The sequence below is a fragment of the Vicugna pacos genome, chromosome 4, assembly GCF_048564905.1.
Source record: "Vicugna pacos chromosome 4, VicPac4, whole genome shotgun sequence".
In the NCBI taxonomy this organism is placed as follows: domain Eukaryota; kingdom Metazoa; phylum Chordata; class Mammalia; order Artiodactyla; family Camelidae; genus Vicugna; species Vicugna pacos.
This window is the reverse complement of record NC_132990.1, coordinates 4,250,385-5,267,776: the sequence shown is the minus strand read 5'-3', so window position 1 is coordinate 5,267,776 and position 1,017,392 is coordinate 4,250,385. Positions and strand designations below refer to the sequence as shown.

General features: G+C 43.4%; 6 protein-coding genes, 5 long non-coding RNA genes and 4 other non-coding genes across 32 annotated transcripts; 6 read left to right on the top strand and 9 right to left on the bottom strand.

The window, feature by feature from the left end:
• The first annotated feature begins 23,337 nt into the window (after positions 1 to 23,337).
• Positions 23,338 to 27,590, top strand: CTSL (cathepsin L). The gene is made up of 8 exons (XM_072958953.1): positions 23,338 to 23,421; positions 23,840 to 23,976; positions 24,274 to 24,396; positions 24,491 to 24,637; positions 25,027 to 25,251; positions 25,691 to 25,853; positions 26,683 to 26,800; positions 27,272 to 27,590. Exons 2-8 carry the CDS (start codon positions 23,851 to 23,853, stop codon positions 27,369 to 27,371), a joined length of 1,002 nt encoding a protein of 333 aa, XP_072815054.1. The 5' UTR covers positions 23,338 to 23,421; positions 23,840 to 23,850; the 3' UTR covers positions 27,372 to 27,590.
• A 4,636-nt stretch (positions 27,591 to 32,226) lies between these two features.
• FBP2 (fructose-bisphosphatase 2) lies at positions 32,227 to 57,570 on the bottom strand. 2 transcript variants are annotated; one of them, XM_006209234.4, is made up of 7 exons: positions 57,301 to 57,570; positions 53,313 to 53,475; positions 51,002 to 51,094; positions 46,332 to 46,472; positions 43,544 to 43,681; positions 34,886 to 35,005; positions 32,227 to 32,637 (listed from the first exon to the last, which is right to left on the bottom strand). In XM_006209234.4, the coding sequence occupies exons 1-7, from the start codon at positions 57,468 to 57,470 to the stop codon at positions 32,443 to 32,445; spliced, it is 1,020 nt and encodes a 339-aa protein (XP_006209296.1). In that variant the 5' UTR covers positions 57,471 to 57,570; the 3' UTR covers positions 32,227 to 32,442. The 2 variants fall into 2 exon arrangements, with proteins under 2 accessions (XP_006209296.1, XP_072815053.1); XM_072958952.1 differs by lacking the exon at positions 43,544 to 43,681 and having other exon boundaries at positions 57,301 to 57,547.
• TRNAM-CAU (transfer RNA methionine (anticodon CAU)) lies at positions 47,298 to 47,373 on the bottom strand. The gene has a single exon. It is a non-coding gene; the product is annotated as a tRNA-Met (tRNA).
• TRNAA-AGC (transfer RNA alanine (anticodon AGC)) lies at positions 50,355 to 50,426 on the bottom strand. Its single transcript has one exon. It is a non-coding gene; the product is annotated as a tRNA-Ala (tRNA).
• An 8,200-nt stretch (positions 57,571 to 65,770) lies between the features above and the next one.
• On the bottom strand, positions 65,771 to 91,592 carry FBP1 (fructose-bisphosphatase 1). The gene is made up of 7 exons (XM_006209233.3): positions 91,261 to 91,592; positions 80,170 to 80,332; positions 78,041 to 78,133; positions 72,405 to 72,545; positions 69,368 to 69,505; positions 67,671 to 67,790; positions 65,771 to 66,093 (listed from the first exon to the last, which is right to left on the bottom strand). The coding sequence occupies exons 1-7, from the start codon at positions 91,428 to 91,430 to the stop codon at positions 65,902 to 65,904; spliced, it is 1,017 nt and encodes a 338-aa protein (XP_006209295.2). The 5' UTR covers positions 91,431 to 91,592; the 3' UTR covers positions 65,771 to 65,901.
• Positions 91,593 to 111,477: 19,885 nt separating this feature from the next.
• Positions 111,478 to 111,944, top strand: LOC140695794 (uncharacterized). The gene is made up of 2 exons (XR_012071610.1): positions 111,478 to 111,565; positions 111,665 to 111,944. It is a non-coding gene; the product is annotated as an uncharacterized lncRNA (long non-coding RNA).
• A 56,303-nt stretch (positions 111,945 to 168,247) lies between these two features.
• On the top strand, positions 168,248 to 493,544 carry AOPEP (aminopeptidase O (putative)). Of its 7 annotated transcripts, XR_012071833.1 has the most exons (19): positions 168,248 to 168,340; positions 199,555 to 200,472; positions 213,652 to 213,818; positions 231,859 to 232,012; positions 239,542 to 239,787; positions 350,647 to 350,836; positions 354,891 to 354,997; positions 375,723 to 375,825; positions 376,473 to 376,580; positions 386,158 to 386,201; positions 394,190 to 394,250; positions 416,173 to 416,235; positions 416,627 to 416,701; positions 468,982 to 469,098; positions 488,109 to 488,195; positions 489,988 to 490,132; positions 492,090 to 492,282; positions 492,659 to 492,848; positions 493,361 to 493,544. XR_012071833.1 is itself a non-coding variant. In XM_072959168.1 (17 exons), exons 2-16 carry the CDS (start codon positions 199,697 to 199,699, stop codon positions 490,126 to 490,128), a joined length of 2,439 nt encoding a protein of 812 aa, XP_072815269.1. In that variant the 5' UTR covers positions 168,248 to 168,340; positions 199,555 to 199,696; the 3' UTR covers positions 490,129 to 490,132; positions 493,361 to 493,544. The 7 variants fall into 7 exon arrangements, 4 of the variants coding, with proteins under 4 accessions (XP_072815269.1, XP_072815270.1, XP_072815271.1 ...); XR_012071832.1 differs by lacking the exon at positions 492,090 to 492,282; XM_072959168.1 differs by lacking the exons at positions 492,090 to 492,282; positions 492,659 to 492,848.
• Positions 240,868 to 242,996, top strand: LOC140695967 (uncharacterized). Its single transcript, XR_012071837.1, has 2 exons — positions 240,868 to 241,344; positions 242,772 to 242,996. It is a non-coding gene; the product is annotated as an uncharacterized lncRNA (long non-coding RNA).
• On the bottom strand, positions 462,146 to 464,560 carry LOC140695965 (uncharacterized). The gene is made up of 3 exons (XR_012071835.1): positions 464,392 to 464,560; positions 463,649 to 463,731; positions 462,146 to 462,455 (listed from the first exon to the last, which is right to left on the bottom strand). It is a non-coding gene; the product is annotated as an uncharacterized lncRNA (long non-coding RNA).
• Positions 493,545 to 503,799: 10,255 nt separating the features above from the next.
• Positions 503,800 to 687,517, bottom strand: FANCC (FA complementation group C). 6 transcript variants are annotated; one of them, XM_072959173.1, is made up of 16 exons: positions 687,308 to 687,517; positions 644,261 to 644,436; positions 625,566 to 625,808; positions 623,793 to 623,877; positions 617,985 to 618,079; positions 565,512 to 565,625; positions 564,535 to 564,599; positions 550,705 to 550,869; positions 534,371 to 534,527; positions 525,962 to 526,029; positions 524,538 to 524,637; positions 519,328 to 519,403; positions 516,910 to 516,991; positions 511,967 to 512,147; positions 508,322 to 508,528; positions 503,800 to 504,986 (listed from the first exon to the last, which is right to left on the bottom strand). In XM_072959173.1, the coding sequence occupies exons 3-16, from the start codon at positions 625,728 to 625,730 to the stop codon at positions 504,843 to 504,845; spliced, it is 1,704 nt and encodes a 567-aa protein (XP_072815274.1). In that variant the 5' UTR covers positions 625,731 to 625,808; positions 644,261 to 644,436; positions 687,308 to 687,517; the 3' UTR covers positions 503,800 to 504,842. The 6 variants fall into 6 exon arrangements, with proteins under 6 accessions (XP_072815274.1, XP_072815275.1, XP_072815273.1 ...); XM_072959174.1 differs by having other exon boundaries at positions 644,358 to 644,436; XM_072959172.1 differs by lacking the exon at positions 644,261 to 644,436 and having other exon boundaries at positions 687,308 to 687,516.
• LOC116279982 (U6 spliceosomal RNA) lies at positions 505,696 to 505,804 on the bottom strand. Its single transcript, XR_004189306.1, has one exon. It is a non-coding gene; the product is annotated as a U6 spliceosomal RNA (small nuclear RNA).
• LOC140695966 (uncharacterized) lies at positions 508,525 to 511,954 on the top strand. The gene is made up of 3 exons (XR_012071836.1): positions 508,525 to 508,918; positions 509,560 to 509,633; positions 511,188 to 511,954. It is a non-coding gene; the product is annotated as an uncharacterized lncRNA (long non-coding RNA).
• A 94-nt stretch (positions 687,518 to 687,611) lies between the features above and the next one.
• Positions 687,612 to 750,886, top strand: LOC116279955 (uncharacterized). 3 transcript variants are annotated; one of them, XR_012071831.1, is made up of 7 exons: positions 687,612 to 687,766; positions 695,037 to 695,095; positions 705,796 to 705,912; positions 706,879 to 706,974; positions 719,079 to 719,140; positions 748,893 to 749,049; positions 749,168 to 750,886. It is a non-coding gene; the product is annotated as an uncharacterized lncRNA (long non-coding RNA). The 3 variants fall into 3 exon arrangements; XR_012071830.1 differs by lacking the exon at positions 705,796 to 705,912; XR_004189244.2 differs by lacking the exons at positions 705,796 to 705,912; positions 719,079 to 719,140.
• On the bottom strand, positions 750,521 to 819,562 carry PTCH1 (patched 1). Of its 4 annotated transcripts, none has more exons than XM_072959166.1 (24): positions 819,060 to 819,562; positions 808,720 to 808,912; positions 790,508 to 790,697; positions 787,317 to 787,386; positions 787,123 to 787,214; positions 785,557 to 785,755; positions 785,132 to 785,253; positions 784,165 to 784,312; positions 783,243 to 783,374; positions 782,678 to 782,833; positions 781,890 to 781,988; positions 781,157 to 781,282; positions 775,639 to 775,757; positions 774,631 to 775,033; positions 773,906 to 774,215; positions 768,867 to 769,009; positions 766,559 to 766,742; positions 764,810 to 765,090; positions 763,259 to 763,396; positions 760,248 to 760,390; positions 756,875 to 756,974; positions 756,078 to 756,332; positions 753,860 to 754,415; positions 750,521 to 753,383 (listed from the first exon to the last, which is right to left on the bottom strand). In XM_072959166.1, exons 1-23 carry the CDS (start codon positions 819,060 to 819,062, stop codon positions 753,861 to 753,863), a joined length of 4,161 nt encoding a protein of 1,386 aa, XP_072815267.1. In that variant the 5' UTR covers positions 819,063 to 819,562; the 3' UTR covers positions 750,521 to 753,383; position 753,860. The 4 variants fall into 4 exon arrangements, with proteins under 4 accessions (XP_072815267.1, XP_072815265.1, XP_072815268.1 ...); XM_072959164.1 differs by lacking the exon at positions 819,060 to 819,562 and adding an exon at positions 810,655 to 810,853; XM_072959167.1 differs by lacking the exon at positions 819,060 to 819,562 and adding an exon at positions 809,601 to 809,918.
• A 141,343-nt stretch (positions 819,563 to 960,905) lies between these two features.
• LOC116279987 (U1 spliceosomal RNA) lies at positions 960,906 to 961,074 on the bottom strand. The gene has a single exon (XR_004189310.2). It is a non-coding gene; the product is annotated as a U1 spliceosomal RNA (small nuclear RNA).
• Between the last annotated feature and the right edge of the window lie 56,318 nt (positions 961,075 to 1,017,392).

Below are 1,017,392 nucleotides of genomic sequence, written 5' to 3'. Positions count from 1 at the left end.
ATGTTTGAAAGTGAACGATACATTTCTAGTTGTCAACTGGCTTCAAGAGGCCAGGGGTAGGGGTTGGATGCACTTTTTTCCCCATTTTTTTAATCTGTACTTTCTAAGTTTCTCATAATGATTACTTGTCCTATTTATTTTTTAATTAAAAAAGTAATGAGAAGGAACAGAAGAAACTGCTGTAAGGACATTGGCCAAGGTCCCTCTGAGAATCCATGAAAACAGTTCCTACCAAGTCATTCACTGAAAGTGCTGATAGGAGGAAAACAGGCCAGGCAGGCGACAGGCTTACGGCCCCATCCCCCGGAACACGACATAAGGAAACTGTGACATTATTGCTCATAAGCCAGGTAACTGGCTTAGTTAATTTTTCCACTTGGTGATGAAACATTCACATACTTTCTGTTTTTACAACAAACCAAGGAACGAAGGAAACCATTCCTTCTATAATGAATAGGTCAGGACCTAGAGACTGAAATGTTAAGGCAGTGGATCACTCATGTCAGCTGGCAGGTCCAGTTTGCCGGGATAAACTGGATCCACCCACTAGAAGTCAAGAAAGTCATTTCTGATGTGTTTATTCTTTTCCTAAGAATATGTCAGAGATGCAGGGGAAGGACCCCAGCTTCCCGGAAGGCTCACTGGTCAACAGGTCCACCATGGCAAGGTCTGGACTCAGCACTGCATCTTGCCAGAGATTCTGCCCACAGTTGACATATTTCAATGCATCCTGCATATTTGGGGGCTCGACAATCAAGGGAAAGCAGGGGAGGAAGCAGTGATGATGGTAGCTGCTTTGGCTGAGAAACTCTGAGGGCACAATTGTTCTTTCACTCTGTATCAAACCACTAGAACCGAGCACACCTGAGGCAACATGTCGGAGCGGCTCCAGGTGAGCATTTGTGGTCTCATGTTTCTAATCTTCTGTTCATCTCTGCTGAGACCTAGGACCTCAGGTACCTGGCCATCCCCAGACCTCAGGGGCTTGTCACATGTCCTATTCTTTTTCTTTCTTTTTTTTTTTAATTGAAGTATAGTCAGTTATAATGTGTCAATTTCTGGTGTACGGCATAATGTCCCAGACATGCATATACATACATACACTTGTTTTCATATTCTCTATTCTTTTTCTGCATTGTCTGACAATTCTTAAATCTTCAGGGATATATTTCAAAGTCTGACTCCAACCAGGGTGTTTTGATGCTATCAGGGCACTCTTAAATTCCAGAACATCATTAAAAATAATAATAGTAGCTATATGCTAAGCACTGTGTAATTTATCTTCTATAATCTTTACAATCTGCCTCAGAGCTGGGCAAGTTTACCCCCGACCTTTGACAGATGAGAAAATGGAGGCCCTAGAAAGTGGTGTCTTGCCCAAGGTTACATAGCTGTTAAGAGACAGAACCAAGATTTGAACTCAGAACTATCTAATCCCAAAATCAGTGGCCTTAATTACTACATATTTGCTTATTTGATTACTGTCTCTCCTTGCCTGCCAACCATCGTGTTCAATGCTCACCTGACATATGGCAGGTCTAAAATAAATATCTGTTGAATGAGTGAATGCTGCCTCCCCTCAAAAACCTCAGGAACAGAGGCAGGTCATTGTTTGCTTCCTAACTCGTTGAAATATCAGGGCCATTTGCTGTGGCCCCTAAGGAGTCTGGCCAACTCTGGGGCTCCCTGACACAGATGCAGGTATTCCTTGTTGCACTGCAGAAACATTGTTTTTTTAATTTGGGTTTTTTTTGTGTGTTGGGGGGGAGGTAATTAGGTTTATGTATGTATGTATGCACGTATTTATTTATTTAATGGAGGTACTGGGGATTGAACCCAGGACCTCATGCGTGCTAAGCACAAACTCTACCACTGAGCTCTACCCTCCCTGCAGCAGAAACATTTTATGTCCAGACTTTTGTAGGATTTCTTTGTTTCTTTTTTTTTTTTTTTAATATCCTACATACCAGGTCCATCAGCTTAAGTTGTTATAAAAGCTGGAAAATCTGAATTAAGTAGCACACATGAGCAAAACATTTTTTGGGAAGGGAAAACTAAATCTTGCCTCAAATGAGAAATTCCTTGTCCTAAATATCAAAGTCTCTTAAAAAAAATATGGCTAGCATTGTTTCTCCAACAGAAAACTAAATTCACTTCTGCAGCCTCCTCATTTTCCGTGACATAAGATGACTTCTTTCTGACACGCCTCAGTAGCCAATCTCACCTCACCTCTTCTTCTCTTTGATTTGGGTCTTTTCCCTTAAGTCTAGAAAAGTGATCTGAACATAGCCCTTTCCACTTGCATTCCTCCCTTCTTCTGCCCGTCCACTCACCTTTGCCCCTTTGTCATCCTGGGGACATTCTGGCCACATTGAGCAGCTCTCTCCACCTCTGCCCATCTCTTCTCCTGAATGCCATCCTGGTGTTCCTTGGAATTATGGACTTCTTTTGAATGCTAAATACCTAGCTGCTTCTGAAAAGGAGACCCAGGCTTCTAGGTAACACCTGCAGCTGGGTTTCCAGGGAAGGCAAACTCCTTCCCTTCTCCCAGAAGCCTTTGCTCTGGAGGACATTTTCTGTGGAGCATTGGGGCCACCTGGGGTCATTTAAAGACATTCAGGAAGAGGGGCTAGGAAGTTTGATTTTCTGAAGGTGTTTTTACTAGGGAAGAACTCAATGTCATCCATGGATTATTGATGAGATTCTAGAAAAGTTTCTCCAAGTTTCTTTTAGGCACTCAGGATGCAATTGCTGAAGCCTCAGAGGGCACACAGGAGAGCAGACAGAGGATGCTGATGGGGTGGGCGGCCCTGCAGCGGCCCTGCCCCGAGGATGCCTCAGCCTAATGCACGAGGCAGCGGCGAGCAGCTGGGCCTGGCCCGCCAGACCCCCTGTGATGGAAGCGAGGGTTGTCCTTGCACAGGTCAGAGGCGTTACCAGTTACGCTGAGTTCCAGCCACTTACTCCGCCCAGTCGCCCACAGACAGAAACCCGGCGTGCTGTTAGCTTGTCCTGAAATGTGTCAAATGTTTCTCTGATTCAACCAACGTTTGCTGAAAATGCTAGCACATTCCCCAACTAATGAGTTATAATTCACTTGAGGTCACAAGTGTGGCTTCGTGCAGAAGGCAGTGCGAGCCTCGTGTAAATGGGACCATATCTCAAAATAACTAAAGGGATGGTATGGGACGTGGTGGCATGGTGAGTGTCCCAGGGACTGTTTTAGGCAAATTGGAGCTGACTGTTTGGGTTTCAGTTCCTCTATCTAAACAAAGAAAGCCCTGACAAAAGCGGGTACGGGTGCTAATCCTCCCCTCCTGCCCAGGCTGTCCAGTCCCCGGAATGGTCCGCAGTGAAGGTGAGGTCATCGCCGCGTCACAGTTAACGGGAGCTGGCTGTCATTTTTGTTACAGCAACTCCCCGACATGCGGGAGATCTCATCCAATGGGCAAAAACCAAGGTTATAAGAAATGAAGAACGCCACTTTTATTTCATAAGAGCACAAATTATCACAGTTAAGTAGTATTCTGTGTTCTAAATGGTTCTCCAGGACAGGAATGCATCAAAAAGTGGAAGAATCACCAGAATATGTTGCCACAGCTATTTTAGATTTCAAAAGCTACTCTCTGATAAGCCACTGACTTTATATTCGTTGCTCATATCTCAAAGGGATGTACTTATACGTTATCCAATCCATTTTTCCCAAATGTGTATGAAAGAAGGTGGGGGTTTATTAATTCCATTTCACAGAGCAAAAACTTGAGACGTGAGAACAGTTCTCATATATTTTCCATATGGGAGAATTATGTTTTCATTTTGTTTTAATTGAGGTAAAAATGCTTTTATCTCACAGATAGTTGAGTTTTGATAAATGTATTCACTTGTATGAAAACCACCAAACTCAAGATGTAAAACATTTCGATCCAACCAACAAGATATATTGTGCTCCTGTTCCAGTCAATGTCCCATGCCCAACGGCCCCCCCCATACCGTCTAAGGCAACTTCTGTTCTGATTTCTTTCACCAGATTAGTTTTGTGTGTTTTTGAATTAAATGGAATCACATACAATACACTTTTTTGTGTGTCTTGCTTCTTTCCCTCAACATAATGTCTGTGAGATTCATCCATGTCTTTGCCTGTATTAGTAGTCCATCCCTTTTCACTGCTGAATACTATTCCATTGGGTGGATCTACCACAATCATTTCTCCATTCTCCTGTTGATGGCCACTTGGATTGTTTTACCTTTTAGCCATTATAAATACAGCTGCTATTAACATCCTGGTACAAGTTGTTCTGTGCCATATGCTTTCATTTCTCTTAGATAAATACATAGGAAAAAATTGCTGGGTCATGGGGGAAGTGTATAAATTAATTTTATTAAAAAATGCTAGTTTTCCAAAGTGGTTGTACCATTTTTATCCCACTAGAGATGTAAAATTGTTCCCATTTCTCTGTATTCTCACCAACATTTGATATTGTCAGTGGTGTTAATTTTAGCTGTCTTAGTGGTGAGTGATACTTTAAACTGGTATCTCAATGTGGTTTTAATGTTTGCTTCTCTAATGGCTAATGATGTTGGATAACTTTGCATGTGCTTATTAGTCACTTTTTAATCTTCTTTTGAAAAGTATTTGTTCAAAAGGGTGAAATGGTTAACCTTTAATACACAATCCAGAGAATTATCACTTGTCTATTTTAGAACAAGTTTCTGTTAATGTCAGGTAAGTACAAAAGACTTCAGAGTGAGTAATTCTATAAGGAAAGGTAAGTTCTAATCATTCTTTCTGCAGGTAGGCTGGTCATTTTTACCCTTATAGTCAAAGCTTCAATATTCCCTAATAAAGTTCCAGAATTCTTGACTGTGCCGTACTGGCAATGCAAACACAATGCCCTGCAGGTTGCATTTAGAGGCCTTGGTCCCATAACTCCTTTCTTGTCCATGGGACTTTCCACACCTCGCCTCTAAGACATCCTTGGTGACCCTGACAGTTTTTACCCAGTGGCGCACACCTGGGGTCCAACAACCTGCAACACAGGCTTCTGCACAGCAGGAGATTTCAGCCTGGCATCTAGCAATCAGATGATGCCTGTGGGTCCTGTCTCAGGAGAGTGTTTTTACATGTCTGCAATCAAATACATAGAATTACAAGGTAATTGGATATTCAAATAGCTTTATCAAAATATAAAAATCAAAGCGGTAATAAGATCATATACATGTCTCCGGTGGGGGAGTCTCCTTAATGCTGTAATTTTGAAACAGTGACAAGCATAAATAATTTTATAAACTGGACCGATTGTACTGTGATATGAAATCACTGATTTGTCATGATGGCACAGTCATGGGTATGGCGGCATGCACAGTTGAAAGGAATGCTAATTCTGGGTCAAGATTAGTGAAAATAGAGCCTTCCCCCAACCCCTATAAATTCATGGCTTCTGCTGTGAATTGTGTCTCACACAAAGTTCATAAGATTAAAGCCTAACCCCCAGTATGACTGTATTTGGATATAGAGCTTTTAAGACGTGATTAATGTTAAATGAGTTTCTAAATCCTAATCCAATAGGATTAGTGGCCTTGTAACAAGAGGAGGAGAAATAGATATTTCTCTCTATCCTTTCTCTCTCTTTCTCTCTCTCTTTCTCTCTCTCTCGATTGTGTGTGCTTTTCCCATCTCTCCTTATGAAAACAAATCAAGGGAAGGCCATGTGAGGACACAGAAGGCAGCCATCAGCAGACCAGGGAGAGAGCTCTCATCAAAACCCTATTCAACCAGCACCTCATCTTAGACTTCTCAGCCTCCAAACCTGTGAGAAATAAATTTCTGTTGTTTAAGCCCCTCATCTGTGGAATTTTGTCCTGTGTCCTGAGCAGACTAGGACAGGTAAAGTGGACTAAGATGGTCTAAGATAGGCCTTACCTCCACCACCAGATCTAAAACTAGACTCAAGTCCCAGCAAGCTTCTAATCGTGAGGTACAAGGTGTGACCCATGAGAAAGGGAACCACATTCCAGAAGAACTACCTGAGCTTTCTGATGCACGCAGAAGCCTGGGGAACACGTGTGAAAATGGAGACTAAACGTGACGGGTAATGGCGGAGGGAACATAAAGTTAGGTCAGGATGAATTTGCTGACACGGGCTCACTAAGCAAAGGTCCCGCGTTGGTACTGCAGCTCACAGAGACAGCAAGGGCTCTGACTGGTCGGTTGTTCGCTGAATCATCCAGCAAAAGGTGGCCTACTGGGAGTGAATTGGGGATGCAGGGCCTGCCTTGGTTTCAGGGAGACGGAGGGATTCAGAGGCCTTGGGAGGTTGGAAGGTTAGAGTGGATATGTCATATGAGATCTGCTTACCCACACTGGGGAGGGTCCGGAAGACACATCTTTACCTCAACTCTGAGGAATTAATTTGTGAGGAGCCAAGTAGCAGCACCCAACCACCAAAGGCAATGTGGGCATGGTTACCATAAGGGACAGCAAAGTCAAAGCAGTAGTCAAAATAGCCTGACTCATGCAGACCTATGGTGTCAGCTGATTGATCATGACTGTTCCTAGAAGTGAAATAAATGGGAAGCCTACTGAGTTCTTACTGAGCAGAAGAGTTTCAGTTCAAGTGAACTGAAGTCTATCCTGAATCATAAAACAGAAAACTGTACCCTTCAATCAATTCCCAGACTTGAGCCAGTTTATAGACCCAGAATTCCTCGAATGAAGGGGAGGCCAGATTCCTTTGAAGAAGGATCCTAGTATATTACCAGAAATTTACACTGTTACTCTTTCTCCCAGCTGTCCCCAAGGGGACTCATGAATGGCCTTTTACCAGCGTAACTATACATTGGAAATAATTAGATGTCTCAGGATATACTGGACACTGGCTCTGAACTGACACTAATTCCAGGAGACCCAAAATGTCACTGTGGTCCCCCAGTCAGAGTATGGGCTTACAGAAGTCAGGTGATCAGTGGAGATTTATCTCAGGTTCATCGCATAGTGGGCCTGGTGGTTCTCTAAACTCATTCTGTGGTTATTCCCCTGGTTCTGGAATGCGTAATTGGAACAGAAATGCTTAGCTGCATCTCTGGCAGAATCTTCCCGTTGGTTCTCTGAACCTGGACCATTATGGTGGGAAAGCCAAGGGGAAGCCGCTTGAACTGCCTTCCTCTAGGAAAACAGTAAACCAAACACATTGCTGCATCCGTGGGGAGACTGTAAGGAGTGGTGCCGTCATCCAGGACTTGAAAGACGCAAGGGTGATGACTCCTACCGCATCCCCATTCAGCTCTCCTATCCGGATGAAGATGGATGGATCCCAGAGAATGACGGTGGATTATCATACTTAACCAGCTGGGGACTTCCACTGCAGTGCTGGACCAGATGTGGTATTATTGCTTGAGCAAATTAACACATCCCCTGCTACTGGTATAGCACTGGCCAAATACCTTTTGCTCCATCTCTGTCAATAAGACTAACCAGAAGCAGTTTGTTTTCAGCTGGCAAGGCCAGAAATCTTCTGTCACTGTCCTAGCTCAGGGGTAGGTCAGCTCTTAAGCCCTTTGTCATAATGTAGTCTGCCTGGATCCTTACTGCCTTCTCCTCCACAGTACGGTGGTCCATTACATGGATGATCTTATGCTGATTGGACCAAGTGAGCAAGAAGTAGCAGCCACTCTAGACTTATTGGTAAGATATTTATATATTAGAGGGTGGGAAATAAATCAGACAGAAATTCACCGAGGACTTCTACCTCAGTGGAATTTCTAGGGGATCAACATGGAGCATGTTGAGATATCCCTTCTAAGGTATAGGAGAAGTGGTTGCATATATCCAAAAAAGAGGTACAGTGCTTCCTGAGTATCTTTGGATTTTGGAGGCAACATATTCCTCATCTGGATGTGTTACTCCAGCCTGTTTACTGAGGGACCCAAAACACTTCTAGTTTTGAGCAAAGCCCAGAGCTACTCTCGCATCGGGGCCATATCCAATGGCGCCTGAGCTGGCAGTGGCAGATAAGGATGCTGCCTGAAGCCTCTGGCTGGCTCCTACGGGTGAATCACAGCACAGGCCCTTAGGATTTGGGAGCAAAGCCCTACTCTCTTTTTGTGAAATGGGTGCTGAGCCTCTACTGGGCCTTAGTAGAGACTGAAGGTTTAACCATGGGTCACCAACTGGACCTGGGCTGTGTCTCATGTACGGGTGTCATCTGACCCACTAAGCCGTACATTTGGACATGCACAGCAATACTCCATCATCAAGTGGAAGTAGTATGTGCATGACCGGGTCCAAGCAGACCCTGAAGGCAGAAGTAAGTTACATCGGGAAGTGGCCCAAATGCCTGTGGCCCCCACTCCTGCCTTCTCTCTCCCAGCCCGCACCTAGGGCCTCATGGGGAGTTCCCTAAATCAACTGACAGAGAAAGAGAAGACTCAGGCCTGGTCTATAGATGACTCTGTACAGTATGCAGGCAAGGCACCACTGAAAAGAGGCCAGCTACATCACTACATCTCCTTTCCAGGCCATCTCTGAAGGAGAGGGGTGAAGGGGAGTCCTCCAGTAGTCAGACCTTAACAGGTTGTTCTCTTTGCTTGAAAGGAGAAATGGCTCGGTGTGTGATGATATTCTGATTCGTGAGCTGTGGCCTATGGTTTGGCAGGGTGATCAGAACTTGGAAGAACCATGATTGAGAAACTGGTGACAAGGGAATATGGAGAAAAGTATGTGGATGCATCTCTCCTAATGGGCAGAAATCGTGAAGATCTTTGTGTCCCATGTGAATGCTCAGCAAAAGGTGATTTCGGCAGAGGAGGATTTTAATAATCAAGTGGATAATATGACCAGTCAACCTCTTTCCCTAGCCAGTGAGCTCTTGAACAAAGTGGCCATGGTGGCAGGGATGGAGGCTATTCCTGGGCTCAGGAACATGGACTTCTATTCAGCAAGGCCAACCTGGCCGAGTGCCCAACTGGCCAGCAGCCAGTCCCAGCACTGGGTTCCTGATGTGACGTCATCCTCTGGGGTGGGCAGCCAGCTATCCGGTGGCAGGTTGATTACATTGGACTGCTTCCATCACAGAAGGGGCAGCATTTTGGTCTTCCTGGAATGGACACCTACTGTGGATACAGATTTACCATCCCTGCATGCAATGCTTTTACTAAAGCTGGCGTCCATGGAGGTGCAGAACGCCTTACCCACCATCATGGGATTCCACACAGCGCTGCTTCCGTTCAAGGACCTCACTTCACAGCCAGTGAAGTACAGCTGTGGGCCCGTCCTCATGGAATTCACTGATATTACCGTGTTCCCTACCATCCAGAGTAGCTGGCTTGATAGGATGGTGGAGGGCCTTTTGAAGACTCAGTTACAGCTCCATCTAGGTGACGGTACTTTGCAGGGCTGAGACAACGTCCTCCAGGAAGCTATATATGATCTGAATCAAGGTCCAGTATACGATGCTGTTCCCCCAATACCCAGGATTCAAGCGTCCAGGAATCAGGGGGTGGAAATGGGAGCAGAACAACTCACTGTATCCTTGTGACCACCCAGTAAAACTTTTTCTTCTTGTTCTCACAAACTTATGCTCTACTGGCTTAGTGGTCTTAATTCCAGAAGGGGCAATGTTTCCACCAGGAAATACAACAATGATCCCAGTGAGCTGGAAGCTAAGACTGCCACTCGCCACTTCGGATTCCTCACGCCTGAGTCAACAAAGAGAGGAATTATGGTGCTGGTTGGGGTGATTGATCCTCAACACCAGAAAGAAACTGGACTGTGACTCTGCAATGGAGGTAAGGAAGAGCATGAGGACAAGGGTAACTTAGGGTGTCCCGTGATTCAGGTCAATAGGAAATTACAACAACCCAATCAAGGAAAGACTAGTAACGGCTTAGACATTTCAGGAATGAAGGCTTGGGTCACCCCACCGGGTGAAGAACCGTGACCAGTTGAGGTCTTGCTGAAGGCAGAGGGGTTATGAACGGATAGTGGAAGAAAGGAGTTACAAATGCTGGCTGTGTATGACCACGTGGCCAGTTACAGAAATGAGGATTGTAATTATCATGAGCACTCTGTCCCTATTTGTTTATGAATACTTGAGTGTGTGTGTGTGTGTGGTGCACATAAAATATCTTTGGTTTTTTCCCCCTCGCTTACTCCCTTATGTAACACAAGATGTATTGACTTTGTATCATAGCACTTAAGGACTGTTGATTTTACATCACAGTATTTAAGATACAGGATATCCAGGAGAATATCACCCAGGAATCTCATCTCCTCTTTGGGGGAAGGGATTTAGTGCATTTTTGGATGTATCAGGATAGGGGTGTCATGTTAGGCAGAATTATGACTACGTTATTCTCTTTTTTTTCGGAGATTAAGTACGGTTTGAGGAGATGTGTAGGCGTGCCAAGTTAACAAGGAGTGGGCTTGTGAAGGTTAATTTTTGGTGTCAACATGACTGGACCACGGAGTACCTGGACATTTGGTCAAACGCTCTGAGCATGCCTGTGGCAAGGGTGCTTTGGGATGATATTAACAGGTGAATTAACGCACATTAGCCTCCCTAACGTGGGCGGCCTTCATCCCAGCAGCTGAAGGCCTGAAAAGAACATAAAGGCTGATCGTCCCAGGAGTATGGGGGAGCTCTTCCTGCCTGAGTACCTTCTAACTGGTCTTTCCCTGCCTTTGGACTCCAACTGAAACACTGGCTCCCTTGGGCCTAAGGCCTGTCAGCTTTTGCACCGGACCTTACGTCATCAGCTCTCTGGTTCCCAGCCCTGTTTTTCAGGTCTTCCGAGTTGTACTGAACTCTCTACCTCCATAATCACCTCCACTCCATAAGCCAATTCCTTATAATAAATCTCTTTCTGTGTATATACATCCTGTTGGTTCTGTTTTTCTGGAGAACATTGACTAATAAAAGATTCCCAAAGTCTGTCCACAAGCCCAAGAGGTCTGTGGAATTCAGATTAAGAAGACCTGCACTTTTCATGCTCAGGATTCACCCACAAGGCATGGAATATATAGACAAATCTGGTTGCAAATCTTCAAAGACCAATACTATCTGACTGTCATCTTATTTAGCTACAAAGCCATCACAAACTTTGCAGTCTTACACTCTTGCCTCATATTCCAAGAAGCAATCCTGGCCCGTTGCACACATTCCGGGTCAAGGCTGCATGACCCCATGTCCCCGAGGCTCGGCTCTGCTAGATAGATGTTTGTGATGCTACAAACCTGCAAGAGAGACTGGCTTTAGGGACCATAATTCCCTGGGCTGCTGCTTTTGCAGCCCTTCTCCTTGACCCAGCTGAATGCCTCCAGCCTCCCTCAGTTCACCAGTCGTCATCTCAAGTATTGGGAAAGAGGACAGAGTCTTGTGCAAATGGCAATGATGCAACATTGCCATGACTCTAATTGCTGCCTGGAATTGTGGAGTTTTTGCTCGATAATCTGATTTCTGGACTGAGGTGCTTCTTGATTTTTTTTTTTTGAATCATGTGACTGGGACATGAGGGAGAAATGACACTGGTTAAAATTTTCTTGAGACTGTTACAGAATTTTTCTTCATTGAACCTGTAAACAGTAAAATAGAGATAAAACAGAAGGGGAAGAAAATTTGCTTTCTATTTCCTTATCCTGATTTGTACATGACCATCCATGGATCCTCTTCGTATGAACTGAGTACCCACTATGGATCATTACAGAGGGTATGAAACTGTTTTATAACATTAAAGACAAAAGCAACAACTCTTATAATGAATTGACTTTCTACCATAGAGAATGCCCCATTTATGTGTATCTGTGAATTCTCAACTAATACATGCAGTGTTGGCTAAGATTGGTAAGGAGGGGAAGATTCACACTGTCTGGGAGAGTCTGAGCTGGCTTAGCGTTTTCAGAGGGCAATTTGTAAATATCTGTAAAATTTTGGGGGCATATTCATTGAGGTAGTAAGTTTCCCAAGAAGCTCAAGGAATAACCACACAGATGTACAAGAATATTTGTACAACATTGTCCAAATTTATCATAGGAAAAAAAATTAATCCAAAGACAGGCCAAATGTCCACCAAGAGATATGTCTCATGTAGGATTCTATGTAACCATTAAAAAGAATGACAGAGATGAATATATAGTGACATAAAAGGATGGACATGGAATACTACTGAGTGAAAAAAAGTGACATAAATTTTTATCTGACAGACATTAAAGAAGAAAATCACACAGTTTAATGTATTCTTTCCTTAGGCAGATAAATTACATAGAAAGAAGATTGAGAAGCACTGTACAGAGTACTTACTTATGATTTCCAATAATTCCTCTGCTACTTCAAATAAAGGTTTGGTGTCTAAAATCACTTCAACTTCTGTCCTGTTAGGTAGAAGAGAGCAGCCATCCTCACTCCTCAAGCAAAGCAATTCCTCTCTCTAAAAATAAACCCAGAAGAGAAGTGTGGTTTGTCCACCCAAGCCCTGCAGACTCTCGCATTCATGTGCAGAAATCGGGAGTCAGCTGTTAGGCACCCATGAGCACTGTCTTGGTCTGTTCTGGCTGCTCTGATGCAGAGAACCACAGACTGGGTGACTTGTAAACAGCAGGAATCTATTTCTCACTGTTCTGGAGGCTGCAAGTCCAAGATCAGGACGCCAGCAAATTCAGAGTCTGATGAGGGCCCATTTCCTGGTTCACAGATGGCCATCTTTTCTCGCTGTCTTCACGTGGCAGAGGAGGCAAGGGAGCTGCCGGGCATCTCTTTTACAAGGGCACTAATCCCATACATTCGGGGTCCACCCTCATGACCTAATCACCTCCCAAAGACCCACCTCCTAATATCATCACCTTGGGGATCAGGATTTCAGTACCTGATTGGGGGGGGAGTGTGGACATAAACATTCAGTCTACAGCAAACAAGCAGTGCTCCTCTGCTCTTCATCCACCCCAGTGTAGCATCAGTCACCAACCTCTTTATGTATTTTCTGTGAACTCACCGAGTGCCAGTGCCAATGCTTCCTACGGATTAGCACATCTTACCTCTCAGAAACAAGTTTCTTCTCATTTCTGTTTTACAGAATAAGAAAACTGGAGCTCAGAGAGGCTAAGTACCATGTTCGAAGTTCCTACACTGGAAAGGAGGCATTCTGCTCCCAGAATCTGCACACTCACCTCCACTCGGCTTCCCTGACCTACCTGGGAAAACACCCGTGGACCTAGGTTTGAGTTTGTGATGATCCTGTCACTGTTTGTGTCACCCAGCTGGTCAAAAGCTCTCAGAAAGAGATTTAGCAACTTAAAGCCAGTACCGATCCCGGTGTCCAGGGAGAAACTTACACTCTGGAAAACTGGAGCTCATTTTTTTTTTTAAGGAAATAATTTCTTCAGGATATGAAATGATACCCACCGCCACCCAGGATCCTGACAGTGCACTGCAGCTCCCAAAGCTCTGACTAAATACAGGCGGGGCTTTACATCCCTACCAAGGGAAGCTTGCTCCTGGAAATATTTTACTATTCCCGTAGCAGATCGCACTTTCCAGAGATCCATATCAATGTTTCCAATTCTATGTGCTCTTTTCACCAAATGACCTTGGCATTCCGTCCATTGAATGATGGGGTCTATAGCCCCTCGTCTTGAACCTGGTGGACTCTGGTGATGGCCCCAGCCAGTATGGGGGATATCCTGTGATGTGACTTGTGAAGCTGGAGCATAAAAATGCCACATGCTTCCCCCTTGCTGTGTGGGGACCTGTGTTCTTGGAACTCACCTGCTAGATGGATTCTTACTCAGAAATATTCATTCATTCCCTCCTTCCCTTGCGTGAGCTTGTTCCCTGCTTAGTTGGCACTGAGTTTGGCTGTGTGATTTGCTTTGACCAATGTGAATGGGACAGTGTGTCAGTTCTGACTCCAGACCTCAGGAAGCCGTCTGCGTTTTTGCTCACCCTCTTGCCACAAGAGGAACACGACTCGGCTAGCTGAAGAAGGATGAGAGATGCCTGCAGCAGAGCCAGCTGAACCCTTCCTAGATCAGAAAACCTCCGACTGCACCAAGGACCCGTGAGAAATAGTGAATGATTGCCCTTTTCAGGCAGACTTTGTTGCGCTGGGTTACACAGACATCATTAACTAACACAGGGATTTGGGATGTTGTAGCCCTGCTGACATGACAAGCCCAGCAAAAAGGCACTGGTCTCATAGCTGAAAGTTACCTGAACTCTGGCTTTATTTAGAATAAAGGGGAAACAATGAAGATCTCACTTAGCATCTTACCACATCAAGTTATAATTGTATATCTAAATAGTGAAAAAAGGCTCAAACATTCTTATAGAATGTGAACTTACATGTGCAGAGATAACCTAGTGAGTCTGTGAGGTTGATGACTTTGTATGAGCAGCCAAAAACAAATACATAAAGCGTGAATGAAACACATGACAATGAAGCCTGAAAATTGGATTTTGTTGGAACAGTAGTCCACTGGCTCCATGACCTCAGTGCATTTTCTGTTAGAAAACTTTGTTAAATGTTGGCACGAAGCCCCGAATGTTTTTGCATTGCTTCCAATAAGGCGAAGTGACTTGTTAGTGTCGCCTGAAAAAAAATGCACAACGTGAGCGTTGTGAGTTAAGTCTTGTTCGGGGATCTGACTAAGGAATAGAGACTGAGAAATAGCCTCTCAGTAGCTCTAAGGGGGCTGCTCTGAGGAGGTAAGGGAAGGGCCATGCTATGAATATTTCAGCTAGGAAATGCATATGGCCAAACACACAGCACACATCTTGGTGAAAAACCACTGCTAATCAATCACAAAGAACAGATATCCCAAGTTAATGATTTTAGTGCTTTTCTATATATGGGAAGATGAAAGTATATGGGGTCATTGAAGTGGGGGTGGGTATAGCTCAGTGGTAGAGCGCATGCTTAGCATGCATGAGGTCCTGGGTTCAATCCCCAGTGCCTCCATTAAATAAATAAATAAACCCAATTACCTCTCCACCAAAACAAACAAACAAACAAACAAACAAACAAACAAAAGAATCCGGGATCATTGACATTTTTTTCTGAGACATGCATCTTAACAATCTAGGGGCCCATTTATCCAAAGCACAGCGCAGACCTCCTCATCCTGTATTTTCCCTCCAGCGTTGCCCTCAGGATACATTGTGGTTGGGCGACTGCAGTGATGAATGATGACATTCTTTGTTCTTTTTTTTTTTTTTCTGTTCACACTAGTAAAGCAGCTGGGTGTACATTTTAAAAATAACTGCTAATGCATTTCCATGCAACCCGCATGCTGTGACTAAATGCAAAGAGCATAGAACAGCAGAGGGACAGATACAGCCTCTTTACAGCAGAAACCATCATCACAGTGGACACTCATTCTGAGAAGCTCTTCAAAGTAGCCACAACTATGATGTTAAGAGAGAAAGAAGAAGATGCTCTGCTGCTTTTCTCTATCAGGTGGCACTGCTGAACATTAAATATCCTTGGCACATAGTATAATGAGCCAATTTCAGCAGGGGGGGGGGCCTATGGATAAGCCCTCCATGGAACACTTTCAATAATAGTGGTCATTTTTGTGTGACACTGAATTAGCTCCCGGAGGAGTGCTTGCACACTTATCTTCACCAAGGAGGATATGCAGATGGCAAATAAGCACATGAAGGGACGTTCCACACCATTAGCCATTAGGGAAATGCAAATTAAAGCCATGATGATACATCACTACGCACTATTTGACTGGCTAAAATGAAAAGTAGTAGCAGCACCAAATGCTGGGAGGGACATGGAGAGGCTGGTGACAATGTAAAATGGTGCAGCTTTGGAATACAGTTCAGCAATTTCTTTTCTTCCCAATTTTACTGAGATATAATTGACATATAACATTGTATTAGTTTAAGGTATACAGCATATTGATTTGATAAATATGTATATTGCAAAATGATTACCACAATAAGTTTAGTTAGCATGTATCACCTCATATAGTTGTAACTTTTTTCTTATGTTGGGCATGTAAGATTTATTCCCTTAGCAACTTTCAAATATACAGTACAGTATAAAAACTTATATTCACATGTCATCTTGTGTACAGATGTTCACAGCAGCTTTACAAATAGCCAAAAACTGGAAACGATCTAAGTGTTTTTTAACAGGTGAATGGTTAAACAAACTATGGTATATCCATACTAAGGAATACTACTTAGCAATAAAAAGGAACAAGTTATTAATATACATAACAATTTAGGTGGATTGCAAGGGAATTTTGATGAGTGAAAAAAATGCAAATTCCAAGAGGATACATACTGTATGATTTTATTTCTAGAAAATTCTTAAAATGACAAAACTATAGAAATGCAGAATAAAATTAGTGGTGTCCAGAGGTTACAAGGGGCAATGGAGGACAGGAAGAGATGTGGGAGGGAGGCGGTGTGGTTATAAAAAGGAAGTGGGAGGGCTCTTTGCAGTGATGAAATTGTTCTATATCTTAGCTGTGCATGATTAGATGAACTTACACGTGTGATAAAATTGTGTAGAACTAAACACACACATACAGAAAAATGAGTGCATGTAGAAATGGTGAAATCTGAATAAGATCAATGGTTTGTCAATTTCCTGGTAGCAAAATTGTACTACAGTTATACCAGATGTCACCATTGGGGGAAACTGTGTAGAAGGTACATGGAAGTTCTCTGTGTTGTTTCTTTTGAAGGCATGTAAATCTATAGTTATCGCAAAGCAAAAGTTCAATTTGAAAAAAGCTCATCTGGGTGGGAGGCGATAGCTCAGTGGTAGAGAGTGCACTTAGCATGAATGAGGTCCTGGGTTCAATCCCCAGTACCTCTATTGAAAGAAAGAGAGAAATAAAGAAATGGAAGGAAGGAAGGAAGGAAGGAAGGAAGGAAGGAAGGAAGGAAGGAAGGAAGGAAGGAAGGAAGAAAGAAAGAAAGAAAGAACCCCCTCTCTCCTCCCTAAAAAAGCAAAATAAAACAAAACCAAAAAAACTCATCTGTATGTTGGAAAGCTAAAGAAGACTTCTCTGATGAACAATGGCTGTTTCTTACCCACCAGGATCCATTTTCTCCTATCTTGGTAGGAGCAATCTGATGTCCCCTTCCCCATTGTGTGCAGTCTTAGTGGGGCTGTGCCCAAGGTCCAACACCCTCCTCTAGACGAGGGATGAGATATTGCCTTCCAGGTTTTGAATCTTGAGCAGAGGATTGCAAGGGATGCAAGAAGCAGTTGAACATATTCATCCCAGCAGCTGAGCCCTGACAACACTGCTGAATAGTTTCTGCTGCTTAGATGTCAGTGTTGCCCTGGATTCTGGTTGTTTCAGTCCTGATCATTGTTTCTCCAGCCTTGCCATCAACTCTGTGAACATCCTAATTTCTTCCCCAAACTTCACTTCTGAAAAACGAATTCAGTGGATTTGGGTTATCTGTCATTTGCTGTTCAAAGAGATCTTACAGCCACTGGAGCTATTAATTACTGAGATTTCTAGTCTGTTTCTAATTCTGTACATAGATTAAATCAGAATGCTTCAACTCCAATACTAGACCATTGGGAAGGGCAGCAAGTGTTCAGAGGCTCTCTCAAATAGTAGTCACTCCGAAAAGTAAATGCAGCGATATATTTAAATGACTAACAATACTTAACAAACCATAAGCTGTTGACAAATGCTACCAAGATGAAGATGATAATGAAAATGATGATTTCCTGAATTGTAAATTATCTGAATTGAAAGTCTCGTAAACAGAAAGAAGAAAGAATCTTGCTCATCCAGTTATACAAAGGGTTAAATCAGTCACCTACCGACAGTGCACCCTGAGGGGAATTCCAGAAGGAAAAATACCAAATGAAGTAGTTTGCATTTTGGAAATGTGGCTCCTAAATCGTCAAGATGCGTATCTAAGGAAGAATTTCAATAATCCTAGATTCTTTCCATACATTTCAGAAGCACTAAAATCATTAACTTGAAGTATCTGTTTTTTAAGATTAGCAGTAACCTTTTACCAAAAGTGATGCTTGACTACCTGTATTTCCCAACCAAAAAAGCTATACCTGAGAGGCTGTCTCCTAGGCTATGGTTGTCAGCAAGGTCTTCCTACGCAACTGAAACTCTTACATTGCGTGTGTGTGTGTGTGTGTGTGTGTGTGTGTGTGTGTGTGTGTGTGTGTTTCAGTTGATAGTTTCAGGTAATTGCTCTTGTTGCTGATAAAGTGAAGCTAAGAAAAGGGATTACTTTAATTAGTAGATGATATACGTGTAATGTTCAGGTCATTTGAATGCAGATAATAATAGTGATAACATGTTAGAAGTGTTTTTTTCTTCTCAATAATTTAAAGACATTTCCCAAACTTGTTTGACTTAATTCATTTCTGAAGTGCTTTCTTCACATATAGTACAGGAGAAAATTTCACCTGCCCTGGTTGAATTATCACAGATTACTAGTTTGGGGGGAAAAAATAGAAAAAATGTAGACATAAATGTGACTATTTCAGCTTAATTTCCTCGTTTTTAAAATGATCAGAATAAGAGCAATTTTATGAACGGATGGACTTTGCAGATCAGAAAAATGTTAAAATCTAAGGCAATTGGAAGTCATCATTTAGTCTGCTGCCCACATTTTCCATGCAGCATGCAATCTTACCTGTTAATCAAGCACCCACCGACCCAGTCATTGGGATAGTGGGTTCGATGGTGCATTAGACATAAACATGACTTTGAGGAGTTTAGCCTAACAAAGACTGCCCCAAAATTCTAAAACACTGTAGCAGGCACTCTGAGAGCTTTGAGTTCCACGGGCTGTGAGTGCAGAATGGAAATCCATTTACTGGCATTTGATACGGGGCTTGAGGGAAGAGCAGAATTTCACCAGACATTTAAATAGACCGAATGGGAAAAGGATAAATTTTATGTTATGTGTAGTTTACCACAATTTTTAAAAAGAGAGTGAAAAGTCAACCGACAGAGTAGGAAAAAATATTTGCAAGTCATAGCTCATAAGTGTATAGTATCCAGAATATATAAAGAACTCTTACAACACAACAATAAATGGATAAGTAACCCAAGTTAAAAATGAGCAAATGATTTGGATAGACATTGCTCCAAAGAATGTATACACATGGCCAGTAAGCACATGAAAAGATATCCAACTTCATCATTCATTAGGGAAATGCAAACCAAAGCCACAAGACATCACTTCTACCTATTTGCATGGATACCATTTCAAAATGGACAAGATGTCTTAGAGAGGATGTGGAGAAATTAGAATTCTCATATGTTGCTGGTGGGGAAACAAAATGATGTAGCCACCATGGAAAATAGTCTGATATTCCCTCAGAAAATTATACATACTAATTCCCATGTACGTACCCAGGAGAAATAAAAAACATACCTTCATGTGAAAACTTGTACACAAATGTTCATAGCAGCGTTATTCAAAAAAGTGAAAAAAAACTACAAACGTCCATCAATTGATGAATGAATTAGAAAAATACGGTGTGTTCGTACACTGAAATATTACTCGGCCATAAAGAGGAATGAAGTACTGATCCATCCTATAATATAAATAAACCTCGAGCACCTTCTGCTAAGTGAAAGAAGCCAGGCACAAGAGGTCACATATTTCATGATTCCATTTCTAGGAAACGTCCAGAACAGACCAATCCACAGAGCCACAATGCAGACCGTGGGAGCTGGAGCCGGAGGCAATCGGGACTAACTGAGGCTAATGAGAATGAGGTTTCTTTTCAGAGTGATGGGAATATTCTGGAATTAGATGGTAGTCATGGTTGCCTATAGAGTGAATATAATAAAAACCACTAAAATATTCACTTTTAAATGGATTTTATGTTAAAATAAGTCTCTCTCTCTCTAAAAAAGAAATGGGAAATAAGTAAAAATCAATTCCTGTATCGTTATGACAGGTATTCAAGACAAAGATCTCTTTGTGGTTAAGAGCGTCAGCTGTACAGGTACCTGCCGGGGGGGCTGTCCCACAGGAAAGGCATCTCCACCTGTGAGTAGCCGGTGCTTCTGGGAATTACAGCACGATTAGGAAAGATTCCTGCAATGATGATGATGAAGAAAGAGTCTAATCGCTAAATAACACAGATGCTGGGCAATGCTCTGAGCTTTTTTATACACGCTCATCATTGACTCTTCACAACAAACTTGAAGGTGCATCCGAATCACCCGGGGCGGGGTGACGGGGGGGGGGGGGTGAGAGGGCTTATGACAACTCAGATTGCTGATCTCCATTCCCCGAGTGTCTGATTCAGCGGGTCTGCGATAGGGTTCTAGCATTTGCTTTCCTAACAAGTTCCTCGGTGGTGCAGATGCAACCGGTCAGGGAACCCACTTGGAGCCCCAGGAGATGGGTGCTACTTTATGCCCCATTTTACAAATGAAGATGGTCATGGCAGTGGGGTACACAAAGTCAAGGATGGTGCTAGATTCCTGTCAAAAGTGAAGAAATAAATCTGCTTCAGACCGGCAGAGCTTAGAAAGGGAAGCTGAGCGCTGGAAACTTTGCCCTCGTCCCTCACTCCCAGCCCCCATCACTCCCTGGCAAACTGGATTCTGGGTGCCAGAGGGCACCAGGAGAATGGAGCATGAGCACTGAGGACATCAGAGATAAGGAACCAAAGCTCCCCTGGGCCAGGCTCTGGACTTCGATGCGGATGCCGGCTTACCTGGTGTCACCCTGAAAGAAGGAAAGGACAGGTGAGCCACACAGAAGACATGCTGCCTGCACTGGGCTGGGCCGCTTCCCACCCCAGTGGCTTCCCCTAGGGTGTTTTGCCTGGTGCCTCCTGGGTGCTTTGTTTTCTTCCTTGATCATTTGTCAGAAACAAAAGGTCTACATCTTACCTAAGATCAATTCATTGTCAGATTTTTAAGCCTGCCTCTGATGACAATGCTTCAATGACTCATGATTTTGAGAAGCTCAGGTTTTAAAAAAGGGAGGTTCATTCATTCAATTCTAAAGACACACATAAAACATTCCTTTAAAAAAATTCGAGGCCACATAAAGGAAATAGAAGAATATAATCAAGCATCCCCGATTCCCTAATGATCACCTCAAAAACCAAAACCAAGGATATCTTCTCAATAGAAACTTTGGACATTTTACTGAGTTATTGACTCTATTCTGTGGGTCTATGTATTTTCTTGTGTCCTGTGTGTCCCCCTCAAACCCTGGTGGTTGTTGCCTCCTTCTTTTGGTTTCATCATCCTCCAAGCAGACCTGTAGCTATGGTCTCAAGCACATCTAAACTTTATCCTCAAATCCTCACAATCCATGAGGAACACAGCTTCTAGTTTTGAGAACTAACTTGCGCTCTGAATAGAGAATCTGATCTTTCTTGGGGATCACTGCTAAGACGGCCAGATGAAGTAGCACGGAAGAGTTCAGTACAGAACACACAGTTCTGGCTGGAGGAAGCAACTACCGCTTCTTTTAAATGCACTTTGTTGTTAACAACACCCTGTGCCCCGGTGGTGTTCTTGAACTCTAGAAGTCAAGCAATGGTAGACTGCGCAGGTCAGATTTGCAGAAGCGACCCTCTGGCATCCAAAGGAGAGTTTATGGGTTACAGACTTGAGGGTAGGGATGAGGAACGTGGGCAGAAGTGCCACGAGGTCAGTTCCCTTGTCACCTAGTGCTCCAAGATCCTTGCCAGCATTTCATTGACATATCCCTATCATACTCTGTGCCCATTTGCTGTAGAATCAAGATGATCATGGGAATCTCGGATTTGCAAATGCAAAATCTGAGACTCAGAAAACTGTTGGGAAAGGGACATTAGATTGCTTCTGCAGAAATGCTCAAAGTATGCCAAGCAAAGGACAATGAGCACAAGGTCAGAGCTTAACTAATTCCTGTTGATTGATGTACTTAATGAGATGGCTGTTTAACCCTACAGGGAAAGCAAAGTTGCAGCAGCTCAGAAAAGTACGTGGTTTCATAACTGACTTCATATGAACATCAACAGCCCATCGTCATAAACAGGTTCTTTTCCATAAAATTGTTTAAGTGATAATAAACCACTTTACAAATGGACAGATAATGTTACAAATGTCTGGATAATGTTTCCTAAGAGTAATCCTAGGCTCATTGAATTTAAACAAATCGGAGGGGGCTGTTACATTGGGGAGAGGTGTTAAGTGGTCTCGGGGTCTTGAATACCACCATACGAGATCTGTTCATTCTCCTACAGTTTAAAACTCCCAGAGATAGGGCAAAGAATTGCATCCTGTTTCACTAGTGAGTGAAAAAGAAAGACAGGTGCACACAAGAATATACTTTCACAGACGCAGCCTTTTAAATAGGAATCAGGAAGTTCTGCCAACTGCATTTTACCAAAGGCAGAGCTAAGGATTGGTTGCTTGATTAAAATGGGACCATTTTAATAACGAGCACTCATCTAAGTTATCTGGCAAAGAAGTGGAGAAGGAAGAGTAGGCAGAAGAACAAAATGGTTAGGCATGCCGTCTTCCTGTAAATTAAAGTAGAAACCTTTCAATTAATAGTCATGGAAGCCAATGTCTTAAATCTCAAGAAAAGCACGCAATAACCTACAATGCAGCAAGTGGGGAAGTGAAAGCAGCTTCTACCTTCCACCTTTCCTTTTTCTTTCTTTCTTTTCTTTTTTTTTTTTTTTACCAAGTGTTTCTGTAAACAACGCGTTTGGGTTGTTTTTGAGAAAAGCGGGCGAGGCGCGAAGGCCCCCCGACTGGGGAAGGCAGCAGATGCCTTGGAGAACGCCACGCCTTCTCCGGAGACCGGTCCAATCGGTCCCCTTTCCCTCCGGGCACCCGGGCCGGGACCAGCGCGTCACGGGATCGAGGAATCGCCCTTCCGCTCGGCTTCTCCGCAAACCCCGCGGGCATCACCCCCCGCCCGGGAGCCAGCGCGTCTGCCCGCGGGCCCCGCGTTCCTCCACCCGCCCCACCTCCGCTGCGGGAGCCACGGGCACCACTAGACAGGATTAGACAGTGCTCAGCCCTCCCGGAGATGTTCGCCAAAAACGCGAGGACTAGAGGATGCGCGGGGTTACGGTGAAACTCCACTTGGGCCTCCCAGTGAGCTTTCCGCGAACCACCCGAGTGCGTGAATTAGTTGACTCGGGGGAGTCGTCGGACTCCCCCCCACCCCAGCGCTGACGGGGGCCCCAGCTCGCAGCCCTCCGGCCCCCTGAGGCTGGCACCGGGGCAAGTTGGGACCAGACTTGTCACGCGCCGGGAGTCCCGACACTCAGGGCCCCGCCCACAGGCATCTCAGCCAATCGGGGCGCTGGCTGGCCGGGGGGCGGGGCCGGCCGAGCGGACTCCCAGAGCCTTAAGTGGGGAGGCCTTGCGCCCACGGCGCTGTCTCGGACGTCCCGGGATCCGCGGCTGTCAGCGGTGCCTGCACCGCTCGCCCGCTACAGGTAAGCGCCCCGGGCCGGGCCCTGGCGCGGCGGGGCCATCTGGGAACCAGCCCGAGCGCTAGCCTTGGGGGTCGAGGGCCTGGGGGGCTTGGGAAAGAGGCGTTCCTGGAAGGCGCGGACCAGACGCAGCAGGACCCGCGACTCCCAGTGCCGCGTCAACATCCTCCGGGAGCAGCCGGCGTGCGCCGGGGGCGGGAAGCGGGGCGGCACGCCCCCTTGGCCCCGCGCGGAAAAGGCGGTGCTCTGGGCAGTTTTTCTCCACCCACATCCTTAGCCTTCTACAACCCTTATCATAAATACTTAGGAGTATACATTCAATGTTTTTACTCCACCACAGTGTATAACATCCCATTAAAAAGTAAGATGGATTTTAAGAAAGGTCGATCTAATTAGATACTCATTTGTTTTTCCTACCTAGGTTTTTGAAACATGAATCCTTCAGTGTTCCTGATTGCCCTTTGCTTGGGAATAGCCTCAGCTATTCCAAAACATGATGACCGCTTAAATGCACAGTGGCAACAGTGGAAGGCAACGCACAGGAAACTATATGACCCGGTTGGTAACATCTGAAACTCTCCATCTGAAACCCCTGCAAAGAATGATCCATGCTCTTGGGAGTTTATAGAGCAGTTTCTTGAGGCTGGCTCTTACCAAGGCAATAACTTCGTTGTACCCGTTCCTAAGTACAGTATGGGCGTGCGTCCCTGTTGTGTGAGCTCTGGAGAACAGCTCCCGGGAGTAGAAAGTTGATCTGACCATGCTTTCTCCTCCTTTCTGTTTGTAAATTCACTTGGTGAAGGTGAGTTGGTTTTAAGTAGAAATAAAGAGGCTAGGTTACATGTTTGCCTTTAGAATGAAGAACAATGGAGGAGAGCAGTGTGGGAGAAGAATATGAAAATCATTGAACTGCACAATCGAGAATACAGACAAAGGAAACATAGCTTCACCATGGCAATGAATGCCTTTGGTGACATGGTGAGTGTGGCATGAGTTGCTTAAATTTTGTGTCTCCTCTCCTCAGTACTTCAAATCTCTCACTTTTCAACATTCTGTTTCCTTTTTCTTGAAGACCAGGAGAGAATTCAGACAGGTGATGAATAGCTTTCAAAACAAGAAGAGCAAGATGGGGAAAATGTTCCCAGTAGCTGTCAATATTTCCATCCCTGCTTCTTTGGATTGGAGAGAGAAGGGCTATGTAACTCCTGTGAAGAACCAGGTATGATAGTATTCAGCAGATCTCTCACCAAGAGTAAAGCCACATAGGAATTGTCATCCTTGCTCTGGCAGACTGTGGAACCGAATGCAGGTCACTAGCTGTTTGCTTGTTTTACTTTTTCTCCTTTTATGGTAGTATAGTCAGTTACAGTGTGTCAATTTCTGGTGTACAGCATAATGCTTCAGTCATACATATACATACATAGATTCCTTTTCGTATTCTTTTTCATTATAGCTACTACAAGATATTGAATATAGTTCCCTGTGCCATACAGCAGAAACTTGTTTATGTGCAGTTTGCTAGTTTTTAAGCATTTTCAGAAATACGGGCTATTGTCAAAGTCTTGCTATTTGTTTTGTAGACTAAAAGCTTTAAAATTTTGTTTTCAGGGTTCGTGTGGTTCTTGTTGGGCCTTTAGTGCCACTGGCGCCCTTGAAGGCCAGATGTTCCGGAAAACTGGCAAACTTGTCTCACTGAGTGAGCAGAATCTGGTGGACTGCTCTTGGCCTCAAGGCAATGAGGGCTGCAACGGTGGCCTAATGGATTATGCCTTCCAGTATGTTAAAGACAACGGAGGCCTGGACTCAGAGAAATCCTATCCATATTCTGGAAAGGTAAATGGAGCTCCTTATCTTGTTATCAAAGCTGAATGCTTTGGGGGAAAACAGATTCCATGTTTAGAATTCACATTTTAGATCGTAGAATCTGTACCTGCACACTGTCAGAACTGTTGTTAAAATATATTAGCAGCATACAGTTGTCTGTTTAGGTAGTTACCATAAAGCTCTTAATATTTCTATATATGTAGAAATATACATACATTCTGTATAAGTACAAATTTCTCCAGAGGCAAGTTTCTTACAGACAGGTAGACTCCTTGACAAGACACCAGCTAACTTTTCCCATTTCGAAACAACCGATAGCATTTCATCTCCTGGGATGCTTTATAATGAACTTGACTTGGAAATCATTAAGCTGCAAAACGGTCTGGAACTTATGTACCCCGGGAGGGGGATGGTATTAATCAAGGCTCTTCCCCTTTACCTTTGAAAGGATGAAACCTGCCATTACAGACCCCAGGATTCTGCGGCCAATGACACTGGGTTCATGGACATCCCTAAGGAGGAGAAGGCCCTACTGAAGGCAGTAGCGAGTGTGGGACCCATCTCTGTTGGTATAGATGCAAGCCTTACCTCTTTCCAGTTCTATAAAAAAGGTAAACATTTGTTCATGTGGAAATTTAGGCAGGAAGATTGGAGAACCACCATGACATACAGCAAAGACTGACTCTTTGCTGTGTCGAATTCAGTGTACAGTCTTGGGGTGTGTAGATGTAACATAGTTGTTCATTCTGTGTATGTGGTATTTGTGGTATTTGTGCCTGGTGTGTCCATTTGACATTCCTTAAACCACATCCCCATGATTTTAGGCACTTTGTAAATATACCTAAATAGCTACTTAATTTGATTCATATAACTTAATATACTTTTTTCCAGTTGTTAGACCTTTAAAATTTTCCAAAGAATTTTGGTTTTGTTTTTGTGTTTGGTTTTTTTTTCTTTTTTTTTTGGAGGGCAGTGGTAATTAGGTTCATTTATTTTTTTAATGAAGGTACCAGAGATTGAACCCAGGACCTTGTGCATGCAAAACACATACTCTGCCAATGAGCTATGCCGTCCCCTACTGAAGAATTTTATAACTGTAGTTAAAACTGGGAAGAACTTCTTGGCTCAAGTCATTTTGCGTTCTGTGCTGTTACCTTAGACGACATCCTAAAAGTAAAATGACAAGGCTTTAAGGAGCAGTTTTTTATGCCTCTTAACAAGCTGATGACAAAAGAGATTGTGCCACATTGTATTTCTGCTAGTATTAGGTGAAGGCCTAAATCCCTGGCCTAGATAAAAAAGATCTTGTTTTTAAATCTTATCTGGATTTATGTCATTTAGCTGAATTTGGGGGTGCCTCCCTTATCCTGGTTTGATAGGCTGGGTTACTGTCACGTGTCTCTTGGAGGTCCTCACCCCAACATTGAATTACATTCCTAGGTATTTATTACGATCCAGACTGCAGCACTGAAAACCTAGATCATGGCGTCCTGCTGGTTGGCTACGGCTTCGAAGGACTAGGCACAAATAATGATAAATATTGGCTCGTCAAGAACAGGTATGAAATGCCCAAAATACCTATATTTGAGATTGAAAAGGACATCAGTGTTTGGATACAGGTCTTCTAACCCTTAAGCACACTTCTGAAGTCTCTGCCTGACTTAGGGTGAACACAGACGTGTTCATGTTTGGCTGTGACACTGAGATGCTGTCTGAAGCTTGTCTCGGGTATCGAGGTAGTTTTGATACCATTGCATTTCTAAATTTGAAAACGTTCTTAATTCTGAGCCACATCTGGCCCCAAGAGTTTCCGTTTTCTGTGTCTAATTTTACAGTTCTGTGAAAGGTTTGGGGATAGACGTTATTTGCACGTTCAGAACTCAACCATGAGCAAGAACAGCTGTCTTTCTTGCTTCTTCCTGAATCTGTCCTGGCCTCTGGTGCGCTGTTTAAGTCTCCGGTGCTGTGATTGGTAAAGATAAACGTGTTTGATTCTTTGTATAAAATGGAAAACCCTCTCTTCTTTCAGCTGGGGTGAAGGCTGGGGCATGAAGGGCTACATAAAGATGGCCAAAGACCGAAACAACCACTGTGGCATTGCCTCCGCGGCCAGTTTTCCTACAGTCTGACCCTCAAGGACTGGATGAGAACAGAGTACGCAGAGAAAGGACGTTACCTTAAAACTGACCAGACCTTATTGTGTGGGATGAAACACTTGAATTATTGAAGATCCAAGCTGTGACTTGAATCCTGTGATATTTTCCAATGATGAACTGTGACCACTTTAATTACTGCTGTAAATAGGTTTGTATGATTGACTTCCCTAATAAATTTTTAATGTTCATGTTTTAAAAGGATGTATGAAGTTTTACTTTTTAAAATAAAACTTAATTTCAGAGTAGAGGTGGGGCTTCTTTCTGTATTTAACACCGTAAGTTAAATAGAGTAAAAAGTATAATTGGGCTCTGAAGACATGACTGACAGGCCAGTGGTCCAATAGGAGAATGCCTGGGTGGCCTTCTGGTTCTTCTAGCTATAAAGATGCACATCTCATGTCAGCTGCCCTTTGGGCTATGTCTGACCCAACCCTTGAATGGAGCAAAATTTGACAAACAAAGGACAGGGCTAAATTATTTTAATAAAGAAAAAAGATTCACATTTCAGAAAAGTGAACATACATACATATGACTTCCAAATGAGAAAAGGGTGTTCAAGATCATGCTCATTTGACCCACAGTGGTTATAGCCCAGCGGAGTTTCAGGATGAACGTCACAGAGCCAGTTTCTAGCATCTGTTAGGGAAGACCCTGGGCCACTTTGCAGTCGAGGAAAGGCAAGAATGTTTGTCTTTCTGTCCATAAGGGATGAAGGATCAGCTCCTAGATTTCAGGCTGGGCTTCAAAAATAGTCTTGTGGTCTCACAGGTGGACAATAGGGGAAAGCATCAAAAGTGAGAGTCTGACGCCTAATGTATACCTAGCTACAGAATTCCTGAATTTATTAAAAAAAAAAAAACAACCCTCCCAGCATTCTGTAGGCTAAGGAAGTGCATTCGCTCTCTTTGGGTTTAAAATTCTCATTTTCCTACTCAAGGAAATAAAGAGTAAGTGGAAGTACTTAGTTAATAGACCCTGTAACTCCTCACGAGGAAATGAAGTGGAGGACAACTCGGGTCTCAGCCCACAAGACCTCCAGCAGCCTCTGGTCAAGTCCATCTGTACTGGACCACGTGCCACGCTGGACCCTCAATGTCACCTTCCCTCATAAGTGCTTCCATTTCCAACTTTTTGACCTAAAGTGACAAATGTGTTTGGAGTAAAATACTATGGGTTTTGTGATAGTACTGTCACGTGTAGCCACAGGAAGATTTGGGAGGCTCCCAGTCTGAATCCCTTCTGCTGGCTGGGACCAATGTTGAAACAACCCAAATTGATGTAATACCCTCTGTGTCCCCATCATCGCCTTGGGGATGAGACATTCCCAACCCTGAGAAGGAACAGGGAGGTGGTTGAGAACACTAGAAGGAAGAGAAATCTGACATGGACCCAGAGGAGACAGTCAATAACACAAGATAAAAGGCTGGGGTCTGAGCAGAGACTTCCCGGACCGGAACCCGTTAAAGGCTGCATTTAGAGAAAGTGGGAAGTGACTGAGCTGGGGTGTGGGAGATGAGGCTGGGTCCACACGTGGGGTTTTAGGACTCAGGGGAACCATCAAGGGATGCAGTGAAAAGACTGTCCTGGTTCTCTATTACTGCAAAACAAACTACCAGTTTGAAAAAAACCATCTTTCCTGCTTCCTGACTGAGCTGCACTGCATTGTGCTCCTTTGGAAGTCTTCCACGTGTGCTGGAGTCATCTGCGGTTCTGACAGGGCTGACGTCCAGGCAGGGTCACTCACATGGTTGTGTTCGGTGCTGGTATGGGCTGGGCCTTCAGCCCTGACTGCTGACCACAGTACCTACATGGGCCCTCCATGGCCTGGGCTCCCATAGCATGAAGGCTGGCTCTGCTGGGGATGTCCCAAGAGAACCTGCCTGAATGTCCAACGAGGAACTGCAGAACATCTAAGGGCCCGGTCATAGTCCCCAGTGAAAGTTCTTGCTGCTGCCTTGTGGCTGGAGCATGTCAGCAGGGATGCTCAGGTTCCAGCGGAGGGGCTGACAGTCCGCCTCCTGATGGGGAAAGGCAAGGTCACTTAGCAGAAGGGCATGTGGGGTGGAAGATATGGTGGTGGCCATCTTTGGAGAGCAATCTGCCACATTCGGTCCCTGAAGGTCCATTAGAAAAGACTCCTTAGTGACTGTCACCTGGCGTCACCATGACAGGCTAGCTCACACTGCTGTCCATGCAACCCTGGAAGTACAGCCCAAGACTCTAAAGATCCAAGTGTGTCTTGTCCATCAGCAAACAAACAAACAAACAAAAACCTTCTTCACCCCAAGTTATTCTGGTTACTGCATCACGTTCCTCCTCCTGGTTACAGCTAACCCTCTTGAATAGCTTGCCTATATTTGCTAGCCTCCACGTCCTCGCCTCTATTCACATCCAAACTCAGGCTCCATCCTTAAAACAAGGCTTTCCTTCCAGGCTCTCCCAAATGATCTCATCTAGTCTAATTACTTCAGGTACCACCCCCGTGCTGACAATTTCTAGCCCTTCTCCTAAATTCCCAACCCATGGATGCGACGGTCCACTCAGTAACCCAACCCAGCTAACCCACAGACACTGCACATCTGAACATACAGAGCTGAACTCGTCCTGTTTCCCCAGAACCAGGCCATCTCCAAGTGTTCCTGGCTTTGGGAGGCACGTCCATCCACGTCCTCCATCCCTCTCCTCTCGCTTTCTCTGACATCTGTCACAGTCACTGATACATCGTGAACATCCGTCAGACGCCTGCAGTTCTATCCTCCATGCTGATCACCATCACCACCATCAATTTTTTACCAAGATGATGGCATCAACCTTCTTAACTGTGACCTAAGAAGCCTCTAATCTGACTACTTCAAATCCATTTTCCATGTTGCAGGTAACACTTACTAAAAGGCATTTTGGTTATGTTCTTCCATTGCGTACAACTCACCAGTGGCTCCCATTGCCCTCAGGATAAATTCCTAACTCCTTAACCAGCTCCATACCCTCGGCCCGAGCTGGGCCTTACTTGCCCCTCCAGCCTCATCTCCCACTGCCCCTCCTCACACTCTGCCCCTCAGCCACACCGAATTACCACTTGTGCCTCCAACAAACCAAATTCTACCCAATTTTCAAATCTGTGCCCATCTGTTCCCTCAGCCTCTAGTGCACATCCCCCTCAGTTGCCTTCTCTGCCCCTAGCCTTCTCCTAACTAGCTTCTAGTCCCACCTTCAGGCCTCAGTTCAAATGTCATTTCCACTGGGAGGCCTTGCCTGACCCCCTCAATGCCAGAAGGGCAGCTCCTCCAGAGGGCTCCAAAGCAAACACTGGAACTTATCCCCAGAGCACTTACCCTAGTAATTGGCAGTTACATTTGGGTCCCACCCACCCGGCCTGAGCTCTGGGAGGAGCGGAGGGGGCAGGAGCCTATCTGTCTACTTCATGGCTGAATTCCTAGCACCAGGCATGGTACCTGGTTTGCGCGCGCGTGTGTGTGTGTGAGACAGAGAGAGAGAGGTGAAGGGAAGCCAGTGAAGAGATGGATGCAATGAGGACCCTGGGGAAGGAGGGACGGATGATGACAGAAGTAGGTCTTGGCAGACTGCACAGAGGAAGTAGCCACTAGTGAAAGACGGAGGACAGGATCGTGTAGTTTTTTGAGCTTTTTTTTTTTTAAATTTTATGAAAATGGGACCACGTTATACCGATTTGCAAAATGCCTTTTTCATCTACCATTATAGCTAGGTCATCTTTCCTCATTTGTACTTCAGATTGTGATGGTTACTTTTATGTATCAACTTGGCGAGGCTATGGTGCCCAGTTCTTTGGTCAAACGCTAGTCTGGAGGTTTGCTGTGAAGTTACAGTGTAGACGGGATTAACATTTACAACCAGTTAACTTTAAGACGACTTCCCTTGATAATGTGAGTGGGCCTGAGGGGGAGGTAAACATCTCCTCTAGCCCCCTTAGGTCTCTAGCCTGGCCTCAGAATGAAACTGCCGTAAGACAGATTTAACAGGTAGAAAGCAGACAGGCCTTACTAAATTTTACATGTGCGTGGGGGCCTTCCCAAGAGAATGAAGCTCCAAGGAAGTGACCGGAGCTGCAGTCTTGTATCCCTTTTAAGCAAAAAAATGATAAATATGTGATGAAATAGCAAGACAAAGGGATTTGGCCTAAGGGCAGTCATTGTGGGGAAGGGACTAGGGGCTGGATGAAGGGGCAGGGGTGCAAACTTAGTGGAAGATCAGGATTATTTTAGTTAGTATGTTTGAACAGATCCATCTCAGTGTTGACTCCCATTCTCTGGTGACAAGCAAGTTCTCTTCTGGTACAGAGAGTGCACATCTCCCATGGGAAATTTAATGACCTGCTTTTAGGTAAAAGGCGCAGATCAGAAAGCCCTTCGTGGGTCTGTTTCTCCCACTTTCCCTCCATAGCATTCTCATTTTTAATCTCTTCCTCACCAAAAAAAAAGTAGGTGATTAGATTTCATTCCATGAAAGTGAAGCCAGAGAGTAAAGAATTTAATGGCCATAAGATTTCTAATTCAATACCTGTTGACAATAAGACCAAAACGTCTATGAAATTAAGCCTGCCATTTAAATATGTAAAATATACATGTATATAAAAATGTGTATTAAATACGTGTATCTATTTTGTAAGTTAGGAAATTAACCACTATAGGATTGAGACACTAGGTTCAAATTTTAAGCCAACCAAGACAAATTCTTAAGTGCTCTCTGTACTTTTGGCCCACAACCGGATAGCTGCTGATCACTTGGGCAGATAGACTTAGAATTACAACACTCCTCGCCCCTATTCATGACAGAAGACAAATCAAAGTTGTTCTTTTCACATGCGGGTTTTATTTTTAGCCCTTTACACTGACCACAGGCTCCCCTCTGGCTTCCTCGCCCCCGGAGAGCAGTTTGCTGCTGCTCTTCTGGCCATGATTTGGTGAATTTTCCTTCTGTTTCTCACCAACAGTTTCCACTTATCATTCACTTGGGGTCCTTAACAAGGTACAGGACAAAGAGAAGAGGGCTGGCGGGCTCAGACTCACTACCTGCCTGCCTGGTTCTTCTGGACACAGGTGAGATATTCCTGCACGTCATCCGGGGACCCCAGGATGAGGGGGACTCGCTGGTGAATAGCCTCCGGCTTCACGTCGAGCACGGGCTGGGTGCCGGTGGTGGCCAAGCCTCCTGCCTGCTCGATGATGTAGGCCACGGGATTGCACTCGTACAGGAGCCGCAGCTGCGGGGAAACAGAGTCAGGGGACAAGGGTTGCAAGGGGCCAAAAATCCCGAGCCATGCCCCTAAAGTTCTACGAGTAATTCCAACTGTTGAACTTCTGTCTTGCTGGCCTGAGAACATTTGTGCATCTCAGCAGAGGTGGCTACCTGAGACCTGGACCCTCCGGCAGTTTCCTGAGACCTGGACCCTCCAGGAGGCTGGGTGCATCAGCTGATTGCTCATCACATATGCCTTCGGGAGCACCTCCGATCAGTGTCTACCTGTCTCGTGACCTTTGTGCTTATGAGAGACGTGCCTCTTCACTTAGGAGTATGAAGCCTAGGTACTCATTTCATCTGTTCAGTCTTTTTTGCTGTTGTTGTCATCGGGGGGGAGGTAATTAGGTTTATTTATTTTATTTATTTTAATGGAGGTACTGGGGATTGAACCCAGGATTTCATGCATGCTAAGCATGTGCTCCGCCACTTGATCTATACCCTACCCCCTTAGGTACTCATTTCTTGTTGGTTCAGCAATGAGGTGGACTGATTCTGATAGTTCAAATAAATTAAATACATACATACATACACACACACACACAGCTTTCTTGCATAAAGCTTGTCTTGGAGCCAAGGTTTGCTCTGACCTTAAGATGCCATCATTGTAGTCGACTCATCTTAAAACACAATGCCCAGACCTTCATGGTGCCTTGGCCTGCAGGCCATGCGATCTCTCCGCTCCCTCAACCCCGCCCCTGAAATTAAAATCTATACCACTCTACACATAGAAGGAGAAGCAGATACACACCCCACCCCCAACACACACACACACACACACACACACACAAATATGGTCACAGAGCTCATGAGAGCTAAAACATGCAGATCAGAAACCATTGTGGGGGGAGGGAACAGCTCAGTGGTAGAGTGCGTGCTTAGCACACACAAGGTCCTTGGTTCAATCCCCAGTATCTCCATTAAAAAAAAAAGTGGAGCATTATATCTTAAAAAAAAAAGTATACACCTTAATTAAAAATACTTTAAAAAGGAAGAAGAAACCAGTGCTTTCAATATGGATGGTGGTTATGGTGCTATGAATATAAATAGATCTGTGTATGCAATTACACATGCTTATGGAAATGTTTCTGTAACTATATGTGGATACTTTCTGACTCATCTTAAACAATTTTAACAATTAGTAATAATTAGTCTTAATGTTCTGCCTGTTGGAACTGAGTAGGTGGCAAGAGTGGGTCTATTTAAGAATCTCTACATCTTCTGTTTGATCTCACTTAATACTTCGTAACACTTTTCTTCCCTCCAGCACCTCCCGTGCAGACTCTTCTGTGATTCTTAGTTCAACAGACTAATATACATGCACCAAACACTCACAGGAAGAGAACTGCCTGATACCCCAATCCACATGTTAAAAATCTGCTCTCCGGTCTCCTGTGCGATGTCCGATTCCCTATTGTGGCTTTGAATCTGGCATTCCAGTAATTCAAAACCCACAGGCTGAGAGACATATATGCGTGTGGCTAGTTGCTGTTGCGTCAAAGAATACAGATCTTTGTTCTGATTTGTCTTCTCACCTAGATTTCTGTGACTGCCTGAAAATCAGACAGGCTTCGGTGGCAGCGTCTGCTCAAGTTAGATGCATTAGGATCATAGCATCCCCAGCTGATAATGCAAGAATTTTTGGGTTTGTGTCCTACAGTTGCAGAGAGATCTTCCAAGAGCTACCTTTCCAGAAATACTGAATGAGATCTGAGCAGAAATTCTTAGTCTGGACTCCGGGAACGCTCTAGGGAATTCTCGGGGAGACCTCAGGTCATCATCAACCCCTGAAAACATGTGTAATGTGTATGTTTACGTGTCATTTTCCTCTGGGAAGTGTGTCCGTAAGTTTCGTTAGATTCTCAGAAGCGTCTCTGATCCAAAATCAGAGTTGGTGCCGAAGCTAAAAGACAGACCCAGCAGGTGGAGAGGGGGAGATGAACACGGCTGACTTGGAATGAGTGACAGGCATGAGGCCCGCGGAAGTGAAGGCCGGTGACAGTCACCAATAACAACAGCGCCAGCCTGCTTCTCCAGGCCTTCATCACAGCCTCAGAATTCACTCAGAGGACAGCAACCTCGTTTCTCTTCCACGTGCCCACTCAGACATGCCAAGGTCAGGGCAGTAGCCCAAAAAATGAGCTGTGAAGAGAAGAGGCGCTCTGACTGGCTCTCTGAGTGGACTCAGCCAGCAGATCGAGGAGGAGTATTACCTTGCCCTTCGGACTCTTCTGGTTGGCGGGGTACAGGAAGATCCCACCGTAGACCAGGGTGCGGTGCACATCGGCCACCATGGAGCCCACGTACCTGGCCGCGTAGGGAGCGCTGCCGTCCTAGGAGGCAGAGAGGGGAGAGACAAGATGCAGTGAGGTCAGCAATTGGCGGGCACCGGCTCCAGGTCCCGCGTGCAGGGCCGCTGCATTCCACGGCTTCTTTCCTCCCCCCACTAGCTTAGAACTGAAAACATTACATAACTGGGCGTTGCACTCATTAGGAGCCTCTGGACCTCAACCAGCGACTGGCCTCATTAAACGCAGGACCACTTCGAGGGAGAGACAGTATTGAGCAGCTACCAAAGAGGAAAAAAGGAAATAAAGACAGACGACAGCTGATTGGCACCTGCTCAGAGCTCCTCCATGGCTCCCACGGCTCAGAGCACTTTTCAGCTTTCTGAACACCAGACCTCCTTGAATAATGACGTTTGCCCCCAGTGTAAGCAGTGTTTATCCACCGGCCAAATTCTTCCGGACAGCTTTAGAAATCATTCGAAGAAATATAACCACCGACGCGTTTAACCTCACTTTCATTAGTCATGTGATGAAAAGGATATTTGTCCAGAGAGAAATAAGTCGCAACTCATGATTTTCCACAAAGCAGGGCATGTCAGGTGAGGCACAATGATCTGATTAAAGCGCTCCTTCGGGCAGGTCTGCTTTTTGCCCATTCAGTGACCCATCTGAGATTTCTTTGTCTAATTGAGTAATTCTCTGACACGGCAAGGAAACACAGACACTTCTCAGGGCAGCTCTCCAATGTTTTGTGTGGCATTAGCTGCAATAAAGTGCATTGATTTTTACAAGCATTTATGTGCCAGGCCCCTCCATCAGTTTGTGATGTCCTTGGGGGAAAGATTATCTGATTGATGTTGGCATTCCTTGGGCCCAGCCTGGTGGGAGACATAAAACAGGTCCTGGAAAAATACTCACTGAATTGGATTTACATGAGATTTTTCACAAGCATTACTCAGGTTGTTACCTTAAAAATTCCATGGGAGATTTTGCATGTCTCCCATATTTTATTACCACAATGATGTTAAGTGTATAAAAACACCTTCAGATGCAGTTAAGAGATTCCTCAGTAGATAAGAGAATGGAGATCTGAATGAGACCAATGGCCACAGGGATGAGGGAAAAGGATTTACTCAAGAGATATTTAGGAAATAGAGTTGATAACACCCAGTGAACGATTAGACATGGGCGTAAGAAAGAAGTAACCCTCTCAGCTCACCCCCTGAACCTTGTTGAGGATGAGTATGAGGGTAGAGGCAACATGGGTCAAGAGAAAAACAAAAAACAAAAAACAGCAGGCCAGGGGTGTGGGTGATAGGAGGAGCAGACCTGGACAGGTGGAGTTCTAGGTGTCTAGAGTTGCAAACAGATCTGAATCCCATCCTGAGACGGGATGAGGTCCCTTGGGGGCGGGGGGGACACCAAGTGTGAGCCAAAAGGCTAATTTGGACTAGAATCCTGTACAAGACTGAAAGGCAGGCAGCGGTGTGGGAACCAGAAAAAGAGGCCAAGAAGATGGTTAGGTAGGTGGATGAAAAACAGCACACAAGGCCAAGGAAGACAAAGTTTCCTTTAAGGAAGGAAGCAGTAAAACAGCTTGAAATGCCACGGAGAGGTCAGGAAAGATAAGGTGGAAACATGACCGCTGGATTTGGCCACACTTCCAAAGTCGATTATTATAAAGGGCAGACGGTGGAGCAAAGAGGGTTAAAGAGGAAACGAAGGGAAAGAAAAACTTTTGAAAAATGGAAACATCCTTCTCACTTCTGGGTATTCATCCAAAAGAACTGGAAACAGAATCTCAAAGAGAGACCTGCACACCCATGTTCATTGCAGCATAATTCGCCATAGCCAACAAGTGGAAGCAACTTAAGTGTCCACTGTCAGATGGTATATACACACAGTGGAATATTATTCAGACTTTAGAAAGAAGGAAATTCTGTTACTTGCTACAACATGGATGAACTTTGAGGACAGGGTGCTAAGTGAAACAAGCCGATCACAAAAAAGACAAATACTACATGAGCCCACTCATACAGAGTATCTAAGAAGTCAAACACAGACATACACAAAGCAGAATGTGGTTACTGGGGGGAAGGGAAATCGGGGCGTTTTTTAAAAAAAAATCATTAACCTTTTTTTTTTGAGGGGGGTGGGTAATTAGGTTTCTTTATTTATTACCAGAGGTACTGAATCCAGGACCTCATGCATGCTAAACATACAATCTACCACTGAGCTATACCCTCCCTCTACCCAGAGGTTTTTAAAAATACTTTTTCAAGAGGAAGAAGTAGAGATAGTGTGTAAAAACAATTCATTCAAGAGAACGTGGCTGAGTGTAGGAGAAAGCGGTTAACTACGGCGATACACGGGAGAAGGGAGGGTTGCTTGTATCCTGACTGTTCGTGAAAGACACGTAAGTGTACTTATAAGCCAAGGAAAGGAGACAGAAGGGCAGAATAAGATAGAAAATACAGGGAAGGAATGTTAAAAATTTGAGAGGAGTCCATCCTTATCCCATTGGTTTGGCTCTCTCCTGATCATCAAGAAAATTCTCATATATGTATTTGGTTTCCGACTTCTATTCTGACCCACTGCACTATTTGTGTACCAAGACTGTGATGTTGTTAATTATTGAGGCTTTATAATATGTTTTCATATCTGGTAGCAACACTACGTTCGCCTTTTTAAGATTTTCTTCCACTGACTACTCTTGTTTGTTCATTTTTTTCATATAAACTTTAGAATCAGTTTATCTAGTCCAAAAAATTTTTTTTCACGGTATTTTTTATTGAGAAGAATTAACTTTTAATTGGTCAATTCGATTCACACAGGTTCTTCCCTTTCTTTCCAAAACTAAACTACATTTCAAACTTTTACTTTTAAAGGAATCTTAATAGCAGGCAACTAACAATGAAGAAAGGTGGCTGAGATTGGAGGTATAAAAACAGAGAAAGAGTCACAGATGTCAGAGAAGAAGAAAGATTCAAGACAGTGGCAGTGATGGGGGTCAGTAATTTCGAACGCTCAGACTGAATGAATGCTACATAGACACGGACTAGGGAAGAACTTCATATGAGATCTGTTCCTGTAGCTCTGACCCTGGCTCTGTTTCCTGTGCTTAGTCATGCCGGTTCTGCAACTTTTATAAAAGAATGTTGCCTAGATCCTGAAATAGACAGGACAGCCCATTCTCAAGGCTCTGACCATTAAGGGTATAATTCTTTCCATTCATATAGAGATAAAATGTTGCAGAACAGAGAATAACATTTGTCTTGTTGGAGGTTTACAGGAGCATTGTGACCAGACCTACATGGACAGCTGCAAGAACAAAGGATTTCAACACCAAGCAGCTCACAACACCCAGCCATGTCCCTTCCCCCTTTTTAGTAGAAATTGAGCCTGAATTTTGACTTGGGGAAGATGGTCCTCCAGGACATTATTAATCTGCCATCTTCTTGGTCTGCCGGCTCTCCAAATAACGTCATTACTCCTTGCCCAACACCTCACCTCCCGATTTATTGGCCTGTCGTGCGGCAAGCAGAGCGAGTCTGGACTCGGTAACAGACAGAAAAGTTTCAGCGGACTTGACAAGAACCGTTCCCATGGTATCATAGGGGCAAAGGAAGGACTGGGAAAAGAGGAAATGGAGACACAATGAACCCTGTGTCTGTGTGTGTGTGTGTTCAGTGCAGTGTGATGGACAGGGAACGGGCACTGGATGGCGGCTTTAAGATTAGGTGGGAGGGCGAGTTTCAAGATGAAAAAAAGTATGTTCATAGGCTGAAAGGAAAATAACCAATAGAGAGCAAGAATGAAGACACAGGAGAAGGAAGATGGAGCAAGGATGAAGAAATGGGGCTAAGAGCACAGGTAAGAGGATGAACCTTGAATCGGAGGTCGTTTTTAAAAAGAAAGATGTCGTGTGTTTGGAGATGTGGGAGGGAGAGCTGGGGGAGTCTGTTTTCCCATTAGGTAGGACCAAGGTCAAATGCCAGATGCCGAGGGGCACTAACAGGCCAGTAAAAATAGTGACCGCATTTGCAGTGCCACCATTTGCTTGGTTAGACTCCTCCACGTGTGTATCAGAGTAGAGGGTCAACTGGAGAGTGACTCAGGTGAGGAGAATGTAGAAGGATCAGGAGGCGAGGGAGCAGAGGATGCAGGCGGAGGAGAAGCTGGTGCCATCAACCATCAGATGTAGGCTGTTGGGGTGGTCAGTGAGGTCAGGAGAGGAACAAAGGACAGGGACAAGAGGACACAGACAACACGCAGGGACCAAGAGGAAGAGTCAAGGGAACTGTGAGCTCCAAATCAAAGCTGGGGACATGGCAGTGTGTCACAGATTGAGTGTTTGTGCCCCCTCCCCCCGAATTCATACACTGAAATAGCCTAACTTTAATGTGATGGCATTAGAAGGTAGGACCTCTGGGCAGGGTTAGGTCATGAGGGTGGTGTCCTCATGAATGGGATCACTGCTCTTATTAAAAAAAGAAGCCTCAGACAGTTCCCTTACGCCTTCTACCTTGTGAGGTTTCAGTGTAAAGATATCCCAGGAGGTGGGCCCTCACTAGACACCAAATCTGCTGGCACCCTCAACTTGGACTTCCAGCCTCCAGACCATGAGAAACAAGCTTCTGTTGTTTAAAAGCTGCCGGTCTATGCGAGTCCATTATCGCAGCCTAAATGGACGTAGATACGGCATAAGAAATATGGAAGAATGGGGGGCTGTCTGAGGAATAAATACGAGCATTTACAGTTTCAGGAGTACAGCAATTCCTAAGACTCACAACCTAGGATTTAGCTATGGGACCAGCTAGATGGGTTGAAATGGAGGTGACTACATCTAGGGTTAAGCTATTGAATGGACTCATGCTCCTTGAAATCATCCAGATGTTGGCAGAAGTCAGAGAAGAGAAAGATCTGAGAGTCACATTTCGTAGCTTTGATGAGGTCAGGAAGGAGCCACATAACATAGCAGTGTTTTTCCAACTTCTTAAACATGGAAACGCAATTACAGTTTATACTGAAACAACTTTTTCCTCTAAAATCACCCTCATTTCAACTAAAGGTAGCCAAATGAAGACTAATTCGATTGTGAAATAAGCTTAGTTTTATTAAAGTTGGCCTGATTGTTTACGTAAGTCCGGCAAGAGTAGCAATTGACCACACAGGTCCTTTTAAATCTGCTTCGCAGGAACTTTCATAAAAAATCTCCACACTGAACTTTTAAATGCCTCTCAAGACCACAAACCCACGCCAAAGACTTGCCGTCTGATTCGCTTCCAGTACCTATAGAGTGGGGTGAATTCCTCTCTTTTTGAGGTCCCCAGAGTATCCCAAGGTTCTTGCGCCTGCCAGGCGGTGACCTCCCTTCCTCACCCGGTAAGGCTGCTGGCAACCCTGTAAGTAAGGTACCAGGTTGTTTTTTCCAACGGGCTTTAGGGCTCCATAAGTCAACCTTAGTTCCTTAAGGCTGTCCGGTAACATCTGATTCCACGCATGTGTAGACAGAAAAAAGTGTCACCTGCCATTTCACTAAAAGAAGAGTGCTGCCTGCTATCAAGCCATCAGCCACCGCAGCTTCCCTGTAACATGCGGGGCCCTCAGGGAAATTCAGGATGGAGTGAAACAGAGTCCCGGCCCTCCAGAGGTAAGATGCGTATCCAAGGAATGCTTTGAATGAACCCAGACTAAAAAAAATGTAAAAAAAAAAAAAAAGTCCCTAAAATTGTTAACTTGAGATGTCCGTTTTTCTGTGTGTGATTAACTGTTATCTTCTGATATTGACTACAAGGTTAGGTGTTTTCTTCCCCCCCGGCAAAAAATCCTAGCTTGCCTCTTACTTCTTTGGAACAGTTCCTCAGGGCTCTCTGGGAGGCTGCCTTCCTGGGCTATAGCTCTCAGGAATGTCCTCGAATAAAACATAATTGCCAACTTTAAAATAAAAAAAGAAATACATTTGTGCCCTCAAAACCCACATACATGACTGAAATAAAACAAGAATTTTGCGAAAATGATTCTTTCATTTACTAATTTCTATTTTACTCTATTCGTTCCATTCTGTTCTGCTCTTTTTCATTTTTTTTAAACACCTTTATCGTGGGATGGTTGCTGTACAGAAAACTGCACATTGTTCTGTTCTAGTTCATCTAAAAAATAAACGCTGGTCACAACTCCTTGCACTGATGGCATCACCCATGAACAGGTCGCACAGCAGCTCTGGGCTCTGGATCCAGATGGCCTAGATTTTAATCCTGCCTCCATCAGTTATTAATAGGGTTGCCTTAGATAAGTTAACTTGATCGTTCTGGGCCTCAGTTTCCTCATCTGTAAGATGGGGATTATGGCATTAACACTTGTCTTGTAGGTCTATTGGAGAACTGAATGAGCTGGTACATGGAAGGAACCTAGAACAGTGCCTGACACATTGAACACTAGCTGCTCTCATCCTGGCCCAGTAGAAGGGTGCCGGCAGGGGGAGGGGCGGCTGCTGCTGTCAGGGGACAGAGATGGCTCTGTCCCACAGTGGCAGTGGGGAAAGAAAAGTGCCCGCATCACCTCCCATCTCCCGAGGGTTGTGGCGGGTGGGAGAGTGGCCACCGGAACACGGAGGTCCTTCAGGGAAGCAGAGGGCCTCCAGGAGGCTCAGAAGTGGGAGCAGCAGGTCCTGCTCACCCTGGAGAGCTTCTGAGGGCAAAACTACAGGAGAGCAAGGAGACTTCTTTTTCAAAACAGAATGATCTATCTCCTTTCCTTTTTTTTAGGTGCAAAAGTAAATATTTCTTTTAAATGGAAGAAGAAATCACCACATACTACAAATTTCTAAAAGCTGATTAACGTATACTAAACACCGTAAAATCCAGACCAAGAATACACGATTTTTACTAATGAACTACCTGCTGTATTTTTTTTCCCTCTACAGCTTCTTGATTGCATGCTCTTCCACTGCCTCTTCAAACGACGAGGGTTTTGTAAGAATCTCTATGAGGAGAATTGGGAAGCCCTGGCTTCAGTAACACATGATCATTGCACACATTCCCACGAGACGAGAAAGTGGAGAGCCCTCTGACCTCAACTTCCAGAAACCACTATTAACAAGATGCCATATCTTTAAAGACGCTTTACGGATATATACATACTATATATATACACCTGTGTGCAAAATATACGTTCACATAGAAATTTTTTTATGTATGAGACTATGTTTCGTTTTGCAGTCTCTCTCTTTCACTGTATATTTTGTGGATGCTTCCCCACCAATATATAAAGAAGGACTTACCTTTCTAATGGATGGAACAAGATTTCACTCGAATATTGTAGTTGCCTCACAGTATATTAACCAACCCTTCCTGACGAATCCATCACTTGTTCCCTTGTTGTTATAAACAGTGCTGCAGCCACATATCCTTGTTCATTTCTCTCTTTTTTTTTTTAATTTGACCTATCAGTTCCTTAAGATCCGTTCCTGGCCTGGTTTTCTCTGTGGGGGCTCATGCTTGTGTATATGTCCTCGGGTAGTGATTACTTTTCTCTCGGTTTGCAACTTCTCCCTTAAAAACATCCGTCATGTGTTTGGCACAGGAGTTTGGTTTTTCAGTGGTAAAATAAATATCTTCCTTTCTGGGTTCTGGAGGAGGCGCTTTTTAGCTTCGAATGGGAACTGCTGTGAAATGAGCTCCAAGACTGGGAACTTGCAAATAATTTTGACTTTGTCAACCTCACAATTCATATCCTGTTATTAACATTTAACGGGTTTGTGTCTGACGGCAAAGGAGAGAGGCAGGAAACTGCACTTCTAAGAATTTTGCTTAAAAAACAAACAGAAGAAAGACAGAAGAAAACTCCCCAAAGCTTCCGTTCGCAGCAGCAGAGGTGGGTCCCAGCATCCTGCTGACTGAGCGCTCTGGTCCCATGGACTCCTGGCCGCTTTCCCTCAAGAGCTCATGATGAGCATCCAGGGACAGCCAGGCTGGCTCATCCCACCACTGCCCTTCCACCCACGTCCACTGCAGGTCGGACTTCACACTCCTGATCCGGAAATGCTTTGACTCCGTTCCCACACTTGTCTTAAAAGCGCTCTTTGTTTGGCAGACATACCGACTGGATTGTTCGGTCTGTATTAACAGCCACATGAAGTCCAGGACTCGGTGATCACATTGAGAGCTAAAGACTTCCCTAAAACTTGGAGTGAACACCAGGCCCCGATATCAGAGCATATGAACGAGACTTTCCACCTAAACACGACTGAGTGACCAGAATCTACACAGGTGGTCACTCAGCAAAAAAAGTGACAGCACAGAGGCTCTGGCCTGAAACTCTGGATTTTGAAAAATGGGTCCCTGCCTTCTTCATTAACAATTTCTCCCGGAAAAACTCAACTGGGGAGTACGGTCCTTAGGAGATAAATTTCAAGTATGAAAGATACCAATTGCTAGTGAAAGGGTCTGCCATTGTCATACGGGGCAAAGCCATAGACAGGGTCACCCACCCCTTTCAGCCAGGCCCCCACAGCCGTCCCTGCAGCAGGAGCCCACTGGGACAGCATTCCCCCTGCTCCTGCCTTCGGCTTCCGCCACTCACCTCGGGAAACTTCTTTTTCTGCACATATTCTGTGGTGGCGGCGTCAAAATACTTGGCGTAGCCCTCATTGAGGCTGTAAATCTTTCCTTTCTTTTTAATCTTGACATCTTTTTCCACCAGGATAAATTCACCAAGAGCCTAGAAAGGTGAAAAGAAACACCGGGAGGAAGAGAGACCCCTGGAAACGAGCCAACAGCACACACCCCCGACCATCGGAGAACCATAGAAGATGCTGGAGGAGCCCCCAGGGGTTGGCCAGGTCCTCCTGCAGCCCGGCCTGGGATGTTTTTAGGAGTTATAGGAAGGACAGGGACAACGTTTAATAGCGGATTGTATGTATCTTTTTGAATGGATGTTTTGTTTTTCTCGGATATGTGCCCAGGAACGGATCTGCTGGGCCATGTGGTGGTTGCGTTTGGGGGTTTTTGAGAAACCTCCATATTGTTTTCCATGGTGGCTGCACCTATCTGCATTCCCACCAACAGTGCACAAGGGTTCCCTTTTCTCCACGTCTCTGCCAACATTCGTTATTTGTGTTCTTTTTGAGGATGGCCATGCTGACAGGTGTGAGATGATAGCTCATTGTGATTCTGATTTGCATTTCCCTGATATTAGTAACAATGAGCAACGTTCCATGTTCCTGTTGGCCACCTGCATTTCCTCTTTTGGAAAAATGTCTGTTTAGTTCTTCTGCCCATATTTTAAATGCGTTGTTTGGTTGGTTGCTTTTTAATTGAAGTACAGTTGATTTTAAATGTTCTACTAGTAAACACACACACACACAAAATGAAGGTAATTGAATAACGTATGAACTTCAGTTAATAATAACGTCTGAATATTGGCTCATTAGCTGTAATACATGTACCACAGTAATGCAAGACGTTAATAATAGGACACTAAGGTTTATGGAGATGCTACAGTATCTTTGCAATTTTTCTGTAAACCTAAAACTGCTCCAAAAATAAAGTTTGTTATCAATTAAAAAAAAAAAAAAGAAAGACAAAGAAAGGGCAGGGACAACATGGAGCCTGCACAGGCAGCTCAAGCAGTAATACAACAAGAGATAAAATAATTCAAAGGAAAAACAGCAGAAGTTTCCTTTGTCACTTGCACTGAGTATGGCTACTCATTTATAAGGAACCTGGCTGTATTTCTCCCCCAAGTTCTCATCCCGGGTTAATTCCTAGTGTTTCCGGGAAGATTTGGGCCATCAGCGAGAGGAAGTTACACAGATGGGATTTGCCATAAGTGGGGATGCAGTTCGACCACTGATCTGTGGTCCAGTCATTGTGTTTATCTTAGTGACTCAATCATGAAAACCATTCAGAGTTCCTTGTATCCCAGCTGCTCCTACGTGGGGCAAAGAGGAAAGCCCTTCGTTCAGAAACTGTATAGTTGATAAAGTTTTCTTTTAAATCCTCAGAATTATTCATAAAAGTGTGCCCAGTCCCCCTGCAGCCACCGTGGCCACTCTGTGCAGGACAGCCCTCAGGCACCACCTCATCTGAGTGTCGGTGGCACCTTCCCTGCGGATGCCATCGGCAGGCTGCAGGTTCATGTTGAAAGCCTGGGTGCCTCTCTACGTCACCAGGAAGGAAATCAGGGCCTGGGAGTCAAATCAGGTTTCGTTAAACTTTGAAGACTGAGAAAGTAAAAATCCCCCAAGGTGACAGCTCACAACTAGAAGGTTCTTAACAAATGTTGACAACACTCCCATAAAGAGACAAGGCCTCGCTGATTGTGTCTGAAATGACAGTAACAAGGATACTCAGCTGTAAAAACAACAAAGCAAACCCCCCAAAACAAAAACAAAAACAAAACAAAACAAAAAACCAAGCATTCCTTTCTTCTGTTGCCCATGAGTGACGACTGCCTCTTACCAATGAATCTCTACCCTCAACTTTAATCTTCCCACCTCCTAGATAAAACTGAGATACACAATAGTTAATTGTACCCACTTCTGGACAACACTCAGTCTAGAACTGACCCTCTGTTTCTCAAATCCTTAATCATCCAGCCCACGTGCTATACACACAAGCCCAGGCCAGCTCCCACTCAGCACGAAGCCTCACGCTTCCTCCAGAGGGCGCTCTCCCTCGCTGAGTAAACCCGACTTCTTTTTGTTACGGGCAAGTTCTTGATGGTCTCAGGATCATGAGCTTTAAAACCTGCTCTGCACGTTTGTTGCTTCAGAGCAGCCCGGCATGGAGTTCCACTTCCTAAGAGCACCCTCACTTCCTTTGAATAATTAAATCTTCTCATTGGATGCCAGTCTAGAATGGCTCTGAGCTGGGTGTCCTCTAGCCCAAGGTCAGGCACTTGAGTCAGCTTGGCAAATTAAATGCTCCTCCCTGGCGTTTGAAACTTGAGCGAGAGACACCGCATCACAGACGGTGTCCAGACCAGCCTGGCCCTGCCCCCGGGCCTGGGTCTTTCCCATTAACGCTGTAACATCCTTCACTTAATTCAACCAGGATCCTTTTCTCTTCTGCTTATCAGCAAAGATCCAGAGAGACATACAACTGTTGTCTAAATAATGTCATGCACTTGTTTATCCACCCTGGATTGCCTAAGTTGATATGGCTGATCCTGCAGGACCCCTCAAGTGCCCTCACTTGGACAGAGGTCCTTAAATGTTTTTAGATGATGCTGTTGGACCCCCAAACTAGACTCTCTGGCCCCCAAAGCAAGTATTAGGAATGACCAAGAAATTACCCCAGGGGACAGGAATTAAGGCACAGAGGCAGGCGGAGTCCCCAGTGCTGATGCTGCTAGACTGGGCACCTACTGGGTCGAGCATGAAGAGGTCCACTCCTTGCCCCGTGGAAAGGGCCACCAGGGTGGCACTTCCGTACAGCGCGTAGCCCGCGGCCACGATGTTTCGACCCGGCTGCAGGGCATCCTTCTCAGAAGGCTCGTCCTCCGAGGTCTGCAGAAGAAAAAAGGGAAACGTTACTGCTCTGGAGAGAACCCTTTGCCAGAGGCCTGAGCTTCAGATCTTCCTGAGCCAACAAAAGATGTGCAGTTCTCAGAATGTCAAGCTGCAGCAAATGCCTCCGGAGGACACAAGTTGCCATCTTAATAAACGGTTCTAACTGAGCCATTGCAAAGGCCATTCTTGGACCTCCCTGTTTTCTGAGCATATTTGTCTCCATCGTGCCAAGAACAGCACCTCAAGGTATGAAAATCACAGCCCTTCTTAGAAATCATAAGCCACACTCCTTAACCATCATAACAGCCAAGATCAGTGAGCTCCAATTCCGTGCTGTATCTCATTCTGTGTGCTCAGCAGTCCTCTGGGGTAGAGGTTTTGATCTCCACAGATCAGATGAAGAATTCAGAGACTGAGCGATTATATAACTCACCCAACATCAAGGGGACCTGGAGTCAACCCAGCCAGCCAGGCCCAGAGCTTGTCACCATGCCTGCCTCTTGAAGGCCTCGCGGCAATACCTGCCTGTCGTCACCCCCAGGGCCCAAGTCAGCGTTTGGGACATTTTCTTGAGGAAGCCTCTCTCTTTGGCTAGCAACACTGACAGTGGGGATCCAGAGAGACAGGACAAGGCAGGCACCCTGAGGAAGGGACAGCAAATGTTCCCGATGGAGGGGCAGAGCTGCAGCTGAGGTTCAATTTCTTTTTTTTTTTTTTTAGATTTAAAAAAATTTTCTTTTTTTAATGCTTTTTGCTTTATTCATTTATTTTATTTTATTTTTTTTAAGGAGGGAGGTAATTAGGTTTTTATTTATCTTTTAATGGAGGTACTGGGGATCGAACCCAGAACCTTATGCATATGAGGCACACACTCTACCACTGAGCTATACTCTTCCCCCAACCCCAAGATTCGATTTTATAGCCTACTTTTCCTGGTATCTCTTGAAGGTCTCCTCCCTCCGCACCTCCTTGTGCTCTAAAAGGCAAAGAATCAAATCTTATGAATTTGGAAAACTGGAGAGCAAACTTCCCGCCTCTACTGGAAGGAGCCGTGTGGGTGGGGCAAGGGGAGGCAGGGGCACCGTCACTGGGCATGCTCAGTTCTTTCTCCACCTGCATCTGGGATTCTGACCACACAGCAAACCCTTGCGGGGTGGGTCGGGGGCGACTCTTGCACACACACTCGGGCTCTGGTTCTGTACCTTTAACATCCTTATGGATGGCAGACATGAGAGGAGCTTTGAAGGAAAAGTGAATGGGCAGACTTCAATCGACTATTTTCAAATCAAAAGACCCAGAGAGCTTTAACTTCACAGACTAGGGCAAAGGAGTATGACACAGGTGTCCAGGTGAGACTCCAAAGTCACTTCCCAAAGCCCACCACACCCAAAGCTTGTGGTGCTCACTGAGCACGGGATAAATTAAAAATGATTGGCCTTGCTGCTTCTGAGTCATTCAGCCAGCTCAGATATTCAGTTAGATGCTTTAGTCTCTCTAGACACCAACCAGTTTTTGGCTAAAAGACAAGTCTGGAAGTACTACATAGAGATTTCCTGATGAGCAGAAAATTCCAGAGGATTGGAACGTGAAGGAGGTGAAAATTATACCTTTAAAATGAGGAGGACCCACTTGGTGATCATGTTCATAGGAAACAGAACAACAATATTGAGCAATATTACACACCCGTTGGAAATATGTCCACCCTGCTAATTTACTTTCCTGAAGAGTTACTTTTAAGGGTAAAACAATAATTTGTATTTACACGGGACTTTATATCTTTCAAAGTACTGTCAGGGAAGAAGAACCTTTCCTCTACCCTTCTAGGCTCTTCCGGCTCCTCTAAGAATTAGATTGACATGACACAGATTATCAGGAGAAAAAAATGACTGAGGCTCTTATCTTAAATACCATAGTCAGCTTAAGACACACACGCAAAATGCTTGGGGTAGGGGCTTGGGATTTCAAAGGGGAGGAAAGCAATTCACATGGAGATGGAAAAGAAAATGTTTGATAAACAAAGGTTTTCGAGACCTTGCAGGGAAGGTGGGACATAGAGAGGAATTTTAACAAACAGACTTTGCGCTTAAGTATGGTGACCTCTCCCTTCCTGGAACAGGTCCTCTACCTACATTCTTTTAGGCAATTATGGGGAAGGTCAAAGATTCTTTGTGAGTCTTTTGGGGCTTAAAAATAATCACCCTAAATTAATCCTCATGCCAAAGAGACACTTTTTGGGGTGGCAAATTTTGCTCCCCTGTGGTACTTTCACGTTATGTTTTTGTGAAACAGTGGAGAGGCTCTCTAACCCTCGTTTGAAAGAGAAGGGATGGAGGTCTCAGAAAGGTATGCGGCATCTTGAAACCAGCGAGTGATAAAGCTGATGCTGGACCCAAGCCTCTTTCGATGCGAAGCCAGCATCCTTCTCCACACCACACGGAATACGGGGCCAAGTTTGCTCTCTGCTAGTAACGACTTTATTTTTAAACCAAATCTTAACTCTTCTTTAAAAATGGCACATTCCCTTTAATGTTTTCATCATTTTCATGTTTCCCCAGGGCTATGAAAATCAAATAAATAAATAAATATAAAAATGTCATGCTTCCTTTAATATTTTCCTTATTTCTACAATCTTGCATTCTTTGTAATACTTGTCGGGCCAACTGGTGGTACTTCAAAGTCCAACGACCCCCATTCCTGGGCTCTCAGATGTCTGCCTGCGATCCCTCAGCAGATAAAGTACATTCTCCACTGGGCGTGTTTGCCCTGACAAACTAATGGCCCCAGGTAACGCCTCATCTCATAATAGCTCAGGCTGGCTTGTTCCACCTGATCAGTCATAAACCCCATCGCCCCTTCGCGGACCCTAAACTTCTCACTCACCTACAACCAGAGACGTGTGCACAAGCCGATCAGGCAGCCTGTGACCCGACCTTATAAAAGACCCCAACAACTGGTCCTCGGGGCTCATGAAGACACCTCTTGTCTGTGTGGCTGTTGTCTATGGCAACGTACCCCTAATAAACTCCTTTTCTATTCTCATACTTATATCTGGTAAATCCTTTTACAACTCGAGCATCACTATGTCATCAACTGGCTGCCCCAGTGTGGCCCACATCAATACTTTTTTTTTCTCTTTTACAACGAATTACATTTTCATCCAACCTGCACATGTGTTCAATAAATTGGCTTTATTTCCAGATTCCCAGGTCACATACGGATTCTGAGAAGCAGGTCTAGAGCAGGGATGCAGGTCTAGAGCAGTGATTCTCAAGGCGGACCAGCGGCGGCAGCTTCACCTGGGATCTTGTTGGAAATACAAATTCCTGGGCCCCGCCCCAGGCCTACAGAATCTGGAGCTCCGGGGCTTCCAGAATCAGCCTTCCACACTACAGTCTGGGAGCCACTGCGCCACAGCATGATCTGTTAAGAATCTTTAGAAAAGTGGACTTCAAGGGCAATTTGAGGATTTTGATTAAAATCTTAAGTCTCCTGCATTGGAGCTTCTGACACACCTCCGTTTACACATCAAAACGATCACATTTTCTGTGTGTGTCACCAGAGTTCTGTTCTCTGAGTTCTCCCAGACTGGAGCCTCTCCTTTCTCTGAGCTGAGATCCTGCAGCCTCCACTGGGCATCACACCCTCTCCTTGGTCTTCTGAACCCTGTGCTGGGGCTTGAAGAGAACCCCTTCTCCCACCTTGGTGCCTCTGGCTTTGAGTTACACATAGACCTCACTGGCCTTGAAGCATATCTATTTTTACCACATGTTAGGAGAGTCTAATGCGTGGGCATCCCAAATTTAATCAATCTCTGTCACTTAAAGTTTAGGTTTTTCCCTAAATTTTAAAATTAATTAATTAATCTATTAATTTATTTAATGGAGGTACTGGGGATTGAACCCAGGACCTCATGCATGCTAAGCATGCACCCTACCACTGAGCTATACCCCCCCAATTTCCATTTTGTGTAATTCACAAAATAAATTTTTTTAATCTTTCTTGATTATTGTTAGTTCTTATTTTGTAAGTAGCCTGTTTCATGTCATTGTTTATTTTCCTATCAGGGTATTCATCTTCTCATTGTTGATTATAATAGCTTTTTACATATGAAAGCTATAAATGCCTTACATGTGTTACAAATATTTTCCTCAATTATTATCTGCCTTTTAATTTGATTCAGTAAGATTTGAGATGCATAAAGAAGGAACAGAGGTGCCTTGAGATGTCGCCTGGAACTGAACACCAGGTCTGGCATTCGTGTTTCATCCAGACTTTCAAAACAAAGCCCCCATCCATCCTCTCACTTACCCTCCCACCAACAGCCGTAAAGAAGGTGCGGGGAGAATGACCGGTTTGGATCTCCGGTGAGGAGCCCGAAGCAGAGCGAGGTTCATGACTTACCTGCTGAGGCATGTCTGGTTAGTGGAAGGACAAAGGTGAGACCTCCAGACTCATGGCTCCCAACTCAGGAGCCTTCCAGAAACCACCAGAGGAAGGAGGTGTCAAAGAGCAGGCTGTCTACTCACCTTCCTGTAGATGGCAAATATGGTTCCGATGGAAGCCAGGCAGTCGATGTTGGAGGATCCATCCAGCGGGTCAAAGCAGACCACGTATTTACCCTGTGTGCACAGAGGCAGAACCACCTGATCAGGTCACCTTCCCATCAACACCCTTTAGGGAAGCGGCCGTGTGTGGCAGATGACAGCACATCAAAAGCCATTTAGAGCCAAGGGATATCCTTACTAAAAAGCACAGTTACTTAAGGAGGGCAGTGTATCAGCATACGTGAATTGTGCAGCCTAGAGCCTACCTGCCCATAAACAGATGAGCTGACACCTCCATGCAGCGATAGAGGTCCCCCCCACCTCCAGGTGGCTCTCCTCCCACCTGCTCTGGCCCCGTCCTCCCCTCCTACCTAGGCACCAGTGGGGACCTGACTCAGAGCTGCTGAGGGTGTGACAGGAAGCAGATGTGAAATTAACACCTTGCAGAAGCTGAAAATGAACTTGGACGAGTCTACCCATGTCCACAGGGAGGTGGGCTATTGACTTAGTGACCATTCTTTCTCAGCCTCTCCTCAGAAGGCTTTTTTTTCATTTTGGCACATTTTTACCAAAAGAAAATCTCAGAACAATGTCCCAGGGTCTCTGGGTCTGTCTTACTAGGATAGCTGGTCTGTAAAAACACCTCAGGAGAATAGAAATACTCCTCTGGAGTGCATCCATCCTACCTTTCCTACCCGAAGACCAGAAGACCGAGCAGGCGGGGTCTTGAGTTACCATGTCCCTTGGGCCCACCCATGGTGCTGTCACAGGCCAATGCTCAGTGGAAAGAAATCACCAGGCATTTTTACAGGCGTCCTATGTCCAAGGTTCTGTGAGAGCCTTAGTGATGGGAGACTGGGGTCTCCTGGCTAATTAAATCCTGGTAATAAAACATCAAGTAAAATGCAAGTCATTTCTTCCACCATGGAAACTACTTTCCCCTGACTTTCCACTGAGTAATGCTAGGGCTTAAAAGAAAGCTTGAGTTTTCTTTTTCTTTTTTTCCCCCCCCTTACTCAACAGGAGGTGGGATGGGGGTTGTAGAATAATCCATAAATTTGGAGATTCCTGATTCTCCCTGTGGATAATCCAGTCTAGCCCCTTCCTTCATGCACGCATTCATTTAACAGATATTTGCTGACCACCAAGCATACGCTGGAAAACGTTCAGGGGCTGGTGTGGGAGCAAGCGTGGAGTATTCGAGAACTAGCACCAAGACCTGTGGCGTCAGGCCAACTGGGAAAGAAAATGTGACATTAGATTGGAGAGAGAATCAAGGGTCCTATGAGTGGAAACGGAACATTGAAAATAATAGGTAGGACTTAGCTTCCATTATGTGAGACAACAAGTATGCACAGTCCCTGGCATACAGTAAGTGCTTAATAAATTCAACTTTACTTCTTCCGTTCTTTCAGCTAATTGTCAAGAAATGGCACCTCGTCCCTGAACTCACTGTACAAAACAAGGGCAAACAGCCCTGGCATTGATTTGGTATTGCTGTATCACAGCTGAACATGGGCTGAATGTTTTTGGTCACCTGCTTTTTTTCTAATAAACTGTGAAACGCAGCGAACATAGACCCTCCCCAGTCACGCCCGCACTGACCAAGTTTACCACTGTATTAAGGGAAGAGCAAGGATCTCAATGATTTCTTTTCTCTTTTAGTGTAACAGTTTGTCAGGCATGAAGAAGGAAGTCTCCGCTGAACCCACAGCCCCTTGGGGAAGGGGCTGGGAATGCGAATGCGGACGGGAGGAGGCTGTGGAGTGCTGCTCTTCCCAGGAGCCCTGCTTTTTGCTGGACTTGATTTTCAAGCCCTCTAAAATGCCAGGACATGCTACCAGCACAGTCAGCGAAAATCCATGATGAACCCCATCTGCTGAGGAGATTCGGTAGATCACTGTGATTTATTTCCTGAATGAGTCACTGCCCTGTTACGGAGTCTTTTTGAATAGATAGCATGAGACTTATAGCGAAAGAAGTCTGTAATCCATGGTTTCCGGGAAATAAAAATGAAGCAATGGAGGAAAATCCCAGAAACTAAAAGAAAGAAAGGAAGGCAACTAAAGACCACCTCCCCAATCCAGGGGGTGGGGTATATAGCCCAGTGGTCGAGAGCATGCACGAGGTCCTGGGTTCAATCCCAGTACCGCCGTTAAAACAAAAAAACGAAAACAAAAACAAAAACAAAAACAAAAACCAAAGAAGGAAAAAAAAAAAACACGAAAAGGTCCCACCCAGTAGCGCCCTCTACTGGTGAATAGAGGAACTTCAGCCCGGCTCCCGCACGCACCCTCTTCTCCTTGGAGGTGATAATCGCGTCTTTATTCTCTTCGGAGACCAGGACGCAGGTGCCGTAGGAGGACTGGAGCATGTTGATCACCAGGGAATTGGATAACACGTCCAGCTTCTTCACCTCATCCCCCGTCACGTTCACGCTTCCCGCGATTCCGTACCTAAGAAGACAAAAGGCTGGAGGAAATCACCAAGGGAGCCCCGACCCCAGCGAAGAAGCCCGGTGGCCAAGACCTCGCCTGTGGGTCCCTCTTTCCCTTCGTGGCTCCGGAGGCTCCAAGTATCAATACGACCAGGTACGTCCTGTCTCACCCTTGCTTCCTTTACACCTCGGGGATATTGTCATGGTCCTCATCATCCCAGTAACACTAACCAGAATTCGGTCTTGCCAACCTACAGCCCTGCCTCCTGCCACTGGGAGACGGAGACTGAGAAAGTTCATTAAGTCGGACACATCGCCATAATGAGTAACTCCAGAAAGTAAATTTCATGGCTTTCCGGCCTCAGAAATCTTAGTATTTGTTGATTATCTTCAAATACTAGCCTGCTGGGCTGAACTAAAAATTGCCCCGCTGTAGCTTGACGTTACTTGAATAAGAAGAAAACTGGGTGACAGGCTTAACCAAGACATCCTCTGGAACCCAGCAGGCACACACCAGCCTTACACAGACCCCAGGGTTGGCTGTTCCCCAACCCCCATGCTCTTCTCTCCAGAGCCACGTGGCTCTCACCCTCCTCAAGCCTTTTTTGCATTCCAACAGCTGCAAAGGTCCTGTGGCCACTGGCCCCCAGCAAGCTGCTTCTCTCCTTCCCCCCTTCACTCATGGCATCCCCCCTGCGGGAGTGCTTTCTACCCATGATAGCTTTCTCCTCCTAGCTTTTCTTCGAGAAGCTTCCCAGGTCCCACCACACACCAGGGACACCCCTCTCATCCTTTCCACAGTGGCTCACAGTCTGTTCATGCGAACGTCTCTCCTCCTGGATTATCCGCTCACCAAAGGCGAGAACTCTGGCTCACTGTGTTTGTTCCCACAGTGCTCAGATGCTCAATGGATGTTCACTGAATATAATTCCCTTCCTCTCCTTTTTGTTAATGCCATTTATTTGCCAAAGGACTCTTCAGGTGGTTCTAAACAGGTAGCCTGGGTTGAGATCCCCTGACTGACCCTAAGCTGGGAGACAACTCATTTCCCACCCTTTTCCCTGACTGCCAGCCTCTCCCCCACCCCCCACAGGCCTCCTGCATCACTTGATGTCTGATGTGTTGAGATCTACCTTGGAAAACAATAGTTGGTAGCCTGGCCTCAAAGATTGGACCTTCTGGCTGGGGTGGGGGGTGGGAATAGCTCAGTGGTACAATGCATGCATGCTTAGCATGCACAAGGTCCTGGGTTCAATCCCCAGTCCCTCCATTAAACAAAAAATAGATTGTACCTTTTGGTTCAGAATAAAAGCAAACAAACACAACAGCAACAACAAAACTGGGTTATTCTGCACCTGAATTTAAAGGGTCCACTAACGCAATCCTCATGTTTAATGTGGAATCTTGATGCAGCTGCTACTGGAGAATGAAGAGCTGGGGTCCCCAAGGCCTGTGGGTGGCAGAGCTGAGAGCTAGGCTCCGTCCTGTGCTTTGCAAACTCCTCCCCCCAACACCACCCCAATCCCACTCTTACCCCACCCTTCAACCCACCCTCTGCATCCTCCCTCCAGGAGCTGGGCATCCTGCTGTGTCTCTCCCCTCCCACCATCAACATCCCTCCTTCCAGAAAGAATGCGATTTCATTCACAATGAGATCAAACTGCCTGACAATTGCTCCAAGTTAGATAGGGGCGGAAAAGTGCTTTAGAACTCGTAAGACAGTATCTTTTTCTATTTTAACTAGTATTAAAGCCTTCCTGACAATTTTTAAATGGGATATTCTGCCATTTTGGCATTAGAAAGCCACAGAGAGGACTGTAGGCGCAGCATTCTAGCATTCCCTTCTTCCTACAGCGAGGGGCAGAGGAAAAAAGAAGAAAAATATGAGACTTTCTGATCAGTTTTGCATTTATTGAGCATGTGCCTAAAAATGTCTTCCCAAAAAGAGGAAGCAAAGGAATGAAGGGCTTGAGGTCCCCTAAACGGCAAAGTGGCAGGAATATGTGAAAGTCATGAACAGAACTGCACTGGGTGGGACAGAGTGTAAACTTTTAGCTCTCTGGGATGCAATTCCAGGGTCCTCTTAAAATAACCTCAGCATCTTATCAGAAAGAAGGGATTTGCAGCCAAGGGCTTCTCCCGCTGACACTTTGGGTACCTGTTACGGAGGCACCAAGAGAAAGATGCCGCCTGAATTGGCACAATACGCGTAGACCGAGGACCCCTTGCTTCAGCCTCCGAGAAAACGAGGAATCCTGACGTCTTATTTCCACGGGTTGTGCCTGCCACCTCGTGGTCAGTCCGTGGCATCGACCAGTTAGCCGGCAAATTTCCCCAGGTCCAGGCTTGGAACCATGGTCATAAGAAGCATTTACTGAGCATTTATTGTGGGGCTGGCACTGTCTAAATCATCATCCCATGGACTAAGCCTTACAACAACCCTACGAGTTAGGAGCTGTTAGTATCCAATCCGTTTTGCAAATGGGGAAACAGGTCCTAGCGAGAGTAGATCATTGCCCGTGATCACAAGGCACAAAATAGTCAGAGGAGCACTTTAATTATCCAGTCCCTGAGTCCACTTCCTCTGGACTCTCCGTGGCCGCAAAGTCAGAGTTCTGCAGCAAGCAGCACAGCGCCACCACAGCAGCCTCTGCCTAGACGAGCCTCCTGCCCCGGGGAGCCCGTGAAGGTGGGTGAGCAGCACGGAGAGGTCAGCACGCGGTCCAGGAAACTGCTGTCCGCGCAGCAGCGCTCACCGCCTGGCAGGAGTGGAACAGAGGCAAACGGCTGTGCCTCATGTTCATGCAGGTTCTTAAAGGCAGAGCTGGCCGTGATTGCCAAATGAGGGGCTCACACAGTTACAGCAATACGCGGAGGGGAAAAACCCATCACGAGGCACCTGTCACTTGGGGTCCATTCCTGGGTCACAAAACTGTGTATAAATGAATTCTGTAATTATCACTTTTTTGGTGTGTTCAAAGTACTAAGTTGTTAAGAATAAATATTTTAAATTATTAGACTTTGTCACTTCTTTATTTTTGGAGTAATAATAATAATAATAATAATAATAATAATAATAATAATAATAATAATAATAATAATAATGGGTCTCTTCAACTTCTGAGAGGACCTCCACTGCAATTGCTCCCAGGACAATGGAAGCCCAAAGAAAGACTGTTTTTTTCCACCAGGCTTAAACTGGACCCTTGGCTGTGAGGATCAACAGCTGTAGCATGAACTTGGCCTCCTTCTGTGCTTAGATAAAGCACAGTGAAAAACAAAGCAGAAGGACTCTCTGCAGTCCCTGCTCCCAGCTTTCTGCACACCACATGGAGAGAAAGTTAAGGGACAGAGAAGAAATGAAAATTTGTTTTCAAAGCAAAAGACTCCTTTTGATGGTGAGAAAGGAGATGGAGGACGGGCCCTGGGAAGTTACTTGGTGAGTGATTTCTAGCTCCTAAAGGCTACTGGCAAAGGTCATGACAATAAAATGCTCGTATCGCGAAGGGCAGAAAGAATCGTCTCAAGTCCCCTGGCGGTGTCTTTGTGCCAGTGAGACTGCAAACACAAGTCAGGAGAACTCGGGCTGGGTTCTAAAGGAACAAGCCCCCAGCTTGTCAATACCATACATGGCAACTGGAAAATTATGTGTTTTTGTCTCCATAGCGTTTCCTTTCTTGAAAGAAGTCCAAGGCCCCTTTATCAAAGCACAGGCGGCAGACACTTTAAACGCAACTCCCCTCCAGGGCACACAGGCTAGTAGCCTCTGACCGGGTTTGGGGCCCAGGCCCCCCTGCCCACCCCCACCTGGCCCCGGGTCCCTGCGTCGTGGGGCGGGACTCACAGGTGGGCCAGGCCGGCCTTGCGCACCGCCGAGGAGATGGCTTTGATGGCCGTCAGCATGGAGTTGAGCAGCTGCGTGAGCTCCCCGGTGCCTTTGGCCTGACGACCCTTTTCCATCACGTAGCGGGTCAGGGTGAGCATGTCCGTTTCGAAGGGGCTTCTGTCCCCCATGGCGGCAGGTACTTTTTCAAATCTTTGTCTCCCCGCAGAAGAAAGCCTTATCTCTAAGGGCTGGTCAGTGGCTCCGCGGTGTCAGAGCTGATTAGATCTGCCCTGGCCGTGCCAGGACCTTTAAGGGAAAGAGCCCAGCCCACGTGGCTGAGATAACTCGGCGAGCCCTCAAGGAAATCTCTCTGGCTCGGCTCATCTGAAGGCTTCCAAGGCGCTATAAGCAAGCTCTAAATAGAACCGGGCTGCCCAGAAACACAGACCTACTTTTTCTTGATGAACCTTTTTCTTTAAAGAGCCTGTGAAGCAACAATTTAGTAACAGGTAGATGAGAAGTTCAGCCAGTGAAAAAATGATCCGTTAAGACCCTCTTATTCAAGGACTCAAAAGGATTCTTCACATATATCTACTGCGGAGGACCTGCCCCTTGCCTTGTAGGAGGTGGATTGGCAGATACCTTATCTGGGGAAAAGGTCACATGCAATCCTGGGACCTCTTGGCCAGGGTCTTTCATATGTTTGAAAGGATGCTTTTTATTTCTAAAAAGTATATATTACTGGATGGATAGCCATAATAGATATTCAAATCTGGAAGAAAAAAATTATATTTCTAGCACAGTGCCTAGCTAGGCACTGGGGTTATTTTTAAAATTTCTCTAGTTTTGCATTTTATAACAAAAATAATACTTGCCAATTGAAAAGGGGACACTACAAAGTATGTAAAGAAAAAGTGAAAATTCTCAGCACCAGCCCAGTCCCCAACCCACTCCCTAGAAATGACTGCATCAGAGCTGGAGGGGGGTCATTGGTAATGGGCACCTCCGGGGGTGGGGGTCTGTGTAGGGTGGTCTAGGCACCTTCTCTAGGGGCAGACAGACCTGGCTCTGAGTCCCAAAAATCCACTGCCAGTTGTACGATTTGGAAAAGTTCCCGAAGGCTTTGTTTCCCTACTTGCAAATGGCAGTAACAGCAAAACATTTACCTTATAGAGTAGTCAGAGGATCAAAGTGGTAAGACGTGCCTGTCACACAGTCGGTGCTCAATACTTGTTAGTCATTATTACTCTCCTAATTTTTTGATGTATCTGTAACTATTATGTATACATACATAATTCTGTTTTACAAAGGAGGACAATATGCACATTGCTCTGCAGTTTAATCTTTTCCTTTGACAATTATTTCAATCAGAATGTGTTTAGCTGCAAGTAATAGAAAACTTAGAGTGATTGAATTATGCGAGGGTTTATTTTTCTCATATTTTCTCCAAGGCAGCTGCTGACATTCATTTAGCCGTTCAAAGGTTCCATCAGGACCCTCTCTCTGTCTCTTCTTCTTAATCCTTGGTCACCTCGCTTTTGCCTCCAAGATTATCATCTCGTGGGCACAAAGTGGCTGCCACAGCTCTAAACATCACACTGAAGATCCAAAGAGGGAAGAAGGGCAGCTCCAACCACATCAGTTCCCTTTTATTAGGAAAGAAATAATTCCCCAGAAACATTACCTAGACTCCCAAGAAGACTTCCACCTTTGGAGCACTGGCATGGTTCATATCATACGGTGATTCTTTGCTACAGGAGTTGGGCACTAGTATTGAATCAACCAGTCTAAAGCATCTGCCACAGCAAAACACCTTGGAGATACATTCATGTCGATACATAGAAACATACTGCGTTCCAATGTGTGGCCAGTTAGATTTTGCCAGGCTTCAAACAATGCTGCACCAAGCTCCCTTGTCTTTGTGCGTGTGCTTACGTGAGGGCTTCAGTAAGATCCAGCTCTAGGAGAGGAATTGCTATGAGCATTTTAATTCTGACATGACCAGGATCTAAACCAGAAAACAAACAACCCCCCCCCCCAAAACCTCCCCTTTTCTTCCCTAAGAGCTTCTGGGAATTGTGAGGACTGCAGAATGGAGCTTTCTTTGTTCTTGATGTGTCATGGTGCCATCAACAAGGAACTAAGTCTTGTCTCTCACATGGGAGATCAACCAAGATTCTTCAGATGTAATTGTAGAAAGAGCAGCGGCCGGATATTAGGTGTCCTGGGCCAGTAAATGGCTGCAAGATGGTGAGGGTGGCTTGGTTGGTTGGTTCCCAAGTTTCCTTTGAAGTCAAATGTTGTCATCTGATTAAGAGGGTTTCCCCTGTGATGGTACAAAATAAGGCTACTCAAGGTCAGCTGTCACATCCTCCCTAGAGGAATGAATGTGTGTATATTCACACAAAGACCCATTCACGAATATTTACAGCAGCTCCATTTATGATCGTCAGAACCTGCAAACCCCCAGATAATCCTCAGCGGTGAATGGGGAAACAAACTGTGGTAGATCCAGAAAACAGAACACTATTTGACAACAAAAAGGAGCGAACTGTTGTTACATGTGGCACTGGGACAAATCTCAAAGGCATTATACTGGGTGAAAGCAGCCAGTCTTAAAAGATTATATGCCAGAGGGGTAGGGTGGGGTGTTACAGCTCAGTGGTAGAGCGTGTGCTTAGCATGCACAAGGTCCTGGGTTCAATCCCCAGCACCTCTATTAATTAAAAAAAAAAATAAAAGACTGTCTGCTGTATGGTTCCATTTATATGATATTCTCAAAAAGACAGAATTATAGACCTAGAGAACAACTCCATGGTTGCCTGGGCGTAGGGCTGTGGGAAGAGAACAGGACAAAGGAATTTTTTGCCAGATTCTGCTGTTCTGTATCCTGATTGGTTATTGCGAATAATGCTACCATGTGCATAGTAGGCCAGATGTATGTTCAAGTCCCTACTCTCAGTTCTTTGGGGGGACATACCCAGAAGTAGAATGCCTGGATCATACAGTAATTCTGTGTTTAACTTCCTGAGGAATCACTGTGCCATTTTCCACAGTGGCTGCACGGTTTTCTGTTCCCACTAGCAGTGCACAGCGGTCCCAGTGTCTCCACATCCTTGCCAACAGCTGTTATTTTCTGGTTTTTTTTTTTTTGATAACAGCCATCCTAATGGGTATGAAATGGTATCTCAGTGTGGCTTTGATTAGCTTTTCCCTAACGATCGGTGATGTTGAGCATTTTTCATGAGTTTATTGGCCTTTTTAGTTCCTTTTTGTTATGTTTTCTACAAGTAACAGTTCATAAGAGATTGGAAGAGAAACAAACAAACAAACAGAGTAGTGCCTCAGCACAACTGCCCGGGGAAGCCCTGGTACCCAGAGCGCTGTGGATGTTAAGAATGAGCACGACTTGGTAATCTGGGGGTCAGGAGGAGGTACTGGCTGGTGTTGTTTTTAAACAGTCCACCAGTCCCTCCATAACAGGGTCCGACGGAGGGGCTCCTGTTTCTGCCACCGTCCAGCCCAGGCTGACAGCGGGCGCAGCATCCCCACCCCTTGGCAGCTGCATTTAAATGTCAGAAGTTCGAGTTACCCAATGGTCTAAAATTGCAGCTGATGACCTTTCGGCAAATGCCAAAGTTCTTTCAGGGCACAAAACAGGGTGGAAACTTATAGAGCAGCTGTGGTGAAAAACCAGAGAAAGGCAGACGAGCATCCAGCTCGTGTTTATTTCAGTGCCGAGGATACACTGGTGACCGCGAAGCCGTCTCTGGCCTTGCTCTGCTGCTTGGCAAAAGATGCTCACAGACCTGAGACTACATAAATAAGGACAAGGAGACCCTCCTAGTGGCCGAGGCCATGTTGCTCATGCCTCAGGGCCCTCTGCCCAGAGACAGGGGTCTGGAATATGACTCCAGAGGACCATTGTTGTTAGCAAAACTCTGCTAAGACGCAACATATGGTTTGGTTTGGTTTGAAGTTTTCAATCGAAAAAGGTTTTATTATAAGAAACAATGCCATCAGGTAAAAATGCAAAAAGTTACACAATCATGGTAAAATGTTTTAAAATATCTACACATTTGCCCCCACAGGACTGCAGGACTGAACCGCATACCCGAGCACTGGACACTGAATGCCATTCTAAACGTCTCTGCCCGGGGACTCTGGCCCCATGCAGATCACAGCTTCCTTTTCTCATGCGCCAATGAAATCAGCTTGATCCTTAAGCACCAGCTTTGCAGGGTAACACCAGACAAAAATGGAAAATAAAGAGCACAATTTCTACTTTCCTGTAACATGGTTACGCCAAGTCTAGTGTTCAGTGTATAAAAATACATAGGAGAGTGCTGTATGCAGTCTTCAAATGCAAAAACCAAGTTAAAGTGGGACTGACATGTGTTGGACTTATATTTTTAATTCTTTGGGACCCATTGCACCTTTTACTGTTAGTCTCATCATCCTATGCTCTTTTAAAAAGAGTTTTTAAGCCTTTATTTTTTAGAGTAATTTAGGTTGACAACAAAATTGAGAGGAGATGCAGAGATTCCTCCGGTACCCACACGTGCACAGCCTCTCTGTTATCAACATCACTCACTGGGATGGTACGTTTTAAACAAAGAATGCACTTACATTAACACATCATCATCACCCTAAGTCCGTAGTTTACCTTAAGGCTCCCTCTCGGTGCTGTACATCCTGTGGGTTTGGGCATTTTGTTAGCTCTGATTTAATTTCTGTGCTTAGCATGCATGAGGTCCTGGGCTCAATCCTCAATACCCTCATTAAAAAAAATTTGTTAAGGTATGTTTTATGGCTCAGAACGTGGTCTGTATTGGTGAATGTTCCATGTAAACTTGAGAAAAATGTGTATTCTGCTATTTATTGCGTGAATTAGTCTCTAGATGCCAATTGTACCTTGCTGATGAGTGGTGGTGTTAAATTCAACTGTGTGCTTACTGGTTTCCATCTGTTGGATCTGTCCTTTTCTGAGAGAGGAGAGTGGAAATCTCCAACCACGATAGTGAATTCATCTCCTTACCGTTTCGCCACGTGCAGTTTGATGCTCTGTTGTTAAGCGTGTTCACTATAATGTCTTCTTGGAGAATTGACTCCTTTATTACTATATACTGAGTTTCTTTATCCCTAATAACTTTCCCTGCTATGAAGTCTGCTCTGAAATTAATAATAGCTACTCCTGTTTTCTTTTCATTAGTGTTAGTGTATTTTTCTCCCTCCATTTACTTTTACCCTGTATGTGTCTTTCCATTTAAAGTGGGTTTCTAATGGACAGCACAGAGTTGAGTCCTGCTTTCATCCACTCTTTTAACTGGTGGGTTCAAGCTTTCAAAGTGATTATTGATCTAGTTGGATTAATAGCAAATAGTAACACACTTGTTATTCTTGTCTATTCGTTGTCCTTGTTCTATGTTCCCACTGTTGATTTCCACTCTTTTCCTGCCTTTTGTGATTTAATTGATCATTTTATATAATCATTTTCTCTTCTTTCTTTTTTATTCTCTAATTTTTCTTTCTTTTTTTTTTTTTTAGTTTTTTCCCCCCTGGGGGGAGGAGGGAGGTAATTAGGTTTATGTATTTATTCACGCTTAGAGGAGGTACTGGGGATTGAACCCAAGACCTCATGCGTGCTAAGCACGTGCTCTACCGCTGAGCTGTACCCTCCCCTTTCTCTCCTTTCTTAACATATCAGTTATACTTTTTTTTTAACATTTTTTTATCAAGTTATAGTCATTCCACAATGTTGTGTCAAATTCCAGTGTAGAGCACAATTTTTCAGTTATACATGAACATACATACATTGTCACATTCTCTTTCGCTGTGAGCCACCACAAAATCCTGTATATATTTCCCTGTGCTACACAGTACAGTCTTGTTGATCTGTTCTACATCTTGAAATCCCAGTCTGGCCCTTCCCACCCCCCGCCCCCCTGGCAACCACAAGTTTGTACCCTCTGTCTATGAGTCTGTTTCTGTTTTGTATTTATGTTTTTGGTTTTTTTTTAGATTCCTCATATGAGTGATCTCTTATGGTATCTCTTTTTTTTTTTTAACCTTTTTTATGGCTTATTTCCTCTTCTGGCTTCTTTCAAGGTTTTTATTTTATGTTTGATTTTCTGTAGTTTGCTGATGTTATGGTTAGGTGTGGTGGTTTGGGGTTTTTTTGTTTTTGTTTTGGTTTTGGTTTTTTTTGTTGTTGTCATTGTTGTTTGGCATTTATCCTGCTGGGTATTCTCTGAACTTCCGGGTCTGTGGATTGATGTCTGACATTAATTTCGAGGAAATTCTCGGTCACTAGAAATATTTCAAATATTTCTTCTGTTTCTTCCTCTTTCTTCCTCCCTCGGTGTCCCCGTTATGCATGTCATACCTTTTGGACCACCGTCCTTGGAAACTCTATTCTTTTTTATCCCAGGCTTTGTTCTCTCTGCTTTTCAAGAATTCTATTGATATATTCTAGAGCTCAGAGACTCTTTGCTCGGCCATGTCCATCAATGCCCATCAAAAGCATTCTTCATTTCTGTTACAGTGTGTTGGGTTTTTTTAATCTCTAGTATTTCCTTCTGGTTCTTAGGATTTCCATAGTCTCTTTTTGCACTGCCCATCTATCAGTTAGAGCCTTCAGCATATTAATCATAATTGCTTTAAATTCCTAGGCTGGTAATTTTAACATCCCTGCCATGTCTGATTCTGATGCTTGCTTTTTCTCTTCAAATCGTGGGGGACTTTTTTGCCTTTTTGTATGCCTCACGATTTTTTTCCTGACGACTGAGCGTGATATACTGGGCAAAAGGAACTGCTCTAAATGGGCTTTTAGTAATGTGGAGGTGTGGCATGAGGGCAGGGGAAGTGTTCTGCAGCTCTACGGTCAGGTCTCAGTACTTAGTGAGCCTGTGCTTCTGGACTGTGAACTTCACAAGTGTTTCTCAGTTCTTTTCTCCCCTCTTAGATGGGACAGGATGGCTAAAGTTGGCTGGAGTTGGGTGTTTCCCTTCCCCAGGTCAGTGGGACTGATAATCCCTTATTGGGTTGGCTCTGGTTAGTTTCCTCTGCCTGCAAGACTTGTTAAGAAGAACAGAGTGCTCTGGTGTATTTCAAAATGCTTCCTTCCCTGCCCCCAGCCCTCCTCCCCCCCGCCCCAGGAAGTCCAGTATTTTCTCTGATATCCATTGTGGGATCCTGGTCAAGCTCCTAGAGGTAAAACTCACAATATTGTGGGGGACCCCCTATGGCTAGGTCACCCTGGAGTTTTTAACTCTCAAAATTGTCCACATTGAGCTTCCAGCAAATTGTCAGTTACAGTTCAGGTTTTACCATCCAGCACCAGTTCCTGAGGCAGCTTCCTTTCATAAGTCTCTGCTCTGGTGAGATGTAACTGCCTGTGTTGCTTGTCTGTCTCTCCAATCTTGGGGGCAGTGGTTTACCCTGTGTCCTCCCTTCTCTTATGGATCCAAGAAGAGTCTTTGACTTTTCAGTATTTATAGCTTTTTATTTGTAGTTAGGATGGAGTGGTGACTTCCAAGCTCCTTACATGCAGAACCAGCCCAACATAATAAGCTTTTTCATGTAACCTCAACATCCCTGTGCGTAGCATGGCAGACATCTTTAAGGTGTCTGCTCAGTCCATGATCCCATCTTGGAGAAAAGTGCACCCTGCCCATAAGGGGAAGACTCAAGGCATGTTTGCTTGTGTGACCCTGTCTCTGGCTGCAGTTGATTGGATTAGAGGCAGACATTTGACATAACGTGAGCCAATCAGATTTCCTATTCTAGGAACTTATCTTGAGACACAGAGACACCAGTGAGTTGGATGATGAAGCTGGAATTAAGAAGGAGATGGCTTTGATGGGGGTAGAAGCTCCAGGTGAGCAAGACTGGTTCTCAAAATCCCCATCCTGGACCCAAGGGAAGGGCATCCAAGGGTCTCCAAGGATCATCAGAGGAGAATCACTTTCTCAGAGAAAGAAGTCAAGAGGTCATAATTGGGTACCACCACCACTAACTGACCACTCCTCCATTCCCCAGGGGGGCATAAACAGTCTTGCTCACGATGACTCAGCACACCCAGACCCGAACGGACAACACAAAGAAGAAGCGATATGTTAACTCCGAGTTTAGAGGCCATACTGCCTGGGTTTGTATTCCAGCCCTGTTGCTCATTGGCTGGAGACCTTGGACAGATTACCTCACCTATCTGTCCTCCATTTCGTCATCTGAGTAATGGGTTATTGATAGTACCTAACTCATAAGGTCATTGTGAAGATTAAATGAGTGATCTAATGTTACATGCATTAGCTGTGATTGTTACTATTAATATTACTTGATACAAAGCAATGAAGACTTTTTTTTAGAAAAAGAAAGAGTGTATTTATTTCTCCTCTATCCACTCAAAATATATCTTGACCATCAGTGGCATTGTTGAGACAGCATTCTGGGTAAGCAGCACAAGGCATTACACAGCCAGCATTTGACCGTGAAAATATCCACCCTTTTTATTTCTATCTCTAGGAATGTTTGATGCACAGTCAGAACAGAGTAACACTGTGTGAGCTAAAAGTTCCAGATAAAAAGCAATTCTGTTTGGTGTGAGCAAGGCCAGCCCCTTCACTGGGTAGCGTGCTTCTTGTATATCTCCAGGAACTCCGCCACGTCTTCCGGAGACCCCAGGATGATTGGCGCCCTCTGGTGGATGTCAGTGGGAACAATGTCCAACACGGCTTCCTTCCCCGTTGTGGCCAGCCCTCCGGCCTTCTCCATGACGTAGGCCATTGGGTTGCACTCATACAGTAGCCTCAGCTGGAAGACAAGAGCAGCATCCTCACACCAGCACATATGACATAGAAAAGAGAGCTGTTCCATAGCAAAGAGCGCAGAGCTGATCCAAGGTAACAATTTCCCTTTCCTTCCATGAGGCTGTAAAAGCTCCGCCACAAGGCTGCATCAAACACCAAAAGATTAATTTAACCATTTGGGTAAATGAAGCCATTCATCCAGCTGGAGCCAGCCACAGATTGCCTGATGCGAATGTGAGGCAGACCACCTGGACTCCGGACCGAATGACGTTTTGGCAGAACCGATGGTTCCCTTCTCTTTAGGGCACAGACACTGGACCTCATGAGTGACTCTCTGTGTGTTTTGGATGGAGCTTTGCCTATTCGGAAAGCCTTTCAGAGTCCATGGTAGTGTCTGGCTGCAGACATCTGGAAAGCAGACTGGCTCCTCCAAACAGTACAATATTGTTTGTAACTCCGTACACATTCCTTTTACAATCCTCCCAAGGCTTGAGGGTTGGGATTTAGCATGTTATACGTCTTGGCGTTTACTTTTAAATATTAACTTTTTTTGACTGTATGCATTTTCATACAGTCTGCCTACTGAGTAGACAACTTTTTGCAGGTGTTTCCTGACTCTATTTCCATACAGCTGTCATGGCAAGATTTACAAAACTGAAAAAAAAGGGGGGGGGATTGGGAGGAACCTCAATATTTGTGTTAAGGAACAATTTTTTTGAGGTGCTAGAGAGAAGTGCTATCAAGCAAGCTAATCACATAAGTTGGGATGCCTCAAGTTGCAATGGTAGGAGTGGCTTTTTAAGTAAATAAGAATGTCTTCAGTGCCCTGGACGCCACGTGCCATGAACAGAGATCTGACCATTCCGAAATAAATCGATTTCAAACTGTTTTAAGGGGATTATTGTTCCTAGTCCTTCTCTCAGATTAAAAAAAATAAGACAATCTACTCATTGGGGAAAATGAAGGAGTAGTGTAGAAAAAAGTGGGGTGTCCCTTAGCCGGCATAAGCAAGTGCAGCCCACTCCATGATTCACGGGAGCGCGGCGGGCATGAGACCAGGGCATCACTGATGGTTTACCTGAAAGCTCTAGGTTTCCCCCAGAGGTTCCTTCCTTCCCTAGAAAGGTATCATTTTCCAAGCAGCAAATGTCAGCTCACTAGTTGTTTCAATTTTATGCCTTTTGAAAGCAATCAAAGAAAACCTCTGTTTGGAGTACATCTGTGATTTGCTGCCTTAGTAATGAGGCTGGACGATTTCATTTCACTTTATGAATGGAGTTCATTTTGCCCAAGCCGAACCATGTATTCACTGGAAGCACCAAGTACTTTCAGTCCCCTCTGATCGTAACACCATGACTTATCTGGAGCAGTGAGACCCAAGAGACCATTTTTTAAGCTGATTTCACCTGGCTTTGTAACCAGGACAGCCTTTAATCTAGATAAGACTGTGCCCCAGACATCCTTGGCACCCTCCTGCGGAGAGCAACCGCTATCATGACCTTCCTTTCTTCCTGAGTCAGATCCCCTAGGCTGCAAATGAAATCCACTGCTTCTCAACCACTCTTTGGGGTATTTACTTACCTTCCCATTGGGGCTCTTCTTGTTGGCGGGGTACAGGAAGATCCCTCCGTAGACCAGGGTGCGGTGCACATCGGCCACCATGGAGCCCACGTACCTGGCCCCATAGGGGGCTGAGTTGTCCTGCATGGCGAAGAGCAGCAACAGTTAGGGTTGCAGAAAAGAAAGGGCATCTTCTTTGTGTCCTCTACGCGTATTTGAGTCAACAATCAAACAGAGCACCTACGAGGCTTGTCTTTGGGGCTGTGCTAGGCAATGTGATGAAAATCCTGTTCCCAAGAAGCAGAAAATGGAACGGAGGCAGCCTCTTAGACGTCTTACAGAAGCTCAGATCACCCGAGGAGGCCCCAGGGAAGGTGTGGTGGATTCTGTCTGCGGGGTTGGGGCAGGCATTCAGCAGGACCTCGCAGGATGAGAAGGTCTTTGCTGAGCTAAGCAGCTGGGCAAGGGTGGAGTTCTCATCTCGCAGGAGCAGGATCTACCCCCCACCCCCCGCCCTGTCAAGGTTGGGCAGCAGAGAGAAGTACTGCCGTCTGCCTTGGGCCTGGTGCCCTAGGCTAAGCACAGGGCTGGGGCGGGAGGGGATCCTGGATAAAGCTGCAGGGCAGATCGTAAAGCTGGAGAAAGGGACTGGGGCCAGTTTGGAGGATCCTGGATGTCACACTAACAACATTTGTGCTTCCTCCTCAGAATCCAGCAGCTTTCAAAGGTGTTTAAGCAAGGGTAGGAAAAAGTTGGATATTCCCACATAGAACCAGCTCTATTGTGAATGAAAAATATTGCCAGTCAATAAACAAAGGATGCTGTGGCCATCAAGTCATCAGCTGCTACCGCCACCCCGGACAGTGAACGGAGGGAACTCAGGATGCAGACAAGCAGGCAGCCCCGCCTCTGCAGCCACCCCCAGCGGTGTCCCCTGAGGGAACACAGGATGGGAAAGAGCAGGGTACTGGCCCTAGATAGCCAGGTGCATATCAAAGGAATGATTTCAATGAGCCCAGACCTTTGTACCTTCCCATACATAGAAAAGCGCTAAATTCCTTAAATTCAAATATCTGGTTTTCTTTAATTAACAGTAATCTTTTGATGTTCTGACTACCTGGTATTTGTGGCAAAACTCCTATATATCCTAGCCCCTCCCATTCCTCTTTGGAACAGTCTCTTAGAGCAATTTGAGAGGCCACTTCCCGGGCTGGAGTCCTCAGAAAGTCCACCGAATAAAACATAATTCTCAATTTATAGGTTGTGCATTTTTTAGCCAGCACTACAAACAGCCATTGCTTCTCTTGTTCAGTGATTTGTAACCTCTTTAGAGAGAGAGCACGATGGACACTCTCAATCTTGAGATGACTGATAGGAATCCGTCAGGTGCCACGAGGCAGGGTCTGGGGGTGCAAGAACTAAGTTTTGTACCAACTGGGATCAGGGACCCCAGGAGTGAAACATGTCCTGTTGCCATGAACTCATTCACCTGGCTGACTTTACTGCCCTGACTTTTGCCAAAGGAAAGTGGCAAAGGGGTTGATGTCTCAGGGCAGGGGTTCCAGTCCCCAGCACCTGGGTGGGAACTTAACCATGGGGTCAGTGCACAGTGGACTCCAAGCCACTTCCCACTCCCACCTTTGGGCTCCAGGGTAAGTCACGAATCACGAATCACACGTTTCTGTGTATCTCAGGGGCCCCTGGGAGCCCGCACTTACTGGGGGGAACTTCTTCCTCTGGACGTACTCGGTGACGGCAGGCTCGAAGTCCTTGGCGTAGCCCTCATTCAGGCTGTAGATGCTCCCTTTCTTCTTGATCTTCACATCCCTGTCCACCAAGATGAACTCTCCGATGGCCTGTGAGACAGGAAGGAAAGGTGCAGAGGCGATGAGATGCCTCCTCCAGGCCTGGGGTGGGGGTGGGGGGGTGACGGGCTGGGTCGAGGTCGGGGGTGAGGCACAGAGCCTGAGGTCACGCCTGTGCTTCAGCACAAAGAGCTTGCTTTTCGTTTTGCATTTTTTCAACCGAGGTGTAATTGACACGAAACATTTTGTTCATCTCAGGTGTACAACATAGTGATTCAATATTTGTGTATGTTGTGAAATGATTACCCGCAAGGGAGCATCTCCTTGGCTGGGACACCCGTGCCTCGGGAAAAAAATGTTTTTTGGTGCAGACAGGAGCTAGGATATCAGCTGGGTTACACCCAAGTGTTCACGGCTGCTCTCAGCTTTTCATTTTCCGTCTCTGTCTTGATGTCATTTTCCCTTTTGTGTGTTGCCATAGAAAAGAGCAGAACCCTGAGTTTCGAGTCACAGCCTGTGTAACTTCTGGTGCCTTTGCCCACTGATCTGCAGAGAGTTTCTCAGAACCCAACCTCTTACAAATTCTCAGGGCTAAACTGAGGCCTTTAGGGCGTAGGTCCTTCAAAGGAGACTCGAATCTGGGAGGATGGTGTCACAGAACTCCTCCAGCTCTGGACTGAGGATTGTTTTGTGCTCCTCTGCATTGCTGATAAGAGAGTGATTGAGGCTCTGCCCATCTGGGGAGGGAGGCTGCTCCAAGAGGCGAGAGTGAAGAGGAAGGGAACATCTCCCCAGCCATTTACTCCCAGTGCAAAGATTGGTTCCTGCCAATATGGAGCCTGTCGGAACTAGAAAGGAAGGGAGGGAGAGAGAGAGCAGGATAGGGAGGGGAAAGAGACTAGAATTAACAGTGGTCACTGAAAGGCATCATTATGAGTGATTCTTTTTTTTTTTCTTATTTTTTTGGTAGAAGTCTGGAAAATGAAGGCATCACACAACAGGTGCTCATGAAGCCATGCTTTGCAGATGCTCCACCCTCCTACTTGGCCAGAGCATCGCAGCGGTGAAGGAGGAAGTCTCCTTATGTAGAGACAAGAGACTGAAAAGCTTTTTGAAAGTAGCACATAAAGCTGTTGTGCTCTTTTTAGCAGAAACTGTCAGCCTGTCCTCCCAGCGAAGCAAAATGAAAAGAAAGCGCTAAGCTGGTCCAAGGTTCGTCCCCCCAGCCCCCGCCCCTGCAGGCATGGGGAGCAGAGGGCTCATGAGATCTGGGGAGGGCGGTGGCCAGCAGGGGAGGATTGCCAACGGCCTGCACGGTCCTTCCAAACACTGAGTGGCTATTCTGTGAGGAGGGCAAAAGGCTATCAAACACAGAAACTTACTCCCGGAGACACGGTCTGCAATCCAGAAACAGAAGAAGAGATTTAATGTTTCCTACATGGCTATCAACCCAAAGCTAACAGAGAAGCCACCAGAATAATGTCTGGGGAAGCGGTCAATGCCTGGCCAGAGGATAGATCTGCAAACGTCAGTGATTCCAGAAACTGTACCCTGGGCTCAGCATGAACTTCGCTCTGGTTCTGCCACGATTTTCCCCTGAAATCACCTCCTTCAGAGGCTTAAACTAGTGCTGCTTCCCTGCCCTTGTTTATTTACTGAGCACTGGTACTTCCAAGGAGGCAAAGTCCAGTTGTGTAAGAGTGCAGGGGACCAAGGCAGCCTACGACCTGATTTATACAACCTGCCGCCTACAAACCCCGAGGTCTCACCGCCAGCAACCTGCCTCTCATAGGATTCCAGCGGCTGCTGGTCCTTGGCGTTCAGTTTGTCAGCAAAAAGCACCGAATAAACAAAGTGTTTTATTAATGTCATCTGAGGCCATTTCTAAACCTGAAAGGTATTTACAAACGCAATTCTTTTTCCCTTGGGACACTGGATCAAAGGCATGAGGTACGTGCTGACCTAGTGAAGACGGTTCCATGGCGTCCACATTCAGTGCTGGGTTTCGTTGGGCTAAATATTTAATGAAATTTCTTTGCTCATTTTATGTGCTCTGTTGAAACTGTTCTCTAACAAAATAAATAAGTAACTCCAGTCAATAGACGTGTAGAAGAAATGACCCACAAATTAGAACTGTTAATGAGGATTTTTTTCATGGTACCTTGGGCTCCTCTCCATAAGGGAGCTTTCCTCTGCAAGGCAGAGTCAGGAATTATCTTCACTTCCTTCTTTATTTTCACTTCCTTGAGTTTATCAGAGCTTTATCAAAACCGCAAGGGTTCACTGCAGGTTTGAGTGTATGTGCATAACATCAAAGAAACTGGGGAGCTAATTGTGGAGCAACGATGCTGTCCGCTGCTTCAGCTGGGACCCCCGTTCACCTCTGGAGAGTCATGGATACAGTGGGTGGCAAACAGACCATCTCCAGGCCCGCTCTGGCCCATAAACGTGTTTTGGTTGGCTAGCACAGTGTTTTACAAATTCAGAAACATTACATTTTCTGCAAATCCAGTTCTTAAAACACTGGCAGCCTTGGCGAGACTGAGCCACTCTTCTGAGGAGTAACAACTAATGGACCGCTCCTGGCCCCCCAGCCCCGCCATTGCCCCAGACGTCCCTCCCCAGCACACGTCACTCAGTTGTGTGGCCTGTTGGCCCGGCCCAGGGAGCATTTCAGTCAGGAGTAATGTCCTTTCTGAAGAATTCATCTTGGAACAAAGACTCCCTCTTTATGCTCTGGACAGACATCATTTCTCACCTTGATGATCTTCTCATAATATACACATTGTCCCTGCATCTCCCTTTCCCCCTTCCCCACCCTGTCATCTCTGTCCCTCCGTGGGCCTCATCTGCCACCTCTAGGTGCCCCCCCCACACCCCACTCACACACACAACGGGCACTCACTCACAGCCACCAGCCGAGCACCTAACCTCCCACGGGGCCTCTCACCGGGTCCAGCATGAAGCAGTTGACTCCGTTCACCATGGCCAGGACCAGCATGGTGGCACTGCCGTAGAGCGCGTAGCCAGCGGCCACCAGGTTCCGGCCTGGCTGCAGGGCGTCCTTCTCAGATGGCTCATCAGTCGAATTCTAGGGACAAGGAAGACAACAAAAGATGTTTTTGTTTTGCTTTGTTCTGTGGTTCTTTTTTCCAGTTCATCCATTAGCCAGATGCATTATCAAGGGGTTCCCTTAATGAAATAGGGCATTTTCCCGGAGGGCCGTCCTCCACACATCAGTGACACCCCGATTATACTAGCACAGCGGCCTTCCCACCAAACCCCAAATTTCCTGCGTCTGGACCCTTCTTTCCAATCAGGGCTCTCCCCCCATTTTACTAATTCGATATCCCCTCATTTCTCCATTATCACTTTCCAACAAGAGCATGCCGCCTTGTCAGCTCGCACTAATTTGATCTCATTACAGGCATCAGTGTCTTTCCCCTGCCTACTCCATCTTTATTTAAACAAATTAAAACTGGGCTGCAGGGCTATGAGTCTGCTGAGGAAATCAATTTCACGAGCTCTTGCCGGTTGCCGCACACAGTCCTGTGAGCAGCGTGGTCCATGCTCACACATCAAAGGGAGTCACAGAAATACGGGAGCTGAGAATATCTCCCCAGCGTCCTTATAGTATAGGGCAAACGCTTTCCATTTTTTTGACCGTGACCCACAGTAAAAAAATACACTTTACGTCACAAACCGGTACCAACACATACACACGTGCACACACAACTACAAGAATTTAACAAAGTAATATTTACACTTAGAACATGACATGTACTCCAATCTTTTCTATGTTTTTCACTTAAAACCCAGCCTATTGGATCATGTGACACACAGTGTGTTCCCTCATACTAAGGAAGGGAACAACACAAGGGCATAGCTCTAATCAATGATCACTAACTGTCAATTACCTTCTTTATTAACACTTGACAAGTCTGTGGTCCTCAAAACAGCTCCAAACAAATCTTTCAAGTTGAAGCCCCTCTATTTGAATTTACATAGAATTGAAAATGGGCAATTTCTGCCGATGTCATACGTTCCTTCCCCCACCAGAGATTCTGGGGCTGAGAGCAAGTGAAGGCATCTGTATCATCATGCTGGACACTGGTCATCTCAGCAAAAACATTCCTGGTAATTTCTTGCTATAACTTTTGAAAGTGTGGTCCAGAGACCGTGCACATTGGAGTCACTTGAGATGTCTATTTAAAGTGCAATTCTGGGGCTGCAGCCTCGACTTACTGATTCAGACTTTCTAAGACGGCCCTGGGAACCTGTATTTTACCATGCACCATAGGTGACTCTTGTACTGACGTTTAAGAGCTACTTACGTAAAAAGGAAATGTCATATAAAAAATTTTTTTCTCTCCTTTTTTTTTCTCTTTATCTCCAATCCCTGTGTTTAATAGTTTTCATCTAGGTGGTTGGTTGATTGGGTTGGGTCAAATTATTTGATTTAGTTTGGTTTGAATTCACAGGGTCGTGCGTTACAGCTAAACACAGACCAAATACACTAGTGAAAATGTGAGTTGCTATCTCAGACTCCAAGTTTTGCCAGTGCTCAACCTTGAAAAAGGAACCAGCTTCCTTCAAAGTCAGGCCTCTGACTTCATAACCACTTAGCACTGCAAGTGCAGCACAAAGTAAGACAAAGGTAATAGGTAATAAGACAAATAAATTGACTGGAAGCCACCAGAGGCTTAGGGCAGTCAGTTCTCCACCAAGAAAAGTCTCCCAGAGATTCACCTTGCCTAGAACCATCCACGTCTGCCTGTGGCACAAGAGTGAACAGTCTTCACAAGAGTGAAATACTGTCACCAAGTAGTCTCAGCCTCTAGCATTCTCCCATGGAATAAGAAATGGTGACACTATCTGTGATCCCCATAGACAGACAGAACAATTCCATCTAGTCTGGGATTTGGAAGAGTTCTTTTCTAGCCCGATCCCCTTCCTAATGCATGAATTCCCTTCTCCAAACTCCCAGCAATAATGCCTTCGCTCCAAGGGAATCCATTACATTCTCAAATGGACACTCACAGACCAACGCACATAAGTGTTTGGCAAAATTAGAAAGCCTTTGGACCCTACCTTGCTCTGCCTACCCCAGGCCACCACCTGCTGTAGGTAGTGCTTTTTCAATCCATGTCATTCCATAAGAAGTAGGGAAGACGCCATGGATTCTGGAGACTGGAGGTGGTGAAGGACAACGTCGGGCAGAAGTAGGGGGTGCTGTCATGTCATCAGATCTGAGGTCTTCCCTCAGAGGGGCAGCTGACCCTCCTTAGAAGGCCTCACAGGGCATCTGTCAGCATCTCCAGTAACTCAGCCACTATTATCCACTTACTGTTGCACCAGGCAACAGTGGGCAAGAATTACATATCAGAGGAGGCCCCTGCTCTTAAGGAATTTATAAACTGCAGTGAACAGGGTTTGATTTTGCTGGCCAGCACCCGTTACCCTTCTGCTGGTAATTGCACCATAATCTTCCTTAAGAGACTGCCTCCCTTGCCCTCAGCTCCAGGGGTGGGCACATGACCCTGGCCTGGCCAATCAGATCACTGCATGCCTCAAGCCACAGTTGAGAGATGGGTGCATGACCTAAGCCAAGCCAGTCAGAGCCAGTGAGATGATATTCCTGTTGGAATTCTTAGAAAAAAGGCTTGCATCTTCTACTTGAGTTGCTGAAAGAAATGGATGCAATCCCAGACCTACCCAGGGCCACTTTGCCACCAGAGAAGAGGGAGCAATAGAGAGGGAGAGGAAGTGTGTCTTGTTTATGTGGTCTGAGTCTTTAAATGCAGCTGTATCTGAAGCAGACCTACCCACTGGGCTTTCTAGTTATGTGAGCCAATCATTTTCCTTTTCCTTCCTTCCTTCCTTCCATCCTTCCAAGGTAGTGTGAGTTATGATACTGTCTGTTGAATCTTAATACACAAAACAAGGCAATCAATGTTAGTAGCTACCATTTATTGAGCATTTTTTATATGCCAGGCACTATTTTCAATGTGTTATGCTGAATTTTCAGTATCTCCCCTTTGTGGATAAGAAAGCGAGAGACAGAGAGGACACCTTGCCCAAGGTCCCACAGAGCTGGTAAGTGTCAACGCAGAGAAGCTACAATCCATCTGGCTATTATCACGGCTCCCTCTGCCCAGTTAGGGGAAGTGGATTGGATTCTGAAGCTGCTGGAGCACTTTTGAAGCCCTGCTTTTAGTTGTGGGGACTGGATATTTTTAAAGGACGTTGCAAATTAGAATGTATCCAGTAGAGGGTGATCACACTGGAGAGAGGACTAAAAATCATCTCACATGAAAGATGTTTAACTTAAAAAGAATCTTATTTTCTGATGCTCTAAAAGGCCAAATGAGCAATAAGGAGACAGATTTTGACTCAACATTTGGAACACTTTAACCATGATGATCAATCAACATATCGGGAGAATTCTACGTTTCTGGATGTCTCCAGCCCCAGAGGCTGGGTGACCCTTTCAGAGGTGCTGTGGCAGGAACTTCGTGGAACACAGGACCACATGCCCTAAGGGATCTTGTTGGAACCTATTTCCAGGCATCACGGGGGCAAGCCCAGAGCACTGCTGGCGGTTTCCCGTTACTGACTGATGCTGTGCCACTGAGTAGGTGCGCCAGGGAGCTGAATTCCAGCCCAGAAGCATCGCCGCAGGATGCAGGAAAGGTCTCCTTTAAAGCATCAGCCATTTCAATATTTATGCCCCTTAAGCACTCAAATGGTTTCAAACAATCAATAAGGCTTTCAAAGACTGAAATGACTTAAAGGCAGTGTCACACTCATCATCTCTTTAAGTCTTTTAAGAGTCACTTCAGGTTTATTAATAAGAGAGTGGGTTCATTATTGAATCTTTGTAGCATTCGTAATTCAAGCTGCTGTTGCAAGCTGGTTTGGCTTTTTTAGTTGATAGCCAGTGTCTCTCAGTTTTCTAGGTTTTTTTTTTTTTTTAATTCACCTTAAAAATATTTGAGGGGGTGTTGATGTGGAAACTGGGGCTGGCAAACATTAGTGCTGCTTCAGCTTTGGTTGAATCATTAACCAAAGGTCTTCTTCTGCATGAAGAATTGTGCTACAAGCCTCTCTTGCTGTGCTACATAGACCTGACTTCTGCAGGTAAAATGACAGCCTCTGTGTCTGTAACAGGAAGGGGATGGATGTTTCCCGGTATGACTTGGAAAATGGATTCATTGCTGCCTCTGCCTTTCTGATAGGAGTATTCGAACCTTCTGTTACTCAAATTGATCTGCCTCTCAGCCAAGACAAAAGCAAAATACATTCCAGTGATGAAAGAGAACGGTCCCGTGGTGGTCCTGCTTTCCACGTTTGAAAGGAGATTATGCAATGCAATGCTAGACAACAAGTCACTTAGAAAAATTAAACACAAATTGAGGTCTCGCTTCTTAAGTCATGGTCTCTATATCCCGGAACAGGAGCGTTGGAGGAACCTCGGAGGTCAGCTGAACCAGCCGCCTCGTCCATTATGATGAAGGAAAGGGCTCAGCCTCAAAGGCGTCTGTGACGTTTCTTTTAAAAAATAAATAAGAAGGCTGAGGCCAAGACGACATATTTTAGATTTCATCATGTTTTATGATGCGCCCAGGGGGATGCACTCTGTTTTTAACTTGTCTGTATATTTGAATGCTCTTCCATCACACCCACCCCATCCCCCCACGCCCCCCGCCGCCCCCCACACACTTAAAGTAAAAGAAGGAAAGAGAGACTTTGGAGGTAGAGTTACCTGCCCAGGTCACACAGGTGGAAGAGACTCAGGGCAAGAGTCTGGATTCCCAAGCTGCACCAGTGTGCTTTCCATAAATTTTAATGGCAAACTCTTTCCAGAAACCATCAGATAGTAAATATTCTAGGCTTTGCCGTCATGCAGTTTCTATCACAGCCACTTAACCCTGCCTGGGCAGGGGGAAATCAGCCAAAGGCAACAAGTAAACAAGTGAGTTGACTATAGGCCATTAAAACTTCATTTATGGACAGTGAAAATGAAATCTCACATAAATGGCATGGATCATGAACCATACTCTTCAGATTTTCTTTTTAAGCCATTCAAAAATGCAAAAGAGTTTTCTTTTTGGCCCGCAGGCCATAGAAAAATCAGGCAATGGGCTGGATTTGGCTCAGGGAAATCATAGTTTACAGACCCCTGATTTAGAGGATTTAAAGGACAGTTTTGATATAAATGATCTCTATCAGTGTCACACTCACAATTCTCAGTTCACATAGTTATCATCGCTGTAGGTACCCTACGCTGTCTCTTTTATTTTTTAATTTCATTTTCTATCGTGAAAGAAAGATACAGTTATAAGAGTGAAATATCCTTTGTCTTCCCACTCACCTTTTACTGCATTTTCTTCTAACACCTTAGTGGATTTTCACTATGCAGTTAGTGTTAGAAAAGTCAGAACTTGAAATATGAGCCTGTTTCAAGCTTCACAGAGTTCCATGATGTGCCTTCTGGCTGTGCCGCCAATAGCAAAACAGGGCTGACTGTTCAACCTTAACTCTCCTTTTGATCCCAAACCAGGAGCTTGCTACATTACATTTTACCTTTCTGTAGATGCCAAAAATGGTTCCAATGGACACAAGGCAGTCGATGTTGGAAGAGCCGTCAAGGGGATCGAAACAGACCACATATTTACCCTGAGCAGAAAAAAAGGACATACAACTCTACATTAGAAATGAATGCAGTATAATAAGAAAAAAAGAGCATATACACTAAGAAGTCAAAAAAGGGAATCTAGGGGAAAGTTCAAGAAATGTGCGTCTCTTAAAAAAAATTAAATTAAATTAAAAAAAAGAAATGTGAGTCTCATTTATATACTGTCAGGAAAGATATGAGGTGGGCTATAGAATAAAAACAACACATACATTTGATATACATACATCAAAAGATCATTAGGCAGAGAAAACACAGCTTAGACGAGAGGGTATAGATGAATGTGAGGAATACAGATAATTAAGTTACATCATTGATTTGGATGAATTGTAATTTTGGCATCAGTTTCCTGGCAGCTAAAGGAAGAAGAGAACACCATTAGTCACTTAATTCTCTTTATTCATAAGGGAAAAACATAATATTTTGGTGAGGCAAAGGCAACATTGAGATCTATAAGAAAATTCTCATGCAGATTTTTTTCTAATTAAAATAAAATTTTATTTGTATGTTTTTAAACAGAGGTACTGGGGATTGAACCCAGGACCTCATGCGTGGTAAGGACGCGCTCTACCACTGAGCTATCCCCTCCCCCTCATGAAGTCTTATAGATGACACTCAGGGTTGCAGTGCAGAGTTCTCAGCCATGTCCCTACTGTAATTCCCAAAGGAAACAACCCTCAGCTGTAGTGGGACAACCAGAGACTCATTCTTTGGACCGTATTTTCAGTAGTGTGCTGGAGCTGGCTGGCATCGGCTCTCAAGAGACAACTGTGCACATTTCTTCCCACCTCTGCCTTCAGTGATGTCATGTTGGTAGTTCAAAATCCACTATGGGGAACTATTTGCACAGTTCAAAGTGACAAGTGCTACAAATCAGAGATTTTTTTTTTTTTTTTTTTTTTTTTTTTTTTTGCTAATAGAGAGCCAGTTCACCAGCACATCACTGGGGATTTCCCACCTGCAAATTAGCCACTTTAAGATGTGGGTTGTAAATTTCTCCATCAAATTAAGGCAATTCTCTGATTCCCTGACCTCTTACTCTTCACGAATCACCCTGGCTGATGCAGGAGAAACTGTCGCCTGGGAAACGGGAACATGCTTATCAGCGAAGGCACATTGTACGCAGAGGAGTTGGGCTGACTGACAGAGAATATTAAACAGCAAATTCAATCCACATGCCTACGACCGCCAAGTACCTTCAGAAGCCCCGCAGGGAACATGGACTTCGAATCTGACGTGTAGTAGTATTTCGGGAATGACGTAAAACAAGTTAATCGGACGTGGCTCCCCATCTCGCTTATAAAGATCAGAGGGTATCGGGCAGCCTCTTTAAATTCATCGTCCGACTGCTTTTTTCCCATTCTACTCCTTCATGTTCCCAATTCATCTCAAACAGGAAAAGACAGAAGCCCATATAACTGCACTTCTCATCTCAAGAGGGTTTGTTTATTATTATTATGATTGTTGTTCTATAAAAGCTGGATATACTCTTTCATTCACTTTTTCAGCCGTAATTTTTCGCTGAGCTCCAGCCATGCAGGTATTGTGCCAGAAGCTGGGATACAGAGAAGACTGCAATTCTTTCTCTGCCCTCAAGAGCAATCAGATTGATGGGATTCCAATGCGTGAAACGACGCTAGGAATTGGGAGCAGGTGAGATTGGCAGGAGAGTTGGTTGTGGAGGTGGGGAATAGGGTGGATAGAGATGAAACAAGTGGAGTAGTTAACAGAAGTCAGACTTTGAAGCCTTGAACATGACAGTGGAAAGTTACACGTGGAGATGAGTGTATCTGAGTCTCCCCCACATATGAGGACACTGTGCTGGTTGCGTGAACAGGGGAGAACAGTCTGAGGTACAGCAGTGTGTTGGAATCTGTGAAATGATGACTGATGGTTCAGGAGGGACCTAGGGAGAGTCCTAGGCAGCTTGCTTGGCTGCACAGGTGGCATCATTTACGAAGCTCGGGTGGGGCGGGGAATGGTGACATTAAAACCCTCAACAGTGGGGGAGCAGACCCACCCTTTTCTCAGGTTCTACTATTATGGCATTTTTATCTTCTTCTGTCACAAGAACACAGGTGGCAAAAGAGGACTTTAGCATGTTGATAACCAGGTCGTTGGAGAGGACATCCAGCTTCTTCACTTGGTCACCCGTCACATTGGTAGAGCCAGCAATGCCATAGCTGGAGGGAAGAAAAGCCATAAAAATATAAGCTGTGATCACTGGGATGTATCGATGTACCTGCAAACCCACTGAAAGAGAGCGCTGGGTAGAATTTAGAAGAAACGAAAGTAGACACATAGTTTGGAGAAACAAAACAAGAATGGTTATCCCTCTGATTGGAAATATTGTCATTCACCTGTCCCATATCTGTCACGGTACCCAGCACACCTCTGTGGTTAAATCCATGTATCTTAGCCTTTTTTTGTTTTTTTCATTATTGCCCCTAAGAAGGATTTTTTCCCTCCTAACACACTCCCCTATGAAATTTTAATATTACAGGTAGAGTGTATAGCTGTTAATGCACTATATGTACATATGTTTTATATAGAAAAGATTGATTTTTTTCACCTCCCCCAAGAACTAATTTTTACCCCCGAACGCCTAAGGCATAATGAGTCAGTTTGGAGGCACAGCAAGCAAGGACACCTGGGTGGGAGGGAGCCTAGGATGGGGACCAAGTCAGAGGAATCTATGGTTTTATTGCTGAAAAGAACCTAAAAGACAAGAAGTAATGACAGATCCCAGCACTTCATTTTATAGGGAAGGAAGCTCACTCCGAGACACCACCGGGCTTCTCTAAACTGGAGGGCAGAGCAGAGGCCAGAAACCCACTCTGACTCCGGGCCAGGCCTCTCCTGGGGGCCCCTCACTGCACTGGCAGGAGTCCTAGAGGCGGGAGGGAGTGGGAAGTCTGCAATCTGCACTTTATTTTCAAGGGACCTGCAAGTTGGTAACTGTGGAATGCCCAGAATCCAAGTGGCTTGTCCAAAAGGGGGCTTAGTTTGTTAGAATGAGGAAAGAGGAGGGTTGTCATAGCCTGGGATTGAGCAGAAATATTCTGGAGGAAGGATGCACAGAACAAGATAAGAGACTGGATGTGGGAGGGGAAGGAGTGGGGGCCTTGAAGACAGCGCCCAACAGCTGCGAGTGGGTGATAAGGGGGCGCCATTGCCCGCTCGGCTGAGATTGCTAGGAGCACCTGCCTGGGGATGGACCCGTGGCTTCAGCTCTTGAAAATGCATTTTCTCTAAACATAACTTGCGCGTCTCTGGCTGGACAAAACTGAGCCAACGCCAGAAACTGTCCAAACCCAAGTGGCTCACCTGGCCTGACTCTCTAGGAGGTAATTCCCGTTATCTCATCAAGCCCATTTTCCCAACTTTTTTTCCCCCCAGGCCCCCCCCCCTTTTTTGGAAATCAATTTTATATGACCAGAAATAGACCATCTAGAAATATTTCAGTTTATTTAAATTGTTAAGTAGAATATGAAACCGAATGTGTAACTAGTACCTAAAGAATGGACCTGTTTGGTGTTTAATGAGAACAGCTTCTACAGGGGATCCCCAGAGATTTACAGAAAAAGGGGCAAAGCCCTAATATTAAGCAGATAAAACTCATGTTTGAAACAGGTTATACAAAAATTGATTTATATTCCATTTCCCTTTTCTTTGATATTTAGAAAGTGTAGATTTAACAAAAGGTGGCCTTTCTATATACAATGCCGATTATAATGATGAAAACAACAAACTGTCGGTCTGTTATCCTAAAATCTCAGTGTTTAGCTCTCAAACCTAAAAGTCACTCAATTGAAAAAGGAGTAAGAGGGTTAAAAATAAAAAAGCTACTGCCACGTTCCAGATAGTGATGCTAACCTGAGATTTCCACCGCTCGTCACTACTAACTCAGGAGGGGTGGCAGTGTGGTTGGAGAAGAAACCCGGGCTCGCCCCTCAGCCCTGCAAGCCCCTGCTCTCCCCCAGCCCTCCCCTCTGCCTGTGCCCGTGGAGGGCAACGATGCCTCCGGGGCTGCTGGAGGACGACATGCTTATCCCGCTTCCGCAAAGGGTTTGGCACAGCCCTTGGTGCTGAGTGTTAACTCCCTCATTTGCTCCCTGAGGGGAGCTCTCGTTAGGGGGCTGCACACAGCGTGACAGGGGAGGGGCTCTCAAGCTCCCCGAGGCTTCACCCACCATCATGTTGGCACGGCTGTTCAGGCTTTAGCGATCAGTTCTAAGGTCGTTCCACACGTTGGAGTGCAGAGAAGGCCACTGGCACGGTCCCCAGAGGGGCTGGCCTACGGGGACAGCTCCAGGGAGGCCTGGGAGGCTGGGGCAGGTGGGCAGGGCACCTGGGGCAGGCAGGGGAAAGGCTTACTTTGCACTTGGTTCCATTTTCCACCTGTTTAAGTATCTCGCTCAGTAAGATGGCTGAGGAGCAGTTAGGCCACAATCTCTCTTGCTCAGAAGCTTCCTAGAAGCCTGTGTGAGTGTTCATTTGTTCCACAAATATCTACTGTGCCTACTGGACTGTCTGGAGAACTGAGATCACAGTGCCAAGCAAGACAGATGAGACCCCAGCCCTCATGGAGTTTCCATTCTAGTGAGTGAGGCAAACAAGAAAAATACATGCTTTTGAATGAATAAGATAATATCCGACACTGACAGGTGCTTTAATACAAGACACAAGATGCAGGGTGGACGGCAGGGCAAGGGTTTAGACCGTCAGGTCAAGGAAGGTCTCACTGCAAAAGAGCTGTTCCAGCTGAAGGATAATTTGAATGTTTTTAGTAAGAAAGGGAAGGTATGAAAAAGCGCTCAAAAGAGCCCAAAAAAGCCAGCCAGTAATAATCATAAAGAACAGCTCTGGGTCAGTAACTTATTCAAAGAAACAAGGAGCCTATTTTTCATGTATTTCCACATGGGAAGGGGTACTCTGTGCACATTCATATAGATAACTTTTTAAACCTCAAAGCCTTTTTTTTACATGATGCCTGGATCCAGGGAGCTCTGAAATGCGGAAAGAGGAGACCCAGAGGAAAGGCTGGCCCTGGTTTGCGGTGCTCCTGGGCCATCCCCATCGACCAAGGACAGACAGGACCCCTGGTGACTGTGTCCCAGTCACAGTGCCCCTCCCCCGACTTTGTTTAGTGAGACTGAATGGAAGAGTTCCTGATGTACTGGACTGCATTTTCTTTTTTTTTTTAATGCTAATAATTGCAATTTTTAATTTTAAGTTCCTTCATAATATTAAATTAAAAAAAATTAATTGTGGTAAAATATACAACATAAAATTTACCATTTTAATTGTACAGCTCAGTAGCGTCAAGTATTTACATTGTTGGGCAACCAGTCTCCAAAACTAAAACTCTATACCCGTTAAATACCAACCCTCCATTTCTTCCTCTGGCAACCATCATCCTACTCTGTTTCTATGAATTTGACGGAACTCAAAGACTGCATTTTTCTGAGCTTGCAGACTCAGCAACTGGCCAAATAGAACCGAGAAACAACTCCTGTAGCCCCAGATCACGCCGTGGGCCACCACAGGATACAACCAGAGTCAGGGCAGCTGGCTTGTTCAGCCAGGATCACCAGCCAGTCCCTCACTGCTGTTCCAGGGTTCTAAGGTGCTTCCTGCCCTTAGGCCACAGAGAGCGCAGACCTGTCTGCGATGGGAGTCAGGTGGGGCCACATAACAGCCGCAGGACAAACACTGTAGGGGACACTCGCCACATCAGAACAGAGAATGGCCATCTTCACGGCCAGACCATCGCAGACCACTGGGACTTCCACCTCTCCACTGCCCTGCAGGGTTGGGTGGTCACCCCACCTTCCTTCTCTTTAACTCCATTGAAGGTCCCTTCTCTGTTCTAACCAGAAGGACCCTTCCCCAACTACCCTCCAGTTGCTTGTGAAGCATAAAAAATGGAGTTAGATTATTCTGGTCCCCTTGAAATCAAAATTAAGGCGCTTGGTAAACTTTCCTAGGACACCTTGTGGGCGGGCTTCCTTTGGTGAGATCTGATGTTGGGAAAGCCTTTGAAAGCCCAGGAAAGTGATTCGAAGGTAGAAGCAGCATTCAGGAGAATGAATTCCCAGCCTGCCAGGTCGACAGTGGGGTTATCTGAGTTTATCCCACGTCACCGCGGATTCTGCACATTGCATCTTAGCTCATGAAGCTTGCTGGGACTGGGAGGGTTCCTCACACGGCCCTGAGTTATCCTGCTCAGGGAAGACGAGGCAGGACGAGGCAATCAGGTTTCTCTTAAGACGCCTCAAGGCGAGGGGCCCTCAGGAGGGCAACAAGGGCAGCAAGGCACACCCAAGGGAACCCAGCCACAGAAGGGGGCCGGGAAGCTCAGTGGTAGAGTGAATGCTTAGCATTCACTTCCCAGGTTCGATTCCCAGGACCTCCACTAAAATAAACAAACAAACAAACAAACAAATAATAGATAAGCCTAATCAACCCCTCTCCACTCCCCCCAAAAAAGGAGGGAAAATGATTTTCATAGAGACCTATATTCAATATCCTATAGTAACCTATAATGAAAAAGGATATGAAAATGAATACATGTGTGTATATGTACGACTGAAACATTATACTGTGCACCAGAAATTGATACAACATTGTAAACTGACTAGACTTCAATAATAATAAAAAAAAGAAGCCAGAAGCAGGCAAGGCTTGCATTCTTGACAGAGGGAAAAAGCCTTAAGAAATATCTGGGAGGAACTGATTAGATGAAGAACACAGAGCGTTTATTTTCTTTCGTAAGTTTTCAGAAACCCCCCTGGAAACAATACATTTCTGCATTCTGACCAGTCATTGTTCCTGAAAGTCCCCAAAGGTTTGGGGAACAAGTGTTTTCACTAGGCGGGCGGATGTCCACGCGGAGGGGCGGGGCCTGGCTCCCAGGCTGGCCCGCACCTTTGCTCGGCAGGCTGAACTGGGTCTGGGAAAATGAATCAGCGGTGTTCCCCCCACCACAGCTCTGGGCAGACTCTAGGAGAGCCCAGCCTGGTTTGGAAGGAGCTCCTGTGCCGGCCCTTGTGAACAGGACGGGATGGCATCACCCACCCTCAGTGGGACTTGAGCAACCTTTATCCCACCACGTCTGACTCTTTTCTTAGATTACTTTCCAATTTGCCGCTCCCTGGGGTCAGAATCAGGTGGCAAATGAGGCTGCAGGGATATGGGGAAATCTTAATATAACCCTGTTCAGAAGAGCCCTGCAGGGCCAACTGTGCCTTACGGTCAGTGGAGAGAGAGAAGCAAGCTGAACGGGTGAAGAAATGGGTTGATCTGAGCCCCTCCCCTCCCGCACCCAGGAAAGGACTCAGGAGCATTTGGACACCCGTCATTCAGTGGCAGGGACGTCAGTTTCGACTGAGCCCATCGCTTGTTATGCGGCAGAAGCTTTTCCTAAATGGAAGTTACCACACAGGGGAGAGGCAACATCATGGGCTTTGCTCCTTGGGCTGGGATCTAGACCACGGGGATTCAAATCCCAGCTCCGCCACCAGCTAAGCATGCCTGAGCAAGTCACTTAGCATCTCCGATCTTTGGTAAAATGGGAATTTAGTATATTTATGTCATAGTATGTAGAGACAGGGAGTAAAGGAGCAGACGGAGGTAAAGGGCTTAGAACAGACACTGGCACGAAGGAAGAGAGCAAGAAAGAATGTCATTCTGTTCCCATCCCTAACTCCCCTCAGCACCGATACAACCAAGCTGAGAAGCAAAGTGGGTCCCGACAGAACACAGCACCGGAGAGAGCTGGGTTCAGCTTCTGCCTTTCTCTCTTAGTGATTCTATGGCTTCCATCAAGTTGTCTCCAACTCTTTTGATTGTTGGCTTCCAGGCTTTGCAGGGATGAGGGCTAACCCACGTGCTGCACCCGGTTCCCAGCAGCCACTGGTGGCCACCGTTGTTCTTAATGGAGCCCCACAGGCAACCACTAAGTGCGGGCTGGCTGGTGAGCAGGTTTGGGGCTGGGTGGCAGGAGCCAGGAACAACCTCTAAACCAGTTTCGCAGGCAGCTTCTGGGAAGACAGCCAGTGCAGAACCATGTCACAGGTAACTGACAACAAAAGCAAGCACTCAAAGTTTGCACTAGACTAAAGTTCCACTGGGAAAATGACTTTATATGAGACGCTTGTGAAATGTCTCTTCAGTTTTATTCAAATAAGTTGGCTCTGCCACCCAAGAAACTGGGGGTGAGGGGACAACAGCCTGTTAGGGTTTAAGCCCCTGTGACTGTTCCTTCTTAAACCCCCAGAGACACAAAAATTCTCTTTCTGGAGTTTGGAGAGAAAAGTCGATTTGAGAGGCTGCTGTCTGTAATATCTCTTCTTTTGCTTTTACCGTAAGCCTCACTGAAAATTTGAAAAAGCTATGTTATTTTAATTCAAATGACAGGAAACTCCTCAGAAGGATAGTTAATCTGGCCAGTATCTTATAATCCTTAGAAATTTGGATTAAAAATTAATGTGGTCTTTCAAATCTTCATAAGGTTTCTGGAGCCATTTCACAGCATCCAGTCTGTGATTTATGACTATCAAGGGAAAGCCTCCTTCAGCTGTATTTCTGAAGCACAGACCTACACACAAGGCCTGGAGCCAGGGCCCCATTTTGGGAAGAACTTTCCATGACTTCCTCTACTTGCTAACTAACTTCAGATCTTTTCCTCCTGACCTCAGCAGGACAGCGTGAAGCGGGCGGCACCTCAGCCAGCATGCACACGGACCAAGGGGGAGAGTTCGTTTTCAGAAGAGAAAGGGAGGCAGATAAGATTGTTATTTAATCCTCATTACTCAAGTCGAAGGTAACACAGACTTGTTATTCATTGATTCTGAGGTAAATGACCAACCATTTACCAAGTCCAGAACGTCCAAAGGTCAGATCAGAAATAGTCTGCCCTCCATATCCTGGGGTTTTGCATCTGCAAATTTTGACCTGCTGTTAGTTGAATCTGTGGATGTACTCCACCATTTTATATGACAGACTTGAGCATCCATGGATTTTGGTATCTGCAGGGGTCCTGGAACCAATCCTTGGTTTAAACAGAGGGACGACCGCATGCTGAAAAGGGCCAACCAGAGCAGCTTTCAAACGCCGCAAACCCCAAACTTGGCTTGAGCTCATGCCAGCCAGAAATGTGCAGATAGGATGGCGTGTGGCTGGCTGTGCTTCTGGTGTGGAAAGGAGGTTTTTGGTAATATGGAGAGGATAATTCAAGAAATACAACATACATCTGATGGTTTCCCAAAGTTCAATGTCATAAACTCTGCCAATTTGAAGATAAACTTGAGCATGTATTCACTGACTTGTAATTCCAAAATTAAAATTTAAGTTATTATTTTTTTTTCCATCGAGCAACAGAGACAACTCCATATTTAAGCGCAACTTTTCTGCACACCATCTGAGCATGTTGGGGAAAAGTTTCCCCTAACCAATATGAGGGTGCAGAGTCCTCTTAATAGATAACGTTCTAGCCTGGAATATATCGCTGCTGATACACATGTGAGCAACTACTAAGGAATGAAAAGCAGAATGTAGAAAGATCAGTTTATAAAAAACAAAACAAAACAAAAACAAAACAAAACAAAACAAAAAACCCCTTCAGCCTAGAAAAACAATGGCGATGGAACTAGTTTTATGAACTCAGTTCATCCTCAAACAACTCTTTGAGGTTTAAAAAATTAGTTGTCTCTGGAAAGAAAAAATAAAACATTTTAAAGACAAAAAATTATGAAAAAAATAAGAAAAAGAATCTTATAAGTAGGGAAACTGAGGCTCAGAGATGTTATGACAATTTCCCAAATCGTCACAGAAGTTAAATGGCAGAGACAGAAATTTGAGCCCAGATCCATTTCTCTCCAAAATGTGCTCTCAAAGCCTTGCACGTTCCTGTTCTGCTAAACCGGGCCCTGATTTTCTTCTTCTCTTCCTCTCTGCCTCAGAGTAAATGTCCCAGAATCCAGTGGCCTATGCTTTAGTCAGCAATTCACGCCCAAATTCCAGACTGTCGTGTCCGACTGCAGGCTGGACATCTCCGACTGCATGGTCCTCTCACATCTCAGGTTCAACATCTCCAGAATGTCAGAATCATCTTCCTACTCTTCCCCGCCTCTAAAACCCAGCTCCTCCTTTGGAATTCTGGTTTTGTTGTTTTGTTTTGTAACGATGCAGCCTTGCTCTCAGTAGCTGGGACCCCACTTTGAGAACCTCCCTCCCTGTCCTTCTCATCCAATCCCGACTCAGATTTCTCCCAGGTCCCCTCCCTCCTCCCCTCTAGTCCTCTAGCCCTGGATGCTGCTTGATTCACCTCTTCCCTTCTCCATTGGTTCTCCACGTTGTCTTAGCTTTCCCTCTTTTAACTCTATGCTCCCAGCCATACCTGCCCCAGATTAATCCCAGCCATGCCACTGCCCCACTCAAAAGCCTGTACCTCTGCCCTTTGCTTACCACCTAAAATATAAGGTATTCACTCTTGCCATTTGATGTTCCCTCAATGCAAGCATAGATTAACATTCGCAAATGCCTCCCACCCCATTACGTTACATGAAGTACTCCAGGCTTCAGTCAAATAGAATGAGCAACTTTTCCAGAAACATCTTCCTGCCTCGTACCCTTCCTCACAAGACAGTCCAGCCTAAAATGCTCTCCAGCCATCAGGCCTTATGACCATCCTTTCCCGCCCTTTGCAAATGCCCGTCTTGATGCTCCACAGTCCTTTGCTTCCACGTGGCATTTTTGGCACCTCGAGGAAAGCATCTTTCAGAATCTCTATTACTTTATGATTCTACACTTGTAATATTTTTCCTACAGCATCAGCTCTGTCGTTCTCATCTCACATTCTCTTCTAGAACTACAGAGAGAGAAAGAGGGGGAGAGAAAGAACTTTCCAGGCTCTACGCTTAAACTCCTGATCGGATGCGTCCCTGCTGAGGACTCATGGCTGAGCTCCATAAACTGGTTCTGTGAGATTCCGGCGAATCTGCAGGCATCTCGTCCCTCCAGCTAGATGTCCTTCTTAGGGCAAGACTTCAGCGCTAACAAGTTATTTGCAGGCATGCTGGCCTTTTCATCCAGGATATCAAAGCCGATGATGATGAGTATAATTTGGAGGCCTAAGCTGAGATCTTGTCTTACTGCCCAAATACATATGATTCTGAGACTCTCAAATGCTTACTTTCCCACAGTACGTAAGGGTCCAGGGTCTAGTCCTCCTCTGTCACCACCCCCATGACAACATATCCACACCCTCTTCACAGGCACAATGCTTGTTTGAAACAGTCAAAGGCCAGTGACTTGCCCAAACATACAGGAAATGTCAAACAGCTCCTGATACGTCCATGCAGGGGAACACTCCACAGCAGTTAAAAAGGAGGAGGTGGATTTACACACCCCGACACTGAAGGATGTTCATTATGTGCTGTTGAATAATGGAAGCAAACTGCAGAATATGTTAAGTGTGATTCCATTTTGTTTGCTATTTACAAACAGTCATATGCAAGTATGTATCCATGTATACATTTATATGACTATAAAGAAATATCCAGTAAAATAACCAGTAGAGTATGAGTAGTGGATACCCCAGGGAATGGATAGAGGTGGGTTTCACTTTTCCCTTTGTTCTTCTGAGTGGTTTGAATTTTTGTCAAGCGCAACTTATTAAGGAATTTACAGTTATAGCAACAACAATATTTTTTAGCCTGGTATTTACAGGTACCTAATGTAAAAATATACATAATTTATAATAGCCAAAATGAGTACCCTTTGTCCAGATCCCACTACTAAAATCCCACTACCTAAAATCCCACTCTCTGAAGTAATTAAAAGATAGGAACGATACACTGCAAAGTAGATCTTGTGTTTCCAAGTCTCTTTGGGGTTGTAAAAGATGCTGACATATGTTTAAAATAGCATAAGAAATGACTAGCACTCTTTTTTTTTTTTTTTAAGCCCCCTGGTCTTGAAGGCAGGTGAAGCTGTGAGGATACTTACTGTAAATTAAATTTGAAATAAGGTTTAATTGTGCATGTTTCCTAAAGCAAAGGCTCCTGAGAAATGTATTAAGGGGGGCTGTAGGTGAAATAGTAATGGAGTCACCCCCTTTCTAACATACCTGTCCTGATCCCTCTTCCAGAAAATAAATGTGATCACACATTCCTTCCTTAAGAGTTAGTGCTACCGAGTCATACTGTGGGACCAAACGCAAAGAGTTTAGCAGAAAAGGAATCCAGGTTGCAGGGGTTATATTTTTTCAGATCAACTATGATCAGAACATGCATAATTTTCATAGTGTTGCTAAGTGTGGGAAATGTTAGGAAGGAGTGTGGGCAATTTGAAAACCCAGTGAGGGTCAGTCTAAACACAAGATACTTGTGCACCCAGAATAAACCAAAGGGTGTTTGTGCTACTTGCAAAAATCCTCACAGGAAGGTGCCTTTTGAATCCCCATGTCCCGGGATTCCTGTGCTACAGAGAATGGGATCTGTGGACCGGAAGCCTCAGCGCCACCTACCACAGAAGAGCTTCTTAGAAATGCAGACTCTCAGGCCCCGCCCCAGACCTACTGCAGCCCTCTGGCAGGAGCATTACTGCCCCTGAGAGCTGTGGGTTCCTCCCAGCCTGCCCCCGGGGTTCGCACACTCCTATCAGGATTTGTTCAGGGTCAAGGAGATACTAAATTAGAAATCTGACTTGGGATCCCAGTTCCAAAGGGAGTGAAGGAAGTCAAAGAAGTAAAAGTGAAAGGAAAGCACTTTTCTGCACGAGGCCAGGATGGCTGCGGTGGCAGGCCAGGTGCGCACCCCGCCAGCCTGTTTCACCGGGAGGAGGCGGAGAGGAGTGCCAAGGCTGCCGGACGGCAGGTGTGGACTGTGAGCCAGGCCCCCAGAGGGGCACCCGCAAGCTTAAGGGAGAGGGAACTAGGGCTTAAATGTGGCTGCGAGCGTCTGCAGAGGGGCTGCCAGAGAGGGAGGGTCCCAGCTGTCAGACAGACAGGCTGACAGCAGGAGGGCTAGAGGACCAGACATCCGACTGCCCGGCAGATCCCCAGCCAGAGAGAGAGGATGCGGCAGGGGCCGGAGGCCTGACTCACAGGTGTGCGATGCCCGCCTTGCGCACGGCCGTGGAGATGGCTTTGACCGCGGTGCAGAGCGAGTTGAGCAGCTGGGTCATCTCGCCCGTGCCACGGGCCTTCCTGCCCTCCTCCATGACGAAGCGGGTCAGGGTGACGATATTCGTGTCGAAGGCCGCCTGGTCCGTCATGCTGCGGCCGGGCCGGGGCGCGCTGGGCGGCAGGTGCGGGCGGCGGGACGCGGCAGAACGCGGCTGGAGGACGGACGGACGGACGGACGGCCGGCCGCCGAGTGCCAGCACCGCTCGGGGTGGGCCCGGTCCCAGCCCGGGTGTCCGGGGACGCCTATAGCCTATAGGCGCAGGTCACCGCCTCCCGCCCCCGGGGACACCCCCGCCCCTCCGGCCGCCGCCCCGCCCGCTCCCCCCCCCCGGCCATCCCCCCGCCGACGTGCGGGATCCTCCTCCGGCCTCCGGGCCGCCCCACCCCCGCGGCCGCGCCGCGCCTCCGCCCGGCCGAGCACGGCCACGGGCATTGCGGTGCGCTGCTCTGGGCCGCCAGCGTGGTCTCGCTCGGCCCCCACAACGGCCCTGCCACCAAGGTGCAGTCACGATTTCCCCTCCCAAGATTGAAAACGGAAGTTCGGAAGGTTAAGCAAAGCGCAGCGCAGCCAGTGAGCGGACGGGCGCCCCAGCCCCGCTCCGCCCGGGTTCGGGCTCGCGGCTCCAGCCGCTGCGGTTCCCTCCCGCACTGTGGCCGCCTGCCATCGGCTCCCTGCCATCGGCTCCCTGCCCTCTGTCCGTGCCTGCTTGGCCTGCCACCTGCCTCTTCTGACCAACCTCAGGAGACTCGGATTTCCCCGTTCCTCACCTGAGGGCCCATTTTTGAGATCCTTAACTTGGCGTCTTCTCAAGATTCCTATAAATTGAGTTACTGGGGACCTTTGTTTCCAATACCTGCCTTTTGCAGAGGAAATAGTCCCAGACACAGGGAAGTGTGTCCTGGGTGCCCCACTTGAGGGCAGAGGCTCGGCAGCCCACTCCTGATTGCTTTATGGGCACCTGGCTGCTGTCCTAAGGCAATTCGTACTCAGATTCACGGAACATTTATTGAGCACCTACTGAACATGGAACATTTATTGACCACCTTCTGTTAGCGAGACAGGGCTTTGAGAGCTATCTTCCTGTCTCCTTACTTGTCACAAGTAACAAATGCTTCTGCTTTAATCAAAAGTACTTGGTGTGTTCGCTGGCGAAACACCCCTAGTGAAGGACTCACTGAGTCCAGTAGCAATTTCTGGCGGCTCTGGTGGGACATGTGCCCTGACCAGGGGCAAGGGGAGTGGGCCACACTGGAGTGAAGAGGGCTTATTTCCTTCTGGTGTTGGTCAGGTTGTCCTGGTTTTCTTGGTCACATGCTGTTCTGCATGGTGTCTACCACCCAAAGGTGGACAAAGTGGCCACTGGACTTAAGAGGGTTAGAAAAATTCAGAACTGATAATAAATGCAAATATCAGTCTCACCTTTGACTAAAGTAGAATCTGAGAAGCACTCAACTGGCCTTGGGTCCCCGGTTTCATTCTAGATTTGAGTCTGCAAGTTCTGGTTTCTGTAACTCTGGAAGGCTGTGTTCCTCCTGGTAAGGAGCCAGAGACCTCTGTGGGCATGAACTTCGTTCCTACCATTCTGGGGAGTGTGTCCCTTCTGGTGGAAAACTAGAGGCCTCTGGGTTTAGAAGCTATGTTTTCTGTGACTGGGGGAGGTTGAGTTCCTTTTTAATAAGAAACGAGATCCCTGGGTGCAAGGAACAGAGGTCTGGAAAGGGTCCCTGAAATCACTTTTCCGAGTGGCAGAAACTGACTGTCAGATGTGGGTTGGCATCCCGAGGCTTTGGTCTCTGGTCTGGTTTCACCCTGGATTCAAGTCCCAGGGTTCTGGTTTATGTTTGGGCCTTATTTGTCTGGTCTGTCTATGTATGATTGTCTTATCTGTTTGAAAAACAAAGTTAGCTGTTGAAACTGAGTTCCTTGGCAACTGTAGAAAAACTACGTTCAGGCTCAGGAGAAGCAAACTCTGGTACCTATAACTTACATTAGTTGGCCCTTGAGAATGGCTGTCTCCTTGTGGTATATCAGGATGAGAAACGCCATTTCTTTCCCCAGCTGTAGTCCACTGGGATGTTTTTAAAACTGGAAATCCTTTGGGTATCAACCCTTGACAAAAGACAGATGATTTGTCTTGGTAATGTTGCCTGGCCCCAAATATTCATTAGAAGATCAAGGCAAGTGGCCAGAAAATGGGTCCCTAAGTTGTAACACCATCCTGCAATTGGATCTTTACTGCAAAAGCTTAGAAAAATGGGATGAGATCACATATGTACCGTGCCTTTGGTGCTTTACCAAAATAAGGGGTTGCAGCAACACCAAACTCAGCCCAGTCACCAGATCTGGAGACCAGCTGCGGAAGTGGTGCCCACCGCAACAGACAAGACAGGGCTGGCTTGAGCATCATGGAAGTCTCCTCCTTAAGGAGATGAAGGCTGCTGGTCAGAGGCCAGGAAACAGGGGAAAAGTCAGAAACATTAAACAGGAGGCAAATGAAAAACCATCAGCATCTCAGAAAGGATTAGAGAATGCCTCTGAGAGTACACAACTCTTAATTCAGATGCTCCTGAGAGCCGCTCAGTGGTTGCGCTCTGTACCTCAGAGGGCCCCCGACATTTGAAAGAAGCTGCAGAAAGTAGCAGTGGGTCCAAATACCCCAACTTCTCAGTTGGTGGATATTGCTTTGGGGATGTTCAGTAACTGAGATATGGCTGAGGAAGTAAAGGAGGACAAGAAACAAAGAGATGGGCTGCTCCTTCCTGTCTGTTGGCCTCCAGTGCATGTCAGGGAACCCATGGGCCCCTGGTGGACCAACAGGGGTGAGTAACCCCAACCCTCCACCAAGGACCAAGGTGCAGCCCTCGGTGAAGCTGGGGCCCAATCGGTGTGCTTTCTGCAAGGAGGGAGGACATTAGACGTGGGATTGTCTTGACAGTCCTCAGAGAAGGAGGGCTACAGAACTCCCATGATGCCCACGATGCCACATGCAGAAGAGGCCTCACTAGGCCTAGGGGCCCCCCAGTCGGGATATAAATCCAAGCTGCCCAGAGGAGCCCCGGGTTGCCTTAGAAGTGGAAGAGGAGAAAGGAGAATCTTTAATAGATACTGGAGTCACTTGCTCAGTCTTGACCACTCCGAAAGGACCACTGTCCAAATGGGAGTGTGCTAAGAAAGGGGCACCAGGCAGATCTAATAGGAGGCTCTTTTTAGAACCATCGGCATGGAAACCAGGACCCTCCACGCTGCCGTGCTCCTTCCTGTATGTCCTGAGTGTCCATCGTCTGTTAGGATGGGACCTGCTCTCAAAATTTAAAGTCTGTGTAAGTGGTGAACTGATGGATGGGCATATCTCTCAGGAGGGGGAAACATGGCTTTTACTAGCCCTGGGAGAGGACAAAGGAGAACCCGAAAACTTATGGGCTCAAGTTCTGGTAGGAGGAGCTAAAAATGGTCCCAATTCAGAACTTAGGGTCCCTTCGGAGACCAGTTGCCTATTTCCAAGCAATTGGACTCTGTTGCAAACAGATGGCCTCCAGGCCTTAGGGCCTAGTTAAGTAATTTCTTAAACCTAGGGAGTTTCCTCGAAACTTTTTTAAATGGCTTATCAAGATAAACAGATATTCAGAACCTCATTGGATTTTTTTTTTTTTGGCCTTCTCTCCTAAGCTAAATGAGGGAAAGAAAAACATTGCAACACGGGTGGATGGGTATGTCAGTCCTTTAATATCATTGAGGTGGCTTCCCGACTCTTTGAGGGGTTAAAAATAGCTGCCTGTGTTTTATAAATCTAGTCTTTACAGGACCACAAGTGTGGCTCCGGAAGCAATCCAAAGCCTGCCAATCTTTTTCACTATTCCCCAAATCTCCCCTGTTTATCTCTAGAAGCTTGTAAGTATTGAGAAAAATTTTTTTCTGGTCTTAAGGTGACAGAAGTTTCTCACCTGCATTGCTTCTCCTAGGCCTTCTCCAGGTACTCTTGTCTAAGCCATCTTTGTAAAACTGCAAATTTCAGGAAGGTAACCCTTATCAAAAGAAAAAAGAAGAGGCGGGGTAGGTAATTTGGAACTGGACTTGTCTAGGACAAATACAATCCTTAAGTATCTCCTCTGTAAATATTAGTAAAAAGTTGACATTCTAAACCGATGACCTTGATTTGTTCCATCTGCCAGAAACCTAGTTTGAATCCAACCTCTTTTGTGGCTGATGGTTTTAGACTGTTGTACCTGATTCAGGGCTGACCCGTGTGTCAAATGCTGCAGGTGAGCCCAGCAAGACAAGAGCTGAACACTGCTGGATTCAATCGTGGGGACCTGGGTGCCGATGCCTGTGCCCAGGCCATCAGATGGGGGTGGGCTGCACGAGGCATGGTGGTGGTCCCACCAGGAAAGATGGTTACTGTCTCCCTGTGTAGCCTGAGGGGGCACTGATACCCCTGCAGACTGCAGGGAGAGCAGACCCTTTGAGGGCCCACTTAACTCTTTGCTCCTTGGGCAACTTTGCAGGAGAAACACTGCAGAGTGTTAAAAGTGGGGTGAAAGTGGAGAAGGCCTTGGAAGAGAAATATTTCCTTAAATATAAAGTTTGAAGTGTAATGACTGGTATTTCTGACCTGGCAACCAGTTATAGCAGCTCTGTTCAAGAGTTTGCCCCTTTACACGTAGATGTTCAGTCCTGCGGGATCTCAGATTTGCTAGGACTGGAAAGCCAGCTAATCCAGCCCAGTCGTCCTGAAGTTTAATCCCTGGTAACAGGTAAAGAGCTCAGGATTGGGGTTGGGCAGGCCTGCTGCATTCCCAGTTCCAGCTCTCCTCAGCCTGGAGACCTTGGCCAGTTACCCAGTTTATCTCAGTTTATTTATCTGTAAAGTGGGATGGTTGTTCTAGCTGGCATGAGCACGACATGTTGGTAGAGTGCTCAGCTCCCAGCCAGACACAGAGGACACACTCAGTACACTGCAGAGACCTGTCTAGCTCAGCTACTGATGCCTGTCACCCACAATGATGGGAAGCCCACCACCTGCAAGGCAAACCATCCCCCTTAAGAACGGGCCACTTTGCATGACGGTCAAGTGCACAGACTTTGGAGCTAGATGGCCGAGGTCTGAGCCCCAGTCTTACCCCTTACTGGTGGTATAGGCCTGTGCAAGTTACTGACCTCACTGAGCAACATTTTGTTCATCTATAAATTGGGAGTAATGATTGTGGCCACTTTATAAGATTATGCAGTGACGCAGGTATAGTGTTTAAGAACCGTGCTCAGCCTGTAGTCAGTACCTGCTATGTAAGTGTTTCCTTCGTTATACAGATAGTGACATAATGTTACAGAACTCAGCAAGCCAATAATTGAGAGACAAGTGTTGGTTGGAAAGGAATAAAGTTTGCTTTATTCAGGAGGCCAGTAACCTGGGGAGAAGGAGGGCTCATGTCCATAAACCAACTCTGAAGATTCTGCTTGACAATGAAAGTTTTTAAAGGGAGAATCATTTGTGGGGGACGGGGGAGGTCAGACTCTTTGTCATCTCCCACTGTGTGCAGACTTTCTTCTGATTGGTTGGTGGGGAGGTAACGGCGGTGTTTCGGGAATCCTGTGCTCAGCCTGAAGCTGCCGTCCTCCACCTGGGTGGGGGCCTCAGTTCCTGCAGAAGAACTCAGAGATATTGTTATGTACACTCCTTGAGGAGGAACCAGGGCTCTGCTTTATTGCTGCACAATTGCTTCCTGATGTTCCTCCCTCGTCTCTGCCTTCCCTCTCTTCCCTGATTAGCAACTGGTTGAATCTGTCCTTTGGAACTCAGGGAAGGTCAAGGAGGCTGAATGAAGCCTATTTCCTACAAACAAGAAATTTTCCTACAAACAAGGGGACACGGAAAGGATTTGTACCTGGGAGGGCCCCTCAGGGTTCTACTGTGAACAACTGTTGTTTTCATCTGATCAGTAGAAAGTTCCCTTGTCATCAAAAGGGAGCCGAAAGGACATGGGAATGGAGACTTCAGACTATTCTTGCCTGGGGGGAGGGTGTAGCTCAGTGGTAGAGTGCATGCTTAGCATGCATGGGTCCTGGGTTCAATCCCCAGTACCTCCATTAAAATAAATGCATAAATAAATAAACCTAATTACCTCCCCCCGCCAAAGTCTATAGACTGTCCTTGCCTGTTGTGCATTTATGTCCCCTCTCCCATGTTGTTGACTGTGACTAGCTCTTTTCTGGGTCAAGATGCATAAACCCATCACCTGGGTTAACCAGAGTCTGAGAAAGGTGCACGTTCAGAGGATGGTGGGCACCCCCCAACGTGGGATTTCTCCCTCGTGCCTCCACCTAACCCCCTCGCAGAGCTGCTCCTTACTGGCTGCAATGGTTTCTCCTCCTCTCCCACCACAAACACACTTGCAGATTTGAGCAGTGCGTGTGACATTACCAACTTAGTTACAGCTCTAAGTCCTGTGAAGAAAGAGCGATCACCCATTTCCTCACCCGCCTCCAGCCCAAGGAGGTCAGCTCGGCTTTGTGTCAGAGGCAGGAAGTTGAGAAGAACAGCCTGGATGATCACTCACCTCTGCAACCACCCACCCCCTGAACCCAGTGCGCTTCTGCTGGCTTCCCCCACACCCCAGGGCGGCCAGCGCAACAGGGAAAAAAATACCAAGTGGTGCTGATGAGAGCGGGATTGCAGCAGCGTGACCCCTCCTTAGGTGAGTCCTCCTGACTCCTGTGACCTCCGTGGCCTCACGCAGGTAACGGAGACAGGACCTGTAACCTCCAGAGCAACAGAAACTAAAGAGCCAGACTATGGAGCACTTGCTAAATGCCCAGCACTTGCAGACGCAACCTCTCATCAATCTGGCTCCCCTGTGAGGTGGCTTCTCCTCAGACTCCTGTTACCCTCAAAGGGAAAGGGAAAAAGACCCCAGTTCTTGTCTCACCTGAAAGAGAAGAATTCAGACAGGAGACGAAAGCATTGTGTAGTGCAAAGGTTTTAAAGGTTTTATTAGCAAAGAACGGGAGGCAGGCTGAGCCAGGGGCAGACAGCGGTGGTCTTTGTTTGGTCCCCTGTCTTATACCCTCGCTTGGAGGTGATCTCTTGATTGATGGACCGCTCTTGCCCCTGGAGTGCTTAGTCATGCTCAGCCCCTTTGCATATGTCCTTATCCAGGATGCACACAGAAAACCCATTAGTGGGGTTGCCTAAAACACAATATTAATTATATTACAATGAGCATTGTGGATCATGTCCGGTTAGGTCTTTGTCACTACCTCACAAGCTGCCGCCGTTGGGTTCTAACTGGTTTCTTGCGGGCACTCATTTAGAGGAAGTAAAGCCCCTTTATGCTGAAGGCAGGCATACCCCACCATCTTCTAGACCATCTTCCCTCTCCTCCACCTTATCTGCCCAGTGCTCGCACTTATCTAAATACCTAACCCTCCTATCTTCCCAGATAAGGGAACTGAGGCTTCTCAAGTTCAAAGAACTTGTCCAAGGCCTGTGGCCATGCAGAAAGAAGCAGAGCAAGACCCAAACCCTGGTCTAACTGATTCCAAACCCCACCTTCCCACTGGCCTGCTGGTTCCCTGCTAAGTGACAGTTGCCTCAGTGGTGAGACTCTAAGCCGGCCAACTACAGCTTCAAAAATCTCCTCTACGAACTGCCCACCCATTAGCTCTAGACCTATTTCTTAGGCCTATGCTTATTCATTTGTTCATTCAGCAGATAAGTTCTTGTGCACCTGCTGCGTGCTAAAACTGTACCACAGTCTGGGGTCACAGTGGTGAGCCAGACAGACCCATCTCTGCCCATATGATGCTTACATTCTTTGTGGGAGAGGCAGTCAGAAAACTGGATCACAGAAGAAACAGTGATATAAAGCCATTTCAGGGAGCAGAGAGTGCTATGAAGCAGGGCAATGGGCGTAGAGACTAATCACAGGGAGACTTTTTTAAGGAAATTACCTTCGATTCAAGACTGAACAAAAGGAATGGGGTAAATGAAGAGCTTATGGGAAAACACATAGAAGAACAAGGAAAGAGGGCAGCAGGTGTAAAGGTCCTGAGGTAGAAATGGGCTGGTGTATTCAAGGAACAGCAAGAAGAAGGCTGATGCAGCTAGAAGGGGTGGGGGTGGGAGTGAGGAAGAGCCACAGGAGATAAGGTTGCAAAGGAAAGCAATGGGTGGATGATGAAAGACCCGAGAATGAACTCTAGGGGTCAAGGCGGAAGTGAGGAGACCAGCAGAGTGAGTTTGAACCAGCCTCTACTTAATTGCCTGTCAAATGAATGAAGACTGCTGTCATATTCCTCATAAATCTTTACTTCTCCACTAAATATTTTCAGTTCCTTCAACTGTTCCTCATATTTTCAGTTTCTTCAGCTGTTCCTTCTACAGCAAGGTTCTGACAATCTTCCAGTCTTGCCTTGGAACCATTGACTTCTTGAAGCTCCGTCCCACATCTATTTCTGTGATTCCTCTTCTCCATCTGCTCCACCCACTGGCCCATTCTCCTACCTAAAATCTGGCTTTCTTTTCTTACCCCTGCTGATGATAAACTGGCTGATTATTGCAGCAGCAGACTTGGGTGGAGGAAGAAGCTGAGTCACAGTGCAGTTGCAAGAAAGGGCTCAGACAGCCCTGGGGGGACCTCTGAGGCTGGGATGACTCTTCAGAGTTGTCCTGAGCTGGGGCAACGGGGCCAAACTTCTGTCCCCATGTCAACCTGTCATTGGCTAGAGGATGCTGGGAAGGGGCCTGATGTGGCTCTTTTCTATCCAGGCAATAGTCCCCGGGGCTGGAGAGCAAGTTCTTTGTCCTCAGTGAGGACCTGGGTGGCACATCACAGCATCCACTGTAATGACCAAAGCAGACCAGGAACTGGGGCGAGGCCAGGGTCTCTCTCTGCATCTCTAAGCTTTCCTCTCCTCTGGGTGTCATCACTCAGACACTCTCTCCCCTTGAAATAGCATGTATGGCCACAGGCATTTCCAGACCTATGTCCTACCAGCCCAAATTTTCCCCCTAGTTCCACCAAAAACCCAATGTTGAACTCTTACTGGCCCAGATAAGTGCCCATTCCTCGGCCAGTGATTGTCATCATAGGAATAACACTGGATCTGCTTTAACTTACCAAAAAAATGTAAGTAATTATAAACATTGGCACATTGTTACACAGGCTCAGTGAAATCAGGAATAAAAGCACAGCACCTGGAAATTAATGGGATGCTCCGTTTACTGCTATTGCTAGGATTTAAATGGTATCGAGGGTTGGTATCCAGGATGGAACATTCTGGAGCCAAAAGGAACATGAAATAGCTTGAACGAGTAAGCTGAAGTTGCATCTGAGGGACAGGGAGTCAACCAGGTTGACGATGTGGAGGGTTTTGATGGCAGAAGAATAGTCAGCAAGCGTGGAGAGTAGGTTGGCTAAGACTATAGAGGGTTTGAACGTGAGAGTAGGAGTGTGAACCTAGTTATGAAGGCCATTGCCGGTCCAGGTGGGGTCTGGTCTGCAGGGTTTGACACCTGTACGTGAGAAGTATAGAGATCGAGGGTAAAAAGTTATAGCAATTTGACAGAAGAAATGTGTGTCTGTTGAATCGAATCATAAAAAATTGGGACCTGTATTTTCTGTCTTTTTAATCTCATTTTTCTTGAAATTCCTTTTTATTGTACCCTACAAAAGCAATGACCCGTGATGGATTGAAAAAACTTTTTAGATTAAGTCTTTCACCCCTGCTAGTTTGAGAAGCACCATGGAGGACGGCGGAAGGCCATCAAAGTTTTGTGATAAATGACATGTTACAGGATTCTGCTTCTCCTAGAGGTAGATTAAACACTTGGGGTAGATTGAAGGAGAGAGAAAATGGACGAAGAGACGCCACATGGGAGGCTCCCAGGCCCGTCTAGGTGGGAACCAGCATAGGTCACTGAGAGAAGCAATCTTGAGAAGGAAGGAACCCAGGTCTCCTTTCACTACCAGAGTCCTGACCACATCAGGGCTTCCACGTGTGAGGGGACTTGTAAGGGATTAAGTACATAGGCACGGAGCTACTCAGAGCCCCCCATACTTCAGACACCATATGGAATAAATCTGGGACTCTGAGCACCATATTTGGGCAAGATGACACTGCCACCTGTCTGATCACGCAGACCCGTAATCTCGGGGTAACCTTGGCCCTGCTGCATTCCTGCTGCTAATCATGGCACTGCTGGGCCCCCCGCATCCGATCAGGACATGTTCTTTCTCCTTCTGAAACAACCCTTCCATCTCCTCCCTTCTTTCCAGTCCCCGTCCCCTCATCCTCTTGTCTTCCGTCTCTGCCCTTAATGCTCTATTGGTCTTAAAGTCACTCAGATCTTGTCACTCCCTCACTCTAAAACCTCTCAGGGCTCCCCATGATCTTGGGGGGAAAAACCAACTCCTGAGCAGGACATTTAAGACCATCACTGCACATCACCAACCCCACTCCTGAACTCCCCCTTCTCCCTCTCCTGTGCTCCAGCTGCCCCGCTTGCTGTTCCAAAACAGCCCCTTGCACTTCTGTCTGCCTTTCTTCCCGCAGCTCACTCTGTGACCATGAATTTGTACCTACTGAAGTTGGCAAACTCTCCAAGAACACTGCCTGAGCCAAAGGCTGCGTAGGGAAGTCCTAAGGGTTTCACTCTTGGGCTGGGCACTCGCCTGTGACTCAGCTTGTGATGCCTTCATCATTTGAGCAGAAAACAGGCGTAATGAAGCATCTGTAGGCTGGGTTTCCTGCATGTGTCCTCGCTGCCTGTCATCTAACTCAATCCCTATGACAGTCTCCTGAGGTTTTTAGCTCCATTTACATACAGGTTTACGCCGGTGCCTAATGCCACACAGTCGTAAGTAGCCAAGTGGGGATTTGAACCCAAGCACTAAACATACTGCTTCTTCATCATAGGATGAGATCTAGAAAGAGACCACTCAGATTCCAGGCCCTGCTCTGCTGGAAACCAGCTCATTTTAGGACTGTCACTTAATCTCTTTGGGCTGAGCTTCCTCATTTGTAAAATAAGGAGGTGAAACTAAATGTTTTTGCAAAATTCCTTCCTTCTCTTACATTCTTTGAGTAATAATAGTAGCTAATGTTTGTTGAGTGCTTATGATACACCTAGCATTGTGCTCAGCGTGGTTTTAAATGAATTATCTCGTTTAATCCTACACACCTTTAGGAATAAATGCAGCTATGATTCCCCTTTGACACATGAGGAAACTGCGGTTTGGAGACATTAAGTAGCTCTCCTAAGGTCACACAGCTAAGAAGCAGGGAAACAAGGTTCTAATGCAGAGAAGCAGACTCGGGAGTCCATGCTTTCAGCCTGCCTGGATCTCCGGGTCCAGGTCTTGTGTGAGCCCAAGCTCTCTCCTGCCTCAAGTCTGGGTCACGTGCTGTTTCCTTGCCTCAGACAGTCCACCCTCTCCCTCAGCTCACTTGTCCCTGGTAATTCTTGGCCACCAGGCAGGTCTCTGAGGTCCTTGGGGCTGGGTCAGCTACCTTCCTGTGAGCCCTCACCGCCCTTTGGACCTCCTCCATCATCTGCTTCTTCCAGTGCTCTGTACCTTCCTGGGTGCTTTTCCACCCTCCGCCCTGGGCTCTATGCTCCAAGCAGGGCAGGATTTGCCCTCGCTTCCCCAGGATGTAGAACAACGCGCTGCGCTGTGAAAGGACGATGCTTTCGCTTAGAGAGGCACTTGCTGAGGTGTCAAAGCAGAATGCTGCTTCACCTCCGCTGGTTCTAACTGGTGGAAGTGACCCAGGAAGCTAGACCCACTGCAGAAGTCACTGCAGACTCTTTTGTGACCGATCAACAAGGGACTTTTTCTAAGCCATCCTCTCCAGAGTGCATGCTGTCAATCCTTAGTTAGCATAGTCACCAGAAAACCTATTTTTCTTAATTCCTTAAACAGAAACTCTGAGTTTTCTCCTTCCAGAAAATGTGTCTGAATTTCTTCACGAGGATGGCATGTGAATAAACTCAGAATTATTATTATTATTAGTAGTAGCAACAGTATATTTATGTATGGCTCTGCATCTGATGGTCTTTGTATTATTCTTTGACAGCACATAGTAGGTACAAATATTGGTTGAGTGTCATAAATGCAATAACTGTGGTGCCAGGTGAGGGATGATATGGACATGGATGCCTCAGGAACCAGAAAGGATGAATCACCTCTCCAGGAGGTAACTGGGGAAGTGGTCACAGAGGAAGGGAGGGGTGAACTCGGGTTAGGGTGTCATCCTCTGCTTTTTCCGAATCCACCCACCTCTTTGTTCCAGCCTTCCTTTTACAGCATAGATCTCATGAGGCATCATTTCAGTGACATCCTTGGCAATATTCTCAACTCCTTGCCCTCGTGTCTTACCATCACCTCCAGTAGGATAAACTCAGACGTTCGCTCTCTCCACTCGGCACTCTGCTGGAGAAAGTCTTACCCACTGGCTCACCAGAGATTCAGAAAGCCATACTTTGCCCTCCACACTGTTTCTCCAATCAGTTCGCCCACCTATTCTGAAACCTCCAGCCCCTCAACTCCAACTTCACTGATTAAATAAAAGCTTCAGGTAGGAGCTCTTCAACTTCCTCCTAAGTGAGAAATCTAATGCCATCTGCTTCCAGTCTGATCTCCCCTCCCCTCTCCTAAAACCAATCCTGCATCTGAGCCTTGGAGCCCATCCACTTGCCTTCCCAGCAAACCACGTCCCGCTGTTTACCTGTCTCCTTCTTCCATATTCAACTACCTCCTCTCAAATGGATCTGTCTCTTTTTTAGTGAAAGATGTTTAAATCCCTCACATCTTTAAAGAAAAACAAATCTTTCCTTTGACCCTCTTACTCCTCTCCAGCTACATTTCACAGTCAAATAGCTTGAGAAAAATGAAAAAGGGTCAATGAGGATAAAAACTTCTTCCATTTCCATGCCCTGTTGTGGATTGGCTTTGACCTCATTTGCCCTTTGCTAGACCTCTTGCCAGGGTCACTGATGACTTCTGTGTTGCTAAACCCACAGATAGTTCTTGGTTCTCCTCTTGACTTCTCAGGAACATCAAACATTGTCGACTGCTCCCTTTTACTTGCAACACCCCCTTGTTTCCTTTGTCACACTTCCTCCTGCTTTGTCTTTCACTCCTCTGGAGGTCTTCATGGACCCTCTCAGTAGGAGTCGCCCACCTGTTTTCCCATCTGTTTTAATCACCATCTGTTTTCTAATGGCTGCTGAACTCCAATCTCCATCCCAGATTGCCTCTTGGAATCCAGATTCCTATATCCAATTGTTCCATATTTTCAAAAAGACTATTTTTTTTAGAGTAGTTTAAGCTTCACAACAAAATTGAGAGGAAGGTGTAGAGATTTTCTATACGTCCCCTGCCCCACACACGCATAGCCTCCTCCGTTATCAACATCACTCATTAGAGTGCTACCTTTGTTTTCTTTCATTTAATTTTTTTTCTTATTTGTTTTAGAGGGGTACATTTGATATTGAGGATGAACCTACCTTAATACATCACCACTCAAAGTCCATAGTTCACATTAGGATTCACTCTTGGTGTTGTACATTCTATGGGTTTGGACAAATGTATAATGATGTAAATTCATCATTATAATATTATACAGAATATTCTCACTACCCTAAAAATCCTCTGTATTCTGCCTATGTATCCCTCCCACCACCTCACCATGGGCCACCGCTGATCTTTTTACTGTCTTCATAGTTTTGCCTTTTCCCAAATGTCTTATAGTTGGAATCTTACACTATGTGGCTTTTTCAGATTTGTTTCTTTCACTTACTAATATGCATTCAAGTTTCCTCCATGTCTTTTCATGGCTTGACAGCTCTTTTCTTTTTAGTGCTGAATAATAGCCTATTGTCTGGAAGCACCACAGTATATTTAACCATTCACCTGCTGAAGGACATCTTGGTGGCTTCCAAGTTTTGACAATTATCAATAAAGCTGCTATAAACATCCTTCTGCAGGTTTTTGTAAGGACATAATTTTTCAACTCCTTTAAGTAAATACGAAGGATTGTGATTGCTGGATTATATGGTAAGGGTATGTTTAGTTTTGTATGAAACCACCAAACTGCCTTCCCAGAGAGGCTGTACCATCTTGCATTCCCACCAGCAATGTATGAGAGTTTCTGTTGCTTCACATCCTCATCAGTATTTGGTTCTTGACTTCTCCATCTAGATGCCCAAAATAGCACGTCAAACTCAAGACTGTGCTTGTGGGGGTCTTCCTACACCCTCCACACCAAATCAAATCTTCATCCAATATTTCATCTTTTAAGTGATGACGTGACCAACCAGACAGAAACCTAGAATTCTTCTTTGATACCCTCCTCCCTTGTCCTCTATATTCAACCCATTCCAAACTTTCCTGTTCATTTTGTCTTCTTAATGTCTTCTGGATTGGGCCAGTCCTCTTCAGCTCTGCTGATACCACTTCAGCCCAGGCTATCATCTTTCATTCAGACTATGGCAGAAGTCCCCTAACTGGTCTTCTCATATCTACCGTATCCTCTTTGTTGCAGCCAGAATGATGTTTTCAATACCTTGAAGTTACCATGAAACCCCCACTTTTAAAATATGCCAATGGCTTTGTTTGTTTGTTTTAAATAAAGACCAAAAGGTTAACCCTGGCTTACAGAACCTAGGTCATCTAGTCCCCACCCACCTTTCCTCTGTCATCTCCCATATTCCAACACTAGCCCCTCCTGCCCTCTATCTAGTCCAGACAAATGGTATACCTCCCTCCACAGGGCCTTTTTATGTGGGATTGCTTCCGAGTGGGACCCTCTTCTCCACCTGCTTTTGGCCTGACCCAGTCCTACTCATCTTTTTATCTCAGCCTACATCACTATATCATGTCATCAGCAAAGCATTCCCTGACATTAGCCCAGGCTTTTTTTTTTTTTATAGATAAAAAGTTTTTTATTTAATTAAGTATAGTTGATTTACAATGTTGTGTTGGTTTCAGGTGTACAGGAAAGTGATTATATATACATTCCTTTTCAGATTCTTTTCCATTATAGGTTATTGCAAGATATTAAGTATAGTTGCCTGTGCTATACAGCAAGTCCTAGATCCTGGGGCTAAATAATAAAAATAAATATTGATGTCTCCAAACACAGTGGTAGTAAACGGCAGCAGGTTATTTGAATGAGCGGCGCCGGCTGTTCATTTCCTAATGAAATGGGCTTTAAGATTCTCCAAACACTCAGAAAGTCAAGGTAATCAACAGCTCTCCCAGGCCAAGCTGGTTTGGGAGATCTTCCACTCCAGTTTGTCTTGTAAAATACTTTATTTACGTGCTGCAAGGGACACTACATCAATGTCCCAATGGTTCTAATGGAAATGAACAAACAATCTAGTTGAGCAAGTAATCAAAGAACAATAACAATTGTTCTGGTGATAAAGCCCCCCAGTTAGCAATTACTTAGCACTTCAAGTCACTTCATTTGGAAAATTTTGCCTTTGAGAAGGGCCGATTTTCTCTCTCAGAGGCCAATTAGATTAAATTAGGAGTGACACATTAGCTGGGGAGACTTAATTCATTTTGAGTTATTTGCAGCTTTAATTATAACTCAGATCCAGCCAGAGCCATCATTTGGAACAGTTTCTTGCCTCAGTGCACATTGGAGGTGGTTGGGTCCCTGGAAGATGCTCCCGCTGGTGTGCACAGCCAGCCAAGTGACCCAAGGCTGCTTCGCCACCAGATTCTGCCTTAGACCCATTCTCCTTAGATGCTGTGGAGAGTCACAGGAAGCGAGGACTCCTAATAAGACCTTTGTTTTGTAAAAACAGCTTTGTTGAGGTATAATTAACAGATGATACATTGCATATATTTAAAATATGCTGTTTGGTAAGCTTTGACATGTGATATACCTAGGGAAGTAAGTTCACAGTCAAAACAACAAACATATCATTGCCCCCCCCTCGATTTCCTCATGCCATTTACAAGCTCTCCTCCCAACCTCCTCCCTGCACCCCACCTCCTGCCCGCACACTGGGGAGCACTCACATGCATTCAGGAAGTCTCTGGTCTGCTTTTCGTCTTTATAGACTAATTAATTTTTATTGTCTAGTATTTCACGTAAATGGAATCATACAACATGCCTTCTTGTTTTGTTCTTTCACACAACATAATTATTTTGAGATTTGTCTACATTGTTGTTGGTATCAATAACCTCTTTTTATTGCTAAGTAGCACTCCATTGTACGGATATACTGCAAACTATTAAGCTGTTGAGCAATGTGGGCTGTTCCCAGTTTGGGGTTGTTACCAATAAAGGTGCTACAAACATTTGTGTGCATGTGTGTTTTCATTCCTCTTGGGAAAATACCTAGGGGTGGAATGGCAGGATCATATGGTAGATGCATGGTTAATTTTTCAGAAATCCCTGAACTGTTTTTCAAAGCCATTGTACCATTTTATGTCCCCATCAGAAATGTATGACAGTCACAGTTGTTGATCTCATCCTCACCGGCCTTTGGAATGGTTGGTTAGTCATTTTAATTTTAGCCATTCTAATATGTGTGTATTGGTATCTTGTAATTTTAACTTGCATGTCTGTAATGACAAGTGATGTTAAGCATCTTCACACGCTTCTTTGCCAACTGAATGTCTTTCTCAGTAAAGTATCTCTTCAAATCTTTTGCCAATTTTTAAAATTGGGTTGGTTGTTTTCTCACTGAATTTTGAAAGTTTTTTACACATTTCACATACAAATCTTTTATCCAATGTATAATTTGCAAATATTTTTTCCCAAATTGTGGTTTGTCTTTTCCTTCTCTTAATGGTGTCTTTTGAAGAGGTGAAGTTTTTGATTTTGATGAAGTCCTATTATCAATTTTATGTTTTATGGATTGTATTTTGGTGTCATAGCTAAAAAATCTTTAACTAGCTCAAGCTCACAAAATTTTCTTCGGTGTTTTCTTCTAGAAGTTCAACAGTTTGCCTTTAGGTCTATGATACATTTTGGATTAATTTTTACAAGACATGGATCCAAGGTCAGTTTTTTTACCTACAGACACCCAGTTGTCCAGCACCATTCTGTCTCCACTGAACTGCCTTTGCAGCTTTGTCAAAAATCAGTTTCCCATGTGTGTGTGCACTTAATTTCTGGACTCATTCTGTTCCATTGATGGATTTGTTTATCTTATATCAATACCATATATTTTGATATTTGTAGCTTAAAATTTTTAAAATTGAAGTATAGTTGATTAACAATGTTAGTTTTGGGTGTACAGCAAAGTGATTCAGTTCTACATATACATACATATGTATTTTTTCTTTTCAGATTCTTTTCCATTATATGTTATTGCAAGAAATTGAATGTAATTCTCTGTGCTGTACAGTAGGTCCTTGTTTTTTATCTATTTTATATATAGTAATATGTGTCTGCTAATCCCCCATCCCTAATTTATCCCTCCCCACCATTTCCCCCTTTGGTAACCATAATTTGTTTTCTATGTCCATGAGTCTGTTTTTGGCTTGTAAATACAATTTGTACCTTTTTTTTTTTTTTAAGATTCCACATATAAGTGATATCATGTGATATTTGGCTTTCTCTGTCTGACTTACTTTACTCAATATGATCATCTCTAGGTCCATGTATGCTGTTGTAAATGGCATTATTTTATTCTTTTTTATGGCTAAGTTATATATAACTTAGCCATTATACACACACACACACACACACACACACACAACTTCTTTATTCTGTCCTCTGGATATGTGGTATGGTTCCTATATAGTAAACTACACATATTTCAGATGTACAATTTGATGAATTTTGATAGATGTACACACCCATGAAACCACTACCACAGTCAAGATAGCTAACATTTCCATCCCTCCCCAAGAGGTGCAATTTTCCAATTCCCAGTTTATCCCTTCCCACCCCCTTTAACCCCTGGTAACCATAAGTTTATTCTCTATGTCTGTAAGTCTGTTTCTGCTTTATCGATAAGTTCATTTGTGTCTCAAGGGGTATTCTTATCCACTTGTGAGAGGAAGTCAAATTGTAAGATTGTAGGGTCACCCAGGGTAACTTCCCTTCATGTCTCCACCACCTGAGCTTTATCTTAAAGGAAGTGTGAGTTACTTATTGTATCATTTTACCATGGAATTATTTATTTATGTATTTATTTGTTTTAGTGGAGGTACTGGGGATTGAACCTCAGACTTCATGCATGTTAAGCACGCACTCTACCACTGAGCTCTTACTCCCCTGCACCATGGAATTATAAAACCATAGGGTTGGCAAAGGCCTCAAGAGAGCATCCAGTCCCTCCTGCAGGCTTCCAGGCAGGTCCATACCTAAGTCATCTGAGAGAGAGAAAATCTGAACCACATGTCAATGCTGACCCGGAGGCCCGGTTTCCCGTCTTCCCCGGTGTGATGAAAACATTCGCCACCACTCTGGTGATAGGTCTGAAATAATTCTGGGGGTCCAAAGAAATAAAAAACTGCCATGAAAAACAAGAAACCAAGAAAAACCGTAGGTGCCTTTGGCTGCTCAGAATCTAGTCTCCCTAAACCTTCCCCTCTGGCTACTCAAATCTGTTATTTTTCTTCCCCATAAAATGCATCAAGTCCAGTCCACAAATGTTTATGGAGCTCCTAGTAACTGCATGAGGGGAGTTACTGAGACCTAAGACAGGGTCCTAAGATGGAAAATTCGGCCTCTTAACAATCAGGAGATACTTTTCAGCGTGGAAAAGTGATGGCTGTAGATTGCTGAGTGGAAACAGTGGTGCCCTATCTGATACTACTTTGTGTAAAACAAAAGAATAGAGAGGGGATTGGAATCACCTTCAGGTTACAGGTTTAAATGAAAAAAGCTGAACAAGAATACGTACAGCATTCTTCCGTTTGTGTTCAGAAACCAGATTGGATGAGTGATCGGAAAATCCTATCACAGAGCTTCTAGTTTAATCACTTGCTATTATAAGAAAAGGCAAAATAATAAGGAGAAAGCGAAAAATAAAATGAAATAAGGAAGCCTGTCTGGGGCATGGCAGGAGGGGAAAGAAACACTGGGAAAAAAATCTGCCAAGAGCACATCATCCTGGTCTCTCCCGTTTTCAAATAGCCTCCCAGTAGCTCTGCTGCCTCAGTCCCACATCGACAGCGGCCGGTAATGGGAAAGGATTAGGGCAACCGCATTCTGAGGAATCCACCCGGCTTTCAAATGCGGTTCCATTACGGGATTACAGGGCGCCTCCAGGTCCAATACCCGCATCTGGAGGACGGGGTCGTGGCCCAGGGAGCACCGGCAGGAGGACCAAGGAGCCGGGTGGTTCAGGCTCTGGGCAGCAGATACCATTCTCTTCTTCCAAAGAACCACAGAGCCTTTTAAAAAGCAAATGGAATAAAGACGTGAGTGAGACATTCCCCCTCCCTGACATACACAGATCAGGGAGAAAGAAAGTAGAAAGCAGGTGAATGGCCCAAGCAAAGGCAGTCACGTGAAAACCATCAACATTTCAGCGTTAATTACACACCACTCTTGGAGAAATGAGAGATAAGAAGCCAGAAAAATACTAATTTAGTGAAGGCTGAACAAACAATTCTTTTCCCAGTGGCAAAGAGGGGGAGAAGCCAGCATCTTCAAACACTGGCAATTACGCAGATGGCAGAGAGAATAAAGACTAAATTTCACTGGCGATGCAAGCCCACATAATAAGGGAGAGTATTAGGGAGACAAAAAGCGGTCTGAAGTGTTTACAGTTTCCAGCGTGCCAACAGCTCAGCAAGCATTTAGAACGCATTATCTCAGCTGTGAAAAATTACCCTCGGAAATCAAGGAAATTAATCAAGAAGTTAAATATTTATTAAAAACAAGCTTAGAGATTATAGGAGAAAGGTCGAGCCTGAAGTCACCGAAAGCTGAAGCTGCGTATTTCTGCACTGCGGCGTGGGCGGTGCTTGATCGCGAGCACAAGGTCCAGATGTCAGGGTTGCTCCTGGAGGCCCTGTGGGTCCCGGGGACCTTGGGTCTGCACACGGGGAAATAGCTGTTGATGTCAGCTATTCTTGCGAAAAGCTGATGATGCAACAACCATCGAACAGCCTGGGACCCCGACCCCTTTGTGACGCTGGGACTCGGGGAAGGGAAGCCAGCAATTGTTTGCAGCCATGTAACTGCTGGGTTGGGGTATTAGGCAACATTTAAAATTAAACCCAGCCCAAGTCTTTCAGCAACCAGGTGAATAGAGCCTCGGCTATGGATGGCAGTCTTGCCTCCCCTCACTCCTTTTGTCATAAATGTCCAGTAAACAGGAAAGATTTTTTTCTTTTTTAACAGACAAGGACATCTCTGACCGGCTTCCTAGCACAGCACCAGAAACAAGGGATGCTGCAGGGATGTGCACAGGGACACTTTGAGGGGGAAGGTGAGGAAGAGGGTTTGTCCTGATGACTCATGAGTTTGCACCACACACCTCTCTGTGTGTGAGTCCTTTTCACACCAGGAGTGACATCCAGTAAATGTCAAAGCCTGATGAATCTTCGCCAAAACATGGATGGCACAGAATTCTTATGTAGGCAAGGGGGAGGGAAAAAAAAATAAACTTCCTGTCCTCCGACCTTGGTCTGGCTTACTTTTCATGAGTACCTATTACCTATTCCTTTCCCTAGAACTCTATGAACTAAGACATATATAAAAATTTTACATGACCAAATTTTCACCAGGAAAGGAAATGCAATTTTAAAGAAGAAAGCAAACCATGCCCTTAGCATTCTTTAGTTACATTAGAATTTACAGCCTCTATGTCCCAATCTCTCATGTGGGTGCTATTTTGAGAGATGAAGATTATGAGCTCTTGAATCAAAAAGTCTAGGTTGAAATACCAGCTTTGACAATTACTAGTTGTGTACCATTGTGCAAGACGCTTAATCTCACTAAATCTCAGTTTCATCATCTGTAAACTGGAAACGGTCTCTACCTCATGAGAACATTCAACCCATTAATGCATATGAGAGAGAATGTATTGAGCACGGTGGTTGGAGTGTAGAAGGATCTCAGCAAATAGCAGCTATTACTACTCTTAAAATAAGCTAGAATTTTGAAATATTTTTTTTTCTCCAAATGATTCATTTCAAATCTTTGTATGGGCTTTAATATGAACCGCCTTCTGGGCCAAATGTGCAATATGTAAGCTGTCCTGTGGCAAAATAAGAAAGTACTCAACATTAGAAATGTTGCGTGCAAATGTTCAGAAAAAAATTAAAAATTTCCTATGCCCCAGTAATTCTTGCTGAGTCAGATGTGTTTGTTATTTCAGCAAACACTCCTATCTCAAATTGAATGAAGTCTCTGACGTTTTCTCTGATACCTAGAGTTCTGAGGTATGACAATCTTTATATTCCAATAGCCCCACAGTTCCAGGAAGTTTGAGTGATGACATAATATGAATTCCCAAATAAGAGTATGTTGTGAAAAACGTTTGTGTTTCAAACACTGTGCATTAGTATTCAGAGAGAGGGAAAAAATGGCTCTTCACAGAGCTCTCCTTCCTAATGTAATTTATTGTAAATTTATGCCTCACACTTAAGAGAGTGAATGTATTCGTCAGAGTTCAGTGGCAGAAAGTAGAAATGCCTCCAGGCACTTTAAGCAAAAAGGGATTTAATACTGTGAGTTATATGCTTACAAAATCATCAGAAGGGTTGGAGGAACAGCCCGCCAGGAGCCGCAGCTTCAGAAAGGTGGAGAAACAAGAAATTGCTCAGGAACTATTGCCCCGGGGGAGCGCCTTTGATGTAAGTGGGGGATCAGAAAGCCTCGTGATCTCAGCTGTTCCCTCCGAGCCACGTCTCTTGTCCTAGATCTTTGCTGGCAAGAACAAGTATCCTCCCTGCCTCTTGACCCCCCCCCGGGCAGCTGTGCTGCGGACACGGCACCTCCGTTGCAGAGTTTGCCAGCAGAAAGAACAGAAAGATGCTGTGTGCTAATCCACCTTCAGACATCTCAGGAGTGAGCCTAATCCAAGTAACCCAAATCTCAGCCAGAACCCAACGGTAGGGCGGTCTGGGAAGGAGGTTTCTCACGTATGGAGCAGGAGCAGGAAGGCATGCTAGAAGGAGCTGGAAACGGATGTTGAGTACCAGATCATTCTAGCATCACGTGCGGTAGGGAGCAGGGCTGGGCTCCGGAAACTAAGGAACAGAATATGAATTTAGCCCCTTGCTAGTAGCTGCCTGATCCCAGTAAAAGCTCTTGGTTCCTTCACATGTGAAACAAGGAGGTTGGACTGCACCCTTTCTAGGGCGCTTGTCAGTCCTGAAACGAAGATTCACTTCTGCACAAAGCGTGAGGAGAGAGCAGCCTCCTTCCCCTCACCTCCCTAGTGTAGCATGGCCCCCAGACCTTCAGGTGCCTCGGGGTTGACAGTGTTGACCGCCCTGTTACCTCAACATCAACCAATCAGAGAGTTGTGCACAGTGGATCATGTAACCCTGCGACCCACCCCCTGCCCCACCCCTGGCCTTTAAATATGCTTTGCTGAAACTCTTCAGAAAGTTCGTGGTTTTCTAGGGCGTGAGCCACCTGCCCTCCTTGCTCAGCCCTGCAATAAATCTTTCTCTGGTCCAAACTCTGACGTTTCAGTTTGTTTGGCCTCAGGGTTCAGTGGGTACATGAACTTGGTATCAACAGGACTCCCCTAGGTGCCCTCCCATCCCTCCCACCTTGGAACTTTAAGATACATTGGAAGTAGCTGCAGTTAGATGTAGGAATAGGGCAGGGAAAAAGTTGGCAGATCTGAAGTCTCTGAACCCACATCTGTGTTTCCAAGAGTCCCTGGACAGGCTCTGCTGTCATGCAGTCTTCCGTGAGCCACTCTGTGGGCATACTGAGCTGGAAAACGTGTTTCATGGCTTATAGGTGCTGCATTGGACTCAAACACACACCCTAAGGAAATCCTTAAGGGCCTCTTAGAGCAGTGCTTCCCAGTTTGATGTGCACGCTGATCCCCTGGGATCTTGTTTCAAATGCCGATCCTGAGTCAGTGGATCTGAGCTGGGATCTGAAATTCCGTGTGTCTGACAAACTCAGGTGCTGGATTTGCATTCACCACTCCCACCCCAGCCTCACCCCCAAGTGAATTGAATTAATGCAGATTATCTGTGTTAGAATGTCATAAATTGAGGATTCCAGTCCTGAAGGGGATTTGTGTGTGTCTGCGTGTGGTTTTCCAGTGAATATTCAGTACAGATCTGGCATAAATGCTCAGAGGCACATACCCCAAGGGGGCCTCGTCTGCACTGTTTCCCTCCTTCCTGTATCACCCCTATTTCCTTGCCCACTCCTTCTGAAGCTAGCTGTCTGGGTTTGGGCCTCAGTTTCCCCATCTGTAAAGTGGGGCTAGATATATACCGATGGTACTGGCTAAAACATAAGTGAGAAACAGCATGCCAAGAGCCCTTGCTGTATCACTGGAAGCTCTGAGATGTTACTTGTCTCCTCATCCTTGGTTATTGTTGTCATTGCCTCAGTCCCATTTCACCTTGGAACCTCCCTTCTGTCAGGTATAAAGAGATCACTCAGATCGCTTCCCATTTCCATGGCATGGAAAATCTGCCATTCACTCTTGAGTGATAAAGGGGCATGTTGAATGGTATAAGATAGATAATTTTAAAAGTTTGCAAATATTTAGAGTAAAGGGATACCCGTGAATTTTTAGAACTGCTTGGGGTAGTAAGTCATGGTAAGAAAAGCAGAAAAAAGTAAGAGGAAAAAATTGAGCAAATGCTCAAAAAAGTAGACATAAGTTAAGAATGATGATGTTAGTGGCAGCTTTGTATATAGTGTCGAAGAAATTGGAAACAACCTAAATGCCCAGCATTGTAGATACAAGTATGTGAAGCGCAGCATGTCTATACACAGAATATCGTGTAGCTTTTAATGCTTTGTTAAGATTTTTAGTGGCATAAAAAATGCTTATGACATGATGTTTAAAGTAAAAGGAAATCTGGTTACAAACTGATGTGTATCAAATTAAAACACACAGGGAAGAAAAAAGCAGGAAGGAAACATGTTACAGTAAAGAACAGTGGTTGCATCTGACTTTGTTTTCTGTTTCTTCATACTTTCTGTACTTTGCAAGCTCTTTTTTTTGGGGGGGGAGGTAATTAGGTTTTACTTACGTATTTATTTTTAGAGGAGGTACTGGGGATTGAACCATTACATTTATGGCCAATTGATTTTCAACTAGTGACAGTTCAATTCAAATAGGAAAGAGCAGTCTTTTCAACAAATGATGCTCAGGCAACCAGATATCTGCTCGTAAACAGATGAAGCTGGACCCTTACGCCACAGCACATACAAAAACATTCAAAATGGATCAAACACCTAAATAGAAGAGCTTAAAAACTATAAGATTTTCAGAAAATATAGCTGTAAATCATCATGATTTTAAATTAGGCCAAAAATACACCAAAATACAATTTTTTTAAGAAAAGATAAATTAGACCGCATCAAAATTTTAAAACTTTTTTTGCTGTAAAGGACACTATTTAAAAAGTGAAAAGACAATGGCACAGAATGGGAGGAAATATTTGCAAGTTATGTATCTGATAAAGGACTTGTATCAAGAATTTTTAAGAACTCTTACAACACAGCAGTAAAAAGGGAAATAACCCCAATTTAAAAAAATAGGCAAAAGAGTTGAAAGACATTTCACCAAAGAAGATATACAAATGGCCAATGAGCACAAGAAAAGATGCTCAACATCATTACTCGGTAGAGAAATGGCAAATCAAGCCACAACGAAATAGCACTTCACACATGTTAGGATAATGATAGCTTAAAAAAAAAAAAAAGACTGACAATAATAAATGTTGACAAGGATGTGGAGAAATTGGAACCCTCATGCACTACTGGTGGGTATGTAAAGTGGTGCAGCTACCTTTGAAAACAGTATGGCAGTTATTCAAAAAGTTAAACAGAGTTACCACATGATCCAGTAATTCCACCCCCAGGTAGATAGCCAAGAGAACTGAGAACATATGTCTACTGAAAAACTGGTTCACAAATACTCACTGTAGCATTATTCTAAAGAGCCAAAGAGTGCTGGAGAGGAGGAAGAAATTTTCCTCTGCGCTTCCAGGTTGAGAACACAACACAGGTTAATGGGAGAAAAATCAAAAGTTTAATGGCATGTATACACGAGAGAGACCCAGGAAAACTGGAGTAGCTCCCCCAGGTGGCTGAAACTCTCACCTTACATACCATCTTTAACTAGAGACAGAAGATGTTGAGGGTAAGGGTTTGGGACTTCAAAGGGGAGGAAGGCAATGCACGTGGAGTTGGAAAAGCAAATGTTTGGTAAACAGATGTTGGCAGGGCCATGTGGAGACAATGTGACACCGAGGGGACTCTGATCTCTGTTTCCCCTACCACACCCCGTTCACAGTCATTGCAGATCTCTCTGGTGACAACTGTAACAGTCCCTTTATCTATCATCTTCTGGCAGTTGGGGGAAGGTCAAAGATTCTTTCTGAATCTTTTGAGCCTTGATTGTTTTCAGCTAGAAATAATTCACATGCCAGAGACATTTGGGGTGGTATATTTTGTTCCCCTCCAGTGCAAACAATCCAAATGCCCATGAGCTAAAACATGGTTAAACAAATGTGATACATTTACACAATCAAGTATTATTCAGCAATAAAAAGATATGAAGTACTGATTCATGCAACCATATGAGGAAAGCTTGAAAACACTGTGTTAAGTGGAAGAAGCCAGTCATAGAAGGGCACGTATTGTATGATTCCATTTAAGTGAAGTTTCCTCTGGATAAAGAAGTTGTGGTGTATTTATACAATGGAATACTACTCAGCCATAAAAAGAATAAAATAATGCCATTTGCAGCAACATGGATGAAACTGGAAAATGTCATTCTAAGTAAAATAATCCAGAAAGAGAAAGAAAAATACCACATGATGTCACTTTTATGTAGAATCTAAAAAAAAAAAAAAAGAAAAAGAAAAAGAAAAAGAAAAACGAACGTATTTACAAAAGAATAAGAGACTCACAGACATAGAAAACAAACTTATGGTTAGCAGGAGGGGAGGGGGTGGCAAGGGATAAATTGGGAGTTTGAAATTTGCAGATACTAATATATACAAAATAGATAAACAACAAGTTTATACTGTACAGCATAGGGAGCCATATTCAATATCTTGTAGTAACCTATGGTGAAGAATATGAGAATGAATGTATGTATGTTCCTATGTGACTGAACTATTATGCTGTACGCCAGAAACTGACACAACATTGTAAACTGACTATACTTCAATAAAAATATATTTTTTTAAAAAAAGTGTCCTGAATAGGCAAATCCATAGAGACAGAAAGTAGATTAAGAGTTGCCAGGTACCAAGGGTAGAAGAAATGGAGTGACTGCTAATGGTATGGGATTTCTCTTTGGGGTGAGGAAATGTTCAGGAATTACATATTGGTAATAGCAGCCAACTTTGTGAATATACTAAAAAAAACCCATGAATTGTACACTTTAAAGGGTGAATTTTATTGTACGTGAATCATATTTCAATTATTCTTCCAAAAACAGTTCTCAAATTAACCACTGAGAGCAAATAAATCACAAAAGCCAAAAAATTCATCATGTTGTATTTCTTGCAGACCTGAGTTTGTAGCCTGAATACTATGCTGACTACAACTCTATTCCATATCTGTCTTCTCTGGTGCATCCTCTCACTTTTAAACTTGCTCTCTCAATGGTATTAGCAGCCCTGTGCCTCCTCAGGTTTGGGCTGGGCATTGACCACTCTCTCATCACCCACCTCCATCCCTGGGGTTCCCAAGACTGTGCCAAAAGCACTTTTGGGGGTGCCATATGCCTTTGTCTTCCCACCATTCTGAACTCTGTGAATTGTGGTATTTTATACAAATGTAGACTTTCTAGTTTTAACCCTCTTTCTGACAAAGAACAGCCTTGCACTTGCTCATCTCTCTGCTGCTGATTCCTACATCTATATTTCCATTCTTGGCCTTGAGGTCTTTAACTGACCTCAGGAGCATTCACAGTTATTCTACTGAAACCAAGCAGGACCCTGTGGGGTCCTCTCTGGTACAAATCCTTTCCGTGTCCCCCACTTCTTGTTTGTAGGAAATAGGCTTCATTCAGCCTCCTTGACCTTCCCTGAGTCCCAAAGGGCAGATTCAAACAGTTGCTAATCAGGGAAGGGAAGGAAGGCAGAAATAAGGGAGGAATAGTCAAGAAAAAATAGTGCCTGGGGCAGGGTCCTGGTTCCTCCTCAAGGAATATACATAAGAATATCTTCAAGTTCTTCTGCAGGAACTAAGGCTCCTACCCAGGTGGAGAATGGTAACTTCAGGCTGAGCACAAGATTTCTGGGACACCACCCTGTTACCTCACCACCAACCAGTCAGAAGAAAGTCCTCACCCAAGGGAAGTTAATAAAGACTCTGATCCCTTCCCAAATAATTAACATCCCTTTCTCCCTTTAAAAACTTTCATGGTCAAGTAAAATCTTTGGAGCTGGTTTTGGGACATGAGTCCACCTTCTCCCTAGGTTGCTGGCTTCCTGAATAAAGCAAACTTTTCTTTCCAACCAACACTCATCTCTTGAGTATTGGCTTTCAAGCAGTGAGCAGCCAAACCTGAGTTGGGTAACAACTAGACTATAAGTCAGAGGACTGGAACTCATCCGTCCTTTTATCCTTTCTGCCTCACACATTACCCCATAAGGCAATGCATGTAAGACTCCTCATAGTCTGACCTGAACTCTTGTCCTGGGTTCAAATCCATGCCATCTAGTAACTAACACTTTGACCTTGGGTCAGCCACTCGGCCTCGCCAAATTCTGTTTCTACCTCTGAAAAATGAGATGATAAGAAGGCCTATTTTGCGGGGCTATTGGGAGAATTAAATGAGAATAATTTTGAAGGGCTTAGCACAACCAAATGGACTGTAGCTGCTCGATAAATAGTTGCTATTTTTATTTCCCACTCTGCCCCCTGAAGATGGTGTGCACATTTCCCTCTATACCTTTATTTATAACTTCCCCCAGCCCAGAATATCAGCTCCCTTCAGCTCCTTCTCTCCAGCCAAGCCCTTTCCATCCTTTAAAATTTGCCTCGAGTCCACATCTCCATTGATTTGTCCAATCTGTGGGGTCTTCTCTCTCTCTCTTAAATTTGGAGTTAGCTGCCTTTATCACTCAGTGGTCCAGAATCTCATACTGCCTTATAACATCCTTCTCACTACGGTATTAGTTAATTGTCACAAAATTTCAACTGAATTGTAGAAAGCTCAAGTAATAGGCAATGCTTGCCTATTACTATCCATAGTCCTGCCCCAAATCTTAAGGTGTATTTGCTGAATGAAAAAGCATGTCCTTAATGAACTCAGCAGAGAGTTAAGGTATTCAGTTGTATGCTACGTAAAGAAGTTAACAAGCAACATGAGAATATCGATCTTTAAATGTCTTGACTTCAGTGTTCACTTTGGCTGTGTTAGCACAGGATCTGTTTTCAACGGAGCTTGGAATATTTTTTCTAAGCGTGAGTTTCTTGGCTAAAATGCGGTGAGGTTGCCACTCTGTAGTGAAACCTGTAACTGTGCCATTCAAAATAGGTGAATTCTGGGTGGGGGAATCGAGCCAGCTCTGAGAATTTTGATTTTCTTACCTCCCAGATTTAAAGGAGCAACTCTTGCCCCAGTGAGACAACAGATGGAGGTAAACTTTTGCTCTTGGGCTACATGATATCTACTTACCAAAAATAAAAATGAAAAAAAAGAGGCAGAAACAGGGTAAAATAAATGATTTACAGCATTCTCTGGATTCCTGGAACAATGTTGAAATAGACATTTTCCCGAGGAAGCCATTATAAGCTATTGTGTTTGGCGATGGCACAGCAGGACTTTTCCATCCAAAGTTATTTGATTTTTGCTTTTTATTATTCCTGCTGAAACATTTTTGGGCCCTATCCTTTCCCTCTGCTTTCATGAATACAGTCAAAAAGCTGCACATCAGCGTTGGACCGGGTGCCAAGTCTGTCGCCACACCCAGCCGTCTCCACTGCTCCTTTGCGGCTGGCCGATTGCAAGTTCCTTGTCATTTCATAGATGAATAGGAACTCTGGTCAATGGCTGAGCACCTAGGAGTGCTGTCATTTATTTTAGCAATCATTTATCTGAATACTGGCAGTTGCTAAAGTTCTAAATTCATTAGCCTGTTTAATCCTCAGAACACCTCATAAGGAGGTCGTATAATTGTCTTCATTTGACCAAGGACAAAAATGAGACTTAGAAGGTGCCAAGGGGCTAGATGGCAAACCCAGAGTGACAGGCATTTGGCCACCTGCGGGTGCACGTTGACCACCGGGATACAGGATTCGGGAAGGAGTTGGATGGATGGATTTCCCCCTCTCTCATGGAATTGTAACCCTTCTGAAATAGTCTCCCCTGGGAAGTGGACAGTGTGTCATTTCCAGGCCAGGGTACTTAAGAGCTGGTGTGCCTCCTCCATCTCTTCCCGTGCTGCAGTGGTCCAGCCTGCTGCACAGTCGGCTCTTTCTCTTTGTGGCTCATAGTGATGCCGCGGCCAGCACAGTGCCACATCACGTTGATTTGCATGTGTTCTTGCTTCACAGGCCCCTTTGCCCTCACCCTCACGGCCCTCGGTTTGCATCTCCCAACTAAATTATCAGCACATTATTTCTCGTCTCAGACTCTGCTTTCTCTCTTTTTCTTTTCTTTCTTTCTTCCTTTTCCTTTCTTTCTTTCTTTAACATGTTTATAAATTGAAGTACAGCTGATTTACAATGTTGTGTTAGTTTCTGGTGCACAGCATAGTGATTCAGTTATTTTTGTATATATATATATTGTTTTTCATATTCTTTTTCATTACAGGTTACTACAAGCCATTGAGTATATTTCCCTGTGCTATACAGTAGGACCTTGTTGTTTATCTGTTCTGTACGTAGTAGTTTGGATCTGCCAGGCTCCGCTCTCTTGAGGACCTGGGTTAAGACAATTATTTTATATTCCCAGTTAGTGAAATTGGGTTACTGGTTTTAAAATGGCTCACTGAGGCATGAAAAGAATCATGAGCTTGGTAACAGAAGTCACAACTCAGAAAAGCATTCCACATGTAAGCACTGGGTGGGAATTGCCTATCTGTGTGGAATATGAGTCCATGTGGATCACACAAGTGATCATTTCACCCAAGAAACAGAAAAAGAAAAGTCAAATTGAACCTATACTGTCTTCTATGAAGCTTCATCAAACTCTTGCTTTATTTTCACACAAAACAAACTGAGCTCTTTAGTCGAACGACTAAGCTTTTCTAAGACAAGTACAAGATAATGTTTTGCAATATTCAGTTGTGTCGCTAAGGCCAAAGAAGAGAACTAAACCATAGAGTTATTATTCAAACTCCTACTCCTTTCAGTAAAAACGAGTAGTTTACCTTGCTGCCAGGAATCTCATGAAATCAGTCCGAAATTTATAAATATCATGCCAGGAGAACAAGCAGAGTAATTTATTTACAAAATTCCTGTATGAAGCATCTTTGAACATCACATATGAGAAGTCAATGGCATAAGATGTGGAAAAGCCATTGTTATCACATGTGTTTGAGAAGACAGTTTACTTTGTAGCTGGATGAAAATGTCCACGTGCAAAGTATGAATCACCTTTCGGTCTGTGTAAAGTCAAGTCAGGCGGGACTACACAGAAAAGCAAACCAACCCTGAAACTGTGCCTTTATAAATTCTGATGCATCTGGGCAACCCCCTTCTGTATTGTCGCTGTGCCATGAGGAACGAGGGTCTTCCAGGATCACTGCGGCATGGGAAGAGATGGGGGAGCTCCGAAATACCTTGGGCTGGAAATGACACACTGGAAACATCGGGAGGAAACGGTGTGGGGACAACACACCATGATCTCTGCCATAGTATGTCTATGAGGGAGAAGAATGAATGACTTTGTCGTTGTTGGTTACCAGTGAGAACCCATGCTGTGGGAAAATCATGTGTGTGGGTGTTTGGTTAAAGAATCTGGGAGCTGCGACATGAACTGAAAGAGCTGTCATGGGGTCGTTGCTGATGAGGTGGGGCGTTGCCAGGGGAAGCAAAGAGGCTGCATGTAAATGTTGACTTCCTCTCAGGGTTATCCCTAGAGAACAGCCCGTGGTCAATGGCAGGCTTCTGATCCTGAGTCAGTATTTAAGAAAAGCACCTTAATCCAAACGCACGTACTGGGGAAAAAAAAAAAAGTTGTGGCAAGAAACGACAGTAAACATGAAGACACTGCTTCTCCAGATTGAATTGTAACAGCTGTCGAGGTAAAGAATGTTCACATGAGGTTTTGAAGAGAAGAAGGATAATTTTAGTAAAGATTATTTCTGTGATTTCAGAAAGCTTGTTCAAGTGACATCTGGCAGTGCTATTTTCAGTATCTTGAAATACCCGAATCAATCACTTCAGACCCAAACGGCAACAATTCTTAGCATTGAGAAGAGGCTATCTGGACTTCGTAAGATGATAAAGCTGTGTTGCAAGTGTCTCAGTCCCTGAGAGCTGGACTCTTCCCAACTCTCAGTTATTTCCTTCGCTCGTTGGTGAAAAAGACTGATGGCATACTGTTGGGTGTACATGAAAACTCCAGTCCAAATGTTGCAACAGAACATGAAGGAATTATTTCCAGGGATAAGTGCACCCCAAAGGATGGATTAGGCACCCATTCATTCATCACTATGTCCTGGACTGGAACACTCCCTCTCTCAGCTTTTGGGCGGGACAAGCTCATCCACATCACAATTGCCGAAAGCTGGGAGCATCTTACAGAGAAACTGCCCTGTAGTCTCTGAACGGGTTTGACAAAGTCACCAAATACTTGCCATTCGCAATGACCCATGCCTTTGAGGTAGGAAGTTCTAATTCACTAGGAATAAGGAATAAGGAAAAAAACCAAAACAAAACAAAACAAATGGGGAACCTCACCTATGCATCAATCCATTTACTTTCTAGCCAGATATATATATATGTATTTGGTGAAATATTACAAAACTATTATCCCTGTTAATAATGTGAAATGTATTATTTAAAAGGCTAACAAATATTTTCATTTGAAATTGTGAGGAACCTTTTAAGTTTTCCTGACATTGCCTGAGTGTGAACCACGCACCACAAATTGGCTCGTAAGTGAAAAAAATGTCCTAGAACATCCTTCGCGGCTCTTTTGAACAGTCCTTGGAGAGTCAGTTGCATTGAGGAGCTTGTCTTTTGGCTTCGGCTAGTTTCCAGGCCCTGGGGAGGCTGGGCCAGGGGTGGGGGGGTCCTGGAACTTAGATGGTCTTGCAGCCCCTTGTGGTCCCTTTACCTGCTTTGGGTTCACTTTGTCTCCTGGTCTGCAGGTCAGAGCAGAAATATCCAAACACTTAGGGTCCAGAAGCTGAATTTCCATCCAAATGTGAAGCAGAGAGTCATTAATTAAACGCCTGGCGGCTATCAGCCAGCAGAAAAGGTCTCTACTCAATGACTGAGCCCGGAAACAGGGGAGGCAGGAAGGACTTGCTGGGATGCAGGCTGTCTAACATCCTGGCGTTTCTCTCTCTCTGCTCTCTGTCTGTAACTGTCCATAAGAAATCGATTTTCTAATACAGCCCAATACGTACATACACACATGTAACAGAAGCAAGAGTTTCCCAAATCATTACAACCCCCCACTTTGAAACACACTCAGAGAATTCCTCTTCTCTTACTTTCCATTCTTATTTCCTTTCTTTCCTCTTATTTCCCACTTGTCCTATTCTATTTCATTGTTTAAAATATTGCTCAGATGGAGAACAGATCAAAGATTTCCAGGGATTATGAACAGGGGAGAGGATGACTGCAAAGGAGTGGCATGAGTGTTCGTGGTGAGGCAGAGTTCCCTATCTTGACTGCAGTGGTGGTGGTTATACAAATGTATACGTGCGACAGAACTGTGCAGCCACAATGGGGTACACACACACGTTCGTGAAGTCTGAGTGAGGTTAGCAATCCGTAGCAGTCAATGCATTATGCGAATGTATTATTAAGTGGTTCATTTCCTGCTTTGGATAAAGTTCTAGTTATGTAAAGTGCTGGGTGCATAGGGCCTCTCTGAACTACTTTTGTAACTTCTTGTGCATCTCCAGTTATTCCAAAACCAAAGGTTTAAAAAATGTTGCTCAAGACCCATCAAGTTGATATCATAAGGTCGCAACCAATAATTGAAAAACTAAGCCCTATTTCTCCAAGGGTGGACATTGGATTAACAGGCAGTTGTGGCTACATGCACTGATTTCTCCGAAGAGGTAGGACCATCAGCCTGGAAATCTGCAACTTGAACTCCCACTAGCCACCCAACGCCAGGGACTACATTGAGTAGACAGACTTGTTTCGTTTTGTTTGCAAGTCATCCTCTAAATGCCCCTCCCTATCCCACATCCCATTAAAAAAAAAAAAGATAATTGCTCCTCGTTCTATCACTGAGATATTAGAGCCTTGTATCTCAAAGCCCCTGCCTCACTTGCAGCACTTGCTGAGAATGCAAATTCCCGGCACACACTGGGGATTAATTAATTAGACTTTTTCCGAAGTAAGGTTCAGAAACATGCATTTTTTAAAATTAACTTATTTAATTTTTTCCTCCCAATTTTAATTGAGATATAATTGACATACAGCACAGTGTAAGGTATAGACGTAATTGTTTGACTTACATCATGGAATGATTACCACAGTTATTTCAGTGAACATCCATTGTCTCATGTAGCTACAAAAGAAAAAGAAAAAGTTTTTTTCCCTTGTGATGAGAACTCTCAGGGTTCGCTCTCTTAACAGCTTTCACACGCAACACACAACAGTGTTAATTAGTATGTATATTGCATGAGGGTGGTCAAAAGGGCCACGCTTCCAGTTACAAGATAAATAAGTAATAGGAGATGTTATGTGCAACATGACTAATATAATTAACAAAAATATGCATTTTAAACAAGCTCCCCAGAGATTTTTATGCACACCAAATTATTGGCAGGCTTGGAGAAATCGGCTAAAACTGAATATGTGAATACTGCTATGAACACTGGAAGTGAATTTGAGTTTAAAAGTTCCTCTGCTGTGGAAAGAGGATGTCTGAGACTAGTTTGCTTTCCAACATGTATGTTCCGTAAGCAATAAAGTTTCCAGTGTTGACACAAGCCACATTTCCTGCCTTTTGGAACGAAAACATTCCTGTAGGGACTCAGTTTCTCCAAGTGTGGGGATAAAAATTCCAGTCATCTCCTGAATTCAGAGTGCTTCCGCAGACAATGGCCATTTGTGCTCAGATGGAAGTAATTTCATTAGCATAAGTGGATGCATATTTTATAAACACGGGCGCATGTGTTTCATATTCTACTCATATTTATTTACACATTCTGTAAACACATGTATACACAGAGCCACATGGACGTTTTTAGAGGAGCGCATGGACCATTCTGTACATGTAAATACAGCCGCTGATGCCTCAGGGTCTTTGTTCTCAGTTACCACCTTTCCTCAGGTACACAGGTACCCTGCAGCAAGTCAGCCTCTGGAATTTTCTCAACATTCTCCCTTCCCTCCTAATGTCCTGGCCGCTTGAGCTTTATTGGAAAACGAATGCATCCTAAAGTGGTGATGATTTCTAATAACACATCTCTAAATCCCCAATACCCAATCTTCATGAAGAGACATTTAATCAGGTTGACGAGGGGCTCCTTTCTGCAAGTAGAACTTACAGGTCCCTTCTATTAACACCAAAGGTCTTGGACATACTTGAAGTTAAGCTGGGATAAACCTAGTCCTGTAGAATCAGGCTTGCACAGAGCTGGGAGGGGGTGGGAACCGCAAAGGGAGCGACAGGTTCTCTTAGATTTTAAAATAATCTCTCTCTTCTGAGCCTCTCCCGTGACACCAAGATAGACCCAAATATTATCCATTGCATGAAAAACAGCAAGTTAACTACAACCCAATATCTTCTGAGCTAAATTCAATTTTTTTTTAAACTGAGTACTAAATTATAACGTGAGAGAGAAAAGAATGTTAGATAGAAATTATCATCCCCAAAGTTCTCTTGATTTAAGCGGTGTGTTTTGGTCCAGAGATCGTGTCCCTTTTCTCCCCTCTCTTTAAATTTGTTCAGCATTATTATTACTATTTTTTCTTCTGATGGTGAAATAGCTGTCTGCTGTGAGGACTTACCTTGCTCCAGGCATATGCTAAATAAACTCCTTATGTTGATCCTTTCAAAAGGCCTGTGGAGTCAGTATTCTTGTCTTTACAGATGAGAAAATGGATGCTCAGAGAGTCGGTAGCTCGTTCAAGGTTAAACAGCTCATTAGTGTCTGAATCAACATCTGAACCCAACGCCCAGGTGCTGGGTTGGAATAGGGTCCCCCCACATTCCTGTACTTCTCAGAACCTCAGGATGTGACTTTATTTGGAAATAGGATCACCACAAATTTAATTTATTAAAATGAGGTCATATCAGGGTGGACACCTAATCCAATATGATTGGTGTCCTTAGAAGAGAAGAGACTTGGAAGCACGGAGGAAATGCCACGTGAAGGGGCAGAGGCTGGGATGATGACGGTTGCCCGTGACACCAGAAGCTGAGAGAAAGTCCTGGAACAGGTTCTCCCCTAGAGCCTGCAGAGAGAGCATGGCCCTGCTGACACCTCACTTCCAGACTTCTGGCCTCCAGAGCTGTGAGACAGAAGATTTCCGTTGTTATAAGTCACCCACCGTGGGGCACTTGGTTACCGCAACCCTCGCAAACTAACACGGCCCATGATATATCCTATAAATTATTTGCTGTAGAAATGTGGGAAAACAAAGGAGAGAATCTACAAAGTGCCCATGATCCCATATTCCAGAGCTGGTCGCTGTGGATCAGATATTTTCAAGTTTTCTTCACTTCCTCCCCATGGCCGTTCCATCCATTTCCCCCCCTTTAAAAATAGTAGTAACTCTCTTGTGTTTTTCTTCTCTTTTGTTGTTTGATCAGCTGTGCTCTATGGGATGAGCTATGGAAACAGCAAGAACAGCTGTAAACCACAGCACCCTCTATATTTTATCATCATTAACATCACTGTCATTTCAACTCTTTGGAATAATTCCAGTTGAGATGGTAAGTGGGCCCATCTCTGATTTGGAACATTGGTACTTAAAATGTTCCACATCAAAGATGGGCTATGGGGGAGATCCCCAGAAGATGGCAGTGTGGCTCATGAAACCTCGCCATCCACATGGACACCTCCTGGGAATCCTTCTGGTACAGTGGCTTGTGCTGGGCTCAGGGACCTTTGTGAAGGATCCTGGAAACAGCAGTCAGACCACTAACTAGCCTGAGAGGCTGACTTGGAGCGAATATTTTCCAACTTTGCAAGGTTTTTTCTTTTTGTTAAAGAGAGAAACATTTGAAGTGCAACTCTAAGCCCTTCACTTGAAAATACTTACAGTTCAGACACTGGAGATTTTTGTCCCTGGCATTTCGCCATATCAACTCTCATCTGTATATTCTGTCCCCTACCGATCTGAGGGTATAAGGCAGGCCTCTCAGTTCCAGGAGATACAGATTGTGGATAATCTATAGAATGGAAAGAATGAAATGGAGGGAACTCAGAAAGAGCAAGGAAACACAACACCAGAACACTACTTCTTCAGTGCTTACTAGCTGTGTGATCCTGGGGTACTCACTTAACCTCTCTGAGCCTAGGGATCCTCATTTCTTTTGTTTTTCTTTTTTTTATGTGCATAATGTCTGCAATACTGATTCTTCACTGTCATAGCATAGCTCAAATGAGAAAATGATAATTAAAACTATAAAACATTATTTTACTATCAATTATTTTCCTAAGTCTGGTCTAGCAGTGATTCTCAAACATTATCTTGGATCAGAATTGCCTGGAGGGCTTATTAAATCATGGTTTGCTGGGCCTCACTCCAGAGTTTCTGGTTCAGTAAGTCTGGAGTAGGCCAGAGAATTTGCAGCCCAAATAAATTCCCAGGAGATGCTGGTGCAACTTCCAAGGAGGACACTCGGAGAGCCAATGGCTAGAGCAGGGTCGGGGAATCTGGTCCTTCTGAGACCTCCTACATTCCTTGGAACTTCCAAGAATTTTTTTTTTTAATTTTAAAGTAAAATTAAGGATTTTTTTTCAAAAAATTAGGAAATGCTGTCCTAGTCTTTATCCTGTGTATGTGTGTACTCAATGCCTAGATGTAGCCAAATACGTAGCTAAATTATGGATCATGTCATTTCCAGTGAGTGTGTAGTTTGCAGGAGTGAGTGTTTTCTGCCTTGTGAATATATTTCCCCCTATTTATTGGGTTTATTTCTCTCTTACCATATATCTTTCTCTCTACCACCCCAAATATAATGATCAGGGAGTCTTGTTCACTTTCCTATATCCCAAGAACGGTGGCTGGCAAATAAGAGGCAGACAAACATTTCATTGAGTGAATGGATAAATGCCAATAGCATCCTGCCTTTCCCAACCACTTATGATTCCACAAAGCTCTTTTGAGCCTACTTGGCACCTTCCACCATGACTATGAGGACTGTTGCATTGTTTAAGCAAAACACATACTAACCACAATGAACTACAAAACTCAGGTATTTGAGGAGAGTCCCCCCCAATACTTGCTCATGTCTTAAACCAATCCAAATGCACATAATTCAATCAGAAGTTGACCAATGTCAATGAACATGGAATTACAGAACCAAAAAAGTTAGCGCTGAGAAGGGCTAAGAGAGTCTCTAACTCCCTTTACAGATGAGGAATTAGAAGGCCCCCTCCCAGAGTTGGCTGAGGCGCAGGTGACCAGTGAGGGCTGGGGTCTCCCCTCCTAGGCCAGAGTTCCTGCCTAGGGTTTCTCTCCGACACCCTGGGGAGTGACCCCCGTGATGACACCCTCTGAGTGACTGCATGTGGACAAAATGCAAGCAGGCATGGGTGAGGCCTGCTGAGGGGCTCCCATCTTGCTCAGAAGCCTTTCACTTTGCTGACCACCGAATAACACAGCCTGCATTCTGCACAATTAGATGTTTTGGTTCCCACGTGGAGCTCGTGGAGGGGTTGACCGTATTTAGATTTCACCCATGCTCCTACAACTTCTATGCTTGACACGTCCAGAGGTCAAGACTGTGTACTACTCTCACTGATGCTAGAACTTGGGACTTGGGGGGTTTGGAATGAAAGCATTCATAAGGTTAGAAAAGTTGACTCAAGATAATGATTCAGGGTCTGCATTGAGAGAGTTAATAGGCTGGGAAGATGGCAAAGTCAGGCTCAGGGAAACCAGAAGCTCAGAGAAGGTATATTGAAGAAAACCGAAATGGACACTGAAATAAATGCTCCCAAAGTCCATCCGGTGAAAAAAGCAGGATGAACAGAATTAGCATGCACTGGATGCTGACAGCGTTGCAGGTGGGAGCCAAGCGCTTCATCTTCAGGACTATTTAATTCCCCACCAGCCTGCAATGTATATGCTAGGCTGAACCACATGCAATTATCATTTTTATAAGTCAGAATGGTTGACTAGCAGCAGTATCATTTGGCTCAAACTAAAAATTATGATTCCCATTTTATAGATAAAGAATTTGAGTGTCAGGGTGGATAAATAACCTGCCATCAGTCATCTGGCTAAAAAAAAATCATGGAGCAGATTATTTTGAACCCAAATCTGGCCAATGCCAAAGCTCATTCTCTTCCCATTATACTACGGGGCTAGAAAGAAGGTTAAGCTTAGGAAAAGCCATAAGCAATCACACTGTTTGTATTGTCCTGGTCAACATTCCTTTTAAAAACTTCTAATTCTTTACTCTTCCTCTCTGGTCATAAATAATGCATTTTGAGAGAGCTGCAAGTACTATCTTGAAGGAGCGCTAAGTACTGAAACAACCACAAATGGCTGTTTTCAGGTTATCAAATTTTAATAACATAATTTTGTTGCAATCTTGCCTCTGACCTTTTGAAGAGAATGTTCCAAGAACTCATTATGTGATTATAAAATAAGATTCTTTATAGTGATGAACAAAAGGCAGTCTCTCCTTGTGGAAACACACAGGATCCCCTAAATTTTCAAAAAAGCAGGCAGCAATGCTTCCTCAAGAGAAAGGAGATAAAGCACAAAATAATTATAAGTGGGGAACCCAACAAAACATGATCAGAATTAATCTGGTACATATTCATGACACCCCCAATAATATCACAGAACAATATGAGTCTTAATGTTTGGTGATTCTCAAGTGATAGTGATCTGAAGGGCTTCCACACACAACCAAGCTGAATATTTGGGGTTTCCACTTCTTTTGTATTCTGATATTGTTGTTGAAAGTTTTCCTTTATCATGAGTTATTTAATCTTAAGTGCGCCCACTTCCATGGCACCTAGTCAACGCTTAATAAATATGGAAAAAGTAAGTGATATCAAAAGACCAAATTCTTTGTATCATTTTATGGGACAGTTGGGCAACCGCTGTGCGGAGCTGAAAATAAAGCAGTATTTAGACATTTTCCTGGCTGCTCACACTGGACATCTTACCATGAAATTTCTGTGATCTGACACTGATTGGTAGATGATGTATGAACAGAACAGAAACAGCTTTGTAGTTCATGAGATTTTGACTCTACAGCATTAAGAGGGGTGAAAACATGAGTATGTCAGTTTAGATCTTTCTCATCTACACACAGTGGATGGAAAATACTGCTATTTCCACAGTACAAACAGCCACTCTCCGATAATTCACTTCTTCCAATTGTGACAAGGTGTAGGTGCACAAGAGGCTGTGCCAGAGGTTTAAACTGATAAAGAATGGGGTAAACTGATTATAAATGGGATTTCTCATGTCCAACTTCATTTCACAAAGGACCTTGATTAGCATCAAATGCACATGATGCTTCACGATATCTGTGATGCTCAGATGAGGAACTTGAGATGGAAACTTGTTTCCCAGAATCACCTCCCTGTGTGGTTCCAGGTTAGAGGAATTTGTGTGAGGAAGTGAAGCAACAGCCATGGCTTGAATGGCCATCGCAGTAAGACTCAGTGGCAGACGTTCCCAGAGGTGCTGGAGGCTTCCAGCTTGCTCTGACTCCTGTGATCCGTATCTTGATCTTCTTGACTTCTGGTCCATCACCAGATGCCGGACCGTGGATCCCCAAAGGCAACAGTGTTTCACTTTTAAGTGCTTCTTGGTGATCCCACCTCAGGCACTGGATGTGCTCGGCTTCCAGGATTGTCTGGAATCTGAGTCCTCTGATCTCCCGTCCTCCTCTGAAGTCTTTTCCCCCAGCACCTCCCGCCATGGTGTAAGGTCTACTTTTTGTAATCGATCCCACCTTCCATAACTCATAGTGATTCCGCCTTCCCGGTTGCACCCTGACAAAGTGGTAACAATTTAATTTGTAATAGCTTTGTTGTCCTGAAATTTAATACTACATACTTATGATTTTAAAAGTCGAGCAATAAAGTGCAAGGAAGAAAGCGGAAAAAAAAATCACTTACTCAGCCTCACTAACCAGAAATAGATTTATTACTAATTTTCTACAAATTTATCTTTGGGGTTCAGGGCACATTAAAGCCATTCACAGAAAGGAGGAGAAAACGGTTGTAATGGAGCTGAGTAAATAATTAAATTTTATACCAGTGCCACCCAGGGTTCTATTTGTGGATTAATTTTGATTCAAAAATGTGTATGTTTCATTCCCATCCGCAAACTTGATTCATAAGCATATATATTAAAGAAAACTTTAAGTGGCTTTTCTTTCTCGTTTTAGTTAGGGTCCATGTAAAATATTTTTGCTCCAGTTTTAATCAGAAATACAAATATCTCCCTTCCTCCACCAAAAGAAGCCCAATGAAGAGTAATTTGTGGCCTGCTCCATTTTTAACTTGAGTATCATTGCATTTTTTCCCAGAAGAGCAATCTCCTGGGAGAAGAGTCAGCTACTTCGGGTAAGATATCATAGCAACAGCTTAAACTGAGAAAGGATTGTGGAAATACATCTTCCTAAATTTTCCAAACCCAGACTTATGCTCCATTCATGCTTTTAACCATGGAAGACCCAAACACTGCATAAGAAATTGACATCATTTTTTTTCTCTTCAAAAGCACGTTTCAAGATTCCCCTCCTGAAAACATATTGGAAGAGCAGATTTTTTACCCTGTGTCCTTTGCCAGAGATAGCTTCCCCAGACTTTCCAACCCTACGGACCCTCCACCGTGCACCATGGGCTGGATCAACAGAGCTGCAGTGAGCCGTGGTTGCTGGATAAGTGGCCAGGTTCACTCACTAGCTCAGGCCTCCCTCCTGCACACCAGCCTCCTGAAACAAAGGATTCGAGGCTGTGCCACAGCAAAAAGTGTCAAGTCGCTGTAGCACTTGAATTACTCAAATAGCTGAAAGCTCAAATATTGGATCTGCAAAAGCCAGGAGTGATGCAGTGATGCAGAAATGCATTTGACTTCCGGTCCGAAGATCTGAAGTTCATCTCTAGCTCTGACACTCAGGTGGTCGTGGGCAAATTACCCAGACTCTCTGTTATGTAGGCTGGCAATGAAAAGGACATAATGTCTGCGAAAACGTTTTGTGAATTATACAGTACCCTATGAATGTACTGTACCATGGCAAACTGAGTGACTGCTCTGATAAGTGGCTGTCTTCACTCCAAAGCATCTCCCAAAATTTCCACAAATTCTCGGGGCCCCTTCCTCCCGACGTCATACCTGGCTCCATCCTACTGCCTCCTCTGAATCCCATTTCTATATCATCTCAGGTTCTCTGCTTGGGGTCCTTTCTCCATCATATGTCAACCCAGATGTGGAATTCGGGCCCTTTCCTCATTTCCCCCCAAAACTTCACACAAGGCCTGTGCTGGTAGCAGACTTAACTAATGTTTTTAGAAGACAGAGTGGGTTTACATGGCACAAACTCCAAATACCATAAAACTGGGTCTGAGACTCACCTGCTCTGAAAAGCCTTTGGCCGCTCTAAGCACTCACTGCCCTGAGCAAAGGCCCCCCCGTCGCTCTCTTTGAACTATTTCCTTCCCAGAACCAACAATGCCTACCCTCTCCCTTCACCCTTGCTACACCCCGGTCTAACAGCAGGTCTCACCTTGCGTATTTAAAAGCTGTCCCCGCACTCTGTCCAAGCAAGGTGTTAACCTCCAGGCGTCTCCCATCTTCATCCCCTCATCTTTGCAGGGGAAAGGAGTGATATAGAAATTTTACTTCTCTTGGACTACTAATTGTGTCACCATTACCCCCCTATCCTAGAAGACAGAAGCAACTATAGACCATTTGTGTTTAATAACAATTTTTGGAACAATTCATTCATCCAAGTATCAACATCCTTCAGTGTGCCAGGTCCTATTCTGGATGCTGAGACAAAAATCCTACTGTTGTGGTGCTCACATTCTAGTAGGAGGAAACAGACCATAAACAGATGCATGATTAAAATGAATGTATGTCAGAGAGGGATAAATAGAGAGAGAGAAAGCAGGTTAGGGCAGTAGAGGGAAATGGTAGCAGGGAGGTAGCTTGCAATTTTAAATTGTCAGGGAAGGCGTCTTTGAAAAGGGGCCAAGTGAACAAAGACTTGCAACATGCCTGGGAGTGGATCCTGTGACTGTGGGGGGAGATGTTGCGGGCAGAGGAAACAGCCTGTGCAAGGGCCCTGAGGCTGGGTGCTCGCACACCTGTATTCTATCTGTAGGAAAGATCAGATTTCACCCTTAGCTTAGCTCAATGTTAAGAGTTCCTTTAAGGTCCCAGAAGTTCCTTACATTTATCCTTATCTTACTTTTGTATTTCCTGTTGATTCTACCTCCTTAATAAATGTTGAATCTCTCCCTTCCCCTCCATCTTATCCATCATTGCACTCAATTGTGCATTCATGATTTTTTTCCCCTGGATTACAGATACAGCTTCTTAACTGGAGACTCCAGCCCCCTTCAGCTTTAATTTATGATTCAAATCCAAACACATCGCTCTATTGTGTTAAATAGTTCAACCTCCTCAGCATGGCTGTAGCAAAGGCTGTCAGTGCCCCACTCACATCCCACAGCCCTGGCTGCTCCAGGCTATGCCCACCACTACTCTTCATTTGACGGATTTCTCTTAGTTGTGAGCAATGGGCCATGAGTGCCAGGAATTTAATACTCCCAGGGAGTGGCCCTCAGCCAGCGATGGATGGGAATTGAAGGATAAATTCTCCATCCTCCTGGCCCCTGGGGCAGTGGGGTGGGGAGAAAGAGAGAGAATAACTTTGAAGTATTTTCCATACGATCTCCCAAATGTTCTCATGGGACTGACTCCAATTGCCCACAGTAGCAATCACTCCATAACGCACATTATTTTGGCTTCCTTTCCTTCTCTGTCTTACTTCCCCAGCCTCCACCAATGCTTCCTAGAATCATTCCCGAGATAAGCTACTTGTACGTAAATCTTTGTGTTTTGGTTATTGTTGTAGGTTGAATTGTGATTCCCCCGCCCCAACACACCCACAAAGCTATACTGAATTCCTAATCCCCGGGTACCTGTGCAGGTGACCTTACCTGGAAAGGTCTTTTTTAAAAATCATTATATTGAGTATAGTCAGTTACAATGTGCCAATTTCTGGTGCGCAGCATAATGTTTCAGCCATACACATACATACACATATTCTTTTTCAAAAAAGGTTACTACAAGAGATTGAATAGAGTTCCTTGTACTACACAGAAGAATAGGAAGAACTTTACAGAAGTAATTAAGTTAAGATGAGGTCACACTCTGTTGGGGTGGGCCCTAATTCAACATGACTTGTGTTCTTATAAGAAGAGGAGAGACACAGGGGGGAGAATGCCACGTGAAGACAGAGACACACAGGGGAGCGTCAGGTGACGACAGAAGCAGAGGCTGGAGTGATGTGTCTATAAGCCAAGGATTCCAAGGATTGCCAGCAACACCAAAAGCCAAGAGAAAAGCATGGAACAGATTATCCCCTAGAGCCTTCAAAGAGAGCATGACCCTGCCAACACCTGGGTTTTGGACTTCCGGCCTCCAGAATTGCACAACAATCAATTTTCTGTAGTTTCAAGCCACCCAGTTTGTGGTACTTCGTGACGGCGGCTCTAGGAAACTAACCAGTTAGCTGTCGCTATGAATACCAGCTGCCTCAAAACTTAGTGACCTGAACAACAACCATTCTCTGATCTCACAACTTTCGGGGTCAGCAATTCGGCAGGGCTCCGCGGGGCACATCTTCTGTCCCACGTGGTGTCAACTGAGGTTACTCAAGGGTATGCAGCTGACGCCCGGGAAAGTCCAGACTATCCAAGACAGCTTTGTTCACATGCCTGGTGCTCCGGCAGGGATTTCAGGGATGGCTAAGAGGCTGGGCTCAGCCGGGGCTGTTGTCCAGGGCCTCCACGTGGTCTCTCTAATGTGGCAGTGTCCGGGTCATCGGCATTCTCACGTGGCAGGTCAGGGCTCCCTGAGAGAGGGTGTTTCAAGAGACCCAGGCAGAAGCCGCAAGGCTGCTTCTTCTTGTGTGTGTCTGTGTGTGTATATATATATATTTTTATTGACGTATAGTCAGTTTACAATGTTGTGTCACATTCTGGTGTACAGCATAATGCTTCATTCATACATGAACATACATGTATTCATTTTTATATTCTTTTGCATCATAAGTTACTACAAGATATTGAATATAATTTCCTGTGCTGTACAGTGTAAACTTGTTGTTTATCTATTTTATATATATTAGTATCTGCAAACCTCGAACTCCCAGTTTATCTCTGGGCTCAAGCCCTCAGTCGGGCACTTACTATCATGTGACCTTGAACGATCTCATCTATTGCAGAAGGCCCTGCAGGAGAGTCTACCAATAGTGGAGGCTTCACTTCTGAAGGGAAGCGGCAGGGCTGGGGATTCTGGCTAACCTCCTATGTTCCAGGGCCAAAGAGGGGAGCAGCAGAGGAAAGGAACATGCTTAGAGGACGAGACCTCTAGGGAACAGACTGTGAGCTCAAGCCCCTCCCCACCTGCACATTTACGGATGTGCGATGCTGGGCGCATGATAAAGTGATGGGCCCCAAGCCGATGTAGAAACAGCGGCTCAACCAGAGGACCCAGCATCCCATTCCACATCAGTGCCCATCGTCCGCCCTGGCTCCTCTGACTTGGTAATTAACCAGTGCCCAAGCCCCATTGTCCAGGGATACAGTAAACACAAGGGTTCTCAGCCAGGGTCTGTAGTGTGCTCCTGAGGGCACTGGAAAATGCACAAAGGTGTCTCTGGTCAGCCCGGTCACTTTTAGGGAAGGGCATTTGTTGGATGGTACACGTTCTGCAATTCATGGAACAGACACGTACAATGAAGATGTGTCCTGACCAAATGCCATCAGTGTCCCATTGAGAAACCCTGTGACTGGTGTCCCTGGGACATCCTCATTACCTTTAACTCTGATGCACCTCATCCTCCTCGTCTAATCTCTAAAGTGCTTGCAAGAATCAAGAGCTATGCATACGAAAGTCTTGTGTAGACCAGCACATTTTATAAATACATCATTGTCCTCAGGGGACCTCAGTGTGACACCCTTTTAAAAAAATAAATGAGATATAACTTACCTGCAGTGAAGTGCACAAATCTTAAGGTGCAGCTCAGTGACTTTTCCATATGTGCACACACCTAACTACCACCCAGCTCGAGATATAAGATGTTCCCATCAGCTCAGAAAATTCCCTCATGCCCCTTTCTAGTCAATAACCGCTCCCTAGAGGGAGCCACTGTTCTGAGCTCTCCATGGATTCCTTTTACCTATTCCTTAACTGCACATAAATGGAATCAGGGGGTTATGTGCTCTTTTGTCTCTTCTTTTGAGATTCAGCCATTTGTTAGCCTGTTTCAGAAGTTCCTCTCACACTTCTAGCAGAAGTAACATAGAATCACTCCATCCCTAGCCTGAGTTCAGATCCTGTGCTTTCCCAGCCTCACTCCCATGCTTGGGGAATTATAAAGTCAAGCAGCCTTCAGTGGCATTCAGTTAGGACTGGACTGCCATCCCTAACAAGGACAAGGTCTTCGATGGGAAAGGGTTCTGTTAGCTTAACACTGACTAATCGGCTTATCTGCTCTTCAAATCAAGATTCTGCTTGATTCATATTTAACTGTTTTATTTACACAGATGTAGGCAAGACAGACGACCACTCTCAACTTGTGAGCGTGGCGCTTTAAGACAGAAAAGTACACACTCTGCAAACAAGACGTGAGGAACGGAGTGGAAAACTCCACTGAGTGCTTTCCTGGCTCCTTGCCATTCCGTAAATACTTAACGATATATATTTTTTAAAGCCAACTTTTCTCACATTTAGGCCAGTTTTTCTTTTGCTAATAGTCTTTTCTTGACTCCAGTCCAAAACAGATTGAGAATCGAGAAAGATATATTCTATCTGCAGCTTTATTTCACCAATAGTCTGTTCAATTTCCACTAACAGCAATCATTTATTGATCTTTAAATATTAATGTTGAAGCTAAAGAACACAAGACAAATGCAACATTCAGAGCCCCCATGGAGGAAGAATTCCTGTGGAGGGGCGGGCGGGGTGGGGTTTCTTCAGACTGGTCGTTTTGGTCTGGTGATGCCCGTTGTTGGAGGGGATGTGCCCACAAGGAAATGAACGAGCTCAGTGAACTCACAGGGAACAGGGTCTGTCACCAATCTGTGGGTCTAGGTATGTGGTTAGGCGAGCGTCTGACATGTTTCTGTAGCTGTCAGTGATGCCACGTTAGATTAAACCCAGACCCCCTTAGACGCCGAAAAGATTCTCAGCAAGACATGACCATATATCTCTCCTCTTCTTGTCACTGACATCACGGAACCTTAATCAGCATCCCCAGTGTTAGCCTTTGGATTTCCTAGCGCTCTGTCCCAGAGCTCGCCCCAGTATGGCTCTTAGATTAATCATCTCAGGAGATGATTAGGGAGGGCATTATTGCCACCCTGAGGGGCTTAAGAGGTTAAATGAATCCTTCAAGTGATGCAGTTAGTAAGCGCAGGGGGCCCTGCCTCTCGTCCTCTTCTCCCTCAGTTCACACAGGATGCTGTCCCAAGAAAAGCTGCAGAACAAGCCCTTCAGAAGATGTTATCAGGGTTAATAATGCACCCCAATGTTCACAGCGCACTATATACAATAGCCAAGACATGGAAACAGCCTAAATGTCCATCGACAGATGACTGGATAAAGAAACTGGTATACTTATACAATGGAATACTACTCAGCCATAAAAAAGAATAAAATAATGCCATTTGCAGCAACATGGATGGACCTGGAGATTGTCATTCTAAGAGAAGTAAGCCAGAAAGAGAAAGAAAAATACCACATGGTATGACATATGTGGAATCTGAAAAAAGAAAAAAAGAAAAAAGACACTAATGAACTTATCTATAAAACAGAAATGGACTCACAGACATAGTAAACAAACGTGTGGTTACCAGGGAGAAAGAGGGTAGGGAAGGATAAATTGGGAGTTTAAAATTTGCAAATATTAACTACTATATGTAAAATAGATAAACAACAGGTTTCTTTTGTATAGCACAGGGAACTATATTCAATTCTTGTAGTAACCTATAAAGAAAAAGAATATGAAAGCAAATACATGTATGTATACATATGACTGAAACATTATGCTGTACACCAGAAGTTGACACAACATTGCAAACTGACTATACTTCAATTAAAAAAAAAAGTTAGTTGAAAGGCAGAGGCCCCATTTTAAAATTAAGTCTTGTCCATAGAATAGGAATAAAGTTGCTTCATTTGTCCCAGCGAACTGACTGAAAACAATCAGGTACTAGGGCTTATTGTCTGTCTGCCCTCTGCCCTCTCCCCATCAGGGTAAAAGCTCGGTGAGGGCAGTGACTCTGCTCAGTTCACCACTGTATCGCTGGTGCCCAGCCAGGGCCTGACATGCAGCAAGTAGTCTATCAATACCTGTTGGACGGGTGAGGGGATGAAGGAACGAGGGGTGGAAGGAGAGGATAAGGCTCAGAGAGGTGAAAGTGCCTTGCCCAAGGCCACATAACCACAGTGACCTTGATATTCAAGAGGGGTGATCATAAACCCCACCGCTTTGTCCACCCTTTTCGCTTTCTCTGCATTTCCATTGGCAGCATTCACTGTCTTGATGGGGGCCGGGGAGTGAGAGAGGACAGAAGCTGCCATTTTTCTAGACAAACACTTAAAAGAAAAAAAACTTTTATTTTTGTTTGTTTTTATGAGGGGAGGTAATTAGGTTTATTTATTTTTTTTAAAGGAGGGACTAGGGATTGGACCCAGGACCTCGTGCATGCTAAGCATGTGCTCTACCCCTGAGCTCTACCCTCCTTGCTAGACAAACACTTGTAACAAGTCATCAGAGTTACCGCATATCCTGCCTGAGGAAGCAGGCAGTAAAGTCGCTTCGGGGGTGGATGCTGGTGACTAGCTCGGCCCACCAACCAGCAAGTAACTTGCTGACTTACCGCGTATGATGCAAACCCACAGACCACAACACAGCAGAGGCCTTGGCCAGGCTGTGACTGTTCTAACTCCACAGATATCACAGGTTTGAGCAGTTAGTCACTCTGAGGGCCTTCGGTCCAATCTTCTTTTTTTTTTTTTTTAAAACCGTATCACCTCATATTCTTATGTCTCATGAGACCCGCCCATCGAAAAGTTAGAGTTGATGGTCGATGCTCTTTTTCTTCAGACTTAGCGTGTACTAAAGAAATATATCTGCTCATGCATATGCAAATAATTGATTTAAAGCCTAGCTGACTTGTAAGAAAATTCTTGAGTCACATCTTGGTGTTCTAGGAATTCAATATTTCTCAGTGCAAAAATCAAACGCCTACTCAGATACACCAAACAGAGACTTGGCTGCTTTTGAAGCATCTATTTACTCAGAAGAATAAAGCCCCCACTTAGGGGAAAATGTGCCTTATTCTGTCTGATGTTCCAAATGCTTCTTTGCTTAAAGATTACTCCAGAGGGATGCCAACAGAGACAATGCAGCTTTATAGTGAAGGGTGGAGCCGATCCAACTCAAAACTACGTATTTGTTTCACAAAATTATAAGGCTCACAGCAAGAGGAAGGAACCAATACAGAGAGAAAGTGCTTATGCTTTCTGGAAAGACTGAGATGCCAAGATGGTGACGGCACCAGAAAGCATACCTTAATGCCTTTTAAAAAATGTATGTGTGTAGCTTTCTTTCTCCCTCCAGCCTGTGTTCTCAAGAGAGAGCGCAAACGCCTGGCTTCACAACGTTTTCCACCAGCAGAAAAATTATAGTAACCAACCGCACCTGGAAGCTCATAATTTTCCTAGCCAGCCATCTTTAGGTTTAGTCTTCTCATTGCATTAAAAAAAAAAAAAGGAGGCTAATTAAGGCAACTGGCTAGAGCAAGCCAACTTGGATTTTTCTTGTAGTTTTCCCTTCATCTCACAGAGTGATGTCATTAAATGTTCAGGCTATGAAATGCTAAAGACAGCCTGTTTCCACTGCACTGTGGGTCATGCTGGCATGCCAGGGAAACATACCCCAGAATGTCATAAAGCTTTAAAGAGTTCCAATAAACCCTACGTGGAGGCCAAGCAGAATATGGGCCTTTACCTCGCTTTGTAAACAGACTCCATGAAGCCAGAGGGAACGTAGGTGGGGAAGTGGTCCAGGAAATTATGTAGTAGACAGCATCACAGGGCCAGTCCGCAGGTTTTGGGGTCTGGGGCCTCCTGAGTGGCTGGTCCTCACACAGAGGCTTTACGTAGAACTGGGAACTGGGACCACCAAATCACACACCTCGGCAGATAGATTTGACCCCAGGCAGCTCTTGAGTTAGAGGGTTGTATTATATGGCCCCTGGATACCTGCTTATAATTGAATGAACTCCAGTGGATTTTCATAACAGGGATGTATTAGTCAAATCGGTTTACTTCATTTGTTTCCATGAGCACTGTGATTTAAAGAGTTAAGACTTAGGCCACCCTCCACTAACCAAGTTTGCTTCATATAGATGGTGTTCTTAAAATAGAGTAGCCCCGTTTTATTATTGAGTGCAAATTGTTTAGCCAGACTCCTCTGGTTTTACTGTTGTCATGTGTCTGCGTAGCATTGGGGTCCTTAACCTTAACCAGACATAGCAATTTGTGTTGGTGTTGATCGAAAAATATGACTGTAACTAACTATCCAGCATGTGTTAGTAATACCTACTGTGTGAAGGGCATGGTTCTAGCTGCGAGGAGATAGACCTTGTTCGGGCAGCTGTAATATCTGCTCTCAAAAAGATAAGCTAAACACATGTTAAAATGACTAACAACATAATACGGCCTCTGAAAAGGGCAAAGAAAATACAGCAGTTTAAGTAACAAGGTCAAGCAAGGTAAGTGTAGCCTGGGAAGCTCAAGGGCGATGTTAAACGTAAGGGCAGTGACCTTTAAAGAGGGAGAAGCCGTGAGAAGGAACACGACAGGTGGGAACTGTTACAAGACTGGTTTGACCAGAACAAAATGGTTGGCTGTGTTCCACTTGTGGACTGTCTCAAATGCTGAGCTAAGAAATTTAAGTTTGTTTTTATAGACAATGGGAAGATATAGAGGGTTCTTAACAGAGGACATATCATTTGGAAGTATTTTATCATGAGCAACGGAGAAGCCAACTAGACCTGGTTTAAATGGAAATGTCCACAGGAAACACTGGCCTCAGGTAAGGCTTGATCTAGCAGTCCCAACAAGGACACCAGGGGCTGGTTCTTCTCTGTCTCTGCTTCATTCTCAGATACCATATTGTCCCTCCTATCCATCCCCTCCTCCTCATAGGTAGTAGCTCCAGGCTCTCCCTTTGTGACAGCAAAATTGCCTGCAGCAGCTCCATACCTCAGATCTCCTCCCCTTCCTTCCAGAGAAAGAATGAGCATCTTCTCTGGTAGCACCTGTGGAAGAAAGAGGAAGCTTGTCTTTCTTAGAGATCTCAAGTGTCTCCTTGTGTCTGGATAGATCTGATCTGGTTACCGACTTGTCTGGGAACCCGTGGAGGAACTGAGCAGGTAAATGGGAAAATTGATTGCATTAAGCCAACCAGCATTCATGCCTAGAGTGGGAGATGCAGTCAACCCCTTCCAAGCCTCAGGGCTGAGAATGAGGAGAGGTTCCCCGAACGGATCTCCAAATACTGTTAAGAAGGGAGACTGGCCATTGAGTGGCCAAAAAGTGACAAATGTCCACTAGAAGGAAAAACATGACAAAAGAAGGGTTACGTGATAGTAAAAACCAGTTTATCAAGCTCTGAAATTGAAGAGATGTGAGCTAACTGCCTAGCTGTCAGCCACCTCCACCTGGCCCTGGGTGCACATGCCTTGCCCCTCTTACTTCAGCAGGTCTTAGAAAGATGCCGTCTTGCTCCATGTAGACCCAAGGGTGATTTCTCAAATGGAACGAATACTTAAATTTATATGTGGAAATAAAGGGGTTATGTTTTTAGAGATGCCAGCATTTTTAAGAAATCACATCCATAGGTTTATTCTGCACAATGACCAGCCAAGAGGAGGCAGTGGGCATTCAGAATTCATGAAAAAAGTGTGGTCAGCCTTGAAAACTGCCTTTTTTTTTTTTTTTTTTTGTATGAGTGTTCCTTTTTTCTTAAAAACTTAGGCTCTACCCTTTGGCCCTCACAAAAGCAAATTTTGACACTGACTTCAATGGGAAGAAGGAAGCCACACATTTTCAATAGAAAGGCTTTTTTTTTTTTTTTTTTTTTTTTGTCTGGCTCCAGTCACTGAGGGCCGGAACCCATTGTGAACTACAAAGCTGTCTTTGCACAAATTGGGAGCACACCCACCAGGCCTCGCTAGCCAGGCCTCCCCAGCTGTTTTGCTTTCTTCAATGAAGTCACAACTGTCGTGGCCACCACAGTTCAATGCCACGGCAACAATCGTGAGGGCTTAGTGTCTGAATTGCTTAAAGTTCCTAAGGCTTGGGAAGAGGGAGACAGGTGTCCCCAACCTGGCTTCCTACATCAGGAGGTTCACAGTCTCCCCTACCCTTAATTCTCTGTCGCCTTTGTAAATGAATACGGCCAGGGATGGAGTAAAACCAAGCGAAGATGGAAGGAAACCCTTGAATGAGAAGGCTTGGCTGGAAGAAAGACAGTGAACTCAAAAGGAGACGATTTGACAGTGACTAGAGACGTGACCCTTATAAAGTGCACCTGAGCTTGGCATGATGCTCTAACCCTAAGAAGGACTCCTTTATGTTTGGAAAGCTTTTCATTCACATGAGCCAGTTGGGACATAACAGCGCTTGATTGGGAAGGAAAATGCAAGTTCAAGTCAGAAAGAAAAATAGAGCCAAGCAGAAGTCTTCCACTCCAAGCCTGTGTTTATTTGTACTCCACGAACAGCTGGACTGACAGGGATTTACTCTTATCCTCTCTGGCAGTGAACTTGCTCAAAATGAGGAATGTTGATTTGCTGCTAAAACTGAAGGCTCCAGGTTTAAAAAAAAAAATCATCTGCCCCGCGCAGATGGCACACCCTTCTCAAATGCAGCCGCTGATAAATGAAGATAATATCGCATGTCTGAAAAAAATCTAATTCAGATGGAAAGTGAAGAGAAGTGAAAAATGATAAATTGTTTCTTGCCAAAGGGAGAGAGAGGAGGGGAACCGGAGCGAGGGGATGTGCCAGGAGGACTGGGATGGGGGAGAGAGGTGATGGCATGTTTTCTCCATATGTAACTGGTACTTAGGGCAGTGCAGTGCGCCCACCCTCTGCGCAGTTGAAAATTGGCATATAATTTATAGTCAGCCCGCTATATGTAGTGCACACAGATCCTCGGTGTCTGGGTTCATCCAACCTCGAGCTGCATAGTACTGTAGTACTTACTATTGAAAAAAAATCCACACATAAGTGGAACCAGGCAGTTCAAACCTGTGCTGTGGAAGAGTCAACTGTACTAAGGGTCCTGGCACTTGAAGCTGGTTAATGCTGTTTCCACTGCCGATGCTGTGAAGGAAGTGATCTTGGACGTCTTTTCCTTTCTTCCCTCTCTTCCCGCAATTCCTGCTTCTAAAATAGCTCTTTGCCGAGTCGTTTCTAAGGCCCTCGTCTCACAAAATTAGTGTAAACAAGTCTAATTCGATTTTCTGAAAGCTCACCAAATAATACTGAGAATTTTGCTCACTTTTGCCTAAAGACAGCAGTAGGACCACATCTTTGTACCACAATAGTACCATCCCTTTATTGATGTTTTTTTAATCAAAGTAATCTGTGCACATAATGTTAAGTCAAGCAGAGAAGCTCCTGATGAAATCAGTTACATTCACCTCTGCTCTCCCTACTCCGTTCTATCATTACAAAAAAATAAAATAAGATTTCTGTGTTTAGTTCTCCCGGTGGTTCCCAGCTCTTCTCTATATTTTACGCTTGTTTCTCAATTTCTTGACTTACCTCTGGACTATTTACTAACTCTGGTAAGAAAAATGTTTCAGTTTACTTTTGTCTATCCCACTGCTTCCTCCCACTTCTTCTAATGCTCAAGAGTTAGATGCTATTTCTTAGCTCTTCTATGAGTGATATTTGTAACTATAAGCAATATCCTATACACAAATATTATTATAACATAATAAATAATATACTTGGGTCTCTCGTTTCTCTTCCAGCAACTCTCCTCATTATAAGATGAAGATGTCACCTGACTGGGGCTTGTCTCCTCCTTCCTTCCTCACTCCCTACTCCTTACTTTCTGTGGGTAAAGCCCTTACCACTATATCATTAATATGCTGCCTAAACCTCAACCAAGTCTTCTGTGCTTTGTCTGCTGAAACTAACTGTAAAAGTAGAAATCCAATACACAGAGGCTATGTAACCACACTGCTATTCTTGGTCACTGCCAAAGGGAGGTGTTCCTCTCCAAATTCAACTACATTATCAAATACCAGCCTACAGAAGCACCTATCTGAGAGACTTAATCAAAACACAGGGTTTTAGATAACATCCTAGTCATTTCCTCTGCCTAAGAGGTTTAAGATATAACCTCTTTCAACCTTGCTGCTTTAATCATCATATTTGCATAAATTAGCGTCTTTTCTTCTGTGAAACAAGTTGTTTCTTCACAGCCTCTTTTGATGCAGGGAACAAAGGGCTGAACTATAAATGCACAGAACTGTGTGGCAGTCAAATGCCCCATTTTGATTGTTAATGGTTTAAAAGTGTATTAATCAACCTTTAACGGTGCCACTCAAATGGTTTTCTAAATATATGTACAACTCAAACACACCTCTTTCCGGTCACGGAGATCGGAATGTGACTAGGGTTAAAGGAATAGATTTGCTTTTTGAAATAGAAGTTGGGAAAATTTCCATTGTAACCAGATATTTCTTGATAATGGATAGAAAACAATTCTCAGTTATTACTTAAGCTTAAAGTAGGTACAGCAATGTAGCAGGACTGAAATTTTTCTCAGTAGCTACTAAGACAGCCGCTGTCCCAGTTTGCCTGGAACCTCCCCAGTTTTCGCACTGAAAGTCTCACATCCGAAGAAACCCCTCAATCCTGGACAGATCTCAGATGGTTGATCATGGTATGTCTGGTCACAGTGATGACAGTCACATTGTTTGCGATCATCATGGGCCAGGTGCAATACTGAATGATATAGTTTTAAAAGCTAATCTTCATAATAGCCACAGAAAGATATTACTATCCTCATCTTAGAGATGGGAAAACTAAAGCTTACAAATTTAAATGACTTCCCCAAGTTTACATACCCAATAGGCGGCTGAGCTAAGATTCAAACTCAGGTCATCCGACTCCATACTTGCTCCTATATTAAAACAAATTCCACTGCATTTTAGATTAAGGTTGTCAGATAAAATACAGGGCACCCAGTCAAATTTAAATTTCGGGTAAGCAACTGATCATTTTTCAGTGTATGTCTTAATTGCATGGGACATCTGATACTAAAAAATCATTTGCTGTTTATCTGACATTCAAATTTAACTTGACAGCTTGTATTTTTGTTTGCTAAATCTGACAGCCCTAATTTGGAGCAATCACCTTTTCCAGTAAAAACAAAACTTTATTGATGTTTTATGTGACCTAGTATATTTATGGACTGGTGAAATCTAGGGAAACTCAGGTTTCAAATGAAAGAAAGTTGAATAAATTAGAGCAAAAATGCACCCATGTGTTGCTTTATTTGAGAAACCTGATTGATCGAAATAGCCTCCCTTTGCAATAGCCTCATAATTATGACATGTTTGACTATGAGAGTCAAAGGAAAGTATGGGGACGTCTACTCATTCATTCATTTATTCCCTGTGTATTGAGGCCCTACTGTATGTTCCAGGCACTACTCCAGATATTGGGTGGCAGCCAAACAAAGCAAAGTCCTAGCCCTCATAGAGCTTTTATTCTCTGGGGGGAAATGGGCGCTAAATAGATAAACTAACAAGTAATATGGTTTCTGGCAGCGGCCAAAGCTATGCAAGAAAATATAGCAAGGTAAGGGGACAAAATGATGGGAGGTGTACTTGAGATAGATATGGTTAAGGGAAGGTATTCGGTGAAGAATAAAATCCCGAGTGAAGGGAGCAAAGCCGTATGTGTATCTGGGAGGAAAGATGGTAGGCAGAGGGAACAGCAGGTGCACAGGCCCAGAGGTGAGAGTCAGCAGGGCATGTCAGGGGCACAGCACAGAGGCTGGAGGCTACTGAGTAAATGGTACAGTGGGAGGCAGTGAGTCTAGAGAGAAAGAGGCAGTGGTTAGTCACTTAGGGCCAGCTGGCCCTCGTCAGAACCTTAGATTTTATTCTAAGTGTGAAGGATTTCGAGCAGGATAGTACATGATCAGATTTATGCTTCAAAGGCTCACCCTAGGTGCCATGGAAACAGATAATGTTGCGGAAGTGAAGGACTGAGATGCTAGGGGTCGTAGACGGAAGCAGTAGAGAAGGGGAGTTATATTTGGGATATATTCAGATTGTGTGGCCCAGGCAAATGGGACATTTACAGTCATCACAGGTGACTCAAGTGAATCTTCAAGGTTAAGGAGCACCGTTTAAATTATGATCAGCCATTTGGACCCTTAGTTAGGTGCCTCTCCAAGTGGGTGCACTTTGTAATCACCCAGGGGACTTAAAAAACACTGACACTTCCGTCCTGCCCTCAGAGATTCCAGGAGTGCAAGCCTGGACACTGGGATTTTAAAAATCTCTTTGGATGATTCTTATGCATAGCTGAGTTAAACATTTCTGATCTAGAGAACAGTGGGAACCCTGGGCTATGAGATAGATGACGTTTCAGGGCATGAGGTAGGAAAGGAACAAGAGCAGATAAAACGGGATCCAAGAATTCATTGACAATGCTTTGCTTTGAAAATAAATTCTCTTACAAACACTCAAAGATGGCCATAGACATGTCTGAATGCGTCTGGTTCTAGAGTAGTCAAGTGTCCTGCATGACTACCTACTTTGGGGCTGTCATGGTCTGCCCTTGGTCATGCTTCCCTCTCCCATATGCGCTCAGAAGAACTGGTCATGAGTAATTATGTCGCCGTATTGCTGCCTACCCCCAAAGCCTGCATGGCCATGGTGGTGAACTTGAGAGTGTGGCCTCCTTCACCAATTTTCACTTAGACCAATTCAATTTCCAGGGGACATGAAACGCTTGGAGAGTGCAGGATAAATCGGGAGGCGACCAGACAGTGATTGTCTTGTGCACCCTTCCAGGGAAAACATATGGTGACCATTCTCCTACGCTCTCAGGAGCAGCCCTGAAATTCCCTTGCCATTGATGGGAAAACTCAAACAAAAATCAAAGTAATACTCAGTGTCACTTAGTGAATTAGTGATGGAGACAGGAACAGAATCCAGACTTTCTAACTTGGGGATCCCCTGCTTTTAAGTCTAAATGGTGCTTTTTATTCTAATCCAGCTGTGCTGAGTTAATAAGACTTTGACAAGATCCAGCCCTGTGTTCTGCAGAGTTAACATATTTGATATTTACCTCGGCTATTTGTTGTCTGTTTAATACGTTTTGTTTGTCTTCCCAGATGCACATTATTTGGCAGTGTATAATCACATACAATTGTTTATACCATTTACCGTTTGCTTTCAAGTCTCGCCAAGAAGGACTTGGTGTAAACTAGCTGTCTGCAGCAGCCACACTAAGCCTTTGAAAGGGTCTAATCGGGCCTATGTAAATAAACAAAATGATATGGAAAATAACTCCATGTAAGTAGACTGCACTGCTGGCCAGCTGGTAAATATGCAGACCTTCTCCTGTGGAAGAGAATAGGATTAAATCTTACTCAGGACAGGGTAGTCCATATAATGATTATGGAGAGCTATTTAAGTTTTAATTTAGAGCCCCATCCGAACCCTACACACACACACACACACACACACACACACACACACACACACACACGCAATCCTTTCAGTGGCAATAAATTTCAATCATGTGGTTAGTAAAGCTTCACTCTGGCTTTTATTTTCAGAGAAAATTGGTCAGTAAAGCAAATTTCATATCTGCTCATTAGAAGGCTAATGGGCAGGTCATGATAACAGAGGGAACCACAAATGGATCGACCATCTTTTAAACTAATAAAGGAGATCAGCAAAAATTCACCAACTAAATGCGTGGGCGTATGAAAGAAACTGGAGCATGAGGGAAGCAGCATCTTTCTAAAATTTTCAGTCCAATCAGTCCCTCATTTTAAAATAACTTAACTCTTAACTCTTCTTTGTGGGGGTTGCAGGGGTTCTGCGGCATAATCTTCGTGTATGAAAACAATATAGTCTAACACAGCAGTTTTAGGACTGACTGAGATTATTAATAATCCCTAGGGTAAAAAGTGAATCTGGGGGAGAGGGTATATACAGCTCAGTGGCAGAGCGCATGCTTAGCATGCACGAGGTTCTAGGTTCAATCCCCAGCACCTCTGTTAAAAAATAAATAAACCTAAGTACCCCTCCCAAAATAAACCAACCAACCCAACCGCAAAACAGTGAATTTTACATTCATTTCTTCAATAACTGTTCATGCATGTCAGGCACTGTGCTAGGTGTCACAGGCCAGGGCAGGAGATTTGCAGATACGGAAGGCCTCGTCTTTGCTCTTGAAGAATGAATAATTTAAGAGATATTGTCATCTTTGTGCCTTTGTCCATGCTGCTTTCTCCAGTGGAAAGCCCTCCTCTGCTACTTCGGGATAGGCACACATCCTTTAGCACCCTCTCCAGCTGCTAGTTTTGCTTTGTGTCCTTATTTGTGGCTAATTCCTTCGGCTTTGTATCACATGTACTTGGATATAAACCTGCACATTCCACAGCGCCTCGAAGGCAAAGGTGTTGATCTTTGCATCCTGGGCTTAGCAAGATAGGTATTCAATAAATATCTATTGGATCAATGACTGAATGAACAATAGTAATATTACTTTGAAACAATGGCAAGCTATTTTAATACCCGATTGGGGTGTTTCAATTTACCTCCTCTGAAGTGGTACCAGAAGGGTATTTAAACTTGTCCACGTTGTTTAATTAATGCCAGAAAGGTTTGTGTTGGCTAAGTTCCTGGGAGAGCATTTCTGTTTCATCTAGCAAATTTTATTTAAAATGCCTTTTTTGGGAATTATCGTTGATTTTGGAGTGTGTGATGAGGGTATTGTGGTTATGTTTAAAAGGAAGAGTCCTTGTATGTCAGAAATACATACTGAAATATTTAGAGATGAAATTAGATGATGTCTGGAATTTGCTCCACAATAACTGGGGAGGGATAAAGAACAGGAATTGAGACAAAGAAAGACCAGCCTTGAGTTGATTGTTGTTAGGGTGATGGCTACATGGAGGTTCATTAAACTATTCCCTTTAGTTTGGCAACGTTTAAAATTTTCCATAATACTTTAAATTTTTTTACATTTACAAGAGAGGAAAATCTGGCATAGCATCACAACTGGACAATAAATGTGAAATCATACACCTACGTTTCCTTGCTGCAAATGCCCACAACCCTGCACATTTTGGATGAAGTAAATAGTGACAGAAATGTACACTTGCTTCATTTCTGAACACTCTCTTTCTTAGCTCTCAGAAATTGTTATCCTTCTGGGGGCCAAGATTCATTTTCAAGGGTTGCAACTTGACCATTTCCTATTATAAGTGCATGTGCTGTAACTGTTTATGGCAAACTCAGAGGACTAGAGCAGACAAAGGGGGAAAAATACTGTGACACCAGATCTCACCTCAGAAATACCTTAAGATCAACCCTGGGCCACCTCAACCCAGGCTGAATAAATGAAAAAATCTCCCATCTCCCACCCCTACTGTGTTCCATTCTAGCAAGTTCCATGAATCATGGGTCTCTTGGAGTTGTCAGATAAAATGCAAGAAGCCAAGTTAAATTTGAATTTCAGATAAATGACAAAAAATGCTTTAGATAAGTATGTCTCAAATACTTCATGGGGCATATTTATTTTTATTTGCTAAATCTGGCACCCTTGTTTTTGGGACTATGTGGTGCTTATAATTCCAACAGTTAGATTAGTTGATTAATTAATTAAAGACTGTTTTCCATATATTGAGTTGGTTTAGTTATCCTGAAAAGCCTTTTTCAGCTCTGTCCTTCACTAGAACGTGGAACTAAAAATGACCTAGCTTTATTCGAAACACCAAACTCGGTATAGAATACCTGTATTTTCGAATTTAATTGATTTTTATTTTACGCAAAATTAACATACTCGTTGCTAAAAAACATCAAATAATACTAAAAGGCTGATAATGAAAAAGAGCTGGCTTCTGCCACAGCCTCTCGCAAATCCTAGATCTATTCACTTGTTAGAGCCAATAACTAAGTAAAGGCCACCAACACTGTAGCTACTTTTGTATCACTAAAATGTAGTCTTATACTGTTATTTCTTGAGTTATCAGTTTTTGATACATAACATTTCTTTTGATAGATGGAAATTTAGGTTTTTCCCACTATTCTCATGCTCTCTCTAGTTTTATTATTACTTTTAATGGAATCAATACTCAAGTGCTTGCATCATCATGACCATTGCTATGGACTGAATTGCATCCTCCCAAAATCATATGTTAAAATGCTAACTCTCAATTTGATAGTATTTGAAATGGGACCTTTGGGAAGTAACTAGGTTTGCCTGAAGTCATGAGGCTGGGGCCCCCATGATGGGATTAGTGCTCTTATAAGAAAAGGGAGAGGCCAGAGTTCTCTTCCTTGCATTTCTCTATGTGAGGACACAGTGAGAAAAGAGCTGTCTACAAGCCAGGAAGAGAGTCCTCATCAGGAACAACCTGTTGGCACTTTGATCTTAGATGCACCAGCCTACAGAACTGTTGCTTAAACCACCCAGTACCATCCGAGCAGACTAATACAACTGTACATATCATCACTGCAGAGCCAAGTAGTATACTATGATTGCAGTAACTTTTTATTATTTTCTTTAGAGTTAAGAATTTCCTTGTTTTTCACTTGCATATCATTAATTATTTGAAAAAAATGATTACGGTGCAATTCAAAGTATGTCTCCAAAGACCAACCATATCAACATTACCTAGGAACTTAGTTAAAATGCTGGAACAATTGGATATCTACATGCAAAAAAATTCAAATTTCAATTCACAGCTCATACCCTTCACAAAAATTAACTTCAAGTATATCATAGACCCAAATGTAAACCCTAAAACTATAAAGCTTCCAGAAGAAGTCTTTGGAGAAAATCTTTGTGACCATGGATTAAACAAAGATTTCTTAGATACAACCTCAAAAAAATGAGCCATAAAAGAAAAAAATTGACCAATTGGACTTTACCAAAATTAAGAACTTATGCCATTTGAAAAATATTTTAAAATAATGGAATGCAAGTCACATATTTGAGAAATGTTTTCAAAGCATACATGTGATAAAGACTTATGTACAGAATATATAAAAATTTATCAAAACAGTAATAAGAAAACAACCAAATAGAAAATGGGCAAAAGACTGCAACAGACACTTCACCAGTGAAGATATATGGATAGCAAATAAGCATATGAAAAGATATTCAATGTCATTAGTCATTAAGGACATGCAAATTTAAATCACAACATGATGCTACTACTAATATACTAAAATGGCTAAAATTAGAAGGACTAACCATACCAAATGTTGGCAAAGATGTGGAGGAACTGGAACTCTTATGCATGTTGGTGGTGTTTAAAATGATATAACTACTTTGGACAACAGTTTGGTGATTTCTTAAAAAATTAAACATATGATCCTGGCATTCCATTCCTAGATATTTACCCAAGAGAAAAGAAAGCGTATGTCTGCACGAAGACTTGCACATGAATTTTTGTAACAACCTCATTTGTAGTAGCCCAGACTGGAAACAATTCAAATGTTTATCAACAGGTGAATGGATAAACAGATGGTGGTATATCCATACAGTGGAATTCTCCTGAGCAGTGAAAAGGAATGAACTACTGATACACACCACAACATAGGTGAATCACAAAATAATTATGTGATCAAAGAAGCCAGGTCAAGAAAGAGTACATATTGTAGGATTCCACTTCAGTGAAATTCTGAAAAATGCACACTAATCTATAGCGACAGAAAAAAGATCAGTGATTGCCTATGGAAGGGGAGGAGTGTCAGAGAAGGATTACAAAGGATAAGAAAAAAGTTTCTGAGGTGACGTTAGGATGTCACAGGTGTACATAAAGTCAAAAAATGTCCAGTATTGTACTTTAAATAGGTGCAGCCTATTGTATGTCAATTATCCCTTGATAAACCTGTTAAAAAATAGTGATTGACAATCATGATGTCATAAGAGTTGAGGGGAAAGGTGGGGGGCTCTTCTTCTGCGCATCTTCACAAGGGAGAGGCGATTTTTCTGTGACTATTTGAAGCATGATGATATTGTCAAAAAATAAAACAAAATACCAAAACAAGTATATGCAAAGGACAACGTAAGCTGAGAAATGTTAGTTGCTGATTTCTTTGGTCTGCAACAATGTGAAAATTGCAATTGTAAACTGACTATAACTCAATAAAAAAAAAACAACCAATGTAAAAATTGCAAACGTTTCAACAAGATAGAAAAATAATGCTGCCAGCTATTGATGTGTTTGGTTGGAGGTGACAGTCTTGCTGCCTGTCTAGGTCCTGCTCCACTCCTCCTTTCATATTAATTTGTTGGTGTATGTTGTCACCTACATAGTTTTTCATTGCCCAGTAGTTTTTCATTCTTCTTCAGTTGTTTTGAAATTCAAACCATGATCAGATATATTTTCTTTCTTGGAAACATTCATCAGTGATTGTAATGTCAACAGAGAACCCTTCACAGTCTCTCAATGCTTCTACCTTCCAAGCGTCTGCATGAATTATCACTGTCTGTCTTCTTTCCTATCATTACCTCTTGCCTCAAATGTTTTGACCTATCTAGGAGAGGTTAGGTAGATTGGTTCCAAACCACTGAACCTGTGACTTTGGGCCTTTGTCTCACCCCACCTTTCATGCTATGCTTTGGTCATGACTCCGGAATATCTGGTTTAACCCTAAGTCTGTTGCAGTATAAAATGATTGCAGAAAAAAAAATCTCCTTAGCATGATTACAAGTAATCCAGGTATCACGGGACACTAAACATTCCAAAGACACTCTTACCATTGCTATTTTGGGGCAGTTTGAGGTGACAGGTTTTCCTCCACTTCTGGGTGCCTCAAAAAACCTGCCTTACGTCCAGAGAATTCCAAAGAGTTGAACTCCTTGGCTTGCATGTTAACTCCTCGGAACCCCAGGACCTCAGCACACTGGGAATGGTGACAATATGCTGGGACGTTCTAGAGTGCCATGTGTTTGTACACAGAATTACACAAATACTCTTCTAATTAAAGCCATAGGGCTTATTTTAACAAAGCTCTGAAATCAGGGGAAATCCAGGACTGGAATAGTCAAAATGTCTTCAATCAACTGTGAAGTCAATTCTACTGCTTTCTAGAAGCTGGCATGGCTAATGCCAAGCCATCTGGTGTTTCCTCTTAGGACAGCTAGAAAAGTAAAGTTGATTTGCAAATCTTATGAAAGATTCATGTAGGATTCTCTATCATGTCATTGGACTTACACTTGTAGAAAAGCCACAAAATGTAGGCTATTTTTAAAGATTAGAGTTCATGCTCAAAATATAATTTGAGGCATAAAGTCCATTCATGACAAGTTTGCCAATATATGGCCTTTTAAACAGAAAATGTGAAATAAAAGATGGTGAAATTATTTATGACTGTAGCTAGAGATTTGGCAAGCTTTACTTCGTATCTTGATAAATCATCCAAACACTGCACAGCATTTGTGTTCAACTGAGATAGAACTAGAATTAATAGGGTAATGTCATCCAAGAGTGTATATTATTAATTCTTAATAGCATGACATTACTTTTCCTGATGGAGACATTTAATATCCTGGAATCAGTGTGTAGAGTAATATATTAGAAAGTAAGTGCCATTGCTCTATCATACCCCGTACAGGGCCACCTACATACACAATTGTCATCTTTCTCTTTCCATCACTTACTCATTTCCCTCTTTGCAGTTGTTACATTCAGCCTAAAGTAATGGACAAAATAGGTGTCATAAGTGGCTCCTTTGTACCCACTGGTCCAGGGCCAGGTACCCATTAAATGCTCATCAGATTGATCTAATCACAAAGGAATTTTTGGGAAATTCTCCAACCACTATTGAGAGATGCAGTAGACTATGTTGGTTAAGAGCTGTCTTCGTTTGGTTTACCCCCAAAGCAGACCCTGAGACAAGGATTTAGCTGTAAGTGATTTATATAGAATTTGATCCCAGGAAGCACCGAGGGAGAGTTAGGGAAGGGATTTAGGGAAGGAAGGGAGCCAGTAAGTAAATTAATAATCAAGTGACCTCTGTGCGCAGCTGAGACACATTTCTCTGAGAGATTTTGCGGAGCATACTTCAGAATCATTTGAGTGAGGGGCAAAGAGCCTGGGTTCTTTTTTTTCCCCAACTCCTGTCTTCATTGACTGTCCCTTCTGTGAGGTTAAATTCCTATACACAGGTCCTGTACACAGGGGCCAGAGAAGGCCCTCATGCAGACATATGGAGAAGCCCACGGGCATGTTGGGAAACTAGCTGTAGGTGACCTTCAAGTGGACATGGAGGGGGATTATCTGCAGGTGGCCCCCTAGGTGGGCTGAGGGGATATGGGTGGGGTGCTAACCACACCTGCTACAAGAACTTTGGTCACATTTGTTCAAATCCTCACTCTGAAACTTGCTAGCTGCTGGGTCTTGGACAAGTTAGTTAATTTCTCTGTGCTTCGATTTCTTCCTGTGGGAGGATGATAATAACAGCACACACGTAGTGTTGGTTCCAGATCCAGGGGTGCTGGGAAGGAGTGCTTAAGACTTATCTAGAAGTTGCATTTCCATAGTTAGCACCCTGTTCTTTTTGTCTGCTAAGAGTGCATATTTATTTGGGGTGGCTGATGGAGCGTACAGGGTTGCTAAATTTCCTCTAAGCTAGCTCCATGCGGCTGCCTTTGTACATACCTTACAGAACTGCTATGAAGGTAAAATGTAAGGCAAATGTGATTGTATCACTCCCCTGCCTTAAAATTATTCAGTGGTTTTCCATTGCTCTCAGGAAAAAGACCACAATTTTTTAACACAAGGTACAAGACCCTGTGAACCTGCCCCCCACCATCACTCCAACCTTCACTCCTACTTTGCTCTTCCTCTCTTCTGTAAGTTCCTTGGATGTACTATGCATCCTTCTGCCACAGGATCTTTGCATACACTGTTCCTTCTGGAATTTTCCTTGGCCCTCATGTCCATAGGCTAACCTGACCTACCACCACTGGAATCTCCCGCCTTTACGGTAAGGCTCCCATTCTTCTGCCTGCTTGGGCCAGCTCTGCCTGCACTCCACTACTACCCCCACTCTCCCATCACCCACTATCCTCCCGATATGGCAGGGAGTTAATTCCCAGGTGCCTTAAGCATCAGCATTCCAACACAAAAGCCATCCCTAGGCTAGGGAGGGAAAACACAGAACACAGAGACTTCTGGAGATGGGAAATACAACTCCTCCTCATTCACTCCTATGGTCCTAAGAACAAATCATAAATTCAGTCCCTGCCATAATTATCTCATCAAAAGCCATTTCATTTCATATCCATGTGCATTCATTACTAATGTAGGAAAAGTTGTATAATGCTTAAAATTCCTCCTATATATGTTTTATCTTTGCAAAATATTACAATACTTCCCCTCAGTGAAAACCTTTACAGTTCTTTGAACATGGGGCTTTTCTGAGTAATTTCAATTAATGAAACTATTTGCTAATGTCTATTCTCCTTTCAATTCATCCAGAAAAAAAATGTTGAACATTAGTCTCCCTGAATGATGGAAATAAATACTGATGGAAAACAGGAGACATGGCTGATACAATGTTTTTTATCTGTGTTCAAAAGAATCTCCCTAGAGCCTCTGCAGTGAGAGATTAAGTAACTTGTCCAAGACCTTCTTGCTTCCTGCTAAAACTCAGTTGGCAATAAGGAGCCACATGATTTTCTAAAAAATACATAAACACTGGTGATCAAAAAGTTGAGGAATGTCCATGGTGTTCCACATGCAACTTTATCACAGGGCTCCTTCATTGGAAAAGGCTAAAGGTAGATATAGAAAGAGAATGGTTACAATTTTCCTCAACTGACTCTATCTTTTCAGTCCTTGGGAATAAAAAAAAAAAGCTTTCCCTCAAATTGTGTTTTATTAGCTTAAAGGAGATTGGAGTTCATGAGAAAGAACATCAAAATCGCCCAGACTGTATAACAATCTTGATGGATCTCAGTGATGGAATTAATCACATTAGTTTTCTGGCAACAGTAGTAAAATAGTGCTCAGAGCAAGAAACTTTACTGAAACAATTTTGCTGTAGTCATTCTTACACCAAACGTCACAGCTATTCACACCCAAGGGGTATGCAGGCATTTAACTTGGGATCTCATCCGGTACTCTGCAGATTTTAATTAAGCTTTCCAGGGATGCCTAAGTAGGTAGGAGGTAGCAATACTGTCAAGCTGCCAAGATTTATCTTTGTCCTCTGTGTAAGCCAACATCCTCATGTTGCCATATGATAGGACAACACGTACCCAGAGCCAGATGTCTAGAAATTTCTCATGATTAGCATAGGAATTTGCTTCATCTGCTGGGTGAAGTATTTTCACACTCCCGGCAATAAAATATTAGATTTGGGACTCACCCTCTCCCACCCACTTCCACAGAAGTTTACTCAGCAGCCTTGTTTGTTTGTTTATTGACGTATAGTCAGTTACAATGTGTCAATTTCTAGTATATAGTATAATGTTTCAGTCATACATATTCATACATATATTCATTTTCATATTCTTTTTCACTACAGGTCACTGCAAGATATTGAATATAGTTCCCTGTGCTATACAGTAGGACCTTGTTGTTTATCTGTTTTGTATGTAGTAGTTAGTATCTGCAAATCTCGAACTTCCAGTTTATCCCTTCCCACCCCCTTTCCCCTTAGTAACCATAAGTTTGTTTACTGTGTCTGTGAGTTATTTCTGTTTTGTAGGTGAGTTCATTAGCATCTTCTTTTTTCTTTTCCTTTTTTTAAGATTACACATATGAGTGATATCATGTGGTATTTTTCTTTCTCTTTCTGGCTTACTTCACTTAGAATGACATTCTCCAGGTCCACCCATGTTGCTGCAAATGGCATTATTTTATTCTTTTTTATGGCTGAGTAGTATTCCACTGTATAAACATACCACAGTTTCTTTATCCAGTCATCTGTTGATGGACATTTAGGTTGCTTCCATGTCTTGGCTATTGTAAATAGTGCTGCTATGAACATTGAGGGGTATGTATCTTTTTATATACTTGAGGGAACTTTGAATTAGAGTTCCCTCCAGATACGTGACCGGGAATACAGGGATTGCTGGATCATAGGCTAAATCTATTTTTAGTGTTTAGAGGAATCTTCATACTGTTTTTCATAATGGCTGCACCAAGCTGCATTCCCATCAGCAGTGTAGGAGGGCTCCCTTTCCTCCACACCCTCTCCAACAGTTATCATTTGTGAACTTTTTAATGATCAGCCTTGTTTGTATTATGTAACTTGCCTACTGGTAGGAGCTGACTGGATTAGGGGTGGACAATTGTCCTAAAATTGTCTTAATCATATTCCTTCTCTTAGTAATTTGAAATTGGAATTAACAGATTAGGTATCTCTTAGAATGAAGAAATATAAACTTTGGTGTTGTGGGATGACCATCTCTGTCCATTGCCTGCCTGGAAAGTGGATCTAGAAAGAGAGAAGAGAGTGAAAAAGAAATGCTTGAAAACAAAAGAGAGAAGGGAGGAGAAGAACAGAGAGTTCTCCAGGCTTCTCATGCGTCCTCTGACCCAGCTGCATTCCTGCCCTTGGGTTCTGTGAGTCACTACTGTATTTTTATAATAAATTCCCTTACTGATACTTGAAACCAGAGTCCCAGCTAATACAAGCATTCAGCCAGTGGTAACCGTCTGTCGGGAGATAAGAGATTAGTGTTTATCAACCCTTTTTCAGAAGTGTTTGTGTTTTAAGTGGGTTTTAAAATCAGAATCTTTAAAACATTGTTATAACTGGCAGTGATGGAGTTAGAAAAATTCAGTGATTTGAAAGCCCTTCAATCAAGCTGAATCCCACGGATTCTTAGGAATATCTCTCTCTAGGTTGGAATAAATTACAAGTTTTTGCTATTGCTTTAAAAATCATTGTTTTTGTAACCCAATCAAAACAGGCAGAAGCCCTAAACAGACATTTCTTCAATGAAGACATATGGATGGCCAATAGACACATGAAAAAATGCTCAATATTGCTAATTATCAGAGAAATGAATATCAAATCTACAATGAGGTATCATCTCACACTGGTCAGAATGGCCATTATTAAAAAGTCTACAAATGATAACTGCTGGAGGGGCTGTGGAGAAAAGGGAACACTCCTACACTGCTGGTGGGAAATGCAGCTTGTTGTAGCCATGATGGAAAACAGTATGGAGATTCCTCAAAAAACTAAAAATAGACTTAGCCTATGACCCAGCAATCCTGCTCCTGGCCATATATCTGGAGGGAACTCTAATTTGAAAAGACACCTGCACCCCAATGTTCATAGCAACACTATTTACAATAGCCAATACATGAGAACAACCTAAATGTCCGCCGACAGATGATTAGATAAAGATGTGGTACACACACACACACACACAGGAATACTACTCAGCCATAAAAAGACTAAAATAATGCCATTTGCATTATTTAACATGGATGCACCTGGCAATGGGCTGGTGGAGGGATAAATTGGGAGTTGGGGATTTGCAGATACTAATTACTATACATAAAATTGATAAACAACAAGGACCTACTGTTACAGCACAGGGAACTATCTATATTTAATATCTTATAATAACCTATAATGAAAAAGAATATGAAAAGGGATCTATATATGTGTGAGTGTGTGTGTATATATATATATATATATATATATATATATATATATACTGAATCACTATGCTGTACACCAGAAACTAACACCACATTGTAAATTGACTATACTTTAATTAAAAAAAAATGAAATAGCAGGCAAATGGACTCCAATTCTGGCTGATTCCAACACTGTCACTGGTGATCAGTGCAACTTGCTTCCATCCACATTAACATGACTGGCAGAAGGGGTTCTCCTATGAGATGACTGGTTGGGTTGTCAGGACCCAGTCCCTTGCGAGGGGGCCTCGCGAGGGGGCCCACCAGACAGATTTCCTAGCGTCTTTCCAAAGTTACGCCGTTGGCTTTGTGCTTGGGTGAAGTATTGCTTGTACTGTGTTGGGTCAGTGTCTGGCTGCAGACAGACTATGCTTCCTCTCAGCCCCACTCACAGAGAATGTTTATCTTTTCCTGGGTCTGCCTTCCTGCTTCCCAGAAATATGGGCACACAAGTCATCGAAGAGTCTTATCTTTCATTCACCTGTTCTGTCAATAAATAAATAAATATGCTCTGGGCACCTTCTTGAGGCCAGTATCACTGAGTGTTGAGACCAGAGGCCCACGTTAGCCTGAGGCTGGAAATCCGCTTGGCCTCTCCCGTTCTGCCAGCCAGAGTGAGCATCCTAGGGCTGTCCCAGGCCATCTCCCTTTGGCCTCTTGTTTTGTATCTTGTCTTCAGCTTTCTTGGTTTCTCAATATTCCACTCCCCTACCCAATTTTATCCCTATTTCTTGGTCTGTCTTTTCTTGCCATAGTGGCTTTGCTGTTTGGAACCCAGCCAGGACACAAGTCCAGGGCTCTGGCGTCTAATGTAATAAACCGATTTTTTCTCCGGAGTAGCCTGGGAGTTCTTTGATGTCAGAGATACATATTTTTCTTTTTTGGATCCTCAGAGCCCCAGAATATATCTAATACGTGGCAGCGCTCAGGAAACGTTGCTGAAAGGAAACAAATGAATGCAGCTACATGACACATTCAGTTAGCAGGAATGTATATCAGTGGTTAAGTCTCACATGCTCCCTCTGCCACTGAATGTGCTCCAGCATTAGAGAAGGGAAGGGAGACCAGAGATGATGCAGCAGGAGTCTCTTTTCTAGAAGTCAGGCGCTCTGTGCCATCCACGGCTGAGCCACTTTAGTGTTTACTTTCATTGGAATCCTTTGTAAACCGTTGTCTCCTTCTCCAGTAAAAATGAGTATTACATCGTGAATGCCACTCTTTCTAGGAATCACCATATCTCACCCTCTTTGGGAACTATACCTTGATTCCTCCCTGTGCCTCTTATTTTTCATTTTTAGTACAAAGAGCATCATTTCCCAATTCGTGACCTTGGAAACAATCCGGTCCCTTCAAGCCACAGACCCTCCTCTCTGTTTACTTCTGGCATCAGCCACCAGTGCTCTCTGCAGTGGTAGGACGTGGGGCCCAGCCTGTTCTATGGCTATATATTAAATCTACAGTAATTGCTCCAACTCACATTGACCAAGTCATTGAAATGACTTGCAGCTCCTGGCTGTCAGGCCAATCATTTTATGCCACTTTCATTTCCCAACCATCCTACTCTAATACGATTTTTCTCCTGGAAACCTGAAAATATTTCAAATCCTGCATTTATATTTTGACACATTCATCCCACCTGTCTCTCATCAACCCACAATGAGTTTTAGAGAGCTTTTTTTTTTTTTTTTTTGCTCCAGTTTCTGCCTTAGGAGATGAGGACATACTAATTGGAGCTGGGTTTATCATGCACGCTCCCCTTGGTGTGACATGTGGGTGGACGATGGTGACATTAAATGGGCCAGAGACATGGCAGGCAGGCTTTAGGCTAATTTCCTTATTCTTACGGGAATTCTATTAAGAGCTTACAGGCTCATATAACTATATTTGGTATTTAAGTGAAGTTAGAAAAGAAGAAATTCTAAATAAGAAGAAAATCCATAAAATCATTTAGTGATGCTCTCTCAATATGCAGATGAGAACAATGCAAGCTCAGTGAAGTTGAGTGAGTTGCTGGGGTCAGGTAGATAGTGCCAGAATCAGGAATAATTACGGATTTTCCTTTAGTGAATGGGGATTTAGTGGACTACTAATACCCAGAAATCCTGGGGCTTCTTTTAACAAGGCAAAGCACCGCTATATCTTCTGCTGAACACAAAGGCTCATTTCCTTTCTGTGAACTCTTTACAGTTCAGCCTAGAACAGCAGGAATGGCATACCAAAAACTGGACTGGTATTAGAGCTATGCAAAAAGGCTGTTGAAAAGATAGTTGAAATCCAGTGGACAGGCGAGGAAATCGCGTAGAAGGGTTTCTTTAGCACATTCCAAAGAGAAAGATGGGAGCAGCAACGGAAGCAAGAAAAACAGGAGTAACAGCAGAAGCATCAGCCGTGAATTCAGCTTAAGCATGGAAAACGAGGCTTTATGGAAGAGAGTGAAGAGGGAGCTCTGCAACACAGAAAATGCACGATTTCTTCCTTTTTCTTTTTAAGTTACAAACAACAAAAATTAATAGCAAGCAGCAACAACAGCACAACCCGTACTAAAGGCTAAAACCAGATGCAGGATTGTTTACTAAGAGACCGGAGAAGATGTCAGGGCTGATCAGCATGTCAACAGCATCAGGAGTGACTCAGGCTCCTACCCTCTGTCTCCCCCTCCTTCCTCAGCAGGTTGACTTTTCATCGTGATACTTACCACCTATGATCAAGATGGCTGCTGGGAGTGCCAAGCATCCTTTCCCTTTATGTAGGCATCACAAGTAATAAAGAAAGAAATGGTACAATGCAGCTAGCTCTCCTTTTATGACTGTCTTTTTATAAGGAGGTAAACTCTGTCCCAGGTGCTCTTAGCAGCCTACCCGGCCATCTGATTGGCCAGACTGGGCAACAAGGCCACTCTTAGCTGTAAGGAAAGCTGGGACCATGAATAAGGGGCAGAAAGGAATGGGGTTCCGTAGCTGGCTTAGATTTCTAATCTTTCATCCATTGGGGTGGTGGAGGGACCTACCTTCTCTGAGGTTAATGGATTTCCTTCCACAAAATCAGGGTTCTGTCAGTAGGGGAAAGGTGGGGTATTAGGTAGGCTAAAACAAGCAAGCCCATAAACATGAAGTACTTGCTTTATAAAGAAACTGAATTTAGGTGTTACTGCCTTTAGATCATATCTCTTACAGGTCTCTGTTTCCTGGTCTTCATGGTTTGGGGTTAATGAAATGAGCTTGCATTTCCTCCAAGAGGCTTTTTCTTGTTGCTGTTCAGATCTGCATGAGATCTGAAAATGCCTTATCTGTGTATTTTTCTTTTGAATCCTAGTCCTTATCTCCTAGTTAGGTATGGTGGAAGAAAAACAGACCCCAAAGAAAGTGACTTAATAAAGAAAGTGGCTTATTTCTCTTGGTATAAGTGCAGAGGTAGATAGTTCAGAGGTGGGATAGTGGCTCTGCCTAAAAAATCCTCAGGGATACAGATTCCTTCTATCTTGTTGCTTTCCCACAAGTCTCTGAAGGTTGAATTATAACCCAAGGTGGCTACACTCAGAATAGCCAACACATCTGCGTTCCAGTCAACAGGAAGGAGGCCGGGAAGAAGAAACAACTCAAATCCTGCATTATACTTACTCTTACTGCCAATTAACCAGCACTTAGTCACAGGGCCATATCTAGCTGCAAGGGATCCTGAAAAATATTGTCTTTATTGTGAGTGGCCATTCGTCCAGCTAAGAGACGATATTCTGTTATGTAAAATGTGAGGGATTCTATTTCTGTGAAGAAACAAGAGACTGGATACTGAGGGACAGTTAGCTGTCTCTGTCTTTCCTCTGCTACTGTACTTTGTCCACCTGAGCTAAGTCAGAAATCCTTTTGAAACTAAATCCAATGCACAAAATCTCAGTGGGGATATGAACAGATTTCATGGAGATGATAGCATCAGAGGGGAAAATGGTCATTAATAAAAAGCATACCTGAAACCAAGCTGTATGTACTCCAATTATGCAGACCTCAGGGAAATACAGGTGCTTGTGGCATGAATAAAGACTCATAAATATGAGATTTAGAACTGAGAGACTATAAAGATTTTCAGGAGCTATTGGATGAATACAAGATGCTAACTCTGTCACTTTGATTCTGTGAATCATTGATTTTGTGTATATTAACATGAACATTTAAATCAAAATTATACTTACATCAATAATTTTCATCAAAAAAGTAACTACTACAAAACCATTTTTTAAATGGATCATGGCAACATTACAAATAAAAGTTCCTGAACACTCTTAGACTCAATCAAAACACTTTTCTTTTGTGAGACGTTTATGAGAAATTTCTTGAGAGACTTTTGAGATTTAGCTTTAAGAAGTAATACGCAAAGTAAAGTGAGCCAAAGCAGGGCTAGGGGTAGACTTTCCCTTTAGTTTGCTGGCCTGGGTATTTCACATTTACAAGTTGATGGATTCTTTTTCATCTAAAGATAAAAGCTGTATTTAAAAATATCTGAAGACTGAAGCTACAAAAGCAGAGCTAGAGACAGAGAGTAAAAACAGGCAGTGAGTTTTGATTCTTTAAATTTTCATTTTAACCTATTTTTCTATGAAGAGTGAAAGTTTGCTGACATTAACCAACTCTTGTTTGAAAATGAAACATTTATGACATGGCCGTGTTTATGTATCAGGAGAATAAAATGACTTAAAGTTTACCTTTTTCTATGTATTTTGAGATGTAAGAAACTGACATTAAAATATCAGGATTTTAAAAAATCTTTCAAATTAAAACCAAAGCTTTTCCTCTTAGGAAAGATGGCACTTATATAATTATAATTATGCAAAGTACCTTCACAGAACACACACTGTATTTAACATAAACCAGAGTCAAGTCTTAGAAACTGAGGTTTTAAAAAATTACATTTTTTCATAATAATTTACTTTGTAAAATCTAACTTCTCCCACATAACCATGAGAAATAGGTAGGAAGAAGGAAAGGCGATGGAAGAGGATCTTCTTTATTCTTAAGAGTACAAACATAACAATATGAAGTGTCAGCAGAAGCATGGTGATGATTGGTACTGTATGAACGACTCAGAAAAGCAAGAGAGCTCATACCAAGTGGTTTGTTGTCGTGGCTCTAGTTACTTGTTTTAACTGCCATATACCGCGTTTTAAGTGCACACTTCTCTAGTTTTCTGAGTTCTTCTTACCCTGACTCATCAAAATGAGAAAAACCCCTGCATCTAAACCAACTTTTTATAACTTGTTAATATTAGAAATGACCATACTCTTGACTCCAATCCAACTTTTAAAATTCTATTTGAAATCTTTAACATAAAACAGAGTCTTTTCTGGAGCAAAATTATGCCAATTTAATGCCATGATCAATTTTATTTTATAGGGAAACTGTCTTGTTTTTCCATTTCTACTGAAATCATTTTCACTGGACTCAGTTCCAGTTCTTTCACATGTAAACTTTACTCTGAAGTTATAATTCAATATTATTTTTTCTCTTCATGAAAAATAATAGCCATTAGATCTTCTGACATCATGAACTTTCTTTAGTGGCTAATTAACCAAGGCCAATTTAATTTTTCTGCAAAAAATTTGTAGATCTAAATTTTGACAAGAATATTTGATTTTTACATCAACTTATAATAAATGACAAATTTTACCATATATGTTTTCTCCAGTTAACAATCAGTAGTTCTTTTTCAGTCAGTGTTTATAATCAATCTGTGTCCAGCTTTAGTCCATGTTAATTTCATTTTGTATTGATTTTATTTAATTGACGTTAATCAATTCCAGTTTTCCCTGTCAACCTGATCACAATATCCTTGCTATTAAAATAGCCAGGCTAAAAAAAACACACACACACACACAAAATTATAGGCTACTGCTCTGACAGGTTTGGTGGTTTTCTGAAACGGAATTTTACAATGGAACAGATCCTAGGAATCTTCACATAGTTCAGTCCTTTCATTTAACAAATGAAAAAACTGAGGGGTAGAGAGATCAAGTGACTTGCCCAGAGACAAATAAGGAAGGCTTGAGGAAAAGTAGAGATGAGTTAGGATGGAGGTGATGGGCAGATGTGATAAATATCGAGGAGATCAAGATGAGGACATGTTTGATTGGACAGTGGGGTGGAAGAGAGAAGTCTAGGATGACCCTGGATTTCAGGCTTGGGTGACTGGGTGCATATTGGTGTTGACTGAGACAAAGAATAGTTGAGTAGGTTAGGTTTGGGGATGGGGGTAGATAATGAGTTCAGTTTTAAATGTCAAGTTTGGGATGCCGACTGGACATCTCAGTGGAACCTGAGTACTTCAGCAACAAATTTTCGAAAGGTCTGGGTGGTGAGATAGACTTGGGAATTATCAGCTTACAGATGACAGACACATGTGAGTTGACAAAAATCACCATCCTGGGAAAACATTCATCAAGGGAGCAAAGCTGTAGCTTGTGGGCCTCATCTGGCCTATAGATGCATTTTGTTTGGTCCAAAATAAAAGTTCAAACAAAATTCAACTTAGTGACCAACATTTGAAATTTCAGTGATTTCATGTATCTATGTATTGATTTCTCTTTTAAAATGGGGGGATCTGACATCACTAGAGAAAATTCCAGGTTGGCAAAAAACTCAGGTACCAATGCTGAGTAGGGACCATGAGTTCCAGTTCTCCTTTGTGTTCACTGCCTTGGCACTGTAGCTTTCTGGGTTTGCAGATTCTGATAGAGCATAACAAGATCAAGGGGTAAAGAGTTCAGGAAAAGGAAAAGAAAGAGGATCCCCTTGACTGGGATCCTCTGAGGGGAGATGGTCGAAAAGTAAGAGGAGAACGAAGAGGGCTTGGTAACAAAGAAGCAAAGGGATCAGGGTTCAAAGGAGGAGGAGCAAGCAAATCTTGTGAAGAATTAGAAATTGTCTTAGCTTTATTATCCAGCTATTGGCTTAAGCCCGAAGTTTCGGAGTCATTATTGACACCTTTCTTTTCCTTATGGCCTTATCTAATCTATCTCCAAGTCTGTCATATCTATGTCCAAATTATTTCTCAAGTTTGTTCATTTCTCTTCATTATTTCTTACTTGACTGTTGCAAAGGCAATTGTTCTCTCTGCATCCTTTCTTGCCTCTAAATTGTTTATTGTTATACACATCTTATAAAAACAGATCCTGTTACTCTTACACTTAAAACTCTTCACCGGCTGCCCATTACACTTAAAATAAAATCGATTCCCCTTGCCATGACCCAGAAAGGCTCTGCAAGATCAGGATTCTCCTTGCCTTGTTGATCTCATCTTCTACGCTTCCTCTAGCTTACTTTCTCAAGGGCACCACCAGGTTGTTCCCTCCCCATAGTTTTCAAACACATTGGTCCTTCTCTTACCTGCTCTTCCTCCAGATCTTCACAGAGCTGGCTTCTTCCTTTCTCAATTTAATAAGCCTCTTCATAGGGCACTTCCTTGACATCTCACATTAAAGGGGCATCCTCCTTCCTTCAGTTTCTGAGCAATATGTTCTTTTCCTTCCACGCATTGAAGATCTCTACCAATGCAAATGGGTGTACCTTAGATATTGGGGTAGGGTTCCCCATGGCAATAAAGCAAATATTGTAATAAAGTAATTCACACTTTTTTTTGTCTTTTCAGTGCATATAAAAGTTATGTTTACACTATATTGTAGTCTATTAAGTGTGCAATAGTATCATGTCTAAAAAACATACATACCTTAATTAAAAATACTTTATTGCTAAAAGAAAATGCTAACCATTATCTGACAATGGCAGGGTTGTCACAAACTTTCAATTTGTAAACATCTCCGTATCTGTGATGGGCAATAAAACGACGTATGCCTGAAATGTTTGTTGAGTTACTCAAAGTTTGCTTTCTTCATGGAAGTAACCTCCATGAAGGTAGGTAGCATGTTTCCTCATGGATGTATCCCAGATTTTGTAACAAGTGCTTGCCTGGGATATAGTAGGACTTTTAATCAAGTGTGGTGGAATGAATATGTAACACTCCTATACAGTAGAGGCAGAGAAAAATAAGGAATAAAAAGTGCATGTCTGTATTACAATAACATCTTTTTCCTTAAGTGTCTGTAACGTTTTGCAATTAGGAGCAGGTGGGTAAGGGGGCAACTCCACAAAATCTAAACCAAGCCTTTCGCGCCTTCCCAAACCCTTGGCAGCTGCGCGGCTGCGCAGACCTCCATTCACCGCCCCGCCCCCGCTTTTTCTAAGGGGGCGGGGCCAGGCGGACTGCGGCCCAGGCGCGCAAGGATGACGTCACTAGGCGCGTGCCGGGTAGCCCGTGGGAACACCTATTCTGAGGAAGTGGAGACCTGTGGGCAGGCGGCTGAGACAGGTAACCCACGCGCTCCCTGTTGTGTCCCTGTCTTCCTCTCCAACAGCACTGGGATGGCGGTGGGCTCAGCAGCGTCCCGTTTTGAAGGCGACCGGGAGCCCGCCGCTGCCCTCATCTGTCTTGGTCATCGGGGTCCCCGTTCCTTCTCAGTCCTTCCAAACTCCTGAGGCTGAACCCGTTCTGGGGACTGGGCTGAGCGGCCACTTTCTCGGCCTCCGCTTTCGGGGTGGTGATGGGCTCTGAAGCTCCTCTGCCCCGTGGTACAGACCTTTCCTCAGACTGCGGTTGCCGCCTCCTTGCTCTCTTGCCTCCAGGCCCACTTCACCCGCTTCTCTTCTCTCCACTCCGAGCTCCGTAGGGCTCATCTCCAGTCATGTTTAAGGAGACAGAACGGTTTCCGACTCTTCATTTCTACTTGCAGTGACATCCAGCCACCTCCTGTCCCTAACCCCCCCACCCCGCGACGACCCTTACTGAGAACACCAAGTTTTGAGTTTTTGTGTCCCTGAAGAGCATTTGTTCTCTGTCAGTCTGGAGTTTTGTTCATTAAAGCATGTATTTGTTGGGTAAGGGGATGGTGCAGTAATGTGAAAATCTGTTGTGATAATAATGACCCACATGGCATCCAATCAGCTGTTGAGGTTGATGAAACAGTTATAGCATTTCATTAAAATACTCCTGTTCCTGTATTTCTTTTTCAAGTAATGATGATAGTTATCCATCAAAGGCAGCCATAATGAAAAAGAATATGAAAAGGAATATATATATATATATATATATATGTATGCATATGTATGACTAAAACATTATGCTGTACACCAGAAATTGATGCAACATTGTAAACTGACTACAATTTAAAAAAAGAAGGTAGCCATTGAAATAAATAAGCAGCAGAACTCCACTAGGAATGTCTAGCCTGCCAAAAAATAATTGGATTCATATTCTTGATAAAGGAATTACAAAACCAACCAAAAAAGATCTGGGAGAAGAAGCAGGATTCTGAAATTTTTGATCTCATTGATGGTTTGGTTTTGTATTTTCTTGTACTTTTAGTACGTTTTATTTTTGAATAGGGCTTGTGGTGCTTAATATAATTCTGAGAAGCCTGTGTGAATGACTTGGTAATTGTTAAGATTAGGTTGTTATATTTGGGGGACAAAGTAGAAAAAGGTTAGGGAATAATAGTAGTCACTCACTATTGACCATTTGCTATATCCCAAGGACTGTGTTCAACATTTTGCATGTTTTCTCCTTACCTCACACAAGGACCTTGTGAGTTAGGAATTAGAACCCTCGGTTTACAGAAAAGGAAACTTTGGCTCAGTTATGTAAAAATTAACTTGCCAAAAATTCTTAGTAACTAAATGGTGGAGACAAGCTTGAAGTTCAGGTCTATGTATGAATTGAAACCTATGCTTTTTTTTGTTTGCAATGTTTAACTAGCTTATGGCCAACACTTAAAAAATATCCTTCCCTGTTGATGTAGTTCTGTACGTGTTCTCCAGGTTTACTTTTTTCTCAAGCATATATCAAAGTCTCAAAGAAACATAAACTGTTTAGCCTTACCTTTAAAACTTCCTAATTAATTTTAACATAGTCCCCAAATTGTCAGGTGTATGTTGAAATTGACAAGATAATTGAGCTCCTGAAGTTCTTCTAAAGATCTTTAGGCTATACCAGATGCATTTTCTTACTTTGCTCCCAAATGCTTTTTAATTTCTAGGAACCTGTTGAAGTATTTTTTCTTGGGAAGGGTGAACTGAATACATACTCAATTCACCACTTAGAGCCTGATGCTGGGAATATATTTTAAACCTTCTTAAGATGGGTTTGAAAGCCATTTAGAGAGAATGGGGCACCCATTTGTAGTATGTAAATTCTAGACCTACATCTTACTGGAGAAGTCTGTGTTATGTATTTATGCCCATGAAGGACCAGAATGTAAATATTGAGATCTATATATGTTTCTCATATTTCTAGGCAATCTTTGAGTTTATACCTGACCTAATTGTGCCTCCAGATGCTGTAGTCCTTGCTGGTTTCATCTGTACAGATGTAGCCCTGTGATAATCATCAAATAAATCACTAAATGGAGGAAGCCTATCTTGATTTCCAGCTAAAGGAAGTGTAGTTCCCTTAGACAGGAACAGACGAACCTCTTATCCTTCCTACAGCTTTCCTGCTGTAGGAAGTATACTTTCAGAGTAGGAAGTGGGAGCTGTAGGGTCAGAAAGAGGCCAGGAATTGGGGGATGGATAGGAAGGGTTTTTATCGCTCGAGCTGCCAAGAAAGGACAAGCTTATCACTCAACTACAAGTTTTGAGTGATGGGAACTTTCTCAGGATACTGAGCAGCAAGGGTACCTACCCAATAAGCCCTGCAACAAGTGGTTAGAGCACTTGCCAGATAGACTGTTTTTTTTTTTTTTTTAACCATCGTTGAACCTAGGGGAGGAGACCAGAATTAGATTAAGCCAGTGGTTCTCAAGTCTGGTCTCAGGACCAGCAGCATCAGTATCACTGGGAACTTGTAAATGCAAGTAGTAGTCGGTGGTTTAACAGGATCTTCATGCATGTCGAGTTTGAAAACCACTGGCCCAGGAAATTCACAGAGGTTAAGAACCACTTTGCCTAATTGTGGTGGCAAAGTCACAGGGTTGAGAAAGAATGAATGAAAACTTCATTGCATGCTGGAACATCCTGTGATCGTTATGTAAGGATGGCATTCCTCTTACAGAGTAAGCTGTGTTTCAAGTTGAATGACAGAAAAGATATTAGTGTCTTCACTATAGATCCAAGTAACAAATAACACTTGTCTTATAGGTAGAGAATACTGTCTGTGCTCATGGCTACAGCTTGTACTGCAATCTCAATTCTGCCAGACTGTAGTAGATGAGCTTTTCACCTTGCCTCCTTTTCCATTTAACATATTTATTCCTTGGTTCCTATATATTATTAATTAATTAATTAATTAATTAATATTTTATGCAATGACTTGTGAGAATCCTGTTTTCATGGCTTTGTGAGAGCAAGAGTTGTTTCAAATAGCTAAGTGGTTCGGAAGTGTTAGGGTACATAAGAATTACCTAGATATCTTACTTCAAATGTGGAATATTGTCCCCCATCCCTGGCGATTTAGATTTAATTGATCTGAGATAGTGCCTAAGAATGTGTATTTTTAACACGCACCACTCCCACCAGTCTGCCCCTCCTCATTGGATTCTAGTGCGTGTGATTCTCAGTCCACATTTTGAGAAACACTGTGGTAGATCTTTGACAAGAGATGTGATTTATCTGGCTAGAAAACAAATGTTTTCATGAGTTTCTGAGGATATTTACAGATATGAATCCGAATTGGTAGCTGAAGCTACTTGAATGTTTAATGTTCACTGGAAATTGATTCATGGGATAAAATTCTTTGAGAAATCATAAGTACTCTTCTTGGGTTAAAAATGCCCCTGAAGATCACTTTGACAGTGTAATATTATAACACAAAACCAATCAGACTTAGAGACTTTATAGTTCTATAATTAATATTTTCTGAATAATCTTTAGGAAACCTACCTTTACAGTTATGGGGCTACATATTAAAGCTTCACACAGTCAAAGAATAAATTAACTTGAGAAAATACTGTGAAAGTATATCTTTTCATCGTCTCCACACCACGTGCTAGAAGTCTTAAAGGCATCAGGAGTGTTAAGAAAATAATATGTCAGTGATCCTGTAGGCAGTGGTCAGTGGCAGTAGATTTATCTAAAATGATTTATGATTTTTTTCCTCCACAGAATTATTTTAAAAAGTTGTTATATCTAGCTTTCAAGAAAAAATGATTAATGAAAAAGAATGGGACAGGAAGTTTTTTTTTTTTCTATTCTCTTTGAAGAGAGCCTTCAGTTATATCTTTCTGTAAACCTCATTATTCCCAGATTCAGTCAGGTCTTCTTAAATTGGTAAGAACATAATGGCATCTTCTTGTTTTACCTACTTAGGATGGATAACTTCCAACGAGGTGGTTGTTCCCTTTGCAGTGGGAAAAGGGAGTGATGAGGATGATTAAATATTCCAGTGTATTCAATGTGAGTTTTTTTGAGGAGGGGTTGTATGAAGACATGCCCCATCAGGAATGGGGATAAGCTCCCCTTAGGAAGCTGTTTCAAACCACCCATGGCCCTAATATTTCAGAATGGAATCTAACCCATGTTTCCTTTAGATAAGAGGAAAAGGTGCAGTAGAGCCCAGACTCCCCTCCCCACCACCACCCTGAAGTCACTGCGTTAATAGTGGGCCCCTCTGCAGGCTTTTAGGACTGGTGTCGACAGGAAGCAGGCAGCATCAGTAAAAAGCCCTGCTCCAGCTGATCATCAGACAGTTGCCTCTCTGCCAAGCTCAGCTCTGTCTGACAAGCCGAACTGGCAGTGGCACCTGGACTGTGTCACACTCTATTGAAGAACTTGTAGGGAAGACCTAACATCCCTCTTCTTCCAGCTGCTTCCTCCGTGGAGGCCTCCTACCTGCCACTTTCCCCTGCCATTCACTCTAATACTGTTTTCAAATACTTTCTCTTGGCTAAGTGCCAGCCCTGTTTCTCCCACTGAACATGTGCCTTGCTTTATAGAAAAGAGCAGTCCTAAATTTTGCTGAAAAGTCATTTTCTGGACATTCTAATTTCCCTATCACTTTTTAAAGTGTAGCTATGTCACCAGGCTAAACTGACTTTTTAAAACCAGTGTTTTCTTGAGTTGTATACAAGATCATTTAAAGTGGTACATGTATAAGCATATTTTGAATGTTAATATATAGTGGAAAAATGTGAATTAGCACTTCAAACCCACGATTTCACGGATATTATGAAAGGTGAGTCAGTGGTGAAGTGGATTGAAGAAAAATATTTAATAAATAATAGCATGGTGTGAGGATGGTAAAAATACTGAGATGGTACATACATGACTGAAGCTTGGGAAGTACTGTGTTAAACAAATACTCAACGCTAACGCTTTTTGAAACAGTCTTTCAAGTAATATATAAAGTAAATTCTAAGATTGAAATGCTATGCCGTGTGGGAAGGAGATGAGTACTTAGCATAACATAGTTCTCCAACTGCAAGTTCCTCTTGAAATTAATATGTATCTTTTTAAAATAGTTCCTTCAAAACACTAAACTTATAATAATTATTGCTAATATAATTACATGTTTTTATTGAGTCTTTTGTTCCAAATTATATAGGATTTTCTATCTTTTGTAGGACACTTATGAGAAAACCACTGAAAAACCTTGTTTAAATGGTTTTCTTTTCTCTTCCCCCCACTTTTAAAAATAATAGCTTTGTTGAGATGTAATTCACATGTCATAAAATTCAGTCTTAAAAAGGATATAGTTCAGTGGTTTTTAGCATATTCCCAGAGTTGTGTGGCCATTACCACAGTTTCATTTTAGAATATTGTCATTACTCCAGGAGAATCCCTTTATCTGTTAGTAGTCACTCCCCATTTCCACCTTTCCCTGGCCCTGGCAGCCACTAATCTACCTTCTGTCCCTGTGGATTTACCTATTTGTACATTTCATATAAATAGAATTATATGATGTATGGCCTTTTGTGTCTTCCTTCACTTAGCATAATTTTTTCAAGCTTCATCCATATTTGGTATGTATCAGTATGTCATTCCTTTTTATGGCTGAGTAATATTCCTTTTTATGGCTGAGTAATATTCCTTTGTCTGGATATACTGTATTTTGTTTTTCCATTCATCACTTGATGCACATTTGGATTGTTTTGCTGTTTTATTTTTAAACAATATTAAAAATACCTGGGGCTTTTGAAAGTGTTGCTGGATGACTGCATGTGTGTTCTAGAGGGGATTCATGCAGTGAGGGAAACTGGATTTCTAGTCCCTTATGATCATGGATTCAAGGAGTCTGTGTCTGTCATCTCTTTATCCTAGTAAAATATATTCTCCCAGGAGCTGGAGCAGTGACTTTTTCTCCACAGCAGAACAGTGATTGTTACTAAACTACTTTAATGTCATTTCTTTAAGGATGAAATTTCAAAAATAGCTTCTATTAAAAACAATGTTTTTCAACATTTCTAGAAGAGGAGATCTTACTGAGAAAGCTGATGTTTTTCTCTATATTTTCTTTTCCAATTTCTTTATTTTTATTCTGCTGAACTCTGTAACCCAACTCTATTAATCTAGATCCTATTTCTAGTATGTGAATATTTATAGACATAATAAATTCTATTCCTTCTCCTAATAGAGTTTTAAAAGTTTTGTTACTTTTTATCGTAGCATAACAGAAGTTCCTGTGTGGTCTGATAATGCTTTCATCTTTAAATGTTAAATATTAAGCCAGTTCTTTTTATTTTTAAAGGTTGTATTAGTTGAATTATATCCACAAGAGTGTTCAATAGTTATTTATCTTGGGTCTGTGGCATGCAAAGCACTTCATGGAGTAATAGCCTTTCCTTTTGCATCTGCTATAGTCATACCTTATTTCAAGAGTTGTACTCAAATTCTGCTTTGAGGACCGTGAGTAAACTGGAGTGTGACATGGGTTTATGAGGATTTTAGAAACTGTCGTGTGAGAATCAGGTGAAAAAACTGATGTTTGGTTTTTGAAGAGAAGATTTAGGCAGTGTCATGGCAGCCCTCCCAGCCATTCAGAGCTCATCTATAGAAATCTTGTTCTTCTTGGAAGTGATGGGGAGAAATTTGAGTGAAAGAAGTATATTTCAACAAGGCTGGTACTCCTGCCAGCTTAGAAGTAGACCTAAAACATGAGTTTGTGTTCTAATTTTCCATCCTTGTATACATTTCCACCACCTTCCAATTCTTAGAATATCTAGGTCAGTGTCTCATGGTAAGAATGGTTTCTGGATAGCATGTTGCCTGTTCAGGGACATATAGAATGTTACATAATTGCATCAGCATTAATACATGATTTTAGCTTTATCAAATAGAATGTAAACATGTAAAATGATATTTTGCAGTTTTAGGTACTTAAGTTTTATTACATCAGAATTAAAATACACCTTTCATTTGGTGTGTATGTGTAAGATTTTGTCACTCCTTAAAATGCAGGACCTGTAATATTGTATAAATCACAGGACCTATGACAGTATAAATTGCCTTGCCAATAAGCAGCAGAATATGGTGTTTCTGAGTGGTGGAAAGTCTGGTGATGGATATCAGTGTTTGGGAATACAAAGGTAGTTTTTGATGTGTTTCAGTGTTGCCTGTCTCTTTCAACTTATAGGTTTAGGATCTAATGCACTTTTTTTTAATATACTTTTATTGAAGTATAGTCAGTTTACAATGTTGTGTCAATTTCTGGTGTATAGCCCAATACTTCGGTTATATAGGATCATACAAATATTCGTTTTCATATTCTTTTTAACCAAAAGTTACTACAATATATTGAATATAGTTCCCTGTGCTGTAGAGTATAAACTTGTTGTAATGCACTTTCTGTGTTTTAAATGGGCATTTTTGATCTAGGCTTGGACTGTGCTTCAGGCAATAAAGTATAGTTTTAAGAGTCTGGGATCTGAAGTTAGACTGTGTGAATCCAAATTCCAACTCTGCCATCTAATAACTGTGAACTTAGGGAAGTGTCTTAACCTCTCTGGGCCTGAATTTGCTCATCTGTAGAGTGGAGATGAAAGACCTGCCTCTTCAGGTAGTGAGGAGTAAATGCACTGATGTGCTCACGGTGCCTAGCAATCTCATAGCAAGGAGTTGTGGGACGCAGTTGCTAATTGTTGTTAAAGCTACGGTACAAAGATCAAATCCCATCTCAAAGATTTCTGAGTAGTCTGGGAGAGTTCTAAATTGACTGAATCCCCAAAGGGAAAGACTCTGGTCTACCTGGTTTCTCTAAGGCAGTCTAGAGTCATGTTGCTCACTTGCGATCAACATGCTCTAGGGACGTTTTGGTGAATGGGGTTCTCCTGGACTGCCGTAGTTTGGATCTGTTCCCCACCTGGTTTCCTGAACCTCTGAAACGTGGAGCATTTGTGGGGTGGGAGTTCTCTGCTATTTTCTCAGAGGAGCATGGCTGAATGTGCAGATGTCCCATAGGAACATGGAACATCAGAGCACCGTGGAAAATTGCACCACCTTATGCTGTAGGAGAAAAGAGAACCTTTGTCTCAAGGGAGGTATAGAAAAGGACAAGAAAGATTTTAAATTGATGGGGAGACAAAATGGGCTATATCTAAATATCCATGAGTATCATAAAATTACTCAATTTTACATGGTTGATGTATCCATTCAGCAAGTGTCTATTAAGCATTCATTCACACTGGTTAGCCTTATCTAGGAGAGAGAATGTTAGGAAGCCCTTGGGTTTCATTACCAAGGCTGCTTCTTAAATCTAGACTGCTCTTTTCCTGGTGGCAGGCTACAGGGGCTCATCCTGGTTTTCTCTCTTCTCAGAACTGCCTCCACCTACCCCTCTCCTGGGATTTTGGTTTTCCTGAGACTGTCTGCAGATTGGCCACACTTTCCTTAGCTTTTACCTTTTCCTTGTTGCTTCTGAGATTAGGGATTTTCGTGCTAATCCTTATGGAAAAAAATAGAAAAAGAGAAACAAACTGAGGGTTATTTAAAGATTTGACGTTTTAACAATTACAATGACCAATTCAGTGCTACAATCGTAAACCAAAAGTGGAACTGGAAGACAAGGTGAGCTTCTGTGTTCTTGATGCTAAGCAGGGCACTCAGTAAACCTATTCTGTCCTATGTACTGCTTCTCTCTCTCCTCTGTGCCCACTGAAAATCTTTCTTCCTAGCACTGATGGAGATCGAATCCTCCCTGGTCTCAAGTGTTCAGTTCACATTCCCAAGGACCTCCAGATATGATGATACTCTTTTTTTTTTAATAGTTGTCATTCCTCTGTTTATTGCATTTCCCTCCCCCCTTCATCCCCAACCCCTCATGGTTATTTCTCTGAGATCCATCCCTATCTTACCATGCAAATCCCTCCTTTTTACTCTGTTTTAAAGTATACCCAGAATTTTATTTTAATCATGTATAAGATGACAGACATAGAGAGAAACTGCCTTTAAAAGAAAAGTGTATTTACAGTTCCCAAGAAGAGGGGGCCTGCCATGCAGGGCCACACATGGAGGCACCAGGGTTGGTCAGGAGGCAGAAAGAGTGAGGGGAAACCACGGGCATGAGCCTTCATTGTGGCACCTGGGGAAAGGCAGGGCAGGGCAGGGCAGGGCCAGCAGACAGGGTTGGCTAGTTTGGATCATTTTAGAGGGCTCTGGGCAATAAGGGTGGTCCCTGGTTGTCTGGTATCTCGCCTTGGGTGATTTAGAGTAGAGGGAATATTGACTTGGTGTGGGAGAGTTAGGTAAAGGAGGTGGCTGGGGGTGTGGACTCTGGATTGGTTGGTTTGCTTATTAGCTAGCCCCAGAAGGGATTGTCTCTCCAGGATCAGCAGGGCCCCGAGGTCTCAAAGTGTATAAAGTACAGAAAATCAAAAACATGACTAATACATACCCTTTGCAGTAGAACCGTGCTTATCACGGAGTGGTTCTTTTGGGGGCATTTTCTTATTGAATGATACAAAGAATGGTAAAGTAGCTCCCTGTAACCCAAGAGTTTACAGTCTGGCTCAGTAGATAAAGCCTGTACATGTGAAACAGTGACGAGCCATGCAAGATGTATTGAAGAGCAATGGTGCAGAACCCAGATAACCACTGGTGGGTGGCAAACTGAGGGTGGTTAAAGTGGAAACATGGGAAACTGCATATCTCAGCAGACTCAAATGGGAAGATCTAAGGTGGGGCGTTACTGGGGTCAAGCATTGATGAGGTAGGTGTGGTCAGAGTTAAATAAGCAGGGACTCAGAACCCTAGTGACAGTATCAATGAAATGGCTTGGGATTGTGACTATGGATTCAGCCTTGGAAATTCAGCCCCTTACTCTGGTCAATGCTCAGTAAATATGAGTATTGAGTAATTAAGTAATGTGGGGATGAATGGAGTGGGGGGGTTGCTTAATCCCCAGTCATGATTAAAAGAAGAATAAAAATATAGTGCAAGATGGACTTAGGATAAAATTATTTAATTCAACATATCTAATATTTGGAAACACAATCATTATTCATCAAAAGTATGAAAATAATTAAAGTGTGAAGTTTTAGGTGCATTAAACATTGTAAAATTTGAAAAATGCCACAAAACTCCTACCTGTCAAAGTCATCTCTTACTTCTCTCTCATCTTCATTGAACTCTCTCTTTTAAATATTCGAATGGGGCAAGAGCTGGGCAGAGATGTACTGTCTATTGTTTGCGCCTACTCCTCCCTTCCCTGAATTATTCTGCCTTCAGGTTTCTGAACCCAGCCTTCAGGAGTCCCCTCACCCTAGCTGTTATCTGTGATGGACCTCTGTTTTGTTTTCCTAATGACATTGATACAAGGTGGCATGTCTCGGTTTCTTTGTAGGATTGCCCTACAGCAGAGGCCATGGTTACATGGTGATTAAAAACAGTCTGGTCCGACTGCTTGAGTTCTGCTTGGTAATCTTGGCCACTTAGCCTTTCTGAGCATAATTTCCCTCAAAGGGAATAATAAGAATGAAAAAGATTACAAGAGAGTAGGAGAGTGGCAGATACCTAGAAAGCACTCAATAAATACCAATAATTTCTTCTTCTAAGTAGATCCTCTCGAATAGATGTTTTCAGTGCTTTTTGCTAGTTTCAAGTTTTCACAAATGCACTTTAAAAAACAAACTGACAAGTAAACTTATTTGTGCCTGTATAATGGAAAATTGTCTGGATATGCAAAAATCTTGTTCCCTAAGCAAGATGACAAAGGCCAAGGGAGGAGGGAAGGGTAAAGGATTATAGGAGGACACAGTCCAACTTGATAGCAGAGGTGTCTCTGCCACGGGCCATGCTCTAACCCTTTCATTCTTCATTGTCTTCTATGTTTTTACCAGTTTTGACACAGAAAGGCTATTTTCTAATTTTAAAATGTAGGCATTTGGTCAAACAAGTCAGTGTAGATTAAGACACATCTCCTGAGGAGGAATCAGATGTTGAAGTTCGGGAGGTGAAGCAGCTTCCCGTGCCTTCCCTGGCCAGCCTCCCTGGACAAGTGGACTTCTTGAGGGAGGAGTCGAGGAGTGAACTCTCCTTTTCTTTGTAACTGTAATGAATTCTCCCAGGAATCCTTTTCCGATCATTCCACTATAATTTAGCTTAAGTGGCACTTTTAAGAAAACTGAAACAAGCTCTACTTTGCAGGCAAGCAGCAATCAAAGGGATAAATTCTTTCCTCTTTGAAAATGGAGTGAAATCACTTCCAATATGATCTTTGCAACCCAATGCCTGCTGGTAATGTGAGCATAAACACATTAGGCACCAAAGAGGAATGGCATCTGGATGCTGAGATGTGATCAGAATAGCCAGAGTAAACACAGGCTGCCGTCAGGGAAGCTGAATTCCATCATACCACATCATGCTGAAGCATAATTCAGTGTAGTCATAGACTGATGTGAGTAAAATCAGTTTTTGTTTTTAGTGTTCACATTGTAGACCTCTCCCCCCCACCCCCCTTGACTGGTTGGTTATAATATATACATCAAGCCACAGCTGACAGTGATTTACTCTCTTTATCCGGGGAAAGGTCTTTGACTCTGATTCTGACTTGGCTTCACTGCATTGATCTTCATCACAAGCACTTTTTGTAATTCCCACAACAACATTAACTCCAGTTGTTGTTGTGTGGGGTTTTTTTTTTTTTTTGGATATACATATCACAATAGGGTCTTTCATTACATGATCACAAATTATATGCAGTCACTCTGATATGCTTCATGAAAGCAGTAAATTTAAAGAAAAGAGAGACTATTTGAAACTTGAGACCAGAGAGCACAGTTTATCTTATTTACAGTTTGGCTTAAAGATTGGTATTTAAGTTAATATCATACCACATGTGGTAATCCTGCAAAGTGCTACATATTTTTATTTATAGTTAAGGGAATAAAGCAAAATCCCCTTTTCATTATGTTATCTTGCATTATTTACTCAGTGATAAACGAGGTTGCCTCACGGGTATGAGTTTTGCAATGAAAGACCCTATTGTAGCATATATTTATACGGGGGAAGGGGTAGGTTGTTAGAGTTATGGTTCCGGAGGGAATTTAAACTCTGAATATCCTGGTACTTGTTCAGTTAAAACATATAGCTTAATGTTGTTTTAACACTGTATTTTTAGTTGAAGTAAAAAAAAAATAAAAAGGAGTGAACAAAGGGAGAAAGCTTAAATTTGAAATGCTTGAAACTAAATAAAGTGACTGAAGGCATACCAGCATATCCCGAACTCAAAGATGAAACCCGTACCAGAAATAATGGTGATCCTTTGACTGGCTTGCTTCTGCTATTTAAAAATTACTTCAACTTTAAAGTTTATTAACTGTTTAAGGGCAAATGATTTCTATTAAAGTGGGGAGACAGAAAAGTGAGGAGCTGAAAGAAAAGTTCTGAGGGACCAGAGAGTTTAATAGCTGCTCAAACCTTTGAGTAGAAAACCTGTTCCATCCTGTTTAAGTTTGTCTAATATTCATAAGAATTTATACTGAAGAAGGATAGAGCTAGATATTTTGGAGGGAGAGTTAGTCTTTTAGAATGTATTTGTTTTGAAATAGAATTTTTTAAGACAAATGAGAGGAAATACCGATTTAAAATAAAATAGAAATTAGTTCAAGCTTCACTCATTCAGAATTTTGAGTAATTTAACCAGAAAAAATCTGCGATTTTGCTAAGTATGAAAGAAAGATTTCCTGAAAAATTGTAAAATAAAAAGGGGAGGATATAGCTCAGTGGTAGAGTGCATGCTTAGCATGCATGAGGTTCTAGGTTCAATCCCCAGTACCTCTATTTAAATAAATAAGTAAATAAATAGATAAAATAAATAAACCTAATCCCTCCCCAAAAATTATAAAATAAGATAATATTTAGGACTAATATATTTGGGGCTTCCCCCTACCCCCCACCAATTCACTGAGCATTTAAAAGGTATCACTCCATTGTTTTCTGGGCCTCCATTGTTTCTGATGAGAAGTCAAGTGACATTCTGATGAGACGTCAGCCATCATTTGTGTTATTATCATCCTGCATGTAATGTCATTTTGTTCTGGATACTTTCAACTTTTTTGTTTGTTTTCAGCAATTTGATTATGATGTGCCTAGATGTGGTTTCCTTTGCATTTATCCTATTTGGGCTTTTTCAGATTCTTGAATCTTTAGATTTATATCACTCAGCAAATTTGGAAAATTTTAACTATTCTAAATATAAATGGTTTCTTTTAGAACACTTTTAGATTTACTAAAAAAGTTGCAAAGATAGTATAAAATGAGAATATGCATATCACCCAGCTTCCCCTAATGGTATACATAATATATACATAATAATCATGGTATATTTGTTAAACTATAGAAGTAACATTGGTACAATGCTATTACTCACAAGTAATTTTACAGTTTTTCTATTAATGTTCTCCCCCCCTCCCCTGTTTCAGGATCCAGTCTAGGATACCACATTACATTCTATTTTCATATCCCAAGCCTCCTCCAATCTGTCACAGTTTTAAAGATTTTCCCTGCTTTCCTTTCCATGCCTTGATATTTTTGAAAAGTACTAATCAAGTATTTTTTAGAATGTCCTTCAATGTGGAGTTTGTCTGGGGTTTCTTATGATTAGACTGAGATTATGGATTTGGGGGAGAATTCTGCAGAGGTAAATCACCCTTCTTATCAAATCAAATCAGGCAATAATGATATTGATATGACTTAGGACTGGTGATATTAAACTTGATAATGTGGTTAAGTTTATGTCTGCAGGTTTCTCTGCTGTAAACTTAGTATTTTTCCTTTTCCATTCTCTATTCTTTGGAAGCAAGTCAGTAAATACAGTTTATACTCAAGGGGAGGGAAATTAAGTTCTGCCTCTTGGGAGAGATAATTCCTACATCTAATATTTGAAATTCTTTTGTAAGGAAGTTGTATCTATCCCACTGCCCCCCTGCCTATGTATTAATCTTTTGTTTATATTAGAATAGAGTCATAGGTACTTATTTTATTCTTTGGGTTCTAATCCAATACTATCATTACTTATTTTCTTGCTCAGGTTGTTCCAGCTTTGGCCCTTGGAAACTCAGTTGGTTCCTGTGTCCTTTTGAGATGCCCCTCCTCCTCCTCCTCCTTCTTTTTTTTAAACATCCTTACTTTCTGGGCCTGTATGATGCTCCAGGCTCATCTTGGATTTTCCCTGTCCCAGTGCTAGAATTAGCCCTTTCTCCGAGGAGGCCTGGTTTCTATTATTGGAAAAAGTATTTAGAAACCATGATCTGGGTGTTGGTTGTTCTCACCTTACACTATTTTTTACTGAAATAAAATTAATATATAACATTACAGTTGCTCCTTAAAGAACATGAATTTGAACTGTGCAGATTGAACATGCAGATGTTTTTCAATAAATATGTACCACAGTGCTACATGATCTGCAGTTGGTTGGATCTGCTGATGCGGAACCGTGGATACAGAGTGCTGTATTTTCATGGATTTTCAACTGCACAGGGGGTTGGCGCCCCTAACCCTGCTTTGTTCAAGGATCAACTGTTTCTTGATTTCAGGTGTACAATATAATAATTTGATATTTGTATACATTACAAAGTGATCATCGCAATAAGTCTAGTTACCATCTGTCACTATACAGTTGGCCCCCTTCACCCTTTTTGTCCACCCCAACACACTACCTCACTGATAACCTGCCAGTCTGTTTTCTGTATCTTTTAGTTTAGTTTATATTTGTTTTGTTTTTAAGATTCCACAAATAAGTGAAATCATACAGTATTGGTCTTTCAATGACTGACTTTCATTACTTAGCATAATACCTTCAGGGTCCATCCATGTTGTCAAAAATGACAAGATTTCCTTCTTTGTTTATGGCTGAGTAGCATTACATTGTGTTTGTATATGTGTATATATATATATCCTCTTTATACATTTATCCATCAGTGGATACTTAAGATTGTTTCCATATCTTGGCTAATGTATATAATGCTGCAAGGAACATAGTGGGTGAATATATCTTTTCAAATTAGTGTTTTCATTTCCTTTGGATAAGCACACAGAAGTGGAATTGCTGGATCATATGGCAGTTCTATTTTTAATGTTTTCAGGAACCTCCATACTGTTTTCCATAGTGGTTGTGCTAATTTACATTCCCACCTCTCTACAGCCTCTTCAACATTTGTTATTTCTTTTCTTTTTTGATAATAGCCATTCTGACAGGTGTAGACCAGCTCATTGTGGTTTTGATATGAATTTCCCTGATGATTAGTGATGTTGAGCATCTTTTCATGTGCCTGTTGGCTATCTGTATGTCTACTTTGGAAAAATGTCTATTCAGATGCTCTAGCCAATTTTTAGTCAAAATTTTTTGGTTGCTTCTGAGTTGGATGAGTTCTTTATATATTTTGAATACTAGCCCTTTATTGGATGTATGATTAGCAAATAATTTCTCCCACTCCGTAGGTTGCTGTTTTGTTTTGCTGATGGTTTCCTTCTCTGTGTGGAGCTTTTTAGTTTGGTATAGTCCTATTTGTTTATTTTTGCTTTTGTCACCAGTATCTTTGGAGTAAGATTCAAAAAAATATTACTTAAAGTGATGTTAAAGATCATACCACCTATGTTTTCTTTTAGGAGTTTTATCATTTCTCACTTTACATTCAAGTCTTTAATCTGTTTTGAGTTAGTTTTTGTGTATGATGTAAGTTAGTGGTCCAGTTTCATTCTTTTGCATGTGGCTGTCCAGTTTTCCTAACACCAGTTATTGAAAAATGTTTTCAGTACTTTTATATTGTATGTATGTTGTATATTCTTCTTTGTCAAAAGTTAATTGGCCATATATGTGTGGATTTATTTCTGGGCTCTCTATCCTGTTCCTTTGGTCTATGTGTCTGTTTTTATGCCAGTGTCATACTATTTTGATTACTGTAGCTTTGTAGTGTAGTTTGAAATCAGGGAGTGTGCTACCTCCAGCCTTTTTCTTTTTTCTCAAGATTGCTTTAGCTATTCAGGGCATTTTGTGGTTTCATACAAAGTTTAGAATTATTTACTCTAGTTTTGTGAAAAATGTAATTTTGATAGAGATTGCAGTGAATTTGTAGCTTGCTTTGGGTAGTATGCACATTTTAATAATTAAATGAGCTTGGAATATCTTTCCATTTGTTTGTGTTGTCTTCAATTTCTTTCATCAGTGTGGCATAGTTTTCATTGTATAGGTTTTTTACCTCCTTGGTTAAAATTTATTTTGAGTTGTTTTTTTTTCTTTTTGATGCAGTTGTAATGGGATTGTTTTCTTAACTTCTCTTTCTGATAGTTTGTTGTTACTATATAGAAATGCAACAGATTTCTGTGTATTGACTTTGTATCCTGCAGCTTTATTGAATTCATTTATTAGTTCGAAGAGTTTTTGGTGGAGTCTTTTGGGTTTTTTCTATATTAAGTATGTCATCTGGAAATATAACAGTTTTCCTTCTTCCTTTCTTATTTGGATACATTTTATTGCTTTTTCTTACCCAAATACTATGGCTAGAACTTCCAATACTAGGTTGAACTAAAGTAGCAAGAGTAGACATCCTTGTATTGTATTGTTCCTGATCTTTGAGGAAAAGCTTTTAGCTTTTCATTGTTAAGTATGATGTTAACTGTGATTTTGTCATATATGGCCTTTATCATATTGAAGTATGTTCTCTCTATCCCTATTTTGTTGAGAGTGTTGTTATCGTAAATGGATGTTAAATTTTGTCAGATGCTTTTTCTGTATTTTTTTAGGTGAATGTCGAATTTTTATATTTCATTTTGTTAATGTGGTGTATCACTTTGATTTGTGGATGTTGAACCATCCTTGGATCTCTGGAATAAATCCCATTTGACCATGGTGTATGATCCTTTTAATGTATTGTTGGATTTCGGTTGCTACTATTTTGTTGGGGGTTTTGCTTCTATGTTCATCAGGGATATTGGCTTGTAACTTTTCTTTTTCTGTGGTGTCCTTGTCTGGTTTTGGTATTAGGGTGATGCTGGCATCATAAAATGAACTTGGAAGTGTTCCCTCCTCTTCAGTTTTTTGGAACAGTTTGAGAAGGATATGATTAAATCTTCTTTGAATGTTTGGTAGAATTCACCATTGAAGCCATCTGGTCCTGGACTTTCATTTGTTGGGAGGTTTTTGATTACTGATTCAATCGCCTTACCTATATTAAATTAGTCTACTCACATTTCGTATTTCTTCATGAGTTAGTGTTGGAAGATTGTTTGTTTCTAGGAATTTATCTATTTTTTTCTAAAGTGTCCAGTTTGTTGGCATATAATTGTTCACAGTAGTCTCTTATGATCCTTTTTATTTCTTTGTTATCAGTTATAACTTCTCTCTATATGAATATTTTCAAGTTCATTTACTCTGAATCTGCTATTAAACTCCAGTGAATTTTTGTATTTTTTTTAGTAATTTATATTTCTCTGATGAGTTTTCCTTGTAGTTCATTTATTACAGCATTTATGTCCTGAATTTTAATACTAATAGCTGCTTTCAGATTCTTGTCTGATAATACTAATATTTGGGTCCACCTAAGTCGGTTTCCCTTCATTGCTTTTTCTTTGAATATGGATCATGTTTTCTTGTTTCTTTTCATGTCTAATGATTTAGGATTTTATTTTGGACATTGTGTTGATATTTTATAGAAACTCTGGATTCCTTATGGTCCTCTGAGCAGATTAATGTTTTGTTTCAGCAGGCAATTAACTTGATTGAACTCAGACTTCCAATTTTACCTTCCCTGCAATGGACAGCAGCAGAAATCTCAATTCAGTTCATTTAGCCATAGTGAACTGTTTGGTTTGCCCCTATCATGCAGGGGTTCAAGGGTTAATTAGAAAATTGGGCAGTTTTTATGTAGAATATTGGGCTCTCACCCTTTCTGAAGTTTTCCTTCTTTAGTTTACAGCTGTTGAGTCTGTTCTGAACTCTGCTGTCTGATTCCTTACCAGTAAGACTGCAGATTTCAGTCTGAATTTTATAGCTCTTCTGCAGAGCACCTACCAGGGCCTACCCTCAGATGAAAAACAACAAAACAGAAAACTCAGTGCCATTCTCTTCTCCTAGGTGTCAGCTTCCTACAGTTTCTGTCAGCTTTTTGCTCATTCTCATGTGCCTTTGGATTTTTTTTGTCGTTGTCTAGAGTTTATAATTGCTGTCCTCTGGGAGGATTGGTCTGATGTAAGCTACTCCGCTATTACCAGAAGTGACACTCCCCTTCACGTAAGAGGAAGAATAATATTAGTTAAATAATCAAACAAACAAATGTAAAGCTAAAACTGTATTGTGCTGTGAAGAAGTGCACAGTGGCATAAAACCTAATAGTAGGGAATTTTGACTTAATCAGTGAGGTCAGGAAAGTTTTCCTTGAGGACACAGTGGGGAGAGTAAAGAGTTACTAGACAAAAAAAATTGAAGATGATTGCACATATTTGTTGAATGAGTGAATGAATAATATAATCCAGCTTTCTCTGCATCTTGGCTTCTTTCTTTGCACATATTCTTATCCTCTCAATCTTCAATCATCTCTCCAGGCTTCTGTGATGATGGACAGTCTCCATAGCTGTGGTGCCTATAATGTCATTCAGTGAAGCATGTCCTTCATGAGAACTTCTTGAGCCAAGGCACTTATGGGTATGGACTGTTTAAGTGGCATAGCAGAGTCCATGGTCTTCTGTTCCGTATGACTGACTGAGTTAAAAGGAAATCCCTTTCCAAATTCAAGCATTTAGAAATGCTGGGTAAAATATAGCCATATATATTGAATTTGTATATATATATACAAATTCAAAACCAAAAAAGAGTTATCCTAGTTGAGCAAAATGTAGAGGGAATGTAAAGTCAGTATATAAATAGCTTAACCTGAGAGTCTCTCACAAAGGAATATATAGGCCTTATATATAAATATAGGCCTTAATAGCTGGGCGTAGGGGTAGGGGTAAGGGGAGACCAGATCTCTACCAAGAAAGGGATACCCAACCATGGACCTAGTACATAGGGGGAACTAAAAACTGAGTTATCTGCATAAAGCCAGAAGCCATGAGGGAGTGATCCCTATGTTCAATGGAGAAAGAAAATCCCATTACATTATCCAATAGAGAGGCAAAGAAATCTGTTGTCTGTTCAGGGCTATACAGGGAAAGAATTCCTGAGCCGTCAGACTGAAGGAGCACACTGAATCTTGAGCAAGCCAAATGAAGATAAATCCACATTTAGGCACATTGAGTGACACAGTAGAAGCTCAAAGATAATGAAAGAATATGAAAGCTACCAGGGAGAAAAAACAGATACTTTTCAAGAAATGCAGATTAATTACAAACTTCTTGTCAACAAAAAGAGATGTCAGAATACAGCAGAGTAATACATTCAAAGTGCTAAGTGAAAGTAGCTGCCAGCCTAAAAATCTACACTTCGGTGATCATTTAATAGTGAAGGTATATAAAAGATATCTTCAGACATACAAGTATTGAAAGAAGTTACTACTCCTAGACTCCTGAAAGAATGACTAAAGGTATACTTAAGTAAAAAGGAAATTTCAGCAGATTTTACTTTCCAAAAATGACTGTAACAGTATTTACCATCTCATATGCTTTTCTCCTGTGTGACCTAATCTCTCCCCCATCAAGAGATGAAGTTGAATTCCCTCTTGAATCTGGACTGGGCATATGACTCTTTTCTGAAACCAGTAGCATGTGGTGGAAGTGATACCACTCTGACTTACCAAGCTAGATCAGAAAAGGTCATTCAGTTTTCAACTCTTTCTTTGGACACTTGCTCTGGAGGCCGCCCGCTGCCGTATAAGTTGTCTGACTACTCTGAGATCTCCATGTTAGAGAGGCTTTGTGTAGCCACTCCGATCACCAGACCCACCGACAAGCCCATTCTCCAGCTAAGTACCATGGAGTGTCATAGTCAAATTCAGAAGATTCAGAATAATGGCCCATCTCAGTGTTACCCAAGTTCCCAATCTAATATATGTAAGGTGTATCTATATTACATATAATATGTAATACATATATTTTATATTCATAAAGAATATAATAAAATGATTGCTGTTTGAAGCCACAGAATTTTGGGTTAATTTGTCATATAGCAGTAGTAACTGGAATAAAATTGAATCCTGAAAGAAAGAGTGGAGTATATGAATCCATCATGAGTAAGGACACTTGTGAATAAGTAAATTTTGACTTTTTTTTCCTAAGTTGGACGAGAATTGTTAAAACAATATGGTACTAAGATAGTAGCGACAATAATATGGAAGCTGGTATAGAGCGGAGAAGATGAAAGACTGATGATAAAATTTTCTAGGATCTTTGTGTTTTTCAGAGATTGACTTTAGGTGTGTTCAAGAAAAGAAATAGATTGTATAACCTATGAAACAGTAGAGGGGGAAAAGAATTCAGAGAAATTCAACAACAAGCAGAAAAGTAAAAGCTAAGAAGCAAAGAAAATCATGGTAAATAGAAAACACAAAGTGAATTGACTGAGATCAGTGCTGTTATAATCATAATAAATGTAAATAAATTAACTTCAGTTATTTAAAATGATTATATATTTTTTAAGTGCAGTCAAATGTTGCTTTAAAATGATACCCAAGGCAGAATAACCCAGAGCAGTCAAAAATAAAAATAAAGGATAGAGAAGATACATCATTACATCAAGAAAAAACTAACCAAAAGAAAGCAAGTGTGACAATATTAATGTCTGACAAAATGGAATTCTATGTATTTTATCCAGGAAACACTTGCAGATGAGTACCAGGAGACATGTACAAAGATGTTCACTGCAACATTGTAATAATGAAAATTTTCAAAGAATGTAAATATCTTTCAGTAGGGAAGTGTATGGCTAAATTGTGGAATATTCATATAGGGACACTAAACAGCAGTTAGAAGAAACAAGCTAGATCTGTTTGCATCTACATGGCTATATTTCAAAACCACTGAGTGAAAGAAATAAGTTACAGAATAATATGTTAGTGTGACATTTCTAAACATAATACATTTACACTTCTAAGATTCCTTCTAATTCTGAAATTATCGAATTTCACATCAGTAAGCTGTGTTCCTATGACTCAATGCATTTGAGTGTCAGAGGAGCTGTGCCCGGAAACAGTATATACTTCAGTAACTTAATGACTGGCTTTCGTCAAGAACAGTCACTGTATCCTAAAGAATGAACACACTTGGAATAGCAGAAAGACTTGTTCAGTCTTCCTCTGAACAAGTAATCTGTGGGATTAAGTATTTGTAACTATTCCCAGTATGCTCGATATTATGTAATAAGCATTTATGCAAAAATCTCTCCTTTCCCCCTGAGTTGCTTATAAGAAAAGAAATGTTGCGGAAAGAGGCACAGTTGTATTCTGAGAAGCAGCAGTGAGAGCTGTCTTGAGGAAGATGTTTAAGCAATAACTTTCTTGTAGAACCTGTGTAAGCCAGAATCCGTGTTCTGTAAATAACTAGATGTTGAAATCACCAATGCCCTCAGATGTCAAATTCCACAGATATTTATTGAGAACCTACTGTGTACAGGGCACTCTACTTAACATGGTCATGAACACAGAGATCAGTCAAGAGTCCCAAGTTCTTTATAGACTTCTGGAAGATGGAAGTAAGTATAAAATGAAACAGGATAAGTTAAGGGCCATGAGATGATACAAAGAGCTTGAAAGGAGAATATAATTATTATCTTTGGAGGGTTGCAGAATGGCTCTACAGAGGTGGTTGAGCACACTTGCAAGTGTGCTGATTTCTGTTTGGGTGATTAAAAGTGGCAGGGCAGTTTCTTTGCTGTGCCATAGCTGTTTAGTGTGTGATCCTCTCCCACTTACTCCGCCCACCACCTTTCTTAAGAAAAATATTGCTGTACATTAAATCTTTTGAAGCCTGTAATGGTGTTTCTGAGACAATCACTTAAGCATTTAAAATGCACACCACACAGTACACTTATTTTAGAGACAGCAGTGGTTAGCCACTGGAAACTAACCATTGGGTTTGATAAAGGAGGGGAGTTTTATATGTTATGGCTTATGACAGAGAATGGAAAAATGCTTTAGTGAGATGGGCTGGCATTTTAAATTGGAACACAGTAGAAATGTGGTTACTATTTGCTGAGAGAGGCCTTTCAAGGAGGCGTTTGCAACCACAGCCAGTTCAGTTCTTCCCTCAACGAGGGACTGTGACCCTGATTGATGTCAGTGAGAGTTATGTACTTACAGAGAAAGGGGAGTCAGATCATCCATGAATTCAAGGCAAGTAGGAAACAGCTATAATAAGCAACAAGTTATAACAGACTTACAGTTTATACCTAACTTGGGTTAGAAACTGTGCAAAGGTGACAGTGATCTTCTGAATCTTCTGGGCTGGCTTAAAAATTCTCCTTTTCTCCCCAAAGCTGTTATGCTATGAATTGATTCTAGTCCACACAACTAAAAAGAAGATACAAAAAGGTAGAGTGAGGATATGGAAGAGAGTCTTAGGAGGAAACATTTGATGTATAACTTGGACAATATGAGGGAAATGGTCTTGAGAGCTGGAGGATGCGAATGCCAAGGGAAAGTACCGGCGAGTGGAAAAGCGCCAGAAGTTGACCTTGAGCAAATTGCTTTACCTCTCTGGGCCTCATTGTCCTCACTTATAAAACTAGAGCACGGGACTGAGTGAGTCCTGAGGAAGTTTTCAGCTCCAGAATTTGGTGAGGTAGACTAGTTAGAAAGTGCAGTGGGGCCAAATGTAGTTTTTACTTGTTTTTATTTTCTTTGCAGTTTCATTGAGATAAAACTGAAATACAGTGTTCTGATAGTTTAAGGTGTACAACATAATGCTTATATACACACACACACACATATATACATACACACACACAACGTAATGCTTTAATATATAGTATATATATTTAATATACATTTAACATTAATATATATTTAATATATATAATTGATTTATACATATCAATTGCAGTGTTTGTTTTTAAAGGTAGCAGCCTTAGGGGTGTTTCAAACATTGGGAATCGGATGGAGACTTGGAGAAGGACAAATTGTTGGCAAGAAAAAAAATGTCAAATGGAACAAGATTCCAAATTAGTGTGAGCGGATGGTGTTGGGGGGAATGCGTCCTTCCCATTTCTGATGTTTCCTTTCTTGTGGAGGAGCTTAATCACCGTAAAACTCCTGATCATTTTACTTCTTCTCACATAAGGGAGGTGGAGTGATTTATTCTTGTAAATTTGGAAAGAAGAAACGGGGTGTGCTCTGCTTGCTCAGGTCCTCCCTTTTGCTTTTGGGCAGCAGCCCTGACCACAGAGGGCTGTTCTCCTTACTTCTCCAGGCACTAGGTCTTACCTGTGGAGGGGACCTCCTCTTCTGGAGCTCTGACTTGATCCAGTATTGCCTGTGACCCTGTGGGTAAATCTGTCTAATATGGGGATTTTGTTTTCAGGTACCTTTGGCTGTCATACTAAGCCATGTTCTCCAATTTAGCCTTCATCAATAATAATCGTGATATTTTGGTCTCCCTCTGCCCTATCTTCATCTTATTTCTCAGTATCTTCAGAATTTTGATGGGCAAGAAGAGTGCTGTTTATTTGGCTCTTCCAGACCCCAAAAGGGGTGCAGGGAGAAGGAATTGGCTTCGACAAGAAGGAATTCTTGTTTCCTCTGAATGAGGAGAAGGTACTAGTTGTGAAGAACTAGAGATCCTTGAGGTATGATGGAGGTTCAGAGATTCAAAGTCATCTCAGTCAAGTAGGAGGCCAAATCATCAGCTGAAATGAGTCATCAGGCATGGAATTGGAAAGTTAAAAGAGGAAAAGATTTAGAATTGCTTCTATGTGGAGTTTCCTCAAGAATCTACTGAAGGATGTTTGGGGGGGGCCAAGTTGGGGGAGTAGAAAGACCCTGAGCTCACCTCCACTCATGATCACACCAAAATTACAACTGTCTGCAGAACAGTGATGGATGAAAAAGACTGGAACCTACCAGAAAAGATTCTCTATGACTAAAGACATAAAGAAGGAACAAGGAGACTGGCAAGCGGGGAGGACTCACTGTATAATCACATCCAGCACCCCTGTGTGAGCAACCCATGAAATGGAGAATAAGTTATTGCAGAAGTTCTCCCACAGGAGTAAGAATTCTAAGCGCTGTGTTGGGGTCCCCAGCCTGGGGGTCCTGTACTGGGAAGATGAGCCCCCAGAGCATTTGGCTTTGAACACTAGTAGGGCTTAATTTCAGGAGCCCCAAAGGACTGGGGGAAATAGAGATCACTCTTAAAGAGTGCCCTCAAAATCTCACATGCTCCAGGACCCAGAGCAAAAGCAGTAATTTGATAGGAGCTCGGGGCAGATCTATCTGCTGGTCTTGGAGAGTCTGCCAGAGAGGTGACAGGTAGGGGGTGGCTGCAGCTCACCCTGGGGGCAAAGACACTGGCGGCAGCCATTCTGGGGAAGCTCCTTCTACACGGGTGCTGGCAGTGCCATCGTGGAACACTCCCGCTACCTCATTAGCTCCAGTTAGGCTAGTGCCAGGATGCCTCAGGCCATGCAACTAACTAGGCAGGGACACAGCCCCAACCCTCAGCAGACAGGCTGCCTAAAGACTTCCTGTGCCCACAGCTGCCTCTCAACATGGCTCTAGACACGGCCTCACCCAATAGAGGGTCAAGACCCAGCTCCACCCACCAGTGGGCATCAGCCCTACCCTTCCGGAAGCCTGCTCTGCCCTAACTGGGCCAGCCTCATCCACCAGGGAGCAGACACCAGATGCATGTAAACCACAGTTCTGCAGCCTGCCAGTCTGCCCACAGTAGGCCAGACCCTACTCTGAGACCAGCAGGGGCTCAGCTCTGCACACTAGCAGGTGAACACAGTTTTGGAATACCCCAGACACTGTACCCAGCTGTGTCAGCAACTAACCCCTCTACCCACCATCTCTGGGATTCCTGGGCCCTGCAGCCCGAGTCTGGGACCTGGCTCTGTCAGCCAGTAGTCTGGCACTAACCCCAGGACCTGGCTTCACTCTCCATTGGGCAGGCAACAGCCCTGGAGTCTTATGAACCATGACTTTACCCACCAGTGAGCCAGCACTAGCCCTGGGGTACTCTGGGGAACCAGAAGCAGTCAGCTGGCTCGTGACTAGTCCCTGCCAACCAGCAGCCAGCAGCCTCTGCACAAGGCATGGCCTGGCAACCAACTGAACTAGGGGCCACCCAAGCCTACCAGACCTCCCACATGGCATGCCACAACAGAAGGACCTCTGTAGCCCTCATAGGGGAACATCTAGAGCATATAGCTTGGGTGACTAGAAGGGAATGTGCTGCTGGGATGCATAGGGCACATCCCCTACAGAAGGCCACTTCTCCAGGGTTGAGAAATGTAACTAACCTACTGGATACATAAAATACAACAAACAGCAACTTAGGCAAAAGAAGACAGCAGAGGAACATGTTCCAGGTGAAGGAATAAGATAAAATCCCAAAGAACTAAGTGAAGTGGAGATAGACAATCTACCTGAGAAAGAGTGCGGGGTAATGATAGTAAAAATGATCAAAGAACTTCAGAGAAAAATGAATGCACAGAGTGAGAAGTTAGAAATTTTTAACAAAGGGTTAGGAAATACAAAGAACAGAGATGAAGAATACAATAACAGAAATGAAAAAATACCCTAGAAGGAATCAACAGTAGACTAAATGATACAGGGGAATGGACCAACAAGCTGCAAGACAGAGTAGTGATGCTGAACAGAAAAAAAGGAAAAAGAATGAAGAGAAATGAGGACAGTTTAAGAGACCTGTGGGACAGCATCAAGTGTGCTAATATTAACATATGGTGTCCCAGAGGGAGAAGAGAGAGAAAGGGGCTGAGAATATATCTGAAGATATAATAGCTGAGAATTTTCCTAACCTGAGAAAGGAAGCAGTCACCAGGTCCAGGAAGTGCAGAAAATCCTGTATAAGATTGACCCAAAGAGGAACACACCCAAGACACATTGTAATTAAAATGACAAAAATTAGAGACTACTAAAAAGCAGCAAGGGAAAACAACAAATAACACACATGGGAACTCCCATAAGGCTGTCAGCTGATTTTTCAGTGGAGACTGCAGGCCAAAAGGGAGTGGCATGATGTATCTAAAGTGGTAAAAGGGCAGAACCTACAACCAAGAATACTCTATGCAGCAAAGCTCTTGTTCGGGTTTGGTGGAGAGATTAAAAGCTTTACGGACAAGCAAAAGCTAAAAGAGTTCAGCATCACCAAAACAGCTTTACAACAAATGTTAAAGGAACTTCTCTAGATGAAAACGAAAAGGCAAGAAATACAGAAACAAGTAAAATTACAAAATGGAAAAGCTCATCAGTACAGGCAAACATATGGTAAAGGTAGGAAATCATCCATGCAGAGCTAGTAGGGCAGTTAAAAGAAAAGTAGTAAAATCATCTGTATCCACCATAAGCTTTTAAGAGATACACAAAACAATTAGATATAGAATATGAAATCAAAAACAGTAATTGTGAGGGGAACAGAGTACAAATGCAAGGTTTGTTAAAACGCATTTAAAATTAAGAAATCAGCAACTGAAAACAGTCATAGATAGAAAGATAGATTGCTATATAAAAGCCTCATGGAAACCACAAACCAGAAGTCTATAATAGATATACACACAAAAAGGAAAAAGGAATCCAAACATAAGACAAAAGATAGTCATTAAATCACAAGAGATGAGAGCAAAAGAAGAAGAAAGGGAGGTGGGGGAAAGACACACAAAAACAACCCCCAACAGTTAACGACATGGCAGTAAGAACACACGCATGTCTATGCATTGAGAATGAAGTATCAGGAAGAGAAACTAAGGAAACAATCCCATTTATCATCTCGTTAAAGAGAGTAAAATACATAGGAGTAAACCTGCCTAAAGATGTAAATGACCTGTATTTGAAAAACTGTAAGATGTTGATGAAGGAAATTAAAGATGGCACAAACAGATGGAAAGATATACTCTGTTCTTGGATTGGAAGAAATAATATTGTTAAAATGACCGTACTACCCAAGGCAATCTACAGGTTCAGTGCAATCCCTATCAAGACACCAATAAATTTTTCACAGAACTGGAACAAAAAATGTTAATGTTTGTATGGAAACACAAAAGACCCTGAAGAGCCAAAACAATCTTGAGAAAGAAGAACACAGCTGGAGGATCATGCTCCTTAACTTCAGACTATACTACAAAGCTACAGTAATCAAAACAGTGTGGTACTAACACAAAAATAGACACAGATCAGTGGAGAATAGAAGGCTCAGAAGTAAACCCACACATCTATGGTCAATTAATCTATGACAAAGAAGGCAAAAATATACAATGGGGAAACAAGTGGTGCTGGGAAAACTGGACAGCTACATGTAAAGGAAGGAAATTAGGACATTCTGTAACACCATACAGAAAAATAAGCTCAAAATGGATTAAAGACCTAAATGCAAGACTGGAAACCATAAAGCTCCTAGAGTAAAACACAGGCAGAACACTCTTTGACATAAATTGTAGCAATATTTTTTTTGGATCTGTCTCTAACATAGAGGACATAAAAGCGAAAATAAACAAATGGGACCTTAAAAAGATTTTGCACAGCAAAGAAAATCATTGACAAAGTGAAAAGACAGCCTACAATGGAAGAACATTTTTGCAAGTGATATGACTGATAAGGGGTTAATATTCAACATATATAAATAGCTCATACAACTCAACATAAAAAAAAACCTGATCTTAATAAAAGAGCAGAAGACCTTAATAGACATTTAAAGGCACATAAAAAGATGTTCAACATAACTAATCATTAGGGAAATGCAAATCAAAGCCACAATGAAATACCATCTCACACCTATCAGAATGGCTATCACCAAAAAGAACACAAATAAAAAATATTAGTGACTATGAGAAGAAAAGAGAACCTTTGTACACTGTTGGTGGGAATGTGGAAAACAGTATGGAAATTTCTTAAACAATTAAAAATAGAATTACCATATAACCCAGCAATTCCACTTGGATCTATATCTATATCTATATCTATATCTATATCTATATCTACAAAAAAATGAAAACACTAATTTGAAAAGATACATGAACCCCAGTATTCATAGCAGCATTACTTAACAGTTGCTAAAATACTGAAGTAACCTGTGTCCATCAATAGATGAGTGGATAAAGAAGATGTGGTATACATACATACAATGCAATACTACTCAGCCATAAAAAAGGGTGAAAATTTGCCATTTGCAGCAATATGGATGGACTTGGAGGGTATTAAGTGAAATAAGTCAAAGAAAGACAAATACTGAATGATACCATATATATGGAATATAAAAAAATATTGAGTGAATATAAGAAGAAAGAAGCAGACTCGGATATAGAGAACAAACTAGTGGTTACCAGTGGGGAGGGGCAATGTAGGGGTAGGTGATTAAGAGGTACAAACTATTCTGTATAAAATAAGCTGCAATGATACGTTTTACAATACAGGGAATATTGCCATTATTATATAATAACTCTAAATGGAGTATAACCTTTAAAAATTGTTAATCACTATATTGTACACCTCTTACTTAAATAATATTGTGTACCAGTTATACTTCAATTTTAAAAAAGAGAACCTACTGAAGGGGGCCAAAGAATTTTCATTTAGGTTTACAAATAAAGTCTCATTAACTGGCTTGGATGGCCAGGGCTCTAAGGCAGCTTCATTGCCTGCCACCAGGAACAAAAATGGTGAAAACTGGTTTATGGAATATATTTCGTCCTTATATTACCTTTCACGAGTAGATAAAGGCATCTATTAGGATTAGACAATAATTAGTTATATCTATATTGTTACAAATGTAAACTATTCTTTTTCAAATGTAATAGTTGAGACAGCCACAAAGTTTACCCTTGTTCCAGTTGATTCTGATTCTTCTCTTGACTCCGTGTGTATATCCAATTTTTGTAAATTACACAAGTTTTTTTTTTTTTTAAGTGCCCAGTCAACACAGTACTGCATGATAACTTTCCCAAACACCAGCAGGGTGAAGTTTTAGCATTCATTGTTTCTCCTTACATATAGCCAATAGCTTTATTGAAGGTTATTATTCATTACATGACAAGTTCAACTGCTCTCATACAGAAAAAGAAAATACTCTGGCTTATTCCCCTTGTCCATTGACTTCTTCTTCTTTTTTTTCTTAATAAGTAGGCTGAGTATTTTTCTTGTTTCTTTTTATTAATAGCTCTGGAGGTCTTAATCAACCTTAAAAATTCTGCCTGAAAGATGCTTGTAAGAATCTTTTTTTAGCTAATTATTTACCCAAGACCTACATTCCAGTCTTCTACTAGAGAAGTTGATCTACATTTTATTGTCAAAATACAAATATTGTGGGGGTTTTTTTCCTATTAACTTTTATAAGACCGAAGGGAGTGCCAGCTTCTCTGTAAAGTCATCTCAGACTCTTCTTTGCATCCCCACTACCTCTCAATTCCTATTATTCTTAAAGACATACAGTTTGGTGGGGCTAGGGGAGGGAGAGCAGAGGGCAGAGAAGGATTTTGGGAAGCAGTTGCACTTGAACTGAGTGTGGAAGAACAGAATTTGGCAGGTGGATGGGGAAGGTGCGAGCCAGGAGCAGTCCACATTTGGAACACCGTTTAGTCCAAAAAGCCTGGAGGTGCGGAGTCAGGTCATCTTTAGGGAGCAGTGTGTTCAGCAAGCCCTTTGTCTAGGGGACAAGGATTCATTCAAAGGGCGTGTGGCCTCCATGACTGGGAAAATAGCATGGAACCAAATTATACAGTGCCGCAGGGAAGCCAGCATTTTTTTTTTCCCAAGGTTAGGTTAGATTTTTATGGGGAAGTAGCCTGTGGAGGTATAGGAAATGAAAACTCAATAGATTTGGTTGCTAGAATGAGAACCTAGAAGGAAAGGAAATAAGAGTCTAGTGGATTGGCAGATAAAGTCAGAAGAAAAATGAGGAGGAGTTAAACAGAATAAAGAGAGGGCTCCATTTTACTTGAAATTAAGTAATGTTGTACTTGATAAAAATACCTCTTGATATTTAGAAATACAAAAATGATTTAAAATATATCTGCTTAGTCAGAGTGTTTATTTCTTTTCCCCTGCCATTTTTGTTTTCATTTTTGGTTAAAAAAAAAACCAAACAGCATATGCTGGAAGAAATTAGGTACACGACAGGGACTGAGAAAATTTCAAGTAATTTTTCTTCTAGCTAGATTGCTGTTATAAAATAAGACTACATTTTGATTCAGAACTTTTATGAAGTACTTGGGCATTTTATTACAACATCTGTTTCTACGTTTTAATTTCTCTACTTCCTTTTATAGGTATTTGCATACTTCTTTTTTTTTCAAATGAGAAGACCTTTTTGTTTGCCACAAGAAGGCTATTATCCAGAATGTTAATGGGTTTTCAGCTATTAAGATGTAATGATATACCTTGAGTATTTAACTATAAATTTGAAAAATCTCCATGAACAATCTCAAAGGAATACTTAGAATGCACTCCTGGTAAATTGGCTCATTTTCCTGTAATTTACTGGAAGTGCTGATATGAGAGCAGTCCTAATGTGAAAAGTACATTAATCCCTGGAGTTACATTGTATGTATTAAATTATTACTCTCAAAGAATAAAACGTATGAGGCCATTTAGCCTTCATTCACATTTGTTACTTAGAATCACAGTAGAGAAGCAATCACTTATCTTTTGATGCACAAAATTAGAAACGATACATTTAATATCTTTTAAAACAAGAGGCATAGTGATGCTCAGTTACACTTTTGACTAACAATTGCTTTTTTCCAAAACAAAGACTGTTCTAGTTAGGAGCGTGATTCTTCTGGTTTTGTGGGGGTCCCTTTCATGCCATTGATAATTGAAATATTTTTAGAAACCCATAATGCAGCTTTCTTTGATGTCAGTCAAAAAGCTTAGTCGGCCTTCTAGCCATGAGCTTCTGCTACGTTGGGAGATAACTGAAGGAGGTAGGCAACTCGCAGGCGCAGTGGTTACAGGAGCATGGGTCTTATTTGGAATTCTGTCTAATTGTGTTTTTCTTCTTTACCAGGGCACTGAAAGTTGTGGAACCATAATTTGTGACATGACTTGTTTTTTGGTAAGCAGACACTTATGATTCCAGAAGATTGGGACTAACAGGAGGAAGCCCCTTCTGAGATTTTTAACAAAGTTCTCAAACAGCAACCTACACCATGGACATGAAGCTGGACCCTTCCCGAGATGACCTGCCTCTCCTGGCCAACACCAGCCACATACTTGTGAAGCACTATGTACTGGATTTGGATGTGGATTTTGAAAGTCAGGTCATTGAGGGCACCATTGTGCTTTTCTTTGAGCCTGGAAACAGATTCGAGAAAGAAGGTAGTCCCACCGAGGAAACGTGCCCATCAGAGGCTAACGAAGCCTGCAAATTTAGGACGCCTGAACCCTGCCATATTCCTGTGACAGATACAAGGACCTTCTCATCTAAAGTGGGATGTCATGATTTTGTAATCTGTGGTAAAGGTGAAAAAGATACTTCTGGTAAAGATGGTAACCATGACAACCGGGAACAGGCTTCTGGGATTTCTAGCTCAAAGTACTGCTGTGACACGGGGAATCCTGGGAGTGAGGATTTTTTGCTAGTGTTGGACTGCTGTGATTTATCTGTGGTAAAGGTTGAGGAGGTGGATGTTGCTGCTGTGCCAGGTATTGAAAAATTTACAAGGTCTCCCAAGCTCAGGAATCAGATTGTACGTGAACTTGTGGCTCTGCCTGCAGATCGTTGGAGGGAGCAGTTAGACTGCTACGCTCGCTGCAGCCAGGCTCCTGGCTGTGGGGAGCTCCTATTTGACACTGACACTTGGAGCTTACAGATCAGGAAGACAGGGGCTCAGACAGCTACTGACTTTCCTCATGCCATAAGGATACGGTACAGGACCAAACCCCAGGGGCGATCAGTTACGTGGACCTCAGACCAGAGTGGCAGGTAGGTTATCTGGGCACTCCGCAGCCCCCTGCCCGTTCACCTTACACACGGGGAGGTGAACCTCTGCAAGGATGCGCCTCTTTACTCTGTGGCATTATCCATCTGGCCTTAAATCCTTTGACCCACAGTGAAGCAGGTAAATTCCCAGGCATGCTGAACTCTGTTAATAGGATTACTTCCCTTAAGTCAGGATGAAAAGATTACTTTATTAAGTCCCTGAATTTCTGAGTTAGGAGACTGAAAGTCAGGCTTAATGATTAAGTCCTGAGCGTAGCTCTCCATTGCAGTCTCTGCTGGCGACTTCCAGTGCTGTAGATGCAAGTGATATGTGTCTTTGAGCAAATACTTTCTCCAGGTTCCTTCATATCCCCAGAGGGAGTAGATAGCCGCCAAGTTGGGCTGGTCTGCAGCCTGGCAAAGTGCTTCCAAATAAAGCCAGCTCTGCTTTGTGACTCTTCCTGTCCCTGTCTCTTGGCAGCCATGCCTCCCTGGACTCTTTGTCAGATGTCATATAATGTGAACCCCCAAAGCAAGGGAAAGATCTGTTTCTGAGGAGTGCAGCAGTCAGTCCTGCTGAGTCCACACTTTCTTCTTTGGCTGTGATTCTGGATATTTGACACCAGGGAGACTCCTGGTTTTTTGTGTGGGGGGAGGAATGGATGAGGCATTGATTTCAGGGGCTGTGTTTAGGCAGCCATTTGATCTTTCCTTTTGCCCTTACCCCAGCAGTTCAGGGTTTTTAGGATTTGAGAATTTTCACATACAAACTTTATTGATTCCTCATTATTTTACTATTTCTTTGTGCTAATGTACTGCAAATCAATATGATAATTACTGCAGAGCTTGGCTGAAGGAACGTTCATCTCTGTGAGCTTGTTTTGAGCACTTTCTTTTATAGCATTGGATTCCCTTAATGGAGGCGGTGGTCTCAGTAAATTACTTACATCTCTCCTCCAACCTACTTTCCAAAAAACCTTTTAGATTTTTTTTTTTAACATCACTTCAACTTTGAGTCCTCATTATCCTGTTCCTTGCCTCTCATCTTACCTCCTGCTCTGGTCTCCCTCCCCGTTTGGAATGAGTTCACTTCCTGTCTTATTTCTGCTAGTCTGAGGCAGCCTTTGAGAAATTGGAGGGTTGGTGCAAATTTACATCAGTACAAAAGCATAGTGATTTATTTATAGAATGACTTATTGGATATTCTTGGGAGACTGCGAGGGAAGGAAACAGGTGTTCTTATTGTATTTTGAGATTTTTTTTCTGTGGAAATTATTAAAGATGGGCTTTTCAATAAGATTTAACCATATACTGTCTCTGAGAACTTAACTAGGAAATTGTAGTTTTTATACTCCCAGATATTTCATTTTTGAATTAGAATAATGGGGAAGAAGAAACTATTGACAGTATTTAGAAGAAATACTCATTAATGGCCTCAAACATGGCTTTCTGCTAAGTGCTCACTGCAGAGAAAGACTGGACTTGTGAATTACATTACATGGAAAGTATCGAGTAGAAATGAGTTATGAATGAATGCTGGTTTCCTTAAACTCAAAAGGCCTTTGGGCACATTTTACTCCTGCAAAGGTTGACTTGAATTTGCCTTTGATATCTTCTTTTCTGATAATTCAGTGAAGCGCATGATCACAGCAGGAGCTTAAACTGTATCCTCGGAAGTTTGTGACTGTGTGTTAGTAAATCCACGGCACTGCTGCAGTCTTACAAGGATAAAAAATGTTTTTTAAAAATCCTCGAAAGATGTTTTTTCTCCCTTTTTTTCTTTTTTCGGGGGAACTTTATTATAGTCAAGATAATCTTCCATGAATGGCTACCAGATCTCTGTAAATTCTTCCACATGCTTAAGAATAACTCTAGGTGTATACTGGTAACTGTAAGGACTTTAAAATGCCCAAGGGTCCCTGATTGCTAGACATAGATAATTCCTTAGTGATATGAATAAATAGTAATCATCAGGGTTATAATACTTTATGAATATAATTGTGTGAAAATATAAAATTTCACAATTGTGTGAAAAAATGTAATGGGGTAGAGCTTATTTCTTCTAACGCATAGAGTCTACATTTATTAAAACTGAAATAGTTGTTACATTTTTACCCTTGAATGGCAGAATACCTACTATAAATTCTTGGTCTGGATGAGAAACTTTTATTCTCATTTTACAAGTAGGAAAATTGAATAAAGTTACTGAAAGCGCCTAGAAAAATCCATGTCTTAATTGTGAAAGGGAGCTATGTTTCTTACTTTTGATTTTTACCATGTCCCTTACTGTATGCAAAGATTTTAATATATTTTAAAAGAAAATGAATTATATTAGCTTTCAATACATTTCTATTTTTAAGCAGATCCTAGACAAATTGAAGAAAAGCTCTAAACTGGTACCTTTCTTTTCAAGTTCAGTCAGTGGCTTCCCCCCTTCCCACTTTCAACCTGCCCCTTATTAAGAGTAAAACTTATGTTATTTTGTTTGACAATAGAGAAATAACCACTTAAGAGGTCAGAGGATCCCAGAATGGAATACAAAATGTGACAAAACAATCCAACTATATTAAAAATGTATGAAAACCTCATAGAAGGGGAGTAGGGGTGGAAAGGTGCTAACTAAGTAACTTTGGAAATGAGTTAAATCTGTAGGACTAGAGGCGAAAGAAACTGTACATGAGTACTGTACTGTAGTTGATAAAGTTGTTTCCCATAGGGGTGTGGGTTGACAATTCTGGTACCACTATACATGTATACTGGAATGAAGCAATTTAGTACATGGACGGCAGGTGATGGGAGCCAGCTTTCTCACTGTTGAAGTGGTAGATTACAGATAAGCAAGGGGAAGAGCCTAGAATGATCCATGTGGAAATGGATTAGGACTGGAGACATCACTGTGAATTCATGTTTAGCATAATATGGATACAGATGGTTGCATATAGAAAGAATTATAAATCTGGGTGCTTGCAAGGTTAGCATACATATATGTATGTTTCCTTGTTTGTCAGCTGGGTGAGTTTGGAAGCAGTGAGTACACCCTAGTGCGCAAGATGAGCCTGGAGCATCTCTAGTGCCAGAATATAAGGAAATGCTCAAACAACAGCAACAAGAACCGGCAGTTGCCGGTGTGTGTCAAAGGTCAAGGAGCTGTCTGAAAGAACACCTAGTGGCCAAGGCTGAGCAACAAAATAAAGAAAACAGGTTTGGATGATAACCCAAGTATAAAATAAATATCCATGAGTCCATACTAATGCAAGAAAAATTGACTTAAATAAACAAATGGGGGAGAATGGCCAAAGCCATGGTGCAGAAGTTGTCCAAGTTTAATATAGATACTCCACCCTCAAGGAGGTAGAGCAAAACTCCTTGCTCCTTAAGTGTGGACTACACACATGACTTCCTTCCCCAAAGAGGACAGAATGGAAAAGGGGAAAAAGAGTAAATTTTCATTGGAGTAACCTGACAAACATGACCACAGCAAGGAGATCAAAGTTAACATTAACAGCGGATGAGTCACATGGTTGTATGTAGCCTTGGTAATATGTGATGAAAATGGGATCTTTGAGATCTTCCTCCCCAAAACCCATAACCCCAATCTAGCCAAGAGAAAAAACATCAGATAAATCAGACTTTCAACAAAGTATCTCTCAAGGTCAACATAAATAATGTCTTAAGAAACTTACAGTCAAGAGAAGCCTAAGGAGACATGATGATTAAAATTGAAGTAGTATCCTGGGATAGAAAAGGAACATTAGAGGAAAACCAAGGAAATCTGAGTAAAATCTGGACGTTAGTTAATAATAATGTATCATCTGTGACAAATATGACTTACTAATGTAAGTTGTTAATAGGGAAAACTGGGTATGGGATATATGGTAACTCTCTGTGTATAATCTTTGTACGTTTAAAAATGAATCTAAGACTGATAAAAAAATTCATTAAAAAAGTAAACATCAGATTTGAACAGAAATCATCTTTCCATTCTGAAATTCCCCTTTCGTAAGGGCTGTCATCCCACTGTTACCAAGTAGCAGTATTCTCTGGACAAGAACTGAAGATATATTTGCAGCTATAAAAGAATATTTCTTTCAATCATTGTCAGTAGTTTCTCCTTCCTCATTATTATTCCAGTTCTAAAATGAAATATCTGGAAATACAAAAACTACATTTTTCTACTTTGGTTTAGCCATCGTGGGGCTGTGGCAACTCTTGAAACTAAATGCTCTTTCTTGCCTCCATCATTCAGATACTGGATTTCAGGTGACATTTTAAAATGATGACACAAACACATGGGTAACAATATGATACATACTTCTTGGGAAAAGCTGTTTACTTTTGGGTGGTGTGTGAGTGTGTGTGACCTTTAAAAATATTTTGATGAGAACTGGGACAGTCGAGAATGTGTAACAGTTTTCTTGCTAACCTAGACAGAAAGGGGACTTAATGTCTTTTTGATTCTAGAGCTTAACATACTTTAAGGAAAAAAAAGATGGAAATCCTTATTCAAAGTTTATATACTTTCTGCATTTTCCTGCATTTTTACATTCCACTGAATAAAATGTTATTTAAAACCAAAGCATTCTCTCTGGTAACCCATTCCCATTGCCATTTGGATCTTTTTTTTTTTTTCTTTACTTTTTTTTGGAAGAGGGTGGTAATTAGGTTTGTTTGTTTGTTTAATGGAGGTACTGGGGATTGAACCCAGGACCTCGTGCATGCTAGGCATTTACTCTACCACTGAGCTATACCCTCCCCAGTCCTGGATCTTTGTAATAGTTTTAGAACCAATCAAGTGGACTAGGAGATCTTGCTTAAGCTGGTGACATCACTGAACATGAGTTGAATGGAGGGGAAATTCAGTTAAATATAGGAAATTTATTTTAAAAACTACAATTATTTGGATCGTTGTTAAAGATAAGGAAACTGACTAGGAAAATACATTATAATTTAAGGTAATTTTAAAATTTAAAATTTCTTAAGTCACTCTGATGTTTCTTTGTTTTAGACAAAGCCAGAATGAAGTTGGCAAAATACTAAAGGAATGATTTTTTTAAATTATATTTATTGTTCAGCTGTTGGACCAAGGAAGGTAGACTTTCGGAGTATTTTCAGTTTGACATCAAAACCAGATGTTAAAACATGTTCTCTTCGCCCACCCCTGCCAGTAAAATAGTGTCATTGTTTTATATCTTACTATAAAGTTTTAAAATTAAGAGAATGGACAGAAGAGCTTTCAGAAGAGATTTCAGGTCTAAAAGGAACATTTCTATAATAAATTCCGTCTCCCCCTCCCCCACCCTACTTGCTTTCAAAAACCAATATAATATTCATGACAACTGAAAAAGAAATACACGTTAATTCTATAATATCGTTTTGGAGCTGCGAAGGAGGATTTCATAATCCCGAACTTGAACATGTGTGTTCTTTTTTCGCTTCTTTCTCCCCTTGCTGCACATACTAGATTGTCTCAATCTCTCAGAATCCCCGTTGAGTCATAGGAGAAAAGACAATGATGGACTGTCGTAATTTAAACAAGTGGCCAAAATGACCAATCAGACAACAGCAAAAGCCCATGAATAACCAGACATCAATAGAAAATAACAAATCAAAATGACCTATAACCAGCATGATGTGTTGAAAAGAACCTAGGAGGTTGAGCCAAGAGACTAGGGTCCTCATCAGAGCTGTGCTGCCAACGAGCTGTGTGACTTCAAATAAGTCATTTTACATCTCCAGAGCTTAATTTCCTCATGTGTGAAATGAAAATGTTCCATGAGAGGCTCTCCAAATGTTTTCCACACATAAAATCCTATACTCACAGGAGACTTCCAGGTTAGAAATACTGTTTTTGCCTTTACAAAGAGCTTACTCGTTTTGTACCCAAAGCACCTCTGTTGAAGAAGAGGTGAATTTCTGGCTCAAAGCCACTTTCAGTCCAGTCCGTTTTGATTGTACACAAAGTCTATCCAAGTCAGAGCATCATTCTCCTTAGACGTGCCATACGTGTTCATTATGATTGAGGAGTCCTGGTTTTGGTAATTGTGCCATGAAGAAGGATGATAATAAAGGGGTGTGTGTGTGTGTGTGGGTATGTGTAGGGGGAAAGAGTCGTGGTTGACACTTCCTGCTTCAGTAGTCTGGCCCTTGGTGCTTGTGGCATAAGTTAGCGAGAGGGTTGCTTACCTACAATGGAGACCGTAACTTAGGTTTAATGAGAACATGGAGTCATAAAAAAACCTGGGTGCAGGAAGGAGGAGAGATGGGAAGGAATTAGAGGAGGTCTGAAGACTTTGGAACTCTGGGAAGCTTATAAAATAAGCTGACTGACCTACGGAACTGTGACATCTGTGGCCGCTTGGCCTCCAGTGACCAGATCAGTGCCTCGATGTGGCGAACACCCCGCCAGGCCACATTCACAGCAGCTGCGGGCCCGCCCCCTCTTACCTGCCTCTGTTGAAGCAGCCCTCTCTCCGGTCGTTGGACTGTGATAAGCATGTCTCTGAGAATGGGTGATTTTTATGAAAAGTAGTAAAACTTGAAACCTTTTTTTAAACTAAAAATAAGCCCCTTTCACTCCGACTGCAAAAAGACAAAGGCATATAGTAGTCAGCTGAAAAGAAAGAAAAATACATGGTTTGAATCAGCTCCCTACAAATTTTCCTTTATAGTTGGCTCCTGCTTAAGAAGCCGAGTGAGCACGGTGGCTCAGCTGACGTCTTGGTCTGTTCAGGCCGCTATACGAAAATACCACAGACTGAATGGCTTATAAACAACAGAAATTTATTTCTCACAGTTCCGGAGGCTAGAAGTCTGAGGTCGCGGTGCCAGCATGGTCAGGTTCTGGCAGAGGCCCTCCTGTGTTGCAGACTGCCGGCTTCTGGCTGTGTTCACACATGGTGGAAGGGCTCGGAAGCTGTCGGCCTCGTTTACAAGGGCATTAATCTTATTCGTGAAGGCTCTGCCCTCATGACCTAAGTACCTCCCAAAGACTCCACCTCTTAATACTGTTACCGAGTCCAAACTCGTTCTGCTCGCCGCACGACAGGCCAATAAATCGGGAGACGAGGTGTTGAGCAAGGAATAGCAACTTTATTCGGAAAGCTGGCAGACCGAGAGGATGGCAGACTAAATGTCTTGGAGAACCATCCTCCTCAAGTTAGAATTCAGGCTCCTTTTATATTAAAAGGGGGAGGGGGTGTGGTTGGTTGTTGCCAACTTCTTGGTGTAGGAATTCTTTGTTCTTGTAGCTGTCAGGTCATAGTGCCCCCGTAAAACCTCCAACAAAACAAATGTCACCCTCCATTCTGCAACTTGTCATCTCCATACCAGTGCAAAAGTGCCAAGATCCCTGAAGTTCAGAGCCCCGAGAACAGGCTCTCCTGTATATCTCAGGCTAAAGGCAAAACTCTTTTACAAAAGGCACAGAGCCACCAAGACTAAGCCTAGAATACAGGGCACAGGGTTAAAGCCAAAGAAACAGATCTAATACGGAGTCACATTTGTTCTTTTCTGTTACAATACCATCACACAGGCATTAGGATTTCAACGTATGAATTTGGAGGGACACATTCAGACCCTAGCAGCATAGTGTATCTCATCCTTGGCTGACTACTCCATGAACACACAAACATGGAACAAGAAGCTAACGTAACTGTCGTTCTGACAGGTTCTTCCTCAATTTAGAAGTTCTTTAATGGCAGCAAGCCATGGGCCTGCCTCTCCCTTGCTGTCTTACCCTGTTTCCTTTCTGGTTTTCAGTGGCCTCCTCCCATTCCCATTCCTGCGCAGTTAATCTGGGCTCACCAATGAGTCTCCCATGTGGGTGGGTGTCCCAGGGCGTGTGGGGCAAGCCCTGGTGTGAGAGCGTTTTCCTTTGTGTGTTGGAAGGAATTATTCAGTCTGGAAATAAGTTATAAACATCAGAGAATTGCAGGCTGGCGCCTAAGCATCTATCCCATCAGCATCTGAGCAACATGGCTGAGGTGCAAGGCTGTGCGTGTTGAATAAACACAGCTGCATTTGTTTCAGTGATTACACATCCAGATAACTGCAGAGCGTGTTTATAAATGCACACAGATTTCCCTCCCCATCTTGGGACCAGGGGGAATGTGTGCATGTTAGGAGTCACCACTTAGAGAGTATGATTTTCAAGACTCCATGAGCACCTCCTGTTCACCCATTCTCCGCTTTCTGTCAGCTGCCCCAGATTCCACCGCCAGACCTTTATCCAGGTGTTAAAGCTTTCATCCCTGTTAAAAGGTAGTTACTTAACTTTAAATCGTGTTAGACACTTGCACCGTGACATGTTACACACATAAGGATCTCGGATTGTAAAAGCTCAAAAGGCCATTGGCCATAAAGTCCCTGGCACTTGGTTTGGGTGTGGTGGGGAGGGTGGAATGAAGCTGCTGCTGAGAAAGAAGAAAAGGCCAAGAAAGGAGTAGGCTCGGAGCAAAAAGAGAATCTGCATTTTCAAGAAAATTTGCCTGGGATTGTTTTCCTATTTATGAAAACATTCCAGTAAGAAAGTGATTGTGTCTCATAGCAGACATGGGTGTATTTCTGGGTGTGCCTCTTATTATTTATTTATTTAATTTTTTATGTTTGAATAAAATAAAATTTTTATTTTTGGACATTTCCTTGGAGTCCTTGTCCATAGGCAAGTATTTTGTGAAGTGTGATTTTAATGGTAATAATCAGGTTTCACTTGGTAATCATACTGCTCATTTTGCCAGCATTTACTGAGTCTCTGTTACGTGCACAGCATCAACTAAGATGAAGAGAAATGCGTTACATCTCCGCGTAATTCCACTTAAGCAGGAAGAAAGATACAGAGGCAAACCACGTGTGTGTCTTTTGGCAACTCTTGTTGATGCGTTTTTCACTTGATCGTCTCTCTGGTGCTAGATTCAAAGCTTAACCTCCTTGGAATATTTTATTTGCATAGAATTCCAGTTGACTTGGCTCTATTAGACATTCTTTTTTTTTTTTAACACCTGTATTGTGGTTTGATTCCTGTACAGTAAACTACACATATTTCAGATGTACAATTTGATGAATTCCGATTGATATATACACCCATGAAACCACCACCACAGTCAAGACAGCTAGCATTTCCAACACTCCCCAAGAGGTGCGAATTTCAAATTCCCGACTTACCTCTTCCCACACCCTTTTTAGGCAGATGGCTTATCTCTACTTTCAGAGTTACAGCTGGAGACCAAGCGGAAAGCTAGAAAGAAAATACATAGACTTTAGCAGAAAGGAGGCCCCAGCCGGGTAAAGAGAAGGGGAGAAAAAGAGACTCGTGGGGACAGTGGGGAGGGTGGAGGTGAGAGCTTTCTAGGGGCCTGACCAGGTAACTGATCCCCTTGGTGAGAGACTTCAGGTGTCGAGGCAGAAAGAACCTTTGAGAGGATGATGGGGGATCATGACCAAACTCTAGAACAAAATACCTAGAACTAGACTATTTAGAGTGGGAAATAATAGAGAATTGGGGAGGAAATGATGGTGACAACATGCTTTTTCCTTAGTGGAAGGTTTCCCTCCTCACCTCCCTATTTGTGTGTGGTACTCAGACTCAGATCAGCTTACAGCATCAATACTTACTACATAAAATCATCATTTTAAAATTTTCAAGGCTAGGTCTGATTTCAGACACTCAGTCCCATTGTTGGACACCATACTGTCTGTGGGTAGGAAGTCGAGGTCTCTGTGTCCATACAAGTGTCCTCGGCCATATGGTAAGTAAAGCCCTTTATATGCAAATCAAACAGGTAGCAACTCTCCTTCTCTTCAAGGTCCCTCACTGTGACCTTGCTAGCCATCCCAAATTTCTTCTCGTAGTTAATAGCTTCATGATCCGTCTTATCACTTGAGCCAAAAACCTGAGAAAATTCTGTTATTTATCTATTGCTTCATAACAAATTACCCCCAAACTTAACAGCTTGAAAAAACAAAACTTATTATCTCACACAGTTCCTGAGGGTCAGGAATCCGGGAGCAGCTTAACTGGGTTGTTCTTGCTCGGGATCTCTTACAGCCTTGCAGGCAACTGTCTGCCGGGGCCACAGGCATCTCAAGGCTTGGCTGGAGCCAGAAGATCTTCTTTCAAAGTCACATGCAAGGCTGTTGACAGGCCACAAGTCCTCACTAACCAGAGGCCTCCATTCCTACCACGTGGGCTCCTCCATAGGCTGCCTGAGTGTCCTCATGACAGGGCAGCTGGACCCCCCCCCAGAGCAACTGACAAGGCAGAGAGAGAGAGGAGAACCCCTAAAATGAAAGCCACAGATTTTTCAATAATCTCATCTCAGAAGTGACTTATCCTATTGGTCACACAGACCAACCATGATGCAGTGTGGGAGGGGACTACACCGGGGTGTCAATACCAGGGTCGGGGGTCGTTGGGGTCCATCTTGCAAGCTGGCTGACCCAGTGAGGTCTTCTTTTCCTTTTCCCTCTCCTTCAGCAGATCACTACATCCTTCTGATCCTTCCTCTGCAGTGTTTCTCACATATGACCTCACCTCAAATCTGACTGTTTCTCTTGGAAAAAGGTGTGGAGGCTGATGGAGGAAGCCTTGGGGACCACGTACCTAAGGGCACAGGTGGAATGGATAATAATATGCCCACGTGGCCTCAAACCCAACTTTACAGGGAGAAGGAGAGCAAACGTCTTGGCAAGCCAGTCTTTTGGGGAGGATTTGTTCCTTTTGCAGGGAAGGATGCCCTGTAACACCAGCGTCGTCCTAGGGAAATGAGGTGCTGCATGCAAAGGCAAGGGAGCACAGATACGTTCAGACATGGCCTAAGCACCCTAAGAATTAAGACCATAATGTGGGTCAGCTCCCCTTTGCAAGAGGCAAAGAAAGTCTTAGGAGATCTCTAGGCAAGGGCCTCCCACTTTCCTTTAAGCATCACAAATAGATTTAACTCCATAAATCTCCTTAGGTTTGAAGTAGATTCCTAGAGCTGATGAACTGAGAAAAATTATGAGTTCATCCGGCTCCAGTGAGAAAGAAAGCCTTGGTTCTCCACGCCTGCCATTGTCAGAGGAAGAGGAGTTACACCTGTCATTTGGCCAGCGGCAAAAAACTCTGTCTACACTGACGATACTTTTCTTCTGTGAACCCTTCCCTGAGATGGGCCTTTTGGGGGGGAAAAAAAAAGCAGGTGGGATTTTGAGAACTAGCCTGCCTTGACCTCACCTACCTGAGCTGCTAAAGCGTCACTCCCACCAGACACCCACCACCAGCAGCCCCCTGGGAGAAGGTGGCTTGAGGAGACCTCCTCTTTAGGTTCTCAAACCTGAGGCTGGACAGTTGACTAAGGTTAAGTCGGTTAACCAATGATCCGAGGGGACCAGGGTGGGAGCACAACTCTCATTGAAATTGATGAGAGATTCTGGGCTGTCTATCGAAAATTTATCTTTATTCTTGGATCTATGATTCTGGAACACAGAATTATATGTTTATGGACTAGAACAAGCAATAGAAGTCACCTATCCTCATTTTGCATGGGACTCAGAAAGGTCAAAGGACTTTTCCAAAGCCATTTAATAAGTTGGTAACCCAGCCAGACTAATCTTGAATTTCTAACCTATTTTACCCTGCCCCATGTCAAACCTCTGTGGTATCATAACCTAAACACTTCTAGGATATACAGACTGCAGCTGCCTGTTTGCTCTAAGGTCCATTTTCTGCTCTGATTGTGATCATCTCTGAATAACAAGGAAAACTCATCTCCCGGGCTCCCTTGTCTTCCGGCCTCTTGCCAGGTTTGGCCAGTGCGAGGCACTGGTAGAACATTTGAGAGCAGGAGTTGGTGAGAACCAGATGTTTCCTCTCCTCTCTCTGCTTCTTTTGGCATTTCCAGCAATGACTGAGTCTCCTCCAGTCCCAGCACCCATCGTGACTCTGGCTTCTGCCAAATAACCTCTGCTGCTGTAACCCTGTAACACCCAGTGACGCCAGCTCCTCCAAACCAAGTCACAGCTACTTCCCACTGCAGCTGATCTCTGCCTGCCTCACTGTCCCGTCTGGTTCCTCAGCTCTTCAATTACTTATGTAACCAATTCCCTGTATTAAATTACCATGTTTATTAAGACCTAGACTGGTTTCTCTTTTCCTTCCTAGACCCTGCTGATGGAGTAAGGGCCATCATTCTGTATCACTGCACATTGCAAGAACACAATAAATGCTCAGTCATAACAATGTTAACTAAAAAGGAAAACCAGTTTATGCAAGAGAGGTTGTGCTCTGCTGTATTATTTACGCTGTAAATCAAGCTGATTAAAACTATATCATATTTGTCATAACTCTTGAAAAGCAGAAAGTGGAGACATTTTCCTAAGACATCTTCCTGAGCATCAATCTGTGCCTTCTACTCTGTGGTGTCAAAAGAATAGCTTTCTTTGATCTCATAGATTTTTTTTTCCATCTCTGTTGGTGACTTAATCCTGGAAGGGATTGTTCTTGGTATGGGTGGGTTTGTATTTTTTTTTAACTATAGCAGAATGAGCCCTAACGTCATGCCATTGGCTTCCCACACTTGCTTTGGTAACAACTGTACACTTGGCCTCCCGTCAAGCCTAGTTGTTGTGACCTGCGGTCCTGTATATACGCCAACCCCTGTTCTTGGCCTTCACACAAGGATCCCCACAAGGGTTCCATTTGAGGTGGTGGTTTCCAAGATCAAGGGTATCTGCCTGCCAGCACTGGGTCTGAGACCACCAGCTTGTTTTTCCAAGCATTAATGTCTCAGCGATCTCTAAACCTGTTTCCTTTTTCAGAATATTTTCCAAAAGGTTTGTGAGAGTGTCTCTAAGACTTTTTTTCTTCTGAAGTCCTAAGGGCCTAAGGGGAGGGGCAAGGGTAATATAAATGTTAACTTGGCAGACTAGTATTTAAAACTTTATTCAAAAAATATTTTCCCCCTTTTTAAAAAAAAGCAACTCTCTTTACATATTAGATTAATTTATTTGGGAGAAATTACCACTTGACCATTCACATAGCCAGCCCTTGGCAGTTTCAGTTCAAGATGCTTTGAAACCAGTCAACTACAAAGCCTCAGATGTTTGCTCTTTAAAAGTTCAACTTAACCTTCACTACCATGGTGGTGAGAAAAGTGACAACTCATTTTAAGATTCTTGTCCTTTGTTTTCTTTGTCTTCCTTCTGCAGGCCATGTGTTTATACTATGGGATCTCCCATAAACAACAGGGCCCTTTTTCCATGCCAGGAGCCACCCGTTGCCATGTCAACATGGCAGGCTACAGTTCGAGCAGCTGCATCTTTTGTTGTTTTAATGAGTGGAGAAAATTCTGCCAAGCCGACACAGCTTCGGGAAGGTACTGTCCATGTGTTCTGTGCTTCTTTATGTATTGCACACATGCTGGACCCAGGAACCCAATACCCAGTGTTTTTCTCAACTTTAAAAGAGCTCCTTTATTAGTTGGGTTGGACTGAACATACTATAAAAACATCCTGCCAGAGAAAACAGCAGGGGGTGGGGAGGGGCACTTGGGAGCCAAGGCATGGCGTGTGGGGCTCTTCATGCCAGTTATCAATTGCTGGATTATTTTGGCAGTTGCTTTCACCTGATGGTTTGTGGGCTCCAAGTGGGTGGTCTTGGTTGAAGACTTTCTAGGCAGGCAGGTGTGTCATGGAAACACCATTACAGCTGAGTTGTTTGTGGTTTGGTCATGAAGCCTGTACAGGGCTAGTCATTATGCTGAGCGACAGTGCCCCTGTGGTGGGCCCACTGGAGTTGCCCTGGTGTTGCATCTGCTCTGTACACTATTTGGTCATGAAGTTCTGAACCAGCGGTGTGTGAGAACATGGAGGGCGAACGCTAACGCATCATCAAAGTTTTGTCTGCCAATTTCTTGCTTATTGCAGTAATTAACTCTTACAGTCAAGATCCTGAGCATGTTGATGCCAGGTAAAATTTTTATAATTGTAGTATTTCCTAATTTAAAATTTGGTGTTTCCTTCCACTACTTATTGTAGAAACATTGCAGAAAAGTAAAAGTAATACAATTAAATAATTGTCAAGAAAATGGTTGCTAACATCTTGTTGCATTTCCCTCCAGTATTTAAAATCTCTCTACATAGTACTGATTATCATTTCCAAGTTGTCATCATAGCATGTAATAGTTTTGTACTCTGCTTTTTTTCACTAATAGTATATATCTTGCATGTTTTTCAGGTCATTAAGTATTTTTCGAAAATATGACTTTAATGTCTCCATAATTTTTACTGTATGAACATATCAGATTTTATTTATAATTTTCAGATTATTAGACATTTTTATTGTTTCCAGTGTTTTTTTTTTCTTATTATAAATAAAGCTGCACTAAATTCCTGAGGAGCTGGTTTGTATAAAATTAGAATTATTGAGTCAAAAGTTTTGAATGTGTTGAAGGCTGTTGGTACACATCTCAGGTTGTTTTCCAGAAAAGCTGTACCAGTTTACACAGCCATTAGTGGTGATGAGATCCCCTTTTCCCTGAAGTTTCATCCATCTGATAGGCAAGAGAAGGCCTCTCTTTAATTTGGATTACTTTGATTATTCATGAGGTTTCATGTGTCCTTATATGTTTCTTAACTGTTTTCATTTCCTATCTGTTCATTTCCTTTGACCATTTTTATATTGAAGCCTTAGGGAGGTTTCCAAAAGTTTGTTTTGTCTTCTAATTTGATTGGCTCTGTAAAAAAGAAAGATATTGGAGCTTCCAGATTGGTGGACACGGGGAGATGTGTACCTGGTGAGGGCATGGAAGCTTGGTGCCCCTCCCCACTCACCTTGCCCTGTGTGTTTCTTTCATCTGGCTGTTTCTGAGATACTGTGCACTTTTCATCAAACCCAGTAGAAAAGTATGCAGGTCTGTTCTTCTGGGTCTTCACTTCCTTATGGAGGCCTTCGTGTCACATAAGACTTACATTAAATAACTCTGTGAGCTATTCTCCTGTTTAAATGAAATAAAGAGTTTAAACTCCTATTTATGAAAAGTATTTTTCTCAGTTTTTAGTATACCTTTTAATTTGATGGAACATTTCTGATCTATAGGAGATTTTAATTTTTATGTATTCAATTCTGTTAGATTTCTCCTGGAAAGTCTTTCTTTGCTCTAAGATTCACCTGTTTTGTTCTAATATTTTTATTTAATTAAAATTTTTTTTTTTGTAATTTAACTCAATCTGTTTGTAGTTTATTCTGGTCAGGGTTATGAAATGAGGACTAAACATTTTTGTTTTCAAATAGGAAACCAATTATCCAAGATCGTTTCTGGTATTTTTTCTGATTTGTGATGTCTCCTTCATCCTAAACTAGATGTGCATGTACTAAAGTCTTCAGTGAGTGTTCACTTGATTTTCAAAGTCGAAACAAAATAAATAATACACTTTAAAATTTCGTTTTTAAAAATAAATCACATTTACCTGGTTCATTTACAAATCAGCAAGGGACGAAACCATTTATAATGTCTCCTTTTTACTCCTAATTCCCAGCTACCCAATAACACTTCCCCAGTGCAACCAGGTCACTGGTTTTCATTGTATAGTATATTTGCCCCTCTTTTATTGCACAAATCATAGCATGCTATACACATTTTTGTACTGTGCTTCCCCCTTTAGCATAAATTTATCTTATAAGCTCATATCTAACCATAAAGAGCTTCTTCATTATCCTTATGACTACAGAGTATTCCAGAAATAGATGTTTCACAATTTAGTTAACCAATAGCTCTTGATTCACTGTGTATCAAATAAAGAATTTAATGGGCATTGACTTCCATGTTCTACCCTCACCCACGTTCTCCAGTTTTAATTAGTGCAATTTGGGGTTTGAGACTCATATTATCGCTGTATTTTATTTTTGTATTCTATCTTCTCTTCTAGGAATTACAATTATTGTTTTACATTTTCATCCAGCTCCAAATTATATTTGCAATAAGTATTTAGACTTTCTTTACTCTTGAACTCTTAAGTTAGAATCATCTCTTAGTCAGCTGGGAAATGGCTTCAGTATTTTTTTTTCTAGAAGGGTAGACATGTGGTATATTTTCTGAGCCCTCCCACATGTAGGTGGGCTTTCTGTTGTGTTCACTTATGAACAATCCTTGACTAGGTATAAAATTCTTAGGAGCTCTTTTCCCTCTTAAATGCCTGTAAATGTTTTCATTATCATATCTTACTTCATATTTCTGAGGAGAAATCTGATACCATTTTAAAAAATTCTTTGAAAGTAATCTGATTTTCTTGTCTACAGGCTCACAGAATTTTTAAAATTGATTTATGTGATTCAAAACTTTCTAGAATAAAGCTAGTTTTGGGTACCTTTGTTTTTAATCAAGTTAATAACAGTATAATTTACGTATAATAAAATGCACCCAGTTTAAGTCAATGCCATTTGACAAATACATACACTTATGTAATTAATCAGCACCCTATGAAGATGTAGAACATTTCCATTACTCTGGAAATTCTCTTGTGCCTTTGCCATCTTCCTTAAGTGATTCTCCCTAACCCTACTCTGGTCAACCACTAATCTGAGTTCCATATCTATAAATTGGTTTTATTGCTCCTAAAAATTCATATAAATGAAGTCATTCATGTGTACTCTTTGTGTCTGGCTTCCTTGCTCAGCATGTCTGTGAGATGCATCCATACTGTTGTGGATGTCAATAATTTATTCTTTTTTTAAAAGTTAACAAATAGCAGTCCATTATATAACTAAACTATAGTTTATTTACCAACTCACTTATTGATGGATACTTGAATTTTTGAGGGAGCATTATGAAACATATGCTGTGAACGTAAGCCTTTTTGTGGACAAAGGTTTTGATTTCTCTTGGGTAAATACCCAAGAGTGGAATTGTTGGATCATATAAGTGTATTTTAACTTTGTATCTGCGAAACTGGTTCCAAAGTGATTCAATCATTTTGTGTTCCAGCAGCAGTGTGTGAGAGTCCAGTAGCTGTGCATCCCTGCAAACACTTGATGCTATCAGTCCTTTTAATTTTAGCCCTCCAAGTGGAGTGAAATAGTGTCTTGTTGTGGTTTTAATTTTCAATTTTCTGATGACTAACGATGGTGAGCAACTTTTCATGCACTTACTGTACATTCTTATATCTGCTTTGAAAAGCATCTCTTCATTTGCCCATCTATTTAATATGGGTTTTTTGGGGTTGTTTTATTATTAGATTGTAAGAATACTTTATATACTCTAGATTCTAGCCTTTTGTCTGATACATGTATCTCAGGTATATTCTCCCAGACTGCATGGCTTGCCTTTTCATTTTTTATTTACACTCATACCACTGATTTTCCATAGAGACATTTTGTTCTTAAGTAATTCCATTACAGATTTAAACTGTTATTGTAACAATCCTTGCAGTCCTTCCTTATCTTTATTAATTTGTTACTTTGTTGTCTTTTGATCTCAGTCTGTTGCACTATTTCAGCCAGGTGTCTTCTCATGGCTTTTTACCATTTTTTCATAGAAGTTATATCTTCTCATTTCATAATGGGAATGCCAGTTCTCTAAACTGGTTTTGGTTTTTGTAGTAAATTCATTTCCAAGGCTTGTTCTTCCTCTGAGTCCTCAGAGCAATATTTTCTTTTATCTTTATTCTCATGACTCATTGTGCTCATGACTTTCCTCTCTGGTGTGTTTCAACAGACAGGATGATGTCTCTCCATTTCCCTTTGCTCCATTCACTGTCCCCTTGTGTGCTGCCTGGAATCCCCTCTCTGTTCAACACATGAGAGGTTACTGATGCACTCGGCTTCTTTACCCAGGTTCTAGTGTCTTCTGAATTTTCTAGTGAAGTTCTTTGGAACTCATACAGGGTCTTTTTCTCCCCCCCCCCCGCTTGTTTCCCCAACATGCTGAATTGACTGAGTACATGAAATGCTGCGATCTTGAGCAGGCACTGATACTGGACTCCTCCAGCCTTCATTTCTGGTTTACTTGTAATGATAACTACACCTCGCAAGATGTGGTGTGGGAAAAAAATCTCATGATTCACCAGGGTTGACTTAAGTTATCTGTATTAGAATGATAGTTTAAAAACTATAAATGTATGCTTATAACTCTTACACATCTATAACGCCAATATAAAAGTGTAAATTTAACACAAACCAAATGATTAAATCAATAAAACTCAAATGAGCAACTTCAACCCAATGTAAAGATGATTATTTTGCTGAAATGAAACTGCCCCTTCCAGCATGAATGTGGTGCTGACAGCTCCGTGAAGTTTCTTTTTTTTTTTAACATTTTTTTTATTGAGTTATAGTCATTTTACAATGTTGTGTCAAATTCCAGTGTAGAGCACAATTTTTCAGTTATACATGAACATACATATATTCGTCACATTTTTTTCACTGTAATCTACCACAAGATCGTGTATATATTTCCCTGTGCTATACAGTATAATCTTGTTTATCTAGTCTACATTTTGAAATCCCAGTCTGTCCCTTTCCACCCCCCGCCCCCTTGGCAACCACAAGTTTGTATTCTGTGTCTGTGAGCTGCTTCTGTTTTGTATTTATGTTTTGTTTTTTGTTTTTTAGATTCCACATATGAGCGATCTCATATGTTATTTTTCTTTCTCTTTCTTCACTTAGCATGACATTCTCCAGGAACATCCATGTTGCTGCAAATGGCGTTATGTTGTCGGTTTTTACGGCTGAGTAGTATTCCATTGTATAAATATACCACATCTTCTTTATCCAGTCATCTGTTGATGGACATTTAAGCTGTTTCCATGTCTTGGCTATTGTAAATAGTGCTGCTATGAACATTGGGGTGCAGGTGTCATTTTGAAGTAGGGTTCCTTCTGGATATGTGTCCAGGAGCGGGATTCCTGGGTCATATGGTAAGTCTATTCCTAGTCTTTTGAGGAATCTCCATACTATTTTCCACAGTGGCTGCACCAAACTGCATTCCCACCAGCAGTGTAGGAGGGTTCCCTTTTCTCCACAGCCTCTCCATCATTTGTCATTTGTGGACTTTTGAATGATGGCCATTCTGACTGGTGTGAGGTGATACCTCATTGTAGTTTTGATTTGCATTTCTCTGATAATTAGTGATATTGAGCATTTTTTCATGTACCTATTGATCATTTGTATGTCTTCCTTGGAGAATTGCTTGTTTAGGTCTTCTGCCCATTTTTGGATTCGGTTGCATGTTTTTTTCTTACTAAGTAGTGTGAGCTGCTTATATATTCTGCAGATCAAGCCTTTGTCAGTTTCATTTGCAAAAATGTTCTCCCATTCCGTAGGTTGTCGTTTTGTTTTACTTACGGTTTCCTTTGTTGTGCAGAAGCTTGTAAGTTTCATTAGGTCCCATTTGTTTATTCTTGCTTTTATTTATATTGCTTGGGTACACTGCCCTAGGAGAAAATGTACAAAAATGTACGTACATTTTTGAGATGTATGTCAGATAATGTTTTGCCTATATTTTCTCCATGAATGTTCTTTTGAGATTGTTGTGCCTGTTTTCCGTGTGAGCCACGCGATGATCTTAATCTCCACCACTTTTCTTCCATATGCTGTAAAGTTTTTGCTTACACAGCATGCTGTGATATCATTTAGCTTTGACTCACCAAAAGCATCCTTTTTTTGTTCTTTTCTCATTATCTCTCAATGATTAAAGCAGGGCTATGTATCCCTGTGCAATCATATACACTCCTGCAGATGTGAACTCTGAAATTGTTTGGCAGTCCTCATTTATGTATATGGATAATCTAGCCTGCTGGCCAAATCCAGCCCACAGCCTGTGTTTGTAAATAAAGTTTTATTGGAATATGGCCGTTGTCTGTGGCTGCTTTGCTGCGGCAATGGCAGAGTTGAACATTTGCAACAGACTGTATGGCCTGCAAATCTAAAATAATTACTAAGTGGCCCTTTACAGGAAAAACGTCTTCCGATCCCTTCAGTATCTGTCTGTCTGTCGCTATCTATCTATTTGAAAACTGTCATCAAAAATTAGAACAAGAATTGACTTTGAAATTTTCATGGAAAATGTTCATACCTCTGAGAATATATCTGTAGATTTTTCCCCCCAGAATTACCAATTCAGGGCATAATTATAAAAAAGTAGATGCTAATTGGGATTTGCTTATATGCAACTTACGCCTTATATGATATCACAGAGCAGCCTTCACCAGTTCAGACAGAGAGAGGCCCAAGCTAGGCAAGCAGAGAGGACTTCGGGCCAAACGCAGCATCCCTGCGGCAGCCCACAGCTGGGGTTCATCGAGGACAACCAGGCGAGAGTACTAACGGTGCTCTTTGCCAGACCCAAAATGGCTGTTCTGCGGGTGGAATAATGCCTCCAAATGTGTCTGCACTCCTTAGAGGAAAAGGGTATGTGGATGCAAGATGCTGCCACTTCCTTTCCAAGTCATGTTTCCTGGATTGGTAGATCGGCGGTCTCCTAGGACCTCCACCCTGCCGTGCACAAGGCCTTTAACACGATGAGCTAGCCTCGAAAGCACGAGAGCCGCAAAACCCAACCCGCAAAGTCAAAGTTTCCATCGGAGCGACACGTCAGCCTGATTAGTGCATTTGCCAGGCACCCGCTGACTTCCCGAAAGAAGCAAAGCACCTGGGAGCAGCGTAATGTCATGAGGCAGATAACAGTGACAGGAATGACAGGAGCCTTTGGGCAGGGGACGGAAATCAGCAGACGGACCTCCCAGCTCTTGCCGCGTGAGGGAAATCATTCCTCCCGGCTATGTTTTAAAAGAAGGCTAATGGTTTAGACTGTAGTGTGATGACCATCGTAAGAATTTTAGTAGCTGAGACATCACCGTCCTTTTTTTCAACAATGCTAAGTCAAGGCCATAGATTTAGACTGACATATTTGGCTCCTTTATTATTTAACTTCCTCGGCATAATGTCCTTTGGGCAGACAGAAATGTTAGCCTGTGTGTCGTTGTCAGCCTGTATTCCCTGACAGGATGTAGCTAAACTATTAGACACAGAGACCCAGTGTCCAGTGTTTAGTATATAATAGGTACATAATATCTATTTGTTGAATAAATGTGTTCTGTGCAATCAGACAGAAGTAACATGCTCATGGAAGAAGCACGTGAAATCACTACTGATAGTGACAAAAGTGATTTTAGGGTCATTCCTTTAGTTTTGCTTCTGATTGGAGTTTATGCCTTTTCTTCGGGCTCAACTGATTTTAAAAGGAAAAAAAAATGGCGTAGTACATTCTTATTTCCTCCGTTTGGTAACTTTTTGTTTGTTTTTGTAGAGTCTAATTTAGTATCTACTTCCTAGAAAACTAAAACGTTCCGCTTATATTTTTCCTGGGAAGCCTCAAGTAAATGAACAAGATTGACTAATTTAAGCTCCTTCCAAATGTAGGAGAAAAAGCACATGGACAAGTGAAAGGTGTTGAACTATATATGCCCATGAAAAGGATCTGATTTCATTTTTCTGTGCAAGAGACTGTAGACATTACTTCATCCTGGGCAGAATGCTACTCTCTGGCCTGCCCAGTAGACCAGCTCTCTGACACTCTCCTGATTTTGTGTGGGAAATTCCAGGGAAAAGCCAAGATTTCAGGGTCCAGACCCTCCTGCGTGCAATTGAAAGCCAGCTTTTCTTCCCTCTTGATGACTCAAAATGAGCAATACTATTCAGACCGCTCCCACAGTATGCAACCAGGAATCGCGTATAAGGAAATGGTAAATTAAAAGACATTTAGGAATGGTTATGATTAAGTGTTTTCACAAAGAAAGAAGGCAACGTAGAGAAAGGTCCTTGTTTCTCGAACTGAGGAACTTTATTCTGGGCTGGTACACACACGTGTGTTTCAAGGAGCAGGAGTCCAGAGTGAATGCATTCATCTTTTCTCTTTAGAAAGCTGCTGGTGACCGAAGACTGTCCCGCTCTGTTACATCCCTCGTAGGGTTTCACATACTGCCTTGACTTTCTAAATCTTTGTCAGTTCATTCTTTTGTTTGCGATTTACTTTTGACTAGTCCTTGCTTGCCCTCCCAGCGTTGCTCTTACCACGTTTGACATACAGGGAAGCCATCACAATTCCTCTTGGATAATGATGATTCTGGCAGGCACGTGCATACCAGTTCTTGTTGCTATAGATTTTTGTCTTAGGCTTGATATTCATGAATTTTCTCACGTGAGTACAGTGCTGAAGCATACTTGTGACCATCTGGCACGGAATGATCTAGTGTCCAGTTTGCTGATCCATTTGGTATTTAAGTTTTCGGGGAACTAGGTTTTCCACAGCATAGGTCAGAATGCGGATGAGGCTTGGTCTCACAAGCCTGAGACGTGTTCCTTTCGCTATTCCATTAGCCACAAGGAGGTGCTTGTGTTCCGGGTTCAGCAGGTGGCGCTCTTCTACCTGGTTCACAAGCGTGATCTTGAAGGTCATTCTCTCATGGGTCTCCTATGCTGTAGGCGGTACCATGTTGCTGGGAAGGGAACCCAAAGCCTTGCCGGGTGGCATCAGTGCTTGAGGAGCGGTGGCACGATCTGGCACCTGGCCCCCGTCAGGCAGTGCTGGCGCATACCAGCCCGGGGCGTCTTACTGTCTCCTTTGTTCCGGTGCCAGTCCCGCCCTTGAGCAACAGCGGAAAAGAACTAATGAAAGACAGTCACGCCATGGGTATTCAGGAGGGTGGCACTAGCTCATAAAACCAGAACGTGTAGACTCAGCATCCAGAAAGTCGTGAAAGAAAAAAAGCTGGGGTTTGCTGAAAGACCCAAACACCCGAGAAAGAAGCCAAGAGGGGAAGAGCAACCCAAACTGGGAGCTATTCCTACCTTTTTATGTATCTGTTACATTTATTATAAGAAATATGTTAAAAAATATAATATATATATTATATATAGTGTGTCTATATACACCTATAAATTCATATTCCTATACATACTGTTAAGCCTTTTAAATTTGTCATACAAAGGTGTTCCAAAATAATGGAATAGCTTAACATATGGACTAGTTTGGGCAGGAATTTTTGAAATTAAGAGTAGTGGCTAGAGAAAGAAACAAGCTTGTGGTAGGAAAGAATCAGGTGCTACAGAAGAATTGAGTAAAGAAATATGATATGTAAATAAAAGCATGTATCAATTTGATGTTTCCAAATGCTTCATGGTATTTGCCTAAACTACAGTGGAGAAGTTTAAAAGATAAAACAGATGCTTTTAATAGGAAGGATTTAAGCACCTGTTTTAATTTTCATTGAAACAATAACTCTTTAAAAGCAAGAAATTGTATAAGATGCTTAACTTTGCAGAGATAAATCATCTGCTTTTGCCTTTGTGGAAACAGAGTGCTTGCCTGGTGTGGCTGTGCCTCTGGTGTGTCTTGAGTGAGTTTATCCAAGACTCCCCTAAGAATAGGACAATGATATTCCATTAATTTTGCATTTAATTTACTATTAGTAGGCATGATTGATGTGTAAAAATAGCTGCAGTATCTTGATATTTTTCTCTTAAAATTTTTTCTTTTTGTAAAAATGATTTTCTCAAATAATTAGCAAGGTTTTTCCATAGGTTTAGCATAAAAGGTTCTCTTTCCTCCCATAAATGGGCTACTCTCACATTCTTCCTTTTTTTCTCTCCACTTTTCGTCCCTTTAAAGATAGAATCTTCAAAACAACTCATAGGACAGTTTTTTAAAATAGTATATGAAGAAAATAATTAAAGTAATTGTTTTAACACTCTCTAGTTATAAGTATTTCCAACATTTGCAATCTAAAAAATTACCCATTTCAAATCCTTATCATACCTACAAAAAACCCAGGCAGTCACCTTTAAGGAAAACTTCAGCCCTGTTTCGGAGATGAAAGTGTCTATTTGGATCTTACAGCAGCTGCTCGCATATTTGTGAGAACAATCTCTGATATAGCTGTCTTACTAGTGAGACAATTAAAAGGTGAGAATTTTCTCCCCCAAGTAAGTTCCAGTTTGAGAAGGTGGCGCGGAGGCTTTCGGGACGTTTTCGAGGAGGCCCAGGAGGGAGGCGAGCCGGCTGGCTGCTCAAGCCGCACACTTAGGGAGCGCCCCTTCCTGGGGCCCCTTCCTACCGCCCCCCTCCCCGTGCGCCTTGCTAATGAATCCCGGCCTGGCCGTGAAATCAGCCAGTGCTGCGATGGGCTCCTGGCCCCTGCAGAGGAAAAACTCTGGGTTAATTCAAGTACAGCGTGTTCTCTTTGTTTTGCAGCTGGTGTAGCGAGGGAGTCTAGGGCAAGTGGATTGAATCAAAAAGCAAAATGAAGGCATTCACTGTCTATTTCACTGAGGATGGCTCATTTAAAGTAAACACTATTTAAATAGTCTCCAAATGGCCCATTCTATATGAAGTCATACAGGATGCCCCCTTTGGGCTGTCATTCTCCTTTAAATGGATTGCTTTGTGTGCACAGTGTTTTAATGCCATTCAACCTGAAACGCCATATGTGGGCCTCATCAGGCCACAGGCTTCAGTGCACATGTGGCGGCCATACCTTCGGCATTCTTTGTCTCTGCCTCCAGAAAGTCAGCCCAAGCAATAGGGGGAGGCAGCCGTAAAGATGACAGCAGTTAACATTTCTTCAGCACTTACTATGTGCCAGTTTCGCTATGCCTGGTGATTTCTCTATGTATTATCTGTCTTAATCCTCACATAATCCTATGAGGTAGAGACTATGATTATGCCCGTGTTATAGATGAGGAAACTGATGCATGGAGAGATTAAGCGATGTGCTCAAACTGGTAAATGCGAATCAGGGAATTGAACCCTAGCAGTCAGATTCCAGAGCTGGAACTCAATCAATGGGCATATTCAAAAGGAACAAACTCTCCTCAGTTCTCCTTGCAAGGTAGGCTTATCCCAAACCATAGATAATCCAGAAGTCAGTTTCTCTTTGTCTCTGGAATTGTGCTCTGCTTTCTGGGGCAGTGTTCCCACCTCGTTCTTTGCACTTTTTTTGGCAGTCTGGTTTGAAGACGAGGTCAGGTATTCCCTGAGCAGCTACCTCCCTATGGCAGTGGGCAGTCTTCAGGCAAGCCTGGGCTGAGTGGAATAATCCATGAACAGACCACCCACAAGAGAATTCCCTACCAAATGAGGAGACTAGACACGGCCTCGTAGTAATGAGGTAGTGAGGGGGCCCCCCAGAGCCCTGGAAACATTCAGTTGTCTCAGCACGGGCTCCAGATTTACCCAGGGTCGGGCAGGAAGGCCATGACTGGACCTTTGAGAAGCTTCTGAGAAGAGTGCAACTGGGATCTTTGGGAAGGGGGCTCCTGGCCAGTTCTTAATGTGGCCAAGCCTAGTGATCTGCCCCTGTTTGACTGTCACTTGGCAGTCTAGAAAACTTGTTTTGCTTTAAAAGCTTGAAATATTAAACAGTGCCTTCCAAATGAGCTCCAAGAAGTAGAAGCATCTTAAAAAAAAAAAAAAAAAGCCTAGAAGCTGTAGAGGAGAAAATCATCTGGAACATTTAAAATATGGGTTAGGGGATGTTTTCAATGCATTTCCCCCCAAATCCTTTTCTATTGTTTAACTTCCTGGGAAGACTGTGCAGGGAGCATGGCAATTGTAAAATATGGTTGTTGGACTTGACTCGGCTTCCATTTTCACCTTTGCTATCTCATTCCCAAACTCTAGGTCATTTTAAGCATTCTGACTTTTTTTTTATTCATTGCTAATCTCATTCCAGTCCCCTGCCACGTTGCTTTGTCGCTTTGTGGCTCCCGGTGCCCACCCCACATCACCTTGAGGGTACAGACGTTCTGATAAAGGCGCTGAGGGGGCTCTCCGTGCGGATTCTCCACGATCTGGAGCAGGAGTCTTAACAGACACCTCTGAGTACATCAGCAGTGTTCTCTCTTGAAAGCAGTTTCAGTCCCTGCTGTTTCCACAAGTCTCATCTTGCCCATGTGCTAGATGGATGGTACAAGACGCAGAGGGGCAGCAAAAAATCAGTTGAAAAGTTTAATGCAGAACACGAGGAGAAAGCCTATTGTGCATGTTTCGTTCTTTTGTCCCCCAAGCTTTATGATTAACATGTAACATTATGTAAGTTCAAGGTGTTCACTGTGATAATTTGATATGTGTATATATTGTGAAATGAGTACCTCCTAAGGCTAGTTAACACATGCATCACCTCATATAGTTACTTAATTTTGTTGTGTGGTGGGGAGGGCTTTTACGGTCTACTCTCTTAGCAACTTTCAAATAGACGGTATTGTTGACTGTAGTCACCATGCCGTACATTACATCCTCAGAACTTGTCTTATAACTGGAGGCTTGTACCCTTTGAAACCTTCACTCATTTCCCCCCAACTGCCCTCTACCCAGCACCCCTGTCAGCTGCCAATCTACTTTCTATTTCTATGTATTTTTTTTAAGATTCCACATATAAGTGAGATCATGCTGTATTTGTTTTTCTCTGTCTGACTTATTTTACTTGGTATAATGCCCTCAAGTTACATCCATGTTGTTGCAAATGGCAGGATTTCCTTCTTTTTAATGGCCGAATAATATTCCTCTGTGTCCATCTGTCCATATGTGTGTGTGTATCACATTTTCTCTGTCTGTTCATCTGTCGTCGGGGGCTTAGGCTGTTTCCATGTTTTGGCTATTATGAATAATTCTGCAGTGAACATGGGGTGAAGATATCTTTGAAGTAGTGATTTCATTTCCTTCAGGTATATATCCAGAGGTGGAATTGCTTGATCATATGTAGTTCTATTTAAAAAAAAATATTTTAGGAATCTCCATAATGTTTTCCATAGTGGCTGCACAAATTTACCTTCCCATCAACAGTACACAGGGGTTCCCTTTTTCTCCACATCCTCACCAGCACTTATCTCTTGGCTTTTTGATAATAGTCATTCTAATAGGTGAGGTGATACCTCATTGTGGTTTTGATCTGCATTTTCCTGATAATTAGAGATGTTGAACACCTTTTCATGTGCCTGTTGGCCATTTGAGTATCTTCTTTGGAGAAATACCTACATGTCATTCAATAAGATGCTTGATTGTTCAGGGTCAGTCTTCCCACTATGACAGATAAGGATTTAGCTCTCTTCCCCTCCCACCCCAAAACCTCATCTTCCCAATGTAATTAATATCATAACTTTGATTAGATCAATGGCTTCCATTTATATTATTGTCTGTTTGTTATTAAGAACTGAGTCTTGTAGTGAAAGTTTGATTACATTATTATTTCTGTACACCATGTGAGTTTTTCATGGAGTTAATAATTGTCCTATTGTTTGCTCTTCTCGTTTGCCTGGTTTTGCATGTTATTTACCAGCCCCAGACTTTTTGAAAGTTGCTTAAATCTTTGAAGATGCTCAGGTCCATCAAGCTTTCCCTCAATTTCATCTCCCTGAGGCAGTCTGTCTGGGGCCCTGTAGCCTGCCCTACAGGACGTGGGTCACCCTCTCTGGTGGGCGCACAGCTGGCTCCTGGGACGGCCCTTCCCCGTCATTCTTCGGGTGCCCTTTGTGTCTCTCTTGCATTGGACTGTCTGTCTTCCTCTTACTTGGTTTACTGCCTCCTTTTGAAGCATATCTTATACATTCTAGTAGCTTCCAGAGAATAGGATGTGTGGGAGGTGAATCCATTTTTGAAACTTTGCATGTCTGAAAGTGTCCCTATTGTGTATAATTTTTGTCTTCTCTCTCTTTTTGGAAGCTTGTAGGAGCTTGTCTTTATTCCCAGGGTTCTAAATCTCACAATGATGTGTCATGATTTGGGTGATTTATACCCAGTGTCCTGGGTATTGTGTGCCCTTTTAGTCTGGAAACTCATGGCCCCTTAAATTTGGGGAAATTTTCTTGAATTGTTTAACCAACAGTTTTCGCCCTTCTCTTTTCTCTGTTGTCTTTTCCTGGGGCTTCTGTTGCTTGGATATTGAGCCTCGTGAACTGGTCTTCTATTTTTCCTTCATCGTTTTGGCTTTTTTTCTTTTCTTTCTTTCTTTCTTGGGAGATTTCCTCAGCCTTATATTCCATCTTACTCCTGTTAGTGAGTTTTTCTTTTCTTCTGTCATGTTTTTAAGTCGCTTTACTTTGGAACGCTCCTTTTAAATCTTACACTGTTCTTGTTTCAACACTGCAGTAAATTCTCTGATCTCTTGGTGTGTATCTGTTTGGTGTTTTCTGAAGTTTTCTTCTCCTTGTATGGTCACTGTCCTCCAAGTTGCTTGTTCTGTTTGTTTTGGTCTCTTTTGAGTTTTGCATTAGGGGCTTTCTAAAGATGCCTGGAGGTCCTTAATTGTCTGTAGGCATTTAGGAGTAAGGGACTAAAGTGGCAGTTGGAGCTCTGAGTGAATGCATAGGGCTTGCCAACTGTTAAGTTTCGTCACAGGCTGATCGTAGTGTACTTCCAGTGTCAGTATCCTTAGCTGTCTTCTCCTGGGGTGGTCAGCTTTTTTTCATTCTTCTGTCCGGAGGGTAAAAGCCTGGTTGTCAGTGTTCTGGGAGCCCAATAAGGGAGGATGGCTGGCGGTCTTAGCATCTGATATGCATATGTTCATTTAATCCGATTTATTTGCCTTCAACTGTGCTATTCTCCCCTAGAGGTCCTCTCTTTTATTCTCTAGAAAATAAGCCTCCAGTTATTTGCTGGTCTCTGTGGGCAGTGGTTGGAGAGCCCCGGTGTGGGGAGTAGGGGTGGCCCTCTGGGGATCTAAGCCCTTCTTGGTCATTCAGCCAGTCCTGCTTAGTTTGGTACCCTTCTACCTCCAGCCTTTTTGGGGCTTCTTAGGGGTACAATGAGGTCTTCTCCTTCTCACTGCTCACTTAGGGTTCTGCTCTGCTGTGTCCGTCGCTGCTCTTCCATCTCTGTTCTAGCTTCCAGTATTTCACAGTTATTAGCTCCTATTTTATTCTCTCTGTTCTTTTTGGTTTATGCCTTTAAAAAATTCCTTTTACTGTCCTTTAATTGGGTTTTGGGAGAAAGCAATTTAGGTCTTTACCCATTCTTTAAATAGGATTATGTTTTCTTGCTTATTGAGTCGTGTGAGTTTCTTATATATTTTGGATCTAAACTCCTTATTAGAGATGTGTTCAATCTTCCATTTTTACCTGAAGCCTCACTGTTGCTGTCTATTTACTGAACTCCCAAGGGTCTAAAGTTTTTATTGGTTTATGTATTTGTTTATTTACATTTATTTTAATGGAGGTACTGGGGATTGAACCCAGGACCTCACGCACCATCCCACTGAGCTGTATCCTCCCCCCTGAAGTTTTTAAAAGGAAAGTTCAATGACCAATGGTAAACACTCCAAGACATGTTATAGAGAAAGAATGACCAGACCACAGCCCTTTGACGAACAGAGTCTCGTTATTAGAGATTTCTCTTTTAAGCCAAGGCAATTCAGAGGATTTAGTTACTTACCCACAGTTTCCGTCCTCTTCTTCCATCTCCATCTCCCCCCGGCTAGTGCCAGCTCTCACTGTGTTGTCCAGTCCAAACTGAAGTTCTTCATGGGGCAACCATGGGGAGGCATGAGGTTGCAGAGAATGAGGCAGTTTGGGGAAGACAGAAGAATGAGGGAGGTGGGCCAGTGAGGCAGCATGTCATGTCAGATCCATGCCAGGCTTTAATCAAGGCTGCTAGGACTGGCTCTACCTTCTTCCTGTCTTGGGATCACAGCAGCGATTCTCTCTAAAGCTCTGGTTTTCCTTCAAGCCCAGTAGAAGGAAGCCAAGCACATCACCAGACTGTCTCCAGCATCACTGGATTTGATTGTCTCTTTAAAGAGGAGCATGCCTTCAGCTTCTTAGTCAGCTATGGAGAAAGTGACTTCAGGAGTGTCCATTCTGATTCCAGAAGCAGCAGCAAACTTACCAGCCACTTGGAGAGAATGGTGCCTCTGTGATGGGTTTCCAGCAGCATGCTCTTCTTCAAGTGTCTCCTCTAATGACTTCCAAACTTAAGATCATAGCATATTTATTCAAACCTGACATCATATTTATTCTTGGCTTAAGTTTAAGTCTTTGTTTCCTATTGAAAATTTTGTTTTTCATTAGAGGAGTTCTATAATACATTTCGGATCTAAGTTGGTAGAATTTCAGAGGTTAATGAATAATGACCCCTTCTAACCTTCCTAGTTCAGAATTAGTTGAGAGATAAAAAGCCAAGCATAAGGGGGGCGGGGGTCAAAATCTAATCTATTACTGATTTTTATGGGTAAAGCTCTTTGTTCTGCTGGCCAATATAGGCATGTTGATATTTCGACCCTGAACTTGACTTCTTCTTCACTCACTGATCGAATTGGACAAACACAGGCTACCCTGTAAGTAGCTCCTCCAGAGGAGTCAGAAGGGGCTGAGGGAGAGGCTGGCGTGGTACCCTAGCGGAATTCCTCCCCATGGGAACATGAGGAGTGGAGGACTATGTTCATAATGTGAGGTGATGCCGGCTGCCCTGAAGATGCAAAATCAATTTATAGCAGATGCTCAGAAAAAATACTTTGTTAAATCATGTTGAATGACACATTCAGATTTCAGTAACATTAAAATCATTTTCCCAGCTTAGAAGAAAGGAAGCATGGTGTCATGAGTTATCAGTTATTTGTTCCTTTGGGAAAACTCTTCTTCACAGTTTGGACTAAATGGAGACACACCTTTGACTGTGGTAGGGAGCCCCAGCTACAAATTCCAGTCCTGTTACAAACCAGCTGGGAGTGCTTGGCTCCACTGAACCTCTCTAGGCCTGTTTTTCATCTGCTTAATGAGGAATGGGGACCACCCCTGGTACATTTACAGATAAAAAGGATGAAGGATAAGACCTGAACTTCCACAGATAAGTCGTTTCAGGGTTGGGACTGAAAGCCAGCTACTTTCTTTCCTTAGTCTCACTGTTTTTATTTTATTTTTTTAACTATATCCATTTTGGATTGACTTGAATTGAATTTAGAGAAAGTAGTTTAGCAGCACAGAAGTAATCATTCATTTGTTCATTCACTCATTCATTCATTCATTTAACAGAGCATCTTTTTTTTCTTTTTTTTTTTTTAAATGCCAAGTACTGTGCTAGGAAATAGGATAAGACATGTTCTTGACTCCATAGCAGCCGGCAGTCTATGCCCTTATGTGTTTGTGGCTATTAGTGACCACTTCAACCACCACCCTTTATTTATAGCCTCACTTGAAGGGCTTCAAACTGATCCCTGGAAGAGGTCCAGACCTCTTGGATCTGCTCTGAATTCATCACCTCTCTTCTGCTTTCCCTGAGACCTCGAGCAGTGCCCCTTCAGTTGACACGACCCACCTCCAAGAATTCGCTCATACCAACTCAGCACACAAGCCCTTCAAGCGCCTGAAGAGAAATGAGAGAGTAAGGTCCGAAACCATACATTGGCCTCATTAGATTTTTCTCTTCCTGTTTCCAGGGTGCTCAAGCTGGCATTACTATGTAACCATGCCGATGCCAGCCTCCACCTTCACAATTGCAGTGGGGTCCTGGACAGAAATGAAGCCAGAGACCTCCTCATCAGATGATCTGGCAACAGAGAGATCCTTCTCACCTTCCGAGGCTGATTTCAGGTCTGTATTTGGGAACTTGCTGAAAAACAAACACTTGAGGGAGCAGTATGATGCATTTATTCCAAGCACTGGGAATGTGAGTCATCCCTGCTGAGAAACTAAACCAAAATATGATTAATCAAAGCAGGAAAAGCCCTCCTGGGAGGGGAAGAGGAGAGTCAAGAGGCAGAAATGTGGGCATGTTGTTTATGCAGATAGAAAGAGAAAAGAAAAGAAATATACATGACATCCTCCGTGAAGACAGGTGAAATATTTTTATGCATTTAAGTCAACAGAATCTTCAGATTCAATACTTTCTCTACTCCTACGCCTTTTGACTTTGGCTTTCAGTGCTTATTTGTTCAAAAATACAACTTAATAAAAAGAAGTTGCTTGTCTGGTGAGTTACTCTGTGGCCACTCTGCTGTTTTGGCTCCAGTGACTGCTATTGGCAGTGCCTTTGGAGGGGCAGCCCTCCCTCAGTGGGGGGAGTCAGCCTCCTTAGGAGCACACGACACAGGGGAGCTGTCAGGAGGCCACTGGGTTCTGAGAATCTTGCTGGGTCAGGGCTCTGTCAACTTCAGTAGCAATTTCTTCTTTCTCAGGGTAGATCAGAGAAAATCAGTTTAAGGTTTTTAAAAATTAGTATTGGCTTCTGAATGTTCACTTACAGCCTCCCCGGACGTTCAACTGTTTCTAGTTTTCAGAGCCATAAGGGAGGAGAGTGCATGTAAGAGGCACAGAAGTGTGCTAACTGTGCATTGCTGCTTCATACTTGACTCTATGACTTTGACACCCACCTCAGTTTACAGAAAGTCACTGAGTCAGTACCTTGTGGTGGGGAATGCCCAGAGTAATGGTACAGATGCCTAGTTCATCCTTGAAAACCAACTAAGGTACGCTCTTAGTGCAGACTCCTTTTGTGTTGGCTTTATTTTGCTATGTGCTGTTACTCTGACCACAGTGACAACAGTGGTTGGTATCCTTAGGAGATGGAGCCATTGAGGCCTCTTGTAACATAGCACGTCTCACTGCCCGCGTTTGCTTTTCACAAGCAGGGAGGTAATTTCTACTTTCTGCTCAGTAACTTGCCCTATTTTGGACTGTCTGCCCTGAGCTATACAGAGGATCCTAGGTTGCTTATTGGATTTTATTTACGCACTCTTGAGGGAAGAAGAGGATTGTGGACATAAGTGGCATATGTTACTTTCATGGGAGAACATTTAATTGCTTGTGAGATGCTCTGGCCCTCTCTTCCCTGGCACCGAGATCACAGAGTAGGCCTCGTTTTACAGTTGCAGGCAGCCCAGATTTCTGAGGGGGGGAGGGCAGGTGCCCTGGAGAGTCACTTGGATCCACTGTGGACTGGATATGTGTGAGAAATACACCTTTTTGTGTTAAGCCCCTGAGACCCGGGTTATTTGTTACTGCAGCATATCCTAGCCTACGCTGAATTGATACAGAAGCCATCGGATGTCTGCCGTCAGGGCAAGTCTTGATCTAAATGTGATCTTAGTCCTGAGTGATAAGCTTCTAAGATAGACAGGTTTTATTATCTCCGTTTTTCAGGTAAAGGTACTGACACTTCAGGCAGCCTCTCAGTCCTTTTCCTACCCCTACTGAGCTCAGATACCTGGATTCACACCTGGGTTTGACCTTCTAGAGACGTGGTTTAGAATCTTGCCTGGGGACTTTTCAAAACTATATGTAGTATCCACGCCTCACCTGGAGTCTGATGTACCTTCTCACCTGAGAGTCAGCACCGTGATTGAGCGGCCGGTATCGACTGGAGTGTGTCTCACGTGGGCACAGGAAACGGAAGTTGTGAGCTCGGCCTTTAAGGCTGAAGGTGCCATTCCTGCCGACTGGGTATGTGCGTCTGGGCAAGCCGTACCCCCTGCTCTGTAGGATAAAGGCTCTGTTTGGGGTCCTCAGGTTCTTTGTGGTGAAGGGGCGCCGAGCTCTTCTTTGGCACCCTCAGGGCTGATGGAGCGTTAGGGGAGGTGTGCGTGGAAAAATGTGTGCCTTAGGAAGGCTAGGAGAAGGCAAAGGCAGAAATCAGTTATTTTGTCCTTCTCGCCATATTCCCGGAGCTACGAGGAGGGGAGGGGGCAGGGGCCATTCCTCGTGTGCTCTGTGTGCTGCCCAGGAATCACTGCATTGGCTTTTCCCTTTTCCCGTATCCATGATTGTGAAGGGAGCAGGATCTGGCCAGATCAAGTGGGGATTCTGGGCAGAGAAGTTGTCTGAAATTCCTGTTGAGGTTTAGGGGAAGGGGTAAATCTGGCTCCTCTTTTGGCCTTCTGAGTTCAATTTGAGAAACCAGTTGAGAAACTGACAGGAGAGCAAAACAAAAGTTTTATTATTGACAGAAGCCGGACTGAGGGAATGCTCAGGTGCACAGTTGCAACGGGCTTTCTAATATCTTATTTCCAAATTGAACAGACTTACCCACCCAGTTACCGACCAAGCTGGACCTCCGCCAGCCTCCACAACACAGATGCACACAGACTGCCTATCAGCCAAAAAGTAAGCCCTCTGTGGGCAAGCTAGTTAAGAAAGAGAAAGCCCAGAGTAGCAAGCCAATCTGCTCGGTGGTGGAGAGAGGTCAAGGTGCCACTCCAGGGAAGCACGTCCTTGAATGGCCACGTGAGGCAGGGCCTGGGGGATGGGGTCCTTCCCACACTCCTTTCCATGTCTGACATGCTATGACTAAGTTTTCCCTTCATTTATCACTGTGCTTGTCCATCAGAAATGTACTGCTGATAAAATAATAGCTTACATTTGCTTATTCCTTCCTGGCTGCGTGCTTCATGTGTGCTGTCTTTAGTCATCAGAGGGTGGCTTTGTGCTTTTAGCCATTAAATCTTTGGCTCCATGCTAAGGTTGCCAACAAAGGTGCTCTGAAGTGCCAACTGCAGTGGTGTTTTTGGTTATGTTCACATCTGGTCCCCTTGCCTCTCCCAACCCCCACCCCACCCCAATACCAACCCTTTTCTACTTCAAACCTTCCTGAGACCACCAGTTCAATTCATGTAAATGTAGCTTTTACAGGGGCCTTGTAATACCACAGGCTTGCATTTACCTGAAGTGTTCATCTGGGTCCCAGAAATTTGGCCAGAGTATTGGTCACTAAACTTTTGATCAGTGTCCACATGAGTTAAATTATGGGCAGAGCAGTCCCTCTTCCCGCGCCAGTTCCACACACTCTCTAGCCCATTCCTGGTGAGGGTGCTAGTAAATATGTCAGCAAAAAGGCACTTAGGTAAACTTCTGAAAGTTTATCACTTTTATTTGTCTGCAGTATGACCTTCTCCAGCCACAGGGGAATCTTTGTATTATGTTTAACCTCTCAAGGCCTTTGTAAAAGTGTTGTCTTCATTCGGGGGCCGTCCAGTTTACAGAAACTTGGAAAAGGCCAGAGGACTCAGCAAAAAATGATGAAAAGCATGGAAAGCAGGCACCCGGAAGAAGAAAAGGCATTGAGGCTGCTCATCCTAAAGAAGGGGAGGCCTGGTGGGGGAAGAGGTCTTCTTTAGAGCTGTGAAGTGGATGAAAATTTCCCTTGTGGACCTTGGAGGATGAGCCCTGTCTCTAGCTCTTCGAGACTCTAGAAAAGAAGGAATGATACATATAAATCATGGGGAAAATGCCAATTTCCAGCACACCTGTCAGTGTGAGGGAAGCCTTTCCTCACCTTCCTGGCCTGGTTTAATTTCTCCAGCCCTTGCTCCCCCAGGGGGTTTCGGCTTTCTGTCTCTGATTGCACGTATCTGATTTTGCTTGGCAGTTTATACTGAGTGCCCCCAAGAAAACACATCCAGCTTCCAGACACTACCACATCCTTGTGTTTCTCGACATCATTGTCAACAACTCATTGGAGGCTGGTGGTAGCATTTTGAACACTTGTGATTTTTACAGTAAGCCGGCGTCTTACTCTGCTTGCTAAACTTTGTTAATAAATTGTGGAAACTGTGTCACTGTCCTTTTCAGAATTTAAAATTTTTTTCTCCCAAGGAAACTGTAAGCTCCTCAAAGGTAGGGTTGGAGATTCATTCATATGTGTGTACACTGCAGCATCCTGTGAGGTGCCTGTAATGCCAGAAATAGTTACACTAAGTTGTCAGGTTGAACTGAGGGAGGGGCTGTGAGCAAAGGCTTCGCATTCCCAACGGAGACTTCTCTAGTGACTCCTTTGGAACCTGTGACAGGGAAACATTTATGGCAGACGGTTCCAGGACAGCCCCTTCTTGAAACAAGAGGATGGCTGAAGGGGAACCCCTTGACAATTTTCAATCTTCTGATTCCGAGTGAAACACGGTCACTCTTACTCCTTAGAAAGAACTCCTGCTCAATAATTTCAGCCCAGCAATTGTGTAAGAGGGAACGAATGATCTGGTTCCCGTCCTTTACCAGCCTAACAGATACGTCACCAGTTTTTCCCACTCTTGACAATATCGATGGACAACAACTCCGAGGAAGAGCAGGAAGCCAGAGAACCACAGAGCAGCAGACCTCAGCTTCGAGAAGAATCCAGCATCCCAAGTTGCTCAGGAAGCTTAATGAAGTCTGTGCAGAAGGAGGGGCGGCAGGGGGGAGCCTGTGATGACTCACGATGTGGTGAAAAGACCAGTTCTTACTCCTTAGGAATGTCCTGTGGACTCACTGAGATAATGCGTATGAAGTGTTCAGAATGGTGCTCGGCACACAGTAAAAGTTCAGTAGCAGTTGTGTTGGGTTATTATTGTTTATTATTCTTATCATTAGTATTACAGATTATTTATTAATTAACTGTGGACTTCGGCTGATAATAATGTGTCCAGGTTGGTTGACCGATTGTACCAAATAAGCCACACTGATGAGGGATGTTGAGGGCAGGGGAGTATATGTGTGTGGGAGGGGAGGGCTATGTGCCAACTCTCTGTATTTGCTGCTCAATTCTGCTGTGAACCTGAAACTGCTCTAAAAGAATAAAGTCTATTAATTTAAAAAAATCACATACTATTGACACTATTTCCTATTCAAATATTTAATTGGATTATGAGTCTGGGCAGAAGGAATAGGTATTTACAAATTCTTGATTTGCTGATGATGTTGTGAGGTTATTGGAGCAGGCACATGTAGAAAGAGGAGTAACTGGAGGTTAGTGTGGAAGGAAGATATAGCACCTTTGAGTTAATACTAGCGCCGTGAAAGACTGTTCATGACTTTAGGAAAGTATGATACTGCCTCACCACTTCAGGACCATGGCTGTTGCGTGAAGAGGGACTCATGAGGTGGGTCATCATAGAATCATAGTGCCAGAAGGAACCTTAGAAACCATTTTAGGGTTTTTGTTTGTTTGTTTTTAATTAAAGTATAAGTAACATACAGCAAAACGACCAGATCTTAAGCGTTTGGCTTGATGAGTTTTTGATGGTTGTATACACCCTACACCAGGTAAGAGAGCCTCCTGTCACCCCAACACATTCCCTCAAACCCCTTCCCACCCAGCTCCTCCCCTCCCCCAGCAGGCACTGCTGTGAGACCACGTTACAGATGAGGAAAAGGAGGCCCCAGACACTGAGTTGCTTGTCGCAGGTCACAGTTAGGCCATCTGAGCAGCCTGTGAATCCTAGGTTCCCTGATCTCCCCGTAGGAACCTACGTGTGGCTTCCCTGGTGCCATTTCCATTTTAATTGAGAGCCTTAGTGGTCACACTTAGCCTGCTTATAGCTGCGTTGCCTTGAAGTGCTGCATTTTCTCCCAGCCTTCAGTTGTGACCAGCAGTGCTAATTCCCACAACTGGAACAGCCTTCGCCTCCCTGGCTAGTGCCATTCGCCTCCAGAGAGAATTTAACTCACCTTCTCTTTTGAACAAAGTGGCTTTTGGGGGTGTATCTTTGGCTACCCCAAGCTGTTCTCAAACCTTTTGGGTTCTTGGCTGCAAGAAATAGTCTTGCCCCATGGTATATTTCCACGCAGGCCAGTGGAATGCCTCTTTGCAAAATTGTGCTTCGATAGGTAGCATTTACTCTTACATCCCAACTTCGTCCTGAAGATGCTCTGCCCGGCGATCTCTCTGTCATTTAATGTGCTCCGATAGCTTTTCAACAGAGAGTGCAAGCTTAAATTACAATAGCACATTGTATACCTACGTAAATACATTAGGGAAAGGGATTGTGGTGGTTAGTCCAATAAATGACTTTTTTCACTTCACAAAATCTTTGATTGGATTGATGCACCAGCACAGTACTGGGACGATTGCGGCCTTTTCAGTTAAATGTTTACCAACAGGCTCCTTAACTCTCCTTCTCCATAAAACATGGTTATCAATCCAGGCACTTCGGCTAGCATCTAACGTCAGCAATGATATTCCTCCTGTCACTTTATCCTGGCAGAAGTGTTTATGGGTCTCCACCCACTTTTCTTCCCCTAAACTGTGGTGAAATGCCAGTGGGGCTGGAAGCTGTGTTCTGTGTACCAGGCTGGTGGAGGGTGAGGCTTATCTCCACAGCTGCGTGGATCTCCTTGGGCAGTGCTGGCCTTGGGTGGGTGAAAGACACGTCAAAAATCTGGAGAGGAATTATTGTTGCAGTCTGCCCATACTGGGGCAGGCTGGCCTTTTAAGGTTTTTCAGTGTTCGTTATGAATCTAGTAAGTGCCTGTAGTTAGAATTACAATTTGTAAATTAAAATTAGGGGGATTTTCCATTCTGTTTGAATAAAGGATGTGTTAACAGGTGAAAAAAATAGAGTTTTCTTTGATGTTGGTTTCTTTGGGTAGCTCAGTTCTCTTGAGGCCTCTGAGTCAGGTTCTAGGAATTTTTTCAGCTCCACCTTTGACAGAGTAACTGGCAGTAGTCAAATGGTGTGGGCTGGGCTCTGATCTGTTTCCTTAAAAGGTTAATTCAGTTAAATTTGTATTGAAAGTAGATGGGGGAAAATATTGTATCCAAGTGCTTCTGTATTCCTTAACAGCACAACTCTGAACGGCCTTTGTAAAGAACACCGAGGTTACTTTTCAGTAAAACAGATTGAGTTCTTTTGAAAAGTTGGAACCTGTATTGTCATTTGGTTCACATGACTCATCACTGAGTCCACATCTTTTATTCTAGGACATTTCAGAATGGAATTCTTTAATTTGGTTGCACTGTCCCTTCCTTTCCGAGTTACAAACTGTCCCTGAATTGGAGATTTTTTTTTTCCTTGGAGCATTGGAAATGCACATCTCTGAGGGCAGGAATTGCTTTTTATTGTGGTAGGGGGTTGTTTTGTTGTTTTGGGTCTTGGATGTTTTCCCCCTGTTTATTCTAAAACAAGATATTACCACTTTCACTTAGGTTAGAAGATAGTCAATTCAGAATTGGTAAGTATTTTGAAAGGTAAGTTTTTACTACCGTACAGAAGCAGACAAGCCTAGGTCTCAAATGGACTCCTTTGCTTTTAAGTCCATCAGACCCACTGCGTCTTAGAAGTTGTCTCTATCCGTCAGAGTTCCTCATCTCCGTGGTGAGAAGAATAAAACTGATTTACCATAAAGCACATCTGTTTATTTTGCGTTGTTCCCAGGTACGCTGGCATTTGTGGTCACATGGAATACCCGTGCCGCTTCCAGAATGCTTCTGCCACCACCCAGGAGATCATCCCTCATCGGGTCTTTGCCCCGCTGTGCCTCCAGGGTGCCTGCCAGGAGACCCTCCTGCCGCTGGTCCCTGCTTGCCTCGCGGCGGCGCACTCCATCCTGGGAACACACCCATTCTCCAGGCTGGATGTACTCATCGTCCCTGCCAACTTTCCAAGCCTGGGGATGGCCAGGTACGTTGTTCCGTTGTGGCACCTGGAGGGCATGCTTTGGAAATTCTTTGCCAATTTCTTGCTTTCCCAAAGCTCTGTCAGCGCCGTCACTTGATTAGGTGGGAAGGGCCAGGATTGCTCATGTCTCATTGCCGCCCTGAGGGACAGCGTGTGTGCACTCTACTACGCGTGAGCCTTTGGCTGTCATAGGCTCAATTCAGTTGCCCTGAAAATAGAAAGCGCCCATCATTGCTGGGATTGAGAACGCACTGTGCCCCTAGAGTGATGTATGTTGGATGGTGGCTGATCAGCGGCTGGTTAGCTTAGGTGGTAAGAGCGTGATGCTTATGGGCCCAAGGTCAGAGTGCTGGGCAGGGTAACACAACGTGGTCCTAAGGCACAGGCTGCTCGCATAATCCTGACCAGCTGTCTCATCCATTCTCCCCACTGGTCACAGGGCAACAACTCGAGAGCGCCTGTGTCAGAGAGACTAGGGATGGATCAGCGTAAATCTATCACCACTGCTGGAAAAACAGCTCAAAGCAGATGGCTCGCTAGGGGGAGTCAGGGGCGGGGGTCACTTGTCTGGTTACTATTTTTAATATAATAAATGTATTATTCTTATTGTTGTCTCCATTCAGCTCCTATAGAAGCTCAGGTCCTGCAAGTTGGCCTTTTCCGTGTATGTTATTTATGCCTAAAATTCATTCATTAACGCCATTGTTCATTCAGTAAGAGGTAGCTGCGTTCCGCTCGGCGTTTTACTTGGTTATGCACTCAGGATTTTACTTGGTTCTATTTCTGTTTGAAAACCTTAATCATTAACAGTGAATGTGCTTGACTAAGGATGGGAAAAATAAGCTCATCAAAACATGTGACTTTAAGTTTTTCCCTGTTAGTCAAGGAAATTCCTGCTGCCAGTTAATTTCCATGCTTTTGAGCAGCTGTCATTTGTGGTGTTTTCCCGGAAAGCTGCACACATTCTTAGTAAAGCCCATGAGTAGAAAAGAACTGACCAGAACATTTGCTTTTGATCTTTACTACATACGCATACTTTTTAAAAGCTGGCTGGCTGGTCTTAATCCTTGAGGAGGTCTGAGAAGGTCATTTAGACCGATTTTTATCCTATGGTCGTAAAGACAATGGGAATGTAAAAACTCGGATAATTATATGTATTTGGTGATTGCATCATGTAATTGTCTTGACTGTCTATATATAGAATTTGTCTTAACAAGGAGGCTTCTTTGGTCCCTTTGAAGAGTCTGCTGGACTTAATTTGAGCAGAATTATTGGCGAAGGAAGGGCTGTTCGTTAAATGTTTCTCATTTGTATACCGTTTTGAGGGGCTGTGTTTATTTGGGAGTTTTTAGCACTTTATGAGAGTTGCAGTTTTTCGGGGCATGTCTGCTCACAGTTCCAAGTTCTGACCTGAGGGAACCAGAAGCAGAGCATCTTTCATGCAGAGAAACTTACTTCTTTTCTATAGCTCCTTCCTGACACCAGTCTGCCAAAATCAGAATTTGTTGCCCTGAAGGCTGGTCTATAAAGCGTCCTTTTTAGGTTTGCATGCCTGAGCAGGTAGGCCGTGTGTTTGCTGCTTTTTGAGATATTTAAATTGATTTAAACATGCTTAACTCTGTTTTTTTTTTTAAAGTAATAAGCCTAAATACCCTATAGCCAAATAGTACTGGGCACAAATGTCAAAAAATGTGATGGTGATAATAACTTAGCAACAACAAGACTGCTTTTATGCTTAAAAACAGGAGAACTGTACATTTAAAAATTCGTGGCTGGTTGTCAAATGTCATTTTTCCCCCCTTCTTTTTAGACAGTGGAAATAGTCTGTCCTGGTCTAGTTGTTTTCCTGGGCTGAGTTACTGTTCCCTGTATTTGAACAGTGGAGCAGGGATTGTGGCGTCTTCCACTGCCAGCTGGGGGCGGGGAGACACTCTGTTTTTCCTAACTCCGACCTAAATTGATTCCACTTGCTTGGCTTGACTCTCTCGGGATCCCAACACCTTGAGCCACATGTGACTGAACAGGGTTTATGACTCAGCTGGCTCCTGGGGCCCTGTTGCCTTATTTATGGTCAAGGCTTTGCTTGGGGCTCTATAAAGCAAATGAGGGCAAAAATGGCAGTCTTGTAGGTCAATTCTTTACCCTAAACAGGAAAAGAAAAATCCGAAGTCTAGTAGGAGCTGTTCAAAAAGCCCTCCGCACTGAAACTATCCATTGCCTATTTGTTGTTGTAATGCACTAGAGATCAAAGGATTTCTTGGTGAATTAAATGTTTTTTTCCTGAGTCCATATTTTATAAACATGTATGCAAGATCATAAATTCCATACCTCTGGACTTCTTTTGTGACTAGGTCTTAATCATAATGAATAACATTTTATACCAATTTAGTGTTCCTTTTTGGTAGATGACATTAAACATTCCCACATGAACTCAAATGGGTAGATTATTATTAACCATTTTAAGGAGTTTAAAATATTCTGGGATGATATTCATAATGATTTCACTGTATTTTAAATATTACATATCATAGTTCATATGAATAATCTTAAAACTCTCCTCTGAGTCAGTTTTTGAGCCTGATTCTGATATTTCAGTAAAGTGAGAAAAAAACACATTTGTACAATTTGAATGTATAATGGTGACAAATCAATTTATGAGGCTGTAAATACACAACATTTTAGAATTTGGGGTGCTTTTCAAACATAGCAGTAACTAGAACATTTATCAATACTGCACTCCATGATTTTTGTCACCTTTAATATAATAGGAGTTACTGCTTACCACCCCCTGCCCCCTTTTCTGAATCACCATTCCAGGGGGGAGATACTTTCATTCCAAGCTGATTTTGAGCAAAATGACTAGTTTGCCTCTAAGACACTATTGACAGTTCCATCCCCATCCTTCTCTCATTCAGTAAGTATGGGCTTTCTGTTTTTGTTTCACTTTGCTTTTGCCTTCCATGAATCTTCCATCTGAGGAGCCACAGAGTGTACCTTTCTGGGACTGAGCTCTCTGGTGTCTACACGAAGATAAGAATGCATTTTAAATGACTCTCCAACGTATAGAACGGCTCTCTTCCTTCGTGTTGGTGTAATTAACATTCCACCATTTTCATCGTGTCCTCCTGTTTTCTCAGACGTCCCAGCCAGCGATTGACTAGTGAGTCTGATTTCCTAGGTGTTAAGAAATACATGAAAGGAGTTCACCATCATGTTTACTACTCTTTGTTCTAATAATAATAATGTTAATGGAATAATATCCTGGAACCAGATTAACGACAGTTGCCTCAAAATTAACACCTCAGTCCTACCTCTGTATGTTTACAGTAAATGCTTTGCGTCACCATTTGTCTTTCAGCAGTTCACAATTACATGTCACGGGGCATAATTAGCTTGGCAGAACTACCTTGCTGACAGCCAAATACTTTCTTTTTTTTTTTTCCTCTTCTATTTAAATTTGAAGAACCTCCTGCAGATCATTTCAGAAGGGCTTTAAGTTTAAAGCACCATAAAATTGCTGTGTCTTCTGTAGTTGTGCTTCCCGAAACTCTACCATTCACATATAGCCTCACCCCCTGTCCCTCTTGGGAAAATGAAAAAAAAAAAAGGCAGCAGTGTGGTTGATAATAGGTGACGAATTCTGCTTTGACCTTTTCCCCAGTGGTTCTTTACCAGATTGTATTGTCTTGTTCATCTGTTCATTGTCTGTTTATTTATTCACTTATTCATTCTTAAAAATAAATCTCTATTAAGCACGTACTGTGTGCCAGGTAGGATTTAAGATGCCAAGATCACAGGGGTGAACAAGACTGCTGAGACCTCTGTCCTCGTGGAACTTACATTCTAGCCAGGGAGAACAGACGTAAAACAAATACATAAAAACAGATGACTAAGATGTTAACTATGAGGAAAACAGAGTGAAGGTGGTGGCAGAGTGACTGGGGACCAGTAGCATCGTTAGGGTGAGGAGGGAAAGGCTTCTTTAAAAAGTGACATTTGCAGAAAGGCTGAAGCGGCAAGGGAGCCAGCCTGGTGATAATCTGGTGGAAAAGCATCTCAGGCTGAGGGAAGTTCAAGTCCAGAGGCCCTAAGGCGGGAACCACTGCAGTGGACTAGAGGAGCAGAAAGAAGGCCAGTGTGGCTGGAGGGCAGTGAGCTTTGAGAATGGTTTTCCTTAACTGATTTTGGACACCAGGAAATGACTGATGGTCCACGCAGTCTGGTGTATGCAATGAGAGTTGCAAGAGAGGTCAGATCTTTTCTTAGTTTTCTGGGGACCAGCGGTACATATCCATCTCGTGACCGGCTGATGGGAACCTGACTTGGCTTAGCATCTGCTGTCCTGGAGGAGAATTCTCCATTGAGGGGGCATCAGAGCACTGGGCGCCCAGACTGGCAACTCCCTGTGTGGAGAAGGGAGATGGGTCAGATTACCACGAATTCTTCCCCCGTAGCTGCTGATTGAGTCCTTGCAAGCTTTTTTGACACAACAGGTCACAGGGAGGGAGGCATTGCTTGTACGTTTGCTCATCCTAATTTTTAAGTTTTTCAAATATTGAACAAAAATAGGACTGATAAGTAAAGCGTACAGAGAAATAATGATCAATTACTGAAATACCTTCAACGTAATTTATAGCAGAGAAAAACTGTGAAACTCCCTATTACACATGGCTCGTTCTTAAAAGGTTTGATTGTGCAATAAAAGGCTCTCTGAATGCTCATACTATCCCTGACTGTTGCATGCCCAATTTTCTTAAGTACCTCAATTTGCGAATAAATGGTGTGCACATACATGCCCAAGAATGAGCGTCACTGGCTCCCTCTCCGCCCCCTCCTCCTGGGGTTAGACAGGGTGTTGTCCTGTTTATTCCTACCTCCCAGCCAACGTGCAATAGGATCAGCAAAACGTAACGTGCTTGCACAAAGGGCCTGTTGTTTTCAGCCTTCTAATTGTGCTCCTTTCTGCCGGGGAAGGAAGCAGTCATAAATTTCTGTCATTATCTTAAGTAGCAAGGTTTCACGGCTTTGGGAATTCTGTGTTACTCGTTCTTTGTGAGCTTCCGCTTGAATTTCTAGATCCCCTAAACCCCAAACTGCCAGACTTTTAAGCAGCCCTCCTTCAAATTTCAGGGGCTGTGACCCCTGGATTTCAAGGCAGGATGCAACCGTAGTGATTCTTTCCTTGAGGAAACTGATTTTGAGCCGGGAATCAGTGCACCTTTCGATTCGCCAAGGCTGTCAGCTCCTCTGCTCTTCTTGATGTGCTGTGGATGTTGAGGGTCTGCGTGAGAGTTTTATTTCTGTGTTGTTGTTTGTTTTCCAGACTTAAATAAATTCACAAATTTCCTTTGGCATGGGCTGTTTTAAGAAATATTTTGAAGGAGCATTTCATTCCCCCATTTCCCAGTATAACTCTTTCTTGCTTTTATGAACACGTGGGTGTGAATGATAGAAAGGAGCTCATACCTTGTTTTCTTCCTGTAAAATGTTAATCCTTTGTTTACTGGCGTCCCTGCCGTTGCTGTAGTGCTGAGGAAGTAGAATGTGTGGTGAGTAGCAGTTCCCAGGTCCACACGAGGCTTACGCCCCCTCAGGTGCATCCCCTTTGCTGCCTTCCTTGTACTCATTTCTCCACTGTTTTCTATTTCTCTTCTTCTTCCTGAGAAATTGACTTGACTTGATTTTCCTCCTCTCTTATAGAGAGGGGCTTTCCCCTTCCAATGTCTTCTGGTTCTTTCACCTTTCCTTCTCGAAATAGAAACTAGTATTCGTTAGGGGATGCTCTTCTGGGACTCCGGAAGCCCTGGGCGGTGGTGATTTGATCAGCTTTGGTGACCCCCGTTTGTACTGAGCAAGGTGGTAGAGAGAGGTGTGCGAACGCTCTGTGGACTCTTTACAGGGCAGATGCAGGAGAGTCACTGATGTCCCCAAGCCACTTAGAGCTGGGAGGTCAGAGACAGAAGTAAAGGGCCTCATCCTGGGATGGCTCTCAGAGCCTGGGGTTCAGACTTAGGAAAGGCTTACTGTAACCCTCTCCAAGGTGTATATATTTGCTTCAAGATCTCCCTGTGGAAGCCGTGGTGGCAGGGGTCTCCTGGAAGATCAGCGTTCACTCTGGGCTGGTTGTGAAGCAGCCGTAGGATCTGGGTACCAGGCCAGTTCCTGGATCACCTGTGTATGTTGGGCCCAGATCCCCTCTCTCTCTGGAAGAAAGGCAGGCAGAGTGAATGCACAGATTTTGGCTTAGCCAGAATCTTCTTGCCGTCACACAGCTGTGCTGCATGTCAGATCCAGAAGTAGCGTTTTATCATCATTATGCCACGATTCCTCACCCTCTGAAAGATTACGCTTAAGTGTTTTGTTTTCTTTGAACTGTTCTCCACACGCACAGACTGACAGTCCTACCTTTAGAGAGCACTGCTAGGGCCATCCTTCAAGAGAAGTTGTCAGGCCTTTGAAAGGCCTTCCTGAAGCAATCATCCCTCCACCGACACTGGTAATCTTCTCTCTCTATTGATGTCATCAGAGGCCCCTAATCTCTTCCAGCCCTTGCGCTTCGGCTGGCCAGTCGGCACAACCTTCCATTCTTCCATTGCAAGAAAAGGCTTGTGTCTTTTCCTTCTCTCATTTATTTCTCTATAGAGATATCATTCCTGAATAGAGCATAGGACCTGGGGTGAAAAAGAACAATGGAATTGAATGCACAAAGTTGTCTGAGTTGGAATATCCCCAGTCTTGTGGGTTCTCTCTGCTAGGACCGCTATACAGAGTGAGCAAATGCTGCTGGCTTCTAGGCCGTGTTATGTCTGTATGCGGGCACGGACCTGTGTGTGTATTTCTTTTAAGACTAGGCCCCTTTTGGGTAAAACACCAACTCCAGAAGTAGTTCTCAAGCAAGGCATGATGTATGACTAGGTCTGCTCAGAAGGAACATGCCCCTGTTGTATTACAGCCAATAAGCAGCTGGAACCACCGACATCTGAGCTACCGAGACCTGTTTGTATAAAGTAGGTAAGAAGCCTTGCCGCTTTACCCGACCCCTAACTTGTAATTGGAAGAGTATCCCGGCTACCTGTTCTTATAAAGAAGCCTTAATTTTAAAAGGCCAAAGATGTGAGGAAATGCTCCTTTAAAAGTGGATCACTTCTTTAAAAATTGATTACTTTGTGCGATGAGTGGTACATTGCAAATGTCCACCCTGATTTAACCCCAGGAGTGGAGTTTGAAGTAGAATATGTTGTGTTTCTTAGTTAACTAACCCTGCTCTTTATAGAAGTAACTCCTCAGAAAGTCTAGACATTGTTCTGGGAAGACAGAACGCCAAATCTGCCCTTCACAGTCCCAGTGAGCTTGCTGAAAATAACCACCTCCCCTTTCACTATGAAATGGCAATCTTGGAATCCCATTTCAGGAGAGTGTGGATGATACTTGGGCTCCCTGGCCAAAACTTAGGATGGACAAGGAGGCAGGGGGTGCTCTTGTGAGCCTGGAGACCACCGCCCACCTTTTTGGTCCTTAGAGGCCAGCTTGCTGAGATATGGGGACTGTGGCTGGCGGATCCTAGTTTTTGAGTTGATCTCCTCTAAGGAGAGCCTGAGAACCTTCTTGGAGAATAAGTCAGCTGCACTTTCTGGTTCTTATCCTACGTGTGCAATTTTTGAACATCCTATTGAAAGCTGGTAGTTGGAAAGTGATGGAAAGGCAAAGCCAAGAATTCATTCAGCAGACACGTATCAATGGACAGGTGTGATAAATACTGATGGTTCTCTGGCTACAAGGAAATGTGAGACCTTTAGCTGAAATCAGGATTTTCTACATAGGTTCCAAGGAAGACTAGTTTTGTGGAATGTGAATGATGTGGGAAAAGGAACTGTGGGTTAATTAGTTTAGGAAATGAACAGATTACACAAAGTTAAAAGGGAGTCTTTACTGGAGGGCTTTTAAGAAAGCCTTGAATATCCTTATTATCCTGATTTAATACCCCGTGCCTCTTGAACACAGGGCCAGGGTATACAGTATTCCCCTAAATGTTGTGCCCAGGGGTCCCCCTTCACAGTGTGCATTTCATGTGGTCCTTGTGGTCTCAGGAAAACCACCTCCTCAAAATACACGTTGGGAAATGATTCTTGGAGAAGAAATATCTTCAGTCCCTTGCACAGCTGGCTGCGGAATCCGACTTTGATTCTGTCAGTGGTGGTGGAGGACTCTCCACGTGTCAGGCAGCAGGCAAGGGCCTTGCTGAACGTCAGTGAGGAAGATGGGCTCACCATGTAGTGCAGGAGGCCTGACACATTTCCGATTATCATCCATTGATTTAAAAAAAATTTTATTGTTTGCTTTTTTGTTTTGAGGGAGGTAATTAGGTTTATTTATTTACGTATTTATTTTAATGGAGGTCCTGGGGATTGAACCCAGCACCTTGTGCATGCTAAGCACACGCTCACCACTGAGCTATCCCCTCCCTATACATCGAGTTTTGAACAGTCACCCCTTCCATATATTTATATTTAGTTATAAGTTGTATTCATTTAGTAGAGTGTTAATATATTAGGTATGCTATAAAGTACATGCAAAAATAGAAATTAAAAAGAATGGGAAAAAAGATAGTTTTTTCAGTCTGGGCCCCACCACAGAGACTGATTCAGTGAGTTTGAGGTGCTGTCTTGGCACCTGGAATGTGAACACGTCCGCCCGGGCGATTCTGCTGCAGGTGTTATTTTGTGGGGATCATGTGGGCAGGTGTCTCTGGACAGGTGAGCAGGAAGCTTTCACAGACTCTGCACCCTGCCATCTTCTCTCGGGTGGGAATGTCAGGCTGAGGGAGGAGGAAGGTAGGGAAGCATCCTCGGTGATGCTCGCTGCTTCTCTGTTACTTGTAAGGATGATGTGTCCCCGTGGAAGGTTGATGCATGCAGGGCAGGACTTTACTCCCTGGCCTACTTTTCTTCTCTGGAAATGTAAGGGGCTGATTTTGAATTGCCTGCAGAGTGTCTTAGAGCCCGAACATTCTTTGATTTGATTAGGTCTGAGTTTTATTTTGAACAGGAGTGGGGGTGATCCCATTTCATTCAGTAATTTACATCCACGTATATTTTCTTTTTGATCTAAGAACTAGTTAGATCATAAGCCTGTGATTTTCTTGTACTCAGGCACCTGGGCAGCAGTAGGCGTTTAAATTTTAAGCCCGCAAGCAGAAGGCTCAGAAGGGACCTCTCTTACTCCTAGTTAATTGCAAAATAAACAGATCTCAAGGGCAGGGGCCTCTTCGTTTCATAATCGCCGCCTCTGCTCTGTGCACCATCAATGCAAAACAGCATTTCCAAATACTGCATGAGGAGCGTGCTCCATCATCGAACAAGGCTTTTTGCCTTCAGCCCGGCAATTTACCGCTCAGACCCCCTCCCCTCGTCCCCTCAGAGTTAGCAGCTAACTTGTTCCCCCCACCCCTTGTTTTTAGCCTCCAGATATCTCCATTTGCAAGCTAATAAGTTGCACGTACATATGTTTGAACAGTTGTCAGGCTTGTCTGCTGCTCAAACTGTGCTTTGGTTTAAAACAAACAACAACAGAGAACCCGGGGGTGGGTGGGGGGATGGATGAAGACATTTCAGTTGTACCTGCAGGTGGTGTTGTTTTGACCTTGACAGTCGGCTTTAAACGACCTGTCAAGCACCTTTGTGTGCTTCTGGGCACACCCACCTGGAAGATATTATATCCCCTCAGCTTTATGTGCCCCAGCAGGCAGGCACCAGGTCCCTGGATTTTGTTTTCATCCATGGAAGGTTAATACATGCAGGGCAGGACTTTACTGAGAGGGGCCCAGCTACAAATGCTGTTTTCACTTAATTCTGATTTCTCTTCTCCCTTAGCCTAACCCTCCTCGCCCCTAGGCTTCCCCCCCCACCCCCTCCAGACTCCCTCCACCCCTAATCAGCCTTCTCTGCTCTTTCACCCCCTCTGCTTGGCTTCAAACCATTTCTTCCTGGCTTTGATATCTCCTTGCAGAGCTGCAAGCAATCAGGAGATTATGGACCCGAGAACACAGCAGGGCACACTGCCTGGTAGGGGCTCAGGCCCTAGTCCCCAGGCCACTGCAGGAAATGGGACCCAGAAAGCCTGCCAGCCTTCGCCACCCTGGCCGCTTTGCTGTTTTGGTAACCAGATCCCCTGGGTGAGGGGAGGGGTTACTTCCTCAACTTAAGTGCTGTCTGGGGAGACAGACTTCTTCAGAAATGATTCTGACCTTCCCCGTGGGGTTCAGGGTCACCTCTGTTGAATCTGTTTGAATTTTGTCTTTTTAAACTTTGAGTCTCTCCCCTGCCTTCTGAGGCCATACAAACTGGTGTCCGGAAGCTGGGGTGAGGAGACTGAAAGGACAGATAAGAGAAGCCCATTGGATTCAGCCTCCATGCTTGGCTAGTTTCAAGTTATTTGAGGCTACAGATGATGGCTCCTTATTCAGGGAACCCCTCTTCCTTAGCTTCTGTGGCTAAGGCCCCAAGCTGTTGAAGGCAATCTACTCTGTATTTCTAAAGGCAGGGATGAGTGAGAGAGAGGGTGCTTGTTCTCAAGACCAAATAAATGCTCATCTTCTCATTCTGTAATACTTCCTCCAGCGTATGAAAGGAAATAGGCCCGGATCCAGAAACTTACCTTTCTGATGCTGCCACCACCAGGAGCATGTCCCACCGTTCAGTCATTTACAGAGGTACCTGGAGGAGATAGTCTCTGCTGTTCCCCTAGATTCCTCCTTGAGATCTGTGAGATCGGACTCGGGATCTGGGCGGAGGATCAGTGCTAGTCAACCCGTCCTCAGACCCCAGGAGCCTCCCAAGCCATGGCGATGCATCATACTGTCTCCTTACGGGCTGCAGACCACTTAACGTTTCATACCCTCTGCCTCAGGGGCACCTCTGTATCTAAATCTTACTGCTTAACTTTGGGCACAAGTCCTGCCCTGGGATTTCCCGGTTGACATTGTTGCAGCAAAGTGTGTTACAGCTCGGTGTTACAGCTCAGTTGTGACAGCAACCTGGATCTGGGCAAGAGACCAAGCAGCACTCGGAGAGTTGGAGAACTCAGGTTTATTACGCCGGCAGCCCCAAGGGAGTTAACACTCCAAACTCTGGACCCCGTCTGTAGGTTTACACAGGCTTTTATAGGCTTCCAGCCTATACTTTGCAGCATCAGATGCAAATAAGGTGTAACAAAGGTGACTAATTAGGAATGAGCTTTGTAGAAGTGGACTAATCAGAAGTGATAGAAATGGACCAATCAGGAGCGAGCTCCATGCAAATGAGGCACTACAAATGGACCAATCAAGAGTTAGCTCAGGGAACCAACAGAATCTTAGGTGTAAGTTTCGCTTTCCTAGAAGTAAGCTGTTTCAGAGTTAAAAAGCGAGACAGTGCCACTGGGCCAGGGAACTGACTGGTGCTGGCAGGAGAGTAGTGGCCCTGCCTGCAGGTCCTGCCATCTTTTTCATAGGGCTTCCCACCTCAGCATGAAGATTAGAGGAGGCTGAGACATATGTGCATGAGAGTGACTGGACTGTTTCCCATGACCAGGGACCCTGGTCTCAGAGAATGTAAGAGAAGCAGAAATATGAGTGAGAAGTGGCAGTTATTCGTGTGTCCCTGCCCTTACCATGGGTCTGTGGTCCTTTTATTTGGCCCAAGCTAGCTGAGCTGGGTTTCTGTCATTTACAACCCAGGGCCCTGACTAATTTATAAGGGCTACTTCTGTGCTGCTACAAACAAAAGCATCTTTAGACCTTAGGATTGAAAAAAGGAGTCAAAGCTTGAGCAACTCTGGATCCTTTCCCTTCCAGCCTTCAGATTCTTTAATGATGATACCACGTAACTCTTTGTTGCTGGTAGTGTGTCTCCATGTATATATGTTTGTGAAGATCAAATGAGAGAATATATATAGAGAAAGAGTGTGGAGTTCTCTCTCTCTCTCTCCCTCTCTATATATATTTTTTCTCATTTGATCCTCACAAAAAAGCTCTCAGTCCCCTTCCATGGCCCAGCTGTCACAGATTCCCCACAGCTTCCCTCAAGACCAGCCCTGCTGGGGCGGCTCTCCCCAGCCTGTCTGAGACCTGGAATCCCTGTTACTGAGCGAGGCCTCTCTGCCCAGCCCCTCCCATGATTTGCCTACTTTCTGCTCAGCCCAGCAGTTTATCTTGTGAGGTGATGAGTCCCAGCAGGTGCTGACAGCAGGGATTAGGGCCTAGGCTTCTGTGACTCTTGGCCTCCGAGGCTCAGGGCAAGTGGCTCCTAATGATGGGTTGTTTGCTTGAGCTGAGTGGTGCAAACCTATAGACCCACGCATGGGTTGTGAGCTAAGCAAGGGCAAGCCCCAGGCAACCAAGTACACTTAATACCTTCTCAATGCATTTATTTCTCCTTGGTTAGCCTTTTGAACTGCCGTGTTCTGTTACTGCTTGCTTCTTCCGACCCTCAGGACGCCATGTGAGATGGTGGAAGGAGAGCCCTGACTTTGAGTCAGAAAGACGAGGTGCCAGTGTGACTGTGCCACTGACTGCCACGAAACCTAGCCCACTTACTCGTTTGTGAAATTCCTGCTCACCTCCAGGACTCTTGTGCACATTAGATAAGATCATGGGTAAAATGCCTGTTACATCGTAGGCTCTTGGCAAATATTGGACCCTTGTTTCAGCAGGCTTGGAAAACCTTGGTAGTTTTCTGGATCAAAAAAAAAAAAAGTTAAGATTTGTTGCTTATTAGTGTACCTCGCAGACTTTAAGGTCCCTACCAACCCAGGATGTCCGAGACTCTCTGAAATCATAGCTGCAGGAAGAAGATAAAAGTAGGTATGATAAGTTATCATAGTCGTATGGAAACATGAAAGGTTTTCTTCAAAGAGTTACTGAGTCCAGATTACTCAAATAGTACAAACGGGATTTCTCAGTTCACTGAAGGAGCATTTTAGACTAGTACCTACATTCACCTACCTTCTTGTTAGGTCTCCTTCAAGGATGTAGCTTGAATTTTAGTAGTTTAAATATACATACTAACTTTTCTCCCCCCACCCAAAGAAAGTTGAAGAAAGCAGCAGAGTAAAACCACTGGACATTTTTGGTTTAGGTCAAATGCGTTTCTTAGTTCACTTTCCATATCTAATAACGAATTAAAAGAAATTCTGCTCTTCTGGGGATTTGGGATCCCACCTGAATTCAACTGAACTAAGCTCCGCTGGTGCTTTGCATCCACCAGTTGGACAAAGCTCTGCGTCCCTGACCTCTTTTCCCATCACTTTTGGACCAGAGATCAAGCCCTATCCATTCCTGAAGCAGCTGCCTCTGATCTGTCTCTGGTCTGTTCTTGGTATCAGAGGCATTATCTGACCTGTGCTTCAAAGGACCACATGATGGAAACTTCCAAAAGAACTCTCTGTTGCCACATCTGCTGCTTCCAAATGGAGCCAGAGAAGCTTAGAGTCAGAAATAAGGCCAGAGCGGAGTGGGTGAACAGCAGCAGGGCGGGGTGACCTGTGACGCTCCCCTTTGAATACCAGCCCTGCTCTATTGCCTTTCCAAGGTCCCTCTCCCAGAAGCACACACAGCATTTTGTAAATAGCGCTGCCTCTGTTGGTGGAGATAATCCTGTCAACCAGATTGGGAATGGCTGAAGACACTTTTCCAAAGGAGTCAACCTGAAAAGGCCTTTGAATAGGAAGTTTCTTCAGTTAAATTGTTTTCTATTTTCGTTCCCCACCTCTGTTCCCATCTACCCCTTTCCTCTCATTCTTTTTATCAGCTTTTTGTATAACCTTCTGTGTCTTGTTTAAAAAAAAAAATTCAACTGAGTACATTTGAAGATCTAATTGGCTTTATTCAGTGATTCATGAATCAGGCAGCATCCTACCTAGCAAGCAGAAAGGTGCTCTGGGGAGCTGTACAAAATGGGAGACTTTTAAAGGCAGAAAGTGGGTGGGACTAGTAAGTCAAAAACAACAAATAGATGTATGTATATGCATGGCTGGGACATTGTGCTCTACACCAGAAATTGGCACATCGTAACTGATTTCAATTTTTAAAATTTAAACAATTAAAAAAAAATTTTTAAAGGAAAATAAAGAAAGGGTTGTTTCAGGCAAAGTCACTTTCCTTTGGAGGAAATGGGGCCTCTGTCATGCAGATTACCTCACTAATGTTGATCAGGAAATTCCAGATTGGTTGAGAATTCCACTCCTGGGAGAGGCTGAAACTGCAGTGAGGTTTGATATTAAGTTTTGGTTTGCTAATGAGGGACTTAGCACAAGTGACTCCATTTTGGGCCTGTTGTTTCTTTTCTTTCTTTCTTTCTTTCTTTCTTTCTTTCTTTCTTTCTTTCTTTCTTTCTTTCTTTCTTTCTTTCTCTCTTTCTTTCTTTCTTTCTTTCTTTCTTTCTTTCTTTCTTTCTCTCTTTCTTTCTCTTTCTTTCTTTCTTTCTTTCTTTCTTTCTTTCTTTCTTTCTTTCTTTCTTTCTTTCTTTCTTTCTTTCTTTCAGCAGTCTCTTCATGCAGATACATTAATGAATGGCCAATAAAACTATATAGATTATTACCCCTCCTCCTTTATCTTACGCAAAAGGAGGCAGAGCACACATTCTGCTTCTGCTCTGCTTTTATTACTTCACATTGTATCCTGGATTTCTTTCTATTATTAGCCCTTAGAGAGTTTTCTCATTTTTTTAAATTTAGCTGCATGGTATTCTATTCTATGGATTTTCTCAGATTCTTTTTTCAGGTTAGGGATCTTTGAGTTTTTCTCAGTGTTTCACTGTTGTAAACATGCTACACTGAGGATTTGGTGCATTTTAAAGAGTCAGTAAATTGCACAAAGACTCTGTTACTCTGTTAATATACCTGCCATCTTGTGGGCAGTAAGGATGTGCCTGCATCTTATTTATCCCCAACTAGTACTATGACTACAGATGGAACCACGTGAAATTTCTGTTTGGGGAAATTTCCCAAGCAATCTTTGTGGCTCACTAAGACTTAAAGGAACCAGTAAAGCAAGGATGGAAATAAGATGAATAAACCTAACGTATCATTGTGAAGCTCTTGCTTATTTAGGCCCAAGTCCTCATCTAATAAACCAGGTAGAAGCCACGATGATCCCCTTTTCCGTAGTTTTGTAATGATCTTATTCTTCAGATTTCATTAATTTTAGCAACTGTAAAAGTGTGTGCATCCTAGTCTCTGCAATCTTGAAAGTTTAAAGAGAGCTTCTTTTTAAGAAATGAACCCGTATAGTTGAACTTTCTAAAGAGCATTAAGAAGTGCCATTTATCTTTCTGGTTAAGGGAACTGGATATTATTTACACAATTTGAGCTGTTGGTTTTATTTATTTGGGTTGCGCCCTGGTGTTGAGTGAGTGGTACTAGCTGGTCCGGGGACCTGCAGCTGGGCTTCTAGGAACAGAGCGTTTACTGCAGAGGTGGGCAGGCAAGAGGCTGTGCTGAGCTCAGACCAAAAGGCCAGCCACCGGTCTTATAAAATAATGCCTCTGTGTAGGTTTTAAATCAGAAGATTTGAAGGAGGAAAAGGGAAAATATTCTTTAACCACACTGAGAGACAAATGAAGGGGCAGGCCAACGCTATCTCTTTTTTAAATAGGACCATGTTGAGAAGACAGAAATTTGCAATGGTTTTAACCTTCAGACTTAGGCAGAAGGCCAAGCATGACCTGAATACAGAAAGCAGGATAACATGTCAGAAGGGGAGATGGAAAGTAGTGGGTTATGGAAACAACCAGACTTGTTCCGGTTTCCAGGCTCTTCAAGGAACTGGCTGAATTGTGGCAGAACTGCTGGAATATCTTTTAAGGCTCAGCTGAATATCCATATGCCACCCCCCACATAATTCTAGAGCATGTCACCCAAAACTCAATTTTTCAAGAGTAGGCAGGGCCTAGCCTGCTACTCCATTATGGTTTCACGTTGGCCAGAATAATCTAATTTTTTTTCAGGAACATCAGTGGGAGGCAAGCAAGGGACATGATTTATCTCAACCCTAATAAGGCATGACACTAAGGAACAAATTCGGAAGATGTTTTACCAGCATGGCAAATTATTTTTTTAAATCTCTAAAGGGCAACCACTTTAGTGGATATAAAATTAGTATAAACCATAGACCTCTGCCTATGTGTGTGCAAACACACACCACAAACATTCAGCCTGTTGACCTCCCTGGCAGTTATTTCCTGTAGACACACACACAGAATACAGTGGTCGCCACACTGGTTTGGCAGGACAGTCCTCACCGAGCAGGGACAGACAAAGAGAGCCATCACGGAAGGGCTGCGAGCCTCAGTGCAGTGATTGGAGCTGCTGGTCATTTGTGTCACCACCCCCACCCACCCCGGCAGGACCCTGGACCCCTTTAGGGATGTGATGATCTTGTTAGACGCTGAAGCAGCAGCTGGAGGGTCATTTTTCTTGTACTTTCAAATGGATGCCTGATCTGATGGGATAAAGACTTGTGCTTGTCTGGTCTCTAAGGCCATGGGAAACAACTCTTCTTAAGAAAATCCTGAGGAAGTCCTTTTTTATAGCTAACCCTCGCTCCGCTTGCTGCAACCACACACGTTCCCTTACAGCCTACCTGATTCCAGCAGCAGAAGAGCTGGTCACCCCATCCTGAATAAGGAGCCGCTTTATGGCTTATTCGCTTTGTTACTAAACCTTCCAGCTTTTGCTTTTCTAAACTAGATAATCCCAACAATTTTGAGTTCCTTTCCATAGTTTCTATTTTCCTTTTCTTTAACCGTCTCATTTGCTTTCTTCTGGATCACCTTCTAGTTCTCTTCATTACTCAGAAGTTGAAAAGTCCAAAAGCAGGCACAGGAAGCTGCCAAGGTGTCTCCATGGTGAACATAGGGCCCAGTGACGGAGCTCTTAACTCCAGGCCCAGCATCGTGCTGAGGACCACTCACTTTAAGCCTTACAGCCTCCACGGGGTCGAGGCGATTATTACTGGTGTTTTGTGGATGAGGAAACTGAGAAAAAGTCGTTCTCTGTCTTTCCCATCACTCAAGTGACAGCTGAAACTCAACCCGTGTCTCTGACCGTGGAGCCGGCAATCTGAACCTTTTCTCCCAGGTGCCATGATTTCATTCACCAATCCAGGCATCTTATATTTAACTCTAATAACTGTGCTGGGCAGCTGGCTCGCTTTCCACTTATATCATTATACCTCCCTTTTACTACTTTATTAACACCTGGTTAGTCATCCCTTACTTCAGACTGGTCTGCATGTATTCCTGGAAATTCATTTTATTTAAACACTCTTCCAAGTTCCTTGATTCCCACTGGATTCTAATTCAGCCTTTCCCTTCAGGAGGCTGTTAACCCCTCTAAGCTTGATCCCCTGGAGGATCTAATGAGGGTTCTTAACTGGTGAGCCCCCTAGGGAGTCTTGGGTATCCAGTGTCCTCTCCTGTGTTGTTCCCCGCACTTACCCTGGCCCTCCCCGGGCTTCCATGGCAGACTGAACAGAAGTGGGTGCAGAGTGAGCAACAGTGTTGGCCGAACAGTGGCAGTGAATTTTTAAGTACTACCTATTCAAATCTGGAGCGTTCACCAGAATGTCACAACTTCAGAAAGGAGGGAAATCGAACTTGGATTTTGCTTCAAGGCCAGGGTTACTGTGTACTCATTTCTCTTACTGAGAATCTGGGGCACTGCCAAGATGCCCGTTTGTGGAAGCCATGCCTTTGAAATGAAAAAACACTATCTGTGAAAAAGATTCACCTGACGTGGAATGGTATTGCAGCCAGCATACTACACAATACCACGCATGCAGATGACACTCGGTTACTGTTTATAAAGTGAAGGAAAGAACTCACGTAGGAGTCGCAGTGGTGATGAAAGTAATTTTACTTTTTGTCAAGGATGTCTGGTTGTGACTTCCCCAGTTTATACAGGGGAGGGTAAGACCGGAATTACCATTACAGTCATCCCTGAAATTAAAGTAAAAAATATGCTCTCATGACCTAGTTTTTAGGAATTACAACAACGACAAAATCAATGTTCCAGAATGTCTTCAAACCCCTAAAAAGGGGATTTCAAGAGCCTTTGGTCTTTAGCATTTCTTCGTTTCACCCCTTTTCTGGTTTCTTGCCCAGAGCTGTTTAAATCAGCCAAGGATGGTCTCCTGCAAATCCTTTGTGATTATACCCATCATTACAAGTGTAGCTTGCTGTCTGCTGTATTTAAGAACTCAGAGGTATTTGGAAACACTGCGGGGAATAGTTCCTAACTTTCAGGCAGAACCAGGAAAGAAACATCTTCTACCTCTACAGTGATGCTCTCCTAACCACTTGTCAATTTCAGCTCAAAACAGGATCTTGAGTCCAGAATATTTTTTTCTGGTTGCTGCGTAGCTCAGTTAATCTGTAAACCGCAGGAGTGTGTTACTGAGCGCCTTCACAGAAGGGTGGAACCAGAGCTCAAGGCTGAGCGAGAAAATGGTTCCTTATTTACAGCACAAGGGATTGAGACCCTTGAGGCTTGAATTCCCTGTCTCCTCGAGGGAATTATGGACGCATTCCCTGGTCTTGATGGTGGAAAGAATTAAGTAGAGAAAATCACCATTCTTTTACATTTCATTTTTGCTCTCTAGTTTTTGTAATACCCTTCTCAGGTCTTGAAAATACAAGTGCTTCCCATTTGGTAAGCTATTTTTTTCCCCTTTTCCATTTGGCAACAGCATTTTCCTGTGTTTTCAATGGCACCAAAATTAACATGGCTGTTTTTATTTAACAGGAACAACTTCAAGTTTTATATTACACACCCAGCCAAAGAATCTTTGATTTTTGCCCTGGTGTTTCCCAAGATGTTAGCCTAGCTTTGAAAACAGAGCTGTTTGACTGCTGTTGCAAAGACAGCAGGGGGAGCATGGCAGATTGGCGGGGGGGGGGGGGGGGCAGAGTGAGAGAATGGAGGAGATGAGGGAAACTGGCCTCCCCCGAGTTACTATTTTTAAAGTTTGCTTGCCTACTGAATAGCTCAATTTACGAATCCTACTGGATATGGTTTTGACCTTCCCCACTTTTCTTTCCTGTTGAAAGCGTGATGGATGCGTTGGTGGGAGACACACCATTTGTTCTGTAGTTTTAGCCACGTGCACGCTCCCTTATGAGCAGCAGACCCTCCACTCCCCTCAGTATGGGATACCCACATTATCAAAGGCATCCCGGGGGAGGTCTCCAAGCCCAGATTTCTTAGGAGGTGGGATCTCAGTTCCCAATTAGAAACACTCCAGGAAACAGACATCTTTATTTGTTAAACAAATAGTCTTATGTGAGCCTTGGCAAGGACACACACTTATTTTAAATAAATGAAGTAAACATTAACGTGCAGGGGAGTGCCTTCTTATGCAGACTGTAACTTTGAAGCCCAGTTTTAAGGTTCTAAGTTGGAACATGCCGCACTTCCCCGCCCCCCCCCACCCCTGGCTTGGGTTCTAGAAAATGTTGTTTCCTCATTTAGTAATTGGAGAGTTAATGGGGTTCTTTGTGATGCTACTGTAGAAGAGAGACTGGGTTTTATTCGATTCCGGGACTGTAATTAAAGCGGCGCCCATCGGCGTGGTTAGAGTTAAGATTGCTTTAGCTTTTCCAATATAAACTCATATTCAGGGGTTTATAACCAGCTATAAAAATTTGCTTGTAGCTACAGATCTGGCATATTCAGTGTCAGCCTAGGAATAACCTCTACTTTAAGAAAAAAGTCTTTAAAAGGATAATTAAAAATTCAGTTTAGCTGTTAATTAAGTTACAAGGATGCAAGGAAATAAAAATAGCTTTTTTTTTTAGCAAAAAGTTGTGACCTATTTTTTTTTTAATGTGGATAGGGTTGCTATGTATTTTTTATGTCTTCAAAGGAAAATACAGCCAAATCTCTGTGAAAGATATTTTAAAAGGATATTGTTTCAGTTTTCCTTGTGGTGACAGGCAGGGCGTTAGTAAATGCCCCCTTGTTCTCCCAAGAAATGAGCCTCCCATAGGAATCCTGGCAAAGCTGTTTTGTCAGTGGGCTTCAAGTTCATTGTAACAAAACTCCTGACAAAGGGGAGCACCTCAGCCTCTTCCTGGCAGATGGAAATACGGCCAGCCCTTCCGGTTATGCGGCCGTGGCTGCTCACTTACTCCACTCGGCCCTAACTCTGGGCTCTGCATGTTGGGACACAGTGAGTGGGACACAGGTGCAAAGCCGTGTTAGAAACCCACTCGGGGGCTGGCGAGCCTTCTCCCAGCCCTTGCTTTGCGTCCTGTTGGGGGACAAGGGGGGCCCGTGTCGCGGGTGGTAAAAGAATTTACCAAAGGCAAGGGATGAGAATAGAAAAGGAGTTTATTAGGTTACACTGTGTGTACGACAGATGAGAGGCGCCTGTGGGAGGTTACTGAGGTCTTTTGTTAGGGAGGGTAACATCCGGTACTGCACACGTTTTTGAATGGTTGTAGGGGAGGTAAGACGTTTAGGGTCCGTGAAGGGGCGGTGGGGTTTATGACTGATCAGCCAGCCTGAGCTCTTGCGGGATGAGGTATTACCTAAGGGCTGCTAGTTTGTTAGGGCAAACATGCCCAGTGAAGAGTGTACTTTATGTGTTGAGGGATGCAGGCAGACATCTGAGGGCCCAGGAATGAGGGTCGTTGGACTTGGAAGGATGCCAGTCGGCCTCACATGTTCCAGAAGGGTAGGGAAAGGAAAGACGGAATTTTCCTCTCCAGGAGTCTCTCTTCAACTTAGTGGCATTTGTTGTAGCAAGTGGCGTTAGGGGGCCATTTTTGTACATGCTGAGTGATGGCTGTGGCACAGTTTGCCCAGGTGATTCAAAAGTTCTCCCAACAGAACCACCATTAATGCTTCATGCTGGCCGTTCCTTTTCTAGCAGCGAGGGTCTTGATTGATGCCGTGTGATGGTGATGATGGTAGTGCTGGCTGTGATGTGGGGAGGAGCAAAGGTATCATTGATCATGGTGATGGTGCTGCTAACGTTACGAGTGGAGGTGGCGAAGGCCACGGTGGTTGTCAGTGGCAATAGCCACAGTGGAAATGGGGGAAGTAGCAGTGGTGATGGGTAGAGATGGTGGTGCTGGCAGCACTGGGTCTATAGACTCTGCCTGCAGAAGCCATTCTTCATCTTGGGAATCTGCTTGGTGCCTTTACCTACTAGACCGTATGCCCAGTGGACCTAACAACGGGCTTTTGGTAGATCTTGCCTTCCGTTGAACAGTGAGATTGGTGTGTGGGAGACATTTTTCAGAGGCAGGTCTCCATTTTAGAGCCAGAGAACAGCCCATCTGCTTTTCTATGGCTTCCAGTTTAGGATCAAGGAAAATGGTGACCTGAAGGTCTGGAACCAGAGCCATTAGTGGAGAGTGGGACATAGCCAGTATTTCTGCCAAAACTGAACGGCTTCTGTGTCCTAGGAACCATGCCCTGTGTTTTACAAACACGATTATCTATAAATCCTTTCAACAGCTCTGTAAAGTAGGTTTTTAGTATTTTGGTTTTACAGATTTAAGAAAGTGAGGTTTGCCTCATAGGTAGCAAAACTAGGATTTCAAAACCATGGTCTGTGTGACCCCCCCCAAGCCCTCTACTTCTTCCTCCATTGCAGCCACCAGAGAGCTAGTTCAGCCCTCTTAGAACATTCTAGAATGTTTCTCGTCTTTGCTTAGGTAAGGGTATGAGAAGAAATTCATAAGAGAATATTCTATATTTGGTTCTCTTCTCTAACTTAGCATGAGGGCAGAGAATGTCTTTTCTCCCTACGTATTTCCTTACACTCACAGTGTACTCAGATGACCCTTTTAAAATTCATATGGGAACTGTTTGGAGGCTCTTCCTGTATGTTTTCAAGGCTGGAACTGTGGAGTGATCTTTTCCTGACCTGGCTGGTCTTTGGCCAAATAGGACATTGAGCAAGCCAGAACCCAGGCCCCAACAGAAAAAAGCAAATAGAGATAAATATTTATCTTCATCCCAGTGGGATCCCTAGGTTTTCAGGATCAAAAGCCTACTTTGTGTGTGTGTCTGTTCGTGAGCCTTGCATAAGTGTACGGAAGCAGGCAACTGGCAATGTAGTAGAGACAACGTGGTACCCAGGTTCTTTAACTCTCAAACAGATTCCCTGGTGATGTTGGAAAAAAAGAAAGAAAGAGAGAAAGAGAGAAAGAAAGAAAGAGAGAAAGAGAGAAAGAAAGAAAGAAAGGGAGAAAGAAAGAAAGGAAGGAAGGAAGGAAGAAAAGAAAGAGCAAAACAAAAAACCAGAATCCCATTTAATAAAATAAAAATTTAAATGGCATTCCCTAAGCACAGAATAAGAAAAAGAAGGAGAAACAGAGTGGGAGCAAGAAAAAATGGAAGAAGATGAGAAGTGAAAAAGAAAGGACCAGAGACAGATAGCAAGAAAAAGAGGGATGGGGAGCAATGGTTCTAGATTTGGTGCAGGGAAACAGTTCTATAGGAAGCATGGAGGCGGACGCTGTGATAGACATTTATTCTTCTGTGCTGCGCATTGTCGCCTTACTTTCTTGGTAGTGTCCTTTGAAGTACAAAAGTTATTTTTGATGAGGTCTAATTTATCTGTTTTTTATTTGATTGCTTGTGCTTTTGGTGTCATATCTAAGAATACATTGCCTGATCCAAGGTCATGAAGGCGTAGACCTATGTTTTCTTCTGAGAGTTTTATAGTGTTAGCTCTTGTATTTAGTTTTTAATCCATTTTCAGTTGATTTTTGTTTACAGTATGAGAACTTTATCCTTTTGCATGTAGATATCTAGTTGCCTCAGATTTTTATTTGTTAATTCAACAAATATGTATGATGTATACCTTGTGTGCCAGGCCCTGTGTTGGAGTTCAGGGATAAAACTGTCAACAAAGGAGTGGTATCAGAGTTTTTCAGTATCTGGGGACAAAAAAAGCAATTCAAGAAATGTGGTATATATGCATGACAAGGACATTATGCTGTACACCAGAAATTGACACACTGTAGCTGACTATAGTTCAATTAAAAGAAAAAAAGAAATTTGGGAGATAAGGTAGACTTTTAGAGAAGTTAGATTTTTGAACAGAGTTTTTTTTTTTAAAGTGTAATACAAGAAAACCTGCATTAGAATTACTTGGATTGTTAAGAAAACAAACAGACTAAATATATATGTAAATATAAAAATTCTTCTGTAACTCAAGTGGAAGAATCACTGCTTTATTTATTGAAAGCTAACTAGGCCCAGTTATAATTTCCTCTTAGGTTGTTACCAAATATCTGAATATCATGGATTTACAGTTTTTGACATGAAAAAAGGCAGACTTTTCTGTGGCCTTATTTTGAGATGCAAAGAAGTGAGGCCATTGTCTGACCACATACCAGACTGCAGTTGTGGAAGTCATTCTTCCAAAAGCCTATTGATGAAGAAATGTTTTAGATGGGAAACATGATATATCTCTGGAAAGAGAAGTAAGAAACTACTCCCCAATCCGAAATTGGATGCACTTCACAAAACAGGCTGTACCCATGATGCCAGGGCACTGGGCAGAGTTTCCCTGAGCAGCCGGCTGCAGCTGCTCTTTCTACCAAAACTCTTCTCTCTTCCATAAAAACCCCTACAAAACATCTGTGTGAATACCCGCTACTCACCCTGGCCATTTGGCAGATGCTGACTGGCCCGAGGGAGACTCGGTCTTCCCCTGACACCCAGATTTCCTTTGCTGTTCATTCCCTCAGGGGAGAGGGAACAAAATGCCTTGACGCTAGCTCTCCCTTGGCATCTGGGGCATTTGGTGGTTTGGATACCACCTGACTGCAGGTGGCACAGGGGAGTTCAGTAAAGGGGAAACACAATGACACATTCACACACGTCTCTTCATTCTGCACAATCTTAAAGGTTAACGTGTGCGTGTGACAACAGTGTTAGGAATGTGACTGCATGAACCACATCAAGTGTTTGACTTTTAAAATGGGAAATGAATGACTTCAAACATGTGCATTGACTGGATATAAGACTGCTTTTGTACATTTCCTTAGGAACAGAAGGAGGAAAGATGATGATCATTAAAAGTGTTATGTTGAGTCCTAGAGGAAAACATGAATGAATTTCTTTTTAACCTGAAAGTGGAAAAAAATATCCTGGTTCCAAAATCCAGAATCAATAAAACAAAAGACTGAGAAATTAAACTACATGAAAACAAAATACATTTGCATGTTTTAAAAAAAAAGCAAAGCAAATGACTCATTGGGAAAAAATATCTGCAGCTATGCCACAGACAAATAAATAATGAACTTCTAAAAACAGAATAGAAAAAAACCCACAACGATACAAAATGAGCTAGAGATATAAACAAACAGCTCACAGAAAAGAAATGCAAATATCTCTGAAACCTGTAAGAAGATGCTTAACTTTGCTCATCGTAGGAGAAATGCAAATTAAAACTGCACGGAGATGTCATTTCTTACCTATTAGATTGGCAAAGAGCTAAGAATTTGACAACATACTTTGTTGGGGGAGCTCAGGGAAACAGGCAGTTTACTTTTCTGACAGAAATGCAAAATAGTTTAACCTCCATAGAGGGGAACTGACAATGTGTAGCAAAATTAGATATATCTGTGATTCAACAGTCCAGCTTTTAAGAAATTATACAAAAGATGCACTGGCAAAAATATGAAAATGTTTGTGCATATGGTTATTTATTGGCACAGCAGAAGACTGAAAACAACCCAAATGCCCATCAGTTCGGACCTGTTTAAAGAAACTGTGGTACAGTCCACACAATGGAGCACCATATGGCTATAAAAAGGAATGAGGACTGTCTCTAAAGCCATATGGTAATCTTTTGGTATATTGTTAAGTGGAAAGAGCAAGGTGGAGAATGTGTGTATGGTATGATAAATATCAATTCTATTGACTTTTAACAACAGTAATGGAAATATAAATGATACTTTTAAAAAAGTGGTTATTGACAGTAGAAGGAAGGGTACAGGGTGGCAGGGACAAGGACAGGAGCTAGACTTCTACTTGCTTTGTAGATTTGACTTTGGAACCAAGTAAATACTGTGTCTAATTATAAAACTAGTTATTTTTAAGCAATCTCTAAAACTTTAAAAGCAAAACAAAACAAGTGAAATTATCTATGTTTTTGGATTGGTAGTGTAACTACACACAATAATTATTCCAAGTGACTTTAAAGTATAGTAATTTAATTGTGTCCTCTTCTGGTCTATGTAACTTGATTTGTGGTGGATGGTGTTGTTTCCTGAAACTGTTGTCTGTTGTAGAGTAAAGGATATGAGTAATGTTGGTGTCTTTGATAACTTAGATTTAAGGCATGGGAGAAAGAAGATTCAGATGTAAAATTGATCAGGTTAAGTAAAAACTTTATGTCATCAATTTGAATTGGAAGTGTTTGTATGAACTCATCATGAGAAAAAAGAAATTTCTTAGCTCTGTCAATTAAAAGGCTGAGGAATAGAGACCAACCCCGTAGCAGTGAGCATCTCTAGTATACAGTTTATGGATTCTAAGTACCTTTTCTTGTTTACAAGAGCTGGAATTCTTTATAGAAATGATTGTTTCCTAATTGGGGGCAGGACATGTATAACATGTGCCTGGGGCTTCTTGTCATGTCACAAAGCAAAGAAACTATCAAAGACTACTAGAGATATCACCGCGAGATTCAGGAACCAAACTGAAGAGGTTCCCACCTGTCCCAGTGGGAACATCAACAGGGTAATAACTGCAATCATTTAAAACATAGCAAACATATTTAAACACCCAAGTTCATAATAATAAAAATAAACTCACACTACTGATTGCCTTTTAAGGATGCCAGAGAATTAACTCATTTTGAACATAGATAAAGAAAAAGAATTGAGCATTTATCCTGTCTTTATTGCATACACTGCTTCTGAGCATAATCAAATTGTTGAGAAAGTGAGTTTTTCTCTATAGAAGAATTTCAGCTATTAAATTAAGGAGTAATGGTTTCCTTTGCTGTGCAAAAGCTTGTAAGTTTAATTAGGTCCCATTTGTTTATTTCTACTTTAATTTCTTTTGCTGTAGGAGACAGATCCAAAAAATACTGCTATAATTTATGTCAAAGAGTGTTCTACCTATGTTCTCTTCTAAGAGTTTTATGGTTTTGGGCCTTACATTTAGCTCTTTCATCTATTTTGAGTTTATTTTTGTATATGATGTGAGGAAATATTCTAATCTCATTGTTTAAATCAACAAAATGAAAAGACAAGTGACAGAATGGGAGAAAATATTTGCAAATGATATGACTAAAATGGGTTAATGTCCAAAATATACAAACAGCTCATATAACTCAATATTAAAAAAACAAACTTATCAAAAAATGAGCAGAAGACCTGAATAGACATTTTCCAAAGAATATATACAGATGAATAACAGGCACATGAAAACATGCTCAACATCACTAATTATTAGAGAAATACAAGTCAAAACTACAATGAGGTATCACCTGACACCAGTCAGAATGGCCAACATGAAAAAATCTACAAATAATAAATGCTAGAGAGGGTGTGGAAGAAAAGGAGCCCTCCTGCACTGCTGGTGGGAATGTAAATTGGTGCAGCCAGTATGGAGGTTCCTTAAAAAACTAAACATAGACTTACCATATAATCCAGCAATCCCACTCCTGGTCATATATCTGGAGAAAACTCTAACTCGAAAAGATACATGCACCCCCATGTTCATAGCAGCACTATTTACAGTAGCCAGGACATGGAAGCAACCTAAATGTCTATCGACAGATGACTGGATAAAGAAGATGTGGACTACTACTCAGCTATTGAAAAGAATGAAATAAGGCCATTTGCAGCAACCTGGATGGAACCAGAGATTATCATATTAAGTGAAGGAAGTCAGACAGAGAAAGACAAATATCATATGATACTGCATGTATGTGGAATCTAAAAAAATGATACAAATGAACTTGTTTACAAAACAGAAGTAGACTCAGAGACATAGAGAACAAACTTACAGTTACCAAAGGGGAAGGAGCAGGGAGGGATAAATTAGGAGTTTGGGATTAGCCGATACAAGCTACTATATATAAAGAAGACAACCTTGTTGGAACAAGGACCTACTGTATAGCATAGGGAACTTTACTCAATATCTTGTAATATCCTATAATAGAAAAAGAATCTGAAGAAGATAGATTTATATATGTATAACTGAATCACTTTGCTGTTCACCTGACAGTAACACAACATTGTAGATCAACTATACTTTTTTTAAAGTGAAAAAGTCACCTGACTTATGCAAAAGCAGAAAATAAACTATTCAATATTTTAGTCAAAAATAAAAACTCCAAGTAGATAGTACTACTGTTTACAACCCCTAGTAAATTAATGAATCTGGACGATGATCATTTGTGCCTTCTCATGGGGGTATACAACACACCTCCAGTGAAATATTCCTGCCAGCTGAAACCAGCCTGAATTTGATCAAGCCTGTAGATCTGATCACCAACTTACAGGAAATGCAGATGACAGCGTCACAATTTAAATGACACCAGAGGAATACAGTAAGCAAAGTTTAGGCATCTTAAACTCTTATAAGACAAGCAACCTGGTTTATTCAGTAAATAAATTGCAAGGAGAGAGAGAGAAGAGGAGCTGAAAGAAACTTAGAGAAATACCAACGAATTCCAACATATGGACCTTATTTGGATTCCAGTTTGGGCAAACCTGCTGTAAACAAACATCAGACAATCAAGGAGATTTGAAAACTGACTGGATAATTGATATTAAGGAATTGTTACAATATTTAAGGTTTAACAATGGTATTGCTGTTTTTGTTTTAAAAAGAGTCCTTTTAGAGCTACATAGTGAAATACTTATGTGACGGATATAAGATGTACGTCATGAAACAGTTAAAATATGATATTCTGAACAGCGTAAGAGAATATATTGAATTATTCTTGTCTGTTTACTTGATTCTTTCCTCACTAGTCCGGAAATCTCTGTGCAATGACCCTTTATTTTCATTTCTATATCCCCAGTGCCTACCAGTAACTCTTTGTAGAATGAATATTGAGTCACATTTAGGATGAAAGTGTATGATATTGGCATATATGGCAAATATCGTAGATCTATAGGCAGTGAGAGAGGAGATCTTGGTCACATACAATTATCAAGGAATGCAGAAGGATACGAAACGTTTTAAGAATGGTAGGAAGAGCATCTCAAGATAAGGAAAATGGCATGAGTGGGGTGACAGGACAGCGGTGATTAGTGATGTCCTCAGGAAATGGGGGCAGAGGTTGAGGTCGATCTAGCTGAACCAAAAAGCGGTTGGATTTAAACAGTTTGATGTCAGATTGAGAAATTTATACTTGATATGATGGACAGTGAGGAATCATTATAAATTCTGGAGAAAGAAAGAGGTATAATACAGGATAGGGAGTCTAGAAGTAGACTCATACATATATGGTCAATTCATTTTCAGCAGAGTTGCCGAGTTAGTTCATGGTGGGACAAGAACAGTCTTTTCAACAAATAGTTCTGGAACAACTAGATAGCCATATTACAAGTGAATATTGACTCTCACCTTATGTAATACACAAAAGTTTACTGAAAATTGATTGTAAGCTGAAAGTAAAAGGTAACATAAAACTGTAAGAAACCATAACAGAAAAATCTTCAGAACCTTAGGATGAGAAAAGATTTCTTACGATGCAAAATGCATAAATCATAGAAGAAAAACACTGGCAAATTGGACTTCATCAATATTTTAAACTTCTGCTATTTGGAAGACATAGTTAAGAAATTGAAAAGGCAAGCCAACAGATTGGGAGAAAATATTCACAATATATGTATCTGACAAAAGACTTTCATCTGTAATAAACAAATAACTCTTACAAGCCAATAATAAGCAGACAACCAGTAAACAACTGATGAAAGATATTTTAGATTCACTATGTTGTATATCTGAGACTAACAGAGTATTATAAATCAACTGTAGTTTAATTTTAAAGAAAGCTTTTTTAACAGATACTTTAGAAAAGTAGAAATAGAGATTGTTAACAAACACTTGAAAAGGTGTCCAATATTATTGGTGATCAGAGAAATGCAAATTGAGCCTCAGCAACACCTCAGTTGATCTCTGCGCACTAGAATGGATAAAATTTAAAAGACTGGCTGACAGGATCCAGTGTTAACAAGGATGTGGAGCAACTGAATCACTTACACACTTCTGGTGGGAATGCAAAATGGTACAAATGCTGTGGAAAACAGTTCTGCAGTTTATAAGTTAAGCATACACTTACCAAATGACTTAACAATTTCAATTCTAAGTCATTCCCCAAGGGAAATTAAAGCTAAATTAAAGCTGTGTGTGTGTCCGCTCGAAGACTTACACACCAATGTTCATTGCCGCTTAAACTGGAAACAACCAAATGTCCACCATTAGGTGAATGGATAAATGAACTGTGGTCTATTCGTACCCTCCATCTAGTAGAATCCTGCTCACCATAACAGGAGACCCTGGAGATATTGTGGGTGTGGTTCCAGACCACTGCAATAAAAGCAAATATCACAATAAAGCAAGTCACACGAATTTTTTGGTTTCCCAGTACATATAAAAATTAGGTTTACACTATATTGTACTCTATTCAGTGTATAATAGCATTATATCTTTTAAAAAAAGTACATACCTTAATTTAAAAATGCTTTATTGCTAAAAAATGCTAACCATTATCTGACAATGCAGGGTTGCCACAAACCTTCAATTTGTTAAAAAACAAACAAAAACCAAAAAACAAACAAAAACCCCCCAATACCTACAAAGCACAATAAAGTCAAGAGCAATAAAATGAGATCTGCCTGTAAAAAGAAGTGGTACACCTAGCATCACAGTTGAATTTCAAAAGCATTATGCTACAAGAAGCCAGATATGAAAGAGTACACGTGATATAATTCCATTCGTATGAAACCCTAGAAAAGATCAATCTTCAGTGACAGACTGCCGATCAGATCAGCCGGGATGGGGCACAAGGGGCAAGATGGAAAATTTTCTACATTTTGACTATTGTGGTGGTTACTTGGGTGTACGTATTTGTTAAAACTCACCAAAATATATTCTTTAAACTAGTGAATGTTACGGTACATAAATGAGGGAGCAGAATACATTAGATGGACAAGAGTCCCAGCTAGGGGAATGCCACCATAGGACATACAGGAGTGATTTCTCCTCCCAACGATATAGACTTTAACTCTTTACTAAGAGTTGCTGTAGTCAGGGTTTTGCTTTGGCTCCACTGTTTCCTGCTCTGTGATCACCCTTGGTCTGTTCCTTTCTAACCCTGATCACTGTTTTCCTTCAGTCTGTATATCACTAGAAACAACCAAGGCACTAGGGAGATTTTGGTGATTGATGGAAGAAGGTATGAAAAACTTCCTATCATCAACTAAGCCTTTTTTCCTCCTTTAAAGTAAGTCTCCCTTGCTGTCACGGTCTCTAACTTGGTTTCCTACATTTCCCAGTGACTTAAGTTAGAGGTTCAAGACTTCTCTGGGAAATGCATTGAGACTCTTGTTTACATTGTAAGTTTGCTCTATTTCTCTTTAAACTAGACAAGAGCAAAGACTGTAACACAAAGTTTACAGGGGAGTGCTTGAAGTTATTTTCCTTTTGGCTTCAGTTGAAATAGTATCTATGTAAAATTCCAAGGAGTAGGTGAGTGAACAGAGTAGCAGGCCAAGGCAATTCTTTATTTATGGCTACTCCCAGTGTCTCTTTCAGGCAGGGAGTTCAAAGGCCCCTTTGATCAATTGATTGATGTTTCGGTGGGGTTTTTTCCCTCAATTCTTCTACCATTCTTTGTCTATCTCTTTTCCCTCAGAAAATCAGTCAGTCCCAGAACAGGGATCTTGAGGTCAGAGATGTAGTAGTGCAGGACCAGGGTGTAGAACTGGGTGTGTTTACAGGAGAAAGAGCCTTGATGAGATTGTGTGCGTTTGGTTAACTTTTCTTCCCGCTAGCTTGTGTGTGCGTGTGTGTATATACTTGCACAAATGCACATAGGCACACAGACCTTTTTCAAGGAAAATGTAATTGTCACATAACTTAAGACAAGCACAGAAATTCATATACAGGTTTTTGTGTGAACACTGGTTTTCATTTCTCTGTGCTGATTATCTAAGAGGATTGCTGGGTCATGTGTTAAGTATATGTTTAATTTTATTTAAAAAAAATCTTCTTGATTATTTTGCAAAGTGGCTTTTTTCTAATATTACATTGTGATAAATGATAAACAAGACAGCTCTTGCTCTGCATCCTGGGAAACATGTGATACTGTCAGTTTTTAAAATTTTAGTTCTATTAGCATGTAGTGGTTTAACCTCATTTCATTTCTCTAAAGTTCATGATGTTAAATCTTTTTTCATATGCCTATTTTCTTTGGTGTAGCATCTATTTAGATATTTTGCCTATTATTAATTGGGTTGTTTGTTTTCTTACTGTTGAGTTTTGAACGTTTGTTATTTAGTTTGGATAGTTATTTATCAGATACGTGATTTGCAAATATTTTCTCTGTAGCTTATCTTTTCATTCAACAGTATCTTTCACAGAACAAATGATTTTAATTTTGATGGTGTACAATTTATCAATTGTTTTCTTTTATAGATTTTGTTTTTGATGTCATGTCTAGGACTCCTTTGCTGAGTTCCAGGTCATGAAGATTATTTATGGTGTTTTTTTTTAAGTTATAATTTTATGCTTTATATTTTGATCTAAGATTAATTTGAGAAAGTTTTTGATTAAATGTGAGGTTTAGATCAAGGTTCAGTTTTTTATCTTTGTATGTCCAATGATGTTTTAACATTATTTGTTGAAATACTACTGTTTTTTCATTGAATTGCCTTTGCACCTTTGCCAAAAATTAGTGTGGGTTTATTTGTGGACTTTCTAATATTTTCCATTGATCTATGTGTGTCTCTCTTCTCCAATAGTCTCTCCTGTCTTGATTACTGAAAATTTATAATAATTCTTAAAATTAGATGGTATGCTTTAATGAAAAAGAATATGAAAATATATGTATTTATATGCATGACCGGGACATTGTGCTGTATACCAGAAATTGACACATTGTAATTGACTGTACTTCAATTTTAAAAAGTAGGTGGTATGATTCCTTCAGCTTTCTTTTGTAAAAAATTGTTTTGACTAGTCTAGTTCTTTTGCCTTTCTGTATAAATTTTAGAATTAACTTATCTATATCTACAAAAAAAATGCTGGGAATTGGATCATATTTTCATTAAATCTAGAGATAAATTTGGAAAGAGTTGATCTTTACTGTGAGTCCTTACTTTGAGTTTTCCAATCCATGAACATGGTACATCTCTCCATTTTTTTATGTCTTTGATTTCTTTCATCAGTGTTTTGTAATTTGCAGTATAAAGACCCTATACATGTCTTATTAGATAAGGACATAATTGTTTCACTTTTTTGGAGTTATTATAACTGGTATTCTGTTTAAATTTTGGTTTCTGCTTTTCATAGCTAGTATATAGACATATGATTCATTTTTGTGGGTTGACCTTCTATGTTGTGATCTTATTTTTCATTTCTTACTTCTAGGAGTCAACAAATGGGACAGTTTTATTTCCTTTTTTCTAATTTGTATGGCTTTTCTTTCTTTTTGTTGCCTTATTGCACTCTTAGGACTTCCAGAATGATATTGAATAGGAGTGGTAAAAGTAGACATCCTTGCCTTGTTCTTGATCTTAAGGAAAAAGCATTCAATCTTTCACCATTAGGGATGATGTTAGATGTATCTTTCTGTGTCACTTCCAGGATGAGTACACTCTCTTCTATTCCTAGTTTACTGAGAAGTTTTAATATCAATGGATGTTAGACTTTGTCAGATGCTTTTTCTGTATAAATTGGTATGATTATGTGGGTTTTCTTTTTTAGATTGTCAGTGTGATGAATTACATTGATTCATTTTCAAACACTGACTCAAATTTGCATTTCCAGGATCAACCATGTTTGGTTTTGGTGTATTATTCTTTTTATATATTGCTGGATTCAATTTGCTAATATTTTTTCAGAATTTTTGTGTCTATGTTTATGATGGATATTGGCCTACAGTTTTCTTTTTTTGTACTGTCTCTGGCTTTGATATCAGGGTAATTCTGGCTTCATAAACTGAGTTGGCAAGTATTACATCCTCTTCTGTTTTCTGGAAGAGATTGTATAGAATTGGTGTTGTGTATTGTTTAAATGTGTGGTAGAAATCACCAGTGAAACCATCTGGGCCTGGAGAATTTCCTTATCAGAAGGTTTCTAACTACAAATTCAATTTCATTAAAGTTGTAGTACTTTTAAGGTTATCTGTTTCATCTTGGCTGAGTTTTGGTAGTGTGTAGTTTTCATGCAATTGTTTTCTTTTACCTAAGTTGTTGGATTTACATGCACAGAGTTTTTTTTTTATCGTATTACCTTATTATCCTTGTAATTGTCTTTGGAGTCTGAAGAGATGATTTCATTCCAGATATTGGTAATTTGCTTCTTTTCTTTGTTTGTTATATGGCTACAGGTTTCCAAGAACCAACTTTTGGTTTCTTTGATTTTTCTCTGTTGTCTGTTGTTTCTGTTGAGAATTTAATAGATTTCTGCTCTTATTTTTATTATTTACTTCCTCTGCTTACTTTGGATTTATTTTGCTCTTCTTTTTTTTTTTTCCCCTAGTTTCTTAAGGCAGAAGCTTAGCTTATTGATTTGAGACCTTTCTTATATAAGCATTTAATAGCATAAATTTCCCTTTAGCAGTATTTTAGCTGTATTCCATACATCTTGCTATCTATATATTTTTTCATTTTTGTTCACTTCAGTATTTTCTAATGACTTCCTCTTTGACCAAGGAATTGTTTAGAAGTATGCTATTTGATGTCCAATTGTTTTGAGATTCTCCTATTATCTTTCTATTGTTGACTTCCAGTTAATTCTGCTATTGTCAGAGATCACATCTTTTGTCATATCAATTCTTTTTTTAAGGTTTTTAATCTCATCAGACAATGTTTTATTTACTTTCAATTATTAAACATATTTTTAAGAATTCAATGATAGAAGGTCAAACTACTATATTTACACAGATATATAACCTTTCTCTTGCTCTTCCTTCATTCATGATATTCCAGGTTTCCTTCTGGTTTTATTTTCCCTGTGTTTGAAGAATTTCCTTTAGCAATTGTTTTAGAGCAGATCTACTGACAAGAAATTATCTTAATTTACTTTCATTTGAGAATGTCATTTTACCTTCACTCTTGAAGGATATTTTGATATAGAATTCTGGGTAGATGGTTCTTTTCTTTTAACACTAAAAATGTTATTACTTTCTTCTGTCTTCCATAGTTTCTGATGAGAATTACACAGTCATTCAAATCATTGTTTCCTTTATAAGTGATTTCTCTGGCTACTTTCAGTTTTTTGTCTTTAGTTTTTATTTTCTTTTGATTTGTCTTAGAATTGATTTCTATTTTGTTTAAGCTTTGCTCATCTTTTTGAATCTGTAGGTTTATGTCTTTTGGCAAATTTGTAGAGTTGTCAGACATTATATCTTCAAATATTATTTCTACACTGTGGTTTTCCTCTTCTCTCTGGAACTTTTTTTAAAATTGAAGTATAGTTGATTTACAGTATTATGTTAGTTTCAGAAACAGTGGGTTTTTTTTTTTTACAGATTATATTCCATTATAGGTTATTACAAGATATTGAATGTAATTCCTTGTACTATATGGTAAATCTTTGTTATTTATCTATTTTATGTGTAGTAGTTTGTTTCTGTTAATTCCATACTCCTAATTTGCCCCCCCTCCTTTGATAATCATAATTTTGTTTTCTATGTCTCTAATTCTGTTTCTATTTTGTATATAGATTCATTTGTATTAGTTTTTTTTAGTTGCCACATATAAGTGATATAGTGTTTGTCTTTCGATGTCTGACTTGTTTCACTAAGTGTAGTATTCTCTAGGTCCATTCATGTTGCTACTAATGGCAATATTTCATTCTTTTTATGGCTGAGTAGTAATCCTCTCTGAGACTTAAATGAAACAAATATTAACCCTTTTAGTGGCTACAGGTACCTTAGGCTTTGAACGTTAAAATAATTTTTTTTCTCTGTTATTCAGCTTGCATTCTATCACTGTATCTTCAAGTTTACTTCTAATCCACTATTAAAGCTATCTGATGAACTAGGGTTTGGGTTTTTTTTTTTTGTTTATTTATTTATTTACTTTTTATTGAAGTGTAGTCAGTTTACAGTGTTGTGTCAATTTGTGGTGTACAGCATAATGTTTTATTTGTATATATATATATATACATACATATATTCCTTTTCCAATTTTTTTTCATTATAGGGTACTACAAGATATTGAATATAGTTTCCTGTGCTATACAGTAGGAACTTGTTTATGAACTGTTTTTTTTAAATATTTGTTATTATGCTTTTCAGTTTTAAAATTTTCATTTGGTTCTCTTTAATATCTTCTATTTCTTTCTCTTTTAAAGTGGGATATAATTGACATGTAACATTGTAGTAATTTCAGACATATGACATAATGATTAGATATCTCTGAAATGATCACCATGATGAGTCTAGTGAACATCCCTGATTACACAGTTACTATTTTTTTGTGATGAGAACTTCTGAGATCTCTCTTAGCAACTTTCAAATGTACAACACAGTATTATTAACTATAGTTGCTATGCTGAACATTACATCCTAGGATTTACTTATTTTATAACTGGAAGTTTGTACTTTTTGACTTTCTTCACTTCCCACCTCTGGGAACTGTCAGCTTATTCTCTGTGTCTATGAGTTTTTTTTTCCCCCAAGATTCCATATATAAGTGAGATTTTAAGTTTGTCTTTTTGTCTTTGTCTGACTTAGCATAATGGCCTCAAGTTCCATCCATATCGTTGCAAATGGCAGGATTTCCCTTTTTCATAGCTGAATAATATTTCATTGTGATGTGTGTGACTGTGTCACATTTTCTCTATTTATTCATCCATCGATGGACACTTATGTTGTTTCCATAATTTGCCTATTGTAAATAATGCTACACATGACTTCTTTTTTTGCTGAGAATTTCTACTTGTTTTATTCATTTAAAGAGCATTCACTCATACTTCTTTGAGCATTTTTATAATAACTATTTGAAAGTTTTTATTGGGTAATTTCAACATTTCTGTCATCTCCACATTGTTATCTGTTAACTGTCTTTTCCCAGGTGAATGGGATTTTCTTGATTCTTCATATGCAAAGTAATTTTGGATTGTATCTTGGACATTTTGAATATTATGAGATTTGGAGTCTTGTTTAAATCTATGGATAATGTTGATTTCTTTTTTTAGAGCAGATAATTGATGCAGTTGTGTTTAGCTAGAAGTTCTGACCAGCCTTGTATAGGTTATGGTCTCAATATCTGCTCTGTTGTAAAAGTCTTTGCAGTTCTCTGTGGATCTGCCCCTCATGCATACCACCCGGTGGGAAGTAGGAGATGGTCTTTCCTTTAGAGCAGTTCTCAAAGTCTTTGGTATGCTGTTTATGATCAGATCCCCACGTGCACAGCTTGGGAGTAAGCTTAGGAGTTCATAAACAGTATTTTGGGGTCCTGAGCCCCTTCCTCTCTGCATTCTCCCTGGTACTTTCTGGTTCCCTGGGCCTCCTTTTTTTGGTCTTCTGGCCAGAAAGCTGGGCCTTTAGTTACCCTCTCCATCACAAACTGCCCATGACTCTGCCCTTGTTCCAGGGCCAAGTAGCAAGTGTAGTGACATTAAAAAAAAAAAAGCAATGGGTATTTTCCCCAGTCTCTTGGGATCACAGCTTCTCCAAAAGTAAAGTTCCCACCGTCCATTTTAGGTGCTTTCCATCCCAAAGTCTCGACTGCCTGTCACCACAGCCACTTTGGAATTTTGGATTGCCTGGGGCTATGGTGTGAGCAAACAGAGGAAAGAAAAGAAGAGGAAGAGGGGATTTCTTTCCCTGTCTCTCCACCCTCTACTCTGAGCTTCAGGTGATCTTTCTTTCCATCCTGTTCCCCCTTCGAATTAGAGGGTTTCTCCTGAAGCTCTCTCTGTCCTTGCCTTGGTGTGTATCATTGGTTTTCAGATTGCATTGAGTTTAGTCGGGGGAATGCTGCAGGGTAAAAAACAAAAAACAAAAAAACAAGTATTTCCCCACTGGTTCAATAGTGTTTTGAATTCTGGTTTTCATGCACAAATCTCCAGCTACAATGTATTTTTCAGAGTCTTCCGGTAGTTGTTCCATGCGTTCTGTCAGTGTTTCGGATTTGCATTCATTGGGAGAGAGAGGGTGAAGTGAGCTTATTCATAATATTTTACTTGAAACTGGAACTCCCTTGGACCTACATTCTTTTAATTAACATTTGGGAACCCTGCATGAACCAAGAGTTTTCCTCATAGGATTTTGTGGTATGATTTTTTTTTTGTAGTCTGCATTATATTCAAACTAATAAGAGCTATTGAAATTGATTGTGGTAGTAGTAGTTTAGAAAATAAAAACTTATTAATCCATTTTTATTTACCAAAACTGAATAAAATTCAAAAATATTTTCATACTATAACTGGAATGTTTATCTTACATGGAAGTAATAATAGCTGAGAAGAAACCAACATATAAGAAAATGTTGAATTCTTCAGAAATTCCATGCTTACCCTCTAAAACGTTATTCACATGTCAGGAAACTTATTGTATTGTTTGAAGGCTGTGGGGTGCCAAGTCCTATGGTTTTTCAGTCTCTGTCGGCAGATGGGGTTGACTGTGTCACCGCTGCTTTATTTAATGTGGCCTCTGTGGGGTGCGACAAGTGTGGGGGCACAGTGCCTGGGAAGCCACATCCCCGACCCTGTGACACCACGTCTCTTCAGAGAGGCCAGAGGCCAGGGTGCTCGCACCAGTTTTCTTCTCAGGCCAGCTTCTCAAGAAGCTCCAGAGTGCAGCCTGAAAATAGTGGAGGCCCCCCTGCCACACCGGGGCCGAGGTGAGCAGGCACAGACTCGGCCATCTCTTTAACAGCTGTCACCTTCCTTCCCCCGCCCCCTTCCATCTTCTTCTACCATCCGTGCAGCAACTTCAGACACTAACCTCCAAGTCAGCCTGAACTCTTGCTGACCTCACATTTGCTACACCTAAACATCTAAAAACAAGCACTGCCTGTTTTTCCTCCGAAGCATCTTTGAAATCGGCCCTCTCCTCTCCCTTCTGCAGGTGCTTCCTGACTAGAGCCCCTGCCATCTCAGTTGGGCTTTTGAGGAAGCCTCTGCCTGGGCTTGTGCCTCTGACGCTGCGCCCCTCAGGTTCATTCTCCGCACTGCTGTTAGAATCAGCCTTCTAAAATGCAAACCTGAGGCGAAGAAGGTACAGCTCAGTGGTAGAGCGCGTGCTTAGCATGCACAAGGTCCTGGGTTCAATCCCCAGTGTCTCCATTTAAAAAAATAAAAATAAATAAATAAATAAATAAATAAATAAATAAATAAAGTGCAAACCTGGTTATTCAGCCTGCCTGAAGAGCAGCTGGGATTGACTGCTTATGCCCTTAGCCTATCACCCAGAGCCCTTCGCTGCCTGCCTCTGCCCGGGGAGCAGCACAGCACTCAGCAGAACCCTGGAGCTCTGCTGTCCAGAGTCCTTCACAGTCCGAGGTTCTTGTGCCTCTGCACCTTTGCACCTCTTGTTCCTTTGCCTAACTTGCCCTCCCTGTTTCCCCACTCCACTCCCTTCCTGCCTGGCAAGCTTCTACTCATCCTTGAAAACCCATTTCAGGACTTTTCATCCTCAGTGATCCATCTTTGATCCCCCAGCGTGGGTTCATTTCAGCTTTCCTCTTTCCCACTGTACGTTCCATGTGCTTTTGTTATTACTCTCTTCCTGCCTCTCATGATGATCTCTGTCCATCTCTCAGTTCTTACGGAGCTCACGGTCTACTGTGTCTTATTCATGCTTATGTCTCCGGTGCCTGGCACAGTGTCTGGCATCTAGAAGAGGCTCAACAAGTAGGAATGGATGGTTAGTTTGTTATCATCATTCTGACTCCTTCAGCCTACTGGGTAGGTTGGGTACCAGGCATAGAATGCCCATGAGCCTGTGAAATCACATTTTTTTAATGGAAATTACAGACAAAACTCATTCATTTTGACCAGGACTCTCTTTTTGTCCTGTATTACTGTAATGATTATGGCTCTTCAACACTCTTCAGAAAGGAAAAGATTATATCATCTCTTAGTTTTTTTCTCTTATAACCTGAACTATACTATTTGCACTTGGCTTTTTATTTCCCTCCAGTGTAGCTTCCTGTCTTTTTAGATATGTCTCAGTGTTATTTTTTTTCAGTTACTGTTATCTCACTGTTGGGATCTATGCTATGGGAAACATCTATGCTATGAAAATAATGCTTGGATAAACCTAGGTGCAGTGATTGCTTCATCTGACTGTGTCTGGGCTGTTTATTTTTCTCCATGGCATTGCTCAGTCTTACCTAGCGTATTATTTAAATCCAGAAACACATGGTCAACAGCCGCTTTGTGCCAGAAACCCTTAGCACTAGGGATAGAAGATAAATCCAAAATCTCTGCCCTGGAAAAGCTTCTCATCTCAGGAGACACATGAGCCTGCTCTGAGGGCTACCTGTGAGGCCAGAGCAGGCCAGGCTGGGGCTGCCTATGGGAGTGGAGTTCAGGTGAGACAGTGTGAAGCCTATTAGGCCAGGGCATAAGTTACCCAAACCAGTCCATGTGGAAATTAAAAAAAAAAAAAAAGTGTCCACTTCAGGAAAAAGTGAAAAACCTAAGAATTTAACCATTCACTCAGTGCCAGTGAACAAATATTTACTGAGCACTCGCTGTGTGCCAAATACTATTCCAGGTGCTCAAAACGAAGTCCATTCCATCGTGGAGCTTATGTTCTGGGGGGGGTGTAATAAACAAACAAGTGAATATGTAATGTGTAGTCTGGTAATGAAAGTGCTGAGAGTAAGAAAATTTGCAATTTTTTGTGGTGAGTTCAGGTGGGGCTTTCTGATCATGTGATATCTGAACACAGACCTGGATGAAGCAAGGGAGAAGACCAGGCGAGGCAGAGCCACTTAGGTTGAAATATACTTAACAAGTTGAAAGAAGGCCAGGCTGTGGTGTTGAATGAACAACGGAAAGTGACAGGAAGTGCTTGCTGCTCGAGAAGTTGCTGAGGACCCAGTTTTGTAAGGCCTTCTCGGTCTTTTATTCTGAGTCATATGCGGGAACCACCTGAAGGTTTTGTGTAGTGAGTAACATAACTTGACTTATGCCTTGAAAATGTGACTCTGGATGGATGCCTGATATTTGGGGTTAGAGATGGGGACAGGTGAGAGCAGAAGCAAGAATACAAATTAGAAAGCTGATAGAGAAATCTATGTGAGAGATAGTGGTACCTTGGTCTAGGATGGTACTGAAGTAAGACATGTTTGAATTTGGGATATTTTGAAGATAGAGTTGATGAGATTTTGGAGTGGATTGTACATAAGATGTGAGAGAAAAAGGTATCAGGGACCACTTCAAGATTTAGGATCTGAACAAAATGGTAGTGCTATTTTATTGAGATAGAAACAGCAGGGAGAGAGTAAGATTGTGGAGGGAAACCAAGATTGGCTTTAAATTTGCTGAGCTTGAAATGCCTAAGTGGAAATGAAGCTGGGATTCAACAGGAAGTTCACCCCTGGAGATGTAAATTTGGAGGGGGTCTTTAGGATACACATGGTACTTAAAGTCATAGGGCCGAGGAGCACATCATGGAAGGAGGCAGAAAGAGAAGAGGTGTGAGGACTGAGGTGTGGTGGCCAAGTGTGTTGGCGCCTGGAAGTGAACTATATCTGACCTGAGTTTGGAGTATGGGATTTGGTCCAGTGGAGGTCACTGATGACCTTAAAAAGAGCAACAGTGATAGAATAGTGGGAAAGAAAGCTTAAGTGGAGTGAATTAAGGAGAGAATGTTAGCAGGGCAAGAAAGTTGGGATATATCTGGTACAGGAAGCTCTTCGAAGGAGTCCTACTGTGAAGGAGAGCAGAGAAATAGAGAAGTTGCTGCGTGAGGATGTGAGGTTAAGTGAGGAAGTCTTAAGGACAGACTACATCAGAGCACATGTGTATGCTGCTGAGAATGATCTGAGGGAAGAGGAGGAAAGTGATGAGAAGGGAGGGACTAAGAGGACCAGTGGTGATGGTACAGCCATATGCATCGCTGTGGCGAGAGGAAGGGGTTCTAGAAGAAGAGCAGAGTGGGTCTTCGATGGGCACACAGGTGGTTCCCCCACCATCAGAGAAGGGGGCCACATGTGGGGATGGGTGCAGGTGGGGTGGTAGATTTGGGAGTGGAAGAGTTAGGGAATTCCGTGTTGATTGCTTCCGTTTCCTGCAGACACCATGGTCAGAGGCTGTTGCCATGGACCAGGTGACAGCTCTCTTTGGTTCTTTATACTGTCGATTTCTTATTAACACCTACCTTTTTGAAATTGAACAGATTATAGAAGATTGAAGAAAATGAAATTCATTCAAGAAGTAATGAAGCAGAACTATGTTATTAGCTGCAGGCGAGTAGCTGATTTCCTTAATAGGTTGAATCATTCATGGGGTGGGAGATTGGGGCCTTCGTGTGCGGTAACAGAGGAAACAGATATGAGTGGGAGAAAATTTGAGTTATGTTGGAACCAGAACAATCTCATTAGTTACTCTTAATATCCTTAGACATTCTGTAGGGGCAGTTGATATCCTTTAACAGATGAGGAACGAGAGCCCAGGGCGTTTCAGCAACTGCCCACAGCACCCAGCAAATTAACGAGAGATCCAGAGTTCAAATGGTGTCCTTGAACTTCCAGTTCTTTGCTAGGTGCCTGGACTGATGCAAAGTGGTAAATCTTGACTCTGAACCACCTGTGGGATTGGGGACATATGGCTTAGTCTTTAACGTCCAGGCTTCAACCACTTCACGTAATTTCTACAATTTAAAAGTGGGGATTTCTTGGCTCCCAGCTCCAGGGGAAATGTAATACTGCAATTAGTCATTGAATTCCCACTTTAAGGCCATTTGTGGGGGAGGGCGTCTAAGCAGCATGTATTTGGTTAATGACGGTTAATGAGTAAAACATGGAGCCTGACTCCCCGATGGCTGGAACTGCTGAGCTTCCTCCCTTTGTGACTGCGTCACCAAGTAAATAACAGTGGGACACACACACACACACACACACACACACACACACACACACACACACGATTACAGAAAGTGAACACTGAATGTAAGATGCAACTTGAATTCAGCAATGTTAAAATAGTGATAGGAGTGATAGGAAGGGGAGAAGACATAGCTGAGAACTAGAAATTAGGCTGCTCAAATTCATTTGACATTACACTGCGGGAAAGTTTATACTTAAAGACAAACCTATACTTTGTTTGAGGTTAATTTTTAAGAATATTTTACTGATAAACCTGACTCCATAGACTGGTTTTCAGATTAAATGAGATAAGGCATGCATGGCATTTATAGCAGTCTCCAGCACATAGTAAACGCTCAATAAATATTCATTGTAAATGACAATAATTATTATTATATTTCTCTTAATATATTTTCCAGGGAGCAGTAGGTTTTTTGAAGTATTTGCAATTGTGATTGCTTTTAGTCTGTAACATCTTTTTGCTAGCAATAAGAAGAAATGGTCTTTTAAATTCAGTTATTAATATGCAGAAAAACCAATGAACTTCTTGAGTGCCTCATGGAGCATGACACTGCTCAGTGCTAATCAGAGAGAACCCTTCTCCCCTACCAGTCTGGTCCCTGCTTCTTAGCTGTTATAACCTGTGACAGACTCTGTGGAGATGACCACTAAGCCCTAATATGTGCCAGAGTCTGTTGTAAGCACTGTAGATTTAATCTCAGCAACCCTCAGAGTTAGAAACTCTTATGATTCCTTTTTTTCAGAAAGAAGAAAGCTGAAGCTCATAGAACCAATTAGTAATTGGTGCAGTGGGATTTGAACCCACTGCCTGGGTCCAGAGTGCATGCTCTTAACCACTGTGTTCTACAGCCTGTTTCTAATATGATATAAACTGAAGCTGATCCTATTTGTTGCCTGCTCACAGCCTAGTGCCACTTTCTACCTTGTTGGAAGAGCCTTGATTTTGTTTGATGGCTTACTCCTCCCTATATGTCTCAGAGAAGAGGAATCCTGTCCACGTTTCCATTAGTTAATCTTGGCTCATCTAAGTCCATCATGGTGTCCCATTTCCCCTTGCCAAGAACCTGGTTAAGCAAGGGTATTTGATAAGTTTCTGGCTGAGGGAATATGCGGGGTAACTTTCCAAGGGCTTCTGAGAAAGTTTCCTTCACTGAGAGAAACAGACACATAAGGAAGGACCCCTCTCTTCTTTCCCTGATCTTACCGCATCTGGATGTGATGCCTACAATGTGGCCACCGTCTGGCACCATGCGGCCTAAAGAGGAAGGCGACACCCAGAATGAGGCACAGCAAGGAAAATGGCAGAGCAGCAGAGCAGGACCTGACGTTCTGTGTCGGGGGTGGTCAGCCCCTCCACTTCTTGTTACATGAGAGAGTAGGACCCATCGTTGTGTAGGCCAGTTTGAATTGGGCTTTCTGTTACTGGTAGTTAAAAATATTCTAATTTGGAGCATCCTTACAGTTGTACTTTGGCATGCTGGTGTTTTGCAGATGTGTTCCAGATACATATCTCAGATATAGATGCCCTCAGCTCTCAAGTAGCCAGGGGGGACCAGGGGTAACCAGAGTCCCAGGCCTGCTATCTCTAGCCACAAGTAGCTTTGCTGTTTATTCCAGAGAGTTTAGATATTTTCTATGCATATCATGACATTAAAAAGGTTGGGAGGATGAAAAGATGCTCCACATCATATGCCATCAGGGAAATGCGTGCAAATTAAAACAACAATGAGGTACCACTATACACCTATTAGATTGGCCAAAATCCAGAACATTCACAATGCTAAGTGCTGGTGCGGATGTGGAGAAACAGGAACGCTCACTCATTGCTGGTGGGAATGCAGAATGATACAACCACTCTGCAAGACAGTTTGGTGGTTTTTTTAAATAGAATTAAACATACTCTTACCATATGACCCAGCAATCACTCTCTGTGATATTTACCCAAAGAAATTGACAGCTTACATCCACACAAAAACCTGCTTTGGGTATTTATAGCAGCTTTATTCAGAACTGCCGAAACTTGGAAGCAACCAAAATGTCCTTCAGTAGGTGAGTGGATAAATAAGTTGTGGTACATCCAGACAATAAAATGTTATTCAGCATTAAAAAGAAATGAACTATCAAGCCATGAAAAGACAGGGAGGAACTTTAAATGCATGTTACTGAGTAAAAGAATCGGAAAAAGCTACATACTGTATGACTTCAACTACCTGGCATACCTTGGAGATATTGCAGATTTAGTTCCAGAGCACTGCAATAAAGTGAATATCACAATAAAATGAGTCACACGAATATTTTGATTTCCCATATGAAAATTATGTTTATACTAAAATGGAGTCTGGTAAGTGTGCAATGGCATTCTGCCTAAAAAAAGGTACCTACTTTAATAAAAAAAATACTTTATTGCTGAAAAATGCTAACCATCATCTGACAATGCACAAACCTTTAGTTTATTAAAAAAAAATTTATCTGGCATGTGCAATAAAATATAGCTCAATAAAATGAGGTATGCCTGTATATGACATTCTGGAAAAAGCAGAATTCTGAAGACAGTGAAAAGATCAGTGGTTGCCAGGGGTCAAGAGGGTGAGGAAATATACATAGGCTGAGCACAGAGGATTTTTAGGGCAGTGAAGGTACTGTGTGTGATGCTATCAAGGTGGATACGTGTCATTATTCTTTGTCCAAGTTCATAGGAGGTACAGCACCAAGAGTGAATTTTGATGTGAACTATGGACTTCGGGAGATAATGATGTATTTACGTAGACTCATCAGTTGTAACAAATGTACCTCTGCGGTGTGGGGGAGGTTGATTGTGGGGGAGGCTGTGCACATGTAGGGGCAGGAGGTATATGGAGAATCTCTGTACCTTCTGCTCAGTCTTGCTCTGGACCTAAAACTTCTCTTAAAAATAAAGTCTATTAAAAAAACAAAGTAAGCTCATAAAAAAATACAAGTAAGATGAAAATATACCTATGGCTGTGACAACTAAATATATTGATTAAAAGAAAAGATTGGCAAACACTGTTCTAACTGATCAAAAACACGTAATAGAAAAGTTCAATGTCAATGTGTGTCAATAATAAAAATATTTAATAAAAATATTCAAAAGGGTGAATGTATGTTTCTAAGAAAACGTCTGTTGCCCCATTCTCTTTGGGCCAGGTGACCCTCAAGACTCTGTTCAAGTATAATTTCCTCAGAGAAGACTTTCCCAGCTTCATAGGTCATTAATTGCTCCCTCCTCTGTGTCCTATAGAAGATTTTTAATATTTCTATTATAGCACCTACATCACTGTGATTTAAAGATTGGCTTTTCAGGTTTATCTCTGCTAGTGGACTGTAAGTGACTGTTGAGTGAAAAAAGTTCCTCGTTGAGAAGCTTGTCAGGAAGCTCAGAACCAAGCTCGGTAGCGGTACCTACATTAACCTAGATGTGGTGGTCGTAGAACGATACTGCAGTCTTAAGAGTATTGATTTTCAATCTTGGCTGATTTTTAGCAACACTCATACCATCCTGAGAGGTAATGATTTATTTAGTGTGGGGTGCAGCCTGGATGTTGGTATTTTGAAGGCCCCAGTGGATTCCAGAGTGCAGTGAAGTTGAAAACCAAAGCCCTGGAGGGAGAGAGTAAGACAGCTCAAGGGCAAGGTGATGAAGACTGTTTTGAGAACTGTGATGACAGTAGATGTAAAAGGCACCGGCATCAGTAGATCCTCTAGATCCAGAGGATCCACCAGGGAGCTTGTCACAGTAGCCCTGATGAGAGAGAATGATCTCAGCAGGTGGGTGAGGTCAGCAGGCATAATAATTGAGGGGCTTCTATGGCAGGTACCTTATGGCAGGGATTCTCATACTGCTTAAACGTTAGAACCACTGGGGAAGCTTTAAAAAAAAAAAAAACCATCCCAGAGATTCTGATTAAATTGGTAATTTTTAAGTTTTTAAAAGCTCTCCAGGTAATCCTAATGAATTGCCAGGGTTGAGAACTACTGCCTTATAAGAATAGCAGTAAAATTTGACCCTACTTTAATATTAGAAATCAAACAGAGATTATCCCAAGCTTTCTAACTTGAGATGTTGAGAAGTTTGCATAGACCAGGGGTGGTGAGAGGGCTGCTGGAAGTTGGGCATAGAGTAAGGAATGAGTGAAAACGAGGCTCAGTTTGTGTTGACAGTGGAGTCTGAAATTCATGACAGTTATTTGACCGAGTGCCACACAAACCCAAGTGAATCTGGAGAGCTAAGAGCAACTTCTCAGTGTGGCCCCAATGGATTTCTTCTTACCTCGCCCCCTGCTGTCAGGTCGTGTGGCAGCTTCGGAGAATAGGTCAATGAACTAATTTCACTCACATACATTTTACTAATTAGAAATAACATTAATATTAATTATTATTCTCACAGTAATCCTGTTCTTAATAATCTTTATACTCTGAAAGATTGTGTTTGTGCTAGAAAGACCATCAATCACTTTGTCTTGCCTACTGTTTGGTCAGCTCAGTGAAATTCATCTCAGCTGACATATTTTTACATTATCTGCTATTGTTGTTCCCATACATTTTTATTTTTTTTATTGTTATTAGATGACAATTTAAAAAATGGCTCAATGCTGAAGGGCAAAAGTAGAATGAATGAGTCAGGTAAATACTAGCACTTGTAGTAATCTTAGAACTGTAAACAGTGAACAGGATACCAGCACAAAGATAGGATATGTATTTGTAAGCTGATGGGACAAATAACTACTTGAGTAGGATGATTTAAAATAAGCAGCCCGAAAAGGAAGAAAGAATAATGGCAGATATCTGAAATTAGATTTTATTGAACCGGTAGTCCATTCAACCCCATTTCACTGTGTCTTTTTTTCAAATAAGTGGCATGAAGTCATTGAAGCTTTTCTGTTACTTTTAAACACAATAGCGGTAAATCTATTAAGTTTTTCCAGAACATATCCAAAATGGTGCTTTTCAAAATGAGATTGGGGTGGGTATAGCTCAGAGGTAGAGTCCATGCTTAGCATGCATGGGGTCCTAGGTTCAATCCCCAGTACCTCCATTAAAAAAAAACTAAAAAAACCCACAACCACCCCCCCAAACCAAACCAAAACAAAGAAACAAACAAATAAATAAATAAGATTGATGAATTCTGTAATGAAATCCAGGAAGTTAAAATGACTGAGACAACTTGGAGTGCTATACGCCACATAGAGAAAACCAGGCACGGGTCACACTATGTTGAAAAGCTCATTCAGATTGTCTCCAAAGTAAATGACTAGTGTAATTCTCAGAGAAAGCTGAATAGGGCATTTGGCAAAATTCTTTTTATCAAATGGATATTGCAGTATGGATTTTTCAAGTATGGGAAAGCAGTTACTATCGTGTGTACATGCTAACGGATCTCATACTTCACATTTGGGCAAAACCATTGATGTGAGATTATGACTCTAATCTTGGCCTTTGTGCAGTACTTAACGTGAAAGAATTACTTGATGAGTTTTTGTTGAGTGAAAACCCTTGTCATAGAGAAGCATGTTTTGTTTTGGTTTGGTTAATGATTATTTTGTGAGCCATGAAAGAGAGTGAAAAAGGTAAGTTGCAATCAGTAGTGACAGGTCAGGAAGGAGACAGAACATGAATAAAATAACTTGCACTAGAATGTGAATGACAACATTATTTTATTCTCAGAGAACAGTTGGTGATCGGCCTCTTAATCTTTATTGTGGTTGAAAGAAATAGTGAAAAGTATATCAGTTTCTCACTGAAATGAAAAAAATGAGCAGCAAGTAGCATAGTGGAGGCGAAGGTGCCTCACAGGAGATTTTGGAACATGCTATGAGTTAAAAATATGTCTTTGTGACTCTGATTAGTGTCTCTAAGGGCCTTTTCTATTATTAAGGTGACTTTTTCAAGTGATGTGCTATTTATCAAAGATATTTAATGCTTACGTACAAGAAATTCTGTTATCTTGTGGGTCTGTGAGGACAGAGACCCTGTCTTGTTTCTTACTGCATGCCTTGTGCCAAGTGGTGTCTACGGGAGGTTAGTAGATCTTTACGGAATGAATGGATCTTCAGTTATTAGTCAGAGAAAGAACTGGTGGTAATATAGGTTATGTTTTTAAACCACATCCAAATGCTGCAACATGCTTGCCAAATGCAACCAAAAAGTAGTTAGACATCTGTTTGTTGCTTTAACCCTAATGGAACATTCAGCCCCGTCTTCCAGCTCTTGAATCTAATGTACTCGTCAGTTTTTGTTTGCCAGCACTGAAAGAGGGCCTTGGTGAGAAAGCATCCCATAGTTTCTAGGATTATGTTGAATGTGAACATCCAGATACTGACAGACCCGCTAAACGCTTGTAGCCCTAACAATCTCTACATGTAAGGAGTTTAGTTTAGTAGAAATAAAAAGTAAGAAAAGAAGCTACCTAGAAGACAGCTCAAACTGTTTGTCACTATATGTTTAGTATAGTGTCATTATAGATATGATATCAGATATACATTAGCTAAATACTATAAACCATATCATCCCTTTCGCTGATACAAACTCATTTAAAATAGTAATTTTGTAGTATCATATTTTAATGTGTCATTTAAAAATTATGAGGAACCTTATTTTTAATTTGCCGAGAACTCGTGGTTGGCACGTGGGTCAAATGCCCACTAGGTTTGATAAATAATATCATAGAGGTAGACAAAATATATTTGCAAATTATTCTTATAAAAACTACATTATACAAAGCCACAGGTGTCCTCTTCTTGGATTCTGAATTGAGACTCAAAGAATACATGACGAAAAGAGGTGTACTTCTGCTGTCAGACGTGCATGAGTCGCCACTGAAGAAGCATTAGAAGAAGAAGCTGGCAAAGGGATATATACATGGGGTTCATGCCTTAGGGTTACTCACATCCTGAGCTGTGTCTATCAAAGGCCAGGAAGCAAGCTCTCGCTGGGGGACCAACACCCCTGGGCACCAGCTGGGGGCTGGAGGCACAGCATCAGAGAGGTTAAAGCCCCTGAGTATGGTGGCTGGGCATGTGCCACACTGGGTGCATGTGGCGTAGGCCCCCTACCCACGGACCAGCGTGCACGCACACACTCACCCAACACCTGCACTCAGCAAAGGTGCAATGTCAACACAATCTGCAGTCTTCAGGGTGACTGGTAATGACTCAGCTGTAAAAGTGGAGTAGTCTGAATGAAAACAAGTTATTTGACCAAGTAGCTGTCCACCACCAAGGAGGTTAAGGGGAGGCAAAGGGCAAAGCAGGGGTGCTACATCTCTTTGAGTGTCCTATCGAAAACAATTGGTAAAAAGCAATCAGATTGAAATACCTCATTAAAGAATAAATTAACAGTCTTAAAACTGATTTGCCTCTAAGAAATAAAAGGTCATCTGTCATGATTTAAGCTGGTAGACACATCTCTAAATTCTGAAATAAACGTGGAGAGGCAGAGCACCCAGAGTGCTAGAGGAGGGTCCTGCTGACCAGAGGATGCGTCCCAGCCTGGCCAGTTGACAGCTGCTTTTCCTTGGGAAAGGGACCTAATCCGTGTTGGCCTCGGTTTCTCATCTATAAAATGAGGCAGTTGAGCTAAATTCTCCAAAGATCTTTCCTACTCCCTAAATATTATGACAAGTGAAGTGCTTTTAAATATTTTTAACTGCTTCCCGATTATATCCTAGACTGTCTGAGAAGCATCTTTGCTCAGAAGATTTTCTTACATTGAAATATCCTCTCCTTGCTGCCTGGCCTCTGTCAAGGCTTAGCGGCCCTGAGTTACCTCACCGAATTCCCTCAACCGTATTTTCTCTCTCCTTCCTATCGTCTAGAGTTCTCCTTATGTGCTCCTATGGCAGCTCTTATGATAGCCATTTCTTCAATCAGATTTTAACTGCTGTGAATTCATCTCATGGATGTTCATCTCCAAGTGCAGAGCCATATTGACAACAGCTTTGGAAATTTCCGATTTCCTCTGGCAAGATTAATTTCCAGCAACTTAATTTCGTTTTCCCATCTGGAAGCTCTGAAAAGAATAATAGCAAGATGGCTGCTCTGGCAAGAGGGCCAGTACCCTGGTCCTCTGGGTGGGAATATTGAGAGTATGTTAAAATGCATTTCTTCACGGTATGTCTCACCTCATAAATATTATTTGGCTTCTTATGATGTTAAAAGAAGTCATTGAAAACTTACATTTCTTAGGATTTTGTCGTACAAAATTATAGATTGTCTTCAAGCAGAGTATGTCATCACTCTGCCAAATCCAGATTCTTAATACATGGGGCAAAACTATGACCCAAAGGTAGGCTGAAAGATGAACTTGAAAGTCCAAGGCCTTTAATTTCATGGAATATGATTCTTTAGCTATTTGAAAGCAGTTGTTTATCTATTATAAATTATTTATTGTATTGTATAAGTGAAAACAGAAGATCCCTGTTGATCCAAAAAACATTTAGGAGGCAATATTAAGGCATTGTTTACTTGGGTTTGGACATAAGTCCTCAGCTTTGAAGCATTTTTACCCTTGGGGGTTAGTTTTTTCTTTTGTTGTCTCCTTCCACATTGTTAATTCTTGACTGGGGGAAGGTATAGTAGATGGTGCAGAGAATGGAGGCACCGTGTTATCGTGGTGAACAGTGCATGGCACAGAGCGGGTGGGGGACTTGGGGAGGGAGTAAAACTCTTCCAGATATAACCACTGTGTGGTAGCAGAATAATGTGTTGAGCTCTGTACTAGTTTCCTACATCTGCTGTGACAAATTACCACAAACTTGTTGGCTTAAAACAGTGGAAATTGATTCTTTCACTGTTCTGGATGCCGGAAGTCTGAAATCAGAGAGAGTGGGCTGTAATCAAGGTGTTGGCAGGGCTCTCCTGAGGCTATAGGAGACAGCCTGTTCCTTGCCTCTTCCAGCTTGTGTTGGTGGCTGACATTCCTTGACTTGTGGCTGCATCACTCCAGCCTTCAAGGGTAGCATCTTCATCCCCTCTCTGCTCTGTTCCCATATTCCCATTTCTTCCGTGTGTCAAATCTCCCTCTGCCTCTCTCTTCTAAAGACATTTGTGATTGCATTTAGGGCCTGAGTGGATAATCCAGGCTTATCTCCTCATCTCAGGATCCTTAACTTAATCACCTCTATAAGGTCTTCCTTTCTTCCTTATTTATTTATTTATTGCCATTTAAGGTAACATTCTCAGGTTTCAGGAATTAGGATGCAGCTGTCTTTTGGGGGGAGCATTTTTCAGCCTATCACAGACTCCATCTGTTTCAAATGAAATCAACTAAACTTCATGGCTCCTGTATCTTCCATATCTCCTATATCTTCTTTCTCTCCTGATGTATTCTGATAAGAGTATAAATATATTAATTCAACATATATTTATTTAGGACCTGCTATGTGCCTACCACTAAATTCTGTAGCTGCAGTGATCAATGAATAGATATGGTCTCTGTCCTCACAGGGTTTTTAGTCTTGTTGGAGAAGTAGATGTTTAAAACATATTCTTAAAAATATAATACCACAAACTGTTAAATGTTATGCAGAACAAATGGCTCCTGATAAGGACCTAGGGACAGCCCCTGTGAGGAAGGAACGTTCAAGCTGAGATCTGAAGGGCGATGAGAAGTGAGCCAGGCTGGGAGTAGAAAGAAGGGTATTTCATGCAGAGGGACAGCCTGTGGTTGCCAAGAAATTGGAATTTTGGAGGAACTAAAGGAAGGGTTGGTAGGACTTAGGGAGCTGTGGGAAGAGTAGGGTGAGGCGAGACTGGAGATGCCATCAGGGGTCAGACTGGGCAGGGCCTTAGAGAAATCTGAGCTTCAACCTAGGTGTACTGGGAAGAGCATGGGGTTAAGGCAGTGGCCTGGTGGGAATAGGGGTGAGCGTGGCACAGTCTGGTTTGTGTTTTTACAGAATTTCTGTGGCTTCTGGTTGGAGAATGGATCGACAGGGACAGGAGTGGTGGCAGTGGGATGGTGAGATCAGAGGTTTGGCCATAGTCCAGGCAAGAGGCGAAGGTGGCTTGGTACACAGTGGAAATAATGATGGTGGAGAAAATTGGAAATTCAAGATCTGCTCTAGAGAAATGACAGAACTTGAAAGTTTTATGTGGGGGAGTTGTAAGGAAGAAGGAGGTGTCAAGGATGACTCCCAAGTTCCTGGCATCAGTGGCTAGGTGGATGGGGGTGCCACTGATGAACGTGGGAGGACGGGAGGAACAAATTTGGAGAAAAGATCCTGAGTTCTAGTTTGTATATGTTAACCTTTAAGATGTCACTTGGCCCAGTGCCTGGCACGGAGCACACCATAAATAGTAGCTTCTGTTTCAGTCATTTCGAAATCATAACTGGCCTCTGAGTCAGTACACTTAAGTTCTAGCTCTGACTAGGCCACTTCAGATAACTAAACCTCTCTGGGCATTGGTGTCCTCATCTATATATAAATAGGAGGCAGTTGAACTGGATGCATTTTGTGCTTCCTTTCAGCTTTAACATGCCTGCAATGCTATGAAATTCTTTGGTCTTGACCACCTGGAATGCCACTCCAGCCAGCTGGATCCGCTTCAGAGAGGCTGATGAACTAGAACTCTGCATATGGGTGGCAGTTTCTGGTGGAGGCTGACGCAGAGGGAGCTCTGGCCAAGGCAAACTGTGGCTCGCGAGAAGGCCTCATGACGAAGGGGAAGGATGTGGTTTGAGCAGAGCAGCAGCTGCTGCTGTCACTGATTAAGCATGAGATTCGCCAGACTTCAGTGGAGATTGCAACCCAGGGCGGCTGTCTATTAATTGGCAAATTAGTGTGATTTGGAGAGGTGGTGATGGGCCGAGAAAAGGAGGAGGAGAGAAAGTCATATTTCCTTCTTTTGTGTGCTGTCCTTTGCTGTTAGCATAGAGTCATTGTGGGAGCCAGAGTGGGCATCATGGGCAGAGCATCTTGAGTCCCACTGCCTTCATTTACAAAGAAACCAAGGTCAACCACAGCTTCCACGGTGGTGGAGCCGAACCAAGTCACCTCAAGTCTCCTCCCACCTGGTCCGTGCTTCCCTGCGCCACCAGGCTGCCTGGGATGATTCCTGGGGGCCATTCTAGGCCCAGTTTTGGAAAAGGGGTCAAGTTTGGTCTCATTAGCCTTCGAGCAGACCCCAGAGAGATTATTCACACCTCCTAGCCCCCAGATAGAAAAACACTTCATGTAATGTGTTACACTTTGGGCCCCCTCCTCATTCAGCCCGTCTGTAGTCACCAGTAGACCTGGCAGGGCCTTGATCCTGTAGGGACTTTACTGACCTCCCCCGGGCTCCTCAGTGGCCAGAGCAGGGCTTGCTCTTCCAAAACAGGTTCTGCGATTGAAGGCTGGGCTGGAGACTTCCATTAGATTAGACAGTGCCCTTCTTTTCCTCAAAGGTGCTGATTGATTTAAAAAAAAACAAACCAAAAAAACAAACCAAAACTGAACAATGGCTTTGTTTATGAGAAGTAGCTGAAAGGGAACTTATTAGGAAAGTTGCTGCTTCATCCTGTGATTGTGGTTAGCTTGTGAGTAATCGAATTCCCTGGCTGCTGCTTTGGAAGCGATGACTGGTCAGTCTGTGGCTTTACTGTTATTTCAGCAACATTGGGGGCAGAGCGCGCTACCTCTCCCTGACAGTTTGATTTAAAACACCTCATCGGAGGATGTCAGCAAGACCTGCTTGGTAGGGAGCACATTTCTCTAGTCTCACGACTGGGCTGAGGTCTGAGCAGGGTCTCTAAAGAAAAGCCAGGGTCTTGAGCCCAAGGCCGAGTACGTAGGCCCCGGGGGAGTCATACGCAACATTGGGTGTGTATTACGTGCAGGTCAGGGAGAATCTGGAGCAGAGATTCATCTCCTAAACGTGGGGTGATCGATGAGGTAAGCCATCCTTTACAAGGACCCTCCTCAAGGCCGAGAGACCACATTCTGAGAAAAAGGGAAGGCCACACATCTGGTCGACCTCCTTCCAGTCTCCTCGAACATGCTGTGCTCATTACTGAAGCCGTGGTTTCCCTGCTGTTGAGCCCCACCCTGGGGACACCCAGCCAGTTTCCGAGGGCTCTCCAGGTTCCGCCCCTCCTGCAAGGCTCACCTCAAGGGCCAGCACCTCACAGGAACCTTCCCTGAGAACCCCAGTCCTCACTGGCCCTTTGGTTTCTGACTTCCTTCCATCACTGCCATCTCACGGCACAGCTTCGTTCTTTGTTCCCTGCTGCCGTGTGCTGTTTCCTTGTTGTTTCCTCTGGGTGGGTGTGTTAGGGAGGAGGGCGGTGGCAGTTCATTCATGTTCTTTTTCACTGGCTAGGTCACTAACTTCTTAAGGATAAAAACCCAGCCTTGAATCTCTATATTCTCTTATAGTATCAGGCTTAATTCTGAGGACAAAATATGTCTCACAAATACAGCTGGCCATCCGTATCTCTGGATTTGGAGGGCCGACCATACTACACCAGTTTATATAGGGGACTTGAGCATCCCTGGATTTTGGTATCCATGAGCATCGTAGAACCAGTTGCCCCCAGATACTGAGGGATGACTGTACTTGCCTACTCACTGGGAGGAGTTCTCAGTATGTTTATCAAATAATAGATTTTAAAAGGGCATACATAAAGTCTATCTGTACCTGTTTTTTAGATTATTTTCAAAATCATATCACTGTTTGATTTGGCTACATGTGACAGGAAACTCAAAATAATAATGACTTGATTATGATAGAAGTTTATTTCTTTCTCCATGTAAAAAGAAGGCAGAAATAGAGTCCAGGGTGAAGTCGGACTCCACAGGGCAGGAACCCAGCCTTCTCTCTTGCTGCCCTGCCATCCTAACATATGATTTTCATTCTCAAGTTCATCCTAAATTCTCAAGGTCAACTCATTGTCCACAATGACTGTTTGAGCTCCAGCCATTACACACACATTCTAGGCAGCAGGGAGGATAGAGGAAGGAGGAAAACGGGGCAAAGGAGCACCTCACACCAGCTGCCTTTCAAGGAGCTTTCCCAGAAGCTGCTGTGGAATGCTTTTGTTTATGTCTCTTGTTAGTTCATACCTAGTACACGTAGCTGCAAGGGAAGCTGGAAAATGTAGTCTTTATTCCAGGTGATCTTTGTTTAGTGGAAACTTAGGGATACTAAGGAAAAAGGGAAAGCAGCCAGAGACTCCAACACAGAGGATCAGTTGGATAAAATGAGGTAAATTGAAATAACTGAGTTTTTTGGGGTTTCCCTCATCAAACCATTCATGAATTTTTCAATGAGTCACTCTTTGCACCTATTATGTGCCTGATACTATGCTAAATGTTAAAGCAGAGAACAGGACAGATGTGATCTTTACTCTCAGAAAGCTTACAATTCAAGTGAGGGAGACAACAATAAACAGCAGAACAAATAAGTGAGTAAGATAATGTGGGCTAATATTGAGTACTAAAAGGAAAATACCATCACAGGGCCTCAGTTGGTTTCAAGAGCTATCCATCTATTGGATATACTTAGAGTTGTTTATTACATGAGTGAAACATTCAGTCTTCTTCAAAGCTATTTTGGTTTCTCTTTTGAATTGTGCCTGTAAATCTCTATGAGCTTTTTAGGGGGCAAACTGTGTTAAAAATTGCTTTGCTGGACCATTTATAAGAGGATTTATTTAGACTGGAAAGTTTTAAGCTGACATTTCTAAAAAGTTTATATCTGGGGTATGTTTATATTAATTAAGGTTTTATTTATATAGTATAAATGCACATTTTCAGGAGCCATTTATCAAAACATGTAAAGACCATTAAGAAAAGTGTTGTCAGTAGTAGAAGAGACTTCTAATGGTATGTGTTTAATAAAGCTGCATAATTTATAAAATACTCTGAAAAATGTTAATGTTTTATACACTTTTCCCAAGGGAGGAATTTTTATTTCTCTACATCTCGCACACAATGGTATGATTCAGGTTTTAAAATTTTATAACAGATTGCCATTAGAGTCAGATATGTCTTTGCCAAGGAGTTTTTTTTTTTTAAGTAAAAAAAAAAAAAACAAATCAAAGAGCCATCAGTGACACTTGTGTGGCTTTGATTTGATGTGCTTTGTAGCAATCCAAGATGATTCTGGAATCTTGTAGCAAAATTGCTTTGAGAGAAAGATATATTATGAAACTTTCATCTTATGACTCTTTCATTAACCCATGCTTTGAGTAACTTTCTAGTTTCTGATATTAATTTTCAGCTATTTTGATCCATGGCTTATTATCTCTTAATTATGGTGAAGACCACAATCTGAAGAAGAAAGAGAAAATCCATATTGTTTAGAGTATCTTTAAATAAGAAGTCCTGGAGAACAGTTCTTGATTTTACATGTAGAAACATTAACCTACAGCCATAAACTGAGCGCTGACGACATGTTTAAAACAAATCAGAACTTAGGGAAAAACAGGAGATTTGACCAAACAACTCTTCCTAGTAACAGGTTTTCTGTGTCTTTGTTAAGATCATCACAGCTTGTTTTAATTCTTTTTCAGCTTCCTTTCCAAAATTTGACGTTGTATTTCTTTGCAGTTTGATATACAGCTTTCATTTGATAAGCACTTTCCACTCAGACTGGATTCTCGTAATAGAGGAATCGCAAATGAAAGGAATCTATAAAGACACTGTAATGCTGCAAATTGGTCCATAGGCAGATTGGTGTTCTAAGCTGCTAATTACTGAGTCTCGCTAGGATAGTGCTTAAACAGCCTTCCAGCCCAACTCTTAATTGGTAACGTTATCTGGCATTTTGTGGAATGAGAATACATTTTGCTTACCGTTTTTAGGCTTATTCTTACGTTCTTAATTTTAAACTTGACCCTTTGTTGTCATCATCGTGCAAGAAACCGTTCCCATTTAATCTGGGACAGCTGCATATGTTTAGATACTCTATGCATACGTTCTCACAGAAATCTGACCTAAAACAGACAGATGTTTGAACTCCTATGTAAAAATCTATTCTAAACATTCTGGGCTACTGCTAGACAGGAATGCCAAACATTTCCAGCCACAAATTATACTTGATAATAACCACCTTGATAGCAGAAAGCAGCAGATCCCCAGTTCCATTACATGATCTGGAGGAAGATAGCAGGTCTTTGGCATTTTAGCATAGATTTGCTATGTATGCAGATGATTAAGGCCCGTGCAAATTGCACCATTGTGGAAATTAGAAAATATTAAGTCATATACAGAAATTCTCTGAGCACACAAATTTGTTTTCTTCTCCATGTGCCCGGACCATAGCAAAAGAATTGCTAACTGTGAGGCAGGAAGAAGCCAAAAACCGGGCAGGCTGAGTACACAAAAAGCCATATGGCTGAAGGAAATGGACACACGCTTCCTTTTAAAGTTTCTGAAATCAACATATTCCTCAAGAACCATTTAAACAAGCTCACCAGCATGTTTCATTTTATGAAATGTGGGGCATGCCGGTTATGAAATGGGAACCTTGAAATGTGATACATCCATCTTAACCAGCTGAGGGTTTTATTCAATTCTTCAAGCTTTAATCCTATTAACTCTGGTGCACAAAGGAAATGCAGGGCTCCTCTCTGATGATTCTGCCCAGGCCTCATGGCATTTGTAAACCAAGTCTTGAATTTTACAAATGAAGCTTATTGGTTGATTAAAAATATAACAAGCATCAGCGAAGCCACTTTTCAAAAAGAATATTTCAAATTGCTTACTTTAAGAAAAGCCTTTAGAAGGGATTAATGACTTCAATCAGTTTTTAGAATTTAAGGTTTTTTTTTAAAGCAACTCACTTGAATATGCAGATTTTTGGTGTGAAGCACATCAAATATATGGCTTTTGAAAACCAAATCTTTGGTTTTACAAATAAAATTCATTGGTTGATTAAAAATAGAAGCAGCATTCATGTTAACCATGTTCAAAAGGACTTTTTGGACTGCTTAGGTAAGGGGTTTTGAACGGCCTAATGAGTCACAATCAGTTTATGAAATGTGAAGATTTTTTTAAAGCAACTTTACTTAAATAAGTCAGAATTTTAATGTGAAATGCATCGAACTCATTTCTGGCCATATGTCCTCTGAACTTGGATCTAGCCCAGCAAAGTACCAAGATCTGATTATGATGCTATTGAGAGTTAATCTCATTGTAGTGAGCATGAGCTAATAACACATTAGTCCATATTATATTATCTACTTTTCAGTCTGCAGCCTGCTGTTTTGATTAAATTTAGTTCCTACCATTCAAATTTGAAACAGCAAAGTCTTCCTATTCCGACCTATCAAGTCGATAAAGCCTTTCTCTAAAATTTTGAATTATTTAAGATCTCCATTACGTACAAAACTGTATCCAATGTAAAATTTTACCTCTAGTGTAAAATCAGAGAGGATATTTGCACCCACCCATTTCTGTTCAGAAATACTTGCTATTTACAGGTGGCAAGCTGTCATTAGCACAGCCTGCCCTATGCTGCGGTGGCCTGGAATGTCTAGTCCCTTCAGTTTACATAACAGTTTCACTGGGGTGTTTGCTTTCAGAGGTCACTTCAGTGTCAACCTCAGCAGTCCACACATAAGTCTGCCATGGGGCTGGCGAAGGAAAAGAAAATATTTTATCCAGGGCATCCTCCCTGCTTTCTTTTCTTAGCCCCAATTCTTTGAATATACATTAAAAGAGTGATAAAATTCACCTCTGATTCTAAAGAATGGGTTTATTTTTCTATCTAGTTTCCTATTCTGTTTGACTCTTTTCTTGCCGTGGGAGGCACCTGGCCTTTCAAGCAGAACGGCTGAATGTTCCCCTCCCCGCCACCTCGGCCCGAAGTAAGGAATGACACCAAGTCGGCACCCCTTACCATCCTCACCAGAGTCTTCCCAGCTCTGAGGGGGTCTGTTCTGCCTCAAAACATCAAGGAACATTCTCTCGATGAATGAACCTTGCTCCTTACGTGCTCGTGCGTTGGCTTCCCTGGAGCTGGGTAATTTAAGCCAGTTGCCTTTCATTTCAACCATGTCAAAGTATCAAATAAAGCTATAACATCAGACCAGCCAGGAAAATGAGAGGCTGGACAGTAACATGTTTATAATATAAATCCTTCCTGTTTTCTCAACCCTTGCCCCATGGCTGTTTTACATTCTGACAGTCAGAAGACTGGAGATTTGCCTACAGACAGTGGCCACTAATTTAAGGATTTGTTGGTTATTTATTAAGGAAGATTGCAAAGCTCAAGTAAATGAGCCCACTGCTGGTAAAACAGTGGACCACAATTAGTACTTCCCAAGATCCATTAGCCTTAATTATTATATAACAACCAGGAAAGGCAGGCCTTGGGTCACTCATTTCCCAGGAAAGCAGTTTAGAGGCTGCAGGTGACTTCTTTCCAGGTCCAGATAGCCCAGATGTGCCCCAATTCACCAGTGTGGGGAGGACAATTAGCCGGGACCAAGAGTACCTGTGAGTCCCTTGATCTTGAGGAATGGCTTTCTGACCTTGGAGAAAATCTGTTTGAAAACGTTGATTTTTTTTTTTTCATTTGTTATAGTTACACATCACATGTCTCTTAAGCTTTTGAGCCATTTGAGGAATGTTTGTGAAGTGCTTTAAGTATGATAAATAAAGGGTAAAACCAGTTCCTAACTGGGAATTTGAGAAGGCGCCCTAGGGGGTTACCCATATCCCAGAACGAGGCTTCTATGCTCCCCTGTGTTGAGTGTGCACTGCTCAGCACACACGCACACACACGCACACACACACACTTGTGCTCTTTCTCACAAAGGTGTTCAGGGTACCTTCACCAAGAAGTGTAACCATATCTACCTATTCATATTTGGGGAAAAGGTGGTTCCAGGAGAGAATGTAATTAACATCGCCAAATAACAGTAGGAAGTATATATCCCAATTGGAGTTCTTTCTTCTCTTCAAAATGGCACAGATTCAGCCATTTTTCTTTCTCTCAAAGCGTGTATTCGAAACTTACACTGTTCAGGAGATGCATCTAAATACAAATACTGTCAATTAATTGAACACTCATTTCATACTGTTAGAAGCCATGCTTCCTTTGGGAGAGAACTTGGTAGTTAAATATTCTCTGGACTGGCTGCATAATTGGTGGGGCTCAGTGCAAAATGGGAATGTGGGACCCCCAGTTCAAAGGCAGATGAAAAGATACAGAGAGAATTTTTTTCTTTCTTCCTCAGTCTCTCTCTCCACTTGTTTTGGTGTGTCTTATTTACCATTTGTCATTTTTAAGTGAAGAAAAAATTTTAAAATTAAATTATTAGCATGAAGTTTACAACTCAGCTAGCTGTATATTGTGAAAGCCAATCTTAAGTGCAAATATAAAAACATTTAACTTGTCTGCAGAGTCATTGAAATGAGACAGTTCTTCATAGCTTGTACGTAGATGTACCCTTTTTTTCTGATCTGTACAGTAGAAAGGCTACACAAAAGTAACTCACTGTTTTTCCCTCACTTCTTGATACGTGCCCATTCTGCCAGCACTTTTGACTTTTGTCTTACTGATGAGTAACGAAAAACCAAAAGGAAATGAACTATAGGCTGCCCTATCTTTCCTTTTCCTTCATGCCATCATTTTCAGCATGAGTGGTTGGCTACTACAGAGAAGTAACAGGAATAAGAAATGATGTGAGTAGGGAGGGTATAGTTCAGTGGTAGAGCGCATGCTTAGCATGCACAAGGTACTGGGTTCAATTCCCAGTGCCTCCACTAAAAATAAATAAATAAACCTAATTACCTCCCCCCAAAAAGTAAAATAAAATAAAGGGATTGTCTCAGTCCCTTTAAAATAAAAAAAAAATTAAAGTTAAAATAAAAAAAATAGATTTCCTTAGTTGTTAGTGTTTCTTAGAACACTTTTGCCTTCTTTCTGCATTCAAAGAAAATTCTGGTTCAAATGGAAAGCAGAGCCCCTCGGCTGCTCAGCCATCCCACTTACTCAGTCTTAGACATAACACAGCTACCTTGTACTCTATTTGAGTCTCCCTGAACGTCCCACCCATTGTGGGTCCACCAGAGTTCTTTGTTCACAGGTGTTGCAACTGCTTTATGTGGGCGGAGTGGCAAGAAACAGGGGCAGACACACGTCATGCACGTAGCTCCTCTGCTCATGCGCATACTCCACTGTTCCATCAGTCCTCACATAAGTTCAAAGACAACACTATTAAGAATTTCAAGACAGCAACATGAAACCAAGCACGGCGAACACTTATGTGACTACATGGGTCACATGCTTGTGAGCACTGCTGTACCTCGAGCTGTAGGGCTTCATGCTTCACCTTCCTCATCCAGTTTTACCTGCTGGGAAGGTCTTGAGAGCAGGAATGAGCCAGAGGCGTCCACCCTGACCCAGGTTGCCTTTGCTAGATCCCCCAGCCCCTATCAAAGAGTGGTCTCAAGTGGGCCTTTCTCCCCTTTAGCTCAGCTCCCTCTTACCTAACCCTCTCCTAAGCTCTCCCCACTCAGCCCAGTGAGATGAAAATAAGGGTTGCTGGGAGCCATTTTATTATTACTAACAGCACAAACAGACTTGACTTCTTTCTCATCTGTCAACAATTTTCAGCCATAGAACTGTTTTTCTTTATTGTTTATATTTTTAGTATGAAATGTCACAGAAAAATGGAAGGATTTAGAGAATTACATGTTATCTGGGTACCTGTCATCCAATTAAGACCTAAAGCGTTATGAATACAATGGAAGTTTCCTCTGTCACCGGCCCCAATTTCATTCGTCTTCCTGCCCCTCCCTCCAGTGACTAGTATTATCTTTTATTCTCTTGCATATCTTTATTATTTTACTTTGTATGTATGTACTCTTAAAACATGTATTTGTATAGCTTGTCATTTTTTAAAACTGAATTTGAACGGTAACATTCAGCACATATCCAGCAGCTTGTTTTTAACTCTCAACTATATGTTTTTGAAATTTGTCTGTGTTGTCGTGGCAGTAGCCTTTGTGTCCAGCTTAATTTTATGTTTTCAAAGCTCCAAGTTTTTGATCTTGTAGAGCATTATTTTTTGGTTTTGGTTTTTGCTTTAATTTTTTATTGAAGTATAGTCAGTTACAATGTGTCAGTTTCTAGTGTTCAGCATGTTTGTCATGCATATACAAACGTATATTCCTTTTCATATTCTTTTCCTGTATGGGTTACTACAAGATATTAAATATAGTTTCCTGTGCTATACAGAAGAAATCTGGGTTTTTATCTGCTTTACATATAGCGGTTAATATTTGCAAATCTCAAATTCCCAATTTATCCCTTCCCACCCCTTTCCCCCCTGGTAACCGTAAGTTTGTTTATTGTAGAGCATTGTTGATTGTTAATGAATGTCCTCTTTCTAGCTTGGGTGGGGTGATTAGCCTCTGAGGCTTTATTTAACTGAAAATTTGTTTGGAGACTTGAGTCATCAACCCTTATCTGTTTCATTGGGTTTCCATTCAGCCATTGTCTGGGCAAAATATGTGTTGGAAAAGCTTACTAGTGTCTCTTGGCAGTCGTTTGCTGTGGGATGGCACAGCCACGTAGAATGAAATGGGTAATGCTGGTTTTGTTTTTTCTTTTCTGGTTACACCATTTACCTTCAAATTAGATTGAATCCATATAAAATGCTGCATGTAGAGACATAGAATCCAAGCCAGATACGGCTTATTTTACCCAGAGCAGAATGCATGATTATTCAGCTGTAGAAATGTCATCTGGGGACAGCCTATCTGCTGTGAATATCTCTCCACAGATTACTTTTTATATAATGATTGCCCAATCCCGTTATATGTATTGCTTTTTAGAGTCACCCTTTGATATGAGTGACATGATCAAATTGATTCCTCTAATAGGAAAGATGAGGCAAGATAAGGGCACTTGGCACTTGGGCAGGAGAAGGGATTAAGGCCATGAATTTTTTTTTTTTTTAAGGGAGAAGGAATGATCAAAACATGATTTTTTTTTTTAAAGGAGGAGAGTACAGAGAATTGATAATAATCCCTTCCTTTTCTAGAATACCAATCCATGCTCAGCCCATGCCAAGTGCTTTATGTACATTCAAATCCCAGTCAGTCCTCACAACAACCCTGCAAAATAGATGTTTGTTTTATCATTTTGTAGATGAGAAAAGTTCAAAGACATTAAGACAGTTCTCTCAAGGTCTCAGAATTGGTAGTGGGAGGGCTGAGACTGGACCCCGATGTGGCCACAGAGACAGGGCTCCTTACACACTCCAGTAACCCAGGCTGGCTGATGGCACAGTTAACAGCAGCCCCACCTTGCTTTAGGCAGGAACCATCACTGATCCTGGCGCAGGGTGATGACTGGATGTATGCTGTGACTTCTGTGACTAGGGAATCTATAAATTGGATGTGGGTCAGCTCAGTGGGAAAAGAAGTAGAATGTTAGTGGTTATGTGGTTTCTAAGGAAGAGCCAAAAAAACTAAAAAGTCACCATGATTTGGGTTTTTACAGAATTGCCTTTGGCCTCAAAGGATCACTGCCCTCCTTGAGGTCTGTCTGTGGCTGGCTGGCCTTCTGAAGGGTGGTCGGGTCATCACCTGACCCACTGGGCTAGGCCAGAGTCCACTCCTCCAGGCGCTAAGTAGTGTCCTTTCTCAGTGCACGTGGTCAGTCATTCCGCTTTCTCTCCATCCCTCCCTTAACCTTCCCCACCTCGTCTTCTGAAACATGGGCGTAACTCCCAATTCCATTCTCGAAAAAGGTCTGTGCCCTGGAGTGCATTCTGATGCCGCGCCCTGACACCATATTTTTGAGCCTGTGTCAGCAGCCTTTCTGCTCACTCTCATTATAGTCCTTTCCTATGACCTTGATCCATCTTGCTCTCTAGCGCTGCTCTCTTAACCATAGGCACAGGTGATGCCTCGACTCAAGTGATCACTTAATCGTCCGGCCTTGGCTGCTCTTCCGTCTTTCTATTTTAAATGTGTCCTTTATTTATCATCAACCCAGGAACCTCTTTGGGTTGATGGCATAATTTTTAGACTTCCTGACATCTGAATGCAGCACATACACACCCTCCTTAATGCTGGCTGATTTTAATCTTCTCAGCCACAATAAATCTGACACATACCTCAAGCCAATGGCATGCTTGCCTTGATATTTTGATCCGTTTTCCTTTACCACAGAGATTGCTTGATTTCAGAAAATAGCTCTGGCCGTCTACTGTTTTTACTAACATTAGAGTGTCAGGTTGGCATTCCAGCACACTTGAATTTCTGCAACCTTTTATTAACCCAGATTTAAACTCCAGATTTAAAAGCTTTTTACCTATCTGATATTTGCTGGTGCTGAAGATCAGTTAGGTTTTTTTCCTGGTCTTGTATCTCATAGAGTCATAAGAAATATGACAGGTAGAAGACTTTTCCTACCAGTTTTTCATTGGTCAGTCAGATATCTATAGGAAGTAAATGGTTCTGGAGACAATAAAAGTAGTACCTAGAATTTCCATTTCATTCTTCTTCTCTTCTCTGGGTCTCATTTGGATGACATTTCTCTGGATATTTGAATGAGTGATCCACCAAGTGGGCCATGTGTTTAAAATAGATTTACGGCAGGGTGAAAATCACAGCTCCTGGTAAAGATCTAAATGACGATACTAATCATTCTCTAGTCTTGTTTTTGTTTTGCTTATTTGGTTTTTAAAGGTCATTCCTCCAACTCTCTTATTTAACAGAGAAGGAAACTGAAGCCAAGAAAGATTGACCTACTCATGGTTACTCAGATAATTTATGGCAGAAATGGTCTCAAACCCACAGCTCATATACTTAGAACCTCTAGGAAGAATTTTGAAATCTTCCGCATAATATTGGGCCACTAACTGATAGAGCAACAGAAATGCCTCTTTGAGGCAAAAGTTCCATATTCCATTAGTTTTTGCTTCTTACACCTGTGTGTCTCCTATATCTTTGAGTGCTAGAGCTGAAATATCTAAAACTCATTTAACCTCAGATCCTATTATCCCCAAGTGAGACTTTACCTTATTTCCATGAGATATGTCCACCATCCTGCTCAAACAGTAACTATATATTAAGTTTATAGGTATGTTTTTCAAGACTTGGATATAATGTTCCATGTCCTTGAATAACTGCCCACTCAATTGGAAAGAAAAGACATGAAAGATTAGCAAACAGCAGTAAAGCGCTAATTGTGTGGTACCAACTATCGGTGTCACAGAACTTTAAGGGAAATAAAAATCACTAGAAGCTGAAGCAACCCAGGGAGCCTTCCAGAGGGGCTTCTCTCTTGCAACATGGTTCTGGTTTTTCACAGGGAGGTTGAGTAGCAAGACGGGAGGATTTGTCAAAGAGGTACCCAGAGGCCAGGACAGGCAATAAGAACAGGAAATACATCCAGGGGCAGTGAGTTATAACAGAAATAAATAAAGGAGAATAGCAGAGGTACAGATAATCCGAAGAAAAACCAACAAGGAAAGGGTGGGAAAAGGAAACGGGGGGCGGGGGAAATGAGGAGGGAAAAGAGATGAAAATGAATCACCTAATTAATGGGTGGGAATGCTGGCTGATGGTTTCCAAGAGCAGTACTTCTAGTCCAATTATCTGTCAAAGTCGCTTTGGCTTGGCGGCCAAAGGAAACTTACGGGAAAACTCCCTGCTAAAATTCTTGAATGCTTTCCCCAAGCCTCTACTTTGATTTCTCTTATTTGAAAGAATATGAAAGAAAGCGTTATACCTTTTGACCAAGAACATAATTTTAAAGCTCTGATTCTAGGATTTTTTGGAATTCACATATGTGAGGTGTGGTCTTTATCACATCACTTTGGGAAGCACCTGACATCTTTGGGGTCAAACTTAATAAATGACAGTTGCCTGGGTGGTTAGGAGATAACGCTGAAAAGGAGCTCAGACTTGGGTCAAGTTAGAAGAAGGAACCAAGAGGGGAAATCACTGCTCTGCATTTCACTTTGCGCTCTCTCTGTGTCTGGTTTGTTCACAAGAACTCAGCCACCTGGAGAATCTGAGCAGTCATCTGTGGACCATGAGGGAAAAAAATTCATTTTCTTTTCTATTTATTCTACTCACATATTTAATACATATTTATTGACTTAATAAATAGTGAGAAAATGTTTAGTGTCATTGTTTCCAAACAACTTCTTTGAAACAGTAATATCTTACTCTCTGTTTCATCAGCATGCTAGAAAAAGCTTTAGGTAGTATATGACATATTCCCCACATAACTCAGTCTGGTCGCAGCCACAGTGCTCAGTGAAGTGAGAAGATTCTGTGTCCTGCTCTCAGTGGAGGATGAGTAAACTGTGAGTTGACTGACTACCTTCCTTCTTGTGTGGAATCCAGCTTCTCTTCAAAAAAGAAGGACTGGGCATGTAAAGAATATGAAAGAATTATATTTTGTTTTGTGACCATGGGAAACCAGGTAGAAAACAGTGAAAATGGTGACTAGAAATTTTCTTGTTATAGTTCATTAAATATGACTGTAAAATTTTTTTTTACTGTGTTTAAATACAGTTCTCCAATATCCAGCACTACCTTGTGCATTCTGAAAGGCATTGCTCAGCTACCTCCTCCCTTTTTCAATCCCAGAAAAGTACTGGTGATTTACTGTTCTTCTACGAGAATATCCTAACTTCTGGTGGTTTTTATTTTTTAAAAAATTGGTTACAAACAGCAACCAAAAGAACATTCCTTTTAAAAAAAAAATAACCAGAGGAAAATTGAGTTATTTTTATAATGATAATATTTTATACAGATCTGTGGTCATTCATCTAAGAACTTTCAAGCACTTTTCAATGTTGACTCATCAATCCATGGCGCACTTTGAAGATGGGGCAGGAATTCTGCTTCTGTTTCATTTCAAAGAGCTCCCTGTGTCCTAAGATCCAAAGATATGTGGACTCGCTTTTTTTTCTTCCTTTCTTTTTTTCTGCATCTTTCTTCTTTTTCTATTTTTCTTTCTTTCTTTCTTTTCTTTTTTCTTTGTTAAAGGCCGGAAGAAATATGGCGTGGTCCCAACCCACTAGGAACTCAGTGTGATGAGGGAAGAAGCCATGGAAAAGCTCTTCAAATTCCCAAGGACACATGCTACAACTTAAAAACCAGAGGCAGAAATCTCTACATATTTTGAAGGGTCCAGAAAGGCATCCAGAAGACTCTTGAGCCCTAAATTGTTCCAAGATACAGAAGGCAGACTTGCTTTGCTGAACTGACATTTTAATCAGTATTTTTCTTGATTTTTAACAGAGTAACTATGTTATTTATAATATTTCTGCCGAAGGTGAATTTATGCCTTTCACCTGTGTAGAGAAAGAGGCTCAAAGATGGAATCTTGGCTGAAGAATTAATCTATAAATATTTCCCAAGCCAAGGACTGGAAAATAGTCTGCCAGTAATTAGAAGTTCTATGAAGTATCCATTAAGATTTTGTTAATTAATAGTCTCAAGATTTAGCCTTTATTGTCTCACTGATCTCCTTTGGTAGGTACAGTTCAATGGCCTTTCTTGCCACCCTTCAAGTTGTTAAAGTGAAGAGCTATGTTGGAGGATATTTTTCAACTCAAGAGCCATCTTTTCTCACCCACATACTTTTTAATTACTCTATTTCCAGTTCAAGAACGGTGTGAAAACCCTGTTAATGAGTATGAGAATAATAAAGTTAGAGGAGTAAGATACTTCAAAGTATCAGAAAGAGGTTTCTTTCATCTATCTGTCTGAAACAGTTTGAGATGATAGCAGAAGACCGTTTAAAATGTTAAACATGAGTTAAGGGTTGAGGCAGAGATCAGAGACATACTAAAGACCATGTGGAGGCAGTGAGAGAGGAGACCCCACAGAATGATGGCATTGTGGGGCCCCATCCCAGATGGAGGTTCTGAAAGCTGGGACCTCGGGCAGACTTCCGGTCACTTCATTCCTCAGGACTGCCCTCCAAGATGGAGTCACTTCATGGAGTGCCTCCACTTTGGAATTTCATGAGGGGGATCCCTGGCTCTTGCTCACCTGCTTCAGAATGCGAAGAGTTGCCTGGATCTTCCCTATGGGTCTCTGTCTTTATCAAGCACCACGCAGACCACAAGTCCAGGGAAGAGTCTTTCTCCTCTTGGTCCAGAGGGAGATGGGGAGAGGAAGCAACCATGAAATATCTTTTAATAACTGTTTACTTCCTCCTTTGGCTCAAATTGCCCCAAATATTAGCAGGTAAAATTGTTAATGAAAAACAATTAAGCATGCTTAAGTGAGGCTTTGAAATCCAAACCCAAGATACCTGTTCCACCAGCTATAGAATGAATGTATAAGGAATCGGTGTGGTACCTCAGCTCAACTGCGAGGAAAGCCAAAGATGAGATTCTGTTAGCCAGTGAGGACTTTCTGACTGAACACATATTTAGGCTAACTTAGGGTTATCACAAAATATGAAACACGTGTTACCAATCCTCAGTGAATGAGAGTCATGGAGGCAGTCTAGCACAGAGCACAGATGCTGGAGTTGGGACTGCAGGGAGCCAGACCCAGCCCTGCCACTTGCTAGCTGTGTGATCCTGGGAAAGTTACTTAACATCCATGCACTGCAGTTTCCTCACCTGAAAAGTGGGAGCAAGATTGCTGTGGTACGCATCTCACAGGGTTGTTACGATGAAATGAGTTAATGCATGGATAGCTCTGAAGTCAGAGGCTGGCACAGAGTGGATGTTGTATTAATATTTGCTGTAATGGTGATGATGATGACGATGATGTTGTACTGAAAAATGAAAGTATTTTGGATTAGTTATCTACTGACATTAAGATGATTAAAGGGGAAAAGCACGGAGGGGTACACATAGGAAGTTTTCATGAGAGGGGCCTGGTTGTGGCTAACATCACTCCTACTCACATTCCATTGGCTATGTAACTCAGTCACATGGCCACACCTAACTGCAAAGGCAGCTGGAAAATACAGCCTAACGCAAGGAGTCCGGCAACAGATTTTGTTGAGCAAAACTCTCCATTACAACCCTAAAACCCATCAGTAATCTCCTAGCTGTTTCTTTCAAGAGATCAGGGGGGTAAAATACATGTGAGTGATCCTGTTTTTACTAACTGAACATTTACTTTGTGGCCTGAAAAATTTTTTTTCTGATACGTGAAAGCTTCCTACATGAAAAGTCTCACAAAATCATAAACATTAAATTAATTTGGTTGTGTATTTATCGAGTTACTTTTATTTAAAAGGATATCATTGTGTGAAATCAGGACAGCCAGAAGATCTGAAACACATTCTCTGTTCAGCAACAAACAACTGACCCATCATTATGAAATCCACATTTACTCCATTGGCTGGGCAGCCAGGGTCAGTGTCAGTACAACCTGAGGTTAGTACAGTTGAAACTCAGAAGTGTTGCTGAAAATTAAAACCACAAAGCACTGGGGGAATTGAGAGGTCTGGATGGAATGCAAGGGTCAGAGCAATAGAAGATTGTCTGATGAAAAAGCCACCCCAAAGGAGAGGTAGAAGTAATGTGCATTTGACAGGTGGTGGGCAATGGAATTTCCTTGGCACTTTTTAAAGTACACAAATAAAATACAGCCAAGAGCCAGATGTGCTTTGCTGGGTGTGTAAACACTTCTGAGAAGATGTCTACAAACTGAGTTTGTAAAAATCCAATTTTAATGCTGTAGAGGAGAAACCTATGTAACTGAGCCCTACAGAAAAGACTAAAATTCCATTATATTTGTGTGGTCTGTAAGGATTTACGAATTTTCTTGATGTAAATTAGCCTACCAGTTCATGTTACTAATTTAAGAAAGCAAACTTGTGATAATTTAAAAAAATCCAGAGTAGACATTTTTTCCTTTTCAAATGTTCTATAATAAATGTACTACTTTTAGAATTAAGAAAAATAAAAAGAAGATGATATCATGTAAAATTTTTCTCAGGAAATGGATTTAGGCTGATTTCCCATAGTTGAATTGTGCTTGGTTGTGGGACAGTGGAGACAGTTTTACACAGGGTTTATACAACATTTTAAACTGAGTTCCTAAGTCTAAAATTCCAATAGTTGCAATTATCTTTAAAATCCCTTAAAGCACTCACAAAATGTACTGTATGTGGATTTATTTATATAAGTCTATTGTGTAATATGCAAATGTAACAGATTAATGTATAGTCATTGGTGAAATATACATGCAAATGTCTCATGGTACTACTTAAATTATCAGTCTCTTTTTTTTTTATCACGAGTGGGTATGGTTTAATTCATGTAAGTTAAATCCACACAAGATGAAATTCCATGGTATGGAAGATCAAGCACTGGACCTGATTGAGTTGGAAGTCTTGGCATTTATGATCTTGGGCAAGTCATTTGATCTTTCCAGGCCTTTCCTCTGTTGCCTCTAAGATGAGGCTTATTACTACTTGCTTCATAAGTTGTATGGAAGATCAAATGAAATGATGTAACCTCGAATGTGCTAGACATACCAAGAATTCCCCACTAGATTGAGAGGGTCAGGAGGGCAGGCACCATGTCAGTCTTACTGCTTTTGAATTTTCATGAGTGTCTGCCGGAAGTTACATTGGATTACCAAAGCAGTGAGGTAGCTCAGTCCTCAGTTTCCTACCCTAGGGGCAAACACTCTCATGTGGACCTATGCACAGGGCACTGTTAATGTATCCGAAGTAATGAAGGCAAAGTTTGCTCTTTTCTTGAACTTCAGCCTGTACTGACTGAAGCTAGGCTGTGCATGTTTAAGGGAAATAAGCCGATGGAGAAATCCAGTGTAAACACTGGAAATTTCCCTCATTAGGCAATGAGCAGTGGGTTTTATTGGGAACGGATTTGTCATGCTGTAAATTTTCTAATTATAAGACCATTGCTTGCTTTAACTGACTATTGAAAATATCTCTGTTTACCCAACTTTCACCTTCTTTCTAATATTGTATCTTAGAAAGAGCATTATTTTAATTACAGTAGCACATAACTAACTTAATGACAAAGAAAGGAGTGAAAATGAAAATGAACAAGAAAATCTGTCCGTAACATCTGAAGTGACATGCCATTCAGTTAGAATTTTATTCCCTTCTCCATAAAATGAGACTTTAAACATTTTTGTCTGTAGTGCTCATATGATGTGAATCCATCATAGAAAAAATTGAGACCATGCATGTGTGTGTATGTGTGTGTTCACTTTTTATTTCAAAATAATTAGAGTCCCAGGAGGTTGCAAAGAAATGTACAGAGAGGTCCCATGTGCCCATCATCCAGACTCCCCTAATGTTAACATCTTGCATAACTATAATATGATGTCAAAACCAGGAAATTGACATTGGTACCATTGACAGTTTTTTCAGTTTTCACCAGTTATACATGCATTCATTTCTCTGTGTGTGTGTATGTGTGTGTAGCTCTATGCAATTTTATCACGTGTGTATCATGGTACACTACATGTAACCAGCACCACGATCAAGATACTTAAGTATACCGTCACTACAGGGTTCTCTCACACTACCCCTTTACAGTTACACCCACCCCTGCCTGCATCCTTAACCTCTGGCAACTTACTAATCTGTTCTCTTTTCCTATAATTATGTTATTTCACAAATGTTTTAGAAATTGTATTATACAACATGTATCCTTTTGAAATTAGTTTTTTACACTCAGTGTCATTTCCTTGAGGTTCATCCAAGTTGTTGTGTGTATCGGTAGTTTGTTCCTTTTTATGGCTGAGTAGAATTCCATGGTATGGATGTACTGCAGTTTGTTTAACCATTCACCACTGAAGGACATTTGGATAGTTTCCACTATTTGGCTATTACAAATAAAACTGAGGTGAACATTCATGTCAAGTTTCTGTATGAAAATAAGTTTTCATTTCTCTGGATAAATGTACAAGGACGTGCAATTGCTAGATTATATGATAAGTCCATTTTTAGTTTTAAAAGGAACTGCCAAACTATTTCCCAGAGAGGCTGTACCATTTTACATTCCTGCCAGCAATGTGTAAGTGATCAGATTTTTCCACATTGTCTTCAACATTGAGAATTATCAGTGTTTTTCTATTTTAGCCCATCAGATAGATATGTAGTTATATTGCATTGTGGTTTTAATTTGCATTTCTCTGATGCTTAAGGATTTTTTTTCATATGCTTATTTGCCATCTGTATATCCTCTTCAGTGAGATGTCTGTGCATGTCTTTTGCCCATTTTCTAGTTGGATTATTTGATTTTTATGTTGTGTTTTGACCACTTTGTTTCATTGATTTATGATCTTATCTTTGATTTTTTTTTTCTTTCTGCTTGTAATGAGTTTACTTTGCTCTTCTTTTTCTAGTTTCTTGAGGTAGGAGTTTAGATCATTGATTTGAGATCTTTCCTCTTTTCTAATGCAAACAGTGTTATAAATTTACTTCAGCTGCATCCCACAAACTTTGATATAGTAATTTTCACTCAGTTCTTCTTATTTTTTAAAATTTCCTTTGAGACTTACTTTTTTACTGTGGATTATTTAGAAGGATGTTGTATAATTTCTAAGTGTCTGGAGATTTTTCTCTTATAAATTTCTAGTTTTATTGCATTATGGTCAGAGGATATACTCTGTATGATTTCAGTTCTTCTAAATGTGTTAATATTTGTTTTGTGACCCAGGATCCATTGTGGTAAATGTTCCATGGGTGCTTGAAAAGAATATGTATTCTGCTTTTATTAGGTGAAATGTTCTATAAATGTCAGATTAGATCATGTTGATGGTACTGTTCAATTCTTCTAGATCCTTGCTGACTTTCTAACTGGTAGTTCTATCAATTACTGACAGTGGGATGTTCAAGTAACCAACTACAATTGTGGATTTGCCTATTTATCCTTTATCAGATTTTGCTTCATGCGCTTTTAAGTTTAAGCTCTGTTGTTTGGAGCATACACATTTAAGATGGCTGTATCTTCTTGGTAAAGTAAAACTCTTTGTCCCTTGAATTTTTCTTTGCTCTGAAGTCTACTTTATTTGATATTAATATAGTCACCCCTGCTTTTTAAATTCATGTTTGCATGATGTATCTTTTTTGTACTCTTACTTTCAACTTACCAATGTTATATTTAAAGTGAGTTTTTGTAAACAGCTGCTTTTGTAATTGAGTTGTGTTTTTGTCTTTTAATTGGTGTGTTTAGACCATTTACAGCTAATATAATTGTTGACAAGTCAGAACTTAAATCTGAAATTTTATTTGTTTTGTTTATCCCTCTTTGTCATTCTTCTGTATTTTTCTTTCCATTTTGATTATTTATAATGTTTTTGAGTATATCTTTTTTCTGTGCTTCTTTCCTTTAAAAGTGTCCCAACCTTCTTCTGTTACAATTTTCTTTTTGTTACAAGAGTTTCCTTTAGCCATCCTTTAAGAGTAGATCTGCTAGCAACAAATTCTCTTAATTTTTCTTCACCTGAGACTGTCTTTGTATTCTCTTTACTCTCCTGAAAGAGAGTTTCACTGTTAATAGTGAACAGGATTCAGAGTTGACATCTCTTTCAACACTTGAAAAATATTGTGCCTCTTCCTTTTGGTCTCCATGTTTCCAGATGAAAAAAACCACTGTCGTTTGAATTGGTCCCATTATAGATAATGTAACATTTCTTTCTGACTGTTTTCAAGACTTTTTTCTCCTTGATTTTTAGAAGTTTAATTATGATGGGTCTTAGTGTGGATTTCTTTGGATATTTCCTATTTGAGATTTGCTCAACTTGCTCAACTTGAAACTGTAGGTTTATATCTTTTTCCAAATTTGGGGAGTGTTCAGTAATGATTTCTTTGAATATTTTTTCAGTCTACACTCTTCCTCCTTTCCTTCTGAGATTTTGATTATATAAATGCTAGATCTTTTGTTATTTTGCCACAGAGCTCTGATACTCTGTTTATTTTTTCCACTGTATTTTCTTTTTTTTTTTTTTACATTTTTATTGATTCATAATCATTTTACAGTGTTGTGTCAAATTCCAGTGTTCAGTACACCAATGTATTTTCTTATGTTGTTTAAATTGAGTTAAGTTTATTGATCTGCCTTCAGGTTTACTGATTCTGTTCTCCAATATCTGTACTCTACTTATCAAATCCATCCTCTGAGTTTTTATTTTAATTATTGTATTTTTCAGCTCTATAATTTCCATTTGGGTCTCTTGTATAACTTCTTTTTCTTTGCCCCAATTTTCTATTTTTTATTTGTTTAAAGATAATTTTAATTGATTGTTTAAGCATTTTTTTTGATGACAGCTGCTTTAAAGTATTTGTGAAATAATTCCAGTATCTGATTCTTCTTGGAATTGGCTCTTCTGAAGGATAATTAATGATTCAACCTTAAAATTCTTGAAGCCAGTGGTGAACTGATGGAACTAAAACTGTGACAAAACCAAGCCACAGTTTGATTACAGATTATTTTGGCTTGGTCTGACAAAGGGAGGTGCATGCCTTTTCCTGGGGTAAATATTATCTGCTTTAGTCTTTCCTTTTACCCTCAGCTGAGAACACAGAAAAATAAAAATGAAAGGAAGAAAGAAAAGTGAAGAAATAGGAGCAGTGAACTGAAATCAAGAAAAAAATCAGTCACTAGAAGCAGACCACAGAAAACCGAGATGTTGAAATTAGCAGACAAGGACTTTAAAATAACTATGATAAATTTATTAAAGATCTAATATAAAAAGTAGACAATAGGTGGAGGTTATCAGGGGGGAAAGGGAAACTTTAAGAAAGAACTAAATGGAAAGTCCAAAAAATAATTAAATGACACATTTATATAATGGGATGAAGAACAGACTAGACACAGAGAAGAAAGGATCAGTGAACTTGAAGACAAGTTAATAGAATTTATCTGAACTAAAATGAAGCATATCTATCTGAAATAAAATAAATATGAACAGAAAAAAGGGACGAAAATACTGAACAGAGCACCTTAGAACTATGGGATGTTATCAAGTGGTCTGACATATAAGTAGTTGTGGTCCCAGAAGGAGAAGAGAGAGAATGCAGAAACAAAATATTTGAAAAGATAATGGCCAAGAATTTTGCAAAATTTGTCAAAGAAATTGACCCCACAAATCTAAGATACTCAGCAAACCCCAAGCAGGGTAACAAAAATAAACGAAACCCAAGTATGTCATATCAGATGCTAAATATCAAAGATAAATTAAAAAATCTAAAAGGCAGCCAAGTTAAAGACATATCACATTCAGGAGAACAACATTAGAAATGATGGCAGACATCTCCTCAGAAACAGTGGAACCTGAACACCGGTTGCTGTTGCCATAAGGATGACAAATAGATCACTGCAGCAGAGTATGGTATCTAGAAATTGACCCACACACACATGGTCAATTGGTTTTTCACAAAGATTTCAAGGGAAATCAGTGGGGGAAATGGGACTGAAAAAACTATGAAAAAACTGAGAAACTATGAAAAAAACTATGAAAGCAAGTGAACCTTAATCCGTACCTTACGTCATAATAATTTGAGATGAATTGTAGATCGAGACATGAAAACTAGAGCTGTTAACTCTTCTAGGAGAAAATACAAAATGTTTTCATGTGTACTTTGGAGTACACGTAGATTTCTTAGGACATAAAAAGCACTAACCATAAATGATAAGATTAATAAATTTAAAAGTTCTGATTGTAAATTTTGACAAATGAATAGGTTAACCATCGACTGGGACAAAACATTCACATTATCAAGGGCTTATATTTAGAATATATGAAAGAGACTACCCAATCTAAAATATGGTAAAAGGCTTGACTAATCACCTCACACACATGTGAAAAAAGATTTACAAATGGTCAATGAGTACTTGAAAAGGTATACAAAATCGTCAGTCATTAGGAAAATGCAGATATTCAAACCGCCTTGAGATACCATCTATACCTGCAGGAATGGCTAATGGGTGGATAAATGAGCTAAAATAAAATATTTTATTTTACCAAATGTTAACAAGTATTTGGAACATCTGGAGCTCTCATCTGTTGCTGGTGGAAGTGTGAAGTGGTACAGGCACTTTGAAAAACTTCTTGTAGTTTCTTATAAAGTTAAAAATACACTTACCATATGACCTAGCAATCTCACTTTGAAGAATTTATCCAAAAGAAATTATCCACAAAAAGACCTGTACAAAAATACGTGTGGCAGGCTAATTCTTAATATCCCAGAACTGGAAGCAAACCCAAATGCCTACTAACAGGAGAATAAAGCAATTGTGGTGTATTTGTGTAATGAAATTCTACCCAACAATAAAAAGGAATAAACTACTTAATGATACAGGAACATAGATGTCAAAAACATTGTGTTAAGTGAAAGAAACCAAGTACAAAAGAATACATACTCTATGATTAATTTGTATGATATTCAGGAATAGGCAAAATTCATCTATGTACTAGAAGTCAGAAAAGTAGTTGTCTTTGCAGTGGAGATAGGGATTGACTGGAATAAGGCATGAAGAAACTTTCTGGTTAATGGAAATATTCTATATCTTGATTTCAGTGCTGGTTACTTGTGTGCATTCAAGTGTCAAAACGCCTTAAGATCTGTTCATTCTATCGTAGGAAAAATTTAATTCAATTAAAAAAAAAAACTTCGCCAGGTACTTCTGGTGTCAGAGAGACCTGAGTTCTGGATCTCAACTTTACTATTTACTAGCAGCGCTACCGTGGGCAAGGTATTTAACTTCTCTGAGTCTTGGTTTACTCATCTCAAAAATGAGGATCAGGGTAATAGCTACCCCATAGGGATGGTTGAGGATTAAAGTGGTTTAATGCATATAAATCACTGAGTATTGTATCTGGCATGTAATAAGCATTCATTAAGTGTTAACCATTATTATCATTGTCCCTTTTTTCCCCTTCAGTTGAAGAAACTGAGAATGGTTAAGTAATTCGCCCAAGGACACTGGTAGTATATTGCAGAGGTAGAAAATGAATCTGGTTTCACTCCAGAGCAGTTCTGAAGGCTGCTGTTTCTAATGAATCTAAGTCCTATATTAAATTGTTTTTGGTAAGCACATGGAGAATTACTTGTGATTGATTGGTTGGCTGGCTGGTTGGTTGGTTAATTAAGCCAATACAAAGATATGGTAGATAGTTAATCAATCTTGTAATATCAAACTGTATAGGAGGAAGAGTAATCTGGCAGTGTTGTATAGGATAAATTGTATCATAAAGAAAATGTTTAGTTATGAGGCAACTAGAATGCATGGTCCTAAGGGGATGCTACAAGCCTCCGTAGGGTGGTAACAATGGGAAAAGAAAGGAAAGAATGGGTTTCAGATGCTGGATAGGTAGATCCTTGATGCCTTGACAGCTGATTGAATGTGAGATTTCAGGAGAGGGTGGGCCCAAAGACGATTCTGAGGAGAATGGCAGGACCGTTAATACAAGTAGGAATGTCAGGGAAAGGAGTTGGTTGTGGGGTCAGCCGGGAGCGGAGTCAAGATATGCATTTAAGTAGATTGAATGTTAACAACCAGCACAACACCCAGAAGTGCAGTTCTGACAGATGGTTGTATCTAGCTCCGCGGGAGACGTGGGCCTGGAGGGACAGATCTCAGACACATGTTAGTGAATGTTGACATTCTTTGAGTGAGAAGAGCAAGAAAGAGAAGTGAGAGCTGATGATGGCCACACTGAAGGGTGGAGGTAAAAGGAGCCATGGAGCAGGGCAGCTGCCTACTTCTGTGTAGAGCGACAGTGCAGTTGTCACTTGGCCAGCTCGATGTAGGCTGTACGCTACTTTCTTAATATGATTGCCTCTCTCTTTCCACTGTAGAATCAGATGTATGACAAAACCCATTGCACTTCTTAAGCTCTGAAGGGGCTTAGTGTGGCCTTTTAGAAAACTGAGGCCCAGAGATGTGCAATTACATAGCTCAAGTCACAAGACCGTGATGTGGTAGAATGTCAACCAAGGCATTAGTTTCTCTTAACTTTTTTCTTGTGGATACAGTGGCGTTATTAGACACTCTTCTGAGTACATTGTAAGGAAGAACATATGATAGTCTCAAGGAGCTTACAGTTTTACTAGAAAGACAAGAGACCCATAAAACAGCAAGATAACAGTGCAAGGCCCTTAGACCACATGCCTAGATGGGTCTAGTCAATGAAAGTCACAAGAGTAGACGAGGGAGAAAGTCAGTGAACTCAGTCTGATTTCAGGGATGAGTCAGGACTTCAGCCTTAAAAAAGTGAGTATAAAATGAGCACATGAGGAGACATTTAAGAAAAAAGAAGAGTGTAAACCTGGATTTTAAGAACCTACATACAAAGTCCTCTTTTAACTTTTTCATTGACCCATTTTACTATAGACTATGAAGTGAATGGCTGAAGAGTCTATCAGTCTTGTGCTGATGTGAGGAGAGGCTGTATAGAGCCAGCTGAGCCTTGAACAGAGGCAGCATTTGCTCATTCATTTGTTCATCGGCCACGTTAGTGAACAGCAGTTGTGCGCCAAGCACAGTACCAGGTATGAGAGACACAACCATGAATAACACAGGCCTCCTGCTCTTAAGAAAGCAGGAATGCAGAAACAACTTCACAGGTTTCTTAGAAAGGAAAATACAAGTTGTTTAATTGCTTTCAAAAATACACCTCATGGAACATTTATAGAAATTAATCATATCTGAGGATCTACTAAAAATGTCACTCAGTTCCTCGAAAGTAGAAATAAGACTATCCGTGATCCTAGTGCAGTAAAATAATAAAGTTAAGAAATAATAAAAGGGAAACAATAACCCACCCTCCTCGCCCCAAATCTCTTCTCTCTTAACCTTTGTGTTAAAGGAGAAATTGAACCTAAATTGCAGCATAGCTAGAAAAAAACATAAATGAGAACCCCGTGCAGCTCAGCCCATGGGTGACACTAAAATTGTTCTTTATGAAAAGCTCATAGCCCAACATCACTTCTCAAGAGGTTAGAAAACAGCAAGGAAATTAACCTAAAGAACATAGAAGAGGTAGAAATCAAAGCAAACGTGACATAGTTAGAAAACGTGAAAAAGAAAGCTGGAATTGATAAATCCAAAAGTTGACTCTTTGCCAAAACCAATTAAACAGAGATGGCACTGGCTAGCTTAATTAAAAGAGGGAAGGGAAGAACTCACTAATATAGAAGATTAGAAATGAAAAATGGCAAACAACTACAGATGTGGAGGAAATTAAAAGAATCATAAATAGTACTTTGTGAACTTTTCAGCAAATAATTTTTTTTGGAGGGAGAAGGGAGGTAATTAGATGTATGTATGTATGTATGTATGTATGTATTTTACAAGATAAGCTTGTAGACTCCTGTAATGCTAGAAAGTTAAGTCCTAAAAGCAACAAAACCCCTGACAATGACGTTGACATGTCAAAGGGATGGGGGAGCCAACTAGAAGAGTTCCCAATGGCCAAACCTGGAACAGTTTGAGCAATAAACAGCTAATGCAGTATTAGGTTATAACCCAAAGTATAAAACAAATACCTAGGAATTTATACTGTTATAAATAAATGATTGAATAAATAAAGAAATATGCTGAATTCCAAGTACTCCAATGTAGAGACTCTTCTGCTTGAGATGGATCGTAACGGCACACACTTTAAGTGTGGGGTGTGCAGAGTGACTTCCTTCTAAAGGGAAAGGGAGAAAAAGAGTAACTTTACAGCAAAGAACCTGACAAACACTACTGCCACCTCAGCCCCATGGTCAAGGTTGACATCAACAGTAATAAGCCATGTGGGTAGCATGTCCTTTGATGTGATGTGATGAGAATGGCCCTTTATGTCTGTGGTCTTCCTCCCCAAAACCTGTAGCCCCTGTCTAACTATGAGGAAAACACCACACAAACCCAAATGGAAAGCCATTCTGTAAAATACCTGGCCAGTTGTTGGCAAATCTTTCAAGTTCATCAAAAACAAGGAATATCTGAGAAACTGTCACAACAAAGAGGAGGCTGAGACATGAGACTAAATATAATATGGTTCTGGATAGGATTCTGGGACAGAAAAGGGACAGTTGGTCAAAACTAAGGAAATCTGAATACACTATGGACTTTAACAATGTCTTAATATTGGTTCATTGTGTTACTAGTATGGTAACTTTTGACAAAGTGTCATAACTAATGGAAGATGTTAACAATAGGGGAGACTGGATGTGGGATACACTACCTTCACAACTTTTTCATAAATCTAAAACTATTCTAAAGTAAAAGGTTTATTTAAATTGAAAAGAATCAAAATTTGAATGTAAAATATAAGTTATATAGACTGGCCTCAATGTATTTCCCAGATCATAAACTTTTAAATACATATTTTAGTTAAATTTTTAAAAAAGAAAGAAAAAAGTTATTAAAGGTCATCTGAAAAAAATAAATGTGAGAACAAATGGAAAAAAAAATCCAAAGATTACTAAAGGGTTCTAGTTCTATTGAACATTATAAATGTTACAAAGATATATTAGAATAATTTTTTATTAGAAAGAAACTAAGCACTTGAAAAGTGACAGAATAGAATTCAGAAATGGATTCAGATGCTTTTAGGATTTTTTGCATGATAAAGGTGGCACTTCACATCAGTGAGGAAATGGCTTAATCAATAAGTATTATTGAAGCAATTGATATGCAGTTTGGAAATTTAGCTGCATGCCAATTTTTTCCCACAAAAATTCAGATCAAACATTAAATGTTAAAAAAATCAAACCATAGTATTAAACAAACATGAATAAATTCATTTATATTCTTAAAATGTAAGATACCTTTTATAGTCAGATAATAAAACCCAAAGCCATAAAAAGAAATGGTAATAAACATGTTCACATCAAAATTTTAAACGTCTCTATTAAAGAAATACCACAAACAAGATGAAAAGAAATAAGACAAATGGAAGAGAGGGAATATTTACAACACATGACAAATATGGAGCTAAATTAATTATTTTATAAAGTGTTCTAACAAATTTTTTAAAAATCTCTCCTCAAAATGAAAATTTAATATAACCCAAAAGAAAAGTGGGCGTTCTCACATTTTTGGTGCATGTGTGGGAGAACTTTTTTGAGGGCAATTTGGCAATATTCACCAAAGTTTCAAAAGCAGAGCACAGTCTCTTTGACTCAGCACTTCCCACTATGAGGAATTTCACCAAAGTAGAGGTGGGTAACTGGGCAAGGATGTTCACTTCAGCATTGTTGGTAAAAGGAAAGCTCTGGAAACCTCCTGTGTCTGTTACCAGGGGCCAGTAGAAATTCATTCTGCTGCAATGCACCTTTCAGTGATTTCTTTCAAAGGAATGAGCAACGTGGGGGAGAAGCTCTAAGATACAGTTATCAACTTAAGAAGAAAGATGCAGTGTCCATCATGCATTTGTCCTATAGACCTGAAGTTACTTTCTAGAAAGATTCATAATAAACTTTTAACAATATTAATCTTGGAGAAGAAAGACTTGAAATGGAGGACTGATGAGAAGAGAGTTTTCATCTTCATGTGCTAATTTTTTCATGAAGACTCTTTTACTGTGTACATGTTACTTTATTAATCATTACGATTGTAACAGCAGAAGATCGGAACAAAGGACAGACAACCTTTGCAACAAACATTACAAAATTTGAAGACTTTTCATTGCTTCAATCCCAAATTACTGGCTCTCTAACTAGAATTAACATACTGAGTTAAAGTGAATTTAACCAAAAGCAGAGACTTGGCGCTTTCATCTGTGTTGCCTTTTTTCCTCAGCAAATATATAGATTCCATTGAACTTTTGGAAATACTGAACATAGTTCATGGATTCCCATGGATTTAGAGGACTTGAAGGGACCAGGGGAACGCGGGTCAGGAACCTGTCATAATAGGAAGAGCCACTGGATGGGGAGTTAGGGCTTGAAAGCCACTGCTAACAACTTGCTTGCTGTGGGACTTGAGCAAGTCCCTCACCTCTTCTGAGCCTGAGTTTTCTTCTCTATGAAATGAAACAACTGGGTCAAAACTGGTGGCAAAGACCCTTCTAGCTGTCAGATTCTGTGATTTATGAACATTCTACTCTGTAAACTTTTAATGCCACCAAAGCGATTGTGAGGACCATCGTAGCCAGCTAATGTAAACATTTTCCTTCAAATTGCACTTTCAGGGTCCGAAACAGTATTATCGCCAGGTCCTAATGAGACGGTTCTTCACCCACCATAGGGTGAGCTCAGAGCTGCTGTTTGTCACCACTTCTAAGCCTTTCAGGTCTTCTCTGTGCTGCCCTCTCTCTCAGGAGAATCTCTTACATTATTATCTTCCTCCCCATTTCTCAAGGCTCTTGCCCACATTGCATTAGGAAGGTGTTTTATGGTCGTAGGGTGGAAGAGATCACAGAAAACAATCATCTCCAGAATAGTAGTCAATACGAATAACTCTGTGAACCATTTTTCTCTGCATATCTGTATCTTAGTAAACTTTCAGGTTTCCCCCTAACGAGGAGAGTGGAGAGTGTAGATAATCCAAATGTCATCTATATTTGTCTTTGGAGTGTATTTCCTTCTTAGCTTTAAATTCTAGCTATATCTGAGATTCTGGGAACTGAGTTTAGACAAAGTCACGAAGTTTGCAGTGAGGATACATCTGACTCACGAGTAGAGTGGGACACTTTCCCATATTTTGGACCTTGCCCAAATCTTTCGTACAATGACCATGCTTGGATTAGCCCACTTTCTCTCAGATTTTGGCAAAACTGACCTTTGCAGTGTTCTCTCGTTCAGGAGATAGTTACCATTTGGGTTTCTATTGCTAATTCATACAAAGTTGAACAAATAGTATGAAACATCACTTCAGTAAGTGGTTACGTGGGAGACATTATCAAAACAATCAAGTGGAATGTGGTACTCCTGTCAATAAACAGGAAATCAAAATTTCATAATCTTCCCTGACTTGTGTAGAGTTGGCATATTTGTGGCACCTTCCACCTTTTAATGAGTAATGACAAAGGAGAGAGAATTCAGATTTGCTCAGATTACAGAACAGTTGATTGCTTCCTTCTCTGTGCCCCATACCCCTCAATACATTCTTTCACTGTAGCAAGTTTAATAACCTAACCTAATATTAAGCAGTATACTATACAATAGTCAATGTTTTATTTTTTATTTTAAAAAATGAGATATAATTGACATGTAACATTATATTAATTTCAGGTGTACAGCATAGTGAATGATTATATGTGTATACAGTATTTGTGGAATGATCACTGCAGTAAGTTTAGTTAACATCTATCACCACACACAGTTATATTTTTTTCTTGTGGTGAGAACCTTTAAGATTTACTCTCACCACAGCTCTGAAATACACAATACAGTGTTATTAACTGTAGTCACCATGCTGTACATTTCATCCCTAGGACTTCTTTTATTACTGGCAGCTTGTACCTTTCTATCCGCTTCACCCATTTTTGTCCACCCACCACCCTCTGCCTCTGACAGCCACCAATCTGTTCTCTGTATGTATGAGTTCAGGTTTTTTTAGAGTGCACATATAAGTGCGATCATACAATATTTGTCTTTCTCTGTCTGGCTTATTTCACTTAGCACGATGTCCTCATGATCCATTCATGTTGTTGCAAATGGCAGATTCTGTCTTTTTATGGCTGAATAATATTCCATTGAGTATACATACCACATGTTCTTTATCCATCCATCCATCAGTGGTCAGTGAGGTTGTTTCTGTGTCTTGGCTAATATAGATAATGCTGTAGTGAACATGGGAGTGCAGATATCTTTTTGAGTTAGTGTTTTTATTTCCTCTGGATAAATACCCAAAGTGGAATTGCTGGATCATATGTAGTTCTATTTTTAATTTTGGGGGGAACCTCCATGCTGTTTTCTGTAGTGGCTGCACAAATTTACATTGCCACCAACCATGCAAAAGGGTTCCCTTTTCTCTACATTCTCACCAATACTTGTTATCTCTTGTTTTTTTAATAACAGCCACACTGATGGGTGTGAGGTGATACCCTGTGGTTTTGGTTTGCATTTCCCTGATGATTAGTGATGTTTGCGCACCTTTTCATCTCTCTATTGACTGTCTGTATGTCTTCTTTGGAAAAATGTTTATTCAGATCCTTTGCCCATTTTCCAATCAGATTGTTTTTCTAATCAGATTTGTTTTTTTAATCTTTTTTTTTTGCTGTTGGATTGTATGAGCACATTTTATATTTTAGACACTAACTCCTTATCAATTATATGATTTGCAAATATTTTCTCTCATTCAGTAGGCTGCCTTTTTTGTTTTGTGGATGATTCCTTTACTTTGCAGAAGCTTTTTAGTTTGATGTAGTTCCACTTGTTTATTTTTGCTTTCATTGTCTTTGCTCTCGGTGTCAAACCGAGAAAATCATCACCAAGACTGATGTCAAGGAGCTTACTGCCTATGTTTTCTTCTAGGAGTTTTATGGTTTTAGATCTTACACTGGAGTCTTTAATCCATTTTGAGTTAATGTTTTGTATGGTGTAAGACAGTGACCCAGTTTCCTCAACAACATTTATTGAACAGACTGTCCTTTCCCTATTGTATATTCTTGGCTCCTTTATTGTAAGTTAATTGGCTGTCGGTACCAGGCTCTGTATTCTATTCCATTCATCTATGTGTTTGTTTTGATGCCAGTACCATGCTGTTTTGATTACTATAGCTTAGGAACATAGTTTGAAATCAGGAAGCATGATGTCTCCAGCTTTGTTTTTCCTTTTCAAGATTGCTGCGACTATTCGGGGTCTTTTGTGTTTTCATGCAAATTTTGGGATTGTTTGTTTTTATTTCTGTGAAAAATGCTATTGGAACTTTGATAGGGATTACATTGTTTCTGTGGGTCACTTTGGGCAGTATGAATATTTTAACAATATTAATTCTTCCAGTCCATGAGTGTGTGTTTCTGTTTATTTGTCTTCTTCAATTTCTTTCATCAGTGTCTTACAGTTTTAAGTGTAGAGATCTTTCATCTCCTAAATTTATTCATAGACTTTTTTTATTCAGTTGTAAATGGAATTGCTTTCTTAATTTCTCTTACTGATAGTTCATTATTAATATATAGAAATGCAGCTGATTTTTGAATATTGATTTTTGTGTCTTGCAACTTTACTGAATTCATTTATTAGTTCTAATAGATTTTTTTGGTAGAGTCCTTAGGGTTTTTTATATATAATATCATGTTGTCTGCAAATAATGACAGTTTTACTTCTTCCTTTCTAATTTGGGTCACTTTTTTACTTTTTCTTGCCTAATTGCTGAGGCTAGGAGTTCCAATTCTATGTTGAATAAAAGTGGTGATAATGGACATCCTCGTCTTTTTCCTGATCTTAGAGGAGGTTTTCAGCTTCTCACTATAGAGTATGAGGTTAGCTCTTTGTATATGAACTTTATTATGTTGAGGGAATAGTGAGCTTTTAAATGGCAGGACAGGCCCCTTACTTATTCATCCTTAAACCCCCTCCACTTGGCCCAATGTCCCACACTGTTCATCTGATAGTTGTTAAATGTGGGGTTTATCTCCTGAATGTGGGATTAACTTTGAGTTCTTAGGATTACCCCCTGCTTCTCAGTGTCCTACACTCCTTTTGCTGCCCATGAGGGAAAAGGAAAACTAAAGAAAAATTACTTTCTTCAAACACTTTCACTTACAATGCATATGCTTCTAAAACTTTAATGTACATTTGAATCAACTGAGAAGCTTGTTAAAATGCAGATTCTGATTGGCAATTCTGAGATGGGGCCAAGAGTCTTCATTTCTAATAAATAAGCTCCCACGAGATGCTTATGGTCTTGGTCCCAGACCACACTTTGAGTACTGAGAACTTAGAGCTGACTTATGCGTGCTATTGACAGAGTGTTTACGTAGAAAAGACACGTTCTAGCTTCCCAGTGATCTGTCATTTAGTATTTCTTGCACCATATATATGGAAAGGGGTGAAGAAGGGTTAATAGGGTTCAGTGTGAATGATGCTCACTGATGAGAAAGAACATGATGAAGGTGGCTGGACCTTACCTTGTGTGCTGTGCTTCAGCTCAGCAAACAGATCCAGAGTTGGGGTAGGGGCAGCTGCTAAAACGTAGATTACTGTGGGGGTGAAACACATCTTCTGTTTAATGTCTCCCCCCAACAGCACATCCCCATTTACGACCGGAAGCGTAGGAATCGTAGGAACATATTGTATCCAATAGAAATTACAAGGACAGCATTTTAGACAGGCAAGTGGCAACTGCCCAACTGGGAATTTACCAGCTTATCAGCCATGTAATTTATGTGCCTTATCTTCTACAAAGATGTCTTTTACCTCTTTTACCACAATTTAGGTACGTTTTCTGGCCCTCAGTTTTCCATTATTTTCTTAGAAATATATTTTGCATGTATGTCATTTAAAGAGGAAAATTGGAAGCTCATCTTTATCTTCCTGTGATGATTTTTTTTTTTGAGTTTCAATTTCCTTGCAGCAGCTCTGCTTCTTGTTTCTGTTTTAAAGGTTGTAAGAAGGTGCAGCCCCCACCTTCTTCCCTCAGCACCGGGGAAACAGTAGCAAATGGGTCTGTGGTGTACACAGCACATACCAGCCTCACCTTCTGTTTATAGTAATTGAATTGATTGAAGATACACGGAAATCCAAACTAGTTACACTTTTAAAAATATCACTAAAAACTTTTGATTGCTATTTGATGCCCTCTGACTGCACACCGTAACTGCTCAATTTAATCTTTTTTTTTTTTGTCTGAAATGTTGAATCTTCAGTTGAGCTGTTGATAAGCCCAACTAAATTAGTCTCTCCAAAAGTGAAGGAGGTGAAATGAAATGATCTGAGAGAAGTGTGGCCAAGACATTACGTATCGAAAATGTCCCTGGCACTGGAAGTCCTTCTGTCTTTCCTGCAAAGCCGTTGCGATGCTCATTTTAGCTATGGGAAACTGAGACCCAGAGGGGTAGAGAGCTTGGCTCAAAGTCACCCTTGAGTCATGCACTGGAGCCAGGATTTGAACTCAAGTTTGTCTGGCCTCAAAGCCTATGCCAGACCTACTAGGTCTCTGACAATGTGCTTTGAGTTCTCTAGGGCACTGGGTGCCATTTGAAACTGTTGTGTGTGTGTGTGTTTTTTTTAATCACAGTGAAGCATTATTCAGAGACTCTCCTCTCACACTGCAGGTGGAGCCCTGTGCCTCAACATCCCCCACCCTCTTGTTTCCTGCAGGCTTTTTTTTTTAAATGTCTGCTATCATGTAGAATGTGACCGTCCCAGTAAAAACAGCCTTTTTATCATGATCAACCATAAAAATCAGGAAGACCCTCTCGTTTTGTATTTCTTTCATACCATTAAGAATTTTATTTTCCTATTTCTGGTCAAGATAGCAGAGTGGTAGGACCGCGAGCTTGCCTCTTCTTGTGACTACAACGAAACCACAACTGAATGCTAAACAACCATCGAAAAAAGACTGGAATCTAGCAAGTAAGATCTTCTGCAACTGGAAACATAAAGAGGGAACCACAGCAGGACAGTAGGAGGGACAGGCTCACGATATAATTGGGCCCCATACCCCTCGGGATGGTGACCCACAAGCTGAAGATTAGTTAAGTCGCAGAGGCCCTCCCACAGGAGTGAGAGCTCTAAGCCCCACGTCAGGCTCCCCAGCTCGGGTCCTGGCATTGGGAAGAGAAAGAGACCCCAGAACATCTGGTTTTGAAGGCCGGGGGGGCTGGACTCTGGAAGCCTCATGGGACTGAGGGAAACGCAGACTCCAGTCGTGGCACACGGAAACTCACGTGCACCAGGTCCAAGGGCAGAGGCAGTGATTTCATAGGAACTTGGGCCAGACCTGCCTGCTGGATTTGGAGGGTCTCCTGGGGATGTGGGGGACACCTGCAGCTCACTCAGGGGACATAAAAGCTGGTGGCAGACATTCCAGGAGTGTTAATCTACATGAGCTTTCCTGGAGGCTGACTTCCGGATTGGATCATTAACACCAAGACCTCGCCCCACCCAACAGCCTATAGGGAAGCCTCAGGCCAAACAGCATACAGGTGGGAACACAGCCGCACCCATCAGCAGACTTCCTGAGCCACAGAGGCCTCTAGGCACAGCCCTACCCACCCACCAGAGGTCCAGGACCAAGCTTCACCCAGCAGTGGGCAGGCACTGGCCCCTCCTGCCTGGAAACCTGCATAAGCCTCTAGTCCAGCCTCATCCACCAGGGGCAGGTACTAGAAATAAGAAAACAATAATCCCAAAGCCTGTGGAAGGAATCCACAAACACACAGAAAGATAGACCATATGAAGCGGCAAAGGAGTATCTCCCAGGCCAAGGCACAAGATAAAACCCAGGAGAAGAAATAAGTGATGAGGAGATAGGTAATTTATCTGAGAAGGAGTTTAAAGTAATGATGGCCAAGATGTTCAGAGAACTCAAGAGGAGTATAGATGCACAGAGTGAAGTTTTTAGCAAAGAGTTGGAAAATCTAAAGAATACCCAAAAGGAGTTAAAGAATAAAATCACTGAGATGAATAACACACTAGAAGGAACCAAGAGTAGACTAAATGAGGCAGAAGAACAGATCAGTGAGCTACAAGACAGATTAGTGGAAATCACTACTTCAGAACAGAAAAAAGAAAAAAAGAATAAAAAGAAATAAGGATAGTTTAAGAGAACTCTGGGACAACATGAAGAGCTCTAATATTCGCCTTATAGGGGTCCCAGAAAGAGAATGGAGAGAGAAAGGACTTGAGAAAATTTTTGGAGAGATAATAACCAAAAAATTCTCCAACTTGGGAAAGGAAACAGTCACCCGAGTCCCAGAAGCACAGAGAGTACCACACAGAATCAACCCAAAGAGGAGCACACCAAGGCACATAGTCATCAAATTGACAACAATTAAAGATAAGGAGAAAATATTAAAATTAGCAGGAGAAAATCAACGAATAACATACAAGAGAACTTCCATAAGGTTATTGGCTGATTTTTCAGCAGAAACTCTACAGGCCAGAAGGGAGTGGCACGATATATTTAAAGTGATGCAAGGGGGAAACTTACAACCGAGAATACTCTATCCAACAGGGCTCTCGTTCAGACTTGGTGGAGAAATCAAAAGTTTCACAGATAAACAAAAGCTAAAAGATTTCAGCACCACCAAACCAGCTTTACAACAAATGTTAAATGACCTTCTCTAGTCATCAAACCATAAGAGAACAAAAAGAAAAAAAAAGAGAGATGTACAAAAGATTGCTTTGGCTGTTTGGGGTCTTTTGTGGTTCCTTATATATTGTGGAATTGTTTGTTCTAGTTCTGTGAGGAATGTCGCTAGTATTTTGATGAGGGTTGCGTTGGATCTGTGGGCTGCTTTGGGTAGTGTGGCCATTATGACAGTGTTGATTCTTCCAATCCAAAAGCATAAGGAATCTTTCCATTTCTTTGTGTCATTTCGGTTTTCAGAGTATAGGTAACCTTCTTGGTTAAGTTTATTTCTAGGTATTTTGTTGTTTTTGAGGTAATGGAAATGTTTCTGCCAGTTATAAAATTCTGGTTTTTGAAATTAAAAAAGTGAATGAAGGGCCACAAATGGCAAAATATCCTTTCTTATGGGTGAGTTGTATTATATTACATATATATATGCTGCATCTCCATGATCTATTCAACTATTGATGTGCACTCAGGATGCTTCCATATCTTGGCAATTATAAATAATGTTGTTAATAGCAGGGTGTATGTATCTTTTTGAGTTAATTCTTATTTTGTGGTTGGCTTTATTCCTTTGATAACTATGTAAATTTAAAAAGCTAAATCTCTAAACGTTTTTTGAAACAATGAACAGTACATATATGTAAATTAAAAGATATATGTGCAGTAAAAAAAGAAAAAAGATCTATCAAGCCATGAAAGACACAGAAGAAACTTGAAAAGACATATTACTAAATGAAAGAAGCCAGTCTGAAAAGGCTTCAAACTGTACGATTCCAACCAAATGACATTCTGGAAAAGGCATAGCTACAGAAACAATAAAAAGATTGTGGTTTCCAAGGGGTTGGGGAGAGGGAGGGAGGGAGGGAGGAATGAAGAGATGGAGCACAAGGGATTTTTAGGGCAATGAAATTATTCTGTATGATACTATAGTGGTGGCTACATGTCATTATGCATTTGTCAAAACCCATAGGATGTACAACATCAAGAGTGAACCCTAATGTAAACTATGAAAGAAAAAAAGAAAAGAACTAATTCCTGAGTCAAACTAGTGCTACAGGGTTTGGAAGAAAAGTAGAAACCATCAGTGAAGTCACAGAAGGAAAAGGCCAGTGAGTTCATAAAAAACCAGAAACCAACAGCAAAAACAATTATAAAAATGGTAGAATGTATTGAACTGCAATCTATATCATGGAAGCATTTCAAAGAGAAAGAGGCTGTGTCGAATGAAGCCGATAAAGAAAAGTGTGGATTGAGAAATCTTTTTTTCCTGTGATAGAATTGTTCTAAAATGGGATTGTGAGGGAGACACAACTCTGCACATTTACACACACACAAACCAAAGAATTCTGTATTTAAATGGGTGAATTTATGGCATGTAAATTATACCTCAAGAAATCTTTTTCAAAATGAAGGCGTATTTAGCACATATCTACTCAGCAGAGCTGCTCCCAGGTATTCATCTCACAGGGTAAATGAGAACAGATATTTACAAATGAGATGCATGCGTATATATACAAAGATATTTATTCATAATAATCCACACTTGAACTAACCCAAATGTCCATTATTAAGAGAATGGATTAATATTTTGTGATATGATCTTACAAGGTCAGATTATTCAGCCCTACAAACAGAAAGAATGGCATATTCAAATGAAAACATGTAGCTCTAAAAACATTACTTAGAAGCAAGAGACAGACATCAAAGTATACATTGTGATTTTTTTCATTTTTATCAAGTTCAACTACCATCGAACTGATAGATATATGTTGAGAGAGTGTGTGTATTTCAACTGAAATGTGACAGAGGGTATATATTCTGTGTTAATGGATGTGATTCAGGCATATGGTTCATGCACTGACTTTTCCGATACTGTTGAGGGTTAGGAATTTGAAAGATTTGTGAAATCATAAACTTTACATTGACACATTTCACTATATTTTTATTGTATACAGATATAAACACAAAAAGAAAGAGGTCAGAAAAAATTACCATTAGGCAAGAAAGGAGAAAATGACATTTCGGTTACAACCCTCTCCTCTGACAACCCCTCCTCCTCCCCGCCGACACTGACCGGATAACTGACCAATCCGGGATGTCAGTTGCTGGCTGGGTTCCAGGTGGAATGTTGGGGTGTCCCCTGGGGCTTGTTGTGGCTGGTGGCTCCACGGTAACTGGGCAGAGCCCTACATCGGTCAATGCCATGGAGGGGCTGCTGTCCTCCATGGAGCTTGGCTTTGGGCTGATCCTTAGGAAGCTGGGTGCTGTCCTGATTCTTCTCCTGCCCGATGGCCTGTGTCAGTTCATGTTCCAGAGCCTCCACGGGGATACAGTGTTGAGTCTGCCTGTCCTCACCTTGTTGGTGGGCGTGTTATTTATTTTCAGACTTATTCAGTCTGTTGAAAGTCAACTTACTGGAAGACATGAAAAGCAACTGGCAAAAACATTGGCTGCAAAGATCGAACAGAAGTGCCACCTCATCGACAAGATTTATATGGCTAAAAAGGAGTGTGCCAAGATGGAGACAACTGTAAAGAAGGCCAGGCTGCCAGAGAAGGAGCCAGTGAATATACCCAGCCTCGCCAACGCTTACACGAAGTTGATGACGGTCAACCTGAATTCGAGGAAGGAAATCGATTTTCTCATCCAAGAACTGAAGCAAGAGAGATCCCTGCAGTCCATACGAGAAGAGATGGTGGAGATGCTAAAGGTGCTCAAGTCCCTGGAGGAGGTCACGAGAATCAGCACATCACAAGGGGCTTTTACCAACCAGCCAGGGGACCGAGCACCAAGTCCTGATGGTCCCTTTCCCAGGAGTGGGAGCTCGTCTTAAAGCTGTGCTGCTCCCTCCCCCCCACTCAGGCCTCCCAAGCAGCCAGGCTGCATTCACTCACTCAGTCAGATCTCCACCTGAGCTGCACTGAGGCCAGTGGGTGGAGGGCAGTCCCCTCCTTTGGACCAGAGTTCCTCCAGCCTTACCAGTGAGCACAGCAGTGAACTCCTTCATGGTCAACATCTCTCATCTAAAACATCTCGGAATTCCCAGAACACACCACGAAGCATGGGGCTTTTTTAACATTCAGCAAATGTTTGGACTATCTCTTATTAGTTGTGAAAGAAATGTTGTAATTGAGACTGATCTACTTAGTTTGTACGTGTATTAAACCTCATTTCTCAAGTTTGGGTAACTTTCATGTAACAGCAATGTAAGTGAAATGTACATATGGTTATTCTGTGTACAAGTATTGCATTATAATTTGAAAATGTATGCAGTTTATCAATATAAACTTTTAGATGGCCATAGCATTTATTTCTAGAGTTTAATTCTGAAGTCATAAGTTTAAGTCAAAGAGCCTTTTTTAACCTGAGTATGTATAGTTTTAAAAAAAATAGATGAACTTTTTAAAGTAGAAGTTAAATTGTACTGTTAGAAGAAAGTTTTATCATTTAATTTTTATGTTCTGCTATAACAATATCCATAATAAAAACATAAATTTGATAAATTTAAAAAAAAGAATTTCATTTTCCTCTAATTTAGTCTTGTTGGACTGAGTTTTAAGGTCTTCTCTAGGACTTCAATTTTATTTCTCAAGTTTCTTTTCTCATCTACCTGAAACCCATCTATTTGGGTTATACCAAATATATTTGTATTTCTCTTTATTAGAAATAGGTGTCTTCATAGAATTCCTAGTAGTTTGGAAGAAGGTGAATGTGCTAGAATCACAGCATGTGTGTCAGCTGCACTATTAGCATTCTAGCTAAGGGGAGTTTATTGTTACAGTTTTAGTCATTGTTACACAGTCCCGTTTAATACTGCATGATCCGTGGGTTGCCATAAACTTGGTACAAATTGGAGTGCTGATATAACGTGAAATGAAGCGTCTTGTCTGAATGTTGCTTTTGTTTTGCATTTAACAAATTAGTATGTTGACATTTGTCACTGATGGATTTCGTTATTTGCTGAAAGGGTTTTAAGGGGTTTGACAGCATGAATGGTTTGTCCTACAGACTTTTGAGAATTGATAAAAGCATCTTTGTTCTTTATACAAAAGCACCACAGATATCTTATTGACGGACACACAAAAAGGGATGGCTTGTGTAGCTGCTACATAAAATAAACCAAGAAAATAATTTTTGAGTTGCTACTTCTGCTTTTATGTGATTTCTTCCTCTCTTCCTTTTTTTCCCTGATTAAAGAGTGTGTTTCATTCATCTCAGTAACATGCTCAAGAGCAATCAATGATCTTTTAGTAAACTTAAAATATTGGTTCCTTTATACTCCATTTACATATTTAAGAAAAGTGGTTTTAAAACATTATAAAAGCAGTTATTGTGTAGGGATTGCACTGAATAACTGTCCTGAATCCCCAGATAACAGAGCCGGAAGACGGGCGAGTCAGCCTGTGGATCAAGAAATGAAGAGTTGCATATAGACAAGAAACGAAGATAAAAATTTGATTTAAAATGCTAGCTTAATCAAAAGAGTAAAAATGCATGTTCTTCTGTCATTGCTTTTCTGTAGTTATATTTAGGGGAGCAGCCTTGTCACTCAAATATACCTTCCCTGGGCATATCATTGAGCCTTATTGGGAAGCGGCTCACCTCACACTTTTGCCCCAAGACTTTTAAAACCCATCATAAAACACACACATACACATTCACACACACACTCTCTTTCTGTAAAAGCCATGATAGAAAGCTGCAAACAATGAAATCTATCAATGATCAGATAATAACACCCATCACTAACAACTGCCAACACTCAGACTAAAGCAGTCAGTGTGTGGAGCCATCCATCACCCCTGTCATTTTGGCAGCGGCGAATGCAGAGCAGGGCCTGGAGGGGGAGGGGCTGCAGAGGCCAGGGGTGAGCAGAACATAAACCAGGAGGGTGCCATCCAGACCCAACCCGAAGTTTCTACGTGACAACACAGGTACTAAGAGAAGAAGAGAAGCGAATGACTCGACAAAGTAAAGAATTTCATTTATAGAACGCCCCCCCCACCATAGACTGTGATCTCCATGAGACCCCAGTCCCTGTCCCTTTTGTTTTTTAATGTATCCCATGCACCAAGCACAGGGCCTGGCAGTTAGTAGACGCTCAGTAAATATTTGCCGAATGAATGGATAGTTGGGTCAGCATCAGCGTCTGCCTTTCTGTGTCCTGTTCATCCAACCCGGTCTTGGACCAAGAGTTTCTATTCCCTGAATGAAATCACTTTGTGAACCGGGAGCCAGAGCTGGTCCCACTGTGCGTGCGTTCAGAGTGGTATTAGAAAGAAGAGCCACGTAGGCCTGCTGCTCCAGCTCAGTCTTTTCCACATTGTGAGCCTGCGTTTCCTCACCTGAAGGGGAAAGAATCCACAACCCTCACAAAGCTGTCGACGTGCAGTAACAAAGAGAAAGAAAAGATGGATGCGAAGGGCCTTCAAAAATTATAAGGCTGTTACTCTTCTATTGATTAAGGGGTTTTTTCTTCTGGGACGTCACTGATGGAAGAGTTAATTTACTATGGAAAAGAATAAATAATAAATGCATAATAATAATATAATAAATAATGAGTGACAGTGGTATTTTAATACCAGGCTTAATTGATTTCCCAAAGACACAGGGAAGAGCTGAGCCTGCAGCCATGTGTGGAGGTGTGGGCAGCCCTGCTTTGTGACATCTGCGTACGGCTTCTCAGTTGTCCCTTGGCTGTCACTGCGTAGTCCTTTCTGTAGAGGAAAGGACTGAAGAAGTGAGAGATCCAGTGGTTGACCCCGGCCTGGGCAGTGGGGCTCCCCAGAGTGCCAGGGTGCAGGGTCCCCTGCACGGTGTGCTCAACCCTACACATCCTCTCCTGAGCTGTTTCTCAGGCAAGATCTCTGGCCTCAATGAGTCAGTGGGACAGGGCAATTCTCCCTGCAGCCACCCTGAACTTCTGCCAAAGCAACCTCTCTGTAAACTGAATGCAAGGTACCTCCTCTGAGCAGCTGACAAAGGTGCAGACTCTGGGCTTTGTGATGGCAGTGAGGTGTAGAGAGTGAGTTGCCCTGGAAATTCAGGGGCCGCGGCTCAGTCTCCAGCCTGCTCTGAGCCTCAGTTTCCTTATTGGCTCTCTGGAAGTGAAGGTGACATCAAATGACCATCAAGTGCCTTTCCAGCTCTAAGATACTTTGCACTTCAGGTTTCCTCCTTTCCAGCTTAGGGAAATTATTTTCCCCACTTTTCCTGAGAGGGGAAGTAGAAGACCCCGGGCCGTCTGTGACAGCTGCCAAGGCGGCTGTCTCTTAATGGAAAGTCAGCTTCCTTCTGAGGTTGCTTAACATAGCAGAAGCTTCTCCAGAACAGAGAAGCCCAATGTTTCCCTTTAGCTTTTTGACGTCATTTGCCTGTGGGTGGGTTCCCATCGGCCGCCTCTCCAACCACACTAGATTTTATTGCATGGATCTGAAAAACACACGTCGGTGTGGCTGGCCACCTAAAGAAGCAGCTGAGCCCAGGAGCCCTGCCGCTAAGCTGTGGCCAGGAGAGCCGGTTTCGGTCCAGCCTCGGACGGTGCCAGGATCCCATCTCCAGGAGTAAATTAGCCACCCTCCCCCTCCAGGCCTCCCGCCAATAAAAGCGGAATGTTCACTTTACACTATCTCATGAGGGATTTGAAGAATCAATTCTAAACACAGACTTGAAAGCACTTAGCAGTCTAAGAGAGAACGTAAGAGGGAGGGACGGACATTGGTGGCGTGTTTACTGTGCGCTGGGTCCGGGGGTGGGCACTTGACTTTCATTCTTTATTTAACTCAGCTGTATAATCATCGGACACAAATTGTCAAACAGTAGGTTTTTCAGGCCACTAAGACCCCGCAGCTTATCGAGAAGACAATGGACGAGCAGAGAGAGAGAGAGAGAGAAGGGGAAAGTAGACCTACCCTAAACCCCCGGAGAGCTGAATGTCTTTAGCATTCTTAACACCATCCGCGCAAAGTTTAAAACCCTGATTGTATCCATTTGCAATGCACAAATACGAGGCATTGGAAATACATCCATTAACACAAGTGTTTTGCCCTCTGGTTGCTTTCGCATGTCAAAGAATTCAGCTGAGTGATTGCAAATCTAACTGCTGATAAATAACAAGAGATGTTAATCTTATTCCAGTATTTTCCTTCCTAAGTTAAAAATAATTGTGCCAACCCTCCTGGTACGTGTTTAGGTGATTGGTCTCATTATGTGTAATAGGTGGTAAATTCAGGAGAACCGAACTTGGTCGCCAAAATAAGCAACATTGCCCATGACATTATGGAATAAAAACACACACTCGTCTTGGTCTCGGCCGCTTTGAGGCCTCCATCGCCTGGTAACGTGAGCCGTGCTCACGGTGAGGCGCATGTGTGGAAATCACGCCACACAAAAACTGTGACTCAGGTCTGTTCTCAGAAGAACTGAGGTAATGGCTATTAATATTTTATTTCATACATTATAGTGTTTGCAGAGGCAAACACTGTAGTTAAGGTTACATGCACTGACCCTCCAGCCTAGCCCAGTTTTCCTTTAGGCCAGACTTTCTTTCCACAGATGTGTTCAACCCAAAGGTGTATTTTCAGAGCCTTAAAAAAGCAGATGAAAGAAAATCTGAAAACCATTCGATAAATCATAATAGTTACACGACTAGAAAATTATGGTGCTTGTTATCCTTGGAAAAGAGTCAGACATGTTTCCCTTCTCTTGTTTGTGGTTATTTTCCTCCCAAGTGAAACTGGTGAACAACCGACCGAGGTTGAAACTTTCCTGAAAGGTAGCCCTTTGTCAGCAGAAGAAAGGCCAAGTCTTCCCCAAGGAAGCATCTTAGCAGCTGCTAGTCCGTGGCACCAGGGCCATCTCAGATGTGTTTTATGAAAGCGGCCACAGAGGGTGGTGTACACAGGTGTCTGCCCTCAGTTGCCGTGAGCTTCTAGCTCTGAATGAGTCACCAGTTTCAGGCCAGGGGCCTCCTTTGGTTCTGCAGAGACGAGGATCTTGTAAGACAGCTTGCCGTCTTGCAGACTTCGGGCTGGCATGACTCAGCTGTGGCGCACGGGCCGCTCTCACCGTGTGGCTTGAGCGTGCTGCTTCTCTGCACCTTTGTCTTCTTGTACGTCAGATGGGGCGGGGCAGGCCTCTATGATCCCTTTTGGATTGAGTGCCCAGGGATTCCTGAAGCAGTCTCCCCCCTTCCCCAACTGTACTGTCAGCTCATCTCTCCACCCCAGACCACATCCCGCCCGTGAGCCAGACTCTGCGCCGGCCTTTGGATCTGCGTGCCCCTGCCCCAGATTGGCTCGTCTCTCTGCTCCAGCCCCGCCCAACCCCAGCCCCTTACGGACCGATTTCTTCCCCCGCTGGTGCTCCTTGTACTCTCACCCTTCCTCCTCAACCTTAGTCCTCCATCAAAATGAGCGTGTGCTCTTTCCCAGAGCCCTTCCTGGTGGCTGGAACCGAATATGGCCTGCGCGCTCACCTTGGGGGTAGTGGCTGTGAAGCTGTGCTTTCTCCCTGGGGCCACGTGATGCCTTCATCCACCGGGCGTGACTCCGTTAGGGAAGGTTCAGGCATCTGCGGCAGGCTGGTCGGCTGAGATCACATCGTCCAGCTGGGACACCAGCTCTGCTACAGTGATGCCCCAGCCTCGCTCCCCCTGGCTCGCAGGTGTGGACGTGGGGCTTGCGTGTAGCACACCAGCGGCAGATCCCCTCAGCCTCCCTCAGGGCTCGGGGGTCACTGCTGGTCCCGTCTCCCCGCTCCGACCACTCCTGCTTCTGCTGTTGACTTGAGGTTTCTCATATATAAGCCCTTAGGCACCCGGCTTCCCGCTGAGCCAGCGAAGGACAGAGGTGGCACTGATCTTGGGCGCTGACAGGGTCCAGCTCTCTCTGAGGACAGCACAGTGTCTTTTGCCAGGGACCCATCATCTGTGCTTTTCCACAATGGGATATGCAGTGGCTTTTCTAACTTTGTTGCTTGAAAAGTATGAGAACTTCCTTCAACCGTGTGGCAACGCTTGACTTTTCTGCCGAGAAGGGTCTTGGGTGGGGGAGGGAGAGTCCGTAAAATAAGCCACGTGAAGCTGCTGATTTCAGAAGCTTGAAAGCTGTCAGATACCAGCAATTTCACATGGTTCATCCTGAAAGTTGAAAAGATGGTGGGTCAAGGCCTTGTCCTGATGTGTCATTTGCCTAGAATATTATGTTACAGAAGAACATCAGTATTCGATTTCAAAGAATATAATTGTAGGCACTGTCATTACCACTACTACTCGTCACCTTAGAAACAATTGACAGAGAGAGAGGGACCACTAAACCACCCCTGAGAGCCGAGAGCCTTGGCCCCGGCCCCTGGTCTCCCACCTCTGCGTCTACTTGTTCAGAATTGCTCTCCTGTTACCCCCATGGTTGTCTTGTTTGGGCCAGCATGGTTAGTTTCAGAGATAAGGGATCTTGGGTGATCAGTGGCCTCAGACGAGGTAGCTGCCGCGGCTTCATTTCTCATTTTCAAAATGTCACGGCAATCAGAAAGCCATTTGCTAATAAAACGGGTGGGATTCATTGCCGAGTGCGTTCCCATCCATGCTGTCACTGCCTCACCCAGATTTCTCAGAGCAGGCGCGGGCTCCGTGTCGTAGCCGCATGATGTCATCTCAGTTGTAACGTAATTTTCCAGCTGGCCAGGATGGAAAAGGGGTTTATTATTGTGGCATGTTTTCCACTGTGTCTGAAAGAAAATGAAGCAGACACGGATATATGACAGCATCAGTTCTGTTTTTACAGGTGGGTCTCGAGTATACAAGGTGCCTTTCACTTGCAGTAGAAATGTGACTCTATGGCAAAAGCACATTAAGAAAAAACTTTTCCTCAAGAGTTTTAAAATATATGTGTAATTAGTGTTGGGAGCTGGCCTGGAGTACATTTACCTAGAAGGACGAGGGGCAGACTGCCCAGTCTCTGGCCTCATTTCTGCCCCTATTGACAAGACTATGGGTTAATCTTTGCCTAGATTTTTCCAAGGAGAAAATGGAGACCTCCCAAGATATTTGTATCTATGTCTGTGTGTTTGGTTTTAGCTTTTCACTGAAGTACGATACTTGCAGAGAAGTGAACCTCATAAGTGTACAGCTTATCAAATGCTCACAAACTGAACACACCTCTATAACTAGCACCCTGATCAAGAAACCAAATGTGAGCAATGCCCCAGAAGACCCTGGTGGCCTCTTCCAGTCACCTCCTGCCTGACACACACAAGGATCAGTGTCCTGACTTCTAATAGCATAGATTTTCGCCCAGTGCCACCCATATCAGACTTCTGACCTGCAGACCTGTAAAATGATAAATCTGTGTTCTATTAAGCCACTAAATTTGTGGTTATTTGTTACAGCAGCAGCAGTAAACTGATACAGTGATGCAGCTAGCAGATGGGAGAACCGCAAGTCAAAGCCAGAGCTTTGTCCCCATAGCCCGAGTTCTGAGAAACCACCATAACATATAGGACTGCCTTTAGCTTTTTAGTACGTTTTTGGTCTTCTGTGGAGGATAAGAAGGTAAAATAAAAGTCCAGTGTCAGCCAGCATCAGGAAAAGCAGGATGTGTCTTTGAAGTATGCTGACCTGCCCATCCCACAGTCCCCATGTTCAGAATGCCTCCTGTCTAGAAAATTGTAATATGGTATGTTACTGACACTTCAGTGTGAATTATTTTACTGTATTAGCCCTTACTAAAGTATTTGCATTCTAAAAGACTCAAGAAATGGCTCTCTAATATTTACGAAAAAGAGGGCTACCCTAGGGTACTGCCGCCGACCTTGTTGGTTGATGAACCCAGCACCCCGTAAGCACCCCCCCTTCTTCCTGCCTGCCTCTATCATGGAGTCAGAAGAAGCCGAAGACCCTTGTTCCCATGCAGCCTTATAGGCTGGATAACTAACGAGTGGAAATATATCTGTTACAGGCTTTCCAGGAAAAGTTTTGCTTTCCTGGTGAAAGGGACAGCCGTTGCTGGCACAGCTCCCCTCTGCTGCCCCTGCTCCTTTTCCCCTTTGTTGAATATGAAAGTGATGCCTGGAGCTGTGGGGGTCAGTTGTGGCCAGGAGGTAATAAGCATGAAGAGGAAAGCGAACATGGTGAGGGTGGCAGAGGGGGCAGGTAGACCTAGAGCTCTGACCGCATTGCTGGGTCACTGAGCCAACCCCAGCAGCCATCCTCCTCCAGGGGCCTTGTTGCAGGAAAGAAAACACCTCCTGTGTCTGCTGGTGTTAGCTCTCTTTTCTGGTACTTGCAGCTGAGTACATTCCAAATGGGCTGAGATGCCTTTCAGATCACAAGTGGGCAACTACCCAGGAATGGGGTCATGGGCACTAAGAATTATTTAATATTTAGAAGGAGAGGAATTCCTGTGATTCCCCCCCCACCCCCACTTTCCCCATGGTGAGCACCTCCAAGGGAACCATTCCAGAAAAATGGATTTAACTGTAGATCTCCAGTAAACCTGATGCATTCCATTTGGAGGGAAGAAATGCAGAGCTTGTAATTTTAAATGCAAAGGTTAGTTAAAGCCTGGAGACTTTGGAGAGCAAACCCTTTTATTTTGTTTATTTTTGTTGCTGGTGAGGTTTATTACCTTTTAAAGGGAAATGCTGTTAAGTTCAGTACCTCTGAGAATGACCATCTGTCCCAGACCTTCTAGGACCACCCTGGAAAATATGAGGCATGCTGTCCCTTTATCTCCTCAAGCAGGCCGTGTGGGTCTATTTGTAGAGTCACAAACTGAGATTTGGAAATTGGCTATTGTTCTTAAAAGCTCAGTTATTTATGAAGACCCCAGAGCCAGGTGATCCCTTATCCTTAATGGCACTTGCTGATGCGAATGGGTACTTTCAAAAATTCAGAGAGACATTTACTTTATAAGCAACCGCTAAGAAGATCTCTGACTGGATAAAGATAACTCCAGCAGGCTAGTCCTTTTAACAAAGGTGGTGATATATATTGTGGCAGCTGAATGCTCCTTTACAGCCCGGGGAGAACAATCAGGGAATTCATTCATTTAATTCATGAATTTTCCTTCTATTTACACTTTAAACAAACATGCCAGTTGTTTGCTTAGCTGACAAGCTCTGCCTTCATTATGAGCCATTAGTGGCTAGTCATAATTGAAACTGTGTTTGGATTTAAAAAATACAATCAACCTAATTAATTCCACTCTTAGTAATATGGAATTTCTAGTGACTGACTTGAACTGGGCTGAAGTTTGTGTCTTTGCCCTCTCGGCCAGGCAAGAGTTCACTGAACCGTTTTATGGCCGTAGATTGATAGTAAAATTTTTCATAGGAAAAGCTAAACAAGAGGTGAAATCCACATGCTTGTAAGAAGTCAGGCAGCAAATATAAATGTCTGGGCAGAGCATCCTGTAAGAAATACTTGGTCCTCTCTGCCTACTTTTTTTTTTAATGGGAGTACTGGGGGGTTTAATGGGAGTACCAGGACTTCGTGCATGCTAAGTACCAGCTATACCAATGAGCTGTCCCACCCACCTTCCTCTGCTTACTTTTGATGGAGACGTGGATAGAAGGGATATTTCATTTTTCTCTAAATCCTGCTGTAAGAAAGGAGTGGAGTGAAGCACATATGTGGTTATAAATGACAGTGGAGTCGGCCAGTGGCGGGGAGGCTGAGAGGAATGATGGGGAGCTGGGGTGCCAGAACCCCCTCTGAAAGATTCAGTTGCTTTTCAGCTGCAGTCACTACATAGGAATGTGGGCCTCGTGTGATTGGATCTTTCAAATTTTAAATAAAATGAGAAAAGCTGGATTTCTAGGTGAAATCTTCCCATTTATAAATTTTGGCAGTTGATTTTTTTTTTTTTTGAGTTAATGCTGTGCAGCTTCTGCAGTGTTGATCAGTGGCTCTCGAGTGTGGTCCCTGGATCAACAACATCAGTGTCACCTGGAAACATCATAGCAAATGCAGATTCTGACGCCCTGCCCAGACCTGTGAATCAGACTCTTTGGAGGTGTGGGTTCATCGTTCTGTTTTAACAAGCCCCCAGGTAGGGCTGCCATGTTTAGCCATATTGTATGGGACATAGGCTGAAAAAATTGTTCGTTGTTTATCTGGAATCCCGACTTAACTGAGTATCTTGTATTTATCTAGCAACCCTATCCCTGGGTGATTCTGAAACACGCAGATGTCGATCAAGCAAAACACGCAAACGAGCCGGGCTGCCTGTATTTGAATCAGCTTTAACACGTACTAACCATGGGGTCTCGGACAGGCGGTGTAACTGCTCTGTGCCTTAGTTTACTTGAATGGGGATAAAATATCCCCCTGCCAGAGCTGTTGTTAGAACTGAGTGAGTTAGAACTGTGTCTGGGAGCGAGAAAGCCACGTCTGCGGGTTCACCATCATCCGTATTTTATTTTTCCCTTCTTTTTTCTCCACTACCATCATCCCAACTGTCAGGGAATACTTGAACTCCGCTTCCTTCAATCTCTTATCCTAGATCTAACTTTGATTTCGATCTAGAACTGATTCTGGCACTTTACGTCCTATGGTAACTCTGGTGCTTGTTCTGCCCAGAGTATCTCCTGCTTTGAAAGCGAGTTGACAGCGTGGCCATCTGGCTGGGGAAACTGCTTCCTACTCTCATCCTGTCAGTGTGCAGGGCCCCGCTGGGACCAGCCTTTGTGCTTCGTGTGTGCCTTCCCCAGCCCCCAGCCCCCAGCCCAGCACTTGAACATATTCTGACTCCACCTTGAGGTTTCAGATTCCCAGATTGCCTGATGGAGATGTGGGTACTTGCTCTGAGTTGTGGAAGTTACTGATGGCCCCCTCAGCAATTAAATTTCTGAGTACAATTTGGGAAATCCCCACAGTTTCTTTCTATAGACGAGGAACAAGGGGAGACTTGATTTGTGGGTCCCGAGAGTGCCTGCACTATATTTCAAAGGAAACTCATAACCACTCCGCCCTTACTGAGCGTGGTACGAGCTGCCCGAACGTGTCCCTTCACGAAGCAGCTTTCCAAGCTCCCGGGCCACAAATGACTGACTTGTGCACACAGCGAAAACCAACTGGATGAGCTACTATGGTTCTCAGTTGCGCCATTTTGTTGCTGTTCTGGGAATGAAACAAAATACATCATTTTATTAAATAAAGATTTCCCCTGTATCACAGTAGAGGTTAATTTTATTAGCTCCCTTTATGGGAACAAACATCAGCACCCCGGTTGGGGAGGATAGGAGTAGGGGTGAGAGAGTGGAGAGAATCGCATTTTGTCATCCATGTGCGCCAGTGGAGGCTGCCAACATGTTTTAATTGGTAATTACTTACCAGAAGAGTGCTCCAGATCCTGCAGAAAATGCACAGCTCTCGGTTCATAACTAATTTAGCGATGATTCAAAGGACATCTTCAGCTACAACAAATACTCTTCATATAGTTTGGGTATGGTTGTGTGCCTGGTGTCCAAAACACCCATGTGTTCAGTAACTCCAACAACAGAAAGTTAATTCTTTGTTCTCATTATGACAATCTAGAGACCCCTTAGGTTGAAAATGTACCTTAAGATTCAGAAAGAAAGGAGTCCAAATCTCTTTAGAAAATTCAGTCAAATACTGGTTTTTGTCTTTGATTCTTCAGCTTGAAAACCGGAGGCATCCACTTGCAGCATTATTTTTTTCATCAGAAATGTTTTATTAGTGTAGAAAAGTTATGTATGATGTAAATGATACGCACATAGCTTGCACATGTATTTTAACTTTATACTTGCAGCTTTCTTTTAGCCGAGCATCACGGCGAGATGCCAGCCCCCGCCACCTTCCTCAGGCAGGTGGCCCGAGTTAGGTGCAGCAGCTCCTAATGACTGAGTGCTAGTGCTGCCTCCTCTCGGCTCGAGGTCGAGGTCTCGGAAAGCAGCTCTGGGGATGATGCCCGCACGCAGAAGTCAAGTGTCTGCTGCTCTGCCCATGACTCAGCTGAGCAATCCACCAGAGGCGCTCTCTGCTCTCTAGAGTCAAAGGTGGTCTCTGTGTTTTCAAGAGTCAGAGTGATCTCCGTGTTTTGTCACAGCCATGCTATTATTTTTCCTGTTAGCAGTGGGCCAGGGCCAACACTAAACAAGATAATGAAGCTGGCAATAATGTTTTGGTGTCCCCAGTGCCACCCCTTTTCCCTCCTCGTGCCTCTAGGAGCTCCCCCTCCTCCCAGCTGTCAGCCTTTCCCTGTCTTTCATGAGCACCCACACGGAGCCCTGGTGGGATCTGAGCATGACACCTCAATGTGCAGTGAAGCCATGTGCTGCTTCTTCTAAGAGAACTGCCTTCAACCAGAGATGAGAAACTTGTAGCCCCTGCCTGTAAGCTGTCTGGAAGCATGTTTGCTTTGGCATAGTGCTTTTTAAAGGGTTTTTTTTTTTTTAAATGGATGTGCTGGGAATTGAACCCAGGACCTCGTGCATGCTAAGCATGTGCTCTACCACTGAGCTATTTCCCTCCCTGCAACTTCCCCCTATTATTTTCTGCTTTCTTCCTGTGGTTACCTGTTTCCCTATATTGTTACCACTCTCCTCATCTCGTTATTTACTTCCTTCATCTTGTGATCCACTCCACCTCCTGTCTACTGCCTGCCTTTATTATCTGCTTTCCTCCTTTTATCTGTTTCCCACCTCCCATTCTCTGCTTCCCCATCTCCTTGTCTACTTCCTTCATCTCGTTATCTACCTCCCTCATCTTTTTATCTGCTTCTTTCATCACTTATCCACTTCCCTCATTGTGTTATCTTCTTGGCTCCTATAGCCCTTTGACTTTGTTATCTGCTTTAAACCATCTCTTCCTGAAAAAAAAAAATTTTGGAGGATTTTTAAGGCAGTGACGCTACTCTGTATGATACCGTCATGGTGAATACATGTCATTATACATGTGTCCAAACCCACAGAGTGGAACACACCAGGAGTGAGCCCTGATGTAACCACGGACCCTGGATGATCAGCACGGCTCCATCCTTTGTGGTGCCGAATGCATGGTTCTGACGGGGGATGTTGATAGTGGGAAAGCTGTGCGTGTGTGGAGGCAGGGGCGTGTGGGAAAGCTCTGTACTTTCTGCTCAATTTTACTGTGAACCTAAAACTGCTCTAAAATATAATGTCTATTTAGGAAAAAGAAAAGTCAGGCTTTAGTGAAAGGGAGTGGGAGGTAGAGGGTGGGGAGGGGCAGCAGGCAGTCTGGCGTGTTGCCCTTCCCAGGTTCCTGGAATCGTACACTAGGGACTGCCCTCAGCACCCTGGCATCTGCTTGTCTAATTGTCCCCTTGCAGTTGCCCATGAGGGACCTGGTAAAGGATGGGATCAGGAAGATCCGGGTGTTGCATTCAGGAATTTAGCCTCTTCGTGGGCACCAGCCATGGAGTAGTGATGCTCCACTTGCTTCCGCTCCCCCCCATCACCACTGCCCGTGCTTCCTTCCGTACCCTCCTGCTCACCAGGAAGAGGCTGAAGCTTTCATCAGATTGCTGATCACAAAGGTCTGGTAACCTCTGGCCAGTTCTAGCTGTGATATAGATTTATGGAACAGAGGTCTCAGGGCATGGCTGGTGGCTCCCCTTGGGTGGACTCTGACACAGGAGCTCCAGGGAGAGCAGTGTGCATTGTACCACTGGGCTTGAGCTGGCACAGAGGGATGGGGGCCCTGAAGTCACAGGTCTAAACCCAGTGACCCTGGGCAGACTGGATAAGGCTTCAGGGTCAAGACTCTGAGTAGACATACCAGCTCCATGACTTACCAGCTGTGTCCCCTTGATCTAATCATTTACCTCTCTGTGCCTCACTTTTATCATCTGTAAAATGGGGATGATTATAAAATCTATCTCCTGAGGTCATAGTGTAGATTAAATGAGATGATGTAGATAAAATACAACACCTAGCACGTAGCAAACACTCAGGCAACGTGAGTCTTTAGAAGGATCTGTTTCTGGTGGAAGCCTCTGGAATGTCACCCTGGGGCTTCCCCTCAGTCACTGGCTGCTTTAGTCCTGTTGGCAGTGTTCCTTCAGACTAAGTGAGTAGATATTTTATTGCCAATTTGCCATTTGGAATTTTTAAAAGAAAACATATAATAACTAGTATTTGCCTCTTCTCTCAAACCTAAATCCCTATGCTGATCAGATGCTGTAGGTTTTCTTCAAGTTTTTAGACCTGGTTTCCACCACAGGCTACTGAAATTCCCATATGCCCATATCTCCTAAGGCTCCAGTTTAAGACTGTACTGTGTGGCCACAGCAGGATGCCCAATGGAGCAGAGAGAATTACTAGTCCCCACTGAGTGGTCTCAGAGCCAGAGAAGAGCAGGGGCCCTCCAGGTCATCTGGGGTCCCTTTGCCTTTGGGACAAAAGTCACATCCCCTACGTTAGATTGCATCCCGGAGTGGGACTAAGGGATTTCATGGGAGAGACGAAGGTGCTGGGGCTGAGCATTTGATTGGTAAAGTGAGGTACTGGCACCTTACAGAGGGAGAGAAAGCATGTTCTGAGCCTCAAGATGGCTAACTAGGATTTGTCCTCCCTTTCAGCTATCCAAATTAAGTGTGCAAGTAATTAAGTCACGCCAGCACATGTTGCTCTCAGGTGATTATGAGACCCTCGAAACTACCCAGGTTGCCTTTGGGAGGAGAGGAGCCAGAGTGTCCCTCTTTCTCGGCTCTTCTTTCCTCCCTCTAATGGGATATTGGGCTCCACACGTTGAGATTTTGAAAAACTTAGCACCCAAAAGACGTTCAAGCTTGATGAATATAAGCCTATTTCCTGGACACGCGTCCCAAGGATCTGCGTAAAAAGTGAATCTGCTCCCTCCCCCTGAGGGGAGTTGGGATCTGCTCCAGGATAATGGAGGGGTGGCCGGGGGCTCTTCTTGTCCTTCACCAAAAGCAGTTTCCTGTCCTCTTGGTCTTGCCCGCCCGCAGCTGGCTCTGACCCGCTGGGGCAGTAGCTCAGGGCTGGAGCCGCTGAGGATGCAGCCCTCCCTGCTGCGCAGCAAGATGGGCCGCGCTGGCCACGTCTCCTTGGACAAAGCAGAAATAAATCACACACCAGCCTCTGCTTAAGATCTGATGAAATTCTCCATTTCCGCTCCAAATTGAATTCCTCCCAGAGGATTGGAGCGGCTCCTGAGAGTAATGAAGGCACTCCTTCCTCCTCTGCTGGAAGCATGTTTTAAATTAACGGACACAGCCTTCTAATCTGGATGGGGAGGTAGCTTTTAGGAACAGTCTTGAGAAACTGTTTTCAGACCAGAAATGATATTTTTAATCTTGAGGGGCAGGGTGGCAGACATATGATACCACGTGGCCTTTGTCGGGAGGCAGCCCTGCTGGTGGTCTCCTGGGAAACAATGAGAACACGTGTCCTGCTGTCCCTCTGCCCGCCCCCCTGCGCTGCCCTGCTGGCCTCCTAGACCCCTTGTAGCAAAAGAGAATTGAAGTTTTTTGAGAGCTGAAAATACTACTTTCCTGCCCATCTCTTCTCTGAGAAAAATGATCAATTCTGTGATTTAAAAAAATTTTTTTTTGCTTTAGGATGAAGATGTCATTGAGGTGATTATCCTCTGTCCTCTGTAATGATGATGAGTAGACAATTTGGCGTTTGTAGAGGCAGTTGTCCCAGGCCCTTTCAGGGGCGGGGGGAAGAAAAAAGAAACCCCGTTTTCAAATGGGTCTTGTCAGAGTGAAGACTGATGACCTGCTGGCTGATTGGGACCATGAATAAGATTCTGAGAAGTCAGAATATGTGAGGAGCCCAGGGGTGAAACCTGTCAGGCAAGGTTAAGGTAGACGGAAATTCTGAACAGCCATTCTGTTTGGAAGGCGGGCATGAAGCATGATGATCTGTTGGTAGAGGAATATTTAATATTCCTCCTTGAAGTGAGTTTAAGAGCAGGATACCCTTCCTCATTCGCTGTTGGAAAAAAGCAGTTGAAAAATTCTACTTGGCATGAGAAATCCTGACATTTAGGTTCAAAAGGAGAGGAGGAAATTCTCCTTGAAAGAAAATTCTATTGGTTGTTTTATGTCAGAATTTTGTTTGCAACCCTTGAGAAAGGTTATCAAAATCTCACTCTATGTTTTTAATTTGGTTTAAGAAAGAAGCTATTTCCTTCATAGGGAGATATGATCCCAGGGTAGCCCACAGGTAAAAGCCAGCTTTAGATGGCAACCTCTGCTGCAGGAGGGTATGGGGTCTGGTTCTCGACTGGAAAATTGCTTTTCAGGGAGAAGGTCATGTTTTCCACTGATAACAGGGTCATTTATATCAAGTAAAACGCCCATCCTTCCGATTCCAGAGGAAGTTTAAGCTTTGCAGCCTTTCTCAGAGGACAGTAGGAAATACACTTCTCCGTGGTTAGGAGGAAAGGATTGAGGATGGACAGTGGGAATTTAGGCACAATTCCAGCAATGCCAGGGTCTGTCCTGAGCCCATCCAAGGCCAGGCTGGTGTCTCCAAAGTACTGGCAGGTGGAGAAGGAGTTCTGCTGAGACAACAAAGGCTGTTGAAGGGGAAAAAATTACAGGGCAGGAGAACGAAGTGCCACCCCCACACGGCTGCTTTTGTGCATTCCATCAGGCCCTCGCAGACAGCCTTTGATATTTGCATAAACGGGGCCGGGCCAGATTCCACACTGGGACAAAGCAGCAAGCGGCGCGGTGGACAGGGCAGGCGTTTTCTTCATGGGTTGCTGCGATTTCATTTCGCAGTTGTCAGCTTGTGTCCCCTTCCTGGGCCGAGGGAACAGCCCCGCTGTCTCTGTAACCACGCATGCACTGTCTGGGTCTCTGGACGGCAGACCTTTCCAATGCAGGCTTGTCTTTGAGCCTGTTTACAAAGCCTGAAGTTACTTCTGTTTTGTTTTAGCCAAAAGGGTGAAGTGCTGCCAGCAGAATGTCTGGAATGTTATTTACTTGGTACATTTCTGTGGCTTTTCTTTGTAGCGCTGCACATGCCAGAGCAAAGGGTCATTTACTTGAAAATGCCAGGTTTCGCAGTTTGTCTTCTCCATGGGGTGACTCTCTCAGTAAGAGGACATTTAGCTCCTGTGCCTCTCGGGTCCCTCCCTTCCTCCCTCCTTCCCTCCCTTCCTGCCTTCCTTCCTTCCTTTTTTTTTTTTTAAGTTAGTGTCTGAACTACGGTTGGTGCCAGCTGTGTTGCACCCCTGTGTCCTAAATGCCCCAGCGACACTTTTAATTCCTGGGTTTTCTGGTAAGCTCCGCCGAGAGCCTAGCAGACACTGTCTCATTTGCGTGCCTGCCCTGTTCTTATTTCACATGAAAGCTGTCTGCTTTGGCACGCACGGCTCCCGTGATTTCACTTGAGCTCTCGGAGCTGAATGGGCCTTGTTGTGCAAAGGAAATACAGGTGGGGTTTTCTCTACTGGTGGCTGTGGTGGCGGACAAGGCTGCAAGCAGTCCTGACTTGTACAGAGCCCACACGGTGGGAAACGAAGGGCTTTTGAAGGAAGGAACCAGTGTATACAGTTTCTTAATTTGGAAGCTTTCACACTGCCTTTGTTCAACTGATGGAGGAGAGATTTTTTTTTTTTTAAGAGCAAATTCTCATTCATAAGACTGTAAACACGTCCTGGATAAATGAGAAATACCGAAGGTGGAAGCACAGGAGATGTTCCATTTGCCTCTTCGCTCATCAACCTCCCTTCCTCCCATTTCATAAATGCAATTCTAATCATGGTATTTGGGGTTTTAAAACAGGGTATGGAAAATGAGATTAGCTAAATCTCCCTGGCTGGTGCCAGCCCTGAGACCATGTGCACACCTGGGAGGGTTAACTCTCTTCTCTCTCTCTCTGCTAATTTTGTGTCATGTGAACGTGTAAGCATCCACAGATAGCAGAGGATGCCTTTGGAAATCTGTGCCTTCAGGGGCTCAGCCTTCATCAGAGTCTCTTGGATACCTCACCCATCCACTTCCCCTGTGAGTCTGTCCCCTCTGTAGCCAGCCCCAGTCTGAAATAGAACGTGTTGGGCTCCATTCTTCTCGGCTTCTCCGGTCCTTCTGCGTGACTTCTCACTTTGTTTGTCAGCTGCTCGGATTTTTGGCTGAAGGGTCTTCTTTGATCACTGTCCTGACAGCATGGGCTTCACATTCTCACACCTGCTCTTCTTTTACAGCCCAGATTGCCGAGTAAATGCTTCCATTGCCTTGTAATTTCTCCAGCGTAAAACCTTGGTGCAGGTTACTTATTACAGGTAATAGCTGTTTGATGACGGGGACAACTGCTTGGCAGAAACGGCAGCTTGAACCACTGCCAGAAACGTAAACTGCCACTTTATTTCTAGAAGCGTCTAAGCTGCAAGCCTGCCGGTCATGATCTAGCATGCACGCAGTAATAACAGGCTCCCCGGGCTGAGAAAGCCGCCCCAGGGGGCAGCCACGAGGATGGGTCCTAACAAGACTCCGTGTGTTTTCTCCCCCATTATCCACAGCCCACACATCATCTTCCTCTCTCAGAGCACCTTGCCTGGAAGGAGCCATCTCTGTGGGACGCGTCTCTGCCATGAGATTGCTCACGCCTGGTTTGGCCTGGCTCTCGGGGCCCGTGACTGGACGGAGGAGTGGCTGAGTGAAGGGTTCGCCACTCACTTGGAAGATGTGTTCTGGGCCAGAGCACAGCAGGTAGGTTCAAAGTGCTCTAAGCATTTCCCTACCCAGAGCCAAGTTCTGCTCAAAGTCCTTTGTTCATTCAACAGTTATGTTTTGAGAGTGTTCATTGTGCACCAGGCACCATTCTGTTTGCTGGGGAGAGAGCTGTATAAATGAGAGGGAAGTCTGACCTCCCCGTGTGGTTCAGGATCGAGGGATGAGAGAGAGCACAGACAAACAAGTGCATCTGTAACATGGCAGGTGGGGATGAGTGCCATCAAGAAAATGAAGCCAGACAGAGAGAGGTGGGGGAAGTGCTGTTTTAGGTGCTAGGGGAAGGCCTCTCTGGTAGGGGGACATTTGAGCAGAGACTTGAAGAAAAGGTCTCACTGTGACATACTCGGGCACTCCTTTGTGGTTATGGTAGTGGTGATGTGGACTCTCTTTTGTTTTGTTAAATCATGAGATTAAATTTTAAATCAAGACTCATGATTTCAGATGTCTGCTGGCCAAAAATGAAGAGGGAAGCAGTTGGTGGTATAGACTAGGGAATGGTGAGGACTGTGGCCAACCAGCAGCTCTAACCAATTGCTGTCATGTTGAAACGAGGGCTCAATACACCTGAGACTTCTAGTTTTTTAAAGGAAGTTAAAATCTGGGCTTTTATGGGAAATTTACTAATTTCAAAAACATGCCAACCAGACATATGTAGAGGCCAGACCTGGTCAACACTCCCCCCAGTTTACAACCTGTACTTGAAAGAACTGGTCACCAGTCCTAATGAAGATGTGGCCGCTAACCTGCTTCCTGCTGATTTTCCAGGGTCTAACATTTGATCACCTCTTTTCCCTGCATTCCCACCCCTTACACACGGGACTGTTTCCCATTTTGTGAAATTCCTAAGTTTGTGCATATTTGCATGATTTTGTTCAAGTTCCTTCTGCCTGTTGAAATCCTGTTTATTTTTCACTCACCAGCTCAGATCACCTCACTCACAATTCAATGCTACTCTGCTAGAAACGTTGAACTCCCACAGTAATTGGTACTTCCTCACCTTTTTTTTTTTTTCTCACATTTTTCTTCTTCTTTCTATCCTCACGACTGGGCTGTAACCTCTTTCAAAGTGGAGCTGTGTCTTACTCATCCTCCCGCCCACTCTGCATCTTGGCTGCAGACTTTACAGCATGTTTATCTGTGTTCCCCTCCACACAGAGTTCTGTGAAGAGAGACCACGTGGCAGATTTGGAAGAGGGGGCTTGGTTTGGAGTCGGACCAGGCTCGGAATCCCAACTTTGCTGTTTACCAGCTTTCTGAGTGTCATGTCAGTAGGTTATGTAGCCTCCCTGAGCCTCAGTTTCCTCATTTATTAAATGGGCATAGGAATGCATAGCCTTGTGGGGTGAACAGGATAATCAGTGCCTGACACATGGAGTACAGGGAATACCAGTTCCCCTTTCCTGTTCTCTTCCTCTTTGTATTTGCCATCACCTTGCACATAGTAGGTGTGCATTCATCCAGGATTAATTAGGTTTAATATAAATGTGCCTCTCTCACCATCCCTTCCCTGAGGTGCTTCCATCCTGAGACAATAAGATTTGTGTTATTCTTTGTAATCTCGAGTGTATGTCAGGCATCTGATGACCATCTCTGCCCTTTATCTCCTGCATCCGCAAAGTACTCCTCCTTTACCCTTCCCCCTGCCTGTACCTCCTGGAGTCTTTTTGCTCGGGTCCTGCCTCTAGCTGCCCTGAATACATCCATCTCCACCGACAGAGGCAAGAAGCTGGCCTGGCTGCATCTCATAGCTGCACACTTTCCATGTGTCCATTCTGCACTAAATCTGTAAGGATAAAAGGATAAGACCACAGCCCTGCTCTGAAAGAGGTCAGAGTCTAATTTGAAGCCTAGGAAAGCACACAGGGGAAGGAAGAAGAAAATAAATTAGAAAAGAGAGGTAAACACCAAATATTTTGGGAGTTCAAAAGTGGAGGAGGCTGGGTCTGGGAAAATCCAGAAAGCCTTCTTGAAGGAGGTGACTTCCTGTGGGCCTCAAAGGGAAGGTAGGAGTTGAAGTTTCTCTATCCCTCCTTTTCCCTTAACCTGGCATAGGGAGCAACTCATGTCATCCTCCTTTAAGGTACGTGCAATAAGTCTTCAATATGTGAACACATGGACACCCCTGAAACTAAGTGGCCATTCTAGAAGCAGTGCAAAGTTTGGAAACATTTCCAGCATACATCCATTGCTCTGGCCCCTTCCTTGAAGGTTGAGTGAGACTGAGCTGCTGGTGGTCCCTGACAGGTGTCCAGAGCAGACCTTCCAAGTAGGAGTGGGGTGCTTCTTGGGGCACGAAAGGGTGGGCTGTCTCAGAGGACTCCCAGGCAACAGCTCACTCCATCCCTGAACATCCATCACTGAACAGGGTGTGAGGCCACATGTGTCGCTTTGCTGCCTGGAGACTGCACCCTGCAGCACTGACATTAGCAAGTACAGCAAAGGGGAGTGGGGAGTCTTTGAACAAGGAGCTAGAAACCCGAATTCCTCTCAGAGTGACATTCCGCAGGGAGAAGTGAATGATTTAGCTGCAAGATTGAATTGTATAACTTGTCATCGACTTGGATAAAGTCAACCCCTTCGCCGGTGTCTTAGTCAGCTTGGGCTGCCATAACAAAATACCACCGACTGGGAGACTTAAACAACAGAAACTTGTTTTCCTTACAGTTTGGGAGTCTGGAAGTCCAAGATCAAGGTGCTGACAGGCCGGGTTTCTGGCGAGGCCGCTCTCCCCTGGCGTGGTGAGGGCCGTCTCCTCAGTGTGTCCTCACGTGGCCTTTCCTCAGTGCACGAGGGGAGGGACTCTGAGTGTCTCCTCCTCTTCTGATAAAGACACCAGCCTTACCGGATTAAGGCCCCACCCTTTTGACCTCATTTAACCTTCATTACCTCCTTAAAGGCCCTGTCGCCAAATGTAGTCACATTGGGGTTTAGGGCTTCCCCATGGGATTTCTGTTGGGGGACATGCTTCAGACTGTAACAGGGCCCTCAGAGTTTGTTGACCTGGCCCCTACTGGCTACATGGCACCCCTGGCCCTCCCTGGATGGCAGCCTGCTCCTCGCCTGACATGTCCCTCACCGTTCTCTGCACATTTCACTATCTTTCCAGGCCCCATGAGCCTTGTACATGCCTTTCCCTCTTTCCGAAATTTCTCCTCCCCTGGCCGACTCCTGCTTTCCCTGGGGACCAGTTCGGACCCCATTACCTCCTAGGAAAGCCTTCTGACCACCCTGATTGGCCAGGAGGCATCTGGATTCTTCCTCAACCCCTACCATCACCGCCTTCTGGTGATCAGTGTTCTTACCTGTCTCCCCGGACTCCTTAGGCTAGGAGCTGTGTCCATCCTGTCCCCAGCGCCTAGCAGAATCAGTAAATATCTGTTGAGTGAACTATTAGGGATCTTTAATTTCCAGAAACAGAAGTCAGTGCAGACATTGACTTTTCCCTCACAGAGATTCTAGCCCTGGGGCCTCGTGAGCACACCGAGTGACAGCAGCCTGTTCTGAGCAGCAGGGCAGGGTGTGATGGCCTTCCCCCTCCCCGAGAGTGAGTCCAGCCAGGGGCTCTTTCTGCTTGTATGCAAACAAAGTCATCTGGGTTACATTAGCAGGCTCTACTGTAAACAGCCCTTAACAAAACTGGGGCTGGGAAAAATAGGAGGTGAATGGAGGGGACCTTTCCCACCCTGTGCAGAAAGACAAAGCAGGAAAGGGCTGGATGGAATCGGAGTAGAAACAGCCCCTAGGGGAAGCCTGCTCTCTCCAGGCCAGGGGTGGGGGTGAGGGTGGGGGAGGCTCCGGGGCCAAGGAGCACCTCCCAAACAGGCAGCGCGGGAGTGAGCACTGGTCCTTGGCCTGAGGACCTTAGAAGCCCTTTTGGCCTTCGACTTTTCTGATGGGGCACGAGCACAGCAGGGGACCATCTGTGCCCACCCCTGGCACACAGCCAGCCCGTGGGCGGCTCCTACTCTGCACGAGGACAACGGTGACTGTGTTTTGTGTATATGTGTTTGTGTGTCTGTGGTCCGAGCAGCTGGCCCCCCACGAGGCCCAGGAGCAGCAGGAGCTGAGGGCCGGCCTGCGCTGGCGTCGCCTGCAGGACGAGGTGCAGAACTCCCCGCAGGAGATGCAGGTGTTGAGGTAAAGCGCCGCGTGATCCGTTACCTTCCGTCCTCCCTCTCACGCTCCTCCTTTCCTTCAAGGCGCATCCAGGCCTCCTCTGGCATCTGCCGTGTTTCCTTTTTAAATTAAACTGGGCTGGATTACTCATCCTCCCAAGGATGTGATTGTTAGGTTTTAAGTCTTCCAGGGTGTGGGTTTGGATTTGCCTTCTGACATTTTCCTGGTGTTTCTGTGCAGGGAAAAAAAAACTAGCACAAGGCCATTTTGGGGACCAAATTCTTCATCTGAAGTTCTAATAGTCATTTTATGTGGTGGACACAAACTTGGAGAAGGTTGGGGCCTGGTAGCCTGGCAGACAGTAACCCTTTACAACCAAAAGGAAAAAAAAAAACCTTAAGGAAAATATTGATTTCTAAGTGTTTAGTAGTAACAGATGTTTGTGTCAGTGGGGCCTTTTGTTCCGGATACGTCCCCGCAGGAGGCCACGCCTGTGCCGGGGGAGGACTCTACCCTCAGCTCCTGTGTTTTATTTTCAGAGTGTGTCTTGCAGCTCTTGTAGAATAACTTCTGGCCATTTTCCCATTTTTTGGGTCCCTCTCTGTTTGCTCGTTTTCTTCACTTCTCTAAATAGTTGTTTATCAGAAACCTGGAACCTCGGCCCCAGGAGCCCTGTGGTTGCTATGGCAACAGAAGCTTTCACCCTGCCCCCTCTTGCTTAGAGCCAAGCCTTTGGAATCCGCAGTCAGACAGGTGGGAAGGCGGCCATCCAGGAAACACCCCTCATTTTAGATGGCAGCCCTGAAGGCCAGTCTACCTCCTGGGCAGAAGCCTGCCTGGACCGGTTCTGTTGTTGCTGTTTGTTTTCAAATGAGCACTCTGCTCGGCAGGGACTGCCCACTGAGGGAAATGCCAAGCCCACCCTGACCCCTGGGAGGCAGCCTGGGAGCCTGGGGTGTGGCCCCTCTTCCCACGGAGAAGTCCCTCCTTGCAGGCTAACCGCTGCCATCCGCCTGCTGACTCATCCATTGTCTGGGAGAGCCAGAACCCCAACCCTGCATCCCCTCACTCAGTCAGTGGGACGGCTACACCCCCGGCCGACGCGGGCAGGGTCCTTGCTTTCACGGAATTTCCACTTAGCGAGGACCCTCTTGTGTGCCTACCTAGTTACAGGTGGTGAGCAGTGGCTGAAGGGAACGCAGAGATTTATAGTAAGGAGGTTGGGGAATGCCTCTCTAAGGAGCACGAAGGCCTTGAGGCAGGAAGGGGCTTGGCATGCTGGTGCTTGAGGGACAGAAAGGAGGGCAGGTGGTTGGAAGGGCGAGGAGAGGCAGGCAGGAGCCAGGTCCCCCAGCCTTAGCCCAAGTGTGATGGAAGCTGCCGCAGAGCCTTCAGTCGGGCAGGATCATGATCTGTCATGTGGTTTTACTGCGCTGCCCTGGCTGCTGTGTGGGATGGACTGCAGGCAACAGACCAAAAAGCAAGGAGAAGGGTTAGAACATTGCAGTCGTCCAGCTGTAGAGGTCCTGCTGGCGGCAGGGCAGGCACAAGACGCAGACCTGGTTAAGACATGTTTGGGTAGTGGAACTGGCAGGGCTTTGGTCTGCTGACTGTGAAGAAGAGGAGAATGAAAGTGTCCAGAACAACTTCTAGGCTTTTGACTTGAGCAGCTGGGTAGGCAGATGGTGATGCCATTTGGTGACATGGTGAAGACGTTGGGAGGAAGCTGGCCTTGGAGGAAAGAAGAAAGATTCCAGTTTTGCATGGGTTAATCTCTATGTGCCAAATAGATATTGGCTATTGAGAACTCAGTGGGGTTTACAAGTCAGGAGCCCATTGGAGAGACTGGAACATTCAGCCTATGAAAACTTGAAATTCTGAGCACCTTGAGATGGCCAGGCAGAGAGAAAGTGAGAGAAGAGGTTGGGAGGAAGATGAGGAGCCAGCAGAGGATCTAGGGGAATCAGTGTAGAGAAAACCCAGACGTCAGGAGTCATCGGAGTCAGGAAAAAAGTAAATCAAGAAGGTGGAAGTGGGGTGTTGGATGCTGCTGAGGGGGTGTGTCAAAGGGAGGGAGAGAAATGACCTTGGGGTTGGACCATGTGCAAGATGGAGCAGAGACACTGAGTGTGGTGGACTTTGTGAGAGAAGTTGTGCGGGAAGGGGAGGTAGACGAGGGTCAGAGAGGCTTGTTTTAGGGCGGCTGCTGCGGGAGCCAGCTCACGTGTGAGCTATGTAAGTAAGCCCATCCTGTCAGTTCTCAAGACTCAGTTTTTCCATTCTCCAAGTCTCCAGGTCCCTCTGATGCCTCCCGTTCTGTGTGACCACAGCCCTTGATTGAGGGTAAGGGCATTATAATTAACATTAGTGTGTGAGCAGTCAGATGGACACTGGGAAGTCAGTACACATGTGAGGAGAGCCTTACCTCTGCACTTGGTGGTGCTGCGATCAACCCAGCTTCTGATGTCCAAGAGCATTTCCTTTGTGTGTGGAGCTGGGAGAAGGAATACACTATTTTTAGATCTTTGTGCAAGAAGGCTTATTATGGCATTTGTTTTTCTTTTTCTTAGTATTCAGAAATTGTGTTTGCCTAAATTTAGGCTAACCATGAAATGACTGCATTTGAAAGATTTGTTGTACATCAGTATGGAAAATATTGTTATCAGATGCACTTACAGTGAAGAGGAAATGTTTCTGAACCTGCCCCAAATTACAGAGGCTACATTTAGTTTACTCCCATCCCTTAGAATTCTCCCTTAAATGGGCACAGAGAACCTAGAAATTACCGAGAGTGGAAGGAAGAACCAGAGTTGTCAAAATTTGTCCTCAGGTTTTTGTTTTAATATACAAGTAAGACCTTGGGCAAGAAGTCTTTTAAAACAATACAGTAATCAAAGATGCTGTCTTTTTTTTTTTTTTTTTTGCTTTTTTTTTTTACTGGAGGTGCTGAGGATTGAACCCAGGACCTCGTGTATGCGAGGCATGCACACTCTATCACTGAGTTATACCCTCCCCCTCTTCTTTCTTTTAAGATACCCCATGGTCTTGAAATGATGGGCCAAGAACAATATAGAAGTCTTGGTTTCACGTTGCCAGATGCAGTGGAAACTTCTCCTACCCATCTCTGCAGCAACTTTCAATATGGTTGACCACTCCTCTTTCTAGAAACACCTTCTTCCCTTGGCTTCTGTGTGTCACACTCCCCTTGACGTCCTTCTGCCTTACTGCCAGTCCTTCCCCACCTCTCCTGCTGGCTATTTAACGTCTTCGCTTATGACTCACGGCTCTGAAAGACTGGTTAAGGTGTCCAATGTCATACAGCCAATAAAGAGCAGAGTCGTGGTTGAAACAATCCTCTTTTCCCTATGCCATCTCCCTGCCTCCAAAGAACTTGGTACAGAGTTTAGTTGCGTTAAAACAAAACAAAACAAAACAACTCCAGGTTTCTTCAGGACAGGAAGGTCACAGTGAAAAAAGTACCCTTGGACCAAGCTTCTCTGTCTTTTTACACATGAGAGTGTGTGTCTGATTATTTCAGTCAATATTGGGAAAAGGAGAATTCAGTATTGTGTTGATTATAGATACTGGATGAATATTAACCAAGTGAAAAGAGAAAAACTAGACTTACATTTGTCTCTGACTTGCTAATTTCAGTAATTTTTAAGAGTTATTCTCCATCTGTGCCTTGTGCCTTCCGCCTTCCTGATATCCAGTGTTGAGTCTTGGCTCTTGTCAAACGTGCCTTAAATTGACCTGGTTGTCAGTTTCCTTTGGTGACAACAGTTCCTTGTGTTTTCCTAGCCTTCTCAGCCTTCACTGGCTGCGAAGCCTGTCACGAGGCATGGTTTCAAGATCCTAGGGTCACATTAATGCCTCCATGCCTGTTCTCACTTGTTAATGATTAAAATGCCTTTCCTGCAGATGAGACCCCAGTGGCTCTCTCCAGACTCTCCCTCACCTCTGCACCAGCCCTGGGCAGAGCTGTTTGCCGGGCAGAGCCTGATCTCACTGCTGCTCCACTCAGCCCTGCCTGGCCGCCACCACTTCGCTGTCTCCTATCCATCCCCACGACTGCCCGCCTAAACACTGCCCCCTCGTCGGGTGCAGCAGTCATGACTCCTGACAAGGAAGATGCAAGGGGCCTTTGAGCGGCTCCCATGCCTTTGGTCTCTCGGGTGTAGCTGGATCCGGCATCTTCTCTCTAAGTGCTTCTAGTTAGCAGATCCTGACAGGCCCGGGGATGGAAGAGCTATGGTGGCGGGGTCAGAAGAAATCTCTGTTGGATTTTATTGTTTGTGATTTATTATCACTTCCCCCTTTTTCTGGCTTCACTGTTAAAGTCAAGCTCGTGCTGAGAAAAACGTTAAAATATATCATGTTGAGGAGGCGCTGACAAGCCCGGATTCTGATGCGGCTCTTTCTAGCCGCTGCCTCCACAGTTGATACGGTTCTAGAGAAACGCAGACTGTCTTCCTATCTACCTCACCCCCGCCCACAAAGACATCCCACAGCGATAGGGGAAGACACCCACGTATGTAAGCGCCTCTGTCTGTACCCAGAATGAACATGCATGCCGTGAGTCCTGTGGGCTTGCGGGATGCCCGCGCTCTGCGTGTTCCACGTAAGCACTGAGACTTCTTTCCATTGAAAGTCTGTGTGTAAACCTTCTCTAGTATGCACGAAGTTTTCACCTTTAAAGTCTTTCTCAAAATTTGTATTTCTGATCCTTGAAGAACATAGCAGTCTTTTCCCGCCCACATGTAGGAACGTTGCTATTCGCAGCCACACAAGCCTGCCTCATGGTAAAGCTCCAGCCCCGGAGTTCAGTCCTCTCCGCTGCTCCTTCGTCCTGGGCCTGAACTCTGCCCAGAATTCTTCTTCAATCTCTGCTGGCCCCGCAGGCCATGAAGAAATCCTTCCACTCCTCCTTGGGCGGCTCCCTTTTCCGCTGCCTTCCCTCGCCTCCTGCCCCACAGGGAAAACTGAGGCCATCAGCCTGTTCTCCCTTTGCTTCTAGAAGCACATCCACGTCCACGTCTCCCCTGGCCTCTCAGATGCCTGAGTGCCAACCTGTCAGTCTTAACACAGCTCCAGACAAATTTCTGGTTCCAGGAACAGAACTAGGAATAAGTGTGTCTTGATGCAGATCGTAGAGCTATATATACGAGTGAGCTTTAAAACCCTCTGCCGTCCAGGAGGAAGGGAAGGCGGAGTGTCTGTACGCCCAGGGAGGATGATGCGCTCATGACTTTGGACATAAACTGGGGCCACCAGTCTAGGGAAACTCTTTGCTAAGGTCATTGTGCTCTTTTGATCTCCAGATTTTGTTAACATGTTTCAAGTCTCACGTTTATTGGGCTCCTCTGCTTTGTTTAGTACTGTTGATAACTTCCCTTCTGTAAATTTCCATCACCTAACTTTCATGGCAACCCCTCTTCTGGTTCTTCTTGTCCCCTTCTGCAGTCCCTCCTCCAGCTCCTTCACAGTTTCCTCTTCATCTTCCTGCTCTCAGAGTTGGTGTTCCCCTGGGGGCTCCCTCTCAGCTGCACATCCTCCTGGGGTGGTCTCATCTCAGCACCCTGTCTTAGGTGGGGTTCCCCAGAGGCAGACAAAATTCATGTGAAAGAGATCTGTTGGGAGGAGCTCCCAGGAGGAGAGAGTGGACGGCCAAGCCGTGATACCAAGTTGAGTGACACAGGATCGTTCTGGAGGTGGGGTGGGTCAGCCTCGGAGTTGTCCTCCTCAGGGGCAAGGGGCCCAGAGTGTGTGTATCCCTGCGCTGGCTTCATTGCTTGGAGAGACGTACATTCTAGGTTCCTCTGGTTCTTGCGTTCACAGGCAAAACAGGCTCAGGCAACCTGAGGGTCACATCTGACCAAGAGTCACAGAGAAGATACCAAGAGCTGATGCGCACACAAACGATAAAAGGGCCCCATGGGATGTGAAGGGGGCGTGCGCACTGCTGGCCACACCTCCCATATGTGCCGGAGGCTTCCAGCTCTCTCTTAAAGATCAGATGTGAATGCGTAACTGTCCATTTTACGTCCTGGTTGCCCCCTGTCTCACCCTGATGATCCCTCCCCCACTCCCACTGCTCTCCTCCTGAAGCGCTGAACTCACCCCCCAGAGCCCAGGTTCACACGCTCATCCGAGGTGGACACCTAGGAGTCGTCCAGCTCCTCCCCTTCCTCACTCCCCCCACCCCCAGGGGGGGTCAAGCCTTCACCAGGAACTTACCTCGTAAGTCTTTCTCAGTCTGGCCCTTCTCCACCCCTAATACCACTGTCTCTCTGTTTAGAACTTAATGGCTTGCGCATCAATCCAATGGCCTCCGAATTGTTTTTTCTGCCTCTAATCTTACCCTGTCAAATCCATCCTTCCTCACTGCCGCTGAGGAGCTGTACTTAAATTACCTTGCGATTCTCCTCCCCTCCTTGCTTAAAACTCTCCAAAAGCTTCCCTTCACCTCCAGGAAAAACTTCAAGCTCCTTAATACGGTAGGCAAGGTCCTGCACACCGTCGCTCCTGTTTTTCCGGTCTCTTCTCTTACCATTCTTTGCTTCACCCTCTACCCACCCCAAATAGTTCATAGAACCCTTCTGTGTTAGTTTGCCCCAGCTGCTGTAACAAAATACCACGGACTGGTATGTGACTTAAACAACAGAAGTTTATTTTCACACAGTTGTAGAGGCCAGAAGTCCAAGATCGAGGTGTCAGCAGGTTTGGTTTCTTCTGAGGCCATTCCCCTCGGCTGGCAGACGGTCACCTTCTCACTGGGTCCTCACCCGGTCTTTTCTCTGTGTGCCTACACTGCTATTGTCTCTTTGTAGGTCCTAATCTCTTCTTAGGGTACCAGCCAGATTGGATTAAGGTCCAACCTGATGGCCTCATTTTAGCTTAACTACTTCTTAAAGAAGGCCTTATCTCTGAATGCAGTCACACTTTGAGATACTGGGGGTTAGAACTCCAACATAAAAATTTTGGAGAGATATAATTCAACCCATAACACCTAACGTCTGCCTGTTCTTTCTTACCTCCTTGCCTGTTTTTCGTGTTGTCTTTATTTAGAATATCTTTCCCTTGTTGCATGACTCCAGATCATTCTGACTCAGCACAGGTATCGTGGCCCACAGGTATTCCGGAGGTCTCAGGCCCTGCCCTGACAATGTAAGCTCCCTCCTCTCTACCCACTAAAGGCTCTGATTGTATCACCTTCCCTGGTCTTACTACATTATTTGATAATTATATTTAGAATGAGCTATATTAAATTGCCAATATTTGACCATTTTTACCTCAAAACCAGCAATTTCATATGGTCCAACCTGAAACATCTCTCTTCTGACCCATCAACCTTTTGAACCTAGGGACTCTGTCTTCTCTACCTGTATACACCACAGTGCTTGGCACTGAGTGGCTACTGAATAAATACCGAAGAAATGAATGCCACAGACAACATGATCTCTGTCCTGGAATTTCCTTATGTAGTGTTTGGAGAGTTGAAATACTTGTCACAAGACCAATAGACAAATCCACAGAATTCGAAGAGTTTCATGTTGGTAAGCTTAGTTAGAAAGGGCCGCTGGGAAGATGTGAGGCTAGGGGGAAAGATAGAAAGGATGGTATTGAGGCTGGTAAAGAGGTGATGGGAGGGGAACTCAGTGAGGGAAGCCTGGCAGGCATGAACAGTGAACTGACTGTGGAAATGGCCCTTAGGTGAAAATGGGTTTATCTGTGAGGCTGAAGGTAGGCCAGGGAAGGTCAGGCTAAGGGATGGAGTTCCTGAGATGCCAAAGTCAAGAGTTTGCATGTGACCATCCAGGCAGTCGGGAGCTATTTTCAGTTCCAAGAATGACATAATGACAGTGGAGCTCTGGGAAAGTTACCCAGCCTTTGGGATAACACATGATCAGAGAGCCGGAGTCTAGAGGCCAGGTAGAACGAGATGGCTGTGTCAGGACCCCAGGCCTGAGCTGACAGCTTGGGATCCCCTTCTCGGCTGCCTAAGGCTCTGAATGAGTCCTCACTTGGGGGTTTTCAAAACGGATTGAAATGTCAGTGCAGCTTCAAAGAAGGCTTCTAATGTAACTCTCTCCCTGACTGCAGATAAGGATGGACCCCCTGAAGGGACTGGTTGGCTATGTGAGCTTTGTGAAGTTTGTTTCAACTTTGAACAGCATGAAAGGCAACAGTCCCAGTCCCTTCTTGGCTAGGACGTAGTCTGTCCTGCCTTATCTCAGAGAAACGTCACCTGAGGATGCAGACCTGAACTCCGTCCAAAGCCTGTCAGTGTTCAGGTCGCGGTCCAGGAAAGCAGCATAGGGTTTATAAGAATAAACCTGGAAGCCAGGCTGCCCGGATCTGGGTCCAGTGCTGAGTCCACTGAGAGAGCCACACGACCAGGCTGAGCTCTAGTCTCCTCACCGCAGAATGGGAATAATAACAGCGTAGTTTCTACTTTATAGGTGATTGTGAGGAATAAATGCGGTGAGTACGTGCAGATCTTTAGAACACACGCGTTAGGCTGAATCACAGGAAATTGCCATTTTGATGCATCTAAAATGACTATTGTTGATTTCCTGTGGTTTAACCTATACTAAAAACTCAACACGCATTGTCATCTAGACATTCTGGCACCCGGTCAGCGTTTGCCCAGCAAGTGACAGAGGGTGCAAGGCCGGGTCCCCCACAGCCAGCCTCGCTCTCCCTCCTGGTTTGTTCTCCCTCCTCTTCTTTCGCTGCTGCCAGTGTCAGGTGGCCGACCACAGAGGCACCCTGCTCCTGTCTCTACCAGCCGGAGCCTGGAAACCCTGACCTGTCCTCCTTACCAACTTACAGTTGGCTAGAATGTTCAAAAAGTTAATTTTGCTGAGAAGTTAAGACAACATTAAAAAAGAAAAAAAAGAGTGCAAGAATGCCTGGTTACAAATGAATAGGATAGGATTAAAAGCAAAAACAAACAAAAAAAATAAAAATCTGAACTTTAAACAAAGAAGCTCAAACAAACAGCTTGAGGAAAGAATTAACTTGGCAATGTTTCTAAGACTAATGGGATCCTCATACCCTGCCCAAACTACTTCTGGTCTAATCTCTATGTAGGGGCCACTCTGGTGTCCCCTCTGGCCTCTGCTCTGTACAGCTCCCCTGGCCTCTGTGCAGAGTCTGACTACGGCCCTGAGAAGGAAAAACTTCTTCCCTCCACGGCCTTCAGGAATTCTGACCTGAGCTCTGACCACTGGCACTGGCCTGTGAGGTTCTCAAAGCCTCTCTGTATCTGTGTCTTGTATCTCCTGCCCTCCACCCTCCATCACTCAGGCTTGGGGTCCCTGCCACCCCACTCTCCCTGTCCATTTTTTTGTTTTGTTTTGTTTTGTTTTAATTTGAACCGAACACACTAGGCAGCAGCTATGTAGACCATTTCTCCCCTTTCACGACAGAAGGCTGCTCTACCTGTGCCATAATCTTCTGAAAAATTCTAGGGCTCTCAGCCAGCCAGAAGCAGACTCTGCCCTTTCCTGTTTCAAAGGCCAGCTCCACCCACTTGCGTGCCCACTCACTTCCTGTTTCCTGTTGAAGGCACACCCTCGACTCTCACTTTTTTCACCCAGCAAAGATGACAGATGTGTCCTGAATAGCTGAACTCAAATAACCCCTCCTTCATTTTTCTAGACCATTCCCTGGTTACTCATCACTCAGGTATTTCTAAGGGAGGGACGGAATTCTCTTTGATAGGCCCCTAATTACACACTTACTGTACATGGTGTTTCATTTTTGCAATAACATTTGGTAGAGTTTTTTTTTTTAATATAGAAAAACATAAAGAAGAAGTAAAGCAGTTGATAATCACAGCTTAGTTAACCATGTTTTTTTTAATAAAACCACGTACCAGGAAAATTCAGTTTAGAAAAGTTTAAATTCCACCCCCCCACTATACTCCTCGCCGTAAGCTAATCACTGCTAGCATTTGCTCATGACTCCTGCAGAAAATAAGTCTTATAATTATATATGCATGCTTTTTCTGTATTGCTGCCCTGTGTGGCACTGATTCATTATAACACGATTTGCCCATGAAGTATTTTCCTAAGAAATAACTCATATACATAAACTAGTGAACTGTGATACTTTGCTCATCCTCTGAGGCTGTCTCATGTACTCAGCCAATCCTAGCACTTGTTGTATTACATTCTTGGCTAATGAGCGTTAGTCTCCTGTTCAGAAAAACTCTCAACTAGTGAGTCCTTTCTCATGTAATCCAAAATTCACTCCGTTCAACCAATTATTGGCTTACTCCCTATAGGTATGCCCCCCCCCCCCATTTAGTTTGTGTTTTGGCCAATAGTTTTGACCAAGAACGGCTGACAAAAACTGAACAAGTATTTGACTGAACTTGCTGCAAATACACAAAAGAAGTGTATCCTGAACATAGTACTTATTAAAATCCAGTTTCACAGGGGCTTCTCCCCGATTCAAGTCAATGGTTGAGGAGAGAAAGGATTAAAAAAGGGGGGTTGTACTTCTGCTCAACATTGTACTGGAAGTTCTAGAGAAGGTAATTAGGCAAGAAAGTGAAATAAAAGACATCCAGGAATGAAAGGAAGAAGTAAAACTATCTTTTTGCAGATGACCTAATCTTATAGACAGAAAATCCAAAGGAATCCCCCCTCAAACACTGTGAAAACTAATAAACAAGTTCAGCAAGGTTGCAGGACACAAGAGCAATATACAAAAGTCAATTGTATTTCTATACACTATCTGTATATAATCTGAAAAGGAAATTTAAAAAACAAATTCATTTATAATGGCATCAAAAATGATTAAATATTTAGGAATAAATTTAACAAAAGAAGTATGAAACATATACTGGAAACTAGAAAATACTATTAAAGGAAATTAAAGAAGAGCTAAATAAATGGAAAAACATCTTGTATTCATGAATTGGAAGACTTAAGGTTGTTAAGATGCAATGGTCTCTACACCAATTCACGAATTCAGTGTAATCCTTGTCAAAACTTCAGCTGCCTTTTTTTTTTTTTTGCAAAAATGGACAAACTGATCCTAAAATTCATATGGAAATTTAAGGGGCCCAGAATAGCCAAAACAAAACTGAAGAAGAAGACCAAAGGTAGAGTACTCACACTTCTGAATTTCGATACTTACTACAAAGCAACAGTAATCAGACAGTGTGGTACTGGCATATGGACAGACTTATAGATCAATGGAATAAAATTGACAGTCTAGACAAAGACCATTTCATTTATGGTCAGTTGGGTTTTGACAAGGGTGCTACTACTATTCAATGAGGGAAAGAATATTCTTTTCAACAAATGGTCACAGGACAGTTGGTTATCCACATGCAGAAGAATGAAATTAGACCATCTGCTTCATACCACATACAAAAACTGACTCAAAGGCCTAAGTTTAAGAGCTAAAAATGTAGAACTATTAGACAAAAAGCCAAAGATATAAGTCAGTATGATCTTTGAATAAGTAAAAGCTTCTTAGTTACCTCAGCTAAAGAGGGTCCAAAATCAAAGAGGGGGAAAAATCAATAAATTGGACTTTATCAAATCTTCAAACTTTTGTGTTTCAAAGGACTCTATCTAAAAAGTGAAAAGACACCCCTCAGAATGGGAGAAAATATTTGCAAATCGTATATCTGAGGGACTTGTATCCAGAATATATAAAGAACTTTTACAGCTCAACAATCAAAAGACAAACAACCCAATTAAAAATGGTTAAAGGATCTGAATAGACATTTCTCCAAAGAAGAAATACAAATAGCCAATAAGCACATAAAATGCTTGACGTGATTAGCCATCGAGGGGAGTGCGTCAAACCCTCAATGAAATACCACTTCATACCTGCTAGGACAGCTGTAATGGAAACCACAAGAACAAGTGTCAGTGAGGATTTGGATAATTAGAACCCTTGTACACTGTTGGTGGGAATGTAAGATGGCGCAGCTCCCCTGGAAAGCAGGCCAGCAGATCCTCAGAAGGTTAAACATAGGGTTACCATATAAATCAGCAATTTCACTCCAAAGTATATACAAGAAGTGGAAACACAAGTCCACACAGAAACGTGAACATGAATGCTCATAGAAGCATTATTCTTAACAGCCAAAAAGTGGAAACAACCGTAATGTCTGTCAACAGATGAATGGATAAATAAAACGTATATCCATGCAATGGGATATTAGCCATTAAAAGCAATGAAGGGCTGATAATGTGTACGAAAGTGGACAAATCTTGAAAACACTATGTTAACTGAAAGAAGCTGTACACAAAAGGCCACATATTGTATGATCCCATTTATCTGAAATATCCAGAATAGGCAAATCTTTGGAGACAAGAAGTAGATGAGTGGTTGTTGTCTGGGGCTGCAGGGGAAAAGATGGAATGTGACTGCCAGTGGTTATGGGGTTTCTTTTGGGGGTGATGAAAATGTTCTGGAATTAGTAGAACCAGTACGTGATGGTTGCACAACCTTCTGAATGTACTAAAAACCACTGAACTGTACATTTTTTAAATGGTGAATTTTATGATATGTGAATTATAATCTCGATTTTTAAAAGAGAGGAATTGATAGAAATCACTGGATGTTCTATAACATAAGATCATTGTAGCTTCAGCAGGGTTGACCAGCAAGTGTTTGGAGGAGAGATGAAAGAAGAAATTATGGCAGGAGGCAGCCGGTGTCCTCAGGGCATTGGATGAGAACTGAGGAGCCATTTCTAGTGCTGGATGCCAGGAAGACATCTCCTTAGTGTCTGTGGTGCAACAAGCCCCACACAGAGATGATTCACTTGCAGGAAAGCATCCCTCAAGTACAAGTGTGTGTGTGTGAATTTTTTCCACCCTCTATGATCCTTACCATTGTTCTGTTATCGACACATGTGGGTCTTTTGGGGTTTTTTTAAACTGCTACAGAATATTCCAGGATATGAACATTCCATGACTAACTAACCATTGGTTAACCATTGGAAGCTTTGGTAATTTCCAGTATTTTTGATTTCACAAACGATACCGTGGTAAACAGTCTTACACTTACTATTAATGCACCGCATGTTACATGTAAGACCCAGAGAGTACGCAGTTGCCCGCAAGACTGAGGAGAGAGCTGGTCTCCCAACTAGTCGTCCTGTTTTACATCCTGGTTGGGCTTCAGACTCAGGCGAGCCCTCCGTCGCCGCTGCCTCTCGTCCCCAGCACCGTGCAGCCTCCACCGAGGAGGGAAAAGTCCTTCTCCGGCTCCCACAGACCATCTGCTCTTCTTTGAGTCATAAGACGAGCCGATCCTTCCCATTATCTCGGCACACATGCTGTTGGTGTTCAAAACGTGCTTCCAGCCTCCCCTTGTAAAATGAAGTCAGTGTTTGTCTCATTTGCCTCTTTCCGAGATAGAGTCATGGGGTTTTTTGGGGTTTTTCTGACACATTACAGAAAAAGTTTTCCATTTTTACCCTTTCTACTTTGGCTTCCTGTGATTTTTCAGGTTCTCTGTATTCCTGTGTGCTGAATGTGTAGAGCGGACTGACAGCCTGTGTTTCATTATGATCACTTCAGCCCTGAATAGCAGGCGGTCCCTTTTACCCTGGCTCATGAGGACAGGCGTTCAGATGTGGTGCACATGCACCCTGGAACACAACACTGCAAAAAACATAATGAGAGCCTTGTAGTGCATGAATCCTATACTCGTTAGCTAAGTCTATCCCCGAATATATGTGGTTGAATAAAATTCAGTTATGGTGCCTCTAATTCATTTAGGTTTTTTTTAAATCAAAGTCACCTTTGGTGGATTTAGCGAGGCCAAGACTGCATAGCAAACCTACTGCCTCCACTGCAGTGGATGAATAAAGTTTTACTTCTAAGTGCTGCAGCTTAAATATATTCTGGGCTATTTTAGCTCATAAAGTCATAGAATATTAGGGTCAGAAAGGACCTTAAAAGTGATTTTGCCTAACCTTGCATATCCGTGACAGCCACCCAGCTTCTAACTGAGTATTCCCAGGATCCAGATCTCACCGCTCCAGCAAGCAACAGCTTCCCTGTGGGAGCAGCTTGTCTTAGAATGGACTTCCTTAGATTGGACTGGAACCTGTCTCCCTGGGAAGTGTGTCCTGTCCTCTTAGCCCTTACCTCCAGGGTTGCACAGGACTCACCTTCTCATCCGAACAGTCCACATCTCTGAAGACCATTGTCTTCCGTTTTCTAGTCGCTAGGTTGCAGGCTTTGGTAAATTTGTTCCATATACTACAGGGCTGGGAGAACAGTTCCCTTCTTGGGCTTGGGTCTTTGTGATGCTCTCCGTTGACAAGGGCTGCGTTCTCCAGGTGTGTCACCCAAATGCAGCACTTTGTTTGAGGTTATACCCATAAAGAATGCACTGGAACAATATAATTTCTTCCCTTGAACTGGATAGTCTAGAAAAGAAAAGACAAGCATTAACAGAGTTAGTTGAATGCACTCAACTACATACCATACTTCATTTTTAAATTCAGTGTCATACGTCTTCTCATGGCAGTCTTCCTTAACTCCTGTTCTAACTCCTGTGTATTTTTTTCTCCTTAGTAACATACCATTCACTGAGTGTTTCCGATATGCCAAGCACTATTCTAAGCACTCTGCATACATTACCTCTTTTAATCCTCAAAATGGCTCTGTGGGATATGTACTAGTATCATCTTCCTCCCCATTTGATAGAAGAGGAAACAGGCATATAGCAGTTGACCACCTTTCTCCTGCTAGTAAGTGACAAGAGCCAGGATGAAAGCAGAGGTAAATCTGGCTCTGGAGCCCAGCTCTCCACAGCAGTCACCCATTGCTGCCTGTTGAATTTACAGACAATTTAATACACTAAATTTTTTTCAGAGGTGAATGCTTCCTTTTGAAAACCTTTTTGTCCTTATTAACAATTGTGTTATTAATTCTGGATCCTCATTCCATCTATGGTTGCTGTTCTTGACTGTGGATGCTGTCAGTCAACCAGTTAGACTTCCAGACTCCACTCATTTGCAAATTTGTTAAGCCAGATAAGTCATCATTCCTTGGGGACAGCCCTAAGTTTCATCTTTCATCTTCCTACCCTGCTTATTAAAATTTGTGAGGTTTTTTTGTTTTTCCACAGTTCTACTAACTACAGGGTCCTGTCATCTTCAGCAGCTGACCTCTCCTCCTGTTGGTACCGACCACTGGCTCCTTTCACCATTAGGGGACAGATATTCCTTCTTCACTTTCCTCTGGCTCCTTGGAGAAATGCCTCTTTCTGTCTTAAATCATTTTAGCAATTGCCTTTTTCAACACCAGAGTGATATCCTGCTGTGTCTGCTATAGGATAATGGTCCCTGATGGGAAAAAAAACCTTCATTCTGGGCAGCTGTTAAATCCATTGTGAAAAGCACACAGACGAGCAGTAGCCTTGACACAATACAATTTCATTAGTTAAAGGTGTGCGCAGCTTTTGGTCTAGTTCTCTTTGGAAGCGCCATCCAAAGGCAAGGCGGTGGCAAGGGTTCATTATGCACATTTTGTAGATGGAAAAATTGTTGCAGAAACAAATGGAGGATATAAAATTCCTGTACTTTCCATCATTCTGCCTCCATTTTTTCACCCAGAATTTTAGTAATCTTTTCACAGAGTGGTGTAAACTGGGCAGGAGGAGAAGGGGGGAAATATGTGTCAGGAGTATGCCCAGAACTAGCTTACCAGAATTTCAGCAACACCTGAAATTTGTTATTTCTTTTTATTTGTTTTCTAATGACAGTGCAGCCAGGAACAGGCTTACAGACCAGCCCCTGAAGGGTTTACTCTCAAAATCAGGGCTCCCGCAGAGGGAAGATATAAGGCTACATTTATGTGCCTGGTCTTTTTTTTTTTTTTAATTCTTTTATTTTGGAATAATTTTAGACTCGCAAGCAGTCACCAAAGTAAAGAATTCCTGTGTACCATTTTCCCTGCTTTGTGCATATTGTAACTATGGGGTGATCTTTCTTTCTTTCTTAAATTATTTATTTATTTTGTGGAAAGAAGTAATTAGGTTTATTTATTTATTTTTATTTTTTAGTGGAGGTACTGGGGATTGAACCCAGGACCTTGTGCATGCTAAGCAGACATTCTACCACTGAGCTATATATCCTCTCCGCTAGGGTGACATCTTTCTAATGTCTTTGCCTGTCAGAGGAAGGTTTAGCTGGCACTCCCTGACCCCAACCAGTATTCATCACCATGAGAATACCATCACTTTTATTGTGCTTACAAAATGCCAACAGGCACTCTGGCTAAGCGCTTTCAGACCCTGCCACAGTCTAATGCGGTGCCACGGTCACTCTCGTCTGCTTCTTAGATATGAAAGAACTGGGCTCCGTGAGACTGTGAGACTCACTCAAGATTATGTGGCACTTGGGCGGCAAGGTCAAGATTTACACCCAAACTGTCAACCAGTCTGTTACGCTGCTTCCCCAGGAGATCTTGCTTGTGTGTTCGGGGCTCCAATTGGTACCGTGAGGCCAGAGCCTCCACAAAGGTAGTATTTAACTTCCTCTGTCACTGCGGGGTGAGTGAGGCCCTGCTCCCGGCCCGTCAGACCCTGTGGGGCAGCTGCAGCTGATAGACAAGGATACTGGAATGCTGATTAATCCCTTTCTGTCTCGTTTCTGGGCTGCTTATCCCAAGCTCAGTAGCGAGTTTGTAGATGAAGATATCTCGTGGCTCTCACTTTTACTGCCAAGGAGTACAAGACAGAGAATGCTGGCAGACGGCCCGTCTGAGCTGTGGCAGGGCAGGAGGTGTTCAGACCCAGGCTGACACGCCTGAGCACCTTTCAGTGGCATTTTCGCAAATCCCACCCTTGGCGGTAGTCCTGCAGAATCAGTTCTTTCTTCAGGAGGTTTGATTCCAAATCACATCGCTGTGTATCAAATCTCACTGCCATCAGACAGCTTTTTAAATGTCCGTACTGCTGCTGTGAATGCAGCGGGAAAGGAAGGAGGTGGGCAGGGAAAGGTCATGCTAATCTCGGTTGTTACATTTGGTGCCAGGTACAACAGAAACCAAGGGCAGTTAAGCCCAAACGACCTTGGTAACTTGATCTCTCGCATTCCATGTATTCCAGCCAAGGAAATAAACACTGGCGTATAGTGTGGAAGAGATGCTTAACACTTTTATGTTTACGAAGTGCTTTCATATTATCTTGGCCTCATCACACTCTTTACAGTGAGGAAATTGAGCTGCAGGGAGAGTAAACAAGTTGTCTCAGGTTCTCCCCATCGTATTTGGCACAACCAAGACAGGGGCTTGGATCTTGGGGAGGCTCCAGAATGCAGCAAGGACTTCGATGTTTCATGGACCCGGGTTCCAGCCTCAGCTCTGCCACTAAGTAGCTTTTTGGTCATCACCAGGCCTCACTTTCCTCCACTTTTAAATGGGCCTAATCACAGTACCTGCTCCATCAGGTTCTTGTGAGGATAGAGCTTGGCAGAGTACCTAGCACGGGGAGGTAACGGGTGGTAACTATTAGTATTAGTTCAATTCTCCATCCATTAGATAGGAATCTAGCTTCAATTAATAGAACAGTAAAGCAATGTTGACTTATACAAACGAGGGTTATTTTTCTCATCCTATAAGAAGTGTGAAGGCAGGAAGTCTTGGGCTGGCCAGCAGCTGAATGGTACTGTCAAAAACTGTTTACCTTCTTTCATACCATCCTGGTCTCCACAGCATATTGATTTGCTGCCTCGTGGTTGCAAGGTGGCTGCTGCAGCTCCATCCACCATGTTTGGGGACAACAGGAATACTCCAGTCATATTTCCCCTTTTGTAAGGAAAGCAAAAACTGTCCCAGAACCCCACTCCCAACCACAGCAGACACTGCTTTTGTCTCCGTAGCCTGGACTATGGCTTTGGATTGACTGTAGCTGCAAGGACCCTTGGAAAGTAAGCATTTAACTTTTCAGACTTAATTATTCAAGTGTCAGGGAAGAAGGTGGGTGAGAATGGGAATAGACTGAGCCAACTGTATTTTCTACAGTTCTTCCTGCCTTTCACAATGTCATTAAATTTTTTTTTATTTAATTGGTCCCTAGGTGTAGAGGGCGTGGTTAACCCTAGTCAGGTGCTCATGGCCCACGATCAGCAAAGTCCCCTTTCTCGGCTGATTCCATTTTATTCTCACAAAATGTACTGTTTCATGTGCATCTATTTTTTCTTCACTTTCTAATTGAAATATACATCCACGGTAATGAAATATACATCCGATGTAATGCACTATTTGTCCTCATGAAAGCACCACTCAGCTTAATATACAGAACATTCCCACCATCCCAGAAACCTTCCTTCCTTCTCCTCCACTCCATCAGTACTCCCTCCCAAAGGTAACCGTTACTCCATTCTGTATCCCCATAGGTCTGTTTTGCCTGTTCTTTGATTCATTTAAACGCAATCGTACATTTGTATGTAGTCTTTGGGGTGCGACTTCTTTCACTCACCTGTGAGAGTCCTCTGCTGTTGCGTGTAGTGGTAGTTCCTCTGTCTCCTGCTTTTTTTCTCGGTGCATTGTCTCCCCAAGCAGACATGGAGAAAGGGTATTATGAGCACCAGAAATGGAAGCCACCCCTTTTCCACTTGTGGAGTATCTTTTCCTCGTAAAACCCATCCCCTCTGATTTCTCGCAAAGCTTGCCTGGGCACTGCTCTCTCCAGCACCACGTCTCCTTTAAAAGGAGTCTCTTGGGGACTTGTACGTTTGCCTTGGATGCTGTCAGCATGAAAGAATTTTCCTGAATGCCTCTTCTTTTGGAGATAGGGGAAGAGGAGAGTGAAAGAGGGATGCTTTCTGGAAGGATATTTTTAGTCAAAGGAGAAAAGCACTGACCAAAGTCATCATTAGGAACTTGAGTCTGGAAGCCAGCTTTTGGAGCAGAGATTTTAGGTTGCTTTCCTGTGTTCCTCTCCTGCTAACAGTCTCCATTCAGAGCTCAAGGGCACAAGAAACTCACAGCAACTCTGTCCCTCTTGGGGCTGGGGAACCTGGTTTGAATTTAGTCTGACACTGGGAAGTCTTCCTACCCCCAAGGCTGTGGGTGGTGGACTGTGCTATCAAAGCCAGCATGGCTTTCTTTATAAAAACACTCAACTCCAGGACAACTTGAGAGCAGGAATAAAGCTCATGCTTTTCAATGGAGTCTTAAATGAAGATGAAAGGGACTAGTTATTCCTGCAAGTATGGTCACGTAGGTAAGTCAGGGATCAACTAGAAAAATTCAGACTATGCAGTTGGTTCTAATGGTTGGCTGCCGTTGTCCCTCCTTTGGGGGTCTGCTGGTTCTGTGCCTTGTGTCTGCTGGGACAGTGTGCTGGAAGAGTCAGCAGAGACTTAATCAGGAGCTCTTTGCTTGGCAGCTAGAGCAGATTGCAAGGGGGCTGATTTGGTCCTCCTCAGGAGCTTCTGTTCAGTCCAGCACCCTTACATGTTTTGTCTGTGGGCATTTAGGACTAAGTGGATGAACCCCTGAAATCCATTGCCTCTAACATCAGATGAACAACCTTGAATTTTGCAATATTTATTGCTAACAACTTTAGAAAATGTTACTAAGTTTATTGAGGAATTTCTACATCCCCAGCCTTCACGGGAGGCTTTGAGGGTATAATTTCAATTATTCCCCACAGGACCTGGGGAGATAGGTAAGGTTATGCCCATTTTGCAGGTGAGTAAATTGAGGATTAGAGAATTTTAATAACCTGCTAGTAAGTAACAGGTAGTAAGTAGTAGGGCTGAGATTGAACACTAGGTCTCCCAGATTCCAAAGGCTGTGTAACACCAGCTACCTTTTAAAGATAACCTGTCGCCTGTCCATGTCAGCCCTCTTGTCAGCCCTTGCCTTCCCCTCACCCCAGCACATGCTCTTCAGTGTTTGTCCAATCAGTGACTGGGTTTTGAACAGCTGAAATCTGCAAATAGCTTGTCACTTATTTTGATCTTAGCTAGTCGTTGAAGTGTCACTGTAACATGATTATATTTTATTAAAGGAATTTTTAAAAACATTTATAACCATAGAGCATAATGGAGAACATTCTGATAGACAATAAGGAGGCGTTGGTTTCAACTTTAATGTCCCCATGAATCAAAACAAGCTGTGAGACCTTGAATACAGACTTAATTTCTGTGTGCCTGTTGCCCTCATTTGTGAAACGAGGACGTTGAAGTATGTGATTACTGATGTCTCTACCTGTTGCAAAAACATGGGCCTCTGTGACTTTTTCGGTTTTGTTTTTGTGATTCTGAAATGGCTTCAGAGTACAAATATTTCTTAAAGGAGCCTTAATTACTAAATGCAAATCAAGAGAAATGGATAACATTGGGGCTTTCAGAATTTTTGGAAAAGATGTAAGTTCTTTACTCTTCCAAGTAAAGCTGCATTTTCCATTGCACTTCCCAATCCATCATTCTCACCAAAAGAAAAGTGTATAGTTTCTTTAATAATTTCACATTGGAGCTTAGATTCCTTGCGGGTCTGGCAAGCTTTAATCCTGGATGTAAAATATTGCCAACGGCCAACCTCAGGTTGCCAACCTAAATATAAATCTCTCCTTGTTCAGTGTATGAATGTATAATGTAAACTGTTTTATTAAATTATACCTGGTACTACTAAATAGAATTAAAATGCTGTTGAGCAACTCTGAAAGTAAGAAATAAGACGATATTATGGTCCAATTAGTTAAGAAGATGCTGAAAGAAAATTTTATTGCATCCTTTTAGACCTAATAAAGAGAAAACGGGCCACGTGAGTGACTCAGGATCATCTGTCATCAAACATGGGCTCAATCCGGAGAAGGTCTTCATGCAGGTTCATTACCTGAAGGTAAGCACACCTGAGTGGCAGAAGGCAGTTACCACGATGCAGCACTTTTTAGCTTTTACGTGTAAAAATAGTGAAGGTGAGTAACAAGGTTGGGGCCAAACGAAAAACCCGTCAACATTGTAGTGACATTTGACTTAGATACCTGACTGTCCAATCATTAAAGCATTTCGTACCCAAAAAATGAGGCATGAGTCAAAGGAAGCTGAACGATTCCCCTCGGTACCTCCCGTCTCCCTGCTTCACGTCAGCTTTGAAGGGCAGAATCTTAAAACTGCTGTCAGGTTCCAACGGGAAGACGGGAGTAATAAGGAAGTATTTTAGGCTGTAAAGGCCTTTCCTGACAGCTGAGGGGGAGAGGAGCTGGACCCCTCTTCCCTTGTGGTCCGAGATGGACATCGGGCTTCACGTAAACCAGGGAACGACAAGCTGGTGAGACCATTGACAGGTGGGTTGAAAGCAAAGCAGCTGATCCTGAAGTTCCAGACCCAGCCTTACTACCAAGAATGTAAAGGGCTGCCTGGGACGAGTCAGGTAGAGCATCCTAGATGTGCATAAAGCTCTGGTGGGTAAGTTAGTGTTGGCTTTGTGAGCATTTTTCTGATGAACCCACAATAGGCATCTCTTTAAATTCTTCTTCCTTTCTTCAGGGCTACTTCCTTCTCCGGTTCCTCGCCCAGAGACTTGGAGATGACACCTATTTTTCATTTTTAAGAAAGTTTGTGCACACATATCACGGGCAGCTGATTCTTTCCCAGGTAATTTATGAGTCCTCACGAGTCCATGATATACACCTGGAGGGGGTGTGGCATGTGGCGGCTAGATTATGTGAGTGTGAAAGAGGAGGGGAAAGATTTACGGTTTAATACGATAGGAAAAATAGGAAGTTAATGGAGTGGACACAAGGCAGTGTTGTTTTTGGGAGGGCAATCTCCCTGTGGTTTAGGACAGACTGTAACCCAGAGCTGTCCTGTGCGCAGTGATGTGGGGAGTTGCGCCTTAAGGGGCCTTGAAAACAAAAACAAAACAGTCGTGCTGTCCCCTCTGCCTGGAATGAGCTTTGCAAGGCTGGCTCCTCCTCATCCTTGGTCTCAGCTTCAGTGCTTCCATCTCGGAGACACTCCAGCTAAAGAGATGTGCATCCACCCTCTTCTCCTCCGTCCTTTGCGCTTTTAGTTACCTTCATTGCTGTCACCACCGTTTTAATTACGTTTTCCTTTATGGGTCCATTTGTTTCTTTTCTGTCTCTTCCATTTTGTGGATACGCTCAGCAGGGCTAGACCACGCTCTCTGTTTCACCAGTATTTAGTAATGATTCACACGCCGTGCACCCACCGTATGTATTTGATAAACAAATAGATTAAAGACAAGATACACTGAAGTAGTCAGACAGCCTGGCCACAGAAGTGCCGGAGGAAGACTCTGTTTACACGGGTGTGGGGCCGAGCTGCACTCAGTGAGAAAGTTAACAGAGAGGTGGAGGCTCTGAAAACAGTGCTCGTAGCTGATGGAGAATAAAGGATGTGCTGTCTCAGCACAGAATGGACGGATGTGTGTTTTTGATATTAGACTCTTGTGCTCATACGCAGTTTTAAAGTCGCATTGTCCACGACGTTCAGCGTACAGGATGTGCGTGTATGATCTGAGCACGTATGCAGGGAATAGCGTGCGTGTAACAAGACTGGATGGCCATTATTCCTCATCTCCACGTTCTTTTTATTCTTTCACTTGAGGGGAGAGGAGGTCTTCCTAAACAGTGTTTGGAAGGGCAGCTTGAAAGCTGGCTCAGGAGTCTTCTAGGACTGGCTGGCTGAACAGCCCAAATGCCTATGGCTAAAAACCACTTCTCACCAATATACTGTAGCGTTAAAGGAGCTCGTTGCGTTTCCCGTGAGTTCTGAGGTTCTGCTGTCAACTTCCCATGGAACACTCCGTGCTCCCTCCTCCAGATCATTCCATTTTCCTTCTGTTTACTTCTTTTGAATTACAGTTTTGTTGTTTTTCGAAAAAACAGCTTTATTGAGGTATAACTCACATACCATGAAATTCGCCCTTTTCAAGTGTACAAGTCAGTGGTTTTGGGTGTATTCCCGAAGTTGGGCAACCATCACCACTCTAATTCCAGAACATTTTCATCACCCCCAGAAGAAACCCCAAATCCATTAGCAGTCACTGCCTCATATCCACCTCCCCTCAGTCGTAGGCAACCACTAACCCACTTTCTGTCTCTACGCATTTGCCTATTCTGGACATTCCGTATAAATGGAGACATTTATACAAATGGAGGCCAGTAAGATGTGGCCTTTTGTGACTGGCTTGTTTCACTGAGCATAATGTTTTCAACGTTCATGTTGTAGTGTGCATCAGTACTTCATTCCTCTGTTTTTATTTCACTTTTTACCTGTTAAATTGTGGTAAAGTACACATAAGAAAATACACCATTTTCACCATTTTTAAGTGTACAGTTAGTGCATTAAGTACACTCACATTGTTGTGCAATTCTCACCACCACGCATCCCCAGAACATTTTCATCTTCCCCAAGTGAAACTTGTATCCATTAAACAATAACTCCACATTCTTCCCTCCCCCAAGCCCCTGGCAACCACCATTCTATTTTCTGTCTCTGACTTCGACATGGGTACCTTAATGCAAATGGAATAATACAGTGTTTGCCCTTTTGTATTGGCTTCTTTCACTTAGCAAAATGTCTTCAAGGTCCATCCATGTTATAGCATGAGTCAGTTTCCTTCCTTTTTAAGACTCAGACATTGTCTGTGTATATACCACACTTGGTTTATCTGGTCATCTGTTAATGGACACTTGGGTTGTCTACACCTCTTGGCTCTTGTGAGAAGTGTTGCAGTGAATGTTAGTGTACAAATATCTGTTTGAATCACTACTTTCAATTCTTTTGTGTATATACGTCAAAGTGGAATTGCTAGGTTATATGATAATTCAGTTTTTTGAGCAACTGCCGTACTGTTTTCCACAAGGGTTGCACCATTTTACATTCTCACCAGCAATTCACAAGGGTTCCATTTTCTCCACATCCTCACCACCATTTATTGTTCTGCTTTTTTTTTTTTATAATAGCCATTATGGTGGGTGTGATGGATGTGAAGTGGTATCTCTTTGTGGTTTTAATTGCGTTTTTCTGGTAGCTAATCATATTGAGCATTTTTTCATGGACTTACTGGCTATTTGTGTATCTTTTGGGGGGAAATGTCTATTTAGGCCCCTTGCTGATTTTTTTATTTGGGTTGTCTTTTATTATTGAGTTGTAAGGGTACTTTACATATTCTAGATTCAAGTCCTTTATCAGATTTATGATTTGTAAATTTTTTTTGCCTGATTAAAATTACTCCTATGTTTTGTTCTAAGAGCTTTGTAGTGTTAGCTCTTATATTTAGACCTCATCCATTTCGAATTAATTTTTGTGTAGGGTGTGAGGTAGATGGTCCCGCTTCCTTCTTTTGCATGTGGATATCCAGTTGTCTCATGACCATCTGTCAAAAAGACTATATTCTCTCCCTCCATTATAGTGTCTTGGCACCCTTGTTGGAAATCAGTTGACCATAAATATAAGAGTTTTTTGTGGACTTTCAATTCTATTCTATTGATCTCTAGTTTTGTCCTTTTGCCAGTCTCATAGTTAGTTTCAAAATTGTTGCTTTTTCACCTGACACTCATAAAAAAATTTAAGCAATATCAAAGGGTACAAAGAGAATGTAAAATATCATTCTAAATCTCACAATCCATGAATATCTACCATTAAAATTAGGTGAATGTCATTTGAGAAACTGCACTGTTTCTTTCTTTCTATATATTATATATGATACACATACCTGTGTGTATATAGGTTATAGTACATATAGATGTCTGTGTATGTTTATAAACATGTATAGATACAGGGATGTATTTAGAAATAATTCTATAAAAATAGAATTATATGTGCTTTTTAACGAAATGTTTTAAATTTTATTTTACTTGATTTTAGCAAGTGAAAGAGAAACTAAAGTGAATATGAAAGACTTTCTTGAACTTCAAGTAAATGTAAGAAAGATCATTTCCTAAAAGACTCTTCTCTGGTTAAGAATCACAATTACCAAAAAAAAAAAAAAACAAAAAAAACCAAAAAAAACTCTTTTTACCTTGTTTTTTTAATTGAAATATAGTTGATTTACCATGTGTTAATTTCAGGTGTACAGCATAGTGATTCAGTTATTCATATATATACTCTTTTTTCAGATTCTTTTCTGCTATAGGTTATTATAAGATATTGAGTATAATCCCCTGTGCTATACAGTAGGTCCTTGTTTGTATAAAAACTCTTTCAGAGGAGGTTCAAATTGTTACCTTTTTCTCTTTAGGTATATATTTCATTTTTAGAAAGCTTCAGTTTATTCACTGATGTAAAAGATCAGGAAATCAGTAGTTATGTATTTCTCCTACTTTTCACCCAATTCTAGATTTTTCTTAATTAATATTTTTACCCAGTTAAGGTTTATATCATTAAAATGTGTGTTGTAGCTATAATTTTCACAGTTGTAAAGTCCTCGCTCTGTATTTAAAGGATATTGATATTCACCTCCAGTCATGTCACCATGCTTCCATATTCATGAGTGCTTTATTTTGATTCAGTTCTTTGTTGGTTAAATTTAATTATGAAGTTGATGTTCAGGGTGCTTGAAAATGTTTGTCTGTTACCTTTATATTTGAATTACAAACTGACTGGATATAATATTCTTGGGCCATATTTTCATTGCCCCAGAACTTTGTGGCTATGGCTCAACTGCCTTCTGGCATTAAATACTGCTGTTGAAACTTTTGAAGTCAGCCAGTTTTTCCCTCTTTCTACCACTCAGGTAACAGAAGAATTCTTTCTTTACCTTTGATGTTTAGAAATTTAATCAAAAAATGGCTTGTTGTCCGTGAGTCTGCAAATTTTTTTTTCCTGGAAAACAGTGTGCATTTTCAGTCTTAGTGTCTATTCTTTTTTCTTTCCATAAAATTGTCTTAATTGTATCTTTGAACACATTCCTTTTTTTCCCTTGCAGGGTTCTGAATTTCAAGGTTACCAGTTATCCTTATGTTATGTCCTGTTTGTCCTCCATACCTGTTATTTTCTAGTTGCTTTTGTCATTTTGTTCTTCATGACATATGTTTATCTCAAGCAATATTATTATCTTTATTATTATTAATGTTATGATTATAACATTATTGACGATTTTTTTTCTCTAATGTCTGTTCTTTTCCTTGATGTTTCTATTTAATTAATACTCCAATAGTGGTAGTCCTTTTTTAAGGACCCAAATAATGCTTTGCTTTGAAATATCTCTTTTCATCTCATTTTATTGTTTTGTCATCTTGTCTTTGAGCTTTCATTTTACTGAATTTATGTTCCCATTATTTTCTTTTAATTTATATTTTAGTGTAAAACATTTGTGGAGAATTTTCTTCTGTTCCTTAGATTATGTTTTCTTCAAGACTGGATTCTTTGTCTTTTATGTTATGCTTCTTATTTCTGTCTCTCTCTGTGGGTTTTTGTTGTGTTCGTTTGCATAGTTACCATACTTCTTTTCTTGCTCCTTCTCAGCATGAGATGAACTGTCCTGACTGTATATTTATTCTCATTGTATTGGAACATTATCCTTGATTTCTTTCCCTACTTGTCTCAGACATGTTTTTCTTCCTCTCTGAGCTATGGTTTGAAACTTGGATATTATGCATGGAAGGAGTGGAGGGGAGGAGCTCCAGTGGATCTGTGTACAGCCTTTGTTGCAAGAATTTAGCTCCACCAACTCTTGAAATTTTGTTAAATGTCCCCAGCCAAGATTCTCTTCATCTAATTCAGGTGCAGTTTTTTTCCACTGCAAGTACTCTCTCAATTAATATTGTTCCTCCAATTCATCTTGAAGCCCTAGAACCTAAATAGTTCATGAGCGTGTCATCCTTGGTTGTTTATTTCTTCAGTTTTATTCATCTCACTTGAGCAAACATTTTCACAGTCAAAAAAAAAAAAAGAGGAAAAATTAAGATATTCCGGTTTCTTTCCAATAGTGTGGGTATTTGGGAGAATTTGTGGGGTTTGGGCAACTCACCAGTCCCACTACCGCTAAGCGTGAGGGAGGGGGCGACACAGAGGGAGGGTTGGAGGCTGTGTTGGAATCTTACGTTTCTTTCTTTAGTTGTGTCTTTTAAGTTTATGCCACAGGCTTTGCTTCTTTTCTTGTTTGGATGCTGTTAGTGGAGTTTTGGCTGACTTTTTTTTTTAATGGATTGTGTTTTTGTTTATGTTGCTAGTTAGTTATTGATGAGGAAGTCCATGATTCAGTTTCTTTATTAAGAAGTTCTTCAATTTCTTCTTCTTTCAACCGACTTTTGAATTCTTTCCTTTCTGAACATCCCATCTGCCCAGCATTTCAGAAGTTATCATCTTTCTACTTCCCAACTAAAACTTCTTTCTTGAGCTTAACAATGACTTGCTCCTGACCATTTCATTTCTTCTCAGTTCTTATCCTGCCAACATTGTCCTTATTTCAACATTTTGATTTTTGTTTTGCCTCACCTACTTCCTCTTCCCCATGACCATGGTGATTGTTCATAAAACATCTGACAAAAATTCCTAATCCATGTAATTATCAAGCCAGAGTCACAGTCAGGTTATCCAGTAGAATCAATATGCACCTGCTTTTTACTGAATACTACAAAATAATTACCAGTACTACAAAATAATTACGAAATTAGCCATGTGCCAAAATCAGTGTAGTTTTTTTTTTTAATCTTAATCCTTAATTTAGTGTTGTTAGGTGATGATCAAAATAAGCTGTCTGGGACTGACCTAATTAATTAGCATATAGATTATTAGGAGAATAGAAAATGAAAAAAAAATTCCCAAGGAATGTATTTTTTTAACTAGGCATGAGCTTGTAACAACTGTCAAGGATCCAGATAAATTTTCACCCCACCCCCACGTCGAAATGGCAGGATTATTGTTTCTGCTTTTGGTTAACTTTGTTTTTTCAGGCTCTAGTGGTGACAAACTGGGAACCCTAGTATTTGTTGCTAAATGACGTTGTGATCCTAGATCAACATCAATGTCCTAAGTCCTGCCATTGATGCTAGCATCATCCTTGAAGGAAAGCCCTCCTTGTCCAATTGAGATTTGTAAGTTGCTTTTATAAAAGTGCCAGCACACTGAAGGGAAGAGTGAAGACAGAGGAAAGAACTCAAAACGGGCAGCAAGGAAAGGAATAGTCTTAAGACACGTCTTTCTCTTTATGTCACTCTGTTGTGGAGAATGAGGAAAAGCTTCTATGATGAGTCCATTCAAGGGACATATGCCAATTTATGAGTAGAACTAGGAAAACTAGCATTTTGTGGTTAAGATTATATCTATGAAAGGAATAAGAAGGGCCAGTTGATTGATTCCGCTGATGGGACAAAGACTGCCTGGATGAGACCAAGTGTCTTTGTGATTGAATGGAGCCCAGGGCAGAAGAATATCTAGCCCTGTAGACAAGGATTCCCATAGCCTCTAAGGCATCATGTCTTAGAGATGCTTGAAGCACTGAGTTTTTGTGATCAATTTGCTCCCCTAGCCCCACCATCCCCAGCACTGGTTGGGAGCCTCCAGCTGGCTGCTGTGTGCCTCCAGTTCTCAGCTCCGGGCAAGAAGAGGCAGATGCCCCCTGCTAAGAAATGGAACAGTTATCTTTCTTAAAAAATGAAGCAGGGTTTCTTGGGGACCTCCTGCACTTGTATTCACACAAAATTCTGAAACATTTGTGCTCTGCATTTCTGTAAAGAAAGATCCAATTGTAATTGGAAAATGCAAAAGGGCAGAATTAAGGTTAACGCTGGATTTCCTGCTTCTCATGCAATTAAATTCTCCCCCTTGCCACTGAGTTAATGTAATTTCCCCCCCACATAATTGAACATAAATTACTGGACAAATATGGGGTAAGTTGATATGGACTATAAGGAGATAATGAAGTAAAATTAGTAAGAAATTACAATTACAGTACGTGGATTTTTAAAAAGCAGGAATTCTGTCATTATGCCAATGAAATATCTGCACAGTAATCTAATAATATATCAGATTGTGCAAAGTTAATTTCTAATTCAACTTTCTTTTTTACAAAATAACTATTAAATTAATAAAAAATAATGACTCTAAGAACCTCAATCAAAAAATAATTCTTTGGAGTCTAAATATTACTCTGTTTCCTTTGGTATTTTCCCTCCATATAGCCACTACAGGTGCAAGGAAGGACTTCAGATGGGAGGCATTATTCTATTTGGATTTGCCCCCTTGCATTTTGACTGATATATCTTTTTAATATTAATTTTGTTACATTTCAATCATTCATTTTGGGTGAAGCAGCAATAGGCAAGTAAGGTCTTAGAAGGAGAAGAGAGGTTGCAAGAAATAAATCTTTCATTCGCACTCTTAATAGGGAGACTTTGCCTCTGGAAGAAGTGGACCTAACCACCCAGAAACACACAGAAAGGGACGGCTGTAGGAACGGCTACACTTAGTGCCAGGATAGAGAAAGAACACCTTGTCATACAAATTGTTTGCAGATTTCTCTGTTTGTAATACGGGGATCTGCACTGCTGCTTCCACCTCACACTCTGAGTTAAATGGATCTCATCAGAGCTCTGGTCTGGCCTGCAGACTTGGTGTGCTGGGGGCTTCAGTCTGGAGGGACACTCATTTGGCAGTGTCCTATTGGATCATCTGTGCTTATACGTGTGCCCTCTTACAAGGACCAATTTAAAAGTTTATTTTATTGGGAGTTCGAGATTTGTAGATACTAACTACTATATATAAAATAGGTAAACAAGTTTCTTCTGTATAGCACAGGGAACTATATTTCAGTGTCTTGTAGTGACCTATAATGAAAACAAATATGAAAATGAACATACGTATGTATATGTAAGACTGAAGCATTATGCTGAACGCTAGAAATTGACACATTGTAACTGACTATACTTCAATTAAAAAGTTAAAAAACAATAACAATAAAAAAGGTTATTTTCCATTTATTAAAAGAAAACCTTCAAATGTAGATCTTTTTTATTGTTCAATATCAAGGCCCTAGAAAGTTAAATATTGTTCTTGTTTGTTTCATGTTCTGTATTTATCCAAAATGTATCTTATCCAACCTTCAGATGAGGGAGAGTTGACACTAGGCTTGTTTACTCATTTGGCAAATAAAAATGCACAGCCCCATTTAACTTAGAATTTCAGATAAACAGCAAATAATTTTTTAGTGTAGGTATGCCCCCAGTTACATTGAGAGCATACTTACACTATAAAAATCCTATATTTTATCTGACAAACCTAGTTGAGACCAAATCAAGATTCCAGAATTATATGGGGTGAAAAGATTGGTCACAATATTCAAGGTGCAAATTAAATATAAATGTGATTTTTGAACATTCAAGTGTGAATATTTTTTAGGTCTTATGGAATTGTGGTTATGTTTTAAGAGTCCTTATCTTTTAGTGACGTTCACTGAAACATTGACTGATGAAATTATATAATTCTAATTAATACAGGCGGCAGGTAAGTGGATAGAGTAGAGTGGCTGTGAGTTAATGGTTACATGAAGGTTAATTATATTTTTTTGCTACTTTTAAATGTGTTTGAAATTTTCCATTTTCCATAGTAAAAGATAAAGTGGGTATGTATGCAAGTCATGCCTTTAGATTAGAAACAAAATCTATTTTTGAAACATCATAAACGTCAAACAATTGAGGACTTGCGCAGTGACTCTGGCGGAGTCTGCAGATAGAGGCAGGGGCCTGTGAACTATTTTTGGAATTGTGACATCTTTGTTCCTCCATCGGGATATTAATTGTCTTGATTTTTGTCTTTATCTTTTCGTAGAGCAATGCAAAAAAAGCCACTAGTTATGTTAGCCTCTCAGAGTTGAGATTATTCTGTGTGTTATAGGATCTCTAGGGAAAGCTCATGTAGGGGAGAACATGGTTACGTAGAGACGGATGGTGCTTTAATGCTATGGCCAGCGTTTTGAAAATAGTCAAACATGAAATGAAATAAACTGTTGGGTTAGGTCAAAATAACAAACATTACTCTTTTTTCAATTTGTTTGTGGTTTTCACAAAAATAAATCTCTTTAACTGATTGGACTGAAGCCCTGGTAAATTAATAAACTGAGTATATAGCCTAATAATTCAGTGTCGGCCTATCTTCCCTAGCAGGTGATCTGTCAGCAGCTGGGAACACTCAGTCTCTGGCACGACTCCGGGCAGGGTTATTTATTGATGGACATCTTTAATGATTTGCTTTTTTCTTATTCCAGGATTTCCTTCAAATGCTGTTGGAGAACATCCCAGAAGAAAAAAGGTGAGGACCAATTTAGGAATTAAGGGCCCAGTTTTACTTGTAATGTTAAAAATGACTCTGCCATTGTTCGGCTTGTTACAGCCTAGAAAGTTTCACCTTCCTCTCTGAGCACAGCCAACAGGAGTCATGGGATGATCCACCAGACCCAGGGGTGGGCCCAGGTGGGTAGTGGGAGCTGGCACACACACGGGGGAGCCCCAGAGTCAGGGGCTCGGAAAGTCATACAGGACACAAGACAAGGGCACTCTGTGGCCTCAGCTGCTGTGGAAAATAATGGAGGAGAGAAAAGTTCTAAAAGTTACAGTGTCTTGTTTTGGAAGGTCTGAAATGTTTCAGATGTACCATCTTTTTTTTTTTTTTTTTTTTTGTAAGTAGATGTATGGGTTTTCTTCATGTAAAAATCACATTGGATGTGGCCATTTCCTAAAGTCAAGAACAACCGTTTCCCTGTGAGAATTTTTCTTTTCTTTCATCCCTGCCTTGGACTAACTTTTTAGGTCCTTCAACAGAATGGAGCAGTTTCCTTAGGAACTAGTGCAGAAAAAGGGAAAAGAAAATTAATAGAAATGGTGTATTACCTCTTTAGGCTGTTGCCAAAGTCTGTTTCTGAGTGATGACTAAGCATTCTTTCAGAAGTACTTTTTAGGGCACAAATACAGCAATTTTCATGGGAGCAACAAAGTGCATTTTTAGTTTTGGAGGTCATCTTTCTTTTCATCCTCTTCCTAATAAGGTTATGGAGTTCATTTGGATGGCCCCAAGCCCTCTGGCTTTGGGGGACCTGGATTTTATCATTGCAGATGTTTTTTGAGGGACACACTGTGGGTCCATAAAGAGACTTTTGTTGTGACTGTGGGAGTTAAAGCAGTGTCTCCACTAAATGGTGGCCACCGGCCACCAACCTTCGCCCTTCGAAGTTTGCCTTTCCCAGTTAGGATCATGATTTGGCTAGCAGGCTTAAACTTCTTTTTAAAGATCTCCTTAAAAGTTAAGGCGATTTTATTCCAACAATCAATGTATTTTAGCAAGCAGACTAGAATATACTCCGGAACTGAAACATCTTCTTTCCTGCTAACTAATCTCAGAATCTAAGCTAGCTATTAAGCCAGACTGAGAACCCTTTCACCTGCGCAGCATGCTGCACCAATTTTACGCAGGTTTCCAAAGGCCCCTCACCTACCCCCAGGGCTGCTAATCTTTGGCCCCATTGCGAACTGATCCTCAGACACGTCTGTTAGACACGTGAGCTGTTCTGAACAGGGCCAAGATTTTCAGACTGGACCAGCCAGTTAGCATCCTGGAGCCAGCACACTGGCGTCACACTGCCTCTCCATGGTTCTTTTGCTTGATTAATTTAGCGCTCTCTGTTGAGCACCTCCCTTCCCAGGCTTTAGGCTGGACACTAGGTAACAGAAAGGTATCAATTCTATGCCTCGCTCTCAGAGAGCCCCTGGTTGACTGCTGAAGACATACATGAAACAGGTCGTGACTCGGGGTAGGAAGTGACTCGGGGTAGGAAGTGCTCTGGGGAGCGTCAGAGTCCTGGGTGCACGGAGATCAGGCAGAGAGGTACCACTGAAGGTTTTAAGTAGAGGAGTGCTATCAGCAGAATAGGAGTCGGCGTGGAAGATGGATGGGGGTGAGGAGAACTACAGTTTAGGAGACCGGTTAGAAGCTGATACAGCAGTTCACTCAAGACACGTAGAGCTGGAACCGTGGGTGGGGCGGTGGCAGTGGGCTTTGAGAGCAATGAACAGATCTGAGGAATATTCCAGAGTTAAGACTTGGTTGATTGGTTATGTAAGCTGAACAGAGTCCAGCACGACCTGACCTTTCTTTCTTGGCTCTGGAAGTCCGGGCGGCGGGTATTCTGTCTCGGGAATTTGTACAAGGCAGAGGGAGTAAAAAGGAGAATATTTGAAGGTAGAAGAGGGAAGACAGGGAGTGATGTTTTAGACACCTCCAGTGAGGTTTCTGTCAAATGCTGTTTTATGAGACCAAGGGAAGAAAAAGCTAAAAGTGCTTACTTAGAAGGAGATCCAGACAGATCCTGGATGCCAGCCTGCCCTGGCAGAAAAGCACCCCAGGGAGTGCCTTATCCCATGTGCCTTTCTTCCCACCCGATATCCTGCTATCAGCAGGTATGAACAGCTGCTGGTTCTGTCATTGCTCATCGGTCATGACGTCTGTGTGTGCACATTCTTGTGTTTGTTTTAATTCAAGATTCTTCCTCCCCCACGGGGCTCGGGAGCGCTCTGTCGGTGTTACTACCTCAGCAGCCATCATTCCTGACCCAAGCACAGTGACTTGGTTTTGCCCAAGAAAAGAGGTAACTGTGCGCAAAGCCATGAGGTGTACACTGTTTGTATCCACATATAGAGAGGGAACTTAAAAGAGTCAATTAGTAAAATTTAAAAATCCATACAGAATGTAAGTTGCAGTTCAGAATAGGAGCATTTTCCGTTTCAGACCCTGAGCACTGGCGCTCCCAAAGCTTGCACCCGTCTGGAACCACATTTCCCAAATTCTGCCCGTCTTCACTTACTTCCTGTGGATGTTACTGGGGCCTTGCGCTTTCCTTTAGAGGCGCAGATAGAATGTGATCTTTAGAATCTCGAGAGGCCAAAGACAGAGCCAAGAGTGATAAGGGCATCTCTCCTGACCAGCAGCAAGTTGACAGGCACAGGCGGTGGATAATGGTCAGCTCCCCGTCCGGCACTCCGCCCTCAGAAACCCACCAAACAAGCCACACAGCGCACGCAGCACCGTTTCCATGCAGGCCTGGGTCTGTTTCTATGCACTGTAACATCACAGAGAGGACCACTGGTCACTTTGCATCATGCAGGGTGTCCAGCATCTTCTCTGCCTTGCAGCATTAACCACACGTGACCACGGCTGTAGCACACAGCGTCTGGAGACCCACTCCTAAACTTCGAGCTGCCTCGTACAGGATGTGGGAGGTCAGCAGAGGGAACTCTCCAGCCAGAGGGTGAAACAGCCCGCTGTCTCGGACACCCAAGGGGCTTCAGTAATGACGCACTAGTACAGATACGGAGAGCATGCGGTGGTGGGGCTGTGTACCCTGAGCTATCTGTAGAAAATCAATTTCCATAGTGATCAGACATGCAGAAGAGTAATTTCCTGTGAGTCCTGGGTCCCAGCGAAGTGGAAATGCTTCTGCCTGTCTGTTGTGATTATTTAAGCCACATGATCTCAGAGGGGAAACATTCAGCATTGGCTTTGACTCTTAGTGTCTTGGTTTGAAAAAGTCAGCTCTCCGCTTTACCACTGCTGTAGATCCAAGTCCGGAACTCAGAATTCACCTGTATGGTCATCTCAGTAATTATGATCAAAACAGCAAAAATTATGTACATATTTGTTTGTTTTTCCTGAAACATACAGCCCATTTCTTCTCTGAAAATTAAGCTTTTTCACATGGCGTCATAATTTTCTTGGGAGGTAAGACCACTTATACTACCTTCAAAATTCTCTTTAGTCAATGCTTTTATCTTCCTCTCCTGGTTGAACATCTGATTCCACGTTAGGAATCTGCAAACAGGCATCCATCGGTGTAATTTGATGCCTGCCCTGATCCTGGGAGTCTTGAAACCTGTGTCTTTTCTTTAACCCTTTTCTACAGCCTGGACTGACTGTGACCAGTCTTCTTAGGCTGCAGTTTCCCCATCTGCTAAAAAGGCGCACGACCATTGACGCCCACTTCACGAGGATATTTTGAGAAGTGAAGTGGTAATGGATATAAGATGCTCTGAACCTTTCCAGAGGACAGTGATCTGAAAACACAGGTCCTCTTCATTGAGGGGAGAGTGTCTTTTGCTCCTGGATGCAGCTGAACAATGAACTCTCCTGCCCTCACACCTCTGCCCCTCCCAAGGCTGTCCCCATCTCTTCAGACCTGTAATCGAAGGGCAGACAATCAGGGCAACCGCAGCAGAGCAGATGTGAGCAAGAAGGAGAGGTCAGTGCTGTTCAGAGCCAGCGCAGTCTCGGAGCCCTTCTGCAGGCTGGTCTGCACCAGAAATCATCCACCAATGTATTGTGAAGCCAGAATTCAGCACAGAAAGCAAAGCGGGGGCTTTGTAGCCAGGCAACATAGGTTTGCATTCCAGCTCTTCAAGCACCAACTGTGAGGCAGTGGATAAGTCCCTTCACCTCTTGGGCCTTTATTTGCTCATCTCTAAAATGGGGAGAATAATACTGGCTTCACACTGACACTGTAAAGTTTAAATGAGATTTTGTCTGTGGTGTCTGGTACATTGCAGATGTTTAATAAGCAAAGCTACCACTTTATTGCTTTTATCCATTTGCTTGTCAGTGGATAGAGGAGTTTTGGTTTGGTTTTTTTTTTTAGTGCCACTGTATAATATGTGTGTGCCTATACTAAAGGCCAAGCGATATTTGTGTGAGTACTTTCTGGTGAACTCACCCTCCCAGTTGGCCTGGCCAGTTGTCCGGGTCGTAGACTGTAGCACAGATTGTACACGGGCTTACACCTTATATGGAAAGTCATCCCACAGAGGAAAAGGGGGCACGTTGTCCACACACCACCCCTCACCTCCCCAGCGGGACTCGTCCAGCACCACTCTCCACATCCCTGCCGAGCATCCCACATCTGTTTAGGCCTCCTCGCATTGCCTCTCATCGGAACACACTCTCAGCCTCCTCTCTGGTTTCCCTGCCTCCAGCCTCTTCTCCCGTGGTGACTCTTCCTCGGTTTTACTCTGTACCATTCTACGGCCCTGAGTCAGAGCCTCCTTGATGAAGCCAGGGCTCAATGGCAGGACGTGAGGGTTCTCACAGGACACCCCATTTCCTTTCTCACCTCATTCTGTGTGCCGGCCAAGCTGACCGCGGCTCTGGGCTTTCCTGCCTCTGCTCTCTGTGCCCTGCATGCACTTTCTTCATTTTTATTGGTTCTGCCGCATCATTCGGGACAGCACAGCCTTCGCCCAGGCCATAGTTCAAGCCTTGCCTCCTTTAAGAAGACCCCCCAATGCACCTCCCATTGTGCCCCTTCCAGCTGTCCCACCTGAAGCAGTCAGTGCCTCTTCCCCACGCCTGGGGTCCCACGTCTGTCCACAAGCACAGCAGCATACTGACTCGTGTCCGTCACATGCCCCTATCAGATACGCGCGCCCTCGGCTTTCCCGCCTCAGCCTTCCGCAGGCCATCGGATGGTCTCAGAGAAGCTTTTTCCTGTTCTCAGTCCTCTCTGGTGAAGACTTGGGCCTCACCCTGTGACATTCCAGGACTCAACTCCCCAGCACCCCCCGCCATGCCACCCCTAAAGAAGTGTCTTTAAGCTAAAATTCCCCGAAGGAAATTTATGTCCATGTTCTATTACTCCTCCACAGGGATGCACAACAGCTGTTCACCATCTTTTGTAAAATCACTTGAAAATGGCTCTGAAGTCACTCCCCAGACTTCTCTTCTTCAGGATATTTAATCCCAGTTCCCTTGACCTCCCTTGTGGATCCAATGTGCTCACTCCTTTGATCATCACTACTGCTCTTTCCTAAATCCGTTCTAAATTCTCCATCCTCCTCTTAAGTTGTGGACGGTGTAAGGATGCCCGTTTTCCTAGATGCCCCAGCGCAGGGAAGCTCAGTTCCAAGTCAGGCTCTTGCTGCTGCTTTCCTGGGTGTCGCTTGAAGTTTGGGCTCTGGACACAGGAGTGTCCCTCTTTGGCTGGAAAGGAAGCAAATGAATGGGCTGCTTCCTACTATTGAAGGAAGGACAGGGAGGAAAATGGACCTTTGCTTCTAAATCAGGGCAAACAACTTCAGGGCACCAGCAGGGCTTCTGCAGCCCCACTCAGGTCCTGGGGCAGGAGCTCGACCCCACCACATGCACTGCCCACCCAGGAGCCGGGCAAGGTGGGGATGTTTTGCATTCACTCCAAACAAGGCCAGCCCTTCCACTGAGCATCGTCTTCAATGGAAAGACAAAAATCTATCTTAACTTCCAGCCTCAGACATCTCACTAGAAAATAAAACAACGTCAAGTCTCCTTGGACACTTACTCTAAGTGTCTTCAGCCCCACGTTCCTCCTCCTGGAAGATCAGCTATGCCACTTAAGGGCCTTTCCTGCTCCCCTTTCTGTGGTCTAGACAATAAATCACATCCAAGAAAGGACAATGAGCTTGATTTGAGGTGGTGCTCTGGGAGATACTTCTCTCTTCTGGTGGCCCCACCCTACGTGCCTGCACACACACTCCACACGGGTGTCTGAGTGCACACTTGCGTGCATGCCCATGAGCATACACACACACTCCCACACTCTCACAGTCTACACAGGGGACTTGGCCATTGGCACTGACATTGGTGATGTTAGAGGACAACAAAGAAATAGTGGGGACGAGCCCAGGGATGGTGGCATCTGGTCTTCCATCCGAGGCACAGCCAGTAATTCCACTGGACAGGCAGCCTAGGGAGGTAGTCACCCTCCCCATGCTCACTTCTGGCCTCTTCCCTGCCTGGTCATCCCACAGGTGGGCACCATCTTGAAAATGTCCAAACCACTTTCTCTGTGTGGTCCCGCTTTCCCTCTGTGTCTTTTCTCTTTGAAAATAGCAATAGTTGCCTCCTTCCGCATCCTTTGGTTTTGCCCTGGCACCAGGGAAGACCAAGGCACACGGGTGACTTGCTTCTCACTGGAGAAGACAAAGAAGGGACAAATCAGTCGGCGCCGTCTTCCCCACACCCACCCAGGCCCTTTCTCACTGCAGCCCAGCCCTCAAGCTGTGTGGGGAGCACTCGGCCCTCAGACAGCACCGTAGCCTTCCGCAACGTCTTTACAATTCCGAAGGGAGGGAGGAGGGAACAATGCGTGTGTATCATGTAGTATGTAATACATAAAGTAAAAAAAGATACAGAGTGTAACAACTTGGATATGTCTTCCTAAGAAGGGTGAGTATTGAGTTAAAAGAGAATAATTTTTACTGAGTCTACAATGAAATGTATTTTCATTCTTTCAAATGGGAAATATCGATGGGGATCCCCTTTTATACCGAGAATCGTCCTAAGTGCTGGGTTTAGGGAAGTGAGGAAAGCAGACGTGGACTGTGATCTCAGGGCGCTTCGATCCAGCGAGGAGACAGTGAAAAGTCAAGTAATCAAATAAGTCGCACTCACAAACTGTGATGGATGCCGCGGCACAGGGGACGGGCAGCGTGCTGGGTGTGACACACACAGCCTGGGAGAGGGCTCAAGGAAGGCCTCTGTGGCCAGAGATACCAGGCGTGAGCAGGAGTCATCCAGAAGCCAGGGAGGGATTCCTTAAACTCCAGGAAACAGGAGGATATAACCCGAAGTCTACTGACCCTCAATATATTGGATTCTTTGTAAATTTCAGGAGCACTTAAATCAGCAGGGCATGAAACCGAAAGGATTTCAGCTGGCTTTGGATCAGACACAACAAGCTATCACAATATTTCAAATAAAGCAGAATGAGGGCCTGCTTGAAAACAGGCAGCAGCCAGCCACACGTGCTCCGTGTGTCCGAGCCTCTCAGGGCCCCAGTATGACTTGTATCATTTTTGCTTGTTGTAACCCATCTCCGCTATGAAGTTCGAATTTCATTTTGATGCACCGGGTGCCGTAATGTTGAGACTTCTCTTCACTCCACCTGCCTTCAGAAAGCAGGCAAGCCTGACGTGTCCCGTGCACATGCCCCGTCCTCCCTGACTGGCACTCCCAACCAAAAAGTTCCTCTCAGGACATGAAAAGCATGTATTGTGCCTGGCCTTTGGTCTTTAGATTTCATCACGTGCTCTCTCATTGACTGAAGAGAAGCTGTACTGAATGCGGCCGGGTCCCCCTCCTCCCTTGGACCTGGAATTTTGCGCTTTCTCCAGATTTCTCTGGAAAATCGATGCTGTGATGTGCCCGGATAGTTAGAACTGTTCCCTGCAGTAAGTGCTCGGTGATTTTTTAACCCTTTCCTTTTTGTTGTTGTTTTATTTTTAAAGGCTTGAGTTGTCTGTTGAAAACATCTTCCGAGACTGGCTTGAGAGTTCCGGAATACCACAGGTGCGCTTAAGATAACTGCCTCTGGGAAGCTTGTCCCTTAGCGTGTCAGCCGGGACAGGGATGTATTTATATATACTGATACAAGTGGAGGGCCCGGAAGTCAGGAAAACGATGGGCTTCCCCTCTTTTCGTCCCTGATGGTGATGTGTGCCCCAGGCCTCTGCCTCACGTGACCCTGGTGCTGGAGGTGGACGTGCTGGTCGACCCTTTAAGTGAGGTCTTGCAAAGCAGGGTGTATATTTTGGGTGGTGTCACCAGGTAGCAGTTCATACCTAGAGTTTCTCCATCATTTCCCCTGTGTGGCGGCCCCTCGACTTCCTCCTCCAGTTCTGCATCCCTGCCTCAGGCTGCTCTTCCCACCCGAATGAGCAGTTTAGATTTATTTCTCTGTCCTGCAGACGGGGACCCACCCGACTGCAGGGTTTTTTCTCTCCCTCCCTCTCAGCCCATGGGCAGCTCTGGGGGAGAGGTGGTTCCCAGTCAGCCCGAGCTCCGTGGGAATCACCTGACCTGGAGCCTCCTCGCCCTGCCACCTTCCCCGGGGCTGGTCTTCCTAGAGCCTGAAGGGCGGCCCCACGTGCTGACCCTAGCTAGAGGCTAGGCCCTGGGGGTCCGAGGGTGGCATCCTGGATGCGGTTGGTCAAAGGACCCTGTAGGCCTGGAGCTTTCCCAGCCTGGGCTGGCCCCCGGAGCAGCTGCGGACCCATCACAGTGGGCCCTCATGTTTGGGACTAGACACCCACGGTGGTGAGAAACCCTGCCCTGGGCCCAGGCAAGCAGCCCTGTTAGCCTGCCCGTTTCTGGTTTCACGGCTGGTTATATGAGCTTCCCCTTGGGAGTGTCTGAATGTCAATGAATGTCTGTGAACCATGAAATTAAGGAACAGGAGGGGCTGTTCTCCATTACCTTTTCATTCTTCTACCTACATCTTTGTCCTGTTCAGCCACACAAGGGGAAATGCCGGCCACCAGGGGCTCTTTCCTAAAAAGGACACATTGCCTTTGGTTCAGGAATGCGTGTCACCTGGCAAAAGTTAGTTGTTTGGCTCAATCCTTCTGGGAGCAAAAAAGAGTAAAATCCTGCGTCCTAAAAACGCGAAACAGAACTGGGTGGAGTGAGGCAGCGCCGGTCCTGGGAGGCAGCGCTTTCAACTTGTGTATATGATCACGAGCTCCTGTGATTTCTAAGACAGTGGCTTCCAAAGCAGGCCACTCACTGAGTACAGAAGTCCGAGGAAACAAAGTTAAGATTTGTCTGATCTGAAATAGCCCGAGCTTGCTCATGTTTCAGATGGGGTTGGGGAGCGGGGATCCCCCAAAGCCATCTGCCTTGAGTTCCTAGGCCTGGCGGCTGCCAGGCTGCCAGGCTCCCAGACGTTCTGAGCGTGGCCTGGAAGCCGGGAAGCGTCGGGAGCTCAAAGAGCACAATCCCGAATGTCCTGGCCCCGAACAACAAGGCCGCTGTGTTCAGCAGTCCGCCCCGAGGGAAGAGAAAAGAAAGCGTTCCTTAATCCAGTGCCCAGAAGCAGGCGCGCCCCGCTCGCTGGGGTTGTAGCCCTGGGGCTGACCCCCTCGCTCCCAGGAGCCTCTGTCATTTCCCCTGAAGAAGAGGAGGCTTTGCCACCAGCAGGAGGCTTTTGCTTTTCATTAAAAGGGGGAGGGGTGCATGGCAGGGAGAGGTCTGCCCCTGAGCAGTGCATTTTTTCCAAAGGTCCAGTTGCATTCGTGACAGCTTATAGCGTAGACAAGAATCTCCGCTATAAACTGGCGAAACCTGCTGTCAAAACACAGCCAGGTGCACGGAGGCCAGCCCGGCCATAAATTGTCTTTAAGACCCAACTGGTATTTCCTTGGGTGCTTAACCGTTCGGGTAAAAACAACAGTGGAAGACAGAAAAGACCCTGATTTAGTGCACATCTTTCCATCGGTGAATGATTGGACGGCGTCTTTTCATCTCTTCACCCGTTTTCTGCCCTTATTTATGTGGGCGATGCTGGTTTACCTGCTCGCGGCCCTTTCCGCGCTCCTGGAGAGTTCCTGCTCGTTTCCACTTCAGTGAGAGACTCCGCACCCTCTGGTCGCAGGAGCCTCACAGTGAATGGGACACCTTGTTCTTGGTCCCCATCATTATAATATAAAGTTACTGGTGTGTTTGGCCTGGAATGACAAGCAGAGCTCTGAAATCGCTCCGATGCTCTTTGTTCTCCTTAAAAATTTCTGTCCACCGGCGATTGAAGTCTTTCACGACGAAAGAGTCACGTTCTACTGGCGAAGTTTTCATTCCACAGGTTACAGAGGCCTTTTTGTCTTTTCTCACGAAGGCTTGCCTTGGGGTTGGCCTCCATTTTCCTTTTTGGCCACGTTGAATGGAAATCAGTTTGTTTTTTTTTTTAATGTGGAAATAGCTTCAGGAGCAATCAACGTTTAAGCATGAGCCCCAAAGAAGTAAAAGAAACTGGATCCAAATCTCTGTAAGGAACACCCAACCCTATAACCTTTGGCTTTGCAGACAGACTTAAAAATTGATTGTGCCATTGATATTATAGACTATTTCCTTCTTTGGCTTTTTTGATTATAGAAATGTTACATATTGAAATAGACAAATTTTGTAATAAGAAAATTGAAGTGGCCCAGAGATAATTTTTTGATAGAAATCCTTTCAGTCATTTTCCTGGACATGTGAATACATAGTTTACTCCTTTTTTAAAAATAAAAATAATATGTTCTCCCTAGCAAACTCAAGAAATAACAAAATAGAAGAACCCATGCCCCTTTTAATTTTACCCTGCAGAGATAATCTATGCCTGGCATGTGTCTTTCCACACATTTTCTTTGCTATCCGCTATATAGTGCATATCCTTTTAAAACAAAATTGGAATCTTACTATCCAAACTTAACATTTTCATTTAAAATATATCTTAAGCAGTTTCCCATATCCCTTGATATAATTCAAGAGCAATCATTTTTAACAGCCACATAGCTTTCTAATGAATAGTCATAATTTAATTTACTCTGACCCTCCCAACTGTTAGAATAGCATACATTATTTCTAAGAAAGTTGCCCATTCTGCTAATTTGGCAATTCTATTAATAGATTTTGATTTCCTTTCATGCTGGCCCAAAGATCACCTCCTACTCACCAGCCCATGTGTTCATATACTCCAATCTTTTTAGAAAAACATTAATATGCAAATACATTAGAAATAACTTTTCCCCCTCCAGCCTTTCTCCTGTACTTCCTTATTTCAGTTGTTACAGAACTTTGACCCTTCCCTTTCCTTGATTTCCTGCCCACGTTACCAAGTCCTGATATTATGAGGTACATATTTATTACATTCATAATTTTCTTTCCTTTCCTAGCACCTCCTCCATTATTTCATTATCTTTTGCTTGGACTAGTGCAGCAGCTAATTGCTCTTTTAGCCACCAAGCTGCCCCCCTTTCCATCCACCATCCACATCAAGGCTAAGTGACTCCTTCCCAAAACACAGCTCACATCCGTCCTCACTGGAAACTTTTCCCCCATTTAGAACAAATTCTTTGGCCTGCTACTTGAGGCTGTCAGCAGAACTGCCCCCCAGCTGTCTTCTTAAACGTTATTTTTCACCACTCTTAGGCATATACCCAAACATAATTACCAGTCTCCAATATTTATGTACTTTACCACTAGCGTTCCTTTAGGCATGGCCTTTTCTCTCCTTGGAATGCTTTCCTGTCTCTTTAGTTAGCAAGTATCATCACCTGTCTTATATTGTTGCTGTTTGTGCATGAGTCTCATACATCCACCCCCACTCTCCACAGGAACAGGGGTCGTGTCTGACTCACCCTTGCCTCACCTATGGGGATGCACACACTAGACGCTCAGGGGCTCCCTGTCCAATACAGGAGTCACTGGGCACAGGTGGTTATTAAGCACTTGAAAAATATCTATGTACCTGAAGCACTGAATATTTATTTTAACATAATCTCAATTTAAATTTAAATTCTAATAATACAGTCATGGTTTGGAACAACTTGAGTATGTGAATCGATCTACTTTTTCATCTGTACATTCCACGAACTCTAAATTCAGACCAAGCATTACTGATTAAAACTGAGCATCCAGTTAAGATGAATGGTGAAAACACAGCAGATTTAGAAGGCTTAGTACAAAAAAGTGAAGGTAAAAGATCTCATGAAAGGTTTTAAAAAATACTGGTTTCGTGTTGAAACGGTTACATTTTGGATACATGGTAATCCTACATATATAAATATATATACCCAATAAAATGTATTATTAAAATTATAAACTATAACAGCTAAAATGCTGTTACGGCTTCCTTTTTATACATGGCAACTAGAACATTTTAAATGACAAATGTGGCTTGCAGGTCTTCATATTGAATAGTGCTGCTTTAAAGCAAATTAAAATCTTAGTGCATAATGCCTTAAAATCCCCCACTGAAGAGACGTTATTGAAATCATCCGGATTTTTGTTAAACGTAATTATGAAGATAGAGGTGGCCGGTCCACAGACGCCCTCCAGTCTGTGGTGCTGGCCCCAGTGATCAGGGCGAGGGGCCGGAGCGCCCCTCACAGGAGGCGTTCACAGGGGTGTGAGCTAAGTACCAGCCTGTCTTCAGCTCTTAATGCCAGCTCCCCGGCGGCGCGCCGTTTCCCAAGGTCCTAGTGACACCGGTGAGCCGCACAGCCCTTCTCCGGCTCGGCAGCCCTCCGTGGCAGGATCACGGGCAGCAGTGGCAGCGGTGAGGATGGAGAAGATGGCTAATGGCCCGTCACCTACATAGGCGGGAATCAAGCGCCCAGAATTAAGAACATCAGGTTATCGTGTCATCTTGGAAAATGCCACTCCTTTCCAAACGAACACCTGAACGTCGCCAAAGGCCACACAAGCAAATGACGGCAAACTTAAGTCTTGTAGGGAAAAGTGCTGCGGTCACAAAACTGAGGAAACTTGATAAGATATGATGCAAGGCACTCTGTCGCTGGCGCCGTGACATGCTTTTAGCACGGAGAAAGCCGGGTGGTTTATTAGGGGGCTAACGCGTAGGCTTTTTTTAGCGCCGGTTGTGTAATGTTACCAACATAATCTAAAGGCCCGTTAGGATGCTTCATCTCAGTGGGGTCTAGAAGAATTCTACATTTAATGGTCATTCAAGACAGCTGAGACTGGTTGTTTTGCAAATTCCAGAGAAGTGATATTTTTCAAATTATATGTGCTGTGAGATCCTTGGGTTTTTTTTATATCAATCATAGCAGTTGCCATAATGTGGTGTGGTTTGGGCCCCTAATAATTTTGCTGTCATTCTTGCCTAGTGGTTAGACTCACACTTCCTCAGTGACTAAACCTCTTGTCAGGGATCCTCAGAGCCGTGTTCTCTGGCCCTGCTTGGGGCAGGGCCTGCCTTGTCACTGAGTCACCACTGTCACTTACTGCTCATCGCAGTGGTGGCCCTTCTTCTCACAGACCTCAGTGATACACTGCTTGGCAGTCACAAGAGATGGAGCGACATTTTATTAAAATACTTTCATTTTTAGCCTAATTTTCCTTATTTTTTGCACCTGTGGCCTCATGCTCATATCAGTTAGCTCAGGCTCCCATAACAAAATACTAGACTAGGTGACTTAAACAGGAGGCTTTTATTGTCTGACAGGTGTGGAGGGAGGAAGTCCAAGATCAAGGCGTGGGCAGGTGTGGTTTCTCCTGAGGCCTCTCTTCTTGGCTGGCCGATGGTCACCTTCTTGCTGTGGCCTCACATGGTCTTTCTTCGGTGTGTGTAGAGATCTCTGTCATCTCCTTTTCTTATACAGACACGGGTCATGCTGGATGATATCCCGCTGTGTGACCTCGTCTTACCTTAATCACCTCTTTAAAGGCCCCATCTCTAACACAGTCACATTCTGTGGTGCTGGGGGGTAGGATTTCAACATGTGAATTTGGGGGGAACAAATTCAGCCCATAAGAATGCTTATTCCCAATATTTATCTGATTAGTTCCACTTTTCTTGTGAATCTCTTCAAAATGGCCAATAAAAATCACTCAAGTTGGTCATACTATATTTTATTGAATGAATATGAATATGAATATGTTTTGGGTATAATTTTTTGGTTCCAAATGATGCTGTATATCCAGTCCTAAAAATTTTAAAGTCTCTGATGGAATGAGGGGGAAAGAAATGTGGGAAGGAAGGATCCATCCTCCGAGAGAGAAGTAGGTAATTGAAGGTCTGTGCCAGGCGTTGTATATTACTGGGGCATGTGATTTGATACTGTTCAAATGTATTAACCTCTTCACAGCATAAGACACTACAATGAAACAGGAGATGTTTTCCTTTGATGCCCCAAATGAAAGCTCTGTATCCTTCCTCCTTTTCTCTCCCTTTCAAAACCTGATTTCCAGAAAGAATTTGAATCTCATTCACGGTAATCTAAGACTAGACACCAAGTGAATGATTAAGGATTAAAACTGTTTCCTCTCCCTTGAAGATTTCCTTTGTGACTATGTCAGATCTTAGGCTTCGACAGGACTGCCAAGCATCCCAGACCAGGTGGGTGAGATTTGCAAGAGGAAGCTTCTTCCAGGATGTGAAATCATACCTCTTAGTCAGGTGCCTTCCTTCCCTGCCCTTCTCTTCTCTCCATGAATACAGCCCGTACATCTGTCCTCTGAGAGGGACTGTGGATGACTCAAAGGTGAGAGAAACACAGGCTTTACCCTCAAGACGCTTAATAACTCAGTAGGAAAAAAATGCACAAACAACTGACCTAAGGCACAAGGCAATGAGCGGTGTAAAATGAACTCACTTTCCAAGTTCGGAAGAAAGAGATCATTTCCCATTTGTGGAAGCAGAAAAGGTTGAGGTACCATTTGAAGCCAGTCTTGAAGGACAGACAGATAGGGAGAAGGCCATCCTAGGGAAGGAGAGTGACATATTCAGCGTCTAATGGTGGAAAACTTAGTTCGTGTGTTTGAGAAGCATGGGGTAATGTCAGATCTCAGTGATGGGGACTGGGGAGAGGTGTTGACTGACTGGTTTGTCACAGCATGATTAAGGCTCAGTGGGTCATGCCCCAGGACCAGGGAAATGGAGGCAACTTCCTCAGTGTGAGCGGTGGAGGAAATGAACCCCCCCCCAAGTCAGCCTCACCCTCACTCTCAGCCCCCTCCCCCTGGCCCCTACCACACTCTGACCAAGGCCATTTGGCCCCCCCAAAATAGACAGGTGAGTGCGTTTTTATAGTGATAAAATGCATCTGGTGAATGCGTTTTGACCACGATTTGGAGCAGTGATCTCCCCCCTTCCATTTTCCTCGTTACGAACAAGTTTACCGTTACCTTTTGCATCGAGAGCAGGATCTGCAAAGGGGATTGGTAGTGAAGCAGGACACAGCCAGCCTGCACAGGGGCTTGAATGTGATGATGAAGTTTGCACAAAATGCAGGAGGCACAGGGAGCCCCTGAAGGCTGTTGAAAGAGTGCTGGTACTTGAGTGGCCATCAGGCACCTGGGCACACAGGCCAGCAGCCTCGCTAGAATGCAGCCTCCCTGGATGAAACGCCAAGCCTTTCTCCTCTGCGCAGGGACTAGGGCATCTCCTGGAGTGAGGGGAACAGTTAGAGAGACTTTTGCTCCTTGGTTTTCGACTCTTGAACTTTCATGTCCAGAAGGTATTCATGGACACCTTTTTAAAGCATCGTTAAATATCTGCATGACCAGCAGCGTCTCCCTAACTCTGGAGAGAAATCCAGGGCTTGCTTGGCAGGCTGAGGATAAACCTGCTGTTCTGCCTTTTGAACCAGAAGGAAAAGGAAGCAGGAGCCACTAGCTTTGGAAAACCTATCTGGCTCAGGTCAGCTGGTGGAGTCAGTCTGTAGTGGCCTGTGCACATGGGTTTTAATAAAGAGATCATGCAGGCTTGGGTTGGAGGGCCTCTCCTAGCCTAGTTATATTGAGACCGCGGTCTAGAATAATCCAGGAAGCTGTTTAAAACTACAGATCGCAGACTCCGGCCACACCCACTAAATGAGGACCTCCATAAACAGGGCTTGGACCAACTGGTACAGTCCATAATTATGTCATATTCTGGAATATATTCTCTCAAGAGAATTTTCCTTCTTTGCTGAGTGTGATCTAAACTCCTAGAGTCCTTCAGTTTTACAGTCTTCCTGAGCAATCCAAGTATTTGGCTTTGTGGTCTAATTTATTCAATCATTGCATACGCCCAGCCCAGCCTTGTGCTGAGCAGCGGGCATACGACGCTGAAAGGGGACAGCCCCGTCCCACGTGCCCACAGTCTGTGCGGGCATCTGCAAACCAACCAGCATTCAAGACCTGCACAAGGGGCCTCTGCTCTGAGTTTGAGATCTAGGGGGAACCGCAGAGGCTGACTTCAGTATTTGCCAAATCCAGTCAGAAGGCTAAGTCCATGAGAAGACAGCGTGCTTGGAGACTGGAGACTCGGCTGTCCCCACCCTCCCCAACCTCGATCACAAGTCGACCAGCTCATCATGCAGTCTGTGTGGTCGTCCTCAAGGGGCAGGGTCTGGCGGCCACGTTCGGATGCACAGGCATTACCTGTTCCTCCGGTTTGTACACATTGTGTGCCCACAGAGAAACCCTCTTAAGGGCACTGTAGCTCTTGTAAAGTGGTTCCATTTAATTGGATTTCCTGGTAGTGGTGCTTTGTCTACTTCATACAGAGAGATCTTTAGAAAGAAGGAACAAGGTAAACTCAAAGAATTATGACAAAGTTATCAGCTTCGGATTGTAAACCTTTTGTCAACAGAAAAACACCTGATTCCACTTTTTAAGAGGAACTGCCCCCATTCTCTCTAGCAGGCAAGAGACATACTGTGGTAGACTCTTCATCGAAGGCACATTTTATGTGTTTTCATCGTGCAGCTCCCATGCCCGGGGGCAAGCCCTGAGACAGGCAGTGCAGTGAGTCATGAACACGGGTGCACACATGCGCACGCCCGCTTCACGCTGATGTCGCACAGCTTCGCCACACGCACTGCTGTTCAGGTCTGCATCCCAGGTCTCTGGGCTCTCGCGGTGGCCGGCCACAGTGCTCACAGGGACCTCTGCCCGCTTCTGCCACTGGGACACCTGCTGACAAGGAACTCTATTAGGAACATTTGGCTGCTTCTGGAACAGAGGGCTTCTTTTCTTCTCTTTTGTGGAGAGCCATTATGTCATATAAATAGGTGTACCCTTAGCATCTGCATGGCATATCTCTTAGGTGCGGCTTCTATTGCTTTGTGGTTAAATTTTAGTCTTTTCTGGTGTTGCATGACTTTTGGTCTGCTTTAGAACCCTAGCGAGGAACAGGTCTTGGAGGAGAGCTCGTCTTTTCGCCCATGGGGAAACCGTTGGGGAGTACATCCATGCTCCCAAGTTCGTGGCCCTCATCAATGTCAGAGCCAGGATCTAGGACCCTCGGTTCTCAGTCTACTCGACTAAAGCATTTTATATTTTTAGCAGCTGGTTTTAATCCAAATTAGCTTGGTCTTATCCTTGCCTTAGTTTTTGTAAGACCTATGAAAAGATAATACGTGAATATAGCAGAGAACCTGAGCAGGAGTGATTTTTAATTTAATTAATGACTGCTCTTTTTCCTGAATATGTTTTCTGTTCTTGAGTGGGCCAAAAATGTGTACTTTGTGTGTGCAGTAATGTTAACTCACTTTCCAGGGGTTTTCATAAGTATGTGTCATAGGTATACGTGACCCTCTTCCAAGCATTTAGACTCTTCTAAACAGTAGCCCTGTGTGTCTGACTGAATGTTTTGCATAGGAAATATGGGCTTTGCGGCATCAAAGAGCTGGTATCTTTTTTGGTGTAAATGAATGTGAGTGTGTGTAAAGATTAGTTTAGGTCTTTGCTTTTGAAAAGATACAGCTATTCCTCTCTTGAGATGGAAACTAAATTAGATTATAAATACCAGGTCATCAAAACAACAAATGAGGAAAAGCAATTGGTTGAACGAAAAAGTGTCTTGATGCACCTTCTAAAGCTTTTAAGGGATGATTCCGTATCTGCTTCTTCTCTTTCAAAAGCAAACTCCAACTAGAGTCCCTGGCTTTTGCCCCCATTTGTCCCCTCTGCTGACCCAGAGCAGGAGAGTGTCAGGAGCACAGCCCGGTGGCAGCCAGCAAGTGTATCACAGGTCAGGGTGACAGTCAGTGATTGTCAAACTGTCCAGGTCCAAGCGTGTATTTAAAAAAGGGCGGCGTTCATGTCACACACACAGCTCTGTCCGGGTGACGTCCGTGATTCATTGGTGCCCGAAAATGATGAGCATGTTCAGCTCCTTCAGCAGAAAGCCCCGTCCTTCCAGGCCAGTCCTCCTCGTGGGGCCTTCACAGGTTCCGTGTTTTCTGCTCCTGATCCTGTCGAGTTATAACTGCCACCATCACACTCTGAGTGGGATTCGGACAGTCTGATGCATAGAATGCAAGGCTGCGTTATCTTTAGGTTAGTGAACAAGAGTGGAGGCGAGTCAGTCGTGTTGTATGCGATTTGCTGTTTTCACGGAGCGTGCTGTGGTGAAGTTTTGTTCTGCTCCATCCTGTGCTGGTGGATGAATGGGACAACTGATAGCTTAGACGCAGCTTTGGAGACAGCCGTCCACCACCAGGCTGTGTGGCTGTGGGTGAAGCACTCACCTTCTCTGAGCCCTCACTGCTTCTTTGGGGAGTGAGAGCACTGGCCTGGGTGAAGGCCAGAGTCGCTTTGCGCCTCATGTCACCACATGTTGTGCCCAGTGCCTCGCTGAGGCCTGAGCACCGGATGTACCTGTCACTTCTGAAAGAAGGAAGTTGGAATTTACTCTCCTCTCAGTGTCTTCCTTTTGTCCCTGGGAATCTGCTGAATTGCCCTCCGACTGAAAACTTGCCCTTAGTTTGGCGTGGTGTTGGGACAGTTTTCATGTGTTTTGTCCCGAGCGGTGTTTTACAAACATTCGCTACCAAGTAACGCTGTTTGTGCATTTCTTTTTCCTTCCACTGGAAAATTGCTGTTTGAAAGATTATTAGGAGAAATCTTAAGTAATAATCAATCTGCCAGAGCATTTATGCCACTCGATCATTGAAGGTTAGGCACTCGCTTCTAATTAAATCAATTATTCACAGATAATAACCTGTTAGACCTGCAAGAGATGAAAAAAATTTTGCTGAGGTTGTTAATGTCTTGAAATTCCTGCAGATCAGTAAAACCTGCAGGTGAGTTTTACCTTGGACAGTGGCAACTCTTTCTAGTCTATATTTTGAATGAGACATAAAAGTAAATACTGGTATATGTCTGTTGCCCTAATGACCTTGGGGAAAATGGTCCAGTCAGTTCTAGGTTGCTTTTTGAAGGAGGGGAAAACATTGGGGCCAAATGTTCCAGAAGGACCGCCCCATTTTTTAATGCAGCTTTGATATTTAAATCATTAGAGTATTTGCCACTTAAAAAAATGAAAACAGAGCCAGTAATGAGATGTTTATGAGAAATTGCTACAGTGATTGCTGCATAGTTTGTAGCAGAATGTTGCAGGGTTCCTTATATTGGGAAAGTAGAACCTATTTGGCGTTGAGGTATAACAAGAAATGATCAAACCCAGATGCTTTCTGAAAATTATATTTTCAGTGCGTTTATATGTCTGTTACAAACTGTGCTACATGCTAAAAATATTTTCCTTTGTAGGCCAAGGGAAATTTCAAACCACATCGTGAGCTGCAGAGATCAGATGGTTTTTCTTAAGAGCGTTAAGGGCATCCTGGTTGCTATTAGCCCTGACTTTACAGTATGACATTATTTATGCCCCAAAGCTTCACAATTCAGCTCTTAATTTCAGCAACTTTACTGGCATGAAAACGCATGGGAGGGAGGCCAGAGTCAACACGTCGGAATGGGGGACTGAGACTCCAGGGCAACAAGTGACAGTGGGACTGGACTGCGGAGAGCCCTTCACCCCTGCCGCCTGTGTCCCTGGGGAGAGGTCGTCCCCCACGTCCGCCCCTTCCTCCCAGTACCCCATCTCCTTTTCTCTCTGTGCCCTCTTCCTCTTCCCTCAGCCATGGGACGTCACATTCCATGCGGCCAACCAAGGACACGTTCTCTTTAAGACTCTTCTTGGTTCTTACTTATTACAAAGTTTGGCTTCTCCCGAGTTCTCACTGGTTCTTTCTTCCTCAGATTGTCTTTCTTCGTCCCTGTAATTGATTTTGTAACTGAGGGATGTCTACCTGGGTTTGGCATAAACACTTCCAGTGAATTAAGCTGCAGATGGGTAAATCCAAGAATATATAGGCTGTGTGACTCCCTACAGAATTGTATTTTTTATTTAACCCTTTCCTCCCTTCCTCCCCAGTATACTAGGATACACTATTTTACATATTAGACTGTCCAGAATGGGAAAAGGGCTGTAAGTGATTGAGTAGGTGCGTTTTATTGAGTACGATGGGAGTGCATTATATGTAATAGCACTGTACTTCTTATAGTCACAGCTAAGATTCACAGTCTTATACCCATTTTATAGATGAAGAAACTGAAAAGAAAATCTGTCTAACTGAAAGGCCCAAGTTCTTAATGATTACATTGGTTTTAAATGAACGTAGCTACTTTTAGGATTTTAGATGTTTTTGCTTCTAGCACCTGGCCGTGCTCGTACCTTCAGAGGAGAATGTAGAAATACCAGATTTCATTTTATGATCTTCTTGAAGCAACGGTGGGCTTACTGTTTTGAGTGGGATGGGACCAGAAACAGAATGGTCTCCGTGCTGGTGAGGCGTACGAGAGAGATCGTGCACTATTGTGTCCACCAGTCCTTTGGGAGGGGGCAGTTATGGTTGTGGTGGCTCGGATCTGTCACTTCTCTGCAGGCTCCTTCCAGTGGCATCACGTCTGTGTGGTGGTCAGGTGAGACTTTTTATTAGGATGTCACAACTCAGTTATCTTGAGAGCTTTGAAAGTTTACTTAGGTTCAAAATACCAGAGCAGCTTTTGTTTCTGAAGGGCACGAGGAAGGGAATTAGCATTTACTGGTCTACTTGGTGCCTCTCACTTTATGTGCCGTGCCCTCTGGTCCTCACCACAGCTCTCCATCATCTCCATTTCATAGGCTCATAGGTTCCAGGGGCCGTGTGCCATACCCAAGGTCACAGAGCTTCTAGGTGGCAAGGATGGAGGGTGCCTAGGTCTGCATTCTTAACTGTGTGCTTCCCATTACACACGGCTCTTTGTACAGAGACTTAAACCACATTCACAGGCCAGCGCCGAAAAACAGCGAGCGCGTGTTTGGTTTGCATGTTAGCATGATTTCCAGTGCCCTTGAACCTGAGAGCAGGGCAGTGAAATCAGAAGTGCTCAGATTGAAGGCCAAGCTAAAACAGACCGTTATTTAAACTGTAGATTGAAGCTCATAATTATAAAAACAATCAAATGACCAGAAGACTGTTAGGTGGAAGCGAGTCTAACATACCTCATACTGATATGAGTATAAATTGGCTGGGTGGATTCTTGAATTCTGCCCATTAGGAGATGTTTCTGATGAGCCTAATAGAGCTTCAGTGTTCTTTGTGGTTCTTTTCCATCTCATACGGTCGAGCACAAAAGCTGTGTTGTGTGCAGAATGGCTGGGCTTATCCCTACCAGAAAGGAGTTATGTTTGGTGTCTGAAGGACAATGGGAGTTTGCTGCTTGGCTGATCAATGCTGGGTCAAGTTCACATTCCCCGGCTCCTACTCTCCCACCTACACATGCAGGGCGTGGAAGCAGAGCAAAGGGAGGGAGGACAGATCCCTTTTTCACAGAGAGAGAGAGAGAGAGAGAGAGATGTGAGCTCGGGCTTTCCTAATATGGACACAGCTGGGCCTGTGTCGCATTAAACATTGATTTAATCCACCGCTGGAGGAAACATCCTACGAAAAGTACAGAGATTAGCAGCCAATTAATTCTGGCCCTTCCCACTGCTTTTCTGGAACATCTCTTACGTGGATCTAAATGTTTGATGAACTAACATTCTGGAAAATAGCTTTTTCTCATATATTATTTATGTTTGGGACAGCCACCCATCCCCCAAATTATAATGGATTATACTTTCCTTACTCTGTGTGTGTGTGTGTGTGTGTGTGTGTGTGTGTGTGTGTGTGTGTGTGGCGGTGGGATGATTTAGGCCCATTCCTCTTGTTTGCAAATTGTGACTTCACCGGGTTCCTTTGGGGGCCAGATGATAGACAAGACAGTCTGAGTGCCAAGGTTTTTAAAAATAGACATGCTGGGAAAAGAAGAATGGACCAGCCCAGGGCCACCAACTCTGGGGAGCATGGGCGCTCCTTGTGCACACGGTTACAGACGCCACGCCCACTCCGTTTTGGAGAACAAACGTAGGGACCTAGACGTGTTTGCTCTTCAAGCTAGTGAAATGTTAACGTGTACATCTGTGGTTTAAATTAGTAACTCATATCTTGTAAGGCATTTTGCCAGAGTAGTTTTCCTATAGCGTCAGTGTAGTGTGTCTTTTCTAAACAAGGAAGCCCATGTGGTTAGAACACGCGCCTAAGACTTAAGGAAGTCTCTCTGGGTGGCTTCCTACGTGCAGCTGGAGCCTCTGCACACAGCTAAGGGGCTTTTGCATGGATCCCCACTGTCCCCTAATCCTAGCTAGCAATCTTCCAAATACAAAATGCTTTTCCCCAGGGAATGGGCGGCAGCCATCAACATAATTAGAACATTGTTCACAGGGCATGAGTGGGAGATACCCCCTCATGTGTACAGAATTCCAGATCAGCGCTAAAATCAGGTTCCCTGAAGACAAGGATCTATGCTCTTTTTACTCAGGATCTAGAATTGTAGTAACCAGGAACCTGGGAGAAACTCTAAAAAGTCAAATACCCACCCATTCTTACCTCCCTTCTGGGTGGTGTTGGTGTCTTCCATTTCCACTTCCCTTTATCAGTCTTTTCTGTGTGTGTGTGCTGAACTAACCTTGCTCAGAAGTTTATTCCTAAGAGTAAGCTCCAGGAAATGCTACCCAGGGTCAGCCCGACAGCCCATCCTGTCCAGCTTTGTGTCTGCTGTCTGCCCAAAGGGACTTATTGTAAAAGAACACAATAGGTGGCTGTCCTCTGTGGCACTGACCTTGAAATTCAGATATCTCCTAAACACCTGGACTTCCTTCAGAGTAACCTATGAGAGATGGGTCATCATTAAAATGATCCAAACCAGTGGTTCTCAACCCTGGCTGCACATTGGAATCCCTGGTGGTAGACTCTGAAAAGGACTGATGCCTGGGGCCCCCTCTCAGACATGTGAATCTGAGTGGTCTGGAGCCCCTCCTGGGCATTAGGATGTGTAAAGCCCCCTGTTGATTCCCATAAGCAGTCAGGGGTTGGCAACCGCTGACCCAAAGCCACCCCTACATAATTTTATATTCCACCTGTGAAACTCTTTAAGGTTACAGTGTCCAAGAAGGTTAAGCACCTGTAAGGGACTGCAGTCACACAGGTGTTGAAGGGGATATACTGGTAACTTTTTTTCTAAAGTATCTGTTTTAATGGACTTTTATGGTATGGGATTATATGTTACAGGCTTTGTCTTAATCCAAGGTTGATCTGATCCTCATAATAAGCAAATATTCTAAAGTGAGACAGGCGGGCTAGATGTCCCTTAAGCTCTCATGCTGGAGGCCACGCAGTGTGAAATACTGAAGGTACTAAACTTTCCTGAGACTCAGTTTCTTCATCCTGAAGATGGGCCTGTGGGAGAAACAAACAGAACAGTCTGTGTGTGGAAGCCCTTTGTAAACTGTTCAGTCCTGTACAAAACTGGCCACTCTGGTTCTTTCTGCCAGTTCCATGGTCTCTGATACGTGTAGTCCTCCAGCACGTTTTTTGTCTTCAGGTCACTTCCCTCCAGCTTTTAGCGATGTGATGTCGCTTCTTAGTTCCAACAGTCTAGACTTTGATAAATAACAACTTTCTCCTCTCGTAAGCACATCACATATCTCATCTGATCTTCACAACTCTATGAGAAAGAGGCCCAGAGAGGTCACACAGCTCATATGTGACGGAGCCTGGATTCAAACCCAGGCAGGCCGTCTACACGCTCCTTGTACCGAGCCGCCTTACCGACCGGTCACACTGGTCTCCCGATGGCAGGGATGGTGTCTTATGCATCTTTGTGTTCACAAAGTCTAGTGCTCTGTTTTGCAGGAGGCGAACTCAATATGTTTGTTAAGTGAATAACTCATCCATATGCCCAATTTACATTCTTCTTCCTGCAACTGAAGGCCATTTCCTCTGCTTTTGATATCAAAAGTGATAAAACACTGGCTTGGTTGACGTTTTTATATTAGTCCTGTGTGGTGTTTATATAGTATTATATTTATTTGGGGGTTAATTTTTTTAATAGTTCTTTTCCTTGAATTTTATAAGTAGGGTATAATCATGTCCTTACCTTCTATACTTCACTTCTGAGTGTTGTTAATGGCGAGAAATATTAGAACCACACAATTTTCTCAGACCCCCCTCCCTCTCTTCCAAAAAAGAAAAGGAAAATTAAAGAAAGGAAAAATGAACCCAGAATATTGTATTTATTTATACTCCCCCTGTCCAAAACAGAGTTAAGCAAACTCTTCCAAAGCAAAATGTGGCATGATAAAAGTAAACTAAAATAAGAAAACTGAAGCAAGGTGAAAATAATCACAGGGAAATAAGATGCGGCCAGGAATTTAGTTTGCATCAGTACACACCCCTGAAGCTCCTATGCCTGACTTACAGTGGGTCGTAGGGCTTTCTAGAAGAGGGGAAGGAGTCAATTTGCCGTGTTGATGAGGTAAAACAAACCAGTTGCCTAAGTCCAACTGTTCCTGGTGTTGATATTAGGGAGTTTTCCCTGTGGGTCCTCTCAGAAAATTACTATTTAATGTAATAAACAACCCTCTAAAACCATCCTTACGGTAAACATTGTGATGGATTTTATGGGCTGTTTTTTTTTTTTTCCACAATGCACCTCAATAAAGGTTGATGGCTTCTTCCCAGAACATAATGCGATAAAAGGAATTTCACAGAGCACCAGAAAGATGCAGTCCCGCACCAGCTGTGTGGTGGTCAGGGACCGTCCAGGGCAGAAGTCTGGGTATCAGCAAACCCTGTGAACCTTCTGACAGTTGGTGTGGGGGAGGTGAGGGGGGACGGGGCTGTGCACTTTGGTGTATTTTTCTTTAGGGAGCCAATAGCTGAGAGCTTAATGCTTCATCAGATTTTCAGAGAGGGTCAGGAAATGGAAGAACTGAGCATGCTCCCTCAGGCAAGCTCTGTGAAAGTTTTTGAGCGACGGTGAGTGCAGGGTTATGGTTACTAAGAGGAAGAGATCCTGTTAGCCAGATCACTCACTGCAAAGCAAACGTGAGATGGATTTCCTTTTCTGAAAACTATGCTTTATAAGGTATTCCACTGAGAGGTCCATTTGGCAGGGCCCAAATCCTCTTCAGAAAGAAGTCAGGCATTCATTCTAACACAGAGACAAAATGGGCAATAATACAAATGATAATTTTTCTAAAGTAAAAAAGTCAAAAGAAAAGCAGTCATAAAAGAATGTTACATTCTTAAGTGATAGAGCAAAATTTAAAGATACAAATGTTTGATAACTTTGCCCCTAATCCTTGCTGGTTATTATTTGCAACTTAAAATCACCTTGATTTTATTTCCAGACATGTGTGGACTCTTAACTTTTAATTTACCCTGAATATATGTTGGCTGTAGAGCACTTCTGAAGCCAATGAATGTTTCTGGACCCCCCTACCTTGTTTGGTATTAAGAGGTCTTTTGACTTCTTATAGTGGATAGTCTTCGTGTTGCTGTGCCTGAGGGAGTGCAATTTGCTGTCTGAGCTGTTTTGGGCTAATTAAAGGGCTCCCCTCGTTGGCCCTTTCGGCCTTCTGGTGGCCTGGGGGAGGGGTGTCCTGCTGGTTCTCGTTCCTCTGGACTGCACCTCATCACAAAGCAGAAGCACACATCCATAGCAACGATACAAAATTGGCATCACTGTCATTTTCCAGTGAAAGGAGTCATTTCCTCTCGCCTAAAAAAAAGGAGAAAACAGAAAAAGGTTTTCCCTCCAAAAGTAATCTCCAGCCACTAGGTTAAGTAATGCTTTTATTTTAAAGCAATGGCATTTCCCTCTGCTTCTGAAATTGTCTTCAGTTATTATAAACTGCTTTGACAAGAAAGTTTCTTAACACAATTTCCTTTCAAAACTTGCATCTCTACCAGACGAGGCATTTCTAAAGATAAACTTCAAATAGAAAACATCTGTTTTTAAAAGATAGCTTTAAAGTGCTTTCACCGCATTCTCAAAGATAGTTATTAAAGCGTTCATCCCCAAGTGTAGAATCCTAATTTAAAAAAAGTAGTCTTCCTCAGGTTTCTCCACACCCTACCTTCCCTGGGGTCTCCTGATGAAGAAAGGTAGGTTTAGGTAGACAAAAGGGGAAATGTGGTGAAGTTACATTGAACATGATCGAAAAGAATACTTTTCCAGTGTCATGAAATATGTTAATATTTCATTCTAGATTAAATTCAGCTCCTGCCACCATTTTGGAATACAATTTTTGTGACTAATATATGAGGAAATCAGGAAACTTTATTTCCCATTTCTATTTTTATTTTCTAGAAAAGATCATTTTGGAAGTTCCCTGGTAATGTAACTAATGTCCCATGGTCTCTCTTTAAAAAATGCACAATTTTATGCTCTTTATAAATGAAGGTATTTTAGTCGATAAACAAACAGGAGGTAATTAGAAGAATCTTCACCTTAAGATTCCCCCCGTCAAATTTCATATGCCATTCATTCAGTGTTTGTTCCTTTATCCACCCATTCACTTGCTTAACACATTTACTGAGCATCTACTATGTGCCAGGCAGTGTTTTCAGTGACTGAACCAAAATGTACTGAATATTGGTTCATTAATTATAACAAATGCCCCACACCAGTGCAAGATTTTGATAATAAAGGAAACTGTGGGTTGTGTTGGGGTACAGGGAACTCCTGCTACATGCACAAATTTTTCTGAAAAATAAAGTCTCAATGAAAAATTAAACATTGAAATATCTATAAAAGGTAATTACTTTAAAGGAAATAAACAAGATGCTGTTAGAAAGAATAATAATGGGGTGACAGAATTTGGATTGGGGACTGAGGAAGGGCTTTTCTAGAGAAGTGCTGTTTGAGCCCAGAACTAGAGAGTAAGTAGGAGCCAGGCAGGCAAGGAAGAGAAGGAAATGCATTCTCAGAAAAGCAAAGTGATATCATTTGAACTACCTTTGTAAATGCCATTCTGGTTTCTCCGTGGAGGATGGACTGGCTGGGGTGGGGGTTGGGGGGCAAGAGGACAAAGAAGAAGACAAGTTAGTAGGCACTAGAATAAACCACAGCTCTTGCTACCCACTCAAAAATCCTAGAAGAGCAGAGTGACAGTAAGGATGTTTTCTTTGCTCAGCTTGTGCCAGAAACCATTAGTGTCTCTGTGAACCGGGCACTGGGAAGAAAGGAGACTGTCAATGGCAGCAAGGTGGTGTTCCTGGGACTCAATTCCTAAGATCTTTCTAGTGGCTCAACGGGATTTATAGAATGAGGAGCGATTGCGTGGGAGTGAGTGTGCGTGCGCGTGCGTGTGTGTATTTGAGACTACAACCCAATGAAAATTATAAAGGGAAAATAGCCTTTAAGTACTATCTACTCAGCCATAGCTGCAGATTTTCATAGAAGTCTGTGTAAGGTTTAATTTGCAATAGTTATCTTTCTTCCTGCTGCTGGATTGTTAGAATTTATTTTGGCTTTTGTTTCTTCTAAGACTGCATGTTTTTATTTTTTAATTTATTTTTTATTTTATTAAACATTTTTAATTGAGTTAAAGTCATTTTACAATGTTGTGTCAAACTCCAGTGTAGAGCATAATTTTTCAGTTATACATGAACATACATATATTTATTGTCACATTAAGACTGCATGTTTTTAAATTGTTGCTAAATCAACAAAGAGGACACTTAAGAAAGGTCCATTTAGGCAGGCACTGTTTCAGTACCTCTGTATTGAACTGCATCTATCAGGGTTCTGAGGGATGTTGAATTCCCAAGGAAAAAACTTCTGGTGAGTAAAGGGAAATGTCAGTGAGTGATGGATTTCTATTGATTCTGGAAATGTTAATAGTAGCATGGAAGCTTAAATAGTTTTCCATTTAAAATTAAGCAGCTCTGCTATTACACAATTCACTTCATCTTTTGTAATTTTTACCTGCCTGTGTGTACGTTTATTTTGAGATTTGCAACCATTATCTATTGCTATGCATTTCTTTTACAGTAGAAAAATTGTATGTGATAGTTGTACATTATATATAAAAAGATTCGATAACACTTTGAAAAAATCTTTAGCAAATGAGCATGAACTTCATAGCTCTTAGCTAATAATGGTTAATATGTCGATCTGACTCTCTAAAGGTTTTTTGATTTTTTTGTATTCCTGGAAACACAAACTCTAAGTCAAGAGTCTCCCATTTCAGCAGACCTGGCTTGTTTTAGGAAGCAGAAGTGCATCATCGATGTAATTTTAAGTAGTCCTGTTATGAATATGGGATGGAGGGATAAAATGAAGTTTTCCAGCCTGATGTCTCCATTGAGAAGCTCCCCTTTGTGTAAAATACTCCATGGCAAAGTTGCTTCTATTTAAAGTAGTGAGTTTGATCTTGGCTTTGATCTAAAGCTTTTGATCTTGAAAGAAGGATGGAGTAGCAATAAAGAGAGGGCAAGACAGATTTTCTTTAAAGAAATGCGATAAAATTAAAGGAATGGTCAAGATCAGCAAACGCGAGTGCGACCCGACTCTTCTCCCCAAGCGCTCACCCCCCAGGCTGATTCAGCCAACTTCTGATGAGGATGGAAAGAAAGCCTTTTGGGGGCTGGCGGAAAAACCTGGGGGGTATCGCACACTTTTATAAACTAAGTGGAAACTTTCTCCTATTTATGAAGACAGACTGTCCCCTTTGCAAATTCTACCAGTCGCTTTGGCGGGGGGCGGGTGTCCTCGGGCCGGGCGAGCGCGGCGCCGGCCACGCTTAGCCCGAGCGCCTTAGCCCCGCGACGCGCGGCCGGAGCTCGGGGTTCGCCTTTAACGCGCTCCCAGCTTCTCCTCCGGCAGGTCACCTGCCACCGCCCCAGAGTCCGGAGGGGCCACTTAAAAACGTCTACTTAATGGCGTCTAATCCATTCCCGGGGAAAACTCCATTAGGAAAGTTCCTTTGCCTCTGCGAAGGCCATCGGGACGCTCAGGTTCCTGACCCGAGGAGCGAGTTCAGGCTGGCCGCGGGGGTGAGGGCGCTTCTCCCGCTAAGCCTTTTCGCTCGCCGGCGGGCATCACTTCTCCCACCGCGGCCGAGAAACCCTTCCGCGGATACCCAGGGGTGGGGGCTGGCAAGGTGAGCGTGCGCGCCCGGGGTCGGGCCGCGCGTGGGAGGGCGCGGGAGCGCGGGCGCGGGCCGGACGCGGAGAGAGGAAGAAAGATGTTTGCGAAGAGAACAATAAGATAGCCGGCGCGCCGGCGGGGGCGGGGGCGGGGGCGGAGGCGACCTGCGGGGAGGGCGGCGCGGCCGCCTATACCTTTAAGGCAGGCCCCGCCCCCGCCCCCGCCCGCCGCCCGCGCCGCCGCCCCGGCCCCGCGCCGCCCGCCGCCCGCGGTGCGCCTTAGGTGTTGCGGGCCCGAGCGCCCGCTGCTCTCCGCCGGGCCGGCGGGGCGGACGGCCCTGGGCGCGGGCTCCGGCGCCCCGCTCCCACCCTCACCTTCCGCGGGCGAGGTACGGGGTCAGCGCGCCGAGTTGGTGGAGTGCAGGGGCGGGAGGCTGGGGCGGCTCCCGGGATAAACTTGACTCTGTCCCCTTCCCCCGCAGCCGCTGCAGAGGGAGCGCCAGGCCGGGGCGGAGTGCGGGCTCGCGCGGCAAGTGAGCGCGGAGGTGAGTGCGGGCGGCGCGGTCCCTGCGTTCCTCTCCCTCCCGGGGCGGTGGGTCCCGCGGCGCATCCCCGCCGCGGAGCCCCGGGCGTCCGGTCGGCGCGACGGCGGCGGGTAAGATGGCCCTGGTTCGGGGGCTCCGGCGCGGGGGCGGCAGAGCAGGCCCGTGGCGGAGGGAACGGCCGGGGCGAAGGTCACGGCCTGGGCTCGCCGCAGAGCCGAGGGCCCCCCGCTGCCCGTGCGGCCCCCGCGCCGCGAAAGGGGCCCGAGGCTTCCCCAGGTGAAGCCGAGGAGGGCTGCGTCGCGAGGCCGTCCGTCGTGTCTTTCTCACGCGGGGGGTTGGCCCTCAGGACCCGTCGTCCTGTTTGAAATGCCCTGTGGTTTTTGAACTTCAGGTCGCGAAATGGGTTCGAGTGAACCGGAGACCCCGAAAGCGGAAACGAAGGGAGACCGAAGAAGTGTTTGAAGAGGTAGGGGTCCCCGAAAGAGAGCACTGTGTGGAGCTCTTGATCAATCTCCCCGTCTGCCCCTGAGTACTTGGTCACACAATAGAGTAGCATTTAAAAAAAAAAGTTTTAATTAAATTTACAGGAAACCGTAGGTGTGCGTGGATAGTTATATAGAAAATACTCGTTAGTACTCCTGATTATCAACGTATTGTGTTCTCATGAAGTAAGAATGACCAGGATGGAAATTTCTTTCATGCTCATTAAATAGAGCATTAAGACGTTAAGTGAGTTCCATTATTGCATTAGACCTGTACTATTTATTAGGACGTTACATTATATTATTATTATTATTATAGGTACCTCTAAAGGCGGGGGGGTGTTCTGAATCAGTCACCCACAATATCAGGTTTCTCTGGTTGTGACAGAGACAACACACTCATTCATTTAGACCTTAAATTAGAGCAATCTCAAAAATGGAGAGAGGAGGTGAAAGAAGTGTATTACTTTTGAAACCGTAGGAGGGATTTTATTTACCAAAGCAAATGAGAAATGTGTTCTTCTAAATTTAGAATTTCCATATGCTACTTTGCAGAAGTTTGGACTACCTGTTTTCTCCTGAAATTGTGTTAAGTTAAATTTTGATTTGTCATTGTAATGAATATTATGAAACAAGGTAAGTAGTCTGTTGTTTTCTAAGTGATTTCGTTGAAAACTCTCAAAAGTGAATAATATTTCCACAAGGGTTACAGCAGAGAAGATTTTTGTTGCTTTTGCTTAATTATTTTACTGTTTTTCGATTCTTGAAAGCACCAAGGGATTAAAATAGCCGTGTGTTGTTTTTCTGCTTCGAGAATGTATGATGAATCACTTCTGATTCTGAAGCCAAATTCTTACTGATAGCATTGCTGCCAACTTCTGTGATGTGTTGCCTGAGTATGGGCATTGCAGCGTCGGAGAATGTGCACAAAGCACATCATAATGAAGGTGATACCAAAGTTTCAGAGTGCATTTAAGGATACCAAGGGCAGCTTCTAAGAGAATTGGAAAAAGAACTGACCTGGGAGTACAGTCATCTGTAGGGCGACAGTCAGTGTGTGAAAAGCCCTTCCCTTTTTAAACAAGGAGTCATATACGTCACTTCAGTTAAATAGTAATAGAAAAAGTTATCATTTTGAACCGGCTTGAGTTTTCTGACCAGACCTCGGCATGCTGTGGTAGGTTGTGTTTGTTTAACTTTCAAGGTCTAGATGTTTTTAAAAACGTTGGTGAGGTGATGGATGAGATCACAGAATGTCCAAAGAAGGGAAAAGAATTATGGCTTGCTTAGTATTTAAGAAAAAAAATATTTCCTAGGGATTATTTTTTAAACCAAAAATAAGATTGCCCAAGTGCACAGTGTATCATGCATAAAAGAAGGGGAAGGCGTTATCTTTGTGGGTTACCAGGTTCCATCACTACCAGAATCTGGATTGAAAGTGACCATATCTGTGACACCCATGACCTGACCACTGCCTTCTGTGAATGAGAAGGGTCGGGACTGAGGATTTTGCCTTCCAAGAAAACTGGAGTTGCTGGCTGTGCTATTTCTCCTTGAGAGAGGCTATTGTGTTAGGGCCTTGACTTTTCTTAGAAATTGTGGGCAGCAGTTTTTTAAAGAGGACATGAAAATGAAATGGGTTGAGACCAACGTGCCGAACTTCCTTTCAAGGAATGAAGCTTAAAGCTGACTAGCTTTGAGGGTGGAGGTGCAGAGAGCGGGAAGATGGGAAATTTCAGAATTGTGTCAGAGAGTATTAATGATCAATGTCTCCAGTCTTTCCTTCTGGTTCTGCACATGGCCCGCTGTTTGGCCTCTGCCATTACTGGGAGAGGGTTTGGAGCTCTCTGAGGCAAAGCAGGCGATATTTTCAAGGGCAAGGAGAAGGAATGTGTAATCAGCGGCCAAGGGCATTGGAACAAGTTCTGAAAGGCACCGAAGCCGTCCTGCAGCTGGTAGCCGAGTGTGTCCCCTGATTGCCTGAGTGTCTATTCCAAAACACAGATCCAGTCCTGTGATAACTAGTCTTCAGACCCAGGTCATTGGTTAACCTTCTGCTGAGACTTGAACATGTTATTCCTCGGAATCCAGGTAGTTAGCTTACTGCTGAGCTTAGTAAGTTTTTAAAAACGTCTGTCATGCCACAAGTAGGAGCAAATTAAGTTTCTCCTTTTTCATGCATCCACTGTTTTTCTACAACATTAAAATAAAAATGTGGTGTTTTCTGCTCCTATTCATTTTCTGTAACTGAAATAAGAAAATGAGTTCTAGACGTTTCTAGTAGGTTGTACCTTTTAAATCTAGGCATTGTTTCCATTTGCCTGCTTAGCTGTCTTTGCCCTTCTCTCACCTTCATGCTGCCCTTTCTTCCACCCCCCAAGTCTCTTTTCAGGCCTCAGGCAGGGTTCAGCCCAGAGGAGTGAATTTAGGGGATAACTAGTCTGTATTTAAGTACCCTAAGGCCGTAACGTTTTCCCTCTGATTTTTACTGACTCGTGGAAAGCAGTCTTCTGACCCGCCTGAGGAAGGAAAACAGGAGTGGTGTAAGGCCAGGGTCTGGAAATGGTCCTTGGGCGAGGAGTTTTACATTAAAGAATGTAATCTTACAGGAATAATTATTTCCTCTCCCTTAAAACCTCGCAAGTGCTAAGTGGAAGGCATAGCCTGGTGTAACTTAAAACACTAGTTGGGTTTTTCAGTGAACTCAGAAGCAAAACAAACTTATCCTGTGCTTAGCTGTGGGTTAAAATAACGAATAATGAAATAAAGTAAACTGGAGGAGTGAGAGGTACCACCCAGGAAGGTGATTGAGGGTGCTCTCCTGGCTCTCCTGGCCTGTGTCCTGTCATTCCCACCCACCCACCAGATAGCTCAGCTGTCTCCCTGCTGTCTTGCAGGCTTTCCTTTCTCAACTCTCTGAAGATGCATCATTCTCTTGGATGCGGCTTCTCCTATCCTCTCTTGACATTTATTTCCATTTTATCTTATCTTTATGTTTTAGCCCCTTCTCCACTGGCACAACGGAATTCCTTTATACTATTTTTTTTTGTTTTCTTCATTTTAAATTACAAGGCTCACCTCTCTTTTGCTTCTGGTCCTCAGGTATTTTTTTCCCTGTTTTCTGATAGTCTCCCCTTTTCACTATTTTGAGTTTTGTTTTGTTTTTTTAATTCGAGTAATTTGTGCAACAGAACGGCAAGGGGAACACAAACAATTAGGCAAAGGACGATTGGGATGAATCGATCAGGCTGCTCTGCAAGGGGTGGGTTAACAATGGTGATTGTGACACTGAATTGTAGAATGTGCGTTTAAGAAAACGTTCATAGAGTTTACTAAATGGCTATTGGTTTGGAAGAACACACTTTTTTTCCTGCTTTTATCTAACTGATTCAAAGATAAATACAAATTATCCACTATATTCAAAGATTAATATAACTTCTTTTAAATATAATACATGTAAAATAATATGTCTTTGATAATTTTATCAGTGTTGTAAGGATTAGGACCAATGGGAGAATAATAATTTATGAACTGTATATATGAAGAGAATATCTGAATGGCATTATGGTTTCTTTAGAAGAAGAAAATTCCAATTTTCATATTCTAGAGAAGCACCCTTTCTACTTTATACATATCTGATAATATACAGAGAACAAATTTTAAAGTGCTCATTTCTGGTCGTCAGTAAGTACATGATGATGTCAGAAGGATTCACTGGCATGCTTTCAAAACACTGAAAATTCAACAAAACTCAGGTTTGCTCTTATTATCAACAGGCAATCTCTCACGTGCAATAGTTTGTTTCTAAGCAAGTGGTCCCGGCGAGGCTGAGGTTGGCCTCTGTTACGGTTAGTCATGAGGAACACTAGGTGCAAATGGTTTCCAACAAAAGCACCCTTTAAGGTTGACTTAATTATTCTTTTCTGCCAGAACTTGATAAACAATACCCTTGAGAATAAAATTGTTTAAAATTTGGTGAAATTTTCCTTTGCAATGTCAAATAAAATGTAAAAATCTAGAAAGATGTTTGTGAAAATGTGGACTTCGTATTTAGTGGCCATTTTAGTGGGAGCCAAATAATGAATTCTGTTTTCTAATCTTTGAGAGGGAAATGCTGGAATGATTTTCTTTGCAATAATATCCTTCCTAAATTCTGAAGCGTTTTCACTCTGCTTTTATTTCATTTGTTCTTTCCACACACTTGATTCTGACCTGAAATCAGTGGTAACCTTGGTATGAATAATAATTCACAGGAAATTTAAAAAAATTGTATGTAAAACCCAACTTGGTTATGCATTTTGCCACATTTATTGCTCTTTTTAAAATTTCACACATTCTAGGAGAATATTTTTATTACAGTTCTAATACTGAAATATTGAACGTGGTAAAGGTAGGTACAAATTTTAATCTGTTTAACAAAACGCTCTACTGCTGTTTGTCTTTTGTGACAGAGGTCTGTTTTCTATTTGGTTTATGATTTCTGGAAAACAACGTTTAAGACTAATAAAAATGATCTGGCTTGCTCTTGGACCTGTAACCGCAGACGGCAACTATGTTAGGCTTGAGTCTGGAGCCGTCACGATAGAAAGCTTGGCAAAGTGGCACAAGATAGATTTAGGGAGTGCCGAACCCAGGGGTCCCTTCTCCTCCCCTTTGTAGGAACTACCCGCGTTTAGCAAAATGGTAGGTGTGGGCAGCCACTCTGAGGCAACTGAGGTAGCGTTCGTGTTGAGTGCTTTCCCAGGCATTGGTGTCCTTTGCTGTCTTGAAAGTGCTCTTGCCCTGTGAGAATTCATTACTAGCCTGCATTTATATAGCTGTAATCTCTTACAATAGTTTCATTGATACTTGATCTCCATAGAAAAGCTTTATGGATTCTAATGAGTCACAGCTCTTGAGGCCCCAGCCTCCCTCCTCCCTGTCTGTGAGTGGCTTTGTGTCCCGTGTTGTGCTCAAGTCCTGTGTTGTACTGACTGTGCCTTTGGATGACAGCTTACTTGAGTGATGGTGGGGGAGACGGAGTAATTTATTAAAAATAATTACAAAGAAACCAAACAAAAGGAGTAATTACAGCACTGTTAATATGCAATTTGTTATTTTATTGCTGAAGTATTTGGAACTAATAAGCCTTTTCTGTGGGTCTACCTTTTTTTCCTTGTACATCCCTAAACAGATACATAATTTATTAACTTTTCTGTACCCAGGTCTCAGGTTAGATCTGGTGTCATAAGATCTTGGCTATTTTTTCTTTCTTTTGCCTTTTTTATAGAAAGCTGAACCAAGGAAGAGTTGCTGATAAAGTGTATTTTTGGTAGCCTCAGGAAGGAAGTCTGATCTCTCTAATTTTATGCCATTAAATTTTCATCTGTTTTGTAGATTTATTTTTTTTTAAGAGTCTGCCGTTTAAAAAATAATGTCTGAATTCTGAGTGTACTAAAATTCCTTCCCACTTTCAACTGGCATAATGGGGAAAATTTAAAGTATAGTCATCCACTCACCCTCACGTACTTATTCACATATTTTAAAAAGAATCTTTGAATGGAACTATTAATATAATAATAGCTGACACTCATCATGTGTCACGCGCTGTTCTAAGTGCATCGCCTGTGTCAGCTCATGTCTGTGCGCCATTAAAGCAGCAGTGTGATAGGAGGGTGCTGCAGACTGCGTCAGACGCTTTGGGAAGGTAGGTGAGTTACAAACAATTCGAATAATTGCCGTAGAAAAGAATGCTCTGGGCAAGAATTAAAAATTGTTTTTAACCCAGTCCTAGACCACCAGCATAAAGCATACGTTTCTAAATTAGGAAAATCCCAACCAGCATGTATTTTGAAAACACTTGAAAGTGTGCAGATAATTACACTATTGTTGATTTTAGCAGATTTGATGCCAGCAGCCATCAACTCTTATGTGCCGTGAAAGATGAAAGCCATTTTAATATAAAACATAAGAGTTTGGCTGGGAAAGGGAGGCGGGCAGAGAAATTTCGTGACTTTTAGTTAGTTTTATGGGAAGCATTAGTTACATTCCTGTGACAGAATGCTTTACTTGGCGATCATTCTCATCTTAGGCATTTTAATGAGCTGTTGTTTTGTGCCTGGTATCATGTGGCACTAATAAGATGCATTATTTTAGTAGCACCTACTGGTGTCAGTATAGTTTAGGGTTTGTCATTATTTCATACTCTTCTATTTCAGGAGGCCAGCACTAGCATGTATCTTTAAGTCTGGCCAACATGTAATTCATAAGTCTTTCTGGATCTCTACACAAAGCAAAAATGACACTCAAGCCTCGTATCTCCAGCAGTCGCAAAACGATCTGATTACTTGCAACCTCGATAAATATTTGTTGAATGAGTTAGATAAATGAATCCCACAGACGGCACCTGTCTTACAAAGTCATACCTGGCTGTTGCATTTTTAAAAAATTTTAATGTCCAGGTTTTTGTTTATTTTGTTTCGTAATGACAAATTTTCATTAAAGCACATCTGGTGGAGCTTCCCTGGCTTTGTCGTGGGTCATCTTTTTCATCTCTTTCACCAAAAGAGCTCAGAGCTGGGAAGACCGACATCGGTTCCAGCTCTGTCACCTAATTATTTGGATGTATTTATGCTCCTTGAGTTTGTCGCTTAACTTTTGCTTTCATCTGAAAATCCTTTTACTTAATAGGCCAGTTAAACCAACGTACATTAATTATAAAATTAATATTTACATAGTTTTAGGGTATACTTTTCCTTCCTTCCACTTTTTGGTATTTAGGAAGGCTTGTGTTTTCGTCTGATGGTTACTTTGACGTAGTAACACATTCTTGCCTCTGCCCACTTTTTTTGGCTCTTGCTTACTGATTTTGTGCTGTGAGCAATAGTAAAGTGAGATATTAACCTTTTCTTGCCCCTCCCCTCTTTATCTTCCATCCCGTGACTTGAACTGTTTGTTATCTTTTAACTTATAGGTAAGCACCTACAACAAAATCATTATGCTGTGTGTTTTTCATGTATTTTTCCCATCCCTCCTCCCCTTTTTGGTAGTTGTACCATGTCTGCAGTGTCCAGAGTGTGTAGCTGTTACATGTTACACTGTACTCTTTATAAAATCACTTAGTTTTAGTTCTGCAAGTAAGCTTGTCTTTGATGCTCATCACTCACCCTTATATTGATCGTTGGTCATTTTGGTTTTTTGAAGCTAGTTGTTCTGTAGTGGATTTCTCAGGAAGAGCTCGGGGCAACAATATTTCCTGAGTTCTTGTATGTTTGTAAGTTTGCTCTTTACACACGAAGGTCAATTCAACAAGACATAAAATCCTTGGCTCAGATCTTTAAGTATCTTAATTATGTTGCTCCGTTGTCTTGCTTTCAGTCTGATGCTGGTCTTGTTTCTTTCCCTCCGAGTGCCCTGTGTTTTTCCTCTGGATGCCTAGTTTTTTTGTGTTTTTTTTTTAATTCCACAGATTTTTCTTTGACGTATCGCATTGTGGTTCCGTTTTACCAGTTGTCACTTGCTTTTGAGCTTTATTTTCTTCATTCGTAAAAGGAGAATAATGATACCTTTTTTTTGCCTGTGCACAGTGGATTTGAAGACCAAATGAGGTACTGTATGTAAAGAGCTTTCAGTTTGTTTTCCTGTCTTGTTGCCTTTTGAAAGTAGCTGGGGACTTTGAACTTCAGAGTACTTCATAGTGTAGGCAGTGGGCCTTGAGCTGGCTTTATGTTTGCGAGAAACGTCAAGTGGGTGCTCTGCAGGCTTGTGTCCACGCTCTGTCAGTGACGAGGCTCCCCCGACCCCCTCGGGGAGAGCTCCTGGCCTGAAAGCACTGGCGCTTTTGGAAAGTATCTCACTGAGAAAGCGCTCTCTCCATTGTATCCTCACTCTCTTACCTGCCTTACGTTAGTTTTCCACGCAAAGCTCTGGGTTTACGTGATTTTAGCTTATACGTGCATGAAAACAACACGGAAAAAAAAAAATTAAAGGACTCTTTTTCAGATAATGAGGAGCGCCAAGTCAGCCTAATCAGCCAACATGTTTTCTTGCGTCTGTTGTACACGCGGCCCTGGGTAAGAGGCGGCTGGAAAATACCAGAGAAACAGGAGATGTCATTTCTGGCCATGGGAGATAAAACACAACATATCAAAGGTCATTTACAAAACGGCACGTGATAAATAAATCCAAACCAGTGTAGCACAAGCTAAGGACGTGAGTATATGATGCATTTTACCGGAGGCTACCCTGGACTAGGGTTTCCATGCTGGGGCCTTGTTTTGATAAAGCAGCCCTTTACACATGCAGGCTGGAAGTTATGGTGGGAAATTGGGTAATTGAATTAACTGAATCCATTTTAATGCTTTTACCTGATTTGTAAGCACAGATAGGGGTTTGATTGACATTCATATAAATAGTGTTAGTGTCTTTATTTGAATATGTGATTTTTAAAAATGAATTCATTCATGTTTTGTAAGTAAGGCTGGAACCCATCATAGAAATTCTGTTGACACTTAGGAACCAGGATGATTTGGAAACTCAAGGCTAGAAATATAATACTGTCTATGATTCTGTGGTAATGCATTCCTTATTAAATCCTGTGTTTATTTAACCAACTTATTTACTAACTTCATTGCAATCCACAACATACGAAACCCAGAGGAAAGGGTAGAGAATACAGAGACGAATGGAAAACAGTCCTCAGAGAGTTTACAGCTGAAATGGAAAAAACTAAAAAGAGAGGAAAACAGAGTTGAATCAGACCTATTTCGGAGGTACGTGAGTTATGTATACAGAGCAGTTTGGATCTCATGAGGAAAGGAAGTCATATCACTCTGGCTATTTGCATTATCCACTAGCCTTGTCCCGGCTACAAGTAGGATGCAGATAACTTGTTGCAGTTCATTCAACTTCTGTTGTTTTGTGAAACTGAGGATGCCATAATTTCTGTTCTCAAAGTTAAGATTCTCTTCATGAGAACATACTGAAACTGAAATCAGTATAGTTGACCCTTGAACAACTTGGAGGTGAATCCACGTATAACTTATCGTCAGCCCTCCATGTCTGAGGTTCCTCCCCATCCTTGGATTCAGCCAACTGTGGACCATGGCGTACTTAGTATTTCCTAATGAAAAATATCCATATGTAAGTGGACCTGCACAGTTGAAACTCAACATTGTTCGAGGGCCAGCTGTATTTCTCTTTGGCTCACTGGTGGGAAATCAAAGTGCTACAGCGAGTTTAGGCTGCCTGCGAACTTGAGGATGTAAATTTCTCAATCTGTTTCTCTATTTTTTTTCCCCTTTTATTTGCATCTTTCAGTTTTGTGTTTTACCCCCTTCCCTCTAAATGTTTGGTTTCAAGGCAAAATGAGAAATGAAACTGTTTCAGAATGAGGAATGGTGACTTCCAAGTTCCAGAGCTCTTCAGCCTTTCCCCCTCTTGTGATTTTTTGGATGTTGTGTTCTGTTGTTCAAAAAGTATCCTGCGTATTTTCAGCACCACAGGTGACCTTTTTATTTTTAAAGGTATTTTTAAAGATAATTATATACGCCTTTTGTTTTTTTGATGATGAGAACAAATGGACTTGTCAAGTGGGCCACAAAAATGCCATTGAGTGTATATCCAAATCATTTACCATTTTATATATCTTTCTACAAATCCAACAAACACTGGTTTTTCAGAGTGTTAAATTCCAAATCGTCCATCTGTGGAGATTCAGATCTTACATATATGAAAGCAGGAAAACAAAACTGAGTTGCAATAATTAATACCAAGGAAACCATGTAAAATGGGGCAAATGGTCTCACGATCTATGTTTTCACTTCTGCGGTATTTTCATAGAAAAGGTACCCGTAGTCATTTTATGTGGCCTCATTTGTAGCAGAAAGTAATAGTGCTCATGCTGTTCGTTTTCTGTGACAGTTGGTGTTGAAGAAAAATTCATAATATTCACGAAGGGCGTGAGGTTGAAGAGGAATAGTGGAAAGAATCTAGGAGTGAAACAGGCCGTACCTCTGGGCCATGTTCACGTGCAGTTTGGTTCTGATCTTTCCCCCTTAACCGTCACACACACAAGCTTTAGTTTTCAGTGTTGAAGGTACACTTTTAGGTTCATTCCTGACAGTAAAGGTAAAGGGTGCTGAGTGCCCCTGTAGACAGCAGAAGGTAGTAATTCTGATTCTCCCTTAACAACTTAACAACTTTATTGAGTTATATGTCATATATTTTATATGTCATAAAACTCACCCATATACAGTTTGTTGTTGTTTAAGAAACTTACACTGTTGTGCAGCCACCGCCACAACCCAGTTTTAGAACATTCCCATCCCCCAGGAGTTCCCTTGTGTCCATTTGTGGTCCATCCCCATCCCCACTCCTAGGTCCAGGCAGCTACTAATCTGCTTTCTGTCTTTACACTTTTGCCTTTTCTAGAAATTTCATGTAAATGGAATCATACACACTGGAGTCTTTTGGATCTGGCTTTTTTCATTTATCATAGCATTTTGAGGACCAGCAATGTTCCATGTGTCATTAGGTTGTTCCTTTTTATTATACAGTGTTCCGTTGTGTGGATGTGCTGCGTTTTGTTTACCTATTTATTTTGGATTGAGAGACGTTTGGATTTTTTTGCAGTTTTTGGCTGTTAGAATAGTGGTTTATCTTTGTGTCGACATATGTCTCGGGTAGATACCTAGGACTGGCGTGGGTGGCCATATGGTAGGTGTTTGTTTAATTTTTTAATAAACTACTTAAAATTCCCACGCGCAGTGTTAGTTTCCCAGTCTCTCTGCCTCCTCATCTGCCCTTAGTGTGGTCAGACTGCTGTGTTTCAGCCCCTCTCGTGGTCGTTGAACCCTGCTGTTTCCGTGTAGGGCTTTTATTTCTCATGAGGGTCTGTCCGTGACTGGGTGACCCTGGGATGCTTCTGTCCTCCATGTCACCGACCATTAGGCAGTAATGTGGTAACAGGAAAATCTGAATGTCTCACCCAGGGTCCCCGAGTGAGTCACTGAGTCTGGAGTCCTCACGTGTCAGTTGGCGTCGTAGTGACCTACTTTTGTCCAGCCTCTCTGCTCCCTGTGACTCGGGGCCCTCTTTGTCCTGTAGCCTTGTTAGGTGTGGCTTTCTTCTGATCTTTGTAGAATGATCTGGATCCATTCTTACCGTCCATCTCTGGAGTTCAGTCTGATGAGGCCCAGCTGTTTTCTGCAGAGGGGTGCTGGTGTCTTGGAGAGGCGGCCCTCTCTGCTCCGTAGTTGCAGTGAGCAGGCCTTGGGTGACTCGGGCCTGACGCCATGTGCCCTCCTGTCAAAGGGGGTGGACACTCTTCTTCGCAGAGCCATGTGGGGGTTCAGGTGTCTTGTCTGAAACAGCTGGCACTTACTGAGCGCCTCTTCCCATAAGATGGGCAGAGGCTGATTACCTGATGGCATGTGGAGAGACACCATTCATTTGGTTTTTTTCTCCTCCACGGTTGTGAGACAGGAAAACATTCTTGAATTTATTTACAGGCTGAAAAACAAAACAAAAAACCAAACCCCAGCCTTGGTTTCTTCCTGTAATTGTTCTCTGTCTGCAGCAAACACAGCAAGCAGTGGCACTCGCACGAGTGTGTGCGTCTGTCTTTGTCTTCTGACTCGACTCAAGAAGGCCAGCCCGGCTTCCCAGCCGGGCTCTTGGTGCATCTGCACCCGTCTGCAGTGTGCCCCCCACACCGGACGCCACTGGCCCTGTTCCTGCTCCGGCCTGGCAGCTCTCAGAGCACTCCTCAGGCTTCCCATAAGATTTCTGTTCCAGCAAAGCTCCATTTTAGATCAGTCTCATCAGTTTTTATACTCACGTCATTGCTTTTGTTTCTTTTGCCCAAACTACTTTGATTCGAAGTTCACTTGAAGGCTGGCGGGGCTTATACAAATAGTAGCCAGCGAAAGGCACTTCAGAGGGGGCACGTTTCCTTCTCTGCTGTCCTGTTACAGGATGGGTCTGGTCCAGGGGAGCAGCGCCTCTGCCACCTTCCGTGAGGCAGGGAAAGCGAATTCTAGTACAGGTGGTTGTCTTGAGATGATCGTGTTCTCTGAAATGACTCTTGGTTAAGTTTGTAAATGTTAAGGAGAACGTAGGCCTCGGATCCGTGGGAAGCTCATCTTTGTGCCGCGCTGCCACGTGGGGCATCAGGAAGAGCTGAAAAGCTGAGGTAACTTCAGAAGAGAAAATCATCACCAGCAAGGAGCTGTCTGCAGTAACTGGAAAAATTAGAGCTCAAGCCACTGGAGGAGTGTGCCAGTGAATACAGTGTTACGGACATAACGTTAGCCCGTCGCGTGTGCCGGGCGCAGGAGAGGACGTGGACACGGACGGGGAGGCCGATGTGTGGAAAGCTTGGCAACTCGGGCTCCACGTGAGCACTTTGTTTGGGACGCTGAACAGGGCTGGAGTTGTCCGGTGGGGAGGGACCTTCGGCCTCTCTGTCTCCAGCCCTTGTTTTACCTGTGAGAACATGGAGGTCCTGGGGACCAGGCCCGGGCCTGCCCCCTTGGTGCTCTTTCCAGACGTCTGCCTGGGCAGCCCCTCCAAGTGGGGCGTGGAGGCCGAGCAGCCTTGGGGTCCGGGTGAGGAGAACCGTGCACGCGGGTCCTTGTCGTGTTGTGGGGGCACGGACACCTGAGGGTGGCAGGAAGGAAGCTCTGGGAGACTCGAGCCCCGCCGAGGCTGTCCCTTGTGGCCTAGAAACACGTCCAGGGTGAGGGTCTTTGCACGGGTTACAGGGGACCCTCCCGCCCTGGCTTGGTCAGGCGTGGACTGGATCAGATTCTGAGAACTCCATCCTTCCAGCGAGCGGGCAAGACTCTGTAGTGAGACAATGGGGTGTCTGCAAGGGTTGGTGTGGATTTTTACTTTCCATATTAAATTAGTGACCTTTACAAGGCACAGATTATTTGAAGTGTCTGTGATGTTTGTCACGGACCAAGCAACTGCGATGTCGAACGTGAAAATGTTGTTGCTGTTTTTAATCAGACAATAGTGTAACCAGATTTTATTTTTGGAATAAAGATACTCTCATAAATGCCTTTTCTTCAGTCTGTACACATGTTTTAATATATGTTGCGATTTTTTTCCCCTAAAATACAGGGCTCCTTTCCTTGTTCAAACATGTTCAAACCTTGATCTATTTCAAATTTACAGTTAAGTGAAGTTTTTCTACAGTCTTTCTGACTTGGTTGTTTCCTTACAGGCCAAATCAAACCACCTCCACCCCCAAAACAGTCCTCATGAAACTAACGCTGGACTTGGATTATGAAAGGTTGAGCTCCCCGGAACCCTGTGTGGTTGGGAGGGCAAAGTGAGTAGGAGTGTTGTGGTTTAGGAAAGAAGCTGCTTGTATTTGTTTGTTTGTTTGTTTTTTTGGCAACACAGCTGTCAGACAGTGCTCCAGATGGACAGGTGGAAAGAAAGGCAGGTCCTGAGCTGCTTCAGACTTGGTGAAGGCGCCGCCCCCTCCCTTCTCAGCAGAATGAAAGGTGCTGGAGAGCAGGCACTGGGTGCTGCTCCTGCGTTGCTAATCCTGGCAAACCTTGAGGCTGTGTTAGGCTGGCTTGGTCTACAACAGCATTACCTAATCACAGAGCACCGGATTATCATAAGACAAATCTACCTGATGATGAACTATCTCCCAGCAAAGGATTACTGATGCTCAGCGTGGGTGTACAGCTTGGGTGCGCATGCACGCGCACACACTTCACTGTCTCATTGGTCTTTGACCTCTCCGCGGGGGAGGTTTGGGCTGGGGCCCGCCGTGGGACCATGGCCTCCCATCTTGGAGGAAAGCAGCCGCCGGCCGCTATTTCCGGAGCTGGCGCTGTTTGCGTCTGACTCTGACTCATGCTCCCCGGGAACTGCCCTGTGCATAATGCAAAGTCATTGTCATCATGAGCCATCCCAGGGAGAGGCTCAGTGGAAAAAGTGAAGGTAGAGCGAACCTGGCTCCAGAACGGAAGGTGAAAGGTACATTTTTTGTTGTTTAGTTTTGCTTAACTTCACATTGGCTCTTTTTGGAAACTGCTCTAATGCCGATGGGGTTCAAAGTAAAAGAAGAGAGGGAAATACGACTTGTTGTTACAGGACTCCTTGCTCTGGTGTTCAAATTCTTTTTTTTTTTTTTATTGATTCATAATCATTTTACAGTGTTGTGTCAAATTCCAGTGTTCAGCACAATTTTTCAGTCATTCATGGACATATACACACTCATTGTCACATTTTTTTCTCTGTGATTTATCATAACATTTTGTGTATATTTCCCTGTGCTATACAGTGTAATCTTGTTTATCTATTCTACAATTTTGAAACCCCAGTCTATCCCTTCCCACCCTCTACCCCGCCCCCCACCCCGGTAACCACAAGTCTGTATTCTCTGTCCATGAGTCTATTTCTGTCCTGTATTTATGCTTTGTTTTTGTTTGTTTGTTTGTTTTTGTTTTTTAGATTCCACATATGAGCGATCTCATATGGTATTTTTCTTTCTCTTTCTGGCTTACTTCACTTAGAATGACATTCTCCAGGAGCATCCATGTTGCTGCAAATGGCATTATGTTGTCGGTTTTTATGGCTGAGTAGTATTCCATTGTATAAATATACCACATCTTCTTTATCCAGTCACCTGTTGATGGACATTTAGGTTGTTTCCATGTTTTGGCTATTGTAAATAGTGCTGCTATGAACATTGGGGTGCAGGTGTCGTCCTGAAGTAGATTTCCTTCTGGGTACAAGCCCAGGAGTGGGATTCCTGGGTCATATGGTAAGTCTATTCCTAGTCTTTTGAGGAATCGCCACACTGTTTTCCATAGTGGCTGCACCAAACTGCATTCCCACCAGCAGTGTAGGAGGGTTCCCCTTTCTCCACAGCCTCTCCAGCGTTTGTCATTTGTGGATTTTTGAATGACGGCCATTCTGACTGGTGTGAGGTGATACCTCATTGTAGTTTTGATTTGCATTTCTCTGATAATTAGTGATATTGAACATTTTTTCATGTGTTTTTTGATCATTTGTATGTCTTCCTTGGAGAATTGCTTGTTTAGGTCTTCTGCCCATTTTTGGATTGGGTGGTTTATTTTTTTCTTATTGAGTCGTATGAGCTGCTTATATATTTTGGAGATCAAGCCTTTGTCGGTTTCACTTGCAAAAATTTTCTCCCATTCCGTAGGTTTTCTTCTTGTTTTATTTCTGGTTTCCTTTGCTCTGCAGAAGCTTGTAAGTTTCATTAGGTCCCATTTGTTTATTCTTGCTTTTATTTCTTCTAGGAGAAAATTTTTGAAATGTATGTCAGATAATGTTTTGCCTATGTTTTCCTCTAGGAGGTTTATTGTATCTTGTCTTATGTTTAAGTCTTTAATCCATTTTGAGTTGATTTTTGTATATGGTGTAAGGGTGTGTTCTAGCTTCATTGTTTTACAGGCTGCTGTCCAGTTTTCCCAACACCATTTGCTGAAGAGACTGTCTTTATTCAATTGTATATTCTTGCCTCCTTTGTTGAAGATGAGTTGACCAAAAGTTTGTGGGTTCATTTCTGGGCTCTCTATTCTGTTCCATTGGTCTATATGTCTGTTTTGGTACCAATACCATGCTGTCTTGATGACTGTAGCTCTATAGTATTGTCTGAAGTCTGGGAGAGTTATTCCTCCAGCCTCTTTCTTTCTCTTCAGTAATGCTTTAGCAATTCTAGGTCTTTGATGGTTCCATATAAATTTTATTATGATTTGTTCTAGTTCTGAGAAATATGTCCTGGGTAATTGGATAGGGATTGCATTAAATCTGTAGATTGCCTTGGGCAGTGTGACCATTTTAACAATATTGATTCTTCCAATCCAAGAGCATGGAATATCTTTCCATTTTTTAAAGTCTTCTTTAGTTTCCTTCATCAATGGTTTATAGTTTTCTGTGTATAATTCTTTCGCCTCCTTGGTTAGATTTATTCCCAGATATTTTATTACTTTGGGTGCTATTTTAAAGGGGATTGTTTCTTTACTTTCTTTTTCTGTTGATTTATCGTTAGTGTAAAGAAAGGCAACTGATTTTTGAACATTAATTTTGTAACCTGCTACCTTGCTGAATTCTTCGATCAGCTCTAGTAGCTTTTTTGTGGACCTTTTAGGGTTTTCTATATATAGTAACATGTCGTCAGCATATAATGACACTTTTACCTCTTCTTTTCCAATTTGGATCCCTTTTATTTCTTTCTCTTGCCTGAGTGCTGTGGCTAGGACTTCCAGGACTATATTGAATAGGAGTGGTGATAGTGGGCATCCTTGTCTTGTCCCAGATTTTAGTGGGTAGCTTTTGAGTTTTTCACCGTTGAGAACTATGCTGGCTATAGGTTTGTCATATATAGCTTTTATTATGTTGAGATATGTTCCCTCTATACCCACTTTGGCAAGAGTTTTTATCATAAATGGGTGTTGAATTTTATCAAATGCTTTTTCTGCATCGATTGAGATGATCATGTGGTTTTTGTCCTTTCTCTTGTTGATGTGATGTATTACATTGATTGATTTGCGTATGTTGAACCAGCCTTGTGTCCCTGGGATGAACCCCACTTGGTCATGATGTATATAGTCTTTTTTGGTGTTCAAATTCTTAAACAGGAGTAAGAGAAGAAAGTGAAGAAGCCAGAAGTGATGGCAGTAGATTTCGAACATGTATTCGTCATTTTTTGGTTTTTAAATTTTTTTGTAGCAGACCTCTTTTGCAATCATGCACTGTTACAAAGAAGAAAGGGGGATGTATTGTAAATAAATGTGACCTTCAGTGTTTTTATCACTCGTCTTCAAAATGATCTTCCAATAATCTTGGAGGGTGAAACATCATTTAAATGAGGGTTAAAAATTAAAAAAATATATTTCTGTAGTTTGGTGGGACTTTTTTCTGTGAAAAACTGTTAGCAGCATATTTGAAAATACTTCCTTTTTTAAAGACAGTTTATTATAGTAAATCTAAATATCAGAAGTAATTCAAATTAAAATAAACAATTGAATATGGTTTTAACAATAGCTCAGTTTTAACAGTAATCCGGTAGAAAGAGTTCATTTGTCAAGATCATTTACTTCCCAGACAGTTTCCCAACTCTAGTTTTCTTAGCAAGAGAAATGTTAATCTGTTGTGGGTGCGACACTTCTTTTTTTTTTTTTTTTTTATTCTCCATTTCCCAGAACCTGTGTGGTTTCCATTAACTTCTCTTTCCACAGAACTTTGGACATGGCTGCGGCTAATGCCTTGTGGGTCATCTGTGCTGTTAGAATGAAATTGAAATCGTGAAGTGCATTTTCTCCCCCCTGTAGTCTTTCATGATACGGAATTCATGGTCAGACACGGGGTTGAAATCCCATCTTCACTCCTTAGCTTTTTTATCTGAAATAAACTAGCCTGTGTAAGCCTCAGTTTCCTCATCTGTAAAATAGTTACTGTAAAGCATTTAGCCAAGAGCTGCCACTTCATCATTGCTCATTGACAGTAGTTATTAATGTTACCGGTGATCAGTACGGTTATCAGGGTTTAAAGTCATCTGTCATCTGCAGTGTATTATGAGAACAGAAGGAGCCCTTAGAACCAGCAGGATAGCCAAGAAATGTAGCCGCAGAAAGAACGGCCTTAGGGCCAGTAGAGTTTGGAACAGCAGCTGGCATCTGTGGGCCAGCTGAATGTCCCCAGAGTTAAGACCAGGGAGGCAGCCCCATCACTTCTCTGTCGGGTCCCAGCCATGCCTCGAGGTACACCTGTCTCCCAGGCCCACCCGGGAGTGGGCTGTGTGGGGCCGCTTTGCCTCAGGGAAGAGCTGCCTCTTATCTGTTGGAAGTTTCCACTAGGATCCTCCAAAGAGAAGTTTAGTTGTGATCATTAGAGCTGTTTTATTGATTTGGGGTTCAGGTCTTAATTAAAGTGATCTCAACTTGCAAAAGGTCTGGTCATCCAGAAATAGAGTGCTTGCTGGTGTCCTCCGAGTGCTGTGCAATTCCAGGAAGCTTTTGAAAACAAGCATTGAGATATCCACACACACCCCTCTCGTCACTATAGAGGTCTGAGTTGACAACAACTGTGATTCATGTGTAGAACTGGCTGAGAATAGTCAGTAAGTTTCCGTAGTTGCTGACTAATAGAAACCCACCTAGACACGAAGAAATGGTCCTGGCGTTTATCTCAGCTATGAATAATGTTACACATGCTATGAGTGATTTTAAAAGGGCTTCTCAGAATGTTCTTACGTAAATCAAGGATCAATACTTTTTAGAAAGAAGTTTTTATAGGTGAGCCATAACATTTGATAATGAGACATCATTTTCAAGTAGTTAAAAGGGTCATTGGACAGAACCCTGTGGACTGACTCTGGCTTCCTAATTGCTAAGCATTGAAACGCCACATGCCCTCTAAATTACGAGCGTGCTTGAATTTTTTATGGGAAAGATATTTTTTTATGTAGGATAATTTTCGTGTCTGATGTTACATTAGCCAGCCAGCTCTATCAGATTATGCAGGTTGGCACTTTTACTCACCTGATCCCTACTTCTCCCCTGCGAAGTTTATTTTAAATAGAGATTTAGGAATGAGAGAGACGGGGTGGGGACGAGGGGAATGGGTGGTGAGAAAACACTGCTGGTCATTTTCATCAGTCCTTGGCATTCTTAGCATATTCTCACCTCTGTTAACGGAGAGCGGTGGTTCAGCCACAGGCTCTTGGGAGTCGGGGAGTCGGGGTCGGGCGCTGTGGGTCCCAGGAGCCCGCTGGAGCAGTCTCCCCATTTCCTCCCTGGCAGGGCTCTACCTTTCCCTGAGCAGTGGGACTCCCTGGAAGGATTTCTTAGGCCAAGGGGGCGCACTCAGCAGAGAGCCATGGTGGTGTGTGGCTGTGTGTGTGTGTGACCTGCGAGATGGTGTGTTTCTGTACTCCAGGCCCAAGGCTGGGGCCCCCACACCAGCTACGCGTGTGGGCCAGTTTGTGGGCCAGTTTGTCCTCCAGTGTGTCTCTGAGCGGACAGAGAATGTTGGAGGGAGAACCGTTTTATTGCTTTCTTCTCAAAATAGAGGAAATGCCCCAGGGTGGTGGGAGAGACGGGGATAAATATAGTATTTCCCTTTTCCTGCCTGAATACCCTTTTCCCACTGGGTTTCATTTTCATAAGATCCTATCAACTTCAACTAAAAATAACTCCATGCCATTTCTATCAGATTGGTCCTCTTATCATTTACGTACTGTTTTTTTTTTTCTGTTCAGAAACTTTTGTGCAAGGGCATAGGAGGTGGTCCTAAGATGCTTGTCTTTTGGACACGGCACATGCGCCACAGCTTCCGGCTGGGACCCCCTGTGAGTAGGTGGCGGAGGCAGTCTTGGTGTCCTGGCTGAGGGTGGTTAGGAACCTCCCGAGACTCAGACGAGCTTATCCCTGCACTTCCTTCTTCCAGGACCCTTCTTCCAGCAGGGCCATCCCGTATGCTTGTCCCCCTGCCCCTCCTCGCCTCCCGTCAATGAGTGCGGTCCGTGCACAGCGCTCAGACGTGGCCCCAGAGCCCAGTCATTGTCCACAGCAGTGGTGCCAGATGCCGTCAGCCCCTGTCCTGCTGCGAGGAGGCCCGTGATGAGTCTGCAGAGCCGAGCCAGCGCTTTGGCTGTAAGGCCGAGTCGAGCAGTGAGTCTCTCTAGTAGGTGCTTGGCCGAAGTTGGGAGATGGGACATTGTCGTTGTCTTAGGGTATCATGCACAGTGTGCCCGTTTAACCAGATTAAGGTTTTTGATTATATAAAATTATTAGGTTGATAACTGATTTTAACTGATAAAACCTAACTTTGAGGTTTGGGAAATGAGTGGCTTGTATTAAATTTTAGTACATGAATCAAACATAAGAATTCCCGTAGTCCATCCTTTCCTAATCGTTTAGAGTGTCCATTACCGTGCGTAGCCTAGTGCCTGGTCTGGGTTTGCCCACTGTGAAGGTCTTACGTTCCCAGGGTGGCCTCTGTTCCCAGGCCCCAGCACTGCCCCCGCCGGCAGCGCGCAGTAATAAGTAAGCCACTCGTGGTTACCGGCTAATAGGGCCATGACCTGATTTGAACTCCGTAATGAGGAAAGAGCAGATTTATTTGCTCCTCCTGCACACTTTCCTCCTCTTATGCTCCTTTATTATCTTTAAGAGGAAATTGAATAGCAAAATTCTGCGTTCTCATAATGTTAATAGCCTGATGTCATCTTTTCCACTCTGGAGTTAAGAAAGTAAGAGAGACAACGAAAAACGTTTTACAGTTTGGATCTGCCCAAGGCTTCAGCTGTAGGCTCTCTGTGTGTGCTTGAGTGAGGTGTAATGTACGTACCATAAAATTCAGTGTGTAATTCACTAGTTTTTGTGAATTACATGTGAATCATGTTATAGTCTTTTGTTTGTTTGTTTGTTTTCCAAGTTGTGCAGTCATCACCAAAATCCAGTTTTAGAACATTTCCATCGTCCCAGAACGACCCCTGTGGCATTTAGCAGTCACTGCGTTTCCGCCCTCTCCCCAGCCCTCGGTAGCCAGTGGGCTACTTTCTGTTTCTGTTGTGTAGATTTGCTTTCTCTGAATTTCATAACAGTATGTGGTTCTATGAATTTGCCTTCTTTCACTTAGCTTTATGTTTCTGAGATTTATCCACTTTGCAGCCGGTATTAGTAGCTTGTTCCTTTTTATTCCTGAATAATATTCCGTTGCTTGATGTACCACATTTTGTCTGTTTGTTCACCAGCTGCCGGACGTTTGGGCTGTCTCCAGCTTGGAGCTGTCTTGAATGACGCTGCTGTAGACACGCACACAAGATTTGGTGTGGACGTGTGTGGGGCTTTCTTGTTTGTTTTGTTGTTTGGGGGGCTTTTTGGAGTTTTTTTTGTTTTTTTATTTGGTGGACATATGCTTTTGGTTCTCTTGGGTAGATACCTAGAAGTCATATAGTAAATTTATGTTTAGCTTTTTTAGAACCTGCCAGATTATCTTCCAGAATGGCTACACCGTACTACATTCCTATCACTGATGTTTGAGGCTTCCAGTTTCTCCACATCTTTACTGCAGGCCATATTTAAGGAATAACCTTAACCTTTGACTTGTTTTTTTTTTTTAATATTCTTATGCGCAGAAGAAAGCTAGGAACAAAAATTTTTAACACATGTTAGTTAAATAAAATTATAGTCCTTGGTACTCTGTTTTCTCCGATCTCTGGATTCTGCCACCAGGCATGCTTGCAGTAGTTTGACAACTTTCCATTTAATTACATTTTTTTCCCCTTGTAGACTTGATATAAAGTATGGAGGGTGTGTGTGTGTGTGTAGGTAGGTAGCTTTGTGTACAAGTGTGTGTGTGTATATATGACGTTAATTGTTTAAACATTAGTTTACTTTGAGAAGGGATTTTATTTTTTTTGGCTTTTCTTTTTTTAGTTTCTCTTGTTGAAACCAAAGGTTGTAAGTTTATATTTCTGATCACATACATTGTTTTAATATAGACTGGACATGTGTATCTATAAACCATGTTTTATGGTGCTTTAAATAATTAGATGGTGAAGTTTCTAGCTTACAGAATTAGGTAGCTTTGAGGAATTCTTTATTAAAAATGCAACTAGGGACGTCTGTATGAATCTGGGCTATTTCCAAAGGCCTCGTAAAAGTTATACAGGAAGAATTTTTATATCACTTGACATGGCAGGGATTACTGTGCACTCTCAAGACCAAGTGGTGAAAGTTTTGCTCATTATTTTGTTTATGCTAGGGTTTGCAGGTATGTTTTATTTTGGCAGTGAACTTATCAAATAAACTTGTTTTTCTAAATATGTCATTCTGATAAAGCATTCTGCTAAAATAGCCCGGTCATCCTGGGTGAGGTTCACGACCACTCCTTGGATATGAGCAGAAGCGTGAGCCCCACAACATGCTTTGCAGGCCCGTGTATCTTTTGAATCTGTGCTTGTTCAAGGCAGGTTTTAGCAGTGGCCAGGTAAGGATTATAGTCTTCAGGGAGGGGGGCACGTGACCTAACAAGGGGACAGGATGAGGGGCACCCAGGTGCCAAGTGAAAGAGTCTGTGGGAGGGAGGTAGTGGCAGAGCTGATTTCCTCCTGGTGTGACAGCTGAGGGAGCAGCCTCAGCTGAATACAGTTTGCTGAATCAGCCTGGCCTCCGTAAGCTCTGTGGGGGCAGTTTGGTGTAAAGGAGTGGTTCTCATGGCGGTGATGCGGGTGTCACGGTGGCTGGGGTGCTCCTGGCCTGCAGTGGGCTCAGTCCAGGAGCATTGTGCCTGCAGTGCACAGCGCTCTCCAGCATGGTGGGGGATTATGTCAGCCCCTGCACAACCTTCAGTGCCTGCTAGCGAGTTACACGCGTGAAAAACCTGTTCTAGTATTTCAGCTGGAAACCTCTTTCATATGCATGGTTTTAATATTTACCGAATTTTCTAGAAATGCAAGTGCCAGGTGAATCTAGGAAGATTGTATTTTGTTGAGTTTTCCTAAGGGCTGTTTGCCATCTTGGAAAATCTCATCATCAGAGGGAATGCTTTTGTGTCTAGCTATACCTCACGCCTGCTTCGCTTTGTGTTAATAGCTGTGTGCTTATGGGGAGTCCCCAGGCCTCTCATTGCTTCGTTATGTGTTACAGGGTACTGAGGCTTGGAAGTACTGAAATCTGTAGTAATGCATTCTCACCCGCTTTCCTTCCAATTCTCCTTTATGTTCAAGATGAGGCATTGTATTAAGGTCCCCCCGTTATATGTACTACGTGTGTTAGGGTATCTAAGAGTTTCATTTCAAGGTAGTTTTAAAAGAGAGGCCTTGCTGCTGATGTCACGAGAGCCATCGGTTCAAGTTACGACAGGCTTTTGGCCGTGTTACTGACATCCTGAATTTGTGTGTGTGTGGAGGGAAGTGGCAGAGGTGACAGGAGGCACTAGCCGCCCTCAGAGGATGCAGGTGGAGCCAAGCATCCAGGTAACTGTGGGAGCTTGTGCTGCATGTCATGGAGCCGCGTTGTTTCCTGTAAAGTGACTCTCTCGTGGGCTGTGCAGCTTCCCCAGGTCTCAGCCTCTGCCCTCTGCCTTCGCCCACGCGGAATCCTCCCGGTCAGCAGGCACCCTCGCAGCCGGGAAGCGGTGGCGCTACGAGGCCAGCCACGTACTTCTGAGAAGAGGTGTGGTTGAGAGGCGTAGAGCAGAGATGAGGGTGAAGGATGCAGCTTTTGGGCCTCCTGAGGACATTACTGACTTCCGTAGGGGTGTTGCACGTTCACAGACGTTTAATCATCTCGCCAGTCTCCGTTTTCCTGGCCTTTGTCCTTCTGTCGGTGTGTGTTCCTGACAAGGAGCCGTGCCCCCGTTATGCACCAGAGCCGGCGCTCCCCAAGCCCGTGTCTTCTCAGCAGGGCAGGGTTCCTGGGAGCCGGTCGGCGTGAGTGCCCTTCTCCCCGTGTGCTGTGTTCCTTCTGGGCTCCCAGCGCCCTCCTGCCTTCTGCCTGCCCAGATGCTGGTCCCGCCTTCACCCCAGGGCTTGAGCGGCCAGCAGGTTAGCCGGGACACCAGTGATGAGGAAGAAAGTTAGTTCAGCCATGTCATGGAAGCTCCTGAGAAAACTTTACTCAAGGGCAGGAGGTTGGGATTAGTTTTAATTTGGTTTCATTTGTAATAACCAGGCCACTGTTAATATAAAAACTTGACTTTCCACCAAGCCTTAGCACATGCCTTTGAGAGTCCCTTGGTGAAATCTGAGTGGCAGCACAGGGCGGCCCGGGCTGCAGGACGCCCAGCAGGGCTGGCTGGGCAGGCTCCCTGGGCGCTCCAGGTCACAGTGCTCCAAGTGTTGATATCTGGATTGAATGCCAGGCTGACTGTCGCAGCCATGGTATGTTCTCCCAGTTTCTGCACAGAGTAACTAAGTTTTGTTTTCTGATGTGGCACCTTTCTTGTATTTTTATTTTAATTCAGCATAGTTAGGCCCTGCCTTCTAGTTTCAAACAAACCTTGAGCCAAGAAAATTAACATTTTCTTCTCATTATAAATGTACTACTGTCTATTAAAGAAGATTTAGAAAATATAAGAAGGTATAAAGAAAAAAGGTGAAAATTACCAGTAATCCAGTCATCCAGAGAGCTACTGACTCTTTTTTGGGAGGGAAGGAAGGTAATTAGGTTGATTTATTTATTTTTATTTTAACGGAGGTGCTGGACCTCGCACGAGCTAAGCACGCACTCTACCACTGAGCTATACCCTCCCCCTCAGAGAGGTACTTTTAATGTTTTTTGTCCTTTAAGTCTTTCGGTGAAAATAATTACTGATAAAGAATGAGAGCGTGTTTTTTTGTCAGTTCTACTTTGTAACTTCAAAGGTGGTTCATTCAGATTGCTTAAAAAGATGAATTCAGTGATCTTGAAATTCTGCCTTTTTTGGACAGATCTATACTTTCATAAGGAAAGTACCTTGATTGACAGTGAGTGCTGGAATTCAGCTTTTAACTGTAGCTGCAGTCCTGACTTTCCCTGAGACTTGCACACCTTGGCTAAATCCATTTGGAAACAATCCCCTGTGTCCTGGCGTTCACGTCTGTAAATACAGACTGTGCCTGCGTCTCTGTCTCGTGAGTGGATGGTTGGATTGGGCCACGGGGGCTCATGGCTGACACGCCTTTTCCCTTGACTCTCCGTGTGTGAGACAGTTGAGGTAAACGCGGCAGCAGCCGAGCTGTGTTTGCTCCTCCTCTCGCAGTATGAATCAAGCTGACATCCGTCTCCAGGTCTGAGGGCGTGCTACCAGCTCACCTCGGCGCTTGCGTGTAGTCACAAGATGGAAATTGCGGACGATGAGCCTCTGATGAGCAGTTGACTGTGGGGCTGTTTCTGTTCTTTTTAAGAGTTTTGCTGAACCTGATACTTAACTTATTTCTAAAAACTATGCAGTTATACAACCATCTCTGGCTTTCTGGATTTTATGAAAATGCAAATAGTTTTAACTTCAAAGTAGCATAATCGAATCCTGAAAGGGGTTGTTGCTCTGATGCTTTGGTATTTTTGTTTTATCGTCCGACCTGGCTGACTTTTCCGACCGTCTTGCTCTCTACATCAGCGAAAAGCCCTCCTGGCGAGGATGGATCCCAGGCTAGTGGAAGGTCTGGCGTTTGCAGCGTCCAGCTCATCTCTGGGGTGTGCAGGCACCCCGTCCCCGGCCGGTAGCATTACTGCACGGAAGTGCGTGTCAAATGCAAATTTGTGTGGGTGAAGAGCATTAATTATTTTGGTGATTAATAGATTCTGTGCATTCACCTGAATTCATTTAACTGAAATGGAGGCATTGCATCTCTCTGCATTTGTTCTTCATGCATCTGCTCTTTTTAGTTTAAAAGGAATGTCATGAAACTTACGTGGGCTGCCTTCTCTCACAACAGCCAGTAGCAGAACACATTGGGCCTGCGCCGCGTGTTTGTTCTCAGAGCACCAGAATGTCAATGTCATGTAGGCTGTCATTTTCAGTCCCTCAGAGCAACTTCTATAGAAACTGATACCTGATTGAAGCCTGGCCATCCATCAGAGGCCGGGGGGCACGGTCCTGTGCCGATGCCCTGATAGTGGCCAGCAGGTGGAGCGTGAGGTCAGAACCACACGCTCCTGAAGGTGAAGGGGGGCTGGTGGGTTTCACTCCCACGGCGAACCAGTTGTTGCTAAAGCTCACCTGTGCGTCCTCTTCCAGCCCACATCCCGAGGGCTGGAGAATGAAAACATGAATTTCCTCAGCGCTTGCTGGATCGTGTCATTTTGGGTTCACTCTTCGAAATGTATCTCAGCTGAGACAAGTGAATGCTGTCTGCTCCCCCGTCTCTCAGCTTGCCCCAGGTATCTGGAGAATTCTCCCATTTGTGGACTGTGCACCACAGCTCAGGGGCTTTTGAGTTCCACAGACCCCACCCCTTCTTTTGATTACATGTATTTCTGCTAAAGACGTGTTTTTGCAGTGCTTCAGAGGGCATAAGTAAGTTGCTCAGTCCTCTGTGGCTTTTTGTACTTTGTGGTTTCTCTCATCCTGTTGTATTAACCACAACACAGAGAGGTGCCTGATCAGAAGGCACATGTCCCAGGATATCCAGCTCACGCGTGGTGGCCCGGAAACCCTCCGGTATGACTTGGGGCAGGCCCAGAGACAGGCGAGAAGTCCCACTGGCCCTGACTAGCCGGGGCCAAGTGCTGGCGGTGTGCTTTCCTTTTCGGTTCACCCCTCCTGGAGCTGTAGGTACCCCTCCTGGCCCTCTTGGGGTGCTGGGGCCGGGCAGGTGTTCTGCAGGTGCAGGGGAGCCATTCTGGGTCCAGCGCGGCCCATCAGAGGGCCAGTCCCTTCAGGACCAGAGCAGGCTTCGCCTCTAGGGAAACAGGGCGGGCCCTGCAGCAGTGTTTTTGAAATGGGCCTCTAAGATATTCTCACTTAAGTAAGTTCTGTTGTTCAAAGGTGTTTCTATTGACACGGAAGCCACAGGGTCCAATCAGGAGATGTTTTCCTCTGTCTTGTGGGGGTCGGGCTGGGGGAGATGGTGACCTTCACCTTGCGTGTGCAGTGGGACCAGTCAGAACTGACCTCTCAGCGTTTCTCTTCTCTGTAGGGCACCCTGAGGCCCAAGGCTTCATTTTGGCACAAGTCGGTAGTACCAGAGGTCGTTATTTATAGTGAGTAAATGACAGGCGTTAGGTAGGAATAACTGCCTCTTCCCTGAAGCAGATCAGTGAACGCACAGCTGAATAAAGTCAGGGCAGGGTGATTTGTAGCTGTGACCACTTCTGTGCCTTTATTCTATGGTAAAATAGCCTTATTGCTGATGTAATAGGATGTTCTGTGCTGTAAGATTCCCAGCGGCCTTGACCGAGTAGGGGTATGCGTGTGCTCCTGTGTGTGACGGGGGGAAAGGGTTTTCTAATCCTGGGCCAAGTGCTGGAACACTGGAGTTCATTTTAAATGGCTATTTTTAGGACACCCATGTAACTTCCAAGGAGATTTCAATTGGAAACAGTGTAGCTGGAGGCACACCTGACATGGTTGACTTGAGCCAACACAGGCAGCTAAGAATAGCCCCATGCCCGGTGCGGTTAATCTCTGAGGCAGCTCTTTACTCCTGGGTCCTGGAGGCCAGAGGTTGGCACAGCCGACGTGCCAGCCTAGTGTGGCCTCCTTTCACCTCTCTTTCTGAGCCCTTTGTTCTTCCCTCTGGGGCTCGTCTCTCCTCCCCTGTCAGTTCAGGTGCCCCAGTCCCTCCGGGTGCCCAGCCCGTGTCTCCATCTCAGCTCTCACAGCACCCTGCGCGCTGGCTCCTTCCCCCTGCAGAGCCCCCTCATCAGTCTTGCTCTCCTCCCACCCCATCCCACCTCCTTTCTTCCGTAGGTGCCCTGATAAACCAGGAGAACCGCTGGGCTTACATCTGTGTGGTCCTCTGCCCGTCAGCGATTCTTCATGTTAAGAGATTTACTGAAGGTACAGTTGCGTAACTCAAAAGAGTGTCCCCTTTCTTGAAAATGAAGTATTAAATTAATAATATGACACTATAATAATAAATTGAACCTACTTAATATGCCTTTCACCAAAAAGATCACATGGGAAATTTTTGACATTTAGAGATAGAAGCTTTACATTGAGTCTTTGGCAAGATTCAGCAAGTCACAGTACGGTTTTTTGGTATTTATTTAGTGACATTTCAGAAATGGGAAGATCGTATAGCCAGAAGTTAAATGCCCCAAATCCCATGTGTGAGCAGTTAAATTTGGTATACTGTAAATAAGAGTTTGTAATATCAGAGTGCATTATGTGCCCAACCAAATAGGGACTTGAAGGTTGTGTCAGCTGTGTTAGTGCAGTGAAGCCATCAAAACTGAGAGAATTACTTTCTCAGTGGCACGTTGAGGACACGTCCCCACTTTGTCCTCTGTTTGGTTTAGAGTCTTGACATTCGTGGTACTTTGTTATTGGGGTACAGATTTGAAAGCTATATTTTCAGTTTTATTTGAAACATAATCAGTATTCTTATTCCATGCTCAGAGCCAAGGTGTAAGTGGCAATTATTTTAACTTTATTCTCCCTGTACTTTTGGATAATAGTTTAGGTGTCTTCATAAAGGGGATCCGTGATGAGAAAAAGTAGACCCAGATACCCACTAAAATACTTCCCCCCCATTTTCTCCTTCCTTGCCACGGGGGTCTGTTTGTTAGAAGAGCATCAGGTACCGAAGGACAAAAGTGCTACATGCACGTTGTGTTCTCTGACACAGATCATGGAGACGAGAGGCTCTGAGACCATGTTCCTTGTAGTTTGGGGATCATAAATGGGGCAGAAATGACATAAGGGGCGAGGCTGAAACAGTTTGAAGGTTAAAACGAGCCAGTCTTCACAGTCTCCTTGGGTATTAATTTTCCCCAGAGCCACACACTGTGGCCTGTGAGGCCCCCTTGGCTCATCAGTGTTCATGTGGGCTAACGGCGCTTATATGGAGATGTAAAAATCCTCATGTTCTTAACGGGGAAGGGTTGGAATAGTCATGCTTTCAGTTCTGATCAGCTGACAGTCTTTGATTAGGCATGAGCCACACGGAGATAAAGCAGATCCTGTTTCAGTGACGTAAGGTGGGCCTCTGAAAAGAGAAGCTTGACAGGCAGGCCTTGCTCTGTGACTCTCTCTACGGGCTGGGTTGGGTTGATTGATACAATTCCTGCCTTTGTGACAAACCGGAGATTCAAGTGGGAAGACATGCCATACACACAGCATTTCGTTGAATAATTTGGAAGGAAAACATTTTTAACGATAATCACACACCAATTTTCTCCTGAAACTGGACATTGATTGTTGGCATAGTTGAAAAATCTGTCCCTGTCATGTGTCCCATGGGAGCAGTCAGTTCCCAGAGCTAACAGTCCTCCTCACGTTGAGGAGACAGGTGAAATGCCTCGAATACCTGAGCAGTAGTAAGTCTCAGGAATTTCCTTTGTACTGGTGATCTGCTGGCTTTTTTTTTTTTTTTAACAAATCCCTTCGACACCAGATTCAGATAATATTTTTAAAAGAAGTTGCTTGTTGCATAGTTTGTCAGTAGAAGCAGGCATCCATCCACCCTTCGTTCATTCTCCCTGTTGCCTTAATTCATAAAGATGGAATTTATCTGGTATAAATTATCTGGTAGGTCCAACTTGCTTTTAATCTTTGCCTATGGAAGAAAATCCTAAATTTTAAATAAATTCTGAAGAGTAGCAACCCTTAAAATGACAAGGATCATAGTGGCGGGTGAGGGAAGGTCTTTCTTTCATTCCTTAGAAATGTTTGATACTGTTTAAAAAAGCTTTCCTGGGGGGAGGGTCGAGCTCCTGCTTAGCACGCACGAGGTCCTGGGCTCAATCCCAGTACCTCCATTTAAAAAAAAAAGCTTTCCTTATTTCCTAATTATCTTAAATAAACATTGGCCGTAAAATATGTATTTACTTGCTCTTAAAAAACAAAAGTGTAGCATGTATTCCTTTCAGCAGATGTCAGAATGGTGGGGAGTTTTGTTTTTCTTTTTTAACATGGGGAGAACACTGTAGTTCCGAGCATCACCGGGTGTGGTGTAACTGAGAGGAGGAGGGGAGCTGTCGCCCTGAGCTCCCCGTCTGCCCTGGAGGTGCCGGGCTGAGTCGGCCCGGGGGCTGTGGGCGGCCGAGCCCTGTGGTCCCGCTCTCCCAGCCAGGCCACACGCTTGCCCGAGCGCGCGGTGCCCTGAGTGTCATCTCTTGCCTGTTCAGCTCCTAGAGGATCAGATGCTCACTGCGACTTGACAGGAGACACATTCTGAATGTGTCACTTGCAGAAAGTGGTTAACACCTATTTTCATTCAAAGCAGATACGTGTCTGTTCAGTTTGAACATCACAGATGTGTGTCTTCTGCCTAAGAGTGGGCATGAAAACTGTAGAGAGCCCAGAGAGGCTTCTGGAGTTTTTTACCTAAAAGACCTCAGAACATAGTTGGTATTTGGTTAGAAGTAACTGTTTTCTGAAGTTTCAGGAGTGACATTTTTTGGGTTCACCTTTTAGCCTTATTGTGACTTTTTTTTAAAAATGAAGGATTTTAAAAACCTCTAACCATTTTATCTTAAGAATTCTTCCGGGAATCATCTTTGGTTTATTTTAACCAGAAAGCTGATTAGAGTTCACGGATAGAAAATGATAGGCTGTACAAATAACCACGAAAAATGTTTTTGTCCTTGGCACCTAAAGTCATTGTCAAAGTATTGCCTCATTTCGTTATAAAGGGCGTGCAGGGTTTTTATTGTTTGAGACAATGATACAGAAAGCACAGTGTCTCGGGCACCAGAGCTTGATAAATTCAGGTGCTTTCCAAGAAGTTTAATTTTTAATTTGCATTTTCCCCCCGGGATAGTCACATTGCCCCTCCACCCGTGATTTTGTGGAGTAAATAAAGCATAATCCTTGTTCTGGGTACAGTTTCTTCTGGGAGATGGCCGGAGGACGAGGGGAGGATGCTGTAGGAGGATTTAACTGTCCAGTTTGCTGAGCTGAGAAGGGAAGCCCGCGAGCGCTGTTCCTCCCTCCTAGCTGCTGTGTGGGCCCTCGGCAGCCTGGGAGAAGGGAAGCGCTTAGTCCTGAGACAATGGCTACGTCATAAGGGATTTATCTAAATAGTGCGGCCTGTTACCTAGCAGGGCAAGCTAAGAAATTCCTGTGGGTGTATCTGGCTTCACTTTCTCATGTACAGTGATCTTGACCAGCTTTCTGACTGAGCCCGCGTTTACAGAACGTGACCCTGAGTGTGACGACAGTGTGGGGAGTGTCAGCACCTCAGACGTGTACGAGACGCATGGAGCTCTTTGCATGAAAGTTGCTCCGTGTGGGAGATGCTTTTCGGTGTGAGAAGGCTTCCATCCATCTGTCCATCCATGCTCCATGCAAAGCAAGTTCTCTGCCATTTAGGCCTGTATCTCCCAAATCTAAAGCCCTACGTACTGTCCTGATACAGGAGGAGGGGCAAAACCCCACTGATTGCTCTCCGGTTATACCCAAGGTATAACTAAACCAAACTCCCTGGCAAACTAGGTACCATCCTCTCTGAATGACAGGCCCGACGGGGATGAGCTCCGCCCTGAGTGTAGCTGGGGAGGCGTGTTGTTTCCAGCAGTTTCAGTTTGGCACACGTCAGGCTGTGGATTCTTCTGCGCTTTTGGTTTCTAGGCAGCTTGTACAAATTTTAAATCTGAATGTAAAGACATATACACCCCCCCCAAACAAAACTGAATAAAGTTATAAAAAGCTTAATGACATAATCTCTTCTGCCACAACCCTCAGCAGACAAACCCGGGCCGCTGTCTGTTTAGAGATTCTGGTAGTTAAACCGAGGAAACGAAGACAAAGCAGCTGTAAATAACTCAGTTTGTTGCCAAACGCCATTTTTACAATGCAAGCAAATCATGGGTGCTTGACCTCCGAGGGCCCCTGCAAGAGAAAGGCTCACCCCATGAGGCTAAGTTCTATTGTTGGAGAGATTTCTTCTCCTGTACTTCTTATTAGTCCTGCATTAAAATTCTTAGAATTTGCAGATCTTGTTACTGCCAGCAGCGAGCTCAGTCCACGAAGGGGTGCTGCACGTTTCCTGAACACCAGCTTTTTTGGTCTCCCCCAGTCATTTTATCCTGTGGAAGCTCTTTGGACTCCAGTAAGTGCCCAGGTTCCTTCCTGGCGGGCAGGTACTCATCCGTGCCCACCACCACCAGAAGGAAGGTGACATGATCGGTCCCACAGTCAGGGTGGCTTAATATTGCTGTGAGAGGTTTGGACTTGAAGAGACCTTAGTGAGTTTATAGACAAGACAGGTTTAATGTGGTTGGCTGACCAGCTCTAGGTTTGAAAGCAAGGTGATTGTGGTCCTACTGGATGGACAGAAGTCAGATGGAGGCCTGTGGGTATGTGTTCAATGCCTTTAAGTATTTAATAGTGTGATGGCAGGCAGGGCTAGGAGGGGTCAGCCAGGCCACTTCATATGCATTTGGAGTCTACATCTTGAGCAGTGTGGATCAGTTGAAATAGAAGTCATACTATGGAGATAAAAAAAAGTAAGACTTGCGAGAAAAGGTTTTAAAAATTGGATTTGTTCCATCTAGTGACAGCAGTGTTCAGTGCTCTGGGGATGAGCTGGCACCAGGGTTCTAGCCATTGTGCCTCCAGACCGGTCATTGAGTGACTCTTGCCTTAAAACTCTCCTGTAATTCGGAAGCCAGACGTCTTGCCATCTTTCCCTTTATTCCTGTTTTCAGAGGAGGCTATCACAAGTTACTCTTTATTTTCATAGCACAAAAGTTAAGTGACTTAAATTACATTGGCAAGGTTAAGAATATTTTTGTGAATAATAACTCAATAGTAAATATATTCTACTACTAACAAACAGTTAACAAATTCATGTATTTTTATGTGGTTATCTTCAATTCTAGTTTTTCATGGCTTCGCTAAAAACTGGATCACGGTTTAAAACAAGTCCTGTCTATCCGACCAGCAAGACATTTTACTTGAGTAATATTTCAAAAGCTTTAGGGCAAGCTATACAAACAGACAACTTATGAGTTTGCTAACTTGTTTATCCCTGCTGTGGGCATTATGCTCATCTATTTATATATTCATTCGTTTCTTATGTTATTAATTTTAAGAAATTTTTAAAATAGCCACTGGCATTCACTGTTAAGGACAATGATTTGTGATGGCAGACTAAATAAGATTGCTTGACACTTTTTTATTCAGAATTTATAAAAACACGTTTCAGGATGTTAATTTTTTTATGTTATTGCATGAATGATATATTTCCTTTTCCCACAGAACTGAAGCATATTAAAGATGCTATTTTAATTTAAATTAATTCTGGGAATATAATAAGAATAGCATTAGGGGCGTGTAGGAGGGACTAGAAGAGGGGAGAGCATAGGCTTGTTAGCCCTGCCTCATACAGAACAGCAAGAAGTCGCTGGGTCATTTCTCCTCAGTCCCAGACCTCAGTAGCGGGGAGAGGAGCATGGGGTCAGGTGACTCTGAGGCCACCGCTTCCCCAGAGGGCTCTGCTTCCCCAAGCCCCTTCCCACAGGCTTGCAGCTACATTGATAGGAACATACACAATCAAACAGCCATGACTTTCCTGTCCTTTGTAAAATTTAATGCCCAGCCTCTTCTGCATTTTATTTTCCCCCTTTAGAATTGTATTGCTACCAGAAGTGGTTTTTCCAAGAAATAGAGACTAAGGAGGGCTGTAATCATTATGTGCAATTCTGCTAATACAATGTGCGATCAAAGCTGAGTTTAGTGTCTAGCCTTAGACCATTGTATAGCCACATGATAAGCACCTTTTGTTAAAGGAAAAAGGTCAGAGACCTAGGACCAGGGGTGTTTCATCTTGAGCTGCTTCCCATAGCCTGAAGCTCCATGTTTCCCAGTTCTTCCCCAGATCCTGTCTCCATCCCTGAGATTAAAGGAGAGAGCAGGGAGACTGGTCGTCTTCCCTCTCCTCTCCCTCACTTACTTCTGACCGTGTGCTCCCAGAGACGCCTGCTGGTGCCGCAGGCTTTCCTGTCCCCACCCCCCCTGTTGCACACTCATGGAGGTGCGGCCCCTGCACAACACAGCCTCCCCCAGCTCAGCCTCTGTCTCTTGCGGGGGTGCCGTGTCTTAATTTTGAGTGGTCCCGCCTCCTCGCCTGCCACTTCAGCTCCACGGACAGTAATGCCAAATGAGAGCCAAAGGTATAAAATCATGGCTGCGTGAGGGATGATTGGGAAAAACCACTTTTCTAATGAAAGACATGGTAAAGAATTGTACTTCATTCCTCAAGGAAGAATTGACTGGGAGAGAGATGGCTGCTTTAATCGTTTCTCCCGGAAGATACCAGCGTGAACTTTGGAAAACATCCTAATCAGGCAGTTCCCTGACAGTCTTCACACAAGGAAGGAGGAAAGTAATATTGCTGATCCTGTGGACATGTGGGTTGTTCCAGCCTCTTCCATTCCTTTTACTACTTAGACATTTTGTCAGGCTTCTCAAAACTGAGGCCCTGTGACGTTCAGGACCTTAGCCAGGTTTGACATATGTGAGTGAAACATTTGAGGGGCAGAGGAAGACCCCATTAGCAGCAGTAACATGCTCTTTGAACAGTGTAGGAAATGGCCTCATGAAAAGATTGATTCGTGCCAGAAAAAAAGAAAATAAGGGAAACTTCAGAAATAAGATTGTCTTTTAAACCAGTTATGTAATGATGTAAAATCTGATACAGCCGGATTGTAATTGCAGTGCTGTGTATTCAGGGAGTGTGTATGTCTGTGGTGTGTGTGTGCGTGTTTGGGGGAAGGGAGAGAGATACTTTAAAAATTACAGTAAACTGGGCTGCAGTCTCACCATATGCGTTGAATTGAACACAACTCTTCTGCATTTAATGAAGACTTTAGCCTTTAGGGGTAAATAAAACGTCCTTAAACGGGGATGGCCTGAATATTTTTTATTGGCTGTAATAATTAAAGCCATGAAAAAGGTGGTGGGGTTATGTTACTTATTAACTTGAATCGCTCTTAGATTTGATCAAGACGTGGTTGCTCATGGCGTTTTGTTTCATGTTTGTCCTTTGTTTCATTGACATGCTCTGCCCTGGCCTCTGTGGCACTGTAAAAGCAGCCAGGCAGCTAGGAACCTGACCCAGAAGGGCTTTTAGACCTCCTATCCAGCTTTCTGCTCATCCCACCGCACCGACCCCAGTGAACTTTTCAGCCACTAGAAATGAGCCTGAAATCCCCCTATAAAGCTGTGAACTTGGGAGGAGGTGAGAGGAGGGACCTGAGAGAAATCTTCCCCTCTTATAAGGAAATGATCAGAGTTCAGGTGTAGCTGAGAGCTTTTAAAGAGTGCTTTTTATTTTGCTCACTTGTTGAGCCAAACATTAAGAAGCAGTGAGGCTGATTCTAAGAGGAACTTGGAACCCAGATGTATTCGTTTCCTACTGCTGCTATAACAAATCACCACAAATCCAGTGACTTAAAACAACACAGATTTTATATCTTATAGTATCTGGAGGTCAGATATCCAAAATCAGTCTCACTGGGCTAATGTCAAGATGTCAGCAAGCCTTTGTTCCTTTCTGGAGACACTAGAAGAAAATCCATTTACTTGCCTATGCCAGCTTTCAGAGGCCCCTGCCTTCCTTGGCTCAAGACCCCTTCCTCCATCTTCAAAGCCAGCAAGGTTAGGCAGAGTCCGTCTCACATTGCTGTGTCTCTGATTCTCTCTTTCCTGCCCACCTTCCTCACTTACAAGGACCTTGTGATTGTATTGGCCCCTCCTGGATGATCCAGGATCATCTGTCTCCCCATATTTAGCTCAGTTCATTAAAAACCTTAATTCCCCTTTGCCATGTAACCTAACATATTCACAGGTTCCAGAGATTAGGATGTGGCCATTATCCTGCTTATCCCACGAGAGAATGTTGATAACGTAAAGGGTAAGTGAATTGGGGAGTTCAGAGGATTGGATAGCAGGCAGATACAGGGTGTGGTATTAGAAGTGGGTCCTCATAGCTTTTTACAGTTTCTTATAACTGCCACCAGGAGAAACACATACAGGTACATGTGCAGACACACAGATACGCTGTAACATGGTGGGGAAATTCATATTTTTAGCTTAAAAGGAGTTTTTATTTTACCTTAATATCTAATGTCAACTGATGAATATAAAGAGAAAATTCAAGTGTGACATTCAAATAATTTATAATTTTAGTTTGGGGGACATTGGCATTTCTTTATTCAAAAAGAGGATCCAATTACTAGTTTTATTGACAAGAATTGAATTAATCATGTTTTGTCTAGCACTATAAACGTCCTTTTTGGTGTGCACATCTGTAAAATTTTTAGTTTTAAGTGCTCTGTACGTGTTCTTGTGTGTTCAGTGGCTTTTCTGTGGCCCTTTTCCACAGTCATCGCTTTGAAGATTGTGGGTAACGTGGTGTCCCCCCATCTCCCGCCCCAGGCCATGGCGAAGTCAACTGAGTTAATAGATGTTGTGAAGTTCTGTGGAAGAAGAGCACCACCTGCATTTGCATAAAGCAGAGCTGCCCTGGTTAAGCTGTCAACAGCTTCCTAGTAGAAAATGTCCCTGAAATAGAGATGACATTTACCTGTAATGGCTTTGCCTGTGAAATTAATGGCATAAGGCTTAAAAAAAAGTTACTATCTTTAAAATTGACTTCTAAGGTTGATCCTATTTTAACAAATTTTCATCATTTAGTTGCTAAAAAAACTTTGATCTTGCTATAAGACAGGTTACATTGATCCAAAATTGACTTTGCTGGGTCCTGGTGGGCAGAGGTGGGGGGATGTACAAAGAAGACACCGCAGGCCTGCAGGGAGCTCAGAAATTTGAGCATATACACGGGAGCACTGTAATCATTGTTACATGGCAGAATAGAGCAGTCTACATGGGAGTGAATGAGAGGACGAAACCCAGAAAGCAAAAATTGTTACTTGAAGCATTCGTGAAAAAGGTAGCCCTTGAAACGTGATTCAGAGAGAGAGGGAGAGAGAGAACTCCAGGCGGGGCTAGACTGTCAGTGCGTATCGAGATTGGAGCTGGAAATGAGCATACTGAACGACACACGTTGGGGCACACGTGTCACTGTTTCAGTCAGAGGACAGAGGGAAGGCTGGCGTCAGAGTTGTGCATTAGGGAAACTTGCCTGGCCTGGCGGTGGTAGGCCGAGTGGGTTTGTAGTCCAGGCCCTGCAGCAACGCAGGCCTGACGAGGCCCTAGGGCAGCACTGAAGGGGGCTCTGGGAATCTGGGGGAGAGGAGAATGGAGAGCTTCTTGGGCAGCTGGTTAACATTTGGTGGTCATTTTGGTAGGGTCACCGGTTGCATTTTCTCACCCTACACTATCCGCACGGTTGTCTTTTAATGAGCTTTGGGGAGAAGGGTGGACTATTGTAAATTCGCCCCCAGGAGCAAAGTGGGTCTTTATAAAGACAGAAAGGGCGCAACGGCGTTTCCTGACACCCTTTACAGTTGGGTCGAGTTTTTAACTGGTCAGAGAAAGAACGTCGCAGAGTTTGTGCGCATGGTCGCCAAATGAGTAGCGAGCGGGCTTAGACCGGGATTGTAGGTGGCTCGCCAGCCGCAAGTTCCCGTAGCGCCTGCTCTTTATGTGTTCAGAGGAAAGGAAGCTAGTGCTTAATTAGGGGTAGTTTCATCGCCTGCACCGGGAAGGACCCGCATCCAAGCGATGCAGCGCGTTGTGCGGGGCGAGGGGCCCCAGCTCTTGGATGACGGGGGCGGGGCCCGGGGCCGGGACGCCCCTCTCCGTGGGTGCCCCTGCGTCCCCGCCCTCCGCCTAGCTTTCTCCCGCGGGCAGTGCGAGCTGACGCTGGGACCACGAGGCCGCCCTGCACACTGGTGCGGGCGGCGGACTTTAGCAGAGGCTTCAGGGCTGGTGTCGGGTGAGAGTCCAGAGCGTGGAGGAAGAACCTATTGCTTGATTCAGATCTTCTTGTTTAGGTGTGCTCCCGGCTTTGGAGTCGGGCTTTTGGGCTGGGCACACATGAGATTTCCCAAGCCCCCCCCCCCCCATCTTCCCTGCAGGGACCGGCTGCGTCTTCCTGGTGGACGCTGGTGGCTCGGTCCTTTAGCGAAAGGCTTCTGTCCGTAGTGAGGGATCCTGCGCACTCACCAGGGCCTCGGCTTTGGAACCGAGAGAGTTGCTCGGGTCAGGGATCGCTGCACCACAGCCGCAGCTGCCCTAAGAGCTGAGTACTTTAATTTTGGTTTCTCCCTTTCATAGTCCATTGTCCTCGTGCTTCTAATTTGGGTCATTATTTGCTTTCAGGGAGGAGCAGGCAGATGTCAGTGTAGTTCGCCCCGTCATTAAACTTAGCTGAAGTTAGCTGAGAGCGAGGAGCAAGACATGCAAGGATTTAGGGGTGGCATCGCCAAGTGGGCCCTGCGGAGTTGGTAGTGGCTTTTGGGGACCTGCTTTGGAAAGATGCCACCCTCCCTGCTTGGAAGAGAGATGGGAGCAGGGCGATGCGCAGGTGGCTCCAGCACTGCTGGCCAGCCGAGAACGGCGCTCTGCTTAAAAAAAAAAAAAAAGAGGGGCATACGTTTCCCAGGTATGTTTTCTTTAAAAAACTAATAATTTCACGGGGTGGGCTACTGATTAGACTTCCTGAGGGGGAAATGGTAAATTATAAAAAGATCTGGAACCAGTGAAAACTGGAATCTGTGATGATGGTGAGAACTCTCTCTTAAGTGGAGATACTCTCAGGACAGTGTGTGCTATGTGGTTTTTAAGTCTGCTCTCTGCCTTTCAATTTAAAGCAGAATTGCAGACTTGACCAGCAGCTTAATCAGCAACAGCTTTTTGCTTTTAAAAGTAAATGCAAAAATAAGTAAAATAAGCATCAGGCTTGGGTGCTTGACTGTTAGATGTTCACTTTTACAAGAACATTTTGGTATATTTTGTTGAAAGATTTCTGTATTCTTGTCTGTCTCTTTACAGAATATTTATATTGATTGACGGTAGATATGCATTTTTCAAACTGAAAAAATGTGTTTTAAAAAGTTTGACTAATTTTAATGTTCTGATACATTTGAAAGTAATGTTCTTAGTACTTTAGAGGGTGGTGTCCTGTCTTGCGTAATCTCTTGTTAGAGATTGAGCTAGCTAAGTAAAAACTTTAAAGCCATTTAAAGATTTAGATCTTGACTCAGCGGGAATTTTGGAAAAATAAGTTTGAGGGGGAATATATTTTCTCTGAAGAAACTTTTCTCACTGTGTCCTCAGTTGCTCATCATGTTTATAACCAAGTGCTTGGGAGTCATAAGTTTTAATTTCACAGGCACCTGATTTTCTTAGTTTAAACATTTAAGAATGTCATCTTACTTTCAGGGCATGAAAGTTTTAAGCAAGGTAGACTCATTAGCATTTTAAAATGTTTGCATTTGTTTTTCTTTATTTTCTACTTTTCTAACTTGAAATTAGTTGGTTTTTTGTTAAAAGATTAACTTTTAAAGTGCTTACTGCAATGAAACTACATTGTGTTCAGATATCTCTCAATATTTAGAGAGGCAAATTTAGCTGCTAAACAAAAATAGCATTTTGTAGGAAAATAAAGTACAAAGTTAGTTTTCCATAATGTGAGCAGTTAGGATTACCTTCATTTAAAAATGGTAAAATTTTAGATCATAATTCTAGTAACTGCATGTATGGAGTGGGACTGAAAACACAATTATCTGAAATTTTGAAAAAATTAAAATCTAATTTTGAAAAATATATGTTGAAAGGGGAAGACATATAAGTCATATCACCTTTTTAGTGTAACATTTCTGTAGTGGGTTTTATTTTTCTACTCCAGTAGTTCATTGCCTATGTTTTTTTATCTTTCACATAAACTTAATTTCTGAGTTGTTCAGAGTAATTCTTCTAAAACGGATGCAGATTGCTTTAAAGATCAAACCAGTACTGGAAAATAAAGTATATAAAAAGGCTTTTTGTTTTTGGTGCTCTATTTTTCTAGGGACATGTTTTATGGTTGTAATATTACTCATCCTGAAATAGCTCCTGTACATTTAAAACTAGAATGAAGACATTAATATTCAGAACCAGGTGATCCAGGAACATTTGTAAATCTTCCTCAGGTGGGACTAAACTTAGACGTTTAACACTCATTTTTTGGAAACTTTTTTTCTTTTGTAGCGGTTATAGTCTGGTGTTTTTCCATAGAAATGCTAATATCCTTGTGAAAGGCATGTAGACTAGAGGTTAAACTTTTTTTTTTAAGTATAGTGTACAACGAGAGAAAGTCTCCACATTCTATAAATTAGAGGAAAAATTGCTACAGCTATGATTGTCTTTGTTCTCAAAGCCATTTGAATTGCAGGCTGTGTTGGGACTGGTTCGTACATTGTTTAACTGCTGAGACTAAAACTTCTAATTAGAGTAATTACTGGGTGGGAGCTGCCTGGCGGGGAGGGGCGGGGCGGGGGCCGGGGTGTGGCCGCGAAGGGGCGCCGCGCGGTGGGAACCGGGCCGGGCCGGGCGCGCGGGGCGGGGCGGGGCGCGGCGGCGGCGGCCTCTGCGGGGATTGGCCCGGGAGCAGGAGGCGGCGCGCGCGGCGGCCGCTGCGGATATGAGCCGGCGCCCGGGACGGAGCCCAGAGGAGTCCAGGCTCCGGCCCGCGCCCCAGCGGGATCCCCAGTAAGTAAGGCGTTTCCCGCCCTCCGGGCCGGGCGCGCCCGCGGCAGCCCGGCGGGTCTGACGGCTGCGCGGGCCTGCGGCCGTCAGCTGTTGCTGGTTAGGAGACCTCAGGTGGTTTCTTCTCCGTCTACAAAATCCCTTCTCGTTCCCGTCCTTCTAACCTCCTCCTTCTAGCCTCTCCACCGAAGGAGCTGTAGCGGGAAGGAAAGCCAGGTTTGGTTCCCTCTTACTCGTTCTGCTTCCTAGTCCTGTTCTTATCTGCTCACAGCTGACAGCCCGGTCTGTGGAGTTTGCATTCCCACTACCATGGTGGTATCTTTTGATGTGAATGGGAGTTCTGGTTGCCTTCAAAAATGCTGTAGGGTGCTTCTGACGGGCTGTTGCCTTTGTTTTCACGCCTTTGTACTTGTTGTAAACATTTTAAACTTTGAGTGCATTCAAGGGCATGGGCATCTGTATTGTAGTTTTTTGTGTACTCTGTTTACCAAGCCTTCAAGGAAGAGGGAGCGGGTAAACAAATTGATGTGCTCAAGAAAGTTATACAGAGGGCAGATCGAGCAGGAAAAGAGTAACAAATTACTGCTTCAGACTGGAGCCTTCTTTAGAAATGTTCTTCAGGTTAACTTTATTCTCTGGAGAAGTGTCCTCTTTCCTTTTTGTCAAGGGGTGTGTGCTGATTGATCTAGAGGGGTTCTGGTCTTTGGTCTCAATTCCTAGCAAGCGTTCTTAGGTCGAACCGTAGACCAAGTGCTGGAGAGCTAACCAGAGACAATAAAAGAGCCGCGTTTTATACTTTGACTCTAAAGAGAAGTTTGTTTGGATTTCCCTGGAGGGAGCAGACCTGTTCATGTTTTATTTCTGCGTCAAAGGTAACTATTACTTGTAAAGTTTTGAGATGAGACCCTGCGTTGTGAAATCAGAAAAGTGCTTCTCAACCTGTGAAATTGTATTTAGTGATTTAGAAATCTGTGTCCACTTTTTATTTGGGGGGAGATCTGTGATCACTGGTTTTTCAAGTTAACTTGTAAAGAAGTCAGGCTTCACTTCGAAATAGAATTTGTAGATTATAGTTGATACGTTGTAACTGGTAAAAGCAAAGTGGCAGAAATTCTGTTAAAATGTGAAGACTAAACGTTTTTAAAGTCTCTCTTTTTAGTTTTAATTATATAAGAAAAGTTTCTAAAAACCTACATAAAGAAAACTACATTTCATTGTAACTTTTTTTTTAAACATAAATTCCAAGTTAATTTATAAAACATAAGCTAGGATACTTACTGAGGGGAGGAAAAGTTTGATTTTCCATAGATTATTTTCCATGAAAATTGAATAAACAATCTGAACTTAGAAATGTCTTAACGTTTCCTGTAATTTCCAAAATTTCTGTGCTATTAAAATGTATTATGCTTATAAAACTGAATTTTTATTATGAATAGGTTATACATACATAAAGGCAGATACAAAAACAGAAATACTAAAACTTCCTATTGTTTGAGATTTCTTAGAAGTCTGTTAGGAGTAACTTGGAATACTTGATATTTTAGATTCTGCTAGAAAACATGTCTTAGGTTTAATCATGTTCATGCCAACCACCTATGAAAGGTTTTGGTAGGTCTTAGACCTGCTAGGATTTTAACGCTATCAATTTCAGGTCTGTTCATGGTTAATATGTATCTGTTTTGCATCTTCGAAGACCTATTTCTCTTGATTAACTTTCAAGTATTTGAACTCACGTGAGAAACTTTCCACGGCAGCAAACAAGGCCCAGCCTCAGATTTCCTGCTCTCTTGCGTCCACTGCAGGCTGCTTGGGGCCCGTGAGTCCCAAGTTGGAGCTGAAGGCAGGCTTAAGATTATAATGTCTGCCTTCTCATAGCGGTAAAGAGCATGTCTGGAACTGGAAGAACATTTTTATAACAGTCTCAGTCGGCATGTTAAGTTGGAAATAGTTCTATCATAATGGGAAGTACATAAATTTTTGAGTTATTCAGCCATTTGTACATAGACTGCAATTTGGGGGTAAACAAACCTGGCATTGTCCGAGTCCATGTGGTTTAGTGTTCTGTTTCCCATTCACCTGTTTATTTCACCTTCTCACCTGGCAGGCTTCCACAAGACAGCTGTTTCTCTTTCATACAAAATGCTGGCCCATTAAGAGCTTTTATTCCCTTCAGATGCGCTGATATTGAGATGGAAGAGAGAAAAGGAAGAGTTAAAATGAAGTAAACATTTCTTGAAAGTATGTGAAACTTGTTCTCTGCCTTTCTTTTTCCTGAAATTCTTAAGTCAGTTTTTTTCACTACAAATTTCTGTAAGTATTTAAGTGACCCTTGAGAAGATAATTCTTTGCTAGATCTATTCCTCATAAAACTTTTCAGAGTTAATCCAGGATATAAAACGTCTGGACTAGAATCCAAAAGTGTACAGAAATTGAGTGAAATCTGACTCCTGGGCTTCATGTGCCTGAAATCATTCTGTGAAAGAAAACTGAGACATTGGATAGTAAATTGTACAGTACTCTCAACACATTTTTATTGAGTAAAAACAACTTTATTCCTGTATTTTTCCAGCAGTAATTCTTGTGTTTGGACTCCTCACCCTCCTTCACCTCACCCCCGATTCCTCTTTAGTTGTGGTTGGTGCATGCCTTTCAGGATACTTTGCTTTGTCAACTTTATGATAGAAACCACAACAAATTGTAGACAGATGGCCAAAATTTATGCCTAGTTTGGATTTGGTAGAAAATGTAAGAAGAATATTAGAAATTAAAGTCTAACCAAAAAGTTATCTATGTTGTTTTGACTGTGAAGGAGAAAGGACAGGCACTAGGAGGAATGGAATGTTAGTATTTTACACCAGAATGAATACCGAAGAGTGAAATTTGCTTATAAACTAGGTTCTTGGCTTAAAAATATGTTGAGTGTACACTTGTCTGTTCCCGAGCTGTTCCCATAAGCCGAGCACCAGAGTATGGCTTGGTTTCTCCCTTCTGTTTTTTGTTTTTTTCTCACCTTGCAACTCTTGTTAGTATCATTATCTGTAAAATGCTTTTGTGGCTTGCATTTTTTTAAATGTTAATTTTGAAAATTTTAAAAAATGTAATGTGTAATGGCAAGTTTGAACAAGGAGACTGTGGAGAGCAAAGGGACGTGTCTCTGTAATAGAGAACTTTTGAGTTTGCACTTAGAGGGAACGGGGTTGTTCCACACGCAGTCTTAGTCGTTAGTTCTTTAAAGACATTGCAGAGCCATCATTTCATTGATTACAACTGATGAGAGATTTCAGTTATTTTACCATTAGCTTTTAAAGTAAGAATCATTCACCACATCCGTTACTATACAAGTTTATCAAACTTTCAAAATTGATATTTTAAGTCTATTTTTAAATTTTGTTTTCGTTTAGAAGTGAGAATCACTTCTGCCTTGAATTTTCAGGTATAGTCATACACGTTTTCTTTGAATAGTTTTACTTAAATCACTGAATTTTTGATTGACATTCGTTCTTGCAGTCAGTTTTCTGTTTCTTACTGTATCATACTCTGTGGGACATTAAGTTCTTAATTTAGATTTGATCAACATTGGAGTATCTGGCATGGGGTAGGTGGCACATGAAATGAGCAAGATTGAGTTCCATTCCTTACGGAGTTGCCTTAAACATGTACAGTCTTTTTATAGCAGTTAAAATATGGTTTTGTTTGCAGTCAGTTATTCCTCATTTAAACTTAAAAGAGGAGGGTCCTGGTTTTGTCCATAAAGTTTTAAAAGAGCGTAATTTCAGTAAGTGCTTAGCTCTTTTTCCTATTTGCCAGTCACCTGCAATTTAGAGGAAACCTGTTTTCAGACAGAATATTCCTAAGGGTTGCATATTTGTGCCTTTGAACACCTTAATTTTGTGCGTATCATAGATCACGTTTTACCAGGAACATAGGACTTTGGAAAGTAAATTCAACCAGAAGTTACACAGAGGAATCTAACGTTGATGTAGTTGTTTTGTAGAAGTTAATAAATTTGTAATAAATAATCCCACACAGACTATCTGATTTTGACATATTGGGGGTAATACAGGAAATTAGAGAAAGATAGGAAGAAATTCTGGACTTGAATGAAATTATAGCTACTGACTTTTCCCTTGGAAAAACCTGAGAATATTTCATAGTTCATTTATATTGTAAATGACGACATAAAAATCTGAGCATGTGACTGAGTGCTTCGTGTATGATTTGCAAAGCACTTGGAAAAAATTTTAAAGTCTTTCAGTGTTTGGGCATTGCTCGCCTAAAACTTTTGTTTTACGTTTAGTGGTATTAGCATTCATCTCTGTGTAGAAGTATTGACATCAGAACTTTTGAGATCTACATTACTTTCAAATATTATTTTGACTAAGAATAGAGAGGCTAGTAGGTTTCTTGGTGCACACTCCTGTTAGGGGATCTGTCTGTCACTAACTGCTTTACAGAAGCCCCTGGTTTCCAGGTTGCCAGCTCAGTACTTCATTAGAGCATTGGCTTTAATCATTCATGCATTTCAGTACTTAGATTGCAATATTGAATTACTTCATAAAGTGGATCTTCTCTCCTTTAAGTGAATTATTGGGAAAAATTTTAATGTGATTTAGGAAGAATAGTTCAGCTTGATCTGGAGGCAGGAAAAAAGACCAGGCAGCTCACGTAGGTTACTCAGAGAAAGAGTTGATGTGAAGAGTTACTTAATTTCTTTTTATGTATCTTTAGAAAGTTATTCACACAAATTTAACCATAGCCTGCATTCTATTCTCAACCCCCCGACTTAATAACATTTCTGTCTTGGCATATTACAGAAACTTATATCTCATTCCTTTTACTAGCTGCATCATATTCCGCTGTGTGATGGTTATACGCCATAGCCAAGATGTTGACACACAGATTTTTGACTGGCAGTTTCCATAATAAAGACATATTCATCTGCTGGATTTGAGGGGGGATCATAAGTTAGTATGCAACCAGAATTTTGAATTAGAAAATACTATTGTTTATAACTTATAACTCAGATCCATAAAATATATACACTCCTATTCAAGATAAATATATCAACTATTAAATACAGAATTATTAAGAGCATTAATTCTAAGGAAAGGAAAAGCAGATTTCTATTAAAAAAAAAAACCTGAAAAACCAAAACGTGAATACAAGAAAGGTTAGAAGTATTCTCTGCTATTTTAAGGTGTTCCAAATTCTTTTTTATTTTTTTCAGTTGAAGTATGGTCAGTTTACAATGATGTGTCAATTTCTGGTGTACAGCACAATGCTTCAGTCATACATATGCATACATATAATTGTTTTCATTCCAGATTCTTTAGAAAGCCTTAAACAAGTCCTACATTGAGCACACCAGTGTCATCATAGCAGGGTGAATGGACTGACTCACTTAGGAATTTATAGTTTCTTCTTCATGAGCGGTTGTTTTCTTGAGAAGCATAAAATTCAGATCAGGAATGGTCTCCCTGTGGCCCCTTTGGTTATTGGTCTGGCAGGTTCCTGCGTTGGGAAGGCAGACACAAAGATTCCAAGCGTCTCTTGTAAAATACTTGGGAATTTTCAATTTGAGTGTTTACAAAGGTTTATTTTCCAGACTGTGCTATAACCTAAACCATTAGTGTACACGTGATTAGAAGAGTTGACAGGAGGATTGCATTTTATGTAGTTTAAATAATACGCTTTGTATCAGATTGCGTATAGTTTCGGTAATACTTATATGGAAGTCAGGGGAAGTGTGAGCACATGAAGATTTGACCCTTATAATCTGACACGAGTGAGACATGAGAATGATCATGTCAGTGAATTATTTCAGGTACTGTTTGCTAATGTTGGTGTCTGTTGCAGTCACTGTGGTGTCACTTTTGGAAGCACCACTACCAGACCATGGCTGAAAACGAAAAGTGTGGTAGTCTTTTTCAGCTGTAGCTGTTAAAGTTGTTTTCCCCAAAATGTAGTAAATACGCTTTTTTTCCTATGTGAAATGAATTATATGAGTATTTGCTTCTGCTTGAATTTTTCTACAACTTGACTGCAGACATACTTCCTAAAGATGTTTGATAATCAGAAATAACTGGTTATACTGGATGAATGTATCTAATGATTGAATTCTTTATTCTGAAGAAAATTAATTTCATTATGGTGGCTTTTCATTGGTTGACAGATCAAATTTGTGTCCCCAAAATAATATGAACCAGACTTCTATTCTAAATTTGGCCATTTAAAAAAATGCATTGTTTCTCTTCAACATATGAAGGATAGTTTTTCTTTTGTAAGTTTTGTTTTCGGTTTGTTTTCAGTAGCAGTTCAAATCGATTATGTTTTTCCCCTATACAAGTTACAGTTTTAGTCTAAAAATATTTTAATTATGTCACAATATCCTAGTTGACTACTGCTCTTGGGCAGACACATGCCTATGCATTTTTGTCACTTAAAAATGTTTATCATTATGTGGCAGATGAAAGGTCATGTAGTGACAGTGATGTGAAGACCACCCTCCTGGCCAGTATTTGGGGTGGGCAGAGTCAGCTGTGCCAGAGTTCTGATACTCTTTAAGATTTTGTGTTTCTTTTTGGATTGTGAGGAAGGAGAACACATTTGTTTTGATGATGAACTTTGTGGATTATATCTTAATTTTACCCCACTTTCAAAAATCACTGTATGAAAATTTATACAACTTAGAGATTTTTACTTACTTTATTTTGATTCAGAGCAGCATCTGAAAGGTAACTTGGTTTAAAGTTCTGTCTTGTGTCCTGTGGTCAGAATTCCTTGTTGCCTGTAAGGAAGAAGCTGTGTGAACACGGACAGTTTACATTCACCCCTGCGGACTAGGGGGGCACATTAGGGTGTGTGGTGCAGTGGGTGTGTTGTCTGGGAAGAGTAGAAAGGAACTTGTTAGGCTTTGTGGGGGTGGGGGGTGTGTCCTAGTAAAAAGACATTAAATCTCTGGGATTACCTTTCTAATCCAAGGGGCAAAGGAGGACTGCTGTGTCTTGTGCCTCTGTGCCAGGAAATGTGTGACTTTCAAAGGTCGGCCGCCCTAGTTCTGGTTTGGACTCTGCTTGTGTTGAATTTTAGCCAGCAAATGGGAGAATTTGAGATTTTCCTCCCTCCCCCATTTCTTCTGTTTTTGTTCAGTGTAAACAGTTCCTGCCGTAGTAACATAGACAAATATAGCAGAGAATGCTTTTCTGGAAGAAGAATGCTCCCTAAGCATTTTTTAACCATTTTTGGGAAGAATTGATCTTTCTGTGTGTTTCAGACAGACTGAAAGAGAGGGAGGCCGCCGCTGTAAATTGAAGTGACATCATATGCATTGCCCCCATTGATCTGCTTTTAGTCTCCAGCCAGGATGAAAGGAAATGGCACCAGGGAGGAAGCACGCTCCATTTAGGCCCAGATCCCAGAGTGATAATGGGGTAATAATAGAACTCACGCCACTGCCAGTGGGTCCCAGGCTCGTTCTGTCCGGGAGCCTCTCAGACGTCCTCCTGTGCGGCCGGCAGCCGGGCTGCGAGGGGAGGCGCCCTCCGTGGCTGTTGGAGGGGCGCGGAGGACGCGGGGGTTGGCGGGCCCCGTCCCTTGCGCTGCTCCTGCCGGTGGAAGGTCAGTGGTGAGACGTGTTGGGGACCTTTGCTGCTGTAGGAGGCCTGCCGGGGGAAGGCGTGGTGCAGGGCCTCCGGGGCGTGGGTGGTCCTCAGGGAGCCAGGAGTGAGCGATGCCCCCGTGACAGCAGTCAGAGGCTTCTGGAAGAGTCAGGGTTTGTTTTCTTTGTGCTGCTTGTAGACCGGGAGGGTAGGTTTGGAAAATTCCTATTTTCTTTCCAAGAGCCTGTGTAGAAACTCTTCAGAGCTGTTGAAACTTGTGCGGCTTGCCTCAACTCTTAGGTTGACCGGGAGAAATTACGAGGCAGGCTGTTTTTCTCTTTGTGCATTTCTGGGTAGTGAGCAGCCGTGGACTCCTCCATGTTTAGAGCAAGAACACAGACTTCCAAATTCTTAGCAGATCTGATTGTATTGACTTGGCCTCCTTTGGTATTCTGTTTTTTGCGTTTGAGTAAGTCTTCCAGCATTGTGAAGTTCTCTATTTCAAGTACCCACATGACTTTGGCACCCCATTCTTATTTTGTCTAAGTTTCTGAGGCAGATGCATTTTAAAAATACCGATCTGGTTTCCATATGGAAAAAATAATAACCCCGTCATGAATTCCTTGTTTGTGCAAAGGGAAAGAACTTTCTATTCCTGTCACTGTTGAGCTGTGGGTGTGAGCGCTACTAGACCCTCAGAAGTAAAGGCAGGTTCTTTCTGATACTGTTTAAAGGAGCTGTTTCTCAGGAGATAATGCTCTGAAGCACGGGCTTTAATTTTCTTAAATCAGGCCATAGTGTGGCTAAGCCATGTCTGTCACCCACAGTACTGCTGTATTAAAACACAGTTGGCGTAGAAGTCATGTGAAATTTAATTTGATTTCTACGTGGGTGGGACTCGAGTGACCCACACAGCATTTCCCATCGCCGCCGTGCCAGCTGCCAGGGCACCGCATCACAGCACGTTTGCCAGTGTATGATAGCTCTCCGTGGCTTTGCAAACATTTTGGTTTATTGCTTAGTGCTTCTTTTTCATCATTGGGCAGCTTTATAGGGAGTAAATGTTTATTTTACAAAGAAAAATGTACAGTATTAAAGCGAGCTACTTAACCATGGTTTTGCTTCAATATCCCTTTTTCAGGGTCTGTAATCTCATGTAAAAATTATGTAATGTTTACTTACTCCTTCGTGAGTGAAAAGATACTGAATTAGTTTTATTATCTGCGTACTGAAATAGCATTTGATCGCTGGTTTTTCTCCAGTTTTTTCATTGTTTAGAAACTGCATTTTCCACCATGACTTGGGAGGGTTACAGTTGAAAGCCAGATGGCTACAGGTTGTTTACTAAGAGTCATTTACACAAGTCCATTCTCAAGAACTCTCAGCTCGGTTGTGGAAGAATGTTCTCATGTCTGTGCTGGTCTGGGTGCCTCTGCTACAAGCCAGCTCTTGCTCCTTTAGTGAAGGGGGAGGGAGCGCTGGTGGGGAGTGTGGGAGCTTGCTCCTTACCTCCCTCCAATTAAAGTAAATGAAACTTAATAAAGAACCGCAAAGGTTTGACTCTCCCTTCCATCGTGGCCGTCCCTCCTGTCACGGGGCTTGGCTTTAGGTATTTTCCCATTGTGTGAAACTAGAAGAGGACAAAACGTTCAATGATCCTTTGGTTCTGTTTCTCTACGTGACTATATGAGCTTTCTGTTAGGAAGATGTAGAAGTGTGAATCCAGACTTTTTGATAGATTCGCTTATTAGTAATTATCTGGCTTTAAACAGGACTTGTTTATTGGTTAAGCCCAGCTGGGTGAGTTGGAGGACCAAGCTGGTCATCTTGCTCGTCTGTTTCTTTCCTCCGTGGGTCTCACTAGATTAAACCAAATCCCAAACTCAAGTTCTAACAATAGGCTTTTTTTCTGAGTGCGGGCACATCATAGGGAGATGCTTTTCTCTCTGCTCTTTCCTCCCCTGTAATTCTTCAAGTTGGCTGGGCTTGTTCCTGCTGTATTTAGTTAGTGTGTGAGGCCCCCTCCCTCGGTGGATGGGTGTTCTGTGCTGTGTCAGGCTGAGCCTTCCCCAGAAGCCGGCTTCCTGTGTGGCTGCTGCCGCCCTGGATGGGCTGAGGATATAAGTGCTGCTGACCGGTTTTGAGACTGCCCCCAGGGGTGCAGGACTGCCTGGCCCTGCAGCCCAGCCTGGGGCCCTCCGCTCCCCAGCCCTTGTGTAGGCACCCAGGCCAGGCCGCTGCGTGTGGGAGCCACCTGGAGCACACTCTGGAAGGGGGTGCAGCGGGGTGGGTGGGTGCGGAGAGGCCGTGCTGGGAGAAAGCGCAGGCTCCATGGGGAGGGTTCAGGAAGCGGAGCGCAATCAGGGGTATCCTTAGCAGGGGAATGAGGGCTGCACTCAGGGCTGAGGCTGAAGGCTTAGCCTCCACCAGGGCAGGGCCCCTCTTGAAACGTAGGGAGGAGGATCCAGAGTGGGAGGCCGCAGGGCGAGTGGATGGGAAGGAGGGCCGAGGAAGCCCCAGGCGCTGGGCCGAGCCGAGGAGATGGAGCTGCAATAGGAGGGGCTGCGGGAAAGGCCGAGAGCAAAGTCAGCTCTGCTGCCCGCTCAGGAGCGCCCAAGGCGGGGCGAGACTCCCCCTCTGTCCGTGGCCGGCCTGCCTGCCTGCCGAGTGCTGTCGGTGTGGGTGGTGGGCGTGGACTCACCCAGAAGCTGGTGGTCCTGGATTTGGCCTGTTTTATAACATAGCTGATTTCTTTTAATGTAAAAGTAGCCTCACATGTGCGAAACTGTAGAAAATAGAAAATGGCATTTTTGTAATAGGCAATAAGTAATCATTTGATATCGCTGAAGCATCTTAACAGGCACGAGGGTTCTCATGGGAGGAACTTGTGTTGTGGAGAAGCCTAACCCTCTGTTTTTGCTGAAGTGCCTCGTTTCTGCCTTCAGCCTGAAAGGACCCACAGCATGACTCTCAAGCGGGTGGGCTGGTGCTGTGAGACGAAAGTACCCAGGAATCAAGTGTGGTGCGTTTGTGTCTGTCTGTCTGTCTACAGGGAAGTGAGGTTTTATTAGAACTTAGAAAGATGAGATGAGAAAATAGAAGAAACACTTTCTTTGTGGAATTAGCGTGGTAAATGTCATGCACGCGGTCTCTACTGGGTTTTCCTACAGGTGTGTGTGTGTGTGTCTGAATGGAGGGCGGAGGCGGAGGCAGAGTGCACACTTGGGGCTGAAAGGCAGAGAGGTAGGGGGAGAAGTCAATCATTTAAAAATTTCTTTCAGAGCAACAAAGTGGGGATTAAAATCCAGGTGTTCTCATGAACATTCTGTTGCTCTGGTGTTAGCTTCCAGAGCTGTAAATTTGGGTTAGTTGACAAGGATTATCTGGGCTTAAGCAGGGATGGAGAAAAGTAAGTGTAGACAAGAGTGAAATTCATAGTAACTTTTTAATTTAATTTTAAAACTTTCATTTCAGAGTAAGTATTTCTTGGTTCCTGTAAGATGTGTCTTTGATTGATTTTTTTCCCCTTCTATCAGCAGTTTATTTGAGCGCTGCCCTGTGCTGGAGGTGCAGTACAATAGAGAATAAGATGTATTTTAAGTTCTTGGATTTCACAAGTATTCCTTGCTCACGTATTAGTGTGTGTTATTTCTGAACCAAATAAAAACACCTTCCTCTCTTTGCTCTTAGCTGGTAACACCACTTTTATTTACCCTGTATGAAAACTCAGGAATATGAGTCACCGTGTGTGTGTGTGTGTGTGTGTGTGTGTGTGTGTGTGTGATCGTACCCATGTATGATCATAAAATAACTGTTTTTAAACTTTCAGTTTTTACAATGGAGGGATTGTGAGATACGGTTCTGGTTTCATTTCACACACTTTATTTCTTGATGTACCTCTGCAAGATTTACATCCTAAAGAAGGAAATCTGAAAGTTGCTTATTCCTGTTAAACTTCTACCTGTTTACCTAAGACCAGCTAGCTTCTTGAGTATTTGTCAAGGCTAAATGACGTTTTTTGGCATATGCATGCCATAAAGAAAAAGATCTAATAAAACCATGATAATGTTTTATTAAGGTAGACATGGATTTTATCATTCACAATGTATATATACATTAAATCATCACGTTGTACACCTTAAAAAAAATTCACACTGTACAACCTAAAACAAAGTGAAGTTTTATCTGCTCTTAAGTATAGAACTGGCATCAACAGTCGTGAAAAACGGAGCTTAATCAGGCCCCAGAATGCAGTGTCTTTAGGGATACAGTGTAAACCTTGAGGTTTTACCAAAATAAAGTCTACAGTCTTCCGGTGTTTCGGACAGCTGCTGGAAGTGCCCGGGGTGCCCTGGCTTTGCTGTCCTGGGTTTAACTGTTTGGATTTGTTTCTCATATGCTGAGTGGCATTTTCACGGGCTGTTTGGCTTTGTCCTCAGCTTCTTCCAGACCAGCTGGTCTTGCTTCTGGAGCATCTCTTAGAGCAGAAGACCCTGAGCCCCCGAACCCTGCAAAGCCTGGAGAGAACGTACCGCCTCCCGGAGCAGGATGCGGAGGTAATGGGGGACGTCCGCGGAGTGATGTGGCGGGCCCTCCCTGTTGGCGAGGAATGACTGTCCCACCGCGTCCCAGACTGTTGGAAGTGCTGTTTCCAGTAGCAGCATCCTGTGCTGTGTGCTTGTGAGTGTGGAGCAGGACTTCAGGCAAAGGGTAAACCACTTCCCTGGCTGTGCTTGCTCCAGCAGGGGGCTTTTGATCCTGGTCATTACCGGGGTATTTTGAGGTCCCAAGTTTCCCCCCCTTCTTAAATCGTAAGTCTCCAGAAGGAATGAGCAGGCGGGTGGAGTGTTTCTGAATTGTGAACTCGGGTGAGTCATCTTGTGCACGACGGTGGCGCCGTCCTGTTGTGCATTAAGGAAACTTGGCTGAGATGTGCCAGAGCTGCTTGGTTGCGTTCAGTTAGGACCGGAAAGCAGCCATGTGTAAAGGAAATGAAAACTAAATCTCACAGCCGTGGTCTGAAAAGCAGAATTGGATGCTTGTGGAAACAGTACGATACAGTCCTTAGTGTCTTTCAGCTTATTGTGAAGAATGCAGCTTGAATCCTGAGATGAGGTGCTAGGGTTTTTCTTTTTAATACATAAAATAATGACTGTGTAATGTATTTTGTCGTCCTAAGTAAGAAATAAGCACACGGTCAAAAAGAGAAAAGCTCTTTTATGCAAAACTCCTGAAATGCAGGTAAGTTTGATTTGTGTCTGAGAATAAATGAACATTTAAAACGGAGCCGTCCAGCATGGCAGCCACCAGGCACGTGTGGCCGTTGAGCACGTGGTACGTGGCCGTTCTGAATCGAGATGCGCTGCGAGTGTGAGATGCAGAGTGGATATCGAAGATGTAGTATCAAAAGAAAAAGCAAAATATCTCGTTAATAATTTCTTCTTACTGATTACAATGTCACAGTGGTATTTAGGATACGTCGGGTTAAATAAAATATTATTAAAATTAATTTCACAATTGTTAAAATGGAGTAAATTGATAAAAACCAGCTCATTATTAGATGAAAAGGTAAAACGGACATCATCATAGATGTTCAAGCCCTTCCATCAATTCAGGAGTTAATTGAAAAACTCCAGAGAGGACACATGGAGCTTTTTACCCATCTCAGCGGAGCTCAGAGGAGATCAGACATGCAACTGTTGCTGCATTTCAGCCCTTAGATTTTTGTTTATAGGCCTTCCCAAATGCCAGCCTGCTATTTTTAATTAGTCTTTAGAAGAGGTTTCTATTTATAGGCATGAGGTTATGCTTTAATCGGAGCCGAATACCACCGAAGTGCCGGGCCCCTGTGACTGATGAAGGCAGGGGGATGGGAGCAGGTGCCGGGCACCTGTCGCTCCTCCCCAGAAGGCTGGGAGGTGGTGGGCCCTGCTTCCTCGCCTTTCCTGTTGGCATGAACATAAAGCACACCGTGTTCTCAGCCCACGGCTCGGCCTAGCTGTTAAATATAACTTCTTGAATCTTTGGGGAATATAACAGGTTTTATCTGGTTGCTTGTTTCACGCCTCACAAGCTTCACCGTCGATGCCTAAGGCCGGAGTGGTCTCTTCAGGCTTGGCTCCTCGGTGGTGAGAGACTGGGGCCCGGGGAGGGCTCGGCTCGCTTCCTGTGACTGGCATGGTCAGCATCATGCAGCGGCACCAGTGCCGGGCACGGGGATTCAGCGGTGGCCAGGCTCACCCTGAGGAGGTCTGTGTTCTTCTGGAAGGACAGCTCCTAAGCAAGTGAACAGGACAGTTGCAGATAAGAGCTACAAAGGATAAGTGTTTCTAGATAGAGTTCAGGAAGGGCCATGCAGAGAAAGTGACATTCGAGCCAGGACCTAAGGGTCAGAAGGAGTTGGCCGTGCAAAGCCAAGGGCCAGTGGGTATTTCCATGTGGAGGTGACAGCAGGTGCACAGGGGTGAGCTTGGCACGTGCTGGGGTGGAAGTCAGCATACATTTTCTGTAAATGAGCAGATTTTAATGTTTCAGGCCCCGCGGTTTCTGTCACAGCTACCCATTCAGCTTTGCTGCCGTAGCTCAGAAGCTGCTGTAGACGATGTGGAAACGAGCAGGCGTGCCCGTGTTCCGGTGGAGCTGCTGATGGACCCTGAAACTTGAACTTCATGCAGTTATCGCGTCTCAGGATAATTCTTCTGTTGTTTGTTTTTAAAACTCTTCTAAAATGTCCACATGACTCCTAGCTATGGGCTGGTTTGGCCTGCCCCGTCCCCAGTCTGCTGACCCCTGCTCTGGGGCCTGCAGGGGTGGACAGGGCCCAGACCAGGAAGGGCCTGGGCCTCGCTGTGTGCCACCCCTTCCCCCCTTCCCGGGCTTCTGCGGCCCCGTCTGTCATCCGCCACACTGGCAGCTTAGCTTACAGTGTGGTTCCCTTGACATGCCACTCAGCACCAGAAAAACAACAGGATTTTGGCCAACCAGGGTGTTTTCTAGAAACTTCATTGGTTAAGTGATTTATTGTGACACTGATTAGCAGGAATTTAGTTGACTTAACCACCTGCTTTTCAGTGACAACATTTCATGGGAGAAAGAATTATTATTTGATGGGAAAAGTCTTGAGGCTTCTGACTTCATTCTTGGTGCTTCATCTTGACCAAACAAATAAGCACTGTCCCATTTACTTGTTCTCAGGGCGTTTAAATATGTAGTAAGTAGCAGGCATTCGGAAACCGGCCGAAGATACTGGAGTGTGGCCGGGTGTGAATGGAGCATCCCCGTGGGACACGGCTCCAGAGGTGTCTTCCCAGCAAGGAGCAGTGGGGTGGTGGCCCCTCTGCGCTTTGATCAGGATGATCAGGATGCCGCCAAGGCGCTGGGACTGGTGTCACATTAGGTGTCTGTGTGGAAAGACTTCAGCCCCAGATGAGGGTGGAGGGTGGTCTTCAGTACAGAGTTGGGAGTGCTTGCGACAGTGGGGTTTATTCCTCCTGTCTGGGAGGTACAGGAAGCGCCCCCACAGTCCTCCTCAGACTGTGTTTTTCCTGGAAGCATGGGTGGAGGTCACTTCGTGAGAGGCGAGCCTGCTATTTCCGTGGCTCGCTTGGCCCCCTTGTTGCCCAGTGTGCTGGGGCCTCCTGGCAGAGCTGTATGTTCCGATGCTCTGAGAGCCGCACCTGGGCAAGAGGCCTGCGCTGCCACGGGGCAGGGCCCTCTGTTCTGTAGTCCCTCGAGCGTCTTTGCCGTCACGTCCCCTTGTCCCTGCCCACCTTCCTGCTAGATGAGTGGGTGGGCTGGTGCGGTCCCCCTGGGAAATTGATTTTAATGGTCCTCTTTGTGTAGCTCAACTTCTGTATCAGTCGTGTTGCCTCTGCGTTTCGGTTGCGCCCACGGGATGTTTGGTCTGTGGGTCAGGATTTCCGAGCGTGGCGCTCAGGGTGATGGTGGTGTTTGCCAGCTGTTCACATTTCAGGGGGACACTGGCCCCCGTTCGGCCTCCCTTGTCCTGCGTGTTCTCCATCACGTGTGGTGCGAATACACTGGTCTGCCCTGGGGGGTGGATACCACGTGCTCAAGTCTTAAGGGAACTGTGCACAAGGACGAACGGAGTAAGCTGGGTCCAGTAACACGTGTCACCCTGGGCCACTTGGTGCCTTGCCTGCCCAGTCTCACGGCCACCATCTGAAAAGTGAGGCGCTGGAGGGGGACTTCGTGTTCCTCAGCCTGGGAAGTAACACTTACAGGAGTCGGTCACCTTTTACCTCCTGAATCAAACAGTCCTCTAGCCATGTGCTGGGCTGCTTCACCCAGGTCAGAAGATGAACTGAAGGAAACCTAGTTTGTAGAAATGTGTTGTCTGCAGTTTCTGAGCGTGTTGGCTCAAAAAGAGCCATGAAGGTTTTTAAAACATATTGGATGCCTGATTCTTGAAACAAGGTGTTTTCTGAGATCCCTTTTAAAAATACTGAATTTCCTGCCCTCTTAAGCTGTGAGAATAGCCATCCCCTAGCAGTGAGGCAAGGCTCCATGCAGTCTGGCTCTGAGACCTTTTTCCCCAAGAGCCCCCTGCTGACCTCGGAGCAGCCTTATTTCTACAGATCACAGTTGAGCGCTTCAAAACCGGGGACATGTGGCGCCAAAACAGCAGAAACAGCAGCTCACTGTCCCATCTGGCTCAGATGGGAGTGGCAGGGGCTGGGGAGGTCCCCGCAGCACCACACCCTGCTCTGATGTTTCTGTTGGTAGGTTGAGCCAGAAGTTTAATTTTGTGGGGGAGGTCGTTACCAGCATCAGGTCCTCCCCTCACTGTACTTGCAGGAATACTGCTGGTTGAAAGCGAGGGGCCTCCCGGCTTAGGTGGGGGTGGGGAAGTGCGGGGGCCATGTCTCGGTCTTCCCCTCAGTGCCACGCTCCGGTCCTTGTTCAGGGGAACCGCCCTTCCCTGTGCCCACCTCGTCTAACCCCCGCGGCCGTGCACCTGGTCCTGGCCGAGGCATCGGCTCAGCAGCAAGCCGGGCTTGGTCCCAGGTTTCCAAATGGTGGGTGACCACAGGCAAGCCGCCCACCCTCCCCGGCCCCGCTTTCCTCGTCTGCGCGGCTGTGCCTGGGCTACGCTGCTCGCTCTCGGCTTTTTTGACCACAGCCAACTGGCAGAAGGAGCTCCACAAAACCATCTTTACTCTTATACTTGCTATTATTTTCTGTTTCTTTAAAAGTGTGCGTTGTGATGCAGTAAATTTGATTTTCTGACCCACCAAAGAGTCGCAGCGCACAGTTTGGAAAATGCAGGACAGGACGAGCTCACAGTCCTCACCAGTGTTCCTGCTTCCTCCCCCTGGACTGAGGCCGAGGCTCCTTGAGTCTCCGTCTCCCTAGGTTTAAAACGGAGCCATAAGCCCCCTCTTTATGGGATTGTTAGCAGCGTGATGAGAAAATGTCTGAGCGTCCAGGGTTTTAGTGTAATTTCTGGTCATGTACGATTCACATTCTCCCTTTTGGTATGAAATGGGCAAGTTTTGTTACTTAGCTCAACAGCCTTTGTATTCTCTCTTTCCTTGAATCTGTCAGGACGGGCAGGGACAGAGTAAAGAAGGGACAAGCTGCCCAGCTTAGGCACCCCGAGCATCAATGGGGTCACGGGGCTCTTGATCTGGGGGCTTGGTGGTTTTTTCTTTGGGTGGGGGTTTGCTCTAAATCCAGGTTTCTCAGCCTTAGCAACACATGTTTTGGACTGGACGGTGCTCTGTGGTGGGGGTGTCCTGTGCTTTGTAGGGTGTGTGGCATCCCCAGCCTTATCTGTGGACGCCAGTCTTCTCCCTTCCCCCACCACCCCGGTTTTGGCGATCCGAAACGTCTGCAGACACTGCCCAGTGTCTCCTGGGGGCAGAGTCATCCCGGGTAAGAACCACTGCTCTAAAGCAGCAGCTGACCACAAAAAGCAATTTTTTCATCATTAACGACATGCCCGACGGTTACAACACAGAGCGGGGTATCTAGAGCACGGTTAACTACATTTCGGGGCCACCCTGAGCCAGCTGCACTCCCTCAAGGCTCCAAAGAATGTAGCCATGGGGGAGGTGAAAACAGAATGTTTCACATGGAAGAAAAAGAAGGAATTGCCAAGTAAAGTAATAGTAGCAAGCAGACGTGAGGAAATAGGTTAGTTAAGGAAGGACAAACCTGTTTTACCACTAGTACACTAGGAAGCCACGCCAGCATCTGTCTGCACTCTTCTCTGAAAAGGACACTCTCAAGGTTGATTGCAAATGGAAAAACGTCCAGCCTTGCAGGCCTTCCCCCTCGTCACTGCCTTTCCTCTGGCCCAGGCCGGAGAGCCCTTGAAAACAGTGTAAACTGGCCACCTCCCTTGGTGGGTTTTACATACGCAGGGAGGGCGTGGATTTTAATACACTGTTAGTAGGAGAACTCAGTGTTTGTTTGAAAAGAAAATACCACTCATATTTGAAGTCCACAGGTGGAAGGCGTGATTCTCGGAGCACAGCTCTGATGCTCACCTCTGAATCTCATTTGGGCTGAAAACATAGTTTCCGTGAATCAGGAACATCTCATGATTAACAGACCTCTGGAGAGACGCATTACAAGGGCAGAGAATGAAGGTTTAGTCAGGCAGCATGTGTTCCAAATCTAAAATTGATCCGTAGCTGTGGGTCTGCCCATCCTCAGTGCTGGAACTCCTCTGGTCACGGTGACCGTCGTCCTCTGTGCAGCGTTCTGGGTCCGTTCCTTGCTACACGGGCCCAGCACTCCCCCTTCCCCCCGGTCGCTTCTCCGTAGTAGTCTGGCTACAAAATAAGACATTTCTCTTTTGTTCTCCTCACAGAAGAGTTTAGAGAGGTTAGATGTAATCTCTTTGGGCTCCATTTCCACTTCGGGGTCTCAACAGTTTACGTTTAGTAAAATGCAGTGCGCTGAACTTGGTGCCTCATTCCCCTCTGGTCCACCTCCATGCAGAATCTAAGAAGCACAAAGGCAAGAGCCGGCCTGCTGACGTCAGGGCCTGTCGTCAGGGCCCCGCACCCCCTCAGGGCTGTGCAAGGGCACTGGGGCCCCGCCCCGTGGTGCCTCCTCCTCCCCCTTCCCTCTGGGAGGCTGGGTGGGGGCCCACGTGCCCCCAGGCCACCTCCTCGCTGCCCGGCCATGTCAGGAGGCAGAGCCCCAGGAGGCAGGTTTTCAGATTGAACGTAAGAAAGAGACTGGCTGTGGAGGGTCAGAGTGGTGTGTGGCACAGCGGTTTTCCAGGGTAGGATACAAGGGGCCAGATGGACCGGGAGCTTCCGGAAGCAGGTGGACACCTGCCGTCTCCAGCGCTGAGCCGCTTGCTTCTTCCCAGGGACGAGAGGTCTGGCTCATTGGCCCCTTGACAGGGTCAAGCTCACGTTGCAGATCAAGAGGTCAAATGTTGATGGATCTGACCTGCAAGTAGTGTGACTTCATATCCATTTGGAAAAAAGCTAAGACCGTGCTGGTGCCGGGCACAGCTGTCCTTTTGACACAGCATAGCAATTTGCTGAGTCTGGAAAGCGGGGCGGCATACGGATTGATGAAAGGGTTGGGGTGATTTTCTTCAGTTGCTTTGGGCATAATCTGCCTTTTTAAACCACATGCCTTTTATGATGTGGGAAAACACAGAGCTCTTATATAATTCTTCAGTTAATTTGTGTATGTTTTTGGTTGTATTTGGTTTATGGACATTTAATATTTCAGAACATTCCTTCAAGATCAGGAAAATACCTCGAGGTATTTCTTTTTTGGAGTTTTCTTTCTTTATCATTCAGTTCAGTGTTGAATCCTAGAATGTTTCTGTGGAAACCTTGTCTCAAATAGTCTCCATTGCTGTACTGTGATAAAAGAATTTTTAAAAATTGATCTAAAATAACACAGAACTTTGATTTTTCAGATTAGTGTTCCTCTCTTGTTCCCGAGGCCAGGGCCTGTGTTTTATTTACCCTGAACTGTTAACGAACAGTACATTGTGGCCGGTCAGATGATCATTTAAAGAAAAAAATGAGCCACTAGTGGCATAATCTAATTTTTCTTAAGACCTTTTTTTTTACTTTTTTTAAAAAGAACTTTTAAATAAATAATCATCAGTCATATTTAGAATTTATATCTGTAAATAAAAGAATGGGAAAGAGCATTTAAAACAGGCGAACTTTTAGGTCCAGGTTCAGCGAGACTATTGGGAAAGTCATCCTTGGCCAGCGCTGCTTCCGCGGTGCTTGGCAGCAGGTCCTGTCGTAAAGGTGTCTGAAGGTTTGAGGGGCGTTACCTACTCTTGCCGTCCCCCAGGCTGTACGGGGTTTCTCAGAAAGATGCGGACATGCACACATTTTCTGGGTCATAGATAACACTGCCCTGATGCTCTTTTAATAGAGCCTCAGATCCAGTCACATCTCATTCATGTTCCTTCTGCCGTTAATGGTCTCACGAGTGAAATCCACGTGTGGGGTTTTACTGGTGCTTCTGGGTTCTCTGTACCTTCATCAGAAGTTCACATGTCTTCGTGTTAGGTATACGTTTTTGTATTGGGTTTCTGTACTGAAGTCCACACCCAAAAAAGCCCCCGGCTGCCCTCCAGTTTTCTCTCACCAGTTGTAAACCGAGCTGTACTCCCGTGTACAGTGTGCCTTACGGGCCCTAAGACAGAGGGCTCGCTTTTTTTCCCTCCGGCGCCGTTCCTGCACCCTCCTTAGCCCTCCAGTTCCGCGGTCCCCGGGGCGTGGGAGCTGGGTCTCTGGCCTTCCCCGCCGTGAGCCCTGCAGGCTGCAGACGGCGTGGGCCCCGCCTGCCCGGCCCCACGCCCGCCCCGCAGGGAGGGCCGCGCTCCCTAGGTTCCCCGGCAGCTCGCACATCCTAGAGTGAACGCTTGTGTACCTGACGGCAAAGAGGAAACAGTTACGTTGAATTCAAATTGTTTAAAAAAAAAAAATGAAAGGACCTCCATTTACTGCAAATAACGGTATTTTGTGTGCTTGTCAGGGCATGAGATTTAAAGATGAACCAAACTTTGAGGTGGCACTAAAAAAAGGGTTTACAGCTGCTTGGTCTGCGTGTTGCTTTGCTGCAGCCTTGAACCACAGGGGTTGTGTTCCATGGGGCAACCGATCATGCCCACCTGTGGGGAGAAGCAGGTGCCCAGGCTGAGCGTGGGAGAGCAGCCAGCCAGCTGCCCAGAGCCAGACCTGCCCCCTGGCTCCGCAGGCGGGACACCAGGTGGCTTCCTCAGGAACCCACTGCGTCCAGTCGTACCCTTCACGGAAACAGCCTTCCCCAGCTTGACTCGGGTTGTTCTCAGTGACAACTTTTTTGGAGAAATAATTCGTACACCATACAGGTGACCCGTTTTTAAAGTGTGCAGTGCACTGGTTTTCAGTGTGTCCACAGAGCTGTGCATCACCGCGGCCAGGTGTGGAGCACACTCAGCACCCCCCAGAGAAGCCCCGTGCCCTTCAGCTGCCACTTCTCCTCCCCGGCCTCTCCCCCCCCCACCCCCAGACCTGGGCGGCCAGACTGATCTCTGTCTGTAGATGTACTGCTCTGGGCTTCCATGTAAATGCTTTTCACTCAGCATGCTGCATTTAGGAGTCACCCCCGTTTCGGCACGTATCAGTACTTCATTCCTTTGTATCGCCAAACATTTTTGATTGTATGGATTAACCACATTTGTTTAACCATTAGTTGACAGACGTTGAGTGTTTTGGCTCTTCCAGGTAATGCTGCTGTGAACATTTGGGAACTAGGTTTTGTGTGGACTCAAGTTTTCGTTGTCTGTTGGGTCTGTCCCGAAGGAGTGGAATTGCCGGTTCGTGTGGTACGTTTGTTTATTAACCTTTTGAGGCATTGCCAAACTTTTCCAGAGCACCATTTTTACGTCCTCACCAGCCATATACGTGGGTTCAAGTGTTTATTCATCCTTGCCAATTCTTGGGTTTTTTCCTTTTATTTTAGCCATCCTGCTGAGTGTGAAGAGGTATCTCATTGTGGTTTTGATTGGTCTCATTTCCCTCATAACTCATTATGTTGAGCATCTTTTCATGTGCTTATTGGCCATTTGTACATCTTTGGGAAAATGTCAGCTCTTTTGCTCATTTTTAAACTGGTTTGTCTTTTAATTATTAAGTTATGACAGTTCTTTGGCAGGGGAGGTAATTAGGTTTATCTATTTATCTTAGTGGCAGTACTGGGGATTGCATGCGAAACACACACTCTAGTTCTTTGTACATTTTAGATACAAGCTTGTTACCAAGAATATGATTTGCAAAAATACTCTCTTATCTCTTGGGTTGTCTTCTCACGTTCTTGATAGTGTCCTTTGAAGCACAGAAGTTTTAATTTTGAAGACATCTAAGTCATCTATTTTTTTTTTTCGCTTGTGCTTTTGGTATCAAATCTAGGAAACCAGTCTTTAATCCAAGGTCTGGAAGATTTATGCATATGTTGTCTTCTAACAGTTTTATTGTTTTAGTTCTTACATTTAAGTCTTGGGGCTTATTTTTTAAAGTCCATTTAGCTCAAGTAGGGAAGGTATTGGAAGAAATAGCCACTAAGAGGAAACAGGGAAGGAAGCGTTTGATTTTTTTTCATGGAACACGTGGTATGGCTGGAAATCGAGCGTAGGATGCCCTGTTCAACGACTGGTGTCTTTCCCTCCGTGGACTCGGGCTTGGAGTGGCCCCTTCTCAGGGAGTCCCCTGACCACACCCCTGGGCCGCTCTCCCGCCCTCTGTGCACCCTGTTGGCCTTCCGTGCATGTATCACTGACCGGAGTCTGTTCTCGCCGTTTTCCTGGACCTTCCTTAGACTTTCTCCTGAACTGTAAGCTCAAAGAGGACAGGGTCTTGTCTGTTTTATTCACCACTTTATCCGTAACACCCAATACTTACTTTCTGGAGCATGGCGTTCCTGGGATCTCCAGGTGTCCTGGGCGAGCAGTGACCGGCACCGACAGGGGAAGGTGACTGGATGGTTAGGGCCCCAGGGAGACCCCTCTGGAGAGAGCGAACCTTGCTGGCCGACCCGGCTGGCCCTCCGGAGGCGGTGTGGTCTGCCCGGGGAAGTGGGGAGGGGGCAGCGGTGATGCTTCAGAGCTTCTCCGAGGAGGTGACCTGTGGTCACTTTTATGCCAAGAGTAAAAGTCCTTTTATCAGCAAAGGTCATGTGTCGTGTGTTAATGAGATGAAGAGAGGAGGTGGCATGTGTTATTTCCTAACTAAACTCCATCCTGGAATGCTTTGCCATTCCGAGTGCTGCGTTGATAGGAAAGGAGGCCTCACTGTGCCAGATTTCAGGGTGGACTCAACGTGGGCTCCCCTGAGTTCTGCGCTTTGGAGTCAGCTGCCTTTAATAGCATCCACGTGTTAAGTGGGCTAGCATAGACATAGGAGGAGGAGAGGGTTGGGGTTTGCCTGAGGGAGCATAAAATACGTGAGGCTGGTCGTCACCTTTGACCCTCACCATCACTCCACGTGCGTGTCAAGTGTGATGATCCCGATAGCAGTTTTGGACGGTCCCTGTTCTGCACGTTGCTGCAGCTCTAGTTGTAGCCGGTTGAAACCCATTATAACCGGCTATAACCAGTTAACTTGGAGCTGAGAGCTGCAGGGACCGACTCAGGCAGGGTTAGTGAGAGCCCTTGAAAAGAGCTGAGAGCCTCCGTGCCTCTTCTGTTGTTTTAACTCAGGGCACAGGGATTTAGTAACCTGGCTTTGTGACAGCAAATCGAGTAACTTTTAATTCTCTTTAGTTTTTAAAAAAAAAAATGCATGTGAAGATCGTAGTCTTGGAGGGTGAGGAGCTATGCGGTGAGGGAAAAGAAGTGTTTGAATCAAAGTGCAGGTGTTGGAAGTTTTGCGACAGCCACACACCCAACTGTGCCCTTGCCTCTTCTCAGGAGAATGAACAGATGAGATGCCCTGGACCTAAGAAAACAAACACAAAACTTGTGGAAAGACGGTCTGTCCTGGAGCTACTCTGGGGAGGCCTTTCCACCACGCCTGGGCTGCTGGACAGGCTTCCCTCCCCAGCAGTAAACCCACTTTAAAGCAAAATTGAATCTAATTTAAGGTCACAAATTGAAAAAGCAGGTTTGTTTATTGCAGTGTTAGACTTATTAACTCACAAAAGCCATGAGCCTTGGTCTTTCTGTTTACAGATACAAAATGGAACTCAGAATGAGGTTTAATGGGCTTCCCCCGATCATATTCCCTGGACGGATTTTTTTCTTCTCTTGGGCAGTAAATTTTGAAATCAAAAGGCCTGAAGGAGCGGAGTGCTTCCTGTCATAAATAGGATGGGTGGCATTCTTCAAAGCATTTTACAGCTTCCAACTGTGCATTATAATTTCAAAGCAGCTGAAAAGGATTCTGAGTTTTTAAAAGTGGTATGTTCATTCAGAAACATTTATCAAGCACGTACTTATGTGCCAGCCATTGGTACGGGGCCTGGAGATAGTGTAGAGAGAGGTGCCCAGGGCCCTGCCTCACCGAGCTTGCATTTTGGTGCGAGTAAAGACAAACAGGCGGACAAGGAAGCAGGAGTTTGAGACAGTGCTGGGCTGGAGGCGGCGTGAGACACGGCCCTGGGAGCACGACCGATCGACCGATGGGGGAGCACGTGGGGCTGATGAATTCTGGGCCCAAGAGGTGAGTTAAGGGACGTGGACATACCAGTAGGAGGTCATTCGACTAGACTAGGGTGTGCTGGGTGCGGGAGGGCCCCGCGGTGCCATCTGGTGTCCTTATCCCCTCTGTCAACCTGGCGCCTCGCTGCCTGCCTTTGAAAAGCTAAAGGCTGTCAACACACTTTGAGCCTTTCTGGAACACACCTGAGATGAAACTTTCTGGCATCATCAGAGGATCGAAAGGCCAGTGGAGCTGTTGTGTGTTGACAGAAGGGAAACCCCGCGGTCGTCGTGGGTCACACGACGCTGGTCAGCCCAGCAGTGGCAGATGGAGTCAGGGAAAACACAGAATAACATCCGTGTCGTCTGCTGCTGGTGTAAAGAGCGGAAGTGAGTTTGGCCAGGTGGCTGGAATGTCACGTCCACTGGTTGTTTATATGTGTGAAGTTACCTGTTTATAATTTTTAAACGTTCAGAAATGAAGCGAGGGTGGCAGCTCTGCACGGGGGCCACGGCGCTGTTTTGAGTGTGGCGGCGAGCGCGGGACAGACCCCTGCGGGCTTGCGGCAGCGGCACAGCTGGTGTTCTGACTCTGGCCTGGACTGTCTGATGCGCTTTGTTGATGGCACACTGGCTGCCAGACCCACGTGTAGGGGTCTTGGCCAAGTTGTTGGGCCTGAGCTGTTGTGTCTTACCCTGCGGCAGTGTTTGCGCCGTCTCCGTGACTCCTTCCCTCTCCAGACACGGGGACTCTTCTGTAAGACACTGGTTTTCAAACTCCGCCTCTAAGGAACCCAGCCACCCCTCCCTCCCCAGGAGTTTACCCAGGAGTTTACCCAGGAGTTTTAGGATGCTTTGTACTTGACTGAATTAAAGTAATTTTGGAACCCACTTATATTTTTCTCCCTAATCTGTCTATATATATGCCAGGGTTCCAGATAACATTTTTTAATTTTGGGGGGGGTAATTAGGTTTGCGTATTTATTTTTAGGGGAGGAACCAGGGATTGTGTGCTAAGCATGCGCTCTACCAGTTGAGCTATACCCTCCCCCCCCCAGATTACTTTTTAATTAAAAGTTTGAAGAATAATGTTCAAGGAAAGTTTGAAAACCTTTGGAAAATTTGTCTATTACAGAAGTAAACTGGGGGGAGCATTTTTATGTACTGTAAGAATTTTTATTTCTTTGAAGTAGCGTCATGGAAAACCCACTAAAATTGAAGTTTAAAAAAAAAACCTTGAGATAGAAGGTGTAAGAGAGCATTGGGAACTGTGAAATGTTAAGGAACACGGGCTCAGCGAGGGGGACGGGGAGGAGCTGGGCGGGGGGTTCCTCTCCCTAACGCTGCACCTCCTCGGTGCTGGGCCCCCACCACGCGTGGCACCTCGCGCTCACGCTGGGCCCCGGGCCCCAGAGGGGCTCTGTTTTTGAAGGGATGCCAGAGCAGGCTTCCTTGTGCAGAAGGAGTTCAGGCCCCGCGTTCAGGAGCACCCTCGTTTCCTGGCAGGACGAGTGGAGGCCGGCCTGAGCCAGCTCTGTGTTCTGGGGCTTCCTGCTGTTGGATGTGGGGGGTTGCACATTTCCCGGCACATCACTCTGGCTGCCTGAGGCACAGGCTTGGGTTGCAGAGCAGGGGACAGCAAACTGGGAGGCCCAGTCCAGCACACTGCCAGCTTTTGTAAATAAAGTTTTATCTGAAGGCGGTTTCCCCTGCCCCTCGTCCCTCCAACCCCACCTGCATCTCGCCACACGGGGGCAGATGGGCTGAGAAGCCAGAAATGCTTATTGTCTGGCCCTTGCTGGAAAAAAATCTGCCAGCCCCTGTTCTGGAGTTTAACAGGAGCTGGTTCTGGATACATTTAAATTCTCAGGCTGAAAAGAGGTTTTGGGGCTGAGAGGAGGGGGTGGGCTTGTCCTTCAGCAGTTTCTTTCCTGTCTCAGGAGGGAACAATTAAAGAAGAGGGAGCCCCAGCGTTAATTAAGGTTGTGGTCACATCACAGAGGTGCCCTTTGGGTCAGTGACTTGTCCGCTGATCCAAGACATGGTTTGGGAATACAGCTGACCCTCCAAGGCAGCGCTGCTGGAGACCAGAGGGCCTGGCCCTGGGGCCTCAGCCTGGCAGGGCCTCCTGGGTGGCCATAATGTCCTTGAGACGAGGGACAGGCCATGTGTGTGACGGGCTGATGTGAGGCGAGGCTGACTTTCAGGCAGTTTGGAAAACTACCAGGTGCCTGGCCCTGGGGTGGCGTGAGAAGTACCAGCTCCCCCAGCCCCTCAGCCCCTCCCCGTGACGCCGCTGCTTCCTCCGCCTTCTCCCCCTGGCGGTCTCGGCCCTCCTGAGCCCGTCCTGGGGCAGGCCCGGCTCTGCGTCCCCGGCTGTGCTGTGTTGCAGCCTCGGGAATGGGCGCAGCAGCCACCTCCAGGCACCTTGCTCCGCTGGTTTTTACCAGTTAACAGACATTTTCGTGGCGTTAATACTCCCAAGTTCACACACATTGAATAAGTAGAACTTTTGAAGTCAAAACGAAAGGCAGAAGCATGCTGCTCCTGCTAAGAGGACAGCCAGTGACTGGGAGTCGCTATCCTGACATTTGCCACGGGCGATCCAGGGGACTCATGCCACCCCCACCCTGGGGGGACAGCCAGCTGACAAACCAGGGCATCGAGCTCTGGATCAGGACCCTGTGGGTTCCGTTCAGTAGATCACCAGCCAGCATTAAGAGAAGAGAAGTTCTCAAGAGTGGTTGCATACAGTGAGGGAAAGTGTTAGAAAAAAGAAACTTGTTTCTCTGTGTGTGTGTAATACACATGCGTACATACCACGTGCAGAATGGGTTTTGGATACCCCGGCCACGCGCCTGCTCAGGTCTCCCAGGTGGCTCTGGCCTGTTACCGCGGACATTCCCCGTCGTCCTGGTGGAGCCCCTGCTGTGGGTCGGGGGTCCAGTCTCCTGGAGCCGCTGCGTGGACTGCTGGAGGGTTTTAATGCCCTGCCACCAAACGTGGGTCTGATACACCTGGGCTTCTGCAGGCTCCCCCTTCCTCCTTCCCACCCCACAATCTAAGACCCTCTCATCTGCACGCAGCCCAAGGAACCATCGCATTATTGGGCATTCTGGGAGAGCACTGATATCTGAGCTTTCCTCACCCTTTGTTCATGGAAGCTTTGGGAACCTGGAAACTTCTGGAATTCATTTCCAGTGGTGTAAATTAGCACTTCTCTGTTAAAACCCACCTGTACACTGAGGGCAGAACCCGCATCATTTCTCTGTTCAGAGTGTCCTCTGAGCAGAGCACTTTGAAAAGTGGGTTTACAAAACTGATTTTTGTTGGACCAAAGTATTCTGGTTGCACACCTGTGTCTGCACATCTGTGTATCACAGCGTTTTTGTGGCAAGAATCAGGGACCTACATTTGCTTTCTTCCTCACCCCCCGCCCCCACAGTCGGTGTGCCAGGGGCTGCGCTGAACTCCTTGCGTGTGTTGTGGGACGTTCGGTGTGGCCACCAGCGGGGTGTGCGCTGTTGTCCTGGCACTGGCTGGCAGGAGGCGGGCCCACCAGCCACTGTTGCACCGAGACTTGGTGAGGAAGGGACGGGCACGTCCCGGGGCAGCAGGGCTTCCTCTGGAGTGGCCAGAACAAGGGTGCTGGTCCCCAGGGCCCTTCACTGCCACGGGCAGGGCTGTCTCCTCCCACTCCCAAAACGGCCCTTGTCTGATTTTCTTGAGGTTTCTTACTCTCTTCCTGCACCGCCCCCCCCCCCATCTGCAGCCTGACCTGTTGCTGGAATTCAGGGCTAAGGTGTCTGCTGGCTCGAGGCTTTCAGGTGATTCCTGGCCTGAGTTTGGAGCGACTGTATGAGTCTGAGTCACAGCTGAAAAAGTCGTTAAATTCTTTAATCTCTGTTGAGACATACTTGCGGTATAATAAAATGTGAAGATTTAAAGTGTCGATACCGATCGGTTTGGGCGCAGTGTACACCTGTGAATGGGCGTCACTGCATGAACAGAACCAGGGAGCCACAGGCGCTGTGGAAGCCCCGCTAGGCGCCGGGTGCTCTCAGAGATGCAGGTTGTGTCCCTGTTTATTTTTCACATCACCGAGGAAGTTAAAAGACAGGTGACTGCTACCCCCATTAATTAATTAGAAAACGAAGAATCGCGAACCTACAGAAGGGACAGCTTTCTTCTTAAGACCTGCTTCTGAATTCCCTGGTTCGGGCTGCCCAGCGCTGAGAACTGTGCTTCCCTCCTTTAGCAGCAGAGGAAGGAGGTGGGTGCAGGGAAGTATGAGCTGTGCCAAGGGTTCGTTTTTAAGTTTCAGTGATCTGGAGGAAGGAGTCAATTCCATCAGTGCCCACTGTGGAAATATTGCTGGGAGAACTTGAGTCAAATGCTGCTTTGCTGCCAGCTTTTCAGGAAGACCCCATTCCATGTGTGACAAGTGGCCCTGCAAACTGGGGGTCCTAGAGAGTTTAGGGGATAAAAGATAAGGATTTTCTTTGTTTCTCAACGAAGTACAAAGAAATAAAACCCTGTGCACAAGCAAAGAAATATCTGTTGGGCCCTCAGCCTCACACAGCATCTCTGTGATGTCTTTTAAACATCCTGTCATTGGAATTTTGAAATACGTTTAATTGTTTTGTCATGAAAAGACTTGTTGTTTTTTCGGTTCCTCGTGGGGTGGGGAGAGGGGTTGGTCTGTACTTCCTGGATGCCATGTTAGCCTTCGGGGGTCGGAAGACTAGATCTCTTATTAATCGTGACAATAAAGTATCTTTACCAGTAAGAGCAGTGGAAATGCTGACTTCATATTGGTTGTGAAAGAGCCTCTTTCACTCAGCCCCGCTCCTGGATCTTCTTCCAGTGGTGGTGGGACCGCTGCCCCTGCCTTTCGCCCCCCACCCCCACCCCGCTGCCCGCAGGGACTTTATCCTGTTAGAAAAGAGACTGGAATTCAGGCTTTGTTTCTGTGTGTGCAACTAAGGAGAGCACAGGGAGAAAGGTGGAAGGCTAGTATACCCCCATCCTCAAGGTCACATCTAAAAAATAGTGTGTCCGCAAGTTGTGCAAAGACAGAATGTCACTGTCAAAGGCCTGGTGGGAACAGGTCACACGAATCTGTCACTAGGACACTGTGAAGCTGGCAGGGTTCTCCTCTGCTGGTACAGCTGTCCCCGTGTGCAGTTGTGAGAAGTGAGGCTCCTTCCCCAGGTCCCAGGGCAGGCAGCCCCAGTCCCGCGACCCTCAACCACTGGGGCGTGGGAGGGGCTGGTGGTGTCCGAGGCATCTGGGTTTGCATGAGGCGGGAGAGAAACGAGAGGTGGAGGCGCCTGGGGGGCTGTTTGGGTTCTGTCCGGTGCTCGGCCTTCGGTACTCAAGGCAGAGCGCAAGAACGGGGGCCTGGTTGTCACGGTGGCCTCCTCTGATGGGCGCAGTATCTGAGCTCTGTTCACTTGTTCTGCTCAGAATATTTCGGGGGCCACCCTTTCCCTTTTATGGTGTGAGTTTCTGTTGGCAGTATAGGAAGGCACATTTTGTTGAAGACAAAGATTTCCAAGACCCATCCAGTCTGACCTGCTTCCCTTTTGTTGTGATGCTCCGAGGCTGTTAGCTCATTTCCATGCGCCTCTGAAACTCCTTCGTGGATGTGAAGTTCGCTGGCATCCTGTTCTAAGAAGTTCAAAGGGCCCGGCTGCCTGTAAGCAGAGGGCAGCACCCCCAGCGTCCCCGCACGTCTGAGTGCAGTGTAGCCGAGAGGAAGGGCTCTTTCCAAAAGATGTTTCTTTACTTCGTTCCTAATTGTTTGTGTGTAGATCTGTTTATAGCCGATTAAAGGAGAGATCTGGCCAGCAGTGGGTAATGGTTTAATTCACAGGGACCCCAGTCAAAATTGCTTGCACTTTACTGTTGCCACAGATGGATTACTGTAAAGGGCCTCCCTCTTTCAAAGGAAGTACAGATGAGAGTGATGGGAGGAGGCCTTTTTAAAAGCATGTAATCACTTCCATGTATAGCTAATGCTGAACCAAGATCGGGACAGAAAACGGTGGACCGCTCACTGGGTGTAACTGAGAGGGCTTCGATGCAGCAGAAAATGGCCTGGACTGGATGCCAAGGCCACATTTAGGTAGAATCTCCACATAAAAGAGTGTGCCTGAAGGGCCCAGAGAGATGGCGGGGTGTGTGTGTGTGTGTTTGCGTGGCTGCCTCTTACCAGCAGAGACAGCCAGTGCTGGGATCAGACTTGCATCCTGTCTGCAGGGTTTGGAGGAGGAGGGGTTTCCTGGCAGGTCTCTGCTGGTAAACCGTTAGTAAAGGACCTTTACTGCAGGGCACCCACATTGAGCGGGTCTGCTCTCTGTAGGCTGTGCACACCTGCAGCACCTGCGGGGAGGAGGGGCATGGTGCAGGGGCGGCTGCGTCAGGCGGTCTGGTCTGCTCGCCTCCCTTCCCCTCCGGCAGGCACCCTCCAGGAATGCGGAGAGCCGTGTCTTCCTCCTTCTACTGTGTTTATTGTTACAGTTAGCAGCACTGAACCAAATCGGTTATTGCGGGAAGCTAAGTAGTTGTGGTTTATGAAGGAAGCCTTCGCTGACGGCGCACCGCAGGGCAGCGCACCAGCCTGCCTGGCCGAGGATGTGCGTTCAGCTTCCCGGTTACATTTTGCATTTATCTGTTATCTTGCAAAATTGTGCTTAAAAACATAAAAACACCTAACTGAAACATGCATTTTCTTCCCCTAAAGTTGACTGACACCCCTCTTAGTGAAGAATAACGTGGTTCCTTTCTTTGTAAAAGAAATTTAATTTAAAAGTGTCAACAATATTAATGCACTTCAGAGAGTCACTTTTTCTAACATTAAACTTGTTAGGCCAGGGAAACCTGCCATCTTGTTGCTTACTGGATTTTCTCTGGTTTCTTCAGGTTCGCCATCGATGGTGTGAACTGGTTGTGAAGCACAGACACACAGGAGCGTACAGAGACGTGGAGCGATTCCTCCAGGAGGACCAGGTGAGCTTCGTCTTGAGCAGGTGCAGACTCCCTCAGCGCTGTCCTCTGACTCTGCGGGGCACTTAACACAGGGACTCAGGGAGACGCCTCTCTCATAACAAATATTTAAACATTTCCCAGGGATTTTAAAGAGTTGGTAGGAGCTTATCTGTCACGCTTTTGAGCTGATTTTTTTCCTTCTCCCTTGGTGTCCCTTTGAATCATCTCCCCTTGTAAAAGCTACCTCGCTGCAGCCCACTGCCACCACCAAGTGAGGCACGCACAGACCTCGCTGCGTCCCAGACCTCAAGTTCGTCAGGTCACGGTTCTGGCCTAGTGACGCCATGGCGAGTGTCTGTGACTTCAGTGGCCCTGACTTAAAGTGTGTGCGAGATGAGACGGGGAGAGCCGCCACTGGCGGGAGGAGCCTGGCCTGTCTCTGCACCTACATGGCAGGCGGACCCCTGTGCTGAGTCTCCTTCCTGTGAGAACCTTCCTCACTGCTCACCAGTGAAAGGGACCCCTCGCTAGGAGTGTGCAGAAACCTGTTGAAGGTGTGGTCCTCGCCCCCTCTGCTGGGTCACCACCCACCCGCCGTGGCGCCGGCCTGGCTGTCCATGGCGGTGCGTGTGCCATGGCTTCTGTCGGCTGCGGGAAGTCGGCTGCAGCCTGCTCCTGCTGGCGTGGCCAGTGTGTGCCTCTCAGTGAGCGCTCTGCCCAGCACCGTGGGCTGACGGAATGGAGCCACGTCTGAGTCGGGGTGGCGAGTGGGGGCGGGGCAAACAAAGGGGCTTTTGAGAGCGCCTGAGTACGGGGGGCAGCCAGCAAGTAAGGGCTCGCTATTCCCACAAAGAAAAATACATGACTTTGTTCCAGAAGAAATGTCACATTTGCACAGTGAAGCAAGAGGTGTTTGGAAACACGGTCGGGGGGTGGAATCAGGACAAAATGGAGGCGCAACTTCAGGTCTGTTCTGAAAACCAGAATTAACTGCAGTATGTTTGGAACCACAATCTTTGCCAAGTAAGGATTACCATCAGTTTATTCAAGCAAGAATTTTTGAACCCCTAACCACCACGTTTTATTTTGCTCTATCTTTGAGGTCCTCCTTTTAATTTGCTCCAGCAGAATGAAATCCATAGCATAACTAAGCTTAGAACAAGAGGGGAGGCAGAACCAGAGGGGTCTTTTGGTCTTGCAGAGCACAGCTGGCTGCTTGCAGCCCTCCAGGGTAATGCACATGTGAGTCTCTGCAGCACTGTTTTGGAAACAGAAGGGCCAGTGTTGGCGGCTGTGGTGGGGAAGTTGGAGGAAAGCGGCGGGCGGGCAGGGCTGAGCAAGCGGGCGCCTTTCCCAGGGCGGCCCGACGGTCTCCCACCCCTGGCCGCCGTGTGTCGTGCCAGGGACACACTTTCCTGGGAAGAAGGCTTGTGCCTATGTGACATGGCACCTGGGGTGCACCTTTCAGCTGCAGGGCTCTCCGTGGGTACCTCCCGGTCCCTGTGTCCCCGTGTCTCCGACAGTCATCACTAGAGAAAGGCTTACTCAGCACTCTGCGGTCAGTTCAAACACCAGAGTCTGTAGACGGAACTGATGGGCAAGAATTCCTTGGGGCTTCAGTGAGAAAGAGAAGGGACTGAAAACTGCAGGTCCCCAAAGAACAGCCGCGCAGCTGCCTGTCCTTCCAGGGTCTCGGTAACCTCCAGACCAGGGCGCCTGCGCGGAGCCAGCCCAGCCTGCGCCTGAGCGCGTGGGGACACGTGGGGGACGCGGGGTTTCCTTTTCTTAAACTCTGGCCTCTGTGCCCCCACAGGCCATGGGCATCTACCTCTACGGGGAGCTGATGGTGAGTGAGGACGCCCGGCAGCAGTGCCTCGCCCGCAGGTGCTTCGAGCTGAGCAGGGAGCACATGGACAGGTCCTCCGCGCAGGTGGTGGCCGAGATGTTATTTTAAAGAGGTGATTCTCTTGCTTTCCTTTCCCCATTGTTTGGCCTTAACCGAGATTCTTCTTAGGAGCCAAAGAAGTCAGTGAGCCACAGTGGTGAGCCAGGAGCCCCAGCAGCATCAGGGCTGTGCTCTCCCGGGGGGGCAGGTGGCGCCTCGTCTCTAAGCCGTCCACGCCCACACGGCAGCTCCCTTGGCACTGTCTCGTCCGCCTTGGTTTTGTTATTTGTGGGAACAGTTCGTGGGAGAGCATCTTGGGTCGGTTTCGGAGGTGAGCTGGAGAGGCCAGTGGACGTGCGGGCCCTGTCTTCAAGGCGAAGGCAGATGGGGGTGGGGGTGCTGCTGGGTTGTCCCCCCCGAGCTGCCCACGGCACACGAGAACTCGAGGTTCCGCGGGTTGTCCCTGTCTGGCTGGCGAGGAGGCAGGAGGTCCTGCGTTTCTCCAGGCCAGCGGTTACCTGGTCTTGGGGCAGAATTTCTCCCTGGCTTACGTTGGGAGTAAGTGGGAGTCCTGAATTACCCAGATTGCTTCCTCTGTTCATTGTGCTTGGAATTGACCTGTTAGATTTATATATCCTAGCAATTTTTAACTGTGGATTTCTGCATTTTAAAAGTAATTTAGCAATGGTACATAAAGTTTTGTAAGTAGAACTGTGAGATTATAAGTGTGATTTTTTTCTCTCTAACATTCTTTATCATTTCTGTGCGTGTTTCTCTTTAAGGGTTACATGATAGGGGATGTCTGATTTTGTGTCTTTTTTAATGTAGCATCAAACCTCAAGCATTTTTCATGTTATATAGCTTCTCTATGAACAATTTTAATGAATATTTAATATGTTAACTTGATATTTTTAACCTATTGTTGGGTATTTAGTTTCTGATGTTTTCCTCTTATAAAGACCATTTTTGTCTTATATGTTTAACTATCTTATTTATCTGAAAGAACTCTGATACCGAAGGGAGCGGTTTTCTAAAGTATGATTCCATTCTTCCAGAAGAGCCAGGGAGCTGTGTTGGCTTGGAAATAGTAGAAGTGCCACGACTGTGCGTCTTGCAGTGAAACAGCTGTGTACAGGCGCTCCCCAGAACTCCCCCGGGCAGCTTCAGACCCTATTCAGAGACGGGCCAGTTTGAAAAACAGAACAGTTGCACAGTTACCCTGTTGCCAGCCTCATACAGGAATCAGTATAAGTCATACTTCTCTTTAGATTTTTTTAATTTCACGGAGAGCTTGTGTCTCTTGAAGTGTGTGAAACTTCAGTGGGGCAGACCGCCTTTGATGTTCCTGGATTCCAAGCTGTGGAGAAGCCACTGCGGGCTACACAGCTCTGGCATTCGTCATTGTGACTTCTGCCCCAAGCAGACGGAGGCCCAGCCTGGGCCCCGAGCCTGCTGTTTTCCCATCACCCCGTCCCTGCCCTTCTGGGATGAGCGCAGGGTCAGTGCGTGCCCTCTGCCCCCCACCCCAGCTTTCTCAGTGAGGGACAGTAACGGGGGCTCCCTGAGTTGCACCTTCCAGCAGCCAGGAATCCTTCCCACCCTGAGAGGGGCCCCCACAGACGTCCCAGCCCATTTAGAGCCTGTGCTCCAAGTAAAGGCGGGAAACGGAGCAGACCCAGAACGGCTGACTGGGGTGTTTTTCATTTCATCTTCCAAAGCCGCAATGGCATTTGTGTGATGAGTCCTTTGATTTAAAAAAATTACACCCCTAGGATGGCAAGTAAGTGAACAAACAGAAATAAAACCCATTTGATAGTGTAGCAGGCCTGGAGGTGGTGTCGTCGCCTCGTGTCCGAGAAACCCAGTGCGTGCGATGTGGGTGCGGCTCGGCGCCGCCCCGAGTGCTCTGGCTGCTTGGGTTCCTGGCATGCTGATTTGTGACTTAAGATTAAAATCACATTGCCAGGGATTACCACGCAACCATGACCCTGGCTGCTCCTCCAGAAGCCATAGTTACCCTCTCTCTGCAGTTCGGGAAACAGATGCATCTCGTAGCTCCTCTCTGGAAACAGAAGAAGCCGACGGCCCTGGAAGATGCTCGCCGGCCCTTTCATTATGCCCAGCCGACGACCTCTCTGACGAGGTGCAGAGCTTAGCTGATTGGTGAACAGTGACTGGTTTCCGCTTTGTTCACAGTGGCTAAGTTCTGCACCTGAAGAGAAGGTGAGATGGGGACAGTTAAGTTGGAGCCGCTGGGGCAGAGGCCGCTGCTGAGCGGTCAGCTTGGGGCCGACCGAGCACGATTCTGGAGGACGAGAGCCCGCCTGGCCCCAAGGATGCACTTTGTCCTGTTACAAATGCAAAGAACGTACTATAAAAGTCCACGGAAGTATAAGTCCACTAATTAGACATCTGTCTGAAAGCTCAAATGTATTGAAAGCTTCAAGAAATATTCTTTTAAAAATCTAAAACCATGCGAATCACAAAAGTTGAGTCAAACTATGTCAGCGGTCGGTGGCCTGTGAGCAGGTCCGGGGCTTTTGGAGGAGGCTCCTTGCTGTGATTTGCGAGCGCGGTGAACTGTCTCTTGTATTTGCAGTCCAGGCTCTGTTTCCTGCAGCCGCCCCCGGGACGAGGCCGAGCCAGCCCCCAGCTGAGGCACTGCTTCTCCGGCTGTCGATTGGACCCGCCCTCCGGTGCCTACTGAGCTGATATCAGTTCTCATTTTACACACTGGCTCAGTTCAGCAGGAACAGGAGTCGAGCCCTAGAGCAAAAGCCTTCCTGTCTGTAAGTGCCCAGAGGCTCGGGAGCCGGGACTACAGCCACGCGAGGACGGGCCGAGAGTGCGCGGCGGGGGTGCCCCTCCATGTGTGTCCTGTGTGCGGGGAACGTGGAGTCACAGAGCTGTTCTGACACGAGAGGAGGGAGCTTCCGCCCGCCAAGGCGGAGTGCGTGTGTGGCGCGGGCAGTGCACGCCCCTGTCACGGTGCAGTGTGGCCCGAAAGCAGTCCAAGTGAACGTGGACGTGAAACGGGCTGCCTTCCTAGCGCCTGTCTGTCCTGTCAACGAAGACCACGTTACGGCCGCCGGCTTTCACAGCCGTGTGCGAGCGAAGCCGGTGGCACATGGTCCAGCTGTAAAGCCCGTTCTCGGGGCTGTGAGATGTGGCCGGTCCCCTCCTGTCCTCCGCTCGCAGCCCTCTCTCCAGAGCCGAGAGCACCAGGCACGCAGAGGTACTTGTTTACAAGAATTCCTCTGTTGTGACCGGGCAGTAAATTTTATTGCTGTTTCCTTTGCAGGAAAGATCACAGAGAGATTCTTTTTCATACATCTCCTCCTCGCCCTAGTGGGACCAGGATCGCATTGACCCTGGACATCAAAGGAAGGATTATGGGGCTGCTAAAGCCATCAGCCGACAGCCATGTGCATGCCTGGAGTGACTTCCCCAGAGGCTCTCACAGTGGAGCTCGTGTAAAAGGCACGTCCTGGTAAACGGTCTCCTCAGGGCTGTGTGACACCTGTGTCCCCACCCTGGAGATGCCACCTCAAGATCCTGAGTCTCAGTGGAATCTCCTCTATGAGTTAAGGCAATTCTTACACACAGATGATGGCGGATACACCTGAGACCTGTCAGAAAACCTGCTGAGCCTTTTCCTTCCATCCCCTCAGCATATGGACATTCGTGCAATTCCAGAAGAGCATCTGTATACGGGGACCAGTGAGCACCATATGCCATCCTCCTCTGGGTCATTTCAGAAACATTTTGTACAATTATTTTGACTGATGTGTCCATTTAGATTTTTTCCAAAATTTTTTGTACCTTTTGTTCAAAGTGCAGATGTATTAATAATAAAATGTAAAGGATTAGTCTTTTTGTATTCGTGTTTGCTTCTGAATTTAATACTGTTTTAAAAAAGGGGGGCAAGTGTGTAAGGAAAGGTCACACTGCACTCTGCGTCCTTCCTCACACCAGTTTCTGTGTAGTTCTCAGGGTGGCGGTGGTGCTCCCCGGAGGCCGCGGGCGCCTGCTCCCGACTGAGGCGGGCCCAGCACTGTCAGTCTGTGGTGGTGTCACCTTCCTCTCCGACGAATGTTTGACGTTTAAAAGACAAACTGAGCTTCCAGCACTGTCTGAAGGCAAAGGTGACTTTAAAAGGCCCCACAAGCCACAGCGCCGGGCGTGGTCGCGGCCACGCGGTCCCGCCCGGCCCCGCCCCTGGGGGGAGCGCGGCCCCGGTCTGCCCTTCGGGAGCTCTTGATTTCCGAAAGTAGCTAAGTGACTCATTCTAGAAGGTCCTGTAGGGGTTTGGTCTTGGCTGTTCGTGTGCTCTGCGTGTGATGGCATGTGCTTTGTGTACCGTATGGACAGAATAAGTGATTTGTAAGTGTGAGCGCGCCGCCTTCTGCGGAGGCCAGGGATGCGCGACGCGGCCTCCCCTGCGCGCGGTCGGCCCGGCACGTCCTGGGGCTGCGGGCCGGCGGTGGTTTGGCTCCGTGCCGTTGTTCCGCAAGTTAAAACCGCTGAGGCAGAGCCACGCTGCCGCAGGAGCCGTGTCGCACAAGGACAGCTGCTCCCCGTGTCCCCGGGCCCGCCGGTCCGCGCTGGAACTCGAACTCGGGGTGACCCGCAGGTGGTGGTAGCCGTGGGCGGGTCCTTGTGCCCCGGCTTGTGCCTGTGGTGAGGGAGGGACAGACGGCTCCACCCAGCCTTCCTGCCTCCCTCCAGCCGCACGGAGACCCACTTCCTCCCCAGTCCTGTGACCCCTGGACCGGCCCCCCCAGCTTGTCCCTCCAGGAGGAGAGCGCGCTGCGGAGGAGCCGAGGCCAGGGCCTGGCGGGCGCTGCAGGATTCCAGGCTGACCACCAGCCAACCAGGAGGCAGAGGGTGGAACCAGCACTCGGCCTGTGCGGTAGGGACCTGCGCCGACACGCGGCAAAGCCCGGTGCGGGGCAGTCTGCTCGCACAGGGTCCCCTGGGCCACGGCTGGCCTCACCAAAGGCAACTGTAACCCACTGGGCAGCTGAAAAGCAGAAGCTGGGTGACTCATCAAGGGCCAGTGTTTTCAGAGCTTTACGTTCTAGGCCAACCACCTCATCGTATGGATGGAGCCGGCCGCGTGGGAGGACGAGGCGCGTGGGAGGGAATCCGCCCAGGACTTATGCTCAGCAGACCCGCCCTGCAAGTGAGTACCGTCTGTTCCAGCGTCTTCTGCCAAACAGAACTCTGGGTGTCCCAGGCCTGGGGCCTCACACGCCTTCCCAAGAAGTCAGGGAGGGAGATGCTCCCCCTGGCACTTTGCCAGCAGGTGACAAGTGTGGTGGCTTAGGGGCATCCCCTCCCTCCCCAGGGCACCTTTGACTGCACCATCTCAGGGTACAGGGGTGGGGGGGCCCTCTGTGTAGGGCCCAGTCGTGGCAAAGACTCCATACAAGGTGCCCAGATTGGGGTGAACCCAGGTGTAGACTCAGCCCCGGGTGGGGGCTGGGGAGCTAGGGGGTCTAAAGCAGAAGGGCCCAGGGGTTTAAAGGGCTGCCTGGACCTCCCAGGGCAGTGCCCAGCGGCCAGACTCAGTGAGGAGGGCTCTCAGCCCCCCAGGCTGCTGTCTTGAGGACAATGACCTCGCCCTCCCTGGCTGGGCCCTGAGGGTTTACAAGGTGGAAGGGAGGAGAAGCTGGCCGAGCTATTCAAGGGTGAGGTTTTATAGATCTTTTCCCACCCTTTGGTGCTGTCTGGGAGATTGATTGGCTAATAAGGTATTTCTGTTCCAGATGACTAGAGGGTGTGAAAAAAGAGGGAGGAAGCCATCAGCCAAGCCTGGGGGCGGAGAAGCCACCATAAAACTACAGACATTCCCAGGCCCAGCGCCAGCGGCTGAGCATCTCTCCTGAACAGTGGGTGGCAGCCGGGCTCCCTGGCATTCGAGCAGAGGCAAACCTGGCAAACCTGGCCCTGGTGGGAGGACCAGCCACAGGAGCCCACTCTTGAGGGCTGGGCCTGAGAAAGGGGGCTGGTGATGGTACCAGAAACGTGTGTGTGTGTGTCTGTCTGCCTGTCTGTCCATCCGGGAATGCGAGTCAGAATGCAGAAATGCAGATGAAGGCCTCTGACCACACATTTTCAGCTACTCTAGGCAACTCCCATAAAGCTAATCTGGGCAAGTGCCATTTGAGAAAAAAACAAGCTCAGGGGTTTGTCTTCTCAGCCCCAAGGACTGAGATGGGACAGACTGCTCCAAAGACCTGTCCGAGGCCCCTCCGTCACCTGCCTGGGCCCTCAGCCTTTTCTAGGGGCTCAGCAGCTTCTGCTTGGCTGAGGGGGACAGGCTGGGGCTCCCTCAGCTGGGTGCCTGCCTGTGGGGGACAGAGCTCGGGCCCCGAGGCGGAGCCTGGCGGCCGATGCCCAGACAGCTCCTCCTGGGGGGCACAGTGTGATTTCTGTTTCTTAAACCTTATTTGTGTTCCTCCTTGCAATTTCCTCCAGCTCAGGCCCTTGGGGGTCGCCCCACCACTGAGAGCCCAGCCCAGGAGGTGTTGCAAGTGCAGTGGAGCGGGCCCGCAGCGGGGCCCTCACTGCCCTGCCTAGGGTCCCAAGTTCCAGAAAGTTCTTCTCCACTCTGTGAGGTCTGGCAGAACAGGCCTTGGAAGCAGAAGTATGTGTCCTAAGACTGATGAGGACACTTGTGAAGATTTGAAAGGCAGGAGTGAAGGAAGTCTCCCGGGTGAAGCCCTCTGATGCCTTGGGTTTTCACGATCCAACTGCGTGATTTACGTCTCCCAAGACTGACGTCAGTTACGTCTAAGGAGGGAGGCTCGAGAAAATGCCAGTTATGGAGATAAATAAGCAACTGGATAGGAACCATTTTTAGTGTTCGTCGTTGCGGTGGTACAGCTATAAGGGTGTGTTCATGATGGGTGGTAAAGAAAAGGCTGGACAGACGGACAGACTGACATCAGGAAGGTTGGTTGGGTCACGGCCCCACACAGGCTGCTCCACCTGGGGGAGCGGGGCTCGAAGCCACAGTCCTCAGGCCATTGTCTATGTTGGGGAACCTCTTTTTCTAGGAAACTCTGTGTCCAATACTAGAACGTAAGTCCTGTGAATAAAATGCCACCGTGCTGGTGGAGGATCAGGGCCTTCTCAAGTTTCAGGTGCGCTGGGGGCCCCCTTGCCCTCGCAGCATCATTTTAACAGTGAGCCTTTCGGAGCAAACACGCATCTTCTTCACAGCTTCTTTCTGCATTCGTCCAACATGCAAACAAACAGAAACAGTATGTGAACAGAAAGCCGTTCTTCCAGGTCCCTTCTCTGAAGCCATCACTGGGAGGAGACTGGCAGCAGGGACTCTGAGGATGTGCCCCAGCCAGCTCCTGTCTGCGGCCTGGCTTGTGCGCAGATGGGAGCAGGGCGCACACTGACCTTCCCACGTAACGGGCTGTGTCAGGCTTGGCGTATGCATGGAGCCTGACCTCCATTTTGGTGGCTCCGTGGTCTGAATGTCACACAGCTTGAGTGGCAGTGGTCACTGTCTCCTCAGGCTCCTTCATTCAGATCCCAGCCCTGGAGATGTCATCTGGGTAACCTTTCCGGGCTTCTGTTTCCTCATCTGTAAACCATCGGCAACTTGGTGAGGTGGTTGTGAGAATTAAATGAATGAATTTATGTAAAACCCTGGTAACGGGCCCTGGCGTCCACTCTCAAGGTACGTGCTACCCTCTGATTGCCGGTTTGATGTACTTAAGCAGCCTCTGCCGGTGAGCCTGAGTCGCTTCTGGGGGGCAGCTGTTTGAGGCTGCCCTGCAGTAGAACGCCCTGGGCGTTGTGCGCCTGCGCAGGTACCGGCGTATCTGTGGGGTTGTGTCTAGATTTGTTCACGGTGGGATCCACGCAGCCTTCAGTGGGCGGAAGGGGGGAGCATCTCTGAAGAACTGGCTTTTTGTTGCTGAAGAAAAGGATATATAGTTTAAAAACTAGTATGTATGTATGTATTTTTAGTATTTGCTGAACCCTGCTCTATTTTGGGGGGGGGAGGGGAGGTAATCAGGTTTATTTAATTACTGTTATTACTTATTTTAATGGAAGTCCTGGGGATTGAACTCAGGACCTCGTGCATGCTGAGCAGCTGCTCTCCCACTGAGTTATACCCCCCTCCGTGTTTAATTTTATTGTAGTAACACAGACATAAAAGTTACCCTTTTCACTGTTTTTCAGTGTACAGCTCAGTGGCATTAGGTATGTTGTAGGGCAGCCAGCACCACCCTCCAACCATCTCCAGAACTTTTTCACCCCAAAGTGAACCTTCCACCCCGCCTCCCCAGCCCACGGCACCTGCCATTCTACTTCTTGTCTCTACGAATTTGACAACTCTAGGTGCCTCATGTGAGCGGAGTCGTACAACAGTGTCTTTTTGTGACTGGCTTGTTTCACTTGGCAGAATATCCCCAGGGCTCATCCCTGCTGCAGCGTATGTGAGGACGTCACGTCATCCCTTTTCAAGGCTGTGGATAGGCCACGTTTTGTTTACCTGTTCCCCTGCTGATGGGCGTTTGGGTTGTTTCTACCTTTTGGCTGCCATGAACAATCCTGAATGATGTGGACGTTGTTGGACCAATTATCCCTTCGAGTCTCTGCTTTCCGTCGTTTCGGGGATGATATGTCTAGAAATGGAATTGCTGGAGCATATGGTGATTCCGTTACCATGTTGCTCCCAGGATGTATACATTTTAAATGTTACTATTTTTGTCTTTTCCAATGCGGTATGGAATAATAATTGATTGCACTCCTCTTAAGCTGTAAAGTGTTTTCTTTTTCTTTTTTTTTTTTTTTTTAAGATTTTCAAAGACATTTGCGTTTCTCCTTCTGTTCATCGTGCATGGTGTCTGCATCCCTGGCACGTAAGTCTCTGGATTGATGGTCTTTTTCTTACTGATTTTCAGAAGAGCCACAGAAGTTAGGAAAGTAGCTCTTTGTCAGGTGTTGCAGAGACTTTTCCCCAGTGTGTTATTTGTATTTAGACTTTGCTTATTTGGTTCTTATTCCCGGCTGGTCAGTCTGTGGGGTCTGAGTTTACATTTGCATAGAAAGGGCTCCCTTCCTGGCCTGAGGGCTGCAAACAGGATTCCTGGACCCTGCCTCAGGCCCCTTCCTGAGAAACATTCTCACCTTCCTGTAAAGGGCTAAGAATCCTCCCGGAGCAGTGACCCAGAGGCTTCGAACCTGCGGACCCGGGCAAGGACTTGGGTGTGGGGGCTGAAAACAGAGTTTATGTGAAAGTCTGCAAACCACAGGTGGGCAAGAAATTCTAAACGAAATATAAGGACATTCTCTCTACATTTTGGGAGTGGGAGTCCTGATTTTATAAACTGATTTGTACTGACCCGAGTGGCAGACTGTCTCCCCAGGGCGGCAGCAGCCTCCCCAGCCAGCTCCGTCACTCCTGTCTGTCCACGCAGAGCTGCAGGGGCGGCCTCTGGAGAAAACCCTCAGCCCTCTGGGTGCTGACGAAGGGACGAGGACTTCCAGTGGATGTACTTGCTTTCTCAGCACCACCTCTCCCTGTCGACGGAAATGTCTTTATCGTGTACTAAATCCCTGTGCAGATTAATTCAACAAATATTTCTCTGGCACCTATTTTACGCCTGGAACTATTCCGGGCGCTCGTAGTGGAGATGGTCAAAAAAATATAAAACCTGGAAGAAAGAAAGAGGAAACATAATACATGAATAGATTACCTGGGGTCTAGAACTGTTACGTATTAGGGGCAGGAGCCGAGGTGTTGCAGGATGAGGGGTGGAGAGTGGGGTGCCGCTGTCGCCAGGGTGATGGGGGAGGCTTCGTGGAGGAGGTGAGGACACGGGAGCAGTGAGGGAACCGGCTGTGCACGTCTGGGGACAGTGTGTGCAGGACAGCTCACACAAAGGCCCTGGGTTGGAGCGTCTGAGTAACTGCCAGGGGCCCGCGTGGCTGGAGCAGGTGGGTGCGTGGAGGGGTCGGGGGGTCTCAGGAGATGAGGTCAGAGAGTACCAAGGGGTCCGTACTGTGTAGGGCCTTGAAAACCATTTTACGAATGTTGGGTTTTACGGAGTGAAGAGGGTGCTTCTGCAGTGACAGTGGTGCGACATCACGGCACCGGAAAGGGATGGCCTAGGCTCGCGGCCAGGCTGGTGACGGCGTCTGTCTGAGAGTGGGGGGCGAGAGACGATCGGACGTGGAGTGGGGGTGGTGGGACTCAAGAGCACCTGCAGAGCTGGGCCTGAGCCACTGGGATGCTGGAGTTACCAGTGACCGACGCGGGGACTGTGGGGTCTGGGGGAGCCGGTGGAATCAGCTTTGGCTGCTAGTTCAGTTTGGCACGGTCGCCTGACCTCCAAGTTGAAACACCCCGGGCTTTCAGGTCTGTGTTCCGGGGAGGGGTGGGCCCCTCTGCACACAGGGCGCGTGGGAGGAGGGGCCCAAGGATGGAGGGGCTGAGCACGGCCCAGCCCTCTGGGACTGCGGAGAGGCCCTGGAACGTTCCACCAGCCAAGGGCCACTGTCAGGGGTCGGGCGCTGCGCAGAGCGGGGCGAGGGGGCCTGAACTGGGGGCTGGGGTGCCGAGGAGGGCACGCACGGCCCTGACGGGGACGCCTCCGTGGGCAGCCTCTCCTGGTGCCACCGAGGTGCTGCAGTGACTCGAGCTTTGAACACGTGTCCGTACGCGCCACTTTCAGAACTTCCTGGCTCTCCTTGAATGTTTGCTTTTCCGTATGAATTTTGGAGTCAGGTTATCTAGTTCTCCTTTTAGGATCCTATTAAGTCTAATTTATCTAAGACACTTATTGCCCATATCCAGGATGCCTTTCAGAAGGAAAGAACCACCAGTTAGAGTAGTGGCTCTGAAATTAAACGTCTGGAGAAAGTCCCCTTTGTTGTCGCTGGGCTGGCACCTAGCGGGGAGAGGCCGGGAGGAAGCCCCCGCTGCAGAGACGTGCCTGGTCCCCAGGGTTAGCAGCACCGCACTCGCACTGGAGAAACCCCTCTCCTGCCTTTTCTTGCTGAGTGTTGGGCTGTTACGTGGCACTCAACTGTCTGAAATGCTCTAGGGGTTTGTTTTCTGTGTGAGTCCATTTTCTGCTTTGTGAATAAGTTCATTTGTGTCATTTTAGAAGATTCCACATAGAAGGGATATCATGTGGTCTTTTTGTTTCTCTCTCTGGCTGGCTTCACTTAGAACGAGTCTCCAGGCCCATCCATGTTGCTGCAGATGGCGTTATTTTATTCTTCTTGTGGCTGAGTAGTATTCTATTATATAAATATACCACAACTTTTTTATCTAGTCACCTGTCAGTGGACATTTAGGTTGCTTCCACGTCTTGGCTGTTGTATCCAGTGCTGCTATGAACATGAGGGTGCAAGTTCTCTCTTCAAATCAGTTTCCTCCAGATACATGCCCAGGAGTGGGAGTGCTGGATCATAGGGTAAGTCTGTTTTTAGTTTTTTAAGGAACCTCCGTACTGTTTCTGTTAATGGCTGCACCAAATTGCATTCCCACCAGCAGTGTAGGAGGGTTCCCTTTTCTCCATACCCCCTCCAGCATTGTTTGTGGACTTTTTAATGATGGTCATTGTGACTGGTGTGAGGTGATACCTCACTTGATTTGCATTTCTCTGATAATTAGTGATAAATGGAGCATTTTTTCAGGTGCCTATTGGCTATTTATGTCTTCACTGGAGAATTGCTTTTTTTAGGTCTTCTACCCATTTCTGGATTGGGTTGTTTGTTTTTTTTGTAATTAAGTTATATGAGCTGTTTATATATTCTGGAAATTAAGCCCTTGTCAGTCGCATCTTTTGCAAATATTTTCACCCATTCCGTAAGTTGTCTTTTTGTTTTGTTTATGGTTTTCTTTGTTGTGCAAAAGCTTGTAAGTTTCATTCAGTCTTACTTGTTTTTGCTTTTATTTCTACTGCCTCAGTAGACTGCCCTAGAAGAACACTGCTAAGATTCACGTCAGAGAATGTTTTGCATATGTTTTCTTCCAGGAGATTTACAGTGTCTTGCCTTACGTTTAAGTCTTTAAGAAGCCATTTTGAGTTTATTTTTGTGTGTGGCGTGAGGGAGGGAGTGCTCTAACTTCATTGACTTACATGCTGCTGCCCAACCTTCCCAGCACCACTCGCTGAAGAGGCTTGCCTTCTCCATTGTGTATTCTTGCCTCCTTTGTGAAAGATTAATTGCCTGCAGGGGTGTGGGTTGTTTCTGGGCCCTCTTCTGCTCCTGGACCCACGCGTCTGTCTCTGTGCGAGCGCCGTGCTGTTGTGATGGCTGTTGCTCTGACGGGGCTGTCTGACGTCTGGGAGGGCTATTCCTTCAGCTGCGTTCTTTTTCCTCAGTGCTGCTCTGGCGATTCTGGGTCTTCTGTGATTCTGTATAAATTTTAGGATTATTTGTACTAGTTCTGTGAAAAACGTCACGGTAATCTGATAGGGAACTCTTTAAATCTGTAGATTGCTTTGGGTAGTGCGGCCATTTTAACAGTATTAATTCTTCCAATCCAAAAGCATGGGTTATCTTCCCATTTGTTTAAATCATTTTAAACTCCTTAATCAAATCAATTTCCTTTTATACACAAAGAACTATGAGTCTTTCCTTCCTTGGTCAGGTTTATTCCTAAGTTTTTTTTTTTTATTCAATTTTAAAAGGAATTAAAAAAATTTTTCCTTTTCTCTTATTTCATCGTTAGTGTAAGAAATGCGAGACTTCTGTATTTTAATTTTGTATCCTGCTGCCTTGCCAAATTCGTTTCTCAGCTCTAGCAGTTTTTGTGTGGAGGCTCTAGGGTTTTCTATATGTAGTGTCACATGCACACAGGGACAACTGTACGTCGTCTCTTCCCATTTGGATCCCTTTTATTGCTTTTTCTTGTCTGAGTGCTGTGGCTAGGACTCCAATACTGTGTTTACTAGAAGCGGTGAGAGTGGGCATCCTTGTCTTGTTCCAGATTTTAGTGAGAAGGCTTTTAACTTTTCACCATTGAGTATTATGCTGGGTTTGGGCTTGTCATAAATAGCTTTTAGTATGTTGAGGTATGTTCCCTCTGTACCCATTTTGGTAAGAGTTTTTATCATGAATGGTTGTTGAATTTTGTCAGATTCTTTTTCTACATCTACTGAGATGATCGTGTGATTTTTTTTTTCCTTTCTTTTCTTTTGTTGATATGGTGTATCATGTTGACTGATTTGCGTATGTTGAACCATCCTTGTGTCCCTGGGATGAATCCAACTTGATTCATAAATCATAAATTTTAAAAAGCAAACTAACCCTACAAATGTTATGAAGTCCTGATGAATAACAACCTGTGTATGAACGGGGCCATTAATGCGTTTTGTCCCTACAGTTTTGGGCTCTGTTCTCTTTGATCCAAGTACAAGGCTTTGGAGAACGCAGAGGCTTTGTGAAGGAATTGGGAAATACTACAAACAGGCTGAGGTGAGTCAGGACAAACTCAGCCCCTTTCTTCATGTCCACAGAAGTTGGTGACAGCTTCCATGACAAAAGTCAACACAGGGGACGCTTTCTCTACTCCAAGGGAAGCAAATGAAAGTAATGATGATGGCAGTTGTGATCAAAGTATTTTACCAGTACAGCTTTTGTAGTGTAACATCTCTCAAAAGGAAGGCTCAGGTCAACAGGTTTTGGAATTTTCCAGATCTTTAGGTGGATCCATATACCAAAGCAAGTAATTCCCCTAAAAGCACAACCTCCGATACAACAAAACTTTATTCATATCACAAACGGGAGGCAGGAATGAGGGAGATTCGAACATTATTAACACATAAATCCAGTGGACATAAAAGAAAGTCTTGACTCACTCAACACACAGGGAATAGACAAAAGAGCACAAGAATAAACCTGAAAGGAAAAAAGTATCTTCAACTGATACGAAACAAATATTACCTTTGGGGTCACCAATTAATTCTTCATTAGAAATCTCCAGTGCCCCTTGAGTTACCAAGACAGCCGATACATCATCTCCGTTTCTAGAACATACCCTATACCTCAGATACGAGCTCTTCTGGTAACAGCGGCGCTCAGGCAGATAAAGCACAAAGAGCCCCAGGACCGGCTGTGCTACGCCGCCGAGCCGCGCGGCTCTCCGCAGCAGGGCCCGCGCCTGTGCCCGCCCGTCGCCGCCCCGGCCACTGGGCTTGGGAGGGCCTTGCTTCCCCTGGGCCTGCTCAGAGGGCGCCCAAAGGAAACCTGGGGGCTCCTGACTCTCCTGGATGAAGAATGTCTTAGGGGAGCAAGAGAGAGTGGCTTTATCTCAAATCCCTGTGGACCGAAAGAAGCACCTGTAACAATTATCTGACTTAAAAAAAAAAGATCTGTAGAAAAGGGCTAAGTTACTTTCTAAATTGATCAGTGATTCATGACCAATTTCTTGGTCTGAAGACTTTGAAACATCCAAATAATATAGTTGTGCATCTTGGTTTGCTGTGGAGAAAAAAAAAAAGAGGAAAGAAAAATCTGTTCTCCCATCTAAGCCTTTTCTTTAGTGATTGACATCCAGGCTGACCAGGCACAGGGAGCTTTGAAACCATAATCCAGCCATGAGTCAGTAAATCTGACTGAATTCGGGCTGCAGCACCTGTCTTCTCATCTTGTAAAATACGCGCCACCAGAGCTGGCCAGATGTTTATGGCGCACCCTCACAACTCACAAGAAGTACCCAGTCTGTAAACTTGGGGCCAAGAAGCGGCCACACCAGCCCGTGGCGTGGCAGCTCACTGGCTAACCAGCCTGCGCTAGGCTTGCCCCCGCAGCTCTGCGAGGAGCTCTCTGGCCAGTTTTCTCGACCCCGGGGCATCCACGCCAAGATGATCCCATCTGTACAAGGTCTGATCCAGAAAACCAACAATCTCGTGCATTATCTCATCAGTCCGCGCCATCTGCAATGTGGACAGAAGAGAAGGCAAATTAAACCCCTTTCCAGACAGATTTCGTCTCTCCGTCCACTGGACCAACCGTAACCATCCTGCCCCTGAAATGCAGCCACAATCCTATCAGCTCCAAAGGGCTCTTGCTTTGTTCTCAAGGTGATGAGCAAAGAAATCTGTTCAGAGGTTAGCCACCGAGTGAGCAGTCACCTCCCCACGTTCGCCCTCTCCTGACTGACTGACCTTTGACTCACAAGGGCTACAGACAAATGCTGCGTTTCCTGGAACGCCCAGCATGAGCTTTGGGATTATTCGCTGTGGGGAGCAGAGGCACGTGAACGTGCTGTGGCTTGACTTTCTGCAAAAGATCACCCTCACATGAGAACTGGAAAATGCTGGAAGGAAAATGCCACCTATTTTCACACAGTTTTTATAAACTGCATTCCTGGGCTGGTGACCTGGGCACACTGGTTTTTTAATAGGCACCTGAGGTTTTTACACTTGATTCTTAAGGGAAGCAGGAAACACAGGAATTGTCAGTTCTGCAAAATACAGCCTTGGCTGTTGGTGCCCGAAAGTGCCATTTTCCTAAGAATTTCAGTTCTGCAAAAAGGGAAGGGTGAGAATCTCAGTTTATCTCGTGAAGAATTTACTGTGATTTTTAGACACAAGGGCATTAAGAAGCTGTTTTTGAGAGTGATCCACGTTCATTTTTTTTCCTTTAAACAGGGAGCACACCATGAATTTGCACGTCATCCTCGCGCAGGGGCCGTGCTGGTTCCTCTGTGTTGTTCCAGCTGTAGCCCGCATGCTGCTGAAGTGACGAGCACCACATACGCGTTTTTGTGGGTGAGTCAAATGTTTAAAGTAGCCTGCGCAGCCCAAGGTCAGCTCCCTCTCCACGTCCGCACGTGATCCAGCCGCCCTGTTCATCCAGGACTGTCCCAAAGCCCAGGCCGTGAGTCAAGGCACCCTGTCTCCGCTGCACGTACCGAGTGAGTGGCAGCCCCGGGCGCCCTGGACAGCATCGGGCTCCTGGCGGCCGTGCAGGACGAGAGGCTGAGTGGGAGGCAGGCTGCCAGACTGGGCGGGGCTCACTGAAGCTCCTGGTGTCTGTGTCACCATCTCTTGGTTTTTACTCAGAAATCACAGATGCTATAGACGCTCTTCGTGAATGAAACAACGTGAGTGTCCCTGGGATGCCTTAACAGAGTTAATTTACTACCTTGAACCCAGGTGAGGGAAGGTGGCTTCCAGCTGCAGGGCCCAGCGATCACAGGGGCTCCCCAGAGCCGGAAGCAGGGTGGCGCGCCATCACGGACGACTGTGGAGGTGGCCCGGTGGACCCTCCCATCATCTTCGTGAGTAGCTCAACCCCCACGTTCCATCCTGGTCTCCAGTCAAACACAAAACCCACCTCACTGCCGCTGAGGGAAGGGAGCTGCACCCCCACAGAGCTCAGCCGAAGCACGTCTGGGTGGGGACTAGACTGATTTTGAGCTCAACAGCTGTAGATCTGAACTTTGTTTCAGATTCTGGCTCACTTTTGGCTGCTATTTCTGTGGTCCAGCGATAAGACAGGAGAGGGAGAGAAATGTGAAGTCAGGGCAGGATGGGAGGCAGGAGAGGACGGGCCTCGGTGGGGTGGGGAGGGATCCAGACACCACTGGGCTGCGTGTGCCCCCCGTCAGACAGGCTTGCAGGAGAGGAGAGGGAGGGGGCCAAGAGGCGTCGCAGCCAGAGAAGCGGGAGAACAAGGGCAAGGGTTCTCAGGAAAGAATTAAGTGGCACCTGAAAAGCTGAGCGGGAGTCGTGCAGGCAGTTGGCTGGGAGCGTCCTGCAGCAGGGGTTGGGATGCGGCACCACGTGATGAGGCCAGGAGACAGGGCCCCTTTAAGGTGAAGGCAGAGCCTAGGCCGCAGGGGTCAGCTCCAGGATGGCGGGATGGCGCAGATGACCACCAAGTGACAGGGCTCAGACGCCCCGCCCTGCCCCCGATGCCCCCGGCCTAGAGCGAGCTCGGCTCTCCAGAGCAGAGGCCCAACAAGAGGACTGAGGCCAGGCCCTGGCTCTGCTCAGGACTCAGGGTGGTGACACCAAAGCCGCTGTAAGAGAAAGGCTGTCACCCCGCTCCCTCCTCCCCCTCTGGTCCCCCACCCGCGCCCCGCTGAGCAGACCCGGCCCAGGTTCCCCCCGGGGCTCCCGGGGGAGGCACCGCAGCCCCGGGGCCTGGGCGGACTCCCTCCGTCTGCCCTGCGCGCAGCTGCACCAGCTGGAAGGCCTGCGACCTATCACGCGGCCGCGGCAGGAGGCCTTCGAGGGTGTCTGAGGGCAAAACGGTCCTGGAGCGTCAGCCGGGACAGTGCCCGGGAGGCGCGCTCAGCTGCGGGGTGAGGGGAGCAGCGCATAGAGAGGAGCACTGGCCTCTCATCCTGGAATGAATTTTTTGCAGCTGAGCTGACTCGTGAACTTGAACGAAGCCGCGTGGGGTTCTCCGAGGCCGGGCCAGCTCAGGTGGAGCTCCGCAGCGCTGACAGACAGCTGGGGCTGAGCTGTTCTGTGGGGACCGGTCGCCCGGCCTCAGCAGCAAGCCTGACTTGGGGGCGCGATCCAGGTCCTTCTGCCCAGCAGCCACTCTCGGGGTGGGACGTGAGGGTGGTGTGCTGCGAATGCCACCTGTTTCCTGGAATGGGGCGCAATGTGGCTGGAATGACGGGAGCAGAGACCTGGGTGTCTCCGGGGGGCTTTCTCTGCGTTCTCTATCTCTTGATAGTAACCTTTGATACACAAAGGTTTTGATCTTGAAGTCCAGTTTATCTGTTTTTTTCTTTTGTTCCCTGTGCTTTTAGTGTCATTATTCAAGAAATCCTCACCACGCCCAGTGCCATGAATGGCGCTCATGTTTGACTTGGACGGTTCTTTACCCCTCACATCAGTTGGGCTTCAGGAAGGATTTCTCTGTAATTAGCAAACTTTTAAAAAATTAACAAGGAAAATTCTGTGAGCCGCCGCAGTGGGCACAGTCTCACGTGAGTCTTGTTTCTCCATGAGGAGGAAGAGCTGTGCACTGTACCTGGAAGAGGAGAGCCCGGGACACAGGAGGCCAAGCCTCACCTGGGGGCCCTGCAGCACACCCTGCGACCTAGGGGACGTCCCTTCCTTTTCCTGAGCCTCCCTTTCCCCTTCTGCACTCCGGGGTCTGTCCCCGCTGTCTCCTCCCTGCCTCTCCACCCAAGCGGGCAGCATCCTGGTACACAAACTCTTCAAAGGCCTGGCCTTTGGGTGGAGAGCCCACCTTCCACCTGGGCTGTGAGAGAGAGGCAGGGTGCCGGAAAGGAGAGACTCACGAGGGTGATGACGTCCCGGGCCATCGCGCGGCCCCCCGGAGCCCAGAGCAGGAAGTTGAGCAGGAGGCGCCTGGTCAGCTGTTGACAGGCAGGCGGCCTGGGGTCTCCCTCTCCGCTCTCTCCAGCTGCCGCCAGCAAATCCCTGGCCGAGGGGGTCGGACTTCCGAGCAGCCTCCCGAGGTGGCTGAGCACCGCCTTCACCTCCACCTGGGAAGTGTAATTCAGAGGGAAGAGGTGTGGGAGGAGTCGGGCAGGCAGGGCTCTGGGATGACTTAGTGCTGTGAAGCAAGCCCCGGGAGAGGACCGGCGCCCGGGGAGGGCGGGCGGAGGCCGACCAGGCCTGAGCTTACACACGGCTCCCCACAAACCCAAATGGGCGTAATGGAAATTTCTTGACTGACTTTCGTCTTGCTCACTAAGCAGCCAGGGCACCATGCCAGGAATTGACTTTTTTTTGTACGAACGGAAATGGATAAAAGTAGTCAGATTTTTACATTGTGGGAAAAAGAACAAAAGACTGCTTGGAGGCTCGCTCACTATCACGGCCCAAATCAGCGACAGCCCGGGGCGCGCGGACCTTCCCCGGCCGGTGTTCCGGTAAGAACGGGCTCGCGCGTGCACCTGTTTTGTTTTAGACACTGGGCCAGTCTGTTTATACATAGTCAAAGCTCAAGCAGAGGGCACAAGTCACATATTAATGGTGATTATTACAGGTGTGTGGATTTTTTTTTTTTGCATAAAACATTTATTTTGTGCCGAGACCTCTGTCTGCTTTAAGAATGTACACTGAGTGGTGACTTGGAAAACAAAACAAAACCTGAAAGCCGTAGATCCCAAATGCCACATGGAACTCATGAATAGCTGTGTTCTGTCCTTTTCGAAAGAATACTTGGGCCCACTCAGAAAATTCCCATGACCAATTTTATGGATTTTGTGTGAGTCGTTTTTTTCCTGGAAGTTAAGGCCTCATTCAATGAAGTCTGTCATAAACTCCAGGACACTAGGAGTGCTGTGTGAGCTATTCTGACCACAATACGAGATCGTGAGAAACTGCACCGCAGGGCTCTTCCATGGAGGACGGCAGCATCCCCTCCGCCTCCCTCCCCTGACGGCGTCTATGGGGGCCCAAGGCCGCCCTGCCAGGGACCCGGGTCTACAGCAATGTCAGGGCGTCGCCTCCATATGCATCTTCCTGACTGGCGTTTGACTCCGCCTTCCTCCCCCCTCTCTCATTCCAGACCGTCTCCCCCTTCGAATGCCTTCCTCACATGCGAGTCACTTGAGTGCTTCCTCATTTTTTCAGAAGAAAAATGTAAGCTTTCTGTTCTAAGTATTACTTTCTATCCTGCATTATGAAACTTCATACACACAAATAAAAAGGAAATAAAATGACTGTAACTCCATGATTCAAAGAGACTTGTTAAAAGTGAGGCTTAGTCCCTGTCCTCTGCTTTCTGTGCACTGTGAACACATCATCCCTGTCCACAAGGTACTGTGTTTCAGAGTTTTCACAGCGCCCTGGAAGCAGTTCACCATTACCTGTAGTACGTGTTCTGTGATAACAGAATGCTATTCTCTGGTTATAACGCACCACAATCCATTTAGCCAATATCCGTACTATCGAAAATGCAGGCCATTTCCAATTACTGCCATTACAAAAATGCTGTAACGACCTTCTAGTACATAAGTCCTTTTCTGGCTCTAATTACTTCCTTAGGATAATTCCTAGAAGTAGAATGAGAGCGTTAAACAGCATGAACCCTCACCTAATTCTTAAGGGTATACAAACATATTTTTTTTTTATCATGGCTCAATTCAAAGTTAGCAAAAGAAGATGAACACCGGGTGGCAGAGAAGGTGGTTTGCAGAGGGAGAAGGGGCGTCTGCAGGCTGTGCACATCCCAGGCAGGGACAGCTGCTCCTTGCCCCCACCCCCTGATCCTGGCCAAACGGAGGTGACGGTTCCAGCCAAAGTATACTATGTGTGCTGTCCAGCGCCGCGATTTAATTATGCCTTTTAAGGCAAAGGCACAGATACTGTCAAACTCAATCAGATCTTCCAATAATCATGCTTTCAAAGGCAGTTCAGTTTGTCAAGTCACTCAACAGACCATCAAAGGCATTCAAGCTCACAAAACCCAGGGGAGTGACCAGTTAAACTAGGGGAGCCCCCTTGCTCCCCAGGATGCCACACAAACCGGTGCCTCAGGTTGAGCACCGAGAAGATAGAGGCTCTGGGGTCATAAACGGATGCACAGCAGCAGTCACAGGCAGATGGCTACCTCGGGTGAATGGCCAGGAAGGAGGCAGGCGTGCTGGCACTAAGCTACCCTGAGTAAGAATGATGCGTATGTTTTACCAAAACAACAACAAAAAGACCAGCTTCACTAGCAGAAAGATGTGCCAATGCAGAACCATCTAGAAAGTCACTCTTGTTGGACACTTCACTTCCCTGTACTTCAAAAGTAACCCTCTGTCATCTTCTATGATGGATATAGAATTTAATATACAACCTAGCAATTTAGCTTATACAGAATTAAATATAGAATGTATATCAAAAGGCTCTAGAAATCATCAGTGCTTCACCTATTTTAAATATTATTAAATGTAAGACGAAAAATTAGGATTTTCCTTAGTTTAATGTGATATTTTAAGAGGGAAGTTATAGCAGGCTTTCTTTTTAATCAGCTAGCAGTCCTTAAATACATGTTAATTTCTAAAAAAAAATGTTATTTTTGATCCAGAATAATCACTAAATTTAAATTCTTAAAGTCCCAAATTCTTTTCTTTCCTACTATGTAACATGCCTTTAAACAAGTAAACTATACAGATGTATCTGATTTGGTCTGCCTTTTTCTACCAACAGAAAACATCAAGCAAATAGAACTGCCCTCCACATAAAGAAACCTGCTCCCTTTAATTATTAAAATCGGCACACAGCGCCGGTAGTTGAACTTCTAAAAACCAGCAGATAAATGTTTGCAAGGAAGGCGCCAATGCCTTTAATCAAAGCCCTGCTGCTGTAATGACTGTATGCCACACAAAGGAACAGCGGTCTTTGCCGCAGACCGTTAGCCGCTCCTGTGCTTTGCTGCTCTGTTATTTAGGAAATGGCCAAGTCCTTTTTCAGAAGCTAAGTGGTTAATGTCATGTGGTTACTTTGGTAAGAGTTCTACACAAAGCCGGTAATGTGAGGATCTACTGACCCATCCAAGAAAGGATTAAGTTAAGACAGAGGCAGACACAGCCCGGCGGCTGATCGGAAAGAGGACGGTGCGCAGACCCCCGCACAGCGCCCCCTGCAGGGCGCGGCCCCGGGACAGGTGTGCCTGAAAATGGGCACAGACGGCAGCGGACGGAGAGAGAAAATGACGCAGGGGACAGAAGGGCTGACCCCGATCTCCTCCGTGCCTCCCGGGAGAGCGGAGTGGTAGCACCCACCCCCAGCCCACCCATAAGCGCGGGAGCACCCCGCGACCAGGGGCCCAGCACGCACGCGCTCGTCCAGGCGGGCGTCCACACGTGCACGCCACGGGGCCTGCGGGTCAGTGAAGCCAAACCCTCTGCAGGGCCCCTTCCTGCAGGGGCCTTTCTGCCCCGAGAGACCCACGCCGAAGGGCACACGTTGTGGGCCCTGCCACTCACCATGGTCTGTGCTCTCTGCTGAGGCCCGTCGCCTGGGCTGGAGCTGAAAGCCAGGAGCCACAGCAGGGCCTCCGGGGGTTCGGCGTCGCCCACCGATGTCAGTAACTGCTCAGCCGCGATGTCAGCCCATCCTCCAAAGTGAGCCAACAGAAACCAACTCTCAAAGGGGCCTCCGGAGGACCTGGAGCGGAACCAAGACACATGGCGGCTGGGTGGCTTCCTTTTTTTTTTTTTTAGGTTCTTAAAGCAACTCTAACGTTTGCAAATGGTTGGCTTCAATTGTTCTTATCTGCTGAAGTACAACTTGCAAAGGAATAAAAGTTAGATTCAGAGAAAGCTCACAGTGCCACCCTGAACTCATCAGAGGGCTTTCAAAGGCCTGCCTCTCAGAACCCTATGTTCCCTGAGGACCTCAGATATTTAAATCTTTACCTCCAGGGACCATGAGTGAGTGCAAGCCTCTGAGAAAGGAAGCTTCTGGCCCACGACCAGCAAGAACGATGCAAGATGAGAACCTGCAGGCTCGCAGCTCTGCCTTCTGCGTGGCGGGCACAGCTGGGCTGCTGTGCAGAGTAGGGCCACCCAGCCGCAGGGCAGCCACCCAGGCAGCCCAGAGCAAGAAAGGAGGGGCTCCCTGGGGTCCAGCTGGAGACCAGAGAAGGGATGCAGGCAGAAACACGCTCTGTTTCTTCTCTCGAACACAAGGTTCTGCTCTGTATTTTGGCGATCATGAATTTTTAATGAGCTGTATATTGTATTCTTTCCTGTCATCACTAATACATCAATGCTGAAAAGTTAAAGCTTTCGTGAAGCTATCCTGTCACTCTGGGAACCGGGAGGTGCAAGAAAGAGTAGAATCTGCTTAAGGCGAGGACCCATTAATCTGCACTGTGACAGGCCTGGCAGTTTGACATCTCCCCTGGGAAAACAGAGCAGGAGCGGCCTGAGATTAAGTTAGAGCAGACTTTTCCTTCTGAACCGAGAAAGCTCCCAAAACAAGGAGAGCTCTGGGCTCCTGTGCAGTGCTCAGTCTTTGCTGAATGTGGGCGTGTATTCCTCTGCTTGGCCTGTGGAATCCCCAAGCTCTAAGCACTGGCCCATCTCCCCTCGTCACTGCGTTCCTCCTGTCGGAGTCCTCCCTGAGAACAAGTGATGAAACGTTCTGAAATCTGCACTGCAGAACAATAGAGAGAAAGGAAGGGGAGTGTCAGTCCTCCTCACTTGTCCCCACAAGGGGGGCTGATGCCCCACCGGCCACGTGAGCTGTGGGCTGGGTTATGTCTCAAAAGCAAGGATTGGGGTCCATGGGGCCTCTTTCCTGTAGACCCCACAGACGAGTAAGCTGAGCAGCGGGGCTCACTCATGCTCCCTGCTCCCAGGTGGGCATCACACCTGGATCAGGCAGGGCTCAAAGCTTGCCTTGCAGAGATGGGCCCCAGTCACTCTCGTTCTTCTTAGAAGCTAAGTGTGCAAGGCAGTCCCATGTGGCTGGTGACAAAGCGGCCTAAAGCTGCTCACAGACCCTTCCCTGCAGGTGGCCCTTGAAGTCTAGTTAGGGCGGAGCTGGGGTTAGGCGGTAACCCATGAGGTTTTGGGTCTAGGTCCTGTTCTTCTCCAGAGACAGGCAGAGAGCGTGCATGGGGCGGCCAGGGCGTGGCAGATCATTCACAGGGTTGGTGCTCTCATCCCCACTTAGCTGCCAGTTCTTTCTGTCTCTCCTACTGGTGAGAGTCTTGATAGGGGAGGAGTGAGTAACTGACACTCAAACCTGCATCAGCGATGACACTGGCCACAGTCGGTGGCTCAGCAAGGAGATTACAGAGAATTTCAAGAAGGAAAAGCGGCCAAAGGAGTAGACATCCTAGTAGGCTAGACAGACAATGAGTAAAAGACTTGTACTCTAAAAGCAAGGAAATTAAGAAGGAATGCAAAGGGCATTATGTTCCAGAGAACTTCGCAAAGCCTAAATGTGGAAGCTTCTAGAGAAATAATGCATATAACAGGGTACCTGCTATCATGTTAGAAGCTAATTTATGTCAGAATGGATTTTCTAATTTTAGACAAATTCTTATTGCTAAAAGAAGGAAAAGAAGCATCTCATCCTGTTGTGCAGGGGAGCTTGGAATGTCCTTCCCCAGAAAGGCAGAGAAGCCCGCAGGACCCAGAGGGGGGCCCTTCTCACTGTGCCGGGGGGCGCCGCTCTTCCTTAGTGTCTGTTCCTTTATTGTTACGGTTGCATATGGCAAAGGCTAACACCAGCCCTCACACGGAACAGCTTCTACGTGAGTGTTTACATGAGCAGACCATCGATCCTGAGCTGCCAGGAGCGGTCTGTGCAGCTCTGGGCCCCCTGCTTCTTACTCAGCAGTGTGCTCACCTGTGTGGGGACAGCCACAGACCAGGACGGGCAGACCTCCTTTCACTGCACTTCACAGATAACTGTGTGTTGTTTTTTTTAAACTGAAAGTTTGTGGCAACCCTGTGTTGAGCAAGTCTACGGGCTTCATTTTTCCAATAGCATTTGTTCGCTTCCTGTCTCTGTGTCACATTTTGGTAATTCTCACAGTATTTCAAACTTTTCCATTATTATCATAGTTCTTACAAGGTGATCTGTGGTCAGTGATCTTAGATGTCACTATTGTAATTGTTTTGGGGCACCACGAGCCGTGCCCATCTAAGACAGACTGTGTGTGTCCTGACTGCTGCGCCAGCCGGCCCTTCCCCCGTCTCCCCCACTCTCCTCGGGTCTCCCTATTCCCTAAGACACAGCAACACCGAAATCGGGCCAATTAATAACCCCCAATAGCCTCTACATGTTCAAGTGAAAGGAGGAGTCACACGTCTCTCACTTTAAATCAAAAGCTTGAAGCAATTAAGCCTAGTGAGAAAGGCGTGTCTAAAGCTGAGACAGGCCGAAAGCCAGGCCTCTTGTGCTAAGCAGTCAGCCAAGCTGTGAATGCAAAGGAGAAGTTCCTGAAGGAAATGAAAAGCACTGCTCCAGTGAACACACAAATGATAAGAAAGCCAAACAGCCTTATTGCTGATGAGAAAGTTTTATCAGTTTGAATGGAAGATCAAACCAGCCACAACATTCCCTTGAACCAAAGCCTACTCCAGGGCAAGGCCCTGACTCTCTTCGATTCTACGAGGGCTGGGAGAGGTGAGGAGGCTGCAGAAGAAAAGTCTGAAGCTAGCAGAGGTTGGTCCATGAGGTTTAAGGAAAGAAGCCATCTCCATAACATAAACGTATGAAGGGGAGGCAGCAGGTGCTGGTGGAGAGGCTGCAGCCAGTCAGCCGGAAGCCCTCGGCTCAGACACTACTGAAGACGGCCACACGAAACAGGTCTTCCATGCAGACAATATACTGTAAGAAGATGCCACCTAGGACTTCCATAGCTAGAGAGGAGAAATCAACGCCCGCCTTCCAGGGACAGACCAGCTCTCTTGTTAGGGACTAATGCAGCTGGTAACTTTAAGCTGAAGTCAGTGCTCATCTGTCATCCTAAAACCCCAGGGCGCTTAAGAGTTATGCTCAATCCGCTCTGCCTGTGCTCTGTATACGCCAACAGAGCCTGGATGACAGCACATCTGTTTACAACATGTTTTACTGAATATTTCAAGCCCATATTGAGACCTACTGCTCAGAAAAAAAAGATTCTTTTCAAAATATTACTGCTTATTGACAACGTGCGTGGTCACCCCAGAGCTCTGATGGAGAGATGCAACGACGCTAATGTTCTCCTGCCCGCCGACGCGACGTCCAGCCTGCAGCCCCTGGATCAAGGAGTTACTGTGATTTTCGAGTCTGATTATGTAAGAAATACATCTCACAGGGCTAGAGCTGCCTCAGACGTGGCTGCTCTGATGGATCTCGGCAAAGTCAATTAAAACCTTCTGGAAAAGATTCACCATTCTAGATGCCCTTAAGAACATTTGTGATTCATGAGAAGAGGTCAAAACAGTAACATTAACAAGCGTTTGGAAGAAGGAGATTCCAGGCCTTCTAGATGACCTAGAAGGATTCAAAGACTTCAGTGGAAGTAACTGCAGATGTGGTGGAAACGGCAGGAGAACTAGACGTGGAGCCTGAAGACGGGACCGAGTTGCTGCAGCCTCAGGACAAAGCTTTCATGGATGAGGCGAAGAAAGTGGTTGCCTGAGATGGACTCTACTCCTGGTGAAGGTGCTATGTTGATTGTTGAAATGACAACACAGGATTTAGAATATGACACAGACTTAGCTGAGAAAGCAGTGGCAGGGTTTGTAAGGACTGACTCCAATCCTGGAAGTAGTTCTGCTGTGGGTAAAATGCTACCAAACTGCACTGCAAGCTACAGAGAAACTGCAGCATTTGTGATAGGAAGAGTTGACTGATGTGGCTGACTTCATGCTGCCTTTGTCTTTTGGTAGAGGTAAGGATTTGTTACTTGCAGCAGGTAAGGAGAACAGCTGGGATCCTTCCCAAAGCACTGTCTCCCCAAACAGCAAAGCCGGGCAGCGTTTAAGCTAAGGGTACGTGCACGTTCATGCTGTCTTATTTTAAGAATTGCTGCAGCTACTCCGACCTTCAGCCACCACCACCCTGTCAGTCAGCGGTCATCAATGTCCAGGAAAGACCCTCCACAGCAAAAAGATTATGACTCACTGAAGGCTCAGAGGATGGGTAGCATTTTTTTATCAGTAAAGCATTCTTAAATTAAGTATATTGTTTTTGTTTTTTCAGACATAACGCTATTGCACACTAAACAGACTACAGGGTAGTGTAAACATAACTTTCACATGCACTGGGAAAGCCAAACAGTCATGTGACTCGCTTCACTGCTGTGGTCTGGAACCAAACCTGAGCGATCTGGGAGGTGTGCCTGTAATGCCTTCAAAGGGAAGATAAGGATCCAGAGAAAGCATGTGTGAAACAGACCTGGGGGGCGTCAGTGTTTGCTTACCCTTGAGTTTCGTCTTCAACTATTTCTTTGAGCATTTCGGAAATACGTTTCAGTGGCCGATGCCACAGTCCCTGTGGGATATCTGTGGGTGGAGAGAGCGATCAGAGAGGAGCTGAAGAAAACTCAAACCTATTAGAAATTATCTGCAGCTGAGATCAGAAGAGCTCTTTTCAGGGGAAAGCACTTAATTTTCCTGGTCCGTGGAACCCACTCCACCACTCCCAGGCCTGGAAAGAAAGACCTTCCAGCGATACACAGAGCTAAACTTCAAAGGCTCTCTAACTCAGGCACACGGGAGTAGACGAACACTGCGCACAGGCGGCCCGCCCGAGGACTCAGAGCTGCTATGCTGCGGATGCCCGAGGTTTTTTCTTTTCTACTCACCCACCCTCGCTTCTGTTACTGATAATCTGCGATTTCAAAATACATGGGAGACTATAATTAAATAGTCAACAAGGAATTAGAAATGAGCTGACCAACTGTTTTTCTGATTGTGATGAATTTAGAACATAATTTCAGGTTTACAGTTAAAAAAAGAAGGCCAGAAAATAAAAAAACACGGGTACCATAAGACAAATGTCTTTTCCTAAGTTTTTCTGGTTTCACAATTATCCCATGGTTTTAAACACTTCTGAGCATGTATGTATCTGTAGTTCTAAACAACATCTGACAAAGGTTATCACATTTCATGCAGTGATAGTCTTAATTAAACACACAAGAAAGATAACATAAGTAATGGAGTAACCACTACCACCCCACAACTGGTACAGATTAAAGAATCATGAATTCTCGCTCTCCCTCTTCTGAATTCCTGTAACTCCTGATCTGCAGCCTTTGAAGGCATTTTCGTTTTCTTCTTTTCATTAGTTCACATACTTATTTGATGTCTCCTTCACTGTAGCTCCTGGATAGCCAGGGCTCGTAAGTGATTCATCTTTTATGCCACTGACTTCACAGTAGGCACAAAATCAATTTCTGAATAGAATATTCCACTGTTAAACACACTTCAACTCTGTGAGTGTAATGCTATTCTTTGCAAAAGTAACATGCAGAAAACTCTTCTGGGAACCCGCACAGGAGGGTCCTGTACTTGTGCTTGAATTTAACTTACTGATTTATTTGTGGACGTAAGTCTCAGAGAGAGTCACACGAGGGAAAGGTACCTAGGCTGAGTTCATGCCCACACGCCACCTTAGCCTTTTGTTCAGATTCCCAAACTTAAAAAATAACAACTCCAGTACTTTCTCTGGAGCTCGTGCAGCCGCTCACAAAGGCTGACCGCAGGCTTTGCTGACCCGACTTAGGCTGTGAGGCGTGCTCCTGGAAGGTGAATGACTGACCTTCCCATCTTGTTATTAAAGTCTTTCCACCGGATTCCCACAGGTTAATTTTCACGAAACTGCTGACCAGAGACCCCAGCAGGCCTGTCACCACCCCCAGCTCCAGCGCCTGAGAGGACAGGGTCAAGTGGGTCACTCTGGGAGAGAAGCTGCATCTTTTAGAAAAAGGAAGAGGAATTTAGGTTTTGTAAAATGCCCTGAAACTTTCTGAATCATTTACTTTCATCAAAAGAATCTACTTACACAAGCCTTAGGAAAAAGGCAGGCAAAGAATGGCATAAAAAGGAAATACTATGGGTTCTTCTACCCTTTCCTCTTCTCTTTCCTTCCATGGTCAGATAAAACGCCTCCTTCCACGGCAGAGTCTGGGCTTGTGTTAGTGTTGCCTTTCCTTCCGATTTCAGGTTTTAGAGGGGAAGGATGTCTGCAGTCTCTGTTTCTCAAATATTTCCTGAACACGAGCTCACAGGCATGTTAACAAATCAACACCTGCTGAATTAGGGCAGAAGCACCACTGCCCCAGCGTCCCCACACCCACGTCTAGAGATGGCCTCTGGAAAGCTGGCGAGTGCAGTCAGAGAGGCTTTGGTCCAGTACACTTACTGAATTCTTTCAAAGGCCTTCCCTTGGCTTGGCTGGGAGAAATTTCCCATTCACTCATCATTTTATCTTTTCTTTTGCAACAAGGGACATGGAGTAGAAAGAATGAAATACAAATAGATGTACTGTGTAATTCCAAGTCAGCCAAGTCTCAGCCTGCCCCCGGTGTCCCGGTGGATCTGGCTGGCACCAGCAGAGGCCTGTGTTTTCCGGAACACAAGCCTATCACAACCCAGCAAGGGGCTGTGTTTTTTCCTTTTTTCTTTCTTTCCATAAATGAGCATAACTGGGAAGAGTCAAGCAAATTCTCATCAAAATCCACAGAATGTGAGACCCTGAGAGCTCAAAGGGATGTTGGAGATGACCGATTTCATCTCCCTTGCTCTGGAGGTAAGGAGCTGGGGGGGGAAGGGTTGTGGTTTATCAGTGTATTTTCCCAGAAGTTACTTTAATATGGGCAGAATCAACCTTCACGTACCTTTCGGGCGTTGGAGTAACACCATGACAAGAGATGGAGAAGCATAAGGAAAGTAGGTCTTGAGTGCAAACTTCGGCTACGAGAGAATCAAAAATTCAAAACTGCATGAACATCAGGATTGGAAGAGGTGTTAAGAAAATACAAAACCTTGCATCCTCTGCCCCCAAACGACCGACTGGTACTTATGTGATCAGAATGTTTTCTTAAACGTTAAAGAAAAAAGATGCTTCTAATAATCCTGTAAACATGTGACAGAAAAATAAGGCTTTTAAAGTCACCTTCTGGGACTTAAGGAAAACAAAGTTATGCTCCCAATGTCTTTATATCAGCTCTTAACCTCACATGAACCCAGTTATACACATAAATCCCCTATTTAAGTCAGCGTTTCCAAGGCAGTTGTGAGATGGTTTTTTGACAACCAAAAAAAAGCACAAAACAACAATGGTGCCCACAGTACTCTGACAGCCAAGGTGCTTTCGCCATCCATGCCCTCAGAAGGCGCAGAAGCTTTGAAGTACTTTTGTAAAAAGTTGAGGTAAAACTGATAAGCAGTGGAGTGCTAGGGCTTTGAGCGTCCAATCTGATGAGTTCTGGTAAATGTGTAAATCCCACGTGACCAGCGGTTCAGTCAAGACCCAGAGCCTTTTGGTCACCCCACAAGGGTCCCTGGTGGGTGTTAGTCAACCCCTCCACCTCGACCTTGCAACCAATATTTTTATTTTGCCGAGAGAGATTAGTTTTGCATATTCTTGAATTTCACAGAAATAGAATCATAAGAGTATGTACTTCTTGCTTCTTTGGCTCCACATGTTCTTTTGAGATTTATCCATGTTACTGTGTATAAGCAGTTATTTTCTTTTTTATTGCTTAGAAGTAGTCATTGTATGAATACACCATAACCTATTCATTCTCCCATTGATGGGCGTTTGGGTTGTTTCCAGTTTGGGGAAAACTATGAATAAAGCTGCAATTAACATTCATATTTATGTCTTTCTGTGGACATGTGCTTTCATTTTTCTTGAGTAAATACTATAGGAATGGAATCACTAGGTTGTAGAGTAAATGCTTGTTTAACTTTATAAAAAACTGCTCCCATCAGCAATCTATGAGAATTCCAGTTGCTTCACATACTTGCCAACATTTGATATTGTCAATCTTACTAATTTTAGCCATACTCATGGGTGTGAAATGTTACCTTACGGCTTTCCTGTTCATTTTCCTGACACAAGTGATGTTGAAAAATTTCATGTGTTAACTGCCAACTTACACATATTTTTTGATGTGTGTATTCAAGTCTTTGGCCCATTTTTAAAAACTGAGTTGTTTCTTGTGTTCTTGAGTTTTAAGAGATCTTTATATATTCTGGACCAGTCCCCAGTTAGATACATATTGAAAATAATTTCCACCTGCTGTTGGATTGTTTTTGCATTTTCTTAAGGACATCTATCAAAGAACAGAAGTTTAAAGTTCTGATGAAGTCTAATTTACCCATTTTTCTCATATTGTTAGTGCTTTTCTGCATTCCTTCTAAGAAATCTTAGATTATCCCAACATCAAAAAAGAGATTCTCCTTGTTTACTTTTACGGGCTTTATAGTTTGAACATTTATTTTGAAGTCTGTGATCCATCTCTAACCAATTTTTGTGTATTGTGAGGTAGAGGATCATTTTTTTACCACCTGGATAACCAGTTGTTCCAGTACCATTTGATAAAAATTTTCCTTTCCCCACTGAATTGCGTTGGCATCTCTGTCAAAAATCAGTTGACCACATACGTATGGGGTCTACTTCTGGACACTAATCTGTCCCACCAATATATGTCTGTCCTTTTGCCAATACCTCACTGTCTTGGTCTTGATTACTGCAGTTTAAAGTCTTGAAATCAGGTAGTGTGAATCCTGTGGGGATTTTTGCTTGCTTGTTTGTTTTTTTGCTTTGTTTTTCAAAATTGGCTGCTGTAGGTCCTTTGCCTTTCCAGGTAAGTTTTATAATCAGCTTGTCGATTCCTGTTTTGCACCTGTCTACTTCTCTTTTCACTTCTGTCAGTTCTCGCTTTGTGTGTTTCAGAACCCTGTCGTTGGGCACAAACCCACTTGTAGTTGCTATTTCTCCGGATGAACCGACTATTTCACCATTACAAAACGTCCCTCTTCTTCTCCGGTCACACTCCTGATCTTGAAACCTAATCCAGGAGCTGCCGGCAGAGCCACACCAGCTTTCTTGTGCTCATTTACGCAGCACAGCTCTTCCCTTCTTCTTGCTTTAATCTACCTGGGTCTTTACTATTAGAATGTGTCTCTTGAAAACAACACATAATTGGGTTTTCATCCAGTGTGATGTATTTGCTTTTTACTACTATATTCAGTTAATTTCCACTTAGTTTTTGTAATTAACGTACTTGTAGGCATATTTAAGTTCATCTTTTGGTATCAGTTTCTTTTGTTCCTCTGGCAGCCCACAGCTCTGTCTTTTGACATTTCAAGTCAATCAAGATTGTGCCTTGAGTTCTGGCCCCTTGACCCCACTCAGACCCCCTCCTACCCCTCACGTGAGGGCCCTCAGGGAAAAGTCAGAATACCCAACATGGTTTCCTTTTTCAAGGGCTGAATCCCCTCCAGTTTTTATCTGCTTTTTGGGTTGCTCTCCAATAACTTCAAATAGGTTCTAAAAACATTTTCCCCAGAGTTTATAATTTTTATCCGTGGGAGATTCAGGCTGGTACATTCCACTACCGGAACCAGAACATGCACTGATTTGCTGTTTGCACTGACCACTGTGTGAGCTCAGGGAAAGCGGCTTGTCATGACAACCTCAAGTCTTTGCCTCCTAGTCCAGTTGGGCACATTGATGGGGCCGCACTGTGCTTTCCAAATAAAACAAGGGTGAGGGAAAGGATAAAAGGAGAATGAAAAGCACTGAAGATAAACATTTTTGACAATGGGAAAGAATGTGGATTAATGGGATTCCTCATAAAGTGCTGGGGGGAACGTAGCTGGGCACAACCACGTATGAAAACAAGTTGGCAGTTATCTGCTGAAGCTGAACCTCTGCGTGCCTAATAACCAGCACGTCCACGCCCAAGTATATGTCCCAGGATGTTCAGAGCAACGCTGTTTACAGAAGGAAACAGTCTGGAAGTAGCCCAAGTGCCCACCCCCAGGAAGATGGCTACATGGCGGTGCACTCTGCGAACAGAGAACAGAGTGGCACCTCAGCCACACAGCACAGAGCCACCCTGGGCACGTGCTGCTGGAAAGGCTGCACAGCGTGCGACTCTGGGTTGCTGTGTTTTACCGAGCGCAACGACAAGCACTGGAAAACCTGGCTTAACAAATCATATGTATGTGATCAAACTACTTTCAGAGAAAGCAAAGGGATGATAAACATAGGATTAAGACAGAGGTTACCTGGGGGGAGAAAGTCAGGGCGAATGGGTGCAGGACAGTTACCAGGAGAGTTCTCCATGTACCCTGCATACGTGGAAGTAGGCCAGCTTTTGCTTGGATGTCGGCTTAGCAGATGTTCATCTGATTAACGATGAATCCACGGATAAACAAATAAAACAAAGAAAGAAAAGACACGCATGGACCCAAAAAGAAAAGAGAGTCAGGCGTGGACCAAACAGGACAGAGGGGGCCATGCATCAGGGATTATGATTAACCTAAAAAGGCGCACTCAAGAAGGCAGGGGGCTGATGATGAGAAAGGCTGTCGATTAGGAAGTCAGGCAACCAGGAACAGCCCCGGGAAGTGACATAATACACGTGCACGAAGGCGCCTGCAAAGGTGAGAGGCTGCCGCTCTCGCACCCTGAGCGCAAGCTGGGAGTGATGAATTCCTGCTTCTCTCTGGACCCTTGCCCTGCCTCCACCGCGACCCAGTCTGTGCCCCCCAGACACAAGTAGCCCGGGGAGGGCACCATTCTAAATGGAAAGTGACTGTAACTCCAGTACAGCCAGTCCAAGTCTCAAATGCCAAACCCAACAACGCGGCTCGGAGCAAGCTGACAGGGAAACAGCCTCAGGCGAGGGGTACAGAGCAGCTCTTCTCTCACCCGCGTCCGCCACCCAGCCCAGGTGTGTTCCAGGAGCTAGAGACAGGTTTTCTAGAGGTCAGTTCCTAATTGGGAATACAGGAATGTTCAGGGAGGATAAAAGATATTTATAGTTATGCCTCAAAATAGGTGGGGGGGCCAGCCAGTGCCTTTCAGCAGAGCTCTCCTCCCGAATTCCAGGCTGGTTCCATTGATAATGTTGTTTGCTACAGTCTAGCGAACTTCCCTAGGGAGAGAGAGGATGGAAAAACTACACCATAAATATTTATCGTTGCCTTAAAAAACAGAAAAAGCTGCTAAAACCTGGGAGGTTTCTCGGCGTAGAGGTATGTGGGATTTTAGTAGAGCCAAGCACCAGAGCACTGCTCTCCTAAGTCAAACCGCAGGAAGCATCACAAAGGGCCATGACAGACCGCACAGGCAGCTGCAGAGGACCCGAGCACTTGAACAGGCAAGGCACCACAGAGCCATTAGGTAGGTCTGTGGCCATCAGAAGCACAGGCCAGTTAAAATGCCCAAAGGTGAAAGCTCTCTGGCAGGAAAGGCTCCCGTTGCGCACACAGTCACGCTAACTGGTCAGCCGCCTCTGCAGACGGGCCCCAGGGTGCAAGTCTTCCCGCAGGTCCCCAGGCCGGCGTCTCGCTTACTGACTGGGCCCACTCACGCCTATTCCCAGCTCCTCCTCTACAATGACTCAAATCCTTCCTTGTCACTCTCACTGCCTCCTTCTCTTCTGGAATCCGAATGACGTTTAGGTCTCTGATATGAATAGAAACTGATGGTTAAGAATGCCCAGTACTGCTCGGTAATACGTGAGATTTCCTTCCTAGCACACGGCGTACAGACACACGGCGTACAACACAGGGCCCAGGAGACGCATCCCCTGGGGCGGGGCCCGCTGCCCTGACAGAGGTCCCTGCACAACAGCAGACAAATGCTTCTGGGTACCAGGACATGGGACGGATGGGGACCATCTTGATTTTTTTCAATTAAAATGATTTTACCTTTGGTGGGGCATTCATTTGGAAGCTTTCTTCATGAACAAAGCAGTCTATCAAAATCACTGGAAATAAAGTGTCCCTTTCTGGTGATGAGTCAAATGCTCTTAACAGGCTCTTTTTCTTTGGGGGAATGAATATTATCTGCAGCATAACAAACCTGCTGGTTTTCTTTTTCCAGAGCTTCTACAAAGCATCGTGTGAACACCTGCATCGCGGCCAGTACTTCTGGGGCTCCCTCGGTTTCCAGGAGTGCGTACCTGAGCAATGCAAAGCCAGATCACAACACATTTAGTGATTAATCTGGCAGCCATGTGAACCTGAACACATATAAGGGAAAAATGGTAACATTCTTTCTGTGCCAGAAGCTTCAGCGGTATCTCAAGTCGTCAGATTTCAGTCCTTGCATGAGAGCAAGAGAAAACTGTCATTCCTTTTTCTGAAGACTCTGTTTAAAATTGTAACGTGCAGAGCTCTCTTTCTTGGTCTTTAAATTATTAAGCACTTGGTACCCCTTCCGTGCGGGCCTGGAATGCTCTTTACAAACATTTGTGCACCGTATGCATGGAAATGCAACACCCACAGAACTTTTGCTCTTGCAAATGGAGAAACAGGTGCCCAAAGGGTTAAAACGGCTCAGTCATATCCACCCAGCAAAGTGGTGGAAGAAATCTGTGTGTTTCTGGTTTGATTTCCACGCACTTTCATATTAACTTCTCTTTATGTGTGTTAAACAAACAAACAAACAGAAATTCAAACTTTGCTAGCTTTAAACTAAAAACAGCATTTTGACTTACTTCTATGTTCATTTGGCTTAAAGTTAGTATGTTTCAAGATCAACCCAAGGGCTGGGTTATTTGCTATTGTAAAAATTCCTTTCCCCAGTGTCTGCTGTCTGCCCTGGGGCCTCTGCTTCCTGAGTACAAGGGGGATGGGACAGAGGGCAGATATCATGGCTGCACCAGCACCCAAGAAAGAGGCTGAAAACCCCGCCCCACGGCCAGTTCCCTGGGAGGGGTCCGGCTCCCCACTGACTGTCAGCCATAACCCGACCTGGTGTCCAGGGGTCTCCTCATCTCTCACCCTTGTAAATCCAGTGCACTTACCAAGAAGTACTGGTATTTGCAGAATAGAAATGAGTGTGTTGTAACATGCATAGCTGATTTTGCCTTTCAGAAGAGCTCTGTTAAGAATGGCATTATTTACTTTTATTCTTGGTTTTCCTTAGCTTGAAAATCCTTTAAAAAGATTGGTCAGCCCTCCTGTGGTGAAGGGAGTACATTGCTACCCTTTATTCTGAGTTGAGAAAAATCCTACGTGACTATTCAATAATTTAAAATCGAATTAAATTCTTCTTTTCCACCATTATTATTAGAACTTTAAAAGATTAAAAAAAAGACAGTCATCTTAATTCTTAGGCATTGGCTTTTAAATATACACTGACATTTAGTTTTACCAAAAAGCTCAGAGGGGTTAGATGGAATCTCCCCATGTACACCCAGAGACTAGCACAGAATTTTATATTCATATTTGGAAACTGAACATATTTAGACCAACTACGAACAGAAACAGCACAATATTTACCTGAACATTTCATCTACGACTCTGAATATGGCAGGGTGGCAGGCTGCTTCAGGCTGTAAAGGAAAAGACTGTGAGAAAGTAAAATATCAGAAGCATTTCATTAATAATGACTTGCTTCCGTCAGGGAAATGAGCTGTCCAGAACAGCTGGTGTCTAGAAAATGGGTATAGATTCCTTTGGGTTAGAAAAAGGAACCACCAGCTCATGGCAAACGCCCTGCATGTAGTTTTCTTGGGGCAAGGGGATTATAGGCAACTTTAATTTCTTCTTTGCCCTCCTGTATGTTCCACAGTTTCTATAATAAGCCCATATAATTGAGAAAAAAGAGTCAATAAGTATCATGGAAAATTAAAAATGCCTTCTACCGGCGTGCTGGAACGCAGACATAGAGCCTGCCTGTGTTGCTACTTTTACGTAATACTCTTCTTGGGTCTGACCACCTTACATGACTTACAAGTGCCTCAGAATCAGATGTGGGCCTGGTATCTGTTCATTCCTGCTTGTTAGGAAATGAGTATACAATTATTTAGAATTATCATTGAGGGAGGCAGTGACCACCATCGTGCCGGACTAAATAATGCCATAACATAGTGCATTATGAATTTGGCAGCTTAAATTATTTAGGGTAAAAAGAGAGTTAATGAAAATAAAGATACTATCATCTTGCACAATGACAGCAATCTGATTTAACCCATGGATACTTCTGTGACAGGTTTTGGTGGTTTAAATTTGCAGCAGCTGACTTACTGTGGCCTGGGTGGGGCGGCAGTGGGCCTGACCCAGGTTCCATATCCTTTCGGCCCATAGCTTAAAGCTCAGAGCACGGGGACTAAGCCAGAGGAAAATGCCGCTGTGGTCTAAAACAGACATTTTACGGTTGCATCCAAATGTTAGCGAATTAGGCTCTAAAGGGAATTTCTTCAAGTCATACTGAGCTTGATATAACTAGCTTTGGGAAACATTTTGTCATACCACCTCATCAAGGAAGAGAGAAAAGAGAATACGCTTTGCCTCTCAAGTTTTCTAGACCAAGCCGAAGAAAGAATGGTGCCTGTCTGCCCAGACTTTCTTATCCACACCCTTCGGCGCTGGCGGCTCGAGTTGTAACACTGAACGTGTGCCATCTAGTGCTCACGCGCCGCCACTGCAGGCTGTCACAGAAGGCTCCAGGCAAGGGCACTGCCACTTGTTAAACTGAAGAGACAGATTCGTGATTTGTAAGTCACAAATCTCTACTCTTTAAGTAGAGTAATCCACACTCCCTAATCCTTCACTGATGGCCATTTTTGTCTTAAAAAACCCCAACAACAACTAAAAATTCTTATAAATTATGTACTCGAGAAAGTAATTCGGCAGAGCCATGGTTCAACAGAAGAGGGACAGAATATTTCTTGGCTTTAATTTCCCTGCTTCTCAGCCTCACTGTAAATAATAACGATTATTAATATATCACTGGATATATGCCCAGAAAACATCATCAAAGTTTGTATGTATTCATAATGGAAAAAATCAAACCAGAAGGGAAAAGCAAACTGTACACCTTGAAGAAATGTGATTCATCGAATTTGCCAGACCAATTTTTCAGTTTCATATACAGACAATACGGCTCTGGTATGAGAGTGTTTAAGACCAAAGAACACTGTCATGTGCCCACAGACAGATACCCAGAGCCTGAAAATGCAGGCAGAAAATAAGACTAATATTGAAAACGGTACAACAGAACAATTCCTTTTGTTCTAAAGTCTAACTACTCCAGAGCCACTCTATGAATTTGATGCTAGTAGAAAATCATTCAGTACTGATTACAGGGATTTCCAAATGGCAAAAAAGAAGTCTGATCCAACGTGTAGAACAGGGCTACCGTGGAAAGCAAGGGGAAAGCAACGGAATTGTAACTCAGTCTGTTGAAAGAGGACTGGAGCCTGGACATCTTTTCTTTGACACAGTGTTTTCCAGCAGAACAGCGCAATCAGATGTCGTAAATGTCTCCAGACTGTGTGGAATCTGCCTGTTCCCTACATGCTGATGGCCTCTCCTCTTATTCTGTCCAAATATTTCAGACCTTTGGTTGTTCTCAACCTGTTTCCACATCCTGTTTTCACTTTTAAAACAGATAAGATGCCGGGAGGAAGGGGAACCCCACTGAAACAGCAACGGTGGAGATTTTGATTTAAAACCAGTCTCCCCTGCCACTCCCTAGCTGTGAACAGCTCTTTCTCATCTGCAGCCTTCACTGATGGTTTTAAAACTGAGACTCTTTACACTTCCCGAGCACATAATATCAGGGTCAGTGAGTCCCCTCATGAAGCCCGGAGTGCTCACAGGCCAGGCATGTGTCCCACTGACAGCAAATCACAAAAGCAAACTTAAGCTGCTTTTCTTATCAAGGGAATCCTCCAAATAGAATTAAAGTCTTAATTTATGCTTCTTTGGAAGCCATAAATTCCTCCCCTAAATCTTTACAGCATCCACGTGAGGGAAGAGGCAAACATTTAACCCCTCTGTGTCCCGTTTTATTTGTAAAACGGTACCCTACAGGAACGCAACAGGCCACTCTGCAACCCAGAACTCTGGAGAAGCCCCACAATCCAGGCAGTTATCTTTTCTATTAAAACGAGGACAGAAAGGAAAACCTTTCTTGCGTTCCATCTGTTTGTCTGTTTTTCTCCATCCTACTAAAAGCTGTTCCTTCTCAAGTTCTGCTCCCCTCCGTCCAGCCTAACGACTTCCAACTACAGAGTACTTCAAGTCGAGGGAAACTATGTCACCAGGAGCCCATCGGTAACAGGAGTCTGCCTTTCTTCCCTCCCCTCCCGCTGCCCCCAGTGCCTTCACTAAATGTCAGAGGATGAACAGAAGATGATGGCGCGCTGTGGACCCCGGCTTCCTTTCCTTATGGGCCAGACTGTTCTGGGGTGTGCATCCCTTCCCATCTCTCACAGCTACCCAGAACTGCACTGCTTTACCTCCTCTCTGCCTAGGACAGCCCCTTCCCATCCCTCAAAAACACAAAGGAGGACTACGTCAGCACCAAGAAGTACGCAGCGGCTGGGTTCTCTAGGCCTGCGTCGTGCGGGAGGTGAGGGAGAGGCCGGCTTGTCACACTGTTCCATGAACTGTACATGTGACATCGACGCTCGCTCTCTGTCCTTGGTGTCTAGCCTGTGATTTTCCTCCTAATTCATCAACAATCATTACAAGGCCACCTGCCACTTGAAAGAGGCCTGAGAGCACAGAGAACAGAATTCGCAGGAAGAAATCTTTCCTTTTTTGTGTCATTTTCTAATTCTCTGTTATGTATGTGGGACAGAGAATGGGGAGAGGGGAAGAAGAGAGAGTACAAACCAAAAAGGGAAATTATACTATAATATGAAGTAGTTTACAGACAAATGTGAATGTCTCTTACAGAAAACAAAAAGGCAGTGAAGACACAAAAAATTCAAGCCTTCTTCATTTATCACCCTTTATAGGTATTTTTCCTAAAAATGGAGAAGGAAGCTTTAGGTGAGAGACAAACTGAAGTTCAGGAAGCCTTAGACAGATTCTCTTTCATAATCTACTTTTATGCACGTTTATGTAGTTTATTCAGGAATGGTCATTAAAAAAGAATAAATAAATGGCTGACGAGAAGTTTACCCAATAGCCGGCAACCCCATCCCACTGCATAGCCAACTCTTCCAAACTCTTGACAAGCAGGAGCCCTTGTGTTAATATATGTATATAAATTAAAAGGTGACTGTATTCATCAAAAATAAATTTCTTCTTAAAAAAGATTCTTCGTTAAGTTTCATTTCAATAAACTCCTTTATTGAGTTAAAAAACAATTCGGTTTAAAAAAATCTACTTACATAAAAAATCTTCACATCTGTCATGTAAAATAAGGTACCTTTATAAATACGTACTTTTTTATTATATCATTTTCTTTTCTGTTTTCAAAATACTAAGCTTAAGACTTTAAATATCCCTTTTACATTTTAGGATCTATTTTGTTTCAAAACATTCAGGTTTCTTTCAACAAATTTGAGCTTGGAAAAATTATTCTTTCTTTTCAATCTTTACCAGATGTTGTTTATACTACAAGCAGGGTTTTCTTCAGTACTCCATAATGCAATTATTGTTTAATTAGTGATAAATCTGTCATTTCTGGACTTAAAAAGAAAAACTTAACAAGTACCAAATGTACTTTTGTTTTAAATTTACCTGCGCGCTCTGAGAACGTTAGACACTGGGATGTCAGTTCAGGATGCTGAGCAAAATCTCCCCAAATCTGAAGTTCTTCTTTTTTAGCCTTGCTCAGTGGCCTCTACCCTGCTGGTTTGTGCAGCCTGAGCAGGAAGATAGCTCCTCAGCCCCCTGCTGCTTCTTGGCTCAGCCTCTGAGTGGCAGTGACCCCCCGAGGTCAATTACTGCCCTGTTTTGTTTTTGGTTTTTGTTTTTTTGTTTCTCTCCCTTCATCTCCGACTGGTTGTCCTGCATCCTCAACAGTGAACACAGAACTTGCAATCTGGGCCTCTTCCTTTAGAGAGACAACGCTGGGGGATCTGGTGCCCCCCTGAGGTCAACGCTGGAAAGTGCAATTACTGTCCGAGATTTATTTTACCTTTAGCCACAAGCCTAAACCATCTCCACACGTTTCTGTTCGACCACTGCGAAACTGTCTACTTCAGCTTTTGTTAAATCACATGCATCACATTAAAGAGCTCAAAAAGAAAGAAAGGAATGCTTAAAGGACTGCTAACGAGATAGCAGGAAAAGAAAACCCTAGTACATGAGTAAGAAGTTATTCAAGCAGAGAAAACTGACATCATCCAGGATGTGTAGTTAATTCTTTGGTATAATCTTCTATTAAAGGGGAATTGTGTTTGGAATTTTGTGTAAAAGAAGTTTCTTTTTCTTTTGGAAGTGGCTGTGACTGCCATGTGGAGAATGAAAACAAGAATGCATCTTATCTCATACCAGGGAGGTCAAGGAGGATGCTGCGGTATCTGCATGTTTGTTATTTTTAAGCTTTTATTAGATCAAGAACTAATTTTCCCCCTATCTTTACTGAGGTATACCTGACAAGAGAAAGAACTAATTTTAACGGAGCTATAAAGAGAATACCAGGAGTGTTTTCTGAGTTAAAATCTGAATAAACAAAACCACAACCCAATTCTTGCCCCGCTCCCCCACTCTTTCATGGGCAAGTCTGTGAAGGCAAGGGAGCCACTCCCCTGGACCCGGCTGGAGGGCCAGGCGGCATGTGGGGCCGGCCAGCGAAGGAGCGCCGGGGAGGGCATGGGAACCAGGGCCTATCCCAGCCCTGGCATGCAACAGGGCAGCTGAGCACAGTGCCACCCAGCCAGTACTTCTCATTCAAACGTGGAATATAAACAATAGCTTTTGGGGCTCCACAAACACAATTGTAACTGGAAAACATAACACCCTTCCGAGGAGGGGCCAGCCTTGGGAAACCAAACAGTGCAAAGAAAGCTGCATAATTAACAAGTGGCTTTCACTGCTTTTTGGTGACATCAGCTTTTAAGGTCAGGCCTGAAGCTACGGATTATGGTCTTCCATTGCCTGCTCTGTCGAGGGAAAGCCGAGACTGCCTGCTTTTGAAAAGTGTCAGTCTGTTCGGTAGATGACAAACTGAGGTTAACGCCTTGATTTATTTAGGAGCCACCAAATATGGCAGGTAGCCATGTACTTGAGGGGAGGTGCAGTCCACAGAAGCCAAAGGGCGAATCCCTAAAGTAAACTTACTTTTATTTTAGAACTCAAAACGCATTTAGAATTCAGGTGATTATTAGATTAGTGCCTTAGAATTCATACATAGTCTTAATGGAAAATACCAGGCCTTGCGTCCCTCAGAGACCAAAGAACATTTGGGGAGATCATTTCACTCTGCTCAACCTGCGCCACACTTTTATCTTTTGTTTTTTGCAACATCCTGGTAACTACAGAATTTCCAGGGCTACTTCTGGGTAGTCCCAAGAGATGGGAACATAATTAACAGTGCTCCATATAAAACACAAGTTACGTAGACCATCGCATTTTAACTTCTCTCAGAATCCAGCTCTAATGTAATAGGCATCAAGTTTCTTCTGGAGGAAAACACAGCAGCCCTGTGCTATCTGAGTCTTCAAGATCTCTCTGACAGCCCTGCGTGGCCCTGTCCCTGCACAAGATGCTGTGCTGTGATAAGTGAGTCAGATGATGCAATTAGGAAGCAGGCTCTCCAGGCTACCCTTCTAATCACTCAGCCACGTCACAAGCTTATTCCAGCCCGCCTAGTTTTCTGGCACCGCAGGCCCACGCCAATCAAGGACTTGCAGCCCTGTATTATAATTAACCTCCCTGAACTGCAAGGCGCAGAGAGGTCACATCCTGCCAGTGCCACAATAAATTAAGCCAAATAACACCCTCAAGAATCCCCTTTTAACCATAATGGAAGCTCTGAATCTCTACACACAAGATCTTGACAAACGCTTTTTGTAAATCAACAGACTTCAAAACTATTTGGGGGAGATCATTTTAAACCATAAACTGGAGACTGAAGGTTACACAGTGTGATGTTTAATGGGAATGCCTTCTCTCTCTCTCTCTCCTAGCCAACAACATTCTGTGTTTACTGATGTGCCGCGCAAGCCCGAGGGCCATAGGTACAAAGGACGCAAAGGAGGTTCAGAGAAGAATCACACCAACTGAGAGAAGTCAGTGAAACTGGAACTTTTCTATAGGCTGGAGATTTAAGGAAAATTTAATAAGAACCCTGAAAGCAAGGAAATAGCTCAGTTACTATATTTTGCCATTGAAAGAGGACCAGAGAAAATTAAATTACAGCATAATTTAGTTATCAGTCAGAAAAAAAGATTTAATAAATTTACCTGATAAATTTATTGCATTTATTACCCGTTAAAGGTAATGTTTTGAATGGGCTGGCAGGGGCTTCTAAAAGATCTTTGTTTATTTTGAATTTTATTATAATTATTTTTACATAAGGGACATTCTTATTTCTCACCTTACTATGCAACTCTTTTAAATAGTGAAGTACTAATTTTCCTGTAAATATCTCTCTTTGGGCTCTCCCTGGCTTTCTAGTTATTTTCTTTCCTATTTTCTCTATCAAACACGGTCAACTTCTCAATCAGTCGGGTCCGGCTTGTGCCAGCTCATGTGCAGATGAAAGCAGCACGGCTGCTGGCTGCTGCAGCACCGTCGGTAGGCACCCGCGAGGCCCCAGGATGGGAAGGGAAGAGGAGCCGAAGAAAAGGGAGACGGCAACCAGGGGCGTGGACAGTCACACGCGTGAGCCTCCGGGGAATGATCAGGACCCCGAAAGAGAACCGGGATGCAGGAAGAAGGCGACGGACTCATCCAGGATTCCCTTACACAGCCTCCAATGTGAAAGAGAAAGAAAGCAAGAAAACAGGAAGTTCTAACTGAATTAAACAAACAGGCTTCGGGGAGGTGGGGGCTGTGTATACTCAAAGCGCAGACTCAGCCCGCCCCGACCCGGGGCTCAGCTCGGCGGGGAGGGCCGGCACCCTCCCCTGCCCGGCATCCCGGCCACCAGCGTCGGATCGGGCTCTCCCCCATCTCTCCGTGAACTAACTTTCTCCACCGGTGCAACGGGAGGAAAATCCCTGCCACGCCTCCCCTAGGTTAGGAAAGCCAGTGAGGGAACTTGTTAGAGCCCACCGAGGTTCCCGTGGTCCCGACAGTCGCGCCAGGCGCAGGACACCTCTGGTAGCTTTTAAACTATTTGTTCAGAGTGCACTGGTCTTTATTCCCGGTCTTACAAAAATGCACATAAATTCCAGAGCTGCCTCCCACAGAGGGAAACCACCCCAAATGCTCCGATTCTGAGGTTGGCCCCCAGACACTGGATCAGGCAGCCAGTGGGTTTGCCCGGCCAGCCCCCAGGCCTGAGAGGTCCTGAGGAGAGGGGGCGGGCAGCCACCGCGTGCAGGGGGCTTCAAGGCCGATGGAATTCTTAGCTGTTTTTGTTGTTTTAACCATTTTTCAGGTATTTTGTTTCCTTTAAGTATTTTATTTTTCCTCTAGTGAAGGGCTTATTTTTTAATGCTCTTCTTTGTTAACAGGGTCCTCCTATTAATAAGATCTTCGTTTTTTAAAACTTACTTTTCATGTGGAAGGCAAAATACTGTTTTAGAAGGTTTGTTGTCCAAATGTCAACTCTTGTGAATACAGTATATCTTAATCTCTCCCTATGTCCAGCACATTTCCAAGGATGCAGAAAAGCCCCTACGTTAGGTATTTGAAAAATAAAATGTAGATAGAAGACTATTCTAAAAGGTACCAATTGCTCTTTGGTTTAAATTTTTCCCCCTTGAGCTGAGTAAAAGAAATGATACCTAGCAATTTTTTAAAGGATTTTTCTCCTCATCAAAGCCCAGCACGTACCAGCAATGAATCTTTCATAAAGCATTCGATCCTTCTCAGACAGTTTCTCTCACTGGAGACCAGCTTTTCAAAAAGATGCAGCACTGCTTTTTCAAGGCTGGGAAGGTGCCGAAGCCAGAGGCAGAGTACAGCTGACACGGGGAGACAAATCTTCCTCCTTTCAGTAAGAAATGAACACAAATTTAAATAGAAATGAGTTACTGAAAAAAGATTAGGAAAGTTCAGAATGCAATAACAAATCCAATCTGTGACCTTTTTTTTCCATATGGTCATAAGCGGTTAATATTTATAGTATCAATGAATATTTTACCAAGTACCCTTTTGCAAAATGTGAATATGCTTGTACTTCAACTCTAGAAAAAAAAATGCTTTCATAAAGGACAAACAAACATACAGTGATGGAAGAAAGAGAGTGATTAAAAACAGTAATGATATTGAGATAGCCAGGTATATGCAGTCCCTAATTTAAGAAATAATTATGTTTGAAAGTATATCATGATGGTTTAAAACATGGAATCAGACCGGGGTTTGAGTCCCAGGGCCCCCACTTACTAACTATATGACCTTGGGAAAGTTACTTAACCTCTAAACCTCAGTTTACTCATCTGTAAAATGAGAATCTCTCCCTCACAGTGTTGCCAGAAGGATCAAATGCAATAACAACACGTGTACAGTGATTAGCACAGTTCATGACACACGGTAAATATTTAATAGCTGTACTCGTTAAGTCTGCTGCAAATTTTCTCCAGTATCAATTTCATAAAAGGTGGTTACAGCCTGGTTGATTCATAGCTGATCCACAGCGTGATACTCTATAACCCTAATTTTGTGCAGCTACATTTCTATAGGAAAATGTATTTGGAGGTTCCTCCTGTGCCAGGTCAGTCAACCAGGGGTTCTGCTTCTCCTGGGAGGGAGCATGAGGCGGACGTCTGTCGAACTCTGAGCCACCAGTGGGAGGGCAGCGGGGCTGCCCCCACGGAGCCCGCCCTGCGAGCACTGGGCCTAGTCTGGCCTGGCGACACTTGCCTTTCTGCTCTTGGCCCTGCTTTTCCAAGGCCTCATGCCCTTTCACCCATAGCATCACAGGCAGCAGAGTGCTTTCCGGGTTCTGCCAAAGACGTTTACTGCTTTTAATAAGAAAAACAAAAGCTGGAGGCACAAAGGTTCCCCATTACCCCATAACCCCTTCAATGTCTTTCCCTGCACCGTCACTTCTGGGCCATTTCTCTGCAGGAGCTGGCACAGAGCCCAGGGAATGGGTACAGGGGCAGGAAATGAACAGGCGAGACCCAGGGTAGCAATTTCTAGTGGTTTCTCTGTTTCTTCTCCCTCAGCATAACTCCTGTAGACTTTGTCCTGGATTAACTCTGGGACAAGACTAGAAGAAGCTGAAGCGTTGTGGGGTCTGTCACAGGAGCAGGCAGAAGGGCAGGAGAAAGGGAGGAAGGGATGGCTTGCATCTGACCCTCTGTCTGCTCTCCCATTCTCACCCCGAGCGTCACCTCTTCTGAGAAGTCGTGCTGGACCCTCTTCCCTCCCTTCCCCACACCCGGCAGGGAAGAACTGCTATGGTGCCTCAACCTCTTGTCACCTGGCACGTCCTGGGGCCACACTATGGATGCCCTCTATTGTGGCATGAGTGCTTTGGGCTGCCACTCCCATGCCACCTCCCCGGTCATACTCAATAGCTAGGAGCTGCAGTCACGCATTCAAGGAAGATGACCGAGCACTTCCCATGTGGCACTCAGTGTGCAGGCCGAACAACTGGGAACAAAGCAGACCTAATCCGTGCCCCTGGCAGTTCAGGGCCCAGTGGTAGGTGTGCACACAGACATATACCAAATTATGATAAAGGCAATGAAGGAAAAGGACAGGCTGAGGTAAAAGCGAGTAACAGGGAAGTCAGTTTAGATCGGGTGGCCAGGGACCGTCTCTCCAGCTGAGTTTAGCTAGAGATTAGCTAGGTGGCAGGAAGGGCCCTCTAGCAGAGGGGAGGTAGCCGTGATGGGAAGAGCAAGATCAGAGGGAGAGAAGCCCTGGACAGCAAAGGAGAGGTGCTTGGGATGAGGCTGTGCAGTACCACAGGCGAAGTACAGCTTTGGAATTTTATTCTGGGAATCTTTTGGCCCAGAGGTTTTAAACGGCAGACTGCCAGGATCTGATTTACATTTCAAAGATCACCCTGACTGCTGCATGGAGAGCTGAGGGCAGAGGCTAGAGCGGGTACAGGATCCCGGGGGAGCGGGTGCTAGCTTGGACCTGGGCGGCCTTGGAGGAGAGAGACAGAATGTATTTCAGCAGTAATATCAAGACACTGGCAATGAGTTTGATGAGAGGTGGTGAAGTGGAAGTAGGAATCGAGGCTGTTCCACGTTTCCTGAGCTCCAGGATGGATGGACTGAGCGTTTTCTGTGCTAGGAAGAAGGGGAGAAAAGACTTGTGAAGGACTTACTAAGAGCTCAGTTTGAGGTATGTGAATTTAGAATGTCTAAGGCACAATCCAACAGTGATACAAAATAGGTCCTTGTATCCCAGTTGGAAATTAGGGAGCTGTCAGCTGGCATGGAGGGGCAGGGGAATGGAGAATTCCGAGGGAGAGAGGTCTGGACAGGGAGAGAAGAGGGCTCAGGTCTGTACCCTGAGGAGTTTCCACAGGTAGAGGAGGAGGCCGAGGAGTTGCAGACAGAAGGAGTGCTGGACACGCAGGAGACACAGAAGCAGAGAACAGTGTCACCAAGGAGGAGGCGGCAGGCCTGGCTTGACCAACTCTGCTGAGAGGCTGAGGACACGGGGAGGGCATCGGGAGCCCTTTGTGACCTCCCCAAGAACAGAGGGTAGGTAGGGTGATGGACACTTAAGGCGGAAGTGCAACCAGCACTGCAGGCAGGCTTTCAGGGGGATGGCTGCGCTGGGAGTGACACCAAGAAGCCACCACACAGGGGTGGTGGCCTGTGTGCTCCTCAAGGCTGGCTGCTGATGGGCCAGACGCAGAGGACTGGGAGAGGCTGAAGGACCAGCAGCGGCCATTTGTTAAGGGCTGACCAACAGCGCTAAGCACTTCACTTGTATTTTCATCCTCACAACAACCCTACAAAGCAGGTACCAGTATGACCCTTATTTTACAGACAAGGCAATTGAGGTCAGAGAGGGACCAAGGGCTCGCAGCTATGACTGGAACCCAGGAGGTCCGATGCCGGAGCTGGTCCTCAGCCCCAGGTCACAGAGAAGCCTCTCCACTCTGTAGGCAGGAGAGTGGGGGGTGCTGCTCAGAAGTTGGGGGCCTGGCCTGGGGTGAGAGCAGACAGTTTTCTTGGGTGAGCCAGATGCCTGGACTCTGTGTTTGCTCTCTTCAGTGCCTAGGGAAGACTTTTCAAAGTCCAGGCTGCAGCTGATCTTAGGCACATTAACAGACCCCTGGGGAAGGATTTCCGTCCAGCTTTCTTGAGGAAGAACATCCTTTGGGAGTGAGGGAGGGTGTCTGTAGCCTCTGTCTCAGAGCCAGAAAGCCCCCGAGGCAGGAAAGCTCTGAGGTGCAGAGGGAAGAACCAGACCGCAGAGGCTCCTCCCTTCCCAAACAACAGGGATGTCTTCTGACCTGCTCTCATCACACCTGATCTTTTTTCAGGATCCATACGACATAAAGACGTACATCATTAGAAAAGTTTCTCACTTCAGTGAGAGTTCAGAGGCGGCCCCCTTCCCGCGCCCTCTGAGCAGCAGTGTGCATGAAGTGTGATGTCTCCCATCAGGCCACAGCGGCTGAGCGATGCCCAGCAGCACAGAGGTACTAGCTGTTGAGAATGGACAGCAGGTGAGTATGAATAAGTGTAAGTAAAAGGAAGCTGGTGTAAAAAGGTAGTTCCATCGAATATCTGAGTTAAAAGATACTGTTTAGTTACATATTTACATAAGAGTTACGTAAGTTCTATACTAAAGTCAGGAAGTACATTATATTTTTGTTCTAGTCTCAGAGTTTAAAAAACTGAGTGTGTTAACAATTGTCTTTTCATTTCCCTTGATTCAGAGCACACTCTACTAATTATTGTGAATGATTAAATCTATAGACCCATGTTTAGTATTTGAATCATCTATTAACAAAAAACCTATTTTGCTCTAAAACATCAAAGACTTAACTCTTAATAGTTAATCTTGGATGAAGAAATCACCAAAGCAATATGATCTTAATATACTTACATAACAAAATTTGGTTGGACCAACACATTGGTATTCTACACAATATTCTAAATTTGCACCAGTTTGGTTTTGAAATAAAAAATTACATTACAGTGAATGTAAATTATATCTCAATAAAACCAGGAAAAAAGGAGGCAAATAATAAAAGCAGAAATATAAATGACCAATAAAAATATGCAGACTTTCAACCTTATTAATAGTAAAGACAGGTAAACTAACACTCCAAGGAGGTATCATTTTTCACGCTCACATCAGCAAATGTTCAGGTGAGTGACAGCACCCAGCACTGAAGCAGGCACAGAGGACGGCTGTCCTCAGAGGGGGGCAGGGAGTGGCTCTGCCCTTCTGGTTAGGTCACGTGACACCACCTAGTAAACTGTAAAATTCATATCCCTGGCCATCAGAACTATGCTTTTGTGAATCTGAATGGCAGAAATAAAGGCATTAGTTGCAGGATATTGACTGCAGCGATGTTTTAAAGACAAAATTAGAAACAACTTGAATGCAAAATAGCTAAATAAATTACGGTCCATTCATATCAGGGAATATGTTCCTATTTTATAAGAATGAGCTGGATCTATATCTCTTGAGGAACACCCAAGACATGCTAGTTAAAAAATAGGTTCCAGGGTCATGTGTATGGTGTGATGCTGTTTTTGTTTTTGTTTTTTTTTTTTTATAAAAAAGCTACTTAAAAAAGAGAGAATCAACTCATCTTCGACAAAGGAGGCAAGAATATACAATGGAATAAAGACAGTCTCTTCGGCAAATGGTGTTGGGAAAACTGGACAGCAGCCTGTAAAACAATGAAGCTAGAACACTCCCTTACACCATATACAAAAATCAACTCAAAATGGATTAAAGACTTAAACATAAGACAAGATACAATAAACCTCCTAGAGGAAAACATAGGCAAAACATTATCTGACATACATTTCAAAAATTTTCTCCTAGAAGAAATAAAAGCAAGAATAAACAAATGGGACCTAATGAAACTTACAAGCTTCTGCAGAGCAAAGGAAACCAGAAATAAAACAAGAAGAAAACCTACGGAATGGGAGAAAATTTTTGCAAGTGAAACCGACAAAGGCTTGATCTCCAGAATATATAAGCAGCTCATACGACTCAATAAGAAAAAAATAAACAACCCAATCCAAAAATGGGCAGAAGACCTAAACAAGCAATTCTCCAAGGAAGACATACAAATGATCAAAAAGCACATGAAAAAATGCTCAATATCACTATTTATCAGAGAAATGCAAATCAAAACTACAATGAGGTATCACCTCACACCAGTCAGAATGGCCGTCATTCAAAAATCCACAAATGACAAATGCTGGAGAGGCTGTGGAGAAAGGGGAACCCTCCTACACTGCTGGTGGGAATGCAGTTTGGTGCAGCCACTGTGGAAAACAGTGTGGAGATTCCTCAAAAGACTAGGAATAGACTTACCATATGACCCAGGAATCTCACTCCTGGAGTGAGTGTCCAGAAGGAACCCTAATTCAGGATGACACCTGCACCCCAATGGTTATAGCAGCACTATTTACAATAGCCAAGACATGGAAACAGCCTAAATGTCCATCAGCAGATGACTGGATAAAAAAGAGGTGGTATATTTATACAGTGGAATACTACTCAGCCATAAAAACCGACAACATAATGCCATTTGCAGCAACATGGATGCTCCTAGAGAATGTCATTCTAAGTGAAGTAAGCCAGAAAGAGAAAGAAAAATACCATATGAGATCGCTCATATGTGGAATCTAAAAAACAAAAACAAAAACAAACAAACAAACAAAAACAAAGCATAAATACAGGACAGAAATAGACTCATGGACAGAGAATACAGACTTGTGGTTACCAGGGGGGGAGAGGGTGGGAAGGGATAGACTGGGATTTCAAAATTGTAGAACAGATAAACAAGATTACACTGTATAGCACAGGGAAATATACACAAAATGTTATGATAAATCACAGAGAAAAAAATGTGACAATGAGTGTGTATATGTCCATGAATGACTGAAAAATTGTGCTGAACACTGGAATTTGACACAACATTGTAAAATGATTATAAATCAATAAAAAATGTTAAAAAAAAACATACACTTAAAATGGTTTCTCCACTATAAATGTAACTAGTTGATTTTGGAAAAGTAGAAAAATTAAGTCTAGGTAATTCTGAAATACTTTTTCTGTGTTTTGCTCAGTTCACAATAAAGAATAAAAGAATAGCACAAAATAAAACAATCAAAAAAAAAAAGAGAAAATTGTTTTATATAGATTTCTATATGTTTGCAAGAGCATAAGGCATGGTTACCAGAAGTACTGGAGGGTGATAAGGAGGGGATAATTGACATTTTCTGTATGTACTTCTGTACTGTATTGTGTGACCTGATAAAATGAATATGTATATTTCTATGGGGATTTTAAAGAGCCAATAAAGCAAAAAAAAGAAAAAAATGTCTTTAGGAACAGCAAAAAGTTTCATTCTATTCAACATGTCTTAGTCACAGACGCTCTAAGGCTGGCCTTTCCTTACTTCTTCCATCCACCCAGCCTGGACACTGATCAAAATGATGAATTCAAGAAAAACAGGTTGAGATAAAAACCTGGCACTCGAAAACTGCTACCTAATAATCACGGGACATTTTCCGCATTACGGCTGTTTTAGGAAAATGACAGGGTGTTTGGGACTTACGAGTAACACATTATAACTTTCTCCTTTAATGTACTGAGGACTAGGCTCCCGGTACACCCGGTACACTAAGAGTCTCAGTAACAATTTCTGACCCAAAGCAGGAGAAGCCTGGACAGGACACTGCTTTGTCCAACATCTCCCACTCTTAGGTTCTTTTAGACGGATGTCTCCTTGACATTTAAAAAAAACATACTTTGTTTCCCCAACCACTCAATGTCGTGAGTTAGTCGTGTGCTCCATCGTCTACAAAAAGAGGAAGGATGTAAAGAAACTGGTCCAGCTGCTTATTAATAATTTTGGCTCCATTTTTTTTATAGCTGTAATACAAAACCAGAATGTGGAATTCAATTCTTTGCAATAAAGTTCCTGATGAGGGTGGTGCCCATCAGCAAGGAATGTGTTCTCACGCTGTCTGAGATGCAGAGGAGAGAGGAAAGAGCTTCCTCACTTGAGACAAATGCAGGCAGTGTTCCAACCAGAAAGAGATCAAGGCTGCTTGGGCTGCCGGAGAAGCCCCCCAAAATCAGGACCAACTTTTCTGGAGAACTATTTAATTCCAAGGAGCTGGAAAGAATAGTCTCTACTACATCTCAAAGGTTGTATTCCCAGTATTCCCATGAAAACTCGATCTAAGAAGTACATCAAACTCGAGGAAACTGTGCCATCGTTATCATGTCTAAGTGCAGAGAAGTCACTTCTCAAAGCAAAGAGCAGCAACACCAAGCAAGGAAATGTCCAAACCCAAACATACTGGAATGTCTATTTCAAATCAACACCAGCAGGGTTTTTACTTGAAAAGTAATTTTTTTAGTGACTAATTTTGTGACCATATCTTATTAAAAAAAAAAAAAAGAAAGAAAAAAAGGGTGACGTTAGGAAGTCTCAATAAACAGCTAAAGATGGGAGTTGTGGTTGCTCCTAGTGCTTTGCTGGTTTTCTGTCCTTGGTGTTACACTAGCCTTTCCTCGTTTAGATGTTCACCTATCCTGACAACACTGAAAGCCTGATTTTTCTTATCTGAGCTGAAAAAAACACAAAATGTGAAGCTTGGTTGAAGGTCAGCTTTTTCTTGTAATTTTTTTTTCTTATTAAGCATCGTTGAAGGCTGTATTAGTTCTTTCAGCAATGGGAATTTTGCTTATAGCTGGCCTTAGTTCAGTCGTAATTTCATTAGGAGGAGAAGAGACAAGCCTGAGAAAACCTAATAAAACATTATCAAAAATAATATAATAATTATTAAAGCCAACAACAATGATAACAGCAGCGTTGTGCTTACAGTGACTGTTTATCCTGGTGCCAGGCACCGCGCCAAACATACCGTGGGCACTGCACCCATTTAAATATGTTGGTGTGCCGAGGACAAGTCTGTGTCTGCTTCCCACCATAATGATAACAGGCACCTCTTTTAACTCTGAAAAGTGTTATGGTCTGCAATTTATAACTGTATGGTCAGCGTGTTTTAACACTCCCAGCCAGCCTGTGAGGTCAGTTGGTCAGTCAGTCACGCACCCATTCCTTCTTTCATTTGTTCATTAGCTCATTCATTCCGGCGTGCAGAAAAAATTCTCCATCCAGTCGTCAAACTTCCCAATATTTTTGAAGCAATGGATTTAGATTTACCTTAGAGGACACGTCAAGCAGAAGTACTTGTACTCCATATACTTATGAAGGAATTGCAGGAGCCCTCCCAGAAAGGTGTTACGCAATCTGGAGCCTGCAGGTGGCAACACCAGGGATAGACTTGAGAAGTTAGGCTTGACTTTTAGGCCAAGAAATTATAAGGTTCCTCTGGGTTAACTAAACTGCAGAGATGGGTAAGCATATGCTGTTTAAAAGAAGACAAGCTGCCCATTTCTGAAAATACATGACTGTATTTGGAAGCTAAAGCCAAAGACACCCAGCCAATCGTAAACCAGATGAAATCCCACTGGTAACTGTGGTAAGCAAATAGTTGGAAGGCTAAACACAGGGCAGGGCACATCGGTCACAGAAAGTATGTGGTTTCTAAATGACCACGCAGCACATCTGGGGAACTGTTCAAGGGGCCGGGGGTAAGGGGGTGCTGGTGTCGGGGTGGTAATTTGCACTGATTGATCGAATCAACCTCCCCGTGTCAACATGTGGCTGGGATGCTCTGTCCATGGGAAAGTGTCCATGGAAAGCCTCCAGCCCTTACGCCACTGTTTGGGGAACTTGCTGAGCTGAAGCCATAGGAATTGGACAAGCTGAAGACCACCCAGCGTTTCTGGACAGTCTGTTCCCTACGGATTAGCAGACATAATTTTCCAAACCAAATAAATTTTATTAGTTGCTGAGGGAGAACATGCTATCACAAGCAAAATAAATAGCAAAGGACGTCAGGCCTACTCATGGAGCTGCAGCCCTCGGCTTTCCGTCTGAGCACTGCGGGTGGAATAAGGGTGGCTATTCTCTAAGTGCATCTCCTTCTCGCCAGTAATTTCTGCAACAGCTTTGTGGGGTTTCACAGAGGATGCAAAGGGGCATTCCCCTTCTCTTTCCCTTTAATTCAACTCGTGTTGAGAAAGCAAGACTGGAAATACAGGTTGCTAAGACCATATTCTTTGATAACAATGTATTGCTAAATAAACCAGAACAGAGCTACCAAGGTGAACGCCAAAGAGCAGTTTTACTTAAAAATAAATACTCCGAAAAATTGCTTTGGAGTGTGAAACACCTGCAGCCTGTAAATGATGTGAAGGGCACACGCGTGTGGGGCACACTTGCCAAATTCTACAGACTTTCAGACTGATTATTACTCAGTATCTTCCATAAGTAACAATAATAACTGATCAGACTTCTTAGGAAATTCAGACTCTTGGATAAATTTTGACGTAAGTTTGGAGCAGACAGAAGAAAAGACTTTGTATTTTTAACCATGAAAATTATGTCCTCATCTTTTTAAAAAAAAATCTAAGAATCTAACCTTTCTTTCTAAATCTTACCTTAACAAATTCCTAGATAACATTTTATAAAAAGTGAAATTAAAATATACATTCTAGTTTTTACGAGTTACGTATGGAAAATGACAAATACTCTACCAGTAACTACTTCCTCTGAAAGAATGATGGCAGTTTTGAGGTTATTCATTTTCCAAATGTAATGATATAATAAAAGACAATCTGAAGATGGGAAGAAGTTCCACTTATTATGGAATGAATGAATAAATAAATAAGCCCATAGGAATAAGAAATATCTAAAATCTTTATGTGGAAAATATGTCAGATTCCTTAAGATCATAAAAGTAAACCTGAACAAAATGGAAAGATGTAAGTGCTCTTGGGTAGGTGGACAGAAACCCTTAACATCATCAAGCTGCCTGTTTCCCTCAGTCAATCCATATATCTAACACGAGCCTCCCTGCAAATAACATGGCCTAACTTTCCTAGAAATTGACAAATTGGTTTCAAAGTTTCTTGAAAGATAAAATAATCAAGAATTGCCAGGCAAACCCTGAAAAAGAAGAGAAATAAGGGGGAATAATCTTATTGTATACTAAGCATATTAGAAAGATGCTGTCATTCAAACAAAGTGGCACTCGTGCATGAATATACAATAGGCCAAAGAAGCAACAGGAAATAAGAAGACAGGCAGAAACGCACACAGAAGGTGAGTGCAGTCGGCTCTCTGTACCCATGGGCTCTGCACCCGTGGAGGAGTAGGGCGGACTGTACCACCAACTATACTCTGCCATTTTATATGAGAGACTTGGGCATCTGTAGATTTTGGTATCCACGGGAGTCCTGGAGCCAATCCCCTGTGGATACTGAGGGATGACGGTATATGATTAAGGGAGCATCTTAAGTCAATGGAGGGTTGAGGAGGTGACTGCACCCTTTATCACACTCAAGATGGTAGAATGCTCTATAACTTGAGAAGGAGGAAAAGCAACAAAACTACTTCAACAAATAATCTGCAAAACAAAACCAAGAAGGGATTGGGAACCTACAGATTGAAAGAGACTTCTAAACCTTCCAACCAAATGCAATGTGTAGACTTTGTACTCAAAATTCCAGAAAAACCACCAGGAGAATTTACTCTGCTCTCGGCCTAAATTTGTGGTGTTGCTAAGGAATCAGTGTCAATTTTTAGATATAATAACAGTAATGTAGTTATGTATTAAAAAATGCACCATATAGAGACTTCGTATTTCCTGTTCTGTATGTAAGGAGCTTGCCAGTCACCACTTTGTACTAACAAAAGTAAGAAAAAACAAAAAACATAAAAAAGACTGAAAAATCAACAACTCTTCTCGCATTCTTAAGAGGGGGAAGACACAGGGCAAACCCTGGCCCCAAGACTGGAGATAACAGGTAAGTGAATACAGGGAATCATGGCTTACTGGAGCAGGGACCCACAAGTAGAAACCACTTAGCGAATGGCTAGAGGCTCAGTGCGAACGACTCAGAGAGTTAAAACCTCCAGGTGGACTCTGTCAGAGAGAAGGCCCCCTCAGGACTGTGAGATTGACCTCCAGGAGCCCCAACCAGGTTCTCACAGTAAATATTGGAGAAAAAGCCACTCCTGCTTTAGGCTGGAAGAGGGGGAAAGGAATCATTTAAAAATACAGCAAAGCACTCTGTTCTTAGTAAGGCCTGCCCTTGGGGGAAGCTAGTTAGCCACAGCCTAACTTGCTGGGATATGATCAGAGTCTGACCTGCAGGAAGGCAAATAACCACTTCCAGCCAGCTCTAGGCATCCTAAAAGAATGTAAAAGGAAGAAAAAACTGAGAAACACTTGGGAAGTTCATAGCCCAGAGGCACAAGCTCACCAAAAGACTGAGACCTAATGGTAAGACTACAGAACACTTTCCCTCCCCTCACACCTCGACACATTACCAAAAGCCTATTTACAGCAGTTGTTTTTACTTAATACATCTTGTCGGGCTATTAAGAAAATAATGACTAGTTATAACAAAAGGGAAAAAACCACAATTTGAAGAGACAGAGCAAGAATCAGAACCAGGCATGGCAGAGATGTTGGAATTATCAGGACAGAAATTAAAAACAATTATGATGAATATACTAAGGCCTCTAATGGATAAAGAGGACAACGTGCAAGGACAGATGAGCAGTGTAAGCAGAGAGATGGAAATACTAAGGAAGAACCTAAAATAAATGCCAGATAAAAAACACTGCAGCAGAAAGGAAGGATGCTTTTGATGGGCTTATTAGTAGACTCGGTAAGGAGAGAACCTCTGATCTAGAGGACATGTCAATGGAAACCTTGAAAACTGAAAGCAGAGATAACGAAGTCTGAAAAGAACAGAACAGAGTTTCTAAGGGATGTGGGACAGCTACAAAAGCTGTAACGTATGTGTAATGAGTGTAACAGAAGAAGAACGAGAGAAAGGAACAGAAGAAATACATGAAACAATAATGACTGAGAATTTTCCCAAATTAATGTCAGACACCAAATTACAATTCCAGGAAGCTCAGAGAACACACAGAGGATAAATGCCAAACCCTATGCCTAGGCATATCATTTTGAAACTACCAAAAAAAGAAAAAAAAAAACAAAGGTAAAGAAAAATCCTGAAAGAAGTCAGAGAGGGGAAAACATCTTAACAGAGGAACAAAAATAAGATTATTTCCAACTTCTCAGGAACCATGCATGCAAGAAGAGAGTAAAATGAAACATATTAAAGTACCGAGAGAAAAAGACTCACCATCTAAAATTCTGTACCTATGAAATTATCCTTCAAAAGTGGAGAAGAAAAAAGGCTTTCTCAGACAAATGAAAATTGAGATTTGTTGCCAGTAGACATGCTTTGAAGGAATGTTGAGAGAAGTTCTTAAGAGAGAAGGAAAATAATATAGGTCAGAAACTCAGGACTACACGAAGAGCTGTGAGGAAGGAATAACTGAAGACAAAATTAAAACCTTAATTTTTACTATTCTTAGTGGATGTAACAGATAACAGTTTGCTCAAAATAATGATAGGAAAAACATATGCAATTATGAATATTTATGTATATATATATATGCTTAAGCATGCTCACATACATGTGAAATCAATGGCAGCAAAGACATAAGGGACAAGAGGGAGGAATCAGGATTATTTTATTATTATGAGGTATTCAACTACCTGTGAAGTGGTATAGTTTTAACTGAAAGTGAATTTGGATTAGCTGTAGATGCATACTGCAAACTCTACAGCAATCAAAAAGATTTTTTAAACAGGTAACAAATACACTAAGAAAGGAGATAAAATGAGATCATATAAAATGCTCAATTAGAACCAAGAAGGGCAGAAAAAGAGTGGAAGACAAAAAGAGGAACAAATAACAAGGATAACAAATATAAAGCAGTAATACATATAATAGATATTAGTCCAACAATAACAATAATTACTTTGAACCTCAATGGTCTAAATGCACAATTAAAAGAGTGAGATTGACAGAGTGGATCAAAACAAAAGACCCAAATATACCCTGTCTACAAGAAACCAATGTTAAATATAAAGACACATGTGGATTAAAACTAAATGGATGGAGAAAAATATACCATACTAACACTAATCAAAAGGAAGCAGGAATAGCTGTATTAATTTCAAACAGAGCAGACTTCAAAGCAAGGAAGCTTATCAGAAATAAAGAAGCTCATTACAAAATGATAAAGGGGTCAATTCTCCAAGAAGATACAACAATCCTTAACTTGTATGTGCCTAACAACAGAATGTCAAATTACGTCAAAAATGTAAAATTAATAGAACTGCGAAGAGAAACAGATTAATTCATTACCATAGTTGGAGACTTCAACATCCATCTATCAGAAATGGACGGATCCATCAGGCAGAAAATCCATAAGGACACAGTTGAATGCAACAAACTGTTAATCAGCTGGATATAACTGCCATCTATAGACTACTTCATCCAATCCCAGCAGAATATATATTCTTTTTAAGTTCACATGGAACATTCATCAAAATAGACCATATTCTGGGCTATAAAACATACCTTAACAAATTTAAAAGAATAGAAATCATACAATGTCTGTCATCAGACACTGTGGAATTAAATTAGAAATCAATAACAAATGGATAACTTGAAAATCCCAAATTATGTGGAGATTTAACAACACACTTCCAAGTAACATATGAATCAAAGAAGAAACCTTCAGAGAAATTTAAAATTATTTTGAGCTAAATGAAAATGAAAACATAACTTACCAAAATTTGTGGAATGCAGTGAAAGCACTGCTTAGAGGAAAATTTATAGCACTGAATACATATTGAGAAAATAAGAAATACCTAAAATGAATAATCTAAGTTTCTAATTCAGGTAACTAGAAAAAGGAGAAATTCAATACACAGTAAAGAAAAAACAGGAATCAGAGCTGAAATAAAACCACAAACAGGAATTCAATACAGAAAATCAGTGAAACCAAAAGCTGGTTGCCAAAAAGACCAATAAAATAAATAAGCGACTAGCCAGGCTAACTGGAAAGTAGGAAAAAAAAAAAAAAGACAGAGGCACAGATTATTAATGTTAGAAATGAAAAAGGAGACATCACTACAGATCTTATAGGTATCAAAAGAATAATAAAGGAGTACTCTAACAACTCTATGCCAACAAATTTGATAACCTAAACAAAATGGACCAATTTCTTGAAAGACACAACCTGCCAAAACTCACACAAGAAGAAATAGACTAAATAAGTAGTCCTATATCTCTTAAAAGAAATTAAATAAACAATTAATAATCCTTTGAAACAGACAGCACCAAACTTAGATGAATTCACTGATGAATTCTACTAAACATTTAAGGAAGAAATTGTATCAATTCTCTACAATCTTTTGTGGAGAATAGAAGCTGAGAGAATACTTCCTAACTCATTCCATGAGGCCAGAATTACACTAATACCAAAAGCAAAGACATTACAAGAAAAGAAAACACAAAGACCAGTATCTGGCGAACACAGATCAAAAAATCTCAATAAAATACTAGCAAACAATCCAACAACCTACAAAAAGAATTAAACATCACAATCAAGTAGAATTTGTCCCAGGTATGCATGGCTGGTCCAACTTTTGAAAAGCAATCAATGTAATTTATCACATCAACAGCCTAAAAAGGAAAACTCACATGATCACATCAATAGATGCAGAAAAAGCACTTGATAAAATCCAAACCCATTCAATACAAAAATTCTCAGTAAACTAGGAATGGAGAGGCACTTCCTCAAATTGACAGAATATCTACAGAATCTTTATAACTAATTTCTTACTTAATAGTAAGAAACTCAAAACTTTGCCCACTAAGGCAAAGATGTCCCCTTGCTCCATGCTTTTTGAATTTCATACTAGAAAGTTCACCTAATGCAGTAAGAACAGAAAAGAAATACACATAACAATACCCTTGAGTTCTGCTGCAGGAACTAAGGCTCCCACCCAGAAGGACGGTAGCTTCAGGACGAGTCCAAGAACCCTGGAGCACCGCCCTGTTACCTCACCACCAACCAGTCAGAAGGAAGCCACACCCTGCAGCCCTCACTCCAAATTTGCCTATAAAAACTCTCCCCTGAAAACCATTGGAGAGTTTGGGTTTTTCAAGCCCGAGCCACCTGTTCTTGCTCGGTCCAGCAATAAATCTCTCTCTGCTCCAAATTCCGAAGTTTCAGTTTGTTTGGCCTCACTAGGCACATGAACTTTTGTTCAATAACTGTGTGTGTGTGTGTGTGTGTGTGTCTGTGTGTGTAACATGCACACAATGGGCTACTATTCAGCCATGAGAATGAAGGAAACCCTTGCTGTGACAGGTTGTGACAACATGGATGGATCTTGAGGGCATTACGTTAAATGAAGTCAGTCAGACAGAGGAGCACAGATACGGTATTACTTTATGTGGAATCTAAAAAAGTTGAACTCATAGAAAGAGACTAGACTGATGGTTCCCAGGGACTGGGGGATGCAGAAAATGGTAAGCTGTTGACCAGAAAGTACAAACTTCTACTTACAGTTTTACCAAACAAAAGATTTTCTTCATATACCTCAACCTAAACAACATATTGTACCAGACTGAATGCAGAAACATATATGAGAACCCAGCTGTATTAAGTCAGATAATACAGAGATTTGCAAAAATGTGAAAACAATGCCACTCTTGTTAGACAGTTTTTTCTTGGAAAAGGTCATTATTTTTTTCATTAAAAAATGCTATTTATATTAACATGTAATCAATTTATTATTACTTTAAAATGAAGTAATATTTTTAAAACTTTTGTTTTCATTTCAAATATGGTAAATATTGATAGATAGAACCCATATTTTTAAAAAAGCTCATTGGGATCCTCAATATTTAGGAGTGCAAAGTGGTACCGAGACCAAAATGTTTGAAAACTGTGTCTCCAACACAGTGACATAGTCTAAGAAAAGGAAAAGCAAAGTTGGATGATTAAGTAAATGGTCATGACTTACAGCAAAAAGGCCTCATTCACAGCATCAAAGAACTCAGGCCAGAGCATTTCCTGAGGTTCCTGTCCATGGTAGGTGAGCAGAGCCTCCACCAGTGGTTCAAAATCTGGCAGAGTAACAAGTGGGACACAAACTCGTGACAGGGACCTTACTCGTTCAGGAGCCATTCTGTGGAATAAATAAAATGAGAAATAATTACCCAAATCTTAGAACCACATGTACTTAAACGCTTGTAAAATCTTTATGCTGAAAAGGTTCATGACAGGTCACTTGCTTTGCCCCTCACATAAAGAGGGCTACCCTAACACCATCTATGAATTCTTACACAGCTCTCTAGGAAGAAAGCCTCTGGCGGCGGTTCTCATTTTAACATCACTCACTGACAGGACTGGCTTAACCATTTACAGGTACCTCCAGCTCACCATGCCCAACAGAACTCTTGAATTCCTTCCCCAAATGTTCTCTTCCTTCTGTGCTCCCAAACCTTGAGGTCCATCCTAGATTCCTCCTTTTCTCTCATGTCCCTGTCTTATCCAGCAGTTAATATCATCAATTCATCAGACTACTACTCTACACTCCAACACTGCCCACTTATTCACCATCACCTCCAGCCCGGGGTAGTTAGGAACCTCCTAACTTTGTCCCTGCTTTTGCCCTCACCCCCACTGTTTATCAACAGAACAGTTCCAGCAACTCTTTAAAAATCCAAATCACTACACTCGTCGGCTCAAAGCTTTGAAATGGCTTCCCATCTCACACGGAAAACAAGCAAAGCCTTGTATTAGCTGCCAAGGCACTCCATCCACAGTAGGGCCCCTCCTGTTTCTCTGGCTTCATCTCCTTCAACTCTTACCCTTGCCCGTTCTGCTCTGGCCTTACCGGCCTCCGACTACTCCAGAAAAGGTCCTATTGTTCACTCTGCCTGGAACACCCGGCTAGTGCCCTCATTTCATAAAAGTCCCAGCTCAAATGTTGCTTTACATAAAGGGGAGAGGGGAGGTTCCCTGACCACTCCATATAAATGTGCTGAGCAATCCAGTAGCAATCAACTACACGTAGCAACTTAAATTTAAATTAATTTGAATGAAATGAATTTTAAAGTCCATTCCTCAATTGCACTAGCTACATATCAAGAGTTCCAACAGCTGCATGAGACTAGTGGTTTACTGTACTGAACAATGCAAATTCACAGGATTTGTCCATTACTGCGGAAAGCTCCAGCAGAGCTTAACATAGCATAAATCCTCTCATCTTGCTGTGTACTTCCTATCTCTCTTCCCGTTTCACGTTCCTTCAGAGAATTTTTCATCACCTGACCTATGATGCATCTGCTTGTTTATTATTCATGGTCTGTTTCTTCCTGCCAGGATACCAGCTCTGGAGGGGCAGGCGCTTTTCCCTCACTCCTCTGTTCGTGGCACGTAGGCACAACTCCTTACTTATAGTTCAAGGAACAGATATTAAATGAATAAATTAATAACTAGAAATCAAGGAAATGGACGTCTAGGATGTATGCTATTAGCTCTTTCTCTAGCATTTTCTCTTTAAATCTCATATATAATCGTAAGTCTAGAAATTTAGCCTTTGCTTTTTTTGGTGAAACACAAATGAAACCATGATAAAGAACATATAGCCGTTCCTCTTTTTTTTTTTAATACTTGCCGTCTATTATTAAAAAACACATGTCTTCTGTAATTTAACATTGCCTCCGTTTAGAGGCACGTAGGCTGTTTCTTATTTTTCGCTATCATCAGTACTGCTGCAGCAGTGTCCCTGCACCTGCCTCTCAAGCCCCCACGTGAGTATCTGCATATTGAGTTGCTTTCCAAAAGACTACCAGTTTACTTTTCTACTCTTGCCACTGATATTATTCTGGATATTTTCATTTCTTATTAATCTAGACAAAAAGTATCCCATTCCTCTCATTTGCATTTTTCTGATAACTTTTGAGACTGATGACTTATGTTTGTTACCCACTTGTATTTCCTTTTCAGTGAATTTATTTTAAAATAGTGCACATTGTCCTATTCATTCATTTAAATAAATATTTTTTGAAACCCTTCCTATATTCGAGGCTGTTTGCGATGGTCATGATACAAAAGCAAAGACAAAGCGTAGTAATGGAAAGAATGAAACGCCAGATGACACCAAGTGCGATGCTGAAAGTTCAGTGCATCAAGGGGTTCAGGAGGGCAGGAATTTACTGAGGGGAGTGTGAAGGCAGAGATCTAAAGGAGGAGTATAAACAAACCATGTTTGTATCCTGGAGAAAAATGTTGTAGACAGGCGTAAAGCAAACACAGAGGCCTGGAGTAGCTGAGTACAACCCAGAGGCCAAGGCAGCAAGACCAGAGGCAATGTTGGAGGGGAGGAGGAAGTCGGGCGTTTTTTTTGTTGTTTAACTTTCCTTACTTTTATCAGACTTACAGATACACCTATCTTACATATCTTTGAAGAGTCAAATAACTCTTCCAAGTTTATGAAAAACAGTAGCTTTTGAAAAAGCACTCCCACTCCCATTTTCTGATTTCAGAGGCAACCACTTTGAAGCCTAACTCATTCTTTAGATACTCAGTACGTTGTTTTTCCTGGGTTCAATGACTATTATTTGGCTTGTTTGCTTCTTTTTTGTTTTTTGGTTTTTTGCACTGCTTATTATTTTAACCCCAAACTCTTATCCACGTATGTAATCTCCTTATAATACATTCAAACATATCTGATATTCTACCATTTCATCTTCTTAAGGGAATTTCTCCTAGAACCTTCTGACCTGTTCCAACCTAGACAGGTTGTTTTTCACTTCCTCTGTTCAGTAATCTTGGGAGCTCCACCCTGGGGATTTCCTTCCCTACTCTCCTGGATCTCACATCTTCTTTTTCCTTGGTTTATTCTTCTTATGTGAGAAAAGGTACATGATGGGTAAAGTACCTGACACCTTTGCATGTCTGGAAATGCCTTTATTTTATTTTCACACTTGATTGATGCTTTGGCCGAGTACGGAATTCTGGTAATTTTCCTAGTGAATTGTGACAGTGTGGGTCTACTGTCTTTTACCTTCTTGAAAAATCCCATGCTATTATGAATCCTGATTCTTTATAGAAGTCTTTTTTTCTTTTTTTTTTTTCTACTTCCTGGAAGCTTTTGGATATTCCTTCTGAAATTTCACATTGATGTGTGCTGGTATGCATTCATTGCTATGCATCGTGATGGACGCTCAGTGGACCTTAAATCAGGAAAGATCTTTTAAATTATTTCTTTGATGATTTTCTACCATTCTTTTCTCTGTTCCTTTTCTGGGAACTCTGATTTTTGGATACTGAACTACAGTTCTCTCTTCTCTTTTCTTTTTTTCATCTCTTGGTCTTTTTGCTCTAGATTGTGAAAGAATTGTCCAATTTTATCTTCCAATCTTTTATTATGTTTTCCATTATCACTCTCTCATTATTAATTTCCAAAAACTGTTCTTTTCACTCTCTGGATATTCTTTTTTAAAAAAAATAGCATCCTGTTCTTGCTTAATGGATATAATATTACCCTTTATTTTAATAGGGATGCTGATACTAATTTATTTTAGATGTTCCTTTCTATAAATAATCTTTTTCTCTATTATTATTGGTTTTTACTTTTCATACTATATGCTTAGTCTGATTTCCTTCAATATCTAGTGAGCACTGCCTGTCAGCATATACTTCAGAGTCAGGCACTAAAAAGCTAGTAGTAACGTGTACATAAGTGGGGAATGCTTACTGTGATCTTCACTATATAGTACAGTAGTTTTTAGACTTTTTGAGTTTCAAACAGCATTAAACTCTTAAAAATTACTGGGAACACCAAATAGCTTTTGTTTCTGAGGTTAATCAATATCGGTATTTATCAAGCTTGAAATGAAAACAGGTATCTAAAATATTTATTAACTCACTAGAAGTAATAATAATAAATCCATTTGATGTTAACATGAATAACCTTTTTTGTTAAATAATACATTTTTAAAAACAAATAAATATTTAATGAAAAGAGTGGCACTCTTTTACATGTTTGCAAATCTCTTTCCTATGTGGCCTGAAAGAAGACAGTTGGACTCTTGTAGTTACTTCTGCATTCAACTTGTTGCAATACATTATTTTGACTGAACTATATGGAGAGTCTAGCCCCACGTAGATATGTAGTTTAAAATGGCAGGAGTATTTTAATAGCCTCTTCACATATTTGCACATATTCCCCTTCGATACTACACACCAAAATTCATCAAGCACTACTCACCCTGCTCCTGGCAAGCCTATCTAGGAATGCTGGTAGAGCTGCCTGCCACAGGTCTAGCGGGTTGGTGATGGGTAACCTCCACCATGATAATGGCTGAAATTAGCCATGATATACTGGCCAAGCATTACCCTGAAAGCTGCAAATCTTCAAATAGACTACAGAGTCTTAACATAGTTACATCAGACAGATTCTGTCCCTAAAATTTTTGTCTAGGTGAAGCAATGGATTCCTGTACTTCCTAATCCACTATCTTCCCTGACATCCCGCTTTGATCACTATATAAAAAAGTTAAAACTTTTCTTACTTTCCTTTTCTTTGTCCTTCTGTACTGTATGCTAGGAGAACTACTCAGCTCAATCTTTGAAGTCAGTGTCCATTACTCAGCTGTATCTCCTATTCAGCCTGTTTACTGAATTTTCTCCCCCTCCTCCACAAGTCCCCTCTTTAGGGAAAAACAGCTTATTTGTATTTCAAGGATTTGACCGTTTCTCTTACTATTCTTAAGACAATTCATTATTCCTTTTTTTTTTTAAATCCATTTACTCATCCTAGGGAAGGCATATAGTTGGTAAATTTGCATTTCCTATTTGTTACATTTGGTTCATTTTTTCTTACGGTGTCAACTTTCTGCGACTATCTGGTGACTTTTATTTGCTCTTTCTGGAATCTGGGGTTCCACATTAGCCTCTCCAAGGAAGCTCTGTTCCGTGCAGCCCCCTCCAGCACTTGTTGGGCGGGTCAGGATGTAGTGCTGGTTGGCGCTGCCAATAAACTCGGGGCATTAGAGCACCCCGAACTGCTGGCAGGTGACAGCCACTTGGTGCTTGTTATCCTCCAAAGGTTTCTTCCTCCTTCTTGTTGGAAACAGGACACCTCTGCTGTCTCTCGTTTGGGGACAGTGGATAAAGAGGAGGAGTGTATGAGGGACTAGCTAGTTGGCTGCTATTACTGCAGTAGTCCGACAAGCATCTTGCTGGCTTCCAGGTACCCCCCTATTCCTTTAATCCACTTGCAAAGTAACCCTTACTGTTTGAAGTAGTCTCTCTTGCTAGCCTTTTTTGGGCTATGATATTTGCCTTAAAAAAATATCCCACTACCTATTATTTTAAGCCTTTCTCATAATTTGTGGGTCATCAAAAGCCTCATTTGCTTTACAGTATTATAATATTTAATTGCTAAAATTCCCCTGTCATTTCTAGAAGTTAGGAGCTTAGTGAATGCTAGGACATTCAGGTGCTCAGTTCATCATCTGATTTAGTTTTTTACATCACATTTTCATTTTAATCTCCTAACTAACTATGGGAGCTGCTATGCCTCATAGGTCTTATACTTTAGTCTTCAGGATCTGTTCATGTTCTCCACGTCGGAGCTACTAAACGTGTGGTGCTTGGAATCAGCAGCATCAGCATCCCTGGGAGTGAGGCCAAGGAATGTGTTTACATTTTTCCAGGGGATTCTTATGCACATTGAAGTCTGAGAAACACTGCTCTACCCTTTAATAGCAGTCCCCGCAACTAGGTATCAATCTCTAATAATAATCTGAATAGTTTATGGAAGCATGATAGAACTGCATTTAAGGTTTACATTTTTATTAATTCCTATGAATTATTAGTTGAGCTGTATTATTTTCTTGATAATCAACAGTAAAGTTTTCAAAAAGATAATTTTTTTGTTGAACTACACAACGATTTCTTATGTGTGAACACTGTCTTTTCTCCTCAAATATTCACCCTTTCTAAAACTAACTTATTCTTTACCACTTTCTGAAATGATTGAGGTCTCTTCCATAGCATTTTATCTTCCACAGTCCTCTAACATCTTTCTCTAACTCACCATCTAGGTGGTTTTAGACCTAAAATTAATTCATGTGTTTTTGAGTGCATCTTCTAAGTTAACAAAAAGATATATTTAGCCTGAGTTGTAAAAAACACACACACACACACACACAAAACCTTACATTTTGGGGATATACAAGCTCAGTGGGTAGGATAAGGGAGGAGAAAGTTGTTGTGTTTGTGTGTGCTTTTCTGTTTGTATACTTTGGGGGCTGGTATAGCTCAGTGGTAGAGCACATGCTTAGCAAGCATGAGGTCCTGTATTCAATCCCCAAATACGTCTGTTAAAAAAAGAAAAAAGGAGCTTGTTTATATATTTTGCAAAGAGTAAGGACTCTATGAATGTTTGAGAAGTTAAAAAGTACACCTGGGAGTTACATGCATTCATAATAAATCCAGAACTCTGAAATACAGGAGGAGGGAAACGGTGATCTTGCCCTCTTACAGCCTAGACTCATCAGTCCTCCTCTGTAAAAGACCTGTAAGTACAACTTTCCTCTCATTATCTTAAGAGAAAGGCTGATGGGTCAGAGACTATCACTGGTGACTGGGTGGGTGAAAGAGATGACCTCAGCATGCAGGGCATTTATCAAGTACTGGCGCTTATGGGCTGCAGACTGTATCTCAACCAGGCTGAAAAAAGTCCAAGATTACTTTCCTGAAAAATTCTAAAGTTTCATTTAAACAGGTAGCTCTTGGTTCTACCAAAATGCAAGCAGGCCAAGTGAGTCTGCTGAAAAGCTTCAAAGTGCTCGCAGCCTTCAAGGCTCCCTCTTTTGGCGGAAGATTGCCAGAGCATGAAAATCCAACTTCGGTCGGAGTTACGCAATACTTTCCAGACTGCATTACACTAAGCATTAGGTCTTGACTGATTGCCAGGGCAGCCCTTCCAAATGATTTTTGCACAAGAACTCAGCTGCAGGAGGCTCAATGGTAACCACGTACTGCTGGAGACATCCTTCCATGTGGTTGTACTGTAGTTTCCAAACCATCTGCAGCAATCCATGGAACTACAAGATAAACTGATGATGCTCACAAAGTCCAGAATGTGGCTCCTTCTAGACAGTTTGTAGCAAAGAGCAAGAGATTTTAAACATTCTGTCACTAAACTGTTGATTTTACTTGGTGGCAAGTGAAACTCTATTTAAAGTACTGTGACAAGACCATTTATCAGGCCTCTAAAAATAATGCAAAAGGGAACCAAACAGATTTTCCTATTTTATTTCCTTTTGTTCCTCTGACAATTTATACATTGAGGTTATTAGATTAATTTCTATATCTTCTATGAGGCTTTTGAACCTTTTGAAATGAACTTTAAACATTCAAGTGGCAAAAAGGAAGAAAAATGTAGAAACCTCTATAAAAAAAAACAAACCACAGAGAAAAGCAGTAGAGCAAGTTTGAGAGGCTTTGGGTTGTCTGAACATTTTAAGTCATACTAGTAGAAGGAAAATAATGATAAAATCCAAATTTCATAAATAATAGGAATATCTGGATTCAAGTACCTGAAAGTATCTCGCCTATTATGCTGTATTCAACTTCTTTTTACTGTTAAATCTTAAAAATGGATAGATAACTTCAGATATACTGTAGGAAAAACTTGCATATTACTATGATACACATTTTGAGTATTAAAATAACTTGTGACAGCAACATCTATAATGGCTCCAGCATGTTTGGCAGCTCTTTCAAATGTTATCATAATGCCATTCCACTAAACTGATTCTGTGAAATCAGTTTCTACTTAAGAGAACACACTTGTTTGAATTCATAATTCACTAGAAAATTGTGGACTTAAGAGTTCTGAGTCTCACACAAGGTTTTAGGGACCCAGGTTCTCTAATGGATGAAGAACAGAACTTCCTGGTTTTAGGTCTTAAAAGCAGAATTTTCAAAGCTCATAAAGAGACTCAAAAAGTATGCTGGTATCAAATTCCTTTTTAAATTCAATCTTCTGGTAAGTATAAATGAACCTAATCCAACAGATTGAATTTCCCTAAAAACTCAACACATTCAGAAAAATATCCACAAGAAATTTCTCTTGTTGAATTCCAACTTTCTGAAAAGGAAAAAACAAAAAACAAAAAACAAAACTCCATAGAAAATATCATTCAGCAGAGCAAATTAGGAATGTATCAGACGTGTCAGTGTCCACTGGACATTCTATTAAGCACAGGCATCTCATATTCTCAGTAAATTCAGTTAAGGATTTTACTATTTAAATCATAGGTTTGCCTTGACTAAGAATGCCCTAAACTACTAACCAAATTAACCACCATTTATCCTTGCTGCTACTGCCAGCTGGGGTACCAGCATGACATCCTTCAGTGGACTTTGCTTTGCACAGGCAATTTGTCCACATTATTAAAAAAAAATCCTTAATGAAGAAATAGTCACGAATTTAGAAATGAACCTGCCCACAAAATGGCTCAGTCTGACACAAATGGAAGTTTCTGAGCTATAAAGAGAAGATCTGCTAACATCTTCCAGCAGGACCTCCTGACTGTGGTCAACAGAGTTTAGATACTTTTCTGAACTACTGTCTTCTCCTGTCCAAGGGTGAGAAAATAAAAAGCACAAATAATTCTGAGAAAAAAGTCTAAAGAGATCAGTATAATTAATAATAAGTAGACTTCAAAAAGACGTAAATAAAGGGAAAAAATACTGCAGAGAGGAACACATTAAGGCTGGTTAAAGAGAGTTTTGTATGCTCTTGTGTTGCTGCCTACAGTCCTTCTGTTTCAACTTGAAAAATTCCCTTTAACAATTCCTAAGACAAGTCTAGTGGTGATGAACTCCCTCAGCTTTTGTTTATCCAGGAAGGTCTTAATTTCTCATTCATTTTTGGAGGATATCTGGCAGAACATAATCATATTGTTTGGCAGGTTTTTACGTTTAGCACTTTGAATATGTCATCCCACTCCCTTCTGGCCTTAATGTGTCTGCTGAGTAATCCGCTGATGATCTTTTGGGAGCTTCCTTGTGATGAGTTGTTTTTTCCTTGCTGCTGTCAACATTCTCTGTCTTTCACTTCTTTGCCAGCAACTCCCTGTCTTTGACTTTTGACAGTTTGATTACAAGAAGATTTGGTGTGGGCCTTTTTGGTTCATCTTAAAGTTATTTAAGCTTCTTGAATTTGGATGCCCAATTCCTTCCTCAGACTGAGTAAGCTGCGCTTTTCTTTCTCTCTTCTACTTCTGGGACTCCCACAATGCATAAAATTGTTCTACTTGACGATGCACCATAAGTTCTTAGGCTTAATTTTCTTTTCTTTATTCATTTTTTTTATTCCCCTAATTTAGTAATTTCAAAGAACACATCTTCAAGTTAAGTGCTTGATAAAATCTACTGCCGAACCCTTCCTTTGTTTTTTTCAAGTCAACTATTGTATTCTTCAGCTCCAGAATATGTTTGGTTGTATTTCAATGATTTCTCTTTGTTGATATTCCCATTTTGTTCTTGCATCATTTTTCTGATTTTGTTTAGTTGTTTATCGGTATTCTATTGTGATGCACTGAGCCCCTTTAGAAAGATTATTCTGAATTCTTTGCCAAGGAATTCATAGACCTCCGTTTCTCTAGGGTGGGTTTATGGAGATTATTTTTGTTCCTTTGATTGGGCCATGTTTTTCTGTTTCCTTGTGTGCCGCCTTATTTTTTGTTGTGTTTTGTGGATTTGAAGAAAGTCACCTCTCCCAGTCTTCATGGACTGGCTCTGTACAGAGGAAGACTTCCACTAATCAACCTGGCTAGGGAGCCTGGGGATCCTTCAAACATTTTCTGGGGATGCCTCTTCTCTGGGCTTGTGCACAAAATTTCCCAATTAGACAACTTTGCCAGTTTCTTTTTCAGGAGCATATGATCTCATCCCTCTAGTGTTTAACTGTGGTACTGCAGGTTCTCTGATGCTGCAACAAGCCACTAAGCTCTCTTGTTCTGTGTAGCCTCCCACACATCCAAAGTATGCTGGTTCTGTTATTGTTTTCAAGTCTGGGAAGACTGAAACCAATCTCTAGGGTAGCCCATTCAAAAGTTAGAACATTGCAAGCACATTCCACTCTTCTCTTCCCACCCTCCCACCCTAAAAGAGAAGTTGTGAGTTGGGTACTGTATAATAATCACATTGACCTGAGTCAACCTGTCTGTGGCACTGACAGTTCTCTGGTGCTGTAAAAAGCAGCTGAGCTCTCTTCAACACTCCACAGGTCCCAGTCATTGAAAATGTGCAGACTCCCTGTCAGCGGTCAGAGTCAAGCAAGACAGACGGCAATCTCTCAGGTAACCCTCCAAAAGCCAGAACACTGGACACATTCCACTCTCTGCTTGACTTTGAAATTGCCAGGGGTATTGTGACTCTGTAATTGGTTTCTGAAATTCTCATAAGGGCTCTTTGGGTCATATACTACTGTTAAGTCACCATCTCTGTGAGGGAATACTTGTTCCTTGACTGGGAATTTCCTACTCTGCCATTTTGCTGACATCCCTCCTGAAGAATTTTTTTTTAATGTTTATTATTTATTATGATTGATTTGTAGGAGGTGTCTGTATAGTTTACATGCAAATCATTTGCTGTTTTATAAGTTGCAAATATCTTCTAAGTCTGGCTGGTCTTTTCCATTTGTTAATAGCCTTTTTGTTTATTTTTGTTCATTCTTCGCTGCGTTTTAAAAAAATTATCAACTTCACAAATGTTGGGAGTTTGGTGTAGGGCATCCTATGGCATCCTATTGGTGTAGGGCATACAGATTGCATCCTATTGATTTTTTAAGTCCCTTTCAATAATTTTTAATTCTATTATTTAAAATATCCATTATTCAACATTCACCTTAAGGCTAAATCAAAGTCTTTCCCTGATGTGTAAATGATTGTAAATGCTTTCCATGCACTCTAGGGGTTCTTATTACTTTTTAAGGTATACTTTATACGCCACAAAATGCACCTATTTGAAATGTACTATTCAAAGATTTTGAACAAATTGCTGAGTTGGACAACTACCATTATTATCCACTTTCAGGACATTTCCATCACCTCAAGATCTTTTGTGCTAATTTGGACACAAAATTAACTGTTCCTACCTCTAGCTTCAGGAAACAACTAATCTACTTTCTGTCTTCATAGTATAATGTGTCTACTCTGAACATTCGATAAAAATGGAATCATACAATATGTAGTCTTTCATGACTGGCTTTTTTCATTAAGCATAATGCTTTTGAGGTTCACACATGTTATAGCATAAATCAGTTGTTCCTTTTTTACTGAGGAACAGTATTCTATTGTATGAGCATACCATATTTTGTTCTTCCTTTCATGAGCTGATGGATATCTGGGTTGCTTCCATTTTTTGTCCATTATGAATAATGCCAGTATGAACATTCCTATACAAGTATTTATGTGCTTCTTAGCCATTGTATATATATATTTTTTGATGACCTGTATTCCAATCTTTTGCCTATTTTTTAACCAGGTTATTTTATTTGTCTTCTTATTACTGGGTCTTGTGTATATTCTAGATATAAGCCCCTTATCAGATATATGATTTGAAAATATTTTCTCACAGTCTATGACCTGTCTTTTCATTTTTTTTAATAGTGATAAAAGATGAATTTTTATTTGTTTATGCATTCACTTGTAGATGGTTCTTTGGATTGTTTCTGGTTTTGAACACTCAAGCAGCTATGAATATTTATATAGAAATAATTGTGAATATCTATTTTTTCATTTGTCATGAGTTAATATTCAACAGTGGAACTGGTGGGTTGAATGGTAAGTGTATGTTTAACTTTATACTAAACCACACTGTTTACCAGAGTGGTCATACCACTGACACTTTTAAAAACAGTGTCTGAAAAATCCGGTAGTTCCATATCCTCTCCAACACATGCTAATGTGAGTGTTTTCAATTTTAGTCATTTGAAGGGGGTGTACAGCGGTATCACATTTTTTTTTTCTTCTTTTTTTTTTCACTGTGGTAAAACATACATAATAGTTATCATTTAAACCATTTATAAGTGGTAACCACTCCATGGCTATCCATTCACCCGCTGTGTAACCATCACCATAGTCTATACCCAAAGCTTTTTTTAATTACTCCCAACATAAACTATGTACCCATTAAATAATAACTCCATTCCCTCAGGCCCCCAATAACCTCTATTCTGTTTTCTGTCTCTATGAATTTGCCTATTCTAGGTACCTCATATAAGTGAAATCATACAGTATTTGTCCTTCTCTGTCTGGTCTATTTCACCAAACATGTTTTCAAGGTTCATCCATGTTCTTGCATATACAAAAATTTTATTCCTTTTTATGGCTAAATTGTATTCTTTTATCTTTATAAACCACATTTTGTTTATCCAATTCTGCTGATGGACACTGGGTTCTTTCCACCTTTTAGCTATTGTGAATAATATTGCTATGAACATTGGTTTACAGACACCTTTTCTAATCCTTGCTTTCAGTTTTTTTGTTTGCTTGTTTGTTTTTTTAAATATATACCAAGGAGTGGAATTGCTAGGCCTTACGGTAATTCTATGTTTAACTTTCTGAGGAACTGCCAAACTGTTTTCCAAGGGGCTGCACCATTTTACATTCTCATTAGCAATGTAAAATGGTTCACTTTCCACTTTTGCGTGTTCATTTTTAAAATGATAGCCATCCTGCTAGGGGTGATGCAGCATCTCACTGTGATTTTAATTTGCATTCCCATAATAATTAGTAATTGTAAGCATCGTTTTATGTGCTTACTCACCAGTTGTATATCTTTTGGAGTAATGTCTAATCAAGTCTCTTGCTCATTTTTGAACTGAGTTTTTTGTTGTTGTTGAGTTTTAGGAGTTCTTCATATATTCTGGATGTTAATCCCTTATCAGATATATCATTTCCAAATGTGTCCACTCAAATAGCAGGCACTGTATTTTGCTTTCTTGATAATAGTCAATGATTCATAAAGTTCTTAATTTTAATGAAATCCAGTTTATCTACTTTTTCTATGCTGCTTGTGCTCTTGGTGTCACATTCAGAATATCCCTGCCAAATCGAATGTCATGAAGATTCTCTCCAGTGTTGTCATCTAAGAGTTTTATAGTTTACTTTAAGGAATGAAATGCAAAGTACGCCTAAAGGCTGAGGGCAAAGACCATTTCTGACAGAGCTTTTACTGGCAATCGCTTATCAGAAAAAAAAAAATCACAAATTCCCTCAGTCTCCAGCTTCTCTTAACGATTTGTTAAAAATGAAATGCTCACCAACAGAAACAAGTTTGAATTCCTTCACGCAGTGAAGAAACATTCTGTAATGTGATTAACTGCCTTTTAATTAGTCAGAATCTATTTGATTTGTTTAGTCTAGATTTTGGAATATTATGGTTCTTAGAACAGGTCATTTGTGCACATCAAATATCTGTTGCCTTCTAAATACTTTGATATTGTGTGATATACCCTCACATGAGCTGTGCACCTCTTTCTTTTGTGTTCCATACTGAATATGTGGGGCTTTTTACTCAATGGGTGCACAAGAGACACTGCATGAGCTACTGACCTATCGGAGTTCAGACAAGAGTAATTTTTTAAAGTTTGATAAAACTCACCAACTTGCCATGTATCCCATGAAAACAATCCCTCCACACAGAATGTAACCATAACTATGAACATGCATTTCCTAAGAATTATAAAATTTTTCTCTCATAACCAAACCGATACATTGTGAAACCTGAGAAGGGGGATGTTTAGTTTAACACCTACCGACTTTGAGTGTTAAATCCATTAAGATGATTCTCTCTGAGTTCAGACACTAACGATAAAACCATCTGTAAAACAAAATCAGTTGCAGGTTAGCTCACACTGCAAACAGGATTACATCAGTTCTGTTTTTGTTGGTGTGAGTGATATTTCCGCTGAGATTCCCCACTCTCCTCCCCCACCAACCGTCTCCTTGTTTTACTTTGTCAAAGTAAAAAGAGAGCAGTGCCAAGTCACATTTACTAATAATCTGGATTTTATGTTTAATGTCTGTTACTCTCTATTTCTATCTAAGCAAATAAGTAATAGACAAGTCATTAATTTCCCCCAAATTAAAACCAAATCTGTTCAAAATAAAACCACATTAAAGTTGGTTTACTTTTTTCTTTCTTAACTTAGTTCCTTATTTTAAAAACGCTATTTATGTATAAAGCTTCCAAAAGACAATAGTTACCAAATATTAAAAATCTCATGACATTTCTAGAATAGCTACGTTAAGATCATAAATTAAAATTTCTTGAATTTGGCTAAATTTAAGGCAAAAGAAAACACAGCTTTAACACTAGGACGTAAATATAAATACTATTTACAAGGTTGTTACTTATTGAATATTTTGCTTTAACATAAAATTCCTTTCAGGTTATTTTTAAATACAAAATTTGTCCAACAGTAAAAGGCTGTGTTTATATTGGTTAAGGAAATCTCTCCTCCCCAAAATCTCTAAGAGAATAAATGAGATATGTTAGGAGGCAGAAGTTGGTTGATTTAGAATAACATCCCCTGGTTTCCTTCTTCTTTCTCATAATCTCCCATCTCACATTTTTTCCTTACATGGCCATAAGTCCGTCCAAGGTAAGAAGAGATAAACACAGAAAAGTTAAACATCTCTCCTGGAGGAGTGAAATATTTCCATTTACCTTTTTGGCTGATGGTACATTAAGCAATGAAAATTTCAATACTAATAAATTTAAAATACTCACATTTTTAAGTAAACCAGGATAGTAATCTGCGGGTGCATACCCAAGACCTTGAGTAAAAAGATCAACTTCTTTTATATCAGATCTGAATGCCGCAAGTATACGAGATAACAGCCCCTAAAAAACATAAACAGAGAAAAAGGTCTCAAGAATGAACGTTAGTGCCCATTATGTACAATGCCTAGAATCTGAGTAATATGTAAATGGGGTAGTCTCTATGAAACGAATAATCTTAACTTGTCCAAATACCCAGTTCACTTTGATTCAGTTACATAGAAGAAATGTCAGTGATAAACTTATTAAAAATAAGTAAATTTAAACAAACATTAAAGGTAAAAGATATATAACAAATGATTAACCACATTAAGAATGTGATCTTTACTGTTTCTAAACTCAGTAAAATATTTTTATCAGAGTAGAAATGATAATTTAATACATAATAAGGAATACACCACAAATCACTAAGGAAAGGAAAGCTTATGCAATAAATGGTGTTAGGAAAATTAGTTTAAAAAATAGATTCTTATCTTATGTTACTTACCAAAATGTACTTGAATTTACTGTAAATTGAAGAGATCATTGTAAAAATAAAATAATAAGAAAGAAGAAAATACAAATACTTTTCACATGTCTGGATGGGGAAGAACTTTATAAACTAAAAATCAAGGAAGCAAATCATCATTTGTTCAAAAACAAAAAAACAATAAAAAAAAACCCTTGTGTTATTCAGAAAATAATATAAGCAAAAATAGGGAGAATATTTACAACAGATAATATGGACACCTGGAAACAAATTAGTGTGCAAAATATCACATGACAAATACTAAGAGAATAAAAAGGGGTATGAACAGATAATTCATAAAACCAAATACAAATGCCCAAGAAACACATGGATAGATGCTCATCCTCATAATCAAAAAGGGTAAATTTAAACATCAACATATCATTTTTCACTCAATGAATTAAAGATTTTTACGGACATGATTACTTAATGGTAATCTGGGTTCTCTGAAACAGGTACTCTGTGTGAGCTACTGGAAAAATACAAATGGGTGTCCATACATTGGTGCTGCTGTGAACTGCACTAAGGCCCCCACAGAGAGTGAGTGTGTGAAACACAGCCCATAACCCACCCCTACTAAGGTTGACTGCCAGCACCATGTCTGTCTGGAGGTTTGTAACCTGAAGACACCATACAGAAAACTTGAGAATGTATAGTAAAGGTTTTAAAAAGCATTCAGAACTTTGAACAGATCTGGCATACACTGAAGGAAATAAATCAAATATGAAGATGTTCACTACAGTGTTATTATTTCTCATAGTGAAAAATGTGTAACAGCAGGGGATGATTAATTTATAATACCCTCTGAACAGTGGTTCATTATAAGCTATTAAAATGCTTGTGAAGAATTTGATGGCATTTTAAATGGTTATATTGTAACATTAAATGAAGATGCAAAATTGTATACAAAGAAATGATCTCATCAATATAAAAGTAATTCAAACACAGGAATGAAAAAATAATTAAAAGAAAATATCACCAAATGTTAACAGTCTCTGGGATGCTGCTATTATTGGTACATATACTTTTGTTTCTTTCTACTTCAGTACATTTTCCAATTTTCTATATGTGTATGCACTACTTTTCAATCAGGAAAAAAATCTTTACTTTTTGAAAGTGTTATTTGGAAATACTTTACATTTTAATAACAGCTTTATTGAGATATAATCATATACCACAAAATTGATCCTTCTAAAGTGTAAAACCCATTGGTTTTTAGTATACTAAAGGCGAGAGTCATTTTACCTTTTTCTTTTTTAAAGTCTTGCACTGTATTTTGTGAGTACACACTACAAGATAAAATGAATTTGTATAAATGTGTGTGAGTTCGTATACAAATACCTAGGGCAGTCAGATCTAGGGAGGAGACCACATCACCTCGGTCAAGGGTTGGCCCCACTAGACTGGGACAACAAACACACCAGGAATAACAAGGGTGCACAGCACTAATCCATCATGGCTTCGTGGCATTCATTTACATTTTATCATAAACTATTTCACATATTCAAAAGATATAAAATAATATGACAAATTTTGCCCACCATGGAATTTAATGAAGCATTAGAAACACAGAGGAAGACTTCCGCGCCGTCCCTCCTCTTCCTCGCTACAGTTCACAGCGGTCCGTCTTCGGAGGTAAACTCTACCCTTGCCTGGTCTGCACCCCTCCGTGTAGATCACGCTGCCTTCTCCCTGTGAGCTCAGACTTGCCTCACACCCTCAAAACAGAACTCCAGGCAACAATACTAAGCAATATAGGTTGAAACCATCTGTCCCTACCTGAGATTCTATCTATTGTTCTCAAAGTAGAATTCACAGTAAGTTAACAAAGTAACATGGAAACACTACTACTCAGTAGAAGATATTCATGATTTAAAAAAAAAAATTCAGCAACATGCATATGATTTACAAAATTGAAACCACCAGAGAGGGAGAAAAACAGGAAGTTTACAGAGTTAAAGAGAACTTTTTTAAAATAAGGTACAAGATAATGAAAAGGCTCCTTGTAGAGTGAAGAAAAGTCTGGGTGGAAGCCACCTGCATATATTTGCCCTTTTTCCCTTTCAGGTCAAAGCCGTCCTTTATAAATGCAGAAAGCAAACTGGAGCTAACAAGAGCCCCTGGAGAGTTCATGTCCCAGTTATTTTCAAACACCAAGTGCAATCTGGGGGATCAAGCAGTTGCGGCAGAGCCAGGGGAGGTAAGTAACAGCCAGTGTGCGTCCTTTGAGGGGTGGGGTTTACTGGTGGATTCTGCTTAGTTCACCACAGCAAGCAGCACACGCGGCGCCCTCAGCAAGTGGAGAGTGGGACCCGACTGCCTGTGTAGGTGCAATGTAGGTGATCTGGTGAAGGAAGGCCCGGCCACATCCATGCCAGACCAGGCGGGGGAGGGAAGAGGCCCAGGTTCCTTATTTGGAAACTAAGCGACCAACGGCTCAGCCAGAAGCAGTCTGGGTTTTTCACAGAGGTCAGTCTGATGCTAGATAGAGGGAGGGTAGCACTGCAAGTGCTTGACTTTGTCACCAGACTTCGGCATTCCACCTGACAAACACTTAGAGCTCGTACATGCACACGCTGGGAGCTGTTCTAACGATTTACAAGTAGCAACTCATTTAATCCCCACGGCCTATGGGGTAAGTTTTATTACTGAATCTGTGTCATAGGTCAGGAAACTGAGATGCAACCAAGTAAGTAACGTGCCGAAGGCTGGTTACCTGCTCTGTGGCCAGCCCTTCTAAGGAATCTCCCTGTATGCACTCGCCAAGGAAGCAGCTGGAATAGTTTAACAATGCAAATCTGACTGGTATTCAGCTTAAGACCCTCTATGGCTCCCAGTAACTCTTACATGGTGAAGCCCAAACTTCCCCCAAAGCAATGAAGCTTGGCCCCACCGGCTTTGCAGCCGTGCCTAGGGCTGACCTTCTCTCACTAGCCTGTCTGGGGCTCCCAAGGCTCTCTGACCCCTTTAGTGTGTTCTAGCCCCTCTGCCAAGAAGGCTCTTCTAGCTCATTTACCTGGTTAAGTGTTCACTTCCTGAGGGAATTCTAACAAGCATGACAGCTAGAGTTTTCTGAGTGCTTAGCATGTGTGAAGCACTGGGCTAAGTTCTGTAAGCATGGTATCTGACTTAAAATCCCACAAATTCAGTTACTGATAAAATTCAATTAAGCAAAGTTTCAATGAAGCCACCTATAAAACTGCTATCATAATTCACATAATTGACTCTTCAAAAATTACAGCCTGAAGTACTGCAGACCCAGTTGGGATGGAAAATATCGCAGTGTATGGACGATAGAAGAGAATCCGCTTTAAGGCAGTCAGTTAACGGTCAGTTAAAACTGCAGGTCTTAAGAAAAACCATGTAAAGGCTTTCCCCTGCAATCCAGTGCCGCCCAGAAGCACTCATGTCCTGGGTGTTGGACCAGTGCATGGAGGCTAGCTTCCCAAAACTGCATGAGTCACCCTGGTAGTTTGAGTCAATGAAAGTGTAAAAAAAAAAAAAAAACTAGGATATTCAATAGATTCAGAGTGTGTGATCGAAGACTGTAAAAAATACTCCTGAGTAATGGTTAAAATAACCATAAACAGGTCCCTAGAGAGTATTTATAACGCCTGTCTTACACAAGCTGACTCTAACACTTAAGGTCTTGAAAACATGAAAATAACTTAACCGGCAGACCTGTCCTGGCCTAGATTTCTGTATGATATGGTTAGAAACTGGTTTTTTAAAAATTAGATGCTATAAAGATTAGTTCACCACCCCACCTCCCGCTCTGTTTAAAGAAAGGAAAAAGAAAAACCACCCTATACCTTAATACTCAGCACTGGCAAGGATGTGGTCGGAGGGGCGCCCATTGCTGCTGGGAGCACAGATTTGTAAAGCCTTTCTGGGAAGTCACTTGATGATATATAACCAAAGCATTAAAGTTCATATCCTTTAACCCAGTAATTTAATTTCCAAGAATATATCTTAAGGAAAGATTTAGGTTCACAGCAGCATTTCTTATAACAGTGAAAAACTAGAAGCAACCAGAGTACCCAACAGCACTGAACTGGCTGAACTCATCATGGCTTATCCAACAGCATGAATCATATTTAAAAAGATACTTAATGACATAGGAAAAGACAATGTAACATTAACTTGAAGATTCATGTGTAAAAATTGAATGTTCAATGCAATATTAACTTTATATGCAAAAAGATACTGGGAAGAAACATGACAAACAGTTAACATATATTATTTCTAGGAAAATTTCTTCTTTATATTACCTGCATTTCCAAAGTTTCCACAATTACCACATTACCACATCTTACTTTTTAATCATAAAAAATATTTTGTAAAATGAAATTACATGCTTTAACTTATGTCTGTTTTTTTTCCCATAGTTCCCTAATACAAGTTGCTATGGAGGGCCGCAAGAGTTCCATCCCTAGATAAAAATAAGCGTTAAGTTCTAGAAACAACATACTAAGGCCTGGCTTTGGTTGTATAACCTCGAAACAGACACCTCAAACTTTAGACCTTCAAGTCTCTCATAAAGTAAACCTAAAAATTGATAAGCATTTCTCATTGCTAAGGACAATTTTTCTTACTGCCACCTAGTGGCAAACAGTCTAAAGACAAAACTGTTAAAAGATTTTACAGGCACTGGCCCTTGGACAAAAATTAATTCCTATTAATAAAATAGAATAATTGATTGTTTCAAAATGCTGACAAAGCAGTCTTAGAGATCTACTCCAACCTCATCATTTTACTGATGGGGAACTTGACTTCTCAATACAAATCATTATCTACAAAAAGATGTGGATGAAAATGAACAGACTGATTTGAAGGGGATGAAGAAAATGTGCAAATGCATCACCCTGACTTGTGATCTAAAATCCTTCCAGGGTAGAAAGTGCAGGAACCAACACAGCTGTGCATAGAACATTTTAAGCCCAATGTTGATTCACGTAGAAGTTTGAAGAACTCTGCTAATGTTTGAAAAGCCATTTAAAAATGCTTATACCATGAAAGTGAACTTTCAAGGAGAAAAGTTTTAAATAAATCAGGGGAAAATCCATTTCCCTTGTTTTCAGGTGTTCTTTTTCATCCTAGCTTCACTGTATCTGCTCCGTCTTGTAACAGGCAGCACATTCACAGGCGGGTTAGGAAAGTTGGAGCAGTGAGGCTGTGGTTTGGCGCACGGTGTGGGTATGAAAGAAGGGCTGTGGTTTTTGCTCAGGCAAAGGGTTAGGAGAGCCAAATTGTGGTCAATATTCTTGAACTGAGACAGAGTACATATTTTATACCTCTCCAAACAATTTCTTCATCCGATCATTAAAGTCTTTTAGAATTTCCACCACCTTGGTCTCTATCTCCTTCTACATTATATAAATAAAAGCTTTCGTTTAAGGACCCCTTATTCAGACAAACATATATTGAGTGTGATCCATATTCAAGCCACTCTACTGGGCTTATGGGGATGAGGAGCCCCCTACAGTCTGACGAAGGGAGATAGGGATGGAAAGAAACATCCATAATATAAGACAGAATGCTAGACTGTAAGTGCTATAGTGGGGGGTGGTTAGACCATCACTGTGGGGACGGAGGAGGTAATGATTAATTCCAACTGCAGGGCTCCCAAAGATGATGACTTCTTTTTTTTCCCTTGGAAAATGAAAATACTACTACTACTATATAAAACTGTGGACAGATTAAGCAAATACATTTGAAATAGACTTCAGGAAGCAGACAGTTCTCAACAGATATTAGTTATCTTCATGTTAGAGATGATGCCTTCTGAGAGGATTCTGACAGCCGAGGAAGGAGAGGAAGAGGGAGGGGAAGGAGGCATAGGAAGGAGAGAGAAGAGAAGGTGTGTAATGTTGGCTGGGATGGACAGAGAAAAATGACTAGAGGGATGAGAGAAGGGCAGTGGAAAGGGGGCCACAGTGGTTGGGCAAAGACATGGGAAATGCTCCTGTCACCCCTACTGCTCCAAGCCTTTCCTGGACTCCTAAGTGCAGCCTTCCTCCACAGGGCCTCAGCCCACCTGCTCAAACTTACTTTTCCCAACCTTTCTCTTTGATCCCTATGATTTGGTAACATCAGACTCTCTGCTGGTCACCAAATCCACCCAGGCCTTTCCCATCGCCATACCATTTCTTTCTCCTGAGAAACCTAACAATCCTCACCCATTGCTAGCTGCCAAAGTTACACCTATCTTTGAAAATCCACCTTTCTCCAAGATTCCTGCTCCAGGAATAGACTAGATCATATTCTTCTGAAATCTCCATGGTGTCCTGTTTGTATTTCTCTCACAATGCCTCCCAAGTTCTCCCTTGCACTGTAGTTATGAATTTCCTCAGCCTACTCAGTAGCGCACAGGCTCTCTAAGGAAGGGACTGTCTTACTGGTCCTTATGTTCCTTACAGCAACTGTTAACTAGCCCTCTGCATTTCACATACTAGGTGTTCGATAAACACTAGCTGAATCAAACTCAGTAGAATGGACTGCTCATTTATAGTCACTGAACAGTAAAATTACTGCAGGCTTCCTTTGTGGCCTCATTACAGCAGAAAATGACAGTTTCCTTTTCACAATTTACTTTCCTGAGTTTCAATCCACAGAATACTAGACAAAACATGACATTGCTAAGTACTTCTACTTCAAAAAGGTTTACTTAATTTGGTGACACTGACTGGAATCCGGCACACTGGTGTGGATGTAATTTCTTCGAATAATACTCTGCTTTGGTGCTCCTCAGCCTGTGGCAAACTATGAGCACGTCAGAGCATGAGAGCACCCAGAGGGACGAGGGAAGCAGTGGCAAGGACCATCTTTGCTGAAAGGGGCCCTGGAAAATGACAAAATAGTCTCCGCTATTCTTAAACAAAAATTATAACGCATATTTACACATTGAAAAACATTTTTTCCTGCAAACCTAAGTAAGAAAACAAAGCTTTTGCTAGTTCAATCGAATTTATTCAATTATTTTTGGCCCCAAAATTTGATCCCCGAGGTACAGCACAACACGGTTGTTCTTCCCTTTTCTCAAGCCCGCACAGAAGCACCTGGTGTATTCAGCCCTCGGCCAGCAGAAGTGCTGCCATTCTGAAGGCCTGGCAGGCTCTCTTACTATATAAAATATCTGCACGCAAACACTGCATTAGTCACTTCCTTTTTTATGTTCCCATGATATTTTATGTAAACATCTAGTAAAACATTTATATTATTACCCTGAATTGTTTGTTTACTTGAGCAATATTAAAATTCCCAAATTAATTAAATCACTGGCAAGCGATTCGTATTTTCCTAAATTAGATACCATAGTGAAAACTGTCTAACTTTCTTAATAACACAACTTTAAATTATGATTTCCCACTGGCAACAAAGACAATCTAGAAACCAGACCACGTATAAGCATCAACTAAATACATTACTTCACTGAAAAAAACGAGAAGTTGCCCTCTACAGAGTGCTAGGATTGGACCAGAAATGCTCTGTGCATAGCACTATACGACAAAGTGACAAAGAAGATAAGCGTTACAAAACTTAAAAAAACCCACATATTAAAGACCTGCATAAATGGAAAAATACACTATGGACGTAGCAACAAAAATTCAATGTCATAAAGATGTCAATTTTCTGTCACAGACTCAAGGCAGTACCACCACCAACACTAAATATGTTTTTTTGGTGGAACCTCAGAAGCTTTTCTAAAACTAACATAGGAAAGCAAGGGGCCGAGCACAACACACGCTAAGAGAAAGAAGGAAATTACGGGAGTAAACATACAGCGTGAATCCCTGTCTGTGAAGCTCAAAACCAGTCACACCAAACGAGACGTTGATCAGGGATACATGCACAAGGGGCAGAATTACATAGTCCTCAAATGCCTTCTGGATAAAGTTCTAGGAGACAAAGTGGAATAAATCAAATTAAAGATTTCATGCCATCACAGTAGTTACTCTGTTCCTGTCAGTCTGAAGCACTCATAATTCTGAGACTTCTCAGGAAGGAAATATCATTACTGTGATGTAGTTTTACTTCTAATTCTTCTAAAACATGAAATCTTTAATACCTGAAATTATAAGGAAGACTGCTTTCATATTATGAAACAGAATGCATACCCATTGCTGGTGACAAACCTGTAAAAGAAACAAGACAAAAATTGCTTGAAAAGTTATTTCGAACTCTGTGAGTTAAAATTTTTTTAAGCTTCCATATACTTGTTATTTCTATAAATTAAGAATTAAAAGATAGTTCAACCTGTAACTGACACAACTGATACTAGAATAATCTACGATTCAAATCGAGAACAAATGAGTCCTAAATTAAAGGTATGGCTTTATTTCTAATGCACTTTTTCTAAAAATCAGACATGTCTAAAGTAGTTTAAAATCATTTTGAGTTAAAAAAACCCTCATTATTTTCATTACAAACATTTGTGATAATGTGTCTTTTAACAAAGTAATAATGAATGGTTAGAATTTTTAAGGAATAAAAACAGGCTAAGCTTAGGATTTGTACATTATTTCCTTCAAACACAAAATGGCACTCTAATAAATTAAGGTAAACAATGCCACAGAAAACAAACAGCACCCAGTTCCTAACCTGGAATCCAACGACCTGTTTCCAACAGTTAACGGTCTTGCTTATTAGTCGCATTAGGGCATCATAGGTTCAAACTAATAAATCTGCAATTACAAGAGTTCCTTTTATTTCGATCCAATATTTACACTGTTAAACGACTTCCAATTTTACAGAGTCTATATATATATATCTTCTTAACCATAGTGGACAAGGTTTAATTCAGCGAAAATTTACTACCAAAGGAAAACTAACCATATAAAATATGCGTTGAGAAACACTTTTCCCCATTACACAGTTGGGAAGCAAAATTCAGTAAGTAGTCATTGATTATTCTGCCTCTTTCATAAACCGCATTCTGAGATGGATAAATTTCAAATATGATTGCAAATCAGGGACAAGGGTAGAGTATATAAAAGGTTTTCTCCCCTCTCAGAAAACCTGAAAGCCCACCATTTAAAACAAATGGATTTACTACTCCGCACTCTTTTAAGTAAAGGTTAATCCTGAAAAACTATGTGTTGATCAATATCCTTCATGGGGCTGCTGAAAGACCCTTAAGACGAGTAGGTTTTCTCAATTTTGGCATTATTGACATTTTTAGGCCTGATAATCTTTGCTATGGGGGGGGGTAGGAGAGCGTGGGGTGGGGGGTGGTTCTGTCCTGGGCATTTCTGGCCTCTATCTAATAGATACCAAGAGCAACTTCCTTTCCAGCTGTGATAACCAAAACTGTCTCCAGACTTTGCCAAATCCCCTCAAGGGCAAAACAGTCCTGGCTAAGAAACTCTGGTTACACACAAACAGCTGGCCCTCCATATCCATGGGCGCTGCGTCTGCAGATTCAACCAAGTGTGGACCAAAAACAGTCACGAAAAAAAATTCCAGAAAGTTTCAAAAAGCAGAAGTTGAATCTGTGGTGTACAGGCAGCTAATTACATAGCATTTACATTGTATTAGGTATTATAAGCAATCTAGAGGTGATTTAAAACATACAGGAGGATATGTGTATATTATATGCAAATACTACACCCTTTTCATATAAAGAACTTGCACATTTGAGGGTTTTGGGTATCCTGGGACTGAGAGGGTGGGGGTGGGGTGTGTGGTGTTGGGGGTCCTGGAAGCAATTCCCCCAGGATAGTGAGGGATGACTGTCTGCTTTTTAAAATCAGTTTGAATTATAGTTTTTGAATATTCCTTTGTCTCTGGTATAAAGATGAATACTGGCAATATAAAGGAGACTTTGTGACTGATTCGGAAATAACTCCAGGAGTTAGTATTGTGTGAAGAAAGTAAGCTGCAGAAAAATACATTCAGTATATTCCATTTATGTGAAAAGAAACAGAAAACAAATTAATGCATTTTCATCTATAAATGTAAAGATGACTAGAATGATCTACAGTCAATTGACATGAGAGATTACTTCTGTGGAGGGATATAAGGTTGGGGAAGGCTACTATGTTTGGATTATTTGGTTTTCTTATGAGACTATATTAACGAATTATTTGTGTAATTCAAGAAATAAGGGAAAGAAAAAAAAAAGGCCATGGGACGGTAAAGTGAAACAGATGGTGATTTATTTGAGTCCCAGCTACATGACCTTGGGGTAATTAGGTTAGGTCTCCTCGGTTCCTTCTTCTATAAAATGTAGGCTATAAACTGTAGGTTATAAACTGACTTCATAGATTCGTTATAAAATTAAGTGAGGTAACTTCTTGAGCAGTAGCTAGTGTGGTGTGTCAGCTGGCAGTGCATCCTTGATCATCAGTAGCTGCTCTATTTTAAGTCTCCGTCTGGGTGAGAATGGAACATAATCTGACAGCCAAACAAGCCCTGTTCCTGGGTTCCAAGTACCTTTAATCTTCTCTCTTCGTTTTCATGGTCAAGGTCTGCCTCCCCTCTGGCTCATCATACATGCATGGTCTCACACATATTTACCTAGCAGTGTGGGCATCATCTCCAGGTGTGCCACACCCAAGTCAGAAATGTATGAACAGAGACCCAGGGCGAGCTATACGTGAACACTGGGCTGCCCACCTCAGCGTCTCTCTTGATGACATGTACAGATACCTCAATCTGAATCATCTTGGTTCTTACTACCATGCAGACAGTCCACTGAATCAAAACCTCAGGCGGCGGGCCTAGAATCTGCTTTTCCAGCAGGACCACTACCCTCCTCACTGCACTGTGACCCTGACCCCTAACCACAGCCTGAACACTATGTCCCTAAACACTCCAAATATTTATCTCCTACGCACTGGGGAGAAAATCTAGAGAACAGAGAGAATCCCAGGTCACCCTACCACCTCCCTACCTTTCCTGGAGCTATTGTTTCAAAATCTACGATAGCAGTAGTCCAGACAAGCCTTAGACCGTCCTGTGTAACAAGATCACTTGAGAAGCTGAATTAGAATACTTTCAGTGTGGAAACAGCCCGGGACTGGGAGTCAGACACACTTAGGTTCAACCAGCAGTTCTGCTGCTCAGTAGAAGACATCACTTATTGTCACAAAGCTTCAGTTTCCAAATGATCTTTGAAATGGAGAAAATAATACCACTCAAAGTTAGGAGGACTGAAAGAAACCATGTATGTAAATTACCTGGCTAGAGATCTGGTTCATAGTAAACAAATGTTAATTCTCATGGTTCAGTGCCAGTCTGACCCAGTTCCTCTGAGATAGGCCAATTGTCTAGAAGTTACTCTTGTTAAGAGAGGGAGCGGTCTTTGATACATTCTGTTTGCCTACAAATCACCCACTAACAAGTGTTTGTACCAAACTTAAACATTTTCAGTTTCCCCAAATTAGAGACATGGTCTCCACCTTCTCTTCCTAAGGTCCCTCTTCCAGGGCTCCTAGGAAGGCAGGTGTTGCGTCATTGTGGTCACAGCTTCCGGATGCATGCAAGGTGCTATTTTTCATGCTGTCCTCTCCATAAAAAACTCCCCTTGGCTCTTGCCCCTGCCCCTTACCATGAGATCATACTCAAGCCTACCCACCCCTTCCTCATGCTGTCTTTGCTTCTGGGCAAAGGACATCATCAGGAGGAACCCCAGGTCCCAGACTCTCACAGCTCAGTACCATGTGGGTCAGGGGTTCCTGCGAAGGCAGAAATTCCTACCCAGTGAAAAGCAAAACATGATTTTTCTTTGTACTTACTATTCCTGTCCATATTTTTGAATCTTCGTTGTCAATAAACCTTATATCCCTAAAATTATTGTTACCTGGCAGTTGAAACAATTAAGTATTTGGGTCTGCTTTCTCTATAGACGGTCTTTTTTGTTTCCTACCAATTTCTACTCCCTGCAGTTGCCCATGCTCTCATTTTTTTTTTTAAAGTCCACCTCACATTCCCCAACTAATACTCCTTCCCTGCATGACCTGTGGGCATGATCTTGACTTTTGTTTTAAAGCCTAATCTACCTTAATTCCTTTCTCATTTCACTCTGGATACTCAAAATCATGTTATAATTTTTAAAAATAATATGACAAATAAAAAGGTTATGAATGTTTAAAATCAGATTCAAAAAGAGAATTTCTTTTAATTTAAAACTCAGTGTATGTAATATTTTCATGAAGGTATATTGTGCATTCTGGTAGGCTATTATTTTAAATCCTTTGAACATCAATTAAACGTACCAATTGCTCTCACTTAAAATACAGTAAAAGGTATTCTTACTCCTTTTGCACTTTTACATCCATAGCCAAAACAAATTACTGTAGACAGATTTCTGTACCTTTTCCTTCAAAATCCTGCTTTCAATGTTTTTTTTTCTTTTTAAATTTTGTATGTCCCATTGCAGTTTAAATGAAATGGTCTACAATAAAAACTTAACTGGCCTGGTATTTTTAGAGCCTTTTTTTTTTTTTAACTATGAAATAAACACTCAGAAGTCTGGAGAAATGCAGTGGTTAAGTCTGTAAGCGAGAAGGAAGGCTGCTCATTCATAGAACCACCCAACACCCATTGTTTACATAGCCTATGCCAGGAGCAGGATGCTGACATGACACAATTCACAGAATTTCCAAATACAGCTCCAATCATAACAAAGTCTGCAATTTTTACTTTTGCTTACAGAACCCCTTGCTTGCTCACACATTAGTTCCGGGGTGGGGGTTGGTTTTCTAAAAACCAAAATCAAAAGGCTTTAGAAAATAAGCTTGAACTAAGTAGCAGCATGAATCATTCAAACAATGGCATGGAAACGTAACTATAATCGGGTAATAGAGAAAGACTGTAAGTATAACTGAAACGCACACTACATACACTTACTATAAGCAGGTCACGTGTTTGATAGACACTCTGTCAAGCTTAAATGTCACACCCTCGACCTCCTGCTTGCCCGTCTGCCCCACCCCAACTTTCCCACAGTACCGAGGCACTTGCCTGTAACACCCTGACCCTGGGGATCCAACTCTGTACTTTCTCTTCACCGGTGCGCTCACAGCTGAACTGCTAACATCAGACACCTGAGCCAACGGCTTTGGCTCTGACTTCACGACCACAATCCTTGATGGGCTCGGCGCTGCCTCCCAACCCTCCTATGCTTCCTGAGTCAATCTGCCTGACAACTTCCTGAGTAATTATTTCACGCCCTCTCTCTCACCACACCACTGCCCCTTCCCCACTGAGGACCTTGCCCATATGCAGTTGAAAAAACAGCAACTAGCAAGAACCTCTCATCTCGTCACCAACCAGTTTACCCTCTCACCTACACACATACCCCTGTTTTCTGTCTCCCCTCCTATTCTGAAGGAAGAATGGTCTGCATTCCTGCAAAGTGGAGTTGGCCACCTGGTCTCCGACGCCCCTGACTCCTGTCGTGGCCAGGACTCCACAGCAGGGATGCCTGCTCTCTCTGGCATCATCAGTGGATCGCTCATGTTAGTTTTACAAACATGTTCTGAGATCTCCCTAACTTAAAAAATAAAAATAGCTCTCCTTGCTACTACATCTCCCTCCTCCTCACGGCTGCCCAGTTTTTTGCTCTTCATTTAACAAAGTTTCCTGAGAAAGATGTCTAAACTCGCCATCTCTACTTGCCACCTGGCATTCATGCTTCAGTCTTCTCTAATCTAGCGTCTCTCCTACCAATTCACTCTTCAGAACTCCATGATGCAAACCAATTGATCCACCTCTTCCCCATCCTTGCTCACATGCTCTGCAGTTTCCCAGTGTAGACTCTTCTCCCAAGGCCGATGCCCTGCACACCTCCAGCTCCCACACAGACTGCACGTCATGGTGCTGCGTGGCACACAACCAGGGTGGATACATGCGGCTTCCCTAGCGTCTTAGCTGGTGGCATACTCCACCATTCACGTTTCTCTCCTCATCTTGTCTAATTAGCTGGTACTTTCTCCTCAACCTGACTGTTAAACATTGGAGTACTCAGAGCTCAGTGGTCCCCCAGGAAATCTTACCTAGCTCCATGATTTTAGATACCATCTATTACTGATATCTTCTCTCATAAATAGTTCAGATCCATTTTGGATGTCTGACTGCTGACAACTTTCAAGTTCTACTGGCCCCCTTTCCCCTTCTGTCCCACACCTGGGTAAGCTGATAAAGAAGCTGATAAGGTCTGGGTGCTCCCTCCTGTGGCATCCGGAGGAAGCTCAAACCTTATAAGGCCCAGCTCACACAGGGCAACTCTTGCCCTAAGCCCCATAAAACCTAAACCAGTCTCCTTCCCTGCTCTCTCAAGCCATCACTAGAACAGCAGGGAAACCAGCCCTGCTCTCCCCAGAAGCCCCATTATGTGAGTAATAAACCTTTTCATACCCTCTTGATTTGAGTGTAAGACCATCAGTCTCTGTATCAGATCCAAATTGGGGGGTGGGTGGTAGGAGGTCCATCCTCTCCTGTAGGGTGACTGCAACACATTCCAAAATTCTAGCTCCAGCCCTGCTCCCCTCCTATGCTCCAAATTCATATTTGTAATTGGCTTACTTGGTATCTTTGGATGCGTAATGGAGATCTCAAATCTTACAATCTAAGATTCTAATTTCAACCCCCTCAAACCACTTTTTCATCTTTGTCACCTGAGTAAATGCCATCATCCACAGGGTTCTAAAGTCAACATTTTAGATATTACCTTTGAGGCACCCTTCATTCTCTTTCCCTCAGAGTCCATATTCAGCCCACCAGCAAAGCCTGTTGATTACACCTCAGATGCACTCTGCCCCAGTGTACTTCTCTCCCCTGCCATCACTTCCACTCTGATCCCAGCCACTGTTCCCTCTCACCTAGATGCTGCCACAGGTTCCTACCTGCCTGTCCTCTTTTTATTCTTGCCTCCTCTCCGCAGGTCCACTTTTCATATGGCAGCAAGAAGGAATATCAGAATGTAGATGTCTCACGGGCAAAAAAAAAAATCTGTATGGTGAGGAATTCTGTGAGTTCAGAATACAATAATACTTCGATGAGACTGGTTTCCTATCCAAGAATGGAGAGCCAGGGAACACGACATGAAAATGTGAAGCTCAGTTACCACTGGTGGTTCAGCTGAACATGCAGGACGAGTGCATTTCCTGGAGCTAATATCAGGAGGGGCAGAGAAGACCAAGGAAATCGCTAGGTAGACAGCGCATAATACAGGCTACCGACCTGGCAGCTATCACCCAGACTTGAGAACAAGCAAGTCTCTTCACTCCCCGGTTCCTGCCGTAGATATTTTTTTTTTGAAACTTGACACCCCAGTAATGGGAAATCCAGTAGTGAAACAGAAACGAGACTGGAAATTCAAAGACATATGTCCTGGTTTTCCAACTTGGCTTTCTAAATGTTCCTTGACTTTCAGAGCCTCACCTTTTTCATTTACAAAGTAAAGATATGATATTTTTCACAAGGGGTTGTTAAATGCGATTACGTATGAACAAACTACAAAACAACATCCAAATATGAATTGTGAATATTATCCCCTTTGACATGCCCTTTGAACAAAAAGCACTTTTTATCTGTTTTTTTAATTACTAAAAATTATAGAAGCAACAGATAAAGATTATTACGTAAGTTTAAGAGAAATAAAGCTATACTCATAAGGTAAAGATTCTTGGATCTTGCAGTAATTACAGAATTCTGTTTCTAGCTTATTTTCTCCCCAGATATCAGTCCTTTTCTATAGTTTCATTTCTCACCACACTCCTGGCCTCTGTGTACCCAAAGGTTACCTGTGAGTATGGGAGTAGGCAGAATTCCATTAAACAACCATAAATTAATATATTGCTTAAAATCAATGGAAGACCAAGATCTTCTTGTCAAACAGTTGCTTTACTATAAAAACTTTACCATAATGTATCTATATTCAAAATAAATCAGGGGATGTTTACTGAGCACCTACTTTGTACCTCACTTGGGAGACTCAGTAGAAAATAAGACAGTTTAGGTTGCTGCACTCATGGAGTTTATGCTCCAGGCAGGGAAGGGAATGAACGAATAAAGAAGTAAACAACATAATGACAGTGAGAAGTGCTGTAGAGGAAATAATCAGGATGCTCTGACTAGAAAGAAAAAGGAAGAACAAAGCATGGATTTCCTTTAGATAAGTAAGGGACGGCAACTCTGAAGACTGAGCATGGGACCAAGAGCTTGTGGAAGGAGCAGCATCCCAGGCCAAGTAATCAGCAAGCTCAGATCAAATGCAACAAAGAAGTGCTGCTGCTGGAACTCCAAAACCCCAGTGTGGCTGCCGAGCGAAAGGGGGAATGGCGTCAGATGAGGATGGAGATGAAACAGGGTTCCAAACGTGCAGCGTCTTCTAGGCTGTGGTAACAGGGACAACGGATGGTATTTCCAGAGCAACAGAATGACACTAGAGGGTACTCAGTAGAAATGTAACTTGTTTTGATATTTTTAAAGGTGCTAAGTTTGAACTTTACCTTGTAGATAGTGAGGAATAACGAAAATGAGGAGGGCAGGGCATGAGCTGTGCTTTACAAAGACTGGGTTGGCAACACTGTACAAGATAGACTGGAAGAAGAGGAAGATACTGGAGGCTGACAGACTAAAAGCCCACTATTATGTAAAGTCATAATGTAATAAGTGCCTGAATTGCAGCGAGAGCAAAGAAATGAAAGGGAAGGATGAAAGGGAGATACACTACCCAGGTGGAATGGATGGGATTTGGTTCAACTGGGGCAAAAGAGGAGTCAGGATTGTGGAGGGAGTTTTCAACCCAATAGTGCTGCCATAAGGAAGACACACCAAGTATAAAGGCACAGTGTGGCAAAGTGAAGACAACGTGTTCAGTTTTGGCCAAGACATCACCTTCTTCTCATTCTGCAGTTACCACTTTGCTACCTTACTGTGTTATTCTGGTCCAGCATTCCAGTATTTTTCATCCAATGCTGGGCACCAGTGTCATTAGGGATCCCAAGCCACACGCTAACCCTACAGAAGAACACGGAGGTAATTTTCTTTTTAATTCCACTGGTGATTCTGATGTGCGGCCAGGGCTGAAACTTACAGCTCAGGTGGAGTTCAAAAAAAAAAAATCTTTTATTAGACATGGCCAGGCAGAAGGGACCACTGGAGTTCCCAGAGGGACCCCGGCCTCCAGTAGGATGAAGGGGAGAGGCTAAAGGGTTAAAAGTGCCGAGCCTGGGCCTGTGGGCTCAGGTTGGGCCCAGTGAGTCCTCAAACGTGCTGAGGAGGATTGATTTCTCGCATTCTTCAGTGTAGGATTATTTTGGTCATTTTCTTTCTGCTTGAAGAAAGCTTTTAGAATTTCCTCTAGTGTGGTTTCCTGCTGATAAACTCTCTCACTTTTAATCTATCTTAAAATGTCTCATTCTTGAAAGAATGAGTCTTTTTTTCCTCCTAGTGTTTGAAGATACCATTACACTGTCTTCTGATTTTCATCATTCCTATGAGAAGTCAACTGCCGTCTAATTGTCAATGCTGGTACGAGAATGACTCAAGTAAGGTACTTGCCTTGGATGCAAAACTGTATTCACGGTCACATCCCTACCAGAAATGAGAGTGATCCAGCTCCTCCATGTCCTCACCAGCATTTGGAGCTACATTTTTTATTTGGGCCAAGGATGGGTATGTAGTGATATCTCATTGTCATTTTATCTTTTGTACTCCCTGATGGCTAATGAGATTGAACATCTTTTCTTGTGCTTATTTGCCGTCTGTACGTATTTTTGGTGAAATGTTTGCTCGTGTCTTTTGCCCACTTTCCAACTGGACTGTTCGTGTTTTTACTGTTGAGTTCTGAGATTTTATACAGTCCTGATGCTAGTCCTTTGTCAGATAAGTGGTTTGTAAATATTTTCCTCCAGTCTGTAGCAAGTCTTTTCATTTTCATGTGGGCCTTAACAAAACAAAAGCTTATAATTTTGATGAGGTCCACATGACCTTCTTTTTTCTTTATGTACTATGCTTTTGGTATCAAGCCTAAAAATTCTTTGCCTAGCTTTAGGTTCTAAAGATTTCCTATATTTTCCCCCAGTTTATAGCTTTACATTTTATATTTAATTCCCTGATCCATTTCAGTTATATTCTGTATCAGTTATGAGGTTTAGATAGATGTCCAATTGCACCATTTACTGAAATTCCTCCACTGAATTACTTCTGTACTTTTGTCAAAATCAGTTGAGCATACTTATCTGGGTCTCCTTCTAGGGTCTCTACTCTGTTCCATTCATCTGTGTGTCCATGCCTCTGCCAAAGTCACCCCATCTAATCTCACGGTAAGCCTTAATATTGAATAGAATGAATTCCTCCCATTTTATTCTTTTTTGGTAAGATCATTACAACTCTTCTAGGGCCTGTGCACCACAGGGCAGGGCCTGGGTCAGGGTGGCTGTTTCACTTTCATAGAAGAGCAGCAAGTTCAATGAAGCACCTTCATCTGACAAATGGGTTGGTTCCAGGCAAATTCCTTTCAGATCTCATCTCATCTACAATAGTGATACCTGCCCTGTGATATCATGAGGTGGTTGTGAGAATTAAGTGAGGTAACATACGGATTTGCCTTGAAACCTACAAAACAGAATCAAGTCTGAAGTATTAATGCAGTTTTTATTTTCCTTAGAAATTCATTATTCCTTGAATAACTGACACGTACATAAGCAGATCACATATAAATGGCACATCATTTTTTTTCTTGAAAAATATAACCACCTATGGAATAAAAGGCACCTATTTTAACTTCAAGATATTTGTTTGAACTAGGAATAAGCCTTTTTCAAACATGAACATAGTCAAGTGTTCTTTTAGATTCAGACAATAAAACATAGTCTCTAGAACAAGTCAACTAAGATTATGCTGGACGGTAAACTGAAACACATCTCCCAACAAGAAAGCAAACCCACACAATACAATCTGGCACTAAGCAATATAAAATAAAAATACAGTTAACAAAAGAGAGATCATTTTTGAAAGCTTTCAACAATGTAGTATTAAACAGTTTAGAATAATTTGATTTGCTTTCTTATTAAGCAATTGGCAGATGTTAATTCTGCTAAAGCTTTTTTTTTTTTTAACACAAATACAAAAAGAAAAAGGCTACACACAACACACACACATACCCCCTCGCACTGCTAGTCTCTCATCAATTCCAGCTGAGTTAACCTCTGTGAATCTAGCACAGGAAAAATAAACTGTGCTGCTGCTGTGGCTAAGGCCACACAACTTTTTAATGGGCCTGATCCAAGATTTAAAGTTCCATTTGGAAGTCACTAACAAAACCTTTGGAAATGTTAAGAGAAAAAAAAAAAAAAAAGCCAAAGAACTGAAGCCCTGGCAAGGCCTGACGCCTCTGCTTATCCACACTCATGAAAATAATCACAGGCCCAGTCCAGTTCTCTCATTCCCTCTGCGTTTTCTTCAAAGAAATCCACAAACAAAATTGCTGCTGTTTTTTTTTTCAGTGAAAAAATAAAAGGATGAAAAAATGCAGACAGATTCTACATAAATGATATGTGGAAAAAAACCATTTATGCCACCACATAACAAGAACTACAATAGTTCTTAACTAATCCACAATGAAATCTGTTGGTTTAGCACCTAGTGATTTAAATTTGTTCCTTTGTGCGTAAGAAACACCACACTCTCGTACTAGCCAAGACACAGAAGGCCACCTACTTAGACAGTAGGAGAGATTCATTTTTAAATGATAGGTAATAGCAGATTCAAAAGGTTTCCAAGTTTAAAAAAGACTTCCAGAACCCAAGTCCTTTAATATACTCCAAACCTCATATTAGGATATTGCATTACTTTCTATAATAAGATATACACCTACATTTTGCTTACTTAAAGAAAGCATTTGCAGCTGTACCCACGTAATACAGAAGGCAGATGGTTCTCAACTACTATAATCTTAGAAGAAAACTGAAAAAATCAATTAAGTATGTACTTGGTAAAACTAAACAAACAGCATAATAAGCTCATTATCATGCAAATCACCTACAATGCCAAATATACAACACTGCTGTGTTAAGCTCAGAAGAGGAAAACTACCTCCCCTCCATGTGACTGGAAACTGTAGGGAAGACTTCGGAGGTGCTGCTGGACATGAGGAGGACTGGGGAAACTCCCAGCGGAGGTCAGAGGACCGGGTGTGAAAGAAGAGAAAGAGCCAGCTCTCCCAGCACGAGTCAGAAGGTAGACAACTTCCTACATAGATCAGTGAATCAATCCAGCCATAAGATGCCAAGGAATACTCTTTTTTCTGGAGATACTTAGAATATACGCAATCACTTGTTCTGAAGATTTAAGATAATTCCAAATAGAGGCAAAGGAACTGGATCAGATCTTACATGACTCCATTTCCAGCACAGGAGTTTGCCCCTTTCAAGTCAGAGGTAACCATATTCTAAAAGGTTAGTTACAAAGCAAGATAAACTAAAAATAGAAGATTTAAGGTAAGAATAAAGGCAAAGGCATGGTTTTTTTTTTTTGCCAGTTTCTTCTTCATCATCCCCAAATTAGAAATCAATTGAAAAATAAAAAATATTAGTAACTGACACAAATGTGGTTAGAAACATCCCAAGTACACATAAGAACAAGGTGTCCTATGTGTAATAAAATTGCTGTGGATTCTGATTGCCAAGAAGTCATACGTGAAAGATAGCAATCTACAATGTTTGTTAAAAGTCAAGTAATAAAATGCAGATTGGTGCAGATTATGTCAAAGTACAAAGAGTATCAGTTAAATAAGTAAAAGGGATCATAACTACATAAACTATGGCTTCTTCTTAAATTTACAAGAGGACACTGGTAGCTTTGCTTTACAGCTACTTCATTTATAAAAATGAAACATCATGAAAACATACTGAAAATGTAAAGGAGACAGTCAAAACCTCAGGCCTGTGGGCTAATTTCATACATGTTGTAGGCTCACTTGGATCACACTATCAGAGAAGCCGGTGGAAGACTGATTTGAGAACCACTGAGACAGTCCCAGTATCTACAGTAGTTCTTAAGTTTTCTGGTTTTAGGGCCCCAAAGAGATTTTGTTTATATATGTCTTATATATCAATATTTACTATACTAATAAGTCTCATAAAATTTACAATATTATCTATTAACTTGTTAGAGATAATAATAAACCCTTTGTGTGTTAACAGAAATCATTTATGAAAAAAACTGTATTTTCCAAAATAAAAAAATTTTGAGTTAGAGTGGCATGGTTTTTACTTTTTTTTTTTTTGCAAATCTTTTTAATGCTTTGCTTAATAGAAGGCAACTGTGTTCTCATAACTGTTGCTGTACTCAATTTGCTGTGATAATGTTGCTTTGGTTCAATTTATGAAAAAAATCCAGCATCACAAAGATACACAGTTGGGAAATGAAGGACCTGGCAGGCCTCTTGAAAGGGTCTTAGAGACCCCAGTGTCCTTGAACCACACGTGAGAGCTGGTAATTAATAACACAAAACATAAGGATGAATATTTACACTTAGGCTGGAGTGAGGGGAATACAGGACTGTTACTACTACTAGAAGCACATAAATACCACATTGGCATATGCTAATGTGCTCTTTAAAAACCAAAGGCCAGGAAAGGAAATTAATTTTAAGAATAGTAATCTAAATTCATGTAACATACTTGTGCTTTCATTTCATTCAAGAAACCACAAAAAAATAATATACAGAATATTCAGTCTTCCAGTCTTCCCATTACTTATCTCTTGTATTGCTAGATAATTTTTTATGAAGAAGTTCAAGGGGCTACATCTAAATAAACCCATATATCTCCATTATCAGGGCAAAAGCATAATTATGGATTGGTAGGGAAATGTTCTGAAAGCAGGACTGTGACTAGAAGCCTGCTGAGCCTCCACTGGGTCTCAGGCAGCCCTCTCTGCAGGAACCACAAAAGGAGCCTGAAAAGAGGCATTAAAGACTCTAAGCACATTCTGGGCCCTGTCAGGAAGCTTCAGGAAAGGGGGATGGAACACTCAGCCATAAGTCTGTATTAACCAGTATTATTAAATTAAATAATGTCAGCATCCTTGCTTTTGATATTGTTACCAACCTCCAAGTGGTAATTTCTAAAACCAAAACCAACCTGCCTCACCCCTACTCCATTTAAACTTAAATGTAATCCTTCAATTTATAGATGAAAGACAATTCCGAAAGAAAGTTAAATTCAGCATCCTTAACTTGTCCCAGTTGCACCCAGACTCTTAAGTTCCAACCCCCTCTGCCAGAGGGTCCCACATCAAACACACGATGGCTCCCCATAAACAGACTGTAATGTACCATAGAACAAAGTGTGCCCAAAATAGCTTCAAAATACCAAAGGGGATTAGCCAGCAATTTTTTTTTTCTCTTAAATTAAGCTGTTGTGATCTAAAGCTTGGCAAGTAGCATTAGAACAGAGAATTAGATTAGCTTTATCATAAATGAAAATGACTAAAGTATTCTTTAAATGCTTTCATGAAGAATAATAAAATTCTCTAAAAATCTATGTAGAGCACTGGATTTTTTTTTATAGGTATGACTTTAAAAAGACCTTATTTCTTCTAAAACATATAATCATCCTACTTCCTCTTTAAGCTGGTTTTGACAATGTCATTATAAATTATAATTGTAGGCAATTCATTAATAATCAGTTTATGGGAAAAAACTACAGTTTAATGTGACTTTATTAGTGATTATATTTGATGATACACAAGCCTGCAAATTATTTTCTTCCTTTTACACACCTTCTTTATATTATGTGTGCTAATATAAAATATCAACTAAAATGTCATGTCTTATTTTAAAAAGTTGATGACTAGAAACAATCTGATTATAATTTTAAGCAATAAGTCAGTATACCTCTCAGGAAATCGACAGGGTTGAGAGGAGGTCAGGGCACATATTTATAACACTGACTGCTCTGTTATCAACATATCCATATTTTCCAAGTCTTTTAAAAATCATTCTTTCAGAGAGAAAATGCTAAAGCTTCAGATAATACATTACCATTTATACACATTTATCATATAAAATAAATATAAATATAAAATAACTCCTCCCTAGAGAAACTGTCCAAGAGATTTCATAAACTCCATAATTTTCATGAATGGACAAAGAGTAGCGACTGTGCATTTCCATCACTTGCTCCTTTCATCAATATTCATAAACGTTAAGGACTAGGACAACAAAAACTTATAGAAAGGGTTTAAAATAGATTACCAAGGAACAAAATAGGCTAGCAAGGACAGTATTTTTGAATGAGGAAGAAAACTCTTTGCAAATGATTCAAATTTTCTTTCAGTCAAACAACACCAATGGAAACAAAGGACAAAAGTTGGATGTTCGGAAAAATGAAATAAGAAAATAAACTGATTAAATTCAGCTTTCCAGGGCTTACGACAAGAAGTTGCTAACTTGTGATTACAACATCATAGTGATCAGTTTCAACTTGTGTGCTGAAATAGAACTTTGAAGTGTTAGACATGTTTTGTTGTGGAAAAAAAAAAAGGCTGGACAAAGAAAGCAAAAGCATACGCAATAAGGCTTCATCTGATAAAAGCAAACAATCAAAGCAACAAAATTTAGAGGAGGAGGCTGGAGGAGAGAAAGTGGAAAAGCAACCTAAAAGAAATGGAAATCCTGAAAAGCATGTGGAATGCTATTTACTTGTGCTCTGCTTCGCAACCCCTCTCGCAAGGGGATTGGACTGTGCCTGAAACGTCCGAGGACCGTGACCACCCACACGATGGGAAGCCCCGTGATTAAAGAGACTGTACTCCAGTATCTGCCAGAGCAGACTGGGCCATGTTGTAATTATTAAATTTGCAGTCCTTCTGTAATCTGTTGCATGTGTTGTGGCAAGTCCCCTACATTGTCTAACAAGAAAACCACGGAACATGCATAGTAAGTTATTTTTAATGTGCACAAATGGCTAGAAAACTGGATACTTTTAATATTACACTTTCAACTTCCACAAAATGGCTTAACTTACCATGCATCTAACGCTACAATGAAAACAGATATGCCACTCCAAATTCCCTTCAATCTTCTTAAGGAAGATGTATGGCCCAAGTTAAACCGTTTAATAAGTAGCTAGGGTGTAGGTTAAACATATACCAAGGAACAATTCATCCTTGCGTCTGTCCAGGGATTAAATACACAGGAGAATACTAAGGAATACAGCAGTTGTAAAATCCTGCAGGTCTATTTACTCCCAAACTTCTGTTTTCTATAAAAAAATTTGCTTCCATTCTAATTTTTCCCCTCACAGTACCATAACATTAAAGACATACTTTTCAAGGAGCATCATCCCAGGTAGTACAAAAATGTCAGTCAGAACTCCCACAGCAGGCATTCAAAAAAGGATGTGAACTAAATGGGTGGGAGTGCTACCAAATCCTGGCTCGACAACTTCCCCCAACCCTACCCTCCCACCTCACTGCAGAAACTGTCACCCGACATCGCAGGCTTTCCCTGTAAGAGCCAGGATAATATAACGTTTGGGGGTCTGGAGTTTTTTTTAAGTCTTTTTTAAAAAGAACATGGCAGCTCAACCAGAAGTTGCTGGCAGGCCCAGCCCAAAGGCAGGTGAGGAAGACCTCCAAACTTCCACCTACACCCATCACTTCAGAGACCCTGCCTTGGGAGAGGTGCATGAGCGAGCTCACACAGACAGTTGGCCATGGCTTTTATCACTAAATAGGAAAGAAACCAAAAGAATAAAAGGAAACAAAATAAGAATTCTTAAAAAGATCCTTTATATAAGCATAAAATCAAAACAACCAAAAAAATTGTGACCCATCTCTGTAACGCTCCTGCCGAGATGAACCTTTCATCTGGAGGACAGATGACAGACTCGTTTTCCTCTTCCCAACGATCAAAGTCCTTGAAGATTATTTGCATAGGTGAAGCAAGGAATGAGGCCCCTTCTTCCCCAAACGTACCTCACAAAGCCACAAAGTCCCCCAAACCACAAGACCAAGACTGAGAAAACCAATTCTGAACTGTGCTAGCCCCCAGGAGACAACGTCTCCCATCCCTCCCCTGGATGCATGCTCCCGTGAACGGCGGATGGTGCCACTACGCAGTACAGGGCAGAGGGAAGGACAACCCCAAATCTCTTCTCTCACACCGTCTTCCCAGACCCACTCCAACCTGTCTCATTCTGTATATACTCTACCTGTGGCAAAATGCTACCAAAGATTAAAAATGATACAAAGCTGTGTGAGCATGAACTGAACTTACAAACATAAAGCAGTTTGTTTAGAGGCTTAATTTAACTTAAAATGTACTGTTCCAAGATAGGGGAAAACAAAAGATAAATATATATATTTAAGTTTTTAAAGTTATTTATTGGGCGGGGGCGGGGTATAGCTCAAGCAGTAGACTGCATGCTTAGCATGCACAAGGTCCTGGGTTCAATCCCCAGTACTTCCTCTAAAAATAAATAAATAAATAAACCTAATTACCTCCCCCTACCAAAAAAAAAAAAAAGTTCTGTATTTAAATTAAAGGCCTCAGATTGTTTGAGAGCTTCTTTTTGATGTTTATTTAAAAATTTTACTAATACAGATTAGACCATGTTTATGATTATGACACAAATGGCTCTGACTGCAGTATTTTGGTCTGCCTCTTAATCTCCATCTTCTAACAAACTTTTTAGGGAGGAGGCAAGGGATTTAGGGAGGAGGCAAAAGACAGGAAAGTGAAAACTCTTTAAATGACTTCTGCTGATCCACAAGACTTCTAAGAGAAAGGTCACCCACGTCTATCCTTTACTAGCTCACTGCCATCTTACATGGAGGCTGTTTCCTTTTCTTTTTATAAATCGGATACATTTGAAGTTAAGGAGTTTTCAATAGAGCCAGGAGTCTTGGGCCCATAAAGGTACAGTGCCTGACCTAGTTAGCTTAAACAGGAAATGGGGATTACAGCCTGTGTAATGCGTATTTGCAATATCTAATTTATATACATTATACAGAATACACTAAAATTCATACAAATCTTCTGAATTTTAAAGTGCCTGATATATGGACACACAGGTAAAAGGATTAAAGTGGATTATGAGTTTTTAGGTGCCCTCTTGTATTACATATTGGCTTCAGTATAAATTGTAACAAAAGTAACACCTGCAACAAAAATTTGCAAATTGTTCATTTTTTAAAGTCCTTCCAAAAAACCCTGTCCAAATTTGGAGGTGGGTGATGGCATTGATATTAGTTCCACTGATAAGAAAGCCGCTAAGCTGCCCATGTGACCGGTCTGTGAACACCAAGTTTATGGGTAGGTGTGCACATGCACACACAAACGTCCTATTCTCTGTAAATTGTAAATATGTTGCTTTACATGACAAAAGAGAATTACAGTTGCAGATGGTATTTAAGTTGCTAATCAGCTGACTTTAAAAAGGGGATATTATCCTAGGCTCAGTTCAATCTTAAGGGGCCTTAAACGTAGAAACAGGCAGGAGAGGAAGAACCAGAGAGATGGCAGTCTGAGAAGGATGTGTTGGCTCTGAGGGTGGAGGAAGGGGCCACAAGCCAAGGAATGTGGAGAGGCCTCTAGAAGCTGGAGAAGGCAAGGAAATGTATCCTCCCCTAGAGTCTCCAAAAGGAATGCAGCTCTGTCAAAATCCATTTAGCCCAGTGAGACCCGTCTGGACTTCTGACTTCCAGAATGGCAAGACAAAAATGTATTGCTTAAGCTACTAAATCTGCGGTAATTTGTTAAAGAAGCAATAGTTAACGAATAACACAGCTTACCAGTAACAGGGCCAAGGCTCAAACCCAGAGCTTCAGACTTCATCTCATTTGCCAGGTCCCTTACTTTCCACTGTCCTTTAACATGTAAGTCATAATCTTTTACCTCCAAATGTCACTGCATTAGAATTACTTAAACATGAACAAAAGGCTTTAATAGGATCATACCTTACCTATGGGAAAGTTAGCTAACAGCTCAGAACTATGCTTAATCAAGAGACAGGAAGTCCAAATCTTAGAATATTCCTAAGGGAGCCTCTTGTGCCCTTATTCAATGTCATTACACATAATCCCAAACAATTTAGTTCTTATTTATGTTTAGAGCAGATCTTAGAGTAGCATACTGGGAACAAAATAGTACATTCTATAGGCAAACACACTGACATCAGAAATAGTAGCTAATGAGACATTAAAACTTAAAAATAAAGGAATATGCCTATATGAAATGAAAAATAAAATAAATACTCGAGTAGTATGAGCTTGGACTTGGTAACAATACCAAGCTAATAAGTGGCAGACCTAGCATTGGAACCCAGGCAGTTATGCTGCAGAGTGCCTGCGCATAACCATTCCAAAACATTCAGTCTTAAATTGGAATATTTCCTACTAGATCTGACATAGATGTACAACCATTTCTTAAAAATTAAAAATCTTAATAATAATTATTAGAGAACAAAGACTCTTAAAACATTTCAAGCACATTCTGTAAACTCTTATTTATATGCTTATAGGACAGGTTATAATAAAGCTTTGTAGTCTAAAAATGTTAATTATAGAGAGGGCAACTAGTATGTTAACATATGTGCTAATACATAAAAAAATCAAATCAATATGTAAAATGGAAATTAAAACCACAATGAGAAATCACTTTATTCCCATTAGGATGGCTAATATTAATAAACAAACAAATAGACAAGCAAACAAAAGATAATACGTGTTGGGAGGATTTTGGAGAAAGTGGAAACCTCACGCACCGCTAGTAGGAAAATAAAATGCCCCAGTCACTATGGAAACAGTCTGGTGGTACCTCAAAAAAAATTAAACAGACTATTATCACATGATCCAGCAATTCCACTTTTGGGTATACGCCCAGAACACCTGAAAGCAGAGATTCACACAGGCATTTCTACACCTAAATTCTCATTAAAATCACAAAAAGGAGACCTCTATACAGCCATGAGAATGACTAAAACAACAACAGATGAATATGTGGAGGTACTGGAACTCTCACACACTGCTGGTGTGAATGTAAACCATTTGACAGTTTCTTAACATTAAGCGTATACTTATTACACAACCCAGCAATTTCAATATTAAGCAGTTATCCAAGAGAAATAAAAACATATGCCTACACAAAACGTGTACAAGTATGTTCACAGCAACTTATTCATAATAGCCAAAAACTGGAAACAATCTAAACCAATATCAACAGATAAATGGATAAACAAATTGGTCCATCAATACAAGGGAATATATACCTCAATAATAAAAAGGAATCAATTACTCAGATAAACCACAACATGGATAAATCTAAAAAACATTATGCTGAATGAAAGATGCTAGACAAAAGAGCATATACTATATTACTCTGTTTACATGGAATCATAGAAAAGAAAAAGCCAAGCTCTGGTGAGAGAAAACAGATCAGCAGTTGACCAAGACCAGGGCTGAGAGAGTGACGGACTGTAAAAGGGCAATAGAGAACATTGTGACACTAGAAATGTTTTATTTCTTGACTGTAATGGTAGTTATAAGGATGTATATATTAAAAGTATCCAACTGTATGCTTTAAAAGGGTAAATTTTATTCTATGTAACATTTGCTTCAATAAAGTTGATTTTTATAAGATAATATTATAACCACAATAATACATTATCATAATTATATGAAATAAAGTAACAAATTAAAAGAAACATTAAAAGGAAAAATCCACCCAGATTCCACTATCCTCAGAAAGCTTTTTCATTTCTGTATTCCCTTCTGACCTTAGTGAATGCATATATACTTTGCACAGCTGTTATCATTTTGTATAAACCATTCTGCATTCAACTTTTTAATATATTTACATTATACACATTTTCACATTATTTCATAGGCTATACAAAATGACAACACAATATTTCATCAAGTAGATGAATTTGGTTATTCACTAATGCTTAGACATTTGGGTTGCTTCCCATTCTTTCTAATCACAAAAAATTATTATAATAAACATCATGTATTAAGAGCCTTTCTTAATTTGAATATTGCTTGGGATAAACTCTCAGGAATTATATAGCTAACTTTTTTTCCTTTTGCTTGTTTTTTTTTTTTTAATTTTAGAAGAGTGCTAGGGCTGCTATAAAAAAGTACCACAAACTGAGTGACTTAAACTCACATCACAAAAATTTACCGTCTCACAGTTCTAGATGCTAGAGATGAAAGCAAGGTATCATCAGGGTTTGTTCCTTCTGAGACCATGAGGAGGAATCTGTTTCTTGCCTCTCCCATGGCTTCTGGTGGTTTCTTGGCAATCTTCAGCATTCCTTGGCACACAGAGGTATCACCCAAACTCTACTTTTATCTTCACATGTCATCCTCCCTGTGTGCCTGTCTCTGTGTTCACATTTTCCCTTTTCATAAGGACATCACTCATTTTGGGTAAGGGGCCTACCCTATTCGGCTGACCTCATCTTAACTAATTACATCTGCAATGATCCTATTTACACATAAGGTCACATTGTAGGGTACTAGGATTTAGGGCTTTATTTTTTTTTTAACTTGTTTGATTTTGTTTTTTATTGTTTCTGTGTTTTTTATTTATTTTTTTGTTGGGACAATAAGGTTTATTTAGTTATTTGTTTTCTAATCGAGGTACTGGGGATTGAACCCGAGACCGCGTGCATGCTAAGCACACACTCTACCACTGATATATATATACGTGTGTGTGTATATATATACATACACACACACATATATATATATATGTATACACACACCCTCCCAGGATTTTGGACTTTCAACACATGAATTTGGGGGGAACACAATTCAGTCCAAAATCTCTGGGGACATCTCAGAATCCTAGAATCACAGATTCCTGAGCTAAAAAGATAGGGATCATCTGGCTTAGGTTTGGCACTCTATTTTTTTAATGGCTTTACAGTCACATCTAGGTCCAAAACGGTCTGCCGCTTACTAGCCAGTAAATTACTTCTCTAAATCTAAATTTTCTCATCTATAAAACAGGGTAACAATACCTACCTTCATGGAGTTGTGAATGTTTATCGAGATAATATATCTAAGGCACACGCTAAGCACTCAATTAACAGTAACAGTAACACCAGTCATTCTAAATATAAAATTTCTTTCAAATGTGATTAAAACACATAACATAAAATTTACCACCTTAATCATTTTTAAGTGAACAGTAGTGTTAAGCATATTCACATTGCTGAATAACAGATCTCCAGACCTTTTCTTCTTACAAAATTGTAACTATGCCCTTTAAAACAAATTCCCTTTCTCTCCTCCAGCCTCTGTACTTTTCTTCTTTTTATGAATCTGAATCTGCCTACTCCTAGACTCCTCATGCGAGTAGAATCATGTAGTATTTGTTATCTTTCATTTAAGATATGGAAATAAGGGTATGTAGTTCATAAAAGGTCCCACTGGCAGAGCCAGAGCAGATTCGGATCTTCTGATTCTTAAAAGAGTGACTCACTTGAGGTCATTTTTTATTTCCAGCTGAACTATGAAAGCCTTCTTATAGCCAGGATTTTTATAAGCACTGCTATATCTACCACAGAGTAAAGAACTATTCAGATCACAAAGCTTTTAAAAGATCTGGGAATCAAGATTTACGGGCTTAAATATGCCTGGTTCTTCTGCTACGCTGCTAATTTACAGAAACTCCAATGCTGTCAATACTAACCAGAACCAGATCTGATAGGAACAATAGTCAAACTAAGACAAAGTATACAATCTCTAGGTCAAAAATGAGCCAGTTATAGTTATCAGCTTACAGTGCCTGGATCCTGGGAGGGATGTCAGCCCCCTAAAGAAACACATATGTGGTCTGCGAAGCAACTGAACTTCAAAACAGATGTAGAGATCATGCCACCACATGTAGTGCAGACATCCACACAGCCCTTCCTCAGAGGCTATTCACTAAGAAAAGCCCCCCACCAGAGATATTACTGTTTCAATTTGCTTTTCATGGGGATTTATCCCTAAACAGCCCAAGGAGCACTATCCAGGCAATTTAGATTGAAACACAGTGAGCCTATGTCTTAGAAACACGTATTTATCTGTAATACACAGATCTAAAAATTCCATTCACTCCAGACTCAGGTTGGGGCACAGTAAGAGAACTGGGGTGAGTGGGGGGGGGAGTGGTTGAATGAGAAAGGAGCTGCACGTTGGAGAAGGGATCTGGTCAATATTCTCCTTACCAAGCCAACTCAATTAAAGCTACAGTTTAATGCAAAAGCCAACATGATCATAAAACAAAAATAAAACAAAACAAACAGAAAACATAAAACAGGTCATCCGGAGAACATCACTAAACATCTCAAACATCCTGTTCCTAATTGGCAATAAATGTCTTAATCTGGCTTATCTGAGTGGTGGCAACTTACTAAAAAAACAACCTGATACGATTTAGAGTTATAATAAGCAGAACTCCACCTAAATGAAATGAAAAACAGAAAAACCCAGCCAAGAATACAAATGGTATCTCATGTTGCCCCTTCAGAGGTAGCAGATTTTCAATCTAGGAAGTTTAATAATAAGTTCAGCGTATTTCCACCCCCTCAAAACATGCACATATAAAGACATAAAAAACACTCACAATTAGACTTCATATATGCAATGAACTGCTGATCACATCAAATAGACTTACAATACTTGCAAATGAGGATAACAGTGATTTTCACATTTTCCAGAGCCCTGCAAAATGCTAAATATCATGCTTATACTGCAAAACTATGAAATGTTGAGAAAACTTTATCAGACTAAACAAAAACATGATATTTAGTAGGGCAAATGTCATTTTGTGGACTTACTTATGTATTTGCTGAATTGAGCCTATTACCAGACTCCACCACCCTAACACAGTATGGCAAACAGCTTTGGTAGTTTCCAAAGCCCCAGGAAAATACATTGGCAAAATTATAAAAAAGTTTTCCACACTTTTCCTTTCTCAGTGGCCTGTTCCCAGCCAGTTCTACTCAATAACAGATAGGAAGAGAAATGGAAGAAGACTCAACTAGTATTATACTCCCTACACTGTGGTCCCAAGGATGTATGTATAGGGCCAACAAGAAGCAGTGGGGAAGGCAGGAGAGAGACAGGTCTCTACATGGCACTGTTCCGGGACAAGGCAGAGAAGAGGAACACGGGGCAGCTGCCAGGATGATCTGATCTCCTCCTCCCTCTCGTACGTTCCTTTCTTGGCTTATGTCAGGGATCCTGCCATCTCCTCCCCTTACATTTCTCAGTGAATGGTACTACCAACCACCACGATACCCAAGTCCGAAACCTACGAGTCTTTCTTAGAGGGAAACAAATTCTCCCTCCTCAAGTTTCCAGAGAAGACAGAATGTTCCCCCACTCCCCAGGAGGGAAAAGCAGGGAAGGGACAGTTTTGGTATCTGGAAGGATGTTGTGATGTCATGTCTATACCATCCTCAGCATCTCTGCTTTGCCTAAAATCACACCCCCTTCCCAGGGTAGTCATAGCCCATTGACTGATGGACACAGAATAAAGGCCCAGTCCTCTTCCCCAAAGCAGGAGAGCTTTGTAGGGTCTCCCATCTCTACCCCTGCAGGCACAGCAGAGCTTTCTGTGGAGATGACATGCAGATAGTTTTCCCTCTGCACAATCCTGCCTCCTTCCTTTTCCTTCCACAGCTGTCACTCCCTCAGAACACACCCACCCCGCACACCAATCTCCATCTCAAAGTCAGATTTCCAAACAGCCCAACCTATAGCATCATCTCTCAATCCCCTCACTCTGGCCTCTCCAGGAGAACTGACCTAGTTGGTCAATTTGGAAGAAGAAACTAAAAATGTCCAGCACCACACGCTCCTCTCCCTGCACCCTTCGGACCTGCCTTGCCCGCAGAAAGGATGTGTTCTGATCTGCTGCTACACGGTGCTTAGCCAGGAAGGCTTATTCCCTATGGTGGTTCACCTCAGCTGCAACTGGCTGATTTGTCTACCAAATCCAGAGTAGCCCAACTGAACCATAAGCTACATTTTTTAACCTGTTTTAAGAGTTAAGAATCTAACATGATTTCCAACTGCCTACCTCTCATAGCCTGTATCTCAAGTGGTTTCTAACAGGTGTTACTAGTTCCCCCAAACCTCACCATTTTTCTTAACTACTCCTCTCTCCTTTCCTAACAACTAATCAGTACTAAGTCCTGCCCTAACGTACTCTCAAATGTATTTTCAATACTAAAGCCACTATCTTATTTATATTTACTTAGGGAAAAAAATAGACTTACTTAGAAAAAATACATATTTAGGAAAATTCACTTTTAGGCGTTTTCATTTTTTTCTTGGCCATGTCCAACCTTCTGTCTATTCATTCTCTTCTTTCCAAGTAGAAACCCCCTCCCCCCACCCAACACCACCACCAGATTTTACGATTTAAAATCATACTCATTAATTTATTCATTCAGCAAATATTACTGTATGCTTTCTATGTACCAGGCACTGTTCTAGGCTTTAGAACAAAGTCTCTGCTTTCATGCAACTTGTAACCTAGTTGGGAGGTAATAGGAAGAGTAAAAAAAAAAAAAATCAGTATGCCAGGGGATGATCAGCACTAAGAAGAAAAACGACTCAAAATAAGGAGAGAGAGGACTTGAGACAGGATGATGAGGAAGGCCTCCCAGATAAGGCGACACAGGAGCTGTGGCCAGAAGAACCATGTGGCTCTCTGGCAAAGAGCTCTGCAAACACTTGCATCAACCCCAGGAAGGAGGTTGCTGGGTACACGTGAAGGACAACCAGGCCAGCATGGCCGGGGTGAAGTGAGAAAAAGGGAGAGAAGATCAGTGAGGTCATTAGGGCCAGATCATGGACAGCCTCGTAAGCCAAAACACACAATGCATTTCACTCTAAATACAGGAAACTACTGAAAGGTTTTGAGCAGAGGTGCTTTTAATAAGATCATTTGGACTGAGACTCTAGGAGAGCAAGAGGCAAGCAGGAAGACAGAGAACGTATACGGCAGTGGTCCTGACGAGAGGTATGGTGGCTTGGATGGTGGCAGAAGCAGTGAGGCTGGTGAGAAGCAGTAAGATCCTGGACGTATTTCACAGACAGAGTCGACAGATTTGTTCATAGATTAGATGTGGAAAGAGTAGCTACAGATGATTCCAGACTTTTTGATCTGAGAAACAGGAAGGATGAAAGTTGCTTTTACCTCCATTAAGGAAGCCTGTAGGAGAAATAAATTTGGGAGAAAAGACAGGAAAGCATTTTGGACATATTTAGTTTAAGACACTCTTGGACATCCAAGTGGAGACATGAGACAGGCAGTTATGAGTCTAGAGCTGAGGGGAGAGGTCTGACCTGAAGATGTAAGCTTAGGACTTAGTGCATATGCACACACACATCTCTCTGCCTTCCCCCAACGACACAAAAATTTATACCTCTACCATGGCTCTTTCTATATTTGATCTTGTAACAGCTTCACCTCAAAATATAATATCAAAGTCTGGTAATCTATACTTTGGGAAAAAGAGAATGAACAAAATTCTGAATTATTAAAATTTACTTAATTTTAATCCATTCAGCAGTTTTAAATTTTGTGCCTGCTATAAGTTAGAAATACAAAGCTAAACAAAACAGACACAATCCAATTCTGTGGAATTTAACATCTGGTTAAGCTGACTGCTTAAATAGTTGATTTCTAAATTTCTTTTTTAGTAAAAGAAAAATTTTTTTAAAGTATTTAATTCAGGGGAAAAAATGGAGATATATTTTCAAGGCCACATGAAGAAAATTCTGCCCTCTGCTGTCCCCAGCAGTGTGAAGGACAGCGAAGGAGCTCTCTGGCCAGTAACCAGTGTTCCATTCCAGATAGCGTGGACACTGCAAGCAAACATATTGCATGAGCTTTGAGTCCCTGGTCGGAGGAGGCCAACGTCACCTAGAACAGAGTCTAAATGCTTTTCATGCAAGTGAGCAGTTTTACCAAGTCAAGACTGCTTTCATGTGTAAGAAGTCCAGAGAAGCACAAAGCTTGCTTTCTACATTGTATCTGGCCCATGGATGAAAAAAGAACCATCATCTCCAATGCAGGACTGTTTCACCTTAGTAGGAGAATTTTTCTGTGCATAACTTCACTCCATTTTAATAATCTGACTTTTTGTTATATTCAATTTTAAGCCTGTACCTTTGAATCATGCAAGTCTTAACAAACACTATTTTTAGAACATTAGTTTATACTTGTGCTTTATTCTTCGGAGATGATCTACATGTAATATTTGCAGAAAGTAAAAATCAAGTCCATAAAGTATCTAAGTTATGTCAGTTTTCCAAAGGAGGCTGCAAACAAGCTTTTTAAAAATAATGATTCATCAAGGTCACACTATATTTGAAAATTCCAAACGTGGAGGAAAAAAGAGGCATACAGCTCATAATTGACTTAAAGAGGAATTTTCATGGGGATGCAAATCAAAGGAAGGGATATTTTAAAAAGAAACTTATATTGGCCAATCCTTTGTTATATGCTAAGCTATAAATGGGATACAAGTGTCACTTGCAGGCCAGTCTCTCTTTTGGCAAGATCCTGTGATGAATCTCATTTTTTAAGTTTATGCCATTTCAATCTGCTACTATGGAAATGAGTATGAGGTGACAAATATATTACAATCTCACTTCAGGGTTCTGCGAAAAAGTGAAATAAACTGAGGCTGGGAAGCATTCCTTTTCTCTTTCTCTCTCTTTTCCTTCCTTCCTTCCTCCCTCCCTCCCTTCTTCCCTTCCCCCTCCTCTTCCTTTTTCCTTCCTTCCTTCCTTTCTCAATCTTTTAAGGGCTTTACATAGATTATTTCATTTAATCTTAAAAAATTTATGAGGTAGAAACTGTTACAATCTCCATTTTCAGGAAAAGTCAGTAAGGTTCAAATAAGAAGTTGAAAAAGACAATGGAAGATTAAAAAAAAAAAGACAATAGAAGATAATAAGAAATACTCAAACCAGATCAAATTTAGTCTCTTTCCCTCTCAAGTCTTCATATATTAAGTTTAGTGGCATGCATATACATTATACATATATGATATCAAGAATATTTCAACTTGTCTATAAATAAGAATGCTCAAGGTTTCCCAGTTTTATAACAAAAATAATATACTTTACATTTAAAGAGAACTACATAACCTATAAGTTTTAACATTTTTGTCTAATTCTCTTCCTGTAAGATCTGCAGGCTTTGGTCCTATTGACTGATTGAAAATCCAGTCGTTTCCTGTTACTCCAAACTTCAAATGCCTGAAATCATGGTCCATACCAACATGAAATCAGAATTCATCGTGGTGGCTGGGGCCGACTAATTTGCCTTAGAGAGCTCCATTCTCACCTTGTTCTTTCTCACAGAAGCCAAAAACGGGAACAGCCCCACTCCACCGTGCCCAAACTTCCAAACTTGAATTTTTGCTCTAAAGGAGTACTGCAATTTCTCCTCTAGAAACCTAGACTTCCACAAGGCTCTTGAATCCATCGGTATCTGCCCATATTAGTGTTTTCCAGGTGCCCCAGCAAAGTAGCAGGTTCACAAGCTCCTGCCAATTCCACACCCAAACCGGAAGTTTTTCTGCCTCTTACCCAATGCACAGGAAGGTGAGTATATGGTTGTCAGCATAACTGATGACACCTTAGGGCCTTACAGTTTCTCCTGTCCTTTCACAGGACTATGCTGAGCAGTGAATCACTTCTCTGTGGTCAAGGCTCTGTAGTTAATAGACAATGTTTAGTAATCATTAAGACCAGGTAGCTTCAACACTCTGTTAGTCCTCAGTGATGAAAACCTTCTCTGAAGTATTCCTGGGACCCATGAGACTAGTTACTTACTCATAAATCTTAACTTAGGACTGCATGTCCAGTTTCCAAGCACTTACCCCCATACCCTAGATTAACAGTAAAATTGTCCCACTGGCCCCTCAGCAGTGCAGAGTGCAGCTGTGAATGCTCCCTGATCACTGTCTGCCTGATCTAGATCCCACCGTGTGAGTAAAAGTTACCCTGTGATAAACTGATCCATTGATAACAGAGAGCTGCCTGCCTCATTTTTTGGTCTCAAGGTGCCTTCTCAGTTCAGTGGGCACTTTTCATTCCCTCTGCTCTCCAACAGTGAGACTTGGGGGCCCCTGGTGTATGTATAGTGCTAGATCCCACAGCTCCCACAGAGGCACTTCTGTTCATAGATAGTTGTCGAATTACAGATATTACACGGAGACTAAACTGAGGGAAGTCCTGTGTCACCATGATGCTGCCATCCCTCTTTAAAGATATCATCTTCAAAATGTGTCTTCTGTAATGAGTGGTGGCAAAAAAAAAAAAAAACTATGAGTCAAGTATGAATTAAAGCAACTTATAAGAAATTTTAAGTATTTTCTTAAATTCGCTATTTATTCATAGCATCCTTTGGACAAATAAAACTTTATCCCAGCTTTGGCCCTGAATTTCATCTTGCCTCTGCTATGTTTCACTAATCACTCCCAGGAAAATGCTATTTTGCCTTTTAAAGTACCATTCAAACTTGGGCAATAATTCTTTCCCTAAGTTTCTATATCTCAGTCACATTAGGCTAGCATTTTCAAATCCCAACCAACACAACAACAAATAACAAATTACCAATAGCTTAGACATAATCATGTTTCCAAAGTATTGGTGTCTGCCCCTTGGCTGACCAATCCCTAATGCACTTGTGCTGCATCAAACCTACTGCCTGTTTCTTCTGAGTCCCCTTCTTGTCTACACAACACCATCATCTCTGGGAACATTGGTTTTCTGACCATGTGAGATGCTCTCTGTAGGATGCCCGGACAATGTGTTACACTAAAGATAAAACATACAATTGGGGGGTTCACTCAAGAACCACATTTTTTGTCTAAGTGCACAACATAATGATTCCATATTTTTATATATTGGGAAATGATCACCACAATAAGTCTAGTTACCATGTCACTATACATAGTTATATTTTTTTTCTTGTGATAAGGACTTTGAAGATTTACTCTCTTAGCAACTCTCAAACATGCAATATAGTTACCATACTATACATTACATCTCTATGGCTTATTTTATAACTGGAGATTTGCCCCTTTTAACCTCTTCACCTATTTACCCACCCCTCAAAATCCCTCCCCTTTGGCAAGCATAAGTGTTCTCTGTATCTATGAGCCTGGGTTTTTTTGTTTGTTTTATTTTTTAAATTCCACATATAAGTGAGATCATATGGTATTTGTCTTTCTCTGACATATTTCACTTAGCATAATGCCCTCAAGGTCCATCCATGTTGTCACAAATGGCAAGATTCCACTCTTTTATGGCTGAATAGTATTCCATTGTATATATTCACCACATTTTCTTCATCCTTCATCCACTGATGGACATTTAGGTTGTTTCCACATCTGGGCTACTATAAATAATGCTGCAATAAATATGAGGATGCAATTATCTTTTTAAGTTAGTGTTTTTATTTTCCTCAAATACCCAGAAGTAGAATTGTTGGGTCATATAGTAGCTCTATTCTTAACTTTTTGAGGACCCTCCATACTGTTTTCCCAGTGGCTACACCAATTCACATTCCCACTAACAGTGTAGGAGGGTTCCCATCGCTCTACAACCTCTTTAAAACTTGTTATTTCTTGTGTTTCTGATATCAGCCATTCTGACAGGTGTGAAGTGATATTCATTGCGATTTTGATTTGAGTTTATCTGATGACTAGTGACACTGAGCCTGCACATGCCTGTTAGCCATCTGTATGTCTTCTTTGGAAAAACGTCTATTCAAGTCCTCTGCTTTTTTTTTTTTTTTTTGCTGTTGAGTTGTATGAATATATATTTTAGATATCAGCCCCTTTCCATTTTGTTGATGATCTCCTTTGCTGTGCAGAAGTTTTCAGTTTGATGTAGTCCTCATTTAGTTTTGCTTTTCTTCCCCTTGCTTTTAAGGTCAGATCCAAAAAAAATCACTGCTCAGACTGATGTCAAGGAGCTTACTACCTATATTTCTTCTAGGAGTTTTATAGATTCAGGTCTTATACTAAAGTCTTTAATCCATTTTGAGTTACTTTTTCTATAGGCTGTGAAATAGTCTAGTTTTATTCTTTTACATGTGGCTGTCCAGTTTCCCCAAGACCATTTACTGAAGAAACATTCCATACTCTTGGCTTCTTTGGCCTAAGTTAATTGACCATATATGTGTGGGTCTATTTCAGAGCTCCTTATTCGGTTCCACTGATCCATGTATCTGTTTTTATGGCAATCCCACACTATTTTAATTACTATTAGCTTTGCAATATAGTTTGAATCAAGGAGTATATGCCTCCAGCTTTGTTCTTTCTCCAGAGTGCTCTGGCTATCCAGGGTCTTCTGTGATTCCACATTCATTCTGTGATTGTTTGTTCTATTTCTGTGAAAAATGCCATTGGAATTTTGATAGGGATCACACTGAATCTGTAGGTTGCTTTGGGTATTATGTTCATTTTAACAATACGAATTCTTCCAACCCATAAGTACAGTACATCTTTCCATTTATTTCTGCCTTCTTCAATTTCGTTCATTAGTGTCTCACCGTTTTCAGTACAGGTCTTTCACTGACTTGGTTATATTTATTCCTAGGTATTTTTATCATTTTTGATGCAATTATAAATGGGATTATTTTCCTAATCTGCCTTTCTGATAGTTCATTATTAGTGTACAGAGACACAACAGATTTCTGTTTGCTGATTTCGTGTTCTACAACGCTACTGGATTTGTTCATTTCTAACAGTTTTTGGTGGGGGTCTTCAGGGTTTTCTCTATACAGTATCATGTCATCTGCAAACAGTCATAGTTTTACTTCTTTCTTTCCAATTTGGATGCCATTTATTTCTTTTTCTTGCCTAATTCCTCTGTTAGGACTTCCAACACTATGTTGAATAAAAGTGACAAGAATGGGCATCCTTCTCTGTTCCTTATCTCAGAGAAAAAGCTTTCAGCTGTTCACCACTGAGTATGATGTTTGATGGGAGCTTGTCATATGGCCTTTATTATGTTGAGACACATTCCCTCTACACCCACCATGTTGAGAGTTTTTATTACAAATGGATGTTGAACTTGACAAATGTTTTTCCTGCATCTATTGAAAGGATCATATGATTTTTATCCTTCACTTTGTTAATGTGGTGTATCATACTTACTGATTTGCAGATGTTGAACCATTCTGGAATAAATACCACTTGATCATGGTATATGATCCTTTTAATGTATTCTTGAATTTGGTTTGCTAATATTTTCTTGAGGGCTTTTACATCTCATCTTCATTAGGGATATCGACCTGTAATTTTCTTTTCTTGTGCTGTTTTTGTCTGGATTTGGTATCAGGGTAATGCTGGTCTCATAAAATGAGTTATGAAGCATTCCCTCCTCTTCAATTTTTTTAGAAGAGTTTGTGAAGGATTGGCATCAATTCTTCTTTGAATGTTTGGTAGAATTCACCAGTGAAGCCATCTAGCTCCAGAATTTTGGAATTTTGTTTGTTGGGAAGATTTTGATTACTGATTCAACCTTCTTCCTAGTAATCAGTCTATCTATTCAGATTTTCCAGTTCTTCATGATTCAGTCATGATAGGTGGTATGTTCCTAGGAATTTATCCATTTCTTCAAGATTGTCCATTTTATTGGCATATAATTGTTCATGGTCTCTTATGATCCTTTGTGCACTTTTGTAATATCAATTGTAACATCTTCTCTTTCATTTCTGATTTGATTCATTTGAGCCCTCTCTTTGGTGAGTCTAGCTAAAGGTGTACTTATCTTTTCAAAGAAGCAGCTCTTAGTTTCACTGATCTTTTCTATTGCCTTTTTAGTTTCTATTTCACTCATTCCCACTTTGATCTTTGTTATTTCCATCCTCCTACTAACTTTGAGCTTTGTTTATTCTTCTTTTTCCTAGTTATTTGAGGTGAAAAGTTATAAGATTGTTTATTTGAGATTTTTCTTGATTCTTGAGATAGGCATGAATCACTATGAACTTTCCTCTTAGGGCTGCTTTTGCTATATCCCGTAAGTTTTGGTATGTGGTATTTCCATTTTTCTCAAGGCATTTTTTTTATTTTGCTTTTTATTTCTTTGTCACTTCTTTGGTTGTTCAGCAGTGTGTTGTCAATTTTTCCAGTTTTATGTTTGTAACTGATTACCAGTTTAATACTATAATGGTCCAAAAAATCCTTGATATGATTTCCATTTTCCTAAATCTTTTAAGACTTCGTTTTTAGCCTGACATATAATCTATCCTGTAAAAAGTTCCAGATGTACCTGAGAATATCCGCTGCTTTTGAATGGAACGTTCTGTACACATCTATTGAGTCCATCTGGTCTAATGTGTCATTTAAGGCTGAGGCTTCCGTATTGATTTTCTGTCTAGATGATCTATCCATTGATATGAGTAGGGTATTAAAGTTCCCTACTTTGCTGTCTATTTCTCCCTTTAGGTCTGTTAATACTTGCTTTACATATTTAGGTGTTCCTATGTTGGGTGAATACATATTTACAACTGATATATCCTCTTGTTGGACTGACCCCTTTGTCACTATGTAATGCTCTTGCCTTTTACTATAGTCTTTATTTTAAAGTCTATTTTGTCTGACTGATACAGCTATTATTTAATTATTATTTATCAGGAGCTACTGATAATTACTTATCTATGTTTCATTATTTGGCCCTTTCATTTAGAACATATTCCTCTGCTTCCTCATTTTGCACGACTCTGTGTTTGTTTCTGTGTATTAGATGAGACAGCTACCTTCTCATTGAAGGGGTAAACTTGTGTAGGAAGTTCACCTTTATTCAACCTTGCCCTATCCCTTGGTTGTCTCTTGTACCTTTATGATTGCCCAAGCAGCCTATTTTATTTTTAATAGCTCCTAGGGTTTGAGCATGTGCCAACACCTGCCAGTGTCCCAAAGGGAGGGATCTCAGTTAGCATCTAGTTTAAGGCTGGAGGCAAGGCCTGCAAACAGCAGCTTTTAAAGTATGCAAATATATGCAGTCATGTGGGACCGTGGGTCAGAAACCCTGATGGTCTCTAGACAAGGCGACCTAGAAATGTCCAACTGTAAAAGTCTGTGAGACCCAGGAATACAAGCCCCCATGGCCACCACAGCCAGGTGATCCCCTGTGTGGCAGCTGTAAAAATCAGGGAATCAGTTGGCTTGAAGGTAGTGCCCACCTTCTGAGGTCTCTGGAAAGGTTAACAGTCATTCTTGAGATGCATGTTTAACTAGAAGCCTGCCCATCAGGCTGCAGCTACAACGATGAGGTTATAGGACTTGTTCACAGAAAGACTGATCTCCTGGGTCTGTTGCCTCTTGCTAGTGGAGGACAGTGGTTGTTTAAGAACCCTTCCTCTGTTGATTATAGTCGTGTGGGACCTGTAAGTCTAAATCCTGATGGCCTCCAGAGCCAGGTGATACAGAGCTGTCCCCTGGCAGCAGTTACCAAAATAAGGGTGCTAGACCAAGAAATAGGCTCCTTTCTGGGAGATACTGGCAAGCTGTAGTGAGGCACAGGGTGAACATAGTGACTGCTTCACCAGCCTCCGTCTCCTGAAAGTATTTCCAAAAGCCTCCAGGAGTGTTTCAGCCCAGAAGCCGGCGCCTCAAGCCAAAGCTCCCAGACATGCAAATAGGCTTCTTTATCAGAAAGACTGGAGGTGTGTTTCCGTTGCCATTTGTGCAGTGCCCTGGGGGTGGAAGACTGCCAAGAACTGTCTTTGCAATTGTTATATTCCTATGGGACGTAGAAATGCAGGCCCCTTGCCCTGGTCCTCTAGAGTAAGGCACTCCAGGGGTGTCCCCTGGGCTGCAGCTGTAAAACCTGGGGCACTAGATGCAAATAATCCAGGACACCAGACGAGTATAAAAGCTCCTCTCCTGGAGATACTAGCACAGTGAAGCATGGCAGGGGGAAAGCACAAAGACGGCCCCCACTGAGGATAAAAGAAAAAAGGAAAAAACAAAGCAAAACTACAAAACTACTCTTTATTAGATTCCAACAGAGAGAAAAGTAGGGGAAAAGTATTAGAAGGAAATTGTACCTCTTAATTTATTTTTCTTTGCCTAAATACTGGGATTAGACTATTATATGCATTTAGAGGCAAAAAGCCTTTATAAAGCTGAGGGACAGCAAAGTTTAACATACAGTGTTATATAATATAACCAAAACTCAGAATATTTGATATATCTACCAGACAAAATGTTTGAAGTGATAACTTTTCCCTAAAACCTGAGCCATTCAATTCTATACCTTTGTACCAACATAATATGGTCCAAGAGGCCTGAGCTTCAAAGTCACATAGATCTGGATTTGAACTGCAGCCCCACCATTTATTTGCTATGTAATTTTGAACAAGCTATTTAATCTCTGTCTCCATTTTCTCATCCATTAAAATGGGGCCAATAATACCTCCCTGTCAGGGCTGCTGTGAGGCTTACATGAGATCATCTATGAGAAGCACCTAGTTCAAGGCCTTGCCTACAAGAGATGCTCACTCTTGCACCTCTGTTTAAATGCAGCATTGACAGACACGTAAAAGATAACACTAAAATCCCAGGAAGGCTCTTTATGAAAAAAAAAAGTATCATAAAAACTGAAAAAGAATTAGTGAAGTAAATATAGAAGTAAAATATTTAATATTAAATAAAGTGCACAAAGGGCATAGAAAAATCAACAGGTCAGTATACAACACAGGTAAAGAGAAGCAGGAAAAATGTTCTGATGGAGAAATCAAGTGACAAGGTAAAGAGTGTCTTCAGTGGATGGAAGTCTACAAAATGACAATAAGAAAGAGAAGCAAATTCAAGGACAGATGTTCAGGTCCCAGGTACCACACTCCAAAACAGATTGAAAAAAAAAAACCCGAAAACTATATAAATGATAAATTCTACTACTGTTCAGAGGAGTGAAACAGAGCCAGTGCAAAGGAAGGCCCTTCCAATAGTTCCCCCAGGGACCCTACAGTGCAGCAGTCCTGAGTGCACTCCTTGGCAGGGCTAGGAAGCTGAGAGGCAGCACATTCAACACAGAACAGCTTCTCACAACTGACCCATGCCAGCTGGGTCAGGAAACGATGTATAGTTCAGACCAGTAATTAACTGATTATTAGCAAGAAATACATTTTTTCCACTGAAGAGAATACTCATGGTTTACATTCAGGGTATGAGGAATATTGATTTTAAAAACTAGGGAAAATTAAGACTGGTAAAAACCAAAATATCATTGGTCATTCAACAACAATCATGTATCCAACAAACATTTATTGAGCATTGACAGTATATGGTAACACAAAACCAGATAAGCTTCAGCTACAAGGATTACTATGACACAGCCCCTGCCCTTGAACATGGTAAAAGATACCTGTAATGCAATTACTTTCAACGTGAAAACTAAGAAATACAGCTAAGGTGCAAACAGAGCAACTCTACTTAGGGAGAACAAGAGAAACGAAAGCGACAAATGAGCTGGGTTTTGAAATTATCTTTCAAACAACAGATTTTTAGAAAAACAATGGTAGAAATCCATCCCAAACAGAGGAAAGGAACGTGCAAAGTACAAACCTGAAAATGCTGCAAATGGAGCCAGTGTGGTAGATTCTAGGATGTAGTAAGAGCCTGGGATGGCCTTCATGGTGCGTGGGGTACAGAGAAAGGGAAACGGCAGGATGTAAGGCCTGAGAAAAAGGCTTGGAGAAGGTGCATGTACCAAGGTAGCATGTGAATTTTATCAATTAAACTAGTAGTTACTGAAGTTGGGGATGTGCATTCCAACTTGTACACAAGACAATCCACTGAGATGTGGAAAAAATATTAGAACTCGTATATAAGAAGAAATTAACTTTTAGTAATAGTTCGTAAATAGATAAACACTGAAGCCTCATTCAGTCTACAAGTAAGTGTCACACACTGTCCACATGGCATCATGAGGACAAAGCAGGGGCTCCACCACATGCAGGGAACCCTCAGACTTTGATTCACTCTCAGGATGTGCATTACAGTTCCTGTGGGGCCAGCAAGTAAGACGTACTGATTATACTGTCTAACTAAAGTCACCATCAAATGGACACATTGCTTAAAACGAACCTTGCAAAGAAATCAGAGATTAAAGATGTTACCATGAAGGCAACATAAGTGAGCAACTAGGAAATGGTAGAGCTGACACTACTAACTCCCACTGTGAGCTACTCATCAGCCTCATTAAGAGGATAAGCTAGGGGGAGGTTACAGCTCAGTGGCAGACTGTGTCCCTAGCATGCACAAGGTCCTGGGTCCAATCCCAAGTACCTCCATTAAATATGAACAAACAAATAAGTAAACAAACCTAATTACCCCTCCAATCAATCAATGGGTTAAACTAATGAATGTAGCAAAAAAATTTCAAAATTATCAAGAAAACCATTTGAAGTAATGAATTTATAGACCTTATCAATAATTCATTCACCCATTCAAAATTTTACTATGCCAGGCACTGTTCAATTTGCTGACAGTTAACAAAACTGACAATAATCAATTCTGCCCTAAGGGTACAGTGGCCACTGAGAGTCTCAGCTTGTAATCAAGGCCAGGCAAAATCCCAACAAGTTATTTGTTCTTGGGTGAACCTGACAAACAGATTCTAAAATTTATATAATGGTAATGTACTGTTCCATTATCAGCCAAGACTGTCCTGATACAAAACAAAAACACAAACAAGATAGAAGGACTGCCTCCCGGAGAGTAAGACACGTTTAAGGCCACGTTGATGAAGACTGTATGGCCCTGACTTAAAGATAGTGTTTAGTCGGAAATCTTCAGAGAAAAAGAATAGATTATGTATACACACATATAAAGAGATTATATGGAATTGGCTTGCATAATCACAGAGGCCAACAAATCCCAAGATCTAGAGCAAGCTGGAGACCCAAGAGAGATGATGATTTAGTACTAGTCCAACTCTGAAGGCCTGAAACAAGGAGAGCCAATGGTGTCTGAAGGCCGGCAGACTCAACACGCAGAAAGATCCAATGTTTCAGTTTGAGACTAAAGGCAGGGAAAAAACTAATGTCCCAGCACAAAGGCTGTCAAGCAGAAGGAATTCTCTCATTCATGGTTCAGCCTTTTTCTTCTATTCAGCCCCTCAACTGCTTAGATGAGGCCCATACACATTAAGCTGCTTTATTCAGCCTACTAATTTATATAATAATCTCAATCAAAAACACCCTCACAGAAACACCCAGAATAATACTTGACTAAATATCTGGGCACCCTGTGGTCTACTCATGTTAACACATAAAATTAAGCATCACAGATAGACAATAAGACCAATGGACAGATTTAGGATCTTACATGCACATAAAAAGACATTTGGTTTTTGATAAAGGTATCACTGTAGAGCAGCGAAGAAAAGACTTCAATGATGGCACTGCGACAGTGGGGTATCCACGTGGAAGCAAAGTGAAAATGGACTTCTACCTTAGACCACAATGAAACAGTTACAGGTAGATAGATCACAGACCTAAATGGGAAAGAAAGGCAAACCAATATACTTTTAGAAGATGATGTGGAAGGTCTTCATGCCCCCGAAGTGGGGTAAATTTTCTCAAATAAGACACAAAGTTATTAACCACAAAGGAAAAGACTAATAAATTTGACAATAAAATTTGAAATGCCTTCCTTGAAAGAAGCTAAGACTGGTACTGCAGAGGACAGTCCATGTTGTTACCTGTGCCTCAACTGATCAGCTACAAACTGGAGGTTCCAATGATCCCCTCCAACTCACGATGCCAATCCCAAGTCCAGGTTATCACCTGTACGTCCGACCAGCGAGGTATAAATCAGCTTCCCACGACCCCTCAATGGGTTTGATTAATTTGTTTGAGTAGGCTCACAGAACTCAAGTACCCATTTACACACCAGATTACCAATGTATTATAACAGGACAGTAAAAGATACAAATCAACAGTTAGATGAAGAGATGCATAGGGCGAGGTCCCAAACAAAGGAGCTTCTGTCCTTGTAGGGCTTGGGGCTCAACAAGGTGGCATGTGGAAACATTCCAGTTCCCCCATGTGGACGCTCTCTAAAAAGGGGTCAAAAGGCTACCCTTTGGGTTTTTAATGGAGGCTTCATTATATAGCTTTGAATGATTAAATCACTGGCTGATCGCAACTGATTCAACCTCAAGCCTTGTCTTGCTTCCCAGGAACCCAGAATATAGGACTGAAAGTTCCAACCCTCTAGTTACAAAGGTTCTTCTGGCAAACAGCCCCCATCCTTAGGTGCTTTCCAAAAGCCACCTCATTAACATAACAAAGCTACCTTTTTATCACTCTCAACACTTAGGGAGCTCTGAGCCAGGAGCTGCAGACAAAGACCGAACGAATATAAATAAAAAATATGTGTTGACCAAATATATACTTCTTATAAATCACAATATCACAAATACATTCTTCATTATTCCATTTATGCCAAGTTAAAATACAGGCCAAACTGCATAATTAAGTGGTAAAACCATAAAGCGATGTAAATAAAAGTCAGGCTAGTAGTTACTGCTAGAGGGAGACAAAAGGGCGTATAAGCAGGAAGGGTCACCTGGGGGACAGGGAGCTTCTAGGAGCCAGGCAATGTTCTGTTCTGTTCTATTTCCGAACCCCGGTGCTAGTCGCAAGGGTACTTATTTGCAGCAACTTGTTTAGCTTGCCATTTATGCTTCATGTACTTTTCAATATGTTTGTTAGATTTTTCTAATTTAAAAGTTGTTTTTTTTTTTTAAAGAATGAATTGGAGGCAATCCAGAGAACACTGGATATTGCTTAGTACTACATTTTAAAATTTATTCACTTGAGTAAAACCCCTTTGACTGATCTCTACTCTTGGCATTCTGCCATTTTATTCTCATCAGAATAAAAAATAATAGTGGTATGGTCCTGCCCAAAGAAGACAGACAGCCCCTAAATTTGGCAGGCCCGAAGACCTTCCCTTTGGATTAAACACTCTGAGAGCACACTGTCTTCAGATCCACTGCTGTGGATCCTTGGCACTTTTCATAGTGTCTGGCAATAGGCAGGTGCTCAAAAAGTATCTGTTCCATGGATTCACTGGTAAAATTAAGTTTTTCAAGAATCAAATATTCCAAAAAGATGTGAAAGAGTCCTGTGACTTCAGTTTCTAAACTGTAAGAATAGCCACTGAGGTTACTTGATGGTATATTTGAGGTTACCACTAAAACTCCAAAAAAACTTAATGTATTTCCAACATATATTAACAAAGGCTAACATATGGCAAACATCAAACAGAATTCCTATTTCATTTCTGTTCTAAAAATACAACTCACTGACTCAGCCTAACATTTTCAAATTTAATAATTAACATGGATTTTTACTGAATTCTAGAATTTACAGAAGAAATTCTTGGTTTTTGACTCAGTCTGTTTGAATCACATTTGTGATGCTCCAGGAGCACAGAATGACCCAAGACTTTATTACCACAATTACAACAGCCTAGCACATATCAGGCACCAAATAAATGCTCACTGAACGAAACTAACAAGTATTATTAAAATATGGCTCATTATATAATTTTCAGAAGGATGCCAGATGACAAGTTATACATCCTTAAAGTGTAATAAGTCACTCTAAAACTTCACTTCCAAGATAAAAGAAAGTATACCCAAGGCATATACGACTCATTCATAAATCAACACCCTTCTTCTGTCTTGCATTTATGGCCAATATTATACGATTATGAAGGTACCAACTTGTGATAGGTATGTGTACTTAGCTTTAGACAGCCAAAAGTTAAATAATTAATATTATTTCTATACATCTCCTTTCTAATCACTTAGTATTACAGGCTTGCCTAGTACAACGAGGGAAACTTTCCCCAGTCTCTTAAGTCCTCAAGTCCTCTCTGTTAGTAAGCACTGTCTTCTCACAGTAAAGCAAATTCAGAACTTCCTCAGTTTCAATCAACTTTCTCTCCTTTCTTCACTGCCAAGTTTCTTCAAAGAGTAACCAAAGTCTATCATCTCTGCTTCCTCATCACCATTCCTTAGCTTATAGCAAACTGGCTACTTCTCCCCACCTCCCACTAAACCTGTTCTCATCAAGGTCACTCCTCCGTAGTGGCTAAACCCAACTAGAATTTTTCAGTCCTTATCTTGCTTTATGTTCTACAGATTTCCTGTCCAATACAGTGACCACTAGCCACATCTGGGTACTGAGAATTTTCGAATGTAGTAGGCACAGTGAAGAAAAATTAATTTTTAGTTTTTAAAATTTTAATTAAATTTAAATTTGAAAACAGACATTTGATTCAGTTTTAAGTTTCTTTAAAACAATTTGGGTATGTGAACCTACTTTTCAACAGTATATTTTATGAAACAGCTCAAACAGTTCCGATGACAATTTAGCAACTGAACTAAGCGTAACATATATACAGGTTCACAATGACTTAGTATGAAAAAGAGATTATAAAGTAATCTCATTAATAATTTTTACATTGTTATACATTGAAATAATAGTATTTTGGATATACTGGGTTAAATAAATTATTAATAGTTGTTTCACCTATTTCTTTTTACATTTCTTAAAGCAGCTACTGGAAAATCGAAAATTATCTATGCAGAATGGATTTTGTTACTATTGGACAGTGCTGCACTACAGCATTAGATATGAATGACCACTCATTCCTTCTTGAAACACTGCTGCCTTTTTCCTTCTACTTCTTTGACTCTTCCATTTTAGTCCACACTGTAGCTTTTCTTCCGCTCACTCCTTAAGTGCCAGTGTCTTCCAAGGTTGTCCCCAGGCCCTTTCCCCTCCTCTCACTAGGAACTTTCCCTGGGTGATCCACCCTCACCCACAGCCTCCACTGTTCCCATACCCTGAGACTACCAACCTTCTGTGCAAACCAGCTCGCTTTCCTGAAAACACTATGTTTAAATTCACCTACACCTAACTACATCTGTGTTTAATCTGTCGTTACATCTTTGGGCTATTTACCATGTTAATATCATAAATCTGACCCCTCTTCTCCACTTCATTCAGGCCTTCATGATTTCTCACCTTTATCACTACAACAGTATCCAAAGTGCTACCCTTGCCCCCTTCTAGATCAACTTCCTTTAGCTGTTAAGTTTCTAAAATTCACACCTGGCCATATGACTTCTCTAATTAAAATACTTCGGTAGTTTCTCCATAGCCTTCAAGATAAAATAAAAACTTCTTATAATCATACATAAGGCTTTACACTTCATCATCAGTCCTACAGCATCCCAAGCTCAAGCGGGTCTAAGCACCCGCAGTTCCGTGAACACAGCATTTGCTTCCTCACCACCACTCTTTGCACGTGCTTTCTGCCGACAGGAATATCCTTCCTAAAACTCCATCCTTGCTCTCCTAGTCATCCTTCAAAACTTCAAAGGTGCTATATCATCTCCCCTAGGAAATGTCTCCAAACCCCCAAGACTGAAGAAGTGTCCCTTGTCTGTTCACCATCACCCCTGTACACAGCTCAACCAATAACCCAATCACACTGCCCTAGAGTGACCTGGGTACCAGTCTGTAAATTCCCTGAAGGTAGGAATTAAGTGTTTAGCTTTACCTCTCTGTGCTATACTTAATCAGTACCTATCTATTATATGAACATGTATCAAAAAAAGAGAAATCCACACAATATAAACTGCAAGGCTAGAAACTGAAAACTACGCTAATATAGTCATGAGTTAAATGAAGAAAGTTAACCTAATTACTCTAAAAACACTTTGTTAGATGACCTATTTCAGGATCTAATGAGCTAGCCAATAAAAAAAAAATCCTAAATAATCATTAAAATATCAAAAACTCAACAAAAGCAACAATTTAAAAACTTTAAAACTAAATATGTTATTCTATTTCTATAGCCTTGTTTTTCATACCTTTCCTTCCCTAATTCTATGTATCAGTTCCTTTCTCCAGTCTTTACATTAACTGTCCTTCCAATTACATGTTGCATTCTTTCCTTCCCTCAATCCTTTTCACTTCTATGGTCCCTTCAATTCTTCTTTTAAAACAGAAAAATACAAATACTGTCTTTGTCATCTCCGTCAGCAATTTTGTATAAAACAAAGGAAATGTAAAAAGCAGTGAATGGAATATCACCAGTCAGAGTGATAGAAAAAACCACACGCATGAATCTGGGTGGGTGAGTTCCTAACACCAAGCAGCTGATCTGAACTGTGTGCATACTAAGTGGAGTTGGACCAGCATCAGCGAGTCCTTGGGGTTACTGCAGCAAGACAATGGAGCGTCGGAGAAGAGCCCACTTGCTGGTGGTGAGGGCAGCCACCACCCAGCCCTACAACAGTCTCCAACGTGTGCCCGCCCTTCAAGAGGAAGCAGACACAGACAGGAGAATTCAGGAAGTCCAAAGCTATCTGGACTAGCACAGGGGGGTAACCGATCTGATGGTGTTTGCAACAGGAGCCAACGGGCACCAGATGCTAGTCTGAGCACACCGGCCAGGATACAAACTTTAGGACACAAAATAAAGACTGCTGCTCCCAGGGCACTTCTGAATTTTCAGCACAGATTCTGAGAGAGGGAGAGAAGCACTTGGAGAGGAATTATAAGTATTTAAACTAGATTGGTAGGGAGAAATAATTTTTTAAAGGATAGCGATTGCTAGAAGGAAAGAGAGTACATTCGTTTAATTACCTGAAAGTAACTTTCTAAATCCACTCAATATTAGTTCTTGTAGGCAGGGGAAAGCTCACCCTAAGGACCTATGTCTTATGGAATTCACAACTGAACAAAAATGAAATCTCTTGAACAACTTTACACCCAGCAAGGTAATATAACAGCAAAAGATGTGTTTGAAAAAGTTTCTGGACTGTCAAAGCAGCACCTTTAAACAACCAATTTAACTCAAAGCAGTAAGATTTACTCTTACCCGTGTCCAGGAGTTAAGTTGTGATTCTCCAGAATTCTGTGGATCTTTGTTAATCAGACAACACAAGCACCATATCAGAATTTTTTGGCTTTCATCTGAAAAAATGAAAGCTACAATCAGTAGGTTTTATCAGTAGAAAGGATAATCAGTATAAAAATCTGTAAACATTATACTTACAGGAAATATACTTATGATATTTTAGAAAAATTACAAACTACTAAGTTCACAGAAGAAGCATCCAGGAGCACGTGCAAAATTAACTGTGTAGGGTTTTTTCCTTCTTGTGGGTTCAGGATCATTTACGTTAAGCCTTTGTGTGATCAATGCTCTTTCTATCACAGCAGCAATTTTTAAAGCCAAAAGAAAATTACAGAAAGAACTTTAAAAAAACAAAACAAAAGCACAAACTAAAACTGGCTTTTCTCAAGATCAGTTCTTTCATATTCAAACCATCAGTACTTCCAACCTTTTTAAGGCAACATCACTGCTATAGGCAGTAGTCATTATTTCTGATTTAATGTTTTTATTACCTGATTGTCTAAGATACCCTCAACTTGTTACAAATAAATGTAACAAAAAGGATTTTAAAACGTATTCTTTTCAGTACCAAATGGTTTGGAGAAAACAGAAGCCTTTTACATGCTCCTAATTCTTTACAATGTAAAACTTTACTAAATACGTGATATTGTTATGTGATGTTATGATAGCCTTTGAAATCTTCTGTTTGCCTAGAACACCTGGGAAAGCCATTTTCGTTTTCCTCCTTTGGTAACTAAGTCTATCCAAGATGGAGACTTTATAACACAACTGAGAAGCCAAACTGAGGCCTAACTGAAGATATCAACACCTGAGCCAGAGCCAAGCACCCACAGACGTTATCACAAGGCCACTGAGGTGAGGCGGAGGAAACGCAGCACCTGCAGTCCCTCCCCTGCAGAACCACATGATCTCTTTTACTTTATCTTCTGCAATTTCATAAGCACAGCATTTCTAAGGGCTTCACTAACAAGAAATCAGGAAAATAAAAACTACAATAAGCTACCCCTGCATCTTCAAGCACAGACCAAAGGACTCTGACAGTAATTTTAAGCCCATTCCCCCCGCCACAAACATCCATAAGTTTATGCTCTCCTAATAGCTAACATTTCTGAACAAACTTTATGAGGAGTTATTCTGCGGTTTATGAACTCAAAAACATCACTGGCTTGCCTGAGATCAGTTCACTGCAAGAATCACGTAGCTTAATCTCTGAAGATCCTAGGGTTCTTCAGGTGGAACCAATAACACCAATTAAAAATGTGACTCTTGTACTTCCTATGTTTTAAATATCAGAAGAAATTATAGCTACCTACATGTCACAAGCGTGACAAACACATCCAATGACATGCTTTCACAAGCAGCTTCCCGTGTTAAAGAGAATACAACCTGATGAGGAGCATTTCCAAAAATCAGACACTCCCCAATAAAAAGAAAAAAGAAGGAGAAGAAAGAAAATGTCAGTTTATGGAGTGTAACTCTAAAAGAATCCAAAAGATGGGAGTTTTCCAGGTGTTGAGTGATTATACACATGTAGTTCAACAAGTGTATTATTTTTTACTTTTCTCTCTAAAAGAAAAAGAAGAGCCAGAGAAACTTCTGCCCAGCCTTTAGGAGGTGGCTTTCTTTGCCCAGAGTCAATGCACTGAAATGTGCTGCTAATGAGCTTACTTTGCTTCAGGGATTTAAAGGTGCAAGCCATCACCTGTTACTCATGAGGGCCACCAGCACTGTCTTCGGGGGACAGCGTCTGCCAGAGTCCTCCCGGGAAGCCCAGACATCAGGACTGGAGCACTGGGGGATAGAAAACTGCCTGGGATTCATCATGGAGGCAGTTACTGACAGCAGATCTTAGTGCAAACTGGGATCCTGAAAATGGAGGGAAGGGGGTGGGGGAGGAATATACCAACATACATTTGCCACCTAGTATTTTTTTGATATCTTGAACTAGAATTCCAAATGAAAGCTATATTAATTCTACAGTTTAAAAGTGTGAAGGCAACATTTTTTTAGACAATATTTATTGTTTTAAACTGCCAAAGTTTGGGGCAAATTGTTACACAGTAATGGACAGCATGAGAAGAGGTTATAGCTATAGTATGTTAATCATGAAGGCAGAGCAAGAACCCAACAGCGAGAATTCCAAGGAGACGCAGGCAATAATTTTACACAGAGAACACTACTGAATAAAAGGTGTTTTCTCCCTTTCTATTATTATCTGTTTTTCCTCTTTTCTTTGTAGTGTCTTTTAATTTCCAAATCCTTCCTTCTTCCTTTTATCCTGATTTCTGACCCAATCCTCACTTAATGTTAAGGAAGACTTACTTCTTTCCTTGATGGAGATTGCCTACTTTTACTGTATTTAAAAAGTAATTTTGATATAATAAAACCTTGAGAAAAGATCCTTTCCTGGAAAAAAGTGCCCAACTAGTGAAACTACAGTGGCAACACAGGCAAGATCTGATTACTCATGGAGTTCTGTGTCTGTCAATCTTCTCTACGAGCTCAAAACCAAAGGAATACCTCAAACAGGAAACCCATTTAATGGGCAGTTCAAAAGGTAACACACGCATTTAAACAGAAAGGGAAGGACAATTTGTTTCTGGTTGTCAGAAGGGGCCAAAGTAATGGAGATTAGGTGCTAACGAAAGGTCACAGACAGATACAAGTTTAAGGCTATAGGGATAAATCAGTTCAGCCTCTCATTTTAACAAAGAATCAGACTCAGTGAGTTCGGTGGTTTGCCTTAGAAAATTCCACCTCGAATGTAAATTGGTGCAGCCACTATGGAAAACAATGTAGAGATTCCTTAAAAAACTAAAAATAGAGTTACCATATGACCCAGCAATCTCGTTCCTGGGCATAGACCCAGAGAAAACTCTAATTCGGAAAGATACCTGCACCCCAATGTTCACAGCAGCACTATTTATAACAGCCAAGACATGGAAACAACCCAATGCCCATCAACAGATGAATAAAGAAAATGTGGTGGGTGTGTGTGTGGGTGTGTGTGTGGGTGTGTGTGTATAATGGATATATATATACACATATATATATAATGGAATATTACTCAGCCATAAAAAGAATAAAATAATGCCATTTGCAGCAACGTGGATGGACCCAGAGATTATTACACTAAATGAAGTAAGTCAGAAAGAGGAAGACAAATATATCACTTATATGTGTAATCTAAAAAAAATGATACAAATGAACTTATTTACAAAATGGAAAGACTCATAGACATACAAAACAAACGTATGCTTACCAAAGGGGAAAGGAAAGGGATAAATTAGGAGTTTGGGATTAGCAGATACTAATTACTATACATAAAATAGATAAACAGTAAGGTCCTACTTTATCGCACAGGGAACTATACTCAATATCCTGTAATAAACTATAATGGAAAAGAATCTGAAAAAGAATATACCTATCTGAATCACTTTGCTGTATACCAGAAACCAACACAACACTGTAAATCAGCTATACTTCAATAAAAAAAGAAAGATAATCCCATCTCATCTACTGTCCTCCAAGTGTCAGCCCCAGAAAAACCTTCCCTGTGAAACTCTCCTTCCCTCAGCTCCATGTCCAAAGCTCCATGACACTAACCATCACCCTGAGTATGGCTGATCTGTTAGGGTCTCTTTTCTCCCTGAACAGAAGCTCTGTGAGGGCAGAAATTGTGACTCATGTTTTCCTAGGGCTTGGCATATTACAAAAAAAAAATTAGTGAATATCTGTGCAGTGAATATATACATTCACATGAAACTGGCTGGTGGTAAAGCTGGGACTGGAACACTTCAGCCACAGTGATGTGATCCACAGGGGCAGATCATTACAACAATGTGGGCTTTAGAGGAACAGGATCCTGGATTTTACTAGTTTTGTATTCTGAAAAAAGTGATATGTTTACTCTAACCCATAATTATTACCCTGCAAGACTATCAGGAACTCAGATGCACCATGCAGTCCACAGGGAGCACTGCCCAGCACAAAGCAAGCAAAGCCTCTCCTTCCACTTCTCCGGTTCTACCACCCAAACTTTCCCACATCTTAACACTTCTAAATTAGGGATGTGTCTTACATCCACCAGGTACACTTAAAGGGCACTGTATTTCTTTTTTCTAAAAAGTGGTTATTCAACCCATGAAGTATCTAACAATGAGCAGTGCCTTTAAATGGAGGGAATTCAACAGTTTCTTTTCTTTTCACCTGCCATCAATATCACTGGCCTAGGTCAATGTTTTTCACACTTTTGGTCATGACCCATCAGTGGACTGTAAAGTCAGTTTGGGATCATAAAGACCATTAACAAAGTGGCAGAGTGGATATGAAATGCACATAACAAAAGGAATAATTTTTTCATGGACTGTGTGTGTGCATATGTGTATGCATGCATATATACAGATGTACAGAAAATGTATTTCTGGTCAAATGGGTATTGAAAACCACTGGACTAGCTGAAATACATAAATTTAAAGCAGGAAGTGTGGTCCTGGTAGGCAAACACCGTGATGGCTTTACCATTTTAGATCAAGAACTTGAAGAAGCTAAGTTGGTAGGGGAGGAAGGGTCAACTCAAGGGGGAAACGAAGCATGAGGCATAAGTGAAGAGGAAAAGGCACAGATAAGGACAGGGGCAGAGTGAGTGAGTCTGAGCACATGCAACGCACCCACACATGCACGCTCATGGGACCAAATGTGGATGTAGTCCCTTCCCCCGCTAATCCAAGCTCCTTATAAGGACTTACAATAGGCTAGGAAAGAGAAATTGTATAATTCTCTAAAACATCAAAGAGGAATATTCATTTCATTTTTGACTCTACCATCATTAATCTTTGACTTTAAAAAGTATGAAAAGTAAATATTTCATTAGTTAACAATATAGTCAAATCAAGGCAATAAAACTCGACCATGCACCTTCAGATATGCCTGCTCCATCCTAGGACAACAAACAGAACTACAATCTCAATTACTGCTCTTGAGAGACACTGAGCCTTCCAAGGCACCACACAGGCAAACTAACAATTACAAACCAGTGTAGTAAGGGTTATAATCAAGAGAGATGCTGGCATAACTTAGCCCTAGCAAGGTTTGAGGACAGGAGACAGGAACACAGTTCCAGGCAAAAGGAATCACACATCACAGGCCCAGACATCATGTGCCCTTAGGCACTGCTGGTAATTTAACCTGACTATAATGCACGTGGGTTAGTTGTGGAAGATTAAACAGGAAACGAGGCTAGACAGGTAAACAGGAGGTCAGCGAAGGGACACCTCCCTCAAAGTGTCCCCAGATTTTGCTTAACCTTGGGTAAAACCAAAATGTCACCCCTAAAGACTCACAGAGCCATAGCAGGATTCAGACAATGAAGAATTTTACACACAAAAAATACTATGTGAGTTAATATGAAATTATAAAACAATGAAATTACTTATTATAACCACTTTACACTGAATTAAAAACAAGGTTGCAACCATCATCTGGGAATTTTTACCCTCTAATTCAAGGAGTTCTATTCTCCTATATAGCTGGGTGTGTGTGTGTTTGTGTGTGTATATTTGTGTATCTATACACACATACACAAACATATGGACAACAATAAAAGGTGTCATCTTTGTAATGGAACAGAGAATACATTTGATATAACTTGTTTCATGAAAAATAAGAGAAAGGTTTATAATCCAAAGCTCTGTATTTTGTTAAACAATGCAAAGATGAACATTATCATTAGAAATTTGTGTTCCAAGAGGCCGTGCTTTGGATTCTTACCATATGCCAAGACAAAAGGATTCCGACAAGTTTTTGCCAACAGTTGCCCAATTGTGGGGAATCTTTCAATGACTGTATTTGAATCCTGTAAAAGAAAATTACATTTCGGTCAGTAAAAGGACACTATGCAACTCAGCAAGACTGAACTGACACTACAGACTGAGGGTGCTCAAATGCTTCTTGTTTAGTATGTATTTTAGAAAAGTAGGGGAGAAAAAGATCAGAGAAGATCTTCAGGTAAGTAATTCTAATAAAGTTGAATAAGCAATCACCTTATTTCATCCTTAAACCAGGTCATCAAGTTCCAGTAAAATCAATTTTGCTGCAAAATTAATTTTATTTTACTGATACTTAACAATCAAGAAAGGCCACTTTATTTAAAAATAACAAAGACTGCCTAATAGTGAAAAAAACATTATGGGTGATTAATATCTATATAACTCCATATCTGCATCCTGGTTTTTTTAATCTAACATAATAAGAGAGGTTCCTAGGTCAGCTCCAGTGCAGCTATCTCAAAGTAGGTTTAGAAGGCAAGAACTCTGGAACTTGTAAAAAGAAATAAAAGCAGCCAAAGCTCACAGATAGCAATCTGTTTATTACTATTCTGATTACTATATGCTAAATGACATCATACTCAGTCTGTAATAACCTAAACCGAAGACCAAAAAAAGATGAACCAAACAGAAAACAGCTTAAAATTAACAGTGCACGTGCTGCTGTACGACCGGCCCTTTCCCCACTTCTTTAACCTTTCAAGAAAGTTGCAAGTAAGACCTGAGATAATGCGCATATAAACTGAAATGATAAGCACTTCCTACCGCTCAAGCAATAAATTCCTCATAGTTGTTTCAACATCAAGGCCAGTCCCGGACTCTCTGGAGTCACTTTAAGGTTAAGTTACAAAAAAAGAATTTTAACTTAGCGCTGGTTGTTCATTCAGACTGTATCTTTCTTTCTAGTTTCTAAAGACAAGTGAACTCCTTATCATCATCATGAATTATTCTTCAAATTTCCTACCTGCTCCTTTGATTAAGGAAAGAAAAATATAACACAAGAATGCCTCCACTAAGTGACAATTTTGCTTTTCATTTTGAAATTAGAAAATAAGCATAAACAAATAATATTTTCATAATATGAAACAGTGTTATTTCATAAAAATATCTGCTGCAGTAAAAATAAGAAATCTTACGTCAAAATGAAAATATATCCAATTTTGAACACAATAACATATAACAATAGTGAAGACACTCAAAATCTTAATATGCGCAATATCCAATTTTGAACACAATAACATATAACAATAGTGAAGACACTCAAAATCTTAATATGCGCAAGAAAAGTCCACTTAAAATATACGTAAGAAGAATCTTAGTATTTATCATCTCTTAGTAGAGCTCACTTTAGAACAGGGTTGAAAAAAAGGTAAGCATTTCAGCAAACTCTTCAACAGTTAAGAGATGCAAAGGCCTTTAAAAGAATCCCAATTATTACCTGACAAGTGTCAAAGTCTTGTTTATTTAAAAACCACCTCATTGGTCAGGAAGTCTCATGTGACAATATAACTAGTCAAGAAAGGAAAGACTGAAGTCATAGTAAATCAGAAAGTAGGAAACCACATCTTTTCTCCATTATTTACAGGTTATTTTTCTGTCTAATCCTTCAGTATGTTAGGGCAATACCACAAGTCTCTGACTGCATTCAGACTGGATAAAATCTGGTGCAGAGTTCCTGATGTCACAGAATAACTCATTATTTTGGTCCACTACATACCATCTCTTTCAAGGCTTCATACATCTGCCTCAGGAACTCCTGGAACTGAGGCAGGTAAAGGCAGATGTCTTGCTGGGTTTCCAAAGTGGAGGCCTGTTTCCATACAGAAAGCTTCTGCATCCAAAACTGATAATCAGAAGAAAGGCCTATTGAATCTTGGGCCATCTCAGAAAACAGGAAAAGGTGATGTACCTTTCACAGTGATCTGCCAAGCACTGCAGGAACAGTGAATACACATCAAATCTGTAAGAAAGAAGGAAAAATGAAACATTTAAAAAAGGATCCTTTACCAGTGCCTTTACAACCACTGATGAATGAAAGGAAGATTACAAGGGACCAAAACAGCATGCCTTCTGTGACGTCATCTCTTAAATCTTTTAAAATGTGTCACCCATCTGTGTCCCTGATTTTTACCATTGGAACTTTTTATCGTGAGTAATATTACACCAAAAGTCATTATACCTCTACAGGCATATGCTAATTATGTACAAAAAGCACAGCTGATAATACTTTACACCTTCTTTTTACGACTGAGCTATTTTTAAATATTCTGAATATGAAGTTCATTTGAGTATTTTAATGTAATGGGAAATCAAAAAATCCATGGGCATTTAACAACAGTCTGCGTCTAAGAAGTGTTTTTGAAGTTCTTATGTTTTATATGCATTTCTGGCTTCTCATTTAGGTGTAAAAAAAAAAACTTTATGCAATACTGTCTAAAGAATTTTCTTCCCAGTTCCTCTTTTTAGAAAAAAATAAAATAACCCATTCCATATGCACTGATTTGAACAATCTGCTTAATTTAAGACTAGTGTATACACTTGAACTCCATTCACAAGAAGAAATCATATTTTAGTAAAAATGTGATAAACTCCAATTATTGAGAAGGTATAACTAGTCCTCAGTGACAGAAAATAAAAACTCATGAACTTGACTTGCCACATCTAAAGTGCACGTTAACAAGAACAGTGGGGTTACAGACAGCCAGCGTGTGCCCCAGGCAGGGCTAGGTAGATACACCTCAGCGCTATCCTCGCTCCTGGGCAGAGAAGGAAAGCTGCTTCTCAGCAGGCGCAGGCTTTTACAGACTCAGACTTTCCTGGGGCAGGGATGACACTCAGCTATCTAATTTCAAAAGATTACTCTGCAAGTGGTAAATAAGCAATAAGAGACAGATAAAATGCTCCCAATTAAATGACAAAAACATCAACAAAGGAGGTTTTCATTACTAAATAGGAAAATAAGAAAAACAATTAGGAACGTTGTACAAAAAATTCTAGACCAGGAAGATGTAAGTTTTTAAATGGTACTAAAATTTTAGTCTTGAAAAGTACTATATATTTTTTAAGTTTAATAATAAAGGGAGTATATATGCAACTGTCAAATGGCACCTAACAGCCCCAAATCAGAGGTTGTCTCTGATTCCTCCCTTTCTCTCACGGTCTCTCATCCAAGCCCCAACATGTGTCAACTCTACCTCTAAAATAAATATATGTGATTTCATTTGACTTCACCCATTTCTTTCCATTTCCACTGCTGCTCTCCCATCCCATTCCTGTCCATTTCTTCCCTAGAGTCTTCCCTCTGGTCCCACCTGTTCCTCTCCAATTAATCCTCTGTACTGCTGACAAAAACAACTTTCCCAAATGCGAATCAGACCCAGTACACTCCTGCTTAAAACCCCGTGTCAATACCTTCCTTGGAAAGAAATCCCAGCCCGCTGCAGAAAAGATCCTAGCTCCTTACCAGCGTCTCCAAGGCCCTGAACAATGTAGCTCCAACACATCCTCCCACCTCCTGTGTTGCCTCTCCCCAGCTGACCACAGTCCAGTCCAGGTCTCTCATCTGCTCTACCAACACCCCAACCCCTTCCCTACTTCCAGGCCTTTCTGCTGATTCCTCCACAACTCTTAGCACATTGGTTATTACCTTGGGCATTTATTTGTTCATTCAGTTACTGCTGCCTTCACTGGTATGTACATTCTCTGTCTTCCTTGAATTTAGCCCATGCCTGGTAAATACTCAGTAAATATTGAATGAGGGAATAAATAATTCACTGGTATTTTTCAAAATATGGTTCTAAGCTAAATGCTATAAAAATGCCTTATCAGATAAAGAAATTTAAATTTTAAAAGGTAACCCCCCCAAAAAAGAAATTTTGAAGGTATTTTTGTTATCTATGTAAAACTTAATTATTATCCCATTTTATAAATACAATAATAATAGCTTGCATATATACATACACACACACACACACACACACACACACACTCTTAACTGTGCTCTTGGCAATATATTAAATACTTTATGCATACTAGCTAATTTAATCTTCACAACAATCCTATGAAATGGGTACTACTGTTCTCATTTGACAGAGGCATGGAGAGATTATGTAATTGCTCCCAAAAAAGATTATGTAAAAGCCAAAGGAAGCAACTACTAGCAAATAGCAGAGCTATTACTGTGGGATTTGAATTCAAAAAGTTTAGTTCTAAGGTCTGTGCCCTTAAACAAAGAAATGAATTAAAGAGACAAATCAATGAATTTCTTACATATTTCATATTGTACTAGATGCAAGTCAGTTTATATACTTGGGAACACTTAATTGAAGAACTTTTTCATAGAAGATACAAGAAACAAACATTTTATTACAACAAAATTACAAACAACTTTTACTTTAGCAACAGAAATGTATCTAATTGTTTTAAATGGAAAAAGCTTTAGGGATCATGCAATGCAGTGATCGGGGATACTCTATTTCACAGCCTATCTGGGGAGGGGGAGGTGGGAGCAGGAAGAAGGTAGTGGTTATGAAATGAGTGGTGCCTTGGTGGTGATGATAGCACTGGGGGTGCTGCCTGCATTTGGTGCCTAGAAGCCAGGGATGCCGAACACACTGCAATGCACTGGGACAGCAGCTCAAAAAGGAAAATGGTCCTTCCCAAAGGCCAGTGATGCCCCTACTGAGAAATGCTGATCTAATCTGAACACTCTAGAATGGGCATTTGCTGGTTTTGCCTGTTTAGCATTCCTCCTCCATTTCTGGTTATAACACCCTACTTTTGCTTTAGGAAAGTCTCTCTCCTCCATTCCCCAAGTTTTGGTGGGTCCATTTAATAAGGTACCTATGCCATCAGCCAAGGGGTGGGATGATGATTCAAGTTAGGCAAGCTAGACTCTCTGCTGGGAATCTGAATCTTGAGTAGATTGCCATAAAGGTGGAAATAAGTCATTCAAAGGCCCTGGAGCTACCCTAAATCCTGTCCTTAACAAAGAATGGTTTTTCAGCATTCTCTTTAATTTTGTCAGCTACCCAGGGGCCTTGCAATAAATACTTTTTAAATTTTTTCTTAAATTAACCACTGTTGGTTTTTGTGATCTTCAATAAAGGAACACAAACTGCTGTAGTCTGATGTTATACAGTATCTGATACAAACTGATACCTTTGGAGAAAGCAGGGGAATTTAGAACTGCTACTAAGCCAAGTCAGAGAAAATGGCAGTGAACCTTCTGTTCATACAGAGAACTGGAAACCAGACGTCCATGGAAGGAGAAGGTACTACAGATCAGCGAGGAACCGCCCTCACACAGGGCCCTAACTCACTACACTCCTCTAGCAGGCACAGCCAAGGGAAAGTCACTGGACTATCAAAAAAGCAGTCACACATCTGGTGACCTACCTGCAGAGAACCCCACTTCCCCAGCTGAGGGGCCAGTGGGTCTTCGTCAGTGACATTAGGCTGTCATAAACATAATCAAATAGTGACTCCAGCGCCTGCTGCACTTTCAGATATGGGTCCTAACCGGGGCAAATTACTGCCACCTCTGGCACCTAGAATATAGTTATGAAGCTGGTAAATGCATTTCTCCATGGGGATAAACTTTCACCTGCCTCAGAGACATCAAGTCAGGTCACGGCACATTACACTGGCCTACCATATTGAAGGTATCAGGCTGGCTGAACCTGGAGAGCTGGAAGATACAGCTGCCTTATTTGCACTCCAGATGGTGGGATATAAACCCTGTGAACATACAGGGCCTGCCACTTTAGGAAGTTTCTTATAATCCAGTGGTCTCTGTTCAGTCAGGATATGCCCTTTAAAATGAGGATACACAAGAATCTAGTACCGGCGGTTGCTTCCATGATGGATGATAAGTATAGGAAAGGAACTGTCCTTTTCTGTCCTTTTACTGTATACCTTTTTGCACCTTTTCAATTTAATGCCAAGAGTACTAATGGACTAACTCAAAATTATTAATAATAAATGAACAAAAAATAAAGTGAATGATAACTGCTGTACCTTAAACCTACTAAGAAGCAAAAAATGCTTGGCTGAGACCTCTGGGATCCTGAAGACAACATACACAGTGTGGATTATAGGCCATTTATCTGCTTCTACCCATCTGCCTGGCAATGAGAAAATATGGGAAGGACCCAAAGCAACAATCTCTGCACAGGCCTGTCTGCTCATGCTGAAGTGCTCTGCCACTCAGCTCATATGACCCTGCAGATCCAACACTCTTCCAAGCTTCTGTGGAAGATCTGGATTCTGGAAAAAGTCAATGCCAGGCCTCAGTAACTGGACTGATCGTCCAAACCACAAAGCTGGGTGTACCCAGCAACTCTCTATCATCATGTGTGAAGTATGCCTGCTTGGTCAAAATGTATGAGTGAGGTTTCTGGATGCTATCTGGATGCTATCTGTATATGTTTTGCTTGCTATGTCATATAATTTTTAAAAATCCCCTTTCATTTTTCCATTCCTACTACTGCATGTATAAAGTATATTACTAGTAGATAAATTTTCTAAAATCTGTACATTACAGAATATAACAAAGATGGGAAGAGGAACTGACATTATCCAGAACTCCTAGACTTGAAGTTAGATGCATTAACCAAGTACTACTTTGAATTAGCTCCTTTTTTGAAAAGAAGATAGAGCTAAATTATGTTACCTGAGAGTGTTTAAAAAGTTCTGTATGTGGAAAGCAGTAGTTTTGAATGTCCCGAGTAACCAACAAGCAAAAGGTAGTGAATATATCTGTTGTTTTTGCCCACCTAGCACCCTCTTCCTGTTCTTTTAATACACAGTCAACCCTCCCTATTCACAGGTTCTGCATCTGTGGATGGAAAATATTAAAAAAAAAATTTTTTTTCAGAAAGTTCCAAAAAACAAAACTTGAATTTGCCATGTACCTGCTAGCATTTATGCTATATTTACAACTATTTACGTAGTATTTACATTGCATTAGGTATTATAAGTACTCTAGAAATGATTTAAAGTATATGGAAGAATGTGTGTAGGTTATATGCAAAATAGTAGGCCACATTATATAAGGGAGTTGAGCACTGTGGATTCTGGTACCTGTGGGGGTCCTGGAACCAATTCCCTGCAGATGTCAGGGAAGACTGCAAATGCACCCCACTTTTGTCCTTCTTCCTTTCCATACAGTCATAATGAGACTGTGGATCAAGGTTTGCCTTGAGAGTTACACAGGTCTAACAGATAAAACTAACTGCTAGGAAATACACTATGCAAATAAAATGAAGTTTATGCCATTTATCTGACACCACTTATGAACCGTAGACTTTCACCCAATAAGGACAATACTTTATGATGGCCTCACTTAAAACACAAACTATGCAGTGTATGATGTTGCTTTTTTGGCAGTGATTGCTGAATGGGTTTTTTTTTAAATACAAAAAAAGTAGAGAAAACAGTCAAATGAACTCTTATGTACCCTTTAACCAGTACAAACAATTATCAAGATTTTCCATTTTTAAAGCAAATCACAGATATCATATCTCTTTACCCCAAATACTTTGATTTGTATCTCTTTTTCATTCTTAAAAAAAAGAAAAAGCTTAACTATAATATCTCTTTCATAGCAGATAAAGCTAACAATAGCATCACCCAATACCCCATCTATGTTCAAATTTCTTAAAAATTTCCTTTTATATTTGGGTTGTTTATATTAGGAACCAAAAAAGAGCTACACATTGCATGTAGTCAATATTGACATTTCTCCTTTAACCGGTAACAAAATAATGTAAAAAGGGAGAGCTGTCCAACCCACCACTCAAGGGAGGGTGAGTGGTGACAGCACGAGGTGGTCTGTGCTCACGTATGAGGCAGTGTCCATGTATCTCTCAACAGCAACAACAAAATGCACGCCTTGCAAAATGAAGATGATTTTTCAGACTCACTGTGATTTCAACTTTTTTCACAAATGCACTGATGTTTTTATCCCAGTTAATCTGCACACTTATTAGAAAACAGAGAACTGTCTATACTTTTGATTGATACCAAAATCCTTGATATTGCCCCAAATGTAAATTCTTGGCTTTCTTATGATGCTACTCAGGGTGTCTGCCCTCACACAGATGTCTGCGCCTATATTCACTTCACACAAACAACTAAAGAAATACTGTTCGGCATCTTTTAAGAGTATAAAAGAAAGGTGGATGTCCAATGATATATTTCCTCAAAATTCAGGATTTTAACAGTTATTTTACATACACACACATATATATATACTACACTATATACTCATGTAGCAAAAGCATAGGGCTGCAAAGTTAGAAGGAAATCACTTTCTTCATTTCTTGAATATTTCTCTTTTAGCACATTAACCCAGGTTCTTAAGGAACCAAACCATGATTTCACCTTCTCCACACAGAGACTAAAAATAACAGAAACTGTTAGTCCCCTCAGTAAATATTTCCAGGAAAAAATAAAATGACCTTCAGAAATTCTTATGTGGAGTGAACAAAAGGGAAGTCCTATGAGCAGAGAGACCCAGACACCAGCATGTAAATGACTGTCCTGTGAAGGATTCCTATGTGCTTGTTCATGTCCCTGATCAAAAGAAAGCAGCAGATGGGAGGGGGAGAAATAAAGTGACAAAGGAAACCAGCCACAGGGCCCAACAAATATCTGAGCTACTGAAAAGGGACAGGTTCAAAATGGTGTTAGATTGGGATCACTGCATTTACCTTTCCCCTCTCATTTATAAATTGGTCAAATTATTTTGTTGCTTGCTAAGTATCATTTTATGAACTAAAATCACCACAAAGATACACTGTGGTCAACCACTGTCTATGAGCATTCATAGTCTGAGTTGCCAAAATGGCCTGGCTCAAATTCAAAGTATAGCAGGTGAGAAAGAGGTGATAGATACTTCAGGGCTAAAAGGTCCTCCATTTTGGTTGAGTTCTCCTCTTCAGGAAAAGGATGTATTCAAAATCTTCATGGAAATGTTTATCAAAAGGAACATGGAATTCACTGAGAACAATTCATTAGCATAGAAGAAGGAAATAAAAGCACTGAAACATTTGAGCACTGTCTGAAGGTAACACAAAGAGAAGATACAACTGGGTGATGGGCTGAGTATCCTAATTCAGTTAAAACAGACAAAAACATTTCCCTGAATTTATAAATCAAGACGTGTAAGAACCTAGCAAGAGACAGCCCTAGACCAGTGGTTCCCAAACTATCTTTCAGAAAGCAAAGTGGGTTCAAAAAGTGACACCTGAGCATCTAAGCAGCCCTTACTTCAAAGAGCCACAGGACCGGGCTGGGCAGGATGTCCAGTCTCCCAGTGCTGGGATCACTGACCAGCAATGCCATGGGCAATTTCAGCCTCTTGTTTAACATACTTCAAAGAGCCACAGGACCGGGCTGGGCAGGATGTCCAGTCTCCCAGTGCTGGGATCACTGACCAGCAATGCCATGGGCAATTTCAGCCTCTTGTTTAACATTATGTGATTTTATTTCCCTCTCCTAATTTACTAAGTTTCAGGATGGAAAAGTGCATTCTGTGATTTAACCTGTGATTTTCTGGTCCTCCATTCTGGTCAACTGCTGGTGAAAGACATTTTCACATCTCAGATGGTGGTCTCACCTAAAGACACCTTAGAACTGAACCTCTTTTAGATTTTTAAAGTTCTGTCAAAGCCTACAATTGCCATGGATATAAAGGAAAAATATTTTAAAAATCATTTACTCTTAATACTGTTTTCTTTCATGGCAAATAGGAGGTAATCTATAGCCATTATGGAAAACAATATGGAGATTACTTAAAAAACTAGACTTATCCTCTGATCCAATAATCCCACTTTTGGACATATATCCAGAGGTAATTCTAATTCGAAAAGATACATGCACCCCAATGTTCACAGCAGCACTATTTACAACAGCCAAGATATGAAAGTAACCTAAATGTCCATCAACAGATGACTGGATGAAGATGTGGTGTGTGTATATATATATATATATATATACATATATATATGGGGGGATGGAATACTACGCAGCCATAAAAAAGAATAAAATAATGCCATATGCAGCAAGATGGATGGACCTGGAAATTGTTATACTAGGTGAAGCCAGAAAGAAAAATATCCTAAGATATCAATTATATGTGGAATCTAAAAAAATGACACAAATAAACTTATTTACAAAACAGAAACATGGAAAACTAGAAAACAAACATGGATACCAGGAAAGGGGGAGGGATAAATTGGGAGTTCAAGATTTTCAGATATTAACTATCATATAAAAAAAGAGATAAACAACAAGGTTCTACTGTATAGCACAGGAAACTATATTCAATATCTTCTAGCAACCTATAATGAAAAATAATATGAAAAAGAATATATATATTATACACATATATGTATAACTGAAACACTATGCTGACACCAGAAATTAACACAACATTGTAAACCAACTATACTTCAATTTAAAAACAAATTTTTAATGATTATGCAAAAAAGAAAAAAAAAACCCAGACCCGGAGTGACTTCAGTTGAAGCAGAGGCAGTAGCTGGAGCACACCCTGCATTCCTACCATGCCCCCCACCTGCCCACCCCCCTCTGCAGAATAGGGCTACACACTGCTGGTTGTTCACTCAACAGTCCTAATATCTCTACTGCTTCTTCTTAACAGAACCAGTTTTGTCCAGGAATCTAACAGCCACAAGTCTTAGGGGCAGGCTGCGATCTTCCCAAAGGCCAGGGGTGGATCCTGATTACTGAAGACCAGTAGATCTCAAACATTTGTTTCCAGGACCCCTTTGCACTCATACACATTATTGAGGATGTTAGTGAGAGCTTTTGTTTATACAGGTTATATTTATCAGTATTTACCACATTAGAAATTAAAACTGAGAAAAACTTCAAACCCAAGGATATAAATGCACATATCCCATGAGCTGCCAGAGCGATGACATCACCATAAACCATGTGACCTCCAAACAACTCCACTGGAGACTTGTGAGAAAATCAAAGTACAAAACACAATGTTTTAGCACTATTAAAAAAATAGCTTTGCCCTGTGAATCTCCTAAAAGGATCTTGGAGATACCCAATGATCCCTGAACCACTTTCTAAGAATGGTTGGTGTAACACCAGTCATGGTATTTCCACTTGTCTTCCAACTAACTGTAGGAATGGGCAGTGTTACAGAACTCTGCACAGTAAGACCTGAGCTTCAGCTGGAGGATTTTGAAGAGTCTTTCTCAATCTTAGATAAATTCACTTTTTTTTCCATATTAGATACTGTAGTCTTCATGTGACACTTAAACAGGAGTAGTTACCTTGGGACCCAGGAGTAAGCAAGCCTGAGAGGAGTGGCCAACATGCTGCAAATAGCCAAGCAGAAACATGGACCTGGATCTTCTCACTAGCATCATCGAGGGACGAAGTACTTAATCTTGGAATTTTACTTTTGGCTTAAGCCACTTTTCCTTGGGTTTTCTTAGAGTCAAACATCTCCTCAGAGCCTAATTGGCTGAACACGTTCTGAAAACCACTGCTGTGCGCAACAGCTGGCACACAGAAGCAGCTCAATGAATATATGTTGAACAAATGTGTGAACAAACAAACAAACAAACAAATCCACGAAGGCTGTTGTAGTATCCACTAATGTGTAGTATCTAATAAGACAGATAAAATCCTGACTGATTTTGTGTTGACAGAATGCTGTGTAGCTCCCAGAATGTCAACATCTAAAACAAAGCTCATTATAAACATCACAGTATCAAAAATGGCCGCATATTTTATCTGAAATTGTTTTCCTTTGGTCTTTTCTATCTCCAGCCAGAGGTATGGGAGGTTAAGTCTACACAAGACAAACACAGACCCTAACCTACTCAAAGTGGCAACCTAATAATGAGCACTGTGGGTTTTTTTTTCCATTTCCCCTGAGAATGAGTCAACTGAAGTCACTTCTCCCATGAAATAAGCACCAAGCAGAGATTTATGGACAGAAAGCTAAAAAAAAAAACCAAGCAAAACAAAACAAACAAAAATACACACACTGTTTATGGAAGAAGAAAAAGAGACCTAGTCTCCAATCAATGTTATGGACTAGGGACACAAGGGCCTTGTCAGAAAATACTTAAAACCTCCAGAAATACAATTAAAGTTAAGACATTTATGTTGAACTATGCTTAGGCTTGACAATATTCCACCTCTTCCTTATTGAAACCTGATAGCAGTATTTTCAATTCACTTTAATGTTTCTTTGCTTCATTATTTTAAGTCAGATTGGCCAATTTGTCCTTGTATTTGTAGCTTTTTGTTTTGAAAGTCACAATAAAATATTCTTGTTCCCACAAAGTGCTTATGAAAGAAACAAATGGTATTTTTTTCCCCTTAAAAACAATGAGGTTTTAAGAAAAGTTCCACTAGGAGGAGCTGGCTTTTTCTCTGTTGAGTCAAAAGCGTTCTGCCTCTGAGATATTCTAATCAAAAACACAGACCTGAAATTTGCAGATAATTTCAAACAAACCTCAATCACAAACAAAATCTAGGGCTACGGAATTAGAGGAGGCAACCGTAATCCAGGTGCAGAGTGTATACATTCTTCACTCAACTTTGCAAAGAATTAAAGAAATTTAATCTAGCAGACAAACTCTCTGGGGAGTTACTGGCCTCCATTCTCCCACCCACGTCCTTAGCCATGTGGGGAAGAGGCTGCTCCCGGGATCTGGCTTCCAAGTAGATGTATCCCTTCTCGAGTGCTTACCTTTGGGAGCTGCTCAGATACACACCTGACCTTAGTCTCCACCAGAGCACCAAAGACCTATCACTGGGACTTGAAAGACAACAGTCTTCCTGCACACATCCTGTTAGAAATAGTAGTTACTTTTCTTGCATTCTTGTCCTCAAGGCACTTATCTGACAGTAAGACTGTGAGGTTTTGGTGGGACTATAATGAGCCTGAGGAGCACATTATATGTTCAAATATCAGAAATCTTGCCTTTGTCACTGATGACTTGGCTTCAAGTTACTTCTGCCTCTTTCCACCCTTGGTTCTACTTGTAATTTATTATTAAATAAACAAAAACAAATAAAGATCTCACGCATTTGTTGAAAACCTACCATATGACAGGAACTCTCAAAAACTGCAAAAAAGAAGACAGCTTAAGTAAACTGTGGCTAAAGGGGAAATCAGGGCCTGTAAACAGATAAAATATCCCTTCTGGGAAGAGCTGGGAGAGAAGGAAACACGGATGCTACAGGAAGCATCAAGAAGGGGTACCTCATTCAGTACGAAATAGCAACCTCTCACTCACTCAAACCCATTATTTACATTTTCACCTGTGTTCGATTTTCAGCAACTAAAAACAGTGCCACTTGATGCCAAGACAAATCCAACTGCAGGCACTGACATATTAAGACGCTAGTTAGAACTGTGGGCATTTAGGTATTTGGAAACAAGTGAATTTTTAAAATTACCATCAAAATGAAAAACAAAAGGTGAAATCCTTATAGAGAACCAAGCCATACACATAAACCCCACCTGCTTAACCCCACTCATCTTTTTGGGGCTGCAAGCCTCTGAAGGAAGAGCTCAAATAACTATATCTATGGGTCACCAAACTCACACAGAAAAGCATTTGTGGTTAGCTTCTAGTACTATGTAAAACCAAGTATCTCACTTTGTTTCCTTTAAACCCTCAACCCACGTGACCTCCAGTTAAGATGGCAAGTAAATTCACTCTGTGATGGATCTCCTCGACTCCAAACACAATGCAACGAGAGAGGAAACAAGAAGGGAAAACCAAAAGGATGCAGTCAAGCTGAAAAACAATACAGAAATTTCTGTGAGATAGATACGGGGCAGGAACACACTGAGGCGAATCCTCAAAGTTAAAGCCTTTGGCCTCCTCAGCTCAGGCTCCAGAAATAGGCACAGAAACTGCAAGTATGAGACCTACAAAATTTGGGGACTAAACATAAACCATAAAAGACAGAGTCAGATCTAGGATCATACTTGAAGGCAGGATCAAAGATGAAAATGGAGGAGGGCTCCCTCCTGAAGGAAGGCTGGTAGCTCCTGATCTCCTATGCAGTTGTGGCCTAGGGAGGAGGGAGAACTCAGACCAGCCAGTGACCAGGAACTCAATGAAGCAGGCTGTGATTGCCCACGGGACTGAAACACCACTGCAGTTCTGGACTGAGGCTCCATGGAAGCGAGACAGAGACAACTATAAATTAACTAAGCAACAAAGCAAGGAAGCCTGAGCAGAAAGGGAGAAAGGGAGGTGGAGAGTAAGTGAATGAAAACAATTAAAAAATATACCTCATTCAAAACATGCCATTCAATCAAACTTCTGAAGTACATTTAGAAATCTAATGCCAATAAAGGCAACAAACAAAATCAGCCATCAAACCACTACTTCATTTCAAATGAAATTAATATATAAAACAGTCCAACAAAATAAGTATATTTAACTGAATTAAAGACTTAAATTTAAAGCCTGAAAACATAAAACTCCTAGAAGAAAACAAGCAGTAAGTTCTTTGACATTAGTCTTTCGGGAGTTTTTGCTTGTTTTTTTGCTTTTGTTTTTTTTTTTTTTTCCTATCTCCTCAGGCAAGTTCAACAAAAGCAAAAATAACCAAATGAGACCACATCAAACTAAAAAGCCTTTGCACAGCAAAGGAAATTATCAACGAAATGAAAAGGCAACCTACTGAATGAGAGAAGACATTTGCAAATGATATATCCAAAAAGGGGTTCATATCTAAAACATATAAGGAATATACACAACTCATTATTTATAAAAAAAAATAATCTAATTTTAAAAATGGACAGTGGAACTGAACACTTTTCCAAAGAACACATACTGATGGTAAACAGGCACATGAAAAGATGCTCAATATCACTAATAATCAGGGAAATGCAAGTCAAAAATCTCTCAGGATGGCTATCATAAAAAAGATAATAAATGTTGGCAAGGATGCAGGGAAAAAGGAAGCCTAATACACTGTTTGTGGGAATGTAATCTGGTACAGCCACTGTGGAAAATAGTACGGAGCTTCCTTAGAAAATAAAAACTAGAACTACCATATGATCCTTTAATTCCACTTCTGGGTATTTATCCAAAGAAAAGAAAAACACTAACTCAACAAGTTATATGCAAACTAATGTTCACTGCAGCATTATTTACAACAGCCAACATATGGAGGCAATCCAAGAGTCCACTGACAGATAAACAGATAAAAATGTGGTCTATATATACAATGGACTATTACTTGGCCATAAAAAAGAATGAAATCTTGCCATTTACGACAATGTACATGGCCATTAAGGGTATTAGGCTAGACGAAATAAGTCAGGCAGAGAAAGACAAATACCATATGATTTCACTTGTATGTGGAATTGTTTTAAAAACAAAACAAATGAACAAACAAAACAGAAATAGACTCAGTTTCAGAGAACAAATCAGTGGTCATCAGAGGGGAGGAGGGTAAGTGGTTTGGGAAGGGGATTAAGAAGTACTACAAACTTCCATTTATAAGATAAATAAGTCATGGGAATGTGATGTACAGCATAGCGAGTATAGTCAAAAATACTGTAGTAACTCTGGATGGTGATGGGTGGTAACTAGACTTACTGTGGTTATCATTTTGTAATGTACAAAAATAACATGTTCACTATGTTGTACACCTGAAACTAATATAACATTGTAAGTCAATTATACTTCTGCTAAAAAATCAAATTATATTTAAAGATATTTAAGATGAAACAAAGCCAAATAAAAAATAAGAAATTATACAGCAAAAAGCAGAACTAAAACAATAGACGGTTAAAAAAAGAATCAAGTGAAAATTATGTAAGTGATGAATATAGTCATTACAATGAAAAACTCAGTATACAAGACACTTTAGACTAGACAGAACCGAGGAAAGAACTGTTAAATTTGAAGATAATATCAAAGAATTCCCTCAGAATACAGCCCAGAAAAAGAAGATTACGAGAGAGCAGTCAAGAAACATGAAGGACAGTTCCAAACCATCTAGGAGGTGACACAGCAAACGAAAGTGAAGAGAACGGAAGAGAAGCAGTATTTAAAGAGATGATAAAAGCTAGGAATGTTCAAGAAATACGTAAGTTCTCATATTAAAAGTACATTCTAAATACTGAAAAAGATAATTGAAATAAATAGATAAGTAAAATCAATTTTTAAATCCACATGGACTGAAATATTAATTGTAAAAAGAAAATCTCAAAAGCTACAAGGAGCACCCTGAACGTCACTGGGTCTGACAGGTCGCAGGTTCAAGAGGCTAGCCACCAGCCCTGCAGCGGGACCCAGCCGAGCTCTCTGAGACCTGATGGGCCGTGGCGACAGCACGGAATGAAGCAGCTCAGACCGGCACACCAGGCTGATGCAGAAGTCCACGGGCATGCCGCCGCTTCCTTAACAGTTGGTGGAGACAAGGGGAAGCAAGTATTTTTCATTTTAGACACAACCCCAAGAGACTTCCTGAAAAAGCAGAACCCCAAATGTTCCCAGCAACCTCAAGCAACAAGAGATTTGTCCTCCCTGGAATGATACTTGGTCTGGATTTAAATTTCTCTTCCGTGCCCACCACACTTCTGCCAGCAGCACCAAACGTGGACTTTCTAGGACACCGTGTTCACCATCATGGTACAGCTAACTTCGGACCAACGGACTCATTATACAGCAGAAGTGAGGCGAGGAGCTGATGCCAACAGGGTTCACTGTCAGCTACAGTTATTATTAGCTGCTATTTGAACTCAATTTTTTTCATCCATATTCCTTCATCACTTACTTATTTTTCTATCACATATTATTTCATCCTATTGCATCCTGCCTGAAAACACAAAGAAATAAGAATGATAGCCCGAGTATCTACAAAGGAATTTCATTTTGGAGGATCACAGATGATTTCCAATAGAAAAAAAAAACGGCCTCAGAAAATTGATAACATACAACACACGTCGTAATTGTCTGGATAAAGACTACAGCCATACTTTTTTTTTTTTTTAAGTTAGCAAACTTCTCATTTAGGTTCCCCTGGAAAGCAGAGCTCAGGTAAGCTAGAGAAGGTAAAGACCTGAATTTGCCTTCTTTCCAGACAAAAAAAAACTCACCAAAACCACCCACACAATGCTACCCAAGTGGTACAGATGGCAGTCCCTCAAGGGGGTCAACAGGGACACAGGCCCTAGAACTAGTCACCACGGTCTTAGAAACTTTCTAAAACCTTTGTCATATTATGGCACAAGAGCACCACCTACTGAAATAGTTCCAAGGCACAATTTGGTCTGTTTACTGAAAACAGGCTAGCTGTATACCCACCTCCAGCCGTTTACTTTGGCTTCAGAAAAATGTAACTGCGGAGGGATGGACTTCAAATCATTTCAGTCTAACGGGCTGTGTCTCTTTCTTGTTTAAAACTAAGGCCCGTGCCAAGACCTCCTGAAAAAGAAACAGCTCCCCGCGTTTTTGCTTTAATAACCAGTAAAATGAATCTTGGTACCGTCAGTATCGTCTCACCCGCCTATCCGGCTTCAGTTACCTCGGTGAATACTGCTATTTCTAGGTATCTCCCCTACCTGTGTTCCACGAAGCAGAGAAAAACTCGAGGGGAGAACCTACAGTAGTTCTAAGAGGTCTGGAAAGGATATATGCAGTGTCAAGTCATTCACTCAAATTTTTAAGCACACAAGGCACAATACTAAGGTTGGGGAGTTTATTTCAAATTCATTTAAAGATGATGACAGCAGTCCCACTCCCCTCAAGGAGCTTAAAATGAGTATAGACGTTCTAGACCAGCAAAGCTGGAGGCCAAACGATCTACCTGTAAAACAGAATAAAGAAGAAAATACACAGGGAAAGACAACTTGCAGGATATTATAACCAATGTCAACGTGGAACTGACTGCATCTGCTACGATGTACGCACACACAATACAACTAAAGCCATGGCAAAAATAGGGTTCTTTCTGGAGTCCTTCGAGGCTTTCATGTAGCTCTTAGTAATGCCAGTTACCAAAACCCTGACACAGACTCACTTGGACAATTCACAGAAATTCTAGTCTGTAGATCATTTAGTTTCGTTATATTTTATTGGTCTCATGGGGGTCCTCTACTTATGAGCCATTGTACGCGTAACCTCTACTGCGCCTTAGTTGTGATGAAAAAGCAGCAGCTCGTATTTACTGCCAGTCTCTCTGCACGTGCTCACCCAGTGCTAGCCAGTTTCTGTTACAGCCAGAGCACTCACACAAAAACAGAGAAGAGATCCTCTACATGGCACAGTCAAGGACGAAATAACACACAGCCCCCAAATATCAATCATCTGATGCCTATAAAATTGCAGCTTTAATTTGGAAATCATAAAATATCAAATGTGTCTGTGTTCTATTTCAACTGCTTCATAGAAAAAAAAATGATGCTTTAGGGAAACTCCAATTCTAGTTCTCCAGTGTACACATGGCTATGCTAAGTGCACAGTGTGCACTACATGGTGGCCTTGCTAATGCCCCATGGCAAGGGGCACCCAGGGCAGTGTCAGAGGAAAGTAAATCCAACTGAATGTGAAAACCTCAGGGGACAGTTGTGTCGAAAAAGAATGAGGTTATACAGGGACAAATTCTAAGATAAAGAGCAACTGACTAGTTGACATAAGTGAAGCAGAAAAAAAAAATTAACATGTGATTCACAGACCCATAGAATTAAAAATAACAAAAGCATAAAACTGGGTTTTAAGCTGTGAGTATAAAAGACCATAATGTTAAAATATACCAACAGGGGTCTAGAAACAATTTCATTTGCTTGTTACATCGGACCAATTTTGAGCCTCATTAGAATTTCAGACGGGGTGAGCAGCTGCAGCGACTTCCCCAGCACTCACTTCCTACATCCCTCCATCCTAACAAGACCTGAAATTTCCTAGCCAGTAGATTCTGGTGAGACAAGAATGAGCTCTCACTGGGTTAAGCGGTGCTTCTCAATCAGGGACAATCTTGACCCACCAGGACCTCTGCAATGTTTGAAAACATTTTTGGTTGTCAGGAGTATGCTACGGACATCCAGGAGAGGCCAGGGATGCTGCTAAACATCCTATGATTCCCAGGGTAGTCCCCAAGGACAAATGACTATCTGCCCCCAAATGTCACTCCCTCACCCATGTTAGAACACTCTCTCTCACCCAGGAGCTACAAGAAAAAGATTCTCCTGTCAGATGTGAAGAAGAACACAGGAGCTCTAGTTGTTGCTGGAAGCCATCCCACAACAAAGAAGCCAGCCTTAGGATGAAGTGGGGCAGGCAAACACGAAGTTCAGGGGATGACTTCTTGCCATGATGGCTCTTAAAAAGATACACGACTTTTTGGACAATGACTCCCTTTTGCTCCCTCTCATCATATGGCCTTTTCAGCCCACAGCACACAAGTCAATCACTGTAAGATAGTATTTTGACATTCTGATTTCAGATGAAGAACATTAAGTTACTCAACATAGCAGTCTCTTGTCAAGAATATCACAGAATAAGAAGATTTAAGAAGTAGTTCCGACATGCCACTTCATCTGTAGTAGGCTAAGTGATAGCCCCTCAAATGTAAGTCCACGTCCCAATCCCTGGGACCTGTGATTATTACCTTGAGTGAATGAATTCATATTCATCTTCCATGTCAAAACACGTGATTACATTAAGGATCATGAAGGAAAGTACTTATAACGGATTATCAAAGTAAGCCATAGAAGTAATCAGATGGGCCCTCATGAGACAGGGAAAGGGAGTCTGAGGCAAGCGCACAGCAGAGGCCACGTGAAGGCAGGCAGAGAGTGGACTGACGCAGCCACTAGAAGCCAGGACCAGACTCTCCCCTGGTGTCCCCAGAGGGAAAGCAGCCCTGCCATATTTCAGACTTCCACCAAGGCCTGTCAAGCCTTCTCTTTCTTCTTTATCGAGGCAACAAAAGACCATTTTTTTATGTTTTATGTACAAACTGTAGTTATTTATTTTCAGATTATTAGTTACCTCATAAGAAATGTTTTCATTGCTCAATGATGCCCTTTTCTATTTGTGGAAAATGTCTGGGTATCTTGGGTTAGGCTGGAACACATCATAAAACTTCCCATTAAAATTAACAGAAATGTTTTTTCTTCACTAGCTTCTCACTTAGTGACAGGGTTTGTAGAAATGAATTAGGTAAAGGTATTATTTATTTCCTCTATGGCCAATGCCTGGTAAGTAGTTTGATCTCTTGACCCTCTTCATTAATGCCTTATCAAGAATATCATATGGAACAAAAAGTTTTTAAAATGATTCAAATATGTCATCTCATCTATAGTAGGTATATGGTGCCCCCTGCCATCCCAAAATGTATGCCCACATCCTAATCCCCGGAACCTGTTGATGTTACCTTTAAGGAATGCAAGAGCTTTAAGTCGGAAATCAGTGATCCAGCCCAACCCTTTCACTTCAGTGAAGAGGTAACAGGGGCAAGAGGGACGAAGTACCTTCCTTAGATTATCCATCTGCTTGGAGTCCCAGCTAGAGCAGAATCCAGGTCTCCTGGCACCCAGTCCAGTATTCTACCTAAGGTTATATGAAGGAATTGAAGAAGAACGTGATGAATAAGGATGAAAACTTTTTTTTTCTTTTTTGAGATATAATATAGGCACTCTTTAGCCGAGAAAAGGGAAGGGTGGTGAATTAATTAATAAATACCTGCAGGCGAAGAAAACATTGACTAACTAAGGGCTACCTACACCTATTTGGCACTGATAACAAGAGCTTGATTATCTTTTTGTAAGTCTTACAACCCAAAGAGTCTTCAAGACTTTACCCAAGACTCTCTTATACTAGATTACTGGCACTATATCTCAGTTGTAGAACAGAAACTTACAACTAGCTCAAGTCAAATGGAGGAGCAGTGGGGGTGTTGCGAAAAGGCTGCAAGACAAAAGATCTCATGGATACCCAAGGAAAGAAAACAAAGTTTAGGTGCACCAAATGAGAACCACAACTAGAAGCTCCCCTCACCATCTCTCATGGGTCGCCACAACCTGCTCCACCCTACAGCTTCTTGCTGTAGACTAGCTTCCACTGCTTTCTTGTTCCCTCTGACTTGCATGTGACTCTTATGGTGTAGTTCGGATCAACTCTATATGATCCTTCAGCCCAAGGATTCATCATCATCTAATTTCCTCAGAATCTCAAGGTCCCCATTCTCAGGAGAATTTAATTGGCTCAATCTAGCCAATGGAGTCTCTACATTGTTTTCTATTGGGTCAGCTGCTCATCCCACAAAAATTGCTGTTTGACAGGGACTCAAGTCTGCAGATTCTTCAAAGAGGGGTGCAGCAAAGAGGAAATGATCAGCATATGTATTAAGGTACTCAAGAATTATATAGCTCTTTTATTTAGTTCAGGCTACCCAGGAAGATTATGTCATTTCTGTATCTGAGATCTGTGGAAGAGATCACCACAGACTGTAAACAGAGCAGGCATCATTTAAAAATTTCCTTTAGCTCTATGAGTCTAAAGCAAAACCTTACTACTTAGGGCTGTATTATCAGATTTTATCATTTGTCCAGAAATATCTCCAATTAGCAGACCATGAAGGAAGCCTCAGGAAATGAAAGAATATCTCTGTTATACAATATGGTCACTGACTTGTCATTATTTGGGGAAAGGAAGGGAGAAAAGGAGTAAAGGGAAGATATTAGCAGTCTTTACGTAAGTAAAAATTCTATGAACTAATTATGGTCAAAGCACAGTGCAACAGTTCAACACAGCAGTGGAAATTATAACAGCACTGGTTCCCCTTGGGTAGTTAAAAAAAAGGCTCACAGGGATTAAAGAGAGGGAGGATGAATAGGCAGGGCAGAGAAAATTTTTAGTACAGTGAAACCACTCTGTATGATACTCTAATGGTGGATATATGTCATTATACGTTTTTCCAAACCCACAGAATGTACCACACCAGGAGTGTACTCTAAAGTAAATGATGGACTTCGGATGATGATGAGGTGCCAATGTTTGCTAATTCTAACAAATATACTACTGTGGTATGGGATGTTGATAATGGGAGAGGTTGTGTATATGTAAGGGAAGGAAACACATGGGAAGTCTGTACTTTCCACTCAATTTTGCTGTGAACCTAAAACTGTTCTTAAAAAAAAAAAGTCTATTCAAAAAGGCCATGGTGACAGAACAACTTTGGCTCAACAAAACTCGAACCTACTCTAGACACTCTTGAGCACAAGGGTCAGAAACAGCAGGAGCAGAGTGAAAACGGCAGGAATGGATCTTAACTATTATCTGGCAGCAGCTGCAGTCCTCACGCCCTGTATAATAAAATTAATCAGTTCCCTGAGCTACAATTTCATAAATTCAGACAGCCAGATGCTTGCTTCCTCTGGACACAGAGGATAATTCCTGTTGGTTGTATTATGAGGTATTATCTGCTTCAAAGTCTAGTATGTGAACTCCTCAACCACCAGGAAATTAAATACGAAAGTTTTTGTTGAGTCTCCCTCTAACTCTACCCTCAAGATATTATGCATTTCCAATGTCAACTAAAAATTTCATAGGGGAGATCTCCTCTCGCATGTAAGATATGAAGGTTTTTTGGTTGCTGGGTTTGTTTGTTCTTAAAGAGTTTTCATCCCAACTTAGACTGCAGGATATTCTAACAGTACCATACAGCCTCTGGCATTAATTTCATGGGCCAATTTTTCTTTAAACCCTTCCTTTAACAGATGTTCCTTTTCCTGTCACAGGGATCCTGGTCTTTCTCTTAATCTCCCCTACCTCATCTTCAAGACCACTCATTTTAGGGGCAAGGTAATCTCAAGTAACAGCTTGATTATGTATATAGGTACCCAGCCTAAATATTAATAAAGTGCTACTGATCATTCCTTGTCACACCCCAAGAACTGTATTTGGTCTGGCAATCCTCAGAAGGTTTCATTACATTTTTTTGGATAAGATCTCAAAAAAAAAAAAAATCAAAGAAAGAGTATGAGTCCCTTTGCTTACTAACTGTGGGTAAAGACCTCGAAAATTTTCCACTAGTTTAAGAAGCATAATTGTAACCCTTGGCTAATTAAAGTTAAGACTTGAGAATAAATAGTTCCACATAATTACTTTTGCCTACATTTTCCTCTGCTTCTGTGCCTCCTTCCTTATAGTATAGATTTCCTCCTCTAAGCATTTGGTGAGGAAGATCCTACGAAAGTATAAAACGTTTACGTGGGTTTTACCCATCATTTTCAATGGAAAAAGAAATTTACAAGCCATAAACTTAACCATTTAAAACAACATCTCCCAATAGTTCTGAGATATCTGTAGGGACTTTACAATCAGAGGGTTCAGGGATCAAGTAAGGTTTCTAACTGTATGCTATAACCTCTCAAACAGCAAGTCAGTGCACAGTGACTTGTTAAAGACCCTGGGAAGTACAGCATTCACATGATCATTCAATAAACATTCATTAACTGCCTACTGTGTGCTGGGCACTGTGCCAGAAATTAGTGATAAAATGTCAATCCCAAGCAGAGGCCCTTGTCTCAAGGAGTGTTAGTCTAGAGTGTTTTTCAAACTGCACACGGTAAAATCAATTAAATAGATAGCAATTTAGCATTTTTAATGCTTAAGTAAGATAGACTAGAAAGTATCATAATACATCATACATAGAAACAGTAGGTGCTGTTAGGTGAAACTATTTGAAAAGTTATATATATAATGTGTGTGTATATGTGTATGTATATATATGTGTGTATGTGTGTCCTAAATAGGATATAAAGTGTATTTCTTCTTGTGGAATATAGTGAAATGGTTTTAGAAGACCCTACTCTAGCAGAAGAAATATATCACAATAGAAATTACAATAAAATATAATGGGTGATTAAAAAAAAGAATAAGTAGATGATCCTATGGGAACATCAAAGAGCATTCTCAAACCTTTTTTTGAGCCTAAACCCGTTATCACTTAACACTTGTTAAAAACCCATGGAAGGATTGAATTCCAGCATAAACAGTGTGAGGAGCTCTGCTGATCTGCTCTCCAGTGAAAGTGGTGAAAATTATTAAAACAAGCATTTAAAGCCTCTGGAAGTCGTCCCAAGGGTAGACAGCAAGTGAAAAAACTTCAAGAAAATCTATGAAAATCTGGTAAAAGAGAGTCTGTGGTATTTAAACAGACCACTATGTACCCACTTCCTCTCAACTCAGCAAGACCCCACTCCACACTGCTTCAGCCAGAATAGTTCACGCTCCCTCCAGCCACTAGCCAAAGGGCTTTCTTTCCAGAAGGAGCAGGACTTTAGCTTTTCTCATCTTGCCTCCAGCTGCCTGTTACTAAAGCTAAATCTGGGAGGAGTAAGACTGAAAGGTGGGGCTCCTTTCTTCCACCCAACCCCCACTTGCAGAATGACAGCTCTCCGTTGTGTGCGGCACATTGAGAATAATGGGGCCCTTAACACTCCTGTCCTAGTGGTTCCACCCCAGATGTGGCAAGCTAAGAAGGCCTAAGGCTGCTGCTCTCCCACCAAGTGCTCACGTCCTGGAGCAAGAATGTCACTCAAGGAAGCTTGCCATTGTCACCAACCCAGCTCCAGAGACCTGACTCAGTGGTTTTGCCTGAAGAGGAAAGCAGGTCATAACAGATAGCTTCTAATCTCTTCCCAAAGGAACTGACTTTAGTTGCAACAGAATTTGGAGACGTTCAAACCTAAGTGTGCTTCTCAAAGTAGTAAATGATGTAGGAAAAGGCAACTGAGGGGAGAGCTGAGATACAGACTAGAGTTTGCAGGAGAGAACTGTGAATAACACAGGAGAAGCCCTGCTGGGCTGGGAACAAATACCAAACACTGACCTCATAAACTATTCCTTCAAGGGAGAGAACAATTTGTAGGATTTGTTCCAGGGATGAAAGGCTGGTTCAATATTTGCAAATCAATCAATGTGATAAACCATATTAAAAAACTAAAGAAAAAAAATCATCTCAATGGATGCAGAAAAAGCTTTTGACAAAATTCAATATTCATTCATGATAAAACTCTCAACAAAAGATAGAGGGAATGTACCTTAACATAACAAAGGCCATATGTGACAAACCTACAGCCAGCATCAGTGAAAAACTGAAAGCATTTCCCCTAAGATCAGGAACAAGGGTGCCTACTCTTGCCACTTTTATTCAATATAGTATTGGAAGTCCTAGCTACAGCAATTAGACGAGAAAAATAGATAATAGTTATCCAAATTGGAAAGGAAGTCACTGTTTGCAGACATTGTTGAAAGAAGTTGAAGATAATTCAAAGAAATGGAAAGAGATACCATGCTCATGCGTTGGGAGAATCAATATTGTTGAAACGACCATACCATCAAAAGTATACAGATTCAATGCAATCCCTGTCAAAACACCAATGGCATTTTTTCACAGAACTGGAACAAATAATTACAAAATTTGTATAGAAACACAGAAGACTCACACAGTCAAAACAATCTTTAGAAAGAAGAATAAAGCTGGAGGTATCACACTCTCTGTCTTCAAACTATACTACAAAGCTACCATAATCAAAACAGTATGGTACTGGCACAAAAACAGACACATAGCTCAGTGGAACAGAATAGAGATCCCAGAAATAAACCCACATTTATATGGTCCATTATGACAAAGGAAGCAAAAACATACAATGGGTAGAAGACAGACTCTTCAATAGTGTTGGAAAACCTGGATAGCTACACAGAAAAGAGTCAAACTGGACTACTTTCTCACACATTATACAAGAATCATCTCAAAATGGACTCAAGATTTAAATATAAGATCTGAAACCATAAAATTCCTAGAAGAAAACATACAGTATGCTCTTTGACATTGATTTTTAGGAATATTTTTAAATACATCTCCTCAGACAAGGCAAACAAAGGCAAAAATAAACAATTGGCACAGCCAAACAAAGAGACCATTCAAAAGATGAGCACTGATAACAGTTCTCAAGGCAGCCACCAACAATATCACCACCACCCCATGCTCTCCTAGAAGCTGTGCTACACATAAAATTTTACTTTTATTTTTACTAGATAATTTTCAAAAATTTATAAAATGTTTCCATCATTTAAATAAATTGTGCATTGGGAATAATTTAAAAGATGATTCAGGAAAAAAATTTAATGCATAATCTTATATGTATTCTTGGCTTTGTTTTTTTGTTTTTGGTGGGGAGGTAATGAGATTTATTTAATTTGTTTTATTTTAATGGAGGTACTGGGGTTTGAACCCAGGACCTCGTGCATGCTAAGCATGCACTCTACCACTAGCCATCCTCCCCTCTTTAAATTATATGTATTCTTATTAAGAATATTTTGAAGCTCTATTATATACGTATATTCTTGTTTCACTGTATTCCACTCAGTCAGAAGTAGTTTCTTCATCTTTGAACTATTTGTCCTGAATGTCCTCAACTTCCCAGACTCATCTCCTTTCCAAATGAAACTTCATCCTTCCCTGAGGCCTCTGGGATCCCTCTCTTTTCCCATTCATGATCCACTCCTATCCCTTCTCATATCACTTAAGACTTTTCTCCATCCATTGTCCTCCCTGTCTACCACCTCCCTCTTGAGGCCTAGACCTGACAGCAAAACAGACAAATGACTGGAAGAGAGATGAGGATGAAAAGGAGAAATCCCCTGAGCCTCATGAAGGAGTGAGGCAAATCTCAAAAGTAATTCTGCAGCCTGGTCTTTAATTTTTTATTAAATGCAAATACCCTGAGAGGATAAACCATACTTTTAAACATTAATATGAATATCTTAGAAGGGACTTGCTGACAGTGAGTGAAGGTGATTAGGTACCACACCCAACCTAGTAACAAGGAAAGGCAGAAGAGACCGAGGTGCCAATGACGAGTGAATGAGAAAATGTCAAAGACAAATTCTGCCCACAGCCAGCCCAGGCAATTCTAAAATATTTAGCCTGCCATTTCTGGACTATTCAGTTATAAAGGATGGAGTACAGGACCAATAAGGCATGATCTATATACTATTTACTATAGAGCATTAACAAAATCACTTGATCATTCTGTGACTGTTACTTTGATTCTAAACCCATTCTTCAAATGCTTGTTTAAAACACCATCTTTCTTGGAAACCATTTTATTTACAGAAAAAAAAAAAGCTTACCTAAATTTTTATAAACACATAAGAATATGCTTTACTCAGTGTGTTCACCATAATATTAAGCACAAGACAACTTATTTTATATGAACTAAGAATTTAATGAATGGCAATAGCTTAACTATTTTCAGCTGCCACTAGACATAAAGTTAAATCTTTTCCAAAAACATGAACAGCTAATTATCAGTCACCTATCCCTCTCTCTTTACATCCAATAAACATCAAAATAACAGAGTAATTATGAAGGCTGCCTCTGAAGGTAGACTGCCAAGGTTTGGAATCCCCACTATGCCCCGTGACCTTGGGAAATTATTTAACTTCTCTATGCCTCAGTATCTGCATCTGTAAAATGGGAAAAACTTAGGAAGGTGACTGTGAGTAATAAAATGTATTAAAATACATAGAAAGCACCTAGACCTGTGCCTGGTTCACTGTAAGCACTCAAAAAAATGTTAGCTATTATCATCAGTTATTGCATTTCTAATAAAAAAGATGATGATTTCTGCTAGGTAGAAATAATCTCTCTTGGGGAATCTAAATTGCCTGTCAGCAAAAGTGCACAGGAAAGCAAGGGAGTCAACAGTGAGAATAAGCATCAATGCCCTGGACAGGCTGCACCACACAAACCTGAAAGCTACGAAGTTGTTTACTTTACTATACCACAAATATTAGAGTCAGAGGTTTCAAGATTTTGCTAAGCCAGTTCAGCTACATTCAAAATGTGGTAATATAAGATGGTTTGGTCAGCTGTCAAGTCATGGGTTGTATAAACACCAGTTTACAACAAAAATGACTGTAAAAGTGGTATGGTTCTTATTGGCTATATTAAATTATACTTGAGGTCTTTTATTTTTCTAGCTGCAAATAATAGGGAGAAGAGTCTACTTGAGAGCAAGAACCAAATTTAAATAAACTGTAAATTTCTCAACATAACTTGGAAACTTCAGTTCAGTCTCTTTTTATGTGCAAGACCAAACACAGTACAGTTTATAATTCAAAATCCTAACATCGCTAGCAAACTAGGTTCCAATCCTAGCTCTACCACTATTAGCTGTGTTGCTCAAAATATTTCATCTCTCTAAAAGAAAAGGGCAATGATACCAATCTCCTAGGACCAAAAAGAAGATTAAATGAGACAAATGTTAACAATAAGCAGTAACTATAAACTGTTAATAAGTAACACAGGAAAATATCATTTACTTGAGCTCTGAGATTCTTCCTCCACAAACATAACACTCATACAATAAAAAAAGAAAAGAAGAAAGAATCTGAGCCAAGAAATAAAGGGAAAACATAAGAAGAACATAATTTAAAATTCCTCCTATATAACAGAAAAAAGGTTTTTATACCTGGGAGAAAGTGCAGATAAAATGCTATGTTACCAAAGCAAAGCAGAGTGGGTAAGAGTCATAGATATTTATTAAATAACACAAAGGAATCTGAAAAGAAACCAATTACTTCTCAGTCAGTATTAAAGATGAAGTTTATATGTAATTAGGAGCTCCAAGAAGGATGTATCTATGATGGAATAACTCACAAACCCAGAATTGGCTCTGATAAACTATAATTTAAAATTAGTACAATGTGGGGGGGGGCAGGTATAGCTCAAGTGGTAGAGTGCATGCTTAGCATTAGGTCCTGGGTTCAATCTCCAGTACCTCCCCTAAAAATATATAAACTTAATTGCCTACCCATAACCAAAATAAAATAATTAAATAATATAGTAAGTAAAATATTTTTAAAATAAAAAATATCAGTACAATATTATAAATTAAACTAATACTTTAAGTAAACTTAAAATAGACATCATAAATTCTATGAAGTTTTACACTTACCATTAACACTATGTTCTTTATATAATGATAAAAAAGTAAAAATAATGATGCCATGTAATAAATAATGCCATGTAAAGGAGATCACATTGAGACCTTTACGTATTTATTGTGAGATCTACACACATTTATTCTTTCATTCAACTGATATCTAACTGCGGACTAAGTGAAAAAGTATTCAATACATTACTAATCCAAAAAAAGAGTAAAACAAAAGAATACCACTTTTGCCTATAAAATTAGCAATTAAAAAATAATCCCTAGTGCTAGCAAGAACACAACTAAACAGCCACTCATACACAGGTTTGTGGGAGTGTAACTGGTAAAGTTTTCTGAGGGTAACTGGGAAAGTATGTTAAAAGCTTTGGAAGTGTTTATGCCCTTTCACCCATTAATCTGCTTCTAGAAACTTCACCTAAGGAAATAGCCAGAGATGTACACACTGGCTGATACAAAAGGATGTTCACTGCGTATTTACCTTGGTGAAAAACTGCTAACTATCTAAATTTCCAACGGGAGATTAATTAAATAATTTGTAATATAGCCATATGAAGGAATCAATGAACTCCTGTTCCATTTTAGAAGAATATGATTTACAATTTTATGTTATACACACAAATATATCCATATACAACCAAAAACTGGAAAGCTAAACACTGAAATGTTAACAATAGTTATCTCTGCGTGATACTGTTTTTAATTTTCTTATATTTTCCATTATTTTCCAAATTTCCTATGATAATCGTGTATTTTAGAACCAGTGCAGTCAACTTCGTGGTTTACCCAAAACACCGACTCCATCAAAGTCTATCAGGGTAATCCCTCTCCCCTTGTCAGTGACTGTGTCCCGGCCAGGGAGGCACAAGGAGACATCTGGGGGATGAGGCTTCCAGGGCAAGGTTTCCTTGCTCCTGAGAAGAAAAGTGGAAGAGGTACTGCTTTCTTCTGATCATGGTCACATCCAAATGTGATTCATTTATTTATCATTCAATACATGTTTATCTGAACACCTACTGTGCAGTTCTTGAGCCAGCTCTAAATAGGGAGGTTATTTTGCTATTATTTCTAGGAGTCCTAAATTAATAACTTTACCAGTTAAATACAAAAATCTTAATTATCATCCATCTTCCACTTCGTTCTTCACAGGTAAGAGAATTTGTTGGCTAAATGGCAGTATTATCCAAGAAAACAAAACCAAACAAATTTACCACCACCACAATAAAACAGATCAACTGCACAGGTTAAACAAAACAAACAAAAAAAGACAAGACAGCTTCAAGCCATCATTACCCTATGACACATTATGGACAATATTACAAAAGACAAGAAGAGTATGAAAGTCTGGAAGAAAGATTAAGAGCTTCGTTTCTCTCCTGCTAATTTTAACGCTGTGAAAAAAATACATGAATCTTTCATTTCAATGCACCTAAGAATATACTAAATCTAACAGAGGTTATTAAAGTCACAGAGGAATTTTAAGTGCCATAACTTGCTATATGTATTCATGCTGGAGATCTTTTACAGAAGCAAATACACAGTGCCCTGTCTTTTTAAAAGCACTTCCTAAAATCCAGATGACTTGGGGGCTGGCTACCACTAAGAACTGTTGTATAGCTTTGTAATATATAATAACATCCTTACGGACCACTGGGGTGTGTATAGTTCTTTGCCCCTACACTAAATGGCCCCACATGACCATATTTTTTTAATGTGACATTTACTGGCTCATGTTTTAACCAGGAAAAATGCTAAGAAAATACTCATGATATTTTTCAAAAGTTAACTTTTCAAAGGTAATATGGACATATCATTATAAATCCACTTAAACACTGAACAAGTTATTCGTGGTTCATTTCTACAGAAATACATCAAATATACTGAGATTATTAGAGGAAGCAAATATCTTCCCTCTCAAGAGACTTTCTCAATCTACCAGTATAAAAATGATGATGATAATAGTAACAATAATAATTATCATTATGGTAGCTAACACTTAAACAGTGCTTACTCTACACGAAGGACAACTATAAACTCTTCAAACATATTAATTTCCACAATCCCAATTAATTAGGCAATTAATCAATCAGGCAATCTCCACAATCCCATGTTATAGTTGAGGAAACTGAAGCAGAGAGATTAAATTTCTTGCCTAAGGTCATGTATCTTGTGAGACAGAGCCATTCACTGAGACACACATCACATACTCACACACATCACAAATCATTGATAACACGTCACAAAAGGAAACGAAGGTTGAATATAAAAAAAGTAACTTTAGTTTGTTTTTACCTGTAACAAAAAAGCAAAATTTTTCAGGGACCTCAACCTAAAACTTCTGGTTTATTTTCTTATGGGGGAATTATCATTTTATTCTGAGCATCTGCATTCCGCACTTACATTCAAACTGCTTAACTGTTCTCTCAAATCTCTAATAACCCCACTTCATCCCACATCATCAGTCAACAGTCTCCTTCTAACATTCTCAGTGGGTCCTTCCAGCTTCAGAGGCAACTCTGTCTGCTGTTCCTATTTATGCATCCCAACTCTACCCACCCAAACTTGTGGGGGAACCGCAGTCCATGTCCGCCTCTGCCAAAGGATAATGTGAGCAAAATGTTTTCCGTACAGTTAAAAGAATTCCTTTTGTCAAATCAATGTGATGATGCTGGATGAACTGAACACTTCCCTCTGACCACCTCACCACCAAATGTTTAAGATGAAATTGCATAATTTCCAAAATGGAAACTATTCAAATTGCCCTCAAGGAGTTAAACTAGGAATTTTTCTTTTTTGTCTACAACAGAAAGGCAGGCAGTTGTAGACAGAAGCTGCAAACCTGCAATATACTTTTTCCCTGAATAAAGATATATTTATATTCTCTTATGTAAAGATTCAACATAGATATCCAAGATAAATGATTTGATATAATATATATTTTTTTTCTTTTTTTTTTTTTACCATTGCTATAAAGTAGTAAAATCAGTTTCTCCAGTTGATAAGGTTCCCCTATCTTCCCAAGTTCAATTCACAATTTCAGGAGCTCTGAAATTTAATTTCTCAGCTATACAGATTCATGTTCCCAGTTCCTGATAATCTGATAATCCTGATAGTATTAGAACAGGGTATCTGACATAAAAGTAAAATGTTGGTCATTTAACATTAACAAATGGGATAAAGAATTACTTAATTTTTTTTTTACCTAAAAACATCCTTGCTTTCCCTAAAACAAAGTCTAATGTTTGGGCAAGGAAGAACAATTTTCAAAGTAGCGTTTTATTTACAATTTCATTGTCCAAGTGATAATGTTTTGTTTATGTAAGATGATGTCTTTACTATGATCATATATAGCAGAAAATTAAACCTGCTATTTGCTCCAGCAGATCTTAATAGTCATACATAACATACTGATATGTTTTATTTCTCTCTCCATGTACTTGAAAACCACTGGACCATTTCAAGGTCATCACTCAATCTTAGCATGCCCTGATACAAACTCCACTGGCAAGCTGCACTCTCATGCAGGAGTCTGTGGCTTTGTGTTTTACATACATTTCCTTTTACATGTTCTCAGAACAGGTAATAGGCCTCACTGTCTAGAAAATAGGAAAGAGATAGAGGCCCCAAATGACATGTCTTCTGATGTCAAAGAAGACTATGTGACAAAGAAAAACACAACATATTTGAAAAGAAATACACTCTTTTTTCATTGCTCCTTTTGATTTCACATCAAATCTATATATCTTTGTTAATATATTTTTTCCTTATCCAAAGGTTAAACTGAAACTTTCCAACAGAGTTTCAGTAAAGTATAAATTAGGAAACTACATATCCTCAGTGCATTACAGTAAGTCAAGCATATTAAACTCCTCTGAGCATAGCAAAGTGCTCTCAGAAGCAACAGTTCTAGGAACAGGAGAAACACATGGCTAATGAACGTAAACATCCATTCTAACAGGAGGGGCTTTAGAGGCTAAGTGCTAAAGAGGGCAAAGAGAACTTTTTGGCTGAAAGTGGAGAAAACACAGGTAGATACTGAGTTAGCCAAACAAGCACAGGTCATGTGTTGGGACAAGACTGGGCTGGTTTTATAGCCAGAGCATACACCAAAGTAAAGAACATCAAACATGAACACCAGCATTCACATTCAAGACATTCACAACTGGACGGGGGCAGGCTAGCTGTCGTCCACAGAATACCTTATGGTATGTTATATCTGAAATACTTCAAAATTATAATTAGGTTCAAAGGCAACTTATGGCTTTACTGGTTTCAGGAGTGGAGAAATGCTTCATGGCTCTAGTTGATTCTCTTCTTAAAAAACTCCTAAAATTCCTTTCATTTCAAATGGTAAAATTAGTCACAGTCACTGAACTTAAATTAAAGCTAACGTGTGAGAAGTATTGTGTGGTATGGAAGACTCAGCAGAGCACTTAACCCAGACTTGGGGTGTCAAGGAAGGTTTCCAGAGAAAGGGCCTGAACACTATGTGGGAGTTTATCAAGTGAACAACAGGCAGAATGTTACAGGCAGAGGGAACAGCATGTGCAAAAGACTGAGGCAAGAGGACCTGTCAGTAGACAAAGCACAGACTAACAAGACATAAGGAAACTGTTTTAGCATCTTGCCAAAATCAGGCATTACTCCTTTTTCTGGGCAAAGTTTACATTGAGTTCTTTTTTAAACAATAAAAACAAACATTTTAGGGCATCTAGAGAGAGAGGCCAGCCAAAGGACTACACTACTGGTGCTTTTGTAGTTTGACCTCACCATTTATATCCTTCCAATGGAGATATTCTTTTCTTTGTTCCTTCCTTCCTTTCTTCCTAAGATTTTCAGGAATCCCACTTTCAGAGAGAGACAATGTCCACATCCTACAGCCAAACTCTGTTGGCATGTTTGGGGAACTGCCTCAAAGGGAGCTGATGTTAACTCTTTTATTACCTTGTCTGGAGAAAAATGACAGACTGTGGTGATATCTAATCACCTCCATTACTTTATTTGAGTTGGGCTCAATAGAGTAGATAACTTCTCTATAATTTGTAATAGAAACATTAAAATAACATCAAGCATTAACTTCTAGATAGATTTCTCAAAGGAATTTGCCAACTATTACAACTGTCTGCTGTAATATGTAAAATGTATCTTTAGGAAGAAGGGTGCACAGCTCTGACTGGGGTTTATAAATGGACAACAGACCACAATAAAATTCCTGGCTTCTCATAAGAAAAGAAAGCATTGTGAATGATAAGTGATAGGGGGACTTCAGGCTAAAAGAGTAAATTTGACCAACGTTGTCACCTTGTTTAGGCAATCAGTGGATGGATCTGGAAGAAGCTTACAATACTGGTAAGGAAGTTGGACTTTATTCTAAGAGCAATGGGAAGCCACTGAAGAATTTTTAGCACAAAAGTGATATAATTTTGCAAAGATCACACAGAAGCAGTGTAGAAAACAGCTAGAAGAGAAACAGGAAGACTATACTGTAAGATAGAAGACCACCTTTTTAGTAATCGAGGCCTAATCCAAATGCATGGAAGAATGGAGAAGGGTGCCTAGATATGAGAGGTACTTAAGAGGTAGAGTATATGATATTTAGTGTCTGACTGAACATAGCAAAAAGGAACAGAGAAGAATTAAGGATTATTAGGGAACGACATGCATGGTACCACCATGTACTAAAAGAGGGAACAGAAAATTCAGGACATACTTGGATAGAAAGATGAGTTCAGTGTAGGGCACGCTGAGCACAAGATTCTTGAGGCATCCACATGAAAACGTGCAATGAGCAAAGGGCCATATGAGAATGTAGCCTAGGAGACAGATGTGAGCTAAAGATACAGATGTGGGAACTATCAACACATAGAAAGTATTTAAAGCCATGGAAATGGAGCAGATAACCCAGGGAGAATGAAAGAAGAAGAAGGACTGGGCCAAGGACATAGGGATGTGAGAGCCATGGAGGGTTTAACTGATATTTAATTTAAAAAATGAGGAGGGGATATTTAATTTAAAAAATGAGGAGGGGAGGGAAGTTAATCATGACAATACTCATGTTAAGCGAGCAGAGTCTTGCATTCAGGGAGAAATTGCACTGATTCTCCTGGGGAAAATTCGCAGACCTTTAGCAGGAAACAGGAGGACTGCCCACCCATTATGTTCCTGGCTCTAGTTTCTAGGTTCAGTCTGCCACCTTCACAAGAACTGTGGTCATCCAAAACAAATAATCAGTAAAAACAAACTGGCAAAATCATTGTTGTTCTAGTTCTCTTTTACTTAGTAGATTCAAAACTAATACCATCTGTGCAGTGAAGCAATGTATGTTCCTTAAATATAAGAATCATTTTTGTACCACTGAGGCAATCCAAAAGCCAAATCAGGGCAGCAAAGACATACAAGTAATATCAGATGTAGTTTCAAATGCTATAAAACACAGTGATTCTACATTTTAGTTCCAGGCTTTAAAAATAATATAGTATATGTGGTTTTGAATAAGATTCTAAACTGTAGTCATGTACTTAGACTAGTTTTTTCTATTCAAGTGTTGACAGGAAAAAATATAGATTTAGTCTGATCTTACAGGCACACACCATTTACCCAACTTTTAACTTGATTTGAACCTTAAGGGTCCTCTTGCAAAGCAACAAAAGTATGCATAACTAAGGTCAATTAATAACTCGTTTCTAAAATCTACTGAATTTTTAACTGGACAATATCAAATCCCTATAATTTGCAATGAGCAATAATGAAATTAAAATTTTTCCAGTTTCAACTAGGATTTTCCCAAAGATCATAAACAGTGCATTTTAGGAAATTCTGATTCATCTGTATATCCTTTTAAGTGCTTCATTAACAATGACTTTCTTGCTAGATATAAGATTAGATGTAATAAATAACCACATTCAGACCACAGTTTAGTAAAAAACTGTCTAATTCAGTACTGAAATTATTATTCAAATTTAACTGTCTTCTTGGAACAAAACTTTGTTTTCTGGGCCCAGAATAGGTTCTATCTCTCAGTCCCTACTTAACCTTTCTTCAAATAAAGGTTACCAACAATATAGCTTTGTTCATCACCAACATAAAAGATCTCTGTATACTCAAAACTCAGCTCTTTCTGAGAGTCTCTCCATTTTTAATCCATCATCCATTTACAATTTACATCCACTACAATGTTGTGTCACTGATACCACAGTTTCTCACTATCGTGTTGGATTACCTCTGCTGGCATATTTTTCTTGCACCTTCAACATAGGAAGGTACCTTTTCCCAGAATGCATCGTGAACTCATGGGGGCTCATCATCTCTCTGTAAGGCTTTGTACACAAAAGCCATTTGATATGAGTGCCAAGTTGATTCTATGGTCTCCCAAACAGAAGGAATCAAAAAGAAATTAGGTTCCCTAATATCTGGTTTTATATTAAACAATTAGCAGGTGACATAATTACCTCCACCTTCCTTATCTCACCCTCCTGTCCCCATCCATTGAAAACTAGATGACTAGATTCATGCAGAAGGAAAACTGATTATCATAAGGCCGATTAAGAAAAGGGAAATAGTCTGAAGAAACAGAAATAGGAAGATAAGAAAAAAAATGATCAAAGTGAAATGAATAAGAGGAAATTTTAAGCCAAAAAATAAAAAGTAATAAGATAGGTAATAATAAGGCAAGAATTTCAGACAAGAAACCACGAAAAAGAAGCCTGTAGGAAATAAATTTAGTCTCTTGCTTAAATTGATCACTAAACCACAGCTCACAGGACAACTAACAACTTTAAAATCCCAGTCCAGAGACCTGTGGTTATCCCACCCTGGTACTTGTTAGGCCAAATATTACTGCTGACTTGGGGTGCTCCCGAGTCAATTGAGAGGACCACCATCATTTCCATTCCCTGCCAAGAGACACATCAGTGACTGGGGGCTGGAGCGAAAGCCAGTGGCAAATATACCACAGCAGCCGGCCAAGGACTGCACAAAAGAAGTCTGGTATTGAGGTTAAAATTAAATGAAATGGAAGGGAAATAAAGACAAGGGAGGATGAGAAGAACAAACACAGCATCAGAGTGGGCTCCTTCTACACGCAGGGGGAAGCAAACATCTGGAATCATTTGGTGCTGAGTGCCACCAAATTTAAGACTTTGTTCCTCTCTTGCAATTACTTTAGTAACACCATACAAAGAAAAAATAGACCTAAAGGCTAAAATGAAGGGGAGTGGTTACAGTGGGTATAACAATAACCATTAAAAACACATATACACACATTTTAAAAGTAACAGAGCAGTTAACTGCACAAAGAAGAATCCCAACTGACTTGGAGATGTTCATCCTAAATTCTGAAGTCAAATGAGGAAGGTGCAGACAAATGTGTATCAGAGCATGATAACATTTTTGTAAAAACATGTCTGTATAAGCACAGGATAAGTCTTTATATGGTTCCAAAATAAGTGATGGTATTATGAGTGAGTTTTACCTCTATTTAATTTTTCCTGTGTTTTTCAATGTAATTAAAATAACAACAATCCCTTAAAACAAAAGAAAAAATATCCCTTTCCAGGTCATTCAGTCTTTACCTTGAACTAAATGTGTATCCAATTTACAAAGAACCCCTTTCACACAGAACACAGCTTTGGGAGAGCTGTTCCTACCCCGTGGAGAGGAGGGGCCACAGGCCAAGCCCAGTTGCATTACAGTGGAAAAAACACAAGCTGTGGATACCAATGGAAAGGTCTGAATCCAGCATCTCTTGCCACTAGTTCAGTGACCCAGGGCAAACTATATGAAATTTCTGAGTGTTCCCTTCACTTGGCTTCAGGAGTGGAATAATATTTACCTCACAGGGTTGTTTTGAGGATTCTCAAGAATAGCTCCCACACACGATGACACAGACTGGTAGGGTAGGTATCAGGGAGACTATGAGGCTTCTGAACAATGTTACACCTTTTATTATCTCATGAAACATTCTGTTCTGAATACTGCCAGACTGTTTATCACTTTTACTGACCAACCCTCAGCCTATCATTCCTCAGACTAATTAGCGCTCAGCAGAGCAGCCTGGTTACTGATGCTTCCTTCTGAAGCATCTGACCCTACTACCTCCGGGAGAGAGCAGAGCAAACATCCAGCAGAGTGAAACAGGCAAGCAGGTATCAGGGAACAAATATGTGCTTATCCAAGTTCTCTGTCCTACAAATATATAAGCAAGCCCAAGAGGAGGAGAAAACAGCTCTTCTAGGGGCACATACTGCAGAAGCATGACCAACTGAACAGCTTGAAATCCCAGATACTGTTACAGACTCAGCTTGACATATTGAACTTCAGCAGAGTTTGCAGTGTAAGTGGTGTTCACTCTTCAGTGTTATTGTTTTAAAACCTTTAAGGATGCCCACCAAAAAATTTAGTATTCGTAAGTGTGCCTTGAACCTGGATAAGTCTGGAACCACTCAGGTAGAAAATAAACAGCGAGAAGTTTGAGGCAACTATCTAGAAAGTGATGCTCAGAAAGACTTTTTGCAATGATGGAAAATCGTTCTCTATATCATGCCATCCAATACCACGGCCACTACCCACAGGTGGCTACTGAACACATGAAATGTGGCTAATACAACTGAGGAACTTAATTTTTAATTTTATTTAATTTTAATTTACATCATCAAATGTGGCTGCTTACTGTTACTGGATGGTACAGATCTAGAACACTGGTGTAATGACTTGTATAGCTCAAAAAGAGTAGTATGTGGATGAGTTAGCTAAGTATAAAAGCTAACAGATAAGAAGAGAAACAAACACCAAAAAAAAAAAAAAACCCGAAGAAACAAAAAGCCAGCACCATGTTAATATTTTGTTGCTTCATACAGAATTCACCTCGATGAAGCTGAGGTACTATCTCAACTGAGTTGAGATCTGATCTCAACTTGTCTTAGCTCAGGCTGCCTTAACTAAAACACCATACACTGCGTGGCCTAAACAACACAAATTTATTTCCTCGCTGTTTTGGAAACTAAAAAGCCAAAGATCAAGGCTCTGGACAATCTGGTTCCTGGAGAGAGCCTCTTTCTAGCTTGCAGATAGATGCCATCTCTGTGTGTGCTACCTGACTTCTTTGGTGTGTGCACCAAGAGAAGGAGGTCTCTTTTCCTCTTTTTATAAGGCTGCCAAATCTATCCGGTTAGGACTCTACCCCTACCTCACTTAACCTTAGTTACGGATCCAAAGGCCGTATCTCCAAGCACAGTCACACTGGGGGTTAGGGCTTCAACATATGAATTTGGACGGAGGCAAAATTCAGTCTATAGAACCTTTCATTCTCCCATAACTAGCTTTTTTATCATGAGTTCCAATATTCCATGAACCATATTTCTTGCCCTTTTATTCAAAATCTTCAAGAGATTTAGTTTTCTGCCTTTTCTTACCACTCCACCAGTTTACACTTGAGTAAAATTTTAACCCTGTCATCACACAACTTTGAAATTTACCAAGATTAAAACTTAGATTTGGCCCTCAAAAATGGCTTCTTACCTCTTAAACTGATTGTGCAGAAAAGAGTTAACATAGCAGGCCTGAGACTGCTCTCCTTAGAAAGAACTGCTTATAAGGCTGGCCCTTGCCTAGGGTCTGGGAACTTGGATACTGGAAGAGTTCCCACCTCCCTAACTGCTAAGAGGGACTTTCTCAGCCCAAACTGTTTGTACAAACAATGTGATTTATGCTGAACATCTGCTTTCCTTCTGAGGGTATGGAACTCTGGTACCTGCTAGCCAAAGGATGACTATGTGACCAGACCCCAAAATAAACTTTGGGTATTGAATCTCTCATGAGCTTCCCTGATGGGTAACATTTCACATGTGTTGTCACAGTTCTGCTGGAGGAATTACACGTGTCCTGTGTGACTCCATAAGGAAAAGACTCTTAGAAGCCTGGTTTCACCCAGACTTTATCTGATGTACCTTTTCCCTTGGTTGATTATGCTTTGTATTCTCTCCCTGTAATAAATCATAAGCACGAGGATAACTGTATGCTGAATTCTGTGAGTCTTCCTAGTGAATCATCAAACCTGGGGTTGTCCTGACGACCCCAAACATATCAACCCACTTTCTTAATTCACATCACCAAACATCTATTCCTAGTAAAAAGAACCCCACATTACTACATTTTAATCTTCCCAGGTTCCACTCCAACCCATAATTCTCCCAGCCCTGGCTTTACCCAGTCTATTTTCTATAATTATCACAAGTACTCAGGCTAAGATGACCATCAACTCTCTCTCTGGACCAGGAGTCAACAGATGCAGGTAAGAGCAGGTATTCAGTTCCACAAATTGGGGGTGAGGGCAGGGAGAGTTAGAGGAGTGGTTAAGGGGTTAAATAAAAACGTGTAGACTGGAATCATGAATGCTGAAACCCAATCCCATCCCCAGAGTTTTCCATCCCACTCAGGCCCTAGAACAATGTTACAAACGACAAGCAACTCTATAAGCCTAAGAACAAAGAAATAAAGATACTAACATGAGAGGTTCCCCCAGCACTTGGCCCAACCAGTTCATCTTAACAGCAATCTAAAAATCAGTTAAGTGTCTCCATGCCCTTGGAGCTTCCAATCACCTTTTCAGTTCTCTGTTCTAAATATAAGCAGACAACCAAGGACTAATTACTAGACATCTGAAGAAACCTGTAACATAAAAGATCAAAACCAAAATATATCATAAAAAGCAACATGGAAGTCATATAGTGGAGGAAAAAACTTTAAAAATTTTCTTGAAAGTCCTAATATTAATATCTTTAAAGCAGATTGGAAAAAATACTATATCCATTGAAACAAGGAGAGAATATTAATTTTAAAAATTTTGAGAATGGCCTTGAAAATTAAAAATATAATAACAACTCAATAAAAAAGAATTTAAAATTGAAAAAATATCTCAGAAGTTAAGCAAAAAAGACAATGTGATGGACAATAGAACATAAGAAAAATCAGAAGATCAGTTTTGAAGGTCAAATTCCAACTAAAGGAACTCCAAAGACAATGAAGATAAAGATATAATTAATCAGACTTTTCTTAGAACTAAAAGACAAGCATTTCCAGCTTGGAAGGGCTGACCAAGTACACAACACAACGGATGAAAAGAGGACCACATGGAGTATATCATGAAACTGTAAAACACTGAAAGTCAGCAGGAAATGGAACAATGCCTTCACAATTATGAAGAAAAATAATTTCCAACCTGGAATTCTATACCCAAACTATCTATCAAATATGACTGCTATAATGACACATTCAACAGGCAGTGACCAGAAATAACTTACCTCCCACACATCATTTTAAGAAGATACTAGAGGATGTGCTCCACCAAAAGCAAGGAGTAAACCAATAAAGAGGATATAATAAAAAGAAGATACAATATCAGAGAAAGGATAGAAGAATGAATGATAATAAAAGAAAATCCTAGGATGGCCGCAAAGAAGTTTTTAAACAAAGAGGGAGGGGTTATTTATATCTGTCCAGATTTCCATCTCAAAATTGAGAATTTTATGTAAATATTAAAAGAGTTAGAGGAAACCTCCACAAACTCTTAAATTTAAAAAAGAGAAAAGAAAAAAGAGGGAAGCAAAACCAACAGCAGTAGTCATTGCAGTATACTAATCTTTCATGTGGATGGAAATATCCAAAGTTCTTCTGAACAAAGGATTACCATATCAGCTATGTGCTTTCAGAATTACCAACTTTAGGTAACAACGTGGTGCTTGACAATGATTGGTTTCAATTCCCCTGATGAGAAAAAAATGTTCAATAGAAATTAAAGAACAAATGTAAATGAGAGAGATTTCACTGGCTTCTTCGGATAAATGTTGCCTCTTTTTAATCAGGGACTAAGGATTGTTTATCAACAGTCACTTAACTGCTCTACTACCTAACTGAAATGCTCCCTCAAAACTCCAGTAAAGAAATTCAGTAAAGACAAATAAAATTTAAAATTTGGTCAACAATAAACTAGCAAACCAAACCAAAACAAACACTTGCCTCCCTCCTCAGCCCAGAACTATTTGGCCCAGTTCATTCAAAGAGGTGCCAGTGGACCCTCTTAAATTATATTCTATTATATTTTTTAATTTGACCCAAAAAACATACAAGATTTCATAGGAAATCAAAGCACGGAACATAACTCTAGAAAATACTATACTGCTGAATTGATACTTCACCAGTCATACCACTGAGTGGAAAATGAGGAGAAAAACAAATTAGAGTGGTGCACATTTTGAATGCTTGTTCCACCCTGGTCTAGCTGAAAGACAAAACCACAAGAAACATGCTCAGAATCATTTAAATAAAATTCTTTCCTTAAATACAGCATTTTAAAATGTCAAACTAATACAATCCTAAAATAGCAACTATTTTTAGTGTTTCTTTAAATTTTTTAATTGACCAATGCAATTGGATTCCATTAACAGCTAATTTTTGCCAAATTTAACTCTAACAAATTCATTTAAGTTAAAAGAGCATAAAGAAAGAACAAAATACTTATACCATATTTTTGCATTCCTACTATTCAAAAGCAGCAGGACCAAATTTTTTCAGGCTGTGAATAAACACGTCATACTTCAGGCTAAAAGCATATTTTATTCCAAAATTAGGAGTGAAAATGAAGCTCAAAAGAAATGACTTCCCAGCCTTGAATTCAGTGGCATTAATATTAATGACAAACCCACTCATTTCAAAGGCATGTCCCAGAGTGTTTATATTATGAAAAATGGGTCTGGAATGTCATCTTCAGTAAATTTTAAATTGTTTAATCTGAGGTTTTGCTAGATTTGTAACAGCTGCACTTGTGTTTACAACTATAATAAGGCCTTTACAGCATGGCACTCCTTTACACATTTTTTAGATCTGGTTGGTACAAACATGTTGTACCGATCAATGGAAATGAGTTTAGTATCTCTCTACAGCTGTAAGTTTAGGCAGAGTAAAGTTTTGTTTTGGATTAACATTGTACAACAAATGCATCATGGACCTTCAGAAGTTTTATGATATTGGTTACAGAAGGATAGGACAAAAACTCCCATTCATATACAAACATTTGGAAAATGACTCAATTTGTGTTTGTGGAATTCAAATTTTGTTTGGGGAAAAGATATGCATATCAAATACACTGTGGGTCTAATTTGTTTGCTGGCATTTGTTGAGGGTCTCAGAGCATGTTACCAAGCAGAAACTGGTGAGGCAGTATTCAAAAATTACATTTCTTCTAATGCCACTATTAACACAGTAGAAAGATGCAACAAAAAAACCTGACAAAGACTTGTTTAAGAGTGCATCAATAGGAAGCATCAACAACTCCTGACATGGGGCTGCTGGTGCAATGAAAAGAGCACCAGAAAAGGGTTAGTTTCCCGGGGTTACAGTCAGCAGCTCCGCCACTACCTCAGTTTCCTCCTCTGCAAACATTTCAAAGAGAAGTTATTATGGAAGGTAAATGTTTTCTGCTAAAATCAGTTGAGTCTGGATAACCAGAAATGCTTGGCTCTTTTAGTAACTGAAAAGGTTATCACGCCATAAGAATTAGGCACATGTAAAAGTTGCACAATAGAAATAACCCCAGCAATTCTTCAGTAGCTATCCTCTTTTGGGCGATCTCTGGGGAATCCCTAATCCTGGTCCAAATTAACTTTTTTGAAAAGGCTCCACTCTAGTTTCCTTTTTGTTTTAATGTCTGTCTTGCCTTGGCATGTATGGTTACTGTAAAAATCACACACAATCTATATGAAAATAACTGGAAAGAGTGAAAAACATTTCATAGGGCTTATACCAAGTAATGTTAGAAATGAACCAAGAAATCAAAAAAAGTGGGAGGGAAAGTGCTTATAAAATCAATGAACTTTAAAAAAAATCAATAGAACAGAAGGTCTGATTTCTAAATTGTTTATGATATATTATTGTGTAGGATAATAATAATAAGCTTTTTTCTACAAATATGAAACTTTGAACTCTGACAGAGAACAGATTATTGTAGTAATTTCCCCACAGTAGTTATGATAAATTTGTACTGAACTATTTTTTTCTAAGTGTTAGTTTGACATTTCAGAATGATTCAAAAGTTAGTAAATCACTTTCGACAAAGCTCATAAATTCAAATGTCCACAACAGATAAGTAAAATGAGTGAAGCAATCAGATGAGCTTGAGGCAACTGGAAGACAAAGCAGTATCCAAAGAAGACAGCCAGCACTTAGCTCCTGTCAGCTGCTGCCAAAAAAGACATCAGATTTAGTGTTGCCAAACAGCTTTTCATCTAAAAGAAAAGCTGAAAATATGGACTTTTAAAGGTAAAATAATCTAGTGTTTAAATGTTAGTGAATGACTCAAAATATTTTAAACATCATGCAAGCCACAAAAACATATCTGCAAAGCAGATCTGGTCTCAGCTTTACCATCTCCATCATATTTGTTCTATACAGATCTATTTAAAATATCATTACAAGGTTAAAAAGAACTTTGGTGATTTTTTTAATGCTTAGATTATACTATGATTCATGTTAATATATTCAATGGAGTTTGTTTTTTCTTATAAAAATTATTACCTTAATTTCATCAAGCAAGAGAAGTCATCTGGCCAACTGCAAACGGGAGACAGGAAACAATTTTTCTTTTACCAAATACCCAAGTATGCCATGACAACCCCTTCCCCCAGTGCATTGTGGAAGACAGCCTCAGCTAGAACAGGAATCAAGTCTGTTTTGTTCACTATTATATCCCCAGTATCTAGCACAGTGCCTAACTCATAAGAGCTGGGTGTACAGAGTTTAACAGCACTCCTCACATCTGGGGCAGATGAATGCTTCTCAGCTCCTTGACTAGGCTGTTTATTAGTCCATATGACTAGGTTATGTCCAAAGGAATGAAGGCATAAATGAAATACCCTACTTCCAGGCCTGGCCTCTAAAATATCCCACACAGGCTTACACCTTCTCGCCCGATACACAGGGCTGGAAGCAAAGGACTGAGTCTGTGCAACTGGAAAATGGAAGGAGCCTAGAGACATCAGCGAATCTACAGAAAATCTGTACCACAGAAAACTGCACAAAAGGGACAAACAAGGGCCTGTGACGTCAGCAAAAACTAGCACTTGTATTATGTTAAGCCACTGAGATTTAGACATTTGTTACCACAACTAGCATTTACTTTGACTACTACTGTGTTCAGTATTTGTTAAATGAATGCCTAAGTAAATAAATAAATGCCTCAGCCAAGGAAAAGCCTAGGCAGCAAAAGTACAAAGATGCCTGTCCCTCACAGTTGGTTGACAAATGCTAAAGTAATGATCTTCAACCCTATTAAAGACATTATGGCTTTCAAAACATGAGATTGTGGAAAACAATCACAAAACTACCACAAAGGCAATCAGAACAGTTAAATGAGAATAGAATCTCCAAGAATTTACGTGAACCTCAAGAGAGGCAAAAAAAAAAGCATGTAACAAAAATTAATATCCATTTGCAATTAAAAAAAACAACAACTCACCCAACTAGGAATAGAAACTTCCTCAGCCTGAGAAGGGGCAACTACAAAAAACTTACAGCTAACATTATTCTTAATGATGAAAGAAAGAATACTTGGAAAATTCAGTATTATTAAGCCATCAATTCTAATGTGATCCACAGATTCAATGCAATTCCAAACAAAATCTCAGGAGGGTTTGCTTTTTTTTTTTTTTTGAGATATGGACAAGCTAATTCTAACACACATATGTAAATAGCGTGGACTAGCCAAATAACTTGGAAAAGAACAAAGCTGGCGGACTTATACTACTTGATTTCAAGACTTATGAAATGGCTGTAGCAATCAAGGTATTATCGACATGTACGTAAAGAAATGGAACAGAAAAAAAGAGTTCAGAAATAGTCAATACAGCCACACATATATCGTGTGATTTTTCACAAGCTCCAAGGCAATTCAATGGAGGAAGAATAATCTTTGCTAGTGCTGGAACAATCAGAAAGGTGTATGAACCTGAACCCTTTCCTTATACAATACATAAAAACGAAGCAAAATGGATCACATACCTAAAACATAAGAGCTAAAATTATTTAAAACATCTTAGCAACCTTGGCTTAGGCAAAGATTTCTTAAATAGGACACAAAAGACACAAACTTAAAGTAAAATAATCAATAAACTGGACTTCATCAAAAATTAAAACTTCTTGCTCTTCAAAAGATACCATTACAAAAAATAAAAAGAAATGCCATAAACTGGGAAGAAAAATTTGCAAATTATGTATCTGACAAAGGGCTTGTATTATAGAAATGCAATTTAAAATGACTGTGGGATATCACTACATACCCACTAGAATGGCTAAAATTAAAAAGACTGATCATACCAAGTACTGATCAGGATGTGGAGCAACTGAAAACTCTCATATATTGCAGGTAGGAATATAAAATGCCATAATCACCCTTAAAAATAACTTAGCAATTTCTTAAAAAGTTAAACTTTCACCTACCCTGAAATCTAGCCCTTCCACTCCTAGATTTTTACCCAGGAAAAATAAAAGCTACATCCATAGAAAGACTTGTACACAAATATTCATAACACCAACCCTGGGACCCCTTGGACCACTGCCCCAGCCGCTAGCAGGCTGACACTAGCTCTGGGACCCCCCCAGGGCTCTGTAGCCAGCCACTTCATGACTTGGCAGACTGGCACCAGGACTGAGGCTCCTCTGGCCATGCAGCCAACCATGCCAGGGCCCAGTCTCACTCTCCAGAGGCTGACAGCCTCCACACAAAGCCAGGCCTGGCAACCAACTGGACTGGGGCCAGCCACTCCTACCAGCATGCCCACGTAAGTCAGCCCACTACAACAGAAGGGCCCACACAGAGGGCATCCCTAGAGCATACAGTTCTGGTGACATGAGAGGAGTGCACTGCTGGGATGCACAGGACGTCTCCAACAAAGGGCCACTTCTCCAAGGTTAAAAAATGTAACCAACCTACCAAATAAAAGCAGCAATTTAGGCAAAATGGGGCAACAGAGGAATATGTTCAAAATGAAGGAACAAGATAAAACCCAAGAAGAACTAAGTGAAGTGGAGACAGACAATCTACCCAATTAAAAGTTCAAGGTAATGACTGTAAAGATGTTAACAACCCAGGAGAAAACTGGATGAACAAACTGAGAAGTTAGATGTTTTTAACAGAGTTGGGAAATACAGACAACCAAGCATAAATGAAGAATACAATAACTGAAATGAAAAATACACTAGGAGGAATCAATAGTAGATTAGATGATACACAGGAATGGATCAGTGAGCTAAAAGAGTAGTGGAAATCACTGAAGCTGAACAGAAAAAAGAAAAACAGAATAAAAAGAAATGAGGATAGTTTAAGAGACCTCTGGGACAATACCAAACACACTAACTGTTGCATTACAGGGGTTCCAGAAGGAGAAGAGAGAAAAGGGCAGAGAACATATTTGAAGACATAATAGCTGAAAACTTCTCTGTCCTGGGAAAGAAAACAGACATTCAGGTCCAGGAAGCACAGAGAGTCCCAAACAGGATCAACCCAATGACACTTGGAATAAAATGGCAAAAATTAAAGACAGACTATTAAAAGCAGCAAGTTAATTACAAAAAATGTTAAAGGACCTTCTCTAGTCATCAACCCATAAGAAAAGAGAACAAAAAGAAGAGGAAAAAAAAAAGATCTATAAAAGATTGCTCTGGCTGTTCTGGGTCTTTTGTGGTTCCTTATAAATTTTGGAATTTGTTCTAGTTCTGTGAAGATTGTCTTGAGTATTTTGACAGGGGTTGCGTTGGATCTGTGGATTGCTTTGGAACTGTGGCCGTTTTGATAGTGTTGATTCTTCCAGTCCAAGAGCACAAGAAATTTTTCCATTTCTTTGTATCATTTTGGTTTTCAGAGTATAGGTAACCTTCTTGGTTAGGTTTATTTCTAGGTATTTTGATGTTTTTGATCTAATGGAAATGTTTATGGTTATAAAATTCTGGGTTTTGAAGTGAAAAATAAAGTGAATGAAGGGCCGCAAATACCAAATTAGCCTTCTTTCTTATGGGTGAGTTGTATTTCATTACATATATATATGCTGCATCTTCATTCTTTATTCAACTATTGATGTGTTCCTAGGATGCTTCCATATCTTGGCAATCATAAATAATATTGCTGTTAATAGCAGGGTGTATGTATCTTTTTGAATTAATTCTTATTTTATGGTTGGCTTTATTCCTTTGGTAATTATGTAAGTTTAAAAAGCTAAAGCTCTAAGCATTCTTAGAAAAAATGAACAGTACATATATGTAAATTAAAAAATATATGTGCAGTTAAAAAAAAAGAAAAAAAAATCTATCAAGCCATGAAAGACATAGAAGAAACTTAAAAGATACATTACTAAATGAAAGAAGCCAGTCTGAAAAGGCTACAAACTGTACAATTCCAACCAAATGACATTCTGGAAAAGGCACAGCTACAGAAACAATAAAAAGATTGTGGTTTCCAAGGGTTTGGGGAGAGGGAAGGAGAGAGGAATGAATAGATGGAGCACAAGGGATTTTTAGGGCAATGAAATTATTCTACATGATACTATAGTAGTGGCTACATGTCATTATGCATTTGTCAAAACCCACAGAGTGTACATCAAGAGTGAACCCTAATGTTAACTATGGACTTTGGTTAATAATAATGTGTCCATGTTGGTTCATTGATTGTACCAAATATGCCACACTGATGAGGGATGTTGAGGGAAGAGGAGTATATATGTGTGGGTGGGGAGGGCTATGTGCAAACTCTCTGTATCTTCTGCTCAATTCTGCTGTGAACCTGAAACTGCTCTTTAAAAAAAAAAGAGCAAGGGGAAAAAAAGCAGTTAATTAAGTAGAAGGGAACTCCCAAGGCTATCAGTTAACTTTTCAGTAAAAACTCTTGCAGGCCAGAAGGGAGTGACACAGTATATTTAAAGTGATGAAAGGGAAAAATCTACAAGCAAGAACACTCTACCTGGCAAAGCTTTCATTCAGATTTAAAGGAGAGATCAAAAGTTTTACAGACAAGCAAAAGCAAGAGATTTCAGCACCACCACACCAGCTTTACAATAAATGTTAAAGGGACTTCTCCATGCAAAAAAGAAAAGGCCACAACTAGAAATACGAAAATTACAAAAGGAAAAATCTCACTGGCAAAGGCAAATACCTAGTAGAAGTAGTAAATCAGCCCTGTATAAAGACAGTAGGAAGGTTAAAAGACAAAAGTAGTAAAATGATCTGTATCCACGGCAAGTAATTAAGGGACACACAAAACAAAAAGATGTAAAATGCGATTTCAAAAATAGTAAACATGGCAGGGTGTAGTAAAAATGCAAGGCTTCTAAAATGCTTTTGAACTTAAGAGATTAGCAACTTAAAATGATCATATATATATATTGCTTTGTACAGTGTGGGGAATACAGTCAATAACTATGTACTATCTTTGTAGGGTGATATTTTGTCACTATACTTAATGTAGTGATCATTTGAAATGTAGAGAAATACCAAATCACTGAGTTGTGTAACAGGAACTAACATAGTACTGCAGGTCAATTAAACTTCAAAAACAAACACAGAAAGAGAGGTCAGGTTTGTGGTTACCAGAGGTGGGGGACAGGGGAACGGGGAATTGGATGAAGGCAATCAAAAGGTACAAACTACCAGTTATAGGATAAATAAGTGCTAGGAACAACATAGGAAATAGAGCTAATAGTTTATATAACTATAAATGGAGTATAACTTTTAAACATTGCAAATCACTATGCTGTACACCTGAAACTTACATAATATTGTACATCAACTGTACCTCAATTTTTTAAGTTAAAAAAATGAAATAGATAAATAAGTACTAGGAATGTAACGTACAACATAATAAATATAATTAACACTGCTGTATATTATACATGAAAGCTATTAAGAGAGTAAGTTGTAAGCATTCTCATCACAAGAAAAACACTTTTTTTCTATTTTTAAAATTTTGTATCCAAATTAGAAGTTGGATGTTCACTAAACTTACTGTGATAACCATTTCATGATGTATGTAAGTCAAATCATTATGCTGTACATTCTAAACTTATAGAACATTGTACATCAATTATAGCTCAATAAAACTGTAAAGGGAGAAGAAAGACTTGAATGTGGAAAAAAAGACCTGAAACCATAAAACTCCTAGAAGAAAACGTACGCAGTAACTCCATTTACAACACTCTTAGTGATTTTTTTTTTTTGTGGATTGGACTCCAAAGACAACGGAAACAAAAGCAAAAATAAACAAATGGGGTGATATCAAACTAAAGCTTTTCCATGGCAAAGGAAACCAACATCACAATGAAAAGGCAACCTACTGATTGGGAGAAGATATATGCAAATCATGTATCTGATAAGGAGTTAATAACTAAAATACATAAAGAACTCATGTAACTCAACATCAAAAAAACAAACAACCCAACTAAAAAATGGGCAAAGGACCTGAATACACATTTCCAAAGATAACATACAGATGGCCAAGGGCATATGAAGTCCTCAACATAAGTAATCATCAGGGAAATCACTACCACATGATACATCATCTCACACCTGTTAGAATGGCTATTATTAATAGACAAGAAATAACAAGTGTTGATGAGAATGTGGAGAAAAAGGTACCCTTGTGCACTGTTGGTAGGAATGCAAATTGGTACAGCCACCTTGGAAAGCAGTATGGAGATTCCTCAAAAAATTAAAAACAGAACTATCATATGATGGGTATTTATCCAAAGAAATTAAAAACATTAACTTGAAAAGATATATGCACCCCTATGTTTATTGCAGCATTATTTACAGTAGCCAAGATATGGAAACAACCTAAGGGTCCACTGATAGATGAATGGATAGAGAACACGTGGTATGTATACACAATGGAATATTATTCAATCATAAGAAAGTATGGAATCTCGTCATTTGAGACAACATAGATGGACCTTGAGGGCATTATGCTAAGTGAAATAAGTCAGACAAGGAAAGACAAATACCATTTGGTCTCACTTATATGTGAAATCTTAAAAAAAATTAAAAACAAAAAACTGAACTTGTTGTTACAGAGATAAGATTGGTGGTTGCCAGAGGAAGGCCAGAGAAGGGGACTGCAATAGGCCAAATGGGTGAATGAAGTCAAAAGGTACAAGCTTCTAGTTATAAAATAAATAAGTCATGGGAGTATAATGTACAGCAAGGTAACTATAGTTAATAACACTGCTTTGAACATTTGAAAGTTCCTAAGAGAATAGATCTGAAGATCTTATCACTAGAAAAAAAATTTTGTAACCATGTATAGTGATGAATGTTAACTAGACTTGATATGATGATCAGTCACTAATACATACAAATACTGAATCATTATGTTGTATACCTGAAACTAATATGTTACATGTCATTTATACCTCAATAAAAAGCAATAAAAAATTCACATATACTTTGATTTGGCAATCCTATTTCTGGAAATATATAGTACAATTATAGATTATAGATACATATGCACAAAATGATATATACAGTAATACTTTTGGTAGCATTATTTGCAAAGAAAAAAATTAATCTAAATCTCCATTAACAAGAAATTGGTTAAATCCATTGTGTTGCATTCACAAATTGAATAAAACATAGCTATTTAAAAGAATGAGGCAACATTCTGTGTACTATCAGGAGAGATTGCCATGGTATATTGTTAAGGAAATCAATCCTCATTATTCACAGATTCTGCATTTGCAAATTCATCTTCTCAGTAAAAATTTTTTGTAACCCCAAAATCAATATTTGTAGAACTTCTGTGTTCATCTGTGGATATGCACACAGTAGCAAAAAATTTGAGTCACCTAGTACACACAATCCTAGTTGACTGAGGTCGAACAAGGTGACCCTCTGCCTTCCAGCTCATTGGTCACATCGGTCATACTGTAAACAAGTGTTATTTTAGGGTCTGTTTAGTGCCACATTTTTCACATTTTTGTGCTTTCTGTGGGTTATTTTGCTACTTAAAATGGCCCCCAAGCATAGCACTCAAGTGATAGCTAGTATTACTAAACACAAGAAGGCTTTGATATGCCTTATGGAGAAAATACATGCTTTATGGTTACAGTGGCAAGCTCTGTGGAAGGAAACTAGGTGATTGGATAAGAGGTTTTTGTACTTCTGGGAATTTTATATCAATTGCATGTATTACTAAATCAAAAGATAAATAATTTTATAAAAGGAAAAAAAAAAAGGAAACTGGCCAGTCTGGAGATAGGGCAGGCTTCAAGGCTGATCCACCTCCATCCTATTCCCCTCATGACAACAGAATGGCTCAGTCATTACAGGAGTCCCATTACACACCATGCCATCCAGAAAAGAGTATACACTTCTGTCCCAGCGTCCCAAGTAAAAGACCTCGAATGTATTCAGCCTGTACTTGCTTAAGCTTCACGCATCCCTAACCAATGACTGTGATCATGCAAATTTTACTGCTTATTTTAAGGCAGATTGTTTTAAACCGACTTAAGTCCACCCCAGGAGCTAGAAGTAAGATCAGTGTTCCCCGAAGTGTATATAATCGTGACTTCTGAAAGAAAATCCAGGCCCTATTAGGAAGGAAAAAAGTAGGAAAGTATGCTAGGTAGGTACCCAACAAAGGTCTGCCATCCTGAAGAAGCTGGCCAAGAGTTGTGGAAATAAAGCATACACATATTAGACAACAGCATGAATAGCATAAGGACCAGAAACGATCACCAATCAATCAGAGCTTGGCAAGGAAATCTGTAAGTACGGCACATCAATGCACAAACAGAGTAAGAGAGATAGGTTGAGTACAAGGAGAACCTACAATGTGATTGCTATAAATAAGTAACAACAACAAAAACGGGCCAGCCCCAGGAGAATGTTGGAAGTCACTAAGGTAATAGCACTCTAAATTCCTATGAGAGAAGCAAAACAGTTTAGCAAGTCTGCACCTTCAAACCTGACCAGGTAAAGGATCACAAAGCCAAGCTAAAACTCTTAAATAAGGCCTACCCTGAATAACTGTGTGTGTGTGTGTGTGTGTGTGTGTGTGTGTGTGAAAAACTTGACTTGACACAGTCTCAAACTGTCTTATGGGTAATCACCAGAGTACCAGACCTCAGATCTCAGATTATGCTAAAGTAGATTAAATTTACATAAAATGTTCATATAACATATATATTCTGTATTACAAAATCAGCACTGGGCCCCTAAAGGAAAGTGAAAAAACAGTCCTAGAAATCTGAAAAATGAAAACCATGACATAAAAGATAAGAAGTAGTACCATCAGACAGATGTAAAGCCAGGACATCTGGGGGTCCTATCCACTGGATGCCATAACACTGACCACAGTACCAATTCCTTTCCTCTTCCCTCCTCTTCCCTAACCCCACTTCCTGTGGTACATGTACTATTTCTAATTTTCAAAGACCTGGAAGGAGCAAAGGAAATATAAAGCCCAACTCATCACTATACATATTATAACGCATTCTCACCAAAACCTACCTTTTGTGACATGGAAGTGTTAGTAACCCTAGGTTTTATTTCACAATTCAAGAAAATAAATAGCCTAAGTACTCTCACCACTCACTATTTCTTGAGGAAGTTGGAAGCAAAGATGATAGATTAGTCTGGGTCCAATTAGGAGAGAAAAACTACTTTTTCCTATTTGAATAGGAAAATGAAATATAAAGAATTACTTATTGTAACAGGAGACTGGAGTAACCAGAGATTGGCTAGTCAATAGTGAAAAAAGAATATAGGAATAGCAGATATAAAGAGCACCCACTACTTCTAGTGCTGGGATACAGCACCCAAGGAAGAGCACCCCCTTTGACCCCACCCACCATGAACCCAATGAGATGTAGATCTTGTTGGAGAGGGCATAACCATGGCTTGCTGAATGGCAGTGAAGTCTCTGTGGGTGATGTGCCATCAGAACTTGCTAGAAATCCACCTTTTGTAACTTGACAGACAGAAGGCCCTGTAGAGTGCCATGAAAAGCTGGTCACACGGAGGTGTCTCACTGGAGGTACTCCGTGACAAAATCACCTGAGAGGAATGATGGGGTAAGCTGCTGGCAGTCGGGTGCTGCTGGCCACAGCGCACCACAGGACCCTAGAGGAGCACGCAAGTGCAGGAGCCTGTTGCTGGAGGAGCTGCAAGCCCCAGAAGCTGGGCAGTGGGGGAGCCAAGCTCGGGAGGAACCACTCAAGCGACAGGAGCTGTGCACTGGGGAAGCCGTGTCAGCTGCAGGAGCCAGAGGTCCTTGTCTTGACGTTACATAAAATATTTTACACTGGTCTCCTACATGGACAACACTACACTGACTGATCTAATTAGCAGGAATTAATAAGTACTTTAGATGCCTTATTAATATATATGTCAACAAGTGAGTGAGAGATAAACCCCACAAAATTAGCCAATTTCTTCTGTGAAGATCCACATAGCAAATATTTCAGGCTTTGGGGATTGTCACATATTCTTTTCTTTTCTCCAAACACTTAAAAATACAAAAAACATTCTTAGGTCACAGGTCATATAAGAACAGGTGGCAGGCCAATTCATATCCACAGGCCACAGTTTGCTGAATCTTGACCTGGAGCACACTGAGACATCCCCTATAAAGTGAGATATAAGTTGCTCTGCTCTGCATCACCTACCATGAAAAGAGGAACAATGGTGGGGTAATTTTTTTTAATTTTGGAGGCAACATATATCACATTTGCATGCACTGTTTTGTCCCATCTGTAGAGTCATGCATAAGGCTGCCTGCTTTGAGTGGTATCAGAGCAAGAGAAGCATCTGCAGCTCACGATCCTTCAGGAATCAAGGTTTGTTTATTTATTAGGTAAAAAACTCGAACCATCTAAGGTTCTAGCTGACTGCAAAGGAAATAAGGATTAAGTCATGGAAACAAGACACAGATATCAATTATGACCTTGTGGTCAACTGCAGGAACAAAGATTATAACAGTTTTGTGTATTATTTATTTGCTTATTGTATGTGCATATGTATACTTACATATATACATATGTGTTATATGTATGTATATATGTATGTAATTTTCTTCTCTTTCCTTCCCATTTTTACTTTATGTATACGTTGTTAGAAATTAACTTTACAATTCTGGCTTTAGAAAACAGAACATTCAGTTGGTCTACGGCTGATTTTGAAATGTAATATAGTCAGCAATTAATACACTGAACTTTAGGATTGGTCATTTGCTCATTCCAGGAAACAGTAAAACTTGTTCACTTGTAAAGCATAGCTTTATCTTGTTTTGTTGCTGAACAGCCAAAATAGGCCTTAATAAATTTTAAAAACTCACATCCTGACCACAATGGAGTTAAATTTAGAAATCAACAACAAAAATGTATGAAATTCCAAAGTATTCAGAAACTAAGCACCACACTTCTAAATAACCAATGGGTCAAAAACGAAATCACAAAGGAAATCAGAAAATATCCTGAACTAAATGAAGACAAAGACATAACATATCAAAATTTTGGAGAAGCAGCTTAAGCAATGTTTAAAGAAATTTTTAACTTTGAATGGTTGTATTAGAAAAGAATAAAGGTCTCAAATCAGTAAGTTAAGCCTCTACCTTAAGAAACTAGAAAGAACAGCAAACTAAACCCAAAGCAAGCAGAATGAAAAATGTAATAAAAAATATAGTAGAAATCAATGAAATAGAACACAGAAAAACAACAGATAATAATCAATGAAATGAAAAGCTGATTCTTTGAAAAGATCAAAACTGACAGACTTTCAGCTATACTGATCAAGAAAAAAAGAAAAAGAATACAAATTACCAAAATCAGAAATGAAACAGGGGCTGTCATTACTAACTCTACAGACATAAGGATTTTAAGAAAAAGTCAAACCACTTTTACATCAACAAGTGCACAACTTAGTGAAGAAAAAAAAAATCTTAGAGAGAGATAATTTACCAAAAGAAAGAAAAAATCAAAATTGACTTATAACGGATCTATAAATGTAGTGTAAAAAAAACTGAATTTGTCATTTAAAATTTTCCCGTAAAGAAAAATCCAGGAACAGATAACTTCATGGGTGAATTTTATGAAATATTTAAAGAAGAAAAATTACTAATCCTTCCCAAACTCTTTCAGAAGATGTAAGAGGAAGGAACACTTCTCAACTCATTCTAAAATGCCAGTATTACCATAAAATCAACACCAAAGACAGCACAAGAAAATTATCCACCAACATACCTCAAGAATATAGACACAAATATACTAAACAAAATATTACTAAACCAAATCCAGTAACATAAAAAAAGGATTATATACCTTGAACAAATGGGACTTATCCTAGGAATGAAAGATTAGTGTATCATTAAAAAAATCAATACACATAACAAGTTATGTTAATAGAATAAAGACACAAAACCACATGGTTATCTCAATAGATGCAGAAGAGCATCTGACAAAAATACACCATTTATTCATGATAACAACAAACTAGGAATGAAGGAAAGTTCCTCAACCCGATAAAGAGCATTTCTGAAAAAGTTACAGCTACAATCACTCTTACTGGTAAAGATTAAATGCTCTCCCCCTAAGATCAGGGGCAAGCCAAGAATGTCCACTCTCCTCACATCTACTCAGCAATGTACTGGAGGTTTGAGGCCAAAAAGGAAAAAAATTAAAGGCATCCGGATAAAAAGGGAGAAGTAAAATTGTTTTCATTTACTGATGACATGATACTATATGTAGAAAATTCTAATTCTCACACACACACACACACACACACCTGCTTAAAGTAACAATCAAGCAAGGCTGCACAAGATAAATATACAAAAATCAACTATAATTTTTACATACTGGCAATGAACAATCCAAAACTGAAAACTGAAATACAATTCTATTCACAGTAGTAGGGAGTAAAAAGTGTAGACCTTTTAGAATATGTTTGAACTTAAATGACTAACAGTTTAAAGCAAGTAGATATAATTATGGGTCAACATATATGTACCCCATAGTAACAACAAATCAAAAAACTATGATAGATATACAAAAAACAAAAAGAAAAGAGTGCAACCATACTAGAAAAGAAGATCATCAAACCACAACAAAAGAAACAGAGAAAAAGAAATGAACAGAGAAAACTACAAAAACAACTAGCAAACAAGAAATGAAATGGAAATAAGTATATACCTATCAATAATTACTTTAAATGTCAATGGACTAAATGCTCCAATCTAAAGACATATGATAACTAACTGGATTTTTAAAAAAAAAATGTATGTACCACTTACAAGAGATTCACTTCAGAGTCAGACACAGACTGAAAGTGAGGGGATGGAAAAAGCTATTTCATGCAAACAGAAACAATAAAGCAAACAGAAACAATAAAGTAGCAATAGTCATATCAGGCAAAATAGACTTTAAAACAAAGGTTATAGTGAAAGACAAAGAAGGGAATTCTATAACGATAAAAGGATCAATATGAGAAGAGGATATTACACGTATTAACATATGCACACAACAAGGAGCATCTAAATATATAAAGCAAATACTAACAAACATCAAGGAAGAAACTGGCAATAAGACAGTAATAGTAGGAGAATTTAACACCCCACTAACATCAATGGACAGATCATCCAGGAAGAAGAAAAACCAGTAAGACAACAGTGGTCTTAAAATACAATAGACCAGTTGGATTTAATTAATATCTATAGGAAATTACATCCCAAAAAAGCACAAAACACATTCTTTTCAAATGCTCATTGAAAGTTCTCCAGTAGAACACATACTAGGTCACAAAACAAGCCTCAACAAGTTTAAGAGGACAGAAATTAGATCAAGTATTTTTTCTGACAATGGTATGAAACTAGAAATCAACTACAGAAAGACGGGAAAAGAACAAACATGGGGAGACTAAACAACATGCTACTAAAAAACCAATGGGTCATGGGTCAATTATGAAATCAAAGAGGAAATCAGAAAATACTTGAGACAAATTAAATCAGAAACAACTTTCCAATATCTATGAAATGCATTAAAAGTTCTAAGAGGGAAGTTCATAGAAACACAGGTTTTCCTCATAAAAAAAAAAATTCTCAAATAAACAACCAAATCTATCACACAAAAAAATTTGAAAAAGAAAAAGCACAAAGAAGGAAATGATAAAGATCACAGAGGAAATAAATAAAACAGAGGTTAAAAAAATTAAAAAGATCAATGAAACCAAAAGCTGGTTTTTGAAAATATTAAAAAAAAATTAATAAACCATTAGCCAGACTCACCAAGAAGAGAGGATTCAAATAAGATAAGAAATAAAAGAGAAGAAATAACAACCAATACCACAGAGGTACAAAAATAAAACACGAGAATACTATGAACAGTTATATGCCAACAAATTGGGCAACCTAGAAGAAATGCACAAATTTTTAGAAACATACAGCCTGCCAAGATGGAGTTAAGAAGAAACAGACAATTCAAATAGACTGATCACTAGAAGTGAAACTGAATCCGTAATTTTAAAAAATTTCCAGCAAACAAAAGTCCAGGACTGAACTTCTTCACAGGGAATTCTACCAAACATATAAAGAAGAACTAATATCTATCCTTCTCAAACTATTCCAAAAAACTGAAGAGACGATCCCAAATTCATTCTATGAGGCCCCCAGTATCCTGATACCAAAACCAGACAGAGACACTACAAAAAAAAAAAAATTACAGGCTAATATCTTTGGATAATACACATGCAAAAATCCTCAACAAAATATTTTCAAACCAAATCTAACAAAACATAAAAAGAATCACACACCATGATCAAGCTGGATTTATTTCAGGGTCACAAGGATGGCTCAACATACACAAATCAATCAATTTGATACACCACATTAGCAAAAGGAAAGATAAAAATCACATGACCATCTCAATAAATACAGAAAAAGTCTTTGACAAAATCTACCACCCACTCATGATAAAACTCTCATTAAAGTAGGTATGGAGGGAACATATCTCAACATAATAAAGGCCATTTATGACAAATGCATAGCCAACATAATACTCAACAGTGACAGCTGAAAGCTTTCCTGCTAAATTCAGAAACAAGCCAAGGATGTCCACTCTTGATGCTTCTATTAACATGGTATCAGATGGTATCAGATGTTCTAGCCACAGCAATCAGGAAAGAAAAAGGAAAAAAAAAAGGTATGCAAATTGTAAGGGAAGAGGTAAAACTGTCACTATTTGCAGGTGACATGATACTTTATAAAGAGAACTCTAAAGTCTCCACCCAACAACTGTTAGAATAAATTAATTCAGCAGGGTTTCAGAATGCAAGATTAATATGCAGAAATGTTGTATTTCTATATACTAATACTGAAATACCAGAAAGAGAAAGTAAAATAAATAATAATAATAATAATCCTATTTAAAATTGCATCCAAAGAAATATCTAGGAATAAACTTACCCAAGGTGAAAGACCTATACTCTGAAAACTATAAAACAATGATGAAGGAAACTGAAGATTCAAAAAAATGGAAAGATATTCCATGCTTTTGAATTGGAAGAATTATTATTATTAAAGTGGGCATACTATCCAAAGCAACAGATTTAATGCAATCTCTATCAAAATACCCTTGACATTTTTCACCAAACTAGAATAAATAATCCTAAAATTTATATGGAACTACAAAAGACCCAAAATTGCCAAAGCAATCCTGAGAAAAAACAACAGAACTGGAGGTATAACCCTCCCAGATTTCAGACTATATTACAAAGCTACAGTAATCAAAAGAGCATGATAATGTCACAAAGAACAGACACACAGATCAATGGAACAGAATAGAGAGCACAGAAATAAACCCATGCACCAATGGTGAATCAATCTATGGCAAAGGAGGCAAGACTATACAACGGAGAAAACAGTCTCTTCAACAGTGGTGCTGGGAAAACTTGAGAACCACATGTAAATCAATGAGATTAGAACACTCCTTCAGACAACATACAAAAATAAACTCAAAATTGTTTAAAGAGCTAAATCTAAGACGTGAAACCATAAAACTCCTAGAAAAGAACATAGGCAGAACACTCTTTGACATAAATCACAGCAGTATCTTCTTGGATCAGTCTCTTAAGGCAGAAGAAATAAACGCAAAAATAAACAAATGGGACCTAATAACATTTAAAAGCTTTTGCACAGCAAAGAAAACCATCAACAAAACAAAAAGACAACCTATGTAATGGGAAAAAAATACTTGCAAATGACACAATGGGTTAATATCCAAAATATACAAAGAGCTCATACCACTCAACATCAAAAACTAGACAACTCAAACAAAAAACGGCCAGAAGACCTGAACAGACGTTTTCCAAAGAAGACATACAGATGGCTAACAGACACGTGAAAAGATGCTCAGTATCACTAATCATTAGAGAAATTCAAATCAAAACCACAATGAGGTATCACTTCACACCTGTCAGAATGGCTAGCATCAAAAAATCTACAAATAATAAATGGTGATAAGGATGTGGAGAAAAGGGAACCCTCATGCACTGCTGGTGGGAATGTAAATTGGTGCAACCAATACAGAAAACAGTATGGAGGTTCCTCAAAAAATTAAAATAGAGCTACCATATGATCCAGCAATTCCACCCCTAGGTACATATTTGGGGAAAAAAAAGACAAAAACATTAATTCAAAGAGATATATGCACCCCAATGTTCATAGCAGCATTATTTATAACAGACAAGACATGGAAGCAACCCAAATGCCTATCAACCAACAATTGGTTAAAAAGATGAGGTACATGATCAGAATGGCCTTCATTAAAAAGCCCACTAACAATAAATGCTGGAGAGGGTGTGGCAAAAAGGGAACCCTCCTACACTGTTGGTGGGATGTAATTTGGTACAGCCACTATGGAAAACAGTATGGAGATGCCTTTAAACACTAAAAATCATTACCATATGATCCAGCAATCCCACTCCTGGGCATATATCTGGAGAAAACTATAATTTGAAAAAAATACATGCACCCCAATGTTCATAGCAGCACTATTTACAATAGCTAAGACATGGAAGCAACTTACACATCCATTGACAGATGACTGGATAAAGAAAATGTGATATATACATGTATATATGTAATAAACACACACAATGGAATATTACTCAGCAATAAAAATAAATGAAATAATGCCACTTGCGACAACAGGGATGGACCTAGAGATATCACACTAAGTGAACTAGGTTAGAGAGAGAAAGACAAATACTGTATGATGTCACTTACATGTTGAATCTGAAAAACAATACAAATGAACGTATATGTAAAACAGAAAAAGACTCACAGATGTGGAAAACAAATTTGTGGTTACCACAGGGGAGAGGGAAGGGTGGGAAGGGACAAAGTAGGGGTATGGAATTAATAGATACAAACTACTGCATATAAAATAGATAAGCAACAAGGATATACTGTATAGCACAGAGAATTATACCCATTATCTTATAATAACTTAAAATGGAGTATAACCTGCAAAAATACTAAATCACTATGCTGTAAACGTGAGACTAACACAATATTGTAAATCAACTAAACTTCAATTAAAAAATAATAATGATTCATTTGGAGCTGATTTCCAGCCTGACTTGAGGCTCCACAACTATCAACCTGAAACTGCCACACATGTGAAATTCCCTGGCTCTCTCTGTGGCCTGGATAATCAATCCAACTTTCTACTGGCCAGGCTGGCCTCCCTGTAGCTGGCTTTCATAAATACAAAATTTGTATAATTGTCGCTGGAACTACTTGCTGAAATATGGAACTGGTTAAAAATATCATTTATTTAAAAATGTACATGCACAGTTTCACATACACACAGCAACACATCTTCCACATCCAGTCAATCAATCAAGTTAATGCTTTTTATTACAGAACAGAAAAAATACGACATTCCAACCTACACAGTTTGCCTTTTTTCTGGAGCCTTAATGTTTTTCAATAAATCAAGAGGAATATGACTGAATAATGAAAAAAGTGAATTAAAACATATAATACACCAAGGTATAATTAGCCCAATTCTAAAGAAGCAGGGTATAACTTTGACTCTGAAGGAAAGAGGCCTTGGATATAACTAGGAAAAGCAAATTCTTTTTTGATGCAGTCTTTCTTGTACATGTATGTAATGTATAGGACGGTTTATTTCCTTGTGAATCTGGCACAATATATTAAATTAAAACATCAATTTGATTTAAGTTTAACGGATAAAGTCACAATGAATATGTTTTCTAAGTTTCTGTAATAAGTGATCCCAACACATGGTATGAATTTCATCATTTATAACAATCTTTCCTCCATCTTAAGGGGATTAATGAGAAAACGTTCTGAGCTGCACAGCACTAAAGGTGAGTGACAGCCACAAAGAACTAAAGTTGGGTGGTCCAAAAGTGCCCTGCTCATCCGATAAATCAGTCAATCACATCACAGTTCAGATGCATTAAATGGAACACAGGTTAGAATGAAACCAGGAGCCCAGCTTTTCAAAAGCTTCTGAGTAGGACAAAATTAGAAGCACATACAAGTCTTTGCTGGAAAATTCCCTGGCCTTTCCTTGACAGGTCCCAAATTTCTCATGTTTCAAAAACTCGAAACCATTTTCCCCCTCCAGACCGCTCTAGCCCATACAACATGACCATAGAGAGTTCATGGTTTGTATACACGCCCACGTAAAAAACAGGAAAAAAAGGAAGCTAAACAAACAACACACTCTCCTCCCCCCACCCCCCCGGAACACCTCTCCGTTTGGCCTGTCATTCAAAAAAAGAGAGCTACGGGGAGATGATGGCCCCTCAGAACCCGCCCGCCCTTCTAGGACGAAAGGCCTGGAGAGCAGAAAGGGTAAAAGCCGCGCCCGGGACTCCTCTAATTGGACCTCTCCCCCTCCCAGCGCCCAGGGGGCGGGGGACCATGCCGCGAGCAGGCGGCCAGCTGTAAAGAATGATGAATTAAAAGACGCGAGCTTTTCCAGCTCCCACAGATCCAGGGCGAAGAAAGTCACCTTTCCACCTCCCCTTTTAAGAAGACATAGCTGCCTCTGCTCAATGCACAAAACGAGCCAAAACGCCAACTCCCGGCTCCCACCGCTCTGGGGGCTCCCTTCCAAGTGACCCTCTGACGGCTCCATCCCCTGGGCCTGCCGCGCGCTCTGACCACGCCCCTCGCCTGCGGCCCCGCCCCTCGGGCTGGCGCCACCTCAAGTCCCTACCCACCTCCCCGTCTCAGCCCCTGCACGCGGCGGGAGCCCCCCGCTCGCCCACCTAGAGGCGGGGAGCGCAGCGGACGTTCTCGCGAGTCTTCCCTCCCTACTCTCCCACCCCTCAAAGCTGACGTGTCGGCCAGACCCCCGAGGGAGGCAGCTGCCTTCGCTCCCGTTCTGCGGCCTCTCTCTTACCGGGTGGTCCGCGCCAGAGCTGCTTCAGCAGTTTAGGCCTTGGCGGAAAGGCTGCCACCGCCCGGGTTTTGCGGCTTGAAACTGTGGCTTTGCCTCGTACTGGCTTTTTGTTTTGTTTAGACTTTTTTGGAATTTTCCCGCGGTCGCTCGGCAGTGGAGCGGCGCACACGTATCCGCAGTGCATTCTGGGGCCTGGCGAGCGCCCCGCGTCCTCGCGGCATCGCGGGAAATTCGGACGAATCTCGTCCTCGTGGGGGCGGGGCGGGGCGGGGCGGGGCCGGGTCTGGGCCGGAAGTCGGCCCGGCCAGGCGGTCCCCGGGCAGGTGGAGCCGCTGAGGCTGCCCAAAGTGTCCGCAGGGCCGCAGCTGCACCCCAGGAAGGACCCGGAAGGAAAAAATCCGGGGCTTTTAATGGGCTGTGGCCCAGTTATTTCAAGATTCTGCTCACAATGCAGAGAAGGTAAGATGAAAGTTTTTTTGAAAGAAAAATTGAGTCTTTGTCAAGAACACCTCTAAACAAGGCCTAGAATAGATTTTCCTCGGTGTGGTCACGCACAAAAAAGGAATCTTTCTTGAGTTAATATCCCTCACCATCACCACCACCAAAATCAGTTCCGTACTGCCTAGTCAGGCCACTCAAGGTGGCTGTTCCCTTGCTATCTGTGCATCCATACTGGACCCGTGCCCCCTTCACCCACATCCTACTGAGGACAGACCCTACATGCTTGTCCCAGGCTCCAGCTAGTGGTTATTCTTATCAAAGGGGCGGCAAGGGCCGTGCCCCTCTGCTGGTAGTGGGCTCTGCTACACACACAGTGGGGAGTTGCTGGAGGACCAGGTATCAGACACGCATGATCTCTCCATCCGTTAAACCATTTATATCTCTGTTGCTGACTCCAGGTTCTTTGGTCTTGAAGCTGAGTGAGTACAGGCCTTGGAGGCCTGCAGGGTGCCGCCCAACACATACAGTGTTTGGTTGGGGTTTACATCAGTTCAGTGCTGAGTTTAAATCTCTTAAATGGAAAGCAGCATTTTCTATAAAATTCCATGCGTGTCTTAGTGGATTTTTTTTTTATTCTTGAACTGAGTAATGCATGAAGGTTTTTCATAGATGTTTAAATTGGAAAAGAAAAGTCTGAGGAAACTAACCTTTAGCTTCAATTTAAAAAAAAATCAATACCTTATAAAACTGCAACTTCACAGGCGCTTTCAGAAAATCTTATTACCAGGCAATGTACACATGTAATAAAAATATTTAAATACACCCACCCTTCTATAATGAAGGAAGACCCCTTTTACCAATGAATGTTGAATTCAGAGATTAGATAACTTACTAAGTTTATGCAGCTTGTAAGTGACAACGTTGGTATATAACTTTTTTTTTAATTAAAGGGAAATAAAAAGGAACCCAATCCAGAATTTGAGACAAATTTGTCAGGATCTGCAACTGTATTAAAAAATGAGATGTTAAATCCATTCTTGAAAATATTCCCTGCCAGCTGAAGAGGTCTGTGCTTTTTTGATGTATGTGTGGTTCAGTGTGGGTAAATCCAAAGCAGACTTTGTGTACAGAGATACATTCTTGAGTGATACACATCATGGCACCTTGGTGGTAAGAAGAAAGTCTTGTTTGTGGTAAAAAATATGAGCAAGTTTAAATTTTGTGTTTATCAGCAAAGGAAACAATTAAACCATGTATTTCTTTAGAGAAAATAATCTGTTTTGGTATTTAGGTCTTTATAAATGTTTGCTGAAAAATCATTTCTAGTGTTTGTAGCGTTAATAATTGGGGTCTTGCCATATTGTGGTTTTATGTCTTTTTAATTCAATAGTTAATAAAGAGTTGCTAGGCTCATTCAATTTTACAATATGTGAAAGGACATCATATTTAAGCCTAATTTAGACCTAAATGGGAAAATGTATAGTATAAATTTCCAAATACATATTTACAGGACATTCATTTTATCTGGAATCCATATGTATGGAGCTAACCTAATATGTAAGCAGTAATGAGACGATCACTTTATAAAATGTTTGAAAAGTTTCCTGAGACAAATACTTAGATATGAATCCTATTTTTAACTGCCTCATAAAACTGAGTATGTGTGTTTCTAGAAACAATTTTGGTTATACTATAGAGTCAAATCACACTTAAATAATATGGCAAAAATGAAAAATGGCATGTGTAGGTGAAATTTTTTTCATCCTTAGACGTAATTAAATCCATTCTAATGGAACCCATCCTTTAGGATCTTTACATTCTAGAGGGAAAAACAGCACAGCTGAGTGCTGCAAAGTTCGTCAAATCAAATGTTCCTTCCAAAATTCAACAAATAGAGTCAGCTGTCTTGCATTATAGCCATTATAGTAAGACTCATGTTTCCAGAATTAGTCCAGACACCTACCTAGTTTCCATCTCCCATATGGCACCTCAGCATGTGACATTATCTTGCCATGGCTCTGATATTTGCCTCTAGTGCCTTAATGGTGAATATTTAATGAGTGTTTATTAAATCCCAGGCACTAGGCTGATTCCTTGGCCTGATTATTTTTTTTAATTCTCACAGTGATCTTATGTGGTAGGCGGCATTCCAATTTCACAGTAGAGAAACTGATGCACAATCTCTGTTGCACCTTCAGATACAAAGAGATTGACTCTGGTGCTGGTGTTTCTTATCACTTGCTGTTCTCTTGCCCATGCCCCAGACTAGGTACCAGACCACTTCCCAAGTTTTTAGTGGGGCAGAAGTAAGGGAGGGGCGATGTGACCCCAGAGGCTTGTGCATGTTAGTCACCACACTGCTTTCCTCTGAAAACATTCTGACTGAGGAAATGAATGTTGAATTGGAGATGAAAACAGTAAGAGTAATGTTTGTGCATAAATCCTTCAAGAAATGGTGCAGGTAATAGTGAAGATCTTAGATCTGCCACCCTGATGGGGGAAACGCAGCCGAGGAAACAGGGCTGCCAGGAAACAGAGGTGGAAAGTAATGGAAAAGGGAAATGTATTATAACTGTTGCATGGTACCACCACCCTCCCCACTCACACTCATTCCCTAGGCTCTGCTGAAAGAATGCACCTTAGCAAGGCATGTTTGTACTGATTGCCCAGCTCCCTGCCACAGATACTTGAACTAGGAATGCTAACCTGACCCTCACTGAGCCGATCAAGCTATTGCAGGGGAATTTGAAACTTCAGCACTAAGATTGATTGTACCACTCCTACATCACAGAAGCCAAATCCCATGCCAACCAAAGTTACTGGGAGAAGAAAAAATGCATATGTAGCAAAGAAAGCTGATTGTCTGAAAAAAGCAAAAAAGTTGCAAGATCATGTTATTCCATGAGAGATAGGGGATAGTTGCCATTCCCAACTTTCCATTTTTAAGCCCAATTTTAAGGCAAACTGACTATTTTTCTGTTCTTAATTTTATATAAGATTCCCCTGTATTCTCACAATAATCACCCCTTCACTTATTCTGACTTTGGTGAGTTTCCCCTATTGCAAAGCAAGCCCTGACTAAGGACCTCGAAATGGCAGTTCTTTGTGTCACTGAGTATTAGCACTTCGGCTGAACTTGCTTGATAAATTGATCAATTGACACCTCCTGAGAACTTCCCAAACAGAAGGCATAAAGCATATATAGGCTGTGTTCCGGATACCGAAACACCTGGAGTTGGGAGAACTCTCACAGCTCACCTATGTAATCCTGGAGTTCCCAGTTGGACCAATTTATACTTCGATCAGCAGTATATGAGAGATAAAAGAAGTTTCTTTGTGTGTGTGTGTTTTTTTAGGGGGGTGGTAGCTAGGTTTATTTATTTTAGAGGAGGCACTGGGGATTGAACCCAGGACCTCGTGCGTGCTAAGCATGAGCTCAACCACTGAGCCATACCCTCCCCCATCCAGGAGTTCCCTAGATGTGGGCCAGTGAAATGTCGTTAATATTAGAGGGCTAATAGAGTTAACATATGTTTGGTCAAATAAAGACTTTGGGGAATCTACCATCATTTCAATTTAAAAAAAAAATTTAACTTATGAGAGGGAGTCTCAAAGAAGTCGTATAAATTGAATAAATTTTGCTTCACAAAAAACTCATTAGATTGTCCTTATTAATCTCATTTTACTACTTCCTCTCCCCTTGTTAGTAAGAGAACACTGCTTTTACTTACCATGCAGTGCGCCCAATTAAAAAAAGACTACATTTCCCAGACTCCCTTGCTTTAGGGGTGTCCATGTAACTAAGTAAGAGAGAAGTGGAAGCTAAAGAGAAGGTGGGACCTTAAGAAAGACTTCTTGAAAGGTACAAAGACAATAGGCAACAACCTTTTTAGCCCTTTCCTCTTTTTCTTGCTTCCTACTGGAGGTCCAGTCATCTCTGACCATAAGTTACCTTAAAGACAATGATCCTGGAAAAAGGATGCAGAACAAAAGAAATAGAAGGACCCTGGGTCCCCAGTAATCATGGGCATTACCTGGTTTGCCTAACCCTGACTTATTTTAGAATAGAGAAAAGTAAAGAAAAGAAAGGAAAAAAATACATATTCTCTGCTCTTGTGAAGCTTAGTCTAGTGAAGGGAATCTTCCTTTAATTAATCATCGTCTCTTCCAGCAGCATAGCTCAATAGATACACAGTTGTCAAAATGAGACAACTCAAGACAGGCAAGTTTCATTCAAAAAAGGGAGGGGGAGGAGGGGTCTAATCACCTCAAAAGACAGGAAGGTGGGAGGCTCTTATCCACATACTAAGATTCTGTGAATATTGTAGAAAGGATAAACAACTCTATCATTGTGCAAACTCTGACATAGAATTCCCAGAAAACAAAAATCTGTCCTTTTTCCATTAAGCAATAATATACTCTATTTGGAAAAAATATATATATATATATATAAAAGCGGTTTTAGTCAGATTTTCTTTAGTTCAGTAAAAAAATGCCTTCCTATTCAGAGCATGCATTCCCATCAATCATGTTGTCTTGTAACTAACATGGCACATTTTTATTGCCTGCAAAAAATAATGAATTACATTTTAAAATGAGCACATGGCTTAAAAATGATTTTCCTTGTAAGTATTTCATAACGATTCATTTAGCATGAAATTAATATTAAAGAACTGCTAAGAATAAGTACTTTTAAAATAGCAAATGAAAAAAATTATGCATATTTATGACTTGACTAATTCTGACAACTATTAAATCAAAAATAAGTAAGTTTTATCCCATTTTTGTGTCTGTTTCAGATTGCCTACCATTTTCTAGTAAGACTAATTAACTGCATTTGTTCGTGTGCTGCATAAAGGTTTCATTACACTCAAGTCATACAATAAGGCAGCTGCTGGGGGGGTGGAGGAAATGGGAAGACGTAGGTCAAAGGGTACAAACTTACAGTTACAAGACGAGTAAATTCTGAGAATCTAAGGTACAGCACAGTGACTGTAGTTAACAATCCTGTAAACTACTTAAAAGTTGCTAAGAGAGTAAATCTTAAATGTTCTCATCCCCCAAAAAAGATAATGGAGATGTTAACTAACTCTATTTCGGTAATCACTTCACAATATGTATGTATATCAAATCACATTGTACACTTTAACTTACACAATGTTATATGTCAGTTATAACTTAATGAAACTAGAAAAAAAATGGCTGCTTGATAAAGGAACAAACTCCAAACATGATACCAACGTGTGTGTGTATGTTAGAGAGAGTGATTATACTTCCATTCCTCGAGATCCAAGATCTAGAAGGGCAGGTGGGAGAAACTAACATTTAACGAGCACCTATGAAGCCAAGCATTTTGCTGAACGTTACATTTATTGTCTCATTTAATTAGTCTCTCCAGCGTAATCTCATCACATAGAAGTGTGATAAAAAATGTCACTCCCATTTTGCGTGTAAGTCAATAGAGAATGTATCAGGAGTAATTTTAACTGTAAAAAATTTCGAGACAGCAAGTGACAGAGCATCATCTCCACTTTCACAGGGGCCTGATTTCACAGCTTCCTGTAATGGCTTGGATCTCTTTTCTTCTCACACTTGCAGGCACGTCTTCGCATTGCTCCATGGCTATTTCATGTGCATATATCTTTGCTCCCAACAAGGCCATACTCACCTTAAGAGCTGAAACTATGTCTTCTTCTGTATCTTTTGAGGATCTAGCAAAACGCTGAGCCAGAAAGAATAAGCAAGCACCCTGAACTTTGTTTGCATCTGCCCAACAGGCTTGTTTTGTTTAGCTTGAAGGATGTTTGAGGAAAAAAATTAATTGAAAACATTTAGAAATCAGAGAATTTCACCAAAAATTCTCTGCATCCCACTTTCCTTTTTTTAAAAAATGGACTATGTGGGTGCCCTGGGCCAGCATTTCTATCCGGGAACTGTCAGCTGTAGGTCAAGAGCAGTGCTCCCTGTAGACAAGCAGAGGATCTCCAACTGGGTGGTCTCCATCCAGCCCCAGACTGACCCCCGTAAGCACTTGAGTTTGGGACTCCTGTGCAAGGCACTCTGTAGAAATCTTTAGTGATGTCCTAATAATATCCTTTTGTTTTTCAAGTGTGGAAGCTGCTTGCTAAACCGATATCGGGCCCAGGAACCATTTGGGGGAATCTTCACAAACTGTTTTTAATGTGTAAATTGTCCTCTGAGACCTAGCTAATCAAAGTGTAACCCATGAACCTACAGCGTTAGCATCAGCTGGGAGCTTGTTTAAAGCTCAGCTGAACCAGGATCTGCAGTTTAGCAACATACTCAGGTGATCTGGATATGTAAAAAAATGAATAAATTCTCTAGGCTGAGGCCAGGAAAACCCAGCTCAGAATTTACCTATTATTCTTGATGACAGAAGGAGGGTACATTGTAGGAAAGGTAAAAAAAAAAAAAAGCACCACTTTATTTAGCACTGAGAATTCAAGGAAGAATATAGAGGCATAAGAGACCTTCAGTCCAGGATATGAGCATGTCCTACAGGTCCTCCTTTCTTCAGAGAGATTCTGTAGATTCTTTAAGGCCTACACGAACGTACAAGGGTCCTTTGTCCTTGTACTTCTCTTAAAATCCACCTCTGACAAAAGAACAGACAGCACAGTTTAAAAATGGGCAAAGGACTTGAGTAGACATTTCTTCAAAGGTCTCCAAGTGGCCAGTAAGCACAGGAAAAGATGTTCAATGTCATCAGTCAGCAGAAATGCAAATCAAAACCATTTCACACACCTGCTAGAATGGCTGTTATCAAACAAAACAAAATAAAACAAAACAGAAAATAGCAAGTGTTGGTGAGGGATGTAGAGAAACTGGAACTCTCATACATTGTTAGTAAGAATATAAAATGTTTATCTGCTATGAAAAACAGTTCGGCAGTTCCTCAAAAAGCTAAACATAGAATGACTACATGACCCAGCAATTCCACTACTAGGTATAGACCCAAAAGAATTGAAAATAGGGACTCAAGTAGATACTTGTACACCAGTGGTCACTGCACCATTAATCTCAATTGCCAAAAGGTGGGAACAACCCAAGTGTCTGTCAGCAGATGAATGGTTAAACAAAATGAGGTATATACCTTCAGTGGAAGATAATCCAGCCATAAAAAAGGATGAAGTTCTGATACGTGCTATAACATGGGTACTTTTTTTTAATTTTATTGACATGTAGTTGATTTACAATGTTAGTTTCAAGTGTATAGCAAGGTGATCCATTTATACATTTACATACATATATGTTTTTTTCTTTTCAGATTCATTTCCGGTATATGTTATTACAAGAAATTGAATGTAATTCCCTGTGCTATATACAGTAAGTCCTTGTTGTGTATCTATTTTAGATATAGTAATGTGTATCTGTTAGTCTCAACCCCTAATTTATCCCTCCCCACCCTTTCCCCTTTTGTAACCAGTTTAGTTTTCTATGTCCATGAATCTGTGTTTAGTTTGTAAATAGAATTTGTATAATTTTTTTTAGATTCCACATGTAAGTTATATCATATGATATTTGTCTTCCTTTGACTTACTTCACTCAGTATGATAATCTCTAGGTCCATCCATGTTGTTGCAAATGGCACTGTTTCATTCTTTATAGCTGAGTAATATTCCATTGTATAAACATACCACAACTTCTTTATCAAGTCATCTGTCAATGGACATTTAGGTTGTTTCCATGTCTTAGCTATTGTAAATAGTGCTGCTATGAACACTGGGGTACATGTGTCTTTTTGAATTATAGTTTCCTCCAGATACATGCCCAGGAGTGGAATTGCTGGATCATATAGTAAGTCTATTTTTAGTTTTTTTAAAGGACCTCCATACTGTCCTCCATAGTGGCTGCATCAGTTTACATTCCCATCAGCAGTGTAGGAGGTGTAACGTGGATACATCTTGAAAGCACTCTGATAAGTGAAATAAGCCAGACACACAGGAGGGCAAATATTCTATGATTACACTTATATGAAATGTTTAGAATAGGCAGATTTACAGAGATAGTAGATTAGAGATGACCAGGGCTGGGAAGAGGGTGTAGTGAAGAGAACTTGTTTCAGATGTTGAAAAAGTTTTAGAAATCATGGTGATGATTATACAATACTGTGAATCAAATTAATGCTACTGAATTATACACTTAAAATGGTTAAAATGACAAGTTTTATGTTATATATTCTTTGCCACAATAAAAAATTTTTTGCTCCTGGGGCTCCCCATACCAGTGTGGGTGAGTTGGAAGTTGATGGTCAGAATAAGTAGACAGGAAATGAACCTCTGACTGCTGAGCCCAAAGGCTGGAGGGAAAAATGTGGCACAGACCCAGGAGTCTACAGTTCATGAAGGTCAATGTGATGCCAAGTCAGGAGGGGATCACCCCAGACTGTGACCAGTCTGACAAAGAGAACAAATCAGAAGGGAATGACATCCAGGCAACCTGCTAACAGGACCAGGGTCATGGTCCCAGAGGCCAGAGACGTCAAAGGACACCTCAACAGGACACACTGGCCCTTCTCTGTCACCATAGGAGTGTATAAGACACTCTACCCCCCCATACCTCAAGATATAATCTTAAGAGAAGGAAGGAGGGAAGGAGTAACTGAGAAACATTTCTATCTGAGAGAGCTGAGCACCAACTAAAGACACAGTTAAATTAAGTGAACAGACTACAATTTTTAAGCCAGACAGAACTAACAGTTAAATTTTTACCTCCGCCTCTGCTCCCCACCCCCACCATAAACCAAAGGGAGAGGGATCATAAGGTAGATCGTATTGAGTAGAATCAACATAAAGAAATCTTGCAGGCATGGCAGTACATCCCCCAGCTCCTGTTAAACCTCTTACACTGATTCTGGTGCCACTGTATTGGCTTGTATGTGCTTCTGTGCTAAGGGCCAGGCCCTGCAGGGACTCGTTTTGAAAAACTAGACTTGGGGCTCCAGGAGAAATTGAACGCTTGCTTGGTTTCTTCCCCTTCCCTGTCCTTCTTCTCCATCCTTTTCCTGGCTTCTTCAGGAGGCCCTCCTTAATAAATCACTTGTACACAAAAGCTCATCTCATGGCCTGCTCCTGGGGAACAAACCTAAGACCCGCATTTTCTCTGCACTCCCAATTTGTAATATAATGAAACATTTACAACCTTGTCACATCTCCTACCTGATGGACCCCAAAAGTACTTGAGTTTGTGGCCCCTGTTCTAGGCAGGCTGCCTGGTTTGTAGGAAGCACTGAGCCAGTCCTAGGGCAGGAGTACCTTGCGTAGAGAAATTTTGAGCAAAGTCAGAGGACCAGTTAAGGAGCAAAATCAAAGAGATGGGCCCCTACCTCCTTCCTCCTCACTTTAGCCATCCCTTCCCCCTAACCCCGATTCTGCTTCTAGATGTTAGACTCCAGGCTGATGAAGGGGCTCCAGGAGCCCAAGTCGAATTTTCTGAAGTGAGACATAGGAGGGCCTGACCCTTAGAACAAAAGCTAAATCTTCACAATTTAAAAAGTAATATGGGTTTATTTCAGACATAGAAACTAGTAGCAAGTAAATAAAAATGAAATCAAATAATTCATTTTCTGGTTTAAAAATTTTTTTAATTTAATTTAATTTTTTTGGAGGGAGGAAGGTAATTAGGTTTATTCACTTATTTATTTTTAGAGGAGGTACTGGGGATTGAACCCAGGACCTCATGCATGCTAAGCATGTGCTCTACCACTGAGCTATCCCCTCTCCCTCATTTTCTGTTTTATATCCCTGGATCCATTAATTTTTTTCTCTTTTCCTCTTTTTCACTGGGTACTAGAGATTTCTTCTGCTAGTTTAAGTTACACAGTTTTTTTTAATTTTATTTTTTATTGACGTGTCATTAATTTTCAATGTTTCAGGTGTACAGCAAAGTGATTCAGTTATATGTATACACACACATATATATACACATATATTTTCAGATTCTTTTCCATTATAGCTTATTACAAGAAATTGCATATAGTTCCCTGTGCTGTAAAATCAGTCCTTGTTGATCTATTTTATATATAGTAGTGTGAACTTATACAATATTTTTGTTCAGCAGTGGCCGTACACATGTTTATTTACCACTGCTGATTTCTTTAATTTATCAACATCTGCATCCTCCCTTAAAAGAACTATTCAACTGCTACTACTCTGGTCCCAGGTATCACCATCTCTCACCTGGATCACTGCGCAGCGTTGCTCTTAGATTTCTCTGCCTCCACCTTGCAGCCATATACTCCTTTTAAAAGCCAGAGTTGGCACTTCTTTACAGAACATCCTCCAGGGGCACCATATTTGACTCAAAAAAAAAGTCAAAGTCCATAGCTTAGCCTGCAAAGGCTCACTGCCTTTGAAGTCTTGCAATTGCTCTGGCATCATTCCCTTATTAATCCTCCTTAGCTCACCTGGCTTCAGCACAGTGGCCCTTTTGCTCTGCCTCGAACATGCCTCTGGGCCTTTGCACTAGCTGTTGCTTCTTGTTTCTCTCACCTCCTTCATGTCGTTTCCCCAAGTATTCCTTCTTAATGAGGTATACCCTGATCATCCTACTTAAAATGGAAACAAAAACCAAAACAAAAAGCCCTCCTAACCCTCCTAATCCCCTTATTCTGCTCAATTTTTATTCTTTTCGACCAAAGCATCTCCTGACATATTATGTAATTGACTGAGTTATTATGTTTATTGTTTATTTTCAGCCTCCTTCAACTAACGTACGAAGTCCTGGTGGGCAGGGGTATTCAGCTGGCTTGCTCACTGAGTCATGGGTACCCTGAATACCCAGGCCAGTGTCTGACACAAAGCAGGCGTTCAATGAAGATTAGTTGAATGACTACTTTTCTTATAATTTATCTTGCAATTTTCTGTCTAATTGCCTTTTTCCTCTTAATTACTGGGGTATTTCATCTTTATTTTCTGAATCTTGTGTTGAATTTTGCACTTCTGCAATCATATTTTACTTTCAAAGGCTCTGTCTTGTTTTCTAAATGTTCCATATTTATAATCTCCTGTTTGTTTCATGGATACAACATGTCCTCTAATTTTGAAGTTTTCTTGAGTGATCTGTTGACTCTGAGTTTCCTTTTTCTGTTTTTGTTTTTGTTTTTCATCCTGAAAGATTTCTTCAGATTTATGATGAACTTGGTCTACTCATGTTTAAGATTGAGGCACTAAAGGCCCATTGGAAATTCCACATACCTGGTTGGATCTTGTCAGTGGGTGGTCCTCACTGAGTGCTGAAGGTGTCAGCCTGTCCTTTTTGTAGGGTAACCCTAAATATCAGTATCTAGTAATTTTGAGGGAGGAGATGGTTAGTTTTCCAGCAGAGAAGAGTCCTCTTAACTCCTTCCTGGGACCATACTCCTGGCTGTCCATGTTAGGGGACCTGGGCAGAATACAGGGGCTGCATTTCTCCCAGTTCAGTGTATAGATTTTCACTTGAGTTTTTCAGTACAGCACTTTATCCCTGCCGTAAGTTGGCGTGTATCCACAAGATCAGAGTCCTATGGTTCAATCCCTCCTGTCTTCAGCTAGTGTAGGGGCGGGGTAATTCTCTGGCTGTGTGGTGAGGAAGGAGCAGAATGCAGCTTGGGGGTCTGTTTCTTACAGACACTACCAGTTTGCCTCCTGCTGTTAGCTCTGCTGTGCACCCACGCTTCTGAAGTACCCAGCACCTCCAATTCCTGAGCCATCCGACGGTTTACTAGTGCAAATCTGCTCACTTCTGATCTTCCCGGCAGCTGGAGATTTTAGCTTCCAGTCTGCCAAGACAGACGCCATCCATTGATTTGCTTGCCGACTTCCAGTTTTGTTGCGCTCTGGCCTCTGCTGTTGTCTGTTCTGCTTTCTTTATTCTTAGGAGTTTATGCCTATTTAATTTATTTTGCCCTATTTTAGTGTTTTGGGAGGGAGCAAAAATTAAATTCTTTGGAAGTGATTTGTGTTATGCCCAATATACATAATATCTATGTAAAAAGAAAAGGAAAACACTTCCATTTTTCTTTTGAGGATCATTTCTTGGATTTTCCCATACTCTTTCAAACGAATTAAAATTTACAGTTCACGCTACTTATAGAAACTAGATATAGCTTTGGATATTACAAATAATCGTAAGCTTTCTTTCCATGTGAATTTCAGTTTGGTGAAAGTAAGAATTGGCCATAGAACAAAGTTAAAGTAGAGCTGTTAGTAACAGTAATTATATATATATAGTAAAAACCCTACTTGTTATATGAAGATAAATCACTGATTTAATTAAGATGAATGCATGTGTTTAAAGTATTTGTAATTTTTAGTGCATAGGTATATATAATGACCCAAGGATTATGGAATTGAGTTTACATCAGGACAGTGATTATCAAATGAAACGAAGTTTTACTCCATATATGCTTATTTGCATATGTGCAATGCTGTCTAAAAAGTATCTAGTCTTTAAAGACATTAAACATTTTAAAATGATGGGCAGAAGCATTGTGATTTGATCCTCTATAACATTAATCATTTATTCCACTGAGACAGTGTTTCCCAACATTTTTTAAACTCGTGTCACTTTTAAACAAATACAAAACTCATCATTTCCCCCAGTCCTTGCCATTTCTGATAAACTTCTCTTAAGGACCTAGGAGTCATTTAATAAGCTTTATATTCTATAGAAAAGTAATGTTTTATTTATATTTTCAAGTATAAAGTATTGAATATATACATTTTTTTCAAATCACATTTTCTCATTTCTCCAGATTCTGATTAGTTTCCTCTTTAGGTGTAGGAGGGAGGACAGGTGACCTTCCCAAGTTGGTAATACTATGTTGAGGATGATTTTAGAAGAAATAATGTTTTTTCGCCCTTATTCATGAGCATGACTGTTCTGTGAATTTTGGGACAAGGGAGAACATTTTCAAATGATGTATTTTTTTATAACTTTATTTATTTATTTATTTATGAAGTATAGTTGATGTACAATATTATATGTTACAGGTATACAATATAATGATTCACAGTTTTTAAAGGTTATATTCCATTTATAGTTATTATAAAATATTGGTTATATTCCCCATGTTGTACAGCACATCCTTGTAGCTTATTTTATACCTGATAGCTTGTACCTCTTAATCCTCCACCTCCATCTTGTCCCTTCCCCTTGCCTCTCCCCACTGGTCACCACTAGTTACCTTCTGTACCTCTGCAATGCTATTCTTTTCTGTTATACTCACTAGTTTGTTGTATTTTTTTAGATTCCACATGTAAGTGATTATCTTACAGTATCTGTCTTTCTTTGTCTGAATTACTTCACTTAGCGTAATGCCCTCCAAGTCTATCCATGCTGTACACCAGAAAATAACACATTTTAAATCAACTGTACTTCAATTAAAAAGCAAACAAACAACCCATTTAAAATATAGGCAGAAGAACTAAATAGACATTTTTCCAAAAGAGGAAATACAGGTGGCCAACAGGAACATAGAACGTTGTTCAGCATCACTAGTATCATGGAAACGCAAATCAGAATCACAATGGACACCACCTCACATCTGTCAGCATGGCCATCCTCAGAAAGAACACAATTAACAATTTTAGCAAGGATGTGGAGAAAAGGGAACCCTTGTGCACTGTTGGTGGGAATGCAAATTGTTGCAGCCACCATGGAAAACAATATGGAGGTTTCTCAAAAACCCAAAAACAGAACTACCATATGGCTGAGCAGTTCCACTCCTGGGCATATACCTGAAAAAAAAACAAAAGCATTAATTTAAAAAGATACATACACCCTGCTATTGACAGCAGCTTCATTTATAATTGACAAGACATGGAAGCATCCCAAGTGCACATCAACAGATGAATGGATAAAAAAGATGTAGCATGTATATGCAGTGGAATACAACTCACCCATGAAAAAGGATATTTTCCTGTTTGTGGCCTTTCATTCACTTTTTTTTTTGCACCTCAAAAACCAGAATTTTATAAACATTTCCATTGCATCAAAAACAACAAAATACCTAGAAATAAACTTAACCAAGGAGGTTAACAATACTCTGAAAACTGTAAAACATTGATGAAGAAAATTGAAGATGATACAAAGAAATGGAAAGATATCTTATGTTCTTGGATTGGAAGAATCAACATTATCAAAATGGCCATACTACTCAAAGCAACCTACAGATGAAATACAACCCTGTCAAAATATTCATGACATTTTTCACAGAACTAGAATGAACAATTCCAAAATTTATATGGAACCATAAAAGGCCCTGAATTGCCAAAGGAATCTTTTGTAGGTCTTTTTTTTTTTTTTTTGTCTTTTTTCTTTTTGTTCTCTCTTACGGTTTGATGACTAGAGTAGTTCCTTTCACATTTGTTGTAAGTCTGGTTTGGTGGTGCTGAAATCTTTTAGCTTTTGTTTATCTGTGAAGCTTTTGATTTCTCCACCAAGTCTGAACGAGAGCCTTGCTGAATAGATTATTCTTGGTTGTAAGTTTCCCCCTTGCATCACTTTAAATATATTGTGCCACTCCCTTCTGGCCTGTAGAATTTCTGCTGAAAAATCAGCTGATAACCTTATGGGAGTTCCCTTGTATGTTAGTCATTGATTTTCTCCTTATCCTTAATTGTTGTCAATTTGATGACTATGTGCTTTGGTGTTCTCCTCTTTGGGTTGATCCTGTGCGGACCTCTTTGCACTTCCCGGACATGGTTGACTGTTTCCTTTCTCAAGTTAGAGAAGTTTTCTGTTGTTATCTCTTCAAAAATTTTCTCAGGTCTTTTCTCCCTCTCCTCTCTTTCTGGGACCCCTATAATGCAAATATTAGTGTGCTTTATGTTGTCCCAGAGGTCTCTTAAACTATCCTCATTTCTTTTCATTCTTTTTTCTTTTGTCTGTTCTGCAGTGATTTCCACTAATTTGTCTTCTAGCTCACTGATCCATTCTTCTGCCTCATTTAGTCTATTCTTGGTTCTTTCTAGTGTGTTATTCATTTCAGTAATTTTATTCTTCAACTCTGGGTATTTATATTTTCCAACTCTGCTAAAAACTTCAGTCTGCATCTGTACTCCTCTTGGGTTCTCTGAACATCTTTGTCATCGTTGCTCTAAACTCTTTCTTGGATAAATTGCCTATCTCTTCATTACTTATTTCTTCTGGGATTTTATCTTGGGCCTTGGCCTGGAAGATATTCCTCTGCCACCTCATATTGTCTATCTTTCTATCTGTATCTTTATATAGGTTAATTACATTTCTCGACCTTGCAGAAGTGGCCCTCTGTGGGAGATGTCCTATGCTTCCCAGCAGTACACTCCCCTCTTGTCACCCAAGGGCCAGGGTCTAGCTGGTCCCAGCATAGAGTCTGGCCTGTGTTTGTGGACTCCTTCCACAGGCTTTGGGATTATTGTTTTCTTATTTCTGGTATCTGCCCACTGGTGAATAAGGCTGGACTAGAGGCTTGTGCAGGTTTCCAGGCAGGAGTCAGTGCCTGCCCACTGCTGGGTGAAGCTTGGTCCTGGGCCTCTGGTGGGTAGGACGTTTGTGGCTTAGGAGGTCTGCTGATGGGTGGGGCTGTGTTCCCACCCAGTATGTTGTTTGGCCTGCGGCTTCCCAGCCCTTAAGCCTACAGGCCGTTAGGTGGGGCTAGGTCTTGGTGACAATGATCCAATCAAGGTGTCAGCCTCCAGGAAAACTCATGTAGATGAACATTCCCAAAATGTCTGTGACCAGCTTTTTTGTCCCCTGGTTGAGCTGCAGCTGTCCCCTACCTCCCCAGGAAACCTTCCAAAACCAACAGTCAGGTCTGGCCCAGGTTCCTATGAAATCACTGCCTCTGCCCTTGGACCTGGCACATGCAAGATTCTGTGTGTGCTTCCCAAGAGAATGACGTCTCTGTTTCCCCCAGTCCTGTGGGGCTCCTGGAGCTAAGCCCCGCTGGCCTTCAAAACCAGTTGTCCAGGGGTCTCCTCCTCCCAATGCCGGAACCCCGGGCTGGGAAACCTGATGTGAGGCTCAGGACTCTCACTCCTGTGGGAGGGCCTCTGCGACTTAATTATTCTTTAGCTTGTGGGTCACCCACCCAGTGGATAATGGGGCACCTGCCTCCTACCTTCCCGCTATGATTCCCTCTTTATGTTTCCAGTTGAAGAAGATCTTTTTTGCTGGGTTCCAGTCTTTTATTTTCCCCCGATGGTTGTCTAGCAGTCAGTGGTGGTTTTATTGTAGTCATGAGGAGAGGCGAGCTCATGGCCCTACTCACTTCACCATTTTGACCCTCAAACGATGTATGTATTAAAATAATGATTTGCATAGGAATCTATTCTCTTCTAGACTTGACTAAATCATTGTGATAATTAAACTGCTGATATAATGTGGATTTAAAACCTGAGGTTGGCTGGTTTACATCTTTATCATGGGAAGCAGTCCCAGACACCTTAATAAAATTAAATGTACTGTATTTAACATCTCCACAACCACGACACAGTGGTTATTTCACCATTTAAATAGTGTATTTAACCACATTAAAATTGTTGATGGAAAAGTTATTTTTAACATCCAACTAAAGAAATATTCAGAAAAGCACAAGTGAAAAAAGAAAAATTAGATAAAATACAACTTTATAGCAATTTAAAACTTTGTGCTTCAAATATAACCATCAAGAAAGTGCAAAATAACCCACAGAATGGGGGAAAATATTTCCAAATCATGTATCTGATAGGGAACTTATATCTATAACATATAAAGAATTCTTACAACTCAATAATTAAAAAGATAAATAAGCCAATATAAAATCATAAATTATTTTAATAGACATTTCTCTAAAGAAGATATACAGATGTCCAATAAGTACATTAAGAGATTATCATCATCAATCAATAGGGAAATGCAAATCAAAACAACAATAAGTTACAACTTATGCTGTAATGAAAAAGGCATAATATCAAGTATGTGGAGAAATTTAAACCCTCACACATCACTGGTGGGGATGTAATATGTACAGCCACTTTGGGAAGAGATTTTGGTAGTTCCTCAAAGAGTTAAAATTGAGTTACTGGATGACCCAGCAATTCCACTTCTAGGTATATATCCCAAAGGACTGAAAACATATGTCCACACAAAACCTTGTACGTGGACGTTCATAACAGTATTATTATCATCAAAAAGTAGAAACAATTCAAATGTCTATCAACTGATGAATGGATAAACAGATGTGGCACATCCCAACAAAGGAATATTATTCAGTCATAAAGAGGAATGAACTACTGATACGATGCTACAGTGTGAGTTAACCTTGGAGGTGTTATGCTGAATGAAAGAAACCAGACACAGGAGAACACATATTGTATGATTCCCTTCATATGAAATGTCCAGAAAAGGCAAATCCACAGAGACAGAAAATAGATTAACGCTTACTAAGAGCTAGGGTGAGGGGGAATGGGCGTGACAGTCAATGTCAATGGAGTGTCTTTTGGGGATGATAAAAATGTTCTGAAATTAAATAGTGGTGAGTGGTGTATAATATTGTGACTGTACTAAAAATCACTGAGTTATACACTTTGCAAGGGTGAATTTTATGGTATGGGAGTTGTATAGTTCAATAAAGCTATTATTAAAAATAATATCCTCAACTATCTAAAAAAGCTTTGCTTTACCAGGCAGTTGTTGGAATCAAGATACAAGATCCAAACAATTCATTTGGTTGATAAATCTCTTAAGTAAAGCTCTTTTAAAAGCCATCTATCTGCCTTCTGTTTTTCATGCCACTGATTTGCTGAAGAAATTCTTTAATTACTACATCAGATTATTGTTTCACTTGGGTTGGAGTTGTAGGACTGCATAATAGTGAATTTCTTTTATTTTAAATGTTCTCTCAGCCCCTTTAACGTTCCACTTTCATTCTGGAAGAAATAAGCCTGGTCCCCGTTACAAAAAACTCCCAAGATTTCAAAGACTTAGATTCTCATTAGCCTGCTTCTCTCAGCATCCCCCCCAGTCATCCCCTCGACCTCCCTCGTTGCTGACCTCTGCCTGTTCTCCATTACCCTTCGGCCCAGCCTGGCCTCCCCAGGGTGGCACACAGAATTGCAACTCCAGATGTGGACAGACCAGGGACGCGCCTGTTGGGACGGTTATTTCCCTTGATCTGGACGCCATCCTTCGGTTAATATAAAGTAAGGTCTTGTTAGTTGGTTCATCACCAGCTCCCACTCTTGGCTCATTTTCCCCATGAACTCAGCTAAGACACCTAACGTGTGTCTGTATGTGTGTGTCTGTTATGTCATATTAATTTCTTATGTCAGGTTATGTACTTTGCAGTGGGATATCTGAGCCTAAATGCAGGTTTTTATTTTCAGTTGTTTGCATTAAATTTTGTTTTGTTGATTTTTGTCCATCTGTACAGTCTTTAGAGATCTTTTTGAATCGTGAATTTTACGCACTTTACAAATCTGAGAAGCACACTTCTCTGTTGCAAGGTCAGGTACAGAGCCCTAGAGCTCTCCTTTAAAGACCTTCCTTCGCATGTAACATTGATACATAGCCTCTTTGACCTCTTTGGTTTAATCAACTATAAATCCACTGAACTGTACCGTTACCCAGGCTTCATTCTCCACGTGCTCTACAAAAGAATCATGAAAGACTTTGAGAAATGCCTATCTGAAACCAAGAAACTGTTCATTAATTTCCAGACCCATTTCATTTTTCCTCACCTTTCATTGCAGCTCACTAAACAATAAAGAATGTTCCTTGATCTCGAGAATGAGATGAGTCCCCAGATTTCAAAACTCGATTGTCTTGCTGAAAATTTTGATATCTACATTACTCTGCTCACAAATCCATAATTTCTAATGTTTGAAACATGGTCTTTTAAAAAACAACCATTAAGTTATTTTAAGAGACCTGTGCCTTTATTGATATTTCCCTCTTTTACCTTGTCTGTCTGAATTTTGTCTTAGCCAGGTGACATTTTGGACAAAATATTCATCAGCTTCAACATTTTCTTTTCAGAAAAATATCTTCTAATTTTTAAAAATTCGTTGAGACTCTATTTAGTTAAGCTCTCCTAACTGTGCCTTATGATAAATATCATGTATATAGTATAGATCTTAAGTGCTTATTCATTTGTACATTCTTTGTAGGAAACAGCATGCTTAAATCTGTACACTACTCTGCAGAAAATCAGAATGCAAAAAGTAGCTGCTGAATACAGCCAGGAAGGCAGTGAACTCAATAAGGTAAGCTGAGAGACCGAGAGATCTCTTTCTGTCAGGTTCTGGAAGAAAATCCCACACTCCCATAGCTTATAAAATGATAGGCATTTTTGGGAGATCCGCAGACTGTGTGGATGGCGGGAGAGTCATTCCTTTCCGTGACTGTGCCCTTGCAGGACCACATTAGGCACTGAATCTGAACAGGCCACATTCAGTGATATGGATGTGGACAGGTGAACTTGATGCTCTGCCGTTTTCACTGTCACTCATCCAAGGTACATTTGTGCTCAGGAAAACACCGGCCGGTTTAGTAATGCGAGGAGACGGCAGCACCGCCTCTGCTTGATGAGGTGATCACACTGTAGGAAGACCTCACATTCTCCTTCAGCCATTCCGAATGGAAAGCAGCCAAGCTCTGGACAGCAGCACGTGGTTCGGTGTCTGCTAGACGCAAACATGATCCTGCTTGGAGAATTTTTCTCCTGCTAAAATAGTAAACAAAGCAGTAAATAAAGCAAACATTCTGTAGGACTCCTACGTGGAGAGTGTGGGGAAGGCTGCTCTGTCGGCTGACATTTCAGAAACATCTTCAGCCCGAGGGAAACTTAACAGCTTTTGCATTATTCCGCCCAGTAATGGGTATCTTGTGCTTCGGGGAGACATTCTAACTGTAACCATATTAATGGAGCTCATAACTTTACCAGTAGATTAATGAGGATCTGAAAGATAGGGTAAGTCTGATCTGTTACTGGATAAATGTGATGATTAATGTTTGTGATATAATAAGGAAGCCCTAATTAGGAAACTACAGGGGACAAACCCCAACAGGCTTTTTCACTTAACCAAAGCTTCCAGCATCTAAGGAAATTTTGAAGTGTCATTTAATAAGCTTTATGGACTCAGGACGTAAAAATCAGAGGAAAGCCTATTGAATGTTGAATAGAGAGTATGCAACATGGCAATCCACCGAGACTTCATAGCTTTCCTTAATCAGAACACATTACTGCAATTTGAGGTTATAATAATAAACTGGCCTATGTTTGTGATGTTTCCAGTGTACTTTATGCTCGGTTCTTTTAAGAATATGGGAAACATACGGCACCATTTTCAAGGGAGTGTTCACCTGCAATCCAATTTTCGCTCTCCTTATAACTTTAAATAAATTCATCCAAAGTGTTAAGGACAGAAACAAACACTCCGCATTCTTTAAAGTGAATTTTCCACCCCCTTTTCTTTGGGCCAATAAAAACATTTCTAAGGTACCAGATCTTAGTAATAGTTTTCCCTACATACATAGCATAATTATGTCAAGTTATTCTTTTGTATTGGAAGAAAATGCTAGAAATAAAAACCTAAAGAGACTTTAAAGCACTATGCACATACATATACAATAAGAGAGGTATTTTCTTACATTTAAAAAATATATATGAAACAGTCATACAACCTTTTCGATGATGCTGCTAAAAATGCTTTTTTTGCATCCTACTTAGTGGTTTCTGGGGGTTAATGACCAGATTCTAGAGGTTAATGACCATCTGAGGAAGATCAATGAACCAAGGCTTTGTCAGGACTATTAACCTGAACCAATCATTAATTGCTAGAAATGTCTTGGGTCTGGGAGGCTAGCTGTAGTACAAGATTAAGCGTAAGGAAATACAAACTCTTACTACTGTTTTTATGGGCTTCGCCCTTTAATTTGGAATGTACATGGCAATTATTGTTTTGTACATTGGCCAATCAAATGATTTAAATTACCATTCAGTATTCTGCCCAACAGTGCCATAATGAAAGGCCTTGGATTTAAAAAGCAAGTAAAGGCTATTAATTTCTATCTACTTCTGTTGTTCATGATTTTTATATCCCTTGCCAGAGATGGTCTTGTATTTTCTCTTAGCATCTTTGTATAGGGGTTATTGATCTCTTTAAAAAGTCTCCCCATTTGTCAATAAGTACACTGAAGTACTCAAAATGGTCCAGGACAAAGTCAAGAAGTCTTCTCAAACCACTGCGGTCTGAGCAACCACCTGTATTTTTTAGATCCCAGAGAACTCTGTCTGAATCTTTCAATTTCACATTTATCATTGAAGGCTTTGTATTGAGCAGGGAAGACAGGTGTCTATGAAGTGTCTATTTTGTTGTTAGCATGTGGAAGTCTCTCGAAAACATATATTGATTTGACTGTATAAATGTGAACCGTCTCTTTATTGATATATCTTTACACACAGTAGCTATTCTTACTTTCAAATACTCATGGTTAAACATGTTCAGAACAGTGATGCTTATAACATATTACTAAGTGAAAGAAGGAAGTATGTAAAATAGAAAGGAAAATATTATCAAATTATTTGTATTATTAAACAGTCATACAGCTGTGAAATTACGCAGTTAGGTGTCTCTCTTTTTGAAAAAACTTCCAGGTTCCTTGAAGCACAGATGAGTTGGGAAGCTTTAGGCAAACAAATTAGATACCCTCTAAGCATTCTAGTCTTGCCTTCCACCAGTCACCCTTTCTTATTAACCTCTCACCTTTAAAAGGTGCTGCAGTTGGGGGGAAGTGTGTGGTAGGCTTGGGGGTAAGGAGAGAGTTATAAAACCCAAGTTATATGGAAGAAGGCTGCAGCTGTAACAACCACTTATGTTTATTGTGAGCCTTCCTCAAAGTGTTTTGTAAGCATGGTCTGCTTAATCCTCTAAGATGAGTAGGTGGCAAGACTCTTGATCTTTACTTGACAATTACCTATGATATAAAAAAATTAAATGCCAGCATAAGATCTTCACAGAAAGCAGTTGGATGATGAGAAGGATTAATTGTAATGTATGCCCTCGAGTGCAGTTCACAGCAATCTACACTCCACTCTTGATTTTCAGATGCATTTTTTAGCATCTTCCGACATGCAAGGGTCCCATGTGGTAGGATTCCCAGGAAACTGGTTGTTGTGGTTGCGTTGAAGGGAGAGAAATCTGGCAGCTGAAGGAGGGGGTAGATTTTTTCGTATACTCTTTTGTACCTTTTGGATTTACCTATTCAAAAATTAATTTAAAATTTAAAAAACCCTGCAAAACCTCCTAAAAGCATTTTCAAGAGGGCAAATTCAGTTTGAAGATCTGCTCCCTCAGTGTTTCCCCTCCGTTCTCCAGGAAATTTGGTGGCTGTGCTTTGTCATCCATGTTTCTTTGTAATACTCTGATAGAAATGATTGCAAGGAAATTAGCCTGAAATTTACAGTACATATTAAATGTATAAATTCAGAGCTTTAATAGAAATGAGAAGTGCAGTGTGTTGAAAGATTCTCTGGCTCTCCTTCTCTGTGGATTTATATATTTACTGCACTTTCTTCATCTGGTTGGTGGGTCACACCAAAGACATTTCAGGTCTGTTTACAAACCGCCAAGAGTTTTTAAAAGAGGGAGTAATCTTCCTCCTTTTCCTGATTTCACTTCAACTCCTTGTCAATTTGGTCTCAATTGAATAAAATAGGCATGAGGTCTTAGGCTGACTAGCAATGAAATACACTTGCTCTAAGCGGAAACAAGAAAAGATCTAAGGCAGGGTAAACGATGGGGGAGAGGGAGCGAGAAACATACTTAATGATTGTTCGTATACAATTTTGCACCCACTTCCCGATGTTTGAAATTTATCCCAGTAAATCCCAAGAGTGGCGTTGCTTCCAGACAGACCGTATTTTTCAACCTAGGAAAGAAGAACCCAGGGCAGCGTCCCTCCTGGCCTGTGTGAGCTCCAAAGCAGTCCTTCTCCAACTCCGAAATGCATACAGATCAACCCCAGCCAATGAAAGTGAATAATTTTCTTCTTAAAATGCAGATTCTGGTTCAGCTGGTCTGGGGAAAGGCCGTAGATTTTGCGTTTTAACACATATCCTTGCTGCTGGTCCAGGACGCACACTCTGAGTAGTGAAAGTTTAGACAGAATCTGGGTCTCCTAGAACTGGATTCAGTTGCATGAATTGATTACCCTGGCAGCCACAACTAAGGATGTCTTTTTCTTAGGTGACAAGTCTGGGGACTGGCAGACGAGGGCTGACCAGGTATTTCCATAATGCCATCAGGGATCTCAGATCCTCTGACTGTTTCTGCCTTGCCCTCTTTCTGGGTGATTTTCATTCTCATGCTCGCAATAGAGTGGCTGCCCTTCTGGGTATCACATTCACTTTTTTATGCAGGATGTAGAGTTAATGGAAGAGGACAAAGTGCATATGACAGCTGAGTCTGGCTCTTTCAATCAGGAAAACAGCAGCTTTCTTGGAAGCTGAAATTCTACTTCTCATTGGCCAGACATGTCACATGACTACATGTAGCTTCAAGGGAGCTCTGTAAATAAATTTTTTCAGCCAATCTTATTGTCACCCTGAACAAAATGTTAAGAAAGCAGGAAGGGGCAAATGGATACTGGGTAGGTGTGCTAGACAGAATAATGGCTCCCCAAAGATGTCCCTGTCCTAATACTGAACCCGTGATTATGTGACCTTACATGGAGAACAGTACTTTTTTGCTTATGTGGTTAACTTAAGGCTCTTCAAATATCGTGGATTATTTGGGTGACCCAGTGCAACCATAAGGGTCCTTCAAAGAGGGAGGCAGAAGGGTCAGAGTCAGAGAGGGAGATGTGATGATGGAGGTAGGAGTTGAAGTGTTGTGGGGCCATGAGCCAAGGAAAGTGGGCAACATCTTGAAGTTGAAAAAGGCAAGGAAATGGATTCTCTAGGGTGTCCCAGAGTGCAGCCCTGTGACTGCATTTTGTGTGACTTTGTGTGACCGTGACTTTGATTTTAACCCAGTGAAACCTACTTTGGAATCCTGACCGTCAGAACCATAAGATAAATTTGTGTTGTTTTAAGCCACTAAGTTTAGAGTAATTTGTTACAGCAGCCGTAGGATACTCGTACAGTGGCCAACCAGCATTGTCTGTCCCGGAGCCTGAGCCAGGAGAAGGGGTGAAGAGGCCTGCAGTGAGGAGAGGGAGGGAAGTATGAGAGCACAGTCCTGTGGCAGGGCCATGCCTTGTCATCTGACAGACACACAGATGAAAGAACAAAGGGTCATCCAGATTGGGGTGAGGAGCTAAAGGAGAGCTACCGAAAAGATAGCTCAAACATACAACCACTCGGCAGATGAAAGCAACTGTCCTGAACTACGAATGTTTTAAAATTCATATGTGTGTTTTACTTTGTTTTGGCAAGAAGTGTTTCTTTCATGGGGTCATGGACCCCAAGGGACCCATGGTGGTCATCCAGGCCATGGCCCTCATTTTGCATCTGAGGAATCAGACCTGAAGGAGAAATAGTCCTCTCCTGTCTCCCATGTAAGGGTGCTTTCTACCACAGCCCACTGCTTCATGCTTAGTTTAAGTAGGGTTGCCAGATAAAATATAGGATACTTTTTAATGTGAATGTTAGATGAACAACAAATAGTTTTTTGTGTAAGTTCTGTATGAGTTTCCTGTTGCTCCTCTAACAAACTACCACAAACCTAGTGGCTTAAGACAACACAAATTTATTATTTTTCAGTTCTGTGTGCCAGAAATCCCACTGGGTCTCACTGGCCTAAAATCAAGGTGTCAGCAGGGCTGCATTCCTTCTGAACGCTCTAAAAGAGAATCTGTTTCCTTGCCTATTCCAGCTTCTAGAGGCCACTTGCAATTCTTTGGCTCGTGGTCCCTTCTTGCATCTTCAAAGCCAGCATTGTAGCATCTTCTAATCTCTCTCTGTCTCTGATCCACCTTTCTTATAAGGACCCTTGTGATTCCAGATAATCCAGGATACTCTCCATCTGAAGAGTCTTAACCTAATTGCATGTGCAAAGTCCCTTTTGCCATGCAAGGTACACAGCTTCAGAAATTAGAATGTGGATATCTTGGTGGACCATCTTCCTTCCACAAGTATGTCCCAGATACTGCATGAGACATACTTACTCTAAAAAAAAAAATTCATTGTTTTTCTGACATTCAGATTTAACTGGGGGTTTTGTGTTTTTATTTGCTAAGTGCGGTAACCCTAGTTCAAGGGGGTGTGGATGGGGTATATTCTCTATAGCATGGTAGCCGTTACACCCAAGACTCTAACAAGGAACAAAAAGTTGTCTTTGGAGTGGTGAGCTGCTTTTGAAATAAATGCTTTCCATTTTGTGAAAATGGATGTTAGCCTTTTACTATTTTGTACTGTATTCTTAGTGAAAAGCTGCTAAGCAATTTCTATCAAATTAATTTTTAATGTGGACATTTTACCCCTAAAAATAGATGAACATATCACAGCAGTCACAGAGAAGGGATGTCAAGTATTTATTTTAAACGTTTCCAATTTTCCTGAACACCAAATGGTTCAATTCTCTCAACCAGCCCATTAATAAACCTGTTATCCAAAAATGTGAACCTAAAGCATGGCTTAGCTTGGCTGTACTTAACTATTGAGCGTATAGAATATCTTTCCCTTTTAACCAAAACATTTCATGGGCAAGAGAGGGGCCAGGAAGTCAGACGGTCACACGACGGTCTAGGATGGGTTCAGATGGACATCTCTCTGACTGCCGTCCTGAAACACCTGTGATTTCCACTCCTGCTGCTTTCTGAGCAGCCCCTGGAACAGTCATCCCATGGGCACTGGCGGCCCCAGGCCCTCTCATTTCCACCGGCTTCACTTACTTGACTCTTTTCTGGTCTGATGGTAGCGGGACACCTCTCCTCCTAGTGAAGGGTGGCTGGCTCCAGCTACTTCCCACTCAAGGAATCAGCCAAAATGTCTCTTTCTTTGAGCTGATCTCCTCAGGCTTCCTTTAATGACCATATGAAAACTGATTACAATTAGCAGTATTTACTGACATGTAACTGCTGTAAGATTGAAGTCCATTAAAAAAAAAACTGCCTTAAATAGATTGCTCTGGTGGTGGTGTATAATAACAAAAATTACCCAGAACCTAGAAATAAAGTCAAGAAGATGTCTGCCTTTTTAATGTCATATTAGAGCATTGTTTAACAGGCCCATCTAAGGGTTATTTCATTCTCTGCGTCTAGGAAGTTGTACTACTATTTTACTTTGTTTATTACTACTAAAAGCCTAGACTTTATGCAATTAATTATTAACTTGTAGGCTTGTGTCCTGTCCAACAGAAATGCAAGTAATTTCTTTCAGGTAGAAAACATATCCCCAGATGTTATGATTTCATTGCTCTGAAGCATATTAACCAGTTTTATCTGTAACTTAGTAATGTTATTCTAACCTTTTTTCTAAAAAGTGCCTTTCCTGATGAGTGATAAAAACCCTTGTCCCTGAGATGCTCTTCAAACCAGCTTTTGGATCTTATCAGATCCCTTATTAATGAGCTGAATAAAATCTTTGACATGCATCATCCTAGTTTTGCATGAGTCACATTTTAACTTTTTGAAAATTATACTCTGCCCCTAATAAGTCCACTTGGCTTATGCTATGGATTTGCCTTAACATCTTCATAGTTTGAAGGTCCAAGTTTATTAGCATTCAAGCGGCTGCTTTCTGTTCTGGTCCTAGCTGACATCGCTTCTTCTGCGGGAGCATTCCTCAGCCTCTTCTTTCCCACCCACACCATCCCTTCCTCTGGCAGTCAGATGTCCCCTCATCTTTTGTGCCATGTTTATTGATAAACTGAACTCTTTTCTACCCTCTTGATTGACGTGTAACGTAGAGGTTAATTCAGACGATGTGTTCCGTCTCCCGGCCACAGTGACCCCTCCACGTGGAGTCATATGACCCATACTGGTTCAATAAGCATGTTCTCAGGACATTTATGAGAATGGTGTGACAAAGTCACTCTTCTCTGCTGGATGTGGGCAAAAGCCTGCAGCCCTGGAATCTGGTGGCAGCCCTCTTGGGACCATGGGAGGAGCCAACCTCAGGAAGAAGCAGAACGCGGCTCTAAGAACTGGGAAGAAACTGAGATCAAGACTTAAAATAGCCCTGTTTCTAGACTTTTTAGTTCAATGAACCAGTAGATCTCTTTGATCATTTAAGCCTGTTTGAATCAGGCTTTTGATTATTTCCAGCCAGAAACATCCTAGCTGATACATATACCTGTATCGCTCATTTGTATGTTCATCAGTGTTTCCTGAATAATTTTGTATCTGCCTAACTTCTGCCCAAAGAGAAACATCTTTATGTTCTCAGAACCTTACACAGTTTTTCAATCAGACTTTATAAATGTGGCCTGAATTACACACAAGGAAACCCTTATGAGGAGGCTACAGTCTTGATATTTCTATAAGTAATGAAATAAAAACCTACTTTTCCTACCTCCTGCAGTCCCCAATGTCTCCAAAATTCCGAGTCTTGGTCATTTTTTCTGGCATCCTTCTTATCACATCTGGAGCCACGGGAGTCTCTCCAAGCTCATACCCTCCTATGCCCACCCCTGCCCACTTCCTCTGGAAATTGTCGGAGAGGGAGTGCCTGGGCAGATAGCTGGTCTGGCAGACTGGGGCTCACAGAGCCCTATGTAAATACGCCTGTGTCATATGTCGACAAGATGCACTTGTCACCTGCTACTTCAGATCTTGAAGGTGATAGTGGAAACTCAGCGTTCCCTGTGGAGGTCTGATCTGAAAGTTATTGGCCCTGCCCTCTGAGCAGCCCCGCTTCAGGACCAGGCTGAGAAATCACCTGGGAAAGAGATTTTGCTGCCAGATTCAGAGGACCTGGGTGAATCTCTTCTTAATGACCAGGCACAGATTCTGGGAAGCACTTTGGACTCACCTCTCTCAGCTGACACTCACAACATCTCCATCTGAGTGCATGTGTCCTGGCTGAATACGCACCTGTTGACAATCATGCCAATTGTGTTTATTGGCCCTCTTGTTTCTCTCTTGTATGGAAAGTGAAAACTCAAAATTGTCCATGGGAAGAACAAGCCCAGAGAGCCATTTTGTGCTTAATATATTTGCATACCTTGACAGTAAGTAGCAAGGGAAAAACATTCCTCTGAACTAGTTCAAGTAGATGGGAGCCAGATAGATTTGGTGATTTAAAATTGAAATTCAAACACCAAGGGAGGAAATTTGCTTCAATTCCTAAGTAAAGTTGATATCGATGCTAAAAAACATCGACTTCAAAGTGGTCCCTGCCAGTTCCACATTTCAGATATTATTTACTGTTGTGTTAGTTTCCTAGAACCCACTTCATCGGGGACAAACTGTTGCTAATAATTTATATATGATTTACCACCTCTGTATATTCAAATAGAGTGAAATAACCGGTATCAACCTGGTTTTTACACGGCAGGCCAGAAATTTCTTTTCTTCTCACCATCTCGGGTCGCTTAGGAGTGTGGTATTACCGTCTAAACATGAAACACCCTCAATCCCTATATTTCTTTCTCTCTCTTTTGACTCATGAAACACTCAAGAGTTAAAAACAAGAAGTAGGTGTGTGAGGCAGACACTCACACAAGGAAGCAGAACTTATGAGCTGTGCCTTGCACATTTAACAGATTTGCTCACGCTGCTGTCATTCATTGACTTTCATAGTATCTTGATGCTGTCACAAGCACATAATATTAAACTCACGGTGTTCCCAGTTGAGGAGTGCGTGTGAGGATACAGCAGATGGACGCCTGTAAGTTATTTTTAGCAACAATGATCTGCCCCACAGGTCACTGTGGACTTTCTTTCTGAAAGGTGAGCCTGGAGTATTTCACATCTTAGGGCCGTGTGACCACGTCCACATTAAAATAAATGTTTCTGCTCCCAAATAGAAAATGTTTAAAGGACGCAAGATTAGCACTTTTACATAACAGATGGGCAGCTGTGTATGTTCTCTGTCCCTTTCTTGCTCTCGTCTCCTTCAGGAACCCATGTAATGTGAATGTTAGTACACTTGATGTTGTCTCAGAAGTTTCTTAAACTGTCCTCATTTAAACAATTTTTTTTTCTTGTTTCTGGTCAGCCTGAGTGATCTCCACTACTCTGTCTTCCAGTTTGCTGATCCATGCTTCTGTACCATTTAATCTGCTGTTGATTCCTTCTTCTATATTTTTTATTTCAGTGATTGTATTCTTCAACTCTGCTTGCTTCTTCTTTATATTTTCTAATTCTTTGTTAAAAAATTCTAACTTCTCACTTTTTTTTTTTGCCTTCTCTCAGTATGATTTTTTTTTTTAATTGCAGTACAGTCGGTTACAATGTGTCAATTTCTGGTGTACAGCACAATGTCCCCATCATGCATATACACACATATATTTGTTTTCATATTCTTTTTCATTAAAGGTTATTACAAGATATTGAACACAGTTCCCTGTGCTATATAGCAGAAACTTTTTTTTAGATCTATTTTTATATATAGTGGCTAACATTTGTAAATCTCTTAACTCCCAAATTTATCCCTTCCCAGCCTTTTCCCCAGTAACCATAAGATTGTTTACTATGTCTGCAAGTCTGTTTCTGTTTTGTAGATGAGTTCAGAGTCCTTTTTTTCCTTTCTTTCTTTCTTTTTTTTTTTTTAGATTTCACATATGAGTGATAGCATATGGTATTTTTCTTTCTCTTTCTGGCTTCCTTCGCTTAGAATGATAATCTCCGGGTCCATCAATGTTGCTGCAACTGGCATTCTTTTATTTTTTATGGCTGAGTAGTATCACTTTGCTTATTGATTCTTCTCTCGAGTTCACTGAGCATCTTTATGATCATTGCCCTGAACCCTTTATTGAATATATTGCTTGTCTCCATGTCACGTCTTGAAGAACTCTGCAATTTCTTCTGCTGAGGTTTTATCTTGTTCCTTCATTTGGAACATGTTTCTCTGTCACCTCATTTTGCCTAATTGCTGTTTTTATTTCTATATATTTGGTAGGTTGGTTATGTTTCTTGATCTTGGAGAAATAGCTCCATGTAGGAAACATCCTGTGGGGCTCAGCAGTGCCCTCCCCTCTTGTTACCTGAACTATGTGGGCTGAGTGGTTCCTTCTATTGTGGTGGGCTGACTTCTGTGGGCACACTGGTAGGAGTGGCTGACCAGAGCTAGTGTTGGCCTACTGGTGGGTGGGGCTGTGGCCCAGGGGGTCCAGAGGCTGCTGTCTGTCCGCTGATGGGTAAGGCTAGTCTCAGGGCTAGTGCCAGCCACTGGTGGGTAGAGCTTGTCTCCAGATGACTGAAGCTCCAGCCAACATCTTCACTGCAACCTCAGGGCAGACCCTGGGCCAGAACCACCAACTACATTGTTCTTGAATTCCTGACTCACAGTAACTGTGTGAGGTAATAAGTGTATCTTGTTGTTTAGAGTCACTGATTTTTGAGGTGATTTGTTATGCAGCATTAGGTAACTACTACACAGTCTAATGAAACTCAGTCAGGTTTGCCCCAACTTAGAGATAATTGTTTCTTTCCTGACTCTTCTCATTTTTATTTTCCTTATAGGTCAACTCCTTCTGGACTGTGGTCCTTGGAGTGATTTTTCCTTAACAATTTACTGTGCTTCTTTCCCAGTCAGACTCCTGTTGCCCAAAGTCTGCACTGACCCTGGTGATGAACCTAACTTCATTCCTCACAACCACCAGACCTCCAACTCTGTAGTCTCTGGAATATTCCCATGAACTCATTAAAAAAACCTCTTTTCTCCTTGTCTGGTTCCTCTGTTTCCTCGCATCATGTTTTTCTTATATTCTCCTTTTTTTGTTGTTGTTCTAACCATCTCTCTCTTTTCTCTTTTATAATTATATGATTTTCCAAATATAATCATTCCCTAAATGTGCCTCCTTTTTCATAATACTGGCGGCTTTGTATATGCTGTGACTTACAGTCCTCTATCCATTCATTCACTCATTGTTCATTCCTTCAATAAATACATCTTGTGTTCCTACCATGTGCTGGGCATTATGTACGCCAACTGCTGCTGATACTTCTACCTGGAACATCCTTGCCTTCAGAGGCCCTCTGCTCCACCTGAACTTCCACTTAATTGAATTAACTAACTTTTATTGTGTGCTCATTCAAGGTCAGACACCGTGGTAGACATGCCTTAAGCCTCAGCTCAAATTACCATCTCTTATGAGACTTCCTTTTTCCACCAGAGTTAATTGCTTCTGCCCACACTCTGTATTGGAAATTCGGTAATGTTTTGCTCGTTCATTTGTTTATTCACTCAATCTTTCATCAGGTATTTGAGAATCTGCTATATACCTGGCACTGTATTAGAAGCTGGGGAAACCAAGGTGTGAGGTAAGTGCCAACAGTTATTTGTGCCTAATGCAATGGAAATTCTCAGGTGGAGCAGCTAATTGTGTACTGTAATTATTTCCCTTGGTCCCCATGCTCTTCATAGATCTTGAGCTACCTGAAGGCATAGGTTGCATCTTCTTGTTATCCCCAGTACTAACACAGCCTCTGGGACATGGAAGAAACTTCCTAAAGATCTGCTGTGTGTTTGAAGCCCACCACTATGCTATTTGACAATTGAGAACCAACTCGCATTGGATCATCATACAGTCATCCAATTAATGATCTCTCCAGGCCCACACATTTTGGCTTACGTCTTTTCTCAAAGTTGATTTCAAATAAAAGTTCACCTGTAACTCTGTTGCATTTCAGATACGCTGCCTTGCTCATACTGGTAACATGCCAAATCCGCTTACATTTCTAGGAGAAGGTTTGTAGATTGTGAGGGGTGGCTCGTGAACATTGGGTGTTTAGAGAGAGGTGAAGGAGGAGAATAAGCTGTTGGAAGATGAGATGAAAGCCGGATACAAGCTTGGTCTCCATCTCCATTTTTCTAGGGCCGGTCAGCCCTAATAAAAGCTTCTTAAGTTAGCTTTAGCCTGGGGTCTGAAAATAAATGAAGCATCCTAGATGAACCAAAGACTGAAAACAAAAAAACAATTGAATAGCATTTAAAAATATGCCCCAAGCGCTGTGTGAAGTATCGCAGTTGCTGACCTACTGATGTCAGCATTCTTGCCAACTTCAGATTTTTGTGGCTGGTAGATACAGTCAAAGTTGATGAAACAATTTGCAGATTTTATACCTAACAATGAAAATGTGCCTTTTGTTCCTAGAAAATAGGACATACTCAGGGAAGTCTCATGAATTAGTTTTGGAGTGACACCAGGTTTTGTGGCTTGAAATCTACTTCCAGGTGGCCTGGTAGTTGGTGGGGTTCTTCTCTGGGCAGATTAATTCATTCTAGAAAATGAATTGATGAGATAAGAGTAAGCATAGAAATACTCCAGGGTTTGGAAGACTTGCATTCCAATGTGGATAGTAAGCTAATTTGTTTATCTTAATCCTATCTTTGTGTTGAACTGCATTTCAAAATAATGACGCGTTCTAGAATCTCAGAGCTCTCCATGGAAGGGTACAGGCAGAGTACAGTAGTTAGATTCTCTTAAATTCACTGCTGCTTTGCTAAAAAAAAAAAAAAAAAAAAAAAAAAATCATCCTGTAATAAATACACTATTATAGAAATTTCTTTTCTCACAGAGTCCCAGATGAAAGCATTGACTCATTTATTTTACCTAATTATATTTAAGAAAAAATAATTTTATCAACAAAATAGTTACATTGATTATAATTCAGAAGTTATCTCTGAATTTTTTAATTCTATACCACTAAGTTAATTTACTTTACTAAAGTGGATAGCAACAGAAGAAATTTTATTTAAGCTAAATTGACCTTCTGATTACCCCTAATTTTGGATGATTCTTTTTTGGGGATAGTAGATTTAGGCATCCCTGAGAATGCCCCTTAAAGTGATGATACATTCTGAACTTCTTTTTTTCTCCTCTTTTCCCCTCTATGGACAGATTTGTCTACCCATCTTGGAGGAATATTTTCTCTAATTTCAGTGCCTTTTCTCTCTTTTTTTGTCCATCTGGAGAAATACACTTAACTGTGCAGGAATCAGGTCAATGGGCATATTATCCATGAAAACTTAACCTATCTTCCTCCTTAATTCTGGCAGAACTGCATTCCTCCTTATGTGAACATTTCTGACCCCCATTACTGTGTATGTGCACAAATCTTTTTAAATTAAATTAAGCTTTTAACTTCATGATAGCTGTAAGTTCACATATAGTTGTAAGGGAGCTCTGTATACCATTTATCCCAGTCCCCTCTACCCTGTGGTAACATCTTTCAAAACTATGTGCAATATCACAACCAGAATATGGACACTGATACAGTCAAGATACAGACAATTCCATCACCACAAGCCTCTCTTGTTGCTCTTTAATAACCACACCCCTTTCTCCCTGGGTGACTGTTAACCTGTTTTTTATTTATGTAATTTTGTCATTTCAAGAATGTAAATGGAACAACACCTTTTGGGATTCGCTTTTTTTTTCCTCTCAGCATAATTCCCTGGAGACTCATCCAAGTTGTTGCATGTTGCATGTAATACTATTTCCTTTTTATTGCTGAGTAGTATTCTATGACATGGATGTAGCAACGTTTGTGTAACCATTCACACATTGGATATTACATATAAAGCTGCTATGAACATTTATGTTCAGATTTAAGAGTACAGTTGCTACGTGATATGGTAGTGGCGTGATCAGTGTCGTAAGAAACTACCAACCCGTTTTCTGGAGTGGCTGTACAATTTTGCATTCCTATCAGAAATGTATGAGTAATTCAGTTTCTCCACACCCTTGCCGGCATTTTTTGTTCTCTCTATTTTTTATTTTCGCCATGCTGATAAATGTGTAATGATATTTCACTGTGATTTTAATTTGTGTTTTTCCACAATGGCTCATAATGTTGAACATCTTTTCATGTGCATAATTGCCATCTGTGCATCTTTTTTGGCAAAATATATGTCCCTTTCCTTCTTCCTTTTTCTTTGTTTGTGCTAGGGATTGAACCTATGACCTCATGCATGCTAGACGTGCACTCTACCACTGAGCTACACCCTCCCCCTCCTCCCCATTTTCTATTGGATTGTCTTTTTACTGTTGAGTTTTGAGACTTCTTTCTATGGTTTAGATACTAGTCTTTTCATCAGATTTGTAGTTTGAAAATATTCTCTCCAAGTCTGTAGTCTTGTAGTCTTTTCATCTCTTCACATGGGCTGTCACAGAAAAAAATTTTTAAACTTTGATGAGGTCCAAATAATCCATTTTTTTCTTTTATGTACTGTGCATTTGATGTCGAGTCTAAGAACTCTAACCTAGCTCCAGGTCCTAAAGATGTTCTGCATCTCCCCAGAAGTTTCATAGCTTTGCATTTTATAATTTCTTGATCCATTTTGGGTTCAGTTTTGTGTCAGTTATGAGGTTGAAGTTGATGTCCACTTGCTTCACCACCGTTTGTTGAAAAAAACTATCCTTCCTCCATTGAATTACTTCCGTACCTTTGTCAAAAATCAGCTCAGAATATTTGTGTGGGCCTATTTCTGGGTTCTCTGTTTTGTTCCGTACATCTATGTGTTTACACCTCTGCCAGTATCTCATGGTGTTACTGTAGCTGCGATAGTTAACCTCAGACGGAGCGACTCCACCCATTTTATTCTTCGTTCTCAAGATTATTTAAGTTATTCTAGGGTCTGTGTCTTTCCTTATAATTTTTACAATAAACTTGCCTATGTCTTTAAAAAACCTTGCAGAGATTTTGATAGAAACTACATTAATCCTATAGATCAATTCAGGGAGATATGACATCTTTACTATATAAAGCCTTCCAATTCATGAAGACGTTATCTTTCTCCTCTTATTTTGGTCTTCTTTGATTTATTTCGTCAGCATTTTGTAATTTTCAGCATACAGATCCTGTACACGTTTTATTAAGCATATATCTAAGTATTTCATTTAATTGAGAGCAATTGTAAATGATACTGCACTTTAAATATCATTTTCCATATGTTAATTATTAGCAATATAGAAATATGACTAATATGACTCTTGCATCTTGCAGCTTTGCTAAACTCACCAGCTCTAAGTGTTCTTTTGTTCTTTCAAAATTTTCTACATAGGTAATCATGTCAGCCGTCATAGGCACAGTTTATTTCTTCCTTTCCAATCTGTGTGCCTTCCTTTCCATTTCCTTGTCTTAGAGCTTTGGCTGGAACTTACAGCACCACATTGAATAAGAGGAGTGAGAACTGACGTCTTTGCCCTGTTCCTGATATTAGACGGAGACTGGTTTTACTTCACTACTGAATATGTTAGCTGCAGCTTTTTGGTAGATGTTCTTTACCGAGTCATGGAAATTCCCTCTATTCTTAACTTGCTGAGAGTTTTTATCATGAATAATATTGTTCGATTTTTTCAAATGCATTTTCTGCATCACTTGATATAATCCTGATTAGTTCTTCTTTAGTCTGTTGTTTAATAGATTACATTGATTCACTTAAACATGTTGAATCAGCCTTGTGTACCTAGAATAAATCCCAGTTAGTCATGGTATAATTCTTTTTATTCATTACTGGATTTGATTTGCAAGTATCTTGTTGAGGACTTCCATATATAAGTTCATGAGAGATGCAGGGACGCAGCTTTGTTTTTTGTGTGCCTTTGTCTGGTTTGGTATTAAGCGAGTCTCACAAAATGAGTTCAAGAGTGTTCTCTCCTCCTCTATTTTCTGAAAGCGTTTGTGTAAATTGGTATTAATTCTTCTTTAAATGTGTGGTAGAATTCTCCTGTGAAACCAGGACTGGCCAGGGGATATCCCTGCAGATCTTGAAGCCATTAAAAAATACTGAAAGAATACTGTTCAAAAGTTAGCTGCAAGATCTGCAAGGTTATCGCTTGTTTTGTTCCTGATACTGGTGATTCATGCCTTCTTTTTTTAATCTTTGTCAGTTGTAGTGGGTTGAAATGTGGCCTCCCAAAGGTATGTCCACCTGAAACCTCAGAATGTCACCCTATTTGGAATGAGGATCTTTGCAGATGTAATTAAGATAAAGATCTTGATGTGAGATCATCCTAGATTTAGGTTGGACCCTAAATTCAACGACTTGTGTCCTTAGAATAAAAAAAAAAAAAAAGACTTGAAACACACACCGACTCAAAGAAGCAGATGATGTGAATATGGAAGCAGAGATTGGAGTGATGTGTCCACAAGCTAAGAAGCGCCAGAGTTTAGGAGAGGCCTGGGACAGACGCTCGCTCCAAGCCCCAAGAGGGAACCAACCCTCCTGACACCTTTGGGCTTCCAGCCTCCTGAACTCTGAGACAGTCGGTTTCTGTTGCAAACCACACAGTTTGTGGTAATTGGTTACAGCAGCCCTAGAAAACTAATATGTCAGTCTTACCAAAAGCTCATACATTTTATGGATTTTTTTCTTTTTGAGGAACCAGCTTTTGTTTCATTCGTTTTCTCTAATGCTTTTCTGATTTCAATTTCATTGATTACCGCTGTTGTCTTTTTTACTTTCTTCCTTCTGCTGATTCTGTTTAGTTTGTGAGAAACTGTCTTCCGAAGTGGCCGTATTGAATTCCCACCAGCAGTGAAGGCGAGCGCCTGTTGTTCCACATCCCCAGCGGCATCTGGCATTGCCAGTGTTCTCTGCATTTTGGCTGTTCCAATAGGTCCATAGTAGTACCTCACTGCTTCAGTTTGCACTTCCCTTAAGACATGATGTGGAACATTTTTCATATGCTAATTTGTCATCTGTTATCTTCAGTGAGGTGTCTGTTAAGGTTGTTGGCCCGTTTAAAAAATTTGGTTGTTCATTTTTGTTGTTGTTGAGTTTTAAGAGTTCTTTGTATATTTTGGATAACAGTCCTTTATCAGACACGTCTTTTGCAAATATTTTCTCCAAGTCTGTAGTTTATCTTTTCATTCTCTTGATCGTGTCTTACGTAGAACAGAAGATTTAATTTTAGTGAAGTCTAGCTCATCAATTCTTTCACGGGTTGTGCTTTTGGTGCTCTATCTAAAAGGTCATTGCCAAACTCAAGGTCGTCTAGGTTTTCTCCTATGTTACCTCTAGGAGTTTTATAGTTTTGTATTTTAAATTTAGGTCTACAATCCATTTTGATTTAATCTTTGTCAAGGGCATACGACCTGTGTCTAGATTCTTTTTTTTTTTTTTTGCATGTGGACGTCCAGTTGTTCCAACACTGTTTGTTGAGAAGATTATCTTTTTTCCGTTATAACACCTTTGCTTCTTTGCCAAGGGCCAGTTGACTATATTTATTTGGGATTATTTCTGGGCTCTCTGTTCTGTTCCATTGGTATATTTATCTTCTTTCACCAATACCACACTGTCTTGACTACTTAGCTTTATAGTAAGTCCTGAAAGTTGAGTATTGTCAGTCGTCCAACTTTGTTCTTCAATATTATGTTGGTTCTTTTGGGTCTTTTTCCTCTTTATATAAATTTTAGAATTAGTTTGTTGATACCAACAAAATAATTTGGTTTCTTGCAAAACTAAACATACTTCTACATAAAATCAGCTTCTCACAAAACTAAACATACTTTTACATAAAATCCAGCGATTGTGTTTACTCAGAGGAGTTGAAAAACTTATCTCCCTGCAAAAACCTGCACACCGATGTTTATAGAAGCTTTATTCATAATTGCCAAAACTTGGAAGCAACTAAGATGCCCTTCAGTGGATGAATGAAGAAATAACTGTGGTACATCCAGACAAAAGGACAGGATGAATACATCATTAAAAAGAAATGAGCCACCAAGACATGAAAAGACATAAAGATTCCTTTTTTTTTCGCTTGATCTTTTGTCACTTTATCATTAACACATAGAGAATCCTTTAGTGCGTATTACTAAGTGAAAAGAAGCCACTCTGAAAAGGCGGCATAACGTATGATTCCCACTGTATGACATTCTGGAAAAGTGAAAACATTGGAGAAAGTAAAAAGATACGTGGTTGCTGGGAAAGGAGGGGTGAATGCATGGAGCACAGAGGAATTTTAGGGCAGTGAAATTACTTGGTATGCTACTATAATGGCAGATACATGTCATTATACGTTTATCCAAAGCCATAGCGTGTACACCACCAGGAGTGAACTGTAATGTAAGCTATGCCCTTTGGGTGATTATGATGTGTCAGTGTAGGTTCAGCAGTTGTAACAAACACCCCACTCTGGTGAAGGATATTGACCACAGGTGAGGCTATGCATGTGGGGTGGTGGGGAGCAGAGGATATATGGGCTTTCCCAGTACCTTCCTCTCAGTTTTGCTGGGAATCGAAAACTGCTGTTAAAAAGAAAAAAGTCAAAAAATAGTTGCTAGAGTCACCTTTCAAGATTTTTGTAAGTTAAATGATATAATATAGCAAAAGTACTTTGCTCTGCGCTTGGCCTATGAGAAACCCTCAATAACTGGTAGCCAGTAAAGATAAATAACATGATAAGGCAGATGACAGCACAAGTACATGACAGCTGGGTAATGCAAAATACAACGGGGAGGGTCGCGGGAAGTAGTGAGGAGAGGCTTCGTGGGGGAAGTGGGCCTCCTCTGGCAATGCCAAGGCAAGCCTCAGGGTGGAGGTGGTTACAGCGTTCTAAACAGACAAGAGCTACTGTGCCCGGCAGGCTAGAAAAACAAAAAGATTATCTGGAGGATCCAAGAGGTCTTGTATAGAGGTCATAGCAATGTCTTGAGAATCGCTCCCTTATGAAGTCCCTAAAAATTCCAGATTATTTTTTTAAGTCTTTTTAAATGTATAGCTGAATTTTCAAAAAATAAGGGAAATCTTTAAATTCTAAAACATCTCAAAAGATGGATGCAGGCAAGTAATGAGCACTGAAGCCAGCTGCTGCTCTGTGAGCAGTGTCAGCCCCTGACCGCCTGGAGCATTGCTTTTAAAGGGCTGCCCAAGGGTGATGAGGACAAGGGAGGTCCGATCAGAGACCAGGTAAACCTGAAACTACTTCAGTGGGTCACCTGTACAAAAAATACCTAACCCCCTAAAGGGACGTGAGAAAAGAATGTGTCCTCTTTTGGTTTTAGCTCAGGGGTAAAAACATCCCTAAGAACCCAGAACCACAGCTCTGTGGTTCTGAAGGAGGCGTGTGACCTGAGTTCACACTGCCCGGATGTTTCGATCAACCTTGAACCAAGAATTTAGTTCAAGAGAACCAGGGTTGATAGGGCCTGAGATACATGGCTGATGCAAACTAAAATCCTGTCTGGAGGAATGTTCCTTTAACCAGGCTTCAAAGAATTTCTTTAGAGAAAATTATAAAGAACATGAGTCAGTTTTTTTTTTCAAATCAGAGAAGATGTGAGAAAACTAGGTACTGTGAGTAAGAATCAGCAAAACAACAAATGGTAGCATAAGACCAGCGAAGACACCAAACATTAGTGTGATCGCACACAGAATGTGAAATTATTATGTTGAATATATTTAAAGAAATAAAAAAGGCTGTTAAAAGTACAAGTAAGGAAGAAGAGACTTCAAAATGACCAGGCAGCTTTAAAGAGGGAATTGATGATGAGAAATGAGCCTGCAAAGCAGACAGTGACATCCCTGTGGGGAGCTGTGAATGCCGGTTGAGGAACGTGGGACTTCACGTGGGACTTCACGTGGGACTTCGTGTGTAGACACAAGGGAACCACTGAAATCTTCAAACAGTGAGATGGACGTATGTTAAATGGAGTTTAGCTAGGGCTGATCTGGTAGCTGCCTGCAGAAGGGATTAGAGGGGAGAAGGTGCCATAAAGATCAGTTGAATTCCACAGCAGGAGAGCCAGCGTGTTCTCCTGAGAAAGATGAGAATGAAGAGAATCTGTGGAAGTGGGAAAGACATGGCGATGGGGAAACGGACAGTATTTGGTGCCTGGTTGTCAAGAGACTGGAGAGGATTCCAGCCTTAGCCTTAGAGCCTCTGAGTGGCATCTTGTAGTCCCTCCTCCTAGACTTCCCCCATGTCCACATCCCTGGGTTCATCCTCAGCTTCCACTTGGCCCTCACAACCTGGACATGAGCAGTGCGTGAGCAGAGGGGAGCTACGTGACCCTTCCGGAGGCGTCAGGACGCGGTAAGCCTCCTGCTAACCAAACCTACGTGGACCTGACACAACTCTGCTGACACTGGGTAATGATAATTGTGCATCAGATATTACAGAGCCCTTTTATACACCCTGACTCACTTGATCCTCGAAGCGATCCTTGAAGTGGGTTGATGAGACCTTATTACTTACCACTATTTTATAAGTTTATGAGCTGAGGCTCAGCAGTAGGAAGGAACGTTCCCCCAAAATCCCATAAGTTGTTTTGTGGTGAAGCCAGCACTTGATTCTCCCAGGCTAGAACTCTTTTAATTCTTCCACATCTTGGATGGGGCGATCTCAAGATGGAACCTACTGGGCTTTGTTATGTCCCATTGTGTTTGGGTCCTCGCATTGATGCAGGGCATAAAAAGAAGAGAAGTTGCTGGAAACTTCAGTCCTAACTAGTTCACAGCTATAAAGAGGAAACTCTGTCATGCGATGCATTTTGCAATTTCTCTGATGCTTTTGATCATAAGCTAGTAGAATATTGGCGGGGGGGGTGCTCCAGTGTGGGGCAAGGGTTGAAAGAGAGGAATGGAGTTGCTTAGAGAGATACAGTTGTAAAGGGGGATAGCAGCTGAGTTTCTGACACTAAATTTTTTGGTGCCCTATGGTGTTAATTAGACATTTCTTTTCAACCTGATTGACAGTGCATTTTAATGAAGAAATAACAGAGCCCAGCAGAGCCTGGCAGTATGCTCTTTTCTTACAATTTACAAGCTGGACTTCCCTTGGCAACCTACATCTGGTTTACTCTGCTAGTAAGTCTGTCAGTAGAACAATGCATAGGCGCTCTCATTTCAATAGGTTTGCTGTTATTAAAGCCTTCTGCATTTTCCTCAGCTTCATTCATTAGGGCTGTTAAATTTCATCAAATTACTTTCCTCAAATTAAAAAAAAAAAAGGCACAATTTTGACCTGCCTGAATGAAAGTGGAATAGTGTAGAACTGTGCAAGCTTTTAAAGGAAGAGGCTGTATGTTAAGGGTTGTATAGTGGAGGTTTCGTGGAATTTGTTTCAAGTGTTTTTTCCCTCCCTTTAAATGGGATGTTTCCCAGAAAATTAGAACAAATCCTAAAGGATCCCCTAAGCCTCCTGTGACCACTTGGAAGCAGAAGGTCCCCACACATTAAATGCCTTGACCACCTCAGAGTGCTGATACTTGGCAAGTATTTTGGAACGCATATTTTTTTAAGATTTCACTTTTGTTTTATATTTTCAAACAGACGTTAAAAAAAAAAAGTACATCTTTATTTTTGACTTCTACCCAGGAGCAAATGTCCACCTCTACCAGAGACTAACAGGGATCCTTTGCTTTTCATAGATGAGCCAGGTGACTGGGGAAGACAGACAGGAGAGACTGGGCTGACATGCCTTCCCCCCTGCCTGGGGACAGGGTTGGGAGCAGGGGTGAACCTACAAATTGGGGGTTAAGTGACTCCAGTAGAGGCTGTAAAGGCAGAGAGCCAAGCAGATCATTACAAGCTTCTCCTCCAGGAAAATGGAAGCCATTTAAAAAATTCCGGGAATTGCTTGGAACATGCAGTATTCTTAAACAAAGGACCTTTGTGACATTCAGAATTACCGAATTTAGAAGAGGAAAAGACTCACACCTCACCTGCCTCCCTTCCCTTGGTCCACTGCCACTGCTTTGTCTAGATCAGTTTGAAAAGGCCCCCAGATTTGGAGTCTAACCACAGTCCTACGTTTTTGTGAGAAGGGAAAATGGGTGTTGTGCCCTATTAAGTATTCTGCCCCTGTGCTATTTCCAGGTGTTTGCCCACCTGGCTTTCACAATCTTCAATCCTGTATTAAAGTTTCCTGAGGTTGGAAAAAAATGCTTGAATTCATACTTCACACAGACTTCTCCTATGGCTGCAGGCATATGATAGAAGAAAACCATAGCAAGAATAAAGTTAAAGCCTGGCTCAGTGACTTCTGCTCACATCTTATCGATTAGAACTGGGTTGCATGAACTCGCTTGGCTGCGAAACAAAGTGAGTGATTTCTGGGCCCAGTGCTACCCTAGACAAAGTCATGGATTGGTGGCAAGGAACAAGGGGAGAATGGATATTGGATGGACACTGGCGGGTTCTGCCAACTCACCATCTTTTGGAGACTGGGGCATTTCTAACGTTAGTTTCTCGGAACCAGTTACGACAGCCCTAGACTGTTGTAAAGCTCTTTTTATTTTTGAGGAGGGGAGTTAATTAGGTTTCTCTATTCATTTATAGAGGAGGTACTGGGGATTGAACCCAGGACCTCATGCGTGTTAATCATGCGGTCTACCACTGAGCTATACCACCGCACCTCCCCAACTTGGAGTGTTTTCGATGTTAAAACGCTAGTGTCATCTGCTTTGAAATTACTTTAGCAGTACTGTTATGGGCACTTCCTAGTGTTTTCACGGAACTTTCACGTGCTTACACACCTGATTCATGAACTGCCTGATCCAGGAAGGGTCTTTTTCTCTGCTAAGGAAACTGATGTGCATGGAAGTTGAATCACTTGCTCAAGGGTCCCCTGCTGGCCAGTCTAGGGGCTCTTCTTTTTCAAGAAATGAGCATAGCAACACATAGTAATCTAGTTAACACTTAGAGATATGGGTTCTGTTATTATTATTATTCCATGTTTAAAGATGAAGGTAGAGCTTTCCCAAGGTCACAGCTGGTAGGTTACAGAGCGGGGACTGTAACCCAATTCCGTCTAACCCAGAACCCTGTTCTCCTAGGTGCTCTAGGTATGATAATCTGTATGGTTTCCCGACTTTTCATCATTCAGATTGTCCTCTTTGGATGCTTTCTTATTTACTAATAGAAATTTTAGAATTCACCACCTATAACTGAAAAAGAATTCTAAATATGACCTGATGGTGAAAGAATACAATGAGACCATCACTTTCTCTGTTTGAGATATTACACTTTTATTAATGCATCCCAACATTTTATTGGCGTTTTGAACAGCTTGGTCCCCCTGATGGATATTCTGAGTTTGAAGTCTTCTAAATCCCCTAAGTCCTTGTCTCTTGAACAGTTGTTAAACTCGGCCTCCCCCATTCCAGAGTCCTACAAATGAGACTGGATGTTAGTCTTTAATACGTTGCCTTGTTTGAGATCCCAGCCAGAGTGTGGAAACGCGTAAGGAATCAATAAAATATTCTGCTGGGTGTTGCAAGCAAGAGTCCCAAATGCTAATTATTATTGTTAAATGAGTGACTCATCTGAAAGAGTTTCCTTTTCAAGTTGCATCGCATCCTGTGGGAACTGTTTTAAGCAGACCACCCTGGACACAAACATTTTCATCTTCAAGCAGTCAGGCACCACTGCTGTGTAGTAAGAGATTAATTGTCTTCTCCACCTCACGGACGGGCGGCGTCACACCCAGCACGACGTGAGGGCTTCCACGAGGCCCAGGGCTCCTGGGTCTCCTCCTGGTTCATTTCCAGAGGGCAAGATTGTATCTCTTCATAAAAGGGAAAATTGAGCAGAAGAGAGAAAAAGGGCTGAGCGACCCAGCCAGTTTTCCAACCGAATTAAAAACAGGCCATTCGTTAACAAAAGAGGATTCTTTAAAATGGACTTTAAAAAGAGGGACACAGGGGATAAGACTTCGAATTAAAATGTTTTCAGTGCTGCTCTTAACGAGGCCGGATGACAATGAGACGAATTTCAAACAGCACTGGAGGAGGACACATAGAGAGCCTGGAATACGTGTGGCACGAGATTGGGAGAAAGGGCGTGAGATGTGAGACACGCAGGAATTCGAGTTAACTGGTCAATTTGCAGACAAATCGGGACAATGTGAATTTCACTGCTTGGAGGAGGGAGAAATCTCTTACTAGAAAAACAAACAAACAAAAAACCCCAAAGCAGATCTTCACCTCTCTGTGCGTGTTTCCCTCTCTGCAGTGATGAAACTGCTGGCACTGATTTTCCAGGGAGACCAGAAAATATGTGTGGTGTGTTTTGTCTCCAGTGGCATCCTGGGTCACTGAGCAGCGGCATTCAATGCGATTTGTTGATGGATAGAAGGAAGAATCGAACCTTTCAGCATCAGGGGGAGAAAGGAACCAGAACTCGGTGTCTACAGGAGCCCCCACGAACAATAATGTAGAAGGTTCAATCTTAAAGTTGCAGAAAACACCGCACCACGGGAGGAAGCGCCAGCACTCACTGGGAGAGAACTGGCCAGTTCGATTTTGCCTCTGGTGCATAAGCTCATGTTTGTAGAAGCTGAGTGACAAAAACAGTGTTCCATGTGGTGTTTGAATGGACCAGACCCGGGCTCTCCATGTCAATTGTGTGCAGAAAGAAAGGCCCAAACTGCAAACCAGGGTTGCCCAGAGAACTGGTGGGCTGGGGCGGGAGTGGGGGCGGGGGAGGGGAAGCGCAGTCTCTCTCTGCTTGGAGGGGAAACTCTCCACCAGCTCATTCCCAGCTGAGCGCAGAAAGGGGATGCATCCTGACACCCCCCTCCAGTTCCCAAGGGAACGGGAGGCAGCTTGAGCCCTCCCCCTCGGGGCCTCTGGGTTCACTGAATGCAGTGGCCTCTTCCCCGGGGCTGGGGTGAGAGCCAGGCTGCACCCCGCCTGGCCTGGCGCACCTGGAAAAGCTGGTCTCGCCCCGTCCTTCCTGAGGCCGCAGGTGGAGTCTGCACAGCACCTGCGCTGAGCCCATCTTCCTGGTCTTGTGTAGGATGTTCAGAGGGAAGGAGTGAGTGGGACATGGTGCAACCCAGGGTCGGGCACAGGAGACAGGAACGGGAAGGGAAGATCCCCGAGCCCCTGCAGTGTGCCAGGCCCGGGCTAAATACTTCCCAGCATTCTCTCCTTTATCCTCATTTGACGTGGAGGACAAGGAGGCTGGGGGGCAGTAAGCAATTCATGGAAGGGAGGTGTCTGCTCAGGAGGAAAGCAAGATTGCAGCCTGCGTCTGAGTCGTGTGGTCAAAAAGCCTTGCTGTGGGCTTTGACCTGGAAAAGCACCAGTCCTTGGCCTTAGGAAGTAAGTCAAGACTTCGTGTGTGATGGTGTCATTTCCACACACACAGGGGTGATCCTATCAGGCTTAAAAACCTTAAATACGAGAACATCCATTCTGAAGACCTTAAGAAGACTGATACGGTTCTCTTATGGATTCACATTCAAGAGAATGGACTTGTGATCTAAGTAGAAGAAATGCAAGAGCATAAATCCTACATGACAACGTTGGAGCTGAATTATAATCCCCGGGACTTGGATTAATGCTGACTTCTAACTGAGGCCTTTATTTTATTTCACTCACCTGGAAACAAACCAACCATCAAAAAAACAAAAAACAAAAACAAAACAAAAAACAAACAAACAAAAAACACAGAAACTTAAATACCAGAATTCTTACCTTTAGCATGAAAGGAAAGGCCAAAGTCTGAAATTAAACATTGTCCCAGGTTGGGATCCCTGGAGGCTGGCTCTGGGGAGATTTGCATCCTGGGGTTCTGTTGGAGAGCTTTCTCAGGATCTGCATCCTTGGAGGGAAGGGAAGCAAGCAGGACTGGGCAGGGGGAGAGGCTGAGCTGCCGAGCAGTCTCAAAAACGGCCTCAGCCAACCTCACCGCAGCTCTGGGGCTGGAAGTGCCCTCAAAGGGTTGGCGTTCCTCCCCCGGCCCCACCGCCCATTGGATGCGAGCTGTTCGGAGAAGAGGTGTGAACTCGGGAAAGGTAGCTCTTCTGAACCAAAGGCAAATCATAGGGAGGGACTCAGTTAAAAGCTCTTGGCAGCCAACACTCAGGACAGCTAGGGGAACCAGGGCCTCAGTCCTGGAGGGGACTCTGGGTGGTGTATTCACTGTACAGACGTACATAAATACCAAAACCATCAGGCCAAGGTGGGACGTGTGGAACAAGACCAGAAAACAGGGCATTTCAAAGTATCCCTCAGTTGAGCGATGCATGGTCTTCCCATGTTAATATTTCTGTAATTGGGGTGCTATTTGCAATTCGGGTCAAAGTAGGCTTGCCAATCCTTCCCCACCCTCCTACCTCAAAGCTGTTATGCAGTTGATGGTGGATATTAGAACAGAGGATCTTAGGAAATACTGTAATTAATTGACTGGCTGATAGCTAGGACTCTGACGGTAAAGGGTACCACATTCTACAAATTACTTAAGGGCCCTGGCTCCTTTCATAGCCAGATGGTAAATGCTCCTATCTCTTCTTTGCTGCTAAGCAACGTGCAATTTTTTAAATTTGTTTTCAGTCTGAACCTCAGAAAATAAGGAAACAATTAGATAAAGACACACTGTTTCTGTAGGGCCTCTTGAACTAATAAACCACCTTACCGAATTTCTTCAGAATTTTTTCCAAATTGCTCCAGAAATCTCCCTAGAAAGTTGAACTCCGCTGTTGGAAAAGAATATTGTTGCCTTGTAAATAGAATTTAAAATCCACAACAGTTTTTAGGTAATTTTTATTTTATCAATGCAGGACACACATAATATTTATAAAGAGTGAAATAGTATTCAGCGGCTTGTGCCAAAACACAGTGGTTTCTACTCTCCTCATCCTCCATTCCTTTCCTAGGGGCAACTTTTTTTTTAAACTGTTTTTTCTGACATTTACATGTCTATGATTCTAACTAATATGTGTATGAAATGAATTATTTTGATTCTTCTGGTTCATCTACTGATTTCACACTACGGTAGAGGAACCATCCCCTCAGCCTTCCTTCCTGTGTCCCCCCATATAATGATGTCACAAATTTTAGAATTAGTTAGTATTTAGTGTTTACATTGTTATAAATACTAATAATAATATATAAATATTACGTAATATATAAATATTACATTATTATAATATTGCTATACTAGTATTCCCAGCTGAGCATTGTAGAGTATTCTGACTTTTTCCTTCCTTACATTTTCCCTCTTGGAAGTTAATGATTGCCTTTCTTTTTTTTCCATTGTATTATATTTCAAGTCTTTTTCTTCCCCTCCTCTTAACGGAGGTACTGGGGATTGAACCCAGGACCTTGTGCATGATGAGCATGCACTCTACCACTGAGCTATACCCCAACCGCCTCTTTTGTTTGGTATTCACTCCTATACCTTTTAATAACCTCCTGGTCTTCTGACTTCCTCATGAAAGGATCTATCCATTCCGTTAATTTTCTTGGCAGTCCTACAGACCTCCATTCTCCCTTTATCTGGACCTATGTTACAGCTGTCATCCTGAGACTTCTTTTCTCTCATCCTTGTAATTGCTTTGCCTTTACCTGACATTGTATTCCTTAGTTCCTAGTTCTTACATCTTCTCAAGGGAGGAAAGGAAAGGGGTGGGGCAAAGAACAGATACGCACACATATTTATATACACACACATATCACATGTTGTTTATCAAAGTATCATTTACACTCAGTAAAATGCACAGATCTGAATTGTATAGTTTAGTGAGGTTTGACAAATGAACATCCCTGTGTAAGATACAGAACGTTTGTATCCCCCAGAAAGTTTCCTTGTGCCACTCCTCACGCCACACGCCCCAAACAATCATTGATCTGATTTCCATCACAATAAATTAGATTTGTTTTGCCAATTTTAGAACTTTATATAAAAAAGTATTTTTGAGGATCTGGCTTCTTTCACTCAGCATAATGTTTTTGAGATTTATTGATGTTGCATGTAGTTTGTTCCCTTTAATTGCTAGAACTGTATTTTTTTAATTGAAGTACAGTCGGTTACAATGCGTCAATTTCTGGTGTACAGCACAATGTTTCAGTCATACATAGACATATATAGATTCCTTTTCATATTCTTTTTCATTATAGGTTACTACAAGATATTTTGTTAATGCCTTCCAATACTGTTTGGCTTTTAAAGCGATGTGCATGTGTTAGTTTGAGGACAATAAGCAGGTGGTACAATGGCAGAGGGTGTGGTGACAAGCGTGCTTCCCATGCCTGTCCCTTGAGCCCTGCTGTCTCTGTCGGGATTGGCTGCGCTTGGCTGGGCTCGCTCTTCACGAGCTCCCTTCAACTCTATGCTATGCAGAAGTTCCTGTTTTCTGTATCCCACGTCTTCCTCTTTCTTGGTTTACTTCCTCATTTTGGTGAAGCTTCTTGAGACGTGTTGTGTGTAGGAAATACACTTTTTGAAACCTGGAGCATCTGACCTTGTCTTTTACTGTCATTTTTAATTGATAGTTTGTTGTACATAAACTCTAGATTGGAGATTATTTTCCTTTAGATTTTCCTTGAGGCATTGCTCCATTATTTTTAGTTTCCAGCGTTATTTTTGAGAAGTCTAAAGGCATTTTCACGTCTATCAGATTGTGACCTTAAAAACCAATCTCTGGAATATTGGAGGTTCTTTTTGGTTCGCTGTGTTCTGAATTTCACAACGTTGGGATTTGGTGTGGGTTAATTTTCATCTGTGGGGCCAAGCCTTTTCCATCTAGAAACTTGTATCCTTCAGTTCTGGGAATGTTTGTCATGTTATTTTTACTGTTAATTCCCTCTCTTCTATTTTCTCTATTCTTATTCTCTGGAACAGCAATTATTTGGATGTTGGTTAACCTGAACTTTTCAAGATCTTTTACCAAAGAATCCAGACTCAATAGAATGGCATGCTCAATTGGAAGTGGTCCTGATGGACTTCTCGGGCGGTTTCCTGAACTGAGTACTCAGTGGGTCAGCAGGGAATAGGTGAGGAAAATCCTCCTGGTTTTCGGAACTTTAATTGACTTTCCCTGAAAGGTGACGTTGCCTGGAGGAAGGATCTTTGTTGTTTCATAGGCAGTGGCTGTTCATTTGGACAAATGGTCAGAGACTTGGAAGGACCAAGACTGGAGACCTGGTAACAAGGAAGCTTGGGGAAGAAGACTGGAAATGGACTTCTTTGCAGTAGCATGTGAGAATATTTATATCCCATGTGACTGACCACCCCAAAACCCCCATCACAGAAGTGGCTACAGATATGTAGGTGGACAGATGACCCACCCTGCGGACATTAGCTTCTTTCCATAGCCTCTCAGTTGCTTACTCAACAGGCTTTTTAAAGAACTGGCCCCAGTAGCAAGAAAGAAGAATGAACTAAACCATGTCACTTCTCCACACCAAGGCCGATCACATGATTCCTGAGTGCCTAACCTGCCAGCAGCAGTGGCCATTCCTGAAACCCTGCCAGGATATCAAGCCGCCAGTGAGGCTTAAAACAGCAACAGAAATTTAGTCTTTCACATTTCTGCAGAATAGAAGTCTGAGATCAGGGTGAGGCACAGCTGTACCCCCTCTGGAAGCTCTGGGGAAGAATCTGTTTCTTGCCTTGCCTAGCTTCTGATGGTTGCCAACATTCCTTGGCTTATGGATGCATCATTTCAGTCTCTGCCTCTGTAGTCACATTGCCTCCTCGTCTGTGTGTGTGTCAAATCTCTCTTTGCCTGCTTCTCATGAGGGAATCTGTGGTGGCATATAGCACCCACCTATATAATCCTCTCACCTCAGAATCCTTCATTTAACAGTATATGCAAATATTCTTTTTCCAAATTGTGGAAATTATTTCTGTACTTACCACTTTTTACGGTACTTTCAACACATTGGACTGCTTTAAAATGCTTATTGACTTTCATAAAGGGAATAATTTTTTATTAGTAGCTCATGGGCTATTTTTTGTGCTAAATTGTTCTTATTTCCAAAATAATATTTGGAAAACACTACAAGTATGAAGAATATAAAAATCACTCTAACTCCGATAACTACACTTCTGGTGTATTTCCTTTCAGTTTTGTATCTGTGTGTGTGTTTTCAAATAAATTTTGATCATGTGGTTTTGAGAAAAGTAATACACATGCATTGGAAAAAATTTGGAAAAGTTAGAGAAGAATTTTTAAAAATCCATAATCTCAGTAGCTAGTGGAACCCTTCCTGCTTTAATCATCTTGCTTCTTTATAAACTTCTTTATACACCCCAAGTGAGGCAGCTTTGTAGCTGTACATTTAAAACGAGAGTTACTGAGGCATTTCTCCACTTCAGTGAAGCTGGGAAATCAGACAGGGTCTCCCTCACTCAGTCACTGAAGGAAGCTGGAGCCGCATAATAAGGGTCTGCAGTGGCATGTGTAATTAAGGGGATATGTTGGTAAATGTATCATGAGCAAAGAAAAAGTAGAAGATCTAAGGAGCCAGGCAAGATGGATTGCTTCAAAGCAGACTGCTTACCAAGTGGGGCCTATATCATGTTGTGCAAAAGAATCTTAGCAAAGAAAATCATATTGTTGAGTATCCAAAGGGTGTATTTACATGTATACATTTATTTAAAATCCCTTGAATGGACATCTGATTTGTGTTACCCTCTTTCAGTTTCAAAATTTCCATCTGGAATGTTACCTCAGCAAACCAAACCAAACCGTGCTAGGTCCAGTTAGTTTGAAGTCTAATTAATTTTTTTTCCCATTACCAGAAGGCAATCTTGGACTAAGATCTTTAAAAATATTATAATCTTTCTGTAGGCATATGTATCTTTTTCAATCAAAACAACACACTTTACGACAAAACAACCTAGTTTACGACAGACTCTTTAAATGAAATTCAAACTTCCGTGAGTGTTTATGTAGTAGGTGGCAGATGTTCCATTCTAAGTTAGTTAGAAAACTGAATATTTTCCCCAGTCCATTAAACTGCATTTGGTGCCTATGATGCATCAAAACAGAGAAATGAAAAGTGAAAATAAATTCAGATTGAGCATTTACCATCCCAGTGACAAATACATAAAAATAGTTAGGTGCTTCAATGTCTGAATCAAAAATCCAAAGGTATAGACAAAAGATATAGATACAGACAGTACACTGGACTGACTTTCAACTTTTCATTAAATTGTTTGTTATATAGACCAGTAGATGCCCCGAATTGAAATTGGAGACAGAATGCAGCAAGGAACTGAGTCCAGCTACTTCAGGGCAGATTCATTTCTTCTTTCCATAATTCTCAAAACCGTCCCTCGAGCTCGTGCTCAAAATGTTTTTTGACTGAATGATGAGTGAATGAATGAGTATGTGTGAGCATATGGAGCCGTAGCCTGTGCTGTAGGTTGTAAGTTGTAGCCTCTGTGCTTTGCTGAGTCACTGATTTTATGACTGTGTTGACAAAAAAAAAAAACTTTTAAAATATAAAATTACAATCAAATCAATAAATCAACAGCTTTACTCAGGAATCTGTGCTAGGTGTTGTGGCAAACATAAAAATGATGAATCTTCACATGGGGGACATGTTGGGATGAGATTAAGTCACAAGCAAACATTAAATGCATTTGTGAATACTGAAAGCCATAGGAACATTGAACAGCTTTTAATTGAGAACTTGCCCTACACTGTTGTATATCAAAATAAAAGCGGCTTCCAGTTGCTATTATTTTGACACATTTCCCTCCCTTTCCCTCCACCGTCGCCAAGCATTTCTGCCTAATTGCTATACACTGAGGTCAGGCTTACATGAACAGCTGGATGAGACCTAACCTAAAGTTTTGGTTGGATCAGTCCACCAGCTCTACTGACCCCAAATTGTAGAGATGATATTTACCATTCATCATATTAATCATTCTGGCTAGATATTAAAATCATGCTTTATTTACTGGAGCACACACGTTTACCCCAAGGGGTAAGTCTCACCCAAAGTGGGGTAAAGTAAAAGTTTCACATTGTCCATCAGTGTGACTCTGAAATAATCAACAATTGTGATAATAAAATGTCAAGCCAGAAGCATCTTCATGTCTGGGGTGATGGTGGCTGCCTGAATCCAAATCTCTCTCCACGTATCCTCAAACATCTACTTCCCAAACACAAAATCACCAAATAGTGCAAATAAAACCACACATGGCCCATGCCTTCAGCATTACTAGCATGCGGAGAATACCATGACCTTCAAATTACCTGTACATAGAGAAATAAACACCAGTTGCAGGACAGTCCCACCACCACTGTAAGCATGTGGATGCTGAGCATTGAGAGAGGGAGACTTAAGTGACCCACAAAAATAAGAGAAGAAAATGAAAGATAGACGAAGCACAGGCAAAATCACCCCAGAAAAGCCTAACAGTAAGTGGCAAAATACTGAACACACACACACCTGGACTGAGTCGTTCAGAGCACCAGCTACAGCAGAGGGGCTTAAAACAAACAGCCCTGGAAGTGGGAAACTTGAAGAAACACTGCTGCTTCAGTGGAAAAGTCAGATAGAGAAGTGGTTGTGGCCTTGAGGTTGCTGCCATGAAGAACAAGAAGAAAATAAGAGAGAGAATTAAAGATCATGCAAAAACAAAAGAGAAACATGATGTTTAGGGGACATAATGGCTCATAGGACTGACAGCATCTCTTCCTAACCCTGTGTTCAGTGACATGCCACTGGTGGCCTGAAATCCACCACAGAGGGAGTATATATGCCACAGAAACTCGCAAATGCTACAGATCAGGATAGTTTCTTCCCCTGGGGATCTGATTGTTAAACATTTATCAGCACACACTGTTGCACCAATCAGTCCCCCCCACCACCACCACCACAACTGCCAACAATGTCATACGTTTAAGAAACTATACTTCAGTAATCTAGCATAAGAAGGCACTCTAGGAACACTGCCTACAAAATACCTAGAAATTGAAAAAAATCAAGCTGACTTCCTATAAAACAATTACAAGAAGAAAACAGAAAATGTTAATCATAACATTTGAGCTGATGAAAATTCCCTCCTCCCCACAAGAAACACTATTGACAGAGCAGAAGAAAACTTAACACAACCCTCCAAACTGAATTAAGTACCCAAAAGCAAATATATGAAGATAGATTTTTTTTAAATATTTGAAATCATAAATTGAAAAAAATCCTAAGGATAGAAGTAGACGCAAAACAGGAAGAAACGCAATATGAACTGACTGAACTCAAGAAAGATGTTAAGAAAAAATAACACATCTCAGAAATTAAGAATAAATTACAAGTCCCAATGGAGAATATATTTCAATATAAATTTAACAAGAGACATTGAAGAAGGAGGCAAACAACCAAGAGACTCAAAATAAGATAAAGAAGTTAAAAGGGTCCAAGAGAAAGTGGCTGAAATGGAAGGTCCAACACATGAATAATTGTAGTCCCTCAAGAAGCAGACAAAATCCTGGAATGGAACTAGTATTTAAATTTATAATCCAAGGCAACTTTCTGGAAATAAAAGAAAAATTCAGTCTATATATAGAATAGGCCTACTGTGTAACTGAAAATTGACGTGAGACAGGGATTCCCAAGATATATCCTAGTAAAACTATCGGACTTTAGGACAAAGGAGAGAAATCCTTAGAGCCCCCAGGCAAAAAGATCCAGTTACTTGTAGGAAGAAAAAAAGTCAGGCATGGCATGAGCTTCTCCTGAGCCCTACACAAAGTAGGGCAACAGTGAAGCAGCATTTTCATGATCCTCAAGGGAAGTGCTAGTCAAGAGTTTTATACCCATCTGAGCTATCCAAGCCGTGGTATACTGGACAGAGGCTCTTCCTGGAGAGTATATGAGAGAATGAGCTTCATTCCGCTAAGTGATAATAGGAGAAACTTCAGCGAGATAACCAACGGTGACCACTTAATGTAGCTAATTGTTGAGCTAGGAGTCAAAAAAAGGAGGGAAGATAGGTGACGAGCATACAAAAGTTGTATTTTCTGACAAAGATAAAAAAACACAACTAGAGAATGGAAGACACAGGACAAAGACAGGGGAAAAGCAGAAGAGGATTGTGTTGCCTGTTGTAGTATAAGTCGGAGTCAGATGATACCACTGATGGTTCAGATAATAAAAGGGTAAGTAAGGAAAAAGGAGTAGGGGGAACTACAAAATACATAAATACAAAGGCAATAATTAGAACAAAAAAATTCTTAAATACCAAAAGAAACTTATAATAAATATAGGTGATACTCTAAATAGGGAAAGCAGCACAGTAAATATGATACATTACACATGGTAATTATAACATAAAATTGAGACCTAACATATGTCAGATGGTTGATGTGAATAGCTCTAACTCACCTATATTTGAAAAGTTCTTCAAATTGGCTTATGCAGCACAACCAACTCTTTGCTGTGATCAAAAGACACACCTGATCAAAACACAGTGATTCAAAGAGTAAAAATAAAAAGATGGGCAAAGATTTACCAGGCTAATGGAAACAGTAAGAATTCAAGGGTTGTTATTGTGACTTAAGATGATGGAATTTAAACCAAAAATCATTAAACCAGAGAAAGAAGGATGCTTATTAAAGTTAAAACCACAATTCACAAAGGACTGGAACCTGTTATAAAGAAAATTACTGGGATAATTGTCAAAAATTGCAATATGGACAACTGTAGTTTAGATAAAAGTATCCTATCAAAGACATATTTCCTGAATAACAGAATGCTCTTATTCTCAGGAAATACACACAGAATTATTAAGATGTAAAGGTACATGATGTATGCAACTTACTTGCAAATAGCTAAAAATAAGTAGTGAATCTGGGTAGAGAGCAAAAGGGAGAGCTTCACATGATTCTTTTACAAGTTTTTGTTAAATTTGAAAGTACTTTTCTAAGAAGGCAAATTGTATGCATTCGTTAAAACTCATCAAACGGGTCAACTTTATATTTGTGCATTTTACCGTATGTAAATTTTACCTTAAAAATTCCACAAAGCATAAATGAATGTTGAACTCTAATTAGTAGATGTATGCTGAAGTGTTTAAAGGTGAGGTATACTGATGTCAGCCAGTTAAAAACGCTTGAAGAATACGATGACTCGATGGACATGTAGGAGCAACAGATAGATGGTTACCAATGTGAAAAAAGCAAATACAGCAAAATGTTAGTTACAGAATGTAGGTGATGGGCATATGAGCGTAACTTTATGCCATGCAGACTTTATAAATCGCTAGAGGGCTGATTAGATTTTCCACTTCCCAGCACTTTCTCTTCTTTCTTAGCCTCTGTTAGACTGTAACATCCGGTCCAGTCACATAAAGTCTTGGAAACACCAGGAACCGCCACCAGTGTTTCACCTGAGTCCTGACGCTCTATGGATGAGCAAATTTGTTTACTAATCGGACCAGCTCTCATAGATCTAACTCCGATTTCCTTTTTCTCTACTTGTAATAAACTAAGCAGAGGCTCCTCATACCTTGAATTTGCTTCCTTTGCAGACACAAGTGCATCACACACACACACACACACACACACACACACACACACACACACACCTGTCTTTGCTGGGTGAGGCAAAGCCAGTTTCCACTGCGATGAAAGTCTGGTTCTGGTTTATTTTTTAGGGTAAGAAAAAAGCCATTAAAATTCTCTCTGATGGTTGAATCAGTCCTTGTGGGGGGAGGGGAGGGACAGAGCCAAGGGAAGAAATTTCCTGGTAAGCAAAGCCCCACTTAAAAATTTTCCCTTTCTTTCTTTTTGTTTCTCCTTTTTTCCCTCTTGAAGCGGCTCTCTCTGGAGTCAAAGCATTTTACAAAAACAAACCACTCCAAAGCTTTCAAGTCCAGGGAAAGCTCCAGCAAAGTTAATTAACATGAAGGTTCTCACAAAAGTTAATTAACATGAAGGGACTCACAAAAGCTGTCTGTTGGCATCTGCTCGCCTCCCATGTGCAGTGGTGCCTTTGTCTGACGGCAGACTCCAGCCCAGCCCTGCCTGCCTTGCAGCATCTCCCAGAGCCCGGGCTGCCTTCGTTTCTCCCAGCGCGCGCACGTCTGCATCCTCTGCAAAGTTACACGACGTTGCAGAAGGCTCCTTGCTTCCGTGGTGAATCAAGGCTGCTTGCAAGAAATCCCTGAAGAAACTAGTTTTTAAAACGCTAGTTTGAAAAGGAAGAAGGGGAGAGGGAAAGCGGAGAGAAAGCAAATGAGGAAGGAAGATAATACATCTCTTTTTTAAAAGTGCTTCCTGATAGAAAGATGGTTTTTTGCAGAGTAATTAAAAAATACAGGTACGCACAAAGTATAAATTACTCAAAACAATAATAAAATAAAATAAAATAATAATATAATGCAACATATTCAGTTGTAATATATAATAATTATCAAATATTACATTAATATCAATACATAACATTGAATACTATTTGTATGAATAATATAATGAAAATGGTTCACTCTCTCTAACTTGACCTGTGCACTATATAAAGATACTTTTTTTCAGAAACATGTAATATACCCCTTTTTGTAATCTGCTTTTTAATTAATCAGTAGATCAGGGACTTTTTCCAATGTCAGTAAACATTGGTCTCTGCAGACTCACAAGGGTTTTTCTGATTACCCAGATAATCACACTGTCCGAAATAAATATGTATATAGGTTTTGCTCTGTCATTTATCAGGCCTCTTATAGGTATACAGCCAAATATACTGTATGCGTGGTATTTGTTGAGCAAACCACCTAAGAAAGGTTGTTTCTCTTCAACAAAGGCTTACCGTGAGGGTTCTCCCCTAGGAAGAAGTATACAGTTGTGTCAGAAAACCCTTTTGTTTAGATTTACCAATTTTGAAGTTCTGCCTCATTTATTTGGAATTTTGATATTGGGACTGTTTGCTGGGAATGGTGATTTGATTCCCCTTAGAGACTCTAAAATGTCTGTTTCCAAGTTCCTAATGGTTATGAAGGAGTCATACTGGCACAGGTGTAAATCTGCCTTTGTTCAGGAATCACCCACAGTGGACGGTCATGGTCCTTTGACAGCTTCGCGCTGCTGCATTGGTGTGTCTCCCCAGAAGTTGGCCCACGTGTGTTCACTGAGATTTATGTAGGAATTCTGACATCTAGGGCTGATGTAATAGGACATAAAGACCCGAGGAAGGCTTGATTGTCATTGCAGATATTTCCAATTATCATTGCCAGAAGTTTGGGGTTTTTTTTTCTCCAAATGCATCTTTTTGCATTCTGTTAAATTCCAAGCGTCACTAAGATCACTGGGTTTAATTGTCCAGTAACTGCTTTGCTAGCTTCCATAGACAGAAGCGTTTTGAAGTGACTGGCTCAGGAAGAAAGGAGGGCTGTCCATACTACAGCCTCCCCAACGCCCAGAGTGATGTGGACAGACTAGAAACAGAGCTGGTTGTCTTTATTTTCTCCTGTATAGGCTGTATCAGAAAATCCTGCAGCCGATGACAACAATGGAAACTGTGGATATAATAGGTAAATGCAAATTTAGAGACCAGAAATATTGCTAGACAAGTCCCAGACAGAAAAGATCCCCCAATCTGAAAAGATAAGAAAGACCATTGCGGATCATGTGAGGAAGTGTGCTGGGGGGTGAAAAGTGTGAACTGACTTTGAATCCTGGCTTTGCTCCCCAGTGGCTGAAGGCTGTGGTACAGCTGTATATTACTGTGGTGGACTGGTGCCCAACAGCCATTCCACCCATCTTATATTTCAGGGGTGAAGAAATAAAAACTGTCCAGACTCCCTTGCAGCTAGAGATTAGAATGTGGTTTGGTCCCACCCATTCAGTGCCGTCAGAGAAAGTAGAAAATGGACGTGAGTTTTGGGGCCATATTTGGGTTGTTTCTGCTGTTTCTCCTGGGAAGTGTGGTTGTGGTGGTGTGGTTCAGAAGTTTTCCAGAAGCTTCTAGCTTGACTGGTGGCTTCTTGATCTTAAAAGGGGTGAAATTCTCTTGGTAAAATATTCCTATATGGCATTGGCATTGCTCCTCAAAACTCAGCCCAGTTTTTTTCTCCAGTCTTTTCAAAAATTCTGTTACTACTCTCATTCACTTATTGCCTTTGAATCTCTCTTTGCTAAATCAGCAAGAATGGATTCTGTTCTTTGTAATGGAGCCCACAGAGCTGCTTAACCTCTCTGTGATGGCTTCTGCTGTGTCTCCTCATCTAGGCTCAGCTGCAGTCCCCAGCGTTCTCTTTCCAGTGTGTTTCCGGTTAGGGTCATTTTCTCTCCAGGCTCGGGGGGTGGAAGGGAAGCAGGCCATTTTGTAACCTGCACACACCTTCTCCCAGGTGTTCAACCAAACACTAGCATAGGTGCTGCTGTGAAGGAATATTGCAGATGTGATTAAAATCCCTATTGAATCACCTTTAAGTTGATTAAAAAGAAGATTATCATGGGTGGGCCTGGCTTAATCAGTTAGAAGACCTTTTTAGCGCTGCGTTTTAGCGCTCTGTCCTGCTCATTTTGAGTCTCTATCAATGTCATATTTGTTGGGTTTGTTTGGTGAGATAACTTAGGGCTTGACAGATACTGAGAAAGAAACCGTGGTTTTCCGGCTAGTATTACCGCTACCCAGGGTGGAGCTCCACCACTGGCACACGTCTTTTGGAAGGACTTCCATTGGCATTGATGCTGAGAGGGTCTGACTCCACTGAGGATGAGACAGGACAAGCCTTCTGATGGGAGGGAGAATGAGAACAAAGAGGAGGAAACTCAGGAAGGGGTCAAAGTTGACCGGCCAGGACTTCCTAGGCAGGGGGGTGTGTTAGGGCAAGCACACGCATGCATGATGGGTGTCTTCCAGTCCAGGGTGGATGCAGGTTACGTCCTCAGCAGTGGAAGAATAATTCATAAATACGAGGATCCTCCCTTACTTACACTTTGAAAATCCCACCTTAATTGTGTGCACCTTATGATTACAGGCCATTAGAGACCATTACATTAGTAAACGAACTAGGAGATTTCAATCGTGCAGTGCAAACTCTTGTGAAATGCAAACGTGGTTTCACATATTAATTGCTTCTAATTAAGGAGGAACATTTTAGCCAATTAGCTTTTGGAATTTAAGTGTAAGCAGAAGGCTCATGCAGAGATTTGCTAATCGCTTCCCGCACGGCAGCTGTTTGCCGTTGGTGCAGACATATACTCTGTGTGCATAATTATGCATACACCTACGGTGGCCGAGAGGCCCAGGACTCTTTTGTTACAGGAGTTGTGTAGACTGCAGTCACCCATTCTTTTGAAATTATCAGGTAAAACGACTGGGGAGGAAATGAGGACAGTGAGTGAGAGTAAGAACGTCAGACCGAACCAGATCCCCGTTCTGCATCTCACTTGACTGCTGGAGGTGCTGGCTGGTGTTGGGCATGGCATGACTTCTCCAGATTTCCTGGGTATAAGAGGACAGCAGTCTCATGGAGCTCTAGTCTCCCGTGATTCATAACCAGCTCCCGTGACCCATGAATTCCACGCTAGGTGGGAGCTGTAGACACAAAGATAAAGCATCCATTGATATTGGGGCCAAGCGAGCTTACTGACACTTCAGCTGTCAACATACAAGTGTTCTGGGCTGGCAGCTGCTCTGCAGCCCATGGGTGTCCTGAAGGAGAAGGTCTTTGACCAGCTCTTGGCGATCTGTTCCGTGCTGTCTTTTTCAGACCTCTTCCTCATTTTAGTCTTTTCTGTGGTATCAGCATCGCTTTCTGGACCCCTGGCCATGTCTCCTCTGGCGGGCTGCTGTTCCCCTCAGTCCGCAGCAGGGAGCCTCCTGCTCTTCTCTGTTCCTGCCTCATCTTGCTTCTCTTGCTCAGAAGAGGCTCTCAACAGGAATCCACCTACTGCTGCTGCTGATTGAACTTCGTAATTATGAAGATTATTCTTTTGGCATCTTGACTTGGGCTTTATGCTGCAATCCTCATTATTATATAATAACTCACCAGTCAGAACTTGCTCATCAATTTGTCCTCCATCTACGTGATTTTTTTTTCTTTATAAAAATAAAACAGGTTCTTATCCACCAGCCCCTGTTCCACAGAAATACAAGCTGGTGTCCATTGTGTACAAAGATGGTGCTTTGGGACAGAGGCATTTCCTGGGCTTGCTTTAGTGTGAGCTCTTACCTGACTTGACTTTTTTGCCTTGTTGGGAGCTTACATCACACTCCTGTACCCTCAAGTCCTGTAGGTAGGAAGCAGCTGAAGGAGGAGAATACTCTCCAGGAAAAAGAGGGATGTAAAGGGGTTTAACTGACTTTGAGAAAGACATGGCTGCGGATGCCTCTTCTGATGGACACGGCTCACCGGGGTGTGTCTCATTCTCAGAGCAAGAGCTACCTCTACAAGGCTGGCTCCCTTCACAGCATCTCAGCTGAAAGAGCTTGTTCCCTTTGTCCCAAGAAAGGAAATCCCTAAGGAGTGCTGGCAAGCCAATGATAATAAATATGCCCTGCCATGTCGGTCGTGTTGCTTCGGCCACGCCAAGCTGAATTTGGGTTATCTCTATAGCTCATTTCTTTTTGTAACACTGCCGCGGGTCTCTCTGTCTTCCCGAGGTCCGCTATGTTCCTAACAGATCACAATGTCCTTTCAAGATCCTCCCGATGGCAGTTGTTGGGATTTCCTGGCAGGGAACCTACGCAGAAAATGGCGTCCAGCACGCCTTCCATCATGACAATGTGAACAATTGAACAGATTCGTGTTCGAGCTGTGTTCTCATTAGGTGCAGCCTTCATTAAAAGCAATTAAAACTTGGCAAATAGTCTATTTTGGACGGCTAATAGGCCATCTCCACTTCTCCTTTTGGGAGGTCAGTTGCCAGTTACCAAAAATGAAACACCTGCCTTTACATCAACGTGGCTGCTGCCCGAAATTTAGCAGCATTCCCGAAGCTGTTAAATATGTCCATCGTGCCAAAAAAAATGGGGCCTTGTGTTTACCTAAGTCCTGAATAAATATGGTGGATTTGGGGACACAAATCTGATGAAAAACTTCTCCATAGGCCAGTGTAAAAAATGAAGTTAGCTTACAGAGGTATATGTAATTTATAAAGAACATAAAATTGGATGGCAATGAATGGTCATTTGGGGAAACACATTTAAAGGAAAGTGTCTCTCAATTTGAATTCCAATTAATGCAATTAATGCTTTACATGTACAGTTTCAGGGAGTGCATATTCCTTATGACTTCTGAATGAACCAAGTGAATGTTATGTATAAAATTCACCACTGAAGGGCTGAGGAAAGGGTGGCTGATCATGCCAGGAGGTAGGAAGATGAGGTTAGAGAAGAGAGAAATCCCTGCCTGACACTTTATGATTGTTTTTCCCAGGTAAAGTATCCACGAAGGAGGCCACTGCATGACCCGAGCAGCTTACTGCTTGGTCTGTTTGCTGCGCCCGGATGCCTCGCAGGAGGGGCTCAGCAAGGACGTCACCTTCTCGCAGCAGCCCTCGCATTCCTGCGCGAGGGCCCGTGTCACTGTGCAGGTGAGGGGCTGGGAGGTGAGGCTGAGACGGGGGGCGGTGGGGGGGATTGAACAGAACTCAGTGTGGGGTCCAGAGCTTGTTCTGATTCTTTCGGTGGACTCTGTCGCCTCTGGTCCAGATCTCTTCGCCACCACCACGACTCTCAACCCTCAGAAGTCAGCGAGGGCCACACGCCACCTCTGATATATATACAGATGAGGACAGGGGCCCTGAGAGATCAGGAGCCTTGCCCAGGTCAGAGTTGGTCAGCTGGAGCCCCCTCGGTGGGAGGGATGGAAGAGGGTCTGGATCGGCCCCCTCAACTCTCTCCCCGCCCGCCTGTTCTGTCATCGGCCCACACCCTCGACGGAGGCCCGCCCCAGGGCGGTGCAGAGCACTAAAAAGGGAATTCCTCTCTCATATCCCAGGCACAGAGTTCACAGATCTCCACTCTCCCGCAGATGAACATGTGTTTTTTGTGGAAAGACCACACAGAGGAGTTGGGATCTCTTATGTTGTTTCCAGATCTGGCCCGCGTTGGCCGTGTGGCCCGAGTCAAATTATAGAACCATGGCCACATTCAGCTGGAAGGAATTTAGGGATTGCCTCTGCTGGTGCATCAGAACCACCAGGACAGCTCATTAAAGACAGACTCCTGGGCTTCAGGCCCAGGGTTCTGACTCAGTGGGTCTGGGGTGGCACTGAAGAGCCTGCTTTTCTAGTAAATTTCCAAAGCGTGCCAACGCCACCGAGCCACGCAGCCCGCTTGTGTATCACTGGCCTCCGATAACCTTGTCCTAAGGTGGGCCAGCAAACTTTTTGTTAACGGCCAGCTGGTAAGCGTTTTAGGTTCTGCAGCACGACTCAGCTCTGTCGGTGGAGCTGGACAGCAGCTGTAGGAATGGCTCTACAGGAATGAGCGTGTCTGTCTTCTGATAAACCTTTATAAACACAGGAGGCCAGTGGGCTGCAGTCCGCTGACTCCTCACCACAGGCTTACAGCAGTTGGAGTCCTTCCCCACCACGCCTCGCTGCCGGCTGTGAAATGGGGAAAGCTATTCCTGGTCTCACTTCTCTCCTTAGCTACGATGAAGACAAGGTACAACCAGATGGTACAAATTCAGAAAAAACATTTTCTGTCCGTTTCCATCAGTCCCATATTATCAGCTATACTGTTTTTCAGTATGGCACCTTCATTTATTTTAATAATCATTGGATTGGCTCTGTAAATATCCCCTCTAATTATTAGGCCCCATACAAAAAATAACAAGGCTGAGAGATGACAGGAGGGATCATTCCGAAGGGTAATGAAGGAACTTGGTGTCAGAAAATAAACAGAACCTTTCCAATATCAGTAATGCCACCATGGAGGAGAGCAAAAAAATGAGTATTTAACACAGTTAGACAAAAAACAACCGAGTTTACGATGGCCTGACACGCTCACTGCCTTCGTGAAGTATTTTAATTAAAAAACATTCTATAAACAAAGACATAACCAACAAGTTATATTATTTTTTATTCATGTTAGAATTTCTATCAGTGTTTGAACATTAATATTTAGAAAGTTTGTACATTTTTGCCTTCCGAGGTTTAAAATGAGAGCCACACTAGGTCACAAATGGTAACTAATACACATTCCACAATTGCATGAATATTCACTCAGTCTCACTCTCTTAACACTGTTAAACATTTGCTTTTCCTTGCTGTCCTTTACAATGAAAAGTGTGTCCCACTCGTGTCTCAGCAAAGTTCCAGACGTTATGGATTCATCACATATAAATTCTTTAAAAATATACTTCTGTCAAAAGACTTGAGGACTACTATGTACACTACAAAAATAAATTTTCATATAAATAAATTATATGGCATACTTTTATCTTTGTAATTGAAATGACACAAACCCATTTCTGCCAAAACTGGCAGACAATGAGACCCAGTTTGAATATTTATTTCCTTTAAACTCCTTACGCTAAAACCTACCATGAGTCCTTAATGAAAATGTTATATACTCTGAACTATTTAACATTAGTAAGCACTCTATACAAATAAAAATTCTGTTCAAAAGTAAAACATAGCTGTAATAGTGTTTCCAATAGAAATAAAATCCCTGCATTTTTCTGTTATAAACTGGCATGACAAATACTGTAGGAAAACATTCTTATGATACAAAATTATAAATATCAGCAAAGATTTTTTTTTTAAAAAATTAAAACATCCAAATGAACAAACAAGACAGACAAAATAAAACGATTTTAAAAGAGAGAGAGAAATTCTGGTTGCCTGCCAGCCCCCGAGTTCTCCCTTTGCCAATGTGACTATCGGAGAAAGTTCTATGCTGTGCAGAAAGCAGGGGCCGGGCAAATGGTCACGCACCACGCAAGCTGGGCTCAGGAAAGGGGCGAGGGCACACCTTGAGCCAGAGGGAAGCAGACCTCCGAGTTTAGCATCGTCTCTCTCCTGAACGCAGGATATAAGTTCTCTGAGCAGAGCTGAGTGTTAGGTAGACAGTGTGGCTGACAGAGGCACCAAACAGTAGAGGTGGGGCCATCGGGGCCCCTGGCAGAGGAACACACACATCTAGCAGCCACAGGTAGCTTCCGGTTAGCATCTGACAGCCTCGCAGCGAGTTCTAGGGTCTGAGGTCACTACCCTGCTGGTACTACTGGGGGCCTGTTGCCTTTCGATGAAGATTTTCCATGTGAAACAGGAGGCATAGCGGGAGCTGCCATTTGTGCTCCGACAGCAGCTTAGTCTGGGTACCGAGGGCTTTCTTGACACCCGCTGGTCTCCAGCTAACAGCCTAGGAAGACCAAGCCCCAGAGCCAGGTAACAGAACTGGCATGGAAGCCAATCTTAAAAAGATCTCCCTGGTTGGGAGGTCTGTCTGCTTATACATTCTCCAGTGGGCTGTAGGCAATTAGCATCTTCTTCCTCTTCAAAAAAGCATCACACTGAAGGAACACTGAGACTGGTGAGAGGAGGCAATGGGTTGCTTAGGAAGTGTGCACCCATGATGTCACTGTGAATACACTGAGAACCGCCTTCCTGAAGCTCATATCCTATAGAACCTCCATCTCTGTCACCGTATGGGATGCTCACTATTTAAAGACGCAAACAAATCCAAAAGCCCCAACCAGCTGTGCAATTTAGCAAGAGAGGGTTTAAATTCTAGGGACTCAAAATATCACCTCTGGGTTTATTGTGGACCCAGAATTAAGAGGTTTTTCTACCTGTAGCAGGGTCACTGGCTCCAAAAGATTTCCAATCCACTCTGAAATGTGTGTGTGTGTGTGTGTGTGCGTGCGCGCGCGCGTGCTGGTTACCAGAGAGGTATGGAAGGCTGCGTTCTCTAGAGAATGTGCTCATGGCCCAGCTGAGGCTCCCCACCGGGCACGCTAATTTTTAATACCAACGAGGATGAAGAGATGTGAGCTCTGTACCCTGAGGTTCCAACGTCCACCACAACGATCCACGCGGGGGAACGCATCTCCTCTGAGGCACAAGCTGGGGTGTCTGGAATGGCAGCCAATGATCTTAAGAGATGCCCTGGACTTGAAGCGAGTCTGACAAAAGGACAAGGCAACGTTTACTGCTAGCCCTCGAGATACCTTGACTCTTCCAGCCTGACTCAGGCAGAGCCCGCGAGGGGTTACAGACAGTAAAAAGAAACAAAGAAAAAAAAAAATCACAGTACAGTACACCGGAAACTCACACACGTGTTCACACACACAGCCCAACAGGAGAATCGCCCCCACTACGCCTAGAGAAGCCACCAGGGTTAACGTGCTTTCTTCATATCTGCTCATTAAACAACAACAAAATTATCACGCATAGCGTGTTTGAAAGTTAACAGTAACATTTCATACTACCACAGGGTTGTGATATGCAAATTTAAAATATTTTACACAGAAACCTTTACAAAATAATCCTATTACATAAGCAATATTTGCATAGAATTATACAGGTAAATTATACAATACTTAAGCAGCAGCAACATATGCTGAAATTTAAGACTAAGTTAAGCTTGGTTGTGGCACAGAGGCCAATGTACAAACAAGGAGGGGCCCCGCTGTGGCCTCCCCACTGCCCACGCTGGGGGCAGGCGTGGAGAGACCCCAGATCACACTACTTTACATCCATTCCTTCTCGTATATTACGTATGTGTACACCTCTTAAATATTTATAGAAATACTTCACAAAATAATACAATCGGTTACAGTAACACCGAACTGCTCTCCTGGCACAGAACGTCTTTCTAACTCCAAGCAGTTCTCTTCAAGCAGTTCTGATGGGGCGGGGTAGGGGTAGGGAGGGGCTTCCAATCTTTGGCCTCTTTGCTTCAGATTTTACTCACCCTTTAAAAGAAAAAGAAAAGGGAAAAAAAAGGAAGTCAAACAGAGTTAACAGGTCTATGAGTCCATATTTATGAAGTTCAGAAACCAGGAGGGTGGGGGCTGGATGAGGATGGCTTCTGGGTGGGGGCTCAGGATCCCTCCCTTGATCTGGGGGCTGGTGACGGGTGTGTTCACCTTGTGACCATTTGCTGAACTGTGCGTTCATCACACACAACCGTATGGCTTTAAAGGACCAAAAAATAGGTGAAAGGAGCAGCTGTCAGCGTCTTTCTTAAGATGCACTAACCCCCACCAGGTTAACAGCGAGGGGTGGGACCCAGACGGGCACTCAGCGGGTTCTCCAGGGATGACAGAGCTCAGACAGGCGGCCCTGCCCTTTGGGGAAGAGGTCACAGGGGTTTAGCTCGGGACACATCAACCGACGCCCAGGGGGTCCAGGGGGACGCGGCCCCCAGCTGCCCGCCCACCGCACACACCTCAGTTGGAGCTGTGGCCCCGGGGCCTCTCCTCACATTCCACGTCCTGCAGCTCTATGACCTCCACCTTGGAATCCCTCCTCTCGCACCGTACGTTAAAAGGCACATGGGGGTCCTCAAAGAGCCCGTGGTCAGTCTCGGGGTAGTCCTCGTAGCCCGGGCAGGGCCCCCCTCGCGGGTTCTGGCTGGGCCCGGGCCCGGGGGCGGGCGGGGGGTGCACAGCAACAGTCACGGAGGCCGAGGCCGTCACGGTGGTGATGGGCTGGCAGTAGCTGGGCACGGAGCCGCCCGTGGCAGTGAACGCTGGGTGCCGAGGGTTGTGAGAGCGGGCTCCCCGGGGGCCCGTGCGGTCCCTATTGCTAGGGCCAGAATGCCCTTCAGTAGAAATTTCAAAAGCGTCTCTGCGCGGTCTGTAAGGGGGCGGCCTCAGGCCCTCTCTGGGGGGTTCTCTTCGGGGCTGCTGGCCTGGCCGTCCAGGTGGCAGGGACCCTGAGTCCAGGTGGGGCTGCTGTCGAGGGTTTGAGGGTGGGTGATGTCTCGGTTCAGGATGGACCACCTGCAGAGGGCAAGGGCGGGTCAACACAGGCCAGGCGCCAGCCCCCGGCGCCGCATCACCCCCTGCTGCTCCGGCCCTCCCTTCCTGGCTCCGGCTCCAGCCTGGCCACCCACAGGCAGCTCTTCTGAACCAAGAGCTCAGTCAACCCCACAAATGGCTGGGAGTGGCCCTGGGGAGCCAGCGGGGGCCCTCCACCCACAAAAGAAAAACCCGTTCTCTTAGAACCTCCACGACGTGGCAGACGAGCGCCCTATTTGGACCCCGTGTCTAGGTTTTCTCCCAACACAGCTGGCCGGACGCAATGGCTGCTGCCCATAAATGCAGGGCTGTGGTCTAAGTTTCCACACGCAGAGTCCGCCACCCCTCCCTGCTCAGCAGAGTCAGATCCCAAGCTCCTCTTCTAAAATTGCTAAGTGTCCAGCCCTGGCTCACCCAAATGCGGGTCGTTGCCAGGACTGACTGTCTATACCTACACCGCTGAATGTGGCAGCCATTAGGGACATGTGGCCATTTACATTTAAATTAACTAAAATTTAAAACTCAGCCCCTCAGTCGCACTAGCCACGTTCCAAGCGCCCAACAGCCACATGCGGGCAGCGGCTACTGCGCTGGAGCGCGCAGAGAGCATCTGCATTGTCCCAGAGAGTTCCACGGGGCAGCGCTGCTCCGTCCCGTTGTTAGGAATCTGGTTTCTGGGTCTCTGTACAAAGCATGGAGCAACACAGTGGCCACATCAATCAAAAGGACCGTGACCAACTTCAAAGTCGTTCAGCTTGTACCTATTTTTAGGCTCCCGCTGAACAAAACCAGATTCACACTGCAGCTCAGCAGGCGTCGTCACGGGGGGTAAGAGGAGGAAAATTTGGGTTATTTGGTTGGCCTCCCTCCCATTCACGGAAGGGCTGCTCTGGCCTGGGACTGGAATACCCATTTCCTGGAGGGACAGCAGGAGGCCCTCCGTCGGAGCAGCACAGGGCTTAGAACCTTCCTCGGGCTTTGTGTGCTGTGCTCCAGGCCTGGGGGGCCGAGGCCACCCTGGGGAGCATGGTGGCGGCGGGTGGGGGGGACGCAGCTGGGGCTCTCATGGCCTCTGAGAAGAGGCTCCCAGGCCGCTCATGAATTTTCCTGAATTACCAAAGGCTGGCTCTCAGCTTCTCTGCTCCTTCCGGCCACCCAGAGCATGAGCCTGGAGCCACAGAAGCTTCTGGTGAAGTTTTAGACGGTAACAATGGAAATACTTTTGTACCGAGGGCAACTGAAGGTAACAGAAGTGGGAGGGAGGAAGAAAATCACTTCTGCTGGCAGTACCAACAGCACTGCCCTTTTAAATAAGTATCATCCTCAAACGACGTGTAGCTTTAAAAAAAGGCTGGCGGGGGGTGGAGGGGAGGGGAGGCACCTTTATCTCTGGCCCTGAGCTCAGATGCTACTTGGCTTGAACAAGCTACATGCTGGCGCTTTGTGCAGACACTGCTACCCGCCCCTGCCCATTTCCATCCATGAGATACGACCAGATGAAATTCACATTTCTATACCTTGAGAAGAGTCCAAGAGGGGCAATTTCATTCCACTTAACCTGTGGGTTTTTTTTTTTTTTTTTTGCATCCTGTGATTTGCTGTTCAAAGCAGGCAGGGGCTGCCCCCTAGGGTGACGTGACTTACGGTGGAGCGGGCGAAGACAGGGTTTTCGGTGGCTTCCACGATCACTTGGTGGGCAGGGCCCCCGGCTCCCTGCTGGCTCTCGTAGTGCCGAAGCTCCTCGCTGATGCCCGACACTGTCGTCTGAGAACTGTACTCCGAGTCGGAGGAATCAGACCCGTTGTTCGCGTGACTGGGGGGCACAGCAAACCGGACCACGCTGGGGGGCGGCTCAGGGGAAGGGGTGGGCAGCCGGTTCAGCCCGTTGGCTGGAGACACCTATGCAAGGGGACACCACATTCAAGTGTGATCGTCGGTCTACCTGGTGCCTACACTCCGAGTTCAAAGCACAATATTACTCAGGGGTCTCTGTGCCCACTTGGCACCCCTGGCCATCCACACTACCCTGTATTCACCGCCCCCCCCAATCCCTGCCTCTTTGAGGACCCTCGAGTCTGACAGCCTGAGCAAAAGGACTACCCTCTGCTTTCGCACACTGGAAAGGCAGGCTGTGCCCTTTCCCCTCTTGTTCAAGCCCAGAAATTCATCTTGAGTGGAAAATGCTTCATTGATAGGACCTAAAAGACTCCAGCTGCCAATCACCAGGTTTCAAAAAAACAAAAAACCCCAAACCAAGCCAGCACTGCACCCCCCAAACTATTAAACTGAAGAGAAAAAAGCCATAGTTACTGAGCTGTTTACTGAAAAAGTGCACCACCAGCAAATGTGGGCACACCTAACGGCCAGATTAAGAGTGACCCCAGGAAAGTCGGCACTCCGGCGGCCTGTGGGCTGCACACCACGCCGGCGCGGTCACTGACCTCGGGATAGGGTCCGAAGAAGGACAAAAGGACTGGCAGCAGAACCAATCCGTTGAGAACACCCAGGACCGTGAGGATTGCCAGGACGGCAAAGAAATACCTGGAAGACAAAAGGGAAGCAGAAATGTTTACCACGGCAAAGTGAATCAAGCTACCCTTCACGCGCCCAAATGGCAGAGCCAGAAATTAACGAAACCCACACCGGTGAAAAGGCTGTTATGAAACTGCAGTCCAAATTCAGCACAAGATTAGTAGGTTCTTCTTTTTTTTTTTGTACCCTCATGACTTTAGGGACTACATTCCACAACCCAAAGTGTTCATTCATGAAGGGAAGAAAAAAAAAATTAGTTTGTTAATTTGCCGAAATCTCATGGCATGTAATGTTATTTATGAATGTGTTACACAAACACAAAAATATGGAATGTCAATTGAATGGCTGAGCAGACTGAAAGCACAAATACAATGCAGAGGGGCCCCGTTCATGAAAACCCAGCAGAAGCAAACAAATGAAGTGAAGGGTGTAGAATTTAAACAATTTAGCCCAGGAGGAAAAGCAGCCCTTCTGCAGGCAGCTAATCCACTGTGAAATGCTTCTGCATCTCAGAGCAGAATCTCTAATTAACTCTCCAGCGTATCAGGTAAGGCTTTCCCTGCGCTTTCATTAACCACAACTTTCTGCCCGGAATTCTGTGAGTTCCAGTTTTTAACCAAATAGCTCCAACTGCAACCTTTTTTAGAACACTGGAAGCAGCTTTCCGAAAAGAAAACACTGCCCATTCTGCGGCTGCTGGGGCGTTTTCGGGGGCGGGCGGTCCACCATGACGGTTTGCCCTGCCAGCCAATCTTTTGTTGAACAATTTAGCATCTCTGAATACTCTTGTTTTGCGTCAGCCAATTCAAACATAAAGGCCGCAGCACCATGAAGGAGAGGAGAGCGCACAAGCGGCCCTGCTTTCCCACCGTCCAGGGCTAAGGTCTGGGATCCTTCACGAACACCGAGGTGAACCTGTCGGCCAGGGGGAGCCGCTGGCGGAAGCTCCACGCAGCTGGACGCAGCGGGCTGCGCAGAGGCGTGCGTTTCTGTAACTAACGGTTTCTAGGGCAAGTTTGCTGGAAGTGAGACTGGGGTCGCGGGGAGCTCGGGATGTCCTGGGCAGAGGGAGGGCGAGATCTCTCTCTGTTAATGGTCCTCTTGATCATAAAACGGAACAGGCACCCAACCCTGCCATGTCTATGTACGTTTCGACGTTAGATGAAAGGAGAGAGAATCCCTATAAAAATACAAAAACCTCGCAGCTATTGTAAACACCAGAACCTCCGGAGCTGCATTAGTGAGAAGCAAGCAGCCCACGGCCTGCGCTAATGTAAACGGCCGGGACTTCAGGCGGAGGCATTTATCACCAGCAGGCATTAAGACATTTGCATCCCATCCATCTAACTGTAGAATAAACAGACCAATTAGATTCCTGACGGCTTAGTGTATACAGTGTCTGCTCATTTAGTCGACCTCAGTGAGGGCTTTATCAGGTTAATCCATCCAGTTCGAGAAAATGGGAAGCCCTTTTAAGTGCTTGAAACAAGAACCCTGGTATCTCTGGGGGAGAACAAGGAGCCATGGGTTAGATGAGAGCTGCCCTCCAGCCGGGTCCCAGCTGGATGCTCTAATTCAGGCTTAGTTTCCTCTCCGGGGCTCACCTGGCGTCCCCCACGAGGCTGCGTTAGATCCTCTGGGATCCCATCACACCCTGCGTTTCCCATGGTTTTGAATTGCCTGTGACCTTGTCTTTCCCCCCACAGACCGTAAGCTCTGGGAGGGGGACGGGGTCCACGTCACTAGCTGTTGTGTGAAACGGCACTTATGAGGTGCTCGTTATAGTGTGTTGAATGAGAAATTACACAAAAGAAACTCTGTTTGACACTGGGCTTTTGCACCACAGAGAAGTTACAACTGCTAATGCCTGAGAACGTGTAGGCTAAGGAAATAAAGGGAAACTCAAAGTCAAATTAAAGCTAAAAACCAGACCCAGACCAGAACTGTGATCTAGCCTGGGCATGTGTCCATCTGATACTGGCAAACAGGGGTGCCAACTGGCTTGTTAGCCGATCAGCAGTCTGTGCTGAGAGGTCCAGCAGCCTGGGCATCCCCAGGGAGCCGGCTAGAAATGCACTCTGCTCCCCACCCCAGTGACATCTGATCTGCATTTACTGAGAGCACAGCAGAACCTGAGGGGCACTGTCTACACCTCTCCATTCACTCTGCACCCAAATGACAGTGAGCCAAGCTGGGCACCCACCCGAGGGAGGCTGAACCTCCATGACGCTGCCCCGCCCAGAGGGTGTACCACGACCAACAGGCTGGTCTGTCTTCGTGAGGAAGAAACTCTGCCTACAAGTTACAGCCCTCTTCAAGCCCCCCACCCCCCGCCACCAGGAACGCCTGTTTGGATTTTGTCTCCAGATTATCGAAGTGTCCCTAACAACCCAGTCATTTCTCACATTTGGTTCTGCTTTACCAGGGTCCTCACTCTGGAGCATCTTTCTGAATGAGAGAGGAAAATGGTCCTCCCTCCTGCAGTTCTCAAATTCTGCTCCGAAGGAAAACATGCTCTCCTTTTATGCTTCACAAAGTCACATCCTTATTTAGATCCTTAACCAGAAGCTGCTTGCCATGAGATCCAAACAGAAAAAGATGTATCCAAACTAGGCTTCGATTTGAAAGATTTCACCCCGAAGTCCTATATGAAATGCTTCTTAAATCTTAATGGGAACTTGAATATGAATTCGGGGCACATTACGTTCACTTCTTAAAAGAAATAAAATTTGGTGACAATTTGAGATGTCTGTAAGTGTATCTGTAAGTGTTCCTTTTTATAGTTTGGAAGGAGAAGTGAAGGTCAGATTCAGTCAATTAATGGGAACCAGGTCATCTCCTGTTGCTATTTCTAACCTGGGACACCAGTAACTGGGGTGTCAGGTGGTCCTTCAGGTTCAAGCTGTAGAGTTGCCTTTGCTGCTGACCCCAAACACTCCATCTTTTCTCCCAAAGATATTCACCAAGACAGCTCTAGAAGAGAGCTTGTTTTCGCACCTCTCAGCCTATCTCTGGGTTAATAAACTCACAAGAAAGCAGAGTCGCAGACGGCAGCAAGGGTTTCACAACGCATACGTGTATCAAAACATCATGTTGCGTCCCTTACGTGTATACAATTTTTCTTTGTCGATTACACCTCGATAAAGCTGGAGGCAGATAAAGTAGAACCACAATGAAGATGTGCCACAATCTCCCGGAGACAGAAGGAAATAAGCAACAGAGGTCAAATTAGCAAATAATAGTGATCAATGCGAACAAGTCTTCCCTCCCACCCCTGCTTACCTGACAATGAAGTCGAACTCGGACCCTGCGAGCATCAGCACTCCCAGCAGCGTGGAGACGGCGCCGTCCAGAACGGGCGCAAACATGTGCTGGAGGGCCAGCACCGCCCTGTGGTTCTTGTCGCCAATGGCTGTTAGGAAGGCCTGTGCAGCGAGAAAAGTTTGAACGGGTCAGATTCCTGGACTCAGTCAACGGCCAGCTTCGTCTTAAACGCCGTAAGCCGCTGTCACCTGCCTGCACTGAACCTCTCAGATCTGACCGTCTGGCTACTGCGATGTTTCATGGAGGCCGTCCAGCCGGCCAAGTCCAGGCTCACGCTCAGTTGACCTGTTCGGGACAATGGTATTTTGAGGCTGATGTAAGTCTTGAACACACAACAAATAAAGAAGGTAGGCATCTTTACCTTAAATTATAAAACCCTGCCGAAACTGTATGGAAATGAGCAAAACGCTCCCTTCTTTTCACCGTGACTCACCCTTGCGTTTACATCCTCACGCTAATGATTTCACCTCATTCACCAGGGGGGCCTCCAGTGGTGACAGCGACAACATTTTGCCTGACTTTGTGGAAGGTCAAGATCTCTCTTCCAGATGAGCTTAGCTGGTGCCACACACACCTGGGTGCTAAATGCGTTATTTCCTCGTGATGCTGCTTAGGTTAGAATTTCTGTCTCTGTGTTTAAACTAACGTGTTTATAGTAGATCTAAGCACTGTGACAGCATCACCAGAAACATACAGGACTGTAAATTCAATCCAACCTGTTCTGTGTGTGGACCCATCCCACCTCTTCTGCATCCGCTAAAGTTCTTCTAGGTCAAGGACACTGCTGATACCAAATGAGAACTTTATGGAATAGGTCTCAGTATATTAGACCATTGGCTTGAGCATCTGACCCAGGACCATCTGAATGTGGGGCAGTCACAGTTACACTCTGCCTGGTCTCCCAGTGGGACCCAACAGGGAGGGCTGAGCTCGGCACAAGCTCGCTCTGCCTGAAAGTTCAGGCTGCTATGGGATAAGCTGAGAAGAGGACCCGGGGCCCTTGTGGGTGATGTTATGTGCCCTGGGGAAGGACAGGAGGTTATTAACGGGTAACAAAATAAAAGTATGCAGAAGTATATGAAGGTGCGCTGTGAGTTTTCACATTTTTCTCTAAAGTGGCGTCTATGTACACGATGCTCTGTCAGAGTTGGAAGACTTTAGGGTCATTATATCTGCCTTTTCCTCTTGAAAGGAATGCACCAAGATGTTCTGGAACCATGTCGTTCTGTGCTGTATTTGGGCCACGGGGCCATAAGGGTCAAAGCTGGGTCGACCTTCTAGTTCCAGCTTATGCCACCCAAACATGCACCCAGCGATTCCTGGACAACCTTCACGTCCCGGGTGGGGTCAGAACACCGTGTCCTGCGTGTGGATGGCCTGATGGAGACTTGGGCAAGGAGCACAAAGCCAGGCTGGCTCTTGAGATTTCTTAAATTCTCAGAATTAAATCTCGACCATGTTGTAGAGGCATTCCTCCCTTGTTTATTCAATAGCAGTATGGGTACGTTGCTCATGCTACCTCAAGCGCAGAGACCCAGGGTACCACTACGGTTTAAAGACTGTCATTAGCGGCCCCATTGCAAAAACCTGTTCTAGGACTGCCCTGGTTTGTAATGCTGGCTACCAAAAAGAATGGTTTTCGCTCACATCAGGGTAAAGTGACCTGTGGATTTTTTAACTCACATGCAAATTTTTCTTTTTAAAATACATGATATTATAATTATGTGTTTTCTAAGCTGTAGGCTGGTGGGTTCTTCTTCATAAAAACCCTCCCACCTTCTTCCCAGCTCAATGTAGGAAAGTAACTTGGGCAGGCTCAACATTTAGAGAACTGTTTCTGTAACATCAGCTTTTTATTATACACTGGGTGGAGAAATAGGTTAACCGTAAGAAAACATTCCTTCTGAAATATAAAAGTTGACAACCTATGGAGCATAAACATGGCCCTGAAAACCCCTGGTGGAAGGACACTGAAGGTACAAGGCAGAAGCGTATGTGGAGACATGCATACGTCTACCGGTGTTGAGCCCCAGTACAGGCAAGGCTAGAGACTGCAAAAGCCAGGCTGAAAAACTCTGACCCAAGTCCAGTGCTAGGTTTCCCAGCTAGGGCATTCCGAACACCCGTATTCAGTCAGTCAGTCAGGATGTACTGAATGCCCGCATAACCCCAAGGACTCAGGCCACAATACAAGTGTGGAGGGAACCGAATTTACACTCTGCTCTGAGGCTTCGGAATAACTCTCTGGTAAGTGTACGCAATGGGCTCGTCTCTGGGATTGAAGACAGGACCGGGCACAGAAAGAGCTGGGGGGGGGGGCAATTCCTGTTGAGAGCAACGCTAGTGACCTCACTCTTGCTGCCGTGAGTCTGGAGGCCGGGAGGTGGAAGGAGCTGGCCGGGCTCAGGTGGGAGCGCCAGGTCCTCCGCGCTGAGCTCCGGCCCCTCTGCCCACCAGCCCCAGGGTGTCTCCTCGGCTGCCAACTCGCCTCACCTCAAGGCCGCCATCCCCGCCAAGCCTGTGAGTGTGGTCTCATTTTATCCCCGCTTTAATCCTGTGGTCTTAGAGATTGTGTGTGTTCGTGCACACGCACACATTCACACCCCATCTGTCTGAGGAACAGCTGGCCACTTCAAGACCTGGGGTGACACAGTTGCCAACACCAGGTAAGCACACCCAGGTGCCAATACACCAAGCCACCAACACACCCAGGCCACACTGCCCACTGCGGACAGCCCGGCTCTCCCTCGCCTTTGAGGCCCTTCTTCTTAGATCCCCCTGGAGGGAAAGGAGCGCCAGACTGCAGCCACTCCCGGGGGTGCCTGCGACCTTCAGCCTTGTCACTGTGATGCGTGTCAGGGGTGTTCCTTGCTGCAGGACAACATGAAAAGGTTCCCAACTTGGAGACTGAAACACCTAGAGGAGCTACGTTGCCTCCTCATGGTTTTAGCTGAGAACGTCTCCCGTACCAGAGCGACGTGAACGGTGAATTCCACTCCAATGCCGACGGAAGCGATCAAGATGACCACAGGCACGGCGCTCAGCTTGATCCCAATGAGGCCCATCATGCCAAAGAGCTCGACTGTCATCAAAGCCAAGACTGTCACCTTTAAAAAGACACACAGGGTGGGTGACGGGGCACAGACACACGTGAGGTGTCGGAAAAAATTTTTCAAAGCGATTCCACCAGAGCAATCTACAAAGAATTATACAAACACGCACCCACTATTGGCCACCCATTTACTGTAGTTTATATACAACAAGGTGTTCCCTGTTTTGATTTTGAACCTCAGAGACCATCCTTCAACTTAGGACTGAGTTGAAACTAGAGCTTTTGGTTGGCTCCTCCTGCAGCCTAAAGGAAGCTGATAGGATGGGTGAACAAAAGTCCTTTTGCGTAAAAGTAGCTTTGCTTTTGTGTGGAGAGCCCACAGGCTGGGGACGTGTGGTCAGCTGATGTGGGTCAGGCTACAGCCCTCTCACTTGGAAGAAATGTGGAGTTGCAGGGGTGGACAAAGCAAACGGTTAAATCCAAGGAGAAGCTTTTACTTGCCTTTCTTTCATCTGCCTTGTGAAAATGTGTGGGGAGATGGGAAGAAAATCTGTGAGATAGATTTTGGAGTTCCGGGGGCCAGAGGGGAGAAAATGCAAATAAAACGAGGGCAAGAAGGAGGAGAGAATAATGGTTCCTTGTCGGGGGTGGGGGAACAGGCTGTGTGTGTGGGGGGGGGGAATCAAGCACAATAAAAGTTCCCTTTGCTTTCTTTTATAAGCGAGTGAAAGATGGATAACATCAATTGCTTAAGTACCATGAAAACTCCTGCAGACTAAACATTTACCTTTAAACATACCTGCTGTACAGACTTATGGTGCAGAAATAAGACCTGGTCTCTGTTTGTATAATTTTGGCATTTTGAAGGCTATACCACAGTTCATGGAATTTAAACACTGCCATGATTTTATTAGACTCTGCATGAAACTTACTCCAAATCTGAGAGTATTATACTTGGAGGGAAAAAAAAATGCAAAAAATCGTTTGGGAATACTCATTTATCACTTCTCCCCAAGAGTTAAAACAAACATACCACACAAAACCGTCTCTAAAAGCATTTATCCATGTACCACCATCCTAAGTTCTCTAATTACCCCTCCATTTAGAAGAACCTTCTCTGTATTAGGGTCTGGGTTGTAGTCCCAAAATGACACCTGAATTCAAAAACCATTTATGCTTTTGAGTGTCTATATTTAATAAACGCTCAATGCTATTGTGGAAAGTGCACTAAAAAACGCATCTTTACATAAAAAGAGTTTAAAGCTGTAGGAGAGGGGACACAAGATTAAGGCCATTAAAGGCGCCACCTAGCCATGAACCTCACCACCTCCAGTAGAATAAATACAGTATGGATGATGCAATCTGGACCCTCCTCCAGAGGCCCAGACACAAACAAGACTTCCCGGCTGCAGCAAGAGCTATGCTGAAAGGAATGTGACTTCCACAAAGACCCTCAGAAGAAACTCACAATGATCCCGGCCGTCCAGGGGTTCAGAAGGAAGACGGCGCACACGAGGAACGTGCAGGCCAGCACCACGCTGATGGACAGCAGGAGCCAGTGGCGGAGGCCGATGTACTGCTCCCAGAAGAGGAAGGGGTAGCCGTTGGGGTAGCTGGAGAGCCCCAGGCTCGTGTAGTTGTTGCAGATGGTGCGGACTTTTTCGATCGCTTCCACGAAGTCTGAGGTGTCCCGCAAGCCGTTGAGGTAGAAAGGGAACTGAGCGTATTCGATGGGCTCTGCTGCTGGGACTGGACGGAGAGGGCAGAGGGAGAGAGGGCGCGGGGGTCAGCGGCCCCTTGCGGCTCCGAGAAAGGCAGACGGGCGCCGGCCCGGCGCGGAGGCCATGCGGCCAGCGCCCACCGCCCACCGCCCACCGCCGGCCACACCAGACGTGCGCCCCCGGGTTCTCCGTAACGGCAACGAGCGGAGAAAGAACTCGGCCGGAAAGCCCGCTTAGGGCACCGCTGTCCCCGTAAAGGACAGCCTTCAGGGCTTCACAACTGCAATCTTCGGTTTAGAAAATTTTAAACAATAATCAACCTTTGATTTTTCTTTTCTTTTCTTTTTTTTTTTTTTAGGGGAAGAGGAGCCTGTGATCTTTGTATTTACTTAACCTTAGATTTTAATCTTCTAAAAGCAGTCGCTCTTTGTCACGGGTCTAAACAACTTAGGGATTCAACTGTGGGAACGTTTGTTTTGTTCCGCCGACACAAGTGAACATACTACGTTCAAACTGTTCTACTCAGTCACTGATGAGGACAGAGTAACTCGAAAGTCATGCTTTCCTGAGAAAAACGCTTAACTTTCTTATCCTTTGAGTGATCTAACACACTTAAACCTTCCATGCTTCTTTTTTAATGCAATGCTAAGTCTTCAGCAGCAGGGGAAGAAATCCTTACACAACAAGCATTTAGTTACTGCCGTTGTGTGTTCCAGACCCTTTGGGGTCATTCAGCTGACTTGCTAAACATGATTTGCCCTATTATAATCTCAACTATAAATTTTCATTAAGACAAGCCTTGGCTGCTTGCCACAGGGCTCTGAGGTTTACGTACAGAGAAGCACAACCCGCCTGCTCTCCGGCCATGTTCGCAAAGGGACCTGTCTTCTCTCTCACGTCCTCCCTCGGCCTCGTGGCCAGGGTATAAGCTACTAATATCTCTAACGTAAATGCAAATTAAATCCATCCAGAACCACCTTTCAAAGTCGGGGCTGAGAGGTGAAAAGGAAGAGGACGCTGTTGTATACAGACTTTTTCTGCTCTGGTTTAAACAGCCTTGACAGAGTACAGGTGCTTGGTGGCTTATAGGAATGACCCAACTTGCCAAAAATCCCTTCAACACCAGAGTTGACAAAGTTAAGATAAACATATAATCCCCGGCGATAAAACTTTGCAATAGTAAAATAACACTCAACCTGGAGGCGTCCCCAGCTTTCACATGGAACAGCTGGCATGAGAGATGCCTGGTGGACGTCTTAGAGTTAAAGCCACAGAGGGAGATTAGAGACTCTTATTTCTCAACGTGATCGAGTAGGAGTTGTATTCGATTTCACATCCTCATCTGTCTCCCAGAGTTTTAAACTAAAAGAAATATATTGTTCTGTTTACACTTTTGAACCCCGGGGAGTGTCAACGGACCAGGGCTGTGACCGAGCCGGACGGACAGGGTTGAGGGAGCCTCCATTGAGTCCCGGGCCCAGCGGAGGGCTACTTACTTCTCAGCCTGGTCTCTGGCATGTAGTCGGCTTTGTCGTGGACCCACTCAGGACGGTGAGGCCGGAGGTTGGCTTGTGAGGCGGCGTAAGCCACGGGGTCGTTGCTGACCCACGCGGTCAGGTAGATGTAGAAAGCGCTGGGGTTAATGATGCCGTCTGCATCCACCAGGCGCCGCTTGGTCAGCTGCAACGTGGGGAGAGCAGAGGCCTTTGAGAATGGGGCTTGGGGTGGGTGAACACACTCCCGCCTAGAGAGAGCAGAAGCAGAGCTCCGCACCAGCATTTGCAACAAAGAAGAGAATGCCTGCTGCTTGAAAACGTAGAAAATCCATCAGAACACCTTTGGTGTTTTTCAAAACGTGCTTATCAGACGATGCAGCAATCAGCATGTTTATAACACACACACACGCGCGCGCGCACACACAGAGTCCTGCAGATGGCCCAGGAATTGACTGAACCAATTAAATCTGAACGCTAGAAGACTGTCTGCAGCCAAGGCGGAGAATGAACAATCTGGAGAAACATATTTATAGGAGGGGAAGGGGGGAAAAAAAACCTGGCAAGAATCCCCATCCACGTCTGTGTGCAGTTAACCTCTGCTGTTAACACTGAAGGAAATGCCACCCAGTAAATGGAGGAGAGCTATAAAAATAAAACAACATCTGTATAAATTTTGCTAACACTAGCCTCCTATGACCTGTGTAGTCAAAGAATGCCCATCGCCCCAGAAAGTGGAAGGGACGGTGCACGACCACGGTCTTTCTGGGACTCCCATCCTGAGAGGGGTGGGCACACTTAGCACACCAGATCCCGTGAGGAAGCCGAGCGCTCCGCTCCCTGTAAAGTGGGCCTGTGGGCTCTGCTTAGGTGAAGACGCCGTGAGACAGACACACAGACACGTGCACACACATACATGTGTGTTTTTTCCCGTTTCCTTTAGATTCAGGCCTGGTTCCAGTACTTTTGGTTTTTTTTTTTTTTAAACAAAATGAAAAACATCAGAAGTTAATAGAGGAGGAGTGAAGGAAGGAAGAAAGTGGAAGAGAATGAAAGAACTAAATTTCAGGGATCTGGATTCAATTAATGCACAGGATATAGAACAACTGTATGTCTTCAAGCAGTCTCTGGAATTACATGGTACAGCTCATGGCCTCCGTGCACACAGCACGCTTTCTCCCTCCCAGGCAAAGGGAGTGATGTCCGGGGGCCCGGCCCAATCACATTTGTTCCACGATGTCCCTGGTCCCCAAAGCCCTACCCAGCCCCCGGGCATCCCCCTGCTATCTCTCAGACAGGCCCCTCTGCCCACATCCTTGTCAAACCTGACAGCATGCTGCATGCGGCCATAAAGCACTGAGTTCACACTCCATAATAACTCTGAACAATGTACTTTGTAAATCTGTCACCTTTAATGCCAGCAAAAAAGGGGAGACAATAAACAGAGCTGCTGGGAAGATCATTAGCATGACGGTTTTCTGCCTGAAGGTGAGGCCAGTAAGCTACAAAGAGCAGAGAGAGCGGGATCCGGGGAAGCCAGCACTGGGGCTGGACTCATCTGAGATCTGAAGGGGCCAAACACCCTCCCCGGCGTGCCTGGGGGACTGAAAGGGATACGCTGGAATCCAAATGTCACAGCAAAGAGGCACATGCGGTTGGAGAATGTGATCAGCGAACAGAAACAGCTCTTCTTCCTTCAGGGAATGAGAACCATGAGTCCAGAGTCCCAGGACCTGCATTTCCACCGCCGCGCCCCATGGGAGCAATCTGTCTGTCCTCTTCCACCCCTCAGGCCAGAGCGGCCCAAAGGAGTCAAACGTAACCAATCTCCTCTTCCTTCCAGTAGGCGTTCCTCACCCACCTGTTCACCCCAAATCCTATTCATTCAAATTCTGCTACCCAACAGATCCATCTTTCCAAGTTTGAATATAATCAAAAACCAGTACGGTGACAAGGACCGGAATTCGAAAGAGAACAATACAACACGGCGTGTCTAACACCTGGAAGAGCCTGCTCTGCCTATGCTTTGCTCTGACAACTGGTCTGGAGGCAGGTGACGCCCTTGTCCCCACTTGACAGATGAGCAGGGTGAGGCTCCCTGGCTTGCCTGCGGTCACACAATTAGCCGCTGGGATGAAGAGAATTAGAGCCAACTCAAAACTCTCTTCCAGCCCCGAAGCCTCAGGTCTGCAAAGAGCACAGGCTGGGACCGCAGACTGTCAGCCAGGCTTCAATTCGGGGTGGCAGCGGCCTCCAAGCTCTGCTCAACAGCGCCCCCCGACGCTCCCACGGTGTGCGGCGGTGAGAGTACCTGACTGATGTCGATGGGTTTATCGCGGCTGCCGGTTTGCACGAGGAGTTTGTAGGCAAGGACCCCATCGTCTGATCCATTTTTGTAATTGTTTGGCATGATTTTCCCAGTCTCCCAGTCACTGTCAAATGCGTCCTGAAGTCCTAGAAAAGGCAAATGTGTGTGACACATTATAACTCCGCACCAGAGTGACCCTGGTCCCGGGGGGCGGGCGGAGGGCAGCGAGCAGGACGGCGGAGTGTCTGCCATCCACCCCTAACACCCTGTATTCCACGTGCACTTGACCTCACGTCATATCGTTAGATTTCTCGTGAATGAACTTCAGGTTGCTAATAATGACTGCTCCAAGGCAGAAGGGGGGAATATTCATTTCTAGGAAACAAATATACAAGTTTCACCGCAACCCCGCGTCCCCAACACTCCCCTTCTCCTCCCACATGACAAGAGGAAGCCAGCGAGCCCGGGAGGGCGGGCGGAGTGTGGCAGACACAGCAGGCTGGGGAGCTGTTCCATGCCCCCGTCAGGTGCCAGGCCGCGGGTTCTCCCACACAACCAGAAACTCCACCCGGAGCAGGAAAAACACATTCGCGCGCCCAACTTCCAACAGCAACTCAGCTGCTTCTCCAGCCTGGGGTGAGCTAACAGGCTTCTGTCAATTTGTTCCATCTGTTCGACTTGTGGAGCTAACACAAGCTCTGGGATCGGCTGTCAGGTTGTGTAAAGATCACAGCCAACACCTATTCACTCTCAGGGCTCTCTTCCCCTCTGCCACCCTTCCTCGGAGGGAGCGCGCCGGCCGCGGGGGAGAAGGGGAGGGAAGGGAGGGACCCCGAGCGCGTGTGTGCGGGGAAGTACCTCACAGGGTAAATGCGGATCAGATTGAGAACAGGAAGCCACAGGCCAATACAAGGGGGCTCTGTGAGAACAGATGACAAACCGCAAGGCCGGGGAGGGGAAGAAAGAGCTCTCTGGGCTTGGGGGATGGGCGAGCCCACCAGCCCACCACACACAGCTGCGCTCGGCCTCTGTAATCAAAACCATCATTACAGACCTGACGGTTTGGCTACAGCTGTAAAGAGATAAGCGTGTTGGAAGAGAAAACAGGGCCCTGGTGACCCGGCCTTAGGGTCTGAGCGATCCAGGCATGCACGCTCTCCTCTGACACCCCCACCCACTTCCGTCACCCGGCTCCCCCCAGTTCACCTCCCAAGTAGAACTCCCGTGCCCCAGCAGCGCAGGAAACCACATTTCTGAACAAGCTGCACATGCGTGGGTTAGACACGGCCAGCAAGAAGGGAGGTTTGATTTCATTTCACGACCAGCCCCGAGGGACTTCCAAGACCCCCCCCCACCTCCGCCTCCGCCCCCCACTCCCTGAAAAACGCACACCCAAGACTGGTTCCGTCGGCGCTCAGGATGGTTAAGCTCTTGGGCCGTGAAGTTGGGGGACAGGGGAGCACAGGACTCTCTGCTCCTCCTTCTCTAAACTAAACCCTCCTTCGACTTTGCTGTGGGCACTGTGTTTGGAGGAGCAATTTGGGGGTGAGGCCGGTGGACTGGGTGGTGAAAGCAGGCCCTGTGAGGGTGAGCGTGGAGGGGCGGGGAGACCACCGGGAGGGCCCCGCTCCCGACTCACACAGCCTGGTTTTCAGAGCGAGACCTGCACACAACAAGCCGTACTGAACAGATGTTTTTTTTATTACCTAGAGCCTTTTTTTTCTCTGTTTTTGAGAAAAATAAACAGGAGAGAAAAAACAACCCTTGCCCCTGCCCCCAGCCCCCCACCAAAAGAGGCCTGTGCTGCCATAATAGAATTTTCATCACTCCATGGCTTGCACGACACTTTAACCCCTTCCTCTTGACCCGTTAATTCTGAGGAGCAGCACGTGCTTCTAGGGAGCACTGGGCTGTCTCAGCATTTTACAGTGATGGCTCCTCATTTAATTTTTAAAACAGCCTCCAGAGGTAGCCTATTCTTATCATGGTCCCCACTTTACAGATGAGGAAACTGAGGCCTGGAAAGGTGAAGTAACTTGAGGAAGGTCACCTAGCAGGTAAGCGGCGGAGCCAGGCTTTGAACCCAGGCAGGCTCTTCCAAAGTCAGCCTGAACCACTGCTGCACTAAACTGCCCTGACTGCGCTCTGGTGCCCAGGAGGCATCCGCGGAAGGCACCATGGGGAAGGTGAGCAGCGTTAACTCGGGTGCCAATGACATCTGGTGGCAAACAGGAGGTCGTAAAAACTCTGAGTGCAGTTTTAAGATATTTATACTCGAAGACTTTTGGGACACCCTGGAGTGAAACGAAGAAAGAAAGATCTGATTTGGGAAGGTCACCCCTGCTGGCAGTTCAGTTCAACTCATCATCTACGCTGCTGACCCCCTCTCCCCCCGACTCGCTATTCGCGCTGCTGGGGATTCAAAGATGGATGAGAAACAATCGCCGACTTCATGGAAAAGTCAAGTCCTTTCGTAATTAGTGTAACATTTTCTAATTATCAAGAAGCTCAACCAACAATGGTTTGGCCTCACTGCACACACATCAGCCAATCTTGACACAAAACCAGAACAAGGATTGGCTCCCACTCCCCTCGGCCCACGTCTTATATTCCGACACACGTACACTGTAGGAGACAACTGTGACGTGTTACTTTACAGCAAAACATGGAAGTTTTAGCTAGAACTTTTTCGTTTAAAGTATTTTATACTAGAAATTATTTTCTAGTGTGAAGCTCTGAGTTAATTATCCCAACTGCCAACTTTTCTTTGACAGGGGACCCTCAAAGGAAAATGTGAATCTAAACTTTATTTGCACAATTCAGTGTGAAATTTAAACAAACGCCATTTGTACATGATTCAGTGTGGCTTTGTATCTCCAGCTTCACCTTAGTTGCATGTATGTTTACAGGTGACACATGAGATAATTTCCATATTACCACTATGTATTTTTGTAAGTAAACCTCTCCCCCAGCCAGAAAAACTCCTGGAATGTTGCTCAAGACCAATGGGATGACATGGTTTGTAATCGTAATTCCATTAAAAACCAATGAGGTTTTAAAAACTAACCATCAACTTAACAACCAAACAAAATGTTTTGAAGGAAAGCTGATTTCAAGGATCAGGAGGAAATGTTCGAACACCAACTCAGCCACTCTGTTAGGCCTGAAAAACGTCTGGGCGGCCAGCGGTCCCACTCCTTGGCCACTCTGGGGGCAGTGCTCTGCTGGACCTGGCAGTCAGACGCAGAGGTCTAGGGCTGGCTGGGATCCCGACCTGGGGACGTGAGTAGATCTCACTTGGTCTAGGTGAGCGCTGTCCACTTAGCAATCACAACCCGATTCAGATGCACCTTTTAAAGAGATTCTCAAGTCCGACTGCTTTAGGACTTTAAAGGGATGAAATCGTGGGGATAATTTACAATACGCTGCAAAGGTTACCCCTCTGCACTGCCTGGAGACAGCACGCTTCTGCCCCCTTCCCAAGCTCTGCCTAACACGCCATACTGAGCATCCAAAGGAATGGCCCAAGACACCGAAGCGAATTCCACAGCGGCCCTCCTCTGCACAGAGGCTGGCGGCGCACTGCCGCTCCCTTTGTCACTTGTGGTAAGTTATTTGCATGTCTTTGGCCAATGGAGAAAAAATGAACAACAGTGAATCTCCCAACTGTCTGGTCCTCTTTTGACTCACTGTCCGAAAAGCAGCGCTTCCCAAAGTACTGTAAAAAATAAGACTAGGAACAAGTTAACGTCATGAGCGTGTTAAAAAATGATGTTAATATCATGTAGCTCTCTCTGCCCCCACCCAAAAAAAAAAGAGGTGAAATCTGGTACACACGCATGAACAACATTCTAGGAACACGCGTCAAGGCCAGAAATGGGACTGAATAATTTTCAGTCAAACTCCAGTTGCTTACCATTTCATGCACTCACAGGGAAACTGGCTGTGTACACGTGTACTGACTTAAGACCAAAAAAGGCACTTAAATCTGTGTTTAAACAAGCCAAATTAAGTGGGAAATTAAGACAATCATTTGGACAACTGAAGCCAAAAAAACTGCTGGGAGGCGGAGGGGGGGTGTCCATAATTATTTGGGTATTTCAGTAAGAGTATTTTTGCTTGAGTTGTGTGGGTAATTATCCCGCGTCCTCACTTCACTCTGCGTGTGTCAACACAGAGTGAATGAACAGATGTTCTTGGAATCCCCGCGTACATTCACGCTCAGTCAGCAGTCAGAAGCAGACTGAGGCCGGTTTTCTCTTCAGTTTACTCCACCTCCTAGAAGTGTCTCTGAAGACGAGGTAAGAAGCTCAGGCATTTCACAGCAGGACTGGATTATTTATGAAATACTGTGAGATGTGGTGAAGCATTTATGTTCGCTTCATAGGCCAAATCAAAAGATCAAAATATGGGATTTTAAATTACATTCACCAATGATGCGACGTCTGACGGTGCAGTAAGCTATCATTTGGCAGCGAATCAGCACAGAAATCCCATCAACGCTTGGACTTCACTTGGTCACCAAATAGCCACCCAAAACCAAAACAAAAAGACTAAAGGAAGCAGCCAACTGCTTATTCTATAACATACTTTTCCATTTCCTACTGTGTCCTCATGAACTCTTTTTTAAAATTTTCTGAATAGACTATTTTTTGCAGCAGTTTCAGGTTCACAGCAGAACTGAGCAGAAACTAGAGAGTCTGCACACAGCCCTCCCCACCCACACCCCACCCACACACACTCCCCTACCTGCCCTCAGCATCCCTCATCCACTGGATGAACCAGCATGGCTGTGTCCACATCGCCCATTTGAATTGTCTGTATCGTTTGATAGGCAAAAGCCAGATTTGGGAGCTGCCCCAGAAACATTCTATGTAAGAATTTTAAGCGAGACTTAGAAGTCAATGAAACGTGTCAGTGTCACGCTGTGACCCGACACCTTAACAGAGTGGACCAGGGGACCCTGCGGACACTGAAGGTACCAAAGGCCACATAAACGGCGAGCGAGTGCCAAGGGCGAGGGCCCTCCCGCAGCGTCTTACCTTGGAGCCAGTCTCTGAAGTAGTGCAGCCACATCTTGGGGAGCTGTCTGTTTTCTTCCAACATGACATACTTCACATCACTGAAACTCTTATGAAGGTCGTAAAGTAAGTGCTGGATGTTTGGGTAGTCCGCTTTCTGAGTGACTATATACATGTTGTAGAAAGAAAAGTATTTGAACTGTGCAGCAATGAAGTCGTACTCTCTGGTTTCCCGAGGCACAATGTCCGTGAGGTCCAGCCCGTCGCGCACTCGGGTGGTCCCGTACAGGCTGACCCCGAGCAGGCCCAGGAAAAGGAAGATCACCACGACCTGCAACAGAGTAAGAGGCAGGAGCTCAGACTTGAAGGAACGGGTCCGACTCGTCCTTGACAAAGGTGAGCTGTGTGGTCTGTGCCTTTTACCATCACACGGCCCTGGAGGGGCACGTACGGGCGGTTCTCCCAGAAGGAAAAGCATAAAATCATAGACACTTCGCTCTTACACTCGCTCATGAAGAGTAGTGTTTAGAATGTACGGGGTTGATCTAAATTCAGAGAAACACTCGCCCCAGAGAGACTCACTCCTGTAGAAGACGGGCTCATGAAAAGGTCCCCCACTCTACCTGGACTGACTCCGCGGGGGGCCTGAAATCTGTCACACCCCAAGCAGCAATGGGACGAACCCCAAAGGAGCCTGCTCTGGTATGTTCTGAAGACCAGGAGGCGTCTTCTGTGTCGGTAGTTACCTTGGCTTTTGGTTTCAAGAGGAATGGAGCGTAGTGCTTCTCGGCAAAAGATGAGAGTGTCCACTTGGTGCAGGGGGGCTCGAGGCAGTGGAGGCTGGAGTCGGAGAACTGGGAGAGCAGGTCCCTGGTGGAGCTGGTGCTCTCGGGGCTCTGGCAGCTGAGGGCGTCCTGGGCCAGGGCGACGGGCTGCACGGAGATCTCGGAGCGCGGCTCGGCGGTGGTGTAGTACACGTGCGTGTGCGGGTCGTACTCCGTGCGGAGCTGCACCGTGGACTGCATGGTGATCTGCGTCTCGTGGGCGAAGCTGTGGCTGCTGTAGGGAGGCGGGGGGCTGTAGCGGGTGCTGTCGTGAGCCTCCGTGTAGGCCTGGGGTTCAACCTGAATCACTCTGCTGACACAGGGGCTGAAAAGAGGGGGAGACAGGTTGTGATGCTGTCCCGAAACGGGCAAAATGTGCTTTCATTTTTGCCAATGACTGATCGTATCCGTTTTACACCGCTCTGGTGTAGGAGCAAAGCATAGGATGGACTTCCACAAACATCATCGGGTCTGTCTGTCTGGACACAGACACAGGTGAGCCAAAGGAGGCCAGATGGATGGCTGGTCCTGGATTTGGCTGACAAAAATCAAGTTACCTGCTGACGAACCTCTTTAACGCATAATGCCTTAAAAAAAAACAAACCCAAAACCAGACCACCCACAGGGCTGTATTCTTTCCAGATGGTGGTTTTCAATCTTTGTTCCGCCCTAATCCATAGAGGTAAGACACATTCCCAGCAATGAGCAATGTTGATGTGCAACTCATTGATCTTGTGTATCAAAAACTCAAGGCTGTGAGAACGTCCAGCCAGCGGAGGAGAGAAGGCCGGGTTCCTCCCAGGAAGCATGTCCCCTGCCTCCATCACACTGTTCACTACGTTTCCTTCCAAGTTCACAGACTAGAAGGTTCTCGAAACATTACCACTCTGCTCCCCCACAAATAAAGGCCACGGCAGACAGAAAATGTACCTTGTGAAGCAGCAGAAAATATCCAATCTCCTGTCCTCACGTCGATACAAATCCATGCTGAGAATTGCAGGAAAAATGAGCAGAACCATAGCAAAATTGAACACCACTACTACAGCCGCCTGAGAGCAGAAAAAAAAACATAGAGGTCACCAATACATCTCCTCCTGGTCAGAGGACTGCTTTGAAAATAAAGGGGTTTTACACAACATCTGCCATTCACTCTCCTGTTGCCATGCTTACATCTGGAATAGATGCTGGAGTTTCTCACCCCATTGCTTCTCTTCCATCTTTAAGAGACTACCTGGCTGGGACAGGAGGGCCCCCATCAGTCTGACCCTTTCCATCTCTCTCGTCACTCCATGAGCCCGCAGGGTACAAACAGAGGAACTAAATCAGCATTTCTCGCAACCAAACCAGGTCTACAAAGGCAGAGCAGGGAATATGCTTGAGACGTTTTCATCGAAAACAAAAAGAAATAAAATTTCCTTCTTACAATGTTTCTAAGCGTTTACGCAGTCCTGATCTTACACTTAGCAAATTTATGTATAAAGTGGATTGAGTATATCAAAATGGCACCTTGAAAACAGGAAATAAAATTTCAAACATGTCCCCACCCCAGCTTTTTAATAGGCACATTCCAAATAGCCCCCGGAGTCGCCTGGGTGGGGGGCGGGGGTGTGAGCGGAGCGATGTAAAAGGTCAAGGAGAGTTAAAGCAGCAATTCCGATGTGTGATTCCAGTGTGCAGAATAAGCAAGTACAGATTCAAAAGTCACTCCATAACCTAGAATAAACACGGACCTAGATTCTGTGTTGCTTTGGCAAATCTCCTGCTGACCTAGTAAAAATTACACAATTGGGCTGTTAACAGGGGAAAGTCAACAGAGGACAGCTGAAAAGGCTCTCCCCTCCAGAAAGGCACAGAAAGAAGCTGCAGGAGGAACAGTGCAACTGGATGCTAAGGAACTAAGAAAACACCGGAATTTTTTTTTTTTTGAAAAATAAAAGGTTTTAGGAGGTTTTTCAAAAAAACTGCTTAGTTTTAAAAAACCTTCTCAAAATAGGTAAACGTCTCAGGGTGAGGAATGAAACCTGAGGACAGCTGGTACCTAACCCTATCAGAGGAGAACCTCGCCAGGGGCTTTTGATAGTAATTGTGAATTCATGCCCAAGCAGAACTACCAAGCCCCCCTTTTAGAAAGATGCTTTTCAGGAACTAATTTCCTATCAAGTCTACAAAAGCAAAAAGTAACCAAGAGTCTCCTAAAAATGACCTCACCCTTCTCTTCTTAGTCTGCCTTGAAAACCTCATCAATTCAAAATATATGAAACATGTTAATGACCACACAAACGTACGTAAGGGACTTCAGAGGCCTGCCATACAGGCTTATAAACAGATCACTACTTTGACTAGAGGGTTTTTCTAAGGGACAAATACTTTGAAAAGTCAGGGCACTCTCCTGGGCATGGAAGACCCAGAGATGGTTAAGACAAAATCCTGCTCTCAAGACAGGCACAATCATGAACAAATTACAATTTGTGGTGATAAATAAAAAGTCGTTAAGAGCATGCCAGGGTTGCAGAGCAGCTCAGAGGAGGGTGAGCATGTGGTGGGGGGGGGGGGATATGTGGGGTGGGAGGGTGGTCGAGGAAGGTTTCTCAGGGGATGGAGCAGACAAAAAAGGACTTTGGGGGGCACGGGGAGGAAGGATGCAACACAGAGGGAATCTGATAGGTGGTTCTGAGAGGGACGCACCCAGCACAGGCCAGGCAGCGCTGCTGGGTTTAAAATTCTGTTGGGGGATGAGAAAGGGGACGGAGTGACAGGAAGTCAGGCAGTTAAATCACACACGATTCACTTGAGTCCTACAGCATCCGGGAGGCAGACGCTAGTGCGCTACTGAGGCTGTTACCTAATAAAGACCCCGCGGTGCAGAGGAAGGTCACCCAGTAAATCAGATCCAACGAGTCCCCAGCCCCACAGGGACTTGGGCCTTCCTGTCAGATCTGGCCACCTCCTGAGGGGACAGACCTGGGGCACTGGGGCAGGGCTAGGACTTCTGACCAACTAGACCACGGGGAAGAACAGGTCTGATCCTCGAGGATTTTTTCCAGGGAAATTAACCTGGGGGTAGAATCCTTTTGTCTTTCCTTTTTATTAACATTCATGTTTGGAATTCAGGAATGCCACGGAGACAAGAAACGCTAGGTATCCCATTTTAAACAGAAGTTCCTGAGGGCGAGGGCAGAGACTATGAAAAGACAAGCCGTGCAGGTGTGTGCAGGCAGCCCAGGTGTTCTGGCCGGAGCAACACTGACGCTCCCTGAAGTGGCAGCTGAAGGTATCTGAGACCAGCCTCGTCCATCAGACACGGGCGATGGGCCTCCTGCTCGGTCTCTCTGCGATGGAAACGGAGCAATGAAAGGAGAAACCCAAAGAAGCTTCCCATCAAAACTGTCCAGTGATTTACTGGATACACAGGGAGAATATTTTCTGATGACATAGTGGAACTTCAGCCTCCCCTAAAATGCACCGAAACGGTAAGAACAAACTGAGGATTTCTCGGTAAGGGAGAAATGTCACTGCTAGAGGAAAGAAGAGTTTAAGAAATTGTAAGTAAATCTGAAAAGATGGTGGGGATGATCTGGCACCATCAATCAACCCTAAATGCGGCGCTTAGAGGAATGCCCCATTCTCCAGCAAAGCACCTATGGGTGGCCCCATGGAGACACCGCAGGGCAGAGGGGAGCCGGCCCCGGCCAGAGGGGCCCTCATCTAAACCCTCTCACCATCTGGAACAATAAAGCATTCTGTTCGGGAGTTTCCATTGACGAACAAGTACCATTCAGTTACCAGCAAAGCCTCAGTGTGGGGCACTGGTTCTCCGAGAATCACAGACAGTGCCACTGCTTTCTGGTATAGAGTGTCATTTGGACAGGTGGATGAAGATCGACAAGGAGGTCTAAGACAGTTTCTTTGGGGAAAAAAATCTGTAATTATTTTGGTACGGTTACAAAATTGGAAAAGCTCCCCAGGGGAAAATTGTAAAGTCACGTGGGTTTATTACTGGACAGAACCACACTGGACATGTCCATTTTTATGCTTAATCTGTAACATCCTGGAAAATGCAAACACAAATGACTACTTGAAGCACCACTTAACACAGCTCACCAAAGGGAAGAGAAGCTACGAAACGGTCAATTTTGAATGTCAATACATTTAAAAGGGAGCCAAGTGTCAAAGTTCTGATGGCTGCTGCAAAAATCATGGCATGCCCTTCAAAAAAAAAAAACAAAACAACTTCCTTTCATTTTTTGGTTTTGTTTATTTGAGTTGAGCCAGTGTCATGGGAAGCCATTCTTTCATAAATGAGGACTCCTAGAAGCTGTTGACGCAATGTTCTAAAGTGATAACTCTAGTGCTTTAGGATAGAACTGCAAAACCAGTAATATTCATTTCATCTCAGTCAGGTGCTTACCTTGGGGGAATTTAGCGTCCTGGATTTTCTAAAAGGTGTAAGGAAAACTCATGGAGCTTTTCAGACCACCACACCATGGGATATCATTAAAGGGGGGTATGCCTGATGCCTCGCCAGTGTACTGAGAGGGGAGGGGAGAAAATGAGAGAGGGGGGCAAGAAGAAAAGAAGGGGCATGAGGCAGAGCAGGTAAAGAACAGCGAGGGGAAAGGCAGGCAGAGAAGGAGACAGGCGGGAGGGAGGGTCCCGCTGTTAAAAGGCAACATCCCGACACCGGACTCTGCCGTGCGTGAGGCAAGAGCGGGTACCCAAGGGTGCCGCGCACACGCCAGCCTGTGCAGAAGGCGCTGTTAAGACGGTAGCTGTGGCCACAAACTAGTGAGCATCTTTATCTTCCACATTACTGAGCCGTTACGATACATTTTCATTTTCTTTGAACTTCGGCCCCACTTTCAGATTTAAAATTATTTATTTATTCCCTCGCTATTTCTATTATATACATATTTGCAATAAAATGGAAATAACCTTCTCTTAGTATTTTTCTTTTCGGAGGGGGGAACTGGTGGCAGTAGTGATGGGTACAAAAGCTAAACAGCAAACAAGTCTGGTGTCCCAAACACAGCAGGATCAGTAGTTACTCAGGGTTTTATCGGTAATTAGTGAAACGAGATTCCTCTATGAAGGCTGAAAAGGAGCTGAACATATATTGACAAAAATATAAATAGAAACCTAATCTATGATTAGTCAGTTTCTCTTCCTGGTCACAATCCTTAGCACGTTTTGGTGATCAAAGGGAGTAAAGCATATGAAAAAGCTGAAGGTAGTAACTGTTTAAAAAATGGTTTCCTTTAAAAAGGAATTGGCCATCTCCTGAATTACCATGACACCGTCAGAGGGGAAGGAAGAAAAGGGGAAGCCTTCCTCTTTCTTGGAAAACAACTGAAGCTTCAAAATTTGAATTAATTCACAAAACCTCAATAATAATATCCTTGAGATATAAAACCCTAAAGCATTGCAGGCTCAGGAAGACCACGCCTTTAACTGGCCAAGCAGCCTTCTCCATCTGCGGCGACGACCAATGTCAGGATTCCTGTGAGTTTCAGGCATCGGGACAGCAATGCCAGGACTTCACACCAAGCGCAGAACGGACCCCAGCTGCATCCCTAGTCTAGGGAGCTCGCCATGACTATGTTCACATAAGCCGGCTCTTTGTTTGGAAAAATGTCTCCGCGGCCTCTAGGTGTGAAAGGGCCTGGGTTGCAAGGAGAGAGCAGAGCAATGAGGAACCACATTGCTCTGCGTAAGAAACAGAGAGGAATTCTTGAGTTTTCCTGGGCAGCTTCAGAGTGGAGTAGGGAACCAAAAGGAAGAGAGGAGGCGACAGGAGAGACGAACCAAGGAAGGAGAGGTGACAAGCCAGGGCGGCCAAGGGACCACTGTGGGCAGAGTCTGGCCAACAGCTTCTCACACAGCGGTACCCAACGCTCAGTGTAAGTTATCACCCAGCTGGGGCTACACTGCAACTGCATCCTGCTGTCAGAGAAGCCTGCTCTCTCTCCACAACGGCCTTGTGCAGGGGCTGCTTTAGGGGAGTCGAGAGAGGGCAGCCAGCAGGGGAGGGGAGGAGACACAGGAACAGACTGGGGTTTGGAAGCAGGATGGCCAAGCGCTGGCCGCACCACGGACCAACCCAAAGGCCTCGTGATTACCCGGGGCCGGCGCTGACTCGCATCCCACATGGAATGGCCCTTGTACCACCTCAGTTTAACTATAAAGGAGAGCGCCATGCCCACAGGCACGGGGCCATGAGGACACCCAGGCCACAGGCTTCCGGGCCAGAGGGCTTGAAAGGAAACAAAGAGCCCTAGAAATTTTTCAGAGGAAGTATCAGGGTTATTGCTTAAAGCAGCCCCATCCAGAAGAGAGAGTCCCAGATGCGGGCGGGCGGTGGGCCCCTACGCACAGCAGAGGGGGGGAAGCAGACCCGGGGGGCCCGCTGTCAGCGCAGGGCTCGCAGGTCCCCTCCGACTCAGTCACCCACCTGGAGGGAGAAGGCCCGCAGGGCGGGGATCGGGATCAGCGCGGCCATAAAGAAGGCTGTGACGTTGCTGATGGATGTGAGCGCCACGCTGGCCCCCGTGCGCTTGAGACACTCTCCGGTCCTGTCCTGAGGACGAGAAACCACAGTGCTGAGAGCTACAGAGCACGGAGCGCGGGGACAGTTCACAGACACGGCGGTGCGCAGTGCTGACGTCGGGGGACAAGCAAGGACTGCCTCTGGCTTTCCCACCAGCACCAACGTGGAAAACTTTCTCAGTGCTATCTACACAGTCCCGTGTGGTTCACGGCTATTAGTATCCAAAGCACAAAGCTGCAAGGTAACGATTTAAGTAAAAAAAATTTTTTTAATTTTCTTTTAATTGGAGGCACTAGGGATTGAACCTAGGACCTCGTGCATGCTAAGCACGTGCTCTACCACTGAGCTCTACCCACAGCCCATAAGTAAAGGTTTAATATGATTAAAAAGGGGCAATGGGAAATGAAGGCAAAGTGTTTAAAAAAAAACAAAACCCAAAGAAACAAATATGAACTTTGGAGAAAGTGTCCTGAGATGCTTCTAACTTACTTTACTTGTTCAGAGCTAGTAACCTGTCATCTAACTTGGGACTGAAATATATACTTGGGCCAGACTGAGGAAAATGGAAGGCCAAACACTCAGGAGCAAAAGGGGCTTCTGCTGTCCCCAAAGCTTCCCTCTTCTGTCTTTCTATTACCTCAAAAGGGATTCTTTTATTCTGTCCTGTTTCACTGAATGCGTGTGCCAGAAGGAAAACATCGTCCACACCAACGCCAAGAGCAAGAAATGGCAAAACCTGCAGTGAAAACAGGGGACAGTGAGCGGTGACGTTAGACACACGAGGGCCAACTCTGATAATTCTAAAGCTATTTACAACATTGCCGCCAGCACCCCCGGTAGCCACCCGAAGGACAGCTTACATGAACTCATGAGAAGAGCTTAGTTTTATCTGACAGTTAAATCCCCAGAGCCTAGCAGTTTTAGCTCACAGTAGATCTAGTACGTTGCTATTTCTAAGCTCCATGCGCAATAATTTTTTTTAAGTTAATACATATAAGGAATCTTAACTCATCTACAAGCAGTGGTTCTCAGCGTGATTCTTAGAGCAGCATTGCTGGGAGCTGGCTAGAAATGCAGATTCTCCACCCCGACCCCAGATGGACTGCTGCAGAAGGTCTGGGGGTGGGGCCCAGCAATTAAAAAGTTTGCAGAAGCCCTCCAAGTGATGCTCAGGGTTGAGAACCACCGCTCTCCTAAATCGTCTAAACGCCACTGATAAATGGAGCATCTCTGCCTAGTCAACAGGCCCATTCAGACCTGCCCACCGTCCAGCGGTCCATTTAGAGACAGCACTCCCCTGAGGAATGTGGCATCCTAGCGGAAAGGACTAGAAGACCCTTTGGGAGACACACAGGAGGCTGGCTGGGCCGAGCCTCGGAGAGGGGTGTTTGTCAACGAACAGGGGACGGGTGGCTCCTTTAGTACCTGAGTTGTTGCAGCGTTAAAGGAAATCCCGATCAACGAGCACAGGCCCAATCCTGCAGCCACTGACAGTGCAACCAACAGGACGCCCGCCAGCCCCACGGCGCCCTGGGACCTGGAGCAGTCCCAGCGCAGCATGGTTAAACAGGCATAGGCAAGCTGCAAGCAGAACAGTGGGGGGGGGGGGGGGCGGGGGGTGACGGGGAATTGGGGGGGGGAGGGGGAGGGAGACACAAAACAAAAGCCAAACATTAGAATGTGTAAGGATTCTAATGTTTTCCCCCACCCACCACCCCAGATCAAAGGGTAGAACTTATTAAATCCAACAACAACAAAAATTTACGCTACAGGACACCACACGAGATGATGCGAGTCAAAGGTGGGCGAACTGCATATGGGAATCAATGCTTCCACACGACCACTTTTTAAACCGTTATGAAGCCGAGCTCTCTCTGTCTTGGATGCACGTGTGTGTTAAGAGCAGTTAAAAAGCAGGAGCGGTCACGGAAAGGCAAAAACCAAAAAAAACGGAACGAAACTCCCCGAGGAGAACCGAACGGACTGTTACCATCAGCAAGTAGCCGCTGGCCACGCGGATGACGCTGACGTCGGAGAAGGACTTGAGGATGTCGTCCAGGGTCGTCGTGGTAAAGGAAAGCACCTTCTGAGTGGAGTTCTGAGCGACGCTCTGGTGGACCACCTGCGGTCACAGCGCACGGACAGATCCCAGGTGGGATTAAAGCTACAAGGAGCTTCGCTATCCCAGCCCGGGGTGACGTGTCCCCTCCGCCCACCCCCACTTTTCTCGCCTACACGACTCAGGTCTGAACTTGGACCAACACTGAACCATCCTGGGCCTGGGACAATGACGTCTACTGCTAACCAAGCGAGACTGCGGTGCTGCGCTGGCCTGGGGTAACTGAAGTTTGCTCCAAAGACGGCTAGTCCCGTCTCCGAAACTCCACGACTGGTTTGCAGGCCATCAGTTCCCCCCCCAGTCCCAAACAACCCATGCTTACGGCACGCCTCCCCCCTTCATTTGCTGGCCACTTTTAAAAGGTCACAGGCAGCTCAGCAGAGGTCACTGCTTGGGAAACGAAGGCCAGCTTCTGTCACATGACCTAACCGAGGGGACTGCAGCTGTGAGCAGACTCTAGGCCTTGCTAATGTTTTCCAGACACCTTTTCTTGCTAACCAAGTGGGTTTTTTTTTCCCCCAAACACTATTCTGCCTTAGTGCTGGAGTTCACAACTGGTGACTCAAAACGTTTTAGGCCATCCCGATTAGAATTAGCATCACCCAGATACTATGATTTTCAGTATCAAGAAGAGGAGAAAGTTTTCATGCCACCAAGTTCCCAGAATTACGATCCATTCTAAAATAAGTTCTAATGATAAGAAAAAGTTTTAATTAAAACGTGAAAATGACGCATTTAGTGACTAAGGGGTTTGGACCCACATTCAGAGGGCATCAAGACACTGGCCATTTACCTCCACGTACGTCCTCTGCCAGGCCTCCAGGATGGCTGCAGCCTTGTCCTCGTTCCAGGTGATGTGCGAGACATACTCATACCCCTTGAAGTGTTCGTACATTTGCTTGGGAGTCATTAACTGAAACATGGTCTGCAAGGCGTGGGCACTGTGATGGGGCGGAAAAGGCACCCCATTCAGCATCCCCAGGAAGCAGCTCTCACTGCGCGACACCCCCACCGAGCGCCCCGGCTCACCCGCAGCCATTCTGCCCTCTGCGCGCACAGGTTTCCATGAAAGTGAGACCTGGGTGGCTATTTTATTTAATAGATTGATGTACCATATTAAAGGTGTAACCTTACAAACCTTTTACAGATAGACCCCCAAATTAAATTAATAGGCAATTTCCTTTCTCAGTTTCCATTCAACAAAACAGGAAGGGGAGAGAAGTAGATAGCTTGACCAGATACGCCGGGCTCAGCACCGCATGCCGGCTGGTGCAGAAATCCCAGACGACGGCCCTCCCGAGGGAGCAACCGCAGACGGAGCGCCCGACACTTGACAGAGCGGAGAGCGCAGTCCGCAAGCGCACAGAGGAGAAGCCTTGTTTAGCCATCAGTCATTGGTCCTTTTCCTTTCAGAGGCTGTGGCAGAGTTCGGCTCATGATCATTTAACTCCACGGGGTATGCCCAATGCCTCTTGCCTACTTCATACCTGCCCCGATTTTCTGCACCGTGGGCAGATCTTCTAACACCCCAGGGTCCCTATCTACAGTCTTGATGAAAATGACTCATCTGCTCTTGAAAAATTCCCCACAAGGTGCTTTTCTGGGGGCCGGTCTGGTCCACTAACATTTCCTAATATTCTGCGACACCAGAGAGCTAGCGAGGAGGACAGTAAAGTATCGACACAAACGCACTTGCAGGTGGATTCTGAGGAAAGCACGGGAACTAGCTGGCTCGCCTCTCCCCCCGCGCGCCGCATTACCTGACGAGCTTCCCCGTGCTGTTCTTCACCGTGCCACCCACAATCAGCTCCTCCTGCCAGTGCATGTACTTTCTGGATAAGCCATGACATCCACCATTCAAAACAAGGGCCATATCAAGAGGCTGAAATAAAAAGACAGCCACATAATTACAGGAATTAGTAGGCAGGTCACATGCCTTGTTAAAATCCAGTGCATTAAGGGCTTGTTTGTTTCAGGGAGAACATTAATAACAAGGCTAATGAGAGGCGTGCGGCAAATCTTACAGCAAAATTTCGCTCTACGAACGCACTTGGTTGCATAGATAAAAAGCGTCATTGAGAACGAAATCTTAAATATGAAAATAACAGAGCTACAAATGGGGGAGAGGGGAGACATCCAGTTCTTCCCGCTGCCCCTCCTGAGGGGAACCAAGGGCCGTGCTTACTTTGGTGGCGTTTTTGTTCGGGGCTGTGGCAGGGCAGTCTGGGTCAGCCGGGTTGAGGCAGGGCCGGTCCATGTAACCATGACCAACTTCAGCCTTATTCAGCATTTCCTCCCAGCTGTCCACTTGATAGTTTATTTTCTTTAACTCTTCCAGGAATTCCAAAGGGTCAAAGTTTGTCCACTGCAAAGGAGGCTTACCTCTGTGAAAGGAATTAGGAGGCGAGACAATGAAAAAAAGAGGCTCCCAAGCCCTCAGTCTAATAACAAGACTGCACCTCCTGCATCTGGATTGCGTGAGGCTCTCTGGTCATAGCTCTAATTCTGGGATCCTGGCACAAAACAACAAGTGCTCCTTCCCAGGGTCCCTATATGCAAACCTAAGTCAGCAAAGTAATCCATGACTTAGAAATTAACAAAGGCACTGAAGAATCTTCACTTGCTGATGGAATGTGTTCAATAGCTAAAAACAAAATTAGCCAATGGGTGCTTCCAAGCAGAAGACTGAGACCCCAAATTAAGTTGGGGGGGGAGAGGAAATCACAATGTCAAATTAGCACTTGCCAGCCTAATAAATGTTTTGTAAATGTCATCAATCAAAATATTTGATCTCCATTACCTTTAATAATCCCATACTTATGAGCTCTCTCTGACAGCCTGGCAGTCAACCCCGCAGGCCCCCTGCTGCCTCTGCCATCACCGCCGTCAAGGCCACTTCCCCCCACACTCACTTTTGAATTTGTGCTGTTGACAGACCAGAAAGGCTTTTGGCTGCCTGTTATGTGGTTCAAACCACACTGTAGCTGCTTAACCAGGCTGAAGTCATTATTCAGAATCTCCCAACCAGAAAACACAAAACCCCTTATTTCCCATCTAAAACTGTACACTGAAGGTCAGGGTATGGCCACCACAAATTGCTTTTGCAGATATGTGCAAGCTAGGACACAAACAATAACCAAGCACTAACTCTTGCATAATTAACTGAAAACGTCTACACTGATTAACAATTATTCCTTAAATGGTGCGGTGTATATAATATTCAGCTGCTAAACAGTGAAGCATCCCCTACCATGGCCTTCAAAGAGAGCGGATTTCCCCTTTAAATGTCATTAATGTGATCCAAAGAAAGGTTTAGCATTTTACTTAACAGGAAGATCTTAAACTCAAAATCTTAGTTTTGACATGTACCCACTAATAAATTCTCTCCAAAAAAAAAAAAAAAAAAAAAAGCTACGCCTACCTAAGTGCTTGGTCTACAAAACTGCAAACAGTTTTAAAGAGTTAAAAATCACACATACTCTGAAATAATTTGCATTTTATTTGCATATAAATAGGCTGGTAAAAGTGAATGAAATCTAATGATGCCTACAGAACTTTTTTTTGAAAAGAGGAAAAACAGCCTGCTGCAGTGCCCTCTCCCCCAACTATTCACTCAAAAAATGCACATGGAATTTCAATGTTTTTATTTCTTGTTCAAAAACTAAAGCAGAATAAACAATGATAAAGTAACATCAGAACCATCCTAGAGTTTAGAAAGCACAGACATCAGAAAACAAGATCACACACTTACAGTAGGTACGCTGTCCCAGATTGTAACTTCGCCCCTTCCCAGAAGCAGTCCAAAGGTGTAATAATTAAACAAGGGTAAAGATATTCTATTATCTGTCAAAGTTGAAAAGGACAGGCTGTGCATTAGGCTAACGTATACCACAGAGGTGTCTGAACATTTCTGAAATCTTTTTTGCAAACAGAAAGAAACCATACCTGATCCATGTAACCTGTTTCTGTGATAAGTTCGCCAGATTTATAACACAAATGTTCCAATTTCCACTGCCTGTAGAATAAAGAGCAGAGACAAACATTTCTTATTGTAATAAAGTTGGGAAAGCCGTGCAAAACCAGAACTACAGAACATATAGAAAGAACTGCAATTTTATCACTTTTAAGTACCTGTCAAAACGCGCACAGCTTTGCCAAACAGCCTCAACAAGCTTGCTTTAATGAATAGATAATACTCAACTGCAATTAACATGTGGGGTGTTTATGTAAATGAATGCTACCAAAGTACTTGAAAAGTCTTGTTTTCTTAAGTGTTCTCCCAATAATCTTGTTTACACCATTAATCTGCTTTTCTACATACATTAAAACAACTTCAGGGCAGATCGTTCAGAGCTGAATTGTCACAAATTCAGAATAGGTGGGGGCTAAATCAGTAAAGTTTATAATGTAGTAACATATATTCAGGTGGGAAAAATATCACTTTTTTTTTTTTACTGGCAGAAAATGTCCTTTTTAACAGATAGTGTTCAAAATGAACCTTCCCGCTCTTAACCACAAATGCTGCCAACAACACTGCCAGGTAGATTGCTTTCTCACTCTACAGTCTTCTCTTCTTGTCCTCGAGAAATTGTATTAAATATACTGATCAACAATTACCCTGTTATCTATCATTTATTATTACAAAGTTCTGCTATCTCTAGAAGAGGGCTACACAGAAGCCCATGCCTCTGAATGCATTAGAGGTAAGTCTAACTCGAAAAAAGAGGACATTAGGAAAGTGTGGGGATGGGAAACCCAAGAAAACAAAAATTAAAAATTAAAAAATGTCTAAACTGCTCTATTTCATTAGTCTCTTTCTCACTTTTATTAGTCACCCAAAAGAACGGCCTGGACTTTGCCCGCTTCCCTGTGGCACCTTCCGTCCATCCCTCGGCGCCCGGCTGAAATGCTCCCTTTCTGCTAAGCTGCTTCCATCAGCACTATTGAAAACGCCCCCTTTCTCCGGACCTCTAGAGCACTGCTGGTCTGCTCTCCCTCCCGACCCCGGAGCACCTGCAGGAGGGACCACCTGTGTTTGGTTTTATACACACTTCTCCTATTGGTGTCCCTTCTCTCCCTAACTAGCCCATCAGCTCCTGAGAGGAGGCCCCACTTACCACCCACCCATCCGCGTAGCCTTTTAATTCCCTGCAGCACAACACATACTGTCTAGCAAGGGTAGGTTCTCAGTATGACTTGATCAATTAACTCTTCTTCACACTTGCTTGAGAAGAGCAGGGCTGTGCTTCAGAGAAACCACCGGGCGTGGAGCCAGAAGAGAGTTTGAAACCTGGCTCTACTGTTTAATAACTGGATGAACTTGGACAAATGCCTTAATTAATCTAATTCTCAGTTTTCTCACCTAAAAAAACGAGATGGGTTGAACTCAGGTGTTCTTTCAAGTTCACTCCAATGCATAAAAGTTCTCTGGTCCCATCGCAGTGTTAAGAGTGTGATTTCACTGCACAGATTTTCTCCGTAAGTGTGCAATGACCAGCCAACCCCCTCAAGGGAGGGTCCCATTCTGTTAAGACTGTGTCAGGCATGCGTACAGTGGCCCAGGGACACCCACTTCCAAGTTCTGTACGGGCCTCCACTTGCAAATTTTGCACAACTGCACTGGGTAGCTGCTCCCCATACAGAGCTCTTTACGGACTGGGAGGGGAGCGCTGTGCTGGGAAACGCAGAGCTGGGCCCTCCTGCCATGTGTGCCTCACCAAAGCACATCACCTCTCCTTATGTTTTCCAAAGCCCTTTCAGACATACTTATATCCGATCTTATATCTGATCTTGCTCTGGTCACCTCCTGAGGATTAGAGCACACACATGATCAGAAACTTGGCTTACTGATGAAGAAACGAGAGTATGTCAAAGATAGGTGACTTGTCTCAGGTCATGCGGGGGCCCAAGGGCTTCCATCTCCAGCTGGATGGGTCTTAGAGCCAATCCAGTGAAGACCATGGAGAGCGGAGGTGACATCTGCAGGAACAAGCACTGATTTTTGTTTTATTCTCCTCCTCTCATTCTCCCTGACCACTGAATATGTCTACCCTGCCGCTTCCTCACTTCTATGAAAAAACAATACTCACCGACCACCCAGTTAAGACATGTTTGAAAGTCTAGGTTAACGCCAACCCAATGGTCCCCTGAAAATAGGGTTTAGTGATAGTCACCTCAACAGTTCAGGGAGACGACCCAGTTTAAACTCATCAAACCAGAGTCAGTCAGTCAGCAAACTCTCTGAGTACCTGCTTGATCTAAGTGCTGGGGTTCAAGAATGGACAAGATGTGGTCCCTGCCCTGAGTAACTGTTTTGGACAGTTAGGGAAAAGGGGCTGATGGGTTCACTGCAGGCCTCCTCCTACGCTTTTACTATACCCACAGCAGTGCTAAATTAGCTACGAAGCCAAAGGGTAATGTTTTGTCAAGGTGTGTGAATCCACCCTACTCTGCCTATCTGTCCCCAGGAATTCACCATGTTTTGTTGCTTAGCCCCTTATTCTGTTGTGACACATAACCAACTGTCAACACCTATAGTGAATACAAAGTAACAAGAAGTAAGTTTTCCTTATTTTGAGTGAGTTGACTAAAGGCAATTTAAAATGTAACTGTCCCAAAAGTCTCTTAAGCAATAAAACATCTTCAGAATGGGTGGACAGCCACCCAAATGGCTGCTGGAAGGCTGATACTCATTTGGCTACAGTGCCAAGATAAGTACCAAGAATACATTACAAAGTAATGTAATTCATTTGTTATCAAACTCGAGGACAAATCAACATTTTAAAAAAAGTCATTTCAGGGGGCAGGGGGGGAAAGGACAGACTGGGATTTCAAAATGTAGACTAGATAAACAAGAGCACACTGTATAGCACAGGGAAATATATACAAGATCTTGTGGTAGCTCACAGTGAAAAAAATGTGACAATGACTATATGTATGTTTATGTATAACTGAAAAATTGTGCTCTACACTGGAATTTGACACATTGTAAAATGACTATAACTCAATAAAAAAATGTTAAAAAAAATCACTTCACTAGAAAACGCTTTGAACTAACATGCCAGGTGTATTTCCAGGGCAACCTTATTTACTAAATCAAGAGGGCCTGACCCAGCGGGCTCTTCCCCCCCACTCACCTGTTGTACATGTACACGTGGACCCGGCTGGCCTGGAGCGCCGAGTCCAGGTGCTGCCGGAGCGCTTCTGTGGTCAGGATGTTGGCACCTTCTTCCTTGGGAGTCTGAATCATGAGCTGAGGATTAAACATAGCCTCTTCTCCAATCTTCTGGCGGGTATAATTTAATTCACGACTTACTCGTCCACCAACTGACAAACATGTATAGATTTCATTTAGAACAGCAAGATCCCCACAAATTCACGTTCTGTTATCTCGCTAAAAGGGGCAGGATACTCTATACATAAACTCTGGTCATGCAAACGTTATGGCTGACGTTTGAGGGGTAACGTTCACTTTATTATGATTGGCAATGCAGGCATTTCCAATAATAAACATGTAAAAAATACTCACTAAACCCATTAACAATGGTCTTGCCTGTCACACACGCAAACCTAATGCATACGTGCTTCGTGCACCTTCTAACTAACACACCATGTGTACAAAGGGGGAGGGGGAAGGAAAACTTGAGACACCTTTTCCTTGCAGACCAGACCAAATACCCCGCGCTGCTACAATTTCTTTCACTTGTATAAACAATGTGCCCCTGCAGCACATTTCAAGATAAATGGCTTCAATTTACACTCCTCTCCTAAATAATCTGGCTAAGGTAACAAGGAAATGTTTCTCCTTGTTGGAAAAAGAAACAAGGAAAGGTGGCAAATGTGTATTTAGCACAAAATCTGCCAGGAGAAGACAGATAATGTGATTCGTGTCAGATGTGCACCGGGAAAGCCCACTTGAGAGGAAGGAACTCAGCAGCCGGAGCCGTCCTGGGCAGGCCCTGGGACCCGGCTCTCTCAGGCTCACCTGGGCAGCATCCAGGAAACACAGGTGCCAGGTTCTGAGTCGCCTGGGGGCGGCTGCCTGGAAGCTCCCGGGGTTGACCGTGAACCCCCGCCCCAGCTGCTCCAGCAGGCGAGCTGGAAGCCAGCACAGCGAGGCACAAGAGAAGGAGTTAGTAAACACTGCCTTTCTGTCTTCTTCCTCGGTTGCATCTCAGTGAGGGTTTTAGAACACGCCAAGCACAGGGTGCTGCGCCTGGCTGGGAGGCAGGGCGGGATGAGCTTCACTTCTCAGGGGGCCAGTGTGCGGATGCGGACTGTGGCACGAGGCCCTGGAGAGGGGGCTCTGATCCAACACGGGGAAGGGGAAGGGCTTCGAGGGAAGGTCTGGAGGGGCAGCAAACAGAGGCTCCTCGAGCACCCTCACAACCGCCCCTCACCACCCCCCTCTACACACACACACACACGCGCCAGTTCCTAAGGCACCGTAAGTTGAATGTTTACTGAAAAGCAGGCCTTCAGCTATCTTCCAGAAAGAACCCTCAGTGATCATCTTAGCTTTCCCACGAGGAGAAAGCCTTTTTCTTCAAGTTTAGTATTCAAGGACATAAACATTTGGTTTGAGCAAGTAAATAAGTACTGGGAACAGCGGGTTGTTTAGTTCTCTTGGCATATTTTATAAACAAGGGGGCAGGCTAAAAAGCAAATCATGCCCTCATTAGGAAAACTAGCCCAGAATCACAGACTGGCAGGATCATGGGTGCAAGTTCACGCAGATGGCCAAGGCCACTGTGGAACTCTGTGAGCTGAGGTGGAACGTGTGTGTCCAAGAGAGAAGAGGAAGGGGGAAGGGAGGGGGAGAGAGAAGGAGGGAGAGGGAAGGGAAGAGGGAGGGGAATGATCAGTTGGCTATAAAAAGTATTCAGACGCTGCAGAAAACGGTGACAAATGCCCCAGAGAATTGCTGAGGAACTTGCAATCAATTTAAAGAAAGACCACAGGAACACAGAGGACACAACTTGCAACAGCGGATGAATTTACATTATTATAACGCACAGGCCTGCTCAGGACCCTCCACCAAAGCTGCCTGCAGGCAGGGTCTGGCTCCTTTTGGCAGGAATCACTGCATTATTTCCACCAATCAACTAGTGAACTGAACTATACTCAATGCATATTCTCAAGAGATAGAAAAGCTGTTAGAGGCAAAAAAAAAAAAAGGGGGGGGGCAATTATTAGGCCACAGGTCACTTCTGAAGAGCTTTTCTCTGGCTATGTGACATCAGTGGCCCACACCTATAAATCATTTTGTATTTCCACCTGCTTCCTGCAGCATTGGCACGGCATGTGACTTCTCATTCCAACAAAAGCGTACTTCCTTTTACCTTCACTGCAGCTGAAAACTTCAGGTGAATGAAAACCGTGAGGTCAAAACCAATGCCACCAAAGCGGGACCACAGCCCCAACCCGGCCCCACCCCTCCTGCAGAAGCTGCCTGAAACTGCAACCGCTGAAGTCATGACCCGAGACAAGAGTCCACGCAAACCCAAAAATCAAATGCAAGGCTCGTGCTCCCGAGAACTTATAATTACACTCTTCTAGACCAGTCTCAGAACGAGTCGGGTAATTTATCACACGGGTTTCAGAAAGCACACCATTTTCCTACCAGGTATACAATGTACCTCAGGGATTCCACGTCACCTTTTTAGAATTTTCAAGATGTCTATTTAAATAAATGCATATATCTTAGTAAAGGGGTGTATTTGTCATGTCTCTGGAATTGAAAACCTTTTCACTCTCCCATCTCTTTGCTCTAGTGATAAATATGCGTGTTCGGCTAATGTGGCAACCAATTTCGCCCAAGACGACTATCACCGCAGGCAGATCTCACAGCCAGACTTGAAGTACGCTGAATTCTACAGTTTCCTCAACCAGCTCTACTGTAGCCTACTTTTGAGTACTGTTATATTAGACTTACTTTTCCGTATTACGTGGCCATATTTTACTTAACATTTCACCTTTATATAACCAAATATGAATGCTTTTGCAAAACTATCCAGCAGCTTAAAAAAGGTTTGGTTGATATCCACTTCCCTTGACGATAGTTGGGACAGGGCTCACTAGGCCAGCAAGCACGGGGGCAGTGGGGGGGGGGGAGGTGCCACGAGCCACGCGATGGGGCCCCGCCGTGGACCAGACAGCTCCCACAGCCCCGCCGGCCAGACCTCTCCGGGGCTCCAAGGGCCGCGGAGGAAATCAAGGTGGTGATGATGTTATGGAAGTTACCGGTGGTGGGGGTGGGGGGGTGGGGGGCACTTCAAATGAAGCTGCCCGGGGAGATGTAAAAGGAAGAAATGTTTATGCTAACTTTGAAGAGCTGGGGGAACAGCATTCTGAGCAGAGGAACCAGCAATGCAGAGCCCTCGGTTTGGCGTGCTGCAGGGAGAGAAGGAAAGCAAGCTCGGCTGGAGCGTGGTGAGACCATAATTATGTCATTCCCTCGGCTGCTCTGGTAGACTCAGCTCCTTCTCAGGTGCGCTTGGGCCACAAACTGCACAGTGTTCGCACGGTCTTACCTCAGTATCCACCCAAGGCACACAGGAACGAGCTACCAGAAACACACAGAGCAATTTTATAGACTCACCCGACTTCTGCTACCCTAGCAAAGGCCTATCCTAAGCCACAGCTCAGTGATGGCCCTGAGCTGTTCCTTATCTTGGTGGCTTTCTTACGCGCCAGGGGGACACGGTGCTCTCAGGAAGCCCCACGGAACCCATTTCAAGTGACTGAAGTTACAGGTGTGGTTTGCGACAATGGTTTGCTCCCTTCCCTTGACCATTTTCAAGATCAAAGTCCTTTATTATTTTAAGAACAATCATATTCGTGAAATGCTGCACAGTCATTTTTGGCTACTGAGCAGAATGCCCCATATGATGCAGCATTTGTGATACAAAGGCAGGTATACTGACAGCCACGTGAACAGTCGTGAAGCTGGGTGGGGGTTTATGAACGACCTGCTTCCCTCTCTTGGGGTTTATCTCCATTTCTTGATCTTTCTGCAATGAACATGTATAAAGACTCCCATGTGACAAAAAGAAAAATAGGTAAGCTACTTGGTAATCAAGGCATCTGAACTGAAAGCAGATTCAATGCATCTCTATCATATCCTGAAGTCCTCTCTTATTTTCTTCCTTCTTCCCAACTCAACAACTTTAACAAAAAAATAACAACTAAGCTTTCTGAACAAGGCTCAGGAAAATTGTTACTTAGGATCCTGGGACACAAAACCACCTTTTACATTTGTGTGGTGCCTTCCATTTGCAAAGCCCGTCACACTCATTATTCACCTTTTATAAATGTTTTGCTACTTCCCGATTAAGCTGGGGCAAGTTGGACCGAAGGCAATGCGAAAGAAGGTCCGAAGACCTGGCTTCTGAGTTCCAGCCTTGCCACTCGAGGCACTGAGATGTGGGATACAGCTGAGCCTCAAGTAACCTTCCCTGTAAAGAGGATTAAAAATCCTACTACTAACCTCATGGGACGGTGCGGGAACTGACAATTATGTGAAATTTCCCAAGCCCTTAACCAGGAGCTGGGCAGGTGTCCATTCATTTATTTGTTTATTCCAGGGCATATATCATCACTCTTCCTTTACAGAGCAGGAAACACAGCTGCAGAATTTGGGTGACTTGCCAGTTGATGGAGGCGGAACCAGCCTTTAACCCTGAGTCCAACTGCCTTGCGAGCCTCGGGGGACTCTGAGCATCAGCTGAGAATGAGTCCAGAAGAGCCAAATTCCACATCCCAGACTAGCGTAAGCTCACAGACAGAGCTTTTAGAATGCGCTGAAGTATTACACAGGACAAATAACTGATGGCTTTATTTAAAGGACAACCACCTTGCCTCCCAGATGTTTCACCACCACTGAGGAGACAGGTTTTTTCATAGGACCCCCCGCCCGGGCAGCAGTGGATGGGCCCCATTTTCTTCTGGTCCCCAGAGGTACCTGTCTTGAAGGGGGCAGAGAGGTGAGGGCACACAGAGAACAAGCAGCCCTAAGCCTCTTTACCTGCGAATCCTGCCTTCTTGCTCTCCAGAAATCTGAGGCTTAAACCAATTCTCTGAAAGAGGTGGCGTATGAAGCATCACTTCTGCAAAGAGGTTCTTGATCAAGTTCTGCAGATCCTTTCCTCCCCAAATCAAACCGAGCATAGTTTTCCAAGGTGAAAAGGGGCCATCAGAGGTGGGAAGCCATTCCACTCAGGGGTCCATACCTCCGGGCCAAGGCTACTTCCGTCCACAGCAGACACAAGACATTCCCCTCGTGGTGTTCTCCCGCTGTACAGTCCCTCGGCACGGCCTTTCGCACAGAGCTGAATAAACATCTGTGGCATTCATGCAAAAGGCTTTCAGCAAAAGCTTATTGTGGTCCACATCAAGAAGATCTGAGGGACCAACCAAAGCTGTTTTTCCCAGTAAATTCCCAGTCCTTTCAGGGAGGCACTTACCGCTGCCCACTCACCTCGGCGCACACTCAGGGCGTTGGATGAATAAATGAATGAACAGCCTCAATACAGAGCCTTGGGAACAGGCAGTCATCTGTATAAGATACTAATTCTCCTCAAAGCCTCAAAAAGTCAATCAGTCAAAACAAATGACCCTTTCAGCCTGAAAAGCACCCACTCAGAGTCCAATTAGGAAAACGGGGTCTGTGTATATGCAAGTGGAGCATTTGCATTTGATTAATGCCATGAATTATCTAACAGCCTCTAGAGAGGTTTCTTTTCCCCCCTTAGATGCTTCAGGTCTTTCTTTCAATCTTGTGATTAGTTGTGAGGGTGAAAAAGTACAAGTCTCTAAAAGGGTGTAACTGCAAAATTATTAGCACCAACTCATTTTCTAAATTGAAAAAAAAGGAAGATTCAGTAATTCGGGCAATTGGCTGAAAACTCCTGGGCTGTGAGTTTTAGTCAGTCTTCCACTCATCTCTTTTATTCATGACTAGCCAACTGCTGCCTAAGCTTCTGGGCTGTTTTTCCCCTGGTGGGATTGTGCCCTTGGGTGTTGCCATGGGAAAATGCTAGAATGAGACAGCCCAAGGAGAATTTGTCTTCATGAAGTGAACCCAGTGAGATGAAAACCTCAAAAAACAAGAGAAGAGCAGGACAGACACCTCGTGACGCCTCCCCGGGGACCGCGAGGGGAGGGGACCAGGAGGGCCCAGGGCGGCGGAGCAGGGGCTCCGAGCATGCGCCTGCTGGCCCCCACACCAGCTGTTTGTGGTGCCATCTGTTCCCACCCGGGCTGCTTCCCCTGAATGGCTTTCCCTGAAGCCGCCCGCTCGCCCTGTCGGGCACCATCAGGTCAGCCCAGCGTTCTGCCCACACTGGACCTGCTGCCAGCCACAGCTCCCCCCACCCCGGTGTTTCTCACAGGGCTACCAGCTCCCAAGATGACACTGCATCTGTCAGGAAGCCCTGTGACCCACCTACGCAAAGCTGACGAGTGAAGTCAGGCCTGCAGACCCCAGGATGTTCCTGGCTTCCAGCAGGACGTGGCAGAGTGGCGCTCGGCCTTAACCCTAACTGCACGCTTGCCCACTGTGAACTGTCCTAGGTCCTACCATAACTTCACCTGATTGCTCGAGTGCTACCAGCAAGCAGATGCAAACCCCAGTTCTGTCCTTCTGTAGGGGCTGAGCGAGCCCAGGAGGGCCTGACACAGAGCAGCCTGCTCCTCCAGAGGCAACACCGGACCAGGAAGCAGAACCCAGGGACCAGAGACAGCATGTTGTCGTCAGGATCTAAGCTCCCAGGTAAGGCCTCCTCATGTCTTCATTTAAAAAATAAAAACAAAGCAACCCAACAGCAACAAAATCAAACGCCCGCAAGGCTGCACAGGCTGCGGGCTCGGGCTGCGGGCTCTCCATCGAGGCATTCAGGCTGCTGCATAACATTAACCCTAGTTCCCTTCTCCCAGCTTCCGTGGGGCTGACATCACCCCTCCACTCTGCACAGTCTTCTTGCCATTATCTGGCCTGGGCCTCCTCTCACTGGCCTCCGACTTGAGCCGGCCCAGGGAAGGAGACAATGTGGTCCCCGCCTTCGCACGCAGGCTCCCTGGCCCCGGCCCCTGCCCCTGCGGAACTCCATGCTGGCCCGATTTCTCTCCCGCACCGGCCCTTCCCTCTGCCTCTGCGCGGGGAGACGCACGTCACTGGGGGCCACTTTCACAACTGTGTGGCCACCAGGATTAGCTGGATTAGGGGCCGACGCATAAGGACCCCCTGTTGCAGTGAGGAAGTTCCATCACCAGGTCAGCGTGGTGTGAACTATATTCTGTCACCATCACCACTCCTCACAGCCACCAATCGAAAAAGTGGGGGTGGGTGGGAGGTGGCAGAAAAAAATGCTTCCACAGCAAAAGTGCATGAATCCCTTCTAGCAATGACCACACCCCCATTATGCATTTTGAAGGGTGTGAGCCACTGAAGACCGTCCCCTTTCCAAACAAGAATGTGGCACGACTCTTTCCTTATCTCTAAAGAATTTCATGGGTTTGATAGTGGCCATCCATGGAGAGGTAGGCACAGCTGTCACCAAACACAAGGAAACTTCTATTCTAGCCCTTTGCTAAAACCAGTCAAGCAGTTTGGGAAGAGGGTCCAAGTGCCGGAATCCAACTATGGTCCAGGCAAGCTAACAGCTCCACGATGGTCAATTCCCATTCTTCTGACAGACAAGCGGGGGCTCACCCAGGGGAGACTGTCCTGGTGAGTCTGGAGGAAAGCAGTGTGGACAGGAGTCGTGCAGGCAATGAGGAGGCAGGGGGCAGGCAAGAGGATGGGGCGAAAACCAGAAGCACAAACTCCTAACTCCTTTTAAAAATTCACTGACTGCAAGTTTTCCTCCCAGGAAATCCTTTGGCCCATTCACCTCCCCACACCTCCCATCCTGGCCGCCACTCGTGTGGACCCTGCATGAAGGGGAAACACAGTCCGTAGAGAAAGTAATGGGAGTTCTGCGAGTGTGTGTGAGTGTGTGCAATGTGTGTGTGTTTTACAGAACAGTCCCTCTTGCACAGAACCGGGCTGTTCCATCAAAGCCGTATCTGTTATATTTCTGTCTTTCTCTTCTGTTTGGCGTATTCACCAACAAGAGAAAAGGAGGTAAGCTTTGGCGGCCCTGACCTGCAGCTGGAACACAATACTTTCGCACAGCCCTGCCGACCCCTGACATAAATTTTACACCGCAGCTGGCATTTACACACTCAGCATTACCATATGTATAGCTGCTCGGTGCTAATTATGCTAATCACCTGTCTAACTCGCTGCTGCGAAAAATGGTTGTATTTAGCAGTCCAGTGCCTACCAATGCAGCTTACTGTGTGGCTGAAATGTACATTCAGGCGGCCCTGAATGGCAAGATTTTTCCACGTTGCTGGCTACATTCAGGCCTCAGAAAAATTTATTCAAGTCAACTGGTTTCGGTCCGCAACAAAAAAGTTACGAGAAAAAAGTGAGTGTGTTCTTGCCCTAACATTCTGGATCTGCTTGCAAGCAAAATGATAAATCAATTGGTGTGGGAAACAAAAAGGGAGAGAGATTTCTTTTGGGAGCCATGTGAAACTGTAGCCTATTTAAAAAAAAAAGGGGGGGGGAAGGGTCATCCTATTCCCCCAATCTCTAGAAAGAGCAGTTAATAGATATTTAGCCCTAATCCCAATTCTCTCAAATTGCAAGCTTTGTTTGCAATTAAGTAAAGTATTAAACATGTGCAATTTTTTTTCTGGATTATGTGTGGACTGAAATGATGGTGTCACTTTTTAACTTCTTACAACGCTGTATGAACCTTACGAGGAAAATACCAGGTAAGAGGAAAAAGCATGATTTCTTAGGTAGCTAGGGAGAATTCTGGGTTATTTCACCTTTGAGAAAGCTCCTGTTTAAAAAGACACTGTGATATTTATGTCTCATTTGTGAAGTTTTCTGGTTTCCCCAATAAAGGAGCAAAGGAAATCAGGGGATGGGGGTGGGGAAGATGGGAGAATTCAAAAAAGAAGAAGTTGGGGGGGAGGGGGAGAGAGTCAAAAAGCTTACATTTTCCTTAATCTCAAAACTCCTGTTTCTATCATCACTGTTTCTTAAAGTAATTTTCTCAGATCACTGCACAGAATGAATTTGCAAAATCAAGATAATATTATTCCAAGTTGTTCCAACAATTCCCTAAATCCAAACTGAAACTCCCTTTCCTAACCCACAAGATACCTTCATATTAATTTTTTAAAACCCCTGAAGCTAGTCATTCTAAGGACTGCTTAGCAGTCGATTATTTGGGTGTACAGTGAACATCCAGGCATTCCAATTGCCTAGAAGTGCCCCCAGCTGGGTCACACACAGCCTACTGGAGGAGCAGTCCAAAGTGCTTAGTTACTGTCTCACCTCCAAAGGACTATCATTAGTGGAATCTTTATTTAAACTGAGAAACTAGGAGCAAACTGGAAGGCCATTTATTTGGCAACAAAATTTGGGCTCCCCTCCAGTGTTACAGAACACCAGCGCAGCTTCGCGATAAATCTTAGGTTTACACACAGAAGGTGTGCTGACTGACCCAGCAGGCTTCCTCAGACACACGAGGGGGCCATGAAAGATGCTGGCCTCTCCTGGCCTTGCTCCACTCACCTTTCATCTAACTCACAGCGGATGCAAAGGGTGATGCTCACAGTAACTTGAAGATGCCGCTCCCCCCCCACCATTCTGTTCAACATTTTATAAACTTATCTGACCCAATGAAGCAACATTATCCAAGCCACATCTTGCTCTCTTTGGCACGCCAATCCGAGTTACTGCTCTTTGCCAGTCCAAAGTATTAATTCATCCGGGTTTGCGTAGTTCCAAATTTTGACTATGCAGCCAAAAACACAAATGGCAGGACCACTACTGTGCTCGCTGCAGAGCAGAGGGCTTACCCTCCTCACTCCCTCTCAATCGCCCGCCCTTCTTAAATAGGAGATGGACCACCCTGCCTCATGGCACAGAGCAGTGTTTACATTGCAGTACTTGACTGTGTAATACATCTGGCATTTTTGGGCAGGATTCCTGAGCTAGGGGCCAGAAGCCCTTAAGCAATGATTTAAGGGGAAAAAAAAAATCACGCGTATCGACTTAACAAAGCCCACTCCCAGAGCGTTTTGCTTACTTTCACACATGTTTCATCAACAGCTCAAGACTAGCATGGATGATGAATTGGGGAAGTCTATTGTTTTTCATTTTCTCTAATAATAATAATAATAATAAAGGTCGTGCTGCAGTGTGGAGACTTCCTTCTCACCAGCCCTGCCTCCAACGCCAGGGGTAACGTGTTGGGACCCACAGGCAGGGTGGACCGTTTGGGCCAACTCACACCTGGGTTTCTGGATTAGCCTCCACGTTATAAATTTCTCCAACAACAAACTTGTCACTCATTAGCAGGTACCTGACTGCCCACCACCGATAGTTCCCTTAACACATGACAGCTGTTTTTCCAGCCATGCTCTAAACCCCCAACGCCACAGAATGGTCTCGGTCTTGAAGGGGCTGAGGACAGGATGCGCCTCTCTGTACACACGACTCCTAAAAATCTCCACCACGGGCAAGTCGTTTCTCAGTGGCCGCTGCTTCAGAAGGCTAATGATTTCTGCCAAACCCAAAGATATATGTAGAAAAACTGAGACGTTACAGTGTACTGGGAGGAACACCACCACATCCAATTGAAGAGAGAAAAAAAGACCCTGAGAAGTATGACTATGAAGCACCTAAATGCAGAATTTAGAACAAAGGAATGAGTAATAGAACTGTTCATGTTTTGATGCCTCTGATGACACCTGTGAAGTCAAGGAAGGCTCCTCCTGAGGAGATCCAAGGAGCTTCCTGCTCCGAGACTACCGCAAAATCAGCAAAGCTGCCTGCTTTCTGGGATGTCAACCAAGATTTCTCATGTGGATGGCCCGTCTAAATGCTGTGGAGAAGGCCAAAGTCTGGATGTGGAAACCTGTTCTCTTCCATCTTTATCCAAGCTCCAAGTTCCCTTTGGTTCTGGTGGGCGTCCCACGCAGGGAGAGCCTGAGGTAGAGCACCTGGGCTGGAATGTCATGGCGCACATTCACTGACCATCTCAGAAATGCTATGGGGCCAATTCCCTCCCATATTTCTTATGGCACATTAAGCACAGGAGACTGAGACTGGTTTCGCAGCCCATGTGTCAATGCATTCTAAAGTTCCCTCAAAAGCTCATTAAAATGCCATGCTTCTTCAACAGGGGCAGCACACCTTCTGCTGGTAAGAACCAGCCCGTACCAATCGGAGAACCCCAAGGAGGCAAATGGCACCAATACCTTCCCACAGCCGGTTTGAAATAACACATTTTCTAATGCCCTCCTGCCACTTTGTGACTGACCAGATTTACTACCATTTTAGATTTCACACGAGTAACTGCAGAGATCCACTGGGAGCAAATGATCTGGGTAGTTTACAAATAGGTGGGAAGGAAGAAGGGTGGGGGGGAGAGGGAGGGAACGGAGGAAGAAGGGGACATGAGCAAAGGTAAGGGAGGAGGGAGGAAGAAGAGGTTCTGGGAGCCAATGAGGAGCAAAGGAGATGCCAGTATTAAATTAGAAGCACACAGGTATGGTGATTACTTAGGGATGTCTCACATGGTTGGAATTCCCTTACTTTTTTCCCCCCAAAATAGTGTCAAAATAATGATGAATTAAAATGCTGTATTTCTGCAAAATGGCTTCTATTAAATCTAGTCTCCTTTCAAATAATTGTAAACATTCCATATTTGTTCTAAAAGCCAAAAAACTTTTAAAATCCACCCCTGGCCCCCATCCCATGCCCCAAACACCAGTAGAACACACCACTCTTCAGGGGCTAAATCTGTGCAGATGGCTGGCAGGGACAAAGTCGGGGGCAGCCATATAAGCAGCCCCTTCCACTGCATAATTGTGACCCCAATAGGAGCAGGAGGGCAAGCAAGTTACAGCTCAGCCCGAGTGGACAGAGCGCTGGGGGTCACAGGGAGGTCAGCTTTGAAGGAGAAATCCCAATGAAATATAAACATGGCATTGTGGAAACCAGACAAATCTCCCATAGCTTGTCCAGCCAGCGTTAATCTCGCCATCAGCTGTGGCGCATAATCCAAACAAACCGATCCGGCGGTTCATACATCTGGAAGCTGTCATCTCCTGGAGCCTCCAAGAGGCATTCCGTGTATCTGAAACACCCCATCACCCAGCCTGGCCTCTAAACTTGTCAGAGGGTCAAGAGCGGCAAACAGCAGACAGATATGAAGGACTCACAGGGTCAGCTGCCCTGGGGAGAAGGCACCTGAGGCTATTTGTTATTTTTAAAGCAATGTTTGCTGGGCATTAATTTTTCTATCGTTTTTCTCCAGACATGAAAGATACGCCACAATGGCTTCCACCCGTATGTACGTGTCCACTGTCAGAATCTAATCAACACCTACCTGAAACATACTCTTCATTTTTAGACGTGCACAGGGGACCAAGCAGCAGAAAGGAACTGCTGCGTCTTGTTCTTTCTGGCCCTTGTGAAATGGCCAAACCCCAAAATGACAGCCCCAGAAAGCAAAACTGGCCGATAACCTTGGAAAGGGCAGAAAGAGCAGAGCCCACGCGGCTCTTCTGGCCGGCATGCCTCAGCCCCTCACTGTCTCCCTGCGTCAGAGCACCTGGGGAGGAGCGGTTTGTGATGGGAACACCTGGAGAACCAGACCACCAAGGAGCCAGTGTGCTCCGTGGGCTTCTGAGAGGCGCTGTTACTGCAGTAGGAACAAAATCCGGTGGTGTCTTTTATTACAAAGCCACCTTCATGCTAAAAATCTTTGTCCCGCTGTGCTTGAAATGCAATGAGATCTACCTGCAAAATTAAGGGAAAAAGGGGAACAAAGTATTCAAATATAAAGCTTTTCCTTTTTCCTATGGCCTGCCTCCACCCACTCTCTCTTAGCTTGTTATTTAGTTTTTCGTTTGCTATTTAATGTAGTTCTAAGAAAAATCCAAAATTTAAATCACTAGCATGAAAAAAAAAAAAAGAAGTTACCTGGGTCAGGAAATGTGGGGATGGGGAGGGAGCATTATCTTAAAGAATAAAACTTCTGCATTTACAGCAGTGCCTCTGCAGCCACAACTCCATCATAATACAAGCCTTCCATCTGCACAGCATGAGTCTTCCAATCGGAATCCATTATCTAGCCCAGTGGTTCTCAATTGGGGTGATTTTGCACCCCAGACACACACAAACATTTGACAATGACTAGAAAGGGTTGTCTCAACTGGGAGAGCGCTACTGGCATCTAACAGGCAGAGTCCAGGGATGCTGCGAAACATCCCGCAGTGCCCAGGACAGCTCCCACGATAGACAATCATCCAGCCAAACTGTCAACAGTGAGAAACCTTGCTCTAACCTGAAAAGGGTGGGGAAGCTCAATTACCTCCTCTAACTGCCTGAGTTAGAGCCAAGGATAGCCAGGGACCCTGAAGGCATAATGCTAGCAAGGTATAAACCTGAGGGCACTTAGAAACATCCAACAGGCATTTTAAAAAATTTTTCATTTCCCTTAAAAAAAAAATCAGTTACACCTTGTGTTCTCCTCCCTTGATGCTGGCCTCCAGAGACGTTAATAAGCAAACATAAGACAATGTGGACTCATTTCAAGGCTGTTACCCTTCGCAGCAAAGGAGGCCAGGGGCTGGGCAAGCTTGGAGAAGAAAATGAAAAGCTTAAAGAGATGTGAACGTTCTGTTACTGGAGAATCATGACAACAAAATCGTGTCTGAGAGAGGGTTGGAGTTGGGGGGATATTAAGTGAGACAGGAGGATAAAAATGCTAAGCAAACAGGAAAAACCAATAGAGAAATAGGCATGATTAAAAAGACTGTATTTTCCTTCTGCGCTGGGAAGGGTAAGATCCAGACCCTGGTACCAGGGAGGGTACTGAAGGCCGGATGTCCTAGGGCAAATCATGAGACAGGCAAAGAATAGCTAAAAGGAAGAGCTGACAGCCCTCCACCCAAACACCATACACACTGGGAGATCTTCCTGATATGGGGCTGGACCATCCAAGTCTCATGACTCTCCACCTCAAACCTGACGTCCCAACCAAAAGCAAGCATTGGGAGTTCTCCGAGGCCACACCCCTGTCCTCTGAGCCTCTGCCCATGCTGTTCCTTTGACCTGGAATGCCCCATCACGGCCACCTCTCCAGCCCCTGGTCCTGGCTCAGGCACCCTCCCTCGGGGCTCTCCTGGAAGGCATCCCTGCCATCCTGCCACTGGCCTGTGTGCTTGCTGGGTATAAGCCCCCTGAGGGCAGGGACTATGGCCTCTGACCAACATCTCTCTGGAGCTTCTACGGTGCCTGGCACAGGGCAGGCACTGAGAACATGTGCTGAATGAATATGTTTATTTTTAAGTAACAATGAGTCTCTCCCTGACCTTGCTGCCATGGATATATGTTTCAGTAACAGCAGATGGCCACAATATCATTCCACATATTCTTTCACCAAACCTCATGACTTCCATTCACAAGGGAGCTAGATTTGACACTTTTTACTTGCAAATATAATCCTAAGACCCAAGCTACACCTAATGTATACTGACAGTTTCTTAAAAGGCAATCATTGTACGAACACTGTAACCACAGAATCAAAGAATTCTTATCACCAATGTCATAAAAAACATATAAGAGAATCTTCCTTCTCTAGCTTATATTTGTGGCCAATGTATTCAAACTGTCTTTATACAGCCACATTTCCCCAGCATGTTAAACAAAGTATGAAAGTCAAATCAAAGATACAGCTTATCAAGAGGATCCCTTTAATCTGAGGCTAATTTAAAAAATGGTGGGAGGAGGGTATAGCTCAGTGGTAGAGCGCATGCTTAGCATGCACAAAGTCCTGGGTTCAATCCCCAGCACCTCCATTTAAAAATAAATAAATAAATAAACCGAATCCCCACCCCCCCCAAAAAGGTAACATTATTTTGGCAGATACAAGGATACTTGTGGTAAGTCTATGTACATACATAAAAACAAAGGTAAGTGGAAATACATTATGTATCTATCTATCTATCTATCTATCTATCTATCTATCTATCTATCTAGATACTTGAGTTTACATGGTAAGTATAGGTATCTCCAGTTACCTTTGTGTTTGTGTATGCCATTTTTAAAATCACAGGACAAACAGTATTTTTCCAAACTGTGCCTCAGCATTTCCCCTGAAATCTCTTACACTTTCCTGTCTTACATTGCTTCTTCACTAGGGGAACATGTAACCTCTGTTCATTTGGCTTCCTTAGTGCAGCAAGCACCCTTGTTTATGTCCACACAATCTTTACTCTGCAAACACCATGTGACAGACTTCTTTGCTGATAGTGACGAGGAATTTATTTAAGACACTGAAGTGCAAGATTAACCTAAATTCCGAACTGCTGCTCATTCTACAGTCTAGGACAGCAGGAAATTCTTACTCTTAAAAGCAAATGCTTACATTGTTTACTGCTGACACGGACACCGAGCTCACTATATCATGAATGAGACCTCCTCAGTGTTACCTCTACTTCAAATTTAAATTAAAATTACAAAATGGTAATGGGCTTACTTACATTTATGAAACTGCTGCTTCTTCTACAAGGGAAGAATCTAGCATGCAACGGATGAATGAATGACCGATCAAGGTCAAGGCTATAGGAGACCAAGCTGACTTAAGTCATCAGTAGGCAGAGTGGACATGGGGACATAGAGCATCTGTAGTTTCTCATTTGTAAAATGGGATGATAAATTCAAGTCTATATGAAAAACATTACATAAGCTATGAGGTTATAAAAATAAAGATAATAATAGATAGCTACTTTATTGAGTTGTAAGGCACATGACAATATATAATTAAAGTTAACAGTAGTTGCTTAACAAATGATGGTATTTGGCCAAACAACCAGGGAGCCACACTGAAACTGCTAAAACTGAATGAGAAGGAAAATGGTTCAGAGGCCCAAAGTAAGCAAAACGAGTCTCATCTCAGGTGTGTCCCTCCCTAACACCCTGTCACAAGCTGGAGACCCAGTGACACTGCTACTAAGCATGTTTCTCCTTCCAGGATTTGAAATGAGCTGTGTAATGCAGAAACATAGTTACTTCTGGAAATATAAATCACATTACGCCTCTTTCAACTCATTAAAGGTTTACTGGAAAGTCTTGCTCAAAACAACAAAAAATTATCTTTCATTATCAACACCCAACAAATTTGCTGGCCCACGTGGTAGGAAGGGAACATTCAGACAGAGCTGGGAGCCCCCTATGCTCACCCCTTGGTCTGTCCCAGAACCTGGGTAGCTCCCCACAGTCGAGCCAATCACATCATTTCCAAACTGCAGCCCTGCTGCCCAGGACCCATCTGAGATAGTGTACCCCACTCCCGCCTCACCAGGGGCCTCCCCCTGCCAGCTGTCCACTCAGCTTGGGCCTCTGTTTGACCCCCTTTCCCAGCTCCTGTCTAGAACTTCCTCCTTCCTCCGCTCTCTCTAGGTTGCCCTAATTTGCCTCTCCACCTCCATGGAAGTTTTCTTTCTTTCTTTTTTTTTTCCTCCATTTAACTTTCACGGCCCACTTCAACTGTGAGCTCAAATTCAGTGCACGTCCATTCAACCCTAGAAATTTTAAGTGCATAAATTTGTGCACAGGGAGAGTCTCACATACTTCAGTGTCCCTTACAGTCCCTAGCACAGTGCTAGGCCTTTACAGATGCTCAGTAAACTAGTTGCTAGGACATCATAGGTGCTTAATAAAACTCTTCTTTTATCTACCAACGACACTGAAGCGCCGAGTTGAGGTAAATTGCCCCATGGCTTCAATCCAAAGAACACTTCTGTATTAATTACCAAGCTACTTAAGGCAAGAATGTTTTGGGGGTCTTAATTATATGGACTATTATTTTAATTGTCACTTCTCAACTAAAGACTCCACCATATGCTTGCAAAACACTGAAAGCTGAATCTTCACAAACAAGGCAAGATTAACAAAATATTCTCCAAGGAGAGTTCTCCAACAGCATTCTGAAAGGGATCAATTATGCAATTATGCCTGTAACTCTTAGGCTTCCAAATTTTGTCTTTGGTACCCTTCACTAGGAATGCTTCAGATATTCTGGTTTGAAATATCTATGTTATTACCACAATCCTTCCCTCCCATCTCATTGTAAGAGATCCCCAAGGCAGTATCTAGGGGTTAAAATGTTTTCAAACAGCAAGACTGATACTTTACAAAAAGAAAGAAAGAAAATAAATAAATAAATAAATAAAACAGAAAATATAAAACCAAAAAGAACCCCCCCCAAAAAAACCCTGTATCACCAAAAGAATGTAAAATGTTTCCGTCTGGGGTGGCGGGGGTAATCTATTTTAAATTTACAACCGCTTTAAAAAAGAAAGGCTTCAAGAACCCCCCAAATTGAGGAATGTGGCTAAAAGACCGGCAAAACCCCTTGGAGAGCGCCTGCGGCCCCTCCCTCCAAACCCGCGTTCTTAAAACACATTTATTCTTTCAGCCTGCAAAACGCAGCCTTCCCCCAGAATAATTCCATTTAAAAAGCCCCCACCCGCGAGGAAACATTAATCTACTTTGCAAACATGCGTTCCAGTCTGTGCTTTACTGTTTTTTTTTCAACTCCTTCCCCCCAGCCCCCCTTTTTTGTACCTTGAGACAAATGTTTTTTTCCCCCAGAGTTGAAAGCTGTCCAAAAACAGGACCACACACGCTGCCGCCTCCGCAGGCCCGCGCAGCGCCCGCCCCCCGCCCTCCACGCTGCGGCCGCGGCCGCCGGGGGCGCGCGCACTCCCTCCAGCCGGAGGGGTGGCCTCTCTCAGCATCTCCCCCCTCCTTTCTCTTTGGACGCGGTGGGTGGGGGTGGAGGAGGGAAGGAAGCCGAGGACCAGAGCCAGCCGCGGAGAGGCCTTCCTCTGGCCGCGTCTCGGGGCGCGGCGGCGGCGAGCGGCGGCGGCGGCAGGCCCCGGGGCCCCCGGCCGCGCCGAGTGGTCCGTCCCGCGGAGGGGCCCCCGCGCCCCCGCCGGCCCGCCCTCGCCACTCTCTCCCACAACACCTCGCAAAGCGCAGCGCCCCGAGTAGATTACAGCGCGGCCTTTGTCGGGAGGGCCTGGCTCCTGGCCAGGCGCCCAAACAATAAACAATTCCCCCTGGTGCGGGCAGGGGGTTTTCGCTCGCCACAGAAAGGCTCTAGGTGTATGCCGGCAAATATCTTTATCAATTGGAAGGAAGGGAAGGGAAGGGGGCCTGGGGTGTGGGACGAGAGGGCGCCACGGCAGGCGCTGGGTCTCTTACCTTCCACCCACAGCTCCTCCACGTTGGTCTCGAGATTAGCTGCCTTTAATCCCACAGCGAAGGCCCCAAATATGAGGAGACCCACAACCAAGAACTTGCCGCAGTTTTTTTGAATGTAACAACCCAGTTTAAATAAGAGTCTCTGAAACTTCGCTCTCAGCCACAGCGGCGCTTTCCGGCCAGTAGCTTTCCCCTGAGGATGAAGCAGAAGGGAGGAGTGAGCGCCGGGGAGTCGCGGCCCGCGCGCCCACGCCCGCTTGCGCGCACCCGCTCGCGAATCCCGCGACAGCCGTGGGGGGATGCCCTCCGGGCGGGAACCCAGGCCGGCCCGAGGGAACGCGAGCGGAGTGGGGTGGAGGGGAGGTTGGTCATAAATCACAGTCAGGCTGTTGCGTGGGGCTGCACCTCGGCCACATCAGGGGCGCTTCCACGCGCCGCCTGCGTAGCATCCCCAAGTGTGACTTGGGGGGTTGGGAGGAGGGGCTGCAAGAACAAGGGGAAGCCGAGGGAACGAGGAGAGACATTACTCATCACAGGCAATATTCACAGCGGACCTGGGAAGAGGAGGGGCTTCGTAATCCCTGCGATGGAGCCCAACATTTAAGAACCAGCAAGCCACGGCTCCCTTCCCCGCAAGTCCTACCCCATCCTTCACCCTTCTCGGGGTGCTGCTGCGGGGACGGAGACTGGGGGACGAGGGAGCTTTGTAAACAATGTATGACGGGCTCCCGCATCCTGACCCCCTGCCCGGCGTGGTAGTAAGTGGTGATCCACGTGGTGAGCGCGGGCGCCGGACGGGGCTCACTCGCGATGCATTTCCATAGCGTTGGGAGACGCTGTGTGAGCTGAATTAGGAAGTGGGGCAGCCATCTGCAACTTACAATATTTGTGATCGGAAGAGGGCAGCCACATGGATCTTTCCCTCCTTTCCCTTCCCTTCTGGTTAAACGTAAAAAGCAGCCGAGTGCACAGGGGAAGGGCCCAGGCCGACGCAGGCGGGGGTCCTGGCTAGGCGCTGGCAGCTCCCGGTGGCGGCGTTTCCCCGGCGCTGGCCACTGCCCCGGCGGGCCCCCGTCTGGGTGCTCGCCTTCCCCGGATTCCACACATTTCAGTGAGCCTCGTAAACACAATGAACCCGGCCGCTCGGCCGACCCGCACCGCGGATTTAAGGTGGCAATTTGTTTACTACTTTCCCTTTCCCCCAGGCTCGAGAAGAAGGAGCTCAAAAACTGGAAAATAAGAAGGAAGATGCCCTCTTCCGCGGATAATTTTTAAGAAAGCAGAGATTTCAGGCTTAACAAAAGCAAAACCGGCTGCCAAAAAAGGAAACCACCTTTATTTTGGCTCCCTCCCCCCTCCTCTCTCCGCCTCTCTCCACTCCGCCTCCCCCTCCAAGATGTTAAGAAATGTGGCAGTATTACAGGGGTAGAGGCTGCAAATAGGGATAGGGGCGCGGGAGGAGGGGACTCTGGGGCAGGGAGCACGGAGCAGTGCCGCGCTGTGGCGGCCCTCGAGGTGGTCCACTGTGGACCGCTTTCCAGTGCTCCGGAAAAGGCACGCCGGGGAGGGTGCGTGTACACACACACACACACACACACACACACACACACACACCCTCCACCCCCTGCGGACCTCAGACAGCCCTTTCCTCCCAGGACCGGAGGGAGGGTTTGAATTTTTCAATCCCCACTTGTCTGCTTCTTTTCCTGGAGAGGTGTGTGTGTGTGTGTGTGTGTGTGTGTGTGTGTGTGTGTCTCGGGGACGATCCCAAAGAGGTGTGTGTGTGTGTGTGTGTGTCTCGGGGACGATCCCAAAGAGGTGTGTGTGTGTGTGTGTGTGTGTGTGTGTGTGTGTGTGTGTGTGTCTCGGGGACGATCCCAAAGAGGAAGAGGAGGGAAGAGAGAGTGGGAGGAGAGGAAAGAGTCTGAAATGCACCTTGGAAATCTGCTCCAGAGCGAAGGCGGCGTCGCAATAGCTGGGCCGGTGCAGATAGTCCCGGTCCGGCGCGGCGGTGCGGCGCAGCCCCCCGGTCCGTCTGCGTCTCCCGCCGCCGGCCGGCCGGCCCCGGACCCCGCTGCAGCTGCCGCCGCCACCGCGGTCCTGAAGCTCGGCGGCGTTACCAGCCGAGGCCATGTTGCCGCCGCCGCCGCGGGAACCGAGGCTTCCCGGGCGGCCCGGCGCGCTGCTGCCGCCGCTGTGGGCTCCCGGTGCTCCCGGGCGCTCGGCTCGCGAGGACGCTGCTGGCCGCCGGCTGTTCGGACTGGGGCTCTGGTTGACAGACCTGCTGCTGCTGCTGCTGCTGCTGCTGCTGCTGCTGCTGCTGCCGCTGATTCTGCTGCTGCTGCTGCTGCTGCTGCTGCCGCTGCTGCTCACACGGCGGGCGCTGCTGCCGCTGCGGCCGCGGCCGCTGCCGGGGAGTCAGACCCTGCGCCTTCCATTGCCACATTGCGCGGGGGTCCCGAGGTCTCTGCGGCCGCCGCTGCCCACATCCAGTTCTCCGGAGGGCGAGAGCCGGCGCGCGGAGCCAGCCTGTCCTTCGGGCGCTCGCGCGGCTCTCCTGGCTGTCCTCAACTCCCCCTACCCGCCCCCCACCCCGCGCCGCGACCCCTTCACTGCAGAATGCGCCAGCAAATCCTCGCCGCTCCTGCCGGCCTCGCTGGCTCCCTTGGCGCCTCCCGGGTCGCCCGAGCGGCCGCGGAGGGTAAGCGCAGAGCCGCCGCCGCGGGGTCCGTGGGCGCCCGGTGGGTCTCAGCGCTGCCGGGCCGGGGCAGCCGCCGCCGCTGCTCCCGCGGCGGCTGCTGCTGGCGGTGGCGGCTCCTGAAGCTGCTGCTCGGGCTGCTCGGGCTCTGGCTGCTGGGTTCGCGGTGGCTGCTCGGTCCCGGACTCTGCTTTCTTGTGCTCCTCGCCGACCCGCTGGACCATTCTGCCCCCGTGCAGCGCGCCTCTCTCGCTCCCGGGACCTGGGGACTCCGCTGTGTGTGTGTGCAGCGGGCAGCGGCCGCAGCAGCTCCTTGATTCAATAGATGAGATGGAAGAAGAAAAAAAAGAACTCTCTCCATTTGGAGAAAGAGGAGGAGGAGGGGAGGGGGTGGAGGGGGAAAGAGCGAGCGAAAGAGAAAAAGGCTGGAGCTCCCGCCCCCGGGGCTGTCAGATGGCTTGGGTTTCTGCAACGCGATTGGCTCGCGGAGGGCAGAAATTACTCAGCAAACATGACTATTATTAGCTGCTTAGCAACAGCTCACCAAAGTAGAGAGACCACCCAGGTAGGCAACCCCAGTGTGTGCATCCCAGGCTTCGGGGGGAGCCTCCGAGAGCGCCAACCTTCTCGCATGCAATACTTCCATTAAGGAATGCCCCCCCTCCCTTTCTTTCTTATTCCTTTTCTTTTCAACAGTGTCTTCTTTTTGTAAGACGCCTTTTGCGCGCGCGCACACACACACATATTATACACACACACTTACACACACGACACCCACGAGCATTTGCCTCGCGATAGACACGGGGGAAAATGTAATATTTTTTTAAGCGCTTAAACAATTTCTGAAATTCCTCAAAGAAAACCCTTTCAGAGGCACCTTGGCCTCAAGCTGCAGCAAATACTGGGAGGTCCGGCTTGAATTCCCAGGCCTGCACCAATAATGACAGGGTGGTGGATAGTGCTCCAGTGTGTGCCAGATTTTTTTCCCTTCTCTTTTCTTTTATAACCAAAGAGAAGACTTAGGCTCTCGCAGGGAACAACGCCTCGCATTAAGATAAACAAAATGGAAAGTTAAAGAGGAAAGTAGGGACGTTGGGGAAAGCCACCCTTTCTTAAAATCTGCCCCCCTCCCTCTCAAAACCTCAGGGCAACACAGTCCTGGTTTGAAGAAGTCGGTGTTTTATAAACGTGGAATCCAGACACCGAAGCAGTCTCGTGGATGTAGAGGGGTTTTTATTTGAATCTTTAATGTGACATAAGGATAAATAACAGAGTCTTTAGCAACCCAAAGAAAAAGAACTGTTTTCTTTAAAAAGAAAGATTCTCCTATTTGGGGTTCATTTGAACTTCCCTCTTTTTAAGTAACCAAAAGCCCCTGTTTATTTAAAACCTGTTTTAAACGCCCCCCCATGGTACGCATCCTGTTATATTTAATAATAGCGTGACATAAAGGAGAATAAAGGCTTTGATGTTGGACTCATTTGAAACAAATTGTGCGCGATTGCGAGGACTCGTCTGGACACTGCAGCCAGTGTCACCGAGACGTCCCGGGGGTTCTCTTCCCGTTGGGGAAGAAAACACGCGACTCTGAGGTGGATCCTAGGGTCAGAGACAAATTGAACTATCTACACAGATCCAATTTTTATTTAAAAATAATTTTTGGAGAGTAACTGTTTTTCTTACTTTTGCGGGTCAAGTTCCTCCCTGAGATAGGGACCAGACCCAGAAACCCTTGATTCTGTCTCATTTTGGTATTTGTGTTTTTTTTTTTCTTTTTAAAAAACGGAGTTGAACTGCCGAGACTCACGGCAGCAAGAAGCCGACTGAAACCGTGAAATGGGGGCAGTGTGGCTTTAAGATGCACACGGTGTGTGTTCATTGAAAAAAAAAGAAGAAAGAAAGGAAAGGAAAGGAAAGAAAGAAACCCAGATGGAGGGAAAGGGGGAGGAGCGGGGAGAAGGCGGAGCCCACGCGACCACGTGACGCAGGGCCCGGCCGGCGCGCGCTCGGCGGCCGGGACGCCTATTACGCGCGCGTCTGAGGGTGCGCCCGCTCTCGCGCGCGCCCGGGCTCCGGGACTCCCCACGCCCGCGCAGCCCCGGTCAAACAGGTAGGGAAGTCGGTGCGCTCGGCTCGCGCCAGGCGGGCTCCGCGTCTCCAGCGCTGGGTCCCGGGAGCCCAGGCGAGGCGCGCGCCCCGCCGGCGCGGACGGACGTGCCGGACGCGCCGTAGTACATTCCTGAAGGCGGTCCGGCCCCCTTACGTTGCCCAATGCCTGCGCGGCCTCCCCGCGGCCGGCCAATCGCAGAGCGCACGGATCCCTTCCCATTCAGCGGTCCCGGCCCGAAAGGGACTGCAGCGGGGCGCGCCGGCCACCCGGGCGGGGCGCGCCGGCCACCCGGGCAGCCCACGCGGCTCCCCCGGGGGGCCTGTCCGCCAGCCCTCCCCGCCGTCTTACTTCCTCTTCGGCGGTTTCCCCGTCCCTCCTTTCTCTCTCCCCTTTTTTCATCCCTTTCTTCTCCCTACCCAGCCTCACCACCTTCCCTCTAGCTTTTGCTCCTTCCTGGTTTCACTTGGGAGGCCCTGCCCCCTCAATCCCAAATCTGCAAAACGTGTGCGGTACCCCGGGTAGGGTGGAGTGTCCTGTAGAATAAAGAGACAAAAGAGTAAAAATTGTCAGGGGGTGTCCACGAGATCAGGAGGAGGACCAGAGTACCCGGCCAGCGCGGAAATTCAAAACTCCAGACTCCAAAGGAGCACGTGATTTTGTAAGCCGCTCTGGGAAGGGCTGCGAAAATCCAGAAGGCAAGACAAGCACCGTACAATTAAAATGATACATTAATAAATAATGTCTCAGGACCATTGGGCTCGATATGTAGCAAGCTTAATCTTTGAGCAATGTCTTGATCTTTATTTTGTCTGATAAATAGCTTAAAGAGGGAAACGTGATACATTATTCTGGATTTTCTTACTGAATGGTTCTGCAGACTTTTCAAGTCTAATCATTTCGTGCTTGCCGCCGGAAATTATTTTTTAAAGACTTGGGGATGGTACCCCCTAGTTTTACACGCCAGTCTTTTTATATTTGAGGCGTGCTGTGTGGCAAAGGCAACCAAGTAGCTCTAGACAGGGTGCTGTGTTTTGTCTCTTCAATTTCTTTACAACGTTTTAGACCAAAATATTAGTTTTTCCTCCCAACCTTTTATTTATAGCAATTTCAGTACAGCTACTTAGATTATGGAATTCTAAAATGAAATTATAGGCTATGTACACATAATGGTCCCCTATTAGTCTCCACATGCAGCTGCATATCCTCTCGTTCTGGCTGCTGCTAACATGTGGACCATTTCAATGGCAAAGCCTCTTCCACTCGGGCTCATTTCCCTGGGTTTGACTTAATTCCTAAACGTTTTGAACATTGATCTCTGGGGTTTTCAGCTCCCTGAGCCCCCTCACCCGCTGTTTGATAGGTTAACTTTTCAGCATCTCAGACAATGGTCCCGGCCTGTAAATTCTACCCATCGGTTCCAGGACGCAGTCCCCAGCCTGAGCTCTAACAAGCGCTATCTTAATCTCCCCACCCCCACCCCCACCCGCCGCTTCCCCTGTGGTCTGCTTTTTTCATACACAGAGATGAATTACTTTGAGGATCTAATTGGCCTTGTTTCTGTAACGTTTTAAGAAAGGGAAGAGGAGCCAGTGTAAAAGCCTTCTCGACTTGGGTGGTCAGGGCTGAGGCTGCCCCCAATTTGCCTCATTGCTGATGCATGTGAGTTCCACATTCCCAGCGATAACGTTGTTCCTAATCAATCTGCCCTTATTTACATTTGTAAGCATTGTCGGCTTTAATATGCATGCCCTGTGCAGGGGACTGCTGCGCCACACCGGGTGTGTTAACTTCAGCTAATCACAAGGATTCTCCAGACCTGAGATGAGGCTGACAGGAGGAGCCAGGCCTGCAAAGGTGTCTGCTGGGAAAACTCCCTTGAGTGGCCTTTCTGCAGCATGGCTCCCCTTGTGAGAGTTACAGACAAGTGAGAGCTTGGTGCCTTTCCAACCAGCAGGAGTTGCTGGCCCTCTTTGTTGAGTGTCCCATTTCCCCTTTCCAAGTGAAGTCCATCTCAACACATCAGTTGTTGGCATTTGGGTCTCCCCATCATGATCCAAGACTTCGTTGTCGTCTGTAGTTTTCAAAACAGATTCCTTAAACTCTTAAACTATGACCCCCTCATATCTTCTCTCTTCTCTGCTCCAATATTCAAACAGCCATGGCCATGCCACACACATCTCAAAAGTGACATCTGATGACACTGAAATAAAACATCCGCCCTTTGTGTTTGGACATTCCAGTGATAAGCAACTGTGGGAGCTGCACTTGGTGGAATAATGAGAAAGCACAATGAGACTTGACTTTTCACTGGTTTCTCAAATCCAACTATATGGGTCTTTAAAACCTAATGTAATTTAACTATTTTTGGCAGAGTTTAAATGAATGAAGGAGTAAACATATTCTAGTAATCTGACCCTTGGGCCATATCATCGTTTTGTTTACTGAGTTTAATACTTTTCTTCACAAATGCAGAGATTTGCAAACATTACATTAAGTCCCATAGGTACTCCTGTTGAGAGGATGCTATGGGGAGAGGAATTGGGGATTTGATGTAATATTCTGTTTCCGGAAGGAGAGCCCAGGGTACAGAATGTGACTGATGGGCCAGAGCCTGAGTAGTTGAAAGCAGGTACCTTGGATAAGAGTTGACTTGACTTGATTCAAGCCATTTCTTGGCTCCCTAAGAATGCCTTATTATTTTCTCATTGGCAGCTTTTGTATTTGCTTAAAGGTGATGGTAAAAAAAAATGAGTCTAAAAGGGGGAGAAAAAAAAAATTCAGCAGCCACAGAATGTAAACCCCTTAAGCATGAATCCCCTCCCCTTCTCCCTTCCACCTTCTGTTTCCTCCCCTATCCCCCCTCCCCAGGACTGGAGGAAAGGGAACAGCTCTAGCCAACTTGTCAAAATAATGCTGCTAATTACCCCTGATCTCCTTTAATGGGAAGCTGCTCCCAATTCTACAAAAGAGTAAATGAGGGGTCTACAGCACAAACCCGGAGCACTGGCATTTTCTGAGCTTATAGTGAGCTTGCTGGGGGTGAGGGTGGCAGAGGAAAGATGTCCTGAGAAGGTCCCCCCAAATCGCCACATTTATTACTTCAGGTTCACATACTAGTTTGAACAAGGGAATGAGACTTTAGGCAGTGCCAAAGCTATTGGTATTCCCTTGCTGGGAATGTCACCAACTGCAGAGAAAATGTTCAGAGTCTACAATGAACTTGAAAGAAAACAACACTGACCCTTATCTTGATTTCCGCCCTTGTCTATATATCTTCTTAGCCACATTACTTTACTCTAATTGATAGAGGTGTCTTCTGGAAAGACCCAGCCTTTGAACATTTTCTCCTCCATCTCTCTCGTCGTCTGTCTCCCCATCTAATATATCCATATCAAGCTTTGCATTTGGCAGAAGGCACACCATTCATTTCAGTGATCTCTGCCATCATGTCTTGCATGAAAAAGAAGCTGAGCAACATGATCCCTTTGACCCACTGCTGGAGCAACAAATTTATTAGAGATATAGGCATGAGAAATGAAAGGGAAGTAAAACAATTCCAGCTTATTGTGTGTCTTTCTTTCATACTGCTAATCCGGTTTACACATCACGCCTACACGTCTCAATAGGGCTTTATACACTGTGGCAGAGGCGGGAGAAAATAAAAGGTGTGTGTGTGTGAGAGAGAGAGAGAGAGGACGAGAGGAGGAGGATAAAACAGGGAAGACAGATATTTTAATCCATATTGATTTGCCTCATCAGTTTTTCTAGCTGTGGAAAGTTGAAGATAATTTGTAAAAAAAAAAAAAAAGAAAAGAAAGAAAAAGCCTTTTTTTCCCACAAAATAATTCCAAATGGTGCTAACTTCTATTCAAATAGTTTGTTACTTTATGACTAAATTATAACCAGAAATTAGATACACTTCGCAGTGGGTTTGAAATGAAGCTAATATCCCAAATTGAGAATGGGCCCATTGGTGTCCACCTTGAATCAACATTTTCATATAAAAAGATCTTGGACTCAAAGGCATTTTACAGCCTTGTGGAAGGAAGCTGGATGACAACTGGAACACACACAAACTCACAATTGAAAGCCCTTGTTTTACAACATGGGGACACAATGCACCTGAGGCAACAATTTATCCTGAGGTACCACCCAGAAATAATAAGTTACAGTAACAAAAGATGACACCAAAAAGCATTGTCTTTCTTTGTGGAGGCAGTTAATTGCATGTTGAACGACTGGAGCCACACACACACACACACACACACAATGCTGAAAAAGGACTATTGTAGAAGTTCAAGACCTCAGTTATCTAATTATCAAATATTTATAGCCACCCATAGTGGGTCTTTATTATTTAGATCTAGTTCTTTTTTCTATTTTCTCTCCCTAGGGAGGAAGGAAGGATAAAAAGAGAAGAATATGGTCTTCTCTCCCAGGTCTAGAAAGATAGAGGTCTCTGGGTGTCTTCCATAGACCACAATCCATATGGTTCTTCTTAGATGATGGAAACTGAGATCTGAAAACTTTGGACTTATGGCCCATCCACAAAATCGGAGTCATCTGTAATATGAACTTAAAAACGTGGAAACACAGTACATGTCACCCCTGAGGTCCTGAGGTCTTGTGGCCCCAGTGTTGGCACCGGGTCTAAAGGGGTTTGGATCCGTCTGGCCCACCTGAGGGCTCCCCTCAGGCCACACTCAGCCCTCTCAGCACTGGGCTAGCCGCCCACCTCTTTAATGGTTAGCAGGCACCAAGATGCCCAATGCCGTGGGTGCAAGAGTCAACACATACCTCCCTTCTACCCGTGGCCCCTTCCTGAACTCAGAAAAGCCCCTCTGGCCCTTTTGCCCACCAACCGCGGCGGGGAGACGGATGCTTGCGCTCCAGGTTTGGGTAAGGTACTTCTCTCCTGGCCCTGGGGGTCCCACTCAGTCAGGCGACCAGGTGTGGGTTCAAGCGCGTGCGCCCAGCCCCTCCGGCGGACCTCCCCGAGCTCCCCGGAGACGAGAGAGCTCGCCCCGGTGCGCGCGCGCTCTCGGCCGGCGCCCTCCCCCCGGCGCTGTCACTCTCCGCACCAGCCCTCGGGCCCCAGCCCTGCCTCCGCTGGCAGTCAGTAGCCACCACCAGGCTGATGAGCGGAAGCCAAGGTGGCGACCCTTTCAAGCGTGAAAATGGGATCCCAGGCGACCCCCTCCGTGAGAATTCCCCTCGGAGCCGTTCCCCGGCCGGGCCCGCCGCAGCCAGCCCCCTCCCCGACCCCGCGGGGCCGGCCTCGAGGGGCGGGGGCGCCGAGCGTGCGAGCGAGCGAGCGAGCGAGCGAGTCTGGAGACGCGGGCCGGCGCCCCCCGCGCGCCGCCGGCGCAGCCCACCCAGCCCCGCGGCCCCCTGCGCGCCGCCGGCCCCGCCCGCCCGGCCGGCTCTGCGGTCGCGGAGCGGGGCGCCGCGGCTCCGCACCCCCGCGTCCCCGGGGCGCACGCCGCGCGAGGGCGAGGTGGCGGCGGCGGCGGCCGCGCCGGCTGCACTCACCATAGCCGGCCGTCAAGCCCTGCCCGGAGCGCGGGTGCCGATGGCGCGGACGCTGCGCTTGGGTTTCACATCAATTCCTTTTTCCCCCGTGCCCCCCTTTCCTGGTCCTCTGCTCCTCCGTCTTCTCCCCGTCTTCCCTCGTCTCCCCCTAGCCTGGTCGCCGCGGGTCTCTTTGTCTTCCCTGTCGTCGTCTTTTTCTTCGTCTTCGTCTTCGTCTTCTCCTCCTCCTCCTCCGTCTTTACAAAAGGAACGGAAAGTGTAAAAACCCCGGCGCGCTGGGCCGCCGGAGGCTTTCGGCGGAGTGCAGCGCGGACTCACAATTACAAGCCTGTTTCTATTAAGCAGTTCCATGGCCCTCGGCGTGGGTGGTCTGCCGCGCCATAGGCAGGACCTGTCAGGGTCACGTGACAGATCCGAAAACTTTACCCCTTTACAATAAACTCAAGGAAAGCAAAGTAAACTCGAGGAACGTGCTATCAGCACAGCCCTCCTGGGTAAACAGGCGCTCCCCTCCCCGCCTTCCTGGGAGGCGCCCCGCCGAGCGAGCTCCGGCGAGCCCCCGCCGCCCCTCCCCGCCCCCCGCGGCCCTGTCTGCGGGGGGCCGCTGGGCGGGGGGGGGCTCCCCGCACCACCTCGCCTTCCCCAGCTAGCTTTCTCCCACCCTGCACACGTTATTTGCCGACCTTCAGCCACTTGCCCGAGCCGCCCGGGGGCGGGGGTGGTGCTGGGGGAGCAGGGAAGCTCATTTTCAGGGCCCCCAGCACTCCGAGAAACGCGGGTGCCCAGGGCGCTGCAGAACGCCACCTTTCCTGCCCTCGGTCCTCAAAGCCCTTTCCTGCTCGCATTCCCACGGAAGCCCTGAGAAGCTGGGAGCATTCTGGTTGACAGGCCCCCAGGCTGACAGGGAGGCAGAGAGCCAGGGAAGCCGGGCAGATAACAAGAACCTCCCCGGGGAAACGTTCAATGCACTAAGACTTATGTGGATTCGTGCAGCTTCTGTCGGAGGTCCCTGGGAAGCCGCCACTTCTGAAGAGACCAAGGTGGAGTCCCTTGGAAACCAAGATTGGTAGCTGGCTGAGGAATCACTAATTGATATTTGCTTTTTTTCCTTCCAATTACTGTGGTTTTTGGGGTATGCCACCCAAATGCTCCCACCCACGCTGCCTTCCCAAACGAGGCCAGCCTGGGTGATTGGCTTAGACGGAAGTGCTGTGGGTCCGTGCAGAATGGCTCTCAGCCTCTTACCCTAAATGGAAAGTCCTGTTCAGGAGAGACCCTGCTGCAATGTTTTAACATTTTATCTGTTCAAACCTGCCGGGTAGACTTTTACATGCTGCTGAAAGGTGCTATTTCACATGGACCCCGTTTTGAGTAAAGATGAATTATAGCTGCAGGGGGAAGAAGGAAGATAATTTATTGAAACTATCAAGAGTTAACTAGCTGGTCCTCAAGTAAAACCAGCAATTTCCCACCTCATTCTCGGCTGGGCTGACCCTGTGATTCAGAGTGTGTGTGTGTGTGTGTGTGTGTGTGGTGTGTTGTACACTTGGTTAGTAAAACAAAACCTAGGAGTTACAATTCATCTTCCTGTCCCAAAGATGATATTCTGTTCTTTAGTCAGGTCATTTGAGTTTACAGAGTGTTTGTGTTTGAGACACATTAAGTAATTATTGGAATGCTGGGCAGCCCTATGTATTAGGCTGGTCCAGAAAGTCATTTCACACCAGTTGATTTTCGTATAAAACGATCTCAGACGGATATTAGCTGAGCGTGGATCCTAAGAGTCATAACTGGAAAATCAAACCCACCAATATTTCCCACCGAAAAACTACATTTTGGTGTCGTTTCAAAGGACTCTGTTCATACCCTGTGATAAACTGGTGGGGTGAGGAAGAGGAAGGTATAAATACACCTAGAGTGGTCTAGTAGATGAAAGAGAAAGGGGGATAAGAAAAAAAAAAAAGAGGAAACAGCTTAGCAAAGGACATTTAAAATGGCCCATAATAGAAAGTTGCTAGGTCAGCTAGTTTTGCAGGGAAATTCCAGCAGAACTTGTGGAGTTCGGTTTTTCCACTTCAAATGAAGACCCTCATGCAAGCACTCTTGGCGACATGCTCTTTAACTGTGGGCTGCTAAGCAGGATGGACCTAGGTTTGGTGGGGCCTGAGCCATATGCAGTCTGGGGGAGGAGGGCGTCTTTAGGGAAGTCAAAATTACAGAAAAAACAAAAACAAAAACAAAAAAACCCATCAAGTACAAGGCCTTGGAAGGGGGTCTGCATGGTGAGGCGTCCCGAAGCTGTATGAGCTTCCTGTCAAATTGCCCCAGTTTATAGTACAGAACAGGGAACTTTCACAGCTGCCCAGATTTTGTGGTCTTGTCTCCATTAGGTCAGGCTGAATGTGTTACTATTACATACTACATATTTCAGTCAAATGCTTTACAATTGGGTGCAAAGATGAGTTGAGTTTCAGTGTGAGTTGTGGAGTTGGGCAGTGGAGGGTTAGCTAACCAGGGAGAGAAAACCTTTGGTGTTGGAATCTAAAAGATTAGGAAGGAGAGGAACTCACTGGAAATGCTCTCTCCCCATAGTATCGGTCTTTCTTTTCCTTCCTCTGAAATCAGGCTTTGAAAATTATCTCAGTACTGCGCCTCTCTTCCCTCTGTTCCTAGATTTTAGAAAAGTTAAACCATCAGTGTCAAGAGATGCGTTCTCCAGGGCTCCGTGCCCTGTATGTTGTTACCTTCTGGCATTTCTCTGAGACTCTCTGCCAGGGTGGGCAGACTCTTTCTCATCAAGCAGATGCCTCCACTATTCTAAATGTGTTTGTGCCTCATCCCTTCCTGCAAAACCAGCTCCAGTGCTGTCCAGTCTGATAACCCACTTGGCCTGGGGGTGTCAATGGCTGACAAGGTTTCCAGGAGGCAACAGAGCTCAGTTCTGATAAGCCAATTGGCATCCAGGTGTTAATGGCTGAAGAGGCTACTAGACAATACTTTTGCAAGTCAACTTGGACTTTTAGAGCCGTACCCAGTGGAATAATTCCCAAGTTGGAGATTCCAGGGCATTAAGGCAGGACTAGATGGAGGCATATGGGGCATCAGAAGAGGGGACGATGAAGGGACCTTTTAAAACAGGTCTGAAAACAGACTACATGGGGATGATCAGATCTGGAGGATGGGCAAGACTGTCCCTGGCTCTGTTTGTCATCTCAGGTTGAATGCTCCCCTCACAGTCAGTCACCTTAGCTTCAGCCATCCTTAAATACTGGATCCAATGGACCACGCTTTCTTGAGAAGCCATTTTGCTCAATGTAAGGATTCCCCATTTAAAAATGACTACCCTCCACCCCTTCCTGTCAGGAAGATACTCCAAGCCAAACCAGTTTGTAGAATCGGGGCTTTGAGGACTGGAGGGTAAGAAGTGTTTAAAGGTGGTTAGCTAGAGCTAGGAGACTGAAAGAACAATGGAGTTACCATGGTAATTGCAATTACCATTGTTTATTGCCAAAACAATAAAAGGAACATTGTTTAAACAATAAGACATAAAACAGGATTGAGGAGCAGAAAAAGCTGCATGAACAAAAGGGGTGGAGTGAGACCTGGAATATTGTAAACCAAAGGCTTCAAGGGACCCCATTACTGAGTAGGGAGGTACACAGAGGTGTAATATTCAAAGATAGGGCGATATTCTCAGGATAAGAAGAAGCAGGGAGAGAAATACCTCAAAAAGTGAAACTGACCCAAGTTGCTTACTCTTGCAACTGATGTCCACGTAGGCCCCTCTCTGATGAGACTCCCCTATGGAGACCTACAGGAGCAGCCTTGCTAATGAAGAGTGTGGTAAGAAATGAAATGCCAAAGGAGATTTTTAAACTGTGGGAGGCAGGTGTGCCCAGGCTGGCTGGTGGTGATGGTGAATGGTGATGGTGACAGGTCAGGGCCAGGAGAGACAGCTTATTGTAATGAAGCAGGTCAGAAAAATTATCAAAAGATTCTAATTATTTCTAAGCGGGCTGAAAAGATATTAAATGTAGTAAATATAAAACATAGCTTCTGTCTGGAAGAAGAACAAAGCTGCAGCATAACCCTTCCAGAATTCAGACCATACTACAAAGCTACAGTAATCAAAACGGCATGGTATTGGCACAAAAACAGACATACAGCTCAATGGGACAGAATAGAGAGTCCTAAAATAAACCACACACCTACAGTCAATTAATCTATGACAAAGGAGACAAGAATATACAGTGGAGAAAAGACAGTCTCTTCAACAAGTGGTTTTGGGAAAGCTGGACAGCTATATGTAAATCCATGAAATTTGATTGCTCCCTCTTATCATGTACAAAAATAAACACAAAATGGTTTAAAGACCTAAATATAAGACATGACAAAACTCCTAGAGGAGAACATAAGCAGACATTCACTGACATAAATTGTAGCAATATTCTCTTAGATCAGTCTCCCAAGACAAAAAATAAATAAATAAATAAAAGCAAAAATTAACAAAAGGGACCTAATTAATTTAAAAATATTTGCACAGCAAAGGAAACCATCAACAAAATGAAAAGACAACCTATGGAATGGGAGAAAATATTTGCAAACAATGCCACTGACAAGGGCTTAATTTCCAAAATATGCAAACAGCTCATACAACTCAATATCAAAAAAAACAAGCAGGCCAGTCAAAAATTGGGCAGAAAATCTAAACAGACATTTTCCCAAAGAAGACATACAGATAGCCAACAGGCACATGAAAAGATGCTCAGTATCTTTCACTAATTATTAGAGAAATACAAATCAAGACCACAATGAAGTATTGCCTCACACCAGTCAGAATGGCCAGTATCAAAAAGTCTACAAATAATAAATGCCGGAGAGGACGTTGAGAAAAGGGAACCCTCCTACACTGTTGGTAGGAATGTAAATTGTGCAGCCACTATGGAAAACAGTATGGAGGCTCCCCCAAAAACTAAATATAGGGTTACCATATGATGCAGCATTCCCATTCCTGGGCATATATCTGGAAAAAAAAGGAAACTCTAATTAAAAAAAAAAAAATACATGCACCCCAGTGCTTCTAGCAGCACTATTTACAATAGCCAAGACATGGAAACAACTCAAGTGCCCATCAACAGACAATTGGCTTAAGAAGATGTGGCATATATACAATGGACTATAAAAATGAATGAAATATTGCCATTTGCAGCAACATGGATGCACCTAGAAAATATTATGCTTAGTCGAGTTAGTCAGACAGAGAAAGACTAATGCTATATGCTATAATTTATATGTAGAATATAAAAAAATGAATTTATATGAAAAACAGAAACAGACTCATAGACATAGAAAACAAAATTGTGGTTGCCAAAGGGAAGAAAGAGACAGGGAGGGGCAAATTAGGAGTATGGGATTAACAGATACAAACTACTATACATAAAATAGATAAGCAATAGAATTTACTGTAGAGCACAGGGAATTATATTCAACATCTTGCAATAACCTATAATGTAATGTAATCTGAACAAAAAAATAACTGAATCACTACACCGTAAACTTGAAACTAACAATATTATATCAATTCTATGTCAATTTAAAAAAATGCAATGCTTACAATTCCAATTTTGTGTCTGGCGATAATGGCACTGTCACCACAGGGATACAAAGCAAAGTTATGTCCTGGGAAAATATATTTATTCATCTATATTTGTATAATTCATGCTTTTATTTAAATATGAAGATATGAAAATTGGCCATTTTTAAAATGATGGCCTCTGTCTGACAAAAAGCGCTCTTTTACACTATTAACATTGTTACTGCTCAGAATTCATCAGGTGTCTTAAGATTGGTGGGAAAAGGAGCAGAACTGAACTTCACTTACTTGAGCTTCATGATTCAAAATTTGGAGGAGGAGGGAGCCAAATTTTGTTTCCACTCTGTGAGTGAAACAGGTCCTGTGAAGCGAAGGCGGGTGGGATTGGAGCGGAAAGTCTGAGGTGTGAGGGGGAAGCTGAAGCCTCCTTCAGTCCTATCATTATGTTGCGTTCCTGAGGCCGCTCGGCTGCAGAAGGGGCCCTCCGAGGGCTCCGAAGACCCCAGGCATACGCGGACAGCCACACTCCTCGTGCTTATGAAATGGACCCTCTGATGAGCAAGTGCCTGGAAAGGATGCGTGCCTCTGCTTCCTGGCAGCCCCATGGGGAGGGCACCAGGTGGTGGCACCTTCTCCAGCAACTCCAGCCAGTTGTGGCTGGAGGCCCATTTTGTGGGGAATCGGGAACCTGGGTCCGCCTGCCCCGTTGTCCCACCCCACACCCGTGTGAGTTTGCCGGGGCAACCATCACAAAGTTCTTACCAACAGGGTGGCTTAAACAGCAGGAATTAATTTTCTCACAGCCCTGGAGGCTAGAAGTCCAAGATCAAGGTGTTGTCAGGGTTGGTTTCTTCTGGACTCTTTCTCCTTGGCTTCGGGGTGGCCACCTTCTCCTTGGTCTTCACATGGTCTTCCGTCTATGTGTGTCTGTGTCCAAATTTCCTGTTCTTATAAGGACCCCAGGCATCTTGGATGGAGGCCCATCATATGACCTCATTTTAACTTACTTACCCCTTTAAAGACCTTATCTCCAACCACAGTCATGTTCTGAGATCCTGCGGCTTCAACATACGAATTTTGGGGGGAATACAGTTTAGCCCATAACAACACCAAAATGTTGAAAGGAACGGGCTTGCGTCCGCAGGGAGAGTTCCTTTTTCTGCCTGTGATATTCAGAGAGAGAAGTCCAGATCACTGGATCCGGGTCCTTATTGGTTTTTAGCACTGAGGGGACCTGGCCTGCCACTTCCCAGGAACCTGTCCACAGCTCTGCAAAACTGACGCTGGGTGACACATTTCCTAGGAATGCCAGTTGGCTGAGAAAATGGCTTTAAGCACCCAGCAGAATGGCCCCCTCCCCCACAAAGAATGAACCCTGCTGGGCTAATTATAAATGTCTTCTTTTATTTATTGCGGCGAGTTCCTTCAGGCAGTGGTTTCCAGGGCTGGCAGCTCATCAAAATCACCTGGGGAGTTTAAAAACAAAAACAAAGAAACAAAAATAAATTCTCTGCTTTCCATTCTAAATCAGCATCCCCACTTTGGGCCATGACATGTTTCAAAAGAATCCCCCTAGAGCAAGTATAATAAAATGCTATAGGTAGGATGTAGGCTGGGGTAGTCACTGTAAAATGCACCCAACTTTACTGTCTATTGAAAGATTTTTCACAATAAACTGTCAGTGATAAAAATTAAAGGATACAGGGTGATTTTGTTGTGCAGGTAGATTTGAAGACCTAAAGGACACGTGGTTAATTCACAAATATGTTCTTAGTATTCTTCTCTCTAATTGGTACTTGACATACTGCACTGTTCATTCACATATTTACTATTCATCCACACATTTACTATTCATTCACCAAATAAAAGATTTATGAGTTTCTACAACATAGTCTTCCATTAGGTGCTGGGAACTGGGGAATGAAAAAGGTCTTCCTCAAAAACACCATGAAATACCATTTTGAACCCATCAGATTGGCAAAGTTTAAAAGTCTGACCACAGCATGTGTGAACAAGACGATGAAACAATGGGAACTCTGGGGGCACCGCTGGTTGGAGTGTAGATTGGGTTCATTGATTTCGGAAAGTAATTTGGCATTTTCTGGAAGGGTTGAATCCAATTTCTAAACACGTGTTGAAGAGAAACACGAGGCCCAGGAGGTGCACTCAAGAATGTGCTCATCAGCTTTGTGATGGTATAACACTGAACATGAAATCGAAGTAGAAAAGATAAACGGCGGAGAATTCACACAACAGAATTCTACCAAGAGGTGAATGTCAGCGAGCCCTGCCTACCTTATAGCAACATGGATAAATCTTACACACATTATCCTGGGACACAGTTACCTCTAGGGGTGCAGGAGGTGAGGGGATTGGGGAACTTCAGAAGAATCCATTTTATTATTGCTCTTTGAAATGTACGAACAGGTGATAAATACACTTTTGAGCATATGATCTATTTCATAGGAGAAACATTTCTTTGGGAGGCGCCATCCTAGCCCTAGACAAACTTGTGGCCTGGTGGGGTGTGAAGAAGAGAAAATAGTTGTAGAAGAATGTGGCAGGTGCAGGAGCCACGGAGTACCGGGAGCGGGCACCTGAGCCCAGTCTCCTGAGAGGGAGCGAGATGCTGAGAAAGGAAGTGGGGCTGGGGACCAGGACAAAGGGAGAGAGAACGGGCACTCCTTGGGAAGGGGGTGGGGGCCAGAGGCACCCAAGAGCAGATGCTGTCCTTGGAACCTGAGCCCCAGTTCTGGACCTGAGCTGGTCGAACTTCTGAGCTACTGCCTTTCTGCTTTCTCTGTACCAACACAACACCCTACGTACAGGCTAGAAACCCATGCAGTCCTTTCCTGGGGAAAGGGGACATATGAGCTTAAAGTCAGAAAATGTTGTCAGAAAATGCACTACTACTTACTGGGCCCAAACCTGGGTTTAAAAAAATCTGTATTATATGAGTCAGCCCTCTCATGAGGTCATCATATAATGACATTTCTTTGTGTATGAGGCAATAATATTTATTTACTACAAATACTATTAGGAGTTATAAATGTAAGAGTACAAATCCACAAAGTAGTGAATTTGCATGTTGATAGGATGTTTTATCATGAAGTCACTTAGCTTTGGGTAAAGTGGCAGGTTGACTGCCTAAGGCATATTCCGTGACAAACAAGCACTGGACTGGAGGAAGGAGAAGACAGTTTACAAGCTGCAGCTCATTATTTACTAACACAGATGAACACATCTGCTTGACCCTCATGATTTGAAACAGGCTACCAGCCTACTCTCCATTGTGTGGCCCACTCATTGTCTTGCCTCCACTTCTGCAGACATACGATTACTTCTATTTGACTCCACTAATCACTTCTTCAAACCCTCTCTTCTTGTGCTTCTAGCGCTTTCCAAGTTGTTATGTCATGGTACACAGAGAAAAGATACTGTTGGTGCAACACAATGGGATAAACTGGAGTAGATATGAAGGCACCTATCTGTGGAGGGAATTCATGGAAATGTTACATCTTTTTATATTATAAAAATTATGAGATGAATAAGTAAATGGAATATTACAATGGAATATTATTCAGCCTTAAACAAAGAAGGAAAGGGTGAACCTGGATGGTATTATGCTAAGTGAGATAAGCCAGATAGAGAAAGACAAATACGGCATAGTATCACTTATGTAAAGAATTTTTTTTAAAAAGTCAAGCTCATAGACTGAGAAACTGAAAAAGTGGTTGCCAGAGGTTTGGAGTTGGGGAAACAGGGAGAGGCTGGCAAGAGGGTATAAATTTTCAATAATAAGATGAATAGGGTCTGGAGACTCTAATGTATAGCATGATAACCATGGTTGATAACAGTGTGTTGTATAATTGACATTTGTTAAGAGAGCAGAACTTAGTCTCACAAAAAAAAAACAAAAAACGGGAAATACATGAGCAGATGGATGTGGTAATAAATATGTGGGGGAGTGTCTTCACGATGTGTATGTATTTCAAAACATCATTTGTACACTTTAAATATCTTATGATTTTCTTCATCAATTATACCTTAATAAAGCTGAAAAAAAATCCCCAAATTTACACCTGTTGAAATTATATTCAAAGAAGCTAACAAATCCTTGGTTAGACGAATTTTCTCGCTTCAACAAATTTCCTATTGAAATGTCTTATGATAATACAAACGGGTGTCTTGTTTTCTGTGCGTTTGTTTCCCAGGGCTGTTAGGGCAAAGTATCACACAGGAGGTGGCTTAACATTACAGTAATGTATTCTCTCCCAGTTCTGGAGGCTAGAAATCCAAAGTCAAGGTGATGGCAGGGTTGGTTCCCTCGGAGAGCTCTTAGGGAGAATCTGATTCAAGTCTGTCTCCTGGCTTTTGGTGACGGCTGGCCACCTTGGCATCCATCGGCTTGTGGACACATCCCTCCCGTCTCTGCCTCCATTCTCATGGGGCATTCTCCCGGCATGTCTGCCTCTGGGTCTCTTGTCCTCTTATAAGGACACCAGTCTTACTGGATTAGGGCCCACGCTACTCCAGTACGACCTCATCTCAACTAATGACACCTGCAACAACTCTATTTCCAAATAAGGATACATTCTGAGGTACGCGGGGTTAGGAGTTCAACATACCTTTTTTGGGGGAGGGTGCAATTCAACCTATAACATCATGGAACTTTTTCAAAGCCAGCGTTCTCAAATAATAGAGAAGCTCTAATTTTCAGAGAATGTACGCATGGTTAGAGCAGGCACCCTAGCCAACTTGGACATCATTAAAATAGTGCACCGGCTGCAAAAAGGAGAGAGACGTTCAATGTACGTGAGGACCGAGATTTGGGATTCCTGAAGTTCGTTTTCTGCCTCCCATTCTCAACACCATCCAGCTCCACTTTGAGCATCTGAAATATGACCTCTCCCCTCCGACTCACGGAGCCTTGCTCACGGTGTGCACTGCAGCTGGCCACCGACGTGGGGCATCCTGAGTCTCCACTGCATTGTCACCACGGAGCAGCAAGTGATGGAGGCCTATGGGGACCTCAGTGGTCTGCCCCCATTCCATTCCTCCCCGCTCCCAACTAAGGCTGCTTGGTGGCTAGAGAGATTGTCCCGGGGCTCCAGCCTCCAGAAGGGCTGCCCTGAAGAAGGATGGATTCTTGCCTTGAGGCACTCCTGACGGCGTGTTCATGTCTGAACCACAGCACGTGGTGGTGAAGCTCTGTTCTCCTGCCTTGGCCTCTGTTCTGCTTCTACTTCTCCGATTGTTCCTCCCCAGCTTCCTTTGCTGGATCCTGTTTTCCCATCTACCCCTGAAAATTTGATGATCTCAGTTCCTCTTGCTGGGTTACTCTTTGACCCCTGTAGGTTGGACAGTGAGTCCCTTGGTACCCAAATCTTTTCCCTGAGTTTCAGGCTCTACATGCAGCTGCCTCCTGGACGTAGATGCTTCATAGGTGCCTAAAACTGCACATATCCCTGCCACCTCCTCTGGGTGACTTCTTTGACCTCAAAAGACGAGATCTGCAGTGGGTGTCGTCAGGGCGTCCTTACCTCTCAGAGCCCACCTAGGGCAGGGAGTGCTTGTCAGGTTTCCAGCTCCTAAAATCTGCATCTCTGTGTGTGGGGTTATGATATAGTAAGAAATCTACATTTGGTCTTTGTCCCTGGTTCCTTGCACACGAGCTTCTAAGACCCTTGGAATTTCCTGAGTGATGGGGTGAGAGGAATGTTTTAGAATAAGCCCCTTTCATTCATACCTAAGTTTGTGCTAATGAGGTGACTCTTGGTGAGCCCCAGAGAGCTTTAGGATGGGAGCTGGGTGGCAGAGGAACCAACCGTATGATTATAGGGTTGGAACTTCCAGACCCAACTCCTCCCTCCCGACCCACTTCCTCTCCACCCCCACCCGCCCCTGCCCTGATCTCTCCCCTGAGTTCAATCACCAATGGTCAATGATTCAATCACTCATTGGCTACATGACGGAATTTGCACAAAATCCCTAAATGCCAGGGTTTGGGAGCTTCTGGGTTGGTGAACACATCAGTGTGCTAGGAGAGTGGTGTACCCCAACTCCATGTGGGCAGAAGCTCCTGCCCTTGGGACCCTTCTGGGCCTCTCATTTGATTCCTTTACAATAAACTGGAAATAGTAGGTGAAGCAGTTTCTGTGAGCCGTTATAACAAAGCATCACACGCGAGGAAGGGGTTGTGGGAACATCCGGCTTGTAATTACTCACACAGAAGTGGGGTAGCCTGGGGACCCACTGCTTGTGGTTGGCTCCTGAGGTGGAGGGGGCAGTCTGAGCATTTAACCTGTGGCGTCTGTGTTAACTCTGGGTGGTTAGTAGCAAAACTGAATTAAACTGTAGGACACCCAGTGGGTGTCCACAGGGAATTGGAGAACTGCCTGGTGTGGAAAACCCACACACTTAGTGTCAGACGTGCTGTGAGCAGAAACAGATCACAGTGCTGTGCCTGCGGACTCCTGTCCCTCCCAGCAGCCACATCCACACTGCTCTTCAGTGCCCAGGATTCAACAACCTCTCCCACCCCCGCCGCTGCCCCTGGCATCTCACAGTGGAGCCCAGCTGCTGCAGACGGTGGACTGTCAAGAGCCTGGTGCATCAATACCCCAGCTCCCTCGGCCTGGGTTGGATGCTTCTGAAGCTTGTGTTGTACCCAGAGTTTCCCTGCAGGATCAAGCTTCATACTCTCATCAGTGTCACCCCTCACTGCTGGTGACTACACATTTGGATTTTCTGTTTCTTTGCTTCTGCTTTCTAAGCAGGACATACATTTCCAGATATTCAGTACTCGAGAAGAAATACACGTTCATAATAAGAAGCCAAACAGTGCCAAAGGGCATAGAAGGAAGAAGGTATGTAAAAGGTAGCATACCAAACTGCTGCTCTACGTTCTACTTAAAACCGCAGCTGAACCCTCACCCCGTTATATTTAAACACAGAGTCTCATTTCTTAGCATCCTTTTGACACAGCCTAGTGCTTTTTCACCAAATCTGTGCTGATCTGAGCAGGTGGTGCAATTCGGTAGGCGCAATTCATAATCAAATGATAACACTGATGATGGTGATGGCAGTACAGTCAGTTTTTCCTCCCCGCACATTCATTTAGTCTGATTGAGTCTTCACGAGTCTTACTGTTTAACCAAACTACCTAGTTCATCTCACAATTATAGGTACTCCCTTGCTTCCTGGATGAGAATGCTTTCGTAGAGAAAGGACATCCTATAAAAATGAGCACGAACCACAGTGCACTTTTGGCAGACTTCAGAAGAGCGTGTTTCTAAAGGAAGCCCACTGTGACCTGGAGAAAAGGAGGTGGTGGTCGTTTAAGTGGGGGCAGGGCATTGCAGAACCCTCAGTGGTCCGCGTTGCTGGGATAACCAAACCAGCACTCCCAGGACCGCTTTTTGGTGGTTTCCTGTCAGGGGTACCTTCAATGTTCTGTCATCTACTATACACTGGGTTTTTTGTTTTTTTTTTTTAAACAATGTCTATGTTTAAGGAACAAAATTACCTCTAGAAGAGATGATATCAGGGGACTCCTTATCAGCTGAAATAGAGAAGATGCTAATGTTTCAAGTTCTAATTTGATTTTCAAGTTATTCCAGATGCTTTTCTGCATCAACACTCTTTTAAATTAATTATTGCAGACACTGGCGTCTGCTCACACTTTTTTTTCTAACCTTCAGAGTATGCAAACTCTGGTAGATGACTTTGCATGACAGAGATCACCGGAGATGTCAGGCATAACCCTGGAAGGTTAGTGTCAGCTGAGCTCCTGGCTTCTGCTTCCCCTCCTGAGAATCTGATCTTGTATTTGATATGACTGTCTCTTGAATATCTTTGAATAATTTTGTAATTTTAAAATGGATTAAGGACAAATGACTTTTTTTTTCCTTAACAGTGGGCTTTCCATAGAATCAAAGAACTTAGGCAGGTTCTTTGAACAATTAGAAAAGAAAAAATGAGGACTCTGAGAAGTTGGACCTGTAACCTTTAAGGAATTCAGGTTTTTTTTCCAAGACAAAATGAAAGTGCTGTGACTTGAATGAATGAATACATAGGAGGTCATTGCTAGTCTTTCTCAGAAGGATGGGAATTTGGTTCAGGTTCACTTTGAGTTTACATAGCAAGTTCCATCAAATAAACCCCTTCATTACTGCACCAGTCAGTTAAAGTGCTGGTATTTCAGGCAGGTAGGTTTTTCTCAGAGGGAAATTCTCTGAAAATAATTTCATGGTCTAGATCAGTGCTCTAACTGGTCCAGTTTTGTCCTCCTGATCAGGAACTGGGGGAGAGCAAGCTTTTAATGGTGTGCTTCATTATACAATTACCAGCTATTTCAGGAAATTCCTTTCCAACTTGAGATAACAGTTACTTTGTGCCCCTGAGCACTGGGACAACCCCCTTATAATTGTGCTCAAGCTCCGGTGATTCAGGCTCTGTTTTTAGTCCTACACCATGGAGATTCATTAGACCTTCTTTCTCACTGAGCACTTGGCCACACGGAATGTTCATTTGGAAGTTTCAGTCAAAGGCCCATAGAGCTGCGCTACCCTGCACAAAGTTGTCCTGTATTTGGTCAACTGACTGTTGAATAATTGGCACAGCGCTCGATGCCAACGTGAAAGAGCCAGTACAGGCAAAGAGTGCGATGCTCGACAGTTAGGAAGGATACCCTGGTCTTGCGTGAATTCCACTGTGTATGGAGTTGGTGGTGTGTGTGTGTTTATGGAGGTGCAGGGACAGTCCTTCCAAGGATAGGGTGGTGGTTCAGAACTTAGACTTTGGAAGGGATACAGCGTTCACAGCCTTGGAGAAGTTAACTACCCTCTCTCTTCAGCTGTAAAATCTTAATGATGTTGCCTACCTCCCAGAGCTGTTATGAGTTGAAAAATGAAATCATAAATGTAGAGGGCTCTGTACAGAGCAAGCATTCAATAAGTGGGGATTATTTCTCTGCAGTTTATCACTGTGACCGATGCTATAGGTGCCGCTACTACATCCCTTGTCCCCACCACTACAGCACACGTCAGCCCAATTTCCAACTGTCACAGCTGCATTCCTTTACCAGAGGGCTTTCTCTGGCCACCAAACCTGCCTGCTGCCCTCACACAGCAGGCTGGAGGAGCTGAGGAATGAATACCTCCAGAGATAGCCTTTAAGCAAGCATTGACTGGTGTATAAATACCCCAGCTCTCCTGCCTCTTGGTTGGAATAAATCTGACTCCTGCCGTTACCCTGGCTCTGGAATTCCCTATGGGATCAAGTTCCAGTTATCCACAGGGATGGCTTTCAGAAGAATGTATCTTTTATTGGCTGCCTTCCCTTCCCTTTCTCCCTGCTACCTTTCCCTACTTGCCACTCCCACATAAACAACTTGTGCTTGAATTCTTCTTCAGAGTCGTTCTTGGGGAAGCATACATCAAGGTAATCACCTTGAACAAGAGGAAAGAACTTTCCGTTGGACTCAGTCATGCCTATTCGTACAGGTCCAGGTCTTAAAATTCCTATGGGGAGTAAGATTTGAGGTCTTTTAACCAACTGAATCATTTTTTTTTTCTTAATCACCAAAATTGATCCAAAGGGCAACTGTCTAGGAGCTGCTGCAATAAAAAGTCTAACCATCTTTCACACAGACTTGTTTCTTTTGCAGCAGTAATTTCTAATATTCCATTCGCCATTCTTTTTACCTTTCAATAGAGGTGTCCGTTGTCTTGCAGATTCAGTTTTAGAATATTGTGCAAAAACACGAAAACATCTCTTTGACTAAACGTGGTATCTCTTTTTCTAAACATGGTATCTCTTTTTGAGGCAAAAAAGAACAATAATGCCTGTAAACATTGGAGATTCAAACTCTGGGCATTGTTTTGAACTGGATGCCTTGCAGTTAGTTCTGAAAAAAGAGGAAACATTTCATGAAAGCTTCGAAGTTCGCAGTTATTTATCCCGGGAGTACTGATTGCTAATGGAGGGTAAGCGTGTGGGCGTGAGCAATAAAAAATCAGTTAAGTCTTGCTCCTGCTAGGGGAAACACTAACTGAAATAGAGGTATGAGTTATTTAAAATGTATTTACAAAGCTTGTCCCACACTTTTGAAATTCTATACTGTTTCACTAGCAGTATCCTGATGAAATTTCCATGAAGTTACACAGGGTGTTCAAAGTAATAGTTGAAAAATATTTTTGTTTTATTTTAATTTCAGAAAGGGTCCATGCTATGTGTTATGGTAAAGGGTAACATGAAGTAGCTTTTGATTTACCATCTCTAGTTGACTTCTTTATTTCTTTCTTTCTTTTTTTTTAAAGTGGAAGTATGTCTAAGAAAAGGGTTGTTGAAATTTTTGCATGAGTTTTGTTCTCATTTTCCAGTTCAACTTGTATAGTTAAATCATATGAACCAGCAACAAATAAACATTTCTGTCAAGGAGAATGTATACACATACGTTGTTTAATCTTGTGTATATAACTAAGAGGTGGGAGAAAAAACATGTAGTACTTATGTTTTGGGAGACATTTTTTTGGTAAATAATTCTAAAGCCTTCCAAACATCCAAAATAGATATTTTAGAGAAAAATGTGCACATAAACAATTCATGCATTCATTACTTCAGCAAATATTTACTGACTACCTACTGTGTGCCCAGGCACAGATTTAGTAACCCCGGATATAACAGTGATCAAAAAGCAGAGATAGGACTTAGAGTTCAGCCAACAGATATTTGTTTAATTACATAAATGAGCGTATAATTATACAGTGAAGAATGTGTATAATTACCAAGTGAGATTGTACTCTGAGGGATAGCAGTGGAGTTCCATGAAATCATCTAACAGTGAAATCTGACCTAAGCTGAGGAAGGAATGTCTGTGCTGTGATATGAAGGGTGAGTGGGGTTACCTAGGCCAGACGGGTTGGATTGGAGAGTGGGGAGCTCTGATGATCAGCATGTTCCAGGTGGAGGCGACAGCACGTGCAAAGACCCTGGGGTGGGAGGGAAAGAGCCCACGTGAGGGTCTAAAGGGAGATCTGAGCACAGAGAGATCAGGGGACGGTGGGCCAGATAAGGCTGGAGAGAGAGGCTGGGGGCATGTCGTGAAGGCTTTCAAGGTCATTTGAGGAGGTCTGTCTTTGCCTTGTGAGTCACAGGAAGCCAACGAAGGGCTTCACGTAGGAAGGAAATGTGATCAGGCTTGTGTTTTGAAAGAACAAAAATGCTCAGGTTGGCATCAAATGCATTGAGTGTAGGGCCAGAGAGGACAAGGAAAGGGATGGATAATTGGTAGGCTACAGCAGAAGTCCAGGGGAGGGATGGCCGTGCCTTGGAGTAGAGTGGGGTGATGGGGAGAGAAAGTGACCAGATTCTAGAGGCATGCAGAATGTAAAGTTGACAGGACTTGGGGATGGTGTGGCTATGGAAAGCAAGAGAGAGGCAAGTGTCAGAAACGACTCCTAGTTTTCTCACTTGTGTCTCTGCACGGAAAGTCACGCTGCTCACCAAGAGCTGGGGGAAGAAAATAAGTTTGCTCTTCAACATAAAGATTTTGAAATGCCTTTGAGCCTTCCGAATGGAGATGTTGAGTTGGCATTGGATATCGATTGGGACACGTTGTTTTCTTTATTATTATATAATTTGTTCTTTCCAAGACTTAAAAAATTACACAATATATGCTGGGTTTGTGTTTGCAAGTGCACGTGTGTTTCTCATCCATTTACAATATTCCCTTTAGCTTATACAAATCCATTGAAAATACATAAAATGAACATTTCTCCCCACCACAGGAGGTTAAGAAAATGTTCTGATCTCCTGTTACTTTGGAGATAATTGCATGAAGTTAAGTACTGAAACTCTGATGTGTAACCTTAACTGAGAATTCTTCTGTAATGTCTATTAAACTTGGACTCTGGAGAGCTGGCGTTTGGAACCAGCAGTCAGAGCAGTGCCGAAGCCCAACAAGTTACCTCCTTTTATGTGACCGCGTGTCCTCTGACCACTTGTCCTTCTTATCCTACACTTTTACCTGGACCATTCCGCCACTCCCATGAGTTTAACTGCTCTTCATCCAACAGATACTTATGGTGTGTTCCTGGTGCTTCTTGAGGTGCAGAAAGTATACTTGACATGGCAGGGAAGTATGACTTTCAGCAGAGAAAAGCTCTTTTCTGCAGAAAAAAGAAATAGTGAGGCTCACTATGGAAATGCATTGGTGTCTATAAGTCTTAATATACTGTAGTTTGTCTTTAAAAGAAAATTGTCTTTTACAAATGTCTCGAGTGTAATAATAGCGAAAGATATACCAAGCAAGGGAGTCACTGACTCTTAAATTCTAAGAGCTTCAGCTCACAGACAGGCTAGCACGGTATTGAACTTGGCATCCTCCCTAGACAATGCTATGTACACAATTGAGTCTATCACCTAAGTTCTTTCCTGTCTTCAACTGATTTTCCTGCAACAAAGGATGGAAAATATTCACAACTCAGAACATATGTATATTTGGAATAGTTAGTTCTCTTTGCTTTTTTTTTTTTTGATTCATTGAAAAAAATGTACTTTGATCTTCAGTGTACCACATGCAGGCCCTTTGAATGCAGTACCTAATGGGGAAAATAAATATGCCAAGAGCTGCTGTAACTGAAGATGTTTGCCTTGAGAACTGTTGGCTTTTCTGTCAGTCTGTCAGTCTGCCTGTCTACGTGTATGAGACTCTTCATTTTGAATGCCAGTGTTTTGTGTAAGTGCTTTAGAGGTTTTGTTTTAATATCTAAACACTAGCTCCTCAGTGCTCTTGCCAGTTGCTATAGAATTCTTTCATCACCTAGCGAGGGCAAATTTTCTTTTTTGTTTCTTACTCAGCTTTGCTTGCCAAAGCTCTGAAACAGCTAAAGAAGTTCTCTCCACAAAACAAAAGGATGATTTTGTCTCTTGATTGATTTTGTAAAAAAGAAAAAATTACAAATTGATTTGGTGAAAATGGAAACATGCCAGGTGTAGTGGATGCTGGAGTGTGCTGCCCAGGTTCCCTCTTCAAGATGGGGACACTCATCACTAGGCTGCTGGGAGCGTCAGCTGACAACAAGTCACAGCTAAGCCTCTCTTTGGGTACTGACTTCAGACCAAGAACGCTGCCTAACACAAAGCATGTTGCTTTCTTGCTCTATGGCAAGATGGGGCAGTTTACAAAAAAACTGACCTGCTAGCCTGAATTTGGGACAACTCTCAAGGGCCATGTCAGCTCCAGGACGCCCCCCAGTCCAACTCCTCGCTCTGCCACCCTCACCAGAGTATTACTCTTGTGAGCACTACTGCATAAATCTCTTCCCCACATATTTCAGAGTCCTAGAAATCTTTCCCAGGAAATCCAACCTAAGACATAAGACACTCAACAATGAATCCGTTCAAGGAAAAGACTGGCGTATTAGAATTCTTTAGAGAAACGACCAATATGTGACACATATATAGGACACAGATATAGCATAATATATATCATATAATATATATATCATATAATATATATCCATATATATATACTGTTGCCCCCTGAACAACATAGGAGTCAGAGGTGCCAACCCCTTATGCGATCAAAAATCCATGTATAATTTTTGACTCCCCCAAAACTTAACTACTAATAACCTGCATGGACCGGAAGCCCTACCAGTAGCATAAACAGTCAATTAATACATATTCTGTATGTTGTATGTATATATTATGCATTATATTATGCATTCATGAAGTACCTAATTTTATGCATTCATATATTATGCATTCATGCATTCATGATGTACCTAATTTTTTATATATTATGCATTCATGATGCATTCATGAATGTACCTCTATATATTATGTATTCTCTATATGTTATTATGCATTCTCTCTATATATTATGCATTCATGATGTACCTAATTTTTTCCTTTCTTGATATTTCTAGGCTGCATTGTTCATCATGAGTTTTTTCAAATTGATGTAAATCTCCAGGAAAAATTCCAACATTTTTATTTTAAAAAATCTGCATGTAAGTGGGCTTTCACAGTTCAAACACGTGTTGTTCAAGGGTCAACTGTATCTCTATTGCTATATATCTCAAACATGTTACATATATGTAATAGAAATCTATGTATCTGTGTATCTACGATCTATACATACTCCATGCTTGGAATGGAGGGTGGATAAGCAGGAACCAGGAAGGCTGCTAATGTGAACTGGGTTCCTTTTGGGGATATCGAAAATGTTCTAAAATTAGATCGTGGTGATCTAATTGAGTGTAACTGAATCAGTTTAAGTGTCGTGTCAAGTACAATTGCCTTTTTCAGCTGGGATTTTTGGAATGTCTGACCACGAACATTGCCTTGGAGATCATCTGGTAGCTTTCTGACTGGGAGGCCATGGGCTGAGAGAACTGGCAACTCCTTTGCTTGGCTCAGAAGATGAGGACGGAGGAGAGAAGCAGTGGAGTTGGGAGGGTTAATCAGTTTTCAGGTTGTTCCCTCACAAAAGCAACTTAAACTCTGCATTTTCTCCAGTTTCGTCACTTCTCTGTATAGGCACATGAATCAGAGGTGGACAAGGCCTTGCAGGGACAGCCACATAGCACGGTGAACAGCACCCAGCCTGCTGTTTACTAGGAATATGCTACCTTTGCTCTGGTTCCCAGTATCCTTCTAGATCGAACGCTTGAGCTGGTTGGTCCTCTTAGCTGTGTCAGCATGTTGGACTTAACGTGATCAGGGAGCAGTCTGCTATAACAAATATTTACTGAGCACCTACTATGTGTCAGGTCCTATTCCAGGTACTATGGATTGGTGGTGAACCAGTTTGATAATGCATTTTAACATCTTTTAAAAAATGTATTATTATTATTTTTTATACTTAAATTTATTTAATTTATTTTATTTTTTGTGGTGATGGGGGGATAGCTAGATTTACTTGTTTATTTATTTTTAGAGGAGGTACTGGGGATGGAACCGAGGACCTCGTGTATGCTAAGCATGCGCTCTACCACTTGAGCTACACCCTCCCCCTTGATAATGCGTTTTAGATTCAACATTCACTCATCCAAAAACCATGTTCTGAGCACCCACTGTTTTTCATGGATTATGTTAGGTTCCAACTAGTGATGAAAACGCAAACATAAAATTGCAAGGATAGAGGAATCATGTTTTAATGGACTGTGGAATTAAGGAAACCCAGGTGAGCAATCCCACCGTCACTAGTTGCTTGACTTTGGAAACAGACATTTAAGCCAAGAAACCTCAGTTTTCTCAGCTATGGAAGGGGTAGAGAGAGTGGGGGAACTATCCAAGACATTATAGCTTATAAGAATTTATTGAGATAACATACCTCATTGAAAACCCAGCTCAATGTCTGGCCCATCTTAGTATAAAAAAATATTAGTTCCTTTCTAATCTTTAGCTCACTTCCTTGGATTCGAATTATGATTTATGTAGAAAGCCATGCTAACAATCCTGTAATTCAACTTCCTCATCTATAGGTGAAAAAACCCGGGCCTTGGAGATGCTACGTATCTTACCAGGTTTGTGTAACTAGTTAGATGTGAACTCGGCACTGAAAGCAAACTATCTCAATTCCACGTTCAGTGCTTTTCTACCACATCACAGCAACTTAAGAGATTTGTTTGATTTCTGTTTCTTTTATTTGCATTCTCAGTAGGGCTTTCGTGATCTTTAAACCTTACACTGTGAAGTCTCCGAACATTTTAAGAAATGTCAGCCAAATCTTACCCAGAAATACCAATCCCACGAAACCCCTAACTCTACCACTTCTCTGTCCCAAGAAGTGTTCATTTATTCTTCCTTTTCAGTCTGCAGTCAATTCTCAATCCCTGACAGATTATCCTATTTCCAAAAGAGCTTCATTTTTCAGTTGAAGTTTGGTGTTGAGAATGTCTAAACAAGACGGCAGGGCCACTTGCCAATAAAATACTTCCTTGGCTGCACTCAGTAGGTCACTTTGGAGCAGAGGATGCTGGATGTCGTGCATGGTGCTTGCTTCTTGTGGGGGACAGAGGGCATGCTCCAGACTGTGCCACATTTAAATTGCCCTCGGAGGAGCCAGGACACATCTGTGACGATGAACGCAGAACTGGCTACCTGCTAGAGGTGGGGAGGACTGACTTAGTCTCTCAGGAAATTACACAGCTACCTATAACATTTTAGGTAGGTTAAAAAAAAGAGGCTCTAAGGCCTAGGGATGAGTAACGATTGTAACACAAAAAGCGGTGTTGAGTTTGTGTCTTCTTCCTTTCCAAAAATGAGAAGAGGATGAAAGAGTTTCTCTCATTGCAGCAGTGTTCAGGCCCTAGAGGAGCGAGTGCTTAGGGTGGCGGCAGAGGATAAAGTAGAGGACCATGGTCCCCAGGCATGGATGGAGTAGTGGTTTTAAATATACTTTTAGCAATAAAAATATACCTTACAAAAAAATACCTTTAGCAGGCATCTGGAGAGTGCTTGGAGAGGACACAGGTCTCCTTGGATACGCACACCAAATGGGTTCAGGGCTCTGCTGAAGACCCAACACAAGTTGCTTAAATTGTTAAGACCTCATAATAATTTGAACAACTGGTCATGCCCAAGACCTGAGGCATAAGCGGGGTCACTCTAGCTGTGCAGAAGCAGATGGAAAGCCAAGTCGGAGCAGTGTGTATTCACGGAAGGTCTCAGAACTGGCCTGGCAGGAGTAGTAAGGCTAAGATGATCGTGCAAAAGAGGTGTTTAACTGGCTCAGTAAAAGGAAACCTTGGCTATGATGTCTGAGCCCACGCCCACATCCCCACAGGAGATGTGAACTTACTTGTCCAACGTGAGCATCAGAGCCTGGAGGAGAACCCAGGTCTCTGACTTCTTCGCTCAGTGCTCTTGCAGCCACCAGTATTTCTCCACCTTCGCTGCACATTACAATCCCCTGGGGACCTTTAAAACAATGCTAGTGCCCTGGCACTCACCCAAACCCATTAGATCAAAATCTCCGAGGGAGTGGCTGGGGGGTTAATATTTTTTTTTAAAGTTCCCAGGTGATTCTAATGTGTAGCCAAGGTCCCAAACTGCTGTGCCATATGGAGCCATTGCCTCCCCTCTGCCAGCTACGTCCTTGACCTGCTGGTGATGTCACACCTGCTCCCACAGCTTCATGAGCCCCCATCTAGCTGCTTGCTTTCTGGCTTGGTGCCCCTTCTTGTTTCTGAATGACTGCACCCTTGCTTCTCCCCAGGGGTGGAGGCCAAACACCCACCATTCATTGTGGGCTGTTACTGCCCCCAAAAGTGCTCCTGGGGTGGTTTGAATGGCCCCCGACCCTCTCACCCAATATGTCATGTCCCGGAAGGTGACCTTACTTGTAAACAGAGTCTTTGCAGATGTAACGAAGTGAAGGTTCTCCAGAGGAGATCATCCTGGATTTAGGGTGGGCCCTAGGTCCATCCACAAGTGATCCTTCTAAGAGATACACAAGGAGAAGGAGGGGAAGGCCACATGAGGATGGAGGGAGAGCCTAGAACCACTAGCCAGGGGATGTCCAGTACCAGAAGCTGGAAAAGGCAAGGAAGGCGGTCCCCATGATCCTCCAGAGGGAGTATGGCCCTCCTGATACGTTGATTTCAGACTTCTAGCCCCCACAACTGTAAGAGAATACATCTCTTTTGTTTTCATCCACCCAGTTTGTGGCAATTTGCCACGGCAGCTCGAGAAGACTAATAGAGATGCCATCTCAATACCTTGCTTTTTATTTATTTATTTACTTATAATTTTTAAAAATTGAAGTATAGTCAGCTTACAATGTTGTATCAGTTTCTGGTGTACAACATAATGTTTCAGTCATACATATACATACATAGATTCCTTTTCACATTCTTTTTCATTATAGGTTACTATAATACATTGAATATAGTTCCCTGTGCTATACAGTATTAACTTGTTGTTTATCCATTTTATACATATAGTAGTTAGTATCTGCAAATCTCGAACTTCCAGTTCATCCCTTCCCACACTCTTCCCCCTGGTAACCATGAGCTTGTTCTCTATGTCTGTGAGTCTGTTTCTGTTTTGTAAAGAAGTTAATTTGTCTTTTTTTTAATTCCACATATAAGTAATATCATATGGTATTTTTCTTTCTCTTTCTGGTTTACTTCACCTAGTATGATGATTTTCATGTCCATCCACATTGCTGCAAATGGCATTATTTTAATATTTTTTATGGCTGAGTAGTATTCCACTGTATAAATATACCACAACTTCTTTATCCAGTCATCTGTTGATGGACACTTATGTTGTTTCCATGTTTTGGCTTTTTGCTTGGTTATATTTATAGGAGACAAGCATCCAATTCAGTGTGATTCCTCTGGGCTTGCTTAACAAACTCACCAAGATTTACCTTATTACTACACGTAGAAAGTTTTGGGGTATCCACTAGGGCAAAGCACCCCTCTTCCCCTCTCCCTTCCAGCTTTCTCCTTTCTATGCAGACTAAACAGCACCCACCAAAAGCCATCTCAGAATGGTTACATCCCTGCATCTTCTAATAATTTTACAGGTTTTAATTTTTTCATATCATATTTCTTTTAAAATGAACATAATTTATGCCTGGTTATTGTGCACAATTGAAACAATTTAGAAGACTAAGTTCTACCTTCACTGGTTATTCTCCTCCTTCCAACTTCCATATGTACCCACGATAACCGCTGATAACCAGGAATGGTCTGCTGAATATGTCCCCAGTCCTTTTTTCCAGGCAGATCTGTTTCAAGTGATGACTGACTCAGACAGAAAATACAAGCTATGACACAGTTGCAAACAGCACTGCATTTGTTGAATCAGGCAGGGATGGGGGTGTTTAAAGCCCACCGACTATTCCTCTTAGGATCTCTTTGAAGAACCCACAGACTGCAAGGAACAAAGACACAATGAAACTATCTTAGCCCTCTTGGGGTTCTGGCCTCAGGGCCAAGGTGGGGACCAGGGCGAGGCATGCGTGGCAGAATTGAAGGAGACACTCACTCTCCAGGCTATGTGCACCTCATGAAAGCTTCTGGTTGGGTGATGAAGACCCCATCAGTGGACGAGGGGTCCTGGCTCTCTCTCCTTGTGGCTTCTGGGTGTTTCCGAAGGAGGAAGGAGCTGCAGTACTTACTTCTGGCGACATCCATCAGTAAGTTAGATCAGGTCTCCCTCTGCTTGAAACCCTCCCATGTCTTCCCATCTCACCTACGGGAAAGTCAAAGTCCTTGCTGGCCACACGCAGTCCGCCGTCCACCCTGCCCTAGAGGCGGGTCCTCTCTGCTCACATCTCCCCATCAGGATTCCCTGCACTTACCCTACCCCAGTCACAACGGGCCTCCTGCCTTTTCTTCAGACACACGGAGCGTGGTCCACATCAGGGCCTTTGCAAACTTGCCGTTCTCTCGGCCTGCAAGGCTCTTACCTCCGGGATGCAGGAGACACAGTCCCTCACTTCCCCCAGATCTCCGCCCCAGGCCAGCGCATCAGAAAGGACCCCCCCAACCATTCCACAGTAACAGCGCCCCACCAACCCTACCACTCGCCTTCCCCCTGGCGCCGCTTCCCTTCCCTCTGGTTGAGAAATGGCACCAAAGGAAGCCAGATGCTTTGTCCCACTGACTTCACCGTAGGACGCCTGCTGGGTGCAGGATCCACCCTGTCGTTTTTGTTCCCACAGGGCGAGGTCCCCAGAGGTGCCTTTGGGAAGTCGGGCACAGGCAACCACATGTCCCTGAGACCACTGGCTTGTGTCTCTGCAAACTTTCCATCCCAAGGTGCTGATTGAGTATCTGCAGGGCTCCCCTTTTCCCTTTGGTTTCCAGGAAGTTTGGGCCCAAACTTGAGACTGAACTCTAACAACTCTGTGAGACTTGAACGTCTTTCTCTCCTTTTGGGATTTTTCCAGACTTATTTACATTATTTCCCCACTACTGACTGCTTGTTCCTGTTAAGCTATGTTATATGATAGAGTTTGGGCCTTTTTCTAATTCAGGGATGGAGTGGGAGAGACATAAGCTAATTATTGAGGGCACAAATGATTATACCAGTGTTACTGAGTTCAAACTCATTCTGTTCGCCGCACAACAGGCCAATAAATCGGGAGATGAGGTGCCGGGGCAAGGAATAATGACTTTATTCAGAAAGCCGGCTGACCGAGAAGATGGCAGACTAATGTCGTGGAGAACCGTCTTCCCCACGTCAGAATTCAGGCTCCTTTTATACTAAAAAGGGGAGGGGGCGTGGTTGGTTGTTGCAAACTTCTTAGTGTCAAAATCCTTTGTTCTTGCCACTGTCCACATAGGTCAGGTCATGTGTCCCTGTAAACCTCCAACAAGACAAATGTTATTCTCCCTTCTGCAACTTTTTATCTCTGTATGAATGGGAAAGAGTTACACCCTTAAAGGTCAGAGCTTTGAGAATGGGCTCTCCCGTCTATTTCAGGCCCTAGGCAGCATTCTTTTACAAAAGGTGCAGAACTGGCATGACGGAGCACTGGAAACAGAGCCCAGGGTTAGAGCCAAAGGAACCGATCTCACATGGAGTCAGATGTGTTCTTCCCTAGTACACAAGCGCGTTGAAGGCGAGACTCCTGGATTGACTGCACCACTGGGATGAGCGAGTGGGACTCTGGCCCAGCAGGCACTGTTGGAAATTTAATACTGCCTGGACAGAAAGGAAAAAGATGGGTGGAGACCAAGAGCACAGTCAAGTCCTGAGGTCAAGTTTTTGCTCACATAATCGTTACGTATAATAGAATGTGAATAATATGCATCCACAAGTATATAGAATTTTTGAGCAGAGAGAAGTTGTTGGTAAATTCAGATATTTTCTTGTAGAAATGAGGAAACCAAAGACCAAACAATTTGCTGAAAACTCCAAACTATTTATTGGCAGAGACGAGATGAGAATCCTTTTCTCTCTCCTCCTGGCCCAGAGCTTTTTCCACGATACCACCCACAAAGTTACAGTTCTTCCCATTTTGTGTATTACGAATTTTTCATCTGAGATCCTTGGAAAATGTGTTAAGAGGTGATGCCTGCATACATGTAATTCTTTTTCCTCCACGGACTTTCCAAATTCAATAAAGCAATGGAAGGGAAGTGCCCCCTGATGGTTTTCCTCAAAGCCCACCCTGATTTTAATGCTCAGGCTCAGGAACACACTCGGTCCAGTGGTCTCCCTCCCTTTGCTTATGGGGCTGTGGATGGAGGGTGAAGGTTAAAACACAGAAGAAGCTGGTGGGAAACAGTAGCAGAAACAACAGGACTTGGGCAGGTCGGGGCTGTGGGTTGGCCGTGGGTCGCTTCCAGGGGGCAGGTGGGATCAGCAGAGTAAGGGGTTGTTAGGGAAAGCTGCCTGCTGGGTCCAGGAAAAGAAAGATAGAAATTCCAGATGTGGCCCTAAGCAGTCTGGTTTCGGTCAACATTGGAGGAATCCTCAGTCTCAAAAACTGGGGAGAGCAGGTTAAAAATGAGAGAAAGAGAAGGCCCTGCTGCCTGCGGAATCCCAAGTCTCCAGGAGAACCTGAACAACAGAACACAACACAGCCTTCCCCGGCGAGCAGCGTGAGGGATGGGGACCTAACTTGGAGAGGAAAATCGTTCTGAATGGGTCTATTTGGCTGGTTCCGGCTAAGTGGTTTTCAATGGTGACTTCAGCCTAGAGCGCCGCAGAGCTGAGCGGTAGCCTCCTGGTGTCACAGCTGCGTTTTTACCGTCAGCCAAGCACAGAGCTCTGGAGGTGGGTGGAGGTGCGGGGGGCACCTGGGGGAAGTTTGGGGCCAGGGACTTGCTGCTGCCCGGGAGAGAAATCTCTGCAAAGTTTACCCTTGAAAAGGCAAGGAACTATTGGGTCTGCTCATTCCATTCTCTTGCATCACGTGGGTGTGTCTCCCTAAAAAACCAGAGCCTTTTCAGCGCTTGCAGATTTAATGCCCGAGTCCGCACGGGGTCTAGTTTTCTATACTGCACGTTGCAGAATGATGCCTTTAGGATAGCAAATAACCAACAGTGATTCCCAACCATGACCAGAGAGCTACTCTTTAAAAAGCTAAGAAAAGTGATCAAAGGTAGTTAAGAAACTTTGTAATGTTCAGTCTTTTCAAGAGACACACAGCTGTGAGCTCAGAGACGCGGGAATGCAATTCTGAGCTTCCCCCTCAGTTTGCTTCCCCCTACACTGTTGCTGGTTTTTGAGCTGTCTTTGCATTTCTGTTCCCTACAATGGGCACCAGGTTTGGGTCAAAAGAGGGCGAATGAACCTCAGGACCCTGAGCTGATCATTGTAACGCGCTCAACGGGGAATCAGGGTAAGCTTTCCCACCGTCCCTTGAAACTTTCCAGCTAAGAGGTTGTCAATCTTAATTCCCCCCAGCTGGGCCTGAGGACCACCATTAGAATCTCTCAAATTCTTTATTAAAAGCATAGATTCCTGGGCCTGAGTCATACTCACTGGATCAGATTGTCTGGAATGTGGGCCCAAGAACTGGTACTTTCAACACATAATTCTTATGCATATTTAGTTTTCTAAAAAACAGTTCTATATTTACCTGAAAGTGAACACTTAGGTAGCTGTCACCCTGGTCAAGAAATAGAACTTTATCGGCAGAGACCCCCTTATGTTTCCTTCTTTCCCCAAAGGTACCTATTAGCCCGATTTTATGACAATCACATTCTTGCTGTCCCTGAGGACGGATGCATTTACACTGAAGAATACATTGGTTTTTCAAGTTCTATATAAATGAAATCATACAATGTATCACTTTGGCATCTACTTTTTTTTTTTTTTTTGCCTTCTCCCCAGTATGTTTGTGAAATTCATCCATGTTATGGCCTGTGGTTGTAGTCATGTTATATTGTATGTCTAAATCACAATTTATTTACCTTGTCAACTGGCTGGTGGACACGGGGTTGTTGCCAGTTTGGGGCTGTTATGAATGACGCTGCTTGCACTCACTTCTGTTGTTTACACAGTAAGAGTGGGATTGCTGGATATGCTTATCTCCAAAGTGAGCAGCTAATGCAAGCTGTTGTACAAACTGCTTACTGCAAGTCCAATTTTAAGAACCTTTATCTACATTTTTGCAGACTGGTTGGTGGAAACAGCCGCAGAGTGAGCTTTATACGTAATTAGTTGTCCTTTCCTCCTTCCCAATTTTTGGACGTACTGCCCGGATTTGTTTTCAGCTGGAGTTCTGTGGATGAACTGAATTTCTCCTTTGCGGATTACTGCTAAATCTTCCTGAATTAACTTATATCCTCAGCGAGATCTGGATCTGTCCAGAAATTAAAACAGATATGCAGAAGAACCTGCTGCGTGCCAGGCATAGGGTTAGTCCTAGAAACACAATGGCAAACAAAGTAGGAAAGGGCTTGGCCTCTGAGAAGCTTACAGTCTAGTGGGTGTGAGACATGAACAAGAAAAGACACACATAAATATATGTGAGATGTTCTGTAGATGAAGAGTAGGGTGCTGGGTGAGCAGGAGGGACCGTGGTGGGGGGATGGCACCGTCTAGATACGAAGGTGCAGGCAGGGAGTGGGAGAGACCCTGGCCTGAAAAGTGACAGCTCAGAATGAGTGAATCTGAGAAGAGTCAGTGGAGGATGTTCCAGGCAGATAAGCGCTTCTCTTGTGTGGGCTCTTAGGGACAGAGGAGCTTGGTGCATTGAAGGACTGGAAGGATTATGATGGATTACGGTGGAGGAGGGTCGGCTGAGAGGAGGCGAGTGAGGCAGGCAGGACCCAGGCGAGGGTGTGGGAGGCGAGGGTGTGGTCTACTGAGAGGTGGGGAAGGTTGGCTCCGGCTCCGGAGAGGAGAACGGGTTATAGGAGGCCAGGCGAGGGAGCAGGGAGGCTGGTTAGGAGGCTACCACAGTCCTCCAAGCCAGAGATGATGTTTAGCTGGACTAGGACGCTGCCAGGAGAACTTGGAAGATGAGGATGGAATCAAGGAACACGCTAGAGCTGGAACTGAGAGGTCTGGCGATCAGCTCTGAGGACCGAGGGAGGGACAAGGGTGATGGATGACTCCCAGGTCTGCCCTGTGGAAGTGGATGAGAGCAGTTTCCTAAGGTGGGGAAATCTCTTCCATGGACATCAAATTTCTTTTACAGCTCTTAAAACCTACCCCCATCCTCTTGTCGTCCTAACGTCTTTCTATGTTCAGTGTCAAAATGAAAGAACTCTTCTAGGTTTTGTTTTCTAAATTGAAGTATAGTCAGTTTACAGTGTGTCAATTTCTGATGTACAGCCTAATGCTTCAGTCACACAGATACATACATGTATTCCTTTTCATATTCTCTTCCATTATAGGTTACTACAAGATATTGAATATAGTTCCCTGGGCTATACAGTAGGACCTTGTTGTTTATCTATTTTATATATAGTAGTTAGTATCTGCAAATCTCGAACTCCTGATTTATCCCTTCCCATCTCCTTTCCCCACTGGGTAACCATAAGTTTGTTTTCTATGTCTGTGAGTCTGTTTCTGTTTTGTAAATAAGTTCATTTGTGTATTTTTTTTTCCTTTAAGATTCTATATATAACTTTAAAAAAACCCTTTTATTTGCTTTTATTTTATGCTGAATTTATTCCGGCTGTAAGTTTTTGTTTCTTCTGGGATATCCGTGCAAACTCCTCTACTGGTTTAGGAACAAGGAGCATCTCAACGTGACAGGAGGAGCTCATGTCAGGGTTAATCTGACCACGAGATCTGTAATTTCAGCAGAGCACCTTGGGGCCTTTGTTCACCTGGATGTGCTCAATGACCAGAGAATCTACACCTAAACCCTCTCTGCACTTTAAAGCATGCACAGCAAAAATTCCACAGCCTTTTTGGGCCACTGGTCCCCAGTGTTGGACCTGGCACACCAACCAACTCCACCATCGTAAGGAAGGACTGACACACACTGATTCTGTAAAGCGACATCTTTCAGATACTTGGTGACTTTGCAGGTATGCATAGCCTTGCTGGCTTGGGCAGTTTCTTGAGTGTTCTTAAAGTGAACATAAATATTTGAACCTCTTGATTTGCATGATTTGGTGCGGTTTTCTGAGTCAAGTGAATAGCAAACCATTTTCAGAGATTTTTGCTTATGGGAAGAGCTTAACAGTCTTTCTTCTACCCTCTTCTGCCATTATGACTTATTTACTGAGTGTTTACTTGTATGCTCTCTGCTTAAAGCTTCTGGGCCATAGTTTTAATCTGTGAATTTGTAAATGAGTTCTTTTTTATTACATAAATCTATAGACCCAGGTCAACCTCCAGATTTAAAATACAGGCACACTGCTCTGATAGGGAAAAAAACAGATCTAGACATGGTTCTCAGAACAAGTGGAATGACTTAAAAATTATCTTTTGAGGACTACCATTATGAAACATTGAAATGTGATGTAAAAACCCAATAAAGAGGTCTGAATTCAGGAATGTAAAAGAAGTGACAAGAAAAAAAAAAACAACTTCAAACTCCTCTTTTCACTAATGAATTGGACTAATAACAGTTTCTGTTTCTTAAAAGAATTTTAACTATACTGAGGCCGTTGGAAGTGGGCTTCCTGTATAAAATACAAGATACAATCAGTTTCTTTGAGATCCATTCTTTTGAACATAAAGATAGCAGAAGTGCTTTTGGTACAGAGTTTGTGGGGAAATTCCTAACTCTTCATCTAGTTGCTTTTCACTAGATTTGCTCATCTAGTGTGTTTTAAAAATTAGCTCTTTAGCTGGTCCGTCAGAATCATCTTTTGTGCCCTGGAGTCTGATCGCCCGGGAGCACTAGGGAAGACAGAAGAGCGCGCACTGGCTGTGCGGCCATCCACCTGCTACTCTGTCTTCTGGAAGTCATGCAGGGGCCAGCATTTCTCAGTTGTAAACCACAGAATCCAGCTAGTTTAAGCACAGTGAGTACAGAACTTCCACAAGTACCAGGGAACTAAACTTGGATACTAGTCAGGAATAAGCAACCAGAAGAAACACCAACCACACAACGAAATGTTTTTTAGCAGAGAAACCTCACTGTCCCCACTGCCAAGTATGCAGATCGTATGCTGCTGGGACCAGAGAAAGAAACTTGGCTGCGGCTGCCCCAGAACAACTGCTTCCATCTCCAGGTTTCAGAAAATTCCATTTCCCCTCACTCCTCCACCTTCCGTTGCTCACTGCTGCCTCCCAAGTCTCTCATGAATGTATCCATTGGTACAATCTAGGGCACTGGCCTACTCCCTTGGTTCCAACTGAGTCCAATAAGTGTTTCTTAAGAGAGCCTGGGAAGGGAGGTGGTTCTCGTTTTAGACTCTACAGAGCAGGGGTGCATTCTAGACAATGATGTTGAAATATTTTGTAGTATCTGCCCCAGATAATTAACAAAATCACCAAAAGAAACGAACTTCCCCAATCCCTGGTCTCCTCTTCCCAGCTCTAAGTGAGCATCTGTCTAAAGCCAGTAGACTTGAGAACCCTCTTTCCCATGGAAGGCCATTGGATGCCAAACAGTCAAGCAGTCAGCTTCAGGTCAGTGGCCTTACTTTGCCCTGATTTCTGTTAGGTTTTTTGAGTTAGGTCAAATCATGGATTAGAGGGGCTGTTCTGATTTTTAGAGTGTACTGTAAGAAACATAAAATGTGAATAGCAGTGACACTATTCACTTCCTTGTTTCATGGGATAATGGTGGGCACAAAGATGGCTTTAAAAAAATTCTTGGGACTTTCTGCTTCCAGTTCCACATGGAAGGAGCTTGGAAGTCGCCACTTTGTCCTGATAACAGGTAAAAAGCTGAACAGACCGAAAAATCAACAGCTCTTCTAGGATCCGTAAAAGAAGTGAAGATACAGGGGAAACTGCTGCCCTTAATACTGAGGAGACAGACAGATGGATGCAGGGAGCTGTGGCTTACAGGAGCGGAGATCCACAGGTGGCAACCACAGTGGGAAACAATAGGGCAGGAAAACAGGGATGGGTAACTGATGAACTGCAACTGAGGAATTGCTGGGGGCTTAGTGTGGGTGAGTGTGAGAGTTAAAAACTCCAGGGGTACCTAGTCATAGGGATGCCCCCACGTAGCAGCTCTAGCCATCCTGTCCCACCTAATGGTGGGTGGGGGAGAAAAAAAACCTGAGAAACACTTGTAAAGTTCATAGGCAGAGGCTCCTTAAATACTGAGACCTAATCACAGGACTGCAGAAGGCTTTTGTTCCTCACCACCTCCTTACAAAAGGTCTATTTACAGCGGTTCCTTTTACCCAGTACATTATGTCGAGCTATGAAGAAAAAATTACAAGGCAAACCAAAGGGCAAAAATCCCACAATTTGAAGAGACAGAGCAACCATCAGAGCCAGACATGGCAGGGATGTTGGAATTAGCAGCCTGGGGTTTAAAACAATTATGATTAATATACTGAGGTCTCCCATGGATAAAGTAGACAGCATGCAAAAACAGATGGGCAATGTAAGCAGAGAGATGGAAACCCTAAGAACCAAAAAGAAATGCTTAACAGATGCATTTCTTAATGTTAACAGAAATAAAAATAGTTCTTGGATCCAAGATGGTGGCTGAGGGAACAGTTCTTTGTTTCAGAGACCCCGGGGCTGCAGCTGTGGATAGAGTGGTTAAGAAGGGCTAGTATTTCCTCATCTGACAAGAAGAGAACAACATTATGTGGATAATGATTGGTTTTAACTGGAGCCCAACCGGGAGCAAACTTGATGGTTGAAAATCGTAATACTTCCATGACTTCCTCAAGGATGAGTCCAACGTCTGGGAAGCAGCAGAGATACTTGGCTGGTTCTACCAACAAAAAGGGGTGGTAATTGGGCAGGAAGGAATTAGGAAAGCAGACAAATCACATATTATTGTTGGAGAAAGTTAAATTTGAAGGGGACAGTCTCACCATATATCCTCACACTGCACCAGACACTGCATTCTCGGAGGTTCATGGGACGACAGCAAATGTCTAACTGACCACTTCAAGCTTTTGAACCAGGAACTGGCTCAAGTTCACTGGCTCATCTCAAGGCTCGGGGGCTGGCAGTGGAAATCCTGGATCTGATTTAGAAGCATAAAGAATAAAGAAACCAGTGATGACCCAAGCTGTTGAGACAGAAAACAGAGAGCTTTGCTAAGTCCAGGTCCCTGTCTTTCTATGTCTTCCTCATCATTCAGCTTCGAATAAAGCCTGGGCTCTGACACACTCCCTCCCACCCTAGAGCTGTTTCACTGAAGAGCTGCAGCAGGTGTCGATGGGAAAAACAGAACTGCTGGTGGGATGTGCATGGAGGACATGGAGGGACACGACGGGGCTTCCTGGAAGTTGGAAGGCAACTTGCAGCCTCTCTCTGCTTGGGGGATGGGGAATTCTGGGGATACAGGATAGTTAAAAGTTTATGTGTAGCTCTTTCGGCTTCTAGAAATAGACTGTGGATGAAAGCTGCTTCCTATTAAGAAGAAAGAGGGAGAGTGAGGCAGTCACAGGATGGCTTCCCTGATGCTAAGACGGCTTACAGCATTTGCTGTGATGGATTAACTTGTTTTCTCGGAGTTCTTTCTGACTAACCTGTTTCACTCCTTGCTACGGCTGAATGATTACGTGCTCAGCCACCCCAACCCTGTGATTTAAGCCTTACCCGAAATAACCTGTATCCAAAACCCAGAAGCTGTTTTCCAGAAAGAAGGTCACAGAACTGTAACACTGAAGGAACGGCCAGATCCTCTGAGAGCCCCCATGACACTGGAGGGATCAGACCTGGTAACACCAAGGCTGTGGGCAACCACCTACTTAACAGACCACCAGAAGTTCCCGCGACACAAAGTAAACTTTTGTAGAACACTCTATTGTTCATTATCACTGGTATGCTCCGTCCCATTTGCCTATATAATCACCAAGCTCCAACCCCAAAATGGATGCACAGTTTCCAAGGCATTAGCCTGCTGTGACTTCCTTTGCCAGGCAAAGCAATAGATCAGCTCTCTTCTTTGCTCCCAAAACTCTGCCTCCGAGTTTGAAATCACTTTTTGGGGTGCAAAGGCTGATTTTTCGGCAACAAGAGGAAGAGGAAACAGAGAATGAAGAAGATGTCCTTAAGCAAACTGTTAATACAATTACAGCTGCCTGGGAGAGACACTTGGCTGGTTTTACCAACAAAAAGTGGTGGTAATTGGGCAGGAAGAATTTAGGAAAGCAGACAAATCACATATTATTGTTGGAGAAAGTTAAATTTGAAGGGGACGATGCTCAAGGACCGAGGAGAAGGTTTATTTCTAGGTGCCTAATCCACCAACGTGATTGATGTGTTTGACTTTGAAGTCTTTCAAAGAATGGTTTTCACATTGCGGCAACGGTGAAGAAAAGTCAACTCTTATAAAAACATATTCTACCAGGAGCTCTTTGAATCTCCATGCCATTTTTAGAGAAGCCAATGGGCTTAATCTGCCACAAATGATTCTTCATAAGACATTTCCTGGCTCTTACGACCACCTCCTTTCGTCTGATTTTTCTATCCTGGAATTCTGCACAACATCAAGTTAAAGTTCACAATGTGGTGGAACCCACCGCCTGCCCACTTTCGGAAAACTCGGACAAAAATCTCCCACATCCGTCTTTTTTGTCCCACGCCTGTGATTCTCGGTCCCTCAGAAACCAGTAGCAGAGACTTGGTGAAAAGTAGCCACTTTCTTCCAGTCCCCTGGATGTGTGTTTTCCTCCAAGGGTCCCATAGTCTTTGTGTTTCCCAGGCTTTTTGGATCCCAAGGATGGAGGCGCTCTCGGGCTGGCTCAGGAGGTGACAGGCAGTGAGCCCACCTCATCAGGTCAGAAGCCAGCCCCTCTGGGTGTGAGAGATTAGGAGCTGGGATACCTGGGGCCCCTTCCCTGATGCCACACAGCTCCCGAGAGCACCGGCGTCTTCTCTCCAATGTCCCACCCTCACCGTGGCTTTGCCTTTCTCCCAGCCTCACCCTCTTTTGTCTGTGTCCTCTTGCTTCCCTTGCTTTTACTAACCTGCTCCTCTCCATCCCACTCAGAGCATCTTCTTCCTCATAACGTGGCTTCCTTACCTCTTCAGCTTGTTCACAGCCTCCTGAAGCTTCTACTGTACTTCACATGTCTCCTCTTTCTGCATCCCTCCAGCTTGGGTTCCCACAGCCTGATTCTGTCCTTTCTCAAGTCAAGTTCCAGAGAGCGAGAATCCCCTGTCTGGCTAGTCCACGGAGTGGCTATACCTGGCCTAATCATTTAGGCAGAATGAGGTCCTGTCACAGAACATAGAGCTGCCTAGGTGTGCAAAGACAGTGGGCCCCGAGGGAGTGCTGGTCTCTGGGACACCTTAATCTATTATCCCTTTCGAGCTGAATCTCTAACAATCCATGGATCATTCTTTGCGACAGAAAGGCAAACTAGATGGCAAGCAATAACTTTCCCACCTAATCAAAAAGGAAACAAGTGGTAAGTATGAACATTGCTTACCTTGTTCTCTATTCCTGGAGAGTTTCAGATAACATCTACCTCTTCCCTTTACTGGGCTTTGTAATCGAGCAGGACCCTATTGTCATCAGTGACCATAGGGTATTTGTAACTGTTTAACTATATAATGAGGGTTTTCTCATGCTTTTGGGGACCAGGATTGGGCTGGAGGGGAGGCAGGGAACTTGGGTGATCTGCCCGTCTCTCTCGTTTTGCTCCCAGCACCTTAGAGACAGCAGTTGGGTGTTTTGTGCGTCTTGTTCATAACTCACCCCAAATGCATCTGTCTGCAGTTACTTTTAGCCCCTTATGGTTTCTTTGTGTTCTGTTGTCCCCGCCTGAGCAGACACTGCAGCAAGAGGTCTCCAGCCTCAGTCTGCCTAAAATGCCAGAAGAATCTATCAGCCTGACTTTAAATTGCATGAGTTTTTCTCTGGAGCACTTTTCTGCAGGCCCTTTTCCTGAGCACAGGCATATTAGAAGACTTCCAAGGCTGGAGGTGAACGTCAGACCCAGCAGAAGAAAAGGGACTGCTGACACTGCCTTTTCTACTTCATCTAAAACGCTGTGCCCTAGTCTCAATTTGGTAACTGGGGTAGGCGGGCAAAGTTTTGGCAACAGCTTTGTTCTAGTACCAGGAATTCACCCACCTCCTTGTCCACCTGGCCAAGCTCAAAGCGTAGATCTATTTTTTGCCCCATTGAGGAGCTCGGCAGAGCCACTGTGGAAAGGAGCTGGAAGCTTTCCTTGTGAAGGTGTCACCTTGGCGCTTGGCTACTGCATCGGCCCAGCTGAGGACACTGCATCAGAAAACCCCTTGACTTGCAAGTGTCTATAAAGGGAGAGCATCATGGGAGCTGTGGTTACCTTCCCCGGCCTGGGGCTTGTGCAGTGAGGTTCATGAACACTTGGTGTTTAGCTGTGGGCATTAACTTTGCCCCACTACCCCCCAGCTCTGGCCTGCCCTTTGGGTGTCATAAAGTCCCCTCAACCTGAGGGTGTGATGAGCCAGGCTGCTGTGTTCAGCACAGCTGGGGCAAGCTAGTATGGGGTGTGTGACGTGACAGGGGAGGCCGATTTTTAGGCACTGCTGGGCACTGCCTTCTGTCTGGGATATGTCCTCATTCTTCTTGCCTTTTCCGGTCTGAGATGCTGCTTCCTCCGAGAAGCCTGACCGGATTCCCTCTCCTCAGGATGGGACTGGACTCTGACACCCACACCCACGTGCTTCCAGGGCAACTAGTTCTTTTCTTCTTTGTTGTAATTGCTGCGAACTTGTTTGAGTGGAGACTCCTGGAGTGCAGTGCCCTCCGTGTTTGGCGCATAGAAATTGCTCAGTAACTTCTTGTCCAGTGTTGAATGTGTGAGCTTGAAACTCGATGCCGGCAGGTGGGATCTTCTCCCGCACTGTGGATTTAGGGTGATGCTGTGCATTCTGCTCAGAATTCCTAGTGGTGTTTCATTAATAACAAAAGCCAATATTTCTATAGCAATGATTGTCTATCAGTGCCCGTTAAGTGCTTAAGTATGTCACTTTTTTCCAACAGTGAGGTAGATAATACTTTCAATTCTGTTCTACAGACTAGGAAACTGAGGCTTAGCGAGGCCAAGGGAATGGCCTAGAGCCCCGGCAGGTAAGTGGCCAGGGCGGAGTTGGAACGTGGACAGTCTGGTCCCATCCATTCTGCCTGCTCCACACAGGAGCTCATGAGGGGCCTGCAAGAGACTTAAAATGCAGCTCTCAGTGTCTCCAACAGTGCTTTCTACTAGTAATCTTGAAAGTGTCTTCAGCTTAAAAAAAAACCAAATCCCAAAACCAAGGTGTCCGGCCAGCTGAGGCATGGCGTTGAAAAAAAATGCAATTCTTACTTACGAGTGTAAATTCAATCTCTTTTTTCCCCTCTTCTGTTATTTTCTGTTGCTTTTTTCATTATGCGAGGCTACCAAAGTGTGCGCTTGTGTCTCAGAGATTCAGATGCCCGAGGAGGACACAGAGTGAAATGTGGACGGCCTCGTCACCGCCTGCGTCTCCACGCTGGGCAAGTCTGCTTTCTCAGAGATGACAATTGTTAACAGTTTGGAGTGGACCCTTCAAATCCCTTTTCTAAGCATTCACACACAGGTATGTGGCCAGGCAATAAAGTTCTCTTTCCACCTAAGTGGCGTCATCCTCTGGTTCTTCCACGTGATTTTTTTTTCCTACTGGACACTCCATCTCGGAGACCAGCCTCGCTCCATTTAAGAGCTGTCCAGTCGTTACCATCCTGTGACCCTTCTGGTACTGATGGGGCTGTGGGGTGCACCCAGAAAAATGCCAGGTCACAGCTGGCTTCTGCTTTTAAAAAAATGTTTATTTATTTTCTTTAAAAAATGCCCAAGGGTGCTTAGGTCACGCTGAGGTTCACCGTTCCTCTTCACAAACTCATACAATCAGTGCCGCTCACACTTTCTAGAATGTGGAACGTGGTCCATTTTGTTCTGGCAAAATCAGTGACTCACAGTGTCCCCCTCCCTGCAACCCCCCCCCCCCCACGCTGAGAGAGGCCCGGCCTATTGTGCATTTGGAAGGGGCACAGGACGCTGTTACACTTGGCTACCCACTCACACAATGGCCTCGGAAATTAGGCCCGGCGCTGGTTAAGCCCTTGTTTGCCCTTCAGACACTGACCGCGGATGGCCTCAGTGGGATGGCTACCTGCGCGGCCCACGCTTAGTGTTGTGTGTGTGTGTGTGTGTGTGTGTCTGTGATTGATCTGTGTGTATTGTTGTGTGGGTGGTGTGTATGTGTTGCATGGTCTGTGTGTGTGTTGGCAGTGTGTGGGATGTGTTTTGTATGTGTGATGTGTGTGTGTGTGTATATGTGTAGGGTGTGTGTGTAGTGTGTGTGGTGTGTTGTGTGTGTATGTGTGTATGTGTGTGTTGTGTGTGTATGTGTAGGGTGTGGGGTGTGTTGTGTGTGTTGTGTGTATGTGTGGAGTGTGTTGTGTGTGGTGTGTTGTGTATGTGTGGGGTGTGTGTGGAGTGTGCTGTGTGTTGTGTATGGTGTGTGTATGTTGTGTGGTGCGTGTGTGGAATGTGTTGTGTGTGTGTATGTGTGGGGTGTGTGTGGAGTGTGTTGTGTGTTGTGTATGGTGTGTGTATGGTGCGTGTATGTGTTGCGTGTGTATGTGTGGGGGGTGTGTGGAGAGTGTATTGTGTGCGTGTTGTGCGTGTGTGATGTGTGTGTTGAGTGTGTGTGTGCGGGGTGTGCCGGTGGACCTGTGTGTAGACACCAGCCTGCTCCCGTGTGCTGGCCCGCTCATGCGATGGTAGGATTTCCAGGAGAAGGAGGTTTAGCCAAGGCGTGACTCTGCTCCTTGACTCACTCCATTTCATCGCTCTTGTACCAAATATTTCCAAGTCTGGAATGTACACAGAACTTAATGAACAAGGGCAGGGCGTTCTGCAAGGACAATGAGTATCACCTGGCAAATCTGCAAATACAGACTCTCCCCGCGGGGGAAGCTTGGGGGAAACGTCTTGCCAGGAGTTATCCTTTGAGGAAACGCTACTTAACACGTAGTTTGTGAATGAGTCTTAGTGATTGGTTTTACTCCAACCTATTGCTCGGACATTTGTCTTCAAAGTCTACTGCACAGCACAGGGCATTATAGTCAATATCTTGTAGTAAGCTATAATGAAAAAATATGAAAACGAATATATGTATGTTCATGTAAGACTGAAGCATTGTGCTGTGCACCAGAAATTGACACAGCATTGCAAACTGACTAGACTTTAATTAAAAACTAAAGTCATCTTGGCTGCACTGTTTTCTTTAAAGTTTTTTTAAACTTTATTTTTTGTTTGTTTGCATACTTTTTAAACAATCTTTAAACAGAATTATTTATTTTATTTTTTAATTTAATTTATTTTTGAAGGGGGGGAAGTAATTAGGTTTCTTTCTTTCTTTACTTATTTTTTTAATGGAGACACTGGGGATTGAACCCAGGACCTCATGCGTGCTAAGCATGCATTCTGCCGCTGAGCTATGCCCTCTTCCTGGCTGCACTGTTTTCTGTGATCCAAGGGATCTATTCCATGGATGGAACTAGTCCAATGTTGATTTTTTTTTTCCACTTTGGTTCAGAGTTACAATTTTCTCTTCTGTTAGCACCTTGAGTTTTCTATTAGGTAATTTTCTCTCCACTGGTGTCCAGAGATGTCCATATGCTCGTTCCACTAACATTTAGTGCGTGAGGCTGTGGCTGAGTCCACGGCTGCGGCAGAGCAGTTACTTAAAGACACTACCATCTTGGGCTCTTAGGATTGTGACTCTGGGGTCGTGTCCACTATGATACCAGAATGATCCATCTTTACAGTGAAAAACTATTAAGAATTGTACTTTGGGATTATGGTCATGCAATTTTTAAACTTTCAGTTCTTCCTTCCTCCCTAACTTTGGAATAGTCTTTCTTTTCCCCGAGAATTTAAGTTTTTAAAAGTTCGTGTATTGTCTTTTTCCTTTCTTTAAAACAATTTTTTTCATATTACATACATTCAACTTACTGTTTTAAAAAAAATTGTAGACACACTACTAGAGAAAGTGAAAATGCCTGTATCTCTTTCAGGTACAAGTTTGTCATTCCTGGGTCCTTCTCTACTTTAATTTCTCTCAGAAAATGAAGTTTGAAAATTACCCATAAAAGTACGGAAAATAACCCATAAAAATATTCACAAGCTTCAGTGCAAGTGAAGCAATTACTGAGAGAAACAAATTGCATAATGAGGTTAATTTCAATTTTCAGTAAAGAAGGCTGTAAGATTCCCTTGACCGTGTATTGAGGAAATTCAAATCTTTTATTCTGTTTTCCCTTTGGGGGTGGTGATCGAGTGACAATAGACACCAGAAATCAGCTGAAGATGAAAGGACAGTGTTAGCTTTAGTCCTCAAAACACAGGACTTCCAGATCCCTCTCTTCCTTCTCCAAAATGTGGATCTTGGTGGGGAATCTCCATCTGCAGGGCAGACCCCGGCCACGTAACCCTGCCTCCGTAGTGGAGGATCTCTGCCCGCGTCCAGCCCGTCCCATCAAGACCCAGCGATCTGCCAGCGCCTCGGCTCTGCCCAGCTTCCTTCCCACCTGGGAGCACACAGCCGGGTCTACTGACTCCTCTGCTGTCACCAGCCATGCAAGCCAGGTCTTCGGGATGGTTGCTTCCAACGGCCTTTTCCAGAGAGCCGTGCCCTCCCTGCAACGGCCCCAGGAGCCGGGCACGCCCGAGCCCCCAGAGGTATGGTCTAGGTTATCGGCTGAGTCAGAAGCAATCAACTTTTATAACCCAGGATCTGATGCCAGTCTCAGGTTCCTCCAGCTTGGCTGCAGGGCTGAGAGGGTAGCTCGCTCCTCCCAGAGCGCCTGCATTTTTTGAGGATGGAGTGAATGTTTGTGTTTTCATGAGGCCATGCGAAAGGAATGTGAATATTAGAAAAGAGCCCTATTTGTTAAAATGATAATTGCTAGAAGGCTCTGCAGCCATCCATATTTGCTTTTCTACTTCTCAGGAAAGCCTGCGGAACGGGGCAACGTCGGACCCTGACGACTTGGACTCACCAGGGCCCTTCCACATGACAGACATTTGCTGTCATTTTGGTTATAATTTTCACTAACGACTTGGATTTCCCTTTGGCCACCAAATGTTTCAAAGCAACTGGTTTTTTTACAGCATCCAAGAGCTGACTAGTCCCGTGGCAGCTGCCCAGGCTAACTTCATGGAGCGAGCGTGTGAATAAAATAATAAACGAGTGTATAAACATGCATAATTTATTTGAATCAATATTCATGCCTGATTACCCCGTGGGCCGTTTCAGATGTTTGAAAGTCAGGCCTGGCCGGCCCCCGCAGACACCCCCTGCAGTAATTCCTTCAGGAAGTGAGCTCACCTCCCCTCCTGGAAGACGGTTTATAAAATGCTTGTGTTCCTCCTGGTGCCAACTCTGCCGGGCTGGGGTCAACTAACGAGTTGCAATTACTCCACGTAACAACTGGGAGAGTCCTTGGAAACAAGCTCGCCTTCTCGTACCTTTCCATCTGCTGCCTCCCGTGCGGTGCCTGGGTTTTCCAGTTCAGAGGTGCGGTGGAAAGAGGGAAAGGGAAGGAAGGAGGAGCTGCAGCCCGTGAGAACTTGGTCCCTTTTTGCGCTCTCTGCAGCCAAGCGAAGGGTCAGTGCCGCGGTTTAAGGGAGATGCTCAGCGGACGCAAACACCTGCACGAATCCCCCTTGACCGTCTAAAGGTGTCAGCCTCCGCGAACCGAGGTCCCCGTGCTGAGCAGCTCAAGGCCTGGTGGCCAAGTGTCAAGGCAGGTCAAGTCAGACAGACCTGGTGTGACTCCTGCTTCTGCACGTCACCAGCTGTCAAGCCACTGGCTACTTACTCAGCCTCTCGGTGCTTTACACGTCTCGCTGGTAAAACAAAGATGACAGCAGAACCTTCCCCGCTGTGTACTGAAAAAATCTTAGAAGTCCTGCTCCTAGAAGAGTAAAGGGGAAATGATCAGGGAATCCGTGAGTTCTTGGCTCCACAAGGCTGTTGTGCACATTCTGTGCAAATCCACCCCTGGAGGAGAAGTCAAACCCCTTATTTTCACTGGGACTTGTTCAGAGGTTTAGGAAAAGCTGTCTTCTCTTATGCGCTGGCCGCCCCTTCACCCCCCAGTTTTGCATTTCTTCAGGTGGCACTTCAGGGATGCAGACAAGCTCTCATCTTTCAACAAGTCATGGATTCTGGTGGGGCTTGGCACCCAGACAATCAGAGGCATGGATTTTGCTGCCTCTCCCAAGTCGTCCTGACCACCCAGCCCTTCACCTTATTGCAATACTATAATGAAAAGACCTCCCAAAAATTCAAGTGGGGATTATGTGTCCAGTCACAGACTGCTTTCTCCTGGTTGTCTAACAGGCTTCTAGACTGCCTCATCTTTCACTCCTATCTCTTCTGCCTTCAGGCCTCCTCTGTCCCAGCACCAGTGGAAAAAAAAAAAATTCTCTAAGCTCAGAGTGTCTCAACCTGGGCACTGTTGACATTTTGCATGAGATAACTCCTTGCTATGGGGGCTGACCTGTGCGTTGCAGGATGGTTAGCAGAGTGCCCGGTCTACTCCCTAGGTGCTAGTGGCATGATTAGCCCTGCTGTGACAACTGAAAATGTCCCCCAGTCGTTGCAAATATCCTCTTGGGAGGAGGGAGCAAAATCATTCCTGGCTGAGAACCACTGTCCTAAAAGAACGCGACCTGCTTTGGTGGTGTGTGTGTGTGTACGCGTGCAGAGGGACGGGTACCACACAAACACCCATGTAAGATGCTATCCAATGCCAGCCGGTTAGAAGTTCTCTGATTTCTAGGGTTAGCCCAAGGCCCCCTTCTCTTCCCTCCTTCCACCTAGCTCCACGTTCAGGTAAGAGGCGTTCTGAACACAGGTCAAGGGCAAAGTAGAGTCTGTGAAAAATGGGACCGCGGTAGCGGAAGTGGAGTTTTGAGTTGCAACTTTGGAAAGATTAAGATGGTGGTTTCTTTGTTCTCTGACTTCCCTCTTCTGTCTCTCCTCTCAGTGTGGCTGGCGAGGTAAGACTCTGGAGAGAGCTTCAGCCTAAAAAGCCAGAAGGGGCTGGGGTGGGGCTCTGCGGAGGAGGGTCCCTCGCTTCTTTCTCCTGCCTGGCGCTGGTTCTGACAAGGGGACCCCCCACCCCCCACGGTGCTGGAGAGAAGGCTCCACCTCAAAGAGGTGCCATATACTGGGGCCACTTGGTCTGATCCCATCACCAGGGGCCTGGGGTGGGAAAAAGCAGCTGGTGGAGAGTTGCAGAAGCAGACACACACCTGGAAAGAAGACAAGAAGGAGAAGCCATGTGGCAGCAGAAGCCATGAGGTACAGGGGTGGAGAAGAGGGTAGAAGGAAGCAGGGACTCAGGAGCTGAGTAAGGCGACCAGGAGCCTTGAGAGGCCCCCTTGACCGCTCGGGCTACTGTGACTGCTGACTGGCCAGGAAGAGCATTCTGTTTCTCAATGAGCTTTGATGAGATAGGTTCTCCTCCCTCCCTTCCCTGGTTATCCTTACAGCAAACTCCCATCAGACACACAATCTGATAACATGGGAAATGCCTAACTGGGTGCTTCTCCAGTTTCAATCTACAGATCTCTGTGGGTCCACAAACATAATCTCTGTTGTTTGCGAGCCGTCTGAGCCCAGCTTTTAGGTAGGCTAAAACGATTACTAGAGTCATATTCTGGATCATTTTGGGTCTGCTGAGTTAAATAAACTATGTTTTGAAAATTTTCTTATCTCTTTTTACTTTTTTAATGTGGCTACTAGAAAATTCAAAACTATTTATGTGGCTTGCATTGTATTTCTATTGGGCAGCGCTGATCTAAAGAATGCATTCTCAAAGGGGGTGAAGTTGGTCCTTATGGGGCAAAAATTGATTATTGGGGGAAATGTGGTGAAAAAAATTATAGTATTTAATGTATATCACATATACACGTGTCTATATACATATAGTAATAATTACAGATATACATATAGCATATAAAGAGATACACAGTATGCCTATGGTATTAAAATTTCATGGTGGGGGGATTTGTTAAAAAAATTTAAAAAAACTCCTCAAGTGGATAATAATCAAAAACAATGGAGGAACACTGTTCTAGACGAACCCATGTGCTAGCCCATGTCTTTCTTTCTTTTTAGGATCATATTAGTACCAACTAGAAATATTTCAATTATCTTGAGTCAACGGTGGAAGAATTAAGGCACCCTTCTTATGTAATAATGGATTTCTGGTCAATGAAGACAAAACCACATCAAAGTCTTGCTCCTTTAAAGGAAAGTTTCAAATCAGTATGCAAGAGAAGAAAGGGGGTGGGTGGAAACGAGCAGTCGCAAGGCTGGCTGGGGTGGGGCCACACTCAGGAGATCCCCAGCAGCTTAGTATCTGGGAAACAACAGACTCTGTCCATCACATCAACTGCGTAGTGTTACTCCCTTGCATTCTATTATTTCTGCAGATTTTTAAATGTATAATTTATTAACTTGGGCTTCTGTAGCATCAAGTTAATTTATACTTGAGTTTCAGTGGTGTTAATCACACTTCTTTTCCTCCACTGAATTTGGAATCAGAGATGCAAGAATCAGACAGATGATCAAAATGTCAGCTCTGTAACTGATAAAAGGTAGATTGGAGGTCATGGCTTAGATGTCCGCTGTGTCACCCCAGAATGAAACCTAGCCACCTGGCCTTGGACTGAGCTGGACAGCTTCACAGCTGCGGGACAGAGTACTGGGCAGCATCCAGACCCCTGTGAAGTGCGGCGCCCAGCAGGGGCGGGGGAGGGAGGGTCCCACTGGGCATGCCCGGTGCTCTTTCCCGGCTCACCAATCAGATGAGCGCTTCTCCTCAGGGAGGACCGACATCCAGGGGATGCGAGTGTTAGGCTGAGGACTGGTCCTCCACGTGGACTCATGGGGGGAATAAATGCCCCCCCCTCAATCCCTGGTTTTATGCTTGTACTTATATATGTAATGCAATGAAAGTAATTCAAGTTAGCGTTTGGGTTTGTAAGACCTTTTTAGAGCATTTGTTGGGAACCACTGACCTGTCACCGGGAAGTCTGGGCGTATCTCACGCTGTGTGAACTTGAGCTGAGGTACGTTTCTGCAGGACAAGCCCTGCCTGTCTTGCTCTCCGTCCTGGCCCTGCTGGGTCTGCTCTTTCTCTCCACTTCTAGGTTCTTCTGTGGCTGCACTCCTTGAAGCCTTTAACTGTACAGTAGATGGGGAGGTGTAGGGAGAAAAACATAGGGGGTTGGAATGGACAGCTCCCTGTTCAAGTCTGGCTTCAAGCCACTTCCAAGCCATGTGACTCTGGGCAAGTTACCTGACCCTTCCCGTCCTCACTTTTCTCACCTGGGAAATGGGGTGATGCCTGTCTCCCAGTGCTGTTATGTGGATGAAAGAAGGTGACCCACGTAAACTCATTCCGTGTTCAAAACTCGTCCCTTCTATCCCTGCTTGGCTGAGATTGGGGGCCTTTACTAGTGTTGCATCGACTCAATTTTCAATTCTTTGAATGCCAATTTGCTTTACATAGTTATAAAACTCAAATGGTGGGGACGGTATAGCTCAGTGGTAGAGCACATGCTTAGCATGCGCAAGGTCTTGGGTTCTTTAAAAAAAAAAACTAATTACACCCTCATCTCCAAAAAAAAGAAAAGAAAAGAAAAGAAAAAAACTCAAACCAACAGCAGTAGGAAGAAAGACTTGGGACTTGTTGAATTTCAAAGCATAATTTTCAAAAACCGAAATGACTCTCAAACACATATTTAGTGATTGTGTATCAAAGACTTATTTAATGTGTTAATAAGAGAACCAATGGATGATAACGTAGGTTTGAGTGAGGACTGGGAAGACTGGTATATACAGCCAATCAAAAAAAAAAAAAATGCTGACGTAACATTGCTAGGTTAGATACAAAACTGGTTAATGTCCTACAGCACACACACACACACAATCTGTAACCTTCAGAATTATCTTTTCTCCTGGATAGAAATAATTTGCTTTTCTAGTGAACAAAAATAATTTTTAATTTTACAATTTAATATCTTACTTTCTAAAGTCTTGGCCCAAAAGAGTAATAAATAGGGAGTCAAACAGAGGTCACAAACTCTAGAAATCAGGTGACTCCTGGGTGGGATTTTTAGACAAAGCTCTTATATGACATTGGAAGAACAGGAGTTTTGCTCTAAGTCCAAGTTATGGGTAATTTTTTTAGGCCTAGGTAGGATCTGATAATGAAAATAGAGGGAATGGAGGCTACTTATTCTGGGTGATGGTTGGCAGGAAGCCTTCAGTTGTAAATCCTAGTCATGTCTAATGAAAACTCTTTTTTAAAAAATCAAAAAAAAAAATTTGACAAAAGGCACCCAATTGCCATTTGAACTAAAATTTCCTGTTGGGTCTGGTGATTCTAGCATAAAATGTTTTTCTCTAATAAGTTGTTTTCTACTCTTCTGAACGGTGCGTATCTTTGGATAGTAACTGAAGATTCAAAGTCACACCTCACACTTGACAGTGATGCTTTAGGACAATTCCTAACCACTAGAATCTCCGGGGAGTGGGATCTTGTCTTGAACCATATTTGAACCTTTTGGTAGGAAAACCCTGCTCATTGGCTGGCACTCCACAGCTTCCTGGTTTTCAGATTAAAAAAAAAAAAAACAAAAGGCTCAAGAGAGGCGCCTTGGACTTCAAATGGCGATTACAAAACAACATTTTGATGAGTTAAGTGTAAATGAATCAGGAGCATATGGATTTAATTAGCCTCCGAACACAGCCATTTCAAAATGCAGGGAAGGAAAAAAGCATGCTTGTGTCAAAACACATCTTGAGGTTTTCCTGCTAAATTCAAAATGATGGAAAAACAGATGGGACCATCTGCCAAGCGTGCAGGTTGTCCTCTCCACATGCACTGTCTTATCAGGAACACAGAGCCATGGGAAACTTCTGCCCCAGAAATCGACAGCGTGTCGGCATGGTGTTTGGCAGCCCATTTGTGGCCTACATTTAATTAAACCAGGCCTACGCATGGCTGCGGAGAATACAACTTCCATGTTTTTGAAGATGGTCCAGGGTGCAATCCTCCTGGGGCCATGTGTGTGGTCTCATTTTATAGTCAAAAACCCCCATATTCTTCTTCTCAGGCCCCTATAAGATTTTCCACGTTACCTCTCAAGCTGGCCATGACGATGTCCAATTGCTGAACACCATTTACTCCTGTTGCCTGTCCTTGGGGCAACTGGGTGGCGTCAGGCAGAGAGTCAAGGAGCCCGCATGCGTTTTTACTTAAATGTGGAACTGTTCTTTCTCTCCAATGAGAAAGGTGCTGAAAGGTCAGGGGTCCAAAGCTGCCTTCAAGTTGAAGGGAAAGGAAGGGCTGGTGGGCTGAAATAGGACATGCTTCGATCTGAAATAAACAGAATTTATTCATATTGAGGCCAGGATGCAAACACGGGGCAAGTCCTTTCGTCGCTTTTCAAGAAATCGTACATCAGGTCTAAGCTTTTTTTATGCACTGAGATTTTTCAGATTTATGCTGAATGGACAAAAGATTCCACACGTTTGTTGCACAAAGAACCTGCAAAGTGGCTTTTCATGTGTTAGTCTTCAATGTTCACAACCACCAGTGAGTGGGGTGGAGTCCTCCCCATTTTACGGAAGAAGAAATTAGGCTGATTGAGTGTAAGAAGTCTGCTCAAGTTCTCTTAGGGAAGGGATCGAGCTGGATTGGAATCCAAGTCTTTTAGTTCTAAGCCTAGGGCATTCTCCACTGCTCCATGTCCACCAAGGAGGAATATGGGAAATAAAAGTTTTATTTAGGTGTGTATCATTGGCTTTCACTCACTAGCCAGAGATGCTTCTCAATAGGGAAGGACAGAACGTGCCCTGGGGCTCCTGAACGCATATCGCGGTTTGCCTGGGACCTCCTGGTTGGTGCCTGTGGTCCTGGCTTCATTACGAACAGGGCTCCATATCACTGTCACAAGGGTTCAAACTGAGGGCTGATGCCAGAGACCGGAGGAACCCAGAAGTTTAGATGGTAAATTATCTGGATCATCTACTATGAACCCAGTCTAAAAGGGTCAAATTTTGCTGGTTTTGTTTGCCTAAGTCGCTGAACCTTTTCATACTGGCTGTTTTCTGTGTTATCTGAATCACGGTTTTCCTGGACGGGAGAGGAACGCCCATTTGCAGAGAGTTTTCAGGTCCTCAGATACAAAGACCCAATGTAGAATGAAAGCGTTGGCTAGATAGTCAGACAATTCTTTATCGTTTAGTTCTGACCAGAAACCCTACAAATTGCGTCTTACTCCCAAGTTGAGGACGGTTTTCCCAGCCCTCTCAAGGAAGGGTAGGGGGTGCTGCTCGACCCCAACTCCCTGAGCAGGGAAGCTGGTCTTTGGCACCTTTACACTTCCCTCCCTCTGCCCCCTCCTTCCCTCAGGCACTGTCACTACTTGTCCCCACGTGTCCCATGCCCTCAGGTTGTCTTCTGGGTTCCTCCGGTCTCTGGCATCAGCCCTCAATAAATCTCTCACTACATCCCATCAAAGTTCAAATTTTCTCAATTTTATTGTCCTCAGATGCTTTTCAGGAAAGCAACCGAAGGCCCTCATTTCCATTAATCCTCCTAAGCCTTGTTAATGGAGATGTTCGGGGCAAGAGGACATCTCTGGTGCTCTGTTTGAATCCCAGCGCTCACAGGGAAGGTGGGGGTGAGAGGGAAGAGGCAGGGGAGGCAGGGGGAGATTTCTGAGGGAACCCCTGACCGCTGAGGGGAGTTGTCTCCAGAGGAGGGTCGGGGGAAGGAAGGCGGCCACGGCAGGTGTAACAAGAAGCAGGTTTCCACTCTGGGCAACCCCAGGGCTCAAGCACTTTGGGGACCTCTGGGAAACCATGTAGATTTCACCTGTGATTTAAGCCCCCGAGATTCGAGGGAGCTGGGGCATTTATACTCCTGTTTATCTGTAGTTAAGAACTGCTCCCGGGGGTGTTAACTCGCTGGAATTCGGTCTGTCACAGGCAGGCACCGTACATGTCCAGCCAGAGCACGTCCTCAGGCAGACTTGCTGTGCTTGAAGTAAAGAGTCACCAGCTATTGGCTCTGGCCCCGAGATGCCTACCATCCGTCAAGTCCTTCCTTCCATGTTTGCACAAGCTACCCCCCTGTTGAGGAAGTCTATTCCTCTGCCCCCTTGAATCTAGGTGGGCTGGTGACTGTGGAGAAAATACGATGAATGCAATGCCTTGCAGCTTATGAGATTCCCTTTGGGTACTCACTCGGGGCGAACCCAATGCCCATAGGAGAAGTGCAGCAACTCCAAGACCACCATGCTGTGAGGAAGCCAAAGCTGGCCGCATGAAGACTCCACATGCGGGGAAGACGAGAGATGCCCTGCCAGCCCCAGGCTGTTCCAGGCATCTCGGGCCAGGCACCACACAGATGAGTGAAGAACCTTCAGGGGAACTTGGCCTCAGCCTCAGACTGGCTGCAACGATCCGAGAGAACCGCCCAGATGATCCCATCAACCCCACAGCCGTGACCAGTGGTAATATGTTGTTGCCTTACTCTGCTGAGTTTTGTTAGGCCACACCAGATAACGGGGACAGTGAGTAAGGGAGCAGTGGGTGCCTGGGGTGGGGGAGGCAGAGCACCGACAGCATGGCTGAAAGGCAGGTACATGGAGTGGAAGGAAAAGCTGATGTCTAGGCCTCACACAGGTCACTCCGTGGATCTAGGTGGCAGGAAAGAGCCGGCAATCGCTTCAGAGCACTGAGCTCACCTGCTTTTTATCCTAGCGTCACTCGACGTAAGAGTCAAGTTCCCTGGAGGGAAGGAGTCCCGTTATTCTAGAAGAGGTCAGTGGCATCTTGGGCCAGAGATGTCAGGGTGTCCTGATACCATCACTGCGTGATAGACAAGGCAGCTCTTAAAAAGTGAAAAGGGAAGTGAAGAAGTGAGGAGACCAGAATAAAGGGGAATGACCCCTGGGAAGGCAAAAACAAGGACTGTCCACTCTGTGTGTAACTCCACTGCACTCACCCCCAAGTTCACTTTGCCAACTGCTCCGTCTCCAGTTACCGATTCCAGATCCCAAAAAGAATCTGACTTATTTAGTTCATCTTTTCAGGTCTGGCCATCCCGGGGCCTGGGTTGTCAAATGGGCAGCTTCCCACCTGTCGGTCCAAAGAGCCGTGGCAAGATGGGAGGGTTCAACCATGTGCTTCAGAAACCACACCATGCCTCCTGGAGAGGCATGGGGGTGGGGGGACAGCAGCCTGCAGAAGGGGGTGTGACTGGACAGGAATTCTGCCCTGACCGCATAGGCAGAGGTTACGACCATGGACTCTAGGTTGAAATCCCAGCCTTACTCCTGGTAAGACTCTACAGAAGCTACTCAACCTCTGTCGGCCAATTACCTTCTCTGAGATCACAGTATCCACCCATAGGCTTGTTGGGAGGAGCGAATAAGAAGCATCTAGCACACGGCCTGATAGAGAAGCTTTTAGTGGTGGTAGCACGTCAGTTTTTTTAAGTTGAAAAATTTTTTTTAAATTGAAGTCTGGTCAGTTTACAATGTTGTGTCAGTTTCTGGTTACAGCATAACATCTCAGTCATCCATATACATACATATATTCCATTTCATATTCTTTTTCATTAGAGGTTACTACATGATATGAGTATAGTTTCCTGTGCTATACAGAAGAAATTTGTTTATCTGTTTTATATATATTAGTTAGTATCTGCAAATCTTGAAATCCCAATTTGTCCCTTCCTACCCCCTTTCTCTCTGGTAACCATAACTTTGTTTACTATGTCTGTGAGTCTGCTTCTGTTTTGTAGATAAGTTCATGAGTTCATTAGTATCTTCTTTTTTCTTTTTTTCAGATTTCACATATGATATCATGTGATTTTTTTCTTTCTCTTTCTGGCTTACTTCACTTAGAATGATGATCTCTAGGTCCATCCATGTTGCTGCAAATAGCATTATTTTATCCTTTTTAAGGGCTGAGTAGTATTCCATTGTATAAATATACCACAGCTTCCTTATCCAGTCCTCTGTCTATGGACATTTATGTCATTTCCTTCTCTTGGCATATATTATACATAGGGCTGCTATGGGGTAGCACATCATTTTTATCTAAAGCTTGAGATCAGCCACCATGTCTGATGTTTAGCCCTTGATGAAGAGGACCAGAGCATTCAGTGCAGAAGTTACAGCAGTTGCCACGTGCACCTCGTCAGCACCCCCACCCTGGCCCTTTGACTGCATGCTGAATTCCAGCTGCTAGCCCCTGCATCTCTTTACTCAAGGGCTTTCTTTGTCTACTGGGGTGAGCTCTACTCAAAGCAGAAGCGTGGGGGAATTCATGACCTCTCCCCTCCCCCAGGAGGACCCAACCAGTGCTGGAGGGAGTTGGCGTATGAGTAGCCGAGCACCCTTGCCTATGGGGTGGGATGCTTCTGAGGCACATGTTCGATGGTGTCTTCCAGAATTGCCCGCAGGGATCAGGCTCCAGTCGTCCACAGTGGTAGCTTGCTTGATAATGCATCCCTCCCTGGAGGTCTACCCTACTGCATCTCACTTCCCCGCTGCCACCGGGGTTTTCTAGGATCCCATACTAAATAAACTAATTCTTATCTAAGGGTCTGCTTCCAGGGGAACTCAAACTAAAAGAGAGAGGGAGTTTCCCTGGTCTATGACAGGAGGGCCCCAACTTCCAATATCTGTCTTGTCCTGGTTCCTGAACCTCACAGGGGTGGTCCCTGGGACACCTGGGCTCCAGTCCTAGACCCCGTGGTCCTCTGAGCAGCGCCCCGTTCTGTTTCCTACCCGGGCTTCTGCAATATTGCCATCAGTTCCATTCTTTGGGTGCTCCTCCCTTCCAGCTCTGTGTTCTTAGGAGACGGGCTCTAGCCCACTAAGGTGCTTTTCAAACTTGACTTGCAGAAGTGGGAAGAGACCTCGGAGGGTTATGGGACCTCCGAAGGGGCTTGTCACAAGCTCAGAATTCATTGCATTGCTCCCTCTCTCCCTACCTGTTTATGTGAGTTTTGCATTTAACAGAAATAAATGTGCTATTTGAAAAAATATGTGTGCCTTAATATACACATTAATATTTTAAATTACTTATCATCAGATAAAATTGATGGCTCAATAAGATGGTCCACGCTTATTCCTGGAATTGATTTTGTGTTAGTTCTCCAGCTTCTTACCTTGGCCTGTTGGAAAAGCATGGATTACAGGGTAATTTGGGACTTAGGTCTTTCCTAGGCTACTTACTGCCCAAGATGAGGGAGGCCAGAGAGGATCCAACCTGAGGAACAGTGGGGTTTCTCAGCCTGGTCCCATCTGGGGAGAGCTGAGCCAGGTGACTTGCTTCTTGGGCGCTGGTGTGGGGCCATAACTGTTCCCAAGTCTCAAACAGCTCTTTGCTCCAGGGCAGACGTTTAAAGCATGAGAAGTAACAAAATGTCTTAGTGTTTCCTCTTTCCAGCATTTCCTGCCCCTCGGGACCACTCTCCTTTTTGGAAGGCAATTGGGAGAAGGGAGGGACAAAAGGAAGAGTCTGGTTTCCTGGGTGACCCAAGGGATGGCCTCAGTGCACCTGCCTTCCTTAAAGCCCTTATTAACATCCCCGGAATGCGCCGTGCAAGATTTAGCCCGCTGCTGCTCTTCTTAAAAGGTATTAAAAAGAAAAAAAGAAAAAAAGCTTTTTCTATGGCTTTCTGAAAACAGAACACTACAAAAATGTAGTATTTGTTGAAAAAGACATTAATAAGTTCATGGCGTCCTTGTCAATGCCTGGGGTGGTTGGGAGGAAGAGGTGAGTGGGCAGCCCACCTCAATATGCCAAGGTGGGGAGTCAGAGGGTGGGGGTTAAATCAGATAGGGGCCGGGGAATGCATCCTATTACTTAACAAAATGCACATAGACAACATGTTTAACTTTTGCCTTTTAAAATTGATTCAAGAAGCTAACAGGATTTAATCCCATATGTTACCTGGCAAAGCCAGTGCTGGGGACTTCTTTTTCCAATTTCCACCCGAAATTTTATTCAAACCTAATGTGCCAATGGAGACAAAGGATCGGGGGTGGGGGGGGAGGATGGTTGATGCGCATATTAAATGGCCTTTATCCCTTTAGCAAGCTGACTAATTTACAGTTGAAACTTCACAACGGGCGCATTCTTGTTAACAACATCTGCATTTTATAACCGCGCCTTGTGACAGCATTCTGCCATTATCTGCTGTGTGTTTTATAATATGCGCTGTGCAGAGCGCCCGAGGCATGGTCAGGGAAGGCCTTCTTTCCACGGTGATTAGATTTATGGCCACGGTCTCCATCTGAGGAGAGATTAGCGGGACTAAGGCTGTTTAGTTTGGCAAAGGCGAGAGGAGCAGGGGATGTGATAGGTACATTATAGAAAATGATAAATGAAGAAAGGGAAGGCTTTGGGGGCCCTCATTCGCCATGGCAAAGACACTTAACACACTCCGGTCCCCACCCCGAGCATGTCATTAACCCGGGTGGTTTGAGCCGGTGGAGGGGGCGGGCAGAGGCGGGCGGAGAGGTGGCCTCAGGGAAAGGCATGGTACTGATGGGAAATGTCTGGGTCCGTGTATTTATATGAAATAGCACCTATGGTTATATTAGCAGGGATCAGTTTACCGGGGCCATCCATCCTACTTTAGGGCATGGTGACAAGGCTGGCTGTGCTTCCTGCTTCCCGGGGGAGGGGGCCCCAGACGACTTGGCACCAGTCCCCTCCACGGGGTGTCTGGGTTTCCAGCAGTCTTTTCTCCAAAGGAGCCAGAGAGGGAATCCAAGCACGGAAAGGATGCAGATATCTGTTGGGGTTGGGGGGGGCTGTGGGGAGGGCCTGTGGGGATGCTGCCAGGCCTGGGGAATTTAGGAAGGACCAGGATCAGCGTGGGCCACTGAGACAGCTGGCCTTGAATGGAAGGGACCTGGAAACTGCCGGCTTTTATTATTCACCTGGGACTTCCTGTATCTCTGGCTCCAACAGAACTGGATCCTTTAAACACTGAGGCGTGCAGCCCAGCCGTCTCCTGAGGAGGGCGATACCCTTGATGGCCATGTTAGCAGGGGGTCTTGGTGGCAGAGTCTTGAGGGGCATTCCCACTTTCTTCCCTGGCTCCTTTTTTCATCCTCAGTTTCCCCGTTGATGACGGCTGTCCGCTGCCCTAACCCCAGGCTCCCCCAGGTTGGGGGTGGGAATGGTGGAGGGAGGGTCAGGCTGTGAAGGTCTGACCAGCTCTTTGAAGTCTGCTCTGTAAGCACAGGCCCCTCAGGGCACTCTCGCTGTAAACAATTCCAAACTGACCGCCAGCGAGCGAATGCTTTTCCGCCTTCCACCCTTTCCGTCCCAACAGCTCCTGGAGCAGCGACAAGGCTACCTCTGGCAAAACAGACTTTATCTTTCCTTCCCTCTTTCCCTTTTTTCTTTTCTGTCATCCTCTCTTGCTGGTTGATGGGTTGTTTTTTGGGTTTCCTATATTGTGTAGGAATCGAAGTCAGAACTTCCTCTTGTCTGTGAATAAGGAGCATGTCCAGTGCAACCAATTGGGTCGATGAATCTCTCTTTCCCTGAGATAGAAGTGAGCGGGGCTCCGCAGACCTCCAGCATCCTGGGGCAGCAGAAAGAACAGGAGGGAGAAAGCATTTGATATTTTGTGTGTTTGATCCTTTGTTCTATGGCTTTGAGCGAGTAACCTAAAGCTCTGGGTCATTTTCTTCACAAGGAAGCAGAGACCCATGCCCGATCTGAAAGACACACACACACACACACACACACACACACACACACGGCCACCCAGAGCCACCTTTTCTGGAGATGCTGAAAGGGACACATGTGGGGAGTTAGGATGATCCGTGGAGGGGCTGGCGGACCCCAGCTCAGAGCAGATAAGACAGAACATCTGGACAGCTTGCCACGGATAGGTGCTCTGCGGTTTGGGGAATATTATTTTAATGTTTGACCCACATGTGCTACTTCTACTAATTAACCACAAAATCATATGCTGCTGAGCTTTTGTACATGGAAGAATTGATCAAGGCAGCGGTAAAACAGATTTTATGGTTACTGATAGCCAAATTTAAAAAGCTGAAGGAAACACATTACGGAAGGACAAAGTCATGAAATCCACATGTGATGTACAGAACACAGACTGCACTGCATCATCCCAGGCTCTCAGCATTTAACATCTCTTCATGCTGGTCATGTCGTGTCTAAATGTGGTGTTGAAGGCTTCCAATCATAGAGGGAAATAACGAAAAAGCCTCTGCTTAAGGGACCTGCCGAGAAAAAATGGACTATGTCACTCATGATGTCTTGGTCCTTGTGAAGGTGTGCATGAGAGGTGAGCCCAGAGTCTCATTTCAAAAAACATGATGCTGTACACCAGGAATTGACACACTGTAACTGATCATACTTCAATTAAAAAAAAGTCCGGGATGGTGTCCCGAGTAAGATTTCAATAGGTCTTTGTTTTTTGACACTATATAGTTTGACATTTTTCAGAGGCTCAGAATATGCATGTGTTTTGAAGATCCGTTATAAATGCTCATTTCAAAGTCATGATCAAGATCATGGTTCAGTCTCACGTCAAATCCCGAGCTCCATTCACGTGAGATGACACGTGGTGCTAACCTTGCCGTCCTCTGCAGGGCTTGGGGTCCTCAAATAGAGACGAACAGTATTTTTAGAGGCAAATACCTATCTCCTTGTCAGGGCATTTCTACCTTCCCCTTCTCAGTTCCTTGAGTCTGCCTTCTTCTCGTCCATCTCCGGGGCCTGAACCAGGAGCCCAAGCTGGGCTGGGGTGACCAAAGGTGTGACAGGGACTGTGAACCAGCTGCACAGGGGTGCAGGCGTCCCGGGCCACCCACCGGGGTTTTATTTACTTCCCAGCCGCAGTGAGGGCCGGGAGTCACTCCCAGGCGGGGCCCTTCTCCCTGGTGAGCTGGTCCTCTCAGGGGGCGGGCATGGCCCGGGGCAGTGCCTTTGAGAGATGTGGCTGACTGTCTCAGTTCTCCCGGGTGGTCAGCCTGTAATTTCAAGATTTACTGGCCTCACGGAGATAGCCGCAAATGGGGCAACAACAGTAATTACAAGAGGCTGCTCTGCTAATCCTGGGTTACAAATGTTAGTTAAAAGCTAAAGAAGCTTCGCGCAAGCATTTCCTGGAGTTGCTTGGGCCCGCGTCCTTTTTGCATTTATTTTCTTCTCCTTAAAAAGGGAGAAAAATGAAAGAGAGGGAGAGGGGTGGGAGAGGAGAGAGAGAGAGAGACAGACAGAAAGGGGCTCAGAGAGAGAGAGAGACTGATTCTTATTTAATTTCATTGTGGCCACTAGGAATTAAAAAGAGTCTTTGAAGCTCAAATTATTTTAATGCTTTTTGGGGTTTGTTTTATATTTGGAATTGGAAAATATTAGGAAGCTGGATTCCCAAAGCTCATGAGAACCAGTGTTGCAGCTTCTGCCAGTTTGTGGCTGAAGATGAGCTGAACAGAATGATTTGGAGGAAAGTGTCTCCAAGTTGAGCACAAGAAATAGAGCTTCTGGGCCTCTTGCCCCCCTCAGAGAGGCCTGGGCTGCGTGCATCCTGCTTGCCATCTCCCACTCGGAGCGCAGTTGGAGGGAGCTGCTTCACACGGAGCTGCTTCATCCTCAGAGACTCCCCCCGACCAAAGAGCAGCGTTAACCCCACGTGCTGCATGCAAGTGACAAGAGACGGCCCGGGCCTCCTGGAGATGGTTCGTGGCCCTTGGTGGACCACTTGCCTCCTGGTCTTGGCTTCTCTGGAGGCAGTCAGAGGTCATTGACTTGGCCCAGAAGGGCTCTGAAAATAGAACTGACCCCAGAGGAAGAGAACAGCCTTGGCTGTTGGCGTCCAATTCTTATCTTAGTTTCCAAATGTTTGACCCCCCTGCAGGCTCTTTGGATGCGCTCCTGAGGGCTACACAGACCCCGCCCTGAGACCACTTCACACCGCAGGGATGAGCAGGAGGAAGCTCTTGCCTCTCTCATAGGTCAAGCCATCCTGCACTCCCTTCCCTTGAAAGGCCCATCTCTTTATAAGGCCTTGTGATTTTAAGACTCCCCCCAAAAGAGCCCCCGTTCTGCCTGGGAACAGGCCGTTTCCACCTCCCTGTCCTTGGAGGTCTGTCTCTGCCAGGCGGCATCCTGCCTCCTGCTGAGGGCTGCCTCCCAGGGATTCTCTGAGCCCAGATTTTCTTCCAGAGAGCTCTTCCATGGAGCAAGGCAGGGCAGTGACCATTACTAACAGCTGTTGTGACAATCAACTTCTCCAACACAGCCATCTGACCCCGGCGTAGAGCAAGCGCACAGGAAGGGAATGGAACTGCTCCGAGAGCTTTCGTCCCCCAATAACTTCAGAGGATACACGGATGGACTAGAACCAGAGAAATGGTTCTTCCTGAAATAACTGATGTTTCCTCTGCTTGAGTAAGCAGGTTCCAAAGTGGCAATTTCCAAAACTTGAGCCCAAGCATACTTCTTTTGTCTTGATTGAAGTAAGTATATGAATGGCCTCTTAGGACAAGACAACACATCCCTGATTGGGGTGCAGTCCCCAAACCCTTGGAAACCAGGGGGCGTCTGAGGCAGAGAAGCGAGGGCACCTGTTTTGAGGCAAGCAGATCCGAATTCTGACATTGACTCTATCTCTTGTCAGCTGAGAGCCAGCTTTCTGTGCCCCAGTTTTTGCATGTGCCACGTGGGGATGGTGCCAACTTGTGCAAAGGGTCCTGTGAGGACCACAGATGACGAGCATCCAGCAGGTTGCCTGGCAGGCAGCGAGTGCTTAACAAGTGCCAGTTGAACTGGGTTAGCATAAGTGGATGCCCTTTCTAGTACTAATACTGGCAGTCCAGTGTCCCCTGCCTGGATTTCCCTGGTCAGGAGGGCTCCCCAGACTGTACGTTTAGCAACAAATGAATTGAGTGAAAGTTTCTACCAAAAGCCATGCCAAACCCTTAACCCCAAAGCCACTTACTAGCAACTGAAGCTGAGTCATCGCTTTTTAATTTTCTTCACTTCCTTTTGAGCTACCATTTATTGATCACTGTTTGTCAGATCTTCTTCTTCTTTTTTTTTTTTTAACTTTTATATAGAGTGGCTCGTTTAATTCTCAAGTAACACTTGTGAAGGGTAGTGGTTAATTTTATGTCAGCTAGACTGGATAATGGGTGCTTAGATATAAGGTCAAAGGTTATTCTGGGCACACCTATGAGGGTGTTTTGGGGTGAGATGAACATTTAAATTGGTGTTCTGAGTAAAGCAGATCACCCTCCCTCATATGGGTGGGCCTTACCCAATCAGTTGAAGGCATGACTAGAACAAAAAAGGCTGCCAGTCCCCAAAGTAAGGAAGGATTCTTTTTCCTGGATAGACTCCAAACTGGGATATCAGCTTTTTCCTTCCTTCAAACCAAAACCACACTATCAGCTCTCCCGGGTCTCCAGCTGCTGATTAACCCTGCAGGTCGTGGGTCTTACCAGCCTCTCTGACTACATGAGCCAATTTCTTATAATAAACCCCTTATTACATATCTTGCTGGTTCTGCTTCTCTGGAGAACCCTAACTAACTTACGAGATTAGGACCATGGTGGGTGCAAGCGTGTTATGGATTCAAATTCTGCCTACACCACATTTGAGCTATTTGAACTTGGGTAAGTTTCTCCATGCCTCGTGCCTCAGTTTCCTCACTGGTAAAATAGATACAATAATAGCACCTGCCAGATGGGTTATTGTGATATTAAATAATATATGACAAGAACAATTCTTAGTACACAGGAGGTGCTCAGTAAATGTTAGCTGTTATGACAACTGAGAAGCTCAGAGAAGTTATCTGTCTGAGGTCACACAGCTGACTGACTCAACACCTTTCTCTATCCTTTGGGCCAACTTTATTCATGGATCCTGCCCTCATCATGGCATGGCCACAACTCACGGTGTGGCCTGACTGGGGCAGAGCCACGTTCAAATCTCCATCATTCAGCTGCGTGGCTGTGTGGGTGGCCTTGGAGTGGGAGCAGCTGTTACCCACTGCCCCCACCACTCTCTGCAAGATTGAATGAGACTCTGCAGCTTGCCTTTGCCCTTCCGGTGGTACGCTTTGTTTCTTCCTCCTCTTTCTGCCCTCCCTCGCAGCCCCCCGCCAGCCAGCTAGAGTGATTTCCCAGCTGTATTAGCAGCCAGTGCTCCCGAGCTGTTGTGTCTGGGTTGGATGGCCCGTGGATCAGGTGGAGCAGGACAGGGTACAGGACACACTGCCAGGTCCCTGGGGGGCGCTGAGGGTGGAAGGAGGAAAACCCACAGCCTGGCTCTTGAGGTGCCACGATCAAATGGGGGGAACAGGACACACCACAGAAAAGCTCTAGAATAGAATTTAGCAATCTGGGACACACAGGCACGTAGCATGACAAATTCTGCTTTAACCCAGATAAACCCAGGTAAAGCTTTATTTAAGACACTGAAACTGGATATGGCCATTCCAGAAGGATAGCAGAAGGAGGTGTGCTGAGGACTGTTTTGAAGAATGGATATGATTTAACAGAGTAAGTGAGAATCAAATTCCTTCAGTAATTATGACTTGCACCATAAAATTAATAGTCATGATAATATCCATTTATTGAACACGTACTAGAAGCCAAGCGTACAGTGCACACATGTATAGAAACTTTCATGCACTAGTTCATTTAATATCCCCATTCCACAGACGCCTTCAGTTATTATAATTTATGTTCACAAAGAGAGCAGTAATAATGGTGACCTCCTTTTTCAACCGATCACCTCCTTTGATTGAGCACTTACAATGGGCCAAATACCCAAATACTGTGGTCAATATCTTTGCATACAGTTTTACATTTCACCAGCCCAGCAGTCCGGGAGGGTGGGTTTTAAAATCTGCATTCTAAATATGTAGCACCTGAGGCACAGAGAGGTTGAGTGACTTGCCCCAGGTCACACAGCAGAGCCCAAATGTTGAATCATAGAACTGAACCACAGAGATGGCAAACCTAATTCTTCTCTTATAATCAGCCCCTCTATTTTATTTTTTTTGGAGAATTATCACGTTGCAAAATGTGTCATTCACATACGCCAAGTGTGTGCTAGACAGTATGCTGGTGCTGAGTGTAAGAAGATTAAGTCCTTGGACTCCCAGAACTTTCAATTTAGTTGTGATGCTCACAGCCAAACAAGCTCCAGAAGGTGAATAAAACAATCAGTAGGTTAGGGTCTCCTCTGCCAAGTGTTTTTTTGGTGAACCCAGCCTGGCTTTACATAACAAGTATTGACAGAGAGCCTCGCAGATAAGTTTATTTCCTGAGCAGAATTCTTTTACTGGTTTTTCATTGTGAATATGCACTGGTGACATGCCAGTCGATGGAGTGTTAGCTTTTTTCCCACCCATTTTATAGTCCTGGACCTGCCCGGTGGGCAGCTTCTGTCACGGTCCCCACTGAGACCTGCCTCTTGGTACTCATGGCCCTGTGTGATCCCTCCCGAGTGTGGGCTGAACCTCACGACTTGCTTCTTTTGAACAGATTATGGCAGTAGCGCTGGCATGTCACTTGCATGATTAAATAACAAAATCTTGACTTCCATCTTGCGGGCTCTCTGCCTCCTGCGGGTGTTATCTCTGGCCCTCTTCCTTGCTCAGCCTGAAGAAACCAGCTTCCGTATTAGGGGCCGCCTCATGGGGAGGCTTATGTGCTGAGGGACCGAGGGTCCCCTCGGCCAACAGCCAGTGGGGAGCTGAGTCCTGCCAACAGCCATCCGAGTGAGCGTGGAAGCAGACCCCTCGCCAGGCGAGCCTTGAGATAAGACTGCAGCTCTTGCTTGTAGCCTGGGGAGATCTGCAGCCGAGCCATGCCCAGATTTGTGACCCTTAGAAACTGTGGGAGGATAAACGTTGTTGTTCCAGGCCACTCGGTTTGGGGTAATTTGTTATGCAGCAACTAGAGCCTAGAGAGTCAGGGAGCATCTCTGGTCCTCTGTATGCCCTTACCTTGCCGTGTAGCCCTGTCCACCTGCGTCCCTCCCCGACAAAAAGGAGTGTAGAAAACAAATGCTCTCTCTTTGGCCAGTTTGCCGGTGGTCAGCCCTCAGCCCGCATGTTTCTGGACCATCAGAAGCGGTTGATGCAGTCAATCATCCTTCCTCCTGGACACACGCACCTTCCTCACATGTCGTCAGGTCCTCGCATTCTCCCCGCTTGCCTCCTACCTCTCTGGTGGCTCTGTCTCAGCCTTGTCTCCTGGTACATTCTCTTCTTCCCAACCTGTCAACGCTGGAAGCCTCTGCATCTCACACCTGGATATAAATAGCTCTATTTTTTTTTTAAAAAAAGGAAAATAACAGATGTTGGTGAGCATGTGGAGAAATATAGAAACCTTTATACATTGCTGGGGGGAATGCAAAATGGTGCAATCACTGGAGAACAGTTTGGTGGTGCCCCACAAAGGTGAACCTAGGATTACCAATTCTACACCTAGGTATTTGATACTCAAATAAATATTCGTACACAAATTTTCAGAGCAGCACTCCTTGTGACAATCAAAATGTCCATCAACTGATGAGTGAATAAATAAAATGTGGTATATCCATACAACGGAATATTATTTTGCCATAAAAGGAACTAATGAGATGTACTACAGTATAGATGGACACGGAAAACATTACGCTAAGTGAAGGAGGCCAGTCACATATGGTATGATGTCACTTGCATGAAATGTTCAGAATAGGCAAATCTGTAGAGACAGAAAGCCGATTAGCGATTGCCAGAGGCTGACGGGTGGGGGAAAATGGAATGAGGGGTGACGGCTAGTGAGTATGTGGTTTCCTCTTTTGGGTGATGAAACTATGTTTGCACAACGTTGAAAAACCATTGAATTGTACACTTTAAATGGGTGAGTTTTGTGGTCTGTGAGTTACATCTCAATAAAGCTGTTTAAAATACATTATGCTTCTGTGCAATGTGCGTTATGACTGCCTTCCCTACCTAGTGTGGAAGTGAGACGGGGGCAGGGGTCCTCGTCTGTTGAAAGTACCCCTGCTTTGGGCAATACTTTTTACCTATGGCCCATGAGCGAACCTACAGGTGAAGGAATGAACTTGCTCCCTTCCTTAGCTGGAATCTTGATCCGAGACAGTGAAGAAAATCAGAGAATTCTGGAAGAAGCCTGGCCTCAGTGGAACAGGAGGCAGGATGCCTGGTGGCGGTGAGGGTTGGTTCTGTTTCTATGGGGACGGCAGCGTCTGCCAGCTTCTAAATCAGCAGATACAAATTGGTGACCTAGGAGCCAAGTCTGGCTTCAGATGTGTTTTCAAGGCTCCTGGCAGTACATTTGCCATCTCTGTGTGAATTCCAGAATGGTGCCCTGTCTTCCAGCCGACACCATTCTCACTCAGCCTGGTACTAAGGTACGTGGTAGGAGAAACTTGGCTGGATTTTCATCTCCTTGTACCCACTCCTGGCTGTCCTTGAAAAGCAGATAAGATGTACAACCTTATACAGGAGTTCTGTGTATTAAAAAAAAATCTTGAATTGGTTTCAAGATCCAAGTGCTCTCAGCTTTTATGAGAGGTGATCCCAGGAAATGCCAGTGGAGGAGTAGGATGAGAGATGGTAAGGATGGAAGATAATTAAGGACCAATGATCAAACTTGTCACTTACTCTTGGTGGAAAGTCTGGGAGGCACTGCAGGATGCAGGCTTCAGAGTTATCCCAGCCTGGGGTGAGGGAGCAGGGCCTTTATATACCATGTCCTGTCTGTGCTGAGGGCTGCTCCTGGGGGCATTAATTCCCTGACAATTCCAGTCTCTGCCCTAGGCAGAGGAGCCTTCTGATGCTTCAAGAAGCCCCCAGGCCCAAAGATGCAATTACCGGACACTGGAAATCAGCCTGCACACACTGAAGTGATGAGGGCCCAGGATCTGGGCATGGTACCCATTGTTTCTTTTTGATGGCCAACATTTTAAAAGCAAGGAGCTTTGACAAAAAAATGTGATTTGCTGGCCCCTTGAGGAAAAAAACATGAAGACCTGGCAAAAGTGGACTGACATTCCCACTTGGCAGCTCCCAGCCGGCCATGCCCGCTTTGGAAGGAGCCCGTGTTCCAATCCACTGTGCCGTCTTCCAGACTGCTGCACTGGCTCACATCTCCTATGCTGCCCCCCGGGGCGCTTGCATTTGTAATTCTTGCCCAGGGCCACATAACTCCTGGCCCAAGGTGCGTCTGATGATGGCTGAGCTAATGTGCCCTATGAAAAGTGGCATAAAGAGAAACAAGATATAGGTATTCCCCCCCCCCCCCCCCGCCACTTTCCCCCAAAGAGCTATGAGCTGCACGCGCTTGGCTTGTGGTGAGAGCGCTGAAAGCTCTTGCCGGTAGTTTCACATATGCAGCTCCTGATGCACGACTACGCCCCCTCCCCACCCCGCAATCTAGGAGGGGTCAGGGCTTTGATTCGGGCGGGGCCCCTTCGCGCATGACCGGCCCTCGGACTCGCATGACCAAGCCCGAGCCGCTGGAGGACTCAACAGGCCAGCCCTTGTGTACTGCCTCTGGCCTGGGCCTGGCCTGGGGCCAAGGCTTGGTGGTGCTCGCTGGCTGGAGAAATCTGCTGACGCTGCGTGACCTGGGGGCCCACTCAGTGCAGGGCGGGAGCCAAGCAGGGGTCCTTGTACCAGAATCGTGGAGAGCGGTGCCTATTAGCAGCCAATTGCGCAGCACAGTAACTGGTTGCCATGGAAAGCAGTGAGAACCGATCGATTTTGTGGACACTACCTGCCCCCACCGCACGCGGAGCCGGCTGCCATGAAGGAGTGTCAAGAAATTGTCTCAGAGCCAGTCTTTTACCTGAGGATCTGCAAACACAGAGAGTGTGACTGTGGGCCTTTACCTCTGCGGCCCTCTCTTAGGTCAGGCTGAGTCTTTCTCTTGGGCACCTCTGTCTCTACCTGGTCTCTCCGCGCGGTCTCTCTAGCACGTCAGTTTCAGAGTAACGGGCCTCCTTACACAGCGGCGTGTCCCCAGAAGGAGAGAGCCTGGCAGGGGCTCTGTCACCGTTTGCGATCTGGCCTGGGGGATCACGTGGCATCACTTGCCAGTCATCAGGGCCTGCCAGGTTCAAGGGGAGAAGACACGGACTCCACCTCTTGATGGGGGAGTGGCAAGGTCCTGGAAGAGCATGCCGGGAGGGGAAACAGTGTTGCAATGATCCTTGGAAAGTGGGAGCTGTCACAGTCTCCTAACCCCACCCTGGTCTATGCGGGTGGGATGCAAACCTAGAGGGTCTGGAAACTCTCGGGTTCTTGTGGGCCTTTTGGCATCATGTGTCACTGGAATTAGTGAGCCGAAATGAGGCCACTGTTTGTGGCTGCTCTCCGTGTTCCTGGGCCGCGGTGTGGCGGTGCTGGCGTTTGGGTGAGCTAGCTGCGTGTGAGATCTGTCCCCAGAGATTTTTAAGTAAATTAGATGGGAGGAATGTCAGACTCCGGTCAATATTCACTGAATTTCTTGGGTTTACTAGGTGACAGGCCAGCCTCTAACATTTGCAGGGCTGGAAACCAGAGTATACACACGGAGATCTACCTACCAGATATCTTAAATATTTACAGTTTACAAATATATACGTTGTTTTCATGAAATGTGAAAAACTAATTGTTAAATAAATAGCTTATCCTGCCATCTTGCAAATACCTTCTATAACAATGTGGAAAGTTAGATGTGAGTTGAGATTTCTTGGACTCTCTTGGGAATTCCCAAGTCGGGGGAGCCAGTCTTCAGCCCTTAACCCATGTCTGCCCCCATCATCCCCCAGCTCTGTTCCACACTGCAAGGGCTTCGACTGCGTGAGTGTAAATACTCCACTCAGCACATCCAAGCTCCATCAGCAGGCTTTGGGGACCTTTGGGCAGGGAAACCTGGATCCCAGGTACTGAAAGTGTAGTTTGAGTGGGTCACATGGGCTGGTTTTTCTCTTCCTCTTTACCACAACCTTAAGAGGCAGGTACCATTATTTTCTGCACTGTGCAGATGAGAAAACTGGGGCTCAGAGAGGTTAAGTAATATGCCCAAGGTCACACAGCTAGTGAGTAACAGTTTCAGGATGTGAACTCAGGTTTCTCTAACTCCAAAGCACATGCTCTTAACTGTGACACTTGCGGAGACCTTGATATGAACAATGGTTGTTTTCCTTGGAGTTATGGACTGGTGGGTTCCTGGGAGCCTCTTTATCTAGGTACAGGATATTCTTGGATTCAGGAAGCAAGCCACCAGCTAGTTCTCCTGCCTACTCTGTCTGACACTTGCATCCAGACCTTCCCTGAGGCTGGGCCTTTCGTGACAAGAAGCTGAACCAGACCGCACGATGCTTTTGTGATGTGGAACTATGCCAGCTCAAGAGCGGAAGGAATTTTTTCTGTTTGGTTCCCTGCCAAACCAATTCGAGACATACATAAAATTTAAGTCTTTGATCCCCCTTACTTTTGTTTCCCCTCTGCATTTGGCTTTCCCATGAGCAACCTCTCATTCCATTACTATTATCTTTGATTGAATTATGAAACCGGAAGAATTTGCAGAACCAAGCCAGAGTCAATGGGTCTTGCTAATCCTGTGGTTGCGAGGTCAAATCAGCAAACACTTGGGTGTGAAGTGTCCAGGGCCGATGTCATTCTGGCCCCGATTTGTAAAAATCGGGGTGAGGAAAATTACATTAATAACCAGAAAAGAATACCTGGGGTGGTTTTCCAGTTTCACGTATCCCAGCCTACTCGACAGCACGCTGCAGAAATCCAACCCTCTTGTAAGAAAGTCTTCCACCTCTAGGATCCAGCTTTCTCATCTGGAAACATTATTCCTTATTCAGTCCCACAAATGCTCTTGGTGCATTAACAAGTTCAAGGCAGAAGCTCTGCCTCCAAAGGACAGAGTTCCCAGGCCATAGTCTATCTCACTCAAGAGAAACAGAACCAATAGGACGTAGGGAGAGAGACATACATAGGAGATTTATTGGCTCAGGTTATTATGGACACTGAGACTGGCTACTGTGATCTGCTGTCTGCAATCTGGAGACCTAGGAAAGCTGGGGGATGTGACTCCAGCCTGAACCCGAGGGTCTGAGAACCAGGAGTGCCCAGGGCAGAAGATGGATGTCCCAGCTCAGGCAGAGAGCAAACTCCTCCTTCCTCAGCCTTTTTGTTCTCTTTGGACCAATACAATGGATGCTGCCCACCTGCATTGGTGAGGGCAATCTTGTTTACTCAGCCTATGGACTCAAATACTAATCTCATCTGGAAACACCCTCCCAGACACACCCAGAAATGTTTTCCCAGCTATCTGGGAATTCCTTAACCCAGGCAAGGTGACTCATAAAATTAACCACCACGCCATTAGAGACTAGTTAAGTTCCCATTCTTTATTCTGTTAACACAACTCAGGAAAGCAAGGAAGCCCGCACCCCTGCGGGGCTTTGGGGAGTCTCCAGCTGACCCAGTAGACCTGCAATAGGCCTCTTCTTGCAGAAACTCGGATGCTGAGATCTGACAATGGGGACTTGATGGATCACTTCTAAGGCTGAACAACAGCCATCTGAGAACGTTCGCCTGGCAGGGAGGGGAGGGGTTGAAACATAGCGGTCACGAACAGTGCTGCGAAGTTCACGGCTGAGGCAACATCATGGAATAAATGCGGAGGGAAAAAAAGGAACATTGTATGTACCGTCTTCAGGACTAAACTTCATCGGGGGGTGAGTGAGGGGTTTGAGTGTGTGCCCACGCGGGGCTGTTTCTCCTGATGCTTTCCCTCTCTGGCTGCGGATTTGTTAGGATTTGTGAACTGGTGTTTGACTGACCTCCTGAAGCCACCCCGCGACGATACGGTGGGTCTCTGAGCCTGGGTCTCTATTTTCTCTTTCCAGATTCACTCTCTGGGTGATCGCATCAGTCCCGTGGCTGTAGATCGGGGCTCTCCCCTCAACTCCAGGCTCTTATCTACGACTGTCACCTCGAGGGCTTCCCTGACGACAGATATCACTCAAAACACATCCGACACTGAACTAGTATTCACGCCCCTCTTTCCATCCTCGTGAATAGAAATTCCATCCTTCTGACTCATCAAGCCAAAACCAAGGAGTCATTTTGATGTCTGCATTCTTTCATTCCCTCTGCTTAATCCTCTAGCAAATCGTGCGGACCCTGTTCAGTATGTGTCCAGAAAGCAGCCACTTCTCTGGCCACCGAGGCCACTTCACTGGCCCAGGCCACCACATCTCCCCTGGAATTTTCAGCAGCTTCCAAACAGATCTTCCTGCTTAAACCCTGGGCCTTTTTAGTCTACTCTCAACATAGAGGCTAGAATGATTCTGTTAGGATGTAGGTCAGATACGTTATGCCTCTGCTCCCCGTCTCACTCACCATGTAAGGCAGAGGGCTGGCTCTGAGTGCACAAGGCACCCGCATCCCCTCTGCCTTCCGCTCCTTCATCTCCCCACCTTGTTCATGTCCCTTGGTCTGCTGAGCTCCTCATTTTCCTCAGGCATGTCAAGCTTGCTCCCGCCTGAGTGGCTTCACATCTGCTGTTCCTGCTGCCCGGAACACCCTTCCTTCCCCGAGACTCAGCGTGGCTCCCTTTCTTCTTTTAGGTCTTTACTCAAAAATCATATTCTCGATTTTAAAATTGGCTGAAGACCTACCTGAACAGGTATTTTTCCCAAGAAGATATACTGATGGCCAACAGGCACACAAAAAGATGCTCGACGTGGTTAATCATAAGCAAAATGCGAATCAAAAGCACAACAAGAGATCATCACCTCACACCTGTCAAAATGGCTGTCATCAAAAAGTCTACACAATAGTGTTGGCAAGGATGTGGAGACAAGGGAACCTTTGTATGCTGTTGGTGGGAATGTAAATTGGTGCAGCCACTATGGAAAACAGCATGGAGTTTCCTCAAATACCTGAAAACAAAACTACTGTATGATCCAGCAATTCCACTCCTGGAATTTCCAAAGAAAGTGAAAATGCTGATTCGAAAAGATACCTGCACCCCAATGTTCATAGCAGCATTATTTACAATAGCTAAGATATGGAAGCAACCTAAAAGTGTCCATCAACAGATGACTGGATAAAGATGATGTAGAATAGATATACAATGGAATACTACTCAGCCATAAAAAAGAATGAAAATTTGTCGTTTGCAATAACACATGGATGAACTTGGAGGGTATTATGCTTAGTGAAATGTCAGGGAAAGACAAATACTGTATGATATCACTTACACATGGAAACTAAAAAAATACAACAAACTAATGAATATGACAAAAGAGAAACAGACTCACAGATATAGAGAACGAACTAGTGGTTACCAGAGGGGAGAGGGAAGCGGGGAGGGGCAAGATAGGGGTGTGGATTAAGAGGTACAAACTACTATGTAGAGAATAAGCTACAAGGATATATTGTACAATACAGGGAATATTGCCACTATTTTATATTAACTATAAATGGAATGCAACCTTTAAAAATGGTGAATCTCTATGTTGTACGCCAGACAGTTACATAATATCATAAGTCAACTATAACTTAATAAAAAATTTTTTAAAAGAATTGTATTCTCAGTGCGGAAGATATCCAATGAACACTTTTCAAATGAATGAACGAGCTGGCTTGCTCAGGGAAAGGGTACTCTGGTTGACGTCCCCCTTGTTTGTCGCGCTCTGCTCCGGGCATGAATCCAGCCTGCCCACACCACCACTGTCAGGGTCAAGTCTGAGGATGGCGCTCCACTGACCACGCGCTAGGTCACACGCCCTGAGCTTCCTCTGCTCCATCTCATTTATTTCTCCAGCCACACCAGGAGCCAGCTGCTGTTACCCCCCAATGTTGGGGGTGCCCCTGTGCTAAGTCCTGGGCTCCTCTAAGGCCATCTGCTGGATTTGTCTAGGTTTGGAGAGTTTTTCCTCTGCACTCTGGCTCCAGCTTAGGGGAACTGAGGGTTGTCCCCCTAATCTGACCCTCCAAGGATCCTGGGCAATTTGAAGTCCCAGGACAGCTTGGGGAAGATGGGCCCAGGGCTGGAAGGGGACACCAAGAGGCCCTGCGAGCCTAGTTAGCTCCTGGCTCCGTGTTTGCTGACTGAATCAGTGAAGGGCCTCCAGCTGGTGTTTCCCAAGGCCACCTGGCACGTGAGAGCAGAAAATGAAACGAGTTTCGGAGACAAATATGTTCCGATCGCTTTTACAGTGACAATGTTTGGTCAAAGCTGGGCCCGAATAAAGCTAGCACAAATAACTGGAGGGTTGTGGGTGGTCTCTGAACCCTGAGCGATGTAACTATGTGTAATGGGATGAAATTGAGCAAAGGAAAATGCTCTCGCAGGAAAGCTGATTACATGGTGCTGCTGACTCCTGAGGAAGTGGTAAGCCCCTCCTGAAGTCATGGCGGACTGCTTTGGGCCACGTTTTCATCACGCACACAGTGGGGGCAGCGTAGGGGCTTCCTCCCTCTGCACAGAGTCCCTAGAAGGCCGCTGAGCCTTTTTCGTGAAAGAACCCTCATTTTAGACCAGGGTTGGGAAGTTTGATCTGAAAACGGATTTTAAGGCGATCGTGTGGGAACTCCTTCACGTTCCTTGACTTTATAATCAAGAAATAGGAATGTCTGTGTCCCTTCCCTAAGAACCACCTAGAAACCTCTCAGTGTAGGTGAGGAGACACATTGTGGCTTAAAAAACAGCAGGCCTTCTGGAGGCCAGGAGACCCGCCCCCCAGAGTCAGCCCACAACCTCGGATGGAGCTTGTGTTTTGAACTCCTCTTATGTGGCTCCGGGTCTCATGCAGTTCCTTGTCAGGGGATTCTAGCCAGGTTGGGATAAGCACAGGAGACAATGACAGAGAAATGTCCCCTTTATCAGCATGCCTGTGGAGGTAAGTGGTGGAGGCAGTTGTTTTCCTTTTTCCAACTTGTTCAAGAAAACAAAGGACTTGAAATGACAGCCCTCAAGCCAAATTTCGTCGCAGTGTGTTTTGCTTGGCCTATACGGGGTTTTTAGAAAACTCAAAGCCAACAGTTAAAAATCAGGAGATCGCACATAAATATCTGAAATTCTGCAGTGTGGAAGGCCCGGGAGCTCCAGTCCGCACCCCACGCTCAGTGTGGCAGCCGCGCCCCCTTCCCGGGTCCACAGCCCCCCAGGTGACCTCAGACGCACCAGGCGGGCCTCAGACATTGCCATTCGTGGCCTGATCCCAGGAGAATGGGCATTTGCTGCTCCTGAAATGAACTCATCTTTCATTTCAAGAACGAAGCCTGGGAATTTGAAGATTAAAACGGTTGCTTCATAGCACAAGTAAAGTGCATAGAAGACCAAAGACTTTACAGTGTAAACCTGAGTGTAATGTCTCGGTAGAGTCCATGCAAGGATTAAAACAAATAATTCCTTGTCCCAGGCTGGGTTTCCTAGAGGCAGAGCCCGAGCCAAAGATTCCTGTGCAGGGGAACTGCTGGGCTGGGGGTCTCAGGAGAAGGGGAGTCAGGGAAGCGTGAAAAGGCAGGGAAGGGGCTCCCCGGGATGGGGATGTGGTCCCAGCCCGACCTTAGCTGTACCACAGCGCTGGTCCCAGCCAGGCTGAGGACAACCTGTAATGCGTTCTTACTATAAGAGAATTAAAAGATACAGAAAAGGTTCAGGGAATCTCATTACTTATCCTACAACTTAGAGATAATGATGGTTCGTATTTGCGGGGAGGGGACAGCTCCGTGGTAGAGCGCATGCCTAGCATGCACAAAGTCCTGGGTTCGACCCCCAGCACCTCTGTTAAAAACAAATAAATAAATAAACAAGTAAATAAATAAACTAATTACATCTCCTCCCCCCCAAAACAAAACAAAACAAAACATAATGGTCTTATTTGTACGTTGAATTATTCTTTCCTTTTTCTTTTAACCTCTGAATTAAAATAACTTGGACCCTCATCCCCCTCAGTTGTGGGGAACCTATTGCCCCCAGAGTGGAAGCCTTCCGCAGAGTGGAAAAGGGGGCAGGCAGGTCAATGACAAAGGCCTCCTCTGCTGGGCTCTTTGTGCCCCGACTCCTTGTTCTCCGCCTTGTGCTGCTAAGACTTGATAACATGGCCAGTTTCTTCTTCTTTGTCCCCTATGGTGAGCTCCTTACCCAGCTTTCCGGTTTTGGCACTGATGTTTTGGTTTCCTCTTAGAGCAGATGCACTGTGGGTGGGGCACCCACATCCTCGTGACGTTTACCTCCATGCACCCAAGGCCGCTCCTTGCAGATACCTGTGAGAGCTGTTCTGGTCATGGGCGATGCTTGGTTTGAGCTCAGGGCCAGCCAGGAGTGCTGTGAAGTTCATGTCCTGGAAGCAGCTCTGACCAATGATGGATAAGGCATTGGATCAAAGCTCTAGCTTCTTGCTTCTCAGTTGGGATAACTCCGAGGGTGCTCTATGCTGCCAGAGTTCCCCCCAGGATTGCCATCCAGAGTAACTGTCTTGGAAACACATCCTGTATCATCTTCCTTTCTGTCTTCCCACTCCCCTACCAGTGTTTCTTGGAATTACCTCCCAAATAAAGCACTAGGCTTGGAATCCTGATCTTGATCGATTGGTTCATTGATTAAAGGATACTCAGTTACAATATGTCAATTTCTGCTGTACAGCATGTTTCAGCCATACATCTACATACATATATTCGTTTTCATATTCTTTTTCATTATAAATACAAGATACTGAGTATAGTTCCCTGTGCTATGCAGAAGAAATTTGTTTTTTAGTCAATTTTACATATAGTAGTTAATATTTGAAATATTTGCAAATCTCAAACTCCCAATCTGGAATCCTGATCTTGAGGTCTGTTTTTGGGCACCAGAGCAAGCTATTTCCCCTTGCTCACTGCTGCTCTGGGTTAAATCTCTGGATGGTGAGAACCCCATAGGGCAGGGCTGGGAGACACGTGAGGACATTGGCGCCGCCCTGCAGGTCAGAACAGTGAAGACGAACCCAGTCCTTCAGAGGCCGAAGGGGTAGGAGGCTCAGCCTAAGGAATCCCATGCGGGGGTTGCAGAAGAGGACTCTTGGATTGGATTTGGCCCATGAGATGATTTGGTTTGAATTGCACGTTTTCAAACTTGAATTAGCTGCCCAAACCAGAAAAGTTCACATAAAAATCCACATTTGAGACGTGTCTGGATGAATTAGAAGATGTAGTTGATATAGCTGGCCAGCATCGCCTCCCCATGCCCAGGATGGTCCTCACTGAGCAGCATCTGGTTAACCTAACTACTTTAGACAGGGCTCGTGTGTTCCAGGTGTCCACTGCCTCCACCCACCAGGCTTCATGTGTTTTCTCAGCTTGCTGGGATCCAGTAGGCTGCTGGGCTTGTGGTCCCGTGCTAGGATCGCAGGGACTCTAGAAGTGGGGCAAAGGCATATGGCGCTGTGCTAGCTGGCGGGGTGGCGACGGTAATTGGGGCCAAGCCCTGGGTTTGCTGTCAGGTGACTGATGGACTATGCTTATTTCAGGAGCCCGGTACCTTCTTAGGAGGACAAAGCCAAAAAGGCCAAGTGGCCCCTGAATATGAAGCCTCTAGCCCAGTGGTCCTCACCTCCTGGTCTTGTTAAAAATACCAGGATTGGGGCCCCATCCTCAGGGATTCTGATTTGACGGGTGTGGGGTCGGTCTGGAGTCCTGATATTTTTGGGAGTGCCAGCATGACTCAGAGCAGGCTGGTAGAGCTCAGGAGAGCCCCTGGTTGGAGTGCTCACACCATGGTGACCAGAGTGCAGCTGTCCTCCTGGAGAGCCTGTTGTTGGACCTTCCCCAGCACGCCACGGAAGAGCTCCGTGTCATTCCAGTGGGGACCACAACCCGGGCTGTGTCTTTAGCTGGGATCAGTAACCCTGATGCCGGATCTGTTGCCCCCTCGGGGACAGAAGTCTCTACCTGCAGAGAGAGCTGGTGGGTGCCACATTGAGTCTTTACTTCAACTTCAGACCTGGGATCTCTGTTCTGCTCATTAATTGTGTGGCCTTGGATGAAGTGTCTTCACCCTCTGGGCCTCCAGCTTCCCATCGGTTCCAGAGGAAGAGTGCTGTTCACCTCTCAGGACAGTCGTGGGAATGAAATGAGATGTTTACCCACAGGGTCATCCTCCATAAACGCCACTTGTCTTTTTCTTTCTCTGAAAGGGACCCGAAATACACAGGGTTGTTGCAGAGTCTCTTGTGAGGAGCTGTTTCATGAATGGCCACTGATCACTGGTCCAAGTGGGTGTAGACGAGGGTCCCCCTGGGTTGAACCACAACTGTTTCTTCCGGGGCTGGACCTGGGCCCCAGGGGTGGGGAAGTTCATTTTTCAGTCGGAAATGACTCTTCCAACTACGGCTGCTTTCCTGGATACAGGAAACTCAGGGGCTGTTGTCCATTGAAAGGAAAAAAGAGCTACCTTAATTACAGTCTCACCATGACAATTTACTCCGACTAAAATCTTGCCACTCACCGTTCGTCTGATCCCTTTTAACCTAAAAAGCAGCTCTTTCGCTCCTTTTCTAACTCAGCCCCAGTATTTAGCAGGGTAATGGGATTTATGATTTTGTTTACATCAGTCTCCGTGGCGATCCACCATCCCAGATCAGTTGCTTGGCAACTTGGCATTTTGGGCGCTGCAGTGGAGGGGAATTTTTGTCTCTCTGAAGCGAGGGCTTAAGGCATAATGAAAACTTCTGCTCATACTTCTCATGCATGCTTTTATTTTCGGGGTCAACCAAATGGTTTTTTTTTTTTTTTCCAGGAAAGACTAATGCACTTTTCTTCAAGTGATACACCGTAAAATGTTCCTCCAAGATTATCCTGTCTCTGAGCGGAGGCCGACCGCCTCTGGAGGTTTTTTATTCTCTACTTGCTGTTGCAAAATTCCATTTGAGCAACCCTGGGACCATCATAATGGAGTGGGTCTCTCTCATTTACTGGCATTTTCTGCTCTCATTAGCGAATGTCTTTTCTTTTTTTTTTTTTTTAATGAGCTGCTATACACTCTGAATCACTTTGTATCTGAGAAACCGGTTTCGTTTTGTCTGCAGTCGGGCTGACCACGATCACTTTGATGATGGGGTCACTGTTAGCAGAGACCTGGAGGGCACAAAACAGGACCCCAGTTTTCCTCTGAGGTTCTTACTCACTCTAGGCGTTTCTAAGGATGATCATAGGGCTTGTTTAGAAACACGCAAGTGTGCTTTCCTGACCTCTTTCTCAACGTGGGTACACGTGAAGGGGAGAAGGTGATTCACACAGATCTGCATGGACTCAGCCCGGGCTGGAGGTGTCGAGGCTGCGGTGAGGATCATGGCGAAGACGACAGTGGCTCACCAGACACTTGCCATGTGCTTTACATATAATGTCTCCCTTGATTCTTGCAACAACACTTGGCTGCATGTAACCAGCTGGTGGGCCAGTGAGAGCTGCCCTAGCGATGGAGCCTCCCCCACCCCCACCTCCTGCCACTAATTAATCAATACCCCCAGTTTGGCTCAAGTTCCCCACCCTTGACTGATTTCTCTTTACTATAATTCTCTCAAGCTAAACTCAGAGCTCAGCTTCCCGGGCATCCTCATCCGCAGCCAAGTTTAAACCTAAAGACTCTTTTGCATCCATATTAAGTGTGCTAATAATCTGCTTTTTTTAAAAAAAAAAGTTGACTTTAATTTTTTAGTTGACTTGAATGTAATTTTTTTTGAGGGGGGAGGCAATTAGGTTTATTTTAATTTATTTATTTTAATGCAAGTACCAGGGATGGAACCCAGGACCTCATGTGTACTAGGCATGCGCTCTACCACTGAGCTGTGCCCTCCCCTCCTGTGAACAACCTCTTTGATTGTGACTAACTTAGAGAATGCAAGACCGTGACACCGTGAACCAGTGCTTCTCAAACTTGGAAGTTGTGTGAGAATCTCTGGCAGGTCCCGTTAGTGGCCAGATTCCTGAGTCTCACCCTCCGAGACGGTGATGCAGGAGGTCTAGGGTGACGCTCAGGAATTTTCATTTCAAACAAGCACCCGGAGGACCCTGCGGACCCCCCTGGGCCCCCTCTGCGAGCAGCACTTTACTTGGGATTTTCGCCTGACCCCTACCTTGAAGTCTGTAAGCATGGCAGCCTCTGACACGAGACTTTACGTGGATTCAGTAAACGTTTGAATGTTCACGGTACCCAATTTCCATCTCACTCTTACTAGGATTCCCAGGGAAGAGAAGACTAGAAGTGTTGGGACAGCGAGGCTGCTGCTCATGGTGATGCTACGTTTCACAGGCAAAGGCACATTCTCGGGGGTTTTGTTTCAGTCTGAAATGTTCAGACAATCCGCAGAACATCTTTTTTGATGGAATTCAGTCTCAGTTCCGAGGCGGTCCTTCTCATTTTGGAACATGGAAACCCTGGGATGTAGGTCGTTTTGTTTCTTTTCTTCCTTTGACTCAAATGAAAGCATTTGAAAAGGGGTTTAAGAAACTGGTTGTTCAACCAATTTGCCAACTCCTGGGTAAGCATGTTACTGAAGACTCAGGGATCGCTAGAGAAACATAATAGCGTCTATTTTTCAAGCACTTACTCTGTGCCAGTTACAGCCATGGCACGAGGGGCTGTGAGACATAACGAAACCGAGGCTTGGGGTGGTGGGGGGCCCGGGGTCCCCTGCCCAAACTTGCTTTCGGGTTCACTCAGCTCCACTTCCAAAGCCAACTTCTTAACCACTGTGATGTATCACCACGCCCCTCAATCAAAATCCCCAATCTACCACTAATTAAAAATACCCTAGGGGGTGGGTATAGCTCAGTGGTAGAGCACGTGCTTAGTTTAGCATGCACGAGGTCCTGGGTTCAATTCCTGGTACCTTCGTTAAAAAAAAAATCTAAATTTGGGAATAGAGACTTCTCCATCCTCTCGTAGCCAAGCTTGAGCTGTTTTCTAAACTGGCAAGTCTCAGTGCACATTTCATCTCCTCTCAAGTTTCCTGCTCCCAACACCCAGTAGTTAAGACATATTTAAAACTAAGGAAGGAGAGGGTACCCTGGAGGCAGAAGGAGGCATCAAGCCTGAGCAACTGATGCTCAGAAGAGGTGTCAAGCCTGTGGCCCTGGTGGTCAGCCGGTTGTGGCTGGGGGTGGGGGTGCTGGGTGCTGTGTGCTGTGTACCCAGCGGGCCTAGGCTGCCCTGCTGGTAGCTGGGATTCACTGGGCTGCCCCAGTGAACTCTCCAGCCTACTGTAACCTCGGAGCGTCTGTGACCCTGCTTGCAAAGTTCCCTCTGTCTGGGTCTAACAACTCCCCGAAGTGACCCCTAAACTGAGTAACTTGAGCCTTCCTGCCGATGCATCAGGGCTGACATCAGCATAAGAGCAGCCACTCATCTTAGTACTGGGTATAAAGAGGCACCCCGCAAGCTCGCCAGAATTAATTACTTTCCAGACATGGAACCCGGAGCTTAAAGAGGCCCAGGGAGGTGCCCAGCAACACAGAGCTGGTAAGTAAGTGGTCCAGGCGAAAGCTTCCCAAACGTAAGTCCGCCAGCTCTAAATGCATGTCCCTTACCCCTTTCTGTGCTGCCTGGCACAGGAAGGCCCAGCCCCAGTGAATCTTCTCTATTAGGACCGGGCCCTGGGGGTGCGAAGGCTCTTGCGGAGGGGCCGCGTCCTCCCCAAGCTCACCTGCACCCCGGGCCACCTGGCAGAGGGGCTGGCAGGTCTCGGCGGATGTGGGAGGGCGCGGGAGGATGCTCACTGGCCAGCGGTCGTGTCCCTTCACCTCCCCCTCAACGCGGCACCTCCTTGAGGCTCAAGCAGCGCTGGTGTAGGGATGCTGACCCAGCCTGAGAGAGAAGAAAGGGCAGAAACTAAGCGAATGCATGAGCTAATGCAGTTCAGTTTCACTGGTACTTGGCTCTGCCTCAAAAAGTCCAGGTGGAAGGTATAAGAGGTTCTCAACCTGGATTCATCCCCAAGACGCTTTTCTGAGTGAAAAAGGCAAATCATAGATGGGTAGATAGCATGCCACTTATGTAAACGCACATATTCATGCGGAAACCCCACAGGCAGACCTTGGAGATGTTGTAGGGTCAGTTCCAGACCACTGCAATAAAGCCAATATTGCAAAAAAGCGAGTCACACTTTTTTTATTTGGTTTCTCAGTGCACAGACTGTAGTCCATTAAGTGTGCAATAACATTATGTCAAAAAAAATGTACATACCTTAATTTAAAAATATGTTACTGCTAAAAAAATGCTAAGCGTCACCTGAGTCTTCAGTGAGTCGTGATCTTGTTGCAAAACTAACATCAAAGATCACTGATCACAGATCACCACGACAAAGATGATACTAATGAAAAGTTTGAAATATTGGGAGAAGTACCAAAATGGGACACAAAGACACAAAGTGAGCAAATGCTGTTGGAAAAATGATATGGATAAACTTCCTTGTTGCAAGGTTGTCACAAACCTTCAGTGTGTAAAAAACACCATGAAGCAAAGCTCAGTAAAGCGAGGTGTGCCCACATGCAGTTTCCAGGGGCATTGGTGTGCACACACGTGCACGCACACACGTGCACTCACACATATGCACTCACACGCATGCACACACACATCTTAAGTTACTCCTAACTTTGGCTGCCTTCAGCCTCATCCAAATGTTTTAATTTTTCATGCAGAATGCCATTGGGTATTATTTTTGCAATTAGATCCTAAAAGAAAAATGATAGTTACGAAAAGAAAAAGCAGCCCATGGCTACACCCACCACCTGATAGATGCCTTTGGGACAACTCTGCATCGACTGTCCCCCGATGTCCCTTCTTGCTGCAGTGCAGTCACTTCAGGCTTTGAGTTGGAAGCAAAACAAGTGGAGGGTCTGTGGTGTTCTCAGGGCCCTTTGGGTTGGGGTCAGGCAGCAGCCTAAGTGAAGTGGGGCATCCTTCCCCCAGGGCTGGTAGCCCCTCTTTCCTCACAGGCCTTTCACTTCTTTCATTCCCTCCCTTTTAAGTGTCTTTGATCCATCAGTTTTGCCACAGGAAGGGCAAGCGGTGAAGGCTTCAAGGGTCTTTTCCCCTGGACACATCTGCACTTCCCCAGGGGGTCAAGAGAGGGCTTTCTGAGGATTGGCCGGCCAGGTCTGGGGTGTCAGCCACCAGGTTTGAGGCAGGTGCTCCCATGGCTCGCCTGGAAGTCTGGTTGTGCCTCAGGTCACAGGGAAACAGGAGACGTGTGGTCTGCAAAGGCGTGTGGTTCTTTCTAACAGGGAATTCCTGCTCAACTCATTAGCCACAGGATTAAACAGATACTGCTTTCCCCCTTCACCTAATCTCTGATAATCCCAGATAATCTTCCCCCTGAAGATGACAGAGTCAGTGGGGTTGGCTCATGAGTTCCTCAGGCTTGGGCAGCCAGGGGGCTCCTGCAGTGCAAACCGCCTCCCTCCATTCCAGCTCCTGTGTCTGGACAGAACCTGGGAGTTGGTGAGTTGAGCTGGAGTCAGAGTAAAATTTCCACCTCCCCTTTGACCCTGTAATAGAGCTCCAGTCCTCATCTTCCAAGATTCCAAACCACACAGCCTCACAGAGGATGCTGGAGCCCGGATATCTTACACTTTTCCTTCCTTCCATCCTGCTGGAGGGGCCAGAGTGGTCAGACTTCCGCGTTGGGGAGTGAAGTCACACGATGTAACAAAGGATTTGGTGATAAAAGGACCTGCCTGGTTGAGTTTGAGGAGGGTTTGGAAGACCAAGAAGATAGTTTAATATAAAATAGTTACATTTTGTTTTGATAAAGCTGATGAGAAGCAGTCATGCCTGAGAAGAACCATCATTCCCTGCTGCCAGTATGTCGTAGACGGCCTTGCCTCCATGAGGCAGCCTGGAGTAGGGACAAGAATGCGGACTCTGGAGGCAGGAAGACCTGAATTCCAATCCCACTTCTGCCACTTACTAATGGTATGACCTGGGACAATCCACTCTCTGAGTCTCAGTTTCCTCACCAAGAAAATCAGTCATAATGACCATCGTCCATGGTTGTAAAGCTTGGAGACAATCTATATCTAATCTGCCTGGTACACACAAGGTGCTCAATAAATGGTGGCTACTATTACTATAGTATCATCCATGGGGCATTACTCAGGACTCACAGTGGCCAGTGTCATCAGCCTAGTCACAAGAAGACATAAGCAAAAAAGGAATGTGTTGGTTTATCTAACTGAGAAGTATAGAACTTCAGATGTGACTTACTCTAGGTGCTCAAACTGATTCACGAGAAATCAGTCTTTCTCTTTCTCCACCTCTTAGGCTACTTCCTTGTGACCTGGCTTCATTCAGATGATGGCAAAGATGGACACCAGTAGATCTAGATTTATATTCTACCAGTCGAGCAACCCTTGGAGAAAAAAGACGTGTTTTGCTATTGTTTAAGCCATTTCCCACCATTATTCTAACGGTTTAGGTAGATCATCTTCCTGCCCCTAAGCCAATTACTGAGTCCAGAAGATTGGAATATGCTGGTCATGCCATGATCACGTGTCTGATCTTGCAGCCAGGGACTGGGATAAACCCCACATGAAGCAGAGGGAGTGCTGGGGAAAGAACCCCAGGGAAACCCGGGATGGGTGCCATTATCTGAAGAAGGGATAACAGACCTTGGGCAGGCGCAAACAAAAGGCCCCCCGCTACCAGGGCCTGTTGGTAGTGGATTTCCTAATTATGAGGCTGACAGCCTTGGAAGATTACTGTTCAGTGGCGGATTGCCGTTAATTTCCTTTGCTGTTTGTACGTTTCCTGGTTCTGTATTTTATCAGGAATGCAAATGAGTGAGTGAACTTGTACTTGTTAAGTACTCGTTGAAAGCACTTTTTAATATCGTCCAATACAAAACTACCACTTGACATTGCCACTGTGCCGAATTTCCATGAGAGTAATCATGCTGGGGTTTTAAAAGTAATTGGAATGGACTCCTAGCAAATGCTTTATAGATCTTACCATCATCATGCAGGGAAAGTCGGGCATGGCTACCACCGCGGCCTTGGCGGCCACCTCTCCATGTCTGAACAGAGACCTTGATCTGGAAACAAGCTCATTCTCAGAACGGGGGTACTTTCTTGCTCTCAGCTTCATCTTTCAAGGGCACTGAGTTTGAATCAACATCTCTTGGATGCTGTCAAGGGATGAGTTTCGGAAGCGGACAAGAAGAAATCCCCAGCAGGGCAGTGAGTGAGCCAGGCGCCCCAGCCAGCGTCTCTCCTTGGGACCAGGTCCTGACATCGGTGGTTGACGCGTCTCCCCTCTTCCCTCCGTTCTGGCCAGGCCTGGGCTCTGAGAGGCACCTCCTTCTCTGTTCAGCCTGTTAGTGTTTACTGAGGGGGAGACACCCACGTGAAGGGGGAGGTGTTTATTGCCTCCCATCTAGAATTAATGGGAAGGGAGCCATGGAGGCTTCTGGCCTCTCATGCAGGGTCTGAATTCATGGACCCCATTGCCACCTGAAAGGGGAGAACTGGTTTTAGAGTTGAAATTGTTGGCCTGCCATTTGCGACTGTGCCAGCCTAAATACCTTTCCTATAGAAACCCCCAAACAGTCTACCCATGAAAGCCACCGGCCAAAATGAGAAGGATTAGAGACTTCCTGATATTTGGATATGTTTAAAAAGAGAGAAAAGTGAAAGCTATGTGCTCAGTGGGTGTGGGCCCCCCAAAAGCTGTAGCCACAATAAGGTGCCAGGGTGAGAGGATTACAGCCAGGAAGAGGGAAATATCTGTAGCCACAGCCCAGCCAGGAAGACCGTGGAAGGGGAAGAGGAGGTTCGCAATTGGAGGGGTCTAGCCAAGTGGGAGCTGAAATCTACAGCCCTGCTTGGCTCTTGTGTATTTCTTCTGTTGGCAGAGTTTGAGAGTGGGGTGAGCGGGCTGGGTTGTGTGGGGAAGGGGGTTCAGGGGTTCCAAGGAAGCAATGTCGTTGCAGACTGGCCGGCTCTTAGCTGCTGTGCCAACAGCCCTGTATGAGTGGAGAGTCGGGTGGTGGGCTTCCCTGGGAGATCTTCCCTCTGATCCATGAGGAAACTTCTGCAGGAGTTGTTAGAAGGATAGACTATTGGGAGAGAAATCAAGAATACAGACAGTCTCTTCAGCAATTGTGTTGGGAAAAGAGGACAGCTGCAATGTAAATAATGAAGTTAGACTACTCCCTCACACCATACACAAAAATAAACTCAAAATGGCTTAAAGACTTAAACATAAGGCAAGATGTCATAAACCTCTTAGAAGAAAACATAGGCAAAACATTATCCGACATACATCTCAGCAATGTTCTCCTAGGGCAGTCTACCCAGGCAATAGAAAGAAAAGCAAAAATAAACAAATGGGACCTAATTAAACTTATAAGCTTTTGCACAGCAAAGGAAACCATAAGCAAAACAAAAAGACAATCTATGGAATGGGAGAAAATATTTGCAAAAGATGAGACAGACAAGGGCATAATTTCTGGAATACATAAACAGTTCATACAACTTAATATGAAAAAAATGCAAACCCAATCTAAAAATGAGCAGAAGACCTAAACAAGCAACTCTTCAATGAAGACATACAAATGGCCAATAGGCACATGAAAAAATGCTCAATATCACTAATTATCAGAGAAATGCAAATCAGAACTACAATGAGGTATCACCTCACACCAGTCAGAATTGCCGTCATTCAAAAATCCACAAATGACAAATGCTGGAGAGGCTGTGGAGAAAGGGGAACCCTCCTACACTGCTGGTGGGAATGCAGTTTGGTGCAGCCACTGTGGAAAACAGTATGGAGATTCCTCAAAAGACTAAAAATAGACTTACCATATGAGCCAGCAATCCCACTCCTGGGCTTATATCCAGAGGGAACTTAAATTCAAAAAGATACATGGATCCCAATGTTCATAGCAAGTAGCCAAGACATGGAAACAACATAAATATCCATTAACAGATGACTGGATAAAGAAGTTGTGGTATATTTATACAATGGAATATTACTCAGCCATAAACAAGAATAAAATAATGCCATTTGCAGCAACATGGATGGACCTGGATAATGTCATTCTAAGTGAAGTAAGCAAGGAAGAGAAAGAAAAATATCATATATTTCACTTATATGTGGAATCTGAAAAAAAAAAGGCCAGACAAACTTATTTACAAAACAGAAATAGACTCACAGACATAGAAAACAAATTTATGATTACAGTGTGGGAAGGCAGTGGGAAGGGATAAATTGGAAGTTCAAGGTTTGCACAGACCTGATTCCAGTTGATCCCACAAAACCTCCTGCAATGGACAAAGCAGGCATTTTTCCATTTTCTGTTTTCTCCCCGTGGATGGGGATTCTGAGGGGTGGAGAGTTTGGGTCTCAAGCTAAGGGTCTGCCTGCCCTTTGGCAGAATCCTGTTCTCATCTCCTTTACAAATGAACCCATAAAATGGTTTTGCCAGGAAATTGGGGCTACTTGAAAGGTGGTGTCTCCTCTAGGGGAGCAGTTGTGATTCCAGTGGGCCGGTCCTGAAGGCAAGGAATTGACTGGCCCACCTCTTGGGGAAGGGCCAACTCAACAGACACAAAGCTTCGACTTAAGGTGTGCTGACTCTAAAGAAACAAACCACAAACCTTGGGCTGCAAGGAATGACTTTCTCACCGGGTCAGGCAACCCCTCTGAGCTCTCCTGTAACGTGACTAGGTACTCACTCAGGCCCGATGGGGCCTGATCTGCTGTGTGCCAGGCACCAGAAAGAGAGTGGTGCCCAGAGCAGACAAAAACTCTCCATCCTCAGAGTTGACATCAGAATGGCAGAGAACCCAGGGGGTCGTTAAGCGAAAGTGTGGACAGTTACACAGTGGTAAGTGATGTGGAGGGAAATGGAGCAAGGGAGAGGGGCAGGAAAGAGCAGGAGTGACCAGAGAGGGTGTTGCCGAGGGGATGCCTGCAATAAAGGCAAACCATCAAGGAGTGGTGAGCCAGGCAGGTGCCTGGGGGAGAAGCTTCCAGGCAGAGGCTGGGACACAGGGCAGGGAGGGGAGGGGAGGGAAGGGCGGAGGGGGCAGAGTCGGGCAGCGGGGCTGCTCAGGGTCCAGGGCCCAGTGACCCGCTGTGGGGAGCCTGGCTTTTCCTCTCAGTGAAGTGGGAAGCCATTAAGGGTTTGAACAGGGGAGTCGCGTTCTGACTCCTGGTTTAATGCGCCCACTGGCTGGTGTGGGGAATAGAAGAGAGACCAGGACAGAAATAGGGCGACAGTTTGAGAGCCATGGCAATAACGGAAGGAGAGACGGTGGTGGCTTGGGCCGGGGCGGCGGCCGTGACTGGATCCTGGAACACTTGATGGCCTTGGTTTAGGCTGGGAGAGAAAGCGAGCCAAGGGGTCTCTAATTTTTTTCTTCCGAGAGATTATAAAGATGAAGTTACCATGAACTGACTGCGGGAGGGCGAGGCTTTTCAGGGGACTCTTGGAACCCCCCTTTTTGGACATGTTAAGTGTGAGAAGGCTTTTCAACACCCAAGAAGGGATGTAGAAAGTGGCTAAGTGGATACACTCGACCAGAGTCCGGGAGCAAGAGCCAGGCTGGAGGTGGAACGGTGTGAGCCCCTGTCACGTGCACGGCTAGCGCTCAGAGGTCACAGAGAAGAGGGGCCCTTGGGGAGCACTTTCTGCTGTTCTGGAAATGAGTTTGTCTAGAGCAACCCAGCTGATGCTTAACTGGCCACTGAAGACTTCACTTCTAATCACTTGCCCGGGGATCAGGTCACTTTCCAGCCTGGGACGTGGCAGGTGACACTGGCCTGTGCCTTTTCAGTCTGTTGAGCTTCAGAGCCCAAGGGGGACCCTGGGCACCTGCGACCTGCGTGGAGCTTCGCGGTCCCCATCTGGTGAGACACACGGCCGGGTGGGGCTGGACTTCCCTCTCGTCCCTCCCTGCTGGCAGAGTGCCTTCAGGCAGCTTCTGGAACTCTCCAAGCTTGGGTTCCTCAACTGCGAAGTCGAGATAATGGCAGTATCTGTGTCATAGGATTATTTCATGGAGCCAATAATAATAAAAATTAGAAGCACTCAGCTGAGTGTCTGAACATAGTTTAAGTTCTCAATAAATGTTAGTTTTTTTTTCTGTTGTTATTTTATATTATCTTTATTTAAGAGTACTTTGAGATTTGGGGTGAAAACTAGCAAAAAAGAATCATTAAGTACCAGGAGTTTGAGAGAAAGTTAATTTTAATTTAGGCCATATTTTCACTAACTCTTAAAATAAAAACCAAAGCTTCTGAAAATTCATGTAAATAACCTATTTACTAAAATCTGCACTCGAAAATACCCAAATTAATGGGGGAAATTTTACTTTTAAAAATTTTAATTTTTAACTTTTTATTTTTTCTTTTAATGGAGGTACTGGGGATTGAACCCAAGACCGCATGCATTGGGAGAAATTTTAAGTGTGCCAATATTTCTCCATTTTTTACTTCGGTTAAATAAAATTTTATTTGATAGCCAGCTGACAACTGTTACTTCAAGTAAAGCAACATTGAAATTTCAAGAGAGTTAAAATGATAAAAATAGATATTTTCCTTTTTCAGTGTGACTGAGAATAGGTCTGTTTTGGTTCTCACTGTCTCTGGGATTATCTGCTTCTTTTTAATCCATTCGCTTTTCCCTGCTTCTCTTACAAAACTACAAGTTCCTTGAAGGCTTCCCAAGGTACATAGCCTGGGGTGGGTTTTAAGGGAATCAACTTCAGATGCTCAAAGTCCACACTGGGTGAAAAATGGGTGTGATGGGGTTGGTCCAACAGGTTCCCCAACTCCCCATTCACTTCTCCAAAGAAAGGTGAGGACCTCTCACTCATTCTGCGTCTCAGCATGGGGTCTCGTGCAAGAGTGTGAAAGTCTTTGGGGGCAGTAAAGAAATGATTCAACATATTGGTGTTGGCAAACTTTTTGTAACTGGACACCACTGACCTGCAGAGAACCTAGTGTCTCTCTGTCGTAGGCTGAGTTCTCCGGGAGCAGGAGCTGAGACCGACTTTGCAGTGCCATGGGAAAGCAGAAGGAGGAGGATTGGGCAAAAGAAGTCAAACTGAGATGCAGGCCCACCCGAGGCTTGGCCAACCCTTGGAGAGCTCTGGGGTGAGAGCTGCTCACAAGGGTGGCCCCCACTGGGCAGGAAAGGCCGACCAGGCTGGCCTCCCTGAAGCTGAGGCTGGTCTTGAAGGAGCTGACAGTTGAAGGCCATCTGCTGTCCTCTCACCCACAGCTGGGAGGCTAGGTTCCCAGCAGGAGATCTTCACGGTACATCTCTGCGTCTACACACTCTCCCTGGGCTGCGTGCAGTTCTGCTAAGGGTTAAATGAAGTGCTCAGAAGGGAAGTATTTGGCCTACGCTGGCGTGGTCTGAATTCAGATATTTTGCAGAGGGAGGCAGCAGGAGTGATGAGGACTTCTGTTCCACAACTTCTCCTCTTCCATCCTCTAAATAATGTCAAAGAACATGCACCTCCTAGAGTAAGATTCCCAAACATATGGTAAAGAGGGCACCGATAAGCAATGGCAAAGGCTTATTTCAAGGAGGCAAGTAATTCATGGCATCATGCAGTGCCCTCTTGATTTCTTAGATGGACAGCTGGTCTACCAACTACTTGCCTATATCTTGACCTCTCAGCTCAGAACTAGAATCCAGAAGCAAGGTGGTTGGACAAGGATGCATATTAACACACTTGTTTGACACTGAACTCGATTTTTTCCTAACTGAAGCTGAATCCATACTGGTTGCCTGGCTCGACAATTTCAACGGCTTTGCCAAACAGGTTGCACGGCAGACATTTTTCTGAGCTGAATGAGCTAAATCTGAAAACCCAAGCTTTTGATGAAAACATATTTACATCATACTATGAGATAAGAGAATTTTATTGAAAATTGTATTGGCTGGTGTTGGTCAGGGAATGAGAAGTAGATGCTAATGGGTGTGGGATTTCTCAATTGGATGTTCTGGAATTAGATAGCAGTGATGTTTGCATAATTTTGTGAAGATGCTAAAACTCACTAAATGGTACGATTTAAAGGGGTGAGTTTGATGATATGTGAATTATATTTCGATTTTTAAAACAAAACTATTATATTGGAAAAGTCATATTAAAAATAACGAATGTTTTAATTTCCCCAACCTTTGCAGTTTAAACAAGGACCTCTAAGTAAATGAGTAGCAGGTATACTTAGCCGTCATCTGAGAAGTTCTGGTGCAGTCTTTTTGGTATATTTCCCAGAATTAGGAAAGTGAATGACTAATGACTGGGTAGCAAATAGGTTTTCAGGTCTCATGGTTCCAAATTCTTTTCTTTCAACAAATTTGAAGGAGAACCAAACTGATTTGACATCTGATAGACCACTCCGAGCTTCTGATAAGAGATTGTTATGTAATTCTTGGCATCATTAAAGTCTTTTCATTCATATCTTGTTTGAGGGAGAACAAGGTTTCTCAGAGTTTTCGCTCTAAGAATGTAACGTAGGAAGAGAAGTTATTCTGAGCCCTAGATCATTCCAGCAACATGTAATTTTCATCTGTGGAAATATCAGCTAATTGGAAAAAATGTCACTTCAATTCTTTAAGAGGTGATTTTTTAATAAAACTTACCCTTATATTTAATGATTATTTATGAAGATCTGTAATGTGTTATATGGTCTTGATTAGTTGTATTCTGGTGGTTGTTGAAATTATAACTTGGTCTAGAAAAACTTGGTCTGCTGAAAACTCACAGACTTACGGTGATAACAAAATTAAAATTTCAGTGATTTTGCACTTTCTTGTTGTTGCAAAAAGGAATACTACGATGCTCATGTATGGAAAACTTTTGAACATGAACGTGTCCGATAATTGCTAAAAAGTACAAAGAGTAAATGAATGGAAATAGGAGTCTACTTTCTCAATGGAACAGTAAGCTGGTAGAGAAGATGCGTCATCTATTTTAAAAATTGATACTGGTGAGTATAGAATTGCTCCAATGCTTAGATTCCATTGGCAACGTTCAAGAAAGTGATGTAATAGTTTTATTTTAAAATGCTAAAATATTTACAATACTAAGGAAATGACATCCCCTGTAGCTATTTAAACTTACAGTCAAAGGGTTTTTTTTTTTTAATGTCATCTTAAAACAGTATGAGAGGGTATATGGATTTTCAAACAGCTTTTAAGGAACATGCAAATCCCCAAAACTTAAGAGGCCACTGCTGCTGGGGGCTAGAGAAGGGATAACAGGATCTGCTCGGATGGGTGGAGTTTTATGGAGGAGGTGATGTGTGAGCTGGACCTTGACAGATGGAGAAAGGTGTCTGCCAGGCGGAGGAGGACCCTTGGCAGCTGCCAGCCTGGGGAGGCTGATGTTTAAGGGGCACGACGCCAGCCCCTGGCATTCTCTCTAGTATACCCATTACCATAACCTTGAGCTTCATGAATGTGGCAACGAAAACCTTGGCCATTTTATAGAGACCTGAGTGAGAGAAGCTAAGTGATGGCTCAGTAATTTAGCCTCTAGGTGACCTGGCCATTTGCTGGCTCCCTGGCAAAGGTGCTGAGTAGGACCCTCTGCTTTCTCTTCCCATTGGCCAAGTTGTCGTAGGTTTGTCATCGTTCAGCCGCACCCCAAATTAGCTTGGCTTCAAACCCCGCTCCTTTCCTTGCCCTCAAGTGTAGTCTCAGAGCCCACAATGTGCCAAGAGGACAGCCTACTCATCCTCCATCTTCCAGAACTCAGCCTGGCATTTTCCATCCCCGTAATCCACGGGGTCAGTCCAGTGAGACCGGATTTGGAAAATGGACAAGAATAAGCTTGCAAAGAGCAGAAACAGTCTTTGACTTTTCCTGTCTTCACGGGAAGGAAAGTCTTTAGTAAAGTTGGGGGGTGGGGATGGGTCTTGGGTTGGAGGGTTTCCAATGAACTTGAAAAGAAACTCAAGCATTTTCACCCTCTGTGCTGAGTTCAGAAGTTAGTAGATGTCTTTGGGGGAAGAAAATTTGTGCTGCAGACCTCAAAATTGTGCTTGTGTTGAATAATGGGGAGCCACAGAGCAGGTAGGATATTCTAACGCCTTCTCACACTTCTGGAAAATGCTACAGTTAGAGCCTGTGCAGGGCGGCTCTCCTGGGGGAGGGGAGCAGCTCTGGGGCGGGGTCCACCCAGAGAGGAACCTCAGAGGCCCTTCCCACCTCCCACCCTCAGCTTGGAGTCTGCCTTCATGCATATTTATTTTAAAGTGTGTACACAGATGTGTGGGTTTTCTGTGAGGGATCTGAGAGCTGGGAGGCAAATGTGGCTGTGCAGAATGTTTTGAGACCCAGAGGAAGCAAGTTTGCTTTTCCAAGCTTGCCCAGATGGGCTGTGCGTGCCGGTTGTTGGCTCTGGCACCGCCGCCAGTCTCTGCAAACACTGCCTGGCCTCCCCCAGGATGCTGTTGACTGTCATGCCTTACTGCCTAATTGGCTCTCGCCGAGGAGAGACCAGGCTGCTGCTTCCTGGTCTCTCTTGTCCCCTGGGGAAGCCTTCCTCGGGGATGGCGATGGGTGTCAAGTCATTTGATTCCATCCCTCAATGTTCATTTGTTCATTTCTCAGTGGATCTAACCTAACACCTAAGAGGGACGTGCCTTCTCTTCAGAAGCCCTTACAGCATCTGTCTTAACCTGCTTTCCGGAGGGAAGGGCACATTTGATTGGCTGCTTTCAGTCAGATCCTGGACAGACCATGGGAGGCCCCCTACCCTCCAGACATCTCCTCCAGTTCCCTTTCCTCACAATCACTGCTTTTGTTCCCTTCCGGGTTCCGTTTTTTTATTTCCCCTCTGGATGAGCGCCTTTTCTGTCTGCTCTTTCATTTCCACCGCCCAGGTAGGGCTGTGTGCAGGGGCGACACACGTGCACGCTGAGTTAAGTCAGCATGGACCGCCGCCAGGTGCCAGGCTCCACAACCAACAAATCACACCCTCTCCACAGCCCTGCTACAGCCCTTCGGAGACTTGTGTCTATAAATCGCGCCATGACAAGTCGCCTGGAAACTTCCTTTGCTGCTGGCAGCTCCACACCCATGCACTTCCTTTTTCCTGTAAAAAATCCATCCCCAGCTCCAACTCAAGACAGAAGGTCAGTTATATCGACACCTCCTGCACACAGACGCTGTATTTTCAGGAAAATGGTTTCACCTCTGAAACTTTTCACTGTCGGTCCCTTCCCCTCCCCCACCCATCCCCCCAACAGTCCACCTAAGGGCCTGTCCTTCAGCTACACACCCCAGCCCCAGGAGTGGGTGCTTTGAGAAAATTTTTCCAGTGGTAGCACGGAGCTCCCCAGAGGACCCCATGAAATTTCCTGTCAGCAGGGGAAGGTCATTGAGAGAGATGCCTGGGGTCAAGAGATGGAATCTTGAAACGGATTTCCTTGGCCCACGGCAGGTTTTCTGCTTAGCTGACGGTCTTGGGCCGCGCTTCTCTCTTCCCTGCCTGCCTTTCCTCATTTGTGAAATAGGAGGCTAATAATTTCCCAGGGGGAAACGTACATACAGGCACCTTGTAAGTTTCTGGTGTCGGGATGTTTTATGGGACGGGGCTCTCTTCTTTATGATCCGGCCAAGGGACCCCTTTCTGCCTTTCTGTGGATGTCAATCTGTCTCCAGAAGCCTTGGGTTAAACTCAAGTATATTAACTTAGGGAGGAGGTGAAGTGGACATTTGTTGTTTTTGCTGCTCCCCATTCATGCTAATAGCCCCCCGTTTCCTTTCCAGGAAATGACCTCATCCCCATTCTGTGCATTCCAGGGAATTAGCTCACCCGCGTTGGTAGGCTGTCAGTCAAGGCGCCCCACTCTCCCCAGCCAGGCGGTGGGCTTGTTGTCCACGCAGGGCCGACCGATTCTCGCTTTCAGGCATCGAATCCGGAGCAGAGTCACAAGTGAGGAGAGGTGTTGGAGTTGACATGAGTCTGGTGGCATGCGCCTTAACCCAGCAGCTGTGGCTCTCACCTTGAAGACCCCAGGAGAGGCCCCGGTTCCTGTTCATTCTGGCCCGGAGCAGTAGTGGCCCAAGCAAGACTGAAGTTAACGTTTCCTACCAGCCTGGGGCTAAATTAGCAGGAAGTAGAGCTCTGCTTACCTAGTGAAATGGTGAACTGAGGGGTCAAACCATGGAGTGTCTAGCAACATGCTGAGGATAGCAAGGTGCTCCACAAAGAGTGATGGATTGATGGAGAGTGTGAAGGCTTTCCGGTTCCAACATCACTAAACATGCCTGTCCTTCTGCATTCGCGTCCAATAAAGAAGGACATCTCTTCTTTCTGCTCCTCTTCCTTTTTCTGATTCTTTTTGGTATCTGGGCAAAGACGGACCTTTTTTCGATTGAACCCAGTTCAATCTCTATCTTTTGCGGTATCTCACTAGCTGAGTTGAGGGGCTCTTTTTATATCTGGATGAGCAGTGGGGTTCAGTTTCTGTAGCTGAAGTCTGAAAATCAAAACTGTCCTTCTGGAGCAGCTCCTCTGGGAACTGAAGCTATTGCTAAAACTGCGTGAAACCAGTTGAACAAAGCAAGCCGAAGGACCAGCCATTGCTCCTTTCCCTCTCCTCTGTCACCTGTGGCAGAGATGGTGCAGTTTTCTTGCAGTCAGGCATGACTCTTCCTTGGTTCCTCGGTAGCCTTTACAGAGACACTTGTTCTGTGAGGAGAATTTTTCACTGCTGAAGCTCGCAGGCCACCTGAGGTGAGTCGCACTTTCCTCAGCAGAATTGCTCAGGGCTTACCTGTTAAAGTGCCGACATTGAAAAGGAACTGTGGGGATCATGTGAGTTTTTTCAGTGGAAGAAGCCACATTCCAGGTGGGTTTCAAAGACTCAGAAATCTGGGTCCCACAATCCCAGAGAAAAGGTGGACCTTGTCTCAGGATGTGGGAATAACATTTATAGTTGACCTTCCCCCTGTGGGGGTGGAATTGTAATAGTTTCTCCTTCCTGGAGCTCAGCCTGGTGGCTACTGAAAGATCTATGGGTACATTTTTACTGGTCTTTCCAAATTCTCTTTTTTTGTATTAGTCACAGTAGTTAATGCTAGCTACTGTAACAAGTAGCCCCCAAATTCCAGTGATTTAACACAACTTTATTCCTGTGTCAGTGATCTCACAATAAAACTGGAAAAGAGAAACATTCAAGTTTATTTCTCACTTATGCCAAGTGCACTGAGAGTTGGCTGGCTACCCCGCCAGCGCTCCTCTCAGCAGGGGCTCTGGGGTCATGGTGTGCGGCTTCACCCCCTGAGCCAAATGCTTCTGGGCATGTGGACCGAAGAGAGATGGTAAAATGAGCACCAGGTACTTAACCACTTCAATCAGAAGTGCTGCTCCATTGGCCAAAACCAGTCATGTGTTCGACTTACCTGCAGAGGGATCTGGGCAATAGGGAGGCACAGCTGGATGTGGAGCAGGAGCCCACCCTGCGATGCCTTAAAGTCCCAACTCCCGGTGAAACCTCTCCCCTGCAAAGGAGTGTCTCAGGAATGGTTGAAACCTCGACAGTATGGTAAATGGGTGAAATGCCTTCTTCCTCCGGAATATGGTATTTAAGCAGGTTGGACTTGTTAACCAAAAGGAGTGTAAGCGTGAGACCTTTTGCTAGCTTTATGTGGGTGACACTGGAGTTTTCCTGACTTCCAGGCCCCTGAAATTTGGGTGAAAGTGTGTGAGGATGGTCTTGCTGATGGCTTAACGCTGCACACAGTCCCCAGGCTCAACCCTTGCTTGAACAGCCATTGTTCTTAGGAGAAATAAACATGGAAGGAATTTTCACTGGCGATACCCATGTTAGATGAGGGAAGAACTGTTAGGCCTTCGTTCCCTTTTGGCCCAGTGTTTGTCTCATTTGCCTTTTAATTTTCTGGTCAGACTCATGCTTGGGGCCTTTCAGCTCACAAACAATAGGAGTGATTTCCATTGGGTGGCTCTGTCATCGGGCGGGTCACCCTGGAACTTTATTCTTTGTGCTCTGATTTAGAACAGAAACAAGCTAAAGAAAGAAGAAGGAATAAAAAATCTTCTTGACTCACAGTTATAATGTGATTCAGTTATGAAGCTCTAAGTTCAGTGTGTGGGAAAAAAAATCATTGCTCTCTGTCCATCCATCTCCTGGTTCTAATTTCCAAGAACCAAGAAAAGAGCTTGAGAGAATTAAGGAGGAAATAATAAAATCATGGGGAACTTGGGAGACATAACTAAAGGGAGGTTGAACTGAGGATGACAACATCAGGCCGAGGTGACAAACAGAATGCCCAGGGCCCAGCTCCAGTCCTCGTGTGTCCTCTGATTGGCTTCTGCTTGACTGGGCCACACAGCACTGGGGAGAAAATCCAAATTAGTGGCCATTATCTAAACACTTGGGAAGTTCTCATAAAAATCCAGATTCATGCTTTCTCTTGAAAAACTGGAATTGGGGGCAACGTTATGCCCACATCCCAGCGGAGCAGCAGTTGGCCTGAACCAGGCTGTCCCCTTCAGATAGGACCGTGGCTGTGTCCTTTCAGTTGAGCGCGGTGCCACCACTCCCCGTTACAGCCCTCACTCTAAGCCCAAGCGTTACTCCCCCTTGTCTGTGACCCACTTCTTCCTAGACGCGCTCACTCGCTCACGCCAGCCACCTGGGCACTGAAGGTGTTTTGGTCCATAAGCCAAGTCCTAAGGGAGCTCTGTGCCTTCAAAGTTGTTGAAAGGCATTTCAGACAATGAAGTGGTGATGGACGTTTGGACACAAAGAATGAAAAGGAGAATAAGGACCTTGAAGGCAATGAGAAAAAAACTCAGGGAGTCCAGCTGCCCCTCAGAATTAGTGTTCCTAGATAGTCACGCATCCTAATGACAAAATGGGACTCTTTCTGTCCCCTTTGTGACTGAAGGCCAAAGGCCAAGGGTAGGTGATACATTAAGTGCCAGGTACCATCCCCGATGTGAGTGAGGGTCTGGGCCGGGTCTGGGCCAGTCTTGCAAAGGGGGCGGACAATCAGAAGACAGGAGGGGGAATGGAGTTGGTGAGTCGAGATAACTTTTTTGAGGAGTTCTGCTGAGAAGGGGAGCAGAGCAAGTTGGGACAGGAGTTGGAAAGGATGAGAGGAAAGTTTGCATTTTAAGATGAGAGACAGCCCAGCATTTGTTCATGTTTGGGGATGATTCAATAGAAAGAGGAGACTGATGCTGCTGTAAGGAGGGGGCCAGCTGCAAGTGTGAGGTCTTGGAGTCAGTGATGGGGAGTGGGATTGGGCGGGAAGACGGAAGCGCAGGTGACCCATTCGTTAAAACAAGAAAAAGGTAAAATATAAAGAACAGATTCCGTGAGGGTTGTACATTTAGATGTGAGCATGGGGGATGCTCTTTAACCCTAGCTGTTCTTTTTTCAGATGTTGGTAATGAGCTTACTACAATTTGATTAAATTTAATTTATTGGGTCTTAATTTTCACCTAAGGTTGTGTGAGTTGTTCATTGCATAAAGGCACCAAGCCAAGGGGATGGAATGGGTTGGAAATCCAGCCTAGGCTGTCTGCTCACAAGCAGGGTGCCCTGGCGTGGGGCTAGATCTCCCTGCAGTAAGAGGCATCCTTTGTGTGTGTGTGTGTATGCGCGTGTGTGTGTCCGTGTGTTTAATTCGCACCTTATTTTGTTCTCTAGTTGTCTGATGTGGGTTACTCTTGTCTCAGAAATGGGGGTGCGAGATTCCTAAAGGAAGAGTCTGTCTCATATTTGTTATCACCAACAGCCAGTGTGTGGTTTCCTCTAGTATGGTCCATGGAAGAGTTGTACAATAAAAATGTGCAAATTTTTTAGAGAAAGAGAGAGAGGGGGAAGACAGTCGCTCAGCATCACAGAATGACACTGGGCAAAGGAGCATGCACCCTCTTCAATGACGTGTAATTGGGCTGAAATGTGCACAGTCACATTTGGGTGGAAGTTCAGGCCACTGTGGTCATCCTGCTGAGTGAGGGTTTTGCATGAAAAACTTCTCCTGGAGGTCTGTTGTGATGTCTCAGACACGTAGGCCCGCAGGGAAAAGATGTTCCACTGGCCAGTCTGAGTAGCCCCAAAAGGGTTTGCGTTATTTCTAAGAGTGAGATTTAGGCCTGGAGCAATCTGACTCAATATTTTCCTTTACCAGGAAGACGGTACCTGTAAGATTTCTCCGGCGTTCTTGCTCCTTAGAATTATCTAAGAGTTCTTGCACTGTGTTTTCTTTAGGCTTTAAACTCCGCCCAGATTTCCCTGAAAACCATCCCAACACGTTTGATTTTTATCCTTTTTCTCTAGGAAAGAGCAAAACTGAAAAGCAAGGGACTGTCTATCACATGGATAGAATGGGGGTGAATCATGGGTGCAGGGATGAGGCTGACTTGAGTTCTAATTCTTAGTTGTGTGGCCTTGGACAAATAACTCAACCTCTCTGGGCCTCAGTTTCCTTATCAGAAAAGTGGTGGTGATACCAGGATTGTTGTAAGGATAAATGAAGTAAATATATATATGAAGTTCTTAGCGGTTGCCCACAGGAATTGCTCTGAAAATGGCGGTGGTGTCACTGTCACCGTGACCATCAGTCTCATCTCAATGCGTTGGTAATACCCTTGGCACAAAATTCTAATTGCAGCCACACTGCAATTGTATAAATCCTGAAGGTTTCTGCCTGGACTGACTGAGTTGGTGGTATTGTTGCCCTTTCCTTCTACCTTAAACATTTTTACCTGCCCCTCCCTCCAAATGGCAGGTATTAACCTCAAAGATTTTTCTCTCATCGTCTGGCCCACTTTTTCCACCGAGAGGCCTTTCCCAGCAGATAGTGAAAGCTTGTGAACAACCTGTGCCAAAGATGGGTTTAGATTACACTTAGAGCCGAAGATGTTTCTGAATATGATTTGAGGCCACCTGTGTTCTAGGTCCAAGCTTTTCTCTGTGCCCCCTTACCTGCTGTTCACGCTCAAGAGGAGTGTAGACACAAGAGGATGCATTGAGGACCCCAGTTTGACAGCTTGGGCTGCATCCTGCTTCTTGGAGGCAAGAGGGCAGTCAGAGCTCCCGGACACAGGCAGCTTTGTCTTGTCTGGAGGCCAGGCGACAGCCTCATTCTGGCCATTTTTATAATTCCTCTCAGTCTTGGTTCTGGACGCAGAGCTGTCGGCCTCCCTCACTGAGAGTGCCCCAGGGAGGCCAAGGCCGGCACTTGCCTTTGGAGAGAACCACATTCCCTCCGCAGGCCTTTGAACCTCCCTGGAGCCTGGCTCTGGCCTGTAGATCTTATCTGAAATGTTTCCTTCAGCGGGCCCATTCCATTCCATCACCCGCAGCAGCAGCAGCAGCGGCGTGACACAGGCCACTCTCTCATCTGGTTCCCAGCAGCTGGAAACGTGGAGGTCTGCCTCTGGCCAGCACGCACACACACACACACACACACACACAGACGGGGTCTGCCCCCCACGTGTTCTTGGAGAACTGGCACTCAGTCCCCCTTTCTTGATGCTTTGTTAACACACACACTTCAGATGAGTAGTCAGGGCTTGATCTTAATCAAATGTCTTGTTGATATCTGCCCCTGGTCCAGCTCCAACCCCTGAGTGCTGTCCGTGAGAGGCATTTGCATAACACGCGCATACACTCACATCTGGTCATACCACCCACCATCACCACAGCAAGGCCCCCCCGAGCTTCTGATGAGCTGATTGTTAGAGCAGAGATGGTTTAAATAAGTAGATAAAATAAATACTGCCTTTCCCAGCAGTAGGTGCTCAAGGTCACTCAACAAGGAGGAAACGGGATTCAAGTTCTTGAGCTGAAAGTTAAGTCCAAGGCAAACCCTATTCCTTATCTTTTGTTGTTGTTTACTTATGATTATAGATGCAATCGACAAGGGTTTGCTTGGGCAGTGTCTAAATATTCGGGCCCAGATCCCCACGTAAAGTTCATCCTGACCACTAAGTGAGATAGCTGTGCGTCAAAAGGACCTCATGCAGATGTGGCGTGAGGTTAATGCAAGCTTCAGAGCCTGAAGCTAGTCTTTCCACAGCTGAGATCTCGGGACTGCCTTCATCCAAATCACTCCAGACCTCACAAGTCAGAAGTCAGAGAAACTTCGGCATTTTCATTCTTATAAGGCTTCCCAGGAGATTTTCCACCACACGGAAGTTTGAAAACCTTCGATTCAAAGGTTCACGACTAGAGAAACACAACAGAATCACATTCAAAACTCTAAAAAATAAATGTGGAGGCAAAACAATATTCTCTGGTCTCTGCTCTGTCGATACTGGTTCAATACATTTGGGGTGGATCCCACACATTTTTATTTGGAAAAATTTCACAGTAATTCTAATTAAGATGCAGTCACGTGGGTCCCAGTGTTTCTTTAATTTTGGTTGGTGTGCATTGGACGATTAGGGTTCCTTTGAAAACGTAGATCCCTGGACCGTACCTCCAGAGGTGTCAATCCAACACATCCAGGGTGGGGCCCAAGCCAGTACTGTGGCAGCCTGCTCCCCAAATTCTGATGCAGCTGGTTCTTGAAGATAGAAACCCACTGGGGACACTTGCGGACCTTCCCTAGGCTCCTGCCATCATGAGGTCACCTGAATGCCTGGGAACTTTGCCAACACTTTGCCCTTCCCACTCTTGGCAGCCTTGATACAGTCAGCACTGGGGACAGGCCCTGCCTGTCAAAGTATGGACATGCTCTGTAAAGGGTCCTCCAGGAGATTCTTCCAAAGCATTTCCTGCCCTTTCTTTCATTTGAATTTCTTTTCTCAGGGACAATGATGAAAAGTGCCAAAGAAATGTCTAGACTCTGAATTTAAACGTGTCTTAAAACACAGATTTTCTGCGGTTTGAAGTCCAGAGATTTTTGCTGTTGCTATATTGCATTAAAACAGCACTGTAAGACCAGGTGGGGGACGGGGCAGAGGGAGGCAACCTCTCTGATGGCTTTGTAGCCTCTGATCATTTCATGTTTACTAGGTACTAGCAACTGACAAGTGGTTGTCAAGAACGGCCCATAATCCCGCTCCCCATCAACCCCATCCTCAGACACCTAAAAAAAAAAAAAATCAAATTACTTCTTTTTTCCTTTCTATTTATTATTATTTTTTTCATTTTTATCAAGGTAATATACGCACATACTTTTGAAAGTCAAATAGTATAAGAAAGCTTATAACAGAAAGAGTAATTCTTCCTGGGACATTTTTCTCATATCATTTCCTTGTGGATTTCTTGTCAATGTCTTCTTTATTCTCTTGTTCTTGAACTCCTTCGCATATTGAACCTCCTGATTGATCCCTGATTGTCTTTTCTCTTCCATTGTTCAATTCTTTATCTTTACCCTGTCAGAGGGGTTATTTTGTCTGCATTATCCAGCCCTCTATTGACATTTCAACCTAGCTTTCATATTTCCAAAATGTCTTTTTTTTTCATTTGTAGAGTATCCAACATATGAATTCTTCCACACCAAAGTCATTTGCTTTATGAATGCAACATAGTCTATTGGTTCCCTGAAGTTTGTGATTTCTGAAGTTTTTATTTTGCCCTCTAAATTGCTTTTTTTTCTTCCAAGGTCCTGAGAAAGGCCCAGTCTCCTGAGATCAATTGCATGTATTCTGAGTTTTGAATGAGAGGAGGCTGAAGGTTTCACTGTTCAGAATGCAGACTTTTAGTTAAAACTCTTACATTCAGTTCCACTCAGGACCCCGACCCTTCACGGTGCCTGTGTCTTTGTGTTCAGGTCCTCTTTGGTTTCGTTACTCTAGACCCACGCTGCCCAGTATTAACACCTTGCCACATGTGGCCATCGAGAACTTGTGATGTGGCTGGTCAGACTGGAGATGCGCTGTGGGTATAAAATACATACCAGATTTTGAAGACATTATGAAAAGAAAAAGTAAAGTATCTCATTACCATTAAAAATGATTCCATGTTGAAATGACAATATATTGGATATATTGGGGTAAGTAAATGTAATGTTAAAATTAACTCTGCCTCCTTTATTGTGGCTATGGGAAAACTGGAAATCACCCCCACGGGTTGTGATACATTCCTGTTAACAGTGCTGCTTTTCTGTGGTTGTAGGTTGGAGGGGGTGTTCCATGGATGCTCTGCTTCTGTTTCAGCCCCTCGTGTCAGTGGGAGCTGTTGCCTCTGGTTTCTATGGTTTCTAATCTTTTCTGGGCTCAGCACGACAAACTGCTTGCTCTTCCCTGGTGTCCTCTGCAGGCTCTCGGTTTCAACTTCCTCTGCTCTGTTTAGGTCAGTAATCACCTCCACCCCCCATCTGCCTCAGAAAGCTTGCTGACATTTCTCCTCTTCCATCCTCTTGGAATTTATGGGCTTGATATTTTCCTTTACTGTCATTTTAGTAGGGTTTTGAAAGGGAACGGTGATAAATGTGCACAATCTGTCATTTGTACATTCTAACGGCCCCTTGAATCAAAATCAATTGTTGGGTTTAAGGCTCATGGAATTTCTCATTTATACCTGAGATCTCTGTGCTGGTCAGCTGGGGCTGCCAGAACAAAATCCCATAGACTGAGTGGCTTCAGCAACAGGAAGTCATTTCTCACAGTTCTGGAGGCTGGGAAATCCAAGATCAGGGGCTGGCGGATACGTTTCCCTGCTGAGGGCTCCCTTCCTGGTTTGCAGACAGCTGCCTTCTCACTGCGTCCTCACATGGCACAGAAAGAGAGGGCGCAAGCTCTCTGGCATCTCTTCTCTTAAGGATACTAATCCCATCATGAGGCCCCTACCCTCGTGACCTCCTGCGGACCTAATCATCTCCCAAAGGCCCCATCTCCAGACACCATCACACTGGGGGCTGGGCTTCAGCATACAAGTCTTTTCACACCAGTGTCATTTGCTCCTCCCACCTCTGCCCCACATGCTTGCCATCGGGACGTTCAGCTCAAAGTTTCTTTCATCTTTTTCATCGTACAGCCTTTGTCTGTCACCTTCAATATATTTTATTCAGAAAAAGATAAGACATTTAAAATTTTACTTGGAAAAACAAAGAACCAAGAGTAGCCTTACAATCTTGAAAAAGAAGAACAAAGTTGGTGGACTAATCTTACTTGACTTCTAGGTTAGTGTGATTCATCAGGTTAGTGTAGTGCTGGTCAAAGGCTAGCTAGGTAGACCAAGGGGGCAGAATAAGAGCGTCCAGAGCTAAACGCACAGATAGGTCGCTGACTCATTTTTGATAAGAGTGTTAAAGCAATTTAATAGAGAAAAGAAAGTCTGTTCCATAAATGGTACTGGAACAATGAGATATTCATATGTACATGAATATACATATGTGTCACACACAAATACACAATAAGAATATATTATACATATAATATATATACATACACATATCCCATTATGTATGTGTATTTATACATATATACATATACATGAAAAGCCTCAAGCCCTATTTCACACTATATAGGAAAATAAATTTGAGATGGGCACAATATTTAAATGTAGTATCTAAAAGATACGGAAGAAAACATAGAGGAACATCTTCAAGACCTCAGCATAGGCAAAAATTTATCAAAGGGGACAAGTTGTAAAAAAGGTAAGTCAGATTTTATCAAAATTTAAAATTTCTGCCTGTTGAAAATCAAATCAAGGAAAATAAATGGACAAGTCAGACTGGGAATAAATAGTCACAACATGTACATCAGACAGAGGATTTGTAACAAGAATATATAAAGAACTGCAACTTAATAATAAAAAGACAAACAACTCAAATGTTTCAAAAGTAGACAAAGTACATAAACAGGCATTTTAACAAAAGAACATATGCAAATGGCCAATAATCACATAACAATGTGTTCAATACTGTCATTAATGAATAAGGAAATGCAAAATAAAACCATGATGAGAAACTATTACACACCCGCTAGAATGGCTGAAATGAAAAGGATCAACCCCACCAAATATTAGAGAGAAGATGGAGCGGCTGGAACTCTCACACATCGCTGAGGGGAGTGTACAGTGTTACAACGAATTTGTCAATCTCTTACGCAGTTAAACATACATCTGCTCTAAGACTCTGCAGCTCCACTCTTAGGTATTTGTTCAAGAGAAATGAAAATATGCATTCACACAAAAAAGGCTTGTACAAGAAAGTTCATAGCAGTTTTACTCATAACAGCTCCAACTAGAAGTCGCCTAGGTAGACACTGTCAGAAGAATGGGCAAACAAGGGGTGACGTAGCTACGTATGGAACACTCCCAAAGCACCTAACTATGGGTGCAAGCACCAGCACACATGAGTCTCAAAACTAGCACACTGAGGGGAAGAAGTTTTCTACACACACAACAAATGTACTGCACGATTTATATGAAAATCTAGAGTAGGCAAATTTAACCATCGATAGTAGAAATAAGATCACTGGTTACTTCATGGGCTGTGAAGATTGACTGGGAAGAAGCATGAGGAAACATTGTGGGGTGATGGAAATGTTCTGTGTGCTGATAAACGTTTCTCAAAACTAATTGAACCTCTAAAATCTGTGCATTCATTGTATATAAATTATACTTTGAAAATAATTAAAACAAAATGCTTCTTAAAATTTATTTTACTGGAATCCGTTTTGTCAGGTGAACCTTAAGAAGTTACACATCTTACTTCACCTACTTCCCTAATTTACACATTCTTATAAGTGATGTAAGTTGAAATGTTTTTCAGTTTATTTTTTCTGGAATGTATTTCTCCAACGATATATCTTTCTAGACAAGATGCTTGACCTATTCATAGCCCAATCTCATTCCAGAAAAAAGTTAATTCTGCTCAGAAGGCACTCAACAAATGTTTCATGATCGCGAAATGTTTTAACTGATGGCACAAGTTGAAGAATACAATTGGAGTGATATATAAAATAATATATTTTAAGCAGAATGAGGGGGAGGGTATAGCTCAGTGGTAGAGTGTGTGCTTAGCATGCATGAGGTCCTGGGTTCAATCCCTAGTACTTCTATTTAAAAAAAAAAAGGAAATAAACCTAATTACCCACACCCCTCAAAAAAAAAAATGAGTAGATTTTATTTTACAGTCAAATGGAGTAGCATGTTTTGGTGGAAGTGGTGGGGAGGCTGTGGATTTTCCTTGTTTCCCAGGTAATCTTGCTTATTTTGGTCTTCAGGGTGACCATCAAAAATAGGAAGGAGTCAGGGGAAGTCTGACTTTTTAAGGGCTTTCATTTATGGTTAATGTTCTTGCTTAAAAGGAGACTTGTGGAGTGGCCTGCATTAGTGCTATTGCCTGTCACCTAGGATGGGCAGACTCCAGGGGTTCCTCCGTGATGGCTTCGCCGTGGAACCAGACATTACTTGAGGGGGACGCTGGTTCATCCCTGGAGGCAGGGGGAGGCGGCAGCTTTTGGGGATGCCCAGAATGCCCGGGGCCCAGTTTACAAAGTGCTTTACGACAGCAGAGGGAAATACAGTGAGCAGGGGATTCCAGAGTGGTTCGATGTCAGCACCCCTGCAAGGCGAAGGGGGGCTTGTTGGTTGACCTAAGAGATTCCATTCTAATGTGCTGAAGATGGATTTTAGGCCTGGACTTTGCTAAGGCTAAGAAAGATTCATGGCAAATTTCTGTTTACTTGTCTGGCTTTCGTGGGATAGCCAGTGTTTCCCTTGTCTTAGGTTATCTTTGGCTGGAGGGCAAGAAAATAGTCAATGATGTCTTGGAAGTTGAAGTCTCTACTATACGGCTCTTTTAAAAAAATATTTGGTTATCCAGCAAGATATTTCTTGTGTTTCTACATCTAAAATTTCTCTGTGGTTTGGCAGTACCGAAGCTTTTCATGGCTGCCAGTCATATCTTAATTGGATCACCTTGTGGAAACTTCAGAGACGTTTCCTAGAATTTGCTTCCAATTTCTGATGCCGACCCAGCGTTTATTATCTAAGGTGAGACAGACATGACAATCTCTTCATTTCCTTTCTCTTTTAAAGGACTTGCTGCACTTCCCAAAATACCACCCAGAGAGTGCTCCCTGGGGGAAAAGGTCTCCTTTATGTGGCAAAAAATATTCTTGTTAGTTCTGTTATCCCTCGAATGATGGTAATTTTTTCCCCCCAAATCTGATTGAGAAAATAGGTAACAGAAATTTCAAAAAGAGAGAAAACTCCATTTTCACTCATCCCTGAGCTCACTGTATTATTGTTTTTTAAAATGATGCTTCTCTGAGTCTACCTTGGATTATGAATTGCAAAATGTGATTGCCTTTTTTTTGTGGGGGGGGGGAGTACAAAACTATAAGCTCCTCGAGGGTAGGGAAAATGTCTAATTCCTCTTTCAACATCAGCCAGAATATTCTGACATGTAAGAGATGCCTGGGACATATTTATTGAATTAAAGTGCTTCAAATATATCCATGGAAAACACGTGAGTGGGCACTAAACTTTTTTCCAAAAATGTTAATGGCAGGCATGAGAAGAATGGTGTTAATGAAAAAGGCAAGGCACAAATTTTACATATAATAGGATTCAACTTTTGTTATAAATGGGCACAGATAAATGGACACAGAAGGAAATATGACAAAAGAGTAAACATGGAACAGATTTCTTCTGTATAGCATGGGGAACTATATTCAATATCTTGTAATAACCTTTAATGAAAAAGACTATGAAAATAAATGTATGTGTGTATATGCATGACAGGGACATTGGGCTGTACACCAGAAATTGATGCATTGTAACTGACTTACTTCAATTGAAAAAAAAGAGCAAATGTAGTAATTTGAAGGTGGTGAGATCAGGAGATAATTTTAATTTTTTTGTGATTTCTGTGATATTCAAATTATCTGCAATAACTATTTTATAATTAGAAAAAAACTAAACTTTAAAATTTGTGTTCAGTTATGTTTTAAAAGATCACTTTCCTTGGGCATTTTAAACCAAGACATTGCAATATCTATTAAAAATTACGGTAGCGGGAGGGCTCAGTGGTAGAGCGCATGCCTAGCAAGCATGAGGTCCTGGGTTCAATCCCCAGTACCGTCATCAAAAAAAAAAAAGTAAATAAATAAAAACCTATACCTTCCCCCAAAATAAAAAAATACTAAATATTTTAAAAAATGACAGTAACCATTTTTATGTAGTCTGACTGTGTGCTAGGCACCACGTGGAGTGTGTCCCATGATTATCTCTGTAGTTGTTACCTAATGACTGCTCCAGGTGTCTTATTGTCTCCTTTGTACAGATGAGGAAGTTGATGCACAGAGAGGCTGAGGGGCAGCCACACAGTAGAAGAGAAGAGTCAGGACCTGGCCCAGCAGATGCTGACTCTCGAGCCACAACCACTCACCCTGCTTGCTCCCAATTAGACTCGACACGTGGATTCTCCATATGGACCTTCAGGACCTCTCTGCCCTTGGCTCCCGTATTAAAAAGTGTCACAATTGTATCATCATCTTCACGAAGTATTTAGTTCTTTGTAATTTGTGAATATCTAACAACTTAAACTCTGATCATAGCCATTGTAATAGTAAAGATTATCTTATGTGTAGATAAAAAGGGCAAATAGGGAACATGTCCCCAGACTCTTGATGATGGCTGCCAGCAGACATTTACTTGCTTGGTAATGTAGTTTTGGAATGTTTTAACTTTGTATAATGAACACATATAATGCTATTCCAAGAGGACAATGAAGACATGAGAAAAGGTAGAATTAATTCATGGCTAAGAGCAGAGTCAGCAAACACTCTTGGTAAAGGGCCAGATTATAAATAGCTTTGGCTTTGCAGGACACGCGGCCTCTGTTAGTGTAGCACAAAATTCTGCTACTCAGCTCTGCTAGGGCAACACCAAGACAGCCACATAGATGTTACATAGAGGAACGGCCAGGCTCTGTTCCAATAAAACTTTATTTACAAAAACTGACACTGGGCCAGATTTGGTCCACAGGGCATAGTTTGCCAATACTTGCGTATTAGTCTCCTGTCAACACTATAACAAATTAACACAAATCCATAGTTTATACTGAAAATAGGCTTTCCATGTGATCCAGCTATCCCACTCCTGGCATATATCTGGGGAAAAATAAAATTCAGAAAGACACGTGCACCCCAGCGTTCATAGCAGCACTATTTACAATAGCCAAGACATGGAAACAACCCAAATATCCATCAACAGATGACTGGATAAAGAAGATGTGGTATATTTATACAATGGAATACTATTTAGCCATAAAAAAGAATGAAATAATGCCATTTGCTGCAATATGGATGCTAAGTGAAGTGGGCCAGAAAGAGAAAGAAAAATGCCATATGACATCATTTATATGAGGAATCTAAAAAATATTAGCAATAATAATAAGGACACAAATGAACTAATTATTATTTGTAACTAAGATGATTGATTCCTTGAATACGTGTAAGCACATCTGACTGTCCTTTATGACTGGATTACCACATTCTGTTGATTCTTATTTTGTGGTTGGCTTTATTCCTTTGATAACTATGTAAGTTTAAAAAGCTAAAGCTCTAATCTGCTCTTAGAAACAATGATCAGTACATATATGTAAACTAAAAAAAGTGCAGTATACTGTATATATGTATTTACATGCAATATAATGTGTATGTGCAGTCAAACTATAACAATCCCACTTAGTAAAGCTGAAAAAGGAGAAAAAATTCATGGCTTATAACAACACAAATTTATTCTTTAACAGTGTAGGAGGACAGAAGTCTGCAATCACTATCATTGGGCCAAAATTCAGGTTCTGGCGTGGCTGCACTCACCGTGGAAGCTCCAGGAAAGAATCCATTCCTCGGTCACTTCAGGATGGTAAGGTTCTAGTCTGAGCTTGTGGCCACATCACTTCCATCTCTGCTTCTGTCATCACGTTGCCTTCTCCTCTTCTGTAGTCAACTCTCCCTTGGCCTCTCTCTTTTAGGGACACTGTGACTGGCATCCGTGCCCACCTGGGTAATTGATACTTGGGGCTAATCTCCCCATCTCAAGGTCCTTAACTTAGTAACACCTGCAGAGTTCCTTAAAATGCCCTATAAGGTGCATTTACAGGTTTGGGGGCCTAGAATGTGAATATCTTGGGGGGCCATCATTCGTGTGACCACACACACTTTGGCTTAAAGTAACAAAAGGTTGGGGCTGCCGTAACATTAACTTAGGAGCAAGCTCCTCTGGGTTGGGGGTCCCAGCTCCAGCACTGACTGTATGTGATGGCCTTTAGAGGTTCATTTTTACCTCTCTGGCTTTTAGCTTTTCTTGTTTATGGTGTGAGGGAATTAGGCTTTATGATCCCTAAATCTCTTTTCAACTCTGTCATCTTTAGATTTTATGATTTTGATAAGGAGTATTTTTTTTTAACATCTGCCTTCTGTCATAATGACGTTTATCGTAAGTAATGTAAATCCATCCTAAGCAGCTTTGTGCCAAGTGGTATCAGGGAAGATTCCATAATTATAAGCAAAATAAAGGAAGAGATAAAATTTAACTATTCCTAAGTTAGCATAAGCATGGAGGAATTACAGACCAGTTCTCTCATTAAGAATGATACTTAAGGCAGGGGAGGTAGAGCTCAGGGGTAGAGCACGTGCTTAGCATGCACAAGGTTCTGAGTTCAATCCCCAGTACCTCCATTAAATAAATAAATAAATAAATAAATAAATAGACCTAATTATTTCCCCTCTCCCCCCCAAAACCAAATAAACATTTTTAAAAAAGAAGAATGTAGCTTTAAAAAGTTTACATGCCCAGGAGGGTAGAGGGTGGGAAGGGATAGACTGGGATTTCAAAATTGTAGAATAGATAAACAAGATTACACTGTATAGCACGGGGAAATATACACAAAATGTTATGATAAATCACAGAGAAAAAAATGTGACAATGAGTGTGTATATGTCCATGAATGACTGAAAAATTGTGCTGAACACTGGAATTTGACACAACATTGTAAAATGATTATAAATCAATAAAAAATGTTAAAAAAAAAAGTTTACATGCCATTCCATCCAGAAAAGCATTTGAAGAGTCCACAAAAGTACTTTCAGAACTCACAGGAGAGGAATAATAAAGTCAGGATGATGAAAGAGGGAGGGTTGAATCACTACATGGAGCTAGAACAAGAGAATTTATAGAAAGGCGTGCACTTAGGCTTTATGCAATTTTAAAGGTGGGCATATTTCTGTCTGTGAGTTTCCTAGTGGCAAAAACAAAGAGAGAAAAATGATCATATAAGAATAACATTGTTGAAAGAACTTTTAAAAATTGCCAGAAGTTCCTTCAATGTGAGTGATGTTTCCCATGAGTGTCCTCAAACGGGGACACTAAAACTGTTCTAACACTATTAGTTCATTCATTCCACATTCCACAGATATTCATCAATTGCCCACTACCTATTTAACACTGTAGTAGTCAATAGGGAAGTACATAGCTATGAACCAGATAGAAATGCTTCTGTTGTACTGGAGCTTACGGTCTGACAGGGAGTGCAAATATTGTGCAGACAGTGCAATGAGTAATACCATAGGGGGAGAACAGAGAGATATAGGAGTGTATCTAAGGGAGGCTTTATCTGTAGGCTAGACAGGGAAGTAACGTTCCACATGCCAATGGGATAACAGTAAATAGCCAGGCAAAGAGTAGGGGAGGAAGTTTCTCGGCAACGAGAAGAGAATGGTCTGTTTGAAGACCTGGAAGCAATTGATTGACATATAGTTATCTAGTACTGTCCAGTATTGTTGGCATGAAGAGAGAATGGAGCATAGGCTAGTGCCAGAGTGTGGTGGTTCACAGTAAGGATTCTGGACTTTATTTCATGGTCAATGCAAAGTGTATCAGTCAGAGTAATCTTAGCTGCTGTGACAAATAATCCTTAAGTGAGTGGCCTCCAAAACTGATAGGTATTTGCCCCAGCCAGCTGGCAGCTAATCATATGATCTTACTTCTATTCCTCCCTCTTTATATCTTCACCCAGGTGCATTCTAGCATATTCAATCCTTGACTCACAAACATCCAGAGGAGATAATTTTCTCAGCACCCAGTCATTGCTTGGCTTAAAGACAATCACATCCAAGGCAGAGTTAACACTTTTTCCTCCCACTGGAAGTCTGATATCATTCAATTAGACATTAATAAGTTTGTGTTGTTCAAGATTTCTGTTCAGTTCGTGCTTCCCCTTCCTTTTATCCAACGGCCCAATAAACCTTAGGGCAGGATTGGCTCCTCTCTAAGCCTCTGGCGGGCAACGGCAGCATTTTATTGGGTTTTAGTTTTCATTTTCAGCCTAATGCCACTATCTAGAGAAAACACTCCCATCTGTATTTGCAGCTCTATGGCACCTCCTTGCCATCGAAAACACTTTTCTTAAACTGCACAGGGGAGTTTAAACAATTGTGAAATTCCTAAAACTGCCCACTTCATTGCCAAGAAGTCTTCTTCTGGCCAGGGTCCAGGGTTGTGGCCTCAGCTACCTTTCTGGAGCCCGGTTTCCGACAAGGCACTCTCTCATTCTTCTTAATAAATGGTTTGAACATCTAAAGTAGCCACAAGGATTCCTGGCATTTGTCAGAGGCGGAAATCCGCATGGCAGACTAAGAGAGTCATAAAATCTTTGTTTTAGTTTAGACTCGTTTAAAAACTGGAATGAAATTAAAAACTTATTTTTTTTTCTTATGTGGTCACAGAGGTTTCCTCTTAAGAGATGGGAATGGTACCAGAATATGATGTATAGGGAAAATGACACTTGGAGTTTTGTTTTTACGTTTTGTTTTGCTTATGCATGGAACTGTGAATCTTCTAACCTTTTTTTTTGAGTCCTTTCCTATAGTCAAAGCCCTGTGTCTGACCTGTATCTTTGGTGGTAAGTCTGAAACGATTTTGCACCACGGTCTGCAAAGGTGCTTTCAGAACGTGCCTTCCTTTGCCTGCAAACATCCTTTCCCACATTCTCATGTTTGCGGATTCTCTTTGTCTTCCAGAAACACTAGTGTCTGTCCAAACCTTTCAGACCAAAAGGGTGTAACTTTTGGTTTGTGGTCTCATCTCCCAGAGTCTCTTGTTACAATAATACACAGAAGCTCAGAAAGATCTGCTAAAAAGGGAAGAAAATTTCCCTCGTCCCTGTTCCCCGACTCGCTCTGTTTTAGACACATTCGAAGGCAAGAGGTGGAAGGTGTCTGGACGTGTGGTCTCCTGGTTGCTGGACAACACTAACTGACTGATTAGAACCCTGGACACGATGTATAAAACCATAGTGTAAGGTGGGAAATATGCTCGCAGATACAGCTTCATGCCTTGAAAGAAATCTGACCCAGACAGTTAAATGAGAGGTGATTCCTGTAATCAAATAAATTCAGTTCTTTGAGCTTTAATACAATCAAAACCAGTTAAGAGCCACGATTAAGATTCTTTCATCCATGAAACACTTCCTGCATGTCTCTGCCTTGAGCCAGGCTCTGTGTTTGGTTCCAGGGACACAGCCCTGGCGGCTAGCACTCAAGAAGCTCCCAGCCCAGGGGGACAGGCAGGGCAGGCACCTAATAGATGTCTGTGTGTGGAGGGTCTTGAGCAGAAATGCCCCAGGAAGGGTACAGACAAGAGGCTGTGAAAGCTGTTTCCAAGATGAGAGGTGTGGGTAGCGCTCGGTGGTAGAGCACATGCTTAGCATGTCCAACGTCCTGGGTTCAATCCTCAGCACCTCTATTAAATTTTTTTTTTTTTTTAAAGATGAGGTAGGGCATTGTCTGAATTTTGAAGGCCAAGGAAAAGTTAGCCTTCTGGGCACAGATAAGGATGGTCAAGGGAGCAGGGAGAGTGAGCATAAAGCACTCAAATGTGAGAGAGGAGCAGTGGGGCTGAGGAGAGAAGAGGCTGGCAGGCTAGGGGCGTCCTCTTGAAGAGCCAGCCTAAGGAGGTTTAATCTGTATTGTTTTGGGGAGCATAAAGGATTAGGTTTTTTTTTATTTATCAATGTTTTTTAAATTTTTAAATTATTTTTTTATTGAAATAAAGTCAGTACAATGTGTCCATTTCTGGTGTACAGCATAATGTTTCAGTCATACACACACATACATGTATTTGTTTCGGTATTTTTTTCCTCATAGGTTACTACAAAATATTGAATACAGCCCCCTGTGCACAGAAGGAAATTTGTTTTTTTTAAAAACCTATTTTATATACAGTAGTTAATATTTGCAAATCTCAAACTCCCAATTTATTATTGTTTTTTAATGATGTCCTGAGGACGGAACCCAGGACCTCATGCATGCTAAGCATGCACCCTACCACTGAGCTATACCCTCCCCACTTCGGAGGCTTAATATTTTTTTCCTGTAAGCAATGCAGAGCTCCTAAAAACGTTGAAGCCAGGTATGATATGGACCAACTTTTAATTTAGAATTATCTGCATGTGCCTTATTCATCTCAAATTACAAAGCTAATCCATTATGATGCAACAATCAGAAGTCGGGAAGGACAGCCTGGCCCCATTGTTGAAAACTCATCAGTCAGAGCCATTTGACAGTCTTAAGTGGTCCATTCTTCCCAGGAAGGAATTACAAATTGAGATGTGGTTCCAGAAAAAAGTTTCTGTTACGTTCCCTTGTGCTACAGTGAGGGTCACTCCGCTCGCTCTCCGCCTGTTACTGTCCCTTTTCTACGGTGTCAATCAGTAAAACTTACACCTGCTCAACATTTGCTGGTGAATTTTCAGGAAGCACCTCACCTTCCAGTTTATTGTGGATTCTAAGTTAGATTTGTACCTATTATCTTCGGGGACACGGGTTGTCTGTAACATATTTATTTTCTTGGTGTGATGGCCATTATAACACGAATCACTTACTGAGACGTTATTGGCTCAGATTCATAGAAGGCACCCCCTTCTGTCTTGTCCATCCTGTGTTTGGATGCGGTACCCACTGGCCATGTGTGGTGGCTCCAGCCCCAGCCCTCTCAGGAAATTGCAGTCCGGCTGGGAGGAAAGAAGGGGGGAAAGATGGACGGGCACTAAGGGACACGTGCCAACTGTCTTTGAAGACAGTTTCCAGAAATTGCTTCCTCACATTTCAGCTTACATCACCTTGGCCAGAATTTAGTCATGGGGCCACCCTAAGCTGCAAGGAAGGCTGGGAAATCCAGACTTGGTCATGGCTAGTGAGGGACCAAGGTTAACATGAAGGATTTTACTCTGAAAGGAGGACAGTAGAGACGAGCAGTGCCTGCCCCACACTCTCCCTGCTAGTGCTTGCCACCCTCGGCCAGGCCCATGGGCTGACTGGCTTGCTGAGAGGAAATGCCCTGCCTGCTTCTTACGCATCCCAAAGGAGGATCCTTAATAACCGAGACCTGAGTTAGCATCCCTCATAACATTTCCTTCAGTCTCTCTTTTCACTTGAAGATTCATGCAAATTTTGAAATTATTCTATATTTTTATATTCGGGTTAAAATAGGAATCGTGTTAAAGTCAGTGTAGGAAAAAATACAGATGCTCTTGGAAAAGGCACCTGTTTTGCCTGTGCCTGCACCTCGCTCTGACTTGAGGATAAATTCTCTAGTTTTGGATGGCTCAGCTAACACATTTCCAGCTACTACACTTCTTCCGGTGGCGTTCAGGTGACCCGGAACGCATCGTGGATGTGGGGTTGCCCAGACCACCACCCATACCTCCTGGGTAGACACCTCTTGGCCGTGAATTTCGTCTGTGTCTGGGACGGGTCCTGATTTTGATAGACAAGGAATCTAATTCTTTACTTCATTTAAAAAAAAAAGGCAGAAGCAAACCAAAGTTCTGAGGGAGGAGGCCTGGGAACCACGCGTTGTTTGTGTCAATATTTAGAATTCCAACGTCAGTTAGTTGGAACTTCAGCATACGAGCCATGCACCTCCTGCATCCATCCATTAACGGTTATCATACTTATTATACACGGCAGGCACAAGGAAGTTGTGCCAATAGTTATAAGACAATATGAGGCTATTAGGCACTTACAAGAGGCCAGTGTCACATCTTTAACTAAGACTTTACTTCCCATTGGAACCTAATAGATGCAACATAGAGATATCTATTAGGAATTCTGCATGTAGATGGGAAATATTTATTCACTCAAAGAATCTTAACTGTGTGCCCAAATATGCCATTTCTATGCTGGACACTGAGGATTGATTGATGACTCAGTGTGAGCGTGGATGCCAGCCTAGTCATAAAGCAGGTACTCCCATGAGATTTAAATAATTATTTGTCAAAAATTCTATGAGGGGAATAATACTGCTTGCTGAAAAACTGCATAATAAGGATACTTAACTCACTCTGAGGGTCAGGGAAGACTTTCCCAAAGCAAGCCACAGCCACGGTAACAAAGTTGGGGTACAGTGTTTTCAGGCCCGGAATTTTTTAAGAACTGGAAGCAGGCTGCCTTAAGGAATCATTGAAGGCTTAAAGCAGAGAAATGATGCAGTTGGACTTATAGGTCATAGGGGTTTGGATGGATTGGAGGCCACCAGAAGTAGAGGTGAAGAGAGGTGGGTGGAGGTGTGAGGGGCTGGGATGTAACAGTGACCGGCCTTGCAAATGGATCCGAGGTGGGGGTGCTGCGAGGGAGAGGCTGAGAGAGGACCACTGGCAAATTTTCACAGGAAAATGGGGGTGAGTGGTGGTGCCAAATACTGCACTGGGGAACCCAGAAGAGGAGGAAGGGAGACAGGCATGAGTCATATAACAAGTCACAGAATTTAAGAGGTCATTGAACCCAACCCTTGACTTTACAGTTCCAGACACTCATGCCTAGACATAGGGAGTAAATCCACCTGAGGCCTTGCTCCCTGAAGTCTGGTCCAGGGACCAGCGGTGTCATTGTCAACTAGGAGCTTGTTAGAAATGCAAAATCTCAGGCCCTCCCAGACCTACTGAGTCAGAACCTACATTTTCACAAGAATCCCAGATGATCTGTATACATAAAACTTGAGAAGCACTGTTCTAAGGACCTTTTGCAGAGCTGGGTTAGTATTAAGTTAAGGGTATGCTTTCGAATAAGTTTCCTTGCTTGTATTAAACATTTTCTATGTGTTTATATGTGTAGGTTAGGAGCGATGGCCAAGTCAAAAATGTAGGATGTGGTCTGCTATGATTTAAGGGTGTTTTCTTTATTCAATGGACAAAGAGCTAATAATGTTTCACCTTTAATATTAAGAAAGGAAGATGGGAAAAGGAAGGGAAGGAAGGGAGGTGGGAAGGATGAAGGAAGGAAAGTAGGAAGAAGGGAGGGAGAGAGAGAGAGAGAGCAAGCAGGCAAGCTCTTCAAAGGCCATGTATGTGATGGATTATTGACAACTCGTGAATATGAGATGAGAAAGAATGGGCCCAGCTGACTTGCCATTACATATTGTGGACACATGTTTCAATATATCCTTAAAAAAGGAATCAAAACTCCTAAATTCCTTTCTTTCATGAGTTTCTTTTTAAGGAAAGGATATTGGTAACAATTGTGAATTTCTAAATGTTGCTCAAATAACCAGTGCTATAACAATGTCCCAGCAAGACATTTCTTTTTGTTTTTGTTTTTCATTAAGCCCCACCGGGCAGGAATTCCAACTAACACTGTGTGCCATGTGCCGGAATGTCCGGCACACTGCTGGCGCTGCAGTATCAAACCTCCCCACAGGTGTAGAGCTGAGAAATGATGCATTAACAGGGAATATTATCCAGTGTTGTGTAACCAATTTCTCCCACATTTAATGGTTTAACACAACCAACATTTCTTGTCTCGTGGTTTCTGTGGGTCAGGAATCCAGGTTTGATTAAGCGGGGCACCTCTTGTTCAAATCTCTTGTGAGGTCGCGAACAAGCTGTTGGCCGGGGCTGAGGTGTCACCTGAAGGCTCGACGGGTGGGGGCCATCTGCTTCTAGGCCCACTCCTGTGGTTGCTGGCAGGCCTCAGTCCCTCCCTGTGGCACTGCTGCCTCATGACACAGTCGCTGGCTTCCCCTGGAGTGAGCAATCCGTGAGAGGATGAGAAAGAGGGTGCCTAAGGCAAGAGCCACAATCTTTTTATAACCTAATCCTGACTGGGTCGTCTGATCACTTCTGTTGTATTCTCGTTTTTGGAAGCAAGTCAGTAAGTCCAGGCCACACTCAGGGGAGGGGACTGCACGAGGGTGTGATACACAGAGGTGGGGGATTCTGAGGTCCATCTTAGAGGCTACCTACCACACAATGGTATTTTCTTCATTTACGCTCTCATCAGAGTGATATGATGCTTACAGGCAATTTTCCTATGAACCTCTTTCAGACTAGCCCAGGGCATTGTTCAGAGTAGAGACTTGGTTAACTAGTTTTTGGAGGGGTGAATGGATGATACCAGAACGCCCACTGAGGTGATCTGAAAGGGCTGGGGCAGAGGGGATGCAGGCAAGAGGGAAGGGGTGAGTGATGGTCCCAGGCTGTCACTCCATCAGCACCTCCTCACTGCAGGCCTTGCATATAATACGCAGGATCTCCTGTTTATTTCCTACCCCCGTCTACCTTTATACTTGGGTCAAGTCCACTCTTAAGCAGTCTCCTTCTTTCCTCACACCATCCCTTGCATTTCAGAAGGTCCAGCTCGTCCTCCACCCCTCGGCACTGCCCTAGCCCTTTATGACTGAGGGCCCGCACTGACCCTCCCTGTGCAGGGTGCTGAGGGTGCTGCTGTAGGCAGTAAAGACCTGTCCCCCGTGCTCAGGGACTCCCTAGACCCCTTGGAGAGACAGGTGCCAATCAGATGGCCACACAGAGAAATGTACAATTGCTACAAAAGAAGTGAGCCAACAATGGAGAGACCTAAACTGGTTTGGGGTTTGCACAAGGCTCCAAAGAGACATTATGTAGAATCTTGGGGGTGGGGGGCCGGGTTGGGTGGGTGTGGCAGATGGGTGACGTGAGGCAGAGGCAAGCCCAGGATGAGGCTGAGAATGGCCAATCTGAGAAGGGAAAAAGGACCTAGGAGCCTGGAATGAAGATCCTGGGTGAGCCACACACCTAACAGACCCTGACACAGACCTGGCACACTCTTTAGGGTGTACAGTGGAGTGACAATGTGGAAGACAGAGGAACCCACAGCTCAAGGGGGCTGCGGGGTAGCATATAGAGTCCCCAGGGGCCAGAGCTGGGCTGGAAGGTGTTGGATCTGGGACGTTTGGGTCCTCCAGGCCTTTGCAGGCAAAGCTGGGAAGTGAAATGGCAGTCGTTGGCACCTGAGTTTCCCCCACTCCCGCTGCCATTTCCTCTTCTTTCCAGGGCTTGTTCTCTGCTTTCCACACAGGCACCATCACTCAGATCACAATGTGCTGAAAACTGGTCCTGGGTTTCCCAGTGGGCCTCCCTCAGCTGCTCCTTCCTGTACCTCGTTCCAGTCTCCGCCCTGTTTGGGATGTTGCTGCTGCCGTTGGCTTTTGGGTCTGTGAACATGCTGAGCTTATGTTGACCTCAGGGCCTTTGCACTTGCAGTTCACCCTGCCTGGAATGCTCCCACCTCTGCTCCAAATGCCCCTTCTCAGGGCAGGACTGGGGCATAAGTTGTGAGTCTCCTGGTTTTAAAAGCAGGGAAGAAGCTTGCTTCTTTCTTCTGCAGTCTCTCACTTCACTGTCTTGGTATTTTTTAGCTTCTATTCATGTCCCTTGGGCATGTAGCATGAACTCGCAGGCTCCTGTGGCTCACGCTCACCTCCGAGCTTTCCTGTGGTCCTAGGCGCATGCTCCGTTGGCCCTTCAGACATCACTTGCAAAACACAAAGTCACAGATGAAATCATTAAAAATTTCAATACAGAATACTGATGTCCGAGTTTGGGCCCCCTTTGAGACACCGTTTCAGGGGTCTGCTTGGATCCCGTATCTAAAATCAGCCCCTCCTGTACGCACTGTGCGAGTCACAGCCCATCACATCACTCTGTTTTATGTCCCTTAGAGCAATATTATGTTCTGAAATTATCCCTTTAATCTGTTTTCTCTTTTTGTTGCCTGCCTCTACCTTAAGAATGTAAACTCTGAGAAAGCTTGTCCTAATCATCTCCATGCCTAGCGTGGGAGCTGGCATGTGTAGACCTTCAATAAATATTTGTTGATTGAAGAAATAAATGTAAAAGGGAATTTATTGTGCATAGCTTTAAATAAACTTGCTGTTTCTCCTAGCTCATGCACACTGGCAGTGTGACAAAACCTTCCGGCTTATCACCTCTCGGTCCCCTATTTGGAGTGACTGGCCCCTAATGAGTCCATCTAAAGGCCAGCTCCAGTCCCCCTTCGCCTTGACACTAGTTCCGGAATTCCTGCAGCCCCTGGATGTGTTTTCTCTCCACCGCCTTCTAGCATGGGCCCTGTGTGTGTTCCCTGCTCGGCTATTGGAGCCCAGAGGAAGGAGCGCGGTGGGGCCCAGGGCTTTGGAGGGACCAGCCCACCCACGGGTCATCACAGCTCATCAGTGCCATGGCTGGCCATCCAGGCGCTCCTGGCCTGCCCCCTCTCCATGCTCCTGCCCACGCTCCAGGAGGCTCTGCCCGCCTAGGGCACCCTCCAGTCACCAACGACAATCACGTTGTGGAGGAACGGCCACTCTGCTATGATGAGGCTGGATTTCTTCAAAAACCCCCGCGTGTACCACGATCTCATGTTCCCAGGAATGAGTTCAGGCAGTGTCCTAGCGGGCTGAGTTCTGAGGAGCTTAAACATTCTAGATTTCCAAAACTATGTATATACTGAATACACTACTATGGCAAACACGCCATTAATGGAGACTTGGGAGCTGTTCTACTTGTGCAGAGAGTTTTATACCAAAAACTTGTGCAGCATGAGAACTATAAACAGAGTGGACAGAAAAGTGACTAACTAGTTATAAATTATTCCAGACAACTCTGTTTCATAGATGCAATGAGGAAACACAGAAATGAAACAACGATCTTATTTTTTTTCTAATAAAAATAGCAATATTTTTGGCAAATTCCCACATGTTGTGTGTATGCGTGTGTTTCAATTTAAAATATGGTTTAGGTCTTTTTCTGTGACTACTTCCATTTGACTAGACATATGAAGCCAAACTGTTTATTGCACGTATAAATATGACCGTTCCTGACTTTCTAATGGAATAAGTATTAATGGCTTTTAATCTTCCCGAAGCAATTTTTTTTCCCCAGACAAACCACAGAGTGGACATGTGCTATATGTGTTTTGCAGTATTTTTTTTCTAAAATAAGCCTTTCAAAGAACCAACATCTGGCTTTGTTGATCCTAAACTGTTTGTCTATTTCTTTGATTTCTGTTTCTATCTCTATTTTTTCTTTTATTTTGGGTTTAATTTGTTCTTCATGTGCTAGCTTCTCATGGTGAAAGCTTAGATCACTGATTTTAAACATTTTTCTTTTTTAATCCAGGCATTTAAAAGAACAAATTTCTCTCTAAGGATTGCTTTAACATGGTGAGTTTTTATTTTTACTCAGTTTGAAATATTTTCTAATTCTAACGAGTTCTTCCCTTTTTAAAAGCTATGTGTTATTAAAAACGTGATTAATCTCCAAATAGTTGGAGATTTTCTAGAAATCTTCTCTACAAGCATCTTATAATTGATTTCTAATTTAATTCCATTGTGGTTAGATTTCACTCAGGTGAAATTTATTGGCTTGTTTTCTGATCTAGCATGATATACGCATTTTTAACGGATTGTCTCATCACGTGGTTTTCAAATTTAACTTCAAGATTCTTTCTCCTCTTTAAACTTAGCGTGGAAACTAGAGTGAATGTGCAAACTCAGAATACGAACGAAAAAGGCCAATGAAGGCCCTTCCTCTATTGGAAAGATCTGTTTATTCTGCATTTACTGAAATTGACAGGCCTCTTCTAAAATGTTTACTGCAAGACACAGATTTAAAATATTCTTCCTGAAATCAAAGGACAGATACAAGAAAACCACGCCTCGTCTCTGTCTGTGGTTTGAGAGGCAAGAGGCGTCTGATGATTTTCAGCCGAGTCTGAAATGCGGGATCTGTCGCTCTCAATCATTAAATGCCTCTGTCATTCTCGCATCATGGTTTCCAGTCCTTTGACAGTCCCACAGTGTCCCACAGCCTTGAACATGGCAAACACTCCAGAAATTCTATTTAACTGAATGATGAACAGAGAACGAGGATTCTCCAGCAGTGAAATCAGAAATGGTGGCATTGAGAAGACAAATGTATGAAAACAAACATCCCACATCGGGTACAGCATTGCTATTCTTAACAGCATTGATACATTTAATGAAATGGATGTATTGGATGTTGCCAAGTCACTCAACTGGTCATCAATAAATTCCACAGCTTCTGTGAAAAGATATAGTCCTCATTAAGAAATACAATCATTTGACTCTAAAATCAAGTCCCCAAATTTTAACATGAACACAGTGAGAAGCTTTATTAATAAATTAAGAAGAAAAGCATTGAACAGCGTGATGTATAAAAACGGGTACATTTGATGGGAGGTGGAAAGGAGTGGAGAGAGGCAGTTTTTTCTTATGCAGGATGTCTGGTATATTTACACTTGTTGGTGGATTAAAGGAAATGCCTGCAAGACAGCTTTATCCTTGTGATTAAATTTAATCTGGTATGAAGAATGGTGTGCCAATTACATTTTAATGGCTTTGTTTACCAGATTCCAGAAGAATGCGTTGATTCAATAAATTTAATTTTCAAATCAATCAGCTTCTTGTTGCCAAAATTCTTTGCTGGAGGTTTGAGTTGTTCTGTTATTTGTTGGTTTTCGGGGTGTTGTGCTGTTCCTAGCGTCTCATCTTTTACATAGTAGATGCTCAGTAAATAAGTCTTGGATTGATTTCATTTTTTTTTGTACAGCTGGGACGTACAAGGTAAAACATTGCTGTCACGAATGCTCATTTTTTATAGGATTGACTTAATCTTAGAATTCACAGCTAAAGAACTAAAGAATACTCTTTCTTCTATGCCAACCACATGACTATTCATTCTCTGCTCACTTCACCAACCCTCACTGTTCCATTCGGTCTGCTCACAACTTTGTATACTGTCCTTTCAGTGAGCTGTCTTGGGTAAGCCCTTGGACGGTGCCTTCTGTTTCTGCGACCCTGGCTGATAAGGCAGAGTTGGGGTTTTTCCAGCTTGTTAAGTTGCTTTTCTGGAAGATTTGCAAGCAGGAGGCTTACTGGGGAGTCGTCTTGTAAGGCAGTGAGGGAAGCAGAAGCGGGCAGAGGAGGAAGCTGCACTGTGCTGCAGCCACAGCCAAGGCTTTGGCTGATCTGATCAGACTCTGGAGCTGGGAGGGCCATTTAGAATTACCTAGAATCAAGGTGAGGGGGCTGGGCTTTTGTACCCCCATCACAGATACAGGCTGCCTTTAGAGATGGGGCATAACTTCCTTTCCTTTTCTTTTTTTGATTATTTTTGATGGCGGAGGTAATTACTTTTATTTATTTATTGAGTTTACTTATTTGATGGAGATTGAACTCTGGACCTCATCCATGCTAAGCAAGAGCTCTAACACTGAGCTATACCCCCCCCGCCCCCACCCCCGGGCTTAAGTTTGGATGGGGCAGCTCCTTTTAGCCAAGAGTAACTGAGTGTGAGTCTTCAGTCACCGATGTTTCTGGCGGCTGGAGAATGAGCATCTCCACTCTGAAGGGTGGCCCAGCACAGCGCCCCGGCGCCAGGCGAGTACAGGGGAGGAGGGGCAAGAGTGATGAGGAGGGACTCAAGGTGTTACCCCAAAAGGGTAAGGGAAGGACCCCAGTTCTTGTCATACCTGAAAGATACGAATTCAGGCGGGAGATGAAGCGTTGTGTAGCAAAAGATTTGAAAGGATTCATTAGCAAAGGGAAAGTACTGATCTAAGGGTGGATGGCAGGCCTAGTCTTTGTTCCCCCGTGTACCCTCTCTTTCATGTGGTCTCTTGATTGATTTATGGCTCTTGCCCCTGGAGTGCTTAATCATGTTTGTCTCCTTTGCACATGTCCTTACCCACGATGCACACAGAAAAGCCCATGGCGGGGCCTGAACCTCAATGCTGATCATATTGCAATAAGCACTGGGTCACGCTCGGTTAGGTCTTTGTCGCTACCGCCCAGTTGTGGCTGTTGGGTTCTCGCTGGCGCTCATTTAGAGGAAGTAAAGCCCCTTTATGCTGGAGGCGGGCATCATGCCATCTTCTGGACCCTCCTCCCTCTCCTCCACGGAGCTGCCCGGTGTCTCCACTTATCTAACTACCTAACCAAGGGAACCATCATAGCGACACATCCTAGACTCTACACTCTGAAGCGGGGGTGTGAGTCGGGACAGGGTGAAGGCTGATCAAAGGCTCCTGGCCTCCATGGAGGACCGGAGAAATAGGCGTATGGCAGCTACCACTGAGCTTTTCAGAAAGCGGGGCACCAGGAGCAGACTGTGAGGGAGTTTGGGGGCTGGTAGCAGAGGGTGCCCCGGGCCTGGGGCTGAGGAAGCTGCTAGGGGCCGTCAGCCCTGCAGGAGATGTGAGCGTGGGGAGGATCATTTACAATAACAGTAAAATCACCCCAAATGATGATTTGAAAAAATTATTAAAATACTTGAAAAAAATGATTCTAATGCTTTTTATGCTCCTTACTTGGTATTTGCAAAAAAAAAAAAGATGATTTAAAAACTCTTTGGAGGAAGATGATGAATACAGGTTTTGTTGACAACAAGGGCACCAGTTTAGTCAGATTTTAGGTCTTAAATGAGATTTCTCAGAGGAGAGCAGCTCTTTTCCATTCGGAGGCCGCGGCCCTTTGCTTTCTGGGGGAGCGGCAAGCTACCTCGGGACCCTCTGCGAGCCGTAAACCAGTGTGTCCCGATAGGCAGCTCTGCCCCGGCCCACTGCCCTCCCCTCGGGAGGTTCGCCTGGAGCCCTCCGCGCGGGGCTCCCCCGTTCCCAGCCGCCCCGCTCGGGGGCCGGGGCGGCGTGGCTGCCAGATGTCTGCGCTCCTCCCTGGGAGGGAGCTGGGGACCACCTCTTCTGCCCAGAGGCTTTCAGCTTTGTGTGTCATTTTCAGAACCTGCTTTTGGCTTCCAGCTACCAGGAGAGAGCCAACTTTGATCACACTTGGCTTCAGGAACACCAGTAAAAGTTGGCAAGTGCAGTAAATTTTATTTTGGACAGAGCATTTTAAAGGCTCAGGGATGAAACCGAATGCATAGAATTTGATTCTGGTTTTTTGTTGTTGTTGATGTTGTTGATTTCTGAAAAAAATTCCATGCCTCTGTCCAACTTCTGTCTAATGATCTAGATTCCCTGGTCCCCTGGCTGTTACAGGTAACTATTTCTGTCATTTTCATTTCTGGCTCCAACTCTTAAAAAATTTTTTGTCCTCCTTTGTTGATTTTTGTTCACTGTGCAAAATAATCACGATTTTGGGTAATGAATAATCTTTTCTCCTTCTCACCTCTCCCTCTTCTTCCTCCTTTTTCTAATTCCCTTTCCTGAACAATTCCCAACTTAGAGATGGTTCCCTCTGTGGCATTTCATTTGTTTTTAGCTCCAAAGTCAGGGTTTTCTTCGTCAAATTAGTCTTAGAAGGTACTTGTGGCCTTCCCCCAAATTACCAAAGCAGTTTTGCCATTGCTACAGGTGGTCTGAGGCCACCTCCTGAGTTGTGCAAGATTGTTTAGTCCATTAAATGGAAATGTTTTTCATCAGTTTGTACGGGGAAATTCATGTCACTTGGTCTGATTGTAACAGTCCTCCCGTGACTCGAGGAACAGGTTGGTGGACCCTCATCCATCTCATCTTCATCTCCTCATTGTCCATCACAAATAAGCTGTTTCCTCAGCATGTGGGAAGAGGAAGATCTTTCTCCTGATGGCTTGTACCATGCCCTAACCAGTGCTATTGTCAAAACCTAGTATGGAGGCTGCAAAACTCCCGAAAATGAACGTGTGTCCCTGGAGTTCCAGGGTTCTTTTCAAGTAGGGCTTTGAACATACGTATTTTCGTTAATTATTATCCAGTTAATTATTTTTTGGTTAATTACAAATGGAAAGCATTTCTCTGATTGTGAAGTAAGTGTTAATCACAGAAAAATTAAATGATGAAAGGAGAATATATATAAGGACGAAAATAAAATTCACCCATAATTGCACTGATTAGAGAGAATCGCTGTTGGCCATGCGGCTGTTGTTTCTGATGTTACAAAAGTGGGACCAAAAGATGTGTACAGTCTGTAAGCTTCTGTTCCCTTCACATTATGGACAATTTCTCATATGTTTAAATGTAAGATAGTTTTTAAATGGTGACATACTATCTGATCAAACGGCTAGCCAAAATTTAATTAAACATTTCTCATTTGTCCTGTATCTTGACTGTTTTGACTATTTTAGCATCATAAATAAGGTTGCCATAAACTCTGAACACCCTAGTAGAAATGGAATTATTGAGTCATATTAGGTGTTTTGTATTTTGACAGAAGCTTGCAAGATGAAGGCAAAATTTCAAAACCAAATTTATGGAGAATTTACAACCTTAAAAGAGATGTCATTCTCATTCTGGACACTGTGAAAGGTCTCTTTCATTTCTTCTTGTTTAATAGCTAAGATAATTGTTACAAAGGTCTACATGTGGAATATGTATCCTGAATATTTTATTGATGCCAAAGATCTAAGGGCTACATCTAAGGGCTGCCAAGCTAAAATCTCAGTCAGTGTGTCTCCGTGGTCATGCACTTTACTGAAGGGAAAAGAGGACTGTCATCCTCAACTCTGTCTGGACTTATATCGCCCGACTCCACAGTCCATAACCCTGTCATCCAAGTCCCCAGCCATCGCTCTTCTCTCACGTCCATAAATCTATTTGTCACCACCATTTCTCAGCACTGCGTTTGCTCTTGACTAGAACGTAAAGACAGAGTTCCTCATTTCCTGTGGCCATTAAGATCCCTCTGCTCTTCACTCAAGGGCTGACCCCAGGGTGATAATTTTGTATTTTCTTCTTTAATGCATCCTCATCCTTGTCCAACGCAGTTCATTTCTCCTCTGACGCCATCTCTTCATCCCAGAGTGAGCTATCTTCTCTTTCCTCTCTCATTTCTTGAGGGCACAGTAAATTATCACGTCATGTGATGATTATGAATTTATCTGCCGGGCATCCCTTAAAAGAAACTCCCTATTTATTTCTGCATTCCCTTTATCAGAGTGTACGTAATACGAGGTGCCCAAATATTTGCTGAAAGTATGAGTGCTAAGCTCTACTCAGCGCTCATTTGTGTATAACTCGTGGGATGATTGAAGGGGAAATAGATTATATGAATGAAAGACTATTATGTGTATGGTGATCATAATATTTTTTTCCCTCAGATAACTTATAACTTCCTCTCACTTGTTTTAAACTTTTCACACATGGGCTGTTGCACTTTTGCAAGACTTTTTTTCTCATGCAACTTGGGCTTATTTTCCATCGTGGATGCACCCAAAACTGGACCATTCTGAGTTCGAATTCATGAGAGTTGAAGCGAACACTTAAAGTTGGATTCATTCCATTTGGCCATCTCTTGATTGCCTTTCCACTCTCTCTCTGCACTCGCCTTGATTTTTAAACTCCGTAAATGTACAGTATCGTGTAAACGTGTTTGTGGATAGAATATATATATAGGCAGGGCTCTCATGGTTTGGAAAAGACAAACCAAGAACAGACTCCAATAATTAGTATTAATCTTTTACATTAGCTGGGACTTCAAAGTCCAGGACAAAAATACTGCTTCCTCTCTAAGCACAGAAAATACTGCTCCCCTACAAAGGGCCTCTTCTGAATGGAATTTTAGTGAAGCTTTGTGTCTTTGAGATACTTTTAAAAATAAATACAAGTGTATATTTCAGATGCATTAAATCTACTGGGGAGGAACTTAGCACATGGAAACATTTAAGGTAAATTAATTGGTTTTCTAACGGAAAAATAATATCACTCCGTATTAGACTATAATTAATTGATGGAGAGTTCTTGAAGTATTTACTTTATTTTGCAACATCCAGTTCTCAAAATTAAAAAAAAATGGCTTCTGGGGACATTTTAAACATGTAAGTATATTTTAATTAAATTGGCTAAATAAAAGCACATAGCAGTTTAAGGATTCATTTTTATGAATCCATGTTAGTCTGATTGACAGGGTCCTATTGCCTTTTTAGAGCTGTAATATTGCTAAGCGAAAACACTTGGGTCATGCAGTTTAAAATGGCGTCTGCAATTTTGACCCAACTAACCAAATATCTGAGGATACACACAAGAGTTAGTGACTGAAATGCACCAGCTGGTACAGGCATGCTGCCACGTGGGTTGGTCCAAAATTCTACACAGTGCCCAAACTCACTAAAGAACCCTCACTTTTACATATAAAAAGATTATATGTAAAAAAATAAAGCACAAGGTGAATAAATCTTGTATTTCAGCTGGACTCCAAAGAAGTAATAGTCTTGAACTACGAGAGTGAAGTTCCTTTGTTTAGTTTTTCTTTCTTTCTCTTTTCTTTTTCTTTCTTTCTTTCTTTCTTTCTTTCTTTCTTTCTTTCTTTCTTTCTTTCTTTCTTTCTTTCTTTCTTCCTTCCTTTCTTTCTTTCTTTCTTTCTTTCTTTCTTTCTTTCTTTCTTTCTTTCTTTCTTTCTTTTTCTTTCTCTCTTTTTCTTTCTCTCTTTCTTTCTTTCTTTCTTTCTTTCTTTCTTCCTTCCTTCCTTCCTTCCTTCCTTCCTTCCTTCCTTCCTTTCTTCCTTTCTTTCTTTCTCTCTTTCTTCTCTCTTTCTCTCTTTCTTTCTCTCTTTCTTTCTCTCTTTCTTTCTATTATGTTTTATTCAGCAGACTTTCTGAGGACTTAAGCCTAGGAGGCAGCCTCCAGGTCACTCTGAGGGACTCCTCCCTGCTTAGTTTTAAGTTTTGAAAATCCCACTGTATTTAGAAAATAAAGAATTTAATTTTTGTAAAATGTTGATCATTAGCACAACAATTAGGCAGCTACTGATAATCAATTTCCTTTCTGTGGGTCTCAGAAACAACTGGAGAGTTTTCTTGTTCAGCATTTTGAAATAAAAATTACAGATCAGGTAGACCTTTCTGGGTGACTGTATTTCTTCTGTGACTTCAGGAAGGAGGAGGAGAGGTGCAAAAACACTGCTTATTTGATTCTTAATGCTCTTCCCGGTCATTCAGCACCCTGATGAGCTAAGGAGATCCCCAAAGGCAGCTTGGGCTTCACCTCAAGACTTGCCAGGAGCGGCCACCCTGTCCATTTCCCGCACCCCTCAGAAAGACAGCACAAGGATATGTTCTGTCTATAACTTCAGTGTAAAGCGTCTGTGCATGAGACCGTGCTCTCTTAATTCTTCCAACCCAGCAGCCACGTCCACATGTGGACAGGCATCGGTGTCCTTAAAACCGGCTCTGTGCACGTACCCCTGGGGACTGGCTTGTGGCTCTGCTGCACGGTTGCTATTGTGATGATGGGGCACTTGCCCTTGTTTCATGGCTGGGTGAAGCGTGATCTGAGCGGAGCTGGATAGTAGGGGCTGTCGCCGCTCCCCGTTAGAGAAGAAAGGTTGTCACTGCCATTCTCACTACCACCCAAGATTTTAGATTTCAGGGACCATGACTGTGGAGGGTGCTGGTGCTCCCTCTAATAAGAAATGACCCAAGTCACTCCACTATGGGCTGATTAAGGCTTCATCAACCCATGAAACAGGAAGAAGTGCCCTCTGGTTATGGCTGTTAGACTCTGGCCTGACCCAACTGTGGTTGACCATTAAGTTGCTTAGTGGTAGAGCTGGGTGTCTACAGACAGGTGGCTGTGATGGGGAGGGCTGAGCATGGTTGCTACCTGTTATTTCCATACAGACAAAATGTCTACACATGTCAGTTATATAAAGTATCTGCCCCTTTATATTTGGTTAAAAGTGAAACCTAAGACATCTTATTTATTGTCTCGTTTTAGAGCATGTGTACTCAACTTAACAAATACTTGAGGATGAGCTGTGCAAGGTAAGATGTGGTGCGAGGCACTGAATAGCAGGGTCATGCATTTCCCCCTTTAATTTATTAAAAACGGCGACTGAGTTTTATAAAACATCTGTTTAGGAGGCTGACATTATCATGTGCTTTTTCTACTCTAATTTTTTGCTATAATATATTATGTTGAGAGAGTTCCTTCTGTTGAACCATACTTGAATTCTCCGAATATGCCCTAGGGAGTCATGGCGTGTAACAATTTCATATCCTGCTGGATTCTACTTGCAAATACTTTCTTTAGAATTGCTGCATTTATACTAGTTCAAAAATATTGTATTTAGAATTTATCAGTGCAATTAGTCTATAATATTCCTCTGTCTGTCTTTATTGGATTTTGTAGCTATCTTAGATTTGAAAATGAACTGAGAAGTTCTTTATGTTTTCTGCTGGTCTGGAGGAACAGAGAGATGATCTGTTTTTACACACCATTTCCTGAGCCTTTGCCTCTATATACTGAGAATCACCTCTATAAGTGAGAGTCATGGATTTATTTTTTCCTGCTTTCCATAACTGCCGTGAAGATCAAACGCATATGAAAGTGTTTTGCAGATTCTAACATGCTATACTAATGTTAATTATTGCTATTCTAAATCCAGCAGTTCAATTTGGATATTTGTAGCTGTGCTGCCTTCAAATATCTTTCCTTCATTTTCTCTCTTTTATGTACTTTGCAGGTTTTGTCTGATTGACTTGGAGATTCAGTAGGATTCAGTATGATTAACTCATTTTAGCCTTTGGCTCTACCATGTACTAACTTTATGACCATTGAATATTATAAGTCTTGGTTTCTTTATCTGTGAAATGGGCACAATAGAACTTACCTCATGGAGTTGTGAGAGTGAAGATACTTTAACCACCCTTTAAAGAGTACTTGTAAAAAGTATAGCCTAGTGCCTGGCACGAAAGAAGCCTGAAATAAAAGTTATTATTCCAATTAATAATAATAATACTTTGGGAGATTGAATTCTTTGGGAGAGCTGAGATGGTTGTATTAGATAGTTTGACTTATTGATAAGTTTATTGATATCCTGCCTTTAGTAGGTAAAAAGAATTTCAATTCAAGTCCTTCCCCAAGATGGCATTTTGATATAAACTAAATATTTCTTTTCTTTTTTTTTTTTTAGTAAATCTGCAGCTTATCTACTGTAAGTTGTGTGACTCCTTAGCTATTTGAGGAAGAACTGGGTGATTTTTCAGTATTTTGAAGCTCTGAGATTTGAAATGCAAAAGCATACATTTGGCTGTGTGTTTGGACAACATGCCAAATTGTATGCTTCTTTGTTGAAAGAAGAGGGGTAAAGTCATGAAAATTTTTTTTTCCAACGATGTATTCTTTCTGTCAATCAGTCTTGACTGATTCTTATTTATGACCCAGATGTCCCCAACGCAGGTCCCGACAGGACAGAAGAAGAAGCAGTCTGAGGGAAGTTGGTTTTTTCCAGTGGTCAGCCCTACCCCTAAGTCCAGTGGGCGAGATCTGGACACACATCGTGCCACAGCAAGTTGGTTTTCCAGAGAAATTTGAAAGGGGAATTTATGCTTATTCCCAAAATAAACCTGAGGGCCTGTCATACCATTTCTACTTGGTGTGCAATTGGAGCAGCTGACTGCCAAGAGCAAACCTAAACCTTTGAGATGTTTTTGCTTAGTGAGAGTTTTACCTTAGTCTCAGCCATTGTGGTTATTTCCTCGTTCACAAGTCACCAGTGTTCTGAGTTGCAACGTCAACTGTGAACCTTGTTTTTGTTCATTCACCAGAGTGGAAAATCATAGGGTTCATGTAATTAGCAGTCTAGAAAAATATCAACAAACAGACGTTTCTTCTGTGGCCAGAAAAAATTTTGAGCCTAGGAGACCACCCTGAGGAGTAAGTGACATCTCGGGGGACATGTGTGCAGAAATGCTCGACTGAGCAGCAGTTCATGGGGACAGAAGGGATTGTGGCTACATAATTGCTGTTTTTCTCCGAAATTTTATTTAGAGTGAGGAAGGCTATTTTAATGTGGCTATATGACCAACCAATGATGAATCCACGTGGTTTCCTTCAAAAGTAGCTAAAAATATATATAGTTTTGACCAAGTGACAAAGCTGTCTCTTATAACGTCCCCTCTCCCCATCCAAACTTTCATATCTGCCTTAATTTACTAAGTTTTGAGGGATTTTGCCCATCACTTTGGTGGCATAAGTAAGATACTAAGTTTGCAGAAACTCTTGTGAACATCCCTTCATCTCAGTGGTGTGCTAGAGTCAGCTTGAATATATTCGTGCCTGTTCATACCAGCTCATGAGGACTGACTGTGTGCATCTTTTCCCAAATCCACAGTCAATGGCACCATACTGGTAGCTTGAAATTGGCCACGGTGAGAGTATTGGAAATCATAGAAATCAGTAGATTTTTCCCACCAAGATTCCTGGCTGTCAGACGCTTCCTGGTGCTCTGTGTCCTGTCACTGTTTTCTTAACACTTGATCATCTGAGGCAGGGCTGGTGTTTTACAACATAAACTTCATAGATGCTCCGATCCATGATGGTATCTTCCACGACATGCCCTTCCTTGGAAAAGATGAGTTTTGTTTTGAAGTGGATCTTTGGCTTCCTGCTACCATTTATCCTTCCTTGAATAACCATACGTCAACTTCCATCCCCTGTCTGTGTAGTATTTACTGTTCGCCATCAACCCAGCACTTTGCGGAGGGCCAGTGCTGGCTCAGAGCTGGAGCACGTTACTTAGGCCAAAGCCCACCAGAGCAATGCTTTTCTCTGGCCAGCGTAATTGGCTCGGGTATGGGCATGTGATCCATTTGGCACTGATGGAGCATGAGAGTCTTTTGCTGAGACTTTCTGCTTTTTTGTGTGCTGGAATTGAACTACACAGAAGGCTAACTGGAGTTGCTGCTGCCATCTTGCAGAGCATAGATGTTGAGAGGTACAGCAGCCCCGAGGGAGTGAAATCGAGGGATGGGGGAAGACAGGTGGATGCTGGTGGCACTGTGTCTTGCCTGAAGCCTGCTCTTTCCATTGGCTTTTCAGCTATGTGGCCAAATACATTACCTTTTTACTTGAGTCATTCAGGTTGGGGTTTTCTATCACTACAATCCAAACAAGCTTCGCTAGTATAGCTGGAAAGTATCCAAGTACTTTCCTCTTGATACCGTGAAGAGTGTTATATTAACCCAGCTGCTAGTTTAAGAAAACCAATTCTAGGTCCCCATGATCTACTTCATTTACTTTACAAGGGGTTAAAGGTAATTCTTAGATGATACCATTTATTCATAAATCCCTATTTCTTTTAATGTGAACACAAGCAGAAAAGCCTGGAGCATCTTAAATTATGAGCTCTCCATTGAATTTGCTGCCTCAGTCTTCAGAAACAGGATGTGGCTCCAAGAAAGAAAGAACATTTGGACAATCTTACAATTCATCAGTTGTGCTCACTCATGACAAGCACTCACGATATTTGGACAGATCCCTCTATGCCAAGGAGGAACACAGCCTTTCTGCCATTGCCCAATCCACATGTCATTCGGCCTCATGGGGAAAATGGCCTTCCCTGATCTGCAGGGGGTACTGTGTAAGTTACCACAGTGCAATTCCCTACATTCTCGTTATTGGCAAGAAAGATGAGGCTAATCCATTTGGATTCATGCTTTTCCCTCAAACCCAGATTTGCCCGCATGCAGTGTGGCCTTGAGCAGTGCCTGGAATATGGTAGGTTTGCAATAAATATGTTGAATGGATGACTGACTATGATTCTAATGAACGACTAAATCGCTCCATTTAGTGGGGCACCCCAGGGTGCAAAATGGTATATTTATATTAACCGGACTACTTAGGTGCATTCTGAAAAACTACTGAATATTTCTTTCAGTTTTAAAAGCTATCAGAGCACAGATTCTTTCTTCAGTTGCAAATTATATTTGTGTATTGGTAAAAAAAGATTTTTGACTGCGTCAGGAAACTTTTTTTGAGTCAGCTATTTTGTTGAAGTTGCAATTTTGCTTATTTTGACTTTTATAGGGAAAAAAAGGTAGTGTTCTTAACTCACTGTTGCTGAGATAAATGCTCTTAGCACTATCTCCTCCTTCTCCTCCATCCCCAATCCGGATTCTTTCCTGGGGCTGACGAGGCTCACTCATGACTTAATCGGCGGGTTTAATTGCACAGCAGAGGTAGCTTTAAAGAAGAGCTGGCAGCTCTATCTGGTTAAGATCGCAGTAATCACAGCGATCACAGTGCTAATGCGGTCAAGGTGGTGAGTTTGAACCTGAACGCGGCAAGTCGTTTCATGCCAAGAAAAATTAGAAAAAAAATCCACTGTATCATAATCAGCGACAGAAAGCAACCTCAAACCCGCCTGCCCAACTGGCCCGCCTATTTGTTTTGCCATAAATAGAGCAAAGTAGTCCAATCCATTGTCACGTCCTCCTGATAAGCCTCGTAGGTGGCATCTGAATCTGTAGAATGGGCACATTTTATGTTGCAAGAACCCACCAGTGAAGCCCAAAGTCCTGAAACAGGTCCTCTCCATGGCCTTTAGTAACACAAGGACTTTCTTCTGTTAGGTCTTTTTGTTTCTGTCTTTACATTTGAAGGTCCACAAAGTCCTCAGAATCCAAAATATTCAGGGACCTGCATATGAAGCAGTTATAAAAAGAGCAACATTACTCTCAACTCAGTGACATTGTAGACCAGAAGTTCCCAGACTTTCTCAGTTCCTGACTCCCTTAATTTCCCAGTAATTTTTCTAACTGCTCTCTAGACCAAAAGAAATATCCAGTAGTTCCTTTTATGAAGTGAGTCCAAACACCTTGACAATATTTATGCCCTAGCAACTTAGTAGCTATTTGAAAAAAATAAAACACATACATGGAAAGAAGAAAATAATTTTATTTCATTCTTTAATAACCACAGTTACCACCGGGATGTGTGTGCCTGTTGGCACTGCGTAACTTCTCAGATCTTGGAATCAGATTGGCCACCGCCCCCTCATCTCTTCATCCACATTTGTTTTCATGCAGTACTGTTTTTTTTTTCTTTTAAGTCACAGAAACCATTGAAAACCCAGTTTCGCAAAGATATGGAATCATCAAGAGGAATGTAATACAATTTGATGTTGAAACTGTGAATTCCCTTAAGCTAGCAGTTTGTTCTATGTCTGACAGATGTCAAGTAGCTCTGCATTTCCCTCAAAAATTACAGTGTTCTGTTATGGTCTTGGTGTTGACTGTAGCACCCTTGGATGCTTTGACACACAGTTTGAGAACCATGGGAATAAGCACAGTTAATAAAAACTCTCGATTCTACATTAACACTAACAAGTTTTTAAAAAATCATCCTTAGGTAGTTATTTTGAAAACTGTGAAGTCTATTTCATTGCAACTTTCTTTGAAGTCTAAATGTTTCGATCATCTGTAACACTTGCTTTGAAAAGAATTTCCAACCTATTGGTAACTAAAGTCAAGACAAGTAGTTATCTGTCTCCTATACTTTTGAGGACACCACACATATTTAAGCATGAATAGGTCAACTTTTATCATGAATGCTCATGCTTTTCCTAAAAGACTGCATAGGGAAGTCGTTGAATTGTGTTGAACTGGTAATTGAACTCGATGGCTCAGATAGACCTTGAATAGATGGAGAAGCAGAGCAGTAAGATGTGGAAAGAACTGCCCTTTCAATGGAAAGTTGGGAGTCCTTGTTCATCCTTTAAGATCCAACTCATGAATAATCTCCCCTGATTTCCTCTGACTAAAAAAAACTACTGTGTTGACTTCTCTCGTAAGTGGATCACACTGTTGGCTCACTCACCCCAGAAGGAGCTTCTAAGAAGCAGAGGTTCTGTCCATTGTCTTGCTCTCCAAGAAGCAAGCACGATATCTGACCATGAAGGTAGATGAATCACAGTATCAATAAGGAGAGCTATTAGAGTTGAAAAAACCAGGGTTGCTGGGAAGCAAAACTGCTACAATTATAGATGGTGTTGGAAGGGAGGTCATGTTTAGGCTGAGTCTTTAAAGAAACAGGAATTCATCAGAAAGCAAAGGAGGCACTCCAGGTAGTCAGAACAGTAAGTGTGAATTCCAGGAGATGGGGTTAGAAATGGAATATTTGAAAATATGTGAGAAGTGCTGTGGGGTGTGAGTGGAGAATGAACGCTTGGAAGTGGCAGGAGTTAAGAATGGAGAAGCAGGTTTGGGCTAGATGATTCAGGGCTTGTAGACTGCTGTAAAGAGGGTGGGTTCAATCCACCAGGCAATGGGAAACTGATGCTGGGTTCCAAGTGGGGCAACAGGATAATCAGACCTGGAGTTGAGGAGCAAATAAAGGCATGGAGATGTGGGAAATGGCTTTAGGATAGTCCAGAAAGGAGAAGAGATGGCTGGTCTTCTCACTCCATGCCCTTCATCAGCCTTGCAGGTGAAACGTGTTGCTGTAACACGACAGGGACTTTTTTTTTAAACTTTCCATTTTGAAATAATTTTAGACTAATAGAAAATTTACACAAATAGTGACATGTTCCCACATAGTATTCACCCAGTTCTCCTTAAACATCTGCATATCCACAGCCCAGCTAGCAACACCAGGAAACGAATGTTGATAAAACACCAGTCACTAATCTACACACCTCATTTGATTTCAGCTTTTCCCACTAATTTCCTTTTTCTGGTCCTCAGCCCCACATTTGTCCTGTCTCCTTATCTCCTCCAGTCTGGGCCAGTTCCTCAGTCTTTCCTTCTCTTTCGTGATCTTGGTGCTTTTGAAGAGTCTTGGCCAGCTAGTGTGTAAAGTGTCCTCACTCTGGGCTTATGTAATATTTTCTCATGGCTAGAGTGATGTTATGCATTTTGGGTAAGGATACAAGGTGATGGTGTGCCTTCTTGGGGCATCATATCAGGAGGTGCACGTGGTTGATATGTCCTATTACTGGTGTTAGCAAAGCGGGAATTCTAGGAAATGTTATATTTTAGGCTCTCTCCTGTCTTTTCTACCAATTTAGGTCCTTTATTGCTATTACCATCCCTTCTTTTGGGAGGAGGTTCCCTGAATTCTGCAGTGTAAATTGGTCTCTCCCTTCTCCTACAGAAGTGATGGAGGCTGCTGACTCCTCTCAGTATACATTCTCCTTTCTTCCTTTTAGTAATTGAACTCCCCGAGGTGAAGTTGAGCACATGGCTGCCTAGCTAAAAATTACAGTTTCCAGATTCCCTTGAATCCAGTTACGATCATAGACCAAGCTGGGGCCAATGGACTATGAGTGGAGATGATCTTTGCTCATTAGCGATCATCTCTTTTCCTAGACGTTTTCCAGGAGCCATCCTCAGCCATGCAGACAAGGATAACTGGATCACCCACCTTAGTTCCTGATGTAGTCACCACCAAGGATGACACAGCGGCTCAGGGACTGTTTTGTAAAAGAGAAATAATGCCACTGTATTTGGGGTCTTTTGTTACAGCAGCTTAGCCTATTCTCAACCACAGGTACTTAGCATTAAGACAGGACAGCCAAGGTGGTGTATGTTTTTCTTCTTCACACATGTTACCTTATTTACTATCATGTTGCACTTTGAGGGGTGGATAGCTCTGTTATTCCCCAGGTGCATGGTTTATAGATGTCAGTTTTCCAGGCCATTCCATTCTTTTTTGGATGGGAAGTCATGATAAGCTGTTCAATAATTCTTCCATTTCAGCTAGGTAAGGAAGTTGGGAAGTGGTGATTTTTTTCTTTTCTTTTTTTTTTTAATGAACTCCCCTCTCCTAAACACAAGGCAGGCATTGCTAACTGATCACATCACTCTGCTCCCAAGCTGGGATGCAGCATCTTTCTCAAATAAAATACCAAGCAGCCACGACTTATCTATTGGAGTTGATTTCAAAACATGACTCCTGTTTGCCATCCTTAAACTGGGATTTTCACAGAAATGCTTAAATATATCCAGTAGAATATCAAGCATGTAATCAATTCCATCCATTCACTGTAAATGGTGAAGACCATAGTTAAATACAGGTCAGATTGTAACTGATGATGTAAGAGAGGTTTTCCTGTCTTTTCCCTTCATGTGTTACAGGAAAGAAGCATTTCCCACCACTTCTTCTTTGCTCTGGAGTTCCCCTGAGGTTGGCTTTACCGTTCAGCTGTGGCTATCTGCTACCTCATAATTGTTTTCCCATCTCTCTTTCTCCCCCGGGGTAGGAGTTTCTGGGGAGGGAGCATTCTTTCCAGCCACCATCTTGCCTCGCTCCATGCTGGTGACATCGTGGACAGCTGTCAGTCGGCAGAGGCCCTTTACACTAGAATCACAAACAACTCCCAGATCGAACGCAACAACTTTAGCTCTTCCTGAAAGGATCTCCTCGTGGAATGAGCTCGGTTGCAGAGGTGCCATCTTGCCGCCTGCCTCCACGGGGCAGTTGTGGCTGCGTGGGGATGCGAACGTGGTGGGTCACACACTAGCTCTCGGAGTTCCACATTTCATTGGCCACACCTCACTTCACAGAGGCTTTCCAACTTGCCCTGAGCTCAGAAACAAAGGCGGAAGATTTGTGAAGAATTCTAATGACTACCACAGGATCCGGGAAGTCTTTGTGACTCAATGCAGTCATGTCTGTGTCTTTGGCTTTACAACTGGGATGAGAACCTCAAAGTCCCACTCTTTCCCCATCCCCAAAGCTTGAAAAAAGCCACAACAGAGGGGCTCTTATGCCAAAGAGTACATTTCCAGGCAAACAACACGGATTCCCATTGTTATCTTTGTGTCCTGAATCAGAGGGGAATAAGTTTTCTCTTTTTTAAAGAAAGATTCTACCCCTTGAAAAAACTTGAAATTTACACAAAGGCTTACACTTACTCATAAAAGGCTTATGCAATACATCCCCCACTATTGTTTCAGATTAACTTATTCAGTGAAGAGCGTCCCTTTTCCTCTTACAAAAAGCTAAACGGACTGGAACTTTACTTTTAAGAACATATTTAATCTGAGTGTAATAAAATTTTATCCATTAAACTTAAAAAATTAAATATTAATTAAAGAGACCATTTACTTTTCTCACAGGCTATAGCACCAAGCCTAAAGTATACAGATGTCCAATAAAATCAGTGTTTCCCTCTTTAAATTTCTCCAATAAACTCTCTTCCAGAGCAATCGAAACATTTCTGGAGCTTAAGAAAAGGGAAAAAATAGCAGAATCCTGGAAGTTAGAAGTTTGCTCAGATCTTGGGAATCAATTATAAACTCCATCGTTATTTGTTTCTTTCTTTTTCTGTTGGCCAGGAAGACACTCCGAGACTTTATTTTAATTCTTATGGTACTTTCAAAAGATTTCCTAAAATATTCACATACTGTATTTCAGTGTTAAGTGTAATAATGGTACAAATACTTGTTTTAATTTTGCTTAATTTTCACTAGTGTTTTCAGTAATCATCATTATGGCTTTACTTGGGGGAAAAAAGATGAAAACACTCCTTGTATTTCTGGCACATGACAGGCTGTTGCTCTGTTGCACACCCTGTTTGCCATCACCATGAGCAGGGTCACTGGAGCCTGAGGGGAATTGTGGTCATTCCCAGCACAAGACCGTTTCTGTGGCATCAAGTGGGCAATAATGAACTGGGAACAGGCTTTGGGAAAGTCCAACCTCCATGGCACGATGCACAAGACCTTCCATGATCTGGCCTCTGCCCACCTTTCCAGTCTTGCTCCCCCCTACTCTCTCTATTTTTATAGAGTGGGACAACAGATTTCCCTCGGGCAGGGACTGCACCTATCCACTTCAACACCGAATCCCTGAAACCGATGGCAGGAATGCCTGAAGCTGTTGAAGGAGGGAGCCTGCTGTAGTCTGGGCACGTGACTTGCTCTTTCCTACTTCCGTGCCTTCCTACAGCTGTTCCCCAACTTGGGAAGTGCACACTCTTCTTTCAAGGCATGACTCAGCCCTCACCGCCCCTGGGCCCTTTCTCTCACCCCTGATTGCCTCTTTACTTCTGTGACGCTGTGGTCATGCCTCCAGCATATACTATGGCTCTCTGCTTGTCTGTCTCACTCACAGACAGTACATAGCTCTTTAAAGGTAGGTCCTACTCATCTCCTTTTTCCAGAACCTGGTTATGGTGTCTGGTCTCGAGCTTGTGTATGGAGGGCTTTGGGTTATAGCAGCTTACCCTGTACCCCCATGACTGCAGGTCCGTTAAGTCAATATCACCATCCGAGGGTCATGTTGATAGCAGGCGTCTAATAAATGCTTGCTGGCATGAAATGAGATGCAAGCACAAGATCTGGTGGACCCGTATTTCAGGTCTCAAGACCAACGTGATGGCTTCAGCTCTGTGTTGCTAGGGGCAAAGGCCTGTACCGACCGTGAAGGCGACCATCTACTCCACCAACCGGGGGAGATTCTCCTTCCCCATTCTTACTGTTTTCTTCCTCATGGAGGGCGCTCAGTTAGTATAATTCTTCTGGTCTCTCTCTGCCTTTTTGTTTACTCCATCCAGGGATGTAGAAGTGTTAGGTAGTTGGATAAGTGGGGGCACTGGGCAGGTAGGTGGAGGAGAGGGAAGACGGTCTGGAAGATGGCAGTATTCCCACTTTCAGCGTTAAGGGGCTTTACCTCCTCTAAACGAGTGTCCGCCAGAAACCAGTTAGGACCCAATGGCTGCACCTGCGCGGTAGCGACAAGGACCTAACCAGACATGATCCGGTGCTCACTGTAATATAATTAGCATTGTGGTTTAGGCCTCGCCGTGGATCTCTCTGTGTGCATCGTGGGTAAGGACATGCACAAAAGGGGACGCGCATGACTAAGTCTTCCAGGGGCAAGAGCCATCCATCAATCAAGAGAACACCTTGAATAGAGGGTGTAAGACAAAGGGGCAAAGACCACTGCTATCCTTTGGATCAGCCTGCCTCCTGTGCCTTAAGGTGCACTTTTTCCTTTGCTAGTAAAACCTTTAAAATCTTTCACTGCACAACGATTTCCTCTCCCCTCTGCGTTCTTCCCTTTCAGGTAGGGCAAGGACTGAGGTCTTTTTCCCTTGCCCTTTTAGGGTGACGGGAGGACTTAGCTTTTGGATAAACTGGGGAGAAATACATTGGGCCTACTCATTTCAGTCGCTCTCTCTTTTCTTTCAAATGTCCCCAGGAAGTATGTGTTTTCCTGTGCTTCTCCACATTTTGGTTTTGTCTACAGTTGGGGTCCCACCAGCTTCCAATACTCTCTGTCACTAGGTGATAAATTCTGCCTAATTCTGGGATCCATAGCGTAAGTCTGCAAGGCTACAAAATGTGAAGCTGCATCCTCCATCATCAGCTTTATCAGAACAAACGTGAAGTTCCAGTCCCCAGTTCCACTACACTTGGGGAAATTTTTTTTTTTTCTCAATTTGTTGACAGCTTGGGTTGGGAAGAAGGTTGCTATGTACTATTTCTCCTTGAAAGACCTAAACAGCTTTCACAGGGTGACTGGGGGTTTCCAGAAGACAAGGCTGAATCTATGATCCATCTTGAATCTGCGCAGAGCCCACCCTGCTGCCAGCTCAGGGTGGTCCTACACACGGGGGTAGGGGGAAGGTGGGAGGTCCTCCGGGGACCTTACTCTGAGGCGGGCTTCATTCTTATGCCAATTACTGGCTCCTACCACACAAAAACATCCCACCCCAGGCAATAACTCAGGCTTCAAAACTATTTCTCACTTCTCCCTGCCCTTGGAGAACCAAGACTTCTATTCCTCCCAGAACTCCTAAGAAAAAACATATTCTGATCCACTCATTCACACTCAGGAATTAGAGCCTGAAGAATTCAGTTAGATGTATTATTCCTCTCAGGGATGCTTACAACTCCACACAACATTTAGAAGGCAGAAATACATTTCTCCAAAGATTCAAACCTCAGGAGTAACCAGCTGGGAGCATTTCTTTCTTGGGCAGTCTCTGGGCCTCTCCATGTGGTCCCCCCATGTGGACTGCCCAGCATGGTGACTTCAAGGTAGTTGGACTGGTTACACGGCTGCTCAGGGCTCCAAGGGCAAAATCCCCCTGCTTTATGTGCACCCCAAGTTGGCCTGGGCACTGCCCATCACAGGACCTGGGTGAGCTGCAGACTTCTTGAGCCTTAACCTCAGAAGCCCCAGAACATTACTTCTGCCATGTTCTGTTGGTCAAGCAGTTTCCTAAAACCAGCCCAGATTCAAGGGGAGGGTAATTAGACTCCACTTCTCTGTGCAGTAATCAAGTGCCTGGTTAAGACGATGAAAGCGTTGGGAAAGATCTGCTAAAAATTAAAACATATGGACCATTAAAGGTAGCTGAACTAGATTTCCAGTTCTTAAAAATATCATTCTGAAGGATTATCATTTTTTATGAAGTCATCTTTGGGCTAGTAAGGCTTTCTTTCGTTCCACTTAAGTTAGGTGTAGCCACATGACTTACATTGGCGAAAAAAAAAGCAAAAGTGACATGCTTCTTTTCCAGGCAGAAGCTTTAGTGGTTCACCATTTCCCCTTTTCCTATCTGTGGAAATGTGTGCAACCTCCATCAGCCTGGGTACCTGAGGGCCCCTGCCAACTAGGGATGCACATGTAACATGAGTGAAAAAAAAAACCCATTGATGTTTAAGCCACTGGGATTTTCAGGGTCATTGTTACTGCAGCAAAACCTAGACCTATCCTGACTGATGTAGTTGTTCTTTAGAATCTAAGACTCCTTTAAAAGTACCTATTTTATTTAAGCTTTTAATCTTGTATAGGCATACCTTGGAGATATTGTGGGTTCAGTCCCAGACCACTGCAATAAAGTAAATATTGTAATAAAGTGATTACACAAATTTTTGGATTCCCAGTGCATGTTAAAATTATGTTTGCACTATGCTGTAGTTTATTAAGTGTGCAACAGCACTACATCTAAAAAAGTAATGTACATACCTTAACTAAAAAAATACTTTATTGCTAAAAAATGCTAACTATTGGTGGGTGAGTATAGCTGAGTGGTAGAGCACATGCTTAGCATGTCCATTTTAAAAAAAATGCTAACCATCATCTGAGCCCTCAGTGAGTCATCTTAGTAACATTGGTCACTGATCACGGATCACTATAACAATGTAACAATAATGAAAAAGTGAAATATTGTGAGAATTACTAAAATGCAACACAGAGACACAAAGTGAGCAAATGCTGTTGGAAAAATGGCGTCCCTAGACTTCTCGATGCAGGGTGGCAACAAAACACTCAATTTGTAAAATACAATATCTGTGAGGTACAATAAAGCTAAGTACAATAAAAAGAGGTCTGCCTGTATTTGTGAAAACATCTCAAACTTCCATGTCGGCCACATTTTCCTAAGTGGTCTTCTAGACAATTCAGTTCTTATTTGTTTGTTTATAATTTGTATGGGTTTTTTTTTTTTTATCTTGAGTTCAAAGGGGGGACAAACAGCTTGCTCACCTGAATCCAAGAGAGAAGAGCTTTCTTCTGTTTCTCCTCCAGGATGTCAGTGAGTTGAACGCATCTACCACTTAAAGGCATTTTTGTTGCAAGTAGATGAAAACTCCCCAATCTATGTTTAACCTGCAGTTTGGGGAACTGAGAGATACAGGGAGCCACAGGGACAAATCCCCGTCCAGCCCCTCCAATTGCTATTTTATTTGGTCTGTGTGTGCCTGGAGGTTTCCTGTCTCTGAGACTATGTCATCTTAATAACAGAATAGCCAGTTACTTCATCCCCATATGCAAGTTTGCTCCGGAATAGTCAGAGGAATTGCAATTTGAGACATTTGAGCTATGGTGAGCCATAGGCAAATCCAAAGAACAAGGAAGGAGAGTTTGCTTTTAAAGGGAAAGGAGGGAGTTGGGAGGGGTTGTAAGAACCAAAGAGTCCACTGCAGGAAGCTGGGAATCCACGTATGGAGGCTTCCCATCGGTTGGGCTGCCGCAGTCTCTGATTGGCTGGGCTGCCCCGAGGCAGACAGGTTTTCTCCCTCCAGCTGGATTCCTTCCTGTCAGAGATGCAGGTGTATGTCTCTTCCTGTTTGGAGTAATTGATGATACACGGCAGGGCAGGAGCGTTCTCCCTACATGCCAGTTCAGTTTTAGCTGCGATTTCTTCAGTTAATTCCACAGAGGGCAGGCTACAGGTGTGTAATCTGGACCCGGGCAGGCTTGGGGTTTGCTTCTGTGGTATTGATCCCTCTTGTATGTGCCGCTAGGTTTACCCATTTGAAATGTTCATGGTTCTCTGAAATTTTTCTCCTTAAGAAAATGTCTACAATACTTGTTTACAGTTGTACTCCCATTAGGATGCAAAGTCCCTGAGGGCAGGGACCTTTTTTGCCTCACACTTAGCATAGTCCTGGCCCAGAAGATGGACAAATTATACTGTTGTCAAATGAGTGACTGAAGCTGCCATCTTTTGAGCAACAAGGTCTTGTGAAACCTGGCAGAGCTGCAGATGATCACAGAGAAACCACGACACCATGGACTGAGAACTATTACAGAGTATTAAATATTTTGTTAACTACTCAAAATGCTTTCACTGTAAAGGAGTCTTTAAAATGAGTTCACTACTATATTTTTATTGTTTGGTGCATATACATTTATTTTATACTATGTCTGTGTGTGTATACTGTTTCGTCATAGAACAAATCATAGCATTTTCTTATATTCTTAGAAACACTTCACAAATGTCATTTTTAATTGCTGCATAGTTGGCATCCTGTGGCTATACAGAGTTGACTTAACCAATCCCCTATTGTTGGCCCTTTGAGTTGTTTCCAGGATTTTTTTTTTTTTTACAATTATAAATCCCATGCCTACTTTTAACCGCTTGCAAGTTGCCAACCCCTTAGCATGCTGTTGTGTGGAAGGAATGCAGGATAATTTATAATCCAAATAGCAGAGCAATGTTTAGATTATGGATTTACCACCCCCCCCCCAAAAAAAGGCAGGAAATAAATGGCTTTAAAAGACCCCAACCATTCTTATGATGGTTGACCCAGAAGATGAAATCTTCTAGGTGGTAGAACAAAAAGCCAAGTCAGTGAGGCAGATAGAAATGAGAAGCATAAATGGGACATTCAGTGCAAACTTTTCAAAGCAATTAACGCTGTGCCAGCAGAGCTGAGACTGGTCGTTGAACAGACTCTTAAAGCAAATTAAGTAATCACATGTCATAAGCACAGACCACAGGAACATCCGCAGGAAGTTTCATATAAGAGAGACTGAGGGGTGGTTTCAGCTCTCAGTAGCGTTCTTACAGAAGACGGCTACCTAAGAGCAGTCAGGACCCTCGTGCCTTTAACATCACATCTGCCGCCCGAGGAGTGCCAGCATGCCAGGGGCCCATAGCAGGCTTCCACAGTCCGCCCAGCAGCCCCAGGAGCGTTCCTTCTCTGTTTTACAGACAAGAAAACTGGGCTTAAAGAAATGCGACAACCCGCCTAGAGGGTAAGTGGCTAGTAGGTAACAGAGTGGAGCCTCGTCTGATTTAAAGCACCTGCTGCTCCCAAGGTGGGTGTCTCTTCCCAGTGGCCCCTGGCCCTGGAGTTCATGCTGGTGGCATGACATCGGCCACAGCGGGGGATTTACGTCATGGGAGGCAAGTGCCACAACTCAGGGCTGCGTCTGTTTGTTGAGAGCTGACTGTTCACCACTACACTCTCCTGCCATCCTACTAATTCGGTGTGTCCATCAAGTAAAGGCATGCTTTCCTGTTGACGAAGAAAAGGAATAAGGCAAATGGACATGGAAGCTTTGTCTATCCAATGACACCAACCTGATTACATGAAATCAAACAACTGATCAACTCGATTCTGGATCATTAAGATCACTGACTGGGTGAATTCACTATCCAGGTCAGTGGTTCCCAAAGTGTGTGGTCTCCGGACCATCACCAGCAACATCATTGTCACCTGGGAATTTGCTAGAACTGGGGCTTCTCAGACCCTGTCCAGCCACCTGTGTTTTAACAAGGCCTTCAGGTGATTCTGAGGTTTGCTACAGGTTGTGAACCTCTGATGTAGACTAACCCCGCATTCTCCTTTTAATCATTTCTTTATTGCTGTCAAAATACATGAGTTTTGAAAAGGCACTTACTAGAAAAATGCAGTGGTTACAAAACATCCAGAAATATTTTCCTTTAATTTTTCTTTTTCTCCCCACCCAAATTACACAGTCGAATTTCCCACATTTGGGGAAATTTTGGGGGTCAGCACATCCGGAGTGCAACGTGTGAGCTTCGCCCTGGGAAAACCACCTTTGTGATCATGGTCTCTCCCCTGTTAGGAGAATTTTCTTAAAAGATAATTCTATTTTTCTAATTAATTTAGAGGATAAAATCCAAGATGCCAAAGCAATTCTAGACTTGTTTATGCTTATAAATGATTGATTTTTAAATTTAGATATAGTCTCAGGTTAACTGGTTAAACAGTGGAAAATTCAGTTAACCAATTTAGTGCCCACTGGGCTGAACAACTGGTTTCAGTCAACGTGTGGCTGAACTGAAGGGCTGTTGCAGCCAAAGCCAAAGGAAGGCTGGAAGGAGCAGAACTTCTGGAAACTTCGGGTATACAAATGTGGAATGTGGAAGTCCTTGTAAATGACAGAACGGTTGACATTCTCTTCAGCCACTCCATCAGCAGGCATCTTTTTATGTCCTGGACACTGCCCTAAGCGCTGAGGATCGAAAGTAAGCGGGTTGCATCTTTAAGCTTCCGGAGCGCAGGGCTGCGTGGCACAGGCCCACGTGTCAGAGTGTGAATTACAAAGTGGCCGCGTGCGGAGGGCACTCCGGGAGCAGAGGAGGAGGCGACTCAGTCTGTGTGCGTCTGGTGTTGGATGGTGGGGCTACCCCCCCCCCCAACCTGCTCTGGTCTCCATCTTTCCGTGTTTCTCTGTGGATCGCAAATACCTGTCATCAACTGCTAATAAGGCCGGTAGCCAGCGCCCTGTTTTATTCCACGCTCGGAAACATTGAAACACACCCAGCAGCGCCTCTGTTAAAACAGAGACTTCATGTGCGAGAGGATGGAGGCAGAGCTGGGGCCCCTGATGTTTTTCTTGGCAAGAGCCCTCGTTTGGATGGCAGAGGTGGGGGAGGTGGAATTTCAGAAGACACATTTTCCAAAGCGAACGTCTCCGGCAGGAGAGCGAGGACTGTGTTTGCTTTGTCTTCACGTTGTCATTTCGGGGTGGCAAACCCTTTCCCCATCAGGGAACACAAAGCACATGTTCTCCCCACACCGTGCATCCCTGCCTTGCTTTTCTCACTCAACCAGAAAGGCCTCTGACAAGAGGCCTGGAGCTGATGGCAAAATCTTGGGGTAGAAGTAATCAATCTAAAAAATACCAGAACAGTATTCCCATGGTTAGTCAAAATATACATACGCACACAGCATACATACAATTATGTCATTTAGATCATCTGCATCAGTGGCTCCATTTGAGAAAGAATGTAGGGGAAATAATTCCTCTCAGGTTGCATTTATGGAAAGAAAAATGTGAACCTTCATCTACAGCAGAATGTGCTATTCTTCTTAAGTACGTACCATAAAACATTCCTGGCAGAAACCAAAGAAGTGATAGAGCAAAAATGGAAACAGAGCTCACTGTTAGTTTATACAGTTATTTATAAATAAAGTTTATAACGTTTACAAAGAAAGAGATTGCATTAATGAATCCAGCAGAACTATAGAAATGGCCTGCAAGTTGAAGTAACTAGGATGCAGATTGTAGTAACTACAAGGGTAGAGCAAAGACTAGAGTCTGTTTATCAAAAATGGCATGGACACAATTAACAAAGTATCTTTGCGTTTGGCGGGCTGGCCGTCATCTCAGATGATCAACTCCCTGGGTGACTCTCCTGTCATAATGGCTTACCGAACACGCAAATCAAGACTTTTGCAGCTACTACAGTTACTCTCAAAGAATATCACAGTGGTGGAGTCACCGGAGACTCCATCACATACACGCACACAGACACAGACACACAGACTGCTTGTCTTTTTCCCCCAGTAGATTAGATTCCTCATGATCAAGTAACTGACAGAAAGAACAGATGGCCTTCCGTAAGCCACACGGAGCTTGCAACTCATAAACATGAAAATTTGAACCAGAAATTTACAGAGGAGAAGATAGATGAAAAGTTTCACACTATTCCTTCTGCAGAACTTCTTTGTTTCCCCACCTCTGGCCTCTTAACGCTGAGAACGATCCTCCCAAATCTTTCTGAAATTGACCCTCCATGGGGGCAAGTGGGTCCCGGTGGCGTGGGAGGGTTTGCTCTGGGGAGGTGTTTTCAGAAACTCACCCATGGTTCCAAGCCACTCGTGTACCGACCACAGGCTCTACAAGCAGACAGTCCTCAGTTCTACGTTAGGGTGCATGTGTCCAGAATCCGTGTGTAGCATTGTATTCATCATTCACTTGGAGGGAGCTTGCATTTGCCCAGAAGTCTGAGCGATGCCCACCCAACTTTATTTTCAGATTTTTTCGCTAAATAATTGCAAGCTGTTTGTAACAAATTCTTCCTGCTCAGTCTTTGCATGAAACCATAAGAGTGAACGACGCAAAGGCTCTCCATGGACATGGTTCCCATTACAAAGTGATTTAGGGCTCCAGAGAGGATGCAAAATATGGAAAGCAGCTACCCCCCGGCTCCTTGGGAGGAAAAACACTATTATTAGATATTCCATATTGTCATGAAGCATGATCATTGTGCCCAAAGGGAGCCACAGCCGCCAGAGACGCTGACTGTCCCCAGTTGGGCTGTCTGTGTCCCAAGCACAGAGAACGTGCCACCACCAGTCACCACCATGACTCCTTATGCCCCACCACTTGGGAGACATCAGGTGACATTTGAAGTCTCCATCTTCTGGGAGGCCCCCATTCAGGAGAATCTGTCATTTAGTCCCTCCAGGCTCCCTGGAGAAACCAGAGTGTCTCAGGGAGGAAATAGCTTCCTTTGATGAATCATCCTCTATGTGATACCATGGGGGTTGGTCCTTCACATCATTTGAATACGCTAACAACTCTGTGGTTGGATATTGTCATTTTATGCAAGAGAAAAATGACTCAAGGAGACAAAACTTAGCACTGAGAAAGGAAGAGGAGGGTCCAGGATCTCGACCCAGATCTGCTTGATTCCAAGGGCCCTGCTTGCCTCCTACACCATGAAGACTCTCGTTTTTGTCACGACCCGTCCTATATCCCTTGCTCCTAAACCTGACACATGGTGGACCCTTAATAAATACTTCTTAGAATGAAGCCTGTTTAAAAATTAGCAATGAGTAAGCCAAGTGACATAGAATCATGGACCCAGCTTTGACTATCGGTCGTCTTCATCAAGAAAATACACATGCCAGTAAATTTTCAGCAAATTTTTAAGTCTGGTGGGGGCTTCTAGATCAAACTCTTTGGGGCTCCAGGCTGGGTTTAGATATTTTAAAATGCAATTTAAAGTGCTTACTTCCATCGTCTAAATTAGAGCAATCTTCTGAAAACTGAGTTGGGTTGCCAACACATGGGTAAGTTGCGGGGGACACTATTTTATTTGAAGGGGGCAAGGAAACAGCTCATGTAGTTGGTTAAGCCTAGGATCCAGGTCATTTGGGGAGACAGTGGAGTGGGGGGACCTGAGGAAAGTCTCATGGCAGAAAGAGTTGAGGGCCCAAGTTTGACTCAAGAACAGTGGGCCAGTGGAAAGGAGGGTGGCTCTGAGCATGCATCACAGTGGGGACCACTCGGCTGTCCTCAGCCCAGCCCCAGGGACCACTGCTGGGTGCTGGGAGGAGAGGATGTGACAGTCCCCTAAGCTCAAGGCCCGGACAGTACTGCATATGGGAGGGGGTGAGGCTGTGGGGCCCGGGTGATGACAGGCCTTCCTCCAGGGGTCCCTGTTGGCACCACATGTGGCCAGCATGTCAGGGATGTCATGGTGGGGACAGGACAGCCTCTGGGAACGTGGGTGGCCTGGGCTGCAGGGACACCAGGGAGAAACAGGGTGTCAGAAGAGGAAGATGGTGAATGTCAGGTGGCCCCCCAAAGGGCCATTGCTGAAGGTGTAGGGGATGCCTCCTAGGGACCACTGGCTGACTGGGGCCTGAGGGTCCCCCAGTGGAGGGAGAGCCAAAGATATATGATGATGTTTCTTCCACCGCAGGCTGGCACGTCCTGAGAAAACAGGAGATAAAACCCAGTGAGAATGATCAGCTTTAAGCTTCGGTTCTGAGGCTACATGGCTTGGCTGGGGATTGGAGTGTGGCTAAGACTTGCAACCCCCGGGGGTCCTTGACAAAGGACTCCCCTCCAGCAGGCAGGAGGTCTGATCTAAACTGCCTGCTGTGTTAACAATGCCATCACAGGGTGAAAGATTAGGACCTGGGAATTTGCATTTAATAGGTAATAAAGCGATCATGAGGAATGCAGTGAAATAGTAGAACTCTGTGGCCAGGAAAAACCAACAGCACGTGATAAATGTGCCTCTGGCAGACTTGCAGAATCTGCATACCCAGCCTTGGACAGCAATCTTTAGGCTAAACTATGATCCTTGTGGCCCTGTTTGTCATAACTAGCCTGCCAGTCTGCAAATTCATTAGGCCTCATTGCAAAGGGAGACCTCGCCCTTGGCAGCACTGAGAAGTAAGTGCCCCTTTCGGACTCCCAGGCCAACCCCCGTCTGGCTCCTTAAGCATCAGCCCTGACCCTGTGTCCCTTGTGTCAGTTCAAGTCCTTGGAACAAAGCTATTCAAAATTGCTGGGTGGGTTCTGGGAAGCCGTTTGGTGACATGCAAAAGGAAAATGCCACCACACACATGCTTTCCAGCCAATGACCGCCACTCATGTTTCCTTTGAAAGCCACGAGGATCTGAGACTCAGAAGCCTGAGGGAGCCAGGTAGGGGCTGGTCACCCCGGGACTCAGGGGTGACCCGCCCATCACGCCATGTGGGCAAGTCTGTCCAGTGGTTCCATGTCTGTCCGTCTCCTCAGGAGGAGTTAGAAAGCCATGGTTAGATGCAATTTCTCCCAAGTTTTAAAAGTGCCCAATTACTTTTTTTTTTTTTAAAGAATTATATGGAACCAACAAAAATAACATCTCTACAGGCTGGATGTTCCTCTGTAGGCCACTAGTCTGAAGCTTCGGGATGACAGGGTGATTGAAACATCTTCAGAGAACACTGTGATCTTTCTGGATTCTTTCGTGGGGGCCCCCAGCCTCTCTATTAATAATCTTTCCAAGATGAAGCAAGAGCTCTCTTAACTGGGTTTTGCCTCGGGCCATCACAGGACACCATCCCCATCTGTGCCCGAATCAGCACAAGTCACGTCAAACTGCAGAACAGCCGTGCTTTCACAGAAGCTGTTACTCTGTATCCTTCAAACCGTGGAGAGTTCTGTGCCCGCCATGGAGGTAAAATTCGAGGTAAGAGTGGCTCCAGGAAGAGCGAGGAGCGATGGGACTCCAGCAACCTGTACGGACTGGTGACATCCACCTTCCACCCAGTAAGTGACCCGGGGGGGATGGGAGGAGGACCATAGTCAGAACTGATGACCTGAATTTGGGCCCCTTGCTCTGTGATCTGGGCCCCCAGCCAACCCAATGAGGCCCCAGGTACCACGGAGCAAAGATGAGTAGCTCCTGCCACCGCTCTGCTCAAATTGCAGACTTACAAGCAAAATAAATGACTTGCTGTTTTTTAAGCTACCAAGTTTTGGGGTGGTTTGCACAGCCAGAGTAGTCATGAAGACCGTGGACCGTGGAGAACTCAGGTGCCCTGAGAACTGAGGCAATCACTGCCCTGCGAGCTAGAGGCTTCTTCTCTGTGGGCTGTCTGCCCCATCCCATGTGGTCCCTACTTGGCCCTGGCCCCTTATGGATGGGACTCTGCCCCTTGGCTTCCCTCTTTCTGGGTTATCTCACCTCTCACTCTCTCTTCTAACATCATGGCTTTCTCCATGTGCCCCTTTCAAATCCCTCCAAAAGAGGGCCACTGATGGGCTCAGTTCACCGTTTTGTGTATGGCCATTGATTGCTGGCTTGTCTACAGATTGACTGTTGTTAAATCAGACGCCACCCCTGGTCCAATCGGCTGCAGCGGACCACACCATCACAGGGGATGCCATTTCGGGAGGCACACAGCAGGGGATGTTTTCTCTTGGTTGGAAATTGATTGATATGATCTATGTGTCTAGAACAGAAATAAAGAAAGAACAAATTGTAGTAGGATTTTGTGCAGCGGGCAGCAGTCTTCAAATGTGGTACATGTATTTTCCAATGAGGATGCTGGTTCCATGGTCTCTGCATGAAACAGAGCTCCCTCCAGCCTGCTTTGGATTGTGACATGGCCAACAAATAAACCTTTATCACAGTATATCATTGAGAGTTTGGGAGTGTTTGTTACAGCAGTTATCCTGTGCTGACTAATACATAATCTGTTGAAAAGAAAAAAAATTAGTGAACTCAGATGTTTAGTGATGTTTTTGATATCACGCCTGAGGAAGAAAAAATGCTTCTGGACTTCCAGGCAGCTTGGTGAAAATCAAAGTGGGAAAGATTTCCTCTGGGTAACTTTCATTGAGAAAGAACCCCGGTTGAACTAAATCCGAGCGAGTTGGTCACAATGAAAACTATGACTTATTAACAGTACTCGTGTAGGTGATTCTTATGCGTGTGCCTGGTGCTAGGGAAATGTATCACTAGTTAGGATTGAGTTAGGCTCTATTAAAAAGGAAACCTAATGACTGATGCTCAAATGTGAGGTTCATCTTTCTCTCATGTAGGAAGCTCAGAAGCTATTTGGTCCAAGGCTTTATTAGCTCCATGGTGACACGGAGCTAGAAGCTCTTCAATCAGCCTTTCTTGGGGCTTGAAAGTGCACTTTCATGCTTACAGCTACTAGTGTTCCAGCTGTCATGGTTACAGTCTGGGCAGAAGGAAGGAGGAAAAGTGGAGTGCATGTGCACACGAGCTGGCTCTGGTAGATGCCATGATGCTCCAGCCACGATCCCCTGGCCTCTTCACTTCGGCCAGCCTTGTATCTAGTTCCATGAACATTCCGAGCATCGCACACCAGCCATACTGCAGCATCTCTTCGCTTTGCTGGAGCCACAGAAGAGCATCTACCACAAGCAGGAGCAACCTGTCGGTGCAGGGGAGTTGACAGCCCCAGGATGATACCAACCAATGGGGAATGAGAGTCCGACCTGTGGTCCTCCAGGGAGACAGTCACGAAGCACACTCTACACAGCCTCAGAGGGTCCCGAGTGGCACTGAGGCCCCCACTGAAACTGCCGCCCCCATAAGCTTTTGTCCCTGCCTCTTCCACTCTCCCCTCCATTTCTGTTTCCTATGATCACCTTCAGAGTAAACCACCTGCACACACGTCCTTGTCTCAGGGTCTTTTGGCTACCACCTGAGTCTCCCCAGGTAAGGGGCTTTTCTAGGAACCCCTTTTAACAAACTCCAGCTAATCTCATTGGTCAGAATTAGGTCACATGGTCATTCTGAGCTGCAAGGGAAACTGAGAAATACACATTTTTTTAGGTGGGCACTTTGGCCCCCCCAACTAAGCTGAGTTTCTATTCATATGGAAGAAGAGGATGCATATTCGATGAGTAACTAGCCAGTCCTGCCACAGACAAAGACATCTGCAAAAGTAAAGGTGAATATACGTTAATATTGATCTTTTAGTGATTTTTGAGCATTAAATTAGTGAAAATAAAAATCTGGGAAATGAAATACATAAAAATACAAACATAGAAACAATATAAAAAGTATAAAAATGGAACTCCTCGGTCACTGAGGATCCATTTAAGCTGGGAGTGTCTTACGCAGTAGGAAAAAATGTGCTGGGTTTCAGTCAAGCCATTCTCCACGGTGGCCCTTCTGAGTCACCATTGTGGTGATGTCAGCCTCGACGTGGCTTTGATAAAAGGTGTTGAAATAGCAACAGGTTATTTCTCTCTTACCTCTCTATTGATCGTCCCTTTTCCATAGAAAATTTGAGATGGGTTGCATACAACAGAACACAGTCAATAAAGCGATAACAAAATGAAAACCAGATCAGAGAGAATAAAAAGACAAAGAGGCGTCTCCTGGGGCCACGCCCCATTCCAGCTGTGGTCCCAAGCTGGATCTGTGCTCCTTGGTACCCAAAGCTAAGCAGAAGGGACCATGCTTTACAATATCTGTGTCATCAGGAAGAAGACAGCATTCCAATTTCCCTAGAGCAAGTGAATCCTTCTCAGCACTGCATTCTACAAAAAGAAAATCTCTTTTTGGGGGGCTGACTTTTGGGAGTAGGGAGCTACTCACGAAAACTGTTTTTAAGAAACTTTTTACAGCATAGCCCAATAATGGACTTCGTGAGCTTGGGTCCTGCTGTGTGAGAGATTCCATGAACGTATAAGATGCAGCACTGATAGTCAGCTAAGCGACAGTGATTCTGCAAAGGGCAAAAATGTACAATCTCTAGTGATGCAGCAGGTTTGAAAGATAGACCTCAGAGTTTCTAGAGGAGTGGACAGAATTCCTGACCTTCATATAAACTAGACGGGAGATGAGTAACAGACAGCCCGAGACAGTACTCTGATGAAGCCAGAGAGCACTGGCAATCCCTTTGCTCGTTGAGGCAGTCATTCATTGCTTGGTTAACACAACATCTATTTCCAACTTCGTTTTTCTTGCCTGTCTTTTTCTGTAAAAGCCTCTTCTACCTTCTTCCTGTTTTGAACATGGATGTGATGCCTGGCGCAGTGGCAGCTATCTTGAGGCCAAAAGTGTGAGACTGAAAAGCCAACTGGTTGAGGGTGGTCTTAAGAAAAGAGAGTGCCTGCATCTTAGCTGACGTTGAACTGTCAGTCCAATCTTGAGACAGTCCACCCACAGATTCTTAAGTAAACAATAAAATAATAATATTTTAAAATAAATAATAAAATGGTCTCTTCTATGGGTGGTAGGGTTTTCTATCTCTTGCTGTCGTAGTTCTAACTTTTACCTTTGTGAAGAGACAGTCTGTATACTTAAAAATTAAAAAAAAAAAAAGAGAAGCAGTTGATGAGATAAGTATACCATATGAAAATAAGCCCACTCAAGGGTACCAACTCTTATGTGAACAGAGCTGGGACCCACATAGAGTCAGAATTTTGCTCCGGAAATAATCTTGGGCCAAGTACATCATGGGCATAATTGCTTAATCGAGTCCTCAATGTGTGATGCCCTAAAGCCTGGCTAAGGTGGTTTTGATCACTAAAAATTTTAAAACAAAATAATTAGTCACCCATTAGAGCCATATACACCCTCAGGGTAACTATCTTGGATCAACTAATTTGCAAAAGGACATGGCTTCTCAGTGAATCTACTGGGATAATTGAGCTGGAGAGTATGTCCCTGGGTTATTGGATTAATCCATCTGCAGCTTGAGGTTGGTCAATATAAATAGATTTAATTCTGGAAACTGTTAAAGAGGCTTTTAGCTTCCAAAAAGTTAATACAATTCTTAAGTCATTATTTCTGAAAAATAGACATCAGTGCTGATTCTTAACAATAAATGTCTCTGTCTCCTTGACAAGGTGACCTGCATGTAGTTCCTTTCAAAGCAGTTTTAAGTAATTAAAAGATAACTCAAAGGAAAGGGAGGCTGCAGAACATCATAAGCCTGTTTAAAACCAATTAGAGAGAGCTACTCTTTGATGTACTGAAGTCCTGCGAGTATTTTCATAATGATCTTGAGTTTTATGACGGTTTGGTGTGAGCATCAATGGCCAGAAGTTCATGCAACTTGGCCACACAGTGGTTATGATTACTGACTGGGGTGTGGAAAGCATTTCCAGCCCTGCCTTCTTTTGTATGAACTTGCGGACTAGGTTAATACTTCAATAGGATGCCTTGAAACGCAGAGGACAGCTGCAGTGATGTGTGCGTATGTGGGAATGCAATTGTGCTTGCTTCGTTTATTTCTATAACATGATATTGGTCATTTGTGAAAACTGAAATAACAAAGAAATGAGAGGAGAAGGTGTAGTAACATTCCCTATGTAGAATTAAGCCATGATTATGCAGCTTATGGAGACAAAGTGCTTTCTCCAAATGTTTCCAATTAGAAGAGGAAAATGAAATTGTTTTTACTATTCTTGGGTCTTTTTTTTTTTTTTTTTTTGCTTCAAGTACATTGTTTTTTTGAAAAACGTGGGCGACAGACATGCAAATAACTGTTTTCTTTACAATCATCTGCTATAAAACTCCAAGTTTCTCTTTTGTTTTGGTTGGGTGTAATTTATCATTTCTTGAGTTGTGTCAAAAATCATTTCTGTGAAACACATGGTGGAATGTCTCCTACAGTAAATGAAGTGGTAATTCAGCTTGTGGTTGTTTAGGTCATGGCGTGTTGGAAGGGACCGCTTTTTCTGGATCAACAGCAACATAAACAAAGGGTTTATCACAAAATAAATACATGTAATCTACAGTTTTCCATTTAACTGTATCAGAAAACATTCGGAGAACATAGCCACATGCTCGTTCAATTTAGTCTTAATAATGTTATTGGCATGACAAGGCCAGCAAGTATTGCCAAAGTCAATACAGTAGGCCAGGATGTGCTGGGCGGGCTTCGCGAGGGTGGTGAGATTTCATGTCAAGAGCCTCAGTGTTCATCCAGATGAAGTCTTGTTTCTGGGCCTCCCAAATAAGGGATCTTCGCTTCCAAATTAGATAAGGCTTTGAGGATGTTGGAAAGACTAAAAGGTTTGGGGGCAACTGGGAGAGAAATAATGACTGAAGTTAGTGATATGTCGAGTGCACATGTGTGAAAATTTGGGCTTGAAAAGTCAAAGAGACATCAATAAAATATAACCCAGGTCTAACTCTCTCATTAATACTTATTTTTATTTATTTCATGGGTAACTTAATTTTTCCAACTTTTTTTTGGCCTTGCATTTCTTACTTTTTGGAATAGCTAAGGCATAGCAATGGCACAAAGTTAAGGTTAAAAAGTATATTCAATGAAAAGTAAATCTCCTTTCTGCTCCTGCCCTTGAGCCACACATCCCCCCCTCCCCACAGCAATCACTGTGACCCATCTATTACAGACTCTCAGAAATACCCTAGACAGAGGCAAATGCACACATACGTTTTAAACAATTCTTTCACTTAATGAGATGATAATTTTTGAGATCATCCCTTATCAATATATACAAACTCACCTCACTCTTTTTAATGGCTGCAGAGTATTCCATTGCTTGGAATTTTTATTGCATTATTAATTAGCCTCCGGTCAGAGGGCATTTAATTTGTTTCAGTAGTTCATTATTGTGGAAGACGCTACAGTCATCACCAGCGAACACAGATTATTTCATGAATGTGCAAACATACAGAGAGACTATACTTCTGAGAGTGGGGAATTATGGGGGTCAAAAGGTGTGTGAATTTTGCAAGCTTTAAAACTTTTGCCAAAGTGTCCTCCAAAGAGGTTTACCAGTTCCCTCTAGAAATGTGGCGGAGCGACTCCCCACGACTCACCAACACAGTATGTTGTCAAACTCAGGCCAAAATCTGAATGGTCTCCTTTATTCAGACATTAACAGTAAGTCAGAGTCACACTATTTTAACAGCTTCTTTTGCTTTTAGGGACTATAACAGACCAAACAACCATCTATTCATCCATGTAACAAATAGGCATTGAGCTCTTATTAATCCATTCAGGAACACCTTCCATGTACCAGGCACTCTGCCAGGCCTGGGGATAGAGCAGTGATACAATGATCCCGGATTTTATTGACAATGAGAGAGAGAGAGAGACAAATGATCACTCACAAGAGCTCAGAAGGAAAAGCGCAGAGTCTGGGAGGGTGCAAAACAGGACAGCCCATTCTGGTCTGGAGTGGCTACAAAAGCTTCCCTGAGAAATGCTGTCTGAGCTGAAGGATGAGCAGGAGTCATGGAGGGGGGCTGTGCGCACGTATGCAGACAGAACTTTCCAGATAGTAGAGAAAAAGCATGTCCCCCTCACGGATAGAGAGTGAGAGAAAGTTGGGCTGGAAGGCACGGTGGGACAAGGTCCTCAACCTCAAGGGACTTGCTGTAGAAAGGAGTGAATAACACCCAACCACAAGTGAGCTCAGTAGAGGGCGGAGCAACACAGACCATTAAGGAGGGAAAGATTTAAAGGACAAGAGGAATTGATGAGTGAATCCCCATGGTTTTCATTCCATTGCGCAACTTGCATGCTTGATTTGTTTCTTTTGTTTATTCGGTTTTGATAAAATAAACACTGTGATACTCCTTAACTCTTTAGTCTACTTTGTCAGTTGGGGTTGTCTGCTATCCTCTTCTTACCGTTTAATCCTAAAGGAAGAGCCAAGAGAGTTAGATATTTCAAACTGCAGGCGTTTCAACATGTTCTCAACAGTGCGATGAGACCTGAGTCAAGAGAGATGGTACAGCCTCTAACGTCTCCAAGAATGTGTTATCGTGCTTGGAATACTGAGGCAGGCTAGGTGGTGAGACATTCAAATGTTTTAGAATGCATGGGAAGAGAAGTTAAGACTGAGGAGCTGCTCTTTGAAACTAAATGAGTTGGAACCTCAAACTTGGTTTATATTAACATGGTATAAATACGATAAAGTATAAATGAAAAAAATCACTATCTTTTTGGCTGTTGATCAGTATACTCTTCAAAAAAGTTTAAATCATGACTCTCATCCAAATATAAATTATATACGTATCAAAAATTGAAACTCATTAATAGATGAGGGAACCAGTAGAATGTTAAGACTGGTTCAATGGACGTTTTGTAGAACAGATTCATATAGTCAGACAATCAAAGGAACGCTGAAACAAACTTGCTAATAGATGCAAAACTGTTTAAGATCCTACAAAGTAATAAAGTGTAATGTCTTGCGAGGGGGGCGCTGTTTAAGGCTATCTTTTCCATCAGATGGAAACCAAATGCATCTCTGTTGGACAAAATTAATTTGTGTTGTAATGAGCACGAATAGTTTGCATTTCTCTTAAGCAAGAATCGTTTCTCGTCGCTATCAGTTTTCTCCAAGTTAACCGTGTCCCGACAGAGCTGTAAAATAATTCAGTGACTAGGAAACCAACAGGACATGCCCAGCAGTGCTACACTAACAGAACATCCTGTAATCCCGTCTGCTTTTAAAAACATTGTATTACAGGGTATTAACTCTGATGAAGTCAGAGCACTTATTTATTTCCAAGGCTTTTACGACCACATTATCATCCCAAATGTGATGTTTAGAAACTAGCTTCCACCAAGATTGAAGAGAAGAGTTCATAATATATCACGTGTTATTAAGAGCTAGAAATTGGCACCTGAAGCAAGCTAAACCAAAACCTGTAATTAATTATTCTCATAGATCCCACTAGAAAGATCACTGTTCTTTGAGCCACATTTTATTATCTTTATTTCTACTACAGATGCCTGACTTGAAGGTTTCAGCCACAGAAAGTAAAACTTCAGATTGCTTTTAAATTCCTTAGTACTATGAGTGCTACAGCATTCAGTTAGCAGCTTTTTTTTTTTTTGGCTAGAGACTTTTGTCAAACGCCAGTGAGAAGGTGAGGAATAGAGTAAATCTTGTGGCAGGAAGCAGAATCTAAAGATGCCATTTCCAGGTGAGGAAAATTCAAAGCAAAAGTGAAGGATGAGCAGAAACACCATCTGGTCCATGAAAGAAAATCAGAGTAAGGCGCAACCTGAATCTGATTTTAGGGCATTCCCAAGAGGAAACATCAAAATCTGATCAGGAAAACAAAAGAACCAGTATTCAGGGGTGTATCCATCAGGGCTCAGAGAAGCTGAGCCACAAGCAATATATAGAATTGTAGAATTTAATAGAGAGATTGTACCTTACATGACGGTGGGCACAGATCGGGAAAGCAAGGATCGGAAAATGGGAGTTGAAGATCTGGTGAGAAGCCCTGATGCTGCTGAATGAGGCAGAGTTCACAGAAAATCTTGCAGGGGAAGCACAACCTGCTCCTGCAATGGGACTGAGAAGAGGGGTCGCTTGTTCTTCGAGGCCACCAGGTGTGAGTCCACAGCTATGCAGCTGGTGGTGGGCTGGCGTTGCCACTGAGCACAGGGCTGGCATCTGAGAAGGACAGATGGATACGTAGCGGGGAGGGGTGAGGACAAAGGGAAGCCCGCCGGCACCTCTGGCCCCACACTCAACAATGACCTTCATGACTTTTTGCTCCTATCTCCCAAGTCTTGTGTGTTGCCATTTTTCAATCAACTCTAGCTTGGAACCATCTAGGGAAGGGGGATTCAGGGACATGCCGTTGACAATGGAACAGTCCAACATAAATGATCTGGTGGGAATTAATTCAAATAAAAGACATAAATTCCAGACAATATGATATTTTTAATCCACAAGAATTAATTTGGGGAGTACTTATGGTAGGCAAACTTCCTTGGAAGAACAAATCAAGACTTCACGAAGGGCTAGTTCAAGGGGCAATATTTAAGGTGCAATTGGTAAAGTGCAGAGTGAATCATCTGGATGTATCTCTAGTCAAGAGACTCAATGTTAATCATCAGCATTTTTAAAATCTTCACAGAGAATAATCCCATTCAGGAATGTTGCTTTTGAGTTCCAACAATGGCCATGTGCAGAAAAATATTACCCTCCCAGCTTGCATTGGACTACATCGGATCTTCTAAATCAGGATGGCCAGCTAGGATTCTAATCTTCCAAGTGTCTGAGATCTTGGCTAGACCAACTGGCCGAGGGTTGGACAGCTGTTAGTTCTCAGTGGAAATCAGAAATTCGGCCATCCTGTTATATAGATTTTTCGGGTTGACCACTAGGGGTCACTAAAGAGAGATGGGAGGTAGTCTCAATCCCTTCTAAGTAAGTCTGGAATAGCCATGGGCTTTGGACAACAGGCAGGTTAGTGCTGCTCTAGCTTTAATTTGCGTGTGAATAACCTGGGGCTTTTGTGCAGATTCTGATCCAGGAGGTCAGGGGTAGGGCCTGAGAGCCTGCATTTCCATCCATGCTGTTGGTGCTAGAGTTCAGCTGTTGGGAACAGCTCAAGGTCTCAAGATGGAGCGTTGCCTCGGTCCAGCTCCCTTGCAGAAATAGAGATTGCATCTCATCGAGGCTGGGTCCATATTTCTTCTTATCCTCTCCTCCTCCTTCTCCTTTTCTTGCTCCTCTTCCCCTTCCCCCTCCCCCTTTTCCCGCTTGCCCCTCCCCCTTCCTTCTCTTCCTTTCTTCCCTCTCCTTTTTTCTGCCAGCTGTATTTTGAGCTCAGTCGTCTTAAAGGACACGTTCTCAAATATTTGTCATTATAGCTTTTCCTCATGAAATCTAGCTTGATGGAATTAATACTTATTTATGAAATAGACATTGGAGGACCAGAGGGATTACAAACAGCTGAAGGAGTATTCTGAAAATTTTCTCTGTTTTTGCAGATATTACATTTTGTGTAAATGGATTAAGCTAGTCAAGTAAGTCTGGTTCTGGCTGAACTAGGCCAGAATAGATGGGTACACTGTATGTCTTTGTTGGAGGCTATTTAATTTTATTCTTCAACTCCAACTCATTGGTTAAAATAACCAATAAGAAATCTATTTTGATTTTTTTCAGAACTGAGAAAAAAAAAAAGACAATCATGTATATAGAATCCAGAGAGTCTGATCTTCCATTCAGTGTATAACTTAAAGGAAGTAATAGTGAGCGATGGAACAAATCTCTTTTGGTGTGAGAAATTTGTGAATGGAACAATTTTTGGCACTCTTCCAGGGTTTTTTGTGTTTATATGCACATTCTCCTGTGATTATGGAATATTATTTTACACTCTGAAGCTTTCTCTCCACAATATAAACAGTATCCCATTTCCAGAACTATCTTTCTGCGTCATAATTATTAATGCTTTTGTGATAATCTATTATAAATAGTTCACTATTTACTTAATTAATCCCCAATGGCTGGATATTCAGGTTGTTCCCAATTTTTCATATTAATTAAAGAACAAGGTTTGCAAACATTCTTATACAGACGTATTTGCCCATACCTTTCATTATTTGGTTTGGCAAAGTTCGAAGATATAGAATCGCCAACTTTGAGGCTTTTGCAACATGCTATAAAGGATTATCTGGGGAAGCTGCATGGCTCTTTGCTGGCGGCAGTGGCGGCTGGTTAGGTAAGGGCTCTGTGAAGGCAGGAGCAGTGCGGGGGCTTACACGTGGGATCTGCAGTCAGATTGCTCACCCTGGAGTCCGTCTTGGAAGGTTGTTTAAACTCAGTGCCTCTGTGAAATGGTTATGATAGTGGTGGCTGCACCATGGAGTTGTTTTGCAGGCCAAATGACAGAACGTTCGTAAAGCCCGACCGACATGCTAGGCAATTAACAAATGTCAGCTGTTTTATTATGTTATTATTACTATTATTATTTTCCTTCACCCTCAGCAGTAATCCCAGAGTCTTTAAATGCCAGATGATTCACGTCTTCTACGTTTCTGCCAGGACCATCTACTGAAGTCAAGGAGACTGGCGATGGCTGGGGAAACTTGTGAGGAACGGACTTCAGAAGACGGGGGTATAATAAGGCTGTTTTCCCCTGTAACCTGGGAAGGCCCTTTCTTTCCCAGAAATGAAGGCTCAAAAGAAATTGGGCCAAACGGAAACGCTCAGGGATGCCAGTGCGAACCTTGTCCTTCATGCCAGCAGCCTCTGAGGATGAAACAGACCAAAAGACAAAGGCAGTACTTTCTGCAGGAGGAACAAACTCAAGCTACCTTTAAGAGGAGGGTAGGTCCGCGTGGCCAGGGGAGGAACCTGGGTGGAGAAGGGCAGATGCCTCTGGTTTTCAGTTACGGTGGGGGAGCTTTGGGGTGTCTCTCATATTTCCTTGGGATAACAAAGTTCTACTTCAAAGATAAGCTAAAGGGAGAAATACGAATCACTTTCTAGATTGTGTTGCGTGTTGAGTGGGCACAATCAGAAGGAAATTAAACTTCACCGTGAGGAGGTGGGTCTGGTTTCAGACGCTTGAGGAGAGGACCGGTTGCAGGCTAACACGGAGCGCTCCCCAGCCCCAGCTCTCAGACACTGGGGCCAGAACTCGCATCCCCCATCTCTGAGGGTGGAGAGGGCGGGAAGACCCCAGCTGGAGGAGAGATCACAGGAAAGTACGTTGGGAGTGAGGAGACGGAAGACCTTGTGGAAGAAGAGCTGGTCCACAGCCTGGGGTCCCCCGGGGGAATGCGGCAGAGACCCCACCCTGCGGGGAAGAGAGGAGCCTCACGCCTGGAGAGGGTCTCTGTCCCTGAGGGCACTTTTCAGGGGGTCCACACGGCAAAGAACGTCCATCTCAATGAAGACCCAGTGGGAAGCGGTGAGGCCGTTTTCAGGAGAGGCGAGGGCCGCTCCTGCTCCTGGGCATCAGCAGCCACTCATGGTGGACTGTGGGCAGTGAGGACCCAGCCTGAGAAGTGCTAAGGCCAGCTTTCCCACCTGTTTGCACAGAGGGGCCGGAGCTGTGACATGCAGCAAAGGTAGGGCCCCCCGCCCCACCCCGCCCTGGCCATCCCCCAGAGGAGAGTTCAAACAGGCAAAAGTGTGCACTTAAAAAGGAACCCAGCAGGCATGGGAGGGTCTCAGAAGTTCACTTGGGGAAATGAGGTGTAGGTCTTAGAGAATATTCTCATTTTTCATGATTAGAGCAATAAAAAAAAATGTCTTCTGTGTAGCACAGGGAACTAGGTTCCATACCTTGTAATAACCTTTCATGAAAAAGAATATGAAAACGAATATATGTATGTATGTGCATGACTGGGACATTGCGCTGTACACCAGAAGTAGACACATTGTAACTGACTATACTTCAATAAAAAAATAAAATAAATTTAAAAACAGACAAAAAATTGAAAAGCTAGACAACAAGTGAAAAAAAAATTAGCTGAGAAAGATGTGTCACTATGGCATCAAGCAGAGGTCGGCAGAAGTTTTCTGTGAAGGCCAGGTAGTAAGTATTTTTGGCTTTGTGGACTATGTGGTCTTCATGTCAACTGCTTGTTTGGTCCCAAAGGGGCCACAGATAAGTGAGTTAGTGTGAGTGTGTTCCTGTGAAATTGTATTTACAAATATAGGGAGCTGCCTGGATGTGGTCCCCAGCTCATAGTTCGCTGATGCTCGATGTATCCTTCTAACCTTCTAGAACATCAGTTCCTTCTTTTATTGGTGTCAGGAATTCCTTTAAGGAGCCCCTGTGTGACAACTCCATAGGCACTATACTATATTGACCTTAGATAGACTTTAAGTGGTCATTTCTGAGCTCACGTTTGCCTCTGGGCGCCAGTTTCCTCTTTGGGAATGTCAGGGTCTTATAGAAACGTGTGACCTGCAGTGCACATATCCCATGGGGTGTTCTTTTTGTAGATTCACTTATTCATATAATGAAGCTCTATTTGAAGCATGCTCCTGTATAACAGAGATCTGAGAATTTAAAAAAATTAATTAATAGACAACTTTTTACAGCAGTTTCAGGTTCACAGCAGAATTGAGCAGAAAATAGAGAGTTGGCACATAGCCCTCCCCACCCACACATATGTACTCCCCTACCCTCAACATCCCTCATCAGTGTGGCATATTTGGTACAATCGGTGAACCAACATGGACACATTATTATCAACCAAAGTCCATAGTTTGCATTGCAGTTCACTCTTGATGTTGTACATTCTATGGGTTTTGACAAATGCATAATGACATGTAGCCACCACTATAGTATCATACAGAATAACTTCATTGCCCTAAACATCCCTTGTGCTCCATCTATTCATTCCTCCCTCCCTCCCTCTCCTCAAACCCCTGGGAACCACAAAGAGATCTGAGAATCTTAACTCACACGAATTGGAAAAAATGGCTCAGTAAGTTTTGTGACCTAATTTACTGCTTGTAAATTGGTAAGAAACAAAGCAAAATCTCAGTGTTTCAAAGACAGACATTTCTGCCAAAGATGTGTGAGACTGTAGAAAGACTATGAACAGATCCAAAGTCCGTGCCACATGCAAGACCCAAAACTAAGGAACCTTGCCTGTGCTCCCCCAGGAGCTCAATGTTGGGCTCAATTATTATTCCCTTCTTTAAGATAAAGATGAATTTTCATTTTTCTGTAACTCTTCATTCAATATACATCAACAACAACAACAAAATAGCTTAAACAAAATGGAAGTTTATTTCTCTCATGTGAAGAGGAGACTGAAATGTGACAATCCAAAGCTGGTCTGGAAGCTATTTTGATATCACCAAGGACCCAGCTCCTTTCTTTCTGTTGCAACTTTCTAAGCCTGTGGCTTTCACCTCATGGTGCAAGATGGCTACCCAAGCGTCAGCCATCACATCTTTATTTCAGTTAGCCAAAAGGAAGACAGAAGGGAAAGGGTACGTGTCACTGGCCAGAACTTAGTTACCTGGCCACATCTAGCCACAGGGGAGAGTGGGAAATGTAGGCTTTTTTAGGTGGATAACAATGTGCCCAGATGAAAAATAATGGATATGGAGAAGCAGCCACCCACAGGGGGAGACAGGTATTAATCTAATAATGATGCAAAAATATAAATAACCAGTTGTGAGAAGTGCTATAAAAAGAGATAAACTGTTGCAGTGAATGGAAGTCTGTGTTTGGGGGAGTGGAAAGTGTCTACAAAATACTGCTCTTAAAAGGTGACGTTCAGCGGGAACTTGGTTGACGGGTAGGTGCCATCCAAGCATAGAAACGGGAGGAAGAGCATTCCCTGCAGAGATCACAGCGTCTGCAAACCCACGGTCCGGGAGAGCTTGGCTCTGCCATGGTCCAGCAACTGAGTACAGGTCAGCATTGTTGGCCTGGAGTGTGGGCAGGGGAGAGGGACCCGCCGTTGAGCTGGGATGGTGGGAGGACCCAGAGTACCAGGAGCTTTAGGAGTCTTGTTGAAAATCGTGTTTGGTTTTAGGTGCAACAGAAAGTCACTCAAAGGTTCTAAGTGGAGGGTTGGCTCCATCTGATTGCTGTTTCAGAAAGGTCACCCTGGGGGCCTGTGGCGTGGGGAAAGCTGGCTGAAGGGAAGCAGAGAGAGGCGGGTCCCAGCACAGGAGGCAGATGGTGGGACAGCCAGACGAGGTGGAACTTGGCAAGGACTGGATGTGGGGGATGGGGCAGCGGGGTGCATTCTAGGTAAAAGGGTAACACTGAGCATCAAAGGTCAAGAGACCCTGTTCTTAGGGACGTTATTAGCCGTGGGAGCCTCAGCCTTTAGGGGATAATGGGCTCTCGCTGCTAATCCAGGTTTCATTCTTCTTGTTTGAGATCTAAGTGAAGAGTCAGAAAACAATGAGATGGGTTTCTCCAGCCAGGTTTTTCTAGCATTTGCTCCTTCATCAAGCTAACAAGGGTCTAGCCGGTTGACCAACCCTCTGGTTGGTTCAGAGCCACCAGGGCAAGACTGGAAACAACAAGGTGAAGGGAGTGGCGTTGTCAAGGTGAAGGGAGGGCATTCATTCCTGAGATCCACATCCGTCTTTGGCGGTGTGCTATCTCGGGGCTCAGGTGACTGACGGACTCAATTCCAAACTCCGATTAAAATTTATATTAACAACCTCAGCCTCCGTCCGAACTTCTAGACTGGAAGTTTCGGCCCATCCAAGCTTCCTATGTTACTAGTTGGAAATGGAGCTGTTTCTCTGAGTCACTGACCCACCCGGATCACGAGAAGTTGGCCTGTGTCTTCGAGGTCACTGCAGGACTCGGGTGAAAATTACAAGCTTAAGACAGAAACAAACTGTCGCTTCCTTGTAAATCAAACAACGCTGACGGAGCAAAGCACAAGTTCAGAGGTTAGCATTGACATTATCAAAATGTTTTCTTTGCTATATATTTTAATCACGCAAGTATTAACTGGAGATGAATAATAGGCACACTGTAGTTAAGAGTTTTGCTTTTAGGGAGTTCTGGACAGCTGAAACGAGCAAGCGTGTCATAATCATCGCAGACCTTGTCAAGAAATGCTGTTTGGGGCAAGAGTCCTAAAGAACACAGATTGAAGCAAACTGTACAGATGGAACATTTGAAAAGGCCAGATCTGTTCTCGAGATCCCCTTGTCACCTCTGGCCAACGTGCACAGCTAGATTTATCTTCTTGCAACAGACATAAGCAAATGTCACATTCCTTTACCATCCAAATGTTGCAACAGCATTAACAGAGCTCCTTGGGGGCCTGGTTATCTTGGTAGAGGAATTACTGACACCCAGCTCTGTGCTCGAGGCTGCAGGGATGTAATTATCCCATGATAACCCGGAGTACTTTGTTCTCTGGATGTCTCTCATCTACGTCGCATTTTCTGGATGCCTTCCTTTTCCATTAAAGCATTTATGTCCATAGACGTGCTTCAGAAGTCACCGGGGCTCTCAAAATTAAAGGGAATGAACTGAAAACCACAGCTATCTCACCTACTTCTTGAAAACAAAAAATAAAAGCGGACATCTGGTAAGTAAGCAGCTTCCCCTGGAAGCCAAGTGACTAACTTTTATTTTCTCATCATGAAAGGGACGGATCTCCATTGGTGGCCTTTCTTATTTACACCACACACATGGCGATGGCTCCGACATTAGTCCTTTAGTATAAACAGAAAGGACGGCCTTTTTTTTTTTTTTTTTTTTGGTGGAAGTTAATGAATTGAAAAACAAAGCTGTTCTGTATACCCAGTCCTTCCAAATGAATAAAAGAACTACAGTGTTCTGAGACTTGGGCAAAATAGTGGCATTCAAATTAATTTTGCCTCTTCTACTACGCCCCCCCCCCACCCCGTCCCCACTTCCCATCACTTCCCCCCAACCCTTTTTAAGGAGAAAAAGAACCATTGAATCACCTTATAAGGGCAGAGAGCATGAAGGGGCTAGAGCGAGAGTCATGAGGCCCAGAGCTTACTCTTGGTTCAGACAGGGGCTCACTGTCCCTTAACCTTGTGCCTCTGCTGATGCGGCTGTAAGATGGGGACACAGAAGAGTGTGTGCAGTGCTGACGTGGGGCCTTGGTGACAGGTCCAAAGCTAAATGTGGGGTCCTTTTTGCTGGTTGTAGGCTGTTTTCCAAGTTGAAGTGGCTGTCTGCAGCTAAGGAATTGGAAAAGGGACCTGGTAGGTCTTAGATCAATAATCAGTATATAGATGCGTGGGGCGAGGGGCGGGGGGTAAAGAGCCTCAGGGGTCTCTGATCTTCTGGAACAAGATTGCCATGGCAACAATAGCTGCCAGCGCCTGACTTTACAGAGCTCATCGCCATGTTGGGCATTTCTTATCAGGAAAGCATGGGTCGCGATTTTCCTCTGAAAAATTAGCCGGAATGTTTCCCGTGGTGTATTTGAAGAACAAAGAAGAAGAGGGGTGAGCACGTCCAAGTTCCACCAGGCAGCATCTGGTGGCCCCAGCTGTGGCGGAGATTCAAACTCTGCGTCCGCACGGGGGCCTCCAGGATTTTGCCCCTTCCTCTGGGACCTGATCGTGTTCACCCACCAAAGTCACCTGATGCAGACTGCAGTTCCCCTTCGCGCGTTTCCCCGTGAGCTCAGCAGGGACAACAGAGCCAGCTGAGGCCACCGTCTGTCAACACACGTGCAGCTCCTTGCTTCTGCTGACTCCGTGGGATCCCAGCAGACCTGCCCTGCTCGTGGCTTTCCCTGCTGTCCGAAAGATTTTCCCCTCTCTTCTCCACGGCTGCCCAGACCTCAGCTGACCCAGAAATTCTTACGAAATGATCTTGTGGGAACAGTGGACAAGACGTGCATTCAGTAGCCCTAAAGCCGAGAAAGGATGTCCAAGTGTTTGTCTTACTTATTGCTATTGTGGTGGGTGTCTTTGAACTTGGGTTGGATTAATCACCACCTGACGGCAGGGTACTTGCAAATCACGAGGGCCATGGAGCTTCTGACCAAAGCAGGGCTGTGGAATGAAGGCCTCAGCCCATTCTTTTCTCTTCTCCTCCTTCAAACTTCCCTTACCTCCATCTGTCCAAAGAAGATTCTCATTCACGAGAGACACCGAGATCTCACATTTGACTGGCTTCCAAACATCCCTTTAAAACATTCTATGCTTTTCCACTTTATTTCAGATTTGCACCTCCTGCTTCTGCTCCAGTCACTGCCAGAGTGAAAAAGAAATTGGCCATGTTCTCTTTAAAACATCTGACCTGCCTTTTCACTGCTGGCAAATGGGGTCCAAATTTCTTTGCATTACCCTTCTTGACCTGGCTCTGACCCAACTTTATCTTCTCCCACTACATCTTCCTGAACAGCTGCAGGTCTATGAACACACGGTTCCTTCTCCTGCAGTGTGTTACGTTCCTTTCCTCTTCTTTCTGATGAACTCCTATGCATCCTTCAAGACCCAAGTCAAATGTTACATATTAAAGTCTGCTGCTGCTGCTACCTCCATCTGCAGGCAGAGCTAATCACTCTCTCCCCTGAACTATTACCACCCCTTTGAGAATTTCTCTTTCAGAGGAGGTATCGCATTATAGGGAAACCACTGCTCACATGTCCATCTCTCCTCATCAATTGTGCACTTCTCATTATCAGGGGTAAGATCTTATTCATCTTTATGATACTGGTTCCTAGGTCAGGACCAACAGATGCCCAATAAACAGGACAGGAATACATCTAGTCAACTCTAGGGTCTGATAAATACATTTGCTGTTTTAGATTTTGAAGACGTCTAGAAGTTGAAATCACCAATAACAAAACTAGATAAGGTTTTTAATTTGGGAAGACAGGTATTCATATATGCTCACCTTTAGAACTACTGCAAAGATGAAGATGCCTTAGGGGGAAGAGCTCCAGGTAAATGAAAAAGTCCTGTTTTAGATAGACTGCGTTGGGAGAGAGGTTCACATGCACTAACCAGGGTGTAACAGCATTTCAGCTTTCCTCAGTGTTTCCTGTGCACCAGACACCACTCAGTCTTCCCTGTGCATGTCCCTTGGGCCCCCTTCATTATTATTATTTTAATGTTGCAGGTGGGGAAACTGAAAATGAGGTAAGCTGCAAAGTCATGCAACAGATAAAAGGGATGTGGACCTGGAAGTCTGATGCTGAAGCCTTTCCAATCCACCTGCCCAATGCCCCTGCCACCCACTGCAGACCACGCCTCCCCCGCCCACTGCCCCCATCACCCACCGCAGACCACGCCTCCCCCGCCCACTGCCCCCATCACCCACCGCAGACCACGCCTCCCCCACCCACTGCCCCAATCACCCACCGCAGACCACGCCTCCCCCGCCCACTGCCCCCATCACCCACTGCAGACCACGCCTCCCCCGCCCACTGCCCCCATCGCCCACTGCCCCCATCACCCACTGCAGACCACGCCTCTCCCTGCCCACTGCCTCCCCTCAGATTGCTATCTAATGAGAAGGGGAGTCTGGTGGCTTGTGAAAGGAATACGAATAATTTTAGCAAACACTGTGTGTCAACCACTGTTCTACGTATTAACTCATTTAACACTGACAACGACCCCGCGAGAGGGGTACAATTATGATCCTCATTTACAGATGAGAAAAGAGAGGCAGAGAGGTTAGCAGTTTGCCCAGAGGCCACGCAGTTAATAAGTGGCAAATCAGGGATAGAAACCCAGACAGGCTGGCTCCAGACACCACGTCCTTAATGACCCAGGTCGGCAATCTCCAGGAACTCGGAGACAAGGATGGCTGTTCAGACAGGACCTAAAGCTGTGGGAGCATGAGGAATTGGGGGTTCTCAGGGCCCATCCCTCGGGCCCACCAGGAGGCTCATTAGCTCCTCTCAAGCTGCTCTATAAAGACATAACCTCTAGGTAAAAACGATGTTCTTACCATGCAAACACAGGCCTTGTGACGTGCAGTCCAGAGGACCACCCCTGCTCCTTGTGGAGGGACTTTCTGAGATGCTCAGAAAGCTCTGTTCTCAAGGGTTCTGTTTTGACCCTGCTCAGTGGAGCCTCTCTGTTGCCTACAGCCTCCCCCGCGCTCTGTCTCTCCTCTCGTGGACGTAGCTTCCCTCTGCCTCCTGGCGTCAGATTCAACTTTCCTGGTAACCTCGGCTTGGCAGGAGCCCTGGTGGCCTCCTTCACATGTCGACTTGATTCTGTGTGATGACTCTCTGGTCATCTCTCCACTTCAAGCGCAGTTGCTCATCACTTTATTCTTTTCAGTTTTTCTGAGTCACTTGTTGGAAGGAAAACACCGTCTTTTGAAGCTAGGACGGTGCAGGTTGCTGGCCAGCCTGGGCACTGATTGTCCTGGGCCCAGGTATGGAGACTTGAGCCAGCTTTGGGGAGACAGGTGGGCACAAGAGGGTAGGAGCAGGGCAGAAACACATGGGGAAAGAAATGGCTGTTTCTTCACCAAGGGCTGAAGGCTAGGAGGTCCCCTTTGAAGAAACCACAATATGCTAGCCACCGCGATGGATGCGGTGGGTGTGACACCATGGAGTGGGAATGGTCTCTCTGTTCCACATCATAACCGACCCACTCCAGATCCAGGAAATCTAACTTTATAACCAGAGGGAGGTGGCAGGTCCTCCTACAAGTTTATATCTGTAAAACGAATTGATTCAGGCAGGTCCCGGCAGCAAACGGATGGCAAGCGGAGAGAGTTGGGTGAAGGAGCTATTTACAAAGCTGTGGGTGGGCAGGACAGCGGGAAGCCGGCCGGGGCTGGTGACGCACGGCGGGGAGCTGTGACCGAGTCCAGGCCCGCAGGGCAGGGCTGAGCCCATTGCCTGGGGCCCAGAGAGAGCCTCGCCGTCCCTGTGGCTGGGTCTGCACGAGGCGGCCACCCCGCAGCCCTGCGGCTTTCGGCAAAGGAAGGCGGCCTCTGCCCACCTGTGACTCGCAAGGAAAGGAGCCCGGACGGTCAGCACCCGCCTCCCTCCCCTTCTGCGCTTTGATCCCCTGCCAGTGCCCCTCCCTCTGTGGCCGCTCGCTCTGGGGCCAGAGGGCAGAGGGGCCGAGCGGAGATTCCCGCGAGGCTCCCGGGGGCACAGAGCAGGATGCGGAAGGATAACCCCCGACGCGGGCGGAGCAGCGGCCGACCCGAGCCACTTACTTCCTGCGCCGAAGGCGTTCGTCGTCCCGAGGTAACCGCGCTGACTTGGTGCCCCTTGAAGTAGCATCTTCCCAGCTGATTACGTTTCACGTATTTGCAAGGACATCAGACTGTTGGAGCACCGCATCCTGGAGTTTTGAGTACGTTTTCCTTGGCTCTCAGGAGGATTTCCACTTCAGAGGAGAGTAGTTGAGGATTCCCGCAGCATCAGATAGGAACCGATGTGGGGGACGGTGGGACACGACGGACACCCGAGGACTCCCCGCTCAGCTGAGGGCGTGCACCAGGGACGGCGGTGCGGCCCGCCCAGCGCCCAGCCAGAGGCAGGTGGGCTCGTGGACACCTCGGGGCGCGGCAGCGGGTGATCGCTGACAGCCGGGAAGCAAGCATAAGGCCCCTGGAACATAAGGTGTGATCTAGGAGAGAAATGGGAAGAGGGGGAAAATGCAGAAAGGGATTCATTCCGAGTTGATTAAAGTTATTAAGCTGCTGCCATGTAGTAGAATGGGGGCTTCAAACAGGAATAAACCTCTATGTGAAAAACGAACAAAAGACACTTTTTTTGTTGTTTTTTGTTTTTTGCACACCTGCATACCCACAGCAAACTCTTCTGCTGCCGTTTGGGGGGAGAGGGCAGGGCTGAAGTCCAGAAATACAGTCCGACTTTGGTCCTTCCTGTATCCGCATTTCCTTTAGGATAGAACTGTTCCCAGAGGAGGAGTCTGTCCTGAGTTAAAAGGTGTTAATTGATGTAGTGTTCAAGTCTATAAAAAGCTGGTGATAGAATAAGATATGGCACTCAGGGAAAGTGGCTTCATTATTTCATCTTTGAAGGCCCAGTGAAGGCCTGTTTAGATAAAAAAAAAAAAAAACCTCCCAGGGATTTAAAAATGCACTGGCCTCAAGTATATCTCTTTCCCATCACTCATGCGTGTTCACACGAAGAGGAAACCACTAAGGGATGCCTGATGTTTGGTTGTTCTAGAAGTTGGTGGGAGGCAGGGAGGTTGAAGGTCCTGGCATGTGACTCTAATTTATTTCCCTCAACTTTCCCCAGAGTGGGAGAAAAAATATTTGTGAACTTCGTGTTATGAAAAAGTTCGTGCTGCCCGCTTAGCTCTTACCCATAACCCTTTCCCTTCCCCAGACGGAGAATGAGGTTTGCTCTCCAGCAGGTTCCAATCTGGTGTCATTCACAAAAAGGTGGGCACGAGTGGTTTCTCGCTCAGAGAGGCTCTCTTAACATTCGGCTGTGTCTTTTCTGTCTTCCTCCTGCCTCTTCGGTCAGGCCACTGTGACAGCCCAAGAGCAGAGACACATTTTGAAATGGACTTTCCACTTCCCAAGCCCACACTTCCTCCCTCCCTCCCTCTCAATCTCTTTGTCTCTCCCCGACACACAATGAATACTTAACAGGTTATGGCTGGTGTTTTCCTAACAACTGAGGGCTCCAAGCCTTCGTCACCTACTTAAGATGAACAGTGATAGGGACACAAGGCAGTCCTCCTGGCTTGTAACGTCACTTTGTGCAGCTAAGTCTTTTTCTTCTAATCTCAAGAAGTTAAGATCCTCTTCTTCCTTCAGTTACCCTTGAGCAGTGATTTTCACACCACAGACCCTGAAACCAACGCAATGGCTCATGACCAGCATTTAAAAAAAAAACCCAGTGAAACAGATTGGAAATGCGAGTGTCAGACTATCGTGCATACATTCAAACAGATATGAGAACACTGTTTTAGTTCTGCCCACGTGTAGACACTTCTGTGGGCTCGTGTACGTTTCTTGCTGTGGGTCCCGGCAGAGAGCTGAAGTCCCTGAGCTCAGGTTAGCGAAGGACGAAGTCTTTAATTCACAGCTGAGTTTTTGAAGGCTTGGCCTCATGGCCTGGTGTCCAGGTGCTCTGCTGGACTTCGGGGTCCGTGCCTACCTCCATGTTTCCAATGTCTCAAAAACATTTCCATTCCTAATTCGGTGCCCCAGAGCGCCGCCCTCGCTCGACCAGACCACAAGGTTCCAGGCTTCAGGAAAGATATTAGCTGTACGGCCACTGTGGTCCATCCTGGGATAGGCTTTGAAATTGGCTGTCTAGGAAGCTGTCGCAAAGGTGGACCTGGGACTGATTGCATAGGAGTCTTCTGTCCTTTCCTTTTCCCTCTGGTGCCACCTCCCTGTACCTCCAGCCCCGGACCCACCAAGCTAGGCTAGGGAATCTTTGAAACGGCAGGTGTGAGAGGATTATTCCTGGGGCCCTAGGCCAGAGGATTCTCCAGTGGCTTGTTATAATCTTGTCTGTTCTGTACGTCCTTAGACAATAGTCCACTGACTTTTTAAAAAGTTCATGAAATCCCAATCACTTCAAGCCCAAGAAAGAATTTAAACTTAAAAAGATCAGTGATTCAACAAAATGCCACCAAAGAATCACACATTCTCTCCACAAACATTTATTGAGTAACTGTGTCCAGCACGAGACCAGGAGGCAGGCAGTAGGCTGGATAAATAACAGGAAAAGAAACACTTACTAACCTCAGGACCCCGACTCTAGGCAAGAGACTGCTTATCTGGAAAAATAATACACTATGAGACTTGTTTTCATAGATGTGGGAATAAATTGCTGTAGTTTTTTTTTTTTTAATAAAATGCTGGGTTTTTTTGTTTTTTGTTTTTTGTTTTTTTAATTAGAATATAGTCAGTTTACAATGTTGTGTCAATTTCTGGTGCACAGCATAATGTTCCAGTCATACATGAACATACATATATTCCTTTTCATGTTCTTTTTCATTATGGGTTACTACAAGATATTGAATATAGTTCCCTGTGCTGCACAGTATAAACTTGCTGTTTATATATTTTATACATAGTAGTTAGTATCTGCAAATCTTGAACTCCCTATTTATCCCTTCCCACCCCTTTCCTCCCCTCTGGTAACCATAAGTTTGTTTTCTATGTCTGTGAGTCTGTTTCTTTTTTGTAAATAAGTTCATTTGTGTCATTTGTTTTTTGAGATTCCACATATGAGTGGTATCATATGGTATTTTTCTTTCTCTTTCTGGCTTACTTTACTTAGTGTGACGATTTTCAGGTCCATCCATGTTGCTGCAGACGGCATTATTTTATTCTTGTTTATGGCCGAGTAGTATTCCATTGTATAAATATACCACAACTTCTTTATCCAGTCATCTGTCGATGGACATTTAGGTTGTTTCCATTAGAATAATGCTGTCACTTCTCAGAGCAAGGACATGTCAGTAGACCTGGGAAAAGATGGGAAAGATTTTAAAAAGGAGGTGATGCTTGAGCTGAGTCTTGAGGACCTAGGGACATGGAGCTGTCTTAAGAGGAGGCTCTAAAGTAGACCAGGGTTAGATTATAAAGAGCTTCACATGCCAGATTTAAGAGAATGGATTATCCCAAAGGCAACAGGAAGCCAATAACAGTTTTAAAGCATTTGATTGATATGATTTGACTTAGAAACAAAAATGTTTGGATCCAGTTCTGTTTGCAACAGCAAAACATTAGGAAAAACATCAACTGCTTCTAATTAAAGGAAATGTTCAGTAAATCATTGAATACAATTGAATACAGTAAAATAATATATGGTCCCCCTCCAATGAAAAAAGATGATGAGGCATTTGCCAATTATCAGCATAAAAAGAATGCTTGTTGGAATATTACTGAATTTTTTTTACATTTACTACTGTAATACTTTCTCTTAAACTCAGATTTTTTTTTAAAAAAAAATTGGGAGTGGAGGAGATAATTAGGTTTATTTATTTATTTCTTTATTTTGATGGAGGTAGTGGGGATTGAACCCAGGACCTCATGCATGCTAAGCATGCAGTCTACCACTGAGCTATACCCACCCCACTAAACTCAGATTTTAAATTCTGACTTTGAAGATTTTTAAAGATTGTCTAATAAAAGTCTCGTGCCAAAGAAGAGTTTAAAATAAAAGGAATAATAGATGACTCCAGATCAGAATAAGAGAGTGTCTTCTAAGTCCGTACTTAGGGTCATTCTTTGAGCCTTGGAGTGATGGTAATAGAAAGATATCCTTTTTTCCTTTCTTTTCCCAAATTTCAGTCCCAGATAATTTCCCTGAGACTTTGATCTATATAGCTGTCCTGTTGTCGCAGCCTTTTGCTCTTCAGTGTTCAGTATTTTGCCCCCTGTTCACATAAATCTCCTTCCCACCCCAATCAGATATGCTTCCGTGTGGGCATCTATGTTTTTATTCAGACGCACATGGTAAAAGGAAGAAAAAATGCCGCAGCTCTTACCTGGCAAACCAGGTATCATTTCCAGCTGTGAGTCTCATAAGCATTTTGCTGTGGGTTAGATTTCACTATAATCTAGATCCATCATCCACAATTGATTGGACTGGAGAAACTTCAGAATGATGAGAATTCATGGACTATGTTAAGGGGCTAGGAACTCGTATAAGGCTAGAACAGACTATAAACCTCAGAATGGATTCTAGTACATTTAAGAATTTAGTAATACACCCTAGGAAAAGGAATACGTATAAATAGTGTATTACAAACGAAGTACCATTCTGAGGGTAATGCAGATTTATACCCCCTGCTGCACAGTTTCTGCATGGTCACACTCAAAGAAAAAATACTCAATACGCTTTGCAGAATGATAGAAGTTTTATAGATTTTCTTACAGAAATTCATCTTTAGAAAACTTCCCAAAGATCTTCTCTAGAAATACTTCCTCTTCCCAAAGTTCAGTACTCGCAGTAGCTCCCAGCTCTCTCTCCTTGCTTTCATCCGTGCAGCTTCCTCATCACTTCCCCACTCCCTTCCTCAGCAGCTCCATTCCCTTCTGCCTGGTACCATGATGCGCTACATCATTGGCCACTAGGACTTCCGTTTTCAACCCCCCATCCTGGACCTCTCTGGGATGGCCCCAGCAGCTAGAATGTCTACACTTCCTTATCATCCTTGTCTTCCTGTGGGCAAAAGCACACGGCAATTTTGTGTGTGTGTGTGTGTGTGTGTGTGTGTGGAAATGGGGCTGTTCTCTCACATCAATGAAAAACTTACGGGCATTGAGGAAAGTAAAATTCTCGACCTTGTTAGCAAATCACTAAGGAAGGACAACTCAGTAATTGATGGCTTATACTACTGGCTCACTGTTTGTGAAAAACGGTTAAATTTCCTCCCTCACACCCAAATACATTCCAGATGGTTTGAAGGGTTAAAAATGAAAAATAAAAACCTGGGTGAACTAGAAGAATACCGGTGGATATTTGTCTAGTCACATAAAAATCATAAAACTAAAGATCTGGGCCATGATGTCATAAAAATCCAAAATTCTGCATGTCGTAAAATGGCACAAAAATTTTGAGAAATGAAAAGCTGAAAGAATATTTGCCACAGTTACAGCAGATCAAGGTTTCTTCATGCTAACTTATAAAAATCTTGCAAGTCAATAGGAACAGAAAAACACTACACCAGGAAAATGGGCAAAAATTGTAAACAGACAATTCACAGAGGTCTGGAAAACCAATAAACATTGGAAAACAAATGTCCAGCCTTCATGAAGGTAACATCACTTTAAAGGGAGGGTTTTGCTCTGGTGGAAGGTGAGGCCCAAGGAGGCTAGGGAAGCTGTGGGTTATGGCCAGGGAGTTGGGTGTTAACCAGATCTGTCCTGCTGACATGGGATGCTGAGTTAGACCCAAGAAGATGTGAGAACAGGTTTCTAGATGTGTATCATTGCAGGTTTTTTTTTTCTTGTGAGGCTTTGGAAGCGGAGTGTGTGGCAGAATGATCACCTTGACCATGCAAAATGCCTCTGTTCCAGCATTCTGAGCAGTCCCTCCAAGGTTTCCCGGAGTCATCTCACCGGCCCAGGTGTCTCCTCCCCTCCTGCGTCCCGCAGCTTCTGTGGGACAAAGTCTACTGTGGCCTCATGTCTCATTGCCTCTCGTCGTCCCCAGGGAAGCACTGGCACACGGGGTTCCCGATCTGCCCCACGGCCGGCACCTGCCCCCCTCTGCAGCCTCCCTGGCCCGCTGGAGCCCCTTCATTGTGCCTGAGCAATGGCAGTCCACCCCGAAGAATCGCCCTTGATGGGAACCAAGCAACGGGACGTCCTTCAGGGCTCTGACCTGCATTAGCTCTCTGGACAGGCTCCTGAGTCCGCTGTGCCCACCCAGTGCCCTGCCCTGCCCTGCCCGCCTTTTCTGACACAAGCTCTGACCCTTGGAGAGGGAGGGAGAGGCTCTCCAGCCACTACCAGCAGGCAGGATGCGCCAGCTCTCTGGCTGAGTGGGTGATGGAAGTTGAACCTCAAACGCGCTACAGATAGTCTTTTGTCATCTAAATTAATAAGCAACTGAAATTGTTTCCCATATGAGCCAACTGGACTAAAAAATTTTTTTAAAGTAATCTTTTACGAAATGAGACTTTATTTAAAAAATTTTTTTAATTTAAAATTTTTAAATTTTCTTCTTTTTAAAAATTCTTTCTTGTTTGTTTGTTTGTTTATTTATTTGCTTGTTTTTTGTTTATCTTTTAATGGAGGTCCTGGGGACCGAACCCAGGAACTTTTGCCCACTAAGCACACACTCTACCACTGAGCTCTACCCTCTCCCTAAAAAAGTAATCTTTTAAAGGAAAAAATGTTTCTGAATTCATTGCACATTCTCTGAGCTGAAATCATTTTTTGATCAAAATTGTGTGTGTATGTGTGTATACACCAATGATCTATTTAGAGCTTTGAAATGCAAGGCCTGGCTGGTCCCCCCCAACAGAGGAAGGTGGCCCGGATCTAAACTGCAAATAATACCATGTTTGGGGGACCCTTCTCTCCCTCCAGTGATCTGCTAACTTCACAGTGATGACCAAGGAAAGCATTTAACAGTGGGCAAACTAAAATTTGCTCTTATGGGTTCCCTAATCATTGCCTTCTCATTTACTATTTTCATGCCAACCATCATAATTTTGTGAGTCTGGGAGTTTTACTTTCTTCAAATCACTGCATATTTTAGACACTCCTACTGGCATTAAAAAATGGAAATCTTTAAAAGACAAAGATGATTTAACCGAGAACGTGTAGGCAATTTACAGTGATCGCTAAGTCCTGGAACTTACTTGACTTCCGGCAATTTGCTTGGCATTCAGCGTCATTTGGTTCTTGCGAGGGAAGTACTCTACCGTTTTCCTTTACACTACACACAGTACTCTGAAGACTTCTGTATTCCAAATACATAGGTTTTTTCCCCGACACCAAGAAATTCTGCAGCACCAGCTGGGTGTTCTACAGTTTAACTCAATTTTGACACAATCTATCTGGAGGTAGCGTCAGATCCCACAGATGAAGGGCTCGTCCCACAAGACTACCCCCACCCCACTTCAGATGCTTATCCCAAGTCCAGGTTTGTCATCTGTGCTTCTGCCAACTGGCTGTTAATCAGAGGTTCCCATGACCCCCTCCTTGGGCTCGATTAATTTGCTAGAGCAGCTTACAGAACTCAGGAAAATATTTATTAACTAGATCACTGGTTTACTAGAAGAGGATCTAACTCAGGAACAGCCAGATGGGAGGGGTGCAGAGGGCAAGATCTGGGAAAAGAGCACAAACCTTCCTTGCCCTCTCTGGCGTACCACTCTCCCGGAACCTCCACGTGCTCGCCAACCCAGAAGCTCTCTGAACTTTTGGGTGTTTATGGAAGCTTCGGTACATAGGCATGACTGATCAAATCATCGGCTGTTGGTGGTTGGAGTCAGTATCTGGTCCCTTCTCCCTATCCTGGAGGAAAGTTCCAGTCCTCTGAGGACTGCTGCTTCCCCTGGCAACCAGCCCCCATCCTTAAGTTATACAGAGCTTTGCAAACGCCACCTCGTTAACACAAACGGTGATGTGGTTGAAAGGGGGAGTCTGTGAATACCTGGACACCCCTTTTACCATTACTGTTCTGAAACCATTTCAGGAACTGAGGACAAAAACCCGAATATTATATCCAAAGATGCTCCAATTGCTTTTCTCTCTTAGGAAGTTCCAAGTGAGCCAGGAGTGGGACAAAGACCAAACACATATTTCTTATTACAAATCACAATGTCACAGCTCTGCAAACGAGCCTGCGTGTGCGTGTTGCGTGTGTTATGTGTGCGTTTCCTAGTGACTAACATGATTCTGAGGTTCACTTTTTGTGTTCACCCCTCTATATGGGCAGCTTGATCATTTTTCCCTTATAGCTAACTGTAGGTAGATTTGGGCAATTTCTAGAAAGATAAGAAAGTATGAATTCATGGATATCTACAAATTAAAGTCAAAAGTCAGCTCTATTACCCATGAGATCTCCTTCCACATGACTAGTTTTTTGTTTTTTGGTTTTTATTTTTTGCCTGCTAAATCCTCTTATTTCATGACAATTCAGCTCTGTCCACTGGGATGCATTTTAATCTTTCTATTGCTAATTAGCACAAATGGTAGTCACTCTAGCTTTTGGTCAATATCCGAGAAGATTTTGCCACTGTCCCCAGCAAATGAAGTGAGGTTTTCTCCTTACATTTGCCACGAAAAGAAAATATATGTTGCTTCTAGTAAAATAGATGTTGAAGCTGTGTCATTGAAAATGCTCGTAGCAATTTAGGAAGTACGTTACGTAAAAACGTTTTAGCTCTGGTTACAAAATGATCTTAAATTGAGTCTGTAAAGGCCAAAAAATGGCGACAATTCCTTGGGTCTTTGAAAACTCCCTCTGGTCTTGAGGAAGCGCCTCCCCTGTCAGTTTAAACAGGTCCCTGGTTGAACCAAACCCTTCCGGAGCCTTTAGGTGTCCCAGGGGGCGCTCATTTTGGGCTTTTGCTTTACTGTGACTGTCATGTTGGACCTGATGCTTTGGGGGTCTTACGGGTACCTTGCACCCCCTTTGCACTCAGCTTTCTCCGCTGCACCAATGGCGCCTGCAGCTCCACCTGAGGGCTCTCTCAGCTGCAGCAAAGTGCTCAGCCCACACGTGGGACCGGTTGGAAGTGTCCGGGAATTAACATCCCTGAGTCATCCTCACACAACAGAGAGGAGTCGGAGGATAAATATCCCAGCTCCCTCACCCCTCCATCAGGACAACTCAGAGGCATGTTCGGTACAGCCCCGTAGAGGTCCTAGACCCTGTTGTGAGGAACTATGACCTGTTGACTCTGGGTGACCCTCCCCTCTCTGCTTCACTCTTTCTCTGCTACCCATGATTCCTGAGATTATCTCCCAAATGAACTTCATGTGCATTCATCTGTGCCTCAAAATCAGCTTCGGCGAGAACCTGACCTAATGCAATGCTGCAATGATTTTATTGACACATCTTTGTGCATTGCAACCCATGTGATCTTCCTTAGGTTAACCTGAGTTTCTTGGTCTATCAAACAAACAAGTGACTGTAACTTCCATTTCAGTGAGTAGAAGGACCTCAACATTATAGCTAGTCCTTTGTTTTAGATCCCTGCAGCTAACAGAGCTGAATTAGGTGAATATGAAAAAGGATACCCACCAGACATGATCAAGACAGAACTGTGACATGACCCCACTGAAGTCTTGTCTCCTCCCCCACAAAACCCCTGCTCACCCTGGAGCTTCCTCATCTCAGTGAAGAGCAACTTAATGCTCATTGCACAAGCTCCACCCTGAGCATCACCCTTGACTCCTTCTTGCCTTCCCACACTCTGTGGGATTTATCACTGAGTCCCTCTGCCTCCACCATCAAAATATATCAGTGGTCCACCCACTTCTCATCACTGCCTCTGCTGGACTCTGGTCCAAGCCACCATCATCTCTACCTGGATCATTGCAAGAGCCTCCTACTGGCCTCCCTGCTTGTGCCCTCAGTCCTCTGTGGTCTAGTCCAGGCACTGGCAAATTTTTTTCTGTAAAGGACCAAATAGTAGATACTTGAGGCTTGGCCAGTCTTACAGTTCCTGTCACAATTACTCAACTTTGCAGATAATAATAAGCATATGGACACATGAAATTCAAATTTCACATAATTTTCACATGGCATGAAATATTACTCTTTTCTGACTTTCTTCAAACATTGAAAAAATGTAAAAACCATCCTTATCTCTCAGGCTGTACCAGAACAGGTGGGGGACCGGGTTTGGCCCACAGGTTTGTGGACCTCCTGTGAGCTAATCACATCACAAGAGATTCATCACTGTAAAATCAGCCAGATGGTCCTTCCTTGGTGCCTAGCCTTCCTGTGCCCCTCACCTCCCTGAGCTCGACAGGAGGAGCCCTGCAGCAGCACAGACCATCCATCTGACCCGACTCCTTCCCCAGCACCCTTCCCCGCCCCTTCCCCACCCCTTGCCCTCTTGTCACTTCTCTCCACCCACGAGCACCTCCTCCTGGTTCCCGGGCATCCTGAGAATGCTCCTACCTCAGAGCTGGTGCACATTCAGGCTGGCCTCTGAATTTCCTTTCCTTAAATATCTACATGCACTCCTGCCTCCCCTCCTTTGAGCCTCTGCTCAGGTATCACCTTCTGAAGGTGAAGCCTCCCCCAGCCGCTGTATTTCAACAAGCACACCTCAGGGGGAGGGTGTAGCTCAGTGGTAGAGAGCATGCTAGCATGCATGGGGTCCTGGGTTCAATCCCCAGTACGTCCATTAAAAATAAATGAATAAACCTAATTACCTCTAACAAAATAAAGAAAAAAATTTTAAAATAAGTCATAAACAAACAAACAAACAAGCACACCAACTTTTGCTCCAGGTGCCATCCTTGTCCCCTTCCTTGTTTTGCTTGTCCCCATGGTACTCACCATCCCCTGACCTACTGTATATTTTTCCTGCTTGATATTGTCTGATCCCCTGCACTGTTCCCCCCAAAGCCCAGAATGAAATTCCATGAGACTAGAGATTTTATGTCCCCAGCTTCCAGAAAATCTGATACGTATGTACTCCCTGAAGATCTGCTGGTGAATAAATGAGTGGATGAGTGAGTGAGTGAGTGAGTCGTTCCCATTCCTCTGCTGCTCTTTGATGGGAAATGAGACCCTGCACTCACGTATGTTTTAGGAGAAATAGCATACAGATGTTCGATTCAGCCAATGAACTCTCCATTGGGGTTCAGACTCGTTTGAGACCCGAAGAAACACGCAGGTCATTTCCTCTGACCTCCTCTTCCAAGGTGTGATATTAGTCATGGCGATCGAGAGAAATAAACATCGTCTTGTCATCGGTGGTGTGTCTGCCTCCAGGAGCGGGGGTCGAGTCTTTAATACCCTCCTCTGAACACTAATATCGTTTTCAGTAACAATCATTCATAATCCCGGTTTTCTTAATTGGTTCTTTAAGTTCTAAAATAATAATTTAAAAGGAACAATAAATTTCAATTTAAAAGTATGATTCACGTTCAATAAAATATTTTATGTATAAAGTAAAATCTACACTTAATGATAAGACATTATTCCTTGCAATTTGCACCAGGAGTTTTAAATTTTAAACACACACACACACACACAACCCTCCAAGTAATCACCTGGAGTAACATAATTAAAGTAGCAAATTCTAACTTGTCATCTTTGCAATCACAGGGCTACCACTGTTGGCCGTAGGTCTGCCACTTACATGCAGGAATATGGAGTGACCTGCTCTGGACAGGCTCCTGCCCAAAGGATTGCAAACCCTTCTGAACATAATTGCGAAGGAGACCTGAGGGCTGAGCCCGCGTGTGCTGGAGATCTGCTGTGTCGGTGGGAGTACTCTGAAGTGACCTCATGTACAATATAACGTTATCAAAGAATGAGTGCTAAAGAACGTCCTGATTAGAGCTTTCATATTTATTCATAAAGCTCAATGTAAAAGGAATCCAAATTGGAAAAGAACAGGTAAAACTGTCACTGGTTGCAGATGACGTGATATTATACATAGAAAACCCTAAAGAAGCTACCAGAAAACTACTAGAGCTCATCAGTAAATTCAGTAAAGTTGCAGGACACAAAATTAATATACAGAAATCAGTTGCGTTTCTATACTAACCACAAAATATCAGAAAAAGAAACCAAGGAAACAATCCCACTTACCATCACATCAAACAGAATAAAATACCTAGGAATAAACCCACCTAAGAAGGCAAAGGACCTGTACTCCAAACACTATAAGACATTGATGAAAGAAATTAAAGACACAAACACATGGAAAGATATACCATATTCTTGGATTGGAAGGATCAATGTTGTTAAAATGACCATACTGCCCAAGGCAATCTACAGACTCAATGCAATCCCTATCAAATTACCAATGACGTTTATCACAGAACCAGAACAAAAACATGTTAAAATTTGTACGGAAACACCAACGACCCCAAATAGCCAAAACAATCTTGAGAAAGAAGAATGGAGCTGAGGGAATCATACTCCCTGATTTCAGACTAGCCTACAAAGCTACAGGAATCAAATACAGGATGGTATTGGCACCAAAACAGACACATAGATCAATGGAACAGGATAGAAAGTCCAGAAATAAATCCATGCACTTATGGCCAATTAATCTGCAACAAAGGAGGCAAGAATATACAATGGAGAAAAGACAATCTCTTCAATAAATGGTGCTGGGAAAACTGGACAGCTACATGTGAAAGAACGAAGTTAGAACATTATCTAACTCCATATACAAGAATAAACTCAAAATGGAGTAAAGAGCTAAATGTAAGACTGGATACTATATAACTCCTAGACGAAAACATAGTCAGAACACTCTTTGACATAAACTGCAGTATTTTTTAAGATCCATCTTCTAGAGTAATGGAAATAAAAGCAAAAATAAACAAATGGTACCTAATTAAACTTAAAAGCTTTTGCACAGCTAAGGATACCATCAACAAAACAAAGAGACAACTTACAGAATGGGAGAAAATATTTGCAAATGATGTGACAGAGAAGGGACTAATTTCCAAAATATACAAACAGCTCATACAACTTGATATCAAAAAACCAAACAACCCAATCAAAAAATGGGCAGAAGACTTAAATAGACATTTCTCCAAAGATGCCATCCAGGTGGCCAACAGGCACATGAAAAGGTGCTCAAGTTTGCTAATTATTAGAGAAGTGCAAATCAAAGCTACAATGAGGTATCACCTCATACCAGTCAGAATGGCCATCATTAGAAAGCCCACAACAGTAAATGCTAGAGAGGCTGTGGAGAAAAGGGAACCCTACTACACTGTTGGTGGGAATGTAAATTTGTGCAGCCACTATGGAAAACAGGATGGAGGAATCTTTAAAAAAAAAATGTAGACTTAACATATGATCCAACAATCTCATTCCTGGGCATATATGTGGAGGAAACTATAATTCAAAAAGACACATGCAGCCCAATGTTCATAGCAGTACTATTTACAACAGTCAAGACATGGAAACAACCTATATGCCCATCAACAGATGACTGGATAAAGAACTTGTGATAATACACATACACACATGCACACACACAATGGAATATTACTCAGCCACGAAAAAGAATGAAATAATGCCATTTGCAGCAACATGGATGGACCTAAAGATTATCATATTAAGTGAAATAAGTCAGACAGATAAAGACAAATATCACTTGTATGTGGAATCTAAAAGAAAATGATGCAAATGAACTTCCCTCCAAACCAGAAATAGACTCACAGATATAGAAAACAAACTGTGGTTATTGGGGGGAAGGGAGGGGAGAGATAGATTTAGGAATTTGGGATTAACAGAAACACACTGTTGTACATAAAACAGATAAAATGACAAGGACCTAATGTATAGCACAGGGAATGATATCCAATTTCTTGCAATGAGCTGTAATAGAAAAAAAACTGAAAAAAAAAGTACATATGTGTGTGTGTGTGTGTGTGTGTGTGTGTGTATAAGCTGAATCGCTTTGCTGTATACCTGAAACTAACATTGTAAGTTAACTACACTTCAATAAAAAAGAAGAATTTTTTAAAATAAAGCTCAGTGGTAAGTAATCACAGCAATTGCTTAGAAAGACCCACAAAAGGTCTTGCCCGCCTTCCCCTGCCCCACCCCACGAGGAGTGTTTTATCACAGGCATTGTTTAGAATGCTAGCACATTAAGTAAAAAGCCAACCAGACCTCTGTTGGGTTTTTACGGTTGTTTTTAACTCGTTTCAAACAATCCCAAACAATCCACCCCATTGTGTGCTGGGCTGGACCACTCCCATCGCCCCACCCTTGATATGCTGCCACTGATCATTTCTCTTCCATTTGGGAAAAATCTCTAATCCTCGGCAGACAGCTGCCAAACGCACATGGCGTGTTCCCGCACGCCCCAGCTCCAAACTGCAGAGCCGAACCGTCTAGTAAGTTAGAGCTGCATGGGACCTAAGAGCGAGTCTATGGAAAACCTTTCATTTCATAATGAAAAATTTTATTTATGATTTTTTAAAAAATCTGCAAATGCTTTCACTTATTTTACTTTTCAACCAAGCCTTTCAAGGAGGCAGGATAAGCATTGTTGCCTATTTGGAAGATGGACATTTGCGATTCCGGGAAGCTAAAAGGCAAGGCCAAGGTTACACCGCCTCATAAATCCCAAAGTCTAGTCTTCAGCCTTCAAGGGCCTGTAAAACCTGTATTGCATTTGTAATTATGTCAAATTCAAGGCAGTTTACACATCGAGGATTAGAAATCATTACTCTTAGGGAACTCGGAGATACAATTTCAAAATCCACAGTGTAGCTGAGGAAACTGCAGTGTTTTTGCAAGAAGCGGGCAGGGTTGATTCATCGTTGTGTTTCCGGGGCCACGGGTAAGTGTTTGTTTCATGGAGAAATGAAATCTTAGGCGAGCCTGAGTGTCCGGGGCTGGCCAGTCCACACCGAATCCCAGTGGGGTTGGGGGGTCACCATGGGATGACTCAAAGAGCATATCGACATAGAGCAGTTTAAAGACCTGTGTGCTTTTAAAAAAGAAAAACCTGAAAACAGTCTCTAAAGGTGTCAATAATAGTAGAAAGTGCCATTTTTGAGTACTTCCCCCAGACAGGTGCTCTGTCCACCATCACACGGTGGAAAACCCCGCCCAGTTCTGATGGATGTGTACACTCATGTAGTGTGTACAACGGAGGCTGTCTGTGCACTGGAAGGATGACATGAGGATGTCAGGCTAGCCAGGCTGGGCGACGAAGGGGAGAGCAGAGGGTGCTACCATGGGAGTTCCAGGACGGAGTGCAGGGTGAAGCCGTGCCAAGGGAAGGGGCTGTGCTTACTGGAACCCACCCAGAGGATGAGTATATAAGACGATGCTGTCAGGGCAGTGAGCAGCCCTACTCTGGCGCCAACACGACAGGTGGACAGATAAGGGAGGACTCCACAAATGATGAAAAGTTATTTTTCCAACTTTCCCAGTTGTGTTCTTTTTTAAAATGCTGCCCACCTCTTCATCCTGTTGAACGTGTCCCAAAAAATGATGGTCTTCCCAGATGCGCTGCAAATCAAGACGGGTTGAGAAAGACCACGTGGGCTACTTCACACACGTAATTTGTGATTCTCACAGTGATTCTGTAAGTTTGTCCCCACCTTACAGACCAGAGCTCTCACGGACTTCTAGAGCTCACCCCAGCTCACAGTGTGGGTGGGTGGGACCTGTCTTCAGTTTTGGTAAGTTTCCAAAACTCATGTATTTCCCTCCTTGCCTGTTTCCTCACACCCGTGTGAAAGGCTGTCTTGAGAAGAGGAAAGCAGTAGCGTTTTGATGGCAAAGCTTGAACCAATGGTGGAGCTCCACGGAGGCCGATCTGCAAGAGGGAAAAGATGTGCTGACAAACAGAGCCGCGCACGAGTGGCATGGGCCACCGAAGGGGGCGACATCCTCAGAGTGGGAGAATGGGAGCAGAGGCAGGGAGAGGGCGTTCACAGGGCCTGCCAGCCAGCGTCTGAGATGGAGAGTCAAGATCTCAAAGGGCCAGGCCCACAGAGATTGGTCAGGCCACAGGCCACGTGAGCCCATTCAGCTGCCCCGAGAGAATTCCAGGCAAAGACTATGGGGCCCCAACCAATATTTGGTCCAAGCACACAGGCCCAGGGTGGTGACTCCTTACTGCCTACGTGGTGAGGCAGGTCCTGAAATAGAAAAGGGGATGGAGAATGGAGGACAAATGGGGGCGAGGAAGCAGACAGCCATGGGAAAGTGGGGGGACGGTTAGGGGGCCCCAAGTTAGGCTACGGAAGAGTCACAGAGACCATGGGTTATCTTGGGCTGAGATGGGCAGCCCCACCAGCCCGTCACCTAAGGAAGGCTCGGGCAGCATCCTGCCACGTGGCGGCGGGCGTTACTGGAACAGAAGCATCCAGGTCTTGGGCTTCCCGGTCACGAGGGCTGGGTTGAAATTCTGCTCTGCTGTGAAACCTCCAGCCAGGCCTTTAGCCTCTCAGTTTCCTCAGCTGTGGAAGGGTTCCTGCCTCCTTCAGGACAATCAAGAGAGAATGTTTGCAACGGGCTTAACATGGGGCCTGCCTCCTTCACAGTCCTCTTCTATGAAGCCCATTATCCAAATACGGTCCAACTCTTCAGCTTTTGGATCAGGGAATGGAGCAGGATTTGCAGTCAGAGAACATTCTGGAAAGTCCCTTGGGAAACAGTCTTTCTCCTTCAGGCTGAGACCCGCCGTCTGTAAAATGGGCAAACTGGGCCTACGCACGCTTTAGCACGGCGCCTGCCCCGTGGAGAATCCTCAGAAACGTTAGCAGTCATCTTCACTTTTTTTCTCATCACAGATTCTTTTTAAATTTTGGAACACGAAGTTAGTTTCTTTTCGGTTTGGTTTTCAAAGTCATTGTCAAGAGCTGCCTGGTTTTTCGTTCACTCACTGATGACCATTTTTCCCCGTGAGACAATCTGATCAGAATTCTGTTGGTTAATCAATAAATATTTCTGAGGGTCTATTTGCCATTGCTCTAGGACGCTGCTCTAGTATCGTGACAGTTCTCCTGTCTGATTAGGCCAGTTTATGCACACTTTTCAGGTAATTTATATTTACCATAGACTCCAACACAGTGGGTCTTCAGTGGGGGTGGTTTTGCCCCCAAGTCACATCTAGAAGCAGTTTTGTTTGTTATAACTGAAGTTGCCAGTAGCAACCCCATGGGTGCAGTCTCATGGGTGCGAATCAGGGAAGCTAAACACCCTAAAATGCACAGGATAGCCCCCCCACCGCAAAGACATATCCAGCCACAAATGCCAAACGTGCCAAAGTTGAGAAACCCCGGTCTCACATCTATCCTTCCTGCTGCCCCTGCTGGAGAAATGCCAGGCGGACCAGGGTCTGATGACTCTCTGGTCTGTTACACCGGGCACTGCTTTTGAGAAAAGTTAAGGGGCAGACTTGCAAAGCCTTTTTTTTGGTTTGTTTTCCAGCAAAATGTAAAAATCACCAACAGCCAAAGCACTGGGAGCATGCCCTCCTGCCGGCTGGGTGTACCCCCACCCCGGCCCCCGTGCCCTGGCCAGGCTGCGCGCATCTTTTTCCGCGCTCCCCGAAGCCCGGAGGGAACCCGTGCGACACGAGCACAGAGGACTGCCTGCCCAAGACTGGGGGCGGGGAGGGACTGTGCCTGGGGGGTTACGAGACTGAACTTTCAACCCTGCCTAGCAATGTTTGCTGGCCAGAAAGCAAAGCCAGCTGTATTTGGACAGTGCTTTACACAAACAGACAACACAGACTGTTATCTCCTAAATTGGAGGCTTTCTACAATGTCTTCGCATGTGGGCACTGGACTCAGGCAGGAAGACCACCCACAGGCAAGCACACAGCACCTCCCAGGGAGGCCCTCTAACCACCCGCCCTTCTCCCCTTCTCGCCACCTGTTTGGGGGGCTGCATTATCAGATGCGAAGGAGCCGGCTAATAACCGTTTACAAGCTATAAATGGAAGTGGCCATGGCGGAGAGCTGATAAACGTTTGGGGGGCAAATTATTTGTGTAGCTGACTGTCATTGGCACCCCTCTTAACTGCTTGAAAGGATGTGTTTCAGGTTACAGGATGTCCAAACGGCTGTTTGCAGGGAGGGTGCTCATTGATGTGCTATGTCTGTGGTCTCGATCCAGGCCACGGATCATGACAGCAGCCCTGGCTATTTTCAGCCTTCCTGCGCATCAGATCTTTTCCCGTAACTCTGTTTGGGGGGCTGAAAACGCAGTTCCAAACCTAGGACACCCTAAAGTGTTTCCTGCACTGTGAAATCGCAAAAATCTCATTTTGGGGTTCAAATGCGTATGGAGATTTGTTTAAAAAGTGAGCTTTTACATGCTCCAATAGTTTGGGTTGGGTTTGGTTTGGTTTTGTTCCTGCTACAAGAACGTGAGGTTGGGCTCGCTGCATATGAATGGACGTCTGACCATCGGAGGCAATTACAGACCCCACGTTGCGCCTGTCGGGCGCAGCACAAAAGATGTATTTCGGCAACGGAGCGTGTTCACGGCTGAGCCACTGCTGTGCCTTCGGTGGGTGGGTTGGTAGCTATTGGATTAAAAGGCTGAAGGGGGAGGTTTGGAAATGAAAATGGTGTAAGGAACAGGTAAGAAGGGCCCCGGACAGTTAAATAGCACAAGTGGCACCTGTTTGTTCCCCCGAGGTACGAGGAGGGAGTGGGCAGAGCCCAGTGGCCAAGCCCAGTCTCTGCCTTTATCTTCCCAGGGAAGCCAGAGTTGGGAACCGGGTATGACCAGAGGTTCTGGATGCTCTGAGCCACCAGTGCGGGGCTTGGGGATGGCTAATTTCATGAGGTCTTAGGATGTGGGAAGGGTGCCTGGCAGGCACCCGCCGAGCCGGGTTCCAGACCCCTCTGCTCTCACCAGACTGTGCGATCTTCAGCAAGTGTCTTACTTTCTCTGCCCTTGTGTCTTCATTTGCCACAAGGGATGCTGAAGGTGCTGGAGGCGCTGCTGGAAGCTGCAGACGTTTGACTAGAAGCTGTCCTCGGGGAATCCATAACTGGGCTGGAGAGGAACCTTTCATCAGTGGTGCCCCAGAGGACAAGGAGAGCGGGGAGACTTTTAGGAGGAGATCTGACTTCCATGGGCCTCCAAGGGTGGCCCGGTTCAGGCGGGGACGGAGGGATGGAATGCCGTGGCCAGAGGCGCAGCGGACGTCTTTCAAAGGCACAACTTATTAGTCCCAGAGGAGCGGAAAGAGGCCTTGCGAGGTGACATGAGGGAAGCGGGTTAGGGCCAGACTGTGAAGGGCTGAGTCCTCAGTGCAGAGGTCAGCCTTTTCCTGGTAACACTTGAGCAGGAAAGGCTGGAAAGCAGTGACTTGAGGCAGATGGGTCTGGTGAAAAGGATGCCTTGAAAAGGTAAGACGCTGGCGGGAGAGACAGCGTCAGCCCAGCAGAGGCAGCCGGAACCGAGAGACCTGGAGAAAGAGCCGGCTGGACTCGGGAGGAGAGGCCAGACCTGCTGGAGGTGAGCCTGAGTCACTGGGAAAGTGAAATACCTTCGACACTAACTAGCACGTCCTGAAGACAGCAAGGAGCGCCTTGTTGCCTACGCTTTGAACTTGGGGGCAAAGCATCCAAGAAGAAATACCCAGCAAGTCATTGGAAGTACAGAACTGGAGTTGGAAAGGGTGCATTTGCTTCTCTGTATCCCTGATCAGGTTGCTAGCACTTCGGGGGCAGCCGCGTCGTTCCAGGACAGTGGACATTGTGTTGAGCAACAACTGTGTGGTGAATTATTAGCTGCCATCTTCTGAAGACGTAACACTTGTCAGGCCACAGCCTGACAGAAATGAGATTATAATTATTGTTATATCCGATATTGAGAAACGAGGGTTCAGAGAAGTTGAGAAATTTATCCACGGTCACATAGCTTCTAAGTGGCTGAACTGGGATTCAAACTCAGGTCTGGCTGATGGAAAACGCCATGCTTTCCCCATTTTCCCTTATATCTTCCCTTGACTTCTTAACATAAGAATTCTTTCACGTGAAATTTCTGCTTCTCTACAACAAATACAGTGCCTTGGGCGCAGTGGTTCGTTTTTTGCTATTTGTTCAATTTTAATCTTTTTGCTACCAAATTTCTTCCAGACAAACATCAAACTTTTATTAGTCCACTACTTAAAAAAATAAAACAAAAACAAGGACAAGAAAGGTCTCGGCCTCTTTCTCTTAAAAGCATACAGGTTAGTGACATCGAATTCGTCTGTTATTTGTTGAGTTAAAAATTAGACCCCTCTTTTTTGCAGAGTGAAGGGAATTTCTGAAAGGCAAAGGAGACAATATAAATGTATTCCTTGTCTTTACTACAAAGTATTTATCTAGAAGCTTTTGTTAATTTAATTCTTTAGCAAAAACTTTAATAATTTTCTAGAATAACTTTCTTACATGCATCTCTTTCAGGGAGCTCTCAGGCCAAATTCGTCCATATACATGTTAAAATATCATTTATATACTTGGGGCGGGAAAGCACCCAGATTATGTAAAGTCTCACAGTAACTAGAAGCTAGAATTTTAGATTAGTATTTATCACTTCTACTCTCAAAGTCATGCCAGAGCCAGACTACCTCCCAGATAGTTCCAGGGGAAAATGAAATCAGAAACCTAGCTCTGGCGATTTTTTACTGCATTGAAGTTTTTTTTTTTTTTTTTTTTTTTTTTTTTGCCAAATTTGGGTTCTGAAAGGAATTTCTCTCCAGCGTGTTTTGGCAGGGACCTTGCATTTTTTGGAGTACTTAGCTGGGATCCTGTCCTGTACAGTTAGCCTCAGTCTTTCCTGCCCTCTTTAATTTAAATCATGGAAAAACGGTCTTGTATTGAAAGAGGAAACAGTATACAAGAGTATGTTACATATATACACCTTTGCTACTGACTAGGTGGTGCTTCCTCCATAAGCAACTGGCAGGGAAGGACAATCTTCGTTAATTTCCCTGAAAATTAGCATTTTCTGTCCAGTTGCATTGCTCTGTCACCCAAGGAGTTTTTGCCCACCAATAGGCAACGTGGCCCATTGGTGGCTTGGCGGAACCATTGTTTCTGTATTAATGGGCCTTTTACCCACAAGTCTGATCATAAAAATCAACATGTCCACAGCCATCTAAAGCAAATTAAGTTAAACTGGAGAGAAATGGAAAGACATGACTTTTTCCGTTTTGTTTTATTCTATTTTAAAATCAAAATAATAAATCTTTTTAATATGGCCGTTACAGGCAGGGCTTTATGCCTCCGAGGTCCAGGAAGGAAAAAAAAAAAAGAAAAACAATAAAAAATATTGTCTTGGATAATACAAATATTGCCATCCAGTGAGAAAGTTGGGATTCTTTTTTTTTTTCTCTCAGCTTATATGTTCAGCTGCAGGAGCCCATGATAGAAGCAGTGTGCACTGCTCGTTAGATAAAGAAAAATAAATAATTGATTTTGATGCTGAGATCTACTTTGCAATCCTCAATCCTGGAACCATGGCGAAACCAAAAAACTGAGCATGTGCAAGCCAACATCCCCACACTGCCCTCTGGTGGTGGCCCACCTCTTGGCATCTTTGCACTGATACTAGGGGTCGGGCAGCTGGGAGGGGTTGGGGGCAGTTCAGGTCGGACTGCCTCGAGGAAGGAAGTCTTTGCAAATATTTTACAGTTTTATCTCTCTGTGTGTCCATCACCTTTATCACACGACCTGATTTTCACTCATCTCCTTCCTGTTCACCTCCCCACTGGCCTGCTGGTGGTAGGGGACAGGACCTTGTCATCTTTATCTTGTACACCCGGGTCCCACACTTCTCAGAGCCCAGTGCCTGCTGAAGGTGTGTCAGTTGTGTGAAGAAAGGGACGCCTCATCAAACTAGAGGGTGGCTGAGTGACCTTGTCCCCACCTGCCGTAAAATAAGGAGATTTCTTTTACCATGTGCCCATACACCTGAGCTAGAGGGAGGGCACCTGAATCCTGAGGACCTGGAGCTTGGGCACCTGCATCGTGGGGAGCTAGTGTGTGGGGACCCACTGTAGATTCAGCCCCAAACGCTGGCCTGGCTGTGTAGCTGACATCTCTCTCCATCACTGATCCGGTTGAAGAGATCGAGCCAACAAAGCTGAGACACAGCATTTGGGAAAACATTTGGACATGAATTTTCTCTTCTTATTTCCAATGCAGGGGTTACTAATATGCAAATGTGGAAAAGACATAGCTGATAACAACTGTTTGACCTCCACAGCCTGTTCACTGCTACCTCTTAGAAAGAGTACTTCCTAATGAAATAATGAACCTTTCTTTTTCCTTTCTTTCAAAGCTCTTCTTGCCCAAGGACAAATCACTTCCCAAGACCTCATCTGAAATGAGAGCATTGATCACCTAAAACTTTCCAGCTCAGACATTCCTTGACCTTAAACCTAGTCTCTTATCAATTGTTTTTATTTTATTTGAATTCATTAAACTTGAAAAAGTGACCATCAAGACACGGTCATTCCTTTGCAGAGACATGCTCTGCATGGTCTCTGTGCTCTGCCCTGCTGGTCCCTTGTCCCCACCAGAATCTCTACCCAGTCCATCCTTGACACTCACCTTCTCTGGAGATGGCCTTTGTAAGAATGGGCTTTTACTCTGTAGACCTTTTAAAGAAAGCTCACATTAGAAAAATGTTCATAGTAGCATTGTTCAGAGTTGCCCAAAGCTGGAACCAACCAGATGTTCACTGGAGTGTGGTCATATTCTGGAATACTATACAGCAATGAAAATGAATGTACTGCACAGAATCAAATGAAAGTGTGGAGGGATGACATGCCTGCTCAAAAACCAGGACTGGGGAATTAAAGTGTACACCAATGAGAAAATAGGGCAAACAATTTACATTTTAGATTTCCATATTTTCTTAAACAGGAAATTTTGCAGAAGCACATGTGAGATGGGTCTGAATTGACATCTTAAGGCAGAGCGCCTCTGGTGTGATTGCAGAGCCTCTCAGGCTCATCTGAGGGGCTTGTTAAAAACAAAGATGCCTGGACCCACGTTGGCGCTCCTGCATCAGCATCGCTAGGTGAGCAGAGAAATTTGTTTTGAAACTCCGTGAAATCTTAAAAGGGGTGGTTCTTCATTAACTTCTGAGGTTTCTTATTGTCTCAAATATCACCAATGTCCCCTAACAGTCCAAGGCAAGGACCAAGCCCAGTAACATTCAGAATTGAGGGGGACACATACCTCCCCCATTTCCCCGGGCTATTTGGGAATCAGATTTGTGAAGACTAGTTGACCCAAGAGAGAGTGCCAAGCAGATCAAGACCCCTGAGTAGATTTTAGCCCAGATTTTCGGGGTCAGAGAGAGGACAAGAATGCCACTCTTACTTTAAGGAAAAGCCAGTAAGCCAAAGGATGTGTCTGCATATTTGTGATGAGCTTAATACGTGCTGAGCAAAAGACAAACAACAATAATCAAGCTTAATTGGGGTGGTTTTTTTTTCCTTCCTTTAAAGACAGATTTAAACTCAGTCCAAAAGCTGACCTTTGAGTTTCCGTTTTATCATTCTAAGCCATATCATTAGCAACAGGAAATAATCCTGTTGGTTGGAGGAAACACTTAAGGGGCAATTTTCTTTAGTCTCTGCCAAGGATGGGGATGTGGGGGGGGGGATGAAATGCAAGGTATGTTTTATGTTCACCTGGTATTAACATGGGAGCTCATTGATTCATCCTTTTAGAAATGGAGACATCTCTGGGTCAAGATCATAAAATGAATGACTAGGTCTTTATGGCCAACGACAAGGGGGAGAATTGAGGCATAAACTGGATAATTTTAGACAAAGGGGAATTTAGACAAAGCTGTATTTCCTCTACAATCCCTATGGTTTTGGTGTACAGACCCAAATATGAAAATAAGATTCATTTCAGAGCGTTTCCCTGAATTTGATTAACAGACGGAGGGCGCTCTCCTTGGTTCCTGCACATCACTTCGCGTAGCAGTGGTCCTGGCAGAACTTGGGTCATCTGGAGTCCTTGGCCAATTAATCCTACCGCAGCCTCTGCAGGGATCCCAAATTCCTTCCCCTGACTCCGCTCCCCTCCCCTTACCCCAGGCTGCCTACACACATTATAATTCTTATATGTGAACCAAGACACACAAAAGGTTGAGATGCACATCAGGCAAACCAGCCTGAATGTGAAGTTCAAAACAGACCATGAATTGGACACAACTTTTTTTCTTGCTTAAGGTTTATTCTCCCTTCTCTTAATTATATAGTCCATATTCTTCTAGAAAAGCTCTCAGTTCTCTGCTCTTAAATCTCTGACTACGTTCATGTGTGGATCCAGTGCTGGTCACTTGCCCCAAGGCCTGGAGGACTGGACCCCCCCCCCATGTCCCAGGGATTGGTCCAGATTCCTGGATGTGATCCAAGTCCAGCTAAAAAGACTCTAATAGGGGATGTTTGTTTAAATTATCATGGCAGAGACTCTTCTTTTTCTGGGGTTTCAGCGAGGATGATGAGCAAGCCGGAACCTCCTAGCATCTGTCCCCCAACTGCAAGCCTGCCTGATAGAGAAGCCAACGTGAAGGAGAGCTGAACTGAGAGGGGAAGAAGGAGGCTAAGGTTTGCTAACATCATTGGAGTGCCTGGATACAGCTATGCCTGGAGATAGACTTTTCAGTTACGTGATTCAGTAAATTCCCATTTTCTCGGTTCTACCAGTTTGAATTGAAAGAGTCCTGACTAATCAAATAATACATAGAAGATGTAGTCCACAGACCAGTCCATCTCATTTTCCTTATCCTTGAAACGAGACAACGAAAAGATGCTCATGTTCATGTTATTGATGACTCAGTTAATATTGCTGTATCTGTGACCGTATTTTGAATTGGCACAAGTTCTCTGTGATTCCATAAAAGAGGAACATTTTGGATAGTGATGCTTCTGACTTCTCCCACGGACAGAAGGACTCCCAAGATGCCAATTTATCTGGTATTTTCAACTGTCAGATTCTTGGTGCCACAGACCCACTTTGTAAACCTACGGGTTTTACCCATAGTCTGAGGGTCCTGTCTGGTTACCCGCCTCAGCTGCCCAGTGTCTTAGGAGAGCGACAAGGTCACCACCAATTTTTTATGTCTCTCCATCAGATGTATGAAAGCGAGCTTGGGGTGGCTTCTTCAGCACAAACACAAAGTGTGAGCAGTGAATGGCTTGATCTACTCTAGATGAGCGTGTACACCTTGGGTTTTACTGGCTGAGAACACACAATACAGTATGTTTCTACTCTGCCATCGCCGCCACTCGCAGGCTGGGGTCGGGGTGACAGCTACGCGCACTGTCTGCGTCTGCGCAGACCCGCTGCGCAGGGGCTCCCCGCCCTGGGGAACCGACCGCGCGGTGTGTGGTCCCGGAGCTCTCCGATTACACAGCCCCACCCCCATTCCGACAAGTCCCCAGGGGGCACATGCTCTGTAAAGCTTCCCGGGGAATCCCTGCGACCCCCCACTCCGGGCTGGGCATCAAAGCTCTGATTTGCCTTCCCTGTTGGAGTCTCATCTTCCAGGATCTGGTCAGATGAGGCACTGGACTTAATCTACCAACACCTCATCTTCAAAAGGAAAACATTTTCATGATTGTCAAAGTCAGTCACATGCTTATTACAGAAGATTAAAAAATACCAGAGTGTAGAAAGAAGAAAAAAGTCCACGTATACCCTCACTAGCCACAGTGATCATTGCCGGGGCGCTTGTCAGCAACGCCCCACTCCAGACCTCCCTAATCGGAGGCTGCAGGTGGGGAGAGGGGCTAGCTCAGTGGTAGAGCACTTGCCCAGGAAGCACGGGGTTCTGGGTTCAATCCCCAGTACCTCCATTAAAAAGAAATAAAACCTAGTTACTCCCCCTCAAAGAAGATGACTGTCAGAGTCTGCATTTCTACCAGCTCCTCGGTAGATTGTGTGTTTATTCAAGTTTAAGAAGCCCTGAGCTAGCTAATCCCATAACCCTTTCCTTGTAGTCTCCTATGCATTTACTAAAGTTGGGATAAATATTAAATAATCAATATTGCAATCGCTGACTTTCAAAAGGTTATTTAAACTTGATTTTAATGCCACTCGGAGATTCAGTTTGGGTCTTGTTTCTCTCCTTTAATTGCACACTTCATCCATCCCCACTTTTCATTGTTTTTGAGACTTTCTGGAAACCCACTTCCTTCATTCTCAGGTGAAGATCAAAATGACAGGCGGCACACGAAGGGTTAACATCTCCCCGTTGCTGTCAGACCCACCTAGAGACCCCGAGGCCACCGTCTGCCTAGCCCAGATTTTGCAATGTTTGCCGTGTGTTTGCTTCGTGTTGAAAGATGGACTGAATGAAGATTTCATTTTGTTTGCGCATATTTGTGTGTGTGTGTGTGTGTGTGTGTGTGTGTTTCTCTGTGCACAGGCTCCGTGTGTGGCCTCCCCGGTGAAAGCACGGTGTTCCCACTGTTGCTTATCCTGAAGGCTTTCCAAACCTCCCTCCCTGCCGACAGACAGCCAGGAAACACCTCTCGGAAGAGAAACAGCAGTGAGCTGCTCAGCTCCGTCTCTTGGAGAGCCAGGGAGCCCCCATTCTTAAAGGCCTCTCTTTTAAACTGGTTTCACCTGATTACCCCTCCTGCAAGAATAATTTGATTTCCCTGTCTCCTTCTTTTTTGGGGAGAGGGGAGAGAAGGAGTTAGGTTTATCTATTATTTTTAGAGGAGGTACTGGGAATTGAACCCTGGACCTTCTGCATGTCATGCACGTGCCCTACCACTTGAGCTAGTTCCTCTTTCCCGCTCTCCTCTCTCCCTCTTCCCCCTCCCTGCCCCTTTCTCTTTCACACTTTCTCCCACAGATCTCCCTCCTCCTGCATCTTCACCCCGGCCCTGCCCTGGCCTGCTGTTCTGGGCCTGACCCCATTCCTGTCTCTTTAGCAGGACTCAGTTTTACCAGGGCTGGGTGGCGGACTAGCCTCGTGGTGTTTCCACGGCCCCCGGTGGGCCCAGAAAGCAGGCCAGCCAAAGCCAGACAGCTGCTCCCGAGAGCAACCCCAACACCTCTTCCCACAAGGTCTCCCCTCTGAGCTGAGCGCCCTCCCTCCTCTTCCCCTGCGGCCGGCTCCCCGCCGGGAGCAGTTGGGCACATTCTTCCTGGCAGACTTGGTTGTCACCACAAGCATCTCCGTCATTCTGAGCCTCGGCCCCGCTGGAGTTCTCCAGCAGGGCCCCGCCGCCAAGCCTTTTGTCTGCAGCTTGTACTCCTCCCCCAACCCGATTCCCACAAAAGCGTGGTCCAGGGAAAACACCTCGTACAAAAACCCCCTGTTTGCATCTGGTAAATTTTCCACTAAAAAGTTCAGCATCCAGGTAGGTGAGTGGGCTCTGGATCCGACCTGTCTGAATACTGAGCAATAAAAGAGGGCGCTTCATGCGTGTTTGGCTCCCTTGGAAACCAGCATCCTTTGAGCGCCCAGTGTGGGTCCCCACTGGCGTCATAGCAGCAGCCCGCCTGCTCTGCTGGTGTTCCTCACCTTGACCTCAACCACCTATCTTGTGGGAGGAGGCGATGGGCGGACAGTAGACTTCTCCAAGCTCAGGATGATTTTTCGGATGACCTGGGCCAACTCCCAAAGGTACTAGAAAAATGTAAGCAGGTTGGCCACCTAAGGGGAAAGCCATCAATGAATGGCACGGTTCCCAGCCTTAGCTGAATTCAAAATGCAAACTAAACACTTGTGTTTTCTACAGCTTACCTAGCTAACGGGACTGGATGGATGCCTCGAAAAAAACAACACTTCAAAAAAGTATTTTAAAACTTAGCATTATTTGTTTCGCCCTCTGTAAAGGCAAGTCTATCATCATTTTTCTGAAGCATGCTTCGGGGAAGGGAGTGGGTGAGGGGCAGAAGGGATGAAACATGGTAACTAGGAAGAGCATGAGACATGAAGGAAACAGAAATCCTGTGTTTAGATGTGTATTTAACCACCTACCAGCTGAGTCATATCTTTCTGGGTCTCAGTTTCCTCCTCTGGAGAATGAGAATAGTCGTATTACAGGGCTAGAGTTTGTACGAGCGTTTATTCACCATAAAGCGCTATGCAAAGGTGAGCTATTGTGCTTAAAAAAAATCAGATACTAACTAATATATATAAAATAGATAAACAACAAGTTCATACAGTATAACACAGGGAACTATATTCAATATCTTGTAGTAACCTATGGTGAGAAAGAATATGAAAAAACGAATATATGCATGTTCATGTATGACTGCAGCATTATTGCAGAAATTGACGCAACATTGTAAACTGACTATAACTCAATAAAAAATATATATACAAAAAAATAATTTCAAAGAACCATTAAGAGCTTATGGAAATCTAGATACCCAGAACCCTGGGCTGTGCATTCTTGGATGGCAAATGGTGGTCCCTGCATGATCTGTGCTCCACGCCCCAGCTTTCTCAAGGGCTAGGTTGGGATGGGGGCAATTCCCCACCCAGCAAATCAGAACAGTAAGTGCTCAAGAAATTCATTCTTCACTTACCTGTTTCTTTGTCTTAGACCGTCACTGTTAACACGATGGTTAAGGATGCTTGTGGTATTGGAGCAAGAATGACAGAGCTGTGAGTCTGACTGTGCCACTTAACTTGTCTAGGGCAAGTTATTTAGCTTCTCTGAGCTCAGTTTCCTCATCTGTAAAATGGGAATAATCATAATCATAGCTACAATATATATTTATCGAGTCCTTGTGAGATTAAACGACAGTGCATCGGACAGCTAACTAGTACAGTATCTACACATTGAGTAAATGAATGTAAGATGATGATGATGATCATCCTTTTAAAGAATCTGAAGGAGAAAATTTCCATGAACTGATTCTTTTGCACTGAGTGGCAGGACTTTCTCTCGGTTGTGCATTCATTTGACAAGCATTTACCGAACAGCTTCTATAAGCTGAAGCATACTTCCTGGTTCAGTTTAATGAAGAGCTAACCACACGGACCAAGTACCACCACTCCTCTGGCACTGAGAAGTCCAACTGCAGTGTACAACATGACCATGAACATGGGGAAAGTTAGGACTTGGTGGGGGGTACAGGAGGGCGGCCTCACTGAGGCACTAACGCTGTGGGAGCAGAGCTTTGGCATTGGGCGTAGGCTGCAAACATGATAAAAATGATTTGGAGCAGTGCTGCATTTAGATACAGAATAGATGGTCGGGGAGCCAGGCTCTCTCTCCCTTGTTACTCTGTCTTCTCCTAGGGTGTTCATCGGGTCCATTTGGCTCCCTGATACTTCTGATGACGCTGCATTGCAGCCGGTAGGAAGGAGAACAGGGAAGGCACAGCCACTGCCTTTAAGGACATGACCTGGAAATTGCATATATTCCTCCCATCACTTAGTCACGTGACCACACATAGCAAGGGTGACTGGGAAATGTAGTCCTAAGGTTAGGTTGCCATGTGACCGGTGAAATGTGGGGATTCTATTACTACAGAAAGAAGGAGAGGATAGCAATCCAGTAGACCACAGAGCAGATGGACACAGTTTTGCCAAATAAGTGAGGGGAAATGAGAAGGCAGGAGCAATGGCAGATGGCTGGTGGGGAACTGAGCCACTGACCACCGAGGATCCCGTGGGCTAGGTGGTTGTAAAGAGGGCGGTGTGGTTTGTGCAGGTGGCTGCAGCACAGTGGGCATGCTGATCCCGTGGGGTTGTAGAAGAAAGTATGATTTGGGGACTGGGGCCCATCATCACTTAAATGCCTTTTCTGGGACAGTCTGGTTCTGTCTGGGATTTTTCTCTGCTACTTGAGTGACTTGCTCATTCGTCATGGAGTCACTTCCCTGATTTTTACTCAAGTTTCTACTTTCTCAAGTTCCTTTGTTATGCGAGCTCTAGCCACCAATCATGACCGCCTGTGGTAATGTTCTGGGTACACTAACATCGACAAGGAAAGAGGTAGGATTGGACCAAGGACTTCTTGAAGTGATTCAGACACTCTCTTGCCTGCAATGAGAAGGGCAGATTGTAATCTCCTTTCATCATCTTCTCCAAATTTACAATCCTGAGATCTCCTACTGAGCTGTTGAAAACTCAGTCTAAGAAGTCAGACAGATTTGAACTTGCATGAAACACTGTAGGGAAGGCATATTGGTGTATATGATTTTAATTTTATAGTTCTCATCTCCAGCCTCACTTTCGACAACATGATAGCACCAAACTGAAGGTGGTCCTTATAAACATGTACCTCTGGTGTTCATTATGGTTTGGATGTTTGTGCCAAGAATACTCATGACAGGGCCACCATTCTTCCCCACTAAATGCATGTGAACACGTGTTCCTGCATTCTCATCTGTTTCTCTATGGAAACACCATGCACTGAACCAACAGCATGTTTTTGGGAGTGGTACCTGATGACTTCAGGAGCCTATGAGCCACCAAACAGGCATTCATGGTGGGCATCCTGAGCTTGAATCTCATTTTACAGACATGCAGTTCCTCTGCTCAGACATAGGTGGTGTTTCCAGGGTACCCACCAGGGTTGCTAGAGCCTCCAAGACTTGGAGAAAGAGAGCCACGTTAAGTGTGTCTGTGCGAACTTCACTTGTCTCTGTCAAGA

Coding starts and splice junctions, on each gene's coding strand:
- CTSL (XM_072958953.1), top strand. CDS start 23,851: ATGAATCCTTCAGTGTTCCTGATTGCCCTTTGCTTGGGAATAGCCTCA. Junction 24,397..24,490: donor TGAATGCCTTTGGTGACATG/GTGAGTGTGGCA, acceptor TTTTTCTTGAAG/ACCAGGAGAGAATTCAGACA. Junction 24,638..25,026: donor TAACTCCTGTGAAGAACCAG/GTATGATAGTAT, acceptor TTTTGTTTTCAG/GGTTCGTGTGGTTCTTGTTG.
- FBP2 (XM_006209234.4), bottom strand. CDS start 57,470: ATGGGGGACAGAAGCCCCTTCGAAACGGACATGCTCACCCTGACCCGC. Junction 46,473..51,001: donor TATTTGCCATCTACAGGAAG/GTGAGTAGACAG, acceptor TTTCTTCTGCAG/ACCTCGGAGGACGAGCCTTC. Junction 35,006..43,543: donor AGAAAAAGAAGTTTCCCGAG/GTGAGTGGCGGA, acceptor TCTGCCTCCTAG/GACGGCAGCGCTCCCTACGC.
- FBP1 (XM_006209233.3), bottom strand. CDS start 91,430: ATGACGGACCAGGCGGCCTTCGACACGAATATCGTCACCCTGACCCGC. Junction 80,333..91,260: donor AAGGCGGGCATCGCACACCT/GTGAGTCAGGCC, acceptor TCTTCCCTCCAG/CTATGGCATTGCTGGCTCTA. Junction 78,134..80,169: donor TAGTAGAACCTGAGAAAAGG/GTGGGTCTGCTC, acceptor TTTTCTGCTCAG/GGTAAATATGTGGTCTGTTT.
- AOPEP (XM_072959168.1), top strand. CDS start 199,697: ATGGACATGAAGCTGGACCCTTCCCGAGATGACCTGCCTCTCCTGGCC. Junction 239,788..350,646: donor CCAAGCCTGGGGATGGCCAG/GTACGTTGTTCC, acceptor CATTATCCACAG/CCCACACATCATCTTCCTCT. Junction 416,236..416,626: donor CGCGGCAAGTGAGCGCGGAG/GTGAGTGCGGGC, acceptor TTTGAACTTCAG/GTCGCGAAATGGGTTCGAGT.
- FANCC (XM_072959173.1), bottom strand. CDS start 625,730: ATGGCCCAAGATTCAATAGGCCTTTCTTCTGATTATCAGTTTTGGATG. Junction 623,878..625,565: donor ATGAAGCCTTGAAAGAGATG/GTATGTAGTGGA, acceptor TTTCTTTTACAG/GATTCAAATACAGTCATTGA. Junction 564,600..565,511: donor ATCCTGGTTTACTTAAAAAT/GTGAGTATTTTA, acceptor TTTGTTTTACAG/ATGGTTTTATCGTTAGTGTC.
- PTCH1 (XM_072959164.1), bottom strand. CDS start 810,852: ATGGCCTCGGCTGGTAACGCCGCCGAGCTTCAGGACCGCGGTGGCGGC. Junction 808,913..810,654: donor CTCTGGAGCAGATTTCCAAG/GTGCATTTCAGA, acceptor CTTCATCCTCAG/GGGAAAGCTACTGGCCGGAA. Junction 756,333..756,874: donor TCTTCGGACCCTATCCCGAG/GTCAGTGACCGC, acceptor CCCCTTGCATAG/GTGTCTCCAGCCAACGGGCT.